At 39.6% G+C, this 1,153,433-nt stretch overlaps 1 protein-coding gene and 1 non-coding gene across 6 annotated transcripts; one reads left to right on the top strand and one right to left on the bottom strand.

Moving 5' to 3' along the window:
* Positions 1–505,900: 505,900 nt before the first annotated feature.
* Positions 505,901–1,081,098, bottom strand: SORCS1 (sortilin related VPS10 domain containing receptor 1). 5 transcript variants are annotated; one of them, XM_070363590.1, is made up of 27 exons: positions 1,080,141–1,081,098; positions 860,692–860,759; positions 763,917–764,016; positions 706,577–706,735; positions 689,007–689,080; positions 663,177–663,241; positions 644,816–644,934; positions 641,882–641,971; positions 634,892–635,071; positions 624,458–624,604; positions 616,490–616,592; positions 616,147–616,223; positions 613,833–613,924; positions 612,442–612,549; positions 609,654–609,771; positions 607,889–608,019; positions 605,165–605,278; positions 588,698–588,869; positions 562,478–562,664; positions 551,565–551,698; positions 549,072–549,195; positions 542,929–543,041; positions 537,936–538,067; positions 528,535–528,634; positions 511,167–511,272; positions 510,882–511,042; positions 505,901–506,164 (listed from the first exon to the last, which is right to left on the bottom strand). In XM_070363590.1, exons 1-27 carry the CDS (start codon positions 1,080,696–1,080,698, stop codon positions 506,085–506,087), a joined length of 3,612 nt encoding a protein of 1,203 aa, XP_070219691.1. In that variant the 5' UTR covers positions 1,080,699–1,081,098; the 3' UTR covers positions 505,901–506,084. The 5 variants fall into 5 exon arrangements, with proteins under 5 accessions (XP_070219691.1, XP_005897077.2, XP_005897080.2 ...); XM_005897015.2 differs by lacking the exon at positions 505,901–506,164 and adding an exon at positions 506,219–509,100; XM_005897017.2 differs by lacking the exon at positions 505,901–506,164 and adding an exon at positions 509,246–509,376.
* TRNAW-CCA (transfer RNA tryptophan (anticodon CCA)) lies at positions 544,810–544,881 on the top strand. The gene has a single exon. It is a non-coding gene; the product is annotated as a tRNA-Trp (tRNA).
* Positions 1,081,099–1,153,433: the final 72,335 nt, after the last annotated feature.

Genomic DNA, 1,153,433 nt, shown 5'->3' with positions numbered 1-1,153,433 from the left:
GTCCAGATACACTCTCTGGTTATTTCTCCCATACTTGACTTCAAAATTAGATTTGAATTCAACATCGTGTTACAATAAAACACTCTCAATTAAGTGGGTATAAAGGGAGTTCTACATAATAAAGGCCATAATTTATAGCACATGGCTAATATAGTGAAAAGCTGAAAGCAGTTCCTCTAAGATCAGGAACCAGACAAAGATGCCCATTTCCCCACTTTTATTCAACATAGTTTTCAAAGTCCTAACCACAGTTGTTGAACAAGTAAAATACAAATAACACATCCAAATGGGAAGAAAGAAGTAAAACTTTTACTATTTATAGATGACATGGTATTATCTATAGAAAACCCCAAAGACTCCACCAAAAAAAAAAAAAAGAAAAGAAAACTGTAGGGCTAGTAAATTCAGTAAAGCTGCAGAATACAAATTTAATATATTGATATATAATTGAGTCAATTTTCTATACACAAGAAACTAACACAAATTCACCTTCACCAAAAATCAAATAAATATTAATCAAAATAACAATGAAGTTCTTTCCTATCTCATGTGTTTGAATATATAATTTTTATCTTAATGATTAATGTCTAGTAAAAAAAAATCATTAATCTTAATGATTAAAAAGTCTAGTAAAAAAAATTATTAATCTTAATGATTAATGTCTAGTAAAAAAAAAAAAAACACACTCAAAAAACCCAATGGATTTATGTTAGAAACAACCTTTTGGAGTTTCTCAGAATTTTGAACCATTAATTTCACTTCTTATTGTCTACAGCAAGAAAATAATCCCAAGTATAGAAAATATTTAATCCACAATATTTTCAGTGTGGTATTATATGTAATAGCTCAAAAAATCGACCCAAACCAAATATCCCATACATCAGTCCAGATAACTAACTCTAGGCTAAACTGTGAAAGTAAATAACACTTGGCATTTGCACACCAAAGTTTACCTCTCCCCGCTTGAAGATTCAGGTCAAGGGATATTACTTCATCTACTGATCAGGGATCCAGATTTACTTTATATTGTGATTCTGTCATATCAAATATATCATGGTACAATGGTGGAAGGCAAAGAGCAAATGATAAACATACTTTCATTGTTCCTAACCAGAAGTGAACCACATGGCTTTACTCACAGGCTAAATTATTCACATGTCCTTGATCTGAATAAAAAGAGGGTGGTAGAGTCACCTTTGTGGAACAGCCCTATAGACTGCCTATTAAAGGAGCTCATTGGGAGGGCAATACCATCAGTTGACCCAGGAGCTGGACTTGGCAATCAGAGACTCCCTTGACCCTACCCTATCCTTGGAATGTACGCCCTGCCCACTATCTCCATACTAACAGGTTCTTCAAGTAAGGTGTTGAGGAGACCATCTGGATTGCATGCATGATGCAGTTAAGGCCTCTATATAAAATTTAAGATATGGTGGATGAGTGCAGAGATCCACTCATCTTGTGACCACCTAGAACAATCCTCCGCTTAAGTTCCCTTGCTTGCTAAACCTGCAAGCAATCTGGAGTGGTCTGCCTCTTTCTTCATTCTCTCCTTGCCCTGCATGTATGAACCAGCACACTACAAGCTACAGAGAAGGATTGCTTTTTAAAATATTGTCAGCCATAGCTTGTGCTGTTACTGCTGCTGCTAAGTCGCTTCAGTCATGTCCAACTCTGTGCGACCCCATGGACTGCAGCCTACCAGGCTTCTCCGTCCATGGGATTCTCCAGGCAAGAACACGGGAGTGGGTGGCCATTTCCTTCTCCAATGCATGAAAGTGAAGAGTGAAAGTGAAGTTGCACAGTCGTGTCCGACTCTTAGCGACCCCATGGACTGCAGCCTACCAGGCTCCTCCATCCATGGGATTTTCCGGGCAACAGTACTGGAGTAGGGTGCCGTTGCCTTCTCCCAGCTTATGCTGTAGATATCCATAAAAACTTTATGTAGAAAATAAAAACAATGTTTTAAAAGAACTGGTAATAACATGGGAAAATGCTTTTGCTGTGATGTTTGAAAAAGTTACAAATGTACATATGCCACATATTAATTCTGTGATTACTCAATATTAATTTAATTGAGTAAATCACTCAGCATCTGTAAACCTTATTTTATTCATATGTAAAATACAGAGATGTCTCCTTCATCAGATTGCTATAAGAAGAAGACAGCTATTCATGTTGAACCCTTAGCTCAATGCTCAAACCTACAATATGGTCAATAAATAGTAGGAATTTTTAAACTTTACTGTTTGACTATGAAAGTGAAAGTCACTCAGTCACGTCCAGCTCTTTGTGATGCCATGGACTATAGCACTCTGGCCTCTTCTGTCCAGGCAAGTATACTGGAGTGGGTAGCCACTCCCTTCTCAGGGATCTTCCCAACCCAGGGATCAAACCCAGGTATCCTCCATTGTAGGCAGATTCTTTCACTGCCTTAGCTACCAGGGAGAGCCCTCATCATCTAACACATTATATATTCATTTTTAAAGATTATTTTCTGTCTCTTCTCTATGGGGCAGGTATTTTGCTTACTCAACAATGTACTCTTAGCGCTCAGGAAAAAAAATGAAGAGATATTTTATTAGTTTAGTGTACCTTTGTATTTTTTTTAGGGGATATGCTAGCTTTGCATACTTTCCTTAATACTGTCTAACTTAAATTAGTATATCCACATCTAGAATAATACAGGAAACTTTAAAAAGCTTAACCCTATGTAATCTCTCCTTTTTGTGTTTTTTCTCACATGGTTTCCTTCTACATGTTATAGAAAATAGTGGTTGTTTTATACAGCTAGTTTTCTATCATATTTTACTCCCATCTTTATCCTTTATTCTTTCATGTAGTTCAAAGCTTCCACTTGAAATTACTTTTCTTCAGCCTAAAAAAAAAAATATCCTTTAGAATTCATGTAGTGTGACTCTACTGGTAATAAATTCTCTCAGCTTTTGTTTGTCTGAGAAAGTCTTCATTTTGCATTCACTGTTGATGAACATTTTCATTAGGTATAGAATTCAAGACTGAAATTCTTTTTTTTTTTTTCCTGCGCTTTAAAAAAATGCCATGTTATTGTTTTCTGATTTCATAGGTTCTGTTGAAATACCAGGCATTGGCTTTACTGTTGCTTCTTTGAAGATAATGACCCTATTTTCTCTTGCTGCTCTAAGATTTTGTTCTTTAACTTTGATTTCAGCAATTTGACTATGAGGTGTCTTACATGCAATTTTCTTTGTGTTTTTCCAGTTTAGGTTTCACTGATCTTCCAAAATTTGTGGGTTGAGATCTTTTATCAGTCGAGTTACACACAGGTTAAAAGATGTGACGATGTCTTACGTGTCTTTTACAACACTGTTCTATTCTTTCCATTTTCTTCCTCTCTGTGCTTCAGTTTACATTCCAGCGATCTGTTATTCAATTCCCTAAACCTGGTTTCTACCGTTCCCACATTCTTTTTATATTTTTTCATTATATTTTAATTTTGTATTTTGTATTTTAAATTATAAAAGAGCTATTTTATACACCCTGGGCTTCCCTGGTAGCTTAGTCAGTAAAGAATGTGCCTGCAGTGCAGGAGACCCTGGTTCGATTCTTGGGTCAGGAAGATGCCATGGAGTAGGAAATGGCACTCCACTCCAGTATTCTTGCCTGGAGAATCCTGTGGACTGGAGAGCCTGGTGGTCTACATTCTATTGGGTTGCAAGAGTCAGACACAGAGACTAAACCACCACATAAGTACTACTTCTCTATTGGAATTCTGCATGTTTCTAGGAGACAGAAAAACAACAACAACAACAACAAACACACATGCAAACATAGATTAAAAGAATGTATGTGAAAATCTGTTTCTTTTTTTTTCTTTGTATGTCCTCTTTGAAGACTAATCATAAATAAAATTGTTAGGTATTTCCCCAAACTTCAGTCACTATCAAAATGCAAATTACATGCTGGTTAGAAAAGAGCTGTGTGCCTGTACATGCGTGTATGCATAACTTGTGTATGCTGGGGAAGGAAGTGAGGCATGACTTTCACTCATAATCTCCTCAGTCTATATAATCCCAAAGCAATCTGTTAAGAAAAATAATCAAACAAATTTGTGTCCAACTCAATAAATATGTCATAATACCCTAGTGCCTTTATTTTTACTTGTCAGACTTTATTAGAGTGTGTAGACAGGTCCTCTATCCTCCATTTTCATCCTCTATATAGCACTTATTTTCTTTGATGCTAAAGTTTCTTTGCACCTGACAAATCAATTTTCATCACAGGATGAACCCAGAAGATGTCTGGAAAATAAATCCCACCTCATGTGCAGAATTCCAGGATACACCATGGCTCTCTTTTGCAGAACTATAAAATTACCCTCAATACTTTCCTCCCTCTTTATAGGGGCTGAACTAACAACTTATTGAGCTGACTCAGAGTGCTGCAGCAATATCTATATGTGACTTGCTCAACCTTCTTTGATGGAAAAATAAACAATGTAAATATTAAAACTTGTTTGGAGGATAAAAAAAACCCATGAGGAAATTCCACTGTACTATACTGCTATACTCCTTAACTGAAGGTGCAAGTGTGAGCCCAGAAAAGATAGAAAACAATACCCAATAAGTGTTAACACACATATTTCACTACATAGAGGATCTTAATAGCCAAAACTGCAAAAAGAGTACAAGAAAAGTCCGGGTAATTATGATTAAATGCAAAATATTTTAAAACATAAACTGTACCCCAAGCATTGACAAAATTACATGGAAAACAATAGAGATATGATAAAAACCATTTACACTTATTTTAACCTTACTCTGTATGGTAAATACAGCATGAGTTTCTTTCTCCCCCCTTTTTTTAAATGGAGGAGTTTGCTACACAGAAAAGAAAAGGGCACTATTTGATTTGCAAATTTCTGCTACAATCATTTGTTTCCCCTTAATATTTTCTAGGGTGACTTGAAATTTGGAATATTTAAGCATTTCAAGTTGAAATACACTGCTCTTAATCATATGCACCTCAAAGAACAGTCAACAAGATCTTTTTAGTCCCTGCCTTAGAACTATAGTAATCAAAGGGGAAGAAAGCATTAGAAAACAATGGTTAGATTTCATAACTAAAGGCTCTTTTGTCTTTACCTATGAGCTATTTCCTTAGTATCCATTTATTTAAATAAAAAACAAATCTGACAAGTTACCTTTATACTTTTACTACAGAAGCTGGAATCTCTGAAGCAGAACAGAATACAAAGTACTGTAGACTATAAGCCTGGTATTTTCAGCAACAAGCTTTCCAAAAGGAACTAAAAAAAAAAAAAAGAGTGGGTGTTTGTTGAATCAATTTTATCAATGTGATAAACTATTTATTGTGTATTCCAATTCTAAGTGTTTGGCCATCAGAAAGAGCAGAGTATTTTTTTTTTTTTGAAATAGTGAAATAAATAAAATGGGAATTAATTGACAGTCATGAACAGTTAACGAAAGCAACATGCATCTATTTACTTTGAGGTTATCCATCAATCTTCTGGGCTGCTCTATAAAATATTGGGATTCCTTTAACTATTATGGGAACCTTCCATATACTCTGAGAAGCTGAGTAGCTTGAGTAAAGAACAAACTGCCTTTTAATTACATAGTAATTAAAAGCTCCCAGATAGAGCTCCCAGATAGAGCTCCCAGATAGACACTTGGTAAGTACATTGTAATTATTTATTCCTGCAGACAGAAATTGTCTGCTCTCTAATTTCATTCCACACTGTATGTTGGCTGGACAGCATGGAAGATATTGAATGACTTGTCAAAGTAAATGTTCATTTATTTACAGCCAGTGGTGAAATCTACTGATGTCTGTAATAATATAATCCAAAGCACAGATGTTTAAGGAGTTTTCCCTACACCCACTCTGATGTTTCAAAGGAGAAATTTCGCTCTTCTTGTGGGTGGTGGGAGGGAAAGAGCACTGCCATGTTTGGGGAAATAATCTGAGTTCTAGAGTTACTTCACCAATATCTTCTACATTTCCATTTAAAATAACAAGGATGGCTTTCACTTATGGATTTCTTTTTACCTGGAGATCTCAAAACACTTCACAGACACTGTCTCATTTTTGCAGCTTTGCCATCAGGTGTAAGGAAGCAGGCAGAGTGTCATCTATACTTGTCTTTATAAGACAGGCCACCTGGGGTATGACACAATAGTGCAGATCCTGAAAGGGGTGGGGCCTTTTCAATACTATGAAATCAACTAGGTGACACAGAATATTTTTAATGCTTATTCTAGTAACTTGATTCCAGTCAAGAAAAATAGAATAATAAAGCACCTATCCAAACTGAAATTTTTTTGTATGAGAGTCACAAAGTTCTCTGGTAGAACCAGAGAACACTCACAACCCTGAAGAAGTATTGAAATAGTTTTGAAAAGGTTCTTATTTCTCAAGGATTTTGAAAACAAAATATTAATAAAAGATAAAATTCACCCCATTGTGACAAAGAAAAACCATCTCTAGGAGGGCTTCTAAGTACGATAGCTTGGAACAAAAAAGTGAAACTTAAAGCAGTAAAAAAAAAAAATTTTCAGTGAGAGATAATGAGATCTTTTTAGAATGATAGTAATATGGTTTAAATAATTTGGTATACTTTTCAACCTGAGCATATAATTAGATGAAGCCAAGAATATCCCATTCCTCCTAGATGGAATAATCATATCTGGCACTTGAAAGTTAAAGATGCTAGAATATTACTGTATCTATTCTAAAGAAATTATAGTACCCAGTTTGCTCCTAGAACCTCATGCAAAACGAGTCACAGCAAAGAATATGAGTTATCTCCCATACTGCTTTGCTGTAAGGATTACCTCCTCTGAATGTAAATTAAGCAATGCAGATTAATATTAATTATGAAAACTGTGGAAAAATGAGCAAGAACTTGGATGTAAAGAATCATGAAAACAATAACAAAAACACTAGGGTCACTTAATGGGCAGGTAATTCTTTCATTAAATTAATTTAAAAATGTAGTTTCTCCCATCATGGTTCATCGGCCATTGGCTCAATTATACTGTATCAAGTAAAATTCTAGTCTGCTTTTATATTTCATACCATATAACTCATAGACTTTCTACTATTTCCACTAAAATACAAGATTTGTAGGTACCACGTTGATCAATGAGATAGTAAGCGAACTTATTAAGACTCTGCCCCTTGTTGGACCTAATCTTTCATCCTTATCTACTTATTTGCTCCATTATATATCTTCACTCCTAATTATCTAATTTCTAATTCAAAGTTTCTTCTCACAGATTAACAGTTTTATTTATCTATGCAGGTCATCCCTAGACAATTTTTCTAATCTTAATCCTTTAGTGTTTAAAATATGTACATCATAATGGAAACTGGGAAAATGTAGAATCATTTAACATGCACAAATAGAAAGATTTTTGTTAGGTCTTAGAGACCTGCTCTGGACATGTCTAAATGGAATAACTGGAATTTCCAATTACATGAATATTTGAGTCATTTAAAACTTTATGTAAAGCTTTTGGATATAAATTTGAAATGATATTCACCAGGCTTCCAGTATTACCTATTACGTAAATGAGTATGTGTGGCCATCTCATTGCCTTTTTTATTCATTCTCTTCAGACACAAATGCATCAGTTTGGATAAATTCAATCTAAACATTAAAAAGAGATGACAATGCACCTAGACACTCTGATGATTTTCCAAGGACTTAGAATCTACTGGCACCGGAATGAGCTCCAAGTATCAGTGGATGGTCCATAGCTCATGCCCCTCCTTGTTTCCTAGGCTATGACAACTCTCGGTGAAAAAGTCAGTTACAGTAAATGCCATTGGCCACTGGCCATTGTAATTGCTGATTTTAGAAACACTGCATAATGGTGAGATACCAACATTGGGTCTAACTGTCCAAAGACAGAAATATGAAAAATTAACATATATGAGGAGAGTCATATGGTAGCATTAAGCAAAAAAAAGTCCAAATACTTATGGACCCTGAGACATGGAGTCATGGAAAATGATGTGATGTTTCTAAGAGATCAAATACAGTGCTCATCCACATCTCAGTAAAATGTGATGGACAAAGGGTACATAGTCATTATCTTGTGATTAAAATAACAAGCAAAATTAGTGTTTCTTAAAAAAAATAAAATATTGGCAAATGAAAGATATTTGGAACACCAGCCTAGGCTGCCTCTAAAGGAGCTTCTTTTACATCTAGTAAGGTTGACTTCAAGTTCCCCTCTGCCAATTTTTACTTTATATCTTAGGTTCATTCTCCCTCTTATAATCTCACCTTTCAGAGAGAGAGTTTATAATCTCTTCTCAGTCTGCACTCACAAAAAGCGGGATACATCACAATACTGGAAAACACTACAACTGCTACCAAAAGTCTGTGGTTCAAGTCAAGAATGGAACTAGGTCTTACCCGGGAATTCATACAAGCACGGGATTCTTGGCCATTAGGACTGTTTCTGCCACTGCGGTTTCCACTGTTGATGTGTTTGCAGGCCCGTCCTAAATTCTCCCACCTTTCTTATTTTAGATTTTCATTGCAGTATAGTTGATTTACAATGCTGCATCAGTTTCTGCTGTATAGCAAAGCACATCAGTTATATATGAGAATGTATCTACTTTTTTAGATTCTCTTCTCATATAAGGCAACACGGAGTATTGAGTAGAGTTCCCTCTGCTATATAATAGGTCCTTACTAGTTATCTGTTTTATATATAGAAGTGTGTATATGTCAATCCAATCTCCTGATTTCTGAGACAGAGCCAGGGCTCCCAACCTGGGAAATAAAGACTCCTGCACTGACACTCAATCTCAGTAAGTGATAGCAACTTTCTTTCTGGGCTTCTAGATTGTCAGCTACAAAAACAAGGTTCATAGCATAGTAAAATACAACGCCATTGTGCCTTACAAAGCGGCAGCATTATTGACAGCATTTTGTTATCTCTGGTCAAGTCTGAAAGGACAGTAGTGTCTGCTCTGTCCAGTGCAACTCAGATTGTAAGAAAGTCAACTACGTGGTATTTTGGGAGAAGTCATATTTATGTCTCCCATAAGTCATGTCATATCACGGACATTTCAATTTCAAATGTGTTCTTAACACTCACACAATCTCAAAGAGTTATACCAGGGACAATTGTTGTGCTTCAAAACCCCTTTTTGTAATTACAACAACCTATGTATAAACAATGAGGAAGGAAATGGCAACCCACTCCAGTGTTCTTGCCTGGAGAATCCCAGGGATGGGGGAGCCTGGTGGGCTGCTGTCTGTGGGGTTGCAGAGTCCGACACGACTGAAGCGACTTAGCAGCAGCAGCAGCAGCAGCATGTATAAACAAATCTGATCCTGCAAAATAGATGTCCTCACTCTCCAGCTAGACTGTAAGCATCATGAAAATATTAATATCATTTTGTTTTTAATTTTCCCTCTATATCATTGCATCAAACAGATGTCTAAAGAACAAGAGTGATTGATTTCATCTTCTGTAAACTTTGTTTCTGTTAGTTTCATCCTTCTCAATATTTTATATGTTTTTCAAATCAAATCACTATTTTACATAAAAAGGTATTTCATATCAAGCTAAGTCTTACATTCTCTTTCAAGCAAGCTCATATTCCACCTTATCCCAGATATCTTTCCATCAGCTCTGACTCCTCTGTCCATGAGATTTTCCAGGCAAAGATACTGGAGTAGGTTGCCATTTCTTTCTCCAGGGTATCTTCCCGACCCAGGGATCAAACCCAGGTCTCCCACATTTCAGGCAGGCTCCATCTGAGCCACTGGGGAAACCCTTTTTCCATCAACTCCACTCAGACTTAATCTCCTACTCTCATAATACATGGATTGGAAATCAGCTCCCTTACCCCTCTCTGCCATCTAGAAATGCTATCTGTGTAGCTTTCTTTGTCATCCTTCACTGGATCATGAACACCCAGAGGCCAGGTCATTAATTCTTGGGTCCTGGAGTCTAACTAACAGCTAACACATAGTAGAGCTCAATAAACATTGGATTACAAGTTTATACCATTTTGTCATTTTAGGAAATAGTATTATATAACAAAGCAAGAGTTATGTGCTAGCTCAGAATTCCCTTGAGGTTAAGGACCATTTTTTAATGATTTTCACAAGACGATAGCATAGCGTTTTGCCAGTCGGTAGGTCTCAGTAAATGTATTAATTGTATAACTACAAATGCACTATAAATTCCATGATACTTAAATTACTGTATGACTAATCGGCATTCCTGTTCACTCTTTTAATGATATGGACATTATGTACTAAAGAAAAATAGCAGGGTTGAGGAGTCCTCACTAGAGAAGAACAATTGCAAGGCAGAAAGATGCCACCATTTTTTAAAATGCTTTTTCATTGTCTGCCTGGCAACACACAAAAAGAGCATCATAGATTTAAAAATTACCTTTGTGGCTTTCCTTTAATAATAAATCACACTACTGGCTGCATCTGCTGTTAGTCAACAATGCACACCCCACATTCATTGGGGAACTTGTAATTATTTGAGTAGTAGCCAGTTTAGGTAATACCAGAGGAGCCATAAATAATAATTAGAGGTTTCTATAAAAGCTTTTTAATTTGTTACCCCACAGCTCATTTACACTGTATGCTATATGTCACTGAAAATGCACCTTCTACAATGCAGAGACTAGAGAGAAAACATTATGCACATCATGGTGTATAAAAAGACACTTTTTTATCCTCTCTAAGGTTGCTGTAGAAAGCAGGAAGCAAAGGACTTTAAAGCCACAGTGCGTAATTCAAAACCGTGTGCAGCTGCTCTGGGACTCCATGGATTGCGTATGTGTGTTTTAGACAGTTGACAAGAGCACTGGTGTTAGTCTTTGGTGATTAATTGAAACAATTCTGTAGGCTTCAGGTGAACATGAAAAGTATGCTACTTTAGCTGAAAACATTTACTGCTTTCCCTTTCTTTCTCTCAACTCTAATGGGAATATAATTAGTTTTTACATACTTAAGATCGTGTCTTCTTTAAGGGACCACCCATATTCACAGTGGGAAAACACAACTTCCAGATAAAACAAAACAATCTCTTTAAAGTACCTGTGTAAATCACAGAAACTTTTTCTTAATAGTGGATCTATAGCTTCATGGGTGCTTTATTTTACAAACCCACAGAGGTAAAAAGTGGTTTTGAATTCTAAAATCAAAGAGCGTTTTTTTGGTTTGTTTGTTTTTGTTCTCTCTGTAAGGAAGATAGTTTTCAAATCCTCCAATGTTCAGATTCTTAAAAACCCCACACTGTTTACATAATCCTTCATTCAACATATATCAGTCTTAGAATGGTTTGACTCACTTACAATCTAGATTCATACTTTGTTCATCGGTCATTAATGATGCCAGTGCTTCCGTGGTTATATCCATTACCCCATTAATCATTAGCTTTTAATTAACATCTAAGCAGCTCCTAAAGAGGAGAAGGCAATGGCACCCCACTCCAGTACTCCTGCCTGGAAAATCCCAAGGACAGAGGAGGCTGGTGGGCTGCAGTCCATGGGGTCGCTAAGAGTCGGACACAACTGAGCAACTTCACTTTCACTTTTCGCTTTCATGCATTGGAGAAGGAAATGGCAACCCACTCCAGTGTTCTTGCCTGGAGAATCCCAGGGACTGGGGAGCCTGGTGGGCTGCTGTCTCTGGGGTCGCACAGAGTCGGACACGACTGAAGTGACTTAGCAGTAGCAGCTCCTAAAGAGGGGACTCAATTTCACAGCATATATAAAGTTCTTATTTCAGTTCCTCTGAAACAGGGCCTTGGCTGCATATCTCCAAAACTGAATGCTTGTTACTATTTGCTTAACACTTAAACCAGAATTTTGCAGGTGGCTAAGCATTGCTAGTAATAAACTGATTTACACATCTTTCCCTTTCTAATCTACAATGGCAACAGACTGATTCTTTGGTGAAAACCATATGACTCTGATGGTAAAGAATCTGCCTACACTACAGGGTCGATAAGATCCCCAGGAGGAAGAAATGGCTTACCCACTCCAGTGTTCTTGCCTGGAGAATTCCATGGACAGAATAGCCTGGCAGGCTATAGTCCATGGAGTAACAGAGTCAGACATGACTGAGTGACTGACACACACACATTAGGATACGGTGACAATTATATGCAAGTAATACTGACCAAAGTAGTAAAGGCTGCAATTGTACCCCATCGTTCAACTACCTTAGACTTTAAACGTATTTAGTCTTTTAAGACTTCAAAAATTACCTGAGAATTTGCATTTTGTTTAGAGACAATCTTTACTGTTTTAACAAAAGATTGACTGGACAAATGCCAGATTTATGGCTCAGTTTGCCCAAGACAATCACAGCAAAAAACCATTTAGATACTCTTTATTTCCTTTCAGTGCAGTGCTAAAAATTGGGGGTTCATATCTTGGAATTCCTTTCAGTTCAGTTGCTCAGATGTGTCTGACTATTAGTGACCCCATGGACTGCAGCATGTCAGGCTTCCCTGTCCTTCACCATCCCCCAGAGCTTGCTTAAACTCATGTCCACTGAGTCGGTGATGCCATCTAATCATCTCATCCTCTGTCATCCCCTTCTACTCCTGCCTTCAATCATTCCCAGAAGCAAGGTCTTTTCCAATAAGTAGGTTATTTGTATCAGATGGCCAAAGTATTGGAGTTTCAGCTTCAACATCAGTCCTTCCAATGAACATTCAGGGTTGTTTTCCTTAGGACTGACTGGTTTGATCTCCTTGCTGTCTAAGAGACTCTCAAGAGTCTTCTCCAACACCACAGTTCAAAAGCATCAATTCTCCAGTGCTCAGCTTTCTACATGGTCCAACTCTCACATCCATACATGTCTACTGGAAAAAACATAGTTTTGACTACATGGACTTTTGCTGGCAAAGTAATGTCTCTGCTTTTTAATATGCTAAGTTGGTCATAGCTTTTCTTCCAAGGACCAAGCATCTTTTAATTTCAAGGCTGCAATCACCATCTGCAGTGATTTTGGAGGCCAAGAAAATAAAGTCTGTCACTGTTTCCATTGTTTCCCCATCTATTTCCCATGAAGTGATGGGACCAGATGCCATGATCTTCTTCTTTTATTTTTTTTTTGAATGTTGAGTTTTAAGCCAACATTTTCACTCTCCTCTTTCACTTTCATCAAGAGGCTCTTTAGTTCTTCTTCACTTTCTGCCATAAGGGTGGTGTCATCTGCATATCGGAGAACATCTAAAAGCATATTGGCAACCCCTCCAGTACTCTTGCCTGGAAAATCCCATGGATGGAGGAGCCCTGTAGGCTGCAGTCCATGGGGTCACTAGGAGTCGGACAGGACTGAGCGACTTCACTTTCACTTTTCACTTTCATGCATTGGAGAAGGAAATGGCAACCCACTCAGTGTTCTTGCTTGGAGAATCGCAGGGGTGGGGGAGCCTGGTGGGCTGCCATCTATGGGGTCGCACAGAGTCAGACATGACTGAAGTGACTTAGCAGCAGCAGTAGCATCTGCATATCTGAGGTTATTGATATTTCTCCTGGCAATCTTGATTCCAACTTGTGCTTCATCCAGTCCAACATTTCACATGATGTACTCTGCATATCGTACTTCTTTCCCAATTTGGAACCAATCTGTTATTCCATGTCAGGTTCTAACTGTTGCTTCTTGACCTGCATACAGCTTTCTCAGGAAACAGGTGAGGTGGTCTGCTATTTCCGTCTCTTTAAGAATTTTCCAGTTTCTTGTGATCCACACAGTCAAAGGCTTTAGCATAGTCACTGAAGCCGAAGTAGGTGTTTTTCTCAAATTCTCTTGCTTTTTCTACAGTCCAGTGGATCTTGGCAATTTGATCTCTGTTTGCTTTGCCTTTTCTAAATCCAACTTGAACATCTGGAAGTTCTCAGTTTACATATTGTTGAAGCGTAGCTTAGAGAATTTTGAGCATTACTCTACTAGTGTGTGAGATCAATGAAATTGTGCATCACTGATCTCCAATTCATGTAAATAACACATTATTTTGTTTTAATAAAAATTCTTCTGTTTTAATTTAAAACCAAAAATTAAAAGGATGTTAGAAATGTTCATCTGTTTGTTTGTTTGTAATATGAACCAAACACCTTGAGTGAGGCTCCTGAAGCCATGGGTCTAGCAAACTTTGTGCTAAAAATTTGTCCACTTTTCTAGAAAAGATATCCTTATATTTTTCAATCATTGTGGTAGTGATCAGCAACAAAAGACTTGCAGGCCAAATCTGGCCCTCCAACTGTTTCTCTAATAAAGTTTTATTGGAACATGGCCATGCCCATTTGTTTACATTTATTCTTTGAATACTTTCACCCTATGTTGGCAGAGTTGCACAGTTGTAACATAAACCATATGGTGTACACAACCTAAAATATTTATATGCTATCTGGCCATTTCTAGAAAAAAACTATCACACCCTGGTTTAAGTAACTTCATTCAATGTAGCTGTATCTGCCACCAAGAGTCATAATCTTTTGAATATCTAAAAGCATTAGAAGTCTTCAGATAACATATCCTGAGGAATGGAAGACTTCCTCCTCCTCTTTTTATCATCTTTATCATACTTCTCAATACAGACAAAAAGGAAAGAACATGGGATCTCTGATGGAGTTGGAGGAGGAGAAGGAAGAAGAGAGAAATGATTTTTCCTTGGCTGTCTTATAACTAGACATTTCTTTTTATTTTTTCCCCTAGTCTAGCTTTGTAGATATATACTTTTCCAGAAGGGTTCTTAGCTTTCAGATGATAGCTTTCCTCTACAAATATTTCAGTGAACTTTTGTAGTAGTTCTTTGTTTTATATTGGCACTTACAATTGACCTCTGTCCTCAAAAGTTATAACAACAAGGTGTCTTCTAGAATCATAAGTCCATGGAGAGCTCTCTGCTTTACCCACTGGCCTTGCTAACCTCTAAAAAGGCAGACTTTGTCTTGGCTAGAATTCACTCTTGATTCAGAAGTATATGATTCTAGATATGTCAAAAGGTTTTCTTTTCAATCAGGCAATTATACAAAGCTTCTGCTTTTCAAATCCTTTAGTTTCTTGTTTCTAAGTTATTAATTGTGTGTAGAGAGAAAATTTTGACTTAGAGACCAACTCACTCACTTTCATGGAGGAACACAAAATGTAGGACACGACTTAGTGACTGAGCACGAAGGTATTTTGAGTTAACAAAATTCCTGTAGCCCACTACAGGACTGTAGCCCACCAGGCTCTTCTGCCCATGGGATCTTCCAGGCAAGAATACTGGAGTGGGTTGTCATTTTCTCCTCCAAGGGATCTTCCTAACCCAGGGACTGAACCCATGTTTCCTGCATCTTCTGCATTGGCAGATGAATTCTTTCCCACTGAGGCACCCAAAATACCTAACTTTAGTTGTAAAGATATCTGGCATTCTATGCATCATTATCTCATTACATAAGAGTGAATACATTTACAAATTTGGGGGACAAAATGAAATGGTTATGAGATAGATGTTTTCCCCTGATTCTACATGCTGACTGATTAAGTCATATTACCTGTATTATCTTTGACTTCATGCTTGATGCTATGGAGTCAGTTGTTAGCTCTTCATAAATAAAAATTACAGTCATTATTGTAGTGGTTTTAAATTGAAATGAATTCATAGAAAAGGGATATAGTAAATTTGAAATTTGCTCTTATTTCTTTCAACACTTACAGTTTAGACACATTTTTTTTGAATATCCTTATTTGCTATGCATGGTCCCTACATTAAACATGCAATATAAAAATGTAATAAAAATTAAAAATCCAGAGAGGCCTCCTTGGTAGGATAGTAAATAAAATGAAACCAAAGCTAAAGGAATAAAGGAGATTAAAGTAAATGGAAGAACATAACATTCAGTTTTCCACTAATATTTTCCTATAGAAGCTTGGCTAAAATTAGTTCTCCATGTTCTACAATATAGAAAGAAATTAAGAATAACTATTAAAAACAAAATTCTGTAAAGCAATTATCCTTCAATTAAAAAATAAAGTGATAAAAAAAGAATATAGTTTGAAGTGAAAAATGGAGCAGTGAGATGGGGGAGGGTAAAGGAACATATTTCAGTGGAAAATTGGGAGACATAAATTGAGATGTGTAAATGTATTATATTAGTTTTCATTTTGTCTCTTGATCTAGAACTCAAGGGGAGCGCATGACTCTTGCTTCAAATCTGAGAGTCATCAGAATACTGAGAGTATTTCCAGCTTCTAAACTATATGAGATACTTAGAAATATATATAGTATATCAAAATAAGAAGACTCAACTTCCCAGAATTCAAAACGAGCAACTGTGAAAGGACACTGAGAAGAAATCTGGGAGAACTAACTGATCCCACAATCCCAGATAGGCTTGCCATGGTGGGACAAGAGAAAGAACATGGTACATCCCACAGAGAACTATGTTAAATGCTGCTGCTGAGAGATGAAGCTAGGTTAAATAAAGAGAAATGGCCATTGGATTTGACCATGAGAAGAGCAATGTAGTAGGTGTGGGAAAAGCATGGAACAGACTAAAGAGTAGTAGGAAATAAAAAAGTTGGAACAGAAAGAATAGAGAGTTGGTAACTATTAGATCATTTTCACAGCACCAAGATTAATCCAGATCCCTCTTCCCATTAAGAACAAATTTATCAAGCAAAGAAAGATGCAACCCATATATGTTATAGCTGACTATTTAAATTCATGTCCTTAAGTTGTCTGGGTGGTGTCTGGAGTCACCAACACCCTCTTGATTGGTGTCTAAAGGGACAAGAATATGTCAGAATAGGACATGGTATGATAATACATGAACTTTCCCTTCTTGGAAGGATGAGATATATCATTGATAACTTGTGGAAGCAAGACAGTTTACCTTTATAAAGCAAAATTCCTTTCCTGGTACATAATCATACTCTACGACCAGGGCCACAGACTTGATGAGCATAAGGGTCAAAACAGGCAATTCTAGAAGGGGGTATAAATAAAGGCTGTAGGTATTGCATTAAAGTATTGAAGGGTAAAGGCAATTATAGGCAGAGACTGTAACATGAAATAATGTTACTGTAACATGTAAATATGTTACTCTACTGGATTCTACCAAGGGAAGTTCACATGTAAAATCAGCAAATAACCTGCAATTTAGGTAAAATGTTTAAGTATATTACCACTAAATCTGAATTTTAGAGAGAAGAATCAGTCTATTTATTCTAAAAAGTACTTAGAATGCAAAAAAAAAAAAAAAGCCAAAATAAAGCAGAAACTATATGATAAATGAACAGAATTTATGAACTTGTATAGCCATTTTTCATACATTAAATACAATGAATAAATTCTAAAATTTAGTAATATTTGTTATGAATTTATAGTTCCCCAGGGCTCTGATGGGGGTAAATCTGCTTTGTATCTGTTACTGAATTACGTGTGCACATATGCGAAGTCATTTCATTCGTGTCTGACTCTTTGAGACCCCATGAACCCATAGAGTAGCCCATCAGGCTCCTCTGTCCATGTGATTCTCCAGACAAGAATACTGAAGTGGGTTGCCATGTGCTCTTCCAGGGGATCTTACTGACCCAGGGATAGAACTTGCATCTCATGTCTCTTGCACTGGCAGTCTGGATCTTTAACACTAGTGCCGCCTGGGAAGCCCTGTTAATGAATTATGTCAACACATACATTTGCTTCTCACAAATCAGATAATCCATCCCATAAGTAAAATTCTTGACTTGGTGCTATACTTTGTGAAGCTGATTGAAACGAGGTAGAAAACTGAAGGGAGACTCTAGCAGGCAGGCTATCCCTGTGGTCAATAGAGAGAGCAGGGATGCTATTTCTTTGCTGATCAGAGCATATATTTAAAAGCACTATTTTATGCCTTTATTGATCATGAACATGATAGTTGGTGATGATGAAGTTTATGATGATGTTATTGAACTGCTACCCCTTTGAAAAAGGAAAGATAAATTCAAGAGTGATTTAAAATAATGTGTTCTTGCAGGAAATCTTGTGTGTGGCTTGCAAAACACTTAACTTTTACCGTATTGCTACATTTTTTTTTTTTTTCAGCAAGCCTTTAGCAGAAGTTTCCATAGGGAAACTAACCAATTTATTTGGAGAAAATTTCCTGAAAAAATAATAGTGGGAGGTGTCAGAACAACAGGTAACAATTACTGATTGTTTACTTGATTTTACCAAGTACATGCATAAAGATCTTTAATCTTTACAAAGATCCTATGAGATGTATACCTTTCTTACCCTTGATTTATAGATGAGGACATTGAGGTTTAAATAGATTGAACAATTTACTCAAGGTCACAAAACTAATACAGAGTAGAGACTGGAATCCGGGGTACTTTTACTCCAGAGCCTATACTTTTACATTCATTCATATACTGTACAGGGAACAATTAAATACTCACAGTCTGAACAAAGGCTATGTGTGTCTGAGTCCTAGGTTAGCCCCTTACTATCTCTGTCCTTGGACAAAGTAATTCATTACTTTCTTGTTATTTCAGTCTTCCTGTTGGTAGAAGACAGAAAAGAATAAAACATTCCTGTTAATTTCATAGAACTATAGTTATGATTGTGTAAAACAATACGTGTACAATATTTAGAATTATCCCTGGTACTTAGTAAACACTTAGTACACCATAGGTTTTAACCACAATAAGAACTCTGCTGCATAATTTGACATTTTTCCTCAATCACTGAAAAATGAATACCATTGGCAGAGAGAATCACAGAAAGACATTTTAAAATTTGGAAATTGGTCAATGATATGGATTATAAAGCTCAAATACGGGTTTTAGAAAACAAACAAACAAAAACCTTCCCTCAATTCTGTCAGTTGTTTAAAAAGGATAGATGAGTTTCCCAAATTCACTGTTGTCACTGTGGGCTTTCCTAACATAATTTCAGCTAAAAGCTTTCTAAAAGGTTTACACTTGTCAAAAGTAAAACACGCGAAGTGACAAGAGTTCATGCTCTGAATACATCTGAAGCGGACAGAACACTGGATTTTATGAGAGCAGACTTACCTACATTCAGAACTTAGCATTCAATTCAAGTTAGTCAATTTGTTTGATCATGAAATCAAATAAAATTTCAACCCCTTCCTTCTCTAAAATCACCATCCTCGACTCTGTAACCTTTAAAAATTTCTTTGTCAACAAATGTTGAAAGGGTGGAGAAAAATTCAGGTCACCTTTTCTCCTCTTATTCCCATCAAAAGTTTGAAGGCAACTTCTACCTGTCAAATTGATTTTGAGTCATAGGTACAGAATCAGTTCACATGGTGGAGCTATTCAGGAGTAGCAAGAGATGAGACATTCTTGATAAATGCCCTATCAACTCATTACTCACTTTGGACAATAGAAGAAGATTGGGATGGGGGCCAATTTAACAGGGTGGATTGCATTTTCAGGAGGTTGAAAAAAAAAAAAAGATTACTATCCTTAAAGGGCCATGTTAGACAAAGCACTAATGTTCTGAACTCTTTGTAAGTATCTAATAGAGACTGCTTAGGCTTTCATCTAGTGAAAAAAAAATATATATATATATATATATGCTAATCAGTCATGGTGAGGGGGGTTTGAAGGTAAAAAGAGATTATTTCCTTGAACAAAGAATGAAATATAATAAGATATAAGAGCCTACATTGTGAAACACTCTCTCAAAGAAATGCTTAGAGGGAAGCCATTAAAATTTAAAAATGAGCTCTATGGGCAAACAGTTGAATCTGGATATTACAAATCTCTCTTGAAGATTCATGATGCATGTTCACAAATAAAGTGCTTAGAACGAAGAACCCCAGTTGTTTTTTGCCCTGTTACCCAATGGTCCAGAAGTCATGAGCTTTTCTTATTCTGTTCTCCCATGCCCCTGATGGTACACAGTCATGGAAAAAGCAAGATAGGCAGAGTGTCTAAAGCTCCACATTTCAGGCCAGAGGAGAGAGAAGGTGGAATACTGGGGACCTGGAAAGTACAAGGAAAATTTTGGAGAGGGAGGAGTAAAGGAATGCAAGCCCATATAGTTGTTTGTGGACTATTTAGCTTTACATGGGAAATAGATGGGGAAACAGTGGAAACAGTGGCAGACTTTATTTTTCTGGGCTCCAATATCACTGCAGATGGTGACTGCAGCCATGAAATTAAAAGACGCTTACTCCTTGGAAGGAAAGTTATGACCAACCTAGATAGCATATTCAAAAGCAGAGACATTACTTTGCCAACAAAGGTCCATCTAGTCAAGGCTGTGGTTTTTCCTGTGGTCATATTGAGGACAGGAGGAGAAGGGGACGACAGAGGATGAGATGGCTGGATGGCATCACTGACTCAACGGACGTGAGTCTGAGTGAACTCCAGGAGTTGGTGATGGACAGGGAGGCCTGACGTGCTGCGATTCATGGGGTTGCAAAGAGTCGGACACGACAGAGCGACTGAACTGAACTGAATCTTAATACACTAACAGAAAGACAGATTGATGAAATGGGTTTTAAAAATCAACCTCACATCATGGTAGCTATAAGAAACTTATATCAGCTTAAAATTAAATGGATGGAAAAATATTTACCATGCAAGCACTAATCAAGAGAAAGCTGGGGCTGAGACGGGAAGGAAGGGGGCAGGGCACAACCATTGAAAGAATGACACAACCATTAAGAACAGGATACCAAAAATACCAGTTGGAACCTACTGAGATCAAAATGACTGGAGATTCGACTTCCAGTAGACCTTGAGCCTCATTATGTACTCATTATAATATATTAGCCTTCTAAGTGACACACCCACAGGTGCCATGACAGTTCCAAAGCTAACCATAAAGGTCCCAAAATGGGCAGTGGCCTAATTCCTGGCTTTCTCAAAATACTTGGAATAACACTCCTGCTCATTAGCCTATGAAGTTACCCAGCCAACAAGAACTAACCAATTCCATATGTCGGTGCTATTCTTGCCTTCTGAGATAGCCCACATCCTGTCTATGGAGTGCATATCTCTCTAAGTAAACCTGCTTTGACTTAACTATGGCTCACTCTTGAATTCTTCCCTGTGTGAAGCCAAAGATTCTCACTTGGCAGCCCTTCCCAGAGACTCATCCAGGACCTGAAACATGACCATCCTCTCACACCCCATTTTTCCTGTAACAGGGTGAATATATTAACACTAAAGTAGACTTCACAGCAAAGAAAGTTACCAGAAATTAAGAAAAACTACACTACAAAAAGACAAAAAAGTTAAATGTGCCAAGAAGCCATACATGGACATGGACATGGACATGAACTTAATAAGTAAAAACTGAAAGAAATGAATGAAGTGTAAAAATAAGTAAAAATGGAAAGTGAAAGTCACTCAGTTTTGTCTGACTCTTTGCAACCCCATGACTATAAACCCAGTGCATGGAGTTCTCCAGGCCAGAATATTGGAGTAAATAGCCTTTCTCTTCTCCAGAGGAGCTTCCCAACCCAGGGATTGAACCCAGGTCTCCTGTATTGCTGGATTCTTTACCAGTTGAACCACAATGGAAGCCCAAAAATACTGGAGTAAGCAGTCTATCTCTTCTCCAGCTGATCTTCCTGACCCAGGAACTGAAATCTCCTACATTGCAGGCAGATTCATGACCAACTGAGCTATCATGGAAGCCAATAAAAATAAAGTTCCCAATTATAGCAGTAGAATTTTTATTCACGATAAATGGAACTAGTAGACAAAATCAGCGAAGATACAAAAGAACTGAACATCATCAACTGATGAGTTCTAAGGAAAGTTATGACCAACCTAGACAGCATACTAAAAAGCAGAGACATTACTTTGCCAACAAAGGTCCATCTAGTTAAGGCTATGGTTTTTCCAGTAGTCATGTATGGATGTGAGAGTTGGACTATAAAGAAAGCTGAGCACATAAGAATTAATGCTTTTGAACTGTAGTGTTGGAGAAGATTTTTGAGAGTCCCTTGAACTGCAAGGAGATCCAACCAGTCCATCCTAAAGGAGATCAGTCCTGGGTGTTCATTGGTAGGACTGATGTTTAAGCTGAAACTCCAATACTTTGGCCACCTGATGCGAAGAGCTGACTCATTTGAAAAGACCCTGATGCTGGGAAAGATTGAGGGCAGGAGGAGAAGGGGACGACAGAGGATGAGATGGTTGGATGGCATCACTGACTCAGTGGACAGGGGTTTGGGTGAACTCCGGGAGGTGGTGATGAACAGGGAGGCCTGGCGTGCTGTGGTTCATGAGGTTGCAAAAAGTCGGACTAGACTGAGCGGCTGAACTGAACTGACATTTGTAGAATATCTACCCCCCTCCAAACAGCAAAATACACATCGTTTTTAAGTGTGTGTGCAACATTAACCAAGACAACTCTAACCTGGTTTATAAAACAAACCCTAACAATATAAAAGAATTGAAATCATACAAAGCATGTCCATTGACTATAATGGAATTAAAGTATAAATCAATAAATTAAAGATTAGAGATAAATCTCAAAAGAAATGTGAACTAAACAAGATATGCCTAAATAATCCATGGGCAAAGAGAAAAATCTCAAGGGAAATTAGTAAATATTTTCAACTGAGTGAAAATAAACATACAATGTATCAAAATTTATGGAATACTGCTAAATCAGCTTCCTGAGAAATGAACAGAACTAAATTCTTATTTCAAGAAAGAAACAAATTCTCAAATAAAATAGTACAGCCATTTTGGAAGAGTTTGTCAGTTTCTGATAAAGTTAAATAAGCACAATGTTGCCTAGCAATTTCACCACTAGATATTTACCTAAGAGAACTGAAACATTTCCATACAAAGATTATTTGAAAAAGCATATAGCAGCTATATTCATAGTAGTAAAAAATGAAACAAATCCAAATGCCCATCAACTGGTGAATATATAATCTAATTTTGCCATATTCATACAATAAACTAGCACTCACCAATAAAAGGAATGAATTATTGACGCCTAAAACAATGTCCATGAATCTCAAAAGTATTCTGCCAAATGAATGAAGCCAGTCAAAAATGGAGACACCCTGTCTTTTCCCCAAAGTCAAGGGACAGGGTTTAATAAATCATTTAGCTGTGCTGTTGTGCTGTGCTAAGTCACTTCAGTTGCGTCTGACTCTTTGCAGCCCTGTGGACTATAACCTGCCAGCCTCCTCTGTCCAGGAGATTCTCCAGGCAAGAATATTGGAGTTGTTATGCCCTCCTCCAGGGGATCTTCTGATCCAGGGATCCAACCCCCACCTCTTACGTCTCCTGCATTGGTAGTCAGGTGCTTTATCACTAACACCACCTGGGAAGCCCTATTTAGCTCTGAAGAATCCTAATATCTGATGCCTTTGTATTGAAACCTTATCAAATTAAGGAAGTTTTCAGCCATGTTGAAAAGGTTTACCATGTGTACTTGTTTAACTCTATTTATCTTTATTGTTGAGAAAAATATATTTTTAGTAATAAATTATCGATTACTAAATCAGTTTATCTTAACTGGACTAAACTCCTCTTGATGGTATCATATATGACAAGATTCAATATGCTAATATTCTGTTTAAATTTTTGAGTTCATGCTCTTGAGAGATAATTTTTTCTTTTCTCACTGTGTATTATTTTGGTGGTGTTATGATGAACTGCGACAGTTTATTAGATGAGAAAAACTTACTGTTTTCTCTTTTATCTGAAAGCACTTTTTCTTTCCCTAAGTATTTTGTTCCTCATAAAGATACTGGGGCTTGAAGTCTTTTTGTGAGATGTTTTTAAATTGTAAGTTTATTATTTTGAATACAAATAGGGCAATACATTTTTCTCAATTTTTTTCTCTTTAGCTTTCATTAAGTTTCATTTTTGCAAGACAAAATATCAACTTCATCAAAAGTATTAAACTTATGGACATGAATTTATTCATAAAAACCTTATAGTTCATTTAACATCTACAAGATCTGAAATGATGTCCCTAGTTTCCTTCACTGTCCAATATTAAGCACAAATCTCTTGGAAAGAATCAAGTCAACAGGCAGGAAAATAGCCCTGTATTTAGTTTATAGGTTCAATTCTGTGGGACAACTCATACACAGTCAAAAAATGCCTCAGCAGAATACTTTGCCCATCTAAGCCAAGATCTGACAACTGCCTTCAGCAGAAAGTGGTAAACTTCTCTCTTACATAGAAAAGGCTACCTTCCACTTTGATTTGGTCCTTTTAAATTTCTTTACATTCCTTGTTCTCTAATGGATTACAAACTAACAAAAGCACACCTGGCATCCAGATCTCGGTTTCAAATATAAGACTCTAAGAAATGGAAAAATGGCTTCTTGGAGAAATGTCTGATTCTTGCACTGGAGTGGGAAATAGATTAATAAAAGATGAGCTGGAGCACTTTATAGTACCAGAAAGTAAGCAAGTGCCAAAAAAAAAAAAAAAAAAGAGAGAGAGAGAGATCAAATCAGTCAATCCTAAAGGAAATGGACCCTGAATATTCATTAGAAGGACTTATGCTGAAACTCCAATATTTTGGCAACCTGATGCAAAGAGCCAAATCATTGGAAAAGACACTGATGCTGGGAAAGATTGATGGCAGGAGGAGAAGGAGACAACAGAGGATGAGATGGTTGGATAGCATTACCAACTCAGTGTACATGAGTTTGAGAAAATTCCAGGTGATAGTGAAGGACAGGGAAGCCTGGCATGCTGCAGTCCTTGGGGTTGAAAACAGCCAGACACAACTTAGCAACTGAACAACAACAAAAATTCAACTTCAATGGGGGTATGTCAAAGGGAGCCAAGAGCCAATTAAAAGAGTTTCCAATGAAAAAAACTAGAATAATTTTAACAACAAAATCCATAAAGTAGTATTGGATTACTAATCAAGGTATAAAATAAATACCCTTGAGTCCACCGTAATACCTATAAATGATTGAATAAATAAATGGTGAAAGACAGATTTCCCATGCAGGATAATTTTGCATGATTTATAAAGATTCTCAACCATAAAGGGGATGGAGAAAACTCTCCATTCTTCAAGCGTGAACTGTGCATACTGACACAGTTCCAAACAGTTTAGGAAAGGGGCAAAAATGAGCCACTTTACAGTGGAGAAATTCAAATAATACTACGTTATCCATGTTCTCAATATCACCATCAACAGTGATGTTGGTAGTGTGTATCCTTGATATAATGTTATGAAATGGCACATGCCTCTGAGGTTTTCATCAAAGAAGTGCCTATAATAACCACAGCCTAATTGTGATGAAAAATGTCAAATTCCAGCAGAGGACCATTGGCCAAAACACCTGAACAGTGCTTCTCAAAACTGTCAAAAGTAATTAAGCACGTGAAAAACCTGAGAAATGGTCTCAGGCAAGAGGTGGCAAAGGAGACACGACAACTATCCTAAAACAGAACAAGGTCATAAAATGAGGGAAATATAAATAATCTGTAAGTGTTAAATACTAATAATATAACAATATTAGTTGTATTGATATGGCCCATTAGTTGTATCAAGTGTATCATAGGAATATTAGTCATTAACAATAGGGAACAGCAATAATAACACAAGAGATGTCTCTACACATGGACATCACCAGATGGTCAATACCAAAATCAGATTGATTATACTCTCTGCAGCCAAAATTGGAGAAGCTCTATACAGTCAGCAAAAACAAAACCAGAGCTGACTGTGGCTCAGATCGTGAACTTCTTATTTCAAAATTCAGATTTATACTGAAGAAAGTAGGGAAAACTACTAGATCATTCAGGTACAGCCTAAATCAAATCCCTTACAATTATTCAGTAGAAGTGACAAATAGATTCAAGGGATTAGATTTCATAGACAGAGTGCCTGAAAAACTGTGGACAGAGGTTCATAACATTGTAGAGGAGGCTGTGATCAAAAACATGCCCAAGGGAAAAAAATGCAAAAAGGCAAAATGGTTGTCTGAGGAGACCTTACAAAGAGCTGAGAAAGGAAGAGAAGTGAAAGGCAAAGGAGAAAATGAAAGATACACCAATCTAGAGGCAGAGCTTGAAGAATAGCAAGGAGAGGTAAGAAAGCCTTCCTAAGTGATCAAAGTAACAAAATAGAAGAAAACAATAGAATGGGAAAGACTAGAGATCACTTCAAGAAAATTAGAGATACCAAGGGAACATTTCATGAAAAGATGGGCACAATAAAGGAAAGAAATGGTATGGCCCTAACAGAAGCAGACAGTATTAAGAAGAGGTGGCAAGAATACACAGAAGAACTACACAAAAGAGATTTAAATGACCCAGATAGCCACGATGATTTGATCACTTACCTAGAGCCGGACATCCTGGAATGTGAAGTCAAGTGGGTCTTAGGAAGCATCACTACAAACAAAGATAGTGGAGGTGATGGAATTCCAGTTGAGCTATTTCAAATCCTAAAAGATGATGCTGTGAAAGTGCTGTACTCAACATGACAGCAAATTTGGAAAACTCAGCAGTGGCCACAGGCCTGGCAAAGGTCAATTTTCATTCCAATCCCAAATAAAGGCAATGCCAAAGAATGTTCAAACTACTGCACAATTGCATTCATCTCACATGCTAGCAAAGTAACGCTCAAAATTCTCCAAGCCAGGCTTCAACAGTACATGAACCATGAAGTTCCAGATGTTCACGCTGGATTTAGAAAAGGCAGAGGAACCACAGATCAAATTTTCAACATCTGTAGGATCACAGAAAAAGCCAGAGGTTTCCAGAAAAACATCTACTTCTGCTTCATTGATGACACTAAAGCCTTTGGCTATGTCAATTCAGTTCAGTTGCTCAGTTGTGCCTGACTCTTTGTGACCCCATGGACTTAAGCACACCAGGCTTCCCTGTCCATCACCAACTCCTGGGGTATACTCAAACTCATGTCCATAGAGTCGATGATGCCATCTAACCATCTCATCCTCTGTTGTCCCCTTCTCCTCCTGCCTTCAATCCATCCTAGCATCAGGGTCTTTTCCAATGAGTCAGTTCTTCACATCAGGTGGCCAAAGTATTGGAGTTTCAGCTTCAACATCAGTCCTTCCAATGAATAGTCAGGACTGATCTCCTTTAGGATGGACTGGTTGGATCTCCTTGCAGTCCAAGGGACTCTCAAGAGTCTTCTCCAACACCACAGTTCAAAAGCATCAATTCTTTGGTGCTCAGCTTTCTTTATAGTCCAACTCTCATATCCATACATGACTACTGGAAAAACCATAGCCTTGACTAGATGGACCTTTGTTGGCAAAGTAATGTCTCTGCTTTTTAATATGTTGTCTAGGTTGGTCATAACTTTCCTTCCAAGGAGTAAGCATCTTTTAATTTCATGGCTGCAATAACCATTTGCAGTGATTTTGGAGCCCAAAAAAATATCATGTGAAATCCTGGGCTGGATGAAGCACAAGCTGGAATCAAGATTTCCAGGATAAATTAATAACCTCAGATATGCAGATGACAGCACCCTTATGGCAGAAACAGAAGAGGAACTAAAGTACCTCTTGATGAAATTGAAAGAGGAGAGAGAAAAAGTTGGCTTAAAACTCAACATTCAAAAAATGAAGATTATGGCATCTGGTCCCATCACTTCATGGCAAATAAATGGGGGAAAAGTGAAACTAGTGAGACTTTATTTCCTTGGGCTCTGAAATCATTGTTGATGGTGACTGCAATCACATAATTAAAAGGCACTTGTTCATGGAAAAAAAGCTATGACAAACCTAGACAACATATTAAAGTGAGACATCAGATCAGATCAGATCAGATCAGTTGCTCAGTCGTGTCCGACTCTTTGCGACCCCATGAATCGCAGCACGCTAGGCCTCCCTGTCCATCACCAACTCCCGGAGTTCACTCAGACTCGCGTTCATCAAGTCAGTGATGCCATCCACCCATCTCATCCTCTGTCATCCCCTTCTCCTCCTGCCCCCAATCCCTCCCAGCATCAGAGTCTTTTCCAATGAGTCAACTCTTCGCATGAGGTGGCCAAAGTACTGGAGTTTCAGCTTTAGCATCATTCCTTCCAAAGAAATCCCAGGGCTGATCTCCTTCAGAATGGACTGGTTGGATCTCCTTGCAGTCCAAGGGACTCTCAAGAGTCTTCTCCAACACCACAGTTCAAAAGCATCAGTTCTTCGGCGCTCAGCCTTCTTCACAGCCCAACTCTCACATCCATACATGACCACTGGAAAAACAATAGCCTTGACTAGATGGACCTTTGTTGGCAAAGTAATGTCTCTGCTTTTGAATATGCTATCTAGGTTGGTCATAATTTTCCTTCCAAGGAGTAAGCGTCTTTTAATTTCATGGCTGCAGTCACCATCTGCAGTGATTTTGGAGCCCAGAAAAATAAAGTCTGACACTGTTTCCCCATCTATTTCCCATGAAGTGGTGGGACCAGATGCCATGATCTTCGTTTTCTGAATGTTGAGCTTTAAGCCACCTTTTTCACTCTCCACTTTCACTTTCATCAAGAGGCTTTTGAGTTCCTCTTCACTTTCTGCCATAAGGGTGGTGTCATCTGCATATCTGAGGTTATTGATATTTCTCCTGGCAATCTTGATTCCAGTTTGTGTTCTTCCAGTCCAGCGTTTCTCATGATGTACTCTGCATATAAGTTAAATAAACAGGGTGACAATATACAACCTTGACGAACTCCTTTTCCTATTTGGAACCAGTCTGTTGTTCCATGTCCAGTTCTAACTGTTGCTTCCTGACCTGCATACAAATTTCTCAAGAGGCAGATCAGGTGGTCTGGTATTCCCATCTCTTTCAGAAGTTTTGCCTAAAAAAGTGCATGTAGTCAAAGCTATGGTTTTTCTAGTAGTCATGTACTGACATTAGTGTGGACCATAAGAAAAGCTCAGTGCTGAAGGACAGATGCGTTTGAATTGTGGTGTTGAAGAAGACTCCTGAGAGTTCCTTGGACAGCACGGAGATCAAACCAACCAATCCTAAAGGAAATGCACCCTGAATATTCATTGGAAAAACTGATGTAAAGAGCCGACACATTGAAAAAGAACCTGATGCTGGGAAAGATTGAGGGTAGGGGTGACAGTGGACTAGATGGTTGAATGGCATCATCTACTCAATGGACATGAGTTTGAGCAAACTTTGGGAGATAGTGAAGGACAGGGAAGCCGGGCGTGCTGCGGTCCATGGGACTGCAAAGAGTTGGACGTGACTGAGAGACTGACCAACAGCAATCTCTAATTTGGGGGCTTCCTTGGTGGTTCAGTGGGCTTCCCGTGTGGTGCTGCTGGTAAAGAACCCATCTGCCAAAGTAGGAAACGTGGGTTTGATCCCTGGGTGGGGAAGATCCCCTGGAGAAAGAAATGGCAAACCACTCCAGTATTCTTGCCTGGAGAATCCCACGGACAGAGGAACCTGGCGGGCTACAGCCCACAGGGTTGCAATGAGTTGGACATGGCTTAGCAACTGAGCACATGGTGATTCGGTGGTAAAGAATACATCTGCTAATGTAGGAGACACGGGTTCAATCCTTGGGTGGGGAAGATCACCTGGAGAAGGAAATGGCCAACCACTACAATATTCTTGCCTGAGAAATCTCTTGGACAGAGGAACCTGTGGGCTACAGTCCACAGGGTCACAAAAAGAGTAGGATATGACTTAGCAACTAAATAGCAACAGCATTTCTAATTTTAACTGTGTGTAGAATGAAGACAGAAGTTTATTCTTTTTTTCTCTGTTAGGGTGGTGATATACATGAGAATGAGGTATAAACTTGGGTGTTACAGGATTAAAGAAAAGGAGAAGAGTCTTTGCAACTCTACATCATCAACAAAATTAATTTACCCACCCTAGCTTGTTTTCCAAATTTTGCCACTTTTTTGCTAAGATAGGAAGCCATGCTTGATGGATGAGGTTTGTATAGGAAATCATTGAGGTTTAACCACTTGAATATGACCAGGTTTGCATTTTCTGCATCTTAAATCAGATCACAGGGGAAGACTGAACTTTTCAGTATGTAAAGTTGTAAATCAGGATGGAATTCTGAATTCTGATGATATGAAGATGTTATTAGCATCCCTTCACACAAAGTTCCCAAGAAATGTGTGTGTGACAGAGATGGGATTTTTTTCATGTTTCTGCATTCTACACAAATCCAGAGTTTTCCAGAGTGCCTTCGATTTAGATTAGGACATTTTTATGTTTTCCCAGTTATCATCTTTTCAGATGGCTCAAGAATATGAGGTGGGCTCTAACTAGACTTGGAGTAAAATTCTCATGGTTCCCTATAGATACTGTTTCCCAGAGGAATGAAGAAAATCCTGCCCTGGGGCATAAGAAACCTTATGGGATTTCCCTGGTGGTCCATTGGTTAAGACTCTGTGCTTCCAATGCAGGGAATGGGTTTGATCCCTCATCAGGCCATTAAAATCTTGCAAGCTGTGTGGCCAAACAAGCAAAAGCCTCACTTGCTATTACTATAGCTATAATGGTTCAGTTCCTATTCCTGCACGAGTGCTCTTTGCCAAAAGTGGCCCTTCTGATTTTGGTTATTTTTTTTTTATATGTCATCACCTAAAACCCAGCAGCTAGGAGAAAGCAATTGAGATAACACTAGTCTCACTCAAGTCAATATTTCTCAGCTTGCTGTTTTCCTGCGCTTTCACCTCTGTCGTGGACATGGGAATTCAGAGCAATGTTAGGCATATCTCTGAGCTCTAGAAGCAAAGGTGATTTGTAGAGATATCAAGCAGATAATAAAAGATTACCTGCCATCTTTTTTGTGGTATTTTTTTAAGACTAAACCCAGGAACTTGGTTTCTTGGTTTCCTATTAAAAATTGTACGAACAAATGGATGCCATGTGTGTTTCCATCCACCGTTTCAATGACTTCTATAACAAATGTATTAATAATAAAATGGGAGTGGAATGCTTGTGCCTCCTAATCAAAATCTTCACTGATTCTGATGAGTCCGCCTACAGGAATTTTAGAAAATCCTGAAGAAAAGATCAAGTTCAGTGAAGCAGCCTCTCTCTATAAAAGAAAACAGTGGTACTGGTACCAAGGCTCAGATCAAGGATGAGAAATCAATTTACCTTAAATTGCCTGATTATGTCATTGACATGATTCTGTCCTCTGCTGCTGCTGTTGCTGCTAAGTCGATTCAGTTGTGTCCGACTCCGTGCGACCCCATAGATGGCAGCCCACCAGGCTCCCCCGTCCCTGGGATTCCCCAGGCAAGAACACTTGAGTGGGTTGTCATTTCCTTCTCCAAAAACATGTTACTAGGATCCAGAGCAAAATTCAGGTCACCAAAGACCATAGCTTTCAACAAAGTACAATTACATATTTGTTTGATGACAGAAAGTTAACATCAAGATGAAATACAAACTGCGGACAATTTCTAAACAGGAAAAACAGAAATAGATTCAATTGGGTCTTTAAAATTAAAGTAGAAAATATATTATGATAGGGCAGAAAATCCAGACTAATCGGAGCCACAAAATGCCCTGAGGGCCCTCTTTAACTGATACATTCTCAATCATAGAACTGCTGCTGCTGCTGCTGCTGCTGCATTGCTCCAGTCGTGTCACACTCCATGCGACCCCATAGACGGCAGCCCACCAGGCTCCCCTGTCCCTGGGATTCTCCAGGCAAGAACATTGGAATGGGTTGCCATTTTCTTCTCCAATGCATGAAAGTGAAAAGTGAAAGTGAAGTCGCTCAGTTGTGTCAGACTCTTCGCGACCCCATGGACTGCAGCCCACCAGGCTCCTCCACCCATGGGATTTTCCAGGCAAGAGTACTGGAGTGGGTTGCCATTGTCTTCTCCAAACTAGGGATCTCCAAATCACTAGACTCTGCCAACACCCTCCTTAACTTCCTGTCTCTCATAAAACCATACACAAAGCTTAGGAAAACATGTTATACTTGTGAACCACAGGTTTCTGACAGCAAACATGTCCTGAACTCCCCAGGGAATGGATGCCCATTGACTGGTAGCACCAACTTGAGGTTCTAACAGCAACCAAAGAGAACAAGGGGTGGTTAAGGACATTAAAAGTGCTTACAGCTGGATTGGGAAGGAAAACTTTCTGTGGCATGTTGACTTTGTGACTTTATGGGTTGTAGCCCACCCGCATCCTCTGTCCCTGGGATTCTCCAGGCAAGAATACTAGAATGGGTTGCCTCGCCCTCCTCCAGGTAATCTTCCCACCTCAGGGATCAAACCCACATCTCCTGTGCTTCCTGCATTGGCAGGTGAATTTTTTACCACTAGTGCCACCTGGGAAGCATTGTTACCCTCAGATAATACAAATAAACAATGATGAACGTAAGCGAATATTAGATTGCTAAACACGCGCACACACACATGCTACAGAAAAAAATCTGCCTCTCTAGCCAATACAGTTCCAGAATACAACTCCAGGTTCATAATGTCAGAGTCCAAAATCTCAGTTTACAAGGAAATCCTTAAGGTCAGGTGTGCATGCTCAGTTGTGTCTGACTCTGTGTGACCCCATGGACTGCCAGGCTCTGCTGTCCATGGAATTTTCCAGGCAAGAATACTGGAATGGGTTGCCATTCCTTTGAAACAAATATTGTAACCTTTTCATAAATTTTGAACACTACACTTTTGTGAACTAAATTTCTTTTTATTCAAAACATGTCTTTGGACAAATGTCATAACCCTTAATAAAGCATCAGTACTATTTTCCAAATGGCTAATTCTTACAATAAAGTCCAATTTCTCCTCTGCTTATAAATGCCATGTTTTCTCACATACGTGGAATCAAGAGTCTCTTCCGTCCTATGGATTTTAAGGCAATTTTTGGAGGTGGTATTGGGTTATACTCATGCACTTGCTCCTGCTAATTTAATTTTTAGTATTGGGAAAGTAGTATTTTTGAATTTTGAACCTATAGCCTTAGTTACACACAAAAAATTCGCATGACCCCACATAAATCTAATATTTATGCAATAAATGTGTTTATTTAATCTAAGTGTCTGTATGAATAGCACAGGGAACAAGTTCTCTTACTTGGATGCATGAGTTGTCAGTCATAGAACTGGCGAAGTTGGCTCTGAGGATAAAGGATTTTCAGAACATTTTGCAGGGGTACTGAAAGAGTCTTAGTGCTTAAGTTGATAAATTTTAAAAGTTGTTTTCAGTGACTTCTGCACTAGGACATGAACTAGCTAAACTGCTGAAAGTACTTGATTTTACAGGTTTCAAATTTGGACAATGTTCAATCAGGACTGTAGAGAATATAACCAATTGAAATTTTGAAATCAGGTGAAAAGGTCATGCCCTAGGACATTGGGAAATCCAAAAGCACACAAATCATTTGCACACAGCGTTGATCAAATATTGCATAGAGATTGGTTACCACGTATTTATAAAACAATACGGCTTGGAGTTTTGTAGTCACCAACTTTAATTCGGAATGGTTCTTTGCTAAGAAACAGAGACTAGGTTTATTATCACTGAGATATTCTACAGTCACCACCTTTGAAAATATTAGTAGCCACACTATCTATCTATATCTTTTTTTTGCAAAGGTATTCTTCATTGCTTCACTCATGTTAACGTAACTTTGATCCTTATAATATGTAAAGATGCCTCTTCTTAAATCTGTAGTATTATTCATTAAAGAAAATATTAATAACTGAGTATATAAATGAATGCATGGGTGAGAAAAAAAAGAGAAGAAAAGAAAGAAGAAAGGAGCAGAGATGGAAGTGCTCATTGTGGCTAGGAAGGTAGAGAAAGTATCTTAAAAAGTAGCATGAGTAAAATCAGGTCTGGCAAAAGGAGCAGAAAAGGTAAGCCTCCTAGATTCCTTGAAAGAGAATGGTTCAGCCAGAGGAAAGAAATAAAAAACCCACAAAGATTTGCAGAAGCACACTTGACATGACTAAAGAACAAAAAAAAAATAATGTGTGTGGAATAGAATGAAAAAGAGGAGAGAAGCTGGACACAGGGGGCCTGAGAGGTTGGGCCCAGATCAACCAATGGCATTTAGACTCAATAAATACGTATTTTATTTAAAAAATACAGATAAATTGAAGTTAATCTTTTCCTTGGCACTCATGCTAGTAAGTAATAATAATTTGTTAGGTTTTATTTTTCCAGAAGTAAGTGGTTGTTAAATCACCCACTATCTCTAAAATTATTTATTCCCAATAGTCTTATTTGTCAAGATTAGAGACATGTAGCTATGAAGTAAATGAAAATTGAGAGACATGTAGCTGTGAAATAAATGAAAATTAACTGCAATTCTCAGTGTGATTTGGTATTAAATAGTAATAATCTTCATTAATTCATCCTTTAGATTAATATCCCTAAGCAATTTCTATGTGCTCATTTCTGGTCTAGGAACGATACTATAAACTCTGGGCGGATTAGGATATAATTGTTGAATAATGATCATTTTCAGAATTAGCAAAGCTTCTGGTATAAGGAACTAACCTGTAATACATGCTGAATAAATGCTGGGTTAGCCAAAAGTTTGTTTGGGTTTTCCTATAAAATTTTATAGGAAAATCCAAACTTTTTGGCCAATCCAATAAATTATTAATATGCATATTCAATGCTAAAGAGTATATACTTGGTGGCTAATTTTGTGGAACTTAGAGTCAAATGGAAGAGAATTTCTGGTTGTTGTTTAGTTGCTAAGTGGTATCCAGCTCTTTGCTACCCTGTGGACTACAGCCTGCCAGGCTCCTCTGTCCAGGGGATTTCCCAGACAGGAATACTAGAGCAAGTTGCCATTTCTTTTTCCAGGCTAAAATACATGATTATTTAGTCATAAGTGTGATGAACAACTGTTTTATAGTGATATTGATTAATCATTGTAGAAATTTATAATATGATGACTACTGTACAACAAAATAACAGTAACAGAAGTCATTGAAATAGTTATCAATATTCCTAAAGAAAATGGAAAAGGACTAAGAAATTTTAGGTATTTTTACTTGTTTAGAACATGATTAGGCCAAGTGCTGAAATGCACCTGAAAATGTTAACTCAGTTTTATAAATGGTGCCAGTCAGTTTATTAGATTTGTTTTGAAATTTCTCAAAAAAAAAAAAATAGTCTCAGATTCACCAATTAACTACAAAGCTAATTCTATGACTATATTCATGAAAAAAAAAATCATCTCAATATCTTAACTAAGAGTAAGAGTAGGCACAAAAACAAAAGAGTAATTTGAAAGTGGATATTGATTTCTCCTATATTCTTCCCATAGATAATTCATTCAGTTCAGTTCAGTCACTCAGTCATGTCCGACTCTTTGTGACCCTATGAATCACAACACACCAGGCCTCCCTGTCCATCACCATTCCTGGAGTTCACTCAAACTCACGTCCATCGAGCTGGTGATGCTATCCAGCCATCTCATCCTCTGCCGTCCCCTTCTCCAGTCCTGCCCTCAATCCCTTGCAGCATCAGAGTCTTTTCCATTGAGTCAATTCATCGCATGAGGTGGCCAAAGTACTGGAGTTTCAGCTTTAGCATCAGTTCTTCCAATGAATATTCAGACTAATTTCCTTTAGGATGGACTGGTTGGATTTCCTTGCAGTCCAAGGGATTCCCAAGAGTCTTCTCCAACACCACAGTTCAAAATCATCAATTCTTCGGTGCTCAGCTTTCTTCACAGTCCAACTCTCACATCCATACATGACCACTAGAAAAACCATAGCCTTGACTAGACGGACCTTTGTTGGCAAAGTAATGTCTCTGCTTTTGAATATGCTATCTAGGTTGGTCATAACTTTCCTTCCAAGGAGTAAGTGTCTTTTAATTTCATGGCTGCAGTCACCATCTGCAGTGATTTTGGAGCCCAAAAAGATAAAGTCTGACAAAGTTTCCACTGTTTCCCCATCTATTTCCCATGAAGTGATGGGACCAGATGCCATGATCTTCATTTTCTGAATGTTGAGCTTTAAGCCAACTTTTCCACTCTCCACTTTCACTTTCATCAAGAGGCTTTTGAGTTCCTCTTCACTTTCTGCCATAAGGGTGGTGTCATCTGCATATCTGAGGTTATTGATATTTCTCCCGGCAATCTTGATTCCAGCTTGTGCTTCTTCCCAGCATTTCTCATGATGTATTCTGCATATAAGTTAAGTAAACAGCATGACAATATACAGCCTTGACGTACTCCTTTTCGTATTTGCAACCAGTCTATTGTTCCATGTCCAGTTCTAACTGTTGCTTCCTGACCTGCATACAGGTTTAAGCTTGCAAATATCAATTTACAAATAAAAGACACATTTGTATCTTCAGGTTCCTACATGTAAAAGGAGACATGCATCCATGTTTATGTAGGATATGTCTGTCATTTCAACTTATGATTACTTGTCAGCTTTCAGGAAAAATGAATATTCAAGGACATAGGAAGAATCATCCATGCAATGAAAACATCAGTGATTGTTCTGGAAGGCATTGAGTAAGTTGTCTATTTATAAACCTTAGTCGGAATCTAAAGGTACCTAATGCTTTTCTTGTAGATCACAAAGAAAGAAAGAAACTCTAACCAGCAGCATCCTGATTATAAGAAGTAATGCTTATAGTTTCTAGAGCATGACTTGGCAAACTTTTTGGTAAAGGTTCTAACCAAGTTATTTCAGACTGTGCTGGCCAAACATTCTCTGTCTGAGCTACTCAACTCTATTCTAGTAATGTAAAAGCAGCCTGTGCAAACAACTAGTCTGGCTGATAAAACTTTATTTAAAAAAGCAAGCAAACAGCCAGATTTGGCTCAAGGGCATTCACTAACATTCACTAATTCTTGAATGCTATAATACCTCCAGTAATATCTAGTCTAGTGATTAAGTCTTGTCTACATGAATCAATTAAAAACCAAATGAAAAGTTCACCTGAACTTGCCTGCTTTTGATATATTTGGGGAGACTCAGGAAGGAATGTTTTAATGACAGCACTTAACCCATTAAAAATAGGTTTAAGTCAAAGGGATGGTGTATCTAGTGTTTTAAATCTTTTCCAGGAGAATCCCCTGAAACTTATGAAAGAAGAAAATAGACTAAACTAGAAGTCAACATGTTTGGATTCTATAACTGGCTTTACTACTAAGAGTTCATAAGACTTTAACTTCTTTGTGCAAAAAAAAAAAGAGGAAAAATACCTAAACTCAATGAACTTTGAAATTATTCCAAACTATAAAAGTTGTTGCTACTATTAACAAAAGGACTCTGTGATGGTATCACCAATAGTAGAAAATCAGTGTAGAAAGAGCCAATGGCAACTAAGTGGATACATATTCTATTGGGCAGATCTGCTGTTAGCATTGGAAGCTGACTTGCCAGGCACTTAATGAAAATTACATAACAATGATGGGATGCCTCATACACACATGCATACATTACAGGCAGACTATGTTCAGCACCCAAACAATGAAATAGACAAATATGGTACCAATAAGCTAAAATATTTCATTGCTTGCAAAACAGAAGCAAGTGTAGTGCACCTCAGAGCATATGGAGCATAGCCTCCTACCCTGATGTATTAGGGGGCATCCCTCATAGCTCAGTTGGTAAAGAATCGGCCTGCAATGCAGGAGACCCCAGTTCAATTCCTGGGTCAGGAAGATTCCCTGAAGAAGGGATAAGTTACCCACTCCAGTGTTCTTGGGCTTCCCTTGTGGCTCAGTGGGTAAAATATCTGCCTGCAATGCAGTAGACCTGGGTTCAATCTTCAGAGTTAGTTACCCAGTTGTGTCCAGCTCTTTGTGACCCCATGGACTGTAACTCGCCAGGCTCCTCTGTCCATGAAATTCTCCAGGTAAGAATACTGGAGTGGGTAGCCATTGCCTTCTCCAGGGGATATTCCCGACTCAGTGATCGAACCTGGGTCTCTGCATTGCAGGCAGATTCTTTACCTTCTGAGCCACCAATCCTTAAATGTCCTTAAAATATGTTAGTTTGTAGGTTATCATATTTGATTACTAAAGAGTGAGATACTGCTCTTAACTGTGAATCTAGAATAGTCTCAATACAAGTAGTTTTCAAGAAATGTAATCTCAAACTCCCAGAAACTCATCTCTTAAACTCAAAAGAGTGAAAGTATTGATAGAGGACTGCCTTAAGGATACGCTGCCTGTGGATAACATAGAAGTTTTTTTTTTAATTTTTTGAAGTATAATTGGTTTACAATATTGAATTATTTTCAGGTATACAACAGAGCGATTCAGTATTTTTGTAGTCTATAATCCAGTGAAAGTTATTACAAAATAACGGCCATATTCCCCTGTGCTGTAGAGTATATCTTTGTTGCTTATTTATTTTATACATAATGATTTGGACCTCTCAGTTCCCTGTGCTGCTCCTCCCCGCTTCTCTCTGCCGACTGGTAATGCCTAATTTGTTCTCTATATTTTGACAGCATTCTTTAAAATCTTCCTTTCTATTAACTCAGACCATCTGAGAAACAAACTTCTAAGGTGCATTACATTGTACATCCCACCCTCCCATCTCATCTGCTCACCATAGAATTGCTTTTACTGAATAAGACTTTGCTGTGATGCTATAAAGATAAGTTGATGATTCTTACATGCTATGTGGCCATGTTCTCTGGTTTGCCTGTGGTCCTAGCCCAATGACTAATACGTCCCCTCTAGGTACCCTTTTTTTTCCCCTAAATGAAGAAGACTTAAACAGTTAATGCCTTTTCAAAAAATCAGAGGGAAAATATAAAAAGCTTCAGTGCTCTCTCATTTTCCCCAAACCAGTTGGGGCAAGAGAGAAAGATCATTAACTAATAGACGTTCACCATTGTAGAAAGGGTGTGGCAAATATTGAAGGAAGACTGATGACATTCTGCTTCTTGGTCACAAAGGAAGTTGGATCTTGACCTGTGTGAGCACAAGAGGAACACCAGGGAGTGCTCAGCAGATGGACCGCGACTATCTACACCAGATAACAGCTTATCCCATTGACTCAGATCGCCCTGGAGAGATGACCAAAGGGCTCTCGGTTTTTGAGGATCAGCCCTTTTGTAAGTTGCCAAGGATTTAGAAGCTAGAATGTCTAAGCAAATATGAATCATCAATCCTTTTAGGATGCGTCATTCTAAAGCAATCCTATTGATAGCTACTTGAAGATACACAATCTTCAAGTTTTATCAGTCTGTTATATTTTGTAAATGTACAAATTTCAACTATAAGGGACACCAAGAAGATCAAGTGAATAAAGCAACATTTGTTTTGGAGAACCAGGTCCCCCAAAAATTATCATTTAAATCTCATTTTCTCCCTTAGTTTACATTTATTATTGCTTCTTGACTGGATTTTTATATCATTTTAAATCTTCATTGGAACAAGAAAGATGATAAATAAATGAACAGAGAAGTACAGATGAAGTTGTGACATTGTACAATATTTCTCAGGCTTCTTCTAATCATGCTGAGACTTTCCAAGGATAGGATGGTAGTAATTCATTTAACATTAGAGAAGACATCACCATATCAACCTTTCAATATTATAATGTATTTTTATTTTCTTCCTTTCTTTCTCAAATAATGGAATGCAGTTGTTCAACAAGCCCTTCTCTGCTACCCATCTTTTTGTGAGAATGAGTGCTAAGTTGCTTCAATCGTGTCCAACTTTTTACGACACTATGGACCATAACCCTCCAGGCTTCTCTGTCCATGGAATTCTCCAGGCAAGAATTTTGGAGTTGGTTGCTATGCCCTCCTCCAAGGGATCTTCCTAACCCAGGGACTGAAGCAGCATCTCTGACATCTCCTGCCTTGGCAGGCAGATTCTTTACCACTAGCACCACCTGGGAAGCCCCCTTTCTTTGAGCACAGTATATATTTTTCTCAATGAGACAGCTGAAGGAAATATGAGACAGTGGAAGATTTTGTCCTAACCACTAACTTATTTTAAATCTTTTGGCCTCTTTCACATCCTACATGATTTATAATACTTTGTCAAGAGAGGTGAAACCTAAACATAACTTCTTAGAGAATCATGGCTTAAAAGGAAAACGGAATGGTAGTGTTCTGTGCTGTGCTAAGTCACTTTAGTCATGTCTGACTCTTTGCGACCCTATAGACTATAGCCCTCCAGGCTTCTCTGTCCATGGGATTTTCCATGCAAGAATACTGGAATGAGTTGCCACTTCCTCCTCCGGGGGATCTTCCTGACCCAGGAATCAAACCCATGTCTCTTACATCTTCTGCTTTGGCAGGCAGGTTCTTTACCACTAGCGCCACCTGGGGAGCCCTGGTAGTTTTTTGGGTTGAATTATATTCCCCCAAAATGTAAGCTGAAACCCTGACCTCTAGTTCCTACAAAAGTGACCGTGTTTGGGGGATAGAGTCTTTGCAAATATGACTAGCTAAAATGAGATTGTACTTGATTAGGGTGAACCTTAAGTCTAATGCATGATGTCCTTATAAGAAGGCCATGTGAAGACACAGAGACAGAGGGAAGAAGGTCACATAACAACAGAAGCAGAGATTGCCCTGATGGAGATGCAGGCCAAACATGCCAACATCCTTATATCTGTCCACTGCTCTATTAAGTGTGTGTCCACATTCCTCAGCTAGAAAAGTCTTTCTTTACAGCTCATTCCACTTCTACACCATAGCTGATGAAATCATACTCATAGTTGGTTTGAACCTAATCCTAAACTGAGAACTGGTGACTACTTCATCAACATAATGGCTGTCATTAAATGAACATATTCTATGTATCTAGAAATGTTTACCTATATGGTCACATTAACAGAACCAGCCTGACCCATAGAAAATAATCATTAATGTTGAATCAAATGAATGAATAAACAAATTAATATCAACATGCCATCAAATTAAATTTAATAAAGGCATAAAATTAGAGGAAAATAAACATTTGAAAATTTCTATAACAAGAAAGGAAAGTAGACATTTCATACATGATAGTGACCATTGAAACACTGATGTTCTAAAAATATTAGGCTTCTGAAGAATTCTTTTACTTCATTATATTAATACATAGTTTTAACCAGAATATTAGAAATTCTACTCTTACCCTTTGTGCTATTTTATTGTTTTATTAAGTTCTCTGGCCTGTATTTCAGAGCTGCTCCTGCACTAACACCCAAGACTCTCCTCAGGTAGAGGTACTGCCCCAAGAACCAGGGGGACAAAGGTTCTTTGAAGCAGGTCTCACTGTTCACAATGAGTCTGTAGGAAATTGTCAGATTTTTTTCTCCCTCTGAATTTTGGGAAGAGCTGACTCATTGGAAAAGACCCTGATGCTGGAAAAGATTGACAGCAGGAGAAGGGGGCGGCAGAGGAGGAGACGGTTGGATAGCGCCGCCTAGTCAATGGACACAAGTCTGAGCAAACTCCTGGAGATGGTGAAGGACAGGGAAGTTTGGTGTGCTGCAGTCCATAGGGTCGCAAAGAGTCAGCAATGACTTAGCAACTGAACAATAACAACAAGAACTAGCAAAAAGGAAACACTCTTTCTCTATAGGTCAATGATTATGAACTTAGCCTCTGGATTTAGACTACCGAGACTTACTATTCACACCACTTAAAATCTGTGTGAACTTTGAAAATTTATGGAGACTCAATTTCTCTGAATGTATAGTACCTAATTCAAAGTTTTATTCTAATGGTTAAATTTGTAGTTGAAAGCTCAAAGCACAGTAACTGTAATGATTTAAGAACTGCTAGATAAAGAAGGGTGATAATCAAACTATATCCTAACTTTCTCTTTCTCCTTCCCTACCATATACCATGCCCCTACCCTTTCCCCATGATCACTTTACACAAATAAACTGTGAATATATGCTGGTGTTTGAGAATCTTGCCTTCCCATGGAAGGTGTGGCCATGGAAGATCCCCATGGTACCAAGACCTGTGTGCCGATGCAGTAGCCTGACATCTGTGTGTGACTATGCTTCTGCATCTTTGGCCCAGTGAATTCCTTGCAGTTAGACGATTCCTCTGTGTCTGATTAGAGGTGTTGGCAGTGATGATGCAAGAGCAGGGAGAATCATGGGTAGAGAGAGGCTCAGGATATAAAGACAGGACAGAAGATTAAAAATGGAAGACATTTTCTAGGTCAAGACATTTATTTAATAGCTGAAGTCAGTAAAGCTAGAAAAGTGACAAGTCTTTTTGTTGGGTTTGGCTTGTCTTTGGACTCCCTATTTCTGCCCTATTATCTACCCTCAAACCCCTAGAAACTTGGAGTCACACCGACCAGAAATTAGCAGAGAAGAGAATCAAAAATGGGGATCCACATTGGGAAACAGGATGATTCTGCATGATTAGCGGATTAAATGAGACAAAATCCAGTGTAGCATTGCCCTTTCTCTCTCACCCCTTGGAGGAAAATTTGTGGAAGAAAGAAAACTGGTACTATAAATATTATGCATTTCAATAGTCTAGTTTTACAGGCTATTTCAGTGTTTTTAAGTAAGAAGAAAAAGTATGAGTGTTTTAACTGAGGATCCAGTTTCCCTTTGTTATTTTAATTTCAACTTTTCATTAGCTATGCTATGTCATTGTTCTGGCTATATTAATTTGAATCCATCCAGCTCACAAAGGGTAACATATCAACAGCTTTCCATAGTATGGGGAAGGGATGATCTTAAGAGGAAAGGATTTCTTCATGCCTCCAGGTCTTCAGATGTATTTGCAAATAATCATCAAGTGAGATGACGGTGGAGTATTATGTATCATTAATCAAATGATAACAAAGGATCATTTTAAAAATGTGTATTGAATCTGTACTGTGTCAGATATCATATAGGTTACCAGGGATACGAATGTAAGACTTAGAGCTCATTCTCAGGAAACGTAGTCTAGTAGGAACCCCTAACATGTTAATTATTGAAATAACTGACGGTAAATGTAATGCTACAGATACAACCTATGTATCAGTCTTAGAAATGGTCCCTAAATCACACTGGAACTAAAAAGACAGACATCCCTGAGGAGCTGACTCTTGACGGACAAATTGATTGCAAAGGAAAAAGCCTTTGAATTAAAGAACAGGGATTTAAAAACTTTGATTGCAAGTTAGCAGATTACTGGCAAAATCTGGTTCATCCTCACCTCATGTTCCATTTTACAGTTTATGAAAACCAACTGGGGATGCTCATTAAAAACTTGAAAATTCTCCATAGAATCTTACATTAATCAAAGCCCAGATGCAGCCTTATGGCCAAATATGTAAACAACAATTGAGAAACACTGATTTTTCCTTACATCAATTGTCTGCCCCTGTCCCAGTAACAAGATTTATATTTATAACAGAAAGACAGGAACTCTGAGTGTGTTTATGGCTCTGAGCAGATCTTACTCAGGGTGCTGGCTTTCCTCTGATCTTCTGCCCAGGTCCTGATCTCAGTAATTAGCAAATTAAACAACCTCTATATGAATTTACCTTTCCATTTTATGGGTTTGTTAAAATAATAACCTAAGTACTTGACACTTAAACAACAGGATATTTGTTATTTTTAATGTAAAGGGCACTTGTTTCATTAGAAAGATCATACATCTTGACAAAGAGTTTGAGCTGTAATGGGTTTCACAAATAGTCATGGAGTCACAGAGCTCCTTGCTCTTGTCACTGCCTCACATTCACAGGAGGTTTAAATTTAATCTCCAGGGTTCAGTTAGGAAAGGGAACTTAGGGGCTAAGGCTCTGATTGGGAATCGATATTTGGAGTTTTAGCCTTTGATGACAGACCTTAGGTTTAGGTCACTCTGACAGATTCATGCAGTCATTCAACAACTATTTATTGAACATTTGCTCTATGTCAGGCACTGTTCTATGAGCTGAATATTCCAGTAAATAAAATAGCTAGAACTGCCTGCACACTGTGATTGTTTTTGCAGAACTGGAAAACTGTCCGTCAAAATGGGAACAGAGCACACTTGTCAGTCTGATTACTTGTCAGTGCTATTGCTCCTCCAAAGTTATAGTGAATTCAACTCCCATTTGGCCTTTGGGAAATAGGAAAAGTTTGAAATTGGCCATTTCCATTGCATCAAGGACTGGTGTAACAAATGGACATGGATGAGAGTGGAAGGAAGTTACGATAAGAAGAAGATGTAGTGTTAAAATACAGCACACTCTTGTTCATTGTGCCACCTGTTTAAAACCTGATTTTTAAAAATATAAAATACATACAATATGTGCACAGATCATAAGTGTACACTTTTAGATGATTAACACCTTATTTTATATTTTTAAAATTTTCTTATTTTAAATTAATATAAACTTGCAATAGTTGTAAGACTCAGTTGATATGCAACCCCAAACCTTATACTTAAACTTGATAAATATAAATTTAATGAAAATAATTTTCAAATTTGAAATACAAAAGGTGAATAGTAGGAAAATTTTAGGACAAGATACAAAGAGCAGTCTCTGAGAATGAACAATACTCACTTTCCTTTTTCATTAGTAGAGTTTACTTTTTGGAACAGTTTTAGGTTTATAAAAAAAGAGCAGAGAGCACTGAGATCTCCTGTATAGACTTCAACACACAGTTTCCTTCATCATTATTTTTATGTTGAAGTATAATTGATTTATTGGAGAAGGCAATGGCACCCCACTCCAGTACTCTTGCCTGGAAAATCCCATGGATGGAGGAGCCTGGTAGGCTGCAGTCCATGGGGTCGCTAGGAGTCAGACACGACTGAGTGACTTCACTTTCACTTTTCACTTTCATGCATTGGAGGAGGAAATGGCAACCCACTCCAGTGTTCTTGCCTGGAGAATCCCAGGGACGGGGAGCCTGGTGGGCTGCCGTCTATGGGGTCGCACAGAGTTGGACACGACTGAAGTGACTTAGCAGTAGCAGTAGCAGTATAATTGATTTATAATATTAAAGTTGTTTCAGGTGTACAACATTAGTGATCTCAATATGTTTAGAGATTATATTTCATTCCAAGATATTATAAAATAGTGGCTATATTCACTGTGTTATACAATGCATCCCGGTAGCTTATTTATCTTAGACATAATAGTTTGTACCTCTTAAATCCCAATCCCTTATTCCTCTATCCCCTTCCTTCTCCCCACTGGTAACCACAGTTTGTTTTCTTTAAGCCTGTTTCTTATACTCATTAAATTTCATATATAGTTTCCATGTACTCATTAAATTGTTTTTAGATTCTATATATAAGTGATAATATACAGCATTTGTCTGACTTATTTCATTATGAATAATACCCTCCAGTCCATCCATGTTGTAGCAAATGGCCAAATTTCATTATTTTTATGGCTGAGTAATATTTCATTTTATGTATCAATATGTATATCACTTATTTATCTATTCATTTTTAATGGACACTTAGGTTGCTTCCATATCTTGGCCATTGTAAATAATGCTGCTACAAACAATGGGGTGTGTGTATCTTTTCAAATTAGTATTTTTGTTTTCTTTGGCTATATACCTGGAAAAGGCATTGATGGATCGTATAGTAGTTGTCTTTTTAGTTTTTTGAGGAACCTCCATCCTGCTTTCCATACAGGTGTACCAATTTATATTTCCACCAACAGTGTACTGAAATAATTTACATTTCCTCCAACAGTGTACTGAAATTTCCTTTTCACCATGTCCTCATCAATATTTGTTATTTGTAGTGTTTATTTTTTTTGATAACCATTCTGACCTTTCTCTAGTGATTGGCAATGCTGAACATATACTTATGTGCCTATTGGCCATCTGTATGTCTTCTTTGTAAAACATGTTTATTCAGATCTTCTGCTCATTTTTAAATTGTTTTTTTTTTTTAGTATCAAGTTGTATGACATGTTTATTTATTTTGGATATTATCTACTTATCAATTATACATCTTCAAATATTTTTTTTTCCATTCAGTAGGCTTTCAATTAGTTTTGTCAATGGTTTCTTTTTCAATTTAAAAACCTTCGGTTTGATTAGGTCCCATTTGTTTATTTTTGCTCTTGTGTCCTTTGTGTTAGGAGACAGAGCCAAAAAAAATATGGCTACAATTTATGTCAAGAGTGTCCTGCCTAAGATATTTTCTAGGAATTTCCTGATTTTCAGTCTTACATTCGATCGGTAATCCATTTTTAATTTACTTTTCTATAGGAGATGAGTGAATATCTTAATTTTATTCCTTTACATGTAGCTATCTAATTTTCACAACACCACTTACTAAAGATATTATTCTTTCCCTGTTGTGAATTCTTGCCATGTTTGCCATAAATGAATTCATCATAAGTGCATGTATTGATTTCTAGGCTCTCTATTCTGTTCCATAGATCTATTAGTCTTTTTGTGGTAGTGTCATACTGTTTTGATTACTGTAGCTTTGTAGTATAGTCTAAAGTCAGGATGCATGCTACCTCCAGCTTTAGTTGGGGTTTACATCTCCTCCTCATTAATTCTTTACAGTGGTGCTGTAGCAGTCCAGTATAGGGTAGTGAGTAGTTATCAGTTCTATATATGACCCACAGCACTGTAGTTCTGTATTACTGATCTCAGAAGGCCAGAGAAAGGAAAAAGATAGCCTCCCTATCATACAAGTCAATCCTTTCCAGTAAAAAAAAAAAAAAAAGAGAGAGAATAAAAAATTGTTCTCATTTTTTATCTGTCCAGAGCATTGAATGTACAGCCAAACAAAGCATCATCCCTCTAAGTCCAGAATTGGAATCCAAATATACCACCACCTGATGTGAAGAGCTGACTCATTGGAAAATACCTTGATGCTGGGAAAGATTGAAGGCTAAAGGAGAAGAGGGTGGCAGAGGATGAGATGGTTGGATGGCATCACTGACTCAATGGACATGAGTTTGAACAAACTCTGGGAGACAGTGAAGTACAGGGAAGCCTAAGGTGCTTCTGTTCACAAAGAGTCACAAAGAGTTGGACATGACTTAGCCACTGAACAACAAAAACAACACTGTATGAATTAAAGGATGAGAGCTATTGTTGAAATACTTCCAGGCTTATTAAAAAATTTTCAAGCTCCTGGCTAAAAAAATCCAAATTTCACCAATTATACAGAAACTACTATAATTGAGCATGAATAAACTCCTACAGGAAAATGATTCCTACCAAGGATAATCTCAAGTCAAAAATTCTCAAACACATGAGGAAATAATCCTACCTGTTGGATAGTCTATTGGCAGAACACCAAAGAATGAGTATCAGAGAACTTGGTAATCTGAAACTGGGCAATCTGAAAAAGTTCTAAAATAAGTATGTTAAAATGAGACAAAGAAAGATTAAAATAAAATAAATCACAATTAAGAACAAGAGTTTATGAATAATCATCCTAGAGTTAAAAAAAAGTAGAATCCATATAAATAAAGATGAATCTTTGAGACTTAAAATATAGAGGATGAGTTAAATATCAAATCGGTACTGCTGAAGAGAGATTTGTAAACTGAAAGATAAATTTTAGGAAACCATCTGAAATTTAGCAAAGAGATGTAAAAAATAGAATGGCAGATCTTGAAATATAATCTAAGGATAAGAAGTATCCTTAGATTAAAAGCTTGTTAGATATGAAACTTTTGAACCCCACCCTACATTTATGGAATGTGAGATTCTGGGGGAGTGGATCACGCATCTATCTTTTAAGAAATTCTTCAGATGATTCTAATACTTGCTAAATTTGAGAATATCTGAACTAGAGATTATGAAAAAGTCATAAGAGCTATAGAGACATAGAAGTTGTTTAATATACTTCAAATATTCCAGAATAGAAAGGAATAGGATATTTTTAATGCAATACTATAAACCATAATGGCTGTGAATATCATTAATTTGGAAAAAAAAAAAACAAACAGAACTTGCAGATTGGAGTAAGAAAATGATCCACTGACTTTATAACTGAAAGCAAATCCAATTTGCACATCATGGTGAAACTGCTAATATCAAAGACAAAGTATTATCTCAAAGGCAATCAGTGAAGTTGGTGTTAAAAACGGCAGTGTGAGGAGCACAGTGGAGTCTTTCCCCAGTTAAGCAAACAAAATATTTAATTGAAATTGAAAATTTAGAGTCTATGGAAGTTCTCCTGAGGGTGTACAACAAACCTCTATTCAAACAAATTACTAAATATAGGTAAGAAAAACAAAAAATATATGATATTTAAGATATGATTCACCATCCTTTTTTTCACTTCCATTTCAGAGTAATGAAAGCTTTACTCAGGCATTTGAAACCACGAAGATGTGGGCACCCACATTCTGGTCCAGATCTGAAGGAGACTGGTCTCTTCCTTCATCCAATGGCAGAAGCTCTATTCTAAGTACAGTAGGGCAAGAAAACTGGAACCCAACACTCCTGCCTAGCTTGCTTATAGTATAGAAGTTCCATGTCAAATAGGAAAAGTCCAGAAGGTCAGGGGCAGCTTCCCTGTCCACAGTCCCACTTGCTGAGCAGGATGTCACTCTATGAAAGTGGACCATCTTCTCCACCCTCAACCCCAATGCAACGGCACAGAAGCTCAACAAAAGAGGAAACAAAAAACAGAGTTCCCAGCACTGCCTAATTAAGATTAACTTACTTTGGAAGAAATTGTGGGAAAGTTCATGTCTAAGAGCATTATTGAACACAATGAAGATCATCAAATGAACAATTAAGAAGAGACTGGCAGCTCTCTGACACTAATAACTGAAAGTAAAACTGTTAACAAAAGAGAAGTTTAACAGAAAGAGCCAGGAAAAGAATCAACTAAGGAGAGCTTTCAGGGAGTCAGAGCAGCCCCAAAGACTGGCAAGCCTTTGCCCAGGTAGAGGAGCCTTACTTTATTGGATCAGTCTGTGGAACAGTTTATGCCATAAGATATTGCTGCCAACAACACTGTTATTAGCTAACACTGGAGACTAACAATTGGGTGTGGTATTCATAGAGGTAGACTATTCTAAGTGTTCAGAGAGACTGTGCACACCCAAGGATGCATTCTGTGAGAAGAAACATAAAATACTTCACATACTGGAAAAGTCAAATTCACTAAACTAGGGCTTCCTTAGTGGCTCAGACAGTAAAGAAAGCTGCTGCAATGTGGGAGACCTGGGTTTGTTCCCTGGTTGGGAAGATCCCCTGGAGAAGGTACTGGCTACCCACTCCAGAATTCTTGCCTGGAGAATCCCATGGACAGAGGAGCCTAGCAGGCTACAGCCCATGAGATCACAAAGAGTTGGACATGACTGAGCAACTTTCACTTCAGCCCAGTCCAGTCTTTAAACAAATAAACATGCAAACAGCAACAGGATATTCCCCAAAGTATAAGGAATATGCATCCAAAGTTGTTACAATATATTACCTAAAATGTCTAGTTTTCAATAGAAAGTCATGATTCATGTGAACAAACATTAAAATGTGGCCCATAAACAGGAATAAAAGCAAGATTCAAAAAAATAAATGCATTCCAAAGCTCATTGCAACACTGTTTACAATAACCAAGACATGGAAGCAACCTAAATGCCCATCAACAGATGAATGGGTAAAGAAGAGTGGTAAGTGTATAAAATGGAGTATTACTTAGCCATTAAAAAGAATGAAATACTGCTATTTGCAGGAATGTGGAAGGACATAGAGATTATCATACTAAGTGAAATGAAAAGGACAAATGTCATATGATAATGCTTATATGTGGAATCAAAAAATATATATACAAGTGAAGTTATTTACAAGACAGAAATAAACTCACAGGCTTAGAAAACAAATGTGTGGTTACAAAAGAGGAAAAGAGGGAGGAGTTAAATTGGGAGTTTGGGATTGACATATACACATTATTTTATTTAAAATAGATACTGTACAGCACATGGAACTTTGCTCAAAATTCTGCAATAATCTAAATGGAAAAATAATTTGAAAAAGAATAAATATAAACATACGTAAACCTGAATCACTTTACAATTCAAAAAATAGAAAGCAAATGTGCAGAGCATCAGAGACTTGAGGAATACTATTAAGAACATTAACGTGTGTAATGAAGTACAGAAGAGAAAAAAGAGCAGAAAAATATATTTGAAGAAATAGTGACTCAAAAAATTAATGAAAAATTTATCTGAACACCCATGAAGCACAATAAATTCCAAGTAGAATTAATTCAAAGAAATTTCAGATTCCAGACACATTAGAATAAGAATAATGAAATCTAAAGACACAGTGAAAATTGTGAAAGCAGCAAAACAAAAATGACTTGTCATGTACAAAGGAACTCCCAAAAGATAGAGGGGGACCAAAAAAAAAAAAGACTTCTTATCAGAAACAACAGAGGTCAGGAAACAGTGGGTGACATATTCAAAGTACTGAAAGAAAAAAAAAGATTATTCAACTAAGATTTGTATATCTAACAACATTATCTTTAAAAAAATGAAGATGAAATAATTGTATTTTCAAATAACATAAAAACAGAATTCATTGTTAGCAGACACATGTTAAAAATAAAATACTAAGGGAATTTATTTTGGCTGAATGCAATGATCAGAGATGGTAATTCAAATCCACATAAAAGAATAATAAGCACCAATAAACATAATAATTTTTAATGAAAGTATAAGTACATAATTCTCCTTACTTATCTTAAGTAATTGAAAACATAATTATATAAAGTACATAATTATATTGGCTATGTTAAGCATATGGCACACAGAAATTTAATTTATTTGAGAAGAATAGCACAAAAGAAGCAGGTGAGGACAAAATTCTATTAAACTATAGAAATTTCACTGCAATTTGAATTCATAAGAAAAAGAGAAGCAGAAATAGTAAATAAGAAGGATAATATAAAACTCTGTAAATTTATACTTCTCTTTATTTCTGTGTTAAAAATAAACATTAAATTATTTAAAATAATGTATCATTGTGTTTATAACATGTTCAAATAGAATATGTATAACAATCATAGCACAAAGAAGGAGAGAGGGAATTAAGCTATACAGGAGCAATTTTTTATATCTCATTGTAAAAGTTACTATAAATCTGAAATAAATTCTAATGACATGTTTACATTAAGCTCCAGACTAGTGACTAATAAAATTAAAGCTTTTTAAATTACGTAACTAACATGTTATAACTAGAAATCTTAATGCAAAAGAAAATAATAAAGTAATACTAGGGAAGAAAAAAATGACATGGGACATATAAACACAAAAAGGAAAATGCAAGAGCTAGTGCCTCAGACAACAAAGAATCTGCCTGCAATGCAGGAAACCTGGGATCAATCCCTGGATTGGGAAGATCCCTGGAGAAGGGGATGGCTACCCACTCCATGGACAGAGGAACCTGGCAAGCTATGTGAGTTTCATATCACAAGATCAACTATATCAACAACAGCATTAAATGTAAATGGATTAAATAGTATAATCAAAAGGCATAGATCATTAGATTTGATAGTAATATAAAATGAGAATGGAAAATATACTGTTCTAACTACTTTAAAGTCAATACTTTAGTAAGAGAATGGAGAAAAACATGCCAGGAAAGAGAGCAACCAGAGAAGTGCTGAGGGCCTACAGACTTGCAAAACAAAATAGGGACAAAATAGACTTGCAAACAAAAGTGTCACAAGAGAGATATTATGTAATGGTAAAAGCATCAATTAAATTTGAAGATGTAACAATTATCAATGTACCTAAAAAAGAACTCTAAAATATAGAGTAGAAAGGTGACAGAATTAAAGAGCAAAATAAACAACTCAATAGTACAGTTAGACAACTTAATACCTCAATTTCATTAATGGATAGAACAGCTAGACAGAAGAATTACAAAGATATAGAGGCTTGAACAACAGTAAGCCAACTAGACCTAACAATATCCATACAGTGCTCCACACAACAAAGTGTAACTTCTTCTCTTGTGCATGTATATTTCCCAAGGTCAACCATCTGCTAGACCACAAAAAAAGTCTCAAAAAATTTAAACAAAATAATATGAAATAAATGTAGAGCCACAACAATATTAAATCTGAAGTTAACAGAGAAAAATTGTGATACTGACAAATATGTGGAAATTAAATGATACATCCTTAAAAAATCAAAGAGAAAAATAAAATCACAAAAGTGATTAGAAAATTATTTGAGATAAATGCGAGCAATAAACACAGCATACCCAAACTTATGAGATGTTTTTTTTGTTTTGTTTTGGTTTTTTTTTTTAATTTTATTTTATTTAACTTTACAATATTGTATTGGTTTTGCCATATATCAAAATGAATCTGCCACAGGTATACATGTGTTCCCCATCCTGAACCCTCCTCCTTCCTCCCTCCCCATACCATCCCTCTGGGTCGTCCCAGTGCACCAGCCCCAAGCATCCAGTATCGTGCATTGAACCTGGACTGGCGACTCATTTCATATATGATATTATACATATTTCAATGCCATTCTCTCAAATCATCCCACCCTCTCCCTCTCCCACAGAGTCTACAGGACTGTTCCATACATCAGCGTCTTTTTTGCTGTCTCATATACAGGGTTATTGTTACCATCTTTCTAAATTCCATATATATGCGTTAGTATACTGTATTGGTGTTTTTCATTCTGGCTTACTTCACTGTATAATAGGCTCCAGTTTCATCCACCTCATTAGAACTGATTCAAATGTATTCTTTTTAATGGCTGAGTAATACTCCGTTGTGTATCTGTACCACAGCTTTCTTATCCATTCATCTGCTGATGGACATCTAGGTTGCTTCCATGTCCTGGCTATTATAAACAGTGCTGCGATGAACATTGGGGTACATGTGTCTCTTTCAATTCTGGTTTCCTCAGTGTGTATGCCCAGCAGTGGGATTGCTGGATCATAAGGCAGTTCTATTTCCAGTTTTTTTAAGGAATCTCCACACTGTTCTCCATAATGGCTGTACTAGTTTGCATTCCCACCAACAGTGTAAGAGGGTTCCCTTTTCTCCACACCCTCTCGAGCATTTATTGCTTGTAGACTTTTGGATCGCAGCCATTCTGACTGGTGTGAAATGGTACCTCATAGTGGTTTTGATTTGCATTTCTCTGATAATGCATGATGTTGAGCATCTTTTCATGTGTTTGTTAGATGAAGTTAAAATAGTTCTAACAGAGAATTTATGCCTGGAAACATCTATATTTTAAAAAAGAAGTTATCAGATTGATAATCTACTACCTTAAGAAATAGAAAAGGAGAAAACTAAACCCCAAATAAGCATGAGGTAAAAACTAATCTAAATAAGTGGAAATTAATGAAATTAGCAATCAAGAGAATAAACAAAAACAAACACAGGCTTTTTAAAATATCACCTAATTGACAAAACTTTAACTAGAGTATTCAAAAATAAAAAAGAAACCGAAACGTTTAAATTCCTAACTCAGGAATGAATGGGAGAACATCACTACCAATCTCACAGAAATAAAAAGGATTATAAGAATATAACAACTATATAGCAATAATTAAATAACTTGGGAAATTTCTAGGAAGACACAGATTCTAAAACTGACTCAAGAAGAAATAGAAAAGAGGAGACAAAAGTTGCTAACTCCTTCTATAAGGCCAATATTACATTGATACAAAAACAAACAATGATATCACAGGGGAAAAAAGTAAATACATTAAAAAATACAAGCCAATACTGCTTATGAATATAAACATGAAAATCTTCAATGAAATATGAGTAAGCTAAATCCAGCAACACATAAAGATTTACACTATGATCAAGTGGGATTTATCCCAGGATTATAAGGCTGGCTTAATTTCCCAAATCAATTAATATATGACACCATATAATGAATAAAGGTCAAAAATATATCATCTCAACAGATGCACAAAAGATATTTAGATAAAAACCCAATATCATTTCATGATTAAAAAACATTCAGCAAGATAGGATTAAAAGAGAACTTCAACCTCATAAGGACATCTGTGAACACACATAGCATTATACTGAAGGGTGAAAGGCTGGATGATTTCCCTAAATATCAGAAGACAGACAAGTAAATCAACTAAAATTATAACACATAGAAACAAAGATATAGGCACTCAAAACATGATTGACTTTAGAAATACAAGAAAATTACTTTCAAAATTCATGACTATTAGGAGATCATGAAGAGCAAGAATATAAAGGCTACTTTTAGGTTTATGAATTCTTTACAGTCTTAACATGTTCACTACCCAATTTGATAAACTGTAAAACTTCACTGGGCTTCCCTGGTAGCTAACTAGCACATCTTTTGTTCTGTCACTCAGTCATGTCCAACTCTGCGACCCAATGGACTGCAGCCTGCCAGGCTCCTCTGTCCATGGGGATTCTCCAGGCAAGAATACTGGAGTGGGTTGCCATGCCCTTCTCCAGCGGATTTTCCCAATCCAGGGGATTGAACCCAGGTCTCCCACATTACAGGAGATTTCTTGACCTCTGAGCCACCAGGGAAGCTCAAGAATACTGGAGTAGGTAGCCTATCCCTTCTCCAGGGGATCTTCTGGACCTAAGAACTGAACCAGGTCTCCTGCATTGCAGGGCAGATTCTTTACCAGCTGTGCTACCAGGGATGCCCAGCACACATTAAACAAGCTCAATTAATGAAGGAAAAATGCCACTCATTGTACGAAAAAAATTCCCAAATGTGTATATTTAACAAAAATAATTAAAACTTTAATGGCTTTTAAAAAAGCATACCTTTGAGTTCACTTTTAAAAAAACTGAAATTCTGGAGATTTCTGAGATAGACTGTGGTGGGGGCAGGGGTGGTGGTTGTCTTACCTGATATTAACAATATTGTAAGGTTTACTACTAGAAAGGTGTGCCAGTAGAGTAAATTGATCTTCGTAGTGAGTAGAACCAATCTCTACACAGTACAGACTGAAGTTACTGATAAAAAATCAACTTGAATTCACAATTTTCCTTGGTTGTTGCAAAGTACTAGCTCTGCTTGTCTATAAAGTATGTAAGACAATATACACTTGGGGGATTAAGGTATACTTTGCCCACTTGTGCAAAGAGCTGACTCATTGGAAAGGATGCTAGGAAAGACTGAAGGCAGAAGGAGAATGGGGCAGCAAAGGATGAGATGATTAGACAGCATCACCAACTCAATGGACATGAATTTGAGCAAACTACGGGTCCTTAACTACTGTGGGGGATGATGCCACACCAGTATCTATGGAAGGGACATGCACAGAACTTGGTTCATCTTCTGTCCTTTGGACAGAACATCCCAAGGTTCTTTTCAACTCAGCTAGGGCAGAGTCAACCTGGTCAGTCTCATCATAGATATTCATAGACACTATAGGACTCCTGAACAAATAGCAGGAGGAGACTGTAATCTTGGGATGGATGGATTTCTATATCCCAGCTATTTCTATCAAGTTAGAAGAGTTGAGAATTTGTACTGTCACTTACTTATAAGAGAATGTCTAATTTTTTCATGAAAAAAATGGGAAGCATAACTCGATACATGCATTCTCAATCTCACATCATTTCTATACAGCTGTGACTGGTGCGCTAAGCGTGGCGGAGAGGAGCCACCCCATGTCGGAGGTCAGGGGCAGAAGGCGGGAGGACTCCATGCCCGAAGGGCAGCGGCCAAAAGGAGTTACCCCACGTCCGAGGTCAGGGGCAGCGGCGAGAGTACAAGACTGCGAAGGCTCAGGAACAGCGAGAGGAGCTACCCCGTGTCCGAGGTCAGGCAGGGTGGCCGAGAGGAGATACCCCACACCCCTTAGCCCGAGGCCAGGGGTGGTGGCCAGGAGGAGCAACCCCACGCCCAAGGCCAGGGGCGGTGGCCGGGAGGACCAACCCCACATCCAAGGAGCCCTGGCTGCGTGGGCGCAGGAGAGCCTAGAGGAGCTATCCCATGTTGAAGGTCAGGAAGGGTGGTGGTGAGGAGATACCCTTTGTCCAAGGTAAGGAGCAATGGCTGCGCTTTGCTGGAACAGCCGTGAAGAGATACCCCATGCCCAAGGTAAGAGAAACCCAAGTAAGACGGTAGGTGTTGCAAAAGGGCATCAGAGGGCAAATACACTGAAACCATACTCACGGAAAACTAGTCAATCTAATCACACTAGGACCACAGCCTTGTCTAACTCAATGAAACTAAGCCATGCCCGTGGGGCAACCCAAGATGGGTGGGTCATGGTGGAGAGATCTGACAGAATGTGGTCCACTGGAGAAGAGAAAGGCAAACCACTTCAGTATTCTTGCCTTGAGAACCCCAGGAACAGTATGAAAAGGCAAAATGATAGGATACTGAAAGAGGAACTCACCAGGTCAGTAGGTGCCCAATATGCTACTGGAGATCAGTGGAGAAATAACTCCAGAAAGAACGAAGGGATGGAGCCAAAGCAAAAACAATACCCAGCTGTGGATGTGACTGGTGATAGAAGCAAGGTCCGATGCTGTAAAGAGCAATATTGCATAGGAACCTGGAATGTCAGGTCCATGAATCAAGGCAAATTGGAAGTGGTCAAACAAGAGATGGCAAGAGTGAATGTCGACATTCTAGGAATCAGCGAACTGAAATGGACTGGAATGGGTGAATTGAACTCAGATGACCATTATATCTACTACTGCGGGCAAGAATCCCTCAGAAGAAATGGAGTAGCCATCATGGTCAACAAAAGAGTCCAAAATGCAGTACTTGGATGCAATCTCAAAAACAACAGAATGATCTCCGTTCATTTCCAAGGCAAACCAGTCAATATCACAGTAATCCAAGTCTATGCCCCAACCAGTAACGCTGAAGAAGCTGAAGTTGAACAGTCCTATGAAGACCTACAAGACCTTTTAGAACTAACACTCAAAAAAGATGTCCTTTTCATTATAGGGGACTGGAATGCAAAAGTAGGAAGTCAAGAAACACCTGGAGTAACAGGCAAATTTGGCCTTGGAATACGGAATGAAGCAGGGCAAAGACTAATAGAGTTTTGCCAAGAAAATGCACTGGTCATAACAAACACCCTCTTCCAACAACATGGACGTCACCAGATGGTCAACACCGAAATCAGATTGATTATATTCTTTGCAGCCAAAGATGGAGAAGCTCTATACAGTCAACAAAAACAAGACCAGGAGCTGCCTGTGGCTCAGACCATGAACTCCTTATTGCCAAATTCAGACTTAAATTGAAGAAAGTAGGGAAAACCACTAGACCATTCAGGCATGACCTAAAGAAAATCCCTTATGATTATACAGTGGAAGTGAGAAATAGATTTAAGGGCCTAGATCTGATAGAGTGCCTGATGAACTATGGAATGAGGTTCATGACGTTGTACAGGAGACAGGGATCAAGACCAACCTCATGGAAAAGAAATGCAAAAAAGCAAAATGGCTGTCTGGGGAGGCCTTACAAATAGCTGTGGAAAGAAGAGAAGAGAAAAGCAAAGGAGAAAAGGAAAGATATAAGCATCTGAATGCAGAGTTCCAAAGAATAGCAAGAAGAGATAAGAAAGCCTTCTTCAGCGATCAATGCAAAGAAATAGAGGAAAACAACAGAATGGAAAAGACTAGAGATCTCTTCAAGAAAATCAGAGATATCAAAGGAACATCTCATGCAAAGATGGGCTCGATAAAGGACAGAAATAGTATGGACCTAACAGAAGCAGAAGATATTAAGAAGAGATGGCAAGAATACACAGAAGAACTGTACAAAAAAGATCTTCACGACCCAGATAATCATGATGTGTGATCACTGACCTAGAGCCAGAAATCCTGGAATGTGAAGTCAAGTGGGCCTTAGAAAGCATCACTATGAACAAAGCTAGTGGAGGTGATAGAATTCCAGTTGAGCTATTCCAAATCCTGAAAGATGATGCTGTGAAAGTGCTGCACTCAATATGCCAGCAAATTTGGAAAACCCAGCAGGCCACAGGACTGGAAAAGGTCAGTTTTCATTCCAATCCCAAATAAAGGCAATGCCAAAGAATGCTCAAACTACTGCACAATTGCACTCATCTCACACGCTAGTAAAGTCATGCTCAAAATTGTCCAAGCCAGGCTTCAGCAATATGTGAACCATGAACTTCCTGATTTTCAAGCTGGTTTTAGAAAAGGCAGAGGAACCAGAGATCAAATTGCCAACATCTGCTGGATCATGGAAAAAGCAAGAGAGTTCCAGAAAAACATCTACTTCTGCTTCATCTGACTATGCCAAAGCCTTTGACTGTGTGGATCACAGTAAACTGTGGGAAATTCTGAAAGAGATAGGAATACCAGACCACCTGATCTGCCTCTTGAGAAATTTGTATGCAGGTCAGGAAGCAACAGTTAGAACTGGACATGGAACAACAGACTAGTTCCAAATAGGAAAAGGAGTACGTCAAGGCTGTATATTGCCACCCCGTTTGTTTAACTTATATGCAGAGTACATCATGAGAAACGCTGGACTGGAAGAAACACAAACTGGAATCAAGATTGCCGGGAGAAATATCAAAACCTCAGATATGCAGATGACACCACCCTTATGGCAGAAAGTACAGAGGAACTAAAAAGCCTCTTGATGAAAGTGAAAGTGGAGAGTGAAAAAGTTGGCTTAAAGCTCAACATTCAGAAAATAAAGATCATGGCATCCAGTCCCACCACTTCATGGGAAATAGATGGGGAAACAGTGGAAACAGTGTCTGACTTTATTTTTCTGGGCTCCAGAATCACTGCAGATGGTGACTGCAGCCATGAAATTAAAAGACGCTTACTCCTTGGAAGGAAAGTTATGACCAACCTAAACAGCATATTCAAAAGCAGAGACATTACTTTGTCAACAAATGTCCATCTAGTCAAGGCTATGGTTTTCCCAGTGGTCATGTATGGATGTGAGAGTTGGACTGTGAAGAAGGCTGAGCGCCGAAGAATTGATGCTTTTGAACTGTGGTGTTGGAGAAGACTCTTGAGAGTCCCTTGGACTGCAAGGAGATCCAACCAGTCCATTCTGAAGGAGATCAGCCCTGGGATTTCTTTGGAAGGAATGATGCTAAAGCTGAAACTCCAGTACTTTGGCCACCTCATGCGAAGAGTTGACTCATTGGAAAAGACTCTGATGCTAGGAGGGATTGGGGGCAAGAGCAGAAGGGGACGACAGAGGATGAGATGGCTGGATGGCATCACTGACTTGATGGACGTGAGTCTCAGTGAAGTCCGGGAGTTGCTGATGGACAGGGAGGCCTGGCATGCTGCGATTCATGCAGTCGTAAAGAGTCGGACATGACTGAGCAACTGATCTGATCTGATCTGAAGCTTTGTTAACTCTCTCTTTCTAACATATTGGTCAGTTTGCTCCTCCTCAGTTTTATACCTAATGCACACACATAAACACACACTTCTCATTTTAGAGAAAATCTATATTCAAATCAAACAAAGCCAATAAATATGCATTGCAATTCAGAATTTCTGAGATGCTCAGTGAAATTTCTCTTTCTCTCAGGTCTTCTATATAAAATTTCTCAAATGTTCTAGAAAACTCCTCTTCATTTCCACAATACTAAAGAAATTTTTAAAATATTCACAGTGTCTAGGGGATAAAAACTATTTTTTCCCTAGAGCTTTTGAATCATTATCTAGTTATTCAGCTCAACTCTGAACCTGATCCTCAACGATATCTTAGTGGGGTCTGTTTGACCCCATTCATTGATAAGGATCTGATTAGACCTTTCATTTTTGGACTGTTCTCACTGGTAAGAAGGACTTTTCTTTTTGTTTTGTTTTTGTGTTATGCTGAAATAAGTGCCTTCTCACTTTTCTACCTAGTTCTTAATGTGCTATCCCAGGCAATGCAGGATAAACAGAGCCTTTGTCTCCCAGGTTCTGTAGCACTTGTCCTTCATCTCAATCTTGCACATGTATGTGTACTGTGTTGTGGGACTTTGAATTTGCCCCTGAAATGTCTCTCCCATACTACAGATCCAGATTTGGTCATGCAGTTATGTGCTATCTGTGGCATCAAGTGACCGGGTGCAACTGGTGAAAAAATTTGGTTTTAGTATATATCCCTCACGGAATAGATACAGTCAATACGCAATTCAAGTTATTTCCCACTTCTTTAATTTTCCTGCCTAAGCTATGACAAATCGAGAGAGCATATAAAAAAGCAGAGGCATCACTTTGCCGACAAATGTCCGTGTAGTCAAACCTATGGTTTTTCCAGTAGTCAGGTATAGAAGTGAGAGTTGGACCGTGAAGAAGGCTGAGCACTGAAGAACTGATGAGTTTTAGAACTGTGGTCCTGGAGGAGACTTTTGAGTGTCCCTTGGGTAGCAAGGAGATCAAACCAGTTAATCCTAAAGGAAATCAACCCTGAATATTCATTGGAAGGACTGATGCTGAAGCCCCAATACTTTGGCCACCTGATATGAAGAGCCAGTTTATTGGAAAAGACACTCATGCTGGGAAAGATTGAGGGCAGAAGGACAAGGGGGTGGCAAAGGATGAGATGCTTGGATGGTATCATAGTCAGTGGACATGAATTTGAGCAAACTCCGGGAGTTAGTGAAGAACAGGGAAGCCTGGCTTACCACAGTCCATGGGGTCACAAAGGGTCAGACACGACTGAGCGACTGAACAACAAAATAGACATAACCAATATGTACTTCAAGTTCTTTCCCACTTATTCAGTTTTCTTGCCCTGTCTGTACTTTATCGACTACCATAAACTGAAATATTCATGACTTCTTACTCATGGAGCTACCATCTGATTTCTTGAAAATCAGGAAGGATCAGAGAACCATGGTGCCAGAAGTTTGAACATAGAGACTATTTTCTCAACCATCTCGCAACACGCTAAATTATTTCTGTGGTTTACTAATTCTCATTCTGTTTGTTTTTCTGTGTTTCAGTATGAGTTACTTACTGTGAGTCTTGGTTTCTGCAAGGTAGTGATATGTTTTCAACTGCTGGTTATTTTCCAGAAATGTCATTTCTTGTCGTGCATTCAATTAGTCAATTTTAAAAATACATTTATCGCTATAAAGCAAGGCTAGGTTAATGCTGACTTATTTCTTTCTCCTGAATTAGTGTATTTTTCCTCCTATTTGTGCCTCAGCACATGAACCCTGTGTTCCTTTGTTAAGAAAAAAATTTTTTTATTTAAAAAAATATGTTGGCCAACAACATTGAATTTTGCTCAATGCCATTTATTTCAAAGATTCTATCTATGCTCTGATCAACACTATTCATATCTGAAGTGGTCTTCATATTATTTAATAAGACTTCTCCTACTCCATTTGGGATCTCCTTGGTCTAAACACTGTCATGCATCAAAAGCTTGTTCCACTTATCAATTTATCTTGTGGTGAAACTCAGATTCAGAAATGCTATTCTCAAATAAATCATAGCTGATTGCCAAAAAGTCAAAGTTACTGCCTAAACTGTTTCAGAGCTTTAAGATGCTAAGAATAGGATGTCTGTTGCATTTTGGTAGACTTTAATGATTTCTCTGGAATCAATGTGTTTCTTTTCTCTTGAGAGGAATAAAATTGAATATTCTCATAGATAGTGGAGTAGTTCATGTGTAGTATGATTCTTTCACTAAAATAAACCTAATTGAGTCTATACTAACAATTCTGACTCCCTTTCACCTATGTACAGCATCTTAGAGATAACAGCTGTCTAAATGAACACCAAATCTTGCCCAGAGGAATGGGCATTGCTCTCCATACATTGCTCTCCCTGTATATATAGAAATTTCTGGCTTTTCTACTCATGCACATCTGCTGGGTGTCATGGCTAGTAAAGATGACAACAGCACTTACTGAACACAATGAAAATCAAAAGTAGCCTTGGGACATTTTCCATATAGAACCCTTGTTCTGGGCTAAAGACAAAGGAACAGAACCTTAAGAGATGCTCCTACCAAAGAAAATCAGATGCTAATAACAACCACTGACTTTTGTATGGCCCCTTATGTTTATATAGAGGATATTCACTGGTGCCATTTTATTTTAGCTTTACCACCAGGGGAGGTAAAACAGCAGGCAATTTTGGTTGCCTCTTTAGCATCTGCTTGGCTCTGTACCCTCCCCAACACCTCCTGTTTCTCTGGGGGAAATTACATGGGTCCCAAAACGTTGCCTCCTTTCTCTGCTCTAGGCTGAAACCAGTGAATCAATCTAAACTAGTCAGCATATATCATTTCTCTTGTCACAGTGACTGGTAACAGCATGAACACAAAAACTCATGCCAAAAGTTTCTAAGCATCACAGGAGGAAAATACTGCTTCTTTCATATCAAATGTAAACAGCAAAATATCTACTCTGGAGGCCACTGGAACCCATCTTGACACCATGAAGGAGATTAACCACAGAATGAAGCTGGTACACTGGAAGTCCAGGTGGAATGACAAAGAGAAGGCAGATGTTTGGAATATGATAATCGTGCAGGAATTAAGAGTCATGTGAAACTAAACCTTCCTCTGAAAGTTGTTCTTGTATAAATCAATAAAATCTTTTCATTGCTTCAGTTTTAATTTAGTGTTTGCTTACTCAACTGAAAGCAACTTAATAAGGAAGGTTGTTTTTGATGAACTTCCCTAAGAAAACATGCTTAAAACAAGGACTTGAGTATAGGTAGTCCATTTATTACAAAATTTTAAGTAAGATGATGAGAGGATAGTGGAGAGACAAAGTCAGGGAAGGATTTCCTGGGACCTGAGAGAAAATGAGTATTATTTGTGGAATGATAAATATAAATACAGATTTATAGTATTCAGTCTTTTAAGAATGTTTGAGTATCAAACTTGGGTCAGATACCATGTAGTCATTAAAATGGTGGTGGTTTAGTTGCTCAGTTATGTCCAACCCTTGCAACACCATGAACTGTAGCCTGCCAGTCTCCTCTGTCCATGGGATTTTCCAGGCAAGAATACTGGAGTGGGTGGCCATTTCCTTCTCCAGGGGATCTTCCCGACCCAGGAAATGAAGCCAGGTCTCCTGCACTGCAGATGGTCTCCTTCATCGCAGGCAGATTCTTTACAGACTGAGCCGCCAGGAAAACCCCAGTCATTAAAGTCTCTCTCTCTCTCTTTAGTCATTAAGTCGTGCCCAACTCTTGCGCCCCCACAGACTGTAGCCTGCCAGACTCTACTGTCCATGGCATTCTCCAGGCAGGAATACTGGAGTGGGTTGCCATTTCCTTCTCCAAGTCATTAAAATATCATCAAAAACAAATGGGGATAAAAAGATAGCCTCCAAAAAGAATTCTATGTTACTAAATAAAGTTTTGAAGTTTCTTCCTGCAATAGGACAAAGGTAATACAGGTAGAAGTCAGGAAAGAAAAATGAAAAATCCAATTCTAATTTTCATCTTAGGTTTTCCCAAATGTTAAATCTGGTTAGACATTTGTCTAAGAGATTTTTTAAAAATTACATGAATCTGTGCATATATACATATGTGCCTGAACATATACACACAACTATAATGTGAAAATGTCCTACCATAGCATCCTGTAAGGAAGCAGCATAACCTAGTGGAAAGAACAATGATTTGGGAGTGAGGTGGATCTGAGAGTGAACCTCACCAGAGCCTTTCTCTAACTGAGAGCCAACACCTCTCTAAACTGGAGTGTTCCCATCTTTTGAGAAATTTGTTATAAATGGAAACTTGTCAACTAGTATTGATGTATTTATGGTGTCTGATTGAGGTACTTAGTTAAGTTCAGTTCAGTCGCTCAGTCGTGTCCGACTCTTTGCGACCCCATGAACTGCAGCACACCAGGCCTCCCTGTCCATCAGCAACTCCTGGAGTTCACCCAAACTCAGGTCCATTGAGTCAGTGATGCCATCCAGCCATTTCATCCTCTGTCATCCCCTTCTCTTCCTGCCCTCAATCCCTCCCAGCATCAGAGTTTTTTTCCAATGAGTCAACTCTTTGCGTGAGGTGGCCAAAGTATTGGAGTTTCAGCTTTAGCATCAGTCCTTCCAAAGAACACCCAGGACTGATCTCCTTTAGAATGGACTGGTTGGATCTCCTTGCAGTCCAAGGGACTCTCAAGAGACTTTGCCAACACCACAGTTCAAAAGCATCAATTCTTCAGCGCTCAGTTTTCTTCACAGTCCAACTCTCACATCCATACATGACCACAGGAAAAACCATAGCCTTGACTAGACGGACCTTTGTTGGCAAACTAATGTCTCTGCTTTTTAATATGCTATCTAGTTGGTCATAACTTTCCTTCCAAGGAGTAAGCATCTTTTAATTTCATGGCTGAAGTCACCATCTGCAGTGATTTTTGAGCCCAAAAGAATGAAGTCTGACACTGTTTCCACTGTTTTCCTATCTATTTCCCATGAAGTGATGGGACCAGATTCCATGATCTTTGTTTTCTGAGTGTTGAGCTTTAAGCTAACTTTTTCACTCTCCACTTTCACTTTCATCAAAAGGCTTTTGAGTTCTTCTTCACTTTCTGCCATAAGGGTGGTGTATATCTGAGGTTACTGATATTTCTCCTGGCAATCTTGGTTCCAGCTTGTGCTCTTCCAGCCCAGCGTTTCTCATGATATACTCTGCATATAAGTTAAATAAGCAGGGTGACAATACAGAGCCTTGACGTACTCCTTTTCCTATTTGGAACCAGTCTGTTGTTCCATGTCCAGTTCTAACTGTTGCTTCCTGACCTGCATATAGTTTTCTCAAGAGGCAAGTCAGGTGGTCTGGCATTCCCATCTCTTTCAGAATTTTCCACAGTTTATTGTGATCCACACAAATGCTTTGGCATAGTCAATAAAGCAGAAATAGATGTTTTTCTTCAACTCTCTTGCTTTCTCCATGATCCAGCAGATGTTGGCAATTTGATCTCTGGTTCCTCTGCCTTTTCTAAAACCAGCTTGAACATCTGCAAGTTCACAGTTCACATATTGCTGAAGCCTGGCTTGGAGAATTTTGAGCATTATTTTACTAGCGTGTGAGATGAGTGCAATCGTGCAGTAGTTTGAGCATTCCTTGGCATTGCCTTTCTTTGGGATTGGAATGAAAACTGACCTTTTCCAGTCCTGTGGCCACTGCTGGGTTTTCCAAATTTGCTGGCATATTGAGTGCAGCACTTTTACAGCATCATCTTCCAGGATTTGAAATAGCTCAACTGAATTCCATTACTTCCACTAGCTTTGTTCGTAGTGATGCTTTCTAAGGCCCACTTGACTTCACATTCCAGGATGTCCAGCTCTAGGTGAGTGATCACACCATCATGATTATCTTGGTCATGAAGATCTTTTTTGTACAGTTCTTCTGTGTGTTCTGCCACCTCTTCTTAATATCTTCTGCTTCTGTTAGGTCCCTACCATTTCTGCCCTTTATTGAGTCCATCTTTGCATGAAATGTTCCCTTGGTATCTCTAATTTTCTTGAAGAGATCTCTAGTCTTTCCCATTCTGTTGTTTTCCTCTATTTCTTTGCATTGATCACTGAGGAAGGCTTTCTTATCTCTCCTTGCTATTCTTTGGAACTCTGTCTGCATTCAGATGCTTATATCTTTCCTTTTCTCCTTTGGTTTTCATTTCTCTTCTTTTCACAGCTATTTGTAATTTGTATTGAGGTACTTAAATACAGGAATAATAATTATTATTAAGTGGACTCCCTGGTGGCTCAGCAGGAAAGAATCCACCTTCTAATATGGGAGACCCTGGGTCAGGAAGATCCCTTGGAGAAGGAGATAGCAACCCATTCCAGTATTCTTGCCTCAGAAATCCCATGGACAGGAGAGACTGGAGGGCTACATTTCATGGAGTTGCAAAGAGTTGAACACAACTTAGTGGTTAAATAAGCAACAGCAACAATAAAAAATAGGTCCTTTAGAAATCATTTAAAATAAGAGTTTTGAAAAACCATTTCCTTGAGAAATATAACTTATTTTGTCCAAATCATAAAGTGAATTGTAGTTTTTTAAACATTATAAATTCTCAAATGAGTATACATAATTAATGACCACCAAAAAGATTTTTAAAATAATCTAATAAGTGATTCTCCCTGGGACCCAAAAATTAATTTAAAAAGTAACTGATACATAGACTAAATTCATTTAAGTGTAGGAATTGTTTTTGTATTTTAGCAGCCCTCACTTTGCTTTAATCAAATAAATGTTTAAAAGTAAAGGACTTAGAAAGCTTACTCTTCTGAGCTATAAAATAAAGCTGTTCTACTTTTTTAATCCTTGAAATCAAAGACTGAAGCTAACATTTTGCAAAATCATAGATACTGAAACAGAGACATCTATATATCTATCATTCTATTGATACCTCAAACTGCTAATTCTTAGAAATCAGATAGTTGTACAGGAAAAAACATTGTCTAAGAATGGATTTAAATGATCTAATTTTCCCCTTTGTGTTGGTGACACAGTCATGCGATGAGTCTCGCTGTAATTCTTCATGTATTATCATCTTGTGACATTTTTGTTGCATTATCTTTTCTTGTTAATGTTTGTGTTAAAATCTAGCTTTATGTGCTGACATCTTTTCTCTCCAGTAAGAGTACATGATTCTTGGAAACAAGGGCTGTGGCTTTACACTGTTCCTGTTTTAGCCCCTGAGGTCACGTAGCACATATTCTTTATGCACAGCAGGGGTGCAGTGTATAATTTATTTAGTGTTTGGCAGATTATTTCACTCGTCTCTACACTCATCTCTGTTTCTTCATGCTGATTTGTTTCTGCTCTGTAACCCCTGTTCTCAAATTTGACCTCTTCATCATGGTCTGTGTTTCATCAAATTCCCTCCTCATTTTAAATCAAATCTTCTGCTTACTTTCCACTTACACTACTGACTGCAAATGTCTATCAGGTGTACGTATACCTAGATTATTTATGCTGGAGCTGTAATGCATTTCACAATACCATATGCATCAAAGATGCTTCCCAGAGCAAAACTCTTTTTTATTACACCTACTCAATTTTGTAAGCCCATAACTCCTCCCAGTTGTCATTTCTGCAATAGTGCCAGGGAGGACACTGATTGTGTGAACATTTTACAGGATGCCTGTCTAGTCCATTTTTTTTAGTTAATCAGTTTATTTTTCTGCTAGTCCCTGGTAATCATCACTCACTCCACATTCTTCTGTATTTGAGAATTTATACAGGCTCTTCCTCTTTTAATTTAAATTCATTTCAGACATGAGTTTCTCTTCATGGACATTTTAATAAATTGCTCCATGTGCCATGGAAATGTTTTGAAACATAAGCAGAAAGCATCATTCACATTAATAGAATGTAGGAATGATTGCTAGTTTATCTGCACCTAAGTAGCGGGTATAGATTACAAAGGTAAACTGTAGCTAACCTGTTACAATTACTTTACCTGTTGGGTTATACTAACCTGTCATAGCGATAACTAGTAACAGTATAACTTTCAGTAAATCCCAGGTCCTCAATAGACCTTGGTTTCCCTGTATGTATGTAAGGGATGGGGGTACCTGACATTCTTATTAATAGGTACTACCTAAACAGTGTCAGTTGCATGATGTAAAACATATTTTGCTGGGTTTTTTTCCCCCCACTGACAAATTGTTTACAAAATGATTCAGTGGTGAGGGAAGAGACTCTAAAAAATTCTTGCTGGAAGAATCAGCAATGGGATAGTTTTTGGTGGGTGCTCTTTCTAATTTTTGAGAGCTTAATTTCAAAGGAAGTATCTCAAGCCAGGGGTTAGGACATATCTACTCCTGAGACAGCTGTAAGAGCAGTGGTAAAAGCTGATAGAGAGGGCTTGCTCCTAAGATTCAGGTGCCAAAGCCAAATCTTTGTACCCATGTACTCTGGCCCATGAACAGAATACCTCCCAGGCCAAATACTTAAAGAAGGGGCTGAACATCTGTTTTCATGCTATTGACAGGTGCCATGCATACTTGATTAAAAAGTAAGTCAAGATTGTCTTTAAACTATTTTCAAATCTAAAAATTGCAATGAATTCCAGAAATGTAGGTATGTTCATACATAAGGTATTTAAAATGATTTTTGTCCATAAAAATTGGGGATGTATGTTCATTCAATGAGTCCCATCTCCTTCCATAAACTCTACCTGCTGGAATATATTTATAGTCATCCTAAGAAGCTATCCTGAATAGAGGGGTTTAAGGACTAATCAGATTTGGTAGGCACTGTCTGCTTTCCTGTTCTTACCAGGAGCAGGGATAAAAATCAGACCTAAATGAACTGATTCTGAATTAAATACTTTATACCTTTATAATATAAACAATGACACCTTGCTAGTGACTTCTGTGACTTATTTAACCACGCTATTTCTCCAAAGTGCATTAGTGAATTCACCTGGCTTTGGGGGAATGCTGTTAACCAAAGAGGCTGGTTAGAGATTTCTATTTTGATGCATCTTTATTAAACAGGCTTGAATTTAGACGTATCTAGAGAGTGCCACCTTGTGGACCAAACTCAGTAGAGGTAGGTGGAGGAAAGCTCATTTATAGGACATGGAAATCCATACTATTTGTTTGGTTACTCTCATTATATGAGCCTTGACAATAAATATTCCTTCAGTCATATCCAGAAATCAAAATCTAAGAGAAAGTTATACAGACTGACCTAAAATTACAGATAAACCATTTCCCTCTAGTTTTAATATCATTATGTAGGAAAAAAAATACAGCATATTATGTAAAAGAAGAAACACATGTGTCTATATTTATATAAAATATCACTTTGGTGGCATTCATAAAATACAAAGAAACAAAATTAGCAAGTCTTATTTAAAGAGAAATATTAGATTTACCTTCTACCTTGACATTTTGGTCAGTCAGCCCACCAGTCCACCCTCAATCCCATGTAATTATTAATTCTTATGTACATGGATTCCAAAACTCGAACCTAGGTCTCCCGCATTGCAGGTGGGTTCTTTACTGTCTGAGTTACCAGGGAAGCCCAAGGATACTGGAGTGGATAGTCTATCCCTTCTCCAGGGGATCTTCCCAACCCAGGAATTGAACTGGGGTTTCCTGCATTGCAGGCAGATTCTTAACCAGCTGAGCTACCAGGTAAGACCCCTCCATGCCCTTAAATATCTATAAATCTTCACCACACAATTAAACCCTTAATTGTATAAAGTCATGTTTCATTCTCTAATTGTTTTACAAGTGTTCATCCTGATTCCTCACTATATGATGAGAAACTTGGGAATGAGGAAGATATATATATATATAAGTCTTGCACAGCATCCATCATGGGACTGAACACAGACGGCCCTCCATAAATATTTTAAAATAAAATGAATTTGCAGTGTGGCAGGGTGTTGGCCTTGTCCTATTTAATATGTGGGGAAATGACTTCAAAGACCTGAAGAAATGCTTTTCACAGATGTCTCTCAGTTAGGAACAAGAGCTCATAGTCCAGTGAGGGAGTCAGATATGGATTCAATTAAATTACCATGTACAGTCAAATATTAGAGAGATGAAGAAACATTGGGGAAAAACTTAGAAGAACTGCCTGCCTGGAATGTGTTCAGTAAATAGTTAGAGGGGATATTTGAGTTTGGAGAGATGAACAATTTGAACATAGGTGGCACACACAAAGCAACAGAACAGAGAATGATCCAGAATTATTTGAAGAATAGTATATTCAGAAGACAGAAACATAGGTTAAGTAGGTGGGTTTTGAAATATGCTACTGCAAGTGAGGGAAATTAAACATATTGTAAAGAACCTTATTCATGTTACAAAATAGCTAGAAATCAACCCCTGGGTTCTGTCAATTCTGTCTTTTTCTCCTTTCTATTTCTTACATCGCCACTTTATTAATGAAATTCCTCTTTCTGTCTTGAATGGAATAGTGAAGGACCACTTAATTAGTCTCTTCATCCCCAGATTTTTTTCTATAGAAATCAAGCCTCCACTCAATTGAATGATTTCAAGCCATTGTGGTTTTCTAGTTCCTACCGAATTGAGAATAATCTCTCTGGCAGTAAGTGTTCTCTGCAATAGGACAATGACCTAAGTATCTGCATCATCTACACTACACCTTATGAGACAGTCAAATCCAATTTCCCCTGGCTTCCGGAGATAGTTCCAATTTGGAAAATGAATCACGCTTTCCAGTTACTCAAGCTTTTCATTTTGCTTCAAGTGTCTTCCTATCTGCTTACCAAATTCGATCTCCTTCAAGTCCCACCTTGAGTGATAAATCCTACATGAATTATCCTCAGAAACCCACTAAATCATGACTTCTACCTCCTTTGAATCTCACAAGCCTTCATTTCTAAGTATGACATCCTGACAGACATCTTCAGTCCTGCATAATAGTTATTTGTGTTCTTGTCTTCACATGATCACCATATCTATCTCACCGTGTCCTTTCTTGAAGGAAAAGATGTGGATTGCAGTTGTCTTTGCCGACCAGAAAGCAGTTGGCAACGTACCTTGTTGACGCCAGTTTTTAGCACTGTACAATTTTGTTTGCTTGTTTTTGCTCTTGGTCATGGTGCAGTGTGTACTGTGCTGACACTAAGGATATATTACAGGATCTAACACTATATCCTCCACAGAGCCCACAGTCCAGAGAGAGCTTGTCATGTGTACACAGAAAAAAAAATAAGGTGAAAAAATGAACTGAGGACACTGGTGGAATTGCTCAGTGAGAGTTCATTATGGAAGTAGCAAGATTCTATCATCCAAATTGAAATAATGTGGGCTGGCATAGGCCCTGAACCTTATCTCACAGGTCCAGTCAGTGGATTACAATGATTTTCTAGGAAGTCACATGTGAAGGTATACATTTGACAAAGGGGATGAGGGCCACCTTATAAGTTCAGGGCTGGGTGGGTCCAGTGACAATACTTTCCAGCATCCATAGGCTGGAAAAAGGGTCAATGGAATCCCCTTTCACAAGACAGTAGTAACTGATTTTCTTTATGTTTATAAAGTACATACTTCTTGTAGAAAGTTTGGACAGCAGAGAAATGTATCAACACAGAATTTTAAATCATTGTAATTGTATTATTTGATATTGTACTACGTGATGTTATCTGAATCCTGTCTTTTCAGCTAATGATATGTTGGCAAGATTTCTCCATGTCATTAAACAGTCTTTTAAAATAACAGCTGTACTGACTGGTGTGACATGGTACCTCATTGTGGTTTTGATTTGCATTTCTCTGATAATGAGTGATGTTGAGCATCTTTTCATGTGTTTGTTAGCCATCTGTATGTCTTCTTTGGAGAAATGTCTATTTAGTTCATTGGCCCATTTTTTGATTGGGTCATTTATTTTTCTGGAATTGAGCTGTAGGAGTCGCTTGTATATTTTTGAGATTAGTTCTTTGTCAGTTGCTTCATTTGCTATTATTTTCTCCCATTCTGAAGGCTGTCTTTTCACCTTGCTTATAGTTTCTTTTGTTGTGCAGAAGCTTTTAATTTTAATTAGGTCCCATTTGTTTATTTTTGCTTTTATTTCCAATATTCCAGGAGATGGGTCATAGAGGATCCTGCTGTGATGTATGTTGGAGAGTGTTTCGCCTATGTTCTCCTCTAGGAGTTTTATAGTTTCTGGTCTTATGTTTAGATCTTTAATCCATTTTGAGTTTATTTTTGTGTATGGTGTTATAAAGTGCTCTAGTTTCATTCTTTTACAAGTGATTGACCAGTTTTCCCAGCACCACTTGTTAAAGAGATTGTCTTTAATCCATTGTATATTCTTGCCTCCTTTGTCAAAGATAAGGTGTCCATAGGTGCATGGGTTTATCTCTGGGCTTTCTCTTTTGTTCCATTGATCTATATTTCTGTCTTTGTGCCAGTACCATACTGTCTTGATGACTGTGGCTTTGTAGTAGAGCCTGAAGTCAGGCAGGTTTATTCCTCCAGTTCCATTCTTCTTTCTCAAGATTTCTTTGGCTATTTGAGGTTTTTTGTATTTCCATACAAATTGTGAAATTATTTGTTCTAGCTCTGTGAAGAATACCGTTGGTAGCTTGATAGGGATTGCATTGAATCTATAGATTGCTTTGGGTAGTATACTCATTTTCACTATATTGATTCTTCCAATCCATGAACATGGTATATTTCTCCATCTATTAGTGTCCTCTTTGATTTCTTTCACCAGTGTTTTATAGTTTTCTGTATATAGGTCTTTAGTTTCTTTAGGTAGATATATTCCTAAGTATTTTATTCTTTTCATTGCAATGGTGAATGGAATTGTTTCCTATGATCCAAAAGTCTACAAACAAAAAATGCTGGAGAGGATGTGGAGAAAAGGGAACCCTCTTACACTGTTGGTGGGAATGCAAACTAGTACAGCCACTATGGAGAACAGTGTGGAGGTTCCTTAAAAAACTGGAAATAGAATTGCCATATGACCCAGCAATCCCACTGCTGGGCATACACACTGAGGAAACCAGAATTGAAAGAGACACGTGTACCCCAATGTTCATCGCAGCACTGTTTATAATAGCCAGGACATGGAAGCAACCTAGATGTCCATCAGCAGATGAATGGATAAGAAAGCTGTGGTACATATACACAATGGAGTATTACTCAGCCATTAAAAAGAATACATTTGAATCAGTTCTAATGAGGTGGATGAAACTGGAGCCTATTATACAGAGTGAAGTAAGCCAGAAAGAAAAACACCAATACAGTATACTAATGCATATATATGGAATTTAGAAAGATGGTAATGACAACCCTGTATGCAAGACAGCAAAAGAGACACAGGTGTATAGAACAGTCTTTTGGACTCTGTGGGAGAGGGAGGGGGGGATGATTTGGGAGAATGGCATTAAAACATGTATAATATCATATAAGAAATGAATCACCAGTCCAGGTTCGATGCAGGAAGCTTGGGGCTGGTGCACTGGGATGACCCAGAGGGATGGTATAGGGAGGGAGGAGGGAGGGGGGTTCAGGATGGGGAACACATGTACACCCATGGCGGATGCATGTTGATGTATGGCAAAACCAATACAATATTGTAAAGTAAAAAAATAAAATAAAATAAAATAAAAAGAGACACACACAAAACAAACAAACAAAAAATAAAATAAAATAACAGCTGTATCGTACTATACTCTACGCACCATAACTTATTTAACCAATTGAGTGGGACCACTTTTGAATACTTCTGGGTGTGTAACAAGGGGTAAACAATCAGTTGCATTTTCTAAATTGTGTTAAATGGAAAGCAGTCATTAGGGGACCGTGGCTGCTTAGTCCCATTCCATATTCACCTCAAGATGACTTAGTATTAATGGAGAATATTGTACTTATTTTTTTATCTTGTATTCTGGAAACACCACCAAAGGAAGCATATAATGAGATGGGTTGATGTGGTGTGTAGTGAAATAACTGTGTTAGTTCCATTCTTCTTCTGTAGTGAAATAACTTTCACCTTCAAAGGCAAATAGGTAAAGCAGAGACTTCCTGGACAAGAGAGAGAAGACATGTTTCCATATTAATCACCAGGTGCTTTGCCAAGATGTACCAGAAATAGGAACACAAAGGAGCATTTGCCAAGGAAGCAACTGGAAAAGTGAAAATTTATCTTAATGACATTAACCTTCTTCCTCTAAGCTTCTATTTACCAGGAAAAAAATGCAAGAGGTATGACATGAGTTTTGAGTTACCCATCTGTTGGGTCTATGCCACAAGCATTTTCTTTTATCTCCATAAATGAGAATAATAACTCTTCTTATTTATAGAGTACAACGGCTAATATCCACTTTGAATAATCAGTGTGGGGCTTCTAAGCTAATGATAACAAAAACATTATCCTTAAAAATGATGAGGGATCCATAATAATATACTTTTACAGAAACTTCTAGGAGAAGATTTTTGGGAGGAATAAAATGTTAATTCTATTTGCCCTAAGAAGTCAAGGAAATATATTTTTAGGAGGAAGGGGGGCAAGAAAAGTTAAAATAGACGCAACCTCAAGTTTATCCTAATAATGGATTTTATGATTCCTTTAAAGTCCTAAGGTGTAATTCCATATGTCAAATAACTGTGTATAGACATAGATAAATTAATAGATATATCGCTATGACCATATGTACAGACATAAAATTAAGTACCTAACCACAGGGGGGGGGGGAAATGTATTAAGTGTTTGATATACATTATATCACTCAATTTAGTGACCCAAGGAATCTATTATATCTCTCATTCTCTGATTAAAAAAAAAAAGTCATCAATTAGCTACTGATCTTACACTCATTGTTACTAAAGATAAAGACCATATCATCCTCATAGTAATAGTGTTATTACTGCTACTTGATATAATATTTACCTATGTGAGGTATCATAATTTAATTCACATTTAGATCTACTTATTGTTTGCATTGGAGAAGGTAATGGCACCCGCTCCAGTACTCTTGCCTGGAAAAATCCCATGGATGGAGGAGCCTGGTAGGCTGCAGTCCATGGGGTCGCTAAGAGTCGGACATGACAGAGCGACTTCACTTTCACTTTTCTCTTTCATGCACTGGAGAAGGAAATGGCAACCCACTCCAGTATTCTTGCCTGGAGAATCCCAGGGACAGCGGAGCCTGGTGGGCTGCCGCCTATGGGGTCGCACAGAGTCGGACACGACTGAAGCGACTTAGCAGAGCATAGAATTGTTTGCATTATGCATTCAGCTCAGTTCAGTTGCTCAGTCGTGTCCAGTTCTTTGTGACCCATGGACTGCAGCACTCAAGGCTTCCCTGTCCATCACCAACTCCCAGAGTTTACTCAAACTCATGTCCATTGATTCAGTGATGCCATCCAACCATCTCATCTTCTGTCGTCCCCTTCTCCTCCTGGCCCCAATCTTTCCCAGCATCAGGGTCTTTTCAAATGAGTCAGCTCTTTCCATCATTAGCTTCAATATCAGTCCTTCCAATGAATATTCAGGACTGAATTCCTTTAGGATGGGCTGGTTGGATCTCCTTGCAGTCCAAAGGTTTCTCAAGAGTCTTCTCCAACACCACAGTTCAAAAGCATCAATTCTGTGGCACTCAGCTTTCTTTATACTCCAACTCTCACATTCATACATGACTACTGGAAAAACCATAGCCTTGACTAGATGGACATTTGTTGGCAAAGTAATGTCTCTGCTTTTTAATATGCTATCTAGGTTGGTCATAACTTTCCTTCCAAGGAGTAAGTGTCTTTTAATTTCATGGTTGCAGTCAGCATCTGCAGTGATTTTGGAGCCCAAAAAACACAGTCTGCCACTTTTTCCACTGTTTCCCCATCTATTTCCCATGAAGTGATGGGACCAGATGCCATGATCTTAGTATTCTGAATGTTGAGCTTTAAGCCAACTTTTTCACTCTCTTTCATCAAGAGGCTCTTTAATTCTTCTTCAATTTCTGCCATAAGGGTGGTGTCATCTGCATATCTGAGGTTTTGATATTTCTCTCAGCAATCTTGATTGCAGCCTGTGCTTCCTCCAGCCCAGAATTTCTCATGATGTACTCTGCATATAAGTTAAACAAGCAGGGTGACAATATACAGCCTTGACGTACTCCTTTTCCTATTTGGAACCAGTCTGTTGTTCCATGTCCAGTTCTAACTGTTGCTTCCTGACCTGCATACAGGTTTCTCCAGAGGCAGGTCAGGTGGTCTGGTATTCCCATCCCTGTAAGAAATTTCCAGTTTTTTGTGATCCACACAGTCAAAAGCTTTGGCATAGTCAATAGCAGAAATGGATGTTTTTCTGGAACCCTCTTGCTTTTTTGATGATCCAGAGGTTGTTGACAATTTAATCTCTGGTTCCTCTGCCTTTTCTAAAACCAGCTTGAATATCTGGAAGTTCACTGTTCACGTATTGCTGAAGCCTGGCTTGGAGACTTTTAAGCATCACTTTACTAGCATGTGAGATGAGTGCAATTGTGTGGTAGTTTGAGCATTCTTTCGAATTGGCTTTCTTTTGGAGAGGAATGAAAACTGATCTTTTCCAGTCCTGTGGCCACTGCTGATTCTTCCAAATTAGCTGACATACTGAGTGTAGCACTTTTACAGCATCATCTTTTAGGGTTTGAAATAGCTCAACTGGAATTCCATCACCTCCACTAGCTTTGTTCGTAGTGCTGCTTCCTAAGCCAACTTGACTTCACATTCCAGGATGTCTGGCTCTAGGTGAGTGTGAGGTCACACCATTGTGATTATCTGGGTCATGAAGATCTTTTTTGTACAGTTCTTCTGTGTATTCTTGCTACCTCTTCTTAATATATTCTGCTTCTGTTAGGTTCATACCATTTCTGTCCTTTTTTGAGTCCATCTTTGCATGAAATGTTGCCTTGATATCTCTGATTTTCTTGAAGAGATCTCTAGTCTTTCCCATTCTGTTGTTTTCCTCTATTTCTTTGCATTGTTCACTGAGGAACACTTTCTTATCTCTCCTTGCTATTCTTTGGAACTCTGCATTCAAATGGGTATATCTTTCCTTTTCTCCTTTGCTTATCGCTTCTCTTCTTTTCACAGCTATTTGTAAGGCCTCCTCAGACAGCCATTTTGCTTTTTTGCATTTCTTTTTCTTGGGGATGGTCTTGATTCCTATCTCCTGTACAATGTACCGCACCTCTGTCCATAGTTCATCCGTCACTCTGTCTATCAGATCTAGTCCTTTAAATCTATTTCTTACTTCCTCTGTATAATTGTTAGGGATTTGATATAGGTCATACCTGATGGTCTAGTGGTTTTCCCCACTTTCTTCAATTTAAGTCTGATTTTGGCAATAAGGAGTTCATGATCCAAACCACAGTCAGTTCCCAGTCTTATTTTGCTGACTGTATACAGCGTCTCCATCTTTGGCCGCAAAGAATATAATAAGTCTGATTTCAGTGTTGGCCATCTAGTGATGTCCATGTGTAGGGTCTTCTCTTGTGTTGTTGGAAGAGGGTGTTTGCTATGATCTGTGAGTTCTCTTGGCAGAACTCTATTAGTCTTTGCCCTATTTCATTCTGTACTCCAAGGCCAAATGTGCCTGTTACTCCAGGTGTTGCTTGACTACCACTTTGCATTCCAGTCCCCTATAATGAAAAGTACATCTTTTTTGGGTATTAGGTCTAGAAGGTTTTGTAGATCTTCATAGAACTGTTTAACTTCAGCTTCTTCAGCATTACTGGTAGGGCATAGACTTGGATTACCATGATATTGAATGGTTTGCTTTGGAAATGAACAGAGATCATTTTGCTGTTTTTGAGAATGCATCCAAGTACTGCATTTTGGACTTTTTTTGTTGACTATGATGGCTACTCTGTTTATTCTAATGGATTATTTCCCACAGTAATAGATATAATGGTCATCTGAGTTAAATTCACCCATTCCAGTCCATTTTAATTCATTCATTCCTAAAATGTCAACGTTCACTCTTGCCATCTCCTGTCTGACCACTTCCAATTTGCTTTGATTCATGGACCTAACATTCCAGGTTCCTATGCATAATTACTCTTTATAGCATTGACCTTGCTTCCATCATCAGTCACATCCACAACTGGGTTTTGTTTTTGCTTTGGCTCTGTCTCTTCATTCTTTCTGGAGTTATTTCTCCACTGATATCAAGTAGCATGATGGGCACCTATCGACCTGGGAGTTCATCTTTCAGTGTCCTATCTTTTTGCCTTTTCATACTATTCATGGGGTACTCAAGGCAGGAATACTGAAGTGTTTTGCCATTCCCTTCTCCAGTGGGCCACATTTTGTCCACTGGAAATGACGGGTCATTTCCACCATGACCCATCTGTCTTGGTTGGCCCTACATGGCATGGCTCATAGTTTCATTGAGTTAGACAAGGCTGTAGTCCATGTGATTAGATTGGTTAGTTTTCTATGATTGTGGCTTTCAGTCTGTCTGCCCTCTGATGGAGAAGGATAAAAGGCTTATGAAAACTTCCTGATGGGATAGACTGAGGGGGATACTGGGTCTTGTTCTGATGGGCGGGGTCATTCTCAGTAAATCTTTAATCCAATTTTCTGTTGATGGGTGGAGCTGTGTTCCCTCCCTGCTATTTTCCTGAGTGTTATGCATAAAGCTAAGCAACTGATATATGTTAGCTTTTTAAAGACTCTGTGTTGCCCCTAAGACTCAAGTCTAGTGGATATTTCTTATTGGGTTGTTTTTTGTTTGATTGTTTTTCTTTTGGGGGTTATATTGCTCTTCCCTATCTCATGAGGTTCTTGTGGGACTGATGATCAAAGCATGTGCTTCCCTTGATACAAGGACAGACAGGAGACCCAAACTAGCACACGGTTTTCTCTCTCCAAAATTTGAACAACATATACAGAAAAATGGAAGGCCAAGTCATCTGTTCAGAAATACCGAGCTCTGCTATAGTTCTTGCTTCAAGCCATCATAGTCAACAAGAGTCCGAAAAAATAAAATTATTTTTCAAACATAAGTTAGTCACTTGTATTCTGTTTCTTACATTCAAATTACTACCCTTCAATTCACTGATGAGGATACTGAGGTTCAGAGATAAAACCAGGATACCAAGATGTGGAGAGAAAAAACACAGAAACTCAACCAACTAGCAATTATGATTTAAACACACCCAGAGAGCCTCCCTGGAGATTTCTGCTTCTTGGACTGAACTTGCAGTGGGAAACAGTTTATTAAGGATCTGCAGAAACCCTCAGAGGCAAATTTTCCCTCCAAGCCTTTGTCTTGTAAATAGTGGTTTGCTTCCTGTTTGAAACTCCTTCCTTTCTGTGCTACACCGATGAAAGAGACTGTGTTTCCATATCTTTGCCTTTTATGTATGTATATTTTAAATACGAGGTCTGTCTAATGTCTTCATAGGGGGCTTGGCCCAGGCTGAAGCTCCCCAAGACTCATTAGGAGGCCTGTTCACAATGCACCATTCTTGCTTAAACAGAGAAGATGGGCTCACACTTTCTTTCCATCACTCATTTCTCTCTTGAAAATAGCAAATAGCTTATTCTTCCATGACGTCCCAGTATTCTATGTGATTTTCCTTCACACAATTATTAACTGGAGTCAAAAATGAAGGCAGATGAATTGGACCTGAGGGAATGTCATACAATGAGCTGTGCTCTCAGCCAACCTCATTACTTTAATTACCTACAAAAATATAAATAGTTAGGTAGAGTAGGGATTTCATACCTCAGGCCTACATGACAAGAGGGGCTGGGAAAGATGGTTTCAAACTTTCTTGATTATGGATTTTCCTAAAAGGTTTTTTGTTGTTGTTGTTTTGCTTTTTTTTTTCCCAGTTTGTTTCCTGGAAGTAGTCCCATAAACTTTTATAGAGTTAGCATAATATGTCCCTGAACGTGACTGAGAGGCTGGTTTTGGACACCCACAGAATTAGGGCAGGAAGTGGGACTGAATAGTACAGGTCCACTATGCACCACTCACGCTTCCATTCAGTGGACAATTATTCTGTAGCTACTTCATGGCAGGCACTATCCTAGGCATCAGGAACACAACAACAGAAAGACAGTCAAAGTTCCTGCTCTCACAATCCTTATGTTCTAGCTGGGGTTGGAGGAACAGGAGAAAATAATAAATACATACACACACTTTATCTAGATGGCTAAAAAGAGAGAATATGACGATCTGGGGAAAGACCATTCCAGGTAGATAAAACAGAGTATAAAAATGCCCCAAAGTTGGAGCCAGCTTGGCTTGTTCAAGACTGGTCAGTAATGTGGCCTCAGAAGATAAACTAGTGTCATATTTGACAACTTAACTCTACCACGTACTAGCTGTGTGAACACAGAAGAATCACTTCACATCTCTTACCTTCTATTTCTACACTGCTATCTGTGGTTAATAATGCTTTCCTTACAAGGTCTGTAAAATTAAATCATTGAACATATATTGACAATTTAATGCTCAGCAAGTACAAAGATCAAAATAAACAATATTAACTGTCTCTGACTTTGGTGTTATTAATTTGTAATATCTTCCTTTGTCTTCTATAGTGTAATATAATACAAAGTAAATCATTAGTCTCTAAATATACTATTTTATTTTGCTGAGTATTGTCCCTCTTTCTGAGGGCCATACCAAAACATTCCTACTATCATCCTGTCATCTTTTCTGCCAGCCTGCTCTAAATCTCCATCATTCTTGATATCTCTTAAATGACTCATCTGACCATGCCAATTAATGATATAAATGATAGATCCAACTAAAGATAGTACATGCTACAATTAAAAAAATAAAATAAAAAGATCCCGCATGCTGCAATGAAGATCCCATGTTCCATATCCAAGACCTAGTGAAACAACAACAACAAAAAATTACTTTGTCTTCACCAACATTTAGATACCTCAGAGTTGATCTCAAGGTTCATCAGGTGAATAACATCAATTTCATGTAAATATCAATATTCTAATAATAGAGAATGATAGTTACAAATATATGGGAAAAGCCAAAATACCAAACAGTAGGCAACTCAGAAATGAGCAAATGCAACAAGTCATCATCACCTTTAGGCTGTGGGGAAAAAGGGAGGAAATGGAATTGAAGGAGATGGGTGGGCTACAGTTCATGGGGTCACAAGAGTCGGACACAACAAAGCCACAAACCACCACCATCAAGGACTGGGATCTTGAGGGGACAGAAATGATGGGAGGTGGGGCCAAAGAGAGAAAAGATGTCCAGCAAGAGTGGGAGGCAGTCCTGCCAGGAATAGTGTCAATAAATACAGGGAGAGTGACAATTAATACAGTTTCTTCTTTTCTCTTCAGTCTAATATAATATCTTATGCTTGCCATTGGCTAAACCTAGCTGGAGGCCAGAGGGAAAGGGAGTCTGGAAAATACGATCTGCAGAGGTGAATTGTTTATAATACACAGTGGAGCGGGGTATGAGCAGGAAATGAACAGCATGGGAACAGACACCAAGGCTGCAGCATCACCACCTGATTACTCAGCTGTGGCATTTATTCAGCTCACATAAACATCCAGGGAGGTGAATAGGTACCTAGGAAACAATTTATCCTCAAAGCAGAGTCAGATACTCATTCTTGGCTGAAGAGAGGGATAATCTGTGAGGACTACCCACTGCTTCACTCATAGCTCAGTGGATAAAGAATCTGCCTGCAATGTAGGAGACCCAGGTACAATTCCTAGCCTGAGAAGACCCCCTGGAGAAGGAAATGGCAACCCACTCCAGAATTCTTGCCTGGAGAATCCCATGGGCCAAGGGGCCTAGCAAGCTACAGTAAATGGGGTTTCAAGAGTTGGACACAACTTAGAGACTAAACCATTACCACCACCCCTTGCTACTTACTCATCTTCCCCTTCCAGCCTGAGCTTAACCCCAGGATATAGTCTTGGGTCTTAAGAAGCAGGCAGTCTGCTATCCAAGCCTGAAAGAGTTGATTAATTAAAATCTGTAATGTATAAGGAGTCCCAAGCAGCATTCCTGTAAGTTACAATTCCACAGGATGACACAAAGGTACATTTGAGAGACTGTTAACATGTTAGCAGAAATGAAAGTGATTTTTGGCATAATAAGTACTAACCACTCTTAATAGTAAAAGAAATGGCAGTCTTCTATAGATCCCTTAATGCTCTAGACCTCAACTGCTAGATATCCCAGTGTGGGTATTATCAGCAACCAGAAGTTTTATTAGGTTCAAGCTGTAATGCCCTCATCATTACATGAACCAGAAAGTGAATGTCAGACTGCCACACTGAATTGAATTAAGGAGGAATAAAATGGTGGAAATATAAAGGGAACTAAAGGAAATCAAACCTGAACATTCATTTTCTTGGGCTCCAAAATCACTGCGGATGGTGACTGTAGCCATTAAATTAAAAGACGCTTATTCCTTAGAAAAGCTATGACAAACCTAGACAGAGTATTAAAATGCAGAGACATTACTTTGCCAACAAAGGTACATGTAGACAAAGCTATGGTTTTTCCAGTAGTCATGTATGAATGTGAGAGTTGGACTATAAAGAAAGCTGAGGGCTGAAGAATTGATGTTTTTGAACCATGTGTTGGAGAAGACACTTGAGAGTCCCTTGGACTCAAGGAGATCCAACCACTCCATTCTAAAGGAAATCAGTCCTGAATATTCATTGGAAGGACTGATGTTGGAGCTGAACCTCCTAAACTTTGGCCACCAGATACAAAGAGCCAACTCATTGGAAAAGACCCTGATGCCAGGAAATATTGAGAGCAGGAGGAGAAGAGGGCTATAGAGAATGAGATGGTTGGATGGCATCACTGAATCAATGGATATAAGTTTAAGCAAACTCCAGGAGATAATGAAGGACAGGGAAGCCTGGAGTGCTGCAGTCCATGGGGTTACAAAGAATCAGACATGACTGAGCAACTGAACAATAAATTAAGGGAGCTGATAAGACTACTCATGGTCTGTGATAATATATATTATTCATATATATGTTAATATTATATATGATTATATACAAATATGAATTTTATATAGATACCTTCATTTTATTTAGGACACTATAACTTCAAATTAACATCCTAATTTCAGAGATGCTAAAGTAGGAAAAAGAAGTGCATCTCAGAGTCATTGAAAAATAGTCCATATTATTATAGATATAATTAGAATAAATGACTATTGAGTTATTTTTTATCACAAACTATTCTATGTGTTCTTACCATTCAGCTTTATAACAAATTTGGGGAGACGGGGTATGTACTTTGTTCATTTTCATTATATAGATGACAAAATTGAGATTAAGGAACTTTCCTAAAGTTACAAAGCTATTAAGTCATGCATACAGGATTCAAACTCCACACTCATGTTCATATCCATGTGTTTATAATGCTTCTGTGTCACACAGTTCCTTGAGAACTTCCAAGAGCTGTTGGGCTGGGAGACACTTTAAGGAGAGGATAACATCCTCTGAAAATAGAAGGGAGGAGACATTGATCCTTGGGTTTTTGTTTCTACTTTTGTGAATCAATAGATATGTCTATCATGTATTAACACACGTATACACACACCACAAACACACAAAGTGATGTGCATAAGGAAAGTTGGATTACATGTAAACAATTCATCATGAAGAAAATCAACCCTAAGTATCAGAAGGACTAATGCTGAGGCTTTTGGCAATAAGGAGTTCATGATCTGAGCCACAGTCAGATCCCAGACTTGTTTTCTCTTGGCGGAACTCTATTAGCCTTTGCTTTGCTTCCTTCTGTACTCCAAGGCCAAATTTGCCTGTTACTCCAGGTATTTCTTGAATTCCTACTTTTTCATTCCAGTCCCCTACAATGAAAAGGACATCTGGTTTTGGGTGTTAGTTCTAGAAGGTCTTGTAGACCTTCTACAAGCATCTACAAAATAAAGCATCTATTTCTGTTTTACTGACTATGCCAAAGCCTTTGACTGTGTGGATCACAATAAACTGTGGAAAATTCTGAAAGAGATGGGAATAGCAGACCACCTGACCTGCCTCTTGAGAAACCTGTATGCAGGTCAGGAAGTAACAGTTAGAACTGGACATGGAACAACAGACTGGTTCCAAACAGGAAAAGGAGTACATCAAGGCTGTATACTGTCACCCTGCTTATTTAACTTCTATGCACAGTACATCATGAGAAACGCTGGCCTGGATGAAGCACAAGCTGCAATTAAGATTGCCGGGAGAAATATCAATAACCTCAGATATGCAGATGAAACCACCCTTATGGAAGAAAGTGAAGAAGAACTAAAGAGCCTCTTGATGAAAGTAAAAGAGGAGAGTGAAAAAGTTGTCTTAAAGCTTAACATTCAGAATACTAAGATCATGGCATCTGGTCCCATCACTTCATGGCAAATAGATGGGGAAACAGAGGAAACAGTGGCTGACTTTATTTTTCTGGGCTCCAAAATCACTGCAGATGGTGACTGCAACCATGAAATTAAAAGACTCTTACTCCTTGGAAGGAAAGTTGTGACCAATCTAGACAGCATATTGAAAAGCAGAGACATTACTTTGTCAACAAAGGTCCATCTAGTCAAGGCTATGGTTTTTCCATTGGTCAGGTATGGATGTGAGAGTTAGACTATAAAGAAAGCTGAGTGCAGAAGAATTGATGCTTTTGAACTGCGGTGTTGGCAAAGTCTCTTGAGAGTCCCTTGGACTGCAAGGAGATCCAACCAGTCCATCCTAAAGGAGATCAGTCCTGGGTGTTTATTGGTAGGACTGATGTTTAACCTGAAACTCCAGTACTTTGGCCACCTGATGTGAAGAGCTGACTCATTTGAAAAGACCCTGATGCTGGGAAAGATTGAGGGCAGGAGGAGAAGGGGACGACAGGGGATAAGATGGTTGGATGGTATCACCGACTCAATGGACATGGGTTTGGGTGGACTCCAGGAGTTGGTGATAGACAGGGAGGCCTGGCGTGCTGAGATTCATGGGGTCGCAAAGAGTTGGACACGACTGAGCGACTGAACTGAACTGAATGCTGAAACTTGATTACTTTAACCACTTGATATGAAGAGCTGACTCACTGGAAAAGACCCTGTTGCTGGGACAGATTGAAGGCAAAACAAGAAGGCGGCAGCAGAGAATAGATGTTTGGATGGCATCACTGCCTCCATGGACGTGAGTTTGAGCATATTCTGGGAGATAATGAAGGACAGGAAGCCTGGTACGCTGTAGTTCATGGAGTCACAAAGAGTTGGGCACGACTTAGTAATGCAACAACAACAGTTTCATCATGATGATGTGTGTATGTCACTCCTAGGCTTGGACTAAATATCTGTCATCTGCATATACCAAAAAAACACTTAACAGTAACCTGCATTTGAGTAACCAGTAGATGTTTTCTTACTGAGTAAATAAATTATTAAATAGCTGTGTGTGTGTGGTGGGAGGGCGGTGTAGGGGATGTTTTGGTGGGCAAAGAGACTCTTAAGAGACTGCTCCTAGCTGAATCAGAATCTAGCTAATCAACATAATACAGGCAAAAAAGGCAATGACAATTGGAGGATTAGATCTTTTTTTTTTAATTAAGCTGGGATACTTACAAAAAGGGGGCTGTCTCATACATTTTTCACTAGCTAAAATGATAAAATATTGATTCAGAATTCACAATTAACCCTTATAAGCAAACTGTGTTTTTAATAATTCAGTCACATCTCTCAGTGGTCTTGTTTGCTCCTTCCCCATGGCTGAGCAGAAACTGCTTGGTGAAAAGATGGGGACCGTTTTTACTCAGGAGCATCAACTCAAATTCCTATAATTACACATCATGGTAAATATTAACTCTAAGTGCTGAGCTTCATTCCCCAAATGCTTTCTAAGTAGAAATAGAGTCCATTCTTTTCCTTCTAAGCCCACTTGAAACCTGTTTTCTTTCATGTGTTCATTGGATGCAATCTTGTTTTGACTTCTAATTAGCTAGGAAGCTTTTTGACTCACAAAACACACTATAGCTCTGAGGATGGAGATACAAAATGACAGCTGGATAGTCTCTTAAAGTGCCACAAATCAGGTGAATGGAAACTTGAAGCCCTGTCTCTGTCATCAGTCTGCTTTGAGATTATATGGCTCCCTAGTTGGCCTCAGTTACCTTATTTGGATAATGTAAGAACCTTTCAAGGCCTCTTTTGACTTAAATAACTCACTTGAACTTATGTCCCATTTTCTTTGAGTTCAGGCACTAAGTTCAAATACATTCTGCAGAATGTGTAATAGAGACAACATCTTAATCAATAAAAAGGATTTCTGTGATTAGGGGTTTGGTCTGCCTCAAAAGTAAACAAATTCTTATTTAAGCTATGTGCTCAGTATAGTCTGATGATACAATCCTGTGATTTCAAACATATACATGTTAAATTTTTATTTTGTTTTTATACTCTTCATGTCTTAGTGAGCAATCCCCTTAAATTCATAGGGGGAAAAAAAGCACACAGATCATCGTATGATTTCTGATGTTTACAATCTGTATTCAAGTATGTCCATTTTACGCATACAACCTTGAAGATAAGGAGAAGTATAACTTTCAAATGAGGTTTTAAGATACAGGAGTTTCAAAAAATGGGAGAAGGCAATGGCAACCCACTCCAATACTCTTGCCTGGAGAATCCCAGGGACAGAGGAACCTGGTGGGCTGCCATCTATGGGGTTGCACAGAGTCGGACACAACTGAAGCGACTTAGCAGTAGCAGTAGCAGTTTCCAAAAATATTTTAGACTAAGCAGATAGGATCTTTTGACTTTGTCCCCTAATCCTCTCTAAATTTAGGCAATTCTTCTCTTCTTTATTCTAATAATATTATTTATTCCCATTTTTTGAGAGTAAGTTCTCATATGTTCTCATGATAATGATACACCCTAGTTCAACTCTTAACAAATTGTGTTCCCCTAGAGATAATACTCTGTAATACACTGATGATGTTTGAAACTATATCTCCTTCTTAGAGAGTTCTTATTAATACAAGAAAAATTTGCTTAAAATCATGTAACCCAGATTTTTCATGAATCCTATCCCACTCTTACCCAGAACCACCCCATAATTCCAGAACACCTAACATCCTGCAGAAATATTGCTGTGTTGAAAATATAGTCAGAGGAAGTAATATTAGTTCATTACCAGAGCACTGTAATAGCAGTAGTGTTTAGTCACTCAGTCTTGTCCAAATCTTTTACGACTCCATGGACTATAGCCCACAAGACTCCTTTGTTCATGGAATTCTCCAGGCAAGAATACTGGAGTGGGTTGTCATTTCCTTCTCCAGGGAATTTTCCTGACCCAGGGATAAAACCCAGGTTTCCTGTTTTGCAGGCAGATTCTTTACTGTCTGAGCCGCCCCTGTAGGATGTTAATTGTAGTCCTGACTGTTCTTCAGGTATTAACCTGCCTTCTGGTCCTGGGTTCAAAAGTTTTATTTGTTAGATACGAGCTTGATCAACTCATTCTGGTATATTTCTTAAGTTCTAAAAGCCTGCTGCTTCATTAATAAAAATAGGATAATAAAAATGTTTTGTGCTGGTTTCACGGAGAAGGAGATGGCACTCCACTCCAGTACTTCCATGGACGGAGGAGCCTGGTGGGCTGCAGTCCATGGGGTTGCTAAGGGTCGGACATGACTGAGCGACTTCACTTTCACTTTTCACTTTGGTGCCTTGGAGGAGGAAATGGCAACCCACTCCAGTGTTCTTGCCTGGAGAAGCCCAGGGACGGAGAAGCCTGGAAGGCTTCCATCTATGGGTTGCACAGAGTCGGACATGACTGAAGCGACTTAGCAGCAGCAATAGCTAGTTTCAAAATTTAAATGAAACAAAAACTGTATGTGGCCTGAGTAATAACTCAATTAGTAATTATTGTTCTTACTCTTGCTACTATATTTATCACTTTCATCTGCTGCTGGCCTCTGACATAAGGACATGCTCATGTAGGAATGTCTGCCCTCTACTGGAATTATTAGAGCCTGTTTTACCTCCTGTGACAAGCGAAGGTCATTGATCTATTCACAAAACCTCTCAAATTCTTGTCAGCCCTTTATCCAATACTGGCCCTCTCAGCAGCTGATACACTGAACTTGCAAATGGTAAAAGATGGATAATTAGCCATTCTCTTAAGACATCTTAAGACAGCCAGACCATCACACCAGTCACTTTAATGTGGGGTGATAAAACATAACAATTTTTATGAGGCTTACCCTGCAGATCCTAATGATGAAATCTACCAGAAATGCAGTGGATAACTGGAAGAAGTGCTACCTGAGTTTTAAAATATGGCCCTCACACACCAATCTCAATCCCACAAATGAGATTCATGCATCACAATCAAAGAGAATGGGGCACCAGCAAAATATCCATAGAAAAATATCTCCTTTTCCCTTCCTCTCTCTTATCCCTTCTTTAAGCAACCGGTTCAGTTGCTCAGTCATGTCCAATTCTTTTCGACCCCATGGACTGCAGCATGCCATCCACGCTGTCCATCACCAACTCCCGAAGCTTTCTCAAACTCATGTCCATAGAGTTGGTGATGCCATTCAACCATCTCATCCTCTGTCGTCCACTTCTCCTCCCACCTTCAATCTTTCCCAGCATCAGGATCTTTTTCAATGAGTCACTTCTTTGCATCAGGTGGCCAAAGTATCAGAGTTTATGCAATAAAACTCTCTTAAAGTACTCTTACACATATATGATCAACATACTACACTTCATATAGGGCAAAACAGAGTGTATGTCTAAGGAGTTAATTGTGAAAGTTGTTTTTCTTCTACTAATGGACAGAATACATCAGCTCAAACCATTGAGTGTGGGATAAAGCATAGCCTTAAGACCACTTACCTGAATTTTCCTGGTATTTTCACTTTTGCCATCACAGACCTTCTTTTTCTTCCCCAGAGTATACAGTTTTTTCATTTCTTTGCTCACAATTTGTCAACAATTTCCAGATTAATTTGTCCTGTTTCCTCTCCCCATATCATCTGGATATTTAAACTTGCCCTATTGATTCTCCATCATGCAAATCTTTCCTATAACTAATCTATTCATTCAGGACAGAGAAGCAGTTATTACCATGTAAAACACATTGGCAAACTTAAAGTAAATCCTGAAGATTAGTTAGAAAAAGAAGAGACTACTGTGTTATTCTAAATTATTTTCCATGGGTGGAAAAAAAATGTTTTCTTATCTTTTCTTCTGATAATAGCTGCGTGGGTGGCTGTGGAGGATTAACATGCTGGTGACATCCTTTTAGAACACATCGTGACTTTGAGCCTGGTAATAAAAGATTTTCATGATTTCAGATTTTTTTGAATTGACAAAACAAATGTCTTTACTTGAGTTTATTTTTCAACTATAAACAGTCTCTGAAACTGAGTGCTCTTTTGTGTGGGCTAACACAAAGAAGTTCAAGATAATTTCAGAAAATAAAAGGAGCTCAAGACATGTCCCTACAGATTTCCTTGGAGGTCCAGGGGTTAAGAATTCACTTTTCAATGCAGGGGACATGGATTCAATCCCTGCTCAGGGAACTAAGATCCCATATGCCACAGAACAACTAAGCCTGCACCACAACTGTTGAAGCCCCGTGCTCTAGAGACCATGCTCTGCAACAAGAGTGGCCCATGCGCCACAATACGAAGCCTTCATACTCCAATTAGAGAATGCCTATGTGCTGCAGGGAAGACACAGGGCAGCCAAAAAGAAACAAAAAAACATACAGACAAATTCTAAAAACATGGTGTCCCAAAGCCGAACCCAACCAAGTCACCTGCTAGCAAAGAGACAGTCTTTCTAAAAGAAAACCACTCTCTTGCTTTCGGGTTTGTTTTTAATTCCAAGATTTTGATTCCTTAAGATGATGATTCACAACCAAGTCTCCACATTAAGGACTCAAAATCCATGCCAATTTAGAGTTGACAGAAATGAAGCCAGATTGGAAAATGAAACTGTATCCCTGGTGACAGGGTTATGTGAACTTCTGGTTCTTAACCATTCCTGCAGCATGCCCTCTCTCATGTTCTTCCTTTATATAAACTAATGAGTTGCCTTATATATAAACTGGTTTTAGTTGGATTACACATTTTTGGAAACACAGAAAATCCTAGTGATAACACATTTCCTACATCCAATGGAAAAATTCAAGAGGATGATACCTCTGATGAGAGGTTGTGCAACCTATATCTTCAAACCTCCAGTGATCATAAATTCATCTACTTCAGTGACAATCCAATCCAGTTTATAAGATGACTATTAGAAATGCCCTTTTCTTATATTTTGTGACTCAAAACACTTGATTTCCTCTACCATGTAGGTAGTAACCTTGTAAATATTTGTAGGCATGTCTAATGTTCTCCACAAACCTTCCCTTCTTTAGATAAATGTTTAGATTTCTTTTGCATCTTAATATGACTTTGAGTGCCATCGCCATTCTAATTGCTTACTTCTAGATACTTGAAGCTTTAGCATTTTATCTTATTAACTGGTGCCTTACAAATGGACACTGTATTACATCTATGTTTTGACCCACGCAGAGAACACACTAAACATTCTCGTTCTCAGAATATGAAATTCAACTATGCATAGTAAAAGTCGCCTCTTCATGTTGCTGCCGAACAATATTTGTGAGGCAGTGATTCTCAAGAAAGAGAGGTTACCAAAATCCTTTGGAGAAACTTTTTGTACCCCAAATTTTATATAACTCTTTCACTCCTCACAGTTACCATTCTTTGACAGAAAACCAAAGAAGTTTCAATATGTTTTATAACCTAGATCTGACAGCATCATTTTCTGATCTAATTGTTACACTGATTCATTCATTTTATAATTACTTGAAAGCTTTGAGCATGATAATTTAAACTTCCCTTCTTTACTTATTCTTAGCTATTCTACTTTATCAAAGTTTACCTCCTGCATTTATAAAATGTGGAAAGCAATACCATTATATTCATTTCAGTTCAGTTCAGTCGCTCAGTTGTCTCCAACTCTTTTTGACCCCATGAATCCCAGCACGCCAGGCCTCCCTGTCCATCACCAACTCCCAGAGTACACTCAGACTCACGTCCATTGAGTCAATGATGCCATCCAGCCATCTCATCCTCTGTTTTCGCCTTCTCCTCCTGCCCCCAAATCCCTCCTAGCATCAGGGTCTTTTCCAATGAGTCAACTCTTCACATGAGGTGGCCAAAGTATTGGAGTTTCAGCTTTAGCATCAGTCTTTCCAATGAACACCCAGGACTGATCTCCTTTAGAATGGACTGGTTGGATCTCCTTGCAGTCCAAGGGACTCTCAAGAGTCTTCGCCAACACCACAGTTCAAAAGCATCAATTCTTTGGTGCTCAGTTTTCTTCACAGTCCAACTCTCACATCCATACATGACCACTGGAAAAACCATAGCCTTGACTAGATGGACCTTTGTAGTGAAAGTAATGTCTCAGCTTTTAAATACACTGTCTAGGTTGGTCATAACTTTCCTTCCAAGGAGTAAGCATCTTTTAATTTCATGGCTGCAATCACCATCTGCAGTGATTTTGGAGCCCAAAAAAGTAAAGTCTGACACTGTTTCCCCATCTATTTGCCATGAAGTGATGGGACCAGATGCCATGATCTTAGTTTTCTGAATGTTGAGCTTTAAGCCAACTTTTCCATTCTCCTCTTTCATTTTCATCAAGAGGCTTTTGAGTTCCTCTTCACTTTCTGCCATAAGGGTGGTGTCATCTGCATATCTGGGGTTACTGAGATTTCTCCCGACAGTCTTGATTCCAGCTTGTGCTTCTTCCAGCCCAGCGTGTCTCATGATGTATTCTGCATATAAGGTAAATAAGCAGGGTGACAATATACAGCCTTGATGTACTCCTTTTCCTATTTGGAACCATTCTGTTGTTCCATGTCAGTTCTAAATGTTGCTTCCTGACCTGCATATAGGTTTCTCAAGAGGCAGGTTATGGTCTGGTATTCCCATCTCTTTCAGAATTTTCCACAGTTTATTGTGATCCACACAGTCAAAGGCTTTGACATAGTCAATAAAGCAGAAATAGATGTTTCTCTGGAACTCTCTTGCTTTTTTGATGATCCAGCAGATGTTGGCAATTTGATCTCTGGTTCCTTTGCCTTTTCTAAAACCAGCTTGAACATCTGGAAGTTCACGTTTCACATATTGCTAAAGCCTGGCTGGAGAATTTTGAGCATTATTTTACTAGCATGTGAGATGAGTGCAATTATGTGGTAGTTTGAGCATTCTTTGGCATTGCCTTTCTTTGGGTTTTCCAAATTTGCTGGCATACTGAGTGCAGCACTTTCACAGCATCATCTTCCAGGATTTGAAATAGCTCAACTGGAATTCCATCACCTCCACTAGCTTTGTTCGGAGTGATGCTTTCTGAGGCCCACTTGACTTCACATTCCAGGATGTCTGGCTCTAGGTGAGTGATCACACCATCATGATTATCTGGGTCGTGAAGATCTTTTTTGTACAGTTCTTCTGTGTATTCTTGCCACCTCTTATTAATATCTTCTGCTTCTGTTAGATCCATACCATTTCTGTCCTTTATTGAGCCCATCTTTGCATGAAATATTCCCTTGGTATATCTAATTTTCTTGAAGAGATCTCTGGTCTTTCCCATTTTGTTGTTTTCCTCTATTTCTTTGCATTGATCGCTGAGGAAGGCTTTCTTATCTCTTCTTGCTATTCTTTGGAACTCTGCATTCAGATGCTTATATCTTTCCTTTTCTCCTTTGCTTATCGCTTCTCTTCTTTTCACAACTATTTGTAAGGCCTCCTCAGACAACCATTTTGCATTTCTTTTCCATGGGGATGGTCTTGATCCCTGTCTCCTGTACAATGTCACAAATCTCCATCCATAGTTCATCAGGCACTCTATCAGATCTAGTCCCTTAAATCTATTTCTCACTTCCACTATATAATCATAAGGGATTTGATTTAGGTCATGCCTGAATGGTCTAGTGGTTTTCCCTACTTTCTTCAATTTAAGTCTGAATTTGGCAGTAAGGAGTTCATGATCTGAGCCACAGTCAGCTTCCAGTCTTATTTTTGCTGACTATATAGAGCTTTTCCATCTTTGGCTGCAAAGAATATAATCAATCGATTTCGGTGTTGGCCATCTGGTGATGTCCATGTGTAGAGTCTTCTCTTGTGTTGTTGGAAAAGGGTGTTTGCTATGACCAGTGCATTATCTTGGCAAAACTCTATTAGCCTTTGCCCTGCTTCATTCTGTACTCCAAGACCAAATTTGCCTGTTAATCCAGGTGCTTCTTGACTTCCTACTTTTGCATTCCAGTCCCCTATGATGAAAAAGACATCTTTTTGGGGTGTTAGTTCTAAAAGGTCTGGTAGGTCTTCATAGAACCGTTCAACTTCAGCTTCTTCAGCATTACTGGTTGGGGCATAGACTTGGATTACTGTGATATTGAATGGTTTGTCTTGGAAACAAACAGAGATCATTCTGTCGTTTTTGAGATTGCATCCAAGTACTTCCTTTTGGACTCTTGTTAACCATTATGGCTACTCCATTTCTTCTAAGGGTTTCCTGCCCACAGAAGATATAATGGTCATCTGGGTTAAATTCACCCATTCCACTCCATTTTAGTTCACTGATTCCTAGAATGTCAACGTTCACTCTTGCCATCTCCTGTTTGACCATTTCCAATTTGCCTTGATTCTTGGACCTAACATTCCAGGTTCCTATGCAATATTGCTCTTTACAGCATTGGACCTTGCTTCTGTCCCCAGTCACATCCACAACTGGGTATAGGTTGCAAAAATTAAATGAGATGTATGCTTTTGAACTGTGGTGTTGGAGAAGACTCTTGAGAGTCCCTTGGACTGCAAGGAGATCCAACCAGTCCATCCTAAAGGAGATCAGTCCTGGGAAGGACTGATGCTAAAGCTGAAACTTCAATACTTTGGCCACCTCATGTGAAGAGTTGAATCATTGGAAAAGACTCTGATGCTGAGAGGGATTGGGGGCAGGAGGAGAAGGGGACGATAGAGGATGAGATGGCTGGATGGCATCACTGACTCAATGGACATGAGTCTGAGTGAACTCCAGGAGTTGGTGATGGACAGGGCGGCCTGGCGTGCTGTGATTCATGGGGTCACAAAGAGTCGGACATGACTGAGTGACTGATCTGATCTGATCTGATTGTGTATAATAAACACAGATACATTTCAGTGTCTCATGTATATTCAGTGCTCTGTGAATCTAAGCTGAAAAATCCTGGCATGCAGGGCTTCCATGAGCTTACTTAGATGCACCTTCCCAATTTCTTCTGCTTTGATCTCTTGTACCTTAAACCATTCTCAATAGCATATAATTTCCATAATGTGCAGATTTATTAAAAAATGTTGTACTGTCCAGCCAAATATGACTGCAAAGTCCTCTTTACATACATTTCTATTCTACAACACAACCCTGTTATGCACGCATGCTATAGGTTCTGAGGACCAAAAAGTAGTACCTTTACAATGGTCAAAATTCAATTTTACCTCATCAGATAAAGTCCACTGACTTCCACATTTAATTTTTTATCATTGTTTTTAATTTCTCCAAAATCTGTCATGTAATATATGAATTATACATTTCCTGCCATCACTCTTTAAGCCCGAAGTGGGCAGGACACTAATGGAATAAAATTTCTGATATTAAGGAGCTTACATTCTAACCATAGAAAGTACAGTTCTCTAAGTGCGACGTCAAAATAACACATTCTCAAGTTAGAAAATATATATGATAGAATATATGACAACAATTAGATACATGCTAGATGGAAATCTGAAAAAATGAATTATCAAAGTAGGAACATCTTGAACGATAACAGAAGGAAACTATTTGGGGGATGGAATTTAAAGTAACCTCTAAATAAGGACTGGTGAACACGAGAAAAGAGGAGGGAATTATTGTAAAGTGTATGAATATGGCCAGAGGCAGGGATGAGCAAGTCTTATATTGTGGAATGAAAGTTGATATAATCTTCCAATTGTTATTTTCATAAGGTAAGTAAATACCTCCATTTGGATTCTCTACCAGTGTTTGCTTAAAACTAACAGGGGTTCTAAGTCATAAGTGAACCCTTAACATATGCTAACTATTTTAGAGAACTCTAGCCTGGAATGATATGTGATTAGGCCACACTAGGAATTTGCATTACAAAGACAAATACTGCCAATGTGGAAAAATATTTTACCCAAATCTTTGGAGGTGGAGAAAGTTTAAATTATGATTAAAAAAGACATTTACATGTTTTGCTCTTTTGATTAATCATCTCTGTCTTGTATGAATACCCACAATATGCAATGTACCATCTGGAAAAATAAACACAGGAAAGCTGCAGGGCTAATGATTTATAAATCTCTTTATTCCAACAATCTCTGGTCTCCAAAGTGATATAAAATAGATACAGAATCAGCAGAACTTCTCTTTTCCAAATTTCTAACTTGTATTAACTAGTTTCTGTTTAAAACTTGGACTATATCTGCAATTCCCCAAAACATTGAGGTGGGAATATTTTAAGTCATTATTTAAATATGGAATAAAAATTATGGCAAATCATTTCATAGTCAATATTTTTGTTGTTGTTTAAAATTATACTGGTAACCAATTTGTGTGATACTCTACTAACATGTACACCATTATTAAAAACACATGACAGTGTTGGATAAGAGAGAAAAATTCCATTTCTAATAATTGTCACTAAGAAAATCATTAGAAAAGAGATGAAATTTGAACTGGGACTGGGTAGGAAAAATAGCATGGTTGAAGTTGGGAAGAACCTATCAGGCAGTAAAAATAGTGGTGAAAACATAGCTGTGAAAAACTTTCAAGGATTGCTCACAAATAAATTCAGCTAAGCTAGGAAGGCTCTCAAATATCAGTTGCTCCAAACTGCTAACAGACCAGCTATCCTTTGGTTTTATATTTAGAGGGTGAGTTTTGTTTGGCAGGGAACTTTGTTTTGAATGCCATTTATCCTAAAATAACAATGATTTGTGAGGTGTTTGTTTTGTCCAAAGAAACTACACCAATTGTGCTATAAAATTATATATAAATATCTAAAAAATAAATGCAAAATATATTATTACTTATAATAAGATCATGAAATCTTCACTTAAGAATAGAAAAAACAAGAAGAGAGATGATTAAATCTTAAAATTTCTGATAATTTGTGAAAGAGTTCAGACAATTTTTTCTGTTGCTACATAACTATTTTAGATTGGGACATTGGGTAGAGAAGATTCCCTGGAGAAGGAAATGCCAACACAAATGGCAACCCACTCCAGTATTTTTGCCTGGGAAATCCCATGGGCAGAGGAGCCTGGCAGGCTACAGACCATGGGGTTGCAAGAGTGGTAAATAACTTCACAACTGAACAACAGCAACTATATACTCCTAATTTAGAAAGTAATGCCTTGAGATAGAACTCAGGGAAAGAACAATTCCTAACTCAGATTTTTCATTCTGAATTAAACTTGGACAGATCTACTGCCAAACCTGACAATTAAGCTGTTAAAATAATTATATCAGTTAATGAAAGCATAAGTACACATCAAAGCTATGATTTTTCCAGTAGTCATGTTTGGATGTGAGAGTTGGACCATAAAGAAGGCTGAGCAGCAAAGAATTGATGCTTTCTGAACTGTGGTGCTGGAGAAGACTCTTGAGAGTCCCTTGGACAGTAAGGAGATCAAACCAGTCAATCCTAAAGGAAATCAGTCTTGAATGTTCATTGGAAGGGCTGATGCTGAAGCTGAAGCTCCAATACTTTGTGCATCTGATAAGCAGAGCTGACTCACTGGAAAAGACTCTTGCTGGGAAATACAGGAGGGGAAGGGAGTGACAGAGGATGAGATGGTTGGATGGCATCATTGACTTAATAGACGTGAATCTGAGAAAATTTCAGGAGATAGTGAAGGACAGGTAAGCCTGGCGTGCTGCAGTCCATAGCGTTGCAAAGAGTTGGATGTGATTTAGCAACTAAATAATAGTAAGTATACATTGATCAGAAGGCTGTAAATTGTTGTTGTTTAGTCACCCAATCATGTCTGACTCTTTACGACCCCATGGACTGCACTACACCAGGCCTCCCTGTCTCTTACCCTCTCCTAGATTTTACCCAAGTTCATGTTCATTGCATTGGTGATGCCATCCATCCTCTGACTCCCTCTTCTTCTGCCCTCAATCTTTCCCAGCATCACAGATTTTCCAGTGAGTCAGCTGTTGGCATCAGATGACCAAAGTACATACTGGAGCTTCAGCATTGGTACTACTACCAACAGTATTCAGGGTTGATTTCCCCTAAGACTGATTGGGTTTATCTCCTTGCTGTCCAAGGGACTCTCAGCAGTCTTCTTCAGCATCACAGTTTGAAGGCATCAGTTCTTCTGTGCTCCGCCTTCTTTATAGTCCAGCCCTCACAACTGTACATGACCACTGGGAAGACCATAGCCTTGACTATATGGGACTTTTGCTGGCAGAGTGATGTCTATGTTTTCAACACACTATCTAGGTTTGTCATTGCTTTCCTGCCAAGAAGCAAATGTCTTCTACTTTTATGGCTGAGTCACCATCACAGTGATTTTAGAGCCCAAGAAGAGGAAATCTGTCACTATTTCCACATTTCCCCCCTCTATTTGCCATGAAGTAATGGGACAGGATCTTAGTTTTTGTTTTTGTTTTTTTTTTTAAATATTTAGTTCTAAGCTGGCTCTTTCACTCTCCTCCTTCACCTGCATCAAGGGGCTCTTTAGTTCCTCTTCACATTCTGCCATTAGTTGTATCATCCACATAAGTGAGGTTGTTAATGTTTCTCCCATCAGTCTTGGTTCCAGCTTGTAACTCATTCAGCCTGGCATTTCTCATGATGTGCTCAGCATATAGATTAAACAAACAGGGTTACAGCAGACAGCCCTGTCATACTCCTTTTTCAATCCTGAACTGATCAGTTGTTCCATACAGGGTTCTAACTGTGGCTTCTTGACCTGCATACAGGTTTCTCAGGAGACAGGTAATATGGTCTCATATTCTCATCTCTTCAAGAGTTTTCCACAATTTATTATGATCCACACAGTCAAAGGCTTTGGCAAAGGTGATGAAACAGAAGTAGATGTTTTTTCTGGGACTCCCTACCTTTCTCTATGATCCAGTGAATGTTGACCATTTGATCTGTGGTTCCTCTTCCTTTTCTAAATCCAGCTAGGACATCTGGAAGTTCTTGGCTCACATAATGCTGAAGCCTGCTGCTGCTGCTAAGTCGCTTCAGTCATGTCTGACTCTGGGCGACCCCATAGACAGCAGACCACCAGGCTCCCCTCATCCCTGGGATTCTCCAGGCAGGAACACTGGAATGGGTTGCCATTTCCTTCTCCAAGGCACGAAACTGAAAAGTGAAAGTGAAGTCGTGTCCAACTGCTAGTGACCCCATGGACTGCAGCCATGGAATCCCATCCATGGGATTTTCCAGGCGAGAGTACTGGAGTGGGGTGCCATTGCCTTCTTCAATGCTGAAGTCTAGCATTCGAGATTTTAAGCATGAACTTACAAGCATGGGCTCTACTGTGCTGTAGTTAGTGCTCAGTCATGTCCAACTCTTTGTGACCCCATGGACTATAGCCCACCAGGCTCCTCTGTCCATGGGGATTCTCTAGGCAAGAATACTAGAGTGAGCTGACATGCCCTTCTCCGGGGGATCTTTGCAACCCATGGATTGAACTCAGGTCTCCTACATTGCAGGTGGATTCTTTACCATCTGAGCCACCAGGAATACTAGATGGGAGATGAGTACAATTGTCCTAAGGTTAACACATTATTTAGTACTACCCTTCTTGGGAATTGGGATGAGGACTGACCTTTTCTAGTCCTGTGGCCACTGCTGGGTCTTCCAGATTTGCTGACATATTGAATGCAACATCTTGATGGTAGCATCCTTTAGGGATTTGAATAGTTCTACTGGAATTAAATCACATCCACTAGCTTTGTTCATAGTGATGCTTCCTAAACCCCACTTGACTTCTCTCTCTGAATGTCTGGCTCTGGGTGGCTAACCACATCATCATAGTAATCTGGTTTACTTAGATCTTTTTTGTACAGTTCTTCCGTGTATTCTTTCCATCTCTTCTTGATCTTGTCAGTGTCTACTAGGTCTCTACCATTTACGTCCTTTCTTGTGCCCATCTCTGGGCAAAGTGTTCCCTTGATATCTCTACTGTTCCCGAAGAGATCGCTAGTCTTTCCCCTTCTGTTGGTTTCTTCTAGTTTTACGCACTGTTCATTGAAGGACTTCTTGTCTCTCCATGCTGTTCTTTGCAAATCTGCATTTTGTTGGATATGCCTTTCCCTTTCTCCCTTGTTTTTTGCTTCTCTTCTTTCTTTAATTATTTGTAAGGTCCCTTCATATAACATATTTGCCTTCTTGCTTTCCTTTTTCTTTGGGATGGTTTTGTTTGCTGCCTCCTGAACAAATTGCTAACTGACTTTAGTGCAGAATAGAAAGTGTGATAATAGGGCAGTGTTTTAGGAAGCTGGTTCTGCATGAGTGAGACTCCTCTCTTTTTGATTATTCAGGTATTTAGATAACACCCAGCATCTGGGATGGTCACAAAGAGCAGCTTTGTAAATGATGTTTTGTGTAGTTTGTCTACTATACAAATGCTTTTTTATTCTTTATTCTTATTTCAAAACATTTGCTTGTATAATGAATCAATTGTCATATTTTAATCTGTAAAACTGAAAAATCGCCTCTCTTCCCTCTTCACTCACAACATATTGACATAATTATTATTATTTAGTACCTATCCATCCACAATACTTTCTATAAACATAATGCTTTCTATAAACATATAAAAGCTTATGTGTGCTTCTCCCTTTTTATCTGTTTTTCAATAAAATAGGATTATAAATATATTATTCTGTATATTCTTTCCTTGTTAACAATATGGCCCTCTTGTAAGGTCAATACATGTAGACCTAACCCATTTTTATTAGAGTCATGCTGTTTTGTAAAATGAATGCCCATGACTTCTTCCAATATTTATCCCCTGTAGTAGACTTCCTCATGTATTTACAGTCAAAGTGCAGTAATAATCATCCTTGTGTATACATTCTTAGATACTGATAACTTTATTTCATTTTTAGGTGACTAATTATGGGATTGCAGAAGCAAAGCAAAGGCATATTTTGATTTTATGATTATAGATAAAGCCATTTTACTATCAAAGGAACTGTTTGCAGAAATTTACATTTATACCAATGATCTATTATGGTGTTTCTTTCCCTGTACTTTTTTTCATAACTGAATAAAGGCAATATTTTTCACTTTTTTCAATGAGAAAGAACAGTATATGATTGTTTTGTGGTTGCCCATCTACTAATGAACTTGAACAACTTTCATATATTTATTTGACATCCGCATTTAATTTCTTGTATATTCTCTGTTCAAATTTATTGTCCATTTTTCTGATTGATATCCTATTAATAAATCTTCAGGTCTTTGTAAATAATTAACGTTTTGTCAATTTTATGTGATATCAATATTTAAATTTTTAAAAATCTTCTATTTTTGATTAGTCATACACACCTCCTAATTATAATGTCATCTAATTTCTCAGGGTTTTTTATCTGCTTTGATTTTACTCTATGTTGTATCAACTTAGTGCTATTTTCTCCCCACAGAAATATGTAAAATTTTTCTTCAAATGTTTTATACTAGCATCTGGGATGGTCACAAAGAGCAGCTTTGTAAATGATGTTTTGTGTAGTTTGTCTACTATACAAGTGCTTTTTTCTTCTTTACTCTTATTTCAAAGTATTTGCTTGTATAATGAGTCAATTGTCATATTTTAATCTGTAAAACTGAAAAATCACCTCTCTTCCGTCTTTACTCACAACATATTGACATAATTATTATTATTTAGTACCTATCTAGCATAGTACTAAATACATTTAAATAGGACCTATTTAAATGCTATAACACATCTGATTGTATCTGTGTGTGTGTGTGTTTCTTGTGAAATGTGATGTGGCATATTTTTACACTCTTTGAATAACTATATCAATTAGGACTCTGGCATGAAAACGAAGACACAAACAGGGTAAAAGTTTTAGTAAAAGGACTATTTATAAGTATGAGGCAAGACTAAGGGAAGGTAAATAATCAAAGACTTTTTAAAATTTTCTTCTAATATTTGAAAGGACTGGAAGGGCCGAGAAGACAAGAGGAGAGAATGGTTACCAGAAGCCTACAGGAAGTAGGCACCTAAAAGAAATCACGTCCTTCAGGAGAGGGATGGCACCAACACGCAGTCCACAGGGAGATAGAGAGAGGAGTAAATACACTAATCTTACCTAACCTTACTGTCCTTTTACTCTAAGTCACGCTTTTTGATGCCTCTCTCTGGGTAAAATCTACAAGAAAGACATGACCGAGCAACTAATCAACCAAATGCAGTTCAAGGGTGGAAAGAGGATTCAACATGGCAGCCATTAGTCACATACTGCGGCTGAAATCTGAATTGAAATGTACTTCCAACGTAAAAGACATCAGGTCTTCCAGGTGGTGCTAGAGGTACAGAACTCGCCTGCTAATGCAGGAGACATACGAGAGACAGATTTGATCTCATGACAACCCACTCCAGTATTCTTGCCTGGAGAATCCCATGGGACAGAGGAGACTTGGTGGGCTACAGTCCTTAGGGTCACTAAGAATCTGACACGAAGTATACACACATAAAAGAGGTACTAATGTCAAAGAATGGATAGGAAAAACAAAAAGAATAAGAGATATCTAACAATTTGTGTTTATATTCATTGCACATTGAAATAGTATAATAATGTTGTTCAGTTGCTCAGTCATGTCTGACTATTTGTGACCCCATGGACTGCAGCATGACAAACTTCCCTATCCTTCACTATCTGCTGGAGTTTGCCCAAACTCACATCCATTGAATCAGTGATGCCATCCAACCATCTCATCCTCTATTGCCCACTTCTTCTCTTGCCCCCAATCTTTCCCAGCAACAGAGTCTTTTCTAATGAGTTAGCTCTTCACATCAGGTGCACAAAGTACTGGTGCTTAAACTTTAGCATAGATCCATCCAATGAATATTCATGGTTGATTTTCTTTAGGATTGAGTGGTTTGATCTCCTTGCAGTCCAAGGGAATCTCAAGAGTCTTCTCCAGCACCACAATTCAGAAAGCATCAATTCTTTGGTGCTCAGCCTTCTTTATTGTCCAAATCACATCTGTACATGACTAGAAAAATCTTAGCTTTGACTATACAGACCTTTGCTGGCAAAGTGATGATGTCTTTGCTTTTTAATATGCTGTCTAGGTTGTTTTTTCTGTATGTGTGTTTTTTTTTTTTTTTACACAATCAGCAAAAACAATGCAATACTACTGAGCTATAAAAAGAATGAAATCTTGCCATTTCAACATGAATAGACTTAAAGGGTACTATGCCAACTGATATGTCAGACAGAGAAAGACAAATGCCATGTGATTTCACTTGTATGTGAAATCTAAAAGACAAAACAAACAAATAACAGGACAAAAACAGACTCTTAGATACTGAAAACTGGCAGTAGCCAGAGAGAAGGGAGGTAGGGGGATTGGCCAAATAAGTGAACAGGATCAAAAGGTGGAAAAGAAAGTAATTTAGTCGTGTCCGACTCTTTGTGACCCCATGGACTGTATAGTCCTTGCAATTCTCCAGGTCAGAATACTGGAGTGGGTAGTCTTTCCCTTCTCCAGGAGATTTTCTCAACTCAGGGATCGAACCCAGGTCTTCCACATTGCAGGCAGATTCTTTACCAGCTGAGCCACCAGGGAAGCTCAAGAATACTGGAGTGGGTAGCCTATCCCTTCTTCAGTGGATCTTCCTGACCCAGGAATCGAACCAGGGTCTCCTGCATTTCAGGCAGATTCTTTACTGACTGGAGCTCTCAGGGAAGACCAAGAGGTAACAAACTTCCAGTTAAAATATAAATAAGTCACAGGGACATAATATATAGAATAGGGAAGATAACCAACAGTATTGTAATAACTGTTATGGTGAAAATTAGTAATCAGAATGATTGTGATCATTTCATAATGAATAAACATTGAATCACTAAGTTGTACACTTAAAACTAATATAATACTGTAAGTCAAATGTATTTCAAGGAAAGGAAATGGCAAAGTATATATGTATTTTTGGAAGGAAATATCATTTTTATAATGCTAATTGATGCCATCTAGTGAAATGATCTCCACGTATCAAAACCTTGCTTAATGCTCTTCCATAATATAGATTTCTTCATATTAGGTTTTATATCTTTCTTATTAAATTCACTTCTAGGTATTTTATAGTTTTTTGGCCATTATTATTTTTTTCATTTCCATTTTTGACTTATATCAATATTATTGTTTGAATAAAGAAACTATCTAAGTTTATAGATTTATTTTGCATTCATACATCAAAGTATTAATTTTCCTTGTATATTTTAAAAGCACAGGCATGTTTTCTGCATTCTAAGTTAATTTTCTTTCACTCATGTTATGATATACTTAAGTCATGTTAGATAAAACACCTAATGTATGAAAGGGCTGTACATGTGAAACTAATATTTTAAGTCAATTACGCTTATAATATTGATGAGTAATGCTGATTAGTGATGATGACAGTAATCATCCTTATTTTAATCCACAATTTAATGATAATAACTTTATAATTCACTCTTTAGGATGATATTTGCTATTGATGGTGGTTTAGTCACTAAGCTGTGTCCGACTCTTGTGACCTCACAGACTGTAGCCTTCCAGGCTCCTCTTCCCATGGGGTTCTCCAAGCAAGGATACTGGAGTGGGTTGCCATTCTCTTCTCCAGGGGATCTTTCTTACCTAGGGACTGAATCCAGGTCTCCTGCACTGCAGGAAGTTTCTTTACCAACTGAGTTACCAGGGAAGCCCACAAGGATATTTGCTATTATTTGAGGATAAATAAGTACAATCAGGTATAGGTAGTTTCCTGCAAGTTCTATTTTAGTTACAGTACTTTTTCACAATAAATTTTTATTCTTCTTTAACTTATGGATATATTCTTTACTGGAGAATAAAATGGCAACCCACTCTAGTATTCTTGCCTGGGAAATCCCATGGACAGAGGAGCCTGGTGAGCTACAGTCCATGGGGTCAGAAGAGTCAGTCACAACTTGGCAACTAAACCACCATGACTACCAAATTCTTTACTTAATAAGTTGTTAGGTGTTATTTTACTTTAAATATAGTCATTGTATGTTTTTATTAATTTATTTTTGGTTGAAGGATAATTGCTTTATAGAATTTTGCTGTTTTCTGTCAAACCTCAACATGAATCAGCCATAGGTATACATATATCCCCTCCCTTTTGAAAGATTATATAACATAGAACTATATTGGCATTCCTAGAATAATACCAACTTTTTTTGGTATCCTTTTATTTAAATGTATAATTTGTTGACATTTTATTTAGAATTTTCACATCTGTATTCATAAATAAATTTGGTCTACGTTTTTGTACCATGTTTTTCAGGTTTGAGTGAGACAATTCATGATAACCTGTCAAATTACCTGGGGAAATTTCCAGATTTTTCTTTGGTATAGGATTATTAGAATTATAAATCATCTTTCAAATCAATTCTTATGCAATCTGAAGGACCTATAGTTCTTAGCCTAAGTTTGGCACTTTTTCAGTTGTAATCAGTCATGAAACTCCAAGTGATACTAATTTTTGTTAAAAGTCATTTATATTTTCTATAGTTTAAATCTAAAGAGTTATTCACAACATTATATTGTAGCTTTCTAGAGTTATACATAAATTGAGCTAAAATGTTCATTCTTAATGTTGTTTTTGTTTATAGCTATTAATCATGTATAATCTTTCCACTTTCTTATTTCATTAATTTCTATTTTTTTTATTATATGTTCCTAGTTAGATGTTCTTTATTAAAGTGTTCCTAGTCCCTTTCAATTTGGGGAGCTTATTTTTATTTTACTAATTGCTTAGCAATAATAATTTGGTCACAAGTTTAATTTCTTTTTTAATTAAAACATATTTAAAGCTACAGAGACTCTTCTGAGTATAGCCCTGTTTGAGCTCCTACTAACTATTACCCAGTCCAGTGCTCTTGCCTGGAGAATCCCATGGACAGGGGAGCCTGGCAGGCTGCAGTCCACGGGGTCTTAAGGAGTTGGACACAACTGAGAGACTTTCATTTTCACCTTTAGTGTGTGGTCACTCGAGGCTCCCGTTTACAACTCAGTGTTCTGGTGCTTTGTTGCTCTTTGATGCCTTAATGTATATAAATTTTTAAAATGTATCTGCTTTTGCCCTTTGTTCTTATGGGAGTATCAGCCTGTATATCTGGTTCTCCCCTGGGTATCTACAGTCAGTCCTAGTTATTTTACAAGTTAGAGTGCCAAGTAGGTGACAGAAAGTGCAAATGAAAAACACTGATTTAACTGGCCATTTTCTCTGACTCCCCTCCATTTTATTACTAAATTTTTCCAAATACCAAATTATACTTTTTATTTCTGAATGTTTATGTTTGAAATTATGCAGACACATTTATATTTAATTCAACTCACAATTTTGACATTTTCCCAAGTTGAGTGAATGCTACTTAGAAAATCCTGGTAATAAAAACTTTCATTTTGCCACTAGCTCATATGGAGTGTTCTCATAGAGCTGTAAATGAACTCAATATTCATTATGCAAATGTAGAAACCCAGACAAAATTAAAAGGGGTTGGCTTTGTGGCATCATTTCAGGATCTAATTTTGAGGTTTCAGTCCTCTTGTCTAAGATAACTGTGGGTGTCACATTAAGTTGCTCTTAATAAATAAATAAAACATTTCAAACAGAAATTGCATTGAAAGGGTTATGGCCTAAAGCAAGGAAGGGTGACAACGGAGATGACACTAGGAACTGATGGTCACTTCATCTAACACAACTCCACGTCTCAAGGCAACTTTAACAGTCCATGTCATCTTATTTGGTTCTGTGATCAACTCTCAGCCCTCCATTTTTTTAAGGGCCAATCATCTGTTCTTACCAGCTTCTTCCTGATAAACTAGGAGTTATACATTCTTATCTATTTAAATTTTTGAGAGAGAGGTCAAACAAGGGAATTTTCCTAAAGTGTTTAGCACAAAACTAAATCTAGATACTATTTCTAGCTCTGCCGCTAAAAGAAGAGGTACATCTTCAAATAGTTAACTTCATCTTTCAGGATATTGACTTTATCCTTGATCAAATAGTAGTAATAGTAATAATAATGAGAGGGGAGATGGATGGACCAGATAATCTGATTGAAAACTAAAATCTTAGAAATTAAGATGGAAAGAATATTCAGTTCAGTTCAGTTCAGTCGCTCAGTCGTGTCCAACTCTTTGAGACCCCATGAATCACAGCACACCAGGCCTCCCTGTCCATCACCAACTCCTAGAGTTCACTCAAACTCACGTCCATCGAGTCGGTGATGCCATCCAGCCATCTCATCCTCTGTCCTCCCCTTCTCCTCCTGCCCCTAATCCCTCCCAGCATCAGAGTCTTTTCCAATGAGTCAACTCTTCGCATGAGGTGGCCAAAGTACTGGAGTTTCAGCTTTAGCATCATTCCTTCCAAAGAAATCCCGGGGCTGATCTCCTTCAGAATGGACTGGTTGGATCTCCTTGCAGTCCAAGGGACTCTCAAGAGTCTTCTCCAACACCACAGTTCAAAAGCATCAATTCTTCGGCGCTCAGCTTTCTAAAGAATATTAAAGACATTCTAATTCAGTTTTTATCTTCTGCTGGGTGAACTGACGCAAGGTAAAATAAAATAACATTTCACAGGAACTAGTTAGTGAATAGGTTCCAATTTTCAGGAATTCAATTTCTCACTTTTTTAATATGACATTTTCATTTCTGAGCACACTTATTTAAGCTCCAAAAATATATGCATGATTCCACATTCTTTTCTAGCAACATAAAAATGCCCAAAGCGATCCAAAGGAATCTGCAAGATAATTGGCAGCTATATTTGAAAATACACCTGAAGCTCTTTGTGAGCCAAATAAGTTAATCAAACAAAAAACATTTCTGGTTTATGGACAATATGTGGAGAATTCTATATTTTCTCTTTTTTTTTTTCATTTAATGGTGTTTAACTATTAAGAGAGACAGTAAGTTCTCAATGGAAAGAAATAAGTAAGTACACATTGTAACAAGATGACCCTGAATATAGTTTAACAAACCTAAAAGATTTTACAAATGAAGGTTAACCTCAGAAAAGGAAACATTAATTTTTACCAACTATTTTTATAATTTAAGAAATAAGTCAATGAACAAAGAATAACATTCAACTTTATACTTATAAAATTGCTTTATATATGTAATATTATTTGATTTTCTACCAATCTACCTATGAGAGGGTAGATATTGCTGTTGCCTTTGCCATTATTATTATTATTGTTGTCAGACATAAAATTTATCTGCATTTTTTCAATGGGAATTTTGCTTCTACCTTTGTAGTATCACCATGAAAATATGGGACCATCTAAAATTGGCTCACAACACCTAAGTAAGCCTAAATCTTTAGAGAGAGCTGCAATTACTTTGATGAGGTTGTCTATCTACCCATCCAGCCTGTCTTCACAGGATTAAACACAAAAGCAGTTATTTCCCTAATGCCTTCTGCTAATCTCAAGGCAGTGTTTTCAAATGAGAAGGAAAAGGTCATCATTTTTCTTACAAGCTGTTTTAAAAGTATTACCATAAAAATAATTGCAATTTCAATACAAAGATATGTTTGGTAGAACTAGCAAATGCCCAAGGCTGGCATTACATCAAGGTGCTCAGAGAATTTCGTATGCATCTCACAGTTTCTATCACTAGCTTTGCGTGCCTAATTCCCTCAAATCCAGCTGGGGAAAAAAAAAAAATCTCCTTTTTCTCTGTTGGGTATTGAGACCTTGAGATAAAACCAAAGTCAACTGCTGGCCTAAGCCATTGGCAGGTCCCTGAGGAAGTCTGAGTCTGCCAGGCAAAATTAGAGGGAACTTTTCCAGATCTCACTCCTGGGATTATTTTAACAAATAGCCATTTTCACTCTGCCATGCCTCATATGATACCTACAGCAACACTGAGGAGTGTTTGAACCCATGTGTCACAGCCATAAGAGAGCAGAATGGTTTTACTGACATATTTTCCCCCTAGCCTTAAAGACTGTTTTCAAGCATCTTTTATAAGGATCCTGGGCAGTTGTCTTGAAAATTAAATCAGATAAAATGAATTTACCATAAATCAGGGGAGATGTTGGTGAGACCTTAGGAAGAATGTCTTAGTTGCCTGTAATATAACAGAAGCGAGTGAGTGGTGAAGGCTGAAAATCTTCAGGAATGAAAGACACAGTATCCATTTCATGGTAAGCCTGAAGGTAGGGCTTGTATGAAATAGTGTTTTCAAGTTTTAATCTGAGAAGTCACAGTTCATTTCGGTTATTAACTCTCAGCCTGTGTGTGTTCAATCACTTAATCATGTCCAACTCTTTTGCGACCCCATGGACTGTAGCCCAGCAGGCTCCTCCGTCCACAGGATTTGCCAGAAGAGAATAATAGAGTGGGTTGCCGTTTCCTTCTCCAGGGGGAGCTTCCTGATCCAGGGATCAAACCAGCATCTCCTGAGTCTAATGCGTTGAAGAAGGATTCTTTACCAACTGAGCCACCGGGGAAGCTCTAATTCTCAGCAGACTGGCAAGGAAACAGGCTCAAAGAAAAGCCTATTCAGAGAATCGTTTATTTTGTATACTAGAAAGCAAATTTCTCTGTTTTTACAGAGTGGAGTTTATGATCTTGTTCTTAAATGCATCCCTCAAGTTCAGTCTATCCCAGATGTTCAAAACATATTAGTTGAAGAAAGTTATAAAGGAATTAAGCATTGTGCTCTGTTTTATGGTTGTTTTTGTTTAGTTCCTCTAGCCATGTCTGCCTCTTTGCTATTTTATGGTAGTGGTATCTCAGTTCGAAAAAGATGACTGTTTTGTCCAAGTTTATATGCAAACCTTGAAGCTGTCTCTGATGATGATAATGATGAAGAAAAAAAAGGAGGAGGAGAAGGAGGAAGTGGAAGAAGAAGATAGGAAGAGAGGAAGGAGGAAAGGGAAGGAGAGGGGAAAGACAAAGAGAAAGGAAGAGAAAGAAGAAAATAATAATCATGCTAAAGCAGACCAGTGCATGAAGGCCCACCAGAGAGTCTCCAAGTCAAACCTCCTATAACACAGGCCTGGGGCCTGAAGATAACTCTTCTATTCTTTGCTCAGTTTCTTTCTAACCTAGCCATGCAGCACAGCCTGGTATGGGAAATCATTCCTTCCTGAATCTTGCTTTATTGAGACCCAACATCTCATTAGCCCATTAAGTTGGTCACTTACCTTCACTGATATTTTCCCCCTTTTCCCCTAAAGAAATAATAACCAGCTCCTTATTTACACTTCTTGTAAAAAAAAAAAAACAGCTTATGCTTAGATACCACACCAGCTTGCTGTATGTGAAGTGTATGTATTTTTGACATACACTTGGATGTCAAAGTATATGATGCTTAATCATCACCCAATTATCCTCTTCAGCATTACTTGAGAACTTTGTTTTTCTTGTTTTCCATGCACCTGATGTATCATGAAGAACTGGTTTGTGTACAGGAATCAAGTATGCTGTTGACATACAGTTTTCAAGATAAAGATATTATCCAAACAGACCTAGGTAGAGGATACAAAACAAGCAGGTGCTTAAGAAATTAAGAAAATAAAGGAATCTTTGAACTGATTGAGTCAGCAAGTTTCAGGATGGAGAAAGACTCTAAAGATTGTTTTATCCCTCTGTAATTAATATCCCCAGTCACTTGATCACTCTATCCATGCTTGAAAACACCAATTGCCAGTCTCCACTATCCACTATAGGCTTCCCCCACTCTTGGTCAGCACTTTAACCATTCGTAGAGGTTTTCTGGTAGGATGACTCAGGCAATTATCCCTGATATGTCTGTACCTTTACTTGTTTTACTCTTTTAAAGTCAAAGTTTCTCAGATGTTCCTTCATTCTTTTGCTTGTATTACAATGCACCACAATAAGCCCCTAGATTCAAGACATTCCTTCTGTTACCTACTAGGTAGAATCAACCCTAACTCATCATAATAATCAGGATCTATTACTGCTATTAATACAGTAACTTTTCTAATGGTTATTCCTCTGGTATAAGAAGCCCAAAGCAACCAGAAAAGAAAAAAAGTTACAGCTTAAAATTCAATAGAACTGTTAGTGTTGCTAAGATTTATGATTACTGACTTGGCCAAGACTAATGTTAGGAACACTGCTGCTGCTAAGTCTCTTCAGTTGTGTCCGACTCTGTGCGACCCCACAGACGGCAGCCTACCAGGCTCCATCAACCCTGGGATTCTCCAGGCAAGAATACTGGAGTGGGTTGCCATTTCCTTCTCCAATGCATGAAAGTGAAAAGGGAAAGTGAAGTCACTCAGTCGTGTCTGGCTCTTAGCGACCCTATGGACTGCAGCCTACCAGGCTCCTCCATCCATGGGGTTTTCCAGGCAAGAGTACTGGAGTGGGGTGCCATTGCCTTCTCCAGTTAGGAACACAGAGAGCACTAATACACAAGCTCATTAAGAGTAGACTGAGAAGAGTAGATCCTACTTCCATGGCTTGGTTCCCATACCCATAGGTACTAGATTTATGGACACTTATTGGCCCATCAAAAAGATGACATTCTAGTGGTCAGTACCCCAATCCCCATGATACTATTCCCAAACTGTCTTGTTAGCAGTACCTTTAACAATACATTTTAATGCTTGGACTACATGACGGGTTTATGGTAAGATCAGTGTATCTACAATCCTGCAATCGTTGCTATAGTTCTGAAACAATGTTGTGCATGCTGCCATGACAGTGAATCAGGCATTGTGTAAGTTCTTATGTGGTGGTGCTTGATGAACTGCTGCTAGAGAAGGAAAACTCATATATGTAGTAGATAGTTCTTCCCCTTTCTGTGCAGAAGGAATTCAATTTAATTGACCTGCTACCTTGTGGCTAGCTTGCTTCTGGAGGAATTATGAATATGGAGGGATCATCCTGACAGTGGCTCTAATTTTCAATGCAGCCTTTGCTATGGCTTCAGGAGATGAAAATCTCCTTTATCAGGAGCCCTAGAGGCTCTCTGGCTTTGGTGTGCTTGGAAATACCAGTTGGCTGCCCTGAACCTATCATCTCCCGATTTAAAATCCTCCAATAAAGAATCAAGCAAATCCACCTTCTTTATAATTATCATTTTCCCCTCATCATTCAAGCTCTCAGCCACCAAATAGTGTCTCACCTTCTACCTACACTTCATTCTGATTATTCACAAGTGAAAGCACCCATGGTAATAACCATCCCCCTTACCACCAGCCACAGGATCCTTATTGCATCAGATCAGAGAGTGATCCAGCTCCAGATTCCCATCTCCTTTCCAGAGTCACCCCCAAAGCTGCTGTTTCAGTCTGCCTTCCTGCACAAGGCAGGGTATCATGTAAAGAGGTATAAATTACTCTTGATCAGGAGTGCTAGGACCAGATTGAGAGAAAGAAAATTGAAGTATGAAGCAAGTAAGAAACAATATAAGGTTGTATCACAGCTATAGAGTCTCATGAAGTGGATCTCATTCAATTGCTCCCCCACAAATCATATTAATTCTATATCTTGATAGACACACAGAAGTGGACAGAGGGGAAACTTTATGCACTGGGTTTTGTCCATCCCATTGTACGTGAATTCCCGCAATTTTCTGGGTTTCACGAATGCAATTACAAAGTGCAGCCAGTTGCATCCAAATGGCCCCCTTGTCACACGGAAGACCCAGCATGAGAGAAACAAACATGAGGCAGATCATTGTCAGCTCGATCCTGGGGGAAGCTGAGTCCATCCTGACAGTGGATGAGTATGCCACTGCAGCCTGTACTGGAGTAAGTCTTAGCTAGGACCAAGAAGTTCTGAAGCTGTGCACGAAGAAGACCTGATGCAGTCAATAAGACTGGGAATGGGTGAGGGCATCTATGACAGCTTGTGGCCTCTGACTCCCCTGAGGTCATTCATCTTAGATATTTACTCACCCTATTTTATAATGTGGTCCCTAATCAAAGGACTGAATTTTTCCCAAATTTCCTGGTAAATTAAAAGGGCCATGAACTCTGTGAAAGTCATTATGCCCTCATATAGTAGGTGGGGTTTCTTCTCTAATCTGATTTTTATATCTAGGGATCCCTCCTGTTTATTGCCCAAATAGAAATGCAAACACAGCAGAGGAACATAATGAACATCTTATTTTGATTATCCAAGCTGAGAGTAATGAAAAAGGCACACTGATAGAAATGAGGAAATATAAATCCTACTTACAAAACTCTGCCAGGATTAATAAAACAAGGTATAACGTCAGTTGCACGACCAAAAGACTGCTATTTTATTGTCATTTTTTACTGCACATGATTCTGACATTGACAATATTCTTTTAAATGTGCTCCTTATTGAATATTCTATTTAATGTTTAAGTTTAAAAAGTTATAGAAACAAAGATCACAGTACTCCAGGACCAGCAAACTAAGAGTCACTAAACTACCATTTTAGTTGTTGTTCAGTTGCCAAGTCATGTCTCACTCTTTGTAACATCATGTACTGTGGCACACGTTTCCCTGTCCTCAGTATCTCCCTTAGTTTGCTCAAATTCGTGTCTATTGAGTCAGTAATGCTGTTGAACCATCTCATCCTCTGCTGCTCCCTTTACATGCATATATAATATCACTATATACAGTGACATTATAAAACAGAATTTCAGAGGCCCAAGATTTACATCATACTGAAGATTATACATCCATCCTTCACACTTTATGATGCTTTCTGCATCCTGTACCTACCCTAGGAATACATCTTCCACACACTGCTGGAAAAAAAAAGGCCCAAGACAATTTTCCCATAGCCTCACTCCAGATAAAATAATTCAAGAAATGTGTGCAGTCTTAAATAGTCAATAGCTGTCACACACAGATTGATGGGGCTCTTATGTGCAAAGTTCTGTGTAATAATACAACACTATAAACAGACAAAAATTACCACCCACATGGGGATTACATTCTAGATGTGGAAATAGATACCAAGCATGTGAGTAAGCAAAATAGAGTGTATAGTATGCCAGTTAATGATAAATGTTTTAGATAAAATACAGCTGGGAATGTCAATAGGAATGCATGGGGAGAGTCACAATTTTAAAAATGGAGGTCAAAAAGCTACTAAAAAAGCAGCATTAAAAAAAAAAAGCACAGCCAACAAGAGCAAAAATTAACAAATGAGACTATATCAAACTAAGTTTCTTCACAGTGAAATAAATGATCAACAAACAGAAAATGAAAAGCTAACCCAATGAATGGAAGAATATTTGCAAACTATAAAGTTAATAAGAGGTTAATATTAAAAACACAAGGAATTCCTACAACTTAACAGCAAGAAAAAAAAGAAGACCAAAGAAAGAAAGAAAGAACCTGATTTTTAAATGGGCAAGGGCTTAAGTAGAAATTTTTACAAGGAAGACATACAAATGGCCAGCAGGTATGTGAAAAGTTGTTTAGCATCACCAGTCATCAAGGAAATGTAAATGAAAACCATGAGGTATCACCTCATATCTGTTAGGATGGCTATTATCAAAACAAAGATAATGAGTATTGGTAAGAATATGGAATGGGAAAGACTAGAGATCTCGTCAAGAAAATTAGAGATACCAAGGGAACATTTCTTGCAAAGATGGGCTCAATAAAGGACAGAAATGGTGTGGACCTAACAGAAGCAGAAGATATTAAGAAGAGGTGGCAAAAATACATACAAGGCCTGTACAAAAAAGATCTTCATGACCCAGATAATCACGATGGTGTGATCACTCACCTAGAGCCAGACATCCTGGAATGTGAAGTCAAGCGGGCCTAAGGAAGCATCACTACAAACAAAGCTAGTGCAGGTGATGGAATTCCAGTTGAGCTATTTCAAATCCTAAAAGATGAGGCTGTGAAAATGCTGCACTCAATATGCCAGCAAATTTGGAACACTCAGCAGTGGCCACAGGACTGGAAAAGGTCAGTTTTCATTCCAATCCCAAAGAAAGGCAATGCTAAAGAATGCTCAAACGACTGCACAATTGCACTCATCTCACACGCTAGTAAAGTAATGCTCAAAATTCTCCAAGCCAGGCTTCAGCAATATGTGAACCGTGAACTTCCAGATGTTCAAGCTAGTTTTAGAAAAGGCAGAGGAGCCAGAGATCAAATTGTCAACATCCGCTGGATCATTGAAAAAAGAAGAGTTCCATAAAAACATCTACTTTTTATTTATTGACTATGCCAAAGCCTTTGACTGTGTGGATCACAATAAACTGTGGGAAATTCTGAAAGAGATGGGAATACCAAACCACCTGACCTGCCTCTTGAGAAATCTGTATGCAGGTGAGGAAGCAACAGTTAGAACTGGACATGGAACAACAGACTGGTTCCAAATAGGAAAAGGAGTACATCAAGACTGTATATTGTCATCTGCTTATTTAACTTATATGCAGAGTACATCATGAGAAATGCTGGGCTGGAAGAAGCACAAGCTAGAATCAAGACTGCCAGGGGAAATATCAATAAACTCAGATATGCAGATGACAAGACCATTATGGCAGAAAGTGAAGAAGCACTAAAGAGCCTCTTGATGAAAGTGAAAGAGAAGAGTGAAAAAGTTGGCTTAAAGCTCAACATTCAGAAAACTAAGATCATAGCATCCTGGCCCATTACTTCACGGCCAATAGATGCGGAAATGGTAGAAACAGTAGGTGACTTCAATTTTGGGGCTCCAAAATCACTGCAGATGGTGACTGAAGCCATGAAATTAAAAGACGCTTACTCCTTGGAAGGAAAGCTATGACCAACCTAGACAGCATATTAAAAAGCAGAGACATTACTTTGCCAACAAAGGTCCATCTAGTCAAGGCTATGGTTTTTCCTGTGGTCATGTATGGATGCAAAAGTTGGACTGTGAAGAAAGCTGAGCACTGAAGAATTGATGCTTTTGAACTGTGGTGTTGTAGAACTCTTGCGAGTCCCTTGAACTGCAAGGAGATCCAACCAGTCTATCCTAAAGGAGATCAGTCCTGAGTGTTCATTGGAAGGACTGATGTTGAAGCTGAAATTCCAAAACTTTGGCCACATGATGCAAAGAGCTGACTCATTTGAAAAGACCCTGATGCTGGGAAAGATTGAAGGCAGGAGGAGAAGGGGACGACAGAGGTTGAGATGGTTGGATGGCATCACCGATTCCATGGACATGAGTTTGTGTAAACTTCAGGAGTTGGTGATGGACAGGGAGGCCTGGTGTGCTGCAGTCCATGGGGTCACAAAGAGTCAGACACAACTGAGTGACTGAACTGAACTGAACTGAAGAATATGGAGAAATTAGAACCCTTGCATGACGTTGCTAGGAATGCAAATGTGTTCAGTCACTATGGAAAATGGTATAGAGATTCCTCAAAAAACTAAAAGTGGAATTAACATATGAAGGAGCAATCCTACTCAGGGTATATATGCAAAAGAACTGAAACTGGGACCTTCAGTGCAGAATTACTCACAACAGTTAAGGTGACAACAATCTAAATGTCCATCAATTGATAAAGAAAATTTGATATACACACAGAAATGGAATATTATTCAGTCTTAAAACAGAACAAAATTTGTTACAACATGGGATAAACCTGAATGCTGTAAACCAGTCATAGAAGGATAATTCTGTGCATATTTCCACATAGATTAAGTATCTAGAAAGTCAAATGTATGGAAACAGAGTAGAATGATTGTGGGGGAGGATAGAGGACAAGGGAGTGGATTGCTTTTCAATGGGTATAACATTTTAGTTCTGTACAATGAATAAGTTTTAGGGATCTTCTGTACAGCAATATGAGTCAATAATGCTATACTGTAAATATCGAATTTGCTAAGTATTTTCACCACTAAATAAATGAATATTATAACTATGTGACATCTCAATTTATCTTGTTTAGGGTGATTCCTTTATAGTATATCGTTATTGTTGTTTAGTCTCTAAGTCATATCTGACTCTCTATTACCTGAAGGACTGCAGCACGTCAGGCTTCCCTGTCCTTCACTATCTCTCAGAGATTGCTCAGACTAATTTCCCTAATGCTGATGATGTCATCCAACCATCTCAACCTCTGTCACCCCTTCTCCTCCTGCCCTCAATCTTTCCCAGCATTAGGATCTTTTCCAATGAGTTGGCTCTTCCCATCAGGTGGCCAAAGTATTGGAGCTTCAGCTTCAGCATCAGTCCTTCCAATGAATATTCAGGGTTGATTTCCTTTAGGATTGAGTGGTTTGATCTCCTTGCTGTCCAAGAGACTCTCAAGAGTCTTCTCCAGCACCACATTCGAATGCATCAATTCTTCGGCACTCTGCCTTCTTTATGGTCAAACTCTCACATTGGTATATGACTCCTGGGAAAAAAAAGCATAGCTTTGACTATAGGAACTTTTGTTGGCAAAGTGATGTCTTTGATTTTTAATATGTTGTCTGGGTTTGTCAGAGCTTTCCTTTCAAGGAGCATGTGTCTTTTAATTTCATGACTACAGTCAACATCTGCAGTGATAGGAGCCCAGGAAAATAAAATCTGTCATTGTTTCTACTTTTTCCCCATCTATTTGTCATGAAGTGATGTGGCTGGATGACATGATCTTAGCTTTTTGAATGTTGAGTTTTAAACCAGTTTTTTCACTCTCTTTCACCTTCATCAAGAGGAGCTTTAGTTACTCTTGGCTTTGTGCCATTAGTGTGGTACCATCTGCACATCTGAGGTTGTTCATTTTCTCCAGGCAGTGTTGATTCCAGCTTGTGATTCATCCAGGATGGCATTTCACATGATGTACTCTGCATAGAATTTAAATAAGCAGGGTAACAATATACAGCTGTGACAAACTCCTTTTTCAATTCTGAACCAGTCCATTGTTCCATGTCCGTTTCTAACCGTTGCTTTCTTGGCTTGCATACAGGTTTCTCAGGAGACAGGGAAGATGGTCTAGTATTCCCATTTCTTTAAGAATTTTCCACAGTTTGTTGTGATCCATACAGTAAAAGGCTTCAGCACAGTCACCGAAGCAGAAGTAGATGCCTTTATAGGATATACATATATCAAAACATCTTAAATATATACTTTTTGTCAATCATATGTTGATAAAGCTGAAAAAGTAAATTTACAAAAATCTATTTGGAGTAGGAAGTTAGTGACAAGCAGATGGAAGACAGTTCCAAATAGAAGAAATAACAAGAGTAGAAGCCCTCCAGTAACATGTGGCTTGGTGTGCCTAGGGTGCAGTAGAAAAGGCAGCTGGAGGAGAGGTCATAGAAGAAACAAGGGCCTTGCCTGTTTTGCAGATCACAAAATGGCCTGTCACAAGAACATTGATGTTCATTCTAAGAGAAAGCCTTTGGAAGACTTCTAAGAAGAGGTATAAAATTTTGATCTAGTGTCACTGAAAAAAAGAGCAGATCAAGTTCAGCATGCATTGATCATTTAAATATACAAAGTAAAATGCTATGATCACAGTCATCCTGGGTTCTGAAGACTCAAGGTCACAAAACCACAGAGTATAAGGACCAGCTCACCAAAGAGATGATGGACTGATAGGTAGGAAGATGTCGTTGGCATTAAATAAAATAGAGATGATCTCAACTCTATCACCTATTTTTCTAGAAAAGTCTTTCTCTCTTCCCCTCTTTCATCTACAACAGTGTGTCAGGCACAGTCGGGCTTGTATAACATAACTCTGCCTCTTAACCATAGTTGTAGGATTCACATTTGAGCATTTCTTCAAAATCTTTTTTTCTCCATTTTACTACATGCATTTTAATAGAAAAAAAATAGTCTATTGTTAGAATTTGGCAGAGTCTCAGAATGCAATGAAAACAAAAGATGGAAAGAGAAAGAAATAATGCTTTCTTTCAACTGTCTCTTCCCTGATACCAAACTGTCTCTAAAGGCCAGGTGCTATGAGATAGGCAATTTATTGTCAATATATTATTTTATTTTATTGCTTACACTAGCTTTAATGAGACTCTGATGCAAGAGGGAAAACAGCCCTAAGCAACTCTTCACTGCTCATGGCTAAAGTTTATCTCCCAGAAAACTCCAGACCTTGGCCTCCTAATGGATATTGGTGAGTGAGGAGATGTGAAGAGTTAGGTGCTTACAACTATCTTATGAACCTTTTTCAGAAACAACTTATTTCCATCTTGCATAGTATGGGGCAGATTTTAAGTTGACCTCCATGTGCTCAACTTTTGTGAAATCTCACCTTGAGTGGGAGTGGGACCTGGAACTTGTTTCTAACCAATGGAATGTGGCAAAGATTAGGGTGATTATACAAGGATCTAATTCCTGTCTTGCTAGAACATCTAGCTCTGCCTTCTTGGCCTTGAAAAAGCAATCTGCCATGAAGATAGAGGGCCTGAGGTGAGGACCATATGGCAAAAAACTACCAGTGGCCTCATTCAGCTGAAATAAATACTCAACCAAAAGCCAGCATGAAGTTTTGGACATATGTCCATAAGCCACAAAGAAGCGGATTCTGCCAGCAACATGAGTAGGCTTGGAGGCAAGTTCTTCTCCAGACAAGAACACAGCTTGAGTACACCTTTTGATACAGCTTTGTGAGATCCTGAGCAGAGAACCTAGAGAAGTTATGTTTGTATCCCCAACTCACAGAACTGAGTTAATTGATATGTTGTAATAAGCTTCTAAGAATGTTTTAGTTTGTTGTATAGCAGTGGAAAACTAATACACATGAGGACTAGACAGACTCAGCATTTAGACCACAATATCAGAATATGACTGTGATCCAAGTTATTGCCCAGGGATGTGATAAAATGCACTAGGGTAGGAGCCTGACTTATGTTTCCCTGAGTCACTCCTTATGGTTAATTTTAGGTGTCATCTTTTCAAGGTAGAGATTCAGAGCAACAATGAATTTCCTGAAGAGGAAGAAATTTGTTCATCATAACCCTGAATATTTTTTCCTGTTTATTCCCTTGAACAAGAATGATATTAAAAATAAAACAAACAAACAAAAAGTTGTTCTGTCTAGAGTATAGGTCAATAACTAACTTGAAAACTAAATCACCAGGCCTGGTTAGATAGCTTGTAAATAACAGCAGTGAAGGACAGCCCAGGTAAGTGTCACTCACTCTATTCATTCCAATGGTGTCACTTTGATGTGTCAGAAGTGAAAGTTTTCCAGGAGATACATTTTAATCCTTTATGACTTAAACTGAGCACAATGAAAACAGCATTTGTTCTAGGGGACTTCATGGTACCAGAGATGAAATGATACAACCACAGAGTCTTTAGGCGCTTCCTACTAGAAGTGTTGCTGGAGTAACCTACATTGATGTAGGTTTCAATTTCAGCTTTATTGTTTATTAATGCTGGGAAACTGGGTGAGCCATATAGTTTCTTTAAACACTTAGCACACCTCTGTAATGGTTAACGATTTTTAAATCATGATCTGCAACAAAGCTTGACTGTAAGAATACACCATATCAGTTTGGACTCAGACTTTTCACATCAGACAATCCTGCCTTTGATTTCAGGCTCTGAAGTTTTTAGGTTTGTGCTCATGAATGACTGCATTAACCACTAGCCATGCTTAGCATTAACTTGTCATATATAATATATGTATTTTAATTCCAACCTGATAAAATGGTTATGAAGATTAAGTGGCAATGTATAGAAGCACTTGGTCTAGGGTCTTATATATACAGCTTCCCTGATACCTCAGTTGGTAAAGAATCTGACTGCAATGCAGGAGACTCTGGTTCAATTCTTGGGTCAGGAAGATCCACTGGAGAAGGGAAAGTCTACCCACTCCAGTATTCTTGGGCTTTCCTGGTGGCTCAGTTGGTAATGAGTCTGCCTGCAAAGCAGGAGACCTGGGTTCAGTCCCTGAGTTGGGAAGATCCCCTGGAGAAGGGAAAAACTATATGTAAGAAAGGTTCAATAAATATTATCCAGCATCCCTAGAGAATATACCGTCTAGCGTGTCATGCACTCAACACTTAGTTCCTCTCTCCATGTACTATTACTACCACCATTTCCTCTGTCTCACTCATACCTTAACATTCAGAAATAATTCATCCAGTAGGTCCTGGGATACTGTAAACTTGTAGGAGATTAAACAGAATATGAAATTCAATTGAACATTCTCTGAAAATGTAACCTACTAAAATGAAAAGAAAGTTGTATTTGAATCTTCAAGCTGTTTGGAAAAATGGAGTATAGTATCTTGATTTTTCCTTAGATTTTGTTTGGACACTATGCATAGCCACGTGCTCAGCCGTTTCAGTTGTGTCTGAGTTTTTGAAACCCTGTGGACTATAACCTGCCAAGCTCCTCTCTCTATGGGATTTTCCTGGCAAGAATACTGGAAAGGATTGCCATTCCCTCCTTCAGAGGATCTTCCCGACCCAGGGATTGAACCCACATCTCCAGCATTGCAGGCAGATTTTTTTTTTTTTTTATTTTAACCATTGAGCCACCAGGGAACCATATTATGGCTATACATAGTCCTAATAAGTGCCTATGATGTTTATGTCACTCTCCTAAGTACAACATATAAATTTTTTAAAGTTAAATGAAAAATTCTGCTTTCTGCCATTATTTTATTTACAATTTAAAGAAAATACTTTATTATCATCACAGGGGAATTTGAATGCCTAATAAAATTACAGGTGGAGAGAATAAATATTACATTTTAAGTTCTGTTAACTTTGTTTGCCTTAAAAATTTCAGAAATCTGGGGGGAAAAAACCTTGACAAACATAAATATGTGTTGATCTGGTATTATTTTTAGAGATCTGGGCAAAATGAGGGATAGAGAACAGTAAACCAATGTGATATTAATGTAGAAATAGAAAAATTAAAATAGAATTTTAAAGACTGATGGAGGGGATAGTGGAAATGTGCTTTATTGCAGTAACTGAGAATAGAATTAAATGCCAATATTCCAGATAGATAAGACAGTGAATTGTGAACCTTAGAGTGAGGAGTATATTACCACCAACCTCTTCTTAGCATTGAGAAGAAAAATAACATGAATCATATAGCAAAGACTGGTTTTGAATATCTCATAGAACAGCTGTGGCTAAGCATTTTTCATCAAAATGTAAGACAGACCAAAGTACCTTAAATAAGATTTTTAAATTAGAAAATATCAGAATGTTTTCAAATATTTGAAATTCATAGCATTTTAAATAAAATAGTAACTTAAATTAGAATATTATTTATTCCTTTGATAGTTGAAGAAGGAAAAAAAATAAAAGAAAAAGGCAAGCAAAGAATCTATCAAATAGGGAAGTAGCTGGCTGGCTTTATTGGACAATGACAACAGATCCTATCTCTCTTTAACTTGTCCAACATGTTCTCCTTCTCTTTTCATCTGGTAACTCATACAATATTTTTGATCACATTTATTGGCAGCTGAGCCATTTCTATATAATCATAGCACCTCATTTTCTTGGTGTGTCCTTAGTCAATCAGTCGTGTCTGACTCTTTGTGACCCCATAGACTGCAGCTCGTCAGGCTCCTCTGTCCTTGGGATTTTTCAGGCAAGAATACTGGAGTGGGTTGCCATTTCCTCCCCCAGGGGATGTTCCTGACCCAGGGATTGAACTGGCATCTCCTGCGTCTCCTGTATTGCAGGCAGATTCTTTACCTACTGAGCCACTGGGGAAGTCCATTTTCCTGGTAACAGTGATCATAATATGGGATAGTCGTTCAAATATAGGAGAATCTATCAGAGTTCATCCCCTGATTGATATATGAATCCTAAGGAAAATAAACTCATTTGGGGAAGTTACTAAACTGGAGCGGACAATGGTCATCCATACCATCATCTTAAGAAACTGTTTCTTTAAGTAAAAGGGGAATGACACCAACAAATAAAGGAACTGGGAAAAACAGAGATGAAATGTGGATGGAGTCAGAGAAACAGAGAAAGATCCCTCCTGGAATGGTGCCAGATTACAATCCTTTAGACCCTAATTCCTAAGCCTTCCTAACTTCTTGAGCCAATAAACTCTTTCTTCAGTAAGCTAATATGAGGGTTTCTGTTACTTGCAGCAGAAGTTTTGAATGCTGCAAAGGATACAGTTTACAAATGCATTCCAGTAAATTTTCTGCCAGAGAATAATTTCAATTTAGTTCAGTGTAATAATTTCAATCTAAAACAGTGGAAACCTGACCTAGATTTGATTTTCAGCATAGAAGTTAGAAATTTTGAAGCTCTTTCTGATAAATGTCTAGACTTTGGCACATGTCACCTCTTCATGTGTGCATGCTCAGTCACTCAGTCTTGGCCAACTCATTGTGACCCTAGGGACTGCACCTCACCAGGCTCCTCTGTCTGTGGGATTCTCCAAGCAAGAATACTGGCATGAGTTGCCATAACCTCCTCCAGGGGATCTTCCCAACCCAAGGATCAAACCAACCTCTCTTATGTCTCCTACTTGGTAGGAAGTTCTTTACCACCTGGGAAGCCCCATCACCTCTCCACCACTATATTATTTCTCAGAATATGTTCCCTACCCCCTCAGTCTTTCTAATCAAAAGAGTAGAAACCTCTATATAATTCTCTTTAGAAGTTGGGAAAAGATGGTTCAAAAGGCTAAGAATAGGACAGAAACATGTTTCTTAAAATAGTTATTGATTCAGAAAATGTACCTGTTCTATCCTTAAGAAAATTTCCTCAACTGGTAATTTACATCCTAAGCAAATGACAAGAATCATACTACTTCTGTGGCTGCTATGGTTCACAAATTAAAATTATTTGAAGAGGTACAAATGAGAGCCAAGGAAAGGGAAGCAAATCTCCAGAAAGAGAGCCATGTTCTGTGTCTTGGTTTCCATCCATGGAGCAATGAGAAAGCTATTCCTTGGCTACTACATTGAGTGGTTCAACAGTATAGTTTGTGGGGAAGGACTCTGGGTTCAAATCTTGACTGTCCTGTTCATGAGATGCATGACTCATATGTGAATCACATGTGAATCATATGTGAATCACAGGCCTCACTCATAAATCAAGGCTAATCTATCTAACAGATGTCCACATTGTACAGTCACTGGGAGGATCAACTCGGTTCTCCCCAGGATCACTTTGTGCTACATAATCTTCACTCACTCCACTCTTCTCCATTGACCTTGGTGCCTTAAGAGGTGGACCTTGGCATTCTGAAGTAGCTACCTTCCTCCCTTGACTTGCCATTAGTTTTGTAGAATAAAAGACACATCTGCAGGAAATAGAAGGGCACAGGTTCCCTGCCAGGCCCCAGATGGGTGATGCCACTGTCTTCTACCCAAACCCAAGCTGGACTGAGAGGGGCTCTTTCACAGCCACGGTTTTGCCAGGTTCTTGTACCCTTCCCCACATTTTGCTTTTTCTAATTTAGGAGGAGTAGCAGCTTCTCTCTGTTGTTAACTCTGGAGCCTTTCATCATCTTCTGTTTTTTTCCCTTAATCCTGCTCATATTTTTGTAAATAGTCAATTCATTAAACTCCCTAATAATTCCTTTGGAGTATAATTCTTTCCTACAGGGTCTCTGAATAACATACACTTAGAGGATGGTCGGTCATGCAGTAAATTTTAAATAGATGTTATTTATTAGAGGAATTGTAGAGGTGGAAGCGGTGCCTTTTCTGATAAGTACTCCAACTCATAAGAACAAACAGACATAAACTCTTCTGGAACAAGATTATAATTCAAAGACCAAAGAGGACCAGAATAACTACTTTGTTCTAGAAACAGTGCCCGGGAAGATTACTGCTTGTAAAAAGCAAGGCAAGCAACAAAGAATAAGACATGCAGTAAATGAGAATATTTGAGTGAAAAAAAAAAAAACTAGTACTATGTTATAGTTTTTAAATAAAATAAAGCTAAATATATGAGGAACGAAAAGCAGAATAAACCAAGAATTGTTTTGAAAAACAACATGCTAAATTATTTTGGAAATCAGGCACACTGGGGAAGGATCAGCTCTTTCAGCTTTTTTTTTATACGCTAACAAACATGCTATATAACTTTGCAGTAATCTTTGGGGAAATATATAAATATACAGTATGTTTGAAATCTGGTCTTACCACATGGTGATAATATTATGCCAGCTTATCTTACAGAACATATCAAGAGAAAGGATTATGGAAACAAGTGCAGAGATTTGCATCTTTCTTATTTAAGGACCAGGGGAAAGTAAGCACAATGAATAATAACTACACTGCCATTTGTAGAGGGAAAGAAACAAGTTATCATGAAAAATAAAAGTAATAAGTATCCATCTATTCATCTTATATTCCATATATTTCAATGAGTAAACCATACAATATGACTGTATAATATGGGGATTTTAACTTATTAGGATTTTTGTTTCCTTATAAGCAAATAAGATGCAAGACCTTTAAAAGTCATGCCATCTATTTAAAAAAGTCGCCAGTCCAGATTCGATGCACGATACTGGATGCTTGGGGCTGGTGCAATGGGACAACCCAGAGGGATGGTATGGGGAGGGAGGAGGGAGGAGGGTTCAGGATGGGGAACACATGTATACCTGTGGCAGATTCATTTCGATATATGGCAAAACCAATACAATATTGTAAAGTTAAAAAATAAAATAAATTAAAAAAAAAAGTTGGATTGACTATTACCAGTAACTTAGAGTTCCTTAAGTAGAAATTAATGCCAGACAAAACATTGCTGCTGGTTTGTTCCTATAAGCCTGCCAAAAGGATTACATATTTACAAATAAAATATATTCTATTTTTTTTTTTAGTAGTACTGCCAAACTGCAATGATTTTCCATTTATTAGGGGGAAAAAATTCTATTCCTAGAGAACTGTTTCTTCAGAGGAAAAGGAGAAGAAGGAAAAAAAGACTGTGCTCTTCGTAGAAGAAATTCCTGCTAGGGTAAAAAGTTAATATATTTCATCTTCTAGTCTATTACAATGTTAAGGGTTTTATTTTTTCCTGCTTCATACTTCTTTTTCCAGCTGCCCACTGTCTCACCAACTCTTTTGCATTGAACAGACATCACTGCCATTGTTCTCTCCTGTTAAAGGTGAGGGATGTTCTTAGTATATTTGCTTTGCTATTTGTGTTTGGGAACAGAAAACACAAGTAGCTTCTCCTTAATCAAATAAAACTTAATGTAAAATATGGACCAGGTTCTACATGCATAGGCAACTCAGGATAAGTGGAATGGAATAGACTTCAGGTAGCACTTAAACTTATAGAGACTGGTTTCATTAGAGCTGTTCAGTGAACTGATAAGTTATTTGTGTGCTAAGAATCCGATGAACTAAAGTAGCCTATTATGCACAAGTGGGGAAAAATAACTATATATTCAATGCCAACTCTATGAAACAACCTAATATAATCTTCCTCTACAAAGTCCTAGAATAACATATTGGGTGCTGATGGAAAAAATCTAGACCTATTATAAGTAAGTTATAATGCTATTTTAATAAAACGGCAAAGAGAAGCTGTCAGGAGGAAGAAGCTGTCAGCAGGATATTGCTTTGAGAAATCATGTTTGCACATAGGGACCTGGCTAATTCTTCTCCGTGACCAATCTCTATTCTATTAGAATCAAATCATCCTCTGTGTTTGATATTGAAACTGAGCTTAGGCTCAGGGTAATGAAGTAAAGGAAGAGATGAACTTCAAGTCCTCTTCCGTGAAAGTTGGATAGTATATTCTATGTAAACACTTGCAATGAAGAATGACAAATAACATCATGTTAGTATTAGAATCAGCAGGTTGTAGTTCACACAACTAGCAGGAACAGAGGGAGATAAAGGTTTGATAATAGACCAAAGGCATCTCAAAACAGAGCAAGTAGTGATTAGAAATTCTATTTGGCGCATTACTTCCCTGTCTTGTCAGCATGTGAAGCAGAGTAGCTGTGAATTACACCAGTGGTTGCTTAGTGGTCCATACCACTTGAGATTGAAGTTCAATGTCATGAGGGTGTGGAGCCTTCCCTAGATTTGAGACCACTTTATGCCAACATTCTCTCTCTCGTCTTTTCCAGCAAGACAGGACTGGCTTCTGTTGAAGCCTCAGTGTGATAAAAGACCTTCAAAATTAGTCAATGTCTCATCTCTTGGAAGGTCATGTTGTAAAAAGAAAAAAAAAAAAACCACCATTTTTCTTTTATAGATACTAATCCTTCCTTATATAGCTTGAAAACAGACAAAAACATGACAGGCCTTTAGATTGAGTAAAATAAAAATTGTTGATGGAGGTCTCAATTTGCCAAGCATTGGACTGGTCATGGAATTCCTCAATGTTTCTCCATTGGATTAAGCTTCCAACATAGAAAATCTAATGCTAGGGGAGACACAAGTGCCCTTGTAAAGAAAATTTCTTAATTTTGTAAGATTTTACTTCACTGGAGAAGATATTTAAAAACACGCAGCATGGAGCAGGCAGTGGGTGGAGAGTTGGAGAAAATATGGGAACAGGAAACAGACAAAAAGAGAAACATACATGCATTCAACATTCAGTATACACACATACTATGTTCAATGTGCAGTTCATATGTCAGACATGCAGATATCGAATGAACAGTCAACCAAATAGGCCCCTGCCCTAATGGAGTTTTCATTTTAGTGGGAAGAGATGAATAATACACAAACAGTATATAATAAGACAATGGTAGATAGTGATAAATGTTGAGAAGGAAATAAGAGAACATCACTGCAGAAACTCCTAGGAGTGGGGGATAAGGGGAGATATTCTGGATGGAATCATCAGACATAACTTCTCGGATGATGGGGCATTTGACCTGAGACTTGTACAAAGAGAAGGAACCAATCTTGAAAACAACCAAGGAAAGAGAGTTTCAGACAAACAAACTTCAAGTGTAGGGAACTTCATGACTACTTTTAATCCCTACAAAATTAGAATGTCAAAGGAATACAAGTCAGCATGGGTGGAATTAAAGGTTATTGATGGTGATCACAGGTTGAGGGACATTGGACTCGTTATATTATCACTCAATAACCCTAAATTAACCAACAGAATTTTTCCTCACAGTTTTGGATGCTGAAATTCCAAGACCAAGGTGTCAGCAAGACTGGTTTCTGGTGAGACCTCCCTTCCTTTTTAATGCTCCTCTTCTCATTGTGTTCACACATGGCCTTTCCTTTATGCGAACAAACTCCTAGTAGCTCTTCTTTTTATTTTTTTAACGTTTTATTTTATATTGGAATACAGTCGATTAACAATGTTGTGATAGTTTCAGGTGGACAGCAAATGGACTCAGTCACACACATACATGGATCTATTCTCCTCCAGACTCCCCTCCCTGTCCAGGCTGCCACTTAACATTGAGCAGAGTTTCCAGGGATAGTTAGGGAGTGTGGGATGGACATGTACACACTGATATATTCAAAATGGAGAACCAACAAGGATCTTTCTCCTCTTAAAAGGATATCAGTTTTATCAGATTAGGGCTCTCTACCCATATGACCTCATTTAACTTTAACTTTACCTCCTTAAAAGTCTTATCTTCAAATATAGTCATGTTGGGGATTAGGGTTTCAACATATGAATTTGGGGTCCGGGGGAGCACCATTAAGTCCATGACACAGGAGCTGGGTGATATCACCTTAAACCTGTAAAATATCCCTCTGTCTGCCATGTAGAGTTTGGATGAGGAAAAGGATCACAGAAATGTAGAGTGAAACAAAAGCTTCCTTTCCCTGTATTTAATGCTAATAACTCCCAAACTTCTCACATTGTTAGAAGAAGGTAAACAGCAGGTAAAGTACCACTGGAGAATTAAAAACTGTTTCGTGAAACTGGTCAATACTGGGATCTTAAGGAAATTTATTATGGTTACAGCTCTGAGGCAGGAAACCATACTAGAATCACACAGCCACATAACATAGAGAAAAGAACTGGGCCTCCCACCAAGAATCAAAGGCAGGAAAAGTAACCACAGAGTTGCAACTAATGCTCCCTTTCATGCCAGGGAGGGGCCAGTGCTCTACCAACCTTGATTACTGAGGTGCAAGAACAGAGTTTAGAGGCCACTGATCCACTACACTATAACAAGTCAGCCTGATCCTTTTGCAGCTGAAAATCTGCATAACCTGTAACAGTGATTCCTCTCTGTATCTGACCTCTGATCCCACCTAGATTCCTATACACTGCCCAGAACACAGTGGACAGCGTGCACTCACACATCTCTGTCTGCCTCTGAATGTGTTTCCCAACAAACACTATTCCAAATCCAGAGGGTGCGGGTCATATTCAAGCCTGTCAGGTCGTATTACCCTCAGTTTTCTCTTTACTACTCATTGCTTATCAGTAAGATACGTATAAAAATAATACAAATTTTGAGAATCCAAAGAAACTAAAAAAGAGAAATCTCAACTGACAGCATAAGAATACAAAAAAAAAAAAAGAGAGAGAGAGAGAGAATGCTATAAAGAATTATATGCCAATGAATTTAACAATCTGGAAGAAATAGACAACTTTTCTATAAACATGCTTGCTTAGTAAGTTGCTTCAGTTGTGTACAACTCTTTGTGATCCTGTGGACTACAGCCCACCAGGCTCCTCTGTCCATGGGTCTCCAGGCAAGAATACTGGCATGGGTTGCTATCCCGTCTCCCTGACCCAGGGGTTGAACTCCTGTCTCATGTCTCCAGAATTAGCAGGTGGGTTCTTTACCATGAGCACCACCTGGGAAGCCCATACAGCCTACCAAAATTGAATCAAGAAGAAATGGATAATTTGAACAGATTGAACACTAAAGTGAAATAAAATCTTTAATTGAAATAATACTTCCTACAAACAAAAGTCCAGGACCAGATGAGTTCACAGGTGAATTCTACCAAAGTTTCAAAGAAGAACTTATATTGATTTCTCTCAAACTCTTCCAAACATTGAAAAGGAAGGAACACTCCTGAAGACATTTCATGAAGCCACCATCATCCTGCTATCAAAGCTAGATAGAGAACTCACCAAAAAGGAAACTTACAGGCCAATATCTTTGTGAACATAGATGCAGAAATTCTCAACAAAATATTAGCAAACCAAATCCAACAACCCATAAAAAGGATGACATACCATGACCACGTGGGATTCATTCCAAGCTCACAGGGTTGCTTTCTTTGATATATGTGAATCAATGCAATACACCACATTAACAAAAGAAAAGTAAAAAACCACAAGATCATCTCAAAATATGTAGAAAAAGCGTTTGAAAAAATTCAAAATTCATTCATGATAAAAACTCTTACCAAAGAGGGTATACAGGTAACATATTTCAATATAATAAAAGCTATTTATTACACACCCACAGCCAATACAATAACAGTGAGAATCTGAAAGCCTTCTTGCTAAAATCTGAAATAAGAACAAAATGTCCACTGTCACCATTTCTCTTCAACACAGTATTAGAAGTCCTAGCCATAGCAATGAGACAAGAAAAAAAAAAAAAGGATCCAAATTGGAAGGGAAGAAGTAAATTGTCACTCTGTGCAGATGGCAAGAGAGTAAATATACAAAAACTTAAGGACTGCCCATATAAACTACTAAAACTAATAAATGAATTCACTGAAGTAGCTATATACTACGAGATTAGCATTCAGAAATTGGTTGTATTTCTTTACACTAACAGAAATATCAGAAAGGGAATGAAATATAATAATACCTTTAAAATTGTAATAAAAGATAAATAAAACACCTGGGAATAAATCTTACCACGGAGGTGAATGACTTACATACTGAGAACTATACAACATTAATAAAAGAATTTAAAGACGATTTATAGAAATGGAAAGCTATCCCATGCTCTTGGATTAGAAGAATTAATATTGTTAAAATGTCAATAGCACACAAAACAGTCTATAGATTTGATGAGATGATTCCCTGATGGCTCATTTGGTAAAGAACCCACCTGCAATGCGGGAGACCTAGGTTTGATCCCTGGGTCAGGAAGATCCCCTAGAGAAGGGAATGGCTACTCACCCTAGTATTCCTGCCTGGAAAGTTCTGTGTGCAGATAGGCCTGGTGGACTACAGTCCATGGGATCACAGACTGAGTGACTAACACTTTCACTATCAAATTACCCATGACATTTTTCACAGAACTAGAACAAATAATCCAAAAATTTATATGGAACAATAAAAGATCCAGCATTGCCAAAGCAATCCTGAGGAACAAAAACAAAGCAAGAGGTGTAACTATTCCAGTCTTCAGACAATACTACAAAGCAACAATTATGAAAATGTGTGGTATTGGTACAAAAACAGACATGTGGATCAATGGAATGGGATGGAATGAATCAATAGAATAGAGCCCAGAAATAAATCCACATATGTATGATCAATTAAACTTTTACCAAGGAGGCAAAAACAGAAAATGAGAAGATGACAGTCTCTTCAGCAAGTGGTGCTAAGAAAGTTGGACAGCTGCATGTAAATCAATAAAATTAGAACACACCCTCACGTCATGTACAAAAATAAACTCAAAATGGCTTAAAGACTTAAACATAAGACACACCACCATAAAACTCGAAGACAGTATAGGCAAAACATTCTCTGATATAAATAAGACCAATATTTTTGTAGGTCAGTCTCCCAAGACAACAGAAATAAAACCAATAATAAAGAAATGAGACCAAATCAAACTTACAAGCTTTTGCACAACAAAGGAAACCATAAAAAAAAAAAAAAAAAACAGCCTAAGGAAAGAGAGAATGTATTTGTAAGCGATGTGACTGACAAGGGATTCATCTCCAAAATATACAAACAGCTCACACAATTCAACAACAATAGAAAAAATCTAATAGAAAAATGGGCAGATCTTCATAGATATTTCTCTAGAGACATACAGACCATCAGTAGACACACGAAAGGTTGCTCAACATCACAAATCATTAGAGAAGTGCAAATCAAAATTACAATGAGATATCACCTCGTATCAATCAGAAAGGCTCTCATTAAAAACTCTACAAATAACATGCTAGAGAGAGTGTGGAGGAAAGGAAACCCTCCTACACTGTTGGTGGAATTTTAAGTTGTTACAGTCACTATGTAGAATAATATCAAGGTTCCTCAGAAAACTAAAAACATAATTACCATATGAATCAACTTTCCCACTCCTGGATGTATACCCAGACAACACTATAATTCAAACAGATACATGTATCCCCATGTTCATAGCAGCACTATGAGGTTTGGGGCTGGGAATCTGGGGTTGTTAGATGCAAACTATTACATTTAAAGCGGATAAACAAGCTCCTACTATATATCCAACCTCCTGGGATAAGCCATAATGAAATAGAATATTTTAAAAAATGTATATATGTGTAAAACTGAGTTATTATGCTATAAAGCAGATTGGCACAACATATTAAATCAATAAAACCTCAATTAAAAATACATGAATGTAAATTATTAGCAGAAATAATATAGTAAAATCTGGGAGATTAACATTAAGTAGCTTGGTTCATCTTTTTCCTATAATCAATTTCACTGGGGGATTTTTGCTTGCTGAATAAAGGCTTATAAAACAACAAAAAAATAACAGTTTTATGTATTTCTTTGGTATTAAACCAGACAATGCAGGGGGAGAATTTAGGTTCTTACTATTGATTCTTGTCTTTGTTTAATAACTTGATGCTTTTTCAAAATGGGATTTTTACATTGATTTTGATTTTTAAAACACTGCTTTGACTATTATTTACCTTGATTGCTGAGTGTTTTCAGTATCTTCTTAAAGTTTGCTTCTGAAGTGAGTTGGCAATGGCACCCCACTCCAGTACTCTTGCCTGGAAAATCCCATGGATGGAGGAGCCTTGAAGGCTGCAGTCCATGGGGTTGCTGAGGGTTGGACACGACTGAACGACTTCACTTTCACTTTTCACTTTCATGCATTGGAGAAGGAAATGGCAACCCACTCCAGTGTTCTTGCCTGGGGAATCCCAAGGACGGGGGAGCCTGGTGGGCTGCCGTCTAGGGGGTCGCACAGAGTCGGACACGACTGAAGCGACTTAGCAGCAGCAGCAGCAGCTGAGTGTTTTCGGTATCTTAAAGTTTGCTTCTGAAGTGAGTTGCACACTTGCCTCCCTCTAGTCTGAGTCCTGCCTTATCTGACATATATTGCATACTAAATAAATATTATGCATTATTTTTGGTTGCGGTTACCATTATTACATTACTAGGTTCTTTCTCCTCACTCCCTCACTTTCTCCTCACTCCCATTCTTTTGACCCATCTCTCTCTTTTTCTTTTCCCTCCTTCATATACACACATGTATAGGTACACATCCAAAAACCTACCACTGTAGCTACACAGTTGTTTGATATAGAGCTTAGTTTCTGAAGGAAAAAAACAAACCAAACAAACATAGAACATTCATCATAGATAGCCTTTCATTTTAAATTACTTCCTATCACAACACACAGCTCATGTAGCTTATAATGAACCCAGTGCTGGAATTGCTATATAATGAGACTTTATCTAACTGTCTCTAACATGTGCTGTTGCTATAAGCAACATTTCCATCCAATTTGGTCAACAATTCTGGGATCATGCCTCAGGAAACATGCACAGATTTAGAGCTCAGCATAACCACTCATAATGCCCAGCGTGAGAAAGTAGCCAAGAAAAGATTTCTCCATCTCAGCTGGCACTCTTGAAGGACACTGACAAGATTAGGGTGGATATATTTTAGGGAAAGAGCTATAAACAACATCCCTCTGCATTTAAAAAAAAAATGTACAGACAGCTAAACAAATTGCTATTTACTTAATGCCATAGATTTTTACTAATTTTTCCTATATGTTTTGAAAATATTAATAATTATTAGCATTAGCAATATATTATTTCAGCAGCTATGAGGTTTAACTTTTGTTCTCCATGACAACTACATGCTAATATTTTTGACATGTGTTGGGAAGATCCCCTGGAGAAGGGAATGGCTAACCCCTCCAGTATTCTTGCCTGGAAAACCCCATGGGCAGAGGAGCCTGGCAGGGTACAGTCCATGGAGTCACAAAAGGTCAAACACAACTGAGTGACTAACACTTTTATACCTAAGTTTTGACAAGTTATAGTCATTACAAAGACAACCAAGAGGGTGGGAACTGGGAGGAGAAAGCAAGAGGGGATGGATAGAGAGGAATAAAAGAAGCACATGGAGGCAGAAGGAGGTGTTTATAAATAACAAAGCATTTGAGAATCAATTTTGGTCTTACAGAGAACAAGTCTAAAATAAATCTGGAAGCATCAGAATCACAACTGAACTAAAATGAGATATGAAACCCACACTCCTGCCGGGGTCCAGCCCCGGCTGATCCAGGGTATTCGAAGGAGAGACGGCATAGGAGACCTATTTATTTAAATATTTTATCAAAGATATAAAGAGTAATAGGATGAGGATAGCTCAGTAGGAAATTCAGTGGAGAAAAGAAGCTGAGTAGCTTGGTTTACGCGGGAGACCAATAAAACCTCAAGAAGTTTGCACCACTTACGTAGGCCGCAGGCGTCCTTCCGTTCTCCCGAAGGAGAGGAGACACTGAGGCCTCCCCGGTCGGATCTTAGAAGCCCAAGCATAATTAGCAAGCATGACGGGTTCCGCGCTCCAGATGGAGACTCAGCCAGAATTTGAGAGAGAGAGAGCGACATGGGGAGACCAAGTTTCGGTGAACAAGGCCCGCACTTTATTTTTCAAAGTAGTTTTTATACCTTAAGTTGTGCATAGAGGATAATGGGGGAAGGGGTGGAGTCATGCAAGGACAGCAATTCCTGGTGCTAATCGAAGCCAGGCTTTCAAACTTATCATATGCAAAAGTTCAGGTGATTTACATCATCTTCTGGCCAGGAGGCCTGTTAACATTTTAAGAAACTTATCTTTCTCTAAAGGTGATTATTCCAAAGTCAGGCACCAGCCTCCAAAAAAGCACTGGACAAAGCTGCATTCCTATAGGGCAAAGGTGAGGTGGGCTCAATCAAGAAAAGAATTAACTCAAGGGTCCAAGGTTACAAACATTGAGGCTACTACTTACATTTCTATACACCCATTATATCAATCAATACACTGCCAAGGACACAGTAGGTAAGGAGTACGGAGACTTAGCAGCAAACATTGGCCCAATAAGTGAAAAACCCTTCACCAATACAATTTCTAATCAATCTTTTAACTACTCAAAGGAATCTGTGTTTAGACAGTTTAGAACATCTCCTGCCTCTCACAGTTGGGAGGCTCTGAACAATCACATGTGGCCGGAAAAACCTATTCAGGCAGGCTAGAGGATTTCCAAAGGAGTTTGTAGGTTGAAACACTGTCACACCCAGGAATTATTATGGAGCTGTAAGCTAACTCTTTTTTCAGAGAGAGGTAGTGGGGGACAGCCCCCCGTAAAGTCAGAGGTGTAGGTGAAAGCACAAAGCAGAAAGTAGGCAGACTCTGGTTTTGGGGGTAGATGCTCGAGAATTTCCAGGGGGACTCCTGAGGCTCGATCCTGCCTTTGCGTATGCCGAGCCTCCTCCCTCATGACCTTTGCCATGGGCGGAGCTCCTCACGCTGGCTCCCGGCAGTGATAGAATTCCAGTTGAGCTATTCCAGATCCTGAAAGATGATGCTGTGGAAAGTGCTGCACTCAATATGCAATATGCACTCAATATGCAATATGCTGGCTCCCGGCACTCCAATTCAGGTGATCATCCCTGGTTTTTCATGCTTCCAACCAACAAAAGGTTGTTCACTAATTGGTCATAGAATCTGAATCTCACTTGAGATCTGATTATTTTTAAAGTCGGGGAAGAATTAGGATTAAGGCAAACAAAACATTTGTGGAATCAATCTCAGTTAAATGAGCTTCTGCCAAGTAAAAATCAGGAACTGTGTATATGCTGGCAAAACACTCTAATGATCTTAAACTAGGTCTGTCTTGAAAGTGGATGGAATTTATGAAGCCCCTCACTGGATGCTATAAAGACATCTCTCCCTATTATCAGGTTCTACAGAATTGGAGAGTACCAGAGGGAAGCAGGTAGGGCCATGGGGTAGGGGGTTCATGAATGATTAAATAATCAAAGGAAATAAAATAAAGATGAACTGTCCTCAAACCCAGGAGGATCATATTATAGGCATAATAAAAGCGACTTGATATAAAATCCTTAGGACTAGTAGCATTTGGGTTTGCAGATAAGCAAGGGAAGAAATAATGCAATTCTTTTAGTAACTGGCTTTATCTAGATTTTGCATATGGGCAGTCTCTCAGGACCATTCTCTCTTCCTGTGTATGTAGTCAATTCAGAATGGAACTCTCTTGTTCATGGTACTCTGAGGCTTTCAAAAATGACTGAGATTTCAGATTTCACTGGTAAATGGAATATTTCCAGTTTCATTTTAAGGAAATCCTAAATGCTAGGCTGATTTTAAACCATAGGAAGAAGGCCAAAGGGAAATTTGTTGTTACTAAGAAGCTATGTTTTCATTTTATGTTTGCCATCCATGACCTGTATCTATCTTCCCTGACCTCAAAGTAACATACCTATTCTATTTACAGGCTAATCATGTATCCGTTACAAGCATCCTGTGTTCTCCTGTGTTCTAGCAGACATCACTCTGGGAGTTGGTGATGGACAGGGAGGCCCAGCCTGCTGCAGTCCATGGGTCTGCAAAGAGTCAGACAAGACTGAACAACTGAACAGAACTGAACTGTCTACAGATAGAATAAAATCTTAGATGCACATTTTAATAGAAAAATAATTTTAACAATTTAAGTTTTGGATAGTCTTAACATAGATAGCATTTTTAGATTGAATGTTATACTGAAATAAATCTAGGATAAGTTATTCTTTTAAATATTGAGAAGTATTATATTTGGCAGTAAATTAAACATTTTATATACACTACATTTTGGGGATATTTTGTCCCTAATGCTTATGAGATTTAAAACATCTCCAAATTTACCAGTAAATAATATAGAAGGAAACAGTCAAGCATATCCCACACTTGGTTGTTACTTAATAATAATAATTATTATTATGTGTAATAGACACATAATAGTGTCTATTATGTGTAAATAGACAGAGAACCATTAATGGCTCATATTGAGGTTCCCAATAAAATGGATCTAATTAGATAGTCACTGAATCTAGTGTCCAACTATCAGTAAGTAAGTGTCAGTACGTAAATATCACCTCTGTATTTATCATATGAGAAATAATAAACATTACTCTGTATGTTCATTTTTTCCCACTGGCTTTGAGTGAACTCATAGTGTCTTATTTAGAAATTTAGTAGAAAGTATAAGTTGATTCTTTCTAATATTTACCAAAAAAAGCAGTGTAGGGAACAGACAATACAGGCTTCAGAATTAGACACAAAATACTATGGGTCTAATATCAGGAAGTGATTCTGCAGTCTTTTGGAGAGGGAACAATTCTGAGACCTGTCGTAAACTTTACTATTCCTCGGCTTGTAGAGACTGATGCTAAATGTGCAACAACAGTTCTTCTTCATCTGGGTTCACAGACATGTTCTTGGGGATCAAAGGCATTGTTTTGGTTTTAAAAGGTATCCAAGACCCACTGGCATTTGGGTAGCATTGTGATGGAATAATTTCAGAAAGACACAAAAATGAAAAGCTGTTATTATTTGTTTTGCTGTATTCTCAGAGATCCTCAGATGAAAGTAAAAATGGATGGATAAAACAGTATCCCTATATTCACTCTTGTAGTCATTTGCTCTGATCCCCAGATGATTTTTCTGTACCAAAAGAGAGAGCCTTTGTTTTGCTGGAATGAGCTTGAGGGTAGAAAAGAAGGCAACATGCAATGAGTTTAGAGTGTTTTCTTACATCTATCTAAGAGGTTGTATCTGAGCTTCTCTGCTCCACAGACCCATGTGTATCAAGGTCATATGCAGCGAGCAAGGCAGAAACACAGGAAGCAATGTTTATCAGAGTTTACTTACATGTAGAGCTGCATGCCATGGCTTAACTCAAAGGAACGAAGAAGCCTGAAACTTTGTAAGACATATTTTGACACTGGTCTAACATATCTTAGAAGACGAGGGCTGCGGAGAGAACAAAAAATTGAACCAATAGGATTAGACTACAAAGGCCAACCTTGAAAATGAGCCAGGAAACATTTAAAATTTTCTTTCCCTAAATTTCAGGGTTTTTGGCATTGTCAACCAAGCACTGATAGTTTAAAAGTGATGGTAAATGAATCTTTACAAAGTGCAATTTGGAGTGTACCACTGCTTTACTCAGAAACCTTCAATGTTAGACACTATGCCATTTGGCTATTAGTCTAAAATACTTGGCCTGGCATTTAAAGCCTTGAACCAACTCTCCCAAACTACATTTCCACTCATTTTTATTCTCTTTACTACACTAAAATTTTCAGTCTTCCTATTCTTTTTACAGTCTTCAATTTTTCCCACATTTCTTTGTTTATATTGCCTTTTTGCCTATAATATTAAATTTTGCTCTTCCTTATCATATGTCCTAACCTGACCCAGCCTAAAAGCGACTTCCTCCACATAACTTTACAAAAATTCCCCCAGCAAGAAGTACTTTTTCCTTCTTTGCTGCTTCTCTACTCTTGGTGAGTTCTAAGAGAGTCCACGTGATGGAGGAGGACAAACACAGGCTGTAGAGTGAACTGGAGCGGAGCAGACTTCCCAGGGTACCAGGTGCATGACCTTTGACATTTTCATCTAGCTTCATTTCAGTTTCCTCATCTCTACAATTGGAACAAGAGGAAACTCCAAGCTTACAGAGTTATTGTGAGAACTGAAGGCAGTAACATGGTAGCCTGCCAGCCTAGTGCTTTCCGTGTATTTCATCTCTTTCCCCTTCCGCCATCAACTCTCCTTCTAGAAGGGGACTGATAACAATTTACCCTGGATTCTGCTTCTCTCTCTTAATTCTCTGCCTCCATCCCTCATTCCAACCCAGGATTCTCCATGTCTGGTCCAAAATCAGATCTATCACCCTTCCATTGCCTTCCTCCAAATCTGAATCATCTTACATCCTGTTTCCCAAGGTTGTGACAAAAATATAATCTCAGACTGTTAGTCAACTGACAAATAAGGCAGTTGAGGCCCGAGAGGAAAAGTAACCTGCTGAAGAACAGGCAGTGAGTGGAATCAAATGCTTCTGAATATCTACGCCTTGAAATCAAAGACCTCATTTTTCTTTTGAGGGCTGGATCTTGCAGAGCTGGCATGCTGCCCAGGACATTTCAGGTGTTCAATAAATGTTTCTAAATAAATGAATGAGGGAGGCTGGTAATTTGGTATAGTTTATATTGTATTATGCCCTTAGACTTCTCAATAGCTTTTCCTGATTATATTCGCTCAGCTTCTCTGGAGAGATGAGGGCAGAGGTTGGCACCATTCTTAAGGCCTCATTTCAGTCATGAAGTCTTCTCTCTGAGTGCCTCCTCACAATACCAGAGTTGTGATGTGCTTACATTCTTACTGGTTATTCATCAGTGGGTTTAATTAACTTCTTTTTTTTAGAAAAAGGCACTAAATTTTGCTTCCCCAGGACAGAGTATAGACATTGGTGGCCCACCACAAAATCAATGTCTGTGTCTAGATATTTTACAAAATATATAGCCCTTAACCTTGTCATTCAGTGAGTGATGCAAATAACTTCCTTTAGGTCTTTAATCATCTTAGGCTGATAGAAACTCTTAATGTAGCTATTGCTGAAACTCTCCTAACTAAAGAAACCGGTTAAGTTAAAAAAAAAAAAAAAAACTCCCCCATGGGAAGAGGCAAAATCTTATTTACATTAAAAAGGCAAAATGCAGTTGCTGTATATGAATGGCATACCAATTATTTAGTGGGAGATACATACCAAAAGTTTTGCTAGCAAATCTTCAAATTTATAATGCAAATATTTATTATCTTGATAGAACCTTTTGTTCCAAGCAAGGTAGGAAACCTCCCCAAAGTATTTCCTAGCCATATTTTGGGGTCTACTACGGATGCTTTCAATGTGCCTTTAAACTTTTCTGTTGTCCCCAGTCACCAAGAGGAATCTGCACTATTCTTTTTCTCTTCTTCAAACTTCTAATTGCTTATATGGCTGCTTGGAGAGGTCTCACAGCTGCTTCTAATCATGAGAAAACCAATGTATATGCCAAGACTGCTATATTGCCATGTCTGAGTTTGCAGTCCAGTGTTACTAGGTCAATATTGGTTCTCATAAATATGATGAAGGGACGAGAGAGACTAAGAATAGTAATAAGGAATAATTTTAACTAAGTTGATAAAGTGTCTTCTTAAATGCTTTGGAAGCAGAGTCATATAGTAGCATGAGCCCCGAACATGTAACCAAAAGACCAGAGTAGTAACCCAGCTCTAAGTCAAGGGTGTTTAAATCTGAACAAGCTAAAATTTCTTTAAACTTCAACATTTCCATTTGTAATTGAAAAGGGGGGGTCATATTCTTTCTCAGATTCCTTATTTCTCTGGTATTTTATGATCTTATAAGTAACAGAATCAGTAAAATACATAGATAGTGATAGCATACATACACATGCACGCGCGCACACACACACACACACACACACACACACACACATATCTTAACTACCTTAATCCACATTTCAAACTGCATCCTGCTTGGGGGAAACAGGTATTTTCTTGTAAAACTCCTATGCATTTGAAAGTCAGAATTTGATGCTTACAAACAGTTGGAAGAGGCACAGTGGTCCAAGCCAGGTAGTTACCTCTGGCTTGTTGAGTTTAAGAACATTCTGATGTCACAACCCTTAGTTTAGCAAGTTGTAGTTTCTGCTAAGTCTTACTAGGTCTTTTACAACCATGATTCTAAAAATTGAAAACACTAGAGCAAGAGGTCCAGCCACCACCAACAGTTCCAATAGTTTCCACAGAAGGATGATGACTTGTATCTGAATCACTCACACCTGAATTCTGGATTCGCAAGTGTTCTTCTAATTGAAGCACATGATTCATACTCAAAGCCACCTGTGAGGGAGTCTAGGAAACGTGGTTTCATATTTTCCAGCCTCTTCAAAAACAAAATAGGCAGAAAGGAGACAGAATGACCCACTTAAACTTCCCACCACTCATGGTAACTATGTTCAACAGTTATGGCATGATAATGAACATTGCGTGAACTAATATTTCTCTTGAGCATGCCATCAGTTTCCCCCAAAGAGAAGCTTTGTATTATCTATCTCTCCTTAAATTCAACAGTAAGCTTTACTTCTTGTGTAGCAGCAGACTGCTATACAGTGTTCTAATTTTGTACCTGCTGTATGTTTAGGGACATAGAATAGGAGAGTCCACAGGGAATTAAGAGCATGTCGTCCCAATGACTAGAGAGTGAAATGACAGGCTACACGGCCTCAATCTATGTTCACTATTACTATTATTTTCCTCAGACTGCATAGTTGCCTTTTCATGTGCTAAAATCTCAGAGTTCAATTCCACTGAATTAATTAAGCATATATTATTTATGTCTGGTAATATATTCATATTGTCAACATTACAGTTGTATAGCAAGCATGTATCATAAATTCATGATTAGAGAAATGCAAAACTACAATGAGGAATCACCTCAAACCAGTCAAAATGGCCATCATTAAAAAGTATGCATGTGTGCTAAGTCACTTCAGTCGTGTCTGACTCTTCACGATCCCATGGACTGTAGCCCACCAGGCTCCTCTGTCTGTGGGATTCTCCAAGCAAGAATACTGGAGTGGGTTGCCATTTCCTCCTCCAGGGCATCTTCCCAACCCAGGGATCGAATCTGTGTCTCTTATGTTTCCTGCGTTGGCAGGTGGGTTCCTTATCACTGAGCCACTGGGGAAGCCCCATTATATACAAACAATAAATGCTGGAGAGAATGTGGAGGAAGGGGAATCTTCCTACACTGTTGGTGGGAATGTAAATGGATGCAACCACTATGGTGAATAGTATGAAGTGTCCTTAAATAAATAAAAATGGAGCTACCATATGATCCAACAGTCTCATTACTGGTCATATATCCAGAGAAAACTAATTTGAAGAGATATAAGCATCCAAATTTTCATAGCAGCACGATTTGCCATAGCCAAGACATGGAAACAACCTAACTGTCCATCAACAGATAAATGGATAAAGAAGACGGTTACACATACACACAATGGAATACTACTCAGCCATAAAAAAGAATGAAATAATGCCATTGGCAGCAACATGGATAGATCTAGTGGTTATGATACGAGGTGAAGTAAGTCAGATAAAGACAAATATGATACCACTTATATGTGGAATCTAAAATGTAATACAAATGAACTTATTTACAAAAAAAATACAAACTCAGAGGTGTAGAATACAAACTTATGATTACTAAAGGCAAGGAAGTAAGGGATGAATTAGGACTTTGGGAGTAGCAGATGCAAATCACTATATATAAAACAGAAAGGCCCTACTATGTAGCACAGGGAACTATATTCAATATGTTTTAATAAACTATAATGAAAAAGAATATATATACACACATATATATGGATATATATAACTGAATCACTGTGCTATATACCAGAAACTAACATTGTAAACACATGGTTTACAACATTGTAAACCAATTGTAATTTAATAAAAACATAAATATCTTCAGCTTGCATATGGCTTGGAGGATGTATTGAGATTCACACACACGCTAGGAGGAGCTAAGTAAAAGAGATAACACATATTAGCATTTAGGGAGTTCACAGAATGAGGTAACAATTTTTGACTAGGAGAATTAGTGTCTAAGATGAATATGATGATAGATAGAAATAAAAACATATTTTATAAGGCTTTTCATCCTCTGGATTCAAATAATCAGACTTCTTTGACTGTAACAAAATAGAGCTGACTGTACCCTTACAAGTTAGTTGTAATATGTTTTCCTGGTATTTATTTGATCACACCTTTGGTCAACTGCAGTTTGCTTAGCTGCTGTAAGATACTTTTCAAGGTATCAGTTTGGGTTTATCTAGGATCTACTCTCCTTTCCTGTCTTCTGCCTGTCCTCCAGGCTACACGCATCTTAGTGTTTCCTTGTAGCTAGAATTTTACAGGGATAAACCAAAAGCTTCACCATGGGATGCTTCCTTCCATTCTTTAGTAAAACCTTATACTCAGGGAAGAGAGTATTCCTGGTGGGGTTGAGAGAAAGGATGAGAGTCTGTGCATTTGCAGGCTGAAAGGGGAGAAATGGAGAGATTTCCCCAGGCCAAGGAGGAGGTAGAGGTCTCTGGGTTTCACAGGCAACAAGAACTACATGGTTTCCAGTTCTGTACTTCACTCCAGTGTAACAAGAAAACATCTGGATGGTAGACTAGCAGATTTAAGGAGATGGTTATTGGACCCTTGGCTCCTGGTTCTTGCCAACATAATAAAGAATCACCTGCCAGAACTTGGCATGGAATCCTAGAGTCAGTATTCCTCCAGAAAGCATGTGGACTGGAACAACATGGCCAGAAACAACCACCATGACAGACAGAAGGGTAGAAGTTGCTGGATTTCCCCAGAGGCCCATGAACCTTCAACAAATGACTGGGAGAGGATTCCCTACCCATGTTCTCTTGCATACTTGAGTTTGGGAACCAAGTCGTATCCACCACATACATTTCTCCAATAAAAGTAAATATTGATTTGCAGTTTTGTAAAAGAAAAAAAATATGTGTGCAAAAAGAACTGTATGGACTTAGGGATAAGGAAAATAAAATTCTCCTGACAGATTCATCTCCAGCTGTTACCAAGCAGTATACCTTTGACGTGGCCACTTGAGTAAGCATCTCATTTTATCTCTGACCAGTTGTCAGACATCATTTCATTTCCACACACACACACACAAAAAGTGGTAAATTTTATCTGCTACCATAAAGTTTCCCTGAAGCCATTCTGTTTTCATCAGAACCACAGAATAGGAAGAGGTCAGGGATGACATGAATCTATGTAGTCCAGCAAGTCCAATGAACAGAGGCATGATGTGAAGTATCATGTGAAGTAACAATCCCATTTTGGAAGTGTGTACACAGTTCAAAATCACTGATATAAGAAGTTTTTTTTGTAAAAGTCTGTTGGATTTTTGACATTTTCCTTTAAAGTAAAATATTAGAAAAACATAGTATATGCCCTGTTTTCTCCCCAAGTTTAAAAAAAAAAAAGTCACCTTATGAATCTCATACTATGAAGTGGCTTCTGAATTCACTTTCTACATAAAAGGACTATTTGGGGAATATATATTAGATTGGAGAGACTTCAAACAATATTGGTTTTTATAACTATAAATTCTTGTGACAGAAACAATTTTAAAAGGAGACAAAGAAATTTAAGAGAAATTATTAATCATTATTTTCAATTGTGAGTGTTGAACTTTTTAAATGAATAAACCTGTTGACAACTCCCTTAAAAACAATATGGTAACTAGCTCTATCATTCAGTCAAACTTTTCAATTTAATTTCAGATGCACTAAAAAAATTGTCCTAACTTCTCATGATTTAGTACCATGTCTAGAATATAAATTTTAGGGGTCACCTCAATGATAAATTTAAAAGTAATTTTTGTTGTTCAGTCACTCAGTCATGTCCGACTCTTTGTGAGCCCATGGACTGCAGCATGCTGGGCTTCCCTGTCCTTCACCATCTCCCAAAGTTTGCTCAGACTTATGTCCATTGAGTGGATGATGCCATCCACCCATCTCATTCTCTGTCACACACTTCTCAAAGTAATTTAGAGAAAAAAATAATTTAGAGAAAATAGTTTACAGAAATAATAACTTATCTCAAATAATTTACAGAAAAATAATGATGGTATATGCCAGGTAACCATGGTGGAAGACATAAAAAGTAACTTCAATAATTATGGAAACAGGAATGCAAAACTGACTGAAAGAATTCAAATAATGCTGTTTTATGGAATTTGTTAAAAGGTAATTATGTTATTTTAAGCATGCATTGATAACTGAATTAATTAGTAAATAGACATCTCTTTTACGTACAACTTTAAGACTTTAATTATTAGTTAACTTTTGGTAAACAAAAGACTTCTTGAAGAATATGTTCCATTGTGGAAATCTTTTCATTTGATACTATTTTACACGTACAATTGTTGAATTTCTGATTCAAGGTAGGTGTTAAATCCTCATATGCTTGTTTAAGTGTATTTATTTCTGTTCAGAGTTTTATTTGCTGTTTTTCTTCTGCTTCCTGACTTTCATTTGGAGAATTATCTACAGTTGATGTGTTTGGAATTTTGTATTCTGAAGTTTCCCAATAGATCTGTAGGATTTGTTGGTTTTCCTTAAATGAATTTTTGTGGTACTGCATTTTATAAAATTCTCAGTTTAAAGATACTCTATTCTATCAGTGTAGACACTTGAGTAGATTTTATTGCTGTTCTGGTTGGGGGACCAGTTACAGGTTTTGAGAGTCTGTGGCTTGTAGATCCTCAATGTTGTCTTGAAACCCTGTATTTTGCCCTTTTGCTTCTTTTTCCCTTCATTCAATTGTCAAAAGGTGTTTATTGTCTCCCTTTCTGCCCTTTTCGTCCTTCAGAAACTATGTCTATCAAAGTGACCTTTAAATCACACATACTTATAGGTCTTTTCTTGTAGTCTATGCTCTGATCTACCAAGAAACATTTTTAGAATTTTCATACCATTAGTGGTGATTTTGCAGTAGGCTTAGACTTCATGGTTAACTGTGCCTTCTCTCCCGCAGTTATTCTCTATTTGTCACAAAGCTTTAACCAGGGCAGGAATAGAGTGGGAGGATTAGCAATTACAGCTAGGATCTGGCTATTTTTCCTGTACTTGACATATTGTGAAAATTGAACATTCTTAACTTTAAATTATGAAGAGGTGATGATGTGTTTATCATGATATATATACAAATGATACATCATGAGATATGTATGTACAGACACATACGCATATCTAAATCTACATCTGTTCTTAATGTTTTGTACTGTTTGGTAGGAAATACTGAAAGAGGGTAGGTAGGTAACTGCCTTTGTCTTCAGTATCTAACAGCTTTTTTTATTTTAAGTGTTCATTATCTTTCTTTTCCTTTACTTTCTTTCTAATCTTTGTCTCTTCCTTCTTCCTAGCTTTCTCCTTCAAAATATATTATGTAATTAAAATATAAACTTTAATATTTATGACAGAAGTATTTATGCTTGAATTCTTCCTTTCAAAACAGCTGAACAAAGCAACTGTGCTATGATAAAGAAAAGTAGTATTTCTAAGCCACGTGGCCTTCATTTCTTACTCTCAAGACAGAAGAGAATAGAAATCAGCCTGGTGTATGATTTAACTTTTTTTTTTTTTAATGAATACAGAACATCATGGCACAAATTTTTATTTAACTTTTTAAAATGTTGGACTTTGTGTTTAATTGCATACTTTGAATCATAGAACACAAGGTAACCAGCCATGCTGTATTTTTATGTGTTTTCACTTATTTAGACTATTCACATTATATAGCCAAAACATCAAGCCATTTAATGGAATTATTTTTCTCACTTCACTTCTACATGTGGTTCCTTTCTTTTAGAGTGTTTATAGCTCCTATACTTTTTTCAAAGTCTCTAGTCAGAAGTCAAAGAAACTATTTAGACGTTTTACAAATTATGAAGTTTGCATTTTCATTCTTTCTTCATCATATACAATCCTTGCAGGTGGTGTTTATTTTGTGGTTTATCTGAATATAAATATAAATATAAATCCAATTGTCAAATCAGGCTATGGTTGGAAACAATTCCTAAGCCACTATAACTAGCAGGGTGACACTGGCATTGAAGGACTCATGCACAGAAAGTGTAAGAAGCAGCCTCAGTAAAGAACTAATCAGAGTTCCTGTGTGATAAGGCTGGAATGTAGACGAATACAGCTAAGGAAGGGCAGAGAGCAAATCAGGAGATGGGAAAAGACAGATAGACCAGAGAGTTGGTTGGAAGCACGTGCCATCAGCAGTCCTCAAGGAGATCATAAATCCACATGGCCTCCAGTCCCGCCCAAAGTTTCTTTTGTTTCCAAAAGAACTCTATTTTTAGACAAAGTTGGCAAATATGTTTCAACTTTCACACTACCTCTAGTCCATTGACAATGAAGTATGGAACTTTCATGAGTGGAGAGATAATGCATTCCATTTTGCCTAGAATGTTCTCATTTCATACTTTTATTCAAGCATTTATTAATAGCTCTCTCTGAGACTCTCTGAAGAGCCCTACCTTCAACAATCAATTATGTTGTCACCTCACCCACAAGAAAGATCCTAAGTCCTCCTACAACTCTGTAAGAATGTTTTTGATTGATTTGTGATGTCTCCCCAGGGTTAAGAGTGGTTTAAAAAGCTGGGAGAGTTGGCAGCGCAGCATATGTACCTCGTGTTCACCATGTCCAAATTAATGGATGAGCCTGACACAAATACTTTGTTTAACCAGAAGAATAAGAAGAATAAAGGAAGTCAAAAAATGGGACTCTGCAACTTGACAACATACTCTATATTGGCAAATGTGAAAAATATAAAAGGAAATGGTGATCTTATTTAAGATGAACCAGTGAAGTTGCTCAGTCGTGTCCAACTCTTTGTGACCCCATAGACTGTAGCCTACCAGCTCCTCCATCCATGGAATTTTCCAGGCAAGAGTCCTGGAGTATATCGCCATTTTATTCTCCAGGGGATCTTTCCGACCCAGAGATAGAACCCAGGTCTCCCACATTACAGGCAGACTTTACCATCTGAGCCACCAGGGAAATGATTAATAAAATTTTAATATCATTTTCTGGTTCACATTGTATCATAGTTGAAATCAAGAAACATGTTATAATTGATGGACTATTGTCAGTTCATTACCAGCATGTATGTTCTTAGTGCTGTGTGAAATAGTAGTACATTGTACCTTCCCTGATTTACTTTTCTCTTACCCTTTTCTTAAGAGCTGTGTCCTAGGAGTTCAATTCTCTAAAATGGAGTGACCCATTAGGAATAACTCTGAAGTGAATTTAGGAATAACCCATAAGGAATAACTCTGAAGTGAACCCCTGAGTTTCTCTGGAGGACTTTTTCTGAAATCACATTCTTTCTTGGCTTTTTCCCTGTAGTGGGCAGAATGATGACCCCTCAAAATGTCCATATCCTAATACCCAGAATTATCTGTGAATATGTTACATCAGGTGAAGAAGGGAAATTAAGGTTGTAGATTGGATTAAGTGGATATACTGTTAATCAGATGATCTTAAATAGGGAGATTACAGTACATGATCTGGGTATGACTATTATAATCACAAACATCCTTGAATGTGGAAGAGGAAGGTAGATGAGGAAGTCAGGGTGATGAAATGTGAGAAGAAATCCAACTGCTATTGCTGGCATTGAACATGAGCCAAAGAATGGTGGTTGGAAAGCCAAGGAAATGCATTTTTCTCTATAGCCTCCAAAAAGGAGAACAGTCCTACCAATGTTGATTTCAAGCTAGTGAGACCTATGTTGTGATTCTGATCAAGAAAACTGTAAGACTTAAAAAAAAAAAAGGTTTGCTGCTTTAAGCTACTAACTTTGCAGTAATTTATTAGAACAGCAATAGGAATGAATACACTCTTCTTTCCTGTGCTCCTTAAAACTTTTCAATGCTCTATGGCACTTAGGAAAAATCTCGCATTCTCAGTTTGGCTTACAGGGTTTTGCACGACCTTCCCTCTGTCCATATGTGTCAACTTCCCTCAGATGCTCATGAAAAGCAATCTCCTTTCTTTCCATAGTTTTGCATCTGCCCTATCCTTTCCCTGAAACGCTCTTCCTTTCTTTGCTCTTGGCCCACTTCTACTCATCACTCATGTCTTAGTTTAATATTTCTTTTCCTTAGGGAAGACTATCATGTTTTCCAGACTTCTAAGGATTTCATGAAACCTGGTAAAAATTTACTAATCATTCTGTGTGATTTACCGTTTCAAGTCTCTCTCCCCTACTAAATAGTAAATTCCATGGGAGCACAAATACCTTCCTTATGTTCATCCTTATGAATGCAAGCCTATTACGAAAACTGGCACAAAAGTATTTCCTGATTAAATGATAACTTCTGTGAGGCAAACACAGATGAGACAAACTTGAAAATCAAAGAAGATAGTAACTTGCCCTAAGTTCGCATGTCTGGTAAGGGGCAAGCCTACGATTCAAATTAAGGAGGTTTGTTCTTGTTGTCAAAGTATGAGTGCTTATCAGAAAACACTCTATTATATTACCTTTCATAGACTTAAAAAACAACTTTTGAGTATAATAAATACATAGTCAAAAGTATATAAAATATAGGGTAGGGCCAGGTATCAAGAAGACATGTGAGCAGTAAATGCACAAAAAGATAGTTGGAAATCACATGTGCTAATAGAGAAAACATATGAGTAGACAATAGCACTACCATGAGAAAACGGTACTCTATCCTCATCAGAAATCCCTTTAATCAAGTAGAAGCAACTGCTGATTAAACTTCTGATGGTTTCTCTGATTTCAAGATGTCTTTTCGATATAAACAGTAACATCAACAGTGTGTTGACCTGATTTTGCAGGCCCCATGTCTACTGTGGTTTCACTAAATACTAGTGAAAAAGTTAATTTCCCTCAATAATTCAAATTCACTTCCAGTCCCTGAAAACAAAGTTATCCCTCCTAACCATTAATAAATTGGTCGAATGTTAAATAGCACTTTAATTTTGTTTCACTAATGTTCATTAAACAACCAAAAAGGGAAAGAAGTTGATTATGTCAAGCTCACAATTTTTAATTAAAATGAAAAAAAGTAGGCACTTCTAATTTGCAAACACAGAGAAAGCTTCAGACAGCAAACAGATAAAATTTACTGTGCATACTGCAGGAAGAAAAAAAAAATCGTGGTTAATTAAAACTTCAGTCATTTTAAATGTCTCTACCGCAAACACAAATTGCTACTTTGCATCTTCCAATAAGCCTCCAAACTCTATGAAATGTCTCATAAGAAGAATCTTGAATATTGATGGTCGATTTTGTTATTGTATTTTGAATCATGAGCAATTGAACACTTTATAGAGGAAACACTATAGTGAAAGAAGTACTGGCCGGGAATCAGAAAACTGTGGTTCTACTTCTCTTTGTCTTTTTTCTTATTCACACCGTGGTTGGGAGTATTATGTCACTACATCTCCCCGTGCCTCAGTTTCTAGTAAAATAATACTTACTCTTGGAAAAGCTGTATTTTTATTATTCTTCTTATTTGATTTGCATTTATTTTCTTATATATACATTTTGGCAATAGGAGCTTGGGGCTGCCTTAGAACTGGGTCCTCAATTCAAGCCAATTCAGTATCAGGTAAGAATATTCATCAACTAATTCACTTTGTCAGCCTGACACTTAAGAATTTGATTCGGATACAAGGTGGCAGCTGGTCAACTCAGTTTGTCTAAAAACCACAGACATTCTTTTATCTTACTTTCTGAACAGACAAAGGAAATAGGCAAACTTTTCAATCCTCTTTCCTCCAGTTAAGGAAAGATAGAAAAGTTATGAGTCCCTGCAAACAACCACTTTTCAGAGCACCACTAGTGAAAACACTGCTACAGAAGCGGTCATAGAAAAAAGGTATAAAATTTCAATCCTATTTTAAATGCATTTGGAGAACTTGCTATATAAGAAAGCCTTGCAAAGAACACAAAAAATAAAAGAAATTTGTACATATATCACATAATCGATTTTACTTTTATCTTTTAATTTTATCTGTACTTTAGGTGCACAGAGTTAAATTATATTATTCGTGCCCTCTGTTTCACTGTATTATTTTCCCTTCATTTCTCATCCCTACTGCTATTGCCCTGCTTCTGAAAGGTACTCACACTAGTGTTTTTAATATATATCTTTCCAATTTCCCTTCTGTGTACCTATTTAGATATATGTGTATCCTTGGAAAAATATATGGTGTTAACATGTGTTTTTAATTTGCATAAATGGAACTATAAATCTTATTCTTGCTCCCTTTTCTTATTAACATGTTTGTGAGATGTAGCCTAATTGCAATAAATCTAGCTCTTTGCTTCTGACTCTGCATCATATTTTATTTTGTGCATATACCATATTTTAATTAATCATTCCCCTGGGAATGGGTATATAGGTTGCTTCTAACTAGTGACAGCCATCATCACAAAAAGAAGGTTGATATGAAAAACCTGTGCATGTCTTTTTATAAATTTATGCAGGGTTTTTATTTATTTATTTATTTTTTGGATATAAACCTTGGAACAAAATTTCTTGATGTTAATGATATAAAAATACATCCTGTATCCTAGGCACTGATAATCTCTTCTTCACAATGAACCATTTAATCACCCACTAGCAATATACAAAAGTTTATTATAGTCTCATCAGTACATTAATACATGCCAATTTTGTAATTTTGCAATTTTTTAACTAAGAAAGATATCTTTTGTTCAAAATTGACCAGTTTTATTATAAAGTCACATAGAACATTATGTTTCTGCAAATTTTCAGCTATTTATGTGCATCTCTCCCCTATATTTCATTATTAACTAGAGTTATATTTTTCTAATGTTAAAACATAATTACATTTCTGTAATATACTATTGGTTCATGATGTATTTTTTTAATATTCCATTAAACAATGGTTTTATTTGCTTCTGTTAGGTTTATTTAACTCAAAAATGTTACATCTATATTTAAAAGTGAAACCGACCTATGCTTTCTGTTCTTATACTATCTTTAAATTGTTTGGGTATCAATAAAAATTAACTTTATTAAAGCAACTGAATAATTCCCTTCATTATTTCATTTTGCTTTATCTTTTATAACCTCTTATATAAGATTTGGGTTATCTGTTTTTTGAAAAATTAGCAGAACTCCCATTTAAAATAGGTGCAAAATTTTTGATGGAAATGGATTTAGATGTTTCATTACTAAATTAAATTTTTGTTACTATCATTGTTTCATTTTCAGTTAATTTTGGCATTTTATACTTCCCAAAATGTATCAAGTTAATCTAGATGTTCATGCTTATTGATATGTAAATTGCTAAAAGTAGTCTTTCATTTCCAAAACCTATAATATGTATAATCATTTAAGAACAAAAGAAATATGCAAATATAGTAGAAAAGAATGCAGGGAATAATGAGGAAATGTATGTTCCTTCTTTACTGATTATAAAGTTATACTGAGACAGGCTGGGACCTGGGACCTTTTCCTGCAGTGTTTGCACCTAGACAATATGCAAAGAAACTATGTGGGACTAAAAATAATGGGTGTATGTACAGTCACGCCAAATTATGGACAAGATACTAAAAGAATAAAAAAACTCAACTGCTGCTTCTGAAGAGCCAGGAGAAAGAGCCATATGTTAGCTCCAAAAGCAGGGTACTGTGCATCCCCCCTGCACTTAACAGCACCAAAGGGGTGGACAAACCACCTAAGTCACCCCTCAGACCTGACCTCAGGACCAATCTTAACATCAGCTCAGGTAAGGAACCAGCTGGTCTTTCTTGGGGAGCAGACAAGAAAACCTGTTACTTGTTTTGCTCCCTCCTGCTGCAGCAGAGGCCCCAGTAAAGCCTTCCTCAATTTTTTGTCTGGCCTTTATCAATTTCTATAGATTAAGGAAGGCTAAGTCCCTGGTCAATATCAATATCTAGCATGCATACAAATTCATCAAAATGTATTCATTAAATATATGCAAATTTATAAGTATACCTCAATAAATCAATAATAAGGCATTATAAAATGATCATATGACTGGATTTAAAGGCTACTTTGTGTGCTGTGCTGTGCTTAGTCGCTCAGTTGTGTCTAACTTTTTGCAACCCCATGGATGACAACCTGGTAGGCTACTCTGTCCATGGGGATTCTCCAGGCAAAAATACTGGAGTGGGTTGCTGTGCCCTCCTCCAGGGGATATTCCCGACCTAGGGTTCGAACCCAGGTCTCCTGCATTGCAGGCAGATTCTTTACTGTGTGAGTTACCAGGGAAGCCCAAGAATACTGGAATGGGTAACCTATCCATTCTCCAGGGGAACTTTTCAACCCGGGAATTGAACTGGGGTCTCCTGCATTGCAGGCAGATTCTTTACCAGCTGAGCTATGAGGAAAGCCCAAAGGCTAGTTTAGACATCAAAAAATTTAACAAAGATTACAGGTGATCAAAAATGAGTGTTCTCTATTTTCGGTTTTTAAAGACCCTCCAAACAAATGCAAAATGGAATTACCATATGACCTTGCAATCCCACTTCTGGAATATATCTGGAGAATATTTTAATTCAAAAAGACATCTACATCCCAATGCTCATAGCAGCACTAAAGATATGGAGGTAACCTAAATGTCTATGAGCAGATGAACAGATACATTATATGTGGTTTATATATATGTATATATACACTCAATAGAATATTAGTTCAGTCGCTCAGTCATGTCCAACTCTTTGCAACCCCTTGGACTGCAGCACACCAGGCTTCTTTGTCCATCACCAACTCCCAGACTTGCTGATACTCCAGGATATCCATCGAGTTGGTGATGATATCCAACCCTCTCATCTGCTGTAGCCCCATTATTCTCCTGCCTTCAATCTTTCCCAGCATCAGGGTCTTTTCCAGTGGCTCAATTCTCTGCATCAGGTGGTCAAAGTATTGGAGTTTCAGCTTCAGAATCAGTCCTTCCAATGAATATTCAGGATTGATTTCCTTTAAGATGGACTGGTTGGATCTCCTTGCAGTCCAAGGGGCTCTCAAGAGTCTTCTCCAACACCACAGTTCAAAAGCATCAATTCTTCAGTGCTGAGCTTTCTTTATAGTCCAACTTACATCCATACATGACTACTGGAAAAACCATAGCTCTGAATACAAGACCTTTGTCAGCAAAGTAATGTCTCTGCTTTTTAATATGTTGTTTTTAACATGTTTTAACATGTTTTTAACATATGTTTTAATATGTCTATATTGGTCATAGTTTTCCTTCCAAGGAGTAAGTATCTTTTAATTTCATGGCTGCAGTCACCATCTGCAGTGATTTTTGGAGCCCAAGAAAATAAAGTCTGTCACTGTTTCCATTTTTTCCCCATCTATTTGCCATGAAGCATTGGGACCAAATACCATGATCTTCACTTTTTGAACGTTGAGTTTTTAAGCCAGATTTTTCACTCTCCTCTTTCACTTTCATCAAGAGGCTCTTCAGTTCTTCTTCACTTTCTGCCATAAGGGTGGTGTCATCTGTGTATGCAAAGTTGTTAATATTTCTCTTAGCAATCTAGATTCTAGCTTGTGCTTCATCCAGCCCAGCATTTCTCATGATATACTCAGCATACAAGTTAAATAAGCAGGGTGATAATATACAGCCTTGATGTACTCCTTTCCCATTTTGGAGCCAGTCTGTTGTTCCATGTCTGGTTCTAACTGTTGCTTCTTGACCCATATACAGATCTCTCAGGAGGCAAGTAAGAAGGTCTGGTATTCCCATCTCTTTCAGAATTTTCCACAGTTTGTTGTGATCTACACAGTCAAAGGCTTTGGCATAATAAATAAAGCAGAAGTAGATGTTTTTCTGGAATTTTCTTGCCTTTTGATGATCCAGCAGATGTTGGCAATTTGATTTCTGGTTTCTCTGCCTTTTCTAAATCCAACTTGAACATATGGAAGTTCACAGTTCACGTACAGTTGAAGCCTAGCTTGGAGAATTATAAGCATTACTTTGCTAGTGTGTGAGATGAGTGCAATTGTGTGGTAGTTTGAACTTCTTTGGCATTGCCCTTCTTTGGGATTGGAATGAAAACTGACCTTTTCCAGTCCCATGGCCACTGCTGAGTTTCCAAATTTGCTGGCATGTTGAGTGCAACACTTTCACAGCCTCATCCATTAGGATTTGAAATAGCTCAACTGGAATTCCATCACCTCCACTAGCTTTGTTCATAGTGATGCTTCCTAAGGCCCACTTGACTTCTCTCATTCCAGGATGTTTGACTCTAGGTGAATGATCACACCTTTGTGGTTATTTGGGTCATGAAGATCTTTTTTGTATGGTTCTTCTCTGTAGAAGAATTATAGAATACTGCTAAGCCATTAAATAGTATATTAAATAGAATAAACAGAATATTGTTCAGCCATTAAAGAGAAAAAAAAGAAAGAATGCCAATTCCAGCACCATAGATGGACATAGCTTCCTCCATGGAAGAAAAGCTATGGCAAACCTAGACAGTATATTGAAAAGCAGAGACAATACTTTGCTGACAAATGCCCGTCTAGTCAAAGCTATGGTTTTTCCAGTAGTCACATATGGATGTGAGAGTTGAACCATAAAGTAAGCTGAGCACCGAAGAATTGATGCTTTTGAGCTGCGTTGCTGGAGAAGACTCTTGAGAGTCCCTTGGACTGCAAGGAGATTAAACCAGTCTTTTTTTTTTTTTAATTAATTTTATTTTATTTTTAAACTTTACATAATTGTATTAGTTTTGCCAAATATCAAAATGAATCCACCACAGGTATACATGTGTTCCCCATCCTGAACCCTCCTCCCTCCTCCCTCCCCATACCATCCCTCTGGGTCGTCCCAGTGCACCAGCCCCAAGCATCCAGTATCATGCATTGAACCTGGACTGGCATCTCGTTTCATACATGATATTTTACATGTTTCAAAACCAGTCAATCTTAAAGGAAATCAACTCTGAATATTCACTGGAAAATCTGATGCTGAAGCTCCAATACTTGGCCACCTGATGTGAAGAGTAAACTCATTGGAAAAGACACTGATGCTGGGAAAGATTGATGGTAGGAGGAAAAGGAGATGACAGAGGATGAGATGGTTGGATGGCATCACCAACTCAATGGACATGGGTTTGAGCATGCTCCGGGAGATGGTGAAAGGCATGGAAGCTGGTGTGCTGCAGTCTATGGGGTCACAAAGAGTCAGACATGACTGAGAAACTGAACTGAACTGAGATTATCACGTGAAGAGAAGGAAATTAAAGACAAATATTATATGATATCCTTTATATGTGGAATATAAAGAACGATACAAATGAACTTACTTATTTACAAAACAGACTCACAGACATAGAAAACAAACTTGTGACTACTAAAAGAGATAACAGGAAGGGGTAATGAATTAGGAGTTTGGGATTAACTTATACACATTGTAATATCTAAAATAGATAAATAGCAAGGACCTACACAGAACTATGTTCAATATTTGGTAACAACATATAATGGAAAAGAATCCTAAAAGGAATACACACACACACACACACACACACACACACACACATATATATAACTGAATCACTTTGCTCTACACTTGAAACATACATTTTAGTTTAATTATACTTCAATAAAGAAAGAGTAGTACAGCAAAAAAAAAGACATGTACATTTCATGGAACTTAGCACTTCATCAAAAGATAATATTAAAGATTATAAATTATGAGGCAATTTATAATGATATATATGTTTTAAAAATATCCTTTGGGTTAAGTTGACAGTAAAATACAGTTAAAAGAAAAAAAGAATATTGACCCTAAGGTTATGAGTCAAACTGTCTAGATTCCAGTAAAAAACAAAAACACCATGAGCTATTGACTTTTCTGGGTAGCTTGACTGACATTCTGGACCAAGTTCCCTCTGTGAAATAAGGGGTTTTAATGGCTCAGACAGGATTCCCTGGTGGCTCAGAGGATAAAGAATCTGCCTGCAATTCAGGAAACCTGGGTTTGATCTCTCGGTTGGGAAGACACCCTGGAGAAGGAAATGGCCACCCACTCCAGTGCTCTTGCCTGGAGAATCCCATGGACAGAGGAGCCTGGTGGGCTACAGTCCATGGGGTCGCAAAGAGGTGGACATGAGCGAGTGACTAACACTTTCACTTTCACGTCAATGGCTCAGACAGTAGAGTCTGCCCACAATACAGGAGATGCAGGTTTGATCCTTTGGTTGGGAAGATCCTCTGGAGAAGGAAATGGCAACCCATTTCAGTATCCTTGCCTGGAAAATACCACGGACAGAGGAGCCTGGCAGGCTACAGTCCATGGGATCACAAAAAGTTGGATTTGACTGAGCAACTAATACTTTGAATTAGATGATAATTCAAAGTAGTTTTCCTTTTACTACTAAAATTTATAAAATGAATGAACAAAGTTTGCAATTCCATGTTAAATCAAAATTGAGCACCCTTTCTTAACTCATTCTTCCTGTTGAGGTTTTGGCAAAAAAAAAAAAATAAGTAAAATGACCTTCACCTTTGAATAGCCCACCGGATGGGACCGCAAAGAAGGATTATTGCTCTCAACAAATGAGTCTCAAAGGTGGGATTCTGCCAGGGATAAAATCTAACCATATTTCAGTTGGTCTGTCAACCAACTCAATTATATGTTTAAAGTCAATAAACACAGATAAGCAGATATGGAAGAATTTATCATGTTCTCCCACTCCAGAGCCTTCTATTTAGACTTCCATTCAAATTTTGAATTGAACTTTGGGTTTCACAAGAGAAGATGGAGTGGTGAAAGGTACAACTGTAAATCAGGAGCTTTCACATCCACCTTATTTTTAATGCTTGGTGTTCAAAGGAAGTTACCTCTTTGTCTAGCTCCTGTATCCTCATACGGTGAAGAAAGTAAAAGCCATCATATTTATAAGAAAAGATAGGAAGATAGAATGAGAAATAAATACGAAAGGCTTTTTAAATTATTTTTAAAAGCTATAGACATTTCTGCACTAATGATGCTATTTTGAAACCCGGAGAGTGGCAGTTTATCCCAATCTGTGCTCTCTGGGTTAGATCAGGCTGGCGTGTGTGTCCATAGGGAAAGGCAACTGGAAAAAGAAGATAGAGATTGAATTCAGGCATGCACGTTATAGTCACCAAGCTGACAGAAAAAAAGGAATCACTATGATAGAATAATACAGGCATGAGATCATCAACTGAACGATTTAAAATTTTTCTAAGATATTATTTTCCTTTTTAGCCTTTAACCATTAAATATGATGCATGCTGTCCTATTATTTCTATAAAGTTATACTGTAATAGAGTGCCACTGCAAATGTAAAGAAAAGGATTCATGTTGCTATGCATTTCCAAACAACACTAACCAGATATATATATACATACACATATACCTGCTTGTATTTAGGGGCCTCAGAGTGGTGCTTGTGGTAAAGAACCCACCAGCCAATGCAGAAGACATGAGATGTTGGTTGTGGGTTTGATCCTTGAGTCAGGAAGATTCCCTGGAGGAGGGCATGGCAACCCACTCCAGTACTCTTTCCTGGCTGCTGCTGCTGCTAAGTCGCTTCAGTCGTGTCCGACTCTGTGCGACCCCATAGACAGCAGCCCACCAGGCTCCCCCGTTCCTAGGATTCTCCAGGTAAGCACACTGGAGTGGGTTGCCATTTCCTTCTCCAATGCATGAAAGTGAAAAGTGAAAGTGAAGTTGCTCAGTCGTGTCTGACTCTTAGTGACCTCATGGACTGCAGCCCACCAGGCTCCTCCATTCATGGGATTTTCCAGGCAAGAGTACTGGAGTGGGTTGCTACTGCCTTCTCCAACTCATTCCTGGAGGATCCCATGAACAAAGAAGCCTGGCAGGCTACAGTGCATGGGGTCCCACAGAGTCAGACACGACTGAAGTGACTTACGGTGCATGCAGGCATATTTGTATTTATATTTACATGCCATAAGGCACAGCATGTGCAATCAGTTGAATATAAAAGTGAGATTTTGACAACCAAGAAAAAAATCAGAGGTGTAGAACAGGAATGTGTTTGAAATACAAATGTGATGTGAGGTTTAGAGAATAAATCATTTATTATTATTGGGGAATCATTAAATCACTATGCCCAACTTGTTTTATACATTCTCATTTATATATTATATATGCCTTCTGTCAACATACACATCTTTATTTTTTAAATTTCTTTATTTTAATTGGAGGCTAATTACTGTACAATATTGTAGTGATTTTGCCATACATTGACATGAATCAGCCATGGGTGTACATGTATTCCCCATCCTGAACTCCCCCTCCCATCTCCCTCCCCATCCCATCCCTCTGGGTCATCCCAGTGCACCAGCCCTGAGCACCCTGTTGCATGCATCGAACCTGGACTGGCAATCTGTTGCATATATGATAATATACAAGTTTCAATGCTATTCTCTCGAATCATCCCACCCTCGCCTTCTCCCACAGAGTCCAAAAGACTGTTCTATACATCTGTGTCTCTTTTGCTGTCTCACATATAAGGTTATCATTCAGTTCAGTTCATTTCATATATATGCGTTAGTATACTGTATTGGTGTTTTTCTTTCTGGCTTACTTCACTTTGTATAATAGGCTCCAGTTTCATCCACCTCATTAGAACTGATTCAAATGCATTCTTTTTGATAGCTGAGTAATATTTCATTGTGTGTATCACAGCTTTCTTATCCATTCATCCGCTGATGGACATCTAGGTTGTTTCCATGTCCTGGCTATTATAAACAGTCCTGTGATGAACATTGGGGGTACACGTGTTTCTTTCAGTTCTGGTTTCCTCAGTGTGTATGCCCAGCAGTGGGATTGCTGGGTCATATGGCAGTTCTATTTCCAGTTTTTTAAGGAATCTCCACACTGTTCTCCATAGTGGCTGTACTAGTTTGCATTCCCACCAACAGTGTAGGAGGGTTCTTTTTTCTCCACACCCTCTCCAGCATTTATTGTTTGTAGACATTTGGATAGCAGCCGACCGGTGTGAGCTGATACCTCATTGCAAACACATCTTTATAGATGATGATTCTGAAACTTGCCTAAGGTCACAGTATCATTCTAGAAAATTCTAGTATCATTCTAGAAAATGATACTAGAACTAAGATTTTAACCTAGGATAACCCTGCTAAGCTGCATTCCAAAAGGTACATCAGGTATCTCCTGTTATTTACATTTGTGTGGACTCCATTTGCCTTTTGCCTTAACATCTCCAAGAAGAAGGACAGGATGTTGAAGAAGGGTTCTGTCTATTTCAGTTAATTACTTTTGCACACATTCTGATCTTCATTCACCGTGATGTTTATCATTACAGACAAGTGATTTCCCTATGTTTCTGCTTCTTGTCATCCTAAGTAGAAAATTTTTGTGAAGATTAGGATATTTAGCCGCTGAACTCCCATTTCCTACGAATTATACATGAATTAGTGTCAGACTGGATATGGACTCACAGCATACCCAGATGAATTGCACATATACCAAGGCTAAGCAACACTTCATTTTATTTTCAATTGATTGAACAATGAGGTTAACCATGTTCCATCAAGACTTACTAAGCTGAGAAATATACCAACTTAATGTGCTCTTAAAAAAAGCATTCTTACTTGCTCATGATTTCTGAAACAACATTTATACCTCAATCAAACTAGCAATAAGGGCATCCTCTCTTTTTTTTAAATATCAGACGTAATTCATGACATTATCTTTTGCTGCACTGGATATTTCATTGAAGGACTCTGTTCTGGTGACCTTGAATATAAAGACCAAGTGTCCTTTTTTTTAATTATATATCAGAGTCATTATGTGATGAATTCTTTCTGGAATTATGGAACTAATGAAAAAATATACTAAACTAAGTCATAAGACTTTTTTTTACAAAAGTAAAAAATAGCATAACTTTCAAAACATGTTATTCTTTCTCTTGTCTTCAATAAATTAACAAGTGCAATTAAAATAACTAATATTTCATTTACATATATACATTTTGAAAGTGAAAGTCATTCAGTCGTGTCTGACTCTTTGCAACCCCATGGACTGTAGTCTGCCAGGCTCCTCTGTCCCTGGGATTTTCCAGGCAAAAATACTGGAGTAAGGGTTTCCATTCCCTTCTCCAGGGGATCTTCCCAACCCAGAATTCCAACCCAGGTCTCTCACACTGCAGGTGGATTCTTTACCATGGAGCCACCAGGGAAATGCATTTTACATTTAATATAGGGGGTGATATTCATTTTACCCACTATATTAAATTATTCTAAAGAAATAGATACGTGATGAAAACGCATAAACAATTATGAGATTCCCTCAAAATTAAGACTCTACGTTGGGGATACATATTAGATATAGATTAAAGGGATTTTACTTGGAAGCAATAAGATGGGATTGACTTACATGAGAAAGAGAATTTTATAATGCAGATTTAAAGAAAAAAATGTTCCACTACTTCACCTGTCAAAACAGAATGGCAATCTGGGATAGCCACTTCACACATTTTCACATTTGGTGTGACAGCTGATTTTATGGACAGATGGTAACGCTTTCTTCATATTCAAAGTCAACAGCCACTTCAGCTAGAAGGAAGGCACCTGCCATCTTTTCTACTAGCATCTAACTTCTCCATATGCTACAGAAAATAATTCCACAGACTTTCTTCACGTGACCCAGTGACTCTCATGCCAGATGAGGGGAGGGAAGTTAAGCTGGTGAAGATGTTCCCACACAGAGTTGATAACATTCTGAGAGGTACTGGCACTGGAGCAGCATGGGGAACCAATGGAATCATAGCAGGCATCAGGTGATGAGAGTTATCTTTTTTATCCTATTCACTCTCCCTACATTAACATTTATCAAAATGAGCTATAAATTACAGTTCCAGAAGATAATTAAAGAAGGGTTCAATTAATATGTAGTTTGGAAAACACTCTAAAGTATGACTTCTCTGTACATTCGCATGACCCTCTAATTCATTAGTGGTATGAAGAATTCCAGTTTTGAAAAATCTAATGTTTTCTAGCATTTATTAAATGTATTTGAACACAGAACTTAAAAAACAATTCTTCTAAAGAATTATTTTATGCCAAAAATATTTTAAGAAATATTTCCCTATACAATCCAAGAATTGTAGTTTTTTCTGTATACAAACATCAGGTTATTCATGCAAAAAGACTTAATCCTCTCTTTCCTTTAATTAAAGAAACACTGTTCCAGAAAAGCTCCATGAGAAAAGGGATTTTTGTATTTTTTCCCCTCATAGTTTATCGCATCTCCAGTGCCTAGCTGAGTTGCCAACACATAGAAGGAACATCTCATATATATTGAGTGAGTGATAAGGCATTGGTTCCTCATGTCTTTTCATCTCTTATCTTCCACTCCAACATCCATAGCTCTGTTAGTCCATGTCAACTAGCCTGACTGTAAGCTCTCTCACTTTGCCCGAGTCTGGTTTTTGGATCTTCTTTGCAGTAAGTAATCTAACTTACTGCTTTCTGGCCCACTATTTCTCATGACCCTGAGTCTGCCTTACCTAACTTCTGTTCTACTCTGACCTCTGAACCTGGGTGATTTCTCCCCATTCTGCTTCTTATGTTCCCATTGTGACTTCTCACCTGATATCTAAATTCAGTTGTGAATACATAAAACAGCACAAGCATCAGTACAGGAATAAAGCTCATCCAAAGAATACAGGCCAGATGGACTCAGAAAAACATCTAGAAGTACTGTGAATCAGAAGTTTTTTGAACAATCTGAAGCCTGGAATCACCAGTTGGGGCACATAAAGGAGTGGGTCCAGCACCAGAAGCAAACTAATGCCCATGTGCAAGTTAAGGAAGCTGGCCAGAGGGTAAAATCAAATAGGAAACCAGCATAATGAGGAAAAGGATATCAATTCAAACAACAACTAGCTTTTATCTGTCATGTGCACAAGTATCAGGCAAGCCTCCGTGAGTAACAAAGGAGCACTGATACAGATATGCATTATGGCTTAAGACTGAAAGTGTCTGGAAAGCTTGATCCCCTCCAGAATAGAATAGTCTCATAATACAGAAGGGAAGGACATGCCATGAGGGTGGGACAGAGCGCTGTAAGCTTTTCTGTCCTTCTGTAATTCAGGCAAACTAGACAGTGAAATATAATCAGCTTCGTTTCTGTTCCCTTACAGAATCAAGCATCAATGAAATACAGAGAAGCAAGAATAGAAAGGGTGATTGGTACCCTGAGGTGGCATGAACATAATGAAATAATTTCCCCACAGCATTCTTATGACTAAACGTGCTGTGCCGAATGTGGTGAGTCTGAGAAAAAATTCGAGTCATTCGTTGTGTTTAAAATTAAGTAACTCCCATGTGAACAAATGCATATGTACAAGGATATTTATTGCTTCATTGGTTTAAAGTAACAAAGGATCATAGACAACCTAAATGCATGTCAATAGGAGATGGCCTTGATGTACAGTTATAGTACCTTAACTACATCAATTAGAGATATTAATATAATAAACAATGCTACATAAATGGAATACTCTGCAACATTAAAAATCACTGAGTGTATCTGTGATATACTGCTAGTGGGAGAAAAAAAGGAAGACATGGAAAAGTCTGCAAAATTTGCAAATATTGCATATGTGTGTATACTATATGTATATATTACATATGTATGAAACATATGTTTATGTATGTATAGTACATCTCCTGACAGATACAATAGGAATTGACCATAGTTGCAGCCTCTGAGGGATAGAACATTTTCACTATAAAACCTTTTGTACCATTAGTAGTTTTTACCACATGCTCATATTAAGAAATAAAACCCATCCTATTTAGACAATAATACCTATATTTTCTCTCAAAGAGAAGGAGGAGAAAAGAGATAGAGGCCACATGTCACACTTTCACTTCAGAATGTCTCATATATGCTATCATTATGATTAATTCATTTAATAATCGACATAGTAGGAGTTCTCAGTCTGGAGTCCAAACCCACAGAGGATACATGAAAATTGAATGAAAAATTTCTAGTATATCTGCTCATAACCATTATTTCTCAGGAGAGGGTTCATAGCCTTCATCACATTCTCAAAAGAAATTAAGAACTAAAAGCTGTTAAGAAACATTGTTTGGCTTGGGCAGATTTTATAAAAGTTTTTTGTCAGTTTTTTAAATTATATATGATATTATTTGATAAACTAGTCATGTGATATGTTTGCTTAGCAGGGTGATAAATGTTCATCTTTTTTTAGTGAATACTATGGTTTATAATATGAGCCCAAAGTTCTATGATATAAATTTATAACAATGATGTCTGACTCTGTGCTTTTTAAATGAGAAAACACAGACCCCTCCTTGGTACTTTTCAGGTGACTAGAGATTCCTCGAACTACAGAACAAACAGAACACATCTTTGGCAGCATCCATTCTAACCAGGAATTGCAAAATTTCATTTTGTAGTAAAACAAAGTTAGATTATGCAATATTCAAACTTATTTTTGAGATACCACTTGAAGTTAAAAGCATTCTGTGTTCCAGGAAAGCAAACAATTCTTGGCTATTGCGTCAACACTCCAAGAATTTTCATTCCTTCCCAGCTTAATCTATAGATTCAATGCATTCCCAAGTGATTTTGCACACACACAAAAAAAAACCAAAACGGAGTCCAAAGTTCACACAGAGGGACTTCCCTGGTCACTCAGTGGTGAAGAATCCACCTGCCAATGCAGGAAACAAGAGTCAATCCCTGGTTCGGGATGATTCCATAAGCCTTGGGAGAGCTGAACCTGTGCTCCAGAGCCCATGAGCCACAGCCACTGAGCCCAAGTGCTGCAACTACTTAAGCCTGAATGCTCTAGAGCCTATGCTCCACAACAAGAGAAGCTGCCACGAAGAGAAGCCATGGCAACTAGCTAGCAGCCCCTGTTTGTCACAACTACAGAAAACCCTTTACAGCAACAAAAGAACAGCAAAGCCAAATTAATAAATAAATAGCATTTTAAGAAAGCTCACACAGACCAAAGATCTAGAATAGCTACCTCAATATTGAAGAAGGACAAAATCCAAGGACTGACACTATTCAACTTCAAGACGTATTATAAAGCTACAGTAATCAAGACAGTGCAGATTTAGTGAAAGAATAGACAAATAGATCAACGTAACAGACTAGAGATCCCAGAAATACCCCCATGTATGTACAGTCAACTGATCTTTAATAAAGGAACAAAGGTAACACAATAGGAACAACCGAACATATGTTTGCAAGCAAAGTGAAAGTTGACTCATATCTTATGCCCTTAACTAAAAATGGATCATGGGCCTAAATAAAAAACTTATACTCTGTGAAAGACAATGCTAAGAGATTAAGAGAAATCATAGGTTAGTTGAAAATTATCAGCAAAGATAGAACTGATCAGGAATTATTATCCAAAGTTAACAAAGAATTCCTATAACTCAAAAATTTTAAAAAAACTACATACTTTTTAAAAATTAATAGACCTGAACAGATACCTCATCAAAGAAGATATATAGATACCAAATAAGCATATAAAAATATATTCAACATCATGTATCATTAGAGAATTGCAAATTAAAATAACAAGATACTACCACACACAGCGTATTAAAATACTAAAATGTATAACACTGAGAACCTCAAATACTGGCAAGGATATGGAGCAATAGGAATCCTCGTTCATTGCTTGTGGAAATAAAAATGGGATAGCCCTTTGGAAACAGTTTGGCTCTTAGAAAATTAAACATACTCATAATATGATAAAGCAATTTATAGCAGTTCTATTCATAACTGTTCAAAATTATGGAAGCAACCAAACTTTAAATACATGGATAATAAATGGATCCCTGCTGCTGCTGCTAAGTCGTTTCAGTCATGTCCGACTCTGTGCGACTCCATAGACAGCAGCCCACTAGGCTCCTTTGTCCCTGGGATTCTCCAGGCAAGAATACTGGAGTGGGTTGCCATTTCCTTCTCCAATGCATGAAAATGGATCCTAAACAGAATAAATAAATGGGTAGACATCCAGGCAATGGAATATTCAGTGCTAAAAGCCTTGAGAATAAAGAAAACTTAGAACGCTTATTACTAAGTGGAAGAAGTCAATCTGAAAATTACTGTAAGATTACAATTATGTGACATATTAGAAAATATAAGACTGTGGATACAGTAAAATAATGAGTGATTTCCAAGAGTTAGGGGAGAGAGAGGGATGAATAGACAGAGCAAAATATATTTTAAGTCAGTGAAACCATTCTATATGATCTACCATGGTGGATATATGACATTATACATTTGTCCAACCTCTAGTGATAAGAACCTGCCTGCCATTGTAGGAGACATAAGACATATGGGTTCGATCCCTAGGTTGGGAAAATCCCCTGGAGGAGGGCATGGCAATCCACTCCAGTATTCTTGCCTGGAGAATCCCATGGGCAGAGGAACCTGGTGGACTATAGTCCATGGGGTTGCAGAGAGTCAGACATGACTGAAGCGACTGAACACACACACACGCACACACAAAGTACACCACTGTGAGTGAACTCCAATTTAAACTATGTAGGGTGGTAATAAACATCAGTGTAGGATCACAGCTTATGGCACGTGTATAACAAAACTTTGATGTGGAAATGTTGACAGTAAGGGAAATTGTACTGTGTGGGAACAGGAGGTATATGACAATTTTATCATTTTTTTCTCAGTTTTGCTGTGGACCTAAAACTACTTTTAAAAACTTTATTCATTTTAAAAGGAAAAAATATGAAATTTGCTCTCAAGAAAGCCTCCAGCCAATTTTTACAAGGGTATGTCTGATTTTAACTCATGGTAAAATAAGCCCTTTCAAATGAAGAGTTTCTCATAGAACAAAAGAATTTGTTTAACCAACTTGGTGAAAAGAACATCTATTGGTATAAAGTTTTTTACTGCTTGCTATAAACACAAAGAATCTAGTTAATTATATGCAAATAAGCCTGACTAACACACACCTAAATAACTCAGCCTTGTCTTCATTAAGCTAGAAGATATAGTACATTTCTCAGGGAATTAGACAAGGAATATTAATCAAAGACACTTGTAAGGCCTAATGAGTTTATTGATTGTTGACCTTGATGCTACACTAGAAGCAGAAACCCAAATGACAAGAGTTATTTGAGTAAGCAAATGCTGATCTTCAAAATTTAGAATACAATTGCTCGTTCATTTTTGAGATACCCTGCCCAAACCATTTTTTTCTCTGTTTTTAATGTTGTCCCTATTGTCTGCTCTGTACCAAGATTCATGAGTGATTTCTATTTTGCAGCAATCTGGATATTTGTGACTGGGAGAGCTGGAAGTTACTGTGAGCTCAGGGTAAAGAGAAAGAGCAGGCAGCAAATAAAAAGGCAAAGAACTGAGAAACAAACTGAATTTGTTCATTACTAGCAGTTGACCTTGAAGATGATTTCTCCCCCTCCTCTCATATTCTCAGCACTCAATAGCTTCTTTTCACTTCCTCTTGGCTAAAGTGACTGAAGAGCATATCCCATCACTAATGGGCTTAATGTTAGCGAAGTGCTTTCAACACCATCAGCAACTCCTGCAACATAGTTTTCTTTCTGTACAATAGTTGCTTGGTTACTTTTCTTTAATAAAACACTCTCTGCTCTAAGGGATGATGACTGGATCGAAAGTTTTAAAGTGCAATTTAGCCCTTGTTATTTTCCATTTTAAACCTCTCCATTTGGGCCTTTATCCCATTCCTTGATATCATTGATTTATTTCAATTAAGATTCTCCATGTTCAAGCACCACAATTAGCCGCTGTCACGATTGATTCCCATCCCCAGGGATCTGTACGTGGTTTCAAAGTTGACCATTGACAGTTAAGCACTAGTCCATTAGGGGTGAATGAAAAGTGAATGTGGCAAGAATCTTCTAGCAAATAATTTTGTATAATATTGATAATAAAAGCAATTATAGATAAAGTGCTTACTATGTTTATTATATAAACTGTATACACACATATATGTGATCTGATCTGATAAAATAAGCTTCTTTATAAACATCTCTTGGCTCTACCATTCTGTAGTTCTCTATTGGTTCTAAGCTTTGACACTGAACTGACTGATAATGATTGCATGTCTAGCTAATAGGAGAAACAGAACCAGAACTCAGGTTCTTTGTGTGCTTTACTCAACGTTCTTCCTCTGTATCATTCTTACAGGGCATGTGGAAGAAGAACCCTTGTGATCAGTTCAGTTCAGTCACTCAGTCATGTCTGACTCTTTGCGACCCCATAGACTGCAGCATGACAGGCCTCCCTGTCCATCACCAACTCCTGGAGTTTACTCAAACTCATGTCCATTGAGTCAGTGATGCCATAAAACCATCTCATCCTTTGTCATCCCCTTCTCCTCCCACCTTCAATCTTTCCAAGCATCAGGGGCTTTTCAAATGAGCTGGTTCTTTGCATCAGGTGGCCAAAGTATTGGAGTTTCAGCTTCAGCATCAGTCCTTCCAATGAATATTCAGGACTGATTTCCTTTAGGATGGACTGGTTGGATATCCTTGCAGTCCAAGGGACTCTCAAGAGTCTTCTCCAACACCACAGTTCAAAAGCATCAATTCTTTGGCACTCAGCTTTCTTTATAGTCCAACTCTCACATCCATACATGACTACTGGAAAAACCATAGCTCTGATTAGACAGACTTTTGTTGGTAAAGTAATCTCTCTGCTTTTTAATATGCTGTCTATGTTGATCATAGCTTTCCTTCTAAGGAGTAAGCACCTTTTAATTTCATGGTTGCAGTCACCATCTGCAGGGATTTTGGATCCCCAAAATATAAAGTCTCTCACTGTTTCCATTGTTTCCCATCTATTTGCCATGAAGTAATGGGATTGGATGCTATGTTCTTCTTTTTTTGAATGTTGAGTTTTAAGCCAGCTTTTTCACTCTCCTCTTTCCTTTTCACCAAGAGGCTCTTTAGTTCTTCTTTGCTTTCTGCCATAAAGGTGGTGTCATCTACATATCTGAGGTTATTGATTTTCTCCCAGCAATCTTGATTCCAGCTTGTGCTTCATCCAGTCTGGCATTTTGCATGATGTACTCTGCATATGTTAAACAAGCACGGTGATAATATACAGCCTTGATGTACTCCTTTCCCAGTTTGTAACCAGTCTGTTGTCCCAGTTCCAATTCTTACTATCACTTCTTGACATGCATACAGATTTCTCAGGAGGCAGGTCAGGTGGTCTGGTATTCCCATCTCTTGAAGAGTTTTCCACAGTTTGTTTTGGTCCACACAGTCAAAGGCTTTGACGTAGTCAATAAAGCAAAAGTAGATGTTTTTCTTGAACTCTCTTGCTTTTTCGATGATCCAGTGGGTGTTGACAATTTGATCTCTGGTTCCTCTGACTTTTCTAAATCCAGCTCGAACATCTGAAATTTCATGGTTCACATACTGTTGAAGACTGGCTTGGAGAATTTTGAGCATTATTTTGCTAGTGTGAGAGATGAATGCAATTGTGCAGTAGTTTGAACATTCTTTGCCATTGCCTTTCTTTGGGATTGGAATAAAAATTGACCATTTCCAGTCTTGTGTATTTTTTTTTTTCTACCTCCATGCTTTCCATAAGCTCTTGTCACCCATAAGCTACCAACATTATACTTATTTTTGTATCAACACTGTACTCACCTTTTGAAGACTTAGTCAAGTTCCATTTGTTAAAGCTAAAAGGAAGCTATCTGCTTGAAGTTCTGTTAGTTGCTCACTCCTGTTCAACTCTTTGGGACCTCAGAAACTGTAGCCCACTAAACTCCTCTGTCCATGGAATTCTGCAGCAAGAATACTGGAGTGGGTTGTCATTCCCTTCTCCATGGGATCTTCCCTACCTTGGCTTGAAATCTGGGTCTCCTGCATTGAGGGAGGATTCTTTACCAGTGAGGCACCAGGGAAGCCCTGCTTAATGTTTTACTTGGAAATAATGACTCCTTCTTCTGAAACCCTTGCTTTCTATCCCTTTCTTAAGGCGCTTCCCGCATTGTTTACATCAGCAAGTTTCTGGAAAAGAGCAACTGTGCCATGTAGCTTACACATAGTTGGCAACAATACATAGCACAAGAGAGTGAGTAGATACATATCACCTCAATACAGTTTCAATTTCCTTTAAGAACACCTTTGCTATGGTTCTTTCTTTCTGAATTTCCCAAAGTTCTCATACTAGATTGATACGATAACAGTTGGATTCAGCCATGCTCACTATATCACAAAGAGAAACTCATGGTAATGGAATGTTCACATTAGAGATTAGGTCCCTAAACTAAATAACTGTTTTTAGTTTATACTTTACTAATTTTAGCTTTCATTTATTTTACATAATACCTACTTGCATTCTCTGAAATATCAGACTACATCTTTCCTTTTTGTCTGTATTTTAACCCTGCTTTCCAGAATGCTGTTTTTCTATCTGATCCTCTGAGTCAATTTCAGAACACAACTCCAACGTCTCTATGGTCTCTTCCCTGAAATCCACTCTGGGGCCAGCTGACATCTATAATCATGATTGTTTTCCCTTTATTTGTCCCTTCACTGAGACTGATATCACATGGCATTATAATGGCATTGTTCTAATGTCTTTCTTTCCCACAGACTATGAGTGTTTTAAGAGTAAAGGACAGATTCATTTCTTTGTCTCTAGAACCAACCCCCCAAAAGTTTTCTGCAAATACACATAATACTGAAATTTGTAATACTAAAGTGAGGACTGAAGTTCAAGATGGGGGATAAGTAAGACACTGACCAATCTTATCCTCAGAGCAAGTTCCTGAGCCAAGGAAAAAAGAAATGACAGGGGAGGGGGCTGTGATGTTAAAAAAAAAAAAAAAAATTACCTCAATTAAATGCTATCCAGACATGACAGGAAACCCATGGAACTGTCCAAAATTTGGAAAGGAATAGTTAACAAAACATAGCAAGGCAAAATGCTGGGAATACTATTGCTTCAAATTCGTACTTAACTTTGAATGTTTTTCATGTATTGACAATACTAAGTTTGTCAATGCTTTTCATATTTTGACCACTAAACTCCTGTGGTCAAACATGGCCAAACATTTACACATGGTTTCTGAGAAATATTAATAAGCTTAGTTTCTTAAATAACACAGTATAAGCCTATTTCCTAACTCGAAAACAATTGTGTACATCTTTCTTACGGCACAAACGCAATACTTTTCTGTCTTTCCTCATTCATACTTTAACTTGTGAATGAGGGCTAAAAATGTAATTGTTCCCTCAAAGTCTATGCTATGAATAAAATTTTGTAAAATCTCTTGGCATCAGTGTTACTAGGTAGATTTTATAAAACTCTACTTTTAAATCATGCTCAGTTTTTTCATGCTTTTCATCTCTGATAAAATGTTTGCAATAACCCCTAAAACTTTTAGTCTTCTGCTTGCAATATAAGTGTGGCTATCAAGAAGATTAAAAATATAGTGACATTTGAAACTGTTTTGTACAAAATCTTCTTTTAAAGGTATGAGCATGTTTTGCATTTCTTCTTTTTTTCTTTCTTTGTACTCCTTCACCATGTCCATTAAAAATAAAGAAAGATCTTTTAATTTACGTCAAAGGCTACTGTTAAGTGCATGCCTGAGAGAGAGCAGAAACAGTTGTATTCTGCCTCTTCAAACGAACGAATAACAAACGGCCTTACTATTCTCTTTTCCAGGTCATCATCCATCAAACAAGATACATAGAAACAAGGAACTGAAGGTTCAAATATGTCAGTTACCATCTCTTGGTCATAAATCTCAAGCTATGTTTATTATTCTTTAAACTAAGTGTTTAGAAGTTCAAAAACAGAGAAATTTTACTGCTTTGAACTTGGCTATAATTTTTCTGAATATCATAAATTACACATAGGATAGATTTAAGGGTTATAAACCTTAAAAACAAATATCAGGACTATATCTCCTGTTTTGGTAAATAGAGTATAATATAATGGTGAGAAGGACAGGCTCCTTCTAACCTAGGGTCAGACTGAACCTAGGTTCAAGTCCTCCTCATAAGCCTTAATTAGTTGAAAGACTTTGAGCAGAATGAAGCATCTATAAAAGGAGTATAATAACAGTATCTACCTTAAACTGGCCATACATTTTAAGTGGCAAAACCCATTTAAGGAACTTCACATACTGCCCAGTACAAACAAAGGATGAACAGATGCCAGCAACTGTTCTCTTTCTGACACAAGTTAGAGTGTGCCCATCAAGCCAAAAATGGTCCCACATTATTCTTAAAACCTCAAAGGAAGGAAAGAGTTTTCTTCATACCCCACCTTCCATTCTTGCCTGTTAATCTTCTCAACTCTATCTCCAAGTTCTCTTCAGTTACATAACAGCCAGCACTCACATGGCCTTGACATATTTGTGTGTGTGATTTACTTAACACTGATGGGTCATGCCCAGATTTACAGTAAGAACAGCCAAGTCTTACATGTTTGCTTTGCACAGCATTAACATTTTCATACATATAATTATATTCAGTCCTAAAAACAACACTTTTGGGGGAAGCAGTATTAATGTAATTTTCCAGATGAAGGCACTGATCTTTAGGTGCCTGCCTCAGGTCAAACAGCAAGCGAGTAGACTTCTAACCATTCTTGGGTCTAAAGGCATCAAACTCACCACTATCTTTGAGTTCTTACAATCTCCAGCTTCTTTAGAAATATTACTCAGGCTTTTGGAAGAAATTCTGATGTAATCCATGAATCAGTATATAAAATCAACAAACAAACAGAGTCACCTATTCTGAAGCCTTTAAAGAACAATTCAAGATCTAAATACAATGAAGGTAGCCTCTCTATTTTCAAGAAATTTATACTCTTTCATATCCATGATTCTATCATACATGTAATTTTAAAAGACAAATGATAAAAGACTATTATGTGTATACCTACATGCATATGTTTATAATATTGCAATTATTAAAAGCAGCCAAACTTTTGTGACACTCCCTATATATTACGTTCTTTCTAAACATTATGCTTTGCAATATTTCCATGTAACCTGTTTCACTGAGTGAACACTATTATCATCCCTCTCTATAATTAAAAAAAAAAATCCTGAGGGTTTATGTACGTTAAGAAATTTTCCCATGTTCCTACAGCTAACATGGGGCAAAGTCAAGATTCCAGGATGATAGCAGGTTTTTAATACGAACATATAACATTTAAGTGAAGTCCTTCTAGAATTTAAACCCCTCTTTAGGATTCAGGTCATCCTGTGCTTTTGTTTGTCTCCACATCTCCTAATAGAATGTAGTACGCAATAGATGTCTCACAAGTACCTGTTGGAAGAATGATGAGTAACTATAAACTGATCTCTGATGATTCCATGATGGATTCTGAGAAGACCATGGAAATATAAACCATGTATGTCACTGAAAATTAAGTTAAATGAAAACAAATTAAGGGATTCAATGTGCATTGAATGAATATAACATGGAAATAGTTTTCACATACATGGTTAACACTCACATCAACTAAGCTTTGTTAAGTTTACGTATTGGATGAGTTAGCCATAATCCTCAATCATCAATCCACGCTTCCTTTCTACAATAAAAATCTGCTCTATTTACCTAGAAACAACAGAACTCTACCATGTCAGAGGTAACTAGCTACCTACAGAAGATGCAGCAAAAGGAGCTGCCTGTGAGAGTTGCAATATCAAAGCCCCCCAACCCCTAACCTTTCTACAGCCTAACAATGCTTGACAGTGACAAGGAGTGAGTTGGTATCTCATGCCCACTTAGTGCTTGCAGTGTCATCGTGAAAAGTTTTGATAAGGAAAGGCTTAAATCATTTTACATGAAACAATCTGGGTTTTGTGTGTGTGTGTGTGTGTGTGTGTACACATCGATTTTGGGTAACTCAAGTAATTGAGCCTGACACAAGGTTGAACAAACTGTCACTGTTAGGAAAAGACAGCTATTTTATGATGAAATCCTTCTGTTTGGTATGCTGCTCTATTGATGAATCAGAGGAAGTATACAAAAACACTGAATTTCTGTATCAGGGTTGTGATATGGTGCCTTTTGCAGGTGGCACTTCAAAGACTGACTGTCAGCCCTCCTGTAACCTGGGGTGATGCAGGAGTCCTGGTGCACTCTGCTGGGAGTAGAGACTGCTGGTGAGGGAGTGACTTGTTCTGCAGGGTATGCAGGGATTTGTCATACAAGGCTCTGGTGTTAAAATGCTGAAGGTTTCCTACTGCTGTGACTTCAGTGATTTGCCTCTCTGTGGATGGGGAAGAGCAGGGGTGGATAATGTGGATCTTATTTGAAGACAGAGATCACTCTCCTGTATCCTCAGCCTGAAAAACAAGAGTCTAAGGGATCTGGATGTTTTCAATCTGCCTCCTTTCTGGGTGGGAATACAGACTCAGTCCTAATGCGGTTAACTCCTGCACAGTGGTTGTGAAATAAGATGCTGAGATATTTGACAAGCTAAGAGAGCCCAGGCTGGTGAGAGTCTTTGTATCAGCCATTAGGCACAAACACAGCAAGACAGGAGGCAAGGAGACCTGTGCTGAGACTAGTTGTCACCAAAGTTGTCTTCAGACTTTTGGTCTTAACATTATAAGAGGTTATATATGTAGCCGCTGAAAATTTTTAGAAAGTGGCAGTTTGTTAAATGAAAAAATTAATAATATCCCAATTTGCATTAACTTTTCTCATTTGATAATAACTTGATACTATAACTGGAAACTCAGAAATGGCATGGAAGTCTACCTTGATTTTTCTTGAGTCTGAGAGATGCTGATTGTGGGATTAGTAGAACATCTTTGGGAATTTGTTTCAGTTCTGTTTGTACGTTCTGTCAATGCTTTTCTGCATTGTTAGTAATTTTTGTTTTTCTAATGTCAAGACCTCAGTTTCTTTTCTAAAGAGAATAGGCTAAAAGACTCTCATGCCAACTCAGACTAGGAAGCAGCCATAATGCTGGTGAGAGGCAGAGCTGAAGACAACAAGGGCAGGCAGAGGTTAGACAGTGTGTGAAATCAGACAATATGATCAAGTGTGGGGACACTCCTAATAGCTTTTGCTGACTCAAATTTCGATTGCTTTACATCTCAGTATTCACAAGTAAGGCTACTACTGTACCGCACACTTCATCCTCCGAGGGTCCTGCTTGGACAAGGTTAAATCCAGCTGTTCCATTTAGCAGAGACATGACTGTATCCAAGTGAGCTCTAGCCAGGGTTTCATCCTGCTCTGTGCTTCTCTGGCTCTTTTGCAATTAGCTAACCTAAGAATCTCATTTACCTCATAGGCAAGCAGAAGAAATAGTTACTTTCTCTTTTCCTTCTGTTGGCTTGTCAAAGAACCATGACATGAGAAAACACCAAATCTGCATAATATTACACATATATTTTGGCACTTTCCAAGAAAGTTTGAAACTAACAATGGATTCCATTGCTAGCTCTGTTGCAAAAAGCTTTTCTTTCAGCGGATACCTAAAAGGTACATGTTCATCAAAATCTTAAGGATGTGAGCTGGGCATCAGTAAAGCCCTACTGTCTGCTTCTAGGGAGGCGTTTGTCACAGACAACACTACAGAAACAAAGCTTATGCGTGGATCCTGGACAAGCTGAGCATGGAGAAGCTCCCTATCTTCCTGTGTTGCACTGCAGAATAGCTTTCTGCCTTAGAGCACCAGGGCTCTGCTGCTGCAGGATAAAGCAGATCAGATGCTAATGCTGCTTGTCTGTGTACAGTGTCTCAGAACACGTTCTCAGAGAAGGGAGGCAGCTTTCAGCTCCAAGAAATCAGGCTTTATCGGCTGGGCTACAGAGTGTCATTTAATGAGTGTCCTTGCTGAGGGTACGAAGGAGGGAGGGAGATGAGGGGGCATAGAAAGAGAAGCAAAATGATGAGCAAAAACTGAGCTCTCAGACTCAGTACACAGCAACTGCTCATGGTCAGACAATGTTTTAAAAGTAGGTAGGATAACAGCTGCCCACTGGGATAAATTCCTTAGGAGGAAAGCTGTAGATGCCTTATTCATCTCGTCACACCCAAGCCATCAGTGACAGTTCAAAGCCCCTCAAACATATATTTGAAAGGATCTGGACTGAACTCTTGAGTGTCTGTGGAGGGATTGCAGGGATCGGTCTATTTGAAATGAATGCCCCTGAAGGACCATCTCCCCCAGGATCACATAGATCCCAATTCAGCTATACTAAATCAGAATCTCAGGAGGGAGTCCTTTAAGTAACCCCCTCACCCAAACCACCACATCCAGGTGAATATGATACATATTAAGGTTTGAGATCCATTGCCCCAGATTTTAAGGGGCAGCAGTAGATGGGATTTTTCCCATGGCAAACAATGGACTACCCCTCATCTGAATTTTCCCATTCATACCCTGCAGATTTTGTTTCCAATTCATTATCTTCTAGTAGTGTTTTCATGATTACTGTATCTTGAAATCGCTTGCTTGTATATATGGGGATGTTCTTTTTCTTGATATGTGTATTACCTTGTGATTCTGATTGTGTATCTAACTATAGAATTAGCTCAAGAGTTTCAGGTTTTTCCTCCCAATGCCCAGGCTATACTCCATAGGAGCTCCTAACAGGAACTTCTTTATAGCCTGCCTCAACTATGCACTTCTATTTCTTTAAGCCTAGAAGAGGTTTCAGTACTAAAGAGTACCTCTACCCCCATTACAAAGACATTCTCAAGAATAGTAAGCAATTTAACAGTGCTTATTAAACAAGATTTTTAATTGTCTTTACCTACCCAGTAAATAAACAGTGACATACATTAAAATAGATACATAGATAAAAGAGAACTAGATATTCACTACATCATTATTCATTCTATATTGGCAAAATCTTGGAAGCAACTTAAATGTCAGTTAAATAAATTTTTATATTTCAAGTGAAGGAATGCTATTAATATGAAAATGTCTTTGCCATGTAATATGAAGGACGATTTTTTAAGCAGTATTAAATCTGATCATTCAATTTGGACCTCATAGCTTTTATCCCTAAAGCTATCTGTGTCATTACAAAATATGGGTTAGAAAAAAAAGAAAGAAAAGAAAAAATGTAAAAGAAAGAGAACAAAAGAAGTTTAGAATGGGCTACAAGAGGAAAACAAGTGAATACTAAAAATAAACAAAGTTATTAAAAGGTAAAATTGGTAGAATATTATTCCAAAGGGTTCATTAAGTAAGTTGTAACACAGTCCTGGCCAACTGGGCCCATAATGTTCTCTACTGCTACTGCTAAGTCACTTCAGTCGTGTCCGACTCTGTGCAACCCCATAGATGGCAGTCCACCAGGCTCCCCCATCCCTGGGATTCTGCAGGCAAGAACACTGGAGTGGGTTGCCATTTCCTTCTCCAATGCATGAAAGTGAAAAGTGAAAGTGAAGTCGCTCAGTCTTGTCCGACTCTTCGCGACTCCATGGTCTGCAGCCTACCAGGCTCCTCTGCCCATGGGATTTTCCAGGCAAGAGTACTGGAGTGGGGTGCCATTGCCTTCTCACTTAGGTGCAATTCATCAAGGACTCGGTTAAGTTGCTGCTTAGCTGCTGGACATGGCAAGAGCTCTAGAACTGTATTGCCAAAGGCAGTGACATTTTGGAAGAGTAACTCCTTCAAATAAGTAAAAAAGATTTTTTAAAAAGCAGTGGGTTGATCCTCACCATGTGAAAGCAGCCTTTTCCCTGGCCAAGCTCTACTGTGATCATTGTTTACTAGGGAACAAAGTGGATGAATAACAGAGAAAACTCAAACTAGCAGAATGAATCTTAGACCACAAATTAAGAACTGCAAAAAATAGAACATCCCTTCAATTTTCTGTATTGCAACTAAATTTCTGTTTCAAGCCCCATTTCTTCCAAACTAGGAATACTCAATCTATTTCATTTTATCTGCCCTTCACAGCTTTTCTCTCTGGATTGACTCTGAATACCAAGTCATGAGGTCTCATCAAGCTGTTAGCTCACCTCGTCATTGTTAAGTCATCTTTTGTGTCTGTCCACAAAGCCCCTTTATATTAACCAGTTTTTCTATTAACGTTGTGCCATTTATAGGTACAAAGGGATCTTCCTGATACTTCTGGGCCCTGCTGAGGCCCTGGAAAAGTTTGCAAGGCTGCCTCAGGCCCCGTTTGTCTAGTACATGGTCATTTCCTTCCTTATGAGGTTTTACCACCTTTCCACAAATTCTTCCCTTTTCTGTATTCAATTTTCACTCGACTTTTCCTTTCAATCCCTTGACTCTGGCCTTGTAACTTAGTCAACATGCATGGAGCAAATGTGGTATAAGCAGAGATTCTAGACGTGCCTGTGCCTCAGGTCTTGTGTCTGTTACATTGGAAACTTGAAATTATCATGAGAACAATGTGAATAAACCTAAACTAGGCTTCTGGCTCAGCTGGTAAAGAATCTGCCTGCAATGCGGGAGAACTGGGTTCGATCCCTAGGTTGGGAAGATCCCCTGGAGAAGGGAAAGGCTACCCACTTCAGTATTCTGGCCTAGAGAATTCCATGGGCTGTATAGTCCATGGGGTCGCAAAGAGTCAGACACAACTGAGCAACTTACACTTTCACTTCTTCAGGCTTCTGGAGGGGTTTCCCTGTGACTCAGCAGTAAAGAATCCTCCTGTAACTCAGAATATGTGGGAGACGTGAGTTTGACCCCTGGAGGAGGAAATGGCAACCCCTCCAAGTATTCTCACTGGGAAAATCCCTGGACAGAGGAGCCTGGCAGGCTGCAGTTCAGGGGGGGTCTCAAAGAGTCAGATACAACTGAGCTTGCATGCATTCAGGCTTCAGGAAGTACATGTCCCTTTACTATTTATCCTGGGGACTGGTGGGGTCATAGTCTTCTCACTAGGCTTAAATTAAAGCAATAATCGTAAAACTAAACTATTTTATTATAGGTATCTGTATTAAGCCCATGATTTGGAAGATGCAATACCGTTAGAATATCACTTTTCCACAAACTGATTTCTGGTTGTTGCTGTTGTTCAGTTTCGTAGTTGTGTCCGACTCTTTGCTACCCCATGGACTGCAGCACACCAGGCCTCCCTGTCCTTCACCATCTCCCAGAGCTCCCTCAAACTCATGTCCTTTGAGCCAGTGATGCTGTCCAACCATCTTGTCCTCTGCAATCTCTGGAGTCAGAACATTTCTTACCAAAATGCCAGGAATGTTCTATTTAGAAATTTTAAAAATTAAAATATGTATGAAAATTCAAAGGATCTAGAAAGCTAGGATTTACAGTGCCTGATTTAAAAACTCATTATTTCAGAGAACATCAGCAAGATGGCAGAATAGGAGGTTTTGGCTCTCCTGTCCTTGAAATAAACACTGATTTTTTAACAACCACCATGGATGAGAATAACTTTATAGGAGGCCAGGACTATAGGTGAGAGATCCCAGTACCTCAGAAGGGCAAAATGTCCAAGAATAGCTGCACTGAAAAGAGTAAGAAGAACAGTTTCACTTCATCAATATCACCTCTTTCCTAAGGTGGCAGAGTTCAGGCCCTGAAGAGAACCTCTTGGCCCACAGCTTCTCCCAGAGGGGAAAGTAAAGACCAAGTGTTCTCCTAGCTTCCCCAGACCTGGAGGGAACTATCTGGGAGACCCTCTTCTGACTTTCTCCACCCAGAACACTGAGGTAATTGGCACAGCTGAATAATCTGGAAACAGGCAGGAACAGAGAAAAGAGATGAGGACCCATAGCTAACAGCACATGGACCGTGACATCAGCCTCAGGTACTACTCAGTGATCCACAGTCCTCACTAAAAGCCCTGCCCATGAACCCTAGACGACTCTTTAACGACCAAGCACCCCCAGCTATCTAACCTGTGCTCCTAGTACTGTACATACCCTGCATACTGCTGACCTATCACTCTCCACAGATGGTGTGAAAAGGAATCTCTACAGATGGTGTGTGCCAACCTTCCCAGATGGCATGTATGAAGTCCTGTGGAAAATATCAAATAAATATCAACAGACATCTCAGTTCTAGGGACTTGCCTGTAGCTCAGATGGTAAAGAATCTTCCTGCAACACAGGAGAAGCAGGGTCTGTCTCTGGGTTGGGAAGATTCTCTGGAGAAGGGAATGGCAACCCACTCCAGTATTCTTGCTGGATAATCCACGGACAGAGGAGCCTGGAGGGCTATAGTCCATGGGGTCACAAAGAGTCGGACATGACTGAACAACTAACACTACTGCTACTCTCAACTCTGCCCGATTGGGAGACTGTGTACAACCTTAAATACTTCAAGATACAACCTTAGGAAAAACAAACAGAATTTCTATATGCCAGCCAGTTCAGGCTAGCTTTGCAGGATCAAAGAAGGCAAACAATCCTAAAACTTCACCCTCAAGACAAAACAAGAAGAGTGGAGCAAGTACATCCATAGAAAAGTTCTGAGAGATCAGTATCTCTAGATGGACTAGCTAGTGAAGATCTGCCTCTCCCAAAGCAAGTCAGTAAGGGCTAGAGTCAGTAACGTGGAGACAAGAAAGCAAGGCTTCAAAGAAGATGAGAATGAAGGAACGAAACAGTGCTCCAGTGTTTGACACTGAAGGAAAAAGAAAAACCTACATTTGCCAAGCAATGAGTCCAAAGTAAAGATCTTAAAGAAGTTTAGTGAGTTACAAGAGAATACTAATAGACAACTAAGCAAAATCATAAAAATAATGCATGGACAAAATCAGAAGCTTACCAAAAAGAGTAGCCATTAAAAAAGAACCACAGAGAGCTTGCAGCTGTAGAATAAGACGACTAACAAATTAAAAAGAGGAATTTAACAGCAGACTTGATCGAGAAAGAATAATTTAATCCAAAACATAAACGTTATTCAAGAAAGCACAAAACAAGTTATCATAACCTTGGGTTCAGAATTTTTTAGCTATAACACCAAAAACATGGTCTATTTAAAAAAAAAAATAAGATACACTGGAGTTACTTACAATTTTTAAAATATGCTCTTTGAAAACAATTTAAAATGAGAAGATAAGCTATAGAGTAGGAGAACAGTTTTGCAGATCATATATTGACTCTTAGCCGTATATCTAGATTATATTTTTAAAAAACTGTATGATAAAATAAAAAACGCCATTTTAAAAATATTGATATAAGATTTAATTTCACCACATAAGATATTTTACCAAAGATGACATGCAAATGGTTAATAAGAACATGAAGAGAAGCTCAACATCATTAGTCATTAGGAAAATATAAATTAAACTTATAATGAGGTACTACTAGCCTGGTGGCTGCTTAATCTTAGCTCATTGTGGTTTCAATTTGCATTTCAAAGGGAATGACAGTACTGTCAGTGAGAGTATGGTGAAAGTAAAACTCTTAAACTGCAAGTGGAAATATACTGCTATTTTGGAAAACAGTTTGGCAGTTCTTGGGGGAAAAAAATAACATATACTTCTGACAACATATGACCCAGCAATTCTACTCTATATCCTTCTTTTCAAAGATATAACGAGATATGTTGGCATAAATGCTTATGGCACCATTATTCATAATTCCCAAAACCTTTAAAAAAGAAAATGTTTTTCAACTAAAGGGTAAGTAACTAAAATTTAATATAGCAATTCAATGGAAATAACAATGAAGAACTCTTTTTACAAGCAACTCGACTGTATCTTCAAAAATGGTATGTTAAGTGAAAGAAGCTAGACACAATAGACTATAAAGTGCACAATTCCACTTACATGAAGACTCTTTTTTTTTTAAAGGCATAATTATAGAAACATAAAATATATTAATTGTTTTGGGGTCTAGGAGTGGGTAGGGAGCTGACCGCTAGTAAGAAGGAACTCTTGTGATGAAAATGTTCAAAAACTAGATTGAAATGATAGCTGTACAATGATATAAATTTACCAAAAATAAACTATCTGTACACTTAAAATGTATAAATAATCAAGATGAGATGGACACACCTTTAGAAAGATTCAAACTACTAAAATGACCTCAAGGAAATAGAAAATTTGAACAGACCCTTAACAATTAAAGTGCTTGAGTTAGTAAACAAAACTTTTCTGTTCTGAAAAACCCAGATAGTGTCATTGGCAAACCCTACCAAATATTTATAAAATAATTAATGCCAATAATTCACAAACTCTTCCACAAAGCAAAACAGGGATCCTTCTTAACTTATTCTCTTAGGACAAGTATTACTCTGATGTAAATTCCAGGCAAAGATAGCACAAGGAAATAAAGCCGATCAATATCCCTATTATAATTAATTCCATGTGTCAACTTGGCTATGTTACCTAGATATTGGGCCAAATATTATCTCAGTGTTTTTGAGAAAGTACTTTTTAGATGAGATAAACCATTTAAATCTGTACTCTTTGAGTAAAGCAAATTGCACTCCATAATGTGGATGTCTATTTAAGCAGTTGAAATTCTCCCCTGAAAAGAGGAAATTCTGCCAGCAGACTGCCTTCAGACTGAAATATCAACTCTTCTCTGGGACTCCAGCCTGCTGGCCTACCCTGCAGTGTTCGGACTTGCCAACCTCCACAATCATGTGAGCCAAAGCCTTACATCAGTCTCTCTCTCTGTCTCATACATGCCCTATCACAATAGAATATAAGATACACATACACACATCCAATAGGATATATATAGATATAAAAATATAACAATTGGAGATACATTGTATGTATACACACTATAAACATAGGGGTATATATACATATTTATATGCATATATGTGTATATGTGTATATATATATAGAGAGAGAGAGAGAGAGAGATGGGGGTATATTCATATATCTGCATATATATTTATTCTCCAAATTTCTGGAGAACTTGGACTAACATAATCCCTTATGTAAATGGATGCAAAAACCTGCAACAAGTACTTGTAAAATAGATCCAGCTATACATAAAATGATAATATAGTATAATCAAGTAGGATTTATCCTGACAATGTAAGGTGTGTTCAATATATGGAGATAAATCAACGTAATATACCATGTTAATATAATATAGGAGAAAAGCTGATAGTCCTCTCAATAACAGAAAAAATCATTTCACAAAAGTCTACAATCTTACATTATAACTATATTCAATACATTAGAAATAGGAGAGAACTTCCTCAACATGATAAAGGACAGCTATGAAAAAATCCATAGCTGACATCATATTTAGTGGTAAAAGATTGACAGCTTTTCCTTTAAGACAAGAATGTCAGCGCTCACCATTTCTATTCAACATCATAGTGGGGCACTAGTGGAATATGGAAATAAAAGAAAGAACTAAAACTATCTCTATCCATAGCAGACATAATGTTTTATATAAAAAATGTTCCAGAATCCACACACAAAAGAAATTGTTTTGGCTAATAAGATTAGCAAGTTTACATGATATAAGTTAGATATAGAAATAAAATCAATACACTAGTAGATTAAAACTCTAAACATAAAACTAAGAAATTTCACTACTCTTTATCCTATTACAAGACAAGCATACCTCATTTAGTCTGCTTTGCATTACTGCAACTCACAAATACTGTGTTTGGGATTTTTTTTTGTTTGGGAAGATCAGTGGTAACCCTACATCCAGTAAGTCTATTGGCATCATGTTTCTTACAGCATTTATTCACTTTGTATATCTTTGTTACATTTTGCTAATTTTTACAATATTTCAGGCCTTTTAACTATTATATTTGTTATGATGATCTGTGATCAGTGATCATTGATGTTACTATTGTAATTGTTTTAAGGCACCACAAGCTGATCCCATATATGTTGGTGAACTTAATTGATAACTGTATGTATGTTCTGACTGTTGCATTGATTGGCAGGTCCTTCATCACTCTCCCTTTCCTTAGGAGTCCCTATTACCTGTAACACAAAAACATTGAAACTAGGCCAACTAATAACCCAACAACGGCCTCAAAGTTTTCAAGTGAAAGAAAGAGTCACAAGTCTCTCACTGTAAATCATACACTTGAAATCCCAAGTGGCACAGTGGTAAAGAACCCGTGTGCCAATGTAAGAGGCATGTGTTCAATCCCTGGGTCAGGAAGATCCCCTAGAGTAGGAAATGGCAACCCACTCCAGGATTATTGCCTGGAAAGTTCATGAACAGAGGAGCCTGGCAGGCCACAGTCCATGGGGTCTCAAAGAGTTGGACACAACAGAGTACACGTGCACAAAGTAACCCAACAATGGCCTCAGAGCATTCAAGGGAAAGGAAGAGGCACGAGTATCTCGCTATAAATCATAAACTAGAAATAATTAAGCCTAGTGAGGAAGGGGCATTGAAAGCAGACACAGGCTGAAATCTAGGCCTCTTGTGCCAGTTAGTCATACTGTAAATGCAAAAAAATATTCTTGAAGGAAATTAAAAGTGCCACTCCAGTGAACACACAAATCAAGTGAAACAGCCTTATTGCTAATATGAAGAAAGCTTCAGTGGTCTGGACAGAAGATCAAACCAGTCACAACATTCTCTTATGCCAAAGTCTAATCCAGAGCAAGGACTTGACTGTCTTCCATTCAGTGAAGGTTGAGAGAGGTGAGGAAACACAGAAAAGCAGTTTAAAGCTAACAGATATTGATTTGTGAGGTATTTTTTGTTTGTTTGTGGGCCACATCACCTTCAAGATCCTATTTCCCCAACCAAGGATCAAACCTGCACCCAACGCCCAACAACAGAATCATGCAGTCCCAACCACTGGATGGCCAGGGAATTCCCAGTTCATGAGATTGAAGAAAAAAAGTAATTTGCATACATAAAAGTGCACAGTGAGGCAGCAGGTGCTGATGTAGAAGCTACAGCAAGCCACCTGGAAGGCTAGCTAAGAGAATTAATGAAAGTGGCTACATTAGACAAGAGATTCCTAATGCAGATGAAACTGCCTTCTATTAGAAGATGCCATGTAGGACTTTCATAGCTAGAAAGAACAATGTCTACCTTCAGAGCTTCAAAGGACAGGCTGACTCAAGACGGTTAGGAACTAATATAGTTGGTGACTTGCAGTTGAGGCCAATGCTCATGTACCATTCTGAAAATCCTACAGCCCTTAAGAATCATGCTAAACTGACTTGCCCTGTAGTCTATACATGGAACAGCAAAGCCTGTACGACAGCATATTTGTTTATGACATGGCTTATTGAATGCTCTAAACCCATTGTTGAGAAGTGCTGCTCAGAAAAAAAAGATTTCTTTAAAAAACAATACTGCCCTTGGTTACCCAATGCACCTGGTCACCCAAGCACTCGGATGGAGCTGTATGACAAGATTAGTATGTTCTTTTTTTTTTTTTTTTCATATCTGCTAACACAACATCCATTCTGCAGCCCATGACCATGGTTTACAAACCTTATTCTTTATGAAACATTTTGTAGGGCTATAGCCACCATAGACAGTGTTTCCTCAGATGGATTTGGGAAAAGTCCATTGAAAACCTTCAAGAAATGATTCACCATTCTAGATGCAAGGTAGAAATGTGTGACTCACAGGATGAGGTCAAGATATTAACATTAACAAAAGTTTGAAAGAAATTGATTCCAACCTTCATGGATGACTTTGAGGGGTCTCAAAATAGCAGAGGAGGAAGCAGCTACACATGTGATGGAGATAGCAAGAGAACTGGTGTTATAAATGGAAACTGAATATGGGACTGAATTGCTACAATGTCATGATAAAAACCTTAAAGAATGAAGAGCTACTGCTGATGGATGGGCAAAAAAGAATGGTTTATTGAGATGGAATCTACTCCTGGTGAAGACGCTGTGAAATTGCTGAAATGACCACAAAAAACTACAGTACATAAACTTAGTTTGATAAAGCAGCATAAGGTTTTGAGGGGATTGACTCCAATTTAGAAAGACATTATACTCTTGGTAAAAATGCTATAGAATAGCATAGCACGCTACAGAGAAATTGTTCATGAAAGAAGACTCAATTGATGCAGCAAATGCCATCATTGTCTTATTTTAAGAAATGCTGCTGCTGCTGCTGCTAAGTCACTTCAGTCGTGTCCAACTCTGTGCGACCCCATAGACAGCAGCCCACCAGGCTCCCCCATCCCTAGGATTCTCCAGGCAAGAACACTGGAGTGGGTTGCCATTTCCTTCTCCAAAGCATGAAAGTGGAAAGTGAAAGTGAAGTTGCTCAGTCGTGTCCGACTCTTAGTGACCCCATGGACTGCAGCCTACCAGGCTCCTCTGTCCATGGGATTTTCCAGGCAAGAGTACTGGAGTGGGGTGCCATTGCCTTCTCTGATAAGAAATGCTACAGCCACCCTAACATTCAGTAACCACTACCATAATCAGTCAGCATCCATCAACATTGAGGAAAGACCTTTCACCAGCAAAAGGATTATAACTTGCTAAAGACTCAGATGATGGTTAGCAGTCTTTAGCAATAATGTATTTTTTATTAAGGTAGGAAATTTTTAGATGTTATTGCATATTTACTACACTATAGTATAGTGTAAATGCAACATTTTTTTTTATTCCCTGAGAATTTTATTTTTAATTATGTGACTCACTTTATTGCAATACATCATTGCACTTATCTGGACTTGGACCTGCAATATCTCTGAGACATGGCTGCAGCATTAAAAGTAAAATTCTTAGGAATGAATTCAACAAAAGAAGTAGAGGACATGTATTTGATCGCTACAAAATAGTAAAGGAAATTTAAAAGATCTAAGTTATACAGAAATATATCATTTTACAGATTGGAAGACTTAATATTGTTAAGGTGCCTATACTCCCCAAATTGAACTAGAATCAAAGACAATTCCTATCAAAATCAAAGTTACCTTTTTTTTTTAGAAATGGACAAGATGATCCTGAAATTCATGTAGAGAATAAGAAAATCCAAAATAGCAAAAACAATTGTGTAAAAGAACTAATTTGGTGGACTTATACTTTCCAACTGCAACTTATTTCAAGGCTACAGTAACCAAGACAGTATGATACTGGCATAAGGGCAGATACAATGATCAATTATATGGAAATAAGAGTCTATAAATTAACCCATATGTTGATGGTCAATTGATTTTCAACAAGAGCATCAAGGCCATTTAATAGGGAAAGAAGTGTCTTTTCAACAAATGATGCAGGGATAAGTGGCTATCCATTGGCAAAACAATAAACTTGGACTTCTACTTCATTCAAATTTAAAAATTAACTCTAAATGAATCAAAGCCCTAAACTTAAGTGAAAAGTTAAACAACTGCTAGGACAAAATACTGTTGTAAATCTTTATGATTTTGGTTTAAGCAACAGTTTCCTAGATACTACATATAAAGCAAAACAACAAAAGGGAAAACAGATAAATTAGACTTCATTAAAAAGAAAAAGACATTACTTTGCCGACAAAGGTCTGTCTAGTCTAGGCTATGGTTTTCCCAGTAGTCATGTATGGATGTGAGAGTTGGACTGTAAAGAAAGCTGAGCACCAAAGATTAATGCCTTTGAACTGTGGTGTTGGAGGAGATCTTGAGAGTCCCTTGGACTGCAAGGAGATCCAACCAGTCCATCCTAAAGGAGATCAGTCCTGGGTGTCCATTGGAAGGACTGATGTTGAAGCTGAAACTCCAATACTTTGGCCACCTGATACGAAGAGCTGACTCATTTGAAAAAACCCTGATGCTGAGAAAGATTGAAGGTGGGAGGAGAAGGGGATGACAGAGGATGAGATGGTTGGATGGCATCACCGACTCAATGGACATGAGTTTGGGTAAACTCCGAGAGTTGGTGATGGACAGGGAGGCTGGCATGCTGCAGTCCATTGGGTTGCAAAGAGTCGGACACGACTGAGTGACTGAACTGAACTGAACTAAAAAAGAAAAAAAAAATGTGTGTGCTTTCTAAGAACATTATTAAGTAATGAAAGGAATTTATAGATTTTTTTTCAAACAATGTACCTGAAAAGTATACAGTATCCAAATATATGATGTAGAATACAAGAATGAAAACCAAAATAAATATAACAATTCAACTTAAAAAACAACAGTATTTTAAAACTATCCCAATTAAAAAATGGTCAAAGTACTTGCATAGACCTTCTCCAAAGAAGATACACAAATGATCAATAAGGAAAAACATGAAAAAGTGTTCAACATCATTAGTTAAGGGAAATGCAAATCAAACTACAATAAGCTACCACTATGATGACTATAAACAAAAAGAAAAAATTCATCAAAATAACAAATACTGACAAAGATATATTTTTAAAATTGCAATTCTTATATTTTGCTGGTAGGAATGTAAAATGCTACTGTGGGAAACAGTTTGGCAATTCCTTAGAAGGGTAAATACAGAATTACCATGTGACCCATCAATTCCAATTCTACACATATATTCAAGAGAAATAAAAATATGTTCACACAAAAACTGGTACACAAACATTCATAGCAGCATTGTTCATAGAATGCTGTCTTGTTTTTTCTCCAATTGCAATTGTTTTCTCATTTCTTAAATCTACAATTCTTATGCCATTAAAGTCTTTTTTAAATGTGTGAATCAATGAGTTTAACCATAGTCAAAAGGTTGTGCAGTTATTATCACCATCTAAAAACAGAGAGCATGCTATATTGGAAGCTAAGTGATTGGGTGGGGGGAGGAATTTTATTAAGAGACAGTGATCATCTGCATAAAAATGCTGTTTTGAGATTGATTCCATTGTGAACTGAGAATTAACCACTGGATTCAGCAAGGATAGATTTGCTGATATGATAAGAATGTTTTCAATAAAGTAGTAGCAATGAAAATGAAGAGTTGAGGAGAGAGAGAATGGGAGACAGAGGTTGGAAATGATAAGCAAAATTCTCCCCCAATTTTTTGTTATAATGTTTCATGGAAATATGAGATTCCAATTGAAGGGACTTATCAAGTGTAGAGAGCTGATTTTCCTTATTTATTTACTTACTTATTTAGATTCCAAATTTCATGGCACAGTTGTATACTGATTCACAAAGCTCTGATAGACATGAAAGAAGTGACGATGCAAGAAAGAGGAGGCAGAGCAGCACACAGTCCTTAAGTAAACAAGAAACCATGAGACTCAGAGCTTGAGTGTAAGGTCTGGTAGTGTCAGAAGCAGAGGTGTGCCATACACAGCAATGTGGAAGAACGCTACAAGTGTGAGGGTAGTTGTACACACATTGGTAGATTTGTTGGTGGAAGATAACATTTCTCATTTTCCATGAATTCTTCACTGAGAGTGAGGTGATCTGGTAGAGGATATGAAGTTTGAAGGGAAAAAAAAAAAAACACATGAAATATTCTAGAAAAAGTGAAAGTGATACAACAAGGAAAACATAGAAGGGTATTGGGCACTTCTGAGAGGTTTTGACTCTTTAATTTTAAATTGTTATTGCAAATTTAAATTGAATCCTACCAATAAGATTGTGTGATTTCTTTAGACACTGCTTTAAGGGAGCAGGAATAGAGCAGGGAGAGAGCTGGGTTTAAGAACCATTGGACTTTTGTGAGATTGTTGGTGGGAATAGGTTCAATAGGAATTAAAAGCAAGGAACTAAAATAATGAACCATGGAACCTAAGCTGTGTAAGAGAGGAAGTGGTAGGGTAAATGGATTAGAATTCCAAAAGGAGTCAAGCTGTGGCCATGGATGGAATGTAATACATGAGCATAAAAAATAAGACACAGCAGTCAGAGGATTTAAAACAGATTTGGAAAAGATGACATAACTATAACTGATAATTACTAAGAAATGAATTTAGAACTGGATGGCTGAGGCAGAGTGGTAAAATCTGAGAGCCCAGGGCTCAAAAGAAAAACAGTGAGCTTGGTGCTTAAACTGGTAGGTTGGTAGATGAGCATAGTAAGAAGGGGTAGTAGGTAGTTAAATGTGATGTCAAGTCACAAAGGAACAGGGGTGTTTGAGGGAGAAAGGTCTGGAAATGACAATAATCCAGATGCTATCTTAGCCCCAGTCTAATTTCTGGAACTTGTGTAAGGACTGTGGGAGTAAAAAAGACAATGGTGACTTCATGAGCTGCAGGTGAAGCAATGGATTCAGGAGAGAAGCATCAACCTATCCACAAGAAGAAGAGACAGATCAATAACTGAAGAAATTAAAGAGATGGGGATTTTCATGATGACTGATTATTAGACTTGGTGTGTTTTGAGAGCTTGGGGGTGGGGGGAATGAAGACAAGCATGGAACTGAATAAAATTGGAGGATATATGTATTTACAATGAGAAAAAAATCTATGTAGGGATAAACAGAGAATTTTAAATCTCTAATGATGACAGAGACAAACAAGGATAGTAAAAAATGGTTATTTCCAAATGGTTCTAATGGAATCCTCTTCCTGAGACCAGCTGATAAATCATTGTCCATATGACAGTGCATAGATGGGTGATTTACCAAGAAAGAAAAGAGCTACAAAAACGTCACTACATGGTATATTACAGCCAAAAGAACATATGGAGTTCTAAAGATTCTGTTTAAATTCAGAATCTATTAATTTTTAATAAAGTACACTACATTGAACCTTCAGAAATGAGTCTGTAGCCATCATAATTATGAAACTGGTCTCAATTTTGCAGGACAGCTGAGTATTGATGATCTTGATCAGCAGTTCCTTCATTGGAAAAGACTAAGCTTTACTTCAACATTTTTTGATGAGTCTAAGCCCATTGCATTTGGGTACTGCAAAAGGAACCAACTGGGCATGTGCAAAGATTTCAGCAGTATCTCTGATGTGCTTAGGGTAGTCTATGAAATTTAAACAGGACCTAGGTAATTGGGCTGTGAAGTCCTAACATCTCCTCTACCTCTCCGACCCAACGCATTCATTTTCAAATGTCAATGTTAATACTTTTCCACCTGAACTTGCTAAAATGGTGCAGAAGGATTATAGCCTTATCAATAAAGTCAGAATGAAAGAAGGCACCGCAAGATTTAATTTTCAGATCCCATGAATTTCTATTGATTTGGGAGTACACAGCCAAGAGTAGTGAGAAAGTAATCTGCAATTTGTATCAAGGATGCCTATTTCAAAAGTCTTTGTATTCCAAAGCTGTTACACTGCAAAAAAATACGTAACCCTGTTGATGGGAAAACTCATGAGAATCTTCCTAGATATCATACTTTTTAAAGTCAGTTTTAAATGTGAGAATAAGAGGTAGTGATAACCCAGTAAAGTTGTGAATGTATATACTTTTTAAAAAAAAATTGTAAGTGAAGCTGTGAATAGGGGAAAAAGATCATATTCCAAAAGACCCTTACAACAAAATTTACATAAGAGAAGGAGGCTGTCTTATAATTTTATCTTAGAATGTACCCTCTGGGCTTTGAGAATAATAAGAACAAGAAAAAATAGAACTATTGAAAAACATGTTGACTACAGATATGGCATTGAATACTTCCACATGTGTCTGATTTTTCAACTTGAACTAGAATAAAAGTAGTTGAGTAAATTTAGAGAATCAAGCAAGTAACGATTAAACAGGCAGATGCTTCAAACATGATGTTGGCTTAGTTTCCTCTACAATATCTAATTTGAGCTCTTTTACTTCTAGATCAAGGGTAAGTGGAATGAAGAATGGGAGCAAATGAATAGCGATGCATTGTTATTCACCAGAGCTACCCAACAAGGAGAATACACAGGCAGCAAAAACATGGTCTCCACCAGCAGAGAACTTACTCTGTATTTACAGAGAAATGTATGTATGTATGTATATGTACACACACACACACACACGTACATAGAGAAACCTAAAACTTATCCATGCAAGCACTTGTAGCTCCACATTGCCCAAGGTGCACTGGCGGAAGCTGTGGAGTATCCCTTTCTGAATCCTGCAGTGTGGAAGGCTGTGTGGAGAGTCAAGTTGCATTGTCCCTCACATTTTACAGGGAAAAAAATCTGCAGATTTTTTAAAACTTTGATGTGGCTCTTCAGAAAATGAAGTGGAATGAGGTTTACTTACAGAGTCCTACAGAAGTAGACCACAGAGAGGGATAAAAGTGTTCCAATATTTTAAGTGGAGAATGAGTCATAATTGTCTCACACAGGGGAGGCATTACTCAGGATGAGAGAACTGAAGCCTAGAAGAAATATGAAGGCCCTGCAAAATGTTCCTGAAGAAGAGTCAGCTTTGGTCAACCCATGCCTAGAGGGTGCCAGGGCATCTGTATTTTCCATGTGAAATTTTACCCTTTTCCTACTAAACTCTTCTCCCAGAGGTTCAACCCTGGAAACTGAAGAATCAGAAGCCAGCTAATAGCAGAGGTGGTGAATAAAGAAAGGAAAGGAGCCAGCCAAGATCCCTGTTCCTACAGCAGTCTCCCAATTGTGAACCACACAGGAGCATAGCAAGAGAAAAAGTTTTAACTTTGAAAGATTTTAGAAGTGTTATGTTACATCATAAATGCTTGAACATGAACAAAGATCCTTTTTACTCTCTAAAATTGACTGAGAAAGCCAAGAGGCCTGACTGAGATTAATCCAGATACTGAAGAAGAGGGGATCTGTAGGCAAGACTAGTGGGAAAAGGAGAGGAAAAAAACATTGATTTTATAACTGCACCCTCCTAAGTTCAACTCTTTACAAAACCTAGATATGTTCAATTACTGGATCCAAAGGTATAGAATAAAGGAAGAGCCCTTAGAGAAAGCGTAACACCTAGCTGATGAGACAATTTTCTGAGTATCTGGCAGAAATTCCTAATTTAGATCATTCATAGCAATAATGGTATAGTTTATTTTGTTAGACTTGTAATCATTCAAACTTTAACCACTTACTAAGTACCAGGCACTGTTTTGAATTCTGGTAATGACACTAAAAAAGATACAAATATGTTTATTTTAATAACGTTTAAATTCTAGCAGATGGAGATAAATGGTAAGAAAACTAAAAATTAGGAATTTCAAATAGTGGTAAACGTTACAAAAATAAAACTGGGAAACGAGGGACTGCTGGTGTTTGTGTTGGGGGAGGGGATGTTTAATAGAGCTAATTATGGAAAATCTCTAGAAGGCAGTGCTATATGGGCTGAAATCTGAATATTAAGAAATCCAGACATAACAAATCTGGAGGACAGGTACTCTAGGAAGAAAGACGTCAGATGGAAAAGGCCCAGATTCAGGGGAAATGCAAGTATGTTCAAGGAGTGAAAAGAAACCAACATGGCTGGAGCAGAGGAAGTTGAAGGGACAGTGAAATAAGACTGGAAGAGGCAAAAATACATACGTTTTGGAGACCGTAACAATGCTGTGCTAGGTATTTTTGACTTTTCAGTGTTAGGGGTCATTATGCAAACTAGTTATAGATAATAACAGACATGACTACTTAAGTTCACAAGGTGGTACCATACACGTGGCAGCCTTTTGCATGCTCAGTTGCTTCAGTCGTGTTCAACTCTTTGCGACACTATGGACTTCAGCCTGCCAGGCTCCTCAGTCCATGGGATTGCCAGGCAAGAGTACTAGAATGGGTTGCCATGCTCTCCTCCAGGGGATCTTCCCAACCCAGGGATGGAACCAGGTCTCCTGCACTACAGGTGGATTCTTTACCACTGAGCTGCCAGGGAAACCTTTTAAATTAGAATAAAGCATGAAACTTGGCTTAGTAAATTTGTGTATAAGCACAATAACTGCTTGCTGCACTAGGCACTATATGACCCTTGAAATGTTGCCATGTTTAGGCAACAAAGATTGCTGAGTGCCCAAGAATTGATACTTTTGAACTGTGGTATTGGAAAAGACTCTTGAGAGTCCCTTGGACTGCAAGAAGATCAAAGCAGTCAATCCTAAAGGAAATCAACGCTGAATATTCATTGGGAGGACTGATGCTGAACCTGAAGCTCAAGTATTTTAGCCATGTGATGTGAAGAACCAACTCATTAGAAAAGACCCTGATGCTGGGATGGATTGAAGGCAGGAGGAGAAGCAAACAGCAGTGGATGAGATGGTTGGATGGCATCACCAATTCAATGGCCATGAGTCTGAGCAATCTCTGGGAGATGGTGTAGGATAGGGAACCCTGGCGTGCTGCAGTCCATGGGGTCTCAAAGAGTTAGACATGACTGAGTGACTAAACAACATTATATATTTATATTCATTTACAAATTTTCTTTCTTACATTGTTCCACCCATTTCTATATAAATATACAAAATATACTATATACTTCTTTTTGTTGTTGTTCTTGCACAATTACAATATTCTCTTACAAGTTCATTATGGGAGAGACTATCCGCCTTGCCATGTTCTGCTTTAGCAAGGATGAAATGCAAAGGATGACACGTGGGAGTATCTGTGATTGGAAACACACCTTTTAAGAGAGAAAGAGTGACACTTAAACTAACACCAAGAAGAATGGAAGATTCTCCCAAAGTCCAGGCTGATATCTCACAGGGTGAGAAGTTAGAAAAGCCTTTGGACTTATTCTACTGTTTTATTTCACATATAACTAACCTGCAGAGATCTAGAACTCTCTCTTGTAACTTCTGAGACTCCTTGAAAATGTTTTAAATGAATCCCCCTTCCTCACCAAAGGCCCAGTAAATCTCCCAGGGCTGTCAGCCAGAATTAAAAAAAAAAAAATCTAGAGTGCAGATTTCTTTAAAACCAGAAGCCCGCTTCCCAAACGTCTCAAATTCTACCTGTTGGTTCATAATAGTCCCAAGAATATATCAAACCTAATGCTATGAATTCCTCTGTGGCGGAAAGGTAAGTGATCATTTCAGGTTAACTGTAGTTGAAGTCTCTGAATTCATCAGGGTTGTTTGCTTTTAACATCCTGATTATTCTTTGATTTCTATCTGCTGCTACTGCTGCTGCTAAGTCACTTCAGTCGTGTCCAACTCTGTGCGACCCCATAGACGGCAGCCCACCAGGCCCCGCCGTCCCTGGGTTTCTCCAGGCAAGAACACTGGAGTGGGTTGCCATTTCCTTCTCCAATGCATGAACGTGAAAAGTGAAAGTGAAGTCGCTCAGTCGTGTCTGACTCTTGGTGACCCATGGACTGCAGCCTACCAGACTCCTCCGTCCATGGGATTTTCCAGGCAAGAGTACTGGAGTGGGTTGCCATTGCCTTCTCCTGATTTCTATCTGGCATTCACTAAAATCCCAAACAAGGCTGAGCACCGAAGAATTGGTGTTTTCAAATTGAGGTGCTGGAGAAGACTCTTAAGAGTCCCTTTGTCAGCAAGGAGATCAAACCAGTCAATCCTAAAGGAAATCAACCCTGAATATTCATTGGAAAAACTGGTGCTGAAGCTGAAACTGCAATACTTTGACTACCTGATGTGAAGAGCCGATTCATTGGAAAAGACCTGGATTCTGGGAAAGAGTGAGGGCAGGAGGAGAAGGGGTGACAGAGGATCAAATGGTTGGATGGCATCACCAACTCAATGGACATGAATGTGAGCAAACTCCAGGAGATAATGAAGGACACAGAAGCCTGGTGTGCTGCTGTCTACAAGGTCTTAAAGAGCTGGACACGGCTTAGCAACTGAATTGAACATCAACAACAAGATCTCATCAGTGCTAGAGACTGTGTGGATATTTGCATATCTATATGGTAGATAGTTGGTGCTTTTCAGTAGCCAGTGAACCTGTTCCTACTACTGTTTTTCAAGCAAGCTAACTTAACCCAGTATCCTCTCCTAGAGCGCATACTTCCTTAAAACCAGAGCCCCTCTCCCCAAACATCTCAAATTCTACCTCTTGGTTCATAATAGCCCCAGCAATGTACCAAACCTAATGCTAGCCTAGGACCAGGCTAATGCCTGAGTGTATTCTGACGCATGCTGGTTCTCTCAGGACCTTAGTTTCCAATCTTCAAAATGGTAATAGGTATAACTGGCTTTTCATATAACATAGAATATCAGATGAGACAACAGATGGAAGAATACTGTGTCTATGTGAGGGTTAATTCATTTATCCATGCACTATGGCTCTAGAACTCTGTTTCCTTGTTTTATTCTCCATAACCATTTTCACAAATGTAGTAATGAGTTACAATATTTAAAAATTAGAACCAAGAAACCAAATAATCAAAAAATGGGCAGAAGACGTGTAGAGATATTTTCTCAAAGAAGACATACAGATGTCCAACAGGTACATGAAACAATGCTCAATATCACTAATTTTTACAGAAGTACAAATCAAACAACAATGATATATGACCTCACACATGTCAGAATGGCTATCATCAAAAAGTCCCTAAACAACAAATGTTGGAGAAGGTATGATAACAAGTGAACTCTTCTACACTTTTGTGTGAATGTAAATTAGTCCAGCCACTATGGAAAACAGTGTGGAGGTTTCTCAAAAAACTAAAATGAGAACTACCATATAATCCAGCAATTTTACTCCCGGCTATATATACAGAAACAACAAAGACACTAATTCAAAAAGATACACACACTCAAATGTTCATAATAGCACTATTTATCATAGTTAAGACATGGAAGCAACTTAAGTAGCCATCAACAGACAAATGGATAATGAAAAAGCATATGGTATATTGCTTAGCCATAAAAAAAGAATGGAATTATGCCACTTGCAGAAAGTGGATGGACCTAGAAACTATTATGCTTAGTGAAATAATTTAGATAAAAAAGATAAATACTATATGATATCACTTATACATGAGTCTAAAATATAATACAAATGAATATATATGCAAAACAGAAACACACTCACAGACATAGAAAACAAATGAGTAGTTACCAAAGGAGAGATGGAAAGGGTAAAAGGAAAATAATGGTATGGAATTAAGAGATACAAACGATCATCTATAAAATAGACAAGTAACAAGGATATATTGTGTAGCATAGGGAATTATAGCAATTATTTTGTAATAAATTTTAATGGAGCATAATCTATAAAAATACTGAATTATGGCAGAAAGTGAAGAAGAACTAAAGAACTTCTTGATGAAAGTGAAGGAGGAAAGTGAAAAAGTTGGCTTAAAGCTCAACATTCAGAAAACTAAGATCATGGCATCTGGTCCCATCACTTCATGGCAAATAGAGAAACAGTGGAAACAGTGGCTGACTTTATTTTTCTGGGCTCCAAAATCACTGCAGATGGTGACTGCAGTCATGACATTAAAAGACGCTTACTCGTTGGAAGGAAAGCATATTAAAAAGCAGAGATATTACTTTGCCAACAAAGGTCCATCTAGTCAAGGCTATGGTTTTTCCAGTGGTCATGTATGGATGTGAGAGTTGGACTATGAAGAAGGCTGAGCGCCGAAGAATTGATGCTTTTGAACTGTGGTGTTGGAGAAGACTCTTGAGAGCCCCTTGGACTGCAAGGAGATCCAACCAGTCCATCCTAAAGGAGATCAGTCCTGGGTGTTCATTGGAGGGACTGATGCTGAAGCTGAAACTCCAGTACTTTGGCCACTCGATGCAAAGAGCTGACTCATTTGAAAAGACCCTGATGCTGGGAAAGATTGAGGGCAGAAGGAGAAGGGGACAACAGAGGATGAGATGGTTGGATGGCATCACCGACTCAATGGACATGGGTTTGGGTGGACTCTGGGAGTTGGTGATGGACAGGGAGGCCTGGCGTGCTGCGGTTCAAGGGATTGCAAAGAGTTAGACATGACTGAGCGACTGAACTAAACTGAACTGATACAAGAAACTAATGTAATATTATAAATCAACTATACTTTAACTTAAAAAATTAATGAAAAATATTAGAAAAGCTTTGGAGAAAATTATACAATTTGTCTTTCAGCTACCTACCAATTTTGTACTTTGTTAAAGTTATCACTTCATGGGAAATAGATGGGGAAACAGTGGAAACAGTGTCAGACTCTATTTTTTGGGGCTCCAAAATCACTGCAGATGGTGATTGCAGCCATGAAATTAAAAGACGCTTACTCCTTGGAAGGAAAGTTATGACCAACCTAGATAGCATATTGAAAAGCAGAGACATTACTTTGCCAACAAAGGTCCGTCTAGTCAAGGTTATGGTTTTTCCTGTGGTCATGTATGGATTTGAGAGTTGGACTATGAAGAAGGCTGAGTGCCGAAGAATTGATGCTTTTGAACTGTGGTGTTGGAGAAGACTCTTGAGAGTCCCTTGGACTGCAAGGAGATCCAACCAGTCCATTCTGAAGGAGATCAGCCCTGGGATTTCTTTGGAACGAATTATGCTAAAGCTGAAACTCCAGTACTTTGGCCACCTCATGCGAAGAGTTGACTCATTGGAAAAGACTCTGATGCTGGGAGGGATTGGGGGCAGGAGGAGAAGGGGACAACAGAGGATGAGGTGGTTGGATGGCATCACTGACTCGATGGACGTGAGTCTTGGTGAACTCCGGGAATTGGTGATGGACAGGGAGGCCTGGCGTTTTGCAATTCATGGGGTCGCAAAGAGTCAGACACGACTGAGCGAATGGACTGAACTGAACTGAAAGTTATCAGAATTCCTTAGATTGTCTCACAATTTTGGATAATATGAATGCTAAAAACTCCAGCAGCTGAGTTTTCCTTCCATGAATATCTTTTCAACCAAAACAACAAACTAATAATCATTACTGCTTTGTCTCTCCAGAATTTTGCATAGAGATTTTCTTCACTAAAAGAGTACTTGGTTTGCAAGGAAGACTAAACATGCTAATCCCTGCTGCAATATCATAATTTAAGAAACAAGGATCCTTTATGAAGCCAACTAGTTATCTTTGTTTTTAAAGAACAAATAAAAGCAAGCATTTGGGGCTGTAATAAGATCTATAAAACCCTGATGCAGCTTGACTTTGATGCGCTTGATGAAATTTGTATTAATGTTGAAGCTATTTCAAACAAGACTGAAAAAGGGTGATGGGGTGGATTCACTTGAAGAACAATCTCAATATAGAAATTAGAGTTACCTTTTAAAATAACCTCATGTGATTTTTTAGCATGACCAAAAGTCATATTAGCTAATAGTTTTTTCCTATTATATTTGACAACCTTCAGTTATAGATCCCGTGCTTATTGTTGGTGATTAATTTTATGTAGATGACCAGTCATGAAATCACATTCTATGGATCAACTAATGATGATGCAGAAATCATAGGAGAAAAATAAAAATAAGAAAATAAGCCTTCTACAATGTGAGTATATTTTATTTCCAGTAATAGCTTTTCCTATTTGCTTAGGTTTTGGCCACTCATCACAGTTAGGAACTAACTGCCTTTTTATCTTGTTTGGTCAACAGAAATTAATGCCCAACAATCTTTAACCTCTATGTTTCTCCTCCTCCAAACGATAACTCCTGTGTGGTAATGATAATTATGAAATATTCTCTGGAATCAGGGAAAAATTGGTCAAGTACCCATAGTAGAACAAAATTATTGTTTACTGGGAAAGAGTCCAGATTAGAGATTCTGTCTAGCCTTTAAAAGAAAGGACAACAAAATTGTCCTGGGAGTATTGAACCTAGCTCTGAAGATCTAAGGGCTGCTCTTCTACACAACCTTTACTTACTAAAGACAAAAGCTTCTTGCTCAGGCAAAGAGTCTTTATAAACTTCAATCACAAGATCGACCTTTGCTTGGTAGGTTTTGGAGCACTGGAGATGAGGGTTAGGCTCCCAAACTCAAAGAATCAAAATATGTAAAACCTTCAAAATCCTTTCTGACATTTCACAGAAGAGATGAGAAGAGGGGAAGAAAAAGAGAGAGAAACAAATTTCAAAGACATCCAAGATGGAGGTCCTTAAGATCTTGATTCTAGTCTTGACTCCCTTTGAGAACAATTTTACAACCTTGAACCAAAGGCATTTCTCCTGCAGTGGCCTAAGATTGTCATCTAGAGGAACACAGATTGTATTCTCACATTCTTTGAATTTTAAGTCTGTGATTCATGGTGCCAGACTGCAGTGAGTACCAGTAAATATGCAGACCACCGCATTCCACTGAGGTCTCTTTATGCTGTTGATATGCTACATAGCCAAATTAGGACAGCTCCTGGGAAGTGGACTATTCCTTCACATTTAGGCACAATTTAGGATGCCCCGTAGTCCATAATATTGCCAGGTGATTAAATTTTAATTTATATAATGGATAAAATTCCAGATCTCAGAATAATTGGACAAATATTTCAGAACTTAGTCCTCATTAATACTTTAGGGGAAGCACAGTTAAGGGGTCTGAAAGAGAGTGTTGAACTTAAACTTCTTCTTTGCAGATAACAATATCTCAATATTTTGAATAGCTCCAAAATGCAAGCAAAAAGAGTATTTTCATTTTCCATTACTATGTGTGAAACCAGACACCTCTTTAAATAGAAAAACTGCTTTGGAATTCCATTCGGGGCTGTAGCTGCTGATTAGCTCTCTGTGGAAGAATTTCTGTTTCAAGTATAAAGAAAAAAAAAAAATGCATGTAAGTTACTAAGGAGCACTCCCATATAGCAATGATAAAGATCTCTGTTACATTTGGTCCACAAGCTGCCCAGAGCTTGGGCAGTGTCCTCGGAAGTGTGAGTTTGAGATTCCAGGCTGAAGTCTGTGGTAATTTAGACAAAGCACTGGAAATGATCTCCAGTCTTGCAAAGACAAATCAGTTTAATTGAAACATTTGGTTATAGGGCAAAAGCAAATCAAATATTGTGAGATGTTTCAATTACAGCAATTGGTTCTCTTGAAAGAAACATTTCATGTGCAGCAATTTCATACAATGTTTCATTTGCTTCTCTGAGCTCTTAGGAAAGACAATTCAATGTCACGTTTTCTTGATATCATGAAAGGTAATTAAATCTTACTACAGTATAGATGACATGCACCATTTTACTGCAGCAAATGATTACCTGAGTTATACGTGGGGCTAAGGACTCCAATTGTATCTCTCTAGAAGTAGTCTTCAACCTGGGATAAAGGAAGAAAATACTAGAATTAATTTACTTGTATCTATTTTTATAAAAAAATTAAAAGGTACACTTTACTAATCTTTACTTTGCTAAATTTATTTGTATTTATTTTTATTAAAAATAAAAAGTAAGCTTTAGTGATCTTTACATTGCCGCTTTTTTTTAAATTCATTAATTTTTTATTGAAGAATAATTGCTTTATACAATTTTCTGTTTTCCGTCAAACCTCAACATGAATCAGCCATAGGTATATATATATATCCCCTCACTTTTGAACCTCCCTCCCTTCTTCCTCCCCATCCCAACTAGGTTGAGTTTCCTAAGCCATATAGCAAATTCCCATTGACTACCTATTTTACATATGGTAATATAAGTTTCCATGTTACTGTTTCCATACATCTCACCCTGTCCTCCCCTCTCTCCATGTTCATAAGTCTATTCTCTATGTCTGTTTCTCCACTGTTGCCCTGTAAATAAATTCTTCAGTACCATTTTTCTAGACTCCGTATATATGTGTTAGAATATGGTATTTATCTTTCTATTTCTGACTCACTTCCTTCTGTATAATACGTTCTAGATTCATTCACCTCATTAGAACTGACCCAAATGCGTTCCTACATTGCTGTTTTGATTATTGTTGTTGTGGATACTCATCATATGCAAAGAGAGATGTCCTGATAGAGAAGATGACTTTTAAAAGTCAACGGGTGCACTAGCCCCAAGCATCCAGTATCGTGCATCGAACCTGGACTGGCAACTCGTTTCATACATGATATTATACATGAGGCTGGTGCACTGGGATGACCCAGAGGGATGGTATGGGGAGGGAGGAGGGAGGAGGGTTCAGGATGGGGAACACATGTATACCTGTGGCGGATTCATTTTGATATTTGGCAAAACTAATACAATTTGTAAAGTTTAAAAACAAAATAAAATTTAAAAATAAATAAATAAATAAAAAGTCAATGGGTTTAATACAGGCACCTTAAAATCCTTTTTTATTTTCCATGTTTTGCAACTTAATGAATCTATGCTTGTCCAGTTAAGACAATTAATAAAAATTCAGCTAATTTTACTAATGACAAGGAAATGTCTATATGACTTTAAAAATCTGTAGAAAGATATCATAGATTGAAAAAGTAATTCGTGATATAAGCACAGACAAGAAAATGTCAAATTCTTATACTTAGTGTGAGTCCCTCCTTTTTGTCCTTGGATCCACACTCTGTAAACCTTCACCTTATTCTCTACTATTCCAAATCAAAATTTTCTTTGATGCCCACTTCAAGTGTGATCTGGTCTATGAGATCTGAACTTTAATTACAGACTTCCATGGATTGACATCACCTTAGCTAAAATGATTCTCATGCCTTTGGCATTTAAAATAGTATGTGTCTTCTGGCTTCCTAGGTGGCGCTAGTGGTAAAGAGCCTGCCTGCCAATGTAGGAGACCTAAGAGACGCAGGTTTGATCTCTGGGTCAGGAAGATCCCCCAGAGGAGAGCAAGGCAATCCACTTCAGTATTCTTGCCTGGAGGATCCCATGAATCCTGGTGAAGAGCCTGGTGGGCTACAGTCCATAGATAGGGTTGCAAAGAGTCTGAAGCAACTTGGCACATATTCACAGTATCTTTTCCTTCCAACTGTACTATGGAGGATATGAGTTTTATGTTCTTCAATAGAGTTTTCTGTCCATAGAACTTTCTGGACTGAGGAAATATTTCAAATCTGCACTTTCCTATATGATGCCCACCGGCCATTGGTGGCTTATTGAGCACTTGAAAAATCACTAGTGCAATTGAGCTTTTATTACACTTATTATTAAACAATTTAAAAGTAACTATTAATATTCAACCGGAGAAGGCAATAGCACCCCACTCCAGTATTCTTGCCTGGAAAATCCCATGGACAGAGGAGCCTGGTGGGCTGCAGTCCATGGGGTCGCTAGGAGTCGGACACGACTAAGCGACTTCACTTTCATGCATTGGAGAAGGAAATGGCAACCCACTCCAGTGTTCTTGCGTGGAGAATCCCAGGGACGGGGGAGCCTGGTGGGCTGCCATCTCTGGGGTAGCACAGAGTCAGAAACGACTGAAGCGACTTAGCAGCAGCAGCAGCAGCAGCATTAATATTCAACATGGTCTCCTGAAGATAGTAGATGTTCATTTTTCCTCTTTTGCTCCAAAGGCCCTGATTGAAAGTCTGCTATCACTCATTAGTGAATTCATTTCCTTACTTGAAAGCTGCTTGTGACCAAATCGCTGAGCAGTTTAGAGATAAGGAATCTAAATTTGTGTCATAAATATTCTACCACATTCAGCTCTAAATTTTTCACTTTATAGATGATCTAGGGGGAAATGTTTAATTCTAAACTCTCTTTCACTCTTAATCCTGACCTCCCTTTTTCATACGTTGAACTTGCAAAAATGTTTCAATATCTACTTCATTAGAAATGTTTAATTAGAAATAAAAAAATGAAACAGCTACATATACACACACACACACATTTAAACTCAGAATATGTATTTTTTTCTTATGAAAGCATGACTGAGTTCAGAAGAACTGTGCCTTTCTCAGGATAAGAATAATTGCTTCATTAGTATTCTCACACCAGTTGATTGTTATCAAAACAACAAGCTCATGTACCAGTGAAATTAGAAGATAGGAAGGACCCTAAACAAGAGAGGGTAAAAAGGAATTTGATATTTTAACAGTTTAATTTTTCAAAAGTAAAAATACAGATGCAGTAGTTTTATATAGAGGGTAGCATTTCTAGTATTTTAAAACATGCTCATGTATTTTAGGAGAAGGCAATGGCAACCCACTCCAGTACTCTTGCCTGGAAAATCCCATGGATGGAGGAGCCCGGTGGGCTGCAGTCCATGGGGTCGGTAAGAGTCGGATACAACGGACTGACTTCACTTTCACTTTTCACTTTCACGCATTGGAGAAGGAAATGGCAACCCACTCCAGTATTCTTACCTGGAGAATCCCAGGGATGGGGGAGCCTGGTGGGCTGCCGTCTAATGGGGTTGCACAGAGTCGGACACGACTGAAGTGACTTAGCAGCAGCAGCATGTATTTTAAGTGTACTAATTTATAAAAATTTAATACATTGTTCATGTATAATAAAACATAAAAATAATGCATTTATGCCTTACAATTTGATATTTTGACTACATATCAAAATACTATGAGTTTAGATCATCTGTTACTGTGCTTATGATTATTCTCTACTAATAATTAATAATTAGCCATGAAATTAAAAGATGCTTACTCCTTGGAAGGAAAGTTATGATCAACCTAGATAGCATATTGAAAAGCAGAGACATTACTTTGCCAACAAAGGTCCGTCTAGTCAAGGTTATGGTTTTTCCTGTGGTCATGTATGGATTTGAGAGTTGGACTATGAAGAAGGCTGAGTGCCGAAGAATTGATGCTTTTGAACTGTGGTGTTGGAGAAGACTCTTGAGAGTCCCTTGGACTGCAAGGAGATCCAACCAGTCCATTCTGAAGGAGATCAGCCCTGGGATTTCTTTGGAGGGAATGATGCTGAAGCTGAAACTCCAGTACTTTGACCACCTCATGCGAAGAGTTGACTCACTGGAAAAGACTCTGATGCTGGGAGGGATTGTGGGCAGGAGGAGAAGGGGACGACAGAGGATGAGATGGCTGGATGGCATCACCGACTCGATGGACGTGAGTTTGAGTGAATTCCGGGAGTTGGTGATGGACAGGGAGGCCTGGCATGCTGCGATTCATGGGGTGGCAAAGAGTCGGACATGACTGAGTGACTGAACTGAACTGAATAATAATTAATGTCTAATTCTAGACATTATTCCACTTATGATCTGATTTTAAATAATATCTTAGGCATGTGCCTCTGTAAAACTAAGTGAAGCTCACACACATGTTCACTACACATCTGAAGTTGGTCTTTAATCTGAGTGTATTTCTGAGGTATAAATGTCTATCATGGTTTTTCACATTATCATAGATTTACCATTTTCTTAACTCTTCACCCCAGTTTCAAGCCTAGCAAGTCTTCTAATTTTAATTCATTCCATTTGTCCTGAGAAGTTTTCCTACAATTGTGACTCACATTCAATCATTCCACCCAAAATTGTAAACTGTTTGACTTTCAATTGTCTGTCATCTTACCCTAATGACCATTCCCTTCATATGCAAGGGGGATTCAAAGGGGATCACAACCCAAGTGAAATTTTGTTGATGTGAGCTGGAACAGGGAAAAATAGAAGGACTTAGGGAGTCTGAGTACTGTTACCAGCCATGCCATTAACAAATTCATTCATCAGCTTATTTACTAGATGAACGTTTATAAAGTGCGTATTATGTACCAGGCGCAAGTAGGTATCTGTGGATGACGGTAAATGGAAAGACAGTTCCTGCTCTGTTGTTTGACACTGAGTAACATGTTTCACTTCTCTCAACTTTTGCTCTCTCATGTGTTACTTGAAAAGGGTGGGCGGTTCTCAAATGTCTTCTTTAGCGCTATATCACATGGATTACAGTTTCTCCTCTCCCCCTTAACTCAAAAACAGAAGACTATGCCTGTGCACCCACACCCTAAAACACATAACATTTTGAAGAGAAGAGAAGGTGAAGAGGAATGTGAACAACTGGGAAGTTTCCAGCACTGCTGTGCACCCTGCAAGAGTCCTCTGTCATCTCAAGAATACATGCAGCCATGGTAGTGACATTTCTCTTAATAACCTCATAAACATTTTTACTATCTTTTCTTGAAAACCTAGACATTATTAGGTCAAGTTAGAAAATAAGGAGAAGAGGAGAAAGAGGAGGAAAAGAAGAGGATGGCAGGAAAGCACCATATGCTGGGGAAATGGCCAGTGCTTTTTGGGAATAGGGCCACTTACCATGTATTGCTTTTCTGTAACCTTCCTGTGTATAATGTCTTCAAGTCCACACAGAAATAACTAAAACTACGCATCTTTTTTTTTTTTTTTAATCAGAGATACAACCTTCAATTTGTATTGTTGGAATATAAATGCGATTGAAAGTATAGGTTTCACAGAGGTCATTAAATGTATTTCTTCTTTGCTTAGGACACCACTAACAGACCAAGATTGCCTGTGCTGCAGTGTTAGGGATCACGGTCATAGACACATGTCTCAAGGGATCAAGTTCATGTTGTGAGATGTTAGGATATTGAGCAAGGTAGGTAATAAGGGCCAGAATTTCCCCGAAATAAGGGAAATATTGTGTAGCCATGTAGTCTACTTCCATTAAAAGGAAACTATAATAATTATACAATCATAAAACTTTAAAAAATGCAATGATAAAGATCTTTCCATGCCTAATTCATAATTGAAAGTGAAAGTGAAGTCACTTAGTCATGTCTGACTCTTTGCAACCCATGGACTGTAGCCTGCACGAGGCTTCTCCATCCATGGGATTTTCCAGGCAAGAGTACCAGAGTGGGATGCCATTTCCTTCTCCAACTGGTGCTATGTTCATGCAATGTTCAAAGTATTAATGGGCCTGCCATCTCCAAAGTGTGTGGTAAGTGAAGCCTGATGTGCAGATTGGGTCTTTAGTTAGCAGACTTGTGCCTTATAAGGCACTGTTTCATGATGGACATAATTTGGGGGAGGTAACTGAGTAGAGAGGGTTTTCAGCACACTTTGCTTTGGGCTGTGTTGTGCAGTTTCCCTTTGAAGTCGCCTTAAGAAAATCTTTGGTAAAGATGTACGTGATTTTTTCAAATATTTTAGAGTTGAAATGTGGCCATTTGTTTGTACCACTGTGCTGAGACCAAGGTATTTCCATGGTGAGAGCAAAAATGAGCCAGTTTTACTTCAATTACCCATTAACGTTGGTGAGGTGGAACTATGAGGTAGAAACTGCAGTACTGACTTTTAAGTCTAATACACAAAACCTACGAAATATCTTTCCTATTTCCCTCAGAACAGTAATGATTTCTGATCTGAAATTACATGCAACCAAATCGGAAGACTGATTTTATTATTACCATCTGTTCCTGGGATGTATTGGAGATTGCTTCTGTGCCCCAAATACAATGATTTCAAATCATTCCTGACCAGCTTACATCTTTTCTTTATCCCAGCCCATGGAGGGTTTGGGGGTATTAATTATTCTTTGGATATATGGAGTATTTCCTTTGTCTTGCTGTTAGTATTACTATTATTACTCATCTTAATAGCATGAAATAAAATAATATGAAAAGATAACAGTTACTAACACTTAATTTCAAAGGATAGCAAATCTGATTACATTTCAATTTCGGCAAAATAGCTTAAGTGTTTGATGTTATTCAACCTGTCAGAGGATCCCAAGCATACTTGACTTCTTTGCCATTTCAGACTCTCCTTCTCTGTTAAGGGCACCATTATTTTTGGCAGTGATATAGCTGGCTCACTGAAAATGGATTTTTGATTATTTTTGGAAGTGACTGGCTATATTGTCCTTTTCATCAAATGTCTTAACGGTCTGGAAAATTCTGACAGGCTCTTCATCAAAACTTCTGTATTAGGAAGACATGATACAGTCCATCCTAAAGGAAATCAGTCCTGGGTGTTCACTGGAAGGACTGATGTTGACGCTGAAACTCCAATATTTTGGCCACCTGATGTGAAGAGCTGCCTCATTTGAAAAGACCCTGATATTGGGAAAGATTGAAGGCAGGAGGAGAAGGGGACAACAGAGGATGAGACAGTTAGATGGCATCACCGACTCAATGGACATGAGTTTGGGTGAACTCCAGGAGTTGGTGATGGACAGGGAGGCCTAGCATGCTGCGGTTCATGGGGTCACAAAGAGTCAGACACAACTGAGTGACTGAACTGAACTGATACAGTGGAAAGTGACTTTTGGAATTGTGCAGACTTGAGTTCAAATTTTGATTTTAATTTAAAAATATCAGTCTAACTCTATCTTTTTAACTGTAAGAATCAAGGAATGTTGCTTAATTTCTGAGTCTTACTTTACTTGTCTACAAATACTACTATTTTAGAAGTATTAAGTAGATATACATGTCTAAATAGATATATCTCAAGAACACATGTACAATGCTTTTGTTCTAAGATCAAGTTTTAAAATTCCAAGTACTTCTTTCTGTTTACAGAAAATAAAATGCTGATTTAGTATTTATCTGATTTTTTCACAGTATCATTATAATGAAATTATCTCCTTTACAATGTGGATAGCATTTTTCTCTCAGTTAAGTAGACTTTGGCAGGATTCTTTTTCCTTTTGATAAAAAAATTAATTAAAAATTGTTATTTTCCCCAAAAAGAGATCACACCGATGTTTGATAATCCTATAATTTATGTCAGCCAATATCCTCTATCCTGAATTAGTGGTTGAACTACATTTTATTTTTATTTAACTAGAGTTGAAGTTGCCTACGGTTTTATGGGACTACTTTCCATAGCAAAATAAAAACATATATTCTCTAACTGTATGCATTGTACTTGAGACTCTGAGTATATGCTTAATCTTCCCATGGGACATTTATAATTGTGTTACTTATCTGATCCACAGCCTACATGTACTATGGTCAGTAAATGAGATGAGGTTACAAAGGTCTATTTCCCCTTTTTATGGGTTTTTAGTCCATACTAATCTGGGTCTGAATAACCAATCTCCCAATTTAGGATGAGTTAGGAAGAGCAAGCCAAGAGTTCAGCTATGAGGGTGAGAAAATGAAGACAGCTGATATGTTAAGATGGTAAGTAACTTCAGTGAAAAGCAAGGGCTGGAAGAAATAGCGAATTTAATAAATCCTCTGAGGCAAACAGTCTCATATTTACAATGGCTTTTATTTCATGCCTGCCTGCTAAGTCACTTCAGTCATATCCAACTCTTTGAGACCTTATGGAATGTAGCCCACCAGGCTCTTCTGTCTGTGGGATTCTCCAGGCAAGAATACTGGAGTGGGTTGCCCTGTCCTGCTCCAGGATATATTCCTGACCCAGGGGTTGAACCCGCATCCCTTATGTTTCCTGCATTGCAGGCAGATTCTTTACCATCAGAGCCACCAGGGAAGCCCCTTTTATTTCATAGATGTCTATAATTTTGGAGTGAGCCTTGTGGGAAAATTTAAAGAAATTTCACAGTTCACACAGATATTGAAACCAAGCAAGACCATGTGGGGCTTCTAGGCACAAAAGCCTTTCTGGACGCGTTTTCTTGTGAGCAGGAAACAGGCTTCCTTCAGCCTCCATACCATCCTTGAGTTCCAAGGGTCAGGTGATTCAAGCAGTTGCTAATTAGGGAAGAAAAGGGCAGCAAAGACAGGGAGGAATAGTCAAGAAACAATAGGGCAGGCTTGGGGCAGGGTCCTGGTTCCCTCACAAGGGATACACACAACAATATCTTTGAGTTGTTTTGCAGAAGCTAAAACCCCAACCAGGCATTAATGGTATGCTGCCCACAAGCATGTAGACCCAAGACTTGTTAAAATCAGAAGGTTGATAATGCTCACTCCCACTTACCTCACCATCAATCAAGCAGAAGCCCACAAGCTGATCATGCCCTCTTTGAACCATTACTGTAAAATTCCTCACTACTCACTCCAGGTCAGGACACACAGTTTTGAAGACATGAGCCCACCATGGCCCCTTTGCCTGGCAAGTAATATTGCTACTCTTTTCTACTTTGTCTCCGAGATCTAATTCACTATTAAGGCACAGAGGGGGCATTCGGCTTTAATATTATGGGAACTCTGCAAGAAAGTCCCTCCCAACTCTTCATGATATTTACCCAAGCCAGTGTTATTTTAGAGTATACTCAGTACACATAGCTACAGATCTCTGCTCTTAGAAAAGCCACTTGACCACCATTTCACCTACATATGAGGAGAAACCACTAACTGATTTGAAGGAGAAGCCACAACACAATCCACCCAAGATTATAGTGATGCCATCTCTCTTCAAAACACAAGGTACAAAAATGTAGCTCAGTGAGTGAGTCTTTTTTCACAGGAGTCAGCTAAAACAGGTTTCCTATACCTTTGGAGTAAAGATGACAATTGATGTAGCTCAGGTATAAGACAGGTAACCGGGGTGCCTCAGATCATTCTGGGGCATAATCTTAAAGTCCACAAAAGATATGTCAATCAGATCTTCAATTCTGGTTTACCTAGAAACAATGAATTCCTTATTTAGAATGCTGCTCAAGCTGCTTCCTCTCTTTTACAATAATCTATAATCAAATCTTTTACATGTTTATGCTTCTGAAACACTTTGTGTCTACATAGAGTCAAGTGTAGCAATTAGGTCTCTTGCTTTTCGAGGGCTTAAGGGAGACAGTTTTAAAAAGTGAAAAATCAAACATAAAAATACAGTTTTATGTCTGCTTTAAGAAGACAACAGTGTTCCTTTTGCAATTACAGAAATTAAAACTTAATGAAATCTGTGTCGCTATAGAGAGAGGCCGGAGAAGGCAATGGCACCCCACTCCAGTACTCTTGCCTGGAAAACCCCTTGGATGGAGGAGCCTGGTAGGCTGCAGTCCATGGGGTGGCTGAGGGTCGGACACAACTGAGTGACTCCACTTTCACTTTTCACTTTCATGCATTGGAGAAGGAAATGGCAACCCACTCCAGTGTTCTTGCCTGGAGAATCCCAGGGATGGAGGAGCCTGGTGGGCTGCCGTCTATGGGGTTGCACAGAGTTGGACATGACTGAAGTGACTTAGCAGCAGCAGAGAGAGAGGCAGAGTTTTCATTTCTCTCTAGTAGATGGTAGATGATCGTATCATAATCTGGAGGAAAGTAGAGTTATTCTGCGGTTTAGATAAATTGGAATAATAAAATAATCTTGTTAGAAGGTAAAGAGCAAGAGAAGAACGTTTGCTTGCAGTTTAATAATGCTATGATAAACCTGCAAGCCTCAAGAAAGCACAGATATTTGTCTTGTGAAGAAATAGACTCTGGGCTTCAAAATCACATTAACACCATACTCAGGGCATCACTTGTACTACCATTCTTGTGATGCTTTAATTTTTAATTGGTTGACAATTCTTTGCACCAAAAAATAAATTATTCCTATTAAGAAGCAAGACACAAAGGTAATTTTCCATCTGCCAAAGAGTAGTATTTAATTACCACAGACATTTAAAATTCCAAAAATTGACTGTATTGATATACTTGGGCTTGTTAGGATCAAAGACACTGATAGACCATATGTGCACTTTGGAGTCTCTATACCTGGCTCTGAATTATACCTCTCCCCTATTCCAGCCATTAATTAATGACTTCACCATGGAAACTGTGCTCTTATAGCCCAAAAATAGTTTAATTGATTCTAAGAATACCTATTGGAGAAGAAAATGGCAACCCACTCCAGTATTCTTGCTTGGGAAATCCCATGTACAGAAGAGCCTGGACTGTAGTCCATGAGGTCACAAAGAGTTGGAGATGACTGAGCACACATACATCCACATGAATATAGACTAGAGATACTTATAACTGAATATATAGGGAAAGTCTTTACCTGGGAAAACAATGATTACAGTTTTTAAATTTTTTTAAGCTCCCAGGAAAAAGAACAAAATGCAAGCTTTCTTGCTATTTTATACAAATGACAATAAATCCTGAAAAGATTCTATTTATGATAAGTTTTGGAGAAAGAGAATTCATTTGAGGAATGGCCAGGGAGCTGCAATAGAAACTAGAAGAAAGAAGAATAAGAGAAGCAGAAACTGAACAAATTCATTTTCAAAAAAGAGGTAAAGGGAGAAGAACAATAAGAGAATAACAATATTGGCAAAGCTAAAAAATAGTTTTTACAAACATTAAAAGATGATCTATGAGCTGCAACAATAACATATATTCATCTAAATTCCTGGGAGTTTTTCCAAGCTACTCTAAAATTCAGAATTTGTGAAATTTTGCTCATTAGTTTTTTTTGTTTGTTTTTCATACGTAATTAATAATGAAAACAATATATTATTGTTATTTTAAATCTCAAAATGAATGCAGAATTAGCTCTCCAAAAATAGATTTGATTGCCTCACATTAGACAAACTGGCAGTTATTATTTTGAAGAGCTACATATCTCCTTTTACTGACTGTTTTCTTATAGAAAAAATACTTAAATTTATGATATAATATTAATTTGGATTTTTTGCCACCAGGTGCTTCAAGTACAAAAAGAAAACCAGTGTCCAATGCTGCCTTGAGAATTACAGAATAAAAACATGCGATGTTAGTTTAAAAGGAATCTTGGCCACATATGTTTTATAGTTGAGGTTACAGAGGCCTAAAAGTGAAACTGTCTTCCAGTGTGGATGCTTAGGAAAAAAGAGAGTAGCAAAATAATTGCTAATCAAATTCAGGAAAACAAATTTGAATCAAAGACAAAGCTGAGAACAAAAGAAAACGTTGTCAGAATTATTAACACAATCAGCCTTTAGAAGAGAGAACCGTATCTATGCAAATACATGTTTGAGTAGGGTTGGTGGGCATTATAGACTGAGTGGAAACATTAGCTTCTCTGTGTGGCTCTGAGCAGAAATAAAAGACAGATTTTTCTCCATAAATGTAGAAAAGATTTGAATAATCTATGCTATTTTACCCCTATAGTCTTGCTTATTATTAAGCTTCCTGGCAAATCAAATTCTTTCATTTGTAGTAGCTATAATCATACGAAGTATTGGTTTCATTTAGACTCATCTCACCTCTCCCAGTGGGAAGTACCCTGTCATTTTCACTAGACAAAAGTAACATTTGCTAACATGAATGAGGAATCAAAGATGCTCAATTACTAAGCTGATCTTTGTCATCCAGGGTATCTGAGAATCCTATCTACCTTGTCCAGAATTTTGTCCTGATTTGGAAAAATATGCATTGTGAACATTTCCATAATGTCCTTTTAGGTAATCTGCACACTAATAGTTACTGAGACCTGTGATAACCTTCATTTTGTCTGTTATCAGAAGTTATACCTTCTCCTCCCCAGGCTATTAATCTTCATGAGAACTTAGAAATTCTGAATAGTATCCAAACTTGAAAACAGACTACTGATTTTAAAAGAAGTTTCATTTCCAGTTTATTTTGACATTTCCATTTCAATCCTGTTTTCTAAATGTCTCTATGGGAAGCTTAAGGAAAGCACTTTCAGAATCAAGCCAGAAAGTTTGGACAGACCCATACAGGTTTGAACCACATGTATAATAATGTTGTAAAGATAAAAAGGAAGGAGGGAAAAGAACATGTCTGGGTATAATATATCTCCAGGTGGGACTTGTTAACTCCATTTCAGTAGGTAAAGACCTGTTAAGTCATTTAAGTGACTTGTTTGCAACCTTATAAATTTGAACATGAACTAGACATCATACCCTCCAAAAAGCTATCCCAAATATTTTACCCTGCAAGTTTTAAACCTGACTGGGCAATTCTATTGTTACTTGCTTTTTTTAAATGATAATAATAATGGTAATAAAATAATTATAATAGAAAAGAAAGGAGTTCATCTTTCAGGACTTACTCTGTGATGAACTCTATAACGAAGACATTTTTATCCATCATTCTATTTCTTCCTCAAAACGCAGTACACAAGTTGGAGTTTTCAATCAATTTACACATGAGGAAGCTGGGGTGATGAGATGTTAAATAATATACCTGAGATTACAAAACTACTAACTGAATTTGGAATTCATACACCAACAATTCTAGTCCAGAGCACATCCTTTTATTTTGTCCTTCTGCTCACTGCATTACATACACTTCAAAAGCAGAACCTTCCTCCTTTTTACTTTGTATTATTCAGAACCTGCAAAATTACTGGTCTATCAGTTCAGTTCAGTACAGTAGCTAAGAAAGTAGATTAGATTGGAAAATAGATTAGAGGAGCTAGAAGTAGACAGGAAGAGGAATAAATGGAGTTATTGCTTAATGATTAGAAAGTGTCTGTTTAAGGTTATGAAAAGTAGAAATGGCCACAGAGTACTATGAATGCAGTTCTGTTTAGTTCAGTCACAGTCGTGTCCAACTCTTTGTGGCCCTGTGGACTACAGCATGCAAGGCTTCCCTGTCCACAACCAACTCCCGGAGCACACTCAAACTCATGTCCATTGTGTTGGTGATGCCATCCAACCATCTCATCCACTATTGTTCCCTTCTTCTCCTGCCTCCAGTCTTTCCCAGCATCAGGGACTTTTCAAATGAGTCAGTTCTTTGCATCAGGTGGCCAAAGTATTTGGAGTTTCAGCTTCAGCATCAGTCCTTCCAATGAATATTTGGGACTAATTTCCTTTAGGATGTACTGGTTGGATCTTCTTGCTGTTCAAGTGACTCTAAAGAGTCTTCTCCAACACCACAGTTCAAAAGCATCAATTCTTGGGCATTCAGCTTTCTTTATAGTCCAACTCTCACATCCATACATGACTGCTGGAAAAACCATAGCTTTGACTAGATGGATCTTTTTTGGCAAAGTAATGTCTCTGCTTTTTAATATGCTCTGTAGGTTGGTCATAACTTTTTTTTCCCAAGGAGCAAGCGTCTTTTAATTTCATGGCTGCAGTGATCATGGAGCCCAAAAAGATAAAATCTCTCACTGTTTCCATTGTTTTGCCATCTATTTGCCATGAAGTGATGGGACCAGATGCCATGATCTTAGCTTTCTGAATGTTGAGTTTTAAGCCAACTTTTTCCACTCTCCTCTTGCATTTTCATCAAGAGGCTCTTCAGTTCTTCACTTACTGCCATAAGGGTGGTGTCATCTGCATATCTGAGGTTATTGATATTTCTCCCATGAGCCTTGTATCCAGCCTGTGCTTCATCCAGTCCAGCATTTCTCCTGATGTACTCTGCATATAACTTAAATAAGCAGGATGACAATATACAGCCATGATGTACTCCTTTCCCAATTTGGAAACAATCTGTTGTTTCATGTCCAGTTCTAACTGTTGCTTCTTGAACTGCAAAGAGATTTCTCAGGAGGCAGGTCAGGTGGTCTGGTATTCCCATCACTTTTAGGAATTTTCCACAGTTTGTTATGATCCACACAGTCGAAGGCTTTGACATGGTCAATAAAGCAGAAGTAGATGTTTTTCTGGAACTTTCTCATTTTTTCAATGATACAGAGGATGTTGGAAACTGATGTCGATCTCTGGTTTCTCTGCCTTTTCTAAACCTAGCTTGAACTTCTGGAACTTCACGGTTCATATACTGTTGAAGCCTACCTTGGAGAATTTTGAGCATGACTTCGCTAGTGTGTGAGATGAGTGCAATTGTGCAGTACTTTGAGCATTCTTTGTCATTGCCTGTCTTTGGGATTGGAATGAGAACTGATCTTTCCAGCTTTGTGGCCACTGCTGAGTTTTCCAAATTTTCTGGTGTATTGGTAGAGCACTTTCACAGCATCATCTGTTAGCTCAACTGGAATCCAATCACCTCCACTAGCTTTGTTGGTAGTGATGCTTCCTAAGGCCCACTGGACTTTGGATTCCAGGATATCTGGCTCTAAGTGAGTGATCACACCATCATGATTATCTGAGTCATGAAGATCTTTTTTGTATAGTTCTTCTGTGTATTCTTGCCATCTCTTCTTAATATCTTCTGCTTCTGTTAGGCCCATACCATTTCTATCCTTTATTGTGCCCATCTTTGCATGAAATATTCCCTTGGTATCTCTAACTTTCTTGAAGAGATCTCTAGTCTTTCCCATTCTATTGTTTTCCTCTATTTCTTTCCATTAGTCACTGAGGAAGGCTTTCTTATCTCTCCTTGTTATTCCTTGGAATTCTCCATTCAAATGGGTATATCATTCCTTTTCTCCTTTGCCTTTTGCTTCTCTTCTTTTCACAGCTATTTGTAAGGCCTCCTCCAAAAAGACAACCATTTTGCCTTTTTGGATTTCTTTTTCTTGGGGATGGTCTTAATCCCTGTCTCCTGTACAATGCACGAACCTCTGTCAATAGTTCATCAGGCACTCTATCAGATCTAATCCCTTGAATCTATTTGTCACTTCCACTGTGTAATTGTAAGGGGTTTGATTTAGGTCATACCTGAACAATTTAATGGTTTTACGTACTTCTTTCAATTTAAGTCTGAATTTGGCAATAAGAAGTTTATGATCTGAACCACAGTCAGCTCCCCATCTTGTTTTTGCTGACTATAGAGCTTCTCCATCTTTGGGTGCAAAGAATATAATCAGCTGATTTTGGTGTTGACCATCTGGTGATGTCCATGTGTAGAGTCTTCTCCTGTGTTGTCGGAAGAGGGTGTTTGCTATGACCAGTGTGTTCTCTTGGCAAAACTCTATTAGCCTTTTCCCTGCTTCATTTTGTACTCCAAGGACAAATTTGCCTGTTTCTCCAGGTATTTCTTGACTTCCTACTTTTGCATTTCAGTCTCCTATAATGAAAAGGTCATCTTTTTTGGATGTTAATCCTAGAAGGGCTTGTAGGTCTTCATGGAACTGTTAAACTTCACCTTCTTCAGCATTACTTCTCAGGGCATAGACTTGGATTATTGTGATATTGAATGGTTTGCCTTGGAAACAAATAGAGATCATTCTGTCATTTTTGAGACTGCATCCAAATACTGCATTTCAGGCACTTTTGTTGACTATGATGGCTACATTTCTTCTAATGGATTCTTGCCCACGGTAGTAGACATAATGGTCATCTGAGTTAAATTTACCCATTCCAGTCCATTTTAGTTCACTGATTCTGAAAATGTCGATGTTCACTCTTCCCATCCCCTGTTTGACTACTTCCAATTTGCCTTGATTCATGGACCAGGTTCTTCATTTTAGGTTCCTATTCAATATTGCTCTTGAAAGTATCGGACTTTACTTTCATCACCAGTCACATCTACAACTGGGTATTGTTTTTGCTTTGGCTCCATCTCTTCATTTTTTCTGGAGTTATTTCTCCAGTGATATCCAGTATCATATGGGGCACTTACAGACCTGGGGATTTCATCTTTCAGTGTCCTATATTTTTGCCTTTTCATACTGTTCATGGGGTTCTCATGGCAAGAATACTGAAGTGGCTTACCATTCCCTTCTCCAGTGGACCACGTTTTGTCTGAACTTTCCACCATGACCCATCTTTACTGGGCTATTATCATATGCTTAATAAATGGTTGTTTTCCATATCATACATCTCCTAAAACACAAGTTTTAAAGTATAATTTCAAAAGGGTAAAGCTATATTTATGTATTTAAGTATAAGTAGTTGAAGCTAGAACACTTGGGAAAAGTGATACTTTTGTGTCTGCCTATATTTGAATCTTTTCCTTTCTGTGTCACATTAGGGAGTACTTTAAGAAACTGAATTTTAGATAATAATTAAAAGGACAGAAATCCAAGAATGATTGCTCCATATGCAGGAATTTAGATAGAAAGATTTAGAGAAGGATTGTGATGGAGGGGAAAGTATCATGGGGAAAAAATGACACTTTTAGAAAATATGAAGCAGGTGGCTTCTTTTCCTATTGCTTTTTATATGAAATATGTATGTTCTAAAATATGAAGTAACTCACAAAAGGTTTTAAATAGTCCAAGATATTAAACATTTAATGATAGAGAATTGCTAACCTAAGCAATAATCTAAAACCAAAGAGAATGGTTCTTTTCACCTCCAAGGATTTGGAATTAGGGAGATCTGAACCCTATAGGAAAGTAATGATGTTCACATTTTGTGCATATATTTTTATAGATATCCTTAAGGCATAAGAATTTATTTTTTTCACCAGAGGGAAAAAAAAGACCTAAACAGATATTTATCCAAAGAAGACATACAGATGGCTAACAAGTACATGAAAAAATCCTCAACATTACTCATTATTATAGAAATGCAAATCAAAACTACAATGAGATACCACTTCACACTGGTCAAAATGGCCATCATCAAAATGTCTACAAACAGTAAATGCTGGAGAGGGTGTGGAGAACAGGGAATGCTCTTGCACAGTTGGTGGGAATGTAAATTGATACAGCCACTATGGAGGACAGTATGGAGATTCCTTTAAAAAACTAGGAATAAAACCACCACATGACCAAGCAATCCCACTCCTAGGCATTCACCCTGAGGAAACCAAAATTGAAAAAGACACGTATCCCATTGTTCATTGCAGTACTATTTATAATAGCTATAACATGGGAGCAATCTAGATGTACATTGACAGATGAATGGATCAAGAAGTTCTGGTACATGTACACATTGGAGCATTGCTAAGTCACTTCAATCGTGTCCGACTCTGTGTGACCCCATAGACGGCAGCCCACCAGGATCCCCCATCCCAGGGATTCTCCGGGCAAGAACACTGGAGTGGGTTGCCATTTCCTTCTCCAATGCATGAAAGTGAAAAGTGAAAGTGAAGTCGCTCAGTCGTGTCTGACCCTCAGTGACCCCATGGACTGCAGCCTACCAGGTTCCTCCATCCATGGGATTTTCCAGGCAAGAGTACTGGAGTGGGGTGCCATTGCCTTCTCCAACATTGGAGTATTATTCAGCCATAAAAAAGGAATGCATTTGAGTCAGTTCTGATGAGGTGGATGAACCTAGAACCTATTATACAGGGTGAAGTGAGTCAGAAAGATAAATATCATATTCTAATACATATATACAGAATCTAGAAAAATGGTCCTGAAGAATTTATTTATAGGGCAGCAATGGAGAAATAGACATAGAGAATAGACTTATGGACATGGGGAGAGAGGAGGTGAGGGTGAGATGTATGGAATGAGTAACATGGAAACTTACAATACCATCTGTAAAATAGATAGCCAATGGGAATTTGCTGCGTGGCTCAGGAAACTCAAACAGTGGCTCTGTATCATTCTTAAGGAGTGGGACGGGACAGGAGATGGGAGGGAGGTTCAAAAGGGAGGGGATATATATACATATATACACACACAAACACACATACATACTTATGACTGATTCATATTGAGGTTTGACTGAAAACAAAATTCTGTAAAGCAATTATCCTTCAATAAAAAATAAATTATAAAGAAAGAAAGAACTTATTCTTTCACCAGAGACTGAAATTAATATTTTAAAGCTGAATTAGATCTTCTTACCAAAGACAGAAGACCCCAAGGAAAACACTGTCAGGAGAAGGGCATAAAAATACCAAGATACTGCCTAAAAATGTACCTTAAAAGAAGTATGGAAAGCTTCAAATAGGGGGAAAAAGATACTACCAACTTTTTCCTAAGAAAACATAATAGAAATTCCTGTCCATGTCCTTCTTCCTGAAGTGAATATTTAAAATCTAGATACAGTATATCCCTTTGGAGATAGACTATCAAACCACTTGGGAGTCTTTATAAAATCAAACAAACCAGAAGAATAATTTAAAAGGTGGTCTTCCCCTGCAACCTAAGTTAGTCTTCCCAGGTCTCTGACTAATTCTCTAGTCTACCAAAAACTCCTCTTCCCAAATCCACCCTGTAGATAGCTCCTGAATGGTGTTTTAATATTTAAGGACCATTTCAGAAATAGCTGCAGATAGAAAATCTGCATCTAAAAATATTTCTCTTGTTTAAAGTTGATAATACTGAAAGTAACATGACTCTTTTTTAAGCTCTTTTTATTGACATCTTTGTGTTTAGCTATCTGAGCTAGTGCTACATCTGTAAACAGTCGAACCAAATTATGACCCAAGGGTCCTATCTGACCTGATGCTGTGTGGTGCTTAGTCACTCAGTCATGTCGGAGTCTTTATAATCCCATGACTGCAGCCCTCCAGGCTCCTCTGTCCATGGGGATTCTCCAGGCAAGAATACTGGAGTTGGTTGCCATGCCCTTCTCCAAGGGATCTTCCCATCCCAGGGATCGAACCCAGCTTTCCCACATTTCAGGTGGATTCTTTACCATCTGAGCCACCAGGGAATCCCTGGTGACTACTTTTTCATGACCCATGAGCTAAGGATGGTTTTTACACTTTAAATAGTTGAAAAACATTCAAAAGAAGAATGGTATTTAACAACATGTAAACATGATGGAAAATTCAAGTGTCAGTGTACCTAAACAAAGTACTGCTGGAATACAGCCAGGCATATTCATATACATATCATCCATGGGTGCTCTCATCCCATTACAGCCAAGTAGCTGTAACAGAGAGTGTAAGGTTCAAGAAACCTAGAATGTTTACTTTCTGACCCATTACAGAAAAAGTTTGCAGCCCCTCTACAACAATTGTGTTTTTCTGAGACAGAGCTCATTTCTAATATTATCTTCTATTCTGAATATATGTCCTCATTGTTTGGCAAAACATGTGTTAACTATAAATCTCCATCGGAGTAGTATAAAATCACTTGCTTCTCAAAATAATTGAGTTCATGGTATTCAATGGGCACTTGGAATAGGAATTTCCTATTCATCAAGTCCTGGTTTCTCATTCAAAACCTAGTGAAGAATGCAATTGTGATCCACACTTACTTAACACTGTATGACCAGAGAATTTTTTTTATAGTAAATACCCTTTTTATTTATAGTAAAACACCCTTAAGGATGATGCATGAGTCTATTTCTTCAATAACTTTTTACCTGGTATGAATCAGCCAGCTACGCTTGGGAAGTTTTACAGGTTCTTCAAGTGTATCGCTTTGGTAATCCACAAAAGGATGAGATTCAATCCCCACTCTCAAAGCACGATCAACATACAGAATAACACCAACTAAGGTGGAAGTCACAGCATGTGTTTGGGGAATAGATTGGTTCTGGAGTATCCATATCAGTATGGGAATTCTTTACAGGTTGTTGATAAAATAAGGGAAGTAAGTACATAATTGTTAGTGTTTTATAAGTCAAGTTGATCAAAGTCAATTAGTTATTACAAATTTGTCATCTTTGATTTTTTTTTAGTTAAAAGTCTTTCTTTTATGAAATAATATTGACAAAATTATAGAAAATGGCATTCTTATATGCTTTCACTGTACATATTAATTTTGTTATAATATATAGTAATGGCATTTTCACAGCCTCAAATAATCAAAATCAGTCGATGCAGGCTCTCAGTCATGTCTGACTCTTTGTGACCCCATGGACCACAGCACTCCATGCTTCCCTGTCCATCACCAACTCCCGGAGCTTACTCAAACTCATGTCCATCACACTGGTGATGCCATCCAACCATATCATCCTCTGCCATCCCCTTCTCTTCTCACCTTCAATATTTCTCAGCATCAGGGTCTTTTCCAGTGAGTCAGCTCTTTGCATCAGGTGGCCAACGTATTGGAGTTTCAGCTTCAGCATCAGTCCTCCCAATGAACATCCAGTACTGATTTCCTTGAGGATGGACTGGTTGAATCTCCTTGCTGTCCAAAGGACTCTTAAGAGTCTTCTCCAACACCACAGTTTAAAAGCATCAATTCTTCCGCATTCAGCTTTCTTTATAGTCCAACTTTCACATCCATACATGACTATTGGAAAAACCATAGCTTTGACTAGACAGACCTTTGTTTGTCAAGTAATGTCTTTCCTTTCTAATAATAACAATGATAATATAAAAATCCATGAAATCCCCAAATCTGGAAACTACTGATCTGGATGGTAAAATATAGAGTTCATGTTTTGGACTCTGTGAGGTGAGGGTGGTATATTCAAATTATTCAGAATCATGACAGCCAATTGGACAACTTCAAATTTAATTTATGAGTCAAAAGGGGAGCCATTAACAATTTTTGAGCTAGAGAATGACATAATTAGAACTGTGCTCTAGGAAGATTAATTTGGCAGCAAGAAGGACTGACTGAGGAAGAGACTGGAAGCAGGGAGACTAGGAGAAGATTGCTATTGTCTAAATGAGATGTAATGATATTCTAAAACTGACAGTAACCATGGGAATAGAAAGGAAAGAACAGATGGAGGACACATGTGGAGTCAGACTTGACAGGACCGTGTGACTAACTGGATAGAAGAGATGAAGGAACAGAAAGTCAAAGAAGATATTATGGCTTAGTACTAGGAAGGGCTTCCCTTGTAGCTCAGCTGGTAAGGAATCTACCTGCTATGTGAGAGACCTGGGTTTGATCCCTGGGTTGGAAAGATCCCCTGGAGAAAGGAAAGGCTACCCACTCCAGTATTCTGGCCTGGAGAATTCCATTGACTGTATAGTCCATGGGGTTGCAAAGAGTCGGATACTAGGCAAGTGTATAGACTTGGGTGCCACCATCAGAAACAGCAAATGGTAAAGAAAAAACAGATTTGGGATGGTTGCAAATGCAATATTAATTCCATAATGAAGAACAACAGTTAATCTACATTAAAGAGTATGGCCACTGAAGATACGAATCTAACTCTGGAAATGTAGTACTGGTATGACCTCTTCATTACAATGCTTAGAGATATGCCTGCCTAGGACCTGTTGGAACAGCAGCCTATGGTACTGTGCTTTCAGAGGACCATAAGTTAAGGACATGGTATGCAATACAATTTTAAGTGAACCAGTACAACAACGGCTATCCTTTCTTCAATGACAAAGTACCTCGGGGAAATGTAGATCATAAAAGTCTAGCGTTCTTGCAGATTCCTTAGATTACAGACAGGAAAATGATTCCTCAAATTCCTGCAAGAAATCTGTATTTTCTATGTACATGCTGCCTGGATCCATTAGTCACTCATTTGACTCAGGTAAACAGCCAGCATGCTGCAATGTAAAATTATCACTCCAACTGCCTTAGTTCCCAGCAGCTAGGACCATGGATCATAAATAATTCCAACAATTCTAAACTTCAAGAATGTAATGAATTATGAGCTTTTCATCAGAAGACATGAGGATCAATAGAAGCAGAGGGTTTCTAGATAAGCACATTCCATAATTACTGCTTAGAACTGAATAAATCGATTTAATACCACACTTCAGAAAAGTTTTCAAAACGTATTTTCTCCCAGATTTATTAGAGTAATGGTGTGTTGGTTCATGGTTCCATCCCATCTCCTTCTTAATATAACCTTTTAAGGAAATTTAATTTCTACTTCAAAAGGAGTTACATAAAACATCAATTCTCTATAACTGGATTTGACACATTTATGTTTTATTTTTTCCTCCTGGAGGAGATGAATCAATCATTCAGTTACTTCACAATTTATCTTATTTTTTTCAGTTTGCCAGCAATCTAAATGTATCAGACTTTTCTTTAGCAATTAGATAAAAAATAGGTATTTAAATATTCTTTGCTTGAAATCTAATAATCCAGGTAATGAGGCTGAAATAGACTGCATGATGCATACCAAACTGGTCACTTCTTTCAAATTTAATAAACTTTTTGCAGAATAATTAAAAACGAACAGTTGATCTCTTTAACAGTCTACAAAACTGTAAATAATTGAGTACTTTAATGCTCAGTGACTAACTATAAAAAATTCATTTGGGTTATTATTTTTCTTATAAGAAGTACATTAAAGATTAACATGAGCCATAATACAAATGTATATATTTGTTTTGTGGTGTGTGTCTGTATTGTAATATAGATATATATATTTTAAAATTCACTGGTCTTCTAAAGAACTGTTTATAGCAATTAAAAGAGGATTGTTTTACAGCCAAACACTGCAAATGCTGCAAAAATGAAATAACTGATGATGTTTCTGAAAATGCAAAAACAATCTTGATAAAAACAAATGTCTTCTATATCTAAGGTTTTCTTACTGTTTTTGTCAAATAAGCATTGCATTAATGAGTTCTAAGTATCTATGAGTTCTGTTAAGCATTCCATAAGAAAATGAGAGATCTCTGAAAGGGAAAAATATCTAGGTAAATATCAGGAAACTTCTGCAGAAGGAAGTGTTCAGTCACTAACTCATGTCTGACTCTTTGCAACCTCATGGACTGCATCACGCCAGGCTTCCCTGTCCTTCACTATCTCCTGGAGTTTGCTCAAACTCATGTCCATTGTGTCAATGATGCCATCCAACCATCTAGTCCTCTGTCGTCCCTTTCTCCTCCTGCCTTCAATCTTTCCCAGAATCAAGGACTTCTCCAGAAGGAAGATAAGATGTTAAAACAAGTTATCAATAATGCCCATTGTAATTCTTTTGTTATCGAATTAGGAATTAATGACCTATAAGCCTAAGAAGATCCAGAACTGGGTGAAAGGGAAAATAATAGACTTTGGTGGTCATGCAAACTTCTTCTCACCCAAGGATTGAAAGGGAAGGGGAGGAAAGGTACAAAAGGAGAGAAAGGGTTAGGAAGTCTTTGCTTTCCCAATTAAAAAGGCCCCACAGTGGGCTGCAGTCCACAGGGTCGCAAAGAGTAGGACACGACTGAAGTGACTGAGCGCACACTCACAGTGGCACATCCTTCCTGACCTAAGATCCTAAAGACACATCATAATTCAAATCCAGGAAAAATCAACATAAATTCGAAAATTAATGGTAGATTTTTTTTGGGGGGGATAGTCAATAATAGTTATAGAAGCAACAGTTTTAGAATTCATTTTCAATTGGGCAAGGATAGTTTTATAATGAGATGTCAAAAAGAATGTAGAGATTGTTACAACCCTTTATGTCATGACATTTTTCATTCCTGGCATTGTGGAAACCAATTTCTTAAAAATTTTCAACTCTTTGAAAATTCTCAATTTCTTTAAAATTCTGACAAGCAATTATTTGAGACAATAATTTTATTCTTTAATTATTGAGGCTTTCAAAATTCTTATCTTTTGTTTAAATCATATGCTTAATAAAATAGGACCCTGAAAATGAAATGGTGATTCTTCATCCTTTATGAAATATTTCTAAGAAATGAAGTGAAGTAAAAGTCACTCAGTCATGTCCAAGTCTTTGCAACCTCATAGAGTGTAGCCCCCCAGACTCCTCAGTCTGTGGAATTCTCCAGACCAGAAACTGGAGTGGTTAGCTGTTCCCTGCTCCAGGGGATCTTCCCAATCCAGGGACTGAACCCAGGTCTCCTGCACTGCAGGAGGATTCTTTACCATCTGAGCCACCAGGGAAGCCCACTCTAATAAACAGAGAATGTGATGTCAAGAATAGGTCTTTGAACAAACAAAGATACAGAATGAGACTGTGGTATAAACTTTGGAACTATTAGCCAGCATTGTAAATTGTTGCTTGGTTTAAAAAGACAGGCTGGAGTTTTGTCCCTGAGGACCTGGCTGGCAGAAGGGACTGGAGAGCTGTGGTTATCTACCAGGGAGGTCGTGCTCCCCACAAGCAGTTGCAGGCATCCCTGACCATGTCCTTTTCCCTGGGGATCCTGAGCTTGGCAACTGGAAAGTTTTCAAAGCCTCAGCAGAGCCTTCAGCCTCAGAGAAGATCAGCAAAGACAGTGGAGTGTCCTTTGGTTGTCTAAATACCGCTTTGGGGTGGGAAAGTACTCACTGGAGGACAGAGTATAGAGATCTAGCAAAGTTAAGATATTTTTGACAAAACGCTCTCAGCCTCTTGTTGAGATCAAGCTTTGGGCCTTCAGAGTAGAAGCACTGACTCCAAGACCTTAGACTACCAGAGAACTAACCCTAGAGAAAATCAAATAGTGAGAACGCACACAAAGGAAACCACTTGAATTCAAGACCCAGCATCACCCAACCACTAGTAGCACCCTGTGCAGGAAGCCTCATCTAAACAACAAACAAAACAAAAATACAAACCCAATCATCAGCAGACAGGATTACCACCTCACTCAGACTTGGCCATCAGAGGAAAAACAAACAAACAAACAAAAACTCAGCAGAAATCTCATCCTATACAAGCTTACACAAACCACTGAATCAACCTTAGGAGAGCAGAAACCTAAAGGAAGAAAGAACTCAACCTTGAAGCCTGGGAAAAGGAGACCTCAAACACAATAACTTAAAAAAATATATAATGAAAAGGCAGAGAAATACTACACAAATGAAGGAACAAACTAGAAACACAGAAGTCCAAATAAATTAAAAGGAAATAGGCAAACTACCTGAAAAAGAATGCAGAATAATGATAGTAAAGATGATCAAAAGCCTTGAAAACAAAATGGAGAAAATTCAAGAATCAATTAATAAAGACCTAGAAGAATTAAAGAATAAACATACAGAGAAAAACAACACAATTACTGAAATTAAAAATACTCTAGAAGGAAACAATAGCAGAATATCTGAAGCAGAAGAACGACTCAGTGAGCAGGAAGATAAAATGGTGGAAATAACTTCTGAAGAGTAGAATAAAGTAAAAAGAATGACAAGAACTGAGGAAGTCTCAGAGACCTCTGGGACAATATCAGACTCACCAACATTTGAATTATAGGGGTCCCAGAAGAAGAACAGAGAAGGCAATGGCACTCCACTCCAGTACTCTTGCCTGGAAAATCCCATGGATGGAAGAGGCTGGTAGGCTGCAGTCCACGGGGTTGCTAAAAGTCAGACATGACTGAGCAACGTCATTTTTATGTTTCACTTTCATGCATTGGAGAAGGAAATGGCAACCCACTCCAGTATTCTTGCCTGGAGAATCCCAGGGATGGGGGAGCCTGGTGGGCTGCCATCTATGGGGTCACACAAAGTGGGACACAACTGAAGTGACTTAGCAGCAGCAAAAGAAGAAAAAAAGAAAGGGTATGAGAAAATTTTTGTAGAGATAATAGTTGAAAATTTCCCCAACACAGAAAAGGAAATAGTCAATCAAGTCCAAGAGGCACAAAGAATCCCATACAGGATAAACCCAAGGAGAAACATGCCAAGGTATATGCTAATCAAACTAACAAAGACTAAACACAAAGAAAGAATATTAAACGCAGCAAGGGAGAAGCAACAAGTAACATACAAGGGAAACCTCATATGCTTAACACCTGATTTTTCAGCAGAAACTCTGCAGGCCAGAAGGGAATGGCAGGATATATTTAAAGTGTTGAAAGGGAAAAATCTACAACCAAGATTACAGTACCAGGCAAGGATCTCATTCAAAATTGACGGAGAAATAAAAAGCTTTCAGACAAGCAAAAGTTAAGAGAATTCAGTACCACCAAAGCAGCTTTACAATAAATATTAAAGGGACTGTTTTAGTCAAGAAATACAAGAGAAGAAAAAAGATCTACAAAATCAACCCCCAAAAATTAAGAAAATGGCAATAGGAACATATACATCAATAATTACTTTAAATGTAAATGGATTAAATCCTTCAACCAAAAGACACAGACTGGTTGAATGGATACAAAAACAGTTCAGTTCAGTCGCTCAGTCATGTCCGACACTTTGCGACCCCCATGAATCGCAGCATGCCAGGCCTAACTGTCCATCAACAACTCCCGGAGTTCACCCAGACTCACGTCCATTGAGTCAGTGATGCCATCTAGACATCTCATCCTCTGTCGTCCCCTTCTCCTCCTGCCCCCAATCCCTCCCAGCATCAGAGTCTTTTCCAATGAGTCAACTCTTCACATGAGGTGGCCAAAGTACTGGAGTTTCAGCTTTAGCATCATTCCTTCCAAAGAAATCCCAGGGCTGATCTCCTTCAGAATGGACTGGTTGGATCTTCTTGCAGTCCAAGGGACTCTTAAGTGTCTTCTCCAACACCAAGTTCAAAGGCATCAATTCTTCAGTGCTCAGCTTTCTTCATAGTCCAACTCTCACATCCATACATGACCACAGGAAAAACCATAGCTTCGAGTAGATGGACCTTTGTTGGCAAAGTGATTTCTCGGCTTTTGAATATGCTATCTAGGTTGGTCATAACTTTCCTTCCAAGGAGTAAGTGTCTTTTAATTTCATGGCTGCAGTCACCATCTGCAGTGATTTTGGAGCCCCAAAAAATAAAGTCTGACACTGTTTCCACTGTTTCCCCATCTATTTCCCATGAAGTGATGGGACCAGATTCCATGATCTTAATTTTCTGAATGTTGAGCTTTAAGCCAACTTTTTCACTCTCCTCTTTCACTTTCATCAAGAGGCTTTTGAGTTCCTCTTCACTTTCTGCCATAAGGGTGGTGTCATCTGCATATCTGAGGTTATTGATATTTCTCTCAGCAATCTCAATTCCAGCTTGTGCTTCTTCCAGCCCAGCGTTTCTCATGATGTACTCTGCGTATAAGTTAAATAAGCAGGGTGACAATATACAGCCTTGATGTACTCCTTTTCCTATTTGGAACCGGTCTGTTGTTCCATGTCCAGTTCTAACTGTTGCTTCCTGACCTGCATACAAATTTCTCAAGAAGTAGATCAGGTGGTCTGGTATTCCCATCTCTTTCAGAATTTTCCACAGTTTATTGTGATCCACACAGTCAAAGGCTTTGGCATAGTCAATAAAGCAGAAATAGATGTTTTTCTGGAACTCTCTTGCTTTTTCCATGATCCAGCAGATGTTGGCAATTTGATCTCTGGTTCCTCTGTCTTTTGTAAAACCAGCTTGAATATCAGGAAGTTCATGGTTCACATATTGCTGAAGCCTGGCTTGGAGAATTTTGAGCATTACTTTACTAGCATGTGAGATGAGTGCAATTGTGTGGTAGTTTAAGCATTCTTTGGCATTGCCAAAAGAATACAAAAACAAGACCCATATATATGCTGTCTATAAGAAACCCACTTTAGACCTCAAGACACCTAAATACTAGAAGTGAGAGGATAGAAAAATATATTCCATGCAAATGGGAAACAAAAGAAAGCTGGAGTAGCAATCCTCATATCAGACAAAATAGACCTTAAAATAAAGAAGATTACAAGAGATAAGGAAGGATACTACATAATGGTCAAGGGATCAGTCCAAGAGGAAAACCTAACAATTGTAAATATCAATGCACCCAACTTAGGAGCACATTAATACACAAGACAAACACTAACAGACATAAAAGGAGAAATTGCCAGTAATACAATAATACTAGGAGACATTCACACCCCACTCACACCAATGGACAGATCATCAAATCAGAAAATTAATAAGGAAATACAGGTCTTAAGTGATATATTAGATAAGATGGATCTTATTGATTACTTCAGGGCATTCGATCCAAATGCAGAAGAGTACGCCTTCTTCTCAAGTGCACATGGAACATTCTCCAGGATAGACCACATCTTGGATCACAAATGAAACCTCAGTAAATCTAAGAAAAGTGAAATCATATCAAGCATCTTCTCCAACCACGATGCTATGAGACTAGATATCAATTACAAGAAAAAAACTGTAAGAAACACAAACACATGGAGATTAAACAATACATTTTAAATAATCAACAAGTTACTGAAGAAATCAAAAGAGAAATAAAAAAAACTTCTAGAAACAAATGACAATGAAAATACTACAACTCAAAACCTATGGGATGCAGCAAAAGCAGTCCTAAGAGGAAAGTTTATAGCAATACAATCCTATCTCAAGAAACAAGAAAAACACTGAAGACACAACCTAACTTTACACCTAAAACAACTGGAAAAAGAAGAACAAAAAGAATCCAAAATTAGTGGAAGGAAAGAAATCATAAAGATCTGAGCAGAAATAAATGAAAAAGAAATGAAAGAAACAGTAGTAAATATTAATAAAACTAAAAGCTGTTTCTTTGAGAAGATAAACAAAATTGACAAGCCTTTAGCCAGACTCATCAAGGAAAAAAGAGAAAAGAATCAAATCAATGAAATTAGAAATGAAAAAGGAGAGGTTACAACAGACAATGCAGAACTACAAAGGATTAAAAGAGACTATTATGAACAACTATATGGCAATAAAATGGATAATCTGGAAGAAATGGACAGATTCTTAAAAATGTTCAACCTTTCAAGACTGAATGAGGAAGAAATAGAAATTATGAACAACCCAATTACAAGCACTGAAATTGAAGCTGTGATCAAAAATCTCCCTAAAAACAAAAGCCCAGGACCAGATGGCTTTACAGGAGAATTCTATCAAACATTTAGAGAAGAGCTAAAGCCCATTCTTCTAAAACTCTTTCAAAAAAACTGCAGAGGAAGGAATATTTCCAAACTCATTTTATAAGGCCACAATCACCCTGATACCAAAACCAGACAAAAACAACACTAAAATATAAAACTACAGGCCAATATCACTGATGAACATCAATGCAAAAATCCTCAACAAAATTTTAGTGAACAGAATTCAGCAATGCATCAAAAAGCTCAAACAACATGATCAAATTGAGTTTATTCCAGGAATGCAAGGATTCTTCCATACATGCAAATCAACCAATGTAATATACCATACTAACAAACTGAAAGATAAAAACCATATGATCATATAAATATCTGCAGAAAAAGCCTTTGACAAAATTCAGCACCCATTTATGATTAAAACTCTTCGAACAATGGGCATAGACACAACCTACCTCAACATAGTAAAGGCCATATATGATAAGCCTACAGCAAACATTATTCTCAATGGTGAAAAACTAAAAGCATTCCCCCTAACATCAGGAACAAGGCAAGGGTGTCCACTTTCACCACTGTTATTCAACATAGTTCTGAAAGTCCTAGCCACAGCAATCAGAGAAGAAAAAGCAATAAAAAGAATCCAGACTGTAAAAGAAGTAGTGAAGCTCTCACTGTTTGCAGATGACTTGATACTGTACATCTAAAAACCCTAAAGATAGTATCAGAAAATTACTAGAGCTAATCAGTGAATTTAGCAAAGTTGCAAGATACAAAATCAATACATAGAAATCACTTGCATTTCCATATACTAACAATGAAAAATCAGAGAGAGAAATTAAGGAATCAATCCCATTCACCATTTCAATCAAAAGAATTAAATATCTAGGAATAAACATACCTTAGAAGACAAAAGAACTGTACATAGGAAGTTGTAAGACACTAATGAAGTAAATCAAAGCTGACATAAACAGATGGAGAGATACTCCATGTTAAGAATCAATATTATAAAAATGGCTATGCTAGCTATCAAATGAAGGAGAAGGCAATGGCAACCCACTCCAGTACTCTTGCCTGGAAAATCCCGTAGACGGAGGAGCCTGGTAGGCTGTAGTCCATGGGGTCGCTAAGAGTTGGACATGACTCAGTGACTTCACTTTCACTTTTCTCTTTCATGCATTGGAGAAGGAAATGGCAACCCACTCCAGTGTTCTTGCCTGGAGAATCCCAGGGACGGCAGAGCCTGGTGGGCTGCCGTCTATGGGGTCGCACAGTCGGACACGACTGAAGCAACTTAGCAGTAGCAGCTATCAAATGCAATCTACAGATTCAGTGCAATTCCTATCAAATTAACAAGGGCATTTTTCACAGAACTAGAACAAAAAATTTCACAATTCATATGGAAACACATATGACCCCAAATAGCCAAAGCAGTCTTGAGAAAGAAGAATGGAGCTGGAGGAATCAACTTTCATGACTTCAGATTATAGTACAAAGCCATAGTCATCAAGACAGTATGGTACTGGCGCAGAAACAGAAATATAGACCAATGGAACAAGATAGAAAACCCAGAAATTAACCCATGCACCTCTGGGTAACTTATTTTTGACAAAGGAAGCAAGAATATAAATGGAACAAAGACTGCCCCTTCAATAAATGGTGCTGGGAATACTGGACAGCTATATTTAAAAGAATGAAATTAGAACACTTCTTAACACCATACACAAAGATAAACTCAAAATACATTAAAGACCTAAATGTTAGACCAGAAACTATTAAACTCTTAGAGGAAAACATAGGCATAACACTGGATGACACAAATCAAAGCATATCCTCTATAACTCACCTCCTAGAGTAATGGAAATAAAAACAAAAATAAACAAGTGGGACCTAATTAAACTTAAATGATTTTTCACAGCAAAGGAAACTATAAGAAAGGTGAAAAGACAACCTTCAAAATGGGAGAAAATAATAGCAAATGAAACAACTGACAAAGGATTAATTTCCAAAATGTACAAGCAGCTCATACAACTCAATACCAGAAAAATAACCCAATCAAAAAGTGGGAAAAAAGCCTAAACAGACATTTTCCCAAAGAAGACATACAGATGGCTAACAAACACATGAAAAGATGCTCAACATAGCTCATTATTAGAAAAATGTATATCAAAGCTACAATGAGATATCACCTCACACCATTCAGAATGGCCATCATCAAAAAGTCTACAAACAATAAATGCTGGAGAGGATGTGGAGAAAAGGGAACACTTTTGCACTGTTGGAGGGAATGTAAATTGATACAGCCACTATGGAAGATGGTATGGAGATTCCTTAAAAAACTAGAAATAAAACCACCATATGACCCAGCAATCCCACTCCTAGGCATGTACCTTGAGGAAACCAAAATTGAAAAAGACACGTATCCCATTGTTCATTGCAGCACTATTTACAATACTAGAACAAGGAAGCAACGTAGATGTCCACTGGCAGATGAATGGATCAAGAAGTTGTGGTTTATATACACAATGGAATATCACTCAGCCATAAGAAGGAACACATCTGAGTCAGTTCTGATAAGGTGAATGAACCTAGAACCTATTATACAGAGTGAAGTGAGTCAGAAAGAGAAAGATAAATATCGTATTTTAACGCATATATACAGAATCTAGAAAAAATGGTTCTGAAGAATTTATTTACAGGGCAACAATGGAGAAACAGACATAATGAATAGACTTATGGACATGGGGAGGGGAGGAGAGGGTGAGATGTATGGAATGAGTAACATGGAAATTTACATTACCATATGTAAAATAGATAGCCAATGGGAATTTGCTGCATGGCTCAGGAAACTCAAACAGTTGCTTTGTATTGGACTAGAGGGGTAGGATGGGACAGGAGATGGGAGAGCGGTTCAAAAGGGAGGGCGTGTATGTATACGTATGGCTGATTCATGTTGAATTTGACGGAAAACAACAAAATTCTGTAAAGCAATTATCCCTCAATAAAAAAATAAATTAAAACAGGAAAAACATATAAAGTACATATATTTTGGAAACTCCAAAGATATAAAAAATAAAAAGAGAGGCTGGTCTCCTTGTAATTGGACTTTAGAAATTAAGAAAAACTATTAGTAAGTCATAGACAGCCTAATAACAAAGAAGCATATACATACATTTCAGTATTCATTCTGTCTCTGAATATTGAACACTGGAAGTGATGGTTCTATTAATTCCTTATAATGGCCCTTAATAAAACAACTGAAACCAATTAAATAAGAGAAAATCGTTCTGAGTTATCAATGTCCCAGTGATTCAGTTTGTAACTTGAGTTCACCACCAGTTCATATCTGGAAACACTAAAAGTATGTCCTTGCTTTGAAGATGCTTCTAAACATGAATTAAAACTGAAGGTATCCTTTTCAGACACTTGGTTGAAATATGTAGCTTCCCACCTCTTCTCTGAGCCCTTTTACCTATAGTGTAGTTATTTCAGAGTGATTTTTCTGCCAATGTTACAAGTGTAACTAATCCTACCAAAGGGAAGATTTTTGCTAAATCTTTACATTAAATCAAGTTTTTCATCCTAGAACATCTTTCTCAGCTACAGTAAACAATCATCCCGTGGAGAGGAAAAGAAGAGATAGATAGAAAGAGGAAAGTGTTAGTGGATGGTTCCTGCACTCCAGACACACTGATCCCTTCTTGCATGACTGCTTTTGGCAGTGCGCTTTATTTTAAGCCCTCTGAATGAGCCTGGGTGAGCCTCTAGCTCAGTACACAGCCAAGCCAGCTCAGTAAGTTAAAAGCTTTGCAATTAGTAAACATGAAAAGATTTGTATATAGCCAACATAGGAGACAAAGAAAGTACTTCAGTAACCAGGATGAATTTGCCTATGGTAGATTAAGAGTAGAATGGCACCCCTTTAGGGAACAGGGTTCATAACAAGAATAACCACCGTTTGGTAGGTAAACATCCAATAGCTCTAGTCATGAAGAATGGATGCATGGATGGAATGAAGGAAAGAAGAAAGAGAGGGGAGGTATTCAAAAGAAGGCACACTGGTCAAAAAAGTTGCAAATGATTAACAGAGAATATCTTTTTTTTCAAAGTAGACTTTGGGACACTCTCGATGAGAAATTCCATTCTGGCCATTAAAACTTCTACATATGGTTTAACTTGTGCTTAACATATAATTAAATCTTAAGTTCTGCAAAGAAATAAAAGTTAAAACGAGTCCAGTTGTCCTAAATTTATAGAAAAAAATCCTTATTTCTATGATATTTCATGGCATCCATAAGGGCAAATATATAGTAACATCCTATGTGTTCCTTTTCTACAGTCTTACCACTATTTTAATGAGGAAGGTGGTGGTGGTGTTTTAGTCACTAAGTCGTGTCTGACTCTTGCGACCCCATGGACTGCAGCCTGCCAGGCTCCTCTGTCCATGCAATTCTCCAGGCAAGAATACTGAAGTGGGTTGCCATTTCCTTCTCCAGGAGATCTTCCTGACCCAGGAATCAAACCCAGGTCTCCTGCATTGCAGGTAGATTCTTTCCTGACTGAGCTACGAGGGAAAAGTACAGTAACTAGAAGTACTGGTTTGAAGGTCAGAAGAGCATCAGCTATTTCTAGCCGTGTGACATTAGAAAGGCGATTTTACTTGTTTCTCAGTTTTCTCATTTGTAAAATAATGAGAACAATATTTATCTAAAAAAAAAGTTGTATTTAGTGAGATAATGTAGTTAATGTAGTATAGTAGATAATGAGATAATGTAGTTCCTAGAATGGATGTGTTCAATGCTACCTGGAATTCTTTATTTATAGTGTTGATACTAGGATCTTTATCACTGTTGCTGAAAATTATTTACATTACCACAAGAAACTGATCCTTCTCCATGGGGTATTTGTTGTTTAGTCGCTAGGTTGCATCCGACTTTTTTTTGGTGACTCCATGAACTGTAGCCCACCAAGTTCCCTCTGTCCGTGGGATTTCCCAGGCAAGAATTTTACTGGAGTGGGTTGCCATTCTCTTCTCCAGGTGATTTTCCCGACCCAGGTATTTAAACCTCATCTCCTACATAGGCAGGTGGATTCTTTACCACCGAGCCACCTGGGAAGCCATAGGGAAAAGTATGTGGGACTATTTAAAGAGAACAGAGCCATTCTTCGCTTCAGGCTCACATGCCACAACCACCTTAATATGTTTCCCTTACACCTTGGTGAGAAAAGAGAACATTTACTTTGAGGGAGAGAATTTCTATACTATGACTGCCTTTCCTTATCTGCATGAGAGCACTTTTAATTATCTCTTGCACTGAAATGGAAGAATAAAATGAGAAATATACTAATCAAATTCATTAGAGACAGGATTAGTGAAAAACACTCAGACCAAAGATATAGACTACAAACATGGGGGTGGAAACTTGACCTTCCCGAGACAGGGGACACAGATAAACATGAAAGGCTCTTACAGGGGAAATAAAAAGAAAAAAAAAAAAGTCTTTTAAGTAGTTTCTTTATAAACTTAGTGCATTATTGCTAGTACTCCAAAGAATATTTTATCCATAATGCAAAACACTGTAAAAATCAAAAGTCCTCAATCTTGAGGTCTTTGCCCAACCTTGAAAGGACATTCAGAATAAATCAATACCTCTATTTGCAAATTTATTTAAATTGCAGATTCAAATCTCTTTTCACTATTGCATTTTTCTTCTATTTGTTAATGTTTTCCTTGCTCTGGAAGGAGAATTCATGTGTCAAACACTCCGCCTGACAGGAAGACAGACCACCCCAGAGGTTATTTGTAACAGAGATAGTGCAGAATAAATCTGGAAATAATCCACTTATGGAACAGATTTGGAGAAACATCTAAAGATTTAGTGTTTCCATGTTCAACTTCAGACCATTTCCATTTCAACAGCTTCCCTTGATGCACAGTGTGGTAATCTCTAAATATTTTCATCTCAGGAAAGGATAAGTCACGATAAAGAATCCATCAAAGCAGCAGTTACCATTACTGCCTCAGAACTGGAGACCTGAGTCAGGTTCAAGCAGTAAATCCTAAGTGCTGTGGAAGAGATCCTTATACTACCACTCTCTAGATCAGCCAGTCAAGTCCACACTAAGAGGCAAAAGAATCTATAGCCCATCACAGACTCTGAGATCTTTAGTTTTTCACCAACTTAATTTGACAGAATAGGTAACAACAGAGAGAAATGGACCACAAAGGACTTAAGCAAGAGTAATTGAAATACAGTCATTCAGTCATTCCTTTAAACCACCTGACATTTATTGAAGACATGACACGTATGGCATCCAAAGAGTTTATAATCTACTAAAGGAAAGACTTGTATACATCTAATCATAATGTTAGATTATGCTGGCTTAAAAATCAACATTCAAAAAATGAAGATCATGGCATCCAGTCCCATCACTTCATGGCACAGAGATGGGGAAACAATGGAAACAGTGACAGATTTTTTTTTCCTTGGGCTCCAAAATCACTGCAGGTGGTGACTGCAGCCCACAAAATTAAAAGATGCTTGCTCCTTGGAAGAAAAGTTATGACAAACCTACACAGCATATTAGAAAGCAGAGACATTACTTTTCCCAGAAAGGTCCGTCTAGTCAAAGCTATGGTTTTTCCAGTGGTCATGTATGGATGTGACAGTTGGACCATAAAGAAGGCAGAGCACCAAAGAATTGATACTTTTGAATTATGGTGTTGGAGAAGATTATTGAGAGTCTCTTGGACTGCAAGGAGATCAAACCAGTCAATCCTAATGGAAACCAGTTCTGGATCTTCATTGGAGGGGTTGATGCTGAAACTGAAGCTCCGATACTTTGGCCACATGATGAGAAGAACTGACTCATTGGAAAAGACTGTGATGCTGGGAAAGATTGAGGGTAGGAGCAGACAGGGATCACAGAGAATGAGATGGTTGGATGGCATCATTGACATAATGGACATGAGTTTGAGCAAGCTCTGGGAGTTGGTGATGGACAGAGAAGCCTGGCGTGCTGTAGTCCATGGGGTCTCAGAGTCAGACACTACCGAGCAACTGAACTGAACTGAGTCATAATGTAATAAAGATTTTTAAAGTGTGGATATTAACTGCTAAGGCAATGGCACCCCACTCCAATACTCTTGCCTGGAAAATCCCATGGACGGAGGAGCCTGGTGGGCTGCAGTCCATGGGGTCCCAAAGAGTTGGACACGACTGAGCAACTTCACTTTCACTTTTCACTTTCATGCTTTGGAGAAGGAAATGGCAACCCACTCCAGTGTTCTTGCCTGGAGAATCCCAGGGACGGCGGATCCTGGTGGGCTGCTGTCTATAGGGTCGCAAAAAGTCGGACATGACTGAAGCGACTTAGCAGCAGCAGCAGCAGCAGGGCCATGCTATGGCTTTTGATTAAAGAAAGTCACATTTAAATTAGAACCAAACACAATAAAAAAGAAGGAACCCAGAAATAAACTAACAAAATATGCACAAGTCTTTATAGAGAAAATAGCAAAATGTTAAAGTTACCAATGATTTCCAAATTAAATTATTGAATCAAATCAATGCAAACTATATTAAAATCCAATCAGGGCATTTCATGGAATTTGATTAGTTTATCTATTTTGCTACTTATCTAATTATTTATCTGGCTTATCTAGCACCACAAAACCAAAAATAATAAGGTAACTTTGAAGAATCAGAGTGGAGGGAGGAAATTTGCCCTAATATATATCAAAACTCACCATATAATTGTAATCAAAATAAAACAGCTTTACATAGAAATAGACAGATTCACCAATAATTCAACTAGCAATCACAGAAAAAAAAAGACTACAAATATATTAAAACTTGATAATATTATTCAATAACAAATATTGCATTATTTATTATTTAGAGGCAGAATTATTTAATGAATAATATTGAAATAATTATTCATACTTATCCATAGTTTAAATAGTTCACAAAAATAATTTCCATATTATTTCCAGATATTAAACATCTAAGTGTAAAAAGTAAACTTTAAACAAAATTTTCAAAATAAAATATAAGATCACTATTATTTGATAACCAAAATATTGAGAATATATTACTATTAGAAAAAGTACAAACTGTAAGAGCAGAGTGATGCATTAAAGAAGACTATGTAAAATCAAACCTTTATATAAGTAAAAGGCCTAAAACCACATTAAAGATATGCTATTAGCAATGAACTAAAATGACAATGTTTGGATTTCAAAATATATACATCTCTCTGCCTTACACACATGAATCAATAAATAAATACAATGAACAAAGTTCTGATTAGACAATCCACAGAAGAAAAAAGACAAATAGCCAATGAAAAATTAACATATGCTCAATTTCACTAGAGGTCTGTGAAATAAAAATATAAACAATAAAATATAATACATCATGACCATAAGCTCTTTGACTTTTTCTTTAAGTCTAAGTGAGTTGGTGATGGACAAGGAGGCCTGGCGTGCTGCAATTCATGGGGTCGCAAAGAGTCGGACACGACTGAGTGACTAAACTGAACTGAACTGATGCCAAGTACTGGCAAAAATACAGAGGAACTGGAATTTTCACACCCTATTGAGGACAGTGCAATTTAGCCTATTATTTAAAAGTATTGTGGCAATATTGTGTACAGTAGAAGATATGTAACTTCCTTCTATTAAGTAATGCCTCTCTTAAGTACACACTCCTGAAAATTTATAAAGACTATTCAGGGAAACATAGAAAATAATACTTTATTATATCATTGTTTGCTATAGTGAAAAGATAGAAACAGCCCGAGCATCTATCATAGATGAAAGAATAAATATATTGTGGTAAAGCCATATAATGGACTACCATATGTGTCAATACAAATAACTTGGAGCTGTATCTATACCTACACGTATAGAGATATTGAGAGAACGTACAAAGGCAGAAGCAAGTATAACTGTGTAGAGAGAGCAAGAATAACAACAAAAGTTCAATTTAAATGTAAAAAGGCAAAACAAAAGATTTGTTATAATTACATGGTAGACATAGGTATCTGTAATATCCTGCATACTTTTCCTTTTATTTGAAGCAATTCACTAAAATTATATGAATACTCAAGTTATTAAGAAGGTCTAAACTAAAATATTTGAAATTTACCAGGTCCAGCCCCGGTTGGATCCAGGGATTCCCTCAGGAGGACAGCGTTGGTGATTAGAATAAAGAGATTTATTAGAGGCTCATTATAACTGGTTTACGCGGGAAATCAATAGAGCCCCAGCATGGGACTTGCACTGACCACGTAGGCCGCAGGCGCTCTCTCGAATCGCGGAAGGTGCCCCACCTTAGGCACCTTCTCCAGTGGGTCTTAGAAGCCCAGGCAAGTAAGTGGTCCTAGAGGATGCCCGCGCTCCAATGATTTTGGCCGAAGGAAGAGTAGAGACAAAAGGAGAGAACAGAAAGCAAGAAAGAATGACGCGGGGAGACCGAGCTTCAGTGAATAAGGCCCGCACTTTATTTTCCAAAGTAGTTTTTATACCTTAAGTTGTGCATAGAGGATAATGGGGGAAGGGGTAGAGTCACGCAAGGTCAACAGTCCTTAATCTTTATCGAAGCCAGGCTTTCTTTCTGCAAACTTATCATATGCAAAAGTTTTAGGTGATTTACATCATCTTCTGGCCAGTAGGCCTGTTAACATATTATGACCCTTTTCCTCAGAAAACTTTTTTTTTTCTAAAGGTGATAATTCTAAAGTCAGGCGTCACCCTCCAAAAGCATTAAAGTTGCATTCCTATAGGGCAAAAGTGTTGGGCTATAACAAGAAAAGAATTAACTCAAGGGTCCAAGGTTACAAACATTAAAGCTACTACTTACATTTCTATACACCAACTATATTAATCAATACACTCCCAGAGACACAGTAGGTAAGGGATATGGAAACTTGGCAGCAAGCATTAGCTCAACAAAGAAATCCTCTACTAGTTCTATTTAACAACTTTAACTCTCTGAGAAGCTCTGCATTGTTCGAATATCTTAAGCTTCCTGTGCCTCTGAACAAACCTGTCTGTGAATCTGAACAAACCTGTCAGGCAAGCTAGAAAGTCATCAGAGGGGTTTGAATAGAAACATTCCTATTATGCCCAGGAGACTTATTAATTAGAGTTTTAAGTCGATTTTCTTACAGAGAAAGGTGGTTGGGGATAGCCCCCCCGTTAATGTCAGAAGAGTTGGTGAAAGTCGTGAAATAGTAAAACAGACAAATTTTGGTTTCGGGGTAGACACTCAGGCAGGCCTAGAGGGGCACCCCTCGAGTTCTGGCTCGCCTTGCCCACCAGATCTCTCCCACATGATCTTGTCATGGGGTGGGCACTCCCGTGCTGGCTCCCGGCAGAAATTGAACCACTTAATGGGAAATTGCTGAAGATTTTTAAATCATTGACAAATAAAAGATCTCACTTTCTTCAGGTTAGCAGCAAGAAGGCTTCATCTGCCACAAATAAATATGACCATCCTGACCTATTTTTCAAATGCACATGTAGGGTTGATTTCTTTACATCTCCACTTAAATATTATACTCTTGGTGTACCAAACAGGATTCCTGAACTTCCATCTAAAGTGGGCTGCTCCTATAGTCTTTGCAAAGAATGGTAACTCCGTCCTTTGTCAGAATCATGCATGACAGTTTTGTTCACTTGCTCTGTCTTCAAATCCTACTGTGTCTACATCAAAGTGCAACCAGATTCTTAATATTTATCACTTCTATTACGTGTGTGTGTGTGCGCATGCATTCAGTCACTCAGTCCTGTACGATATTTTGGGATCCCATGGACTGAAGCCCTGCAGGCTCCTCAGTCCATGAAATGTTCCAGTAGTATATTCATCCAAACCATCACATCTCTTGCCTTGATTTCTGAAATAATCACTGAAGGTCTCTATTTCTATTCTTGATATCAACCCAGAAGGATGCTTCAGTTCAGTTCATTTGAGTCACTTGGTCGTGTCTGACTCTTTGCAACCCCACAGCTGCAGCATGCCAGGCTTCCCTTTCCTTCATCATTTCCCAGACCTTGCTCAAACTCATGTCCATTGAGTCAGTGGTGCCATCCAGCTATCTCATCCTCTGTCATTCCCTTATCCTCCTGATTTCAATATTTCCCAGCATCAGGGTGTTTTCCAATGAGTCAGGTCTTCTCATCAGATTGCCAAAGTATTGGAGCTTCAGTTTCAGCATCAGTCCTTCCAATGAATATTCAGGACTGATTTCCTTTACTATCAACTGGCTTGATCTCCTTGCAGTCCAAGGGACTTTCAAGAGTCTTCTCCAACACCACAGTTCAAAAGCATCAATTCTTTGGTGCTCAGTTTTCATTATAGTCCAACTCTCACGTCCATACATGATTACTGGAAAAATAGCTTTGACTAGATGGACCTTTGTTGGCAATGTCTCTGCTTTTTAATATGCTGTCTAGGTTTGTCATAGCTTTTCTTCCAAGGAACAAGTGTCTTTTAATTCCATGGCTGCAGTCACCTCCTGCATATTCTGGAGCCCAAGAGAATAAAGTCTGTCACTGTTTCCATTGTTTCCCCATCTTTGTGCCATGAAGTGATGGGACAGGATGCCATGATCTTAGTTTTTTGAATGTTGAGTTTTAAGCCAGATGATGCTTATGCAACAAGTAAGCTAATTTCAGCACTTGGCTTGAAAATCCCCTATACCTCACTGAGGTAAATGCTATTGGGTATCATTCAGAAGATCTACAGGAAAAGGGTGCTTATTTTCTCAGCTTCTGGGAATATGGGCTGCTAATATTGTACATGTGAGTCCTTTTGTAGCAATCACCCTTGGTCAAAGGATATGGCCTCCTGCTTGATTGGCCTCTCTTCCCAGAAGCAGCTCTCATCCAATGACTAGTTAATTCAGGAGTTCAAGGGTCCAGGCTCCTCATCTCAGTCTGGGCCAACTCTAAAGGATTAACTTAGTTCTGGAGCTCCTCTAGAACTTGCAGAATTTCTGCTGCAATTACATCCTGGCTTAACATTTCCCTTTGCTCAATTCTACTTCCCTCACTTCCTAACATTTTGTTACTGAGATTTCTCCAGGCAAGAATGCTGGAGTGGGTTGCCATTTCCCTCTCCTCCTCCCCAATCAACCTCCTGCAAATCTCTGCCTATATTCCCTGCACAGTTTGCTTTCCTTCTACCCATTTATATCTTTTACTCTCCCCTCACTCCCTCTGCTCCAGCCCACTGGGCTTCTGCCCATTCATGGGAGACATGAGGCATACTCCCAGCTCAGAGCATTCACTTCTAAACTGCCCAGGGATAGACTATTCTTTCTACACATTCCTCAGCTCTCCATGTCCAAAGTCTACTCTTTTCTAATTTAAAATTGTGACCCTCCTTCTAATGCCCCAGTCCCATATTCTGTGCCCTCTACTTTGCTCGATTTTTTTCTACACTGCATCATCACCTTCTTATGTATCTTATTTAACAACTATATCCTTCAACTATCACATGGACTGCAAGAGGGCATGGGATTTTTTTCAGCGCTATGTTCCCTGGGGTCTAGAACAAGAAACAATGAAAATGCATTTGAGACCAAATTAGAAAGGATGATTTGCATTTGAAAGAAACTTCCACAGGATTCTATTTTCTACACCCACAAATGTTTCCTTCTGTCCTCAAATAAGTGGCTCTCTGAAATAATATTTTTACTCCAAGTTGAACCACTAATACTCCTGAGAAGATAAGAACTGGCACTCACTGGACAAATGGAAGGAAAATTTCAATAATCATAGATCCCTAAATGTTTTTTTCCCTTTTAGTTAAGCTGGTTTTTATAATAAATAAGAATATTATACTCACCTCCCCAGATAGGTAGAGGGTGTGGGGGAGGAGGAGGGTTTATTTTAAGAGAGGTTCCAGATTACAGCTTCTAGGACAGAAGTTTCTAGGTTGTAAAAGTGTAAATAAAGCAAAGATCCAACCTTTGAACAGACTCTCAATACTAATGCATTGCTTATAGAGCACAAGGTCATCCAAACATACTGCTTGCTCAGCACTGATTTATATAAATTTCTTACAAGAAATACAGAAAGGTACCTTGCAGGGTCTCTTTGATGATGTAATATTAATATTCTGCATTTTGCATACATTTAATGCATGTCTAAATTGATTTCATAGACATTATCTCATGTGATAATGAGATACATAAAGCCACTAGTGAAATCAATATGACCAGCCTTGCTTCCATGTGGCAAGAAAGGACAGTCAAACACAAAAGCTTTATATAATGCACACGATCACACTAAATTCATCAAGGACTTTGGATCTTTCTATTAATATACTGCTCTTTACTGTTTCCTGTAAGAAACTGCTGTGCTGTGAAAAGGGGACAAAGAAAATTCCATAGATAATTATGAATCTGAGATCAAAAGGTGTTTTTAAGTTGGTTACAGAAAAGATCTGTTAAGAAAATGCAAACCATAAAAACATTAAAATACCACCTAGGAAAAAGCATGAGCTCCTGGTAGGAAGAAAGAAAAAGACTTTCTTGAAAGGAGATAATTTAGTATAAGGAAAATTGTAGTTTATTGTACACTGAAAAAAGCATTTTACCTTTGTTTCCCTTCTAAATTACAAGTGACATCAATCATTCAGGAGACAAGAAGCAGGGCAGAATATTTTACATATCATAAACTTAAATCCTGAATTGGTATAACTCAGAATACCCTCTCCTTAGATTTCTTAAAATATTATTTTATAATAGAAATTTAACCAATATGCAGTTCTGGTTGCTTATGTCCATGAACAAGTTACTAAGACTGTGCATGCGTGCTCATTCACTTCGGTCGTGTCCAACTTTTTGTGACGATATGGACTACAGCCTGCCAGGCTCCTCTGTCCATGGGGATTCTGCAGGCAAGAATACTGGAGTGGGTTGTCATGCCCTCCTCCAGGGGATCTTCCCGATTGAGGGATCAAAGCTGCATCTCCTGCATTGCAGGCAGATTCTTTCCACTGAGCCACCTGGGAAGCCAAGACTGTGCATACCGGATGCCGTAACCATTGCTTGATGAAGGGGGAATAGGCAAACTCAGTTCATGCGATAAAGCAGCAACAGGAGCTTGACTCAATTTCATTTTCAATGATTGCGTAGGTAGAGTTTAAGTCATTTCTCAATGATGTTCACTCACCTGCTTAAGATAGGGAAAGCTACCATTTCTTTGCCACAAATGTACAAGCAAGTTTAAGTTTGCAAATACACTATAGCATAAGACAGGTCAAAATTAAAACATACCCTGTATGTACTACCTCACCAAATAGTCTGCGATTATTACTATTATCATTATGATTGCATGCATGTACAGCAAACTCTTAAGTTTATGAATAAGTGAATTAATTTTAAAAATTAAGGAACGCTGCTTATAGTCTACCCTGGGTATACAGAGACATTGTAGATAACCACTGTAAAGAGAGAAGAGAAACCCATAGTGGACATGGAAAGGCTAGATTTTATCTGTGTTATTGCAGCTTTTAAACACAGACCATCACATTCTTAGCCAATCAGAAATCAGTATGCAAACAGGTCCCTAATTTCTATCTCAAGTCTAGACCAACAATCCTCAAAGCATTCATAGTAAAGAAACATTCCTTTTTTTTCCCTTTCAAATCCACTACAGTCAGTTATTTTTATAAAATACAGTAACGATGGATTTCTAGAAAAATTAAAATAAAAAATCATATATAACAAAAGCCCTTTTAATCATCAGATTCAACTGGCATAAAATTACTCTGGTAAATTGCTATAAAATTATTTAAATGCTTTTTCTCAATCTGGGTACTTATTTCATCATGGGCCAGTAATAGTTTTCAGACTAACACCCATCTGAGGAACACCTACCAAGCCCCACTAATATACTGCTCACTGGTCATGAGGAAGATATTAATGACAATGGTTAAGGGCTATGGAATACCCACTACATGTGAGGTATTGTGCTAAATTATTCTTATACATTATTTTGCTTAATTCCCACAACAGTCCTCTAAAGTCTTTATAAATTTTAGCCCCATTAAACAGGTGAAGAAACTAAGACCCCCTCTTAACAGGAATCCTGCTAAGTCAGTTTAGTGAGAGCCCCCTTACCTTTGATATCTGATACACTTGGTATACAATCAAGTTCTTCATCCTCAGCATCTAATGTTTAAGTTCTTGACCTGCCTTTAGCAAAATCCCATTGGGTCAGTTTAGCAAGAATTTCCCTGCCTTTGATGCCTCCTCTTGGTAATTTTCTATCCACCGATCTCTCCCCCTGTTCCTTGGTTATAAATCACTACTTGTCTTTGCTATAGTCAGAAGTGAGCCTGGTCTCTCTACCATACTGCAATGCCTCTATTTCAAAAGTCTTGAAGACTTCCTTACCATTTTGATAAGTGTTCCAAGAGTACCGTGATTCAGACAGGATCAGATTCATCAGTGGACCCATGGGTCTCTCATCCAGAACTCCAAGTGTGCATCTTTGAAACCTCTGTCTTTGATCATGTCTGATTAATCAGAAATTGACTGGTGACTCCAACTCCTTAGACAGTGCTCTGGATGACAGCCTGTTAAAGAACAAAAAAGTTAAATTTTAATTCTTAAGAATCTGACTATACTCTGAAGGCTGGGTTAGAGTGGGTCCCAAGCTCCTTTATTTGCAATATATAGTTACTTAAGAACATGCGAACTTCTTTTAGACTGAAACCACCATTTACACAGACCTCTGAGAATCCTATGCTCTGCCATTAAGGCACAAACTTCGCCTGCTTCCTTTTCTGTTGGAGTGATTTTACTAAGGATATCTTGAAACTTCAATGTGTTCCCCAAACTGGCTCCTCTAAGACCTCTCCTTATTCCTTGCTCTGCTCCTCCTTCCTCCTTTTATCACCTATGACCATCCCTCCAGCTGCCCTGAATCCTTCGATATGTCCACCTTCAAGCTTCTACCTTCTACACGCTTCCATCCACCCAGCCAGACCTTTTCCTTCATACTCCAGCCCTCAGCTCCCTACAGTAACTTGGATTTTAGGTGCCCGTCTCTACCAGGAGCTTTCAGGGGACTCAGGAATACCTAAAGTGACTACATATCAGGACAAGAGAAAATATTAAGGCCCCCTCCACAAATATTGATAAAAAGTTTTAACACTGAGCAGGTAACCTTGTTTCACCTGCCAGAAACAAAAGTTTGATAAAAATAGGAATTGGCACAAAGATGACAGCCAAGTTTTTATTGTATTGCATTGCTTTTTTTTAAATTATTTCACTAGTAAGTTTTATATTATTGTGTTTACCTGACTCATGGCTAAAATTTTACAATAGAAACTATTAGATCGCTATTTATATCTCTATGTATGTATGCATATATGCTGTGTATATGTGACATTTGTCTAACTTTGGATGGCAATACTATATTAATTCATAAAATCCTATAAAGGAGTTCTATCCTGATTGGCTTGGAGATAAATCAGCACTTATGTAGGTTGCTGCTGCTGCTGCTGCTAAGTCACTTCAGTCGTGTCCAACTCTACGCAACCCCATAGACGGCAGCCCACCAGGCTCCCCAGTCTCTGGGATTCTCCAGGCAAGAATGCTGGAGTGGGTTGCCATTTCCTTCTCCAATGCATAAAAGTGAAAAGTGAAAGTGAAGTCGCTCAGTCATGTCCGACTCTTCGCGACCCCATGGACTGCAGCCTACCAGGTTCCTCCATCCAAGGGATTTTCCAGGCAAGAGTACTGGAGTGGAGTGCCATCGCCTTGTCCTTTATGTAGGTTAAATATTACTAAAATCCCAAGAAATATAACAACCAACCAACACAAATGCTTTTTAAATTTATGTAATTTGAATAAATCTTTGGCAAATAAGACTAGTTTAATATTGTTTGTTCAATAAAACTATGACAGGTACTCAGGGTATAGGCTTCTAATGGAACACCTTCATAACTTTGAAACCATATAATTTAATAAGAATTATTATAACTCTAGTAGAGAAGTCAAATGGGTTCATAGCCCAAGATCATGCAGGAAAAAAAGAAAAACTGAATTATATGAGACCAAATCCCTGATGGCTTAAACAGTAAAGAATCTGCCTGCAATGCAGGAGACCCAGGTTTGATCCCTGGGTGGGGAAGATCCCCTGAAGAAGGAAATGGCAACCCAACCCACTCCAGCATTCTTGCCTGGAAAATCCCATGGACAGAGGAGCATGGTGGGTTACAGTCCATGGGGTTGCAAAGAGTCAGACACAACTGAGTGACTATCACTTTCACTCTTCAAACTGATAAAAATGGCTACAATTTACTCATGGCTTTTCTTTGGGACATTTCTGTTTTTTGTTCTATTTTCTCTATATAAGTAACCCCTTTCTCATTTCCCTTAACTATCGACAGTTTACAAGTAGATTATACTTTTGTCAAAATAAATGAAACTTCTTTTTCCTCCCTGACTGATTTCTCAGAATCCAGAAATTCCTACTGAGTGTTTTAATTTTATGGCAATATAACGATTTGTATAAGTTCAACAAGGGTATGTCCTCCTTGTAGCAGAACATAATTAGAAAAATTGGTTATTTAGCCAAGGCTTTGACTGGAATGTCATCTTAGAAATGGTGATGCATATACTCAAATATGACTAGCCAGTTTTAAGGAATTAAGGCTCGACTTTGTGGAGCCAGTGCTTACAAATATTCTTAGGAAACCTGGTTGAGAGACTGCCTTATTGGGTTCCTAACTTTACAAGTGAGCAAAGAAAATCTCTGCCTAATTAGACAAAGGAATCTTAGGATATTTTGGGGATCTTCAGAATAGGGAAATTCACCAAAATCCATAGCTACTGCAGGTGAATGAGTTTTGATTGTGTTTCCTAGACTCCAGACACTTTTAATTTTAATCTGAGATTCTTTATGAAAAGTTTCAACAAAGCAGGCAATGTGGTCAGTTACCATTCTTATGGCACTTACTTATCAATCCACATCTAATGAGGTCTGTATGATCAGACCACATCAAATATGATCAGATATCTTGTAAATAAAAATTATCTGAATCATCTTTATCTTTGGTCAAAAACGGGGTGTATATAAGGATATATTTCATGTTTCAATAGAAAACTATAGGGTATCTTTGCAGGTTATTAGTTTTTACTCTTGATAATTGTCTTTAAGCTATTTTTTACCACTTGGAAAACTACATTTTCTTCTTTTTATTGTTATCTACCTGTGAATGACTACTCTAAAGCCTTTGACTATGTGGATCACAACAAACTGTGAAAAATTCTTAAAGAGACAGGAATATCAGATCACCTCTCCTGTCTCCTGAGAAACCTGTATGCAGGCCAAGAAGCAATGGTTAGAACTGGAATGGAGCAACAAACTGGTTCCAAATTGGGAAAGGAGTACGTCAAGGCTGTATATTGTCACCCTGCTTATTTAACTTATATGCAGAGTACATCATGTGAAATACCAGACTGGATGAAGCACAAACTGAAATCAAGATTGCTGGGAAAAATATCAATAACCTCAGAAATGCAGATGAAACCACTCTTATGGCAGAAATGAAGAGGAACTAAAGAGTTTCTTGATGAAAGTGAAAGAGGAGTGTGAAGAGCCTGGCTTAAAACTCCACATTCAAAAAACAAAGATCATGACATCCAGTCCCATCACTTCATGGCAAACATATGGGGAAACAACGGAAACAGGGACAAACTTTATTTGCTTGGGCTTCAAAATCACTGCAGACGGTCACTACAGCCATGAAATTAAAGGATGCTAACTCCCTAGACAATGTAAGAAACATTACTTTGCCAAGAAAGGTCTGTATAGTCAAAGCTTTGGTTTTTCCAATAGTCATGTATAGATATGAGAGTTGAACCATAAAGAAGGCTGAGTGCCAAAGAACTGATGCTTTTGAACTGTGGTGTTGGAGAAGACTCTTGAGAGTCCCTTGGACTGCAAGGAAATCAAACCAATCAATCCTAAAGGAAATCTATCCTGAGTATTCAACTTTAAGGACTGATGCTGAAGGTGAAGCTCCAATACTTTGACCACCTGATGCAAAGAGCTGACTCATTAGAAAAGGCTGTGATGTTGGGAAAAAATTGAAGGCAGGAGGAGAAGGGAAAAACAGAGGACAAGATGGTTGGATGGCACCACTGACTGACTCAATGGAAATGAGTTTCAGCATGCTCTGGAGATGGTGAAGAATAGGGAAGCCTGGCATGCTGCAGTCCATGGGGTTGCAAAGAGTCAAACACAACTGAGTGACTGAACAAAAACAAATGTAAAGTCTCACTCAATCCCACACGGACTGGGTTAACAATTGAGTTAATGCAACTGGATTAGGATAAGACAGGAAAGAAATTTGGGGACAGGTATTCAATATCCTCGGAGAAGACACTGGCACCCCACTCCAGTATTCTTGCCTGGAAAATCCCATGGACAGAGGAGCCTGGTGGGCTGCAGTCCATGGGGTCGCTAGAGTCGGACACGACTGAGCGACTTCCCTTTCACTTGTCACTTTCATGCATTGGAGAAGGAAATGGCAACCCACTCCAGTGTTCTTGCCTGGAGAATCCCAGGGACGGGGGAGCCTGGTGGGCTGCCGTCTATAGGGTCACACAGAGTCGGACACGACTGAAGCGACTCAGCAGCAGCAGCAGCATTCAACATCCTATGCTTGATATAACTGCATGAAAGCAGCTTTGAAGATTCTTATGTTAACATGAAGTCCTCTAAAGCAGCTCAAAATATCTTCTTTTTCTTGTCATCCATGGAGATTACTAATGAGTTCTCAGGTGCTCTAAAGATCATCAATGATGTTTTATCTTGCTGGATCATTTTTTAGGGCTTACGTAAGGAAAGTGTATTTTAAAACAATATTTACTTTGGTATTTACTTTGAAACATAGACATTTTCCCTTTTTCAGTGAATATTCCTGTAAAGAAGACTGAGTTTCAGAAAAGAAATCTTGGTTCAAATCTTTATATTAAGGTGATGGTCCTTTAAACATTTCATAGTCCATTTTAGTTTTTGGTAACATTACTTAATTTTCTAATCAGAGGTTCAGTTTGCCAACTTCAAAATCCCTGTCAATTATTGGTGAGAGGAAAATATGCCACATGACTACCAGTATCTGTGAAATAACTTAGTTCACACAATAGGCATCTTCTATATATTTTTTTTCCTTGTTATTATAGAGTCACAGGAATAATAAAATTGTAAAGGTCAAGAATAAAATTGTTTCTACCCCCAAACTTCCTAGGATATTTTCTGAGATTCTACAATAGACTTCACCTATCCTGTTATGAGAAAAAAGAGGACATCAGGAAGTTTTCCAAGCTTCTGTGCAGCTGAATTCAAATGGATACATGACACATCCTAACACTTTGGTGGCCACAGATATCTCATGATGTCCATTTGGAAAAAGAAGTATTTAAACTATACTTGGTACCTTCTGTGAGCAGGAAGTGAAGTTCTATATTCCATGGCACCTGGGCTTTCTTTTGATTTCACTCTTTAGAATTCTCTATGCAACTAGTACCACAAGTTCATATAGGTAGCCTTATGCTTTCTGACTCATATACCAATATACATATAAAATTTTTCTATCTCTAGTTAAAAAAAAAAAAAAAACTGATCAGAGCAGTCTTTACTTTAGAATTAATTATGTCTTTGCTGTTTTCCAACCTGATATTAATCTCCTGAGTGGCAAAAAAACACCTTTATCTTTGTATCACCCACATTACCAAAACCTTCTTCTTTGTGCCCAGAGGAATTTAATACTTTTTTAATTTAGTTCATCATTGCTCATCTCTAAGACCAGAAATGGTGTGTTTATTTGGGGGAAAGGTGGATTTAATGATTTAAACTCTTTAAATGAAATGTAAGTTATTTCACCATTCTAATCATTATGGATCTGAGACTAGAGTTACACAGACATTACTTTAACATAATTAAAGGCAAGACATAATTGTTTCCTCAATCCAAAATACTAATATTTTGCAAGTTATGTTACAAAACTCACAATAGAAACATGTTTTTTTCCCCTAAGTCCAATTTAAAGGAGGAGGAATACTGTTTAGATTCTATAATGAAAATGGATAGAATTTGTCCTAAAAAGTCAAGCTGAAACTGTCTTTAAGGTTTGTATGACCATAATTACCCTGGGGCTGAATGTTTTAAGTGTACTCTAAGAAAACAAACAAACAAAAAGGAAATAAAATAACCCTCCTTCCTTAAAAGATTGTGTTTTCTGACTATGGAGGGAATGATGTTATTTTTAAAAGCATTTCTTTTTTGGATTATTAAGCAGAATAGCTCATTGAAAGAACTTCTCCTAAGAAGAAATCTGGCAATCTTCTGATGGCTTCCTGATTAAATAATGGAATTGAAAATAAATAGTTCGGTAGAGTTTTAAAATGTTAGAGCAGAATTGAAATATGTGGTTTCTAATGTGTTTTCTGTGGCATTTAAGATTTAACCCACATTCAAATGATTTGATTTGGCCAAAGTTTTATGCATATATATATAAATATATATATATGTACCATAAACATCAACAATAAAGTTTGTCTTTGTGCAATAATCAGACTATATGATGAAAAGTGCAGATTATTCTGAGTTAGCCATAGCCTACAGATCCCTAATCTTTGCTTTAAGAGGCCATTTTCAGGAGTCTAGGTTACCCTGGCACACTCAAAATTGGACTGGTTTCTGGTTATGCTATTGCAGCACACAAGTAAGCTATATCACAGATATCCAAGAAATAAAGAGGCCATTATCCTCTTCAATACAGAGATAAGAAACCACAGTCTATAATACTAGCAGTGGACTGGGTGAACCAGATCCTCTCCACCAAAGATCTTATAAATATCAGCACATGTTGGTAAGAGTCAGGGCAGAGTTATCGGCAGAGTAAGATAAAGGAAATAGATTCTGTTTTTTGTTGTTTTCTTTTAATTATATCTACCTGTATATGTAGCTTATAAGGTAATATTTGCCTTTACTACAAAACCTTGACTTCCTTGGCAATGAACTTGTCCCTTGAGCTAATCTTCACCAAGTCAGCAGTATACAAAGGGTTAAAGATACGCCATGCCAGTAGTAAAAGTTCTAAAATCTATTGTCCAAAGCAATTTAGCCAAAATGTGTAGCTCTTTCTGCTCATTTACTCCTCTAGAATCAGTTCAGTTCAGTCGCTCAGTCGTGTCCGACTCTTTGTGATCCCATGGACTGCAGCTCGCCAGGCCTCCCTGTCCATCAACAACTCCCGGAGTTTACTCAGACTCATGTCCATTGAGTCAGTGATGCCATCCAACCATCTCATTCTCTGCCGTCTCCTTCTCCTCCTGCCTTCATAACGTATCAAAATTCTTGCTACTCAATCCTCATTTTATAAATATTTACTGATTACCTACTCTATAGCAGACAATACATGAAGTACCGAGAATGAAATGGTGTGGATGATTCAACTTCAGAGGAACTATCCAGCATCATCACTGAATTTTATCCATCAGATTTCTAAATTATGCATTTTAAAGTACTTGCTTTGCTTTCGCCTTGAATCAAGCATTGTGTTAAGCCCTAGGAGCACAATTATGAATCAAATATACCTACTCCCTACCATCATGGCACTGAAAGTCTAGTGAGGGAGAAAGATAATGAGCAAGTGAACTAATAACCAAATAATTATGGCGTATAGTAGGAGTGATAAAATCAATAAAGAAGGTGTGTTAACAGAACAATGAAGAGGAAGTTAGTCCAGGGATGAAGATATGGCTCACTGAAGAAGCACTATTTAAGCAAATACCTGAAGTTTAAAAAGGAACTTGCCTGCTAAGACTTGAAAAATTCTTTCCAGGCTTGGGTAACTGTTGATGCAAAGGTTAGGAGATGAAAATTAATTTATTGCATCCAGAAAAAATAATAGTATCATAAGGAAGGAAGGGGCTCAGTGAAAAAGGGTTTTGCATGTGCCTACAAAGAGCATGGATTTTATTCAATGCACAAATAAAACATACCATACTCTCTTTCTCACAGCCAGCTTTTACCCACAGGGTACCCTCTGCCTGACCTATCCATCTGCCTTCTTCTCCTGGCTAACTGTCGGTTAGTCATTGATGTCAGAGACCAGGTCTGAATTCACTTTTACATTCTCAGGGATGGCCTATATTTATTAGACATTTGAGAATCAAAAAAAAAAAAAAAAAACAGAACAGAAATATGGAGATCATCCTTTTGTTTAATAAGACTTTTGGTCCCTTGTATAATTTTTTTTTTCTAAATTTCAATGAGAACATAGCAAATAACACTAGAATCTGATGCAACTGAAGATAATGAACTCAAGTTTGAGGAGGGAATCAACCTGTCTCCTTTAGAATTACTGAAGTTTCTTTACTATTTGCTCTTGGTATTTTAAAATCAATACTATTTTGGTCTTGCTTATCACATCACTTTTGCAAAATATCTTTTTTAGTTTCATAGTATGAAAAAATGACCAATTTTGCCTTAAGATATTGAAGGGCAATACTAATGAAGATAAAATTACGGTGAGCACTCAGATATGTCTCTCAGATATGAAGATGACTGCTCCTTTAATTATTAATGAGGTATATAGGGTGTAACATACCCTATATATATAGGGTGAAACATACAGGATACATGCAACCATCTAAGGTATACCATCGAAGTCATGGCACATATTAGCAATGGAAAATGGCTATTGCTACTGTCATTGTCAAGGATATGCTTAACACACTCCACAAGGAGTTTCTCAGCCACAGAGGACTTTTCACTGGACTAGTTTCCATTAATAATTGGTGAGCAGAAGCATCACGCTCTCTCAATACAGATAACTCCAGTTGTTCAAAGGAAAAAAGAGCCAGTTGCCATGAGTAATGACTAATTAGGAACATTTTGACAAGGGTATAATTTCAATTGGTGATTCTCAGCACTGAGATAATTTCATGCTTTGTGAAAATCATTTGGTGAAAAGTTAATTCAAATCTAAACTTTATTTTTGTAGGAAACCAGTAAAATTGATTTGACATTGGCTAATGGTTTTATAACAAGCAATCAAGACGAGAGGCCTTTATGGCAAATTTTTTAAATCCCTCTTTTTTGGTAAGTGATATCTAGGTATCATCAGAAAGACTTTACCAGGTATAAACATATATTAAAAGTATATACCTCAATCTCAGCTATGGGGTGGGTGTGTGAAAAAGAAGCCTGTAGATTTATTTAAACATTTTCAGTGTTCCACAAGCAATGCACCTATAAATATTTGATATAAAATTTGTATTTTAACCTTTTATTTCACCACATTTAAGACAGTCTTTGATATTCCTAAATGTGAGATAGATGAACCATGACAGAATTTCCAATCCAAAGTAGTATCAAAATTTATGCAATTCTCCACTTCTTGAGAGTCTTAAATGGAATTATACCTTTAAAATAGATCTGGTGAATGTAAGTCTTCTCTCCTTTGTAGAAACTATTACTCAATAGTAAACGGATCTTTTTAAATCCTTTAATGCAATGAGGATTTTGATGGATAATAAAGAAAATTCCCAATTCTACAATGTGATTCATTTTGCATGTTGTAAAATGTCCAGTGAAGAGTGTTATAATCAACTGAGTAAACAAATGTTATAAGATCAGTTCATGTACTAACGGAGCATGAATCAGAAAACATTTTTTGAAAAGGGTCAGACAGCAAATATTTTAGTCTCTGTGGGCCACATAGTCTCCATCATAACAAAGGGGTGTGTCTATGTTCCAATAAAAAGTAACCTACAAAAGCATGACATAAGTTGAATTTAGTCCACAGGCAATATTTTGCTTATTTCTACTATACAGGAATAAGAAGTGGTTTATGCCAAAATCACTGCAGATGGTCACAGCAGCCATGAAATTAAAAGATGCTTACTCCTTGGAAGAAAAGTTATGACCAACCTAGATAGCATATTGAAAAGCAGAGACATTACTTTGCCAACAAAGGCCCGTCTAGTCAAGGCTATGGTTTTTCCTGTGGTCATGTATGGATGTGAGAGTTGTACTGTGAAGAAAGCTGAGCACCGAAGAATTGATGCTTTTGAACTGTGGTGTTGGAGAAGACTCTTGAGAGTTCTTTGGACTGCAGGGAGATCCAACCAGTCCATTCTGAAGGAGATCAGTCCTGGGATTTCTTTGGAAAGAATGATGCTGAAGCTGAAACTCCAATACTTTGGCCACCTCATGTGAAGAGTTGACTCATTGGAAAAGACTCTGATGCTGGGAGGGATTGGGGGCAGGAGGAGAAGGGGATGACAGAGGATGAGATGGCTGGATGGCATCACCGACTTGATGGACGTGAGTTTGAGTGAACTCCGGGAGTTGGTGATGGACAGGGAGGCCTGGCATGCTGCGATTCATGGGGTCACAAAGAGTAGGACACGACTGAGCGACTGAACTGATGAACTGAACATGCTATTTATGTTTTAAATATAATTTTTATTATGTTGAAACCATCAGTTTTTATTCAAGCTTTAAGAAAGAGTCAGATTCCCTATATGTAAGATTTCATATATATATATATATAGAGAGAGAGAGAGAGAGAGAGAGAGAGAAAGAGAGAGAGAGAGCACGCGCAACAATAGAGTATGATTAGGGGAAAGATCGAGTAAAGGGTAGATAGTACAATGAACAGGGCTTACACTCCAGGGACCGGGTAGACTGGGACAGAAGTAAATATTGTGCAGGTATAATGATGTAACAGATAACAATCTCAAGAGATAACCTTTAAATATGCAAAGAACAGGGCTTTGTGGAGAGCAGCCGTAAGAGGTATATTCCCTCCAGCAGTCCTAAATCTTTACAGAATCACAAATCAGCATATTCTGACCCACAGACCTGTTCCAGGAGGCCCTGACACTTGATGCAATGAAAAAGGGGATGCAGCAGGCATCTTAAACACAAGCACAGGTGCCCATAGGAACCAAAAAAGCAACTAGAATGAGTGCAGTTGTGAAGGGCACATTGTATGTAGGGAAGGGGAAACCCATGGGGAGCTTTCTTTTTTTTTTATTTTATTGAAGTATAGTTGATTCACCATATTATATTAATTCCTGCTGTCCAGCAAAGTGATTCAGTTATGCATGTACTTACATTTTTTCATATTCTTTCCATCATGGTTTATCCCAGGGTATTGAATATAGTTCCCTGTGCTATTCTGTAAGACCTTATTTATCCATTCTATATATACTAGTTTTTGCATCTGCTAATGTGGGCAACTTTCTGTTTACAAATTTGACACCTAGTTCCACTTTTTGAAGAAAATGCCTGAGGCCAGTTGAGTTTCTCTAGTCATTGGTAGCTCAGCTGGTAAAGAATCAACCTGCAATGCAGGAGACCCTGGTTCAATTCCTGGGTCAGGAAGATCCCCTGGAGAAGAGATAGGGTACCCACTCCAGTATTCTTGGGCTTCCCTGGTGGCTTAGATGGTAAAGAATCTGCCTGCAATGTGAAAGACCTGGGTTTGATCCCCGGGTTCGGAAGATCCCCTGGAAGAGGGCATGGCAACCCACTTAAGTATTCTTGCCTGGAGAATTCCTATGGACAGAGGAGCCTGGCAGGCTACAGTCCATGGGGTCACAAAGAGTCAGACACAGCTGAGAGACTAAGCACATAGAGAAAGACGGAGAGAGAGAGATTTAATATGCATATGAAAGTAGGTGTCAAGGGAATTAGTAATATAGTGTAGCTATTTACACTATCACTCAGCAATAGTACTGCTTCCAAAGTATCCAAATTTGAGAAATTTAATACTTTATATTGCTCCTTATGCACAACTACCCAAATAGACATCCAAGTCCCATGCATTCTGCTTCTTTAGTCTTCATTTCTCTCCATCCCCACACCTGGGCGTACCACCAGGATCATCTCTTTTCTTGACCATGGCAACAAGCTTCCTCATGTGTATTTCTAAGTCAATCCTCCACCTTGTCCCCCAGGTCCCCATCTCAGTCTCCATTCGGTTGCCAGTGTAATAAGTGAACATCTAATCATATCTCCTTTTCTTTCACTTTTAAAGCTTCCAAAGCTTCTAGATATGTTGAGGATAAAATCTAAAGTTAAGGCAGCCTGCAAAGTCTTGGCTTGACTTTGCCTATTCACTTTGGCATGACTACTGTCCTCTCTTCCAAGTCATCACATTTCTTTTGCTTAAGGACATCTGCACATACTGTTCATTTTGCTTGGAATTCTGTGGTTAATAATTATTGCCCCACCAGGTTTGATGAAGGGAGGAGGCAATGGATATTTCAGCACTTAACCCAGGGTTGACATATAGTAAGAAGTGCTGAATAAATACATGTGAATTATTTAATTAAGTAATGAGATCTTACAAGGTATATTTAGACATGTGGTCATGAGAAGGAAACAAGGCAAAACCATTCATATTGCTTTTATCAAGAGTTCACTGTATGTATATTATTGCTTCGTAGTCTATAACTTTTTCTATAAAACCATCTATGACTCCCTCTCCCTCTTGGTGACCATGTAGTATTTCAATCAACTCTCATCACAATTGACTGGGCAATTTTTTTTCAGATCACTAATGCAATGGACATGAGTTTGAATAAGCTCTGAGAGTTGGTGATGGACAGGGAAGCCTGGCATGCTGCAGTCCATGGGGTCGCAAAGAGTCAGACATGACTGAGAGACTGAACTAAATTGAACTGAATACTAATTATGTGGTAGGAGCTTTTATTACCCTAATATCCTCTATCACTCCTAATCTAAGACTCTAGCAGGGACTTCAGAATAAAGATGAGCTGGAAATATTCCCAGGTCTTAGGTTCAATCTGCTGACAACTCATGGCTATAAACTATTCAGAGCAGCAAAGCTGTTAGATCAATTTGTCTTGCAGAAGTTCTAAGACAGTTTGCTCATCCACACTTTCTTTATGGAATGTTTGGCAGTCTGCAGCTCTTTTGCTGAGCTGATGAAAGACATGACTTTCCAGATGTTAAAACAGCTGTCATGTTCAGCCCTAAGGGATTATAGCAATTGCTAAAGTTTTCATTTGTTTCCTTCTGGATGAAATTTACAAAACGTTTGGAAACTCTGCCCTGTAAGAGCTGATCTTCAGAATTCAGAGTTGCTACAAAGCTTCCTATGTGTTTGTAAGTCATGTAAGTATAGGGCAACTGTGGAGCAAAGGTAGAAAAGTTATAAATGAATTGGGGATAGGATTGATAGAGGAAAGTGGTTTTTTTTTTTTTTTCCCTTCCCTCTAATCTATTTGTATCTTTAAAGTGTGCTTCCATTTTACACATAATTTAGAAGGTTATACTCCATCTACAGCCCCATCACTTCATGGGAATTAGATGAGGAAACAGTGGAAACAGTGTCAGGCTTTATTTTTTGCGGCTACAAAATCACTGCAGATGGTGATTGCAGCCATGAAATTAAAAGACGCCTACTCCTTGGAAGGAAAGTTATGACCAACCTAGATAGCATATTCAAAAGCAGAGATGTTACTTTGCCAACAAAGGTCCATCTAGTCAAGGCTATCATTTTTCCAGTAGTCACGTATGGATGTGAGAGTTGGACTGTGAAGAAAGCTGAGCACCAAAGAATTGATGTTTTTGAACTGTGGTGTTGGAGAAGACTCTTGAGAGTTCTTTGGACTGCAAGGAGATCCAAGCAGTCCATTCTAAAGGAGATCAGTCCTGGGTGTTCTTTGGAAGGAATGATGCTAAAGCTGAAACTCCAGTACTTTGGCTACCTCATGCGAAGAGTTGACTCATTGGAAAAGACTCTGATGTTGGGAGGATTGGGGGCAGGAGGAGAAGGGGATGACAGAGGATGAGATGGCTGGATGGCATCACCAAGTCGATGGACGTGAGTTTGAGTGAACTCCGGGAGTTGGTGATGGACAGGGAGGCCTGGCATGCTGCGATTCATGGGGTCACAAAGAGTCGGACATGGCTGAGTGACTGAACTGAACTGAACTCCATCCACAGTGATAAAATATTGGCTATATTCCCTGTTTGTATAATACATCCTTGTAACCTACTTTACATACCATAACATGCACCCCTCATTTCCCACTCCTTTATTGCCCCGCCAACTGGTAACAACTCTGTGTCTGTGAATCCACTTCCTTTTGGTTATGTTCACTAGTTTGCTGTATTTTTTAGATTCTACATATATGTGATATTATACAGTACTTGTCTGCTTCTGTCTGACTTATTTCACTTAGCATAATGCCCTCCAAGTCTATCCACACATCCATATTGCTGCAAACGGCAAAATTCTGTTCTTTTAAGGTTGAGTAATATTCTGTTGGGCTTGTATGTGTATGCATGCATTGTTGTTGTTCAGTCATCAAGTTGTGTCCGACTCTTCACGATCCCATGAATTGCAGCACACCAGGCATCCCTGTCCCTCACCATCTCCTGGAGTTTGCCCAAGTTCATGTCCATTGAACTGGTGATGCCATCCAATCATCTCGTCCTCTGTCACCCTCTTCTCCTTCTGCCTTCAATCTTTCCCAGCATCAGGGTCTTTTCCAAAGAGTCAGCTGTTTGCATCAGGTGGCCAAAGTGATTTTAGAGTCCAAGAAGAGGGAATCTGTCACTGCTTCCCCCTTTTCCCCTTCTATTTGGCATGGAGCGATAGGATCAGAAGCCATGATCTTTGTATTTTTAATACTGAGTTTTCAGCCAGCTTTTTCACTCTCCTCCTTCACCCTTATCAAGAGGCCCTTTAGTTCCTCTTCACTTTCTGCCATTAGAGTGATACCAACTGCATATTTGAGGTTGTTGATATTTCTCCCAGCAATCTTGATTCCAGCTTGTAACTCATCCAGCCTGGCATTTTACATGATGTGCTCTGCAAATAAGTTAAACAAACAGGTGACAATAAACACTTTTGTCATACTCCTTTCTCAATCCTGAACTAGTCAGTAGTTCCATACAGAGTTCTAACTGCTCCTTCTTGACCCACATACAGGTTTCTCAGGAGACAAGTAAGATGGTCTGGTATCCCCTTCTCTTGAAGAGTTTTCCACAGTTTGTTACAATCCACACAAAGACTTTAGCATAGTTAATTATACAGAGGTAAATGTTACCCTGGAACTCCCTTGCTTTCTCTATGATCCAGCAAATGTTGACAATTTTATCTCTGGTTCCTCTGCCTTTTCTAAACTCAGTTTGAATGTCTGGAGGTTCTCGTTCAAACAATGCTAATGCCTAGCTTGGAGGATTTTGAGCATAATCTTACTAGCATGGAAAATCAGTGCAATTGTCTAGTGGTTTGAACATTCTGCAGAACTGCCCTTCTTGGGAATTGGGATGAGGATTGACCTTTTCCAGTCCTGTTGCCACTGCTAGCTTTTCCATATTTGCTGACACATTGAGTTCAGCACTTTAACAGCATCCTCTTTTAGGATTTTAAATAGCTCTGCTGGAATTCCATCACCTCCACTAGCTTTACTGGCAGCAGTGCTTCCTAAGGCCCACTTGACTTCACACTCCAGAATGTCTGGCTCTGAGTGAGAGATACACCATCATGGTTACCCAGGCCATTAAGATCTTTTTTGTACAGTTCTTCTGTGTATTCTTTCTAACTCTTCTTGATCTCTTCTGCTTCTATTAGGTCTTTACTCTTTTGCCCTTTATTGTGCCCATTTTTGGATGAAATATTCCTTTGATATTTCCAATTTTCTTGAAGATATATCTAGTCTTACCCTTTCTGTTATTATTCTCTATTTCTTTACATCATTCCTTGAAGAAGGCCTTCTTGTCTCACCTTGCTATTTTCTGAAACTCTGCATTTAGTTGGGTGTACTGTTCCCTTTCTCCCTTGCTTTTTACTTCTCTCCTTTCCTTGGCTATTTGTAAAGCCTCCTCAGACAACCACTTTGCCTTCTTTTCTTTTCCTTGGGTTAGTTCTGTTCACTACCTCCTGCCAATAAATATTATAGATCTCTGTCCATAATTCTTCAGGCACTCTGTTTACTAGATCTAATCCCTTGAATCTGTTCATCACCTCTATTGTATATACATAGGGGATTTGATACATCTTTTCAAATTAGCATTTTGGAATTTTTTTGATATATACCTAGAAATAGAATTGCTAGGTCATGTGATAGGTCTACTTTTAGTTTTCTGAGGAACTTCCATACTGTTTTCCACTGTGGATGCACCAATTTACATTTCTTCCAATAGTGTAGGAGGGTTTCCCTGAAGATATTATTTCTTGATTAAGTGGACTGATGGTATCTTTAGTCCTAAACTCAATTAAAAGGCCCAATTTTAAAGATGGTCCTCTAGAAAGAAAGATGAAAGTACCAGAAGACACTAACATGTGTTGAGGCTGAATATATCCTCAAATCCCTATGCATGTCTAAATTTATATAATCATAAGTTAAATATTAATATTTTTATTAGCTAAGTGTTTTCACTAAATGTTAATCATTTCTCACAGCATTTGGTGAAGATGAGAGGGAGATCAACTCAAAGATAAAGACATATGTCTATATATATATAAAGATATATAGATATGTATCTTTACACATATATGTGTGTAAAATATTGTGTTTCTAAATTCTTGGAGGAAACAATATATTTCAAAATATTTAGCAGATAAGGAAACTTAAATCAAAACAAGAAGTGTTAAATAACTTTCCCAGTATCACAGAAAACAGTAGCTTAGTATAAACAAGCATCCAGATATACTGACTCATATTCAAAGATAATTTTCATTACATTTCAAATAATTGTATTTAAGAAAAAAAACTTCAATTCTATCATTTTACAAATAAATTTCCTAGGTTAATTAAGATGCATGATAATTTGTTTTAACATTCTTTAACATTTGCAACTCTAAATATCATGCAACTGAGAGTTTTCCTCTCTTGTATTAAGAAGCTGAATAAAATTCACACATCATCTTATGCTAATTAAGCACATTTGACATGAAAGGAATAGAAGTTTTCAAGAAATTAAAAAAAAAGACAATTCTACATGTTTAAAGAACATTCACATATTTTTTTTTCAAAATGTAAGATTTTTGTGCCAAGCCAGAATACACAAATTGCAAATAGATGCCCTGAGACTATTTGTTAATACTTTATCTTAAAGTACAGTTTTAGCCATCCCTGCTTCCTGTTCTCCTGAAATGAGTACAGGTATTTAGAATAAACCATCAAGGTAGTTCCTAAAGCCCAAATCTCTTTATTAACATGTATAAAGCAAGTAAACCACCCCCCCACCCTTGAATTTTGAACAAATAACATTTCTTTTACAGATACACAGAGACATAAATGTACATCAGCAAGTTTTGTCTACATAAAGGAGCAATTTTTTAATATAAGGGGAGGTGATTGATATAATCTCTACTGTTAGCAAATTGTGGTAATAATAACACTAGTACTACCGGCCATAATAGCTTCAATTTTTGCATTTTGCCCTAAATTGAAAGAAACTTCAATATAACCACTTGTTACATGACTCTTACACAATGAAGCAATTGAAGAGTTTCCTTAACTTAAAGGATGGAGTGTTTTATATTGTACTTGTGGCACAATCATGCAGTCACCTACCAGTTAAAATCCTGAGATAAAGGAAGTCACTAGAGATAAGACATTAACTTAAGAGATTTCCTGGGATAAGAACACAGCCCAAAAGGCATTCCACATTGCATGTTGAACATTTAACCCAACCTCATGAGATGCTACTTCTTAGGGTATTTGATGGCAAGATTGCACCTTGCACACAGCACGTATCACATGGTCCCTAATACAAAGTGCACACTAGCGAATGCAGCTAGCATTAGGTGTTGCTGTAGAAACAGTCTAGGCAGCGCAGAGACAAAGACAAGCCCAGCGATGAGAATGACACTGTTAGAATGCCCTTCAGACTATAGTAGGGGTATTCTGGGTAAGTATTATTTCTCAATAAGAAATCGTTGGTGAGTTCCTGGGGTAGCTTCCTGAGCATATCGCCTTATTTCTACTTCCCATAAGTCTCTATTCTCACCGCCTGAAAGAGTCTAACTCTATAGAACTGGCTACAAATGATTGTTGCTGTCAGTCGCTCAGTTATGTCTGACTCTCTACAACCCCATGGACTGTAGTCTGCCAGGCTCCTCTGCCCATGGGATTCTCCAGGCAAGGGCACTGGAGTGGAGTGCCATTTCCTTCTTCAGGGGATCTTCCAGACCCAGGATTTAACCAATGTCTCATGCATTGGCGGGCAGATTCTTTATCACTAAGCCACCAGGAAAGCCCGTAAGTCTCTATCCTCCTACCACGTGAAAGAGCTTAATTCATAGAACTGGCTACAAATTAGGCATCTTGAATATTTTCTCATATGTAATAAAAGATATTTGACAGTCTTGGCAGGGGAATAGTCCTACACTGTCTACTCTCTGTCCCTTAACCTTGTTTAGTGAGGATATTAATCACTTTAATAGAAGAGAAACAAACAGATATCTTTTCATCCTTTAAATACACAGTCTGCCTTATTTAAGGAGACTATATAACCTCATGCACCTGTCACTTTTCCAATGTGTCTGAATCACCAAGGAGTATTTTGAGAGAAAACTTAACCCTTATAAAAACTCAAAACTTAAGAATTGACAGGTCTCTTAAGGACGGACTTCATGATGACTGCCACATTGTTTCTCTTTCCTTTTGCTGTTTGTGGACAAAGCTGAAAGCAAAAACTTATTAAGACAATGCATCAGCATATGCCCACAGTTGTGGACAATGCTATCTGAAGGCAGTACTCTATTACAAAATGTGTCCAAACTGCAGAAGGTCATAAAAATATCAGATAAGGGCATCACATTACAATGCTGGCCTCTGATAACAGTGATGAAAACAATAGCAGAGCTGGTTTGTTTTTACCTTGAAAAAGGAAGAGTCAAACTAGAAAAGATCCAGGGAAGTAAAGCAATCCATAAATCTAGATCAGCACTTAAAATGAAGAGGCTTCAAATAGAAATTCTAAAGAGACAGAAGAGCTAGTACACACGTAATCAAGGGATTTACCCTTGTGAAGGGCAGATACCAAAATGATCTCTGTTTAAGTTCCCTCTCCCTCTGTCTCCATGATTCTACAAAAACATGAACTAAAAATTACTTTCTCAGATTAAAGGCCTAACAGGGAAGCTGAAGAGTTTTTGGAAGCGGTATGCATTTCAGAGTTGATTTTGGTAGGTGACCTTGGGGATAGAGTAGATATTCACTATTTCCTGATTTATAATGCTTAATTTCAGAACACTGAAGGGACTTTAGATAATTATCATTTATTGAACACATATGATGTGCCAGGCATTTTATTTAGATTATTTTTTTATCTTCACATCAACCCCCGAGTAGGGACTTTTATTATCTCTATTTTAAGGGCAAGATAAATGAGGCTTAGCGAGGTCACATGACTTACTCAAGGGAAGCCCTATCTCTGACTGGTGGAGTTGAACTCCACATTTAGGTTGGAAGGTCTGCATTTTTAACCTTTGTCTTTCAGGTATCACTTTTTCCAAATCCCATTCTTTTCACAAACAAAATAAAAGCTTTTCTTTTTTTTTTCCCTAAAACTAAGGATTTGAAAGATTAGGTAAATTGACTAAGGTCGCATGACAAGTTCATGAGATTTGAACCTGAAAATTAGCCTCAGTGCTGCTACTTCAGAGCACTGTCCTTCCTGCCGTTCTAGTCATGATTTATTTTTAGTTTAAAGGATATACTGGCCTGAAAATCAAGTTGCATAAGCCTATAGCTTGGTAGGAGTTTAAGTCATTCCATTTTTCTGTATTTCATTTACCTCATGTTTAGTATAAGAGGGCTTCCCCGGTGGCTCAGACGGTAAAGCGTCTGCCTGCAATGTGGGAGACCGGGTTCGATTCCTGGGTCGGAAAGATCCCCTGGAGAAGGAAATGGCAATCCACTCCAGCACTCTTGCCTGGAAAATCCCATGGATGGAGGAGCCTGATAGGCTACAGTCCATGGGTTTGCAAAGAGTCGGACATGACTGAGAGCGACTTCACTTAGTTTAAGAACATTACACTATCAACCAAGACTTTTTCCATTTCTAAATTGTGACATTTCTATGTTCTTGTGGCCTCTGATGCTATTGTCAGCCTATTTACCAAACACCTAAGCTACAATTCTACCTTTTGATCAAGAGGTTCAATATAGACTGATTTCCAGAACTGTCAGCATGGTCTAAAGAGTTGGGAAACCTAGATTTAAAACCCAGCATCATTTTGTAGTTATGAGAACATGAGGAATTTAATTAATAGTGCTGAATGTCAAATGTCCCATCTGTAAAATTAAATTTTATTTTACTTATTTTTTGTTTTATTTTTTTATTTTTTAATTTAATTTTATTTAACTTTACAATATTGTATTGGTTTTGCCATATATCAAAATGAATCTGCCACAGGTATACATTTTAAAAGTCTCCCTACAAGCTGTTGGTCAGTCGCTCAGTTGTGTCTGACTCTTTATGACCTCATGAACTGTGGCACACCAGGCTTCCCTGACCTTCACCATCTCCCGGAGTTTGCTCATACTCATGTCCATTGAGTCACCATATAAATGGTGAAGATGAAATGAGATGCCTTATATAAATTCAGAAGACTTGGCAAGGTGAAGCACTCAACAAGTGGCAGAGAGTGATGACCATGGTAGTGATCATGATTTGGGGTTATGTACCATGATTCTAAGACTTACAAGTCTGTTTCTGTGTTATTAAGTACAACATAAATTTATTCCCATTGTGTATATAACCTTTGTTATTGATGGATCACAAAAATTTAAATAGAATATATATATTCTATTGTATTATTAAATATATAGATATATTCTTTCCATATACTTTATAATGTGTATATATATATACATACCTATGTATTAAATAGAATATATAATCTTTATATACATAGACAGATGAAGATATCAGTTCAGTTCAGTTGCTCAGTCGTGTCTGACTCTGCGACCCCATTAATCGCAACACGCCAGGCCTCCCTGTCCATCACCAACTCCCAGAGTTCACTCAAACTCACGACCATTGAGTCAGTGATGCCATCCAGCCATTTCATCCTCTGTCGTCCCCTTCTCCTCCTGCCCCCAATCCCTCCCAGCATCAGAGTCTTTTCCAATGAGTCAACTCTTTGCATGAGGTGGCCAAAGTATTGGAGTTTCAGCCTCAGCATCAGTCCTTCCAATGAATGCCCAGGACTGGTCTCCCTTAGGATGGACTGGTTGAAGATATAGATGAAGATAAATGACTGAGTGATAATTAGGGCTAATAAAGCTAGAAGTCATATGATTAATATGATTAGGTTTGCTCTCTCTCTCTCCCCCCTACTCTGTTTCTCCTATATCTTCCCATCCTTTACCTTCCCTCCACATTCTCTTTTCTATATCCCTCCCTTCTTTTTTTTCTCTTAATAAATCTGATTTGAATGAATGACTTCTATAATAAGATAATACTAATGCATTTATAAAGATATAAAATTCTATACTAGGTATAATGTCAAATTGTTAGAAAATATATACTAATAATATATTTAAAGTATATGCTTATATATACATGAATGTATAAATCTATATAAATGAAAATCTATGCACACATATGAAAATTGCCCCAAATGTTAACATATCTGGATTGTGGGATTATTGGTGATTTCAACCTTTTCTTCATAAATTTATATCATTTAGAGATAAGTGTGTACTACTTCTAGGTTAAGAGGGAGACTTTTAAGTCAATAAAAGGCATAGCAAAAAGATTGTAAGGAATTATAGTCCTTCAGTAACTCAGCAATGGTTATTTTAGGTGGCGAATTAAAAACAGTGTTCATTTTGCTCTCTATCAGCTGCTGCTAAAGTCACTTCAGTCGTGTCGGACTCTGTGCCGACCCCATAGACTGCAGCCCACCAGGCTCCGCCATCCCTGGGATTCTCCAGGCAAGAACACTGGAGTGGGTTGCCATTTCCTTCTCCAATGCAGGAAAGTGAAAAGTGAAAGTGAAGTCGCTCAGTTGTGTCCGACTCTTAGCGACCCCATGGACTGCAGCCCACCAGGCTCCTCTGTCCACGAGATTTTCCAGGCAAGAGTACTGGAGTGGGGTGCCATTGCCTTTTCCGCTCTATCAGCTAGTGTTCTCCAAATTTTCTACTTGAGCATGCTTTCTTTTAAAATTACTTTTAAAATGTTTGAAACCACATATAAATACTCTTAAAAGAATATTGTAGAGAGATTTCCACCCACTATTCAGCCACTTGACGTATGGGCTTAAACAGCTCCCCCTGAGAGACAGCTGCATCCTCACACTTCAGAAGGTCTCAAACTGCTTGACAGTAAGCAAGTTACTTAACTTACACCTTACTTTCCCCTTCTGGATAATGTACGATAAATATTTCTCTTGTAAGTTTGTCATGAGGATTAAGTAGGAAAATGTACATGGGCTGTCTATAACAATGCTTGGCACTTAATCAACCCAAGTCACCATCACTCCCCCAAATACATTTTCCTTTCTCCCCACTAATGCCTGCAGAAGAAGGTGGCTTTCACGGAAAAAAAATTGCTGCAGAATTCAACCTTCCTTCAAGTTTCCAGCACATCTCTGCATCCCCATACCACTCTAATCTGTTAGGAATTCTGCAAAAGATCATAACCATTGGGATGACACCACATATGGAAACATTAATGCCAAAGACACAAAGCTGGTGTGTCTTCCAAAGGAATAGTGTATTGAATTATAATCCCAAAGCAAAGAATTATTTACCAGAGGGCTTGTTTTCAGGCTTAAGTGCAAGACAGTTTGTCTATACAGAATGGTCTGAAGGCACAGTTGACCTCATCAAGACTGGCACCCTTCTCCAAAGATGTGGCTTTAAATGGAATTGCTTTGGATTAAAAAATAATAATAATAAGAGAATACCACTTCCATTCACCATGCATTTAAATCTTCTGCTGTTCACTTGAGGTCTGCCACACAGATGCTACAACTCTTTGTTCACTGACAGACCAAAGGAGCAGGATAAAACTTGGAGGAATCATTTGGACCTAACTCCTCAATGAGGAAATCATGACATTCAGTACATGTTTCCTGTCTTATCATATAGGAAAATACGTTTCTGATCTGAGAAGATGCAAGCTGTATCACAGATTGCTTGCTAGAAAAGGTAGTGTTATTCAATCAGGGAAGGCAGTGATTATTTGGCTGGACCAAAAGCAAAGCAGGCTTTTTTGTCCCCAAGGCTGGCTATCTTGGGCTATATCAGGTTATAATGCATGTACATGCTTGCTAAGTTGCTTCAGTCTTGTCTGAGTCTTTGTAACCCTATGGACTGCAGCCTGCCAGGCTCCTCTGTCATGAAATTCTTCAGGCAATAATACTGGAGTGTGTTGCCATGCCCTCCTCCAGGGGATCTTCCCAATGCATGGATCGAACCTGAATCTTTTAAGTTTCCTGCATTGGCAGGCAGCTTCTTTACCACTAGTGCCACCCGGGAAGCCCCTCCAATACACAGTAGACATTTAATAAATGTTTGTTTTAGTTTATGGCAAATAAACAAATAACTGATATCAATTTTTCTTTGAACTTTTTTCTTAAATAGTATACATAAGTATTACCAACAGTCTGTTTTGCTGAACATCCAAGCTTGCTAATTTATTTATTTTCGTTGGCTCTTCCTCACAGGTTGTTCAGTGTTAGTTTTCTCACCAGAAATTGAAACTGAGTCCTCAGCACTGAGAGTGTGGAGTCCTAAATACTGGAGCACCAGGAAATCCCCCAAGCTTGCTGTTTTTAAACCCATCGTTTCTAAATGGGTGCCTATGAAGTCACCCATAGTTTCTATTTGGGGGCTATGAGACTTAAAGAGAATAAGGAACTTGACAAAGTTTCAGACCTGGAATTGGAACCTGGCTCATTTGAATCCAAAGCGCTAGTCATTCTGTCTCTAATCCAAATGGCTTTCAGAGAGATTCTTTGGGATCCCTTTCAACAATGAACAGAGAAAGCGGGGGTGGGGAGGAACATTGTGATCAACAGCTTACTTTGTAATTCAAGAGGGTTCAGTTTGTAAGGCGAAATATTTCTCTATAACCTTCTTTCATTATGCACATTTTCAGCAAACCCTTAAAGGAAGAAAAAAAAAAAAGGCAGTAATGGTATATCGCAGCCCAGTCATCCTGAATTATAACAAACTACAAGTTAATGAAGTCTGAACTCATCAAGTTTAATGCAGCAATGATTCAGCAGTCCCAGGGAGAGAAAGAACAAGTGTAATTTAGGCTCTGTTTTGCTTTGTAAGAAGAGACCGCAGCCTTCAAGGTACTTGCTAAGTGACTGTGAAATGTGCACAGCCAAACTCCTTTATCCAGTGTTTGTCAGGAATACAAATGTTTCATATTTGGCAAGACCTTCACTGATGAATTGCATAGTAGATAGCAGCTCCAATTAATATCAGGATACACTACTAGACTTGGGTGTTGTTTTAACTAACTTGAGAGATTCAGTCAAGAGGGCAAAATTATATTTTCAATCTCTGTTACTACTACATTATTCTGCTGTGGTCACATGAATGGCCATAGACAATATGTAAGCAAATAGACATGACTGTGTTTAGTAACACTTTCTCTCTAAACACGTTCAACCAGCTGGACTTGGCTCGTTAACTATAGTTTTATGACCCTGTCCAAACCTTTCATTTTACGAGAAAACTGAGGCCAAGAAAACAGTACAGTATACTTTCCCATGAGAACCTAAAAATAGTGGATGCCATGATCCAGATTTATTTTAAAAATCCAATAATTAAAAACACATTTACTTGATTTGAAAGTTTTCAACCATCCTCTGATTATCACCATCATCTATGGACATTTGCTGACTATCTCCCATGCAAACGTTCTATAAATTGCATTTGCCTTGCAAAGTATCTCTTTGGCTAGCTTACCTTCATTATACTGTTTTGTCTTTTTTTCTTGCCAAAGCTATTCAAGCTCTAATTTTTTCAGCTTTTAGTATCCAAGTTTGATTGTGTTTAATTTTCTTTTATTCAGTCTTCTAAATATTCCTTACATGCCTTTCTCTATCCTTTTTTATTAGGAGACCCAGACGACTAATGACTACAGCCCATTAATGATGGCATATCCCCTGGTTAGTGGCAGTGAAGATTTTTCTCCTGTTATCAAGCATCAAAAATCTCTGAGCATCTATCAGGTGGCAGGTAGGCACTGCCCATGGAACAATCATTTTTTTCTCTGAGCTACATCTGTTCTCCTGAGAATCAAGATCTGGAAATAATCACTTTCAGCTTCACTGAGATGCTCCTTTTAGATAAACCAGATAGACAGCATTGGAAATGAAGTGTGCATTTGCTCTTTAGTGATTCATTGTATCAAATAAGGAAACATTTCTATTCCAGCTAATTTGAGAAGAATAATAAAAACATAAAATAAGGGGGAACTTAGAATAGCCCATCTCTCCAATGACAGGATATACTGAATGTCTCAAAGACAGTTCTGGATTCATAGAGGAAGATTTTGTCTGTCTTTAAGACGTGATTGAATAAATAGCTGAATTGTATTATGCTGTCTCAGGGACCAAAGAGGACTTACATGTCAGCAGATTAATTGCTGATACTTCTTGTAACCTATTTATGCCCCATCTGCTGATGAAAGGAAAGGACCAAAAACTCTTTAGCATGGCACTGAATGCATGAAATGTGCTTACCTCAGTCTTCCTTTTTAGCCCTATTGTTTGGAATTTTCTTTTATCAAATTCACATTCATCATAAACTTTCCCCAAACAGTTTTCTGTGACTCACCCTCCAATGCCTCATTTTTCATGCCTTTATTCATCTTCCTTCTTGCCCAATACGTATAAACTTCTACCCCTTCCTTGAGGATCATCTAACTACCCATTCTATCATGGTCTGTGCTGATTCATCCAGCTAATGTGATGCATCCATTTAATTTGTCATATCTAACTCAGAAATCATTTATTTCTTCTTTTGTTATTACATTTAATACATACTATTTTGTATTATGGAGAAGGCGATGGCAACCCACTCCAGTACTCTTGCCTGGAGAATCCCAGGGACAGAGGAGCCTGTTGGGCTGCCGTCTATGGGGTCGCACAGAGTTGGACATGACTGACGCAACTTAGCAGCAGCAGCATTTTGTATTATAATTGTTTAAACATGATTTTCTTTTTATTTGTTTTACTCATCTCCACAACAAAAATTTTAAACATAAATATGTCTTCTGCCAAGTGAGGACATTTACTAATTGTTTAAGGCTGAGAGGACAGTTGGATGAAAACATTTTAAATTTTGTCTCAGTGATTCAAATTTGGCATCATTAAACTTTGTAATGACATTGAGAACACTTTAACAGAGCTTATATAGTATAGCATGCATTGGAAAGAGATGTGAAATTTAATTAAGATATAGTTCATTTGAGAGCAAAATGAGACCACCTCTCACAGAGAATGAGTTGTGTACTGAAGCACCTGCACAGCAGAAGAATTTATACAGATTCCAAAACCTCGTAACTTAATCCTAAGGTATATTTTCTGTTCTATAAAAATGTGCTCAGTCATGCCTAATGAGTAAAAAAAAAAAAATCATAGAAATTAAGTTTTGATGACGTTTATCTCTCTTCTTTCACGCAACATACCATCTCATTTATCCCTTTTCTTTTATACATGGTTCACTTTCAAACACCTAATTTCCTTAAGAAATTGGTTAATTTTTAATAATAAGTGATACTCTTTCACTATTTAGGAATAATGTTTTAAAGAGACAATACTTTAAACTTTGATCTAATAGCTCGAATAATCAACTTTTACTGAAGCTAAGCAAGCATTGTCCACACTGGCTAGGATCAGACTTCAGTGGCCATGTCACCACATATTTCCTCCTCGCTCTGGCTGAGGCTAAGCCCTTGTCCTTATCAGCTTAGGATGTTCTCAAATGGTAGAAGGAGTGTTAATTGTGCTACTCACAACGTTTAAGTTATTCTGACTCCATGTACGTCCACTGAGGAAGTTCAGAACAAGAGTTTGCTGCTGTTGGTTTATTACTACTAATCAAGAAAAAGTTAAATAAGAACATCAGAGAACAAATATAATAGGTCGATTAAGCTGAAGGCAACTGTAAAAATTTAAAAGCAAGAGGAGAAGACAAATGCAAGGAACCTTGGATTCAGAATTCTTGATAAAGACTCTTCCATTCTGGTTGTGTTTTCATCAACATTGGATATTAGCTGACTATTGGTAACTAAGCAGAGAATACTCTTTGTTTTGTTTATGGACAACTAGTAAACAGACCCGGAGAAGGCAATGGCACCCCACTCCAGTACTCTTGCCTGGAAAATCCCATGGATGGAGGAGCCTGGTAGGCCGCAGTCCATGGGGTCTCGAAGAGTCGGACACGACTGAGCGACTTCATTTTCACTTTTCACTTTCCTGCATTGGAGAAGGAAATGGCAACCCACTCCAGTGTTCTTGCCTGGAGAATCCCAGGGACTGGGGAGCCTGGTGGGCTGCTGTCTCTGGGGTCGCACAGAGTTGGACACGACTGAAGTGACTTAGCAGCAGCAGCAGCAGTAAACAGACCACTTCCTTGACTACCTGCCAGAGCCACAGCTCCCTTCTGTGAACATCATCTTAGCAACTGCCTGTTTTTTTGTTTTTGTTTTTTTCCCATAAAGGTCTGTGGAGACTCCATAATGTGGACTTATTCCTAAATGAAATTTGGAATTCTAGGACACTGATACCCCAAAATGATACTCTTGGGTGTGTCAGCAACAGTTGAGATATTAAAGTCTATAAGTGATGAGTTTTGTCAAATAGAGTCTCAGGAATTCAAGCCAAACACATACACAGACACCATACAAAATTAGGCCATTGGCAGGAGAATGGTCAAAGGATGCCTTGACCCAGAATGTGATCTATGACAGGTCCTGAATGTAAAAGCTATCAGTAAACTAAAATTATGAGAAAGAAGAAGCATATAGCAAAAGAAAGATCAATAGTAAAGAAGGGGAAACACATCAAAAAAGAAAAAAAAATAATTTCAGAGGCACTGGAGTTACTAGTCTCCCTTCCCTTCTTTCAGCCCAGCTCGTCACTCGTATCATACATTTACTCAGAATATAGATTCCACAGTGAGGGCATAAGACAAAAACTCACGATAGTCAAAATTCCCTTGGAAATCATTTTAGAGAGTACCAATATGGAGACTGAAATATCATTTTCTTTCTTCTAGGTTTGGAGCAAATCACAGTTTCTTTCATTGAGTACCAGATGAAGTACCTGTCTTGCTTTTGGAAGAAATTTTGTGTGAAAACAATATACTTCTTTAAACTCTGAATCCCCCAAGACTTTACGTGATGTTGTCACCATAAGAGAAAATGACCAAAGAAACAGAAAATGCCTATCTTCCAGTTTAGGCTCCCTCCTGGATACATGTTTATTAAATCTAATTGTGACAAGAATGCCCTACACATTTTAAGTGTTCCATTCCTCTCCTTGCTCAGAAAAGCCAGTGAAATGCAATTTGCATGAGTTAACTATACCTATCTGAAGATGTGTCCAGGATTATCATACATGTGTATGATAGGTTCTCTTAAATAACCACTGATGCTTTAAATAAGAAAGCCACAGTGCCTGGCAACCACAAGAACCTAAAAGAATGAGGAAATCATGTGTTTTATCATTTTATCTTCATACACAGAAACAGATAATCTAAAATTAGCCCAGTTCAAAAATTCTCAAAAAGAATAGTGTATGTCATCAACAAAAATATTCTACTTCAGCACCGAAAAATTAGTAAGCTAGCTCATGATTTTATTAAAAATAACCCTTTCTTTCCAAGACAGATTTGCCCATCACTGGGTAGTTCTGTCTCTTCTGTTTAGTTAGCATCCTTCACTGACTGCACACTCCATGTGCTTGCTCGCCAGTCATCATTCTTTTGGCCCACCTTGTGTTCCAAATATGGCTGCAAGAATTAGCTTCACCCATGCTATGCTATGCTATGCTAAGTCACTTCAGTCGTGTCTGACTCTGTGTGACCCCAGAGATGGCAGCCCACCAGGCTCCCCCGTGCCTAGGATTCTCCAGGCAAAAACACTGGAGTGGGTTGCCATTTCCTTCTCCAATGCATGAAAGTGAAAGGGAAGTCACTCAGTCATGTCCAACTCTTAGCGACCCCATGGACTGCAGCCTACCAGGCTCCTCCATCCATGGGATTTTCCAGGCAAGAGTACTGCAGTGGGGTGCCATTGCCTTCTCCGAATGTATACCTGCAAAGCCTCTCACCCCAGGGGCATCACTGCTCTGACTTTTTGCCCTTTTACCTCTGACTCTGTAACGATAGTATCTTGATAGCTGCTGGAAACCAGCACTTATAGGCATGCAAACCAGAAGTGAGCTGAGTTGACATTCTAGCTGGATGAGGTGAAGGAAAGTGACCCCAGATAAATTCTCCTGACTTTTCCTCTGGTGAGCAGTCCTGAGGCACATTCAATATGCTCCTCAGAGAACAGCTGGCCACTCTTGTGGAGCACGTCTTTACATGAGCATTTCCTCTTCAGACCCCAATTTTTGTCACCTGAGATCATTTCCTAAAATAAACTACCTGCATGTGGACTTTTGGATGAAGCTCCATTATGTAAGAGCACTCAAATTAAGACAAACTCCAGAGTACAGGAAAGGAGAGTGAAGGCAGCTAATATTTACCAAACATGTACAATATACCTGGTGTTTAGTGTGTATTATGTCATTTAACCTTCATCTCCATCATGTTAACTGGTTATTATGACCACTGTTCTATAAGAAATAACTGATATTCTTAAGGTAATGAAATTTTAAAGTGTTATATAGTTAATAAGAGATAAAATAAGGACTTCAAATACTGATCTCTGATTCCAAACTCACCTCCTTTTCACCATACAAAGTATCCCTGTTATATAAACAAGCCAGTGTCAGCCCCCATATGCTCCTAGGTTATTTGTTTCTTCATTGTAAGCTGTTCAAAATACAGCTGGCACTGGACTCAAATTTTAACCCATTCAGTCTTAAGCATAACCCAGATAAGCATATTTTTTAGTATAGCCTGCCTGTTTTGCATACCCCATGACAAGTTGCCCTGCATATGCTTACCAAAGATAAGATAAGCCCTGGGGCCATGCACATCCCAAGCTGATGCTGCCCTTTGGCACTTTCTGACCCAGAGACTTCCTACCACGTTGCTGAGCAACATCACCCAGACATTAAGCCTCCACTCTGCTCCATCTCTAAGTAGGAAACAGCAACCCACTCTAGTATTCCTGCTTCCCTGGTACTAAGATAGTAAAGAATCTGCCTGCAATTCAGGAGACCCAGGTTCAATCCTTGCAACGGGAAGATCCCCTGGAGAAGGGAATGGCAACCCATGCCAGTATTCCTGCCTGGAAAATTCCATGGACAGACCATGGAGTCACAAAGAGTTGGACACGACTGAACGACTTTCATTTCACGTCTAGTATTAAAATTTCACGGACAGAGTTGTCTGGCAGGCTACAGACCATGGGTGCACAAAAAGTCGGACACAACTGAGTGTCTGAGCACATATCATACTGCTCCATCTCTCCCTGGGCTTTCTTCACTCTCTTTGCCTTCTAGATGGCACCGTGGGTTCCCTATAACCTCTAGATGGTATCCTGCTGTGAGGGATTCAGAGGGTCTCCCACATAAAGCTTCTGTGTTACTGCCACCTAGTGGGCATTTCCTTTCCTTTGATGGGTCCCATCAACTACCTCTGGCCACCTGAGGCAAAGGGCCGACTCATTGGAAAAGACACTGATGCCGGGAAAGATTGAAGGCAGGAGGAGAAGGGGATGACAGAGGATGAGATGGTTGGATGGCATCACTGACTCAGTGGACATGTGCTTGAGCAAACTATGGGAGATGGTGAAGGATAGGTAAGCCTGGCATGCTGCAGTCCATGGGGTTGCAAAGATTTGGACACAACTGAACAACCAAATAACAATTATAATCTAATATAATCCTGCATAAATATTTATATGTATATATTCATGATATTATTTTACTGTTATTCCTAATTTTTCTTCATACTACATTCAGAGCTTTATATTGTTTTATGTTTATAAGTAGGTCATATTATTTATAAATATTATTTTGTTATAGTAAATGAGATATAAAAATACTTTTAAAAGGGTGCTATTAGATATGCTAGATGTGAAAACCACTTTTTAAACTCCATTATAAAACATTACCTTACCTTTTACTGGCCGTGTGGCTTCTAAGTATTATGTTTTATCTCTTACCCTTAGATAATTTCCGTGTGAAAATGGAAGCATAATACCTTCCTCTTAGGAACAGGTTTAGACTGAAATTAAATAATGAGTGTCAGAATGCCTGGCCCATATAGATCATCCTACCTACAATATAATTTCAAATAATACATTCAAAGCAGATGTTCACTCCAAAACAAGAACACAGCTCAGTTTTTAAATGAGCAAGAGATTTAAACATGCACCTTCCCAAAGCAGTTACGCAAATGGAAGATAAGTGTATGAGAAGATGCTCAACATCATTTGTCATTCAATTCAGTCGCTCAGTCATGTCCCACTCTTTGTGACCCCACAAACCACAGCACACCAGGCCTCCCTGTTCATCACCAACTGCCAGAGTCTACCCAAACCATGTCCATTGAGTCTGTGCTGCCATCCAACCACCTCATGCTCTGTCGTCCCCTTCTCCTCCTTCCCTCAAGCCTTCCTAGCATCAGGGTCTTTTCAAATGAGTCAGCTCTTCACATCAGGTGGCCACAGTATTGGAGTTTCAGCTTCAACATCAGTCCTTCCAATAAATACCCAGGACCGATCTCCCTTAGGATGGACTGGTTGGATCTCCTTGCAGTCCAAGGGACTCTCATTTGTCATTAGGGAAATAAAAATTAAAACAATGAGACATCACTGTATACCTATTAGTACAGCTCAAATCCAAAATATGACATCAGCTGCTAATGAGTGTGCAGAGTAACAAGATCTCTCATTAATTGATGAGAACACAAAACTGTACATCAGGTTTGGAGGACAGCTTGCCAGTTTCTTACAAAGCTAAACATAGTCTCACCATATAATCCAGAAATTGTACTTCTAGTTATTCACTAGCTAATTATTTTAGCTAATTTGAAAACTTGTGTCTACAAAAAACCCTGAACATGAAGGTATGCTGCTGCTACTGCTAAGTCGCTTCAGTTGTGTCCGACTCTGTGCAACCCCATAGACAGTAGCCCACCAGGCTCCCTCATCCCTGGGATTCTCCAGGCAAGAACACTGGAGCGGGTTGCCAGTTCCTTGAACATGAAGGTATACATTAGCTTTATTTAAAATTACCAAAAACTGGAGGCAAACAAAGTGACATTAGATAAATGGATAGACAAACTATGGTGCAATCCAGCCAAAGGAATATTATTCAGTGATAAAAAGGAACAAGCTCTCAAGCCACCAAATACATGAATGAATGCCGCATGCATATTGCTAAGTAGAAGAAGTTGGTCTGAAAGGATTACATGCTGTTTGATTCCATTTAGATGAGCTTTTGGAAATGGTAAAAATATAGAGATGATGAACAGATAAGTGGTGGGCAAAGGTTGGGGGAGAAAGTTTGAAAAGGTGAGTCACGGATTACTTTTCTTAGTGAAAATTTTCTGGATATAAAACAGTATGCTTTCAACAAGATCTATAGAACTCTACATCCCAAAGAATGAATCTTAGGTATGTATGCAAAATCTAAAAAATATATATTTATGAGGTTGGCACGTCTGAGTATGGAATGAGGAATATGAAGAAACAATCTTACTCTGTTAAAAATGACAAGAAACAGATTCATAGATACAGAGAACAAACTGGTGTTTGCCAGAGAGAAGGCAGGTTGGAGTTATGGGTGAAACAGATGAAGGAAATGAAGGGGAACAAACGTCCAGTCTGACTGGAGTTACGCTGCCACAAATTAATGAACACGAGATTTTTAGAAGCTGGGCAAGGAAGAATGTTCCCCTAGAGACTTTTGAGAGAGCATGGTCTTGTCAACACATGGATTTCAGACTTATAGCAACAACCACAACAAAAAGAAAGAAGTATTGAATAACCCAAACTGTAAAATAAATATCCGTAAGTAATACTGACATAAATAAGTAAATGGTAAAACAAATGGGAGAACACAAATTTCCATGCAGAAGAATTCTAAAAATGTATCTAGATATAATCATTCAAATATGGATAAATAATTTGTCCAAATAATGTATGAATTCTTAAAAACATGGAGCATAATCCCCCACTCCTTAAGTGTGGGCTGTCATAAAGATATTAAAGAAAGCATTAGGAAATCTGAAATAAAGTACGGTATTAATAATAATGCTTCAGTACTGGTTTGTTAAAAGTGACAAATGCAACATCCCAATGTAAGATTTTAAAAATAGGGAAATCTGGATGTGGGAATAAGGAAATCTATTATATATTATTGTGAAATAAAAACTACAGAAGAAATAAACCCAATGTCTAAGTCTTTCTGAGTTTGAACCCTATCCCATCCCTTCTTTATATGTGATTGGCAAGTGTTCAATTTCTTAACTTTATAATAGGGATTATTCTTGGTCTAGAAGAACCGCTGTGAGGATCAAATAATATAACATATATAAATGGTCTACATGCTAAATTCTAACATAATGTCTTAGAGATTCTGGAACTTACTAAATGTTGGTTTTATTCTGTCTTTATGAACACATTTTCAGATCTATGAAGGTCAAATAATTAAAAGCATAATACAAAAAAAAAAAAAAAAACAGTAATTATTTGAAAGCTTAACTTTCCAAACTGTATTTCAGCTTGATATGGACTTAACCAAATATAAGTTTCATATTGGTGAAAGTGAGAGATTGGTTGGAAGTTAAATTCTTGGATAAAATACAAAAACAAGTTGCCTCATACACTTTAACTACTGGCTACAGCTCCTCAAGATGTGTGGATTAAAATGATGATATCATGAGACCAATAGATAAAATGAAAATGCCTGCCCTGAGATTTCATTTGAATCACTTATGGGTAAAATAGAACTGTACCTTATTTCTGAAATTACTGAAGTGCCAGTACCAAGTAAAGTTCAGTTCAGTTCAGTCACTCAGTCGTGTCTGACTGTTTGCAGCCCCATGGACTGCAGCACGCCAGGCTTCCCTGTCCACCACCAACCCCTGGAGCCTTCTCAAACTCATGTCCATTGAGTCGGTGATGCCATCCAACCATCTCATCCTCTGTCGTCCCCTTCTCCTGCCTTCAAACTTTCCCAGCATCAGGATCTTTTCAAATGACACAGTTTGCATCAGGTGGCCAAAAGATTGAAGTTTCAGATTCAACATCAGTCCTTCCAATGAATATTCAGGACTAATTTCCTTTAGAATGGACTGGTTGGATTTCCTTGCAGTCCAAGGGACTCTCAAGAGGCTTCACCAACACCACAGTTCAAAAGCATCAATTCTTTGGCACTCCAGTTTCTTTATAGTCCAACTCTCACATCCATACATGACTACTGGAAAACCATAGCCTTGACTAGATGGACCTTTATTGGCAAAGTAATGTCTCTGCTTTTTAATATGCTGTCTAAGTTGGTCATAGCTTTTCTTCCCAGGAGCAAGCATCTTTTAATGTCATGGCTGCAGTCACCATTTGCAGTGATTTTGGAGCCTAAGAAAACAAAGTCTGCCACTGTTTCCACTGTTTCCCCATGTATTTGCCATGAAGTGATTGGACTGGTTGCCATGATCTTGGTTTTCTGAATGTTGAGCTTTAAGCCAACTTTTTTACTCTCCTCTTTCACTTTCATCAAGAGGCTCTTTAGTTCTTCTTCACTTTCTGCCATAAGGATCAGGTCATCTGCATATCTGAGGTTATTGATATTTCTCATAAATGACATCAATACAGTATAAGAGAGTCAGCTTTACTGTTTAAACCAACAATCCCATTTTGAAAGTTGGGCAGACAAGCATCAGTGAATATATGAGAAATCTTGTCCTTATTTACTTTCATTCATGCCTACTTACAGAGGTAATTAGAATAGCATTAACTCAGTTTGAAAGATTTATATAATATAAAAAACAAAAAAAAACATAAAGGCATTTAAAGGCCAAGCTCTAACATCTAACATTTTAAAACTTGGGAGTCTCCAAAATACTCATTAAAACCTTTAAACAGATAACAGTGATGTTGTAACTAAACAGAACTAGTAAGGGATGAATGCTACAAGATAGCTCTCTCTCTTTGCCCAGTAAGAATTTTTGCTTTACTCTCTCAATATCCTTGTCACTTCCCTAATTACTCACACTTCAAGAATTGAAGAAAAAAGAAAGACAGGAGATTCCTGGGAAGGGCTTTAGGAAACTATTGTTGCAATGTACACATTTTTCCTAGTGGTACTCCTAAATTCAGGAAAGAACTTGAGTCCATTCCATGCTATCCTGGGTTTCCATAACATTATATAGGAGGTAGTGATCAAAACCATCCCCAAGAAAAAGAAATGCAAAGAGGCAAAATGGTTGTCTGAAGAGGCCTTACAGATAGCTGAGAAAAGAAGAGAAGCTGAAGGCAAAGGAGAAAAGGAAAGATATATCCATCTGAATGCAGAGTTCCAAAGAATAGCAAGGAGAGATAAGAAAGCCTTCCTCAGTGAGCAATGCAAAGAAATAGAGGAAAACAATAGAGTGGGAAAGACTAGAGATCTCATCAAGAAAATTAGAGACACCAAGGAAATAGTTCATGAGAAGATGGGCACAATAAAAGATATAAACCGTATGGACCTAACAGAAGGAGAAGATATTGAGAGGGCAAGGATACACTGAAGAACTATTCAAAAGGATTTTAATGACACAGATAACCATGATAGTGTGATCACTCATCTAGAGCCAGACATCCTGGAGTACAAAATCAAGTGGGCATTAGGGAGCATCACTACAACAAAGCTAGTAGAGGCGATGGGATTCCAGCTGAGCTATTTCAAATCCTAAAAGATGATGTTGTGAAAGTGCTGCACTCAATATGCCTACAAATTTGGAAAACTCAGCAATGGCCACAGGACTGAAAAAAAGGTCAGTTTTCTTTACAATTCCAAAGAAAGACAATGTGAAAGAATGTTCAAACTACCACTCAATTGCACTCATCTCACACGCTAGCAAAGTAATGCTCAAAATTCTCCAAGCTAGGCTTCAACAGTACTTGAACCAAGAACTTCCAGGTTCAAGCTGGATTTAGAAAAGGCAGAGGAACCAGAGATCAAATTGCCAATATTCACTGGATCATAGAAAAAGCAAGAGAGTTCCAGAAAGACATCTACTTCTGCTTCATTGACTATGCTAAAGCCTTTGACTGTGTGGATCACAGCAAACTGGAAAATTCTTAGAGATGGGAATACCAGACCACTTAACTTGCCTTCTGAGAAATCTATATGTAGGCCAAGAAGCAACAGTTAGAACCAGACATGGAACAGTGGACTAGTTCCAATTTGGAAAAGGAGTACATCAAGGCTGTATATTTTCACCTTGCTTAGTTAACTTATATGCAGAATCCTCATGCTAAATACCCAACTGAATGAAGCACAAGCTGGAATCAAGATTGCCAGGAGAAATATCAATAACCTCAGATATGCAGATGACACCACCCTTATGGAAGAAAGTAAAGAAGAACTAAAGACCCTCTTGATGAAAGTGAAAGAGGAGAGTGAAAAAGTTGGCTTAAAACTCAGCATTCAAAAAACAAAGATCATGGCATCCGTTTCCATCACTTTATGCCAAATACATGGGAAACAGGGACAGACTTTATTTCTTGGGCTCCAAAATCACTGCAGATGGTGACTACAGCCTTGAAATTAAGACACTTGCTCCTTGGAAGAAAAGCTATGACAATCCTAGACAATATATATTAAAAAGCAGAGACATTACTTTGCCAACAAAGGTCCATCTAGTCAAAGCTATGGTTTTTCCAGTAGTCATGTATGGATGTGAGAGTTGGACCATAAACAAAGCTGAGTGCTGAAGAATTGATGCTTTTGAACTGCGGTGGTGGAGAAAATTCTTGAGAGTCCCTTGGACTGCACGGAGATCCAACCAGTCCATCCTAAAGGAAATCAGTCCTGAATATTCATTGGAAGGACTGATGCTGAAGAAGAAGCTCCAAAACTTTGGCCACCTGGTGCGAAGAACTGACTCTTTGGAAAAGACCCTGATGCTGGGAAAGGTTGAAGGCAAGAGGAGAAGGGGACGACAGAGGATGAGATGGTTGGATGGCATCACAGACTCCATCTACATGAGTCTGAGCAATCTCCGGGAGCTGGTGATGGACAGGGAGGCCTGGCGTGCTGCTGATGGACAGGGAGGCCTGGCGTGCTGCGGTCCATGTGGTCACAACGTGTTGTACACAACTCAGTGACTGAACTGATCTGAACCTGAATTTGGATCCCAACCCTCTGAGCCTTGGTTAAACTGCTTAATCTCTCATTGTTTCATTTCACATTTGTCATCTGTAAATTGGAGATAATAATAGTACACACTTAATAGGATTAGCAGTAAGGAATAAACTATATAAACTGTAGAAACTGAGACTAGATGGGTACATAGTAAGTACCTAATAAATGTCAGCCAAGGTTGCATTTTCCTTTGTATTACTTTTCCATAATTTTTGTAACTGTATTTATTAAAAGTTTTTACCTCTACAAAAATAAGAAATTTGCATTAAATAAAGATGTAAGTCTTTTGCGATTAATTTCTATTTATTGAGGCAGCTGCACCTTCAAAATTTGGTTAAGATGTTTAACCCACTAATTGTGTGATGATGTTCTTTCCTATTCTTGATTGGCTAGACAATGGATACATTTTGTATTCTGTAAATATAAAATCTAAAATAACCAATTTTCTAAGCACCACAATTCTAAAGAAACTTCTTAATTTAAATAAAGTGCTTTCCAATTCTCCTTGCTTTCATGAAATGATGATACCCGGTAAGCTGATCTTTTGTTCATGATGTGAAGTCCTTCCCCATGTGGGTTTGTCACTGACATAGAAAGAAAATCAGCCAAAATGATACCACAGATGGCTCACCCAGACAGTAAGGCTACTTTATGAGCTGAAATATCAGCCTGTATGGAAATCACACAACGACAATAAAAAGGTCTCCCATAATTCACATTTTCTTTTTCAGATTATTATTATTAACTTTAGAGGAGCAGTTGAACACATTTTGTACCCAGTTGCTGACATCTTTATTTATTTTTTCCTAACCATCTTGAGAATCCCTTCTCCCAATGATCTGCTTTTGCATCTTAATGCTTTTGGGAACCAGTGGACTAAAAACACTATTATTTATGTTAATTGTGCTGTGAACTGCATTAATAAAAGAGTTTTAAAAACATTTGAGATATTCCACATTTAAATTCTGTCTATAGCTTCACCCTTCAGTGACAGCAACATTTGCAAAGGATTGAAAATAAATTCATTTTTTGTGACAAGCTTGCAAATATGAAGTCGAATATTAATGGCAAGGCGTGAACAAATGGAACATACTGAATTTTCACAAAAGAGAATTTCCAGTGGTACTGCATCCAAGAACAGAGTTTAAGAGTAAGCAGGTAATTCATCCACACTAATTCCTCTAACATGAAACTGAAATAATACACCTGCTCTTGCTAAAATGAAGGGCCACAAATCACAGTGTTAATGTTACTGAAGACATTAACAACCAATCTCTTTTTAACTCAAAGAAAGAAAATCAAAAACAGTAAGTGATGAATCTATCCAAGTTGGATATATAATTAATGGTAGGTCACAGAGAATAAAGGAGAACTCATTAACACTATATTAATACTTCATTTTACAGTTGTCACTGGCTTTCATGTACTATATGTGAAAGGATTATACAAGCACAAACTTAATAATTATTTAATTAAATGATATCAATATAATCATACAAATTCTTATGTAAGTAGAGCAAATATTCTCTTTCTAGAGATGAGAAAACTAAGATCAGGAAAACTATGACTTGCACAAGTTAAAAGGCAGCTAGTCTTCTGCATTCATACAACCTATTTTAGGGGAACAAACTCAGAAATACACATATATTCCAAGTCAAGTTTCTCAGATTGAATTTAATCTTTCATGTATTTACTAATTGGTAATATTTTACCTGCCAAGTGGCAATCTTTTCTGCCACACACAGTACAGTTTTCCACATCTCTGTATTAGTGAGCCACTGCTGTGTGACACTATTACCACAAACTTAGCAGCTTAAAACAACATATATTATCTTACAGTGTCTGTGGGTTAAGAACCTAGAAATGGTTAAACTAGATCTCCTCAGGGTTTCACAAAGCTGTATTAAAGGCTAATTGAATTGGGGTTGAATCTCAGCTCTGGCTCAACCATGAAAGTTTTTACTTTCCAAGCCCACTCCTATTGTTGGCAGAATTGAGTCTTTTGCAGTCGCAGAACTGAGGGCTTCTGATTTTTTGCTGACTATTGACTGGAGGTCAGTATTAGCTCCTAGAGGTCACCCACAGTTCGTTGCCATGTAGGATTCCCCAACACAGCCACTTGTTTCCTCAAACCAAGCAAGGGAGGGAGAAACGCCAACAAGAGTACCACTATAATCCTATGTAATTGAATTATATAATCCCATACAAGTAATCATGCACATTCTATTATTTTTGCCATATTTTTTAGTTAAACGAACATCAGAGGTATATGCCCTGAGCCTCAGGGCTCAGGGATAACATAATAGCATGAATACCAGCAACCAGAGTTTTAGGGCTACCTTAAGAGTCTATTCTCCACAATCATTATCAATGTATGCAGTGATATAAATAATTAATTGTACTTTGTCTTTCTTATGAAAAATAATAAATAAATAAAATGAAAAAATAAATTAAATAAATAAAAATAAAAATAATAAAAATAAATATATAAAATAAAAAATAAGTGTGCTGATGTTACTGATAACAACTTTAGGTTTATCAATTCAATACAAAGCTAGAGATATTATTACATAAATATTAGGATCTGTCAAATGCTATTAAACATTAAAATGAAGTGAAGAAAAAATGAAATAAAATAACAAGTACAAAATTCCAAATATATTGGCAAAGACAGTATCTAAATGAAAATTAGGATATTTATAATTTGTTCTCTCTTCAAACTCTTCCTATAAACTGTAAGGGCACAGTTCAATTTTTGCACAAACAAATTTCAGACAATAACATACACATTTACTGAATATGAAATTAAGCCTTGTCTCTAATTAATAAATAGCCAAGAAATCAAAAGTAGAATCTGTAATACTTACTTGAGTTTTCATCTCAAAGTTTAACTGTCAAAGCTTCAATCTATTTTATGGTAATGTTTGCTTAAAACAGTTCCAAGACTTTGTGTGGCACAAGATCCTTAAGGAGTCCTACAAAACAGTATAATCCAATTTCTGCTCATCTTTCCTATCATCTCCCCACACCTTTATCTCAACCACTATTAACTTCTACAGACACTCCTTTGTACATAGTGTTCTGGGAACAACCAGTGCCCTTTCATCACTCTCTTCCTAATTTGCTTATCACTTACTAAGATCACAAGTATATTTTTCTCAGGAAAGCCAAGTTCTTTTGTTAGAGTGGTATTTCTTCACAGAATTTATCTCAGTTCATAATTACCTATTCATTTTTTAAAAATGCACTTTACTGATTGATGAATGTTTTCTAGTCTATTAGACCAAAAGTTGATAAAAGTAGGGACTGACCAAGTCTAATATGGGCATGAGTGTATCCTTAGTGCTTGGCTTCATGCTTAGGACATAGATACTCAATATATACATTCCAAGATGAATCAATCAACCAATTGACCAATCAATGGTTACCAATGTTTTCACACTGGAACTTCAACAACTCACCTCCTAATTCAATTCCTATGTTTTGCCCCATTTAATTTTTTAACTATTCAATGCACTTTTAGAAGCAAACTATAATCCATTTTAATAGAGTTAAATAGGATTTTTTTTTTTTTTTTTAATTTGGAGCATGTGAGTGAAGTCGCTCAGTCATGTCCGACTCTTTGTGACCCCATGGACTATAGCTTGCACCAGGCTCCTCTGTCCATGGAATTTTCCAGGCAAGAGTATACTGGAGTGGGTTGCCATTTGGAGGATAAAGGGACATAACTGTAACTGAGAATAAAAAATGTTAAAAAAGATTTTACTATATTTTTAATGAAGATAGTGCCATTATGCTTTGGGAAGGAATGAAGACTTTTAGTATCATTTTTATCATAGGCAAGTGGCACCCAAACCTCTGTAACTTTTAAGAAAAAGAACTGTTGGAGTCAGGGGATGGCTATTGTTAAAGTCTTTATATTCTTTTAAATGTTTTGGCTTGTAATGAAGTAATAAATTTTTTTAAGAAAAAAGAGAAATTTCCTGAAATTTAACTGTAAGAAGACATGAAAGTTACATAACCAAAGAGAATCCATTCTTACATTAAAAGAAATTAGAAAACTAAAATTTTTGTACTGTGGTCTCAAATTTAATCAACAATTACATTCAAAATTAGTGAGGGTAAAGAAATCCACAGTGATTCTGAGATGGGTCTGCCTGATTTATTTATTGTTATCTGTTGCTAGTCTAGACATTGAGTTAATCTCCAGGAATTCTGCTAGAATTAATAAGTGCTAGTTGTAAACAGATCTTGGGTGAGCTCTCCCTCCCTCCTACATTTGATAAAAAGTTCAGCAGAGAGGTTTTTCCATTTGCTGGCTCAATAAGTGAAAGGTCTCTGCAATTGCAAGTTGTTTTGTTGACCAGACTTAGGGCAGATGTGTATTAAAATCGAATGCAGATATCACAATAGGTCTTTTTGAATATCCTCTTTAACATCTAAGGAACTACTGCAGAGAAAACTTGGTTAAATTATCTCCATTAAGCCCAGGGTGGATGTTGCAATCATCATCACAAAGGGTAATCTACTATATAAGAGGAGACAGTGGTATCTGGAATCAGCCACCCTTTCTCCCACTTCTTTTGCACAGAAACCTAAAGCAAGACACCTTTTTCTCCAAAGCATTAATGGTACACTTAATCCAAAGTAAGAAAGCTCTTAAAACTTCAAGTCAAATTGATTATAACACTGTTTCATGTGCACATGGCATCTCCAATAATTTTTCCCCATTGTGACAAGACATTTGAGTCTCAAACCATTTCTTGTATAACTGCTCAAATCAAAGCAAATGTCTGAATTTTAATGGGAAATATTACAATTATGGCTGAGGTTTATATTATCTTTATGAATAGGTTGAACTTTATAGCAATCTAGATTCTTTTCCTAAGGAGACATGGGCTTTTCTTTCAGATATATCAACGGGGCAGAGACTTTAAGCTGCCTCTAGCCATAAAAAAGAAAGCAGCATGAGGCCGTTTATCTAGAGCATTCATTCCAGTGTGGGTCAACCAAGCCCCAAACACCTGTTTTCTTTATGAGTGCACACACTGCCTGAATTACCCTGATTATCGTCTCAATTCTTCCTTTTACCTTGCCTGTGGGGACAGTCTGCCAACATTTAGGGCTTCAACCAAGAATGACAAGAACCCATGGGAGGTTCCATTTGGCTCTTGCTAGCCAAGGAGAGAACTGGAGCAGAAAATGAGCTCCTGCGCAGACTCCCAGTTGATTTCGGCCTTTATCTGTTGTTCTAAAAATGCCTGTAGATATTTTTCATATGTGCATTATAAAAATCAACTTATATCATTCACTTCAATTACCCTATAAGGCTACTATTTTTAATTGCACCCGAATATCCAAGTAAACAAGGATTTGCTGAATCAAAGTTCCCATTTGTCAATAAGATGTTGTCAGTTTCAGGATGTAAAAGATCACCAAAGCTTTAATGAGACATGCATCATCTGATATGTTTTGCTAGATTCCAAAAAATAGTGAGTTAGTTTCCTGAGGAATATTGGCCTGAAAACTATGCTGTTTAACATCACCTTCATTTACATATTCAAGTAGCTAAGGAGTGCCCACACTATCTAAGGCAGAGTGAGGCACTGTTGGATTTAAGGACAGGCTATACAGACATAAATAACTTTATTTTTACCCTTGCCTCTCCTTCTGCCCTAGGAAAATATAATTTAATTAGAAAGGAAGGGCTCATATACAATTGCTAAGTAAAGGATTAAGTAAAAAGAAAACTTTAAAGGACAAAGAAAGTGGTTTATACATCAAAGGAAGAATAGGAAATATTTCTGCCTGTGTCAAGGGCCAAAGTAAGAAATCAGGAAGCTATCAAGGGAGTAAATATTCACATGAAGAATAAATTAAAAAGCAAAGGAAATGGGACAAATTATGAGCAAGGTCTTCAAAAATTTTGGAGTGTCATTGAACATGATGATCTCTGTTCAGTTATAGTAAATCAAATAAGTAAATTAAAAAAAGAAATGATTTTCTCAAGCAATACAGACTATTTGGCATTCCTAAATGACAACACCCAATGTAAGCAAAACAAGTGTCTGTGCACAAGAAGAGAGTGACTAACAGACCATAAAATCAGACAAGGGAAAACAAATGCCCGAACTCCAAAGAAATGGAGTACTAGTTTCTTTATACTGTATAAGAAGTTATTACAAATCTAGTAGCTTCAACCAACACACAATTTTCTCACAGTATCAGGATGCTGGGTTCAGTGTAAATGCATTATCTACTCAGGGCCTTACAAGGCTGCAGTCAAGATGCCAGCAAATCTGAGATCTTTTTTTGAAGTTGGAGGTCACCTTCCAACTTCTGTAGTTACTGAGAAAATTTATTTTCTTGCAGTTGTAAGAATGTGACCCTCAAAGGGCTTAGCCAGTTCCTTGCCATGTGATCCAGCCTACAGGCAATTGATAGCATAATAGCTTGCTTCTTCAAGACTGGAGATTCTCTCTCTTCAGCCTCCCAAATCTATTTTAAATAAACATTCTAGCATCTCAGCCATATAACATAACCAGTGATAACCATTCACCTTTGAAATATCCTATTCAGTTCAGTTCAGTTGCTCAGTCGCTCAGTCGTATCCGACTCTGCGACCCCATGAACCACAGTACGCCAGGTCCCTCTGTCCATCACCAACTCCTGGAGTCCACCCAAACCCATGTCCATTGTATCAGTGATGCCATCCAACCATCTCATCCTCTGCCGTCCCTTTTTCCTCCTGCCCTCAACATTTCCCAGCATCAGGGTCTTTTCAAATGAGTCAGCTCTCTGCATCAGGTGGCCAAAGTATTGGAGTTTCAGCTTCAACATCCCTCCAATGAACACCCAGGACTGATCTCCTTTAGGATGGACTGGTTGGATCTCATTGCAGTCCAAGGGACTCTCAAGAGTCTTCTCCAACACCACAGTTCAAAAGCATCAATTCTGCGCTCAGCTTTCCTTATAGTCCAACTCTTACATCCATACATGAAATATCCTACTGGGGAGAAATAAAGTACAGAATTCATCCATCTTCAAGGAGAGGAGATTTTACAAGGGTGTGGATCATTGTGGGTAATCTTAGGGTATCCACCCCTTCGATGGAAATAATGCAAATAGAATAATGGAACTAGCATATTGATCAACCAGCACCAACTGGGCACTTATCTTTGTCCAAGTATGAATTATGATAATTCATTTCCTTTTCCTAACATTTAAAAAGGAGTAAACTTTATATAGAGTACAACTTTAGACTTGGGCAAATGAGTCATTGTCCCAGGCCTTATGCTGTAGAGGTCCTTCCTCTACATGACACTTCTCTAGCTGCATACCTCCACATAGGAAAAGGGGTCTATGGGGTCAAAGGAATAGCCCAACTGGAGCCCATTATTTCCTTTTTCATGCCGTCCCCTGGATACTTAAGTCTGCGTAGCTCCGTACCCAAATAGTCCCAAGCCTGCTTCCTGTGGCATGTAGTCCCTTTCCTTCCATCTGTCTTCCTAAAGGCAAAGTGTTTCACTAATGTACATAACTTTAAGTCCTAGGAATTATTCAAGGGGTTGATCTTTTCAAGAAGCCATTGTCTGGGACAGAACTGGGACTTATGATCTGAGTGGCCTACAGATATTTTCTTGGCTTTCCACAGTACAGGTTGGAATCAGGAAAGAGAGTTGAAGAGGTAGAGATTAGATGGAATACTCTCCATTTGCTTTTTTTTCCCCCACCCCTTACAAATTTTAGAGGTAGGTCTGTCCAAATTTAGAAATCCCATTTTGAGTAGATAATTTCATTAATCACCATGGGATCATATGACAACCCACTCAAATATTTTTTTTCCTCTTTGCTGAGAGAAAAACTGTCTCTAAAGAAGTTGAAATAGAAAATGTTATCTCATCAATAAAAAGCAAATGAATAACACCACCTTACATCAATTCAGGGGAAATAAAATGGTTCTCCATAGGGTAAGTTTAATATAAGATACCCAAGACACTTCAATGTTTCAAACTGTACATTTTTGAAAGGACTGTGATATTCAGTTCAGACTCTCATCATATAAGGTATGAGAGATAAAATCATATGTTGAATGTAAAACTCAAAAAAGGCACTTGGGAAAGAGAAAAGGAAAAAAAATTCTCACAAAAGTACATTAATTGGAAATATTGTTCAGAGATTTTAAAAAAGATATCTATGACTTGTGGTTTTAGTGCTGAGCACAAGGACTTCAGAGCATCCTCTAATACTAGAAAACTGTAATAGAATCAGGTATTCATGCTACTCATTGGAGGCTGTCCTGGCTGTTTACAATATGGCATTGGCAAGGGTTTGGAACTCAATAGCTTTCTTCCAAGTTTTCATTTTCCAACTTCATGGCTATTCCTGATAAACACTGTGCATCACATTGTGTGCTGGGCACATTGGTACTGATCTGACCGCAAATGTCTTTTACTCCATCTGTTGCCTGCTTAGGTAACACTTGATTCACTTTTTTTTTTTTAAAGCATTTCAGTCAGCGACGGGCAGTTCCAGATATCAGTGTAGAAAGATCCTGAAAACACACAGCCTCCCATAAGCACAAGAAATCTACAGCTTCATATGGAACTCACTCTGAAAAAGACCTAAGAGTCTGCTGAACAGCTGCTCTACAGCAAAAGATAAAAGCACTACATGAAGTCAGGTAGGAGAGGCTGAGACAAGGTCTCACCAAATACCCTAATCCCAACAGGGTGACCCACAATTGGATGGAATCAAATGTAAGCATGGAAATTACCCCTGAGGAGCAAGAGGTTTGTGTCCCCATCAGGGACCCCAATTCTTATGACCAGGACCAGAGAGAAGCCCTCAGAACACCTGACTTTGAAAACCAATGGGGTTTATGACTATGAGAACTATAGCCAGGACATGGAAGCAACCAAGATGCCTGTCAGCAGATGAATGGATAAGAAAGCTGTGGTACATATACACAATGAAGTATTACTTAGCCATTAAAAAGAATACATTTGAATCAGTTCTAATGAGGTGGATGAAACTGGAGCCTATTATACAGAGTGAAGTAAGCCAGAAAGAAAAACACCAATACAGTATACTAATGCATATATATGGAATTTAGAAAGATGGTAACAATAACCCTGTGTACGAGACAGCAAAAGAGACACTGATGTATAGAACAGTCTTATGGACTCTGTTGGAGAGGGAGAGGGTGGGAAGATTTGGGAGAATGGCATTGAAACATGTATAATATCATGTATGAAACGAGTCGCCAGTCCAGGTTCGATGCACGATACTGGATGCTTGGTGCTGGTGCACTGGGACGACCCAGAGGGATGGTATGGGGAGGGAGGAGGGAGGAGGGTTCAGGATGGGGAACACATGTATACCTGTGGCAGATTCATTTTGATATTTGGCAAAACTAATACAACTTTTTAAAGTTTAAAAATAAAATAAAATTTAAAAAATACATAAAATAAAAATGTATATTATACAAGTTTTCTTTAAAAAAATATAATACATTCAAGCGTAACCTGATATCAATGTGTATGTATGTGTGCATTATATATGATTCTTATAGTAAACACAAAAACAAAAACCTATAGGAGACACACAGAAGATAATGCAAAAGAGATGTATGCATAACAATGTCAAAACTCACTAAGCCACAAAGAAAGAAAGCAAGAGAAAAAGAAAGGAGCAGAGAAGAACTACAAAATCACCAGAAAGCAATTAACATATTAACATACATATTAACAAATGTCAATAAGTATATACCTATTAATAATACTCTAAATGCAAATTTTCAAAGACAAGGAGTGACAATATGGATTTTAAAAATGACACTTGTATGTGCTGCCTGTAAGAGATTCACTTCAGATGAAAGGATGTAGCCATATTGAAAATGAAAGAGTAGAAACAGATGTTTCATGAAAACACAAATGAAAAGAAAGCTAGGGTAGCTATACTCAAACAAGATAAAATACTTTAAATAAAAGATGAATAAAGTATAAATATATGCCTTGCATAATGATAAAGGGCTCAATACAACAAAAAGCTATAACATTTGTAAATATTTGTGGACCCAACATAGGAGCACCTAAATACATGGGGCAAATACTCCATGTATCTTTTAAGACCTAAATGGAGAAACTGACTGCAGTATAACACAAGGGGACTTTTATAGTCCACTTACATCAAAAGATAGATCATACAGACAGAACCTCTGTAAGAAAACATTAGCTTTAAAGCAAACATTAGATCATATGAGCTTTAATGCAAATATTAGATCATATGTGTTAATAGATATATACAGAAGATTGTATCTTAAAGCAGCTGTGCATAAATTCTTCTAAGAGAAATGAAATATTTTATAGGGTATATCATATACTATACTACAAAAAAAAAATCATTAAATTTAAGGAGATTGATTACATCGAGAATTTTTCCACCAAAATTCTACAAGAGTAGGAATGTACTACAGGAAGGAAATTGGCAAAAACATAATTATGTATAAAATAAACATGTTACTGAATAACTGATAGGTCAATAAAGAAATCAAAGAAGAAATTAAGAAATACCTTGGAACAAGTGAAAACAAGTTCATACCATAATCTATGAGATACAGCAAAAGCAGTTCTAAGAGGGAAGTTTATAGTGATACAGCCCTACCTCACAAACAAGAAAAATCTCAAATGAAAAATTTAAATTTACTCCTAAAGAAACTAAAAAAAAAACAAAGTGCAAAGTTAGTTGAAGAAAGGAAATAATAAAGATTAGAGCAGAAATAAATGAAATAGAGATTAAAAAGTCAATGAAACTAAGAGTTGGCTCTTTGAAAATATAAACAAATTGAAAAACTTTAGCTAGACTCAATAATAAAAAAAGAGGAAGGAGGATCAAATAATAAAATCAGAAATGAAAGAGGAGGAATTAAAACCAATCCCAAAGAGATAAAAAGGAGTGTAAAAAAAATTACTATGAACAATTACACCTGAAACCTAAGGAGAAAAAAAAAGAATTTTTACAAATATTCAATCTTCCAAGAGTGAATTGTGAGGAAATAGAAAATCTGACTGGACCGATTATTAGAAAGGAGATTGAATAATCAAAAACAAAAGTCTAGGACCCAAAAGATTCCCTGGGTCCTTACGTTACCAAACATTCAAAGATTTAATACTTATCCTTCTCAAGCGTGGCTTTCCTGGTGGCTAAGACAGTAAAGAATCTGCCTGCAGTGCAGGAGACCCAGGTTCGAACCCTGGCTTGGGAAGATCCCTTGGAGAAGGAAATGCCCAACTACTCCAGAATTCTTGCCTAGAGAATTCCATGGACAGAGGAGTCTGGTGGGCTACAGTCCATGGGGTCACAAAGACTCAGGCATGACTGTGCAACTAACACTTCAACTTTCACTTCTCAATTCCTCAGAAATTTGAAGAGGAGGGAAAGCTTTCAAACTGATTTTCAAGGCCAGAATACCCTGATCCAAAATCAGACAAGGACTTCACTAAAAAAGGAAAATTACAGGCAATATCCATGATGAGCATAGATTTTAAAAATTTGACAAAATATTTGTAAACCAAATTTAACAATACATTAAAAGATTTACACACAATTATAAAGTAGGGTTTATTCTTGGGATTCAAGGATGGTTTAACATAGGCAAAATCAACAAGGTACATCACGTTAATAAACTGACACTCTCACCACTTTTATTTAACATGGTATTAGGAGTCCACAATAATTAGGTAGGAAACAGAGATAATAGGCATCCAAATTGAAAAGGAGTATATAAAACTGTCATTATTTTATATAGAGAAAACCCTAAAGACTCCACCAAAAAATAATCTTACATTATATACAAAAAGTAATTCAAAATAGACTAAAGATTTGAATGTAATACATGAAAGCATGGGTCTTAGAGATAATTTTATGGATCTGAATCCAAAGGCAAACCAACAAAAGCTTAAGCAAATAGGAGTGCACTAAACTAAAAAACTCTGTATAGGGAAGCAAACTATTAATGAAATTAAAAGATAACTTACGGAATGGAAGGAGATACTTGCAAACTATATATCTGATAGTGGTTCATATCCAAAATAGAAAGAACTCATATAACTCAATAGCAACAAAAAATTTCAAAATGGCCAGAGGATCTGAATAAACATTTTTCCAAAGAAGACAGACAGATGGTCAACAGGCACATGAATAGATGCTCTGTATCACTAATAATCAGGGAAATGCATTCCAAAATCGCAATGAGCTATCACCTCACACCTGTAACAATGGCTAGTCTCAAAAAGAAGACAATTAATGACTATTGGAGAGGATGTAGAAAAACAGGAATCCTCATGCACTTTTTGGTGGGAATGTAAATTGGAGCAGTACAGTGGTTCCTCAAAAAAAAAAAAAAAAAAAATAGAACTATTATATGATCCAGAAATTCCACTCTCAAGTATTTATTTAACTGAAGAAAATGGAAACACTAATTTGAAAAGATATATGCACCCTTCTATTTATTGCAGTATTATCTACAATACCCAAGGTACGGAAACAATATAAGTATCTGTCAATGCACGAATTGATAGAAGGAAGATGTGGTATATATACACCTTGGAATATTTTTCAGCCATAAAAAAGTATGAAACCTTGCTTTTGTGACAACATGGATGGATTCAGAGGATATGATGCTAAGTGATATTAAGTCAGAGAAAGACAAATACTACATGGTTTCATTTATATGTGGAATAGAAACAAAATGAGCAAAAAGAAACTTATAAACACAGAGAACAGATTAATGTTTGCCTGGATGGATGGACAAAATGGATGAAGGGAACCCATCAGGAGGTATAAACTTTCAATTATAAAATAAGTTATGGGAATATAATGCATAGCATGCACACTATAGTCAATAATACTGCATTGCATGTTTGATTGCTGCTGAGAATAAACATTAAAAGCTCATATCACAATAATGTTGTAACTTTGTACAGTGACAGACAGCCCACTAGATTTATTCTGGGGATTATTTCACAACATATACAAATATCAAATTACCATGTTGTACACCTTAAACTAACGTTATATGTCAGTTACGCTTCAATAAAGTTGTTTTTTAAGAAAAGCTGTTCAGTCAAGCCTCAACGTTCACCACATTTGAACCCAAAAAGAAACAAAAAATCTGGGCAAGAACTCATTTAATGTTAATAGCCTCAAAGTTCACAGAAACACTATTTACAATAGCCAAGACATGGAATCAGCTTAGATGTCAATGGACAGAGGTATGGATAAAGCAGATGAGTATTAGTCATAAAATAAGAATGAAATAATGTCATTATCATATTAAGTACAGCAAGTCAGAGAAAGACATACAGGACATTACTTACATGTGGAATAGTAAAATCAACTTACTTACAAAGCAGGAATAGACTCACAGACATAGAAAATAAGCTTATGGTTACCAAAGAGGATAGAAGTGGGGGGAGAGATAGATAAGGAGTTTGTAACTCATACACTGGAGAAGGACATGGCAACCCATTCCAGTATTCCTGCCCTGAGAATTCCATGGACAGAGGAGCCTGGAGAGTTATAGTCCATGAAGCAGCAAAGAGTCAGACGCAACTGAAAAAACAACAACATATACATACATACTACTACATATAAAATAGATGGAAATAAGGACAGGAAACTATATTCAATATCTTATAATAACATAATTGAAAAGAATCTAAAAAAGAAATGTAGAACTGAACCACTTTTCTGTACACTTGAAAAAACTTCTTCCTGATTGAGTTATCCTTCAAATGTTCCAAGTGCACAATTGATCAAAACCACACAAATAGGTAATGAATTCAGGTAAATAAGAAACATGTTAAAAGTGAAACTCAATTGAAAATATAATTCTAAATGAAATGAAGAAAACATAAATAACAAAATATATTTTGAACATTTTTCAAGTTATAATTTAAATATCTTAGGAGGTATACATGTCATAACTGGCCATGAGATTTGCTTAGTTTATGTATAGTCATGCCTGAAACAGTAGCAGAAAATATATTTGATAAAAGGCCAAGGTAGTGAGGCTGTGTTGGATGGTGTTACAGAGTTATTCACTCTCCTTGGCCTAGACACTTTTTTCCCCCCAGAATTATCTTATCATATGTCTGGGTCACATCTAAAGAAAATAGTCAAATGAGGCATAACTTTCCACTTTAGTCCCACCAACACTGACTTAACTTTCAATTCAGTTTTCCAAATAGTTTTTTTTTAATAATAGGATAAAAATTGACAGTAATTTTCCTCATGAGCCTCATGTTTTAAAAGACATGTCAATAAACTAAGTGGCATCCAATAATTCGTAATATGAGTATTGTTTATTGCAAAGGTATATGTAATTGCCAATCAACATGATTCATGTGCATGAAATCATGACTGGTTCCTGGAGTAAATTAATCTATGTCAAGGCAAAGCAAAAGCAAAAGAATTGGCTTTTCAGTTATCTGTATTTCAAGTTTTGAAATGCATACATGTCTATCAACACTTTTAATCTTGGACCAAATATTAGAAAGAGATTACTCCTGTAAGAGCTGGAGCTATTAACAGATCACTGTGACCCAAAGATAATTTTAAACAATGCATTGAGTTTTTAATTATATCAAGAGTATTATTTTAAATATTTTTATTGTGAGATTATGTTCTATTTTTGTTAACGTCATTTTTCCCTTTTGAAATTATATTGATAGCATGTCTTTTTAATTTCTTTTATCTTTTCCATCTTTTTCCCTTCTTTTTTCCTTCTCTCCCCCTTCCTCTCCTCCTTCTACCCCAGTACTGCTTGTCTCTGGTCTTTATTCTCAGTTCAAATTCTCAATAGATAATCTAATTAACCAACCTATGAATGGATGTCAATCCCAAGTCAGCTGTCCCTTCACATTCCAATCAACAGTGACCACTGAGAATAGGATAATCTATTGCAACCGTGTCTCCTGTTCAGTTGCTCAGTCGTGTCCAACTCTTTGTGACCCCATAAATTGCAGCACACCAGGCCTCCCTGTCCATCACCAACTCCTGGAGTCCACCCAAATCCATGTCCATTGAGTTGGTGATGCCATCCAACCATCTCATCCTCTGTTGTCCCCTTCTCCTCCTGTTCTCAATCTTTCCCAGTATCAGGGTCTTTTCAAATGAGTCAGCTCTTTGCATCAGGTGGCCAAAGTATTGGAGTTGCAGCTTCAGCATCAGTCCTTCCAATTAATATCCAGGACTGATCTTCTTCAGGATGGACTGGTTTGATCTCCTTGTAGTCCAAGGGACTCTCAAGAGTCTTCTCCAACACCACAGCATTCAAAAGCATCAATTCTTCAGCACTCAGCTTTCTTTATATTCCAACTCTCACATCCATACATGACTACTGGAAAAACCATAGCCTTGACTAGCCAGACTTTTGTGGACAAAGTAATGTCCTGTTTTTTAATATGCTGTCAAGTTGGTCTAACTTTCCTTCCAAGGAGTAAGCGTTTTTTAATTTCATGGTTGCATTTACTATCTGCAGTGATTTTGGAGCCTAGAAAAATAAAGTAAGCCACTGTTTCCATTGTTTCCCTATCTATTTGCCATGAAGTGATGGGACCAGATGCCATGATCTTAGTTTTCTGAATGTTGAGCTTTAAGCCAACTTTTTCACTCTCCTCTTTCACTTTCATCAAGAGGCTCTTTAGTTCTTCTTCACTGTCTGCCATAAGGGTGGTGTCATCAGCATATCTGAGGCTATTGATATTTCTCCCAGCAATCTTGATTTCAGCTTCTTCCAGCCCAGCATTTCTCATGATGTACTATGCATAGAAGTTAAATAAGCAGGGTGACAATATACAGCCTTGACATACTCCTTTTCCTATTTGGAACCAGTCTGTTGTTCCATGTCCAGTTCTAATTGTTGCTTCCTGACCTGCATACAGGCTTCTCAAGAGGCAGGTCAGGTGGTCTGGTATTCCAATCTCTTTCAGAATTTTCCACAGAATATCTCCTGTATGCAATGACTTTTGTTTATTTTAAAGAAAGTGACAAAGAAACACATGTTTAGAATGCAAATCAGTATGGGCATAATGATTATTGCTTTGTAAATAAATAAAATTGTAGAAATCATTAGGACAGAAAGAATCCTTAGCACCCCTTGCCCCCGGACTTCCACAAAAGGCAGGTAGCTTCATATCTCTTTAAACCTGTTTCCAGATGTATTATGCAGTTAGCAAGGAAAATACAAAGTGATTAACATTTGAAAATCTCATTACATTTGCAGACACTGCTTTTGCCATGTGGTATGATACAGTATCAGTCCTTCAGTATTCTGACACTGCTCATTTCTCATGGTTTCAGCCCTGCAGAATGTGTGTGATGAATGAATTAGCAGGAAAAATCAAGCATGAGCAGAGCCAAAGGACAGTATTTGTTGCCTAGGCAATTGGAAGGAAGAATTTATAAGATGATGTATAGAAGAAGAAATAGTTTTATGTTAATCCATCATTAGAGAATTTACCAATCATACATTCAGAAATAATTAAATATAAGATATAAATGTAAATAGGAACTATGTAACAAGTTATCTGGCACAAAAATTACACTATGTTTTCACTTGTGGGCAATATTGTGATCAAGAGGGTGAAGATTGGTTCCTGAGCATAATGCAAATGTAAGACTCACGATGTATTGTCGCCCTACAAAATGTTAGAATACATAATCAGACATAAAGTGCTGCTGCTAAGTCACTTCAGTCGTGTCTGACTCTGTATGACCCCATAGATGGCAGCCCACCAGGCTCCCCTGTCCCTGGGATTCTCCAGGCAAGAACATTGGAATGGGTTGCCATTTCCTTCTCCAATGCATGAAAGTGAGAAGGGAAAGTGAAGTCGCTCAGTCACGGCCTACTCTCAGGGACCCATGGATGGCAGCCTACCAGGCTCCCCCATCCATGGGATTTTCCAGGCAAGAGTACTGGAGTGGGGTGCCATTGCCTTCTCTAACATACAGTGAAGCTATGGTATTAAAATTTCATTCTGGGATGCTAATTAGGAAAATGTCTAAAAATGTTTCCTAAAAGGAAACATATATCAATTGTGGAGGTGGTGATGGTGATGACGGTTGTAAGAACTGGTAAAGCATTGTTGCACAATTAGATGAAGAGAAAGAGCATGTCAAATATTTTCTAAGTCAATGGAATATGCCAATTGTGAACAAACTTGTAGATGTTTTAGGACAAAATGTTGACGATAAAACATGTTTGGTTATTTACTATAGGAGAAGAGTAAAAGAAATAGAGAAGAGTTCCTCCAAAAAAAAAAAGGAAAGATTAGATATACAAGCCTTTTAGCAGGTCTCTACATGACTATTCCTTGTGTAATCAACTTAGAAGAAATTAGAGGATGTTTTTACATAGTGTTGGAATAAAATCAATGAAGACACCAAGAGTGCAATCACATGCAATCTTCCTAGAAAGTAATCCAAAATTGGCAAAATATATGAAAAAGGTTCAGACACAACCCTAAAACATATTCTAATTAAGACAGGAGAAGCAAAAGTGGAAGGTAGCCATGGATGAGACAGGAAACACATATGTAGAAGTGTGCTTAGTGTGACTGCTTACTAACTCTTACTCAAAAGAATCTTGTGGAAGTATGGAGGGCTACTGAGGTTGAATCAACTAAAAAATCAGCAGGGGTCTAAATGCATCCTGATCAAGGCAGGAGTCTAGTCTAGAAAATATGGTAAAATGGATGAAATAGTCATGGAATATGCAAATGGGCACCAGATATATTGAGTTTACCAAACCCAAGGTTTAGTATGGTCTCCTGATATGAGTGCCCACAACTCCAGCTTTCTCCTCTCCATCCACCTGTACCTCTAGACAATTGAGTAGTTAGTAAAACAAATTTGGACAATAAGATAACTCAAGGGGAAGAAGAAAAAAAACCTTGACTTTGTGCAAATTAAAGGAGCTCCTAAACCTCTACTCAAACTGATAAGTTATCACTAGGAAACATGCGATACAGTGTATGGAGCAATCTGCAACATAAAAAGAAAAAAAAGCAAACAAAAATAGAAAAGTGAGGCACTTAGATTCCAAAGGAAGAAATACTTTGAAATATGTATGTATCACAAGAATCAAAAAGCAATTAAGAAAAATATTAGAGTCAATGAGAATGCTTTAAGGTGATTCCTATATGATAATGGTTTTCATACCTCATTTTAGTTATTTGTTAAAAATGTATACATACACATTGGGAAAATGTCATTTACTAAAATACCTATGTAAAATAACTGAGAAGAAATTTTAAAAGTAAATGCACAGGGCCTATGAAATAGTATATTTATCAAGATAGTCTCAGAAGAATAGAGCTGGCCAGTCTGCACTCAGTGGAAAATGATGAGGACTCTGACTTCAAATGATTAATTGCAATTAGCATCAACTTTTTCCCTTTAAAAACTTTCACAGTTGAGCAGAATCTTTGGGACTGGTTCTTAGAAACAAGTCCATCTTCTACCCAGGTTGCCCTGTGAATAAAGAAACCTTCCCTTTTCTATCAACACCTGTATCTCAAGTATTGGCTTTTAAATGCGAGCTGCTGAACCCGAGTTCAGTGACAACAGGTTCTGCCCACATTCAAGCAAAAGGAATCATAAGATGGCCTGAACATCTACTAGTGAAGATCATGTGTCCACATTAATGTCTGTCTACTACACGAGGGCAGAGTACATATTTGTTGCATAAGGAGAACCAGCGGTTACCCAAAGAACTCTGACATTTCCAGTTAGTACTCAAATGCAAAATCAAAATGTGGTAGGAAGTGTCTTAGCCATTACATGCAAAGTTAGGAGAAGGGCAGAAGAATGAGAGATTAAAAACCATGTAACTGGACTTGGGTTTGATAGACTTTATAAAAAATTATTTTTCCTCATATATTTATCTGCATTGCTTATATTGTCTAAACCAAAGTAAAAATATAGAAAGTGAAAAGCCAAAAAACAGAGGTAGTTTTTAAGAATTTCTGAAGATCTACTTCAGTCCCAATTATTCCCATGCAGATCTGTCTTCCTGATTCCTTTCAGATGGGGTAGAAAGACTTCTGATATTTCCAATGCATCAGCCTAATCAACTCCCAATTCTTGACGATGATTTCAGAAAATGCATTACAGGCCTAAGGAAAGTCTTGAATGCCTAACATTCTAAGCCCAATAGACCTATTTACAAAAACCTAGAGGTGGGGAGTTTTAGATCAGGTGGCTTTACATTCCTCATAATGAAGGCAGGGGAATTGTCTTTACATGCTCTGGAGCAAATGAAATCATATATACATACACGTCTTTGAATGACACATTTTAGTTGCTGCTATTTGTAATGCCACACCCAAAATCGTCTGGGACAAAGGAGACATTTTGTGCATGAAACTTTCATTGTCCAGAAAATATGTACCAACGGTCTTCCTAGACTCCATGTCCCAGTAAGTAGACTTCAGATATTTAGGCTGAGAACTTCAAGTCCATTATAAGTGTGACTTTGAGGAAAACATCTTCACCCCTATAGGCCCCAATTTCACTCTGTGAAATGAGGGTGTATGTCTATCATTTCCACGGTCAACACTGATCTGAGCCTGGCTCTTTAGAAACAACTGTGGAGCTTTTTTGAAAATACTGATTTCCTGATTATTCTCCCTGTAGATTCTGAAATAGAGGTTGCACTGATCTGAGGATATGTATTTAACTTTTACCCCCAGGAGATTATGGTGCAGCTTTGAAAACTACTGGTCATGAAATATCCTTTGTATATCCAATGCTCTATGATTCTCCTATCAGCAGAGTGCCAGGTTGTATATGTCTTGGAAATGTTTAGCATGAGAGTTGCACCCCAGTTTAATGTAATTTGAAAAAGTAAATTGTTGGCTCTTACAAAAAGAGGCAGAATATGAGAGGATTTCTGCTTAGGGCAAATCTTGTTTCAATTTTAAACTTGTTACTTATCTGTGTTGGGATTGTTCTACTTTCTATACCCATGGTACAGACTGAATGTGTGTTCCAAAACTCATGTGTTAAAACCTAATCCCAATGTCATGTTATTTGGAGGTGTGGTCTTTGAGACATGCTAAGTTCAGCTCAGTTCAGTTCAATTGCTCAGTAGTGTCTGACACTTTGCAACCCCATGGACTGCAGCATCCCTGTCCATCAGCAACTCCCGGAGCCTACTCAAACTCATGTCCATTGTGTCAGTGATGCCATCCAACCATCTCATCCTCTGTCATCCCCTTCTCCTCCTGCTTTCAATCTTTCCCAGTATCAGGGTCTTTTCCAATGAGTCAGTTCTTCACATCAGGTGGGCAAAGTATTGGAGTTTCAGCTTCAACATCAATCCTTCCAGTGAATATTCAGGACTGATTTCCTTTAGGATTGACTTGTTTGATCTCCTTGCAGTCCTAGGGACTCTCAACAGTCTTCTCCAACACCACAGTTCAAAAGCATTAATTCTTTGGCACTCAGCTTTCTTTATAGTCCAACTGTCACATCCATACATAACTACTGGAAAAGCCATAGTTTTTACTAGACAGACCTTTGGTGGTAATGTCTCTGCTTTTTAATATGCTATCTAGGTTGGTCATAGCTTTTCTTCCAAGGAGCAAGCATCTTTTAATTTCATGGCTGCAATCACCATCTGCAGTGATTTTGGAGCCCCCCAAAATAAAGTCTCTCAGTTTCCATTGTTTCCCTATCTAAGGTCAGGAGGGTAGAAATCTTATGAATGGATTGTTGGTGGTGGTGTTGTTTAGTTGCTAAGTTGTGTCCAAGTCTCTTGTGACTCCATGGACTATAGCCTGCCAGACTCCTCTGTCCATGGGATTTCCCAGGCAAGAATACTGGAGTGGGTTGCCTTTTCCTTCTCTAGGGGATCTTCCTGACCCAGGGATCAAACCTGTGTCTCCTGCATTGGCAGGAGGATTCTTTGCCACTGAGCCACCAGGGAAGCCCATGAATGGATTAGATGAGTACATTTATAAAAGGAAAAGACCCCAGAGAGCCCTCTCACCACTTCCTCCATGTGAGGATACAGCATAAAAAATGAATGCTTACCAGACACCAACCTGCTGGTGCCTAGATCTTAGACTTCCCAGCCTTCAGAACTATGAGAAATACATTTCTGCTGTATTTTAAGTCACCCAGCTTGTGGTTTTCTGCTACAGCAGCCTGAATGGACTAATACAACCTATTTCACTGCTGTCAACTCTCATCAGTTATCATCATTTTTATGGTGGGGTGTTTCATCTGATCTTCTTGATAATCCCCATGGCTATAGATTCCTTGTGACTTAGAGTTAACAGTTTTGCTCCTGGCTGGATTTATTTCCCTTTTACCTTGATTCATAGCATATAAACAAAACAGATGCCAGAATTCCTATTGCATAATTTGACACTCATAGACTCCTGGTTGCATCGAAGTTGGCAGTCCAGGTGCCAAATGGTAGTCCCAGGTACTGAAGGGATCAAATGGATGACACAGAAATGTTAGAACAAAAGGAGAAACAGAAATGTTAGAACAAAAGGAGAAACAGAAATAAACCTGCAGTCTATGAAAGTCATGAAGACACACTTTGTGTATGATGAGCAGTTGAGTTTCTTTATGAAACTTGATCCCTACCTTCAATAGTTCCTCCTTCTCCACAGACCTAAGACAATCCCTTTGAGCAAATATTCAACACTCTCTGCATTTAACCAGTTTATCTGTTGTAGGTAGAATAATGCCTTTCCTACAAAGATGCCCTGATTACAGCCTAGAACCTATATGTGTATATGTATGTGTATATGTAAACACATATGCATAATTTTATATGGCAAAAAGGACTTTGTAGATATGATTTTGTTTAGAACCTTGGGATGGATTGTCCTCAATTATCTGGATATGTTCAATCTAATCACAAGGGTCCTTAAAATTGGAGTACTTTTGCTGATAACAGAGAATCAGAGAGATGGCAGCATAAGAAAGACATCACCTGCTGTTGTAGACTTTGAAAATGAAGCTAGAGGGTCATAAGTCAAGGGGTGACATTGGCCTCCAAAAGCTGGAAAAGGCAATGAAACAGATTTTCCCCTAAAGCTCCCAGGAGGAACTCAGACCTACCAATGGCTTGACTTAAACTCCATGAATACTTCTACCATATATAATTGACAAAAATCATAGATTTGCATTATTTTAAGCCTCTCAGTTTGTGGCAATTTGTCATAGCTGCTAAAGAAAATTAAAACACTACCCAATAAAATATATATTATTTTTCTTGAAATTTTTTCTCCAGCTACTGGTAAACAAACTATGCATACCTCCAACCAAATATTTTTCTTTCTGGAGTTTTGTGCTTTTGCTCATGGTTTTAGCATTTGTGACTTCCTGCTCTCTCTGCCTCTCCATTTGATCCTACATTTCCTTTAAGGTCCTAAGCCCTGATTTATTCATTAGCTGTGTTCATATCAGGCCAAAGAATATACGATATTCAAGTTTTCATATTTATCATTCATTTCACATTTACTTATAAGCTTATACTGTTAGTACTGTTTTTCAGTATATAACTCTTCAAAAAACCATATTTTAAAAGGCAAATACTATCTTATAACAATTTGAAATTCTAATTATGCCCTAAAGGGAGGTGGAATGGCTGTGTATTTAAATAATATGTACATTTGCTATAAAACCCATTCACCTGAGGGCAGTATAAAAATGACTTTCAAACTAGTCAAATTTAGTAGATCCACAATTGATTAAAATAGCATACCCAAGAGTAGCAACTAATGATTCAATTCCCTGCAGGGCTTGGTTCCCAGCCTATCCTAATCAATATTTTTGTCAGTGACTTTGCTAAGGTGTTAGAAGCCATATTTATCACATTGGCATTGACATCTCTCTGAGAGTGTCGTGAAAACAATACATAAAAGAATCAAGATCTTAAACTAGTTAGTATTATAGAGAAAGCATATTCACAGATCTATAATGTACTAAAGTTGGAGAAAATTTTAGTTGAAATCTTGATTTTTAGGCAAAGAAACTAGGGCAAGAAAGGTTAACTTTGTGTAGTTCATAAATGGATTTACAAGATAAATAGGAAGGGCTGATTCATCAAAAAAAAAAAAAAAAAAAGAAAGAAAAGAAACAGGGCTGGTTGTCTAAACCAATTATTTTAACTTGAATAAATTGTAGAACTAGTAAATATAGCAGAAATAAGGCAGATTATCAAAAATTAAAAAGACTTCCTGCCATTCCATCCTGCATGAATAAAGCTGCTGATGACAAAAAGGCAGCCAGTTCCAGATTTATTCCCCTTACTTGCAGTATATTTTAAAAGTATAATATAGCTACTCATAGACACGAAAAAGAGAAATCAGTTTCCCTCTACACTAAGGTTTTCGTTTCTGAAAAACGATCCCCATGGGACTGATACAAGCTACAAAGAATGCCTTTATAAGGTAAATAGCTAGGGTAAAAGAAAAAAGAAACTTTACCATTAGTGATGCTTATTATAAAAATAAAAATGCATGGAAGGTAATGTCAATAAACCTACACACTGGCATAAGAACTTGCTGTTATTACCAAGTAAATTCAGATCAGATGAGAGTGTAAATTTGAGTCAAACATGTGACATGCTGCTCTGGAATGCAGAAAAAAAAAAAAAAAAAAGCATGTTTTGTCATCATAACGACAAGAGAAAGTGTTAGTGACAGCCTGACACTAAAAGGAAGTGACTGACACTTTTATGGCTCATCCTTAGAATCTCAAACTAAAGGAAACAATCTATGAACTCATAAGGATTGGAGAAGAAAATTCCTATAACCAGCTCACAGGACTAGGATTGGAAGGAACTGAATACTAAAGACAACATGATTATATCTGCTAACATAATTAATATTTATTTCAATTTCATGGTTATAAGACTCAATGAAATTAAATTACTCATTTCTTTGTCTCCATCCTCATTCAACACATTTCAGTGCATGTTTCTCACATGTCAGGCACAGTGCTAAGTGCTAGAGATACAAAGATAAAGGAAACTCAGCCCTTACACCCAAGGATTTACATTCTTTCAGGAGACATATAAATCTCCAAAAGAGATTTCATTTTGCAATGAAGTATAAAACATCCTATCAGAATCAAATCTTTGAGATAAATGGTGATCTAATGGAGGGAGATTATAAACAGATTAAAGGAGTAAGGAAAGGGTATCCTAAAGGAAAGGCAGCACAAAGCCAGCCATTAATAATTTTAGGAACCTGTTCTCAAGTTTTATAGAAGAGTTTGCTTCGAACAAAAGAGCTAAGTTGACATTTGTCATTATATTGGGGTATTACTTGTTAATCTTATAACCATAAAATCTAGAAATACCAAAGTCCTGTCCAAACATACACCTCTACTCTCAACATTCTGAAAACAGCTATATACAAGAAGCCTCAGTGGTATCTTGTATGTTTATACAAGAAACAATGGTATCACAGAGTTGACTGGCGATGTATTATGACAACCACATTCCAAGTCTAGCTCCACCTCTGTGGAAGAGACCTCCATCCCCATTTGAGCTGCAGTGTGCATCTTAGGTATTACTGTGAGACAAAGGAATGATGGTTAGACCCACATTTGGGCTGGATCCTCTTAGCATTCAGGCCACATGGAATACAGAGCTTGAGAGACCCAACTACATCTATGCAGAATAATCACAGCCATGTAAAAATCAGACCAGCAACTCCTCCTTGTATAGTCCAGGAGAGCATGAGCACAGACATGAACCTATCGAGGTATTCCTGGAATCCCCTCCCTCAAGGAGAATGTTGACCAATGGAAGGATGACATTCCATCTAAGTTGTTCATGGAGAATGTGACTGGAAGCACATTCTACAAACCCTTTGTCGTACAATGTACTTATACATTTTAGTCTAAAGAGTGGAAATATGAAGAATTCCCCATTCATTTTTACATTTCTGTTAATCAAGAACAGCATCCTGTAAAACTGCAGCTTTTAATCCTTTGCCACTTATACAACACATCTTTTATTTTTTCCATTTGAATAGCACCCAAATGAAGCCATCTGCTTTTAAATAGTTTTAGGTAGGGACATTAATTAAAACAAAAAACAAACAAACAAAATAGCAACAATAACATCCCCTACCAAGTACCAACATGATAGGCCATAAAATAATGATTTTAAAACTAAACAAGTAAGAAATGGATCTCCTAAATTAAACAACACTGTTTTAAATTAATGATAATAGCATTAAGAAGAATTGACAACCTTCTCGCTTTGCTTACAGACAAGTGAAAGCAGCACCATAAACTTGTCATGGACCAGGGATGGGCATCTGGGGAAAGCTGCCCTATACACTTTAGACTTCCTACTCTTAATCATACCATCTAGAATGAGTGTCTTAAGAATTCTAGAAGTTGTAATGTCCCAACATCTTGGACACAGGAAACCTTAGCACTTCATTCTTACTTTGAAAGAGGGAATTATTTGTTAAATGTCACTCAAAATGTATATATTGGAAATAATTCTTAAATTGGTCGATTTACCTTTCTCTCTTCATACAAGTCTTCCAAATCTCTTCAAACCTTCTTGGGTCTCACTGTGGCTGACTTAGTGTCTGAGGAAACTTATAAGGGTATCCCTGACTTTGAAGTCCCTTAGAATCATTTCAGCCGTTAGGGATTATTTTGCTTGTGTTAATGTTGAAATGTCTTCCATGGTGAGAGAATGGTGAATATCACATTACAAAAGTAGGGAGTTTGCCTGGAATAATGAAACTCAAACAGTTTTAAAGTCAGAAAAAGGAAGTTTTATGTTATATGCATATGACAAAGAGCTGTCAAATTAAGACTGAATCCTGTTAAAAAAAAAAAAAAAGTTGTTTTAAGAAAGATTTATAGCAAATTTCATCATTCAAAACAAAGCTCTCAAGATCCAATGTTCCCAGTGAAAGTACTAGCTAATTTAGTGTTCTAGTCAGAGCAACAGTGGGGAACTCACTTCATCAGGATGACTCTATGTGTAACTAAAACAAAAGAACTTATGAGCACCACTTAAAGAAAGGGACAGACAGTCTTTCGCTACATTAAGGGCCTCTACCAGGAAGGAACTGCCTGTGTTCATTAGATCTTGATGTCATCGCAAGGCTGGCACTTATGCAACATTCTGTATATGGAGCAGATTTCATAAATATTCCTCTCTTACAAAATATAGGAGTATAGCAGTACCCCTGGAGAAGCCCTTGTCACATATCATTCTCTTCAAGCCAAGTTCCAAATATATTTACTATGTGCAAAAAGGGAATAAGAGCATTTTAGCCACTGAGCTGAACATTAGGGACCTAGTTACAAAACACTAACTTGGTTTTTAAAAAAAAAAAAAAAGAGTCAATGATTGGATTTAAAACTTGAAATTACTGTCCATCACTTGAAATTAAATAGGCTTGACTGATTTATACATTGCTGTCCCATCCTTTATGCTTAGTATGCTTGTGTCTATTCATAAGCCATTGCCGGGGACCAGCCCCGGCTGCTCCAGGGTACTCGAAGGAGAGACGGCGTCGGCGAGGGTCAGGATACGATAGTTTCAATTAGATATTAATTAGAGATATAAAGAGTAATAGAATAAGGATAGCTCAGTAGGAAAATTCAGTGGAGAATAGAGGCTGAGTAGCTTGGTTTACGCGGGGGACCAATAAAACTTCAAGACAAGAAGCTTGCACCACTTACGTAGGCCGCAGGCGTCCTTCCGTTCTCCCGAAGGAGAGGAGACACTGAGGCCTCCCCGGTCGGATCTTAGAAGCCCAGGCAAAATTAGTAAGCTTGGTGGGTTCCTCGGTCCAGATGGAGACTCAGCCAGAGGGAGAAAGAGACATGGGGAGACCAGTATTTTGAGAAACTGATCCCAATTCTTTATTTTCCAGAGTCTGTTTTTATACACTAAGATGTTATACAAAAGTCACGTGGGGACAGCAGTCCTGACTTTTATTAAAGTCAGGTGCTTCACACAAATGTATACAGAGGTCTTAGGGGTGTTACATCATCTTCTGGCCAGGGCGGCCTGCTGACAATTTACGACCCTCTCCTTGTGACAGCGGTCAGTCAATCAGGACACTTATTTCTCCAGGGCTGATTATTCTCAAAACAGACGCCACCCAAATAAAGTTACATTCCTACAGGGTGAGGGTGTAGTGGGTTTTAGTTAAGGAAAGAATTTACTTAGCCTAAGGTCTAACGTGATTAATATCAAAGGTTAATTCTATATATTCATTAATGTGTGTAAGGGCAGGGGATGTGGAGACGTAGCAACAAACATTGGCTCAACAAATGAAAAACCCTTCACCAATACAATTTCTAATCAGCCCATTATACTTAGACTAATAGTTTTCTAACTTTTCTAAGGAACCTGTTTTTAGAAGGTTTAAAGCATCTCGTGCCTCTCACAGTTGGGAGGCTGTGAGCAATCACATGTGGCCAGACAAGCCTGTCAGGCAGGCTAGAGAACCTTCAGAGGAGTTTGTAGGTTAAAACACTCTCATCACGCCCAGGAATTATTATTAACTGGAGCTCTAGGTTAACTCCTTCTCCGAAAGAGGTGGTAGGGGACAGCCCCCCGTAAAGTCAGAGATGTAGGTGAGAGCACAAAGTAGTAAAGTAGGCAGGCTCTGGTTATGGGGGTAGATGCTCGAGGAGTTCCAGGGGGACTCCTGAGGCTCGATCCCGCCTTTGCGTATGTCGAGCCTCCTTCCTCATGACCTTTGTCACGGGCAGAGTACCTCACTCTGGCCCCCAACAAGCCATCTTTGTAAATTCTATGTTTATTTAATAAGCCATCTTTCTTTATAAGTTCTATATCATTTGCCACATTTTTAATATACAGGTAGATTCTAGAATCTTTTAAGATCTAAACAGCTACTTTGCATGACTAGAAATTGTTATTCCAATTCTTCACTTTTTTTTTCCCTCAAAAGTCTTCCTCCTCTTGTTTCCTTCAAAAATCTCATTATTACTTCAAAATCCACTAAAGTCATTAACCAATCATCATTAACCCCACAGTCTGTACTCAAATCATTTAAAAACTTGTCCTCACCATAAAACAGAAAATTTCTCTGAACCTCCGATCTTGAAGAGTCCATACTTCTCTTCTGACAGTAAGATCTTCTGAAGCATGCACAGTGCCTCTACACTACTCCTTTCATACACACCCTATATTGTCTGGTAGAATGGGCTGTTTTTCACGCATCGTTCCAATCCATCTCTCTAAGAGACATCAGCATAGACTACTTTGAATGCCTGATGCAAGCCATACCATATCAGGCTTGAGGGAGTAATGAATAATATCAATTCTGCCAAGATATATCTATTTAATGCTGCTACACAAGTAGCAGCTGCTAGCTACAAGTAACAGTTAATGGCTAACTGCTAGGAAACTGGAAAGCAGAAACTCTGTTTTAGTTAGGATCCCAAACATGAAGTGACTCTTCCCTTGAAAGAATCGAGAAGAAAATTATCCCTTGGTAAGTATTGGCATCACTGGTAGGCCACACAGCAGCCATGCTCCCCGTTCAGTTCTATCAGAACTGAGACAGACACCTGGATATAATGAATTCAACTTGCATGAAAGAAGATGACACAAAAGCATATAGACTGTACAATCCTATGGATAAGTAGTTGAAAAATAAACCTATTGGTGGTGCCAGAAGTCAAGACGCTGGTTGCTCTTGGGGGGAAAGATAGAAAATGAGGATTGGCAGACAATCATAGAGTAATGATTATGAGCACCATCAATGCTCTGTCTCTTGATCTGTGTGCTGGTTATATGAATGTTTCCATTTCATGATAATTCATTGAGACTGTAATTTGTGAACTATTTTGTTCAGGTTAGGTTTCATGTAAAAGTTTTGGAAAATATACACAAGTGCCTAAGTCTACCAATAGGAATCTCTAAAACTGGCCCAAATATTGTGTGTGTGTGTGTGTTTTTTTAAGTGCTGACCATGTCTGTGTTGCTTCCCCACTCCCTGCCATTCTCTGCATTCTGGGAGACTGACAGCTAACTTCTGCATGCCCCCAGTTCCCTCATCCTGTGCCCTCCCACTGGACTGAGGCAGCAGGGGAAAGGGGAATACGCAAGAGAAAAAGGGAAGGAATGTTGGAGGGTTGGCTACCCCCTCATGTTCTCTCCCTGCCCCGCTGTGTTCTGAGGGTGGCAGTGCTTCCTCCTCCGGGGGCCATGGCAATGACTCTCACTGAGCTTAAACTGCATCGTTCTCTTTTGCTCGGAGTAGTAATGGCGCCTCAGGAATCTGGCTCCTGGTTAAAAATCTATGTGTGGTTTGCTAGGCCTGACTGTAGACAATTACAAAGGCTTACCAGGGAGCCCTGGTGGTGGCAAGCAGTCATCCCCACTCTGCATTGCGGTCTCTAAAGGGAGGTGCAGTCAAGGACTCAGGTTCCTCTGGTCAGTCTTGGTCATGGGTATTTGCATTCCTAGCCCTGGCACCTTCATCGCTAGGTCTCTCTTAACCTAAAGGCCCCAGGCAGAGGTCTTCTTCAGTTGTCTCTGCCAAGACCTATTTATAGGAGCAGGACAGGGAAACCTTGAAAACACTGTCTGCTCCATCTCAGTACTTTTTCCCCGCTAGCCCTTCCCCCTCATCACCCTGACTGAGATCCGTTAAGCTGCCAGAGTAGTTTGGGACTCTGTGAGCAGTGAACCTGCCCCCATACCTGTGCTTCTCCATCAGAGCCTGACCAGCTCACCATACCAGAGGGACAAATAAAACAGTGGCAGAACTACACTTTGAGAACTACTGGTTCAGAGGCATCATTTAGGTGGCAGTTAGGTGGCTGGAATAACACAGCAGAGCTGAGAATTATAATACTTTCATTGTTCTTATCAGTTCTAAAATTACAACTGATTCAATGAAAATGTTATTTGGCATCTGGCATCTTAAAAGCGCTTCTATCTTTCAATGATGTCCAAAACAAAACCAGGTCCCAAGCCCTAAGGCTTCATCTAATTTCCATGCAAATGGATAGATCTGTGGGTTGTTTTCTCAATATCAGAAATCATTTTCACACCCCTTTTAGAGTAGTACTTCATTGCTACCAGACTGATGAAATTTTCCATGGCATAACTCAAGCTGCAACATATTCCTTGAGGCTAAAGGGATTTATTATTACCCAGCATCAGCAAGGACCAAAAAGATGTAATCACATGCTGCTTGTTTGTATATGATGGATCAGTTTTGACACTAGGCATTCCCCTATGACCTCCCTAAGGTGAAGTAATTCCAACAGAGGAATTCATTTGGATGGCAACCTCCCTTGAACCTGAATAAGGTCACAGTGTTTGGTCAATCACTGAATGTATTTCTAGATTCAAAGTGTACCGGCTGTCAGGGAAAACAGGAGAGAATGTAAATGACAGAGACTCCGAACTCATATAGTATCAACTCTCAGTGGCATGACCTCAAGAGACTAAAGTCTAGGGTGTAATACTGGCCTAGAAATCTAGAGATCTGGGTTTCGGGAATGGTCTTGGCAATACTGGGATGAATTACCTTGGAAAATTATTTAGCTAATTGAAAAAAATAATAAATTTACTCAAATTCTACATTTGATTTTATCTCTTTGCTTTCTGCTCACAGAGATTATTTTTTATTTTTTTTATTTATGTATACTTGACTTACAACATTGTGTTTCTTTCAGGTATACAGTATGGCGATTCAGTTTGTATTATGCAAATTTTATTATATGTTATTAGAAGATATTGGATATAATTCGCTGTGAATCTATATATAAACAGACTCACAGTTGTAGGAAGTAAATATTATCAAAAGGGATAGGGAGCGCTGCTAAGTTACTTCAGTCATGTCCGACTCTGTGCGACCCCATAGACAGCAGCCTACCAGGCTCCTCTGTCCCTGGGATTCTCCAGGCAAGAACACTGGAGTGGGTTGCCATTTCCTTCTCCAATGCATGAAAGTGAAAAGTGAAAGTGAAGTTGCTCAGTCATGTCCGACTCTTTGCGACCCCATGGACCACAGCCTACTAGGCTCTTCCGTCCATGGGATTTTCCAGGTGAGAGTACTGAAGTGGAGTCCCAGTGCCTTCTCAGGGGATAGGGAGTGAGGAGGGACAAATTAGGAATACAGGATTAACAGGTATCAGTTCAGTTCCGTTCAGTCGCTCAGTCATGTCCGACTCTTTGCGACCCCATGAAACACAGCACACCAGGCCTCCCTGTCCATCACCAACTCCTGGAGTCCACCCAAACCCACGTCCATTGAGTCGGTAATGCCATCTAACCATCTCATCCTCTGTCATCCCCTTCTCCTCCTGCCCTCAATCTTTCCCAATACCAGGGTATCTCCATATGAGTCAACTCTTCACATCAGGTGGCCAAAGTATTGGAGTTTCAGCTTCAGCATCAGTCCTACCAATGAACACCCAGGACTGATCCCCTTTAGGATGAATTAGTTGGATCTCCTTGCTGTGCAAGAGACTCTCAAGAGTCTTCTCCAACACCACGGTTTAAAAGCATCAATTCTTTGGTGCTCAGCTTTCTTTATAGTCCAACTCTCATGTCCATACATGACCACTGGAAAAACCGTAGCCTTGACTAGACAGACCTTTCTGGACAAAGTAATATCTCTGCTTTTTAATATGCTGTCTAGGTTGGTCATAACTTTCCTTCCAAGGAGTAAGCATCTTTTAATTTTATGGCTGCAATCACCATCTGCAGTGATTTTGGAGCCCAGAAAAATAAAGTCAGCCACTGTTTCCACTGTTTCCCCAACTATTTGCCATGAAGTGATGGGACTGAATGCCATGATCTTAGTTTTCTGAATGTTGAGCTTTAAGCCGACTTTTTCACTCTCCTCTTAACAGGTATAAACTACTATAAATAAAAATAAATATGCTCGTGTATAGCTTTGATTCCAACTGAGGAGGTGATGGGTTGACTTGGAATTCCATTAGATAAAAGGCATCAGGGTAAGAGTTCAGAAAAAAAAAAAAAAAGCCAATTTGGATTCAGATATAACTGGCTATGAATCTGGGCTCTGCCACACAGTAACTGTACAACCCCAGATAGATTTACTAAATAACTTTGAGTTATAAATTCTTCATCAGTAAAACTGAAGTAAAAATTCTTACCTTGAGAGTTCCCACAAGGATTAGAGATAATATATGCAAAGCACCACGCATCAGTTCTCCATCAAGGGTGGTAGAAATCACTTCCTATCTTAAATAATTTCTAGAAGTAGAAGCATTTGAATGTGGAACAGGAACAGATGAAAATAAAACCTGAAAATAAAATCCAGCAGCATCAGGGCCCAGCCCATCAGAGCTTGGTCTCAGGATTGTTTCTTTGCTCCTGAGGAAATATCTGATGTATCCTGGGTTTTTATCCACATCGGCTTCCTAGTTTTGCCCTGAATTACTTTTTTCTCAGCTCTGGCTTGACCTTGGTTTTGTTCCTGCTTATCTGCTATGGCCATCTCCTGGCTTGGCTCTACTCTTTCCAGACTTCTTCAAATGAGCATTTTGATGCCTGCTTCTGGCATATGATGAGGTCAGTACATCCCTGAATTATGCCTCTGCTTTAATTTGAGTATGTTTATCCTGAAAAGGGCTTATGTAATCAGTGGTCCTAATAAAAATGAACTAAAAGGAAACATTGTGTTTGCAGCTTACTGATTGCCTCAGCACTGCTGTGAATGTAAAAGAGGAAAACTGCTGCTATGAAAGCAGTGACAGATAATGGAAATAATCAGAAAAATCACAGCAAGGCTGAAAGGGAGTTTTAAAGGCAAAGGCCATGGTATTGAGAATGGACAGCAACATGGGCAATTCTCCACTTCTAAATTTAATGATCAGAGAGAGACATAGATCTCAGGGCAAGATTAACTCTGACACTAAATAACAAGAGACTGGCATTCCCACACCCTGGTAACCAAGTAAAGGACAGATTCTACAAAATAACTTAAGCTGGTAAAACTTTGAACATCTGAATGTGGCAGTCACTCTAGAATCACCAAAACTAATGTTGCATTTCTGCTAGCTATAAACAAATTAGATTTATTCAGCAGGCAGTCCAAATGGCCGAGTCCCTCCTAAATTGGCTTAGAGGTAGGAGGATGATCCTAATGAGGTGTGACAGGACTTGCATTACAAAATAATTTCAATTACTGGACACGTTAAAAAGCCACTTCGCAGCTGTTAGAAAAATTTACAAATAGAGTTTAAATACATCTAATGAAAAACAGCCTTTAACCTTCCTGTTTCAACTCTAATTTTTCTCTAACCAGTGGAACCAACTAGGGAACAGATCCAGGGAGGCTCTGTGGGAAACTGGGATGAAATAATGCAAAGAAAGCCTTCTGCCAATCTGAAGAGAGTTCCTTATCAGAGTGGCATCATGGACTGAAAAGAAGATGCCCTATTATCACTCTTTTTTTTTTTTTTTCAAAGCAATTAAAAAGACAAGATTAGAAATACTTGTGTCTACATGGAGAAGACGGAAAAAAAAATTCTCTGGCTGAGCTAACAAAGCGAGTCGCAAAAAGAGCATGTTCAATATCATACCCATGTGAGACAGTTTAGAACTTGCAAATCATGTTGTGCATCACCCTGGATACAACTTCCTGTATGAGGCAAACATGGAGAAATAATGAGGTCAAAAATTCCCACAACCTAGGGAAAGGAAAAAATAGGGAGTTAGGGTTTTATGGGGACAGAGTTTCAGCTGGGGAAGATGAAAAAGTTCTGAAAGAATGGTGGAGATGATGGCTCAACGATGGGGCACTGAACCGGACATTTAAAATGGGTAAATGGTTTATTTTTTTTTTTTTTTTTTTTTTTTAATTTTTAAAAAATCACATGTTGTAGCGTTTAATTAGAGCAGAAATAAATGCAAAAGAAACAAAAGAGACCATAGCAAAAATCAACAAAGCCAAAAGCTGGTTCTTTGAAAGGATAAATAAAATTGACAAACCATTAGCCAGACTCATCAAGAAACAAAGGGAGAAAAAATCAAATCAATAAAATTAGAAATGACAGTGGAGAGATCACAACAGACAATATAGAAATACAAAGGATCATAAGAGACTATTATCAACAATTATATGCCAATAAAATGGACAACGAGGAAGAAATGGACAAATTCTTAGAAAAGTACAACTTTCCAAAACTCGACCAGGAAGAAATAGAAAACCTTAACAGACCCATCACAAGCATGGAAATTGAAACTGTAATCAAAAATCTTCCAGCAAACAAAAGCCCAGGTCCAGACGGCTTCACAGCTGAATTCTACCAAAAATTTAGAGAAGAGCTAACACCTATCCTGCTCAAACTCTTCCAGAAAATTGCAGAGGAAGATAAACTTCCAAACTCATTCTATGAGGCCACCATCACCCTAATACCAAAACCTGACAAAGATGCCACAAAAAAAAAAAAAAAAAACTATAGGCCAATATCACTGATGAACATAGATGCAAAAATCCTAAACAAAATTCTAGCAATCAGAATCCAACAACACATTAAAAAGATCATACACCATGACCAAGTGGGCTTTATCCCAGGGATGCAAGGATTCTTCAATATCCATAAATCAATCAATGTAATACACCACATTAACAAATTGAAAAACAAAAACCATATGATTATCTCAATAGATGCAGAGAAAGCCTTTGACAAAATTCAACACCCATTTATGATAAAAACTCTCCAGAAAGCAGGAATAGAAGGAACATACCTCAACATAATAAAAGCTATATATGACAAACCCACAGCAAACATTATCCTTAATGGTGAAAATTGAAAGCATTTCCTCTAAAGTCAGGAACAAAACAAGGGTGCCCACTTTCACCATTACTATTCAACATAGTTTTGGAAGTTTTGGCTACAGCAATCAGAGCAGAAAAAGAAATAAAAGGAATCAAAATGGAAAAGAAGAAGTAAAACTCTCACTATTTGCAGATGACATGATCCTCTACATAGAAAACCCTAAAGACTCCACCAGAAAATTACTAGAACTAATCAATGATTATAGTAAAGTTGCAGGATATAAAATCAACACACAGAAATCCCTTGCATTCCTATACACTAATAATGAGAAAACAGAAAGAGAAATTAAGGAAACAATTCCATTCACCATTGCAACGAAGAGAATAAAATACTTAGGAATATATCTACCTAAAGAAACTAAAGACCTATATATAGAAAACTATAAAACACTGGTGAAAGAAATCAAAGAGGACACTAATAGATGGAGAAATATACCATGTTCATGGATTGGAAGAATCAATATAGTGAAAATGAGTATACTACCCAAAGCAATTTATAGATTCAATGCAATCCCTATCAAGCTACCAACAGTATTCTTCACAGAGCTAGAACAAATAATTTCACAATTTGTATGGAAATACAAAAAACCTCAGAATAGCCAAAGCGATCTTGAGAAAGAAAAATGGAACTGGAGGAATCAACCTACCTGACTTCAGGCTCTACTACAAAGCCACAGTTATCAAGACAGTATGGTACTGGCACAAAGACAGAAATATAGATCAATGGAACAAAATAGAAAGCCCAGAGATAAATCCACGCACATATGGACACCTTATCTTTGACAAAGGAGGCAAGAATATACAGTGGATTAAAGACAATCTCTTTAACAAGTGGTGCTGGGAAATCTGGTCAACCACTTGTAAAAGAATGAAACTAGAACACTTTCTAACACCATATACAAAAATAAACTCAAAATGGATTAAAGATCTCAATATAAGACCAGAAACTATAAAACTCCTAGAGGAGAACATAGGCAAAACACTCTCTGACATACATCACAGCAGGATCCTCTATGACCCACCTCCCAGAATATTGAAATAAAAGCAAAAATAAACAAATGGGACCTAATTAAACTTAAAAGCTTCTGCACATCAAAGGAAACTATTAGCAAGGTGAAAAGACAGCCTTCAGAATGGGAGAAAATAACAGCAAATGAAGCAACCGACAAACAACTAATCTCAAAAAATATACAAGCAACTCCTACAGCTCAACTCCAGAAAAATAAATGACCCAATCAAAAAATGGGCCAAAGATCTAAATAGACATTTCTCAAAGAAGACATACAGATGGCTAACAAACACTTGAAAAGATGTTCAACATCACTCTTTATCAGAGAAATGCAAATCAAAACCACTATGAGGTACCATTTCACACCAGTCAGAATAATCCAAAAATCTACAAATAATAAATGCTGGAGAGGGTGTGGAGAAAAGGAACCCTCTTGCACTGTTGGTGGGAATGCAAATTAGTACAGCCACTATGGAGAACAGTGTGGAGATTCCTTAAAAAACTGGAAATAGAACTGCCTTATGATCCAGCAATCCCACTGCTGGGCATTAATAGTTCCAGTTTACATCCACTGGCTTACTTCACTCTGTATAATAGAACCACCTCATGAACTGATTCAAATGTATTCTTTTAATGGCTGAGTAATACTCCATTGTGTATATGTACCACAGCTTTATCCATTCATCTGCTGATGGACATCTAGGTTGCTTCCATGTCCTGGCTATTATAAACAGTGCTATGATGAACATTGGGGTACACGCGTTTCTTTCCTCTGGTTTCTCAGTGTGTATGCCCAGCAGTGGGATTGCTGGATCATAAGGCAGTTCTATTTCCAGTTTTTTAAGGAATCTCCACACTGTTCTCCATAGTGGCTGTACTAATTTGCATTCCCACCAACAGTGTAAGAGGGTTCCTTTTCTCCACACCCTCTCCAGCATTTATTATTTGTAGACTTTTGGATCGCAGCCATTCTGACTGGTGAAATGGTACTCATAGTGGTTTTGATTTGCATTTCTCTGATAAAGAGTGATGTTGAACATCTTTTCAAGTGTTTGTTAAAGAGTCTTCCAACACCACAGTTCAAAAGCATCAATTTTTTGGCACTCAGCTTTTTATAGTCCAACTCTCACATCCATACATGACCACTGGAAAACTATAGCCTTGACTAGACAGACCTTTGTGGCAAAGTAATGTCTCTGCTTTTTTAATATGCTGTCTAGGTTGGTCATAACTTTCCTTCCAAGGAGTAAGCATCTTTAATTTCATGGCTGCAATCACCATCTGCAGTGATTTTGGAGCCCAGAAAATAAAGTCAGCCACTGTTTCACATCTTAGTTTTCTGAATGTTGAGCTTTAAGCAAATTTTTCACTCTCCTCTTAACAGGTATAAACTACTATAAATAAAAATAAACTTGTTCTATAAGGGTTGATTCCAACTGAGGAGGTGATGGGTTGATGAAGATAAAAGGCATCAGGGCAAGAGTTCAGAAAAAAAAAAGCCAATTGGATTCAGATATAACTGAGCCTGAATCTACTCTGCCACAGCAACTGTACAAACCTTCCAGATAGATTTACTAAATAACTTTGAGTTATAAATTCTCAAGAGGCCAGTAAAACTGAAGTAAAAATTTACCTTGAGAGTTCCCACAAGGATTAGAGATAATATAATCAAAGCACCACGCATCAGTTCTCCATCAAGGGTAATAGAAATCACTTCCTATCTTAAATAATTTTTCTATGATCCAGGAATTTAGAATGTGGAACAGGAACAGATGAAAATAAAACCTGAAAATAAAATCCAGCATCAGGCCCAGCCCATCAGAGCTTGGTCTCAGGATTGTTTTTTGCTCTGAGGAAATATCTGATGTATCCTGGGTTTTTAACATTGCTTCCTAGTTTTGCCCTGAATTACTTTTTTTTTTCTCAGCCTCTGGCTTGACCTTGGTTTTGTTCCTGCTTATCTGCTATGGCCATCTCCTGGCTTGGCTTATCTTTCCAGACTTTTCAAATGAGCATTTTGATGGATATGATGAGGTCAGTACATCCCTGAATTATGCCCTCTGCTTTAAGATGTTTATCCTGAAAAGGGCATGCAGCTTGAACTAAAGGAAACATTGTGTTTGGAAAATTGCCTCAGCACTGCTGTGAATGTAAAAGAGGAAAACTGCCAGTCCATCAGAAAAATCACAGCAAGGCTGAAAGGGAGTTTTAAAGGCAAAGGCCATGGTATTGAGAATGGACAGCAACATGGGCAATTCTCACTTCTAAATTTAATGATGAGAGAGAGACATAGATCTCAGGCAAGATTAACTCTGACACTAAATAACAAGAGACTGGCATTCCCACACCCTGGTAACCAAGTAAAGGGGTGAGATTCTACAAAATAACTTAAGCTGGTAAAACTTTGGGACATCTAGAATGTGGCAGTCAAGGTCTTGCATTTCTGGATTTATTCAGCAGGCAGTCCAAATGGGGATCCCTCCCTAAATTGGTTATGAATTTGATCCTTGAAAAAAATAAAATAAAAAAAAGCCAAAATTAAAAAATTTACAAATAGAGTTTAAATACATCACTGAACCCTCCCCCTCCTAGGAACAGCTCCAAGGAATAAAATTAGAAATGACAGTGGAGAGATCACAACAGACAATATAGAAATACAAAGGATCATAAGAGACTATTATCAACAATTATATGCCAATAAAATGGACAACGAGGAAGAAATGGACAAATTCTTAGAAAAGTACAACTTTCCAAAACTCGACCAGGAAGAAATAGAAAACCTTAACAGACCCATCACAAGCATGGAAATTGAAACTGTAATCAAAAATCTTCCAGCAAACAAAAGCCCAGGTCCAGACGGCTTCACAGCTGAATTCTACCAAAATTTAGAGAAGAGCTAACACCTATCCTGCTCAAACTCTTCCAGAAATTGCAGAGGAAGGTAAACTTCCAAACTCATTCTATGAGGCCACCATCACCCTAATACCAAAACCTGACAAAGATGCCACAAAAAAAGAAAACTATAGGCCAATATCACTGATGAACATAGATGCAAAATCCTAAACAAAATTCTAGCAATCAGAATCCAACAACACATTAAAAAGATCATACACCATGACCAAGTGGGCTTTATCCCAGGGATGCAAGGATTCTTCAATATCCACAAATCAATCAATGTAATACACCACATTAACAAATTGAAAAACAAAAACCATATGATTATCTCAATAGATGCAGAGAAAGCCTTTGACAAAATTCAACACCCATTTATGATAAAACTCTCCAGAAAGCAGGAATAGAAGGAACATACCTCAACATAATAAAAGCTATATATGACAAACCCACAGCAAACATTATCCTCAATGGTGAAAATTGAAAGCATTTCCTCTAAAGTCAGGAACAAAACAAGGTGCCCACTTTCACCATTACTATTCAACATAGTTTTGGAAGTTTTGGCTACAGCAATCAGAGCAGAAAAAGAAATAAAAGGAATCCAAATTGGAAAAGAAGAAGTAAACTAAGGAAACTATTAGCAAGGTGAAAGACAGCCTTCAGAATGGGAGAAAATAATAGCAAATGAAGCAACTGACAAACAACTAATCTCAAAAATATACAAGCAACTCCTACAGCTCAACTCCAGAAAAATAAATGACCCAATCAAAAAATGGGCCAAAGATCTAAATAGACATTTCTCAAAGAAGACATACAGATGGCTAACAAACACATGAAAAGATGTTCAACATCACTCATTATCAGAGAAATGCAAATCAAAACCACTATGAGTACCATTTCACACCAGTCAGAATGGCTGCGATCCAAAAGTCTACAAATAATAAATGCTGGAGAGGTGTGGAGAAAAAAGGGAACCCTCTTACACTGTTGGTGGGAATGCAAACTAGTACAGCCACTATGGAGAACAGTGTGGAGATTCCTTAAAAAACTGGAAATAGAACTGCCTTATGATCCAGCAATCCCACTGCTGGGCATACACACTGAGGAAACCAGAAGGGAAGAGACACGTGTACCCCAATGTTCATCATAGCACTGTTTATAATAGCCAGGACATGGAAGCAACCTAGATGTCCATCAGCAGATGAATGGATAAGAAAGCTGTGGTACATATACACAATGGAGTATTACTCAGCCATTAAAAAGAATACATTTGAATCAGTTCTAATGAGGTGGATGAAACTGGAGCCTATTATACAGAGTGAAGTAAGCCAGAAGGAAAAAACATAAATACAGTATACTAACGCATATATATGGAATTTAGAAAGATGGTAACAATAACCCTGTATGCGAGACAGCAAAGAGACACTGATGTATAGAACAGTCTTATGGACTCTGTGGGAGAGGGGTGGGATTTTGGATCGCAGCCATTCTGACTGGTGTGAAATGGTACCTCATAGTGGTTTTGATTTGCATTTCTCTGATAAAGAGTGATGTTGAACATCTTTTCAAGTGTTTGTTAGCCATCTGTATGTCTTCTTTGGAGAAATGTCTATTTAGATCTTTGGCCCATTTTTTGATTGGGTCATTTATTTTTCTGGAGTTGAGCTGTAGGAGTTGCTTGTATATTTTTGAGATTAGTTGTTTGTCGGTTGCTTCATTTGCTGTTATTTTCTCCCATTCTGAAGGCTGTCTTTTCACCTTGCTAATAGTTTCCTTTGATGTGCAGAAGCTTTTAAGTTTAATTAGGTCCCATTTGTTTATTTTTGCTTTTATTTCCAATATTCTGGGAGGTGGGTCATAGAGGATCCTGCTGTGATGTATGTCAGAGAGTGTTTTGCCTATGTTCTCCTCTAGGAGTTTTATAGTTTCTGGTCTTATGTTGAGATCTTTAATCCATTTTGAGTTTATTTTTGTATATGGTGTTAGAAAGTGTTCTAGTTTCATTCTTTACAAGTGGTTGACCAGATTTCCAGCACCACTTGTTAAAGAGATTGTCTTTAATCCACTGTATATTCTTGCCTCCTTTGTCAAAGATAAGGTGTCCATATGTGCGTGGGATTTATCTCTGGGCTTTCTATTCTGTTCCACTGATCCATATTTCTGTCTTTGTGCCAGTACCATACTGTCTTGATAACTGTGGCTTTGTAGTAGAGCCTGAAGTCAGGTAGGTTGATTCCTCCAGTTCCATTTTTCTTTCTCAAGATCGCTTTTATATTCGAGGTTTTTTTTGTATTTCCATACAAATTGTGAAATTATTTGTTCTAGCTCTGTGAAGAATACTCTTCAATTCAGTTCAGTTGCTCAGTCGTGTCCGACTCTTTGCAACTCCATGAATCACAACATGCGAGGCCTCCCTGTCCATCACCAACTCCTGGAGTTCACTCAGACTCACGTCCATCAAGTCAGTGATGCCATCCAGCCATCTTATCCTCTGTCGTCCCCTTCTCCTCCTACCCCCAATCCCTCCCAGCATCAGGGTATTTTCCAATGAGTCAACTCTTCTCATGAGGTGGCCAAAGTATTGGAGGTTCAGCTTCAGCATCAGTCCTTCCAATGAATACCCAGGAGTGATCTCCTTTAGGATGGACTGGTTGGATCTCCTTGCAGTCCAAGGGACTCTCAAGAGTCTTCTCCAACACCACCATTCAAAAGCATCAACTCTTTGGCACTCAGCATTCTTCACAGTCCAACTCTTGCATCCATACATGACCACTGGAAAAACCATAGCCTTGACTAGACAGACTTTTGTTGCAAAAGTAATGTCTCGGCTTTTTAATATGCTATCTAGGTTGGTCATAACTTTCCTTCCAAGGAGTAAGCATCTTTTAATTTCATGGCTGAAATCACCATCTGCAGTGATTTTGGAGCCCAAAAAAATAAAGTCTGACACTGTTTCCCCATTTATTTCCCATGAAGTGATGGGACCAGATGCCATGATCTTCGTTTTCCGAATGTTGAGCTTTAAGCCAACTTTTTCACTCTCCTCTTTTACTTTCATCAAAAGGCTTTTGAGTTCCTCTTCACTTTCTGCCATAAGAGTGGTGTCATCTGCATAGCTGAGGTTATTGATATTTCTCTCAGCAATCTTGATTCCAGCTTGTGCTTCCTCCAGCCCAGCGTTTCTCATGATGTACTCTGCATATAAGTTAAATAAGCAGGGTGACAATATACAGCCTTGTCGTACTCCTTTTCCTATTTGGAACCAGTCTGTTGTTCCATGTCCAGTTCTAACTGTTGCTTCCTGACTGGCATACAGATTTCTCAAGAGGCAGGTCAGGTGGTCTGGTATTCTCATCTCTTTCAGAATTTTCCACAGTTTATTGTGATCCACACAGTCAAAGGCTTTGGCATAGTCAATAAAGCAAAAATAGATGTTTTTTTTCTGCAACTCTCTTGATTTTCCCATGATCCAGCAGATGTTGGCAACTTGATTTCTGGTTCCTCTGCCTTTTCTAAAACCAGCCTGAACATCTGGAAGTTCACGGTTCATGTATTGCTGAAGCTTGGCTTGGAGAATTTTTAGCATTGCTTTAATAGCGTGTGAGATGAGTGCAATTGTGTGGTAGTTTGAGTATTCTTTGGCATTGCCTTTCTTTGGGATTGGAATGAAAACTGACCTTTTCCAGTCCTGTGGTCACTGCTGAGTTTTCCAAATTTGCTGGCATATTGAGTGCAGCACTTTCACAGCATCATCTTTCAGAATTTAAAATAGTTCAACTGGAATTCCATCACCTCCACTAGCTTTGTTCATAGTGATGCTTCCTAAGGCCCATCTGACTTCACATTCCAGGATGTCTGGTTCTAGGTGGATGATTACACCATCGTGATTATCTGGGTCATGAAGATCTTTTTTGTACAGTTTTTCTGTGTATTCTTGCCACCTGTTCTTAATATCTTCTGCTTCTGTTAGGTCCCTACCATTTCTGTCCTTTATAGAGTCCACTCTTAGGTCATTTCAAATTGCACTAAAGTCCTGATTTGACTTGACAACCTCACCATATTAGCAAGTAGAGCATTCCTTAAAGACCCCCTGCCCCAAGAATTCTCACCAGGTTCCTCAGACTGGTATTGGTGTCTGAACTGGCTCCACTCTGCCTGTTCAGCCTTCAAGAGGAACACTCACTCTGCACTAAGACATGTCACATTGCTCTGCCACCTATAATATGGGCATGTTACAAAGCTGTACATGGATTAAATTTGTGGACCATAAACTGGAAATGAGGCCTTCAAATGTACATTTGTTTTGATATTTGACAAAACTGCCCTTTTCAAATGACTAACTTGGCACTTTCTGATGAGAATAGCTCAGATTTTTAAGAAGCACCCTCTCCTCCAATCACATTGACTTTCCAAAGGCACCAAGGTTTTGAGGTTGGTCCCTCACCAAAAAGCCTCTTCAACCTTCTCCAACTGTATATAGCCTACCGAAACTATCAAATCGAATTCAACTCTCCAATACTCCACAAATTCTTCTCTGCACACCCCAAACCCTATTCATCTGTCCTTTTCCGAACCACTGAAAGCAATGGTCCCTCTTATTTTGACAAGGAGATAAAGCTGTTTCCGCACTCAACTGCTTCATAGAAGCAATCCTATTTTCACAACCAGAAATGAAAGCTTAGGATGGCATGACTTGGTTTTAAAACTTTTTGTTATGCTCTTCAAAATCTAATGCTATTACTCCTCATTTTGTCCCAAATAAAACTTAACTTCCAACTCTCAAAAAAACAAAACAAGATCTAATGCCATAATATTGACAAATAATATAAAAAGAAAATTCATAATAATGCATCCATATTCAGGAAGCATTTTTTTTTCTCTGCTCACTATTCTCAAAAATATAGTGTGGCCACACTACCATAAACACAACTACAAATGCAACTTGGAAATCAATACAAGTTCGAGTGTTAATATATTGTGGCATCAAGATTAGTAGGACATTAAATGTTTTCCTTGAGTCCAATGTGCAAGGGAAGGCAGAGAGGATGACAACAAAAATATCAGGAAATAGGAAAAGGAATCGTCAACTGAGTGTTTCAAGAGAAGCACCTGTTAATACCAGATAACAAGAAACATGACTCAAGTGGAAATTTAGTATTTCCTGTAATGAACAAGGCCAGGAATGGGGCCAGCTGTATATCAAGACCTGATCTCATTTCACTAGGCCAGTTCAACTGCTCGCATACTCTTTTAAATATTAATGGCTATTTTGTTGTTTGTGTTTGGCCACTCAGCATGGTTTGCGGGATCTTTGTTTCCTGACAAGGGATTGAACCCGAGCCATGGCAGTGAAAGCTTTGCATCCTAACCACTGGACAACCAGGGAATTCCCCACACTAACACTTTTGTGTGGCAGATTCAGCTCCCATTCCTTCATGATAAAGGTGAGAAAAACAGAAATAGTGCTTTCTCAGCAATCCAAATAAAAAGTCCCATTTCGTTTGCCTCTGATTATCCGCCTAGCCTTGAACCTGCTACTACAGTCATGAATGTGTGATGTTCTAATTGGCCAGACTAGGAAATATGTTAGCTCTCTAGTTGGCAATTGAGCTGCCTCCACAGAAAACCTGTAATCTGAAAGTAGGGTAACGTGATTCCCCAGGAGAGAGCCAAAATTTTATTGGGAGGAAAGTGAAGAGTTTCTGGGGAATATTAAAAAAAGCCACGTCTCTGCTACAGGTGGAAAACAACTAGTTGGTTGATATTTAAAATGACAGAAATGGAAATAATCTAATTCTCCCACATTATCCCCATTTTTTCTTTAATTGCTGAAGCAAGCAGTCATGAGCACATTGTGTAAAAGAAAGAGCGATTCTTTGGAGAACCACAGTTCACTGTCTGAGTTTCCCATCTGGCCTGCAGACTTCCATAGAGCATTCAGCATTATGACTGGAACTCAACACCAACCTGCCTGTACTATTAGGGTCAGACATTAGACAAAAGAACAAAGTACCAATCTGGTTTCAATCTTTCCACAAAGAATATATCACAGAACATTGATCTTCCTTGTGGCTAAAGTGGTAAAGAATCTGCCTGCCAATGCAGGAGATGTGGGTTTGCCCCCTGGCTTGGGAAAATCCCCAGGAGAAGGAAATGGCAACCCACTCCAGTATTTTTGCCTGGGAAATCCTAAGGACAGAGAAGCCTGGCAAGCTACAATCCATGGAGTCACAAAAGAGTCAGACAGGACTTAGCAACTAAAAACAACAACAACAACAACAACAAAAATACTTCTAATATTTTTTTAAAAAGTTGTTTTAAACAAGATGTAAAAACAGAACTCTAAGAACTACGATCACAATGGGTTCTCATTCTCACCTCATTTTCTCAAAACCTGATTTATTCCACTTTGGTTAATTATAAGCTGCCTCTGAAAATATTCAATATAGGGCTGCTTTCTATATACTTTATTTTCAGCTGCACTTCTGTGTTCTGTCTTAATTACTATAATTCAAATAAAATTGGAGAGTACTCTTTATTTCTTAAAAAAAAAAAATCCATGGCCCACAAAATGTCAATAGTGCTGTACAAAAGAGCAACAAAAAATATTTAGTGAGTGCGTACCATAAAACTGATGCTGTTTTAGTATCAAAAGATAAGCAACCTGCAGGTGATGAAAATCGGGCAAATGTTAGACAGGGTTTGAATGGTCAAAAAAGGCTTTCTTAAGAAGACAATAGTAATGCAGAAATCTGCATAAGAGTCAGTAACCTAGAGTCAGACATCCCGGAATTCAAAGTCCAGTGGGCCTTCGGAAACATCACTACAAAAAAAATCTAGTGGGACACATGTACACCCATGGCTGATTCATGCCAATGTATGGCAAAATCCACTATAATATTGTAAACTAATTACCCTCCAATTAAAATAAATAAAATTTAAAAAATCTAGTGGAGGTGATGGAATTCCAGCTGAGCTGTTTGAAATCCTAAATGATGCTGCTGTGAAAGTGCTGCACTCAATATGCAAGCAAATTTGGAAAACTCAGCAGTGGCCACAGGACTGGAAAAGATCAGTATTTACTCTAATCCCAAAGAAAGGCAGTACTAAAGAATGTTCAAACTACCACAAAATTGCACTCAACTCACACACTAGAAAGGTAATGTGCAAAATTCTTCAAGCCAGGCTTCAACAGTATGTGAACCAAGAACTTCCAGATGTTCAACCTGGATTTAGAAAAGGCAGCAGAAGCAGAGATCATATTGCCCTCATCTGCTGGATCATAGAAAAAGCAAGAGAGTTCCAGAAAACATCTATTTTTGCTTCATTGACTATGCTAAAGCCTTTGACTGTGTGGATCACAATAAACTGTGGAAAATTCTGAAAGAGATAGGAATACCAAACCACCTGACCTGCCTCTTGAGAAACCTATATGCAGGTCAGGAAGCAACAGTTAGAACTGGACATGGAACAACAGACTGGTTCCAAATAGGAAAAGGAGTCCGTCAAGGCTGTATATTGTCACCCTGTTTAGTTAACTTATATGCAGAGTACATCATGGGAAACGCTGGGCTGGATGAAGCACAAGCTGGAATCGAGATTGCTGGGAGAATATCAATAACCTCAGATATGCAGATGACACCACCCTTATGGCAGAAAGTGAAGAGGAACAAAAGAGCGTCTTGATGAAAGTGAAATAGGATAGTGAAAAAGCTGGCTTAAAACTCAACATTCAAAAAACAAAGATCATGAGATCCGGTCCTTCCGTGTCATGGCAAATAGATGGGGAAACAGTGGAAACAGTGACAGACTTTATTTTCTCGGGCACCAAAATCACTGCAGATGATGACTGTAGCCATGAAATTAAAAGATGCTGCTCCTTGGAAGAAAAGCTATGACAAACCTAGACAGCAAATTAAAACGCACAGATATTATTTTGCCAACAAAGGTCCATCTAGTCAAAGCTATGGTTTTTCCAGTAGTTGTAAGAATGTGACAGTTGGATCACGAATAAAACTCAGCACCTAAGAATTGATGCTTTTGAACTGTAGTGTTGGAGAAGACTCTTGAGAGTCCCTTGCACTGCAAGGAAATCAAACCAGTCAATCCTAAAGGAAATCAACCCTGAATATTCACTGGAAGGACTGACACTGAAGCTTAAGCTCTAATACTTTGGCCACCTGATGCAAAGAACTGCCTCTCTGGAAAAGACCCTGGTGCTGGGAAAGTTTGAAGGCAGGAGGAGAAGGGGATGACAGAGGATGATATGGCTGGATGACATCACCAACTCTATGGACATGAGTTTGAGCAAGCTCCAGGAGTTGGTGATGGACAGGGAAGCCTGGCGAGCTGCAATCCATGGGGTCACAAAGAGTCGGACATGACTGAGTGAATGAACTAAACTGATTAGAAATCTCAGCAGTATGGTAACTAATAGTTACATGTATTGGTGTAGGCTAATGGGAAGAGGTCATGCTGTGAACAGTGAATGTGAAGGTGAGAGTCATAGTGATGGTTCATAGACAAGAAGTTCATGCAGGAAGAGTAAGTATTTAGGGAAGAAAAGGGGGCCCAGAATGAAGTCAGGGATCTATGCAACATTGAAAAGTTGAACAGAGGATTCTCAGTTAGCCAAGTAGGGCAGGAACAAGGTATCATCAAGTTAAAAGAAAAGACAGGGGTGTGTTCTGTCACAGAAGCCAAGAGAAGAATATTGGAATAACTGTGAAGTAAACAGCCAAGTTTAGTGCTTTTAAGAACTCAAGAACAAAGAAGTAATCACTGAACTAGCAACATGAATTCCCTCAATAACTGTGACAAAATGTTCTCAGCGGAGTGGCAGGGACAGAAGTGCAATTATGGCTTGATAAAAAATGCAAAGTAATACACGGGATAAGCAACTAAACATCACACTTTTAAGAATTTTGTAACAAAGGAAAATAGAAAAATAGGTGATTGGGGAGAGGAAGTTCAGTTCAGCAGAATCAAAAGAATACATTTTAAAATAGGAAAAATTTGGACAGATTTTTATTATCATAGGGGAATTATCCAACAGAGAGAGAGAAGCTTATGCTGGAGAGTGTGTATAAAGCAGGAGTGAGGCTTTGGAGCAGAAGAGGAGAGATCCAGGAGTCCAGATGGAAGTGTCAGCCTTGCTCAAGAGCAACATCACATCCAGCCCTTGTAAGGTAAGTCCAGTCAGAATGAGGAGAAATGCAGGTGGGTTGGTAAAGATGATGTTGGAAAGATGAAGAAGTACCAACCGATTATTTCTATTAACTCAATAAATTATGAGGGAAGCTATCAGATGAAAATAAGGGATTGCTGTAATGGAGAAGGCTTGAGGAGAGTCACCTAGGCTGTATATAGTCTCTGGAGAATGGGAAAACATATATAATGAATATGTGCCGTAAGACTGCTGGAAAGAGCTATGTCTACTTTTGAGATAGGGTATAAACATAAAGTAAACAACCTCATTGTGTTTTTTTTATTCTCCATCAGTCCTTGGCATTTGCCTGTAAGTGGAGAAAAAGCATTCATGTAAGCTAAGTCCATTATTTCTGTAACATACAAATATTAGACATGAACTGAAGAATGTTCAATAAAAGACACAAGAAGTGTAAATATTGACCATGTAAAACAAGAAGACACTGATAAGAGGACTCTGGATATTTAGAGCAGAAAGAAAGCTAGGAAGCAGGATTGTACATGTATTGCAAAGTCACTCCCCATAAGTACATAGCAGTGCAGTTCTCAGTATTAATATATTGTAGGACAGCAAGAATTCCTTGCAAACCTACTGATACTTTATTGGCAGGGACACCTTCTGCAGTGTGCACCTAGCCCCTAAATTCTTTCTAGTGAACTTTTCCTCTGTTCAACAAGAGCAATGGGCTGTAGGTCATTTGCCCTCATGGTCCTCATCTCATGGTCACTGCTGATTCATGTAGACATGTTATCTCATCCAAGTGGATCAATCTACTTTACCTTGCTTATTTAAAATTAGGATTGATTGCTGTTGATTTGTGTCTACAGGTCATTTGAGCTTAAATCGGTAAAATCAGGAGTTGAGGAATAAAAGAAAAATGTTGAAAAACACTGTGATGTATTTGTGTGTCTAGAAAGACAGACCTTTCTTTAAATCTGTGGTGATTCTTGAGAGCTTGACAGCCTCAGATATTAGACCTTCCTGAGACTTGATTCCACTTCCTAAACGGGGTTTTGGAAGAAAGCCCCACATCTTTATAGTAAAGTCGGTTTTATGGCCTAAGCATTTTCAGTGGATGTTTGTAGTTTGTGAAAAAAGACATCCTCAACTCTTAGAGTGAACTTTAAGTATACGATTAAGCAATGATAAGAATCTTCTGAAAATCATAAGATACTACGAGGAAGTAAATGCTCAGTGTGGACTGACATGTACTTTGTCATAAGCCGTGAGCAAGAAATAAAGTAGAATTTTAGGGTCTATCAAAACAGGGACTCTTTTCCACAGCTATCCTCAGCTAAGTACTAAATTTGGGGGAATAAAAAAAGCAGCATTCCTGCATATAACACACTGAGTATGTTAATGTATAACATTTAATCATGCTAATGTAAATTATGTAGCACAATGTACTTATTCATTAGTGTGGATTTATTGTCCCAATCTTTCTGCTGTTTTCATGAGGTTCTAAACCTCAGATCCCTTCCAGATAGTGTTAAAGATAGATAACTCAATAACACTGGTATACCCTACCTGGCTATTTTAGACATAGTTCTTGTCATCAGAGTGGGTAAAATCAGATAAGCAATACATCAGAAAACAAAGGTGTTAGTTGCTTAGTCATGTCCAACTCTTTGTGACCCCATGGACTCTAGCTCGCCAGGCTCCTCTGTCCATGGGATTCTCAAGGCAAGAATACTCGAGTGGATTGCCATTCCTTTCTCCAGTGGATCTTCCCAACCGAGGGATCAAACCCAGGTCTCCAGCATTGCAGGCAGATTCTTTACCATCTGAGTCACCAAGGAAGCCCCAGAAAGCAAAAATATTGCTTCAGCTACACCAATGTAGTAAGTATATTACAAACACATTCTAATAAAATATTATGATGAACCCTGGCACCCTGTAAGAGACATGGGGAGAAAAGCACTCAAGTAATAATGGCTGCCAAGATCTATTGTTAATTTAAACATGCCCCAGGAAGTCAGGGTGGACACCTCGAGGAATGCATAAGGACACACAGTATCCTCATCTGCTTCCCTCCATCATGCTACCTTTGCAGGAACAAGAGATAAGACAGAGTCATGGAAAACCTTCAAAACATATATAAAGGAAACATACCTTTTTATTTCAATATTGCCAATACTTTATCTTTTGGGGCATTAGTCCACTAAGAGTCTGTACATGTTAGGGGAAGCACACTGATTGAAACTGCCCACCCTGGCCAGGCACCACAGTAACCATTTGCATGAGTTGTCTTATGACAGGAGGTCCTGGTAAGGAACAGGGAACTAATAAGCCTCCACCAACCAGAAGAGTTCTGAAAAGGTCAAAAGGAGACACCACCTGTCCGACCACCTCCCAGAATCCTTCTGTCTGGCATCCATCTTGGCTGAACAAGGTGTGCACCACCAGGAGGGACTCTGAGTCAGAATGATTGGCTAAGGACAACCCCAAAACTAATCCCATTACCATAAAACCCGAGACTGCAAGCCATGTGACAGAGCAGTTCTCCTGGGTTCCCTTACCCTACTGCTCTCCACCCAGGTGCCCTTTCCCAATAAAATCTCTTGCTTTGTCAACACATGTTTCTCCTGGGACAATTCATCTTTGAGTGTTGGACAAGAGCCCAGTTTCAGGCCCTGGAAGGGGTCCCCCTTCCTGCAACATAAGGACTTTGGGAATTATGCTAGCTGTTTCTAGCTACGGTTTATTTATCTCTAAGTGGGTTTAGCTAATCTCTAGTATTCACTTGTACTTTTATAGCTTATGATATTAAAATCAATATAGAATTTCAATTTCCTTAACTCAAAATTGGCAATAAAGATATTTACTCAGTATCTACCTCCTCAGATCATAAATAATCTGCCTGCAAGGTAGGATACCCAGAGTCGATCCCTGGGTTGGGAAGATTCCTTGGAGAAAGGAATGGCTACCCACTCCAGTATTCTTGCCTGGAGAATCCCATGGACAGAGCAGCCTGGTGGGATATAGTCTATGAGGTCACAAAGAGTTAGATATGACTGGGACACTAACACACACACACACCCATCTACTTCAAAGGATTGCTACATATGTAAGTTAGCAGGATGAATCTTCCAAGCAAGGACTGGCATTAAACTGAAAGCTATGTTCCTTTGTTAAACTATTTTAACACTTTGTATGTACCTGCAAAGATGCACTATCTAATCTTTCAGTCAATTTAAAAATCAATATAAGCAAATGACTAATAAATGTGAAGGGCTCTCTATTGATTTCATTCAACCTTACTAACATTTATTGAGTAATTATCATATGCTGATCCCTGCAATAGGTACTGATTGGGACATGGCCCCAGATCTTGAAGTGTTTACAATCTTGAAGAGAGAGAGAGTTTTATAAGGAAAGTATACTGAATAATTCAAATAAGAAATTAGTATCTGAATATGTGTGGCTTTACATGGGTAAACATGTAAAATTTCAAGTGAAGATAAAAGAATGATAACATACAGATGGGTGATGAGCAAAAGAGGTGGCTATTCTAGCTGTTAGATTCCTGAGCAGGTAACATTGTAAAAAGGTATAAATGAAGGGAGGGGGTGAGCCATATGACAATGTAGTGGAATCCTGTTCTAGGCAGAAAAATAGCTGAGATGAAAACAGTCGGCTTGCTCAGGAAACCATGAAATAGCTGGAGGGCTGAAGCAATTTGACTGAGGAGCAGAGGAGATGTGGTCAAGGAGACAGTCCATGACCACTAAGAGTCTTATCCAGTCATGGTAACAATTTTATTCTGAATGTGATGGGAAACCAATGGAAAGTGGTGTTTGAAGTTTTACAGAAAGGGGAAGTTTGTAAAAAAAAACTGGTGAGATATGTTTGTCAGGATTGTATCAGCTCTGTTTGAGTTATGTTACTATCAAGATGGATATTAAACATTGAATAGCAGATGTCAAGTATGCAACTGCATTTTCACATATGGAGCTCAAGGGACAGGTCAGAGCTAGAAACTGACTTGGGAAGTCAGCAGTGTACAGATGGTATTTAAAGCCATGAGACTGAATGAATCACCTTGGGAATGAGTGTAGAATGAAAATTAACAAATAATGAGTAATGAAGATTAAATGACATATGTATAAAGCAGAACTAGTAAAAATCTCAGTCAAAGATGACTTTAGGAATGTTGGCATAGTCCAAGTTATGATCTATGAGGTTTAATAAGTTACAGAAGATACACACAAACCCTCAAAATTCCCTGTGACTTCACCAGTACAAAATAGTTAACACTGACTATTTTATATTTCCTTTTGTTCTTTGTTTACATGTTTTGTTTTGTTTTTTGCTATTTATAATGGAATTTTGTATTACTCAACTATGTATCATAAGCACCTTATCAGTTCAGTTCAGTTCAGTTTCTCAGTCGTGCCCGACTCTTCGCGACCCCTTGAACCACAGCACGCCAGGCCTCCCTGTCCATCACCAACTCCCGGAGTTCACCCAGACTCATGCCCATCAAGTCAGTGATGCCATCCCGCCATCTCATCCTCTGTCATCCCCTTCTCCTCCTGCCCCCAATCCCTCCCAGCATCAGAGTCTTTTCCAATGAGTCAACTCTTCGCATGAGGTGGCCAAAGGACTGGAGTTTCAGCTTTAGCATCATTCCTTCCAAAGAAATCCCAGGGCTGATCTCCTCCTTCAGAATGGACTGGTTGGATCTCCTTGCAGTCCAAGGGACTCTCAAGAGTCTTCTCCAACACCACAGTTCAAAAGCATCAATTCTTTGGCACTCAGCTTTCTTCACAGTCCAACTTTCACATCCATACATGACTACAGGAAAATCCAATAGCCTTGACTAGACGGATCTTTGTTGGCAAAGTAATGTCTCTGCTTTTGAATATGTTATCTAGGTTGGACATAACTTTCCTTCGAAGGAGTAAGCGTCTTTTAATTTCATAGCTGCAGTCACCATCTGCAGTGATTTTGGAGCCAAAAAAAAAAAAGTCTGACACTGTTTCCACTGTTTCCCCATCTATTTCCCATGAAGTGATGGGACCGGATGCCATGATTTTCGTTTTCTGAATGTTGAGCTTTAAGCCACCTTTTTCACTCTCCACTTTCACTTTCATCAAGAGGCTTTTGAGTTCCTCTTCACTTTCTGCCATAAGGGTGGTGTCATCTGCATATCTGAGGTTATTGATATTTCTCCCGGCAATCTTGATTCCAGCTTGTGCTTCTTCCAGCCCAACGTTTCTCATGATGTACTCTGCACATAAGTTAACTAAACAGGGTGACAATATACAGCCTTGACGGACTCCTTTTCCTATTTGGAACCAGTCTGTTGTTCCATGTCCAGTTCTAACTGTTGCTTCCTGACCTGCATATAGGTTTCTCAAGAGGCAGGTCAGGTGGTCTGGTATTCCCATCTCTTTCAGAATTTTCCACAGTTTATTGTGATCCACGCAGTCAAAGGCTTTGGCATAGTCAATAAAGCAGAAATAGATGTTTTTCTGGAACTCTCTTACTTTTTCCATGATCCAGCAGATGTTGGCAATTTGATCTCTGGTTCCTCTGCCTTTTCTAAAACCAGCTTAACATTAGGAAGTTCACTGTTCACATATTGCTGAAGCCTGGCTTGGAGAATTTTGAGCATTACTTTACTAGCATGTGAGATGAGTGCAATTGTGTGGTAGTTTGAGCATTCTTTGGCATTGCCTTTCTTTGGGATTGGAATGAAAACTGACCTTTTCCAGTCCTGTGGTCACTGCTGAGTTTTCCAAATTTGCTGGCATATTGAGTGCAGCACTTTCACAGCATCATCTTTCAGGATTTGAAATAGCTCAACTGGAATTCCATCACCTCCACTAGCTTTGTTCATAGTGATGATTTCTAAGGCCCACTTAACTTCACATTCCAGGATGTCTGGCTCTAGGTGAGTGATCACACCATCGTGATTATCTGGGTCATGAAGATCATGCAAAGATGGGCTTGATAAAGGACAGAAATGGTATGGACCTAACAGAAGCAGAAGATATCAAGAAAAGGTGGCAAGAATACACAGAAGAACTGTACAAAAAAAGTACCTTATAGGCATCTGTAAATGTATCCTAAACTGAGTGAAAAACACAGAAGGGAATCACCCAAGACTAAAATCTCCCCATTTGAGGAAAGAGATTACAGAGAGAAACTTACTAAATATTTGCTGAAACAGTGATTGAATAGATGAATCCCATGCCTAGTCTCCAAGTAAGAAATTATATCTATGGGTCACTAAGGCAAGAGAGATCAGAACTGCCTTTCTGCTTATTCAAGCTCCTCAAAAGTATTACTGGGATGGTATTTTCTCTTTCTTTGGGAAAATGTGTCACCAAGTCTTACAAGGGCAAGAAGGCTGTGCATTTTCCTACTGGGTTCTCATGACTCAGTTCATTTCAAAAATAGCACAGAACTATAATGCAACTTCAATGATATTTTAAGTCTTTGCATTTAATATTCAAAAATTGCTTCCAATGTCAACTAGCCACAAATGATGAGAATGTGCTGTCTCCATTTCATTGCTATTTCCTCTCCCAGAATCTATTACACAGAGTGAAGTGAGTCAGAATGAGAAAACCAAATATTGTATATTAACGTGTATATATGGAATCCATTAATAGAAAGATGGTGCTGATGAACCTATATGCAGGGCAGCAAAGGAAACACAGTCATAGTGAACAGACCTGTGGACCCAGTGCCAGAAGGAGAGGATAGGACATACTGGGAGAGTAGCACTGAGACAAAAACATTACCACATAGGTAGCCAGTGGGAATTTGAAGAATGACGCAGGAAGCTCAAATCTGGTGCCCTGTGACAACATACAGGAGTGGGATGGGGTGGGACGTGGGAAGGAGGTTCAAGAGGGACAGGACATATATATTCCTATGGCCAATTCATGTCGATGTATGACAGAAACCAACAATATTATAAAGCCAATATCCTCCAATTAAAAATAAATATAAAAAAATAATAAACTGGAAGGACTGAGAAGGAAAGATGTGGCTTTCTCATTCAGATTAATAGTAGTTCACCGCCAGCTAATTCGATTTTTCTTATTTCTGTGGAAACACTTCTTACTAGGGTTTTCCTTACTATAACTGGACAACTTCATAGAAAACCTCTTTAGTGCTAACAATAGAATAGTAGATACCATTTAACAAAGATATATGTACTAGGTTTATAGCAGACAACACAGCATTCATTTAAGCCTCACAACAATTCTTATTACAGGTTTATACGTAATATATATGTGTGCGTGTGTGTACACACACACACACACATACACCTGCACATGCACACTCAGTAATAAAAGTTAAAAGTGGCAGAACTGGCATTTGAACAAGTGAAAACAAAGCCCAGGTGTGGATGTGACTGGTAATGGAAGCAAAGTCCGATGCTGTAAAGAGCAATATTGCACAGGAACCTGGGATGTTAGGTCCATGAATCAAGACAAATTAAAATGGTCAAACAGAAGATGGCAAGAGTGAACATCAACATTCTAGGAATCAGCAAACTAAAATGGACTGGAATGGGTGAATTTAACTGACATGAACATTATATCTACTACTGTGGGTAAGAATCCCTTAGAAGAAATGGAGTAGTAGCCATCATAGTCAACAAAACAGTCTGAAATGCAGTACTTGGATGCCATTTCAAAAATGACAGAATGATCTCTTTTCGTTTTCAAGGCTGCTTCTGCTTCTAAGTCGCTTCATTCGTGTCCAACTCTGTGTGACCCCATGGACTGCAGCCTACCAGGCTTCTCCATCCATGGGATTCTCCAGGCAAGAACACTGGAGTGGGTTGCCATTTCCTTCAGTTTTCAAGGCAAACCATTCAAAATCACAGTAATCCAGGTCTATGCCCCAAACAGTAATGCTGAAGAAGCTGAAATTGGACAGTTCTATGAAGCCCTACAAGACCTTCTAGAACTAACACCCAAAAAATATGTCCTTTTCATTTTAGGGGACAGCAATGCAAAAGTAGGAAGTCAAGAGATACCTGGAGTAACAGGCAAGTTTGGCCTTGGAGTACAAAAATAAGCAGGGTCAAGGCTAACAGAGATTTGCCAAAGGTCATTGCAAACACCCTCTTCCAACAGCAGAGATGACTCTACACATGGACATCACCAGATGGTCAATACCGACTTCAGACTGATTATAGTCTTTGCAGCCAAAAATGGAGCTCTATACAGTCAGCAAAAACAAGACTGGGAGCTGACTGTGGCTCAGATCATAAACTCCTTATTGCCAAATTCAGACTTAAATTGAAGAAAGCATGGAAAACCACTAGACCATTCAGGTCTGACCTAATTCAAATCCCTTACAATTGTACACAATGGAAGTGACAAATAGATCCAAGGGATTAGATCTGAGAGAGAGAGTGCTAAAGAACTATGGATGGTGATTCAATACATTATACAGGAGGCAGTGAGCAAGACCATCCCCAAGAAAAACAAATGCAAAAGGCAAAATTGTTGTCTGATGAGACCTTACAAGAATCCGAGAAGAGAAGCTAATGGCAAAGAAGAAAAGGAAAGATATGTCGATCTGAATGCAGAGTTCCCAAGGAGAGATTAGAAAGCCTTTCTCAGTGATCAGTGCAAACAAATAGAGGAAAACAACACAATGGGAAAAACTAGAGAACTCTACAAGAAAATTAGAGATACTAAGGGAACATTTCATGTAAAGATGGGCACAATAAAGGACAGAAATGGTATGGCCTTAAGAAGCAGAAGACATTAAGAAGAGGTGGCAAGAATACACAAAAAAAACTGTACAAAAAAGATCTTCATGACCCAGATAACCACGATGGTATGCTCACCCATGTAGAGCCAGATATCCTGGAATGTGAAGTCAAGAGGGCCTTAGCAAGCATCGTTACAAACAAAGCTAGTGGAGATGACAGAATTCCAGTTGAGCTATTTCAAATCCTAAAAGATGATGATGTGAAAGTGTTGCACTCAATACAGCAGCAAATTTGGAAAACTCAGCAGTAGCCACAGGACTGGAAAAAATCAGTTGTCATCCCAGTCCCAAAGAAAAACAATGCCAAATAATGTTCAAATTACCACACAATCGCACTCATCTCACAAGCTAGCAAAGTAATGCTCAATATTCTCTAAGCCAGGCTTCAACAGTATGTGAACCGTGAACTTCCATATGTTCAAGCTAGATTTAGAAAAGGCAGAGGAACCAGAGATCAAATTCCCAACATCTGTTGGATCATTAAAAAAGCAAGAGAGTTCCAGAAAAACATCAATTTCTGCTTTATTGACCACGCCAAAGCCTTTGACTGTGTGGATCACAACAAACTGTGGAAAATTCTTTAAGATATGGCAAGAGACCAGACCATATTACCTGCCTTCTGAGAAATATGTATATAGGTCAAGAAGCAACAGTTATAACTGTACATGGAACAACAGACTGGTTCCAAATAGAGAAAGGAGTGCATCAATGCTGTATATTGTCACCTTGCTTATTTAACTTACATGCAGAGTACATCATGCAAAATGCCAGTCAGATGAAGCACAAGCTGGAGTAAATTTTCTGGGAGAAATATCGATAACCTCAGATATGCAGATGACACCACCCTTAGGGCAGAAAGCGAAGAAGAACTATAGTGTCTCGTGATGAAAGTGAAAGAGGAGAATGAAAAAGTTGGTTTAAAACTCAACATCCATAAAACTAAGATCATGGCATCCATTCCCATCACTTCATGGCAAATAGATAGGGAAACAATGGAAACAGTGACAGACTTTATTTTCTTAGGCTCCAAAGTCACTGCAGATGGTAACTGTAGCCATGAAATTAAAAGACACTGCTCCTTGGAAGAAAAGCTGTGACCAATCTAGACAGCATATTAAAAAGCAGGGACCTTACTTTGCCGACAAAGGTCGGTCTAGTCAAAGCTATGATTTTTCCAGTAGTAATGTATGGATGTGAAATTTGAACTATAAAGAAAGCTGACTGTGAAAGAATCAATGCTTTTGAACTATGGTATTAGAGAAGAGTTTTGGAGAGTCCCTTGGACTGCAAGGATATCCAACCAGTCCATCCTAAAGGAAACAAGTCCTGAATATTCATTGGAAGGACTGATGCTGAAGCTGAAACTCCTATACTTTGGCCACCTGATGCAAAGAACTGACTCATTGGAAAAGACCCTGATGCTGGGAAAGATGGAAGGTGGGAGGAGAAGGGGACGACAGAGGATGAGATGGTTGGATTGCATAACCAACTCGATGGACATGAGTTTGAGCAAGCTCTGGGAGTTGGTGATGGACAGGGAGACCTGGCGTGCTGCAGTCTACAGGGTCGCAAAGAGTTGGACACACCTGAGTGACTGAAATGAACTGAACTGAACTGCTTGATGCCAAAGTTGTAATCTGAAGCATTATGCTGCATAAAAGATATTAGAGGTTTCCCTCTGTGGCCCCTGGGAGAGGCAGGGAAATAATTTAAGATGGATGAACTGCAGAATCAAAAGGTTCTTCATCAAAATCTCAGATATTAAACTTTTCTCAGTCTCTCATTGCTCATGTGTAAAAACTGAGATAACAATTTGTTTTCTTTTCAAGGATTAAGTGAGAAAATTTATGCTTCATCACATAGTATTGTACTTGGTATTCAGTTCAGTTCAGTCACTCAGTCATGTCTGACTCTGCGACCCCATAGACTGCAGCACGCCAGGCTTCCCTGTCCACCACCAACTCCCAGAGCTTGCTCAAACTCATATCCGTCGAGTCAGTGATGCCATCCAACCATCTCATCCTCTGTCGTCCCCTTCTCCTCCAACCTTCAATCTTTTCCAGCATCAGGGTCTTTTCCAATGAGGCAGTCCTTTGCATCAGGTGGCCAAAGTACTGGAGCTTTAGCATCTGTCCTTCCAGTGAATATTCAAGGTTGATTTCCTTTAGGATTCACTGGTTTGATCTCCATGCAGTCAAGGGACTCTCAAGAGTCTTCTCCTACACCACAGTTCAAAAGCATCAATTCTTTGGTGCTCAACTTTCATTATGGTCCAACTCTTACATTTATACATAACTACTGGAAAAACCATAGCTTTGACTAGATGGACCTTTGTCGGCAAAGTAATATCTGTGCTTTTTAATACGGGTCTATGTTGGTCATAGCTTTTTTTCCAAGGAGCGAGTGTCTTTTAATTTCATGGCTGCAGTCACCATCTGCAGAGGTTTTAGAGCCCAAGAAAATAAAGTGCCACTGTTTCCATTGTTTCCTTGTTATTACTAGATGCCAATTCCCTTGAAAATGGTTTTACTGTTGTTTCAAGATTCTATCCCTATACCTATGAAAAAAGCTAAATGCAGGAATGCTGAATAAATTGCAGATAATAGGCAACCTACATAATTGCTGCCTCATTTGCCTTGGACATCAGCAAAGCAGTCCACAGACTCTCTTTACTTTGGCTAAAAGAGGGAATTAAGAAAAGTAAGAGAGTTCACTTCTTAAACTCTGGCAGGATACCCTTCTAATTCAGATACTTTGCTTTCAACCCATATCACTGAGTGCTTCCTGAGATTGCAAGTGTCCCAGCATAGTGGAGATCAGCCCATTTTAGGCTGAAGCACTTTCTAGGTAATAGATGAACATACTTGGCACACAGCCTCACTAATACTGCTTCCAGTAAGTTGCTTTTACTAGAGAAAATTAAATAAGACTCTTCTGGGAGCACTGTTTTAGACAAGGACATTCCCTGAGCCATGAGAACACTTAGAGAAATCCATGGTGCTGACTGATAGCATCCCATTTTGATAACAGATAATTTCCTCAGGCAACCCAGAGTAGAAAGACTGTGTATGTGTATATATATATATATATATGTGTGTGTGTGTGTGTGTGTGTGTGTAAAACAGCTAATACAAACAAAAAAAAATGAGAATCAAGTATAGTAATAACAATACCCAACTGCCTTCCCAGTTAGGTGGTACCTCAGAACTGGCAGCAAAATAGGGTCATGGTGAGCGTCAGTTCAGTTCAGTCGCTCAGTCGTGTCTGACTTTTTGCGACCCCATGAATCGCAGCATGCCAGGCCTCCCTGTTCATCACCAACTCCCGGAGTCCACCCAAACCCATGTCCATCGAGTTGGTGATGCCATCTAGCCATCTCATCCTCTGTCGTCCCCTTCTCCTCCTGCCCCCAATCCCTCCCAGCATCAGAGTCTTTTCCAATGAGGCAACTCTTCACATGAGGTGGCCAAAGTATTGGAGTTTCAACTTTAGCATCAGTCCTTCCAATGAACACCCAGGACTGATCTCCTTTAGAATGGATTGGTTGGATCTCCTTGCAGTCCAAGGGACTCTCAAGAGTCTTCTCCAACACCACTGTTCAAAAGCATCAATTCTTCAGTGCTCAGCTTTCTTCACATCTCTCACATCTCAGTCCAACTCTCACATCCATACATGACCACTGGAAAAACCATAGCAGACCTTTTGATAATGGTCCTTTGTTGGCAAAAGACATGACGGACCTATGTTGGCAAAGTAATGTCTCTGCTTTTTAATATGCTATCTGCTGCTGCTACTGCTAAGTTGCTTCAGTCATGTCCGACTCTGCAACCCAAGAGATGGCAGCCCACCAGGCTCCCCCATCCCTGGGATTCTCCAGGCAAGAACACTGGAATGGGTTGCCATTTCCTTCTCCAATGCATGAAAGGGAAAAGTGAAAGTGAAGTCTTTCAGTCATGTCTGACCCTCAGTGACCCCATGGACTGCAGCCTTCCAGGCTCCTCCATCCAGGGGATTTTCCAGGCAAGAGTACTGGAGTGGGGTGCCATTGCCTTCTCCAATATGCTATCTAGGTTGGTCATAACTTTCCTTCCAAGGAGTAAGCATCTTTTAATTTCATGGCTGCAATCACCATCTGCAGTGATTTTGAAGCCCAAAAATATAAAGTCTGACACTGTTTCCCCATCTATTTCCATGAAGCATAACCAAGTGCAAAAATGAATCAGGACAATAAGGAACATAATGAAAGAGACTACCAAACATGACATATATTAGGAGAGGTGCTATATATACAGAGGAGATAACACCAAAAAAAAAAAAAAAAAACAAAAGAGCAACTAGATAGAGGCCAAATTTTCAGCAGAGACCTAATTATTTAAATCTGGTGAATCAGACAAATTTGGATTTAAGCCCAGGTCTTTCATTTACTGGTTCAGTGTGACCTTGGGAAAGCAATTTCTAATCTAGGCTTTGGTTGCCTCACCTAGAAAGGGAAACACTAACAGTACCTAAGTTTGAGGTTTTTAGAAGGTTTACAGTGAAAATGTACTACAATGCCTGACATTAATTAAAAATCCAATCAATGTTGGTGGGAGTGGCTCTGGCAGTCACTGCTCAATAAATGTTCACTGTTGTCATTCTCTAAGAAAGGACTAACTACACAGAATCTGCCTAGTAAGCTAATGGAGTGAGTGCAATTATTTTTCTCCTACAACAAATTAAAAGACTGAAGTGTAGAAGACTAAGGATCTTGACTATGATATACAGGTGATTCATGGTACAGCTAAAACTGAAACCAAGGCAAGATGGCACAAATGTTGCAACTCTTAACAGCTGGGGTGGGGGGTATGGTAAGCGTAGTAGCAGGATTATAAAAGTGTAGTACGTTATTAAAAGGCACTGGCTTTACAAATAGCTGAGGAAATAAGAGAAGTGAAAGGCAAGGGAAAAAGGGAAAGATATACCCAACTGAATGCAGGGTTCCAGAGAATTACAAGGAGAGATGAAGCCTCCTTCAATGAACAATGCAAAGAAATAGAGGAAAATGATAGAATAGGGAAGACTAATGATATTTTTATAAAAACCGGAGATATCAAAGGAATATTTCACGCAAGAATGGGCATGATAAAGGACAGAATCAGTAAGGACATAACCGAAGCAGAAGTGATTAAGAAGAGGCAGCATGAATATATACACACAAAAAAAAACTATACAAAAAAAAGATCTTAATAACCTGGATAACCACAATTGTCTGGGTCACTCACCTAAAGCCAGGCATCCTGGAGTGTGACATCAAGAGGGCCTTAGGAAGTATTGCTACCAAAACAGCTAGGGGAGGCAATGGAATTCCAGATGCGCCATTTAAAACTCAAAAATGATGTTGTTAAAGTGCTGCACTCAGTATACCAGCAAATTTGGAAAACTCAGCAATGGCTCCAGGATTGGAAAGGTCAGTTTTCATTCCAATCCCAAAGAAGGGTAATGCCAAAGAATTATCAAACTACTGTACAATTGTGCTCATTTCACATGCTAGCAATGTTATGCTCAAAATCCTTCACGCTAGGCTTCGACAGTACATGAATCAAGAACTTCCAAATGTACAAATGGGTTTCAAAGAGGAACCAGAGATCAAACTGCAAACATGTGTTGGATAATGGAGAAAGCAAGGGAGTTTCAGAAAAATACCTACTTAGGCTTCATTGATTACACTAAATCCTCTGACTGTGTGGATCACAACAAACTGAGGAAAATTCTTAAAGAGATGAAAGTACCAGACCACCTTACCTGTCTAGAAACCTGTATGCAGGTCAAGAAGCAAGAGCTAGAACCAGACACAGAACAACTGATTGGATCCAAAGTGGGAAAGGAGTACAACAAGGCTGTATATTGTCACCCTGCTTATTTAACTTATATTCAGAGTACCTCATGCAAAATGCCAAACTGGATGAATCACAAATGGAAATGAAGATTGCTGGGAGAAATATCAACAACATAAGATACACAGATGATGCCACTCTAATGACAAAAAAGACAGTGAAGAGGAACTAAAGAGCCTCTTGATGGGGATGAAAGAGAAGAGTGAAAAAGCTGGTTTAAAACAACATTTAAAAAACTAAGATCATGGCACCTGATCCCATTACCTCATAGCAACAGAAAGGGAAAAAGTGGAAGCAGTGATAGATTTTGTTTTCTTGGGCTCCAAAATCTCCACAGATGGTGACTGCAGCCACAAAATGAAAAGACACTTGCTCCTTGGAAGGAAAGCTATGACAAACGTAGACAGTGTATTAAAATATCAGAGGCATCATTTTGCTGAAAAAGGTCCATATAGTCAAAGCTATGATTTTCCAGTAGTCATGTATGGATGTGAGAGTTGGATCATAAAGAAGGCTGAGCACTGAAAAACTGAAGCTTTCTAATTGTGATGGTGGGAGTGCTGAGAGTCCCTTGGACAGCAAGGAGTTCAACCCAGTCAATCCTAAAGGAAATCAAGTCTGAATATTCACTGGAATAAATTATGCTGAAGCTGAAGCTCCAATACTTTGGTAATCTGATGTGAAGAGCTGACTCATTGGAAAAAAAAACAGCAGAGGATGAGATGGTCAAATAGCATCACTGACTCAGTGGACATGAAAGTTTTGCAAACTCCAGGAGAGAAGGTGGGACAGGGGTGCTTGGCATGTTGCAATTCATGGGATCACAAAGAGCTGGACATATCAACTAAACAACAGCTACAAATGCCATACTTCTTTAATATGGCACTCGGCAATTCATTTATTTATTCGTAAAGTGAAATGAGTATTTGCTTCCTGTAGGATGCTCTGTAAGATTTAGGAAGCAGGGACTAGCTTCAGGGGAGCCTATAGAAATGCATACAAAACACACCCTCTGGGATTTGAATCCAAGCCCTGCCAGTGTTGGGTGGTGTGGAGACTGCTGCTTAACTCGCTCAGCTTCAATGTCCTCTAATGAAATTTTACTGGATTGCTATAAAGATTACATTAAAGAGATAACCTTATAATTCACCTTGCATCTCATAAAGCATTTGATAGAAAATAACTAAAATGGTCCTGACTTTTTCCTTTAAATTTCTTGGGTATATTTTTATTTATCTATGAAAAGTCAAACCCAAAATAAAAGTTCGGTGATACCTTAACACAGTGCATGCTATATCAAATTCCTTTCTTCCTTCCATCTTCTCCTTCTGTGCATCTTTCTTCCTTCCTTCCATCATGTACCATGTACTGTATATCTACTGCATGCCAGGCTATATGCATAGCACTAAGAATACAACAAAAACAAGATGATAAGTATATGATTAAGTGTCATCATTAGTGTTCCAGAGGGAGAGATCCCTCTTTATTGAAGTAACCAAGGACAGTCTTACACATAAGTTGAATTAGCCCTAAGTTAGCCCTTAGGGCAGAGAATCTAGAAAAGGAACAGTTATCTAGGCACAGGGAAAGGACAGAAGCAAAACACTAAGAATCCCTAATGTGTAGGATGTTTGTTCATCACTGACAGGTATCATTTGGCTAAATGAACTGTTCATGGATACAGTCATTATAATTAATGCTCCAACATCCTTTGGAAACTTTTCTTTAACAATAACCTTGCAATGGAACCCAGTGTATAAACCAAACAACACTGAAGTATTCTGACTGAAGCTGGGAAAAGAAGCCAAGAGATCTTTCCAGGAACATGCCTTGTGTTCCAGTTTATCTACAGAGATCCCATAGAACTTTTGAAATAAAATGTACAGCAAAGAAAAACAAAAGCTCCCTTAAAAATGTAGTAAAGGTTTAAACGTTCATCTGGGAACAGCCTAAGAACAGCCTATCCAAGAATGTTGGATAAAAGTCTGAGTAAACCTATATGTAAGAAAAACGGAAGAATTTGAAGGGGAAAATACAAGGAAAACCATGCTGGGGGGGAAAATCACCGGGATTAGATGAGTCTGATTTGGAGGATTAAAATGTCTGCAGGGTGATTAAATGGATATTAAATGGATAGTTTAGTTTGAATGTACTCCAAAGATTCTTGTAGAGAAATCAACATACTCTGAGTTGTAACGAGGATGTAACCACATATTTACATCTAGCTATAAGCATTTCTTTTAAAAGAGGAAGAAGTGGAACCTTACTACTTTTAGAAGCATGAACACTTTTGTGCATGAAATGAATAAAACCATTCTTCTATAGTGATTTCCTCAGATCCATGGCAACGTGAACCTACATCAGTACTTCACACTTTTATCTATAATCTGGGCAATCAGGGGCAAAATTGCAATCAGGGAAGCAGCATTTGATCTTATTCAAAACATATCTCATCGAACAAATTTAATATTATATTACTTTGGATTAATGGTGCTGGCTGACATACTTGTTCATTATTTAAATTAAAGACTCTATGATGTTTCCCTGACCTCTTTCTTTTCTTCATAGTAGGTAGAACAATGACCCTTCCCCAAGGTATCCCTGCTTTAATTCCTGGAACCTGTGAATATGTGACCTTACACAGAAACCTAAGTTGGCAGAAAGCAAATAGGAACTAAAGAGCTTCTTATGAGGATGAAAGAGGATAGTGAAAAAGCTGGTTTAAAACTCAACATTCAAAAAACTAAGATGACGGCATCTGGTCCCAACACTTCATGGCAAATAGATAACAGAAAGTAGAAACGACAGATTTTATTTTCTTGGGCTCCAAAATCACTGCAGACATGACTGCTACCATGAAATTAAAAGACACTTGCTACTTGGAAGGAAAGCTATGACAAACCTGGACATTAACAAGAAGAAACATCTCTTTGCCAACAAAGGTCCATGAAATCAACCCTGGAATATTCACTGGAAGGACTGAGGCTGAAGCTCCAATACTTTGGCCACCTGATATGAAGAGCTGACTTTGGAGAAGACCCTGATGCTGGGAAAGATTGAGGGCAGGAGGAGAAGGGGATGACAGAGAATGAAATGGTTGGATGGCCCATTGACTAAATGAGCGTGAGTTTGAGCAAACTCAGAGAATTAGTGAAGGGCAGGGAAGCCTGGAGTGCTACAGTTCATAGGGTCACAAAGAGTCAGACACAACTTAGTGACTGAACAACAAGTTCTTCAGTTGTTCTCTAGACAAAAGTCTTGATATAGGAGATTACTCTGGATTATCTAAGTGGACCCAGGGCAATCAAGAAGAGTTCTTATAACTTAGAGAGGGAGGAAGAGTCAAAGAAAGAGATGTGATGAAGGAAGCTAGAGTCAGAGCAATGCTCCCTAAGACTCAACTGTCTACTGCTATTTTTAAAGACAGAAAGGAGGTTATGAGTCAAAGAATGTGGGTGATTTCTAGAAGCTGGAGAAAAGAAGGCAACAGATTCTCTTCTAGAGTCTCCAATAGGAACACAGTCCTGGCCACACTTAAATTTTAGCCTAGTGAAACCCATTTTGTTCTTCTGACCTTCAGAACTGTAAGATAATAAAACTGTGCTGTTTTAAGTCACCAGGAGTAGTTTGTTACAGAAGCAATAGGAATCTACCACAGAACAGCCTCCATAACCTGAAAGAGAACTGTGCTGAGTATTCTGAAGGTTCTAGAGTTGATTCTTAGAACATCTCTTTATTGGCCACTTTTCTTCCCTAAAATTTCCTAGTGATTATCCAGGTTTTGGGTTTTCAAATCATCTTAAAAACAATACTCTAAATCACTTATCAGTGTATTCATGACATGTTAATAATACTCTTTATGTCTGTTTATCTATTTAAAACAAGAACAATGAAAACACCTAATCTTAATATTGGGTGGGGGGTGGGACTGAAAGTTAAGTAAGAATGGTTCAGTTCAGTTGCTCAGTCATGTTCAACTCTTCCCGACCCCATGAATCGCAGCACGCCAGGCCTCCCTGTCCATCACCAACTCCCAGAGTTCACCCAGACTCACATCCATCGAGTCAGTGATGCCATCCAGCCATCTCATCCTCTGTCCTCCCCTTCTCCTCCTGCCCCAATCCCTCCCAGCATCAGAGTCTTTTCCAGTGAGTCAGCTCTTCGCATGAGGTGGTCAAAGTACTGGAGTTTCAGCTTCAGCATCATTCCTTCCAAAGAAATCCCAGGGCTGATCTCCTTCAGAATGGACTGGTTGGATCTCCTTGCAGTCCAAGGGACTCTCAAGAGTCTTCTCCAACACCACAGTTCAAAAGCATTAATTCTTCGGTGCTCAGCTTTCTTCACAGTCCAACTCTTGCATCCATACATGACCACAGGAAAAATCATAGCCTTGACTAGATGGACCTTTGTTGGCAAAGTAATGTCTCTGCTTTTGAATACACTATCTAGGTTGGTCATAACTTTCCTTCCAAGGAGTAAGCATCTTTTGTTTGTTTGTTTGTTTTTGTCTTTTTTTAAATTTTATTTTATTTTTAAACTTTACAATATTGTATTGGTTCTGCCATATATCGAAATGAATCTGCCACAGGCATACATGTGTTCCCTATCCTGAACCCTCCTCCCTCCTCCCTCCCCATACTATCCCTCTGGGTCATCCCAGTGCACCAGCCCCAAGCATCCAGTATCATGCATTGAATCTGGACTGGTGACTCGTTTCATATATGATATTATACACATTTCAATGCCATTCTCCCAAATCATCCCACCCTCTCCCTCTCCCACAGAGTCCAAAAGACTGTTCTATACATCAGTGTCTCTTTTGCTGTCTCGTATACAGGGTTATCGTTACCATCTTTAATTTCATGGCTGCAGCCACCATCTGCAGTGATTTTGGAGCCCAAAAAAATAAAGTCTGACAGTGTTTCCACTGTTTCCCCATCTATTTCCCATGAAGTGATGAGACCAGATGCCATGGTAGAGCTTAATATATTCACTCATTTAAAATAATCTATTTACAGGAAGTATAACAACTCTGTACTAGGCGTTTTATTAAATTCTACAGTTTCTATCTTCAAGGAGCTGACATTCTTATACACGGCAGGTATATACAAATGTTGACTCTAACGTGCAATAAGTGCCCATAACAATGGCATTTAGTCATTTGTTACAATGTTGGCATACAGTAATCATCAGTTTGTCAGTATGTTTGTCTATAAAGACATAGTGGGGTCATTCAATACTTCAAACAGTGCAAAGTATCTCATACACATACAAGGGTGATATGTAAATATACAAATACTTTCTCATAACTGTATATCATTCTCACTGCATACTGGAAATTTGCTACAAGATGGCCTGTTCATGTGTCAGTGGATACATAATCATAGCATGGTAGTTATTCTGTGTTTAAATCTCTGGAAGAACTCCTTCATAGTTGTGGTATACCATGAACTGTCTTTTCTGGTCCATGATGCTATGGAAAGGTAGGAATGCATAATTGATTCACTAATACTCAAACTAATGAGCTAGAACAGTGTGTCCTATCTGTCAAACTGACACTGGACATTTAGCAAATTCAAGGAAGTTTCTGAGCAAAAGACTCATTTCTGAATATTTCCAGTGTCCCTGTCTCTCCAGCAATAGCAATATGCATTCCTTAGGAGCCATCAAATGAGAACAGAAATACAGATAAAGTGGTACATTGCCACTTAAGTAATTCACACCAGCCTGAAAGTCTGGGGAAGCTGGCAGACCAAGTTAGACTTTCTTGAAGACAAGATTAAAGTGCAACTCAGGGAAAAGTCATTGAAATGAATACTTCATATGCAAAGGCAACATATATTTACAGAGAATGAAATCTGGGTTAAAACATTTTTGAATCATGTCTAAGTGTTCACTGTAAACTAAAAAGATTTTGCTTGATTTATTTGCTTCAATTTCTAAGCTTTTCCCCTTTCTTTGCTAATGGCAAGCTATCAATCATGGAAGCTGTAATCAGATTTTGCAGAAAGCCACCAGCATCATTTTCAATCATTTAAATGTTGCAGCCTGCCTCCCTTTTTTGTGAATCACAGAGATTAATGTGAAAGGATTTTTAAATGCATTTTAGAAAAATTAGCAAATTATGATTGTTCTCTAATTCCCAGCTCACCACTTCACAAGGCATTATGCACAGGCTCCTATAGACTTCATTGCTCAGAGGAATAAAAACGGTGAAGGCATCCTATACTTAACACTAGGATGGCTCTTTGGACAGATAACGAATACTATATTCAGAGTGGAAAGCCTTAGATAAAAGTGCTTTCACGGTTATACCTTTTTCCTCCAAGTTATTTTCCTGAATAAGTTATCTCCTAGACTATAGTCAAACAGAAATTTTTTTTTATTACATAAATTTTGTTTTCAAGCTCATCACCTTTTGAAATTCTTCATAGCTCCCTCAAGTTGCAAGAGTTACACTTCAATTTAGACAAGAACATTTTTAGATTTTCAACCATGAAATTTTCTTTTGAAAACTTTTTCCAGTTCATTGAAATTAGACTTACTATGTTTTCCTGTTTATGTAAACATTGCATGCTCATTTTTAAATGAAAAGTGAAAGAATAGAGTACAGCAGATAAATTAAGAATGTAAAATCCCATCAGCCTGGTTGAAGTGTGTCAATAGGAGTGTGGTCCATAATGAAACTAAGAGAGGAGGTCTGAAAGAGATGATTCGGGTTCTTCTATGACACGCATGTGATCTGATACTACAGAACAACAGAACAACAAGTCATCAGCAAACCTAGTAGCTTAAAACAATAAATGTGTATTGTCTCCTACATTTTGTGGGGTAAGGAATCTCAGAGGGGATTAGCTTGGTGTTTCTGTCTCAAGGGCTCCCATAAAGCTACAGCTGAGCTCTCATCCACAGTTCAGGAATCAGGAAAATTGACTGGATTAGAGGATCCCCTCACAACATGTCTCAGCCATAATTGGAAAGTAGTACTGTTTATCGGCAGGATCCTTCCTTCCTACTGCATGAACATCTCCATGTAGCTGCTTGAAGGTCCTCAAGACATGACAGCTGGCTTCCTCCAGAGTAAGCAACTCAAGAGCTAATAACAAAATAAGGTAGAAGCCAGAACATATTTTACAACTTAACTTCAGAAGTCACATTCTATCATTTCCATGAAATCTTGTTAGTTACATAGGTCAACCCCATTTGAGGTGTGAAAACACTAAAAAAGAATGACGATCAGAAGATAATGCTAATCGCTCAGTCATGTTAGACTCTTTGGGACCCCACGGACTGTAGCCTGCCAGGCTTCTCCATCCATGGAGTTTTCCAGGCAAGAATACTGGAGTGAGAAGCCATTCCCTTCTTCAGGGGATCTTCATGATGCAGGGATCAAATCCCAGTCTTCTGCATTGCAGGCAGATTCTTTAACATCTGAGCCACCAGGGAAGCCCCAGAGGATGGGATAGTTAAAGAGCATCACTGACTCAATGGATGTGAATTTGAGCAAACTCCAGGAGATAGTGAAGGACAGGGAAGCCTGGCATGCTGCAGTCCATAGGATTGCAAAGAGTCGGACACAAATTAGTGATGGAACAACAGCATCAGGAGATAAGCTCAGGGTCAGTAAACACATCATTATGGATTTTTGTCTTTAAGAGTGAGTTGAAACTAAAGACTTTTGCTAGAGGACTATCATAATGAAACAAATTGTAAGATGATTTTGATTCCAGTGTGAAGAGAAAGACAGGAAGAGAGCAATAGTCAAAGCAGGACACTTATGGGAAAGCTTCTGCTGTGGTCCCAATCAGAGATAATGGTGCTTACATCAGTCTAAGGGCAGGACAGGTAGAAAGAAATAGGGAGGGCAATCTGGGTTTTCTGGGAGATCAAAGTTTTGTTTCTAAAAGTTCTGACGGGTTTAATTTACAAGAAAAAAAAAAAAAAACATTTATAGCTTCTCTCTTTTCCTTTTTTTTTTTGAAGGCCTGATCAGCGGTTTCATTAGTATAACCCTGGCTCCAGGAAACAGCCTCATAACGAAGATGTCAGCATTTCAGGATGATCCACCCATCCTCCATCCAGAAGGACAGATGCTTTAAACGATGGAGTAGAATTGATTTACTGAGCTACAGACAACAAATTGAAGTATTTCTTAAAACTAGGATTACTGAAAATTACGGAGAGTTGTGTAGTGGGAGAAAATGTGAAGCCACGTAGAGAAAAAGGGCCAGTGGATTAAAGGCTCGTATCAGTGCAAATGCCGTATGACTGAGTCTTGGTGAAATTTCAGGCATTATCCCCAGGTTGTATCATTTTCTCCAAATTGCTTGCTTGAACCTCCAAAAGGCTAGGTTTGAAATACAAATCTTTCCCCACAATCACATGCTAATTTCTTTTTTCAGTTGTCTGAGATTGAGACCTTAGTTCTACGCTACCTGGACTTGTCTTTTTTTTTTTTTTTTAATTGGAGCATAGTTGATTTGCAATGTTGTGTTAATTTCTGCTGTACAGCAACATAATTGTTATATATGTATATGTGTGTGTGTATTCTTCTTTAAATTCTTTACATTATGATTGATCACAGGATATTGAATATAGTTTGCTATACTAAACAGTAGGATCTTGGTGTTTATCCATTCTATATATAATGGTTTGCATCTGCTAAACCCAAACTCTCAATCCATCCCCCACACACACCCTTCCTTCATGGCAACCACAAGTCTGTTCTATATGTCTGAGTCTCTTTCATAGATAGGTTTTCATTTTGTGTTATATATATATATATAGTTGTGTTGTGAATATATATATATATTCATTTGTGAAAATATTATATATTTTGATTGTGTTTTATATATATATATATATAGAGAGAGAGAGAGTGTTATATATATGTTAGAATTGCCAATTTTGATCCTTTTCCTGAATCTTCCCCCTTGAGTTTTGTTTTTGCTTTTGATGGAGTAAACGATCAGGAAGTGTTTATTGACATAAATGGGGTTAAAGTTATTAGATGGTAAATATTCATTATGGGCTACCCTGGTGGCTCAGATGGTAAAGAATCTGCATTATACAAGTATTTATACATTACATATTTATATGTAAAGTATCTATCAAATGTCTCTGCGTGAAGCACTCTGTAGGACCATAGGACATAATGCTGAACTAAATGGATCTAGTTAGTCCCTGTCTTTATGCAGCTTAGTCAATCCTTGTCAAATTGGTAGTTACAATGCTACTTTTATCTGTTCTCTCCCCTTTCCTCTTTTCCAAACACTTCTCTGGTGTTTTTCTAGCAAAAATATTCTTTGGAGCTTTTTACACGTTTTAATTGTTATTGGTTTTAGGTTAATTATCTTTTATTTTTATGTACTGATTGACTGGCACAAGAAAGATAGAAAAAAACATACCATAATATTAATAGCTAATTTGGTGAAACTTTGCCAACTGGCTTTCAGTGTGAAACAGATTTGAAAGTTTTATCCATCTGGCACTACTTAATCTAGAAGTTCACCACTAATCACTATCAACAATCAAGTTTCTTTTCCTCCAATTCGACTTTTGGAAAATGTGTGTGTGTGTGTGTTCATGGGCAATTTGTTCATTTAGTCAAAATCAATGACTGTTATCTGATTAGTAATGTGGTGGGGAAAAAAGTAACAACCCCTGCCACTTTTTAAAAGACATCTTCATTTCAGAAAAACAGAGAGGGCTTTATCTCATAAATGAAAGCAAAAATACTTGCCTGGATAAGTCCTATGTATTGTCATAACTCTTATGCTTTAATGCTATGACCACCCCCTCCATTCCTTCTCTAGATGTATCTTGTATTTCCTAGTCCAGTTCACAACCCACCTATTTCAGGAAACTTTTCTCCACTATGATAATCTCATCAGCACCATATATTCAAATATCTAATTTTATTTCACCCATTTTGCTTTGTCTTCCCATTGGTTCTCCTGTTCTTTGAGGTTGGGGATCCCACGGCATGGTTCTCACAGGAAAACCATGCTATGTGCTGAGCACATAGCAAGAAACTAAAGGATACTTATTCTTGCCTGGAAAATTTCACAGACAGAGGAATCAGGAGAGCTACATTCCATGGGGCCACAAAGAGTCAGACATGACTGAGAGTGCACACACACACACACACACACACACACACACACAGAATACTGACTGAATTTTCATTCATTAATTGATTCAGAAAATAATAATTGAGTAGCTACTGTATCTTAGATTTACCAGGTATACAGTTGTCCACCATACTCTCATACGATGGCAGAAAAGGCAAACATTAAAAAATACTTGAAAAATTATATTTGCAATTATTACATGTGTTAGGAAGGAGAAATGAGACTGTAAGGATAGCTATGCCTGGAGAACCCATTCTAGTCTTCCCTGGTTAGTACTTAAGCTTCTAAGGGGCAGGGATACTGGAGTGTAGTATGTGAGGCAAGTAAGGAGACTCAGAGATCAAGAGTACTCTGCTCTTCGGGAATCTGGCACATGAGACCATTGCAACTGATTGTGGGAGGAGTCTGTTTCAGAGAATGCAACTATCCAGGGATCACAGCCTAAACAGAGCTGGTACCTATTTGAGATTCACAGCCTAACAGTTCCCTTGTATTAGTGACCCTACTACAGGCATTCCAGAAAAGGCTTTCCAGCATTCTTAGTTGCATCTCAGGTTTTAGGTATTTATCTCCTTTTGAGTGTTTATAACCAAGTCAGCACTTTTCATTTCATGGGCAGCATTATGGGCTCAAATATGCTCCTCCTCTCAAAACTTATCTGCTGATACCCTAGTACCTCAAAATGTGACTGCATTTGGAAATAGGGTCTTTAAAGACATTATTAAGTTAAAATTAGGCCATTACACTGGGGCCTAATCCAATATGACTGCTGTTCTCATAAGAAGAGGTCGAGATACCAGGAAGGCATATACACAGAGGACAATTCATGTGGAGACACAGCAGAAAGGTGGCCATCTGCAAGCCCAGGAGAGAGACCTTGAAAGAAACCAAACCTCCCCAAGCCTTGATCTTAGATTTGTCATCTCTAGAACTGTAAGAAAATAGATGTCTCTTGTTTAACCGTCACCAAGTCCACGGTACTTTGTTATGGTGTATCAGAGCAGGGCCCTATGGGACCTTCCTGGAGCAAACCCTCCCCCATGTTCCCTGCTTTAGCTCCTCTCTGAAGTACATAGATAATAGCATCTTATACACATTTCCTGAGCTATTTTACAGATGCTAAGTTCAGTTCAGTTCAGTTCAGTCGCTCAGTCGTGTCCGACTCTTTGCTGCCCCATGAATCGCAGCACGCCAGGCCTCCCTGTCCTTCACAAACTCCCGGAGTTCACCCAGGCTCACGTCCATCGAGTCAGTGATGCCATCCAGCCATCTCATCCTCTGTCCTCCCCTTCTCCTCTTGCCCCCAATCCCTCCCAGCATCAGAGTCTTTTCCAATGAGTCAACTCTTTGCATGAGGTGGCCAGAGTACTGGAGTTTCAGCTTTAGCATCATTCTAAATCAGATGCTAAAACCCCCACCAAATGGAAGAAGTTAACTACTTAGTAGCCTTGAGCACATAACCCTCAGATCTACTGGTACTAAGGAATAATACTGTTAAACCCTGTGGAACCGCCTTGTTACCCCACCATCAACCAGTCAGTATTGTACACGAGCTGATCAAAGATCTTGAGATGCCCCTCACCTTCATGCTTTGCTGAAATCCATCGGAGAGTTCTGGCTTTTTTAGCACTATCTGTCCTAGACTCAATGTCTGGTGTCTTACAATAAACCCTGCAATTCCCTTCATCACAGCCTGATGTCAGTAGCTTGGCTTTACTGCACGCAGGCGACTGAATGCCATGTTTCATTAGGTAACAATGGCAGCTTCAGCAAATACATCTGTAATACATACAAATACAGAATAGCCAAGTTTCTTTAAGTCCCCATCTTAACTAATCAAAGTTTCTGCCTTTGATGAGTATTTACCTCTTCTTCACAACACACCAAAGCATAACTTTTTCTTTAACATTAAGATGGTGTATAATTATGACCACAGAAGAACTTCAGGTCTAACTAAATGATCTTCATACTGAATATTATAAGTCCAGTATGGATGCTTTGCAGAGAAAGAAAAAAAATCATTCCTTACAACCAATGCCCTGCTCTCCTTCTTAATTTATTCTGCCATTCCCTAGTTGCCAGGATACAGAACTTCTTTCCTCAGTCAATACCTCTTCCAGAAAGTATTTTTATATGGAGAGGAAAATGCATAAGCCTCACTCATATTTTTTAAGCCAGCTCGATCCTGGTCTGTACCTACTTTTCTTGAATTATATCCTCCCTAGATTTGGAGAGCTCTCTTTTGAAATATTATTCCTTGAGTATCATGACTTGGCAAAACTTCTGCAGAGCAGCTAGATAAACTTTGTATACTTGAGGGTCATTGATTTATTATTTTTTCCAGTTTCAAGGGGCTTCTCAAAAGGGAATTTTTAATTGAGTATTAGAATTAAGGGGGCCTATGAAAAAGTCACTTTTATACACACACATATTTTTTGCCCTTGTTCTGAAGAAATATTGTATAAGCATAATATAATCCTCATTGAATTTTTTGGACAATATCAGTTCAGTTTAGTCGCTCAGTCATGTCCTACTCTTTGTGACCCTATGAACCATAGCACACCAGGCCTCCCTGTCCAATACCAACTCCTGGAATCCACCCAAACCCATGTCCATTGTGTTGGTGATACCATCCAACAATCTCATCCTCTGTCATCCCTTTGTCCTCCTGCCCTAAATCTCCCAGCATCATGGGTCTTTTCAAATGAGTCAGCTTTTCCCATCAGGTGGCCAAAGTATTGGAGTTTCAGCTTCAACATCAGTCCTTCCCATGAACACCCAGGACTGATCTTCTTTAGAATGGACTGGTTGGATCTCCTTGCAGTCCAAGGGACTCTCAAGAGTTTTCTCCAACACCACAGCTCAAAAGCATCAATTTTCTGCGCTCAGCTTTCTTCACAGTCCAACTCTCACATCCATACATGACCACAGGAAAAACCATAGCCCTAACTAGATAGACCTTTGTTGCCAAAGTAATGTCTCTGCTTTTTAATATGCTGTCTAGGTTGGTCATAACTTTCCTTCCAAGGAGTAAGCATCTTTTATTTTCATGGCTGCAATCACCATCTGCAGTGATTTTGGAGCCCCAAAACATAAGGTCTGACACTGTTTCCACTGTTTCCCCATCTATTTCCCATGAAGTGATGGGACCAGATGCCATGATCTTCGTTTGCTGAATGTTGAGCTTTAAGCCAACTTTTTCACTCTCCACTTTCACTTTCCTCAAGAGGCTTTTGAGTTCCTCTTCACTTTCTGCCATAAGGGTGGTGTCATCTGCATATCTGAGGTTATTGATATTTCTCCTGGCAATCTTGATTTCAGTTTGTGCTTCTTCCAGTTCAGCATTTCTCATGATGTACTCTGCATATAAGTTAAATAAGCAGGGTGACAATATACAGCCGTGACGCATTCCTTTTCCTATTTGGAACCAGTCTGTTGTTCCATGTCCAGTTCTAACTGTTGCTTCCTGACCTGCGTATAGGTTTCTCAAGAGGCAGGTCAGGTGGTCTGGTATTCCCATCTCTTTCAGAATTTCCCACAGTTTATTGTGATCCACACAGTCAAAGGCTTCAGCATAGTCAATAAAGCAGAAATAGATGTTTTTCTGGAACTCTCTTGCTTTTTCCATAATTAGACATGGAACACCACAAAACATTCCTGGGTATCTTTGATTTCAGAGGTACATTATGTGTTAAAGCTAATACTTTTAAGGCTCAGAAAAGTCATGGTCTAAATCATTTGGTGTTCAGAAAGTTGTTTAAACATTTCAGAAAAATCATAAATTGTAGGTAAAATGTAGTATAGAAGTTAGTATGCAGCGGCTTATCTAAGACATTGAAACTTTCCAAAGCTCATTTGTTTAAAAGATACATCTAATATATTACAAATTGAAATCCAATGCTTTTAACAGAGTAGATGCTGACAATCTAAAACTAAGTGGAACAAACCATCTTCAATAAATTCATCAGTCAACAGTCATTATTCTTTCATTTTATCATCATATTCCCAGAAATACAGTTGAATTTAATTCATGGAAGTTCAGGAATCTGTTATTAGCAGAACAAGAGCAGCAAGAAGCTGATCCTACAAGGTACATTATTCACTGTTAAAAAGTCATGAATTATTCAATACCCAAAGCTGAATTCTACCTCAAAACTAGGCACTTCCTGAAACTACTATGAAGATCCTCTGGGTCCAGTCAACGAACTGGGACTCTGAGGACTCGGGAGTAATAGTAAGTTTCAGGTAGCCTCATCCCTCACAGCATCATTTATTTATAAGACTTATAGCACAAATACTCTAGGGGGAAAGTATAAGTATAAATTTTTCAATATACTAAAGAATAGCTATCACTTCGTGGTAGTCAACATATTTTGGAAGGTATTGGCATGGGATCAAATCTACCGTATCAGGACATTTATATGTTCACAGACCTAAGCACCATTCTTGGAAAAATATGTACTCTACCATTATTCATTTTCATGCAATGTTTAATTATGCCAGAGGCAAAAGAAAATATAATATGACAGGAAAGAATCAGCCAGGCAGTGCTCTTGAGAGAATAAAACTTATGGAAGAGTTTTAATAACAATGAGATCGCATGAACATCCCTGCTTTATAAAAGCAACAGAGCTCTTTTCTCTTTGACCTCTCAGACTAAAGTAGAATTTATAATTTGTTCTTCCCTTTATCAATAAAAGGAGACTGTTGCCTAAATATTGAGTACAAAGCCACATTTGGAAATGCATAGACGTGGCCCTCACTTTAAATTAACAGAAATTTAGTTCAAAAACAGAGGTATCCCAAATAGATGCACTTTATTCTTCAATATTAAAGAACAGATATAGAGAACAAGATGGCGGAGGAGCAGGTGTATGTGGAGTACCTCTCTCTCCATGAATACATCAGGAATACACCTTCAGACACAGAAGTGCATGCAGAACACCAGCTGAGAGTGGAAAGGAAGACCTGACCAGTGGGAAAGAATATATGCTGCTAAGTTGCTTCAGTCATGTCCAACTCTGTGTGACTCCATAGATGGCAGCCCACCAGGCTCCCCCATCCTGGGATTCTCCAGGCAAGAACACTGGAGTGGGTTGCCATTTCCTTCTCCAATGCATGAAAGTGAAAAGTGAAAGTGAAGCCGCTCAGTCGCGTCCGACTCCTAGCGACCCATGGACTGCAGCCTACCAGGCTCCTCCATCCTTGGGATTTTCCAGGCAAGAGTACTGGAGTGGGTTGCCATTGCCTTCTCTGAAAGAATATATAGAACCATGCAAAATTCGGTCGGATTTAGGAACTACGGGGAAAAAAGGAGTATTAGTAGGACTGGACCTATCCTAGGCGGGTGGGGGAACTGAAGCAGGGGTCCGATCACACATCCGGGCAATTGTCAGAGGAGAAACATTTAAGGCTGAGAGTGAAACAGATGATTTGTGGCAGCCTAAACGGAATGAGAATCAGACAGTCCTTGCCACAGCCATACAAATGCGGGCAGGAACACAGGTCTCCTGGAAGGGACAGTGGCTGCAAACTGGAGTTTAGGGATTATGGAGAAATCTCAGTGCGAGGGTTGCTGTTGACTGCGGAGAGACAGATTGAGGGGATGTGAGAGTGGAAATCGTGGTGGGAAGTACCTATGGAGGAAAGCCAGGCAGCCATGGAAGCAAGGCGATACTGCTGAGTCACACATAGTGGGTGGAGCCATCACCATAGCCTCTCTCTCTCCAAATGCCAGCATCAGCAGCTGAACAATAGAGAGGCTGGCCCATCAAATACCTGATGCACTGAACTACAGAGTAGGACCCCACCCAGGGTGCCCCTTTAAGTTCCTGATGCACCCATCTACAGAGTAGGACCCCAGTCAGGGGGGTCCCTCTATTTGCCTGACATGCCAAACAATAGAGAAAGATCCCAGGCAAGGGATCCCTCTAAGTGCCTGAATGGGCAAAGCTATGGAGAAAGACTGGCCAAGGAGGCCTTCTGATCACCAGCTACAAGAGGCTCCAAAAAAAGACTCTGATAGCCATAACTCCTGCCATGGGAGAGAGTTTGTGTCCCTGAACACTTAGTGCTGCCAAGGTCCCTGCAAGCCAAGCAGCTGCACGACCTTCACGCTCAGGTCTCACTGGGGCAGAGTGGCCACAGGCAAAAAAAAACAAAGTCTTGTGTTTATGCATGCAGGGTCTCTTCAATCCTGTATGGCTCTTTGCGACCCTGTAGACTGTGGCCTGCCAGGCTTCTCTGTCAGAGAGGGGGTTCTCCAGGCAAGAATACTGGAGCGTATTGGCCAATATTGTTTGCCATACCCTTCTAGAGCACTATATTTTCTGCTGCCTTAGCCACCAACCCCCTGAGTACCTGGTGCTGCCAGAACCCCTGTGACCCAAGCAGATGCACCACTTCCACACCTGGCCCTCACAGGGGTGAACCCAAGCCTTCCAGGGCAGCCTCAGGAGCTAAACCCCAGTGGATGACCCATATGTAGAGGTGGAAATAAAACCACAATTGAAACCCAGGGGCAGTGTGGTTAAGGAAGAAGACCCCAAACCTTCCCACCAGCTGTAGAAGCTGCAGATTAAATCCACATGATGAACTAAGCAGACTCTGTGTCTATGGAATAAATAAAAGGATGTTGAGAGCTCCGACAAAAGAAAACACACTAGCTATGATAGCTGTGGACATTGGAGGCAAGAACACACAGCAGTAGGACCAGATTGGAATCTGAGCATCCTCCACAGCAGGTCCAGAGATCAATACAGTGTTGGAGGGCATCATAAGAAGGTAAGGTGGACTGTGACTCCAGCTTGGGAAAGGACTCTGACAGCAGTGACTCAAGAAAAACCTTTATTATTCTTACTTTTTGACTTGTTCTGTAGATTTTTTTGGATTTTTTCTCCCTTCCCCCCTCCGTTGTAGTTGTCAATTTTGTTGGCACTAAGAAATCCAATAGCACCCCACTCCAGTACTCTTGCCTGGAAAATCCCATGGATGGAGGAGCCTGGAAGGCTGCAGTCCATGGGGTCGCTAAGAGTCAGACATGACTGAGCGGCTTCACTTTCACGCATTGGAGAAGGAAATGGCAACCCACTCCAGTGTTCTTGCCTAGAGAATCCCAGGGACAGGGGAGCCTGGTGGGCTGCCGTCTTTGGGGTCACACAGAGTCGGACACGACTGAAGTGACTTAGCAGCAAGAAATCCAATTAAGCTTTTGAGCTTTTTTTTTTTCTTTTTTTCCTCAGCCACATTTTTTATTGTTGTCATAAATTTCTATCTCTACATTGGGCTTTTGCAGTTCTGTGGAGTTTTCCTGTTTTGGGTTTTTTTTTTTTAACTCTTTAAAAAAAAATTTTATAAACCATTATTTTTTCTACATTTATGTCTTTGTTTGCTTTTCCTATTGTTCTTTTACCCTTGTAGTTAATCTTTAATGTATATAATTCTTCCTTATCTACCACTATTTAACTTTGCATATCTATTCTTTCTTTCTTTTCTTTCTCTCCTTTCCTCTCAACATGTTTGTTAGTTTTATTTTCATTGCTTTATTCCCCAGTTGGCACCTTGCTTTAGTTTTGTTTTCCAGTTTGTGCTTTAATTAATTTTGTTTTGGTAGATATAATTTTTAGTTTCTTTTGTTCACCAGGTCTATTGTACTTAATTTTTGCTGGACTGTTTTGATTTTGCTTATGGGTGTATATGTATATATATATTCAGTCACACTTTCTATTGTTATAAACCTCTGCCTCTACATTGGGCTTTTGCAATTCTGTGGAGTTTTCCTCTTTTTTCCCTTTTTTCTTTCTTCCACTTTTTCTCTTTTTTATAATTTTAATTGTCAATGTTTTTAAACCTATTATATTTTTTTCTGCATTTATTCCTTCATTTGCCTTTCCTACTGTTTTTTTCCCCTTGCAGTTAATGTTTAATGTATATAAATCTTCTTCATCTACCTCAATTTAACTTTGCATATCTATTCTTTCTTTCTTTTCTTTCCTCTCAACATATTTCTTATTTTTTGTTTTCATTGCTTTATCTACCCACTTGGCACCTTGCTTTAGTTTAGTTTTCCAGTTTGTGCTTAAATTAGTTTTGTTCATAACTGGTAAATATAATTTTTGATTTCCTTTATTCACCAGATTAATATACTGTACTTTATTTTTGTTGGCCTGTTTTCACTTTGCCCATGGGTGTATATGTATATGGGTATATGCCACTATTTTAATTATTATTTGCCTGATTTTGTAACTGCAATTTGTCAGAGGTTCATCTATAGTTTCTCATTTTTGGATATTTGTTTTACTCTCCCTTAATGCTATAGCAAACCACTTGTGGAATCTTCATTCCTGACCAGAGATCAAACCCTGAGCCTTTGGAATGGGAGCACTGACTCCAGGGCCCTAGACTACCAGAGAACTAACCCTAGAGAAAATAAAATAGTGAGAACTCACACAAAGGAAACCGCTTGAATCCAAGGTCCAGCATCACCCAACCACCAGCAGCACCCTGTGCAGGACGCCTCATCTAAACAACAAGCAAAACAAAAATACAAACCCAATCAACAGCAGACAGGATCACCACCTCACTCAGCCTTGCCCAACAGAGGAAAACCAAACAAACAAACAAAAACTCAGCACAAATTTCACCCTATACAAAACTCACACAAATCCCTGGACCAACCTTAGGAGGGCAGAAATGAAAAGGAAGAAAAAATTCAATCTTCTTCAAGGAAAGAATTCAACTTTCCTTGAAGCCTGGGAAAAGGAGACCTCAAACACAATAACTTAAATTAAAAAAAAGAAAGAAAGAAAGAAAGAAAATCAGAGAAATACTGCACAAATGAAGGAACAAGCTAGAAACACAGAAGTCCAAATAAATGAAGAGGAAATAGGAAAATTATCTGAGAAAAAAATTAGAATAATGATAGTAAAGATGATCAAAAACCTTGAAAACAAAATGGACAAAATGCAAGAATCAATTAACAAAGACCTAGAAGAATTAAAGAATAAACATACAGAGACAGACAACACAATTACTGAAATTAAAAACATTCTAGAAGGAATCAATAGCAGAATATCTGAAGCAGAAGAACAAATCAGTGAGCTGGAAGATAAAATGGTGGAAATAACTTCTGAAGAGCAGAATAAAATAAAAGAATGAAAAGAGCTGAGGACAGTTTCAGAGACATCTGGGACCATATCAAATGCACCAACATTCTAATTACAGGGGTCCCAGAAGAAGAAGAGAAAAAGATAGGCTATGAGAGAAATTTTGAAGAGATTATAGCTGAAAATTTCACCAACATGGAAAAGGAAATAGCCAATCAAGTCCAAGAGGGACAAAGAGTCCCATACAGGATAAACCCAAGGAAAAATAAGCCAAGACACATACTAATCAAACTAAAAAAGACTAAACACAAAGAAAGAATATTAAAAGCAGTAAGGGAGGAGCAACAAGTAACATACAAGGAAACCCCATACACTTAACAGATGATCTTTCAGCAGAAACTCTGCAGGCCAGAAGGGAATGGCAGGATGTATTTTAAAGTACTGAAAGGGAAAAATCTACAGCCAAGATTACTGTACCCAGCAAGAATCTCTTTCAAAATTGATGGAGAAATAAAAAGTTTTTCAGACAAGCAAAAGTTAAGACAATTCAGTAGTGTCAAACCAGCTTTACAACAAATGTTAAATGGACTTCTATAGTGAAGAAATACAACAGAAGAAAAAAGATCTATAAAATCAACCCCAACCAATTATAAAATGGCAATTGGAACATACATATCAATAATTACTTTAAATGTAAATGGATTAAATGCTCCAACCAAAAGACACAGACTGGCTAAATGGATACAAAAACAAGGCTCATATATATGCTGTTTATAAGAAACCCACTTCAGACCTCAAGACACATATAGAGTGAAAGTGAGAGGATGGAAAAATATATTCCATGCAAATGGGAAGCAAAAGAAAGCTGGAGTAACAATCCTCATATCACACAAAATAGACCTTAAAATAAAGATTACAAGAGATAAGGAAGGACCCTACATAGCGATCAAAGGATCAATCCAAGAGGAAGACATAACAATTATAAGTATCTACGCATCCAACATAGGAGCACCTCAAAACATAAGACCCAACAGTAGCAGACATAAAAGGAGAAACTGACAGTAACACAATAATAGTAGGAGACTTTAACAGCCCACTCACACCAATGGATAGATCATCAAAACAGAAAATTAAGAAGGAAATGCAAGCCTTAAATGATACATTAGATGAGATGGATCTCATGGTTATCTTCAGGATATTCCATTCAAATACAGAAGAATACACTTTCTTCTCAAGTGCACATGGAACATTCTCCAGGATAGACCACATCTTGGGTCACAAATAAAATCTCAGTAAATTTAATAAAATTGAAATTTGATCAAGCATCTTCTCTGACCACAATGCTATGAGTCTAGATATCAATTACAAGAAAAAAACCTGTAAGAAACACAAATACATGGAGATTAAACAACACATTTCTAAATAACCAACAGACTACTGAAGAAATCAAAAGGGAAATAAAAAAAATTTCTAGAAATAAATGACAATGAAAACACAACAACTCAAAACCTATGGGATGCAGCAAAAGCAGTTCTAAGAGGGAAGTTTATAGTAATACTAATATAGTAATCCTAACTCAAGAAACAAGAAAAACATTGAAGATACAACCTAACTTTACACCTAGAGCAACTGGAAAAAGAAGGAAAAAAAAAAACCCGAAAATTAGTAGAAGGAAAGAAATAATAAAGATCCAAGCAGAAATAAATGAAAAGAAAGAAACAATAGTAAAGATTAATAAAACTAAAAGCTGGTTCTTTGATAAGATGAACAAAATTGACAAACTGTTAGCCAGATTAATCAAGAAAAAAGAGAAGAATCAAATCAACAAAATTTGATTTCCAGATCTCCAAAAGGAGAGACTACAACAGACAATGCAGAAATACAAAGGATTATAAGAGACTATTATGAGCAACTATATGGCAATAAAATAGATAACCTGGAAGAAATGGACAGATTCTTAGAAAAGTTCATTCTTCCACGACTGAACCAGGAAGAAGTAGAAATTATGAACAACCCATTTATAAGCACTGAAATTGAAACTGTGATAAAAAATCTCCCAAAAAACAAAATCCCAGGACCAGATGGTTTCACGGGAGAATTCTATCAAACATTTAGAGAAGAGCTAATGCCTATCCTTCTAAAACTCTTTCCAAAAATTGCAGAGGAAGGAACACTTCCAAACTCATTCTATAAGGCCACCATCACCCTGATACCACAACCAGACAAAGACAACGAACAAAAAAAGAAAACTACAGGCCAAAATCACTGATGAATATAGATGCAAAAATCCTCAAATTTTCCCAACAGAATTCAGCAACACATCAAAAAGCTCATACACCATGATCAAGTTGGATTTATTCCAAGGATGCAAGGATCCTTCAATATATAGAAATCAATCAATTTGATACACCATACTAACAAATTGAAAGAAAAAAACATATAAACATCAATAGATGCAGAAAAAAACCTTTGACAAAATTCAGCACCTATTCACAATTAAAACCCTTCAAAAAATGGGCATTGAAGGAACCTACCTCAACATAGTAAATGCTATATGAGATAAGCCTACAGCAAACATTATTCTCAATGGTGAAAAACTGAAAGCATTCCCCCTAAGGTCAGGAACAAGACAAGGGTGTCCACTTTCACTACTATTATTCAACATAGTTCTGGAAGTCCTGGCTACAGCAATCAGAGAAGAAAAAGCAATAGAAGGCATCCAGATTATAAAAGAAGAAGTAAAGCTCTCACTGTTTGCAGATGACATAATACTGTACTTAGAAAACCCTAAAGATAGTATCAGAAAATTACTAGAGCTAATCAGTGAATTTAGCAAAGTTTCAGGATACAAAATCAGAAGTCACTTGCATTTCTATACACTAACAATGAAAAATCAGAAAGAGCAATTAAGGAATCAATCCCATTCACGATTGCAACAAAAAGAATTAAATATCTAGGAATAAACTTACCTAAGGAGACAAAAAATCTGTACACAGAAAATTATAAGACACTAATGAAAGAAATCAAAGATGTCAGAAACAGATGGAGAGATAGTCCAAGTTCCTGCATAGGAAGAATCAATATTGGGAAATTACACTATACTACCAAATGAAATCTACAGATTTAATGCAATCCCTACCAAATTACCAATGGTATATACTTTAATAGAATTAGAACAAAAAATCTTCACAGTTCATATGGAAACACAAAAGACCCTGAATAGCCAAAGCAGTCTTAAGAAAGAAGAATGGAGCTGGAGGAATCAAGCTTCCTGACTTCATGTTATACTACAAAGCTACAGTCATCAGGACAGTATGGTACTGGCATAAAAGCAGAAATATAGACCAACGGAACAAGATAGAAAGCCCAGAAATAAACCCATGCACCTATGGGTATCCTATTTTTGACAAAGGAGGCAAGAATATAAAATGGGGCAAAAACAGCCTCTTTGATAAATAGTGCTGGGAAAACTGGACAGCTACATGTAAAAGAATGAAACTAGAACATTTCCTAACACCATACACAAAGACAAACTCAAAATGGATTAAAGACCTAAATGTAAGACCAGAAACTATAAATCTCTTAGAGGAAAACAGGCAGAGCACTTGATGACATAAATCAAATCAAGATCCTCTATGACCCACCTCCTAGAGTAATGGAAATAAAAACAAAAGTAAACAAGCGGGACCTGATTAAACTTAAAAGGTTTTGCACAGCAAAGAAACTATAAGAAAAGTGAAAAGACAACCCTCAGAATGGGAGAAAATAATAGCAAATGAAACAAGTGACAAAGGATTAATTTCCAAAATATACAAACATCTCATACTACTCAATACCAGAAAAACAGACAACCCAATCAAAAAGTGGGAAAAAGACCTAAACATATTTCTCCAAAGAATACATACAGATGGCTAACAAACACATGAAAACATGCTTCATATTGCTCATTATTAGAGAAATGATGAGATATCTCCTCACACCAGACAGAATGGCCATCATCAAAATGTCTGCAAACAATAAATGTTGGAAAGGGTGTGGAGAAAAGGGAACACTCCTGCACTGTTGGTGGGAATGTAAATTGATACAGCAACTATGGAAAATGATATGGAGATGCCTTAAAAAACTAGGAATAAAACCACCATATGACCCAACAATCCCACTCCTAGGCATATACCCTGAGGAAGCCAAAACGGAAAAAGACATATATCCCATTGTTCATTGCAGCACTATTTACAATAGCTAGAACATGGAAGCAGCATAGATGCCCATTGACAGATGAATGGATAAAGAAGTTGTGTTATATATACACAATGGAATATTACTCAGCCATAAAAAGGATCACATTTGAGTCAGTTCTAATGAGGTGGATGAATCTAGAACCTATTTTATAGAGTGAAGTGAATCAGAAAGAGAAAGATAAATACCATATTCTAACATCATGAGAAACACTGGACTGGAGGAAACACAAGCTGGAATCAAGATTGCGGGGAGAAATATCAATAACCTCAGATATGCAGATGACACCACCCTTATGGCAGAAAGTGAAGAGGAACTCAAAAGCCTCTTGATGAAAGTGAAAGTAGAGAGTGAAAAAGTTGGCTTAAAGCTCAACATTCAGAAAACGAAGATCATGGCATCCAGTCCCATCACTTCATGGGAAATAGATGGGGAGACAGTGGAAGCGGTGTCAGACTTTATTTTTCTGGGCTCCAAAATCACTGCAGATGGTGACTGCAGCCATGAAATTAAAAGACGCTTACTCCTTGAAAGAAAAGTTATGACCAACCTAGATAGCATATTCAAAAGCAGAGACATTACTTGGCCAACAAAGGTTCATCTAGTCAAGGCTACGGTTTTTCCTGTGGTCATGTATGGATGTGAGAGTTGGACTGTGAAGAAGGCTGAGTGCCAAAGAATCGATGCTTTTGAACTGTGGTGTTGGAGAAGACTCTTGAGAGTCCCTTGGACTGCAAGGAGATCCACCCAGTCCATTTTGAAGGAGATCAGCCCTGGGATTTCTTTGGAAGGAATGATGCTGAAGCTGAAACTCCAGTACTTTGGCCACCTCATGCGAAGAGTTGACTCATTGGAAAAGACTGATGCTGCGAGGGATTGGGGGCAAGAGGAGAAGGGGACGACAGAGGATGAGATGGCTGGATGGCATCACTGACTCGATGGATGTGAGTCTGAGTGAACTCTGGGAGATGGTGATGGACAAGGAGGCCTGGAGTGCTGCGATTCATGGGGTTGCAAAGAGTCGGACAAGACTGAGTGACTGAACTAAATTGAACTGAACACATATACATGGAATCTAGAAAAATGGTACTGAAGAGTTTATTCACAGGGCAACAGTGGAGAAACAGACATAGAGAATAAACTTATGGACATGGGGAGAGGGAAGGGGAAGGTGAGATGTATGGAAAGAGTAACATGGAAACTTACATTACCATATGTAAAATAGATAGCCAATGGGCATTTGCTGTATGGCTCAGGAAACTCAAACAGGGGCTCTGAATCAACCTAGAGGGATGGGATGGGTAGAGTTTCAAAAGGGAGGGGATATATGTATTCCTATGGCTGATTCATGTTGAGGTTTGACAGAAAACAGCAAAATTCTGTATAGCAATTATCCTTCAATAAAAATAAATTAATTTTAAAAAAAGAACAGACATATCCTCAGCAGTCTACTACAGCTCTGTTGGCTGTGACTGATTAATTCACTGAAATCAACAAACGTACACTGAGTCTCCAGCGTGCCCCAGGCATTGTTCTTCCCATATTCTAGTGGGGAAAAAAAATACTGAAACAAATACATCCTATCAGATGGTGGTACATAGAAGCAAAATGAAAGAGGAAATGGAGGTGGGGAGAAAGTCATGTTGTGGGTGCTATTTTATATAAAGTCATGGACCAATGACTTTCCCAAAAGTGGTATTTGAGTAGAGACTGGAAGGAAATGATGACACGAGTCATGCATATACCTAGATGAGATTTCTAGGAAAGAGAAAGGCAAGTGCAAAGGTCTTGAGGAGGGAGTGAACTTAGCATATTAGAAGGGCAAACAAAGGAAACCAGAGGAGCAGAAAAGGAATAATTGAGAGGGGAAGTGGTAGAGAATGACATAGAAAAGGTAGTGGAGAATAGTTTATACAGGACTTTGGCTTCTACTCTTTGTGAGACAGAAAAAATCTCACTGGTTTCAGAGAGTTTTGAGCAGAGAGTTAATAAGTATATACATGGAGAATGGACCATAAAAGAATAAAAGTAGAAACAGGGAAACCAGTCAGGAGTCTGCTCTAATGATCTACATGAGAAGCATGGCATCTCAGTTCATGTAATAGCCAATGAACATATGGTTTCTTCTTTCTCAGTTCCTGGGCATGTTCAATGTGCCTTCCCTAACCTAGTAGACCCTACCTGCTCAAGAAGCTTCCCTCTGCTGAATCTGCCATCAAGAATTTCTGCAGCTGCCAGATTCTCTTTCTACCCTCTGGCCTAGGCTGTCAGCCACCATTGTGAAGCATGTGGTGAATGAGTATCAGAGCAGATCTGACTCTAAAATCTGTATTCAGACATATGGAGGCTTAGGGAGGCTCATGAGTGCAGACTGTTAAATCCACTCTTCTAACTAAGCAATGCCCCTCCCACCTTAGCTCTGCTTCCATCTCACATTATTAGGTAGGGAAGCTATGCAGAAAAGTTTCTTCCAGAATGTGGAAGAAAGCACCTGTGCTACTATTTTTCCCTCCACTCAAACCTGGAGCAATAGACAGGATTCATCTATGAGCATCTCTCTTCCTATTGCTTTCTTCTCCCTCCCTTCATTTTAATCCCTTCTGGGATAAAAAGGATTAACTTTTATTTAATGCCTTTGTGGCATTTTATTCTAGTATTTAGCAACAAGAGTTTGCCTAGCTAGCATAGGTAAAGGGATATGTCTTTTCTAAGAGAAGAGAAATGTGAAAGCTGAGTCTGAATTTTGTTCTTTACAGATGAAAGCAAATGGAAATGTGTCTCTGGTTGCTTGATAAAGACGATTGTTTTGCCAAATACCTCCTTTCTCTTTATATGGGGAAAAAGACCTGATAGGCCTCTGAGATGCAAAGCTATAAGGAAACATGGTTGATGATTAAAATATACCAGTTTGTCATTTGCTAATTATCATCCCTGGAAAAGTCATAGTAAATGCCAAATATCAAGTCAGTAAGTGATGAATTATTCAATAAATAATGTGCATTAGTTTCCTCTTGCTTTTTTATATAAATTTATTTATTTTAATTGGAGGCTAATTACTTTACAATATTGTATTGGTTTTGCCATACATCAACATGAATCCGCCATGGGTATATTTAGTGGCTTAAAAGAACACAAATTTATTATCTTACAGTTCTGGAGGATAGAAGTCCACAATCAGTATCAGTAGGTTAAAATCATGTTCTCTAGAGGACAATGTGCTTTCTGAAGGCTCCAGGTATCCATTTCTTATTCTTTCCTGGCTCCTACATGGTTCCTGCATTACTTGGCTCATGACCCATGCTTCCATCTTCAAAGTGCATTTCTCCAACCTGTGTTTCTGACACTGTATTAACCATCTCTGACAACTTTGCTTCCCTTTTATCTGGTCTCTTGTGATTATGCTGGACCCATCCTTATAATCCAGGATAACACACCATGGCAAGATCCTTAACAACATCATATGTGAAGAATTATTTTTTCCATGTAAGATAACATATTCACTAGTTCAGGAGATAGGTATATAAGCATCATTGTATAAGCTAACTCGCTTCAGTCATGTCTGACTCTTTGCAACCCTATGGACTGAAGCCTGCCAGGCTCCTCCATCCATGGGATTCTCCAGGCAAGAATACTGGAATGGGTTGCCATGTTCTCCTCCAGGGGATCTTCCAAACCAGGGATCAAACCCAAGTCTCCTGCGGCTCCTGCACTGCAGGCAGATTCTTTATCACTGAGCCACCAGGGAAGCCCAACATGAACATCACTGGGTGGCATTTATTCTGTTTATCACATAATGCTAGAGGAATTGAAAGTGAAAGTCAAGTCGCTCAGTCGTGTCTGACTCTTCACCACCCCATGGACTGTAGCCTACCAGGCTCCTCCGTCCATGGGATTCTCCAGGCAAGAGTACTGGAGTGGGTTGCCATTTCCTTCTCCAGGGGATCTTCCCAACCCAGGGCTCAAACCCAGGTCTCCTGTATTGCAGGCAGACGCTTTAACCTCTGAGCCACCAGGAATTGCCTAACCACTAGAAATATAAAATGATATTTAAGCCTCACATTATCTACCTTAGTAAATTACACACAGATTAAAAATATAAATGTTAATCATGAGAGCAGCACTTATAAAATCTTTGTTCAAGGAAAAGGACCTTACTATACATGGCAGAAAATTCAGACACAATGCATCCATGTAGCTAAGTTTACTTGTCAACTTGGCTGGGCCATAGTTTCCAGATGAGTTGGTCAAACACTCTGGTTGTTTCTTGGAGGGTGTTTTTGGATGAAATTAACATTTAAATCAGTGGACTCTGAGTGAAACACATTATGCCCTTCATAACGTGGGTGAGTCTCATTCCAATAGCTGAAAAGTTTGAACAGAAAAAATGACTGACATCCCTTGAGTTACAGGGAATTCTGCCAGTAGATGGCCTTTGGACTTGAGTTTTAACACCAGGTATTCCAGCTGGCTAGCTCGCCCTGCAGATATTCCATAGTTACATGAGCCTGCATAGTCCCATCAGCCAATACCTTAAAATAAATATTTTATATGTATATATACCCTAGCCCTTACCCTTCTTTTGTTTTTTCTTTGTTACACACACACATGCAATTTTAATGGCCAAACTACAATATATGAAACAAAAAGGCTAAATATCCTAAATATATCAAAAGTTCTTCATATCAATGGAGAAAAAACACCCACTAGCCTAAACATAAAAATATTGGGAAGAAACAAACATTAAAATAAAAAAGTTCTGGGGCTCTAGCTTTTAAAGACAAGTTCTTTAAAACAGAATACAAAGACTGGCAAAGATCAAAGGTAATGCTAAGACTCAGTAACCTTCTGCTTAGAATGCAAATTGCTAAGTTACATCTTACAAATTTAGTTACATGTGTTAAAAGTCCAATAAAAATCACTGATCCATCAATACCAGCCTTGTGAAATTTTCATTATAAATAAATTATCAAATATGAAAATAAATATTTAGCTCATTTATATCATGATGCTAATGATAGGCATTAATATAAGCAGCTTAATATCCAATAGCTTGGATATAAATAAACCCAAATATTTATTACTTAAACCACAGTACAGGGTTAAATGATTAAGGGACAATCATTAAAAATGGAAGCATACATCCCATATGGAATATAATTTATATTTGAAACAGTAATAAGATATAATATATTCTGACAAATAATTCTACATGCATGTTAATATCTTTAACACATCTGCATGCATATTTATGTGGGAAAATGTGGAAATATATAACTAAGCTTTAGAAGTAATAATTTCTTGGTGGTAGAATCTAAGTTGGCTTTCACTTTTTCCCTTTACATATCTGTATCTTTTACTTTCTATCCATTGGTTATTTATTATTTGTGCACTTTAAATTTTCAAAAATAGGTTAACCTGCAAAAAAATGTTTAAAAAGCTCTTTTGCATAAGAAATGTAAAGTTGTTTGCTCGGTTGGTTGGTTAGGTTAACTAATTCATTAATAAATAAATAATAGAGAGGGATCACAGGAATAAAGGGAAAGTTACTTGTATGAGAAGTATAGGCAGAAAAGAACACTGATGATGCTCACCAAGATAAGACACCATTTGTAGCTAGTACTTCATCTTCCTCAGCATATAAATACAAGGAGAGCAATCTAAGATCCATTTTCAGCTAAAATCTCTTGGGTAGGTTGGTTTCTATCTTTCTAAGCTATTTAACCAAGTACTGAGTAGGAAGTCAAGACAGACCTGGAGTAACAGGCAAATTTGGTCTTGCAGTACAGAACAAAACAGGGCAAAGGCTAATAGAGTTTTGCCAAGAAAATGCACTGGTCATAGCAAACAGCCTCTTCCAACAACACAAGAGAAGACTCTACACATGGACATCACCAGATGGTTAACAACGAAATCAGACTGATTATATTCTTTGCAGCCAAAGATGGAAAAGCTCTATACAGTCAGAAAAAACAAGACCAGGAGCTGACTGTGGCTCAAATCATGAACTCCTTATTGCCAAATTCAGACTTCAATTGAAAAAAGTAGGGAAAACCACTAGACCATTCAGGTATGACCTAAATCAAATCCCTTATGATTATACAGTGGAAGTGAGAAATAGATTTAAGGGACTAGATCTGATAGACAGAGTGCCTAATGAACCATGGATCAGTTCAGTACTATGTGACATTGTACAGGAGACAGGGATCAAGACCATCCCCATAGAAAAGAAATGCAAAAAAGCAAAATGGCTGTCTGAGGCGGCCTTAAAAATAGCTGTGAATAGAAGAGAAGTGAAAAGCAAAGGAGAAAAGGAAAGATATAAGCATCTGAATGCAGACTTCCAAAGAATAGCAAGGAGAGATAAGAAGGCCTTCCTCAGCTATCACTGCAAAGAAATAGAGGAAAACAACAGAATGGGAAAGACTAGAGATCTCTTCAAGAAAATTAGAGATACTAAGGGAACACTTCATGCAAAGATGGGCTCGATAAAGGATAGAAATGGTATGGACCTAACAGAAGCAGAAGATATTAAGAAGAGGTGGCAAGAATACACAGAAGAACTGTACAAAAAAGATCTTCATGACCCAGATAATCACGATGGTGTGATCACCCACCTAGAACCAGACATCCTGGAATGTGAAGTCAAGTGGGCCTTAGAAAGCATCACTACAAACAAAGCTAGTGGAGGTGATGGAATTCCAGTTAAGCTATTTCAAATACTAAAAGATGATGCTGTGAAAGTGCTGCACTCAATAAGCCAGCAAATTTGGAAAACTCAGCAGTGGCCACAGGACTGGAAAAGGTCAGTTTTCATTCCCATCCGAAAGAAAGGCAATGCCAAAGAATGCTCTAACTACCGCACAATTGTACTCATCTCACACGCTAGTAAAGTAATGCTCAAAATTCTCCAAGCCAGGCTTCAGCAATATTTGAACCATGAACTTCCAGATGTTCAAGCTGGTTTTAGAAAAGGCAGAGGAACAAGAGATCAAATTGCCAACATCTGCTGGATCATTGAAAAAGCAAGAGAGTTCCAGAAAAACATGTATTTCTGCTTTATTGACTATGCCAAAGCCTTTGACAGAGTGGATCACAATGAACTGTGGAAAATTCTGAAAGAGATGGGAATACCAGACCACCTGACCTGCCTCTTGAGAAACCTATATGCAGGTCAGGAAGCAACAGTTAGAACTGGACATGGAACAACAGACTGGTTCCAAATAGGAAAAGGAGTACGTCAAGGCTGTATATTGTCACCCTGCTTATTTAACTTATATGCAGAGTACATCATGAGAAATGCTGGACTGGAAGAAACACAAGCTGGAATCAAGATTGCCAGGAGAAATATCAATAACCTCAGATATACAAATGACACCACCCTTATGGCAGAAAGTGAAGGAACTCAAAAGCCTCTTGAGGAAAGTGAAAGTGGAGAGTGAAAAAGTTGGCTTAAAGCTCAACATTCAGAAAACGAAGATCATGGCATCTGGTCCCATCACTTCATGGGAAATAGATGGGGAAACAGTGGAAACAGTGTCAGACTTTATTTTTTGGGGGTTCAAAATCACTGCAGATGGTGATGGCAGCCATGAAATTAAAAGACGCTTATTCCTTTTAAGGAAAGTTATGACCAACCTAGATAGCGTATTCAAAAGCAGAGACATTACTTTGCCAACAAAGATCCATCTAGTCAAGGCTATGGTTTTTCCAGTGGTCACGTATGGATGTGAGAGTTGGACTGTGAAGAAAGCTGAGCGCCGAAGAATTGATGCTTTTGGACAGAGAAGCCTGGCGTGCTGCAGTCCCTGGGGGTCACAAAGACTCGGACACAACTTATCGACTGAACAACAACAATATACCTACAGAAACCTCTCTAGCTCTGTCTCTGTGTCTCAGAATTATGAACTCAAGCATATACTATCATTATGTAATATATCTGTGAAAAAAATCATAAAAAGTTTGTGGAAACTTTAATTAAAATCTCCATTTAATGGTGCAGAAGTCAGTAAACTTATAGAGTGAGGACCAGATTCAAACCAAATTATCTCTTCCATAAAAGCCACAAGAACATTGGCAAAAACAGAATCAAAGCTTTTTTTAGGACTCTGGAAATGAACCAAGGGTTTGAAGCAATCTGGGGAATGCTTCTCTGGGAAAAACAGCTGATTATCAGTAAGGACTCCAGAACTTGTGGCAACTTAACTCGCACTATTCCCAGGTTCCCCGTCAGATCTGCAGTACCCTTGAAAACTGATAGTACACAGTCAGTTAAAAAACAAAACAAAACATTGAAGAAGCAGAACGGGATTATAGGGTTAGAGCGTCCTCAAAGCCCAGCTCCAGGGAATTCTCATTATCTGACCTGGTAGCTCCCTGAAAGACCACATTAGCAAGGCTGATGTTATTTAACTTGATTCAGCACACACAGTACAAAAAGCCTCTTTCCCAAGGCATTTACTGAAAACCAGAGATTGCTCAGCCCTGCGGGTGCCTGAAATGCTTTATAACAGGGCAAAAAAATTGGCTAACCAAAAACTTAATGAGAAAATCAGGGAATGAGATAGTCATTAGGTAGATCTAAAAAGTTCAAAAATATTTCTAGGAAAGCAGAAGGCCATGCATAGGGCAGTACATATGCTCAGAAAAGCCCTGAAAATGCCCTTAAGATCTCACTTCTGGCCCAACCTTGAGTCTGTGCAAGCAGAAACTAAAGTGCTAACACAGAGCTGTAAACTGTATGGCCAAGTGTTGAAAATATCAAATAAATGCGTGAAGCTCTCAACAAAGACAGAGACTCATAGGTTTCAGGGGTCAAAAGAAATACCCGTCCAATTCTTTCTTTCTTTTTTTTTCCGGTGAACAAAAAGGCATACTTTATTTTCCAAAGTAGTTTTATACCTTAAGTTGTGCATCGAGGATAATGGGGGAAGGGGTAGAGTCATGCAAAGACAGCAGTTCCTGATCCTAATTGAAGCCAGACTTTCAAACTTATCATATGCAAAAGTTCAGGTGATTTACATCATCTTCTGGCCAGGAGGCCTGTTAACATTTTGAGAAACTTATTTTTCTCTAAAGGTGATTATTCCAAAGTCAGGAGCCACCCTAAGAAATACCCGTCCAATTCTTAACTGATTGCTAAGCTAACTGAACGCAGCATTAGTGGCCACATATGGAAAAGAGTCCAGATTTTACATAATTCAGAAAATTCACTAAACAGTGACAAATAACACTGGAAAATGGGAAGAATCTTATTTCTACAGTTGTCACATTATGTTATTTAAAATGTCCATTTTTTAAAAATTGTAAGCCATCTACAGAAATAAGGTCCATAGAGGAAAAACAAAATAGAACAATCGATAGAAACTGAGCTTGCAGAAACCCAGAACTGCATTCACTAAACAACAACTTTAAATCAGGTACATCAAACGTGTTGAAAGCCCTAAATGAAACCATGTCTAAAGAACTAAAGCAAAACATGAAAATGATATCTAACCAAATACAGAATATCTAAAATAGTTAGAAATTCTTTTTAAAAGAACGAAATATGAGTTATGGAGTCAAAATATTAGTTGAATAAGATTAATCTACATGGCCAAACAGTTCAACAAATTCCAAGGAGGAAAACTCAAAGATATATACACACAGACATATCATAATTAAACTGTCAAAGAGAAAGAAATGATCTTCAAAGCAGCAAAAGAGAAGCATCTCCTGGTTTCCAAGGGCTTGTCAACAAGGTTAACAGTGGATTTAGTTTCAGAAATCATGAAGACTAGTGAGGTGATACAAAGTTCAAGAAAACTAAAAATTAAAAGGAAGATTGTTAACCAAGAATTCTATATTAACTATCTTCTAAATATGAAAGTCAAATTAAGATATTCTCAAATAAACTGATCTAAGATGACTTTCCCATAGCAAATCTGCCAAAACAAAATGTATTAGGGAGTTCTTAAGGCTGAAATGAATGAACATTAGATACTAAAACTCACATAAAAAATTAAAGTGCACCATTAAAAATTATTATATAAGTAAATACTAAAAAGCATATTTTTATTATAACAATTTCTTATATTTTATAAAAGATAGCTGCATAAAGCATTAATTATGAATCTGGATTGATACGAACATGCAGTGTAAAGATACATAATTTGTAAGGCAATAACAGCAGAAAGGAGGGAAGAGGGAATGAGGCTATGAAGGAATAAAGTTTTGACATATTATTGTAATTATGTTTTCATTAATAAAAGTAGGTTGATAAAATTGTGATGTTGATTATTAATCCTAGAACCAATAAATTAATTTTTAAAATGACATAGTAAAAGAAATAAAAGAGGAATTAAAATAGTACACAAGACCATACCTCTTTAATATAAAATAAGATATTAACTGAGAAATAGATTAATAAAATATATATGACAAATAGAAAACAAATAACCAATTAAAGATGCAAATCTTACATTATAGGTATTTATTAACATTACACTTAAATGGATTAAATATCAAAATTAAAATTAAAAGTTAAGTAGTAAACAGTTTAAGTGATTTAACTACATACTGATTCAAAGACACAAATAATTTGAAAGGATGAAAAAATATACATACCATGCGATATTAACAAAAATAAACCTGGAATGGGCATACTAATATAAAATAAATAAAGTTAAAGACAAAATTGTTTACCAGAGGCAAAGAACAGCATTTTATGATAAATCTAGCAACCTGTTAAGAAGATATAACAAATATAAATATATAAGCCTCTAAAAATAGAGTCCAAAATACATGAAGCAAAAAAAGGTAGAACTGAAAAAGTGAAAGCAGAGAAATGTGTGATTCAATAATAACGGTAAAAGATTTCAGTACTACAATACAATTATGTATTGAAAAATAATACTGAAGACTTGAATAATACGCCAATTAGACCTGATGGATATTTATAGAATAGTACCACTCAAAAGCAGTAGAATACAGATTATTCCCCTGTGTACACACAGCATTTTCCAGGACAGAGTAGATGCTGTCCATAAAGTAAGTCTCAATGTATTTCTTTTCTTTGCTTTTTTGGCTGTGCCATGCAGCTTGTGGGATATCTCAGTACCCCAACCAGGGAGTGAAGACAAGCCACGGTATTGAAAGTACCAAACACCAACCAGTAGACGACCAGGAAATAGCAATACACCTAAAGGATATGAGATCATACAAAGTATGTTCTCTGACAATGGAATGAAATAAAATGAATAACAAAAAGAAATTTGGAGTATATACAAAAAATATGGAAATTAAACAATACACTCATAAATAATAGTTAAAAACTGTCACCATGAAATTAGCAAATATTTGAGATGAAAGAAAATAAAACACAAAATACTAAAACTTATACATGCAGCAAAAGCAGTTTTCAAGGAAAGGGAACTAGCTAAAGAGGAACAGATTAGCTCCAAAGCAAACAGAAGTAGGAATTAATGAAGGGAAATAAATAATAGAAAGATGGGGTTGCTAAGAGTTGGACAGGACTGAGCAGCTTCACTTTCATGAACTGGAGAAGGAAATGGCAACCCACTCCAGTGTTCTTCCCTGGAGAATCCCAGGGACGGGGGAGCCTGGTAGGCTGCCATCTATGGGGTCACACAGAGTTGGACATGACTGAAGCGACTTAGCAGCAGCAGCAGCGGAGGAAAAAGCAAAACAAATAATTTTTATTGTTATCAACATAATTGAAAAATTCTTTGGATAGACTATACATGACAAAAAGACTCAAATTATTAAAACTGGGAATAAAAAGGAGATAGTACTCATCTTAGAGAAACAAAAAGATTTTATGGAATTACTATAAACAATTGCTATAAACATGTCAATAAATAACAAGATAAAATGAATAACTTTCTAGAAATATACAAAACTAAATCTGATTTTTTGAAATCAAAATTCTAGCTAGACATAAAAAGGATTGAGTTTGTAATTTAAATATATATAAATATATATATATTTATTTATTCTCAAAGGAAAAGTACAGTACCAGAGAGCTAAACTGGTGAATTCTATCATGCATTTTAAAATGAATTAACACAATTCTTTGCAAACTCTGTTAAAAATTAGACAAGGAGAAAATACTTCCCAGATCATTCTATAATGCCGGTACTATCTTTATAACAATACTAGGCAAAGCATTAAAAGGCAAGCAAAACCAGAGAACTAAAGATCAATATTGCTCATAAATACTGCCACACAATCCTCAACAAAACAGAAGATGATAATTCCAGAAGCATATGAAAAACATTATGCCCTACAACCATGCGAGATTTATGCAGGAATCCCAAGTTGATTCAACATATGAATATCAATATAATATATATAGAATAGGAAAAAGCCTATATATTTAATAAACACAAAAAGTAATCTCAATAGATACAGAAAAATCATTTGACAAAGTCCAACACACTTTCATGAGAAAAATCAACAATCTAAGAATAGAGCTTCCTCAAAATGATAAAGTTAGCTATAAAAGCATACAGTAACTTTTTATGAAATTAAAAGACGCTTGCTCCTTGGAAGAAGGCTGTGACAAACCTAGACAGCGTATTAAAAGGTAGAGACATTACTTTGCCAATTAAGGTCCATAGAGTCAAAGCTATGGTTTTTCCAGTAATCATGTATGGATGTGAGAGCTCGACCATAAAGAAGGCTGAGCACTGAAGAACTGATACTTTCAAATTGTAGTGCTGGAGAAAACTCCTGAGAGTCCCTTGGACAGCAAGGAGATAAAACCAGTCAATTCTTAAGGAAATCAACCTTGGAATAGTCATTGGAAGGACTGATGCTGAAGCTCCAATACTTTGGCCACCTGATGCAAAGAGCTGACTCATTGGAAAAGATCCTGATGCTGGGAAAGACTGAGGGCAAGAGGAGAAGCAGGTGAGGGAGACAGAATTAAGATGGTTGGATGGCATCACTAGTTCAATGGACATGAGTTTGGGCAAACTCCAGGAGATAGTGAAGGACAGGGAAGCCTGGTCTGCTGAAGCTCATGGAGTCACAAAGAGTTGGACATGACTGAGAAACTGAACAACTCTATCCTAAATGGTGATAGACTGAAATGCCTCCCTCTGTGATCAGAAACATGCCATATGCATCCATTCTGATCACTTCTGTTCAGAACTGCATTGCAGAACAGGAAATTATGGGAAGGAAAAAAGGAAAGAAAGGTATGCATTTTGGAAATAAAAATGGAAAATTATCTCTGTTTAAAAATGATCTGAACTTGTACACAAAAAATATCAAACAATCCACAAAATAAACTATTCAGTTCAGTTCAGTCACTCAGTCGTGTCCGACCCCTTGCGACCCCATGAATCTCAGCACGCCAGGCCTCCCTGTCCATCACCAACTCCCAGAGTTCACCCAGACTCACATCCATCAAGTCAGTGATGCCATCCAGCCATCTCATCCTCTGTCGTCCCCTTCTCCTCCTGCCCCCAATCCGTCCCAGCATCAGAGTCTTTTCCAATGAGTCAACTCATTGGAAAACTCATGAGGTGGCCAAAGTACTGGAGTTTAATATAAATAAATTTATAAATAAATATATAAAAATAAATTTATAAATAAATATTTATAAATAAATATATAAAAATAAATTTATAAATAAATATATATAAATAAATTTATAAATAAATATATTTATTATTATTTAATAATAAATAAACTATTAGAGCTGATAAATGAGTTTAGCAAGTTGACAGATAAAAGATCTACACACAAAATTCAACTGCATTTCTACACACTAGCAGTGAACAATCTGAAAATAAAATTAAGAAAGCACTTGCAATTAAAATAGTATCAGCAGTAATAAAACACTTAGGAATAACTTTATCAATTTAGTTGTGCAAGAGAAGAGAAGTGTAAGACTTATACACTGAAAAGTACAAAACATTGTTGAAAGAAAGGAACAAAAGCCTAGATAAACAGAAATATCCTGTATCCATGAACTGGAAAACTTGATCTTACAAAAATGATGTGAGCCCCAGCATACTAAGTCACTTCAGTCATATCCGACTGTGTGGCCCTATGGACTGCAGCCCGCCAGGCTCCTCTATCAATGGGATTCTCAAGCCCACTGGAGTGGATTGCCATGCCCTCCTCCAGGGGCTCTTCCCAACCCAGGGATTGAAACCACGACTTTTATGTCTCCTGCATTGGCAGGAGGCATCTTAACCACTAGAACCACCTGGGAAACCCACAAAAAGGACAATACTCCCCAAACTGTTTATCAAAAATCTCATCTGCTGTTTTCCTAGAAACTGACTCAGTTCAGTTCAGTCACTCAGTTGTGTCCAACTCTTTGTGACCCCATGACTCACAGCACGCTAGGCCTCCCTGTCCATCACCAACTCCCAGAATTTACTCAAACTCATGTCCATTGAGTTGGTGATGCCATCCAGCCATCTCATCCTCTGTCATCCCCTTCTCCTCCTGCCCCAATCCTTCCCAGCATCAGAGTCTTTTCCAATGAGTCAACTCTTCGCATGAGGTGACCAAAGTATTGGAATTTCAGCTTTAGCATCAGTCCCTTCACTGAACACCCAGGACTGATCTCCTTTAGGATAGACTGGTTGGACCTCCTTGCAGTCCAAGGGACTCTCAAGAGTCTTCTCCAACACCACAGTTCAAAACCGTCTATTCTTTTTTTTTTTTTAAATTAATTTTATTTTATTTTTAAACTTTACATAATTGTATTAGTTTTGCCAAATATCAAAATGAATCCACCATAGGTAAAACCGTCTATTCTTCAGTGCTCAGCTTTCTTCACAGTCCAACTCTCACATCCATACATGACCACTGGAAAAACCATAGCCTTGACTAGACGGACCTTTGTTGACAAAGTAATGTCTCTGCTTTTTAATACGCAATTGAGCCTAAAAGTCATTTAGAAGTGTACAGGGCCCAGAATAGACAAAAGTTTTTATTATAAAGAACAAAGTTGGAGAACTCTCTTCCTAATTTTAAGTTACATAAAGCTATAGTAATTTATATAGCATCAGCCTAAGGAGAGATGTATAGGGCAATAGTATAAAATTAGGAGTTTAGCTAGATGGATAGATACATAAATAGCTAGATACATAGTTGAATAGATATACACATACCTGTTATCTCACACATCCATTGATCGTATAGAGATCTATATCAATATCTATCTATATGCTAGTAATGAGTAGCACTGTAAATTTCTTATTTCAAAAAAAGGTTATTACTTTTGAAACACAGATTTAGGCTATGACTGAGGAACAATGGTCACCTCATGGAAGTATATCGAATTTCAGTATTAGTTATTTTATGTAAAAGAAAAATAGCCTTGCAAAAGGATATACTTTGCACTTTGTAAAAATCAGCAAAAATGCTGGACCAACTAGAATTACTTGTGAAATTCCATTTTCTCAGTCGTATTATCATCTGACAGTTTTAAATATGTTTTATTAACTTCTCTGCAGTTATATCACAGATTACTAAAAATGACTATATCACATTTTTAAGAGTGGAAAAACAAAAATTATGGTAGGACAGAGACAGTAACAGTTATGTCTTCCCAAATTTTGGGTTATCTATATCTATATGCAATAATGCAGACCTTTTTCTTTATCAATGTACCTAATTCTACATCATGTGGGCTACGACCTTCCTTCTAGACACTGATTGGAAATGTACTGTATCATTGTCCTACGTTAAAGATTGAGTCACCTGCCTTGAGCTGTAACAACTGAATAGCTACTAACAAGGTAAATAAATTTATCAAGCCCTAGAAGCTCCACTTCTGTTTAAAAAAATAAATAAATCCTTCATTACTTCCCAAAAGTGATCCTTGGGTAATGCCAAACAGGAATTAATACTTTCATTGATGAGAAATTAAGATTCTTCTTTTCCCTATGATGAAAATTTATAAAAATAGTGAAAAAAATTACATAATGCCAATGCATTATAGTAAGAACACATTAAAAACATGAAAGAAAAACTGTTTTCTACCAAAAGTTTGGTGTCTGGTAGAAATGAGGGGACGGAGAAGGCAATAGCACCCAACTCCAGTACTCTTGCCTGGAATATCCCATGGAAGGAGGAGTCTGGTAGGCTGCAGTCCATGGGGATGCTAAGAGTTGGACACGACTGAGTGACTTCACTTTCACTTTTCCCTTTCATGCACTGGAGAAGGAAATGGCAACCCACTCCAGTGTTCTTGCCTGGAGAATCCCAGGGACAGGGGAGCCTGGTGGGCTGCTGTCTCTGGGGTCGCACAGAGTCGGACACGACTGAAGCAACTTAGCAGCAGCAGCAGCAGAAATGAGGGGAAGTCCTCAATTTTAATAATGATCATGGCCAACTCAGAAAATAATGATGCTGCTGTGGAATTAAATTGTCATTTCTTAACTGCATGGTTCAGGTAAGTAAATGACAACTAGGATAATTTATTAGTTTAAAATCCTCCAGGAGAGTCACTTTGTTAGTCTTTGATTGTATGAACCAGTGAACCAGTGAAGTTGCTCAGTCGTGTCTGACTCTTTGAGACCCCATGGACTGTAGCCTACTAAGCTCCTCCATCCATGGAATTTTCCAGGCAAGAGTACTGGAGTGGATTGTCATTTCCTTCTCCAGGGGATCTTCCCAACCCAGGGATCGAACCCAGGTCTCCCACATTATAGGCAGACACTTTACCGTCTGAGCCACCAGGGAAGCTTAACTGTTGCATAAGTTACTACAAATGCAGTGGCTTCAAAGAAAACACATTACCTCTTTTTCACAGTTTATGAAAATTAGGAATCTGAACATGGTTTAGCTTAGTCCTCTGTTTGGGGTCTCACAAGGCTACAAACAACAGGTTCGATGGGCTGCATTCTCATCTGAAGGCTTGATTATTGAATAATCAGCTTCAAGCTTATTTAGGTTGTCAGAAAATCTATTTCCTTAGACTCATGGGTCTAAGGTTTTTGCTAATTGTCAGCTAGAAGCCACTCTCAAGTCCTAGAGGCCACTCATGATTCCTAAAGGCACCCTGAAGTTCTTTGCTGCATGGGCTTTTCCAACAGTGCCATTTACTTCACAAAATCCATGGTTCAATACGCTAAAATGAAATCTCACATAACAATGCAAAACGGGAGTAACATTCCATCATCTTTTCCGTAGGCTACTAGTGAGAAGAAAGACAGAGACTCTGCCTACTTTCATGGGGACGGGTCACACAAGGATGTGAACACAAGAGGGTAGGGATGGTTGGATGTGACACTAGGGTCTGTCCACCACAATTCTCTTTGACTACTTTCAAATCCAAAAATTCATTCCAAATCCCTAAAAGCTTAGAAATCTATATAATAAAGGAGATACAAAAGAAACCTCAAAATAAGGGAGATATTTTCTGGGACACATTTTGTGCTTCAAAAACTAATATGTATTGTTCGTTCAGGAATATCACTGTAATAACAATGAATTAATTGGTGTCAACATGCTGGAACTAATTTCCTCACCAGTATTCCATTGGTCATATTTGTGACCCTCATATCAAAAGCCCCTGCAACGGGAATACAAATGGAAAACCACCCCCCTCCCAGATAGAGGCCAATTTGAAAAAAGCAACCGCAAGTTTCATTGTCATCTCCCATAGGTGGAGGTTGTATGCATCCTTATGCTTTTGTATTCTGGGAATAGCATTCTTTTGCTTCTAAAACCGGTTGGCTCAGCTGCTGGAGCCTTGAGGACCTAATTAATCCAAGGCCAAGATAGAACATTCTCTCTCATTATTTTTTTTTTCAACTGCAATTATTTGAGGCTGAAAACATACGCCTCTGTGGTATACTAGGGATGAGTGGATCCATGCCTGTCAATTGTATATATCTGAAAGGAGGCAAAGGTCCAGAAATCCCCCACTTAAAAGTAGATATAATACTATATACTTTATTCTTTTTCATTTTGAAAGATGAAATTATGCATCACACTCGTGTCTCAAATTGATGGCAGAATGATTTAAAGGCAAATATTTGTTGCAGCTTTTGACCCAGCACTGAAACACTTCTGAAGCCAAATCTCAATTCTGGCAAAGTGATAAATTCCTAGGAAAGAGAGCAGGAAGATACCAAGTGGAAAGATAGCATTTGTAGATTGAGGGGGCAAGACATGTTTGGTTGCCAGGAAACAGGCAACATGACCCACAGGTATTTGTTTCCTGTTTTGATTCTCAAATCTACTTTTTGTGCTGACCTATTTGAAACACAACCAAAAATTTAGTTTTTACTACTACAGAGTTAGTTATCTTGAAAATATAAAGCATTTTTAAAATATTTTTTCATCTTCTTTGCTCATTATGAAGATAAATAAGGATGCTGCTGTAAAAATCTCACTATCCACTCCCTCCCCACACTGCCTGTCCCACCTCCACCATGCAGCCTTCAGAGGTAAACTCAATCTATTAGGCATTTTCATCGAGTACAAATTCTTAAAAACCAACTGGGAGAAAAATTACGCCAGCTAAAAAGAATCTGATGGTTTGAGTGGAAGGTGGAATGGGATAAGAGAAGAGAAAGAAAAAACATGGAAAATGACTTAAATAAGAGGGCAGAATGGCACACTTCAAGTGGTTTTAATGAATGGAATTTTAAAAGGATGTCCATTCAGCAGTTCCCAATTCTGGCTGCACATTAGAGCCACCTAAGGCGTCTCTGAAAATGCTAATACTAGGGCCTAATATAATTACCCTGACATCTCTAGAGGTGGGACCCCTACATGGGCTTAATTTGAAAGCATTCCAGGTGAATGTAATGTGCAGCTATGGTGGAAAACCTCTGCCTAAAGCCAGAAAATATCAATTTTATATGAACACAAATGCCTCCCTCAGTGCTAATCTTCTTGGGCCATACTTGTGAATTCTGGGACACATCCATAAATTGAAATCAAACCCTCCGGGGTGGTGGCTTGAGTATTTTACATTCTCAGAGTAATGATGATGCAACTCTCTTGACTGATCTATGATTCACTGGCTTTTAGAAACAACTGCTGTAGGCTGATGATCTTGCTTCTTTTTTCTTGTTAACCAAGAAACCATTTGGGGGTTAAGATGCAACATAGTGTCTTCAGGGGAAAATTTATATTGTTTACTAGACCCACAAACATTTATATCACATCTACTCTGAGCTTCCATATACAAAGACACAGACAGTGACTGCAGCTGTGAAATTAAGACACTGTTCCTTGGATAAAAAGCTATGATAAACCTAGATAGTATATTAAAAGGCAGAGGTATCACTTGGCTGACAAAGGTCCGTATAGGCAAAACTATAATTTTCCCAGGAGTCATGTACGGATGTGAGAGCTAGACTATAAAGAAGGCTGAGCGCTGAACAATTGATGCTTTTGAACTGTGGTCCTGGAGAAGACTCTTGAGTGTCCCTTGGACAGCAAGGAGATCAACTCAGTCAGTCCTAAAGGAAATCAACCCTGAACACTCACTGGAAGGACTGATGCTGAAGCTCTAATACTTTGGCCACCTGATGCAAAGAGCCAGCTCATTGGAAAAGACCCTGATGCTGGGCAAGATTGAGGGCAGGAAGAGAAGGAGGCAGCAGATACACATACATATGCACACACACACACACATAAATAAATATATTTAAGCATAGATGAATAAGAGAGAAAGTTAAAAGAACCCAACAAAATTGATGTCTGTTTTTCAAAAACTAATTTAAGGCTCATAAAACAAAAGCTTGTTTTACATTTATGTTCATGAACTTTTTCAATGGATTATGAGTCAGTTGCGATAGATGTTTAAGGTAAAAATGTTTTTAATGAAATGTTTCAAAACTAGTTAAATCAAACACTTCCAGAGACTAACCTTCCCTTTGACCTCAGAAATCATCCTAAACATGAGTATTATATTTCTTTCTAGATACCTAAAACCATTTAGGACATGAACTTCCACAACACGACAGTTAAGAAAGAAACTCAGACCACATTTGCACCACACTGCCTGAAATCCATGGCAGTGTCTTTTCAGGTTCTCTGAATTCTTCCTTTATTTTCTTTCATATATATGTTTCCTAAGCTTTAAAAAACATTTTTTTCCTTCTAAATCATGTAAAATATACATAGAAGTAAAAAGGATCGTGTAATAACTTCCCAAAATCCATCACATACTTTTAACAACAATTAACAAACACATGGTCAATCTTATTTTATGCAAACTTCCTATATCTTTCATCCTCTTTCCAAATTGGGTTATCATCATTTCTTCTGTGAAGACTTCTGTATAAAATTCTTAAAAGTGGAATTTGATTTTTACTAATAAAATTCAAAATAACTCTGAAATATCAAATATCTAGTCACTATTTAAATTTCTTTTTTTTTTTTTTTTTGTATAGTGAAAGTGAAATCGCTCAGTCATGTCCAACTCTTTGCAACCCCATGAACTATGAAGTCCATAGAATTCTCCAGGCCACAATACTGGAGTGGGTAGCTGTTCCCTTCTCCAGAGGATCTTCCAACCCAGGGATCAAACCTAGGTCTCCCACATTGCAGGCAGATTCTCTACCAGTTGAGTCACAAGGGAAGCCCTTCTGTATAGTAAGTTTCTTTAAATTACAATCTAAAGAAATACCACCATTTCAATATAAATACTTTGACTTCCTTTTAAAATTTTTTAGTAAACTTTATTTTGAATAGTTTTAGATTTATAGGAAATTTGAGAAAATAGTACAAATATTCACATATGTCACACCCATTTCCTCTATTAACATTCTGCATTTCTATGGTGGCGCGAGTGGAAAAGAACACATCTGCAAATGCAGCAAACATAAGAGATGATGGTTTGAACCCTGGGTTGGGCAGATCCCCTGGAGCAGGGCATGGCAACCCATTTCAGTATTCTTGACTGGAGATCCCCTTGGACAGAGGAGCCTGGAAGGCTTCAGTCCGCAGGGTCGCAAAGTGTAGGACATGACTGAAGTGTCTTAGCACGCATGCATTACTATCATCAGATCAGTCGCTCAGTCGTGTCCGACTCTTTGCGACCCCATGAATCGCAGCACGCCAGGCCTCCCTGTCCATCACCAACTCCCGGAGTTCACTGAGACTCACGTCCTTTGAGTCAGTGATGCCATCCAGCCATCTCATCCTCTGTCGTCCCCTTTTCCTTCTGCCCCCAATCTCTCCCAGCATCAGAGTCTTTTCCAATAAGTCAACTCTTCTCATGAGGTGGCCAAAGTACTGGAGTTTCAGCTTTAGCATCATTCCTTCCAAAGAAATCCCGGGGCTGATCTCCTTCAGAATGGACTGGTTGGATCTCCTTGCAGTCCAAGGGACTCTCAAGAGTCTTCTCCAACACCACAGTTCAAAAGCATCAATTCTTTGGCGCTCAGCCTTCTTCACAGTCCAACTCTCACATCCATACATGACCACAGGAAAAAGCATAGCCTTGACTAGACAAACCTTTGTTGGTAAAGTAATGTCTCTGCTTTTGAATATGCTATCTAGGTTGGTCATAACTTTCCTTCCAAGGAGTAAGCGTCTTTTAATTTCATGGCTGCAGTCACCATCTGCAGTGATTTTGGAGCCCAGAAAAATAAAGTCTGACACTCTTTCCACTGTTTCCCCATCTATTTCCCATGAAGTGATGGGACCAGATGCCATGATCTTCGTTCACTATAATTAATAAAGCAATACTGATATATTGGGCTTCCCTGTAGCTCAGACAGTAAAGAATCTGCCTGCAATGCAGGAGATCCAGGTTCGATGACTGGGTTTGGGAAGATTCCCGGGAGAAGGGAATGGGAATCCACTCCAGTATTCTTGCCTGGAGAATCCCATGGACAGAGGAGCCTGTCCATGGGGTTGCAAAGAGTTGGACACGACTGAGTGACTAACCATACAATAGAGTCCATACTTTACTTAGATTTCCTTAGATTTTTCCTAATGTCTTTTTCTGTCCCAGGACCCCAGGTAAAATACCTCATTACATTAGTCATCATGTCTCCTTTGACTCTTCTTGGCTGTGACAGGTCTTCCTTTTCCTTGTTATCGATGACCTTGACAGTTTTGAAGATTACTAGCCAAGCATTTTGTAGAATGTCCCTCTCCTTGACTTTGTCAGATAGTTTCTCAAGATTAAATTGAATTATGAATTTGGGGAGAAGACCACAGAGATAAGGCGCCATTTTCATCCATCATACCCAAAGCATGTACTATCTCCAAAGCCTGCCAATGTTAATGTTGATCTTGATCACCTTGCTGAAGTACTTTCTCCAATATGGGGTTATTCTCTTCTTGCCATCTAGCTTTTTCCATACTGTACTCTTTGAAAGGGAAGCACTTATATGCTGTCCATACTTAAGGACTGGGCAATTATTCTTTGCCTTCTTGAGGGCAGAATATTCACATAACTATTTGGAATCCTTTTGCATGGAGCAGTTTTCATTTCTCCTCTATTTATATATGGTTTTAGTTGTTTTTATCAGTATGAACTCATAAATATCTATTTTATCTTTTGGGTTATAAAACAACATATTTTGTTTTGTGCTTATAATTCAATATAACTTTTTCTTGCTCAAAGTTTTCTAGGTATAGCCCTTGGAGTCGCCTCTTCAATAGCCTTCTGTGTTTCTGTAACATGCCATTGATTTATTTTTAAGTACTTACTTTCAGGCAAAATAAATCTCTAGCCTTATCATGTATATTTCATACTGCAGTCAACCAATTTTCTAAGGATCTTGGCTCCATTTATTGGAGAATCATATTAGAAACCAAAATGTGGGTACTAGATGTGCTCATTGTTACTGGGGTATCATTTTCTAAGCATTCTCAGCTAACACAGCAAAGAAAGCATAGTTGTGTATATTACTCATGTACATTCACATATCTATTTATATTTCTATGTAACCATTTTTATGTATATTAAGTTAAATATAAGTTAACATTGATGTCTCCAACTCCAAGTTCAATGAGATTTGACAAATGCATACTTTCATGTACCCACATATGGTATCATACAAAACAAATGCTGCTGCTAAGTCACTTCAGTCGTGTCCGACTCTGTGAGACCCCGTAGACGGCAGCCCACCAGGCTTCCCCGTCCCTGGGATTCTCCAGGCAAAAACACAGGAGTGGGTTTCCATTTCCTTCTCCAATGCATGAAAGTGAAAGTGAAGTCACTCAGTCGTGTCCGACTCTAGCGACCCCATGAACTGCAGCCCACCAGGCTCCTCCGTCCATGGGATTTTCCAGGCAAAAGTACTAGAGTGGGGTGCCACTTCCTTCTCCAAACAAATAAACCAACCTAAAAAGTCCTCAGTGTTTTGCCTGTTCAATCTTCCTTTCTCCTTCCAAATTCCTGACAACCACTGATTTTTTTAAACTGTATTTACAGTTTTACCTTTACCAGGATGTCAGATAATTATAATCATATGTTATATAACTTTAGACTGCCCGTTTTCATTTAGAAATATGTACCTAATATTTATCCATGTCACATCTTCATGACTTAATAGCTCATTAATTTTTATCACTGAAAACTTCACTGTATGGATATACCACAGTTTGTTTACACATTCAATTACTGAAAGACATTTTAATTAAATTTAGTTTTTTGCAATTATAAAATAAAGCTGTTATTAACATTGCATGCTGTTTTAAGTACATAGGTATTTTCAAATGAGTTGGGTAAACACCCATTAGCACAATAGCTGCATCATATAGTAAGACTTTAGTTTTGTAAGAAAATGACAAGCTGTCTTCCAAATTGAAGTAACATTTTGAATTCCACCAGTAATTAATGAAGAGTTTCTGTTGCTTCACATTCTAAACAGAAATAAGTATTTTCCGTCTTGTCTTTTAATCACTGTTTCTCTTCCTGATTTTTATTTCCTTGCAAATAATATGTCACAGAAACTGGATTTTTGTTCTCTGCTATTTTATGGATTTTTAAAAATTTGTATCCCCATGTTCCTTCATTTCCTATATTGCTTGGAACCAAATGTTAAATCTAGAATCATGATCAGATTCAAATTTGATTTTTTTGGCAAGAACATTTCATAGGTTGTTAAGTATGTTACCTATTACATTTCAATCAGTGACATAATTTTTGGTTGACTTTCTTTTTGTGACTTTAAGCCTGACAAGTAGGCCTAGGTATAATCAATCTGAAACATCATTTATAATGGTACCTATAGGTTATCTTCTGATGAATTAATTAGCATCCACTGCTTTGATCCATTATTAACAGCCATCTCCCATTTTTAATCAGTGCCCCAATGGAAATTACTGGATTTGTATTTTCACACCTGTTCTTAAGGATTTCTCTAGCTTCTCTTGCTATTACAAAGTGAATGCTTTGCTCACAAGTATTACTTTTAATGGAAAATACCAAATATTTGTTTTAAAACTATGGCTTTCATTAGAATCAGATCTGACTCCACAGTGGAACTTTTTATGCTTCAATATCCTGTGATAATTCAATACCTTCCACCAACTTTACCTGCTCTGTACTCTTTAAAAAATTGTGACATTTTATGTTCTTACTTTATCTCTCTGACCACATTTATGCCTGGCAGAACTCTCTATAAACTCTGTCTCACGTCATAAATCAGGACCCGGAGCTCTTTAATCATTCTCCTCTTTTCTAAACTGTCTTTGATTTATTCATTTGGCATCTTTCAATCAATGTGCTATCCAAAACCCAAAGCCATATTTGCAAAGGGACAATTACAATTGACATCTACCACAAAAGATCATTTTACAGATTAACGGAAATAATCTACATATAGCTCTTATCACAAATACTTAAAAATTCCTTGCTCTTAACTCAAATTTTGTGTCCTATTACAAGGAAACTTCTTTTGTACATATAAAAGTATGTCTTCTCAGAAGGTTGATTAATGCTGTATTGCATTTTTATGGTGGAAAATTTGAAAAAGTCAGCACTCACAAAAAATAAAGATCATTAGTAATCCTAACACACAATAATAATAATGATCATAATTTTAAGTTGCCTCCTGTACTTTTATGCATACTGTTTATATAGCTAAGCACGTGCTATATAGAAAACTTTGCATTTTGATTTTTAATTAATTTATCATATCATTTTATATCTTTTAAAATACATAGTAAATATTACACAATGCTATTCTATCATTTATGCAATGCTTTTAACAAAATTTTCTCAATCTCAGTTTTTCAGGTCTATTTGAGCAAACTCTGGGAGATAGCAAAGGACAGAGGAGCCTGGTGTGCTGCAGTCCATGGGGCTGCCAAGAGTCGGAGACAACTTAGTAACTGAAGAACAACAATGACGCTATTACACCTTCTCTCTTATCCGAATCCTTAATATCATACCAGTATATATCATATCCTTTCAAACTTAAACACCTCTTTCCCCTTTATTGTATCAAACCATCCCTAGGGAAACTCTCTTAAGAATCGAACACCCTAAAACAAGAAAATATCCTTTAAAAATATCTATTTTCAAAAATGAAGGAAACAGAAAACCTCTTAGACTACAGCATTCAGAGCTGAATTGAAGCCCAAGTTCCAATAATTTGTCTCACTTTTAGTTGCTAGATCACTTTATTTTCAAATTCTATCACTTTCCTACTTTACATTTAAAAGAAAGAAAAATGGCCATTGAGTTCTAGTCTTATTGGCATGCATTAATGTGTTACATTTTTCACTCTCCTAAACTGATAAAAGTTTCTACCAACAAAATTATCTCTTTGAGATCTCAAATGACTTAATAAATTCAGCTTCATTTTAGACTCAAATGAATCAAAATATCCTACTTGCTCCCAAACTAGATACTTTGCTGTTGATTTTCTACTGTTTGAGACCTTAAGTAGCTTTCAACCCACAAGGCACTACTCATTTTCTGGAAAATTTGAACTGATGTAAAATTCACTAGAGACTATCACATATAATAAAATAAAAACATATTACCATCACTTCCTTTCCATAGTCTATTAATTTGGTAATCCTATCAAAAGCTATTACATCCCATCTGTCAATTTTTTCTTTATAAACCAATTCTATTTATTGTTCATGATTTTGTTACCTTTGAGAGGTTTTTTACAGGTTCTTCTTTTAATAGTTGTCCCATTATTGAGGGATATAAGTTACATTCACTGAGCCATAATTACCATGATAGTGGTTATTTCTATCCTAGAAAACTGATACAATGTCGACATTCAATTCTGTCATTTCCCAGTTCTCAGTAAATTTTCACAAATAACCATCAGCAGTGGTTCAGTAAGTTTTCCAACAAAATCCATTAACACCTCAGATGACAGATCATTCAGACCGTACATGCTTATTTTACCCAAGTGTACTCTTACCTGTTTTTAATCAACAGCTATTTTTGAAAGTATTATGTTACATTGAAATCCTATAGTGAAAATAATGATTTTGTATAACGTAATTTCTTTGCGTGAAATAAAATAGCCATATTCGCTCTGTACAATAAGAATGGCAATATTCTGAGGAGATACACATAGGAGTTCATAACACAGTGTGAAGTCTGTATTTACAGAGCATCTCTTTCCTACTCTGAATATTCCAACTTGTACCATCCCCCCTTGGTTCTATGGAAGATACACCGTTCCTGTCCTGTGACTTCTCTTATAGCTTCTGAATATGAAAATGAAACACCTAAATATAAATAACCAAATATGTAATCCACATTTTGTTGTTGTTTTTCAGTCACTAAGTTGTGTCCACCTCTTTGCAACCCCATGGACAGCAGCATGCCAGGCTTCACTATCCTTCACTGTCTCCGGAGTTTGCTCAAACTCATGTCCATTGAGTTGGTGATGCTATCCAACCATCTCATCCTCTTTTGCTCTCTTCTCCTTCTGCCCTCAATCTTTCCTAGCATCAGGGTCTTTTTTCGGTAATTCAGTTCTTTAGATCAGGTGGCCAAAGTATTGGAGCTTCAGCATCAGTCCTTCCAAAAAATATTCAGGGTTAATTTCTTTTAGTATTGACTGGTTTGATGCACATTAAATGGGTTGAATAGTGATTCCCCAAAAAGTTATGCCCATGTCCTAACCTCCAAAATCTATAAATATAATTTTGTTTGGAAAAATATCTTTGTAGATATTATTAAGTTAAGAATCCTGGGATGATTGAGGTGTTCTTATAAAAGAAAGGCAGAAGGAAAATTGAGAAACAGGGATATACTGAGGACAAGGTCACGTGCAGACGGAGGCAGAAGTTACATTACATCAGATCAGTTCAGATCAGTCACTCAGTCATGTCCGACTCTTTGCGACCCCATGAATCACAGCATGCCAGGCCTCCCTATCCATCACCAACTCCCGGAGTTCACCCAGACTCACGTCCATCAAGTCAGTGATGCCATCCAGCTATCTCATCCTCTGTCGTCCCCTTCTCCTCCTGCCCCCAATCCCTCCCAGCATCAGAGTCTTTTCCAATGAGTCAACTCTTCGCATGAGGTGGCCAAAGTGCTGGAGTTTCAGCCTTAGCATCATTCCTTCCAAAGAAATCCCAGGGCTGATCTCCTTCAGAATGGACTGGTTGGATCTCCTTGCAGTCCAAGGGACTCTCAAGAGTCTTCTCCAACACCACAGTTCAAAAGCATCAATTCTTTGGCGCTCAGCCTTCTTCACGGTCCAACTCTCATATCCACACATGACCACAGGATAAACCATAGCCTTGACTAGATGGACCTTTGTTGGCATTGCTACAACACAAAAACACCAAAGATTACTGGCCACCAACATAGGATACAGACATTGAATGGATACTGCGTTAGAAAGAACTGATCCTTCTAATACGTTGATCCTGTACTCAAAAACTTTGAGTTAAAGTTCTGTTGCTTTTAACCCCTCCAGTTTGTGGTAAATTCTTTACAGCAGCCATAGGAGACTAAAGCAGATTCTTTGAGGGGAAATGGTAAACTTGCGGTCAATAATACCTAAATACACAAATTCTCTTTTTTATCCATTTATGTCCAAGTAAAATAAAAGTATAAAATTATCTTTTAACTGGGATCTTTACAAATGTGGCATTGTTTGTGATGATAGGTTTTATTTTCTAATTTTTTTCAGAGTCACAGTCTTATATCTATATTCCAGTAGATTCATGTAGGAGGTGAGTTGGAAAGATGGCTCTTTCCCTAAAATAGTCTAATGTTATCGGTGCTCAGAGTCAGTTACTTTAACCTTTGGAAAGTTTGAAGGATATATGAGTTTATTTTTTCCCCTCACCAGATATTGGTATAATTCTGATCCCTAGCCCATAGACTTTAATAGGATTTGATTACAAATGAAGAAAACAGTTGTAAAACTTAAAAAGTGAGTTGATGCTGGGGAAGGCCTCAGTTGAATGTAATTGCCCCAGGAAGAGATTAAAATATTAATAGGTCACAAGTTGCATGTGTTTCACTGCAAAGTAATAAAGTAACTCATCCAAAACTATTCTTCTAGGTCTTCACAACATGGGGGATACAATCCCTTCTAAGCTGTGTCCTTGATATATCATAGTTCATTTGTAGCAACCTGTCAGGGAAAGTCATCTAACTGGCTTCAAAGTCAAGGCATTTCCACTGGGCAAATTTTCCTAGTCCTCCTTATGAGTGAGGAATCTTGGAAACAATGTTAAATAAACCAGAAATTATAAAGTCAATGATGACAAAGTCAAAGGCCAAGATATAGAATGGAAGAGATTAAAAGGGAACTGGCAGAGCTAAATGAGAGAACAAGTAATATATTTTAAATGATTTGTGATGAAGAGCTAATTGTAATGAACAAAATGTAATACCACCAATCATAAATAAGTGAAGGGAACAGAAGTAATTACAGATACCCTGTAAAAATTGCTGTCATAAATTTACAAAGTTATTAATGGTACTGACGCCTATCGCCATAAACCAAATACATTAAAAGACATAGAAAAACAACATAGTATAAGGAAATAATTGGAATTAGGTTCAGGAAAGTAACAAAAAGCCTAAAGTCTTTATAGTGAAAGTGAAAGTGAAATCGCTCAGTTGTGTCGGACTCAGCGACCCCATAGACTACAGCCCACCAGGCCCTCCGTCCATGGGATTTTCCAGGCAACAGTACTGCAGTGGGGTGCCTTTATACTTTAAGTTAAATAAAAGCCTCTATTATATATAAATATATATTAGTTTGTCAATCCAGGCCTGGTGAGTGACTTTGTTTGAAAAAGTTTTCAGGGACCTATATTTCCTCTGATGTTCTACTCCACTATCATAAAAGAATAACTTTAATTCTCACAATCCAAGAGGGGATTCCAGAAACCAAAGGGATATTTCAACTGTAGAATGAAAAACCTGAGGAAAACAGGTCAGCCATATCTGACATGGAACATACATTGTTTCCAAGTGCACATGAAACATTCACTAACATAGACCATATTCTGGGCCATAAAATAAACTGTGCAAGTCTGAAAAACTTGAACCCACAAAAAATATCTTTTCTGACTATAATGAAATTCATAAAAAAATCACCAAAAAATAAAGGAAAAGTGAAAATATTTGAAAATTAAGCAACATACATCTCAAAAAACCTTAGGTCAATGAGAAAAATTAAGGAATAAAATTAGAAAATATTTTATCTGAATGGGAAAGCACAACATATAAAATGTTGTGGGATGCTGCTAAAGCAATGCACGGGAGAAATTTATGTCAATAAAGTAAAGAGTTGAGGGAAATGGGGAGATTAAGCCAAGGCAGGCAAAGTTTCAGTTACACAAGATGAAGGAGCTCTAGGATACTAGTGTCCAGCATGCTGACTATGGTTAATAACGAATTGTAAAACTGAAATTTGACAAAAGAGTAAGTTTTAAGTGTTCAACACACACAAAATGCAACTATTTGAGGTTATGAGTATATTAACTAGGTTAATTATGATGATTATTTCACAATGTATACATATATTGAAGTATTAGATTATACAACTTAAATATATAAAATTTCTTTTTGCTGACTATATACCAATGAAGCTAGGGGAACAAAAAACTGTTTTGAAAGAAAAGTCTAAGATTCCACATTAAGAAATAAGGAAAACAAGAAAACAAAAACAAAATAAACCCAAAGCAAGCAGAAGAAAATAAACAATAAATAGTAGAAACTACTGAAATTGAAAATTGAAAAATAGAGATCCTTGAAGGGATCAATAAAATTGGTAAATCTCAAACAAGACAGACCCAGGGAAAATATCAAAACTAATTTTATAAGGTTTGAAAGTGTGGCTATTGCTACAAATCTTGTAATTATTAAAACCATAATGAGGGAATACTACAATAACTCTCTATACATAGTTGCCAATTTGGATCCAATGCCTTGAAAAAATCACAAATTGCCCTAACTCAAACAAGATAAATTAGATAACTGAAGAAAACTTAAATTACTAAATATACGGAATTCAGAGTTAGAATCTTTCTGAAATAGAAATATTCAGGCCCCGATTGTTTCACTGGTGAAGTCTACCATTCACTAAAGAAGAAATTACATCTATTCTATGTAAAGTCTTCCAGAAATCTGAAACAAGGAACCATTCCCTACTCATACAAAGAGGCTATAATTAATGATTTAAAAACAGACAAAACAGTATAGGAAAACTACAGGATAATGTATTTAATAAAAATATATGCCAAGTCCTTAATCAAACTTTTAAGTGAATCAAATTTAGCAACATATAAGAATAGTAATACATATCAACTAAAAAGGTTTTACCAAAAATGCAAGATTTGTTCAACATCTGAAAAAAAAATTCCATGTAATTCATCTTATTAATGATCTAAAAGAGAAAAACCACATGACTCTCAACTGATTTATAAAAAGCACTTAACAAAATTCAGTATCTGTTTGTGATAAAATTTTTCATCAAACTATAAATAAAATTCCTAAGAAAATGATAAAGGACATCTATGCAACAATTAAACCTACTGCTAATATACTTGATTCTTACTGATTTTTTAAAAATTATTATTATCAGCAACAAGGCAAGAACATCTCCTCTCACTATTCCTAACCAACTCTATATTAGAAATTCTATTAATGGCTTAATAAGTTAAGAAAAATAAAGCTATGCCTAATATTGTATCAATATTGTATTCTTTAAAGTAAATTAACAAAAAGTTCAGTTCAGTTCAGTCCAGTCACTCAGTCATGTCCAACTCTTTGCAAACTCATGAACTGCAGCACACCAGGCCTCCCTGTCCATCACCAACTGCCGGAGTCCACCCAAACCCATGTCCGTTGAGTCAGTGATGCTATCCAACCATCTCATTCTCTGTCGTCCCCTTCTCCTCCTGTCCTCAATCTTTCCCAGCATCAGAGTCTTTTCAAATGACTCAGTTCTTCCCATCAGGTGGCCAAAGTATTGGAGTTTCAGGTTCAACATCAGTTCTTCCAATGAACACCCAGGACTGATCTCCTTTAGGATGGACTGGTTGGATCTCCTTGCAGTTCAAGGGACTCTCAAAAGTCTTCTCCAACACCACAGTTCAAAAGCATCAATTCTTTGGTGCTCAGCCTTCTTAATAGTCCAACTCTCACATCCATACATGACCACTGGAAAAACCATAGCTTTGACTAGATGGACCTTTGTTTACAAAGTAATATCTCTGCTTTCCAATATGCTGTCTAGGTTGGTCATAACTTTCCTTCCAAAGAGTAAGCGTCTTTTAATTTCATGGCTGCAATCACCATCTGCAGTGATTTTGGAGCCCAGAAAAATAAAGTCAGCCACTGTTTCCACTGTTTCCCCATCTATTTGCCATGAACTGATGGGACGGGATGCCATGATCTTAGTTTTCTGAATGTTGAGCTTTAAGCCAACTTTTTCACTCTCTTTCACTTTCATCAAGGGGCTCTTTAGCTCTTCTTCACTTTCTGCCATAAAGGTGGTGTCATCTGCATATCTGAGGTTATTGATATTTCTCCCGGCAATCTTGATTCCAGCTTGTGCTTCTTCCAGCCCGGCATTTCTCATGATGTACTCTGCATATAAGTTAAACAAGCAGGGTGACAATATACAGCCTTGATGGACTCCCTTTCCTATTTGCAACCAGTCTGTTGTTCCAAGTCCAGTTCTAACTGTTGCTTCCTGACCTGCATATAGGTTTCTCAAGAGGCAGGTCAGGTGGTCTGGTATTCCCATCTCTTTCAGAATTTTCCACAGTTTCCTGTGATCCACACAGTCAAAGGCTTTGGCATAGTCAATAAAGCAGAAAGAGATGTTTTTCTGGAACTCTCTTGCTTTTTTGATGATCCAGTGGATGTTGGTCATCTGATCTCTGGTTCCTCTGCCTTTTCTAAAACCAGTACAAATTGGAAAGGAAGAATTGTGTCCCTATTTACAAATGACAGTTTTGCCTACCTAGAAAAATCCCAATAAATCTACCCAAAAGAAATTTTTTTATTAAGTGAGATTATCAAGGTCAAAAGTTACAAAGTCAACATACAAAATCAATCACATCTCTACATAATATCAATGCATGATTGTATATTTATATTTAATAAATAATACCAGTTCAAAAATTAATAGCTTTACAATAAAATATTTTGTTATAAATCTGGGATAATATGTACAATTTTAATCTAAAATCTACAAAACTCTGATAAAATAAGTCAAAGAAGATCAAAATAAAAGCATATACCGTGTTCACAGATTTGAAGATTCAACATAGTTAAAATCTTTAAATACTAGTTCTAGATATCTTATACTGTTTATCACGTTCTCCTTTCTGCTTTCAGTTCAATCTCGAGTCCTCATCCAAAGAAGGCAAGAGAAAACATAGTCAGCTGGAGTGAAATATTCTGAAACTGCATGTGACCACTGACAAATGTAAAATGGTTGCCCTTGGTTGGGGAAGGTCAAGTTAAGAGCTTTGAAAGCATTTGTGAAACAAGAAAATCAATAGTTTTGTGTATTTAATGTCTCCTCTGCAAGCAAAGTCACAGAAGAAAAACAATGCCACTTTGTGTGTAGTGTTCCACAGAAGATAAATACTTTCAAATGATCTGAGTTGGAGGTATACATTATCTGAGAATTGGCAATTTAGTGCAAGCTGATAAATCATTTCACTTGACCGAAAAACATGTAGAGAAGATGTGATGAAATGGCACCCAATGTACATTCTCTTGACATGCATATTTTACATAGATAACTGATGGCTTTTTTCACTCCTTCTCTGAAACATAAATTTAATGTACTATTTCAGATATGGGAAGCAATTTTTTTTTATTCACAATTCAACCACGTTGAAAATATTAAATGTCAACAAGTTTTGTTGTTTTATTTGTTAACAGTAACGTGTTTTTGGTCTTCCCAGGTGGGGCTAGTGGTAAAGAACTCACCTGCCTATGAAGGAGATTAAAGAGACAAGTGTTTGATCCTTGGGTTAGGAAGACCCCCAGGAGGAGGGCATAGCAACCCACTCCAGTATTGTTGCCTGGTGAATCCCATGGACAGAGAAGCCTGGTAGGCTACAGTCCATAGGCTCACAAAGAGTTGGATATGGCTGAATAAACTTAGCACTCAATGCATTTCTAATGTGGTCATTTTACATCCAAGTAAACTGTCCATGCACATCCATTCCAAGACTTAATTTAACATGCAAGTATAGATATAAATTATTTATGCAAATAAATATAATTTACAAATCTTATGTACAAATCCCAATGTAACTTACATTTATATTTCAACCCTCACTGCTGTAACTCAGGGCCTACATGCTCTTTTCTTACCCTAATACTAGCCCCTTAAGGCATATTTCTAATCTATTTTTCCCAGCTCCACGGCATTTATATACAATGCCAATGCCAAGCTGTTTTTTTTTTAATTTTTTTCCTTCATGAAACACTGTTCTCTAAATTGTCTTCTTTCTTAAAAATTAATTAATGATTCTCTATTTTTTTAATCCATCAACATTGACACCTAACTTTTAAATATCTCTGTAATCTGACCCGTGTCTATCCTATACATCATCAGATCAGATCAGATCAGTCGCTCAGTCATGTCCAACTCTTTGCGACCCCATGAATCGCAGCCTGCCAGGCCTCCCTGTCCAACACATATACCCTAAATCCAGCCACACTATTATTTCCTGAACATATCTGGCACATTTTCATAAATTACTACTTTATCTATAAAATTGTTTCCCTTCTAACTTAACCCATATCTACTTAGATTTCTCCATTTATCAAGGCAAATTCCAAATGCACACTTTACCTTGAAGCCTTTTCCTATCATTTTTGCTGCTAAAGGTGATCTTCCAGGTCTTAGTACTTCCATAATTCTTACCATTTAAGTTTTGTGATACCCACTGGGTAGATACAAAACAGAATCCATGTCTTGCCAATTTTCTCTATTTCTTAATAGTTACAAAGGGCACAGTTTCCTTTCTAGAATTATAGAGTGCGTGGTCCTTACCTGTACACAGAAATAAAACATGCTAAAAGATGGACTTAATTTTAAAAACTGTTAAATGACTGTGTAAGATCAGCAAGGTCTACCCCCAGATTAATAGTTCACATGGTTTCTTTCCTAACACCTAAAATAATTACATGTAATCTTTGTTTTGGATTTCCCCAGTGGATCAGACAGTAAAGAATCTGCCTAAAATGTGGGAGACCATGGTTCGATCCCTGGGTCAGGAAGATCCCAAACTTTGTTTTAACAAATTTCCTCACAGAAAACTCATTTCACAGTACAGATATCTCTGAGAGAAAGAAATTATTTTGGCTATTTTATACTTATCAGGCTGCTCCTTTTGATTAAAAAAAAAAATTGAGTGTTTCTTAGTAGGCAAGCTGTTAGAGGTGTAAGAATGGGACAAGAATGATACAAAGTGAAGGGCCATCCCTGAATGCCTCCTGTGTATGTGTGCTTAGTCACTCAGTTATGTCGGACTCTGCGATGCCATGGACTGTAGCCCGCCAGGCTCCTCTGTCCATGGGATTCTCCAGGCAAGAATACTAGAGTGGGTTGTATTGCCCTTCTCCAGGGGATCCTCCCAACCCAAAGATCCAACCTAGATCTCCTGCATTGCAGGCGGATTCTTTACTTTCTGAGCCACCAGGAAAGCCCGAAATCTCCTGATTTCAACACTAATGAGAGGTGTGGTGAACGATAATCAACAGACATTATGTAAACTGAGTGGGGAGAGTAAGAGAAGGATGGAATGTTAATCCATGAAGGAAGGTAACTGCAGAAGTATATCTTAAATTCTAAGAAAGGTCCATAAAGGGAGTATCATGCTAAAAATGACCATTGAGCCCTTGCAACAAATCCCTTCCCTAGTGATAGGAAAGGAAAATTTAAAAAGAGCTAATATTTACCAAGTTTCAGCCATATGCTATGCACTTCTACTCAATATTTTATTTAATTCCCATGGAAGATAGACATTATTACCCTCCTTGGATAGAGACAAGTAGTGATGCTTAGAGCACATGATGTTAGAATTTGTGCAACAAGATTTGAAGCCAGATCTATGGCTGGATGGCATCACTGACTCGATGGACATGAGTTTGAGTGAACTTTGGGAGTTGGTGATGGACAGGGAGGCCTGGCATGCTGTGATTCATGGGGTTGCAAAGAGTCGGATATGACTGAGCGACTGAACTGAACTGTCTGATACTATTCCTGTGCTCATTTTTATATATGTTACTGCACCAGCAGAGGCTATTTTTCCAGAACAGCTTACTTTAGACATGGGCAAATTTTGGCACATTACATAGGTACCCCCTCATAAACCTAGAATAGTTGATCACTGTACCCTTTGAGTCCAGGTTCCACACCAGCATCCATCTCAACACAGTGAGATGGATGATCTTACAGGCCACTAGAAATCAGATTTTCTTCATGTACGTTAAACTTTTTAGACATTCCTAACACTGGGAACTTTTCAAGTAGTAATGAGGTGAGCAGGATCATCTCTGAGATTCTTTTCGGCCTAGAGACTGTATCAACAGTAACAACAACCAGCTATCCAAACAAAACTTCAAACTCTTTTATTCCTAAATAATTTTTAATAGAGATACCTAGAGAAATATATTATTGGAGATAAAGTTTTTCTTACATACACACTTCAAAACTATCAAAACCCCAGCACACTCTAAATGCTGAGCCCTGTCTAGAATTTTAAAAAATATTGTCCTTAATGAAATTGAAAATGTGATTACAACATTTGCCAGTCTCTCATTTCTAGGTCACCAAACTTCATGTGATGTATCATTCTGACCAGAAAAGCATTTCCTCTCACTCCAGTTTGTCTCTTTGTTTTCTTCCAAATTTGAATAACTGTTTGAAGAAAAGGACCTTTCCCAAAGGAGAACAGTTCTTTGGTCAAAGGTATTGTTTTAATACATGCTCTCCACTGGAAATTCCAGTATAGATTCTTCATTTCTATTGTAAGAACTCAGACTAGCAGCCCCATGGCAGGCAGCCTGTATACCTCCTGGAAGCAACTATAACCCCATCTCAGCAAAGCTTTCTGGTAAGTCATCTGGTAAAAAGCTGTCAGCCTTGTCTAACTCAGTGAAACTATGAGCAATGTTGTATAGGCCCACCAAAGATGGGCGGGTCATCGTGGAGAGTTATGACAAATTTTGGTCATCTGGAGAAAGGAATGGCAAACTACTTAAGTATTCTTGCCTTGAGAACCCCATGAACAATATGAAAAGGCAAAAAGATAGGACACTGAAAGATGGACACCCCAGGTCAGTAGGTGACAAATATGCTACTGGAGATCAGTTGAGAAATAACTCCAGAAAGAATGAAGAGACAGAGCCAAAGCAAAAACAACACCCAGTTGTGGATGTGACTGGTGATGGAAGCAAGGTCTGATGCTGTAAAGAGCAATATTGCACAGGAACCTGGGATGTCAGGTCCATGAATCAAGGCAAATTGGAAGTGGTCAAACAGGAGATGGCAAGAGTGAAGGACGATGTTTCCAGAATCAGCAAACTAAAATGGACTGGAATGGGTGAATTTAACTCAGTTGACCATAATATCTGCTACAGTGGGCAAGAATCCCTTAGAAAGAATGGAGTAGCCATCATAGTCTAAAAGAGTCTGAAATGCAGTACTTGGATGCAATCTCAAAAACGGCAGGATGATCTCTGTTAGTTTCCAACGCAAACCATTCAATATCACAGTAATCCAAATCTATGCCCCTATCAATAATGCTGAAGAAGCTGAAACTGAATGGTTCTATGAAGACCTACAACACCTTCTAGAAATAACACCCCCAAAAGACATCCCTTTCATTACAGGGGACTGGAATGCAAAAGCAAGAAGTAAAGAAACACCTGGAGTAACAGGCAAATTTGGTCTCAAAGTACAGAATGAAGCAGGGCAAAAGCTAATAGAGTTCTGCCAAGAGAATGCACTGGTAATAGCAAACCCTCTTTCAAAAACACAAAAGACTTTACACATGGACATCACTAGATGGTCAACACCAAAATCAGACTGATTACATTCTTTGCATTCAAAGATGGACATGCTCTATACAGTCAGCAAAAACAAGGCCGGGAGCTGACTGTGGCTCAAATCATGAACTCCATATTGCCAAATTCAGATGTAAATTGAAGAAAACATGGAAAACCACTAGACCATCAGGTATGACCTAAATCAAATCCCTTACAATTATACAGTGGAAATGAGAAATAGATTTAAGGGATTAGATCAGATAGACAGAGTGACTGATGAACTATGGACAGAGGTTGATGACATTATACAGGAGACAGGGATCAAGACCATTCCCGGGAAAAAGGAATGCAAAAAAGCAAAATGGCTGTCTGAGGAGGCCTTACAAATATCTGTGAAAAGAAGAGAAGCTAAAGGCAAAGGAGAAAAGGAAAGATATACCTATTGGAAATGCAGAGTTCCAAAGAATAGCAAGGAGAGATAAGAAAGTCTTCCTCAGTGATCAGTGCAAACATATAGAGGAAAACAGTAGAATGGGAAAGACTAGAGATCTCTACAAGAAAATTAGAGATATCAAGGGAACATTTCATGCAAAAAATGGGCTCAGTAAAGGACAGAAATGGTAGGGACCTAAAAGAAGCAGAAGATATTAAGAAGATGTGGCAAGAATACACAGAACTATACAAAAAAATCCTCACGACCTAGATAATCATGATGGTGTGATCATTCACTGAGAGTCAGACATCCTGGAATGCGAAGTCAAGTGGGCCTTAGCAAGCATCATTACAAACAATGCTAGTGGAGACGACAGAATTCCAGTTGAGCTATTTCAAATACTAAAAGATGATGCTGTGAAAGTGCTGCACTCAATATGCCAGCAAATTTGGAAAATTCCATAGTGACCACAGGACTGGAAAAGGTTAGTTTTCATTCCAATCCCCAAGAAAGGCAATGCCAAAGAATGCTCAAACTACTACACAATTGCACTCATCTCACACGCTAGTAAAGTAATGCTCAAAATTCTCTAAGCCAGGCTACAGCAATATGTGAACTGTGAACTTCCAGATGTTCAAGCTGGATATAGAAAAGGCAGAGGAACCAGAGATCAAATTGTCAACATCTGTTGGATCATTGAAAAAGCAAGAGAGTTCCAGAAAAACAAGAGAGTTCCAGAAAAACATCTATTTCTGTTTTATTGACTATGCCAAAGCCTTTGACTGTGTGGATCACTATAAACTGTGGGAAATTCTGAAAGAGATGGGAATACCAGACCACCTTACCTTCCTCCTGAGATATCTATATGTAGGTCAGGAAGCAACAGTTAGAACTGGACATGGAACAACAGACTGGTTCCAAATCAGGAAAAGAGTATGTCAAGGCTGTATATTGTCACCCTGCTTATTTAACTTATATGCAGAGTACATCATGTGAAATCCCGAGCTGGATGAAGCACAAGCGGGAATCAAGATTGCCAGGAGAAATATCAATAACCTCAGATACAAAGATGACACCACCCTTATAGCAGAAAGCAAAGAACTAAAGAGCCTCTTGATGAAAGTGAAAGAGGAGAGTGAAAAAGTTGGCTTAAAGCTCAACATTCAGAAAATGAAGATCACGGCATCTGGTCCCATCACTTTGTGGCAAATAGACAGGGAAACAATGGAAACAGTGGCAGACGTTATTTTTCTGGGCTCCCAAACACTGCAGATGGTGACTGCAGCCATGAAATTAAAAGACACTTACTCTTTGGAAGAAAAGTTATGACCAACCTAGACAGCATATTAAAAAGCAGAGATATTTCTTTGCCAACAAAGATCCATCTAGTGAATGTTATCATTTTTCCAGTAGTCATGTATGGATGTGAGAGTTGGACTATAAAGAAAGCTTAGCACTGAAGAATTGATACTTTTGGACTGTGGTGTTGGAGAAAACCCTTGAGAGTCCCTTGGACTGCAAGGAGATCCAACCAGTCCATCCCAAAGGAAATCAGTCCTGAATATTCATTGGAAGGACTGATGTTGAAGCTGAAACCCCAAAACTTTGGCCACCTGATGTGAAGACCTGACTTATTTGGAAGACCCTGATGCTAGGAAAGATTGAAAGCGGAAGGAGATGGGGATGAGAGAGGATGAGATGGTTGGATGGCATCACCGACTCAATAGACATGAGTTTGAGCAAACTCTTGGAGTTTGTGATGGACAGGGAGGCCTGGCGTGCTGCAGTCCATGGGGTTGCAAAGAGTTGGACATGACTGAGTGACTGAACTGAACTGAAAGTTGCTTCCTTGGAAGAAAAGCTATGACGAATATACACAGCATATTAAAAATCACAGACATCAGTTTGCTGACAGAGGTCTGTATACTCAAAGCTCTGGTTTTTCAGTAATCATGTATGCATGTCAGAGTTGGACTATAAAGAAGTTTTAGCACTGAAGAATTGATGCTTTGAAACTGGTGCTGGAGAAGGCTCTTGAGATTTGTTTGGAGAACAAGGAGATCAAACCAGTCAATCCTAAAGGAAACCTGTTCTGAATATTCATTGGAAAGACTCATGCTGAAGCTCCAATACTTTGGCCACCTGATGCCTACAGCCAGCTCACTGGAAAAGATCCTGATGCTGGGAAAGGTTGAGCACAGGAGGGCATGGGGTGAAAGAGGATAAGATGGTAGGATGGCATCGTCAACTCAACGAACATCAGTTTGAGCAAACTCTGGGAGATAGTGACGGACAGGGAAACCTGGCATACTGTAGACCATGAGGTTGCAAGTCAGACTTAGAAACTGAACAACAAAGTCTTTCAAAGGCGTCCGGATTCTCTTGGACTTTCTGAAAGAATGCTTTTCTGGTCTAGTCTCAACCAACTCCTTTCTTATCTGCACCATTCTTCTATTGCTCACAGTGTCCTCATTTTATTATTAATATTCTGCCGCCATCCCTTTCTCTGTGTATCTTCCCTTCTTATTCTATTGGCCTACAATAAGCTTCTCATGGCTGACTTATTCTTCCCTTTTAGGTCTCAGGTCAAATGAGCACAGCCTTACCTGTCAATTACTCTCATCACCCTACTTAGCACCTTCAGAGACTGTGTCATAACATGTGTGTGTGTGTTTACTTGCTTATTGCATTTCTCACACTATCAACATATTGAGTTTCTCTCACAACAGAATTATCCTTCTTCCTTTCACTACATCATTAAATATTTAGTGAGCGCCACTTCATGTGTCAGGCACTATTCTGAGCGTTGGCTATATAAAAGTGAAAACAAAGTTCTTGTTCTCATAAATTTATGTTTTATTCTAGAAATAAAGAAATTGAAAAAATGCAATCAATTCTCATTGATTATTATCTCTCAATTCTTTTTTGCAGTAGAAATATTTTATAAAGTCACCACAAACACTGAGTTAGTGAATACTGAACCACTGATTCTAAGAGAAACAGGGATTAGGTACTTGCAAGCCTCTGGTCACAACATTTTCATCAAACAGATGATACATAACCTTGCTTTATGTATGTTTGTATTTTTAAAGATATCTTATTAAACATATATTGCAGATTCATTAACACTGAATTCAAGACCAGCAATACTTTAATTCATGCCTGAACAAAGCTTATCTAAAACAGGTATTTCTTCTGTAAGGCACATCACAGGTTTCTCATACTTCAGTTCAGTTCAGTCGCTCAGTCTTGTCTGACTCTTTGCAACCCCATGAACTGCAGCACGCCAGGCCTTCCTGTCTATCATCAATTCTCAGAGTCCACCCAAACCCATGTCCACTGTGTTGGTGATGCCATCCAGTCATCTTATCCTGTGTCATCCCCTTCTCCTCCTGCCCTCAATCTTTCCCAGCATCAGGGTCTTTTCAAATGAGTCAGCTCTTTGCATCAGGTGGCCAAAGTATTGGAGTTTCAGCTTCAACATCAGTTCCTCCAATGAACACCCAGGACTGATCTCCTTTAGGATGTACTTTAGGAACACTAACAGAGAAGGCAATGGCACCCCACTCCAATACTCTTGCCTGGAAAATCCCATGGATGGAGGACCCTGGTGGGCCGCAGTCCATGGGGTCTCTAAGAGTCGGACATGACTGAGCGACTTCACTTTCACTTTTCACTTTCATGCACTGGAGAAGGCAATGGCAACCCACTCCAGTGTTCTTGCCTGGAGAACCCCAGGGACGGGGGAGCCTGATGGGCTGCCGTCTATGAGGTCGCACAGAGTCGGACACGACTGAAGCGACTTAGTAGCAGCAGTAGGAACACTAAGACACACTTAAGCTGGCTTACACAGCAAAATCAATAACAAAAATTAAAAATGACAAAAATGTGCCTAACAGATAGCACCAAGGACACATGTATGTTGTGTAAGAGCTGAAGGAAGAGGGCAAAGCAGCACCTTGTTCAACCTCAGCAAGCAATGTCTGCCTTGGACTTTTTCACCACTTAGCACTTGTCTGTGAATAGCTAAGAAAGGGCTGCAATTATTGATTCTGGGGTCACAAACATGCTTTAGCAAGTACAAGAATTTATAAGTATGGAATCTTGGAATAATGGAGACTGTTATAATAATTACAGATTGTTAGAAGTATGAGAAATGGTAAAAAAATTTTTTTTAAAGCAGAGCATGGAGGGTGAATGCTCTGTTCTTCAGAATCAGGTCAGGGAAGGCCACTCTGACAAAGTGAAATTTAAAAGAGTTAAATAAAATTAAAGAAGTATTATGCAAGTGTTTGTGGGGGAAGAACATATGCATCAAATGAAGACCAAATGCAAAAAAAAAAAAAAAATCTGGGGGAGAAAATGTGCTTATGAGGGAAGGGTGTGGACAACAAGCAAAATGATATTACAGAGTTGGAGGGGGATGTGGGCAAGCCAAGTAGATTACAATTGTAGCTTTTTTAATTTAACCTAGAATAAAGTAGATAATCACTAAACGGTTTTCAGCAGGAAAGTATGAAGAACCCCCGTACACTGTTGGTGGGAATGCAAACTAGTACAGCCACTATGGAGAACAGTGTGGAGATTCCTTAAAAAACTGGAAATAGAACTGCCTTATGACCCAGCAATCCCACTGCTGGACATACACACTGAGGAAACCAGAAGGGAAAGAGACACGTGTACCCCAATGTTCATCACAGCACTGTTTATAATAGCCAGGACATGGAAGCAACCAAGATGTCCATCAGCAGATGAATGGATAAGAAAGCTGTGGTACAGATACACAATGGAGTATTACTCCACCATTATAAAGAATACATTTGAATCAGTTCTAATGAGGTGGATGAAACTGGAGCCTATTATACAGAGTGAAGTAAGCCAGAAAGAAAAATACCAATACAGTATACTAATGCATATATATGGAATTTAGAAAGATGGTAACAATAACCCTGTATACAAGACAGCAGAAGAGACATTGATGTATAGAACAGTCTTTTGGACTCTCTGGGAGAGGGAGAGGGTGGGATGATTTGGGAGAATGGCATTGAAACATGTATAATATCATATATGAAACGAGTCGCCAGTCCAGGTTTGATGCACGTTACTGGATGCTTGGGGCTGGTGCACTGGGATGACCCAGAGGGATGGTATGGGGAGGGAGGAGGGAGGAGGGTTCAGGATGGGGAACACGTGTATACCTATGGCGGATTCATGTTGATATATGGCAAAACCAATACAATATTATAAAGTTAAAAAATTAAAAAAAAAAGAATTAACATTTTCTAAATATCCCATCCGGTTGCTCTATGGAAAATATGTGATAATGCTTAACATTGGAAAGTGAGACCAACTGGTAGTGATTTCAATATTCCAGGTACGGAAATGTGGTCACTTAGCACAGTATAATGGGCTTCCCTGGTGGCTCAGCTGGTAAAGAACCCGCCTGCAATGTGCGAGACCTGGGTTCGATCCTGAGTTGGGAAGAACCCCTGGAGAAGGGAATGGCTACCCACCCAGTATTCTGGCCTGGAGAATTCCATGGACTGTGTAATAGTAGAAATAATATTTAGAAACCACGGAATCGGGAATATCAGTTCAGTTCAGTCACTAAGTCGTGTCTGACTCTTGGCGACCCCATGAACCGCAGCTCACCAGGCCTCCCTGTCCATCACCAACTCCCGGAATCCACCCAATCCCATGTCCATCGAGTTGGTGATGCCATCCAACCATCTCATCCTCTGTCGTCCCCTTCTCCTCCTGCCTTCAATCTTTCCCAGCATCAGTGTCTTTTCAAATGAGTCAGCTCTTCGCATCAGGTGGCCAAAGTACTGGAGTTTCAGCTTCAACATCAGTCCTTCCAATGAACACCCAGGACTGATCTCCTTTAGGATGGACTATAGTTCAGGTTTATCATTATAGAATATGTTTTAGATTGGGGATAAGTAAATTCATGAGAGAGAAAGGGTGAGAGAGAATATGAATAAATGGTCATAGATGACCATAGGCTTTTTAGCAAGATCAACCAGAAGAATGAAGTTAGCATTTTGTGGCTGAAGAAAAGAAGAGGAAAAATGGATTGACAGAGACATGGGTCATGAGAAAAGAATAAAAGTTCTTTTACAGAGTTAATTTGACATACCAAATCATTATCTCAATAAAGGTGTCGATCAGGGATTAGATGTATGAATCTGAAGTCCAAAAGACAGGTTCAGACTAAAGATATTTTGGGAGGCAGTATATACTTAATATTAAAGACTTGAGACTGATGAGATTGACTATGGAATAAACTAGAGGTTGGAAATGTGAAGAGATCTGAGGTCAATGGATATGTTTCAAGAGGGCAGGGGTCATATCTGTCTTACTGACTCTTGTAGACCTATTACTATTTTCAGTATCTACACAAATATATCCTCAGTAAAAAATGTTGACTTACTTTTGAGCATATATTAATATTTCATCCTGATGAATAGATGTACAATGTATATTTTGCTTTTTCAAATAACTTTTTAATGTTTTTAGTGTGCATTTATGAAGCCAAGAAGAATAATTTTACCGTAGCTAAATATTCTGAATTAGGTTTGCTTTCTATTTTAACAGAATTCATATTTTTGGACTTTGCTTAAGATTTTTTAGGAAGATTTTGTACTATAAATCTAGGGTAATAAAGAACTGCCTCCGAATTGTCAGTCAGAAAGAGGAAGTTCATTCTCCTGTTTGACTTTCCACACCCACTCTGAGACTAACAGCTTTCTGAAATACGATGATAATTACTGTTGTTGTTACCAATATTGTGAGCTGGTACAGAGGCAATATTTAAATGTTAATTCCTGTGTTGGCTCATCAGCATTCATCTTTCTTTTTCAAAGGTTATTGTATCCTCCTAATTGAGCAGCCTTCTCAGGAGAATGAGCCCATCTGATTCATCTTTGGAACGCAGTCTCAGAGACATCAAAGGAAAAATAAAAGAGACAAGCTGGCACATGGCTCTGTAGTAGGCTTTTCCCCTATTGCATTGTCCATATCAGAGATCTAAATTTTCAAATATAAAAGTGTATGTTGTCTTGAAGATTCTGAACCAAATCAAAACTACAAATCTTCCTGCCCTGGTCTCTGTGCTTGGTCGGACAGCTGGGGACTTTTCAGCACAATCCACACTTTCATATTCACTTCAGAACTGATATCACTGAATTACTTCTCTGGGCCCACTCACTTTGAAGAAACTTCCTCATTTTGTGCCTGAGACATAGCCTAAAGGTCTACTAGTTTATATGCAGCAGTAGAAATGCAGCTCTTTTTTTTTTTCAAATCAAGTGTGGTTTTGCTATATCATGTGGTTACTGCTACCTCATGTGAAGGTTCACTTATAAGCTCTTAGTGGACAACGTTTTACTCTTCTATCTCTAAATCTTATGGCACAGCACTCCTAAAATATTGTGGGATGAATGTATTTCCAAATTACTATTTCACTTTGACACTTGTGATTTCTCAAAGAGAGTAGCCTAGTTACCATTCCAATAAGCCCTAGTCAATCAATCATTTCTGAAGTGATCACACAAGATAATAACTTCAGGTAACTTCTTATTTCAAAGAGTTTATGAAATAGCACCTTGACAAAGTCACTTTTCCTGATGTCAAATAAAAGATCTGGGTTAAGAGATCACATTTGTCTTCCTAGATAACAGGATATCAGTGTTCTGAGACACAAGTGCCTCTGAATCATTCACAATGACTGTATTTCTTCCCTTATTCAACAAAATCAATTATGCAGTATGCGTTTGCTTGTGTTGATATATGTGCAAGGGGAATGTTAAAGGCGTCGCTTCACAGTGAAGGTCTCTCTAACCTGTAGCACTATCATTAGAAGTGATTACACAAAGGCCCCTCACTGTGTAGAGGGGATAGAGTGTCAGCTGATTCAAGTTATTAATACATTTTTATACTCAGCTAAGGAGGAGGGTGGTGGTGCTAGTGGTAAAGAATCCACCTGCCAAGGCAGAATATATAAGAGATATAGATTCAATCCCTGGGTTGGAAAGATCCCTGGAAGAAGGCATGGCAACCTACTCCAATATTCTTCCCTAGAGAACCCATGGATAGAGGAGACTGGAGGGCTACAGTCCATAGGGTTGCAAAGGGTCGGACACCACTGAAGTGATTTAGCACAGCACAGCACAAAGATGAGGGCATTCCTTTGAACAGGAAAAACAAAAGGAGCTGAAGGACTCCAGGTGGGCAATGAAGGTGAAAGTAAATAAATGTTTATGCTCAAATGAGTTAGAGGTACAATGAACAACTGACAGACTTTTAGGTTCAGGAAATAAGATGCGAGATGTCTCCCAGGGAAATTTACTCGAAGGGAAAGAAGTCCGACAATGGCCTTGTAAAGCTGTTCTAAATCTGAAGCCTAGATTGTCCTTACAGCAGCAGCAGGTCCTTTAGCTGCATAAGCTTAGCTAGTTGTATGTGTCTCTCTCTCTCTTTTTTTTTTTTTTCTAATACCTTTTCTGCTGTTGCTTGGTTTTCACAAAAATTCTTTTCAAAGTGCCAGCCTCTCGTGGTGTGTTAGTAAATGGACAGCAAAAGATATGGTGATGGGGATAAAAATTCAGGAGAGAGAAACTTGTACCTGCCTGGGTGGTTTGCTACAAATTCATATACCTGAGCCTCCCCCACACCTGCTAAATCAGAATTTATGGAGGAGAGAATCCAGAAATCATTACAGTGTCCCAAGGGATTCTTCAGGTCAATAAAAGTTAATCCTTATGCCCAAGGGGAAGTTAAAACTCAAGAGTATTTCTCTCATCTTTCCTTCCCAGTCGGAGTCTCATTACAGATTCTCCTCTATCAAGTACTCCAGGTTCATTGTTTTTTTTTTACATAAATAGATCTTTTTCTCTTATAAGTTTTTCCACTGTATTTTAATTTTACCATATCCTTGTAAGTAGCAAGAAGTAACTGAGCCTCAAAAACAGTAAATTTGAATTACTCTTTATGTAGGCAACATCCAGTTATCTTTTGCAACTCTATTCAGATATCAGTTTTCCCTGGAAATATTCACTTATTCCTCACCCCATCCCAGTCTAGATTAGGTGCCCCTCCTCTGCATTCCTAGAATATCTTTATTTACTATTTAGGCAATGTTCAGAATCATCTGTTTATTTGTCTGTCTCCTAAATCAAAGATTCTTCCTATCAGATTTTGCATTGTCATTCATATTTTTCCTTCCCGTTTCTCAGCTGACCCCTAGAACATGATATGTACTCACTAAATGTTGGTTAAAAACAAACATGCATGCAGGAATAAATACATGAAAATATGATTGTGAGAGGAGCATTGAGCTACAAGCCTGAAGCTACAATTTTAGAAGCTTGAATTTAACTTTCTAGTTGACACTTAAGGACATAGACAGACTTATCTGAGAAACAGTTCATATTATCTTATTTGTACAACCTTGAGAAAATAAAATCTAATAGTTATCTTGTGACAGCATCTACTTCCCAAAGCAACTAAAGTGAGAAACCAAACCCATTATTCTTTGCTCTGGTTCCAAGGTAACTAATGCCTTGAGTGTTTCACCAATAACAATTGATGGATGCTTTTACACTAAAATGGGTTTCCTATTTGCCATGCAATGTGAAGGCTGGAAAATACAATTAACCAACTAAAAACTAGAGCATAATGAAAGAAGAACCCAAGGCACCAAGGAAATAGAATTATTACTCCTCTATAGGCTGCTTGTGCTCTTAAGAGTATGCTGTCTTGTCAAGATGGAGAGAGATTTTCCCATCAAAGTGAAGTGGATGTCAAGGCCATACCCATAGCTACTGCAGCAGCACATTTAACTGTATATAGCACAGGTGTTTAATAAAAACAAAATATTTTTCCCAGTGTTGAGTTTTTGTTTGTTTTTGCAGGTCATCATGTTAGATGATATTATGAGAGCAAGTTTTCAATGGAGAGCAACTTTCTCAATTCATTTCCAATGAATGGCCTCAGAGTCACAAGCTCAGCCACTAACGGGCGGTAGCCTAGTTGTTTACCCACGAATCACCAATTAAAGGGAGCCTTGTGTTTAGCTAGGAATAGCAGAAGAAAACAAAACAGGTTTCCTATCACCTGTCTGCTAAAATTAAGTGGGATATAGATTGACTCACAGTTGCTCCTAGAATAAATCCACACATAAAGGGTATCTGCGAAGGAACAAGATGAGACCAGCCTAAGTTAGCTCCTGGCTAAAGATTGCCCTTTAAGACTCTAATTTTTCTGCTCAAATTTAACACTAGGAAAAAAAATAGAATTTTGTGCAGTGCATAAATTAAACACTTTCAAACTACCCTTAATGATTCTGGTTTTGCTAGACAGTTGCTAATGGCAATAACCAAGTCTTTAGGGAATCTGCCTTCTTTTGACATTCTAGTTTAGAGGACAAAAATTCACTTGTAAAGTCTTTGCTCCAAAGCATGCATTTCTCTTTTGGGACTTCTCCCTTATATTGAAAACTTTTACCCAAACATGAAATGAGATCTTAACTCCACACAGGAGACATTCAGTAAACCTTGGAGCCAAGAAACCTTCTGTTGGTGGAGAGTCTTAGGAGCACCCAGAGACCAAATTCTCTGAGCTCTTTCTAACCTGATTACATGAAAATGGGTACTCTGGCAGAACGGAATTCAACAAACCGTGGATCAAAAATATTCTTAAAAAAATTTTTCAGAAAGTTCCCCAGAACAAAACTTGAATTTACCACCTGCTGGCAACTATTTATATAGCATTTATATTGTATGAGGTATTTTCAGTGGTTTAGACATAATTTAAAGTATATGTGGTAATGTGTATACATTGCCTGCAAATATTATGCTATTTCACATAAGGGACTTGAGCATTCCTGAATATTGGTACCCACCGGAGGTCCTGGGACCAATCCTCTGGGGATACTCAAGAGCAACTGTGGTAATAATCATGATATTTTGGAGGGCTTTTTAATGGCCAGGCACAATGATAACATATGCCTATATCTTAGTCTTTCAACCTATCAGACAGAAGCTATTCTCATCATGTTGTTCTTTTTTAATTTCAATTTTAATTTAAAAATATATCCAAATGATAGTTTCAAATGGAATAAAGAGAAACACAGTAAAATGTGACTATTCGTATGGTCTATAGTATCCTAGATGCTTTCCACAGAGGAAACATTATAACCAATTTCTTCATCATTCTTCCAGAAATAAGCTATACATATATGGGACTTCCCAGGAAACTCAGTTGGTAAAGAATCTGCCTGCAATGCAGGAGACCTGGGTTTGATCCCTGGGTCTGAAAGATCCCCTGGAGAAGGGAATGACAACCCACTCCAGTATTCTTGCCTGGAGAATTCCATGGATAGAGGAGCCTGGAGGGCTACAGTCTAAGGGGTTGCAAAGAGTCAGACATGAATACGCAACTAACATAAGGTGATACATTCTGAGAGGGTTAAGTCTTCAATATACTTTTGGAGGGTGAGGCTAGGGGGCATAATTCAACACATTATAGTGTATAGCTTCATTTAATTCTCAATACTGTTGAGAAGTAGATTTATTATAATCCACATATTAAAAAGCAGAGACATTACTTTGCCAACAAAAGTCCATCTAGTCAAGGCTATAGTTTTTCCAGTAGTCATGAATAGATGTGAGAGTTGAACTATAAAGAAAGCTGAGCACCAAAGAATTGATGGTTTTGAACTGTGGTGTTGGAGAAGATTCTTGAGAGTCCCTTGGACTGCAAGGAGATCCAACCAGTCCATCCCAAAGGAGATCAGTCCTGGGTGTTCATTGGAAGGACTGATGTTGAAGCTGAAGCTCTAATACTTTGGCCACCTGATGCAAAGAGCTGACTCATTTGAAAAGACCCTGATGCTGGGAAAGATTGAGGGCAGGAGGAGAAGGGGACGACAGAGGATGAGATGGTTGGATGGCATCACCGACTCAATGGACATGCATTTGGGTAGACTCCAGCAGTTGGTGATGGATAGGGAAGCCTGGCATGCTGTGGTTCAGGGGGTCGCAAAGAATTGGACACGACTGAGCAACTGAACTGAACTGATAAGCACCTGAATCCACATTCTAACTCCCTAACCACCATCCTCTGCTGTCTTTATTTAGAAGAGGTTTCTTTTTTTTTTTTTTTAAACTTTACAATATTGTATTAGTTTTGCCAAATATCGAAATGAATCCACCACAGGTATACCTGTGTTCCCCATCCTGAACCCTCCTCCCTCCCCATACCCTCCTTCTGGGTCGTCCCAGTGCACCAGCCCCAAGCATCCAGTATCGTGCATTGAACCTGGACTGGCGACTCGTTTCATACATGATATTATACATGTTTCAATGCCATTCTCCCAAATCTCCCCACCCTCTCCCTCTCCCACAGAGTCCATAGACAGCAAAAGAGACACTGATGTATAGATCAGTCTTAGAATAGGTTTCTTTAACCTATAGACTGTGCTGTGCTGGTAGACATTCTGTATTGCAGCATCACTAGGATAAGCTATGATGTCTCTACATGAACTACATCAAGGTCTCTAGGTTCATTCATGTTGCTGCAAATGGCAGAATTTTACTTTTCATATGGCTGAGTAATATTTCATTGTATATATTATATACACAACATCTTATTAATTCAACCTTCTGTTCATGGTCACTCTATGGGTTGCTTCCTTGTCTTGACTATTGTAAATAGTGCTTTGAAAAGACATATGCACCTCAATGCCATTTCTTTTATAATTCCTGACCCTCCCCACATCCCTAAAGTTGGGCCATATATCCTCCCCAAGGCCTCCTGTATATGTCTCTCACAGTTTACTGATGAGTCTCAGGTATCTGTTAGCTTTTCTGTGCCTTTTATTTGACCAAGAGCATGTTGAGGCAGTTTCTACGTCCTGGACCTCAGGACCAGATACTCTATACTTGACAGAAGGTCACTACAAATTAAATGTTACAATGACTACGTTGTAGCCAGGCGTTCCGGGAAATGAACTCACTCAGAAGGACAATGCAGACAGTAGAGTGCAGTTTATTACACCAGCGGGCCCAAGGCAGAGTCTCCTCTTAGCCAAGGACCCTGACCAGTTTTTGTGAAAACCTTATATACCCTAAGTGTACGTGCTCAAACCCACCTCCCCAAATTCTCTGAAACTACTCTGAACAAAGGAAAAGAAAGATACAAACAAAGTTAACCCATGATTTGTATGCCTTAAACCCATGATTCATATGCCTTAAGCCTAGGTAATTAACAATGGACAATTATCAATAGGCCTGTGGCCATACGCCAATAAGCATAATAGAATTTATGATTCTATTCAGTTACACAGATAATTAGGGTGTTCTTTTAGGCATTGGAAAGTCTGTGTGCAAGCCCTGGGGCTCTTCCATCCGGAGTGGGGGTCTGGTTTTCCTGTTGGTATGTCATTTCTGTAGATACTGGGCATATAGCTCAAAGTCCACAATCTGGCCCAAGATGGAGTCCTGTTTTCAAGATGAAGCCTATTCTGTCTGCTTTTTCCTTCAACTAGACCAAAGTTTCTATTGACCTCAGCAACTCTAAATATCTAAGAATTTATTTTTAAATGGGTAAATAATATTGCCAGCAGTGAAAGATATGTTTATAGAAAATGATTTATTTATTGAAAACATTTATTAAAGAAATTGAAAGATACAAAATAAATGAAAAATAACCCTGTTCATGAACTGAAAAAAAGTTATTAAAATGTCCATACTACCTAAAGCAATCTACAGATTCAATGCAATCTCTATTGCAATGATATTTTTTCACAGAAATAGAAAAGACAATCCTAAAATTTATATGGAACCACAAAAGATCCCTAGTAGCTAAAGCACTCTTGAGCCAGAAGAATAAAACTGGAGGCAACACGCACATTTTCCTAATTTCAAACTATGCAACCAAAATGACAGTAATCAAAACAGTATGGTACTGGCATAATAACAGACACATGGGCTGATGGAATAGAATGGAGGGCCCAGAAATAGACCCACATATATACAGTCAACCAATCTTTGACAAATGTGTCAAAAATACGCAATTAGGAAAAAAGAGTCCCTTCAATAGATAGTGTGGGGAAAACTGGAAATCCATATGCAAAAGAATAAGATTTACAAAAATTTGAAATAATTTAAATACTTAAATGTAAGACTTGAAACTAAAACTAGAAGAAAACATAGGGAACACTGACTGGTATTGGTCTTAGAAACAATTTTTTTGGATATGACACAACATGAAAAAAAATTAAAATAAGTTGAGCTACAAACTAAAAAGATTCTTTACAACAAAGGAAATAATTAACAAAGTTAAATGCAACCTATGCAATGGGAGAAAGTATTTACAAACCAAATAAATATCTGGCAAATATTCAGAATATATAAAGAAACTCATATGACTCAAACAAAAACAAAACCACAAATAATAAATAGACCAAGGACTTAAATAGAAATTTTTCCAAATATGACATACAAATGACCAAGAGGTACATCAAAAGGTGTTCAATATGACTAACCTTCAGGAAAATGCAAAACTGCAGCATGGTATCATCTCTTTCTTGTTAAGATGGCATTTACTAAAAACAAAATATCTGGTAAAAACTGTTGATGAGGATGTGGAGAAAGGGAATCTTTGCATACCATTTGGTGCGAATGTAAATTGGTATGCCCTTTAGGGAAAACAGTATGGAGGTTCCTCAAAGAAATTAAAATTAATATGTGATCCAGTCATTTCAAAGGAATTGAAATCAGAATTTTGAAGTGATAGCTGCACTCTCCTGTTCACTGCAATATTATTCACCATAGCCAAGATATAGAAACAACCTAAGTGTCCAAGAGATGAACAAAGAATATGTGGTTTATATATTATAATGGAATATCATTCAGTAGGTAGAAAGAAACAAACCCTGGCACTTGTAACAACATGGATGAATCTGTAAGACACTATACTAAGTGAGATAAGCCAGACAGAGCGGTGCTGCATGATCTCACTAACATGTGGAATCTCAAAAGGAAGGGAAATGTCCAGCTTGTAGAAACAAAGGGCAGAATGTGGTTAGCAGGGACTAAGGAGTGGGAGAAATGGAGAGACGCTGATCAAAGAATACAAGTTTCAGTTTTAAAATGAACAATTTCTGGGGCACAAATGCACAGCGTGGTGGTTATAGTTAGCGCTATCCTGAATAATTTTTCTAAAAATGTGGGACTTAATTAAACATTCTCCACACACACACAAAAAGATAACTTTATGAGGTGATGAATGATTTAATTAACCTGATTGTGGTAATAATTTCACAATGTGTGTGTGTGTGTTATATGTGTTAGTCACTCAGTTGTGTCAGTTGTGTCCGACTCTTTACAACCTCACAGACTTGTAGCCTGCCAGGTTCCTCTGTCCATGGAATTCTCCAGGCAAGAATACTGGTTTCAAATCATTACTTTGTATACTTCGAATGTGTGTTCAGTTGCTAAGTCTTGTCCCAGTCTTTGTGACACCATGGACTGTAGCCCGCCAGGCTCCTCTGTCCATGTAATTCTCCAGGCAAGAATACTGGAGTGGGTTGTTGTTTCCTTCTCTAGGTGATGTTCCTGACCCAGGGATCAAACCCACGTCTCCTGCATTGGCAGGCGGATTCTTTACCACTGAGCCACAAGAGAAGCCCTGGTACACCTTAAATATACACACTTTTATCTCAGTAAAAGTTGGAGGATTAAAAAAAAAGAAATGGGAGGTGATTGCTCTAGTTGAGATTCAGTGAAGGCAAATTTAATAACAAAAAATCCGGGGGAAATGTTGGGGGAGAATACGTAGTGCCAATGCGTCTCAAATTTCATTGTGTATAAAATTTATATTCCTCATTTTGTAGCTCTTATTTGAGACAAAGAAACCTGCCATTTTAATCAGCATCAGTAATTCTTATGAAGACTAAAATTTGAGAATCGCTGTAGGTCTTACAATAGAATCAATAACATTTTTCAAAAAATGCTTTATAAATACAAGCCTTTTTTTAACCCTCTCTGTAAGGCTTAATGCTATCATTTGAAACAAGAGCAAGTTCATTAGTCATTCTATCTACATTATTTCCTCCTTGTCACACATCTTTTCTTTGTGCAAACTTTCTTAAGTCACTTCTCCCACCTAGAATTCAATATAAAACCTTTCCTAATAATGAGTTTCATTACTTAATTACATGTCATGAGGGCTCTGATTGAGAAGTGCAGACATTTAATTGTCTTCTTGAAATAAAGAAAGGCTGTAGCTAAAGACATGAAGTTTGTGAAAAATTAGGTCATTGATGTCAGCTAATACCTCCCATTTCTAAATAGCTGTATAAAAGTAACTTTCTTGAATATGGCCATAATCAGAATTGTTTTTATGTAAGTTTACTCCTAGCCTTGATACAAAGAATTAGAATCAAAGATGTAGGAGCAATTGTTCAAATAGTCCCACCTCAAGGGAAAAAACAAACAAACAAACAAAACTTGACCTTCTGTTAGTCAAACTATACAAGTTTTCATACGTCAAATACCCTACAAATTCTCTCTTTAAAAGATACTAAAATAATCTTATCTATTCCATGGATGAAAGATTCTGCCATCAAAAGAAAGTGCTATGAGAAATCAGTTTCAGAGGGGTACCCATCTCCTGTGGTTTACTATTTTTATCATGTTAACAAATCACTTAGTACTTATCCCAGGTCAGAGTTTTTACCTGAAAGGAATTTCCTATGCAGAGGACTGGAGAGAATTAGGAGCTATCGCAACCTCTCAAGCTGGTCGTCCAAAACAAAATGAGTAATCTTTCAAGAACTGAAAATGTCTTTAAAAATAAATATAACCCTGATGAAAGATGACAGCCTATCAAAGAACATGTGGGCTCCACACCTAAAGACTTCACAACTTCTTCAAAAACTTTTGCCAACTCTACTGCAGCAAGCTGGCTCTTCTCACTCTCAAAGAGGTGTATTTATCTCCTGATGTAGAATCCTGGAGAGCTCTCCAGAGTGGATTTGTAGACTCCTACCCACTTAAGATTGAAATGTCATCAAGATTGCTAAAACTTATGTCTTGATGATTTGAGTAGTTCTAAAGAAGTGAATGTCACCTATATATTAAAAAAAAAAAAATCAAAGAGAAAAATATGAGTTAGCTGAGTATGGCAAGGAAAGGGATTTCTTAGTAATGAACTAAATTAAAAGAGCTGTTTAATGATACTGAATATTTCTTATATTGCAGGGACTGTTCTTTGTATGTATTAACCCTTAGCTCTCAAAACTACTCTAGGAAGTTGCACTGTCACCAGTCTCCTTTTGCTCCAAGGTAGAGAGGGGTCATACTTCCAGTAGCAGAACTACTGGAATTCAACCTTGGGTAACCTGGCTTTAAAGCCCAAATGCTAATCACTGTATATATTGCCTCTACCTACCTCTGATGGGTAACCCTCTCCGCTTCATCTCCTTCACATTAAACGAAACAAAAAGCCTAATAATGAAAAAATAGGCTTTATAATGATAAGATTTTTGATAGAAGTCACAGACTCTAAGGGACTCTGAATGAATTGAGTTAGGAATAAAAAAAAAAAATTATACACACACACCTCCTGTGCCAAAGCCAATGCCAGTTATTTTGAGCTTTAAAATCATTTTCACTCTTGAAGCTTTCCCTTGCCTCCCATCTTCATAGCAGTGTTTGTAGTTCTGAGTTTTGACAAAAACCCAATGAGCCAAAATTATGTTGGAGCAGCTGTTCTCAAGGCATTTCCAGATTGACTCAATCCATGAGACACTGAATGTACCCTATACAAAAATGGTGTAAATGGAGGCTGTTTGTTGTTTAAAGTTAGTGACAATTTGTCAAAATGTACCACTGTGATACACGTGGATGACATTTTTCTAGCCTTTTAAATTTGTTTCCTTGAATTAAAATTCACTCAGAGGCCATCCCAAATACACATAGCAGCTAGTAAATTTTTTAATACAATATATTCAACACAAAAAAACAGTGAATATTTGTCATCATCATGATGTGAGCCAAAAGAGCGCTCATGCTCTGTTTTCCAGATCTTTACCAATGGCTGCATTTATTAAACCGCAGCCGTCTCCTTTGAAAATCTAGCATGGGCACTTTAACTATAGAGTTGAAAGGATTTTCTGGCCATTCTGTTAGTGGGTAAATGAAATCCTAGTTTTACTGATATCACAACAGTTTTTCAAATTATCATCTTAAATTATCTTAAATCTATGGGACTATTTTAGAATTATTTTAATGAATCCAATTAACTGTTTTTCATTATAATCCTTTTGTGAATTCCTTGTTCAATAATATTAGAAGTGCTATTAAATTCAAGTTTAGCCTACTCTTTGTACCAAACATTTCTTCCTTTATACCAGAATTTCTCAGAATTAAAAACTTCAGTATTGCATCTTGGTTTAGGTGTTCTGAGGGAGAGCCCAGACTGAAAGGCATATGAGCCTTCGGCTACTATATATGTGGGTAAAGGGCTGCAGGAAGATTCTTTACCAATTGAGCTACCAGGGAAGCCTGGAACCTGCCCTAGGACCACCCTATCTCCGCATTTCTGGTCCATTTTGAATTATGTCTTGTGATCATATCAAAAGCATGTTAATACTCTATGTAGACCTACACTTTTCATTATGGTAGCCATAACCCCTGGATTTGAATAAAATGTGCTGGCCAAAGCTGAAGACCTACTTTACCCTAAATGAAAGGAGCTTCACTTTTTCCTGATGTACAGCATGACCCAACACATACATGTATATGTACGTGTATACACACTATGCATTCGACCCCTTTACTTCTTGCCTTCAAGGGATTAAGTAAACTTCTGAATGGAAGCAGACTATCATCTGCATTCTAAACTTCAATATAAGGAGTGTCAAATTAACAAAGAATATATAAGTTGACCCCTTGTCTAACTCAATGAAACTATGAGCCATGCTGTGTAGGGCCACCCAAGATGGACGGGTCATAGTGGAGAGTTATGACAAAACATGGTCCATGGAGAAGGGAACAAAAAATCACTTCAGTATTCTTGCCTTGAGAACCCCAAGAACAGCATGAAAAGGCAAAAAAATAGGACACTGAAAGATGAACTCCCCAGGTCCATAGGTGACCAATATGCTATGGGAGATTAGTTGAGAAATAACTCCAGAAAGAATGAAGAGATGGAGCCAAAGCAAAAATAACACCCAGTTGTGGATGTGACTAGTGATGGAAATAAGTCCAATGCTGTAATGAGTAATATTGCATAGGAATCTGGAATGTTAGGTCCATGAATCAAGGCAAACTGGAAGTGGTCAAACAGGAGATGGCAAGAGTGAACATCAACATTTTAGGAATCAGTGAACTAAAATGGACTGGAATGGGTGAATTTAACTTAGATGACCATTATATCTACTATTGTGGGCAAGAATCCCTTAGAGGAAATGGAGTAGCCATCATAATCAACAAAAGAGTCTGAAATGCAGTACTTGGATGCAATCTCAAAAATGACAAGAATGAGTTCTGTTCATTTCCAAGGCAAGCCATTCAAAACCACAGTAATTCAACTCTAGGCCCTGACCAGTAATGCTAAAGAAGCTGATGTTGAATGGTTCTATGAAGCCCCACAAGATCCTCTAGAATTAACACCCCAAAATATGTCCTTTTCATTATAGGGGACTGGAATGCAAAAGTAGGAAGTCAAGAGATACCTGGAGTAACAAGCAAATTTGGCCTTGGAGTAGGAAGCAGGCAAAAGGCTAAGAGAGTTTTGCCAAGAGAACACACTGGTCATAGCAAACACCCTCTTCCAACAACACAAGAGAAGACTACACATGGACATCACCAGATGGTCAATACAGAAATCAGACTGATTATATTCTTTGCAGCCAAAGATGGAGAAGCTCTATATAGTCATCAAAAACAAGACCCGGAGCTGATTGTGGCTCAGATCATGAGTTCTTTATTGCCAAATTCAGACTTAAATTGAAGAAAGTAGGGAAAACCACTAGACAATTCAGGTATGACCTAAATCAAATATCTTATGATTATACAGTGGAAGTGACAAATAGATTCACAAGACTAGATCTGATAGACAGAGTGCCTGATCAACTATGGACAGAGGTTCATTGTATAAGAGGCAGTGATCAAGACCATCCCCAAGAGAAAGAAATGAAAAAAGGCAAAATGGTTATCTGAGGAGGCCTTACAAATAGCTGAGAAAAGAAGAGAAGCTAAAAGCAAAGGAGAAAAGGAAAGTTATACCCATCTGAATGCAGAGTTCCAAAGAATAGCAAGGAGAGATAAGAAAGCCTTCCTCAGTGATAAATGCAAAGAAATAGAGGGAAATAATACAATGGGAAAGACTAGAGATCTCTTCAAGAAAATTAGAGATACCAAGGGAACATTTCATGCAAAGAAGGGCTCAATGAAGGACAGAAATGGTATGGACCTAACAGAAGCAGACGGTATTAAGAAGAGGTGGCAAGAATACACAGAACTATACAAAAAAGATCTTCATGACTCAAATAACCACGCTGGTGTGATCACTCACCTAGAGCCATACAGCCTAGAACATGAAGTCCACCGGGCCTTAGGAAGCATCACTATAACAAAGCTAGTGGAGGTGATGGAGTCCCGGTTGAGAGCTCCTTCAAATCCTAATAGATGATGCTGTGAAAGTGCTGCACTCAATATGCCAGGAAATTGGGGAAACTCAGCAGTGGCCACGGGACTGGAAAAGGTCAGTTTTCATCCCAATCCCAAAGAAAGGTGATGCCAAAAAATGTTCAAACTACCCCACAGTTGTACTCATCTCACGTGCTAGTAAAGTAATGCTTAAAATTCTCCAAGCCAGGCTTCAACAGTACGTGAACCACAAACTTCCAAATGTTCAAGCTGGTTTTAGAAAAGGCAGAGGAACCAGAGATCAGATTGGCAACATCCGTTGGATTATCAAAAAAGCAAAAGAGTTCCAGAAAAACATCTACTTTTGCTTTATTGACTATACCAAAGACTTTGACTATATGGATCACTATAAACTGTGGAAAATTATTCAAGAGATGGGAATACCAGACCAACTGACATGCCTCCTGAGAAGTCTGTATTCAGGACAAGAAACAGTTAGAACTGGACATGGAACTGGACTTGGAAAAGACTGTTTCCAAATTGGGAAAGGAGTACGTCAAGGCTGTATATTGTCACCCTGATTATTTAACTTATATGCAGAATATATCATGCGAAATGTTGGGCTGGATGAAGCACAAGCTAAAATAAAGATTGCTGGGAGAAATATCAATAACCTCAGATATGCAGATGACACCACCCTTATGGCAGAAAGTGAAGAGGAACTGAAAAGCCTCTTGATGAATGTGAAAGAGGAGAGTGAAAAAGTTGGTTTAAAACTCAAAATTCAGAAAACTAAGATCTTGGCATCCAGTCCCATCACTTCATGGCAAATAGATAGGGAAGCAATGGAAACAATGAGAATTTATTTTTGGGGGCTCCCAAATCACTGCAGATGGTGAGTGCAGCCATGAAATTAAAACACGCTTGCTCCTTGGAAGAAAAGCTATGACCAAACTAGACAGCATATCAAAAAGCAGAGATATTACTTTGCCAACAACTGTCCATCTAGTCAAGGCTATGGTTTTTCCAGTAGTGATGTATAGCTATGAGAGTTGGACTATAAAGAAAGCCGAGTGCCAAAGAATTGATGCTTTTGAACTGTGGGGTTGCAGAAGACTCTTGAGAGTTTCTTGGACTGCAAGAAGATCCAACCAGTCCATCCTAGAGATCAGTCCGGGGTGTTCATTTGAAGGACTGATGTTGAAGCTGAAACTCCAATACCTTGGCCACCTGATGTGAAGAGCTGAATCATTTGAAAAGACTCTGACGCTGGGAAAGATTGAAGGCAGGAGGAGAAGGGGATGACAGAAGATAAGATCGTTGGATGGCATCACCAACTCAATGGACATGAGTTTGAGTAAACTCCGGGAGTTGGTGATGGACAGGGAGGCCTGGTGTGCTGTGGTTCATGGGGTTGCAGAGAGTCAGATACGACTGAGCTGAACTGAACTGCTGCTGGGAAAGATTGAAGGTGGGAGGAGAAGGGCTGACAGAGGATGAGATGGTTGTATGGCATCAATGACTCAATGGACATGAGTTTGAGTAAGCTCGGGGTTTTGGTGATGGACAGGGAAGCCTGGTGTGCTGCAGTCCATAGAGTTGCAAAGAGTCGGACATGACTGAGCAACTGAACTGAAAAATTATCCCAAACATGTTACTATGCTGATAAAAGGACTGGTTATTACTTCTCTAATGTGTGCCCTGAGATCAATGCTATACTATATTTTGTTTGTCCTTTCTTTTCCCTAGATTTCTAATATGTGGTGGTTTTGTGGTATTTTAAGATAAATCTTCAGGAAGCATATGCTTTTCATATGCATTCTCTGCTGACTTTATGTCCAAGAATACATAATCTCTTGACTCCTCAGTGAAGCCTTAGAAGTTTATTGTAAGTATAGTTGCTTTGTAATTATATTTTCAACAGTAATTATATCCAATCATCTGGATCAGCTTGCATCAAAAAATGGCACATATTTTTGTGACAATTTCTAATTTACACTCCTCATTCAGGTGAAAGCTATCTTCTGAAAGATTAATTAGGTCTCTAAGTGTGTGCTAAACTACATTTTACCTCAATTAAGCATGTGAGAAGCTCATGCTAAGATCTCTGGTTTCTGGTCAAAGTACAGTTCAATGAATTGGTTGAAATCACAGAACTGTAGGAAGTTTTATTATTCACTCTCTTGATTTTTACATACTCATTCTACTCTGGCCCTTTTGCTGAGAACTCCATACCCAGAACCTACTGCTTTGAAATGGTAAAACAATGAAGAGCTCGTTTGATTCCATTTCTGATATGGGATTTGAATAATATCAGTTACTGGTCCTACTGTGCTTATAGTTTTCAAATAGTTTTCCTCTATGTGTCTCCATTTTCAAATTGTACCTGAGAAGCTATTTAATGTTAATAAGATGCAAAAGGACTTTCTCCCCTCTGCTTTTAGTTCTCTGAAAATGCAGAATAGTATTCCCTGCACCAGTGTTGAAATGGTCCCAAGGCCTAGACTTTCAGATTTACTGCCCTTCTATCCTGCTGCTGCTGCTAAGTCGCTCAGTCGTGTCTGACTCTGTGCGACCCCAGAGACGGCAGCCCAGCAGGCTCCCCCGTCCCTGGGATTCTCCAGGTAAGAACACTGGAGTGGGTTGCCATTTCCTTCTCCAGTGCATGAAAGTGAAAAGTGAAAGGGAAGTCGATCAGTCGTGCCTGACTCTTAGCGACCCCATGGACTGCAGCCCACTAGACTTCTCCATCCATGGGATTTTCCAGGCAAGAGTACTGGAGTGGGGTGCCATTGCCTTCTCCCCCTTCTATCCTACTGACTCCTTAAGCACACCCTATGGTGTTCTTAGAGAGACGGGGAAAGCAGATGATCAGTTAACACATTTTTGAAAAGACATAAGTCAACTCAAAATGTCCTTAATATTAAGGAAAATCACTTCTAAGAAATTCCAGGTTAGAACAATTTCAAAATGGTTCATGCATCAGCTCAAGAATTTCAAGAACACATGTACCATTCTCCTTTTCCCCAGCCATTCTTCGCTTGCTGGTTTTGCCCTGAGAGTCAACATATGGCTTCCACAATTCTAGAGATAAGTTTCAGACATAAAAGTTTCCAGCAGAAAAGAGACCATTTCTTTCTTTTGTCTCTTATTACAAGTAGTTCAAGCTTTCCTAGAAGCATACCCAGAAGACTTTCCCTTGCCTGTCTTTAGTCAGAATTGTATCATACATCTATTCCCAAACCACTCAGAGGAAGAGAAGAGTGAGATTACTGGAACTGGCTTACTGAGACATATGGCCATGTTTAAGAGGGTGGATTACCCAAACAAAAGCACAGTTCTGTTAAAAATCTACTGCATAGGGAACTGGCCATGTCTGTATGTCTGCTACAGTCTGGGAGAGTAAAGTTGGGGACACAGTTTTTACTAAATAGCACAGAATTCATGTCTGATTGGGTTTCCCAGGCGGCTCAGTAGTAAAGAATCCGCCTGCAAATGCAGGAGATGCAGGTTCTACCCCTGGGTCAGGAAGATCCCTTGGAGAAAGAAATGGCAACCCACTCCAGCATTCTTGCCTGGGAAATCCCATGGACAGAGGAACTTGACAGGTTACAGTCCGTGGGGTTGCAAAGAGTTGGACACAGCCTAGTGACTGAACAACAACAACATGCTTGATTGCAAACTTCAATGGAAAACAAAAATAACACAAAATAACACCAGGTAGCCATGTAAACAATTCTACGATTTTACACACACACACACACACACACACACACACACACACACTATGTTCAAATTGGGGACAATTAAGAATCTGAATATTTCATATGACATTCACAGTTCCAAAATTTTCATTTAGAAGCACTTTGTGCAGGAACACTTTTGAGGGTGGATAGCTGGTACTTCAGAGCTTTGTACAGTTGGAAGAGGATTGACTGCTTTCCCATTGGCTAGTAGTAATCAAGAATCACTTTGTTTTTTCTTCTCTTTACATCAGAAATATCTGAAAAACATTAACCTGTAACATGTCAAAGGTATGACACTCCATTTTGAAAATGTTCTTTTCTGGAAAGGGTCACTAGTTCTCTGACAGCTGAAACAATGCTTTTTAGGAAAACCTCTGTCCCATAAAAATGCAAGGGAAAGGAGTCTAATTTCTATTTCCTCACCATTACCTGAATTACCTAGATACTTTTGAAACCAAAAGACATTTCCTTATCAGCAACTTAGAGGGCAGCTTTTAATAGTTTTCTGCAAATGAAGGGCACAATTAAAAACACAGCTACACGTGTTTTCAGGAATCTTGAAACCATAATGCACATGAGATCTTTATTCATCTGTTAGAACAAACTGGTTTCTGGTAATCTCCTAATGCCTGCCAGAGATAGGAATTAACTGATTTTTTCTGCAGTTTACATCACTATCCCTCACTTGCTTCCTGAAATTCTCTCATGTTTGATGGCACCAGAATTTCCTTACTTTTCCTCTATGATTCCCATGACAGCTTTCTCAGTGTCCTTCACTGTACCCTGTTCTTATTCCTACTCACAAGATATAGACATTCTTCAACCTTTTGTTCTCAAGGTCTGATTTTACTCCTTCCCTATCTCCTCATGAATCTCTTTTGTTGGTCTTGTAAGTGCCCCCAGGCTTCAGCATTCTTTTTTTTTTTTTTTTCAAACAACTGCCAAATCAGTATCTCTAGCCCAGATTACCATATTTCTAACTACCTGTTGGGAACACTAACCTTCTTCTCATGCATTTTATTCCCTATTTTCATTTATCAGTTCAGTTCAGTCTCTCAGTTGTGTCTGACTCTTTGCAACCCCATGAATTGCAGCACACCAGGCCTCCCTGTCCATTACCAACTCCTGGAGTTCACTCAAACTCATGTCCATCGAGTTGGTGATGCTATCCAGCCATCTCATCCTCTGTCATCCTCTTCTCCTCCTGCCCCCAATCCCTCCCAGCATCAGAGTCTTTTCCAGTGAGTCAACTCTTAGCATGAGGTGGCCAAAGTATTGGAGTTTCAGATTTAGCATCAGTCCTTCCAAAGAACACCCAGGACTGATCTTTAGAAATAGCATCACCTTATTTCTAATCACTGGTGCCTGAAATCAGAGTTATCCCTGACTCTTCCCTCCTCCTTTAATTTCCATTCTAATTACTCACGGGCCAAGGTCTTAGGTTTGACCCTGGTGGACTTTTACGTCTGTCTTATAATTACTACTAAAACCACAATGAGAGCTTACTAATATGTCCATGCACAACTATAGTAACCTATAAACTAGAATTACTCTTTGTGGCAACTTCCTCCAAACAAAATATACTGATGATGTCCTGTAATCACTTATTCTCATATATAATTCTGATTTCATGCATGCTCTGCACAAGAAACTTCAATTGCTCCCTATTGCCTTTGTCCTGGCATATAAAGATTCCAATTTCAAGCCCTGATTTCATGTCCAGGCTTATCTCCCTACACCCACTTACCTGTTTCCTTTGGCATAGTCAACTATGATTAAACTTCTTATGTATCTATGATGGTGGTAGAATTCTAAAGCAGTCCCCCTACTTCCCAAATTCAATTTCTATCCTCTGCTTATTAAATCAAACACTCATCTAGGTTCTGCTGTGAAAAGACTTTGAAGATGAAATCGAAATTACTACTCAACTGATTTTAAAATAGGGAGATTACTCCTGATTATCTGGATGGGTACCATGTAATCACACCAGCCCTTAAAAGCAGAATGGGAAACCAGAAGGATCTGAGGGAGATAATGGAAGAGGAAGGAGGAGAAATTAGAAAGCAGGACACAGACTCCAGCCACAGATCCAACCACTGCTGTAGACAGAGGCCACATGGAAAGCATGAGAGGAATGCAAGCAGCCATGAAAATCAGATCAGTCTCCGTCTGACAGCCAGCAAGGAAGTGGGAACCTCAGTCCTGTGACTCCAAGAAGTTGAATCTGGCCAACTTTGAATCTGTGCTCCTTTCAGCCTGAGTGAGCCTGAAAGGAGCACAGCTGTGCCAACACAGTATCTCGATGCTGGCTTGTGAGACTCTTAGCAGAGGAACTTCTGCCCTACACAACTTTGAGATGACAGATATCACTTCAAGTCACTAAATTTGCACTAATTTGTTATGGCAGCAATGAAACCGTGGGTAATCATCAGAGCCATTCAACTATAACTGGCTTAATACATAATAAGCTGTAACCTGTCTTCACTGATCAAGCTCTTTGTAACTGTTTCTACAATATTTGCATATCCTCCAAGCATAACATGGCCTAAAAAATAAGTTACGAGACCCTTTACCACCCCTGGAGATAGTATCTCTGACTTTAAGATGTTTGCCTGAGTTCTACAGAAATCTGGAGTCAGTTGCTGTTCCATTTCAGCTCCAGGCAGTTAAACTGGTTGGGACCACTGACCCTCCAACTGGGAATGAGAGTGTCCAATTGGTGACCTTTTGACATCACAGGACCAAAAACTCCACCCCCAGAATGTGCTAACTCCACCCTTTTCTGAACACGCAACCTTTGAAGAAGCATAGCTTAGTTGTACCTGCACAGGTCGCTAATTACCCAACATTCTTACTTCCAGTGACCTTTCCCCCTGCCGCTTCATCTCATGAAAATCCCGAAACTGTATCTTTATGGAGGCAGACTGAGATTTGTTCTCCTATCCTCTCTCTCGGCTGCCTTGTGGAGAAACCAATTCTCTGCTGCCAACCTCTAAGTCTTGGCACACACCTGTGCTTCAGTTTAGCACTCAGTTCATTTATGCAAGGGAACCTGGCTCGGTAACAGCAAAAGAAAATACCCTGCCGCATTTATACACCCCCTCCTGCTCCCAGCATTTTCCACCGTCTAAACAGGGATACTGTTTTGTGCCAGGATCTAGACTTAGCAACTAAACAACAGCAACAAACTTATCTTTACATAGTGATGCCATTGGCTAGAAAAACCCAGGGCCACTCACCTGGGCCCAGGCAAAAGAGGCTCCCACATTTTCCTTATTGGAGCCAGTGTTCTAGCTGACCAGGCGCGTGGTTCTTACTTTCATTGCAAGACATACTTCAGCAACAAAACCATCAGGGAACTTTGAAAAACAAAAGCACAAATGAGATTTATTACTCACCAGTCCTGGCGGGTACAGGGCATGCCTGGAACCACACAGCAAGGCCACAGGTAGAGAAAAGGAGTCCTCAGGCATGGGGCTCTGCCTTTATCAGGGTTCAGGGTAGGATTTCTAGGATGTCATAGCTTCATTCTTTCTTGGGAAGTAAAAGTGAGAAGGGAAAGACTAGCAAACAAAGGGTCAGATACTAAGTCAACCAGAGAGTTCTTAAGAGAGAAAAGAAAGGAGCTTCCTGGGTGGGACAGCCGGGCTCCTTCTATCTGGCAATGGGTAAATTGGAAACATTAGTCTTTGATGAGGAGGCCACAACAATCAAAGCTTAATATCAGGCACTTGGGTTACAATAAAAAAAAAAAAAAAAAAAAACTACATATGCTGACATTAAGGATCCCTGCTCCATCCTGCCTCTCCACAATCTGCTCACAACCTAACTTTCCTTTAAGGATATCACTGTTACTTTCAGACAGTCTTTGTTAACCTGAAGCCTCTTATCTGCTCTGTGCCCCCTGTTCCCTTGAATATTTTATACTTCTCTCAAGACACTTCTTCTAGTTACTGGAATATACTTAAACACAAACCATTATTTCCTCAGGTTAAACTTTATTGATATATGAGGTCAACCTTAGTTTCTTGATTAGCTTTTGCTGTATAGCAAAAGATTTCAATATCTTAGTGGCTTGTAACAAGAAGTATTTATTCTCCGGCGCTTATCTTCAGGTTAAAACCAAACTGGTGTATCTAACTGGATCTCTGCTGGTGTGCTGTTCTTCAGGACAGTGGGAGTCAGCTGTGCTCAGATACACTCTAGATACTGGTGGGCTTAGATTTGGCTCCATGCCTGTTCCTTTTCAGGTCGGGGCAAAAGGGAAAACACTTAAGTGACCAGCGTTACCAAGAAGATCAAAAGACACAAGAGAAATCTTAAGATCACACGTCAAGCTCCTGCTCCCATTGCATCCATTAAAATTCCTTTGCCAAGTCACAAGACCAACATAAATGGTAGGCCAAAGAGTGCGTTTGATTTTTTCTGTCACATCATATGTAAAAACCTGAACAAACTTTTTGGCCAAACTAATACATCCACCCACTGTGTAGCATCATACCAGTATAAATGTATCAGTTTACTATAGGTGAGTGAAAAATTGAAAAACTTTCATTCAAGTGACCTAGGTATTCCTTCTGATAAACTTATCCTTCCCCCATCCAACAGAAGCAAAATGGTTAACATTGAGCCTTCTGTGGTCAGGAGAGAATTGATTTAATCTCTCTTCTTGACCATACTTTTTTCCTCTAGGATAGCTGTTCCTTTCCCAATTACTCAAAATACATATTCCCTTTATCACACACACATACACACACTTGACTGTGCTTCATTTTAGCTTTCAGTTCATTCATGATTTTTAAAAACCATCTCCAGTATATATATTTTACATCCCTAGAGAAGTCATGAATTCCTAAAAGATACCTCTGCTTCATTTACTTGTTCCAAGTCTCCCACATCTTGTCTAGCCAAGGGCTGAATAAAGTGGATACCAATAAGTACCCAATGACTGCTATTTCCCATTAAAAATGATGGCTCTTCTTCTCTGGCAATTTTCTGAATGTGTTTCCTGTATTGCTATACAGAAAACATCAATGGGGCTCATCTCATTACAAGTCTGAGTGTCAGCTTTAGCTGTATTTTATTTAAAGATGAATAATGATACATAAAAGCTTTCACAGAGCCTTGAGAAATTGATGGGTGACATTTCCTGTCAATCTGAGCTTGTTCTGTCAGGGTAACTGACACTGTTCTTGAAATTCCTGCTGATAGAAAGCATACCTCTGCTGCTAGGGAATTAAAGGAATCCTTCCTTTCTTGTAACAAGCTATTGGTGATAATCTAGTGCTACTATTTGTTTGGTTATCGGACACTGATGTTGAGTTGTTGAGAGGATGCCAGGCAGCAGGGAAGTCTCATTCTATAGGGTGAAAGTGAGGGCAGGAAAAACTCTCCAACACACTCTTTCACATGCAAGGTAATATCTCCTCCTTGACTTCATTATTATTCATAGATATGCCTCTGACAGGTTAATAAACCATTGCAAAAGACTCTGGCATTGGAGTTCATGCTACTGAGAAGAACCATGACATTAGAAATTAGCCTGAACAAGTTTCATAAAGATCTCCATCTGGTTTCACCCCTTAGTAGATGACTGAGTCATGCTCTGGCTTCACCACCAGATCAAGTGATCCCAGAGGTACTGGAAAAAAATCATCAATTTGGAGCATATATGAAAATACATGCTTAATAAGCCAGAGGAGCAGAATAGGAAGGGTGCGATGCTCTTCAGCAATAAATCAGGATTTTGTGCTCAAACTGACTTAACTACACTGTTATATGGGCTTTCCTGATGGCTCAGTCCATAAAGAATACACCTGTAATGTGGGGGACCTGGGTTTGATCCCTGCGCTGGAAAGATGCCTTGTTGGAGGGCATGGCAACCCATTCCAGTATTCTTGCCTGGAGAATCCCCATGGACAGAGGAGCCTGGAGGGCTACAGTCTAAGCGGTCACTAAAAGTTGGACATGACTGAGCAGCTAAGCACTACTAAGCACATAATGTTATATAGTTACAATGGAATCAGAGAGAGAGAGAGAGATGTAATGAATGGGTTTCTGTTCACTAACTTAAAAGCTTCAACAAAGCAAACTCTACAAGCATCTTTATGTTTAGGGAGATTCTAGAAAACATGGTAGAAAGTAGACAGGACTTTCTAACACAAATGTTGCCTTTATGTCATACTTGGGCAAGTCAGTTAATCTCTCTGGGCCTCTACTCTCTCATCTATAAAATGAAAACAATCTCACGTGCCTCCTCCTTGCATTCTTATGTGGGTTACACAATGTCATATTTTGAAGGGATCCTGTAAACTAGAAATAATCACAGAGAGATCAATAGTTAAAATTACATTTTTACATTTTATACAAGGGGTTCAGAGAACCTGACTTTCCCAAAGCAAATAATTATTTTTATCTGTGGGTCCTTATGGAATAACAGTAATAATAACAGTAATAAAAAGTATCTAGCATTTAGTGAAAATTTACTATGTGACAGAAATTCTTAAGCATTCTACAACAATTTTAATTTCCTCAGAAAAAAACTATGAAGTAGCTACTGTTTTCCCTCTTCAATAAGCAAAACTCAGTGAATTTCAATAATTTGAGGAAACACAATTAGCAAATGGTAGAGCTAGTATTTAAACCAAGAAATCTAGTTTCATAGCATTAATAGCATTGCTTTTGCAGATATGCAAGATCTGCCTTAATCAATTTGAAAGAGTTTGTTGAATCTGTTACGAATGTTAGAGTTGTCCTTTCCACTTTCTAGAAGTATCATAGGTACCTGTGACTTTTTTCTAACCTAATTGCTCTTTCACCTCTAGATCTTCCCACAAAAATTTGAAGACAGTAGTAGTATATTATTATTTCATTTTGTTTTGTTTTCCTCATGGTTCTGTCTAAACTGAGGGACAGAGTATTATATCTGAGCCATGAATCCAGCCGATTCATGACCTCACTGCCTTCTATCAGCTGAATCTGAGTTGATTCATATGGTCTGTGAATCAGCCAAACTAAACCCTGACTTCTCCTGCCATAAGGAACCTTAGAAAAGGACACATATCTTGCTACTTTCATCTGAGTCCTGACATGAAATTAACTAGCAGGCTCATCTCAGTAACAGCTCTAGAAATTGCTCTCCATTACAAACATGTATGCAACTTCTGGGCTTCCCTGGTGGTGCCAGTGGTAAAGAACTCACCAATGCAAGAGACACAAAAAAAGTGGGTTTGATCCCTGGGTCTGGAAGATCCCCTGGAGGAGGAAATGGCAACCCATTCCAGTATTCTTGCCTGGAGCATCCTGTGGACAGAGAAGACTGACAGGCTATAGTCCGCAGGGTCACAAAGAGTCAGACACGACTGAAGCAACTTGGCATGCATGTATATGTGACTTCTGGGCTTCCTTGGTGACTCAGATGGTAAAGAATCTGCTTGCACTATGGGAGATCTGGGTTCAGTCTCTGGGTCAGGAAAATCCCCTGGAGAAGGGAATGGCTACCCACTCCAATATTCTTGCCTGGAGAATTCCATGGACAGAGGAGCCTGTTGGGCTACAGTTCATGGGGCCACAAAGAGTTGGACATGACTGAGCGACTAACACTTCCACACACAGGTGACTTCTAAGCAAATCTTAGTGACAATCTATCCCTGGTTTAAAAAAAAAAATCATTTTAGTCTTTTTAAAATGAAAAACTATCTCTTTTTCTCTCCTTCTTGCTCACAACTTTCAGATATACAGAAGAAATTTCTTGAAATGCCTTGCTTTTGACTAAAAGAACTAGGCTTCATCCTACAGACCGAAGTCTAGATTAGTTGAAATATATTTGAAATATAACATGCTTTTTGGTAGGGAAAAGGCTCTCATAATTTAGCCCATGCCTGTACATTGCTAAAATAAATGAGAAAAAATATAAGGCCAGAGAGAAATAGTTCTGTGCAGTTGCTTATAAAGCTGAAGATTGTCAGCAAATCTTTGAGGACACTATATCTCTCTTATGTAGACCTGTGGATTACACATTGGTTACAGAAAGTCAACTGCATAGCTATAACTTCCCCTGCTACTGTAGAATAGGCTGGGCTCCTGAGATATAAGTATACAGAAAGAATTATATAATTGTTCATATTTTATTTGTTTGACAAAGGATGGGGATGCATATATCAAAGTGACACCAATTTTCAGACAAGCCATGAGCTGTCTTGGCATAGTACTATGTGTAAGTGGTACCCACAACTGTAATCCCCTCATATACTGTAATTATGCTTTTGTGGAAAATCTAAATGTGCCAAGCTTCCCAGGTAAAAATCTTACCTGTAGTAAACTACCGCTGTCTTTGCCTAGCCAATAGTTTTCTTCTTTCTCGGATCAAGATCACAGCTTTTGGGGAATCACCCTTCCTCCATTGTATATGGTATCAGTGGGACTTCTGATCTGGGAGTCCTATGTGCCCACTGGTGATCAGAGTCAGGCAAGACTAACTCCCTGTCCCTGGAATTGGTCTCATCAAGGGCAAGGAATGTATAGAGGTGGTCTGTCCAAACTGTGGATATCTAAACCAACTCTCCTCCAAGTTTCATTATCTTCACTTAGACTTTGTCCCACTCTAAGACCCATTTATTCAGTTAACTGCCTCATGTCCTTGCATTGCTTCACATCTTCTTTTGACTTTATCTACTTTGTTTTTGTCAAACAAACAAACAAAATTCAGACTTTATTCAAAATGATTATTGCAAGGGATGAAGAGGCAGAGAGGGGATTATTACAATAAGGAGAGTGCTCAGATCTTAAGATATGCAAGTGTTCTCAAAGGTTGGATAGAGTTCTTCTGTATGGAGAGGAGTAGGCAAGTTCAGAAAAAACAAACAAACAAACAAAGCAGGTACAGAAAAATGGAGTGAATGGGTAGTTTAATGGATTGTATATCAGAGAATGTTTTACCCTGAGACCAGCCTATTCTCTGAGCACTGTTAAGTTGTTTGTAGGGTCAGGCTGAGGGTGAGTCAAAGCTGGGGGTCTGGGGGAAGGGAAAGATATGTAACCAAATATGATTAAAGAGCACATTATTGCAACTGATCAATGGAGACAAGCATTTGAGTGAATCATTTAGAAGGCAAAAAATTGGAATTTATAGATCTGTATCTGATCTCATGATAAGTAAACAAGAAAGGCATTCAGAAGTCTATGTAAGTCATATGGGGAGGGATCGTTCTTTGTAGTAAGCTGTTTTCCAGACCCATACAAGGGTTAGAGGATTTCTTAAATTTTGCTGTTTTCCAGAATCCCAAGGTTTCAACATTGTTAGTTTCTATTGCCTGAATCTGGTCCCATCACTTCATGGCAAATAGATGGGGAAACAGTGACTGACTTTATTTTTGGGGGCTCCAAAATCACTGCAGATGGTGATTGCAGCCATGAAATTAAAAGATGCTTACTCCTTGGAAGGAAAGTTATGACCAGCCTAAACAGCATATTAAAAAGCAGAGACATTACTTTGTCCACAAAGGTCCGTCTAGTCAAGGCTATGGTTTTTCCAGTAGTCATGTATGGATGTGAGAGTCGGACTATAAAGAAAGCTGAGCACTGAAGAATTGATGCTTTTGAACTGTGGTGTTGGAGAATACTCTTGAGAGTCCCTTGGACTGCAAGGAGATCCAACCAGTCCATCCTAAAGGAGATCAGTCCTGGGTGTTCATTGGAAGGACTGATGTTGAAGCTGAAACTCCAATACTTTGGCCACCTCATGCGAAGAGTTGATTCATTTGAAAAGATCCTGATGCTGGGAAAAATTGAGGGCAGGAGGAGAAGGGAAAAACAGAGGATGGGATGGTTGGATGGCATCGCCGACTCAGTGGACATGAGTTTGGGTAGACTCTGGGAGTTGGTGATGGACAAGGAGGCCTTGCGTGCTGCGGTTCATGGGGTCACAGAGTCAGACACAACTGAGCGACTAAACTGAACTGATTGCCTGCAGGAAAATAATTCAAAATAATGAACTACCTCATCTTCCAGATTATTTGATCTAAAGTGACTTTAATTTTTTATGTCATTTGATGCCTGATGCAGGCAGGAAGGAAGGAAGGGGAAAAAAAGAGATAGGGAGAGAGGAAGGAAGGACTGAAGGCAAGAAAGGAGGGAGGAATAGAAGGAGGAAGACAAGCATTCTTACTCTAACCACGTGATGACAGTTGGAGCAAATATGATGATTACACCTTGGACTCACACAAGAAAAGGGAATACAATGTATAAATATGCAAACCCTCAAAGGCAAGCACAGACCCAGCTTACTACTCTACATGTTTTAGCCAGCCTGTGAAATCTCTGGGGACCTTCTAACCATCTTATCAGTGCATCTGAGAGAGAGGTTTCAGAAGCCTGCCTTGCACAGTCATCCTGGTGCCAGAACTGCATACACATGATATAATGAGATTTCCCAAACTCCTTGTCCTCCAAAATAAGAACTGGAAGTACCTGAAGTGTGAACTACAATGATAGTACAAAGAGCTTCTCTCTTGACTTCCTTTCCTAGTTTCTGCTGCTAAACCTTGCACAGAGGCTACTGTAAAATTCCAGGTATCACCCAAATACAACTGTATGCTAAGATAACCCCAAAGAAAATCTGATGGACCCACTGCCAAATGATCCAGAATCACTCTAGGAACAAAATGAAGACCACTGAACACACTTCTTTCCTTGAAACAAAGTGTATCACAGTTCAATATCTTCACTGAAAAAGATAAGAATATATTAAAAAAAAAAACCCTCATCCTCTTTGCTTTGACCATCACCGTGGATATCTTTATTATAGAAATTATCAGTAAGAAAAACTGGAAAGACTACTCAAAGAAACACATAAAGTCAATATGTTTTTAAAGGAAAGGAAAATAATATTTGGTTTAGAATACCTATGAATTTCTCATTAAGATCTTGAAAGTACATTATAAATTCCCATTTTTCTCCTAGGACGTGACTCAGTTGTTACTGGCTTATAATAGTTCATCACCTCTTTGTGCTTATTTTAACTTCTTCATGCCTCTTTTATGGAGTCACATCATGGACAACTATCTACTTCTTTTAATAGCACCTTCTTTATAGAGCACATCATTTCCATTTACCTGCTCTTGGACTGTGTGTTAAATCCAACTAAATCGATTTTAACAAGCCCTTTTTTCAATTGTGAAGAAGCAATTAGCACTGAGTGATGTCACCCAAATTCCGGTAATTATGAAGCAAATGTCTTCCATCTTTCCTCACAGGTTTTAAAATTCTGACAACTTGGCATTGTTACTGATCCATTCGCAAATGGAATTTGTCTTTTAAAAAAGTCACATTTTTCCTAAGTTGTTTGAGTTATAAAAGAAAAAAAAAATTCCCTGACACTGAAAAATCTATGAAATATCTTGGCTCTTAGGACCTTCCTGCCTTAGAGGCATACTGTATTAAGGATGGGGGCCAATTCTAAGAGAATGTGGTGTCTGATTGATGGGAATTCTCTTTTTCCTTTCACATTCTACCCTGATCTGTCTTCTAGGTGGAGAATCTTTTCACTGCTCTCTGTTCAGCTTTCCAGTTCCTTACTTCTGGTCTCCTTACATTATGCTAATCCTCATCTTGCTGAATGTGCTGCCTGTTGGACCACATGCTGAAATAATCAAAACCCCTCAGTGTTTCAGTGTCACAGTCTTTTTATCTTCCTCTCCACTGAGTCCCTCCAGTGTCATTTCAGGCCACAGATCTTCCCTGTGACTAGAAGTCTCCCCTCTCACCCCAGCCTCTCCTGTATAAATGTCATCAGAATGACAGTGAGCTCCTTGAAAATGTGATGTCTTGTATTATTTAAAAGAAACCTGTTCACAAAGTTCCTATTATTATGAAGGGGAGATAAATTGGGTTTCAACTTGTGGATGGACAAGTTGAAAATTGTCTCAACTGCACATCTACAGAAAATAGCCCAAGTTTAAAAAGGCTCATTAGAGGCTTCCGTGTCATATCATAGATAAATGCAACCATGACTTTCTATTTTTAGGAAAAGAAAAAGAAAAATCATGCTTTCTTTACTTCAAAATAAATTAAAAAAAAAAACAAAAAACAAAAAAACATTTTTTTAATGTGATGACCCTTAGAAGGGAAATGGGAAAAATGCATTACTTTGAAGACTGTTGCATGTTGATTACTTATTGTCAGGGAGAGACTGGAAAATGGAGGGAAGGGTAAACGAACATAACGGTGACTTGAGAGCTCCACCTTCAATGGAAGTAATATCCCAGTAGGAGGGGGAAAAAAAAATGTTAGAAATCACACAGATATTATCTTAAAAATTATTAAAACTTGTTAAGAGATTCTTTGGATCAAGTAAAGAAGGCAAGGACAGCTAGCTTGTGGACAGTCTCCTGAGAAACATTGGTCTGCATGTTTTCTAGGAGTCCAAGCCTTAAAATATCTTCCCTCCTCACTTATCCTGAAACCATTCCATTAATTAAATATATTTGGATTAAACAGTTTTTGAAAAACAGAAGTTCCTTTGTAGCAGCACTATTTACAATAGCCACAAAGCAGAAACAACCTAAATGTCCATCAACAGATGGATAATGAAGATGTGGTGCATAGGTACACACACACACACACACATAGAGAAGCAATGGAATATTACTCAGCCATTAAAAAGAATGAAATAATGCCGTTTGCAGCAACACGAATGGACCTAAAGATTATCATGTTAAGTGAAGTAAGTCAGAAAGAGAAGGACAAATACCATAAATCACTTGCATATGGAATCAAAAATACAACACAAATGAACTTGTCTACAAAACAAAAACAGGCTCAGAAGTACAGAGAACAGAATCATTGCCAAGAGGAAGGGAGGGGTTTAGAAGGGAAGGATTGGGAAGTTAGGACTAGCAGATGCAAACAATTATATATAGGATGGAAAAACAACAAGGTCCTACTGCAAGGACAGAGAACCACATTCAATATCCTGTGATTAAACCACAATGGAAAATAATATGAAAAATAATATATATGTATTGGGTGGACCAAAAAGTTTGCTATAGGTTTTCTGTAACATGGTATAGAAAACACAAATAAAATTTTTGGTCAACCCAATATAATGGAGTTACTTTGCTGTATAGCAGAAATTAAACAGAGCATTGCAAATTAACTGTAATTCAATAAAATTTTAAAAAGGAAAAAAAAAGTGCCTTAGAAGAGCTCATTTTATCAATAGTCATGAATTTAACATCAGTTTATTTTTCTTTTTTAAATAGATTATACCAGAAGTATCATGGAACTGGAACATGGGAGAGCAGAAAATATATTGAGATCAAAGGGAGGCAAAGATGGGAGTTATGTGAAAGGTTTAAGGACATATAAAATCCTGGAGAGAGAAGTAGAAGGTGAGAGAGCTGTAGATAGGATATTACTGGGACAACCTTTCTTGTCCAGTTTGCCTGGGGTTGGCCATCTGCTCTGGAACAGTACTCTCAGATTTTAGATGATTTCTCTTTGTTTGTTTTACATCTTTCTTCTCCTTCACATGATCTCAACTTCTTCTCTTACTCTTTCTCTTCTTTCACTGCCTTGATTCAAAGACTAAACTATTGTTTAGTATGAAGTCAGTATTTTATGAAGTCAGCTGCATTAAAAGATTAATCAGTTCTGGGTTCTGATCTGAGAAAGGAGCTACCATTCTGAAGAAAACGTATTAAGAATGAGCAATTAACCAAGTCACAACCACATTGGGGAACAAAGAGTGCGTAAGTTGGGTCCGGAAACTTTTTGCACTCGAATGCATGGATTGTACATCTTCTGGTTATACTGATCCTAGGTGTGTATTTACCTCTAATGCCTGGCAGTCTGATGACTGGACTTTGCTACAGACAGACTCCATAAGTTGAACCAAAGTTCTATTAACTTATCAAATGAAAAGAAGAAAAAAAAATCCTCCTTTAGAGTTTCACCTCTGGAATGTTCTTACTTCGCTCCTACTCATGTAGGTCAGTTTAAATATCCCTTCCAAGACTAACTCAGATCTTCTCTACAATGAACTCTCAAAGCATCCTCTATGTTTCCATGGTACCCATAGCATTTATAATCAATTCAGTTCAGGTAACAGTGAAACGGGTTCAGAGATAAATGCTGTTAGACTGACTTTTGGAATTAGACAACTGCCTTCAGAGGTCCTTTGAGTCCCATTGGTGTGGCAGGCTGTCAACTGGTTCTGCATTTGAACATTCTGTGGCCATTATGAAGTTTTCCAAACATTCTGTAATGAGATTCCCAGCTATCACCTTTGACCGGCATGTGTCAGTGAAGACACTTGGGAAAGAATTTTATCCCAAAATAGAGTTAAATTCCAGGGTGGTCCAGATACACTAAAGGAATTCAGCGTGGAGGAGAGAAACAGAGGAAGTCTCCAGGTGAATCACTGTTGCAGAATCAAACAGACTGAATAAGAGGACCAGAAAGAGACAGTGATTCCAAACAGGGTGGGTCAGTATGTCCCACCATCTCCTGATCCAGGTTCTAGGTCAATCCTTCGTGGCCCACTGGACATAGATTTCTTGGTGAAGTGACTTATAACTTCCAAGGACTAAATTTCATTCATAACATATACCGTCTTGGCAGAAAGCAGTAAATATATTATCAGATCTGTCACAATGGCTTACCATTTTTGCTCTCTGTCTTCACATCTGATATCATCTCTTAAGTACCCATTTGATTAATTACCTGCTTTTGTTCCCATTTAAAAAAAAAATCTTACTGGCTATAAAATATTCATGCCAACCAGCCTATTCTTGACTTGAGGTTTATGGAAACTACATTATGAGGGAACAGGCCTTGATTCTTTTGGTTGTAGTTTTGGTTTTGTTGTCTGCATAGCTATCTCCTGACTGTGAAAGACTCATTTCTAGTCCTGATCCTCTCATTTCTTTCTTCTCAATTATTATTCCAAGGACTTAAATTCTCAGTCAAGTTTCTTAACTCCATATTTCTTTATGGATTAATTTTGTAGAATTATCACAGTGTTTTAGGAAGATTTTCTTCCAAATGATACATTTATTGAGCTTTTGGGCTTCTGTGGTTGCTCAGTTGGTAAAGAATCTGCCTACAGTGCAGGAGATCTGGGTTCAACCCCTGGTTCAGGAATATCCCCTGGAGAAGGAAATGGCAACCCACTCCAGTACTCTTGCCTGGAAAACCCTATGGACAGAGGAGCCTGGCAGGCTACAGTCCATGGGGTCACACGAATCAGACATGACTTAGCAAATAAACCAACATCACTGAGTTTTTACTATGGAAATAGGCATCATTTTAAGCACTCTATAAGTAGTCCCTCACTTGATCTTTATGGAAACTCTATGGTAAAAAGAATCTGCATATTTTATGAGGCACCCATGCAGCTAGCAAATGGTAGAATGGGATTCAAACCCAAACAGTCTAGTTTCATAGACAAACTCTTGGCTACATCATTTTAATAAAATGCAAATACTACTGATGGGGTTAAATATATCCCACTTCTATTGCAAGATACTTACAGCAGAATAACACTTCAAAGGAAGCTAAGATTCAAATATAAAGTTTGTGTTGAAATCATTCAATTAGCAATTTAAACTTCTGAAACATAAATTGGATGATAATAGATCTCAATGGGAGGTCTTGGTTTTATGAATCAGGGACAATAATTATAGTTACCCATGGAATGGCATCTATGAGAGAAAAAGCAGAGGCACAGATCTCTAGCCATGACTGATGTGAAATTACATCTGCATTTTGGGTCATGGATCTGGATTTATTTTTAGCTCCAACATTTACTACCTGTATGATCATTAGAAGTCAACTTTTCAAAAAAAGAAAAAAAAAGTCTACTTTTCTTAATATTCCATTTTCTCCTATTGCTGAAAATTAAGATTTTACTGAATATCTACTACCTACCAGGACCTCTGCTGGTACTATATGTATGTGCATGGAGCTGTTGGGTCTGTTGAGCCTTTAATATTCTCTGTATTACATAGGTTGGGAACCTGAAGTTCAATGATACTAAATAACTTGCCCCAAAGTATTAGCTATTCATCAGCATAGCTAGAAATTGAATCTAGTTTTGCTTGACTTTAAAATCTCTCTGATCTCAGCTATACCACATGACTTGTGGAGATGATAACACATGATGTTGCCTCATAGAATGTTGAGTCTTGAATAAATACATGAATTATAAAAAGGAGCTAATATATAACTGATAACTGGGAGGCATTCAATGTGAGCTCCACAGAGATATCAACGTGCCCTCACATGGGTCTCCAAATTTTGCATATTGGTTTATTAAACTAGACTTGGTACTGTAATCAAGTTAAACATACATATTAGTCACATAAACAGCTTTCAGGGTATCTCAATATCAGAATTATTGATATCTTACTTTACTTTAGGGTTTTAATGTCCACTATACAATTTACCCTAACAAAGCCTTCATGTCCAGCTGTAGACCAGCACTGTTGACCAGCACTGGTCTACACCAGACATATCACTTGATCCTTTTCTGCTCCAGTACACATGAGCTAGAATTCCAACTGCCAGTACATAAATCTCTTTACCATTCACCTTTTTCTGTGGCTCCAGAGCCTCTCTGACCATGTTTGCTGCAGGCCTGAGGTGTCAGTGAATTAATGCCCATCAAGAACAGCTCTTACTGAGGTTCCAATGAACTTTGGGATACATGTATAAATGTCTACCAACAGATGGATAGATAAAGAAAATATGGTGTATATGTGTGTGTGTAAATATATATATATATATATATATATGATGGAATACTACTTAGCTATTAAAAATAATGAAAAAACTCCATTTGTAGGAAAGCAACATGTAGATTATCATACCAAATGAAGTGAGTGAGACAAAGACAAATATCATATGATATCACTTATATGTGGAACTAAAAGAAAATGACACAAATGAGCTTATTTTTAAGATAGAAGCAGACTCACAGATATAGAAAACAAACTTAGGGTTTCCAAAGGGGAAAGGTGGTGGGATGGGATAAATTAGGAATTTAGGAGTAACATATACACACTACTATATATAAAAGAGATAAATAACAAGAACGTACTATATAGCACAAGGAATTATAATCAGTATTTTGTAATAACCTATATGGGAAAATAATCTGAAAAAGAATATATATATATGTATGTATATATTTATATATATACATATATATATATTTGCTGTATACCTGAAACTAACACAGCATTGCAAATCAACTGTATTTCAAAAAAAAAAAAAAAAACAGTTCCCAAATAATGACTTTTCCCAAATGATGACAGGAAGTGAAGTGAAAGTTGCTCAGCTGTGTCTGAATTTTTGTGACCCCATAGATTATACAGTCTGTGGAATTCTCCAGGCCAAAATACTGGAGTGGGTAGCCTTTCCCTTCTCCAGGGGATCTTCCCAACCCAGGGATCAAACCCAGGTCTCTTGCATTGCAGGTGGCTCCTTTACTAGCTGAGCCACAAGGGAAGCCCAAGAATACTGGACTGGGTAGCCTATCCCTTCTCCAGTGGATCTTCCTGACCAGGAATCAAACCTGGGTCTCCTGCATTGTAGGCAGATTCTTTACTAACTGAGCTATCAGGGAAGCCCTGATGACAGGAAGTTGGTGTATAAATAGTCCACTTTCCCCACCTCTAGGTTGGGGTAACTCTGAGGCCATAGTCTTCACTGTTTACAGAGTTCCCCAGAAGGAGAAAGCACCATCTTGGAAATGATTAATTCAGTTTAGTTCAGTTGCTCAGTTGTGTCCAATTCTTTGCAACCCCCTGGACTGCAGCATGCCAGGCCTAGCGAGGTTGATCATCCATCACCAACTCTTGAAGTTTACTCAAACTCATGTCTATTGAGTCGGTGATGCCATCTAACCATCTCATCCTCTGTCGTCCCCTTCTCCTCCCATCTTCAATCTTTCCCAGCATCAGGTCTTTTCAAATGAGCCAGTTCTTTGCATCAGGAGGCCAAAGAATTGGAGTTTCAGCTTCAGCATCAGTCCTTCCAATGAATATTCAGGACTGATTTCCTTTAGGATGGACTGGTTGGATCTCCTTGCTGTCCAAGGGACTCTCAAGACTCTTCTCCAACACCACAGTTCAAAAGCATCAATTCTTCAACACTCAGCTTTCTTTACAGTCCAGCTCTTACATCTATACATGACTACTGGAAAAAAAACATAGCTTTGACCAAACAGACCTTTGTTGGCAAAGTAATATCTCTGCTTTTTAATATGCTGTCTAGGTTAGTCATAGCTTTTCTTCCAAGGAGCAACTGTCTTTTAATATCATGGCTACAAGTCACCATCTGCAGTGATTTGGGAGCCCCAAAAAGTAAAGTCTCTCACTGTTGCCACTGTTTCTCCATTTATTTGCCATGAAGTGATGGGACCAGATGCCATGATCTTAGTTTTTTGAATGTCAAGTTTTAAGCCAACTTTTTCACTCTCCTCTTTCACTTTCATCAAGAGGCTCTTTAGTTTTTTTCACTTTCTGCCAGAAGGGTGGTGTCATCTGCATATCTGAGGTTATTGATATTTCTCCCAGAAATCTTGATTCCAGTTTGTGCTTCATCTAGTCCAGCATTCCTCATGATGTACTCTGCACATAAGTTAAATAATTGGGATGACAATATACAGCCTTGATGTATTCCTTTCCCAACTTGGTATTTTTTCCCTTTTCCTTCTCACTTAACCTTGTTTACTGACTAAACTGTTTGCTCTCTAATCTTTGTTTGAGCTTCTGCCTCTGTGAGACTACAGAATAAGGTAAGTCCTCAGTAAATTCCATTGGTGGGGTTTAAGGATATCACAGAAAATCTCCCCCGTTTCTGCCACCGTTCTGAACCAATTGCCATTAAAAGAGAGTTAATCATATGGAAAGAATAAATATTATATTATTTTTATTACTGATAAATCTGTTCACCATATGTGGGCAAGGGCCTCCTTTAGAATTTTTAAAATCTGCTTTTTCTTAATCACATAAAGAAAATCTATCTGTGCTAGAAAATGAGGAAATGAAGAAATGTCACCTATATTTATTTCAAACGGATTTGACTATTGGTAGCTCAGCTGGTAAAGAATTTGCCTGCAAGGCTGGCAACCTGGGTCCAGTTCCTGGGTTGGGAAGATCTGGAGGAGGGCATGGCAACCCACGCCAGTATTCTTGCCTGGAGAATCTCCATGCACAGAGGAGCCTGACAGGCTACAGTCCATGTGTTCACAGAGAGTCAGACGTGATTGAGCACTAAGCACAGCACAGCATTTTAATTTATATCACTATGTATTTATTTAGTTGAGGTCTTTTCAGCCATTTGAAACTTCATCTCAATATATATATATTTTTTCCCTTTGATTTCTTATGCTTCAGACTTTCCAATGTGCCACATATTAAACAAGCATTCATATAATGGCTCTGAAGAGTTACAGAAGATTAGATAAGATATGGCATTTTAATACAGTCCAATAGACATGATATAAAAACTCATAAAATGGCATTAAAATGACATTTAAAAAGTTATTAATTAAAATTTAATAGACAGGCATCTATAAAAACCAGGGTGCTTAAGAAAAACTTTATGGAGGAGATGACTTTGTTTCCCTTAATGATTGAATTAATACATTTTAGAAAATATCTTTATTTTAGAAAGTAAAGAGTAAAATTAAAAATCATCAGAATAGTGTTCTCAGAGGAAGAAAACCTGGACTTGTTGGAAAAAAAAGAAAGGGCAATGGTTGGAAAATATAAGAACCATTTATGAGTGTTTATTGAGACTACTGTGTGGGCACTGTTGAAGTTTATATAAGGCAAAAGCTCCTTTTTTTCTGCCTTCAAAACTCTTGCATTTAAATGGGAAAGAAAGATGCCTAAGGAAATAATAATGTCAATGATAATTATGTAATGATGTAAGAAAGGCTATGGTGGAAACACCTTTGAGTGCTTTGAAAATGCCAGGAGATGAGAGGGGTTCTTATCTGAGGAATGAAAGAGGCTTTCCTCACAAAGCAAGTCAAGGAAAACCACTACTTACAACATTTCTAAGACTGATGGAGTTTTGACAGTGTTTGTTTGTATGGGTTCGGAGTCTATTTTCCCATATACCAATAACTGCACCCTGATGTTCCAATAGAAAACCATCCTTCTTGGATTTTCATCCCATGTCTGACAATGACCCACGCCTTGTCAATTAGACACATTCAGTGTCATTCAGCTGGAGTAACTGATTCAGACATGGGCCTGACACCTGTCAATGAAATGCAAGTGTAGTAATGTCTGACAATGACCCACGCCTTGTCAATTAGACACATTCAGTGTCATTCAGCTGGAGTAACTGATTCAGACATGGGCCTGACACCTGTCAATGAAATGCAAGTGTAGTAATTACTGGCAATGCTCAACTGAGAAAATAAAATCTTGGAGCTGGTTGTGTGTACCATAGCAGAGTAGGAGCCTGCCCAAGGAAATAGGATAAGATGAGAACAGAACTTAGGTGTGGAGAGAAATAGACTAACCTCAACTGTTCTCTGAGGTTGTATATTTGGTCATGAATAAAGCAAACACCAATACTGAGCTTTTCAGTGACACAATTTTGAGAAAGGAAGGTATGCAAGAATTTTAGCTTAAGCGCCTTTGAGCTGAGTTGCATTTGATTAAGAGTAGGAAATGCTGTTTGTTATGAGGAATTAATGATGAGTGTGTTATTCTCGATGAGATAACATTAGCCTCAAGTGAACAAAGAAAAACATTTTCCAGGAGAGAACCTATATTTTTAACGAAATGTCACCAGCAACACCTGTCATGTGGCAGTATATTCTGTTTTTATAGCACACCTACCAAGAACAAGACCCTTTTCATTTCTAATTCTGTGAGTTATCATCGCTAAGCCGATATTGTTTATGCTGATAAAAAACCCTCTTAGGGACCCTGTATGCTCTGTTTGTTTTGTTTCAGACACAGAATTTTTTTTTTTTTTGGTCCTTGCAATTTCCCTTATTTTCTTTGATATACCAGTGGTATTACAGATGGATTGCTGTGATTCCATGTACTGGTAACTTCTAAATGAAAGCTGCCACATAATAATTACTGGTGAGAAGGTTTCTGGTTGTAACAAAAGAGAGATGGGTTTTACTTAATCTCCCTCTTCAAGTGGCTATTAGCTTCATCATAGAAGGTTTATTTTTAAAGGAACAGGATAAAGATATAGCTAAGAAAGGATTTGACATGTGTAAATGAAATGTAGGAATTTCCTTTTTTTTTAAGGAATAGGATAAAGATATAGTTAAGAAAGGATATGTACAACTGGAAATTGTTATTCAACCGGAAACCTACCAGACACTAAAAATACCGGTAAAAGAACAGGTGAAGATAATAGACAGTATTTGTTACTATTGAATAAAATGTTTGTTTTTCTCAACCTGATAATAAATCCTCCTGAAGAAGCATAAAAGTGCCTTGTCTATCACCACAATCTGATTATTTCAACTAAACAATTCTCTATCGTTAAGAGTAACTAGATCAACAGTCAGAGCTTCCCAGGTGGCACTCGTGGTAAAGAACCCACCTGCCAATGCAGGAGAAAGAGACTTGGATTTGAAACCTGGGTCCAGAAGAACCCCTGAAGGAGGGCATGGCAACCAATTCCAGTATTCTTGCCTGGAGAGCTCCAAGGACGGAGGAGCCTGGTGGGTTATAGTCCATAAGATTGCAAAGAGTTGCACACAACTGAAGCGACTTAGTGCACACAGATCAGCAGCCAATTTTAAAGATTCAATGGTATAAGCTGTGGTTGTAGTAGATTGTTGGGACAAAGATTGACATTATTCACTTGAAGGATGATTTTTCAAAAGTCCTAGAAAATAAAGAAAACTTGAGTATGATTGTAGAAAAAATAATTATACCAGAAACAAATTCATTATCATAATTCAGGAACATGGTCACTGTAAATAGGGCTGCAGAGTAAAATAGAAGTCAAAATTGCAAAGTAATAAGACAAGTTGCATTTATTTCAACTGATTACTAACTAGGTATATAAAACTGGTTTCATAGGAATTCATGAGTTCAATTGCTTGTGTGTGTGTATTTTCTCTGTTTTGGTGTAGGTATCTTTTTTGGAAGGGAAAGGTTATGGGGTTGTAGCCACAGACAACTGAGAATTTAGTCACTCTAAAAATAAAGGTCTTTGGGACCTGGTGGTCTATGGATTAAGACTCCAAGCTTCCAATGCAGGGAGCATGAGTTTGATCCCTGATCAAGGAACTAAAACCTCACATACCACAAGTGTGTGAAAGTTAGTTGCTGGAGTGAATTAGTCCTCATGCACAATTGAGCATTTGTGTCATCACCTGCCTTGCCCTGACCAAATATCGAGGCAACAGTAAAGGAAGAGGTATCAGGCATTCTCTTCTCTTCATTTTCAGAGTTGTCCCATTTATGGAATTGCAGAGTTCCTATTCGGTTTTGATTAATTCCCACATTCCCAACTGCCTGCAAGAAAGCTCTGTTCTGAATATGTCCAACAGAACATGATTAGATTGAATCCACCACAAAGCAAGCAAAATGTCACCACAGATCATCTCCTGCTTGAGACCTCCTTAGTGTTCTTCATGAAATTCCTATTTAGGAAACATTAATCAAGACTTCTTCCTTCATTCTTCCCGTTCAGTCATCCTCTACTTCTTAACCATCAAGTAGACTCAGCAAGACTCTTGAATCTGTGTTCTCCTTTACACTTCTGCTCCCACCAGCATAATTAAGATTCTCATAACATCATAGCTGGAAAGTTTAACTCTGTTTCCCTCCCTCTTTTTTCTGAGCCATTGAACATTCCACTGCTGCACTTCTAGCAGTGGAATGGGGTATTTGTATGTGCTCAGTTAGTCATGTCCAACTCTTTGCGACCCTTTGGATTGTAGCCAACCAAGCTCCTTGGCTCATGGCATTTTCCAGGCAAGAATACTGAGTGGGTCACCGTTTCCTCCTCCAGGGTATCTTTCCAACCCAGGGATCAAACCCATGTCTTCTGGGTTGCAGGTGGATGCTTTACCACTAAGCCATCTGAGAAGCCCAAAAAATCAGAATTAATGGATTGCTAACCCAAATCCTTAAGGTCAGACCAAATTTGGCTTGCTGCCTGTGGTTACTGCAAGGATTCTGGAACCCAATTACAAAGTGCATGTGTGTTGACGGGAGGTATCTGACCCAAGTAATTCTCTGTGACACCATTTGGGGGTACTACAATTTAATTCAATTATAACACTATTTACCTGGAGAGAGCATCTGATTCTACAGGTTAAAGGCTCAGTCCCAGAAGACTGTCCCTCATTCGCCCCGTATGCACATGCACACACACACACACACACACACACACACACACACGACAGCAGTCAAAATCCCAGGTGGTTTCCCATACTACTAACCAACTGGCTACAGATTGCAGGTTCCAAATATCTCCTCCTTGGGTTTGATTAATTTGCTAGAGCAGTTCATAGAACTCAGAGAAGCATTTTACTTATTCCTCAAGTGAAGTGGCTCAGTCGTGTCCGATTCTTTGCGACCCCATGGGCTGTAGCCTACCAGGCTCCTCGATCCATGGGATTTTCCAGGCAAGAGCACTGGAGTGGGTTGCCATTTCCTTCTCCAGGGGATCTTTCCAACCCAGGGATCGAACCCCGGTCTCCCGCATTGTAGGCAGACGCTTTACCGTCTGAGCTACCAACTTATTATGAAAGGCTAGAACTCAAGAACAGCCACATTGGAAGAGATGCATAGGATGAGGTGTGGGAAAAAGGAACCTAATTTCTGCACTCTCTCTTAGTGTGGAACTTTCCCCAAATCTCCATGTTTTCACCAATCCAGAAACTCTCCTAACCCTCTCCTTGTGGGTCTTTTTTAGAGAGGATGCTTCATGACATAGGAATGGTTGATTAAATCATAGGCCATCAGGATTGATTCACCCTCCATCCTTTCTCCTCAACCAGGGAAATCAGGAGGGTCAGGCTGAAAGTTCCTACCCTCTAATCCCATGGTTGTTTCTCCAGGAATCCATGGGTGTGGATCAAAAGTCGCTTCATTAACATAACAAAAGACACCTTTGAGTTCTGTCAGAGGATTCCAAAACTTTTCTTCGGAGCTGTCAGGACAGAGGAGCCTGGTAGGCTGCAGTCCATGGGGTCTCGAAGAGTCGGACGCGACTGAGCAACTTCACTTTCCCTTTCACTTTCATGCATTGGAGAAGGAAATGGCAACCCACTCCAGTGTTCTTGCCTGGAGAATCCCAGGGACTGGGGAGCATGGTGGGCTGCCATCTATAGGGTCGCACAGAGTCAGACACGACGGAAGCGACTTAGCAGCAGCAGCAGCAGGAATGAAACCAAGACCAAATATATATTTCTTATTATAAATCACAGCGTCATAGCTATAAATAGTTTTACTGAGATAGTGTGCTACTATCTGTTTACATATTGTTGACGGCTGCATTTATGACAGAGTTGTACACTTGTAAGAGGGTCGAGTAGTTGTGACACAGTCCACAGTGTTTTCCATCTGGCCCTCTACAGAAGAATATTGCTGACCTTTAGTCTCTGTCAGTGATTCCCAACTTTGGTGCATATTATAATCATATGCCATAGGATCCATCATCAAGAGTTCTTATCACATTGTTTCAGAATAGGAACTTGGGCATCTGTGGTTTTTAAAAACCTCGTAGGTGATTATAATATGCAGTCAGGTTTAAGAATCACTGGCTAAGTAATGCTTTTACAAACATTGTGTTGAGAATCAAAGCCACTGGATACAAAAGTAGAAAATATGACCAAGTCACAATTCAGAGTTTTATAATAGGCCTGGTTGGTAAAGATACAGGCATAATTTACTCGGTGATTGCATGAGGCTCACAGTGTATAAGCACTGATTTTCTGGCTCTGATGTCAGAGCCATGCAAAGAGGCTAAAGGAGACACATGGTAAAGGCTAGGATGATTCGAACACTTACTTGATTTCCCTAAACAAAACTAGATTTTATCCCAGAGTATCAAAGACGGTTAATTAGAAGATCGTTTGTGCCTTGATTAGAAACCTCATTTTATGGGAAATACAGAACGCCACTCACATTAAATACAATTGAAACAAATGGAACACAACTTGAGTGCACTTGTGCTGTCATTTATCTGCCTAATCGGCTTATAATTGTAGCTGCCGTTGTCATGCATATCTCAGAGTAAAGAATGATTCTTGAATAGCCCCGCTCCATGCATACACAATCTCCAGTCCACATTTATGGAGAAAGGTTTATAAATCATGCAACCACAAATTTTCGGCTGTGTGTTTGTGTGTGTGTGTATACACTATTGATGATACTATGTTTAAAACAGATAACTAAATGAGAACCTACTATAAATAGCACAAGGAGCTCTACTCAATGCTCTGTGGTGACCTAAATGGGAAGGAAATACAAAAAAGAGGAGATATATGTATAGGTTTAGCTGATTCACCTTGCTGTATGGTAGAAATTCACACAACATTGTAAAGCAACTATACACCAACAAAAATTTAAAAGAGATAGAGAGGGAGAAATTTTCCTGACCCAGCGATTGAACCTAGGTCTTCTGCATCTCAGGCAGATCCTATACCATCTGAGCCACCACAGAAGCCCATCTAAACATTATTAAGATTAAATTCTGTAGCCTGTATGCTTCTGACTGTGTAGCAATTTGATGCAGAATCTGTGTAAATTATATGTGAATTATGAACAGAAGTCCAAAGAGAGATTAACCTGTGAAGATGATTCTCTACTTTAATACTTACCCAGCTCATCAAAGATACTTTGTCTTAATTGCTATTCTTTATATAATTCTCAGCACAGACCCTTCATAATAACCCTGTAAAGTCACTGATATAATTATTTACTGTGAAGTCAATGATATAATTATTTATTTCAAACCTCTGTGGAAAGTTTCCGACAACTCCTTCTTATTGTGCTTATGTGTCCATTAAAGACTCTAAGCACAATTTATTTCTTTCCCTGTTCATCCTTCTACCATACCTCCACGAAATGTGTCTCTTTCAGAATGCACAGGAACTACCCCAAGCTCTGGTGTCCTGATTCCAACAAGCCCCATGAAGCAGTATGGCTACTTCTAAGAAGTTTCTAGTCCCTCCACTAAGCTTAAGGTGTCACAGGCTGCTGGTATGAGCACATCTAGATGTAGAGAGTTGGAAGAGGTGGCACTGCCAGTCTCATTCCAACATAAGTGAATTTTGTTGTACATCCTGGTAATGTGTCATACATGTGATAACATGCTGCTGCTGCTGCTGCTAAGTCACTTCAGTTGTGTCCGACTCTGTGCAACACCATAGACGGCAGCCCACCAGGCTCCCCCGTCCCTGGGATTCTCCAGGCAAGAACACTGGAGTGGGTTGCCATTTCCTTTTTCAATGCATGAAAGTGAAAAGTGAAAGTGAAGTCGCTCAGTCGTGTCTGACTCTTCGAGACCCCATGGACTGCAGCCCACCAGGCTCCTCAATCCATGGGATTTTCCAGGCAAGAGTACTAGAGTGGGGTGGTAACATGCTAGGCACTAGAAAAACAAAAGCAAATCACCAATGGGCTCTACTTGGCAGAGGTATCACAGTCCACTGGCTAAAGTTCAATGGTACACTCCCTTGACCAACAACTGATCTTGCACAAGCCCCATTTGTGTGCCCTCCCCCCAATATCTGGCACTGCCCAACCGTGGCACATGGGGTGCCATGGAGAGAAGGACATGCTCATAACAATACAGCTGCAGGAAAGAAATGCAAGAGCAAAAGCCATGTGGGCAACAAACATCAGAGGATCTCTTCTCATTCCTATTCTTCTTGGCCTTATTTTAAACAAGAACATGAAGTGGGTTTTGTGAAATCTCTTCCTCTTTTTTCCTAAACCACAGAATCAGAAAACTATCCATCATATTGAGCAAAGTAGCTCATTTGTCCTCATGGCAACTAATGACAAAAACAGAACAAATATATATAAAACTTCAAATAGGCATAGAGCAGTAGAAATAAACTTTTAAAAGCAAAAATTATGTCTGCATTTAACTGTCTTATGGAAGAATTACAAAAACTAGAGTATAAAGGATATGACAAGAAAGGATGAAGTAAATAGCCAGAATTATTTTAAAACACTCTTGAATATTCTTTGTTAAGGATGGCCCTGAAGCATCAAAGTCTCTAAAATGCAGCAATCATATAAACACACCTTGCACAACATTCTGCATTATTATCATTTCAGTAATGAGAAGTGCTTTTCAGAGATTGCTTCTATATTCACATACTGGGAGGCAAATGGTCATCATAATGTTAAGAACATCACAAGTTAATCTCGGCCATTGGCTTTCTTTAGAAGTTACAAACCACACAACTTTAAAATTTGCCAGTTTGAGTGCAAATTTTATCCTTTAAGGTTTTTTTTTTTTCCCCTCAAAGAAAACCCCACCTAACTTTTTTCTCAGATGAATTCATCAATTTCTTATGGTTTGGAGAGATAGCAGAGAATCTGTGAGATGTCTGCTCAGTTTCCATTTTACATAATTGCAAAGAATACTGCAATCTTTACCAACTTAGTTGTAATTACTGATGTGATTTTTGAAATGAACTAGAAGATAACCATCATATTATATAGGTTAACTTTCTGTTGGCACTTTAATGATATGTTATTACAAATTTTTATATTCTGTGTTGTTATTTCCTGTGCATAATTTTACTATGATACTCTTCTTAAACTTTTAAAAAATCAAGGTCTAAAATCACTGATGATCCTTCTCTAAGAGCAGGTGGAAAGGAAACAGTCCATTTGATATCCTAACCCTGCTATTTCTCAATTGAATGTCACTGAAAAAGTTACTTCTCTGAAGATTTTTCATCTATAAAGTACAGATGATAGTACTTACCTTAATGGTTATCAGAAAGGAGTAATGTAATTTTACAATATTTGTTTTTATCTCTTCAAGCAACCTACAGCAACAAAATCCTAGCAATGATTCATATATTCATTTTCCCAATTACTCTTCTCTGATATGTGTTTTAGTCTTTATATTAAAAAACTAATTTTGCCACAAGATATTTGGACCCTGAGGAAAATGCTAGAAACAAAACTTATCATGGTTCTTCCACTGAATTCAGGTTTTAGACTTGTGATATGAGTTTGGGCCCTGGTGTGGGAATGGTTAATAGCTGCCAAGAAACACTGCTAGCCTCTAAATTTACTATCATTTGCCTTTGTGAATTATCTCCTCGTGTTTGTTGAGAGAACACTGCTTACCTGAAATGCTGCAGTATCATAAAATCATTCCTCAATAATAAATTCTGAGTGAAGGGAGGCTATATCAGTCAGACAAGATTCTCGAGCCATGAGGTTTAAATAATCAAGTCAAGTAATCAATGGGTTTTATATAGCTCATAATGGATGAATTCATCTTTCACTTAAATAAACCTGAGTAGCTAAAAGCTTCTGGTAATTTTCTCATTATAAAAGTCAGTTGTTCAAAAACAAACTGTTTTCTAACATTGACCAAGCATATTCTTTAAATCACAGTTTTGGCACCTTGTTCTCACAGCCCTATATAAATACTTCCCTTTTTGAAGTAGATTTTGAATTCATAGAATATTCATTTATGTGCCTGGCCATTCCATCAAACAAAAAAGAATCCTGCATGATTAAACAGAATATATTATTCTGGCTCTGTATTTGTATAATAAATCAGGCCTACGCTGTGGGTCATTGAGTGCTAGTTATAGCTTCTAACAAGTTGTGCCTTCAACTTTATTCTCAATTTTCAAATTAAAACAATTTTAAAGGGATGCATGAAGTTTCACAATTCTGAAATTGCAAATATTCAAGAACGCTGCTGCTGCTGCTAAGTAGCTTCAGTCGTGTCTGACTCTGTGCGACCCCATAGACGGCAGCCCACCAGGCTCCACCGTCCCTGGGATTCTCCAGGCAAGAACACTGGAGTGGGTTGCCATTTCCTTCTCCATATTCAAGAATACATGGACTATTTTTACATGAACATTGCAGCAACATGATGTTGAAGCAAATAATTCCATCGGTCAGAGAATCTGGGACCTGACCAACTATGTGCCTGACGCTGATACACTTATTTTGAGATTGAATACTATATTACAATATTATAGATACAAACTTCTCTCACAGTCCAGACTCAAGCATCAGTAATGAAAGGTCTCTGATTATATCACTTTTTCACTCTATTCCTTGTTTAGGTAATCAGATATTGATTCTAGCATCCTCAATGGTGGTGTATACCAAGATACTTAGACTCAAGTCACAAAAACACTCACCATTAAATATTTAAATTACTAAAAATTAAAATTGAAAATAACACTGATCCAAATTTGATCTTCATTCTGTTTCAAATTAATCATTAAATTCAAAATATAGGAAAAAACATTACCCAGGGCCTCTATGACAATATTACAATTGACATTTATTCTACATATCAATTCTTATACACAGTGGAAAAACATTTTGAATGCAAAATATATAAACTAATAATAGTGTACCTAGATCAGTGGGTGCTTCCAAGTTGGAAGCTAAATTAAAATTTTTTTCAAGGTTTCAGATTTATCTGATCATGTCTGGAAATGAGTGAAGCAGGTCCTCCAGAAGCCTTTTGAGAAATAACTTATTTTAAGAGAAAAGAGAGTTAAGAGTTAAGAGAAAGGAGAACTAGGCTGGTCCAAGAAAAACAATGATATTGAAGAGGAAGAGAAATCTTGAGTAGTGAAGAGTATTGCCCAGTTTTCATAAATTTATATCTGACAGTTGAGTAGACTGGTTAGGATTCTTAAAATCAGCAAAAAATAAATAAATAAAAGAACCATGTTACTGAACTTTGTGAAAACATTGAGGAAATGAGGCAGTTTGACTTTGTAACCCTGGATAACAGAATAAGTCAAAAGTAGTGGGGTGAGGGACTTCCCTGGAGGTCCAGTGGTGAAGACTTTGCCTTCCAATGCAGGGGTAAGGGTTTGATCCCTGGTTGGGGAGCTATGAGCTCACATGTCTTGTGGCCAAAAAGCAAAAAGCATAAAATAGAAACAATAACAAATTCAATAAAAATTTAAAAAATGGTCCATATTTTTAAAAAAATCTTTAAAAACAAAAGTAGTGAGGTGAAGTATCATCTCTCTCTTAGTCTTATGCATTGGAGGATGTGGACTACGGAAGTTAGTGCAAGCAAAAATACGGACCAGAAAAAGGAGATGACATAGCATGTCAGCAAATGCCTGATGGCCTCAACAGAAGACAGTGAACTCTGAAAACTACTTTAAATTGTATTGGGTTGCTCCATTGGCTCAGACAGTAAAGAATACACCTGCAAGGTGGGAGACCTGGGTTCAATCCCTGGGTTGGGAAGATCCCATAGAGGAGGGCATGGCAACCCACTCCAGTATTCTTGCCTGGAGAATTCCATGGACAGAGGAACCTGATGAGATAGAGTCCATGGGGTTGCAAAGAGTCGGACATGACTGAGCAACTAACACTTGAATTGAATGACATTTTCATAACTTTTTTCCTGATTTTATAAATAACATATAAACTGTAGAGGAAAAAGTAGAAAAGGCACAAATTAAGGCAGACGTAATTTACTTGTGACCTTATCAAAATCAGGAAGAAATTAGAATAAAATGGAATTCTTATAGGTGAACACAACAAACAATAAGCATAGAAAAATTCTATCACTGTTATTATGATCCCTTGTTTACTCCTAACTGGGATAGTCTTGTTAATTTTATATGTTGATAATAGCATGCTATAAGTACCCTACGTTTTATGATTTATTCCTTAAATAGGTTTTCCTTTCATGTTTACATTTGCAAATCTAGGCAAGTATATCCCTAGAAACATGAAGTCACAAGGCCTCAGATGTATTTGTTCTTCCCCTGGTTGTATGCTAATGACTCTAGGCTTACTTTCTTTTTCTTTGAATTTCTTTAACGTACCGTATAGCAGTCTACTTCTTCCAGAAGAAATCAACACAATGATTAATACTGACCTTTGGGATATAATTTCATGTCATTAGCAGAGTGAAACCAACAGCAGTAGCAAAATGATACATATTTTAAGCTTCTCTGCCTAGCCCTATTTATGCAATTTTTAACATGCAATGACAACAGAAGTTTTGTCATTTTTCTCAGAAAATGGAAGGTGTAGGATGATACTGACTCCATTTATTATTGCTTTAGCAACAATGTTCAGATAGAACCCCACAAAACTGTGCCATAACAGTGTAACACAGCTGAGTTTGGTGCTGTGGTTGAAAGAATAATCAATTCTTGTAATCAATTATAGACATTATAAAAGGGAGTGTCCTCAATTCAAATATTTCATAGATAAAACTAGAGATCTGACTTGACCATTTTGATTCTGAGTGCTTCAGCTTCACATTCCTAATTAGTTTCTGAACATTTGAATCCCCACAAATTGTATATTCTCTGATACATGACAGAGGTTCAAGAAATGTATATTGAATACATGAATAGGTCTGCAAATATCTACTTTCATCAGACTTACTAGTTTTTGTAAGATGGACAGTGGATGATGGAGCCAGATTACAGGAAGTCATTATATGACTGCTCTGTTTTCGACATCAATCACATGGGATCTATCCAGTCAGTTTTCCTGTTCATTTTGTGCCTCTCTGTCCAACTCTCATGATCGGTCATTGTCCTTACCATCTCACCCTGCTGCTCAAAGCCCTTCATTCCCTACTTAAATATCTGTGAATTTCAAGTTTTTATCCTGACTTTCAAAGATTTCCATGATCTGTGGCCTGTGAACCGCATTGCCCACCGTTCTCTTCACCATGACTTTATCCTTTCCTTGCTTTGGTGCTCATGCCTTACTCATCCATCACCTTTCAACAATCATTGTTCTCTATCCATTCCATGGATGACATAAAGATGGATTTATGTCATCCATCTGTCCATGCTGCAGATATTCTTTGCTCCCTTCTGTCTATCCAAATACCATTCAGCCTTCAATACGTAGACTCTGGTAATTTTTGGAGTGTTTTCAAACTATTCATCTCATCCATTTCTCTTTCATTCACTGATAACTTACTCTGTGCAGAGATACAAAGTTGCCATCTGCCAGAGATGCAAATATTAGTAGAATGAAGGTCCAGCTTCTAAAATTCCTATATTCTAGTGGAAGGATCAACATGTAAACAAACAACTAACAATGTAGACAACCCAAATCTTTTGACTCAAAACTCTTAGAGCTTTTTTAGTACTGAGCAGACTGTAAACTCCCTGCTGTTCTGTTTTGCAACATATATGCATACATTAACAGAGAGCCATAGAATAAATATGTGTGGAAGAAATGGGTGAATGAGTGGAATAAACTAACAAAAACACTGCCATGTTTCTTCAGAATGCTAAGTATCATGTGTTTGTTCATTTAAATATGTTCTATTTTTAAATATATTCTAGTTTTTTTGACTCCCTTTTCAAACCCGTCCACAGAATTGAACACAATGCTAAATTTCAGTTTTTGATTGTAAAACAAATGGTTAAATCTTATGAGTTTAGTGGCCCCTCAGCTTTATGTGTCCCCTAACTGCAGATGTATTCTTTTTACCCAGTAGATGAATTCATGTTTCTAATCCATAGACTTCCAAGGACCTTAATGTTTATGAAAAATGCATAATTTTACTATCAGTATAAAATAATTAAAGAACTTGTTTTACAAAGAGATACTGCATTATAGAAGCTTGTACCCTAGAACAGGCTCACAGGTAGATGTAAGGAGAGAGCACACATTTCCTCTACTTACTTTCATTCAATATTGATTTCCCCTTGATTTTTGGTTTGACTAAGATAGTTGAGTTCATGATCTGAGCCACAGTCAGATCCTGGCCTTGTTTTAGTTGACTGTATAGAGCTTCTCCATCTTTGGCTGCAAAAATATAATCAATCTGATTTCAGTGTTGACCATCTGGTGATGTCCATGTGTAGAGTCTCCTCTTGTGTTGTTGGAAGAGGGTGTTTGCTATGACCAGTGCATTTTCTTGGGAAAACTCTATTAGTCTTTGCACTGCTTCATTCTGTATTCCAAGGCCAAATTTTCCTGTTACTCCAGGTATTTCTTGACTTCCTACTTTTGCATTCCAGTCCCCTATAATGAAAAGGACATCTTTTTTTGGGTGTTAGTTCTAAAAGGTCTTGTAGGTCTTCATAGAACTGTTCAACTTCACCTTCTTTAGCGTTACTGGTTGGGGCATAGACTTGGATTACTGTGATATTGAATGGTTTGCCTTGGAAATGAACAGAGATCATTCTGTTGTTTTTGAGATTGCATCCAAGTACTGCATTTCGAACTCTTGTTGACCATGATGGCTACTCCATTTCTTCTGAGGGATTCCTGCCCACAGTAGTAGATATAATGGTCATCTGAGTTAAATTCACCCAAGATTTCCAGGAGAAATGTCAATAACCTCAGATATGCAGATGACACCACTCTTATGGCAGAAAGTGAAGAGGAACTGAAAAGCCTCTTGATGAAGCTGAAAGATGAGAGTGAAAAAGTTGGCTTAAAACTCAATATTCAAAAAACAAAGATCATGGCATCTGGTCCCATCACTTCATGGGAAATAGATGGGGAAACAGTGGAAACAGTGTCAGACTTTATTTTTGGGGGCTCCAAAACCACTGCAGATGGTGACTGCAGCCATGAAATTAAAAGACGCTTACTCCTTGGAAGGAAAGTTATGATCAACCTAGATAGCATATTGAAAAGCAGAGACATTACTTTGCCAACAAAATCTGTCTAGTCAAGGCTATGGTTTTTCCAGTGGTCATGTATGGATGTGAGAGTTGAACTGTGAAGAAAGCTGAGTGCCAAAGAATTGATGCTTTTGAACTGTGGTGTTGGAGAAGACTCTTGAGAGTCCCTTGGACTGCAAGGAGATCCAACCAGTCCATTCTGAAGGAGATCAGCCCTGAGATTTCTTTGGAAGGAATGATGCTAAAGCTGAAACTCCAGCACTTTGGCCACCTCATGCGAAGAGTTGACTCATTGGAAAAGACTCTGATGCTGGGAGGGATTGAGGGCAGGAGGAGAAGGGGACCACAGAGGATGAGATGGCTGGATGGCATCACTGACTCGATGGACGTGAGTCTGAGTGAACTCTGGGAGTTGGTGATGGACAGGGAGGCCTGGCATGCTGCGATTCACGGGGTTGCAAAGAGTCAGACAAGACTGAGAGATAACTGAACTGAACTGAAGATGGTTGAGAACTGTGAATAGACCTCACTTCATTTGATTCCGATAATTCCATTACCATAATCTTGGGAAGTGGCCTTAACAAGTCATGTAATCATTCACAATCTCTAATTCTTCCCTTTGACTCATTATATCTATCTTATTGAATTTGATCAAAATCATATGTGATTTTTTTTAATGTGGTAATAAGTGCACAGTGCTTGGCAAATAGTAGTCATTTATTAAGAAAAAACCAATTTTTATTAACATATTATACTTGTTACATTTATAATCTTGTTTTTTAATTCTCTAGTAACTTAGTTTCTCTTGTTAATCATGTCTTCCTGAATCCTCTCTAAGAGCTCAGAGAATAAGAAAAAGAACAAATTATTTCTTTATTACTTTCGCTCTGCAGATTTCCAGTGACAGTTGCTGAGTCATGTCCAACTCTTTGTGACCCCATGGACTAAACAATCCATGATATTCCTTCAGGCCAGAATACTGGAGTTGGTAGCCTTTCCCTTCTCCAGGGAATCTTCCCCACCCATGGATTGAACTCAGGTCTCTTGCATTGCATGCAGATTCTTTACCAGCTGAGCCACCAGGGAAGCCCAAGAACACTAGAGCAGGTAGCCTATCTCTTCTCCAGTGGATCTTCCCAACCCAGGAATTGAACCAGAGAACCCTGTGTTGAAGGTGGATTCTTTACCAACTGAGCTATCAGGGAAGCCCAAATGCCCACTAATTAATACTAAATATATATTAAGCTTTTGACTATGTGAATCACAATAAACTGCAGAAAATTCTTCAAGAGATGGGAATACCAGACCATCTGACCTGTCTCTTGAGAAACTTGTATGCAGGTCAGGAAGCAACAGTTAGATCTCGACATGGAAAAACAGACTGGTTCTAAATAGGAAAAGGAGTACGTCAAGGCTGTATATTGTCACCCTGCTTATTTAACTTATATGCAGAGTACATCATGAGAAACGCTGGGCTGGAAGAAGCACAAGCTGGAATCAAGATTGCCAGGAGAAATATCAATAACCTCAGATATGCAGATGACACCACCCTTATGGCAGAAAGTGAAGAGGAACTAAAAAGCCTCTTGATGAAAGTGAAAGAGGAGAGTGAAAAAGTTGGCTTAAAGCTCAACATTCAGAAAATGAAGGTCATGGCATCGGGTCCCATCACTTCATGGGAAATAGATGGGGAAACAGTGTCAGACTTTTGGGGGGCTCCAAAATCACTGCAGATGGTGACTGCAGCCATGAAATTAAAAGACGCTTACTCCTTGGAAGGAAAGTTATGACCAACCTAGATAGCATATTTAAAAGCAGAGACATTCCTTTGCCAACAAAGGTCTGTCTAGTCAAGGCTATCATGTATGGATGTGAGAGTTGGATGGTGAAGAAAGCTGAGCACCTAAGAATTGATGCTTTTGAACTGTGGTGTTGGAGAAGACTCTTGAGAGTCTCTTGGACTGCAAGAAGATCCAACATGTCCATCCTAAAGGAGATCAGTCCTGAGTGTTCATTGGAGGGACTGATTTTGAAGCTGAAACTCCAATACTTTGGCCACCTCATGCGAAGAGTTGACTCATTGGAAATGACCCTGATGCTGGGAAGGATTGGGGGCAGGAGGAGGAAGGGACAACAGAGGATGAGATGGGTAGATGGCAACACCGACTTGATGGACATGGGTTTGGGTGGACTCCAGGAGTTGGTGATAGACAGGGAGGCCTGGTGTGCTGCAATTCATGGGGTCACAAGGAGTCGGACGCGACTGAGCGACTGAACTGAACTGATATATTAAGCTAATGAATATATTAATATGTATGATAATGTATACTTTTGTGTGTGTATATATGTGCACATATAGGTATATACACACAGAATTTGCTTTAAACTCTGCATAAAGAAATGAATCAGTGACACTGAACCTCAGAAATCATATGAGTTGGTGGTCCTAAAACAATACATTTTGACTTACTATTATTATGGTAACTTATATGGAAAGTCCCAAGAAAATAATTCATTTTTTTCATTAAAGGTAAAACAAGAATAAATAAGCAAAACAATATGAAGGGTTTACTCAATCTGTGAAGACTAAGTACTTCTTGAGGTAAGATTCAAGGAGTTTAGTCATTAAACCCCTCATGAAATACTGAATAGAAAACTATCAGATTTAGCCAAGGTATTTGAAATTAAGTCTGGTGTGGAAATAAGAGAAAGTAACTTTGTTAATTCTTCTCTCATTTTATGCTAGAAGAATAAAGAATATTTTTATCAAAAGTATCCTTTGATGTTGACATCAATTCAGTTGCCCTCCCAAAGCAGAAGTTCAGTTCACAGCCCAGAAGTTTTTCTTTCCCATTCAATTATCTCCAAGGAAGATATATGAAGTACATATTTGCATTAGTCTGAAGCCCCAGCCTAAGGGAAGGAAACTGAAGCCTGTCTACTTGTGAACAATGGGCTTCATTTCATGCTTTGTTCTAGGAGGCAATGGACTTCATTCAATCACTGAAGAATTGTAGCTAATTTTCCCATTCTAGTCCCCAGGGCACAATTGGTATTAAATGAAAACAGTAAGCTGTTATTTCAAAAGCATTCAGTAAATGGTGGATAATGCTTATCTAACCTTTGGATCAGGACTACTGAAGTAGACTTTATTATTCTCATTTTGCAGATAATAAAATGGAGGCTCAGATATATTATATAAATTTGGCATTCAACAAACCTGGATTTGAATCATGGCTTTGCCACTTTCTAACCCTGTATCCTTGGGCAAAGTCTGTCCTCTTTCCACTACACCATAATACATCCATTTTCCTCTCCAAGAGACAGTCACCTACAACGGAACTCATATTTTGTGGACCGCCCACATCCATCACCTGATGCTTACTTTGAAACGTACGGAATGGACACAGATCAGCACTGACTCTGCAGATTTACTGCTGTCACATCGGGATGCATGCTCTTGCTCTCACATGATTAGTGCCAAGGGAATTGAGAGCTTATTCTGCTTATGCAAAGCTTAAACTCATGAGCTAGGGAAGTATTCTAACTTTTTCATAAATGATTTGTCTTTTTGATAAAATTTCATCTGATAATTCATAAAAAATGAGAGAAAGCTATCACTCCAGGGCACCTTCAGTAGATCAGAGCCCAATATCACAGAAACTTTCCCCAGTTTTCTCAGATCATCAAGCTAAATAATGAATCTGAAGTTTCCTGATGTCTTTCCTGCCATGAAGCTTAAATTAGATGTGGTCTCCCCTGGGTACCATTCAAAAGAGTCTAATGACAGTGTAAAAATATTGAAAGGAGCTAAACGAGATTCTTTTATTTAAATATGTATAGCTATATATGTACTGACTTCACTTCATTGAAATGAAAAGGAAAGAGCTAACTTCAATGTTAATATCATTCTCCCATTGCTTGACTTTATAAATAAATGCCAATAATTCTGAGGCTTTGCAAGATGGATATTTATAATTACTGCAGATTTCATTAGCTAAAAAGCCAGCATTAGAAGGTAAAAATTAGGTTTTAATGAACAATTCTTTGGAAGGATGTCATGAATTGGTATCTGGAGGATATAATCATGACTTAAAAATCAAGCAGACTAAATGAGTCCAGGAAAGGGCTAGATAGAATCAGGACTAAAATAACTTTAAAGACAGGTCCTTCTTGAACCATTTCTCCCAACCCGCAGGGAAAATAACAAAGAAAATAAATAAGAATAAGAGATGTGTGTTTTAAAAATGTAATTTGTGTTGTAATCCTTTTTATTTGATGGGGACAATTTGGGTTGACAATTTTAACAGTTGTGACTTAACACAGCAAATTAAAGGCTTTGGCAGCAAATCAATAGATTCACAGTGATTGGTGCTAAAATTCAATGGCCTTCCATAGGGTATTGTCTAAACCCTGCCTTGTCAGACTTCATGAATCCAGCACCATCTTGGGAGGGGTTAATGACCAAGATAAATTTAGAGTGAGAGTTTTCCAATGCAGTCTGGAAGGAGATCTGCTGCAGCCGATGATAGAAATAATGACAGCAAGTAACACTGTTATCACTGACAAACGCACAGAGCAGTTTTATCTGCCATGCGCGGTGCTGAACACTATGTAAAAATAATACACATTAACTTGAAGGGCTGATTTAACAAGGAGATTTAAGAGCCAAAGTGAAAGAGAAACTTGCTTCACATTCTTAGTGTATTTTTCTAACTATCATGTATTGGGTCATAATAGCTTTACAACAGACTTGAAATTGCCTTTATATTTTAAAAATAATCATTTTTTAAATACAAGAAAAAGGAACAGAACTATTTCTATCTAGTAGTGGTAAATATTAAGCATGGATATTTTATTTGAGAAATTAATAATTATAAGAAGTTTTGAAGTTACTACAGCTACCTAACAACAGCACTGTGCTTGCAACAGAGTACAGCAAGCTTATGTCACTCTTGTGGTGGCTGGAGAATTCTAATTCCGTCTCAGGAGAGGTCCAGGAATTCTCAGCTCACACTCATGCCATTTATAATCTCCTTCCGTTTTGTTAAAATATATCTTTCCTTCAATGGTCTCATTCGAGAAGAGCTACCTCCTATGATTTGTATTTTGTAAATGAAGTAAGGACAGGAGATTATCTATGGCTCTGTCTCTGGTTGTTCATAATTCTGCTCTGGGGTACTAATAGTGAATCATTTACAAAACTGACACTGTGGATTTATTTGAGATATTCTGGCTTTTCTGAAAACTTCGTGTCAGTTTGTTGTTAATATTTTGTTCTGTGTGTGTGTGTGTGTGTGTAATGATTAGAGCATGAATTCATAGATGCAACAGGGACAAAACAACATGTCAGCAAGCATATCTTACCCCTCAGGTATCTGTCTACCTTCATCTTCCTCTATAAATCCCATTTATAGATCAACTGGGATATTCCTTCAGTTCAATGGTTCAGTCGTGTCTGACTCTTTGAGCCCCACAGACTGCAGCACTCCAGGCTTCCTTGTGCATCACCAACTCCTGGAGCTTGCTCAGATTCATGACCATCGAGTCGGTGATGCCATCCAACTATCTCATCCTCTGTCATCCCCTTCTCCTGTCTTCAATCTTTCCCAGCATCAGGGTCTTTTCCAAGGAGTCAGTTCTTTACATCAGGTGGCCAAAGTACTGGAGTTTCAGTTTCAGCATCAGTCCTTCCAATGACTATTAAAGACTTAAGGATGGACTGATTGGATCTCCTTGTAGTCCAAGGGACTCTTGAGAGTCTCCTCCAACACCATAGTTCAAAAGCATCAATTCTTTGGCTCTTTACTGCCACAAAACCTTTGCTTACACTGACCCCTAATATTTTCATCTGTCCATTGACATATAACCAGTTTTTTAGAATATAGGTAAAATGCCACCATTCATTAATTCTCGAGCCATTCATTAACTGCTAATCGAACCCCTTCCCCCATCTGTAACACCAAAAGTCTTCACAAACATCCCCTGAATTCCTTCTTATATCATGATACTTGGCTAGTCACACATTTCTTCTCATACAAACTAAAATTACTTTGAAGACAAGGTCTACAATTTATATATCTTTACCACAGTTCCATATTCAGGGTTCTGATTTTGAACATACTGAATCGACATTATCGCATGGTGGATGTCTAAAACGAAATTTAAGTACTACAGAATTTTATTCTTTAAGACCCCATTAAAAACAGTTCCTATAAATAAGAGGAATCTCTTACTTTACCCTATAAACCCTAGGGTCAAATGCAAAGTTTGCAGCCAGATTACACAGGCTCAGATCCGAATTCTATTGTAAATAACTGAGAGATCTTGGGGAAGTTTTCTTGTTTTTCTTGGTTTCTACACACTCATCTATAAAGTGTGCTTGATAAAAATAAAACATTATAAATACCGATTATACTGCACCATTGGAAGGCTTAAATATGCTAGTAGATGTAAAGAACTTAATAGTGAGTCCACTGAAGATACGGTTAAGTTCAGTTCAGTTCAGTTGCTCAGTCGTGTCCAACTCTTTGCGACCCCATAGACTGCAGCACGCCAGGCATTCCTGTAAATCAACAACTACCAGAGCTTGCTCAAATTCATGTCCGTCGACTTGGTGATGCCATCCAACTGTCTCATCCTCTGTCATCCCCTTCTCCTGTCTTCAATCTTTCCCAGCATCAGGGTCTTTTCAGTGAGTCAGTTGTTCGCATCAGGTGGCCAAAACATTGGAGCTTCAGCTTCAGCATCAGTCCTTCCAATGAATATTCAGGACTGATTTCCTTTAGGATTGACTGGTTTGATATCCTTGCTGTCCAAGGGATTCCCGAGTATTCTCCAACACCACAGTTTAAAAGCATCAATTCTTTGGCACTCAGCTTTCTATATAAGCCAACTCTCACACCCATACATGACTACTGGAAAAACCATAGCTTTGACTAGATGGACCTTTGTCGCAAAGTAATGCCTCTATTTCTTAATAACACTGTCTAGGTTGGTCATAGCTTTCCTTCCAAGGAGCAAGCACCTTTTAATTTCATGGGACCAGATGCCGTGATCTTAGTTTTCTGAATGTTGAGATTTAAGCCAACTTTTTTACCCTCCTCTTTTTTCAAGATGCTCTTTAGTTCTTCTTGACTTTCTGCCATAAGGGTGGTGTCATCTACATATCTGAAGTTACTGATATTTCTCCTAGCAATCTTGATTCCAGCTTGTGCTTTATCCTGTCCAGCGTTTCTCATGATGTACTCTGCATATAAGTTAAATAAGCAGGATGACAATATACAGCCTCAACATATTCCTTTCCCAATTTGTAAACAGTCTGTTGTTCCATGTCCAATCCTAACTGTTGCTTCTTGACCTGCATACAGATTTCTCAAGAGGCAGGTCAGGTGGTCTGGGATTCCCATCTCTTTCACAATTTTCCACAGTTGCGGTGATCCACAGTCAAAGGCTTTGGCATAGTCAATAATGGAGAAGTAAATGTTTTTCTGGAACTCTCTTGCTTTATCAATGATCCAATGGATGTTGGGAATTTGATCTCTGGTTCCTCTGCTTTTGCTAAATCCAGCTTGAACATCTGGAAGTTTATGGTTCACATACTGTTGATGCCTGGCTTGGAGAATTTTGAGCACTACTTTGCTAGTGTGCGAGATGAGTGCAATTCTGCAGTACTTTGAACATTCTTTGGCATTGCCTTTCTTTGGGATTGGAATGAAAACTGACCTTTTCCAGTCCTGTGGCCACTGCTGAGTTTCCCAGATTACTGGCATATTGAGTGCAGCACTTTCACAGCATCATCTTTTAGGATTTGAAATAGCTCAATTGTAATTCCACCACCTCCACTAGCTTTGTTCATAGTGATGCTTCCTAAAGCCCACTTGCCTTCACATTCCAGGATGTCTGGCTCTAGGTGAGTGATCACACCACCATGGTTATCTGGGTCATAAAGATCTTTTTTGTACAGTTCTTCTGTGTATTCTTGCCATGTCTTCGTAATATCTTCTGCTTCTGTTAGGTCCATACCATTTCTGTCCTTTATTGAGCCCATCTTTGCATGAAATGTTCCCTTGGCATCTCTAATTTTCTTGAAGAGATCTCTAGTCTTTCCCATTCTGTTGTTTTCCTCTATTTCTTTGCACTGATCACCGAGGAAGGCTTTCTTATCTCTCCTTTCTACTCTTTGGAACTCTGCATTCAAATGGATATATCTTTCATTTTCTCCTTTGCCTTTAGCTTCTCTTCTTTTCTCAGCTATTTGTAAAGCCTCCTCAGATAACCATTTTGCCTTTGTTCATTTCTTTTTCTTGGGGATGGTCTTGATAACTGCCTCCTGTATAATATCATGAACCTCCATCTATAGTTCTTCAGGGACTCTATCAGATCTAATCCCTTGAGGATATGGTACAGGCTCTATAAACATTAGCTGTATTGCTGTCTCTTGTCTAGATTTTAAACAGTATCCACAGGCTAACTTTGTCCTGCAATCATCATGTTTTGCTCAGCCTGACACTGTTGCTACACATAACACTTTTTAGTTTGTTGCCAACATTAAAAGGAGGATACTGTGCATTATTCAGATTTCTGAATTTTCCTGGAAAAAAAATAGAAAGCTTGGTTAACACTGAAACTTTTGTTTGCTGAAGGAGAAAAATCAGCTGGAAGCAAGCAGTGCCTGCCCACTCTAGACAGGGGATGTGTTCTCTGGTGCTTCAGGGGCCGCAGTTGCTTGCTGCCTCCCTGAGCACATGTCATCCCTCACATCACACCTGGTCTGAGATCCCCATCCAAACTATCTAGATAGAACATGGAGGCATTGGTTTTAAGCCTCTGATATTTTAAAATAATAATGATTCATGAATACATCACTGATGATCACCTATAGCAAAATAACATAGCCTGGATGTGAATGCTACTGTTGCAATAACTATAACCTTGATTGTCTCTAGCCAGTGATTATTGACTACACTATCTACCATGCACTGTCATAGAACTTGATATAAGTTAACCTTACTACTTATGAGAAACTTGCAAAGTAGGTATTTGTCATTGTTGTTGCGCAGTTGCTAAGCAGTGTCTGACACTTTGAGACCCCGTGGACTACAGCACTCCAGGCTTCCCTGTCCTTCACTACCTCCCGGAGTTTGCCAGATTCATGTCCAAAAGTAGATATTATTAATTCCTTATTTTACAAGTAAGAGAATGGAAGCTCAGTGAAATATAGCCACTCGCCCAAGGCCACTCAAGGTGTCAGCAAGACAACACAGGACTATCTGGCCCCAAACCCAGTGCTTTTCCACCACACTGACCTGTCTTCCCCTTGTCAATCTTTCTGGCTTCTCTTTTACAGTATTTATCCACATACCAAGGAAGACTGAAAGAAGGAGATTTTAGTTTTACTATGCATGATGAATTGAAGCATAGGCAGACCCCAAAGGAAAAAAAGTGACATAGATGAGTAAGCATAGTCCTGGGAGAAATGCAGAATTGTTTCTCTATTAGGAATACTATGAAAAATAATTCAGAAAAAGAAGTGCTAGAGTTTTTTCCAACTGAATCCTCTGAAGTGAGACAAAAGGCTTTAAAGATATAATTTTCCAGCTGCTGATGCTCAGTCATACTTTAGAATATATAGATTTATATATATAGATATGTAAAACATTTCTATTTTGAAAGCATAACAACCCTTTTCTAATGAAGCAGAGAAACAATGCATTTTCACTGACATTACAAACTGGGAAGAGTATTTCAAGCAAAAGAATATCCTATATTTGTGTACACATATCAGTTCAGTCACTCAGTTGTGTCCGACTCTTTGCAACCCCATGGACCACAGCGTGCCAAGCTTCCCTGTCCATCACCAACTCCTGGAGCTTACTCAAACTCATGTCCATACAGTCAGTGATGCCATCTAACCATCTCATCCTCTGTCATCCCCTTCTCCTCCTGCTTTCAATCTTTCCCAATATCAGGGTCTTTTCCAATGACTCAGTTCTTCACATCAGGTGGCCAAAGTATTGGAGTTTCAGCTTCAGCATCAGTCCTTCCAATGAATATTCAGGACTGATTTCCTTTAGGATTGATTGGTTGGATCTCCTTGTAGTCCAAGGGACTCTCAAGAGTCTTCTTCAACACCACAGTTCAAAAGCATCAATTCTTCGACACTCAGCTTTCTTTATAATCCAACTCTCACATCCATACATGACTACTGGAAAAGTCATAGCTTTGACTAGATGGACCTTTGTTGGCAAAGTAATGTCTCTGCTTTTTATATATAAGAAAGAAAGAGAATTAAGTACTCATTATTCATTTTCATTAGGCTACACAAACATTTTCATAATTTTACTAAGAATAATTTGCAGTTGCTTGTTAAATAGTTTATTGTTTCATTGATAAGGTTGGAGCTCACATGCTTATTGTTTTCCTGGATCACTTGTATTATTACTAGGAATTATGCTTTTTGATTTGTTGGAGTTTTTGCAAGCTTTTTTCTATATTCTGTGGGGGCTTCCTTGGTAGTTCAGCTGATAAAGAATCCACCTACAATGCAGGAGACCCCAGTTTGATTCCTGGGTCGGCAATATCTGCTGGAGAATGAAAGGCTACCCACTCCAGTATTCTTGGGCTTCCCTGGCGGCTCAGCTGGAAAAGAATCTGCCTGTAATGAAGGATACCTGGGTTTGAAGATCCCCTGGAGAAGGGAATGGTTACCCACTCCAGTATTCTGGCCTGGAGAATTCCATGGGCTGTATAGCCCATGGGGTCGAAAAGAGTCTGACACGACCCAGCGACTTTCACTCACTCTGATTCTCCAAGAAGCAAAGTACTCAATACAATGTTTCAGTTTCAGAATAAATTACTTAAAATGCCCTGAAAGTCTGTCTTTTCTCCTTCCTTCTCTGGAAAGCATAGGAAAGCAAGGTATAAATTGCCACAGTAATAGTCTGGCAGCTCTGGTATCCACTGCTTGATTATCAAATCGTATTTATACTGGGCTAATTAATAATATTTTTCAAATACAATAGGAAATGCAGGTGAGCTAAGAAATGCTTAGGAGAAAAGAAAGAAAGAAAATACCACTGAAATATTGCAGAGAAATCACTTACAGACCAATTCCTCCAAGCCCCCAAAATAATTAACTCCAGAGAGTTCATGAGTTCTCAAATATTGACAGGCATTCCACCATGGCAGTTACTAAATAGATTCACCAAAACTGTTAATAAACAAATGACCTGCTGCTTCAGAAAAGGGGTAAAGTATATCTCAAAATTGTTTGCATTTGTCTCAATTGCTATGCTTACTATGTTCCAAGCAAGAATAAATAGTGTGGACGGGAGGGGCAGGGGCACGAGGACGTGATCCTAATAAGTCACACAGAGGAAAAATCCCTAATCTCCATTTAAATTACAGTGACAGTTGACAGCCATAAGCACAACAAACAAATAACCAAGCTCTGGATTCTATTGGAGTTCACCTTAACCTTACTCAGATTTTGCCTACTCATTCTATAGTAATTGAAAATGCCACAAAAATAATGCCTTTCTTACTACAGTGTAGAATTAAGCAATTACTATAAATAAAGAATAATCAAGCTAAACTATTTTAATAGTAAACTGTCACTATGCTGTTTTTAATCTATATGTACAAATAATTTATCATGTATATAGCACCTACTCTCTTGACTATGTCAACACATTCATCTGGCTTTCTGTCTCCTGCAAGTTCTCAGTCATCTTTACACGAGCAAACAGTCACATTCTAAGAGAAGCAAATATCCTAATATATTCATGCTATTATTGTTCCTTGGAAAAGATCCAGAGCTTCAATAAGGCAGTGATTGGAAATGCACAAAGTATTTTAATATCCTAATTATTTTGATTTAACTTCCTCTAATAGTTTAAATTGATAGTGAATTTATTTAGACCCCATTAGAGTTTTGTTTTTTTTTAAACAGACTATAAACGCAGACTGAACTTAATCTCAAGACAAAATTAATTATTCATGCTTCAAATTGCTGATACACTTTTCCAAAAACCTGCCACCCTCTTCTACACTCAGCCTTTAATTTTAATTTCCTTTTCCATTTTAGGAAAGTAATTATTGGCAATGTATATGTCATTCTGAAGAGCAGTGAGGCCTTCTTCTCACTGATCAGAACACAAAACAGGCTCTCAGAGCTGCAAGGAGAGAAGTTGCTAAGTGTCATCAATTTGATATCACCATCATAGCCTCCCATCCCCTTGAAGCTGAGTTACTGCAGGGGGAGAAGACCACAAAGCTGTAAGAATCTCTCCTGTATTAATAATGGGAGAAAGTGAAAGTCACTCAATCGTGTCCAACTTTTTGCGATCCCATGGACTATACAGTCTATGGAATTCTCTAGGCCAGAACACTGGAGTAGGTAGACTTTCCCTTCTCCAGGGGATCTTCCTAACCCGGGGTTGAATTAATAATGGGAAAATCAATCATTAAATGACCTCATCCACACCACAGAAAACTCAAGAATGTTTTCAGTGAATGCAGCACACTTTTGTGTAAGTTAATGCTCATCTTTCATCCATTTTGCTGAATTCAAATGGCTGTTTTCAAGGGAAGTGGGCTTTTGACTCAATGGAAACATTAAATATTCAAACTTGTTAGTAACCAACTATGCAATGCAAGATTTTTGACTCTGGTTTTCTTAAACATGAGAAGGGTTCCATAATAATAATTAATTAAAAACCCAGTGATACTACAAATGATGTATCAACAGAAAATTTGATTAAAAATTACTGAGCATAGCCCCACCCATCAGAAAAAGACCCAGTTTCCCCCTCAGTCAGTCTCTCCCAAGCCTTTTATCCTTCTACATCAGAGGGCAGACAGAATGAAAAAAACAATTACCAGAAACTAACCATCTGATCACATGGGCCACAGTCTTGTCTAACTCAATGAAACCATGAACCATGCCGTGTAAGGCCACCCAAGACAGACAGGTCATGGTGGAGTGTTCTGACAAAATGTGGTCCACTGGAGAAGGGAATGGTAAAAGTCTTCAGTATTCTTGCCTTGAGAACCCCATGGACAGTATGAAAAGGCAAAAAAATAGGACACTGAAAGATGAACTACCCAGGTCCGTAGGTGACCAATATGCTATGGGAGATCAGTGGAGAAATAACTCCAAAAGGAATGAAGAGATGGAGCCAAAGCAAAAACAACACAAAGTTATGGATGTGACTGGTGATGGAAGTAAAGTCTGATCTGTGAAGAGCAATATTGCATTCAAATCTGGGATGTTAGGTCTATGAATAAAGGCAAACTGGAAGTGGTCAAACAGGAAACTGCAAGAGTGAATATCAACATTTTAGGAATCAGTGAACTAAAATGGACTGGAATGAGTGAATTTAAATCAGATGACCAATATATCTAATACTGTGGGCAAGATTCAACTAGAAGAAATGGAGTAGCCATAATAGTCAGCAAAAGAGTCGGAAATGCAGTACTAAGATGCAATCTCAAAAATGACAGAATGATCTCTGTTCCTTTCCAAGCAAGCCATGCAATATCACAGTAATCCAAGTCTATGCCCTGACCAGTAACGCTGAAGTTGAACGGTTCTATGAAGACCTACAAGACCTTCTAAAACTAACACCCAAAAGAGACGTCCTTTTCATTATAGGGGACTGGAATGCAAAAGTAGGAAGTCAAGAAATACCTGGAGTAACAGGCAAATTTAGCCTTGGAGTACAAAATGAAGCAGATCAAAGGCTAAGAGATTTGCCAAGACAACCCACTGGTCATAGCAAATATCCTCTTCCAGCAACACAAGAAAAGATCCTACACATGAACATCACCAGATGGTCAATACCAAAATCAGATTGATTATGTTCTTTGCAGCCAAAGATGGAGAAGCTGTATTATACAGTCAGCAAAAACAAGACTGGGAGCTGACTGTGGCACAGATCATGAACTCTGGAAGGCTAAATTCAAAAATAAATTGAAAAAATTAGGGGAAAACTTTAGACCATTCAGGTATGACCTAAATCAAATCCCTTATGATTATACAGTGGAAATGACAAATAGATTTAAGGGATTAGATCTGAGTGTCTGAGGTTTGTATGACATTATATCTGGAGGTTTGTGACATTGTACAGGAGGCAGTGATCAAGACCAACCCCAAGAAAAAGAAAGGCAAAATGGTTATCTGAGGAGGCCTTACAACTAGCTTAGAAAAGAAGAGAAGCTAAAGGCAAAGGAGAAAATGAAAAGTATACCCACTGAATGCAGAGTTCCAAAGAATAGCAAGGAGAGATAAGAAAGCCTTCCTAAGCAATCAATGCAAAGAAATAGAGGAAAACAATAGAATGGGAAAGACTAGAGGTCGATTCGAGAAAATGAGAGATATAAAGGGAACATTTCATGCAAAGATGGGCACAATAAAGGACAGAAATGGTATGGACCTAACAGAAGCAGAAGATATTAAGAAGACATGACAAGAATATGCAGAACTGTACAAAAAAGATCTTCATGACCCAGAAAATCACGGTGGTGTGATCACTCACCTAGAGCCAGACATCCTGGAATGTGAAGGCAAGTGGGCCTTAGGAAGCATCACTATGAACAAAGCTAGTGGAGGTGATGGAATTCCAGTTGAGCTATTTCTAACCCTAAAAGATGATGCTGTGAAAGTGCTGCACTCAATATGCCAGCAATCTGGGAAACTCAGCAGTGGCCACAGGACTGGAAAAGGTCAATTTTCATTTCAATCCTCAAGAAAGGCAGTGTCAAAGTATGTTTAAAGTACTGCACAATCGCACTCATTTCACACGCCAGCAAAGTAATGCTCAAAATTCTCCAAGCCAGACATCAACAGTACGTGAACCGTCAACTTCCACATGTTCAAGCTGGATTTAGAAAAGGCAGAGGAACCAGAGTTCAAATCCCCAACAATCAGTGAATCATTGATAAAGCAAGAGAGTTCCAGAAAAAATATCTACTTCTGCTTCATTGACTACGTCAAAGCCTTTGACTGTGTGGATAACAACAAACTGTGGACATTCTTCAAGAGATGGGAAAACCAGACCACCTGATCTGCCTCTTGAGAAATCTGTATGCAGGTCAAGAAGCAACAGTTAGAAGTGGACATGGAACAACAGACTTGTTCCAAATCAGGAAACTAATATGTCAAGGCTGTATATTGTCATCCTGCTTATTTAACTTATATGCAGAGCACATCATGTGAAATGCCAGGCTGGATGAAGCACAAGCTGGAATTAAGATTGCTAGGAGAAATATCAATAACCTCATACACGCAGATGACACCACCCTTATGGCAGAAAGTGAAGAAGAACTAAAGAGCCTCTTGATGAAAGTGAAAGAGGAGAGTGAAAAAGTTGGCTTAAAACTCAACATTCAGAAAATGAAGATCATGGCATCCAGTCCCATCACTTCATGGCAAATAGATGGGAAAACAATGGAACAGTGACAGACTTTACTTTCTTGGTCTCCCAAATCACTGCAGATGGTGACTGCAGCCATGAAATTAAAAGATGTTTGCTCCTTGGAAGAAAAGCTATGACCAACCTAGACAGCATATTAAAAAGCAGAGGCATTACTTTACCTACAAAGGTCCATCTAGTCAAAGCTATGCCTTTTCCAGTAGTCATGTATGGATGTGAGAGTTGGACTAGGAAGAAAGCTGAGCGCCAAAGAATTGATGCTTTTGAACTGTGGTGTTGGAGAAAACTCTTGGGAATCCCTTGGACTGCAAGGAGATCCAACCAGTCAATCCTAAAGGAAATCAGTCCTGAAAATTTATTGGAAGGACTGATGCTGAAGCTGAAGCTCCAATACTTTGGCCACCTTATGGGAAGAACTGACTCATTGAAAAAGACCCTTATGCTGGGAAAGATAGAAAGCAGGAGGAGAAGGGGACAACAGAGGATGAGATGGTTAGAATGTATCACTGACTCTATGGACATGAGTTTGAGTAATCTCTGGGAGTTGGTGATGGACAGGGAAGCCTGGCTTGTTGTGGTCCATGAGGTCATAAAGAATTGGACAGGACTGAGCGACTGAACTGACCTGCATAATGTAAAAGGAAGACAACATCAAGAACAAACACTATCTGGTTTGAATCCAGAAGACCTCTACTCCAGCTGACTTTTTTCACTTACATGTTCATTACTTTGGCAAAATCTTTGACTCTGTTGACTCAGATTACTCATCTTTGAAGATGGTCCTAGACTACTCGATCGAATAAGATTATCTTTATATCACTTAGAAAAAGAAGAGAACACTATTCAATTATAAGATCATATTATCTCTATTGTCATCTGGGGAACTCATTTCAATTCTGTCTTCCACTGTACAGTACAAGAATTGCTCTTAAAAAGCTACAACATTGACTTGTCTTGTGCTGCTTTTTGATGAAGAGTATGTTTTGGAAGACAGATCTAAGACAAACCATCCCCCCTCACCCTTTTCAGATTGATTTTCCTTAAGTATAGTGTGTCTGATCAGTGATATTACCCAGAGCCTAGCACAGAGGAATAAAAAAACAAACAGCATAACAATTCAACAGACATGTCTCTCTTTTGCTCTAGCTGAAGTAGCAATGAACAGTAACTCTATAAGTCATCTATCCTGATGTGGGACTCAATCCATTTCTGTGTATCCAGATCAAAGTATTCTGAACAACTAGCCTGTTGGGTCCTGCTGCGTGTACTATCAGCATGCTCAGTTCAGTTTAGTTCAGTCACTCATTCGTGTCTGACTCTTTGTGACACCATGGACTTCAGCAGGCCAGGCTTCCCTGTCCATCACCAACTCTTGGAGCTCACTCAAACTCATGTCCATACAGTCAGTGATGCAATCTAACCATCTCATCCTCTGTTGTCCCCTTCTCCTCCTGCTTTCAATCTTTCCCAATAACAGGGTCTTTTCCAATGAGTCAGTTCTTCTCATAAGGTGGCCAAAGTATTGGAGCTTCAGCTTCAGTATCAGTTCTTCCAATGAATATTTAGGACTGATTTCCTTTAGGATGGACTGGTTGGATCTCCTTGCAGTCCAAGGGACTCTCCAGAGTCTTCTCCAACACCACAGTTCAAAAGCATCAATTCTTCGGCACTTGGCTTTCTTCATAGTCCAATTCTTACATCCATACATGGCTAGTGGAAAAATCATAGCTTTGACTAGATGGACCTTTGTAGGTAAAGTAATGCCTCTGCTTTTTAATATGCTGTCTAGGTTGGTCATAACTTTTCTTCCAAGGAGCAAGCATCTTTTAATTTCATGGTGGCGGTCACCATCTGCAATGATTTGGGAGCCCAAGAAAGTAAAGTCTGTCACTGTTTCCATTGTTTCCCCATCTATTTGCCATGACGTGATGGGATGGATGCCACAATCTTAATTTTCTGAACGTTGAGTTTTAAGCCAACTTTTTCACTCTCCTCTTTCCCTTTCATCAAGAGGCTCTTTAGTTTTTTACTTTCTGCCATAAGGGTGGTGTCATCTAGGAGCCTGGTAGGCTGCAGTCCATGGGGTCACTAAGAGTTGAACATGACTGAGAGACTTCACTTTCACTTTTCACTTTCATGCATTGGAGAAGGAAATGGTAACTCACTCCAGTGTTCTTGCCTGGAGAATCCCAGGGACAGGGGAGCCTGGTAGGCTGCCATCTATGGGGTCGCACAGAGTTGGACATGACTGAAGTGACTTAGCAGCAGCAGCAGCATCTGCATATATGAGGTTATTGATATTTCTCTTAGCAATCTTGATTCCAGCTTGTGCTTCATCCAGTCTGGCATTTCACATGATGTGCTCTGCATATAAGTTAAATAAGCAGGGTGACAATATATAGCCTTTACATAGTCGTTTCCTGATTTAGAATCATTCTGTTGTTCCACGTCCAGTTCTAACTGTTGCTTCTAGACCTGCATACAGATTTCTCAGGAGGTGGGTCAGGTGGTCTGGTATTCCCATCTCTTGAAGAATGTCCCACAGTTTGTTGTTATCCACAGAGTCAAAGCCTTTGGTGTAGTCAATAAAGCATAAGTAGATGTTTTTCTGGAACTCTCTTGCTTTTTCAGTGATCCAACGGATGCTGGAGATTTGATCTCTGGTTCCTCTCCCTTTTTTAAATCCAGCTTGAACATTTGGAAGCTCACGGTTCACATATTGTTGAAGCCTGGCTTAGAGAATTTTTAGCATTACTTTACTATCATGTGAGATGAGTGCAACTGTGCAGTACTTTGAACATTCTTTGTCAATGCCTTTCTTTGGGATTGGAACCCATTTCTTTGGGATTGGAACTTATCAGCATGGTAGTTGTAGTTATAAGATCCCAAAGGGTGTGATCTGGGCATAATTAACAAGCTTCCTAAACCATGGGGTTTTCTGCCCCTGATTCATATTCCCTGCTAGCCATCTGCCCTTCTCTCTCATCCTTATCTACTTTCAATCTCAATCTTTGGTTCACTGTCTTGCCTTCCATGAACCCTTCCTTTGTCAGAGTTTGGCTGTTAGTTAAAGTCCCTAGAGTTAACTCTTGGATCCAATAATTCACAGCTGTGTGAGTTTGGGCTTGTTAGTTAAAACTTAGCAAGGTTTAGTATTCTTATCCTTACAAGGGGAAATATAGAGTCCACTGTTAGAATTTAAATAAGCACATATATGTGCTTGACGCATAATAAGTAAACAAGAAATGTCGATTAGTGTTGCAATTTGTCATAATAAACTCTTCACTATATGGAAATTATACAACAATTTTTTAAACCTAGGCCTCTCATTTGGTTCTTAGCATTAACTTTTTCTATTTGTCACAGCTCCTCTTCCAGAATTTTTTAGGTGAGGCTTTCTACTTCAATTTATGGGATAGGAGTATATAAGCAATTTATTTTTACATTCTCCATAGCATCTAGTAGAGTGCATTGATATAAAGGCGGCCAACATTACGTGTTGTGCAAATAAACGAATAAACAGGTGACTTAGGTGATTCCTGGGGGGTGGCCTCTGGCTAAGCTTCCTCTGAATACCTCACCTGTTAGGTCTTCTGCCCCCAGGAGAGCCTGATATTTGCATTATCTCTCAGCTTGTGGAAGGCTCCTTTTCTTTTTATAGTCTGCTGCATGCACCAGGCAGCTGGTATTCAGCCCTCACTCCACTGTGGCCCATTAAGAAAGGACGATCTCACACTGGCAATGCTGAAGGCAGTTAGACTCGGGGTACAGAAGCAGAACAGGAGTTTGGAAATGTGGTTGATTGACAAGAAAACACATTAAAATTTCAAGAGTAGCTTTCAAGCCAAGTGCACTCACCAAACATTCAAGATATTCGTTCTAGAGGGAAAAAAGCAAAGTCTTTTCTGGAATACAGACCCTCCCCCTGCTATATGAGACAGAGGTCTGTCATGGTAAATATCCTTACCTCAGAGGGAAAGCAGAAAGAATCAGAATTCCTACTAGTCAGGGCCTATGTGAACTTGGGGAAGCGACTTTTCTGTTCACCTCGGTTTCTCTTGTGCAAAGGTAAACCAATGCCCTCTCAGATTCTTTCAAAATGTAGTTATATGAATATAAAATGAATAATATAATACATATGATATTGCCAGACCTGGGTTCGATCCCTGGGTCAGAAAGACCCCCTGGAGAAGGAAATGGCAACCTACTTCTGTATTCTCACCTAGAGAATCCCATGGACAGAGGAACCTGGTGGGCTACAGTCCACGCGGTCGCTGAGTCAGACATGACTAACACTTTTAGAAAAACAAGACTCATTTCAAGGGTTCAATTTCACGCATTCCAGTCTAGATTTGACATTACAATCTGACTTGCTTTGGAGCCAAAATGTGGGGAACAGAGAAAAAGAAATGACACAAATCAACCTATCTCAGAGTAATGCTCAGTGTAAACAAAAGCAAAAGTTAACTTGTTTCTTGATTTTTTAAAAAGCTTAAAAAAAAACCCTCAGAAATGCTTTGTCATGCTGTTCTTAAGGGATTTTGGATACAGGAGGTTATGAAGATGGGCAGATTTTTAAAAAATCTTTTCTGTCCTAAGAAATGGGGATGCAAACATTAGGGATCTGAGTTTAAGCAGTTCCTATTGTTTAAAATCTGGGACCTTAAAATCCTTCATAGGACATATAGTCAGCCCAGGCCCTTTAGATGTCTACCAAGGTCTCCACCCGCTTCAGCCCACACACAGATCCAGGACCCATCTCTCCCAGAGGAGATGTTACAGAGGAGAGGGAAGAGAGGAGAGGAGGGTGGTGGAGGAAGCTGTTTGCCACTTGTAACTATTTCCCAACAACCTGCAAATGTTCCAAGTTCCTTGGCAGCACGCTACACACCAAATTAAATCTGAAGTGCTAATCTGGCACGATTTTTTATTCATAACATCAATTCTCAACATTAATTTTGACATATCCTTCTTTTTCTGTTAATATTTCCAAATGAAACCGAAACTTTACTTGGCAAAGGAGTATCTGCTGAGAAATAAAATGAGGCCCCCGCTTCTGGCTATAGTGGAGCCGAGTTCTCTGCCCACCCCAACCCCTTCAGGGAGGTGAGCACTGTTTTCTTATTAGGCCTTGGAGCCAGCTCTTCCTTCAGCTCTCTGCTGGTGACCCCAGAGAGCTGATAAATGGCACTTATTTCCTACTCATAACCTAGTTTGTAAGCTCATAAATCACCCCCAAACACCCTGAAACCCATTTCCTAAGCTCTTCTCTTGATAAACCACAGAGTTTGCTACCTGGGAGAGATCAGGAGATCAGTTCGGAGATCTGGGCTCCTCTCCTCGAGCCCATTAGGTTCAGGTGTAAGTTGTTTTAATCATTAAAATATCTGCCAGCTGGAAGGTTTACTACTGGAAGTGTATGTGTGCCTGTCTGTGGTCATGACCAATGCCTGAAGGTTGTGTTTGTTAGGAGCGGGGAGGACGGGCAGTGCAGAGAGTGGTTAAGTATTGGACTGTGCTGTGCTCAGTTGTATCTGACTCTTTGTGATCCCTTGGACTGTAGCCCGCCAGGCTCTTCTGTGCCATTTCCTCCCCCAGGGGATCTTCCCAAGCCAGGGATCGAACCCAAGTCTCTTGTGTCTCCTGCATTGGCAGGCAGATTTCCCACCACTGAGCCACCTGGGAAGCCTGGCTATATAATACAGCACCAAAAATCAGAGTGCTTCATTGTTGTTCAGTTGCTAAGTTGAGTCCAGCTCTTTGTGACCCCATGGACTTCAACGCATCAGACTTCCCTGTCCACTGTACATTTGAAACTAGTTTCTCCCACTCACAAAATCCAAGCATTTCCATACCACCTTGATGACTTTTGCCACATCTATGTTCTCCATATATTAATTAAAAATTTTACTTACATCTTTATTTTCCAACTCAGTTTCTATTTCAAGCCTAGTCTTTAAAAATATCTGTGAAACTATAGGATTTTGTGTTCTACTTATGTATTTTATAATGCCTACTAAAATAAACACAGAACAATGACATGTTTAAAAAGTGATCTATGTAACATCTAAAACTGTGCATTTATCATTGGTAAACTGTATACTGCACCAAGAAGGAAAACTGCTCTAGAAGATTCACCATCAGTGATATTAAAGGTCAGAGGACTAGTATGAAAAAGCTAAGTTCCTGATGAGAATGTTTTTGCCCATAATGTTTCTAAGAATGAATGAAGCACTGCTGGGGAAATGCTATAGAATTCAGACTTGCAAGGGGCCGCCAGTAACTTAAAATCCAGCTGTTAAGCACATTAATACAGGAGACAACTGCATCCAAGCAGGAGGACCCTGAGGCCTCCGCAGAACTGGCCCCCACCTGCTCCTTCTACCTGTCTTTTGTCTGTAGAAAAACTTTAGTCAAAGAATACATTTAATCAGAGAAGTGAGGAAATGCAGAAAGAAAAGAAAACTGTCAAGCAAGATAAACTAATAATAATTTAGCCATTAAACAAAATCAAGGACCTTTAGTTCTTCTTCAAGGCACAGACGGTAAAGAATCTGCCTGCAATGCGGGAGACTCAGGTTTGATACCTGGGTCAGGAAGATCCCCTGGAGGAGGAAATGGTAACCCACTCCAGTATTCTTGTCTCCAGTCCATGGGGTCACAAAAAGTCGGACACGACTGAGGCACGCATGCAAAGGCTATAGATAATATTCTGAGCCTTATCCTTTGAGCTATTTTGCAGATACTGAAACCCCCACCAGGTGGAAAAAGTTAACTGTATGCTCCTCACAAGCGTGTAGACCCCAGACGGGTTAGTTCCAGGAGGTTGATGATGCTGATTTCTAATTACCTCACTGCCAAGCAATTATAAGAATGTCCAGAAGCTGGCTGGTCACGCCCTGCTCCATCAACACTGTTAGATTCCTCAGTACCTGCTCCAGGGTGGGGACACGTAGTCTCGAGGGCATTAGCCTGCTGTGGTCCCCTTTGCCTGGCAAAGCAATAAAGCTATTTCTTTCTACTTCACCACAAAGTCTATCCCCCAGATTTAATCTGGCACCAATGTACAGAGGCTGAATTTTGGCAACACAACTAGTGTATATTAGTTAATTGGAAAGAAAGTGTTTTACAATTGAAAAGGCAATATACCAACACAGAGCAAAGTTATCAGTGAAAGGGTTTACAGTACTGTATTGAGAGAATTGAGCTCAATGGAAGTGAGAAACCTAAACTTATCAACCGTGTTGTAAATAAAGCTTGGGCCTAAACTGGGCTGTTATGGACTTTCTAAAGCACACAATATTGCCTTCATTTCATTAACTGTAGAAACTTAGATTTTTCATGGTGGAACAGGTTTGACCTACTGCCATAGACCTTGTTCAGAGTCAAATCTACAGTGGAAAGGATCAAGGCTTAACCTAATACTTAGATATCATGCATTGGGTACTCTGACTTTCTAGGTCTCTAAGAGCTCTTGAACTCTAGCCATTTGCCCTGCTATTGTTCTGACCTTGGAGGGAGATCAAAGTCCTAGGCAGCGTGGTAAGTAGCTTGACCAGGTTCCATCAGTCTGTATCATAACCAGCCCTAAGTATATGGGAGCTCTATGCCTCAAGCAGAGCAGAGAGGGAATGGATGGCTCAGTCCAACTCAGCTTTAATCCTGGGAAAAGTTGGTGCTATTGCTCTGGGGTCAGAGAGGATACAGAAAAACCTCATTTTTGAAAGTCCTAGAGGACCAGGTGCTAAGTTGCTTCACTCGTGTCTGACCCTTTGTGACTTCACAGACTGTAGTGCACCAGGCTCCTGTGTCCATGGGATTCTCCAGGCAAGAACACTGGAGTGGGTTGCCACGTAGGTCATATGATAATCTTACTTCAAATATAGTGTGTTAATATATTGTTCCCAATTTTACAATTGTTTATGGTGGTTCTTTACGCTGCATTATGGCCAGGAATAGAAGAAAGCCCCTTCAGCTACCACACTTTTTTTTTTTTTTTTTCTTGCTGCACAGTTTATGGAATCTTAGATCCCTGACCAAAGATCAACCCTGGGTCTTGGCAGTGAAAGCACCAAGTCCTAACCACTGGAATGCCATGGAATTCCCTGTAGTTTAAATTTTGGAAAGGAATACTATGCTTGACTATGTTTATGAGAGTTTGAATTTTCAACAGAGTATCTACATCTCATATAAAACATGGAATTTTGTATTTGTGTCATGTCAAATAGATAATGAACTATAGTTTTTATCTTTCCCAAAGCCACACAGAAATTTCATCCTTTTATCCTTTACCATCTTTCTATGGTGTCTGATGACCTTTAACAAAATTCTTTTGTTTTATTAACAGCTTACATTTGAATATCTGTAGTAGTGTGGAAGTCTGTCTTCCCCAAAGACTCTTATCCCCTAAGACAGTTCTGTTACCACAAGCCTCCTTATGTTGGCCTAAATTTTTTCTTCTTGTACTTTCCAAGAAAGAGCTGACTCTTATGCCAGCCACTGAAATAATCCAAAATTTATTTTTTTTAAGTCAATCGTATCCCACTGCTTCCAAATGAGATTTGAAGCAGTCTGTTCAGAAGACGTGCATGGCAAATATCTGATGCATAAGAGTAACTGTCAAGTTCCCTGCTGCTGCTGCTAAGTGGCTTTAGTTCCCTAAACACACCCTAGTCCAAATTAAGCATTCCTGGTCCCTCAATTACGTCTCATATGATTAGGGATTAGTTCCCTTATAAGAAAAGATACCAGAAAGTAAAATGGTGGTTTCCAGAGGCTGAAGGAAGGGAGAAGAGGGGTTGTTGTTTCATGGTTGTAGAATTTCAGTTTTGCAAGATGAAAATGTTCTCGAAAACTGTTATACTGCTCTGCTGCTGCCGCTGCTGCTAAGTCGCTTCAGTCGTGTCCGACTCTGTGCGACCCCATAGATGGCAGCCCACCAGGCTTCCCCGTCCCTGGGATTCTCCTGGCAAGAACACTGGAGTGGGTTGCCATTTCCTTCTCCAATGCATGAAAGTGAAAAGTGAAAGTGAAGTCGCTCAGTTGTGTCCGACTCTAGCGGCCCCATAGACTGCAGCCTACCAGGCTCCTCCGTCCATGGGATTTTCCAGGCAAGAGTACTGGAGTGGGGTGCCATTGCACATAAAAATAGTTGAGATGATAAATATTATATGCTTTTCACACACAAAAAAAGAACAATGGATACATGTAACAAAGACTGTTGAAACAGTAAGGAAAACTAGAGGTCTCTTTCTGATCTCATAACAATGTTTTCATTCTATTGGCTTCAATGCTAGATCTTCTCATCAATGAATATATCAAACAAAACCTTGTTTCAGAGCTCTGTTAAGTGGGAGACAGGGGGAGGGATTAGGACTAGGCAATGGCACCCCACTCCAGTACTCTTGCCTGGAAAATCACATGGATGGAGGAGCCTGATAGGCTGCAGTCCATGGGGCCAAGAGTCGGACACGACTGAGCAACTTCACTTTCACTTTTTACTTTCACGCACTGGAGAAGGAAACGGCAACCCACTCCAGTATTCTTGCCTGGAGAATCCCAGGGATGGGGCAGCCTGGTGGGCTGCCGTCTATGGGGTCACAGAGTCGGACACGACTGAGGTGACTTAGCAGCAGCAGCAGGGGGTCCAAAAATGAGGCAGTAATTTAGCCATCAGTCTGAGACAACTTGGCTTGCAGAACCTAAACTGCAAATTCTAATGTTGCTACTACAGTGGCCAGGGATTTGGAGATTTTTTTATGTTGGATTAAAATCAACACCTTGACTTGACCTTGAAAATGTAAAATCTGCAGTGCAGGCCAGCAGGCTGGAGATGTAGGAAGGCTGATGGTTCAGTTCCAATCTGAACGAGGGCAGCTTGGAGACCCAGGAAACCTGATGATATACTTTCTCTCCAAAAGCAGTCTGCTGGAGAAGTTTCTCTTGCTCAATTTTTTTCCCCCTTGTGTTTTATTTTTCCCCTAATGTTTTATACAATTTTTAAAGGTTACTTTACATTCATAGTTATTACAAAATATTGGGTAGATTCCTTGTATTGTACAGTACGTCCTTTAGCCTATCTTATATCCAAAATTTGTGTCTCCCACTCCTAACTTTATTGTTCCCCTGCAACTAGTAACCACTAATTTGTTCTCTGTATATGAGTCTGCTTCTTTTTCTTTTTATTCACTAGTTTGTTGCATTTTTTAGATTTCACATATAAGTGATATCATACAGTATTTTTATTTCTCTAACTTTTTACACCCAACATAATGCCTTCCAAGTCCATCCATATTGCTGAAATGGCAACATTTCATTCTTTTTTATGGCTGAGTCGTATTCCATTGTGTGTGTGTGTGTGTGTGTGTGTGTGTGTGTGTGTACACACATCATTTTTACTCATTTATCTCTTGATGGGCACTTAGGTTGTTACCATATCTTGGTAACTGCAAGTCATGTTGCTATGAACATTGGGGTATGTATCTTTTTGAACTAGTGTTTTTTCAAATAGTCACCCAGGAGTCGAACTGCTGGGTTATATGGTAATTTTAGTTTTGGTTGAGAGATTTTCATACCGTTTTCTACAGTGGCTGCACCAGCTCACCAATTCCCGCCAACAGTGTACAAAGGTTCCCCTTTCTTCGCCAACATTTTCGTTATCCATGTTCATTTTGCTGATGGACATTGTGACAGCTGTGCGGTGATATCTCATTGTGGTTTAATTTGCATTTCCCTGATGATTAGCCATGTTGAGTATCTTTTCATGTGTCTATTGGCTACCTCCCGGTCCTCTTTGGAAAAATATCTACTCAGCTCTTCTGCCCATTTTTTTAATTGGTTGCATGTTTCTTGATGTTGAGTTGTATACAGTCTCTGTATATGTTGGGTATTAGTTTATTATGGGTGCTATCATTAACAAATACCTCAGTAGGTTGTCTTTTCATCAATATTTTTATTCTATTCAGGCCTTTATCTTGTTGGAAGACATACACCTATATTATGGATGGCAGTCTGTTTACTAAAAATTCAGTGATTTAAACATTAATCTCCTCCCAAAACACCTTTCAAGCTAACACACAAAAGCAATAATCAAAGATATTTCCATGAGACAACAGGAAGTGCTAGCAGTAGTGACATGTTGAAATTTCAAGACTCCACTGAGATTTAAGTGAAAGGACAAGTCCTGTAGAAAACTAGGAAAAGCACATTCCAATAAGTGGCACCAGTGTGAGTACAGAGAGTTGTGTGTGTGTCAGTCTCTCAGTCGGTCCAACTCTTTGTGACGCCATGGACTCTGTCCATGTTCCTCTGTCTGTAGGATTCTCCTGGCAAGAATACTGGGGTGGGTTGCCATTCCCTTCTCCAGAGGATCTTCCCAACCCAGGGATCTCCTGCACTGCAAGCAGATTCTTTACCATCTGAGCCACCAGGGAAACCCACAAAGGCCTGTAGTGCGTGCTAAGTAGCTTCAGTCCACTCCAACTCTTTGTGACCCCGTGAACTGCAACCTGCCAGGCTCCTCTGTCCATGCAGATTCTCCAGGGAAACACTGGAGTGGGTTGCCATTTCTTCCCCCAGAGAGGACTATAGTAGGAGAGTATTTCTAAGGAATAGAGGAGGGATCAGGCTGGGGCAGCAAGAGCACAGGAGCTGAGGTCAAAGCAGCAATGGAAAGTCATATGCACATCATTGAAAGGACTGGGGGTTTTAGTCTGAAGGGTGGTAGCCATTCCACAGTAGGAGCAGAAAAATAACATGAACCTGTTTTATAATATTCTTTCATTGATGATATTTCAATTAAACAGGCCTAAATGGTGTAAAGGCAGGCACTGTTTCAGACACATCTCAGATGTCATTTGAAGTGGAGTCCAAAGCACTTAAGTGAATTATTGAAGGCCACAAAGCTGGCAAGCAACAGAGCCGGGTCTGATTCTCTTTTCCCTCACATGATATGCTGACATCCAGGTCATTCTGACCTTCCTATGACATATAGGATTTCCAGGTCACTGTTTGGTGAGTTACAGTCACGATTTGTTGTTGTTGTTTAGTTATTAAGTTGTGTCTGGTTCTTTGCAACCCCATGGACTGTAGACTCCTCTGTCCATGGGATTTCCTCGGCAAGAATCCTGGAGTGGGTTTCCACTTCCTTCTCCAGTGGATCTTCCCAACCCAAGGATTGAACCTGCATCTCCTGCTTGTCAGGTGGATTCTTAACCACTGAGCCACCAAGGAAGCCTGGAGTCATGATTACTGAAGCCATTAATTTAGCATTCTCAGACAGAGTCACAGTAGTCCAAAAGTAAAAAGATCCAACTGCTTTCTTCTTCATTGTGAGTGACTTTATTCCCACCTTCTAATATGCTCTTTTGCTTCAAAATGTCAGTCTATTCATTCTCCAAGATTTCAGTCTACTTAGTGATATAAAGAAACATGTTTTCTCCCCTTTCCTCCAGTCAGGAGGGTAAGATATTTCCCTGGATGATGCTATTATAATATTCAACAGCAGCTCCCTGGAGAGAAAGGATAATTCAAAATCTTAAACAAGATATTCAATTTGAGATTAGTTAAGTGGTTATTTGGCTGAAAGGGATTTGACAAACAAGAAGCACTTTTATATCTTCAGGTGAAGGAAATATTCAGTTGGATTTAATTAGCAGTGGGATTTTTCTGGCACCTCTCCATTATGAACCTTCAAGCATTGAAAGGATAATTAAAATTTCTGCAGGTTAATAATCACAATAAAGTTTCATTTAAAAAATGAGAATTCTTAGCTCAAATGCAAAATACTGGTGTAGGATTCCCAAGTGTATTTCCTCCAAGATCATAGTTAATATACAGACTGTAGTCATGCATTTTATTAACAGTTGTGGTCTTGATCAATTTGCTTTAAAATCACACAGCTTTCAAGTCTGATAATTTTAAGCTTGGAAGAACATACATCATGAGTAAATGTTGGCTCTGAGTTTCTTCAAAACTCTCCAGTAAACAGATTATCCTCTGGCACAGAAGAAGTGCTTACAGATTAGAAGAAAGACCCTGTCTTTGTTGGTTTTATTGGTGGAGGCATGGCGGCTCAGGATCGAGGTCACTGATCAAGGTCATTGTGATCATGATCAGGATGATAGTGAGAAACAGGAGGGCTCTGGCAGAGGGATAATGGGTAGCTACTCTTCCGCTCTGAAGTCTCCTTTTATATATTCTAAGTGTGGGAGGACATGATTCTCCTTCTTTTGTCCCTTTATTTCTCATTGTTCTTATCCCTGGTGGGGAAGATGGATTTAAGCATGACATGCCAAAATTCTACTGTGAGAGATGACAAGATGACAGATATTAGAAAATGAGAAGTTTGCTTATATTTTTAGATACTTTATCCAGGAAGAATTGAGTGTTTAAGGCAAAAGATTGGTCATGGGAAAATGTAGCTGCTCTGAGGTCCCCTAGAGGAACAGTAATGAAGAGGAAGGACAGGGAGACTAAGGGAAAGTGAACTCCAGATGGCCCTGTGCACCCCAGGTGCCCACGGAACACTCATAGAAAGGGGCACAAAGGGCAGAGCCAAGAGAGATTTCCTCTGGCCTCTGGATAATATGAGGATTTCCGGAAGCTTTCTGAGAGGATATCTTGGCTTTCCATGTTTGTAGAGCGTAAGTGTAAGTTACCAGGTCTGTTTCCAAAGATGTTTGAAAGAATGCCTATATGCCTACTCATCTTTCAGTCCTTCTGGTGAAGTACTGCAATCAGAGCATACAGGCTAATGAGAACTAACTGTTAAATTTTCGTGAATCTTGGGGGCAACTGTTAAATCATTGATAGCTTGTAAATGGCTATAATGAAAGTATTTACACCATGAAATTCAGCAATGCTTAAAAACAGACCCTACCCTAGAGAGCTAGTTCTTAAATCTTTTTTAGCACATGACTGAAGTTTTCTACTCACCACTCAATACTGTACCATCTGGGTTTTGCTTCACTTTCCATCTCGGTTATTACATTTAGAGGCCACAGATGGCATTCTTTCCAGACACAGTTATCCACACGATCCACACTCTTCCTGACCTCTCAGCATGGGACAGGGTCAGTTGAGTCCATCTTCCTTTTCCTCCTACAATATTGTTATCTCTTGGGTCCCGAGTGATTTCAAATTCTCTTCCTGGTCAGTTTCAACAGTTCTGTTTCTTTCTCCCTTCCCTCAAATGTATTTCCCCTGAGTGTGAACTGAACCTTCTTCCTTCTTTATCCTTCAACCAGCCCATTTATTGTCTGTTTTTTCTTACTGATCAAGTTCAAGTGATGGCCATGTCAGCCCATTCTCCCAGACTCACAGTTCAGTTTTCCAGGCTAATATTTCAACAGTCTGTTAGTGTTAGCACGTGATATGCCCCACAGTATCATAAACACAACTTTTCTGAAAATAAACTCATTATCTCCCCCATCTTTCCTCAGCTCTTGCCCTGACTTCCTTATTTGTGCCAAAGACATCATCATTAAACCACTTCTCTCTATCCTGGTCTGATTATCACAGGTAATTTACAATTTTTTTAATTAAATTTTTGGGGGCTGCAAAATCGTGGCAGATGGCAACCACCACCATGAACTTAAAAGACACTTACTCCTTGGAAGAAAAGCTATGGCCAACCTAGACAGCATATTAAAAAGCAGAGACATTAATTTGCCAACAAAGGTCTGTCTAGTCAAATCTATGGTTTTTCCAGTAGTCATGTATGGATGTAAGAGTTGGACTATAAAGAAAGCTGAATGCCGAAGAATTGATGCTTTTGAACTGTGGTGTTGGAGAAGACTCTTGAGAGTCCCTTAGACTGTGAGGAGATCCAACCAGTCAATCCTAAGGGAAATCAGTCCTGAATATTCATTGGAAGGACTGATGCTGAAGCTGAAACTCCAATACTTTGACCACATGATATGAAGAACTGACTCATATGAAAAGACCCTGATGCTGGGAAAAATTGAAGGCAGGAGAAGGGGATGACAGAGGATGAGATGGTTGGATGGCATTACTGACTCAATGGACATGAGTTTGAGTAACCTCCAGGAGTTGGTGATGGACATGGAAGCCTGGCGTGCTGTAGTCCACATGGTCACAAAGTGTCAGACACGACAAAGTGACTGAACTGAAATGAACTGAATTTACAAATAAGAAATTTAAAAATAATTTTTGTTTTCCTTCCTTATTTACATTTAATTTATAACATATCTTCCTAAAATATTTCTTCCTAATATATCTCATATATGTTGTCCCTGACATTCATTTTTTCATCACACTGCTTTAACTAAAATTTGCTTGTTTGCTCCTCTTCACCATTGCACTAGACTTCGATTAATACTTTGTTTCCTGCCCCAAATACCTGTTGAGATGGGAGGGATCAGGTGGCACAATGCAGATGCTAAGCTATCTATATTGGTTTTATTTAAATCCTTTTCTCTCTCTCCCTTCAAGAGGTGGAGTTCCTCTTGAATGTAGGTTGAATTTAGTTGATCAAATTCTAATAAATAGGAGTAGAAGTGACTGTGTGAGACTTCAGAGACTAGGTCATTAAAACCACCAGGCTTCCTCTCCTCTTCCTTGGCCTTGGATCATTCACTCCAGGGGAAGTCAGCCCCAATGCCATGAGAGTGTCAGGTAGCCCTGTAGAGAGGGTTGTATGGTAAGAATCTAAAGACTCCTAGGAGAGCCATGAGACTGAGCTACCTTTGTAGATCCTCCAGCCTACTGAAGTCCTCCTGTGATTACAGTCCTGGCCAACAGCTTGACTGCCACCTCCTGTGTTACCTTGAGTCAGAACCATCTTACTAATTCACTCCTGGATCCTTGCCCCTTGGAAACTGTGAGAACATAATTGTTTGTTGCTTTAAATTGGTACTTATTGAGGTCATGTCTTTAGCAGCAATAGACAACTAATCTATTAGCTATCTTTCATTTATCTTTCACCCTGCTCCAAGGTCAACTTTAAAGGGAGCATTCTAATGATACCATGTCAAAGCTAAAACTTTCCAAAGGCTTTGGAAATAGACTTCCCACTAGATAAAGTCCTGTCTTTTTAGTCTGGTATTCAAGGCACTCTACAATATATCACTCTACAATATATCTCTTCAGCCTTATATCCCAGAATACTCCCTATTACAGTGGATGTTCAGCCAATTGAGAATGTTATCCATTCTCTATGTAATACATTGTATTTCCTATACTATTCCTATTCCTGAAAAAGGAATGTAGTAGCTTTCTTATGGTGATCACAGAGACTTTTAGATTCACCATCTTTTCAAACCCTCTTCCTTAAATTCAGGCAAAAATGCTTCTCTTACATATAGTGGAAGGGGAGAATTTAGAAAGAACTTAGGATTATACTATACTTCAGGTCATCTGGTTTTTCTGCAGTTAGACTGTTTTGTTTGGTTAGGGGTGTGACTGCCCTCTTTTCTCTGCTCACAGGCTCTATTGCGCTTGGCTTGGGCCCAGTTCCTGCAGGGCCGCTGCTTTCTGGAAATCCCTCGCTGAATGTTTACCTTCTGTCTCCTGCTAGTTCACGACACTTGTTCCAATCTCCTTACTATTTGAAAATTATTCCCACCCTGACCATAGATGTGAATCTCCTTTGTTTTCTTCAATTAGCCATTTTTAATTCTATGGCTCCTGCACTTAGACCTGTAATTAAATTCACTTCAGTATCTTGGTTTCTTAGAAAGCAAAATACCCAACACATACCCCTTCCTTCTCAGAGGACTCCCAGCCATCTCTGCCCTGCCTGGAGGTCCACCGAAGCAGTAACAGGTGGCTTCTCCAGTCCTCTGAATGCTCCTCACCATACATGGAGCTATACCTCTGTGAAGTTGATGATAGGATGATTTCATGCATCATGTGCCTGGAAAAATTTCTCTCTACCTCTTTTCTTTCTTTCTTTTCTTCCTCTTCTTTCTTCTCATTTTCCTTCTTCTTAAAAAATTGAATTAAAAATTCATTTTTTAAAATATTTTCTATATTTTTTCTGTTTCTCTACTCTTTTCCATTTCTCTCCATGCTTTCACCTTGTGGATAATGTGCTTGTGTAAAAACAGTTAATGCTTTAAATTTTAGCCAAAAAAAAAAAAAAGCCAGTCGAGTCCCCCTTCCCAGCAGCTGTTGTAGGAAGGGTGGACTTTCAATTTCTCCTGCCTGATGCCTCTGAGTTCACAATGGGAACAGCTCAAGTCCTGATGCACACTGTCCATTTAAATTATCTTAACATATGTATATGGATCAATTAAAGCCTATTTTTGCTCAACTGTCCCATGAGAACAGAGTAGTCAGGCATGAGTCAGCCACCTGATATGCCCTTAAAGTGGACAGTGACTTGTAAATATTTCTCAGCTCCCTAGGTGCCACACTCCATTAGCTTATATCTGAAAGAACCAGAAAAAAGTCACATTTGCCTCTTTAAGACTATCACTTATTTGTTTGGTATGTCTTAGGCAATGACAATCTACCAATCCTTCTACATGGAGACAATCATATTGATCATCTAGAAAGGGATATGGAAAACTGGAAGGACAATATCTTCTACAGGATAAATCTAAGTCTCAGAGAAATAAGTAACTTGATCAGGATCTAAGAGAGAAAGAGGAATCAAAGGAACAGCTCAGTTAACCTAACTGCCAGACCAGTGCATATTTCAGGGAGTTATGCTGACGAGATGTGATAATTAGTGACTGTTCATTTGGCTACAGTGCCCAGTTGTTTGGTCAAATGTAGTCTCAAAGTCTCTGTGAAATATTTTTTAAATGTGATGAATATTAAATTGGTAGACTGAGGACAGCAGATCATGCTGCCATAATGTGGGTGGGCCTCATCCAATAAGTTGGAAAGCATTTAGAGAAAAGATTGAGCTTTCCAGAGGAGGAGGGAAATGTGTCTCCAGATTGTCTTATGAGTAAATAAATACTCATCAGAACTTCCAGTCTGCGGGTATGTTCCACAGATTTCAGACTTGCTAGCCACCATCATCTCATGAACCATTAAAAACAAATCTACGAATATATCCTATTTGTTCTGTTTCTCTGGGACCTTAGCTAATACATAATGATACTGAATGTAAGTCATACTTATCATCCAGATACAGGAACATTTGTACTATTGTATCGTGCTAGTCATTGGAAGGACTGATGCTAAAGCTGAAACTCCAGTACTTTGGCCACCTCATGTGACAAGTTGACTCATTGGAAAAGACTCTGATGCTGGGAGGGATTGGGGGCAGGAGGAGAAGGGGATGAAGGAGGATGAGATGGCTGTATGGCATCACCGACTCAATGGACATGAGTTTGAGTGAACTCTGGGAGTTGGTGATGGACAGGGAGGCCTGGCGTGCTGCGATTCATGGGGTCACAAAGAGTCGGACACGACTGAGCAACTGAACTGAACCGATTGTGCTAGTATTCCTTACTGCTCCTGGAATTCCTGACTAGCACCTACTGAGTTCTTAGTATACAGACTGCACTAAATATTTTCCATAGATCATGGTTTTAAACTATATAGTAACCATCCAAAGTTGCTGAATATTTTATTTTATGCAACTGGCTTTAAGGAGAAAAAGGATAAAGGAAAAGAAAACAGAAGAGAGGGAGGGCAAGGAATGAAAAGGAACACTTGCCCATGCCTACACAATCAGGAAGAGGAAAATCCAGGACTTTGATTAAACTCTAACTCCAAGAGTCACATTCATACCAGTACACTGATCTTAGGTAAAGGCAAATCCACTAGTAACCTGTGAATTGAGGCTCTGACATTAGGGACTCTAAGCTCATGAATAGCATTCAGTTTCATAATCCTGTTCACTAGCATTACTAGTTTCTAAGTAGCTGGCCCTAGTGAGAAATGGGTTAAACTTGAACTGAAGAACAAAGACTGATCAAACATTATCAAAAGATAATCTACAAATCAAACCTCCAGATTTGCTGGTTTCTTTAGAATAACTGAAATATGGAAGTTTCACACCCCATTTAGTTTATTTACATGCCATCACTGGGCATTAGGAGTATACATAGATGAGGTTTTCTTATTTTCACTTGAAAGTAAAAGAACCATACCTGCTTAAATGCCAAAGTCTTTTAAAATAATTGTTAACAAAATTTTCTAAAATACACTATATTTGCCACCACCTTCCCTCAAAACAGAGACTGAACATAACTCAAATGCATCTTTAAGACATACGATGACCATTACAACTACACCTCTTGTTCACAGAACACCTAATGATGCATGAAGAATTTTTTTTTTCCCCCTGCACTAAAGAGAATTGGATGTCTGGGATTTTATAGTTCTGTCTACTTCTTATAATGCTCAATTTCCTTGTATATCTCTAGTAGCTTTCCTGGTGGCTCAGTGGTTAAGAATCTGCTTGCCAATGCAAGACACACAGGTTTGATCCCTGGTCCAGAATGATCCCCTGGAGATGGAAACGGCAACCCACTCCAGTATTCTTGCCTGGAAAATCTTATGGATAGAGGAACCTGGTGGGCTATAGTCCATGGGGTCTCAAAAGAGTCAGATATGACTGAGCAACTAAAATAACAACAAAATCTGCTGGTACTCCTCTCCACTGGCTTCAATGTGTATTTACTGCCTCTTGTATGTGAGGTATCTAAACCTGAAATCATTTTTATCTTTGCCAAGACCCTCTTTTTTAAACAGTATTGTTATTCTCTATGCCCTAAATTTCATAATATTTAACTTCTTTTTATCTCTTGTTTCTCAAGTTGAACATATTGCCAAATTGGGTTGCATCTACTTTCTCCTATAGATTTTTGGGTGACTTATCTTGGAGAAAGTAATGGCACCCCACTCCAGTACTCTTGCCTGGAAAATCCCATGGACGGAGGAGCCTGGTAGGCTGCAGTCCAGGGGCTTGCTAAGAGTTGGACGTGACTGGGCGACTTCACTTTCACTTTTTACTTTCACACGTTGGAGCAGGAAATGGCAACCCACTCCAGTGTTCTGGCCTGGAGAATCCCAGGGACGGGGGAGCCTGGTGGGTTGCCGTCTATGGAGTCGCACAGAGTTGGACACGACTGAAGCAACTTAGCAGCAGCAGCAGCATTAACATATATAATTCTCCAGCAAGATTTATTCAAATGGGCTACAGTCCATGGTGTCACAAGAATCGAATATGCTCTGAGCAAGCAGCACAAAGAGCTGCAAACAGTTGTAAGAAAAATCAGGGCATGAAAAAGGTTTGAAAATTGTTGCTAAAGTTATGACTCACATGCCCAGTAATATGCCTTGAATCATGTAAATAAAGGTTAGAATTTTTTTTTTAATTATTAGTTGATGACTTAGACTGCTTCTTTAAAGTTACACACCTTAGAGACTGTCCTGTGCTTTAGTAGCTATTTCAGATACCATGTGTTGAAAAAAACGACAGAGCAAATGTTTAGACGCACTCTTTATTTTTCATGGATTGAGGGCCATTCTACACCCTCAGATCCTGGGTTTGTGGTAGTCATTTTTCTCACTTTTCCTGGATCCTTTTCTATTCATTTCAAGGATCTTGTCTGCGCTCTTCAAGGATGGGAGAGGAAAGGTATCATGGAAAGAAGAACAGAGGCTAAAAATGTGCTTCAGAAAAGAGGCTTTAATCTGGATGCAGGAGTCTGTGCTATGATCTAACTTGTTATATGTCCATGAGAAAACATCTCAGTCACAGGAGGTGACTAGCTAAGTCCACACTCTAGCATGAGACCCAGCACCTAGTCAGTGCTTAAGAAATACTCAGAATGATTTCTTATTCCCCCTCCAGATCTAGAATTCTGAGTCTCTAATTCTAGCCAAGCAGTTCCGGCAGACTTGATTCTTAATAAAGATATTCCCCGAGCACTGAAAATTTGGACTCCAGCTGCCGAGTTACTTTCTGCCTCTGCTTCCCAGGAGAGGATGCATGGCAGTCCCATTTGTAATGCCTATAAAATTATGCAGAGTGGACCACTGCAATATACCTAATAAACCATCTGGCATTGCTTTTGTTTTTCCCAGAAACTGCCTAGCACACATTATACCAAAAGGAGTGCATCTGCCTACACACAGAGCACACAGACTGGCTTGCTCACTGAAGTTTTCCCTACTGAAGAGTTCAAGGTGAGTCAGTTACCGTACACTGGATTTATTTGTTGTCTCCCAGAATTGTAAAGGGGCTGCCTAGGTGGCTCAGTAATAAAGGACCCTCCTGCCAATGCTGGAGATGTGATTAGATGACCTAACCCTGGGTCAGGAAGATCCCCCAGGGAAGGAAATGGCAACCCACTTGAGTATTCTTGCCTGGGAAATCCCCTGGACAGAGGAGCCTGGCGGGCTACAGTCCATGTGGTTGCAAAAGAGTCCGACATGATTTAGCAACTAAACAATAACAACAAAATTATACAGAGCTGGAACCCAGGTCAGTGCAGATGCTAAAGGAAGAGGAATAGTGTGGAGAAAGTGGAGAAGAAGAAAGTGTAGACAAGATCTGGTTGAGCTTGATAACTAATGGACAGTTACTCTCATCTGGCTCTTTCTTCCTGTCACTTTCTGAGAGACTGTCCAAGAAGCTCTGAGATTACTACATGATCCATTCCCAGAAGGTTTGGAGGAAGTGGAATCCACATTGTCTCAGAACCAATGCTACTAGGATTGAAGTATGTATTAGAGATCACAAGCTCAGTCTGGGAGAAGTTGGGATGCTTTAATTGTGGGTCCAGTGTGCTTGCTTTTTTGTTTTTTGCTTTCTTATCAAATGCTAGTTATTCTATCACATAGCTCAGACCTAGATATTTGGCCAAGTTTTTTGAATGGACTTTAGCCCCCTACTCTGTTCTGCTAAGAATCCACTTAAATTGAAGCCAGATACCTTGATTGGTTTCTGCTATCCCCTGTCCCTCAGGGTCAGACCTTACTGGCCTCCCAACTTTAGGACATGCAGTAGAGTCTTATTCATAAGAGACAGATACAGATAATTGAGGACACTTATATTACATCCACCAGCCTGACTTTTCATGTAATCAATGACCAGAATCTTTAGGTTGCATGTTTCACCAATGGAATTGGGCTAAACACAATCTAGATTTTTTATGCCTCTTTAGATAGTACACTGAGGTCAAGAAGTAGCCACTCACCTGTGTCAGTCCTGGCTCCTCAGTCCTTTCCAGGCTTGCTTTAGTCTTCCTTCCCACTTAAGTCTCATGATGCACCATGACTGAGTGGGACATCCCAAACCAATCAGTTTTTTTTTCCTATTTGTAATAATATTATGGACTCTCATCAGTTACAAATAAAAACATGCTTGGTCAAGTATGCTTGTATATAATAAAACCTCAAGGCTTCATTGGAAAAGGCAATGGCAACCCACTCCAGTGTTCTTGCCTGGAGAATCCCAGGGACGGGGGAGCCTGGTGGGCTGCCGTCTATGGGGTCGCAGAGTCGGACACAACTGAAGCGACTTAGCAGCAGCAAGGCTTCATTTTGGGTTATTACTTTTCACTCCAAAAGGATGGGCCAAAGTGAGGATGGAAGGTCTTGCCCTGCAGTGAGGGTACTGGGAAGACACCACATTCAGAGGTTTGAGAATCAGTAAGGAAGCCAGTCTCCAGTGCACCAACCAGGTCTGTATCTACGATTTACACGCAGCTCCCCTGGGTGGCGCATGAGCTGCTGGGTTTCGGGTTACTTCATGATGGAATTTGGAAAACACTTCCTCTATATCTAGTTGTTTACCAGAGTTAGTAGCAAATATCAGTTCTTTCCTCTGGGAGGGCTTAGGTGGCCTATCTTCCCTGTGTACCAGTCAAGTAAGGTCAAAAGGTCTAAGTCTGTTTGTGAAACTCAACTGCAAAGGCTGAGACAGGATTTGTAGTGAGCTTTCAAAAGAATGATAACTCTTTTCCTTGTGTAAACTTTCCCACCACTATATCTGGAGCAGGGAACTGTGTGAACACAAAATTTTTCTGTTTTAAACCATCTCCTATTTGTGGCTTACCTGGAGGAGGGCAAGAAGGAGGGTGCTAGAGTGGAAAAGGAGGGGGCATGCCTATTAGGAGTCCTGGGTTGGAATTCTGACTTTACTGTCCTACTGGCTATGTGACCCTGGACATGGCACTTAAGCTCTCCAGATCAGGGTTCCCGCATTAGTTAAATGAACACACTACTTTGAAGTATTTGCATGTTTTAAATCACTTATTCCTTATAACATAGCAGATGTACTATTCATCACCTCCTTTATCTCCTCTTCTTTTATAGGTCATTGTCTCCTACTTGGATTAAATCCTTCCCATCCTTCCCTCCCAAAGTCCCAGCATCCTTGCAACATGTTGTATAAAATTAAGAGGTTAAAAAGAAGAAAGGATATTTATAGAACATTTGGAAACACATCTAAAAATTGGGATGCTATACTGGGTAGACCAAATAACTTTGTGATTATTTCTCTGTCCTATTTAAAACAATAAAAAGAATTCAATAGTTACCTGTCCCTCTAGATTTCCTGAGAGTATTTTCAGATTATTTCTATGGGGAAAAATAAAACAAAAACTCATGTGAAAAAAAAAAAAACTCATGTTAATTATTTCCCTTGTTAATTATTTCTACATGCATGTGCACATATCTGAATAATGCACATATTTACATTATATTTATACTGTAACATTTTATTAATCATGTTCATTTGTGTGTATATACATGTATAATACATACATACATATATATATATACACACACACAGCATGTTATACAGTTTAAAAATTTTAAACATTTGAAATTTTCTGAATTAAACTGCAAGTACCATAACAGCAAAATGTTTTCATCTCAATATAAATTGACAAAAATGAAACAAAAAGTATTTTTTACCTAGAGAAGTTATTTTTAATTTACTAAAGATATTTATGTATATATTGCCAACAATTTTGAACTTTTCTATAAACTTTACATATTATATTATATATAGAACTAGTCATAATAATTACATAATTAGTATAATAAATATTTTAGATCTGTTCTATACTTCTTATGCATTTTATTTAAAATAGTATTTTTCTGACCATATAAGTAACATATGTTCATTTTAGAAAAAATAGCAAATATATATAGATGTAGGAGAATTTTTAAAAACCTGGCATTTTACAAGTTAGAAATAACCAGTGTTACTATATGTCAATCTGATGGTCTGCCCCTACTTATTTTTTGTAGAAGCTATTTTCATACTACACGAAGTCTTAAATTCTGCTTTCTCTTAACGTTGCCTGAGAATTTTCTCAGGCTATTAAATATTTTTTAGAAAAAACAATTTTACTGAAACATTTTATTATATAGGTATACATTATGATTATTGTTAAATAGTTTATTTAAAAATACTGTCTACTGAGTTCTTTTTAATGTTTACATGGGCAGAAAGCTTTCATCAGGACCTCTCCAGATGCATCTTTTGAAATATTATTGTTCACAGAGTGTGTTTATTATCTAGATAACTCAAGAATTGATGCTTTCGGACTGTGGTGTTGGAAAAAACTTTTGAGAGTCCCTTGGACTGCAAGGAGATCAAACCAGTCAATCCTAAAGGAAATCAACCCTGAATATTCACTGGAAGGACTGATACTGAAGCTGAAGCTCCAGTACTTTGGCCATCTGATGCAAAGAGCTGAGTCATTGGAAAAGACCCTGATGCTGGGAATGATTGAGGGCAAGAGGAGAAGGGGGCAACAGAGGATGAGTCAATGAGTCAACATCACTGAGTCAATGGACATGAGTTTGAGTAAACTCTAGGGCATGGTGAAAGACAGAGAAACCTGGCGTGCTGAAGTCCATGGGGTCACAAAGAGTTGGACATGACTGAAAGACTAAACAACAGCAACAATCATACTTTTTCATACTATCATCTTCTTTAACAAAGAGTTTTGACCACAACTAAACATTCTTGGGGCCAAAATCATATTTCTAAATATCGGTTGTGGCTGCTAGAAAGTGGGTGATGTTCTAAGGTCTGCAGGGTGAGGTGGCTGCCGGTCTCCACAGCAGAAGTCCTTAGGCTAATGCTGAGGGGGAGGAAAGGAGAACTGGTGTATTTCTTACCTTTCCCCTTTGCTGTCAAGTGAGACTTCTTCCTTTTATCAGTATATCCAAACTGCGTTTAACATATACACACCTACCCGCGGCCTCCATCTGCCTCTTGTGTTAAGAGCCGTGCCATCCATTTGGCAGCACAATCTTCTACTGGATTTCTGATCACTCCTTCTACACCTTTAAAATACCACAAGCTATCAGTACTCCAGTGACCACTTTCACAAGCAAATGTCAGGTCCTCTTTAAGATAAGTGTTATATTTGTGTATTTCTTAACCATTTAACGACCATTGTATATCTCTCTGAATGACTAGTTCCTTTTCAGCTTTCAGATCTCAGAGAAGCTGGGGACCAACTTCCTCCTCTCCCATCCACAGTCACTCTGCTCCCTGTTTATTTACTTATAAATCTCTCTAAATTATATAGAGGATAGCATCATACATGTTATATTAATTTTTCTTATTTCTCCCTGTTAGAATATATCCCCATGAAGGCAGACATATTATCAGCTTTGTTCACAGCTGTATTATAAGTACTTAAAAAGTCTGCACCACAATGGATTAATGATTATTTGTATTTTGTAAACCAAAGATCCTTTTTTGTGTGTTTAACATGAAAATTATAACAGCTATTTCCTTACATATGATCATCTGGAATTAATTTGGGATGCCTCCATTGTGAAAGAGGGAGCCTAACACTTTTCCAAAATACTATTAACCCCTAAGAAATAGAAAACAAATTACATAAGGGTTCAGAAACCAGACTTAGGCCTTTTTTTTTCATGCCACGTTCTAGGGAGGTGTTTTGTTTTGTTTTTTTTTCCCTAAACTGCAATTATTTCTCTTAAATACGTAAGGATAGCTCCCTGAATACAACAGCTTGAGTGGTATCAGAGACGAAGGGCAAGGATTGTTGATGCTTGACAAACACCAACTGAACGTGTAATTGGAGGTGCTATCTGGGTAGGGGAGTCTGACCCAGGAGGGCATCTCAGAGGTCTTTGCTACATGAAATGGACGTGCAACACCAAACTGAAAAATTCCAAGGCTGTTTCAGCAAACATTTATCTAGTGCCCCCTAATGGTGATGTGCAGTGCTGTCAGCTACAGGCTGAAGGGGTGAAGTGAGAAATAGAAGATTCTCCCCTAAATGAGCATAGAACTTGGTGAGAAAGGTATAAAAGGACATACATAAACATAATGCCACATTTTAAATATGTGTTGTTTAAAGGCTAATACGTGAAAGAACGGCACAGAGAAAGGAGCACTGACTATTTAGTAAGCACCTTTGGGTGGAAGGAGATTTGTTGAAGTGGGCAGAACTTGAAACAAGCGCTGTGCCAATTATCCATCTGTGTTTCTCAAGTCCACTTCCCACTCCTCCTTTTTCTACTTAGTAACTCAGAAATCTATTTTCCAGCCTCCACTGCCCACTGCCTTGTGTGTGGCTGGGTTGAGCTAGTGGGAAACACTGGCGGGAGACGGGAGGCCTAGGGCAAGCTCCCCCACTCCCTCCCCTCTGCTGGGGCCGCAGTGCTGACAAAGGCTGTGTCTCCTCCGTGGCTGCAGTTTCTTCCAGACACGTCCTCCATGACTTCAGCTTCCATCTGGTGGTCCTGGGTCCCGGGCTCTGAGGATCTCTTTGTTTTTCCAGCCCAGGGAAGATAGAGGCTTCCTGTTGATGTTTATCTTGGAGTTGCTTCACCTTCCCCTATTTGGCATCCTGGCTCTTCAGTTACACAAGCAACAAATTTCCTGTATTAAATCCTCTCTGTCTGAAATCTCCAGGGATGACTTTTGTTTGACTGGCTGTACCCTCAGTGACACACTATGAATTCTAGCTCAGCGGGTAAAGAATCTGCCTGCAATACGGGAGACCTGGGTTCAATCCCTGGGTTGAGAAGATCCCCTGGAGAAGGGAAAGGCTACCCACTCCAGTATTCTGGTCTGGAGAATTCCATGGACTGTCCATGGGGTCACAAAGAGTCGGACATGACTGAGCGACTTTCACTTTCACCCTCAGTGACACAGGAGCTAAGTTGCTGCTGATGGAGAAAAACAGTATAGGCCTGGAAAACAATGAGGGGTCAGAAGGAAAGTTTAGTCTGTGTTAAAGGAAAGATGAAAGCTAACCTGAAAAACAACAGAAATTCCCATACATGCTGAGACCGTTCTAATGAGGCAATGCCATCCTGAGCCTGGCAGGTCTTCGAAAAGGCTTTGGAGGGCTTTGTGTCTGCACAAATGTTTCAGCGAAACACAAGTACAAATCGTTGACAGAGAAAACACGCCACAGGGCCAAAAGGATTTGGATCCAGTCCACTTCTTTATTTTCCACCAAGTTTAAGTCAGCTATTTGGAACTCTTGGATAGGACTCGCCCACTCAGAATACAGTTCTGGGAGGTGTCCTTTTCCCTCAAATTATCCACATGAGGACACTAAAGCTCTGCTCAAGGTCACACAGCTGCTGGAGGTGGGAGGAAAACTCCATTGTCCTGATTCCTGTAGCAAAGCCATAATTACTGTAGCATTTGAGCCCTTCCCTCTCCCCACATTTCAGTCCATTCCATGCAGGTTTGGTCCTTCAGTAACTACAAGCTTCTGAACAAATTTGAATGAATTTGTTCCATGTCAATAATTGCTCATTTTAAAAGAACAAAAAGTAAGAATGGTACTCATTCCAATGTAACCAGCTTAGGGTGATTTTTACATAGAAGAAAGCAATAGTAAACCAACAGACATTATACAGTCAACTGAAATGCGGGTAGCATTCAGGCAGTAGACTACATATCCTACTTCAACAGCAAAATCCAAAGCCCCCCAAACGCAAAGCCCTCAAACCTGTGGTGCTTCCTAAACTCTCATGCATTTAGCCTTTATGAAACCCTATAGATTTAGCGCTTCTATATCTGGACTGAACACCGAGGTTTGGAATAAAAGAAATACCTTGAGGCATAGATTTTAGAGACATTATCCGTTTAATAAATATGATTGTAAAAGCAATAAACAAGAGCAATTATACATTACACTACATAGTATTTAACAAAAAATACATCAAAAAAGTCATTTTAAAATTAGAAGTAGTTCCAATACTATAAGAAAACTTTCTTTTTTTTTTTTTTTTTAATTGGCTTCCTATAAAAATAAGTTGGCAAATGAGGGAATTTCAATGCTCAGTTGGAATCCTGGAAAACACAGAACAGCTGCCAAGCACCCCATTGCTCTCAAAGTTGCTGTTTGGAACTTCTGAAAAAAAGCAAAGCAAACTCTGCATTTTGGAGAGTGAATCCAATTAAAAATAAGGCAAAGGAGGAAACCTGGGTTGGGCAGTTCAGAGTGGAGCATGCACAGTTTGCCCTCCGGGATTTTGGAAAATGTTTCAACATCAGATTCGCAGTTTGCCCTGAATCTTGCCTTTCCCATCCATCCCTCCCCACCCATTCCTCTGGCCTTGAGCCCACCAAACTCCTCAGTGTGTTTGTACCTGCTGTTAGTGAGTAGGTAGGCACTTGGGTCCCTCCCATTGGCAGGCTCTCATCACTACCTTCTCTTCGGGATTGAGCTGGTGTGGCCTCCCATCATGGTTCTCAAACTTTAGAGTATCTCAGAACCACTTGAAGAGCTTGTAAAAACAGTCTTCTGGGCCCCAACTCTGCAGTTTCTAATTCAGTAGGTCTGATGTTAAGGGGACATAAAATCTGGATTTCTAACAAGTCTGAGGTGATGCTGATACTGCTGGTCTCTGGGTACCACACTTTGAGAACCATGGAGCTAGATCATATGAACAATAAGATCCCCTCTGAGCAAAATACTTTGCCTCACCAGTCTCCTCTAGGTGGGAGGGAGCTCTAAGGAGAGGAACATGAGGACCTTGGAGATGCTGAATCTAGAACTGGCCATCTGTGATCACTTCCCAAAATGCCAGTCATCTCATCTCCACCTCTGTTTTAGATGAGGACTTGCAATCCCATTCTTCTCTATGTCTTCTCGTGTATTCATTTATTCTTCCAACACTAATTCTTCCAACATTAATTTTCTTAATACCTATTCTAAGCAAGGCACTGTGCTAGATTGAGTATTATTCCCTTTTTCAGTTTTCCAATTAAAATTAATTGAACTGCAACTCTGATGACTCCCTGTTCTGTTGTGAATGAGCCTCTTTTGGTTTCCAAACACTGTCTTCCAGATTAAATTTGGGAGGCTCCAATCGAAGAGGATCAGTGAAAATGTTTCCTATGGGATAGGAAGCCTGGCAGGTTGGGGATCAATTGAGTTCTACAAATAGATGGCGGCCTCAGGCACAATCTGTTTCCCAGATTCATACCAAGCATCTTCAACCATCAACACTTCTGCTTGATTAACTTCTGAATGAAGATTTGCTACTCCTCCCTACTTGAGCTACACAAAGGCAGGGGTCATCAGGATCTCTAGGACACTGCCATTGTCCTTTCTCTTATATTTTAGAGTGGGCTTTATCCAATCCATAATACTCCAAAGGCTGCTGGCCCTGGGAGAACGGGGATTTCTTCCTGCGTTGAGCCAATCTGGCTGAGTCTGCTGACTCCACCCCTTTACACTTATTAAATTGTCCTTTGCTGATACTATGAGACTCACAGAGCAAAGAGCACACATGTAGAAGTCTAGGGTCATCCGACATAATCACAATCCCATCCCAATATGGCAAGACCTCCATATATGCTTAGACTTTTTGACACTCTTAAACATTAAATCCATTAACTAGGTTCTTCTTCTGTTTAACATCGGTTTTATTTTACAAATAATTTCACTCTACTGTAAAAGAAGAAATACTGGGTAATAGCAACCATCACAGGAGGAAATTGCCCTGCCACACAGTAACACATGCAGAACATTTCTCACAAGAATCTTCTGGAATCTGACTGCAGGAGATATTTGTTAAGCTGTGAGGAAAAACCACCATTCATTCGAACACTTTCTTTTCTAAGATACATGGGCCAGGTTTGACTTGCTTTGCATCTCTCAACTCTTTCACACACATTATGTGTTTCCAGGTGGGGAAAGGCAAGGATACTTAGAAAAGGCAGGTTCTACAGGAGGAGACAAAAAAAACAAACAAACAAACCATGAAGCTGACCCTGCAGGGCAGGACGTATATGGAGGCTGCATGCGTGGACATGTGCAAAGCTGACACAGAGATCAGAAACTTTGGGTGGTGGAGGCAGGGTTGGCAGAGGCGAGGTCAGTTTTTAAGGAACATCAGGATGAAAGTCCAGAATCTAGCAACGTGTTTGGGAAGAAAAGGCAGGAGCTGTTGTAGGGTGAGTTGGGGACTGGAAGGAAGAGATACAAAGGCATCGACAGATCGTGACCACACGTGGAGAGAAGACAAACGGGAAGGACAGAATGCGGGTAAACTGGGATTCTGTTTCCTACACAGGGCAGGAGTAGGGAAAGCTAGAGGAGAGGTCGTCATGATTGGAAGGGGAAACGGGAAACCCAGGTCCACTTTTGACACACTTGCCCCCTGCCTGCCTTCCTTCCTTCCTTCCTTCCCTATTCTGCCTGCATCCATGGAGCCTGAAGTTGCTTCTTTGTCCCTATGGCCACTCAGAATGGAGAAGGCCACCTTGTGACCGCTGTCAGCCAACAGAGCTCCCCAAGATAACTTAGAAGGGGAAAATAGCAACAAGGAAAGTGGAACAGAGAAACAGCTCAGGGTTTTGAACTCCTGTGCATGTCTTTGTGTCTTGTGAAAAGAGCCGGGGTGGCTAATCCACCCATCAGCCTATAGTGCTAAAAGAGCTGTTAAATCTAGAGCCAAGAATATTTCCAAAAATACATGCAGATCTCCTTGGCCTATATATGTTAGGAATTTTCTACAAACACGACCGATCAGAAAAAAGAGAGAGAAGAAGAAAGGGGGAGGGGAGTGTTTTTTCCATTAAAATAGAGCACCTGTACACTGCCCCTCCAAGCATGTTCTCAAGGTACTGTCCACATGCACAGGCTTAAAGCTAAAAACCCTTGTTGTGTCTGAAGAATTAAAAAGTCCCGATGCAGTGAGTGTTTGTTTGTCTGTTTGGATTTTGACTGTTTTTATTTTATTTGTCTGTTTTTGTTTTTACTGGCGTCCTCCAGTCAAACATTTACATAGGTAGGGATTTCTTTTGTGCTTTGATTCTCAGCAACTATGGAAATACTTCCTGGCAAGATAGGAAACAGAACAACAAAGGGAAAAAAACAAAACAAAACACAAAGTTAGTGGTCATGGAGAAGGATGCACTTGACAAGAGCGAAATTCTTTCCTGATCAGCAGGTCGCCTGTAGCCTTTGGGGGTTTTCCTTAAATGGCAAATTGAGCCCCAGCCGATCCCCGCTTTGGCGTTGAAGGTGGAGTGGCGTGTCTTGCTCTTTGCAATCGGAGAGATGAGTCACCAGGTTGAGTAGAAGGGGAGGGAGGGGAGGGTAAAGCTACTCTCCTAAGAGAAAACGTGTAACACTTACTCATTTAATGACACTGGAAATGGAAAGGTGTCAGACACGTTGCAACGCGCTGGGAGCTCTTCCTGGTGAAGGAGGGGCTGCTACTTTAATAAAGCAAACACTGCCTATGCTTCACACCCGGTGGAAATGGGATTGAAAACCAAACGACCCACAAAAATGCACTTAGAAGTTTTAGAAATAAATAGGGTGAACTTCTCCGGACTTGAAGACCAAAAACCTTTTTCTTTTTAACCCAAAGCAATTACTCATTTATCACCTTGTCTCCTCAAATAAAAGGAAGCATGCTGTGAAAACTGGACACCAGATGTGGAGGCTGTTTTATCATTACCTCCCATACAAGCCAGGCAGCACATTTAAATTTCCCCTTAATATAGGCACAGAACTTTCCCAGACTAGTTTAAAGAGAGGATGCTGTTTCCCTCTAAGCACTTTTTTCTCTTTCTTTTCCAGGTTTCAGATTAACAGTCCTAGCTAAGGACCTTCTAGGTGGTTTGGCATTATCACATTGAAGTAAAGCATGAATGCTTATATAACAATGTATCCATCAGAGTCAGCAATGCAGGGTCTAAATGGGAACATTTACAGCTTCAACTCTATGGCCACCACACAGGAGGAGACTAGGAGAGAAATGGATCACAATGGTGGCTTCACGGATTTACCTAATTTCCTGGGAAATTTCCTCTACAATAAATAGTAGAATATAGCAATTACCCTGAGACTTTCTACACCTAGCTGTTGGATTCCCATGGTTTCTTTCCAGGCAGCATGAGCCCTACTGAATTATGTTGAAATCCACTTTAAGACTTCTGGTAGGGCACAGGTGAAAAGGAGGAAGAAATCTGCCAGCTGCTCTAGGACAATCTAACCCTCCAGTGCTCTCTCCAGGAAACTTCACTCCTGACATGTCCTGCCAACTTGATGGCTCTTGTCCTCAGAATTCTTAGGTTCCATGTTTCCTGGGGGACAATTTTAGATTAAAGCTAGATTAAAAAAAAAACAAAACAGGGTGATCAGTCTTTCTTCTACTTGTGTTCTGGAGCAGTCTGCCATCCTTGGAACTGTCTCCAGGTGGGGGTGCCATGGCTTGCTCTGGTCATTATAAACCCTGGCTCCCAAAACCTTCCCAGCCCTCTAGGATCAGCAGCTCTAGCCTCTGAGCTCTGTCCTTCTCATATACTGTTAGAGCACATACTCTGCTCTTTGCCCATGAACACTTGAAGCCCAGTGTTTCAGCAAGCGTTTTTGCAAAAAAGGAATAAACTCAGAAGAGAAAAAACTAGATAAGAGCGAGAAAACTTTTTTTTTTTCTCTCTCTCTCTCTTTTATAAAGGAAGGAAGCGGGGAAAGAGGCATCTTAGCTGTTTCTCTCAGGGATGTTAGAGCATAGAAAGTGGTTACGTCAAGCCAGAGAAGGGTTAGAGAGAGAGCCAGCCATTGACTACTCAGGCTGAAGAGCTGAGGGCTACCAGGAATCATTTACCTATGAGCTGGGACTCCACCTTCTCATCTATCAGCTGGCCAGGCCGCCTGAGTTCAGTCTGAGGGACATAGGGCCTGCTTTCAGGGTGACTGACTCGACTGACCATCTCTTGTTCTTTTTCATTCTGCATCTGGGCATAAACATTAATCCCCGGGATCTTCCTAAAACATTAACAGAAACCATCACTGCTGTGCACGGGACGTGTACATCACGGCCACAAAGGCTTCTGAACCTGTCGGGGAGAAGGAGGAGGGAAGGAGGGAGATTGTGGAGGGGGACACCCACCTTTTGAACTTGTAGATGACGAACACCGCCAGCCCCACAAACACCACGGACAGCAGCATCAGCATGGCAGAGCCACTGTGGGTTGGAGTGAGATCCACCAGCGGAGCTGGGGAGAAAAGCAAGGCACGGTCACCGGCGGGCGGGGGGGGGCGTGACTCTGTGACAGGCTTGGGGTGTTCACACGGAGGCACGGTGCATCCCGCAGTGCCGCGGGGGAGGTGCACGCACGATGTACCTCACATGGCCGGACACGTGGGTGCATCTGAGCCTGTCCCAGGCCCCAGAACGCTCCAACTGGCCTGTTCAAGAAGTACAGTGGAACGATTTTAAGCACAGACTGTGGAGCCGGCCTGCTTAGGTCCAAGGCCTGCCCTACCACAGGCTGGTTGTTAGTTGCTGGGCAAGTTACTTCACCTTCCCATGCCTGATTGGGGGAGCTGAAAATAAAAGTACATGTCTCATTGGGTTTTTGTGAGGATTAAATGAATTGATGTACATAGAGCATGGATAACATTGCTAGGCACATAGTAAGCCCTTTATGAGTCTTAGCTTTTATTGCTACTGCTATTATTGCTTTGAATCAATATTTACAATATGACTGTTAAATTTGTCTATATTCTGAATGCAAGCTTTTCCCCCCAAGTAATGCAGAAAACCAGAAACACTACCAGCAGGAATACATTCATGAATTATCCAACCCCTCTCACTCCTATCCCAGCAGTTGTCATGTGAGAGAACTGGTTGCTTATATTTTTTACACATAGGAAACTGATGGCTAAGTGAATATTTTACGAGGGCAGCTGCTCTGATGCGGGAGGAAAGATGTGAAATCCGGCATCGTCTCTGCAACTTGCCAAAGTCCAGACAGCTCGTGCCAGGAGGCGCCAGTCTCTCAGAGACAGTGAGTCCTTCTCTTGGACTAAACAGATGCCTTGGCATCCATGAAAGATTCTCCCTCCCTGACCTCACTCCTAGAGTGCGGCTCTGGGGAGCATCTCTCTCCACCTACAAACTCCCCTCCTCTAGCGCAGGGTCAGCCTGCTCTACTTTAATGACTTAGCAATTAATTTTCACCCTCTCGAACACTGACATTTTGCAAACATAGCATAGCTCCAGCATAAAAGGCAAACCACGCATACCCCTCAGAAGCCTGGACACTGACCTTTACCTTCCGTCAATTTAAGCAAAGCCCAATATCCAGGAATGCAGGTGACCTTTAAGCACCGTTTTCTGTGGCTCTTTTCTGTTGAGAGCCAAGAGCACAATGTTATGGTCACCCAGATACAAAACTTCAGGATAGGTGTCTGCAATGCTGATGGTTTCAAACAAGACCCAAGGCTGCTTCTGCTCCGTCTGGTGATTCAACGATTACATCCCAGGCATGCAGTAACTATGACTGGAAATTCCATATACCAGTTTTGGCGAAAAATACAAACCAAGCCCTCTTTCTCAGAAAACAGGTTTATTGTTTTAATAGAATTAGCTTTTAGGAAGGGCTAAAATGAAGCTACATCTCCGATTCTCCTCCCTAAGTCAAGCAGCATTTAAGCTGTGAAGTGTGTGTGTGAGGAGACAGGATGTGTTCACTGAACAGAACACCCAAGGCAAATGCGCTTTGGGCTCGAAACTGAAAAATAAAGGTCTCTTCCATTTACTTAGGCAAACGCAGTGCAAAGGGGTCCGGGAATACTTGAGCACTCACATCACGATGGGTAGAAGGTCAGTGGGTAAAGAACACCTTCCATCTGTCATAGACATTACCGCAACTGACTTTCGCTGTGGAGGGAAGGGTAGTGATCCCCACTGAACAGACAGAAACCGTGAGGGCCTCCCTGGTTAGTGTCGCTCCAAAGGACTCAGGACAAGTAAATGGAAGAACCAAGACTTAAAGTCCCTCTTCTCTCTGTCTCTCACAAACACACACACATGCACACTTTTCTATATACTTCAACCCTGGGCTAATTTCAGCAGGAGATATCTGGAATTTTAAAAGATATTTCTGAGAATGGGGCTAAAGGCTAAAAGTAAAGCACATGAAGCAAATTAACAAGTGACAAGGTCAAAGTATTCTTATGTTTTCAAAGGACCAATTAGAATCCTAGGTCATACACTCTTAAACTCTGATAACATGTATATGCACATACATAGGCATGTGTGTATTTATGGGTGGTGGGCTTCCCTGGTGGCTCAGTGTTAAAGAATCTGCCTGCCAGTGCAGGAGACATGGGTTCAGTCCCTGGGTCAGGAAGATACCCTGGAAAAGGAAATGGCAACCCACTCCAGCATTCTTGCCTGGGAAACTGCACAGACAGAGAGCCCGGCAGGGTTGTAAAAGAGTCAGATATACCCTAGCAACTAAACAACAATTTATCAGTGATAACTGTACATAGAGAATGAACCCTCATGCATCCATCACTCTTCAATAACCATCAACCCAAAGACAATGTTATTTTATTTCTACCCTGTCCAGTGCCCACAACCCCAACACTGGGTTATGTTGAAGCAAATCTCAGCTATTATATAATTTCATCTGTAACTCTAAAAGATAAAAGTTTCACTCTATTTCTCTCTGGACATTATCACAATACCATCCTAACACTTTTGGAAATAATACTGGAAAGCAATTAAAGGCAATCTTCTAATGCAAACCCCACATTTGACAGGGAATTAAGGGAGGCCAGGGAGAAGCTGTGGAATATAAGGATGAGTAAAGGCAAGTAGCTGTATTAGCTGAACCTCTGATTCCCAGCTGAATGCCCTTTCAGAACAAGCAGAACATCAGTGTTATGGAGAAACCAGGAAGAATACTAAGGCTGCTTGAAAGGGCTGGCATTTGAAATAAATGTAAAACTAAAGTGAAGAAATTGCTGCAGCCAGGTTCTCACTGACACAGAAAGCAAACACACAAATGGACTCTGTGTCCCTTCTCTCCCCTTCCTCCTCCTCTATCTCCCATCACAAGCTGAAATCTTTCAAATCTAAATGATTCCCACTCAAATCATCATTTACAAGTAGGCGGCATTAACAATGTTAAGAAATTCGCACATTATTTTGGGAAAATGAGCTTCTGTATCCCGAGGTCTAAAATGTATGCACTCCCCCGGCCATCTTTGCATCGCGAGTCACTGCTCAGCGGCAGGAAGCAGGCAGCAGCAGTGAGAGGTTGAGTACTGCTGCCCTCTGTGTTTCGTGGCGACTCCTGCTTGCCGATCTGTGTCTGAAGGTAAACAGGACTATTGCTACTCCACACAACCTCAGATGCGTGTCACAGTTTGCCCAACATTACTAGGTGGATTTGTATGTGTTTTGCTGAGGAATGAACACTCATGATAAATGAGCTTTAGCTTACTGTCTGCAATAAGCATAAATTAATCCCTCTCCAATTACAGCCTAAGCAAGGTAGAAGGGGCAAATGCTGAGTGGTTTATTTGCCACAGTTGACACACACCATAAAGCATGGACATAGCAATACAGCATGTGACTTGACAGTTCTAAGGCTGATGCTGGTACATGTCGTTTCTACAATCCTGCAGAAATGCACTGAATTATTACATTCTATTCATGAGGACCCGGACTGATTATGATAATAGTGATGCTTACAGGAATAACAAGAATTCTTGTGAAAAGTGATCCATACACAGTGAGTGGTAAGTAAGGTCACAGCTTGAGGCTTGAGTATATGAGAGGAGAATGAACTCAGAAACTTAAGTTTAGGGTGAAATAACTGATACGGTCCCTGTTTGAAATCAGATTCTTACTTGGCCACTTGCCGACACACTAAATGACTTAAACTTAACCTCAGTTTCCTCATCTGCAAAATGGAGATAAAACTAGTGCCTATTTTAGAAAGCTGTGAGAATAAAATAAGATGGAATTTATAAAGTACTAACATGGTGTCTGGCAGATGGTACATGCCCAATGACTTTAAAACCATTATATCATTGCTATTCTATTTCTTAAAAGTGTACTCTATAGAGGACAAGCCCTGAAAGATAACTAGAGTTCATGGCCAGATAATTTAGGGAAACTGTATATATGACATTCCCCATCTTGGAGATTCAGTATATGAAAGCTCGCAGCAGTCCTACAGGAAGGAAACTCACATGACTTCATCACAGGGGTTCATAAAGTCGTTGGGGCACATGCCCTTTGCCGAGCTGGGTCCACACAACAAGCTTCAGGGAATGCTTCATCCGGAGCATCACTAATCCCCTTGGCTGCAGCCTTGCCCCTTTAGGTTATTTTCCAGTTTCAAAGTCAACAACATGGCAGCATCACCCTGGAGAAGCTCCGCAAATATCCTTACTGTGGTCTGTCCTGATACTCATTCTACCAAAGGGACTTTCTGGGAAATCTACCTGCTCTATGATCCTGGAACTTTGAACTCATATTGCATTTCTGATCCAGAAGTTAGTGCTGTCAAGAAGTTACAAAAGCAAGTTCAAGTTCGCCAAACTTTGATTGATTTTTCCTCTCTTGCCTCTAAAGCAGACCTAAGCCAGCCTTTACTTACATGCCTTGAATATCACAAAATACATGTGGTCTGAAATCTCTTTTTCAGAAATTAAAGTTGTATGGGACTGGAACAGAGAAAGTTTATCTAGATCACAGGAAGGGTTTACGGAACCTTACGACAGAGCACCCTCATTTGTCTAACAGCCCTTCCTTCCAGTTCAAATCCAAACCTGGAAGTTCTCAGGTCACATACAGTTGAAGTCTAGCCTGGAGGATTTTGAGTATTACCTTGCTAGCATGTGAACTGAGTGCAATTGAGCGGTAGTTTAAACCAAGAACTTTCAGATGTACAAGGTGGATTTAGAAAAATCCAGAGATCAAATTACCAAGATCCACTGGATCACAGAAAAAGCCAGAGAATTCCAGAAAAACATCTATTTCTGCTTCATTGACTACACTAAAGCCTTTGACTGTGTGGATCACAACAAACTGGAAAATTCTTCAAGAGATGGGGATACCAGACCATCTTACCTGCCTCCTGAGAAACCTCTATGCAGGTCAAGAAGCAATAGTTAGGGCCAGATATGGAACAATGGACTGGTTGGAAATCGGGAAAGGAATATGTCAAGGCTGTATATTGTCACCCTGGATATTTAACTTCTTTGCATAGTACATCATGAGAAATGCCGGGCAGGATGAAGTACAAGCTGGAATTGACATTGACAGGGGAAATATCAATAACTTCATATATGCAAAGGACATCACCCTAATGGCAGAAAGTGAAGAGGAATTAAAGAGCCTCTTGATGAAGGTAAAAGAGGAGAATGAAAATGCTAACTTTAAACTCAACATTCAAAAAACTAAGATCATGGCATCCAGTCCCATCACTTCATGGCAAATAGATGGGGAAACAATGGAAACAGTGACAGACTTTATTTTCTTGGGCTCCAAAATCACTGCAGATGGTGACTTCAGCCATGAAATTGAAAGACTCTTACTCCTTGGAAGAAAAGCTATGACAAACCTAGATACAGTATTAAAAAGCAAAGACATTACTTTGCCAACAAAGATCCATCTAGTCAAAGCTATGGTTTTTCCAGTGGTCATGTACGGATGTGAGAGTTGGACCATAAAGAAGGCTGGGCACTGAAGAATTGATGCTTTTGAACTGTGGTGCTGGAGAAGACTCTTCAGAGTCCCTTGGACTACAAGGAGATCAAACCAGTCAATCCCAAAAGAAATCAATCCTGAATATTCATTGGAAGAACTGATGCTGAATCTGAAGCTCCAATACTTTGGCCACCTGATGCAAAGACCTGACTCATTTGAAAAGACCCTGAGGCTAAAAAAGATTGAAGGCGGGAGAAGGGGACAATGAGATAGTTGGATGGCATCACTGACTCAATGGACATAAGTTTGAACAAATTCCAGGATACTGAAGGATAGGGAAGCCTGGCATGCTGCAGTCCATGGGGTTGCAAAGAGTCAGACATGACTGAGTGACCTGAACACCAAAGTCAACAAATCCAAACCTAATCATAATAGTAGCTCTATCCTGTTATGACTCCAGGAGAATTTTAAATTAATTTTAGTTAAACTACCTAAAAGCATTTCAGATCTCCCTGAGGAGAGTGCTCAGCCTCATGTAGATTGATCGCACTACTGCATCAATTCTATACTTCTTTCTGTGCCCAAGCAGCAGGCTATTCGAATTCAAAGCTTCTCTTACCAAAAGGTGAAATTCATTTCCTCACCCCCTTGAATCTGGGCTGGCACTGGACTTGATTTGGCAATAGAATGCAACACAAGTGATGGTGTACCAGTGTGAGTTTCAAGGTCTCACACACTTTTGCTTTCTCTCTTGGAATCCTGTCACTGCCATGTTAGAGCAAGCCCAGGGAAGCCCACTGAGGTATGAGAAACCACGTGCAGCAGAGCTTAATTATCCCAACTGAGGCTATTCCAGGCCAGCCTACAGCCAGCTGACCCCCAACACGGGGCAGCCCAGTCAAGATCAGCAGAGCTCTCTACCCAATAATGCGCAGCTAACTGCATACACACAGTGAGTACAGACAAAGTCAGAAGAACCACCAAGCTGCCACACAGGCTCATATGCAATCATAAATGCTACTGCTGAGCCACTGAAGTTGGGGGTGGTTTGTTATACAGCAATAGCTTACTGACTTCTCTCTTCAAAACCCGTTTATTTCAATGGGTTGAACATCCAATTAGTAATTCTTACTGTTGGGCTCTACATTATCCAATTCTTGGTATGGACTTTTGTCCCTCCTGACAGGGTGCCTGGGTATAAATAAGATGACCATAAATGTTCTTTTCTAAACCAGGGCACTTTGAGAATGAAAGGGAATGCTACTAAATCTTATATAGACACAACAGATATGGCCTGACAACCTTGGTCCCTGCAAGTATGAGAAACTTAGTGCCTAAAAGGTAGCTCGTCCTAGGTTCTGGTATATTCTCTGTATTGTGTATGTGTTCTCCTATCTTCCTTGGTTGCGCCATTTTCTCTGGAAGGCATTCCCTGAAGGGAACTGCATCTCCTGCATCCTAACGGTGGCTTATTTCCAACCTGATATATGATTGTACTGTTGCCGAACTGTTCATCTGACCATTCTCTGCCCAGGAGATTCTGGGTACATCTTCAGGGCAGTTAACCTATAGTCATTCATGCCTTTCTATAGACCCAGGAAATCTTAGGGAAAAAAAAAAGCTTATGAATCTTCCGAAGCTAATGAACCACTTCATTGCTGGTCCCTGGCATATTTATGAAAGTATCACAGTCATTTAGTCACCTTTGGGAAAGGGATATATTTAATATCTCAGCACATGTTATTACTTATCATAATACCATAACAGCTTAATAACTGTCAAAAACCACTGGGTCCACATGTCTGTGAAACAACCTAATTATGTGTAGAGGAAAAAAAAATATTTGAGAGGAAAAACAGAAGAAAGCAAAAGTATTACAAGCATGACTTTACTCACCAAAGACTCGTAAATGATAACCGTGTAGATCATAAGGCAACCAGAGACTAAAGAGACAGATAAATTTATTGGTTGTGGAAGAATTCCACTAGTGTTAATTTCATCCCTAAATGGAAAATGTTATTGTAACCATCTAGTTCACTTTACAGTTCTGAGCTCCACAACTTCACAATTGGACATCTGCATGTATAACAATGTGGCTTATGTGATACTGTGTTTTCTAAAGCTTCTGAACTCATGCTAATTCTGCCTTCAAGTGAAAGGGTCTTCCTCAGTGTAAACTGTTAGGCAGAATTCATGATGTATCTTGACCTAGACTGAAATTCTGAGTACCTTATCCCCTCCCACATTGACTCATAACATATCCAGAGGTAGTAAGCGAAGCTGGGAAATATTAATTCTCTAACATCTCTGTGATAATATCTTTTTATTACACCTGAAAAGAAATTGAACCAGTCAGCAGCAACCATGGAGGCTAAGATAACACAAGATAACAGTTTTATTAAAAACCCACACATACCCTTGACAAAGGACAGGCTTCCTAAACATAATAGCTTAAACAAGGCGGCTGCTAGACAGATAGGAGGGGTTGAGAGCAGTTATGTGGTATTACATTTTAAAAAATTTCAGCCTGAGATTTGAGGCTTTGAGAAATATTAAGCTTTTACCTTTTTTTTTCCAATCAGTATCCAAAACCCCAGAAGAACAGTGACCCCCACCACAAAGCTAAGAGTGGAAAAGCACGCTGATTCTCTAATATGTGCAGAAATACAGAGAGGTGTGGATATATCATTTTCTATTCACACTAGCACATTAACAACACCGAGATAATATCACTTGTTTAACTTTCATAAAACCCATGGCTGTTCTGCCACGAACATTCTGGTTCACGCTTTAATCATTTTTCAACTGCTTCACAGCCACAGCTCTTGGCTGGCCTTTACCATCCATCTAGATTATGGATAGAGTCTATCCCACATTCAGAGGCAGGTTTCATTTTTTTCCCCTTACTCCCACTGTCGTCTACTCATTCGGCCAATTAAATTTGCTCCAAATACGTCAAGGAATTAGATTTTAATGTTTATTACTAATTTCTTCCTACACTTAATATCAAGGGCCTTTTTTCCTTTTTTTAAATGCATGCCTCTGTTTTGAGTGGATGCCTTGAGTTGTAAATCAGATTTATTGCTGGAGATAGACGAGCACCTTTCCTTGTTACGCAGATAGATTTCTGTCTGCAGAATGCTTGTAAGAGCAGCTGCTGAGACTGGTGAAAGGCCTGGCTGCATAAACATCTCTTGGGGAACCTGTTACAAAGGCAGATTCCCAAAGATCCCTGGGATTCTGATTCCAGGAACGCGCAGCGAGGCCTGAGGAAGCTCAACTTTGATGAAGCTTCCTCCGAAACTATGACGCACAGCCGAATAAAAGAACAACTGTTTAATAGCAGGGATTGCCTACCCTAAGCTAGAAGGAGATTTTCTAGCCACAGAACAGGCAGCTATTTATCCCAAATGTTTTGAGTGAACCAGTTAGCACCAGCTTTTCCAGTCCCACTGTACAGAAGTCTCATCTCTCAAGGTTTAGTTTATTTATCCAATAAATAACTCCTGTGAAATGCACGGAATCCCTAAGTGCTGTTGGTTGTCATTTAATATGAATTCATCTAGTGAAGGCTCTGTGTCCTCAAATAAAATGTAGTGTTTCCCTTTGCTTGCCGAGGCATTAACTTCTAGTCTCACTGCCCTCATCTCTTCTACCAAAAGAGAAACAATACGTTTTTTAAGCTGCTTTCTCCCCATCCCCTGCCCCCTGTCCCCACCCCCATTCCCAAATATAATTGCTGAATTAATTTATGACCATGGATCCTCACAGGAACAAAGTTACAGACTTTGGTGTAGCATGAGAGGTTTGTATCAGCAATTAAAACTTTAGTTTATTACCTGTCAGCAGATTCCCTTCACCTGGCAATCTACTAAAAGGTGATAAACTAAAGCTCACAGTTTAAAGCGAGGTCTGGTCCTGGCCTCTTCACCTGAGTGCCCACCTCCTAGTCCCAGCTTCCTATTATGGTTCTTTACTTGTCTGTTTCGGAGAAGGAAATGGCAATCCACTCTAGTATTCTTGCCTGGAGAATCCTGCGGACAGAGAAGCCGGGCAGGCTACAGTCCACGGGGTCACAAGACTTGGACATGACTTAGTGACTAAACCAGCAGCACCACCTCTTGTCTGTTTTATGACACTTGCTTCTCTGGTGTCATAAAGAATATGCCTGCAATGCAGAAGACCTGGGTTCAATCCTAAGGTTGGGAGAAAGATCCCCTGGAGAAAGGAATGGCAACCCACTCCAGTATTCTTGCCTGGGAAATTCCATGGACAGAGGAGCCAGGTGGGTTACAGTCCAGGGGGCCGCAAAGAGTCAGACATGACTAAGTGACTAACACTAGCACCAAACCAACATGACCGTGACAGTTATCTGCTTTGGCAACTATAAAAGAGATTCTAGGTTTCCAACTCTATCAAATAAATGACCAACTCTTGCTACTAGAGTTGAAAAATCCTTGTAAAGTGGGTAAATACTTTGTAAAATGAGAAAGGATTATTGGCTGTTGGCCTATGGTCTTAGAAAATCCATTTATCTGCCCCTTCTTTCCTTTATCATGTGTATCATACTTTGCGACAGTAAACTAAACATGTGTTGCTGAGAGTCTTCTCACATTATGCATGGATGATGAACAAAGTGTATAATATAAATGACACGTCAAATAATGACACATTTAATTCCCGTGAATTGTATCCCTCTCTCTTTCCTCTGCTCATAATTATATCTTCAGTTAATATCCAGTTAGGAATATTTGAGGGTATGTATCTAAATGCCACACACATGTCATACTATGGATCACTTTACACATAAACCTAACTTTGTTCTGCTTCTGCTCAGCATAGCCCCTCAATCTGGCAGGTTTATTTTCTCTGCTTTGACTGAACTCCTATTCAGCATGAAGGCTCATTTTTATTGAATCTTCCACATGCAATGCTTTTCATCCTCTTGATTTAAAATTAGGAAAGCTTCATGCAACTAGTATTTGGGCCCCAGATCAAGCCAGTGTACATTGAGCAAGAGTACTGGTTTATTTCATATCTCTGGAAAAACCATAGTTTTAAAGGAATCATTGCATAGTGAGGTACAGAGTCATGTGGAGAAGTAAGATGATAAACTGGAAATGAACTGTGTGCCCTTGAGTAAATCCCAAGTTACCAGAAGCAATGAGAAAACTATTGGTATTTTAGGGATATTTTGTTAACAGCCCAGGCTTGTTCTGCTGTAATTACCTACAGGCATCAAATATTCTGCAGCAGATCCCAAGACTTCCTGTGAGTCTTGTTGGAAAAACTCTCCCTAAACCATCCCTACATCACACATCATAGCTCTTAAAATACAGGAGAAAATCAGTCAGTCAATCAATCAATAAAAAGAAGGCCAGGGTAAAAACATGGATAAGAGAGAACTCAAGGGAGACGTTACAAAAGATGTGAAGAAGGTATGGTTTGTTTGATCAGGTAAGTGTAGTGTGATCTAAGGTTTGAGACCCCGAGCTCTGTCATGAAGGGAGACAGAGCTTGCTTTGCTCCTTATTTTACTATTCTGGTGAAATAATGGCCAATAAGTTAAATTTGCTTCTGTATCTTTCAGGAACATCTCTCTTGTCAGTCCCTCTCCCATTGTCTTTAGGTCTTCTCCTTTATAGAGCTCCAATTTTCCTTCAACTCACCCATTTTCTACAACATACATATCAACAACTATCAAACGTCTTAAAAAATATATCTGACATAAGGAAAGCACAGAGGTGGGTTTTCCTGGGAAGCTTACTATTTAAATGAAGGCAAGGCTCCCCCATTATTGGGTAAGAGGTATTAAAACAGGACTCCTGGAGAAAGGAATGGCAAACCACTCTAGTATTCTTGCCAGGAAAATTCCATGGACAGAGGAGCCTGGACAGCTATATTCCATGGGATCACAAAATCAGACATGACTGAGTGGCTAACACACACACACACATTATAACATGTCATGGAGACCGGTTCATAGACCAACACACTGAATCCAAAGGATAACCAAGAAGATGAGAGTTTTGAACCTCTCTCTACAGGTTATACAGCCTTGTTGCACTCCTTTTCTGATTTGGACCAGTCTGTTGTTCTATGTCCAGTTCTAACTGTTGCTTCTTGACATGCATACAGATTTCTCAGGAGGCAGGTAAGGTGATCTGATATTCTCATCTCTTGAAGAATTTTCCAGTTTGTTGTGATCCACCTAGTCAAAGGCTGTATCTTGTTACCCTGCTTATTTAACTTATATGCAGAGTACATCATGCGAAATGCCAGGCTGAATGAAGCACAAGCTGGAATCCAGATTGGCAGGAGAAATATCAATAATCTCATACATGTAGATGACACCACCCTTATGGCAGAAAGTGAAGAAGATCTAAAGAGCCTCTTGATGAAAGTGAAAGAGAAGAGAGAAAAAGCTGGCTTAAAACTCAGCATTCAGAAAACTAAGATCATGGCATCTGGTCCCATCACTTCATGGAAAATAGATGGGGAAACAATGGAAACAGTGACAGACTTTATTTTGGGGGGCTCCCAAATCACTGCAGATGGTGACTGCAGCCAGGAAATTAAAAGACGCTTATTCCTTGGAAGAAAAGTTATGACCAACCTAGACAGCATATTAAAAAGCAGAGACATTACTTTGCTAACAAAGGTCCATTTAGTCCAAGCTATGGTTTTTTCAGTAGTTGTGTATGGATATGAGAGTTGGACTATAAAGAAAGCTAAGTGCTGAAGAATTGATGCTTTTAAATTGTGGTGTTGGATAAGATTCTTGAGAGTCCCTTGGACTGCAAGGAGATCCAGCCAGTCCATCCTAAAGGAAATCAGTTCTGAATATTCACTGGAAGGACTGATGCTGAAGCTGAAGCTCCAATACTTCGGCTACCTGATGTGAAGAACTGACTCATTTGAAAAGACCTGATGCTGGGAAAGTTTGGAGGTGGGAGGAGAAAGGGATGACAGAGGATGAGATGGTTGGATGGCATTACTGACTCAATGGACATGAGTCTGAGCAAGCTCCGGGAGTTGGTAATGGACAGGGAAGCCTGGCGTGTTGCAGTTCATGGGGTTGCAAAGAGTCAGACATGACTGAGTGACTGAACTGAACTACAGTTTATAAATTAATTAAATCTCTAATTATTTGTAAAAGCAATATTTACTGAAGACATGATATATGCAATTTTCTGTGCTAGATACAATGATAGAGACACTACAAGGACATGGTGAACTGTATCCTCAGGAAATTAAATAGGAGAGAGGATGAGGATCAGACAGAGCTTAAAAAAACCCATGTGAGTTCTGACAAGGGATAGATGATATCCAGGTAAAGGGTTCCAGAAAAACAACATGTAAAGGTTAACATTGAGCTGAGCCTTAAAATAGAAAGACACTTAAACGATGTAGAAAATTAGAGAAAGGGAAGTAATGCTCCAATTGGGAATACCATGAGCAAAAGTACACTTCCATCAAAACACCAGTGCTTCCATCTAGCCCCCAGCTTGGCTGAGTCATACTCCCTCTGTCTGCTAAACATGACGCCAGCTGCCACGGGGTCCTAAGAGCCAAAGACAGCCACTCAAGGCATGGCCCTCTCTCAAACTTCTTGATAACAGCTCCTCATCCCTTCTTATTCTCACACAATCTGAAATCTTTACTTCAAGAGAGTTTCAGGAACGCCGCTATCACGAGCGGTGAGGACCCCAGGAGGAATTGTACAGAAACTGAGAAGCACGGGAAGAGCTAAAAACAAAACAAGGACTGCATTCAAAGTTTAGCTCACTTAGATACCAAATTTAATGAATTCCCAATCAGAACATGTGGGGGAAACAAACGAAATCCTGTCTCTAATGACATCCAGGTACCTGGAAACGCTTACCTTGTGTTCCCATAAAAGCAAACAGGGAACTGAATTTGAAAAACAAAGCAAGGCTAGTAAATTCCTGAATGGAGACAGTTCTTTTTCCTTGGAGACAAACCAAATTATGCATTGCCCCTCCCACCAGCAATATACTCTGGCTCAAATATTTTTAAAAGAAGGCTGTTGAACATCTGCTAAGCAATTAATGGTATGCAGCGGTGTGCTGGAATGGTCCCTGGGAAGGTATTAGCAATCCTGCTTATGAGACATGAAATGTTGCAAGCAGTGGTCCTTCTTCCCTTTTTTGAGATTGTATTTTATTTTTGTTTTCTCCTGCCTGTAAGGGGGATGAAAGGAAAGGGAAGGGAGCTTAGGTGAAAGTTCGGCATCAAATTCTCTTCCTCATCATGTCTTCTTTCCCCCAGGCAAGAAAGGGGATATTTTTCTGCTTTCTCTTCCTAGCCATCCCAATATGGATGTGTTAATGTCAACTTAAACAAATGGTGGCAACTCTCTCATCCAACTGATCACCTACCCAACATGCCAAATTTCCTATGTGTGAAAGGAGAATTCCCTCCACTGCCTTGATACCATAGTCTATCTACCCTCTGTTCAAACAGTTAAAAACAAAAAATCAGGTAGGTAGAGTTACCTTAGGAACAATCTCCAACATGAAACTGATCACTCCTATATTCTACTTTCTTGTCAGTCATTGAAGAGTGCCAGCCTTAACACAAGCCTTGCCTTTTGCATATGAAAGCCTGGCTGAAATCGACTTTGTACCTCTGTCCCTTGGAACTGCCAGTCCTAACGCTATTATGACAACATGGCTAAAATCAATACAGCGAAAATTTCCAAGACTCAATTCCTATGTCAGCCCTTGACAGTCTCTTCTTTTATTCTTCAAACGGGAGCTGATTACCCACATACACGTTCACTCTGGCCATCCTAGGAAGCACAAAAGGCCAGGTAATCAGGTTTCAAATTACACTGTCAAAGGTGTATGAGAGATACTTTCAGAAGAACCTGGGACAGCCTGGATGACTGGAAGCCAGATAATTTTCTCACTCTCTCCAAAATGGCCCAGTCTAAGTTCGGGCTTTTGCCTCAAACTCCAGTTTCCTTTTGTTCCCTTGGCAACCCTGCAGAATACACATCTATGTTGCAGAGGTCTGTCCTTCTAATCTCAGCATGCTTACCTAAGTTCCCAGTAATACACTCCCTTTTGCCAGCCCCTTCTCTGAGGGATCTGAGTACTGATCTCCAGCTACAGGATGAAGCATGAATATTAATTGGATAAATTTTCTACATCTTTCCAACTTTGCATTACTCTTTGCCAACTGGAACTTAGACCAGTGGAATTATTTTTTCCTGGTTATCAGGAATGACCTTTCTTTCCTCCATGGAACTACGGATCCATGGGTGCCTTTGCTACATCCATTTTCCAGGCCAAGTCGCTGGTCAAAGCAGTTTCAGATCATTAGCCACTTTCTGGATTTTTTTTTTTTTTTTTTTAAATTCTGGATCCCAGATGTCATCACAGAAAGGCATCCTTAACTAATATATAAAGTAAGATGCAACTTTAGGAAACTAATCAAACCATCTTTGGAGAATGATATGATAACAACTGTCAGTGGCTTGGCCACTGGGCTGATGACAAGGGATGGTTCTGGACTTTGTTTTCCAGTTTAACCAACTATGTGTAACTGCCATGTGCCACCACTGCTCACCAAAGATCAAAGGCCAATCTTCTTGGCAGGAAACGGCCAAGAAGATCATCAAACGCTCTGCGGTCAGTTTGTTCAGGCCGTAGGCTTACAAGCTGCCCTCATAGGTGCTCCATTGTTTTCTACTCTCTGTGCGAGTGCTCAGTCATGCCCAACTCTTTGCGCGCCCACGGACTGTAGCCTGTCAGACTCCTCTGTGCATGGGGATTCTCCAGGCAAGAACACTGGAGTGGGTTGCCATTTCCTACTTGAGGGGATCTTTCCGGCCTAGGGATCAAACCTGTGTCTCTTGCATGGCAGGCGGATACTTTACCATTGGGCCACTGGGGAAGTCCCTTTCTACTCTCTTATATTTTCTTATTTTCTTCAGTACCTTTCACCATCAGTATGATTTGTAAAGTGTCACTTTCAATGTGTTACCTGCCCAGCCTTCTCCACTGATGGAATCTTCATGAAGGCAGAGGCTCTATCTCATGCTGAGAACACTTCTTGGCTCAGAGTAGCCAGCAACTCAGTAAATGTCTGTTGATGGATGCAACTGACTATATCCATTTGCTGCAGCATAGCAAGCTGGCTCTACTCCATCCTTGCTCCTAAGAGTCACCTTTCTCGAGTGACTCTGAACCAGTCACATCTCTGCTCCTAGGTCTCCACGGCTTCCCAGAGTCCACCACAGGAAGAAGAAATAGCTCAGCCTGGCATATTTCCACCTTTCACCTCCGTGTCCCGTGCTTAGCACAGTGACTTTTACATGTTTGTTTTTTAAGTCAGCATTTTTTTCTTTTTTCTAAGGAAAAACATTTTATGAAATCCTAATAAAGTAAAAAGATGGAATCCAAGTAGAAAAGAGGCCAGTGGCCAACCTGCTTGGCCTTCTTCTAGACCTAAGCACACCTCCAGGAACCTCCAGGAAACCAGAGAATGGAATTGGAAAAACCTGCTCCTTGTCTCTACTTATTCAGGGCTTTCATGTTCCTTCCCTGATTATTCCAAGATTATGCTTGGAATAATCTCTTCAGTTCAATCCTATCCAATTTTCAAGGTCTGACCCAAAGACCACCTCCTCTATGAAGCTTTCCTGTGTCATTTTGACTGGCTGCAATTTACAACTGCTTTAAGTTTCTCATAAAACTTTGATTGTTAATAATAAAAAAGGATAAAAGGAAAAATAACACCTGACTCTGCACCAGGCATTACCCTATGTGTGTAACCTAAACTAACTTGACCCTCACACAATTGCATTGTTCCAGATGCTGTAGAGAAGTCTCCTCTCAGAGTCTATATACTAAGAAAGTGATGGAGCAAGACCGAAACCGATGGTCTGGCTGCAAAACTGCAAAGTCCAGGCACTCAGAAATGTGCTACTGCCTCTCTGTAAAGGCATTTATGCATTTCACTTGTTCAGAGATCCCCCCACTGCCCACTTCCCCCACCCCAAAGTACCACCACCACGGTCACCACCAAACTCTGAAACACCACAACTAGATTATACTTCTGAAGGCAAAGGCCACTGCCTGCTGGCCTTTATGCAACACCAGTATAGCACTCTGCAAAAATAAGGACCCAATACCTGGTGTTAATTTATTATTAATATAGCACAATAATATCTATTTCTATATACTTGGAACTACCTGAATTACTATTGAGACTTCTATATGGCCTTAGGAAGAATATTTTCCCCATCATCTTGTACAAGTGAAGAGACAGAAATTCAGTGACATTCATTCATTTGTAAGATACTGACAAGCCTGGGGTTCAGCTCCTGGCTATGGCCCTGGACAGCTTCTAAGTCCCAGCTATTTCTATTGTGCCTCTTTATCCCAAACTGAAAGAAAATTCTTCATAGCATGAATGATTTAAAAATAAAGTCTTACAGAAAGACCAGAAAAAAAAAATTATTTGTAAAGTTAACTTTATTTTCAAGATTTCTGTAAGATGAAATATGCTATTATTTGAGGGAATTTTAAGTGATTCACTGATGGTTTTTGCCATGAACCAGGCAGGAAAATCAACTTTTTCTCTCACCTTGCTGGTCCCCATTAAGGCAAAAAACAAAACAAAACAAAAACAAGACAAGCAAAAGAACCTCCAAAGAACGAAGCCCTATTTCTGATCAGCAGTGACACCAGTTAGTCTTGTTTTGCTGAAACAAATTGGGATCCCCTTCTGCCAGAGCCACTAGCCAGAACCCAGGGATGGGAACACTGACCTGCTGTTAAGTGGGCTGCATGGACAAGGACTTGGACCCCCGGCTTCAGCTCAAAGTGCACAGAGTTTTGGTTGAGCTTGTGAATCATCAGTTCTGATATCTGAAAGGAAAAGAGAGTGAGTGCCACTGAAGTTGTCACACCGACGATATACAAACATGCTGAGCAATATTTACCATGCTGATCAAGGCATCCTGATATTATACCTGGGAGTGATATAAGTGAGTTGTATATGATTTTAAGTTTTTAGTCCAAAATATGCAGATAGAATTATTTTCTAAACATGACTTGACTTTATATTCAAATTACTACAAAATAGGACAAACAATTAGGAAATCAGATCATTTCTACGGTTAAAAAATTACCATGGTATTAGTTTTAAAAAATCACCCTGGGTTTCTTTGAGAGTGCATTTGTTATACACAAGGACTTAAAAGAAGCAAATATGTAGAATTTATAAGTTCTGATGAGATTCAGACCCATTTATTTTACTTTTTGATAGTAAACTCCATCTTATTCCCTATTTTGCTTCCCTCCTCTTACCCAACTTTCCAAGAATAGGTAGTTCATGGGTATTTGTTGATGATAAATATTGTTCTACTAAAATAATAGCTTATGATGTTGTAGTGCAGTTGCTAAGTCGTGTCGGACTCTTTGAGAGCCCCCATGAACCGTAGCAGGCCAGGCTTCCCTGTATGTATTTATTTCAAATGTATAATAAATTATACATTTGAAACAAAGCATAACCACAACTTAACGTGTTGGCTGACTCTTGTTTCATACTATGAACCCAAAACCACTCCTCAGGCTGATGCATCTGTACTGGGCACACCCACAGAATTCTGGGCCGTGAAATATTTAACTCCAACAAATGACAAAGGACCTCATTTTAGGTAGTAACAGTATAAGGCAAGGTTTTCTAGACAAGGTAAAACTGTTCATGTGTTCAAAGTAAAAAACCAGATCAATCTGCTGTTTCACTCATCCTTCTGAGTAATTTGTGAAAAGCTATCAGAGAAAACCACACTCCTATTATCTGGTCTCCTTGCCTCATTTTTAATGTTCTAAGAACCAACGTAATGTTCTATTTCATATGCTATTTAAGTCTAGTTAGATGCTTTCTGAATATCATTCTGCTAGTTAAATTCTTAAATTAGTTTTCTTTTTATATTTATGGACTTTCACTCAGTCCACTGAGTTGCCAAAATGACACCTTTGATCCTTTTATCAATTAAGCAGGGCCTGACAGCTTTGTTTTCAAGCACAGAGTCTCTCGCAGAGGTCCCTGCTCAGTGATGGAACTGAACTGGAACTGAACTGCCCTGCACATGAACTTCTCTGCTGAACAGCAGGAACTTGGGATGACTGTCAGTGACCCGTGACCCATGTCACGCACCTGGGATCCAGTTCAAGCTCAGCCTCTCAAATATTTCCAGTTAGCAGACTGTGCAGGAAAACAAGGTTGTGATAAAATTATGTTGAAACAGCTTTATTCTTTCTATATAAGCTACTCTTTTCCCTGGGTAATGAGAAACTTCCAGAATGCTCAAGGTTTACAGGACGAGTAGATTTCTAACACAGATTGTGTAGAATGGTTTTCCTCTGTGTTCTGTAAAGTGGTACGGTGTGCAAGTTCCTATTCTATCTTATTCTTATCATTCAATCAGTAAGATCTTTCTAAGAATTTGATAGTGCATTTTTAGTAGAGGTTAAACAGAAAGGTTTGGCTCTTAAATAAACATACACACAGAGAAATGTATATATATATGTGTGAAATATATAATCATGTATAAAATTAATATGCTGATGCACATACACATGTACATACACATACATATGTGCACATACATTTGTAATTGTATTTGCAGAAAAAATACCTTAACTTGAATAAGAAAATATCGGAAGTAATTAAGAAATTGTCCTGTTTCTCAGAGTCCATCCCATGAACAAAATGGGACTGTATATATGCATGAGAAAGACTTCTCTCTTCCAACTTGCTGAAGTGATATGTATTTCTTCTTCTGACAATGTTTCTTCCTCAAGAAAGAGATATAGATGAGAAACTAGAAAAGTGTTCATCTGAACAACATACTTCTAATTTATAATCTCCAGGAGAGTCCCATGAAGAAAATAATTAACTTCCCAAATTTGTTCTGGTTTATAACATTGCTTCATCAGTTTTATCTGTATCATTTACAAAATTAAAAAGGCTATGCAAAAATGGTAGCAGAGAAAGTATATTTCATGGATTTCACTTGCATCAAAGAACACACAAAAAAGATAACAACATACTTTGTGGTGTGCAAAAGAACTTATGCACAGAAATAGAACTAAATAAAATTTACACTGCATACAAGAATGAACTCAATTAGAACCATGCATTTCTCTATGCAAGTAAATGAGTATGAAACTGTTGACAGATTTTGACAATATTTTAAATGTTTTCCATGCCACCTGCAGAAGCATTTATCCTGTATTGTTTTCATCATTTGTGAATTATTACATATATTTTCATATATACAATATATAATGTATAATATCTATGCATTGAAAACTTTCTGTTGGCAAAGTTACATATTTCTCACTATTTTTTCCCTAGGACAACACAGCTCCATTGAAAGCAACATGAAGCCTAAAGGACACTCTTACGTTTATCCTGTTAATATTTGAAGAATTGAGACTAGAATTTCATTCTGTTTGACTCCTCATCTTAGGGCATTTCCATAAAAAAACATTTTCCTCGAGCCAGCTGACAGAGACACAAAAAGTATATAGGAGGAGGTCCAGCTGAGCACATTTAGGAGATAAAAAATTGTAGTATATCATTAACTATGCTTCTATTTCTCATCTAACTGTGAAGCACATGATTTATAACGCCAGGCCTGTGTCATCTGACCAATCTGAGCTACAGGCAATTCCTAACCATAGCCTCAGGACTGCTACATCCTATTCAACAGTTAATATAATTTATAATGTTTGCGAGAGTCTTTGGCCATGAAAGGAATAGAATAAACTGGGACTATAGAACAGCGTGGTGACAGCCTAAATGAAAGAACACAAGCTTGCATGATAAAGACTCGAGTGAAATGGTGTGTAATTGCTGGGAGATCGGTCCTCCTGAAACAAGCTGAATCTGTTCATTTTTCCTTCTCTGTGCAGTGCAAGTGTTATCCTAGCAAATTTCATTTACCTTTGTACAGTCACCCCTCTTCTGCTGCTCTCCATTGTCTATTCTCCTTCAGCTAAGTAATCAGGAGCAAAGAAAAATCTATTATTCTTGGCGTCTGCCTATTTGATGGAATATGCCTATGATTCAAGTGCAACCCACACTTCATTTAAACCACCACTTAAATAGACAGTGGCAATTCAGTACAAATACTTGGAAAGATGCTATCAAAAGGGTGCTGTGGAAGGGACCAGGTACATGAAAAACACCAATTCTCCTTCTCAGCTTCTTCACAAGCATGAAATTTGAGTGGTAATCAGAACAGGGGTCAAGCTGAGGTAACGATGTTACAATTTGGAGGACTTGAAACAAAGGAAGTGTGCTTTCTGCTTAATGCTCCATGGGATCTGCTGCAGGTAGATGTGATGCTGTGCTCATTATAGTCACACAGGGACACTGGCTGGTAGATCAGCCCCCTCAGCTGTACACACCACCAGAGGAGGGGAAAGAAGAGTTCTCTGGGTTCTAGAGATAAAATTTGAATACTTCAGCTTGGAAGTGACGCATCACTTCTGCTCCCACTTCATTGGCCAGAATTAATCACCCGGCTCTGCTTACAGAAGAGCCTCATGGTATAATCCTACTGGTACCCAGAAATGGTGAGCTGGAGATGTTTGGTCAACAGAATAGATCACTACCACGTAAAGAACACATTCAATATCCAAACAGTGCTTAAAGAAACCAACAGAGGAAAATCGACTCTCAGATCATGAGAATGGAAATGTCAAATGCTGAAACATGAAGCTTAAGGACAGCAGAGAAGTAGTAATTTATGATACATGACACCCAGAGAAATGGTACAGAGTGAAACCATGAATACACACTGAAAATGGGCTTTAGCAGATTTATCGATGGCAAAGCTATATTGGGCCATACAACTAATGCTTATCTGAAGTTGCGAGGAGGGATGGAAACCCTACTGAACTTAAGGAACATTTTGGTGCCAAGTTTAGGAGACTTGCCTGGGATTACCTTGGAATGGACATAGTCAAGCCTGACCCTGTTAGGTTATTAAAGCCTCTTCAAAGAGTGATTGAATGATATTACTTTTGGAATTAACAGAGAAAGATCTTTCCCAATTATCATGATTTCTGGTTTAATACATGGAAGAAGCAGTGAAGCCAAACAGGACTTCTACTTATCAATTCTGTTCTTTGTTAGCACCAAAGCATCAGCTTGACTACAGTGTCTAAGAAGTTCTTCCTGGATGACATAATGAAGAAATAATGTGTCCCAGTTCACTTCCTTTCCCTAAATTCCCCATCACCAGCTCCAAACTTCTCTCCTTCTCCTTTTGCTGTATTCTTTCAGCACAACTCTTACCTATTCTTTTGATTATAACTTCCCATTTTAGTGACTTTCCTTGTGAACTTCAAAATATTTCTACAATTTCTCTCTTTGAAAAATCTGGACAGGGCAGACTGAGTATATCGAAAATGGTCTAAGATTATTTATTACACTTCACAATGAATCTTATTTCTAAAATTATTGCCAATAACCTGTTCCATTTTCAGAGGCACTTCCTCTTTCCCTGGATTTTGGTTTCTGCACCTGTCAAATGTATATGACAACACAAACAACTAAAGACAAAATTCGTTGTTGGTGGTTGACATTTCGTCCATAGTCATTCTGTTCATTTTAAATGTGTCCATGCCCTTTAAGGATTCAGCAAGACAACATGCAGGCTCCCTATCGCCCCAGCACAGCATCACAAACACAGCATGATGGCCCTTCCTCCTTCCAGGAAAGCCAGATACAAAGCTTTTCACCTCTGAGGACTCAGAGAGAAGCCAGCAAGTACAGTGGTGCAGGAGGTGGGATATGCTCCACACCTGAGCAGCTGGCCTCAGGTAGCAAGAGGGTCTAATCCCTGATGAGGCCAGCTAAGGGCAAGTGAGCCTTTTCTCACTCTCTGGAGATGTGAAGTCGAGAGTGGTGGAACCCTCCCAGACAGAGGTCACTTGATTAACCCAGCCCAACGTTATCCAGATAACAAGGTCAAGTGCTTCTCACTGTGAGGAATTTTCAATTTATTTCACAGACAAGATAACTTGATCTAAGCCAGCATCTGTCCTCTCTGGGGAATGCTGTTAGAGGAAGTAAGGGAGGAGAGCCAAGAGCCCTTTGCTTGGGCCCTGCCCGCCTAGTCATCAGGGTCCACCTGGCCAGGTCCCACTTTTTTCCCTGCTGGGAATTCTGTGCAGTAACTTTACAAGAAAGGGGCCAGAGTATTGAGAGAGAGAGAGCATAAAGCCAGCTCTTCCCAAGTTCCATCTAATTCAGAAAGCAGCCTTTAAAGGAGTGGGGTCCTGGTTGTTGTTTTCACTTTGCACTCAGTTGCAACTTCTATGTAATTTATGACAAAGGAAGTCAGTTGCTTTTGCCTGCCTCCAGTTCCTTCTCTCCCCCCCATATTTCTCTTTAAGGACCCATGTCCTTCTTTATTCTCAGCCCATTTGATTTAGGAGGGGCTCCCTTAACTCCTGATCTGGGGAGGGTATGACACATTGAGTTATCACTGACAGAGCCCTAGCCTCCTGACTACCAGGCTCGTTGAGACATCTCCACTTTACCAAAGTCGAGCCTGTGAGAATTATCACCCTAGGCTTTTGGGGTGCACTCAGGGGAGAGGCACTGTCTTTTGAATGGAATTGGTAAGATGACTAAATAAAAGACTGGGGCTTCCTGGGGCCATTCTCGTCTTCCTATATGCTGGCCTCATTCTTAGGCAGACTTCTCATGTGGTCACAACAGAAAGAGATAGAGAAAGCAGGAGAGACGAAGACAGGGGAGTAAGCTGATGATACTTCCTCTCTGAGTTATCCATGCCTGAGCTGGACTTCCCAACTAAATAAGCTCATAACTGCAAATTTCCAGTGAAATCTGTTTGAACAGAATATATGTTCATTTCATCAGGGGAAAAAACCCTACACAACTCAAAGCAAAGCATCTGTTGCTCATTTCCTGGGGCAGCCGCCTTGATATCTGGGGGCCTTGCAGAAGTCAAGTGGTACCCAAATCCACACAGGCAGCATGATGGAACAAGGGGACCCACTAGACTTGGGAGGCAACTCAACTTGCAGAAACAGAACTAGAATCTCCTTCTCCTTAAAGAGTTGCATCTCCTTAGGCAATTCACAGCTCTCGGTTGGGGTCTGACTTCATTAATTTCAAAGTGACTGCATCAGAGAGAAGAATTAAAGGACCTCTCTTAGGATCATAACTATAGGATTCCTGTGGGCAGCACCGGTATTGCTGGTTCTGGACACAAGGCTTAGTTTACATACTGATTTCATTAGGGTACTTATTAACTGGGTAATAACAGTTTCCATAAGACACTCATTTCTCATATGCTAGGTTTGGTCACTGAAATTAGTTTCATTCCTGGATAAGGCTGCTACATTGGCAATTCCCTTAACCAAAGTTACAATCTCCCTTGGTACTCTGCTGCTTTCCCTCAATGCCATCCATCTGCCTGATAACTTAAATGAGTCATCTTCCCTCTAGTTACTCATTCACGTGTTCTTCCTGTTTCCTGGTATCTTTGTTCTTTCCTGTAATTCCATTCATTAATCTTTTTCTCCTTATTTTCACCATTTTCTTTCTGCCAATGCATGCCGCGGACTATCCTAGTCTTTAATATGCCTATATATATTTTTTTGCATTTCTCATATACTCTCCTATCACAAAATATCCATAAATGTAACCATTATCTATTTACCATTTATTGAGTAACCTCTATAGGTCAAGGGCTTTGCTGTATCACTTCTTTAATGATCTATCAAACATCCTATGAGACAAGTATTATTGATTATGTGATTTTGGCTGGATTATTGATCTTTTCTGAATTTTCCTCATCTATAAGATATAAGCAATGGATATAGGAGCTGAAGCTAGAAACCTGGTCTATATTTCTCCAAACCTGTGGTCTTTCTAAAACATATCTGAACTCGCTATCTAAAACATATCTGAACTGAAGCCACTGAATGTTAAGTTCCACAGCTTTCGAGCAAGCCAAGCCAGCTGCCTTAGGGTCTCTGATTAATGGCTCATCAGTACATGATACTTGGCTGCCTCAGGGACACTCACTCAGGTCTCTGAGAATGTCTCTGGAGAAGACATTCAGATAAGATAAAGAGAAAGAAGAACTCTAGGGAAAACAGACAGCAAGATATACACTCACACAAGTAAACCAAGTTTCAGAGAACACATGCCTCTTCTTTCTACATTTTCTCTAAAATAAACATCTAGAAACTATATTTTAGAGAGAGAATGAGATGTGCAGATGATGTGGTACCTGGGAACTTAGCTGGCTCTAAATCTGGACTCTTCCATATTGAGAAGATGATATTCTGGATTTCATGGGCAAGCCATAAGATTTCCAGAGGAGGCACAAATATACATGTCTCAACCTAAATGCTCTGGATAGGGATCTACACCCTTCTAGGTCTCATCAGCAGTGTGGTGATAAGAAATACTCCATTCTTTCTCCCACTGAACTGCAGGTGCAGAGAATAATTTACAGAATATAACCAGAAGCAGAAAGCGAGGGCTGAGCAAAGTCAGACACAAAGTTGACGGGTTCCCTGCTGTCCGATGTTGAAGTGCAGTTCATTAGGAGACGGGGTTCACTGGGACTTTCCTTGACAGCTCTGTTATTTGTTGTTTGCACATGAAAAAAAAATATAGACGTGAGTCTTCTGCCAACTGGGAAAGCGACTGTTGAAAGGTGGGCATGTCCTAGGAGGTGGGCCAGGTTGTAATGTGAGGTTGTTGCTAACAAGGCTGTGATAGAGGTTTCTCGAGTTATCTTGGAGACTAGAGATCAAGGAACTAGATTATGGGTTAATTCTAAGTAAACTGAAAAGCTCCAAGTACTAAAAGGAGAAAAAGTTAATATTTACTTAGTGTCTGAGAGGAATCCTGTTTTTAATATATCTGTCAGAGAGCATTGAGAAACCAAAGTCATATAGTTTCCAACAGGGTGACCAGACCAAGACTGATCATTTTAACTGGGTGAAGAATAAGAACAACAATAATGACATCATCATAGTAATAATCCTCACTACGCGTGCGTGTTAAGTTGGTTTAGTCGTGTCTGACTCTCAGTGACCATGCAGATCATAGCCCACCAAAGCTCCTCTGTCCGCGGGATCCTGTAGCTAAGAATACTGGAGTGGGTTGCCCTCCTCTGAGGGATGTTCCCAACCCAGGGATCGAATCCGTGTCTCTTATATCTACTTGCACTGGCAGGCAGGTTCGTTACCACCAGTACCACTTGGGAAGCCCAATGCTCACTACAGAGATGGGTAATCTGAAGTTAAAAGGAAGAATGGGAGAAAAAACATCTAAGCAAGCAGAAGAGAGAGAATCTCTCTCACACACCCATACACACACACACACACACACACACATTCTAATACTCCAGAGGTGCTGGAGATGAGGAAAGCGAATCCCATAGCCAGGGGAGGTACTTGGAGTCAATATTACTCATTCATTATAAACTCAAATCATCGTAGACTGGTGGTGATAAAGAGGACTCATGATTTGTATAAAAGTTGTGCCTTTTTATAAAGATACGCCATTTGATTCTCAGGGATTCTGTGGTGGCTCAGAGGGTAAAGAGTCTGCCTGCAATGCGGGAGACCTGAGTTCGATCCCTGGGTCAGGAAGATCCCCTGGAGAAGAAAGTGGCACCCCACTCTAGTACTCTTGCCTGGAGAATCCCAGGGGCGGAGGAGCCTGGCGGGCTACAGCCCATAGGGTCGCAAAGAGCCAGACACGACTGAGTGACTTCACTCTGACTTTGATTCTCATGATGCAAGTTTGTGAAGCAACATAAATCGATTCGACTTCTACACATTGTTCAGCCTCTTGCATTTTTCCTGCCACCTAATACCTTGGACAGTTTGCCATGTCAGTACATAGATTTATCTTGTCTACTGTAAGCACTGTAGATGGATATACCCTCAGTGGTTTAGCCACTGCTGACAATACACACTCTTGCACGTGTTTTCTGGTGATGCTGTAGTTAAAGCTCCAGATTACGTTTCTTTAGGGAGGATGGGAAGGTGGAAGGGTCCCCAAGTGGGGACCCCCAGAGCTGCTGTCCTGGTCAGGCACTAGCAGGGTCGTGGCTCAGAGAGGGAGAGGCTGGCATGCTACCTGGGGACTCACCTGCTCCAGGTCCTCGGCTGGCCTTTTGTTTTCTCCTGTGGGGTCCTGATGGGGTAAGACAAAGAGCTCGGCAGCAGTGGGCAGGCCAGGCAGCACTGCCACCAAGATGTGCTGGCCCGGAACCCCAGTGGCCTGAGGGAGAGACGCAGAGGCACACATGAGTCCTGGGGGAAAGAAAGCTGATGAGAAGGAACCATGAGACCTGTGGGGTGGTGCAGTAGGAAGGCACACGGGTGTGGAGATGGGAGTGTGAAAGCAGGGTCCTGGGTGCACTTGTTGGGGAGGGATGCAAAGGCCAGAGATGGGTTCGAGCCAGACTCTGAAGTCTGGCCCCCTGCTCTATCCCCATGAGACCATAAACACTTTGCATCCCCTTAAATTAAAAAGTGGCATGATGGTAGTACCTGCTTTGTAAAAGTAAGTGGACCCTGTCAGTGAGAAGGCTGTCACTAAGCCTTATCTTCTGCCCCTGGAGCTATAACATTTTCTAACCTAGCTTCCTCCTTCCTCGAAGCACTAGCATTCCCTCCAAATCCACCTCTATCACCTAACCTAATAGCACACCCCAGACCACAGCCTCCAGGTGTCTGTTGAGTTCTCCAAAGCATCAGACCCTAATGATCAGCTAAGGAAGCTCTCTTAACCCTTCCCCCTGCTACGCTTCAACCTTCTATTAAAATCATGCACATCACTCAAAACTTCCTCTTTATTGAGCCTACTTTCTAGATGGTTCTAGAATTCAGTTGGCTACAATTTCAGCATTTCTCTGGAGCATTCAGTCAGAATGTCATTTGGTTGTTGTACAAGAACTCCTCACATTTACTCCAAAATCTTCATTCTGCATGTGGATGAATGGAGGCACTCTTTTCCCAGATACCCCAGTGGGAAGCCTTATCTCACTTATGACATGACACTCTCCTTTCCACATCCTATCTAAGCAGCCTATGAGATATTGACAAGTGATCCTATTGGTTCCTTTCTATTTAAATTCCTCCCACCCCCGCCTTGTTAATATCTCAATTCAGCCTCTATGTTCACTCCCCTCAATCTTTACAACAGCCTCCCCATCTCCAGGAAACAGACTACTATCAATGCTTAAAGATTTATCCCCTTACAGTCCAACTCAGATTATGTATCCCCATCCAAATTCATGCACAAATTACCACTGCCAAGTGGATTAGATTTACATTCAAAGCCTTCAGCAATATGGTCCCACCTTTCCTTCCTACACTAATTATCCACAGCTCACACAGTCATCTTAGGCTTAACTGAATAGACTCATCTACAATTTCTCAACAGCCAGTCTTTTCTTGCAAATGTTTCTGTGTATCTCCGCCAAATGTCTTTTCTATACATTTGCTGCTAGAACATCATGAAGTTCTAGAACATAAAGTCCACTCATTTCAGTATATTTTTTCATGATTTCCAGTTAGGTGATTGTTGGGTTCTGAAATCTACCTTTATATCTTTCTTGAAGTACTAAGAAATTCCATTTGCTGGATCTTTTCCATGTGTCTGGCATTGTCCTAAGGACTTCTTAATATAATGCAATGTAATCTCCCACAAGCACTCTTTGAAGCAAGTATTACTATACCTCTCTGTGCAGGTGAAGACACAGGTTGCGAGTCCCCAGTAAGCTGGCTCTGAGCTTAGCATGTAGGGTGTTTATTAGGGGACATTCTTAGAATCAACAGCTAGAGGACTGAAGGCAAGGAAGCAAGAATGGGTAGAGGGAGAAGCTGAGCTATGATAAAGGTCAGCTCAGAAGACCTTGCAGGGAATGAGATTTGCCTGAGAAATCTGAATGGCCCTTCAGATTTGCCTGAGGTTGAGCTGAGGCATCACTGGATACGAGCCACTCAAAAAAGGACACAACGTTGGGGGAAGGCAGCTGAAACCTCTGCCCACAGCTCTCCCAGCAGCTAAGGCAACTGTATCTCCCGTAAGGGGAATCTGGATGGTACATCCCTATTTCTGCTATGGGACAGACAGTAGACGGAGGAAAGCCCAACAGTGGCTCAATGCCATCTAAGTAACGAGTGGCGACACTCAGTTTGGAACCCTGGTCTGACCATGATGCTTCTGTCTTAACCAGGGCTCTCCTGCCTTCTTTCTCCTGGCACACAAAGCAGCTCCTGTCCCAGCTGGTATCATACAGTTTTATAGCCCTCCAGGATGCTAAGCTCAAATATTATGTCTAAACTCATCCTTATCATTGACAATGTTTACTGAAGGACTTTCAATGAAAGATCCCATTGCAAAATATCAATAGAAAAACCCCAGTTGATGAGGAAAAAGGCAATGATTTACATATTGAATTTCATTACAGAATGAATAGGAAGAAAACTACAATTAAGTTGACATCCAGTTGAGCTTCTTATAGAGCTTATTAGGGGACGCCTGGCAATAGGGTGTGTTCTTTAGGACTTAAGGAAGTGGCTGAGAATATTTACTATCTCAAAGCCAAGGTGGGGAGCTAGGAACAAGGGCTGGTTCAGCCACCTCTTAGGATTGAGTAACCACGGAGTCCTCAAAACTCCCTCCACTCCATCACCTCTTATCCTGAGGGATGTGAAGCCAACCTGTTTGTTCCGCATTTAGCTGATTGTGCTCTGCAGCGGCCTAGAAATATTAACGAGCAGTCACATCTAACCTAGTGGACAGCTGCTGGAAGGGTGGCATCCCGGAGCATCTGATCCCCTTCAAATTAATGTGAAGAGAAACCAGCCTGGAAAACATCACTGCTGAACTAATGCTTGGTTGATAAGCAACGGGGGGTGTTGGACAGCTGCCTAGGAGATCTACAGGGACAGAGATCTCTGAAGAAGGTGGGCTGTGGGTTCACTGAAGGCTATAAGTCATCTCTCTAGGACAGCAGAGAAGGGAAACCAGTTGTCACATTAGTGACAAGCAGCTCTAAGGATAAAGAGGCCTGTGGTTTGGTAGCTTCGCCCCCTGGTGGCCATAATGTTTAGCCACCGACAATGTCATAGATGCTCAGAGTCCTTAAGACAAAGGTGGGATGGCATTTACCCAGAGGTAGAGAAAATAACCCTTCTCCATCCCACTATTCCAATTACTCTTGTCTCTCCATTTAACAAGGCAAAGGACAGCAGCAGAGTGGAGTGGGAAGAAAACTACTTGATCAAGATTTAAACCTTGAGGTCTAACTCCAGAGCCTGACTTTAAACTGTACAACCCTGGGCAAGTTATTTGCCTCTATTCACCTGTAAAATGGGGATAATCATCCTATCTGTTTCTACATCATAAGCTAGGTTTCTTTTTTGTGATTAAATGTGTCTAAAAATGCAAAACACTGAGAAGAGTTTCTGGAATTTTTAAAGTGCTAAATGAATATTCACAAAGACAATGGTATGATTATGGGAACATCAGCTCTTTGCAAAAGGCTGAATGTGAGATCAGTTTTCTGAGCAGGGGTTATCTGAATGTCTTTAACTCTCCTCATCCCCTTGTGTCATGAGGCACCATGCGTCAGGTGCAGGAGAGAATATATAACCAATCCTAAATTGACTTTTCTCTTAGGCTAAGAGTAGACCTCATTTTCTTGGGTGCCAAAATCACTGCAGATGGTGATAACAGCCATGAAATTAAAAGACGCTTACGCCTTGGAAGAAAAGCTATGACAAACCTAGACAGCATATTAGAAAATAGAGACATCACTTTGCCGACAAAGGTCCAGCTAGTCAAAGCTATGGTTTTTCCAGAAGTCACATATGGATGTGAGAGTTGGACCATAAAGAAGGCTGATCATCAAAGAATTGATGCTTTCAATTAATGCTTTCAATCTGTGGTGCTGAAGAAAACTCCTGAGAGTTCCTTGGACACTAAGGAGATCAAATCAGTCAATTCTAAAGGAAATCAGTCCTGAATATTCATTGGAAGGACTGATGCTGAAGCTGAAGCTCTAATACTTTGGCCACCTGATACAAAGTGTTGACCTGATGAAAAGAGTCAACCAAAGAAAAGACCCCAATGCTGGGAAAGATTGAGGGCAGGAGGAGAAGGGAGCAACAGAGGATGAGATTGTTGGTTGGCATCATTGACTCAATGGACACGAGTTTGAGCAAACTCCAGGAGATAGTAAAGGACAGGGAAGCCAGGCATGCTTCAGTCCATGGGGTCAGAGAGAGTCAGACACGACTGAGCAACTGAAGAGTAGACCTTAGGGAAAAGTCATTTCTGGTTTTCTGGGTTTGTGCAATAAACCCAAGCAGCTATATGAGCAGATATTCCATTTCTCTGATTGTTTATGGAAGTGGAGTATGCAGGCGGAATGTGCCTAGAAGAAGATGTCTTGTCAAATTGTGGGTGACATTTGTTCAGAAGGGGATGAACCATACCACCTTGTTATCCTCCCAGAAACCAGATTGGGTTCAGATCCTTCACTTTAATTTTGTAGCTTTGTCACTTATTAGCTGTGAGGCTTTAGATGAGTTATTTAACTTCTCTGAACCCCAACTGCTTAATCAACAAATAAAGACAATAATATGTTGCTCTTGGGGCTGTTGTGGGAAGGGAATGCTGTTAAAAAGAACTAGGACATAGTAAGATGACTACCTTCCTGTGCTGGGTACTCACTGGCTGTTGTGCTGGTCATTCATGGGGCTGGAACTCAGGCTGCTCTTACTAACGGTATTCACTCTATGCCTTTCAGTACTATGCCCAGTAGCTATTTCACACGTACTGACAGCTAACTGTGAATTCTGCCATGACTGTCACATATTGCCATGGTCGTCTCTAAGCAGAACATAATGGGTAAGGACCCCGTGATTATTCAATTTCCTGTCTCCCGTGGCACCTGTGACATGTCTGCGCATGGGAGGCTCAGCTTTGCAGGTATCAGACTGATGACACCCGCTTCCCCTGGCCTCTGGCTCTTTCCTGCCATTTCTTAGTGCAAGGGTCCCCTCTCCATGAAGGACAAGGGAAGACAGGGAAAGGGCCTGGGCCAGAAGGAGCTGGCTACACTCACCTCCACCAAGGCCTTTTTGATGACTCGGCTGACGTCTCTCCTCCACTCAGGAATGTCCGGGTTGTAATCGTCCAGGTTTGGAGAAAAGGACAGGCGAAGAGATCGGAATTCCTCTGTGGACCGCCAGAGTAGAGGGGTTACTATAAGTCAGATCAGCCTCTCAGGAAGTCTGTTATACTTTCTATTTCATGCAAAGCCCTAATGCAGGGTCCTTGTCCTCCACACTCACCAGAGAGACCTTACTAGAAGGCAAGGTCAACATCCCATCCCTCTTACCTCCGAGCTCCTTTTCCAGGCCAAAGCTTTAGTCTGTGACCCATGCTTCACTCCACAGCTTTATGCACTGTCCCCAGTCTAGCCCTTGTGCTCCTGGAGCACTCTGACTGCATCACGGGTTTCTGCCCCTGGGCCTTTGAACACACGGCCCCTTTCCCAGAATGGTCCTCTCTTCCCACCTTCCACGCATGCAGCACTCAAGCTCTAGTTTGAGTCCTCACTGACTTAATACTCTGCCCACCACATTTTACTTTTCTTTTTTATGGCACAGCTGTGTTCTGCACATACTTTCCACACACACACATTACCATTATATAATAATCATATTATATGATTATATAATTATAAAATTCATCATAGTCACTCTATTGCTAAATTTTGTTTGCATGGGAATTTCATTGAAAGGAATTTCCAACTCTTTATTTCAAGGATTTTGCTAGTTGTCACAGTAGCCTCTGAGTTAATCTTGGTCCCCCAGAAAGTAGATGAAATTATAAAGGCGATGATTTTGTGAGGAGAATTGTCTTTAACAGAATATGGGGAGGAAACCAGAGGATCTTGGAGCACCATCAGACCATGCTGCATATATGACACAGTGCAAGAGAGGGAGGAAGGTTCAGCGACACTAATGGGAGATCTGTGAGCTGAAGTCAGCCAGAGGAGCCCTGTGTCCCAGGAATGGGTTCACCTTCGTATTCCTACTGCATTCTGTCATCACTGGCTGGATGGTGCAGCCTTGGTCCTAACATGGTGATGCGTTTCAGAGCACAGCCCTGAGGGGGTCTTATCACACAATCTACTCAGATCACACTGCTCCCCTGAAATCTGTGGGAGGTTCCACACTGCACTTAGAATAAATTCAGATTCATATCATGGCCTTCATAGTGCCACACAAACCAGCAACAACTGTCTCCTGCCACATGTCCTACGGGCTGCCCGGCACTCCATGACGCCATCCTTCCCCATGTTCCTCAGGCTGCTAAATTTCTTCCCACATTACCATGCCTCTACTTCCTCAGATGATAGCCTGCTCAGCTCCTTTTCAGCCTTCAGTCTCTCCTGGGAGGAGCCCTTCCCTCCAGCAACCTCAGATATCCTCCCTTTAACCAGTGCTAACACCTTTCATCCTGTGACCCTATTTGTCTCCGCCAAACTTCTTACTGTTCAAATTATTTTGTTTGGGGGGATAAGGGGAGAGGGACAAATTGGGAGATGGGAATTGACATACACACACTACTGTATATAAAACAGATAACTAATAATAACCTACTGTATAGCACAGGGACTCTACTCAGTACTCTGTAATGGCCTATATGGGAAAAGAACTGAAAAAAGAGTGGATTTATGCATATGTATGGGCTTCCCTGGTGGCTCAGACGGTAAAGGCGTCTGTCTACAATGCAGGAGACCCGAGTTTGATCCCTGGGTTGGGAATATCCCCTGGAGAAGGAAATAGCAACCCACTCCAGTACTCTTGCCTGGACAATCCCATGGACTGAGGAGCCTGGTGGGCTACAATCCATGGGGTTGCAAAGAGTCGGACTCGACTTCACTTTCGTGCATATGTATAATTGATTCACTTTGCTGTACACCTGAAACTGGGCTTCCCTGGTGGCTCAGAGGTTACAGCGTCTGCCTCCAATGCAGGAGACCCAGGTTCGATCCCTGGGTCGGGAAGATCCCCTGGAGAAGGAAATGGTAACCAACTCCAGTATTCTTGCCTGGAGAAATCCCATGGATGGAGACGCCTGGTAGGCTACAGTCCATGGGATCACAAAGAGTAAGACATGACTGAGCAACTTCACTTTCTTTCACTTTCACACCTGAAACTAACACAATACTGTAAATCAACTCCAAAAAAAGCTTTAAATAAATAAATGTTTTTGTTGTCTGTCTCCCACACAGGAATATTAGTTCAGTGAGGATGGGGGCACAGTGTTTCCGGCCCTTTGGGACAGTGCCCAGTCCATGGTAGGTTTTCAGTGGCCAGGAGTCACTTAATTAATACATTTTTGTTGAATAAATGAAGGCATGAACATCAGTGGCGGCTCTCTGTAGTTTATGCCTTTATTATTCAACAAACATTTCTTTCCTGTTTTAAGCATGTTCTTATATTTCAGGAGGGGCTCAGCAATACCGGCAACACCAAAGACACATTTAGGAAACTCAAAAACCCACATGTGCATTTCCTAACATTGCTAACGACTTCTCAGGAGCAGGCATTGAAGACCTGCACATGATCAGGACTGCATTTAAGGCAGTCAGCTTATTCCAAAGATGTATTTTTCAAAGTTTGAGTATTTTGAGTCACTGGTCACCAAGGTGAACATTCCCACTTCACTTCTGATGGAGAAGAAGGAAATGCATATTAATTAGCAGCATGGGAAATGGCAGTGCCAAGGAATGACCCGCTGGGTCCTAACATTTCCCTTTGAAGATGTACGTGTTTGTCATTTTCACTTTCCTCAAACCTCTTAACCAAACTGTGGAGACTTCGTCTCAAAAGAAGATATTTATCTTAATAAAGAGACACAGATGAGAAACATGTTGCAGCTCCCTCTGTAATTACTTCACATGCTAAACAGCAGGGCAGAGAAATGTTATCTTTAAGTTTATTCAACAAATAGGGGATGCATGTGGGAGGACTGAAAAGGGTAAACGTCAATAATATATGTATTTTTTGCAGCTGCTGAGAGAGATGAATTCTACACATTTACATTTTCTTTGTTGTATTTAAGGGCAAACTTGAGCCCTGAAGCAAAGGAAGGAAAACCATGCAAACTAAATTTTCTTTCCTACAGTCTACTGTATGTCTTTAGGTAGGCAATCTTTCCTCTGCCAGCTTCCCAAATATGACACCTCCTTCAGTCTGACCATAATGATCTTAAATTTCCCCAAAGCTTAATTATGCTTGAACAGGTTTCTTTCAGACTTCAGACTCTGACCTCCCCTTTCTTGGAGCATTTCTTTTAGAAACTTGCTATTATAAATTCTTTCTGTGAACTTTTGAGATGTAAATCTTCTGCAACCAGGAATGCCTTTCCCAAGGACCTAGGAACTATCTTTGAAATGGTATCATTAAGAAAGTGCCCCACCTCTGGGAGGGTAGGAACCAAGTTTCCTAAGTAAACCCTTGTGTTCTAATCACAGAGGTAATCCAATTCCCCTGAGTCCTCTAGCACTTTCTGCTAGCTTATCCTAGAGTTTAAAACTCTCCCTGCCTTTTGTTTCTGTCCAGTTCAGTCTTGCTTATTTAATTTCCTGTGATGCAATTTGCTTTTAATAGGTCACACACGCCATTAGAATTTTCTAGTTATACATGTGAAACCCTGGACAACCCATCTGACCAAAGATGATTAAGGATGCCGAAAAACTCAGGAATTTGGCTACAGGAAGCAGGGAGCACTTTCCCTGTTCAAGCTTTTAGTCAAGGGATCCCTTTTAATGAAAAGAACCCATTTGATGGTGAATGACCCACTCTGGAATGATGCTTTTCAAGGGATTTTTAGGAAGAGGAAGAACTAAGCATAGCAAGGGATAGAAGGTAGTCATCAAGAGAAATATTCTCTCTAGATTCAGAATTCTTATGCTCTGGCTATTATACTTATATTTTTTCACTGTAAAAGAGGGATAATCATATTTCTGATAAGCCTGCTCATAGGATTCAATAAAACAGATCATATATCCAATGCTTAGAATAAACACCAGTAAAAGATGCATCAATGTTAATTTCTATCACTACCAACCATCATCATTATTATTCAACCTGTTACTGAATAGGGGAATGACTTTAAGACAGTAACTTTCCATCTGGGTACCACAATTTCCTAACGCTGTACTAACGGGTTGGACCAGAGAAGTCCAAGTTCGGTCTGTGGTTCTAATGAGGAGGTAGCCTTTGGACTAATGGGTCAGTGCCCATTAGTGACATCCTGGAGGGAGGGAGGAAAGAAAGAAAGCATTGGATAGAAAAGAATGAGAGCCAGCCAACAGGGTAATTTCAGAGCACTGGGCCCTAGGTCTTGATGGTTGGAAGCCCAGCTCCGTCACTTACTAGCTGGATCAAGTTAATTACCTCTCTGAAAAAAATGAGGTAATCGTATCAGCTACCAACCAGATACATTCCTATAGCATAGAAAGGAGATGGAGAGGAAAGAGAAACACAAGCTCTCCTCTCTTTGGGCCACGCGGCTAAGAGGTCTCCTCACGGATGGGACCTTGGAGGCAAACCACAACCCTGGTTAACTTTCACTTAATACTGAGGCTGCTCAAACCTCTTCAGAGGCTGGGGGAGGGAGGAAACACTATGAAATCTAACACGCAGCCACGCGAGGAGAACAGTGTCCTCAGACGTGTTCAAAGTTGCTTACAAACTGCTTTCTGAATTTGAAGGTCAAGTTGGCAAAATGAGAAATGAAAACAGGACCTGCATTAGAATCAATCAGTTCTAGAACTGGGGCAATTGATGTTACTTGGACCATGAAACAGGACCTGCATTAGAATCAATCAATTCTAGAACTGGGGCAATTGATATTACTTGGACCATGAAACAGGACCTGCATTAGAATCAATCAATTCTAGAACTGGGGCAATTGATGTCACTTGGACCATGAAACAGGACCTGCATTAGAATCAATCAATTCTAGAACTGGGGCAATTGATGTCACTTGGACCATGAAACAGGACCTGCATTAGAATCAATCAATTCTAGAACTGGGGCAATTGATGTCACTTGGACCATGAAACAGGACCTGCATTAGAATCAATCAATTCTAGAACTGGGGCAATTGATGTCACTTGGACCATGAAACAGGACCTGCATTAGAATCAATCAATTCTAGAACTGGGGCAATTGATGTCACTTGGACCAGGAGCTCATGTGTCTCTGTCTCGGTCTCTTTATCTCTTTCAGTCTCTCATCTCCCTTTCCCTCCCTCCCTCGATCCTCCCTTTTGTTCTCTCTGCACAGCATTTATTTCCCTATTTCCTTTTAAATTCCTGCTCTTTAAATTTTGATTTTCTGGGATGCATTAGTACCGTTTTCATATTAACAATAAAAGTTCATATTTTTACCATCTACTAAAGCACTTAGTGCAGATCCATCTGACTATCTTTCTGTAGAAAAAAATAAAAATTACCAAAATGAAATCAATTTGTATAAACTGTTTTTTTTAAATATCATTTTCCATCAAGGATCCCACCTTTCCATTTTAGTAAATTTTCATTCCATGCGATACCCTGACCACATCAGTTTCCCCAACTGATGACAAGAGTGTTCTGTACAGCTGTTTGTTCAAACTAATATTCTGTCCATGATGATGCACTGCATGTGCTTGTTATGACCCCTCCCTTGCTTTTAAACCAGTAGAGTGATTTTTAAATGATACATATTTGTGGAAAAGATTTTCAGAGCATTTAGACATTGGCAGATTCTTCTTAATGATCAAGACTCTGAGTTTGAACTTAAAAAAATAAAGATTCAATATTAACCATTTTCTTTTATAACGGGTTTTAAATCTGTAAACATCACAAAAATATCAAATGGAGTGAATCAGCCTTCCACATAATGAAATTCACTCTTCTGTACCTAAGGTAGTTGAGTGCACAGTTACTCTATGGCACCAGAGCCAGTTCCAAAAAAAAAAAAAAGAAAACAAATCATCTTGGGGTTTTGTGATCCCTACTTTGCTGGTGAACCACACCTTCCTCAAAAGAGGAGATGAGACTTGACCCAGGTCTTTCTCAACCACTACCGTCTGTTCTCTGGGTAGATTCATAAGACAGCACGGCGTCTGGTGCCAAGGTACCAAACCATCTCATCTGAGTGACGGATGCAGACAGTGATGGATCAGCAGATGACCACTCACCGTATACCGCGATGGTCTTCGTGTCTTGCAGGATGGCATTCCCAGCTGAGACCTGCACTGTGATGGTGTTCATCCCTTCAGAAGTAAACTTGAATGCTATGCTTCCCTCCAAGGTGATCAGGGGCTAAAGCAAATGAGGACATAGAGTGAGGGGAGAGATTTTCAGTTACACCCAAGATAGGCACCAACTCTGAACCACCAACAAGCTCCTTAAATTAGCGGAGGCTCTTTCCGGGGCAGCCCCTGTGTGCCTGACTCCAGCTATGCCTCCCTATTACCTCGAGTCCGGTCCAGAAAGGGACTACCAGAGAAGAAACTCTACTCATTCCTGAATCTGACGCCTCTCTTCTGCTACAGTCCTGACTCAGGACTGGGGAGATCATTAGGCCTTGCCTGCTGGTGGGGTGTCTCTCTGTTGATAACCTACTCATCAAGCAGATCCCTTAATCCAAGGCAACATTAAAATCAGGCCAAAAGAAGGGGCTCATATGAATCCAGATTTAAGCCAGTCACTGAAAGTGTATAAGCTGCCAGTGCTTCTCTCCAGGGGGCGCTGCTTACATAAAATTACAATGGAACGCAGCGACCGTGGACACCAAAACTACACTAGGTAGACGGGTTTTGGCCTTGTGTGGCTTGGTTTGCTCTGAGAAGCCCCATCAGCAATTTCCTGGAAGGAGCTGCTATAGAAACAGGTACTAATTGGATCGTGGTTTGAGGATTCAAAAAAAAAGATTTGGACCCAGAGGGATGGTATGGGGAGGGAGGAGGGAGGAGGGTTCAGGATGGGGAGCACATGTATACCTGTGATGGGTTCATTTTGATATTTGGCAAAACTAATACAATTATGTAAAGTTTAAAAATAAAATAAAATAAATTAAAAAAAAAAAAAAAAAAAGATTTGGATCAGCTCCTGTAATGCAACTGGACACCAGGGTCCTGGGGAAAGGATTATTAGCCTCCTGACCTCCCTCCACTCACTCCCCACAAACAGTTCATTCCTGTCTTTTCTTTAATTAATTCAAAAATCAAAATTTATTTAACTCCCTGTGTAGCAGAAGGTAGAATAAAGCCCAGCATAAGAAGTCTGCTTAATAAAATCTGTTGAGAATTTAGTTTTCTGCTAAAAGCTTAAAAAAAGAAGCAGCAGCAAATAAGTTATTTAATAGTTTCACCTCCTAGTACTAGCATTCAAGCAAGTAACACAGATTTCTCTTCTCCTGCGGATAGTGGGCCCAATCTGGACCCAATTTGCATGTACAGTTTCAGAAGAAATAAAAAAGGGCTTCTTTTCAGCTAATTTATGTCAGCAGGAGAGGTGAGAGATTCCTTTGACTGTCAGCCACACAGCAGGTCTGGTGTCAGGAGAGGTTTCCTCCCTGGGCTTGTGTGAAATTATGGCTCCAGTTAAAGCCAACACTCAGCTCTGGGGTAGAAAGAGATTTGTATTCACACAAGATGCATTGAATTTGAAGAGCAAAGTTATAAGCAACGGCACCTCTGCTGGAAGAAGATGAAGCTCTCCATTCAGAGCCATTGGTCCGGGGTCCTCTAGGGAAGATGATGCCAGGCTTCAGTTCTACTGCCTTCACTGACATTTGCAAGCAAATTTTAATTTCTGAGGATGGAAGGAGTTCCAAACTGCATCAGAGCATGCAGCCTGGTGTGCGGGGAAGAAAAACCCAGGCAGGCATGAGAAAGGACATGGATCTGCATGAAGTAGCTGAGTGAGACTGGAAGAAGCCACTTCATCTGTCCTCACTTTTCTCATCGGTAAAACGAAGGACTCGGGGTACATGAGATCTAAGGTCTCCACTGATTTTGAACTTGCTGCTGACTTTAGATCACAGGGAGTGTTTGGAGGAAACATAAAGCAGGAAGCTGAGCTAAAGAAGGGGTCGTTTCTGATCCAGGCTGGGGAGTTATGGGGTGGAGGGGCCATAGGGCGGGGGGGCCATGTCTGATCAAGAATAGAGAACAAAGGGCGAGGGGCGGGCTGCACAGACATCTGTGGCTCTTGTCTGTCTGGTGTCCACTGTTCTCTTCTTTCGAGGGCCATTTCCTCCCTTCTCTTGGTCTAGACGGATCTAGGAAGGTTGATTTGAACAGCTCTGTTTCTGCCACGAGCACCATGATCAAGGCATGGCCGGTATTATTACTCTGTTCCAGGACTCCTGTTAGAATTTTGGGAAAGATGGCTCATTTGCTCCACTGAGCTGTGACAACAACATAAAGCTCAGGGTTGCTGCTGAGGGTCACTGCAGAGTAAAGCCCATGTGGAGAAGAACCCTGACTCACAGGAAGGCAGGGGTAAGAGGAAGGGGTGTAGACGTGAGAGAGACAGAGACATACTGAAGGGATGACTGGGGCACTCAGAGCCTGCCATTCCTGAGGTTGCCACAACTCCTGGACTCTTGAGTTAGGATAAGTCGTGTCTTTCCCTTTATTGCTTCAAGAGGAGCCACACAGACCCTGCATGGAAAGCCGACTCACCTCAGTGTTGTTCCCGTACCACCACACGTAAGTGAGGGTGCCCACTTGGCTGGGCCACAGCACGGCGGTGGCGTTGACCTCTTTGTTCTTCGTGGTGACAAAGGGAAGAGACAGGTGAACATGCTCCAGGGGACCTGAGGCACAAGAGGAGAGAGGAGGCATGGAGAGGGAAGAGCTCTCTCTGCTTTGCCTTCCCTGCTCTGAATTCACAATCCTTCCAGAAGCCTCCAAAACATCAGTCGTGTTCCTGGACGGACGTGCTCAGGCGCCACCCCTACTCTGGGGGAAAGGAATATATTGAGAACAATTGTGTCTCCATCCTTTCCATTTACAGATCTTTCTTCCAGGTCCAAATCCTGAGTTAGTTCTGTGTAAAAGCTTAAACTGTTACAAGTAACTGATGAAGTCCTTAAAGGAAAAGGAATAATATGAGATTTCACAGGGAGATGCAAAGTGTTTCCAAGAAACCTCCCAGAATCCATGTTGGGTGGGGGCTGGGGATGGCTATTATACAAATCCCCAAAACTTTCTACCTGTAATTGTTTTGTATCTTTATTGGATTTTAAAGATGTAAATGTGTATGTTTGTGAATAACTGTGTTTGTGTGAGTGTCTGTAGCCTCCTGGTTAGGTAAGCACAGGGCTGAGCTGAGCCTGTCCAGGACAAAGACAGGCATGAGGGGGCAGAGAGAGAGTTTTGTGGGCCTCAGGTTCTCAGAATGCACTCAGCTGAAAAGTAGGATGATTCTACCTATAGAGGCCCAGTGGACCAGAAACTTTAGTCAGATGTACAAACCCACAAAGATAACAGCATCTTTTTCTTGGAGAACCACTAGACCTACCCTGCTGCTGCTGCTGCTAAGTCACTTCAGTCGTGTCCAACTCTGTGTGACCCCATAGACGGCAGCCCACCAGGCTCCCCTGTCCCTGGGATTCTCCAGGCAAGAACACTGGAGTGGGTTGCCATTTCCTTCTCCAATGCATGAAAGTGAAAAGTGAAAGTGAAGTCACTCAGTCGTGTCCGACCCTCAGCGACCCCATGGACTACAGCCTTCAAGGCTCCTCCGTCCATGGGATTTTCCAGACAGGAGTACTGGAGTGGGGTGCCATTGCCTTTTCCGAGACCTACCCTAGGATCCCCTGAATTTCTCAAGTCACTGTTATCAGACAAAATGCATTCTCCTTTGGGGGGAACATGGCAAAAATCCACCACCACCACCTGTATTCATGAGATGGAGAAGAAAGTGGCACTCAGGCCTTTGCACCTGCTTTAATCACTGTCCCCTCTTCTAGTTGACCATATGATGATTTTCTAAAGTCCTTGACCTCTTTCTCCCTCTATATTCTTTTCTGCTGAGGGATACTATCCACACTCCAACCTTCAACTATGAACCACATGCTTAGGGCTCCAAAACCACCTTCTTGACTCCAGACTCAGTTGTTTATTTGTGCTCAGTCATGTCCGACTCTTTGAAGCCCTAAGGACTGTAAACTGCCAGGTTCCTCTGTCCATGGAATTTTCCAGGCAAGAATACTGTAGTGGGTTGCCATTTCCTCCTCCAGGGGATCTTCCTGACTCAGGGATTGAACTCACATCTCTTGCATCTCCTGCATTGGCAGGCAGGTTCTTTATCACTAGCACCACTTTGGAAGATCTCAGACTCAATTAACAGCCAGATATTCCTATGAAATACACTGCCTCCCCCTACCCCCCACCATTCTGTATACTCCAGTCTTGATGAATAACACCAGTGTTAATCCAGGGGAGCAACCCAGAAGGAGAAAGTCAGTCTTGATTCCTTATTTCTTTGCTGCCCACATCCATTTAGGAAACCACTGATTTGGTTTCATAAATTCTCTCTCAGAGCTCTTTGCATCCTGTCCTCGTTCATACACTATACACCCATCTCACCTGAAGGAGTAGAACTTTCTCATGGAGGGCCAGACATCATGGAATGAGAGTCAAGTGGGCCTTAGGAAGCATCACTATGAACAAAGCTAGTGGAGGTGATAGAATTCCAGTTGAGCTATTTCGAATCCTAAAAGATGATGCTGTGAAAGTGCTGCACTCAATATGCCAGCAAAATACTCATCAGTGGCCACAGGACTGGAAAAGGTCAGTTTTCATTCTAATCCCAAAGAAAGGCAATGTCAAAGAATGCTCAAACTACCGCAGAATTGCACTCATCTCACATGCTAGAAAAGTAATGCTCAAAATTCTCCAAGCCAGGCTTCAACAGTACATGAACTGTGAACTTCCAGATGTTCAAGATGGATTTAGAAAAGGCAGAGGAACCAGAGATCAAATTGCCAACATCTGCTGGCTCATCAAAAAAGCAAGAGAGTTTCAGAAAAACATCTACTTCTGCTTTATTGACCACGCCAAAACCTTTGACTGTGTGGATCACAATAAACTGTGGAAAATTCTCAAAGAGATGGGAATACCAGACCACCTGCCTGCCTTCTGAGAAATCTGTATGCAGGTCAGGAAGCAACAGTTAGAACTGGACATGGAACAACAGACTGGTTCCAAATCAGGAAAAGAGTATGTTGAGGCTGTATATTATCACCCTGCTTATTTAACTTATATGCAGAGTACATCATGAGAAATGCTGGGCTGGATAAAGCACAAGCTAGAATCAAGATTTCCAGGAGAAATACCAATAACTTCAGATATCCAGATGGCACAATCCTTATGGCAGAAAGTGAAGAACTAAAGAGCCTCTCGATGAAAGTAAAAGAGGAGAGTAAAAAAGTTGGCTTAAAACTCAACATTCAGAAAACTGAGATCATGGCATCTGGTCCCATCACTTCATGGTAAATAGATGGGGAAGCAATGGAAACAGTGACAGACTTTATATTTTGGAGTTCCTAAATCACTGCAGACGGTGACTGCAGCCATGAAATTAAAAGACGCTTGCTCCTTAGAAGAAAAGTTACAACCAACCTGGACAGCATATTAAAAAGCAGACATTACTTTGCCAACAAAGGTCTGTCTAGTCAAAGCTATGGTTTTTACAGTAGTCATACATTTCCTTATAGTTGGACTGTAAAGAAAGTTGAATGCCAAAGAATTGATACTTTTGAACTGTGGTGTTGGAGAAGACTCTTGAGAGTCCCTTGGACTGCAAGGAGATCCAGCCAGTCCATCCTACAGAAAATCAGTCTAAATATTCACTGGAAGGATTGATGCTGAAGCTGAAACTCCAATACTTTGGCCACCTGATGTGAAAAACAAACTCATTGGAAAAGACCCTGATGCTGGGGAAGATTGAAGGTAGGAGGAGAAGGGGATGACAAAGGATGAGATGCTTGGATGACATCACTGACTCAAAGGACATGAGTTTGAGTAAACTCCAGGAGTTGGTGATGGACAGGGAGGCCTGGCGTACTGCAATGCATAGGGTCACAAAGAGTCGGACACGACTGAGCAACTGAACTGAAGTGAACTTAACTAAACCTTTCCCCATTCTAATCCACCGTCCTGCTCTGTGTGTCAAAGCCTGCCTCCCTCAATAATACATAAACTGGGGACTTCCCTGGTGGGCCAGTGGCTAAGACTCCACACTCCCAGTGCAGGGTGCCAAGGTTTGATCCCTGGTTGGGGAACTAGCCCCATGTGCTACAACTAAAGATCCTATGTGCTACAACTAAAGATCCCATGTGCCACAACTAAATAAATAAAGATTTAAAAAGTAATACATAAGCTAGACCAAGTCCCAGATGGCCCCATCACTTAGAATAAAACATATGGTCCAGGGCAAGGGCGGAGCAAGTACAAAGACTCAGAGGAGGAGGGGGATCTCCATGTCGGAGGAATAGGGAGAAATGGAGAGATAAATGGAGGGAACGTGTAGAAGACAATGAGATCTCAGACATAATCAGGACATAGAGCACACTGGCCTTTAAGGCCCAGAAAGATGTATATGTGTGTTTGTGTAAGTTCTTTCTTGCATATGTATAAGTATACATTATACATTCATGCAATGTATAGCAATGACTATGTGCCTTCTCACCCTCCAACTTGTTGTGAGAGTGATATTTCTAGAAAGTGATGCTACTCACATGCTCAAAATGAAAATTTCCATTATATAATAATAAGATAGCTAACACATACAGATCTCAGGTTTGTGAGATAGAGAACACAGGCTGAAAACTTTTGGAGGGACAAGTCCTTTGTATTCATCTTTATATATATAGAAAATTGCATGGACAGAGGAGTCTACAGTCCATGGGGCTGCAAAGAGTTGGGCATGACTAAGTGACTGAGCATACACACAGAGATGTGTGCTGCGTGGACAGAAGAGTCTGGTGGGCTGTAGTCCATGGGGCTGCAAAGAGCTGGACATGACTAAGTGACTGAGCACACACACACAGATGTGTGCAGGTCCTGAGACATAGCAGGCGTTGCGGTATTGGCTGAGTCACTGAACAAAACAGGGTATCAAAGAGTTGGACACGACTTAGCAACTAAACAACAAAGTGAACAAAAACATAATTTCCTGTTTCTGCTTTCGTCTGTGTTTTCCTCTCTTTATAGATTAGAGGCTGGGAGACCAGGAGAACAGAACTAATTTTCTGGTGTACAAGCCATATGATAAGAAGTAGTTGATCATAAGTCAGAATTGTTCAATGAAATAATAAAAGGGTAACATTTACTGAGCGGTGGCTGTGTACCACATAGTCTGTGAACGACTTTGTGTTCTCATTTAATCTTCATAATAATCTTATGAAGTAGGCACTATTATCAGCTCCATGCAGAGATGAACTAACAGAGGCAGGTCACCTTCCTTCACTCCAGGGTGTGAACCAAAACAGTTCAAGTTCAGAGCCTGGGCCAGCTGACAAATGCTTGCTAAGACCCATGTTAACAAAAGAGCTATTAAGACCCACTACTTACTGATGACTCAGACATGCTGCAGACAGCGGGACATGCTTGTTACACAGGCTCTTGTTTATTGCACGGCTCCTGCCATCCCTCATCACGTGATGTGCTCCAGCAGGTGCCCTGTCCCACCTGAGGACCTTACTTACACACCTTGCTGATGGCAGCTGTCCCCTCGTCTGTGACACTCCTCCTGACTCCCCAATCAGGAGTTACATGAATCAGCTAGAATGTGAGAACTAGACAAGCTCAGGGAGACCAGCCATTTCCATCCTAAAAGGGTTCATCTTGATCTCTCCTGAGCATTCAATAATTTTTAAAGTCCCAAAGGTCAAAATAAGGATAATGTCTGTGTGTCCTCTTAATGACAAATTGAATCTTGCTCCCGAAATATGGTCGTCCCTTCACTCAGTAGTTTCTGTGTGCTGGGTGTCAGGCATTACTCCAGGTGCTGGGACACCTGGCCCTTGATGGTGCTTATGTGTTGTTGAGGGAGGCAGTGAATGCAAGGAGCAGGCCTAGTGAGGGCATGCTATTTTTGATGGGTGGTCAAGCAAAGTCTCTCAGAAGCAATGCCATTTGGCCAGTCACCTGAATAACATGTATGCGTGCACCATGTATCTCCTCGGGAAGCTTCAGGGTAAGGCTAGGGCAGAGACCTTGAGAAGGAGGTGGCCTGTCAGGTATGAGGATAGCAGGAAGCTCAGCAGGTACTTTAGGTGCTGAAGAATGTCCATGTGTGTTTGTATAACTTTCATCTTGTATATATAGACATACACACACATGCACGCACGCACACACACACACACACACACATCATCTGTTCATACAGATGTGTGGAATTTAGCTCTCAGGTAGCTAAGTCCTCTTGTTTTTTATCTGTTTAATATACCTGATTCCTGTTGCTTCAAAGCCGAGCTTTCAACTCTCATTTTTCTGCACAGAGGGATCTACCCTAACGGAACCTTGGAAGTGAAACTAACCCCTGGAAGCCTCCTGCTGGCTAGCCATACTCAGCTGAGAGCGAACAAGCTGACGGATACAGCTTCCTCGGACAGCTGCATGCAATACACAGCAAGGACAGCAGGTGGCGCTGTATTATTCCTTATGAATCTCAATGTAGCTGGGAGAACTGGGAAAATTGTGTAGGAGTGTTTCTCTTCTCTTGTTTGGTCTTCCTGTGCTACAGGGTGCAAGTGATTGTGTGTGTGTTTGTGTGTGTGTGTGTGTGTGTGCGCCTCCACGCGTGTGCACACATGCACACGTGCTGATCACTCTGAACTGCCTCTAGCATTTGTTCTGAAGACCTACATGTCATATTGCTGTTTGTCTGAAATGCTGGGCTTCCCTGGTGGCTCAGTGGGAAAGAAACTGCCTGCCAATGCAGGAGACACAGGTCCGATCCCTGGGTTGGGAAGATCCCCTGGAGAAAGCAATGGCTACCCATTCCAGTATTCTTGCCTGGGCAATCTCACGGACAGAGGAGCCTGGCGGGCTACAATCTGTGGGACAAGAGTGGGACACAACTTAGCAACTAAACCAAATCTGAAACATTAAAAAAAAAAAAAAAAACTAATAGAAAAAAGAAATCCAAATTGTGAAGATAAGATCCTATAACAGAGTATCTCAAACTTCACTGGGCTTGAGGCTCATACTCAGCTGTTGAAGGCAGAGTATGTCACTTTAGGCAGCTGTCACTTTAGGCCCTGAAGAATGTCCGTGTGTGTTCATTTAACTTCCTTCTTGCATATATATACATACATACTTACACACACACACACGCACACACACACACACACACATCATCTGTTCATACAAATGTGCAGGATTTAGCTCTCAGATTGACGCCATACTTCCAGAAATTCTAGTCCAGTAGGTCTAGGAAGGGGATCAGGGCACTACATTTTTATCATTTGATTACAGGGCAGGAGGCTCCTTAACCACATCTTACAAAGCCTCGGTCTGACATTCTCTGGCCAATAAAAGGACCGTGTGATAACAACAAAGCTACAAAGGTTTTCAAGAAACTGATCACTTTACCCTAAGCTGGGGACAGAAAGATATCTGTAAAGGACATCTCGGTAACAGGGTAGTTGAGGAGAGAGGGTCAGGAAGTATCAGAAACCCCCCCCCCACCTTTTTTCCACCTCCTATTCTGCAAGTTTGCAAAATCTTCAGTGATTTTTTCTTTTTTTTATGCAAGACTGGCTGAGAGAGGGCAGCTTTCTGAACAGAAATCTACATGTCCTCTAAATTCTCAATCCCCTGCAGCTGAAGGCAAACCTGGCTGCATCCCAGGTCTCATTAGTTCGCAAGCTAGCAGAGAACAGCGAATGCATTCCCCAGGCGATTCTCGGCTGTCAGGATACAGATTACCCGGCTGCCCCCAGAGAGCCGCCCAGCCCTACGTTACAGCAGGAACATCATCTCTACTTGCTTCTGATGACCTTTGCAAACCAGTACTAAAGAACCTCTGATTTAGAATCAAAGCATATTTCTGAACTGGAAAGAAGAGGTAGTGTGTGTATAAGAGAGGCTGTGCGGCTTTTAGGAAGAGCCCTAGGTACAGGGGAGGAGGACTGGGTGAGAGGGGTGGAGGGCAGGCTAGGGGAGCTGAACTGAGCTTTTGCTCAGAACCCACTAAGTACTGATGCACCTGCTGCATCATAGTGGAAAGTCAAGCTTGGCCAGTTGGCAGGGCACAGCATAAGATGCTTGATAGAACCTTCGGGAAATAAGACGAGCATTCCTTATGTGATGGAGGAGAAAAACTAGCTTCAAAGCAACGCATGACTTGGCCAGGAGTTCAGGCCAGCATCTCTGCTTAACAAGGGCCAGCTTGTGCAGCACCGGCTTCTGTTTTTCCTACAAAGCCATATATCCCTTCTGTCACTGTGGCACTCAAAACCGCCATGCTACCCTCCACATTTCAGATTTGGGGGAATGGAAGTCAATTATGATTTCACCATGACTTCCTCTTAGTATAAAATAGTGTCAAATCACAGTACTTCTCTAATCTTTGCTTTTACCATCTGAAAGAAAGGCCAAATGTTGCCCAAGATGGTAGATGTGTGAAGATAAACAAAGATGTTCATGTGTGAATGCTAAGTCGCTCTAAGTGTATAAAAATCTTTGCAGTCCTATGGACTATAGCCCACCAGGCTCCTCTGTCCATGGAATTCTCCAGGCAAGAATAGTGGAGTGGGTTGCCATGCCCTCCTCCAGGGGAATCTTCCCGCACAGGGATCATACCCATGTCTCTTATGTCTCCTGCATTGGCAGGCAGGTTCTTTACCTCCAGAGCCACCTGGGAAGCCCTAAAAAATGTTCATACATATGGTAAAACACAACGGATCCTTTAGGAGAGAAGCCCTAGCAAAGCTGTTAGAACCTGCTGGTACTGCTCATGTTGTGGTTTTTAAATATATGTGAGAAAATGGAAACTTAAAACATAATCCTGCTTTCATACAGTTAGTATAAAAGTTAATTTTTATCCCCAAGACCAGGCTTAGAAGGGGGTCCCCTGATATGAGTCCTGCTTATTCAATCACTCGACCCAAGATGAGTCTGATAAAATTAGGATCAGAACACAACACTTTCCATCACAGATCATCTGCTACTGAGGTTGAGGTCAAATCGCTCAAGCCATTCAATCAGCCTAATGAGACGAAAAGAAATTGCAAGTGAACAAAACAGCTCGTTTCTTTCAGAAATCTTGGCCTCCGCAACCCTTCATCTGGAGCAGAGGTGAACGTGCTCTTTTCCTTCCCGGGATTCAGTAAGCCCAGGAGAGAGTGGGAGAGGGAGGTTCCCTGGGTAGGGAAGATTCCCTGGAGAAGGGAATGGCTACCCACTCCAGTATTCTTGCCTGGAGAATTCCATGGACTGTATAGTCCATGGAGTTGCAAAGAGTCGGACATGACTGAGCGACTTTCACTTCACTTTTAAATATTTTAGGATTACTTCTAGCATATTATCACTTGTGCCCCCATAAATACTGAAATATAGAGAAGGATTACCTCTCAGTAAGCAGCAACTCCAGGAAGGCTGTCTAGGACAGCTCAGAAGCAGCAGTCAACAGGAAGGGAGCTTGAACCTGTGTAGTTGAACAGCTGGAGAAATGCCCTGCCTCTAACCTACATGTGCACATTCCTTCAGGATGATGTACAAGACATGGAGGGGAATAAGGGCTTACGGCTACCTCTGACCCCCAGCCTACGCTGGCACCTATAATAACCTAGTGACCACGGGCTAGGATTCCAGAGGCAGGGAGAACTGAGTCTGAAGCCTGGCCCTACAGACAGTAGGTCTGCAACCTGAATGGACAACTTAAGCTTTCTGAAGTGCACAGTTCTTTGTAACACAGTCTTCCTAGGAGTGCCTACTTGATAGGGTTTTTCTGAAAAGAAAGGTAAAACACATAAAGAGTAGGTTTAGCACAAACCCTGGCACATAGTAAGAGCCTAACAAACATTAGCTGAAAGGGGGAGGTGGCATTGGCATGGGCGGCATCTTGCAGAACTCCGCTTAAACTCAAAGAAGGATGGATGGGTTTCTTCAAAGCACTTGGGTCTTGAGTGTACAGGAGATGAGGATCACGAATGACTGAGAGAGCAGGGAACCTCATACCGAACAACCTCTTGGGGACCTCGAAATAGTCCTGTCCTCCTTCTGGACCACAGAAGCTTAACACAGGGAGTCTACTTGCTGCCTTGTGTAGCCAGTTTGCTTCAGTGGGCAAGGGCCAAGTAAGAGGCATGGAACACCACCCAGCCTTAATACTCCTGACCTAGAACTTGGAATTTGAACAAGACCATTCATATGGAGTCTAACTTTCATTTGAAAGTAAGCCATTTCTCCAGCAAACTAAGTAGATCCCCTATGCCTCTTCGGTTTTTCCAGTGGTCATGTATGGATGTGAGAGTTGGACTATAAAGAAAGCTGAGTGCAGAAGAATTGATGCTTTTGAACTGTGGTGTTGGAGAAGACTCTTGAGAGTCCCTTGGACTGCAAGGAGATTCAACCAGTCCATCCTAAAGGAGATCGGTCCTGGGTGTTCATTGGAAGGACTGATGGTGAAGCTGAAATTTCAATACTTTGGCCACCTGATGCGAAGAGCTGACTCATTTGAAAAGATCCTGATGCTAGGAAAGTTTGAAGGCAGGAGGAGAAGGGGACGACAGAGGATGAGATGATAGGATGGCATCACCGACTCAATGGACATGAGTTTGGGTAAACTCCGGGAGTTGGTGATGGACAGGGAGGCCTGGCGTGCTGCAGTCCATGGGGTCGCAAAGAGTCAGACGTGACTGAGCGACTGAACTGAACTGATGCTTCTTTGGAGACAACCATACACCCTAGCATAAGAGGCATTCACAGCAAACCTTTTTTACCAAACACAGCTTAGGAGTTACCTTTGTTTCATTAGGAACCCTCTGAATTCCTCAATGGGGAGAAAACTTTAATACGTTTTGAAACTACTTATTAATGCAGCGTCCTTTACATTGTCTATCCTCTTTTGCTCTACACCACTTTCTAAGACCAAATCATCACAGAGCAAATCTAGGAAACGTACTTAAAAAAAAAAGGAAAACAAAAGTCTAACATGTTATTATTAGTGAGATAAAACAAGGAAAGAGAAGAATAAGCAGATGGGGAGAAATCCCATTACTTGTGATAATTTGGATTGTTCTCAAACATCTCTGACCCAAAAAACCCTCAAAAACCCATATTAAATCAACCAGCTCAGCAGGTTGTTCAGGCTCGGCACAGACAAGCAGTATCATCTCTAAGAATCATCTAAAGAGGCAGAATCAGTGCAAGAGAACAGTGTGAAGCAAACCAGAGCCCAGGTCATTCAGTCATGCCCTGGTTTCTTCTTGCTGTCTCTGCACTTGGTTCTCTCAGTCTCCTTTCCTCACCTGCTAAAATAACTAAGGGGCTTCTTCTAGATACCTGATTTGGGGTTATATTTTTCAAAGGACACAATATGTAAGATATGTCATAAACCAACAACAGTAATAACATACAAGTTACATGTAAGTACAGGACGGCGCTGTCAGACCCCAGACTGTTGTCCACCTGCACGGTCACTCGGAAAATGCCCACATTATGATAGACGTGTTTGATCCCATCTTCCATGGAGCTGAGGTTGACATAAGACACTGCGATGCCATCCCCGAAGTCCACCTGGATGAGTGTCCTCTGGACGTCACCCTGAAAGACAACACCAGAGGAAGGGGGGTCAGTGCGTGGCTGTTGCTTCTCCAGGGCTGAGGCTTATCATAGCCCCAACTCAGGGATAAGGAAGCCTCCACTCTGTCCTGCAGCTGGGAGCCTGTGTCTGTGTAACGGGATCCCTGTGAAACTCCCTGGGAGACAGGAGTTTATGAAGATGGATACTCTCCAAACCTGAAAGGCAACAATTCCCAAAAGTTCTAAGGTTTGGAAAATTGTTTGATTATCAGCTCCAATTTGATATTCATTTCCTCTGAAGGCTTTGTTTACAGTCTGATCATCACATGAATAAAAGGTTTACATACAGTTTTAAAAATTTAGCCTACCTGACACTCTCAACGGTCACTTGCCATGTGTTCAGGATCCCCATATTTCTGTCTTTGTGTCTGGTTCCCTAACTGTGTTGGAAAAAGGACAGGGGACACCTTGCCTTACACTTTACATGACACCGGACTCAGCCCTATTATTATTGACATTTAAGATAATGATGGCTAATTCTTTTATACTTCAGTGTTTTCTACTATCAAAATGATCTCACTTTATACTTTATGGAATCTCAGTCTGGAGAAAAAAGCAGGCAATGTTTGTCCACTCTACAGATGAGGAAGCTGAAGTGAAAGAAGGTTTAACCATTTGTTCAAGGTTACTGCAGCAGTCTTGGGACTTGAACCCATCTCCTTGGACTTGCATTTCATTCACTATAGGTGGGTTAAGCATTGACAGCTCCTCTGGGCTCAAATCCTGTCATTTCATTAACCAGCTGGATGACTCATATATGTCAAGCAGTCTCCTTTGGTCTCAGTTATCTAACCTGTGAAATGGGCATATTAGTATCTTCCTATCTTAACTCAAAGAGTTATTATAGAAGACATGTGAGTCATCAGTAACCTGTACAATTTGATACCAAAATGAATGACTGTAAAACAATGCAGCTATGAATGATCTGCTATATCCCTTTGAAAGCTTGACTGAAGTCATATGATTCTAAATTTCCCACAAGTAGGCAGGAGAAGATAAACTCTGCTTTATAAAATCCCAGACCTGCTAAAAAAAAATAGCTTGTGAAATTAGTTGAGATTCTTAAAGAACAAAGTTTCTTAGAAAAACTGACAACACCCAGCATCCCTCACAGATAACTCATCCTTTAACAAGGGGTGTGTGTGTGTGTGTGTGCGTGCATCTGTTTTGTTAGCTTTCTCCATTTGGGGCAGAGTGGGGGAAGAAAATAAAAAACCTTTGAACTGGAAATGTATTTTCAATTAAGTAAGGTTCATACGGTATCATATTTTTTGAAAAGGGCAAGTTTAAAATGTCGACATTTAAAAGATTAATTCACAGGGAAAGGAAAAGCAGTTCAAATCCTCTGAATCTATGCGACCTACTCTTCTGATCTGTGCCCAGCCAAGCATTGTGTGAGGGTGTACACGGCAGCTAACCCTCTGTAAGTACATGGGCACAAATTCTCCCCTAGGGTGGGAAAAAAGAAACTCCATTCAAAATTCCAAAACAGATAACCACAAGCCCAGAGGTTGTAAAATTACCTGAATTCCCTTCGCTAATAAATACAAATGTCAGCCAAGCTTGCTGACTTGTCCTTCACTTGGACAACCAAACTGGACTGACCAGTTTCTCATTCTGCTTCTGGTCAGTTTCCTCCCATGTTTTCTGGGTTTTCAATAGAGCTGTTGCTAGCCAACCCTAGGATGGGCATGGAGGGAGAACCCACATTAAAATCTACTACATTTTGGCGGGGATAAGTGTCTCAGGGAAATACCAGAAGTAGCTAGGGTTAACCAGATTATCTATGGAATGACACTAGCAATATGGTTTCTGAGAAAGAAAGAGGTTGAGGGACAGAGAGGGAAAGAAAGCTGCAGGGCTCTTTCTAGAGATAAGAGTGGCCATAAGGTAGGGTTACCAATTGCAAGAAGACAGAAGGGAGATTCGTGTCTCCGCTGATTCCACTTCAGTATCTGCTGAGAGAGAGCAGCTACACACATGACTGGGGCAAGTACAGCTCTGTCTGTCTCAGATGGAGTCTACCTTGCCTTGGTCTCTCTGTCTGGTGTTCATCACTCGCCTGTGGATCTGGACTTAGACCTCTTGTCAGTTACTTGAAACTCCTCCCAAGTTCTGCCTGGATGTCTACTGTCTGACAGCCTGATAGCATTCCTGGTTCTCCACTGCTGACAATGCTCTCTATCTGGATCACAGGGGAAAGGTGGGAGCTACACAGCGTTTGGGTTAGTGTACCAATAGGGCTGCCTTTAGAGCAGAGGGGCCAGGCTTTGAGAGTATAAGGTCAGGTACGAGGATGGAAGGTCCATCTAGTCAAGGCTATGGTTTTTCCAGTGGTCATGTATGGATGTGAGAATTGGACTGTGAAGAAAGCTAAGCACCAAAGAATTGATGCTTTTGAACTGTGGTGTTGGAGAAGACTCTTGAGAGTCCCTTGGACTGCAAGGAGACCCAACCAGTCCATTCTAAAGGAGATCAGTCCTGGGTGTTCATTGGTAGGACTGATGTTGAAGCTGAAACTCCAATACTTTGGGCACTTGATGCGAAGAACTGACTCATTTGAAAAGACCCTGATGCTGGGAAAGATTGAGGGCAGGAGGAGAAGGGGACGACAGAGGATGAGATGGTTGGATGGCATCACCGACTCAATAGACATGAGTTTGGGTAAACTCCGGGAGTTGGTGATGGACAGGGAGGCCTGGCGTGCTGCGGTTCATGGAGTTGCAGAGAGTCAGACGTGACTGAGTGACTGAACTGAACTGAACTGAACTGAACAAGGATGGAGATACAGATATATAGATAAAAGTATACTAGGTTACCACACATCTGAGAGCCCCTGTGGATAAAGACATGGGATCCCCCAATCAAACATGAAGTCCCCAAGGCCTTTGATGTGGGTGGGTGCAGACCTCTAAGTACTCTGCAATACACGCCAAGAGAATCCAAGGGCCAAGTCTGACAGGCGATTCACCCCTGTTGCTGCTGTTTTGCCCACTTGGGTCAAGACACTGGATCTCGTGCTTTCAGGGGCTCTCAGGTGCTTGGGAAACCTAACACAGCTGCAGCTGCATCACTTTGGGGCTTACTGTCATCAACCTCTAACTTTCTTGGGCTGCTATTACCATCTCAGGCAGGGATACCAATTCCTTTTAGAGAACAAGAAACAGGGCAAAGAAAAGAATGCCTATGTCCTAGGTCACCATTTGATTAGCCATGCCTGCCTTGCTTTAATAGGCTTTCTGGTCATTCATTCATTCAGCCAGCTGACAGATACTTTCAAGTGTCTTTCTTGTGTCAGGCCCTAAATGGGGAAACTTATACCAAGAAATTATAATCAACCAAACAAAACAGATGTGGTCCCCACTTTCTTGAGCAAAGAGACTGCTAGTGAGATAAATAGACTTCAACAATTATGCAAATAAAAAGTTATTCTAGGGGATGATGTGAAAGAGAGATCCATGGTGCTGTAAGCTTGTATAGTAAGCTTGTTCAGTAGGGAGAGGTGGAGAGTTGAAAATTTGACCCAAATGAGAACTTCAAGAAAGGCTACCCAGAAGGAATGATATTTGAGCTGAGAAGGCCTGAAGAAAAGAAATTAACCTAACAAAGGACATGAGCAGGTGATATGGAGGTGAGGAGTCCAGGCAATGGGGGGCAGAGGGAACTGGATATGCAAGGGCCCTGTGGCAGAAGATGGTGGTACAGTTAAAGGAAGCTGATGATACAGACCCAGTAGGAACATGTGAAATTAGACTGGATGGGAGACAATGACATTCCAAGACTTGTGGGCCAAGTTTCTGACTTCAATATTTCTCTTAAGAGCAATGGTAAGAACTCAAAGTGATTGAAGTCAGAGTTTGAGGGAAGATGACAGGATAATATTTTTAATTCATAAAGATCACTCTGGCTACAATATGGAGAATGCATTGGAAGGAGGCCCGAGTATTCCAGGAAGCCAATTAGGGGATAGTTCAAGGTAGATGATAGGCAGATTGATATATGAGTTGCAACAGGAAATTGCATTCACCTTCCTGCCAAAATTAATTCCCATAGTTTACTGGTTTTGAAATCAGTGAATCTCAGTCTTTGATAATAACACCTCTTATAGAAATTAAAAGAAAAAAATCTGATACCCAGTTCATATCCAAGCCCACCTCCTGGTTTGGGGCCTTTGGGGAGGTTGCTCGGTCTTGCTGTGGCCTGAGAAGGTCCCCAGCTAATGCTGGGCTGCACCAAAGGTTGAGAAACACTGGTTCAGACTGTTGAACATTAGGTTTTCTTGTGACTGAATTCATCTGAAGATGAATGTAGTACAGCACAAGCTGATGCCATTCCTATCACACCTTGGCATCATAGTCAAAGTTTCCCAGTATGCTTTAGGATTCTGAGTGCTAAGGGTGAGCTAACAGAGTCAGGAATGGAAGAACTAAACTCACGGTTAGTGACTGATGCACAATCACAAAAGTCCCACAATACACTCAGTCAAGGCTTGTTCTCTGGGAAAACAAGTGGCTAGATAATATGAGGGTAGCTTGCATAAAGAGCTGAGATGTGTCCTTAAGGGCTGGCTGCAGTCTCAGGACCTAACACAGATGATTCTTTTCTGTTCAATAAATTTTGAAATTTTACAAAAGAGAAAAAAAAAAAAAACGTGAACATTGTACATTTCTAACTTGTTTGTTTGGCTGTTGGGACTCTGGGAGACAGCTAGGGCAGATGCTATTTCTATTTGTGACACCAGGAGACTGGAGCATGGACCAGTTAAATGAGATGCCAGAAGTCCCACAGCTGGTGAGAGGCTCAAAATAGGCCTAAGAAGACCTGTGGTTTAACTTATCTCTGCAAAACAGTCCTTCAGGAGTTTCTTTAATTGGAATTTATTTGTGATGCCTTTCAGAGAGAGAAAGGTGGTAACAAAGGCAAGCTTCACTTTCTTTTCTTGTTAGATTTGATTCCTAGCATTGACCATTTCCCTCTCTGACAATATTTTTGCTTATAAGTGGAAAGATGGGTTGTCGTGAACTCCATACACCATCCTTATGTCTTCCCTCTGATGAAGCTGTATCATGTTCAAACTGTAAAGAAGACAGATAACGTGGGAAACAATAGGCATTCATAAACCACAAGCACAAAAAACTAACCAAACTGATCACATGGATTACAGCCTTGTCCAGCTCAATGAAATTACGAGCCATGCCATGTAGGGTCACCCAAGACGGGTGGGTCATGGTGGAGAGTTCTGACAAAATATGGTCCACTGGAGAAGGGAATAGCAAATCACTTCAGTATTCTTGCCTTAAGAACCCCATGAATTATATAACAAGGAAAAAAAGATAGGACACTGAAAGATGAACTTCCCAGGTCAGTAGGTGCCCAATATGCTACTGGAGAAGAGTAGAGAAATAACTTCAGAAAGAATGAAGAGACAGAGCCAAAGCAAAAACAACACCCAGTTGTGGATGTGACTGGTGATGGAAGTAAAGTCCAATGATATAAAGAACAATATTGCATAGAAACCTGGAATGTTAGGTCCATGTAAAACTCGCTCATTCACATACAACTCTTTGGAACCCCATGGACTATACAGTCCATGGTATTTTCAGGCCAGAATACTGGAATGGGTAGCCTATCCCTTCTGCAGTGGATCTTCCCAGCCCAGGAACCAAACCGGGCTCTCCTACATTGCAGGTGGATTCTTGACCAACTGAGAGGGAAGCCCATAAATCAAGGTCCATGAATCCAGGTAGATTGGAAGTGGTCAAACAGGTGATGGTAAGAGTAAACATCAACATTTTAGGAATCAGTGAACTAAAATGGACTGGAATGGGTGAATTTAACTCAGATGACCATTATATCTACTACTACTGTGGGCAAGAATCCCTTAGAAGAAATGGAGTAGCCCTCATAGCCAACCAAAGAGTCAAAAATGCAGCATTTGGGTGTAATCTCAAAAATGTCAGAATGATCTGTTTGTGTCTAAGGCAAACCATTCAGTATCACAGTAATCCAAGTCTATGCCCCATCTGATAATGCCAAAGAAGTTGAAGTTGAATGGTTCTATAGGACCTACAAGATCTTCTAGAATTAATACCAAAACAAGATATCATTTTCATCATAAGGGACTGGAATGCAAAAGTAGGTAATTGAGAGATACCTGGAGTAACAGGCAGGTTTGCCCTTGGAGTACAAAATGAAGCAGGGCAAAGGCTAACAGAGTTTTGCCAAGAGAACACACTGGTCATAGCAAACACCCTCTTCCAATAACACAAGAGACGACTCTATACACGGATGTCACCAAATGGTCAATACTGAAATCAGATTGATTACATTCTTTGCAGCTGAAGATGGAGAAGCTCTATACAGTCAGCAAAAACAAGACAGGGAGCTGACTGTGGTGCAGATCATGAACTCCTTATTGCAAAATTAGGATTTAAACTGAATAAAGTAGGGAAAACCACTAGATCATTAAAGTATGATCTAAATCAAATCCCTTATGATTATACAGTGGAAGTGACAAATAGATTCACAAGACTAGATCTGATAGACTGAGTGACTGAAAAACTATGGATGGAGGTTCATGACATTGTACAGGAGGCAGTGATCAAAACCATCCCCAAGAAAAAGAAATGCAAAAAGACAAAAATGGTTGTCTGAGGAGGCCTTACAAATAACTGAGAAAAGAAGAGAAGTGAAAGGCAAAGAAGAAAAGGAAGGATATATCCATCTGAATGCAGAGTTCCAAAGAACTGCAAGGAGGGATAAGAAAGCCTTCCTAAGTGATAAGTGCAAAGAAAGAGAGGAAAACAATAGAATGATGAAGACTAGAAAATTAGAGATACCAGGTCAACATTTCATGAAAAGATGGACAAATAAAGGACAGAAAACATATGGACCTTATATAAGCAGAAGATATTAAGAAGAGGTGGCAAGAATACACAGAAGAACTTTATACGAAAAGGATCTTCCTGACCCAGATAACTATGATGGTATGATCACTCATCTGGAGCCAGATATCCTGGATTGTGAAGTGAAGTGGGCCTTAGGCAGCATCACTATGAACAAAGCTAGTGGAGGTAATGGAATTCCAGTTGAGCTATTTCAGATCCTAAAAGATGATGCTGTGAAAGTGCTGCAGTCAATATGTCAGAAAATTGGGAACACTCAGCAGTGGCCACAGGACTGGAAAGGTCAGTTTTCATTCCAATCCCAAAGAAAGGCAATGCCAAAAAATGTTCAAACTATGTACAATTGCACTCATTTCACACACTAGGAAAGTAATGCTCAAAATTCTTCAAGCAAGGCTTCAACAGGACATGAACCATGAACTTCCAGATGTTCAAGCTAGATTTAGAAAAGGCAGAGAAACCAGACAGCAAATTGCCAACATACATTCAGTTCAGTTCAGTCAATCAGTTGTGTGAGACTCTTTGCAACCCTATGGACTGCAGTTCACTGGCCTCCCTGCCCATCACCAACTCCTAGAGTTTACTCAAACTCATGCCCATTGTACCAGTGATGCCATCCAACTATTTAATCCTCTGTTGTCCCCTTCTTCTCCCACCTTCAATCTTTCCCAGCAACATGGTCTTTTCCAATGAGTTAGCTCTTCACATCAGGTGGCCAAAGTATTGGAGTTTCAGCTTAAACATCAGTCCTTCTAATGAATATTCAGAATTGATTTCCTTTAGGATAGACTGGTTGGATCTCCTTGCTGTCCAAGGGACTCTCAAGAGTGTTTTCCAGCACCACAGTTCAAAAGCATCAATTCCTCGGTGCTCAGCTTTCTTTATAGTCCAACTCTCACATCCATACATGACTATTGGAAAAACTATAGCTTTGACTAGACGGACCTTTGTTGGCAAAGTGATGTCTCTGCTTTTTAACATGCTGTCTAGGTTGGTCATAACTTTTCTTCCAAGGAATAAGCGTCTTTTAATTTCATGGCTGCAGTCACCATCTGCAGTGATTTGGAGCCCCCAAAATAAAGCCTGCCACTGTTTCCACTGTTTTCCATCTATTTGCCATGAAGTGATGGGACCGGATGCCATGATCTTAGTTTTCTGAATGTTGAACATACATTGGATCATAGAAAAAAGAAAGAGAATTCCAGAAAATTATCTACTTCTGCTTCATTGACTATACCAAAGCCTTTGACTGTGTGGATCCCAACAAACTCTGGGACATTCTTAAAGAGATAGGAATACCACAGCACCTTACCTGACTCGTGATAAATCTGTATGCAGTCAAGAAGCAACAGTTAGAATTGGACATGGAACAATGGACTGGTTTCAAATTGAGAAAGGAGTACATCAGGGCTGTATATTGCCACTCTGCTTATTTAACTTATATGCAGAGTACATCATGTGAAATGCCAGACTGGATGATGCACAAGCTGGAATCAAGTTTGCAGAGAATAATATCAGTAATCTCAGATATGCAGATTGCACCACCTTTATGGCAGAAAGCAAAGAGGAACTAAAGATCTTCTTGATGAATGTGAAGAGGAGAGTGAAAAAGCTGTCTTAAAACTCAACATTCAAAAAATGAAGATCATGGCATCCGGTCCCATCACTTCATGGCTAATAGATGGGGAAACAATGGAAACAGTGAGAGATTTTATTTTCTTGGGCTCCAAAATCACTGCATATGGTGACTGCAGTTATGAAATTAAAAGATGCTTGCTCCTTTGAAGAAAAGCTATGACCAACCTAGACAGCATATTAAAAAGCAGAGACATTACTTTTCTGACAAACATCCATCTAGTCAAAGCTATGGTTTTTCCAGTAGTCATGTATGGATGTGAGAGTTGGACCATAAAGAAAACTGAGCTCCAGAGAATTGAATCTTTTGAACTGTGATGTTGGAGAAGACTCTTGAGAGTCCCTTGGACAGCAAGGAGGTCCAACCAGTCAATCCTAAAGGAAATCAGTCCTGAATATTCATTGGAAGGACTGATGCTGAAGCTGAAGCTCCAATACTTTGGCTGCCTGATATGAAGAACTGACTCATTAGAAAAGACCCTTATGCTGGGAAAGATTGAAGGTAGGAGGAGAAGGGAACAACAGAGGATGAGATGGTTGGATGGCATCACCGACTCGATAAACGTAAGTTTGAGCAAGCTCCGGGAGTTGGTGATGGACAGGGAAGCCTGGCATGCTGCAGTCCATGTGGTTGCATAGATTTGGCCACAACTGGGAGACTGAATTGAACTTGAGTTACTGATCAGGAAAATCTTGTGTATCACTGAGAGATACTTATTAGGTATTCGATCTCATAAATGACAAGTCAACATTCCTGAAATACAACTTAGGCTGGAAAATATCTACACTGTCAAATAAATTTCTTTAGACATAATGCATTTGGTCCTGTGCCCTAATATAGACATATAACTGAGAATACTAGGCCAAAAGAAGTTCCCAAGAAAGGACCAAAAGCCACATGAAATCCATATGGGGATTCTCCAAGGGCAGCACTGACTTCTGTAATAGAAAAGCAAATAGATCAAGTGGCTGCAATGAGGCCAAGATTAACCTGAGGAATGAAAGGTGTGTGAACTTATCAGTTCCTGTAACAGGACTTTAGAGAAAAATGGGAAAACAAATGCTACAGTAACTCAACACTGACAGCCTTGGTGCAGAAATGAGACTCTAAGAGCTCCAGAAGTCATTAGGGAGCCACTGCAGATAGAAACTGGACTCGTTTGTCAGAGGCTGGTCCTTGCAAAGCTCAAGGACAGGCCTGACAAAGGCTTTACTGAAATTCAGTCTTGGAAGGGGCCTTAAAGTTTATGCAGCAAAAACTGCATTGAAGTCAATCACCTATGGAATAACCTGTTTTTTCAGATGCATAAGACAACACATTATATGTCCTGTAAGTCTGTATGTCTGTATATGTTTGCATGAGCATAAATGTGGTCATTAAAATAGCCCAGTCTGTTAACACTGACTACCCCAGGGGTGAAATGACATGAGGGGCAGAGGAAGATCAGCAGGATTAAAAGAGAGGAGTAAAGGAGGGGAAAGAAATAGTTCACCAAATTTAAAAGGAGAGGTGGAGTAGGCCATGACACAAGAAGCAGCACAAAACACAACACCCTAACCGTACTGTTACTGTTAACATTTAAACATTGACTGAGTACAAGGAAATAACCCAGAGGTAACACAGGCACTGATGCTGGGATACAGCCAACTCTGGCCTTAGATTTCTGTTGTTATTTTAATGTTCTTTTGATCACAATATTTGAACAACATTATCACTAGGTAACATTAAATGCCAGAAGCAAAAAATCAGACATTTCAGCCTTTTCTTCTTATGACTAAAGGTATTTGGACAGGGTGGGAGGTGTGAACTAAAACTAATATACCTTTTGGGGATGGAAATTGGTGCAGCCACTATGGGAAAACAGTATAGTGGTTCTTCAAAAAACTAAGAATAGAATTACCATAAGATCCAGCAATCCCACTCCTAGGCATGTATCTGGATGAAGCTATAATTCTAAAAGATACATGCATCCCTACATTCAGAGCACCACTATTCCCAATAGCCAAGACATGGAAACACCCTAAATGTCCATCAACAGATGAAGGGATACAGAAGATGCGGTGCATACACAGGGCGGAATATCTATAAAAAGGAATAGAATAATGCCATTGGCAGCAACGTGGATGGAGCTAGAGATTATCATACTAAGGGAACGAGTTAGAGAGAGAAAGACAGATTCCATATGATACCATTTCTATGTGCAGTCTAAAATATGACACAAGCAAACTTATCCATGAAACAGAAAATAGACTCACAGACACAGAGAACAGACTTGTGTTGGCCAAGTGCATGGGGCAGGGGAGGCACGGATTGGGAGTTCGGGATTAGCAGATGCAAACTATTGTATATAGAATGCATAAACAATACGGTGCTTCTGTATAGCACAGGGAACTAGATTCAGTATCTTGTGATAAAGCCTTATGAAAAAGAATATACATATATAAGTAAATTCCTTTGCTGTACAGCAGAAATTAACCAACACTACAAATTAAGTATATTTCAATAAAATAAATTAGAAAATAAAAACTAATCTGCCTTTGCCTTGCATATCTTACTCCAGGGTATGAGACAGGTTCGCAACTTTAGATTCAGATTGGCAAGGTCTCAGCAGGAAACAAAAAGGAGAAAACTATGGTATAATGCTGCTCTGGTCTCCAAAGAAGAGATTTTGTCAGCTGGTGTAAAGGAGTTCATGGAGAGAAGTGCTATTCCCCTTGTGCTTATTCAATAAAAATGAACTCTGGCATGTGACTTCTTACATGAATTGTGCAAGTTAAGAGTGTTCTAGAATACCCCCTGATGGTCACTAAGGGAAAAGAGAGAGCACATTTCTCAAAAGTTTTCTGTTCTAGAAATAGTAACGACTGTTCTCTGTGTAGTTTCACATTGAATCTTCAACCCTATTAAGACTCAGGCCTGAAAGACTGTTACAATTTATCTAGAGTCACCAAGCTCTTCTTAACTCAAGAAGAAGTTAACTTAAGGAGTTCTGTGAACTTCTTTTTCACGCAAGATAGATACTCAGTGTGCTCATTGCCAGATGGACACTGAAGAACGCATTGACTGACAGGTAAGACCCAAGAGTGATTGTAGGCTTCAGTAATGAAAACTCTTTAGAGGGATGCCAGCACAGATCAAATTCTACATTAAAAAGGGATGTAAGTAGATACCAATGTAATACACTGGAATACCATGGAAACTACATTTGTAAAGACTCATGGTAATATGAGTGCTTGACAAAGAATGAGATGACTGTAAACAGGAATCAGGGGCTGAAACTGTGTGGGACCTGCCATTGTATAACAGTCAGCAGAGCCCTGGCACAGGACAATACCAGTCTATGATAAGAAGCAGTTTGCACATGCTCTATCTTCTGTTCCTAGTTCTTGGTCCTCTCTGGCAACTCTTCCAAGAGGTATTACTATTACTGAAAGCTGAGGCTGCCTCACCAGATGAGCTGGGACAGTGTTTTCTGGTGGTCTGGTTTGAAGCCTGCCCTATGGGCTTCTTTTTAATTTCAAAGCCAAGCTTTATACATAATTCCAAGATATCTAGGTATTGGCACAATTGCAAAATATAGAATTATCCTCCTCCCCTTGCCTATTCAGAGATGCTTTTCAATAATAGCACAGGCACCTCTCCAAATGTGCAGACCCTCGGGCTTCTCTGAGAGTAAAGGCAACAGTGAATTTGGATCCTTTGACCTTAAGGGAGAACATTCACAACAGTATGGAGGGTGGTCCATGGGGTTTTATGATTTCACCAGAAAAATTTGGGTCTGACAAGGCCAGTGATACCAGAGAGACAGGACTGTGGATCCACCAAATAATCTGACTGGATGAGCACTTCACCTTCTTTCTGACGAAATACAGATGGCTAGACCCTTCTTTGAGGACTATGATTCTCGGAGCTTGCCTAACTAAATATCCAGATACTCTGGATCTAATGCTCAGACTAAGAACTTTCTATTATAACATCACAAAATGGTTTACCTTCTCACTTACAAATAAACTGTAGCACCATGTGTCTAAATGAACAGCAAATTTCCAAATTTCCTTTTTACGTCTTCTGTGCTTGTCTGAATAGAACAGAACACTGGAAGCCAACATTCGGCTTGTATAAGCAGATGAATGACTATAAACAGAGGCCCCTACTCCACCCAGACATTGTGGTGTAGAGCCACCAGAACTTTGGGCCATCGTGCTTTTGAGCCTTTTTCAGGTGGTAAAGGGCACTGATACACTGTCTGCCGCCACTGCATTGTGGCCTCAGGAATCACTCCCGCTGGCTTTGGCAGGGAAACTCTGGGGCTGCTCAATAATGTACATTGTGTAAGTGGTTTTGAATGATTTAAAAAAAAATCACTCTAAAAGTAAACATTCGGGTATGTCATAAGAACAATTTCATTTTAAAAGAAAGAATAGTAGGAAGATTCCTTTAGGATAAACCTATATTTCTTCTCTAGTTTTAAAATATGGTAAAATATGTTAACCTTATTAGAAGAAAGAACAAAGAGAAAAGCCATGATGAATTCTTTGAGAAAACTGTGGAACGAGGATGAAATTTGGAAGAAGAAAGTTCAAATTGCTCATAATCATGCCACCCAGAGATTACATTTTTACACTGGTGAATACCATATTAACCAATGATATTGCACACACGCGTGCACACACACACACACACACACACACACAACAACCACCACCACCACAATGGCGGCACTGGAATTATTACACTGTTTTATGCTATGCTGTTAACATTTTTAAATAGCTTTCAGAACTTCTATATTTAGCTATCACTTGGTAGACTTGAGTCATGGGATCCTGCCTATAAAATGGATATATGATTTCTTGCCCCAGATGTCACTTCATCACTTTCCCAAGTTATTAGGTTGATGAGATTTCAGTGATTTTACAGAGGTCTACAGGTGTATTATATGTGGAAGAAGTGCCCTACAGAAGGCAGGTGGTGACCTGGAAGTTAGAAGACATAGTTAACTGTCCTCTGAAATGCATTTTACAATTGGACCTCAATTCCTTTACCTATAAATTAAAGATGAGCAGAATGGTGATGATTCTAGTTGTCATTTCTAGACTGGGTATCCTGCCATTGTAATAATACTATTCTTTCAGTTCACGTTATTGGACATCCACAATGTTCCAACATCTCTTCAGGCTGCTGAAATAATCTCCACTCTTAGGTGAAGACGCACAACTATCCAAGTGCTGTGATGGAGATTTTCCACTATAGGTGAATGGTGGATTACGCAGAGGAGTGGGCTGGTAAGACAGAGAGTCATGGAATAATGAATGACGGAGTGTAAAGCCAGAAATCTAAGGAAGTTATGCACTTGGGCAAGAATTGCGTGGCTTCAGCCCTGATTCAAGGGGTGGTGGGCCCCTGTGTGGAGGGCCTGAAGCAGACAGGTTGAAAGATTGAAAATCCAAACTGAAGACGATTTTATGACTCCGGCCCTTGGATGCTCACTGTACCGAAACTCTCAGTAATGAACCAAGTATCTCTCTTTGCTTGTCAAGGCAGACTGAAGTGCTTTGCAAACACCTATTCTCTGAAACCCTAAAGGATAGAAATACACCAATGCCTGTGGAACCGGTACTGAGGGAAGAGAAAAGCAGGACCTTAGAGCTGCTAACCTGAATTCAATCTGAACTTCAGGCATCAGGCCTCAGGCTAAAGACAATCTATATTGCCTGCCTCATTTCTTTCTTTCCTATTTAACCCAAAGCAACAAGGGAGAAGAAATGAAGTGGCTCAATTACCTTGCTTAGAGTCAAAGAGAATAAAGCTGCATGGAGTAAGGAATAATACATGAGAAAGCCTCTTAAATCTCCATGGCTCATGGAAATCAGCTTCCATTCCTTTGTGTGGAAGAAGAAAACAGCTGAATCTTCTGAGTCAGATCTGGGCTGGCCTAGAAAAATGATGCATACCTGCCTGGACTTAACACTTCCTGTGAACTCTTCATGCCAACTCTTTCTCCAAATGAAAAAGTAGGTCAGCTCCCTTTATCAATTCAACAGATGAGTTTCTCTCTCTCTCTCTCTCTTTCATACACACACACACACACACAATTATCAAAAGTCATCTTTTCTACCATCTGATGGTGGGCAGCATTCTGCAAAATTTATGAGGTGTTATTACACTGTGGTTACTTTTATGTGGCTGTAAGTCTTTCAATGTATGTGAAATTACAGCTCATTGAAATCCATTTAATGAGGACACAGCCTTCACATTTCCAAGTTAAATCTCACAGAGGAAGTTATAATCATGAATTTTCCTTATTAAGTTCCAGTCTTTGTATGTAAATTGAAGTATTAAAACAATGAGATACGGATCAAAGTTTTTAATTTTAGTCCCCTGCCTCAGATTTAATTTAAAAGTCTTAAATTATGCAGTGAATTGCATCTCTTTATTCTTACAGCTGTTTAAAACAGATTTAATTATCTCCCGTAACATGCAGACACTACTTCCGCCTAGCAGTCCTCTCAAATGACTGCCTTCCAAATCACTTTTGTTGAGTTCTTAAGACTGATTAGGGCCTTCACCATTCATCCTGTGCCTTCAGGTTGTCACATTGGATTTCCCTAGAAAGCCGGGTTATCACATTGAAAGTCCATAGACTCATTAGGTGCTCATTAGTGGTCCAGGGGATATCCATCTTAAGCAAGTCTCCAGACAGATGCTACCACTCATTGGATGCTGCTGGGGTCTCTCTGCAGAACACTTTTGATCAGCTTCCTAAAATTCAGGAGCCATTACAAAATGCAAAATGTTAAGCTTCTTAAACACAGCTTCATGGATTCTTCCTCTCCCCTCTTGGTTGTTCCTGGATCATTGTTCTTTGTCCTTAAGAAAACAATGATGCATAAATGCACATTGCAGTGTGAGTGTGGGTGTTCACACGTGTGTGTTCCTGGATCCTCCACAATGAGTAGGTCTGGGATGGAAGCAAGACTGCTCCTTCGCCTTGTTGCTTCCAATGAAGATTCCTTTATTCTCATATATTTGGAGAGAACCCTCACAGCAGCAGAGATGGGGTTCCTGACAAGGGGGCTTTTCATCAGCGTTACCAGAACTCTGTGGTTCTCTGAGTAACCAAGCTGTATGGTTTTGAAGGGTTTGTATATGGAGTCATTGTGTCACCTAGATGTATGTGTGTGTGTGGGAGGTGGGGGGGTAGCCTCACATACCATTTATGAAAAGCGATCACATTTCTTGCATTTCTCAAATTGGAAAAATTTTGGCTCAGGTCCCAACTATCGTACACGGAACTATAAGCATCAGTGTACCTTTGATTATCTACAGTCAATAAGAAGTTCTCTTTTTTGCTCTGGTTTTAGCAAGGTTTTCATTGATATTCTTATGTTAGAATTAGGACATGCACTAATACAGAATAAGGGAAGGGCTTTAGATTTCAGATAAAGACTAACATGTTTAGGGTTTTATTCGAATCTTAAGAGCCTTTTCAAGTTTAGGCTTTCTCTCTACTCTCCTGGAGGAAGTCTGTTCAAATCAACACACATTTATTGAGTTCCTACCAATATTGCAGACATGGTAAGCAGAGTTACAACCAGGCAGGACATGATTCATGTCTTAATAATATTGATCATTTATTTGGAGATGTCAGAAAAGAGAAGGGTGCTATTATGCATTAGTATATAGATATTTATAATGATCTAATACAGATTTTCGGAGAAGGCAATGGCAACCCACTCCAGTACTCTTGCCTGGAAAATCCCATAGACAGAGGAGCCTGGTAGGTTGCAGGCCATGGGGTCGCTAAGAGTTGGACACTTACTGTGCAACTTCACTTTCACTTTTCACTTTCATGCAAGGGAGAAGGAAATGGCAACCCACTCCAGTGTTCTTGCTTGGAGAATCCCAGGGATGGCGGACCCTGGTGGGCTGCCGTCTATGGTGTCGCACAGAGTTGGACACGACTGAAGTGACTTAGCAGCAGCAGTAGCAGTAGCAGCAATACAGATTTTATTATAATGTATCCAATAAATTAATTTTTGTTTTGAATAAATACAAACTACTTAGTACTTTCTATATTGTATGTTTAAATTTCTACTTAAAACTTGATACAGCAGAGATCCTAGTTAGCCCAAAACATGTAGTTCCACAAGCTGAAACATGTCTACTCATAAATGAAAAGTATTTGACGGGTTTGAGTTCCTACAAGGTTGGAACTCATAAAATGAAGAACAAATAAACACACGTACATTGTGTTGTACACAAAACGTACATTGTGCGGAACACAATGTTCCACTGGTGGGACAGTTGACTCCTCAGGTCTCTAGTACTTTAGTTAATACACAAAGGGGACATAGCTTATGTGTGTGTGTGTGTGGAGGGGGTTATATGTAAGTAACTAAGGACAAAGATAGGGTAGGTTTGATCCCTGGGTTGAGAAGATCCCCTAGAGGAGGGCATGGCAACCCACTCCTGTATTCTTGCCTGGAGAATCCCATGGACAGAGGAGCCTGGGGGGCTACAGTTCATGGGGTCACAAAGAGTCAGACACAACAGCGATTAAGCACACTCACACATATACAGCTGAGGACAAAGGTGGAGAGGGTAGCATCAGTCCTTAACCTAACCTAGCCCCACAGACATGAGACAAACTTGGAGAAGAAAGTTGAACCAGGAATAAACCATGAGACGCAGAAGCATGATCCTTGGTGTCCAAATGACAAAATATTATCCTGGCTTGGAAATCTTCTGCCCACATCTCAATAATCACAGTACAGTGTCATATCAACATGTAGCTGGGACCTCTTGTGGCACCTGGAGGACTTGTCGCTTTAGAGGCATCAGAGCATGGCATTAATATCCCCACTGTTATAAAGAACTGGTCCTAGATATAAGAGCATTTCAGACACTCTACTCAAAGTAAATTTAGGAACAAATTGAAATGAGAAGTGAATTCAGAAATTTTGACGAGGATGTAGAGAACACATGTATTACCAGTAGCATACATAAGGGTTTTTTTGTTTGTTTGTTTGTTTTAAATTTACTTAAGCAATATTACTCCTTGGAAGGAAAGTTATGACCAACCTAGATATCATATTCAAAAGCAGAGACATTACTTTGCCAACAAATGTCCGTCTAGGCAAGGCTATGGTTTTTCCTGTGGTCATGTATGGATGCGAGAGTTGGACTGTGAAGAAGGCTGAGCGCTGAAGAATTGATGCTTTTGAACTGTGGTGTTGGAGAAGACTCTTGAGAGTCCCTTGGATTGCAAGAAGATTCAACCAGTCCATTCTGAAGGAGATCAGCCCTGGGATTTCTTTGGAAGGAATGATGCTAAAGCTGAAACTCCAGTACTTTGGCCACCTCATGCAAAGAGTTGACTCATTGGGAAAGACTCTGATGCTGGGAGGGATTGGGGGCAGGAGGAGAAGGGGACGACAGAGGATGAGATGGCTGGATGGCATCACTGACTCGATGGACCTGAGTCTGAGTGAACTCCAGGAGTTGGTGATGGACAAGGAGGCGTGGCGTGCTGCGATTCATGGGGTCGCAAAGAGTCGGACACGACTGAGCGACTGAACTGAACTGAAGCAATATTATAGCCAAATTCATACTCAAGACTCTGGAGAAGTTTGGTATACATAGATGTTAAAGTCCTCAAATACTGCATTCATATTTTTGTTGGAAAAAATATGTTTTCCAACATTTTTTAGAGGGATAAAACAGTGCTAGAAATACTGTAGTCATTCAATAAAGGCATAGTTTTGCAAAGAGGAGGACACCCAAGAGAAGATTTGGCTTCTCTCATTGCTGAAATGGTTTCCAAGAAGCTGATCTCAAGAGCCATGGATATTCTCAGAAAATCCAGGAGGAAATCTTGGTTTACATACTGATGAGTGGGATGGGGGGACTGGGAGGAGGTTCAAAAGGGAGGGTAAATATGTATACCTATGGCTGATTCATTTTGAGGTTTGACAGAAAATAACAAAATTCTGTAAAGCAATTATCCCTCAATTAAAAAAAAAAGATGGGTGGAAAAAAAAAAAAAAAAGAGAGAATATAGCAGCAGCCATAGCCCAGCTTGGCTTGGACATAGATAATTAGGCCTATTCTTTCTACTGCTTGATCCTTGTTACTACCTGCCCCAGCCAAGCGTTTCTAGGAAGCCTTGGGAACCACAGTAAGTTCTTTGCCAGAAAAATGGTTGTTTCCACTACAGACAAGTGATAAAAGGCAGGATACCATAGGTCCTGGATTTGACTCCTGGCTGCATTACTATAGCTGGCTGTGTGATCTTAGGTGAGTTACTTTGCCTTTCTGTGCTTCCAGTGCACCATCTATAAAATGATAACAGTAATCCTTACTTACCCACTGCAGGATCTAGATGAGACAATCCATGCAAGCACTTACAAATGGGATCTTTTTTTCAAGTCTCAATGCTCCCCAGGTTCTATAAGACTTTCAGATCTTCTGTATTTCACATTGCTTATCACATGCCTGAGCTCTGCCTACATATATAATCCAGAGATTAAGAGAACTTGATGCTGTTTCTGTAAGGAGAGCTTGTGATTCATGAGCACAGAATCTCACAATCAAATGTGAGCTCTCTGGGGCCTCCTTATATGGGGACAGTCCTTAAGGCTTTGTGCTCTGCGATAGGAGACAAGAAAATCAAGGGGCCGATTCTGACAGCTGCAGGCAGTGGATTCATCCTTGCTCTTGCAGCTTTGCCCATTCAAGTGGAATGAACTGACTTGTTATTTTTTTTTCCCTTTTTTGTGGCCAGAAGGCAGACTTTACACATCTTAGAACCAGATTCCCCAATTTGTTCCCACATCACTCAGCCAAGTTTGAGGTGCCTGATCATCCTGGTTGCGTGGAAAATGACATCAAATAGATGAGAGCCTGGCCTCTGTCCCTGGAGGGTGCACACAGGTTGGAGCTGACCAGGACTGATTTCTTATTTCAGATTTTCCTTTACTGCATTCTTCAAAATGAAATAAAAATCTAAATTCTGAATCCTGCTCTGGCATTGATGTCTGTTGCTTCAAAAGATAATGTTCTTCTGAGTTGCATAATCAGGTTCCTTATGTCTTTGGGAAAGAGGCCTTCACCTTCACCACAGGGTATAGGATTAGTCTGGAAAATGAATACCTCCTTAACAGTTTTCTGTTTCCTTACTGCTTAAAGATCTAAATACAAAGTATTCTATTTTATTTGAATTTCTAAAATGATTTTTAAGTCAGCTTTTTGTTGAACATGCTATGCATAAAGAAACATATGCATACTATTAAATATACAACCTGAATTTTACAAAGTAGATGCATTCATTAATCATCAAAAAAATTTAAATTGTGACTAGCCCAGAAATTGTCCCTGCCACTCCCCCTCCAAAGGTAATACTTATTCTCATTCTCATCACCATAAATCAGTTTTGCTTTCAGTTTTTTTTTTTTTTTTTTTGCAGTTTAACTATGCTATGCTATGCTAAGTCGCTTCAGTCGTGTCCGACTCTGTGCAACCCCATAGACGGCAGCCCACCAGGCTCCTCCGTCCATGGGATTCTCCAGGCAAGAATACTGGAGTGGGTTGCCATTTCCTTCTCCAATGCAGGAAAGTGAAAAGTGAAAGTGAAGTCGCTCAGTCGTGTCTGACTCTTAGCGACCCCATGGACTGCAGCCTACCAGGCTCCTCCATCCATGGGATTTTCCAGGCAAGAGTACTGGAGTGGGGTGCCATTGCTAGGTAGACATATAATATGCATTTTTTTAGTCTGATTCCTTTAGCTTAATATTAGCTACACGATTCATTCAAGTTTCTGTATGTAGCAGTAGTTTGTTCTTTTTCATTGTATGGTGTTCCATTTTATATGTATATTGTCATTTATTTCTCTGTGCTAATATTGACGGATGTTTATTTTCAGTTTTTGAGCTCTTGGGAATTCCTCTGCTATATATATTATTTTACATACTTTCTTATGCACATTTGTATGCATTTCCCTTTGTTTTTAAATTTTATTGAAGCATAGTTGGATTTACAATGTTGAGTTAATTTATCCAGCACAACAAAGTGATTCAGTTATATACATGTATATATATTTACTTTTTAATATTCTTTTCCATGATGGCTTATCACAGAATACTGAATGTAGTTCCCTGTGCTATACAATAGGACCTTGTTGTTGTCTCATCCTATATATAATAGTTTGCACTGTATGCATTTCTGATGAATGTATCTTTGGAGTGGAAATGTGGCTCTTAGGTTGTGCACGTATTCAGGTATAGTATTTCATGTCGAGCTGGTCTCCAGGGTGCCAATCTACACTCCTAACAGTACTGGATGACTAACCAGTTGCCCTAACAGCACCACTTGATATTGTTAGTCTTTTAAAATACCAGTCTTCTGATGGGTACATAGCAATAATTTATTATAGTTTTAAATTGCATTCTCTGGATAAGCGGTGGTGTTGGTAATTTTTCATATGCTTATTGGCTATGTGGTTACCCTCTTTGAGATTTCTAAATCATTTGTACATTTTCTACTAGGTTGATGGAATTTTTCTTATTGATTTGTAGGATTTATTTATATTTTTCTGGGCATGAGTCCCTTATTGAAAGTGTGTACTGAAAATAACTTCTTCCCCTCTAGATTTCACCTTTACAGTTTTTAAAATAATGACTGTTGAAGAAAAGAAATTCTCAATTTTAATGTAATCTTAGTAAATCATATTTTTCTTTACATTATAAGGTTTTCTTTCCTGTTTAAAAAATATTTTCCTAATCCAAGGTCATGAAGATATCCTTGTGTGTTTTCCTTTAAGCACCGTAGTTTTCTCTTTCAAAATTAGACTGACAGTCAAGATTATTTTGGTGTGTTTTGAGAGGTCAAGATTCACGTGTTCCCTCATACTCAATGCTGCAGCACCATTTACTGAAAAGATAATACATTATCTACTGTACTGAAGTCTCATGTGACATAAAGTACATACTTATGTGCACATATATATGTATATTATTATGTCATAACTCAATTGACCATATAGAAATTCAGTGTGAAAATATTTATCTTTCAATGGTACTGGGTCAACTGGCTATATTTATGGAAAATATATATAAATTTTGGCCCTTGCCTGAAACAATTCTGTTCAAAATAGATCTTAGGCTTAAATATGAAAGCTAAAGAAAAAAAATGTGTGGTATGATATCTTCACAATCTTGGGCTAGACACATTTCTTAAGCAAGCCACAAAAATAATTAATTATTTATTTTATATAACTACTGAAATATCTGTGTTTGCATATGCCATTTTCAAATCTATTCAATTTGTCTCAATGATAGTATGTCTCCTCTTCTCTCTTTTCTACTTTATTTTGATTAATGAGACACTTAATATTCATCCAGTTCTCCTATCTGTAGTTTGATAGGTCAGCATTACCTTACCGTTTTTTACTTGTGACTAGATATTAAAGCCGGAGAAGGCAATGGCACCCCACTCTATTACTCTTGCCTGGAAAATCCCATGGATGGAGGAGCCTGGAAGGCTGCAGTCCATGGGGTTGCTAAAAGTTGGACACGACTGAGTGACTTCACTTTCACTTTTCACTTTCATGCATTGGAGAAGGAAATGGCAACCCACTCCAGTGTTCTTGCCTGGAGAATCCCAGGGACGGGGGAGCCTGGTGGGCTGCCGTCTATGGGGTTGCACAGAGTCGGACACGACTGAAGCGACTTAGCAGCAGCAGCAGCAGATATTAAAGCACACATTCTGAACATGCTGGTTCTAATATAAAAGAGTACTTTTATCAATACTTCTTCACAGACATTTCATGGAGCTTAAACCTCTTTAATTCCATTTAATTCTTTTCACATACTATATTATTGTTGTCATGTATTTTAATTCCACATGTATTTTAAGTCCCACAACGGATTAACATGATTGGTCTACAAAATTGCTATTAACTTCAGTTCACCGGCATATCCACCATCTTTCTTATTCTTCACTCTTTCCATTATTTCTGTGCTTTTGCCTGGGGTCATTTTCTTTATGCCTGGACAATTACCTTTAGTGATTCTTTTCACAGAAATCAGCTTATATGACTCATTCTAATTTTTGCTTGTCTGAAAAATGTTTTTGCTTTAGCTTCACTATTTTTTCCTCAGCACTTCAAACATGTCATTCCATTTTTGTCTGCGCTGCTTTAAAATTTCCTCTTGTTTTTAGATGATGTCAGTAGTTTGAATACAATATCTAAAATACCCTGCTTTGAGTCTTCAGATTCTCTTGAATCTCTGTGTTGATATGCTGATATCTTTTGTCAGTTTTTGGAAAATTCTCTGACATTATCTCTCCAAAAATAATTCTGGCTCCTTACTAGTTCCTCCCCTTCAGGATGACTGTGTTCACTCTTTCCGCCATGTCCTTTGGTCTCATTATTCTTTTCCCTATTTTCTACTCTTTTCCTCTTATGTTCCAAATGTTATATTCCCTACTGTCATTGCTTCTAATAAACTGATCCTTCACTCACCTGGGTTCCGTCTACTACAAACCCCTCTAAGTTCCTAATATCAGTACCTATACCTGTAGTTCTATGACTTCCATTTGATTACCGCCACCTACTGATGACTGCTGTGGGATTAAATTTTATATCTTGTCCCATATTCATAAACATATTAATCATATATCAGGAAATATACTCTTTTTTCTGTTTTTTTTTTTTTTCCTGTTCTTGGTCCTGATTCTTGATATATCTGTAGTTATTTAAATACCCTAAATTTTACATGAAAAAAAAAAAAGTAGTAAGGCTGCTGGTATACGTTATTTTCCTCTAAAGAGGATTTGTTACAGTTTCTGACATTTAAAATGGGGGAATCATTCTAATAATGATTAGACTGAAATAATTTCAGGTGGGATTTCAGGGTGTAGAGAATCTGGTCTAATTCCATTCTGTCCTTACTCCTATCATAGAGCAGTCTACAGGACCTAGTCTTGAATCATTCACCAGGGCTTTCCCCTTGATAGTCTCTAAATTCAATTTTTTTCTATCTCCTCAAAATGTAATACTTCTAAAAACTATGTTTGACTTCACATCCTAAGTGATTACTTGCTGTTTTATCTGCATCCCTCAGATATTGTCAAATAACTCAAGGAAACAAAAGTGAATGTGAAAAGTGTTAGTGGCTCAGTTGTGTCCAACTCTTTGCAACCACATGGATTGTAGTCTGCCAGGCTCCATGGAATTCTCCAGGCAACAATACTGGAGTGGGTTGCCATGCCCTCCTCCAGGGGATCTTCCCAACCCAGGGATTGAACCTGGATCTCCCGCCTTGCAGGCAGATTCTGTACCAATTAAGCCACCATGGAATCCCCCAAGGAAACAAAGCCATCATGGAATCCCCCAAGGAAACAAAGAACAGAGAATACTGTATAAATTCTCTATGCTTCTCTCCTCTCTGGGATTTGACATCATCAGTCCCAGCTGACTTGGTAACTCTGAAGTCCAATCTTTATCTTCCCAACCTCGAGTCTACCAACAGATGTTTAGCCAACACTTTTGGTCTGACCTTCTACTAGGAATCTGAAATCTGACCTCTTAAACAGTGTGACAGATGAACTGGCAAAGTTCTTGAGGGGAAATACAACATTAAATACAGCACAACTCATCACAATGAGTTGCCTCTCTCTCAAGAAAAGAATTGAAATTTCCTAAGTCCTCTTCCTCCTTCTCTGTGTGTGTCTCTCTTTCCCATTCTAACTCTTGCTCTAAATAATACATATTTATTTGCTTTGCAGCAAGCTAGTCTGTCATAGCCTCAGGCAGAAGCTCCCCCAAGATTTATTTCTGTGAAATGCAAGTAATTCCAACTAGCCTAAATTGGCCCATCTCTTTCTAGTTCCAACTGAAGAACACTGGGGAACCTTAGTGTTTAGAAAACTGGGTATGGTTAAAAGGCACTTACTAAGGAGACAGGAGAAAAGAGTATTAGGTTAGAGCAGTGCTTGTCTAAGTGGTCCTTGAACTGAAGGCAACAGCATCACTTGAGCCAGGAATTCCAACTCATTAGATGACAGCTTTTTCTATGGAAATTAAAATACTAAGTATTTTGAGCAAACCTGACAGTGTAATCCAAACTACATCTTTTCCCCTTCAAGGAGCCTCTTGGACCGGTCTGGGCCTCTTGATGTTGTCCTTGTTTCTTTCTTTCTTTTTTCTTGAAGCATAATGCATAACCTATGACCCTGTTAGAAAAGGATATTCCTGGGTCTTACCTCAACCTTCTGTATGAGAATCTTTGAAGACGCAGCCCAGAAAACTGTTTTAACATGCTCACCAGGTAATTTTTATCTATGTTAGAGATGGAGAGTCACTGAACTATCAGAAGACAAGGGGAGAAGAAAATGTTGTATATCTTTATCCTGATGTCATTGTGAACTTTTCAGATTCCTTTGCATTCACATGGCTGAAAGTGGTGTTGGCCATATTTTAGGTACATATAAAACATGGTTGAGGGTAGGACAGCCTGGTTTAGTAATTAAGATCATTTAATGAAGGTGTTTATCCTTTAGAGGCCAGCTGCCTCATTTACAAGATGACAAATGTGCCGTAAACATTCTAAAATATGTAATATAAATGTCATCTTATCCTACCATCTAATTACTCAGAAACTTCAGATAACTATAGTGTGGCAAACAATAATTGATGTTTATAATAATATTCCTGAGGCACTATTAATATTAAAACAATAAACCTCTCAAATGTCAAGGAAATTATATTTGATTAGTTTAGATTGGTCTTGATGCTATATGTATGACTGGTTAATGTTGTCTTTAGAAAGAAAAGCCATGACTTCAGATAAAGGAGGAAGACAGCATTAGCAGCTTTTAGGTTAGTTCAGTATGTATATGTGTTAACCTGTTCTAGGAATACTATTAATGTATTCTGAGAAAACATTTTGCTAAAAGTGCCAATAATAGAAGATTAAATCCAGACAGAATCCCTAAGTTACAGGTTCAGTAAGAATGAAGAACAGTCCAGGTTCGATGCATGATACTGGATGCTTAGGGCTGGTGCACTGGGACGACCCAGAGGGATGGTATGGGGAGGGAGGAAGGAGGAGGGTTCAGGATGGGGAACACACGTATACCTGTGGCGGATTCATTTTGATATATGGCAAAACCAATACAATATTGTAAAGTTAAATTAAGTAAAATTAAAAAAAAAAAAAAGGATGAAGAACAACTTGCAGTGAAATGAAAGTACTTGAAGAACTGTGTCAGAGAAGGCAAACTTATAACAAATACCAAGGAACTAAAAGGGGAATACAGATTTTAAATAAAATTTAAAATTAAAAAAATATATCTATGTAAACAAAGACAAAAAGACATGTGAACCAAATCATGATTTCTTGGGAGAAGTCACTGGCTCTAGAAGGTAGAGGGGAGGCGGGGCCCGGTCCTACCTCTTCCAGCTGCACCATAAGAGTAACGTTGTGCCCTTGCTCCGCCGTCAGCTTTCCATCAGCAGTGACGATCCGCAGCCCCCGTGGGGCCTTCCCTGGGCACTTCTGCGGCTTGGCTGTGTACTGTTCTCTCACTCCATCGGTGCAGTTATTGGAAACCACCTTTCTATACCTAAATGGGGAAAAGCTCACATTGTAATTCAGCCCATGATAATTTGGATCACTCCCAACTTTTCAAACCTTCTGCTCAGCCCTGAGGGTTAGCAATAACTACCTTTCATGGTGTCAGGAAGGTTACAGTTTGTGTATAGTAAGCACCCAACGGAGAGGCAAATCATCATAGGAACATACTGCATTATTATTAACATTTTAGTTTACGCATTTATTATCTTAGTCGACAGATATACAATTTCACTTTGGAGTTGTGGGAAATGCATAGCAGGAGAAGACGTGCTCTTTCCTTACCCTCAGTAGGTTTATAATCCAGGTGAAAAGATGTGTACTTAGCTGCTCAGTCATGTCCACCTTTTTGCAACCCCATGGGCTATAGGCCACCTGGCTCCTCTGTTCATGGGGATTCTCCAGGCAAGAATACTGGAGTGGGTTGCCATGCCCTCCTGCAGGGGATCTTCCCAACCCAGGGATTGAACCCAGATCTCCTGCATTGCAGGTGGATTTTTTTTTTTTTACCATCTATACATGGATAATCCAGAAAATACTTCAAAGGCTATATAATTAAAGGTCAGAATAAGTACTATATATATTGTAATATACACATGTATATATTACAAAGGAAGGTACAGTTCAAAGAAAGATTATTATGCATTATATGTCTCAACATTAGATACTGTACAGGCTGTTGCACTCATGGTACAGTACAGAAAGGTGGTTAAACTTGAGAGTTTCTACTCAATATTTTATGGGATATAATGCCTGAACTATTGAAATTTCACATTAAGGAAACTTTAGACTATAGATTGAGTAAATCCTCCCTCTATTTTGCTTTTTTCTTGTTTTAGCCTTAATAGGAAAAAAAAAAAAAAAGAATTATGCTACCAATTTGTCCTATACAATTTATCAGATTTATAGTATATTACAATCTATGGGTTTTCTTTAAGACTTTTGAGGTCCAATGTTACGCAGTCATCATTGTTTTTTTGTGTGTGTGGAGTCCACAGCAGCCACATTATGTATTCATATATTTGGTTTCTCCAATCTACCTGGGGAAGGTACTGGTAGATTTCAAAATGGAAGCAATCAAAAGTCCAAGGTCTTTCCATTCTTATAGACCATAAGTTGACAAACTTTTCACATAAAGTGCCAGGGAATAAATGTTTTAGCTTTGCAGGTTATATAGCTTTAGTCGTAAGTATCCAACTCTTGGGTTGTAACATTAAAGTGGACATAGAGAATGCATAAAAGAACAAATGAATCTGGGTTCTAATAAAACTTTATTTACAAAATCTGGCAGTGTGCAGGCTATTGCTTACCAACTACTTCAAATCTAGCCAAAGTCCTTTCTCTGTCCTTAAGTCTCAAGACTGACTACCTAAAAGCACGATTGAGAAAATAAAATTAAATACCATCTGGGAAAGCACTTTAAACACTATGACTGTAAGGCCAAATATTAATATTAAACTCACCACATAGGATTAACCATAAGGATGAAATGGATTACTGTACACAGAACACTTAAAACCACCCTGACAATTAGCAAGTGATTATGAAATGTTACCAGTTATTTTTGCTTAACATTATTATCTATCCTCCCTGTTCACAACCTTCACAAATTCCCATTTCCTTAAGATAAATCACAAATCCTCTAACTTGGGCCTGAAGGCCTCCATAAACTAACTTGGTTCTACTTTTCTGGACCCTTTCTCCCCAACCAGCTCATTCTGCTTTAGCCAAACTTCTCTTTTCAATCCTCTTGAAAGTGCTTCTTTTCTTTTGTTCTTTCTGCTTCCATGTCCACCTTTTTGCCTAATCAGCTGCCTAAAACTTATCCACACTTTAAGTGGCAGCTTATCTCCTCTCTTTTCCTGATTGTGAAAGTAAAATCATAAGTTCAAATTTAGAGAGTACTAATATGTTCAGGGCTTTCCTGGTGGTCAGATAGTAAAGAATCTGCCTGTAATGCAGGAGACCCAGGTTCATTCCCTGGGTTGGGAAGATCCCCTGGATAAGGGAATGGCTACCCACTCCAGGATTCTTGCCTGGAGAATTCCATGGACAGAGTAACCTGGTGGGCTACAGTCCAAGGATTGCAAAGAGCCGACACAGCTGAGCGACTAACCCTTTCACTAATATGTTCTAGACACTCTGCTAAGTTCTTAACATGATTTGCTTTCAAACTATCCCTAATAAAGAAGGTATCATTACTCCCAATAAATAGATGAAGAAATTAAGATTCATAGAACTTAACTAGTTTTCTCAAGATCACACAGCCAGCATCTAGACAATTTGGATCTAGGATATATGTATTTGTTACCACTGTACTGTACTACCTCTTTAAAATAGGTGAGATATGTGTCATCTCTTACAGGAATCCTTATGATTTACTTGATAGGAATCAGTAATGCCTTGTATGACTTTCTTCCTTCGTGTGACTGTGAACTTTAAGCTTCTCACTGAAGGCATACTTGTGCCGCAGACATGCAAGGCTGATAATCACTAGGTCCATACTGGGATGACTGTATAGAGTTTAAATGTTGAAATATCTGTCTAGAAACTGGCTATCATCACTGGCCCCAAACCCTGCAGGCACCACACCCACCAACCCAGCTATGTTAACCCCTATCCTTGGAGTCCTTGCTTTTCCTGGCAATCTGGAACTGAATGGGTTAACACCTAATACACCAAGGAGCTTCCTAAATCCTGCTCCTGTACTGAGAGAGCCTTACTCATTCTGACTGGTCACTGCCATGTCTGAACATCTTCAAATCATCCTATCTGATATTAAATATTTTGAAAAGTCCATGTAGGTGCTTATGACTGTATGCTGATTTGAAAGAAAATAAGGGAAGCTGGGGAAAAAAAAAAAATGCACACACTGGAAAATGGTGACATTCTGGTACCAGCAATGGTAGCAGAGAAGTGACCAGCAATGTCATACAGTAATTATGGCATCCCAGTGAGTTAAACTGCATCACAAACTCCCTGCGTGTTTCAGAAGTCAGGCACAATGCACATTAAAGGCAGGTTATAACTTTAATCGCTTAGCGTCCAAGCACACCTGTGACTATCTTGGCGAGGACCCCTGGAGGCATGGGCTCACTACCACTTGGCATCATCAGCTAGAGAACGTTTCTTTTGTGTGTCGCTGTTCTGACCAATCACCACCCTGGGCTTTCCTGAAGCCTGAAGCAACAGGAGTTCTGCTTAAACACAAAGCATGAATCCATTCCCCTGGGATTCTGCCACAGAAAAGACCGTTGGTAATTTTTTCAATGCTCATTAAAAACCATTCTGAGACCATTTTATTTCCTGGAAGAAAATGGCTTCACATTAGCCCTATCAGACCAGTCTCTGATATTTATAAGAAAATTGAGCAGAAATACAGAGTTCATTTACTCAAGTAAGCACACACCTGCTTTGTGCATTACAGAATGGTTCTATTTTCATCCCAGCAGCTGTCCCTGGGTCTGAGTCACATAAATGAATAATACATTTTATATGCTATTAAATGGGGCTGCTTACCTCCGCAATAACAAGGCAACTTATGATTATGTTGGACCTAAGCTCTGAATATTACTGGGATGCATTTAGTTGGTAAAACATTCTTCAATCTGCCAAGAAGAAAAGTACCTTGCAATGGCAAGGGAGTCTTAGCACAATTACTGAAAGGAAACATTCCACAAATATGCCTTTGATATTAACAACTGCTCATCAGTAGATGGTGTCTTATTACTTCAACGACCCCAATTTCAGCTATTCTCTTCCTTCTTTTCTTGATACTCCTGTCACCTTTTCCTTTTTACTCTATCCTCTTTGATTTTGCTTCTGTGCTGCCTGTCAGTCTTTAAAAAGATGAAGGTCGTAGCTTTTCTTTGTGAGAGTAAAATTGGAAAAAGCATCAAAAGTCTTCATATCCTGTGATTTGGCTGTTTAGCAGTTGTTTTTTTTTTTTTAACTTACAATTTTGGTACAGATGCTTGCAGTACAAATGTTGGCTATATGTTTGTGACTATTCTGTGTATGTTAAGGTGACAATATAGTCTGGCTTAGTCAGTCACCACTGTCTCTGTGATGTTAAGACTCTGCCCACAGAAATCAGTTTAAATGAGAATCCTGGGCATCAGTGTGTTTTTGTTTTTAATTTCCCCTGGTGATTCTAGTGTGCAGCCAGGATTAAAGATCACTGCCCTGGTGGTTAAAACTAGTGTTCTGGAACCAAACTGCCTGAGTTTAAATGCAGGCTATTACACATTATAGAAACTTGGGCAATTTACTCAGACTTTAACATTTGGGTTCTCTGCCTATAAAGTAGGTATAATTACAGAAACAGTTCCTAATGTTCTTGGGAGTATTAAATGATATAATGCATTCAAAAGGACATAGAAAAACTATGCCACATTGCAAGACCTTAATAAATATTAAACATCATAAGGTAGTAAAAAAAATAGCATTTAAAGTTTTAAATACTAATTCCCTGGTGGCTCAGATGGTAAAGAGTCTGCCTGCAAAGTGGGAGACCCAGATTCGATCACTGGATCGGTAAGTTTCCCTGGAGAAGGAAATGGCAACCCACTCCAAGTGTTCTTGCCTGGAGAATCCTATGGATGGAGGAGCCTGGCAGCCTACAGTCCATGGGGTTGGACATAAGTTGGACACAACTGAGTGACTTCCCTTACTTAACTTACTTACTTAAAGTTTTAAATACCGGCTTGCTCTTACAGCTGGTAAAAAATCCACCTGCCATGCAGGAGACTCTGGTTTGATTCCTCAGTTGAAAAGATCCCCTGGAGGAGGGCATGGCAATTCACTCCAGTATTCTTGCCTGAAGAATCCCATGGACAGAGGAGTCTGGTGGGCTACAGTCCATGGGGATGCAGAGTCAGACAGGACTGAGCAACTAAGCACAGCCTTTTACAAGTTCCCTGAAAGTAGAAGCCATGCTCTTACTGCCAAGATTATCTTCAGATCAAACTGGATCACATCAATTCCTTCCTTAATATTGTTCAAACTGCCCATGGTTTAGTCATAAAGAATAGGGTTTGGGTTTAAAAGATAGTTTCATGATCTGTGGTCCATGCATTTTTTAAGCTTTAGCTCTTTTCACTGCCCTGCATGCCTCCTAAGCTCAGGCCAGGCTAAAGGCTACTTGCCTTCTTCTGTTTGTGTTGTTCATCCTCCCTGGGATGATCTTTACTCTGTCAAGCTTCTATTCATTCATTAAAAATCAGTGCAGACATTATGTTTTCTTATTACATTATCTCTTCTCTTTTTTCACAGTAGTTATTACATGTTATGACCAAGAAAGAGGTGGAACTCTAGGTTTTCTTATAGCCAAGGTAGGACTTACTGTCACTGAGCTCTGGTGTCCCTCATGTGTGAGCACAGTGGAAAGAATATATTTGTTTAGTTTCTTGGATTATACTATGCGTCCTTGTTTTGAAGGAAAAACTTTCCGCTTACAATAACACGTGACTTGAAATGAGAAATGGGGCAAGCCCTGGAGACAGAGAAGGGAGTTGGTTCTGGGTACAGCACGTGGCTAATACTTCAAGTAGGTCTTTCTAGACTCAGTGTGCTCATATTTCAGCAAGAGTACTATGTAGCAGTCATACCCCTAACATTCAGAAATAACAGGGTTCCCTGGCGGCTTAAGCAGGTTCTCCAAGTTTCTCTTCTCAAGGCAATAGCTCTCAGAACTTTCCCCTTAAACAGAGTAAGCAGACCTTGGGCTTAGGGGAATGTCACTGGGCAGAAGATAGGTGAGGGGAAGAACACTTGTCTTCCACTAAGTAGGATGGAAGCACAAGTCATTTAACGTGAACACTAAACAGAATGCAACATCATTCTGAATGGCAGCATGCTGAAGTGGGACATATGGCCGAGTTAAACTAAATGACAGCATCAGGAGGATGGCTCATGGAATCCACTACAGTCAACTAGTTACATAACAAATTCATAAAAGGAAAATTTCCCTACTTTTAAACATCTGCAGTCCAAGGAATGCTAACACTGGGCACTTCAGATAGCTTATGGACATGTCAGAACCTGAAGGGGTCAAAGATCAACACAATCCCTCTGTTTTGCACATAAGGAAAAAAAAAAGAGAGAGAGATAAGAGTTTAGAGGGCTTCCCAGGGTCACACAGCGGGCAAGCAGTGGTCAGGGGCTCTGGACTGGGTTTGGAGCTCTCTTGCCATGATGCCATACCACCTGGATGAGGATTTTTATTCCCAATGCCACTGGGCAAGGACAGTGGTGTGAGAAACCTGATCTCCGTTCACCTTCTTCATTTCCAACCCTAATGCCATCCTGTAAACATGTGGGAACATGTATCTAAGAAACATATTCTGAAGGATCAATTCTGTAGCAGCTGAGAAGTCTAGACCGTCTGCTGTGAAACTGAATGGGTGCTTTCCAAAAAGAAAAAAAACAGCTACACGGGCCCCTGCAGTTTTGGGTCTGCAAACACTGCAAGTGATTTCCTTTCTGTGGACTTGAAACACATGGACCACTTTTAGGACCAATTATTCTCTATGATGTACACTGACATATGTTGCTGAATAAATCAGGCTGAACATCAAGAACCCTACCAGGATCAGAAACGAGATCACTTGGGAAAAGAACACAGCCCCCAAAGGCCCTAGAAATAGCAACCCCAGGGTGATGGCAGGATAGCCAGGCTCTAAGTGTTTTCATAGCTCATGTAGAGAGGATTATGTTTATAGAAAGCATTTTTAAAACATTCTAAATGTATGTGAGAGTATGGAGATAACTGTTTTGCTGTAATTTATGTGTATATATATATTTTCTTCCTGGACCCACTACTCTTATATAAATACTGAATTAATGCTATTTAAATCTTTTTTTAAATTCTTGATTAAATATTCCCACTGAATATTGAGAAACTAACACTGAGGAACAACAAGAACCATCACTGTACACTTACATTATTCCAGAAGAGATTAACGGCTCCTTTAAAGACACTTCACAGACAAAAATTTCTATACTTACTTTTTTAAAAACACATCTAGAAATATCTCTAGCTTAGAAGCAAAAAGAAATCTGTTCCTTGATAAGATTATCTTTGTTTCTTACAATATACCAGCCCAATGCCCACTTTATTTTATATTTTAGAATCTTTCATGGTTGGCATGAAATAAGCAATGCTCTAGTTAATTTAGCAACTGAACTCATATCAAGTTCCCTGGATCTGAAACAGTGTAAACAAGATTTAACCATATATAAGTATCAGTTAAGTCCAGTCTCTCAGTCATGTTCGACTCCTTGTGACCCCATGAACGGCAGCACACCAGACCTCCCTGTCCATCACCAACTCCCGGAGATTACCCAAACTCATGTCCATTGAGTCGGTGATGCCATCCAACCATCTCATCCTTTGTTGTTCCCTTCTCCTCCTGCCCTCAATCTTTCCCAGCATCAGGGTCTTTTCCAATGAGTTAGCTCTTCTCATCAGGTGGCCAAAGTATTGGGATTTCAGCTTCAACATCAGTCCTTCCAATGAACACGAGGACTGATCTCCTTTAGGATGGACTGGTTGGATCTCCTTGCAGTCCAAGGGACTCTCAAGAGTCTTCTCCAACACCACAGTTCAAAATCATCAATTCTTTGGCACTCAGCTTTCTTTATAGTCCAACTCTCACATCCATACATGATGACTGGATAAACAATAGCCTTGACTAGACAGACCTTTGTTGGCAAAGTAATATCTCTGCTTTTTAATATGCTGTCTAGGTTGGTCTGGAGAAGGCAACAGCACCCTACTCCAGTACTCTTGCCTGGAAAATCCCATGGATGGAGGAGCCTGGTAGGCTGCAGTCCATGGGGTCGTTAAGAGTCGGACACAACTGAGAGACTTCCCTTCCACTTTTCACTTTCATGCATTGGAGAAAGAAATGGCAACCCACTCCAGCGTTCTTGCCTGGAGAATCCCAGGGATGGGGGAGCCTGGTGGGCTGCCATCTATGGGGTCACACAGAGTTGGACACGACTGAAGCAACTTAGCAGCAGCAGCTAGGATGGTCACAACTTTCCTTCCAAGGAGTAAGTGTCTTTTAATTTCATGGCTGCAATCACCATCTGCAGTGATTTTGGAGCCCCCCAAAATAAAGTCTGCCCCTGTTTCCCCATCTATTAGCCATGAAGTGATGGGCCCAGATGCCATGATCTTCATTTTCTGAATGTTGAGCTTTAAGCCAACTTTTTCACTCTCCTCTTTCACTTTCATCAAAAGGCTCTTTAGTTCTTCTTTACTTTCTGCCATAAGGGTGGTGTTATCTGCATATCTGAGGTTATTGATATATTCCCAGCAATCTGGATTCCAGCTTGTGCTTCTTCCAGCCCAGTGTTTCTCATGATGTAATCTACATATAAGTTAAATAAGCAGGGTGACAATATACAGCCTTGATATACTCTTTTTCCTATTTGGAACCAGTCTGTTGTTCCATGTCCAGTTCTAACTGTTGCTTCCTGACCTGCACACAAGTTTCTCAGGAGGCAGGCCCAGTGGTCTGGTATTCCCATCTCTTTCAGAATTTTCCACAGTTTATTGTGATCCACACAGTCAAAGGCTTAGCATAGTCAATAAAGCAGAAATAGATGTTTTTCTGGAACTCTCTTGCTTTTTCGATGATCCAGCAGATGTTGGCAATTTGATCTCTAATTCCTCTGCCTTTTCTAAAACCAGCTTGAACATCTGGAAGTTCACGGTTCATGTATTGCTAAAGCCTGGCTTGGAGAATTTTGAGCATTACTTTACTAGAGTGTGAGATGAGTGCAATTGTGAGGTAGTTTGAACATTTTTGGCATTGCCTTTATTTGGAATTGGAATGAAAACTGACCTTTTCCAGTCCTGTGTCCACTGCTGAGTTTTCCAAATTTGCTGGCATATTGAGTGCAGCACTTTCACAGCATCATCTTTTAGGATTTGAAATAGCTATTGTTATTGTTCCGGAGAAGGCAATGGCACCCCGCTCCAGTACTCCTGCCTGGAAAATCTCATGGATAGAGGAGCCTGGAAGGCTGCCGTCCATGGGGTCGCTGAGGGTCAGACACGACTGAGCGACTTCACTTTCACTTTTCACTTTCCTCATTGGAGAAGGAAATGGCAGCCCACTACAGTGTTCTTGCTTGGAGAATCCCAGGGACGGGGGAGCCTGGTGGGCTGCCGTCTCTGGGGTTGCACAGAGTCGCACACGACTGAAGCAACTTAGCAGTATTGTTATTGTTCAGTTGCTAAGTTGTATCCAACTCTTTGTGACCCCATGGACTGCAGCAAGCCAGGCCTCCTTGTCCCTCACGTTCTCCCAGAGTTTGCCAAGTTCGTGCCCAAGAACATAGCATAAATGTGTAGTACATAGTATATATCAGTTCAGTTCAGTTCAGTCGCTCAGTTGCGACCCCATGAACCGCAGCATGCCAGGCCTCCCTGTGCATCACCAACTCCCAGAGTTCACTCGAACTCATGTCCATATAGTATGTATAGTATAACTATATAGGCTTGGGCTTTTGTATTTGCAAACTGAGATATTTATAGTTATCAATGGAGTAACAAAGAGAAAATGAATTTGGAGTTATTTCAGCACTAAATGCCAGATGACACACAGATGAATACTGATTTCATTTTATTTAAACAAAAGGAACTCATTTATTAATCAGGTAAATGCCTTATCTGCCTTGGGTCATCTTGGAGGCAGATATGCATTTTGGAGTACAGTGCTTCTAATTCTGTGAGTTTATGAGCCTATGCAAGGTATTATTTCAGTTTTACAGAAGACAAAACAGGTCCTGAGATTAAATGTGTCCTAGATCTCAGGACTGTCATGACTTATGTATCAAATGTCTGGACTATAGATACACAATAAAAGGAAATTTCCCCCCTCTTTTTACCTTCACTGTAGAGGAGCCCTTAGATGACAACTGTTGGTGATGTTTTACAATTTGAAAAGTGACTACTATCACTAGGTACTGTGCTGCCTGCTTCATAGAAAGCATCACATTTAATCAGCCCCCAACAGCAAATAGTCAAATTTCATAGTTTAGGAAACTAAGGCTCAGAAAGGAAGTGACTTGCTAAAGATGAAGGTAGAGATTGTTTCATTCTAAAATAACTCTGTTCTTTACCAAGCAACACCTCCTGCCTTAGAGTTCACTCTCTATCCACAGTAGACTGAAGGCCTAGTACCAGCCTCCTGGCTTTCCATGGAGTGGCTTGTGGGAGGCATGAAGGAACAGGTGAAAAGCGGCAGGGACAATGTGGCAGAACTGTGCTCACACGCTGTGTCGTGGTGTGGACACTGGACACCTTACATCACTGGGCTAAGAGCTAAGGACTGGTAGCTACAGCCACTGGAGGGATACTTTACACCCATTTCAGCTCTTATTCTAAGTCTTTCTGAGATCTTTCCAAGAGCTAAAAGGAAACTGCACACCCATTCATTTCTATACACGGAAACTGATAACAAATCCTCAAAAGAGCATTTCTATTGGGCATAATAACAACTGATGCCAGGATGTTTCCATCATGGTGAAGGGAGTGAACCTGAGAACAGGGCTATCTACACAGCGTAATAAACTGACTGTGAGAGCCGCCATAACCGTTTATAAAGTGAGGGCTTAACAAAAATAAAAGGGAAGTTTGCCTGGATGCCTTCAAGTACACTTGCAGAAAGGTGCTACTGGCAGATCTGCTTGTTAAGCTTTATTGACAAGGGATGGCTGTTTTGCAGACCAGTTCAACCCAAGTCTGATTACATGGCTGCAGCGTGTGCCCTGTTGTGAGGACTGGGTGAAGCAAGTCAGGCACATGACAAGTGAAATCTATCGGAGGCAAGAACTCTCAAGCCAGCCCTGCCCTGTGACTCCTCGGCACTTCATCTCAGCTTGAAGTTAATACTACATATTCTGGGCTGACAACCAGAGATGCCCATGGATGGGTTAAAATGGGCACTAGAGAGACTTAGGGGCACTATGGCTCCTTAATCCTAGAGACTTGAGGCTTTGTCCAATATCTCCCCCAATGCCTGGCTACTAATCTGACATCACAGCTTGTCCCTGAAAAACTAGCAGCCTGGCCCTTTCATCTGGCTCATCTCTTGTTCCTTTGCCTGTAGTAACTTGGCTCAAATCAGTTCAGTTGTTCAGTCGTGTCCAACTCTTTTTGACCCCATAGACTGCAGCACACCAGGCCTCCCTGTCCATCACCAATTCCCGGAGTTTACCCAAACTCATGTCCTCACACCTTCTTAATTTGGGAATCCTGCTTACCCTTCCTCCTAGTGTTCCCTTACAGAATCCACTGGCATTTGTATTTTAAAGAAGGACGGAAGTTAATATAACTGAATATCTCACGTATGGGATTCACAGGCAGCGTGTGGGCAGGAAGCTGGTGTTTCCACTCCTATGGGGGAGATATTTGGCAATGCCTAGATACTCAGGTCTAAGAAGGAATCAGCTGACTGGGTGGAATTTGCTTTAGTAGCTAGCAGAAAGACCTTCAGCTGCCAAAAGAGACTCAAATTATTGTTGCAGGGTTTTAATAACAAGTATTATAGTATGAGAAAGCTAACTGTAGCATTGTTTATAGCGGCAGAAAATAGGAAATGATCAAAACGTCCATGAAAGGGATTACTACATAACTCCTGGTGCCTGAATCCCAAGGGGTAAAAAGAAATTAGATGGAAAGAAGCCTCATAAACTCCGACATCAAAAGATGTCTAAGATGCGTTTTTGAATGAAAAAGGCACATAAAAGAATGATACGTCTAGTAGGAAACTGCATATAAAAGCAACCAAATTAATTTTGTGTATCTTTTCACTTAATTATTCCCTGACAAATGCAAAAGAAAGTGTTTAGAAACATGCATATCAAACAGATCATATCGTGTAGGAAAGGGGGCCAGGATTGGGATGATAACCTAAATTTGCTTTTTAAACACAGAAAACATACGTATATACTTTTTGTAATTAAATATCTCTAAGTGAAAAGCTAAATGTTTGATTGCAGCACGGTAGTGGCTACCACCTTATTGAGAATCTGTACTTATGAAATGCCACCAAATCAACATATAGCCAGGTGGCATCTGGGATCAGGGGCTGGAGTGGCATTAAGGCAGTCAGAAAGATTTGCAGCAACATGGACAGACCTAGAGATTTTCATACTTAGTGAAGCAGGGCAGAGGAGGAGAAATAGCATACGACATCCCTTATACGTGGACCCTAAAAAGAAATGATACAAAGGAAATTAATTACACGACAGAGACTCACAGACTTAGAGAAGGAATTTATGGTTGCTGTGTAGGGGGGAAGGAGGGGCAGAGGGATAGTTAGGGAATTGGGGATGAACATGTTCATACTCGGAGAAGGCAATGGCACCCCACTCCAGTACTCTTGCCTGGAAAATCCCATGGACGGAGGACCCTGGTGGGCTGCAGTCCACGGGGTTGCGAAGAGTCGGACACGACTGAGCGACTTCACTTTCACTTTTCACTTTCATGCACTGGAGGAGGAAATGGCAACCCACTCCAGTGTTTTTGCCTGGAGAATCCTAGGCACGGGGGAGCCTGGTGGGCTGCCATCTCTGGGGTCGCACAGAGTCAGACACGACTGAAGTGACTTAGCATAGCATAGCATAGCATGTTCATACCGCTGTATTTAAAATGGATAACCAACAAGGACCGACTGTATAGCACAGGGAACTCTGCTCAATGTTATGTGGCAGCCTGGATGGGAGGGAGTTCGGAGGAGACTGGATACACACACACACACACACACACACACACACACACATATATATGGCTAAGTCCTTTCGTGGTTCACCTGAAATTATCACAACATTGTTAATCAGCTACACCCCAATACAAAATAAAGTTAAAAAAAAAGAAAGGCAAAAAGTTCTTTTTCAATTTCATTTACATATTACCTCTTACTCACTCTTGAGTCGGCTACAGACCCTGAAAATGGAAATTTGATGGTACGGAGTCTTCTTTGAGGATGAGTTCAGGAGCCTGTCTCAGCTAAGGGTCTTCCTATTCCTGATGCAAACGTATAGGCCATATGTCAATCAGCGAGGTTATGATTGACACCCTTCCTCCCACCTTAGGCCACAGGGTGCTATGAGGGCGGTTACTCTTCCACCTGTGAGCCCCTACTTTCAAGAGCAGGGCCTTTGTCCTACTTGCTGATGGCTGGTATTTATATGTCCCCTTTACACAAACTAGCTCACTAATGCTGATGATTTTCTGCAATATGTTTGAATGGAATGGATGAAGCCAGCAGATGTAATAACAAAATTCCCTTAGGGTGAGATGCTCTCAGGTAATAGACACTGACAGGAACAACCCTCTGGGAGTGGAGGGGGAGCACTAGGAAGTGATGCTGTGATTAATAAACATAATTGCATTGACAAGCATTTATATATCTGGATACCTACTGCTGAGTCAAAGCTATGGTTTTTCAAGTAGTCATGTATGGATGTGAGAGTTGGACCATAAAGAAAGCTAAGTGCTGAAGAATTGATGCTTTTGAACTATGGTGTTGAAGAAGACTCTTGGAGAGCCCCTTGGACTACAAGGAGATCAAATCAGTCAATCCTAAAGGAAATCAGTCCTGAATATTCATTGGAAGGACTGATGCTGAAGCTGAAGTTCCAATACTTTGACCACCTGATGCAAAGAACTGACTCATTGGAAAAGACCCTGATGCTGGGAAAGATTGAAGGCAGGAGGAGAAGGGGATGACAGAGGATGAGATGGTTGGATGGCATCACCAACTCAATGGACAAGAGTTTGAGCAAACTCTAGGAGATGGTGAAAGATAGGGAAGCCTGGTGGGCTGCAGTCCATGGGGTCACAAAGAGTCAGACATGACTGAGTAACTAAACAACAACAAACCTACTGCTGAACCATTTATAATTGAAATTTTTATCTTTTAGAGCATAGATGAAAACTTCCATTGAATAGAATATATAAATTACTCATCTCTGATGTTTTATTTTATATGTGTTAGGATTTATTTGGGTTTCACATACTGAGTTCACCAAAGGAATGGTGAAATCTGTTTAGGAGTAGCTAAAAATATGTGTGTCTAAATATGCATGTAAATATTGATACATGTGCTGCTGCTAAGTCACTTCAGTCGTGTCCGACTCTGTGCGACCCCATAGATGGCAGCCCACCAGGCTCCCCCGTCCCCGGGATTCTCCAGGCAAGAACACTGGAGTGGGTTGCCATTTCCTTCTCCAATGCATGAAAATAAAAAGTGAAAGTGAAGTCGCTCAGTCGTGTCCGACTCTTAGCGACCCCATGGACTGCAGCCCACCAGGCTCCTCCGTCCATGGGATTTTCCAGGCAAGAGTACTGGAGTGGGGTGCCATTGATACATGTATATAATTATAAAATGAAAATATATATACATTCTTAATAAAGTGAAAAGTAAGGGTTCATAGACCTTCTTTTTCTGCCTTATTACAGTGGTTTCAGTAGCATTTAGTAAAATTTAGACCCCTCTGTACTTCAGCCTCTTCTCATTAATACCAAAGAGAGAATAGCATAACTCCCTTGACTAACTCTGTGGAAAAAAAAAAAAATCAATTCTGAAATCAGCTTCAGGGGCTCCCAGTGCTCTTTACAACGTCTAAACATGTTCATACATGCAGGTGATACAACTTCTTTCTCTGGCATTTCTTCACCATTAAGTTGAGTGATTTCAGCAGCCTTTTTCAATTTTTCACATGGTACTAGATGCTCAAGATCTCACTGACCACTTGCTGTAAAAACGTTACTTGCATTTTTCTCAAATTTTGTGTTACAGTGCAAATAAATCATAGCTTATTTATTTATTCAATCATAGATAAGAACATTTGATGTGCATGTCTATGTTTTCTTTCTCTCCTTCTGAAAAAAAGTTTGAATGGAATAGATGAAACCAGCAGATGTGATAACTCAACAAAAATCCCTTAGGGTGAGATGCTCTCAGGTAATATCCACCAAGTAGTATATACTATTCTGAGAGTAGTATATGTTATTTTGGTGATATTTTTTAAATTAAAAAAAGTAAACATTTAAAATACAAAAGTACCTAAACAAGAACATGAATGTCCTCTCCTCTGGATGGCAGCTCTCATGAGAAATGAGAAGGGCAGCTGTCAAGGAGTGCTGCCTACTGGTAAGTGCCTGCTTCCCCTCCCTCCCTCTCCCTCTCCTTTCAGCCCTTTCCTTCCTGACTGTCTTCAAACTGAACAATGGCTTCCTTCTTGCCTTCACACTTAGATGGAAACATCAGTTTTGGCCTTGCTGGTCTTCAGACAGGAACTATATTATTAGCTTCCCTGGTTCACCATCAGTGCTCAGACTGTGCCTAGAAACAAACCATCTAACTTGTTGGGTCTCCAGCTTGCCAACTCCCCCTACAGATATCAGGATTTGAACTTGCCCACCTCCACAGCTGGGTGCTCCCAGTCCTTTTAACAAATCTCTTTATATATACATATATATCTCCAATTGGCGATAGAAAAGCATATCTTTGGAAAATCCTGATGAATACCAGAACATAGTTCTGGTTTCCCAAATGGCTCAAAAATGTCCTTTGATAGATTGCTTGAATTAGATTCCAAATAAGTTCCACACAGTAGTTTCCTGAGTCTATAAATACCAGTTACAATTTTGGGAAAGTCACCACACGGTTTTCCTTTTTATGGTATTTCTTAAATAATATTGGATAAACCCCACAGCACGTATCATTCAACACAAAATTTTCAAATCTGATTCCAGATTTATAAAGATCAGAATGCATGTCTTCAATGTGTCAAGACTGGATAGAGAGAAAATGGAACACATTCCTGCTAACACCACCGTACTCTTGAAAAGCCAATGAGCTTCTTTTCTGCCTCTAGTTTCCACATCTATAGAGCAGGAAATGCACATGGGAAATATTTGTTTGACCTTCCACACAGGGATGCTGCAAGGTAAAAGGTAGTGTCATGTAATTAAATAGTTGTGAAATAGGGATCCAAAAATGAAGCAATCTGTATATTATCATCATTGCTATCTTCATCTAAGTAACTTGTTTTGTTTCTTTATTTGCAACTGGAATCTTATTCTCAGATGGAATTTGCACTATTAATGCAAATTTGTGCTGATTAAAATGAACAAAAGCGAATAGACTGGTGCTATAATGAAACAGACCTGGTCTTTGATCAGAAGTGATTCTGTAAGTTCATCTCATGCTGAAAAGCAGCAGCAGATGACCTCCTCAGGCCAACGCTTCAGGCACTCACCCAGTACTATTGAGGTAACTCTGCCCCAAGCTGCAGTCCTTCGACAGAGAGGATGGATTGAACCAAAAGGCTGGCAGGCACTGACCATTGCTGTGTCGTTCGTAACCATAGTCACTGTTGGGGAAAAAAATGAGAGAAACCTTTCAGTAGGTGGCAACGTTACTGAGAACAATTTAAGTCAGTCCACGGCCAACTTCTACCCTGGTCAATTAGTAAAAAGAAAACAGTCATTCACTAAATCAATGCCTTTCCAAAAACGGAATCTTTCTTTCTATCAATTACCCAAGAAAACATTCTACAGAATCCGTTTTGAGAAATGCTAACTTGGAAGCCACAGAGACACATGTATAGAGATGAAAGCTCAGTGCCCAGTAATTCCCATTATACACCTTTCAGCCAGGAGCATAGATACTGTTCTCATCAGGGGGAGACACAATAGTGATTGTGCTTGGGCCCTGAGAAAGCTAGAATGGTGGAAGCCCAGTCCCCCGTGTCAACTGCACTGAAAAACCTAAGGCATCCACACGTAGCACAATCCTCACTACTAGTGCTGTCTTTGGGGTGCTCTTCCAAGACATCTGGATCTACCAAGGAGAGCTGAGCCAGGTCTCTCTGTGCACAAGCCATCTGCTTCAAAGTCACAGCAGGAAAGGCAATGTACTTCGGGAGTATTGCGAGCATTTTCCCCAAAGGAAAACTCTGTCCTATTCAGTTAATGCCACCGATTGCTTTAAGTTTTCTCTAGTTTGAAAACAAAGAGTTTTCTCTCAGCCTCCTTGAATTCTTGCCTCCCGGAACCTTTGAGTCAACTCTCTTGGCTTCTGAAAGATAAAGCTGGGCACAGAGAATGGCAGCACATCACACCTCCTCACACACAGACAAATTGCAGGGAGCGATGGCAAGCACAGGTATGAACTGGCCCACCTGTGTGATGGAGGCGAGATGCTGGCACACAAAGGTTGGGAAAGAAGAACTAGGCTTGCTCAGGGCCCTGGCACCAGGCAGTTGGTTCTCAGAATTCTGCCCATACCAGCTGGGTTTGATTCTGGTGCAACACAGCATGGGTAGGAGGACTTCCGGGACTCTGCCTACAGGACATCCTGTGTTCATTTCAGGAAATTACAGTAACAGGCAAGGTCATCTAGCAGAGGGATGTCCGGGGGAGAGCCAAACTGAGAGAGAACATTCAGGGACAACCACCTTTGCCAAAAAATCACTGTTTGGGAAGGCCAAAGTCAAAGCTCTAAGATAAAAAGTTAACTCCCCGTATGGATCCTCCTTGAATACAGTGAATAAAGAAGCAGCCAGGGTTCCGAAAGAGGCACGTGATGAATGACAAATATTCCACACAAGTTCTCCCTGTGAATGTAGTTCAGGATGTCAATCCTGAAAGGCAGGACAGAGATGAAATATTTTTGTCATTGTAACAGTGTTGTGCTGACTAAAAGGAAAGTCAGGGCTGGGGAGGCCCCTGCAGAATTCCCTGTGAGTCCCAGTGTAACTGAAGCTCTGTCTGCCTCCAGCAGAGCCCAGAGAGAGACAGAACTGCCTCTTGGCTTGCCTTCTCTACCAACAAGACAGGAATAGCCTTGTGTTATAGGTCTGAGTACTGGCAGCCAATGTGCCAGGACTGGCCAGTACTATTTATTCAAAGAATGCTCCTAGAGGTCTACCATGAGAGATGCTTCTTTTTTCTAAGTAATGTTATGTGCATGTACACAGTATCTCAGCCCCATCACTGATATTCTGATGATCAGACATGTGACTGATGATTGCTACCCAGCTAATACTTTAAGTAGATGTCTTTGTTTCTTATGCTGGTTAAGTTCAATCATTAACACTGACATACACATTTAGCAATTGCTTTCTCTAAACCAAAAACATATAAATACATTTTAAAAAGGAGGAGGAAAAAAATGAGACCGAAAATGGGATGGACGTGATCAAGAGGGTTGGTTACCACCTATTCAGTTTCAATCATCTTTCAACCTCATCTGACAGTCAAAACTAGAACAAAGCAAGCACATCATTGGCCCCACAAGCTAGTTTTCTGCTTAAGTAAAGCTCCAAAAACATGTTGTGGCACTCTGAGAATATTTAACATCTAAATGTTGCACTCCTTTTCCAGTTTAAACTAGGTTAATACTGGTAAAAGGAGAAGGCTCTCCTACTGCTAGGTTCATAAAGCCATAGATGGCAATGCCAGTGACTCCATCCTTGCACTGAATTCAGAAAAATATTCCATGGCTTTCATAAGCAATTGTCAGCTAGCCACTAATTGAAAACCTCCAGGTATAGAAAATGCACTGCCCTAAATGACCATAATTTCACTACCAGGAACCCTAGATTCTAGAGAGATTTTTATCTTGAACACACATATATTTGCTCCCTGAAACATCCACTTATTGTTTAAGTGTTGCAGTCAAAAGAGACTCAGGGTGGATCTGGCTTCTCTTTTTGTCCTGAGACCTGTCAAATGTGTGAAGATAATTACTAGCTATCTCCTGAGTCCTCCTTAAGCCTAAAGAAATCCCTGTTTTTTTTTTTCTGTATATACACACACACATAACCAGTAAGCCATGATGTCCCCACGTGGTAATTCACACAAACATGAGGTTTATCACTTGGATCTATGCATGTAACTATTCAAATGTAAACTTTCGTTTAAGGCCCACACGGGTTTGAAATATGCAGTGACTACATGGGCTAACAGCACGAGCTCACCAGTCAAAATCAGCCTCTGTGCAGACGCAGGGCTCAGACTCCATGGCGCCTGCATATTTTCCCTGCATGCATTTCCGCTCGGATTTTCTCTTCTTATATATCCTCTTTGCTCCCATGATGCATGCTTCCCCCTGTAAGGAGACAAGAATCTCACACTGTTGACCCATAGGCATGACCTTCCCTACTCCACACTAGGACAGTCCAGGGAGATGGTCTCAAATCTTAGGGTGATCTGGACGTGGGCAGTCTGCTTTGTGCTAACAGCATTTTCTTTTCAATGTCTAGAGTCCTATTACAGAACATGACGACAAAGTTAATCCTAAGAAGCACCGAGAGAGTGTCAAAATGTCCTGAACTCTGTTTGCAGCAAATCCTCACTTGGCAAGGTGTTGAGTAGAAGGGTATGAGGGACACACAGGTAATTAAGACTCAGCTTGTAACAGTGTATTACCAACAAATCTATGGTAATTAAGTTGGCTTCTTCTGTAATAAAAGATTGGCACATGATCATTTATGTGCATATGAAAGAAGAATATTGCTAAGAAACATAAAGGTCCATTTTGCCTCGGTTTATTATGCCTCTGCTCACACAGTTTTACTGCACTGATTTTACATTCCTCTACAAGATAACCATTGGAGAAGGAAATGGCAACCCACTCCAGTGTTCTTGCCTGGAGAATCCCAGGGATGGGGGAGCCTGGTAGGTTGCCTTCTATGGGGTCGCACAGAGTCGGACACAATTGAAGCGACTTAGCAGCAGCAGCAGCACAAGATAACCAATAGCACTACATTCAGTGTTTCTCCACAAAATAAATGAACGCTTTGAATATTACAATGTCCATGCACTCCAAAGGGGAAAATATCAGCTATGTGAATGAGCAATCCTTTCATTATTGAGCCTCCAAGAAAAGTGGGTGATTCTAGCTGATGTAGCTCCCATTGTCAAACCCAGCTCTGTGTGTGTGTCCAAAGGACCAGAGAGACTTTTGTCTAAGCTACTCTACACTGTCTGTCTTGAGCAAGCTCACTTTAACCAGCTGCACTACACATCGACACATAAATATACAACTTAGTCTAGGTTTGGAGTATATGTTGTGTTGCTTTCTCAATATAGTGATGGCTTTGCAAGCAAGGGCCCCAGCTATGTCCTTTGAGAGGCTGGCAGAATGAGTTCTTGGGAAATCAAAAGAGAGATGTTTTATCCAAGCATTCTATCAACAATATGAGCAGAGTAGCAGAGGGGCCAGGATGAAGGAAATTTTCCTACTAATTCCACAACCTTATAACAAAAGAAGCTTGGAAGGAGGCATAAAGCAGTATCTAATCCCAGGGAATCACAGTGGTGGGGAGGAAGAATTTTACTGGCACTCCTCACCCAGCCCAATTTTGCTGTTTTATGTCTCTGTTTGCATTGCTAGATAAAACTGAAGAGCCTTTCCTCACCCTTGCCCCCACACCCTGCAACCAGATGACATGCTCAGATAAATTATGTTTGGATCTCTGTGCTGAGTTGCTGTTTTGTTTTGAGTTGTAAGTCTAAGCCAAGCGCATTTGAATTTTATCTCATTACACCCTAGTACAATAAAAACATGAATTACTTCACAACAGCAATAAATGTTGAGTTTGTTCACTGCCATGGCACCCAGGACACATAAGAAACCACCAGATGGACGTTTTTGCCCAGAGAACCCTGATTCCTACATTTGAATGACTATCTTCCCCCAGTACTCTCCATGCCTCCCACCCAGGACACTCGTCCCCCTACCTGGCTGTGCAGCTGCCAGGGTCTGTAGTCCTCCTCGGCACAACGCCTATCGAAAATGGACTTGTAGTCCACTTTGACCAGCTGCCATTCAGAGCGGTGACTGAAGTGTCCAAACACTCTGCAGATGATACAAATACTCACAATAATAGCAATGCTGACAGGTGCAACCGCAGTTAGCATTTGTTGAATATTTACTACGAGGTTAGCACAATGCTAAGCATCCTATATCGGTCGTATTATTTGATCCCCAAAACACATTTCTGAGGAGGGTTGTTATTATTGACTCCACTTTACCTGTGGGTAACCTGAGGCTGAAAAAGTTTTAACATGCAAAAACCAAAGACAAATCACCAAGAACTGGTAGAGTTAGAACCCAGGGGTGTTAGACTAAAAGCCTGCAGCTATATACTCCACAACAAGAACTGTTGACCAGAAAGAATAAATAAAAATGACAAAACAATCACAAATCCTGCCCCCTATGCAGTCCAAGATTACACTTCAGGTTCTCTTGCATTTAATCGACCTGGTCCTGTGGTTTCCATACTATTTTATCTTCCCACCATTCCCAAGAAGAAATAGGCAACAAGGCTGAAGAGCTGTAACTACTTCCTACCCTGTTCATTCTACTTTCCTGACTCAGAGAAGCTCAGCTACTTAATGAAGTGTTTGAATCACCTATTGCCAATGTGAATAAAAGCTACAAGGCAGCCTTTACAGTCAGCTTTTTTCATCTGTGTTTTGTAAATATAAAAACCGAATAAAGACAAATTATAGAATAAATTGCTAACCCACTGGGTAAAAGTGTAACTGTTACGCATATTAATTTTTGTTGCTCTTTTCTATTGTCAAAAAAAAAAGAAGTAAGGAGAAAAAAAAATCAGAAAATGTACCAACTGTTTACTTTGATTTAAAAATTTTCACTGTTGACAGGATCAGCTGCTTTAAAATCTTCCCTCTTCTCTGAATATTGGAAATAAAAGCAAAAATAAACAAATGGGACCTAATTAAAATTAAAAGCTTCTGCACAACAAAGGAAACTATAAGCAAGGTGAAAAGACAGCCTTCAGAATGGGAGAAAATAATAGCAAATGAAGAAACTGACAAACAACTAATCTCAAAAATATACAAGCAACTCCTGCAGCTCAATTCCAGAAAAATAAATGACCCAATCAAAAATTGGGCCAAAGAACTAAACAGACATTTCTCCCAAGAAGACATATAGATGGCTAACAAACACATGAAAAGATGCTCAACATCACTCATTATCAGAGAAATGCAAATCAAAACCACAATGAGGTACCATTTCACGCCAGTCAGAATGGCTGCGATCCAAAAGTCTACAAGCAATAAATGCTGGAGAGGGTGTGGAGAAAAGGGAACCCTCTTACACTGTTGGTGGGAATGCAAACTAGTACAGCCACTATGGAGAATAGTGTGGAAATTCCTTAAAAAACTGGAAATAGAACTGCCTTATGACACAGCAATCCCACTGCTGGGCATACACACTGAGGAAACCAGAATTGAAAGAGACATGTGTACCCCAATGTTCATCGCAGCACTGTTTGTAATAGCCAGGACATGGAAGCAACCTAGATGTCCATCAGCAGATGAATGGATAAGAAAGCTGTGGTACATATACACAATGGAGTATTACTCAGCCATTAAAAAGAATACATTTGAAGCAGTTCTAATGAGGTGGATGAAAGTGGAGCCGATTATACAGAGTGAAGAAAGCCAGGAAGAAAAATACCAATACAGTATACTAACGCATACATATGGAATTTAGAAAGATGGTAACGATAACCCTGTATGCGAGATAGCAAAAGAGACACAGATGTATAGAACAGTCTTTTGGACTCTGTGGGAGAGGGAGAGGGTGGGATGATTTGGGAGAATGCAGGATACAGGGTGCTCAGGGCTGGTGCACTGGGATGACCCAGAGGGATGGTATGGGGAGGGAGGTGGGAGGGGGGTTCAGGATGGGGAACACGTGTACACCTGTGGCGGATTCATGTTGATGTATGGCAAAACCAATACAATATTGTAAAGTAATTAGCCTCCAATTAAAATAAATAAATTTTAAAAAAAAGAATTAAATGAGATAAACTATATTTAAAAAAAAATCTTCCCTCTTTGTTTTCCACTTCTGATTTTCCAGAAGAAGGAAAAATCAGAGTTTCATATTTCAAATTCAAAGCTCATGTTTTGAAACCCACAGGCAGGCAAGCCATTAATCAAGCCTTTCACAAATTAATGATCATCACTTTCCAGACAGGAATGAGCGCAAATGTAATTTCACAAGAACAGACTGTTCTCATGGTTCCCCTAATATGCCTCACAATTGGGTTAGGTAAAGAGCCAGGGAAAAATAACATCCTTTGTGGGGTGTGATCAAGCTCTGTGTTCTGTCTTAAAGTGAAATCATTCTTATATGCCTGTGATTTTCTGTATATCAAGCCTGTTTATTATTAAAGTTTTAAATTGATAGCTTTATCTTCTATTGAAAAAAAAAAACACTTAATTTCCCTAAGCTCGTTCAGTATAGGAAGAAAGAGGCTGCACCACGTTGCTACCAGCCCACAGTACAGGTCTCCTAATAGCTAGCAGAGAGCCAAGAGAATGGATGCGTGCATTGTTCTTTCTTCTTTGCTAGGGAATCATGAAGTCAGATGCACTGCCTTTGCTAGCAACTTTAAAACTGAAAGCAGCAAGGCGAACAGGCTCAGCTAAAAACCACACGTTTCTGGATTTCTATGAAGACTAGAAGACAACACGGTTTTCCACTTACGTCATGATGAGAGTCTCTTCCCCAGGTTCACCCAGAACCCCATCCACAAAAAGGGGAATAGATGTGAAACTGTATTTGCTCCAAGATCTCCCTTCATCAAAACTCAACCTGATGACAGAAAAAAAAAAATTATAGTCATCGGATCTCAAAAGAAAATCCTTTCAAAGAAAAGATACTACCAACGAGGAGAGAATATATTTTGGAAGTACCTGGGGCATTGTCAAAGTGAGCCTTTGATATGAATAAGTGTTCTTAATTACATCAGAAGGTGGATATACAGCTAGCCAAGTGATTTGGGGCCCAGATGTATTATAACATCAATCAGTGGAGAGCTGAATGAAACTGGAATGATAAGTCGCTGATAGAACTTTTTTAAATTTGGATATCTTATTAGGTCTTAGATCTCAATGTGACCCTCTCTAAAACCTTGCTGTCATCTAGCAGGAGGCCCTGCAGGTGATTCTGAGAACAGTCACCTTCTGAGACCACTGCGATGGACTTAAATCAGCCAGCTCCACGTGATCAAACCCTTAGTGGTATCCTTCGTACATTGTTACAAATCCTGGTTGACCCCCTGAGTGACTGGGTGCAGAAGAACAGGCTCTTGAAAGTAAGCGAGGACTCTGCAACTCTGATGGTCATACAGGATGTTTGCTTTCCCCTGCCTTTCTCTGGGCTGCCTTCCCTCAGGCTGAGCCTCTGGTTCTGTTATTTCTGCAGCTTTCCCTTTGGTCCACCAAAGTAAGCAACACTGGAGGGAAAATCAAGCCTCTGACTGTGAACGAGCTCACCTGTGCAGAGAGCCACTTTCAAACACACAGATAAAGGAATCTATTGAAAACCCCTCTGGAAGTTAGGCCTTGCATGTTCATCTACAGAAGACCTATAGGGAGAGTTTCAGAAAACCACCCTTTCCCGCCCGCAAAAATGAGGCCAAATGCGATCAGAGCAGAAGTGACACGCACTGCTGATCTCTGTGCAGAATGAACAGAGTGAATGCAAATATTAAACTTCGGGAGACAATATTTGGGATAGGTGGCTGTGAGAAATTAAGCTATTCAGAGATTATCCTTGACAACCACTCTACCCATGACTGTACTGAAAGAGTGAGGCGCTGGAGGTACTGATGGGGGAGAGGGGGGCTGTCACATTCCAAAACCATGTATAATTGCTCTCTAAAGGACACATGCAAGCTCCCTTTCTCTTTCTCACTCTCTCTCTCTCTCCTTTCCTCTTGCTTCTTATAATAAAGCAAAGGTATAAGTTATGTTCCAGCAGACCATGACAATTTACTACAAGCACGGTTATAGTCTGTCAGCCTGACTTAGACTGGTCTTAGCTGTGTGCAACCAGTCCTGGGTACAGGATTTAGGGGCAACAGGTGCCTTTACCAGAGATGTCGAATTGGGAGAGATGTGTGCTTCATAGCAACCAGGACTCCACCTTGATCCAGATACAAAACACTGTGCTCTTCTTCAAAGATCTGGAAGAGGAAAAGCACATACACAGCACCACACCCCCACCCACACACACCCAGGGTTCAGAGAGTTAGTCTTCATTTGAGGCAAAATAATCTCTCCATGAGCCCCCATGATAGAACTGGGGTCCCCCAAATCTGTGGAGAGACACAGTTACGAACAGTGCTTCCCCACGTGGGTGACATGTGCCACTGGAGTTCCAGAAAATGATTTTAGGTGCTCCACAAGAGAAATTTAAATAATAACTAAGAGTCATGTGTTCATATTTCTATTCCTGTCATTTTGTGGTGAACTCTGTTGGGTTCCATTTATGATTATGTTGACATTTGTGCAACTGTTACATTGGGTCACACCTTTAGATCAGAGAAACCTTGGAGACACACTATTCCAATACTCTCATTTTCACAGATGAGAAAACTAAGGTTTAGAAAGAAGTGGTGACTTGCCTAGGACCAGGTAGACGATAATGGATGATGACAGGACGGAGCAAATGACAGTGTCCTTTCCACATGTAATTACTTCAAAGTTTCCAAGTGTTACAGGGGACAGATGTTCCTGTTCAACTCATGGATTCTCTAGCCAGTCATAGAGCAATTCTGATCAAAACGAAATCATACCTTTGGGTACATTGTCATTGGGTCTCTCTCTGTATGTAGAGAGAGGAATCTGAGGTCAAATGAAGACAGGCTGGAGACAATTCCTAAGTCCTCTCCATACAAGATGCTTCTTGTTTTCTCACAGTCACTCTGTTAGTATAGCCTTGTCTGTGATTACACTATAGACATAATTGTTTCCACTCTGTCTACTTCTTACATTCCAGATGTACCCAGGACTATAGGAGAGACTTATTTGCTTTGTTTGGGATGTTACAAGGAAAAAAATGTGACCCTGGCTCTCTAACTATTGTCCATAGGAAGCTTAATAATGCATGTTCCTATATATATCCATGGAGAAGGAAATGGCAACCCACTCGAGCATTCTTGTCCAGCAAATTCCATGGACAGAGGAGCCTGGAGGGCTACAGTCCATGGGATTGCGAAGAGTTGGCCACGACTGAGTGACTGAGCATATATATCTCCAAAATCAAAACCCCTGGAATTTCTTAAGCAAGTTTCTTTCTTGCTCCACTCTTCTCAAAACATGTAAATCACAGTGCAGATCTATGAAGCTAGGAGAGGGTAACTAGACCGTAACATGGACATCTTTGCCTAAAATTTAAAGCGCAGTGTTCTCACTGCTGTGTGATTACCTGTGCATTAGATTTCAATTTATGGTGCTAGTTATTGTATGATAATTAAATGTCAGTGGCTTATTAAAACATATTTATTGAAGTGTAACAACCAAGCATTAGGCACCTATTTTGTTAGGACTGCTAAACCTCATTAAGCGCCTGTTTTATAAGCTAGGAGTATCTAATTTTCATTCAGAAGAAAGAGGAAGCATTTAAGCTAAACACACTGGTTGAAAGTGATTCCATTCCTACTTTCCCTAACATATGCGCCCTGATGGTTATTACTCTGTCTTCTGCATATGAGCTTTAAACATCTCAGAGCACCACCTGGGTAATGGCTTTTTCTGAATCACTGCATTCTCCTCTATTCTGACTTCAAGGCAAGAGGAATTTACAGAGGCAACCCGGCATTAAATAGGTAATCTCCCTTCCAGGCTTCATGTTCCCTACATAATAAACTCTCTAGATTTCCCGCTTTCTTTTAAGGGGAAAATTCAGTCATATCTAATTTTGTTTCATTGTTACTTATAAACTTTCTTACATATAGGCTGTGATAAAGTGTCATTTTTTTAGGACTTTCCTGGTGGCTCAGATGGTAAAGAATCCTCCTACAGTGCAGGAGACCCAGGTTTGAACCCTTGGTTGGGAAGATCCCCTGGAAAAAGGCATGGCGACCCACTCTAGTGTTCTTGCCTAGAGTATCTCATGGACAGAGGAGCCTGGCAGACTACAGTCTATAGAGTTGCACAGAGTCGGACCTGATGAAAGTGACTGAGCAGGCACGCAAAGGCTCACTTATCACACAAAGAAATCAAATTTCATAAATATTTGCTGAACTCAGAACTTTTGTAAGCCATGAATAAAACAAATAAGGGAATAAACACATTGAGAAGCTTTAGGATTTATGTGTGACTGAGTAAGTTCCCAGAACTGAAACAATCTGGACAATTTTTAACACATTTAAACACCAGTAACTTAACCAGGATACTTTCTTACCTGTCTCCAAGTGTTTCCCGCATCCGAAGAAACAAACATGCTGATGTCACTGTCTGACAACTCAGAACCTATATTACCTGGAGAAAGCACATCACCATTAGTGAAGAGAACTTTCTGCAAAAGCTAACGACGGGCTGTGCTGGCAGTGTGCACTGCCTGAGGTGGATTTCGACTGCAAACACTCTATCTGAGCAGGGTTTCTCAGCATACTTGCTTCAGGGTTAGTGGCTTAGGTGCCTTTCAAAAATATTTTTAGCTTGCTCATTAAGTTCCAAGCACAGCTACTGGGCTTCTTAAAATAAATACAATTTATAGCAGTGAGCAGACCAGGCAAGCTGCTTACCTGAAGCCACTATGATGCTGGGGGCTGTGTCTCTGCTGGCGATGATCCCTGATGTGTAGGGATTCTCAGAGACCTTAAGGTGAAGGTGTAGGGAGCAATAGGGCTGAGAAGAGGAGAAATGAGGATCATGAAAGTACACCATCTAAATGGTCGTTTAAAACTCAGATTCAGAGCTCCTATCCATTCATTCAATCATCCCACCCATCCATCCACCCATCCATGAACCCATCCATCCGCCCGTATTTCATTCCACAGATATCTGGTGCCCACTAAGTATAAGACATCTGCCAAACTGTTGAAGGAGAGAGCACTTTCATTTCAAGTCTAGTCTACTGAAATAACTGCCGTTTGGCCATTCAACAAACATTTTAATACTTTATCTGCAAAACATGTGGTGTAGTTTTATGAAAGACTTAACACTGACTAAAATTTGGTCTCTGCCACTGAGGAGTATACAATTTAAGATCTTTCTATTGATTATCATAAAGGAATATATTTTAACAGCCATGAGATAAATACAGACAAAATATGAAATTCTAGGGGATAGGAGCCTACATTTAACTTCGGTTGAGGGGAAATTTCAAGGAGAAAATGGCGACGGAGGCAAAGGTGGGTAGGATTTGAATTGCAGATGAGATGCTCAGAGGGATAAAAGACATTTCGGGTCTGAGTAATATCAGTAACAAAGAAAAGGAGCAGAAGAGTGGAGCTGTAATACAACAGGTAGTTGGGTAAGACCAATGAGGAGAAATGGGGTTTGAGATTGGACAGAAAGTACAGCCAGGCTGGAGGTGCTCTGAAGAAGTCACTTGGCATCTCTTAGTCATATGAAGCCTTGGTCTCAGTTCTGTAGAAGAAGCTGTATGACATGTGGAACTGTCTTTACATCCGCCAGACAACTGACATAATGTCTGTGTAAGGGTATTATCAGATTCAGTGTAATTCAACATAGAAGTTCTTGTAGATGAAACACGCAAATGACAACAATTTAAACAAAAATTTAAGGGACTTGTTTGTGCATACAAAACTCTATCAAGTTTTCAGATGAAGACATCAACAGTTTTCAAAAAAAAAAAAACCAAACAGGATAGTAAATTTCACACAAATTTCATTTAAAATTGTCCTTGTACTGAATCATCAACAACGACAAGTTTGTGACTGAACCCACGTCACTTTTCATCTCTCAGGAAGATTATTTTCTAATCTTACCGACTTGAGTTTTTGAAATCACCAATGTACCTCTGTTATTACTTTCATTCTGCTCTGTAAGTCTCAGCCAGCAGATATTTAGAGAGCGACAGAGATGCAGTGATTACATTTAGATGGGATAGAGTAAATGACAAACTAAAAATGAAACTCAGAAGTAAAAGCAGCCAAAACCCTGGTGAAATGACACAATGGGTCACAATAGGGTATTTCCATCACTGCCAACAGAGGGAGTAAACTCCCAAGGAATGATGACCATAATAAATGGTTGGCTTTGCATGAAAATTTCATGTACAGCTTTCAAAAATGGAATTCTTACTCTGCAATGTTCCATAAGGGTAAAAAGACCACCCCTGTAAGAAGAAACAGTCAGATCCCAAAACTTGGCTGCCTTTTGTCCAAGAGGAAGATTAGCGAGGGTATGGTATGCTACAGAGGCCCCAAGGAAGTGCTGATCAACACTTAGGCAGATGCTGAGACAGGATAACCAGAGGTGTCAAACCATGTGTCCATGAAAATGTTCCTGACAACTGCAACCTATCAGATCTTGCTTTCTCTGATTTACCACAGCTTATTTACCACGCACAATCCTGGATCATGTCATCGAGTATGCAGAGTTTTATCGCCCTAAGAGATATACTTGACAAATAAAGAGAAAACATCAAGTACTGCTTTACATCTTCTGTAAAATCTCACATAGAATCTAAAAAAGACAATCAATAAACACTTGAAATATCAGGCAGCACTTTGAAGTTAGGGCATGAAAGATCTTACTTTACTGTTCTACTCAAAACAATGCCAGAAGTACATGGGCTTAGGTATTATTATAAACCACATTACCAGAGAAACGTGAGAATATCCATGGTATTCAAAGAAATGATTACTACTATACTTAGACACGGGGGCTTAGTGGATGGCCTTTTATACCAACAGAGCAGGATAGCCCTGGCCAAGAGAGCACCCAGGTGGCAATCTTCAGTCAGCCACTGGTCACATATGTTATAGCCCTGCAGTTCAGAAGACTGTGAGACTAACTTGCCACCTGACCCAGGGATTATTTATGAGAGGGCACTTGCCATTACATAAGAAAGAGGGCATTTTCAATTGGTCATTTCAGCACTGCTCTGTTGCTATGGCTTTCGGAGGCCTGAGAAAAATTAATTTGGGAAGAAAGGACACCAGTTCCTGCAGTAGCAGCAACATTACAAACGATCTTTCTCGTGTACTTTTTTTTTTCCCTCACTTGCACATTTGTAGTACTGGATTGCCCCCAACTGGTACAAGGAAAATATTCTATGGTTTTTTTCCCTTTCTTCCTTTTTTTCAAGAAAGTTACATAGTCCACATTGCAGAAAAACGATGTTAAGTGATTCATCTTCACTTCTTAAACTTAAACGTTTACAGTTGAACAGTTTGGGATATTTATTAAGGTGAGGTCACCACAGATTGATAGAGAGGTTGTTATAATGTCTCTCAAACCACTGCAAACTCCTGGAAAACATGAGACAAGGCATTCCAGTTCTTAGGCACATTTTGCCCAGGAAGGGGGCACTTTGTCCATTTCTGCCTTCCTGCCTTCTTTTCTCCCATTAGGGAACATATACTGGGTATCTTTCCAGTTCAGTTCAGTGGCTCAGTCATGTCCAACAATTTGCGACCCCATGGACTGCAGCATGAGTTATCTCTAATTTAGTATGAGTTAAAACACAGCTTATCCCAAAGACCTTTATCTATTTCTCTTCACTTCTCATATTAAAAATCTACAAAACTGTACACTGGAATCACCATGATCTAGGAGCTGATCTATAAGAACAGAGGGACAAACACATGTGTTTGGAAGCTGCCTGTGGTTCTGACTCACACATAGGCATAGGGAATGGAGTATCACCAGCTGGTCAATACCAGGAGCAACTAGATCCTTAGTCGTCAATCTTTCTGGGGTCAAGCACAGATTTTGAAATTCTGATGCAAACTGAAGACTCTTTCCCAAGGAAAGGGCACAAAGGAAGCACCCACAAAGGTTTGCATTCAAATCCCGGGAGCTCACATGCTCCTGAAGAATACCGCGGACCGCTCACATGCTCCTGAAGAATACCGTGGACCTCTAGACCCCAATCACCTTCCTTTGGCCTTATGCTTGTATTTCTTATTTTAACCAACAAAATCCTTTGGCCACTGCAAGTGTCCAGTGAATGCCTGTTGAAGTCAATTGATCTACAAATGAATTGCTGTCTTCCTGGCACTGTGGGTGAGCAGCAGAGAAGGGTTAAATGATCCAAGACATCCACACACACAAGACATCCTACACACACACTTGTACAGCTTCTGATCTTGAGTTGGAATGTGGGATCCACTGAAGTTTTTGTCAGGAGTCGGGGACAAAGAAGAGGGTGGCCCCAGCCAGCTGGCTGGGTGGAGGGCATTCAGCACTGCTGAATATGGAAAGTGGCAACCAGTGCAGAGGAGCAGGAAGCAGGGTCGAGTCTCCTGGGGCAGCTGCAGCTTAGCTCCAGTAGGAAGCTGCCAACTGAACCCATCGAGAAGGCATGGTTTCTCTCCATGAAACACTAGGCTGTCCCTTGGGGCCTAAGGATTTGTTCCAGGCTCAGCTCACATTTTGCCTCTAGGGAGCCCAATTCTGAGGTTCTGCAGTCAGGTGGACCATGACCTATAACACCCTATCTAACTGTACAATGTGGTCTTCAGGGGAAAGAAATCCCAGCTGAGCCCTCCAGGCAATCAATCTAAAAGTCCTAAAAATACAGCCCAGATTACCCTGGATGTCTTATTCCTATATAATGTATTTTACCAGGAACATTCCATTTGGGGCTGCAGTTCTGAACTTGTTCCACATTTGCAACAACCCTGCTGGGGGAAAAAAAAAAATCTCTTTTCTAATCACTAGGCTGTGTTTCCAGTGACACTGTCACTTTCCAAGTATTCACAATCTAAAATCTTTTTTTATCTCCTCTCTGCTACCAGCTCCCAAACCTAAGGAAGTTTTTAACAGTCTGGGTCTCCTAAAGCTCAAAGATCTTTCTTATTCTGTGCCTTGGCAGAGTTGTATAATATTTTTTTGTTGTTTCTTCTTCCTTTTTTCATTTTCTTCTCCTCATTCTACTGCCTGTTTTCTAAAGCTCAGATTTAAAGTACATTAAATAATAGGACTAAAGAGAGAGGAAGGCCAAAAGACTCTTGGGTACCGTATGTCTATATCTCCTTCATTGATTTTTCCTCAGTCTCAATGAGCCTAGTGATTCTGTTAACTGTGGGGTCAACTTGTACACATGAACTTCAGAAGGTGGCTATTATAACACATTTTTCAGTGTGACTATCAATAGCAAGGAAAGGCTTCCACTAAAGTCCAAATACGAAACTCAAACATCTGTCCATGGCATGTCCGCCTGAAACAAAGACAACACTCTCCACAACACAAATATTAAGCACCCACCATGTGTCAAGTATGGCTCTTGAGCTAACTCTTCGGTGACCAAAAAGAGCACCATGGTCCCTATGCTTGTGGAGCTCACAGTGAGTGGGAGGAGATATACTAGCAAGTCAACAGATGCATGTGCTGATTTCAGAGTGAGAAAGATCCTGAATAAAAAAGAAATTGGACCAAGTGCAGTTTCAGAGGATGCTCAAGAAAGCTCCTGAGATGGAAGGTTCTCAAACAAGGATCTGAATGCCAAGAAAAAGTCATACTAGAAGAAGGGCATTTTAAGAGATATAATATAATGGCAGATACAGAGCCTAAAACATAAAAGAGTGCAGTGAGCTAATGGTATGGAAAGGCATGATCTCTTCCCTCACCATGGCCAATGTGTAAGGAAAGAGAGAGTCTGGAGACCAGGCAGGAGAAGTGGACAGGGGCCAGACCATGCGGAATCTTGCAGGCAACAGTCAAGTATCTGAATTTCATTCCATCTGAATTAGAAAGTCATTAGAAGGTTAAGGAAAGGAGGGACATGGTCTGAATTTTTATAGTTTAAGTTGACACCTTTATGTAAAATTTGAGAAAAGAACAATCTAATCTCTAATGCTGCTGCTAAGTCACTTCAGTCGTGTCCGACTGTATGCCACCCCATAGACGGAAGCCCACCAGGCTCCCCCTGTCCCTGGGATTCTCCAGGCAAGAACACTGGAGTGGGTTGCCATTTCCTTCTCCAATGCATGAAAGTGAAAAGTGAAAGGGAAGTCGCTCAGTCGTGTCCGACTCTTAGCGACCCCATGGACTACAGCCTACCAGGCTCCTCCATCCATGGAACTGTCCAGGCAAGAGTACTGGAGTAGGGTGCCATTGCCTTCTCCACTAATCTCTCATGAAAGAAAGCAAATAAGAGGTTGTCTAGGGCCAAGGGTGTGGGTACTGACTGTGAAGAGGCATAGAGAAATTTTTTAGAGTGATTAAAATATTGTATCTTGACTGTGGTAGCTGTTACAACAGGAGTCTATACATTTGTCAAGATTTATCACTAAACTCTTAAAATGCTTTTATGTATGTATATTTCAACTCAATGAAGTTAGATTTAAGGGGGAAAGAAAGGTTGAATTGGCTGCTATGGTGAGATGAAATTGCCAGGTAGAGACAGGAGGAGCAGCTGTCACTGTAGGGACAGGGAAGAATGACGATGCTTGTATTAGGACGGTCTCAGTGGAGATGGGGATGTACGGATGTACGGTGATACGGCATTTATAATTCGGAGGCACAGCAATTAGACTTCGTAACTCTGGGCTGGGGGAGGAGCAAGGAATGTCTCACTAAGTGCTTTGTATAAGAGGCATTTCTAATGGTCCATTTATGATGCCAGAGCACCCAGGAAAGCCTCTTTAGGTGATACAGTTGGCTTTTTCTCATGGGCATTCAGTCATCAACATGCATGATGGGATGGAAGATAGCATTAAGCCACTGGGACATCTCCTGCATCTTTGTCTTCAACTTGGAACAGCTGAATGAGGAAGGTGGGCATGTTTTTAAAATGCTATTTGCCTTTTAAATAGCCAGTGGGAATTTGCTGTATGACTCAGGAAACTCAAACTGGTGCTCTGTAATTATCTAGAGGGGTGGGAATGGGGGGTGGGAATGGGTGGGAGGTGTGAGGAAAATTCAAGAGGGAGAGGACATAATGTACACCTATGGTTAATTCATGTCAATGCATGCCAGGAATCAAACCAATACTGTAAACCAATCATCAATCAATTAAAAATAAATAAATATTTTTAAGTGCTATATGCCTTGCATAGAGTAGGCATTCAATACATAACTGCTACATTCACTTACTCTGTAACTGGATTTGTGTACTGAGTAACAACTGGCTTTTTCCCCCTGTAAGTTGCCACTAATAGGGATATAAGCTGAGTGGGAGGCAGAATTTCAGACTGCTTCCCCTGATACATGGTGACAACTGTGATATCCTCTGCAGCTAATAAGGTCAAGCTATGGCTGTGGCATCTTCTCCATTGGGAGGGTGACTTGCCTACAGCTGTAGGAGACGAACCTGCAAAGTGACTGCTCAGACTTCATGGGACAGAAGGAAGCAGGCTCAGTGTGCATAACATTAAATAAAGCTGGGACTGTTTGGTGGGTGTGAATAACTGGTATATATCCAGTCCTTCTTACTAAAACTAAGAGGTCTCTTCTCTAGCTTTACAGACTGCTGTCTCCCTTTTATGAATTTAAATGAAACTTTGGATTTGTTTTCTAGAAATTAGCATTTAATGATATATTATTTTACAATTAATCCCTGCCTCCCCTCCTTCATTCACTCAGTATCAAATTCATGTGTCAAGTAAAGGGCAGGTATCATAAATACTAAGAAAAGTAGGATGTGACCTTATAATCATTCACTCATTAATCTATTCTCTCTCAAGTAGGCAGCAAACTCCTTGAAGACAAGACACATTTGTGATTCTTCTCTTGGACACCATCATATAATCAAATACAAAATAATTTGATCTAATCTATTTACTGCCCCAATGCTAGACAAGTTTTTACAAGCCATATTTCAAAGCAGAGGTCAAAAAATTTGTTTTTAAGGGTCAAATAATAAATATCTCATTGATGGACCACACAGTTTCTCATGCCTATTCAACTCTGCCACTGTAAAGCAAAAGTATCCATAGACAATATATAGGTGGATAAGCATGACTATGTTCCAATATAATTTTATTTAAAAAACAAGCAGTGGGCTAGATTTGCCCCACAGACCATAGTTTATCAATACTAGCTTTATATAACGACATAAATGAATGGAACATATTATAAAGAATACCGATTAAGGATTTAAATCAGTGGTCCTTACCTTTGTTTGAGGCGTAAATTTCTCTGAAAATATGAATAAGCATGTCCACTGGGAAATACACTTACACAATTCTGCATTCAGTCCACCAACTTTACAGCTGAATTTATGTGTCATTAGATCCTTAACAGGTTATTCATGGGAAAGTAAGGGTATCTTTTCCCACCACAACTGGAAACTATCATACTCTCCCTTAAACTACAATATGTGGTCCTTATCAGAAATTGGACAGCAACTGAACATCCTTGGAAACAAGCAAGAACCTTACTTGTGTTTTCTTATGGCTTTGGTCCATCACAAGCAGCAAAGCTGTGACTCTTTCCTATAACCGCCTTCACACCCTTCCCCATCCAGTCCTATTCCTCAGTTGAGCAAGAAGCCCTGGGCCCATGTACATCTGCTTGTTGACCTCCATCTCCAGCCCTCACTACGTGGGGCATTTCACCCCCATATGAAGACTCACCAGCACGCAGTGCACAGGGTCCCCTCTTAGGTCTGTGTCTGGAGCCTGCAGCAAACGCCAGTCTCTGCCTTTGTTGTATGTGATGAAAGTCTTCACTTGGTTGTCAATCTTCTTGTTAGCCAAGAACATTCCCTTTATCCCTGCTACCTGGGAAAAATGGACATGGCTGAAAAATACCTCAATTTGAGAAGAAATGTAATTATTGTACTTACAAAAGAAACCAGACTATCAAATGCAACTGTGATCACTTGTCTTGAAGGAATGAGAGTGAGGGTTGTGCTTACGTACGACTCCCCGGGCTGTGGGAGACAATGCAATAGCCCCATGCCCCCTGTGCTTGGGCGATCCCAGTGCAAGCTTGACAGTCTTCTTATCTCCTCTAAGGTAGGTTGACAGTAGCTTACAGCTGCCTAGAGATAAACTGATGCTGTTGGTTCTGTGCTTGGCAAATGATAAACAAATAGGGGGGTACAATACTTTGGCACCTGATACGAAGCACTGGCTCACTGGAAAAGACCCTGATTCTGGGAAAGACCGAAGGCAAAAGGAGAAGAGGGTGGCATCACCAACTCAGTGGACATGAATTTGAGCAAACTCCAGGAAATAGTGGAGAACAGAGGAGCCTGGCATGCTGTAGTCCATGGGGTCGCCAAGAGTCAGACAAGACTTAGCGACTTAACGACGACAACTTTTATTTTATTTTAGGCAAGCACTCATAGTCTTAAATACTTTATCTCCTTTAGTTATTGCAATAGTCCTTTTGGGTAAATATCACTTACTCTATTTCACAAGTGAGGAAACTGAAGCTCATTCAGGTAAAGTGAGTTGCCCAGGATCACAACACCTAATGTCATATAGATGGTAAGTGGTAGCCCAGGGATTTTAACCCAGAGCTCTGTGGTTTCACAGCCCCTGCCCTTAATGATGAAATCACTGCACTATTCACAGCCTTGGGCAATTAAAAGAGATCAGTGCAAACTCTGGATCTGATGACTATCACTATTTTTTTTTTTTCTGTAAAAGGTCTATTAAACTATCAAAATACATTAAGCAAAAGAGAACAGCTTTTAAACATAAAGAAGTACGTTTTCCTAAATTGTCAAACAATTCCTCCTCAATTTCTATAATACTATTAATCCTACCATAAACAGCCCTTATAATTTATTTGACTCTGCAAACATGATTACTTTTTCTCTTTTATATCTTAGGAAAGATGCAACAATAAAGAAGTTGCCAAAACTGTGCAGGAACAAATCATTAATTGTGTGCCATATTTTTCACATGTTTTAGAATTAAACATATTTATGCATAATTGACTCTACTTTAAATTATAACAATCCAGGAAAACTTGGTAGTGAGAAAAGTGTCTGAAATATGTTGACAGGTGCATTCTAACATTCTGCAAAGGTTATCTCATTTAATCCTCACAAAAGCCAAGGAGATACAGCCTCATCTGAGGATGAGGGAATAGAAACTTAGATTAAGTGGCTTTCTGGAGCACAGGCAGAGAGTAAGTGAATAAGCTAGAAAGAATACCTGAACCCATTTAACTTAACTCAGGTCCTTTATCTGACTTCCCTTGTATATTATAATATGAAAAATTTAAGCAGAAGGATGAAACCATGGTATCAGTCCTTGCCATGTACAAAACGCTAAACTCAGTCCTTTTTAGGTAAAACCTCCAATATTTGCTATAAACCTGCACAGCACCTATCATCCCAATTCTACAGATGAGGAAACAGGCATAAATGAAATCTAATTGCTGAGGATCACAAAGACTTGGGGTTCACACCCAAATCTGTTAGACTTCCGACATTCTTTCAGCAAATACGGCTCTGACTTTGTCAATTCAAAGAGGCTGGGCTTCTATCAATAGAACATGCACGTTTTGCCTTTGCTTTTGACACAGTCAAACCTCATTAGTTCGTACCTGCTGTTTTGGCATCTGGGATAATTTAGAATTGAGCCAACTTTGTACTCTTTTGCAACAACAAGTTTGTTAAGCAAATAAATGGTATAAATGAGTTGCTGGGGGGAATACTTTGAACTACTTAGGAAAACAAGCTTCATTTGGGGCCTGTAACAGTAGCCAGAATACTTTTTTACACACTGTGGATCCTCCACAAATGTGGAAGACGTAAATTTCAAGGAATACTCTACCTCTTAACAATGGTATATTAATTGCAAACAACGTTTATTTATTCACTACACCGGCTCCATAAGGATTACACACCAGGGAAGCCCATGTTGGTCTTGCATATGTTCGAGAGGCTGTTACATATTTAAATGACACTATACTGACAATTCTTTAAAGCTTTGATTTCATAAATCAGAATTTTCCCACAGTTGTACCTGTCTTCCCTCCATAGCAGTACCAAACATGGACAATGCAACACTCGAAGTTTATAGGACATAGAGAAGGAAAAAAAAAACATTACCTATTCCAGTTGTTCCCTTGCCGTTTCCCGCCCTGTTCCTCTTTTGGCCCAGGTGTCAGAGCAGGGCTACGCGTGTTTAGAAGCTGGTGCATTTGATTTGCAGAAGCGGGTGACTTTATTGGCCCCTGATTGTCTGGCTTTATCAAATGCCTCTAGAGCTTTGTAATTCATCTCTGGCAACCTGGCCTTCAGGTTTATCTTGAGGAGTACAAACTTAGCAAAGCCAGGGGGATGTATCACAATAAAGGATAGAGCTGAAGAAGGTCTGCTTATTTTCCTCCTGTGGCCAAGGCACTTAATCCGGGAAAATCCCATTTGGAGTGTATTTTTATTTTATTTATTTATCTGTTTATTTAGGCTTCTTGGGCTTGGTCTGCAAAGATGGTCAGCCTTGCCGGCTGTTAGGTTTTCGTGCCACTCATGGTTCCTTTTCCCTGAGCCTGGGAAGCCCGCCTGCCTGTCTCAGTGCATGCCTGTTATGAGGTCTCGTTATGTTTCTAGAACTTCTACCCTCTTACTGTGGACTCTGGATACAAAGGGAGCAGTATTAGTACCCAAAATGTGGAATATGTGTGTACATGTGTGTATGCGTGTGTACATATATGCACATATGTAGTAGTGTGTGTGTGTGTGTGTGTGTGTGTATGTGTCTAAGGTCTAGGTTTCTGCTGAGGATGAGGGTACACATTTTTGTTTCCAAACAACTCCCTCTGCATTCACATCATGAGCCCATTTGTGCACTGGGGTGGGCTGTGGTGGGATGACAGGGCAGGTTGTGGGGTGGAGGGTGGACTAGTATTCCCACTGAAGCATGCCTTCACGTAGACACAGAGGTCAAGAAGATGCACCTATGGAGATGGCACACCCCGCTGCTGGCAGTCTGCCTCCCTTCAGGGAAGAGCTGCTATTACCTCTTCTGCCTGTCTCAATTCTGCACAAAGACGCTGAGTATGTTGAGAAGCCACTTTTATTTCTTTGTCATATGGGGGAATATGATACCCAAAGTTTCAAAGTTATTTAGTCATTATTTCTTATTCTCTAACATCCTACAAGCCAAAAATACCACATTGACTGGATTTTTCAACATGAAGTGTCAGAGTTCAAACCTCAAGACAACACAAAGCCCTGCCCTCAGGATATCAGCCTCAAAGTGCCACCTTTACTTCTCTTCTCTTCCTTTTTTGATCATGAAGGCTACCCCCACTCCCTGGGACAGCATCCCAATGCTGATCTCTCCCTACCCATCCTTCAAGACCCAGCTCAGTAAGTCTTTACCAGAAACCAGAACCTCTCTTTTAATCCTGACTGTCCCCAACTCTTCTTCTCTGCCCTTCAATATGTCTCCCACACAGATGGTATCTATATCTTGGCTCTCAACAACCATGTAAGCTTCTCAAGGGCACTGGTCTTCCTGGAAATGTGTCTGGTACTCCTCAAACTTCTTACCACATGTGATTTCTTCCTAGCTTCTCCTGTCATCTCGCACATCATCATGTCTCACTTGGGTATAACTTCTGGATTATCATTCAGTCCACCATATTCTCTCATTGAAATTAATAATGGAAAGTCAGTTTATACAAGAAGTGCTACTTTTGTTTTTAGTAAAATAGTAAGAATTCTGCATTAGAAGAGAGAACGAATTCATAGTGCCCCAAATTGATGAAATACTTAAGAAATGTCAGACATGACATGAAAGGCTTTTTGCAAGCAAGTGCGCATCCATCCCTCCATGCAGGGTAAGTGGTACACTCATTGCATCCTCATCCTACACATGCAAGAACCAATCACTCTAAGGTCATTCCCCCAATAACTTTGGGGATGCACTCCACATCAGTGTGTCTGACTTGAGAACCCAAGAACCTAACCCTTTGGCAATACTAGTTCTTCAAACTCCTCCCTCATCCTGAGAGAAATGTTATATGTAGATATTACAGGAAATTGCTTTTCATTCATTCTTCAGTACATGTACTCAGTAGTTGCTCAATGAATATTTTTAATATCCATCACTTATGCATTCTAAGTACCAGGAAAATAGCACCTAGAATGTCTAAGGAAGTATACATTCACTCTGCAGGTTTTTTTTGAGAGTCAGAATATGCCAGGTCCTGGGACTTAGATTTCTTTAGTGATTTTAAGAAAGAATTCCAGATAACTCCTTTGTTTCTTAATATTCCTCCCTAGAAGGTGCTCTCCTACCCCAAATCTTTCATACATTCCACATGGTGGCCATGTTAGAAAGATTCCCACACAGGAAAGTTTGCTTATTTCCCTAATGCTGACTGGGAGCTGATTCTTCCCATCCTCTCTATCTCAGACTTTAATTATGAATCTGAAATATCAAACTTAGAAGAGAATTTAAAAAATGAATAAACGACAATGGCAGGAAAGAGAACATATTGCCACCATTATGTCTTTGGAGACAGGATATTTTTTGTTCTAAAGAGAGGATCCCAGCCAGGAGAGACACATACCCAGCAAGTGCCTTTGTCATCAGAGAACCCACTGCCAACAAAGACTAAGTATTTTTTCCTTCCCTGTTGTCTTGGTCAGGAAGCACTCACCTACCCAGGGAGAGAATCACCTTAAATAATTAGAGGGTATATTCTATGTCTTGCAATAACTATGTCCTAAATGGGAGAGGAATTTTCTTCCCTACCTCTTATGCTGGATTGTAAGAGGTAGTCTTTTCCCAAGAATCAAGGTGTAGCTACATCATCAGAATTGTGGAGCTTTCTCTTTTGGAGAGAGGTGCTCATAACATCAGAGAAGGCAATGGCACCCCACTCTAGTACTCTTGCCTGGAAAATCCCATGGACGGAGGAGCCTGGTAGGCTGCAGTCCATGGGGTCGCTAAGAGTTGGACACGACTGAGCGACTTCACTTTCACTTTTCACTTTCATGCATTGGAGAAGGAAATGGCAACCCACTCCAGTGTTCTTGCCTGGAGAATCCCAGGGATGGGGGCCTGGTGGGCTGCCATCTATGGGGTCGCACAGAGTCGGACATGACTGAAGTGACTTAGCAGCAGCAGCAGCAGCAGCTCATAACATACAGAAGACACTATGTGTGTAACAAAATGCACTGCTCACCAGTTACACCTGTCATACCGCCCACTGTGCCTCACTCATGCATGCATACATTCTGTGCATTCTGAATTCGCAGCCAGGTGGCTACATTCTCAACACAACCCCTTCTGCTTGTCTGGGATGAACTGTCATTGTCCATTAAACCAAAGGGCTCGCCATCATCATTAATTAATATCCCCTTCCCAGAGGAGGGAGGATATTGCCCAGAGCTGTCAGACTCCGTATCATCATCCACTCCAGACAGATATACCAGGAACCATGTGTCTCAGACACACTCATCGCAGCTCTTTTGCTCCGGCCACCATTAAGCCTGCTGTCTTCTGTGACCTGCTCCACGTGGTGCCACTGGAGAATTGTGCTCCTCAGGAATGACAGAATCTTAGGACACTTGTTTCTAGGATTCTCTTGCATGAACACATCCACCAGGCAAAAGTGGGAGTTTCGGGATAACATAGGGTGAATTTGCTTAAACTGCAGGCTCAGGACTTGGTGTAGTAAATGATGAACAGGTCCAAAGCCATCATCTGTTGATTCTGTTTATGCTGGCTTTTTCCCAGACCATTTTCTTCTTCCCGTCTGATCTCTTCTGTAGGTATAGTCTAATATGATTTATGCTGCTCTCTAATGGGCTTCTATCTTATGGTTACTACTTGGCCACAATCAAATAGAAGCCTGAATGCTGATCTTTCTAGAGACACACAATAGTTTCTAGTTAAAAGATTGCACACTCTAGAATGCAGATCCTAATCCTGACACTTATGAGCTTTGTAATCTTATAAAAAATGATTGCATTTTCTCTGCCTCCATTTACTTATAAACAAGAGTGATGATTACAGTCCCTGTGTCATAAAGTTAATATATAGATTGAATGAGATAATTTAAAAGCTTCTTTATAAAGCATCTAAATGGTATCCCAAATATTATCTATTTACTGTGATCTTTCTTCAACAAAAATCACTACCCAGCATTTTTGCTCTGAGGCCAACTTTCCTGACTCACATCTTGACTCTTCATGAATGGGGTCCATGGCAATGGTTACCTCACATTGAGGGGAATTTCTGGCATTTCAATAACTAAACCATGTAAGATAGGGCCCCAACACTTTGTCCCCAACATTTCCCTATCTCAACACATACATACACATGGTTCTGGTGTAGCTGCTGCTGCTAAGTCGCTTCAGTCGTGTCCGACTCCATAGACGGCAGCCCACCAGGCTTCCCCGTCCCTGGGATTCTCCAGGCAAGACCACTGAAGTGGGTTGCTATTTCCTTCTCCAATGCATGAAAGTGAAAAGTGAAAGTGAAGTCACTCAGTCGTGTCTGACTCTTTTCGACCTCATGGACTGCAGCCTACCAGGCTCCTCCGTCCATGGGATTTTCTAGGCAAAAATACTGGAGTGGGGTGCCATTGCCTTAGAGAACTGCATTTGTTGTAAGGTTCCAAGGAGAGAGTGAATAAAATGATTATTTTTTATGAGAACTGTGCCTCCCTCTGCATTTCCCACACTGACTTACCAATGATACATATGCCTGATACCCAGACTCATCACACAGTCATGTTACACAGTTCACCTCGGCTAACATAATTTAAACAGCACATGAGAACAGCAGGTGATCAGCATGTAGAAGCCAAGAATGCATGTCATCTTCCTCTGTCACCCCCAAAACGTGAGCAGATGTGCATTCTATATATTCTATCTCTGTCACCCCCACCTGGCGTGTTGCTCATCTCTCCTCCTTATTAATTCATTTATGGATTTTCTTGCTTCTCATTTATCTCTAACCACTCATCATTCATTGTCATTCTACTGGGAAATTCATGCTGGATGGCTTTCAGCTTCCTGCTAGGCAGAACAATCAGCTTTAAGGAACACTTGTGCCAGGGTCCGTGTCAGCCAATATTCTTTCTATCTAGGTAATCAGCCTATATGGCATTGCTGCTCTGATCACATCAATTTCAAATCAAGTTGCTGTGAACTGCCAGGTTAATAAAACAAAGCCTCTTCTTGCCCCGGCCCCAGGATGCAGAACACCTTTACAGAATGTAGTCCCACCACCGTTCAAAGTGAGGATAATAAGAGCCAGCAGCTTCCCTACAGACAGTCAACTGAAAGGAGAGATACAAAGGGAAAACACAAAGGTTACCAAAAAATGGCTGGCCGTGTTCAGAGCCACTCTGGTTCCTCTTCTCAGCCCCTGCCTGTTAGTAATTTTTGATTTCAGAAAACCATTCATGGAGACAGTTGCAAATAACAGGACATGACAAAGTCATTCTTGTTCAAATCTGACATCTTTTCCATCATCAAGGGACTAATTAAAATGTTTTCCATTTTGGCAGAAAATAAAATTAACCAGAGAAACCATTCCACATGGACTTAAAAAAAGGGAGAAGGTCAGCAGGAAGGAAAAACACCAGCTGAAAATCAGAAGATGTTTTCAAGAGAGCAGGGACAGATCCAAGGCCAGAGAAGCCAACTGGCTGATTAGTGTGGGACCGTTGAGTAGATTTCACACTCTCGAAGCAAGCTATTTCCACTGTAAATGCTGGATCAAAGCAAGAAAATGTGTGATATTTCAACAAAACACACTTAAAGTTTAAATGTTTATATGACATTTACAAAAGAGGACTGAAATGTGGTAATTTACATTTGTTTATAAGAAAAGGTTCAGATAGTAAAGAATCTGCCTGCAATGCAGGAGACCCGGGTTCAATCCCTGGTTGGGAAGATCCCCTGGAGAAGGAAATGGCAACCCACTCCGGTATTCTTTCCTGGGAAATCCCATGGACAGAGAAGCCTGGAGGACTATAGTCTATGGGGTCACACACTCTGAGAAGAGTCAGACATGACTGAGCATGCACGCACAGCATAAGAAGACAACTTTGGTGATAAAGGATGGCATGTGGCCTTGCTAACTGCAATACAGGAAGAAGTAGAGATCCTGAACAGTGGAAGTACATTGGGCATTTAAATAATATGGGTTGGTTTTAAGATTATAAGACTAGAACATTGTTTTCAGGCTTAAACTCATTGGAATGTAATATTGATTATACTATCTATAATCTGTTGAGTATTGCTATATTTCAGGCACTGTTCACAGTACTTTAAGAAGATTAGCTTATTTCATCCTCAAAGAAATCCTATCAAGTAGATATTACATTTATCCCCTTATTTTAAACAAGGAGACTAAGGCTCAAAATTTGTTGGATTTATCTCACAGAGATATATATGTGTCATGGCCAGGATTTAAATCCAGCCTGCTCGACTCCAAAATTTACACCCTAAATCACAATTTTATCCAACATGAATTTAAAAGTAAATCACTAGAATATGTAAATGTTTTCCAGAATACATGTTCTGTTTGAGGCTGAGATATATGATACTATATTTATCGGGAACATGGGCAGGAAATGAAGTGGAAGAAATTTGTGACTGCATAATAAGTTTGCAGGGTATTTTCCTAAATATATACACACAAACTATGTCGTATGCTGTCTACTGTAATTTCCATTACAAATACTTGAGCTCTGAGTTGTGCTTACAGTTCGCTAACATGCCTTTATGCATACAGAGAAGTTTAGATACTAGAAAAAAATTCCCCAAAATACCTAAAGATGAAGGAATATAGAGAGCATTAAAAGAATTCCAATGATAGGTTTACATTTCTTAAGTGAAATTGGCTTCTTTCTTTGACATAACTGGATATGATTCCCTTTCTACTCATCACACAAACAACTTATATTCTCTGAGCTTATCCTCAACCAAATGACAGTATCATTGTGACTGAACACATTTAAATCAGTTTTATAACTATTTTTCAATAGAATATAAGTAGATGTTTGCACTTCCCAAATTCCAAATATGTTTTGTAATGGCTCATTATAACCCACTATGAATCCTTCATAGCACAAGACTGACACATGGATAAAATCTGTCCCCAAATAGCAGCTTTCTTTTACCTGACTCTACTTTAGATAGCCAGTAAAGTGTTGGTGTTTGTCATGAAAGCTAACTGAGCCAACACATGACTTTATTTTGAACCTGGTCCTTCTGAGAAAACAAGGGTCAGAGTTCCCTTAAGGAAATCTGGTAAACTCTGCTTTTTGTTTCTCTTCCTTAGCCCTCTTTAGGAAAAGAAAGACACATGAATCTTATCTTATACATTGGACCCCTGAGAAGATGGCAATCAGCCTGTAGAGGTTATGTAGTCAGAAAGGTCTTCAAGTCCAAGTGAGTGTCTTTTTTCCCCCAATATTTAGCTACAATAATTTTCAAGTTTTAGTTTGTATTGGAGCATAGTTGATTAACAATGCTGTGTTAATTTCACATGTACAGCAACATGATTCAGTTACACATATATGAAGGATAGCTTGAGAGTTTGGGATTGACAAGTACACACTGCTATATTTAAAATAGGTAACAAACAAGGATCTACTATATAGCACAGGGAACTCTGCTCAATATTCTGCATGAACTAAATAGGTAAAGCATTTGTCAAGGGAGTGTGTTCTGATGCAATGCAAAGATGTTCTCTTCGTTCTTTCTTTTGAGATGTAAGAGAGCACTGCCGGTCACTTCTTTGCTCCACCCCTGACATCTATTAGTCCTTTAAGACTATTTTCAAACTTCATACTAGACCCACTCTTATTCAAACCTTTTAATTACCTGACTGCTTCCCCAGATACTTTCCAAGTCCTCTGGACTTGGTCAACAAAGAATTCCTCCCAGAGATGTCTTGTGAATTGCAAATTAACCAATATAAATGTTCTGCAATCCCTTCCCTCTCCCAAACAGACTGAGGCCATGTAAGGAACTAGTCATTAAAATGACTGAGGGAAGGGCCAACCCATGGCCTTCAACTGCCGGTCAAAGCACCGCAGTAGCTGAAGACCACACATGTCTTGTGACATACCTCATAGAGGTCGATCATGACGTTGCCCTCGGGGCCTCTGCTGCTCTGGACATTCTCTAAGGCCAGGGTGAAGTAGACTCCACGTGTGTCTGAGATGTAGAGGTTGTACGTGTCATTCTGGTTCCACTCCTGGACCGCTGCAAACACTTGGTTCTCATCCGTGCTGATGACGTGCATGTCCTAAGGAAAGACACAGGGAAGGGGAGAGGAAGAATATTTAATACATGCCCCTGGCATGTATCCACAGAATGTGAAGATGAGAAACACCAGGACAGGCACGTAGGTAGCATGAGGGAAGATAGAGATTTTCCTTTTGTGTATCTGTGAAATAACAATTAGTTGAGTGTTAGCCACATATTTCCTTTGTCACTTACAAGGTAAGGTCATCAGAAAATAAGACAGAGATGCCTGGTAGCTCAGTTACAATATAATTGCCTCATTAGATACTTTGAAGGATAATTTCTCAAAGATGTATGACTTTGGAGAATCAGGCAGCCTGATAAATTTGCAAAACACAGAGTACATGCTCAAAAGGCGTATATGAGACAGAACGAGGGACAGGGAGAAAACAGACAAGCTTTGCATCTCTCAATGTGGTCTATGGAACAGCAGCATGACCATCACCCGTAAGACTGTTAGACACATAGAACCTCAGGCCTCACCTGTCAAATAGAAACCTGTATTTTAATAATATCCATGGATGGGTAATATGCACATCCAAGTTTGAGAAGCACTCCCCTAAGGCTCAGCAAGCCCTAGATGTCCCAGAGGAAAAATGTTTACCTGAGACCCCAGAGTACTAACCTTCAGGTTAATGAGCACTCCAGGTCTTAGCTTATCTAAACATGTACCCTGAGAAGTTCAGCAGGAAACCTTAAATAAAAGAGGGAAAAAACACTCTGCATAATTGATGATGTTTTCAGCCTCTGGTTGTCCTGGAAGATAGAAACAAGGCAGAGGTAATGAGAGGCAGTGAGCAGAACCCCTGGGGTGGCGGTTCTGAATCCTTTCTCCCCGACTTCTGACCCCAGAGGAGTAGGTGTTCAGTGAGAGGCTGACACAGACCAGGGCTTGCTGTCTCAGACCAAGGCCTGCCATCTCCCTCAAGGATGCCAGCTCATTCCTCTCAGCAATCTTTCCCCCTTCACCTAAGGTGGTACATATCAGTATCACTTTAAAAACCCCAAATCAAAACAAAACAAAACAGAATTGCACATAAGCCTAAAGGTAGAAGAACAACCTGAAAAGATCCTTGGCCTTTGTGTAGCTCAGTGCTCAGACTCTCCAAGAGGAATCATCCATTCTACTTGAAAGGCTTCAGGACATCCATCAGTCTTCCTTGACAACAATTCCAATTCTACCTAACTTGTAAATTTCTCATTGTAATCTCTGCCCATATTCTCTCAATCAGTCAGTCAGCAGTTCAGCTTCAAGTCTGTTTTAGACACAGAGGAATGAGCCTCTCATTGTTGATCATAGTGAACTCAAGTGATTCTAGAAGGAAGACGTCCTTACTCAAAGGGTTTCATGTCCCTGACCCCTTTTCAGACCTTACTGCCATACTCTGGAGTCTGATTGCAATTTTATAGGAATAATCCAGAGTCAGGAGCCCACCAATGAATCCTGCCCATGGATCCAAGGTGGTCGATAACGCAAAGTGAGGTTTGGTATAAAAGCTGCCCAATGCATGACTTTACTTATGTACATTTTATTTTTCTTATGTACATTTCTTCTGGCAACGGTAGCTTGATGTTCTTTGACAAACATTCTCATCCCTCTCAGACAAATTTCCCTCTATGCTCAGTCTTTGCTACTTTCTCCCACCCTCAGCACCAGAAGTGATCTTGCAAGCCTAGCATTCAGGGAACGCTGATCGTTGGATTGGCAATGGACATTCCACCCAAGCAAACTTAAGACATGATTCTAGAATAACTGTGAATTACTACACAGAGAGAGAAACTATATTTTACTGTTAGTTTGCAAGCAGTCAAAATAAAAAATAAAATCTAGATCTGTTTGAGATATATCTTGCAGGTAGAGGATAAGCCAATCCAGAAAAAAAAAAAAAAAAAGGTTCAAAAGGTAAAGAGAGATGATTCAAATTCTGTGACACTCTTGGGAGTCTCTGAATGTGGATACCTAAGAAGTCTGGCCATGTGTGAACTTGTTAGAGAGGACAGTAAAGCAAATGATTGAAAGAATGGTCTTTAAATAAAGCTAAGTTCAAATCCTAGCTCTGAAATTTAGCTATGTGAACAGAACTTTGTGCCTCAGAATTTCTACCTGCAAACTAGAGATAATAGCATGTCCTTCATGGAGTTGAAAGGATTAAATCAGTTAGTAAGTATTAAGCATTTAACAAACAGTGCCTGGAACCATACATGCTAGCTATTTTTAGTTACACAAACCCTAAATCTCCTTTGTTGATTAAGCCAGGTTGATTTGGCCTTTCTGTTCATTGCAAATATTAGGGTATTGAAATATTATATTTACATATATTATATATACACTAATACACTTAATAAAAAAGTGGTTCATCCACATGTTTTGTTTTGTTTTTCCTAATGGAAGCAATTAACTGTGGAAATTAGCCCAAGGGTCATTCATCCATGGAGGGCCAATGGTTCCCCATTTCCTACAAGACAAATATCAACATCCTTACACTAGCATTTAGAACCCTTAGACAACTATTCCCAATTCATGTTTCCTTCCTTGTCAGCGGGGTGTAGCACCATCCCTGAGTTCAAGCTAAAATATTTCAGCACTAACCCGAACATCACATAACTAATTCCCACCTCTGTGTCTTTGGAGTGAATCAGTGCCCTCGTGAACCTTCGAGGTCTGGGCCACAAATAGACGATGCATTAAATAATCTTAGGTGCCAGAGTAAATCATCTGTATTATCCCAGCCCACTTAAACTTGTCCTTGGTAGATGTGGAAGAGAAAACATGGATGCTTTTAAGTGTTTAAGTCACTTAGAGAACTATTCACAGAACTATGGCTGATTCATGTTGATGTATGGCAGAAACCAACACGACACTGTAAAGCAATTATCCTTTAATTAAAAATCAATTAATTAAAAAACAACAGATTAAATGGTCAGCACCAGATGAGGGCCAAGGACAGATCTCTTTCTCTAAATACAATCTAATTTTATTGAATAGACTGTTTAAAAATGACAGATGACATTGGTCTTAAATATTTTAACTGAAACCGATGACATATTTAAATACCATCTTTCCTTTTCTTGTCTACATCTACTTATATCAGGAAAACATGCTATCTCACCCAAAATGGCACTTCATGTTGAAAGCTCATACTGAGACACAGAATTTTAGACCAAGAAGTGAACTCTGAGATCTTTTAGAGCATTTCCCAATGTCCATTCGATAGGACATCAATATTGTTGGATTTTAATAGTTTTTTTTTTAATGGATCCCTTTGTAAAATGTTTTGATGAATGCAAATTATACAGCTTTCTTGCTCACAGGACATCCTAGAATCTTTAAATACTGGTGAGCTTGTTAGTCTCCAGACAAAGAGCATGGAATGGAGTTTATTTCCTTTTTTAAACTTTCAATCATAAACCAAATTTTCATGAAGCATCTCTAAAGGCATTTTATTGAATAACACATTTGAGAAAATATTATTTTGAATCTAAGCTCTGTATGTAAAAAAAGAAGAAAAAAACGAAAACAGAGAAATTGATAAACCAGCCCAAGGTTCAGAGCAGGTGAGTGACAGATCTAGGTCTGGAATTAGGGTCTCTCGCTGTGAATCAAGCAGCCTTTTCATCACCCACACCCCAGTTCACATCGATCTTCTCCAACACAGACAACTAGATCCATACTAATAATAATATTACCTTGCTTTTATAGAGTATCTGTCCTCCAAAATGCTCAAAGCACTTTCATATGTATTGCCTCATTTATCTCACTTGAGTAGCTCAGAATGAGCTCCAAGTATGTTAAGGGAGGAAAATGGTCACTAGCTCTCCTTCTGCTGGGCCTCAGGCTCTTAACAGTAACAGCAATATTAAAATCTCCCCACCCCTGCTTTCCGATCATCTTTGCCACTGTATTATTATTATTTTTTAATACAGCTCAGGTTAACCTCAGTCTTTTCAGAGCTGATGCAATGGAAGGGGATGACTAAAGAAAATTTGAGCATGGAAGTGCTGGCTTTTGTCTCCCTTCTTTCAGTGAGCATGGAGCTTTGCTCCTTTCCTGCTGCGGCAGGAAAAGGTTTGATACAGGTCATGAAACATATGCATCTTTGCCATGGATCACTCCACCCAAGCTGAGGCTTCTCTCTGAAGGTGTAATGGGATTGTAATGAGGCATCTCTTTGCCTTAAATAATAAACACCTACTTGGACCAAATAATATATTAATTTGCTGTAGTGGCTCTGATTTTTCTGGAAACAAGCTAAATTAATCACCGCATTCTATCCTCAGACCTCAGATGAGGCTGAGTAATGGAAAACGCTCATCTGGGACAGTGGAGTGGGGGGGTGGGGGTGCAGATAGCCAATTTAGGCTCAAAGTAAAACTTCTCTTTCCAGATTGGCACGTTACCACTGGGTGCGATAATCCACAGTGATTGGTGTGATGGCTATGAAAAAGCAATGCAAAGTATGCATTTCCTAACACCAGCCAAGGGACCAAAGTGATTTCTTTGATTTTAAACTACCATTTCTGAGACAACTTAGGTCAATGGGACTTTTTTTTTGGACGCTACTCAGTGTATAAAAATCTGAGGGAGTGGGAGGTGCTGCTCCCTTTTAGTTATAGAATCTATTAATTTATTTTGAGAGTAGAAGAGTATAATACAAGGAATGCTGGTCTGGGAGTCCAGAGACTTATATTTTAGCCTTGATTCTGCAGCAAGTAGCATTTAGTTTAGCTGAAACTTATTCCACTCACAAAGTATATTCCCAAGAAAAAGTAAACAAGAGATGAGTGGCTCAGATATGCTGTTTCCTGATTTGGTCCCAATTCCCACATGCCTCTTGAACAGAAGCATCTCACTGCATTGAGTGTATTCTTGTTTTTAAAGGTGTAAATCTTGCAAGCCAACTACTTCATTTGTCAGTCAATCAAAGTCAGAAACTTATTTCAGTGCTCAAGGAAACAAAGCAAAAGAAATAAAACCACCAGCTCTGTGGAACTTACCAAGATAACACGATCATCTCCCTCATGGACCTCCCTAAAAGATTACCAAGGGAAATTTTAACACTGAATTTTTCTTTTGCTGACTTTACCCAATTCTCATCTAAGGCACAACTCCAATGTTGTGTTTGTCTTTTTGTAAAATGCTATGCATGCTATGCTAAGTCGCTTCAGTCGTGTCCGACTCTGTGTGACCCCACGGACAGATAGTTCAAGCTAAATCACGAGTGAGGAGCATTTAAACATATACAGGCACAGGCATACAGTTCTGGGCAATTACCACTGTTATTAATCTCTTAGCAGCTGAAAATAGTAACTACTCACATGGAAATAGTTTTTTGAAGTTAACAGCATAATTTAATGTGGGTTATTATCTCTAATGGGCTGAGGTTTACAGCTCACCTTTCACTACGCTAGGGTTAGGGGCAGAGTGATGGCCAAGAAGGAGAATTCTGCCTGGAGAAGCCACTGGCTCTCCTGGGAGAGAAGACCTGCAGTGCCCTCGTGCTAGATCTACCACAGGGTCCCTGGGCAGGAAGCTGGTATTGGTCCAAGACAGCGTATTACAAACTCAGCAATAAAAACACAAGACACAGAGTCATGAAGATACAATTGAAAAGAAGTTATCGATGCTCCTTGTTCAACCAAAGATTTCAAAGCTGAGCTGCATTTAAACCTACACTCTTCCCTTCTTATAACCACATACATCTCCCTTGTTTTACGATCCACACACCCACCTGTCAGAATGGCTATCCTCAAAAAGCTCCGAAGGGTTAGCAAGGATACAGAGAAAAGAGAACCCTAGTATACTGTTGGTGGGAATGCAAATTGGCACAGTCGCTGTGAAGAATAATATGGCGGTTCCTCAGAAAACTAAAAATAGAACTACCATATGATCCAGCAATTTCAATGCTGGGTATATAGTCAAAGAAAACAAAACACTAATTAAGAAAGATAAATGCACCCAAATATATATATATCAATCGGAGAAGGCGATGGCACCCCACTCCAGAAGCTAATATAATACTGCAAATAAACTATACTTCAATAAATTTTTTTTTTTAAATGAAGACGCATTTCAGTGGTTGTTGCTAGAAAAAAAGGCACGATGCATTAACAATTTACTGCCACTTAAAATACCACAGTGGCAACAAGATCGCAAATCCACAACTTTGAGCGCCTAAGTAAGTTTCACTTCCACTAGGTGGCGCTCCGTATTAACACAGTTCTTTAGTGTTTATGGAGAGACAGCCTGGGGATGTGAGCTGTTGGGAGTCTCTTGTTTGCCTCTATTTTCAAAACAGTACGTTTTGGGGAAAGTTTAAAAAATTAGCTGTGTCGCTGAACCCTAAAGACAACTAGTCTCATAAGTTCCACTGGGAGGGAAAGCAAAGGTCAGAAGCTGTATCACTGTATCTGTGATACAGTGACTGTATCACTTTATAAATAATAACAACAGGTCAGAATACACATGTATCATACCTGTTGCTCTGATATACTGTGTGTCCAAAGCATAGTTTCTGTTTTGCTAAAAACCAATACATACCACTTGACAAGCAAAAGCAAATCAGTTATCAGTGTACTCAGATGTCCCTGTAGTAAGAATTCCAAAGAATCAGAGAGAGAGAGAGGAGAAGAGGAGTACGAGAGGGAGGGGCCACTGACAGAGAAAGGAAGATAGTGAGATTGGCAAAAAAGAATATAAGTGAATTTGAGAAATGGAGATGGGGGATTTAAAAAAAAAATAACTACAAGAGACTGAAAGGGTCATTGGGAAAAAGAATAGGTGCTGAAATAGAGGAGCTGATTCAGGCCATACCTTGGGCAAAGCATATTTGGGGAGCTTCATCTGGGCAAACGCATTCCTTCGGTAGGACACGTAGTAATGTGGCCGTCCCCCTGATGTCAGCTGCAACGTAAGCACAAAGGTGGTAAAAGGAGTCACTACCAGTTACAGGTCACAGAAGAACAGTCCCTGCCCGGAAGGGGTAGGTGCCAGCACAACAGCGCGAGTGACTGCTGTGGGCAAGTGTAAAGCACTGGCACCCAGTTCCAAAACAACCCAGTGTATGTGAGCTGGTCAGAGGCCCAAACTGAGCCCCCTTGACAGAAATACAATTCTTCGACTTGCCCTGTGGCTCAGAAGTCAGGAAAGAATTTTGGTTATTTTTCTTTTAACTGACACAAGCCTGAGAGTATATTGGATCAGAGCCCCTCAGCAACCCAGCTCTCTCTAGCCCCAAGACTGTGACCACACAAACAGGTCCTTGTGCCACATCAAAAGGGAATGGACCAGGGCACACAGTGGCAGGACTGGTGCCCCCATCTCCGGGCACTGAATTCCAGTTTCGTGCAGTCGCACCACTGGCTGTGTGCATGTCCCACACACAGCAGTGCTGCTGACGTGATAGACGGAAAGCCAAGCCAGGATCATGGTTCTAAATCATTCTCGATCTCCCCCTCCCGGAAGAGAGTGGTGCGCTACTGCCCCAGGTCTGTCCAGGATGTACAGCCCAAAGAACCCGGTGGGTCTGAGGGAGGGGGAAGAGCAGGGTGGTCTCCATCTCAGTTGAGCACCATGAATGAGGTGTCAGGGCTGCACTGCCAAACTCTCCCTTAATCCACCTTTAATGAGATATTATTGACACATAACGTATGCAGTTTTAAAGTGTACAATATGATTTGATGCATACATATTATGAAATGTTTACCACATATAAGGTTAGCAATCACCTCCATCTTTTCATTTAATTAAGATTGTATGTGTGTGTGTCTGTGTGTATGTTGATAACATTTCAGACTTATTCTCTTAATAATTTTCAAGTATATAATATAGTACAGCCACCATGCCGTATACTATAGCCCCAGAACTTATAGCTAGACACGTATACCCTTGACCAGCATCTCCCCATTTCCCTAGCTTCTGAAAACCACCATTTGACTCTCAGTTTCTCTGGATTCCTGTTGCCACTCTTAACTCATATAAACACCTACAGTTTGAAGTCAGTTGGTTTGCATACTCAGAATGTCAACAAATGCTCTGGGTGAATTTTCATCAGACACATAAAAATGTGACTGGAAAGTTATCATATTCACCATGATGTGGCCAGCTCTCTCTTAGTCCTAGAGATGGGTTATATATTCATAGCGGCCTGGGTAAAAATACATATGAAACTCTAAATGCACACTTGATTCTTATTTGTAAGTCATATATGTGGATTATAAACTGTTAATAGAAAACAGGAAAGATCCCTGGAAGCACCACTGATGGAGAAATGAATTATATATAGAACCAATATGGGTAACCATTTTCCATTTTAGTGTCACTTGATAATTTGATGCTGAAGTTATCAGAGTGCTCATTACTCATTTTCCTGAAGAAAAAAGGAAGTGTGTGTGTGTGTGTAATTGTGAAATAGTTTAAAAGTACAAGGAATTTGAACATTTGCTTTTTGATATTTGGGATCAAATATTCTAAATTATAACTTCTTGCCCAAGTAAATATAGTAGTGTCTAGAATGTCTCAATCATAGTGAAATTGTATGTACGTAGTGTATTATATATAAACTATTTAGCAATAGTAACTTTGTCAATTTTAACATGAAAAGCAACAATTGAGTTTTTAAATGTTTTGTCCAAACAAGTTTAAAGTTTTATTAACTGCAAAAAGAAACAAAGGATACTTGTTCCTTCTCTCTTCTAATTGCTCCTGAACCCACAGTTTCTCAAATTGTTCTCTACTCTCTCTGGAAGTGAAAAACCCACCTGAATGTCTCATCTAAATTCTCTTGATCCTAATCACAGCAGTGTTTGACAATAATGGCTGATTACTGGCTCTGCCGCCCACCACCTCCAGCCACCCCACAGCTTGTTACCACCTGGCTCTCTATTTTTAAGGCAGGTTCAGAAGACGGGGCTTGTTGGCTGACTGCTCTAGGAAGAGACTGACATATCTGCTCAGTCCTATTGACGACTGAAGGGAGCCTCTTTGGAATGCAGAATGTGAGGAGGATGAATACAAGTGTGCATAGTTCTGGAGACAACCTGAGTATTCAGAGCAGTGTCCCCAGGACCCCGTTTTGACACATCCTCCAGACACTGCCCCAAGGAAGTGAAACAGGAGGGAAGAGGTCAGGGCAGAACCTTTAAAAGAATGACACGTCATAGGACATGGCAAAGACTGATTAGAACCGACTGGGTCCAAGAGGCGGGAAGATTCTGTTTCCAAGGCACCGTGAGCTGCATTATACACTCACTGCACTACTTTAGCATGCTAAAAGACATGTCAGCCAGTGCCATGGCAGTTCTGAGGGCAAGCATGAAAGGTCAAAAAGTCCTGGAAATGCCTGCCTCTTCCCCCCAGTAACTGGAATAATCCTCTCACTGATTAGCCTATGAAATTACCCAGGCTGTAAAAACTAACTGCCGTACTTCTAAGCTCTCACTTGCCCTCTGAGATGGCCCACACTCTGTGGACTGTGTTTCTCTCCAAATACATCCACTTCCTACCAATTACTTTATTTCTGAATTCTTTCACTAAGAAGCAATAACTTCAAGTTCACAGGCAATAGAAGGAATTACTATTCTGTTAGTATAGAAGCTTCAACTTGGTAATGTTCCTTTTGTTAAAAAAAGAATGCCTTTGCTTCTTTCTCTGTTGTTCTTCAGGGAGGGCAAGCAGGTGAAGGGGCTGCATTAGAAGCAGGGAAGGGAAATGTCTTTGAGACAATCAGCGGAAGCGGATCTTTCATACCTGAACAAACACATAATCGTCCTGGACAATCAGAGAGTCTGGGTCGATGTAGCCTCGGAAAGGTTTATTTCTGTTGGCTTCTGTGCAGTTCTGCATTCGGCATGTTAGGTATTGTGAATCTGAAAAAAGAAAAAAAGAAAAAAATGCGGGTGGGGTGATCTACACACAGTATATTAAGTCAGAGTAGACATTTTCTATTTCTCTTGCTATCTGCAATTCTTTCAACAAACCTCACATTCTCTGTTAACTACATTATTGTTGTTATTATCATTGTTTAAATTTTCATGATTATTTTACTCACTTGCTATCAACACCACCACCATTTCCCAGTGCCTCCACCAACTCTTGTTATCCTAGAATACTAAATTCTGTTAACTAATTTTTTTCCTTCCAAATCAAAATGAAAAAAAAAATTCAAAAGCTGGCAATAATACTTGTGCTTTTTTAGTTATTTTCCTTATTAATAGGATTCACTGCCATACTCTGATAAATAGGGAAACACACAAACATACATGCAATCATTGGTCATCTCATGCTAGAAGTACCCTGTTATAAACAATAAGGCCCTGTGTCAAGGTACAGGTTTTTCTGCCATTACTAATTGGAAATAAAACAGAATTGAGAAGAGCTTCCATACTCAAAACCATTGCTCTCATTTTATAGTTGAGTAAACTAAGAAGAAATGGCAACCCACTCCAGTGTTCTTGCCTGGAGAATCCCAGGGACAGAGGAGCCTAGTGGGCTGCCATCTATGGGGTCGCACAGAGTCGGACATGACTGAAGCGACTTAGCAGCAGGAGCAGCAGCAGCAGCAAACTAAGACCCTGCCTCTCACCTGAGACCAGAGCAGGTGATAAACATACCAGTAAAAATTACTTTTAACAGATTTGACCCCTGCTGCTGACAGTATTAATATATTGTACCAGGGAGGCTGTCTCTGTTTTTCAGCCACAACTGTTCTGCCCTCTCTATGAATCAGACGTCACTCAGAACTCCCTTTTGCAGAACTCCCGAATACATTCAAACCTTCCATCAGTGCTGCTTCAACCTCCCCTCATGCTAATCTCTTCTCTCCAAGTGATTCTTCTAATCTGACCTAAAATATGTTTAGAAGTTTGGCCACATTTTCTACCACTTAAGAGGCTTTACATTTGTATTCCCTCTGTTCTAAAGGCTTCCCCCCAGGTTGTTCTCTAAAAAGGTCTAGATTTCAGCTTACTGTTATTTCTGGGGGTCTCCTATGATTGCTTTTCAATAATACTCCATCCTGTTAATTCCCTTCATGGAACTCATCACAATCTAAAGTGAAAGTGAAGTTGCTCAGTCGTGTCTGACTCTTTGCGACCCCATGGGCTGTAGCCTACCAGGCTCCTCTGTCCATGGGATTTTCCAGGCAATAGCCCTGGAGTGGATTGCCATTTCCTTCTCAAATCAGCACATAGTACATAATAAATAAATATTCTTTGGAACATGGCACTTTACTGGAATATATCTTTTTGAACGAAAAAGGAAATTATTTTACCTTTTTTTTGATGTTTAACGAATGGGTGAGTTTGATTTTAGGACATACAAACATGTATGAAGAAATACACTCCTCCAAATGGAGAAATAAGGACATGATTACATGAAATGGGGGTAAGCAATCATATGCTGAGTTGGATATAAGGATTCACTAATGACTTCCCTGGAGAAAGCAATGACACCCCACTCCTGTACTCTTGCCTGGAAAATCCCATGGAAGGAGGAGCCTGGTAGGCTGCAGTCCATGGGGTCGCTAAGAGTCGGACACGACTGAGCGACCTCACTTTCACTTTTCACTTTCATGCATTGGAGAAGGAAATGGCAACCCACTCCAGTGTTCTTGCCTGGAGAATCCCAGGGACGAGGGAGCCTGGTGGGAGGCCGTCTATGGGGTCGCACAGAGTCAGACACAGAGTCGGAGATCCCTGAAGGAAATTTCTAGCGCTGCTGCTGCTGCTGCTAAGAAACTCTAGTCGTGTCGGCAGCCCACTACTTTTACTTAAAGCTCAGTTCAGTCGCTCAGTCATGTCTGAACCTGGGCAAACCTGTACTCTACAAGCAGTGCCACTAGGGGGCGACATGCACATTTGCTCCACCTGACCAATGGCTGACAGTTGCTGATAAGCTCTAAGGAGAGGAAAGGAAGAGAGCTTTATCCACAGTCTTCCTTTATCCTGCTGCCAGTGTGGGGATGGAAATAGCTCTCAAGTATATGTTTTAACCCATCTAGTCCTCCAAAGAATGACTAAAGAAAAGACTTCTACTCTCCCTTCCCCATTGACATTTTTAGACATTCTTATATTATTATATAAATTATAAATTATAATATATAAATTCATATAAATTATAAATATATATTATAATTATATATTAAATATATTATAATTGTATTTCTATTTTATAATTATTATAAAATTTTATATAAAATAATAATTATATAATACATAATATAAAATGTATATAATTTTAATTGTTACTTATATTAACTTTGATTAATAAAGTTTCATTTTAGGACATAATTCATGATCTTCATCTCTGAAGAGAATTTCTGGGACTCATCTCTTCCCAGATCACTTCTCTTCATGGGACACAAAATCTTCACCTCACCATTTCATACCCCATCAGACCCTTGCAGAGCTTTCAGTTGACTTCTGCCTTGCAGAAGGCAGCTCAGGATCCTAGAAATGGAGACGGGCATCTGTGAGACCTGGGTTTGAGTTCTGCCGTGGTCACTCCCTAGTTGCATCACTCAAAGAACACCGCTTCACCTCCCTGAGTCTCATCACTGTCATTTCTCAAATGAGGATGCCAGTGTCAACTATCTCATAGTTTGATTCTAAGAATTAACTGAAATAATATATATGCTAAATGTTTAAAAACTCAGAAGTTGTACAAAAACTATAATGTGTCTATTTTCTCTTCTGCAACCTTTCACAATGATTAGATCGTGTTGGGGCACATTGTAGGTCCTTTAAAAAACTGAATTTGAGTATTCCAGTTATATTTCACTATTGATTACTGTTGGTGACCGGTCCAATACTCATTCCTCCCTACATCTTTGCCAGAAAAGCCAATGTGGATCTGGTGGCTCAGCTTTCTCCCACGTCACTCAGAAGCTCTGATATGCAGGGAGTAATTCTCTTGGGTCTGTGTTTACTCCAAGTCCTCCTACTCTACCTACTAGCATGTGCTTTAGGAGAGGCCTTTTAAACCCAGTTCTAGTAAAGAAGAAGTTATAAGGGGCTACAGGGAGGCACAGCAGAAAACCTTCTTCCGCCCCCATACAACACTGTGTCAATATGTCTGGAAGTGCTCTAGCCTTTCTGTGCATGGAGGAGTCTTACAGTTGAGCTTCCACAATGAATATGACAAAGAGATGGAAAGGGCCCATTCCCTGATGGCATCACTGAGCGTCTGACTGTGCTGAACCCAGAGCCGCCCTTTCTCATGCTTCTTGTTACATGAGATAATGAATGAAAACAATCTGAATCAAAGGTTCTGACTGAGGAAGTCTCGGGCTTCCAATTACAAATACAACTTTCCAATTAGAATTCGTAAGACTGCCACCTCCTGATGATTTCTTGATGAGTACACTGTGCTTGTTTTATTTGTAGTGTTGTCTAATAATTTCTTTCTTAAGATTTCAACTTTCTCTTCAAAGGTCCCTGAACAAACATAAGATGGAAAATATAAAAATAAACTCTTTATTTTTATAACTTAACTATATGGAAATTATGAATCTGAGGGATTTGGGGAGAAATTAAAAGAATAGGGAAACTAATATTTGCTGTGCATTTATGTGCCAAGTACTTTAAAGCATGTTCACATTCATTTGGTACACTTAGTCGTCACAATACTATGGCATATAATTTATCAACTGATTTTGCAGGTAAAGAGAATGAAGCTCCTGAAGATTATAGAAAGGGCAGTATAGGTTTTCAAACTGGGTTGGCCAGACTCCAGGTCTGGTTTATTCCCACTACATTGCATGAAAAACCCCAGCAAGTTTGGGGCCAATTTTTGTTAAGTATGTTTTGGCTTCAAATTATCAATGGACAAACCTAAATACAAAAAAAAGGAGAAAGAAGAAAGAGCAACTGTATGTTTATGTTTTCATGAGGTAATTTGTCAATAAGGATCAACATTTATTAAAATCTCTTTTGACTGTGAGTTCATTTCTGAGAATTTGACTTGAAGAAATAATTAATGAACCATGCAAAGATTTAGTTACTTTGATATTCATCATAGTGTTGTTTATAATTTTAAAAGGTAAGAGAACACGTGTACACCCGTGGCGAATTCACGTTGATGTATGGCAAAACCAATACAATATTGTAAAGTAATTAGCCTCTAATTAAAATAAATAAATTTAAATTTAAAAAAAAAAAAAAAAAGGTAAGAGAAAACAAAATGGCCAACAGTTGAGGTACAGCTAAATATACTGTAGAAAGTACATAGCTTGTTATGAATCCTTATATGAGGATTTACAGAAATTCTTAATACATTTTATATAATAAATAGTTATCAACTAATAATGTTGTATAAATGTTAATTTATTAGCTTTGAAAAATAGATCATGGTTGTATAAGATGTTCGCATTAAGGGGTGCTGGGTAAAGCTGCACTATCTTGGTAACTTCTCTGTTTATCTAAAATTATTCCAAAATAAAAGTTTTTAAAAAGTAGGTTACCAAAATATGTGCATATGGACACGATTTTGTGCAAGTGGTATATATAGATATCTACATATGTATGTTTGCATGGGGAAAATGAATAATAGATATATACGAGACGTCAATGCTAGTACAGAGGCAGTGATATGAGAAAGGCAGACAACCAACCAGCATGCAAATCTCTGGTCAGCACTTCTTAGCCAGGGAAGGCGGCCCAAGGGTCATGGTGGGCTTGTGGGATTCCACTCATAAGAATTAGAGAATCGTCTCTAACTCCTTTGCTTGTTCCATCCCTCTCCACTCCTCATGCCACACAGTGAGGCAGACCTGTTCAATGAGCTGTTCTTGTGCTGAGAATTTTAAAATGTACAACCAAAGCACCTAAGAAAAGCTCCAGGAAGAGGTCTTGAAGCCATGTCTTGCTCGGAGTGGCTCAAAATGAAATCTACAAGCTGAAGGGGAACTGATCAATTCCAAACCGCCTGCCCATGGTAAAGTGCTCCTGGTTTGTTCTTGTTCCCGTCCTAATGGAAACAAAAAGAAATTGGCTGCACTTCATAATGAGGGACCAATCACTCTTATTCCCCTTGGGGCTTGCTGTAATAGCATTAAATGTGATGAACTCTTTCCATATTCAATTCTGGTGAGTGTATGATGCGATTCCATAGGAGGTGTCTTGTAATTTGGCATTAATTAACGTCAATTAATGTAGGCAACCGCTAGACTTTAGAATTAATTTCATTACTTTTCCCACACAGATGTTTTCCTTGCCGCAGGTAATTAGGACACTGTGCTGCTCTTTCTAAGCACCCTCACTCTCTGCAACAGCTGCTGCTTGGCATAATGCAATTTCCATGCCCCCAGATCTGTGCTGCTCTAAAGAAGGGAAGCTGCTTTTTAAAGGCCAGGCTTGAAGCAGAGGTATAGTGGCTTAAACGCAGGCTTAGCTTGGTAAACCTAAGCAAATCATTTTACCGCTCAAGTCTGTAAGATAGGTATACACAGGAGCCATCTTGCTAGTGGTTGTGAGGGCTTACACCACAGTCAGGAACAGCATTCAGTCCAGGGTCAGGCCGGACTGTGCTCACACAGTGGGAGCTGGGGTTGTGATCAAAGTCCCCCAACCCCAGCTTTCATCACCAGTATGCTGTGTCTCAAGGGAATGGACTGTAAAGTACTATAGACATTTCTACCTGAGAAAATGCTATGCTATGCTAAGTCACTTCAGTCGTGTCCGACTCTGTGCAACCCCATAGATGGCAGCCCACCAGGCTTTCCCGTCCCTGGGATTCTCCAGGCAAGAACACTGGAGTGGGTTGCCATTTCCTTCTCCAATGCGTGAAAGTGAAAAGTGAAAGTGAAGTCGCTCAGTCGTGTCCAACTCAGCGACCCCATGGATTGCAGCCCAACAGGCTCCTTCGTCCATGAGATTTTCCAAGCAAGAGTACTGGAGTGGGGTGCCATTGCCTTCTCCGACCTGAGACAATAGCTTTCTTTATATTCATGTTTTGATTTGGGTTAATTTATTTATGTAATATTTTAAAACACCATGAAGAAGCATTCTCCCAGTGTAACTAAATAAGTATTCTATGCAGGTGGTAGTCAGGCAGAACTGGAAGGTAACTCGGATATGAGATGACCCAGAAGTCATCCTGCCACCTGGCGTGCAGGGTGGCCTGCCTGCAGCAATGTTGCTGTGCAGGGTCTCCCTCCCCTTGGAGTGAAGGGCTAGGTCTGAGCTCTGTCTCTCTCTCTTTCACATGCTGTGTGACTCTGAGAAGGTCATTTACCAGATGAGGTTTCAGACTTTTTCTGTATGAGATGAAGGTTCTTAGAATTTTAGAATCAAAGGAGGATGGTAAAAATCAGACTACTGACTTTAAGATCTGAAGGTCTTTACCATCCTTTCCCCACTGGGACCTGTTTCCTTCTCACTCTTGCCCAAGCAATCAAAACTCTGTGATGCTGCTGGCAAGTCTGTGTCTCCGGGGTTTCTGCCTTTTCTAAACAGCATTTGCATTGCTGACTGACACTCCGTATTCATTCAGAGAGCTCCCTCCTGGGGCTTGAACTGCCTCTTCCTTTCCTGTGATATTCTCCTAACACTTCCTGGGCCACTTTCTGTGGAGCTTTTCCTGGGGCTCAGGCAGATCTCTCCTTCCAAGAATGGCTCCATTGATAGCAACAGCGGCATTAACCTCCAAAACCACCAGAGCCACCTCTCCTCTGGGTCAGGAACTGTGCTGAGTGCATCACGTGCTTTTTCTCTTTTAAGTTTGGAAATAATCCAGAGTAAGGTACCTTTTACAGGTAAAGAACTCAAAGCTTAGGGATAACAGTTTAATATTGCAAAACTTTAGTCTTAAATAAAACCATAAACCAAGCTGGTAAGCATAAATGCTTTAAAACTCTTTCCCATCCCCCATTAATTTTCAACTTACAAGAAATGAAATGAAAAGAAATGAAAGCATTTTTGCATATGGGGGAGAAAATGCACAGCATGGCTTCTCCAGAGTTTCTGGGGGATGGGTGTGTACTATTCATTACATGTGTTCACGTGTTATATGATGAAAGCCAGGACAGAGGGTAGGTTCAAGGAATGGCCTCTGATACATGTGGGTATATGCAATCCACCATTTCTATACTAACTTGCTACTTTCATCATACTTAATACTGAATATCATACTTGGAACATGATAAATGTTCAATAAAGATCAATAGAAAAACATCTATTTCTGTTTAATTGACTATGTTAAAGCCTTTGACTGTGTAGATCACAACAAACTGTGGAAAATTCTTCAGGAGATGGGAATACCAGATCACCTTAACCTGCCTCATGAGAAAGCTGTATGCAGGTCAAGAAGCAACAAAAAGAACCAGACATGGAACAACGGACTGGTTCCAAATTGAGAAAGGAGTATGTCAAGGCTGTATATTGTAACCTTGATGACTTAACTTGTAGGCAGAGTGCATCATGCAAAATGCCAGACTGGATGAAGCACAAGTTGGAATTAAGAATGCCGTGAGAAAAATCAATAACCTCAGATATGCACGTGACACCACCCTTATGGCAGAAAGCAAAGATGAACTAAAGAGCCTCTTGATGAAAGTGAAAGAGGAGGTTTAAAAAACTGGCTTAAAACTCAACATTCAAAAAAACTAAGACCATGGCATCCAGTCCCATCACTTCATGGCAAATAGATGAGGAAACAATGGAAACAGTGACAGATTTTATTTTCTTGGGCTCCAAAATCACTGCAGATGGTGACTGCAGCCATGAAATTAAAAGACACTTGCTTCTTGGAAGAAAAGCTATGACAAGCCTAGACAGTATTTTAAGAAGCAGATATTACTTTACCGACAAAAGGTCCATCTACTTAAAGCTATGGTTTTCCTCTATAGTCATGTATGGATGTGAGAGTTGGACCATAAAAAAGCTGAGTGCCAAAGACCTGATGATTTTGAACTGTGATGTTGGAGAGTCCCTTGGACTGCAAGGAGATCAAACCAATCAATCCTAAAGGAAAACAGCCCTGAATAGTCATTGGAAGGACTGATGCTGAAGCTTAAGTTCCAAAACTTTGGCTACTTGATGTGAAGAACTGACTCATTAAAAAAGACCCTGATGCTGGGAAAGACTGAAGGCAGGAGAAGGAGACGGCAGAGGATGAGACAGTTGGACGGCATCACTGACTTGATGGACGTAAGTTTGAGCAAGCTCCAGGAACTGGTGATGGGCAGGGAAGCCTGGTGTTCTGCAGTCCATAGGATCACAAAGAGTTGGACTCTACTGATCGACTGAACTGAACTGAAAGATCAATAGGTACAATCCCTGCCTTCTGCAGTGGAATAAATAGAAAGATATGACACATTTTATCTTTTCTGTATTCCAGCCACCCCGTCTCCCTGCTATTCCTGGATGTACATGGGCCAAACCCTTCACACATGCTGTTCCACTGTCTGCAATGCTCTTCCATGTGGCAGACCCACCTCTCTCCCTTACTTACATAAAGACTTAGCTGAAATACCAAATGCCACCTTATCAAAGATTCTTTCTTTGACAGCTCCCCCTCTCCAACCAGCCCCTCTTTATAGACTTTGCTTTTCGCTTCCTAGAACTTATCACCACCTAGCATTATGCATATGCTCATAACCTGTCTCCCCTAACTGGAAGGTAAGCTTAATGAGAGTGGGGCATTTGCAACATCCCTTATCACCCCTCATTCATGCCTAGAAGGGCACCTGGCATACCACGGATGTCCAACAATGCCTTTCAAATGAATAATAAACAGGTCTGGAATAAACCAGACCTGGCTTCAAATGTTGGCCCTGCAGCATTGGCAAAAATAATTAATCAAAAATATGTAATCACTGCAAACCTCATTTTCCTCATAGTTACAATGAGAAGAATAATTAAAGGAAAGAAAGAGAATAAGAATGAAAGTAGGAAAAAGGAGCGAGGGAAAGAAAGGAGGAAGGACCTATTTCCAACAGTTGTTGTAAGTAGTGTAGCTAAAAAGTATCTAGTGCAGCAGCAACAGAAAAAAGGAATATAATGCACAATCCTGGCATCCTGGCTACTTAAGAACATATGGGGCAAAGGAAGAGTGGTGGTATGAAAAAATGGCAAGACCTTTACAAGAAACACAAGAAATTTCTCAAACTCTTAGAAGTTGTATGTTTTAGGAACTGGTGTTGATGAGTCCTGGAGGAGCCTGAAGACCCAGTAGAAATCCAGTCCTTTGTCCTAGAGTTAAGATTTGGAGATCTAACAAGGTCATGATGAAGGTGAAAAGAGATGAGACATGCAAAGAAAGGAATTAAAAGGCATCAACCTAAATTCCTATTCACTATCATAGGAATGAATAACATAGGCAGAATCATCACACAGTGTAAAGAAATACAGCAGTGAAAAAGATTGCACTCGAGCTCCATTCAGCACCATGGACAGAGCACCAATCAAAGTACTGGGCAATAAGGTAGAAGGGTATACAAGCCATGATACCACTTCTATGAAGTGAGAAATATACAAATCAATATTACACATAAGATAACAGTATGTGAGTCTGGTGGGCCACAGTCATAGCGTCGCAAAGAGTTGGACACAACTGAGTGACTAATGTGGATGAGTTTCAGTATGGATATAGGAGTGATAGATACCCATTTAAGGAGGATGGCTAGTTGGGGTTATCAGAGGATGCATTTTGGGAAGAGGCACTTTGGGCTTTAACTGTGTTTGCAACAATGTAGTTCAGAGGCTGACACAACTCTGGTCCGTCCAAATACAGCTTGTCATCTGTTTTCATGTGACGCTTGAACCAAGGATGGCTTTCACATTTTTAAATGGTTGAAAAAATCCTAAGAAGGATAACATTTCACAACCTGTGAAAATGATGTGAAATTCACATTTCAGTGTCCATCAGTAACATTTTATTGAAACATACACACACACACACACACACCATCTGGAGATGACAAATTTCTCTCGTGTACCTCTGTGTTCTTCTCCTCAGGCTGGGAGTTGAGGGCACAGACCTCCTCACACATGGGTGGGCACCCAGGAGGCAGGGGAAGTGGCACATAATGGACCAATGTCACACAAAGGACCCAATTTGAAAGCTGCCCAGCTGAGCCTGCTACTGCAGTGTCACTGTCAGATTTTTCATCGCTGTGTGGGGAGGCCCGTGTTATCTTATTTCATGCTTTTCCGGTTGGTTTTCAGCGCTGTCCTTAGGCTGATAAATCAGAGAGGCCAAGTTGACATCAATAGTCTTTGAAATCAAGAGACTTTTGCAATACGAAAAATGGGGTCAAAGTGGTAGGTACCATTGGACTCGCTAAGCCTGGAAGCTTGATTTGACGATAGGGAAGGAGAGGTAAGAAAGCATTTGGTAAATATATTGGGAAGTGAGGAAACCAAGAAGGACCCTGTGGGGCTCCTGGGCACAAAAGTCTTCTATGTCCCTCATCTCTTGATGACAGGAAACAGGCTTCTTTCAGCCTCCAAGACCTCTGCTGAGTTCCAACAGGAGGTTCAAACTGTTGCTAATTAGGGAAGGGAGAGGGATGCTGAGACTGGAGATGAACAGTTTAGAAACAATAGCGCAGCCTCAGGGAAGGTTCCTGAGGGAAGGTTCCTCAAGTGATATACAAAACAATATCTTTTAGCTGTTTTGCAGATACTGAAACCCTCACCAGGTGGGAGAAACTAACTGTATGCTGCCCACAAGCACACAGACTCCAGACCCATTGGAACCAGATGGTTGATGATGCTGATTCCCACTTACCTGACCACCAAACCAATCAGAAGAATGCCCATGAGCTGATCATGGCCACACCCTCTTGGAAGCATTAGTATAAAACTTTTCACTACCCGCCTCCAGGTGAGGACATACAATTTTGAGGGCATTAGCTTGCTGTGGCCCCTTCTGCGTGCAAAGCAACACAGCTATCTATTCTTTTCTACTAGGCCCAAAACTCTTGTCTCTAAGATTTAATTCAGTGTCAGGGTATAGAGGCCGGATTCAGCTCCAGTGATGGAGAGGCATCAGTATATGAAGCTGACCATTAGAGGAAACTTCTAACCTACTCCCCAGCCCTACCCTAAAGCCTAAAAGTGATTAATACGTTAACTTTTTAAGACAAAGGTAAAAGAAGGCTATGACATGGGGTCTATTAATGCCAATTGGTGTACTAGTGTTGGGACTCTGGTAGCAAATTTGATATTTTTTAGATTTGAATAAAATGCAAAAATTTTGATCTTCTCTAGAACATTAAAAAGATCTGATACCTTGGGAAGGGTCATTGAAAAGGAAATGCAAATAAGCAAATACAATACCTCACTCTTAATCAAATAAGTGTAAACAGAAACAATAAGGATATGCCACATTTTTGCTCATCAGATGGGCTAAGTTTAAAACATCTTTCATAATACCCTGGACTACTGAGGGCTTGTAAACATAGGCATTCTCATAGTCAGAGAGTATGCAATGATGCAACCATTTCAGAGGGTATTGTGATAATGTCTATGAAAATTAAAAATGTATACACTCTTAGACCTAAGAATTTCCCTTCAGTAATTTTTCTTTGAGCAGTGCTTGCTCCCTACACTTGTCTGAATGCTTACCAACCAAGTAAGTAACGTGTGTACATGTATGTATCAACATTGTTTGAAATAGCCAAACATCTGTATGTCCATTAGAAATGTGGGGAAGTGTTAGTCACTCAGTCATGACTGACTCTTTGAGACCCCATGGACTGTAGCCTTCCAGGCTCCACTGTCCCTGGAATTATCCAGGCAAGAATACTGGAATTCCTAGCCGTTCCCTTCTGCATGGGATCTTCCTGACCCAGGGACGGAATCCAGGTCTCCTGCATTGCAGGCAGATTCCTAACCATCTGAGTCATCAGGGATAGTGATTAACAAAATTATAGTTGATTGTATAATGGAGTTCCTATGTAGTGATTAGTCATTAAGTGGCTCAGTCAGTTCAGTTCAGTTCAGCTCAGTTGCTCAGTGGTGTCCGACTCTTTGCAATCCCATGGACTGCAGCACGCCGGGCCTCCCTGTCCATCGCCAACTCCCAGAGTTTACTCAAACTCATGTCCATTGAGTCGGTGATGCCATCCAACCATCTCATCCTCTGTCGTCCGCTTCGCCTCCTGCCCTCAATCTTTCCCAGCATCAGGGTCTTTTCAAATGAGTCAGTTCTTCGCATCAGGGTCTTTTCAAATGAGTCAGTTCTTCGCATCAGGTGGCCAAAGTATTGGAGTTTCAGCTTCAGCATCCGTCCTTCGAGTGAATATTCAGGACTTCTAAACGTATATATATAGTATATGGAACGATTTTTAACTTGCTATTGAATTCACCCAGACCAAATTTGGCATAAGAGTTTTATAAAATGAATTTTTGTGAGTATGTATGTATGTATACATACACATTTATATGTATAAGTCAAAACAATTATGAAATCCAGATTTCAGAGCACAGTCAGCAAGAAACATCTATGTCGGTCACAGACTCTCATAGAGCAAAAGTTTTCCAGAGCTCATTTCCCCTCAAATATGGAGATTTCAATTACAACAGAAATTAATTAGAAAATGTAACCTAGGTAGATCCGAAATGAGACTAAAACTAAACTTCCAACAACAATTAGAAGACATATTTTTTAAAAAATACCAACTTTAGGGAATGGGGATGACGGTCAGAAAGTGGACCTGCTTTTCACTTGATACAGTGGAGCATTGCTTCTCCTTGTTGTTGTCAGTGTTGCTACTTCTGTTGGAATAAAAGTGATTGATGCTTACAGTATAACCTCAAACCACTTCATTGCTAATACACTGGGGACTGATGAGAACTGAGGTCTCTGTCACCTTCCCACAGTGTCTCAGCAGGGCTCCCTGATCCAGGTGCTGACATGCATGACGTTCACTATGGAAATTTGATTGGAGGGGTGGAAAACAAAAAAGTTGAAATGAGATGTCCAGTTCTCACCTACAGCCAGAATTAGTGGGATAGTGGTTTTACAAAGTTGTGAGTTTCCTTTGATTTTTATCTCAGCTTATAAGATACTGGTTTGAGTTTCATTTCAGAGTTTGGGGGCAGTCATTTTCACAGTTCGTTAAAGGGCCAAGGTTGTTTTTCCTCAGTGAAAGAGATTAGTCCTATGGCAAGCTGTTACAAGGTTAGTGACTCATGTAAATAGACAAGGAGACCAGTAATTGTCCCCCGTCCCCTGTCCCTGCTGGCACGGATCATCATGGGTACAGAAAACATTCAGGTCACTGGCCAGGTCTTTCATTTCAGAAATAAAATGGAGAAGCAATAAAGCTCAAACTTGGTATTGCAGTTTCTCTTACAAGATAATGTCTATAGACAAGCACAAATATAAAACTACAGACCCATGGATAATTATCATGCAAAGAATTCTGATAAAAGTTTTGCTCTTTTCCCCCAGATCATACATACATACAACATGGCACAGGATTTCAGGGAGTTGTGAGTTTCTCATGCTCATCTCATCCATTAGACCTATGGGACTAGACACCCTATGGTTACAGCCCCTTCTTTAAGAAGACCTGCCCATACAGTGACAAGGAGATATTCATTAAGTTGATATACATTAAATGTATCAGGCTCTGAGCTATGCTTTATACACAGAACCAAGATTAAATAAGATGTGACTTTTCAAGAAGATTTCAATCTAACAGTTTGGTCAACATTTTCTCACTATATACATTACATTTACATACACGCAATCTATATTAGGTAAATCAATAGAAGGTAGGTTTCCTTTTTACAATTTTCATGTACTGGGTAGCAGTTTTAATGTATTAGGTACATACCATACATGTGTGTGTGCACATTCTCTCTCTCTCCCCCTCACACACACAGTATTTAAACAGTAAAATCTTAGTTTCCAGGATGACAATATATCAATTTGTCTGCAGCTGAATGCAGGGGCCAATAACAAATGCCAAGTACAATAAATATGTTCAGAATTTTCCAATAATACAACCCATGATTGACTGTAATTGAGGTTGCTCTCTTCAGCTTGCCTCCCAAGGCAGAGAGGTAGTACAAGAAAGAATACCATCCTTGTCATGGTGTAAACTACAAAACATCCAGATTTCAGAGCACAGTCAGCAAGAAACGTCTATGTCGGTCACAGACCCTCATAGAGCAAAAGCTTTCCAGAGCTCATCTCCCCTCAAATATGGAGATTTCAATTGAAACAGAAATTAATTATAAAATGTAATCTAGGGAGATCTGAAATGAGACTAAAACTAAACTTCCAACAGCAAGCTCAGATAAGCATTTGCCATCCACCCCATGGTGATGAGCAAAATAAGGAGGGATTTTGTTGTGTGTCACATGTCTCAGTGAATTGCTGACAAAATTCCTAAACCCATTAAAATCATAAAAAAAAAAAAACTTGCTACAAACTTTTTAAAAATTGTATTACTTCAGCATATGCTCTACCAGATGCATGACCTAGAATACAAATTATGGGTTTCATATACTAAACAGTAAGAAAGGATGGAGAAACAAAAGAGGAAACCCAATCCCAGAATGTGGAGAGAGAGAGAACATAGATCCTGGATTTCTGGGAGCAACCAAGTAGCCTGGAGCCTGATTCTGATAAATATACGCTCAGTTATATTTGCTAACAATTTCCTACTTGGACCTCTCCATTTTCTCTCTTTCTTTCCTCCTCCTCTCTATTTCTTTGATCTGAAGCCATGGTTACTGACTCTCTTGTAGAGACACAGACAGACAGAGGGAATATGATACAAAAAAAAAAAAAATCTCTTTTTTACACTGAGTCAGGTCAGGTATTATGCTTATATCCTTTATTTCAATGGTAGGTTTTGTGTTTTTTCTCCTGTTTTGTTTTGATAGGGATAACGTTTCAAATTAAATCCCTATATTGAATTTTCACTCTTGGATAGTTTCTGAAGATGCTGCCTTTGCCAAAAAAAAAAAAGTAAAATAAATAAAATTAGAACTGATGTATTTCATGCCTTGTGAAAGCTGAGCCTGAGATGACAGTTTGGTATTATCAGCCTCCGTGCCTGCAAGGAGCACAGGAATGTTGCTGGGTGAGAGAAAACGTGCCCATCAGGGAAAGTGACGGTCTTGTTGCTTTCAGGATATGGGATGAGAGCATTAGATGCCACAAGCCAGAAAGCAGCTGAATCCCCCAAAGCTGGAAAATAGAAGCAAACTGGGATGCTACCAATTTCATCCAGAGCTTTCTAAACAAGGACTGTGGTCATGGGAGACAGAGCCTAAAGCTCTTTCATTAGCTTTTCGTTGTGAGACCTTGTTACTTTAAGCGTGTTCCACAGACCAGTGGCAGCAGCTTCACCTGCAGACTCTTGGGCCCCTACTGAATCAGAATCCACATTTTAACAAGATCCCTAGGTGGGCTGTATGCATGTTCAAGTTTGAGACACTCTAGATTTTTCATAAAACCTGTAAGTGAGTTTAGGTAGCCAGTAGACTGAAAATTGGTCAACTATGTATTCGTTCATTGAGTAAGCTCTCTCTACATGGAGCCACTGTGGAAGGTGCTGGAGACCCACTATCAAGCAAAGGTATACTTGACTCCTGCATTCACAGAACTTACTTATATTCAGGTGGACAGGAAAAGTTATGATCAAATAATCATGTAAATGGAATGTGTAATTTCAAGCTAAGATGAGCACCATAAAGATAAATAATGGAGTTGGATGAAACCAAACACAAAATAAACGAATTTAGATTAGAAGTTCAAGAAAGACTTCCTTAAGAAGTCTTAAGAAACCAGGGATGCTTTCTCTGGTTTGATATAATTCTGTAGTTACATTAGATGTTATCATTGGAGGAAGCTGGGTGGAAGATTTGAGGGAACTCTACTATTGTGTGTGTGTGTGCAACTTCTATGTGAGTCCAAGGGGCTTCCCTTGTGGCTCAGATGGTAAAGAATCTGCCTGCAATTCAGGAGACCTAGGTTGAATCCCTGGGTCAGGAAGATCCCCTGGAGAAGGGAAAGGCTCCGGCATTACCACTTCGGTATTCTTGCCTGGAGAATTCCATGGACAGAGGAGCCTGGAGGGCTACAGTCCATGGGGTTGCAAAGAGTCAGACATGACTAATGAACTTTCACTTCATGTGAGTTTAAAATTATTTCAGAATTAAAAGTTATAAAAAAAATGGATGTTTAACTGGATACCTGGATGATCCCCAATGATGAGTTATACTGAATTGGTCAGGGAAGAGGGAAGAAATGAATTCCAAGCAGAGGAAACACCAGGTATTGGAGCCTTATAGGGAGACAGACCTTGCAGGTCTAAGAATTAAAAGCAAACCCAAAGACCCCCAGGTTAGGAATGAGGAGGGCCCAGAGTGAAATGAGACTGAGAAAATGGACAGATGACATTGTAACTTCTGACCTCAGAAAAGACAGCTCTGGCTATTGTGTACTGAGAACTGAACCTTGGAATCCAAGGTAACATTGCCAGCTCTGGTCACCACCAGAGAGAGCCCACTTTAAAAGAGGAGAGGAAGCAGCTCTAAATTGCTGAGGTTACTCTGCGTCAGGTACAATCTGGGCACGTTGCATATCACAGCCCTTCCTGAGTTTATAAGGAGAAAGGAGATGGTCAGCTTGGACCCTGATCTGTCCCCCAACTGATTCAGCCAAAGGATATATATTCATCCCCTACACAGGGAAAGAAACCTCTGGAGATGAAATTATCTCCCTGTGAGTGCCCAGTGACGGAGGAGGTGTGGTTTCTGGAGAGTGTGGATGGTGCGGTGACCAGCTGCTTTCAGCTGTGAGCTGGTAAACCATGGGTATCATCTGCCTTTGCATCAAAAGCGTGCAGGACATGTAGACAGGCTCAGCGTCAGTGATGGTAAAGTCTGTGAACCGTGAGGGGTAGTTGTGAAGGAGGGAAGGTCTCCAAAATTGGACTATAGCCCTCTGCTCAGTGCTGGACAACCTCCACCAGCCTCCCGGCTCAGTGGTGACTGGAGAGACCATTCTCTTCCTCTTCTCTACACTGGAGACCTCTTCCTTTTCACTCGCCTTTTCTCTCTCGTCCTTTCTTCTTCTCTGTAGCCCCCTTTACTCTTTCACCTGCAGCATCCGTCTTGGGCCTAGTAGCACCCTGTGAAATGCTCAGCCCTTCTGGAGATCCTCAGGACCAAAGAAGGGGAGGAAATCCACGTCATTTAACCATATTACGTAAACTTTCTATGCCTCGATTGCTTCATCCATAAAATAGGAACCACCTACAAGTTGTGAAGATAGTTGTGATAAAGTATAGAAATCCCTTAGCATAATTCTTAGTACAGGGCAAGTGCTCAGTAAATATTAGCTACCGTAGGAATCACTGTTATTCACTTCTTCAATTTACAGTGAAGAAACAAGGGCATAAAGACTTTCAAGGTCACACAAGAGAGTGAACTTGTGAGCCATACAGACATGTATTTGGACTGTAAATCTTCAACTTCCTCCACATCGAGTGCTAAAGTCACAATGTCCACAGGAAACACAATCCTTCACTCAGCCAATCTCAGCTGGGGCGTTCAGAGCTACCAACTGACTTTTCCCTTCTGCTGCTTGCTTCTCTCCTACAAGCCTTTTCCAAGTATTCTGTGAATCTCCCAATAGACCATTGAGGTATTGCCTGGATGGTATCTGATAAAACAAGGAAACTGGTGAAAAAATCACATCAAAAGAGCAGCAGTAACAAAGGGACGATAGAGGATGAGATGGTTGGATGGCATCACTGACTCTATGGACATGAATTTGAGTAAGCTCCAGGAGTTGGTGATGAACAGGGAAGCCTGATGTGCTGCAGTCCATGGGGTTGCAAAGAGTTGGACACAACTGAGCGACTGAACTGAACTGAACTGAACACAATAATAATGTTTACTTTAGCAATAAGGGATTTTGGAATTTTTAATCACCTGCAAAGAAAACCCCCCTGATGGGATGAGAGTTATCCATCAAGACAACTCTAGATTACTAAGGACACACACACACACAAAAAGTCCTCAGGTCCAGATGACTTAGATTCGTGCCACTGTGATTTCCTTTAACACAGATATAATTCATGGCAGATCCAGAAAACAAATTATTACTATGAGCATCATGGAAAAGTGGTTTTACTTACGACCATCCACAGTTCTGGCCTCTAGATGCACAAGGTCCGGTTCCTTGTTCGACCCCATCACAGACCTAAATGATGGAACATATCAACATTAATGAAACCCCACATGCCCCAGAGAAACTCAGCTGAGCCCCACAAACTATTATACGAACATTCACAGGATTTTAAAGCCACGATCCTTGGGATACATCTACTGTATTTATTGATACAGCCTGACAGTAAAATTTCCACTTCAAATAAAGCTGATAATGAAACCTTTATTTGATGGAGGCCAGGCTTAACTCTGGCAAGGATATTGTGTGTTATTATCTCAGACTTGCAAATAAGTCCCACACATGTCATATGCAACAATCTCACTGACAGTGTATTAAACTTTCAAGACTTAGCGGGCAGATGCCAGGCAAGCTGCTTTAGCTGGATGACTTGAACAGTAATCTACATAGCAAACTGATCTAATTAACGTTTTTATTTGAAATGTGCAGAACTATCTACTACTCTCCTATGAACAGACCATGTGACCCAAAAAATGTAGTGGACAGAACAGCTCAGGGTGACCATTCTGTGCTTTTGAACCAGTTTGAAGGGGAAATGCAGTTGCATTCGCTTTCTGATGTGTGCTGGAAGCCACAAATGTAAGTAAAAGACGAGTCTATTTAAAAAGCCTTGGAGGCACATATTATTTAGTCTTATCTTGCAGTGAGCCATATTAAATAGAAAATAATTATCCTGTTACATAAGTAATATGGGCCATCGTACTGCATCTCGTAAGACTTTCATTCAACAAGATTAATTAAACTTGGGATTGTCTATAATTTTTTTTTTATCAGGACTTGCACAACTTTCATTTATTTATTTAATTTCCAAGCGGAAGGTGATAACATGCCTTAAAACTGGTCTCCTTTTGCCTCCTTGAGCCCCTCGGCTCCACCATCAAATCCATGTGAGAAAATGTAAATGGTGAGAACACGCAGGTCTCAGTGTGGTACCCAGGTGGCATCTCGCTTCCGCGGTCACCCTCCTGCTACAGGGGAAGACGCGCCACTCCTGAAAGTGTCTCTTGGCCTTCCTTAGCCTCTTCTAGCCTCTGTGTGCTTTTCTCTCCAGGATGAAGGGCTGTTTTCCAGGTTCCCCTTGTCTTCCTTTACTCTTATTCTAAGGCACATCTGAAAAGTCACTTCCTCCATTACCTAGTTCCCAGTTACACCAGGAAAATTTTTCTCTTCCTACCACAAACATTTCTTTTTTAAAATATAAAGCCTATAACAGTGTGCTAGAGTTATTTTTGTCTTTCCCTGTGTAAAAGCAGCCACCCCCCTACATCAAACTGAGAGCCATGGAGGAGTTTTGCTTTAAACACTTTATATTTATATGTATAAATGAATAAAATAATGCCTGAGCTTTAAGATAATAGATACTCAAACACTGAAAGAAGGAAGGGGGGAAAGGTAAGGGGGGAGGAAGGTAGGGGGAGTGTATGATGGTCTGTGAGCTCTTCAAAGTAAATTAATCACTATCCTATGGGCATCCCCAGAACACTTCTCTTTTGACCTTATCTTCCAACTCCAAGAGTCTGAGGCTTAGCCTGCTTAGTCTCTACTCATCTTAAGAAGTCTCCTAAGGCCCTATTATCACTGTCAGTAACTTTTCTTTGATTGACACATTGCCTAAAACTCAGAGCCTATGCCTGAAAAATTAAACTGCATATTTTTCTTCTCCCAGGAGGCCGAGCGGTCCCAGCAAGGGTTTTATAATTCCCCCACAAAGACACAGGGGACATGCACTTGGTCTTTTGGCCTGGTTAGAATCTGAAGGTGGGAAGATGGGACACTTTCACCATCGTTTCAGCCATCCACTGTGGTGACTGCTTGTCTGTGGTTGGTATCACTCCACTGCCCAAAGTGAAGCATTGATTGGGTTCAGTCAACTTCTACTGATGAGACCAGTCGTGAGCACTGAAAATAAAGACAAGCTCCCAACAACCCTCAAACCAGAAAGCTCAGCAGGTAACTGGTTTTTGCAAATTATTACTAGGTAGTAACATGTTGGTCACTTCCCTCCTTAATTGCTGCAAGTTTCTTCCTTGAAATGACCAACATCTATGACGCTGGCATCCCATAAACAGTGGTGCACTCCCCTGCAAACTAAATAACTTGCTTGGCTTGTGGTTAGTGTCAACAGGAGGCAAAATGATTATCCTGTATCTAGTTTCATCTTTTTATGTGCTCATACCTCAAATCAAAATCTCTTAAGATATTTTATTATCTCTAAAGGCAGGAGCTGTTGTTTCAAGTGACATGTTCCTCTTATTAACTAATGAAAAGAGACAGGGCCAAAACAGAGTCCTTTGTCTCTCCAAAATCTACCATGGCTACCAACTTCCTTACCCCGCCTAAGATTTTCCCAGGTACAGTAAAACTGCAGCAACAAAATAAAACTTTAAAGTCAGACCACAATTTTTATTTGCTGATGTGCTCGTCCTTTTTCCTGGAGGCCTAAGGGTGCCTCTTAGATCTGCAGTCACAGATTATAAAGAATTATTGTTTCTTTGTGGCACTGGTGAGTTCTCAAGAGCTGAAGCCAAACTATGTTAAATGCTCACAGAGGTGCTGGTTTTAACGGTGCTGTCGTTGACCAGACCCTTGTGGAAACACATCACTGCAGACGATCTGCAAAATATCACTTTCTAGCTCATTTATGCATTTTAGTTGGAGCTGTAGAATTGAATGGTTTTCTGTATGTTTTAAGACCAATTGTTGGGCTTAATGATGATGCTGATGACAATGAGGACAATAATGACAGGTGGTTTCCAGGGACTTTGGGGATGGAAGAATGGGGAGAAAATGATAAAAATGCACAACCTTTCAGTTAAAAGATGCATAAGGTCTGAGGACCTAATGTATAACATGGTGACTATAATGAAGAATACTGTATTATGCAATTGCAGTTTGCTAAGATAGTAGAATTTAAATATTCTTACACATCACACACACAAAAGATAAACATGTGAGGTAATTAATGTTAACTCAATTATGGAAATCCTTTCATAATGTATATATGTATCAAATCATCACATTGTACATGAAGCATATCACAAGTCTATTTGTCAATTAAACCTCAAAAAAAAAAAAAAAATAAAAAAATAAGAAGTCAGAGAAAACCAGCATAGACAGAAATTTTAATTCAAAATATTCTCTTGACGATCTCATATTTGAAGTGAGATCTCAAAAATGGCATTAAGAATCTCTGCCTAATCATGTTAGTAACTCTGATTTCAGGTATTAAGCACAAAGGTTTGGGCAGCTTTGCTTTATGCTTCCAGATTGCCCTGTACCATCCCCATCATGGTTCATAATGATTTGCTGGATCTCTTTGCATAACTGCTTCTCTTACTTCACTGAGCTCCCAAAAGGCAGGTGCTCTGTTTTTATCACTACATTCTCTGTGCTTACCAGAGCATAGAGAAGAATGTTTCTTCAACAAATATATAGACATGTTTACACTGGTCAATATTTACTATAATATCCAATATATTGGGTTGTTCAATTCTGGGACTCTGAAAGAATCTCTCTATAAAAATGAGATGAAAAATATTGGTGCAGGGTCCTTTAATTACATAAAAAGACAGTAGGTGGCTATATCTTGTATATTTTTATATTGTCTTTATGTCTAATTGAGAAAATGAATTCCCTTCTGGAACTGAATTTCAATGAAGTCAAGGAATATCTTCATGCATGCTTTGCACATACTGGCACCTCTGCCTGGAATAACCTCTTACCCTTCTTCTGCCTCCTTAACTCTTATGGTTTGTGGCTCTGCTGCACATGAATGAAGTTGAAAACTATCTCCCCAGTGGGGGTGCCACTTAAACTAAGTTGGTTATCCCTTCTGAGACATCCAGAACTTTGCACATTCTTTTGCATAGCACAGATTAGGCCATGTTTCAAGTGGTGACTCATTTGGTCTTATTGACAGACAAGCTCAAACTGTGCTAGGTTCCATGCATGCCATACATAGATATTCAATAAATGTTTACTGACTGCTTTTGAATAATGAAGTACACAGCAAGCCATATCAGCATTTATCAGTTTATCTGCATGTTTGCATTCAGTTACTTAACATCTCTATGCTTTTATTTTTTAAGGATAAAATGAGACTAAAATAAGTTTTCCTAGAATATACATCTAAAGCACTTAAGAGATTCCTGGCTCACAGCAAATATGTGTAGATAGATGGAGGATATTAATCCTCATGTGAAAATTAAAATTCATGTTGGTAATAAAAGCTTCTTAGGTTATCATGGGTACCTCATTAACAGAAATGATTTCTCATCATGAATCAACAGACAAAATGAAAGAGTCAGTAGCCCAGAGATCAACCATATGAATGAATGAATTCTCTTATTTGTTTAGTGAAATATTCCAATGTCCTCTTATGTGGTAAGAACAAGGCCTACAGATTCCCTAGCTTTACATACAGCTATGGGAGAGACAGTAACCCAGTTAAACAAGAGTTCTAATATTCGAGTTTGTATTTGAAGACAGGAGAAATGTCTGCAGGAGAATGTTCCATAAGCCTTTAGAGTAAAATAGATCGAATTTTCATGGATATGTAACAATATGATCAATGGCTAGAGGGAGTGGCAGAGCGTTCTCCTTAGAGATAAATATCAAGTAAAAAGGCCACAGGTCAGATAGAAGTTGATCCACAGAGGTGCCTACTAGTATGTAAACAGTAAACATGGCTAAGTTTTCACAGCAGATAAACAGAAGATAAAATGAAAATCTAGGCACTGTGTACATCATGTTAGGACTTCCTTGGTGGCTCACTGGTAAAGAACACACTGCTGATACAGGAGACATGGATTTGATCCCTGGGTGGGGAAGATCCCCTGGAGAAAGAAACGGCAATCCACTCCAGTATTCTTGCCTGGGAAATCCCATGGACAGAGGCGATTGGTGGGTTACAGTCAATGGGGTTGCAAAGAGTTGGACATGACTCTGCAACTAAACAGCAACAACATCATGTCAAGGTTTTGTATTTGATCCTAAAAGCCACAGGATGGCACAAAGAAAGTTATGCACATAAGTTTATAAATGGCTCCAAATAACTTGTGTTCCCATCTATCCATGTGTAGTCTCTCTGCCCAAGGAAGGTGAAAGCCCTCTGGACATGGTAGACTCAGCTGTATTGATACAAAAAAGATCAAGCCAGACTCCTGCATTTATGCTTCCAGTATCTTAAGCCAGTGCTCACATTTAGGAGCCGGTGTGGAATAAAACCTAAGGATTATCATAGTCAAGAATGCAAATAAAACACTCACTCTGATATAGTGCACTGTGAAGTTAGCAGTGAAACATCAGCCTTCTGAAATACAATCAGCTAAATGCAGCCTTTGTAGACATTTTCTACAGAGAAATCCAAAAATGTCACTAGTTTATCATTCTCCTGGCATTTTGTCTGAGTTTATACCAGCTTAATATACTACTCAATAAATGTTGTGGATCCACAAAATGTACTGATGGAGATAACCACGGAGCAAGTATTAAAAAATAAACACTATGATGGGATAGCACTTATTTATTCAGAGTCAGATTTGCAGCTAACGGCCAAGGGAGGAGTCGGGAGGGATCTGCAGAGAGACAGATGCTGAGAGTTAGAGACACCTGCCCTCCTCCTTTTTGTTTTAGAAGAAGCATTCATGTTCCCACAGGCTTCCCATAAACAAAGCAAGTGGCCCCATCTACTACTGGGAGCAGCAGCAAAGTGCTGGCCTGTATTGGCGGCTGGGCCCTCTGGTCTCCTCTTCTGTAGTCAAGGGTTTCCTCTTCACATAACACTACAGTTAGGCTCTCAGAGATAAACGCCATCAGGAAAGTCCTAGTTAAAGCTATAGTTTTCACTCCTAAACAAAGCAGCTGGGCCTGAGGTCTCATCTTATGGGAGAAATGAGCTAGAAAAAAATAAAAAGTATCTTAAAGGTGGCATTTTAACCTCTCCTGTAAGCCTGAGAAACATGCTTGTTTGCTTTTTTCTGATCTCCACATGGTTACACTGGTTTTCCAGAAACAATGGTCAGCCAGCCAGTTCAGTCGCTCAGTTGTGTCCGACTCTTCGCGACCCCATGAATCGCAGCATGCCAGGCCTCCCTGTCCATCACCAACTCCCAGAGTTACTGAAACAATGGTAGCTACTACAAATAACAAATAAATAGAGGCAGACAAATAAAAATGCTAGTTATTTTGTTAAATGCATAATGGCTACAAAGGATCAGCATGGCCAACACTCTTCAGCTCATTACAGTCTGCATTTTGTCATTCCTACTCCCCAGATCAGAAGTCTGACTGTTAGGTTATATGACATTTATAACAAAATGCAGGGGAGAGAGACAGACAGACAAAGGAGAGTAAAGTGAAGAATAGGATGTCTGACTCAGAATGAGGGAATACATAAAGCTCAGGAGGGTCGTGGGAGGTGAGGTTTTGTTATACAAAGTGCTCAGTAGAAAGAAAATGGAAAGTTGAAAGAGAAATGAAAGGGCTTAGAAGTAAGCACGGGTCTCTGCAGACATCAACCGTTCTTCTAAACTGGTTGGGCAAATCATTCTTCTACAGTTTCCCTCCTCTTTCCCACTTTCCCATCTTCTAATATAATGACTTTACTTCCTACTCCATTGGTTGAATTTACTCTCTCCTTCTTATTTCCCCACTTTTATGGTGCCTCCCCATCTTTGTCTTTATTGTTTCTGAATGCAAAGGAGAAAGTCTAGAGAGACACCAGGGAACATGACCAGATCACGAACCTGATCTTGAAACAGAAACGACAGTGCCAGTGAGATACAGAGGAAAATACTTGAAATTATCAAAGAATGTGGGACGGAGGTAAAAGAGGAGCACACAGCATTTTTAAGGCAGGTTTGTTCTTATCTTTTGAAACTATAGTGGTAGCATACCCTATGTATTTTTAGCAACTTGTTAATTTTACTCAACGATGTATCTTAGAGACTGTTCCATGCCAGAACACAAAATTAATGAGAGAGATCTCTATTTTATTGCAGTCTATTAAATGAAAATGCCCAATTTATCTGTCTCCTATCGACTACCTCAAAGTCAAAATGCATATAAAAGTAAAACAAATGCTACTGGAAATGTACATTCAAAATTCATAATGGAAGTCACCTCTGGAATTTTTAGAATCGTAGGGAAATAGTCAAAGGGATGATTATACTTATCAGTAGTTTATTTAACAATGACATGGAAGATGTATTTATGCATTATTATTAATAGTAATAAACCAATACTATTAATAAAAAACAAGAAAATTTCTACAGTCAGGAAAGGAAGAGTAAGGTGGATGTAATTAATGTGAGCAAATGACAAAGGGACATGGGGGAAATAAGTGGTATTTATTTGCATGAGCAGGATACATGGATCTTTCTCAAATTTCAGGACACTTACAACTTGTATGCCATCTTAAGAAAGAGTGCTTGGAAGGCTAAGGTTGTGATAAGAGGAAAAAATGCCAGGGATACTAGGAGGTGTGTATTTGTGCTGACTGTAAATTCAGAGTGAGAGGAGGAAGGTGTAAAAGTCCTGATTCGGACTGAAGGGACTGTATTAATGGGAAACAAGAAGAGGAGAGAACTTCAATTCTCCTGTATTTTCATATTTGTTACAGACAAAGAACTTCAGACCAGGAGGCAGAAAACGAGTGTAAAGGAATGGAAACCTGATTATTTTGCTGCTGGAGACAGTCTGACTCAGAGAAATTATGTTCCATAAGAGAATTCCAAGGGCAGAAATATCCAAATTTTTGTTTGAACACATGAAGCAAGAGAAAAGAAAAAAGAGCACATACCCAATATAGGAGTTACTAGTAATAAGTTGTGGAAATGCACGAGTTGTTGTTGTTATTCATTGGCTAAGTTGTGTTTGACTGCTTGCAATCACATGGACCGCAGCATGCCAGGCTTCCTTGTCTTTCAGTGTCTCCCAGAGTTTGCTCAGATTCATGCCCACGGAGTCGGTGTTGCTATCCAACTATCTCACCCTCTGCCACACTCTTCTCATTTTGCCTTCAACCCTTCCCAGCATCAGGGTTTTTTCTACTGAGTCAACTCTCCACATCAGGTGGCCAAGTATTAGAGCTTCAGCATCAGTCTTTCCAATGAAAATTTAGGGTTGATTTCCTTTAGGATTGACTAGTTTGATCCCCTTGCTGTCCAAGGGACTCTCAAGAGTCTTCTCTAGCACCAGAATTCAAAGGCATCAATTCTTTGGGACTTAGCCTTCTTTATTATCCAACTCTCACATTCATACATGACTGCTGGAGAAACCATAGCTTTGACTATACAGACTTTGTCAACAAAGTGATGTCTCTACTTTTGAATATGCTGTCTAGGTTTATCATAGCTTTCTTCCAAGGAGCAAGTGTCTTTTAATTTCATGGCTGCAGTCACCATCTGCAGTGATTTTGGAGCCCAAGAAAAAAAATTTGTCACTGTTTACACTTCTTCCCCTTCTATTTGCTATGAAGTGATGGGGCCATATCCCATGGTCTTAGTTTTTTGAATGTTGCATCCAAAGCAAGCTTTTTCATTCTCCTCTTTCACCTTCATCAAGAGGCTCTTTAGTTCCTCCTCACCTTCTGCCAAAAGAGTAGCATCATCTGTGTCTCTGAGGTTGTTGATATTTCTCCCAGCAATCTTGATTCCAGTCTGATTCATCCAGCCGGGCATTTCTCATGATGTATTTTGCATATAAGTTAAATAAATAAGGTGACAATATTCTGCCTTGTTGTGCTGCTTTCCCAATTTTGAACCAGTCTGTTGTTCCACATAAGCTTCTAACTGCTGCTTCTTGATCTGCAACCAGATTTCTCAGGAAATAAGTAAGGTGGTCTGGTATTCCCATCTCTTTAAAAATTTTCCAGTTTGTTGTGATTCACATAGTCAAAGACTGTAGTATAGTCAATGAAGCAGAAGTAAATTTTTTTTTCTGGAATTCCCTTGCTTTTTCTGTGATCCAATGGATGTTGGCAATTTGATTTTTTGGTTCCTCTGCCTTTTCTAAATCCAGCTTATACATCTGGGTGTACATACTGCTGAAGCCTAGCCTGAAAGGTTTTGAGCATTACCTTGCTAGCATGTGAAATGAGCACAATTGTACGGGAGCTTGAACATTCTTTGGCATTGCCCTTCTTTGGGATTGAAATGAAAACTGACATTTTCCAGTCCTGTGGCCACTGCTCAGTTTTCCAATTTTGCTGACATATTGAGTGCCACACTTTAACAGCATCATCTTTTAGGATTTGAGATAGCTCAGGTGGAATTGCAAATGCACTACGGTATTTACATATTCACTTTAGAAAATATACAGAAAATAGAAATCAAAATAGAAGAAAGCAAAAAGTCAGAAATTCTAATACTTTCTTCTCACATCCATGAATCATCTTGTCCATTACTGGGGTGGGGTCACAAGTAACTCACCATGGAGACCATTGCTATAGACTGAGGATTCCTGGGGCATCCTTAACATTTAAAATGTTAAATCTTTAACACTTTCCTCCACAGGCGGCCAGAGAGCAGATTCTTAATTAAATTTTTAATGAATGAATGAGTTCAACAAATATTTATTGAATGCCAATAATGTGCCAGGGGTAGTTCTAGGTGATGATGGTTAGCAACAAATAAAACAGAAGAAAATCCCTGCCCTTATGTTTAGATTTCAACATAGAAGAGAGAGAGTGAATAACTATAAATATATATCAGATATGCTGCTGCTGCTGCTAAGTTGCTTCAGCCATGTCCGACTCTGTGCGGCCCCATAGACGGCAGCCCACCAGGCTCCCCCGTCCCCCTGCAGGCAAGAACACTGGAGTGGGTTGCCATTTTCTTCTCCAATGCATGAAAGTGAAAAGTGAAAGTGAAGTTGCTGAGTCTTGTCCGACTCTTAGCGACCCCATGGACTGTGGCCCACCAGGCTCCTCCATCCATGGGATTTTCCAGGCAAGAGTACTGGAGTAGGGTGCCATTGCCTTCTCCAATATCAGGTATATATTATCAGGTATATATTATATATAATATACCATTTCTTAAAAGTTGTGTAGAAAAAAACATATGAACTATAAGGGGCTTTAACTACCTTAGGAAAAACAATCTCTTGTCTAATGCTGTTGATCAATGACTAGTGTCCATTTGTTAAGTGTAGGATGGATATCATATAGGGTTTGTAAGGCTGTGCCACTGCTGGTGTCCTGTTTGTCAACTGTCAACAACTTGGATAAGAATATACATTGTGTGCCTAGAAACTTCACATGCAACACAATTTCAGGAAAAATAATGGTGAGATAAGGAAAGGCTGTGTTAGCCCTGAAAGCTACTTGCCTGAGGTCATATGGCTAAAAAATGATACACAATCAGATTGGAACCTGATTTCTCTATAGTTCATGTACCATCTGTAGAAAGGTTGATAATAATACTACCTAATGATAAGACTGTTGTGAAGAGTAAAAGAAAGAGTATGTACAGCTAACATTGTTATCAACAGTAAACCTTTAGAGATGAAAAGACTGTTAGAGATGAACTAGTCCAAACACTGCATGTCACAATTATAGAAACCAAAGTTTCAAGAGAGGAAATCTCTCATCCAAGGTCACACCATTCAGACAGTGTCAGGCTGAAACTGTTAACCTGGGTCTTGACTCACTCCAGTGATCTTTCTCGTGAAAAAATATTCCTTTTCTTTTCATTCTTTGTCTTAGGAATTAAAATCACTCTTGAACAGCAGAGTCAGTACACTTTATTGAGGTTTGTTTTCTTTTTCGGGGAGCAGCAAGCCTGCATTTTTTTCCATAGCCAGGATAGAAGAGAGACAGGGAGAGGTAAGAGTGTGTGTGTAGGTGCATGTATGTGTGTGCACACTCATGTAGTACCCCCAAGTCACCCTCCTCAGGGTAAAGATGCTGTGGGATGCCCAAATGAACAGAGAGGAGAGATCAGAACTCCCAAGGGAGTCCCCACCTCCACAGTCAGTAAAGCAAATATGTCACTGGGGAAAAGCATTCGCCTCTGACTGCTTCATCCCAAGTCAGACTTTAAAACTCTCCTTTAAGAAGGACTTTATTAGGCAGAGAGATCTTGTCTTGCATCAGCAGGTGGCATCTTAATGCCTAACAGGGATTATTTGGCCACAGACTCAGAAACAGCGCACAGAGATTCTTGAGGTGAGGAAGGAATAAAAAACAATCCAGAATTGGGCTTATTAACTATCTTTTTTTTTGGTCAGTTCATTGGCTGAGCAATTACATAGTGCTATACATTAAATAAATTGTCAAATGGAACAACTGTTCCTGACAGATATGAACAATTCCCATTAGAATACCACAGTCGTAAATGCTGCAGGCAAGGTTGACGGATGCACCCTAACATTAGTGAGTAAAAAGCACAGCCTCAAAGTATCCCTCTCAAAAGACTTAATGATGATGGAAATTTTAACATATGTTCATCCAGCTTTTGATACTCCTTCTGCCAGGAGTTAGAGCTGGATTCTCCTTCACTGGAGTGGGAACTGGACTCAGGGACTTGCTGCTAAGAAAGAGATGTTGGAACAGAGAAAATAATAACTCAGCAATGGACAAACCTGGCAGATACCACCTCCATCAAGTGATCAAGGTTACCATCTTTGGTAATAAAACATACATTATTGATACTTGTATCACTCTTTGATGTGATGTCATGAGAAGCACACACCATTTCTGTGATATTCTTCCCAAGAATATATAAACCTATAATCATGAGAAAATATCAGACTAATCCAATTTGAGGAACATTCTACAAAACGCCTGATTAGCACACTTCAAAACTGTCCAGGTTATCAAAGACAAGGAAAGACAGGAGATTTGAGGAAACAGAAAAAGGAATGACATGTAAATGCAATGTTGGGGTATTATTTGGATTCTGGATGGGGAAACAATAGGGCATTGGTAGAAAACCTGGAAAGACCCAAATAAAGTCTCCGGTTTAGTTGATAGTATTAAATCAATGTTAATTTCCTAGTTATGAATATCACAACATGGTTATATGAGGTGTAAGCCATAGGGAAGGGTATATAAGAGCTCTTATTCTTTACAATTCTTCAATCCTAAAATTATTTCTAAATTAAAAAAAAAATTGGAGAAAACTACCCAAATCTCATAAGGATATACTCAGTTATAGTGAAACTATAAACAGGAACGTAATCTGTTTTAACTAAGTCATAGCCATCATGAGGAATGGATTGGTCCTGTCATTACGTGACCCTATAAAAAAAGGAAAACTACCATTTCATTGCCACTGTCAAGAGTCTGATTCATAGATTTCAACAATCACAAAAGATGAAGGTATATGATTTTTCAAAGACATGTTAAGATCAGAAAAAAATGGTTCTTATTACTGGGGTGTTTTTACTCTTCATTTGTTTAGAAGTAGAAAGCAATGAAGACAGCCAGAGTCTTTATTTATTGTATGACTGGCCAGATTACCATGGGAAGAGCCTAGTTTCAGCTGACAACAGAAGTGTGTTGGACCCAGAAGCTGTTGAAATTCAAGGTCAGATGTGATGTATGGTTGTAGGCTATGTCTGTTTTGGAGCCCTCTCTCTGAAGTGCCTTGTTTTCCTTGGCTACTGAATTACTCAGGAAGGCTAACTGCTCATAGGAGGCACATGGAAGAGCCAGCTTGTTCTCTGGATTGGTGGTGCAGAAGCTATCCCAGGCACATAAATATTCTAACAAGTTTCATCTTGTCACAATAGAGTCATAAAGTTGCTCTGTTCAGCACATGATAATGGTTTTGTAATTCAATTATTGGTGGTATTTGTCATCTGGGATTTATCTGCCTTAAACTTCAGCCCTCATGTAAAACCCTTTACCATAAATCTCATAAATGCTGCAGCAAGTTTTTCCCCCCACCCCAGGGCACATCTTGCTATGCCCCTGAAAACCTTGATAGCTTTCTCTAAATTATGGGCTCACTGTTTAGAGGTGTTGATGTTTTAAGTGCCAGAGCCAACAATAAAAAATGGTGGGACTAGTCTATTTCCTCTACTTATTGCTTTTAAAGAAAGATAGATCCTGATAGACAAAGTTCCATTCTCAATACAAAAGGCTGTTTTCAGCCACTTAACTTAAAATTTTATAGAAGGGATTCCTGCGAATCAGAAATAAGATGTTATGAGCCTTACGTTTTCGAAGAATCCTGAAATTCTGATGCATATACATATCAGGGCTAGTCATCTGCAAGGATTCACCAGTCTTACAGCTGCTTTTATGATCTTCCTCGGGTCATTCTGAGTTTCATTCCTACCTAGGCAAATGAGCCAGGTTTTGGGTCATTTGACTACCCTCCTGTCTAGAATTCATCATTTCACATCTCATTAATTTTCTATTTAGACAACCCTACCCACTCCAGTAATCTTGTGCTTCCTTTGTGGCTCAGCTGGTAAAGAATCCACCTGCAATGCAGGAGACCTGGGTTTGATCCCTGGGTTAGGAAGGTCCCCTGGAGAAGGGAAAAGCTACCCACTCCAGTATTCTGGGCTGGAGAATTCCATGGACTGTACAGTCCATGGGGCTGCAAAGAGTCGGACACGACTGAGAGACTTTCACTCACTCACTCATCTACACTTTGATTTGGAAAATAAATACCTGCGGTTATTCCATCTCCAACACCCATTCTTCATCTTTCACTCATTCAACAAATATTTACTGTTCATTCATTTCATCAATTCCAAAATGCTCATTTTTTTTAATTTTAACATCTCTTAAATCAGTAGGTATAATTATTGAAATGATAAAGTTTAATGAGAAGAATTATTTTGACAGATATACAAAATGAGGGTGCATCTTCATTCCATAAATTTTAGATTTGAAGTTACATGGATACACGAGGGACTGTTCTGGGTCCTTCACTATCCTAACTTTTCGGTAGGATTTCTACTGGAATTTCTCGTCACCATTGGTCTATTAACAGGTAAATTCCTTTCCTTAGGAACCATGCGCTACAGACCCACCCTCATCTAATTTAATGTGAATATCTTTGTGCATGTGTGTTTGTGAATCCTTCTCTTTTCTCTTTCCCATTTCTCTGTTTCAACATGAAATATATTATTAGTGGCTTACATTATATGTCAGTTTTTAACTACAGAATAAAGAATGGGGAACTATGGTTCACTAGAGAAGGAATATCACCCAAAGATAGACACTATGACATGGGCAATGGCTGTTTTACATTTTTAGGAAGATACTTATCATGTTTTAAGTTACATGAAGGGGAGTGTCTTCTCATGCTAGACAGAGGTGTAATGTTGCTCTTTTCATTTGGAAGTTACATATGGTTAATGATGTGAACAGGAGCCATGTTTTCAATGGGTATACTGTGGTGATTTTGCACTGGATCAACTTGGCAAAGCTGCAAGTATATTTTCCAGAGTCTCTGTATGGCTTCTAGTTAGAACTGACTGAAAGGAAACACGTGTGAGATTAGCAACGCAGGAGAGAAGCAGCGGCCACTTTACTCTGAAGGTCCTTTTGGCTAGAGTGATGGGAGGTAGTGCAGAAGGACTGGTAGGTTCTATCTTGCTTTCCCTCGCTCTTCCCTTTCCAGTTACATGCCAGCTTTTTTTTTTCAGACTGACAGCCTCGTGACCTTGGGTTCCAAGTCAGATGCTTGGCTGCCACTCACAGAGGGGCAGCTATGGAAGGGCAATATCCTTCCACAGACGTCTGTAGGGTCTTCCCTTCACAACCCCACCCCATCAGCTGCAGGCCCCCCGGGGGCAGGGGCTGTATCCTCTATCTTCACGGACAGGTGTTAGTTCTGAAAATGACTCAACTGATGTAAATTAAATGAACTGGATAAATAAGAGTTTTCAAATATTCGAGAAGCCACAAAATTATAAGCTGCTTTTCGATCCATTGTTCCAAATTCTGGCACAACAAAAGTGTAAAACACACACACACATTAAAAATGCCCATTGAAACCACAGAGGATTAAACTGAATATCAAAATGAGATGGCCACATTTCAGAAACTCATTAATACCCAACTTGTCTCTATTCCTCTTTTAAATAATAGTTAATATTTATTCATCATGCATCATGTGTTTAGACTTTAACATTGAATCTCATTTTAATCCTGACAACAAATATATGAGGAGGCCATTATTATGATAACCATTATACAGATGAGGATGACAAGGCTTAAAGAAGTTAAACAGCTCATCGTGACACCCTTGATAATAGGATTCTAACAAAAGCATCCTGACTCCAGAGCCCTTACTCTGAAAGACCAAACACCACTTCTCACTGACAAAAGAGAACATACAAAGGTGGACAGTGACTGAGCAATAGAAACTACATATGGAGACACTGGACACATCCAGAGGCTCTTGAACTTGAAGACTAAGTGAGGCCTAATCACCAGAGCTTAGTCAGTTTTTTTTTTTTTTTTAATTAGTCTAAATTAGGAAGTCATAATTATGAGGATTGTTACCCTTTCTTTTGGCCTTTCACTGCCATCTCTTGTACTCTGCCATCATAAGAGTTCTCAGAGGGAATCTAGAGAAATGACTGACTCTCAGCTGCTCGGTGATGGAGGAGCTGCAGTCCTTGGAGACAAGAAGTCATCAAGATAAGGAGGACAGGAATCAATGATGGCCATTAGTGAATGAAGGTCATGAGAAAAGTGATGGGCTCAGAGTGTAGCAGGGGAAATTTAACTTAATTTGTAGGGAAAACCTGCTAATCATAGGAAGAGATTAAGAAGTGGAGGAAGGTGCAAGTGGATAGGGAAATAGCACTGAAGTGGAGCTCATTAACAGGAAAAAAAAAAGATTAAACAGCAACCCTCTCAAGGATAATGAAAATCCTCTTATCCAGCATGCCTAGTACAGGTACCAGAAATGCCCCACTGCAGCTCCTGGTATGTGATCTTGGGCATGATTTTCTGCTGCTTCTCTCTGCTCTTACCCAAGCCACACACATGGTTCATCTCAGAGGCTCAGAACAGAAGAGACGGCCTGGGACGATGAGGAGTACAAAAGAAGAGAGAATTAAGTCCATACTTCAAAGAAAGAAGGGTTTCTTCGTCTGAATTCCATATTCTGAAATATGTAGAGGATCTCTCGACACTCTTTGGCAGAGCTCTCTGTGAGAGCAGTCTAGGAGGCAGCCATTTTGTTTTTGCTTAAATTCCTCTGCTAACATGGATCTCATGACTCCTTAAGACAGCCTGTTGAGTTAATAAATAACCTACTGCATAGAAAACTGGTCCTTTTACTAATCCAGAATTCCCCTTCTCCCTCCTTCAATATACACTTTGATGGCTTCACTGGCTTAGAAATCTAACCTTTTCAGACTGGAAGGAAAAACAGGTTATCTATTATGATTTCCTGATAAATAACGCCCATTCAAGATGTGTTTCAATCTAAAGGTTTATGTTTGTACATATACAGGTATATGTATAGTCGATGAATTTCACTACCTTGTGTGCCTTTGTGTGTGTGTGTGTGTGTGTGGTATGTATGTGTGTGTGCACACTAAGATCTATGATATCCATCTATTTTTGCACACAAGATAGAAATATGTTAAAGACAGTGTTGGTCCTTAAGGAACTTAGTTTTTAGCAGGAGAAACAAATGAAACAAAAAGATAGATACAAAGAATATACTAAGTGCTAAGTTACTTAAGAATAACATAATATGCTATCTTAGATTCTCAAAATAAGATATGGAAGAAGGAAAGTAAGCTCTGGCAGGTGAAGCAGTTTTTCAGGATCGCCCAGGTAGTAGATAGTGAAGCTCAGATTAGAAGCTGCATATGATGGCTGTAGGGCTTCCCTGTTGGTTCGGACGGTAAAGAACCCGCCTGCAATGCAGGAGATCCAGTTTCGATCCCTGGGTTGGGAAGATCCCCTGGAGAAGGGAGTAGATACCCACTCCAGCATTTTTGCCAGGAGAATTCCATGGTCAGAGAAGCCTAGTGAGCTACAGTCCATGGGGTTGCAAAAGAGTTGGACACAACTGAGTGACTATTACTACTGTGTTCTTTCTACGAATCCTACAAACAGACCTGTTATACGACCAACACTATGATGTGTTACATTTTATTTGTGACATGATCACATTTAAATTCAAAGGAAGAGATTCTTCCTGCCTAAAAAAGTAAGAAGCCAGAACCAAAGAAGGCTACATAGTAGAGGCAGTCATCAGTAAAAGGACATAACAGTCCAATAGTGTGATCCTAATAATGATAAAGACCCTCACATATTACCTTTATATTCAAAGAAAAAAATATCCTGACACATAGTAGGTATTAAAAATGAATCACTGCAAAAACAAACAAACAAAAGGACAGTTTATCCCCAGGTAGGAATATGTTTAAAACCATAGACATAAGAGGTATAGATTGGTACAGAGACTAACCAGTGCTTAGAATTACTTACTTAGCCTTTAAGATTTTGGCACACAGAATTGGGAGCATGGCAGAAGCACCAGAAAAATGTATATTTGAGCTCAGGTTTGTAAGAACCAGGTTACATTCTTATTCTTCTTAATGTTATGCTTTAAGCCATGAGAAATAAGACAAATACTTGACCAGGGAAATGCGTACATGGTTCCTGAGGCAGTAGTGTGATAGGAGGAGATGGATGGAGAGGCTTTTTTACTGTTCCTAGTGGGAGGGAAGGTGGTGCTGAGTCAGTATAATGTTAGGGAGAGTGGAAGAGCAGCTGGCAGGTAAAACTTCCTGGAGGTAGAACCTGTGGGACTTGGAAACCCAGAGATTTAAGAGGAGGTGAGTACAACGGCGGAGTTGAATATGACTCTAAGGTGCTAAGGCTAGGACACAGGGAATACAGAAATATGGAAGCCTATAGAAAAAGCTGATTTTGAATGGTGGGATGTCGCACTACTGGCCCACATAAAACAGAAAGCGAGTGATGGTGTTATTCTCTACAGAAAATGACTGGCTTCACAGATGTGAGTGGAGACTACAGCAGAGCATCTTTAAAAAATAGCCGTAACTCTATCTAATCTAATGTTATAAAAAATCATATTATATCTTCTAGTTATTTTGATAACATAGAGTTTCACTTCATATACATATATATGTGTATATATAAATGTGTGGGTTTTTTTTTTTTTTTTTTTGGTAACAGCATTAGATTTTACCCTATTTCCAATTTGCAAAACCTGGGAAAGGAAAAGTAGAGAGAGTTCTTTTATTATTGAATCCATTAAATCCATCTGAGGAAACACAAAAGAGTTAGTTATCTCATGCCTTATCCCGTTCAAGTCCCTTTTGTGAGAGTGGCTTAGAGGTCTTAGAGATGCTGGGTTGAATGCCAGCACATCTGAAGGAGGAAGAGGTAGGGTCATGGTGACATGGTAACCTGGTGAATATAAAACAAACTGTCAAACAAGGCAAAATAAAATGCTGAAATAGGCTTGGCAGCAATATTCAACAAAGACTAGATGATGAGTAGGAGTGATATGAGTCAGAATCAGAGAGGAAAACTATTTAAGTCCTGCAGTGTTTTCTGATGGTAGCCAGATATATTAATGAAAGTTTATGGACCCGCCTCTTATGCCTGAGGTTAGATGAAAGGACCCTGGGTAGGAGCTGATGACCTCATGTGTAACTGAATCACTTTGCCATACCTAAAACTTGCACAACACTGTAAACCAATCATATGCCAATAAAAATCGAATGCCTTTGGAAGCAAGCAAACAGAAAGAGAACACTGATGATTGCAATGAGCCCCCGCATCAGGTAGAGTCTAGAAAAAGTTAGACCTTACTTTTCAGATCCATGAGCCAATATTGCTTTTTTTCCCCCTTAAAACAGGTTTCCTTTTTCTATTACATATTTTGAAGAAGTTTTGATCAATAAATTACTTCACATCATTGTTCTGGGGATTGTTTAAAACAACATATGCAAAGCACTCAGCACAGAGGTTGGCATACAGTAAGTGCTCAAGAAATGAGACTTGTTGCCAAAGATGTGGGATGGGAAGTCATTGATACTGACTGACATTGAACCATAGGGACAAATGAGAATGTATAAACTTGCTCAAACACACTGAAAATGGAGCCAGAAATATTCCTGGATCCCTCTGCTACAATACAGCTGGCATACACCCCCTGAGGGACATCACTGAAACAAGGATGGCATTCTAGAATAACAGAAGGTTTACTGTCAAGCCGACTCTTAATTTTCATGTGTGAATTAGTTACAAAAAAATATGTAATCCGCCATTTAGCTGTCTCTGTTTCCGGCCAGCCCCCTGTATGTCAGAACAACATAATCAATATGTTGCTTGAATGAGGTGGTATGCTTGAGCCTATTTTAAATTAAGTGAAACAGCTCTAAGACTGCCTTGTCTTTTGCACAGATAATAGATTGCTATACTGGTTCAGGCACTCAGTTGTGTCTGACTCTTGTGATCCCATGGACTGTAGCCTGCCAGGCTCCTCTGTCTATGGGATTCTTCAGATAAGAACACTGGAGTGGGTTGTCATTTCCTTCTCCAGGGCATCTTCCTGACTTAGGAATCGAACCCAGATCTCCTGCATTGCAGGCAGATTCTTTACCAACTTATTAACAGGGAAGCCCAATAGATTGCTGAGTGGTTTATAATGAAAACTACCTTCCATTCCTTTATCCTAAATTTGAATCATATTCCAACAAACCATATTCATCAACTTCTTAAATAGTAAACTTGGTTTCTGACAGAAGCTTCACTTATGCAAGGCATGTGGGCACCACTGGTTCTCCTTTCCACAGTCTTCTTCAGTATTAAATGCAATACCTTGGTTTTTATCTATTAAACTGTTAGAAAGTGTGCGTTTGTGTGTTAGTCATTCAGTTGTGTCCGACTCTGGGACCCCATGGACTGTAGCCCTCCAGGCTCCTCTGTCCATGGGATTCACCAAGGAAGAATAATGGAGTGAGTAGCCATTTCCTTCTCCAGGGGATCTTCCCCACCCAGGGATCGAACCTGGGTTGTCTGTGTTACAGGCAGAGTCCTTACCATCTGAACCACCAGGGAAGTCCCATTGAACTGTTAAACTAACAGTTATTCTGGAGGGATACAAGGGGTTCACAAAGAATCAGACACAAATGAAATGACTGAGCACACACATAACTCTTGAATTTTGGGCTGATCTTTACTGTTGCAAGCAAGAGTCATGGATCTAGATAGACCAAGTTTCAAAACTTGGTATACTACATATTATGTTGCATAAACTATATCACTTTTCTATTTCATCAACAAGGGAATAAAAATCCCTACCGCACAATCTTGTGGTGAGGATCAAATGGTGTGACTTATCATGTGCCTTCAAGCTAGGCTACAGCAGTATGTGAACTGAGACCTTCCAGAGGCAAGACCTAGTACAACCAGTGCAAGTTCAATGCATGAAGCAGGGCTCCCAGGGCCGGTGCTCTGTGACACCAGGAGGTATGGGGTGGGGAGGGAAGGGGGCAGGGGGTTCAGGATTGGGGGGACACATGTATACCTATGGCTGATTCATGCTGTTGTATAGCAAAACCCATCACAATATTTGAAAGCAGCTATTCTCCAATTAAAATAAATAAACTAATTAAAAAAAGAAAAAGAAAGAAAAGACACAGGAACCAGAGATCAAATTAGCAGAGAAAGCAAGGGAATTCCAGAAAAACATCTACTTCTGCTTCACGGGGCTTCCCTTGTGGCTCAGCTGATAAAGCCTGTACTACGGGAAATCTGGGTTCGATCCCTCTGTTGGGAAGATCCCCTGGAGAAGGGAAAGGCTACCCACTCCAGTATTCTGGCCTGGAAAACTCCATGGACTGTACAGTCCATGGGGTCACAAAGAGTGGGACACGACTAAGCGACTTTCACTTTTTCATTAACTATGCTAACGCCTCTGACTATGTGGATCACAATGAACTGTGGAAAATTCTTAAAGAGATGGGAATACCAGACTACCTTACCTGTCTCCTGAGAAACCTGTTTGCAGGTCAAGAAGCAACGGTTAGAACCTTAAATGAAACAATGGACTGGGTCAAAATTGGGAAAGGAGTACGGCCCTGTATTGTGACCTTGTTTATTTAACTTATAAGGGAGTACATTATGTGAAATGTCTGCTGGATGAATCAAAAGCTGGAAAAAAGATTGCCAGGAGAAATATCAACAACCTCAGTGATACAGATGATACCACTCTAATGGCAGAAAATGAAAAGGAACTAAAGAGACTCTTGATGAGGGTGAAAGAGGAGAGTAAAAAAGCTGGCTTAAAACTCAACATTCAAAAAGCTAAGATCATGGCATCCAGTCCCATCACTTTATGGCAAATAGATGGGTAAAAGTGGAAGCAATGATAGATTTTATTTTCCTGGGCTCCAAAATTACTGCAGATGGTGACTACAGCCATGAAAATTAAAAGATGCTTGCTCCTTGAAATAGAGAGCGTATTAAAAGCAGAGACATCGATTTGCCAACAAAGGTCCATATAGTCAAAACTATGATTTTTCCAGCAGTCATGTATGGTTTTGAGAGTTGGACCATAAAAAAAAGCTGAGTGTAGAAGAACTGATGCCTTCAAATTGTGGTACTGCAGAAGACTCTTGGGAGTCCCTTGGACCGAAAGGAGATCAAACCACTCAATCCTAAAGGAAATCAACCACGAATATTCATTGGAAAGATTGATGCTGAAGCTCCAATACTCTGGTCACCTGATGCAAGGAGATGACTCATTGGGAAAGACCCTGATGCCGGGAAATACTGAAGACAAAAGAAGAGGGCAGCAGAGGAGGAAATGGTTAGATAGCATCACCAACTCAATGGACATGAATCAGAGCAAACTCTAGAAGATAGTGAAGGACAGGGAAGTTTGGCATGCTGCAGTCCATGGGGTTACAAAGAGTCGGACATGACTTAACAACTGAATAACAACAAAATCATGTACCTAGATGACTGCAGTTACTTAACAATTACATATCCCTATTCTGGAACATTATCTTACTGACACCTAGCTCTCCCATCTTATTTTCTCCCTAATGAAAATCTATCTTTTTATTTTATGATAACAGAATCTTTTTTTCTTCCTCTTTAGGAATCTTCTCTCCTCCATCCTTGAGCTATGTAGTTTGACTAAGACTCTATACCACCTCCTATTTCAATTCCCAGAAAAGATATGTGTCTGACCTACATTAGTAATGAACCATCTTATATAGCTCTGATCCAAGCCAGACTACTTGGATTCAATCCCTGGAAATGTGAGGAAAGAGGCAGACCAGTTTGATGGAGTTTCCAAACTGTCAGACTGTAAGACTAAATTTGATGATGTCCATCATTGCTATAATAAATGGTGAAATCTAACTTGAGAATGAAGCCAACTTGGGGGAAAAACAAAACTAAGAGATGTAAAAAATCAGTTAATATTACTGTAAGCCAGCAGGGACTCAATACAGTTCTTAGGTGTCAGGCATATAACCAATTCACAAGAAACATCTCATTTAACTAAGTAGGTATTAATTATCTTTTTACAGAGGGAAAAAAAAGGGGCATGCAGAATTAAACTTACTCATGACTCCTTACTGAGTAAATGGCAAAGCTAGAACTCATACCTCAGTATCTCTGAGCCCCTTAAATTCCCAGCTGTATAGCCTCCCAGTATAATTGATTTCTGATATAGTAAAGAACAAAACCGTTATAACAGTTAGTTGAATAAAAATATACCTATTCTATTTAAGGCAGTATTGTGCTAAGATACATTTTATAAGATGCCCTAAACATGCAAATCAATTTTGGAAGCAATTTAAACTCCTCGGGAGAAAGTTCATATGTATGTCAGTATGATGGTGCTACGAACAATCACCATAAACATAAGGATAAGTTCTTACATTCCAAAACTGCTTTGCAATTACCACTGACTACTTCCAGGGGTAGGAGTACTATTACCACCAAAAATAAAGATATGCCTTAAGTGCACTAGGTGACGAGGAAAAGATATGAATTCATCTTCATTTTTCTCCATGGGAAATGCTATGTTATTATCCAGTGTCACATGTAAGTTCAGCCCTATAAAAGTTCCCCTCAGTCCCCTCTACACTCCCACAGCCAGGCTTTAAGCAGAAATGATTAAAGAGAGCTTCTTTCAATTAAGCTTGCTGAATAATCCTAGATAGCCCAATAGTTCTCATATAATAAAAAAAAAAAAACTGATTTCCAAGAGTCTAACAAATATTGCTTCGACTGACACCTTTCTGCAAGCCATAGGAAGATCCTCAGAGTCAGAAAATACAGACCATGTAGCCAGAGACCAATATATTTCATCAACAGTCATGTGCACTGTGCAATTTACAAGGTCTCATGCTTTCTCTGGAAAGTCCAGAGGGCCCATTTTCCAAGCCCAGTTGGAGGGATACACACACAGGCATGGTGGCCAAAAGAGCCTTGGGTTTTCTACTCATCTGCCTAAAACAGGCCAGATTTCCAGAGTTCATAGCTCCAGCCCAGAAGAGTTCCAAGAAGTGGCAGAGCCCATTGATTCAGTAGCTTATGGGCTCTGAAGCCATTCTGCCCGAATCTTAATCCTGGCTTTGCTGCTTTCTGGCTGGGTGACCTTGGCTAAATTATTTAACCTCTCCATGCCAAAGATTCCTTTTCTGTTAGGGATGATAATGCAAGGCTTACTTCATAAAATTGCTCTGAGAATTACATTGCTTAAGTTTGAATAATGCCTATCACAATGTCAGAGCTTGAATGGAGAAGAGGTCTCTATTCCCAAAGGCAGAGGAGGGGTATCATTTATTTCACTCAGCAGACAGATTAATTAGAATTTATATATGTTTTTATAAAGATAATGATATGACATGTGGTTACAAGGACTTGGTATAATATTTGTATAATAAATAAAATTTGTATAACAATATTTATATAATAACATTTGGTCACCGATGGAAGATCCCCATTCCAAGAAGAAATAATGGGTTTTCAATTACTATCAGCCAAAGCAATGATGGAATTGTTTTTCATCCCCAAAATGTGTGTAAATTAGCCCTCAGTGAGCTGGAAAATACTGTGTACCATGTACCACTTGACATGGGAAATTCTCTCATCTTCTTACTTTTTTTTTTTTTTTTTTTGATCAGTGTTTTTCTTTGTTTCTGTCAGTTGGAACAAACTTCTCTCCAGACTTTCATGAAGTTTTTACCTTCCACTGCTTGGTCCATGTGCAAATGTTTTCAGTTACTTGGAAGCAGGACCTAAAGATCAGTCTCTCATGCTTTCTCACTGGTGAAGCATTGAGTCCATTTCCAGGTTAACTTAGGGGAACCACATTGATTTATTTTAGTCTTTATTTATTCCGTGCATATTATTATTTATTTATTCTATGAACATATAACACCCAGTATAAAGGAGGAAATGAAAATAAACAAAACCCATGGACCCTCTTTCCAAAAAAGTGACTTTATAATTTATAAGGAGATGCACATGGAGATGCAAAGTGTCTCGTGCATAAGAAACAAAATGAATAAGTGAGGAAAAGAAGAAATGCTAATCAGAAAAGGGAGATTCAGTGACAGTTAGAACTGTTTTCCCAGAGAAGGGAGAAGCCAATTTAGATGCCAAAAACAAAGCTTCAGTCATTCCTGAGTGGAAGCAGCAGTGAAGAGGTGGGTGACTTCTATGCAACAGAAACCCTATTTAGTTATCAACGTCTCTGTGATGGGAGAAAAGGTATCTTTCCGTATAGAAGTCTCTTTGTGTTATCTTTGAGCCAGTTTGTTTGCAAATGACTTGTCTTTCACTTTTTCAGGCAGTTTCACTAGTGTTAAGAGATTTATCTGTTCTCTGGCTTTCACCTCCCACAGGAGTCTTAGGGCTGTGTTTGAGAATGAGAAAAATAAAAACGCATTCCTCTTTGAAGTGAGAGAATTGGAGTGGTGAGGGAAGCTATTAGGTACATGGAAGTTGGAAGGCTGACGAAAGATAGTGTGATTTTAAGAGGAATAAAAGGGAGGCAACTTTCACTGTCCTGGTTGTAGGAAACTCACTAGCTTCTAAAAGGTCATTGCCCCAGTAATTCTCAATGACGTGAACAAAGGATATTTAAACTCTTGTTTGAGCTAGTTCCACAGACCACTGTTAATACCAGCAGAAATCTGGAAGTAACCTAGATGTCTATTCCATAGGCAGGTTAGATAAATTAGGGCAAGACAGAATCACATCTTTTATATGGTTTAGGCTGTAAATTCAAAAGGGATTGATAAGTAATATCAACATTAACTAGAATGTTTTGTATTTGCACATGCTTAGGTATTCATAGAATGTTTATGGAAGGAGAAGTGAGAAACTAGAAACATTGGTTGCGTACCATATGATGAAAAGAATACTTAAAAGAGTCGAAATCAGGAATTGGAAGATGATCCGCTTTTAGACTAATTAAGATCTAGTTATTTACACTGAAAGTCTTTAATTTGAACATGTATTATATATGTGTATAATGCTTTTAGTAATAAAAAATCACTATTAAAATGTTTTAAAGTGTCTGTCTTAAAGTTTCATCAAAATATAACAAAACAACATTTTCATCGCTTTTGCTGCCATTGATCTCATTTTTTAAAAGTAATTTATGATACTGCTTTAACAATCCCTTGCCGTGTTTACCACTCCAATGTCCCCTTCTGCCCTACAGAATGTGGGTATATCCCAATAAGAACAGACGTCATGTGAGAGCTCTGGGTGGGAAGATTCCAACGCTCATTTTCTCGGGTGATATCTCCATTTGCTAGTTAACAGAGTGAGACTTACCAGTAGAATCTGTTTGGAACAACCGCTTCCTGGATAAGCTGCCACCTTCTCCCAAATTCAGCAGAGCTGTATAACTGTAGAGAAGACAAAATATTCAGCACCAGGACGTCATGGTACACTGAATGCATAAAACATGATTCACTGGATTAATGATAATGATAATAATAATAACGTCTTCCATTTATTAATCACCCTTCCTATGCCAGATGAGTGCCCCATGTATCATTTCTATTCTCCATATAGATCCTGCAAGACATTGATATTTCCATTTCATAGTTGAGCAAACTGAAGCTCACAAAGATTAAGTGATTTGTTGGAAATCACATGCCCTCTAAATATTAAAATAAATTGGGATTCATACCCCATTCTGCCTGGTAAGCTGTATTACTTGCCCTGGAATATGCAGACTGTTGTCTGAAATACAAAGAAGTCCAAAATCTAGACCTGGCTCTCAGAAAGCCAATAATATAACCCAAATCTGACAAAAAATAATGAGCAATGCATGCAATCACCAGATGAAGGAATTCAAAGGAAGGGGATTCAGAAATCAATTAGGGATGCTTCTGAGATGTATGGTGATTCACCATGGATGTGAATGAATGGCAGAATTCAAACTGACAAAGAGAAGACAAGCAGGACTCACAAAGGGAATAACATGGATAAGAAGTGAGAAAATCAGGGATGGTATATGAATAAATGTGGCTTATCAAAGGCACATGTAGTCAAAGCTATGCTTTTTCCAGTAGTCACGTATGGATGTGAGAGTTGATCCATAAAGAAAGCTGAGCACCAAAGAACTGATGCTTTTGAACTGTGGTGTTAGAGAAGACTCTTGAGAGTCCCCTGGACTGCAAGGAGATCAAACCAGACCATCTTAAAGGGAATCAGTCTTGAATATTCATTGGAAGGACTGACGCTGAAGCTGAAGCTCCAGTACTTTGGAGACATGATGTGAAGAACTGACTCATTGGAAAAGACCCTGATGCTGGGGAAGATGGAAGTCAGGAGGAGAAGGGGACAACAGAGGATGAGATGGTTGGATGGCATCACTGACTCGATGGACATGAGCTTGAGCAAACTCTGAGAGTTGGTGATGGGCAGGGAAGTCTGGCGTGCTACAGTCCATGGGGTTGCAAAGAGTTGGACACAACTGAGCAACTGAACTGAACTGGCAACTTGAAAAGGCTTTGAATGACAAGTTAGGGAGAAGAAAATCCAGTCGTGCTGGCAGAAGGAGCCAGTTGATGTCTTTTTAAACAGAGAATAGAGGAACTTTAGGCTCTAACAGCAGCCCACATGGACTAAGCTTTTACTATAATTCAAGTGCTTCTCATGCATTCCTTCATTTAATCCACATACCATCCCTCCCAGTAATATATGCAGCTATTATGGCCATTTTGCCAATGCTTACACAGCCGGGGAGATTTCAAGTCCATTTGCTACAGTGCTGTCCAAGGGCAACCACAAAGAAACACTGCTCATGACCCAGGGTCTAACCCTCCGCATACTCCTTCCCCTCCAAGTGTCTTTCTTCTCTTATATCTTGTTCTTCATTGTTGGCTCACTCCTACTCCTGCTCCTCTCCAGTGGTCTCACAGCACCAGGATGGTTTTACAGGAACCTTTCTTTGTGTTTTTCCTTGTTTTTGTTGTTCTTGTTCTTTTGCTTCTAGAAGTGTCCTCTGATGGCAGCCCAGAGATTCCTATTGCTTGAGGCATTCCGGTTCCCACGGATGTTTGGCCGGATGATTTGAAAATATCATTTTGGAACATCTCCTTTCTGCTGTGTGCCTGGTCTGTAACCCACTCACATCCCAGTCATCCACCACTGCGCGTGCCAGATCCTACAGTGAATGGATGGTGAGTCACTGTGTACTGAGTACCATGACTGTCCGCCCTCTCCAGCCTCGGCGCTCAATGGAGGGTCAAATGACTCACCAAGTGACTCACCGCGGCTGCAGATGTACCAGGCATGTCCAAGAAGTAAGTCAGCTCAAGTGAGGATTTACTGACCCTTGGAAGAGCCTGCTATGACATTGTGTACACTGGATCAAAACACATCCTGAAGTCAAAAAAGAGGCTGAAGTATTTGGCTACCAAAGCGAGGCACTCACTTGGCCCCAGCTACACAGTATTTGGGCATTCAGCCAAGAAGAATCTGTGACTTTTCCTTTCAAGTCTTATTATTTTTCCTTGCCCTACAAAGCCTGGGTTGGGGGGAGGCTTCCTGGGTACATTTCATGCTTGATTCATTTTAAGAGTGCTGAGGAGAAAGGGGAGACAGTTCCCCTCATGGGATAACAGAAGACACAACAACATCTTCCCTCTTAATTCAGACGCCAAGCAGACAGAGGGTGCATGTCCTGCTTCCCACTATGTCCCGAACACTTGCATTTTAATATTCAAACTTGGATCAGAACAGTGATCATTTGATCCTGAGTGTCTGTGGCTTCCTCTGCTCTTGCACCATCTTTTTTTTTTTTTTAATTAAAACCCAGAGCTGCACTGCTTTCTATGAGTTCAAAGGGAACAGAAATCATGCCACTGTGTATGCCTATAGCTATTTATAAATGCATGTTAGTATCTATATTTATATACAAAGATTTATGCAAATATAAGAGAATCAGGGTGGTTTGAAATAATAATTCTGTGTGAAGGCTAGACTCATATATATTCTGAAAATCATATATAAATTCTGAGCTCTCCTACAGCTACACCAAGGGATTGCTACCTCTGTCTTCACATAGAATTCATCACAGTGAGGAACTGTTGGGTGCCAGCATCTATGTGTGTGTGTGTGTGTGTGTTTTCCTCTATGTCTTTTTAAATTGATCCCTCTAGGCTTGGATTCAGAACCTGTGGACCAGTCAGGTATGTCCCATGATATTTGTTTTTATCCTCTTCAAGGAGATGCTTTGTTATTTGTGAGCATCTAGAGGCCCCTCAAGCAGTGGGTACATCAAACAATCCAATAAACCAAGCCTCTCTTATTCAGCTCAGTGACATTTTTTATAGTTTCCTATCTCAGAAGGTCCCCTCTCGTGTCTTCTCCCTTTTCCATTCACACCTGGGCACATGCCCCCTGCCATGCCTTCCCTGGTGCTACCCACTCTGGCAGAGGTGGCTTCAAGGCTTGCCTACCACAATGCCAGTCTTCTTTTTAGGTCCAGACGAGAGGACATCTTTTCTATGAACCCTCTCCTACACACTGAGATTTTCTAGAGGCCTCATTTCCAAAGAACTATGGTACAAGAAATGCTATCAAACTATAGTCCATATATTTAACTTTCTTAGTAGCCTTTCAAGAGAGCCTTTTATAATGCAAGACAGAAATCCCTACCCATCTAAACTCACTCTAAAATAGCTGAGATCATCCCTTCCCTCTCTGATGAGATCACAAAGTTTTTATGTGTCTGGAATTCCATCTTTTTGTATCTATACATTGCCTTGTACATAGTAGAAGACCAAGGTGGGGAAATAAAGTATTGACTTTACATCATGAAAATTCCCTAGTGATGGATCTACCTAGTAAAACACTCAGGTTTCCCAAAGAACAGACAAAGGTAATTTAGCAGAGGACGATGTTTTACTTCCATGGATCCATAGCTAGAGGCCTGTACCTAAAACCAACAAACAAAACTATAAATATCAGCACATTTGAAATTCCCAAGGACTTGCAGCCAGGGTCTTATATATTCACCCCTAGAAAGAGCTGCTCTGTATATTCCACCTCCTACTTCAAACCTTTCCTCTCTAAGAATTTAATTGTCCAGCCTGATGTCACACCAAGAAAAGGAGAAAACAACTCACAGCAATCCAAGTTAATGTGTTCATTAAACCTGCAGAGTCTGACAGCAAAGTTTTCCTCCACAAAATAGAGAGTGCTACCCAAACCTTTTTTTTTTTTTTTTTTCCCACCCAGTGACTATCTCAGCCACCAGTGGAAGGCTTTCTGTGTAGAATGAGTCAATGTCCTTTAATACAATTCATAGTGGTGGCAGCACCTAAATAAGATTTATTTCCCTCCCTGTCTGTCTCCAGCTCCAAGGTTTCTTTTGACTGTCAGAACACAGAACTGAGATCTATCACTGCTACCTGTCACATCAGAAAAAGCATCCACAGCTTTCGCCAGCAGTGCCAAATCTAGAGAAAGAGAGAAGGAGAATGATCAGGGGGCAGAAAAGAATATCTGAACTAGTTTTAGGAGAGCAGTGCTTGTCTCTAATCCTCTGTCATGACCTCCCCAGATGCCTTCTTGGAAGGGTTTAGATCTGTTGTTTTGTTTTGTTCTTTTACTAATCCTGGTACAAAATATTAGCGAAAAAATGGAAGGAGTAGACATTTTAGAAAGGGAGAAGGGAAGGATTCTGGTTAACAAAAGAATGCAAGGCAGATGATTCTTCCAGTTTAGAATCACTCTAAACTGCCTGAGACCACCTCTCCATCTCAGTAAATGTAAGTTAATGAGCACAAACTCATTGCTCATCTAAGCTCAAGATGTATTAGCAGCTCAAGGTCCAACTCTCCACTCTGTTATTACCCTAGTGTGGGGGCTTTCAAAACTTCTTCCTGCCATGTTCCTCCCCTGAAGAGTTAGTCAGTCCTTCTTTCCTTTTTTTTTTTTTTTGATAACTTGATCATCATCACATTGGCTTGTTTTCTTGCAATCTGTCTTTGTCTGCCATATGAAGAGTGCAGATAAAAAAGCAATTAATTGCAAAGGATGCAATTTCAAGGGTTGGTTTTATTACCAGCTTTCAACCAAATGTACAATCCTCTCTGGTGCCATCCTGGAGAGCTGCAAGTTGGCTGAGAGGCAAAGGCTCCAATGGAGAATAAAGAGGAAGCCACAGGGGGACAAACAGCTTGGGGGTGGGCAAGAGTGAGATCCACCAACTGTGCTCAGGATTCTTAATCGACAGCAAAATAAGAAGGGCTGGAAGAAGGCGGATATGAGAGCAGCTCCTTCTAACTTTCATCTTCCATCTTCTTACCTTTCACATTTTGGCTGAATCGCGAGCAGAACAACGTCTTTTTTTTTTAATAGAAATTCAACTTCCTTGTGGTGATGCAAAAGCTTGCAAGCACTGTTGTCCCTGGAACGTCTTCTCAATTGTTCTAAATCAGATCAGTGCAGCCCCTCATTTTATAGCATTAAGACAGGGACCTATCGGGAATTTTCTTTTGCAGCTAGGAAATCAGTGCAAGGATATCATTTGGCAGAAGGTAAGGGTGATAGCATGTTTCAGTCTTTGAAAGTGAAAGCTGCTCAGTCAGGTCTGATTCTTTGTGCCCCATGGAGTGTAGCCTGCCAGGCTCCAGTGTCCATGGGAATTCTCCAGACAAGAATATTGGAGCGAGTTGCCATTTCCTTCTCCAGGGATCTTCTCATCCCAGGAACTGAACCCAGGTCTCCTGCATCGCAAGCAGATTCTTTACCATCTGAGCCACCAGGGAAGAGTTTCAGTCTTTGGCTGATGGGTTTGGATGCTTTCACCACAAAGGTTCCCATGGTGATTTTCTCATCAGGAGGCAGGTCCTGGGTCTCCTCCACATGGTCTCCTGCAGAGGCTTCCAGGTTGGAGGAACACTTCCTGCGGTTGGCTCTCTTTAAGGCTGCCTGGTCCCTCCCCTCTGTGGCTCTGCCCTTAATAGCTTCAGAGGCAGGAGGCTTGCAAATTGCCTTTCCTGAAAAGGCTGACAGAAAACCCTGCCAGTTCTATTTGATCTGCCTCATCCTAATACCACCCTGGGGATGGTCTGGGTACAAAGCACTCAGTCACCTCATGACTCTCCAGTTCTCACTGCTGTTACTGCATTCTTTTTAACAAGAAAAGAGATGGGGCCTTGAGGACTTTCAGTAAATTTATAGTGCCAGCCCTGGGGCATTGCAAATATCAAGCTCCTTCCTCTACTAGCCTCCACAGGAAGAAGAGGAGCAATCCAGAGAAATCCATAGTCTTCAGAGATGGGCTCTGATGCTCTGGTTGCACAGCAAAGGAGGCCAGAGTACACTCTTAGTGGGAAATCACATCATAAGGGACCTTAAGCTTCACCCAGTTCTGACACAAGTCTTCTCCTTGGCTAGTGGGGACAGGAATAGTTACAGAACCATGATGACCTTCCCAGACCAGCTCCCCCACCTCTAAGAGATGCAAGTTCCTCAAAGAAAAGGCTAACTTCTCAGCATCTGTCATACATGAGATGTAGTAATGTGTTATATTTTGTCCAGATTGCTGTGGTGGCTTATGTAAGACAGTAAAAGCAGGAAGTCTCCCCAAGTTCTCAAGGTGGGACTGGGAAAACAGTTAAAATCTCTCAGTATGACAATGTGAGGAAAGAGTGTTCCAGGAGAAGTGGGTCAATCTGAGCAAATAAACAGAGCAGAAAAAGTGAAAGTGAAGTCACTTAGTCGTGTCTGACTCTTTGCGACCCCATGGACTGTAGCCTACCAGGCTCCTCTGTCCATGGAATTTTCCAGGCAACAGAACTGGAGTGGGTTGCCAATTCCTTCTCCAGAGGATCTTCCTGACCTGGGGATTGAACCTGGGTCTCCTGAATTGCAGGCAGACGCTTTACCATCTGAGCCACCAGGGAAGCCTGAAAAAAAAGTTAGAGCGGTGTCTTTGTTCTTCTTTGTTCTGTCAACTATGGGAGACCCAGCTTGGCGGGGGTGGGTAAAGGAAAGTGAAGTGGGAGCAGAGGCTATAAACACAGCCTGGGAGCAGGTTGGGTGGAGGCAATCCAAGCAAACTCGTGGGGAGCTAATGGAGACGGGACTCAACGACAATGAGGTCAAAAAACAAGGGCCCCCAAAGCTTTGCTGATGGAGTGAGCAGGAATGATGACCAGTCACCAGCTCCATCAAATTCTCCCGAGGTTGGATTTATCAAACCTGTCACTGGCCATCCCCCAGCTGGCAATGAAGTCTGTCACATGCCCCACAGTCCTGTTTGGCAGGATTGGGGGATTAAACATACGGAACTTGGGTGGGCTGGGCAGCAAGGGTCAGTAGGTGACAGAGGACCAGGTCAACTTGTGGCCATTTCCTGTGCTCCCAGATCTGGGGGTACTTAGGGAAATTTTCAAAGGGAATCTTAGCCTTAAAGGTTCTATAATATAGATGTAGAAATAGAGAGTAGATAAAATAATTAGATGCTAAGCATCTATATCACAAATCCCCCATATCTAGACACTGACAGGAAAAAATGAATAGCTCTCAATAACCATGTAATTGTCCCATTATTCAAATGCATAGATGATGAAACTTAGCAAGTTTTGAGAGATAAAAATAAGCAGGAGGAAAAACTTGTTGCTTGGAACATATTGGAAGTGTGCTTACATAAGACAGATCCATCAGCCGTGTGGAGATGGGACAGAGGGGAGAGAGCAGTTAGCAAGTGGCTGAGCAGAGCAGGGAAGAGATGGGTGCCTGGATGAGCAAGGGCCCCTAGATGTGGGAAGGAGGCAAGGGAAGAAGAGCAACAACAATAATAACAATAAACAAAATTTTAAAAAGAAAAATTCTGACCAGGACTGAGCATAAGAGAGGGTCATTTCATTTAGGTATACTTATATATATACACACACATACACGGGGGTGTGTGTGTATTCTATTTCAGATTCTTTTCTATTATAGGGTATTTCAAGAAAATGACTATGACTCCCTGTGCTATACATACACAGGCAACTATAAATTTTGTCTTAAATTTGAATGATGGGCTTTAGAGACTTTTCTAGAATATCTAAATATTTCATCTAACAATTCCAAGGACTACTGATTTATTTTTATTTATTTCATTCCAGTTTTTAATTTTTCATTGAAGTATAATCGGTTTACAATGTTGTGCTAGCATTTGGTGTACAGCAAAGTGATTGTTTTATTCATAAATACGTTCTTTTTACATACTCTTTGCACTATAGGTTATAACAAGATTTTGAATATAGTTCCCTATAATATATAATAGAAGTTTATCAATTTTATATATAGTAGTGGATATCTGTTAATCTCAAACTCCTGTTTTATCTTTCCCCCACTCCCCTTTGATAACCATAAGTTTGCTTTTTTATATCTGTGAGCCTGTTTCTGTTTTGTAAATAAGTTTATCTGTGTCATTTTTTAAGATTCCACATATAAGTGATATACGATATCTGTCTGCCAGACTTACTCTACTTAATATGAGAATCTCTAGGTCCATCCGTGTTGCTGCAAATGGCATTATTTCATTCTTTTTTTATGGCTGAGTGATTGTATCTGTGCATGTGTGTTTGTGTGTGTGTGTACGTGTGTGTCACATACCTATCTATTCATTTGTCGATGGACATTTAGACTGCTTCCATGTCTTGACTGTTGCAAAAGGTGCTGCTATGAACATTGGGGTGTATGTATCTTCTTTAAAACAATTCTGTTTACTTTTGGCTGTGCTTGGTCTTCAGGCTGCATGGGCTACTCCCTAGTTGTGGTATATAAACTTCTCATTGTGGTGGCTTTTCTTGTTACAGAGCACAGGCTCTGGGGCATGTGGGCTTCAGTAGCTGCAGCACATGGCCTCAGTAGCCGTGGCTCCCAGGCTCTAGAGCACAGTTGAGGCATACAGGCTTAGCTGCTCTGTGGCATGTGGGATCTCCCCAGATCAGAGATTGAACCTGTGTCTCATGCACTGGCAGGCAGATTCTTTACCGCTCAGCCACCAGAGAAACCCCATGAAGTGTATGTATCTTTTTGAGAGTCTTTTCTGGATAAATGCCCAGGAGTGGGATTGCTGGATCATACGGTAGTTCTATTTTCAATTTTTAAAGGAATTCCATACTGTTTTCCACAGTGGCTGCACCAATTTACAGAAGGAGTCACTTCTGAAAGCTCTAGTCATTTTGCTGGGCAAGGGGAAATTTTACACATAGACCTCTGGGACCAGAGCTGGTGCAAGGTTGGAGGAGGTAAGCAGGGGTCACAGTGCTTGTGACACAAGCTGGCCTGCTGAGTCACGAGGGACTGTTGGCTGCCCGGGAATCAGCCAGGGACAATTCCCTTCTTGCTCTCCCTTCCTCTGTTGCCTGATCTTCAAACAGCAGTTTTCCCTCTGCTGTGAAACTCAGCTTTGAAATGCATACCACAGCATCTGTCAGAGGGAACAGGTCTCACAGTAGGTTGGACATGGGGAAGATGGTTAAAGAAAATTGAAAAAAAAAAAAAGGCAATTAAAGAAAAGAAAATATCACAATGGCTTTTCTAGGGAGGCAGTGTTTGGTGCAGTGAGGACAGAGTATGAAGAGAATCAAACCTGGATTAGACTCCTGGCTCTATCAACCACCCTGGGGAATTTTCTTAACCTTTTGGAGCCTCAGATTCCCCAAATATTAAATAGGCATAAAGATAAAGTCAACGTTTCATGTAAGAAAGAAGTTGAGGAGTCAATGCGAAAAGCCTGGCAGAGGGCTTACTACGGAGTGAAGGGTCAGTGCTAGTTCTCAGCCTTTCCTCTTCCTGCTGATCATTGCCTCCAGCCTGAACTGCCCACAGACCCTGAAAAAAAACAAGGAATGGCAAGGAGAAGCAGGTGTGACTGCTATTTTCTTCCTGACTTTCAGGAAGCAAGGAAGGATCCTAGACAACACTTCTGTGTCCCTTGCCTCTGAGGTTGGATACCGCTTAGCTTGGCTGCTCCTGGAGTAGCTGAGGCCGTCTGACTTTGGACCACAAGTCTTATTCTGGGACATTTTCTCATCATGCCTGCAGCGAGATCAGCAGGCAGGCACTGAAATTAAGCAAGTCAGGCGAGTGAGAGCCTTGCCGATTTGAATTTGTGACTTTTCATCTGATACTATTTTACAGTACAGGATCTGGTCATTTCAGGAGGCTGGTTTCTGACTTCTGGTTTCTCTTCCTCTTGCCAGCTATGAGATCCTGGCTGGGCCTCTGGGTCTCTTAGACCACTGAATGTGCCATTTATAATTTGTATTTATATCCTCTTATGCTGAAGAGAGGAAGTTGGACAAGGTAACATTGAATTTTTTTTAATATGAAATTCAGAGTAATAAATTCACAAAATGCGTCTATTTATAAGGCCAAGACTTCCTTCTCCCCAAACCACTCCCCTCGTGGCAACACTGTTGGTTACAAACACTCTTGAAAAGGAAGAATACAGGAAAATGTCAGTGTTATTGGATTTCTAAAGGACCACTCTGAGAGACAGGTTTAAGAAAGAGGTCCATGTCCTCTTAGGATGTCAAATGTCTTTAAAAGTTCCCCAGACGGATGCCTGGATTTAAGAGGCATCTTAATCCATTTAGACAATTGGTGGTTAGAACAGATCAAAAAAGCTAGCTACAAAATACACAAGCAAAAAGGTAATTTATTTGAAATAAAGTAAGCTCAAATAGCTACCAAAGAGCATAATTCTGTGTGTCCAAACCTTAGCCCTAATCACTCATTTTAAAATGTCTATTTCTCCTAATTCTCGCAGCCTGTTTTTTCAAAGTTGGGAATAGATAGATCAATCTGCTTTATGTAGCAACTGAAAAATAATGATACAACCTGGTTAAACAAGTTAGCTAAGGTGAACACAGGCCTTCTGTGTTTGCATAGGATGACATTTCAGCTTGAGAATTTGTTTTATAAACAAGCATTGGGGTTGACATTTAGCAAGCTCCCTGGTTTCCAGTCTAATTGCCAGTTTTGTACTTGGATACTTAAATTACTAACATATTCATGAGATTAGAAATCAGCTCTGACATTGGGAAATTTCAAGCACATGGAAATATTGCCAAAGCAGCATGGCATATAACACTGTACATATTTCTTATAAATAACTGAGTGCCTTTTTACTTAATGCAGTGCCTTAGGAAACGTGATGGCTTTAGGTAGGTATCAGTCTCCTAAGTGTTTGTGCTCCTGCAGAAATCATTTGACTATCCCCTGGGGGCTGAATTTGAAGGATCTATTTATATTTTATTTCAATCTTGCCCTTTTGACATGAAAGGGCTGCTAGGTCTATTCAAAAACAAATAGAGTTGCTGTGAAGGCAAATACTTTAATATTTAATGGCGTACTGCTATTATAATCAATATTTTCTTAGGACCAAATATCGGGTTCTTGCTTGCTCCATTCATTCTGGTTCAATGGTACCTTTTAGTGACTAAGAGTATAGTCAACGTTGACTAAAGTGTCTATAACTTCTCGTATGTGGGGAAGACAATCCTGGATTACTGCGAAGGCAGCCTTGTGTCTATATCTCGTTGGGCCACACCAGGTGGCTCTCTCTCCTAGGTCTTTGAATAACCATGTGCCAGGCTCTGTGTTGAGTGTTTTGCATACATTATCTCAGCATCTTCAAACAGTCCTGTGAGCCAGGTACTATTATTACTTCCATTTCACAGTTGGAGAAACTCTAAAAGTTAAGTGACTTGCTGAAGGTCACACAGCCATCCGCAGGGCCTGACAGAGGAGAGAGCTGATGTTCCTGCCTCACTTGCTGTGCTTTCTATCACTGGTGAGAAACTAATATTACAGAGTTTTGGAAACTGCTGACATCTCTTCTCTTGTTGAGCAGTCATTATTTCCCAGGGAATTTCTAGCATTCAAAGCAGTTGTGATTAGCAATGGCCTCCTGTTAGTGCCCAGTCAGGAAAAGTAGAAAGGATTAAAATAAATAAAAGAAAGTGTTGTTTTTGTTTGTTTTTTAAGAAATACATATAAAACTGTTTAAATAAAAGTTCTGGACTCATATAAAGAAAGAAAAGAGAAAACTAAAAGCAGTTCTTTTAAAAATGTACTATTATGCAAGTTACTAAAATTCTATTGTATGCCCTCAAACATACTTGCAGTATAATTTTCCTTTTCTATCAATATATGATTTTACTCAAATTCAGTCTTCATTTATATAGAGAATGTCTCTGTTAATATTCAGGGTTTCAATTCTTTGTGAAAAGGGTGTCCTTATCAAAACACGTTCTCCTCCTTAACAGCTGTGTCTTTTGTATATCCTACACATATTTACCAAAATCCTGAAGGTGAGGCCACTCTGCAAGCCTGAAGATTTCTCATTTAATTCATAAACTTTGATAGTTTGTAATATAAAGGAGAACAGAGATTCTGAAAGCTCCCACATGGTATTACTTGGACTGTTGACTCATAGGGCTTAGGAACAAGTGAGACCATACAAACTCATGAATATTCTAGAACTGCCACTAAATGAACAGTGACCCACCAAACTGTCCTAACGGTCTTGTCCTCCCTCCACAGAATTGATCACTTATTTGGATGCATTTTTTTTTTAATTCACAAAACAACCGAACACCTCCTGAAATAAAACTGACAGGAAGATCCACGAACACGAACAAGAGGAAAACAAAGATGATGAGAAAGATGGAGAAATAAGAAAAAAAAAGTGATTTAGGGACTAATACAAGGCAGCAGATGAGGTTCACTTGCTCTGCACAGTTCTCTGCTTTAAGTTTTTGAGTTCGTTACAAACAATTTACAAATATCACATTTCAAACAAAACAGAATTAATCCTCTCGAAAAACTCTGAAAAGTCTGATGACATCAGATGAGTCTTTCTTGGTGTCAAGAACAGTAGGCTGAAGCTGACCAAGACCCCCCACCTCGATCCACCCACCCTCCTGAATGCACACCTGCTCCCCAGTCTCCCACAGCCCAAACCCAGATGCTCCGTTCAGTCAGATTCCTGCTTGTCTGTGGAGGAACTGAGTTTGTGGCCTAGAAGGACATGGGCATCCACAGGGTGGGGAGAAGAAGCTGGCTGTAGAGGATGGGAGAAAAGTGATTCCTTCTGCTCATGGTCGGGGCAGCAGGTAGGTCTGCAAAGCTGCCCAAGGAAAGGGCCTTGCCAGTCTCAATAAGCCAAGCCAGAGGGTCTCTCCTCCCCAGCAACCAGGCAGTCTGAGCCCGGGGAGTGTTCACATTGATTTCACAACACTGCAGACCCTCCCCTGTACAAATCACTCCTCAGTGCAACCCCTAACAGACAGGCCTCGAGCCCAGCGCCCCAGGATGGTCAGCAGAACTGATTTAGATGCCTATTCTTACAAATTCCTATTTTTTCTTTCCTTTCAGTCACATCTGCGTCTTGTTTTCTCTCATTTCCAATGTTTCCCAACACATCATGTTTAGTGAGGTGTTTAAGACAGACTGAGAGATGCTGTTGGAAGCAATGTTTTATAGCAGAGTTTGTACACTAGTTTATTGCCAAATTAAAATAAAGATGTAATCTGGCAGACTCGGCCGGCTGCTAAGCCTTGCTTGGGTGGTTTCCTGCACTGAGGCAAGAGGAGGCAGGGAAACACGGAAGGAAGGGGAAGCTCTGTGTCCTTGTTTTCCTGGCTGCTCGGTTTCCAAATGCAAAGACACGAAAGCTATGAGCAGAATGTTTGGTCTGCCTACCACTTAATTACAGAAATAACAAATAAATAAAGGAGTGTGAGATGGTGGGTGCTTCTGGAATAAACACCTCAGAATTCTTCACGACATCCACAGTGATTCACTGCTGGTTTGTAAGAAGCTGAAAGGGTGTGACTGTACGTGACGGGCTTACCTTGGCCCATTTGGCACAAACTTTCCATGATGTCTATAACACTTATTTTTCTGAAAATCTCAGGGCTTTAGAAAGGCACAGCCTCATATTCAGAGGCCAGGGAATCTATCACCTGTGTCTAGACCACGGAAGTTCCCCAACAGGGCTTTTTAAGAAGGCAGGTTACTTCTTTTAGAGCTTCAATGGGTCTCAAGCCTTTTCTCTTCAATTATTCTAGTGGTGGCTGGAGACTCACGTGCTCATTCAAGAAAAGTTTTACCTCTTAGCAACCACCTAGATATTGAATATCACAGGTAGATTTCTTTATCTAAGAAAATATAAGAAAAAAGGCTAAAATATCAAAATATCCTGGTTTTATGGATTTCAAGGGCATTTGGCTATACACATTTCTCTCTGATTAAAAGCTTTTCTTTTTTTTTTTTAATCTGGCTTCCTATGGAATTGATGGCCAGTAAAACTCTATCTTGGGCCAGAAAGGACAATCTGTTCAACCAAACTCTTTCAAGTCCCTTAAAATGCTCACATCAAAAAACCTCCGCTGAGAGTCCAGACACTCAAGATGAGTTGCAGTCAGGGCAGAGCGCCGCGGCCCATATGGACTCTCTCCTGTGAGCCAGAGATCCAGACTGTGTCCTTGGGGCCCTCAAAGCCTCATTCACGGAAGGAGAAAGCAAGCCATGGCAGGAAAATAAGGGAAAAGTAAAGGTGGCTGCATCTTCAAAAGAGGAAGTATGCTTCAAAAGTCTGACAGCCAACGATGGGAGAGAGGTGAGGAGGTCTGTGCGCAGGGGAGCTCTAATGGAACTGCCACCTCTGTGCTTTCTAACCCAGTCTTTCACCACAGACTGATGGGAAATAGCACTCAGCAGAGTGAATCCCAGCACTTAAGCCACCATCTTTGCTGAGAGCTCTGCAGCAGCAGTGACTGTCAGACACAGTGATGAGCAATACTTACATGGAAGAATGAACGTTCCTGTTTCCAAAAGTCACTCACCTGCCAACACCGGCATGGGCCCCTCACTGGGGCCTACTGCTGCCTCTCATTGGAGCTAAAAGCTCTGCGATTTGTGGGTGACTGACAGCTGTTATTTCCATATCACTGGCCCACTGGAGTGGCCACACATCTTCTCCACTTGACTTTAGGCCAACTCCACCAGCTCATCGGATGACTGCACCCCAATCCCCTCATTGTTAATGGACCACTTCTCATTCTGTGATTCAAATCCTGGCATATGGAGCCCTTACCCAACCCCTACTTCTGTTAGTGGGTTTCTCATAATTCTTTGTTCCCAGGATCATCTCTCCTTCCTTCTCCTCTAGAAAAACAGAGCTTAGCAGATAGGCTGGCTTCCACCCCTTTGGTGATATCTCCAGACATCACCATCCATTCAGTAGAACTAAGTTTTATACTCAGATTCCAGTTGCCTAACTTAAACATGTGATACTAATGAGTGTTTTCCCCTTTGGGGAAAAATCTTCTCAGATTTCTGATTTGTCAGCTACATAGAGAACAAAGACTGTTAAGGCTTCCTCTACCTATAAAATGACAGAATTCATTCGATCTGGTCCAGACCAAGAATTCAATGATATCACCCTAACTGGTCTTGGTTTTGACCTCATATTGCCTCAGTTCATCGTAATTCTACTGCCAGGTTAATTTTTTGTAATCTATAGCTCTGAACACATAAATCCACTGACCAAAATGTTCAAAAGGCTCCTAATTGGAAAAACAAGAATTATTTTTCCTAACAGTCTAAACAGTTAAAAAAAAAAAAAAAAAAGATTGGGTCCAGGAGTACATGCATAATTAACTTTCCATAATTTCAGTTTCAGCCAAATCAACATATTCATGATCCTGTTAACATGAGTTTTCTAACTATACAAACTTACATTATTGTTTATGACATTCCTCTTGTGTAAAGTGTGCCTCTCCAAAAAAAGAAATATGACATATTCATTAAAGTCCAGGTGCAATCATTTTATAAGACCTCCATCTCCTAAACTTTGGGCTGCCAGTTTCACAGAATCCATCCAGCTAACTCTGATTGGGTTTCTACTATGTGTGAATGAAGGCTCTCTCTGTTAGTCTGTCTTAGACTACTGAACTCATGTGTGTTAATTTTCTTTCCCTAGGTTGACCAAATGCTTCTCGATATAGCTATTTTAGACCAACAATGCACCACACTGAGCACGTAAAACAGAGCCTAATCTTTTTTCAGTCTCAGTGGAAGTGCACCTGCAATTATAAGTACCCACACAAACACATTTTAAGGCAAAGAAGGCTGACCCCAAGTTCCATACATTGGCTGAGTAGGGCTCCCACACGCCCTAACTTCTCCGAGGTAATTCACTCTGCCACTGCGGTCATGGGGCCGCTGTCTGAAGTGCTGGCACATGAAGGGTTACATTTTTGGCCTTTTCTTCCAACACAACTGCAAAGATGCAGAGTTTTCACTCAGCCAGGTGAATCTGGCCCTCACTGTGCCTCTGGCATCAGGGGAAAATTAACCAACTGTCAAATACAATACAAAAGCCCAGTGGAATAAATGTCTAATACTCTGTGTTCCGAGCTGCTCAGCTTTGCCTCTGGTAACTGCACCATCCTGGACCAAATGCGTGGTGGCTTGACTCCAGGAATGAAATTGTACATTCTGCTGAAAGGGGAGCCAGGCTGCTCAAGAGGAAAAAATACTAATTGCAAATCTTTTCTATTTTTAGGCTAATGTGATTTTATTTGGCAGTAAGGGCAGCATGAATAAAGTTCCAATCCTAAGAATTTTAATTTGCCTCCTCAAAAAATGCTCATGTCGCTTAGAGACCTTGAAAAATTGCTAGTATCATTCCTCTCTCATCAGGAAGAACCCCCACATGTCTATACCAGTCCAGATGGATAAAATCCTCAAACACCCTCCTCACTCAGCTAAGTCCAGTATTTCTTTAAATATATGTCCTTTGTAACTTACAAGTCCTCTTAAGAGAATGTTCAGAATGACCTCACTGAACCATGCATTTCACAAAAAGCGTTCCAATATTTTATCTATGTTCTTTTTGACTTTTTTTTTTTAGGTTTTCTCTCACATTTGCCTCTGTATATTTTGTTTCTTCTAATTCTAATCTGATTGTATTTGCTCTTGTCAGCCTTATAGTCTACCTGAAAATGTACGTTCCTTAAAAGCAGGGGCTATATGTATTTTATAACTGTAGCCTGCTAGGCTTCTCTGTCCATGGAATTCTCAAGCAAGAATACTGGAGTGGGTAGCCATCCCTTCTCCAGGTGATCTTCCTGACTCAGGGATAGAACATGAGTCTCCTGCATTGCAGGTGAATTCTCTAACATTTGAGTCACTAAAGAAGCCCAACTGCAGTACAGAGTACATGATATATTTTACAGTATTTATCCCATAAAATACATATACATATTGCCATGCACTTGCATATACACATAAACATACAATAAATATAACATGCTTATAACATACAATTGCATAACATCGATCAATGCCTTCTTAAAAAATAGACTTATCCTTCAGCCTAACCACCAAGAGAAGGAAAGTCCTGGATTACCTGATTATGAATGTCATCTATATGTACATTTCTGTCACTATTTTAACAAGTCGCCAGCTATTGCTCTTAACTCTTTCAGAGCCATCCTGCCCTTTAAGGCTCTGAGAAAACCTATGGGGTCCTTTACAAACATGATTATATCTCACACACACAAAACTGTCTCAGATTTCATGGGGGTCTGGGGCTGTTGATGGACTGAAACTTCCAGGTAAGAACTGCTTCTCCACAACATCTTCCTGGTCTAGCTTTTCCTTTGCATGCTGTTTCAGACATTTGCACAGCTCAGACAAGCAGCCTGAGATCCACATTCCTGCTCCTTGCCCCACTGGCATAGGGGTCAAGCGCCTGCACATAACAAGCCTGACCACTGAGAAGAAATACAGAGATGACTAAGTGGTTGTTGTTCCCTAGGACAACCATGCACCACTGTCTCGAGCAAGGTGATCACACTCACCTTTTGGTCTTGGCTGTATGCCAGAATCCAGTCCTCTTGTTTGGGGTGGAAAAGTAAGCTCTGGATGTAAAAGTTCAGCCGGTATTTTTGATAGGTTGCCCCTTCATCCGAGCTGATCAGTAAACTGCTCTCAATCTCTGGGTCTGTGAGCAACATAATCTGTGGCAGATTATGGGAAAGAAAACAAGAGAAAAGTAAATTTACAAAGCTTAAAGATGAGCTAAATTTTTGACAAGAAAGGGAAAAGGAGCAGGTGAAGAACAATTGCCCAAACAATGACCTTGAATGTCAGGGTCACTCTCCTGCCTTGGACCAAGGTCATCAAAATGTTTTCACCAAGAAATGAAAGTGACAGGACAAGTTGAAAGCAGAGGTTGGAGTGGGTCGGGGGTGGTGGGTGAGAAGAAATGGAGGAGTGAGTTTTCTTTCCTCCCATAGGGCTCCTTGACCCCCCTCCCCAAATGTTATTTCCTTAATCTGAAATATTTTCTATTATTCTCCTGATCTCAACCCTCCTTCCTTCGAGCCCTGTCTAGTCTCCATTTGGGGGGATGAGAGAGCAAGACTTGTCACTGGTATTTGTGAGAAAGGTGGAAAGGAATACCAACAGGAATAGGATTGGAGTCCATTAGATCTTTCTCTTATTACAAGCCCTTCTTGATAGGGCCCACATGGGTTCTCACTGACAAGATGGCTCATTATGTTGACCTTGCAAACAAAGAATAAATCACAGTGATCCTTGAGACTGACCAAATTGCCCAAATGGCATCCTGTTACCTCACTGGTGCCTATCTTCTCAAAGCTGATAGACCACCAGATTCCAGACCTCTGGCTACGTGACCATTCCTTTAGAGAATTTTTCATTGGTGGGGACTCCGTCAGAAAGGAGGATGCTGGTTCTCCTTAAGGGCCAGTCACCCTCTCTTTTCCCTCTAATAAATTTTCCTTTTCTTGCCTGACTGCCCGGCTGGCTCTCTTTCTCTGCACTCGCCTTACACTTCTATTCATATTAACAATGTCCCACATCATCCTGCCTTTAGCCTGGTTTTCTGAATCTTGAGTCAAAGGCTGTGTATTCAAATGCCTTCTCTGAGTATTTATTTGTTGTCTATATACTTTCTTTAGAAAATAAACTCCATGAGAATAGTGATACTTGACATTTCTCTGTTTTTATCCCCGACAGGTACATTCCCAGCAGCTAGAATGAGGTCCAGCATATATTATATACTCAATAGATATTTACCAAATTAATGAACATGAGTTAAAGGGATTGGTGAAAAGAGTTTTCAGAGTAGTCACAAAGACTTAGAAAGATGCTCAGAGCAGTTTGAACAGATATAAATGGAAGTTCCATGGGAAAAAAAAGTCATTGAATGCCCTCTCCATCTTTAGCCTTTGACACCAGAATACACTAGACCCATGTAAAAAGTCACAGCTCCAGAGGCCTGGGATTTTCTCCTTTTGAGGGTTAACCTTGGCCACAGCAGTGTGAAGAATCCACAATGGGAGCAAGATGAGGAGCTGCCCTGTAAACTTCTTTTTATTCTCTCATTTTCTGCCTCTAGGAATGTGATAAGCACCTCATTCCAGACTCTGCAGGTTGCCCTTCACTCAAAGTGCACACCTAACGCCTCCAGACAGGTGGCCTTAATGATACCCATGGACTTCTTCCCCATCAACTTATTAATTGGCACTCTCCGAGTTTGGTTCAGAGAGGCATGAAAGATGTGCTTAATGTGTGGCCGTATGAAGAGAAACCTCAGCAGCCGAGGGTTTAAAGATTACCAGCTGAGGATGCTGCATTCCAGGGAAACCAGAGACAGAGAGAGAAAGAAAAAAAAAAAGAAAGAAAGAAAAAACTAGAGCCCTGCCATAAAAGAGCTGAGTGTCAGGCAAACACACAGGGCTTTCTCAGGCATTGGAGGCAATCATATTAAAACCTCAAGATAGTGTCATCTTCCAAAGACGTGTCCTGTCACGGCAAATGGTACATAAGGACCGCACACCAGACACACTCAGCTGGAATATGTTTATGTAATCAAGGATGGATTTCAGGTTCCTTGCTGTTTTTCTCCCTGCCCTTCTTGAAGAGGGGAACGGGATGTGGTGGAATGAGCGGAACGCCAAGGCTGTCAGCCCCTGTCTGGACAAGTTGGAGAGCGCACACAAAACTGGAGACTAATTGCCTCTCATCCTGTGTTCCAGTGAAGCCACTGTCCATCAAACAGAAATCCTGACAAAGTTATAGGTTTCTCTGTCTTGCAGTCACCAAGCAGACAGTGTTCCCCCTTTGGATGGCTGGTGTGGAACCAGCAGATAATCTGCTAAGTACAAACTCCTGTGGCATCATTAAAGTCTATTGTATGCATTAAGCAAGGAGGATCAGATGGTTCCTAAATTCACAAGAATATTTCCAGGTGATTTCCTATTTACTGACACATAAAAGCTGTCATTTTCTAAATAACAAATAAGTCATCAAATGATCATATTGCTTTGTGTCTCCAACCACAATTAACAATAATATATAACAGCCTTTTTGCACTACTGCCAGCAAGTAATTTCCATGATAATATGAAGAGGTTCAATTTTATAGAACATCTATTGTCTCAGGCAAGGTGATTTTCCCCCTCTGATTTTCTATTTCTCTGTAAAGCAGAATATGTTTTACTCTCTTCCCACGAGTGTGGATCCCACCACCTGCTTCTCTTGGCAGACTACTTCATCAAAATAAAAACCCTGGGCCTACAGAATATACTGATATCAAGTTGCTTTTTATTTATCATTTATTTAGAATATTTTGATACTCATTTATGCTCTGAGTCATCTGTATGAGATATTCTGTATCCAAGTAACTTGGGATGGGAGAGGTAAAATGATGCAAATATTTTCAAACATATGGATATTTAATATTAAATAAAACTGCTGGCTTCCGTGTTTTTCTTCTGGGTGTGAAAAATATGTAGGTCAAAATCTCATAATTTCTATACATTCTTACATAAAACCCTCTGTTTGGGAACTTGACACTTCAGATATTATAGAAGATGTCAGGAGATCCCTCTATAAGAATTTTAGATGTATCTGCACTACACAAACTTTCCAACGATTCCTCTTTCATATCTCTGCTTCAATTTACTCAAAACAAACAGGTCAGTCTAGATCCATTTTTATTTAGTCATTTTTATTGCAAAAACAATTTTGTAAGACTGCCAGTAGAATTCAAAATAAATGAAAAATGCATTGACCCTATCCCTTCAACAAGTTAAATTATGTTTGTGCCCCCTTCTACTACTTCTATATCCACAGCTACATATCATATCATGGATTGAATTTTTCATTGTTTTCCTTTTTTTCATTTAGTATTATTACCTATATTCATTTCTACCTGAACAATAAAATTACAAATGCATATACACGTTAATTAATACACACCACTGTATACAATGTATTTCAATTAGTTAATCACAACCTTCAACACAATTAGGTTACAACTGACTCAGTGGTTGAACCATAGAAAGAACCTGATGAATTATTAACTGGATTCAGTTCAGTTCAGTTCAGTCACTCAGTCGTGTCTGACTCTTTCTGACCCCATGCACTGCAGCACGCCAGGCCTCCCTGTCCATCACCAACTCCGGGAGCCTACTCAAACTCATGTCCATCACGTTGGTGATGCCATCCAACCACCTCATCCTCTGCTTCCCCTTCTCCTCCCACCTTCAATCTTTCCCAGAATCAGGATCTTTTTCAATGAGTCAGTTCTTTGCATCAGGTGGCCAAAGTATTGGAGTTTCAGCTTGAGTGCTTCCAATGAATATTCAGGACTGATTTCCTTTAGGATGGACTGGTTGGATCTCCTTGCAGTCCAAGGGACTCTCAAGTCTTCTCCAACGCCACAGTTCAAAAGCATCAATTCTTTGCCGCTCAGCTTTCTTTATAGTCCAACTCTCACATCCATACATGACTATTGGAAAAATCATAGCTTTGACTAGACGGACCTTTGTTGGCAAAGTAATGTCTCTGCTTTTAATATGCTGTCTAGATTGGTCATGTCTTTTCTTCCAAGGAGCAAGCGTCTTTTAATTTCATGGCTGCAGTCACCATCTGCAGTGATTTGGGAGCCTAAAAAAATAAAGTCTGTCATTGTTTCCATTGTTTCCCCATCTACTTGCCATGAAGTGATGGGACTGGATGCCATGATCTTAGTTTTCTGAATGTTGAGTTTTAAGCCAACTTTTTCATTAACAGGATTAGTGGAATCTTATTATTTCAGTCTTCAAATTAGGATCCTTCAGTAATTATATTTCCAACGAGTTCAGGTTTGTTCTGTCATTTTGTAGGTTATGAAAATTAAATATGTTAATAAGCAAACAAAGAATTTAAGTAAGATCTAAATAGAAAATGTCTAACCCATTTGAGAAAAAAGGATACAGTGTAAGTAATAAGTGTGATCCAATCGTTAGATGTAAATAATGCCATTTACAGATAAAGTCCTATCTTCTCAAGAAGGTATTCTACTAGGAAATATTATCAAAATAGTAACTTCAAATTAGTGACTATTCTTCAAAAAATAATCAATTATATTCCTTAAATGTGGTCAGTGATCCCTGTTTTTGTCAGTTTACATTGGTTCTTTACCTTCCTTTGGCTCTTCCTATTAGTTTGAATAATAATGTTTTGCTATGTTTAATCCTCTGCATATGATATGTAGAGTGATATGATCTGAGTGATAGAACTCTAAAAGACCTCTATAAAAGGCATGACTCCAAAGTCAGCAGGATTCCTGAAGTGAGCTCTCTAAAAGGAGGACTTATTTGCTTAGCATAAAGCTTGATCCATAGTAGGTCCATACATCTTTGTAAATGAACAATGAATGAGTCCTCTTTGTCCTTGGATCCCTGTGCCATTGAGAGTTTGAGTCTCTTAAACAAGTCCCTGCTTTCTACTTGGAAGCAAAGAGGGTAGAGACATCAGGAAGAGTCTGTCTTTAATAGGAAAGTAATTAGTCTGTTCAGATCAGCCCATTAGTGATTAGAACCAGTTCACTCATGCCTTGGAGGGCGCACTGCATGCATTACAACTATAGACGAACTACTTTCTACAGCAAGTCAATAATGGCGACAAGGGCTTACACCACCCAACGCTAAGCAATCATTCATCAGCCACTTCAGGGGGAAAGAAGAGACTTTGTGTGCTTTTCCCAGAGGTGACAAATGAACATGAAATGCAAGTTATAGATTTCAAATATGTCACTTCTCTCTTTTTTTTGATATTAGTCCCCCTGAAAGCTCAGTGTCATCAAAAACTAAATGTCTCTGTGACTTGCTCCAGATTCAACTTATGGCTACATGATGTACTTCTACAAAAGGTTGCCTCGCAGCTTTCTGATCCTTCCAGGCGTCTACTCAGGACATTCCTAAGGAACGTCCTCCTATTTCGCTCACCCGATTCTTTTCCTAGGTGTATGTTGTTCTTAGATTTGCATCATATACCTGTTAAGGCAGCATGGAGTTAATAAGAGGCAGCTGGAGAAGGAAATGGCTACTCACTCCCATATTCTTGCCTGGAGGATTCCACGGGCTACAGTCCATGGGGTCACAGAGTCAGCCATGACTGAGTGCCTAACAGACACTCACAACCACTAGGCATGTATGTTTCCCCACCATTTCCTTGGTCCTTAAGCAAAGAGTATTTATTTTATATGCTGTTCACTATTCATTTGCTTGTTTGTCACTCCCTTGCTGTTCATAGTAGAACCAAGAAGAGGGAGTGCACCAGTGTCATCTGTTTCTTTGCCCAAGGCTTACTCAGATCCAGATGCCCATGTCACAGGTGCACAATAAATAATTTCCATAGTGATAATGACAATGACCAAGAATAATAGCAATGGCAGCGATTGGGCACTCTAGTTATCTAGCCACTCTATTCAAACAAAAATCTATAAAATAGTGTAAGAGGCTATTTGCAAACCTCTGGCTCCAGTTTAAAAAACAAATTAAGTGAAATGTAATCAGAGCAAGTGAATAATAGGTTGGCCAATGTGGATGGATGAGTTGAGGGTGAGAGCAACAAGTGCTTAGCAACTGGCAGCTGTTTAGAGGACGGTATTAAAGAAAGTCATACAGGCTTCCAACATGATTCGTGAAACATAAATGACAGGAGCGTACACAACAGTGAGAAAAGGAGAGGAAAGTGATGAAAAAGAAAAAGGTTTAATCAAGTAAACACTGTCAGAAGTGAGTCTGTAGAAAGATGGACCCAGCAAGCAAATACTCGATATGAGTCCCACTCTCACCCTCTCCCATGAACTCAGTAAAGCTCAGCTCACGTTCCTTAACCCACCCATGTTCATTAACACAAGGGAGAGTCATCCAATACTAAGAGGCCAAGAGACCACTTGAGCAATAGATCAGCTTCCTGTGACCTGCAGTATGGATTCAATGAAATTGCAGAGAAACTTTTTCATTGTATTCTTTAAGTTTACTTTTAAGCTATTTTTTTCTTTAATGAAGTCTTTTTACTTTAATAAAGACTTTGATGTCTCAGGGGGAATAAAGGGGGTTTTCAAGAAGTGTATCCAACAAGTTCAGCCCTTCATACTTCTCTTAATCGAAGACCTACTACTTATCATGTAATGATAGCAATAATTCATTCAGCACTCATTTTGCCAAACCCCATGAGGTACACAGAAGAGTAAGATTCACCAGTAATAAAATATGTGTTATACTTCTTGGAAGACAATTCAAGAAAGAAAGTTTATAGAAGACTGCTTCTGATTCTCTTGGGACTACAGACAACAACCCTCTCTTCTGAGCTAACTCAGACAATCTCAAACTAAAATACACCATTTCACTGTGAGACTATGCTCCCACTGCTATGACCCTCTGCATGCACAGAGGAAGGTTGGTATGCAGGCCTGAAGGTGGGGAGCCTGAACCACACACTTGTTTTCCACAAGAAGCTCCACGACCAAATCCTAAACATGCCCCTTGTCAATGTTGCTGTGGATGTGTGCACTTCCTCAGAAAAGAGAAAGAAGGTGAGTTTAGTGAATCCCATTCATGCCATGAGAAGAAGAAAAAACAAACCATAATGTGACAAACCAATAATCACAATGTCTCATGACCCCTAACCGCAAAGGCAGATTTGAGTTTCATTTCTGCCATATTGGTTAAGCCATTTTTAAGAGCTCACTATTCAATCTCATTCTGAGCCTCCATTTCAGCATTGAGGGTAGGGATACTACACACAAGTTTACATTCACTGAACATGTGCTATGTACCACACCCTCCACTAAACTTTTAAAACACAGTACCAGTACCTCATTAGACTGTTAAAATACTTCAGACAGATATTATGTGCATGTGACAGATGAGGAAAGGAGGCTTTGAGGAATGAGGTGATTTGTGCAAGGGCACACAGCTAATCAGTGGTAAAACTGTTTATGGGGTCAAATAAGCCCATCTGTGTGAAAGCAAAGTTGAGTTTTGCACCAATGTTACCATTAGTACTTCACAAAGAATGTCACATTTAGTACTGAATGTTCAGATAAAATAAAATGGTCAAGTTCAAAAAAGAAAGAAAAAAACCTTGTATTACAAATATCTCATGACAATATTGTGTAGATGGGAAGAAGGATGGGACAATAAGGGACCAGGACTTAAATGCTGGAGTTTCAATAACAAGATGATTGGTAAGATATTCTTGAAAAAATATAGAGAATTTGGGGAGGGGCTTTAAATATAAATCTACTGAAGCAAAATGCCCAGTCCTGGCTCGCACTCAGATATTTTACAATGGTGCTGGCCTCCTTTATTCTTCAGCATCACTCCTCCATAGAAATGGATTTATGCTTTATTAGAATAATGGGTGAAAAAATAAATTATAGAAATGGTCAAAAAAGCCCTGATCGAATGACAGTACAGCTTGTTCTCAAAAAAGTTTACGCTAAAAGCCAATAAAAACCATTACAATGTAATGTAATTTTCTTCACAAACAGACCCTAAGTCTAATTGGCATTTTAAAAATAAACTATCTTTGCTGGAGGGAGAAATTGCTATTATCATGCTAAGGGTATAGTAGAGCATGAGAACTGTTCACTGATGCTAAGTATTGTGTCATCTACTTTTTTTAAAGGTATTTTAAAGGAAAAGAATGATGTAAAAATTTGAGAGACATTTTTATTTTTGCAGTCACTATGGAGGCTGATTAAATACCTTGAGAATATTTGCGTCAACTTAAAAAACCGCAGCATTATCCATAGCCTCAGCTCAAACTCAATCAGAATACACTTCCATGGTCATTACAAGTCCCAGAGTAACTTCTCTCTTAAATCCCCGAAGATCTATGAATGGCAAAAGGTCACATCATTTTAAAATGTTAGCTGCTATCAGAGGGAGCCGTGATGCTGGGAGAAATGGACATTCATCTTCTTTGCTCATGGGAAACTTTACAAGAAATGATGTTCATTTAATGATAAGAAATCTTTTTATTCCACTAGAAATGATAAAGGAGAAGGAGATGGAGAGAAAGAGCAAGAAGAGAAGCTATTAGTATATTTTAACATTGATTTAGGTGAGAGACACACCATTTGGGGTAAAATCTCTTAAACTGCATTTGATTTTAGAGTTTGAATAAATGTCAAGTTGAAAATCAGGAGAATGAGAGGAAGAGCCAATAGGAATGAATCCACTCTGAAAATCAGTGAACAGATTCTTCATCCTTTGCACACCAAGGGTCATCATCCTCAGGGGTATGGTTAATTTTATTTACTTGTGTTAATGTTTCATGGTAAGCAGACAAATATACCAGGGTGTATTGGGGAAGATTAATGAAGTCTCAGACACATGTTCAGTTCAGTTCAGTTCAGTCGTTCAGTCGTGTCCAACTCTTTGCACCCTATGAACCACAGCATGCCAGGCTTCCTTGTCCATCACCAACTCCCAGAGTTCACCCAAACCCATGTCCATTGAATCGGTGATGCCATCCAACTATCTCATCCTTTGTCATCCCCTTCTCTTACTGCCCTCAATCTTTCCCAGAATCAGGGTCTATTTCAAATCAGTCAGCTCTTCGCATCAGGTGTCCAAAGTATTGGAGTTTCAGCTTCAACATCAGTCCTACCAATGAACACCCAGGACTGATCTCCTTTAGGATGGACTGGTTGGACCTCCGTGAAGTCTAAGGGACTCTCAAGAGTCTTCTCCAACACCACAATTCTTCAGTGCTCAGCTTTCTTTACAGTCCAACTTTCACATCCATACCTGACCACTGGAAAAACCATAGCCTTGATTAGATGGACCTTTGTTGAACAAATAACCTCTGCTTTTCAATAAGTTGTCTAGGCTGGTTATAACTTTCCTTCTAAGGAGTAAGCGTCTTTTAATTTCATGGCTGCAATCACCATCTGCAGTGATTTTGGAGCCCAGAAAAATAAAGTCAGCCACTGTTTCCAATGTTTCCCCATCTATTTCCCATGAAGTGATGGGACCAGATGCCATGATCTTCATTTTCTGCATGTTGAGCTTTAAGCCAATTTTTTCACTCTCCTCTTTCACTTTCATCAAGAGGCTCTTTAGTTCCTCTTCATTTTCTGCCAGAAGGGTGATGTCATCTGCATATCTGAGGTTATTGATATTTCTCCTGGCAATTTATATTCCAGCTTGTGCTTCTTCCAGCCCAGCGTTTCTCATGATGTATTCTGCATATAAGTTAAATAAGCAGGGTGACAGTACACAGCCTTGACATACTCCTTTTCCTATTTGGAACCAGTCTGTTGTTCCATCTCCAGCTCTAACTGTTGCTTCTTGACCTGCATATAAGTTTCTCAAGAGGCAGGTCAGGTGGTCTGGGATTCCCATCTCCTTCAGAATTTTCCACAGTCTATCATGATCTACACAGTCAAAGGCTTTGGCATAATCATTAAAGCAGAAATAGATGTTTTTCTGGAACTCTCTTGCTTTTTTGATGATCCAGCGGATGTTGGTAATTTGATCTCTGGTTCCTCTGCCTTTTCTAAAACCAGCTTAAACATCTGGAAGTTCATGGTTCACGTATTGCTGAAGCCTGGCTTGAAGAATTTGAGCATTACTTTACTAGCATGTGAGATGAGTGCAACTGTGCAGTAGTTTGAGCATTCTTTGGCATTGCCTTTCTTTGGGATTGGAATGAAAACTGACCTTTTCCAGTCCTGTGGCCACTGCTGAGCTTTCCAAATGTGCTGGCATATTGAGTGCAGCCCTTTCACAGCATCATCTTTCAGGATTTGAAATAGCTCAACTGGAATTCCATCACCTCCCCTAGCTTTGTTCGTAGTGATGCTTCCTAAGGCCCACTTGACTTCACATTCTGGGATGTCTGGCTCTAGGTGAGTGTGAGTGATCACATCATCGTGATTATCTGGGTCATGAAGATCTTTTTTGTACAGTTGTTCTGTGAATTCTTGCCACCTCTTAATATCGTCTGCTTCAGTTAGGTCCATACCATTTCTGTCCTTCATCAAGCCCATCTTTGCATGAAATGTTCCCTTGGTATCTCTAATTTTCTTGAAGAGATCTCTAGTCTTTCCCATTCTATTCTTTTCCTCTATTTCTTTGCACTGATCGTTGAGGAAGGCTTTCTTATCTCTCCTTGCTATTCTTTGGAACTTTGCATTCAAATGAGTATACTTTTCCTTTTCTCCTTTGCTTTTCACTTCCCTTCCTTTCACAGCAATTTGTAAGGCCATCCATTTTATTTTTTTGCATTTCTTTTTCTTGGGGATCGTCTTGATTCCTGTTTGCTGTACAATGTCACGAACCTCCATCCATAGGGCATCAGTCACTCTATCAGATCTAGTCCCTTATATCTATTTCTCACATCCACTGTATAGCCATAAGGGATTTGATTTAGGTCATACCTGAATGGTCTAGTGGTTTTCTCCACTTTCTTCAATTTAAGTCTGAATTTGGCAATAAGGAGTTCATGATCTGAGCCACAGTCAGTTCCCGGTCTTGTTTTCGCTGACTGTATAGAGCTTCTCCATCTTTGGCTGCAAAGAATATAATCAATCTGATTTCACTGTCGACTATCTGGCGATGTCCATGTGTAGAGTCTTCTTTTGTGTTGTTGGAAGAGGATGTTTGCTATGACCAGTGACTTCTCTTGGCAAAACTCTATTAGCCTTTGCCCTGCTTCATTCTGTACTTCAAGGCCAAATTTGCCTGTTACTCCAGGTGTTTCTTGACTTCCTACTTTTGCATTGCAGTCCCCTATAATGAAAAGTCAGACACATGAGACCTTTCTAATGTATTTGGCTATGAAAGCTTTTCTGAGAAGACAGTGGCGACTACCAGGGGTTTCTCTTCAATGAGATTTGCAAATTGGTGGAGTGTGAATTGCCTCCTGGCTCTTCTGCAGAGCTCTCAGGAAGACCCTGCTGGAGGGCATCATCCAGAAGTTAACAAGGAAATCTATTTCATGTGATTTTTTTTTAGTTCCTTAATTATGTAATGATAGACACTGATCAAGTTGTTTCTGAGAGGCAGAACAGGGTGAATATGCTTCATCAAGCTGCCCCAGAGCATAATTACATTCTGCTGCCGCTGCTTCTCTTTTCTTCTTTCCCTTCCTTTAGAGCAAACAATATATAATAATGCAATGTTTTAGGTTGTTTTTTTTTTCCCCATGATTGCATGGCAGTTCTATACCTTGGGTTAATTCCATTTCAAAACATGTAACTCAGAAGCAGTAGAACTCATCGTGATAGAGAAAACGACCTCTGTTCACTTATTGACTGCTGTGCAACATACTATATCAGAAAAGGGCTTAAGACAACCATCTGTTTTTTTCTTGGTTTTATGGGTCAAGGATTCTGTAAATGCTCAGCTGGGTAGTGAGCCTCACATCCACTTGATGTCAACTGTGGTGGCTGGAACTGGAGGTTCCACGTTCTAAATGGTTTTTTCACTCAGGGTTGTATCTTAGCCTCTCTCTCTCTCTCTATGTTGAATCCCATCCTCCAGGCCCTTTCCATGTGGCTTGAACTTCACAGAATACTATACTTTCATGGTCGTTGGGCTTCGTAATTGGTGGCTGGCTTCTTCCAGTATGAGGGTCCCAAGAGTGAGTGTTTCAGGAAACTCCAGTGGAAGCTGCAAGGCTTCTTATGACCTACCCTCAGAAGTTCTACGTATCCATTTTGCCCTGTTCTATTGATAAAACACATCACTAATTCTGAGTCAGATTTAAAGGGAAGAAAAAAATTAACTCCAGCTCTCAAGATGGAAAAGGCATACGCACACACAGGATGGCAAAAATTGATGGCGGCCATGTATGGATGTGAGAGTTGGATCATAAAGAAGGCTGAGGGCTAAAGAACTGATGCTTTTCAATTGTGGTGCTGAAGAAGACTCTTTACAGTCCCTTGGACAGGAAGGAGATAAAACTAGTCAATCGTAAAGGAAATCAACCCTGAATATTCATTGGAAGGAATGACGCTGGACCTGAAGCTCCAATACTTTGGACACCTGATGCAAACAGTCAACTAATTTGAAAAGATCCTGATGCTGGGAAGATTGAGGGCAAGAGGAGAAGGGGGCAGCAGAGGAAGAGATGGCTGGATGTTATCAGTGACTCAGTGGACATGAGTTTGAATAAACTCCGGGAGAGAGTGAAGGATAGGGAACCCTGCAGTTCATCAGGTCGCAAAAAGTCTTCACATAATCATAATACATCTGGAATACAGATAATTTTGAGATTTTCAGACTTTTCATTGGATTTTGACTGTGAAATAGCTATTACCTTAAATTTTTGAAGGCTATAGATTCCCAATCTGGTATCAATTCAAGGTGCATATTTATTGAAGCCTAAATGAATTTATCATTAGTCTCAGAGACATCAAGAAACCCAAGGTCAAGAAACTCCAGTCTGTGGATTTTCAGGGTATATAAATTACCCAGATTAAATTATAGAAGAATAGATCTGTTCATTAAAATGTACATATATAACTCTTCAATATAACAGCCCTTACCTTGGCATTACAACCCTGTCATTTAATTAAGGATCTCATGCTATATATATAAAAAAAAAATGGGTTTCTTAAGAGCAAAAACAACTCTTGTCCTTTTATAGTCACAACAAAAGCACTGATACCAATTATGACACAATCTAGCAGTTGAAAACAGAATATTTATTGTTCTCTTAGGTCTTAAAATAAACTCAGTGACTTTTAGGTAGCCTTGGACCAACAAAAACAACAAAAGACCATTTGGGTCTGAAGGTGAATGGCTGAATGGTAAACATGTCCCAGAAACATACACCAAGTTCAATTTTCATCATACACAGGCTGGTATAAAACTGTCTACAATTTTTATTATATATTTTTTATTTTATATGCATCCTGCTGCGTAGCTCAATTCTTACTGCTACTACTCCAGCCCTATAAAACACTCATCTGCTCCATGTTACTACCAATGGGGAATCCACACTTTAAGAAAATACCCACAAAACCAGCCCTCTTGACTTCAGTGGTATTTTTCAGTCCACTGATTCAAAAGGAATAAAAGGGTTCCCCCAAAAAGAGTTCAAAAGAACAAAAATTTTGCCTTCATAAAATCTTTGCAAACATCTTTTATGTATGTTCTTCCTAAAACATCTTTTATGTATGTAGGAGCTTCCCTTGTGGCTCAGCTGGTAAAGAATCCACCTGCAATGTGGGAGACCTGGGTTCGATCCCTGGGTTGGGAAGATCCCTTGGAGAAGGAAAAGGCCACTCGAGTTTTCTGGCCACTTGAGAATTCCATGGACTGTATAGTCCATGGGGTCACAAAGAAGTGGACATGACTGAGCGACTTTCAATCTTTGCTTCTATGAATACATAGATATAAACATACATAAATAGGAGAGGAGACAGAGAAAGACAGACAGACAGACACACACACACACACACACACACACACACGGTGGAGGAGGAAAAAAGGGAGCAATTGATTTACATAGCAAGAGAGAGTACCAAGTGATACTTTCTGCTTTTTAACCTGCTTTAGCCACTTTAAAACTACATTACAAACATTTTTCCAGGCTATTGAATATTCTTCAGTATTATCATTTTTTATTGGCTACACAGACTTTGATTGTATAGATATACTACTATACAATTAATCCCTTATTAGAAGGCTCTTAAATTTCACTATGATAATGTTATGACCTAATGTAAATTAATACTTCTGTGAAGTGAAGTCTTAGTCATTTAGTCATGTCTGATTCTTTGCAACCTCGTGGACTGTAGCTTGCCAGGCTCCTCTGTCCATGGGATTCTCCAGGCAAGAATACTGGAGCGGGTATCCATTCTCTTCTGCAGGGGATCTTCTCAACCCAGGGATTGAACCTGAATCTCCTACACTGCTGACAGATTCTTTACTGTCTGAGCCATCAGATGATAAAGAAAACACCAATACTTCTGTACATCAACTATTATTTCTTCAAAGGACTGTTGTTGAAGCTGAAACTCCAATACTTTGGCCACCTGGTGCAAAGAGCTAACTCATTGGAAAAGACCCTGACGCTGGGAAAGATTGAAGGCAGGAGGAGAAGGGGACGACAGAGGATGAGATGGTTAGATGGCATCACCGACTCAATGGACATGAGTTTGAACAAACTCCAAGAGATAGTGAAGAACAGGGAGGCCTGGCATGCTGCAGTCTATGGTGTCGCAAAGAGTCAGACATGACTGAGTGACTGAACAACAACAACAATTTCCTCAGAGTACAGCTGAATTTATGGATCAAAGAATAGGAATTTTGTTACCCCTCTTGATAGATATTACCAAATGTCTTTCAGATAAAGAGAATGCTAATTCATGGTTCCCTCATCAGGGACATGGGAAGTACCTATCACCAATACCTTTCTTTATTCTTGCTTTCTTTTTATAATGCTCTCTAAGCTAACTTTGGAAATGGTGCATGTTGTGTCAAGACACATTACTAATGATAATGAATTTGTTTTTTCTCATTTCCTTCCTTTTGTCATGTGTTTTTAGTCATTTGAATATCCTCATCTGGTAGATTGCCAAGTTCATATTTTTCCCCATTTTAAATCATAATTGTTTCTCCTTTTCTAACTGATTTATATTAGAATGCCATTCCTACTTCATAGTTTATTTTTAACAGTCTATTTATGCACATTTTCAATCTTCATCTAAGTTTCTCGAAAAAAGTAATAAAGCATCATCTGCACATATTATACATCCACACACATAGGGGACCCAGGTGAGCATTTCAAGTTTGAAGACATTTATGAGATTAAAAACTGAACTGCATGGCACCTCAGTAATTGTGTTCCCTGAATGAAGCAGCCCCAGAAAAACATGATTTCTCCATTTTGACTAAATCATCAATTCACAGGTAAACTTTCCCTGTCATCCATTTATCATAAATTGTAAGATGTTAAAAAAGATTTCACTACATATACAAAAATTCCACAGATTTGTTAAGTTACTATTTAAGATTTTATACATACATGACATTTTCACTGAAGCAGTACACAGTGCTTTACAAATGTTAATTAAGATATTCCAACCGGAAATTGAAGCAAACCTCAAGGGAGTGAAATTAGGCAGGGAAGGACGTGATAATTTCTTTAAGACAATTTCAGAGCATTTCTGGCATTTGCATGGCTCACACCCAAGAACCTGGTCCCCAGGTCTGCCTTCTAAACATAAGCCCACAAAATAAGCAGGTCTTCTAACCAATGAGCATGAGCTTGGACTGGTTATTAACCAACATGTGTAAATTTGTCTAAAACACAAGAGAAAATGTCAACTAAACTGTATTTTCCTTCTCCAATACAATTTACAGTCAATTCATAATCAAGGCACTAAACAGAACATTATAAAGCCTGTCTTATCTACAGGATATTTTACCAAAAATACAGAAATGACCTCAACAATTAAAATTCTTAAATTCAGGCTTCAGGTATTTCAAGAGTGGATAGAAAAACAATTCGTTGCGAAAAAATTTTTTACTTTACCCCCATTTCTTTCTTCTCTCCCACCCTTCTAATTTATTTAAGTAAGTTTTAGGTACCAAGTGATAACTACTGTTTTTAAGACTGGGGACTAAATTACAAATGAGACACTAAATGCCTTACTGCAGTGTGAATCCTTTACAACTGGCTCTGACACAGAAACAGATAAAACTCAGCAGGAAAAGTGCAGTCATACAGGTACTAACACATACAAAACCTTGTGAGAAAACAAAGACGCACTTCTTTTCCTCATGTTGGAATGAGGGAAGGAGCCATAGGGCATTTGATGCTATAGTGGATTTTGAAGGATGTACAGGTACTTGACAGAAGGGGTGGGAAGGATCTCATGGCAGAGGAATCAACCTAAACAAGATCAGAGAAGTGTGAGCGCACACAGTATGCTCAGGTAATGGCAAGTTCCTCAGCATGGCAGAAGTTAGGTAACATGGTCTGAGGTCGGTCAGTTGTGTCCAACTATTTGTGACCCCATGGACTGTAGCCATGGGGCACAATGTAGGCTCTTCTGTCATGGAATTCTCCAGGCAAGAATACCGAAGTGGGTAGTCATTTTCTTCTTTAGGGGATCTTTCCAGCCCAGTGATGGGACTCGAGTCTACTGCATTGCAGGCAGATTCTTTGAAATTCTTTTGCAACTTCCCATTGCAGCACTGGTGCGCTACAACCTAAAAGCAATCTACAGTCAAAAGATCTTTACTAGCCACTTAAAGGGGTTTTGACTTAAATAGCAAGAGAGTCTATTTATTCTGAGCCATACACACAAATTCAAGGTTTTAAAGTAGGAAAAAAAGACTCCATTGTAGTCATGCAGAATGACCACTGTGGAGGTAATATAGAGGTTGGATTAAAGAGAAAAGAATTCGGAGGCAAGACACTCACTTAAAATGTTGTTCTATTGGTTCAGCTAAGAGAAGTATCAAGAACACACACAAATGATCTTAGACCAAATAAAGCTATCCTCAGAGTTGGGTGATTCAGCATTACCACAATGATTCCAATATACCAGAATGCCAATCATATTTATAGCTATTTCCAGCCAAATGTGAAAGTGTTGGAGATTCAGGAAAAAAGAAAAAAAAGATTCAGAAACATGCCCCTTGAAAAAGAAAGCCAAGTCTCACAACCAAAGCTCTTCAAGGATTTAACAGGAGGGGAGAATAAAGAAAACATATGTCTCCCCAGTTTAACACTTGCCAATGTAAATGAGCACAGTACCTTTTCAATGTTCAACAAATTCCTCAAGCCACACAATGTGGAATTGTCACAAAGAACACCATAAAGCTACAAAGAATCATTTCAGTGAGAGCCTTCCCCACCCCCTACTCCCTCTTGGCAAGTAGCACAGTGAAAATCAGAGGCTAAAACTCATGGTCTATAGGGTGACTCCGACCAGCCCCCAAGTTCTTTTTGATGTAAATAATGCTAACTCAAAGAGAACTGTTGATCAGCCGATTTTCCAGCAATGTCCAGAATGACTGGGACCATATTCCCATAAGGTCAGAATCGACAAAAGCTTTAGAGCTGCTGTCTCCTATAGAGAGAGGTCATACGTTCTCTGGTTTACTGCACTCCACATTATCCTCTGTTGCCTTTTCAGTACTAAAAGCTGAATCTATTGGTTTCTGTCATTAATAAGAGAGAGAGAGAGAGAGAAACAAAACAGTGTAAATTCAGAGCTTAAATAAAAGAGAAAAGTACTATGTTCCTGTTGCAATTAAAAATGGGACATCAACAACAGATTGAGAGACACAGATTACATTAGGCACTGGGGATATTCCTCATTTCCTCAATTCATATGCTATCTCATTTTTTTTTCTTTGAAATAAAAATCCTGTGTCCAGAGAATCCCTAGTCACATCTCAGTTACCTGTTCAAGCCAACAGGTGTTGGAACTGAGACTTCTGCAGGGGCTATGAACACAGACTTGACTTTGATTCTTAATTCTACTACTGATGAGACATTGACAAATCACTTATTATCTGATTCTTTATCTCCATGGCTATGAAATGCAGCTGAAAATGTCCATTTCACAGAATGTCTACTCCAATCACACGAAACCGAAGCACAGAGCTCAGCATTTTCTAAGCAAAATTCATAGTTACAATATCATAAAGATTTAATATTCATGTAAATTTGAGGAAGTCGAATAAAAAAAATAAGGTTTATTTGACTCACTAAAGTGTCTGAAAAGCACATTTGGAAGTAAAAAGGGAGATACTTTTTTAACATCTGCTGAATGTATTTGGGGACAAAATCTGTTTTTGTTCACAGAGCTCCTAGAGAACTAGGCCCCTGAGAAACAGACTTTAGGAACTACCAATTGATTGTCTTCATGCTGGCTCACAGAAGACATGGGAAAGTTGTTAGTTCACTCTTATAACTGGCTCTGGGCTTTCTGTGGCTTTAGATGAATCTCAAGATACAAAAGAATAAGGATGGGGATACTAAGGAACAGATGAGGCGATGCTATCCTGTTCCCAGTGTGAAAAGAAGCTTTGGCTCTTATGATCCTTCTTGTTGGGAAAGATGGCCAAAACCAAATCTATTCTGAATGATGGTCCTTTTTGTTATCCTTGGTGTTTATGGGGAACAAGATGCTTGGTCCATGTATTCAAGTTAGGGGAGTCCAGTGTTCCAAAAGGGAATAGCCTGTAAATGGTTGAACTACTTGATGGTCAAGGGGGAAGGAAGTGTACAGTGAAATGGGAAGTGTGGCCCACTCCTGCCACTGGCTGGTTCTGGGACATTAAAAAGTCACCTAAACCTCTCTGAGCCCAGGTGTCATTATCTTAAAATGCTGAGTTGGAAGATAAAGTTAGTTTCTAGTATCTCTTTCAGTTCACACAACATGCAACTATTTTGGGGTGAAAGATACATTCTAACGAGCTAGACAAATCAAATTTTAGTAAATCAAATTCCTAATACCTATAAATAATATTACCTAGTCCAAAAAATATCACTCTGCTCATCTTCAAATGATCTTTTCTTGGCACTATATCCTGGCATTTGAGTCTTAAGTTGTGCCCTTATTAGCATAATGTGCAAGGAACACCTGTTACTTAAAAGAAGTATGCCCTGTTTCTTTGTGCCGAGTGGATAATTTCTTAATTTACATATTGACAGCTCAGGTTTGCTGAAATCAAGTTAACCTATGGTAAGAAGAACAGCAGAAAGAAAGTTTTGTGCTAAATGGAAGTTTTAAATCACAGAAACTTTAGTATGCTTCTCAATCTAGAATTGCAAATTTTTAAGAAGATATAGATCTTCTTGACATAAGGCATTTCTCACCAGTTATCAAATTTGTTTTTTCCCTGAAGGTAAATTCTTCTAGTGCTGCATTATAAGCTTAAGTCCCACCCCATCCAGGCTCAGCTGTCAATGAAACCTATAAGATTATATTTACCTCTTTGAGCTAAAATGTAAAGGTCACTTTGTTTATTAAAGTTCAGCCTTGAGGCTAAGTATCTTTCTTCACTTTCCCTGAAGAAAAGGGTAGAGAGAAAGACAGAGAAGTCTGGGAAATAGAAACCATTACAGATTAATTGATCGGAAACTGAGATCTCTGGATCCTCACCAAATTTAATCTGGCTCATCCATAGCTGAACCAGAGTTTTCAATTCCAATCAAGAATAAATTTTACACAGAAGAGATAGGAATCTTTCTCTGATTAAATAACAACAGTTTTTTCTCACTCATCTATCATCTTTAAGAGATTTAGGAAGATTGTCTACTGGGGAAAATAGTGCCATTTTGCTCTGGCTCTTCTCGTCTGCATCTAGTCCATCAAACATTTCTGAGCCATTTTGGAAATCATAGGCAATAGGATCTAACCCAAATTTCCATGTTTCAAATATATTACTCAGTTAAAGGATGCTTTGCTTTAAGACTGATTGAAAATTGAACCACATGATGCTAACTTTTGGAAATCCTGACCTGAAAAACACCCCATCTTCTCAGTTCATGATACCTACACTTAGGTGATTTTCCTGAAAATTGCACAGACTTTCTTCTAAGCTCTGAATACAATCCTTTTCCAATTTAGTCTCTTGCTGAGGAGGGTTTTGGCTGTGCCAGAATATTTGAAAAACAGAGGATAGAAACAAACAGCCAGGTGCAGCCATGAATTTTTAAACCAGGTCTACTGAAAAAACACAGAAAACAAAACCCCTCTAACCACCTTTGGGGTAAAACATCAAACTGAATATTATCCAGAATCATCTCTGTTATGCATCTACACCAGCTCCAGACAGATGGTCAATTTGCTTTTACCACCTTTAAGCCTATGAGCCAGGGGCTCTGATGATAGAGCAGTCTGGACACTGAGGGAAGAGTACATCCCCAGAGTGGCATAAATGTGTAGAAAGTAAAGCTAATAAGCACACAACAGTCCATAAGAGCTATGTATGTATATAATTGAACAATAGGCAAAGACTGGCCAAGAAACAAAGCTGACACAAAAGTTTATTTGACCTTTCTTTGAAATATGAGGTACCATTTCTTAAAAGGGGAACTACCTTCTGTCACTTTATCCTTCAACTTCCTGCGAGGAAACCTAGGATTCTGAGAGCCAGGAAAAGATCTCCATGACTGAAGACAGAATTGCCACCTGTATTGCCGTAAGTGTAGTATTTGGTTAAAGGGATAAATCAAGCCCTAGTACAAGGAATCAAAAGTGTCTGCCTGCCCTATTTTGCTGCAATTTACACAGACTGGACTCCTGATTTTGATGCACCACTGCAACTGAATATGCGGTCTCATCTGTAATCGACTTGTAGTGATTGGTGTCTTCTAGCGCTTTGGCTCTAAGTTATGGCTGCAGTCTCTTAAGCAAGAAAAGGTGGTCTATTAATAAATAACTAGACACACAAGAAGGACTCATACACTGTTGAAGTTACCTCCATTAATAATCATGAAAATAATTAAGTATTCCCTAAACAATATTTATATAAAGTCAATATACAAATGCAAGACTTCCTAAAGGCTGATGTCATGTCTGCCAGAACACTTCTAGGACTGTAAACAAAACCATAGGGGCTGCTGTGTCCACATGTTGTGGTTTACAAGGGAACCACCAACACCAGAGACTGAGGGGTCAAAAAGTTGGCCCAACAGGTTATAGGGCCATCTTGGGAAGAAACAGCAAGCTGGTGAGGTGACTCTCCCCTATTCTTCAAAAGCACACTGGGTGCAACGCTATCTCCCCAAGCCAAGCACTCAATGCTGTTGTTGCTGTTGCTTGGTTTGTGTGTCTCCTCTACCAGACTGGAGTACGGATACCAGACATGGGATCTTTCATCTTCCTCTACTGTCTTCTACATAGTATATTGGTAATCGATATTTGGTGATAAAATGGACAGAAACATAATTTAATAAAACAAGCAAAAAAAAAACACTTTAGGATATTTTATTCATTAATTAACTCATTAAGTATTTAGATGAGTGCTGAATATTTGCATATTATTATATTACATATGCATCCCAGTTCAAATTTTAGGGAGAGCAGTTGGGACAAAGAAAGAAAAGGAGAGAAAAATAATAAAGGAGGGAGAGTAGGGAAGAAAGGAAAGAGAAGGAGGGAGAAAGTCTCTAAGTAGTACTGTTTGGGGCATTAAACTAAATTCATCTGTGTGCTTTATATATCTTTTATGTCTCCTACATGGGCAGGCAGATTCTTTACTACTAGCGCCACCAGGGAAGCCCATACACTTTATAACTGAACTATAATTTTCATATTTTTACTAATTCACATAGCATCACATTTAAGAGGCCTTACTAAGTGCTAGGACCCATTCTAAGGGTTTGGCATGTGTGCATGCTCAGTTGTGTCTGACTTTTTACAATCCCAGGAACTTTAGCCCACCAGGCTCCTCTGTCCATGGGATTCTCCAGGCAAGAATGCGAGAGTGGGTTGCCATGCCCTTCTCCAGGGATCTTCCCAACCCAGGGATAAAAACAACGTCTCTGCATCTTTTGCATTGGCAAGTGGATTCTTTACCACTGAACCACCTGGGAAGAGGTATCAGTCAGTTACTATTAATATTACCATTTTATGGATTACTATACAGAGACAGAGAAATTTAGTGACCAACCTAACATTATACAGATAATAAGTGGCCAAACCAGGATTCAGTGTAGGCAGTGTCAAAGTTTTTCAGCCTCATCTTGAATTTATAAGCATTTATTAAGGAGATTCAAAGATCTTCATAGAAGATCTTTCTATGAAGACTTCCTAGAACTAACACCTAAAAAAAATGTTCTATTCATCATTGGGAATTGGAATACAGAAGTAGGAAGTCAAGATATACATGGAGTAACAGGCAGGTTTGACCTTGGAGAACAAAATGAAGCAGAGTAAAGGTTAACTGAATTCTGCCAAGAGTACGCACTAGTCATAGAAAAGACCCCTTTTCAACAACACAAGAAATGACTTTACACAGGTACACCACCAAATGGTCAATACCAAAATAAAACTGATTACATTCTTTGTAGACAAAGATGGAGAAGCTGTACACAGCACAAGCAAGACCTGACTCAGATCATCAACTTCTCATAGTAAAATTCAGCTTAAACTAAAGAGAACACAGAAAAACAATAGGCCAGCTAGGTAAGACTTAAATCAAATCCCGTATAAATTCGCAGTAGAGGTAACAAATAGATTCAAGGGGCTAGATCTAGTTAGCATGCCTGAAGAACTATGGATAGAGATCTGTAATATTGTACAGGAGGGGTGAACAAAACCATCCCAAAGAAAAAGAAAAGTAAGAAGCCAAAATGGTTATCTGAGGAGGCTTTACAAAATATCGGAATAAAGAGAAACAAAAAGCAAAGGAGAGAGGAAGAGTATATCCAATTAAACTCAAGAGTTCCAAAAAATAGCTAGAAGAGATGAGAAGGCCTTCCTCAATGAACAATGCTTAAAAATAGAAGAAAACAACAAAAAGGGAAAGACTTGAGATCTCATCAGGAAAACTGGAAATACCAAGGGAGCATTCTGCCCAAAGATGGGCACAATAAAGGATAAAAATGGTAAAGCCCTAGTAGATGCTGAAGAGATCAAGAAGAAATGAAAAGAATACACAGAAGAACTGTATAAAAATAGATCCTAATGAACCAGATTACTATGATGGTGTGGTTAGTCACCCAGGGCCAGACATTCTGGAGTGCAAAGTCAAGTGGGCCTTAAGAAGCACCTCTGTTAATAAAGCTATGCTATGCTATGCTAAGTCACTTCAGTCGTGTCTGACTCTGTGTGACCCCATAGACGGCAGCCCACCAGGCTTCCCTGTCCCTGGGATTCTCCAGGCAAGAACACTGGAGTGGGTTGCCATCTCCTTCCCCAATGCATGAAAGTGAAAAGAGAAAGTGAAGTCGCTCAGTTGTGTCCGACTCTTAGCGACCCCATGGACTGCAGCCTACCAGGCTCCTCCGTCCATGGGATTTTCCAGGCAAGAGTACTGGAGTGGGGTGCCATTGCCTTCTCCAGTTAATAAAGCTAGTGGATGCAATAAAATTTCAGAAGAACTATTCAAATTCCTAATGGATGATGCCATCAAGGTTTTGCATTCATTATGTCAGCAAATCTGGAAGATCCAGCAGTGGCCACAGGACTGGAAAAGGGCCGTCATCCTCCCAATTCCCAAATCCCAATTCACACCAAAGAATGTGCTAACCATCAGACAATTGTACTCATGTCCCATGCTAGTAAGGTCATGCTTAAAATCTTGCATGCTAGCCTTCAGCATTATGCAAATCAAGAAATTCCAGATGTCCAAGCTGGGTTTAGAAAAGGAAGAGGAACTAGAGAGCAAATTGCCAACATTCGCTGGATTGTAGATAAAGCAAGGACATTTCAGGAAAACATCTATCTCTGTTTCATTGACGACGCTAAAGCCTTTGACTGTGTGGATCATGACAACTGTGGAAAGCTCTTAGAGAGATGGGAATACCAGACCATCTTACCTGCCTCTTGAGAAACCTGTATACAGGTCAAGAAGCAACGGTTAAAACCCTGTATGGAACAACTGACTGGTTCAAGATCGAGAAAGGATGACAAGAGGGCTGTCTGTTGTCACCCTGTTTGGTTTGGTTAACCTATATGCTGAGCACATCATGAGACATGCCAGCCTGGATGAATTACAAGCTGGAGTCAAAACAGGTGGGAGAAACATCAACAACCTCAGATAGGCAGATGATACCATTCTAATGGCAGAGAGCAGAGAGGAACTAAAGAGACCCTTGATGAGGGTGAAGGAGGAGAGTGAAAGAGCAGTCTTAAGACTAAATATTAACAAAACGAAGATCACGGCATCCAGCCCCATTACTGCATGGCAAATAGAAGGGGGAAAGTTGGAAATAATGACAGATTTCCTCTTCTTGGGCTCCAAAATCACTCTGGATGGTGACTGCAGCCATGAAATCAGAAGATGATTGCTTCTTGGCAGGAAGGTGATGAAAAACCCGGATAGTGTGTTGAAAAGCAGAGACATTACTCTGCCGGCAAAGGTCCATATAGTTAAGGCTATGGTCTTCCCAGTGATCGTGTATGATTGTGAGAACTGGACCATACAAAAGGCAGAATGCCAAAGAATTGATGCCTTTGAACTGTGGTGCTGGAGAAGACTCCTAAAAGTCCCTTCGACAGCAAAGAAATCAAACCAGTCAATCTTAAGGGAGATCAACCCTGCATATTCACTGGAAAGAATGCTGAAGCTGAAGATCCAGTATTTTGGTCACCTGGTGTGAACAGATGACTCATCAAAAAATTCACCGATGCTGGTAAAGATTGAGGGCAGAAGGAGGAGAGTGCATCAGAGGATGAGCTGGCTGGATGGCATCACTGATGCAATGAACATGAACTTGGGCAAACTCCAGGAGATGGTGAGGGACAGGGAGGCCTGGCATGCTGTAGTCCATAGGATTGCAAAGAGCTGGAATACGACTGGGCAAGTGAACAACAATGTGGAGGAGATTCAGTGTGCTAGTTACTCAGGCACGTGAGGGATGTATGGCTCTAAGCTACTGACCCGTGACACCTTATGTTGTCAGTTTCTTTACTGAAGTGTAGGTTATAACTTCTAAAATAGAAAGTAAGCATCCCAAGAATGAAGACAAAGTCCACACAGGGTATAGATGCTCTAGAAGAGAGGATTAGAAAATGTGCTGCCAAAGGGGCAGCACAGGGAGTATGAGGAGGTAAAGTAAGCTTGGTTTCAGGGGGGATTTGCCTCTAGAGAAAAGCAGGCAATGAAGTAGTGCTCATTGACTTTATACAATTAAAAACAAACAAACAAAAACCCTGCAGGACCTGCTGGTATAAATGCAGGTGACACAGGAAGAACGATCCTTCATTCAGGGATATCTTGTCCCTTCTGGTTAGTAGGACTGGGTTACCTCTCTTTACCTGATCACACGTGAGGGCCTCACTGTCTGTAAGATAAGTGGAAACCAAAATGAAGCACAGACCTTAGGCCCAGAGCTCTGTTCACCAAAGTGAAATCAACTTGCTTGCAAGAGTGAAAAGGAGACACTTAAACAATTTGCCAAGAGGTGAAAATCATGGGTTTAAAATAAGAGTTTTTGATGAAATAGATGATTTATGATGACAAAATCAATCCTGTAAACACCCATGCCTCTACAAACAAGTACATTTTATGTTGTAAAAGAAGCAGATAGTTATTTGGGAAATACTGTATAGTGAGGAAATATGCAAAGTTGGGGCACCTCTCTATACTTCTTAGTGCATTTATTATAACAGGCTTATAAGCATTCACCAACACACACACACACAGAAACACACACAATCTTGCTGCCAGACTTTCACTCTCACAATACTTTGTACCTTTGAATAATTAGATCCTGTCCTCTTGATAGCAATGGCTGAAGGTTGTTAGAATCCAAGCTGTTCTGGGTACTGGAAATGCTCAGTATCTCTTCCCTAACATCTATCAGCTCTTTAGGCCTCATTATCGCAATGACACATCTTGGCTTCTCTCCAGCTAGTATATTGTTTATTGATTGATGAGAATAAGGTAGGAAGAGTAGAACATTCTCTGCAAGTTATGAAGCACTGACAAAAAGAGGTTCAGAGTGCAGTATCTGTCGGAATTGTAACAGCCAAGGGATGCAACGAAATAGATTACTGTACATCTTCTCCCTGGTTCCCAATCTAGGCTTGCAGCAAAGAATTAGTGGAGAAAGTTTTTTATTATGGTTGATTTGTACAAGGACATTTTTCATATCAAAATCTCCAAACATCTACTGTATGGATGATTTCTGTGAGTGAAACTGACATGCAACCATTTACCAGTCAGCCTATCTTACAGGTTAAAATTGAGAAGGATACAGGGCCAATTTGTGGGAATAGTGTCAAAAAAGCAGAGCATTTAGAATCCCAATGTTTTGTTAGAGAAAGTTGGGCAAGGTGCAAGTTATTCAAACAAATTGATGTGTGAGAGACAGAGAGGAAAAGTACTTGTCATAATCACTGCATCAAAGAAAATCTCTTCTTATTCAAAAACGGAGACAGTGTGCCTGGGGACTAATTCGGCAAGTTGCCACATCAATCGCAGTTTGGATACATAATTAACAGCTGTGTGTATGGAAATAATTAATCTCATGCTCTGGGAGAAAATGTATAGTGAAATGTTTTTCAGAACAGACAAGGGAGGATTATGTTCTGAGATTTGGACATCTGGAAACAACGCTTGAGAAGAAGAAACTTCTAGGTCAGTGATGTCATGGATCCAGCCTGCATGTGCCTTGGATGTCACCCAGGACAAGAGATGAAGGAAAGTACACTAGCTGCACACCCAAACACCTTGTTTCAGGAAAGCAAAACATCTACAGATACCCCTGCAATCTTCCTGAACTCTAAGCTCAGGTAATACTACTCCCAGATTCAGAGAAATTTTGTGTTTAAATCACCAAAGCTAAATTCTTCCACAGAAGTCTCTGAGCAAATATTAAGTAAGTATAAAGAGTTTTTTATTAATAGCAGTGGAAACATAGCTTTCATCTCAGAATCTTGGAAAGGCAATGAAGGAATGAGGGAATTCTTAAAATTCTTCAGGGTGAAAACTCCTCCCACCTCTTAGCCTTTTGCACCAGCACTTTACAGATATATGATTGTGTTCATCTTCTGTCTAAAATTTACAATGTAATCCTATCCCTTTCAGCATAGCATTTAACATCCTCAGCATGGTATCCAAAACCTTTCATGATCTGACCCCTGGTTTGCATAACCCAGTTTCTCCAACCACAACTCTAAGTGACTCTCCGGACTGTCTGGCAGCCTTGACTGTTCTTTCTCACTGCTGTTTGCTCAGCCAGATGGATTTTCTTTCCTCCTGCACTAAGAATAAACTGAATCCTCTTTATTTTCCTAATTCCACTTATCACTCCCCTGGAATGCCTTAAAGTCGCTCAGTCGTGTCTGACTCTTTGCGACTCCTTGGACTATACAGTCCATGGAATTCTCCAGGACAGAATACTGGAGTAGGTAGCCTTTCCCTTCACCAGGGGATCTTTCCAACCCAGGGATCAGACCCAGTCTCCTACACTGCAGGTGGATTCTTTACTAACTGAGCTATCAGGGAAGCCCTTTTCCTAACCCTCTGCCTACCCTAAATCTGGGTCAGATTCTCCTCCCATGAGCTTTTATTTAAGGAAACCTGCATTCTACATATCAATTAGAAATTAAGTATTTCCGATATGGTATAACATACATCTTTTACTAGATTGCTAATATAGAGAAAATATACCCTGCTCACCTTATTCCATACCCAGACTATCACCTCACACATAGTAGATGGTCGATAAGTGATGGCTCAATCAATTAAAGAGGGCGGCTTTGTCTGTGACATGGCTGGGTGTTTGGCAGAGGACCATAAAACCTTGACAAACAGAGCTGAGTGGCCTGAAAGCAATTTGAAAACCCATGATCGCATGTGCTTCCCTTCAGATATATTTTACATTGCCCTTCGAAGCCCATTGTTAACATCCCCACCCCAGAGAAGGAAGCGCGTCATTCACTCAGCTGGGTGTCATTAGTTGAGCGTGTGGTGTGACTCTGGGTCATGCTCTTTTCTCAATGGAAGGCTCTTGGCCAACCTAGCAATGTCACAATGATGGAAATCTGGCCCGTTTCTTTGGGGTTCTGTCACCCATTCTGGAGGAAGGGAGGATGGAAGCAGGGGCAAGAAGATGCTTCCCGATTCTTTTTATTTTTCATCAGAAGGTACCCAGTTCTTCTCTGCTTTAGATTACTGGGTGACTCTACTCTGAAGATTCTGCAAGGAACTTCCAATATAGCTATCGTTCTAGCAAATCTGCATCCTAGAAGATTGGGAGAATCAAGCTAAAGTTTCACAGTGATGCATCAGTAATAAGCAAACACCAGCATCTGAAAGTATTACAGGATGCGAATAAGAAGCCAGGCAGGGAAAATTGATGGCATTTAGAAAGAATGGGCCTCTTTGTCAGAGGAATGCTACAGGTTAATACGAAAGGTGCAAGTTCAGAGGTTCACAGAAGTCCTTCGCTTTAATAAGCACCTAATCAAAATATAATTGTTTCAATTTAAGTCTTTACAAAACTTTCATTTTTTTTTCTATTTCATATTCGAAAATTCCTTTTAAAAGTAGCATAGTGAAACCTTAAGAATGTAGCTTTGAGAAAGCTATTTTTCCAAGGACAAGTTCTTCTGTATGATAAACAGAAGAGAAGCAGGTTACTGAAAAGGGAAAAAAACAATCAATAAAGGAGATAGATAACACTTACATACCACAGCCACTGGGAAGAATAATAATACATTTAAGCTTCATATAATGAGGAAATAATGAATATAGAATGCTTTGTTTAATAAGGAAGGTGAGGATATAATTTTGAAAACTTTTTAAGTAAAATAAAAGGAGGGAAGGCACTATCGCCTTCTAAAGATAAGCTTCAGTTATCTGAACATTCACCTAAATAGAGCACTAAAATCCCCTAGCATGTCACACCCACAAATGATATTCAAATATGTGGATCTCTTAATAAACATACTATATTGTAGCAACCCCACAACACAGAGATATACTCAGAGATAAAGTAGACATTCTGGGAAAGAATATCACTATTTCTAAAGATAGATAACCCATGATATGGGATATAAGTGCTCTATGAAAAGGGTACTTATTTATATATACTTTTTGCAAATAGTTCTTGGTTATTTCATATTTCCAGAATGACCTTTCACTCATGCCCAAAGATTATGTGAGAACTATAAATATGAGATATTGAACAGCAAAACCATTTGTATCAACCTTAGGATCCAATTGTCATAACCTTTAAAGCCTTCCTAAGAATTACAGATTTATCACTTCTGGGCCTTTCAAAGAACTTGAAAAGGCATTTTATTTCTCAATATACAGCATTTAAGTTTACTCACTGTAATCACTTGCTAATGGACATCATAGCTGCAAATTATATGAAAATGGTGTTTAGAGATAACAAATCAATTGGTTAGATTAAAGGATGTTATCAAACAAGTATCAGAAGGATAAGGATGATGAGATTTTAAAGGATTAACTTACTCCTTGAAGAGGTAAGTCTTGGAATCTATTACCTTCAGGGCCCCCCATGCAGAAAGCCAGCAGCTGCAAATTGCTACTTAGTTTACAAAGTATAAAGATCAGGTAAAGAGAATAGATTGCAGTAGGCATCAAAGAAACTACAGTATGTTAATTAGTAAGGACCCACAGCATTTACATGGGATCTTAAGGTTACTATCCGTTTAACTCCTTAAAAAAAAAAAAAAAATCCTACGATGTTGTTTTATTCCCACATGCCAGGAAGATTAGACAAGTTGCTCAAGGTCATTCAGCCTGTTGACTGGCTTGTCATGCAGAGTTCCCAACAGTCATGCCATCAGAAAACTGATTTATGTGCCCATGTGGCATTTGGGTATGGCATTTATTAGTTTTTATTTTATCTTATTAATATATCTTTTGCATATCACAATAATCTACAGGAAATAAAGAAAACAGTGTCTGATGGAGTCACCTCTACACTTGGGTATTCAGAACAATGCCGAAACTACAAATTATTCAGCAAGCAAAGTCCTGTGGGACGAGAGCCTATTTGATGGGAGAGGAAGCCTTTTAAATAAAGAAGGAAACTCCACCTTCCCTATTACCCTTGACAAATGCATAATTGCTTGGCTCTTTTCAACATCCTGTCCCACTCACTTAGTATCCTGCTATAAGTGGAGCTGAGACACTGTATTTTAATTTTCAGATCCCTGAATAGAATATCAATAAAGGCATGCGAGAAAAGCACATATGTTTACCATCCTTCTCTTGGAAATTAAGCACAATGAGATTAACTCAGGGGAACCTAACAAGCTTTCCCTTTCTTTCTCATCTTTCCCTTTAGATTACTTCTGTAGCTGCTTAGCTTGTAGTGTAATGTAGGTCAATGACACTACCAAAGTTTTTTTTTTTTTGCTAACATGGATCTGCTTAGGAAGAAAAGAAATAAATAAGGGAGACAGGGTTTCCATCACTTAGGAGGATGTAGTGTGCTGCTGTGTGCTGTGCTAAGTCACTTCAGTTGTGTCCAACTCTTTGTGAGCCCCATGGCCTGTAGCCCACCAGTCTCCTCTGTCCATGGGATTCTCCAGTCAAGTGCACTAGAGTGGGTTGCCATGCCCTCCTCCAGGGGATCTTCTTGACCCAGGGATTGAACCTGCATGTTTTACATCTCCTGAATTGGCAGGCCGATTCTTTATCGCTAGTGCCACCTGGCAGATTCTTTACCACCAGCTCCACATTAGAAGCCCACAGGAGGATCAGGGCTGGATATGTTTAAAAAACAACAACAACAACAACAACACTTTTCTCCTCCTGATGTTTGTGTCTGGCTAGAGACCAAACCACAACATTGAATACGAAGTTGTCCCTTTTGAAAATGTAAACTTCAGTTTAAATGGTCCGTAAGACATGATATAATAAACTGGTTCACTGACTAAGCACTGGGACTCTGGTTGCTACCTCCACCTCAAAAGCCCAAAGGCCCTATTGTCTGCCCCTCCCCTTTGGGCTCAGATGTTGAGTTTGCAGCTCTATACAAAAATAGTGACTTCTCTTGCCTGCTGATTTCTGGCTGTAGTTTTGCAGGCTTTTCACTGAGATGTAAAAGGAGGTCCTGACCACTCGGAGTCATTAAGGCTCCCTGGAAACATTCTGCAAGGGTTGTGATATTAATTCCAAGTAATTGGATTCCACTAGGCACTTTATGACAAAAGCCTATTCTCCTGCCATCTTCATGTGTTCTTCTGCCAATAAGATACCAGCTGCTGAGCTTCAACTGCCTTTGGGTTAAAATCGTGTTTCTGGAGTTAAGTCACTTGCAGAATATGTACAGTAGACCTCGTCACCATAGCCTCCTTCATCATCTACAATGATTCCTTCATTAGCTTACAATATCAAAGCATTCTTAAAGTCTTCCCATTGTCTGATTTCCAGCTCAAAAATTTTCTCTTTCAAACAGCCCTCCAAAAGCCTGTCCTGTAGGGATTAATCACACACTCTCTCAAGTTTCCTCATTATAGTATTAATGTAGTTTTAGAATATGTAGTTCAATTCAATAAATATGTGCCCCTCTGTGTTCGTGACTTCCTGGTCCTTGCCACCATATAATGAGCTAACAGGATACATGTATTATCCCTACTCACAGATGAAGAAATAGTGGTACCCAAACTGTGGCTTTGCACGTACATCAGAGAAGAGTATATTTAAGGCAAAGTGATGGATGATGACTTTTGTTAACAAGGGTGGTAATTAAAACCAGAAGATTCTGCTGCGTTCATGCTAGTTAGGTGTCTTTGTTTTCTTTCTAAAATTCCTTCTGCATTATAGGCGGTCGTTTCCTGTTATAATTTTGCAAAAAATGAGCCCCCCGCCTCTTTCCCAATGACCACAAAATGTAATCCTGCTTCCTTCTTCTTTTTACTTTCCCCATTCACATTGTCCATATCTCAACTTCCATATAAAACACATCCTCCTTCTCCATGGTCAAATTTTTCCCAAAAAATCATCTTGCAAATAACTATAAAATCATTGATTGTGTATATCTGAACCTTATTTTTCAACTATCAAAGTGTCTTTTGATATACAATTGCATTTTTCTCTTAATGATCCTGAGATGAAGGAGAATTAGTACTTTCTCCATATTCTAGATGGAATAAGATGTTCAGGGTTCTGAAATAAAACCACTTTATTTGCATCTCAAAAGAAATGGCTCAAACCCCTCTGGGCTTCACTTTCTCCAAGACTGGTCCAAGCACTCCTCATGATTGCCTAAAATAGGACCATCTGTCCCTTGTAGCAAAAGCTCCCTACATGATCTTCCATGGTGAGGAGGAAATCTACTTTTCAATTGCACTTTGAATTTGCCCACAAAGGGCACATCCGAATCGAAATGTCCACTGGATTTTGAGCTTACAGAAGGCAAAAAGCTAGTACCTTGAAAGAAGATGAGGGTCTAACATACAGTCTGTACTCAAGCGCAGTCACAGTTCAGCTTATTTGTGTCATTTCCTTTTTTATTTTTATTGAGGTATAGTTTATTTACAGTATTATATTAATACCAGGTATACAGAGTGTGTTGTTTCATTTCATATTCACACCCCTCATCCATGTGATCTCCCCCACTGCACGGAGGAGTATGTCCTCCAGCACACGTGCTAAAGCCACTGAAGCTGGGATTTGGGTGGAGGCTGGCTGCCTCCAGGAGCCACACTCTTAACCAGCCACTCTTCACCCGTCACCTAGAGCAGGGAGGACAGTTATCACATACCCTGATGCTTTGAGTCCCTTCCCTGCTGCCACATACAGCAGTCACAGTATTTCTTCCTGTTTTCCTACAAAACTTTAGAGTTAAACCAGAAGAGCAAATGGAAATAAAAAGGATACTGAACTTGTTCAGAGAGAAGTGGAGAGGTTTCAAAGCAGTTGTCCATTTTACGGCCAGTTGTAAAGAAAACAAGATGTGAGATTCCAGCTCGGTCATCAGACTCAGATTCCTTCTTTACATAATTTTCTCCTAGCCAAGCTACACTTTCTCTGTTTTTTTTTTTTTTTTTTAATTTTGTTTGTTTGCTTTGGAGGGAGGGGCTATGTAGATATGCAATTAAAAAAAAAATACATAAAAACAAAACAAAAGGGAAAAATCCTCCCAGACTAACAGCGTCTTCCAAGTTCCTGGACATCAGAAATGAAGTTTGACTTTGGCCTTGGCAAAGGGACAGAGGTGCCAGGGACGGAGGAACTCATTCTTCACTTGGCTGAGAGACTCGACAGTCAGGCTGCCCTTTTGAGAAGACAGCGGGATCCTATCTGTATTGGTCTCCCATGGAGCTCTCACATCTTGCCAGGATCCCCTTGCCAGGCCTGTTCAATTCCACTTGTCAAAAGGCAGGGACTGGAAAGACATGACAGCCAAACCACAAAGCAGAGATGAGTGGCAGCTTAGCTTTGGAGATGCTGGGGCAGAGGAAGGCTGAGCTGCTGAGTACAAAGAAAGGGGCTAGAAAAGGAGCATCTGGCAGTGTCCAATGCATTTATTCTTCCACTCATTCTACAGCCTTCACAAACTCTCCTTCACTGTGACCAAAATCTTGAGAATCTCTTTGGTAGGCTGGTCTGAGCACCCAGCCCTGGATGAAAGTGAGAGAACCCTCTCTGTGCATTCATGTCTATTTTCAAACAAGAGTCATCTTCTCCCCTTGTTAATGCTGTGTGTGTGTGTGTGTGTGTGTGTGTGTGTTTTAATACATTTTGCTTAACTAGTGTTATTGGGTGGGGAAGAAGAGATCTCGTAGACATGAAATAAAAAGCATCCATGTTTACTACCATTCTTCTTTCTTGGAAGCTGGAAAAGTTAGATAGAGTTCAGTGATAGATGAAAGTTCACATATCAATGCTTCCTTAAAATTACCCTTTTACTGGTCCAATCTCAAAGCAATGATAACCCCTCTTTTCACTCTTCCTGAAGGCCACGGCACGTGTTAGAATTTACTCCCAAACTCGTTTTTCAAAAAACACCTGCATTTTTTCATGTAGCTCTCTCATGGGATCTTTGAATAGCAGTTTGTATCTAATAAGCCTGTGTGGGCTGCCTGTGTTTCATACCAAGACAGAGTCACTTGCCGTGCAAAGGAATGGAATTAGAATTCTGGAATAATGGAGTGGAACTCTCAAAAAATAAAATTTCGAGAAGCTCCCCTCCCTGAGCTTATCACACATCTTAGAAAATACTATAAAAGCAGCCTCCCGCACCTCTGCAAAGTTACATTGCTAGTAAGCTGTTCTGTGAATGATTTATTCTAGCCCCTCCACTACATTCTCCGGTAGAAGAGTAGAAGGGCACCATGCCACCTGCGCCTTGAGCTTTCCTAATCCACTCCTGAGACTGGGTTTCATCACTTCCTTAAATCTCAGAGATGCCCCAAATACATCTGTGTGTTCAGGACCTTTATTCCATACAGTGGCCGAGTGCCGACCACTGCCGTCTTTCTGCTAGGGGCATAAGGAGCCCAGTCTTAATGTCAAAGGGACACATGGAGAGAAACAATCTAATTTCACATCAAATTTTCCACTGTCCAGTAGAGGGCAGCTGGTTCCAAATACATAACGTGTGTTTTATAGTCATGGACTTGGAGAAGGCGATGGCACCCCACTCCAGTACTCTTGCCTGGAAAATCCCATGGATGGAGGAGCCTGATGGGCTGCAGTCCATGGGGTCGATAGGAGTCGGACACGACTGAGTGACTTCACTTTCACTTTTCACTTTCATGCATTGGAGAAGGAAATGGCAATCCACTCTAGTGTTCTTGCCTGGAGAATCCCAGGGATGGGGAGCCTGGTGGGCTGCTGTATATTGGGTCGTACAGAGTCGGACACAACTGAAGCGACTTAGCAACACCAACATTAAGAATTTTACCTAATTATTTTTATAAAGAAAAACAAAACCAAGAGATTTCTTGAAAAAATGACATGTTACTGTCAGGACAGTTCATCTCTGTTCAGTAAAGCCTGACCCTAGGTCCATATGCAAAAGAATTATAGGCAGAGGGATGGCAGGGGGTGCCTGGCTGGAAAATGCAGATTCTCAGAGCTTCTGACCCAGAATTTCTGAAAGAGGCCCTCAGAGTCTACAATTTTAACAAATTCTCTAGATGATTCTCATATATGCTGAGATTTAGGTATCTCAGTACTAATTTCGGAGAAGGCAATGGCACCCCACTCCAGTACTCTTGCCTGGAAAATCCCATGGACGGAGGAATCTGGTAGGCTGCAGTCCATGGGGTCGCTAAGAGTCTGGCACGACTGAGCGACTTCACTTTCACTTTTCACTTTACTGCATTGGAGAAGGAAATGGCAACCCACTCCAGTGTTCTTGCCTGGAGAATCCCAGGGACGGGGGAGCCTGGTGGGCTGCCGTCCATGGGGTTGCACAGAGTTGGACACGACTGAAGCAACTTAGCAGCAGTACTAATTTAGCCACTACTTCCTATGAATCTCAGAAAGACAAGTGGACATATCTTCAAGTATTTTCATATATATGCATAGAGAAATCCAAAGACACTAGAACATTCAGGCCACAGTGTGGTGGATGAATGTGTGTTAGTTGTGAAGTCGTGTCTGACTCCTTGCGACCCCAAGGACTGTAGCCCACTAGGCTCCTCTGTCCATGGAATTCTCCAGGCAAGGATATTGGAGTGGGTAGCCATTCCCTTCTCCAGGGGATCTTCCTGACCCAGGGACTGAACCTGGGCTTCCTGCAATGCAGGCAGATTCTTCACCGTCTGAGCCACCAGGGAAATCACAGTAGTCTTTATAAATGGCCAAAAATAGAATTATTGTTACTGTTCTTGCTTCATTGAGCAGAAGGAAGTATCTCACATGCACAATTAGAGGAAATAACTGTGGCCCTAGGGAGATTATACTCTTTAGTTAATATTCAGGGAGGGTAAATGTTAAGCAAAAAGCTTAGGAAAATTTCCATGTTGTCAAGTCTTTGTGTAAGTATCAACTACACAATCTGGACAAGCCACTCTCTGAGCCTTAGTTTTCTCAGCATAAAATGTCACTAATGGCAGTTACCCTGGTTTGAAAGTTTTGTTTTGTTTCCTTTCTGCATCAACTATCATCACGCGTGGGAATGTTCTCAGCACATTTCACATGTGCATATCTTACAGCTTATAGTTTATTACAATCACCGACTTGAGAAGTATGCACTGTTGTTGTTCTACTATTTTTTTGAAAAGTGTGAGTCTGGGTTACTTCAAACACCACTTAATTTAAGAGGCTTAAGGGAAGTTTCCGGTTATAACTAGCTGTTATTCATCAATAAGTCATGGCTAACTCTTTGCAACCCCATGGATTGCAGCATGCCAGGCCTCCGTGTCCTTCACTATGTCCTGGAGTTTGCCTAAGTTCATGTCCATTGACTCAGTGATGCTATCCAATCATCTCTTCCTCTGCCACCCTCTTCTCCTTTTGCTCTCAACTTAGGTATAATTTAAAGAATGGCCTTTCTAATACTTCCTTTTATATTTCTCCCTCTCACAGTTTTAATCATGTATACTTGATATAGAATAAAAGAAAGAAAACATTGTGGCTGGGTGCAAGAGGTTTATTTATGAGGGTCCATGTGCCCAATCATAGAAGAGTAAATAATACTTTTTGTTTCTCACTGATGGTATAGAAGAAGTTGCCTGGGAAGAAGAGAGTCTCTTTTCTAAAAAAATGTGGCTCCTACAGAAGAAGTGGGTACCTAGAGATTCAGTGATGGTATAGTAGTTCAATGATTAAAGGCAATGATGGGGTCACGGGTCTAATCAGAACCCATGAATGAAGCTCTACGAGAAGAAGAATAAGTCCACGGCAGTGTATGCCTGCAGTGATGGAAGGACCATTGCTCAGTTGCGATTTCTCCGAAGAGCATCATTCAGGACAATGGAATCTACCTTTAAGCAGATCCTATGCCCCAAACTGGCTGGTTGCCTTATTCTTCATGTCACTGGTCATGGATATGGTCATGGGATGGGTGCGTTTCTGATCTGCATTCCTTCTGGTAGAAAATAACCACCCAGAATGATATAAATTGTAAGCACACAGAAGGCCTATTGGGCCTCCAGGGAAGCTCAGAGGCCAGGCGAGGGATAATGCCCATTACAGGAGTTGTATGACAGAGGAGGAAAGTACTGTAAGGGTCACCGCCCAGCCTCCTGCCATAGCAAATCTATCCTGATTATTGTTGGCACCTCTAACCTTAGAGATACTAAGGGAAAAAAAAATTCTTCAATTTCCTTTTACTTACTCATTCATTCATTCATTTATTGTTTGCTTAAGTTTTGTTGTTGTTGTTGTTTTGTTTTTTTTTAGCAGCAAATATTGACTGAGTTCTTCCTGGGAGCCATTACCAGAACCTGGGGTTAAAATAAGGACTCTCTATGTGGAATCTTTGTCAGATTTTTTAAGACATCAGGTTATCCTGTAAAGCTGTCAAGGCTGCTATCAAGAAATGATAAGCTGGAGGCTGGATGATTTTATACAAGCTGACTTAAAATATGACATATGGTTTTGCCTTTACATTTGCTCTGTGCTTTGCATTTTATCTGGGATTATACAATTCATATTTAATATATGAAATTCATTAAAGTTCTATAGAGGAATCAGCTCTTAGCCTTAGACTAGAAAACTGCAGCAATGTTTGGAAAATGTAAACTAAGAGAGAATAAATACAGACCCAAAATGCAAAGTCTAGTTAAAGACTCCTCAGTCGCTTCAGTTGTGTCCGACTCTGTGCAACCCCAGAGACAGCAGCCCCGTCCCTGGGATTCTCCAGGCAAAAACACTGGAGTGGGTTGCCATTGCCTTCTCCAATGCATGAAAGTGAAAAGTAAAAGTGAAGTCACTCAGTCGTGTCCAACTCCTAGCAACCCCATGGACTGCAGCCCACCAGGCTCCTCCGTCCATGGGATTTGCCAGGCAAGAGTACTGGAGTGGGGTGCCATTGCCTTTTCCGAGTTAAAGACTATCAGCTATTAACTAGGTGTCAGATGTAAAATAATGTAACTTTTCCTATCCCTACCTCACAAAGTTTTTGTAAAGATGAGATGATTACACACATACACATTTATCTAAACATTTTGAAAACCTATTCTGTTTTAAATATATAAAGTGTTCTCATTACTCCCTCTTTCATATAAATGAGCTTTGGGAGAGAAGGAAGGAAAGATGGGCACAAAGAAGGGAAGAAGAAAGGAGGGTGGGTGAGAAGAAGGGATGGAAATGAAAGGAGAAATGAACTAAGCAGTTGTAGACAGGTAATATCCAATTTCAACACTGTTCTCTCCTATGTATTTATTTCAGACTTCTTTGTAATTCCCCCAAGTTGGGTTTGTATAGGAAGAACATAATGAACCATGGGTGAAACTTTTTAATAAATGGAGCCAAATGGTTTGGACTGGATAATCTTCTGGGCTTTATCATATGAACTTAACCAGCTCCCATTGGTTGCTGGGAAATGGGATGCTCACATGGCCCTCCAGGGATCCAGATGATCCCCACTCAACGTGCTAGACTCTTGGGCTCTACCAAGACCTCTGAAGTGGGAAAAACAGTGTTGTAGCTCCTGGGAAATTTAAGCCCTCATACAAGTATAATCTTCACGAGTCTATAAAATTTCAACTAGTAAAGACAGGGGAAATGGGGGAGGATAATAAAACTGTGGGAACCGTTTTCCTTTCTGCAAATCAAATAATTAATTTCATTTTCTGTCTGGTTGTTTGCACTAGCAGTGCAGGGAGAAGGTGGGAGAAAGTGGCTATTTCTGTAAGAAGAGGATGGTGCTTTCTGTCCAACTTCAACTTGCTTAGATCTGGAATTTCAAACTGAACAATGAGAGGCAAATTTCAAGCTCCATTTACTTCTAGCAAATCAGGACTTCTTGTCTCAATGTGAGTACAGAGAGACTCCTTCCTGGGCCACTGTGTTTACAGATGGCCATTTCTACTAAAATAACTGGTTTGGTAGAATTTGGCTTCATACTTCATCAAAATGTCAGTAGCATCACACCTCCATCACAACAGAAGATGGAGGAAATAGAAGTCAAGAGTGGAAATGATTACAAAGGAGATGATAAACCTCTGAATACATTATCAAGTTTATTCCGTTAAATTAGCACATCTTAAAGCTATTGTCGACTAGAGATATCAATCTTCTCATGATGAACATCTGTGATCTGACAAACTACTCTGGCTCTAAATGCCCTGATCTCACATTCCATTAAAGAAAGAAAGAAATTTAAGATTACCTAAAAGGCTACCATCCTAGATATGCACTAGTAATACATATAATTTAATGTGCAGAGGGCTCTGTGCCTGACATCTGCACTCTGGGGCTTCAGTCCCTCTGACAGCCTGCCATGGAACAGGCCAACTATGCCTAAGGCAGAACGGCCCCGCAATTAGCAACAAATCACCATCTTGAAGTAATTGGTGAGCTCTGCTGACATGTGGGTCTAGAGTAAACCTGCAGGCAATGTCCCAATTTTTGCCTAATTATTTTATTTACTTAGGGTCCTCTTCTGTGTTGACACAAAAGGTGATTGAATTGAAAACTTGTTAACTCTGGGGGTCTGCTGCTTTTTCTTCCAGAGAAAACATACGTTTCCATTCACAAGTCAACGTCTTAGGGTTTGGGGAGGAAAAACAAGATTCTTCATCTAACAAGAAAGCATCCCACCAATTACACCAGGCATGGAGCCAGAATTACAGCAAGCACTGCAGGGGTAAGAAGCAATAGATTTTAATTGGTGCCTAGGGGTAAAGGTCAACTCTCTTGGAACAATGGGCCTCTATGGTGGTAATTGACTGAGTCCTCCATGGGAGTTTGTAAATGTCAGTAATGCACTTCCAAATAGGAGCAGGAAGGGCTTGGGCCCTGGAAACAGAGACAGCAGTAACCAGTTGAGAAAATACGTAAATCTGATGGTTAAATAACGCAGTCATAAACCATAAGAGGTGCGTACACACAAACACACCACAAAAGGTTTCAAAAGCAAACAGACTGCTTCTCGTATCGGACAAGTGTCTTCCTGAGGTCCAGTGTCTTTTTTCCCAGCAGATGTGCTTAGTCGCTCAATTGTGTGTGGCTCTGTGGGACCCCATGGACTGTAGCCTGCCAGGATCCTCTGTCCATGGGATTCTGCAGTCAAGTATACTGGAGTGGGTTGCCATGTCCTCCTCCAGGGGATCTTCCTGACCCAGGAATCGAACCCACATCTCCTGCACAGCAGGTGGATTCTTTACTGCCTGAGCCACCAGCGAAGTCCAGCAGAAGTTGGCTCTTTTCCTAGATGCCTCCGGAATTCAAACACGCTGATTATGTGAGTCAAGCTGGATGGGTGGTTTGGCTCCTAAAGCTACAATCATCCTTGTGAAATTGGGGTTACTGGAGAGGAAAGCATCAGCATTTATTATTGCTGCTTTTCCAAGAGACTTTTTGGCCCCTTTTTAAAAGTAGTGGCAAAAAAGATGAACAACTACTAATTGAAACACCAACATTCCCTGCAGATCCCCCAAATCAGAAGGACCTGACTGAGCCCCCTTGACTATTTAGACTGCTTCTCTTATGGCCATGTTTCACTCCATTCTTCTCATTTCACCATCATCCCCCAATATTCACCTACTCCCCTGATCTGGGTGCTCTCCTAAGTGTTTAATAAGTTTCCTATATTTTTAAAATCAACTATTAGGCTAACTGTGGAAAATTCTGAAAGAGATGGGAATACCAGACCACCTGACCTGCCTCTTGAGAAACCTGTATGCAGATTGGGAAGCAACAGTTAGAACTGGACATGGAACAACAGACTGGTTCCAAATAGGAAAAGCAGCACGTCAAGGCTGTATATTGTCACCCTGCTTATTTAACTTATATGCAGAGTACATCATGAGAAACATTGGGCTGGGAGAAGCACAAGCTGGAATCAAGATTGCTGGGAGAAATATCAATAAACTCAGATATGCAGATGACACCACCCTAATGGCAGAAAGTGAAGAGGAACTAAAAAACCTCTTGATGAAAGTGAAACAGGAGAGTGAAAAAGTTGGCTTAAAGCTCAACATTCAGAAAACTAAGATCATGGCATCCAGCCCTGTCACTTCCTGGCAAATAGATGGGGAAACAGTGGAAACAGTGGCTGACTTTTTATTTTCCTGGGCTCCAAAATCACTGCAGATGGTGATTGCAGCCATGAAATTAAAAGACGCTTACTCCTTGGAAGGAAAGTTGTGACCAACCTAGACAGCACATTAAAAACCAGAGACATTACTTTGTCAGCAAATGTCTGTCTAGTCAAGGCTATGGTTTTTCCAGTGGTCATGTATGGATGTGAGAGTTGGACTATAAAGAAGGCTGAGCACTGAAGAATTGATGCTTTTGAACTGTGGTGTTGGAGAAGACTCTTGAGAGTCCCTTGGATGACAAGGAGATCCAACCAGTCTATCCTAAAGGAGATCAGTCCTGGGTGTTCATTGGTAGGACTGATGTTGAAGCAGAAACTCCAATACTTTGGCCACCTGATGCAAAGAGCTGACTCATTTGAAAAGACCCTGATGCTGGGAAAGATTGAAGGCAGGAGGAGAAGGGGACAACAGAGGATGAGATGGTTGGATGGCATCACCGACTCAATGGACATGGGTTTGGGTGGACTCCGGGAGTTGGTGATGGACAGGGAGGCCTGGCGTGCTGTGGTTCATGGGGTCGCAAAGAGTCGGACATGGCTGAGTGACTGAACTGGACTGATTAGGATAAACAATGTGTCAAAGGAGCATTGTAAGGAGCACTTCTAAGATGCAAGAAGAATAAGGCATATAAAATATATTAATCAGATTGTTGAGATTTCAGAAAACCAAAGATACAGTGCCTAAACCAATGCCAGCCCCATACTCACCTCTACCTGCCTGTCTTTGCAGACAGGGCCCTGCTGTATGCATGTTTGTATTTCTACTGCCTGCCTGTGCCTGCATGCTAAGTCGCTAAGTCTCCTGTGTCTCCTGAATCGGCAGATGGATTTTTTTTTTTTTTTTAACAACTGAGCCACCACCTCTGTGGTTATCTACTGCCTAGCACTCAGTAATTGTTGGTACAAATAATTGTACTTTTTTTGTTGTGAATGCCATGACCCTCTGTAATACTGGTGTGCTTCACTGGTCAATCTAAGCCTTCTCCTGATGTTTTTCTAATCATCCCAGACTACAGTCCTCTCCAGATTCTTAGCGCCTTTGCCATCTGTACCACATAATCCATCTCTTCTATCCAGCACTGTTCGTTAAGTGCATCCTCACAAAGGGAATGCAAACTCCATAAGGGCAATGTGAAGTTCACACTGTGTTTTTTTTTTTTAATTCACCAATACATTTACACTTTTTCCAGTAGTCATGTATGGATGTGAGACTTGGACTATAAAGAAAGCTGAGCACCAAAGAACTGATGTTTTTGAACTGTGGTGTTGGAGAAGACTCTTGAGAGTGCCTTGGATAGCAAGGAGATCCAACCCGCCCATCCTAAAGGGAATCAGTCCTGAATATTCGGAGAAGGCAATGGCAACCCACTCTAGTACTCTTGCCTGGAAAATCCCACGGATGGAGGAGCCTGGTAGGCTGCAGTCCATGGGGTTTCGAAGAGTTGGACACGACTGAGTGACTTCACTTTCATTTTTCACTTTCATGCATTGGAGAAGGAAATGGCAACCCACTCCAGTGTTCTTGCCTGGAGAATCCCAGGGATGGCAGAGCCTGGTGGGCTGCTGTCTATGGGGTCGCATAGAGTCGGATATGACTGAAGAGACTTAGCAGCAGGAGCATTCATTGGAAGGAATGATGCTGAAACTCCAATACTTTGGCCACCTGATGTGAAGAGCCGACTTATTTGAAAAGACCCTGATGCTGGGAAAGATTGAAGGCGGGAGGATAAGGGGATGACAGAGGATGAGATGGTTGGATGGCATCACCAACTCAATGGACATGAGTTTGAGTAAACTCCAGGAGTTGGTGTTGGACAGGGAGGCCTGGCAAGCTGCAGTCCATGTGGTTGCAGAGTCAGACACGACTGAGTGACTGAACTGCTCCGAACACTTGCAAAGAACTGAGTACAAGCCAAGGTGTTCAATAAAATATGTCAATTGATTTCTTAAATGTGTACCTCCAAACCTCATCAATAGTTCTGTCTGATAAATAGTTGAGATAAATACTGAATATATCAAATTTATAAGGTAAATTTTAGTTTTATTAATTCAATTTTAATAATGTCATCCTTGCCTGTTTATTGATTTTATAAAGACAGGTGAAAATTTATAATAAATGTAAAAATTTTATTATTATGTTAGAATTCTAATTTAATTGGCTCATGAGGACTTTAATTTGGGTTTGATTAGTCAGTATAGTCATCTATATTTCCATTTATATATGTATAGAAAATAGGTACGGATAGTCAAAATAAGTACATACTTATCTATTTAATATCTGCAAATCAATCAATGCTGTGTATGCACTGTGATCTGTGAACACTGGTTTCTCACAACACATACACTGAAAGATACTCTTCATCTTCTTTTTCCCTTCCCCTTTGACAAATATTTGCTCCTCTGTGAAGCCTTTCTTGGGTCCCCAAAATAGAGTTCTATGTACATAACTCTTATGATTCATAACTTCTATGCTGTAGTTGACTGTTTATATACTCATCTCCTCTGCCAGACGGTACAATCCTTAAGAGCAAAGACAAAGTCTTCTATTTCTATTCTGCTTCCTGGTTCTTAAAAAAGATATGGCACAATATAGTCATTTAAAAAGATTGGCTGAGTTGACAGATGATAGCATCAGGCATGACCATATAATTTGAAGAGATAAAAATGATAACAATGAGACTAACTACTTGCTATGTGTCAGGCACTGCTGTTCTTCGCCTGATATAACTCTTCTCCTAACTATCAATAACTCTTGATATGGACACAATCATTTTGTTTTACAGATAAGGAAACAGTATTGCGGTGAGGTTAATAACAAACAAACCAACAAATGAAATCTTGTCTAAGGGTACGTACCTAGTATGTGGCCTAGCTGGAATTTAAAGTCAGTCAGACCAGCTTCAGGGTGTATTAGATTAACTATTACACATGATTAATGACTCTTCTAGGGCTTCTCATATGGCCTTAGTGGTAAAGAACCCGCCTGGGAGATGTAAGAGATGTAGGTTTGGTCCCTGGAGAAAGGGAAGATCCCCTGGAGAAAGGCAGGGCAATCCACTCCAGTATTCTTGCCTGGAGAATCCCATGAACAGAGAGGAACCTGTCGGTCTACAGTCCACGGGGTCGCAAAGAGTCGGACACAACTCTACTAAGCAAAAATTCACAATGACTGCCTTCAAATGACAAAGTGTAGCTCCATGGTAACTGAAGATAGATGCTGAGTTGAAGCACCTGACAAGTACAGAAACCAGCAGATGTCCACATACAGAGAAGAGCCCATTCCATAAAGGGATGGGGAGCAGCTAAGGGAGGCAGCATTAAAAGGACAAAAGTTCATTAAGCCCAGGCAGTGGCGATGATATTTGAATCTGCCACTGGGGAGCTGGGGAGCCTGGATCGAGGTCTGCTGCTCCTCCACACTTGAGTCTAAATTGTTTTTCCTTCCTGGAAAAACCAATTTCGGCCACAGCCATCAACATCTTTTCCCCCTTTGAAAGTACTCAGGAAGAGCAGAGAGATAAAGGTAAATTGTACTCCCTCTGAAAATCTTAATAAGTTCCTAGTGAATGAGCCAGTCCTCCTTTCTCATAGATCTCAAGACATTCTTAATATACTGCTGAGAATACATATGATTTTATTATTTCTTTTTCTTCAACCTTATGAGTTTGCTGTGCTTTTACTACCTTTCTATCATCAGCATTTTGTTTTCTAAATGTTTTGTACTAACCTCTGAGCTTAATGCCTGTGTCTTTCCTCCTATAACTTTTCTCTTATCTGTGAGAGACAGTGTATTGAGGCTGTTTTATTTTCCCCCATTCTATACTTTTTGGATTCATCTGCAATCGTCCTTTTCTCCACAACAGGTATGCTCATTTCCTGGTTGGGAGATGCTGTCAATCATGGAGACACTTAGTATTCCAGTGCCCAAACAAGCACACACAACCCCAAGCAGGTAAAGAAGAGACTGCTCTGGCCCAGGCATCAGACTGTATACGCTGTACTACAGGCCTTTTTGCCTGTGAAGATCGTAGTCCATCTTGTACCAACAAGTTATGGTATTTTGTCCTGTGAAACCTATTGTAAGTAGTTGACTTCGAGGGTTATAGAACGAGAAACATGTTAGCAGCTAAGGACCTGGCACAATGAGAAGTGGATTCCTAGAAGAACAGAGGGAAAAACCATCAAAAGAAGATTTGGTCAAGAGGAAGGTCAGGTCAGAGAAAGGAATTGTTTAAATGGAAGCAGTCCAGCTCCTGAGGCTAGAGGTATTCTCTTAATTTCTCCTGGGAAGGAAAAAAAAAAATAGTGATTTTATTAAAGATTCATCAACATCGACTCTGTTTTTCCTGACAGCACCAAAAGAAAGCTTGGAGTAGATCTGATATATTGGAGTGAAACATCCCCACCCTAGTAAATACGGCACATTTCCTGTAGCAGCGGGCATTCATCTCCATCCATCATGAGAGCAGCAAGGGCTGTTCACCAGAAACAAATGTTCTAGATACAGTGTGTCAAACACCAATTGATGGAAACCTCTGAGAAACCACAGGGAGTATGCAGGAAGCAAACAGACCAGAATGTTGAAAAGACCTCTGACCATTTTCCACAGCGCAGTATAGCTTGGAATCAACCTGAAATAATGCATCTGACCTTCATAAAAGGGTAATGGATGGGCATTTAACATTAGGCCAGTCAGACTTCAGAGAACAAGAATTCTAATAAGGACAGAAGATGAGTCAAAAATAAATAAATAAGGAGGTAGGTAACTAAATAAAAAAAGATCTGCTCCCCAAAGAAGGTTACACAGGTAGCCTATTTGGCATATTTGAAGGATGACCAGCCTCTGATACAGATTTTTTTCCATTTTTGAGAAAACTTCTGTCCACTGGCCCACAGAAAAAACTATCTTCTGAGACCCATTTGTTGGTATAAGAAGCATACAGTTTCCAGATCACTCTTACTTTATGATATTTCCAGATTAATTCAGGCTATCTCTACTCTCATTAAATACATTTGTTAAAAAGGAATAACACCAAAAGACAGAGTTCTATTTCCCCCTCTTTGGGAAAAAAATACCACCTAAAGTCAACTAGAAGGCATTACCTAAACTTAGAAATGGTTGACCTCTGGGTATCTATAGGGCTTCCTTGGTGGCTCAGATGGTAAAGAATCTACCTGTAATGCAGGAGACCTGGGTTCGATCCCTGGGTTGGGAAAATTCCCTGGAAAGGGGAACAGCTACCCACTCCAATATTCTTGCCTGGAGAATCCCATGGACAAAGGAGCCTGGCACACTACAGTCCATGGGGTCACAAAGAGCTGGACACAACAGAGCAACTTTCACTACACTCACTACAGGGTATTTATAACCATTCTACTTATTTGAAATCTAGATAGTTACTTTAATATGGCTAATAAAACTCTGAATTATAGCATCAACATTACAAACTCACCTTTATGCAGATATAAGTTAGTTGTTTCCTTTTAGATCAGTGATTCATAATTAATATTTACTGTATCAGACACTTATTATATGTGATAGACACAACATCTTACAAATGAGGAATAATAAATACATGATCTTACTTATGCAAGAAGCTTCTTTCTAAGAACAACAAAATGATATGCATTGCTACTTAAAGCTTCATGAAATAAAACAGTGAATTACTAGTTAACCTGGTAAGTTCTGGAAAACCAGGCACATTCTAAATCTGCCTTTCTTTTCTTTTCTTTTTAAATTAGTGTTAGAGATAAAAGTCAATAAAAATCAACTGTGTACTTACTCTGTACCACACTGTGTTAAAATAAAATAGACTGGTTTGATAAGATTTTTCAATCTATGAGTGTTATCATAAGTGCTTTGATTTATATAAAATAGTACAAAGTATATGGCTGTTTCAAGTGTAGTTCCCCATACAGAGGGAGAATGGCTTAGATCAGTGGTTTCATTTTTTTTCTTTTTTTCTTTCTGTTTTACCACTGTGTTCTGTGGATCCCAGGAGTTCCAGAGGGCTCCCCAGGGCCACCTTGGAGTGACAGGGAAGTTTGCAGGTGGGCACTACTCCTGGTGCTCTGCCCATTTCAAACAGAGCACTTTACACTTATTATTCTGTAGCTTATTTGAAACCCAGGGGTTTGGACGACTGTTGGAACATCACCCAGAGGAAAAAAAATGTAGATATGGCATGCTTTCTTGGATTTGATTTTTGAAGGCTCAAGAAAAGAACAGAACAATGTTTGATGGACTGAAACAGTATAAACACTCAGCTGTACCCAGGAAGGATCAAAGGATGTGATCTTTCCCTTACTCCCTTTAGCCATCATTGCCCAGGCTAAATGCAGGCAAGTTAGTATTTGTTTCCAAAAAAAAAAAAAAAAACCCACAGAAAAGTCACTTCTACTGAAGTTTGGAAAATACAACTTCCGTTCTGTTTCTGGATTCCTGCATTGTACTTCTTTATGAATGAAACATACATTATTTTTTAAAAGATTACAGGCAAATGCATGATCTTGTATACAAAGGGACAGATAAAAGACTTAGGGTAGAATGAGCAAGTGTTGTCTGTCTGCCAAGGGAAATGCCACGCACCCCCTTTGATGTATTATACAATACACTTGCTCCCCTCGGCCTCACCAGATAATGCCGAGTGAGTGCTATGCAAAGTCCTGGAATTTTAAATATTAATCATGCTCTTCTTGGCTAGAAAAGATAAAATTATATATATAATTATAAAAAAGATAAAACTATGACTTAGAAATTATTCAAACCTACAGGGATTTTTTTTTTTTTAACTGTCCTTATTTATTTACATAGAAAATTAATTTTATAATTAGAGAAAATCAATGAGTCAAAGCTAGTTTTACACTGTATTTTTCTTTTCAAGATCCAGCCTAGGAGTCCAAAACCCACCTAAGTTCAATTCAAATCCTCAGCCATGTGTTGGGTATGACTGGACCCCAAAACCTTGTGTTCTGATTGTTAGAGACAAGAAAGTGGATCAAGTCACAATATCCCATCTAGGACCCTGCGTTCTAAAGGGGTGATTACACAGGGTCAAGAACAATTATAATCAGGAGAGAGAAGTGCTAGAAACAGAAGCAGATGCCTGGGAGATCGGGGGAGTGAGAAAGTTTTGTTAGCAGAATTGATTCAGTTTTATGAAATAGGTGGCATTTGAGGATGACTTTAACTCAGACAGTAAAGAATCTACTTGCAATGCAGAAGACCTGGGTCAGATCCCTGGGTCGGGAAGATTCCTCTGGAGAAGGAATGGCAACCCACTCCAGTATTCTTGCCTGGAGAATCCCATGGACAGAGAAGCCTGGTGGGCTACAGTCCATGGGGTCTGCTAAGAATGGGACATGACTGAGCGACTACCACTTAAAGGTTTAATCATCTTTGTTCTTTATTTGCCAGCTGCATGCAGCCTCAGGCAAGATACTAAACTCTCAAGATTCAGTTACCCTATCTGTTAAATGCAAAAGCAGCATGTTAAAACGTCCAACATCTTTTAGGTCCTGATTCAACAATTTCATCATTCTTCCTAAGAGAAGATGAGGACACTGCCAAGCACACTTCTTTTCTGTCCCAAAAGGTCACATGCATGCTAAGTCACTTCAATCATATCCAACTCTTTGTGACCCTATGGACTGTAGCCCGCCAGGCTCCTCTGCCCATGGGATTCTCCAGGCAAGAACGCTGGAGTGGGCTGCCATTTCCTTCTCCAGGAAAAGGTTACATATATACATGATATAGACCACCCAAGCAAATGACAAGAGGAATTAAGCCCAGGATATAAAAGGAAGAGGCAACAAGTCAATAATCACATGCTTATTTAGAAAGTGCCACATACAGTATGGTAATTAAAACCTAAACATCTGGAGAAAATGCAAACAGTGTTTCATGTTGGCATGTATCAAGAGACCAGCAAGAATGATCAATGTGTTCTGGAGAGCCAGGATCCTATTTATAGGATGAAAGTCTTGGAAGGCTCTCTTAGCAGGAACGATATTAATTAAGTGGTGGTAACACAGAACGGAGAAGGAACTGGGATATGCAGGGGGCACAGGAAACATAAAGAACAAATAATCTCTAGGTCTTTTCTTTGCTGGGAACACACTATACAGAGAGTACAAGCATATAACAACTAAATGAATTGGCTGTTCTGAGTTTTTAAAAAAAGCAAAACAAAACACTGTTTTCTCTTCTCTCTCCCAATGGATTCCACTTAGGATTTTGTATTCTTTAATTCTTGAAGATGTTCTACAACACTGCAGGAAGGAGCATAGCCAAGGTTGGTTGGGAGTGATGGGTAAGGTTTTACGGACAGATGCACATGGAGTATAAGAAGTTTTCCTTTTTTAGGCAGAAAGGAAATAAACTCAGTGAGAATATAAGAGTAAGACTTAGATTTCAGTATTGATTTTTTTTTCTATGATACATTTGTATTACTTTTCCCCATCACCCTCTACATCCCAGATGTCCATTTCAGGTACAGGTTAAATCATCTTTCCTCAAAGAAGATTATATATAGGTAGCCAATAAACTACTTCTGAATCCAGCAAGCCTTGGGATTTATCATGAACTGGGTGGGTGGGGGAGTGCATTCCCTTGGAGGCATGGTGACAGATAGGTAGCCTGCCTCTCCTCTGGCACCTGTACCCACTCACTCCTATAACTTCTGAGCCTACCTCATATATCTGAGGCCAGGTGCTGAGTTCCTCTGACATAGAGGATGCTTGAGCTAGGATAATACCTGGGAGCCAGATTTCTATGTCTCTCAGTCAGTTCAGAATGCCTAGACTTACCTAAGATGAGATTACAGTTTTTACTGTAACAGACAAATCCAAGGAAAGCTGCTGTAATTTACAGCAGGCTTGCAGAGAAACAGCCAATGAATGATCATCAGTTTAAACAGAAAATATGGGCCTGTTTTGTTCTGGAGGCTGATCCCAGTAATGCCCCTAACAAGCTGCCTGGAAAGCCAGGGCATGATGCCCACTGCTGGAGACATGTTGATTGAAGAACTGTGCTTGTCCTGACAAGCTGCTAAAAATAACAAGAAGAACAGGAAGGCAAAACAGGTTCCTGGGAATGTAAGACAGTTACTCCGATGTCAGTTTTATTCCAATTGCTCTCACTGATATGAAGAGGAGAAAGAAGTATCTGGTACAAAAGATGTTAACTTCCTAGACAGCACCCTGGAGACTTAAAAGAATTAATACAACCCTTTAAAGGAGACTGCCATTTCACTGGAGGATGCAAAAGTCCTAGGAGAATCAGAGCAAAGCTGAATGCCTTTGTCCTGCATAATTAATAGAGCCTGGTATTTCTTTTCTTCTTCTTCTATATATTTTTTTAAAACATAAACTCTCATTGATTGGGGGAAATATATTCACACTGTAAAATGTTGGGCAGGTACTATCTCTTTGGTTCAAGTATGTCCCTTTGGGGGGGAAAGTCCATATTTCATGGTGATAAATTCACCTCATAAGTAGAAAAACTGAACACAAATATACTGCTATGTCAACTTTATTGATTTTTGCACCATTGTAAAGACCTTCATCGTCCTCCAATATTTCTTAAATCTATCAGCATCTCAGAAAGTGACCCTGAAAGCCTCATTTATCTGTAGAGGAAAAGATCCCTTCTCTTAGGTTCACCCATAAACACTGTGATTTAAACAGCTCAGGCCTGCCTCTGCTTCTGGAAGGGAACCTGTACTGAGAAAGCAGTTCTCAGAGGCATGGGCAACAGTTTCTTTTTCTCTGGAAAAAAGAATAGCTGGGTGTTAATTTCAGCTAAATGCCCATAGCCAAATGTCTTTTTGAAAGTCCTGTGAATATAGTTAACCATGCACTTTGATTGACATTGATACATTGACATCAATAGGTTTGATTGCAGGGCTCCTTTTTGTATTCAGTTCAGTTCAGTCGCTCAGTCGTGTCTGACTCTTTGCCACCCCATGAATCACAGCACACCAGGCCTCCCTGTCCATTACCATCTCCTGGAGTTCACTCAAACGTCCATCGAATCGGTGATGCCATCCAGCCATCTCATCTTCTGTCGTCCACTTTTCCTCCTGCCCCCAATCCCTCCCAGCATCAGAGTCTTTTCCAATGAGTCAAGTCTTCGCATGAGGTGGCCAAAGTACTGGAGTTTCAGCTTTAGCATCATTCCTTCCAAAGAACACCCAGGAACGATCTCCTTTAGGATGGACTGGTTGGATCTCCTTGCAGTCCAAGGGACTCTCAAGAGTCTTCTCCAACACCACAGTTCAAAAGCATCAGTTCTTCAGCGCTCAGCTTTCTTCACAGTCCAACTCTCACATCCATACATGACGACTGGAAAAACCATAGCCTTGACTAGATGGACCTTTGCTGGCAAAGTAATGTCTCTGCTTTTCAATATGCTATCTAGGTTGGTCATAACTTTCTTTCCAAGGAGTAAGCGTCTTTTAATTTCATGGCTGCAGTCACCATCTGCAGTGATTTTGGAGCCCAAAAAGATAAAGTATGACACTGTTTCCACTGTTTCCCCATCTATTTGCCATGAAGTGATGGGCCCAGATGCCATGATCTTTGTTTTCTGAATGTTGAGCTTTAAGCCAACTTTTTCACTCTCCTCTTTTACTTTCATCAAGAGGCTCTTTAGTTCTCTTCACTTTCTGCCAGAAGGGTGGTGTCATCTGCATATCTGAGGTTATTGATATTTCTCCCGGCAATCTTGATTCCAGCTTGTGCTTCTTCCAGCCCAGCATTTCTCATGATGTACTCTGCATAGAAGTTAAATAAGCAGGGTGACAATGTACAGCCTTGACGTACTGCTTTTCCTATTTGGAACCAGTCTGTTGTTCCATGTCCAGTTCTAACTATTGTTTCCTGACCTGCATACAGGTTTCTCAAGAGGCAGGTCAGGTGGTCTGGTATTCCCATCTCTTTCAGAATTTTCCACACTTTATTGTGATCCAAACAGTCAAAGGCTTTGGCGTAGTCAATAAAGCAGAAATAGATGTTTGTCTGGAACTCTTTTCCTTTTTTGATGATCCAGCGGATGTTGGCAATTTGATCTCTAGTCCCTCTGCCTTTTCTAAAACCAGCTTGAACATCTGGAAGTTCATGGTTCACATATTGCTGAAGCCTGGCTTGGAGAATTTTGAGCATTACTTTACTAGCATGTGAGATGAGTCCAACTGTGCAGTAGTTGGAGCATTCTTTGGCATTGCCTTTCTTTGGGATTGGAATGAAAACTGACCTTTTCCAGTCCTGTGGCCACTGCTGACTTTTCCAAATTTGCTGAGTGCAGCACTTTCACAGCATCATCTTTCAGGATGTGAAATAGCTCAACTGGAATTCCATCACATTCACTAGCTTTGTTCGTAGTGATGCTTTCTAAGGCCCACTTGACTTCATATTCCAGGATGTCTGGCTCTAGGTGAATGATAACACCATCATGATTATCTCAATCATGAAGATCTTTTTTGTACAGTTCTTCTGTGTATTCTTGCCACCTCTTCTTAATATCTTCTGCTTCTGTTAGGCCCATACCATTTCTGCCCTTTATCAAGCCCATCTTTGCATGAAATGTTCTCTTGGTATCTCTAATTTCCTTGAAGAGATCTCTAGTCTTTCCCATTCTGTTGTTTTCCTCTATTTCTTTGCATTGATCGCTGAGGAAGGCTTTCTTATCTCTTCTTGTTATTCTTTGGAACTCTGCATTCAGATGCTTATAGCTTTCCTTTTCTCCTTGCTTTTCGCTTCTCTTCTTTTCACAGCTATTTGTAAGGCCTCCCCAAACAGCCATTTTGCTTGTTTGCATATCTTTTCCATGGGGATGGTCTTGATCCCTGTCTCCTGTACAGTGTCATGAACCTCAGTCCATAGTTCATCAGGCACTCTATCAGATCTAGTCCCTTAAATCTATTTCTCACTTCCACTGTATAATCATAAGGGATTTGATTTAGGTCATACTTGAATGGTCTTGTTGTTTTCCCTATTTTCTTCAATTTAAGTCTTAATTTGGCAATAAGGAGCTCATGATCTGAGCCACAGTCAGCTCCCGGTCTTGTTTTTGCTGACTGTATAGAGCTTTTCCATTTTTGGCTGCAAAGAATATAATCAATCTGATTTCGGTGTTGACCATCTGGTGATGTCCATGTGTAGAGTCTTCTCTTGTGTTGTTGGTGAGGGTGTTTGCTATGACCAGTGCGTTCTCTTTGCAAAATTCTATTAGCCTTTGCCCTGCTTCATTCTGTATTCCAAGGCCAAATTTGCCTGTTACTCCAGGTGTTTCTTGACTTCCTACTTTTCCATTCCAGTCCCCTACAATGAACAGGACATCTTTTTTGAGTGTTAGTTCTAAAAAGCCTTGTAGGTCTTCATAGAACCATTCAACTTCAGCTTCTTCAGCATTACTGGTTGGGGCATAGACTTGGATTACTGTGATACTGAATGGTTTGCCTTGGAAAGGAACAGAGATCATTCTGTCGTTTTTGAGATTGCATCCAAGTACTGCATTTCAGACTCTTCTGTTGACCATGTTGGCTACTCCATTTCTTCTGAGGGATTCCTGCCCATAGTAGTAGATATAATGGTCATCTGAGTTAAATTCACCCATTCCAGTCCATTTGAGTTCGCTGATTCCTAGAATGTCGACATTTACTCTTGCCATCTCCTGTTTGACCACTTCCAATTTTCCTTGATTCCTGGACCTAATATTCCAGGTCCCATTGCATTATTGCTCTTTACAGCATCAGACCTTGCTTCTATCATGGGGTGGCGGCCAAGAGGTGCAACCCCACATCCAAGGAGCGGTGGCTGCACAGGCGCAGGAGGGCCGAGAGGAGCTACTCCACGTTCAAGGTCAGCGGTGAGAAGATACCCCTTGTCCAAGGTAAGGAGCAGTGGCTGCGCTTTGCTGGAGCAGCCGTGAAGAGATACCCCACGTCCAAGGTAAGATAAACCCAATAAGATGGTAGGTGTTACAAAAGGGCATCAGAGGGCAGACACACTGAAACCACAGTCACAGAAAACTAGTCAATCTAATCACACTAGGACAACAGCCTTGTCTAACTCAATGAAACTAAGCCATGCCGTGTGGGGCCACCCAAGACGGGCGGGCGTGGTGGAGAGGTCTGACACAATGTGGTCCACTGGAGAAGGGAATGGCAAACCACTTCAGTATTCTTGCTTTGAGAACCCCATGAACAGTATGAAAAGGCAAAATGATAGGATACTGAAAGAGGAACTCCCTAGGTCAGTAAGTGCCCAATATGCTACTGGAGATCAGTGGAGAAATAACTCCCTTCTGTATTACTTCTAAGCTTTCCTTCTAGTTTTAGGAGCTACGTTTGGACTTTAGATCTCATTCTTCAAGTCCTGTTCCTGCTAACCATCTTGTAGCTTTCAGTCACTACCACATACTCTGCTGCTACAGAAAAGCCTATGCTGACATTCAATATGTGACACTTGACTTTTAAAAACCATATTTCCTTCTAATGGCATTAATAAAACAGAGACTATCCCTAGATCAGAACAATTCTAAGGTGTCTTCTAGATGTAAATTCCTTTATTTTGACTATATCACTTTACAAATGTAAACGACTCACCCAAAGACACCTGCTAGGTGGAAGCAGAGTCAGAGACTTCTTAGTTACAAAAAAACTCACACTGCATTTACTACTAGAATATAGGATCTTTGAAGGTGGAGAGCTGGCTTATTTCTTTCTATATCTTATGGTGCCTACAATTGGTTGATTGTTAAATAAAATTTACTAAAAATGTGAACTAGAGGAAAAATCAATAGAGATTACAAGAATTGATTCAAAGCCAACAAACACAGCTAAATCTCATTATAAAAAATAAGGGATATAAGTTCAGCTCCTCAATTTAGGACCGTATACAACAGATCAAAATGGTTTAGATGTGATTGTTGATGCTGGACCAGTCATCAGCCAGGAAGGGCAAGATAGGAACATTCAGGGTAAATCTCGAAATTTGTGAGGCTGACATTATTTAACTGTGCTGCCCAATACTGTGGCCAAGAGCCACACGTGCCTATTTACATTCAAACTAACTAAAATGAAATTAAATGTAAAATCTGGCTCCACAGGCACACTAGCCATAATTTAAGTAATAGCCCCAAGTGCTTAGCGTCTATAGCACTGGACAGCTTAGAGGAACATTTCTATCATTGTAGAAAGTCTACTAAACACTGATATTTAGAGAGGACGGTCACTACTATTATTTCCAGTAATTATTTAATGGAGGAGGAGAATAAAGATGAGCAAAGGAGAATAAAGTGAAGAGAAAACATGATAAGGCCTTAGCTATTCTGTGCTAAACACTTGAAGTGCCTTAGTTAATGTAGTCCTTAAAACTTTCCTCCTGAGGTAGGTACTATAATTATCCTTATTTTCAATTTGATGACACTGTGCTAGGAGAGATTAAGGAAATCGCCTTAGTTATATACTTGTTAATTGGCTTAGTTGGGTTTTTAGTCAAGCCATCTGACTTCAGAGTCTATGCACAATGAGAAATTATGCTGCTCCAACTGAAAAACTTGAAATGTTTAGAGCCAGAAGAAACATTACACCCTATCTAGGTGGTTCTTAAACCCAGATATATATCAGAAGCACCTGAGGAATTGCACAAGATACAGTTCCCTGAGCCCTAAGCCAGAGCAACAGGGGTAGGGCAGAGGTTTGCACACCCTACCATGCCCACTGCTCTGCGTCTACAGCTAGAGTTGAGGATGACTATTTAGAGATGTCCTAATCTACCTTCCACGGGCCAGATGACAAAATGTAGTACCTACCTACTCAAAGTCAATGATAGTACCTATTGACAGATCTGAAATGAGAACATAGGTATCAGGGCTACCAACATAAGAGAATTTGGCTTGGGACAAATGAACAACCTTTGCAAATTTCTTGATAGATATTCTTATCTGTTCATATAACTTATATAATACTTAGAAATTATATGTCAGAATCATATAGTGCAAATTTTTTAAACCAGACAATGAATGTAACACCACTCTCCTCCTAAAACAAATAGGTTTTTCTCATTTAAAAGCAAATATTATTTTCTTCCTAAGAAAATAACATCCCTCTCTGAAGAATAAATAAACCCTATCTTCATGACAGCTCCCTGGTGCATCAGATGGTAAAGAATCTGCCTGCAAAGCAGGAGACTCTAGGTCAGGAAGATCCCCTGGAGAAGGGAATGGCTACCCACTCCTGTATCCTTGCCTGGAGAATTCCTAGGACAGAGGAGCCTAGACAGAGGAGAGTCCATGAGGTTGCTAAGAGCTGGACATGATTGAGCAATAACACTTTCACTGAAGAATAAATAACCTCTCATCATGACAGCAGTATAATGCAGTGGAAACAGGATGATCGCCAAGCAAGAAAGCTGGATTCTTGTCCCAACTGTGCCTATAACTCTGTGATGGAGGCAAGTGATTTCCTTTCTTTGAACTCTAGTTTCCTCATCTGTAAAATTAGTATGTCATATATGATGATGATCTTCAGGGTTTCTTCCCGCATTGCCTCCAACCTGACATTTGTATGCAATCTGAATAAACTTTAGAAAGGAAACTTCCAACCTGCTTAGGACAATGCATTCACTTCAATTCTAGTCAATCTATTTATTCCATGTCAAGGGAATAGAGGTGGACGTTCCATGAAAATGCTATCTTTTCTTTTGTTTTGTCAAGCTTTATTCTGATTCCTGCCACTTACTGGTCAGAGCTCTTGTAAGAGTCTGGAGCATCCAGACAACAGGACATTCCCTATAGCTGCCTTTTGGAAATGATAATGATATGCCTGCCTCTCTCTCTCCTACATTCACAGCTGCTGATCTGAAAATTATGATGTGTCAGACATTTTACCACCTTAACATCCATCAACTCATCTTTATATCTCTTGAAGCTTAACTGTAATGGATTTTTAGGTGGTTTAGAGAGATGAGCCAGCCAAGACAGAAGTCACATCATGAATAAACAGCATGCTGAATACACACTTCTTACCTTACGCTTGTTGGTAGGACACACGTAGAGATAGCTTAAAATCGTTTTCAACCCAACTTTATCATTCAGCTTCTCATAGGTTGTCCCATAATCGGTTGACCTATAATTCAAAAGGAGCATTAATGAGGACAGAAGTATACATCATTTGCCTGCTTGTCAATGTAATGCATGTTTTACCTAGTAGAATGGCTCTCCAGAGGTTTCTAAATGATTCATGTAGTATATAATGATGCTTAATTATGTACACAGTAGCATCATGTGAGTGGTTAACATTTGCATTTAAATTGAATTGGTAAAAATTAAAACTCCATCTCTCACTGCTCCTTAAGATTCGTGCATTGCGTAGAGAATGTGTTTAATTTTCAAAGATTAAGAATGAGGGTATCCCTTGAAACCAGACTAAGAAATAAAGACCTTTTACTTAGATCTGACATTTCCAAACTTCTGCTTTATCTTTGGCACAGTGGAAAAGTAGGTTCTCCTGATTTATCTACAAATTGTGTTTTCTTTCATGAGTCATAGGATATATGGTGGGCTAGTCCCTCCAAAGGTCATTCAGTCTTTTCTTATTATTTAAGAATAAGAAGATGTCTTAATAGTAAGTGAGATTTCACAGTTCTAATCGGTGGCCTTTTCCAGTGTTAAGCCACCTGGAGTTGGGAGGATATTACTTCTTGGCACTGACTCTGGTCATTTTTGGAGATTCTCTCATCTTTTCTTGACATTGGTCAATGACTTATTAATTTAGACTGAATAAACAGGCCTTAATTACCTTCTCTATATAAGTCTATTATATATTTCAGAATTGTACATCTTATTAGATCATCGTTGCAACCAAGTTCAGTAGGAAATATTATGTGTATTTGAAGAAAGTGGTTGAGAGAACATGAATGATCTTTTCAAAGTCAGTTAGAATTTGACTCTAGGTATTTTGACTCTAAGCTCTGTGTTACATTATACCACAGCTTTTTTTTTTTTTTAATTTAAAGGGAACAAATATAAAATCTGTCAGCTTCTTTACACATATAGGAGATTCCCAAGGAAAATGCAGTTCATCCATTCACATTTGTAGAGCCTCTAAAACGAACAGGCTCTGTGCTATGTTCCAGGATACAGCCCCTACTTTCAAGAATCCAATAGCTTTAAAAGGCAGAAAAATAAAGTGGTAATGTGTTATATGTAACAAAAGAGATGAAAATTAACAAGACTCGGAAAATAAAGTTGGTTTAGTCAGAAAAATCACAAAAATGCAATTATTTAAACTTATTTATATGATAGAAGTTTCATATTTCCATACACCATAAAGATGAAATAGAAGAGTTGTCTGTTATCAACCTCAATGTCATACATTAAGAGCCTACTCAGGATCAGGCACCAGAGCTAGAAAGCTATAAAACATATTAGCTAGGAATTAAAGAATTAAGAATTTACTACAGCTGGAGATACAGGGAGCTCTTTACCAAAAAAATATTTATAAGATAGATAAAAATTTTAGATTATATTAGACTATAATACATATTATATACATAAATTATAAGTAAGCAAATATAGACAACACTTTATAGAATTTAGATTACACTCCAAATCACTGAAGATTGGGGTATTATGAAAAGTTTCTTAGAAGGACTTTGGATCTTGAAAATGGAAAATGGGTAGGGTTTTAGAAAAGGAATGTAGAGTTGATAATTGAATAATAAGGGGGTTAGGGGTGCCAACAATTCCTGTAGTCAAAAATCAGCATACAACTTATCACTGGCCTTCTATATACACAGTTTCTCCACATCTGTGGTTCTGCATCCAAGGATTCAACCAAACACACATTGTAGAATCTACAGTATTTACTACTAAAAAAATGTGTATAAGTGGATACACATAGAGTTCAAATTTGTGTTGCTCAGGGGTCAGCTGTAGTCAGAGCATCCAAAAATAGAAGTCACCTCATATAATCCAAATATATAACTAGATTTCCTCAGGACCAGTCTGGGCTTTAGCTCAATCGAACAAATGCTTGCTTAATAACCAAGAATATTTGAAGAATATTCCTAATCTCTTTGCAGAAGAGCTTATCTATTAACCACGACAAACTTCTTTAAATTCTCCTTCCATATATTTTTTTTCTCATCAGACTTATCTGGACATGAAAATTCCTGTTACTTTCTAAGAAATATCTGAGGCTTCTTTCCTTACTCAGTCTAATCCTGGTGTTTGACCAGTCTTTCCCACTCTCACCGTGGTTATACTGAGTCAACTTTCTCTTCTTACTGCAACTCGCTTGTCTCCAAAATTTCAATAGTCTTTCTCTAGCTCCTTTTATTGGATAACTTTTTCTATTTGTATTCTTAATGATACAAGTTCAAGAACAAAAAACATAGATGCAAAACCTATGGAGGGGTGATGAGAAGAGGATTAAATGTACAAATACTTCCACATTTATAAATTTTGTGTAGGCAGAAATTAATAGAACTGTGTTGGGGATGCGAGAACAGTTTATGTTTTTCTAGTGCGATAAAAGAAAGGAGAAGCAGGGATCAGTTTATAAAAGCATGAAAAATAGTTTCCCGTAATTTCTATCAACTCAATCTCTGAGCTACTCAAAGAATATTTTTACATTCAAAACACAAACTACAACTACAAGGGAAAACTCGTGTGTGTGTGTGTGTGTGTGTGTGTGTGTGTGTGTGTGCGCACGCGCACACTTAACTGAAATCCAAGTGTGAAAGATGATAATGGAGTGACTAATTCAGATTTACGTGAACGACTTCCTTTTCAGATAACTTACAATGTAACTAGGAACTTTTCTCTTATTGTAACATCAGTAGCCCAGAAAGTTCAGGTATCTGCCATGACTTTTTGTGCCATTTTTGCCCCTTGATTTTTCAAAGCTCAAAAAGTGAATCAAAATTTGTTAATTGTCAATTCAAGCAAAATTAAATGTTTAAACATTGTGGTATTATAGTAACTAATAGAAAAAAACTGATGCATTTCCATATACCCCAAATGTCACAGACAAGCAATTGTCTGTGGCTGTCCCGCAGAACCAGAATTATATAGAGTGTTGACAAGTTTCATGGGTAAAACAACCAACCAGCTGGGATACACTGGTACAGTGATACAGGAGTGAAGACGCTTGACGATTGCGAACCAGTTGGCAAATAGTTTACTGCACCACATTCTCTGAGTAGCTACTTCTACCAGCCTCATCACCAGGGCCTCTCCTTGGAAAATGCCCAGATCGCCTTTCAGTCCCAGCAACCGAAAGATTGAGGGCTGAAATAGCAAAGTGTCACTGTGTGACCCAAGACACTTGCTCCAGCACCTGTTCTGAATGCCACTTCCTATGACAGTCAGCCTGAGCCCCAGCGGAGGAGACAGTGACCTTGGAGGAGGGACTGCACCCTGGAAGGCAATTCCTAGGGTCCATCTGCAAACCCAAACTCCCCTTCACAGCCAACAGATGCTTCCAGTCATGCCTGCACAGTCAAATGTGGGAAATTCAGTCTCCTAGGGATGTGGGCTAGGAAAGAACAGAGAAGAGACAGACAGTTGAGCAGCAGGCTGGCTGTGGAGCCAGTGCACTAGCTGTTAAATATTTTAAGTGTCATCTCTAAATACAGGGGAGAGGAGTATCATCTGAGATCAAAAAAATGTTAGGAAACACTTGATTAGGCAAAATTTAATGTTTCTTAACTTCAGAACTTAGAATTTTTATTATTCTTATATACATACATAAATTTTATTATTGTATTATACACTGCAAACCTCTTACATGCATATTTCATGAAGCATATTCAAAACATATTTGATTACAGGATCCATTCGTGAGAGATATCTAATGAGATTAGTCTTCTGAACAATATACTTTGGGAAACAATATGAAAGACCAAAAAAAAAAAAAAAAAGCCAAACAAAGATTATGGCTCTTGGTTTCATAAGAAAAGGAGAACAATAAAAATATTTAAAACAAATCAAATTTGCCAAGAGAAATGTCAGTTATGCTAACTATAAAGTGACTGTTGCTGTGAAGGCAAAAAGGAAGCAATCTTAAAAATAGGTACCATACACAGACATATTTAAGATGCAACATAAGCAGCCTTGAATCCTCCAATTGTACCATTTTTTAAAACATTCCAAAGCAAACATTTTTTCCAGTTGTGTTTATAAGTTGGCTTATTACAGATTAAAAACATAGCTTCTGTCAACACCTATACTGTGCTAGAAGATACAGAAAGCTTAAAAAATAAGAGTATCAGGAAAATAAATAGCAAATGATTAAATCAAGGACTGCAGGCTCTTGTGTTTGATCCTTAATCTTTACCCTTTTTGACAAATGCATCTTAAATAGTGACTTTTAGAACATTTGAAAGCATGTCTCTATTTAAGTATTTACTATATGCATAGACCTGAGAAGAGCTTCTCTGAGGGGTAGAGAAACCACATTCAAGGCATGGCCCCTGCTTTCCAAGAACTTATGATCTCTTTGAGATGACAGAGTTTCCAAGGGATGAACACCGGGCACAGCTAGTTTCCACAAGGAGTGGCAGAAATAAAATGTATGATTGGATTTCCTCTACTATAATCTTATAGTATCATCAAATTGGATATAAATAAGCACAGAATCATCTGTAAACTAAATTAATCCATAAAAAGTGCTGAGCACAATGGCTGATATGTAATAAACCATCTACAAATTATAGCTTTTGTTACTCCTTTTACCACTCATTCTTTTTCTTGATGATTTTTAGTATTCTTTGGCCAACATTCACTAAAACCCATCATGTGAATCCTCAAGGAAAATCTCAATCACTGAAAATGAGTTAGAGTTAGTTTGCTTAGAAGATAAGACTATCTCATGAAGCTATTACAATTTTAAAATGTAACCACATTTAGCCTATCATATTTTGAGGCATAAATGTTAGTAGTTTTGTGCGGAACTTGGATCAGAGAGGTAAGGTAAGCACTTGATAAAAGATTCTGTACTCTGCTTCTATAACAACTGTGTCAGGATTCTACTGCTGAATAGACTATTACATTTAAGAATCCTAACAGATATTATAAATGTACATTTATTGGGTGCTTACAATGTGATCTAAGCTCTTCGGCTCCTTCAGAATCCCATGAGAGGGACACTGGTATTAGTCACATGTTACCGATAAGGAAGGCCCACATGTATAACCAACCTACTTAAACTAAAGCCACAGAACTTGGAAGTGGAGCACTCACTAAGGGCTGTATCTTTAACCACATGCTGCATTTCCTCTCTCAAAAGCTACAAGAGGAAAAAGGAAATGTATGCACAAAACCTAATTCTACAAAAGGAATATGAACTGAAATTATTAGAAGTTCCCCATGGGGTAGGCCCAAGACTGGATTCTCTTCATACTTAGTAAAAATCCAGAGGACCTGCCAGAAGCCATATTAAGAGAAGTCTAACCAGAAACTCTCACAATGCTGCACAAAGAAAGTGTGCCTTGATGTGGCCCACTTAGGCTCCTGGGGAGGCTAGAAATACGGACAAGGTGAATGGGTCAACCTTTTAATGATGTGATGATGGCTCGTGAAGATTACCAAGATGTCACAGCTGAATGGCAAGAGCAATGACTTGAAGTCAAACAGAAGGGGACTTACGAGCTCACAAGCTGGGTCACCAGTCAGTGTCCTGTCTCCATACAAACTCCAGACTTGCTATAGACAAATAATATTGACTCTGTATCTAATAGGACTGCAGTATAATCCTGAGATTTCCATTCCTAGTACCTCTCCTTTTCCCCTCGCCCCTGATTCCTGCCCACTCCTGCCTTGTTATTCTTGTACTTGCAGAGCTCTTTATCTAGATACCCTGACAGATGGCCCCTCACTTCTTTCAGCGACCCCTCTCCTAGGACACTGCTCCTCCTTAGCCTCTTTTATTTTTTATTCATAGTATTTACCCACATCTGAAAGATTTTTACTTATTTTTTATTATAAAAATAAAATTCTCCCACCAGAATACAAGCTCCATGAGGGTAGGAAAGATGTCTTGTGGACTGCTGTCTTCCGAGCTCTCAGAAGAGCGCCCTACGCACTTGTGGAACCTGATTATTTTGGCTGAGTGACTGACTTCACAGATGTTTGCTCTTTTCATGTGGCCCACTGGATTTCCACGAAGTCAAAATTAAGAAGCTCAGCTATTCAGGCAAGAACCACTGAAGTCCTTGCTATGAGCAGATACAATGAGCTCTGCAGGCTGAAGTGGGACTAGGGTGGTCAGCATGCTCTATGCTCCTCTATTGTTTAATGGAGCAACCTCTGCCTGGCATTTATAACCTGGCCACTGGAAGCACCATAGGAAAGCACACATCTCTGTTCATGTCCAAGTCCCCAGTCCTCAGCACAATTCTGGTACATAGCAGGTGCCTTCTACAGACAGAGGGTGAATGAATGCATTAAGCCTGATGGACACCCTCTTTGAATTGAGGATAAGCTAGGCTTCTTCTTGAAAAAGGCTTTTAGAAAGTATCCACATAACTTGACAACTTCCTTCTCCACTTCCAGGCCCCAGAGACGGAATATACTCTCTCCCAGACACACCATGCCATAATGCCAAAGTCACGAAATGAAGACTGAAGCTGTAGAGAGAAGTCCGGGGACAAAAAATATCAAGGCATCACTCAAATCAGCTCAAATGAGATATCCTGAAGGAGGAACAGTGTTTAACTCTAAATCAAGTGTCTGCGGCTTCTGTGTTTTCTTTCCTAAAATCATTAAGAGCAGACACCTCCACTGTCCCTGGTGAATTTGGTGGCATAAAAATAGCTTCCAGAGGCAAGGGTGCACTGGCTACGTCCCAGACTCTGTTCCTGTAGAACTTAGGATGCATGAGGTTACAGCAGTGAGAATAATTTAGGGTTTGGAAAATGTTTGCGAGTGAGTCGACATTTAAATAACTTCATTATCATTCATTGACAGGTTTTTTTAACCTGTCAGTGCAATTGATATTTCTATTACCATGTTATAACAAACCCCTGCACATTTTAAATACAGTCACCAGATTCCATTAGTCTACCCACTGTCAAGAAAATATCTCCCAAACCATTTTTCATAATACCTCGAGAATATAATAGGCAATCTACATCAAACGATGACGTGGAGCTGAAGGAAATTGTCTCCTGCTTTCTAAGGATTCTGTCCTGAAATACATTTGCCTGTCAGCCTAAACATATAATTTAAAAGTGCTGCTGAGACATTATGGTGCATCCAGAGCTGAACAAGCTTCCCTCTGTTTTCTTGGATTCCTTGAGCTTTTCAGATTAACCTGCAGAATCAGAGGAAAGGGGGTTAAACAGCAGAATTGAGGGAGGCATGTCAATGTACTATACAGATACTTTCCACTTTGCCATATGACACAGTATTTGGAATGTCATTTAATTTTTAATAGAAAAGAAGTGTTTATTTTTTTAATGGAAGGGACAGTACTTATGTGTCATTAAACGATAAGCTGTGAAAGTCCCCTCTCATCTTCTTGGTCTTTCTTTGTCATCATTCTTCCCTTCCTTGTATCATCACACTGCATTCTTTTATTTTATTAAAGTATAGTTAATTTACAATGTTGTATTAATTTCTGCTGTATAAAAAAACTGATTCAATTACACACACACACACTCTTTTCCATTACAGTTTATCACAGGATATTGAATATAGTTCCCTGCATTGCACTGTATTCTTGATGTTTCTAGTCACACAGGATAGCTAAGAAACTGGAATATATCTGATTATAACTGCATGCATATTGCTCTGTGGGAAAGTGGTGATATAGAATAGAAGACATTGCCACCCACATACAGTTCTGCAGTAAGTAAAGATCTATGGTACTTAACATTAAAGAAAGGAGTTACCCTTACCTCTGAAATATCTCCCAGTTCATTTTGAGTGAGTATAAAAATAACCAAAACTGGTACTAATACCTAGAGTATTTTGCTTAAAAAAGGGAGTGCAAATTAACTTAGTCAGATGTTTTCTGTTCAGCTTTTTGGGGCATAGGTACAGGGAAGAGTAATTTTCTTAACAAGGTGATGTCCACGAGTTTCCTTCTGACAAACACACAGAGGATTGTCTAGCCTCACTGTCTCTTATCTGTACCCTCCACTTCAGCTCTCCTTCCATCCCTGGGGCAGAACATTGCCATCTTTGCACTGGCTAGATCTTGTTGCAATAGTCCAGGAGAAACTACTACTCACTCCTTCTCATAGAGGCAGCCTCACTTATCCCTCTCTGTCTTTGCAAATATAATACGCACTGCCCAAGAGACAGCAGTGGGGCGGGCAGAGGACACACACTCCTTATCATCTTTTCCTTTCCCTGGATGCCTCTCCTGACAACGCCAGCTGACTGGCAGCCTTTGCTGTTTCTTCTACAACATCCCATACCTGTCTATGCTGTCCTAAAATTGTCAATGCTCAAAGTGTTCAGTGCTAATAGACTACCTTCTCTGAAGGCAGGGCTAGTTTACATTTCTCTTTTCACCCTTTTTTCCCCCCATCAAAATTCACTCATATACTTTCTCCCTTCCTTTATTGAGCCTTCTCACGGCCCTCTGCTGAATGGGATGACTCTCCTTTATATCCCACATAACTCACTTGAATCCTCTCCTGTTACGTTCCATATTTGCCATACATTACCCTCATCTAGGTCTGCTCCCCTCTCATCTGATGGCCAGCGGCTGGACAACAAGCTGTATTAATGCTTACTCTCTGTCTCTCCCTCCACCATTGTAGCTTCTCCATGGTGTTCAAAAGATGCTCAAACAATGTTGCTGATTGAACACCCTGAGACCTTTTCCTCTATTACCAGAAGCTATCATTCAAGAAATTTCACATTATTCTCTTTTTATGCATTTCTTTTTGGAGGATGAGGGAGCAAGAAAATTTCAGGATTCCCTGCTGGGTTTGAGTCAGACAGGATTAATGCTGAGGCAGAAATATAAGAGAAATTAGGGGCTGACTTAGGAAGCACACATACAAATGTGTACGTAAAATGTATTATGCATTAATGTACTAAATATTATATACAAATAGAGCAATGCAAAACATAATATGCATTTATCAGTTACAAGGATACAGACAAATTTAGGAAAAGGGAAGTCTGCTTAGCTTTTTAAAGCGTTCTCTCTTTTGACATGACCCTAATCCCCAGGCATTTTTGATCCAATGCAAAGCTTCCATGACCACGCTGAGGTCACATCCCCACAAGCTGCAATACGCTACACTCATAACTGGCTGTGCCAAATATTTTATGAATAATAATAGTGGACATTCACCAAATGCTTAAAACATCCCACACCCTGGGCTGACAAGCACTTTGTAAGGATTAGCTCATTTAATCCTCATAGCACCCTATGAGTTAAGAACTGGGACGATCTACATTTTACAGATGTAGAGATTGAGACTTAAAGAGGATGAGCAACTTGCCAATACCACACAGCAATGATGAGCAGGGACTGGATTCAAACTTGGGCATTTAGTCTCCAAAGCCAGCTTCATACAGACACAATGTGGCTTGTCCATTTAAGCTTTATGCTCATTATAGGCGGAGAGGGTAATGGCAACCCACTCCAGTACTCTTGCCGGGAAAATCCCATAGACAGAGGAGCCTGGTGGGCTGCAGTCCATGGGGTCGCGAAGAGTCGGACATGACTGAGCGACTTCACTTTCACTTTTCACTTTCATGCATTGGAGAAGGAAATGGCAACCCACTCCAGTGTTCTTGCCTGGAGAATCCCAGAGACGGGGGAGCCTGGTGGGCTGCCGTCTATGGGGTTGCACAGAGTCGGACACGACTGAAGTGACTTAGCAGCAGCAGCTCGTTATAGGAAGATGGAATAGTTTGTCTGGAAAACAACAGCATTTTCTAAGAGAGCTCCCAGAATGTAGATCACCTTCTTCCCCAGTGAGGAACCACTACTGTTTATGACATTTGCCAATTATCATTCTAAAGTCAATTTTCTATTTGAATAAGGACCCTGAGCCCAAGCATCTAATAAACCAAGACTCTAAAGGCATTGATGGCTCTAGGGACTACTGCAGCTTGTGCCTTTGCTTGTGAAGACTGAACGGTACCAGACATGAAAGGACATCCACATGTATATTCCTTGCTTTAGAATCCTTATCAGAAAATGAATTTAACCTGCAACTGCTCATCAGCATTTGTTATTTCTGGCAGAGTGCTTCACTTCACTCTCACATGGTATGCTGGTTGACTAAAGGAGCACTATGATTATCTTGCCTGGAAATAGGCAAAAATAAGTAAAATATTTATCAAATGAAGCCAATGTAAATCAGTCCTCCTAGTCCTTCAATCAGAACATAGTGAAAACTATGGAAAAAAAATGCATTCTGGAAGCTAAGCAACTAGTCATTTAGTGGTGATAATAGGATTTATTTGATTCCCTGATATTTAAATGATTAATTATCCTAAATTATGGAAGTTGTTCTCTGGGAGTCATGATATAAGGGTATTTTATGAGTTTTTTGGTTTTTTTTTTTCTATACATGGTAGGAGCCTCAACCTCACATGATGACTAAAAATTAAGTGAATTGGAAATGAGTAAATTATTTCCCCACATGTAATTGGAGAGGACTGAACCACTGATCTCTAGTCATGACTGCAAAATTCAAGGATTTCTGTAGCAGGAGTGGTTTTGAGGAACTTGACATCCATAGTGAAGCCTGGAGTAAGGCTTAGAGAAAAACACCATCCCCAAATCACAGGAGACAACCAGGGGCTGGAGTTTCAAGAGGAGGGTATACCCTCTTTGCCTTTTACATGTTGTCTACTTTCTATTTAGCTTCTTTAAAGACGAAATGATTGAGCCTGGAGAGAAAACATGATTTGTTCATTACTGCATGAAAAGTGAAGTGAACGTTTTAGTCATTCAGTTGTGTCTGACTCTTTGTGACCCCATGGACTATAGCCTGCCAGATTCCTCTGTCCATGGTATTCTCCAGGCAAGAATACTGGAGTGGGTTGCCATTGCCTTCCCCATGGGATCTTCCTGACCCAGGGATCTAACCTGATTCTCCTGCATTGCAGGTAGATTCTTTACCATCTGAGCCACCTGGGAAGCCCTCATTACACCGTATAGTTTCTTAAATAATCACTATTTATGGGGGATCTCCATCTATTAACGTGAAGGAAGCTAAAGATTCTAAAATGGATCTTCAATAAAATCTTAGAGGTAATTTGATCTGTTTAGTGGTTTTTATTCTTATTTTTTATTAAAGTAGTGGGGTATTTAAAACATATTTCAAATTGTACAGTAGACACATAGGAGTTAAATTCATTGAACCCCCTGTTGTCCACTCTAGCCCATACCCAGATACCCTGGTTTGCCTCTTTTAGTAACCCTTTAACACTTTCACACAACCTCCAGAAATCAATATAGTACGGTTTCTACACAATTGAATAGGTCTGACCTTATGATTCTGCAGATAAAGAAGCTAAGACTCAGTGTAAAGTAAGCCAAGAATTCAGTTGAGACCAAGTCATGAAGAGAACACAGGTTTTCTGATTCATGTGCTAAGGCATTTTTCAGAATTTCAGGCTATAAAATATGCAAAGTACCATTATCTCATTAGAGAAAAATAATTATAAAGCTTAATCATCCTAGAATTAATACTGTAAGAAACACGATTCTACATATAAAAGTTAATTCTCCTCCAAAACTAAAAACAAATAAAACATAAAAATTTAAAATAATAATAAAAATAATTACAAAATAAACTAAATCAGAACCCTAGATATATACAAAACTATGTGTAACCACACTTTGGAATCATATCAAACTGAAAATAGTGGTTACATTCAGGAAAGGGACCAGGATGAGGGATGACAGTCAAAGAGGATATTAAAAATCACAAATATATATAGTGCTTACTGAGAATACATTTCAGAATCCCTCGTGGAATGAAATTTGAAAGGAAAGCCCAGAAACACTTTAGTCATTGATCTTTATCCCTGCCAGTCTTTATGCAGTGATATCGAACCCACTCACAGGCAATACTCTGCTCAGAAAATCTGATGGTCCAGCCAACTGGAGCTCTAACCTACACCATGACTCCAGGCCACACTGACACTTGTCCATAAATATCCAGGAAAACTGTCAGGTCCTACTTCCCTCAGCTTTGCCAATTTTATTCAAAAATCCAGGAAAAACTGGCAATCCTACCCACAATCTTACCACGGTCCCTTCATTGCATTATTAAATATGTCAAGATGACCACAATATAAATTAAAACACCCAGGTGTTTCTTGGCTTGAAACTTATCGTGGCATTGGTAGCACCAGAATACTTAGTAATAGGTGCTAAAAAATGCTCACCAGAAGTCCAAGACTCTGATTCTTCATAATCACACACAACGTGTAGTTAATCTACATATTAGAGTGCACTGATATAGTATAATGGCCCATTCATTAATTCAACAATTATTTGTACTGTGTCTCCTAGGTTCCAGGCCTTGTTTCTGACACTGGCAATAAAACAGAAAAACAAAAAACAAATACAACATCGCTGTTCCTTTGCTTACACTCTAGCAGAAAGAGACACATTAGAAACATATAAGTATTAGTCGCTCAGTCGTGTCCAACTCTTTGCAAACCCATGGTCTGTCCATGGATCCTCCAAGCAAGAATACTGGAGTGAGTAGCCTTTCCCTTCTCCAGGGGATCTTCCCAATCCAGGGATCGAACCCAGGTCTCCTGCATTGCAGGCGGGTTCTTTACCAGCTGAGCCACAAGAGAAGCCCAAGAATACTGGAGTGGCTAGCCTATCCCTTCTCGAGGGGATTTTCCTGACCCAGGAATCGAACCAGGGTCTCCGGAATTGCTGGTGAATTTTTTACCAACTGAGCTACTAGGGAAGCCCTGTAGTCAGAGAAGGCCTTACTAATAAGACATTTGAGGATAAATCTGAATGATATATGTGGGAAGGTACGCATGTTGAGAAAGACTGTTACAAGCAGAGGAAAAAGCAAGTGCAAGGGCATAGGGTCAGGTCCAAGTTCTGGATGTCTGATTTATGGCTGGACAGCATATTAAAAAGCAGAGACATCATTTAGTTGATAAAGGTCCATATACTCAAAGCTATGGTTTTCCCAGTAGTCATGCACAGATGTGGGAGTTGGATCATAAAGAAGGCTGAGCATCGAAGAATAGATGCTTTCAAATCGAATTGTGGTGTTGGAAAAGACCTCTTGAGAGTCCCTTGGACTACAAGAAGATCCAACCAGTCTATCCTAAAGGAAATCAACCCAGAATATTCACTGGAAGGACTGATGCTGAAACTAAAGCTCCAATACTTTGGCCACCTGGTACGAAGACCCTGGTGCTGGGAAAGATTGAGGGCAGGAGGAGAAGAGGACGACAGAGGAAGAGATGGTTGGATGGCATCAGTGAATCAATGGACATGAGTCTGAGCAAGCTCCAGGAGATGGTGAAGTACAGGAAAGCCTGGCGTGCTACAGTCCATGGGGTCACAAAGAGTTGGACATGACTGAGCGACTGAACAACAAATGGTTAGTCCACCAATTTAGAACTACATTTATTTTTTTTAGTATGTAGCTCCATTTATTCAAGAACTACTTATCTTAAATCCTAAAGGAAGGGAAGAACACCAAAATAATAATGGAACGTGAGATGCAGCATGATTTCTTAAAACTGAGATCATGTTCCTTGATACATATTCCTGCAGGAGATACAGTAGAGCAAGTTGATTACAAGTGGCACCTGCTGGGCTTCAAGGGCTGAAATACTATGTATTTGAAAACCAGATTTCACCCTCACAGAACATCACGAAACTCTGCTTGATGGAGGTGAGTTGGTGACACATTATTTTAGAGAACTAAACTTATTTCTGAACAGAACTTATTTCCAATACCCTGACCCAGACTCTTCTGAAAGGTTTTGCCCTATAACTTACTATTTTTCATCTCCCAAAGCCACCCAAATTGATTTTCTACATACATCTCTGCTTTTCACAGTCCTATTTTTCAAACTACATTTCTCTCATTCTCTCAAAAATAATATGTCCTCCAATTCACCTCCATTAAGCAGCATTTTCAATTTTCAATATCTGGCTCCAGTTTCTAATTGCACCAATAACTCCTTCAACTCAAGGCCTTCACATTTCTCTCACTTCAGAACATTTAGTGTTTATATGCCTACCTTACAAGAAAAGTGATTAGGGGTCACCCTTCCTGGAGGAATCAATGCCAGGACTTGTCACAGTAATGGGCTCTGAAGTTGCCTATGAGGCTTTGCCAATGACCTGCTGAGTGACCTTGGGCAAGTTGCCCAACCTCTCTGGGCTGTTCAGTAATAATGGTGATTGACCTCACAAGGTTGCTGAGAAGAAACACTAATCAACCTGATTGGGGAGCAGTCAATATAGAGAGCTTTATAAATATTTACTAATATACAAGGAGCTCACCGCATATGAGAGTAAAAAGATTTGCATAATCACAGAAAACCCTGTCTGGACCCCAGAATAACCATCAACATGGTGCCTGACATGGTTTCTTTCTCTTAAAATTTAAGGCTATCAGCATTCTGGGATGGTTTCCATTTTGAATCCTAAGAGAGGGGAAAGAATCAGATCAGTGAAGCCTTAGTCACCTACTAACCAAAGAAAGCAATGCCTCTAGATCACTAAAGTAGGAATAGTGCATGCAAGGAAAAATGTATGCACGCCACTTCTATAAAAAGTGTGTGTACCACCGAGCTTGTCACTCAACAACTAGGTAAACTGAGGATAATATATTACAGATACAGTTCTGGACAGGTGTGTTACTTGCTCAGTTGTGTCCGACTCTTTGCGACCCCATGGACTGTAGCTTGCCAGGCTCCTCTGTCCATGAAGTTCTCCAGGCAAGAATACTGGAGTGAGTTGTCCAGTTCTGGACATGAGGCAAAAAATATTCAATAAACCAAGCAAGGATCCTATTCTCAAGGAGGCTGCATTTTAGCATAAGATAATCAACCCCTTCAATAAAACTGTTTATATTTTCCTGTTTACATAAATACTCAGATGAAAACAAAAGAGGGTCCTGCTGTATACAGTGACAGTGTGGTGGCTACATAGATCGGATGGCTTTGGGAGACCTCGATGAGTAGATGATGCAAGCATGCACTGGAAGCAGAGGAAGCTACAAATGCAGAGGCCTTAAGGTGTATTCAAGAAACCATAAGAAACTTGTGTGCTCTTAGCTTAGAGGGGGATGAATACAGAGAAATACACAGGACCTAGATCATGTAAGGTCTTCCTTAAAGTACATGGTAAGAAGTTTAGATTTTCTCCCAGGTGAGACCATAAGGCATAGGAAAGGTGTGGTCAAAGCCAAGTCTGAAGTTGACTACATTTTATAAGGATCATTTTGGCTACTGTATGGAGAATAAACTAGAAAATACAAGAAGTAAAAAAGCAGAGTCCAAGTAAATGAGAAATACGGCCCAGACGAGGGACTCAGGCCAGGAGTCACTCCTGGGCTTGATTTTTCAGTGAGGAATACCTGCAGGCTACCAGAAAGTTATCAATTGTACCAAAACCTAGTAACCTATGACTATTTCTATGAACATTTCATAATAATTTCATATTCATTATGCATAATTTTTTCTAGGTATAATTTATATAATAATTTCTTCAACTCACACTCTTAGCACAGGCCTGATTCAATACTTGACAGTCCCTTTTTTCTTAGGACCATACAGTTCCTGAGACATTCTGCTTACAGAGACCCTAGAAGGAGTATGACTTCTTTGACATTGAGGGTGCAGTTTGTATAATCAAAATGAATAATTCAGCAGTGTATTAGTTATGCTTTATGATTATCGCTCACTTCAACTTGAGCTACAGTTTGAGAGTTATGGACTTTTTTTTTTTTTAATCACCAGAAGCTCATCCATCACTATGCATCCAAGGGATCTACCAGATTACAAAGTCTGCTATATAGCAACGATTGTGATTCAAAATATGAATCAGTATGCTGGTCCCCTGACACCTAACCTTAGGTGACGCACAGGATCTCCAGATGAATTTTTACAGGAAGTGAGATGAAAGCACATAGCTGGAGACTGATGCCAGGGCAAGGGCCAAGAGAACATGCTCTTTGGCTGCTTCCCAGATGAAAAATGGTCAGAAGTGCAGATTGTGTGTCACAGCTACCTGAGGGGTGACAGAGAAATGACAGGCAGGGTGCCCTGGCATTTTCACATCAGGGTGTATGAACCAAATTTTCTCAAAATGAAGAGTGATCACCCAAAATCCTGTTCAGAGTTTGCCTTAGGAAAGGAGTCTCCAGGACTCCTTGCTTAAGTCATTCAATGCTCAGCATCGTTTATGTAGTTAACTGGGAGCTAAACTTCCCTCCCATATTACCATGCAACGTCTTGTGTCTCTTGCAAATACCACCACCGTGAACACCTACCTGATCATTTTCCATCCCGGTACCTTAAGATGTAGGACTCCCCAGGTGACACTAGTGGTAAAGAATCTGCCTGCAGTGCAGGAGACACAGGAGATGCAGGTTTCCATCCCTGGGTTGGGAATATCCCCTGGAGTAGTGCAAGACAACCCACTCCAGTATTCTAGCCTGGAGAATCCCACAGGCAGAGAAGCCTGGAGGGCTACAGCCCATAGGGTCGCAAAGAATAGGACATGACTGAACCAACTTAGCATGCATGTACTGAAGATGTGATGTTTTCATATCTTTAAGAGGTTTTTTTTTTTTTTTTTCTAGAAGGAGCTTTCCTTGGATAGAGGCAGTTTCCTTTATACAGTGTCTAACATCAGGCCTTAAGTAATTAGCCATGTACCAAATATTTCTGACAGTGATGAGACTAATGAGACTCAGTTACTATTTTCATACTCCCAAAGGCATTTCAACCCTTGTTTGCTGTAAAATGTGTTTGAAGTTCCTGAGAAAGAACTATTCTTTTTGCCAAAGCTTGCTTTTTATACCAATTATTAGTAAGAACCAATCTTTTCTAAAATTCAAGGAACAAAATTGGGCTGTTTCATGGGCTTTAGGAGCAAAATCAAGCATTAATCTACTCTTTAAGAGGTGGAACTCTATTCAAGAGAGAGTCACAGTCCTCAGCAAAATTCTTGTGAACAGTGGAAAATAAAGTAACGGTTTGATATACGTATCATGATGGACTTCTGGGACCAGCCTGATTAGAATTCTGGAGAAGAACCTGGGAATTTGCAGATTCTGGAGGAGCATAGTCTGGGAAACCAATGTGCATGGCAACTATGCAGATTCAACAAGCATTGCCCACCAAAGATGGAGCAACTGCTATGTACAGAACCTTGCTCTGAAACAGTAGAGCAGAGAAAAGGGGCAATAGGAGGGCCATGACTGAAAAAAGCAAAGGCTTCTTCTACAACCCCTGGCAAGAAATTCGTACAGACAGACTTCTGTACTGTATAGACAGCGGGGGAAAAAAGGGCTCCAAAAGACATGAGACTGTGGCCACACTCACACAACTTCTTCACAGGCAGGACCCAGTTTCAAGTGTCAGTCCTGGCATCAAAGTCCATACTCACAACCTCTGTCTTAGATTATCTCCTCAACACTCTCATCCAAGAACGAACTGAAGATTTCAGGTCTCCCTCAACCCGTACCCCTTACCTACACACGGCCCTATGGTAGTCATGGCCAGGTCATATAAGACCTAGAGAATTTGTTTTGGGGAGTTACTAAAGTTTGTGAACAGCCCAAGAACAGAAAGAGCTTCTTTTAAAAATCCAGATACAACCAATCAATACTTCTGAGCTGAAAAAATCCCCTTCTCACTCTCCCAGTGCTTTTCAGCTGGGGTGCCACTCTCCCCTAGGAGATCCTCTGTAAAAGTGTCAGATGTACTAACATTGTCATAATGATTGAGGATGGGGGCCTGGTGATGCTAGGTGTCATCACATATAATTTTGAAATGTCCCACTAGGTTCTCTTTACATAGCTAGAAAAATATCTCTAACAGCAAACTTCATTTTATATATAAACATAATTTTCCAATTATTAAAATATACTACATTTTATAAACTCTGGCTCCAGTGTAACTAGGGGGAAGATTATATTCTATTTTTTTTTAAACTGAGAGGTTCACCATTTCTAAAAATTACATAACTGATGACCATGCTACTCAGGGAACTTAGGCTTCCAAACCTAATCACTTGTGTCTGTCTTCACTGTAGCTCTTCTTTCTGACAATTTTACTTCTAATAGTGTACTGTCTAAACACTGAAATATTAAAATACTTTTAAACAGTGGAAACAGTGACAGACTTTATTTTGGGGGCTCCAAAATCACTGAAAATGGTGACGGCAGCCATGAAATTAAAGGACACTTGCTCCTTGAAAGAAAAGTTATGACCAACCTAGACAGTATATTAAAAACCAGAGACATTACTTTGCCAACAAAGGTCCATCTAGTCAAAGCTATGGTTTTTCCAGTAGTCATATATGGATGTGAGAGTTGGATTATAAAGAAAGCTGAGTGCTTAAGAATTGATGTTTTTGAACTGTGGTGTTGGAGAAGACTCTTGAGAGTTCCTTGGACAGCAAGGAGATCCAACCAGTCCATACTAAAGGAAATCAGTCCTGATTGATTCTGAAGCTGAAACTTCAATATTTTGGCCACCTGATGCAAAGAACTGACTCATTTGAAAAGACCCTGATTCTGGGAAAGGTTGAGGGCAGGAGGAGGAGGGGACAACAGAGGATGAAATGGTTGGATGGCATCACTGACTCAATGGACATGAGTTTGAGTAAACTCCGGGAGTTGGTGTAGACAGGGAGGCCTGGCATGTTGCAGTTCATGGGGTCGCAAAGAGTCAGACATGACTGAGTGACTGAACTGAACTGAAACTGCATCATTATACTCTTTTATCCCTACATTACAGTTAAGAAATGTATTCTTATTTATTTTTAATGATGTGTGTAGGTGAGTGTGGTTGGCAGAATATTGCCTCCCCCTCCAAAGATGTCCTCTTCCTAGTGGATATGTTATATTACATGACAAAAAGGACTTTGTATTTATAATTGAGATTATGGATTGGTTAAATGGGGAGATTATCCCAAATTATCTGGGCAGACCCAATATCATGCATTCTTAAAGACAAATAAATAAACAGAAGAGTAAGTTGGAGAGTGAGCATGAGGAAGATTGACTCCAGGTGACATTGTTGGGCCGAAGATGGAGAGGCCATGTGAGAGCTGATGTGGGTGGTCTCCAGGAGCAGAGAACAGGACCAGATGACAGCCAGCAAAGAAAAAGTCACAGCCAATGACCTCAGACCTACAGCCTCAGAAGCATGGGAGAGAATGCTTCCCCCAAGCCTCCAGCTGGAAGTCCAGCCAGCCTCCAGCTGGAAGTCCAGCCAGTAGAGATTTTGATTTCAGCCTTGTGAAACCCTGAGCAGCACACCAGCAGGATTCACCTGAGCTTTTGATCTACACAACTGTGAGCACATGCCTTTCTGGCAGCTAAATTTATAGTACTTTGCTAGACAGCAAAACAAATATAACACAATTTCATGTGAGAGGTTAGTTCTGACAAGATTGATAATGACAGCACCAGGCACTTGGTAGCTAAGGTGGATGGAATGCAAAATGTAGTCCCTGCCCTTATTTGGAACCCAGGACAGATATTGATCAGACTCCAATGATAGTGCAAAATGAAGTCTTTGTGTACAAGGACTCCATTTCACTTGTTATACAAGCGTGCTTTGTTCTTCCTGACAGTGAGTCATAAAAAGAGTTATTGCATTTCAGCAATACTGTTGTTAAAAATATTATGAGCCGGAGACTAGCCTTGGAACTAAAGGACTAGAACAAAATCTTTTTTGTATTTAAAAAAAAAAGAAGAACACAAATCCTAAAAATATAATTAGGAAAAATATTTCTAAGTTGAGGAGTTCCAAAATCTTATGTCATGTCTTTGAAGGCATTAAAGAACAAACTCTCTAGGATAGTCTGCTTGATATTTATGATGTATGGGTAAGGAAAGGAGACTGTTAAACATTTAGATTCCTGGGTCTCTACCCCAGAGCTAATAATCCAATAGGTCCTAGAAGTGCCCAGGAATCTACAGCTTACTAAGCTTCCTAGAAGTGGAATGACCTATTTTGAGAAAAAGTCTCGAGTGTTTGAAACTATACGAAATGAACAAAGAGTAGGTTAACAAACAAAAACGTAGAAGAAAGTGGAAAAAATATTAGAATTTCTTTTTGTGCCAGAATCAGCTACTACCTTCAGAACTAAGCAGTAGTCTCACTGTCTAAAAGCAAAATAAATTCCTTTGAAAAGGACAGGCTGCAATGGTCCAATGGAAAGAACTAGGGCTTGGGAGAAGACAGCTAGACCCTCATTCACAAGGTGACTACAGGTAATTTTTCCATCTTCTCTAGGTTTGGGTTTCTTTCTCTACAAAAGAAGAACAATAGTTAACTACTGCTTAGGATTTTGATGAAGATTAAAAGAACTATTATGACTTTGGGATACTGTAACTGTTTAATAAATATCTATTCATCTGGTCCCTCTTAGAAACAAAAGTTTCAAGGGTGATAAATAGAGTCTAAGTTGACTAAATCCCGCCCCTGGTCTTTAACCTTTTCAGAGAGAAGAGCTGGCATCACATTATTTTTTAAAGGCCAGAAAACGAAATCCATTAACATCTCTAGTCATGTGTTCCAGTAACATGATTTATACTAACAATGCCTTCTTCAAATCCCACATAACAAAACTCAGGCCTATTATCTATCCCAAGGTGTACTTACGATGGAAAAAAAAAAAAAGAACAGTTGAGTTACTTAAAGATCAATAGGCTTAACGTCAAGAGCTGAGAAGATGAAACTTTGCTGCTGCTCTACTAGCTCACTATTCTAGGAACAGATTTCTCACCTGGTATCCTATTAATCCCCAGTGGATTAGAATGATTATGGCCCTTTGATATGCCTGTATTCACTCAACCAACATGTACTGAACATAATTGTATGCCACAGGCCCTAGGCATTCACTGAACACATAAATGAATATGAATTGGTCCATCTCCTCTGGGATCACTGAGGGCAAGTTCATCTAAAGTGAAATCTAAGTTACTATCTCTTTCAGATGGGCAATGAAGGCAATAAATGCCTAAATTCTCTGCCTCGGAATTTACTGTGAAATTGTATTGTGGTTGTACCTGGGATGTCTGTGCATAACTCTCATCTTTAACAAGATGCCTGGAGAATGGCTTGTAACTCAACCTGCTGTTACCAACCTGGGGAAACTATTGGGAATACAATCTCAGTCAGGGTCTGACAACTTTTTTTTTTTTCTTTCTGTAAGTAGCCAGACACCAAATATGAAGCAATAAATATGAAGCACTAAATAAAGGGTCTCTCTTGGAATTATTCAACTCTGTGGTTGTAGCTGAAAAGCAGTCATAGACAAGATGTAAACAGATGGGTGTGGCCATTTTCCAATAAATTTTAATTCATGAAAACACATGGTAGGTAGATTTTGGCCAAAGCTTGCTGACCCTGCTCTAGATTCTCTAGACCAGAATTCCTAGTTGCAGATCCTTTGCTTTTCACCCTGAGATTACAAACATACACAAAATCTAAATGGGGGGATGGGTAGCAAAACAAACAATAAACAAAAAAAGCAGTGGTCTTCCTGACAGAGGGTTTTCCTAAAGAATTTTAGTAAGAATAGGATAAATATCAAATTATATTGTCTAGAGATTACAGCCAGTACTAAGCTCTGTACTAAATGACTCCTTGATGATTGTTGAGGTTGAATGACTAAATTTAAACACAAAAACACAGAAAAACCACCACAGAGTCAAGTCTCATTCTGACTCTCTATTGAACAATTATCACCACATATACATTAGAGATTACATCACTCTGTCCACTAAAGCCAGATGATCTACAAAAATAATTGCTGAAAGACTCAGAAGAGATTTGGCATAAGGTGTCCCAAGCATACTTGGGAGCTATGCACCCAGCCAGCTCCCCTTGCCATTTGTAGAAAGTCATTGACATTTCAGAGTAAGCAGATGTCTTTCGATCTGATTTGATTTTAGAAGAGCCACTTGCCGACAATCTGAGATATGTGTCTGATCTCCATAAGCACATTATAAATCTTAAGAGTACCTCTGAATGAGAGGTGATGTTCACAAGTTTAGAATATATTATTAGCAATGTTAATAACACCTTCATATTTTTTTTTCCTTTTCCCTTTGAGTTTTCATGTCTCTTTCATCTTGCAGATGCCATGTCATGTTCAAAGATTAAATGGGCATAGGAGCTGATATGCATTCCTGTTGCCAGCACTACTCATATCTTTGACTTAAGCTTCTCTGACTCACCAGAGTAAAGAAAATTACAATGTTTCTGACCTTACACAGGTAAGTTGACCCCTTATACAGCGTCACAGCTGGAAGAAACTGGTTTGTTCACTGTTTTCAGAGGTTAGCATCTCTAATCAAGGTAGAAAGCATCACTCAAACTTCATAATACACCAGTAGCTGGAGTTCTGAGCCAACACATTGTTATTTTCCCTGCTGAGAACGTCAGTCATTTCTCAGATCACGTTTCTATATCGTTTCTTCCTCTCCTTAATTCTATAGTAAATTATCATCTAGGAAAGGATCAAAACTTGACTCCTTCCTCCATCACTCTTTTTTCCAGTGAAACTACTCTTAAAAAAAAAATCTGGAGTATAGTTGATTTAAAATGCTGTGTTAGTTTCTACTGTACAGCAAAGTGAACCAGTTATACAGATACACATATCCACTCTTTTCTAGATTCTTTTTCTATATTTATAGGTCAATATAGAGTATTGAGAAGAGCTCCTTGTTCTACAGTAGATAGGTCCTTATTAGGTATCTATTTTACATACAGTAGGGTTCATATGTCAGTCCGAATCTCTCAGCTGATTCCTGCTCCCTCTCCCTGCAGTGTAACCACCAGGGATTTTTTTCTACATCTTTTTTTTTTTTTTTCTTTTTTGCCAAGTCATGAGGCTTGTGGGATCTTAGTCCCCTCATTCTTTATCTTCCTTTCTTCCTTCTTTCTTTCATTCTAAACACCTGTATGGACTTCTGGCCATGTGCTGTGAGATGTGGAGTTCCTGGATTCCAGTGATGTGAAAATCTAACATTCCACCTCCTTTTACAAGACTCTGAAGTCTAGCCACAGCCTACTGTGGAACAAACAACTTTCTTTGTCTCAAACAGAGTTTCATGATAGCATAAGATTATCCAGCTGGTGAATGAGGCACCTTAGCCTTCACATTCTTCCCCTCCCCTTTAAATTTATGGTTACCGTTTAGGGAGATTTCAATTCCCATTAATAATATGTGTAATTGATCTACATTTAAGAGAATTTAATCATGTCTTAGTGACAAATTTAGCTTAAAGCAGAGCTTCACTTAGGACTTCCAAGTAAATTTCTGTTGAAAAGGTCAATTTCTAACATTTGCCAGTTAAAGCCCATACCAGACAAATTACATTTCATGCACTCATCTGGACACAAACACTTTCCATGCTGAATATCACCACTGGCTGTCAATTAGGAAAGCCACCCAAATAACAATGCAGACTGAGAATATTTTTTTTTTTAAGAAGACCTAAATAATTATTTATTCAAGAGTTAGGATTTGTTTTTCATATTAAAAGGTTATCTGAATATGGTAATGGAAACACAAAATAAAACATTATCTTACTGGATAATTAAAATCAGTTCAATACCACAGCACTTGAGCATGTAGTATTGAGAAAAGAAGTAGAGAGAGCTTTTAAGCACATACTGAAGTTTATGAATCCTCTCTGGGGATACAAAGCACCCATGAACAATTGGAAATTAACATGTAATCATCACTAAGGATAGCATTTGATAAAATCCCAGTCCCCATGTCATGCTGAAGACAATTTGTGTTTTGGTTGAAAAAAAAAAAAAAAATCTATGTTGTTTTGAATTTCTGGGGAAAGCTTTATGGAACAAAAAAAATATCTTAAATAATTTAGACAAATAGTGTTCACATTATGGATATTTTTCCTTTTGCTTCTCTATGTCTTCTGATTTTGTACATCATACATGAATTATTTTATTTAAAAATAATAAAATTAAGAGAGAGCAAACTTAGAGAAAAGAGAAATAAAAAGGATATTTTTCAATTTCCTCAGGTCAGTCTCAGATCAAACAGGACTGGATGTCCTTCTTTTTTGGCCTTCAATTATTAATTAGTTCATATTTTATTCCAAAGAAAAAGGCTCATGGCCAAATATTTAAAGATGATATTTGACCATAAGGTCAACCGCAAAGGACCAAGATTTAGAACATTTTACAAAAAGACTGCATTCATTGTCTAGCACATACGATCAACTAATATGGCTGCCCGAGCACTGCTAGGGGAAGAAGTGAAGGGAAGCCTCAGAGTAGGAGAAGCAGAGATGCTCACTGCCTCATTAACATGCTTATTTAATAAGGAAGGAGAGGAGGCCATGGGGGATTATTTTCTTAGAAATCATCAAAATTGAATACAACACACACACACACGACACACGCACACATACCCTCATCTTGGGTTGAGTGGCAACGCTAACTAAGCTGTCCCAAGATTATAGGGGAGGCTGTCTCTTCCAAGCACCCTGTGATTACTATTGATCTGCTCAGCTCATTGTAACTCAGCCTTACCAGGCTGGTCATGGAAGAAGGATGGATGTTATTAAAGATCCTGAGGAGCTCCTCTTCAGGTATCATTCATTAGAAGTAAACTAAATACACTGACTTCCAACTGTATAGAGAAATTATGTAGCAGATCCATTCAGTCGCCGGAATCTAGAAGCTCTAATGTGCAAAAGTACAGACAGGTTTAAGTGGAAGCACCTACTCTCAAAGTGGGATATGGAAGCTCAACTTTATTAGACAATGCAAATAACTGAGCAAAGTCAGGACTGGTGTGGTGGGCTTCAGTACTCTGCAGTTATTTATTAAGCTATCATGTGTCCAGAGATATGCCAGGCACCAAGCAGAGAATATATAGAAAGAGATAACCAGGGACATAGGAAAGGTCTATGACTCTGAAAACACAGTGGTACGCAAAGGGTCAAAGTCTCTTGAAATGAAGTATATCAGTTACCACAAGTCCTGCAAATAGATTACCAATGGACACACTCATCAATCACATAAGACAGCATGAATTAAATATATTAATGATAATAAACATCAATATCAACTAATAAGAACTGATCATGACTGAGGTATTTCAATAATTCAAGAAAATTAAATACATTGTTAAAACTACAGAATAATAAAAAATCAAATTAGAAGTAGGTTGATTTACACTATTTTGTAATAATATCACTATTTCATTTCAGCCATAATTCACATTCTGCCTTTACTGTATTTTGAGCTAAAAAGAATAGAGATTAATATGACAGTATTATACCAGACATACAGCAATCTTAGATGGATTAAAGGGTTATAGGAAAATGAAAAACGTTATTACTGTAGCACAGTTGTGAAACTCCAGATTAAAATATAACCTCCCAGTAAAGAAGCAGATACAACGTTCTTAGCACATAGTGGGCTTTCAATAAATGTCAATTAGTAGTAGTTGGACAAAGAATTAGTTTATAAAATAGTCTATGTGGCAGTTACAGAATCGCTCTTAAAGGACAAAGGATCTAGGGTTGAACACTTTAGAGATTTACTTTCTTAAACTGCACTCTGTAATGTTTAAATGACTATTATTTTCATTTGACTATTATTTTCATTACAAATTTATTTTTCCTAATGTGTTGGCAATTTACTGAATACCCAGTGTGTTTGTTATTTCTCTCACATACAGATACACTGTACCTAAAGAAGTGACTAGTAGAAAAAGACCCAAACTCTGTGTCACCAGGACTGGTTTCTAGATTTTCCTCTATTACTGACCTGGATGGCACGAAGCAAATCTCCAATTATCTGGGCTTTTGTTTCATCAACTACAAACGGGATCAGTGCCGTCTCCTTCCAGCTGTCCATGGTGTCATAAAGACAAATGAAATAGAAGTTGAGAATCATTTTGGTTTCTTAGAGGAAAATACATGGAACACAAGCATTTTTTCCATTCTTCAGAGCTGGCATAAATTAGTATATATTTATAGAGTGAATGCAGAGAATATAATATCAGTGGTCTAATAAAGTAAATCCTCCAGGCTTCTAACTTTCTAGACTTGTTGATAAGATCCAGCTGACCAAGGCCTGCTCAACATTTTGAAGGTATTTGAGAGGCTGGTTGCCTGTTTATTAAGGAGATTAGAGTCTTTTCTTATGGGAGAAACAGCACTGATAGTGTTGGGGGAAGCACACTGGTCCCTGGCCAGGCACCATAGTAACCATTTGCATGAGTTGTTTTATGACAGGAGATCCTGATAAGAAATACGGAACTAATAAGCCACCACCAACCAGAAGAGTTCCGGAAAGGTCTAAGGAGACACCGCGTGTCCGTCCACTTCCCAGAATCCCTCTCGCTAGCATCCATCTTGGCTGAGTGATGCATGCGCCACTGGGAAAGACTCTGAATTAGAATGATTGGCCAAAGACCACCCGGAAACTAATCCCATCACCATAAAACCCAAGACTGTGAGCCACAGGGCAGAGCAGTCTTCCTGGTTTCCCTAACCCTACTGCTCTCCACCCGGGTGCCCTTTCCCAATAAAGTCTCTGGCTTTGTCAGCACTTGTGTCTCCTCGGACAATTCATTTCTGAGTGTTAAACAAGAGCCCAGTTTCAGGCCCTGGAAGGGGTCTGCCTTCCTGCAACAATAGGAAATCAAAAGATGGAGGCCATGAGGAACACAGATATGGTGTGTATCCACAAACAGCAGATGACCAGTAAGTATTTCTTAAATGAAAATTTTGAATCCTAGTTTTAACCCTTGAGAAATCAATTAAATAAATTGGTGATATTAAATAAAATGAGGGTAAACAATATTTTGCTTTGTTGGCCTCACAGGTTTTTATTCTATGATGAATTAAGTGTCACTTCAATGACTATCTCAGATAGGTATAACCTACTCTCCACTTGACTGAATATGCTGTTGCTGCTGCTGCTGCTGCTAAGTCACTTCAGTCATGTCCGACTCTATGCGACCCCATAGACGGAAGCCCACCAGGCTCCCCTGTCCCTGGGATTCTCCAGGCAAGAACACTGGAGTGGGTTGCCATTTCCTTCTCCAATGCATGAAAGTGAAAAGTGAAAGTGAAGTCGTTCAGTCATGTCTGACTCTTAGCGACCCCATGGACTACAGCCTACCAGGCTCCTCCATCCATGGGATTTTTCAGGCAAGAGTACTGGAGTGGGGTGCCATTGCCTTCTCTGCAGACTGAATATGCTATTTGCATGTAAAAAAATAAAGCCAATGATACAAAGCAGGGAATGGTATCTTTCCTCCTTGATTAGACTGTAGGTTCATAAAGACAGAAGAATCCATTAAGTCCCAGACCTTATCCAAGCCCTGAATTAGGCACTCGCAGAATAAAACAGAACTCGTCTATAAGAAATTAATTACCACAGATATGAAAGCATCTGGGAAAATTCTAAGGTAGTTAAAATCCCAAGGTGCTGTCTTTAAAGAGGCCTATGTGCCACAAGAACTGCTGGAGAAAATTATTTGCAAAACATCAAGGTCATTGCAATAAAATTTCCTTTCAGTAGGAGATTGATTTTTTTTAAAAAAGGCCTGTCTTTGTGTTACGTATTCAGAAATTAGACATAATCCTTTTATAGTTTTAGAGAATGATGGAGAAAATCATGATGCTACTTTCTGAGACAACAGGCTGAGGCATTCAGGGATGAAGCCCCATTCTCTGGTTTCCCTGGCAGCCAACATTGGCAGGAAGCCCAACCTCCTTGCCTTATGACCATTAGTAGCTCTAATGGGCAGACATGACCACCACCCCTGCCAACTCTCCTTTTGGCACAGCGCTAAAGAACCACAAAAAAAAAAGAGACCACGGTTCAAGGACCCTGCCACCTCAAATGCTTTCCACTGCCCAGCAGTAATAGCACCACCACCTGCAAATCCGCAAGATATATAGTGATACCATACACACACCTGAGGAACAAGAGCCCCAGCTGACTTGTGCACACATTCACACAAAAGAAGCACTGCCCCAGGCCTCACTGTATATTTAAATACCCTACTTTTTCGAAAGCTGTGCACTAATGTTTCCTCTCAAAGCTCGCTGTGCAAAGAACAACCTTCTGGGGTGAATCATCTAAGATGTTCATAAAAAGACAGATTTCTGGGCTCTACCAAATACCTACATTGGTGTGGGAGCTGCAGTCTGAATTTTTAAATAATCCTACCAGGTGATTTTGATGCATACTCAGTTCTGAGGACCACTGCCTTATCCTTTGATGGAGGCTGGCTCTAAAGACCGTTGACTATGTCTTCCCTCCATTTCCCTCTCTCATTCAGAATGCAGACATTTCAGGTTGACTTTCTTTTTCCTTCTATTCATACAGATTGAAACTTTTTTTGTATCTCTAAATTATCTGGGGATTGTTTCCCTCTAATAAAATGGCTACACTACTGATTAAGGAAAGTGATAAACCTGCTGTCAATTACCTTAATTGATCTGACAACCTGATTAGGCCCAGAAAGGGGAAAATTTCCTCAGAGGAACCTTAATAAAAAAAAAAAAGAAAAGAAAGAAAACAAAACAAAGGCCCATGTAATTAAAACGTGATCACTGGTGATGAGTATGTAAAATCAGCCCTGAGAGGCATTAGTGATGGGAAAACTTTTCTAAATGACATCTTAGGAAGACAAAGGAACACAGGACAGTCACATAAATCAGTGGGCAACTAAGGGAGTATGCTGAACAGAAACCTAAAGGACTTTTCTCAGTTCTACATGCCAGAAACTTTGACATTAACAAAGTCCATTCTTGGTTTAAGGAGGGAAGAACACAGTTAACTGGCCCCCATTTTTGGTACTATAAACCCAAAAAGAATGCCCGTTATTGGCACTGTTTGTGATTGTATGAGTGAAATTTTTTTTTTTTTCTTTTCTGGACAACTATGGTTAAAATAGAATCTTGGGTCCATATCTCAAGGGGACTGAATAAGTTGTCCTATGGAACAGAGTTCAGAACATCAGTACCACATCCTAGCAACCACAAATGCTCCAGCAAAAGGCCAGCACTCAGCACGTGTTCCAGATTCAGGGATTATTTAGTATTATTTATGACCAATTTTCTTCTCCAACTCATTTTCAGTGAAGCACATCTTCTAAATTTATCCCACACTTGGGTAGCCCCCAGGCCTTCAAGACCAGAAATGTAATATGGTAACTACATCATTGTTTTACACAACAAAAATACCTCCGTTCCAAGAGTGCTGAGGGATAGAATATTATTAGCTAATTAGTGTGAACTGTCACACTGGAGTGTTTGATTAATCAAGCTGATGATTGGTCTGAAGGGGATAGGAAGCTGTTTTTACAGTGCACCTGGTAAATTGTGTTATTAACCAGTGATCCCTTTGAAATTTAAGGAAAAAATATTTTGGGATGAGAAATAAACAAGTGAGCAGAAAGTTGATAGAGGGATCAGAAATAACAATAATGCTTGTATGCAGCAGGTGCCAAATATATGACTAAGTGAACAGATTTGAGGTTGGAGTTTTCCTTTACCCATATCATTACACTGAAGTAGTCAGAAGTTTGAATTTGGATATCATGATTTCCTCTTCAACAATTATACAGAATAATAGATTAAAACAGATGAAAAAAGAAGCATCACCATAGACTTTGCCTTAATTTAGAGTTTTGACTAAACAAATCCATCCATCCGTTATTTTTCAAAGACATAAAAGAAGAATTAAAAGACCTCTAGCTTTATTCGACTATCTACTCCCATGCCTAACTTTTTTAAGAGATATATTCTTTCATTTCCTGTTGGGCAAGAGATCAACTATTCATCCCACTGCAGAGTTTCCAATTTGGTAAGCACTGATGTGGTCTTAATTCCAATCAATTCACTCCAAATCTAGCACGCTATGACAGAGGACATTTCCACGTGACCCTGAATATGCCTGATACAAAGCCTTCTCCATATCTTTGATTAAAGTTTCTTGGCAATTTATACTCTATATGAGTTTGCTACTAGGCTAATCTTCAGATGTAAAATTGAACAAAATGGACCAAGATTTCCCTTGCAGTCAAATCAACCAGGATACCTGTCAATGGGTCACCAACACTCCTTGGTGATGCTAGAATTAAACAACTGTTCAAATAAGATTGCAACTGCATGCTATTTCTCTGACTTGAAACAACTAAGTCATCTAGAATCTGACTTATTTTAGAAAGACGTGGCTGTTTCCCCATTTCAGATGGTCCCTAGACAGTCCCCTCAATCAATCACTGCATAGTATTAGCTGGGAAAGCTCAGGGACTCTACCATTCCTATGCTCGTATAGAATACCTAGCACATTCAACTACTCTGTGCTAGTTTACCAAAGTGCTATCAAGGTTCAAAGCCTTTACACTTGGATAAGAAAGGTTGTAGGCACATGTTTTGGGACTTTATCAAAGCCCCTGATTCATCCATCTATTTACTCATTCATTCATATGTATATTAATTCAAATTATTTCACAATCTTTCATAAAGCCACCTTCAGGCAAGATGTAAATACAAATAAGGATATGTCTTATCCTTGTAGAGTTATACTGTGTGGTATTAACATTCTAAAGGGCTTTAGATAAATTAAACTCCATATATAGGAACTCTGTTTTAAATGAATATTTTGGGGTCTTAAAAATAATATATTTTTTTTCAAAAACTCTCTCAATAGAATCACAAGGGAAAAAGGACTCATTTGAAAAGTTTATCAACTGCCATTCCCCTCCTCTCACCAAAGGATGGAGCTTTCTTTTTCCATTTCCTCAGAGCCTGGTTCAAAGGATAAAGTTTTTGCTGTCAGATACAAAATCTGGTTACATTTCAATAAGTACTTTAAAAAATTATAATGTATAAAATCAATAAAACAAATGAAAAACCCTTCTTTTGATCTAAAATACGTAGTTCAGCTCAGATTTTATAATGCTAAATTCATTTAAAGCTAGTTATCTATATTTTTTCCTCCTCCTTTTGCCTAAAAGCTCCCTGAGGGCAAGGGATATGTATACTCCTCATCATTAATTTACTATCTGCACCTAGCACGGTGCCTTAGCACATACTACACTTAATAATTATTTATGGAATGAATGAAATAAACTAAAGCAATTTCACAGTCAAAGATGCAAACACGCAAAAACAGCTTTAAAATTAAAAGATGCTATTGTCAACATGCTACATCTAATCCAGTGAAAAATAAATAGAAAATAATTGCAGATAATTTCAAAGGACCAGCAAAGGTAATTTCCTTTTTTTCTCCCCTAAAAGACTTACAGAGAAAAAGAGTGTGTGTGTGAAAGAGTGTGTGTGTGTGTATATATATATGTATATATATATGTGAGTGGAAAAGAGTGTGTGTATATATACATATATATATATATGTATATATATATATATGTGAGTGGAAAAGAATTAAAAAAAGGGGGAGCAAAGGGAGAGTTTAGCTCAAATGAAAAACCAAACATTTTTATTCAACACTTCATAGTCTTCAAAAATATATAATGATCTCCCCAGCTCTTCAGGACAGCAGCATGAGGTTGAAATACACCATCAGTTCTGATATAAAACATGAGTTTGCAAGTAAACAGGAAGTTTGTCTTATATAATAGAGCTTTTATTTACATAGAAGTTCTTCATTAATAACAGAGATGGACTCTTGACTACTTACTACAGCTGGAGCTCTTTCTCCCTGCATATGGAGCTTCTTTAAGGGCAGGGGGGAGTAAAGTCAGAGGAATTTCTCAGCAAATTCAATCCCTTTTATTTCCCAGAAGGGCAGGAGTGAAGCAGCAGGTGGCAAATTCATATTTATCTAGCAACATTTGATCATGTGACACATTTTATTTTCAGTTAATGTAACTTAATAAATAGAAAATTAGGAAAATCTGCCAGCATGTGGGGAGTTAGTGGGGATGTGTATGTATGCTGTGTGCATGTAGAGAGATTGAGAAGGCTTACATTCTAAAGGAGATCAGTCCTGGGTGTTCTTTGGAAGGACTGATGCTAAAGCTGAAATTCCAGTACTTTGGCCACCTCATGTGAAGAGTTGACTCATTGGAAAAGACTCTGATGCTGGGAGGGATTGGGGGCAGGAGGAGAAGGGGACGACAGAGGATGAGATGGCTGAAGGGCATCACCAACTCAATGGACATGAGTTTGGCTGAACTCCAGGAGTTGGTGATGGACAGGGAGGCCTGGCATGCTGCAATTCATGGGGTCGCAAAGAGTCAGACACTACTGAGCGACTGAACTGAACTGAACGTGGTGAAGGTGGGGGAAGAAGACGGCTGCTGTTCTATGCCCTGTGTAGGAGACTTTTCTTTTAAGTCACTAGTTCCAACCCATACTGAGAACATTCTAAGACCATTATATGATGGGCTGGAGAGACCATCTTTATTAAATGAGATGTGGTTATCTTTGGCCAGGTCCTTAACGAAACTGAGGGTTATTTCAAAAATAACCCTAGGACTGATAAACAAGGTCCTACTGTATAGCATAGGGAACTATATTCAATATCCTGTGATAAACCATAATGGAAAAGAACGCCAAAAAAGAGTTTATGTTTATATATAACTGAATCTTTCTGCTGTACAGAAGAAATTAACACATTGTAAATCAACTATGGTTCATTAAAAGAAAAGAAAAAAAAAAATGACTGATTGCAGCAACTCTGAAGAAAACTCCAAGATAAGATTACAAAGATTATATGGAACAAACCTGTGTAGCCTACAAAGGAAGAAGAGACTGAGGGAGCTGTCGACTGGACATTTTCCACCAAGAAAAGCAGTTGCTCTTCAGTTTCAAACATAGTTACACCTAGTTTTGATATTTATAATACCAGCAAGACAAAGCGTTCTAAACAGATAAGATGAGCAGTGACTTGTTATTCTCTCATGTTATGAAGAATCCCAAGCCCTGGAAGAAAAGCTGAGAGATCTGGCTGGATTCAGAAACAAAACACTCAGTGTAATTTTGGGTAAGCTGTCTTCCCACAAACCTCAGCTCTCTCAACCCATAAAACGGGGATAATCAGACTTTATGTTTCCTATGGCTACTAGCAGAGCTCCATGTACCTTTCTTTTGTAAGTATTCCAACATATTAGCTTTTTCCATAATAGATACTGTCTATTATGACAGCATACTATGACATATGAGAGCCTTCCTGACAGGGATACCCAGGTAAACTTGGTCTAGTCAAGCTTTTGGACTTCACTCACCTTACTTTACTTGTCATTTCAGTGTAGCTAAGACCCCAAAGTTAGATGATCACTTGCTTACCTTCCTTAAGTCCCTCATAGGCTTTTTCTGCCCTGTCTCTTCTCAGCAGGGGTTTTGAAACCTCTGGGGACTCCCAAGAAATGATGGAAAACAGCATTTTAGGGATCCCACCTACTCTAGATACTAATTCTTCCACAGTTAGAGGCGTTTTCCATAAAAGATAAAAATGAAGCTGACAAAGAGGTGAAGAAATTGCAAACCTTGTACACTACTGGTGGGTTATAAAATGGTACAACCACGATAGAAAACTGTATGGTGGTTACTCAAACAAATTGAAGATAGAATTACCACGAGTGGTCATGTATGGAAGTGAGAGTTGGACTATAAAGAAAGCTGAGTGCAGAAGAATTGATGCTTTTGAACTGTGGTGTTGGAGAAGAATCTTGAGCGTCCCTTGGGCTGCAAGGAGATCCAACCAGTCCATCCTAAAGGAAATCATTCCTGGGTGTTCATTGGAAGCACTGATGTTGAAGCTGAAACTCCAATATTTTGGTCACCTGATGTGAAGAGCTGACTCATTTGAAAAGACCCTGATGTTGGGAAAGATTGAAGGCAGGAGGAGAAGGGGACGACAGAGGATGAGATGGTTGGATGGCATCACCGACTCAATGGACATGAGTTTGGGTAGACTCTGGGAGTTGGTGATGGACAGGGAGGCCTGGCATGCTGCTGCAAAGAGTCAGACACGACTGAGCAACTGAACTGAACTGATATAGAACTGTCATGATTGATGACTACAATGATCCTGCTATTCTACTTCTGCATATAAAGTCAACATAAATGAAAGCAGATTCAGAAAATATTTTCACACTTGTGTCTGTAACAGCACTATTCACAACAGAGTTGGAAGCAATCCAAATGTCCATCAGTGGATAAATGTATGGACAAATGTGAGTTATATATTCAGTGGAAAAGAAAGGAAGTTCTGTCACATGCTACAACATGGATGAACCTTGAGGATATTAAGTGACATAAACTGTCACAAAAAGACAGATACTATATGATTCCTTTTATTTGAGGAATCTGATGTAGTCAAATTAATAGAAAGAGCAAGTAGAGTGGTGGTTACCAAAAGTTGTGGTGAGGAGTAAAGAGTGATCTTTGTCTAATGGGTGTAGAGCTTCATATATGCAGGAAGAAAAAGTTTTGGAGATCTGCTTTAGAGCAATGTGAATATATTTAACACAATGTAAATAGATTTAATAAACAAATTTGGAGAACTCAGCAGTAGCCATAGGACTGGAAAAGGTCAGTTTTCATTCCAATCCCAAAGAAAGGCAATGCCAAAGAATGCTCCAACTACTGCACAATTGCACTCATCTCACACTCTAGTAAAGTAATGCTCAAAATTCTCCAAGCCAGGCTTCAGCAATATGTGAACTGTGAACTTTCAGATGTTCAAACTGGCTTTAGAAAAGGCAGAGGAACCAGAGATCAAATTGCCAACATTTGCTGGATCATCCAAAAAGCAAGAGAGTTCCATAAAAACATCTATTTCTGCTTTATTGACTATGCCAAAGCCTTTGACTGTATGGATCACAATAAACTGTGGGAAATTCTTAAAGAGATGGCAATACTAGACACCTGATCTGCCTCTTGAGAAACCTGTATACAGGTCAGGAAGCAACTGTTAGAACTAGACATGGAACAACAGACTGGTTCCAAATAGGAAAAGGAGTACATCAAGGCTATATATTGTCACCCTGCTTATTTAACTTATATGCAGAGTACATCATGAGAAACGCTGGGCTGGAAGAAGCACAAGCTGGAATCAAGATTGCTGGGAGAAATATCAATAACCTCAGATATGCAGATGATACCACCCTTATGGCAGAAAGTAATGAAGAACTAAAGAGCCTCTTGATGAAAGTGAAAGAGTTGGCTTAAAGCTCAACATTCAGAAAACGAAGATCATGGCATCTGGTCCCATCACTTCATGGGAAATAGATGGGGAAACAGTGGAAACAGTGGCTGACTTTATTTTTCTGGGCTCCAAAATCACTGCAGATGATGATTGCAGCCATGAGATTAAAAGACGCTTGTTCCCTGGAAGCAAAGTTATGACCAACCTAGACAGCATATTAAAAAGCAGAGACATTACTTTGCCAACAAAGGTCCGTCAAGTCAAAGCTATGGTTTTTCCAGTGGTCATGTATGGATGTGAGAGTTGGACTATAAAGAAAGCTGAGTGCAGAAGAATTGATGCTTTTGAACTGTGGTGTTGGAGAGGGCTCATGAGGGTCCCTTGGACTGCAAGGAGATCCAACCAGTCCATCCTAAAGGAGATCAGCCCTGGATGTTCATCGGAGGGACTGATGTTGAAGCTGAAACTCCAGTACTTTTGCCACCTGATGCAGAGAGCTGACTCATCTGAAAAAACCCTGATGCTGAGAAAGATTGAGGGCAGGTGCAGAAGGGGACGACAGAGGATGAGATGGTTGGATGGCATCACCGACACAATGGACATGGGTTTGGGTGGACTCCAGGAGTTGGTGATGGACAGGGAGGCCTGGCGTGCTGCGGTTCATCAGGTCGCAAGGAGTCGAACACAGCTGAGAGACTGAACTGAACTGAACTGATGCACCTATAAATGGTTAAATTTTCTATTATGCATTTTTTTTTTACCACAAGGTTTAAAAAAAGATAAACTTTGTAGACATTTTAGATGCTCATTCTTGGGAAAGTTTTCCCACCTAAAGCACCCAAAACAGATGACGGAGCTGGACCTGTGTTGGAGTTTATGGAGAGAGGTGAAATATTCCGACACCCTTCCCAGTCTATTTCAAACGTTCATGCCCCAAATACTATTTTAATTTATGTTACTGAGCCCAGAAATGTCAGAAGGCGCTGAAGATATTTGATTGCCCATAAATAATCTGCTGTTGCTTTTCTCGACTTTCTTTCAGTTTACTCTTAATCTATGTCCCCCATAAAAAAGGATGGACCTTGTCTATTCATTAACCCCCTGGTCTGAAATCTTAATATTTGACAGTCCTATCATAAAACCGTAGATTTTTATGGTTACACTTTTCTACTATCTCCATACCACCTCCACACTGGATATTTGCCTTTGTGACTGTGTGCATGACTCAAAATCGACTTCTCCTTCCCAACATCCAAATTCCCTTATAGGGAATTAACTCTCCACCACTGAGGGGAATCTTGGTTTGGGTGCTTCAAACAGGTGTTTACTTCTCTCTATAGAATTCAATCCTGGGGAAGGCAAAGGCCACCCACTCCAGTATTCTGGCCTAGAGAATTCCACGGACTGCATAGTCCACGGGGTCGCAAAGAGTCAGACAGGACTGAGCAACTTTCAGGAAGAAGTAGAATTCAAAGGTGCTCAGAACCTTCTTCTCTCCATTCTGTAGAGCCAAAGAGGGAACCTAGCAGCCAAAGCTCAGACAATGGGACACACTAGCCCAGAATTTTGACTTTAAGAAAGAAACATAAGATTGGAAGAAACATTTGGAATTTGGTCATTTGCTATCAGTATCCTGACCTGACAGTCACCGAAGTTCCTGCTTCCAGTTCTCTGGTGCTGGCTTGGCCACCTCTATTCCTTAGCTGGGATTTCAACCCTATCGAAGTACTTGGCAATGTTTATTTGCATACTGTTAGGCTATACCCCACAGGCCTGAAGTCGATCTTTGCCCACCCAAGACCCAAGAAAGAGCCCGGAGGCAGCAACAGAGACATCAGAGGTTTCATGGATGGGGGATCTTGCATGTTGAAAGCAAGGTCCTGGAGCAACACCGCACCACCCCACCGAGTGCAGTGGACAGCGGACAGGACACAGCGACAGTCTTCACTCCTGGAGAGTGGGTGGGGGGAACTGCCAGTTATTTGGGAATTGATGTAAGCTTGGCTCATCAGTTACTATCTTTGATAAGAACATTCGATGGCTGGGGCCTGGGGCAAGTATGTTGGAAGGTCAGTCTTGTGAATAGGGTATAGGTGAAGCAGGTACTGGTCAGGCAGGGGATGTACAGAGAACAAGAGAATGGCAGTCCTGAGTGGCTTGACCATATATGCAGGTAACTTTAAGAGAGCAATGCCGTGGCCACCATCTCAAGAAGCTCCCAGAGCACTCTGAAAGCCTCTCACTGCCTCAGGTCTTTGATGGAAAAGTTCTGAAAAGGTCTCCATGTCTCTATTTCTACTCTTGTCTTGTTGCTCTTCAGATTTCTTTAAATCCATGCTGATCAGCTGCTGTTCTGCCCAACTATGTCCCAAACACTATTAAAATAAACCCACCTACAGCACCAAGCCTGCTAATCATCCTCCTACCTAATTAGATGTCTGACAGCTAATTTCTTCAGCAGGATTTCTGTCCTTCTGTTGGGCTTTCTATACAGGAATTTCACAGGTAGATTAGAAACTAGTTAATTGCCCACATCCACAATCTTCTGCCTCTGTTTATTCATGAGAGACCAACCATTCCAAAACCTCTTTGGCGCAGGAAGCTGCTGTCCCACTGTTAAACAAATGGCCATTATCACTGATTAGAAGATAAAGTTTTTTGCATGTGCGGGGGAGGGGGTTCTCAGGGTGCAGATCTAGGTTATACTGCTGAGAGGTAGGTGGTGTGGTGACAGGAGCCACAGCCAGACTTGTGGGGGAGTGAAAGATACATGAGGCTGCTAGCCTGATTATATCATTCTTCTTAATCTCTCTTTTCCCTTCCTTACTTTCTCCCTACAAAATGGCTCCTGAATTTATTAATATTTGTTATGCTCGTGGTTTCTTGCTCTCTTCTAAGCCACCCATTTCCACCTTTATTATTATTTTTTTTTCCCAAAAAACCTTAAAGCACAATTATTTGTGGTCTCTCCCTAGTTCATAAGCAAGGGACCCACTGTATGGTCTTGGCTCCTCTGATCTGGGCGATGCTGGCTTATTATTAATTTATTTGCCTTAATTTATGAATTACTTGCTTTTGTAATTGGACAGACCTTACAAGTTCATGTGTGTATGTGTTAGACGCTCAGTCGCGTCCAACTCTTTGCGACCCCATGGACTGTCGCCCACCTCTGTCCATGTGGTTTCTCCAAGCAAGAACACTGGAGTGGGTTGCCATGCCTTTCTCCAGGGGATCTTCCCAATCCAGGGATTGATCGCAGGTCTCCTACATTGCAGGCTACCAGGGAAGCTACCAGGGAAGTCAGACAGCTTTTTACTCCTTATGTCATTCAGTTCTCACAACCATCTTTCTGGGTAGTGTACTCCTACTTGTAGGTAGTGGTACTGCTGGGATGGAAATTCAGGACCAAATCATGTTTGTTTGTTTTTCTATAGTAGTTAAAAACCAACCCTATCCCAACCCACTCGCTCTTCCTTTCAGTTGACACCCAAGAGGCAGCCATGAAACTTCCTGTATCAATTACACACTGAGCCCCTGGTATTTAACAATATGGGTTTGGCAAGAAAAGTGAAATGTGTTCTATTGGGGCTGAGGATTCAACTAGGCACTAATGAGAAAAGAAGGAAGGAAGGAATGGTAGAGACCAAAGAAAGAAAAGTAAGTACCACCCTGTCCTATTAGTAAAGAACTAAAGAGCCTCTTGATGAAAGTGAAAGAGGAAAGTGAAAATGCTGGCTTAAAACTCAACATTCAGAAAACTAAGATCATGGCATCTGGTCCCATCACTTCATGGGAAATAGATGGGGAAACAGTGGAAACAATGACAGACTTGGTTTTTTGCAGCTCCAAAATCACTGCAGATGGTGACTGCAGCCATGAAATTAAAAGACGCTTGCTCCTTGGAAGAAAAGTTATGACTAACCTAGAGAGCCTATTAAAAAGCAGAGACATTACTTTGCCAACAAAAGTCTGTCTAGTCAAAGTTATAGTTTTTCCAGTAGTCATGCATGGATGTAAGAACTGGACTATAAAGAAAGCTGAGTGTTGAAGAATTGATGCTTTCAAACTGTGGTGTTGGAAAAGACTCTTGAGAGTCCCTTGGACTGCAAGGAGATCCAACCAGTCCATCCTAAAGGCAATCAGTCCTGAATATTCATTAGAAGGACTGATGCTGAAGGTGAAACTCCGATACTTTGGCCACCTCATGCGAAGAACTGACTCATTGGAAAAGACCTGAGGCTGGGAAAGATTGAAGGTGGAAGGAGAAGGGGACGACAGAGGATGAGATGGTTGGATGGCATCGTCGACTCAATGGACATGAGTTTGAGTAAGCTCTGTGAATTGCTGACTGACAGGGAAGCCTGGCATTCTGCAGTCCATGGTGTTGCAAAAAGTTGGACACAACTGAATGACTGAATTGAACTGACTGTCCTATTACATCTTTCAGTTCTCCCACCCCTAAACTGTCAATCTCTGTGTCCAACATATCCACAGGGTGAGTAGCATAGCCATGCAGTCAGTTCCCTAGTCTGAAATTTGAAAAATTATCCAGGGCTAATTCATTTCACTCATCTCACTGCCAACTCTCAAGGCCTAACTCACTTCCTTTGATTTTCTTTGTGTGTCAGTGGCTCAGTAGTGTCTGACTCTATGTGACCCCATGGGATTCTCCAGGCAAGAATACTGGAGTGGGTTGCCATGTCCTCCTCCAGGGCATCTTCCCTACCCGGGGATCGAACCCAGGTCTCCTGCATTGCAGGTGGATGCTTTACCATCTGATTGTCTTTACTGTGGAGAAGGCAATGGCACCCCACTCCAGTACTCTTGCCTGGAAAAATCCCATCGACGGAGGAGCCTGGTACTTAAATCCATTCTGCCTGGGTTGGGAAGATCCCCTGGAGGAGTGAAAAGCTACCCATTCCGTTATTCTGGCCTAAAGAATTCCATGGGGTCACAAAGAGTTGGACACAACTGAGCGACTTTCACTTTCACCAGGGCTTAATACCCTTTTTGCTAAAACTTCTACAGTTGCCCCTAAATTGGTCTCCTTGTTCCCAAAAATAACATCTCCACACTGAAAGTATTTACCGAAGAGCTCTCTGTGTAAAAATCTTTGCCCCACCTTCTCCCCCAACCCCCGAATTCCACAAGGTCCCCACAACTTCCTTCACAAGGTCTTTCATGACCTGGCACCAGTATGGCTCTCTAGACCCAAAAATTACTACTTGACTAAGTGAATCCTTCCTTCCAGGTATGCAGTACTACTTTAAATCCTAGGTTAAGCCATTCTCATTTACTATTCCCATCATATTATGTAGATTTTTCTCCCTAGGATGTCCATCCCTTCCCTCTTTGCAAAGCTATATCATCTACTCATATTCACAAAGAAGCTAAAAAATCATCTCTACCAGAACCACTCCCCACCTCCCCACAAACCACACAGTCAATAGTCATGGCTTTCCCTTAAGAGTTCTCACAGTTGTCTCGCCTATGAATTTTCATTGCACCTTTTCTTGAATTTGAAACAGCATGCATATATCATAGTTTTTGTTGACTTACTCCTTTGTTTCTAATAACCAGACTGTGAGCGATCTGAGTTCAGAAACTATATCTTAGTCATTATATTCCCAGTGGCTTTCACTGTGTCTGGCGACAGTGTCTGTTGAATACTAGAACTAAAATCACAAGTACTACTTGCTTTGAGCATGATGATCACAGCGATGTTCAGGTTATAAACTCTCCAGGGCTCTTTAATTTCTCTGGAATTGGAACAGTATCAAAGCTGCTGGGCCTCTCCCCACGTCTCCTTGGCCTCACCACTATAATGTACTAATGGCCCTACTTCCAACTGCCTGTGGCTTTGCTCTGGTGGCAGGAGTCCCCCTCCCCCACCAATGATCACAGAGGTAGGCAAAAGGTGTCAGAGGATGAACCCCTCCCACCCCAATGCAGCAGCCCTCAATCAATGACTTACAAGTCTTGGTATACAAATAATCTAATTCCCACACTCCTTATATAGGACACCTCAAGGGTGGCAGTTTTACACTGACTCCCAGGCTCCCCAATAAGATTAAGTTTCATTCACCCACAGTGTTGACTGGTTGGATAATGTATCTTTTGTTGGATGACTTTCTATACCTGACTCACTTCCCTGCCCTCCAAATTTTGTTTCCAGGAATCATCTGCAAATAAATTATGTACTAGAATCTTACTGTCAGAATCTGTTAAGACAGTATCTGATACTAATTTTTTTTAAGTTTAAAAACAGTTATATAACTCTATGAAGTAGAAATTGATATTGTCCTTATTATACATATGAGGAAACCAAGGAACAGACAGGTTAAACTTCCCTTAAGTTCAGAGCATCCCTTTGAAGGGACAGTCTATCTTAAGGGGTTGCCTGGGCTCTTTCCCCACCTGCTCAGTTCTTTTGCTCGTCCCTGGAACATGCCCCAGATTGTAAAGAACCCACCTGCAATGCAGGAGACCTGGGTTCCATCCTTGGGTGGGGAAGATGCCCTGGAGAAGAGAATGGTAACCCACTCCAGTATTCTTGCCTAGAGAATTCCATGGACAGAGGAGCCTGGTGGGCTACAATCGCAAAGAGTTGGATACAGCTGAGTGACTAACACTTGAGCATCTTTAATTAAAAAGTTCACACATCAGTTGCTGATGTTGCCCTCTGTCCAAAAGGGTGACCGTGGAGAGGTTACAGCCCAGCACCTAAAATGGCTGAGCAAGCAACGCATTAGAGTTGAAAGCTAAATTCTCTCCTTAAGAGAACAATAGGGCCAAACACAGGCATCAACCAAGAGAGTTGGCAGGAACAATCTTGCCATCACAGTGATCATCCAGGATCTGAGGGATTAATCCATAATAACTAGAGAGCAGTCCAATGTAACACTCAAGGCAGAATATATTTCTATAGATTGCTTAATGAAAACCAGTCAAAGGAGAAAGGCATGTAAGAGAGAGAAATATATCTACAACATGAAAGATGGGAAGGAGAACACATTAAAATGTTCAACTTCCTAAGCAAGCAAAGCTGTACCAAGTGCTCAAAAAAATAAGCCAAGATTAAAATAAGATAATGTGCAATGCTTGTGCAAATTTAGTAATATAGGCAATTGGCATAATGTTGGTGGGAGTATAAATTTGTAGAACATATTTGAAAATTAATTCAGCCTTTTATAATAGAAGTCTTAATATAGACCCTATAATTTGATGCAGTAATTTTTAAAATAGTCCCTAACCTTTAATCCAGTATCTTTCTTTCCTTACAGATTTACCTTAAGAATATATATAAAACACCCACATATACAAATAAAAATACATCCTGAAAATCACCACAGTGTTACTTATAATGGCCAATTAAGAAGAAATTACCTAAATGTCAACCAAAAAAAAAAGAAAAAAAAATACTAGTCAACCACACATTACAATACTTAGGGTAAACACTAAAATATGAGGTTTTGAAAACTAGGACTGACATGAAAAATAATATATAAAAATTAAAAAGATGTAGGTTTTATGGTTTTATATATGGTATGAACTTACTTTTTAATGATAGTAAACCTAGAAAAAAGACAGGAGGAAAATAGTGAGTGATTCATAAGTATTACAATTGGTAATGGGATTATAAGTTACATATTTTTATTATTTACATGTTTGAAATTTCAAAACTTTCTGTAATATACACGCATAATTTTTATGTTTATATGAAGTTATTTAAAAATATTGATTGGCTATGCCTGGGAAGTGAATCTATGGGTGGTTATTCCTGCCCTATGAGATCCCAAGCACTGAATCAAGAATAAATCTTAGTAAGTGAAATAAAAATACAAATTTATACGGTGCTCCTTTTGTCTAGTTAATCCTCCAGATCTGGCTGCTTCATGCCCCTTTCCTCTTCCATGTTTTCAGTCATAACACTCACCATTGGACAGTCTTGTGGCTATTGGGCATGTGCTAATTCTAAGTGTTCATGGACCCCTCTGCTGCTGCTGCTGCTAAGTCGCTTCAGTCGTGTCTGACTCTGTACGACCCCATAGACGGCAGCCCACCAGGCTCCCCCGTCCCTGGGATTCTCCAGGCAAGAACACTGGAGTGGGTTGCCATTTCCTTCTCCAATGCATGAAAGTGAAAAGTCAAAGTGAAGTCGTTCAGTCGCATCCGACTCTTAGCAACCCCATGGACTGCAGCCCACCAGGCTCCTCCGTCCATGGGATTCTCCAGGCAAGAGTACTGGAGTCGGCTGCCATTGCCTTCTCTGCATGGACCCCTCTAGAGGCCTTTATTTTTGCAATTTCAATTAGGGTGGCGACTGTCAGGAATAAGAAGCAGCAAAGCCAAGCCTATACAGCTGGTAATGAACTGCTTCCTTGCATTGAGAAAAATGAGGTTCACTGAGTCCTGGCTGCTCCTTGCCATCTCCAAGAGTTACAGCAGAATAACTGTTTAAAAAAATGTATACATATACTAACCAAGATAACCCTGTTGTGATCTGGCTCTGTGTTGACTTCCCACAGAATCACTTCTTAATAATTTTGCCTAAAATTTTCTAAATTAATGAACAGTATTTATTTTGTAAGATCAAACTGACTCAGCAGGACTTTGTCAGAGACAAGGAAGAGTAAAGATTTTGAAGGGAAAACAACTAAACCAAATGCATTTTTAATTACCTTTAAATTACATTAATAACAACATTCTCAGTGGGACAAAGAAATCAAATCCTACTTACTATGAGATTTCTCATTAGCTTGGGAAAAGGCTTCCTTTCTTCATTTGTTTGATTTTGTTTTAGAACTGGACTGGAGATATGTGCAATTCTAATAATTTATATCCATGGCTAAACACATAGGGATAGATAGTTTCATTTTCCTGTTTGCTACTGTGGCTTTGCATCATTGCTGTTATTTGCTATTTAATAATTAAGAAAAATCACGCTTCTTTCCCCAACCCTGACTCAAGAGTCTAGAAATCAAGACTCTCAGCTCTAAGAGAACAAAGAATCTTTTGGTTTAGAGAAAAGTTAATTGACATTGCCTAGTTCATGTATTTGCTACTAGAATCATGGATGTTATCCAACTTCTTCAAACTTCTCTGGAATAATTCCAACAGTTGACACCAGGGAAATTCTCCAGTCAGTAGAGATATAGCTCTGCCTAGTCCCACCTGTATCATAGGTAGTCACAAAATTTTTCAATCAAGATTTGCATCAATTTAAAATTTGAATTTGGTCTCCACATTCACTCTAATATTTTCTAATAACCCATGGTGGAAATAACCCGAAAAAAATACATATGTAACTGAATTACTTTGTTGCACACCTGAAATTAACATGATATTGTAAATCAAATATACTTCCATTTAAAAACAGTAACTTCTATTCGGTGCTTTTTGTGTGCATGGCATATATTTAGGTATGTGGAAAATTCTTAAAGAGATGGGAATACCAGACCACCATACCTGTCTCCTGAGAAACCTGTATGCATGTCAAGAAACAACAGTTAGATCTGGACATGGGACAACGGACTGGATCAAAATTGGGAAAGCCGTACATCAAGGCTGTACACTGTCACCTTGCTTATTTAACTTCTATAGAGTACATCATGGGAAATGCCTACTTAGGATCACAAGCTGGAATCAAGATTGTTGGGAGAAATATCAACAACCTCAGATATGCAGACACCACCACTTTAATGGCAGAAAGCAAAGAGGAACTAAAGAGCCAACTGATGAGAGTGAGAGTGGAAAAATTGGCTTAAAACTCAACATTCAATAAACTAAGATCATGGCATCTAGTCCCATCACTTGATGTCAAATATATGGGGAAAAAGTGGAAACTGACAGATTTTATTTTCTTGGGCTCCAAAATCACTGTGGATGGTGACTGCAGCCATGAAATTAAAAGACACTTGCTCCTGGGAAGAAAAACTATGCAAACTGAAACAGTGTATTAAAAAAGCAAAGACATCACTTTGCCAACAAAGGTCCATATTGTCAAAGCTGTTTCTTTTTATCAGCAATCATATACAGATGCGAGAGTTGGACCATAAAGAAGGCTAAGCACCAAAAAACTGATGCTTTCAAGTTGTGTTGCTGGAGAAGACTATTGAGAGTCCCTTGGACAGCAAGGAAATCAAACCAGTCAATCCTAAAGGAAATCAGTCCTGAATATTCATTGGAAGGGCTGATGCTGAAGCTTCAGTGCTTTGGCCACCTGATGCAAAGAGCTGACTCATTGGAAAATACTCATGCTGCGAAAGATTGAGAGCGGGAGGAGAAGGGGGAGACAGAGGATGAGATGGTTGGATGGCATCACTGACTCAATGGACATGAATTTGAGCAAACTGGAGGAGATGGTGAAGGTCAGAAAAGCTTGGCATGCTTAATATGGTCATAGAATTGCAAAGAGTCAGATATGACTTAGTAACTGAACAATAACAATATCAAGACATGTAAGAACCAGACAGCCTATAGAAGCTTAGAGGAAAGGGGATCCATATGTCAACAGGAAGATGAAAAGTACAAAGTCCTAAGAGAAGAATGCATCAAAAATACACATGGTTGAAAGTGAAAATGTTAGTCACTCAGTCGTGTCTCACTCTTTGTGACCCTGTGGACTATAGCCTACCAGGCTCCTCTGTCCATGGAATTCTCCAGGCAAGAATACTGGAGTGGGTTGCCATTTCCTTCTCCAGGGGGGTCTTCCCAACCCAGGGATTGAACTCGAGTCTCCTGCACTGCAGGCAGATTCTTTACTGTCTGAGCCACCAGGGAAGCTCAGGGCTAGTGGTGAGAAAAATTACATCCCTGAGCTGGTGAAGAGTGGAGGGCACATACCTTGGGTACTTACACTGAGACTTGAAATAGATTATTTACTGTTCTTGACATAACTTCAGGGTTCTAATGGCATCCAGATCTTCCTCCCCTTCCTTGGAAAAACCCATGAAATCAGAGAAAGATGAACAGCCTTAGAAGTAGGAAAGTAAAGTTACTGCTAAACCTGGCCAAGTTTGGAGAAATCCTACCCAAGTTTCCCATAAATGGGAGATGGGTCTATGTGATGGATCCCTGTAGGTCAACCTGTATTTAGATATCTGATCTAGAATAAGAAGGAAAGCCAGGATCCATGACTTTTTACTGAGCCACATTTTTTGTTAACTTCAAGAAGTAAAATTAGATTTAAAAAATTATTAAATAAAAGAAGTATTACAATAAGAAATCAGAAACACTTTCCAAAAAGAATTACTGAGTGAAAGAGCAAATAAAAACGTCAATTAGAAACTAATTAGAAAATAATGAAAATGCAAATACTACTATCAAAAGATGTGATATAACACAGCTTAACTAAGCAAATGTTTAAACTCAAAATGTTTTAATAATTGAAGTGAAAGTAAAAATGTATATTTATTAAATCTAATAAGGTAGAAAAATAACTACAATACTTAGAAAAGCAGGAAGAAGAAAATAATAAAAAATAAAGACAAAAGAAAGACTTAGGAAGAGAAAAAATAAAAAGATGAAAATTGTTCAATAAATTGTTCAGGAGTTGCTTCTTAGGGAAACATTAATGTGAGCTTTAATATATGAATCTGGTGATTTTATTATTAGAAAAATAAAATTAGAAAAGGAAAAAATACATAGTGTTTAAACAATATATAAAGCCCTCTATTCAATTTGACAGCAGAATATTTGAAAGCCTAGGACAAATACATTTCTAAAAAAAAAAAATATAATCAAAATATAATAAAGAAAAATCTTAACACCTTATCAGAAATGTGGGGCAAGATTATTAAAAGTTAACAAACTATTAGTCCTTCTTTCCTATCTCCTCTCTCCCTTAAAAGGTTATGGTTTAAGGATAATTTGCAAATTATTTAAAAATATGGTATTTTTGCTCCAAGTAATTTTATAATTGAAATGGTCAGTTATTAATAAAAATGGAAGAAAGAATAAATAAGCCTAGTATTTCAGGACTCTGGTTTTCTAACACTTCATTGTGTAACTCTGGTCAAATTACTTCACTTCTCTGATTCTCACTTTCTCCCTCTGTAATGTAAGTGTCAGAGCATGTACAGGTCGAAAGACTGAATTGTATCAAAAGTCAGCCAAGTCTTCATAAGTTCTGGAAATACTGAATTTTAGAGTCAGGAAGCTCTAGAATGCTTTAAAACAATCTCACTTTACTATTTTTACTATCGCTCCTTTCCATAGTCTGCACCATCTCTGATGTTGTCCCCAAGTCAATTTCTATCCTCTTAAAACCTCAGTCTCAACTATCTCATATCAACACTTTTCCCTTCTTCTGGGAAATAGTTAGGTTCAACAACCATAAGTTATAACAACAGGTGAGTCTAGTTTAAATACAAACCAGAAATTCAATGTTCTGCTTGAGCCCCGAAGTAACTTTGATTAACAGAGTGCAGTGTTCTGCTATAACTCGCTGGGGAAGGGGCTGAACCTAACAGAGGGATGTGCCAAGCAACCAACTTGCTGTAATACAAAAGAATCAGCCTCCAGACACTCTGAAGGTCATACCGACCCCAAATGCTACTTCTCCGTGCCCTATTCAAGCCAACAGACAGACAAGGACTGAAAAGAATGGTAGTAACTGTTTCTGTCAGGCGTACAGGGAAACAGTTACTCAGATAACTTTCTGTAGGTGTACATTCACTGCAACAGTTCCACAGAGCAATCATTCACACCATTTTGAGTGAAAATGTACAATATTTCCTCATTATTTCCCAGCAGTGAAATTGCCAGGTCAAAGGATGTTATCCTGATATGACACACAACAGTAACACATCAGAAGGAACCTAATGTCCAATGATGATGATGTTGGTGTAAGTATTGCTTGATATATCCATTAAATAAATATCACAGAATGTTAAAGTAATGAGGTAGATTGATTTTTCGTGACATGGAAATGTGATTAGTATATACTGATCTGAGAAAAAAATAAAGGATATAGATCAAATGTTTTATGATTAAACTCTGTGTCTACACACATAGAAATAAAGAACATATATACATAATAAAAGTACTTGTCTGAGGGTGCTGGGATTACAGTGGATTGCACATGTTTTCAATTTTCTAATATTTAAAAAGTAAATATTACTCTGATAATCTGAATAGTGATAAAAGTATACCCATTTGCTTAAAACAAAATAATGGTATTATGAATCAAGTCAAAAACCATTATGCTACATATATAAACTCTACCCACACTGTAAGGACAGTCCTGCTTCCAAGTCTCCCAGGAAAGCTGAATTAGACACAGATCATTACTGTTCCTCTGAAAGCCTGAATGTACCCATCATTTGACTCTCAGCATATGCTGCTTTGACTTCTTATGGAACCACTTTATCTAGCTGTAGGTCTCCCTTTTGCGGTCAGAAACCCATGATTTATATGTACGTTCTTATATGTCTCTTTGTGTATTTGTGCCTCTACCCTCCCACCTCCACACCCAACATGACAGTTTACACACACACACATACACACACACACATACACACAGTCACATTCAAGTATTTGCATTCTCCCCAGTATTGTCAGCTAAACAGTTCCGTGGGTTATGATCTGTGGTCATATGCCAGGGCCCCTTGTCCTAACTTCCCAATAGTCTTGGAAATGTCTAATAAATAGGATAGGTATTTTTAACCACTAAGGTGTACTAAGACATTTCACAGACACACAATTATGGAGCATTTAGCGGTTAAATCTGAAGCTAACGTAACTTATCTATCAATCCTGAGGGCTTCCAGGAGCCCTTAGCATGGATCCTCTTTTATTTCAATGACCAGTTTTGCCCCTTCTCTGGGCTGGTGTGGATACCATGGAGAGTGCATCCCTGCTTCAGCTGCACAGCTGATGAACTTACTGTGTGGGTGAGGGTCCCCTCCCAGGCCCCGCCACAGCACACCCAGAACACGGAAGGGAACTCACAACAACTGCTCCCCTTGCGGTAATGGAAGCCATCCTAAAGAGACAGGCTGCATGCGCTGCTTCCCAAGTCAGCTCCCACGTGGTTCACTGATGACCTCAGGAACCATCTAGGGATGCCTCTAAAGACTGCTCCGGGGATCTTCAGGCTCTACCACCCAAGCCTGTCCTGCCATCTTTCAACATTTCATTTTTTTTTAATTTTTTTAATCTTCATGGTTCTTGTAGCTTCCCTGACTTCCTTGCTCTTTCAGATGCTTTAAAAGAAAAGCATCTATCTTCTGGAGTCAGCTTTTCCTTGAGAGCACACCACAGCCAGCAAGCATCAGTAGCTTGCCCTCACCACCCTTCCTTCCCTGGGGGTAGGATCCTAGCCTCCTGGGTATTTGGGAAGAAGGCTCTGACACAGCCTTTTAAAAATTTGCAGAACCACATGGTTTTTGAGGATTGCATTCAATTTCATGCTGGCTGCCTTGCTACCTGGCTTGCCCTCAATCCACTGATCTCATGCTAAGGACTCTCACTGATTTCACTGGGGTGAAAAGAATGCATTTCCTTTTGTCAGAAGTCACCATCTTTTCCTCACAAAGTGGCTACAGGTATAAAGTAGCGGAATACATGATGGAGAAAAATTGATGAGAAGAGAGCGAGACAATATTCTCAGGAATAGAAAATCAGATAGAGAAATGCCGACTCACATGCACACAGTTAGAGAGGGATCCATTACCCGCAGACCACAGCATCATACACACTCTGAAACCCACATTCCCCACTTCACCTCTGCCAAGCAGCACAAGATGTGCCTTTTCTAGTTACTGTATGGGCAGTACTGTACAAGTAGGGGAGTGTGCTTATCTATCCCAGTTAACATCTTCCTCTCTTTATCCCACTTCCTTCTTGAGATTTTTATGCATTCTCATAATGTTTCATATTTAAAATTAATACAGCCCCAAGCTGGTTTCCCTGTCTCTCTTACTTATTACATCCAGTGGCTATTTCTTTGCTTCTAATCCATGAAATTCTGTCCCCTTCCCTTGACATCTCTGTATATATACACTCCCCCACACAGAGACCCAAAAATATCTACCAGCACAATATATCTGCAGGTATTGCTGTGATGCAGTCACTGATTCGTGGGGAAAGTTAAGTGTCCAGAGCTTGGCACAGTGGGAAGGAATTCATGCTTATATCACAGCAGGGAAAATGACTTTAAAAGTTCTCCAGCAATTTCCACTCACTCCCATCTACTTAGTGGGGATTTTTTTTTAGCCACACCATTTCACTTTAGCAAGGCAAAACAACTTTTCTAAATTGGTTATACTAAATAATTCTCTTTTCTGTAGCCCCTACTTCCAAGGTGAAATCTGATTTTGCTCTCCATTTGAAAAAGGCCTCCAGGGCCGGCAGCCAGGAAGAGCTATACCACACCGGAGGAGCGGTGGCTGCGTGGGCGCAGGAGGGCCGAGAGGAGCTACTCCACGTTCAAGGTCAGGAGGGGCGGTGGTGAGGAGATACCCATCGTCCAAGGTAAGGAGCAGCGGCTGCGCTTTGCTGGGGCAGCTGTGAGGAGATACCCCACGTCCAAGGTAAGAGAAACCCAAGTAAGTGGTAAGTGTTGCGAGAGGGCATCAGAGGGCAGACACACTGAAACCATAATCACAGAAAATTAGTCAATCTAATCACACTAGGGCCACAGCCTTGTCTAACTCAATGAAACTAAGCCATGCCATGTGGGGCCACCCAAGATGGGCGGGTCATGGTGGAGAGGTCTGACAGAATGTGGTCCACTGGAGAAGGGAATGGCAAACCACTTCAGTATTCTTGCCTTGAGAACCCCATGAACAGAATGAAAAGGCAAAATGATACGATACTGAAAGAGGAACTCCCCAGGTCGGTAAGTGCCCAATATGCTACTGGAAATCAGTGGAGAAATAACTCCAGAAAGAATGAAGGGATGGAGCCAAAGCAAAAACAATAGCCAGTTGTGCACGCGACTGGTGATAGAAGCAAGGTCCGATGCTGAAAAGAGCAATATTGCATAGGAACCTGGAATGTTAGGTCCATGAATCGAGGCAAATTGGAAGTGGTCAAACAGGAGATGGCAAGAGTGAACATCAGCATTCTAGGAATCAGCTAACTAAAATGGACTGGAATGGGTGAATTTAAATCAGATGACCATTATATCTACTACTATGGGCAGGAATTGCTTAGAAGAAATGGAGTAGCCACCATGGTCAACAAAAGAGTCCGAAATGCAGTACTTGGATGCAATCTCAGAAATGACAGAATGATCTCTGTTCGTTTCCAAGGCAAACCATTCAATATCACAGTAACCCAAGTCTATGCCCCAACCAGTAATGCTGAAGAAGCTGAAGTTGAACCGTTCTACGAAGACCTACAAGACCTTTTAGAACTAACACCCAAAAAAGATGTCCTGTTCATTATAGGGGACTGGAATGCAAAAGTAGGAAGTCAAGAAACACCTGGAGTAACAGGTAAATTTGGCCTTTAAATACAAAATGAAGCAGGGCAAGGCTACTAGAGTTTTGCGAAGAGAACACACTGGTCATAGCAAACACCCTCATCAACAACACAAGAGAAGACTCTACACATGGACATCACCAGATGGTCAACACCGAAATAAGACTGATTATATTCTTTGCAACCAAAGATGGAGAGGCTCTATACAGTCAGCAAAAACAAGACTGGGAGCTGACTGTGGCTCAGATCATGAACTCCTTATTGCCAAATTCAGACTGAAATTGAAGAAAGTAGGGAAAACCACTAGACCATTCAGGTATGACCTAAATCAAATCCCTTATGATTATACAGTGGAAGTGAGAAATAGATTTAAGGGCCTAGATCTGATAGATAGAGTGCCTGATGAACTATGGGCTGAGGTTCGTGACATTGTACAGGAAACAGGGATCAAGACCTTTCCCGTGGAAAAGAAATGCAAAAAACCAAAATGGCTGTCAAGGAGGCCTTACAAATAGCTGTGAAAAGAAAAGAAGCGAAAAGCAAAAGAGAAAAGGAAAGATATAAGCATCTGAATGCACAGTTCCAAAAATAGCAAGAAGAGATAAGAAAGCTTCCTCAGTGATCTGTGAAAAGAAATAGAGGAAAACAACAGAATGGGAAAGACTAGAGATCTTTTCAAGAAAATTAGAGATACCAAGGGAATATTTCATGCAAAGATGGGCTCGATAAAGGATAGAAATGGTATGGACCTAACAGAAGCAGAAGATATTAAGAAGAGCTGGCAAGAATACACAGAAGAACTGTACAGAAAAGATCTTCACGACCAAGATAATCACGATGGTGTGATCACTCACCTAAAGCCAGACATCCTGGAATGTGAAGTCAAGTGGACCTTAGAAAGCATCACTTCGAACAAAGCTAGTGGAGGTGATGGAATTCCAGTCGAGCTATTTCAAATCCTGAAGGATGATGTTGTGAAAGTGCTGTACTCAATATGCCAGCAAATTTGGAAAACTCAGCAGTGGTCACAGGACTGGAAAAGGTCAGTTTTCATTCCAATCCCAAAGAAAGGCAAGGCCAAAGAATTCTCAAACTACCGCACAATTGCACTCATCTCACACTCCAGTAAAGTAATGCTCAAAATTCTCCAAGCCAGACTTCAGCAATACGTGAACTGTGAACTTCCAGATGTTCAAGCTGGTTTTAGAAAAGGCAGAGGAACCAGAGATCAAATTGCCAACATCCACTGGATCATGGAAAAAGGAAGTGAGTTTCAGAAAATCATCTATTTCTGATTTATTGACTATGCCAAAGCCTTTGACTATATGGATCACAATAAACTGTGGAAAATTCTGAAAGAGATGGGAATACCAGACCACCTGACCTGCCTCTTGAGAAACCTGTATGCAGGTCAGGAAGCAACAGTTAGAACTGGACATGGAACAACAGACTGGTTCCAAATAGGAAAAGGAGTACATCAAGGCTGTATATTGTCACCCTGCTTATTTAACTTCTATGCAGAGTACATCATGAGAAACATTGGGCTGGAAGAAGCACAGGCTGCAATCAAGTTTGTCGGGAGAAATATCAATAACCTCAGATATGCAGATGACACCACCCTTATGGCAGAAAATGAAGAAGAACTAAAAAGCCTCTTGATGAAGGTGAAAGAGGAGACTGAAAAAGTTGGCTTAAAGCTCAACATTCAGAAAACTACGATCATGGCATCTGGTCCCATTACTTCATGGGAAATAGATGGGGAAACAGTGGAAACAGTGTCAGACTTTATTTTTGGGGCTCCAAAATCACTGCAGATGGTGACTGCAGCCATGAAATTAAAAGATGCTTACTCCTTGGATGGAAAGTTATGACCAACCTAGATAGCACATTCAAAAGCAGAGACATTACTTTGCCAACATAGGTCCATCTAGTCAAGGCTATGGTTTTTCCAGTAGTCATGTATGGATGTGAGAGTTGGACTGTGAAGAAAGCTGAGTGCCGAAGAATTGATGCTTTTGAACTGTGATGTTGGAGAAGACCCTTGAGAGTCTCTTGGACTGCAAGGAGATCCAACCAGTCCATTCTGAAGGAGATCGTTCCTGGGTGTTCTTTGGAAGGACTGATGCTAAAGCTGAAACTCCAGTACTCTGGCCACTTCATGGGAAGAGTTGACTCATTGGAAAAGACTCTGATGCTGGGAGGGATTGGGGGCAGGAGGAGAAGGGGACGACAGAGGATGAGATGGCTGGATGGCATCACTGACTCGATGGACGTGAGTCTGAGTGAACTCCGGGAGTTGGTGATGGACAGGGAGGCCTGGCGTGCTGCGATTCATGGGGTTGCAAAGAGTCAGACATGACTGAGCGACTGAACTGAACTGAACAGAACTGATGGTAGAAGTGGAGGAATATAGTTGAAAACTGGGGTCTTGAAATGAAGAGCTTTATTTTCTACCAGTGTGTCATTTGAGATAAGCTACTTCACAACTCCATGCCTTAGACTCTTTATACACAAAATTCAGCTGATGACAATATTGAGTGAAGTGTCTGTATGAGTCATAAATGAGATGATGCAGGAAACGTGATTGTCAGTTACCTGGCATAGGGTAAGCCCTCTTTAATGTTCACCTTAGAGAACCACACATGAGTTTATATCCCATCTTACCACTCTCTGTAAGAAGTATGCAGTATGTAGATAAATTATTATGAATAACATCAGCTAATACAAGTGTCTCCCCACAGAACGTAAACAAAGCTCAAGTAACCTGTATTTACACTGCACAGTTTTAACCTGTTAAACGACTATTATCTACTGCACATGTATACGCACCCAACGACAGCGTGCCTGGAGCAATATTGCTCCAGCTCCGGTCATTTGTGAGTCACTGCCAGGATTCCACCTGGTCTCTGGACCACAACACATGCTCCTATTTACTTTGCCTTTTTTTTTCCTTCTTTAAATCAACTGAAGTATTTTTCTTAGACCTGCTCTAAGATAATAACAAGAAAATTATAGATCTCATGGGATGTTAATCACTGCTTAGCATTCATAAAATAAGGGCTGGAAACAAACATTTTAAATGTGTTTATCCACGTTCCAACGATGATGACAGTTTCTGCATTCGGAAGAGGAAGCAGAAGACTTGAAATACTGCCCCCAAGCACCATCCAATATACTATTGTTGTCTGCCATTTTAGAGTCATCTAAACTCTCTAAGTTCCCTTTGTCTTGTTTGGAACTGTTCACTGATGTTTTGTAAAAGTCAAGGAAGAAAATGTACATGAAAGTGTTTTGTAAACTGTAAAGATCTGTGCCAGTGGATGGTGCTGATTTTCAGGAGATGTCCAAGAATTCTTCGGTGTTGTAGATTTAACTTCAACAACTAAACAGCTAGCTGGCTTTTCCAGAGAAAGAGAGTTTCCTTCACCCACCAGATCCCCGGATGATGCATTCCTAAGGACTCCATGGGGGAGAGTGGCCCAGCCAGTGCCACACTGGGATGCCCTGGGGTCTTGGTACAGAGTTCAGAAATGAGAACAAAACTGGCAAATGTCTTTTTTCCTTCTCTTGACATTTTATTTTTTTTCCTTTCAGTCACACAGCCTCAGCCCTATTCAATCAACAGATGAGCTTCATGCCATAGTATCAGAGGACCAGGATCCTAAACTCAGTACTGGGCAGTACAGACCCCGAGACCTGACCCCACTGGCACCGTCAGTGCTACAGAACTTAGCATTTCTGTGCCAGCCTGAGATATTCTCTGGCTTCGTGTCTTTCTTTAGGCCAATGGACTTCAATCCTGGCTGCACATTAGAATTCTATGAGGAATTTATTTTTTTAATACCAGTCTGAGCCTCATCCCAGAGCAGTTTACCTAGGATCACTCGTGGAGATAAACATCAGTTTACATCAAAGCTCCTCAGATACAAAGCCTTCTTGGGGAATCATCACTTATAGCAAACCATAGCCAGACTGTAAGATTGTCTCTACTGAACCTGGAGAGAAGTAGGAATAAAATTCACCTATGGGGTCACTCAGAGTCGGACACAACTGAAGCGACTTAGCAGCAGCAGCGGCATATACTTAATGTGATCAAATCCTCTAAGTCACAATAATTAAACAAGAAACCAAAGAAAATCAAGCAAAATACAATAGAAACCACTGACAGTCAGCCAGGACACTTTTTCTCATTAGATGATCTTTTTACTGCCTGCACAGATCTTGTTATAGATTCCAGTCCTCACCCTGACCCACAAGAATCAGAGAATCTCTGATTTGAATTTGCATTTCAACAGGCTCCCCAGAGCATCGAAGTCCACAAAAGCTTAGGACCATTGCTCTCCATGTGATTACATTAATTAAAGAGCTGTTGCATACTTTTTTTTGGGGGGGGGCAATGTAATCCTTTTTTTTTTTTTTTGCAGCGGGGGGTTGGGGGTGGGAAAGGGGTCTCTGCTCTGGTTGTACAAGAGGAACCCAACTATATGAGCTTTAAAAATACATACCTGGGTTCCAGCCAGGCATCCGGGTATAGGACCTGCATTAATGAATTTTTTCTAAAGCTTTATATAGGATTTTGATAGACTGTGAACCTCTGTTACGAAGGCAATGCTACTAAAAAAAAAAAAAATAAAGAAAAATACGCAGGAGCTGTATTTCAAAAGTATCTTTCCTTTGGTCAGGTGTCATTACCAAAACTAATTCCTCCATGCCAATTCTCTTTAGAATGAGAAAAAGAAAGACTTCCTGTCAATTTGCCTTCTGCACAGAAGGGAACACAGATTTACAAAGTATTTAAAGCAGTGGGCAGTCTGACCGTTCATTATTCAACACAGGAACCAAAGGCTCCCCAGGCATTATTAAACAAATTGATGAACAATGTGACTGGATTTAGAGGGAAGAAGAATGCTGCTGGAACTGAAACACAATGATTCTTCATCTGAATGTCTTGTGAGTAAAGACTCAGGAACTGACTTCATGGAGTTTCATATAGCTGGTGACAGCATTTACATCTCAAAAGCCCGCTTCTGCCTTCTCTGTGATGTCAGACACTGGAGATTTGGAAAAATGGGCACAGGGTGAAATGCAACTTAATTCTCTCCATCAAGGAGAGACAGGTTTCATAGCTCACCCTGTTGGGTGGTGTGTGTGGTGAGGCAGTCATTACGGCCTGGACAAATGGAAACCGAAGGTGATTACCACTTCCACCGCCTGGTTTGCTTTTGGACTTTGAGACATGGGAGATGGAGTGCCAGTCTGGCCTGAGTTCACGACTTAACACAGAAGGATAATTTTTCCTGTAAATCCTGAAGGCAGGGTGAAGCCCCCAGAGCAAGCCACACTATTACCACTCAACAGGGTGACTCCTGGAAGTGGATTTGAGGAACAAAAGCCTAAGAAATGTCCTTGTGGTAAACGCACATTCTTATAGGTGACGAAAGGGAAAAATAAGAGCCAGCTGTCACTCAAAGAGAAAAGGAAATACAGGTTGAGCCCTTGCACTGCTTCTAAGTTCCCTGACCAAACTAAACCAACCCCCACACACAGCCAATCACGAGGAAGGCAGTCATGATTTTCCATCTCTCCCAGTTCTGTGATTGGCTTCAAAACACTGTCATCAATCATCCTAACAAGCACTTAAACAGTAAATCAAGGGCTATTAAAACACTTCTGACATTGAGCTTGCTTCCTCCAGCAAATCATAAATGCCCAGAATTTACAACATTTGCTGAGGGTGGAGAGAAGTTGCGGGGTTTTAAAAACAAATTTATTAGCTTGTTTCTTGTCCTGGGTTTTCCCCTTCTCTTCCCCCTGAAATAGTGATAAACTAAAATTGTTGAATGTCCTAACAGACTGCTAAATTCATGGTTAGGGTTCATATCATCAACTGAAGTACTCTGGATTTCAGTGGGGTGATTTATAAGTGTGTGCTGGCAACAAGCCAAAAAACATGGTGTCCTTTACTAATGGGGCCCAGGACTGTTTGATCAACATCTATATTCAAAATTCAAGGTAGTGAAATAATGTTGCAGGTCACTCCCTTCACAGTCAAAATCCTGGGGGACAAAGCCAAATCTAACTGTGAAATAGACTGAGTTAGATGGTAGTCACACACATCACTAACAAGTGGGGCAAACCTGGATAAGTCATTTATCCCCTCCAGACTTCCATTTGCTCAACAGTAACAGGCATGTATGGATGTGAGAGTCGGACTGTGAAGAAAGCTGAGCACCGAAGAATTGATGCTTTTGAACTGTGGTGTTGGAGAAGACTCTTGAGAGTCCCTTGGACTGCAAAGAGATCCAACCAGTCCATTCTGAAGGAGATCAGCCCTGGGATTTCTTTGGAAGGACTGATGCTAAAGCTGAAACTCCAGTACTTTGGCCACCTCATGAGAAGAGTTGACTCATTGGAAAAGATCCTGATGCTGGGAGGGATTGGGGGCAGGAGGAAAAGGGAACGGCAGAGGATGAGATGGCTGGATGGCATCACTGACTCGATGGACATGAGTTTGAGTAAACTCCGGGAGCTGGTGATGGACAGGGAGGCCTGGAGTGCTGTAATTCATGGAGTCACAAAGAGTCGGACATGACTGAGCGACTGGACTGAACTGAACTGAACTGAACAGGCATGATTAATCTAGGTAACTCTGAAGATCCCTTTCCAAAATAAACGATTATTCAATCAGCTCATTAGACAGCAAAGTATTAATCAGCTACTTCAGGGCTTATATGAATGGCTAATGTGAGACTCCCCAGTGTCCCTCCCTCCAAATTATGTGCCCTGGAAGTGTCTTCCACTTTGCCCTGGCAAATCTGATTCCTTATCCTTCACTTTCTTTCTCCCCTCAACACATGCTCAACATTGATTTTTGATTTAAACTCCCTTGGCTCTCTGCTTAGTTTCAGGTTAGCAGCACTTTCTGCTGGCAGGGCTGGGATGCACCAATTTTTAAGTCTACAGATTAACAAAAATGGAACTGTGATGGGGGCAACGTGCCAGCTGCTACTGAACAGCATCACCTTTTAGTTAGGCAGGAGCATAGTTGTTGCTTATCAGCAGCAGAAACTCTGTATTTGATAATTCCCCTTGATGTCTCAAATACACGTCAAAATCAGCTTTTCTAAAATTGAGCTTGTGATCTTCCCCAAAATGGATCCTGTTTCAGAGATTCTTCTCTGGGTGAAAAGTACCCTCATCTACCCTGCTGTCAGGCAAGACATCTAGCCTTTATCCTCGACTCCCCCATCATTTTTATCCTTAACTCCCCTATTTATTTGTTTTTACTGGTTTATCCCAATCTGTACCACTTACTCCATGAGCATTTCTTGAATATGAACAAACTGATGCATTCCCATCAATATAAACTTAACCTATGCACTATCCCTCTCCTGATTTTCTGCACTATTTTCCTACATGACTTGACAGTATTTTCTCTTGGATCTTCCAAAGTGCATATTTGTCCCCTTCTCTGCACCATCCCCCGCCCTGCCCCCCACCCCCCCCTCCTCCGGATCCCAACTCTACTTGCCTTCCCTCCCTCCTCCTTCCTACTCTTGCCTACTGGTGTGGTCACATTTCACACCCTACTTCCCATGATCCCTCTCCCTCCCAGTAACACTGGAGTTCCTTCCCTTCTTTCTTGCATGGTTCCTCCCTCCACATGCCAATACCTCTGCAGAAGTCTTTGCACGCTTCCTTTTCACCCCACTTCACCTGGGCAATTTCTACTTGCCTCTTGCTCAACACTTTCTCTGAAAATCTGCCTTGTCACTACTATCCAGTGAGAATCCTCTAACGATAGGTTCAGCTCAATTCAGTCACTCAGTTGTGTCCCACTCTTTGTGACCCCATGAACCGTAGCATGCCAGGCCTCCCTGTCCATCACCAACTGCCAGAATCCACCCAAATCCATGTCCATTGAGTCAGCGATACTATCCAACCATCTCATCCTCTGTCGTCCCCTTCCCCTCCTGCCCTCAATCTTTCCCAGCATCAGGGTCTTTTCCAATGAGTCAGCTCTTCGTATCAGGTGGCCAAAGTACTGAAGTTTCAGCTTCAACATCAGTCCTTCCAATGAACACCCAGGACTGATCTCCTTTAGGATGGACTGGTTGGACCTCCTTGCTGTCCAAGGGACTCTCATGAGTCTTCTCCAACACCACAGTTCAAAAGCATCAATTCTTTGGTGCTCAGCTTTCTTTATAGTCTAACTCTCACATTCATACATGACCACTGGAAAAACCACAGCCTTGACTAGATGGACCGTTGTTGACAAAGTAATGTCTCTGCTTTTGAATATGCTGTTTAGGTTGGTCATAACTTTCCTTCCAAGGAGTAAGCATCTTTTAATATCATGGCTGCAATCATAGGTTCTTATAAGGACAAATATTCATTCCTCTCAGCACTTAACTCTACATGAATACTTATTTTTGTTTTTATTTCCGTGGTGGCTCTCCCACTAAACTGTAACCTTTCTGAAAGCTGAAACCATTTCTGATTTTGCCCACCAATATGCTCTCAGGGTCTAGTATATCAAAAGCACTCAAACGTATTTATTGAATGAATGAAGTGGATGGTTGATGATAGCAGTTAAATTTTATTTTTTTTTCCATAGCACCATTGGCCATTCCAGGTCCAAGTCTTTGCTTTTAGTATGTGATTTTTCCTTGCCTAGAGATCTTAACACCAAGTTGCCTACACCAACACCTTTAAAAAGAAGGACTTGCTTTTCAAAAAAATTCTTCTTCTTTTTTTTTTTTTTTGGTCACTCACATGCAGTGTCCCAATAGAAAAAGCCCACTTTAAAAGCATGCTGCTAAAAATCAACGTTTATGACTCCCTTGTCTTATTTCAGCCCAACTTGTTCAGATTTTTCTATTTCCCTTTAAAAAAAATGAGACCTACTTACGTCTCTCTCCAAATTGTTGCTGTGCAACCCCACCCCAGCCAACTTCCTATGCCCTCCTCCAGATACTCCTTGGTGACTTTTATCTCTATTCATTTCTCCCTTTTCCGAATTCTTACCAGGTTTATTAGCTTGGTTATACTGAATCTATACACACACACACAGGCACATACCTCCACACACACACACAAATCACTCAAAATCAAATGTATTTCCCCTCCCTCAGAGCCTGAGGCACATGCCTGCCTCTGTCTGCTTATCTTTCTCTTCCTTTGCTTTTTCAGCTTAAATAGCCTGTTCTCAGAGAGGTTTGCCCTGATCATCAAATTTAAAGAAATTCTTCCTGTCATTCTTTCTCAGGGCAAGAGTGATTTTTCCCTTCTAAATATGATTTCTCCCATTACACAGTGAATTTTGTGTGTCTTCTTCTTTTTAACAGGTGTCCTACTCCGTAAATTCTAAAGCTCTTGAAAAAAGGTCCTAGCACAGCTACAAACCATCTAAAATCTTGCAGAGTCCCTGGCACATTGCAAGTGCTCAGTAAATATTTCTGGATGTGGAATTATTTCAACTAATGGATGGGTGTATTGTTCCAGCCTCTGGATTAGGGCTCTAAATCACTCAAGGTCTGAAATCATGTGTCTCACTTGTTTTGTATCCCTCATAATTAGGTGAGGCCAGGCTTTGTCAGCTCTGGCACCAGAGACATTTGGGTCCAATAATTCTTTGTTGACCTAATAATCCTTTGTTGCATGTGGCTGCCCTGCATACTGTAGTGACATCCCTGGCCTCCACCCACCAGATGCTGGTAGCAAATACCCACCATCAGTCGTAACAACCAAAAATGAGCCCAGACATTGCCAAATATCCTTGAGAGCAAAAATCATCCCTAGAACCCTGCTGAGAATCACTGGATTAAATACTTAATTTGCTCAATATTGATTAACAGATGGCAAACTGGCTTCACCTCTGGGATCTACAGAATCCCTCAATATCTTGGTGGAATTACTTCAATATAGCCAAGGAACAGAACAAGTACCTATGAGCAGTGCACACTTCAAGTGCTAGAAACTGAAGCCAACTTGGCCAGGAGCCTATGTAACTTCTGCCTTAGTAATTGGTTTCTCAATAGCTGCAACTCATTGGAACATCCTTGGAACACTAGGTGAATTTATATCTTGTTTTCTATTCCCTGAACTCACCAATTAAGTTCTCATCATTGTAACTATTTTTTTTTTTATCTTCCAGTCTGCTACATCCTCCTGAGGGGTAAGAATATGTTTCATTGTGCTGCCTTCTGCAATACTCTAGAGGACCTGAGCAAAGTGGCTCCTTAATAAAGAATTTTTGGTGAACTTTGCCATTTGCTCTGTACATACATTTTTTTTTAATCAAACAGTGAAAGATACATACACAGAGAGAGAGAGAGAGAGAGAGAGAGAGAGAGAGAGATGGAAGATGAATTGAGTAGTGTATTGGTCTAAAATTGTGACAGGGCTGAAAAACAAGTAATTATCTCCTTACCATAAGTTTTGACATCTGGGCTCAGAGGCAGAGAGAGGAAGAGGCAAGACTGGAAAAAACTTCAATTCTTATTTTTAGTGGTAGTTGAGAAGAACCAGCAGGAACTTTCATAATGAATGGCTTGAAAGTTGTATAATACAGAATGCATTTTAATGTCCTCTATAATACTTATCACTTAAAACACCTCTTTACAAAGAGGGAATAAATGATGTCAATGTTGTTTTCATTGGAAAATTTAATGCTTGTTATATCTTACCCATTAGATGATACTACACTAATGGCAGAAAGTGGAAAGGAACTAAAGACCCTCTTGATGAAGGTGAAAGAGGAGAGTGAGAAAAAGCAGGGTTAAAACTCAACATTCAAAAAACGAAGATCATGGTACCCAGTCCCATCACTTCGTGGCAAATTTTATTTTCTTGAACTCCAAAATCACTGTAAATGGTGACTGCAGCCATGAAATTAAAAGACACTTGCTCCTTGGAAGAAAATCTATGACAAACCTAGACAGTGTACTAAAAATTAGAGATACCACTTTGCAGGCAAAAGTCTATATAGTTAAAGCTAGGGTTTTTCCAGTAGTCATGCATGGATGTGAGCCTTGGCCATGAAGAAGGCTTGGGGGCAAAGAATTGATGCTTTCAAATCGCGGTGCTGGAGAAGACTCTTGAGAGTCCCTTGGACAGCAAGGAGATCAAACCAGCCAATCCTAAAGGAAATCAACCCTGAATATTCACTGGAAGGACTGATGCTGAAGCTGAAGCTCCAATACTTTGGCCACCTGATGTAAAGAGCCAACTCACTGGAAAAGAGCCTGATGCTGGGAAAAATTGAGGGCAGGAAGAGAAGAAGGAGACACTCACTGGAAAAGAGCCTGTTGCTGGGAAAGATTGAGGGCAGGAAGAGAAGAAGGAGACAGAGGATGAGATAGTTGGATGGCATCACCGACTTAATGGACATGAGTTTGAGCAAACTCTGGGAGATGGTGAAGGACAGGGAAGCCTGGTGTGCTGCAGTCCGTGGGGTTACAACGAGTTGGACAGGACTTAGAAAATGAACAACAGTAAAGCACTAGGCAACTTACTTAAATTCCAGTCTTCTGATTTTAAATCTTACATACTTTCCACCCTGACCCCACTGTCTCTCATAGGGAACAAACCTAATAATCCTTCTGGCTCCCTATCTTTTCTTCTGCCAGTTGTGGTCATTTTACTTTCTTACTCTTGAGCACGGTCTGCCTTTGAAAAGAGTATCTGCTGAGACCTCAAACCAAGAGCATGTAGGGATTCCTAGGACATATACATCACTCCATAATCTGAAACCTCAATTGAAGTGCTTTGTCTGGATTATGACAGGGCTGTGTGTGACCCACAGTACCATCATCTGTGATGTGAATAAACAGGAAATTCCCCGAGCTACTTGCTTCAAGGGAGGCTTAATAGTGCTACATAGTAAATGGCACAAAGCTGCACAAAAGCTGGATAGGATTTTAGCTCTCACCTCTAGCAAAACAAAAACAACAAAATTAAAAAAAAAAAAAAAAACAACTTTTCCCCATAGATTAGGAGCAGCAGGATATGGGTGGACTGACCATATATGTCCTGGCTTGCTCAAGACAATCCCAATTATTCCTGTGGTTTCAACACGATTAGTTCTAGTGTCCCTTCTCTAAAGGGTTTCCATTTGGAAGCTAATGGCACCGTCATGCTAAATATAGTTTAGCACAATTTCACATTGCGCATGACAGGTTTAGTGTATCTTCAAGTTTAAGGTATAATCACATTGAAAATGGTCATGCTTCATTCCCAGAGGTTGTTCATGACATTAGATAGGGTTTTAGGGGGTAGGTGACAAATTCCTCCCCCCGTCTTTGAAGGCTACAATATCACTTCTCAAAAAAGGAGCTTTATACTCAGAGATTAAATTGCCAACATCTTTTGGATCACAGAAAAAGCTAGAGAATTCCAGAAAAAATATCTACTTCTGATTCATTGACTATGCTAAGGCCTTTGACTATGAGATCACAACAAACTGTGGAAAAATTCTTAAAGAGATGGGAATACCAGACCACCTTACCTGCCTCCTGATAAATCTGTATGCAAGTCAAGAAGGAACAGTTAGAACTGGACATGGAGCAAAGGACTGGTTCCAAATTGGGAAATGAGAACATCAAGGCTGTATACTGTCATCCTGCTTATTTAACTTATACCCAGAGTACATTATGCAAAATGCCGGGCTGGATGAAGCACAAGCTGGAATCAAGATTGCCTGGAGAAATATCAATGACCTCAGATATGCAGATGACACCACCCTAATGGGGTGCTGCAGTCCATGGGGTCACAAAGATTCAGAAACAACTGAGTGACTGAACAACAACAATACTCAAACCACTGTTACCCCCATCACCACAGGGTTCCAGGGAACAAGAGGCCACTGCAGAGAGAAAACCAGATGCTGAGCATGAGCTGCAGGGGGCGGCCCAGGACCAACATCCAGGTTCATACCTGTATCTGTAAGCAGGTGCTAAACAAACATGACCAGTGACTTAAAACACAGTTTTGTTTCTATCTTCTCTTAAATTTTATTCTTTGGGAGCAAACTTCCCATAGTCTTGAATGAAATGACTGACATATCCCTTTTATGTTTATTTATTTTATGTTTATTTTAACATAACAGATAGTGCCAAAGTTACTTTATAACATATGCATGGTCTTAATTCAATAAATAAAAAGTCAGCTGAAGACAGTAATCAAAAAGCTGCATTGGACTGTATTAAATCCTCTTCCTTTTCTCCCCCTCCAGCTCATACCTCCCACGTTGGGCTCCCTGACTCCTTTCAGGTTGATGCTTGTATTGTGGAACTCTCTGAGTCATCTAATCAAGCTTCTTCAAATCTCTCCCCACTGCCTTGTTCCAGGACAGCACCAGAGGGTGGAAGGACACGGAACAAGGGCCTTTCTTCCTTGTGCGTGGGATCTAGCACTCTGGGCATAGCAGATGGTGAAAATAACTCTTTCCTTGATGAGGTTTTCAGAGCCTTCAGCTGGCCCCCTATCCTGAATTCCCATGACCAGGAGGGTTACAGCTCTTGGAGCCCCTCTCCCCCAAGGATGGTTACCTAGAAGTCCAATTCCAAGGCATTCATTCCACTGTGAGGTCACCTTGTGCCTTCAGACAGGCTTGCTAAACATGACTTGAGAGGACCCCGGGCCCCTGTCTCCTTCACTGTCCTTTCTAAACACCCCTGCTTCCCCAGACTCAATGCACCACAGGACCAACACGCTATTTGACCCACCATCCAGCAGGTGGTCAGCTCCTGCCTCGCCCTCTAGACTTTATAGGCAAGAGTCAGATCCCAATTGTTATGCCACTTTAATTGTACCAGTCAAGGGTCCAGTGCCCATCTTTTGCATTGCCAAATTTGAGGTGGGGGTATGTCCATGCCTTCATCACAACATCACGGGGACAGGAAACAGCCCAGTACTCTGTCAACTCTTTCTCATGAAATCCTCTTCATCTATCTCCTCACACTGCAAGTCCCACTGAGTGTTTCTCCCTCCCTGATCTTTACCAGGTTCAACTGATGTGACCGTCATCGAACTTCTGAAATAGGGAAGATGGGATTCAGAGTATAACTTTCTCTAGATCTCTTTGTAAGGATATCAACCTTACACAATTCTCTCACCCTCCTGACCTGTTTGCATATTCTCTATTTGCTTGAAGAGTATGAATGCCCTAAAACAGTTTCCCACAGTCATTTCTGTAGTAAACTAGCAAACAGCTAGCAAGGGTTGAAGAGGGAGGGGAGTGGCTATCTCACCGTTACCCTTGGAACCTATTGCACAGGCACCTCAGTAGAAATTATATACACTCAGTAGAAGCTGTAAGTACCTATAGCCCTTTGTGAGTATTAATATCAAGTGTCTGGTGTCCAGGAAGGCAAAACCACCTAAGCAGGCTGACACCCTTCCTCTGTCCATTACAAATTCAATCTGAACAATGCTTATTTCTTTCTAAGTTGCCTGAATTTCCAGAAAGTCACTCTCTATGGCCTTACTTCCTACAATCCAAGCACCTCACTGCCACCAGGGAAATCTAAGAAATTGCTTTCCTGTGTGCTCTATCTTACACCAAGTTGAGAAATCCCCTTTGATCTGCTGAATTTTTGAAGTCCCAGAAGTAGAAAACACTAAGAAATATATTAAAAAGGTCAAGAATCTGAAAATGCCACTTGTAAGTGGACAGACTCAGTGAATAGCCAGGTCTCCTCAGGTGGTGAAGATTAAGGTTTGAAAAGGAATGAGAGGGATAAGCTACTTTGGGCTCTTTTGTTTTGTGCCAAGAACAAAGGTTTTATTACCTTGGGGCAGGTTTCATGGGTCATGTACTCAACATGCAACCATCACTGTGCAGTAATGTAGAACCTCAACAGAGAAAGAAATTACAGGGCTGGATTGTGAGTTAGCTTCACTTCAACATGAAGATCCCCAATCCCCCTTTGAAATGTTTATAAGTGTAAACATACAATACAAGCAGACAAAACTGCTGATCAGAAAGTCATTGAGACCATCAAATAATAGAATTGTTCGAAGGCTTTTTGGCAAAAAAAAAGCACATTTTCTTAGAGAAGGTTTAGATTCATCACAAAAATAAGTGGAAAGTCCAAAGAGTTCCTATATGTCCTTGGCCTCCAAACACCCCCAGTCCTCTTCATCATCAACGTCTGCACCAGAGTGGTAAATTGGTTATAAAGGAAGAACAAACACTGACACACCAACATCATTGTAAACCCATAGCTCACATTAGGGTCCACCCTTGGTGTTTATTATATGGTTTTTGGCAAATGTATATAATGACAGGTACCAACCATTGTCCAGAAGAAGGAAATGATAACCCACTCCTATATTCTTGCCTGGGAAATCCCATGGACAGAGGAACCTGGCAGGTTGCAGTCCATGGATCACAAAAGAGTTGGACACCACTTAGTGACTAAACAACTCATCATTGTAGTATCTTACAGAATAGTTTCAATGACCTAAATATACCCCCTATATTCCAACTATTTCTCTCCCAAGATCCTGGAAATGACTGATTCTTTTATAGCCTCCATAGTATTAATACCTTCCAGAATGCCATACAGTTGGAACCATGAAGCCTTTTCAGATAAGCTGCTTTCGCTATGCAACATGCATTTAAGGGCCCTCCACATCTTTTCATGGTATGATAGCTCATCTCTTTTCAGAAGTGACTGATAACTCATTGTCTGGATACACCACAGTTTATTTATCCATTCACCCACAAAGGAAATCTTGTTGCATCCAAGTTTCGGCAATTATATATGAAACTGCTATAAACATCCATGTGCAGGGTTTTTGTGCGGAAATAAATTTTCAAGTTATTTGGGCAAATATGAAGGAGCAAAATTACTGAATCATATGGCAAAATTATGTTTAGTTTTATAAAACAAAAAACTGTCAAACTGTCTCAAAAGTGGCTATGCCATTTTTTGTACTCGCAACAGCAACAAATGAGAGTTCCTGTTACCCTACATCCTCCAGAGCATTTGGTTTTGTCAATGTTGTGGATTTTAGCCATTCTAAAAATGTGTAGTGAAATACTGTTATTATAATTTTCAATTTCTTTATATCATATGATTATGGACATCTATTCACATGCTTATTTTCAATCTGCATACCTACTTCAGTTCATTCTTTACAGTTGAGTTTTAAGCATACTTTGTATATTTTGGATAACATCCCTATGTCAGATGCTTTTTGCAACTATTTTCTGTCAGTCTGTGGCTTCCCATTCTTTTGCAAAGCTTTCTTAATGATCATCTACTTTTCCATTAAAAATAATTTGTTTTAATAAGAAATGCATGCTGGTGGTGTCTGATAAACTGCTCAATGATTTAAAGGAATCTTTTAGTTGACTGGATATGATAAAACTGCCCAATCTGGTAAAAATATAAAACTAAGCCAAACAAAACCAAAACAAACAAAACTCTAACATTTGTTAATAATATAAAAATCCCACAAACCTCAATATCATATAGACATTATGCTTCATAAGGACCTTGTCGGACAAGTTGCCCATCATCCTCTATCTATTTCTGCAGATATTAATGCTGATGCTGAAGAACCCCTGAGAGACAGATTAAACAGAAATCCCCACTTATTTTAAAAATGTTTTACATTTAACTACATTTTGTTTTGTTTTAGTTTTTGCATTTTGGGTTAACACAATTATAGCATGAATTCACTTTTTTATTCTGAAACAACAGACAAGCAAAATGTACTATTTGTGTAAATTTCATAAATATCTAGGGTTATATTAATTGCTGTTCTGCTGTTAACAAATTTCAGATCTTCTGATTTCTGAAAAATGACAATTTGTTGGCTCACTTGCAAGACAGTTCAGTTCAGTTCAGTCGCTCAGTCGTGTCCCACTCTTCGCAACCCCATGAACCATAGCCACCAGGCCTCCCTGTCCATCACCAACTCCTGGAATACACCCAAACCCATGTCCATTGAGTTGGTGATGCCATCCAACCATCTCATCCTCTGTCATCCCCTTCTCCTCCTGCCCTCAATCTTTCCCAGCATCAGGGTCTTTTCAAATGAGTCAGCTCTTTGCATCAGGTGGCCAAAGTATTGGAGTTTCAGCTTCAATCAACATCAGTCCTTCCAATGAACACCCGGGATTGATCTTCTTTAGTGTGGACTGATTGGATCTCCTTGCAGTCCAAGTGACTCTTAAGAGTCTTCTCCAACACCACAGTTCAAAAGCATCAATTCTTCGGCACTCAGCTTTCTTTATAGTCCAAATCTCACATCCATACATGACCACTGGAAAAACCATAGCCTTGACTAGACGGACCTTTGTTGACAAAGTAATGTCTCTGCTTTTGAATATGCTGTTTAGGTTGGTCATAACTTTCCTTCCAAGGAGTAACTGTCTTTTAATTTCATGGCTGCAGTCACCATCTGCAGTGATTTTGGAGCCCATAAAAATAAAGTCAGCCACTGTTTCCACTGTTTTCCCCATCTATTTGCCATGAAGTGATGGGACCAGACGCCATGATCTTAGTTTTCTGAATGTTGAGCTCTAAGCCAACTTTTTCACTCTCCTCTTTCACTTTCATCAAGACGCAAGACATATTTAAAGAAACACACAGATAGTTTCTAAAACATCTACTTAAAATATTATTTTTTAATTATCCTTTTACTTGATCCTGTAGTATGCATCACAGAGTACACAGCAGAAATTCCATTCTGTAATCAGTGAGTCTTTGCAAACTAAAATACCGAAATTCTGGCAATAATGCCAATTTGGAGCAGGAAAAGCACCACAATCCTGGATAAATGACAATTCTTCTATGTTGTTTTCTGTTGTATAGCACAAAGACCTGGTCCCCTATTCTATCTTCCACGACAACCAGAGAGAGCAGCTTCAGACCCTGCCCTAGGTCCACTGCTGACCAGCCCCCACCCATGCCATCCTCTCTGGATGCCATGTTTCCACATGGAAGGGTATTCACTTCCTGCTTTCAGACTCCTGGATGGGACCCACCGCCACATTTAACTGGCTGTCCCTGAAGCAAAAGTTTAAAACCCAAATAACACCAGCTCCCTGCTTAGCATGAAATTGGCTTGAAATACACATGCTCTTAAACATCCCCTCTTGATGGTCTCAGGTTTTCTCATTGATGTGTAGCTGCTCAAAAGCCCCAGGACAAGTGCCAGAGTCTACCCAACCCTGAATACAATTCTTCCCCTCACTGTCCCCTCTTTTGAACAACTGCTTGAGAGAATTAATGTGCTGCAGCTCAGACAATTAGTTTTTCCTTTCATGTCTAAATAACCTGCAATTCGTTCATGCAGCATTTTGCATATAATTGCTTCAAGTCTATTTCTGTGTTTTTTTTTATGATGAAAGTGTTCCTTTCCACAAAACAACTCAACAGAGAACAATCGTCCTGAATCTTTAGGGGTAATACTAGAGCCCTGGGGAGAGTATATTTGGTGGAAAAATGAAGCTGATGATTTTGTTAACATTTCCTTGATGGAAAGGAGTTATTGCCTTGACAAGCATATCAGACTCTGAAAGAGTGGTGTTCCTAGAAATCTGTGCACAAAACCAACGTTTCATATAAACACATTACCAGGACTCTGCTATTAAGAAAAGATCATAAAATTAAATGAAAGTAGAACATGACATTAAAAAAAATAGTAACTTCATTATTGGTAAATCTTGAGGTTCATATGGGATATTATCCATCTAAAGAGAATACAGGAGTAAATCTGGAGACAGCGAATGCATTTAATTCCAGCTACAGCATACACTACCATATGTACTGGGAGTTATATTCATTGTAGCATCCTTTATAGTAATGAAAAAATAGAAACAACATAAATGTTAATCAAGAGACTATATTTTTAAGACAAAAAATACTAAAGTAGATCCATACAACAAACTATGCCACAGCCATTAAGAATGCTGCTGCTGCTGCTGCTAAGTCGCTTCAGTCATGTCCGACTCTGTGCAACCCCACAGACAGCATCCCACCAGGCTCCCCGATCCCTGGGATTTTCCAGGCAAGAACACTGGAGTGGGCTGCCATTTCCTTCTCCAATGCAGGAAAGTGAAAAGTGAAAGTGAAGTCGCTCAGTCAAGCCCAACCCTCAGCAACCCCATGGACTGCAGCCTTCCAATGTCCTCCCTCCATGGAATTTTCCAGGCAAGAGTACTGGAGTGGGGTGCCATTGCCTTCTCCATTAAGCATATGCATATTTAAAATAACGGGTGTGCCTTGGGGTAAAAAAAAAAAAAAAAAAAAAACCTCTAGAGCCAAAGAGAACTGCATTTTAATACTGATTTGCCTCCTTACCATTCATTTAATATTGGATTAGTCACTTTGTCTTTCTGAGACTCAATGTCTCATTTGAAAAGTGGAGAATAAAAAAAAAAAAAAAAATGGCCTGGCCCTTGAACAACACAGGTTAGAACTGTGCTGGTGCACTGATATGCAGATTTTTCTACAATATGATCCATGGTCAGTTAAATCTTTGGATGCTGAATCACAGATATAGAGAAAAAGCACACACACAGAAGAACTGTGTATACAGAAGGTTAGATGTAAGTTTTTACAGATTTTCAAGTGTGTGGAGGGTTACCCCTAATGCTCACATTGTTTAAGGGTCAACTGTGATTACCTGGGAGGATATTTCAGGGAACAAAATGAGATGATCTGTGTGAAGTCCTTAGCAAATGATAAAGTTAACTTTTATCAATATCATTACATTGAACTGCCACCCATATATAATTCAGGAAACAGGAAGATCTGTTTTCATCCATTTCTATTCTTGTTCCTAAACATCTGATGTTTGTCAAAGGTGTTTATCTGTTACATCTCAGAGGCAACCTGACAACCCACTGCCCTGAACCAGTTCCAGGCTAACTGCAAGGGATGGGCAGTGCAGAGGAAACCTACAAGTGTCAGAAAGTTGCCTTTGCTTTGTTACTATGCTAAGACCCCCCATCCAGGCTAACTGCAAGAGATGGGCAGTGCAGAGGAAACCTAAAGTGTCAGAAAGTTGCCTTTGCTTTGTTACTATGCTAAGACCCCCATCCAGGCTAACTGCAAGGGATGGGCAGTGCAGAGGAAACCTACAAGTGTCAGAAAGTTGCCTTTGCTTTGTTACTAAGCTAAGATCCCCACTCAAAGGAGGAGCTTGTACTTTGCTGGGCACAATTAGTACAATTTGCAAGAATGCCTGAGGGACCAGGCATGCCCTGCCTATTCCTGGAGATCTCCACCCTTTCCCCCAGTTTGAAGACCCAACTGCCTTATTACCCCTGAAAGTCTCCCACTTTCCTCCCTTTGGAGAGCAGGTATCTTTAGAGCATAAGCTGTCCTTTCTCCATTCTTCGATCAAGGAATAAAGTTTCTGCTCTGCTTTGCTGAGCATTGTGTTGAAGGCAATTGGCTCAAATGCCACTAGGCAAGGGAAGGACCCCGCTGGAGTCCACCTGATATGAGAGGGTTGGTGACAGAATCACCCTGTAGTTTATAGAGGGGAAAAGAGGGGGATAAATTAGGAGTATGAGATTAACAGAAACGAACTACAACGGTGGTGGTGGTTTAGTTGCTAAGTCATATCTAACTCTTGCGACCCCGTGGACTGTAGCCTGTACAGACTGTAGCCTGTAGCCTGCCATAGGATTTTCCAGGCAAGAATACTAGAGTTCGTGGCCATTTCCTTCTCCAGGGGATCTTACTGATCCAGGAATCAAACCTGTGTCTCCTGCTTGGTAAGCAGATTCTTTATCACTATGCCACCTGGGAAGCCCCCTTTACTGTATAGTACAGGGAGCTATATTCAATACCTTGTAAAACTATAATGAAAAAAAATCTGAAAAAGAATATGTATATATGTATAACTCAATCACTTTGCTGTACACCTAAAACTAACACAATATTGTAAGTCAACTATATATTTTTTTAAAAAAGGTTAAAATTGGGAATCTCAAATGGTTAAAACTAATATAATATTAAGAAAGAAGGTAAGATACAGAAGTAGATTCTGAAATCTTATCTAGAAGTATAAATAGGCACATATCTAACAGTTAAGTCTGATGTAAGAGAATTATTCAATTCTTTAGTAATATTTCCCTCATAGCTCAGTTGGTAAAGAATCCACCTACAAGGCCGGAGACGCCGGTTTGATTCCTGGGTTGGGAAGATCTGGTGGAGAAGGGACAGGCTACCCACTCCAGTATTCTTGGGCTTCCCTTGTGGCTCAGCTGATGAAGAATCCGTCTGCAATGCGGGAGACCTGGGTTTGATCCCTGGGTTGGGAAGATCCCCTGGAGAAGGGAAATCTTCCAGAACACTCCAGTATTCTGGCCTGGAGAATTCCATGGACTGTATAGTCCATGGGGTTGCAAAGATTCACACACGACTGAGCAACATCACTACTTCACTACTTCTTAGTAGTATTATGATGATATTAGGCCAAGCGTCTTACACAATAACCATTCTTCCCAAAATATTTCTAAGGGAGATATATATAGCCAAGAGACAATGACTAATGCTTAAGTATGTTATGATGGACTTTATCCAGTTACTAGGAGTAGAACATAAAAGAAAAATAATATATTTTATGGTTATAGCCAGGGTTCTTCTGAGCTAGGTACATGGATGGGAGGCAGAGGCCAGACAAGAGGAGTGTGCAGCATCCTGTCCTGGCCAGGTCCAGGTTCACTGAAGCAGTAATCCCACCTGAGTGTGTGATCTGGCATTTGGAGGGACTATGGGCAGAGCTGTTCCAATCGCCCAGGAGGAGGCGGAGAGCAGCAAGGATAAGCAAGTCTGCCCCACACAGAGGAGGACGGGGATGTCAGCTTCCACCCACCTACCTGCTAGGTCTACTTTTTCTCACTCTTGTCTTTTTTCTTAGCATATAAACTTTCCACAGTTTACATGTTTTTTTCTAAATTAGGTATGTGTATATACATAATTTTTTGGAAAAATTTGTTCTTGCAATTGCATCTAATTAAAGAATATTATTAAAGCACATCAATGACAAGACACATGACAACATTCATAGGAAAGACGTGACTCTCACAAGAGAGAAACTGATGGTTCCTTCTGTGTCATTCTTTCTCCCTGAATATGCTTCAATGGTTAGGAGCTGCTTCATGTTCAGGGATGGCTTAGCCTTAGAGGAGGGACTTAGAAGGGGATTACATTGAAGATCAGAAGAGAATGAAGTTTTCCAGAACAAAAGATTTCTAAAATCTTCTAAAATTGCTCATTCGTTTTCCATTTCCTTTCCACCGTGTATTACATGTAGGCCTCTCTGTAACAGTTAATAGAAAAATTCAAATTATATTTTAAAAATGAAGGGGGAAAGGTCTGAGATCTGAGAACAGAAAAAGATATGAATTGGCCCATTAGAGATAACTGAGTTCCACCGAAATATGGCTTGTGTTTACTTTCTGTCCATATTAAAATGGCTTTTTTATGAAAGAAAATGTGCTGGCTTTTTCTTCCCCTTTCTTTCTGTCTGCTAATGAAGCCACATCAAGACAGACAAGAGTTCTAATCAGTTTCTGGAAAAGCAGATCCCCAAGAAAGGCTGTTTTGCAGACTTTCTGGTTCATTTTGCCTCCATTGTTTTAGTGACCTGAATGTATGGAAAATCAGATTTTGTCACTTAAGCTGCTATTCTTGGCTGAATTTTAGAGTACTCAGCAAGGTTCTGTAACAAACAAATGACCCTACCCCCACCCCTCACCCCCACCTCCATGCAGCATATATCTGAATATGCATTTGTTTAGATTCTAGCCAGGAAGATGAAGATAAATGGTGCAGGGTCACTAAAATTCCCATACTAATCATTTTGAGTGTGGTGTAAAACGAATGATTGCTAAGAGAGAAGGGGTGATGGGGCTCCTTCTGCTTAAGAAAATTAATCAGTTAAAGGGTTAAGACTGATTGGTTAGAAAACCACCAGAAAGGTCACTCCTAACAGAGTCATTAAACTTAGAGTAAACGGCCATCAGCTTACCCTGCAAAGTGAGTGGCCTGGCTGCTGAATACAAATTATTTGCAGAACCCTCTGCTACCTTGCCTCATTTTGCCACTGGGGATATGCAGAAGCTGGAATCTGCAGCTTTATGCCTGGATGTATGCATTTATGCATCTCATTATACATTATTATCTTTGTATAGAAAAAGAACTCCACAGGCACAGCATCAATACAGGAGAGCTGTGCCTGGGTGGCAAGTGCTTGGATCAGGTGCATCTTGTTCTGCATTTTTTTTTTTTTTTTCTTAATAGAATCTGGGAAAGCATGGTTGTCTTCAAGAGTCAGGGCTCTTATTTTGTTTGCTTTAATCTCACAGTGAGATTAAATAATCTCAGATTTATCTGAGATTTATCTCAGATAAATTTCTATCAGAAGTCCAGGAAGCCTAGAGGTCTAATGTTCCCATGACCTCCACAAGTCATATCTGATCAAAAAAGCCTTAGCAAATCAAGGACAGATGTGAGGGAATCTGCCTTTCCAAGAGAGGACAGTCTCAGCAGATTTCAGTGGAGCTTTGCAGTCAGATTTCCGAGGGTCATTGCGGTAGAGCTGACTGTGAGATACATTTATGCAGACACAGTGGCTTTGGGATTCCCTCAAACGGCAAGTGTGTGATTCTGGAAGACGTGCCGTGTGGAGTAGAATCCTGGGAAAATACTGTCTTGATTTCGTTCCTAATTTTGAGAAGACTTGCAAATCCCTGTCTTGCCCTTCCCCTCCTGGCAGACTCTGAGGGGTCAGTGATACTTTGGAGAAGACTACACTTACACTCGATACCTAGAGAATTCCAGAAATATTCTTCTGGGTCTTTATTCATTCATTCAGTTATTCATTTAATGAATTTTAATGAGCCTACTTAATGTGTCAGGCACTCCGGTAGGTGAGGGACATACAAAGAAAGGCTGTCCTGTCAGCAAAGGCTGTACAATACAGGTGAGACAGAAAAGTAATGGAATACTTTCAATGGGGTGGGGCGGAAAGCAGCTGCAAGAGAAGGGTCTCAGAACTCCCTGGGGAGAGTGTGGAGGGGGTAGGGAAAATACTGGGTAAGAAGAGCAGAAAACTCGGTTTCACCATGCTTGACTCCAGTGTAAAGTTCTTTCTCTGAAAGTTGGCAACCTCCCCAAGTGCACAAATACAGATGTTTGCTTGTTTCTGACTCCTGAACTGGACAGCCACCAGCTCAGAGCCATCATCATGGGGCAGCCTCCTGCAGTTTTCATGGATGACACCTTACGAATAACAGGAATTTCAAGAATGATTTTGGTTTAAGACCAGGGATAAGACCTTCTTGTGGGGCTGGGTATGTCACCACTCTGCCCTGGTAAGCGATCTGCAGACAGCACAGTCTATCAAAATGAGCCCACTGCTGCTCCTTCTTTTCCTGCCTGCCATGTGGTTTATTAATTACCATCCATTATTTTTAAAGAATTTCTGGAACCAAAGGAAAGAGCAAAAAGAGAAAAGGGTGATCCAAGATGAACGCACTTCCAAATCTGGGTCACGTGTGCCAATGAAATAGGTAAAATGTCTAGGGGGAAATATGCAGATTCTTCCAGAACAGCAGGAATAGTCACAGACTTGCATGTTCCAGAAGATTGAAGGAATCACAGGACTTGGGAACACTGACAGTTACACTCTGGGGGTGTTCTTAATGGGGAGATGATGTGTTGAGCTGATTGGCTGTCCATTCCTTGCTTTTTGGAACAGTGACACAATGTGAATTTCACCCATCTCTACAGCAGCAGCAAGCAGTTACAGAAGAGATTCTCTCTCTCTATTTAGTCGCTAAGTCATGTCCGACTCTTGCAACCCCATGGACTGTAGCCTGCCAGGATCCTTTGTCCATGGGATTCTCCAGGCAACAATATTGGAGTAGATTGCCATTTCCTTCTCCAGGGGATCTTCCTGACCCAGGAATCGAAACTGGGTCTCCTGCATTGCAGACAGATTCTTTACTGACTAAGCTATGAGGGAAGCCCCATATTATGATATCAATATGCTTTATGTTATTTTTTTGAGAATTATATGACATTTTTTGAAATACCTGGAGATACCTCAGGGCTTTTAAAAAACAGAGTAGAAATCAGTGCCTTGAGTAAAAATAACTTCACATTTGGCTGCAGAGAGCTCCCCTGATACCATTAATTTGGCATCTAATCATCCTTCCTTGAAGCACCTCCCAGTACTCCTGTCACCCCGTGTTATAACTGGAGTCCTGAGTTGTTATTTAACTTTTCATGGGGTGACAAAGCAGAGGTATGTGTTGTTGCTTTAGAGTGATAGCTATCTCTTCTCCTAGCCCTCACCACACGGGTGTATGCCTGTCTATGAAATGACTTATGTTAGGTTCTTGGGCAAAAGACACTTTAGTGGGACCAGGAATGAAAAAAGAATGAACATGTTAACCATCCATGAAAAACAAAATAACATAATTATGATTAATCCAGACAGGTTTACTTCAATGACATCTTCAACAAACATGTAAATTGAGTCTGCTCTTTGAAGAATCAAAATACCTTTGACATAAGTACTCCCCCTAAAGGCAATGGCAATATTTAGCTGGTTTATACCAATAAAGTTGCAAATAAATGCTTAAAAAGGAATCAAGCTCTAATTTAAAACACCTCCTAGGCACTGCCTTATCTCATAATGTTATAGTGAGATTACCGATTATTTTATTCTGAAACCAGTCTGAGACCCAGGCCTCTGCAATTTACAGCATGTCAGTGATCTTAGTCAACATTAATTTTCTCCATCCTGATTGACATGTTTTCCTGCACACTACAAAAGGATCTAACTTTATGATTTACATGGACAGCATGACTGTGTTTCAGGACTAGAAGCAAAACAGATCACACTCTTAATGTGGATAATAAATTTGCACCATTGTTAATGTAGAAAATTCTTAGACATGACAAATGGCAAGATGGGAATACATGGTCACTGAAAGTTGCATGCCCAGAAGTTAAGTAATTGGCAATGCTAGCAAAAAACCCAGTCAAACAAACCCCAGGAAAACAATGGATCAAGTGTCATTGATTCTATGTGTCTCTCTCACATTAAAATCACTTGGGTAGCTTTTAAACTACTTATGGCCCAGGCTCAGTCCCAGAGATTCTGATTCAATTAGTCCTGGGTGAGCCCACATATATAATATTTTTAAAAGCTCCCCAGGAGATTCTAATGTACCCAGGATTAAGAGCCACTGAGTATGAAATGTACTCAGCATATTGGCAGGCCCATGATCAATAGGATAGAAACTAAAATAAATCAGTGATTCATTAATTCACAGAATCATTAAAGAAATACTTACTGAGGACTCATTATGTGGCAGGCATTGTTCTCTGCTTCAATGCTACAAGGCAAAAAAGTTGCAAACTAAATACTCTCCAGGAGTCCATTATCTAGTGAATTATAATGGTACTTGGACAGTTGCATCTGGGGTGCCCTCAGCCACAGTGTAGGAAATCACTGAATACAAGTTTTCCCCGCTCCTACTCCCAACTAGGGATAACAACATCCCTAACACCCTCAGAGCACTTTATAAAATTGCAGAGCCTGTGGGCTATCATGATACCTGGTCGTGTGTGTGCTTAGTCACTCAGTCATGTCTGCCTCTTTGGGACCCTATGGACTGTAGCCCAACAGGCTCCTCTGTCCATGGGGATTCTCCAGGCAAGAATACTGGAGTGGGATGGCATGCCCTCCTCCAGGAGATCTTCCTCCAGGGATCGAACCCAGGTCTCCTGCATTGCAGGCGGATTCTTTACCATCTGAGCCACCAAGGAAGCCCATGATATCTTGTATTTATAGTAACCTTAGATAAGGAAAGAATTTTTGGCATACCCATTTTACGGTGAGGATACTGAGGCTCTCACAGGCTTTTCAGGAAATGATCACTAATTCTTTTTCTTCTTTTCCTTTACAATCAAAAGACCTAGGTTTCAGCTATGTTTCTACCACTTAAAATATAACAGGCAAGTTCTTAAAAACATGTTTACTCTTTACAATAGCCTAATGGATAGAATCATTATCATCCCCTATATATAATATGCAAATTAAATTTCAAAGATATAAAACAATTTAGTAAAGGTCATTAATTCTCTGTTTTCTATCATTTTCACTTGGCATATAGATTCTCTAATATAATAACCATGAAATACGAGTCTTACTACCTGTAAAACCAGAGTTTACTGGCCTGTCTCCAATCAGCTAGTAATGAGCTGTGATGGACACATTTAAGGAAAAAAAAATACTTCAAGAAATGGGGGTACTAATCTCATTCACATTCCAAAATATACGAGGACATCAGCTTTAAACATGGCAAAATTTGGGGCAACAGTTCTTAGAGATATGAATGTTAAAGCTAGGTTAAATATTAGAGATCAGGTAGTACAAACTTTTCTTGTTATAAATGAGGAGTCCAAGACTCTATGAAACAAAACCATTTGCCTACGATCACACAATTAATGGCAGTGCTAAGATTAGAACACAAGACATGTTCCCACCAAATCTCAAACATGCCCAGGACATATTATTTACTTTTCATAGGATGGACCAAAGCAGTTCTCTCTCTAATAGATTTTCAATTTTGATTATATTCACAAAAGTTTGAGAAAAATTCAAGGAGATGAAGCATATTCAATTTTCATCTAGAATTTCTAACATTTCTAGAAAGTATTTTGACCCTTCAAAATTAAACTTAAGAACTGCCAGCCGATAGGCTCCATTCTTTTAAATACACACCCCTATTATCATCTGATTGGACACATCTGAATGTTAACTACCTCCTGAAAATCTGCCAAAGTGATCTTTGCCAGATGGTGCAGGAAGTCAACTATTCTTACATACTGATTCATTGCTGAAAATCTCAATTTCTGTTTATGTGTGCAGGTAGGAGGTCTGAGTGCTACCTGGGTAGATTATGGTGCTAGCTCTGCCACCTACTAGTCATTAAGCTTTTGGGCCTTGGTATCCATGATTATAGGAATTCTATTTTTTTTAGATTAAAGTATAGTTGATGTTCAATATTATATGTTAAAGGTGTACAACAAAGTGATTTGCAACTTGTTAAAGATTGTACTCCAGCTACAGTTATCCTTGTATATTCCCGTGTTGCAGCTTACTTATTATATACGTAATAGCCAGTCCCCTTCTTTTCTAAATTGTGACTTGGCCCCAGGCCATGAGTTGGGACACACGCACTTTAGTGAGCTTTTTCCTTCTTTTCACGTGGGACCTGACCAGTATCTTGTGGGCACTACTTGCATGACTTGAGCAAAACAAATAAATCACGTCCCCAGATCCAGCATCCACAAACAACACACATCTAAAAAGAAATGTACAGAAGAGACATTCAAATCTAAGCAGGAGCTTTAGTTTTGTTAGTGGATCTAACATCTGACTCTGTCTCAGACCCAGGACATCTTTCTGGTGGTCGATACTAATAACTGCAGGCACCACAGAAAGGAGAATGTATGGGAAAATGCTATTAATAAAGGACATTTACATGTAATGAGACCCTTCTATGCATCTGCAGCTTCAAATACATTTTTCCTCACAATATATCTACCTGACACGGAGGAGCAGGTGCTCCACACTGCACACTGTCCACAGTGTCCACACTGGTAAACTGGAAGCAGAGATAATGTTCAGGAATTTACTGAACTCTGATTTCCTCTGCCAGACAGATGTGGCCTTGATGATGACGGGTTTGACACAAGCCCCACAAGAAAATGGTATCTGCATTTCCTCAAGAGAAAGCGTCAAGTGCAAAGACTGTCCTTGAATATAATGAAAGGCTCAACTTTAAAAGCATTGTGGAAAATCAAACAGTAGGCCTGTCAGCCGTGCCAAGGCACAGTCCTACACAAAGTCGCTAGGAGCTCTTTGTAACCACCTTGTTTTTGGTAAAGTGCTGCCCTTGGTTAAATACAATGGAACACAATCAAATCTTCAAATAGTATATGTGTGTTCTCTTAAATCTGAAATGCTGAACTATTATCACTCCAACTGATCAGATGATGAAAAGGAGAACCAGAAATGGTAGCCTTGCCTGAGGCTTGAAGAGACTAAATAACCATCTCAGCTATCTTTCCTATAAACATAAAGAATCCATAAAGAAAGGAAGGGTAGCATTATTTCCAATGGCCATAGGGACTACTGGGTAGCAGAAAGTATCAAAGCAGTGACAAAAGCAGGCCTGGGAAGTAGAGGGAAGAGGAACCCAAGTCACAGTCTTGCTCTGCTTTAATCTACAAGGCCTATGTCAGGGGCTTACCCATCCATTTGATGTTTGCCTTTATAAACCAGAAGCTGGGCTTTCCTGGTAGTTCAGTTGGTGAAGAATCTGCCTGCACTGCAGGAGACCCCAGTTCAACTCCAGGGCTTCCCTGGTAGCTCAGCTGGTAAAGAATCTGCCTGCAATGCAGGAGACCCCAGTTTGACTCCTGGGTCAGAAAGTTCCCCTGGAGAAGGCATAGGCTATCCATTCCAGTATTCTTGGGCTTTCCCAGTGGCTGAGACAGTAAAGAACCAATCTGCAATGTGGGAGACCTAAGTTTGATCCCTGGGTTGGGAAGATCCCTTGGAGGAGGGCATGGCAACCCACTCCAGTATCCTTACCTGGAGAATCCCCATGGACAGAGGAACCTGGCAGGGTACAGTCCATGGGGTCATAAAGAATCGGACACGGCTGAGCAACTAAGCTCACACATGTTATAAACCAGAATGGTACCAGACCCTGACATTTGCCCTGCTACAGTGAATCTTTGGAATAAGAGAAGTGGCCCTGATTTTCATTTTGAATTTGTCTTTAAGAGTTATACCTAGAGAAGGTGAGAAACACAGGTGAATCAAAGGCTCTGAGTCGAGATAATAGTTGACTTCACCACCCGCAACTCCCTGATGTCACATGCTTCCTGGTGATTGGAGGAGTCATGAATCACGAGCTTATACTGCCCAGTGAGTAAGTAAGCAGGGTTTTTGTTTAAGAAGAGTTTTCCAGTTTCACAGGTACTATAAAAGTGACCTAAACAAAAATAGGGGTGGGTAAAGGCATAATACACAGATTCATGTATCATCTCAGCCCCAGAGCATCAGCCTCTGACCTCTGTAGAGCTGCCAAGAAGGGGAACTCACAGGCCAGGCCTCTATCAAGAGTGCAGCAGTAAGTACTTGGTGTCAGCAAAACTCTGCTTGCCAAGGCTACTGCAGACCAGCGCCCACTGCACCCTGGTACAAGTATAGTTTCCATGTGAAAACATCAGTTTGCTCAGTTCTGAAAACACAGGTCTTTGTGATTGTTTTCTGCGACCTCCAAAGAGGAAACATCCCATGCAATGTAGAAGAAAGAGGGTTTAAATGCTGACATGTCTGAGTCAGAAGTGATAGATTCCCACCCAGGAGAAAGGCAGCAACAGCCTGAGAAAGGGTGATCCAAGAAGCTGGATATATAGTCAATATAAGTCAGAAAACTGATATTTCAATAAATACTGATCAAATTCTAAGAGTTTTCAGACAAAAAAATTTCTTGCCTTACCAAAGAGAACGTATTCATCAACCAGTAGCTATTACTAATCTGAGTCCCCAGTTATTTCAAAGGGTATCTGTTTGGCATACTGTAATGAGTATACATTTCCCAATTAATTTGGGAAATTAATTGGAAAGTCAGGAAAGGGGGAAAGACTTTTGTGAAGTCATCTCATTTCTTTCAAACTCAAAGAGTTAAATCTAAGTTCACATTGGCTTGGCTCAGTGTTCTTATTTGAAAGAAGCAATGAAGCAGGACATTCAATGATAAATTCTTTTCAAAAAGCTCTTTTAAGTCGTGGTCCCCAGAAATGCTGGCAGAAATAAATATACATTTTTTAAAAGGGAGAAAAAAAAAAGTCCTGTGCCTTTCATGAATTGATTGCATCTCCTGCTTCTGCAAGCTAAGAAGTCATAATCCTCTGCAATCACAGATTGTTTGAAGCCAATAAACCAAAGGTGATGACCTTGCTAATACATCCCAGCAGGAGAAAGAAATAAAGCCGTGCTGAGGAATAACTCTTCAGCACACCATTTCCCTTTGGAAAGAAGAGAACAGAGCTGAAAATGCCCCAGCTTGATTTATGGATGAACAGTAGTTCAGAAACTTCACCTGAAATAAGAAAACGGGTTTCCTAAAACTCTCCAGTAGTGCTGTTTCATCCCTTGTGCCCTACGACACACAGGACGAAGTCCCCACCCCTAGGTGCCAGCTTCGTTGACACACAAGGCTTCCCCAGCTTTGGTTGGAGACCATATTGCTCTCTGATGGGGGGCCCCTATTTCCCGCAGGTGAAGTTTATTCTCTGGTGACAGCGCAGTGTTCAGGGCTCAGAATTAGGGATTCAAATGGGCTCAACATTACATTTGTTTTTAAACAACCCCCCAATGGTAGCTAAAGGAAAAGAAACTAGGAGATACTGAAAGGAAGTGAAAGTGAAAATTGCTCACCCTTTTTGACTCCATGTCCTACCCTTTTCAACTCCATGGACTAGTCCATGGAATTCTCCAGGCCAGAATTCTGGAGTTGGTAGCCTTTCCCTTCTCCAGGGGATCTTCCCAACCCAGGAATTAAACTAGGTCTCCTGCATTGTAGGCAGATTCTTTACCAGCTGATCCACAAGGGAAGCCCAAGAATACTGGAGTGGATAGCCTATCCCTTCTCCAGCAGATCTTCCCGACCCAGGAATTGAAATGGGGTCTCCTGCATTGCAGGTGGATTCTTTACCAACTGAGCTATCAGGGAAACCCCTAGGAGATACTAACAGGGATAAATTCATCTCCCCTTTACAACAATACCATCTTCCAACATACACTGAAGCATAATTACAGACAAGCCACATGGCAGTGTCAACCTACATGGCAGAATCAAATTAATATTTGTCACCTCCTTCATGTACAATGGCAATGAATGAGAGCAAGACCTGATATTTGATTAAACTACTCCTGTTACCCTTTGATTACTTGTGATATACAGTAAGCAGCAAGCTTTGCATCAATTAATTATATCCACAGATGACACAGTTCATTTGTTTCTTAAGTCTTCTCTCCCCAACTATGGCATTTGTTTTTTAAGTCGTCTCTCCTCAATCATGGCATCCACTCCCATCACTTCATGGCAAATACATGGGGAAACAATGGAAACAGTGACAGACTTTATTTTGGGGGGCTCCAAAATCATTGCAGATGGTGACTGCAGCCATGAAATTAAAAGACACTTGCTCCTTGGAAGAAAAGCTATGACCAACCTTGACAGCATATTAAAAAGCAGAGATATTACTTTGCCAATAAAGGTCCATCTAGTCAAGGCTATGGTTTTTCCAGTGGTCATGTATGGATGTGAGAGTTGGACTATAAAGAAAGTTGAGCACTGAAGAATTGATGCTTTTGAACTGTGATGTTGGAGAAGACTCTTGAGAGTCCCTTGGACTGCAAGGAGATCCAACCAGTCAATCCTAAAGGAAATCAGTCCTGAATATTCATTAGAAGGACTGATGTTGAAGCTGAAACTCCAATACTTTTGCCACCTGATGCGAAGAACTGACTCATTTGAAAAGACTCTGATGCCGGGAAAGATTGAAGGTGTGAGGAGAAGGGGACGACAGAGGATGAGGTGGTTGGATGGCATCACCGACTCGATGGACATGAGTTTGAGAAAGCTCTGGGAACTGGTAATGGACAGGGAAGCCTGGCATGCTGCAATCTCTGGAGTTGCAAAGAGTCAGACACGACTGAGCGACTGAACTGAACTAACTGAACTTCCCAATCTATTGTCCTGGTGCTCTTTTTACTGAACAACTACTATGGGCCAAGAACTATACCTGGTGCTATGGATACAAAGGTTAATAACGTAATAGGCAACCTTCAAGATGGTCCCTGTAAGGAGAATAAATATACAGAAAGTACTAACGACTCAAAGTAATACATCAAAAAAGGAAAATATGTACAACAGAAAGAGTACGTGAGCAGTGATTTATTCTGTGTGGAAGGTGCTGGTCAAGAAAGGGATCACACAAGAGATGGTCCCTCTGGGGTTCAAAGCCAGGCTCTGGAGCCAGACTGCTTGAATTCAGATCTCTTCTCTACTGCCTAGTATTCTTGTGACTCTGAGCAGTATCCTTATCTTGACCCAGAGGGATGGTATGGGGAGGGAGGAGGGAGAAGGGTTCAGGATGGGGAACACATGTATACCTGTGGCGGATTCATTTTGATATATGGCAAAACCAATACAATATTGTAAAGTTAAAAAATAAAATTAAAAAATATTTAAAAAATAAAAAAATAAAATGTGTATAATGATATAACCAAACTTGGATGGTACTGAGAAGATTCACTTATGGTTAATACATATAAAGTTCTTAGAGGAGTGTCTTTATTGTTGTTCTTGTCACTAGGTCGCGTCAGACTCTCTGCGACTCCATGGACTGTAGCCCACCAGGTTCCTTTGTCCATGGGATTTCCCAGGCAAGAATACTGGAGTGGGTTGCCATTTCCTTTCCCAGGGGATCTTCTCGACCCATATCTCTTGCATCTTCTGCACTGGCAGGCAGGTTCTTTACCAGCTGAGTCTAACACATAGTAAATCATCTGTATAAATGGCTACCATTATTATTTATTAGACAAATAGCCTAAAGGGAAAAGGCATTTCAGATGAAAAAGGAAAGACCATAGAAGTACAAGATCTAAGATTTTTATTGGTTTTAGATTATTTACTTTATTTACTGTGTGATTAGTAAGTGATGCACATTTTTTTAATATAAGTGTCACTGTAATTCTACTAGATAAATACTACTGCATCCCCTTTTATGATGAGAAAATGAAGCAGAGGTTAGAAAACTTCCCCATCATCTCAGAGCTAGTTAGTGGACAGAGCCTGGATTCATGTCTTGGCATCCGATGCTTGAGCCCAAGTGCTGACCTGTTTACGGACAGCCTTCCAAGGGCACATGTTGTTTGGCAGAACCCACACGTAGTTCACCATGTCTGGAACACATAATGAGCTTCCTTTATTGAGAATTCTACTAAATGGAGTGATCAAAGTCAAGGACCATAAATACCTAACAGGATAAAAACGAGAAGCCAAGGTCAACTGAGAGTCCAGAAAATTAAATTCTGAAAAGCAGACTTTAATATCAAAGAAGCACATTTTTGGCATGGGCTCCAGAGCAAATTGTGATAAGAAGAAAAAAGTAACCAGAAAGGAAACCAACATCACTTCAATGTGATATCTAGGCTGGCACTATTTTCTTAAAGGCATCACGGTGGCTACCAGACATGGTCCACAAGTCTTAGCCTTGGAGTCAGCAGCTCCCCAGAGAAAAATCTAATATAACTCAACCAGAGAAGGCTGCCCGGTGTTTCCCCACAATGTGCGTTTTCGCTCAGAATGTTGGGGGCCTGATAAACAGATCTAGCTGTTTCATATACACGTGGAGAAATAGCAGCTCCTTCTCCTACAGATCTGGGTGGATTTCTTAACAGTATCTTTTAAGAAAATATTTTTCTGATTAACACCATCTTCTCTTACCAGGTCCTTTTCACAGAGTCCCCTGGAAGCTAGATACAGTCTAAGTTTAATATTATAAAAAGTCTGGATATTATTTCTTCAGTGTTCTTTAGGCTTTTAGACATGCTTGGATTGGGAGGGGGAGGTCCTACTATTCACTCTTTGTCCTCTCCCAACTCCCAGCTTCACTTTCTTCTCTGTTTGGCACAGATCCCCTCATCTACCACTCACTGCCCCCAACCATCTTGCTGTCCTGTCCTCTAACACTGCTCCAGAAAAACACAACCAAGTGCCTTCTTGAGGATGACCCCTGCTCACTGGAGTGAAAACAGCCACACTGACCCCTAGGCCGTGGCCCCAGCTGGGCTCTCAGCATCACCCAGAGCTACCCCTGCTTTCCCTGAGTAGGCCTTCCTCATGGCTCCTTAGCAGCTGCTCCAAACCACCTGGCTTCCCTTCTTGCTAAAAGAGAAGCAATGCTCCTGCTCTGGTCTACTCCTCATCCACCTTGATCACCATAGCTGGATTACCCGCCCCCCAACCATAGAAGCTCCAAATCCATATACTCTCTGCCGCTCAATCCTGGACCAGTTTTACTCCCTCCTAAGTTCTACATTTTTAATCTCTTTCCATGGATTCAACCCCCATAAAACAGGGTTGTCCTCACTTACGGAAAGGAAGATATGCCTTTAGTCTATGACCTCTTTTATATTTTTATATGTCTTCCTTTATGTCCCTTCAAATCTTCTTCCTTGAAAGAGTTGCCTCCATATCCTTTTCTCCTTCACTAAGAGAAAGTGCTCAGGAGTTGTCAACAGAGCAGATGTATGTAGTAAATAACCTCGCCACCCACTGGACTATCCAAGACCAAGGCAAGAAAACCATGTCTCCCTTTCACCTTCTCCCTCATCCAAATGGCCCTATTCATTTTCACTTTAAAAGATTTATTGAAATCACCACCACTACCCACTTCCATACCTCATATTCCTTTCCTTCGTGGCCTAAAATAAGTCAATCCCTTCTCAGCTCCTCTGATACCACTGACTGCTATTCCCACGGTCACCAGTTTTGTTGTTTCCCAAGTGAAATTCTCAACAGGACACCATGATTCATTTATTTTCCTAAAATTCACACTTCATCAAGTTTCCCTCTTGCCCCAAACCAAAAAAATGATACTTCAATGGGGATAAATATCAGAATAATTAGCACAGAAAAATATGAATTACCCCACTTCTATTTTTCCAAAATCATCTCCAAACATCCTCTCCATACACAGAATATATTCCAATATTACACACATAGAGTATATTCCAATCTTGTACAGTTTCCTCAATATGCCAGACTATCATCACTTAAAGGTGCTTAGAATACAGTATATTCTCAGTAAATAAACAGCCCCATTTACTAGTGTGATTCTTACTTGTTCCTCAAGATTCAAATCAGATATCCTTTCCCTTCTTCAACCTGGGTCATATTACAATACCTCTATTATGACATTTGATGCACTAATTTCTCATTTATTTATCTCTCTCCCACTGTGAATTCCTTAAGAGCACAATCAAATCTTTTATGTATCTGGATTCACACAATTTACCATGATTCTAGGCATGTATTTACTTACACATTCAATGAATTGAGAAATCTCACTTGAATGTCTGTCTACGGGCCATGCACTTTCCTTGGCGTTTGAAATACAATTGAAATACTGGTGGCATCGGCCACTGAATAAATGATAACTAGAATCATTAGACATCAGGACACACAGTAAATGAAAGGAACAAAGAGCTATGGTAAAAAGAAACAAGAGTCTCCTTTTAATAAGTGGGCACCGATAAGTTTTTAAAAATAAGATGGTATTCAGGTTGAGACCTAAAAAATGATGACAAGCTAGTCATGTTGACTGAATAATGAGATTGTATGCTGGTGAAAGGTAAGAATTTAATTGTATCTTGGGTATCTTTTGACCTTCCTTGTACCCAGGGCAGAGCTCTAGACCCAAAGAACATCCACTGCCCCTGTTTACTTACTTATTAATGATAAGCTCAAGTTTTGACTTCAAAGGACAGAACAAAGCATCAAGTGAGGAAGAAATTCCTTTGAGAGGTTATGAGGATATGGAAGGATTGGGTTCCTATTGGAATTGGATGGTGGTGACCTCAATCTCAAGGGACAACATAGATGTTAGGATTCCATCATGTACTGTTCAATGGCAAGGTAGGAAAACCAAAACTGACATCCGAAACCACTTTCTGAGTTTATAACCAGACTTGATATTGGAATGCCAGTTGTTCTGCATTTGCTTTACTCTTTCCTAAGGTCACACTGATAAAATTACTACACCCTCAGGGCAATGATAGCTTTTGTGTGTATCTCATCTATTACTTACTAAAAGGAGAAGTGGAGAACTCAGCATAGCCAATCACCAAGGCAAATGAGAAGTGAAAACATGCGATCTGAGTCCAGACCCTCACAGACATCTCAGGAAAGCCAACAGCATCTTTGGGCAGAACTCAGCCAGATCCCTACAGAAATAGGAGGTATGCAGGAAGATTTTGACAACCTCCAATGTGCATGCCTAGTGTTCGATGGATATTAGTGGATTCCCTGACTTGAATCTGGACTCTTCACACTTGGTACTGCCTGTGTTCTTACTCTTTGAGTGCAATGCAGTGATATTTCACAAGGTCATGTAGCACATTATTGAAAACAGTATTTCCTATACGGAAGGCTTGAGTTTAAAAATTTAGGATTAAATAAGTACACAGCACAGATCTGACTTTCAGAGAAGACCCTGAACCAATACTCAACATACTATTTCTAAGCAAAAAAAACAAAAAAACAAAAAAAGATAATACATGTGAAGTTATATTTCAGGTGCCAAGTGAACAAAAATAAGTAAGAGACAGTCACAGTCTTTGAGTTTCCAGGCTAGTGTGGAAATAAATGAACATGGACAATAACGTGTGCATAACTTTGGCACTGCATTTGTCACACTTCTATGATCACCCAGTGAGTGTCTGCCGTTCACTAGTTTTGAATTTCTTTATGAAACAAGCAATCTGTTACTCCTAGTGTCTACCTAGCACAGTGCCTGGCATAAAAAAGGGGGCTGCTGCTGCTGCTGCTGCTAAGTCTCTTCGATCGTGTCCGGCTCTGTGAGACCCCATAGACAGCAGCCCACCAGGCTAGTAGATGTTTATTAAAACAAACCAAATAAATATACACCTGATAACCATTTATATAATACATTCAGGATTACTGAGGAAGAAGCAATTACCTTTGCTTAGAAAGAGAGGAGAGATGGAGACAGGGGTTCAAGAGTGTCACAGACCAATACACATATGAAAAGATACTCAGTGTCACTGGTAGTCACAGAAAATCCCTTTAAACACTGCAATCAAGACATCATTTTCACTAAACAGACAGCAAAATTTTAAGTATAAAAAATAGCCAGTTCTGGTGACATTATAGGGAAATGTACAGTCTCTTGTTGCCTGTGGGTATATGAATTATCCCATCCATCTTGGAAAGTAATCTCAGGTATCTGTTAACACTATAAATGCATTAGGTTTTGAAACAGCAATACAACCTTTAGGACTCTAGAGTAATTTACAGAGATAAAATTAGCAGAATGTAAGAACATGTTTACAAACATGCTGATTGAAGCACTATATGTAATAAATAGGGCTTCCCTGATGGCTCCGATGGTAAAGAATCTGCTTGCAATGTAGGAGACCTGGGTTTGATCCCTGGGTAGGGAAGATCCCCTGGAGAAGGGATTGGCTGCTCACTCCAATATTCTTGCCTGGAGAATCCATGAATAGAGGAGCCTGGTGGGCTACAGTTCATGGGGTCACAAAGAGTTGGACACAACTGAGGGGCTAACACACACATATGTAATAGTAATATTGTAGAAATTAGAATAAAAATCAAATAAAAAGGCATAGAGAAGCAGTGTAGCTTGGACTTAAGAGAGCACACCCAGGATCCAGCTCACACTCACCAACTGCATGACCATTGGGCCCAGTACTTAATTTTTCTAAGCCTCAGTTCTCCCATCTGTAAACCTGGGATACTAGTAATTTTCACTTTAAAGGGTTTTTATGAAGGTAAAAAAGCACTGAGAACACTTCTTGGCTCAAAAGAAGCACTACATAAGTTAATTAAGCATGCAGTAGTTAAATTCAGTATACAACATCCGTACTAATTGATGCTTATAAACCTGACCTATTTTTCTTAATGTATTCGTCTGGACGGACACTCATGACTCACTGGTAAGTGAAAATAACAGGTTGTCAGAGTCCTGTGAATAGTTACTCCTATTTGCTCAAACAAACAAAAAAAGTGGTCTTGATATGTGTATATATCTCCTGGTATTTTTGAGTCTGGTCACAATGATGCGGACAGAATCACCCAAAATGCTTAGCATCACTGACCTCAGGGAAGCTGAATCTGTGTGAGAAGGAAAAGACTAACAATTCTTCTGCCTCTAACTGTATGGTTTATTATAATGAGCACACATTCCTTTTGATTTCTTAAAAACAATAAGATTAAAAACTGAATTTGTAAGCCCAGGAACTACAAGTAGCTCTCTATGACACAAATACATTGGGTGGGAATAGGAGTTATTAAGTCAAAGGAGTCCAGACTCCCAAGGCACCTCCTGATCCGGCTGGGGAGCCTGACTCTCTCCTGGGGGCCATTAGGCAGGCACTAAACACTTGCAACACAGGGATGATTAACATCACTGGACTTGTGTGACATGAAGAGCCCTCTTACACAGAAATTTCACACTCTAGCTTTATTCGATTTTTCTTTTTCAGGATGTATAGGGCGTGTGTGTGTGTGTGCGCGCGCTTGCGCATTTGCGCACGCCCGCACTCTCAGTCATGTCCAACTCTCTGTGATCCCATGGATTGCAGCCCACCAGGCTCCTCTGTCCATGGAGTCCTGGAGTAGGCTGCCATTGGCAGCACTTGCATTGGCCAGGGGCTTCCCAGGTAGCTCAGTGCTAAAGAATCCACCTGCCAATGCAGGAGCCTCAAGAGACACAGGTTCAATCCCTAGGTTGGGAAGATCTCCTAGAGAAGGAAATGGCAATCCACTTCAGTATTCTTGCCTGGAAAACCCCATGGACAGAGGAGCCTGGTGGGCTACAGTCCATGAGGTCACAAAGAGTCTGATCTGACAGCACACCCACATATCCCTGTTCTAAATCTTTGTATCTGTAACTGACTGAAAGCTGAATTGTGTGGCAAAACATCCTTCCAAGCTGAGTCTAACAGCCTATTCATGTCACTCTCTGCTTTTCCCCTGGAGGAGGAGTGGGAAGGAAGAGACTTCCAGCTAGTGGGAATTATCCACAGGGTTGGCCGAAAGTCAGCATCTTCAGGTCAGCTTCTGTCAGCCTGAATCCCTGGAGTTCTCCAGGAAGTACTAGCTGCAGCCAACCCCACACAGAAGCTGCCTCAAAGCCCTCTGCAGCATTCTCTCCACAAAGATGTGATGGGGACGCTTCTCTTGACAGTCGCTGTAACACCCAACATGAAACAAAGCAACTCAGGTGACAAGGAAACAGGGCTGGCTCCCAGTGCTGAATCAAATGACCTGATCCATTTCCCCACTTTAACCTTCGTTCCACAAAAGCAGGAACTGCTGCTTGAGTCGTCCATAATAGTGGAGATCTTTTCATAAGCTTATGTTTCATGTGGATCGGAAAATAGGACAGCAGTGAATTTGAGCATCAGTCAGGCCGGGCAAGCTCTACAACAGGCCCTTGGTAGGCTGTGCGTCCCTTTAAGAGAGTACACCTTTAGGCCCTTCGCAACTGCCTGAGGCTTTCTCACCAGCTAAGCCTCTCAGCAGAGTGCTGATTACCCTGGCACAGGGATTAATACATTTCTTCTCAAGAGATACTGTATCTAGATTTTGACATTTTATTTATCTCAACCTTTAAGCTTATCTTGCTTCAATATGGTAAAACCACCAGCTCTACCAAGTCTCACAGCTTAATCCTCTGGAAAATGAAGAAGATCCTGAGGTGTAATTAATTGTTCTGGGGCAGATCATCCCCTTTGCCTCTCAGTTTGACTCCTGGAGTGAAGGACCACACAAAACAAAACAAAATCAACAACCAGCTCCAGGATTAAGGTGTAATCAATGACAAGACCAACTGGGAGCCGAACCTCATTAATTTGGAAGAGTGGCATCTTGCTCCGTCAGCCTAGGTTTGTTGATTAGCAAGGTTGAAAACCCTAGAACACCAGTGCAAGGTCAGCTGTTTTTCTGGCTTCTTTCCTACCCTAACACCCTGGAGGCATCTGCCACTTGCCCTTTTGGGACTACGCAGCTGGTAAAAGTCATAAAGAATACAGGCTCAATCAGAAAGTCCATGTATCTGTTTGCTGGACAAGAAACCATTTCCCTGTTGCGCAGTATTTTTCTGGAATAGGGAAAATGCTGTTCAAAATGTTATAATGCTTTGAAAACTCTGATTTTAAGATAAACAGATAGATAATAATCATATATGTATGTATGATTAAAATGTTGTTTGTTTAGGTACAGCAAGATCTACCCGAAGGCAGACAGGACTCTAGATGATCAATAAGCAGTGAAATGAATGAAGTTTATTAACTAATGTGCCTGTAAGTGTGTGGGCTATTATTTACAAATTGTGTGACCTTGGCATACTGTAAAAATGAACTAGGAGGATGCAATAATGCATGTCAAGCACTGAACTTAGAGCCTGATCAAAGTTAACTTTTATTATTGTTGTCATTATTTTCATTAGCAAAGTATCACTGCCATTACCATGAAACCAGAAAGGTGTTGGGTTTAAGGACATAAAGTCTAGTTGCAAAGAGAAAATACAAGCATGAGCAAAGTAAAGAAGCAACACTTATCTCATATCTTTATGCTAACACTTAATATTTGTATGACAGTTTGTCTATTTACATTAGATTAAACACATTCTGGGATCTGGCAGCTCCGGGTGCTGTGTAAGGACCTTATTCAATGTAATTACACAAGGCAGATTACAGACAAGTACAGTTCTCTCTCATTTTAACTGTCCATAGAGCTTAGCCTCTCTAAACAACGAAGTCCTAGAAGGCAAAGCCTATATGCTGTGGATCTGTGTATTTAATCACCCTCCCTTTCCCAGACAAGAACAATACAAGGCCTAGAGGAGTTAATCAATTCATCTGTGTTGAATAAATGAGTGAGAAACAGAGTTGTATGTTCGTGACCATGCAGTAGAGATAAAATTGTAGTACTTCCTAGCCTGTCCAAAACCAGATATTTATTGAGCATTATCTATGTGCTATGTCCTGAATCCAGTGCCGTGAGTGCCATGAGAATTTCTAAAATATGGTCTGTGCCCCTAGTAAACCCCCAACTGTAGGCATAGGCAGGTTTTCTGAGAAGAAAGTACAAGCTTGTGCAGGAGAAAATGAGCCAACGCCGAGCAGTCTAGTCTCCTTCAGTAGGACTGAATTAGAAGACACAGGGCCCTGAGGACCTCATTTCCTGGTCCCCATTCTTGACCCATCCAGGCCTGTCCCTGTCCTAAGTTAACACCCAGAAAAGGCTCCCTAAAGACTGAATATGGGTACCATAAGCCACTCAAAAAATGCAGCCCTGAAATGCAACTAGGAAGTTTTATAAATAATTTTTCTTTCTCCTTTCCTCTTCTCTAAATTATATTTTAACTCAAGCATGTAGTCTCCTATAAAGTATTAAAATGAGCAGTTGCAATAGAATAGAACACCCACAGTAATAATTTGCCACATATGACATGTAGAACATGACAAAACATGCAGAACATGATAAGACATGTAGAACATGGCATATGAGGCAAATGATTACTTTGGGTATGTTAGAAAAGCAAATATATATGCGTATATACACATACATATTATAGGTACACATGCATATATATGGGGCTTCCCTGGTGGCTCAGCTGGTAAGGAATCCGCCTGCAAAGAGGGAGACCTGGGTTCGATTCCTGGGTTGGAAAGATCCCCTGGAGAAGGGAAAGGCTACCCACTCCAGTATTTTGGCCTGGAGAATTCCATGGACTGTATAGTCCATGGAGTTGCAAACAGGCGGAGATGACTGATCTACTTTCACACATATGCATATAGGTTTCCTAGGAGGCTCAGATGGTAAAGAATCTGCCTGCAATGCAGGAGACCCGAGTTTAATTCCTGGGTCGGAACAATCCCCTGGAGGGGGGCATGGCAACACACTCCAGTATTCCTGCCAGGAGAATTCCATGGACAAAGGAGCCTGCAAAGAGTCAGACACAACTGTGCGACTAACACTTTACTTTTTCATGCATGTGTGTATATGTGTATGTATGTATATGTGTGTTTTTATGAATGTGTGTGTGTTTGTGTACATATACGTATATATTCTCCAGTGAAATTGGTTCTAAGATGGAAAAGTAAGCAGGTCACTCTTGCCACACTTTCCCAAGCTAAAGCCCACAGAGTTTGCTCCCTCAGAAGGGAGGTCTGATACCGCTAGAATGAGATATCATTTTTATTTCACTAACCTGATTCCTTAAGATCAGAAAAGAATAGTCCTCCTAGACTGGGGCATCAGTAATAGTGCCCCAACAGAGAGAGAGATGCGTGCTGGACGTGTGCTTCTGCAGTCCAGGACAAGCTGTTCCTCATATCCCTCCAGAGTGCCCTTCCTAGGACTATTCAGAGTGACAGTTATGGCTGCTCTGCCTCTATCCCACGGAAACAGAACTGCACATCTTTTAATTTTCTAATACACCAATAACACTTTAGATGGCAGATGCACCACAGAGTAAAAGCTGGCTTTTATTTTCATTTATGCACATACATTAGAGAAATTGATCAAGGAAGCATAAGCTTACTCAGAGATGCTGACAAACAGGTACTGAATTTAAACAATACAGCAGGAGTCAGGCCCTTAATGTATTAAAGAACTGTACTTTTAGAGGCTCCTACCAAACCTCCTACACTTGAATTCAGTTACATAAATTTCCTTGGGACAGAAACTCTGCATAATTGGCCTCTTCATCGGGAAAAGAGCTCACTAATTGAAATGCCTGACAACAAATAAAATAACAGAATCTAGCCTTTTCTTTAGTATAGTAGGGCTCTCCCAGAGCATAGGACAACTTATTTGGAGCTTCTTATACATGGTGTCAAGTCTAATAAAAAATAGACATCAAGTGAAAATGAAATTTAATGAACAATCTTCTTGTGGGGTCTGGTACATTCTTTTGGGGTGTCTATTCAATCCATGAGCCACCTCTTGTATGACCACCACATTCCCCAACAGAGGAAGGCCCTACAACCAAACTGCTACCATGAAAATCAGCTTTCCCTCCCCAGCCACTGTCGAGTGTACTGGGAGCAGGGGGAACAGCTGTCAAATAGGGTGACTGGAGTCTTTCTCCCTAGACCTCAGCATTGAGACTCAGAGCCAGCAGCCAGTCTCTCCTGGTCTTGAGAACTGAGTTAATGGAACCTCCCACTGATCTTATGTGGTCACTACTAAGTTTGGTCTGTCCAGACCACTCCTGCCTTTGTGTGTGTGCATGTATGTAAAAGAGTCCATGTGTCTATGTATGAATTTCATCTCTGAAGTCTGTCTCCATCCTTTCAGGCTCAGGGATCATCATGTGATCCAGACCTGGCCAATTAGAGAAGGCTCTCTCTGAGACTTCAGGGACTAGTTCGGGTTTGAGCACATGACCCAGGCTACTGGAGAAGAGCCAAAGAGGAATGAGATAAATCAAGCAGATTTTTTTAAGAAACAAAATGAAACAAGAGAATGTATAGTTTTCAAGAATAAAGGAGGACAGAATAACTGTCTGGGTATCCGAGGACTTGCTTTTGTGCCAAATCCAATGAGTTAGTCTACCCTCTTAAAGGATTTGTTCATCCATTTGAAAAATCACTCACTATACACTTTATATATATATATATATATATGGCCCAGTAGTGTGAATCCCACGCATGCATGTGTGTGTGCACACCTCTGTGCTGCAGAACCACAGAAAAGCAGCTGTGAAAGTGTTGCCCTGGGAGCCTGCCTGGGTTTTTCAGGCCTTGAGTTATACTGATCCCCTCTGCAAAGACATCCTTATTCTTTCATTTCCACCCCAATAAGCTCACGATTGGTGAGAACTATGGGAACCAACATCCATAAAGACAACCTAATGAACACCTTAGCAAAAAGACTTCTGACCAAAAGAAGAGGTCTATACAAAGAAAGGATCTGGCCCTTCTGGTAAAAACAACAACAAAAACCCTACCCATGGTTAGGAAAACAAAGAGCAGACAGAGAAGAAAGGGTACACATAACCAGAAACCTTCTCACTAGGAAACAGGGGTGAGGAGGGAGCAGCCTGGCCGAGGGCATCATGTTGAAATAAGACTGTAACTGTTAGCTCAATTTCCTTACCTCCAAAGCGAGCTCTCAGTGATGCTCCCCAGGTTATAGTCAAACAGCTTTGTCAAAATGAGAATCACCTGAAGGCAAAAGAAGACATCACGGTTAGTTTCAAACAATTACAATTTCATAGAACTGAAATGGCCCAAGGGAGGACTTAGAATTCCTTTAACTGGTGCTTAACATAATTGAATGAATTGTTGCAGCATCCACTTACACTGATTGGGGAAGGGTTTACCAGTGCCTGGGCTTTCCTTGTGGTTCAGCTGATAAAGAATCCGCCTGCAATGCAGGAGACCTCGGTTCAATCCCTGGGATGGGACGATCCCCTGGAGACGGGAAAGGCTACCCACTCCAGTATTCTGGCCTAGAGAATTCCATGGACTGCATAGTCCATGGGGTTGCAAAGAGTCGGACACAACTGAGCAACTTTCACTTCAGTTGTCAGTGCCTTCCCTTAAACAGCTAAAACTGGACCCTGGGTCCTAGAGCTTACAGAATTTAGGTATCTCTTTATAAGAAACAAAACACAAAGTCATGAGTTCCGATCTGCACAGCCTGGGAAAGGGTCTGTGTAATTAACACTGAAACTTAAGCTTTATTTGCTTCTCGGCAAATCTTCCTATAATTTTAACTTGTTGCTTTTCTTCAACCTCATTCAGAGGAACCCAAACAATTTAGCTCATTCTTTCAGAATTCAACACCTCTTAAGCATTTACTAGGAGCCCAGAATTTTGCCTGACACCAGAAAAGAACATAAATACAGATAAGGCCTGGTGGACTGGGACACACCAGAACTCACGCCCATCATGGCAGCATCAGAAAGCGGCTGCCTTTGTTGCCGGCAGCCCTGACCTAGCTCTGCCTGGTTAAGTGAAGCGTAGGAGTGCCACGACACTGGGGAAGATTCAACAGAGCAGCGTGTTTCTAACCATGGATGGTCTCAGCCCTTATTTGCTCTCCTTACATAATGAGAAGAGCCTAATAGCTCTGCCTTGTTTTCTGTTGAGGTTCGTATTTCTCTCTTGATAGTCATAACCTAGAACATTCGGCCCAGTCCTGTTGTTTCCAGCTTAGCATAAAAATGTTGACATTGATTTTTGGATTTCCTCTGAAGGCCAAGGGATCAGTTGTAGCCACAGTGAGCACAGAACGGTCTAACCTTGAATTCCAAGCCAGCAAGCTACCAAGGAGCTGCTGAATCCTTCATGGTTCTACTCTGCTAGCACAAGGCTTGCTTTACTGAAGACACAGGCACCAGTGAGAGGATTCTGATCACTTCTTTCACAGCAAGCGAACTGGAACTCCATGCCTTAGGTTTGTTCCAACTTCAAGGGGATGAAGGACCACGGTCACCCCAAAACAGGCACAAATCTGAGGACCTGAGCTCTAAGGCCACCCCTCTCTTTAACCACTGCACAGACTTCCTTCAAGGATCTGTTCAAAACTGACTTTCTTAGCAAAATGTGAGCATGTGCGAGGTGCTGGGTGCCCTATGGGCATGTCAGATGGCAGGCCTGCGGTGGGGGCATATGCTTAACAGATCCGTGTGCCAAATAAGTTGCTCTAAGTGCTAAATTTCAATCACCGCCATCCCAGGAACGCTGATCAGCGACAGCGGGGTGGCTGTTTGTTTGAAGACACAGAGATGTCGTTGCTCTACCTCGGTATGATTTTGCAGAACAGGCCTACAAATTCCCCACCAAGAAAACGGGGGTGTGGGCATAAAGCGTTTCTCGGTAGTTGCTCTCTTGATACAAGACGGCAGTAAACTAAATAATGAAGTTCAGCCGGCCACAAACTGCATTTCCCATCCATCTGATGAGGGAAGCCACTGGAGCCCCAGAGAAGGAACCTTTTTAACCCAGCATGTAACAGTGTGGAGCCGCTCACATGCACACGCAGAAGCTGTTTGAGCAATTCACAGGCAGGTGGGCAGGGAGGTAAAAATCCACTCCCTGATTCTTCTTGCTGGGCTAGTAAAATGAAAATGCCAGTGATACACTCAGGCAGCTTGTCAATACTGCACCAATACTTTATGGCATTTCAAAGCATATCTGCTTGAATCAATCTAATCTTTCGTTTTCAGAATGAAAGCAAGAAAGAAGGGAGAACTGCTAACCTTTAGTTATGCTTCAATCGATTATTTGAAGTTTCTTTTCCCCTCTGTTTTTCCCCTTTTCTATCTACATGGATTATTCACCACCTTACTCCTGAATGATGATATGTCACTATATAAGGTTGATTTGTTATTGTTTGTTTTTCTGTTATGGTTAATTATCAATACTGTTTTATAGAATTAGCATCTGTTAAAGGGCCACAGCCAAAACTACCACCATTAGATGAGTAAAAGAGGTTAACACAATTGTCCATCTATTCTAGTTTTATTGTCTATCATTTCTGTGTATTTTTCAAATAAAACAAAAAACACTGGAACCTATTAATCAAGTAAAACATATGTACTTAAAAATACATATAAATGGTCATTTACTTTTATTCATTTGGTAAATACTTTTAATGTACAGATTTAATTCCAAGTTCAAGTATATAGCATTTAAGTATAAATTCCAGTCAATGTGATCAAGGCTGATTTGATAAATATTGGGTTTGACCAAAAAGTTTGTTAGGGAAAAACCCAAACCCATGTCCACTGAGTCAGTGATGCCATCCAATCATCTCATCCTCTGTCGTCCCCTTCTCCTCTTGCCTTCAATCTTTCCCAGCATCAGGGTCTTTTCCAATGCATCAGCTATTCACATGAGGTGGCCAAAGTACTGGAGTTTCAGCTTCAACATCATTCCTTCCAAAGAACACCCAGGACTGATCTCCTTTAGGATGGACTGGTTGGATCTCCTTGCAGTCCAGGGGATTCTCAAGAGTCTTCTCCAACACCACAGTTCAAAAGCATCAATTCTTTGGCACTCAGCTTTCTTCACAGTCCAACTCTCACATCCATACATGACCACTGGAAAAACCATAGCCTTGACTAGACGGACCTTTGTTGGCAAAGTAATGTCTCTGCTTTTTAATATGCTGTCTAGGTTGGTCATAACTTTCTAAGGAGTAAGTGTCTTTTAATTTCATGGCTGAAGTCACCATCTGCAGTGATTTTGGAGCCCCCAAAAATAAAGTCAGTCACTGTTTCCACTGTTTCCCCATCTATTTGCCATGAAGTGATGAGACCAGATGCCATGGTCTTCGTTTTCTGAATGTTGAGCTTTAAGCCAACTTTTTCACTCTCCACTTTTACCTTCATCAAGAGGCTTTTTAGTTCCTCTTCACTTTCTGCCATAAGGGTGGTGTCATCTGCATATCTGAGGTTATTGATATTTCTCCCGGCAATCTTGATTCCAGCTTGTGCTTCTTCCAGCCCAGCATTTCTCATGATGTACTCTAAAGTTAAACAAGCAGGGTGACAATATACAGCCTTGACATACTCCTTTTCCTATTTGGAACCAGTCTGTTGTTCCATGTCCAGTTCTAACTGTTGCTTCCTGACCTGTATACAGGTTTCTCATGAGGCAGGTCAGGTGGTCTGGTATTCCCATCTCTTTCAGAATTTTCCACAGTTTATTGTGATCCACACAGTCAAAGGCTTTGGCATAGTCAATAAAGCAGAAATAGATCTTTCCGGAACTCTCTTGCGTGGCCTCTCCTAATTATTTTGCTCATGAGTAGCAACGCAGCGGGTAGCAGCAGTGGACTAAGACGCTTTCCTGAAGGAGTTTAGTAAGCTTTCTGTTCTTCTTAAACTATGAATTTAGGGTAGCTCTTAGGCTTCCCAGTTGGAGCTCATGGTAAAGAACCTGCCTGCCAATGCAGGAGACCCAGGTTCGATCCCTGGGTCAGGAATATGCCCTGGAGAAGGGTATGGCAACCCATCTCAGTATTTTTACCTGGAGAATCCCATGAACAGAGGAGTCTGGTAGGCTACAGTCCATGGCGTCACAAGAGTCACACATGACTGAAGTGACAGCATGCTGCTTGCTGGGAGAACCAGTGGACACTTAGGGAGATCTGAGTCCCTCTAGGACACCTGGCCTGGCCACTGACCTTCACCTCATCTCTCCCTCATCCCTGAGAAATCTTAGAATTTCTAAGTAGGACATGTCTCCTCATTTTTTCATTTTTCAGTTATGAATGCTTTTTAATCTTTTTTTTTTTCCTTGCTCTGTGTCCAACTGTGGAGGTAGAATCTAATCATAAGAGAAACAAAACTGTGCCCTGGGCTTCTTGATAGCGAGCACTTTGAATACGGGATTCTAAAGTCTTTTCATTCCTAAGGGTCTATAGTTCCAAATCCTGAATAATGAAGAGGGTAACAGGGGTCCTAGTCTATAAAACAAGACATTTTCTTGTGTAATGTTCTCAGTCATTAGTGATTCAGGGTTCTGCCTCTGTACAGCACAAGGAGACTCCATAAGAACTCAGGCTTGTCAGAGCTTATAACCCTGCTCTCCTGAAGGAGGCTTCATTCACTTCTGAATGAGCACTGGCAAAACCACACGGGTGATGTCAGCAGGCTGGTTCAGGGGCTGAAGCTGGTTACCTGCGTTCTTCCTTAACTGGCCTCATGTAGGCCCTGCTGTCCCCTCATCACCCAGTCGCACATGACCCTTTTCTGCTCCCTGCACCACCCTGCCAGAGACAATAGGTTGGATGTTTTTAAAGATGTGTATGGAAGTGAATATGGAGACAGGATAATCAGGGTCCCAAAGAGATGTGGAATAATCTTTCACGGGGATAGCACAGTGGGATAAAATGTAAGAGGAATATTCAACAGCCAGAAAGTTGTTTTGTTTTTGGTTGTTTCCCTTGTACTCCAATTTTAGGGAAAGCAAGAAAACTCACAACACTGGTTTTCCTAAAACATGCATGCTCTGGAGCGTGTGTTTGGCTCAGAAAGCCTTTACTCAACTTTCCAACTTAAACAGAGGTTCTCATTCTTTTAAGGAGCCATGAATTCTTTACGAATCTGATCTAATAAAAGCTATGAGCATAAAACAATGAATATACCATTAACGATTCCCCTGATCTCCTGAATCCTACGGGGATCATGAATCCAAGGATAAGAACTTTCTATAATTTCCAGAAAATGGGAGCTTTGTTCAGAAGAAAGAACTTTCAGCTGTAAAATTCTACATATTTAATTCAATAAACATTTATTATGCCTTCTTAAGAAGCAGGGATAAAAAATGTGTGCTATGAAGACTCAATGAGGGAATGAGACTCAGTACCAGTTTCTGGAAACTCACAGTCTAGTAGAGAGGCTGAGCTGTACAAAGATGTTTAAAAATAAGGAAGGAAAAGATATGCAGCAGGAGAAAAACGTGCATGTCTTTTAGAGGGCAAGAAAGAAAAGTATCATCAAGAACAGCATCTTATAAAGGAGGCATTCAGGCTAGATCCAGAAGGACATGTGTGATTCTAATGGAGTCAAGGGGCTACCTGGATGATATTCTAAGGGAAGGGAGCATGACGGCAGGGGACCAGAGAGGAGAAAGCTCACACTGCAAGAGAAAGAGAGCAGGTCCCCAGGCTTAGCTCAAGCTTAGACTATGGGCGGCTGCTGCTGCTGCTGCTAAGTCACTTCAGTCGTGTCCGACTCTGTGCGACCCCATAGACGGCAGCCCGCCAGGCTCCCCTGCCCCTGGGATTCTCCAGACAAGAACACTGGAGTGGGTTGCCATTGCCTTCTCCAATGCATGAAAGTGAAAAGTGAAAGGGAAGCTGCTCAGTCATGTACGACTCTTAGCGACCCCATGGACTGCAGCCTTCCAGGCTCCTCCATCCATGGGATCCCATTGCCTTCTCTGAGATTATGGGCAGGGACACATAAATATCAGAACAGGGAGATACATTTGGCTCTATTGCGATTGGCCTTAATATCAGGATGGCAGTGTGCTTTGCTGAAAAGAACAAAGGCCTAGGAATCAGAAGAAGACCAGATTTTGATTCTTGGTTTAGCCACCATATTCTGTTAGTATAACTTTAGTGTAAGAAGCAGAGTATTAAAAATGACTCAAATGATACGGATGTATTATCTCATGCAACAAGTGGTCCAGGGTTCATGGGGTTCCAAGACTAAGTTGGTCTAACAATGTCATCAAGGACTCAAGTGATACACATATTTCCTCTCTGACAGTGTCAGCACTGGGTGCTACCTGCCCTCGTGTTTGCAAGGAGGCTCTGACACTTCTCTGCATCTTGTGCAGACATAGTTACTTCCAGCAAAGAAAAAAGAGCCTCCAGTGTATATGCGCTTGTTTTGTTTTTACTTATAAAGGAAACACTTTCCCCAAAGCCCCAACAGCAAAATCTCTGCAGTTTCTGTGACCAGGATCCAGCCACATGCACACAGAGTACGTGCAATAAAAACAAAGAAAGCAAGGTGGGCTCTGCCAGCAAAGAAAATGTGGGGAGTGGCCACTACAACCAGTCCTATCTGCCACTGCTTGACCTTGAATAAAGCCCTTAAATGCTGAACTGACTTCTCTTATTTAAACAAACATCAGAAAAAAATAAGGACATAATGTTATCTTTTTTTTTTTTTTTTTGTAGTGTTAGGGGAAGTAAACAGTAGAAAGTGGGAAAACTGCAAATGTTAAAAGTCCTACGCAAATATAAGCAATTGCTATTATTAATAACATCTAGCATTTCTTGGTTTCCTACTTTTTGTGCCAGACAAATTCTATCATTAAGGGCATTTCAACTAATTATATGATTTGCTTTTTTCTGATGAGAAAATCGAGGCATGCAGAGGCTAAAAAACTTAAATTACTCAGCTAGTAAGTGGGGGAGAAGGCAATGGCACCCCACTCCAGGACTCTTGCCTGGAAAATCCCATGGACGGAGGAGCCTGGTAGGCTGCAGTCCATGGGGTCACTAAGAGTCGGACACGACTGAGGGACTTCACTTTCACTTTTCACTTTCATGCATTGGAGAAGGAAATGGCAACCCACTCCAGTGTTCTTGCCTGGAGAATCCCAGGGACGGGGGAGCCTGGTGGGCTGCCGTCTCTGGGGTCGCACAGAGTTGGACACGACTGAAGCAACGTAGCAGCAGCAGTAAGTGGGGGACAAGTTTAACTCACATTAGATTCTTAATCACTGTGCTTACCTCTCCCTATGGTATATTGCTTAATATGCATATGACTGATCATAGTGGCAAGACAGAACCACTGAAGTATCCTCACTTTACCTTCGATTCAATAGTACTGAAGTCCTGTTACCTATCAGATGTCATGGGGCTAAACACAAACTCCTCTCTTGTTCTGCCTTCTGCCAAAAATCCCTAGAATATTTTTTCCTTATAATGGACTAACATGAGTTTTACCTTTTTACTCACCTCAGATCAATGGCATTTTTTTCATTTTTAAATTTTTTAAAAAATTGTTGAACCCTGGAAATCCTTTGTTGAAGAGCTGATCCTTCCACTGACCTCACAATAGAATTTGGCTGTTCCCAGATTAGGTGTTCCTGACAGTGAATGTGCACATATCTCACTGCAATTTCAACAGACTGTTTTCTAATATCAACGTTTTCAGAAGATTTATGTAAATGTATACTTGTGTTCCATTTGAGCTATCAAAGGGCAAAGAAATCAATAACTGCTAATAACCTAGATTAAGAAGCCCCAGAGGGAAGTTCAAAGGTTGGTATGATGCCCACACACACTCACAACCACACATTGAAGTCATCAGACGGAAGTACGCTTGAAGTCATCATACAGAAGTAATCCAGTGCACACAAACATAATTTGAAATGAAAAACCAGTAGAAAGAGTGAGATGAATGTGGGGTGCAGGGCCAGCTAGAAAGCTGTTAGTAGATTTTTGCCCCTGGAAAGTTCTTAATCCCCAAGTGACCTTCCAGTTTTATAGAAGCCTGCACATCATTTAGTGTAATGTTTATTCATATGATATCCTCTACAGGGCACTAAAATGGTCTGAGTCAGTCACTGGATCCCTCCCCGGGGAACTTAAAAGATAAGACAGACAACAGAGATGTAGACACAAAGAGGGCATGCAGATAATCTAGTCAACACTAGACACAGGGCAAATTGTAGTACAGAAGGTTTCACGGAAAGTGGAACAATCTTTAGTAAAATTTGCTATGTGTCCTTCCTCTGAGTCTGTTTCCCAGTAGGGGTCATTTGCGGCTAATATGAAAGGCTGGTCTAGGAGCTGTGGGCCATTGTCTCAGTAGTTTGCATGTAGGAAAAACTGTAAATCTCATTGGAGGACTGATGCTGAAGCTGAAGATCCAATACTTTGGCCACCTGATAGGAAGAACCAACTCATTAGAAAAGACCTTGATGCTGGGAAACATTGAAGGCAGGAGGAGAAGGGGGCGGCTGAGGATGAGATGGTTGGGTCGCATCGCTGACTCAATGGACATGAGTTTGAGCAAACTCAGGGAGATAGTGGGGGACAGAGAAGCCTAAAATGCCGCAGTTCATGGGGTCACAAAGAGTCAGATAAGATTTGGCAACGAATAACATTGGAGGCAACTTGTATCTCTTGCCCCCTGTCTAGAGAAAGTCAAGGTTTCTCCTGTTAGTAATAAGCCTAGAGCCAGGTCATTATATTTCACAAACAAATCCAAGATCCTTAAACCCACCAGACCTAAGTTGCTTTTGAAAGAAAATCTTGAAAACAGAAACTTTGATCATCAACTTGCTTTTCTGTTTCCCAAAGTGGGGGATGCTATCAATTTGGAAAAAAAAAAAAAAAGCACTCCCTTCAAAATCTATTTATCTTAGAACGCCAAACCAAAACAGACTGACTGAGATATGTCATTCTTATACTTTTTTTTCTTTCCTTTTCCTTCTCTTCTTTGAATAAAAATAAAAAAGAAGATAATTTTCCAAACATAGATCCATATCTGGTAGATAATGTTGGCCATTCTATACTCTCCTTCCTTTATTTAAATTACTCTGCCCAAAATGATACTCCATTTTAATCGTCTGCATTATAGCAGAGGAAGTAGGGAGATGCTAAATTAAATGATGTATTTTTTCAAGAAGAGCCAGATGTCAGCATCAATGTCATCCTGGAAGAGTATTGAGATAAAATGATTGCACAAAATATGAGGAAATGCATATTCAAGCCAAAATCTCACTATATAGGGAAATAGAAAATATTAAAATGATAGTAAAATAGAAATAGTAAAAAGAAACAGAAACCTAAAGCCAAAGTCTCAAGACATGAAAGCAAATGAAGCTAGAGTATAGGTGGAGAGAAGCTGGCAGCCAAGTGGGTGGTCTGGAACTCTAGAACAAACAACCTACTGGAAATGTTGTCAGCAAGTCCACTGTTTCATAAAGAAACAAACTATATACCGCATTCTCCTCATTCTTCTCTTAGGGCTTAGAAAGGAATGGAGATGATATCCAAACCATTCTCCCCTGAGTTAGGCTCTATTCAAATTAGGTTGCCTGGTACTTTGCATAGAAACACGCATAATTCAGAGAACTGTTAATTCAGAATTTCAAAACAATAAAAAAAAATGTACACTATCTTCCCTCTGGAAATCCAGAAAATGAAAGAGACGTAACCTTCCATATACTGAAGTAAAAGGGGTACAAATCTGAGTCTGAGTAGGAGGGAAAGAGGGGGGATGTGAATAATGGAGATATTCCTTTTCAACTTCTCTGAGGTGCTGATCTGAGAAAGATAGATCTGCAAGCTCTCAAATCACTGTCTGAAGTAGAGATGCTATCCAAATATTAAGCCTCTTCCTATGTGAGAACGCACATGCAAGGTGAACGCACCATTAAACAGCAAACAGTGTGTTAACAATGAGGGGCCCTTCTGTTCATGTTTCCTTATATTTAGCTTTGAAAGAAAGAAACAAAGCAAGACTTTCCCTTTCTACTTCTCTATCTTTGGTTTTATACAGTTATTCCTGGGTCTGAAAAGGTGAACTCATTTCTTTTTTTTTTTTTTTTAATATCACTTTTCAAGGTTAAGACAACACACAGAAAGCTAATTAACAGATATGCATATTATGGTGATCCAAGCAACAGAATATGAATTTTAGTAAGTTAATAGAATGAAAATGAAAAGAAAAAGTAACCTCTCCTTTTTTTTTTTTTTAATTTTCTCATTTAATATGCACTGCAACTAACCAAGGCAACAAGAATAACACACTGGAACATGAGAGATAGTTCAAACAAGGTAAGTTCAAATGTTTTCCTTTACTATGGGAATGTCTTAAAGTGGACCAGAAATGAAGAGCGGTAAATAAACAATAACCACTGACATCTCTATGAGCAGGTTTTTTATCCGCCTTATCTGAGTGCTAATGTGTGGTGAGACACAATTTGCTTAAAAGGAAATTCAGAGCTTTAAAAAAGCTGACTTAAAAGTGAAATTCGAATAACATCTTGAAATCCCAAGCCAAATACCTTAATAAATAATCAAGGTTTCTGTTGGAGGAAAAATCCTATAGAAGTCAAGAGATCTTTATATGATCCTTGTCATTTACACATGGAATCAAAATGCTTCTACAAGATTCTAATTCTAATCCTCTACAAGGGCATCTAGATGGCCAGTGGGTGGTTATAAAAAAAAATAGCATTTTGCCACTCTTTGAAAAGAAACTTAGGACAAAATTGGAAGGAAGGGACTGGAAAGATCTAATTTTGACCACCTCATTTGACAAATGCAGTAGGTTACACTTTTAGAAGAACCAGTTTTTGAATAAGCAGTTTCTGAGAGTAAAGAAGAGTCTTAACAAACCATATGCTAATTTGGGGTGTGAAGCAGGGGCCCCTAAGTCCAGGAGGAAGGACTGGATTGGGACAGTTCTGAGCTGGGAGAGTTGGAAGGGCTAACAAATTGGTAGGACCAAGCATAGACCCAGGTCTTCTGAGGATGAAAGTCATGCAACTTGACGGGGCCTCATTTTAAAAGTAATACAGAATTGTTAATAAAGTGATATTTATCAATCAATATTTATTAGAATGACAAATTAGATGACAACAAATTACCAGTGTGTTAAAGATTTGCATATTTTTATTCTGAGATACCTTTAGGCAGTTTGGCAGAAAATGAGGAAATAGGAATGTCTTCTGATTTCAACCTAACTTCTCCTCTCCACCTGCGACAATCTACAACTCCCTCAAACTGCCAACACTCACAGGAGCCATGCCTATGAAGGCTGTGAATCTTAAGCTTCCTTAACTGCACTGTAAATCCACCTTTAAGTAGAATTCCATACTGTTAGTGGCTCAGTCATGTCCAACTCTTTGTGACACCATGGGCTGTAGCCCGCCAAGCTACTCTGTCCATGGAATTCTCCGGCCAAGAATACTGGCGTGGGTTACCATTTCCTTCTCCAAGGGATCCTCCTGACCCAGGGGTTGAACCCGTGTCTCCCGCCTTTTGGGGAGATTCCGCATCTGAACCACCAGGGAAGGCCTCTTAGATTCCACACTAGATGCTCATTAAATCTTTTCAATCGAGTTCTCCATTTCGGTAGTTCTGGGTATGAAACAGGAGACACAGACTAGAGTCTGATCTCTGCTGATAACATAATGTGACACTGAGGAAGCCAAGGTACCACTTTGGGCTTCAGTTTCCTCCACGGGCACACTAAAAGCATGTGAGGTCTGCTCCCATTATAATAACATCTAATGCCAGTTTTCATTCCAATCCCAAAGAAAGGCAATGCCAAAGAATGCCCAAACTATTGCACAACTGCACTCATCTCACACGCTAGTAAAGTAATGCTCAAAATTCTCCAAGCCAGGCTTCAGCAGTACATGAACCGTGAACTTCCACATGTTCAAGCTGGTTTTAGAAAAGGCGGAGGAGCCAGAGATCAAATTGCCAGCATCCACTGGATCATCGAAAAAGCAAGAGAGTTCCAGAAAAACATCTATTTCTGCTTTACTGACTATGCCAAAGCCTTTGACTATATGGATCACAATAAACTGTGGAAAATTCTGAAAGAGATGGGAATACCAGACCACCCGACCTGCCTCTTGAGAAACCTGTATGCAGGTCAGGAAGCAACAGTTAGAACTGGACATGGAACTACAGACTGGTTCCAAATAGGAAAAGGAGTACGTCAAGGCTGTATATTGTCACCCTGCTTATATAACTTCTATGCAGAGTACATCATGAGAAACATTGGGCTGGGAGAAGCACAAGCTGGAATCAAGATTGCCAGGAGAAATATCAATAACCTCAGATACGCAGATGACACCACCCTTATGGCAGAGAGTGAAGAGGAACTAAAAACCCTCTTGATGAAAATGAAAGAAGAGAGTGAAAAAGTTGGCTTAAAGCTCAACATTCAGAAAACGAAGATCATGGCATCTGGGCCCATCACTTCATGGAAAATAGATGGGGAAACAGTGGAAACAGTGTCAGACTTCATTTTGGGGGGCTCCAAAATCACTGAAGATGGTCATTGCAGCCATGAAATTAAAAGACGCTTACTACAACCAACCTAGATAGCATATTCAAAATCAGAGATATTACTTTGCCAACAAAGGTCTGTCTAGCCAAGGCTATGGTTTTTCCAGTAGTCATGTATGGATGTGAGAGTTGGACTATAGAGAAAACTGAGTACCGAAGAATTGATGCTTTTGAACTGTGGTATTGGAGAAGACTCTTGAGAGTCCCTTGGACTGCAAGGAGATCCAACAAGTCCATTCTAAAGGAGATCAGTCCCGGGTGTTCATTGGAAGAACTGATGCTAAAGCTGAAGCTCCAATACTTTAGTCACCTCATGTGAAGAGCTGACTCATTGGAAAAGACCCTGATGCTGGGAGGGATTGGGGGCAGGAGGAGAAGAGGACGACAGAGGATGAGATGATTGCATGGCATCACCGACTCGATGGACATGAGTTTGAGTGAACTCTGGGAGTTGGTCATGGACAGGGAGGCCTGGTGTGCTGTGATTCATGGGGTTACAAAGAGTCAGACACAAACTGAACTGAATGCCCATTCAGTGCTCAATCTTCAAGGTCACCAGGCTTATTAGCAAGTGCCACTGTCATTTCTAAAGCTTGAGTTCTGAGTCTTCCCTGATGCCATTCCTCTCTTTTCTCCCCAAATTGAAATCAATCACTAAGTTTCACAAACCTCTGCCCTCTAATCTCATTTGAGCCTGGTCTAGCCCAACGCAATGCCTGAGACATCTCTGCCAGGACCTCATCTTGTTTCCCTTTCAAGCCACCCTCTGTGCTGCTACCACTATAATCTCTATGAAAATAGCAATCTAGTTATCTTTTCCCACTCTTTAGAGCACTTCTATGGCCCCCCACTGATCTTAGAGTTTAAATTTCATATGACCTACAAGGCCAAGCATGACCTGCCTCTTAACACTCACATTCAAATCAACATCATGTTAATGCCTCCTTAGACACAGCAGTCTCCTGCTGACCTAAAGAACATCAATATTTGTTGATGGTCTGACTGACTGTAGTGATATCGGTGATGGACTTTTCCAGGCATAGAAAACATGTTCCAGTTACAGGAGCAATTATTGCAGCAAGCCTCTGGAACAGAGTAGGCTGAAAAAACCTGAGTAATTGCAACACAAGAGCACTGCTGTTTCATGAAATTCCAATTTTAGGAAAGACATTTCAAACACTTTGGATCCATTTAGAAGTCCAAGCTGATTAAAGGATTAAATGCTACAGATAACGCAATGCTGTGTATCTCTTTTGGGAGGGGTGAGTAGTTGTAAAACATGTCTATGATCGAATCAAAAGATTTATTGATTTTCCTGTCCTTTCATTCAAAAGTATTAGCTTTCATGCACAGACCTGTGAGATACCCGAAGGTTGGCCAGGACACTGCATAGGCCCAATTCCCATTCTGTGAATTTCTTCTGCCTAAGAAAGGACAGCCCTGGGTATGTGTAAATATGTCAGTGTTCAGATCTGAAATCAAAATCTGAATGCTAGGACTTTCAATAATTTCCTATGGGCCTCTCAAAGCTTCCTCTGTACAACAGGGACAAAGTCAAGTAAAGTCTGATTAGGTGGCAGGGTAGAGACACAAACTTAGGAGTTGAGAAGGACTGATTTTGGTTAAGGACCCAATTTTAATTCCTTTTATGACTTTAGTTAATTTTTAACTTTTGTTCTTATCCTTTTTCTTATTAAATAGGATTGATAAAATTAGAAGGCTGGTGTACTACAGTCCATGGGGTCACAAAGAGTTGTATATGACTGAGCAACTGAAAAACAACAAAATTAGAATTGTTTTTTCTAACTGAACCATTATCACCAGTTTACTATCTTATTGAGTACTTAAGAAGAAAAATCTGTCACTCTGCTAAGCATTTGGAATAACATACTACATATTCATTTTTAAATATCCTGTGAAGCCAATACGTCTTCCTTTCTTTTTATGGTCTCTTTTCAGAAAAAAGATTATAGAAACTTTAAGGAATTTGCCTAATATCAGGTAGTAACATAAGTAGGAAAGTTGGGATTTAAACTCAAATAAACTGAGACCAGAGCTCAGGTCCTTCACTATTAATACCATGCTACATAGCCTCTTTATTTGGCATAGTCAATAAATCATAAATAGATGTTTTTCTGGAACTCTCTTGCTTTTTCCATGATCCAGAGGGTATTGGAAATTTGATCTCTGGTTCCTCTGCCTTTTCTAAAACCAGCTTGAATATTTGGAAGTTCAAAGTTCATGTATTGCTGAAGCGTGGCTTGGAGAATTTTGAACATTACTTTACTAGCGTGTGAGATGAGTGCAAATTGTGCAGTAGTTGGAGCATTCTTTGGCATTGCCTTTCTTTGGGATTGGAATGAAAACTGACCTTTTCCAGTCCTGTGGCCACTGCTGAGTTTTCCAAATTTGCTGGCATATTGAGTGCAGCACTTTCACAGCATCATCTTGCAGGATTTGAAATAGCTCAACTGGAATTCCATCACCTCCTCTAGCTTTGTTCGTAGTGATGCTTCCTAAGGCCCACTTGACTCCACATTCCAGGATGTCTGGCTCTAGGTGAGTGATCACACCATCGTGATTATCTTGGTTGTGAAGATCTTTTTTGTACAGTTTTCTGTATTCTTGCCACCTCTTCTTAATATCTTCTGCTTCTGTTAGGTCCATACCATTTCTGTCTTTTATCGAGCCCATCTTAGCATGAAATGTTCCCTTGGTATCTCTAATTTTCTTGAAGAGATCTCTAGTCTTTCCCATTCTGTTGTTTTCCTCTATTTCTTTGCATTGATCACTAAGGAAGGCTTTCTTATCTCTCCTTGCTATTTTTTGGAACTCTGCATTCAGATGCTTATATCTTTCCTTTTCTCCTTTGCTTTTCACGTCTCTTCTTTTCACAGCTATTTGTAAGGCCTCCTTAGACAGCCATTTTGCTTTTTTGCATTTCTTTTCCATGAGGATGGTCTTGATCTCTGTCTCCTCTACAATGTCACGAACCTCTGTCCATAGTTCATCAGGCACTCTATCTATCAGATCTAGTCCCTTAAATCTATTTCTCACTTCCACTGTATAATCATAAAAGATTCGATTTAGGTCATACCTGAATTTTCTAGTGGTTTTCCCTACTTTCTTCAATTTATTGACTATACCAAAGCCTCTGACTGTGTGGATCACAATAAACTGTGGAAAATTCTGAAAGAGATGGGAATACTAGACCACCTGACCTGCCTCTTGAGAAACCTGTATGCAGGTCAGGAAGCAACAGTTAGAACTGGACAGAGAACAACAGACTGGTTCCAAATAGGAAAAGGAGTGCGTCAAGGCTGTATATTGTCACCCAGCTTATTTAACTTCTATGCAGAGTACATCATGAGAAATGCTGGGCTGGAAGAAGCACAAGCTGGAATCAAGATTGCTGGGAGAAATATCAATAACCTCAGATACGCAGATGACACCACCCTTATGGCAGAAAGTGAAGAGGAACTAAAAAGCCTCTTGATGAAAGTGAAAGAGGAGAGTGAAAAAGTTGGCTTAAACTTCAACATTCAGAAAATGAAGATCATGGCTTCTGGCCCCATCACTTCATGGCAAATAGATGGGGAAACAGTGGAAACAGTGTCAGACTTCATTTTTGGGGGGCTCCAAAATCACTGCAGATGGTGATTGCAGCCATGAAATTAAAAGACACTTACTCCTTGGAAGGAAAGTTATCACCAACCTAGATAGCATATTCAAAAGCAGAGACATTACTTTGCCAACAAAGGTCCATCTAGTCAAGGCTATGGTTTTTCCAGTAGTCATGTATGGATGTGAGAGTTGGACTGTGAAGAAAGCTGAGCACTGAAAAATTGATGCTTTTTAACTGTGGTGTTGGAGATGACTCTTGAGAGTCCCTTGGACTGCAAGGAGATCCAACCAGTCCATTCTGAAGGAGATTAGCCCTGGAATTTCTTTGGAAGGAGTGATGCTAAAGCTGAAACTCCAGTACTTTGCCACCTCATGGGAAGAGTTGACTGTATGGAAAAGACTCTGATGCTGGGAGGGATTGGGGGCAGGAGGAGAAGGGGACGATAGAGGATGAGATGGCTAGATGGCATCACCAACTCGATGGACATGAGTTTGAGTGAACTCCGGGAGTTGGTGTCTGACAGGAAGGCCTGGCGTGCTGTGATTCATGGGGTCTCAAAGAGTCAGACACAACTGAGCAACTGAACTGAACTGAACATAGCCTCTTTCTACTCACCTACTACTGTGGGCAAGAATTCCTTAGAAGAAATGGAGTAGCCATCATGGTCAACAAAGAGAGTCTGAAATGCAGTATTTGGATGAAGTCTCAAAAATGAGAATGATCTCTGTCAGTTTCCAAGGCAAATCATTCAGTATCACAATAATCCAAGTCTATGCCCTGACCAGTAATCCTGAAGGAGCTTAAGTTGAATGGTTCTATGAAGACCTACAAGACTTTCTAGAACTAACACCCAAAAAAGATGTCCTTTTCATTATAGGAGACTGGAATGCAAACGTAGGAAGTCAAGAAATACTTGGTGTAACAAGCAAATTTGGCCTTGGAGTACAGAATGAAGCAGGGCAAAGGTTAATAGAATTTTGCCAAGAGAACGCACTGGTCATAGCAAACACCCTCTTCCAACAACACAAGAGAAGACTCTATACATGGACATCACCAGATGATCAATACCAAAATCAGATTGATTATACTCTTTGCAACCAAAGACAGAGAAGCTCTATACAGTCAGCAAAAACAAGTCCGGGAGCTGACTGTCTCAGATCATGAACTCTTTATTACCAAAATCAGATGTAAATTGAAGAAAGTAGGGAAAATGACTTGATCATTCAGGTATGACTTAAATCAAATCCCTTAGGATTATACAGTGGAAGTGACAAATAGATTCAAGTGATTAGATATGATAGACAGAGTGCCTGAAGAAGTATGGACAGAGGTTCATGACACTGTACAGGAGACTGGGCTCAGACCGTCCCCAAGAAAAAGAAATGAAAAAAGGCAAAATGGTTGTCTGAGGGTGCCTTACAAATAGCTGTGAAAAGAAGAGAAGCAAAAGGCAAAGGAGAAAAAGAAAGATATGCCCATTTGAATGCAGAATTCCAAAGAACAGAAATGAGAGATAAGAAAGCCTTCCTCAGTGATCAATGCAAAGAAATAGAGGAAAACAATAGATTGCAAAAGACTAGAGATCTCTTCAAGAAAGTGTGAGATACCAAGGGAATATTTCATGCAAAGATGGGCTCAATAAAGGACAGAAATGGTATGGACCTAACAGAAGCAGAAGATATTAAGAAGAAGTGGCAAGAATACACAGAAGAACTATACAAAAAAGATCTTCATGACCCAGATAATCACGATGGTGTGATCACTCACCTAGAGCCAGACATCCTGGAATGTGAAGTCGAGTGGGCCTTAGAAAGCATCACTACGAACAAAGCTAGTGAAGGTGATGGAATTCCAGTTGAGCTATTTCAAATCCTGCAAGATGATGCTGTTAAAGTGCTGTACTCAATATGCCAGCAACTTTGGAAACTCAGCAAGTCCAAAGGACTGGAAAAGGTCAGTTTTCATTCCAATCCCAAAGAAAGTCAAAGACAAACAATGCTCCAACTACTGCACAATTGCACTCATCTTACATGCTAGCAAAATAATGCTCAAAATTCTCCAGGACAGGCTTCAGCAATATGTGAACCATGAACTTCCAGATGTTCAAGCTGGTTTTAGAAAAGGCAGAGGAACCAGAGATCAAATTCCAAACATCTGTCAGACCATCAAAAAAGCAAGAGAGTTACAGAAAACCACCTACTTCTGCTTTAATGACTATGCCAAAGCCTTTGACTGTGTGGAAAATTCTGAAAGAGATGGGAATACCAGACCACCTGACCTGCCTCCTGAAAATCTGTAGGCATGTCAAGAAGCAACAGTTAGAACTGGACAGAGAACAACAGATTGGTTCCAAATAGGGAAAAGAGTACGTCAAGGCTGTATTTTGTCATCCTGCTTATTTTACTTATATACGGAGTACATCATGTGAAATGTTGGGCTGGATGAAGCACAGGTTGGAATCAAGATTGCCGGGAGAAATATCAATAACCTCAGATATGCAGATGACACCACAGTTATGGGAGAAAGTGAAGAAGAACTAAAAAGCCCCTTGATGAAAGTGAAAGAAGGGAGTGAAAAAGTTGGCTTAAAGCTCAACATTCAGAAAACTAAGATCATGGCATCCAGTTCCTTCACTTCATGGCAAATATATGGGGAAAAAATGGAAACAGTGACAGACTTTACTTTTGGGGGATCCAAAATCACTGACTGAAGCCATGAAATTAAAAATGCTTGTTCCTTGGAAGAAAAGCTATGATCAACATAGACAGCATATTAAAAAGCAGAGACACTACCTTGCCAAAAAAGGTCCATCTAGTCAAAGCTATGGTTTTTCCAGTAGTCATGTATAGATGTGAAAGTTCGACTATAAAGAAAGCTGAGTGCCAAAGAATTGATGTTTTGAACTGTGGTGTTGGAGAAGTCCCTTGGACTGCAAGGAGACCCAACCAGTTCATCCTAAAGGAAATCAGTTCTGAATATTCATTGGAAGGACTGATGCTGAACCTGAAACTCCAATACTTTGGCTACCTGATGTGAATCGCTGACTCATTGGAAAAGACCCTGATTCTGGGAAAGATTGAAGGTGGGAGGAGAAGGGGAAAATAGGATGAGATGTTTGGATGGCATCACCAACTGGATGGACATGAGTTTGAGTAAGCTCTGGGAGTTGGTGATGGACAAGGAAGCCTGGCGTGCTGCAGTCCATGGGGTCACAAAGAGTTGGACACGACTGAGTGACTAAACTGAACTGAACATGGTGTCTTTAGCATGGAAAGAAGCAGCTTTAAAGTTTCAAAGATTATACTTCTTGCTTTTAATTAGTCTGAGACTAAGCTCTGTCTGTGTTTATGCATGTTGGTTCTATCTATGTATCCATCCATCCATGCATCCATCCATTCATTCAACTCTTTCTCTAGGCACTGACCACAATGTGTATTTCTTCTTCTAAGTGCTATCACAGATGCAAAAATAAGAAACAGGTACTTGCTCTCATTACACATTAAGGCCACAGGAGAGAGAGATATGCCAGGTTAGAATTGAATGCTTTGGGAACTAAGCACCATGGCAATAAAGAGAAAGGAACAGTCTCTAGCTAGATGTAAATGGGATCTTTCCAAGCTCTTACAAGCTGGGTGCTTCACACACTACACAAATTCACTATGCAACCCTAGGGTGATGGTTTTAGTTATTCTCACATAGGAGATGGGATGGGATGGGACTTGAGTCACACATATTTACGCCTTGATCTTCCTGGCTTTTGATCTAGAGCCAGGGGTCTTGATGGATGAGCTCTTTCAGCATCCTAAGCAGAGGGATCAATTTAGCATCTCACTCACTGAACCTCTCTGGATTTCACAGGCTGGAAAGACACAGTTCTTACCGATCAGCAGGGATAAAACATGGAGGTCTCATAGTCAGACAAGATGAAACAGACTCTCCCTAGATCTACAACAAGACCAGCCATCTGCTACTCTGATAATGAAGACTTCATAAACTGAGAGTCACTCAAATGTCCAACACAGGAAATGAGACTTCAGTAAAGAAGAATAAGTAAAGCCCGAAAAAATGGTATCTCTATTCCACAGGGGAAATCAGTTGCAAAAATGGAAAAGTATATCACTGCTGCTTCCCTTACTTTTCAATGCTTTAATCCTAATCAAGACAAACAGTGAGATTTAGGAACCCAGCACCCAGTGTTGGAAAAGAGCCTGATGTTGGGAAAGATTGAGGGTAGGAGGAGAAGGGGGCAACAGAAAATGAGATGGTTGGATGGCATCATCAACTCAACGGACATGAGTCTGGACAAACACCAGGAGATACTAAAGGACAGGGAAGCCTGACATGCTGCAGTCCATGGGGTCGCAAAGAGTTGGACATGACTGAGTGACTGAACAACACCACCACCCAACACCCAATGTACCAGAGGGAATGCAAATCTCCCAGGAAAGAACCAGGTTCCTGGCCTTGGGACAGGACTGGGCCATTGCAAATGACTGTCTGCAGAGAAAGGGAGCCAGGTGCTCCCCGCAGGATACAGGACTGTGAGGGCATCCCTGGCCTAATCAGCGGTTCAGCGAGAGACTCAGAGCCACAGGCGGAAGGAGGACATCTCAGCCAGCGCCCCTGCCTGGCCGCTGAACGAGGCAGTAGGAAACAGGAGATCTGTTTTCTTGAAAATGGAACTTCTTATTTAGACTCCCTCTTACTTTGCCCCCCTCTAAACTGTCCAAGATTAATGTGGCAAAAAATAAAATGCCCTACAGGCTGCTTATTTTGCCGCTTACTACAGCGCATAAAAGTGAAGAATTAGCATGGAATGAATAATTTATTTAGCGCTTTACTGTTGTTTTAAACAAATCACTTCCATGAAAGCAATGTGTATTCAAGCAATAAATCACTGTTTAGCACTCTGTCTCGAGGAAAAGATACCACTTGCCAGAATTATTGAATGGCAGTTGCTGGCAGGAGGCAGACCCAATAACGGTAAGCTGATACGCCTGCACAAAGGGATTCTCTGGATCTGGAGGAGGCGAGGTCTGAATGAGATTCAGTAACGATACCTTTTTCTTTACCCATAAGACTTAATTAAATGAGCACCTACTTGAGCTAATGCATCTGACATGGTGACAAACACGGTGTAACTGAGCTATTGTATCACAGCTATGATTATTTTATTATTGCAATGACTGTGGACCAAGCACAGCTAAGTGTCCTGGACACATTACTGAAACAAAACAGTGAGTTTTATGCCCTTGAGTTGATCACTATCCTATAGGCTTCAGACCACTTTATATGATATGACGGAGTATTATACAAAACGCTCTGATGACTTACTTGCCTAGTAGGAGGGCGGGAATCTGAAAAGTTTTCACAGAGGTGGTTTCCCTGTATTCAGACCTTGGTTTAGTCAAGGGGCTAGAAAAAGGAGAACAATCACTACAGAAGCATGCGAGGGACCAGAGGATGGCGAGTATGAAGCCCATGCGATATCTGAGTGGAGAGGTGTGTGTTGACATGGTGCAGATCCCAGGGGTGGAGAAAGAAACAAGAGGAAGGTGGCAGAAGAGGCTTCAGGGGATGCAAGTGCATCCCCGTGCCTCCTAGATGCTGTGCCGCCTAGGTAAGTTGGCCCTACGGACCAGAAATGTAGACCAGTTTCAGTCTGCAAGGCAAGGATGCTGGTGCTATTCTTCACCAGACTTGCTGATCACCAAATCTAACATAGCAAGAGAAACCAGTTTAGGTTGAAGACAGATTGCTACTTTTCTCATAGTCAAACTGGAGATGCAACTGCTCTGCCGCCCCAGCTTTATAAAGTTCTCAGAATAAAACCATAACCCTAGTTTTTGTTAGGGAACAAAACAAAAACAGTTTCCACAGGGCTAAATTATCTCAGATTACAAATTCTGAACTTTTTTTCCCTTTCTTAAAAGTCACCATCATAAGCATAACCTGAGGTCTGACGGTCTAAGCTGTGATGCTCAGAGACCTCCATTACTCCTGGTAGCTTGTGACAATTAGTGCAGGTTGATCGTTCCTGTCACAGTTCAAAAGGCTGAGGGCTTAGTGTTTAGGCAACTATAGGAAGAACAAAATCTTTCCATTCTATCAATAGCTTAAAAGGTTTCTGAATTATCTCATTTCCCTTTGGCTTAAATAATAGTTATTAAAAGCATGTCATCCTTAAAAGAGTTTAGAGAGCCAGTATTTCCCATCTCTACTTCAAAGTGGTTTAAGAAAGAATGAACTTGCAACTTATTTTGGATAGTTTCAACTTTGCCAAAAATCTGCTGAACACTGCAAACATTTCTGGTTACTAGAGTGAAGGTGACAGGCAGAGAAATGTCATGAATTTGATGCTTCTCATCACCTTAATGATATTTGCTGCTTAAAAAAAATAAAATAAAAACTAGGTGTCAGCATTTTATCAAACTCAGAGAAAATTCAAAATGTTGTTGGCTACCAGTCAGCCAGAAACACTTCTCTCTCAGGAAGAAATTAATCAATAGACGGCTCTATTGCAGGTTCACTATGTTCAAGGTAGAGCCGGTAGAACCCACGAGAGACAAAGAGACACATAAAATGTAATTTCTGCCACCCAGGAATCTACAATAAAGGTAAAATCTTATTGTCACACTCCTGCTCAGAAACTCTCAGGGTTTCCCTTGTCTCAACAGGATTAACTCCTTATTCTTCAACAAGACATCCAAGGTCCATTCTATATAGCACATGTCTCTTTTCTAGTTTTATCTGTTTGCCAATTCTTCATGCAATCTCCTACAACCCTGACCTCCTTGTTATTCTTTGAACCACCGTAAATATTCAGGTCTCTGGCTTTTTCAACTTCTGATACACAGCTCCAATGCCATTGCCTCCATGAAGCCACCACAGCCTCTCTGGATAGAGTTTGTTGCTTCGTCTGTCCTTCTTTAGTATTGTATGCTTCTACTACAGTTAACAGAGAAGGCAATGGCACCCCGCTCCAGTACTCTTGCCTGGAAAATCCGACGGATGGAGGAGCCTGGTGGGCTGCAGTCCACGGGGTCGCTAGGAGTCAGACACGACTGAGCGACTTCACTTTCACTTTTCACTTTCATGCATTGGAAAAGGAAATGGCAACCCACTCCAGTGTTCTTGCCTGGAGAATCCCAGGGACGGGGGAGCCTGGTGGGCTGCTGTCTCTGGGGTCGCATAGAGTCAGACACAACTGGAGTAACTTAGCAGCAACAGCAACTACGGTTAAGCACATCATTTTTATTACTGACATACCTGTCTCTTTCATTAGATTGTGATCTAGTTGCTATTTTTTTTTAATATAATTTCTTGTGCTAGGATAGAGTCTGACATAAAAGAACTCTCAGTTTATGATCAAAGAGTAAATACTTAATGTAGTAGTTTTTAGTTTTAAACACACAGATATGTGTGTTTAAAAACATATGTCAATCCAGGACAAAAGAAATTATTGTGCAAGACTATTGCCATCCTTAATATACAGTAGGTTCTCAGTAATAAATTATAATCATAAATACCCACTGAAATCATAGTCAAAGTATGATGGGCAAACTATTCTGCTCATTAGGTTGTAGCACATTCTCAAAAGTTCAGACATAGGGTGAGCATAGTGTGGTTCATAATTTAAACCAGCCTTATCAGAGATCATGGAGAAGGCAATGGCACCCCACTCCAGTCAAAGTGATGCATAACACGGACTAGGCTGTGACACAGCTGTAAACATAGACTAGGGTCATTTTAGACCCATCTCTAATACCAGGTTGTGAAGTCTTGAGTAGTCACTGTGTGTGTATGTGAAATAGGAACGCAAGTAAAGATTTTGAGCACAGAGGTAATACACAAGATACCGAGGATACAAAGTTAGATTTGACAGTGATGAATGGATTAGCAGGTATTATCAAGCTTTTTCTTAAAGAACACAGTGTCAAACATTTTAGGCTTGTGGGTGACAAAGCACTTGTTGCAACTACTCGTTCTGCAGTTGGATCATGAAAGCAGTCATAGAGGATGTGACTATAAATGGGAATGCCTGAGTTCCAAAATCCTTTATTTACAAAACAGGCCATGGGCCAAATCTGGCCGCCTCCCATGCTGTAGTTTGCCAACTCCTGGATTAGAGCAACAAGTGCCTGAAAGTTAAGACAACACTTAAGAGTCTATTTAAACATACTGATGTAAAATTTTGGAGGCTTGTACCAGGGTGGCAGAATAGAAATGGAAAGAAAAGAACAAAAGGAAGAGAGATTACACAGGAAAAAAGAAAGTGGGACTAACTGGATATTACAGAAAAAAAGGAGGAAGAATTTACGATAACTTTTTAAGGTTTTGAAAAAATGAGGCTAAGAAGAATAGAAGCATCACTAATAGGATAGATTCTTCTTTGTTAGCTGTAAAAACTTTCCTAAAAGGGCTGGAAGAAAGCAATTTGAAAACACTCACATATGGAAACTGGAAGCTTGAGCTATTCTAGAGAATTTTGGTGATGGAGGTACTTAAGAGATTATTTAGTCATTTTATAATACAGCAGGGTAGGTGGCATTTAAATCACAGATCAGTAGGTGATTGTCAAACCACAGCAGGCCCAAATCATGTTTTGCTTGTCCTATACAATATTGATTTTCAATGTGTTTTAAAAGCAAAGACAGTTGGTTGCCAGCATTTCAAAATAAGGAGTTTATACCAAGCTGGAATTCTTGCTTCTCTTGGAGAAAAAACTAAAGTGGCTAAAGTGACATTCCTACACAGCAAAATCAGCTTGAAGGATGAGGCAGTAGCTTTTGCTTATAGGATATGGGCTCTCCATTCTCCGGGGCAAACTCCATACCATTACTCTCTGACCACCCTTGTATGGTCCTGTGGACATCTGAGTTTGTGAGCCTTAACTTCAGTGTCTGGGCCTTGGAATCAGACTGCAAGGCTTGTGTCCTGGCTGTGATCATCCTGAGTGATCAGTTAACTTCCATAAGTTTCCTCATCAAGAGGTGTGGAATAATGTTAGCACCTACTTTATAGGATTATTATAAGGATTAACTGAAGTATTATATGTAAAGCACTGGCACACAGTAGTCCCTCAAAATGTTAGATACCATGATTTTTATCATTATGAGAAATTGCAGCCCAGACAAGTTACAAAAATTGCCCGAGTCGAAACTATTGAATGGTAGCAGATGAGTAGTAGAACTCATTTCTCATGACTCCAGAGGAATTTCAAACACTCTTGAGTGTATTCCAGCACAAACGCAATGGGGATGTTTGAAAAACCTAACAAAGGTATGCACTGAACCAAGAAGAAAAAGAAAAAAGAGTAAGTCAGATATAATGACGGGCCAATATGTTGGACCATATCTAGGTGTTATACCCACACATAGCATATTAGAGCAAACATAGGATAATTACATGTCTGCAACTTACTTTTCTGCCAAAGTCATATAAAGGAATTCTAAACATTTAATCTACCATTTGTGACACAGAGTAACAACCAAGCCCTATCTCAAATCAAAGTTTGGTGACTCGCTTCCTATTCTGGGGAACAGGTGTAGGTAGAAAGACTGGCAAAAATACCCTGGAGCGATTTTGTCCTGTTTATGAATTCTAAGTCCCTGCTTGTTTCAAAAGTGGAGGAGAGAAAGTGCTAAGTCAACCAACTTCAGCTAATTAGTTCTTTCTATTTGGTGACTGTAAGTCAATGACGGGCAAACTTCTAAGACGTTCACCCTGGCTGGGAAGTTTGCTGTCACTCAGCATCCATCACATCTGCTGTTAAGTGGCCTCACGGAGCTCTGTCCAAACAGCACCCAGTTCTCTGGTTATATGCCCCCCTCTTTTTCTCAGCCTATAAGAAAATATGCTGGCGGCAGCTGTTTGTAAGAAGCTGAAGACTTTGTGAAACCAATTGTAATGCAAAGGTCATATTTGCTAAGCTGTTTATAGATTGCAATTTGTAAGGTTATAATGTCACATACCATCAATAACTCAAGGTGGAGAACTACAAGTGTTAATAAGTCATCAATTCTTCACTCTTTTCTTTCAACATTCATTCCCCCAACAGCTTTAACTTATTTCACTGAAGTGTGATTCCTTGAACTTTGAACTAAAGGTTTCATATGTTTATGAGGAAGGGGGAAAAAAAAAAAAAAACAGAATGGTACATCATACCTAATTCTTTAACAAGTGTCAAGGCATTTGAACCAATTAAGACCATAGTTCAGATAGCAGTGGTAGCATAAAGGCTATTTTCCCAGGAACCCAAAGATCCAGAAAATGTGTTTACGTTATATACATGAGGCTTAACATCCATCCTTGCCGTCCCCTAAACAAGCAAACAAATGAATAAATAAATAGAGGAGTGAAAAGTTGCTGAAATGCACCACATACCAAAAGCTCAAGGAGGTTCAGCCTGTTTATAAGAATATATTTGCTGTAATTGTGCTCTGACAGGAGTTTGTCCAAATGCTTTATTTGGGAAGATAATTAAATTTAAAGTCTAGTGAGATTATGAGTACCAAACTTGTTGCACCTGGATTTGGGGGAGGTTATAAACTTGAAGTATCTGATGACAGCTATGGACACTGCATACACTACTTCTCATCTAACCCAGGTCTCCTGCACTGAAGGCAGATTCTTTACTGTCTGAGCCATTAGAAAAGCCCCTCATGAATGACAGATGTAAACAAAATTCTCAGGCAACCTTCAGAAGCTCATTCATTTAACTCTGGGTAAAGACCTTTGGTGATAGAGATGCAGTTGATCTTTTCATACAACCAATATGCCTTTAAAACAGAGGATAGATGGACATGAGGAAATCACCTTTCCTGGGTACTTACAGTCACAGGATTCAAAAGAATAATTGATTTTTCATCTTTGATAATATTGTTCCCTGTCTTCAGCTTCAGGTTGAGGCACATACAAAATGGCAGAGCTCAGAAAAATAGCCATTTATCCAAAGAGAGGGCAGGTAGGACAGGGCTTCTCATCACAGTACCAGGGGGCTTTTAACAGACTATTTGCTTTGTGTTTGTCTGTTCTTCCTGTCAACTCCTTCCCTGTAAATGTGTCCGTGACTATTGGATTCTTCAGTGTTCCTTAGGAGGGGAAACTCTCAGGGATCTCCTGTGAGAAGCTTAGACAAGCCTGCTGCTGCTACTGCTGCTAAGTCGATTCAGTCGTGTCAGACTCTGTGTGACCCCATAGACGGCAGCCCACCAGGCTCCCCTGTCCCTGGGATTCTTCAGGCAAGAACACTGGAGTGGGTTGCCATTTCCTCCTCCAATGCATGAAAGTGAAAAGTGAAAGTGAAGTCGCTCAGTCATGTCCGACCTTCAGCAACCCCATGGACTGCAGCCTTCCAGGCTCCTCCATCCATGGGATTTTCCAGGCAAGAGTACTGGAGTGGGGTGCCATTGCCTTCTCCGCCTATAAGCACCAAACATTCACTGAGCATTCCTGAGTTTCTGACTCCAAGACCCATTCAAATCTATGGGTTTCCATTTTTGTAAAATTCCAAATCCCAGGTCACCAAGAATCAGACATCAATATATTAGCCAAACCATAGTCATTATTTATGTAAGGATCTTGGTACCTAGAAGTAGTCTTAGTCTTGGATTAGATTGTGTGTAAGAGACTGATTGACTTTCACGCACTGCAGAAGAAAATGGCAACCCACTCCAATGTTCTTGCCTGGAGAATCCCAGGGACGGCAGAACCTGGTGGGCTGTCGTCTATGGGGTCGCACAGAGTCGGACACGACTTAAGTGACTTAGCAGCAGCAGCAGCAGCAGCAGCAAGAGACTGAATTGGATTCTTTAACAAGAAAAGCCATTACTGAAATCTGATCAAAGGAAATACAAATTTTAGACTCAATCACAACTTAATGCATATAACTCTCACTGTACTGACTAATTAGAATAATATGAATACTTATTAGTACATCTAAATATATATTAATCACATTAATCACAGGGGGAATATATGTAATGAGCCAAATAAATATTGATATGAAGGATTGTTAACAAAGTTGTGCTTCTGCTTTCCAGGGTAAGGATCATGCTTCTTCAATACACTGTCTATTCATTAACCAAGACAGCCAGGCTTTAACAGTATTAGTCCACAGAATGTGGAAACATAGAGAACCGTGCCCAGTTGCAAGGACAAGACAACTAATTTAGATTTTAAGGATGGGGAGGAAGGGTGCACTCCTCTTTTATCAAGCTATTACCATTTCCAGAAATCTATCTGAACTCAACAGTAAGAAAAACATCTTTTCAAGGTACTTGGCTCTTGAGACAAGATCTCTGTTGCCTTCTCTTTCTGCTTATTTTGCTCTCAGTTTCATAAAGGGATCAGTTTCACAGGTAAAAGATAAAACTAGAGCAGTTAAATACTCTAGAAAAGGCAAAGGTCTGGTTTGCTGGTTGTAAGCTTACCAGCATATTTTAATGCCTTTTAATGTTATTGGGGTATTATTTTAACCAGAACTTGGTTAAAACGCACCCAGTAATATGTTTTTATATTCATCTTACATCACTGGTGCTTAGCTTCCAGGCACAGGGGTATTTATAACTTTTGGCCAAATGAATTAAATACCAAAGGCGCTAAAAAAAGACATTCCAAATATCGCTAGCTTTTAAATATTTACCTTGGCAATAGTATACAATGCTTTGCCTTACCAACTCAGAATAATTATATATACCGTCACATTTTTATGTTAGTTTCTTATTTAATGTATCTTATGGGCAGGAGACAACCCCAAAATCTATAGTGGATAGACATGGCATATCTATTTACTTTAGAAAATCTATAGTAAAGTAAAATAAATAATTCATTCTTTGCTTTCCATAAGTCAACGGGGGGACCACCAAAAACAGCATTTTTTTTTTTTCTGTGATATAACAATTGAATATGGTCAACTATTCAAGTAAAAAGTGTGTCCTGCTTTCCAGGGATTTATTTGCCTTTTTATCACTACAAGAGTTTCCCTAAGTAACACTGCCCATGGTCCTTGAAACCAGATTGTGCCTATATCAGTAACCATTCTTATAAATAATAACTGCTGGTAAGGACTTATTTAAGCCTATACAGTATACACTGCCATCTCTGCCTTTCTCACAAAATTCTGAATTGAAGAACTTAATACAAAATAGCAGCAACAGCAAAGTCATCTAAACAGCAGGAATTGTGAGGGGTTTTCCAGTAGGGGAACCAATGGCATAATTCCTGCTATCTCCAACTTGTCCAGGGCCCTAATGGCAATTTGTAAAGGTCACATCTAACTTGGTGTTTATACATAGGGCAACAATTAATTTAAAAAATAAATAAAATTGACAAAAGGTTTTATAAAGACCAACTGTTCAGTTCAGTTCAGTTGCTCAGTTGTGTCCGACACTGGAGAAGGGCATGGCAAACCATTTCAGTATTCTTGCCTTGAGAACCCCATGAACAGTATGAAGAGACCAATTGTTAAGAAATTTTAATGCAGGATCTAGGTACTTTTACCAATTTCTGGGTAAATGGAACTTACCAATGCACCAGAGGAACTAGAGTGTAACAACAGACCGCATACGTAGACAGGCCTATATATTTTAATCAGTTTTAAGAGAGAATCATAAAGCAAAGAAGTGCCACTAAAGCATGATTTCAATAATCAAAAGTAAGATTTCAAGAGGATAGACTAATACACAGGTGAGAGAAATTAGTTTATTTTTAAACCAGTTTGGAAATATATTGCCAATGACACAAGCTTATTTACTAACATGTAAGTTGTCTAACCAATCTTAAGTATTTCTCAGATTTCCCTGCAAAGCTTTGTTGTTGTTCAGTCACTAAGTCACGTCCAACTCTTTGTGACCCCATGAACTACAGCATGCCAGGCTTGAGCTACAACTAAGCCAACTTAATTTTCCAGAAATGAAGCAGTAATAGTGATCTTCCTATTCTTAATAGGAAGAGTTACCATTCTGACCATTGTCCATGCAGTACTAGATGATACAGAAGTGACTTTTATCTTTACAAGCATATACTTATGAACATATTTCAGAGATGCTTAAAATCCTGAAACCTCACAGACACACAAAATACAATGACAACACTAGCAAGCATGAGCTACTTTCTCATTAAGTTGCTTAAAAATATGCAAATTTTCAGGGTTCTATGTTTTCCATGCATGTCCTCCAAAACCTTACAAGTAGAAACACACCTTGCAAGTGGAAATAAATATTTGAAAAATCAGGGATGAAATAACTAGGCATTTGATTTAGAAAGTGGATTTTTCTGTCTCATAAATATACCCCTATGTCTTTCAGGCTTCCTTGGTGGCTCAGTTGTAAAGAACTTGCCTGCAATGCAGGAGATCCTGGTTTAATCTCTGGGTCAAGAAGATCCCCTGGAGAAGGAAACGGCAACCCACTCCAGTATTCTTGCCTGAGAAAGATGTCTTTACCATATAAAATGTCTATATGTCTTTACCACATAAAATAACCAAAATCATTTATATTCACAGACACTTCAAATGCCTAGAAAAAAGAAAAGAAGGAAGGAAGTGAACATTTACAGGGCGTGTTTTATGTGGCATTCTGTTAAGTCTGTGCATATACTATAATCTCAGTCAATCTTGATCCCAGCTCTAGGGCCAGTTCTGCTTATCAATAATCTTAGAGATTATGAAATGTGATACAGAGGGCCCTTTTCTCCAAAGGTCAGTCATTCAGCATGAATGCCAGAATTCAAATCCTGATCTCTTTGCTCACAGATCAAGCAATCCTTCCACATCCTTAAGCTCTACCGGTGACTGTGATGGAACAATTACAAGTTTCTTAACCAACTCCATATTAAGTAACAGTCTTGTCTAAAATAAATTTTCAAACATGAATACTGTTTTTCAGCAACTTGACTTGGCTATGAGGTGGCTAAATGTGGCTTCTTTATATCTATCCAATTTGGTGTTTGCTGAGCTTCTTAGATACTTAATTTTTAAATCAAATCGGAGAGTTTTACATGTATGTTTTTGGAGGTGAAGTTTTTTTCTCTTTGTTCTTCAGATTGGATAATTTCTATCACCTCTCTTACAGTTCCTTATACTCTCTCTATTCTCCTCACCAATACATATTTTCATTTCATATAGTATTTTTCACTTCTAGAACTTCCATTTGGCTCTTTTTTGACAGTTGCCATTTCTCTTCTAAGATCTTCATCTATTCTCTCAGCATGACCATCTTCTTTAAGTTCTTGAACATATTTGCAATAGTTTGAAATCTTTGTTGTTAACTCTAACATCTGGACCATCCTCAGGTTGGTTTGTTTTGACTACTTTTCCCCTTGACCATAGATGGCACTTTCCCTTTTCTTTGCATGACTAGTAATCTTTTACTATCCATTGAATACTGTGGATGATGTGTGGTATGGAAAATAGACTGTGTTAGCTTTTCATGAAGTTTTTATTTTTTTAAATTCCTAATAGATAGCTAAAAAATAAAAATAATAATAAAATCACTGGCTGATCATCTGGAGCTTGTGAGAGTGAAAGTCACTCATCTGTGTCTGACTCTTTGCAAACCCATGGACTATATAGTCCATGGAATTCTCCAGACCAGAATACTGGAGTGGGTAGCCTTTCCCTTCTCCAGGGGATCTTCCCAACCCAGGGATCAAACCCAGGTTTCCCACATTGCAGACAGATTCTTTACCAGCTGAGCCACAAGGGAAGCCCTGGAGCTTGTAGGAGCTTTTTACACTTTACTGATGAGGCAGTTTGTATTTTCACTTCAGTTCAGTTCAGTCACTCAGTTGTGTCTGACTCTTTGTGACCCCATGAACCACAGCACGCCAGGCCTTCCTGTCCATCACCAACTCCCGGAGTCCACCCAGACCCATGTCTATTAAGTCGGTGATGCCATCCAACCATCTCATCCCCTGTTGTCCCCTTCTTCCCCTGCCCTCAATCTTTCCCAGCATCAGGGTCTTTTCAAATGAGTCAGCTCTTCACTTAGCTTCTGGAAAATTCCTTAACCTGGTACATAGTCTTTATACATAAGGTGTATCCCTTCTGTGTCTTAATGGTAGGCTCAAGGTATTTACTAAGCCTCTTAGTTGAGATTCAAGCTCTTATCTCTGTTTCCCCTGCAGTAAATAGCAGCTGAAACCCTTTTTCAGCCCTTTTAGTCTTTAAGCTGTTCCCATCTGCTGGCTCCTTGGAATTCAGGAATCAACAATTTGATACAGATTTTTGAGGCTCCCATGTCTGTGGCTTCTTCATTTCTTAGCTACCTCCACAATCACTAGCCTCTGAAAGTCCCAAATTCCATCCACTGACCCTCTGCTTGAGGTCTAACCACCCTGTGCCATACGGATGCGGGAAGACCCTCAGGGAAAAACTGTAAACACAGATCTCACCTAGTCCCTTTCCCTTTTCTCATGAGCTAAATCTCCTTCTGTTTCTGCTCTTCACTCCCTCTCCAATGAAGCAGTTTTTCTTTTCCTTCTAAGATTATAATTATTACCTACAGGAAGACTAGTCCAATACAAGCTATTCCTCTCTCACCCTAAAGGCTCCTTCTTAAAAGTAAACAAACAAAAGCTCTTATCTTTTACAAGTGCCAAATCCTCCTTTCAATTCTAATCAACCTTTGGAAGATTAGTGTTGCTGTTATTATTATTACAAAATAACTTTTTTTACTTATGTTCTAGAATACTTTTCATTCTTTTCTGCTTTTGTTCAAGGTGGATTCTGTCGCTGCCAAGTGTAACAAAAAGTGACAAAAACAGAAATATACTGACTCTATTAGAGTAAGGCCATTTCACCAGACTCATCCTCCTTTCCTTTCATTGTATTACAGAAGAATATGAGAAGCCATCCATCTGCCACTTCTTCCCATGCTTGGTGAATTTCCTGTAATGTGTCCAATTAAGTCATCAAAAGAAGTAATGGGAAAGGTAGATGTGAACTCTACCTCACATGTCAACTTTGAAGAGCACCTTTATTCTATAAAACGTGAGTTACACCATACCCACATTTACACAAGGCAAAGGGATCAATCTATTTACTTACTCCTAAGATCTAAAACACAGGCGGGTTTTAAATTATTGCTTTCTCAGAGAGGTACCAGCAAAAGGGCAGTATCCATATCTCAGCTGACAGGTGGTGGATGAAATATACATTCTCTCTGCTTGCTGCTGGCTAAGGTAAGGCTGCTCCGTAAAACCTGGAGCTAGAGGGCTGAGATTATGTCAGTTCATCAGCTGGATTTTTCAGTATCCAAGAAAATCTGTCTACTTCTAGAGAGAAATTCAACATTTCCAGGGGAGCCACTGGATTGAAAAATGGGTAGATAAACATTTATTTTTTTTTTTAGAATACTCTGCAAGAGAGTAGCCTCTTAAGAGTAAAGTAGGGCAGTTCCTAGGAAGTGTTTGACTGCTTTCCCAGAATTATACTCTAACCTGATGCTTGGGTATCAGTAGAGGGGGGAGAAAAAAAGGCATTAATATTTAGCACTCATACAGCAGTATAAACGCTTGCAATGTTCTACAATAAATAAAATCACGTCTCAAAATATGCCTTAACACAATTGTAACACAGAAATATCTTTAGACTTTGTAATAACCTCCAGGGGAATCAGCCAGAAGTCACATCATGTAAACTTATAGTATACCGAGCAACGAGGAGGAGGTTATTCTATAAAACACAATCTTGTGCTGATGAGACAAGGATCAAATGTCCTTAGGAGGGACTTTTTTGCTCTAATTTAAACGACATTAGAATACTCCAAGTGCCTTCCCTAAACCCCCTCTTCAGGCTGTCTATCCCCCTTGGCAGTGTCCTCATTCTGTCACGTTCACTAATAGTAAGCATTGACCTTGATGTATGGGTAGTTCACTCTCTCTTACTTCTTTTCACTACCACTCATCTCCATGCTGTCTCCATTCAGTAGTACAGTGCTGACACTTTAACTCAGACCCATAGTGCAGTTTCCCCAGCACAGCCTCTTCTCATTATCCACCATCACCATTCTCCCTCCCTCATCACACAGTACTTCCCAAGCTGAAGCAATTGGTCCTGGCTATGACCTCACTGCCATCGTCCATTCTGAAGCAGAATGTCTCTTTATGTGCACATATTGATAATGCAGCTCCATCCATGCTGCTGCTAATATTCAGTTCAGTTCAGTCGCTCAGTCATGTCCGACTCTTTGCAACCCCATGGACTGCAGCACACCAGGCCTCCCTGTCCATCACCAGCTCTCGGAGTTTACTCAAACTCACGTCCATTGAGTCAGTGATGCCATCCAACCATCTCATCCTCTGTTAGCCCCTTCTCCTCCTGCCTTCAATCTTTCCCAGCATTAGGGTCTTTTCAAATGAGTCAGTTCTTCACATCAGGTGGCCAAAGTATTGGAGTTTCAGCTTCAACATCAGTCCTTCCAATGAACACCCGGGACTGATTTCCTTTAGGATGGACTGGTTGGATCTCCTTGCAGTCCAAGTGACTCTTAAGAGTCTTCTCCAACACCACAGTTCAAAACCACCAATTCGTCGGTGCTCAGCTTTCTTTATAGTCCAACTCTCACATCCATACATGACTACTGGAAAAACCATAGCCTTGACTAGATGGACCTTTGTTGGCAAAGTACTGTCTCTGCTTTTTAATATTCTGTCTAGGATGGTCATAGCTTTTCTTCTAAGGAGTCTAAGTGTCTTTTAATTTCATGGCTGCAGTCACCATCTGCAGGCATAAGTCATCTGCAGTTGTTAATATTAAAGGTCATTTATTTACTGAACAGGTACAAAAAAAGGGTCACCTTGCAAAAAACACCCTTGTAATGAAGACATCTCTGAAATAGCATATAGCTTTTAAGATAATCCACTCAGAGGCAAAGAGATAGTCTCTTTAGGTCCCTTTAAACCAATACATCTTATCCAGTCCAGGACTGAAAGAACCAAACTTTCATTCTACTCTGAAAACTCAAATTCTTCTCACAGTCGACACAGCTTTGGGAGCCTCCTGCATGTTTTAAATGATTCTTTCACCAGAAAGAATGCTGCTACTGATGTCATAGTATATGACTGCATAGATGACAAAGGTAAATGGGGAGCACATAGTTGCAATTAAGAATAACAGGATTTAAGAAGACTGGAGAGCATTTAAGCCTTCATTTTCCACTTTCTATTTCTACCTATAATCCTCTTCATTTTGCACTCACACACACACTTAATGAAAAAGGTCTACTTTTAAGACACTGAGTAAATTGATTCCTAAAATAAAAGAGGCAAACATGACCAAAGAAAAATTCAAAAATGATTATAATTCCATTAAAACAGTTTATAATTTAGAAACATTATTAGACATTTCTTTTCATTGCGGTAGATTATCCTTTGTAAAATGAATGATGAACATTTGTGCTTTTCATAGTCTTTGCTTAGAGGAAGACAAAATAGGTTTTGCTTAGAGGAAGACTCATCCATAATCACATCCAGCAAGAGTCATCCAGCAAGGACAGCAAGGAGATCAAACCAGTCAATCTTAAAGGAAATAAACCCCAAATATTCATTGGAAGAACTGATGCTGAAGCTGAAGCTCCAATATTTTGGCCACCTGATACAAAGTGCCGACTCATTGGAAAAGACCCTGATGCTGGGAAAGACTGAAGGCAGGAGGCGAAGGGGACGCCAGAGGATGAGATGGTTGGATGGCATCACCAACTCAATGTTCATGAGTTTGAGCAAGCTCTGAGGGATGGTGAAGGACAGGGAAGCCTGGCGTGCTGCAGTCCATGGGGTCACAGAGTTGGACATGACTGAATGACTGAACTACCACAACATCCATAATCACTGATAGCTGGAGCACATCAGAGCACATATTCTACACCATGTTGAAATGAAAGCTGCTACCTTTTCAGCTGTTCAATATTCTGTAAGCCTAACTAATCTGACTTCTGCTTATGTTTAGCCATTTGTCAAATACAAGGTCAGCACAGAGTTTGATGTTCCATTGCCTTTGACTTCCATTTTATATTTGACATGTAAGGCCCTTGGGATACAAGAAAACTTTCTACCCAAGCTGATGCCTACTCAGCATGTGTTCTAGAGTGTTATTTTAGCTTGCCCGTGTTCTGGTTGCAGAAGTTAAATGGCTTAATAATTCTCTCCACAGTGATGTGTTAGACAAGCTGGATGGGAGTTGACACCCTTATCCTGGCCTTTCCATTCCTCAAATATAAGGGACCAGAACCTGAAACAAGAATAGATGTCTAGCCAGATTAATTAGTGAGCTTGGCTGAAATGCTTAAAAGTGCCAAATCTTAATTGTAGTGGGCAACTCTAACTTGAAAACTGATTTTCTCTGAACAGATCTTCTCTGTATGAGTCCTCAACTTATGCCCGCCAGCTATACTAAAAAAAAAGTAGTTATGCCTTTGGAACAAAGTCAAGAGAACCAAGAGAAGATGAATCCTTGATTTCCACCTTGAGCATCACAAATAATTACCAGCCTTTGACTAAAAGATCATTACCCTTGAAGCAGAGCTGGATTTTAACTCCAAGGTATGTTACAGAAAACACTAGAAGGTGGAAAAGGAAAGCCTATCCAGGGAGAAAGAGAACAGGAAGAAAAGAGGAGAGCTAAGAGGAAAAAGAAAAAGCAAGACATTGAGGGTATATAAAATCATTTTTCCATTTTCTTCTTGCAGCTTCATTTTGAAATTATGCAAACGTCTCATTAATTTCTACACTGAGAATCTGATTCTGATGGTAAAAGTAAATTACTCTTTACAGTCTTCTTATTTCCACTTCTACCAGTGACAGATCTGAAAGAGATGAAATAGTTTACCCAATTAAATAGCCCATGTTACACAATGTGACTCAGTATGAATACTGTTTCAATAACTTAAAGGGAAGAGAGATACAGGAAATAAAAGGTGAGGCCTGAGCAATCAACACAGGATCATAATAGCCAAGCTGTTGGATGCTTGTTTGTAATTTGCTTTGGGTACATCTCTTCAGAGCTAGAGTCTGCATGGGCTTAAAAGCACTGGCAATGACAAAGGAGCCCCTGGCTTTGTACAAGAGATGCTTCCCCAACATTCACAGTGCTCAGTCCTCCTCTCCTAGTCACGACAATGAGGAACTGGAGTGCTCTTCTGTATAGGCTCAAGCCAGGAAGATAGAGGCCTTAATAGCAAGGGATTATAATAGAGTGAAACATATCATGCATTTCCTATAGCTTTTTCTACAATGGGGAAACTGCACAGTGGTTTCATGATGTGTATTGCAGACCCCAATACTAGGCTTTCTTGTCAATTATAAGATCCAGCAAATTTCTCATAGGACTTTCAAGTTAAGTCTAGATACTATTTCCAGGGCCAAGGTTATGAATGCCTCTTCAGTTCCCCCGGTAGGGCTGGAAGCTCTTCCCATGCCTCTGTTTTCAGAAAGTCTTCATGACTGCACTCTGACAGCAGACTGATCACTTGCTTCAGTTTGTGACAACAATTTTACATGGAGCTGTACTGGTAGTTTGGGTTATATTTGAATGCAAACTGTATTCAGTATAACCCTCAAAGCATCCTGTTACTATTTATCATTGCTATTTCACAGAAAATATAAGGCCCAAAGAAATAAAAGATTTAATTATCAAAGACAGAGGGGACATGATACAGGCAGGGCTGTGAATTAGAACACTGGATTCTAGAGGATTGCCCAAGAATTCCTTTTTCAAACAAAAAAATTTTTAAAGCTGGAAAACTAGATAATTTTTTTTTTCATTCTGTAACAAACATCACCGTCAATCTGACATTGTGCCATAACCCCAATACTCACAGCTGAAACTACCAATGCTTTATTTGAATGTATATAGGAGGGAAAAAACCCTACCCTTTTGGAAATTAATAAGCAACCAAGTTGCCAGATGGCACTAATGGTAAAGGATCCCCCTGCCAATGCAGGGGACATAAGAGGAGTGATTCGATTCCTGCGTCAGGAAGATCCTTCTGGAAGAGGAAATGGCAACCTGCTCTGGAATTCTTGCCTGAAAAATTCCCTGGGCAGAGGAGCCTGTTGGGTTACAACCCCTGGGGCCACAGAGAGTTGGCCACAACTGAGTGACTAAGAATACAATCAACCAAGCAAATTTAATTCATCTAAGGATGTGGTAAGAAAAAGGAGAAATAAGATACATGAAAGGAAACATTCAAAATAAACATATTCCTAATTCATGATCCTGATAAGAAAGATAAAATTAATATAGGCTCATTCAAACTCTAATTAAATGTAGTCCCAAGGAGTTTCAAGCAATTTGTATGCTATTCAAATTCTCCTACCTACAGAATTGACCCTTTTGTGGTCAATTCTTTATGTAAAATGACCACAGCATGACAAAAATCCTTAGGAAATATGCTGAATGTCTTAAAAACAAGAGTCGGAGAAAAAGAACATAATCAGGCATCAATTTTTCTAACAGTAAGTCACTGCTTGGGCTTTCCTGGTAGCTCAGATGATAAAGAATCTGCCTGCAGTTCAGGAGACCCCAGTTCGATTCGTGGGTCAGGAAGATCCTGTGGAGAAGGGATAGGTTACCCACTCCAGTATTCTTGGGCTTCCCTGGTAGCTCAGATGGTAAAATATCTGCCTGCAATTCAAGAGACCTAGGTTTGGTTCCTAGGTTGGGAAGATCCACTGGAGGAGGGCATGGCAATCCACTCCAGTTTTCTTGCCTGAAGAATAATCATGGACAGAGCAGCCTGGTAGGCTACAGTCCATAGGGTCACAAAGAGCTGGACAGGATCGAGTGACTAAGCACAGAACAGCACGTGTTACTGCTCAGCATATAATTCAGTTGTAAGTAATCAGGAAATTAAAAAAATAGGGTATCACAAAAATATCAAAGATTACAGAGATACAATTATAGCAGTTGATCCATATTTAAGTCAACAGACACTTTGAGAAAATATTCTAAGCCATTTTTCTTAAAAATGCAATCAATTTAAGTGATGATTTCAATTTTAACAGCTGATTAAAACTATTTTGGACAGAAGTATATGCCACTGAACTGTTTTTGCCCTGCAGTAAAAGTAATCATTCTTAAACTTTGCTGGCAAAGGTGTTATGCAGCATTACTTGAATGTGAAAATACCAGTGACGGTTTAAGAACTCACGATATAACATTCTGAAATGGTGCTGAATATTTTTGAGGAGAAGGGAAAGATGAACAGGCAATAACTCATTGGCAACAATCTGGCTAAGCGTTGACAAACACCGCAGAGGCAGGCACCAAAATGCATTTTTGCTTCCTCTCTACCCTTTGGGCAAAGAAGGCGAAGTAAACCATACCAGTAAATCCCACAAAGATCAAACAGAAGCCTCGTCAATGGGAAGACTTAGTAGTAACGGAAAAGAGGTATAAAACACATGTGGGTACTAGGGGTTAAAAAATGAGAGTAGAATAACAGAAGGAAGAAAAAGGAACAGTTTTAGGAATGAATTAGAAATCTGAAACAAACCTGCTGAATCTTAGAGTTACACATCTGTCTGGGTAGGCAAGAAAACTAATGGGATCCATTCATCAAGTTGCTAAGTTCTGGTGGGGATTACTATAGACAAAGCGAACACCACGTTCTCCTATAAATTGGGAAGGGGCAGCAGGAAAGTACGTGTAGGAATGGGGAATTTCAGCTTCATTTTGCCAGGTGAGGTAGGTTAATACTAGTTACTAAAAGTTAAATAAAAGCTAATAAAGGTGCTGCTTTTCTGGAGCATTACATTGCTCTTTTTCTTCCAAAGTGAGGACTACATGGGAAGTTGAGCACTAAAATACTGTCCCCAAAATATCAGTCATGGTGGAAGCAGAAGTTGTAGCAACAGTAATAGTCAGAACAGTAGCAATGGTGATAAGAACACAGCTTTGAAAGGTAACTTTTCAAAAAATGGTAAAATCATATAGATATAAAAATAAATAACAATGGCATTTATTTGGCTTTTTTTTTTTTCCACCACCATTAGAATAATGTGTTCAACATACTTGGGCTTTAATTTGAATAGAAACACTAGAATTTTCACAACACAATTTACATATAAGGCCCAAGTGAGTCAATCAGTAACATACACAGATATATAACCATATACACTCATAAAGGGGGAACTTGGAAGATGTGTTAACCAATCAAAGGAGAAGTGCAACACAGTATCAACTTATCGTATATAGATTAACAGTGTGTTGAAATGAATATGCAAAAGGAGGCAAAACTACCTTCAGAGGCTTGAGAGAATTGGTAGAGTCTCTACAGGTCAAGAGCCTGGTAGGCTGCAGTCCATGGGGTCGCTAAGAGTCGGAAGACTGAGCAACTTCACTTTCACTTTTCACTTTCACACATTGGAGAAGGCAATGGCAACCCACTCCAGTGTTCTTGCCTGGAGAATCCCAGGGACGGGGGAGCCTGGTGGGCTGCCGTCTATGGGGTCGCACAGAGTTGGACACGACTGAAGTGACTTAGCAGCAGCAGCAGCTACAGGTCAGGATGTGATACGTTTTTCATAGACAAAATTGTGTTTCATTGTTATCATTTATCTACATACAATTTAAACACTTAAAAACTAGCTCTCACAAAATCGGAATCGGAGAACTACCAGAAGGGTGTGCTATGATGTATAATTTTCCACCAAGTCACAGATTTTCCCCTATAACAGGGAAACTAGAAACCTAGGATCCTTAGAAATCAGTTTGAGTTCCACATTAAAGTCACAGGCATAACTTCTCACAGCCACTACCCACCCTCCTCTACCTGTCTCTATCTGTACCAAGAAATCAGAAGCATACTGTTTTCAGAGCTACAATTATTCCATTTGCAAATGAGGGATCTTAATGATACAACAGCATCAGGCAATATGGTGATCATTCTGGATGATGTGACCAGAGTGTGTCACCTACATAATGTGATTAGTGAAAGTACTTTTGGGGGAAATGACAAAGTCCAGTTTATAAGGAACTTAAACTCCATGTCTCTACCACTCAGGGAAACTTGCCCAGTGCCCAGGGCAGTTAAAAAGGAATATCTATCATGTTTTCTAAAATGAAAGGAAATATGCTGAAAATTACAAAAGAAGCATATGGAACTCCATTCTCATTGCATTTTTTTGGATCTTCATTTAGGGAAAAGGAAAGAGGAGGAGGAATATATAAAATTATTTTTACATCCTTTTTTTTTCTTTACAAAACTGCACCAGAACAGTCGGTGCCTTTAAGTTGTCGGGTAGTGTTGTGACCACAAAGCTGGAATTACATAAAATAGTGCTCTGATATCCTCTTTCTCCGTAATGTTAACTACCCTGAGAGAAGAACTTCACATTATTTATCTTTATCCTCAGCACAATGTCTGGTATATAGTAGATGTGTTACAAGTGGTTGATGAACCCAGCCTTCACCTTGCTCTCAGTTTCTGGCCTGAGCTGCTTACAGTATGCCCAGTCCTGCTCATGAGGGCCACTGCTTCTGAATTTCTAACATATTTTCCCATGCCTGCAGCTTAGCCAGGCTCCTGGAACCTCACTGCTGGCACAAAATCACCGAATCTGACCCCCTGGTTCTCTCTGACCACAGCGAGCCTCTCCTGTTGCAGACATATTGCCACCGAATCATCTCCTAACTCAGCCTGCAAAAAAGTAACTCCTTCAACTCATATCATTTCCAAACACTTTATACTCATGCAAAATAGGGTACACGTTCCAAGTCATCTGAAGAAAAACTAAAACCAGGACAGAGAGATTTCCCTTTTTCAGGAAACCTCCCAAGGGGCATCAGAAGCCAGAGAAGTGTGCGCCGCTCTCTGAATGACTTTTCCTAAGTCTACACACACAATGTGGTTCAAAGTGGGAGAATATGATTTGACCATTTTTTCAGTAAAAATAAGCATCAGTAAATTCAAAAGCATGCTTTCGTTTGGTGAACGGCTTCTCCGCATCACACTAAACTGCCTCCCAAGTATCCCTGTCCCTGACACCCACCTTCCCTATTCACAGCTGCACAGGTAGGGAGAGGAGAAAGGATGGATGGACTCTGCTTTTAAGACCATTTATACTGGTTACTGCTCAGGGATTCAGCAGATACTTTCACTGTCTGCTTCTGCTTTAGGAAGCAATTCAATGCAACTTCTAGTTGTAATTCAATGCAACTTCTAATTGCAATTCAATGCAACTAGAAGGAAACAAAACAAAACAAAACAGAAGCCTAACCTGCAAAGCCTCCTGGGATTGATGATGTCAGGCTCACAAACTTCATAAGCATCTTCTAACAGACATAAATCACACATGGTCATATCCATTGCCTTTACATGACTTGTTAGGCTTTTATTAAAATGCTCCTGAGTCAAGGGGTATAGAACTTTCTGTACCAAGTAACAGCTACAGGATGAAGCTTAGCTTCTGAAAACTCAGCCTCTGAGGTGTCAGCCTAACAGCACAAATGAAGCTGCTGGGTCACCTTAATTGCTGGGGTCATTCACAACACCTTTCTTCTGATCAGGATTCCCAACCTCTGGCTGCTTTTTTCAGTTAAGAACACATTTTGATAACCAAGGAAGACTTACTGTAGAGTACAGAAAACTATGCTCAAAATTATGTAATAATCTGTAAGGGAAACAAATTCAAAAAAGATTATAAATATGTACACATTAAAAAAAAAGCAAAAGGAGAAGAGGGCAGCAGAGGATGAGATGGTTAGATAGCATCACTGACTCAATGCACATAAATCTGAGCAAACTCCAGGAGACAGTGGACGACATGGAAGCCTGGCGTGCTGCAGTCAATGGGGTCACAAACAGTCAGACACAGCTTAGCGACTGAATAACAACAAATATGTGTGTGTAACTGAGTCTCTGCGCTATACACCTGAAACATACACAATACTGTAAATCAATGACACTTAAAATTTTAAAGCTATACAGCAGAGATAAAACCAAAAGAAAGCAACACATTTTGCTTTCTGTAAGGAGGCCTGGGTATGGGTGAGGTAAAGGAACTATTGAGCACAATTTCATCTCTCTCTCCTTTTCTTTTTAAGAGTGTTCTTTAATATGACAGCCAATCTTAAACTACTTTTAAAGGCTGATGACTTGACCTGGAATTAAAATAAGCTATATTAGATACTTTCTGATACACCATTAAAGCGAAACAGCCATTATCTTTTTTACATTAAGAGAAGGGCAGAATGCCATACCCTTTCATTTCTCTAGTAAATCAAACTGAATTATTCATTAGCACTAAATATTTCCAAACTCTGTCCCGCTCCATACACACATAGCATTACCTCATTTTAAACAACGAATGGAATGGCTTTATCGCTTCTAAAAATAACCCCTCTGATACATTGAGCCTCTACAGTTTTGGACTTTGCAAAAATTAATTTCTGTGGCTAGTAAAGCTAACAGCCCCTAGAGTAGAATCAAATGGTAAAGATAATAAATGAGCAATTAAATAGCAGCCCCCCTGTGTTCTTTTTCAGTTCTCCCATTTGTCACTGACTATAGGACTTCAGTGCTGAATAATTCTTGAGATCTGAGGTTAGCCGAGAAGAGCTCAAATTAAAATCTTAAGAAACAACTAGCTGGGCACCTGAAACTATCACAGCATCATTAATTGACTATCAGATCAGATCAGATCAGTCGCTCAGTCATGTCCGACTCTTTGCGACCCCATGAATTGCAGCACAATCGGCTATACTTCAACATAAAACAAATCATTAAAACAATAAAAATTTAATTACTCAGGAAAAAAAGGAAGAACTAGCAACTAAACTTTTAAAGTTTACAGTTGGTCAAATGAAGGCAGGTCCTTAAATATCTACCTAAGAGCCAGAGTGAAGCCACAGCTATAGATTTATAGGAGTCAGGCTTAATGGAAACCCACACATAATGCCCAGCATCTCAGACCACTAAATATGCACTTAAACATACATCAAATACACATATCCCAGCATACGCACATATAGTACCAGACACACACACACACACACCCCATTTACCACCACTACCTAACACATACATGGATATACACCCACATCCCATCACACACACACACACACACACACATCATACACATACACAATGCCAGACACAATCCATATACACCCATATAGACAAAGATCATTTTTCTTCTCTGAAATCTGATCTCTCCAGACACTCGAGTCTGTTTTTCATATGGAATCCTATCTTCTATCTTCAACTCTGATCGTTTTCCATCTGCTGTGTCCTGTTTCATTAACAGGAGCTCATCAGAGTCACATCAAATAGTGAAGATGCATTGTTCCTATTACCATTTATAGCACCATTTGTTTCATTTAAGAAAACGGGCTTAGTCCCTGGCCTTAAATTACACAGCAGAAACAGGATTTCAGAGTTCAGAGTACATATTTATTCGCCCATCTTTTCACTTTGTCAGAAGAGAAATCACTTTCAGTTGACTTCTAAGACAAACTGTTTCCATTTGTACCAGCAGAAGCTCAGCTCTTTCGAACAATAACTTAGCTTCAGGGACTCCTGAACCATTCTTGTTTCCAGATCAGGCAGTAGCCTCAAGACTACACCTCCTTAATTTAGGCCTGACAAATTCAGCCAAGGGCTGAGTTTGGAATTTTACTTATGCATGATGAAGATGAATTTCTCAGTAACAAGAAAGGGAAAATTGTATTATCTTGACAAGTGACACCAGAATTCCTCCTAGGAGGAAATGTCTTTGGAAATAGACCTGGATTGTGGGTTTTTATCTTTTGTGTGTTTTATTTTCTTTGTTCCTATTTGTTTTCTCTTAGTGATTTTTTAAAAAGGTCTCAGCAGATGCCAGCTGGGCCATGGGAGACAAAGTTTGGAGTTTCTGGAACAAACTAGAAAGGAGCAGGTGAGGGGAAGAGAGGACTGGTAGAGAGGAAAGAAAGAAAAATCCAACAAGAGTCATGGTAGAAACCTATGCGCCTGTGTCACTAATTTCTCCCCATTTCCTGCCAAGTCCTCAATTAAACCTACAAGACTAACAAAGACCGGAAATAAGTGATTTTTCCCCCCCAAAGCTGTTACTATAGCAACCAGACAATGATTTGTATTTTATGGTGTCTGATGCACACCCAGGAACTGGATACCAAGTGGTCCTGAGAACATACTCTGCAACCACATCCTAAGAACTAACAGAAACCTTAACTACAATTTTACCTGAAACTTGAGTTTCAGTAAGCCTCACGCTAACATCTAGCTTACACAAAGTGAGTATTTAAATTAGATGGTACAGACAACACTGAACAATACAAATTAATAAGCTCTTTTTTTTCTTTTTTTTTATAAACTCATATTTTAACACATTATTCTCAGTACTTGCTTGCTTCAAAAGACCCATGAATGAATGGCACAATCCCTGTCCTCAAGGAAATTTACAGTCTAGTGGGTGAAATAAGATATAGACACAGTTATAACATGAAGCAAAATATGAAGTATGGGAATGTGGATTGTGGAGAAGGACCGATGCCAATTTCAAAGAGGGGAGAAGAGAAAGGTGTCAGTGATTCTTTTGAGAGAATACTACATGAAGACGTTACCGGTATGGAAACAAATAGTGGGAAGTGGGGGAAAGATCATCTTATTAGAGCTTCTTGTATAATTATCCCAACATTTCTCATATTAAAGGATAGTAATACTATCTTATGAACCTCTACATTGTCTTAAACATAGTAGTTCCTTACAATTAATATTTAATTGAATCCCAGGATGAGGATCGGCATAAACATAAGCAGAGAAGCAGAATGGGGCAAGGAATGGACAAGAAATGTCAAAAGTCTAGTTTGTCTAGAACTTAAAATGTAAAGTAGAAAACTGCATGGGATATGTGGTCAGGCTAGACTGGGGCCAGAGGTAGAAGCATCTAGACTCAAATTGTCCTCTTTTCTTTATGCACTGAGGGGGTGTGGTGGGAAGGTTCTTGGTCAAGGGAAGACAGCACAGGCACATTTCAGACCCATTATTCCAATGTCATATGAAGGATACACGGGGACAAATCTGTCCGTGGGAAGCCCAGTAGAGGAGAATTCAGTTAAAAACGAAGCCATAGACTTTCAAGCTGAGGTTGGGTTAACAGGAATGAAAAATAATGGGACACTGTTAGTGACAGACTTAGGCTGTTGAGAGGCAGGGGATTGCTTCAGGTCAGCTTAACAACTATTCACTGAGCATCTCCTGGGTGCTCTGTCCAAGGCAGTTAAACCTGGCACCACAAGGATTCATGCCAAGCTGTTATTAGTGGTTATACCTGAGATTTGAGTTGGAAGGGAAGAAATTTATTAACTCTTTTCCCTCACAGAATTAATTTTCCTTTGTCTTCTTACAGTGGTGATGTGTCACTTTTATGATTTTGGGGAAAAAAAAAACCAAGAATATGTAAATTAAACAAAAAAGTGTTACATAGTAAGTGAACACGGCAAACACCACTGGCTTTGTATGCCGAATCAGGGAAAGGAATGGCCTCGAGTGAATTAAAAATCATCTTTATCTCATCATTAAAGCAGGCCCACGAGCATCACCACAAAAGGTGTTAAGCTATTAGTTTGTGGTTTTGAATATCGCCTGAAGTAATAAAGCCGTGTTTCAATTTAAAACGTTACATTTTTCATGCTTCTCATTAAGCCAAACTAATATCTCTCTCAATAATTCTGAATTTGTAAGGTCAGACTATATGGAAACTAAAAAATAATTATGGATTGAGTGAATCTTCCCATTCTCCTTTAATTATTCTGTCAGACCCAGGCCCTGGGAAAGCTCCTACCCAAGGACGAATTTAGGAAGCTTCGGAAACAGTCACTTTTGGGGGCTGTTAGATGCCCTGTCTCTCTCGCTGTGTGCAACTTTTTCCAACCCACACAGCACATACTGAAGCAGAAACTGTAGCTAATGAGTCCTCATTTCTACAGCTGCAAAAACCTGGGAGAATTTAAGAAAACAGAGCATAACTTCCCTGAATATGCTATCTCACATGAATTGTATGTATGTTGCACTTGCCTACAAATGAACTAAGATAATCATGTCTAGCAAATCCAGGCTGCATTCAGCAGAGAATCTCACCTGTGTCTATGGAGAGCTCAACCATAAAATTATGTCACTTCATAATTTAGCTCTGAGTTTAAATCCTAGAAGAAATAACATGGGTACTTTTACACCAAAGTACAAAGGTGTCCCGTGTCTTTGTCCCACTATTTGCTGACACGTCTCAATGAGTGTGGGAGCTGTTACTGAGATCCCATGAGGGGACTGGTGTTCTGATGACAGTCAGCTGAGGGCTGTATCCCTCGGGCCCACTCCTTACAACAAGAAGTTATTCTATAAATCTAAGTGTCAGTCCCTCAGTTGTGTCTGTCTCTTTGCGACCCCATGGACTAAAGCCCACCAGGGTCCTCTGTCTATGGAATTTTCCAGGCAAGAATACTGGAGTGGGTGCCCATTCTTCTCTTCTCCAGGGGATCTTCCCAACCCAAGGGTCAAACCCAGGTCTCCCCTATTGCAGGCAGATTCTTGACTGTCTGAGCCACCAGGGAAGCCCCTTATAGAAAGTACTCATCTGCATAAAACTTTTTTCATTTTGCATTCTTCCAATGGAGCAACAATATAAGAACATGTATGTTTATATGTTTAGGTATAAAGTATATTTCTACATTTCTATTTGTATCTATGTCTATCCTGAGAAGTCACTTCCTGCTTTAGCTGTCCCATAAAACAAGGATATCAATCATTTAGATAAATGCCTGAGAAGGAATAATAGGTCTGATGTTTTCCTGGTATTTCTTTCAGATCTAAAATTCTAGGCATAAAAAATGTGCCAACTCTCCTGCACCACAACCCTCATGGTGATGACATTACCTGCAGGGTCTGTGTGATTCTGGAAGGAGTCTCTGGCCCGTGAGGACAGCAGTTGTAAGAGATGGAGACCATGTTCCAGGGAAGGTCTTGACTCCTGATCAGGACCACTCTGCCTCTCATTACATAATTAATACAGTTCTAAATATTTGGGAGCAAGGAAGGGGTAAAGGAAAGGAGAGACGGAGGAAGAGAAGGGAGAGGGAGGGAAATACTGTGACTATGGAATTTCACCATTAAAAAGTGATCCATGACTGTAATTAATAATTTGGTTTTGTACACTTAAAGTTACTGAGAGCAGATCTTACATATTCTCAGTACACACACACTTACACACAGAGTTAATTCTGTGAGGTAATGGATATGCTAATTATCTTGACTTTGGCCATCTTTTCATAACATATATGGATATCAAATCATCACATTTTACATCTTAAATACATACAATTATATTTGTCAAGAAATAAATGTGATTTAATTATGCCTTCGATTTTCTAATCTCTTTTACTGTATAATTTCCAGTAAATGTCCATTATAAATATACACAGAAATATTTCACCAGAATAATCCCCACAATGTGTTTTACTATATGAATAAACTTTAATGTCCTTATATACTCAAAAAAAGTGCCTTTGAATGACTTATCTGGTGACACCATCAAAAGTGCATTTTATAGAGCACTGTGCAAAAAGCAAAAGTTAATAATTTCTTAAACTTCCTCGCCCCAAAATTAACAAATAAAAAGCAACCCATGGCATATCCATTTTTAAAGCAGAGAATCCTATTGTCACTGTGTGTTCTAATTTCCCACACGAAAGTTTGGATTGTTAAACAGCCTTCTTTACACAACAATCCTTCAGGTCCCTTCTTTGGTTAATTCCCAGATATTCTTCCTGACTTTGTTCAAGTGTCTACTCCTCTGAGAAGTCCCTCTTGGACTTCTATAGGCCCACTCTTGGGCTTGTGAGCTGAATATCTGTAAAAGTGTAGATCATGTCGCCTCCATCATAGTAGAAATATTTATAAAAGAAAAAGATCAATCCTCATATGCACACCTGTGTGTGTGTGTGCATGCACGTGCACACGTATGTATGTAAAAGTAAGTTTCTAAAGACAGCCAAAGAACTAACCTAACAAAACAAAACAGCAAGTCATCTGGTCCTGAAGGAACTTTCTTCAGTTGCTGACCAATCAAATAGTTACCTACACAGATATTTTAATGCAAATATCTGAAAAAGAATATGTCTGCACAAAGAGTCCTAGAATATTCATGGCTGTTATCAAAAAGACAAATACAGCAAACAATTCAAAACAAATAATTGAAAGAAGGTCAAAGATATGTGCATAAGAAAGTTCATCACAGCATTATTTGTAATAGAAAAAGAAGCTGAATAATGTATAAACTTTAAAAACAGAGGTTGAGTAAATTACAGAAATTTTAAATAACAATAATATAGATAGTAAAATTATAGTTTTTAAAAAGTATTTCATAAAGGATATAGAATTTATCTGAAATACATAGACATATCTATATAAGTATCTCTATAGATGTATACAGATATATATATATATATATATATATGTTAACATAGTTATCTTGGAGGTTTATAGGCAATTTTACTTTCTTCTTGTACTTTTTTGTACTTTACAGTTTCTACAGTAAGAATATTTCACAATATGATTTCATATCATATACAATATGATTTCAGTGTAATCATAGGGAAATTTTCTTTTAACGAGGTGGGATCATAAAAATAATGATGAATAACAAAAATAGGCATAAGACTTTGAGATATCTTCTGGCATTACAATTAATGAAGCTATAGTTCTCCTTTTACCTATCTTTTGATGCCTAATGATAACCATCTTATGAAGATCTAGTAATTACTTGAGTCAATAAATACTCCACTTATATACTATTATGATTAAAAATTATATCAATTGTCTATTCTTGATTTTGTGATAATTTGCTTTGGCTAGGATGTATAATCTTGAGGCTCCTTATCATATGTCCATAACACCTTATATACCTATTATAATACATCATCACAGCAAGTTTTAATAACTGATTTACTTCTGTCTCTCCTATTAGGTGTTCAGTTTATGGAAGACTGGAAACTCTCATTCCCTCACTCAACACATACTAATTGACAACATATTATATAGGTCCTGCTGTAGAACCTGTGATAGAACAGTGAGGATAAAGAGATCGAAAACAACTTATGGCCTTGTGTCTCGGATTCCCAGCCAACCCTGTGATTAGCATGCAGTAGGTATCAATAGGGGCTTTCTTGGTGGCTCAGACAGTACAGAATTCATCTGCAATGCAGGAGACCCAGGTTTGATCCCTGGGTCAGGAAGATTCCCTAGAGAAGGGAATGGCAACCCACTCCAGTATTCTTGCCTGGAGAATCCCATGAACAGAGGAGCCTTGTGGGCTACAACATGGGGTCACAAAGAACTGGACACAATTGACTGACCCAGCACACATGCACACAAACACACACACAGAGGTATCAATAAACATGTGTTAAGTAAATTAGTAAATGATGATATGATATATTAAAACAAAACAAAAAAAGAACAGGTAGTACAGAAACACTCTGTAAAGTACAATGAAGAAATAAAAGAAACTCGGGAGGGGAACAAGGAGGAAACCCAAAACATGTATTTAAGGAAAGAAGAAGTGTTGGGTTTTGAAAGAAGAGTACATAAAAATAGTAAGTTTCAAATTATATTCCACATGGACGTGAGTCTCAGTGAACTCCGGGAGTTGATGATGGACAGGGAGGCCTGGCGTGCTGTGATTCATGGGGTCGCAAAGAGTCAGACACGACTGAGCGACTGATCTGATCTGATCTGAACCCTAGATTCTTCTAATATTCTCATTCCTTTTAAAACTATTTTTGATAAATTTTAATGGTTATAATTAAAAAAATTATGTTCTCAAATGTGTTCTATAGCAAACATTAACACTCCAGAGAGGGAGTGTTCATTTTTTTTTTTAGTTTAAGTTGTTTTCTGGTGTTAACCTCAGTTTACAACTTTAACTGCAATCCTGGTGTAATTATTTGAAATTCCTTGAGAAGAGTCATTGACTATCAAGGTGGTAACTCTATGTGGTGATTAAAGATGGTCGCAGATTCTCTGACACCACTTCTAAGAAGAACAAAGGAGCCTGGTGGGCTCTATAGGGTCGCAGAGTGAGGCACAACAGAAGCAACTTAAGATACACACACTAAGAAGAAAGAGGGTCTCTTGCCTCATCCTGGGAATCTGCACAGGCTCTTTCAATGCTTTGACAATATGATATAACATAAGTGAGACTGTACCAAATTCTAGACAAGGCCTTACCAGGTCAGCTTCCACTTCCTGTCTCTTTAAACAGTCTCTCTTGAAGCCCAGCTTCCATGCCATGAGGAAGCCCAAGTAACCCTATGGAGGCCCCGGGAGAGAAAGAAGACACCTGGCTGTCAGTCCTGGATGAGCTCACAGTTAACAGCCAGAACCATTCGATAGTCACATGAATGAGCACCTTGAACATACATCCTCCAGTCAGTCCTAGGTGAGTCTCACCAGCTGACACTGCATGGCAATGCCACTGCCAAGCCCTGCCCTAATTTCAGACCCATGATGAAGATAAATAAATGTTGAGGTTTTAGGTCATAATGTTTTAGAGTGGTTCATAACTCAGAAATAAATAAGTGGAATATTCTGCATGAATCTTTAAATAAGATTTGAAAAATCAGACCTGTGCTTGTCCATTGTGTATGAGCATACTGGCAGTAAACGTGCTCCTCCAGCACGCTGAGCCACACCCAGCTAAGGGCCATGCAAAGCTTAGGCCCTTGTCATGACCGTTTGAAAAATGTGTAGTAACAAATGAATGCAGAGCATATTACAGAATTTCAGTGCTTATTGAAGTTTTAGGTATTGTCATAATAATCATTATACAATTTTTTTCTGTCATCTAAATTTTGATATCATTTTATTTACTGCAGGTTAAGTAATTACATTAGAAATGTATCATTACATTTAGGGATTTTTTAAAAATTAGAATGACTGTGATGACATTGATCAGCTTCAAAATGACATAGCAATTCATACTATACTGACATCCTATGATTCTTCAACTGGTGCCAATGGCAATTTCAATAATACCTAAAATAGCAGGGTATCCAATATTTTCCATAAAGTCACTCATAAAAATACAGCACAATAAGCATTTCTCAGTCCTTTCACTGTTTAAGGTGATGTAAGTCCAAGTCAATGTAATTTATATAGTAAAATTTTACAAAATAGTGTTCTAGGCAAATCACAAGGTCATTGATACACAAAACACAAATACGTAACCCAGATTCTCTCAGGATCAATTAAACATACTAATATTACTTTAAAAAAATGTATACTAAGAAAATTCAAATATGTTGATGAATATTTTGTCATAATATTGTTCAGTATAAATTGCTTCATCACATAAAAGTGACATGTGCTCACAATAGAAAAAAAGTTTATGAATGCCTCTTCCGATATTGACACCTCAATAAGTAGTTTGATATATAGGTTATGGTATAATTTAAAACATTATTTGATAATGTAGTACAAGGATGGAGCTAAGAAAGTGAATTCTACGTTCTGGATGAATTTGCTTGAAGTCTGAGTTATATGAGATCATGAAAATGCAACTGTATATTAAAAGGGTTATTATGGCTTTCTCTCCATTTTACTTGTTTTGGTAAATTTTTGATCATATAAGGAGATATCAGGCTGATTTTTTAATTTGGTTACATTTGTCTGTATTTATACAATAGAAACACTTAAGAATATGGATCAGATTTTTTGTTTGTTAATTTTTTTAACACATGATCCAGTATGGCAAAAATGTACTCACATATGTTTTGGTGTTGGAAAAAAAAAAAAAAAGAGAAACTAAAATATCATGGCCCTTAAAAAGTTATTCCCCACATAGATTCAAGCAATCTTTGCATCTTTCCTGGACTAGCATCACTTTGTAAGATGCTCTCGTCTATCAGAACTGCATTGGATAATGCATTGTACACTGTTCACTAGATGAGGCATTTAGAATTATTTGGGCAGTGAGTTACAATTTCTATTTTTTCACTGAAGCCCTTCATTAATTCTGATCAAAACAGGGTGCAAGTGTGTATACTTCAAATAAGACAAGAAATCACTACATTTTGTTGGTTTCTCTCTAAAATAGAATATAACAAGATTCTTGTGAATTGTGAAGTTTTTAGTAAGCAGAGCCTGCACAGTCTGGTAATGCAGGACATAATGTTTACAACCATAGACAATGCTACTGAAAATTTACAGTTTGCACTTGGCAAACAAAACAAAATAAAATTTCACATTTTGAAATATTAATTGAGTCACTGAGAAATGTACTAAAATATACACATGTAAAAAACGACTGAAAAGTATTACTATCTCATAATATATACAAAAATATTTTCTAACCAAAATATTTTTAACGTGCTGAGGGATCTGCTTTTCAACTTTTTTAAATTGGGATTTTACTTATTGAAGAATGCAAATAATTATTAAATGATGGGAGTGATTCAATTTGCAAAGATCAATAGGAAAATTTGAGGCTGAGATTTCAGTTGTTGAAAAATTGTTACAATGTGTAACTACTTAACTATATGAACCAGTATAATCTTATTTCTGAAAAAAATAAAGTAGCATCAACAACAATGGTATCAATCATATGGTTAATATGAGCAATAGTCACCCATCACACCTGTTTCAAATTTGTGTTCATCAAAATAACCTCGTTTGAACTCAGAGGTTTACTAAGCACATGGAAATCTGAAGTTCAATGAAATGTTGTTTAAACCTTTTGGGGAGGGTGAAGTGAAGGAGATTTCACAAAAGGTTTCATTTATAATATGGGTTCTCAGCTAAGTAAGTTTGAAAACCCACTGAGCCATAAACATTTTCAAACAGTTGTTCTATAGGACAGAGTATGAAAGAAAACTTCAGCTGCACTTGATCATGCTCCACTGATCTGAGACCCAGTTTCTTGCTCACAAGGCAGAGGATTTTTTTTTTTTTTTCCAGTTTTCTCTGAATGACTCTTGAAAAGAAAACGCCATTCAGTTAAACATCCTGCATTGGGAGCAACATTCATCACTCAGCTCATCTCTCCTGCAGATGTGTTTATCCACAGCTCTGTAACGTCAAAGACTGTGGCATCAGCTTCCATTAGGAGCCTCCCTCCGCCACCAAAACCAAAACTTGGGAAATCAGCCCAGCTCAAGGAAGCTGAGTAGGAATGGTGGGAATAACAAAGTTCGCTTTAGCGCTGTGATCATTCGGGGAGGGCTCACTTGTGGCTCATCTGATAAAGAATCCACCTGCAATGTGAGAGACCTGGGTTCGATCCATGGGTTGGGAAGATCTCCTGGAGAATGGAAAGGCTACCCACTCCAATATTCTGGCCTGGAGAATTCCATGGACTGTATAGTCCATGGGGTCGCAAAGAGTTGGTCTCGACAGCAACTTTCACTTTTCACATCTTTGAATACATTGGCATCTCTTTTCTAAAGCAGAGCTCAAAGTTCTGATGGCTATGGCTATGGCAGTATCTACTGGCAGAGCTGCCCTGCACTGTCTGTCTGTTTTCCCCCACTATATCAAACACATCCTGCAGATCATTTTAGCTTCTCTCACATCGGCACTTTCAAATCACATATCTTCCCAACAGAGACAAGAACACAATGATTGTTCACATGCCTCACCAGAAAAATGTCTAAGTCAACTGGACCATCTGGAGGGAAGCCCTGTTATTCTGGAGACACTGTAAGAGCGGCCTACTATGACAGGTGCAATTCCCGTGTGCTCAGCTGAGCAGAACAACTTCAGGAGGAAAGAAAGGTGTGCTGCTGCCGTAATCACTGTGTCATGCCGATGGGTGCCCCATGAACAGCAGCTCCCTTGAGCAACCTCTCCACTTTTTGGCCATGGACAAAATGAAGTCCCCTTTGGGTTTGTTCCACTCTCACTTTCACAGAGCATCAGCCACAGTGAGAAAAACATGCCAGTTTATATTTCTCAAACCGCTTTCACTCTTTATTCAAATGCTGCCTTCTGCAGGAAGAATGTGCTAATTGGAAAGTCTGAGGGGAAATAACGAGGTTGAACTAACCAAGAGCAGGTTACAAGAAGAGACCTTCCGCCATATAAGAGAGAAAAGCATGTCCTGGTCTTCTTAACAGAAATCCATGCAAACTTCAAAGAGTTGCTCTCTCTCTCCTGCAAAAGCTGTGTCTTTGCTTCTGCCCTGCAAACCACCTGCTGATGGCTCCTTTACATGCTTCCTGGACCCCTGTTCATTCTTGGTGGCTAGAAGATTTACCCTGCATCTCTCCACAACCTAGGATGCTAGCTCCCTGGAGAGCCTGACAGGTACCCACTTCCTAAAAGCCTGACCCAAGGAGGTATGAGATTTTTTTAGACAGTACAGTAGAATACTACAGAGAACCTGAGAGAATGTACCCTCTTCTCCCTACACAACTTCTGCTTAGTTATTGTTGACTTCCCTGAACACTAAAAGTCATTGCCCGAACAAGGGGTTCTCTCTCCCCAAGCTCCTTCTGCGTGTGTCACAGTGAACCAGTTCATTTACTACACTTGGAGTATATTGGGTTAGAAGATACTGGACTGAGAAGGTGAATTTGTTAAAACTTTGAGATTTCACCACCTTTATAATCAGTGTCAGATCATAAGTTTCTAAAAGGTAAAACAAGTCATAAAAGATGATTATATTTCACCCTCTTGTGTGAAAAATTTTAACATCAGAAGCAACTGCCTGAGAATGACATGATCTGGCATGTGGATTTTTGTCCAGGCAACAGGCAGAGTGACACATGACTGCAATGGTCCTGGATCTCAGGTGTTCCTACGTTACTTCGTCTAAGGCTGAAACGGAGACAGTAGTTTGGCTTCAGTTTTACATCTGCCTCCCAATACCCAAGTTGTGGTTTGGCCTCAAGGAATAGCCTTGAGTTTCAAACTAGTTTCATTTCACACACTTCCTTCCTGATTTTTTTTTTTTTTGCGCTAGACTAATGAAGCATACCACAGAGATCTGTGGAACTGAAGTGTAATATAATGATTAAAAGCCAAAGTCCTGGAGTCAGACAGGTTTGTAAAAAAAAAAAATATTTTTAAAGCAGATACTTACAGCTTACAGGGCTATTGGGAGATGATGCATAAAAAATATTTAATAATAATAAAACCAAGTTCCCCTAAACCAAGTTCCTTTTCTGAGTTTATGATTAACCTCCCTATCTAAAACCGTATTCCCTTTCTAGTACCATCCCTATTACCCTCAAAATTGAGGAGTATCAAATCTTCAAGGGGAGGGTTAAAACTGAGCAGGAGATATGAGGCCCTCCTGGGTACTAAAGTTTCAGTCTTCCATCTTTCCCCTCCTCCCATTCATTTTATTGTAGAAAAAGGCTTTAGCCTCCTAGGCACATTCCCTGAGTTCCTAAGAGCAGATCCAAGCAGGCAGTAATTAGGGAAGTGAGGGAATGCAGAAACAAAGGCAGAACAGTGAAGAAAGAAAAGTAAAGATAGCTTAAATAGCTCAGTGGTAAAACAGAGCTCTAGTTCCTCCTCAAGTGATATGCATAGCAATCAGATGCATATCTTTGAGTTGTTCTAAGAAACTAACACTCCCACCCAGTGGAAGATGGACTACACGCTGAGCACAAGCAGGCAGAATTCACACTGGTTGGAACCAGAAGGCTGATGGGTAAGATTACCAAAACATCACCCTGTTATCTCACCACCAACCAATCAGAAGAAAGCCCACCAGGGGCAAGCCTCACTGCAAAATGTTGCCCTTAAAAACCCTTCCCTGAAAACCATAAGGGAGTTTGGGTATTCTTGAGCCCGAGCTGCCCATTCACCTTGCTTGGTGCCCTGCAGATAAACGTGGTGCTTTCCTGTAACCAGGAAGGGTGAATTTGCTAGATCTATATCTATGACTTTAACCTTTGTTTCTGTAATTTTTGTTATTATCAGTCAGTTCAGTTCAGTTGCTCAGTTGTGTCCAGCTCTTTGCAACCCCATGGACTGCAGTATGCCAGGCTTCCCTGTCCATCACCAACTCCCGGAGCTTACTTAAACTCATGTCCATAAAGTCGATGATGCCATCCAACCATCTGATCCTCTGGGTCCCCTTCTCCTCCTGCCTTCAGTCATTCCCAGCATTAGGGTCCTTTCAAATGAGTCAGTTCTTTGCATCAGGTGGCCAAAGTACTGGAGTTTCAGCTTTAGCATCAGTCCTTCCAATGAATATTCAGGACTGATCTCCTTTAGAATGGACTGGTTGTATCTCCTTGCAGTCCAAGCAACTCTCAAGATTCTTCTCCAACACCACAGTTCAAAAGGATCAATTCTTTGGCGCTCAGCTTTCTTTAAGTCCAACTCTCACATCCATACATGACTACTGGAAAAACCAAAGCTTTGACTACATGGACCTTTGTTGGCAAAGTAATGTCTCTGCTTTTTAATATGCTGTCTAGGTTGGTCATAACTTTTCTTCTTTGTTATTATAATCACACATAATGGCCTGTCTCAGAGAACCCTGTCTCCTCTGCCTGACCCTTGAACTAAAGTGCTTTTGTTTAGTTCACATGCAGATAATCTGACCCTGCCCACCTATGAATGACTATAAGGAAAAGAAACTAACACCTCCCCCTACCTGAGGCTTGCCATTCCAGAAGATATTTGCAAGAATTAAATGGTCTTTTCATGTTGTTTCCTCACCTCTCCCCATCGCTGATCCATAAAAGAAACTGGCATCCAGATTCCTATATGATGGTTATTTTGAGATATTAGTCTGCCATCTTTTCAATCATCTGGCTTTCCAAATGAAATTGTATACCCTGCCTCAACACCTTGTCCTTCAGATCCATGGCCTCTTCTGTAGTAAGCAGAGTGAGCTTGGACTCCATAACATTCCTTCACCACAACCCAGCATCAGTAGATTAGCTTTGCTGTGCATCAGGTGATCCGACCAACGTTTAGCTCAGTATCATTAATAAATAATAATAATGCCTAGTCGCTCAGTTGTGTCTGACTCTTTGTGACCCCATGGACTGTAGCCCACCAGGCTCCTCTGTCCATGGGATTCTCCAGGCAAGAATATTGGATTGGGTTGCCATTCCCTTCTCCAGGGTATCTTTCCAACCAAAGGATTAAACTCCTGTCTCCAGGATTGCAGGCAGATTCTTTAACATCTGAGTCACCCTAGGACTCATGTCCTTAAGAGTAATAATGTTATTAATGATAATAACTAATATTAATTGAGCATGGGCTTTATATAAAATTTCTGACAGTCCTCACAAAAAACTCTATTAGGGTAGAGTTATTATTAGGTTAGCCCATAATTATCACTACTTAAAAATAAGTAAACTGAGGAACTCAGACATTGCATAATTTGCCCAATGTTGTATAGTCAATAACTGATGGAAGTGAGATAATGTTAAGTAAAGTGAAAAGTGAAAGTGAAGTCGCTCAGTTGTGTCTGACTCTTAGCAACCCCATGGACTACAGCCTACCAGGCTCCTCCATCCATGGGATTTTCCAAGCAAGAGTACTGGAGTGGGGTGCCATCGCCTTCTCTGAAGGAAGGGATTAAGGTCACTAGTGCCAGTGAAGTTGCTCAGTTGTGTCCGACTCTTTGCAATCCCACGGACTGTAGCCTACCAGGCTCCTCTGTCCATTGGAATTTCCAGGCAATAGTACTGGAGTGGATTGCCATTTCCTTCTCCAGGGGATCTTCCCAACCCAGGGCTTGAACCTGGGTCTCCCACATTGCAGACAGATGCTTTATCATCTGAGCCACCAGGGAAGTAAGGTATATGCCAAAAGGGACAGTCACAAAATACTTTAATAGGGTAATTTTGGAATTCTCATATTTTGAGTGGTACTAACATTTATTTAGCTACTAACATTTATTTATAATAGCTCAGTTCACTTGCTCAGTCATGTCTGGCTCTTTGCAACCCCATGGACTGCAGCATGCCAGGCTTCCCTGTCCATCACCAACTCCTGGAGCCTACTCAACCTCATGTCCATCGCATCGGTGATGCCATCCAACCACCTCATCCTCTATTGGCCCCCTTCTTCTCCTGCCTTCAATCTTTCCCAGCACTGTCTGTCACTGTTTCCATTGTTTCCCCATCTATTTGCCATGAAGATATGGGGCCAGATTGCATGATCTTAGTTTTCTGAATGTTGAGTTTTAAGCCAACTTTTTCACTCTCCGCTTTCACTTTCATCAAGAGGCTCTTTAGTTCTTCTTCGCTTTCTGCCATAATTGTGGTATCACCTGCATATCTGAGGTTATTGATATTTTTCAAGGCAATCTTGATTCCAGCTTGTGCTTCAGCCAGTCTAGCATTTCTCATGATGTACTCTGCATATAAGTTAAATAAGCAGGGTGACAATATACAGCCTTGACATACTACTTTCCCAATGTGGAACCAGTCTGTTGTTCCATGTCCAGTTCTAACTGTTGATTCTTGACCTGCATACAGATTTCTCAGGAAGCAGGTCAGGTAGTCTGAAATTCCTATCTCTTGAAGAATTTTCAACAGTTTGCAGTGATCCACACAGTCAAAGGCTTTGGCATAGTCAATAAAGCAGAAGCAGATGTTTTTCTGGAACTCTCTCACTTTTTTGATGATCCAACAGATGTTTGCAATTTGATCTCTGGTTCCTCTGCCTTTTCTAAATCCAGCTTGAACATCTGGAAATTCATGGTTCACGTACTGTTGAAGTCTGGCTTGGAGAATTTGAGCATTACTTTGCTAGCCTGTGAGATGAGTGCAATTGTGCAGTAGTTTGAACATTCTTTGGCACTGCCTTTCTTTAGGATTGGAATGAAAACTGACTTTTTCCAGCCGTGTGGCCACTGCTGAGTTTTCCAGATTTGCTGGCGTATTGAGTGCAGCACTTTCACAGCATCATCTTTTAGGATTTGAAATAGCTCTGTTGTAGCCACGTGTTCCAGGAAACAAACTCACTCAGAAGGACAATACAGATAGTGGAGTGCAGTTTATTACACTGGTGGGCCCAAGGCAGAGTCTCCTCTTAGCCAAGGACCTGGACCAGTTTTTGTGAAAACCTTGTATACCCTAAGTGTATATGGTTCCCTGAAACCAGTCTGAACAAAGGCAAAAAAAAAAGATACAATCAAAGTTAACCTGTGATCATATGCCTTAAGCCTAGGTAGTTAACAGTGGACAGTTATCAATAGGCCTGTGGTCATACCCCAGTAAGCATAATAGAATGTATAATTCTATTTGGATACAGAGATAATGAGGGTATTCTTTTAGGCGATGGACAGCCCTGGGGTCTTCCTTCTGGGGGCCTGGTTTTCCAGTTGATATGTTGTTTCCATAGATACTGGGCATATAGCTCAAAGTCCACAGTCTGGCCCAAAATGGAGTCCTGCTTTCAAGATAGAGCCTCCACTAGCTTTGTTCACAGTGATGCTTCCTAAGGCCCACTTGACTTCACATTCCAGGATATCTAGCTGTAGGTAAGCATAATAGCTACTAACATTTGTTTATCTCCTACTATAGTCCATGAGGTTGCTAAGAGTTGGACACGACTGAGTGACTTCACTTTCACTTTTCACTTTCATGCATTGGAGAAGGAAATGGCAACCCACTCCAGTACTCTTGCCTGGAGAATCCCAGGGACGGGGGAGCCTGGTAGGCTGCCGTCTATGGGGTCGCACAGAGTTGGACACGACAAACGACTTAGCAGCAGCAGCAGTATGCTTAAGCACTTTCCATGCATCAACTTATTTTGCTTTCACAATAACTCTGTGAGAAAGTTAGTATCATTCTCCCTACTTTACATGCAATGACTAAGACTCAAGAGGGAAAGCAACCTGCACAGAGAAGTTACTTCTCCACGGCCACACAGCTAGCTGGTTGAAGAATTAGAATTTGAACTCAGGCAATCTGTTTTCAAAATCCATGTACTCTATCACTATTTTATACTATATTATACTGTGAAATGAAATATTTCTGTGAAATGAAATCTTTTCTGTTATACCAGTAAACAAGTCATGTCACAGCCATGAGGGATTCCAGCCTTCCAAATGCAGATGAAACAATACCAGCCATCCAGCAGCCATCAGCCACTTCCTCCCTGTTAAATGCTGAGGAGTTGGGGGTGGGGGAATGTGAGAAAGTATAGGAGGCAGCCATCTGCCACATCCGCCACCACTTATGGTAAATGAGGAATGAAGGATGAGAACAATCAAAAAGTAGGATTTGGCCTCAGATAGCTGAGATGCATATGAAAGAGCTGATTTCAGTAAGCCTGAATGCTTGCATCTTTCCATACATAGAAGAGCACTAAATTTCTTAATGCAAGAAATCTGGTTTTCTTTAATTAACAGTAATCTTTTAATATTCATATTACCTGCCCCTTGCAGTAAACTTCTACATAGCCTGGCTCCTCTCTGCACCTCCTCAGAAACACTTCTCTCTTGGTCACCTGAGCTGCTGTCTCCCAGGCTTGAAGTCCTCATGATTTCCACCAAATAACCTAACTCTCAACTTTTAGGCGACATGTATTTTTTCAGCCAATAATACTATAAAACTGAATGACTGTTAAAATGACTGTTAACTCATTGTGATCCTTTCTCCTCTGCCACCTTAACACTATAATTCCCCATAGATAACCACACGACTCACCATGTCCATGCTTTTATTTGTGACATTTTGTCTGTATTTGGCTTGCTCCTTTCTCATTTCCCCGACTAATTCCTACAGAATAGTAAAGAAGCATCACAAGGCGTGACCTCACTAAGAAGCTTGCCCCTGCCCCTTCTGGGCTGAGCTGCTTGTTGCTCTTCTATAATCCCTTAATGGCTGTTCACATCACTGCCTTGTCGATGTGTCCAATTTCCTCCCTTGACTGAGCTCCTAAAGAGCAGGAGAATAGCATTCACTTCTGTATCCCCAGGGGCTGACGGGAGCACCTGGTACACAGTAGATAGCTAATTAATGATGAATTGATAAACAAAACAAAGTTTAGTTACTGCTCCATAGCACCTGGTGGATTCCATTCACAAACTAAACTGCATCTGCCTTAAATAGGTTTGGAGAAGCGTGAGAAATCAAATATCTAGGAAAAGTTGGATAACTCCGATGGCATTTAACCCAGAGCCCAGGCCTCATTGAAATTCAACAAGAAGCCTGGCAGAAGTTAAAGTAAATGGCATGGAAAGGTTTCAGAGTTAGCCAAGAACTCCACAGAGCACTGAGATGGAACCTGACACCACAAGGAAGATAATTAGTTCTGAGGTAACCTCAAATCACAGGTAGCCAGCAGGAGACTCACTCATACTGTGGATGAGCTAATAGGAGGTCATTACCCACCTATACTGTATTCCGTGGCCATCCTCTCCCTTCCACACCTGCCCAATAACGGGCTGTCTGCATATTTACACACTGTAATTAAGCCTAAGCAAATAACTCTATAGGGGTATTTATTAGGATGTAGAGTCACCTCAGTCTGCAAACTATCTCTGGCCAGTGGTTGGAAGACAGGATGAAATAAAACATCGACTCTGCAATGACACTATAAATTCCCTCTAGGCCTCCTCCTGCCAGTGCGCCTGACCTCCTCATGCTGTAAGGATGCAGCCCCAGGTTACTGAAGATTTTGTTTCTAACAAGCTTATCAGGGCTCAAAGGTCTGTAAAATGTGTAACCACTGCAATTCTTGACTCCTGCTCATTCAGAATCTCTAGGTCCCCATGAACAGGTCTGCTCAGTTTTATCAGGTCATCTTTGGAGGTGTCTCAAACGTGCTCAGCAAAAAAAAAAAAAAGGAACAGAGGAGTGGAGGGAGCGGGGGCGGGAGGAAAGATCTTCCATCATGAGGCATCCACCACCTCCTTCTACCCTTTTTTCTGGCCTTTGTTTGGTGCTGCAGGGCACCAAGCACCACTGTCCTTCTCAGTGAGTACTTCAGAGCTCTTAAGATGCTTCAAAGTGTCAAAGTTTGGAAACTGGTCTATCGCAAAGTGGAAGACTGGAGCATACCAAGCCATTTTCTTTCCTCCCTAGGGTCACAACTTAAGGAGGTACTGAAACCAGCTCCTTTGCTCTCTGATACCTTACAGCAAGGGTTCTCAAATGTGGGGCCTGGATCAGCAGCATCTGCATAATCTAGGAATGAGGTAGAAATACAAATTATCTGGCCCCATGACAAAATTTTGAGAAATTAATAAATACTGGGGTTAGACTCTAACAGTACCAAATGATTCTGATGAATACTCAAGTTTGAGAACATCTTATTTTACAGAATTTCTATAGAAAAAAAAAATCATGTTTTATTTCCAAGGTTCATCTGGGATGTAGACATGAATTCCTAAAGGAAGGAACAGCTGATGTTACAGTGTGGCCAGAGTCATCCTTTCCCTAAAAACACTAAAACCACATCTTACTGGATTGAAATGCCACACTTAGGATTAAGATGTTCTTTCCAAAAAGCCCCGCAGATCCTCAGGCACACCAACTGACTTATCCAGGCAACATTCCATCACCAGACTGTCCCATATAATAACACAGAGAGACACAGCTTAAGAAGGAAACCTTTCATTCATTTAATTCATTCTGCAAATATTTGTTAAGCATGTGCTATATGCAGGATGCTTTTCTTCCCTTGGGATACAGTAGCTACAAAGCCAAGACATTTGCTATTGTGGAAAGATAGACACTAGATGGAACCTTATCAGGAAGTACATTAGATTGGGTCAGAAAGAGTTACTGTAACCACACACACAAAATAGAGCAGGCAAGGGGGTTAGAAGTTACCATTTCAACAAGAATTAGGCTTCATTGACAAGGTGATGTTTAAGCATGGTTTGGAGAAAGATGAGAGAGTGAGGCACACCAGTGCATGCATGCTAAGTTGCTCCAGTCATGTCTGACTCTTTGAGACCCTATGGACTGTAGACCCCCCCAAGCTCCTTTGTCCATGGAATTCTCCAGGGCTGCCATGCCCTCCTCTGGGGAATCTTCCCAACCCAGGGATCAAACCCTTGTCTCAAGCATCTCCTGCATTGGTAAGCAGGTTCTTTACCACTAGGACCAGCTGGGGAGCCCTTGTAGCTGAGGGAAAGGTGTTCTAGACCCAGGACACAGCCAGTGAAAAGGGTTGAATGTAGAAGCACCCTTGGCTTGGACAAAGACAGCTCTCCTAGAAACAAAATGTGGAGAATTGATGTATTACATCTGAAAATAATACAAGGGCTTTGAAATAAATTCAGAATAGTAACAGAAATAATGTAGTGACATTTAACCTGGGGCTCCCTGGCTTTCTGAATAAGCAATGTTCTTAAACAATAAAGATGTATGTTTAGCACGAAATCTTCCCTATTATATCCCTGTGAACACGTGCACAAATTAGGAGTGAGAATTTTATTTCTACCATTTCTAATTGAAGGCAGCAAATTGGTAAAAATCTCAAGGGAACAACTTTGAACTAAAAAATGCCTAAGTCAAAAATATACTATTAGCAGTTGATTATAAACAAATATGGATGGAAACAAAACAGCTAAGATCCAAGGGTGTCATAAATAGGAAGGGAAATTTAGAAGTCTTTCACTACCAGATATTAGGATTTTCTAGAAAGCTACAATTAATTAAGATGATATGAAAGGATAAATCCACTGGAAAGAACAGATAATTAAGAAAAAGGTTCATAGAGATATACATATGATTTATAACCAGGTTGTACAGCAGAACAGTGGGAGAAATATGGTCTTTTCAATAAATGGCACCAGGTCAACTGGATACATCTACAGGGTAAAAAGTAGTTCCTAACCTTTAACTTGTATCATACACAGAAATCAATTCTAGGTGAACTGTAGATGTAAACATGAAAGGCAACACAATAAAATTTCTGGATGATAATACAAAAGAATATTTTTTGTGACCTTGGAGTAAACAAGGGGACTTCTTAAACAGGACTCACAAACTTATTAACCAGCAAGGCAAGGAAAGGTAAATTGACTATTTCAAAATGAGAAGGCTCTACTCATGAAAGAAAACCACTAACAGAATGAAAAAAGAAGGTATCAAGTGGGGAAAAGATATTTGCAATACACATAAATGGTAAAGGACTCATGTCTAGAATATATCCAGAACACTTTGATCAAAATAAAAGATGAACACAAAAAAAGAGAGAGAGAGAGAGAGGACATGAACAAGGAGTTGACAAAAGAGGACAGGCAGGTAGCTAACAAATGATTGAAAAAAGGCTTAATTTCATTATTTGGGGAAATACAAATGAAAGCCCATAAGGATATAACTAGACATATCCACCAGAATAGTTAAAATTAGAAAGACATGACAAAACTATATTCATGAAATGTGGAGCCACTGGATTTCTCCTAAACTACTAGTGGGAATATGATCATTGATTTAATTACTTTGGAAAACTATTTGGCAGTGTTTATTCAAAATAAATAGTGCTGGGACTTCCCTGGGTGTCCAATGGTTAAGAACCAACCTGCCAATGCACGGGACACAGGTTTGAACCCTGGTCTGGGAAGACTCCGCACCTGGTGGACAACTAATCCCGCACCGTAAGCTCTACTGAGCCCAAGCTCTAGGCCCACAAGCCACAACTACCGAGCCCGTGTGCCGTAACTACTGAAGCCCGGGCACCATAGAGGCCATGCTCTGCCACAGGAGAAGTCACTGTAAGGAGAGGCCTGTGCGCCACAGCTAGAAAGCAGACACCACTCACAGCAGCTCGAGAAGGCCCACACACAGCAATGACGAACCTGTACACTTAAAAATAAAAATAATAAATAAATAGTGCTTTATATACAACCCAGAAATTCCACTTCTATATATAATCCAACAAAACTATATATGTTTGGGTGCCAAAGACAAGTGCAAGAATGTTTATTTCAGCATTATTTGTAGCAACCACAAACCATGCATATATCCATAAAGAGTGAACCTGATAAACAGTGGAATATTTATACAATGAAATGTTACAAAGCATTGAAATGAACAAACTACTGCTATATAAAAGGGCAAACGTAAATTTCAGTAACACAACTCTGGGCAGAAGAAACCAGACGTGAAATAATACAAAATGGATAGTTCTCTTTACACGAAGAAAAAAGAACAGGCAAAATCTAACACACTCAAGTCTACTGAGTTAGAAGTGGGAAGACTGGCTAGCCTTGGAGAGAAAGGCAGGGATACGGCAGGGGATCCTGGAATGCTGGGAATGTGCTATCTCTGTGACGGGTGAGGCTTTCTAGGCACATTCCCTTAGTGAGCATTCATTGTGCAGTGAATTCATGATTAGTACATTTTTATAGGCATATGCTATACTTTATAAGAAATATATTTTAAAAACAAAGAAAAATATAAATATAGGCTTGTGACAAGGCAGTTTGTTAGAGAGGACACCAAATGAAAAAATTGGGAGTCCCAGGTTCTAGTCCCAGCTCTGTTATAAATGGACTTCCCTGATGGCTCAGACAGTAGAAAATGTTGTCTGCAATGCAGGAGACCTGGCTTCACTCTCTGGGTTGGGAAGATTCCCTGGAGATGTAAATGGCTACCCGCTCCATGGAATTCTCCAGGCAATAGAAAATTTTTGCCTGGAGAATTCCATGGACAGAGGAGCCAGGTGGGCTACAGTCCATGGGGTTGTGAAAGTCGGACACCACTGAGCAACTAACACTCTCACTTTGTATAATTTTGGGTAACACACTTCACCCATCTGAACCTTAAGTTTTACATCTGTGAAGGGGATTCCTGCCCATCTCATAGGATACTGTAAATACTACATGAGATGATTAAAAACTATTTTGTAAATTCTTTATTAATTGGAGGAAAATTGCTTTATAATGTTGTGTTGTTTTCTGCTGTCCAATGATGAAAATCAGCCATAATTATACATATACCACCTCTTTCTTGAGCCTCTTAAGCAACGTATAAATATATGATGCTGACTAGTAGTAAATTGTACATTTAGGATGCAGAGTTAGATTGTAAAATTTCAATAAACAAACTTCTCAAAAATCAGGAGATTTGTCCTTATGAACAATGATTTCAGGTTATTCTTATTTTTTAAACTTTGTATTGCTATTTTTAACATTTGAAGATCATATCATGCTTGGCTCAAATTCCTGATGGTGACAACTATGTTTAGAAGTGTCTCCTCCTCTGTCAATGGAGTGTGTATTCTCAGGCTCACAGTCGCCTCCCCTATCCATTTTTATTACTAGACTGTCTATTATAGGAATAGGAGTTTGGGATCCACAAAAACATGTTATCATTAAGATTTTTTAAAAGTTTTCCAAATCAGAAAAGGCAATTGCATTGCAAAGTTCTAGACTGAACCAAAGAGGTGCCCATGCACTCTGCCATTCCTTTCCTTGTGCTACCTACTTCAGTCTCTGCAAGCTCCTTATAGAAGTTGTTCCTTTTAAAGTCCTAACAGCTCAAAAGGGAGAGTACCATTCAATCAAAATGTAGCACTGGAATTTCTCAAATGCCACGTACAGATGGGCTGTGCATTCCATTCTAGCAGCAGGTATCTGTCAGAATTGTGATGCCTGTGGTTCTCTGTGCTGAGCCCACTGGGACATGACTCTGCCCTGCAGCTCCAACATGGGAATCTGCTGGTCTGACAAGGAAAGTAAATGCCAGAACAAGAGTTGCAAACAGAGTGAGTGTTCTGGGATTCCAAGAAGAAGCAATCATTGAAAGTTACAGAAAGTCCGAGAAGGCTTTTTAGAAGCAATGAAGTCATTGAGAATAAAATTCAATGAGCCAAGGCCATTCTAGTTTCTCTTTCTATCAAGAGTCACCCTATGTCCCCTGTGATGATGACCACTGAACTGAAGTCAATTTGGGATGAGTGCTTTTACCTCAAATTATCCAAGTTACTCTGTCCAGACAAGAATGACTAAAAGGAGATACAAATAGGACAAATGACATTATCTCTTAGGCTAACCAAATACACAGTCTCTAATCTCAAGATTTCACTAATGGGTTTAAATAGCTCCTTTAGTTAGAATTACATGTAGTAAATGAAGTGTAGTATGAAATGAAAACAATCCCAAAATGGCTTGGGCCTGTAGGATTTTGTTCAAAAATAGAGAATTCTTGCCTGGAGAATTCCACAGACAGGAGCCTGGTATGCTACACTCCATGCGGTTGTGAAGATTTGGACACGACTAGGCAAGAGGAGAGTGAAAAAGGTGGCTTAAAGCTCAACATTCAGAAAACTAAGATCATGGCATCTGGTCTCATCACTTCATGGGAAATAGATGGGGAAACAGTGGAAACAGTGTCAGACTTCATTTTGAGGGGCTCCAAAATCACTGCAGATGGTGATTGCAGCCATGAGATTAAAAGACGCTTACTCCTTGGAAGGAAAGTTATCACCAACCTAGATAGCATATTCAAAAGCAGAGACATTACTTTGCCAACAAAGGTTCGTCTAGTCAAGGCTATGGTTTTTCCAGTGGTCATGTATGGATGTGAGAGTTGGACTGTGAAGAAAATTGAGCACTGAAGAATTGATGCTTTTGAACTGTGGTGTTGGAGAAGACTCTTGAGAGTCCCTTGGACTGCAAGGAGATCCAACCAGTCCATCCTAAAGGAGATCAGTCCTGGGTGTTCATTGGAAGGACTGATGCTAAAGCTGAAACTCCAATACTTTGGCCACCTGATGTGAAGAGTTGACTCATTGGAAAAGACTCTGATGCTGGGAGGGATTGAGGGCAGGAGGAGAAGCGGGCAACAGAGGATGAGATGGCTGGATGGCATCACCAACTCAATGGACATGAGTTTGGGTAAACTCCGGGAGTTGGTGATGGACAGGGAGGCCTGGTGTGCTGTGATTCATAGGGTCGCAAAGAGACACGACTGAGCAACTGAACTGAACTGAACTGAAGCAAATAACACTTTCACTTTGTAATTTGGGGTAACTCACTTCACCAATCTGATGTCCAGACATATTTTCTGGATTATCTATTCTCTACAATGCCTAGAGGAGAGAGAAGGGATGAGAGAGGGAAAATATCTGATACCTACATGTTTGAGGAATTAAACTTTTGCTCCTACAGATGTGAGTATATCAAAGACCCAAAGCACTTCTTCTGTGAGGAAATCTGTTTAAATCTGGCAATGCTAAATGTTTTTGTGATTAACATCAGCTATTTATTCTGATGGAATCAATATTCCTCAAAAGGCACTTTAAAGGAACTCTTATTAAAATAAGTTTTAGGGCTTATTTTTGTATCGAAACCGTCAGACAGTGTGGAAAAGAAATGCTTTCAATTTGTGCCAAGTTTCTCTTTCCTACACATTTAGAAATAGTCTTTTCTAATGGATTTTGGGAGCTATGCAAAATTTCACATTTTAGACTAGGTGGTTGATTTATAGAAAGTGATTTTTTGAAATTTTAGATAGCAGAAGGTAGTCATGCCTAAACTTACCAAACAAAAGATTCCTGCACTGCCCACCGCCACTCTCCCACCGCCCCACCACCTCCCACAGGGGAACTAAATTTTCAATCAAATCTGCCTTAACTCTGCCTAATTTAACTCTCTCTACACACACAGACTACATACATACATACATACATACATACTTACAAAATGTAGAAATTTCATTTGGGTTAACTAAGTTTTCTTCTGTCCCCATTAAAAAAAAAAAAAACTGAGCCAATTTTTAAAGAAAGTCCTAACACTTTTGAGTGTCTATTTTAGGCCTGATATTTTATATACAAAATCTCATAAATGTCACAATGATTAAAAAAAAAATGTAGAGCTAGGAAAACAGACCCAGAGGGCACGCCTAAAGTCAACAGAATTTCAGTCTACATGACGTGTGTGTATAATTCAACCAGTGAGAACAACATAGTGGTTATACAGGCTTAAGGGTGTCCAAACCTATCTGAATAATTTCATTAAATGTCCATTTCTAGTCCCCCCCATCCCTAACATTTTGATTTAGGTGATGGGGAGAGAGAAACAGGAACGAGGTGGTCCTCTCTTGAGTTCAACAGACCACACTTGAGATACTTTTCAGTAGAGTGAGACCCTACTACAGAAGGGCTTGGGTTCAGAGTCAGAGGTCTAGGTTTGCACCCTGACGTGGCCCAGATTCAAAGAGGTTAAAGGGTCTGTCTGGTTCAGAGGGAAACGTGCACTTGGGCAACCAGAAGTGATAATAACTACCTACAGTATTAGAAGGAGAGTCGTATGTGAATGATGATGTGTGTCAATTACTGAGTCTACAGCATGGCATATAATTCTAGACACCATCTACCGAATTGTATCATAAGCTGCAGCCACACAGCTCACTACTGCAGTCGGGGGGACCCCAGGTTTTCTGATTGCCAGCACAGGGCTCTGTCACCTCTATGCCACAGTTTCCAGGAAAGGTTGACCTTCTTACCTCAAACTGAAATGACCAGGGGCTCTCCCTCTCAGGCTAATAAGAACTTTTCTTTCATTTTCTGCCACTCCCTATCTCCAACTATCTTTCTAGAGTTTTTAATTGGTTGTACTCATTTTAGCATTTCAGTAGTTAGACAATATCTACTTTTTTCTCCCCATGAGTCAAATCAAACCCTACATAAAAATGTGCGGAGGATATAATGGTATAAAATACCTAAGGCAGAACTTGTGACATGAGATTTTTGCAGTCTCAGAAAATAATAAAACACACATTTAAACTAACAATTCAAGATAGTATCTGGTTATATATCAATATAATGTAGAGACCAGAAGGCCTAGTGAATCTTAAAACATAGAGAAATCAATTTGTTCTGAAAGTAGGGGAAAATACCTGAAGGAAGTCATGGAATCTGAGTTAGGTAAAGAAGGATGGAAGGAAATTGTGATTGTTTTGGAAAATGGTGAATACTTAGTAATGAAAAGAGAATATTATTACACTGTACTTCTCAGGGCTTTCAAAAGTATAGTCAGAGGATCAGTTACATCAGCATTACCTGGAGTTTTCTTAGAAATACAGTTGTCTCGTCCCATGGTATCCATGAGGGATGGGTGAGGATTGGTTCCAGGACCCCCCCCCCCGCTCCAGATACCCAAATCTGCAGATTCTCAAGTCCCTTACAAAACAGAGTCATATTTGCACACAAGCTATGCACTTACTTACATATACCTTAAATCATCTCTGCTGCTGCTGATGCTAAGTCACTTCAGTCGTGTCCGACTCTATACGACCTAGGCTACTTATAATATCTAACAGAAAGTAAATGCTATTAAATAATTGCCAGCACATGCCAAATTCAAGTTTAGCAATTTGGAATTTGCTAGATTTTTTTTTCAAATATGTTTGATCCTTGGTTAGTTGAATGTGAAGATGTGAAATCCAAATATGGAGTAGGGCCACCTACACAAGATTCCATGCCCAGCCCCAGATTTCCCTAATCAGAATCTGCATTTTAACAAGATCCTCAAGTGATTTGTATGCATTAAGTTTGAGAGATATTAGTACTATACAAGTGCTTATTAGCACACAGTACTATCAGCAAGTCTCAGCAATTACCAACTGTGAAAGGATTCCACTCTAATATGGAATCAGAGGTTTATGAAATGGAGACTCTCAGACATATACCCTGGGAGCAGTCCTTAAGAACTGAGAGAATGATTTCCGTAAATGTCTAACTTATAGAAGACCAAGACTTACCTCCTGACCAATGAACATCCACCAGGAATCCTCGCCATCCTCAAGCTAATGAGTTCGCTGCTTGGACTCCAGCTGAACTCCTACTTTTTGCACCACTGGCTTGAGTGCAGCCTCCCTCAACCCTCAGGGAACTTGCCTGTTGCTTGCTATAACGCGCAATTCCTGAACTGTAACTTCTCTGCTATTCCCAAATAAACTCAATTTCCAGTAATTGAACTTGTATCCCGTTGTCTCTTTATTTATGTTGAACAGTGCATAGTATATCATGTTTTCTTTGTACTTCTGCCCACATTCTCATCTGCATTTTGGATTAAAGGAAACCCACTGTGTCATAAATTTCATCTGTGCTTGTTTCAGAGAGTGCATCTTTAGAAGACATGGTCTCTTAGAAAGAAAAGTAACTGCAAGACATTTGCCACATTTGAAATATAATAATTCTTGAGTATCATTAAACATTCTGGAAGGATTCGAATAGGTAAGGAATGAGAAAGATATTCTATTTTAGAATAATCTGTGGAGATTTAACTAGCTTGCTTGGAGCTGAGGGTTAGTCTTCTCAGTATTGGAGAGCTGTGAAGCTGAACAATCCCCACAAAATTACCTGATGTAAAGCACAGTATGTTACTAATCATATTATGTCAAATGACTTATGTCAGATGCTATAAAAGGGGTCACAAAACTGCAACCTAAAAGGCGAGAGAAGCATTGTTATAAATGGCTTGCCAAGGGAGAAAAAGGAAGTCAAAATGCAAAATTTTTTTTTTTTTTAAACCCTCTGTGAATGGTTAGGTTATATAGAAAACTTAATGTAAAGCAAAACTGCTTGAAAATTCTAGTTAAAACCCAGATTTAGAACTACCATCATGACAAAGTCTGTCTCAAAAGAAGGGAACAAACCCAGGAAATGCCAGCATGGGTATAAATAGTGCTTAAGGTTCAAAGAGACTGCAGAGATGTGGCTAAGACTTGTGGGAAGACCTGTTAACTCAGGGGGCTCTCAAGGATAATCTCCTTCTACTGAATCAGGTGACTGAATTTATATTGGAAGCTTAAAGATGAAATAAACTATCAAAAGCTATTTGGGGGGTTAAGGTGTGGGAGAGAGGCATAATAGCATTAAGTTTTATAATGCTTAATATATTTGTATGTAGAGAAGATGGAGAGAATCAGATACCCTGGAAATTAGGCCCCAAACAAAACCAATTGATTACAGAGTATAACAAAATGGTCAATTTCTCAAGGGTATTCCAAGGGGAATCTAAAAACCATGGTGTGTTTCAGGAAGATAAATTCAGTCAGGGGCAGGTTAATTTCTGGAGGACCCTAGATGTCAGAATAGGAGATGGAACTTAATTCCACAGGCAGCAGGAAGCCATGAGAGTCTTTAATGGGATAAAACAGCCCCTCAGGAAGGTGCATCTGAAAACAGCAGTAAGTAAGAGCAAGAGCCTAGAAGTGGGAGGACCAGTGAAGGGATTGCAGAAATAATCCTGGCATGAAGAGATAAGCAGTGCATGGCTGGAGAGGGTCATCTGAATGTCAGCCTTGAGAGTGATATCAACCTCTCTCTGTGCAACATTAAAAGCTCTCCTCTCTCCCACCCAGGACCCGATCAGATCAGATCAGATCAGTCGCTCAGTCGTGTCTGACTCTTTGCGACCCCATGAATCACAGCATGCCAGGCCTCCCTGTCCATCACCAACTCCTGGAGTTCACTCAGACTCACGTCCATCGAGTCAGTGATGCCATCCAGCCATCTCATCCTCTGTCGTCCCCTTCTCCTCCTGCCCCCAATCCCTCCCAGCATCAGAGTCTTTTCCAATGAATCAGTTCTTCACATGAGGTGGCCAAAGTACTGGAGTTTCACCTTCAGCATCATTCCTTCCAAAGAAATCCCAGGGCTGATCTCCTTCAGAATGGACTGGTTGGATCTCTTTGCAGTCCAAGGGACTCTCAAGAGTCCTTTCCAACACCACAGTTCAAAAGCATCAATTCTTCAGTGCTCAGCCTTCTTCACAGTCCAACTCTCACATCCATACATGACCACAGGAAAAACCATAGCCTTGACTAGACGAACCTTTGTTGGCGAAGTAATGTCTCTGCTTTTGAATATGCTATCTAGGTTGGCAGGAGCCAACCTAAAAATCCACCATCCACAGGAATGTGATCTCTCACATTATAGGGAAATCTCAAGCATCGTGGTAAGGGATACATGATTCCAAATCTCTACAGACTTTCCAATGAGTCTGAGTTAAACTTCACTTACACACTGGAATGTTTCCAAGAAGTTTAACAAGTTGGAGAAAAATATTATTTACCTGAATGTCTTTAACAATATGAAAATCTTCAAGTGAACAGACTGATGGGTTTATTTGGAAGAACGACGGATTTATTTGGAAGGGGTGCCTTGATTAAAGCTTGAAGCAGAGGCTATCCTCAAAATATTTTCTTCCAGAGACAGAGAGACAGACTGGAAAGGAAAGAATGGGAAGGACCAGGGTAAAAAGAGAAAAGAGAAGCATAATGGGAGACAGCACCCAGCGTGATGTGACACCTCCCCGTGACCCTTCACATTGGCAGTGATGTTACCAAACATACAACATAACTGACACGGGTGAACATGCACATCTTGGCTCTAAACCAATTAATGAGCTGAGTGTCAGCAGACTTGAAATCTAGCTTATGTGAGCAATTAAATTTCTGTAAGTCAAGTGTGAGAGTATGTCTTAAAGGAATTCTCTAATGAGTCCTTTAACAGTATGAATAACTCATGCCCTAATTTATCTGGTTAGTAATTTAGGTGCTTGACGATCAGGCTTTCTTATACTGGGGTGGTCCCAGTATTCCTGGAGACCTGGCAAGCAAGAGAAAGCCAGATTACATGATTTGTAAAATATTAACTGTTTAAAATAGGGCTGGAGGGTCGGGGTTGGGGAAGAAGCCTTGGAAGCCTTCCAGGACCTGGCTGAGTGATAAGCCTCCTCTCACCTGGATAATGATGTTGTCAGGGGCCGCCTGAGGGATGAAAGGGGTGATGGTGGCTCTCTATTCCTCACTAATGTCCCCATCCAAGCATCCATTTTCTCATTTACGATCTCCTTGACACCGACTCTATTTACATGGCATCAGAATTAATCAGCCAGGAGTTTTTTAGCTGCAGGAATCAGGCAATCCGTGTAACTCAGCATGGCAGCGTGACATTATCACCAGCTAAGCAATATTCGTTCTGTATGATCACCATCTCCAGGGAAGTTGCTGTGTGATAGGACTTCAGGTGCTGAAGTCATAAACCATTACACTCATCCCTGAGCAGCTGTGTGACACCCTTCCTCAAGGACAGCCATGGAAAGCCACACTGGTGATCCAGCCTGATTTATTAGCAGAGTGGGCAAGGGCAGCACAGAAGTTTCAGTCACCCAAGTGCTGCAGGCAAAGGTACCCATCCTCAACTCTGCTGGCAGGTCCTTATATATAGAATTATCCAAGACCCAAACACAACCCGCTGGCTCGGTGGCAAAAGGATTTCTGTCAAGGTATCCATCTCCCTGCATCATGATTATGTGTTGGCCTGCCTGTCATGCCCCAGTGAGAATGTGAGCACTTTGATGGGAAAAACAGAGACCTATTCATTTGAATCCTCACTTCTCTATATGTGTTTGGTACAAAAGAAGTTCTCAAACTATGTTTGGTGAGTGAGCAAAAGAATGAATATCTGAGTTTCGGTGAATGAAATACCAGTTACTTTTATACAGACACTAGGGTTGTATTTGCTACTCTTTTTTATTCTATTCCTCGTAAACTGACTTAATTAAGCAATTCTTAATGGGGAGGGAGGTGCTGTCCAGAGCAACTGACTCCTGCCAGGTAGAACAGGGGTCACTGTATTTTCACCCGGTGAAACTACTCAGCTAGTTCAAAAGAAAGTTCAGGGTTTAGCCTAACATACAGTTCCCCCCTGGTATCTGTGGGTATTGGATTCAGGGCTCCCTGAGGATACCAAAAGCCCTGGATGCTCAAGTCCCTTATAGTATCCTTTGTATACAAGTATACAAGTCCCTTTGTATCCATGGGTTCCACCTCCACAGATTTGGGAGGGCAGACTTTACATATGAAGGCAGCAATAAATGTGCTCCACTGACCAGTCTTAAATGTTGAATCCCCCATCCTTTCTTCACTTGGGTTAGCAGACAGGGAACAGAAAATAGTTCCTATTCAGACAGATCTGTGTTAGACTCCCATCTGTACAACTTCCTTTTTATAATTTTGACTTTGGAACCTCAGTTTTCTTAAAACTCTTCTATCCTGCACGTGATTGCAGTGACTACTATAAGGGAAATACTGAGTGTAAAGGTTCTAACGTACTGCCTGGGGCTTGGCAGGTGCTCATTAAGTGGAAGCTAACACTGTTAATCCATTTTTTTTTTTTTTTTTTTTTGAGGGAGATTAGCAATACTTGGTTTGGGTGAGTGGTTGGCTATACTGGGTAAATCCTCAGAAAACCATTTACAACTCAACTAAGCATTATTATATTAAAAAAAAAAAATCAACCAATCAATCATGGGAAACAGGATTGTGATCCAGTTATCATGTGTACCCCCGAGTTTCTTACCTCTAAGCAATTCTCATTTTCTTTCACTCTCCGCTTCATTTCACTGTAGGGGCATTACAGATTACATCTGCTTACTTCTCAATCAAAGAAGCAGCCAAGTGACCTTTGCCAAGTTACTTTACCTCTCATGGCTTCTCTTGGCTCATCATTTAAATGAATCAGTTGGACTAGGCAATCTCTAAAGTCTTTCTGATTCAAAGATCTCTGATTCTGGGAAATGAACACTCATAGTTCCTAGATAACAAATCAAGAAGTCAGACCACGTTAAAATATTAAGTCAAATGAAGCCCTACAATGTTCTTAACATGGCTTATTGGGGAGATTAGTATATATATATTAAGCCCACAGGATATACAAATATTGTACTAAGTGCTCTCATACAGGATTTCCATTAGAAGCTAACCCTCAATAAAAGAAAATTCCCTAAGGCAAGCATGAGTTTATGCTTGCTTTTCTAAGAGGATGTTTGGGTCATTCCCTGGCCAATGGGCATCTTTCTGTAATACTGGGGGAGTACCATAAAGCATTTTCATTCTGGTTAATGTTCCGTTCCACTAGTCAAGAGCGTGGGTTTATCAGTTTCATTAGTCAGAAAACATCCCACGAAATCCACCTACTCATAGCCTCCTGCCCATGCACTACTTATTCAAACATTCTATTGCAAACATCAGTCTTCATGTCCCTCTTCCTACAATTCTTACAAACCACTGTATGCGGTAAACACACAGTAAATGTTACCTTGCTCATTCACAACACAAACCCAAGGTTGACAGGAAAGCCTCTATATGGTAAGCATACTACTTACATTCTCAATGGGACATTCAATTAACTCAATAAATAAGCACTGAACTCTTATCTTGTGTCAGGCCAGGACTAGGTATTCTGGATATGGGAAGAAATAAAGAAATGAGGCCCTTGACTTCACAGATGCTGCAGTTAAGGGTGTGGAATAGACATTAATCAAATACAAGCACACACAACAGAATGTTTAAACACACATACAAATTCATTCTGTCTCTATCTCACTCTTACACAAATTCTAGGTTGGTCAGTCAGTCAGTTCAGTCGCTCAGTTGTGTCCGACTCTTTGCGACCCCATGAACTGCAGCACGCCAGGCTTCCCTGTCCATCACCAACTCCCAGAGTTTACCCAAACTCACGTCCATCGAGTCAGTGATGCCATCCATCCATCTCATCCTGTTGTCCCCTTCTCTTCCTGCTCTCAATCTTTCCCAGCAACAGGGTCTCTTTGCATCAGGTGGCCAAAGTATTGGAGTTTCAGCTTCAACATCAGCCCTTCCAATGAATACCCAGGACTGATCTCCTTTAGGATGGACTGGTTGGATCTCCTTGCAGTCCAAGGGACTCTCAAGTTGGTAGGTAGGCTCTTAATTCTTGTTTCAGACTGTGCTAAAACATCAACTGCATTCAAGGCAGAGAGAATATCTCTGAGGCAGAAAGGCACATCATGGCAGTAAAGAGCTGAAGTAAATTATGTCTGGAGTGCAGCTAAAGGAAAACAGAGGTGTCAAAGGTGAGTTTTGGAGGGCTATGCAGGTCCTGAGGAAACTGCCATGACATATAAGAACTTACAGATTCTGAAATTATTTTAACCATCTTTCACTTGAAAAAATTAAAGACATCAAGAGTGGCCTACTCTCTGTTCTTTCTTTTAGTCACAAGATCATCTCTTTTGCTGGTCAAGTGCCAGTATCCACATTTAGTACTTGGTACCAGGTGATTTCAGACAAGTTTAATAATAATAATATTAATAATAATGGCAAACATTTATTGACACTGCTTAAAGTCCTGGGCTACGTACTCTACCAGCATCACAAAACAGGGCTTCATTCTCCTAACTACACCAGGAGATAGGCATTATATTGACGCCTACGTGAAAGATATAAAAACAGTTCAACATCGTGCTTGAGGTCATACAGCTTGAGGTCAATTACATACTGAGTAATCGAATCACATCAAAATCCAAAATTTGCACAATTCAAAACTCCTCTGTGCTTTTTATGTGCTACTTTATGTATCTAAGTTTTCCATACCCATAGCTATGCTCTGAAAGAGAAAATCACAAACATGATAGGTGTAGACATGTATTAATAAGACATATTTAAATCTAATTTCACAGAAGTAAAAGAACAAATTTAATTAGTGGGGTTTTGTTTGTTTGAAGGAATAATGAAAGGTTAGAGTAAGAGCTTATTTTACAGCTAAGTACCCAAGGAATACAATAATCATTTTAAGGGCAAAATTCATTTTTGCATCACACTGAGGTTAAAACTGAGAAGATATCAAAAATACAGAGAAAAAATGGACAGAAGGTGAAATATGTTACAAGAGAGGAGAAAGATCAGCTGGGAAAGAACTAGGGGAATTAGACACAAAATCACAAACAAAAAAGGAACAGGAGAGACATCAGGGTGAGAAGTGACACAAGATGGATACACAGTGGGTCCTGAGTCTTCTAAGAACATCTGTGCAATTCACCTGAACCTCAGAACCTCGTCCCTCTCATCTCTGTCCTTAGAGAAACAAAGGAACAAAGAACTAGGGTTCCAAACTGTTCTTTTCCCAGAAACTGGCATGTGTCCAAATGAGCCAAGTTAGCTCCCCTGGAGGACATTATTATCTAGGCTAAAGCAGATGTCTAAACAGATGAAATCACATCAAAGTCAGACATTTCTCACCCCTATGTGAAAATACTGATATCACCATCTTTTCTTTCCCTAACCCTTGCAATAATCAGAGATTGTGAAAACTATTAGGCATGTCAATAAGTCTCTTATTTCATTTATGGCTATGTTACCTCACTGGGTTCCATTAAAAAGTAACTTTGCAGTGATCCTTTACAACCTCTGCAAGATTTTTTTTTTTCCATTTCTAATACATTTTTTTTTTTCTAGCCAGAGCCCATAATACTCATCAAATTAGCGATCTGAAAGCAATTGATCATGTCCACAGTCATTTAAGGAATCAATACCGAGGGCTTGGAGACACAGAGTAATATCATTTGGCAAATTGCCCTGAAAGACTTTTGTTCCATTATTATTGAAAATGATTGACTTTGGGGGAAGGTTTCCATGATATTCACAGGAAAAAAAGAACTTTGCATTATAGCCTCAAAATGGGAAAGACTGTTTGACCATATTTTTAACTGCTCAGAGGCCATCCTCTCTGGGCCATCCTCTGACACTTGAAAGCATATTTGTGTTCCACACTAAACTCAGTACCTCTCTGCTGCTCCTTGGTTCCCTTTCCCAACTTTTCTGCACTAGGACCCTGTGTTTCTATTTTCCAGTATCAGAAATCTGGCCAAACTCTGCTATGCTGCTCTTCCCCATATGCTATTCTATCACGATCATCAGAACCTCAGACATATGCATAATCTGGTGGTGCCAACGACAGAAAGGAGAGCCCACTGGACTCAGCAGCAGTATCTGTGACCTTTTGACAATCAGACCCAAAAGCACAGCCTCACCTCTTCTCTGTGGACCTGTTCCCCAGGCCTCCTTTCAAGTTGCATAAATACGTGTAAGACACGTAGTTCTTACATGAGTTCAGTCGCTCAGTCATGTCTGACTCTGCAACCCCATGGACTGCAGCATAGACATACATATACAGTAAGGACTCTTGCCATTGCAACAATTAACAGACACTACCTGGAACTAGATTAAACAAGAAAGAGAAAATACAAGGGAAGGTACCATAGGCACAAAGGAGCCTGGTAAGGATTGAAAGCCTTGGCCTGAAATGAGACATGAAAATCATGACGATCCCAAGAGTACTCCTGGTCCTTTTTTCTTTTTTTTTTTTTTTCTTGATTTCTCTCTGTTTATCTGCATTTTATTTCCTCTCCTGCTTCTGAGTCCAAATGCTGGGTGGAAAATGGCCTCCTCAAAACAACCAGGGTTTCTAGCAGTTATAGACACAGTCAGTCTCCCTAAGTGCCAATTCCCTCCCTGGGATGGGAAATCTATTTGATTTCCATCAACTATAAGTTTGAAGTAAGTCACTTACTATAAACAAAGCTGCTGGGAACCTCTCCTCATTGCCCCAAATATGCGGAGATGTCTCCAGAAAAGAGGGTTCTTATGAATTGAGTGCCTCTCCACAGGGTCTGGGCTTCCCTGGTGGCTCAGTGGTACACTTTGCCTGCCGATGCTGGAGACCTGAGTTCAATCCCTGGGTCAGAAAGGCTGCCTGGAGAAGGACATGGCTACCCACTCCAGTATTCTTGCCTGGAAAATTGCATGGGCAGAGGAGCCTGGAGGGCTACATTCCATGGGGTGGCAAAAGAGTCAGACACAACTTAGTGACAAAACAACAGCCACAGGGTCCAATGCCGAAGAAAAATGACAACAGAGATGTTGTCACCTGAAGCTGTTCACTGGCTGAAGCAATCAGATGAGGCTGGAATAACACAAGCAAGGTCCCTTTGATCCCCTGCTCACAACACAGTTCAGATGGCATCACACCTTTCAACTCACTATGGCAGCCAGCAATCTAGAAGCAAAATCTGACCACTGGAAGGATTTCTTGCCACAGTAACTACCACACTTGATGATCCTACAACCTGACAGCAGAAAAAACTCATCATCTTCCTTTTGAAAGGAAGGTACAATTCCAACAACCAATATCAATGTCATGCGCTATCCCCTTTCAGATTCTCATTTCCCACTGGGCCTCAGTCTCACAGCTACAAAATGCAATGCTTTGATTCCAGACTGGAACATAGCACAGGCTATCTGAAGTGTGGTCTCTACAGCCAACAGGTGACAATCAAGACCTTGAGGAAAAGCACTGACAGCTAACAGTAAACAGTAAGGTCTAGGTGCCAAGAACTAGGCTAAACTCTTCCTTCCATCAGTAAAGGATTGCATAACAATTCAATAAGGTAGGGAATCCTTCATTTTACACACAGAAAAAAAAGTACAGATGAGAAAGATTAAATACTCCTATTAATAATATAAAGAAAGCTTCCGGAGTTTAGCTGGCTGCTTAACTTCTTTGAAGTTTGTTAAATTTTTCTCCTTTTCTTAAATCCTCAGCCCCATTCGCCTAGTTTCCAAGTTCTACTGTATACAGTACAAGCAGGTTTTCTGCTTCCAGAAGAACTCTTCAGACATGTGGAGTGAGGGGGCCTGGAGGCGCTGCGCCTCCTGGATAATGCAATACAGAGTTTGGGAAGGCAGCTGCATGTGGTCCATTAATCACTCCTGATGCTCTGGGAGACATGAGATACAATTATAAGCCAGTTACTCCCCTAGTTCACTGGTGGTGGGTTGGGGAAACCTAATCAGCGTCATAACCACATTCGGAAAGGGATTTCCACAGGACAGTTTGGAAAATACTGAGAGAGACAGACCAATCCAACAGGAGAATCACTTATTGGTCACATCTGTAAGCACCTTGATTCAGTCTTAATTAGATTGTGTAGTAAAGATCTCATAAACAGAAACGGAAGGGAGGGGTCTGGAGGGAGCTCAAGAATATTGAGTCAATACCAGTGGCCACGCTCCAAGTATCAGAAAAGAGCCAGGAGTGAGGAACCCAGAGGCTCCATGAGGTATTATGGGTGAGAGGCATCCATGAGCATGCTACCTGTCCTTCCTTCATCTGTGAACTTCAAACAACACTAACAATTCCAATGGAGAAAACGGAGGCTCTCTCCAACTCCATCTAAAAGCTAAACAATGGAAAAAACATCTCTGACAGGTGTGGGTTTCTAATACATTGCCTCTTATACTCTTTTCTACGAGAAATTCTTTCAAAATTTCCGTCCATAAACACCATACTTTATACACTTCTGTTTTTAAATAAATACCTGGTTCAGCTCAGTTCAGTCACTCAGTCATGTCCAACTCTTTATAACCCCATGGACTGCAGCATGCAAGTCTTTCCTGTCCGTTACCAACTCCAAGAGCCTACTCAAACTCATGTCCATCACGTTGATGATGCCATCCAACCATCTCATCCTCTGTGATCCCCTTTCCCTCCCACCTCCAATCCTTCCCACCATCAGGGTCTTTTCCAACGAGTCTGTTCTTCGCATCAAATGGCCAAAGTATTGGAGTTTCAGCTTTAGCATCAGTCATCCCAAAGAATTTCAGGACTGATTTCCTTTAGGATGGACTGGTTGGATCTCCTTGCAGTCCAAGGGACTCTCAAGAGTCTTCTCCAACACCACTGTTCAAAAGCATCAATTCTTTGGAGCTCAGTTTTCTTTATGGTCCAACTCTCACATCCATGTGTGACTACTGGAAAAACTATAGCTTTGACTGGATGGACCTTTCTTGGTAAAGTAATGTCTCAGCTTTTTAATATGCTGTCTAGGTTGGTCATAACTTTTCTTCCAAGGAGCAAATATCTTTTAATTTCATCCCTTCAGTCACCATCTGCAGTGATTTTGGAGCCCATAAAAATAAAATCTCTCACTGTTTCCCCATCTATTTGCTATGAAGTGATGGGACTGGATGCTATGGTCTTAGTTTTCTGAATGTTGAGTTTTAAGCCAACTTTTTCACTCTCCTCCTTCATTTTCAAGAGGCTCTTTAGTTCTTCTTCATTTTCTGGCATAAGGTTCGTGTCATCTGCATATCTGAGGTTATTGATATTTCTCCCGGCAATATCCAGCTTGTGCTTCATCCAGCCCAGCGTTTTGCATGATGTACTCTGCATATAAATTAAATAAGCAGAGTAACAATATACAGCCTTGATGTCCTCCTTTCCAGATTTGTAACCAGTCTGTTGTTCCATGTCCAGTGTAACTGTTGCTTCTTGACCTGCATATAGATTTCTCAGGAGGCTGGTCAGGTGATCTGGTATCCCCATCTCTTGAATAATTTTCCACAGATTGTTGTGATCCACACAAATGCTTTGGCATAGTCAATAAAGCAAAAGTAGATGTTTTTCTGGAGCTCTCCTGCTTTTTCGATGATCCAGTGGATGTTGGCAATTTGATCTCTGGTTCTTCTGCCTTTTCTACATCCAGCTTGAACATGTGGAAGTTCATGGTTCACATATTGTTGAAGCCTGGCTTGGAGATTTTTGAGCATTACTTTGCTAGCGTGTGAGATGAGTACAATTGTGTGGTAGTTTGGGCATTCTTTGGCATTGTCTTTCTTTGGGATTGGAATGAAAACTGACCTTTTCCAGTCCTGTGGCCACTGCTGGAGTTTTCCAAATTTGCTGGTATATTGAGTGCAGCACTTTCACAGCATCATCTTTAAGATTTGGAATAGGTCAACTGGAATTCCATCACCTCCACTAGCTTTGTTCGTAGTGATGCTTCCTAAGGCTCACTTGACTTCGCATTCCAGGATGTCTGGCTCTAGGTGAGTGATCATATCATCATGATTATGTGGGTCATGAAGATCTTTTTTGTGTAGTTCTCGTGTGTATTCTTGCCACCTTTTCTTAGTATCTTCTTTTTCTGTGAGTTCTTTACCATTTCTGTCCTTTAATGTGCTCATTTTTGCATGAGAAGTTCCCTTGGTATCTCTAATTTTCTTGAAGAAATCCCTAGTCTTTTGCATTCTATTGTTTTCCTCTATTTCTTTGCATTGATCGCTGAGGAAGGCTTTCTTATCTCTCCTTGCTATTCTTTGGAACTCTGCATTTAAATGGGTATATCTTTCCTTTTCTCCTTTGCCTTTAGCTCCTGTTCTTTCCTCAGCTATTTTTTAGGCCTTATCAGACAACCATTTTACCTTTTTGCATTTCTTTTTCTTAGGGATGGTCTTGATCACTGCCTCCTGTACAATGTCATGAACCTCTGTCCATAGTTCTTCAGGTACTCTGTCTATCAGATCTAATCCCTTGAATCTATTTGTCACTTCCACTGTATTATCAGAGAAGGCGATGGCACCCCACTCCAGTACTCTTGCCTGGAAAATTCATGGGCAGAGGAGCCTGGTAGGCTGCAGTCCCTGGGGTCGCTAAGAGTTGGACATGACTGAGCGACTTCACTTTCACTTTTCACTTTCATGCATTGGAGAAAGAAATGGCAACCCACTCCAGTGTTCTTGCCTGGAGAATCCCAGGGACGGGGGAGCCTGTTAGGCTGCCCTCTATGGGGTCACACAGAGTCGGACACGACTGAAGCGACTTAGTAGTAGTAGTAGCTATATAATCGTAAGGGATTTCATTTAGGTCATACCTGAATGGCCTAGTGGTTTTCTCTACTTTCTTCAATTTAAGTCTGAATTTGGCAATAAGGAGTTCATGTTCTGAGCCACAATCAGCTCCTGGTCTTGTTTTTGCTGACTGTATAGAGCTTCTTTATCTTTGGCTGCAAAGAATATAATCAATCTGGTTTTGGTATTGACTATCTGGTGATGGCCTTGTGTAGAGACTTCTCTTGTGTTGTTGGAAGAGGGTGTTTGCTAGGATACTTCACGTTAGTTGCAGATTAAAAGTTAATCAGGATGCTATTTATAGTATTTGATCATCTGGGGCTCAAGTGCCAATGAAAATTTCCAGAGATGAAGTTCAGGGTTCACTGATTGACTGCAAAGGCCACCTGTAATTTGGCCTTTTTTCTCTTTTTTGCTTTTTGTTTTGTCTGTCAATGGGAAATCTCATGTCAATTAAGTTATTTCACATCTGAAGATCATTAAACCTCCAAAGGGTTTTAGAACTGACTAATAGCTAAAGGAATAACACTTCTAAAATTCTGACACTCTTAAGTGCCACATGCGGATGGTTTCCTTTAATCCTCACAAACTGCCTATGAAATTGACATAATTACTATCCCCATTTTATAGTTCAGACTCGTATTTATTGTAAGTGGCAGAATCAGGCTTAGAACCCAGACAGTGTGATTCCTAAAGCTTCCATGTTTATATTATGCCTTGGTTATATCTGCTAGGGATAGCGTGACATTAATAGCTTGCCCTGGGTGCAAATTTTTTTTGTTTAATTTCGCGATTATGAAGGAGAAAGTGTTCTTGTAATTTTATGTTAAAAAATGCTAAATCTTCAGTCCTTTCATTTTAGATACCAATTACAGGGAGTATTTGAGAGGTAGAAATGAGGAACCATAGGCACTACACTTCATGCTCACACATACATACACATACACACTTACGCTGAGGAGGGAGTTCCTGATATTTACATATGTGAACTTAAAATTCTCTGGTCCCTCAAGCCTCTAGGTGACCTCATCAAGCTATTTAGGTTGCCTGGCCCAGACAGTCATTGTTTCTCTAGGAGCTGGTTCCACAGGAAACGTTCACAATGTTGATTTCAACCCAAGTGAGAACCACAGCTGTTAAGAACTGGTTAAAACTACAGCGTTAGCTCTGAGATTTTAGGGATCTCCTTAGAAAATGTTTTCTCCTTTTCCACATCTCCTGAATATCCCCTATTAAAATATCTAGACTCAGACTGCCCAACTCACTATGGTGAAAGAAACCTTGGTGAAAAAAATTTCAAGTTATAAAATATTTAAGTAGTACACTCATCATTGTCTTACTGTTCAGGGTTCCATTTATAAAGAAGGCTCCATTTTTTGCTAGTATTCTATCTGGTCACTTTTGTTTTCAATTAAAACTAAAGAAATGAAGCTGGCCTTCCAATAGACTCGGTTATTGTAATATGTTCCCATGGTGACTCAAGTTACAGAACTGTGGGGCATACACTGCATCCAAGCTCCTAGAGAGGGAGGAGAGGTCTACAGGTAGCCAGCCCTGATGGCATCTTAGTAAGAATTAAACACCCATAATCTGTTTGCATTTCTATCTGGCTTCTTATTCTGAAGAAGCTTGAATAAATATTGGCATATTTTATAAATGAGCTGTGGGAGTAAGGAAACCCAATGTTTTTCTCAAATAAAATTATTTCCAGGCAGAAGTCATGGGGAGACTTGGTGCAACCTCAAATTACTGAATATTATATTGTTATTCCTGCAAAACAACTCATCCAATTCTTACAGCATCCCTTTGAGAGAAACACCAGAAAAGGATTATTAGTCCCAATTGCTTCAGTTGAAGAGACTAAAAGGAGAAACGAACTTCCAAACAAAATTTTAAAAGAAGGAACTTCCTATGTTCTTTGTGTGGAGGACACTTTATTTGTTCACTTCTCCGCTTAGTGATTTCATGACCATGTGTCACCAAACAAAGCTATGGAGGGAAAAAGAACATTTGTGAAAGGTAGCAAATTGAGATTCCATAAGTTTTTCTAAATTGAAAACTAAAACAGAAAACAAACAAACAAGCAAAAAAACATAAGAAATTCCTCCTAAAGTTGTAGAACATGAGTAGGGGAAAAAAGGAAATGGCCGGGAAGGCAAAGCAAGCTCTCAGTAGTATAATGAATCCTGGAGTCAGATGGGGGAGATGTAGCTTTGAATTAGCTGCTTGATAACTATGGTTCCAGTTGAGCAGTTTAAATCTGGTTTGCTTTTAACTGGTAGAATGGGGATGAAGGTGAATTTAGAGCCTCCCTGATGGGGTGGCATGAATCAAATGAAATAAAACACATTTAAGATGGCCCAGTGCATGACACACATTCCAAGTGCAACAAAGGCTAAACGTGTTAGTACTTGTGTCAGAAATGGGACAGGAACTTGCACTGCATGGATACTAAAAGCTATAACTAAATATCCACCACCTATGGGAGGGGAGTTGGCCTCCTGTTGGCTGAATCAGTTAAGATCTTTATAATATTCAATATTATACTGCTCTTTCTAATCCTGCCAACAGGTCAGCATCAATTTGTTCTTCAACATAGCAGGAAAAAAAATACCATAGTCACAACATGATAGGCTTTAATTCTAGAATGCTAAAATATGCTAAAGAAATGTCACAAAAGTTTATAGCAAAATAAAGAGGACTAATTTACCAGAGCAAAACATAAGTAAATTATCAAACATGATTAAGCTTAAGCAATATGGAGATACTCCAAAGAGTTGCAATAAAGAGTATATCAAACCTCTTTATTAAATGCAATTTCTGGCCCCATATAACACTGCTTTCTTGTTTGTTCTATAGAAACTTCTAAAATTGGAATGTGCTAAGAATATTTTAAAACTCTCTAATGTGAATCAAAGTGTCTTAAGACACTTTGACTTAAATTTAAGACACTTTGATTGAATAATCTGGTTGATTATTTCCTGGTTCTCAGAATAATCTGGTCTGATTTCCTGGTTATCATAATAACTGAGCTCAGCTCATTTTTTCCAGAATCATTGGAAGTGGACTTCTTTTTCTCTCCAACTCTCCTCTGGGTTCAGTTGGGAGGCATGTGGGCACCTTTTCCACTCAGCAGTTACCAATTAACCACCTCCTAAGAGCTCAGCAGCTGATCTATATTTTAAAGAGACCAGACAATCTCCCACTACTGCAATCTTCATTAAATAGAACTAAACATTCTGAACACTATGACTGAAGGTTAAACAAACACATTTCCTCCAGGATTAAGTAAAGTAAGGCTTCTTAGTGCCAACTGAGTCCAGGTAGCCAACACCTGTAAGGATAACACTCCTTGTAAGGATTCTAAGCTACTGTCATCAGTATAGTAACCTTGTTACACAAACGCCAGTGATTCCACAGAGAAACGTATCCTACTCTAGGAAATGTGTATATTGCTCTAACTAATGGCCTGTTTTGTTTTGTTTTCCAGTTTTCTTCTTGCGATGTTAATTTTCTCTGGGTGGCTAATGTTTAGATCAGTGAGAAAGTTAGCAGAGATTTTGTTTTATTGACTTTATTTCATTTCACATTTAATTATGCCAGATAATAGCTGCAGGAATATTATATGGAATCCAAATCACATATACTGAACACAAGGGCGGAAAGTTTGTAGATTCTCTCCTTAATGTATTTGGCTCAAGACTCAGGGATAAATTTCTTCCCTGAGTACTTAGGATAGTCCAAGTAATATTCTCTCTAACTTTAGAATATAAAGTTCATCTTTAGTTCATCAAAACAAGACAAACACCTTTCTAAATTTAGGCCAGTAACTAAAATTCTCTAAGCCTCAATATGTGCTGTGCTGCGCTAAGTAGCTTCAAGTCATGTCTGACTCTTTGTAACTCTATGGACTATATAGCCCACCAGACTCTTCTCTCCATGGGATTCTCAAGGCAAGAATCCTGGAGTGGGTTGCAATTTCCTTCTCCAGGGGATCTTCCCAACCCAGGGATTGAACCCACATCTCTTATATCACTTGCACTGGCAGGCGGGTTCTTTACCACTAACGCCATCTGGGAAACCCAAGCCACAATACACTCTTCTGTAAAAGGATAATGATGATATTAGCATGTATCTCACAGGCTAATCCTATTAGGGCTGTTAAAGTTAGTGACTCAGTCATGTCCGATTCTTTGCGACCCCATGGACTGTAGCCCACCAGGCTCCTCTGTTCATGGGATTTTCCAGGCAAGAATACTGGAGTGGGTTGTCATTTCCTTCTTCAGGCTATTTTCCTGACCCAGGGATTGAACCTAGGTCTCCTGCATTGTAGGCAGATTCTTTACCATCTGGGCCACCTGTCTCATTAGGGATGTAGTAAGGATTAAATGAGAATACTTAGCATACTACCTGGTCAAGAGCGAGTATTCTGGAAGGATTTGCTACTAGCAGCAGCAGTGACAACCTGAAAAACATGAGACTGGTAAAATTGTTTTAAATGTTATAGCTTTTAATTCATCGTAACTATCTCCTGGTGTCTATCCTAGAGAAATAATCTCATATGCAGCCCAAGGGCTATGTAAAATGCTGTTAATGTATCATTTGCTATCACAAAGGTAACTGAAATTATTTACATGTTCATTATTGGTAAAATTATTAAATAATCAATATTACATTCTTTCAGTGTAATATCATACAACAGTTGAAAACACTGATCTCCATGTATTGACAGCTTAAAAAAAATCCCTAAAATGTGTTGTTAGTAGGAAGAAAAATCCAAGTTCAGAACAAATGTTTAATATGACGCAATTTGTATTTGGGGGGAAAAGCCACATGTGTAAAACATATATGTATTCCTCCATGGTGATTTATCCAGGAGAACACAAAGCCCTATTGAAAGCAATGAGGGGCAGCCATAGGACTCTGGTTAATGCCATTGGGAAGAGGCTCTTTCCTGCTGTGGGTGAAGCACTTCATGACTGTTGGCTATCTTGGACACGTTCTGAAAGATTCTGGCCAAGGATAAGACGAATTTAGAGAAGTATGGAGATGAAAGCCGGGCAGGGAGATCTCTGCTGAGTTAAGCCCTGGGATCCAAGGAGGCCACAAGCTAGGGCTATCCCTTGACATTGTAGTTCCAGGAGCGGTACCTTCCATCTGTGAAGGAGTCAGTTTGGGTCCCATTTGTGTTTTTCACTTGCAAATGAAATGTACTCAAAAACCCAGGTAATTTCTCCTTCCTCTCTACCAATGATTTTTTTAAAAATATCTTTAGCCCTATATTCAAATAGAATTACATATAAAGGTCCAGTGTGTAAATCCAGCTAGTAGTGAAAAGTGAAGAGGGGTGAGATCCCAGTCCTCTGAGCCAGCTGGGCTGAGCACTGTGTTTCAAATAGGACTTTCAGAGGGTGTATCTGTGTTCCCAAGACAAACCAATTAAACATTCACTGCCTCAATGTCTTTATCTCAAATGGGTATAATGATATGTTTCCTATCTATCTTTTAGGTTTTGTTAAGGAAAAAAAGAAGAGCTCTCAAGGCATTTGGGGAATATGTAAAACTTTTTTAAAATTTAAATCCCTGTTCCAGTATCAACTCTGAGTCTATAATAAAGATTCATTAACCTTAAAATGGGCTTTCCTGGTGACTCAGACAGTGAAGACTCTGCCTGCAATGCAGAAAATGCACCATCTCAAGCAAAGAGATGACACTATTCAAAACTGACAATAATCTCAACTTCAAAGTACAGCAAACTCTTCAGCATACCCTCTGTAATTAGGCTTGTAACCATGACACTAAATAAAAGGTGAGGAAAACTCGACAGCCACAAATCTTCCATTGTGATTTAGAATGCATACCTATAGATTTCACTTTGTCTTTGAGTCTGGTGTAATCAGTTCTGGCATTGTACTAAGAAAAATGGTCCGGTAAATCAACAAAAACAAGAACTACAAACAAGAATAATAATAATTAATAGCTCACATCTGGCAGGAAGGGGTCTGGTATCCACCAAATTCTAAAATGAAGACTTCAAGGAGACATGTATCATGTAGAATGATAAACAGCCATGGCAATCATCAAGAACTAGACTGGTAAGTAAGTTTTCTCTCTGATGCTAATTCAAATTTGTTTTTAGTGAATGTTTTTCGAGGTTGTGTGAATGTGTCACAAAAGACTAATGATATTTGCCTTGGCATGGAAAGGCAGAGATGGAGCTCTCACACTGTGCATGGGAAACCTCTGATTTAGCTCCAACTTTTATTTTGCCAGTGAGCAAGCAATGATTGACCACTAAATACTGATACAGCTCTGATGGGCATGAACACCATGTTAGAGACCCTTAGGCCATTTCAACATAAATCTATTTATTCAAGTTTTTGAGCTAGAGGATTCCATCTTAATAGTATTCTGAAGATTCCAGAAGATGAATTCCTTGTTATCTTCTGTCATCCTTCAAACAGAGAATTCAATTAAGCATAGAACTCTTTTCTAGGAGAAAACAAATTGCCAGAAAATATTTCCAAGGACCTGTTAAAAGACCTCTGGATCCTTGGTCATTCAAATCTAGACTAGGCAAAGAGCTAGAAAGAATCGAAGGAAAAGGAATAAACTTTTATTCACGTTCTCAAGGAGGAAGGCATAGTATTAGTAATGGGTAGTTTGACAGGTCTTTTCTGTCACAAGTTGTTATTCAACCTGAAGGATTCATGTTGAAAGATGTTGATTTGGCCATTCGAACAGTTCATGTTCTTCCTTGCCAGATGAAACAAGGGTCTTTTTATGAAGACACACAGGAAATATGATAGAGTTGCACTGAATTTATAGGAAGAATAACTCTACAGACACAAAGAGCAATAGCCTTTTTTATTTTCTTTAAAGCTATTGATGACTTAATGAATATTTCTTAGCTGGTGACGGGCATCTTCTCTTCCTCCCATGGCCCTAAAGCTAGATAGTGTCTTATTTTCTCCGCTTCCTTACAGGGCTTGTTATCGAGGCCTTCAAAGCCATTCTCCCCCTTGCTGCCAAAATCTGGTCCTATCTTATTTTTTCAGTCTCATGCTTCACCATCTTATCCCCTTGACCCCAGCCTTTCCATGGGAAATGACCTATAGGCTTACCAGAATTTGTGATTATAACTTTAATTATTTATTTATTCGGCCATGCTGCATGGCTTGTGGGACCTTGGTTCTGAAACCAGAGACTGAACATTAGGCAGTAGGCAGTAAAAGTGCAGAGTCCTAACCATTAGACAACCAGGGAATTCCCCATGATTATAATTTTCATTGTAGGATTTGATGCTTAATGTCGGTCTACCTACTAGAGCAAACATTCCATAAGAAAGATCTGTGTCTTTGTTTTGTTCAATAAATATCCAATGAATTGAACTACATCTCCCCCCCACCACCCCACCCCACAACTCTGCCTCTGTCTGTCCCTGGGTCTTTGATAATGTGTCTGCATTAGACTGTGAATTCCATAAAGGAGGGGTTGTGGAGCTTGTCCATTTTTATATTCTCTCAACTAGACACTCACACCTTTCCCACAGCAGCTTCCTGACCCATGCTCATATCAACCACAGATCACCTACAACACTCAGTGTTAATTCCTTTCTAGGTTTTTCTTCTTCCTTTTACAGAAAAAAATAAAAGACCTGTTACTAGAACTGTTTATGGTGAAGGCAATCTTTTCACTTTTGTTTGCAATATTTTTCTGATGATTTTCACCTTGCTTCTGAATCTCAATCTTATGTAACCCATTACATGACTGGCTATATTCTTATTAAAAATAAATAAATAAAAATAAAGAAAGAAATCAAGATATCTCACCCTGCATGCTTCTCATTAGCTAGATTCTGTGTTTAGCCTTAAAGATTAAGAATACAAATAGACAAGATACATAAACAAACAAATATACAGACACTTTCTTCTTGATTCCTGGGTCAGGAAGATCTGCTGGAGAAGGGATAGGCTACCCGCTCTAGTATTCTTGGGCTTCCCTTGTGGCTCAGCTGGTAAAGAATCCACCTGCAATGCGGGAGACCTGGGTTCTATCCCTGGGTTGGGAAGATCCCCGGGGAAAGGGAAAGGCTACCTTCTCCAGTATCCTGGCCTGGAGAATTTCATGGACTGTATAGTCCATGGGGCCTCAAAGAGTTGGACATGACTGACATTTTCACTTTCACAGACACGTTCACATAAACACAAAAAGCAAATATAGTTAAATAATAAAAGTATTCTGCCTATAAGAAACTAGTGCTGTAATTTGTAAAATGAACAAGTAAATGAGAAATAAGCCCTGCTTTCAACAAACATTCTAACTGGTAAAGTAAAAGTCATGCCATCTAAGGAATCCCGCTTGTCATCCAGTTCTCTAAGAAATGAGTCATTTGTCACTGCAATTGCTGACCTGCAGTATACCCTGAGAAGAATTCAGGGTGAAGAATTGAGAACAAGACACTCTGTGCTCTGGGAAAACTAGCAGAAAATGCCTTCAGACAGATATTTTTAGGAAAAATTTTTATGAATCCAGATTCTTGCATCGTCCCATACTTAGAAAAGCACTAAAACTATTAAATGAGGTATCAGTTCCTTGTGACTAAACTTCTACCGAGATTATGCTTGATTTGAATGTACCCCTTTGCCAAAATCCTATATATACTGGCCTCCCCCTCACCTCTTTGACACAGTTCCTCAGAGCTATCTGAGAGGCTGACTCCTGGGCTATAATCCTCAGTAAATCCCCAAATAAAACTCAACTCACAGCTCTCACACTGTGTGTGTGTGTGTGTGTTAATAGTCACAACTACAGAAATGCACTAATGTGCCATAGGTGGTATATCAGATATGCAGGCAGGGCACGAGGAAAGGAGGGGCCGATTTTATATTGGAGGGGCCAGTTTTATATTAAAGTGTCCAAAGGAGCTTTGGAAAGGGGATGGCATTCGTATGAGTTTTAGACAACATCACTAACTCAGTGGACATGAATCTGAGCAAACTCTGGGAGATAGTGAAGACCAGGGCAGCCTGGCATGCTGCAGTCCATGGGGACGCAGAGTCAGGTACAACTTAGCAACTGAACAATAACAACAATAATGACTCTTTAGGAATGAACATGAAACTGACAACCTGTGAAAGACAGATGTTTGGTAGGACAGTGGCTACAAGCTTAAGTGTACATAAGATTTGTATGCCTCTAACACTTGAGATTCTGATCCAAAATATCTGATTCCATTAAATGGGGCCTAGAAAACTGAAATTCCATTAAAAGGGACCTTGTTAACTGGCTCTGGTGGTTCTCACATAAGTACTGAGCCCCCTCACCTTTTTTTCCTCGATTCACTGCAAATAAAAGATTGCAGCTGCCACTACTGATGGGAAGTAAAAGGTCAGTAAAATGAATCTGACCTTTCCTCATGTTCCTAGTGTACAAGTTGGAGGTGTTTTCAAAGTATGCAATATCTAACCTGAAGTCTGTGTCTATAGTTTTAGGGGCTATGGATGACTTTGGGCTCAGCCATGCATACTGGTTTTCAATTCTACTTACCATCAATTCTCCATAAGTAGGAAAAAGGACCAACAGGCTCTTTAGTCACATCATGTAGAGTCCTGAGGCTCACAATAGTTTTAGGAGACCAGAGCAATGTTTTATTTTGACACAAAAGAGAAAATACATATATAAATTTTAGCTCAAAAAATGATTTAGTACATAACATTATACATTTGTTTTTATACCAATGCAGTCATGAAATATAATTGTAATATATTTTTATAGAGAAAGAGGTCCCAAAGGCAAAGTGCCTAGAACCCATAAAAGTCAGCATGCAGCCAAGAAAGAGGATGAAGAAATGCAAAAGGAATATAAACTCTTTACATTAGATACTGAACTGCTTCTCTTGTGTATCAGAAGGAAGACATTTATTATTCCAGCAAAGAATCTGAAAAAGATAAAGGACTTGGATTCCCAGGAAGAGATGATTTGGCTTTCTAAATCCATCTATTAATTGTTGGGATTTAAAATCCTCCCAGAATCTAAAAAGAAATGATACAGATGAACTTACTTATAAAACAGAGACTCACAGACTCAGAGAATGAACTTATGGTTGCCGGGAGGAAGGAGTACTTAGGGAGTTCGGGATGGACATGCACACACTGTTATATTTAAAATGGCATTAACCCCAAGGACCTACTGTATAGCACAGGGAACGCTGCTCAATGTTACGTGGAAGTCTGGTTGTGAGGGGGTTTGGGAGAGAATGGATACATGCATGGCTGAGTCCCTTCACTGTTCACCTGAAACTGTCACAACATCATTAATCGGCTGTACCCCAATACAAAATAAACATTTCAAAATAAAATGAAATCCTTCCAGAGTTCAGTCTTTAATTAGGATCAATATCCCTTGAGGATTCACAACGCTCTGGACAGCCATTCAAGGAGAAGGTGCAGGAAAGAGCAGTAAACAGAGAAAACCTGACGTCTCTCAAACAGTCCCTTAACCATGATAGTGGCTATGTATTTGAATTTCATAAGGTTTCTGGAAAAGGCCCATCTGGCATTCAATTTTATTTTAGACAGAACCCAGATGTCAGCAGAACACATAGTTAAAAACAAAACAAAACTACTGTGGGTGACGTCAATAAACTTACATGATTATTCTGCAACTCTTTTCAGTCTGAAATTGTCTATACACTACTGATCGGTTATTATTTTGTTACCATAGCTCTGATTAAGTCATGTGTTGGCCTGAAACTTTATTATTAGGAACTGACTACATTTTACATAATGAAAATCAATTACTCTGATAATCAGGAGACACGTTTCAAATACATATTTTATAAGTGGCTCTTGTATTCAAATTTTTCACTTTGGCATTTGAAGCCCTTTAAAATTTGGCACCAAGGGAACTTTATGCTGTTCTCTCGGTAGTATCCGGCTCTCTCCCTGCACTCAAGCCAAAGTGGACCATGTGTTACTTCGGTGCATTGCCAGAATTTTCCCAATGCCATGTCCTTGATCAAGTTGTTCCTGTGAATGGAGTCCCATCTTTACCTGGGCCCATGCTGACACCCCTCTTCTGAGAAGCCTTTACTGCCACTCAGGTGGGCCCTTTCACTTTTTCAATGCCCCTTGATACTGTTCTGTACCTCTCTTATCGGCTTGCTTATTTTCCATATTATGTTTTAGCTATTTTTGTGTATTTCCTATCTACATCATTAGACTGAAAGTTAAGTACAAAGAATGAGACATAGGTATTAGTCGCTCAGTCGTATCCAACTGTTTGCAAACTCATGGTCTGTCCATGGAATTCTCCAGGCAAGAATACTAGAGTGGGATGCATTCCTTTCACCAGGGGATCTTTCTGACTCCTGATTCAGGGATTGAATCCGGGCCTCCTGCAATGCAGGCAGATTCTTTACCATCTGAGCTACCCAGGAACCCCATAAATAAATGTATAAATAATTATTCAGGTGACAGTAAATACTATGAAAGTAAAGGAAACAGAGAGAGGAGGATGGAGTATGAGGATGGGGCCTGTTACATTATACAGCATAGTCAGAGAAGTGAAAGTCGCTCAGTCGTGTCCGACTCTGCGACCCCATGGACTACACAGCCCATGAAATTCTCCAGGCCAGAATACTGGAGTGGGTAGCCTTTCCCTTCTCCAGGGGATCTTCCTGAACCAGGAATCGAACCAGGGTCTCCTGCATTGCAGGTGGATTCTTTACCAATTGAGCTACCAGGGAAGTAATGCCCAGTAAGTTCCTTCGAAAAAACACAAATAACCTGAGAACAGCATCTCACTGTCTTTCTACTTACTCTGCCTTACTTTTCTTCACAGCACTTACCACCACTTGAAATAGCATAACCTACATTAATTTGTTAATTTGTCTTCCAATTAGGAATGTAAGATCCATGAAAGCAGGAACCTTCTCTTTTATTCACTGCTGTATCTCCAGTGATGAGGACCTTGCCTTGGATTAATATTTGCAAAGTAAATATGTTTGAGTGGATAAATAACTGTAAGCTGATGTTTAGTCTCTAAGTTACATCTGACTCTTTTGTGACCCCATGGATTGAGGCCCACTGGGCTCCTCTCTCCAGGGGATTTTCCAGGTAAGAATACAGGAGTGTAAGTTGTTGCTGTTGTTTAGTCGCTAGATCATATCTAACTCTTTGTGACCCCACAGGATGTAAACCATCAGGCTCCTCTGTCCGTGGGATATCTCACAGCTAAATATAAGTTAGTTATGTGCAACTTTTCATACTCATTCAGACTGCAGGTGAGATAACTTTTGGGATGGAATAGAAAAGCAGTCTGTATTAGGCCTAAATGAAAGGCCGCAAAAGGGACATAACTAGAGAATCAAAAGATGGTATTTATGGAGGGGGGTGTATTTTGACAAAGCCACGCAAGAGGGCCACATTTAATGCCAGTAACAGAGACTCTGTTTGAAAAACCAATGTAAAGCGCTCTTAAAAAGAGAGAAAAAGCAACACAAATCATAAACAGGTTATTATTTAACCCAATGAAGATCATACACTTTAGGCATTTTATAAGATTCTGGATATAAAATCTCTGTGAGTCACAGAGCAACATTCATACAGAGAAAAACAGAAAGACATTGCACCAACTTCTAGCCTTTGATAAGAGGGTAATGATCGCTTGGGAACCTGGTGGGCACAGCAAAAGGATCTCCATTTGTAAATTGAACAAACAACCCACTGAGCACCTTCTGGGATCAGGGATTTCAATGGGCACTGGGTACACAATAGGGAACGACAGATAAAGTTCATACAGAATTCGCCACCTAGACTCTCACTGAACTCCCCTCTCCTTGAGTCCTTCTTGGCACAGAATGCACTTGGTGTGAGACAAAAGCACTGACCGAAGTCAAGAAGGGGTACCGAGACAGGAGATATAAACACCCTGGGGCAGGTGGTAAGCTCTGCTGGTTGAACCCAAAACCATAGCTATCTAAGAAGACACTCTGTCTCTTTCACTTCCAGCTGAGGACCTCGGGTAGGTGCTAAAACTTACTCATTTTAATATTTCTATTCATAGGAAATTCCATCTTCTGTAACATAAGAAAACTTTCCCCTTTGTTTTTTTCCTAAGCATTGAAGTTTATCTTTAATGTATTATTCAGGTTGGGCAATGATTAATTAATCAGAACCCTTTTGTACTGGGAGAATAGAACCAGGCTCTTGGCTAAATAACACCAGATGTTCCAAGTTAGAGTCTTGTCAAGAGGATGACAGTGTCAAACACTATTGTTAATTATTCAGTAAAAACTACAAGAGTCTAGAAATGAATCTGGATTTTTAGGGGAAATCTTTTTTCCAGTATTTTTGGCATATACATGATACCACTAAAATGCCAGCTCTAGCTAATGGCTTGTATAAAGAGAGGATAATCAGTAAATGAATGCTATATCCCTCAGTTTCAAATTCTGACTTCAAGCCCATTTAATAAAGAGTATTAGTATATGAAATTGGATTTGTTGCTCCACAAGTACATAATTTTATCCCAAGAATTTCAAAGAACTGGTCCCACAAGCACAGGTTCCTATGGGAAGAGGTCTCACCAACCAAAAGACTTAACTCTTAAAAACTAGCCTAAGGGAGAGATTTAGCTAAACAGATATCAATACATTTGTTAATCTTTCCAAATCTTAGATACTGCTAGATTTGGCTCAATAACTGATGCTTACATATAAAGGTCAGATATTTTCTTTTATTCTGCAACGTAGTATCCAAGGCTCTCAGGCTTTCAGAGTAAATGGTCACTTTTAAACACTTGACAGGGTAAATCAGATGTGAGATATGAATCCATCAATAAGAATAGGAGTAAAGGTTTCAGCCAAAAAGGAAAAATTCATTTTCCACAATCAGAAGAGAATGACTCCTGTGAGGAGGAGAATTTAGGACATTGCTTTCTGATTTGAAGGGTGTATTTTGATTGTAGAACAGAAACCCCATGATAAAAATGCCACTCCATTTAGGCTGCATTCCTGGAAAATTCTAGTCCTGTTAAATGAAAGCAGACACACAATGCTTTTAGTGTATCTCTCCTCAAAACTGAATTCTGGATAGAATTCGATATGCCAGGAGTTCATCTTGTCAGCTGTTGAAACAAAGCACCTGTGTGTATCCAAGAAATGGATCAGTTCATCCTTACAACACAGAGAAAGTGTGACTGGATGGTTTCTTTTTAGAACCAAAGGCACCACCTAGAACTATCTATGAACTGGATAATGTAAAAGGTTTTATAGGCTAGAGAGTAAAAATCACTATTGTGTCAAAGAAAAATAGGGTGGATTTTTCCACTGCTCAGGTCTCACCCTTCCCATCACATCTTTAAAACAATCTCAGTGAATCTTGGGCTTCCCTTGTGGCTCAGCTGGTAAAAGAATCCACCTGCAATGTGGGAGAATTAGGTTCAATCTCTGGGTTGGGAAGATTCCCCTGGAGAAGGGAAAGGCTACCCACTCCAGTATTCTGGCCTGGAGAATTCCATGGACTGCATAGTTCATGGGGGTGAAGGGTCAGACACGAATGAGCAACTTTCACTTTCAGTGAGTCTTACTTATCATTCATATATCCTGTCAGTTCTTTAGTCATTAAACCATTTATATATAAACTGTATATACTATGTGACAGATACTATGTAATCTACAATCATTTCCTTCTTTCCTTCCTCCTTCCCTGGCACAAATAACCATTGAGGATCTATCATAGATCCATGAGCAAGAAAGTCAAGGACACTATTCTCAAGGGACTGGTGGTTTACTGGATGGCAGCACACAGGGGAACAGAAAAAATAAACAAGAACATGCCATATTTAGCTACTCTTGTCTTGTTAGGAAAACAAAGGAAGGCATAGTGATAGCAAGTGCCTGAAGATGGCTTAACAGTTTAGACCTTTCCAAACAGCTGAAGTTTTACCAGTCAAGAAAATATTAACATCTCGGGAATGGCACAGTAACAGCAACTGCCCAAGCCCTGAGCTCAGAGCCATTTTGGCATGTTGAGGGCACAGAAATTCAGTGTGTGGGCAGAACAGTGAAAAACAACAACAAGAACAACTTACAAGAAGCTCACAGAGCAGTTGCTGTTGTGGTCTGTCCAGCTCTTTGCAACACACCCGGCCTGTCCTTCACCACTTCCCGGAGTTTGCTCAAACTCATGACCACTGAGTTGATGATACCATCCAACCATCTCACCCTGTGTCATCCCCTTCTCCTCCTGCCCTCAATCCTTCCCAGCATCGGGGTCTTTTCCAATGAGTCGTCAATTCACATCAGACCAATATAGAGATTCTAAATGTGTTTCTCATTGACAACACCATTGAATGCATGATGAGAGTTACAGATACCCTCCCCAGAAAAACACCCAGCCATGCACTCACAGTGCTCACAGGCACACACCAAATACCAGGCAAACTATCTCAAGAGGGTCATGGATCCCGTGATGCCCAGCAGTAGATTTACTGTAGACTGAGGGACTCTTGAAATAGTGGAAGAAAGAATGACTTTTGGTGTTACGACGCTGCTCTTAAAATCTGAATTAACTAATTCGTACTGAGTTGTACATTCATCCCAAGCATTTTCAGATGCATCACTAATGTAATGTTTACATAGGAGCTGACAATCTCAGAGATGCAGAACTACTTCACAAAGTTAGCCTAAATGGACTTTTGTGTTCCAGCTCCTGCCTGGGCTTGGAGCCTTTTTTTCAATTCATGCTTCAGTTGTCACTTCCAACACCTACACAATTAAGTGTCATCTGCAGGTTTCATTAGCAAGCTGCTTATCAAGCTCTTCCAGGTCATTAATGGAGCTGTTAAATATCTCGGGTCCTCACCCACCTCTGAGGATGCCTGCTGGTTACACAGAGACTCATTTATCATTTCTCAGTGCTGGGAACCTAGGGACAACTTCAGACATGAGGATGATGTTTCAGCCCAAATCAAAGATCATTTTCAAATTTCAGGATTTGCCTAATCAATTGCACCTTAGGGAATCAAGCCCAAGAGGTTGGACATATTGCTTCTAAGGAAAGTGACCATATATATTATCAATTTACTAGGATGTTTTTGAGATGGGCACTGTAAATAATACCCCACAGTAACAGATATAAAATAAAAGCCATTCAAAACAAGCCGGGATGGTTGTCTTAGATTTTTGTACCTTCAGATTCTTGTAAGATTTACCAGGCACCAAGTATGTGGCAGGTATAAATGAATACACATACACACACACACATTATTGTCAATGCTTAGTTGCTAAGTTGTGCCTGATTTTTCAGGTAAGAATCCTGGAATGGATTGCCATTTCCTTCTCCAGAGCATCTTCCCGACCCAGGGATCGAATCCACATCTCCTGCATCTGCTGCACTGGCAGGGGAATCTTTACCACTGTGCCACCTGGGAAGCCCATAAATAATGTGTGTGTGTGTATGTTTGTGTGTATGTATGTGTGTGTATGTGTGTGTATATGTCTGTGTGTGTATATATATACACATGTATATACATATATATATATAAATGTATACACATATATATGTATACACACATGTGTGTGTATATGTGTGTATATATATATATATATAACACACATCCTTAAAAGATAATGCAAAGACATACATTGACTTCCGGTCTCCAAAGTCACAGAAGCACTCTTCAGAACAACAATATTACAGAAATCCCAAATCTGTTCCCTAGTTTCCCATGCATATGTCTTCTTTTCACTTGTCCCCTATGAATTCTTTTTTCTTTTTTTCTTTTTTTTTTTTTTTTGGCTACTTGGCAACTTCTATCCTACAATGGGAACTTTTTTCATCAAATTTTGTGGATTATATTCTAGCAGAATAGGTCCTTTTAGAATATTAGTGACAGGAAAAGTCTTGAGATCAATAGTTGCAGAAAATACTCCCCCCACCCCTCGCCCCATTGAACTCTAGAAACACATAACCAAAAAAGGAACTCTCCTCCCTCCTCTCTCTGCATTTTTACTGGAAGCCCTGTGGCTTATTATTACTTTAAGGACATAATCAGCACAAAGCAGGAATCAGCTACTTTTTAGGTGTGGCAAAATCATGAGGTAACAACATATCTCACTTGGGAATACATTCTCTATGTGTAAATTAAAAGCCTACAGGCAAAACCCATTGCTTTTCCCTCACTTAAAAGCCACTCAATCATTCCCTCAAATGCTTATGAAACCCTGTCTCAAGCCAAATTCTATTTAAAATCTTTAATTGTGATTTCTATGAGTCCCGATGCATTAGTCTCTCCAATGTGTGCCCCCCACTTAAGTTTTAAAATGCATACTTCCAGGGTTTATATATCTATGATTTATTATATTGAAATAAGAACAGCTTTTAGAAGACGTTTTAAAACATCACTCTAAGTATTTAAAGTCTATTGCTAAAAAAAATAAATAAAAGTAAAAATACAGGTCACATTTTGCTGTTGGTAAATGAAATCAGACAGGCCAAGGTTAAGTAGGTAGTCAAATATGAACTGCACAGTGTATCAAATACGAATATTTATTCTTTATCATTTGTGTACTTTTTTTTTTTGAATCAGAAAAACACAGTCAATTGAAAAAGTCACTCCAATTGGAAAGGAAGGTTAGTTTGCAACTTTGAAGAGCTAAATAGACTATTTGAAACATATATATATATAGACAGCTATACAAAAGTCCTCATGCCGAGTTTACTGAAAATGCTTACAAAAATCTGCCTAGGGCAAAAGAACAGGCAAATCAAATGATTCAGAAGTCAAAGAGATTTCATTAAAAACACAAGCAAGCAGAAACCCTTGTGTCTTACAAAAAGTTGGTTTCTTCCCATCACTCTGAGAAGTTTGCAAGAGTCCCTTCAATCATACAAGTTCACCTCCTGCTGAACTTCACTTGTCTGTATTTAGGAGATCCACATACCTGTGTGGCAAAGAGCATGTCTTTACAGAGCCCCTATCGTGCACAATTACTATTCAAATTAGTAGTTCTCACTTAAGAATCCTCTAAGGGAATAAAAAATGCCTATACAAGGAATGCAGTCCAAACAGATTCCAATGTAACTGAACAGGAGTGGGTGCAGCTATAACATTTTTAAGAGCTCTCTAGGTGACTTTAATAGTCATCAAGTGTTGAAGACCTCTGATTTGGGTGATGTGTATTTTGAAATGTCCCACAATAATTGGCTCAGATCAGATCAAATCAGATCAGTCGCTCAGTCGTGTCCGACTCTTTGTGACCCCATGAATCACAGCACGTCAGGCCTCCCTGTCCATCACCAACTCCCGGAGTTCACCCAGACTCATGTCCATCGAGTCAGTGATGCCATCCAGCTATCTCATCCTCTATCGTCCCCTTCTCCCCTTGCCTCCAATCCCTCCCAGCATCAGAGTCTTTTCCAATGAGTCAACTCTTCACATGAGGTGGCCAAAGTACTGGAGTTTCAGCTTTAGCATCATTCCTTCCAAAGAAATCCCAGGGCTGATCTCCTTCAGAATGGACTGGTTGGATCTCCTTGCAGTCCAAGAGACTCTCAAGAGTCTTCTCCAACACCACAGTTCAAAAGCATCAATTCTTTGGTGCTCAGCCTTCTTCACAGTCCAACTCTCACATCCATACATGACCACTGGAAAAACCATAGCCTTGACTAGACGAACCTTTGTTGGCAAAGTAATGTCTCTGCTTTTGAATATGCTATCTAGGTTGGTCATAACTTTCCTTCCAAGGAGTAAGCATCTTTTAATTTCATGGCTGCAGTCACCATCTGCAGTGATTTTGGAGCCCAGAAAAATAAAGTCTGACACTATTTCCACTGATTTCCCATCTATTTCCTATGAAGTGATGGGACTGGATGCCAATAATTGGCTAGAGAAAGATAAAGGTTGTGGTGCAAAAAAGGAGAAACAGGAAGCAGAAACCTTCACAACAGGTAAGACCCAAGTGGAAAGGTAACAGAGTCTTCAGTTCAGTTCAGTCGCTCAGTTCAGACTCTTTGCAACCCCATGGGCTGCAGCTCGCCAGGCCTCCCTGTCCATCACCAACTCCTGGAGTTCACTCAAACTCATGTCCATTGAGTTGGTGATGCCATTCAACCACCTCATCCTCTGTCGTCCCCTTCTCCTCCTGTCTTCAATCCTTCCCAGCATCAGGGTCTTTTCAAGTGAGTCAATTCTTCGAATCAGGTAGCCAAAGTATTGGAGTTTCAGCTTCAGCATCAGTCCTTCCATTGAATATTCAGGACTGATTTCCTTTAGGATGGACTGGTTGGATCTCCTTGCAGTCCAAGGGACTCTCAAGAGTCATCTCCAACACCACAGTTCAAAAGCATCAATTCTTCGGCGCTCAGCTTTCTTCACACTCCAACTCTCACATCTATACATGACCACTGGAAAAACCATAGCCTTGACTAGACGGACCTTTGTTAGCAAAGTAATGTCTCTGCTTTTTAATATGCTGTCTAGGTTGGTCATAACTTTTCTTTCAATGAGTAAGCGTCTTTTAATTTCATGGCTGCAGTCACCATCTGCAGTGATTTTGGAGCCCCCAAAAATAAAGTCTGCCACTGTTTCCACCGTTTCCCCATCTATTTGCCATGAAGTGATGGGACTGGATGCCATGATCTTCGTTTTCTGAATATTTTTAACTTCGATATTTTCACTGCGATAAGTTGTGGGGATCCAGTGATGAACAAAACCAGCCATGGGCCCTAAGACAACAAAGACTTCTAACTGTAACAACTTTAGTAAAAGAAAAGTTCTGTGACAACATGCAATTGGGTGTTTTTGTTGGCAAATTAAATGAGGAACTTTCAGTTGAGATCAGAAGGCAGATAAGAAATGAACCAGGTGAAGAGGGCAGGAGTGCCCACAGGGATCAGCACATGTTCGATGATAGAAGAAGGAAAGTTTGGCAGGGACTGAGCACAAAAAGGGGAGATTTTAACTGGGAGTCACAGGTGTCCAGGGGAATGTCACATTTAGAGCCTTGCTGAAAGACTAACACGACAGCCCGAGGCAGGGAGTGAAATGGCCGGGCTAAGTGTGGGCACTCTGCTCCCTTGGATATTCATTAATTGATAGCCAAGCAGAAACCACAGGGCAGCAGCTGTGCACAGACCACAGTGGGTTCTGGGTTGTCAACCTCAGTCTTGACACTAATTTCCTCTCCGACTTGAGCAAATCATTTAGCATTTCTTTATCTATAGAATACAAAGAATAGTGGACTCTGCTCCTAAGGCGTACTAGGTAAAGATTCATCGAGATCACATTTCTTGAACCCCTGTCACTAAGACATGCCTATTAAGTGTTAGTTATTCTTATTAGGACTCTCCAGAGTCTGCTTGAATCAGAGATCAGACATAACCACAGATACTTCAGATCCAACAAATGGAGAATGCAGTGAGGACCATTGGGGACCTGAAATAAAATCCAGTAAGAGCACAGAAGTAGAAAGGGACTGATTTTGAATCAAGGAACTGAAAAAGACTTCAGGGGGAGAGAAGATGCCTTAACAAAACCTTGAAGAGCAAACAATACCATCCTCCTGTTCTCCTCTGGTTTATTTTGCTGCCCACTCTTTCATCCCTGTTACTTTCTGTGTTGTAAACAACAGTCAAGTACAAGTCTCCTTTCACATCAAGCCAGAGAGCAGAAGAGCAGCAGAGATCTGGTATAAAGGAAAGACACCAACACAGAGTAGAGGTGCTGAGTTCAATTTCTACAGGCAGGTTTAATAAAGAAGAGTGCTTCCCAACCTAAATGTCCATCGGCAGAGGAATGGATCAAGAAGATGTGATACATATATACAATGGAATATTACTCAGCTATTAAAAAGAGTGAAATAATGCCATTTGCATCAACATAGATGGACTCAGAAAGTGTCATACTGAGTAGAGTAAGTCAGACAGAGAAGAAATATTGTATGGCACCTCTTATATGTGGATGGTAAAAGGAAATATACAAATGAACTTACAAAACAGAAAGAGACTCACAGACTTAGGAAATGAACTTACGGTTGCTAAGGAGGAAGGGATAGTTAGGGAGCTGAGGACAGACGTGTACACACTGCTATATTCAAAATGGAAAACCAACAGGGGCCTACTGTATAGCACAGGGAACTCCACTCCATGTTATGTGGCAGCCCAGAGAGGAGTGGGTTTGGGAGAGAATGAATGCGTGTATATGTATGGCTGAGTCCTTTAGCTGGTCATCTAAAACTATCACAATGTTATTCGGCTATACCCCAGTACAAAATAAAAAGTTCAAAATAAAAAAAAAAAGTGACAGAAAAAGAGATGAAGAGTACTTCATACTTACCCAAATATTTTGTCTGTTACTTGCAAAGAAGATGATTTAGACTGGTACATTTTTATAACTTGCAAGCAATATAAGGAAAACCCTTGTTCAAAGCAATATTCATTGTACAGTTTTTGTCGCTGTCAGCTTACACATTCCTGTTTTTTTTCTTTCATTATTGAAGTATAGCTAATTTACAATGCTGTGCTAGTTTCTAGGGCACAGAGTTCATCTTAGATTTTTACACTTCACCAGGGGGCAGGGACTATTCCTCTGAGCATAACAGCGTTGTATAAGGGCACTCTGCAGGGCCAGCCTGGTGACAGCACTGGATCAGTAGTATACTAAGTTCCTACCAGACGCCACAATGGCAGTGTGATTCAAAGGGAAGGGCAGCCCATCAGGGTGATGGGAGACAGGAAAAATAATACAGCCAGGCATTTCTAATTAACACCTAGAGCTGTCTCGTGGTTTCTTCAGCAATAGTGTAGATTATCAGGATATGGCCACGGAACCAGGTTGCTTCAGTGTGAGCTGTATCAGGGCAGAAATGAGGAGAAATATCCATTTGAAGGAGTTGCTATTGGAGCCAGTTGGTAACTACCTTCTCCTTCCTGAAGGCTAAAGTCACCCGTGAGGGATTACTTTGAGAGATTACCCTTCTTTACACACCCCCTTGGACATCCTGGGCTCTAAGCATGAGGAAACAAAGCTATTTAATTTTGGAAACCAGTAGTTTCTTTATGACATTTGGCAGAAAGTAATGCGAGAAGTTGTGGAACTAGCTCCTTGTACACATTGTCTGGTACAGAGTAACCCCGTCTGGGGGGCTTTAATCACAACACACATCCCATCAACCATTATATAAAAATGTGCTTAGGAAGAGGAAAGGAGATCATAAAAAGCCTCGATGAAGAGATGTATTTGTATGGTTCAGTGAGCTGAGCAATGGGCCAGGACTTGAGATGACAAACCGCCCCCATGTCCTAGAAGAACAAGTTACTTACCAGCCTCTGCTCAGTCTCTTTCTGCATGGGGAAAGCAGGGAACATGGCCACTGCCCCACTGTGCGGGGCAGGATGGGAGAGCTATGGGCCATCAGTCAGGGAGACACAGACATAATGTCTTCCTCAGCCACTGATCTTTTCTTTGAGTTTCAATTGTTCTCTGCCAATTATTGGGAAACAGAACAATGCACTATGCATCCTGGTGGCACAGAAACTGTAGTTTGCAAAATGAGATGGCTGATGAGTACAGGAGAAAACCATCTCTCATGTCATCAACACAGACCCATTTGTAGCTAATTCAAAGATTTATAGGAAGCAGAATAGTGTTTTCTTTTTCATTCAACACATTTATTAGTGGCAAAGGGCAAGAGGGCAAGAAATAAGGGAAATGAGTTGATTCAATTGGCTGATGCAAGGATGAAATTTATTCTTTGTTTGCCCAAACTTCTTTCAGGGCAGAGAGAGAAAGCTGGGGTTCTATCTCTGATCTTACTATAGTTTTCCAGTGAATATCCACAGCCCAGTCATACAGGGGAGGCTTATGTCACTAAGGCCACAGTTAACTGATATGCTCACAATGAAACATTTTTAGTTGAGTTTATTTTTATTTTCTGAATGTCTTTTCTGTCCATCCCTCTTTTACCATGCCCTGGTGGTTTTCTTGTCATCATATGCCCAGAAACTTTCCATATCAGCTCTAGCATACAACCTCCCTGGTCCTGAATTCTCAGCTTGATCACTGACCTCTCTCTGTATTCTAAATGTCTTCATTAAACTTCAAAGAATGTGACTGGATCACACAGAGAAGTAAAAAACACACCATCAGAGCTCAAAAGACAAGAAAAGGATACAATCAACATTGTTTATTCTCAAGTAATCAGGGCATAATCACTTTATGGAACAGACACTTCCCCCAGAAAAAAAAAGTTTGCTCATAAAATGAGTATCTTGAACACAAATATCAATTTCCAGTGATTATTATAAAGCTAGTAAATGTATTCTTTCTTATACACACAAAAACACAACCCCATAAACAAGTCTGTTAGAAAAAGGAATCAACTGGGATAAAGGTCTGTCCTATAAAACATTATCAGTCTCTGCCTCTTTGGAGTCACAGCCCCAAATCACAGGCTCACCTTTCCCAATTTTTACCTCCTCCAAGGACCCAAGTGCATCCAACCCCTGAACCTGAACAAGGTAATTCTTTCTCATGTTAAACTAGAGTCAGGTATAGAGTTTCTACACATTATCTGTGGCCGTGTCTCTTACTCTTTTCCTCCCTCTCTTCTTCCTTCCTTCTCCGATTCCAGTGTCTCACAATGTCCAATAGAACTGACCTTCACTATCTTATTTCACTCAAAGATTCCACCATTTAACAAAGGGCAATCATAGGAAAAATATTAAAGTTTAGACAAGACTTGTTTTCAACTTAGAGATTCCAAATGCTATAGTCAGTTCACTTGAAAATTACATTCTTAAATGACACATGGAAATAGAAGCATAGTGGAATCAATATATTAGTTCTTATTCTTCTGTTCGCTTCCTAGCTCTAGTGAGCTGTCTTCTGGACACCGTCAGAAGAGCAAGGAGCTCTCTGGAGCCTCTTTCATAAGGCAATTAACTCTATCCATGAGGGATCTACTCTCATGACCTAATCACCTCCCCCAAAGCCTCACCTGAAGACACCATCACCTTGGGGATTAGCTTTCAGCACACAGTTCTGGGAGGGGTGGGAGTGGGCACAGACATTCATTGTACAGCACTTTAAATGAAAAGAAACTCATTGATCTGCAGAACATTTTTGTTGTTATTGACAAAAGAAAGAGAACACAGACTCTTATAACACAGCTATTATAGAACAGGACTCACAGCCTTCCTATAAGAGAAATCTATCTATCAGCCCTATTTCGAAGATATTTGACACACCTAAAGTCAACTTTTACCCAGCATGACAGATAAACAGGTATTTCTGACTAATTAATATTCTAGCTAACAGAGGCTTTTTATTACATAGTCAGCAAAGACTGTCATTCAAAAAATATAGAAGGTGATAAATTATGAACAATAAAATTACCTTAACTCTAATTTTCTTTGGTGATTCAGATAGTGCTCCAGGCTGTATGCTGTACTGTCTCAGGAAGCAGAGACTCCCCACTCAGAATGTCCGAGCATGAATCCCAGCCCTCTTGCTCATCTGTTTGGTCTAATAAGTAAGCTGCTCACCATCTCCAGGCTTCAGGATCCTTATGGGTTAAAAATGGAAGTGACAATTCTACTGACCACACACAGTAATGAATCAGTATATGTAGAACTGTGTCTGGCACATGGGAACTAGAAAATAAAGGCTAGCAATCACAAACGCTGCAACTATTAAATATCATTAAAGTATCAGTTAACAGAATTATGGCTAATGATTCCAACTGTTTAAGATTTTATTTTCAAGTAGTACAACTGAAAGCACTGAAAATCTGAATCTGATATCCATTTTTCAACCTTTCAGAGAAAACTAGGGAAATGACTGACTATAAAAGCACATTGCTAATAGTAGTGCCGTTTTTTGCTTTTTTGTGTTTTTTTGTTTTTTTTTCATAGACTAAAACTCTTCCCTGTAATGTATCTTATGACAGGAAACCCATAAGCCATTATGTTTTCATTGATCTGAATATGCTTCCTATGACTAGTGTCTGTATGAAAATTCCTTCTCATAATCTAAATCATCTCTAACACAGAACATAAAACCTATCTTTGTTGTTTTCTCATTGGAGCCTAGGGTTACAGGAAGGCCAGCCAATAAGCTCAGAACAAGGGGCTTCACTCCATAGAGCTGGCTCCTACCATGAGGGCGAAAGCAAATCCCACGCACACATTATAAAGACACTCTTTCAGCAAAAGTGACAAATGCAAACAGTCTAGTTTCACTGAAACTGTGACATGAAGTGGCTATAGTTTCCCACACAATCTTATTTTTCAATGTTTTCTATGCCAGGATAAGGACCTTAAAACAAGAGCAATTACTTAGCGATGTTTCACACTGTTTAAAGGCATATTATCTCTGGTGGAGACAAAGGCTCTCTGCCGCCTGGGAACTGCTCAGATGACAGAAGAGATGCTCAAAATCCCAGTAAAACAAGAAGCCTGGATTTCATGCGAGGTCATAACTGACAACGAAAGAGAACATTGCAGAAATGCTGTGGATGTCAGATCCAAGGACCTGCAGTGCTGCTGTTGTAAAGAATTCAGGGGATGCTGTATAAAGGACGGGCCTGTTTAGAGCTTTGCCTATGAGCTTTATTATGAAAGGACCTTTGGAGCAACAGGAGATGAGACAATAATGAATTCTGTAAAATGAAAGGGACCTCAGAAGTCCATCTGGCCCATCCTTCCGCCATCAAGCCAGCTTATGCTCCACGAGCCCAGACAGAAGAAATTCTACTTTACATCATGTTTTGGGGATGTCAAAAAAACAGTAAATTAAAAAACCTCATAATCTACTCATAGACCCAGCAGTAGACAGTCTATCAAATGAAATAAAATTCAATTACAAAGTACATCAGAATGCCAAAGTGCATTGGATTTGATTATCATGAGGGTCAAAGACTGTTTCTGACAGATACAATGATCTTAATTTAGCACTTGTCCTCATACACAGATTCCTTATAGGTGACAGCACATGGCTGTACTTAGTTAACAAATCCCCTGCCACATCACACTGTACACACACATACACAGACACACAATCATGTATGTACACATGAAGACCCTGTGTTACAATGCAGAGGGTGGTGGAAATGACAGTGAGCACTCAGGAAGCCTGGGTTCTCCTGCTACCTTCAGGGCTTTTTATCTGTTTCTCAATAACTTATCATCTATCCAACCTTTTTTTTTTTTTTTTTTTTTTATCTTACCTGCAAAACTGAGATAAAAGGATTGAGGGAGGTTCTGAAGAGGTTAAAATTAATTAATTTTACACACGCAAGTGAATTTCTTGGCTATAATTTGTATTGCCCTGTACTTAGTTAGGGTCCCAAACATGCAAAAGGAGCCTGCCAGACCTACTCTGCCTTCTGCTCACACAGCATTGTTCTGTCCTTATTTCTCCAACAGGCCCTCAGCCCCTGAGAAGCCCATTTTGTTCAAAACCACTCCCTGTGATCATGAAAGTGTACTGTGTGCTAAGCTCAGCATGTCCGATCCTCTGCGGCCCCATGGACTTATAGCCCACCAGGCTTCTCTGTCCATGGAATTTCCCAGGCTGGAATGGGTTGCCATTTCCTACTCCAGGGGATCTTTTCAACCCAGGGATTGAACCCATGACTCGTGCATCTCCTGCACTGGCATGCAGATTCTTTACCACTATCGTCACCTGGAAAGTGATCATGAAAGGGAGCCACTCAATTCAATACCTTTGCCAACAACCCTTCCCTTTACCTTGTGGAGACTGTGACCACACACCCCCAGCTTACAAGTTCATTCTAAATTAAACAATATTTTTTACATGAGAAAAATAAAATATTGAATATAACTCATTTTTGCTTTCTCTTTACTGCCTCCTATCATATTTGGTTACCTCCCTTTCCTCCAGATTTTTCAAAGAGTTTTTAAAAATTCATATTTTTTAATTTTATTTCATCACCAGCACCTAAACCAATGACTTAAAAATTCTCAAGTACTCACAGTTCCAAATATACCTTCTGTTTTGAAGTTAATTCAAGAAAATGTATTTTCTATCTCTATTCCTCCCAGAAACAGTTATGAGTAAAAAATAATAGTAACCGTGCTGATAAATATCTGAAATGTACTAGTGATGAGTTTTGTCAAGAAAAGGAAAAACAACTTTTTTTGGGGGGGGAAGGAAAATTAGACATAAAAATGAACCAATTTAAAACTTATGGTTGAGGGGAATAGTCAGGGAACTTAGAAAAGTCAGTCTTCCAAGGTAAAAAATGCAAAGAAATAGAAGAAAACAACAGACAGGGAAAGACATCTTTGACAAAGGAGGCAAGAATATACCATGGAGAAAAGACAATCTCTTTAACAAGTGGTGCTGGGAAAACTGGTCAACCACTTGTAAAAGAATGAAACTAGAACACCTTCTAACACCGTACACAAAAATAAATTCAAAATGGATTAAAGATCTAAACGTAAGACCAGAAACTATTAAACTCCTAGAGGAAAACATAGGCAAAACACTCTCCGACATGAACCACAGCAGGATCCTCTATGACCCACCTCCCAGAATATTGGAAATAAAAGCAAAAATAAACAAATGGGACCTAATTAAAATTAAAAGCTTCTGCACAACAAAGGAAACTATTAGCAAGGTGAAAAGACAGCCTTCAGAATGGAAGAAAAGAATAGAAAATGAAGCAACTGACAAACAACTAATCTCAAAAATATACAAGCAACTCCTGCAGCTCAATTCCAGAAAAATAAAAGACCCAATCAAAAAATGGGCCAAAGAACTAAATAGACATTTCTCCAAAGAAGACATACAGATAGCTAACAAACACATGAAAAGATGCTCAACATTACTCATTATCAGAAAAATGCAAATCAAAATCACAATGAGGTACCATTTCACGCCAGTCAGAATGGCTGTGATCCAAAAGTCTACAAGCAATAAATGCTGGAGAGGGTGAAGAGAAAAGGGAACCCTCTTACACTGTTGGTGGGAATGCAAACGAGCACAGCCACTATGGAGAACAGTGTGGAGAGTCCTTAAAAAACTGGAAATAGAACTGCCTTATGACCCAGCAATCCCACTGCTGGGCATACACACCGAGGAAACCAGAATTGAAAGAGACACATGTACCCCGATGTTCATCACAGCACCGTTTATAATAGCCAGGACATGGAAGCAACCTAGATGTCCATCATCAGATGAATGGATAAGAAAGCTGTGGTACATATACACAATGGAATATTACTCAGCTACTAAAAAGAATACTTTTGAATAAGTTCTAATGAGGTGGATGAAACTGGAGCCTATTATACAGAGTGAAGCCAGAAAGAAAAACACCAATACAGTATACTAATGTATATATATGGAATTTAGAAAGAAGGTAACGATAACCCTGTATGAGAGACAGCAAAAGCGACACAGATGTATTGAACAGTTTTCTGGACTCTGTGGGAGAGGGCGAGGGTGGGATGATATGGGAGAATGGCATTCAAACATATATAATATCACATGTGAAACAAATCGCCAGTCCAGGTTTGATGCATGATACAGGGTGCTTGGGGCTGGTGCACTGGGATGATCCAGAGGGATGGGATGGGGAGGGAGGTGGGAGGGGGTTCAGGATGGGGAACACATGTACACCCATGGCAGATTCAAGTCAATGTATGGCAAAACCAATACAATATTGTAATGTAAAATAAACTAATTAATTAAATTAAAAAAAAAAAGAAAATCAGAGATACCAAAGGAACATTTCACGAAAGAATTGATACAATAAAGGACAGAAATGGTATGGACCTAACAGAAGCAAATGCTAAGAAGAGGTGGCAAGAATACACATGAGAACTATACAAAAGAGATCTTAACTCAGATAACTACGATGGTGTGATCACTCACCTAGAGCCAGACATCCTGGATTGTGAGCCAAGTGGGCCTTAGGAAGCATCACTATGAACACAGCTAGTGGAGTTGATAGAACTCCAGCTGAGCTATTTCAAATTCTAAAAGATGATGCTATTAAAGTGCTACACTCAATATGCCAGCAAATTTGGAAAACTCAGCAAAGTACACAGGACTGGAAAAGGTCAGTTTTTATCTCAATCCTAAAAAGAGTAATGCCAAAGAATGTTAAAACTACCACACAATTGCACTCATTTCACATGCTAGCTAGGCAAAATCCTCCAAGCTAGGCTTCAACACTACATGGACCAAGAACTTCCAGATGTGCAAGCTGGATTTAGAAAAGGCAGAAGAACCAAAGATCACATTGTCAACATTTGTTGGATCATAAAAAAAGCAAGAGAATTCCAGAAAAAAAAATTCTTCTTCTTCACTGATTATGCTAAAGAATTTGACTGTGTGGATCAAAACAAACTGTGGAAAATTCTTAAAGAGATGAGAATACCAGACCACCTGACTTCTCTTCTAAGAAACCTGTATGCAGGTCAAGAAGCAACAGTTAGAACTGGACATGAAACAATGGACTGGGAAAGGAGTATGTCAAGGCTGTATATTGTCACCCTGCTTATTTAACTTATATGCAAAGTACAAAATGTGAAATGCTAGGCTGGAAGAAGCATAAGTTAGAATCAAGATTGCCGGGAGAAATATCAATAACTTCATATATGCAGATGACACCACCCTCATGGCAGAAAGCAAGGAGAAACTAAAGAACCTCTTGATGAAGGTGAAAGAGGAGAGTGAAAAAGTTGACTTAAAGCTCAACATTCAGAAAACTAAGATCATGGCACCGGTTCCATCACTTCATAGCAAATAGATGGGTTAACAATGGAAACAGTGGCAAACTTTATTTTCTTGGGCTCCAAAATCACTGCAGATAGTGACCGCAGCCACAAAGTTAAAAGACACTTGCTCCGTGGAGGAAAAGCAATGACAAACATAGACAGCATATTAAAAAGCAGAGACATTACTTTGCCTACAAAGGTCCATATAGTAAGAACTATGGTTTTCCCAAGAGTCATGTACGAATATGAGAGTTGGACCATTTCTTTCAGGCTGAGAGCCAAAGAATTGATACTTTTGAACTATGGTTTTGGAGAAGAATCTTGAGAGTCCCTTGGACTGCAAGGAGATCCTAAAGGAGATTAACCCTGAATATTCACTGGAAGGACTGATGCTGAAGCTGAAGCTCCAATACTTTGGCCACCTGATGTGAAGAGCTGACTGACTGGAAAAGACCCTGATGCTAAGAAAAATTGAAGGCAGGAGGAGTAGGGGGTGATAGAGGATGAGATGGTTGGATGGTATCACCAACTCAATGGACATGAGTTTAAGCAAACTCAGGGAGATGGTGAACGACAGGAAAGCCTGATGTGCTGCAGTCCATGGGGTCATAAAATGTCAGACAGGACTGAATGACTGAACAACAGATGTACATGCTGCCATATTCAGAATGGATAACCAACAAAGACCTACTGTATAGAACACGGTGTGTGTGTGTATGTGTGTGTGTTATTTGCTTAGCGGTGTCCAACTCTTTGCGACCCCATATGGATTGTGGCCTGCTAGACTCTTCTGTCCATGGAACTCCAGCAAGAATACTGGAGTGGGTTGCCATTTCCTCCTCCAGGGGATCTTCCCAAGCCAGGGATTGAACTGGGGTCCCCTACATTGCAGGCAGATTCTTTACCATTTGAGCCACAGGAGAAGCCCCTCTACTCATTCCCCCCACAGCACATGGAACTCAGCGTTATGTGCCTGCCTGGATGGGAGGGTGGTTTGGGAGAGAATAGATTCATTTATATGTTTGGCTGAGTCCCATCACTGTTCTCCTGAAACTACCATCATATTGTTAATTGGCTATATCCCAATACAAAATAAAAGGTTTGAAACTTGAAAAAAAAGAAAGCAATTCAGTCTCTACCAAGGAATCTAATGGTACTCAACAAGAATTCCTATGAATCTCAATTCTTAGCAACTATAATCTATATTGTAAAAGAATGGATTCAGATAAATAATCAAAAATTAAAGAAAAAATAATGCGCTCACAAAAGCATCCATAATGGATGCTTAGCACAGGAGAAACAACTTGAGTAAAACAATTCCCAAGTAAACATCACTCGATATCATAGCAAAATTCTACATATCTAATCAAAAATCCGTATTTCCACCTTATAAAAATCAAAAGAACATGGTTTTAAGACCAGTCATGATCTTTTTCAGTAGAAAAATTGGTAACAAAGACACCTATTAGGTTTTTCAACATCCCTTACATAAAAGCCAATGCAATACATCCCATTTAGACTGCAATATAAGAGAAATAACTATGCTTAGAAAACCAACATATTTCTCTTCATAAGACAGTGAAAGTTCCATAATTCACTTTTTCCTTTTTGTCTTTGTGTGGGCAGTTCAGAGCAAAATTCAGGGTTCCAATATAATAGCTGTCCAAATCTAGGTTCTGATATAATTATTCTTTCATCCTTTTAATAATTCAGTTGTTTTATTTCACTCATATAACCTATGGCTTCATTTTATCTGTATCATATAATGTAAAATATCTAAAGTTATTTTGGAAATAAGTAGGGCATAACAAGTGCATGAATGAATCATTAAAAATTGCATACTGATTATATTAAACTAGAGAAACATTAACAGAATAAGGTTAAGTGAATAATAAGTGAGAAACAAATATTAAAAACTGATATGAATGGGTAATAAAATTAGTAGCTAAACATTATTACATTTTTCCTCTGTATGAAACATTGTTAAATGTATTTAACATTTTCTTATATCAGTGAATGAACACAGCAACCCTCTAAAATAGCATCAGTAGCCCCCACTTGCTCATCTATCAATGAGGACACTGAGGCCCAGAGAAGCTAAATAATCTCTCCGAAACCACACAGTTTTCAGGCTACATGTATATAATTTTAAATACAGTTTTATTTCCTTTAAGGAGTTTATATTCATAATAATAATATTCATAAAAGCAATGAATACTGAATTTAATTTCTCAAGCTGAAGGAAACAACCATTCCTTTCATCTTCACTATATTTTTATTAACATTAACATGTTCAAATTTATTAATATCTCCATAGTATCATTTTCTATTATTTCATCCATAGTATTACAGATGAGTTAGATAGTTGAAATTAATTTGGGGTGGGGCACATTTAGGTTCTAATTACAACTAACTGAAGGCACTTTTTTTTAATTCAAATACTCATGAAAACATAAGGAGATTTAAGATTAAAAAGTCATAGGGAGCTAAAACTATTGCTAACCTACCTGTCATAGCTCAGAAAAATACAGCCTCACTGAGACATGAGGTCTGAATTTCAGGGTCAAGAAAATAGACATTAGGTGTTCCAACACCCTAGAGAGACTGCCACCAAAGGAAACAAGACCACTCCATGGGTACATGGGAATGAATCTGCAAATCATCTGGATTCATGTCACGCTTTTATCACTTCCTCTCTCCTATGTTAATACCTCTTTTCTTTCCAGTTCCCATAAATTTAACAAGGTCAGAGATACAGCATCTTGAAATGTGAAGTCAGTGATAAGTATGGGTTTTGACATTAGAGTTTTACTGTGGTTCAGTGAAATGTTTTGTTTTTGATTTTTATTGTTTTTCTTTTTTTCAAAACAATTCTTTTTTGCAAAGGGAGAAATTCCACACTGCTTGTTTCAAACTATACAGGAATAAATATGCTTCCATAAAACCAAAAAATCAGATAGTTGAAGCAGATGATCTTTCCTTGAACCAAAGAAATAACTGCTAGACACTAGAACACTGGATAAAATATGTGTGTGTTCTCACATTTATGTACATATGAAAGTATGTATGCTTAGATTTTGATAAAGCCTAAACTTTCTCACACCACAGTGAAACACTTGAATGAATTTGCAACTGTCTTTTTTTTTTTTTTCAGTTCCCTCATTCCCAATTAAAAATGGAAACTCACTGGGTACTTGTCCAAGTTCATGATGTAACTCTTCAGTCACAATGAAATCAGGATGAATTTTTTTTTTAATTTTTTAAATTAATTTTATTTTATTTTTAAACTTTACATAATTGTATTAGTTTTGCCAAATATCAAAATGAATCCATTTTAAAATATTTCAAATAAGTGAAGAATAGGCAGAACAATAAAAAAAAAAAAGCTGAAAATGTACAGTAGTTCAATACTTGCTAAAACTCATTGAGTTGAATGACATTAAGCAACTGTTCACTAGCACCCCACTCCATCCTCACTCCCTCCACTAATTAGTAGTTTTTGTTCACAAATATTTAAAATTGTTTTAGGCAGCTACTTGCAGCTTTCTCAAGAAGTTCAACTCATTTCTATTTTAACATTTAAACAATTATCTTGGTTAAGAATAGAAAAGATTAAATAAGGTACCAGCAACTGGGCCCACCATCTTAGGATTCTAAACTCTGAACTGAAAAGTGAAAATTGCTCAGTCATGTCCGACTCTTTGCAACCCCACAGACTATACAGTCCATGGAATTCTCTAGGCCAGAATACTGGTGTGGGTAGCCATTCCCTTCTCCAGGGGATCTTTCCAACCCAGGGATCAAACCCAGGTCTCCTGCATTGCAGGTGGATTCTTTACCAGCTGAGCTATCAGGGAAGCCCTGAACTGAAAGGGATAAATTTATCTGTCCTTTCCTGTCTACCCAACCCCCAATCAACACATTTGGCTTGATTAATTCTATGTCTTCAATAGCTTGTTGTGCAAAATTATGAATTTTCTACCTGAAGGAGAGAAAGAGTGAGGAGCAGCAGATCCACTCTGGCTCATTTACCAGCTGTTTCCAAGGAAACAGAACTTAGGGCAAGAAGTCATAGCCAGTACAGTGACTCCTCTCTGAAGCTTTCCCTCTAGCCTACCTCATATTGAACTCCAGTTTATGTAAATAGCTTGCTGAACACTGATTTGCACTTTAAATGCTGGAATTTCATTCATACTGACTCTCTGTGAAGATGTGCTTATCAACAATATATCTAGAAGTGGGATCCACCTTTCTGCTCCTACCCATCTCTCAGCAGACACGCTTTCCTCTTGAGGTTGTTGACGTGCTGCTGTATTTTTGAGTAATTACATCATCTCTGGAAACTCGATCCACAGACTTTATTATAAACCCCTACTGGTACTGGTACAGATGAAAGGAAGTGGCATTTCTGTAGTGCTATTTTTGCAGATAGCTTCCATCCATCTCCATTCATCTTCAGGACAACCAGGAAATGTCATTCACTGTGATTCCCACTTAATAGGAGATAGTTTTGAGTCTCAGGTTTCTGGTATAAGGACACCTCCTAAACAGTGTCAAAGCAGAGTATGGAACTCAAAAAAAGGCAACACCACTTTCTTTTGAAATCTCAGAAATAACTGTATTTGAGTGAGCATTTTCTTCTCCTACCAAAACCACAAATCCTAAGGGGATTCAGCATACGTAACTAGTATGTTTTGACTCAGTCATGAGAATGTGGCAAAAGACAGTAATAAAACAGATCAGCATTAACATTTAGTGAGTGCTGCAGGCTTTTAATACCATACTGAATATTCTCATACATAATCTTATTTAATCGTGACAGAAACTCTAAATGTGAGTACTATTATTTCCCTCATTTCATAAATTTCCCTAAATTTTTAAGCTCCCAAGCCTAATAAATTGCAGAGATGGGATTCAAATCCAACTTGTTTGATGCTAGGACAACTTACCATCTTATTATAACAAAAACATATTTTTCAACCTTCAAAAAGGAAGTTATCAGTCCCTAGGGAAACACTTCTTTGAAGAAAAGTGGAAATTTTAATGGTTATTAATACTTTTTAATGATTTTTCTCCAAGTCTTAAGTTTGTATCAAATCAACCTAGATGACTCCTTTTCTCATTTTGTCTGAAACTGAGAGGGCATCTGTCCACCCTGGGGTTCCAAGCATCACAAGTATTTTCTGTTGTCATTTAGCCATAAAATAGCTCCTACATTTCACTGTGGAGTTGTTTTTGGACCCTGTGTTCCAAAGAACCTCAAATTCCTTCAGGCAGAAAACTACTCTGTGAGTTGCTACCATGTTCATTATCCTGCAGTCGTTTTACCAAATAAAAATGGTTTTGACTGAAATGAGAATGTGTTATGCAAACCATAAGGAGGCCTGTAAATATTACTTAGCATCTTCAGTCTTCCTTTTCAAAGATAATAGCTATCTGAAAGTGGAAAGTCAGCCATCTGCTACAAGGCTCCACAAATGAATCTATCGCCCTAGGCGCTGGAGACCCAAGGCTAGACAGAAATGAAGTTCAAGGATCAAAAGCCATTTAGTTAATGATGATTAAGCCTGGACTCCTACATCATATGATTCAAATGACTACTGTGTTATCATAATTTAATCATTTTGATTATTATTTTTTCAACACTGCTGAAATGTTTCTAAGAAGAAACCCAAAACAGGTCTCTGTTAAATACTGAGAGAGAAAAGAAGGGAGAATAAATAGTGTATTTCCAACCATACAAGTGAATGAAACAGAGAAATGACAGATGTTGATTTGTTACTACTGGGGTATGAAAAATCCTGTTACTGGCTATAAGTGGGCCGCCTATAACATAATCTTGCTTAATACTTCAAATGTGGGGTTAATACAGAAATGGTTGAACACTACATTAGATACACACTTCTCTGCTAGGTTGAGAAACTCAAACAATCTAAGAATGTTGAAATGGGTAAGGCATGTGGAATTATGGTAAAACTACACAGAGTTGATAGGGCAGCATGATTTCTTTGGGGCCAGGCTGAAACTGAAAATCATTCTGGAGAGGAGAACATGGCAGGGCTTTTAGCCGTGGGAGTCTGAAGTCATCCCCTGGTTCTGTCATTCATGAACTCATCTGTTCTCTAAATGTACCCTGCCTTGTCTCCTACTACCCAGTGGGTACAGATGCAAATCCTATGGAGAAAAGTGGATGGTTGATTCAAATTTTTTTCCCAGGCAACATGTTGGCTAGTCTCTGAATACCCATCCGGATTACCATCTTCTGATCCTTGCCCAGTAGTCTGGGAGAAGGTCATACTGGCCTCCTAGACTTGTCCCTTCTGCAAGGAACTGGTCATGAACACTTCCTTGGGAATGGGATATCAACTAGTTTAGTATTCCAAGACATCTTAGTATAATTTTTGTATTCATATTGTTATATTAATAAGATTTATGAAATGCTGTGTTTCAGGCATTCAGGCAGAGCAAGTGTGAAATTTGGTTCATAAAAACAATTGTCTTTTTTTTTTTTCTTTTTAAGGAAATACTAGATTCCTTCTTTTATACAAGATGTAACTTATCAATAAGAAAGGCATGTAACCTTAAAAGCAACTGGAATCCCATTCATTCAATCATTCACTGTGTTACCTTGGACAACTCACTCTAATTCTGTGATCCTCACTCATTTTCCTCATTAATAAAATAGAAATAATAAAGAGTATCTACTTCATATAGGTGTGAGAATTAAAGCAATATGTGTAATGTGCTTAGAACATATCTGGCACATTAAGAGCACTATCATAAGCATTGGCTGTGATAACGTGGATGATGACCTTGGTGGTTCTAAGTCCCTATTCCACAAAACTGTCAACAGAGAAAAAGGAAGGAAAAAAAAAAGAAAAGCAAACTCTCTGCTGTCTCCATGGCAAGCTTGGAATAGCCTGGCTTTGCCCTCTTAAGACCCCTTCTCTCTTTCCCTCTCAAAATCCTCGCCAGTATTGCAAAAACACTGCTGGGAACCAAGGCAAGGACTGCCTAGCTTTTGGTAACTGGAATCCTTCTCCCCTTCCTAGCTTGGAGAAATCGCTTTCTAAGATTAGGGAAGCTAATCTTAGGGAATCTCTTGTGGCTCAGACGATAAAGTGTCTGCCTACAATGCAAGAGACCTGGCTTCGATCCCTGGGTCAGGAAGTTCCCCTGGAGAAGGAAATGGCAACCCACTCCAGTATTCTTGCCTGGAAAATCCCATGGGTGGAGGAACCTGGTAGGCTACAGTCCATGGGGTCGCAAAGAGTTGGACACAACTGAGTGACTTGACTTCACTTCACTTCTTGACACTTATTGGCTGTTTCCATATTTTGGCTAATAGGAATAATGCTGTTATGAACATTCATGTACAATTGTTTGTGTGTGAATATATGTTTTAAATTCTTTTGGGTCTATACCTACAAATGGAATTGCTGGGTCATATGGTAAATAAGTTTAAATTTTGAGGAACTGCTGAACTATTCCACAGTGACTGCACCATTGTACAGTCTCACTCAACTGCCTCTTTCCTCACTCTGAGAGAATAAGAGTTAATGAAAAATAACAGAGCAGAATTGCAGAATTTAAAACCTCCGTTTTGAGCACTTATCCTCCATTTAAAGCATCTTTTACTAGGCTTCCTACTGTGTTCAGACCAGTAGCTGCAAAGTCAAAGTTCAAGAAAGACAAATAATTTAGTTTTCCCATTTTTAAAATGCCTTTTTCTTTCAATTACTCTACCAACTCTAATAGGGTATGAGTAATACAGAAAAATAATACCTGATTTGTATAACTGTATGGATTGTTGGAAAAGTCTCAAAACAAAAATGATCATTCTTAGTTATTTCATTATTATATAACTGAGTATTCAGTTCAGTTCAGTTGTTCAGTGGTGTCCGACTCTTTGCGACCCCATGAATCGCAGCACGCCAGGCCTCCCTGTCCAGCCTAATTCATATATATGTTTATATTTGAATATATGTTTATATTTTATTTAAAAATACATATTTATCCTCTGAATATATGTGCTATAAAAGAGAGTGATATAAATCTCCCAATGATCATTTCAAGAGAATATACCTAAAAAAAAAAAAAAAAAAGGTTCCATAAATGAAGCTTGCTATTGACCTGGAGTCAAGTGACAGGGAAGTTTTCACTCAGCATTTACTAAGCATTAACACCAAAAATGCAAAGAAGCAAAATATAAACACTTGCTTTGGCTCTATCCAGTTCGAGGTCAGGCACACTGGAATGACCAGTAAAAGTCAGAATCACAACCCATCAGGCTCAGAACCATGCTGCCAAAAGAGGCAGCATGGATCTTGGCAGGCAAGAGGAATTACTCGCCCTAACAGCAACCTCCAGGGCAGGACATATCCTGCTCTCAGGATTTCTACATACTTATTTTATATTCACTCCCAAAATAAGTTTTGAGTTTCTTTTTTTTTTTTGTCCTCATCTCAAATAACCCAACTGCAAGTGTCTCAAGTTTTTATGGCTGATGCATGCACTCTAAGTTGCTTCAGTTGTGCCCAAATCTTTGTGACCCTACAGACTATAGCCCACCCAGCTCCTCTATCCATGGGATTCTTCAGGCACAAATACGTGGGCGGGTTGCCATTTCCTTCTCTATTTTATGGGCCAAGGCTCCAAACTACTGAAAAGACAAACCTCTCCTTCAAAAAGTTTCCATGAACTCAACTTTTGCACACAAATGTAAGAGATTATACGGAAGTAACAATGAACTTACTCAGGGACACCTGCCTTAGGGCCAGTCATGTCACCTCTGTGGACCTTGCTGTGTGGAAGAGAACATCCTCTACAATTAAGGTTCACACAATACATGCGATAATTTTTTTAAGAAACATTAACTGACCCTGGTGGTTCAGCGGTAAGGAAGCTGCCTGCCAATGCAGGAGCAGCAGGTTCGATCCCTGGGTCAGGAAGATCCCCCAGAGAAGGAAATGGCTACCCATTCCAGTATTCTTGCCTAGAAATCCACTGGACAGAGGAGCCTGGCAGACTACAGTCCACGGGGCGGCAAAAAGTGAGACACAACTTGGCAACTAAACAACAACGCAAAGGGTACCATAAATAGCCCCAGAAAAATTGTTCCTCCAGATTAATCCTCTTCCTTGGATCTAAGAACTATACTTGGTAAGTCATTACCCAATTAGCATTTAGCCAACTAGAATTAACTTTGGCATTATTAACAGAGACGGGTCCTAACACACGTATCACTCAGGCCACTCACCAGGCAGAAACCACAGCATTTATGACAGAGGGAGTTTAAAATGAAGAACTGTTAGCTAGGCATAAAATTGCTAACTAGGAAACTGAAGGTGTCACAAGAGAACTAAAAGGTATCACGGAGGTAATAATCATGGAAAGCTGAGAGGAAGGTGAAAAGAGGTTGGAATTATCAAAGCTTAGAAACAGACCTGTTATGGGGAGGTGCTCTTGGCTCTTGTGGTATCACTGTTCAGTTAAGTTCAGTCATTCAGTCATGTCCGACTCTTTGCGACCCCATGAACCGCAACATGCCAGGCCTCCCTGTCCATCACCAACTCCCGGAGTCTACCCAAACCCATGTTCATCGAGTCAGTGATGCCATCCAACCAGCTCATCCTCTATCATCCCCTTCTCCTCCTGCCCCCAATCCCTCCCAGCATCAGGATCTTTTCCAATGAGTCAACTCTTCACATGAGGTGGCCAAAGTATTGGAGTGTCAGCTTCAGCATCAGCCCTTCCAATGAACACGCAGGACTGATCTCCTTTAGGATGGACTGGTTGGATCTCCTTGCAGTCCAAGGGACTCTCAAGAGTCTTCTCCAATACCACAGTTCAGAAGCATCAATTCTTTGGCACTCTGCTTTCTTTATAGTCCAACTCTCATAGCTATACATGACCACTGGAAAAACCATACTTGACGTGGCATCACTGAGGGGCATGAAGAACTTGATTCTCTGAGTTGGAAAGACTACAAACCAGATTCAACTGCCACTACAGGAAAGTGTTCCTGCTGCCCAGGTGATGAAGCTTTGCTCTTTAATTGGGTAATGTTCACAGAAACTGGAAGATAGGGGGCCCAAAGGAAGCAAGCAAAGAAGAGTCCTTACTTTCCCATCCAACCTAGTAGGTTTTCTCTAGCGTCCTTTATGGGCAGAGCCTAACACGGAACCCCGAGGAAGCAGGAAGGCTGTTAAGTAGGCCCAGCTGCAGCTTCTCAAAGCCAACTAACTACAGAGGAGTGAGTTTGGAGCCGTAATAACTGGCAAGCCAAATTCTCTCAGTGACGGTCCCTAGAATTGTTTTTTTTAATTTTCAAATCAGTAATTAAACAAGTTTTTACCCACCTAACCCATGCAGTTGCCTTAGAACATCTAACATACTAACAACATGCATTAAACACTTGCTACATGCTAGACAGTGTAGTGATTTAGTTAATTTAACCTGCACTATTTCATTTAATCTCTGTAACACAAACTTCCCTCCCTTTCCTTCTCTTGCTGTCACTCTTGCTGTCTCCCTCTGTGTATGGTGTGTATGTATGTACGTGTGTGTGTGTGTGTGTGTGGAGAAAGACACATATACATATGGATATTTACAGAGAGTGAGAAGTAAGACAATACTGCATAAAGAGAGAAAAATAAAAGTGCATGTGTTATTTGGATCAACTCTAGAGATCGAGTATAATACTCATTTCTAAACAAAATAAAACAAAACAAATAACAATAAAAAAGGAAGCTGGAAAGACTGGGGGAGTTTAAATAATTGCTCCAGTAGCCAATTGCAGATCTGACCCTCAACCCTGGTCTCTTAAATACTCTCTATCTACACTACTACTCAAAGCTAGCAAGGGACACACCAGGTCTCTGTCTAAAAGGTCACTTCCCCAGAAGGGCGCTCAGTGATGTTCGGGGACACTGACACAAAAGCTCATTGTTCCCCAACACTGCAGTTACTGGGGTTCAGCAGGCTGGGAAAGCACCCAGATACTCTGTCTAGATGATGCCTGCTGTGCTCCTGCTAAAATCCATTCACTGTAGGGTCTCAATTACTTTTAATTACAATGAGCTACAACTTCAATTACATGTAGCACAGATATTCTTATATAATTCTTCCCTAAGGATACCACTTTAAACAGACAGAAAGATTTGGAGAGATGGGATCAGCCAAGGTGGAAAGGATATGAATAAAAGGGTAAAGAGGTGCAACTAATTTTCTAAGGAATATTCAGCTGACATTTACAGTTCTTTAAAAATGCAATGAAAAATACAGCAAAACTGTGAGAAAATCTCCATAAGCATTCATTCAATGCATGTCTCAAATGGAAATATTTATCTGGTGCCTATAATTTGCCAGACAGAGGTGAATTAGGTTTGGCCCTAGTCCTTAAGGAGCTTATAATCCAGTTGAGGGTAAAGCTTTCCTTGAATTCAATAACAGCTACCATTTACTGAGTAGAAACACCTGCCAGTCACTCATCCAAATGTCTAACATATGGTTGCATGCATGCATGCTCAATCGTTCAGCCATGTCTGACTCTTTGCGACCCCATGGACTGCAGCCTGCCAGGCCCCTCTGTCCATCGGACTTCCCAGCGAGAATACTGGAGTGGGTTGCCATTTCCTCCTCTAGGGGATCTTCCTGACACAGGGATCAAACCCATGTCTCCTGCGGCTCCTATGTTGGCAGGTGGATTCTTTACCTCTGAACCACCTGGAAGCCTAACAGATGCTAACACACTGAATGTTCGCAATGGCATGTAAGAGATATTTTTAGTATGCATCTCCATTTTACAGACAAGGAAACTGAAGCATAGAAAATTTAAGCTATCAATACATTACCCAAGTCATATAGATAATAAATGGTGGAGGAACGTTTAATGCCAGGCATTCTGACTCCAAACCCTCTGTGCTTACCTAGACTACACTAGCTCTTATAAAAACAATAAAGAAATGCTAAATATCACTATTTATAAATGCTAAATATAGCACTATGTACACTTAAGATATGGAGAGATATTCTAAATCAGGAGACTAGAGAAGGTTACATGGAGAACATAACATTTAATGTGGGCTTGGATACTTTTTATTTTTTTATTTTTTTACATTGTTCTTTTTTTTTTCTAATTTTATTTTATTTTTAAACTTTACATAATTGTATTAGTTTTGCCAAATATCAAAATGAATCCGCCACAGGTATACATGTGTTCCCCATCCCGAACCCTCCTCCCTCCTCCCTCCCCATACCATCCCTCTGGGCCGTCCCAGTACACCAGCCCCAAGCATCCAGCATCATGCATCTAAATAAGATGCATTCTATAGCAGAATTTCTGTCACTACCTGTTACCATAGATAATGATAACTCATATTTGTTTTTTATTTTATTTTTGCCTGATATTTTATTTTTTTCAAAGTTACATGTAATTTTGTTTTTATTAAAGGATAATTGCTTTACAGAATGTTGTTGTTTTCTGTCAAACCTCAGCACGAATCAGCCATAGGTAGGCATACATCCCCTCCCTTTAGAACCTCCCTCCCATCTGCCTCCCATCCCACCCCTCTAGGTTGATACAGAGCCCCTGTTTGAGCTTCCTGAGCCATACAGCAAATTCCTGTTGGCTATCTATTTTACATAGGGTAATGTGAGTTTCCATACATCTCACCCTCTCCTCTCCTTTCCCCATGCCCCTAAGTCTATTCTCTATGTCTGTTTCTGATAATGGTAACTCACATTTATTGAATGTTCACTATTTGTTAGACAGTAGCTATTCAAGGCATAACTATCCAAAAATGGGGCAGTGGGCATCTATAAAAATCAGCCTTATTGAGTACAACCTGGAAGAAAATTAAAGATAATTACTGTGAGTTTCCTAAATCAGATAGTGAAGTTTTAGAACTAATCATATTATACTGGATTTTAGATATTAAAATAAAGGGCTTGAAATTCTGATACCACAAGTCAGAAATAGTGACTCTTCAGTTCAGTTCAGTTCAGTCATTCAGTCGTGTCCGACTCTTTGTGACCCATGAATCACAGCACGCCAAGCCTCCCTGTCCATGACCAACTCCCGGAGTGCACTCAAACTCATGTCCATCAAGTAGGCGATGCCATCCAGCCATCTCATCCTCTGTCGTCCCCTTTTCCTCCTGCCACCAATCCCTCCCAGCATCAGAGTCTTTTCTAATGAGTCAACTCTTCGCATGAGGTGGCCAAAGTATTGGAGTTTCAGCCTTAGCATCATTCCTTCCAAAGAACATCCAGGGCTGATCTCCTCTAGAATGGACTGGTTGGATCTCTTTGCAGTCCAAGGGACTCTCAAGAGTCTTCTCCAACACCACAGTTCAAAAGCATCAATTCTTTGGCACTCAGCTTTCTTCACAGTCCAACTCTCACATCCATACATGACCACTGGAAAAACCATAGCCTTGACTAGACGGACCTTTGTTGGCAAAGTAATGTCTCTGCTTTTGAATATGCTATCTAGGTTGGTCGTAACTTTTCTTCCAAGGAGTAAGCGTCTTTTAATTTCATGGCTGCAGTCACCATCTGCAGTGATTTTGGAGCTCAAAAAAATTAAGTCTGTCACTGTTTCCACTGTTTCCCCAATTATTTCCCATGAACGGATGGGACCAGATGCCTGACCTTGGTTTTCTGAATGTTGAGCTTTAAGCCAACTTTTTTACTCTCCACTTTCACGTTCATCAAGAGGCTCTTTAGTTCCTCTTCACTTTCTGCCAGAAGGGTGGTGTCATCTGCATATGTGAGGTTATTGATATTTCTCCCGGCAATCTTGATTCCAGCTCGTGCTTCATCCAGCCCAGCGTTTCTCATGATGTATTCTGAATATAAGTTAAATAAGCAGGGTGACAATATAGAGCCTTGACATACTCATTTTCCTACTTAGAACCAGTCTGTTGTTCCATGCCCAGTTCTAACTGTTGCTTCCTGACCTGCATACAGGTTTCTGAAGAGGCAGGTCAGGTGGTCTGGTATTCCCATGTCTTGAAGAATTTTCCACAGTTTATTGTGATCCACACAGTCAAAGGCTTTGGCATAGTAAATAAAGCAAAAACAGATGTTTTTCTCAAACTCTCTTGCTTTTTCAATGATCCAGAGGATGTTGGCAATTTGATCTCTGGTTCCTCTGCCTTTTCTAAAACCAGCTTGAACATCGGGAAGTTCACAGTTCACATGTTGCTGAAGCCTGGCTTGGAGAATTTTGAGCATTACTTTACTAGCGTGTGAGATGAGTGCAATTGTGCAGTAGTTTGAGCATTCTTTGGCATTGCCTTTCTTTGGGATTAGAATGAAAACTGACCTTTTCCAGTCCTGTGGCCACTGCTGAGTTTTCCAAATTTGCTGGCATATTGAGTGCAGCACTTTCACAGCATCATCTTTCAGGATTGAAATAGCTCAACTGGAATTCTATCAGCACCACTAGCTTTGTTCATAGTGATGTTTTCTAAGACCCACTTGGCTTCACATTCCAGGATGTCTGGCTCTAGGTGAGTGATCACACCATCGTGGTTATCTTGGTCATGAAGATCTTTTTTGTACAGTTCTTCTGTGTATTCTTGCCACCTCTTCTTAATATCTTCTGCTTCTGTTAGGTCCATACCATTTCTGTCCTTTATTGAGCCCATCTTTGCATGAAATGTTCCCTTGGTATCTCTAATTTTCTTGAAGAGATCTCTAGTCTTCCCCATTCTGTTGTTTTCCTCTATTTCTTTGCATTGATTGCTGAGGAAGGCTTTCTTATCTCTCCTTGCTATTCTTTGGAACTCTGCATTCAGATGCTTATATCTTTCCTTTTCTCCTTTGCTTTTCACTTCTCTTCTTTTCACAGCTATTTGTAAGGCCTCCCCAGACAGCCATTTTGCTTGTTTGCATTTCTTTTCCATGGGGATGGTCTTTATCCCTGTCTCCTGTTCAGTGTCATGAACCTCAGTCCATAGTTCATCAGGCACTCTATCTATCAGATCTAGGCCCTTAAATCTATTTCTCACTTCCACTGTATAATCATAAGGGATTTGATTTAGGTCACACCTGAATGGTCTAGTGGTCAGGGGTGGTGACGGAGAGGAGCAACCCCACGACCAAGGGCATTGGAACCCCATGCCCAAGGTCAGGAGCGGCTGCCGAGAGGAGCAACCCCACATCCAAGGAGCGGTGGCTGCATGGGAGCAGGAGGGCCTAGAGGAGCTATTCCATGTTCAAGGTCAGGAGGGGTGTCAGGAGGAGATACCCCTCATCCAAGGTAAGGAGCAGTGGCTGCACTTTTCTGGAGCAGCCATGAAGAGATACCCCACGTCCAAGGTAAGAGAAACCCAGGTAAGATGGTAGGTGTTGCAAGAGGGCCTCAGAGGGCAGACACACTGAAACCATAGTCACAGAAAACTAGTCAATCTAATCACACTAGGACCACAGCCTTGTCTAACTCAATGAAACTAAGCCATGCCCGTGGGGCCACCCAAGACGGGCGGGTCATGGTAGAGAGGGCTGTCAGAATGTGGTCCACTGGAGAAGGGAATGGCAAACCACTTCAGTATTCTTGCCTTGAGAACCCCATGAACAGTATGAAAAGGCAAAATGATAGGATACTGAAAGAGAAACTCCCCAGGTCAATAGGTGCCCAGTATGCTACTGGAGATCAGTGGAGAAATAACTCCAGAAAGAATGAAGGGATGGAGCCAAAGCAAAAACAATAGCCAGTTGTGGATGTGACTGGTGATAAAAGCAAGGCCCAATGCTGTAAAGAGCAATATTGCATAGGAACCTGGAATGTTAGGTCCATGAATCAAGGCAAATTGGAAGTGGTCAAACAGGAGATGGCAAGAGTGAAGGTCAACATTCTAGGAATCAGTGAACTGAAATGGACTGGAATGGTTGAATTTAACTCAGATGACTATTATATGTACTACTGTGGGCAGGAATCCCTTAGAAGAAATGGAGTAGCCATCATGGTCAACAAAAGAGTCCGAAATGCACTACTTGGATGCAATCTCAAAAATGACAGAATGATCTGTTCGTATCCAAGGCAAACCATTCAATATCACAGTAATCCAAGTCTATGCCCCAACCAGTAATGCTGAAGAAGCTGAAGTTGAACGGTTCTATGAAGACCTACAAGACCTTTTAGAACTAACACCCAAAAAAGATGTCCTTTTCATTATAGGGGACTGGAATGCAAAAGTAGGAAGTTAAGAAACACCTGGAGTAACAGGCAAATTTGGCCTTGGAATATGGAATGAAGCAGGGAAAAGGGTAACAGAGTTTTGCCAAGAGAACGCACTGGTCATAGCAAACACCCTCTTCCAACAACACAAGAGAAGACTCTACACATGGGCATCACCAGATGGTCAACACCGAAATCAGATTGATTATATTCTTTGCAGCCAAAGATGGAGAAGCTCTATACAGTCAGCAAAAACAAGACCGGGAGTTGACTATGGCTCAGATCATGAACTCCTCCTTGACAAATTCAGACTTAAATTGAAGAAAGTAGGGAAAACCACTAGACCATTCAGACTCTTCAGTTAATCCTAATTTAAGAAAGTTGCTTTCTCATTAAAAAGAAGTATAGTGCAGTCGAGAGAGTTTGGAGGTAGGCAGGCTTTGCTTTGAAACTCCAGTCCTGTATGATGAGGTTATCAAGTGTCTTGATCTCTCTGGACCTCAGTTTTCTTGGCTACAAAATGAAGCCAATGCCTTTTTTAGAGTAAATGTTCTTGGCACCAAAGATAGCACAGAGAACTGGGTAAACTTACCACCCAACAGAAGCTAGATTAATACCCTCAGTGGAAAAATCATGACAATCATCAGAAATTCACAAATACAGAACACTTCCTTCAGAGTCCTGAATTTCTCAATTCATGTTTCTAAAGCTGTCCACTTCTTATGCATAGTTTCATATACAAATGGTCTGTCTAAGTTTCAGTAAAGTTCTATTTGCTATATGAAGAGCAACTTTTGCACTAGCTGGAGCATTTAGTACAATCTGTTCTCGAATCACTCTTGTTTCTATACAAATCACATGGTGGACATGTTGCTGTTTAAAAAAAATCACAGCTGAATTCAATTTTTTATTCCTTAATATCTCTACAATTTCCATTTTCTAGCTAAAATTTTTCTTCTTATATCTTTTTTTTTCCCAATAAAGAAACAACGTTTTATTACTTGAAAATTGTGACACCACCTGGAAGGAAAATTGAGAAGGTGACAAATAGCTGGACTCACTAACAAACACAGAGAAGGCAGTGGCACCCCACTCCAGTACTCTTGCCTGGAAAATCCCATGGACGGAGGAGCCTGGTAGGCTGCAGTCCATGGGGTCATGAAGAGTCAAACGTGACTGAGTGACTTTACTTTCACTTTTCACTTTCATTCATTGGAGAAGGAAATGGCAACCCACTCCAGTGTTCTTGCCTGGAGAATCCCAGGGACAGGGGAGCCCGGTGGGCTGCCATCTATGGGGTCGCACAGAGTCGGACACGACTGAAGCGACTTAGCAGCAGTAGCAACATCAGCACTAACAAACAAACAAAGAAATATTCTATACAAGGGCTGAAACCTAGATGCTGACTACACATTATCTCAGATCATCAGCTTCTGAGGGCCGCTAAGCAGTTAATGACATTGTGAATATCAAAGTCTCCTGCTAGGCTTTTGACTGTGTTTAGCAAAACATAGTACTGTGAGATACTTTGAAAAGCTTGCCTATAGTGAAATAAGCTTAGCAATATAGACTTCTTGATGATTCACAGGGCACTCAGGCATATTAAATTCTCTGAAGTCCTACAGTCAAGAAATCTATTTAACACTGCATAAGTCAGAATATCCCAAACCTATCTGACTACAGAAGACTTTTAAAATATTTTTCTTAGCACATATCATCCCGTACCATGGATATTTCTTGTGGTATCTCATCTAAACAATAAACATATCACCCCCCAAAATCACAAAACTGTCTGTACCAGCATAACATGCAGCATTTGAACAAAGTTTAATTCCTTCTTCCAACAAATATTTACTAATAATCAACAGCGTGTAAAGAAATGTTGTGTATTCATGTGGTTCAGTCTAAGCATAATCTACTCTTTGTTCTCAGAATCAACACTTAATAAGTCCAGTGATGGAGCTTTGGGGAGAGCATCATACAAGTTTTTGTGAGGAAATAGATACATATGATTTTGATTCCCAGTGAGGTGAACTTCATGGTGAGCTGGTGAACATCATCCTAGGCGAACAGGGTGAACATCATCCTAGATATTCACTGGAGTTTATTTTTCTAACTATTCTAGTGGTAGGTGTTACTATCCCCAAAGCCATTTCTCACACACAATACTGGAGGTCTAGGACTTTAGAATGAATGAAACATTTTTTTCATCAGAATAGTTTGTTCAGTAAATCTTGAGAAGGACTTTCTACTGCATCACTCAGATGTGACATGCATCCTTTATCTGTTCTGCTTTTCAAGATGAAAGCAGCTCGTTGATTATCTGCATCTGTTACTTCTAATGACTCTACCTCGGAGGGATGTGTCCTATTTTTCATCGCCAGTCCTCTTCCTTCATACTTTCTGTCTCCACTGACTTAGACTTTCATGTGTTTTTTGTTTTTTTCATTTCCCCCCTCTGATGTTTTATTAGTTTCTATCCTGTGATGCATCTCTGAGGTCTTCTGCATAGTGTAGCCATGTTTCCAGTCTTGAATATACTTAAACATTTCATTCAGTAATCAGATTTCCAAAATTGAATACCATTTTTACAAACACTTACAGTTTGAATTAGGTGACATAATCAATGTTACCTGCTGTATGAATTCTAAACTCAATCTTAAAATGTTTAAAAAATACATACTATAAAATTATATCATTCTTTTAAGCTTACTACTTAGCCCACCACTAGTTATTGTCAAACATAAATTAACAGGTATCACTTTACTATGGTATTTTCTAGACGTTTACACAAAAAGAAATGCAAGATGGAGCTTAGGAAAACATAAAACAAAGATAACCATACAATAAAAATAGACTAGCTGTACCCAGGAGAAGGCAATGGAACCCCACTCCAGTACTCTTGCCTGGAAAATCCCATGGACGGAGGAGCCTGGTAGGCTGCAGTCCATGGGGTCGCTAAGAGTCGGACACGACTGAGTGACTTCACTTTCACTTTTCACTTTCATGCATTGGTGAAGGAAATGGCAACCCACTCCAGTGTTCTTGCCTGGAGAATCCCAGGAACCGGGGAGCCTGGTGGGATGCCGTCTATGGGGTCGCACAGAGCTGGACATGACTGAAGCGACTTAGCAGCAGCAGCAGCAGCTGTACCAAGCATAATATAAAGTTATTAATAACTGCCGACGTTTACTATTATAAAACAAGCCTCGTACTAAGCATTTGATACATCATATCTCATTTAATCCCCACAGCAATGTATTATGCAGGCACCAGTACTGTATGTTTTTACAGTTAAGAGAAATGAAACACAGAAGAGCTGAATAACTGGATCGAGGCCACACTGATGTGAAACACAGAGCCAGTTCTCAAACTCGATCTGACTCCAGAGCTTCCCCTCTTCTTGAACACAGTGCTTCCCTTTGCTGAGTCTAGCAAATGACAATCTACTCTACGCATGCTGTATGTATCAAGGGGGAAAGAAGAGATTTAGATGAGAATATGGCAACTAGGGGAGAAGAGAACATTTAGGAAAAGAGGTCAGAATTTAGGAAGAGAATTGGGTTGATAATTTGGGAAATCAGATAAGCCTTTTTCACAAATTTTTAAAATTCCAAACCAGCATTCAAGGCCTGGAAAACTCATGGTTCCCACCTGTTAAATGGAACTGCTATTTCTTCATCACTTATAATCAATATAAAGTGCTATGAGTATTAACAGAGATTCAAAAATTTAGAGGAAGCCCAGTATATTAACTTTGAAGTGTCTTTCCTATGTGATGCACAGCATTAAATACTGTCACAGAATTATTTGGGAAAATGATTCTCTTTTCTTTAATTCAGCAAGAAAACCTTCCATTGTAGAATGTTAACTTTTTGGAGAAAAAGGTCACAGTGTTAAATAGAAAAAAAAGGGGGGTTCCACCCTAGAACAGTACAAATGTTTGGGATAAAAAATACTAATTCAATTCACCAGCGTTCTAACTCAGCTTGCAGAGAATTCAAAACAAGATTAGAAAAGAGAAGGTAATTTGTCACTCAAGGGAGGGGAGACTGTCTTTGACATTGAATTATGGGGTACGGACTTTGCATGTGAAATCCTCCTGCATAACAGTCTTGGCCAGATCCCAGACTGAAGAGTTTTCTAGCGATGAAAACACTTCCAAAAATAATGAATGCCTTTGGTCTGGACACACCTCTCCTATTCAACCCAGTTCTCTAACCCTCCCTCAGCACCCAGTTTTCTCCCACAAGCTGCTCTTTGCATTTTTCTCCACCATCTGTGTTTAGGAAACTCCTCACACTTTGAATCACTTATACGTTTGTACTTGACCATTCTTCTAGGACCACCACTGTCTAACCACCATCCCTCTCTTCTGAAAGTCCAAAGCAACAACATCCTATATCTTATAATTTAGTACTGAACAATTATAAAGTCATTTATTGCTTCACTGTGGTTGTATTTATGTAAGGTCTCCTGAAACTAGCCTTAAATTCACTGAATCCACTTGCCACATTTTATGATACTGTATCTCTCATGAAATACATAATAGTCACTCAAGACTTTATTGATTAAAAATAGTGGTAGGATCATAAGGCAATGCTCTGAAGGTGTTAATATCTCTGACAAAATATAATCGTCACCATTCTTGGGAGGTGTTCCACAGGTATGCTAACAAAGATCCGATTAGTAACTGGGTCCCATGTTAAGTAAACGAGAGCTATGTATCTTTTAAATAACTGTACATCTTTTAAATATTTTAAATAGCCCCATTCTATAACGTTGGCTTGAGTGGAGGGTTGGCTTTGTGTGCTGCTTCAGTCGATCATAGCATTTATTCCTGCAGGAGACACCAAGGGAGTGAACAATCACCATTTGCTCCAATAACCACCATTACCAAAGACTTGCTGCTTTATCTTACAGAACAAGGGAAGAAAAGAAAAGAGAGAGTTTGCTGGATGCCAGGATGTCAGCTGATTAACCCTCTAAAAATATTTGACTCCCTAATTCTGGAACGTGGATAACAAAAATTTGAGGCAAGAGATTCTCCAGAAACAAACCAGGAAGATTCTGTGTAAGAAACTCATTGTCTCTGACTAGAATCCTTGGTGGAGTGACGACTCAGTGGAATTTAACACAGATGCCACGAAAACCTCACCAAAGGGAGAACTCTGAGCTGACACAAAACCCGGATTTACTGGCTAATAATGAAGGTCTTGGACAGACCCCAGCTCTTGCCTTTGGCGGGCGAACAATTTTCCTCATGAGCAGCTCCCATCTAAAAGATTAATAAAATAAAATGTATGATAAAAACAAAGAGAGATTTAGCTCTCAAATTGTAACATAATTATGCTCATGCAATCCAAATAATTCTCACCAGCCTGAAATTCTTCAGAGACCCAACTGAATATATTACAAACACTCTGATCATAAAGCCCGTGTTTCCCAGCAATAAAATTGCTGCAATAAACATTTGGATTCTTTTCCATTTTTAGAACTATTTTGAACAACCTGCCTCTAATGTATTTTATTAGCACCCTCCAAGTCTTCCAATGAATGACAAAACCCCCAGTGCTTTTTCTGAGTGGCTGCCACTAAACAATAATGTTGTTTTCAGTGTGTAGTCATCCCGCTGCCAAGAGAGGGCTTTCTGCTAAGTTCCCTGGCACTAAATCTCTCCCTGAGATACCCTCTGCAATCTGCAGGCAACCAGTGAAATGAAATGATCTCCCTTGAACTCGAGTCACTCTAGCATTAGCCAGGAGGGATTCTGAACATCAATCATGCCTCCAATTTAAAGGCAACTTACTTCCTTACATTACATTAAAAAAAAAAAATCATACACTCTTTGACAACCGTGATTCCATCTCCAAGTCCCTGTGTTGTCATTCGGTCACTAAGTTATGTCTGACTCTTTGCAGCCTCCATGGACTGCAGTATGCCAAGGCTTCCCTGCCCTTTAGTATCTCCCTGAGTGGTCTCGTAAAAACATACTTCTTGGTACGATCTGCTCCTTGGTAATCAACCAGGGCAACATTTTATAAAGAGCTCTGCATGTGAAGGACCTTCTCTAATCAAAACATGAAGAAGGTATCACACTTCCACCAGAAACACTTCAAACACAGAGACCTAAAAGTTGGCCCATTGTTATGAAAATTAGAAAAGCAAATTTTAACAAGTTTTACTCTTTATTCATCTTTAAAACTCAATTGTTAAAACAATAAAAGTAATATACAATATCCTAAATTAATTACAGTCTATCTGAATGCCTTAAACATTATATTTAAAGTAAGAGATTGTAGAAAATTCAAAAGACACCGTTGGTCCCTAGGGTGCTATTCTACATTAGAACCTTCTCTCTATTCCTCCATCTGTCTTTCCTGATCATAGCTGATATACTCCTTAAGAAACAGGGTGTTACATGCATTACACTTATCATCTTACTGATGAATTTTATAACTGAATCCACAGAGGTTCAGAGAGGTTGTCAACTTCATCACAAAGCTATGAAGTACTGTAGAGACAACTCAGTTTCAAGTCTGTCTTATTCCAGAACCTGCAGGCCTGTGCTGTGCTTAGTCACTCAGTTGTGTCCAACTCTATGACCCCATGGACTGTAGCCTTCCAGGTTTCTCTGTCCATGGGGATTCTCCTGGCAAGAATACTGGAGTGGGTTGCCATGCCCTCCTCCAGGGGGTCTTCCAAACCTATTGATCAAACCCAGGTCTCCTGCATTGTGGGTGGGTTCTTTACCATCTGAGCCACAAGGGAAGCCAAGAATACTGGAGAGGGTGGCCTATCCCTTTTCCAGGAAGACCCAGGAATCAAACCATGGTGTTCTGCATTGTAGATGGATTCTTTACCAGCTGAGATATCAGGGAAGCCACCCCTAAACTACCTCTTTAATCTTTTCCTTTCTGTTCTACAGGAGGCCAATCATTTTTTAATATTTTTATTGAAGTGCATTTGCATATGTATGTACATTCTTCTTTTTAATATTCTTCATTATGGTTTATCACAGGATATTGGATATAGTTCCCTGTACTGTACGGTAGGACCTTTTCTATACACAGCAGTTTGCCTTTGCTAATGCCAAAGTTCCAATTCATCCCCACTCCACCTTGGCAACAGTAAGTCTGTTCTCTATGTCTGGATCCCAAATATAGGTGATATCATATAGTGTTTGTCTTTCTCTTTCTGACTCACTTCACTTGGTATGATAATCTCTAGGTCCATGTTGCAGCAAATGGCAGCATTTCATTCTTTTTTATGACTAATATTCCAATGTATATAGGTACCACATATTCTTTATCCCTTCATCTGTTGGTGGACATTTAAGTTGCTTCCATGTTTTGGCTCTTGTGACCAGTGCCGCTATGAATATAAGAGGTATGTGTTTATTTGTGAATTATAGTTGTGTTGCAGGAAGTCAATCTCATCATAACTTGATTACTCAGTGGATCATGCTAAAGTAAGAAAACATCTCCTGAAACAAGTCTCAGGTCACCAAGTCACAGGCTGACCCAAGATAAGATGTCTAAGAAGAAATCGTTTCTAAGAAGTGCATTTCTTCACAGGGAATTTTGTATAATTCACTTAAATAAAGAGAACTGACTTGACTGCTTTTTATACATGATGTGAACGGAGTGTGAATGCTGGGACATGCTGACCACTGTAATGTACCACTCTATCACTTACCCACAAAATTTGCCATGTTGAGAATGGTTCTCAACTACTGCTCCCCAAGTCAGCCTCCTGTAGGTGAGAGACTTGAGTTCCTCTCAGCACTGTTTTCTCCTCTATGCATTTTATAACCACTGCATCCTCTCATATTCAGAAAAGCTAATCATATTTTATGTAGTTCCTGCTTAGGCTATCAGTCTATTTCTTGATGTAGCAGGTTTTTAGAACTCATAAATACATGAAGATGCATAAAGGAAAAAAAAGCAATGTATAATGGAGAGAAACAGAATAAAAAGGAGTAACATCAATGAGGAAAAAAACAAAAACAAAAACAAGAGCTACTCAGTAGTCACTGGTCCCATCTGTGGCGATGATAGAGAAGAATCCACAAAGCACACCATCGTAGTAAGCTACCTGGACCAATGGGAAAGTGCTAGAAAAATCCTCTCATCGTCTTTCAACTCACACAAATATAATATACCTGATAGTGTTTCTATGTCTGTGAAGAAAATAACCTGTTTAAAACTGATAAAAAGAGATCCCTCCAAAGAGACAGTTTGCCAAATGGATCAGTTTCCATTTGGCATGTTTGAAGCAGCAGAGTTACTTGTAATTGTATAATTTGTTGTGGAATTGCACAGTTTTCCTTCACATTCATTTCAGGGTTCATTTGCTTTTTAAGCACACCTACATGTCCACAAACCCTCGGAGCAAAGAGTTGCCTGTCGTCAGAGCATGATTTCCCAGCTCTCATAACAGGGCTGTCTCTGCCCTCAAGGGCTCTGAGGTGGAAATGAAATAGCCTTAAGTGTTTGTAACTTAACTTTCACATTTCTCTTAAAGATGAGCTTATTTTATTTCACATTTTAAACATTGTTAGCCAAGCTTTAATTGTTTTTTTTAATTTAGATCCTGTTTTGTTCAAAGGTGAATAGTTTACTTTTTTTACTACACAGATAAATACTTTTTATTATTATTATTACATAAGATCTTTAAAATCCAAGAGCTGGATTACCTGATGTGCGAAGGGATCCATGAAAGTTAGATGCTTCCATATTTGAAAAGGTTTGGTATTATTACAGGTAAGGCTCAGCCCCACATCATCGAGGGGAACTTGAAATTTTGGTGAGCATACGTGAAGAGAAGAATACCTAAGTCTAAAGCAACATCTTATCATGTAAAATTTCTGAGGACTATCAATCTTATAACTCATAAACTTCAAATATAAATCATTCAAAAGATACTGTGAAGTTATCTAAAAAGAATAATACAGTGTCCAAATTATTTGGAGCTCTACTCTATTCCATCTAAAAAAACAGCAGAATCATGATTCCTGAGGTCATGCAAATTTTCTAAAGCACAGCTTCTAAAATCATGCGCTCATCAGTTCAGTTCAGTTCAGTCGCTCAGTCGTGTCCGACTCTTTGCGACCCCATGAATCGCAGCACGACAGGCCTCCCTGTCCATCACCAACTCCCGGAATTCACTCAAACTCATGTCCATTGAGTCAGTGATGCCATCCAGCCATCTCATCCTCTGTCGTCCCCTTCTCCTCCTGCCCCCAATCCCTCCCAGCATCAGAGTCTTTTCCAATGAGTCAACTCTTCGCATGAGGTGGCCAAAGTACTGGAGTTATAGCTTTAGCATATCTCAATACAATATCAGGTCTTGGTGAAAGGTTAGAGAAGCATGATTGCCCCCAAAGCCTCTGTTTTACTGAAGAGACCTCAAGGTCCAAGTACATAAAATCTTAGGGACGCAAGAGGGAAGTCCTTTAACTTATGCACATTTGAAGAAAGGGAGAGAGAAAGAGAGACAGAGAAAGAAAGAGATGTCATTCCAGATGCCTTCTGACTAAGCTTTTCTAAACCATCATATCTCAAAAATTCTGAAAACTACATTGTGTGCTTTTCAGGAAAGCTGGATTTGTCCTCAGCTAATCCCATTTAAACTCAACCAGCTAAAGCTGGCTAGAACATCAACATATAACTGAATTGACTCAACATGGGTCCTCAGATGAGAGCGAATTCTTATGCAGAATTTAATGTTTCACCTTCTGCAAATAAACATACAGAAACATGATAAAGGCTCACTTTATAGATTGTCCTTTATGGATAACTCACACGGTGCTTTATTTTGATGAAACTCTTAAATAATGTATTTAGTATCAAGGAGTATCCTAATTTTTGGAGAAAGAAATGGCAACCCACTCCAGTGTTCTTGCCTGGAGAACCCCAGGGACGGGGGAGCCTGGTGGGCTGCCATCTACAGGGTCACACAGAGTCAGACAGGACTGAAGCGACTTAGCAGCAGCAGCAGTATCCTAATTATTGGAGAAGGAAATGGCAACCCACTCCAGTGTTCTTGCCTGGAGAATCCCAGCGACGGGGGAGCCTGGTGGGCTGCCATCTCTGGGGTCGCACAGGGTCGGACACGACAGAAGCGACTTAGCAGCATCGGCAGCAGCAGCAGTATCCTAATTAGAAACCACAATAAGGGAGGCACACCACAACTGTGGGGAAATGTGAGAGAAAAAAATTCCAGGGTCTCTTTTGAAGAGAAATAGGGCAAGTAAATCAGGTTCCCAAGAGCATCTGCTCCATTTTCCAGCTCAGAAAAGACAGAAGTTTGGTGACACCCAGATGTATGTTACACGTTGATGGTCCTACACATTTAAAGATACTACTCGGCTGAACACTGGAGAAGTATAAACAGAATCCTTTACAACAGCAGTACACTGTTTTTTTCTCAGGAGAAGTTGACAATAAGCATTTTGTATTATGCTGAGGCAATTGCATTACAGACACTAGCTCTACATTTTACAATCACTCACAAAGCAATTGGAATTTGACAATAAAAGAAACCAAGGCCTTTCCCCCATTACCAGACAAATTTCTAAGCCGTATTGTTCAAAAGGAGAATGTGACTGAATAAAGAACTCTAAAGCCTGGAAGTGACTTCGAGTTTAAAGCACTTCCACAGATGCTGTCAAAATACAGATTTTCAAAGCTTGCTTTCACAGTGTAGAGAATTCAGGGACTGGAGAAGCATCTGAGGACTCTCATATAAGCATGATACCTAGAGTGTTCATTGCTTTCTAGAGACATATCATTATTTAAGAGTCCTAATCCACTGTATAGTAAGGTAAAACTTAGCCAAGACCACAAAAAGTCCAAGTTGTGAATATACAGATGCAAAATTAATCCACTATCAAATCTCCAGTGTGAACAGATGATACACGGAGTCACACAGATGGATTATTTTGGTGGAGTGAGTGGGGATGTCTGAAGTCTAAGAGATTAGAGTTTTTAATAAACAAAAGAAGTTAATATTTAACAGCTTAAAATATTGAGATATTTTGAAACATCTATCCTAGGTCTTTTATCTCTTCAAACAATAAATTTATCAAGCTGTAAATAGTATGTCAGAGTGGAAACATCATGAATTAGGAGTGAGGTAGATCTAAATTAAACATTTTGACGGTGTCACACAGCAGTGTGATCGTGGGTAAACTAACCAAACTCTTGTTTGTTTGTTTTCCTTTCTCATGGTTAAAAGAAAATTAAAAAGCTATGGAAATAATATGTATATCATTGTTTTTGGGTAGACTAAATGATCTAAAGCGTGGCTTTGAAATAGAGAGCTCTATTACATGACACTATTTAATTCCAGCTAGAACTACTAGCAGTGATATAAAGAACACTAGACTAAGAGTTACAGAATCTAGATTTCATTTTTATTGCCCTGTGATTCCTGTCTTTTAACTTTGTGAGTCTCGGTCTCATTCTCGGTAAGGATACATACCTGTCCTGAATAAAATTCAAGAAACCCACTACATTTAACCTCCCACCATGTGGCTTGCTTGCCCCTCAAATTTAGAGCATTATCAGCAGATTACGGTGATTCATTTTTTTCTTTTTTTTTCTGGGAAACAAGAATTCCATAGTGGCACTAGCCAAGTCTGTTTTTATTAAGTAGCTTTATCTTTTGCCTACATGTTCAGTTTTCCTGGAGAAAAACGTTTTCATTCTGTAAGTAAAAGGCAATAGAGTATAATGGAAAGACCCCGAAAGAGTTCTGTAGATTAGTTTTATGACTTCCTAGCTGTTATATTAGGAAACAATTTAATCTATCTTAATAGACAAGAATCTTTCCCTATAAAAATCATCTCTTGAACTGTTTTAAAGATAGAATAAGTTATACACACACACACACACACATATAAAGTGGACTGGAATGAGTGAATTTAATTCAGATGACCATTATATCTACTACTGTGGGTGAGAATCCCTTAGAAGAAATGGAGTAGCCCTCACAGTCAACAAAAGAGTCTGAAATGCAGTACTTGGGTGCAGTCTCAAAAACGAGAATGACCTCTGTTCATCTCCAAGGCAAACCATTCAAAATCACAATAATCCACTATTATGCCCTAACCACTAACACCAAAGAAGCTGAGTTGAATGGTTCTATGAAGACCTACAAAATTTTCTAGAACTAACACCAAAAAAAGATGTCCTTTTCATCACAGGTGACTGGAATGCAACAGTAGGAAGTTAACAGATACCTGGAGTAACAGGCAAGTTTGACCTTGGAGTACAAAATGAAGCAGGGCAAAGGCTAACTGAGTTTTGCCAAGAGAACACACTGGTCATAGAAAATACCCTCTTCCAACAACACAGAAGACAACTCTACACATGGACAATAGCAAATGGTCAATACCGAAATCAGATTGATTATATTCTTTGTAGCAGAAGATGGAAAAGCTCTATACAGTCAGCAAAAACAAGACTGGGAACTGACTGTGGCTCAGATCATGAGCTCCTAATTGCCAAATTCAGACAAATTGAAGAAAACAGGGAAAACCACTAGACCATTCAGGTATGTACAGTGGACGTGAGAAATAGATTCACAGGATTAGATTTGATAGACAGATTGCCTGAAGAACTATGGATGGAACTTCGTGACATTGTACAGAAGGTGGTAATCAAGACCATCATCAAGAAAAAGAAAGTAAAAATGGTTGTCTGAGGAGGCCTTACAAATAGCTGGCCTTACAAATAGCTGAATTAATAGAAGTTCAGTGTAAAGTGTGTTAAAAAATAATAATACAAAATAAAGTTAAATTTTAATTAAGCTGTAAAAAGCCATAATTATAATAAAAATAAATGATAAAAGTAACTTTAAGGTTACTGACAGACAATAGCTAAGACCTATACTGGGATAATATACCTCACTATGCTTAGCCATAAACACAAATATACAATACACAGTATACAAAAAAAAGCTGGTATTTTTTTGACAATATACAAAAAAAAGCTGTATTTAAATTATATGCAGAGTACATCATGCAAAATGCCAGGCTGGATGAAGCACAAGCTGGAATCAAGATTTCTGGGGGAAATATCAATAAGCTCAGATATGCAGATGACACCACCCTTATGGCAGAAAGCGAAGAGGAACTAAAGGGCCTCTTGATGAAGGTGAAAGAGGAGAGTGAAAAAGCTGGCTTAAAACTCAACATTCAAAAAACAAAAATCATGGCATCCAGTCCCATCACCTCAAGGCAAATAGATGGGACAACAATGGAAACAGTGAAAAACTTTATTTTCTTGGGTTCCGAAATCACTGCAAATGGTGACTGCAGCCATGAAATTAAAAGATGCTTGCTCCTTGAAAGAAAAGCTATGACAAACCTAGACAGTGTATTACAAAGCAGAGACATTACTTTACCAACAAAGGTCTGTCTAGTCAAAGCTATGGTTTTTCCAGTAGTCATGTATGGATGTGAGAGGTGGGCCATAAAAAAGGCTAAATGCCGAAGAATTGATCCTTTTGAACTGTGGTGTTGGAGAAGACTTTTGAGAGTCCCTTGGACTGCAAGGAGATCAAACCAGTCAATCCTAAAGGAAACCAGTCCTGAATATTCATTGGAAGGACTGATGCTGAAGCTGAAGCTCCAATAGCAAAGAGCCAATTCATTAGAAAAGACCCTGATGCTGGGAAAGATTGAAGGCAGGAGGAGAAGGGGATGACAGAGGATGAGATGGTTGGATGGCATCACTGACTCAATGGACATGAGTTTGAGCAAGCTCCGGGGAGATGGTGAAAGACAGGGAAGCCTGGCGTGCTGCCATCCATGGGGTCACAAAGAGTTGGACATGACTGAGCAACTAAACAACAGTATATGTATATATATATATACATACATATGTAAAATATATATTTGTATACACATTACAGACTTACATAAACACATATGTAGATCTCACCAAGCCTAATAATTCCTTGTACCTGGTATATGCACAGTATTATGTAAGAGTGATGATGAAGGTGATGACAAGTAACAAGGAAACAAGGATTAATTGAAAGATTACAAGGACCTTATACAGGCAGAGCCACCAGGGAGTCAAACACTTGAGCAGTAAACATTGCATTCAACATAAAGACATAAAAATCTAGAATGAAGGGTAGACAAAAGATAAATACTAGCAAAGGACTAGTGTCTACAGAAAGCTTCCTTATAAGGCTCTGCCTGTTTTCCTTTCGGTTCCTTGAGTTTCTTAGTTGCTGTGGGTTAAGTGATTGTCTTACTGAAGTGATTTTTAATTTTTCAAATGGTTTGAATTATTTTGTTCCCACTCTTTTCCCCAAAGACTATATACATGTTGCACTGCTGCTGTGCTGCTAAGTCGCTTCAGTCGTGTCCAACTCCGTGCGACCCCATAGATGGCACGCACCAGGCTCCCCCGTCCCTGGGATTTTCCAGACAAGAGCACTGGAGCGGGTTGCCATTTCCTTCTCCAGTGCATGAATGTGAAAAGGGAAAGTGAAGTCGCTCAGTCGTGTCCAACTCTTAGCAACCCCATGGACTGTAGCCTACCAGCCTCCTCCATCCATGGGATTTTCCAGGCAAGAGTACTGGAGTGGGGTGCCATTGTTGCACTGCTGCTGCTGCTGCTAAGTAGCTTCAGTCATGTTCAACTCTGTGCGACTAGTGATAGGTACATTGACCATTTTGTCTAGAGATCTCCGTACTGCGTGACAAGGTCAAGTGAAAAATTAGGGAGGTGAGCACATCACCTAGGAACCTCAGTGACTAACAAGCAGGTTTTATAGCTACTCATCACACGGCATCTAGATACAGCCTCTGGATGAGACTCAGTTTTTTTCCTGGTTGGGTAGAGGATGACTGGCACTCTGCTTATCTTGTGTGATAGCTGAATTGGTAAGCTAGGGTACCTCTGACATATAAGAGAAGCTGTGTAAATAAGTAAGGCAGGCTCAAAGGTGTAATGAAGAAGGCATATTGTTCAACTGCCTGACTCATTTTTTATCAGAACATCAGCTCACAAAGCCACTATTTGGTGACCAGCAACTTTTTGCCCCTGTCTCTCTGGGCACAGCTCAAGGGGAATTGGACCAAACTGAAACTATTACAGTGTCTCTTCTGCTGCTGCTGCTGCTAAGTTGCTTCAGTCGTATCCAACTCTGTGTGACCCCATAGACAGCAGCCCACCAGGCTCCCCGGTCCCTGGGATTCTCCAGGCAAAAACACTGGAGTGGGTTGCCATTTCCTTCTTCAATGTATGAAACTGAAAAGTGAAAGTGAAGTCGCTCAGTCGTGTCCAACTCCTAGCAACCCCATGGACTGCAGCCCACCAGGCTCCTCCGTCCATGGGATTTTCCAGGCAAGAGTAGTGGAGTGGGGTGCCATTGCCTTCTCCAGTGTCTCTTCTAGTCATTTGTAATTTAGATGCAGAGTTTAAGTTACATCAATATCAGGGTCTGAGAATAAAAATTCATTAACAACTTATACTGTAGGCCCTCATGTTGTCCTCCTCCTTTCCTGAACCTTCCTCTTCAGCTTTTTCTTAGATTATAGGAAAGAGATCTGCACATTTCCCTCCTGCCTCTTTATCTAGGCTTTTTGAAAAATTACTATCAATGTTACTATAATTTATCACTACTACTAATTTTAATCACTGCTATTATCTAAACTCAAATTGCAGTAAGAATCTGACTTAGAATCTATGATGTACAAGTCACTCCTGAAAAACAGTCTGTACTAACCAATGGTTAACTTCTAAAATATCAGTAATCATCCCAAACTAAATCAATGAAAAATTGTCTTTTTTGAGCATTTTAATCGCTAATTTTATTTTGTTGGCATTTTTGCTGAAATAAAATAAAAGCTAAAACCAATGTTTTCATAGAATACACTAATAAATAGCAAAGCTGATGTACTTGACATGAACTAAGAATGCTTTTTTCGGAGTGAACAAACAGCCTAGATTTTTGAGCTTTTATGTGATTTTCATCCAATTCTGTTAATGCTGTCCATTGTCTACTCCTCTGTATTTTAGGAAAGACCAGTCTAAATTAAACCCAGGAATATGAAAATCTAAAATCCGAAGTGGGGTGGAATAAAAAGAACTGTAGACTTTTGAAAATCCTGAAAAACCTGCAGAAGCTAAAACATATTCCTGTGCTTTAATATCATCTAACACAGAATTTTAAGGAGTAATAAAGACTCCTCTATCTCTGAGGAGTAAGAAAAGGTGGGTCCTTCTCACCGCTATGCCCCCATCACTAAACACAGAACCAAGCCTTGAGCAGGCACTCAAACTGGTGAGTGTATAAATGATAAATGAAAGGACAAATGAACGAAGCAGAGGGTAAAATAATGCAATACAAAGACAACAAGATTCAAGGTAAATGCAGTAAAGCCAAGGCAAATCAGGTCTCCCAGGTGTAAAATGGATATGTTATCTGTCACCTCTATACCTTTCCAAGCCCCATCTTTATCCATCAATACACTGAACTCCGAAAAATGGCAGAAAGCCAGATTCAAGATACTCTAAGTTCTTACAGTCTTTTAAACCCACCAAAGTCTAGCAATACCTATTCATCCGTCTTTACAATTTTCAAAATGACTCTAAAACTGCCAAAGCTCTTTTCAGACTTAAAATTCTGAACAGAAAACTTTAAGGAAAAATGAATTATCTGTAGGCCCACCAAATCCCTTAAGTCTGTGTTTACTTCACTTCATAACTCAGCTGACAATGACAGGATGGCATCATAGAGTGAAAAGAGGTGGCGAGCCAGGGTGGCTCCCATACAGAGCGGCCCATGCCTCTCTCTGAGACGAGTAAGCCTTCTTGATCTCCTTTCCTCTTGCTCACAGTTCCTTGTAAGGAGATGAGGAATGAAGAGTACTTTTCTCACCAGTGGCCTGTCACAATCTACCCATCTTGGGAGAGAACCCTAGAGAAGTGTGAGTCTCATTGGGCTCTATGAGGGAGGGAGTAAATTGGGGGAAGAAAGTGGAATGGGAGGCAGTGGGCTCTAGTTAACATATAAGTTGGGGACAAATTAAGTGGTTTGTTGTGTGACTAATATCTCTCTCTTTTTGTTTTTTTTTTAGGAAGAGAGAGTGCTTTAGATTTGTAATTTGGACTGGATCACTGCTTTGCTTACCTTCCCTTTCTCATATGTAAAATGATGGTAGTAGTAATGATGATGATGACTAATAAGAATTATAGTTTATATCTTCCAATATTAAATGAGTGTATGAAATTACAACATTCAAAGCTATGTGTAGCCATTAGTTATTCTTTTCCAGCTGTGCTGGAGAGCAACACTAAACCTAGATGCTTATCTGGGGTTGGGAGACACTGGGCCTGGGAGAGATGCTAAATTTATAAATAATAACAGCCTCTTTGACCTCACACTTAATTTGGACCAAAGCCTTTATTGTGATGAAGCAGGGTTCCAGTGAGGTTGACTGGTAAAATGCTAATCTGGGATGCAAAACCCAAGTCTGCCTGGCACACGAGCCAGGCTTTTCACTCTGTGCTCTCCTGCCCTGGACCACACCATCTCACAGCTGACATGATGTGGAGAGACACGCTGGATCTAGGATTGGCGGAGCAAAACAACACAGCCAGAAATTTATTCTAATGTGTATACACACACACACACACACACACAATATGGTAAGTAAAATGATGAAAGGAGAGATCGCCAGCGAACTAAAAGAGAGCAATCGTATAGGGAAAAAATCTACCCCCTGCATGGGGTTTCTGGAGGAAAAAAAGAGAGAGACTCCAGCCCTGCATTATGGTGCAACTTGGAGAAAACACCAACAAAAGTAGTTAATAAAGCTGTCCTTAACCACATTTTATCAAAAATCTTGTCCTGCAGCTGTTACTGACAGTAACTCCTCTACTAATCCCTTACTGCCTGTGCAGTGGAGCTGGTGAGTAGCCCCATCTGAGCCTTCTCTGATAAATCCTTTAATCCTCACCACTTGTTTATGAGTCCCCAGCATCAATGATGACTGATGGCTTAGGATTCGAAGTAAACTCTGCTCCTTCTCCCTTTAAATGGAATCAGGATTCTGATTATGATAATCTATCGTTGCATCATTTAATGGGTTCATATAGACAGAGGGGTGTAGATTTAGAATGGGGTATTGATTTTCATTTCCGGGAGGATAAGTCTTATGACATTTCTCACCTGCATCTCTGGTCTTTGGGCAGTTCTGCAAACTCAGGAAAATGAATGGCGTGTTTCTTTTAAAGTCATCTTTAACAGTTTAAGCATGACTTTGAAATTCCAGAGACTGAGTTCATTTGTTGCTACATTAAGGTACCAGGTGGAAAACAAGTCAATCATATTCTGCAGTAATGCTTACTTCTGAGTTCCTAGCCTAAAAGCTTTCAAATGCTGAGGATATCATAACCTCTGGAGACCCCCATCTGTATCTAACAGCTGGAACCTGCTCCCTCACAGCCTAAATGGCCCATATGGCTTCAGTATTTTCTTCAGCTCACTCCACAGTGAAGATGGAGTGGTGAAATGCAACATCTTGTCTCCCAACAGCCACGTAGCTGCTGCATGTGTTCATGACCCATCACTCACTTTCTGATGATCCTGTCTTTGTGCATGAGTGAGCCCCCCAAGAACACCATCAGAGTGCAAAATAGTCTGTACCTCAGAGCATTTGGGAGCACCGATAGGACCAGAAGATGCAAGAAACTCCAAAAGAATTTTAAAAAGAGCTGCAAAAATGTTTTAACAGTATTGAAAGCTGGCTTATGAAGGAACATGAGAAGAACTCGCACTTAAACCAACTATGGAAATGTGGTTTTAAAGAGAGCACATGCATACACCTGAAGTTCAGACATGCTCCTATGTAGGAAGATTGGAAACCATTCTAAGTGCAACTGAAAAGTGTGAGCTCAGAAAAGGGAAAGCCTCACTATTATATGCATCCTCTGTTAGATTATAAGATGCCAAGGGCACATCAAGAGTGAATGCTGCCCAAGATTGAGTGAGCTATTCTGCAATGCGGAGAAGGCAATGGCACCCCACTCCAGTACTCTTGCTTGGAAAATCCCATGGATGGAGGAGCCTGGTAGGCTGCAGTCCATGGGGTTGCTAAGAGTCCGACATGACTGAGCGACTTCACTTTCACTTTTCACTTTCATGCATTGGAGAAGGAAATGGAAACCCACTCCAGTATTCTTGTCTGGAGAATCCCAGGGATGGGGGAGCCTGGTGGGCTGCCATCTATGGGGTGGCACAGAGTCGGACACGACTGAAGCGACTTAGCAGCAGCAGCATTCTGCAATGAAAAACCAAGATGTGAAATAAGAATTCTTCTAGAGATGGCTATTTACATCTCTGGAAACTGTAGTGCTGAGCCTCACTTATCTAGATAGTAGGAGTAATATCACCTGTATTACAGGATGAGAGTTCATGGACGTGGCCCAGGGCCTGGCACACACTCAGTGCTACCTGCATGGCAGCTATTGGTGTTGACTCTCATCATGCTCCCTGCTTGCGCATGATTAGGATGCAGTCCAATACACCTGCCAATCAAATGGCTCTTAAGAGCCTTTATTCTTCCTACAGAGTTCCCACTCAGGAACCAAATGTATACTATGCATCAGCAAAGAAATTATTTAACAACTTAGTAACCTGATATGAGAAATCTATCAAATTTTTACTTTTATGTATTATTTGATACTCAAGTGCATCTTTGCATGGCTTTCAAATTGAAAACCAAGTGCAGGGCTCAAGAAGCAGAAGGTCTGTATTTTACTTCTCAGCACCTATACCAGATAAATCTTGAAAGTACTGAAAGTTTTTTTTTGTTGCTGATTGTTTTTTCAAGGGGGAGGAGAACGTTAGGTACACGGACTGAAAGCAAATCATGGGGAGAAAAACAAAAACGAAAAACAAACCCTAAATGGTCACAACTTTGCTTTTTTCGAGTTCAACAATAAAAGAAACTGTGACATTAATGGTGCCAGATAATGGTTGGAATTTTATGAGCTAGGCACGATTTTTTTTTTTGCTTTTCATGTTATTTCTCATTTAATCCTCATTAAAGCCCCATGCGCCTTAGGCTGTAGTGGAATTCTCCAAGACTTCACAGTAAGTGCTTGAACTACAAGCAGCCTGACCACAGAGACCCTGTGTGTTTTAACCATTATGCAGGGTGGGTTCCCCAAATGTCTGGGTGATCTCCACACATATAACCAACACACCCACACTTTACATAACTCACAGCACTGCATCCCTGTTCTGAACGAGCTCTCTCACTTATTTCAGTTTCTAAAACAGCTTCCTGCATGGAATCTCTTCATTTTACCCTTTGCTCCAGTCTATTCCCAACTAGGGAAAGTCTGTTAAAAAGTGAGCCATTCATGCCATTTCTTGACTAAAAACTTCCATTGGATCTCCTTCTCCCTCAGAATCAAAGCCACATTCCCTCTGATGGTCTGCAAGGGTTTCCACGATCTGCCCATCACTTCTCTCCCTTCATGACCTCTGTACTTCATTCCTATCTTTTCCCTGCCTTACTCTGCTTCAGCTGCTGTTTTCTTGCTCTTGCTTGAACACAACAAGGTTATTCCTGCCTCAGAAACTTTCTACTTGCTATTCCTCTGTCTGAACCAACATCCATCTGCCATATGGCTTGCTCCCTCACCTCTTGAAGATTTTTCAGCTTTCATCACTTTATTTAAAACTTCAAAAGGCTTTGCTTCTTCCAGACTTTTTGCCATTCTTCCTCACTATATTGTCTCCATAACATTGATAACTATATAAAGTCCTTCATGTTTTGCTATCTATACATTTTCTATTTCTTTTTAGACTATCAACTCTATGAGTGCAACTTTTTTGTTTATTTTATTTTCTGCTATATCCCCAGCCCCCCAATAGTGATGCATGGTAAATACTTGCTACAGAAAGCTTAATACATAATCTTAACATGCTAAGGGACATCTCTCAATCAGGGAGAGAATCTTAACTCACTGGGAAATTAAGTATTTTTCCAAATTGGCATTAAAGCAGCTCCAATCTACTAGTAAAGTTGGCTAATATTTATAAATATTACCCAAATTATATTCTTTCTCTGCAGTTTTTTTTTTCCCCCATACAGTCCTTTTTTACTAAAAATAGACCAGGAGAGTGAGACAATATAAGTTCAAAAGAGGAAGCAGGAGATACAGCCTAGAGAAGTAAATTCCTCATTCAACTGCAACTTCCAAAGGTAGTTATTTTTTCAAAGACTCAGCCCACACAAGAGATTTAGAGCCCAAGACATTCTGGCTGGCAACAATTAGACAAGAAAGAGAGAAGTGCCTTTTGTTTTGATTGTCTTAAGCTTCCATATATCAGTGGTTGGTAGAATCAGAGAGCAGGATAAGCACTGAGTAGGGAATAAAACAGGAGCAGTTTGCCAGACCAAATAAAAAGAGAGAGAGAGAAAGGCATTTGACCTGGAGGGAGGAGCCCTAAGAATTCAAGGAACAACACAGATGTAAGCATGGCCCCTGACACAGCCAGTCTTGCACCATTTACAGAGGAAATCTTCAGTTGAGGGAACAACAGAAGTCTCACAGATAGGTTTGGTGATCTGTGGGAAGGACAGACTCATGGGATTTCTTTCTAGAATATGGGCAGAGGCAGTCTTTCAGAGTGCCTTACATTAACATAGGGCAGCTTCAATGTGTAAAGATGTGGAAATTCCACTTGGCCTAATGTAAGGCTCCAGTGTAAGACACAGATCTTTCCTAAAGGCAGCAGCTGGTCATTAATCAAGAGGTGGTAACTCCGAGAAGAAGTTAGGGTAGATGGTCCAAGCTAGGGATTAAATGGCAGCCAAGCTGATCTTGGCGGGGGAAAGTGCAAGTAAACATTAAGATGGGAGCTTAGTCTACCAGGAGATGGATCTCAAAGCATAACACAAAAGGAAAGAGTAGGTAACTGATCTCATCCACTGCACCAGTCAGTCAACATGGAAGAGCCAGGAGTGACACTCTTTGGTGGAAGTCCGCAAGAACCAAAGTCTGCAAGAACCTCAGGCCTCCTCTCCACTTCATCATGCTACATGTAACATTGAACTCACAGTCCCACCAGACCACAGTAAAAGGCAAAGAGAAGGGGCAAGGAAAAAACTCTGAAAGAGTAAACATCTTCTCTAGAGAGTTGGATTTAACCTAAAATCAAGAGACTTAGACTGGAAGTGGGTGAGATAAATTCAAGTGGCATAAGAGTATTCCTTCCTTAAGCAGAAATGGGTATTGGTGAGCAAGCAATATTCAGTTATGAAGGAATAAAGTTGTATTTCTACCTACCTGAGTCAGAGTGTATAAATTTTAAATCCACTCTATATGGAAGACCAATGATTTATCAGTGCTGCATTTTTCAGTAAAATAAAATTTTAGAAAGTTACCAAAAGGCTAAGTATAGGGCAGAAATCATGAGGAATTAAAAAAAAAGTTACCTCTTCTCCAAGGAGCACGGTAAAAATGATTCAGATAAAAATATTATAAAGCCAAATATGAAAAATAGTACATGCCCTGCTTACAATAAACCATATAACCCCAACACAGTTATTTTCAAATGGTGTGTGGGATTCAATTTGCATAAAAACCCAAGAATAAAGATACATTTCACAACTTGCCCAGGAATTTTCCTTTTGTATTTATGAAACCCTCACTGCCTAGTCCCTATTTTCATCCAACTAGAAACAATGACAAGCCTCCATTATAAAATATACTAAAATGGCACAATCACTCCTATTTGCTAATAGACAAATTATATCTTATCCAGTGTTTGCAATAACTCTAAAGGCAGATAATATACGACTAAGTTATTGCCATACTGCAGAAGAAATAGATGAAGTTATTTTTCATCCACGTTTAATGAGGAATATGATCTTAAAGCCTCTGTCTTTTGCTTCAATAGGTATTAAAAGGTTGAAGGAGCCTGCTATGAGGTAAGCTAGATGACTTGGGTCAAATCCTGATTACCATAAACTATTGGTATGAATTTCAACTTTTTTAATGCCTCCATTTTCTCACCTGTAAGTAGGTACACAGCTACCTATTGGGAACACAGATTATGTACATAAAGACAGAGGTTTTAGAACACAGCTTGCCATATCATGTACACTCAGTTAAAGGTTTGCTAAAATAATCAATATTTTTAAAGGCCAAATTCCTAACATAACCAATCAGAAACTCACATCACCTCCACCCCCAATTCCTGGTTAAATCTCCCATTTCCCTTCCCCCATTCAATTTTATATACTATCTCAACACTGATTTTCCTCAACCCCTCATTCTGTATTTAAAGAGAAAAACCTCCCTCAGTATTGAAATCTTCACTCCAACACAGAGAAACTCAGGCTCATTCTCAGCATACCTACTTGTGATGAATGTAAAATTCTGGGATATAGAACTGGACATAAAGAGGGTCATGTTAGGACACAGTCTTCAGTCGAGGAACTGAACAAGACCCTCGGTGCTCATGCGATGGAATCTAGGAACTTAGTCCAATCTGCACTTTATTTTTTTTTCTTTTTTTAAATTTTTTAACTTTACAATATTGTATTGGCTTTGCCATATATCAACATGAATCCACCACAGGCACACACGTGTTCCTCATCCTGAACCCTCCTCCCTCTTCCCTCCCCGTACCATCCCTCTGGGTTGTCCCAGTGCACCAGCCCCAAGCATCCAGTATCGTGCATTGAACCTGGCACTTTATTTTAAACAAGGGAAAGAGAAATGGAGAACTTAAGAAACAAACACTCTGGAATCAGAAATCTGTGGTCTGAGTTCTCTGTTGCATGGCATTAAGTAAATCATCTACTTATTCTGGATTGCATTTTCCCTTTTCATAAAATAAAGACCCAAAACTCGTTGGATAATATCCATTTGCTAGTCCAGATCCTTTCCTACCCTCCTTCCTCATACTGTGGACCAAAGGATGCTGACATTAGGAGCTGTATCAACAGGGCCCCCTTTTCCCTGTGGCTGCTGGCTGGGTCAATGGGAGGGACTGGCAAGAGTTCCAAGACTGGAGAGAGAGACCACATTTGTTCTACTTCACCCTTTAGCATCTGCCCCTCTACTGATTAGCAGTGGCCACACTCTTCTGTCTGTGCTGGCGTCTCTCCCACTTCCTGTTTCCCACACTGCTCTGGCTTCCTCTCCACTCTGTTCACCTTGCTCTCTCTCTGCCTCTTCAGGGTCAGAGGTAATGACTAGACACTGTTGCTAGGGCCTCTGTGCTTCCTCATTGCTTACTGGTTTCCTTTAACTCTAATAACAGCCCCTGAATAGTCCCTTCACTAAACTCTCCTTTATTTCCGCTTCTCTTTGCTACCAGGACCAACTCATACAAAAGTCTACATCATTGAGACTTTGTAAGAATGCTATCAGATAAAGTAAGTGAAAATTCCCCATTCTTTCCCTGTTACACAGCAGGATCATCGATGAATATCTGTTACATCCTCCATGTGAAAGAACATTTTATGCAAAGCACTATTGTGATGGGATTCTTTCCTGTGCAGGTCATGCCTTACTTTTATGCAATCATTAGATAAGCTACAAAATAGCCTCTTTTTATAATGCGTCTTTTTTTTTTTTTTTTCCTGGCATACTATCTAGGTTGTTCTTCATATTATGTTAGACAATGATTGGCAGACAACTACATTATTTCTCATTGGACCTTTCTTTGCCAACTTCTGTATATTTAGTGGTTTCATCTTGCCTCCCAAGTCAATCCATCCCAGCCTCTTAATCCTATGGCTCTTCTCTGAACACCCAGAAGGTCACACAGCAGAAAATGAGGGGCCCAGAATTAATCACTTTTCCAGGAGTTGCTAGCCATACTAAAAGCAAGTAGTTTTCCTGATGTAGTCTGATGAGCTGACTCCATGGTTCAGAGCAATACCTGTATGTTTTGGTTTTCTCGCCCATGAGGTATTTAGGCTATCTTCATCAATTGTAAAAATAAAGGACCTGGCATATGAGTGTGTATCATATGGCAGGGAGGTATGTCAAAATAGGAAATTTATTGTTCTCTGCTTGGGTTTCCCTAATACCTTGTTTTTGGAGATGACACAATTTTATAAGCAATGGGAGGAATTCTACTAATGCCTTGTGGCTTGGCTTCCAACACTTTCGGTATAACTTCTTCCTGGAACTGAAATAAGTTCCTTGGAGATTTCTATCTGAAGGCCATTCTGACAACAGTTAGATCTACTTTTAATGGTTGTTACAATGGTATGCTTTCTCCCATGTGATCCTCATCTGTTATCCTTGGGAAACATATATTAATATCTCTGTTTTAAAAATAAGAAAACTGAAACTTAGAAGTATTAAGTAAGTCACTAAGTAAATGGCAGAGACTCAGAACTGGTCTATAACCCACATTTGCTGACCCCAAACCTCATTCTTTTTCAGTTCAGTTCAGTTCAGTTGCTCAGTCGTGTCCAACTCTTTGCGACCCCATGAACCACAGCACGCCAGGCCTCCCTGTCCATCACCAACTCCTGGAGTCGACCCAAATCCATGTCCATTGGGTCGGTGATGCCATCCAACCATCTCATCCTCTGCCATCCCCTTCTCCTCCGGCCTTCAATTTTCCCAGCATCAGTGTCTTTTCCAATGAGTCAGCTCATCGCATCAGGTGGCCAAAGTATTGGAGTTTCAGTTTCAACATCAGTCCTTCCAATGAACACCCAGGACTGATCTCCTTTAGGATGGACTGGTTGGATCTCCTTGCAGTCCAAGAGACTCTCAAGAGTATTCTCCAACACCATTGTTCAAAAGCATCAATTCTGTGCTCAGTTTTCGTTATAGTCCAACTCTCACATCCATACATGACCACTGGAAAAACCATAGCCTTGACTAGACAGACCTTTGTTAGCAAAGTAATGTCTCTGCTTTTGAATATGCTGTCTAGGTTGGTCATAACTTTCTTTCCAAGGAGTAAGCATCTTTTAATTTCATGGCTGCAATCACCATCTGCAGTGATTTTGGAGCCCAGAAAAATAAAGTCTGACACTGTTTCCACTGTTTCCCCATCTATTTCCCATGAAGTGATGGGACCAGATGCCATGATCTTAGTTTGAATGTTGAGCTTTAAGCCAACTTTTTCACTCTCCTCTTCCACTTTCATCAAGAGGCTCTTTAGTTCCTCTTCACTTTCTGCCAGAAGGGTGGTGTCATCTGCATATCTGAGGTTATTGGTATTTCTCCCGGCAATCTTGATTCCAGCTTGTGCTTCATCCAGCCCAGCATTTCTCATGATGTACTCTGCATATAAGTTAAATAAGCAGGGTGACAATATACAGTCTTGACATACTCCTTTTCTTATTTGGAACCAGTCTGTTGTCCCATGTCCAGTTCTAACTGTTGCTTCCTGACCTGCATACAGATTTCTCAAGAGGCACAGGTGGTCTGGTATTCCCATGTCTTGAAGAATTTTCCACAGTTTATTGTGATCCACACAGTCAAAGGCTTTGGCATAGTCAATAAAGCAGAAATAGATGTTTTTCTGGAACTATTTCACTCTTTTTCACTGCCATTTCACACTATTTCACTGCCAACAACCAGCAGATGTTGGCAATTTGATCTCTGGTTCTTCTGCCTTTTCTAAAATGAGCTTAAACATCTGGAAGTTCTTTTTCACTCAGTAACTATTCATGAAAGACCAACCATGTGTGAGTTCATAGACCTGCTATGAGCTTCCGTACATTTTTTTTTTTTAAAGATAAAGTGCCCATTTAATTAAGGAAGTTTTAGTTGCCTTGAAAACAATCTACAGTAGAGCCATTTAGGGTTAGAGGTATTGACAAAGTTCTATGGGGCTCTAGAAGACACAGAAAAGGAAGGCTTCACAGAAGAGTAACAGCTGGGTTTGGTCTTGATTAGCAAATGCAAGTTCTTCAGAGGCAACTTGATACATGATATGTTCTTCCTCTATCAACTGCATGCTACATAATATGTCTTTTTGTATTTTAATTCAGATGCTGATCTTGATTGACAAAGTTTTTGAGCAAGGAATAATTAAAAAACACACAAATGTGATCCTTTCCATAAGCAGGTTCATACACAGAGCCCCTATTCCATAGGAAAAAAATATGTTTCCTCAAGTCAATGGTCTATGCACCATACAAATATGGCAGCCATATAAATTAAATAAAAATAAATTACAAATTCAGTTTCTCAGTAACACTAGTTACATTTAAACTGCTAATAGTCATATGTGGCTGTTGGTTACTATATTGATGAGATCAGGTATAAATATTTTCATCATTATGGAATGTTCTATTGAACAGTGTTCAGATATTTTTAATATGAAAAGTGAAAGTGTTAGTCATTCAGTCGTGTTCAACTCTTTGCAACCCCATGGACTGTAACCCACCAGGCTCCTTGGTCCATGGAATTCTCCAGGCAAGAATATTGAGTGGATAGCCATTCTCTTCTCCAGGGGATCTTTCAGACCCAGGGATGGGATCCAAATCTTCTACATTGCAGGCAGATTCATTACCACCTGAGGCACCAGGGCATATACATTTTCCTTAAAATTGTTGCACCAAAGAACTATGGGTTCATATAATAAAATGATAAAGTAGAAATTCATGATGATATTATAGCTGAAAGTAACCCAGATTAATTCATTCATTTGTTCTATATGGATCAAACAGATATGTATTAAGTGTATACTATATGCCAGGCATTGTATTTGTAGTAGGAAATATAATGAGTAAAGCAGACATGACTCCTGACCTCATTCATCTTAAATCCTAGAGGAAATACAGTAAAATATGTAATTACATGCCTGCATGCTAAGTCACTTCAGTTGTGTCTGACTCTTTGTGACCCTATGGACTGCAGTCCACAAGGCTCCTCTGTCCATGGGATTCTCCAGGCATGGAGTGGGTTGCCATGCCCTCCTCCAGGGGATGTTCTTGACCCACGGATCAAACCCGCATCTCTTACATCTCCTACATTGGCAGACAGGTTCTGTAACTGTAATATATTTATGTGATTATTTACCTCTACTGCTAATTTTGTTGCAATCGTAACCACAAATGACAACTGTCTTACATTTGCACATGCAAAGAGAAACAGACAGTTTTGTCCCCTAAGAGGCTTTACTCCTTCTGAGTCACATAACCACTTCTGCTAAATAAAGAAAAAATTCTTCAAGAAACTTCTATAAGCTTTTGAGGTGTGAGTTTAATAAGCATTTCAGTGGTTTTGCTTCATATAGATTCAAATGAAAGTTTCTCAAGCATGGATGCATTTTGTAAACTGTAATAATAAGTAAGTCAATAGTCTCTTAGGCAGGCTTTATGACAGAGTCAAAGCTATTGCTGTGCCCAGGAACACAATAAAACAGCATTTAGCGAGAATCTCAAAAAAAGCCTGAAAATCAGCCTGATTGGGTTGGTTTAAGTTTTCCTTGTTGGTAGGTAACAGTTTTTCTCTTTAGTTATTCAAGCTGAGCATTACCCACAGGAGTCAGCACTAGTTCTAACCCACAACCTTGGTAGTTAGTGGGCTGCATCTTGATTATTCTCTCCTGACATTGTTTTTAAACTCTCTCTCCTAAAGAGGAGTCAGGAGAAAGGATAATAAAATATCCAGTTAAGAGTAAACGTTTATCTGCCAAGATTCTTAATGTTACTTCAAAAGTCTCCCTTCCTAAGAAAAAAATACTAATTCTTTCTGCAGAGGAACAATAGACATATGTTCCCTTTTTTTCTTTTTTTTGACATATGTTCTTGAATGAAAACAATAGCCTCAAATTTGAGAATTGTTATATAACATACTTCCAGAAACAAGATTTCCAGGGACTAAATACGTGTGTGTGTGTTTGGGAAAAGTTGACTCAATAATCTTTAAAATAAAAACTTGAACATCTTTAAGCATGACATTCTCTAGTTACCTACAAGTTTCATCATGTCCAATCAATTCTCAGCTGACCCAGTTTGTACATACATGTAATCTACCTGGTCACTTTAGTCTTTTGAGTATGCAGTTCTTGACTTACAGTGACTCTATTTGCTATCTTTTTTCCCTTGCTATGAAATACTCAATGTACTTTTTCAGCACAGATTAGACAAAACAGAAAGGGAACTTTCCTTTCTAGATCGTAAGAGACTATATTTATCTTGTTCACCATTTTCTCCTAATGACTAGAACTGACATAATGCATCATATAATCTGTATCTGTTGCATCAATAAGTAAAGCATGAGCAAGTAAATGGATGATTAATAATCACTGCATTTTAGGCACTTCTCATCACTTTATTTTACTATTCAAATACTGCGCATATGATGAGAGGATTTTAAGTACAGAGAGGAAAATGTGTGGCTTTTCTCATGTAAACTAAGCTGCATGTCTCACCTTCCTGGATAGATTTGAGGAGACCTCTGAATTCAGGGAAATCAATCAAAAATGTAAGGTGTGAGGGATCTAGGCCAGGACACTAAGAACAAACAAGTCCTACCAAGTGAAGACTGGTTTCTAGCAGCCGTGTAGTATTGACTCCTACATGGCTCACAGTTTTAATGGTTATCATCTCCACTGAGATACACATGAAAAGAGAACCTAACGGATTTGTTAAAGGTGTTTTATTTTGCTTCCTATATCTGAGTGGTTATTGCTGAAGATTTTACTTTAGCACTAAAAAGAAAAAAGAAAGAAAAATCATTGCAAAACCAGAGGAGTCAGACCATATACCTATTACAGGCAAAAGAGTAAATAAATAAATAAGGAAAAAGCCATCAATTATAGTTCTTTGGGCTTCCTAGGCGGTGCCTGCCAATGCAGGAGACACAAGAGACGTGGGTTCGATCCCTGGGTTGGGACTATCACCTGGAGGAGGGCATGGCAACCCATTCCAGTTTTCTTCCCTGGAGAATCCCATGAACACAGGAGCCTGGCAGGCTACAGTCCCTAGGGCCTCAAAGAGTCAGATACGACTGAAGACACTTAGCAGAGACACATAGTTCTTCAGACTAACTCAGCCTTTTCTACTCTGACAATTGAATAGGCTAAAAATGTACACACACAATTAGAGGGGCAAGATTCCTAAAAAGTACACACATACACACCTACATATATGTGTGTAATCTTTACTTTTTGTGAGCAGAAGGATGTCCTGTGATCACTATCCACAATATTTTACTGGCATTAAGCCTACTGGCATTTGAGGAGTCACAAAAGTTGAAATAATACTTCCATCATATGCTTGTGATCAGTCTTCCTTCCCCCTTCAGTGAAATAGAACCAAATAGTGCAAAAACATTGTCTGCCTATTTTATTCTTTCTATCCCCATACCACTCTTTTTTTCCACACTCCTTCCTGGGAAGCTGTCCAAAGTCACAGTGAGCTCAGGAGAATATGGACACAAAGTATTATGCAATTGTTATAATTCTTTAATCACTACACCTAGACATCATTTCATAAATTAAACTTGGGCATTTTGATTTAACCTGATCACAAAGAGAAAGAAGCCTGGATCTGCTCTGTAATTAATCATCTGTGCATTACATTTCTCACAAAATGATCTAAGAAACAGGAACCATCCTAATCCAACCCTTGATGTGCAAATAATTGGCCTGGCTTGGCTTTTGTCACTGTGAAGGGAAGTGGTGCCGACAAAGATTTATTAATATATGCTCTCTAGACAGATACAGAACACAACACGCGGTACCCAACCTGAAGCCCTGGGAAATTCACAAAGATGTCTCACTTTTTCCTGCTCATTCCTTTTCACCATGGCTTCCTCTGCATAAGCAATCTTTGTCCCAAAATACTAAATTTGATCTTCCTACTTTTAAATATCATAGAGCGCCTAAGGCTTGAAAACTACATGTTTCCTTGCTTTCGGTTCAATATGCTCAGTGGGAGAAATTTGTCATCCAAGTTGTTGCTGTTGGAGAAATAGAGAGATCTCCTTTCCCCTCAGTCCCAAAAGCATCTGTTGCCTGGACTTCTGTTTGTATTAATGAAATATGCCATCTGCATTGTGTAGGCTTTTACATTCCAGCAGGAAGCAGAGGAGGGAATCCCAGAGAGGCATCCATTAGCCCTATAATGCCCCTTTGTGCTCCTTCCTGCATGACTCAGAGACCAAATCCTCCAGACCACCTGTGGCCATGGCCAGGGGCACAGCAAACTCAAGTTCTAAACAGGCCATCATTTCATCGTGCATTGAGTTATCATCCACTGCTCTATTTGGAAAAAGTGTTGCAGATGTGGTTTTTCCTCTGCTTCAGTGGATGGGAGGGCTAGTCAGAATACGTTTAGACACAAATGGCAGAAACCCAACTCTATTTAACTTAAGTAACAAAGAAGTACACTGTCCATGGATCTGAGAAGTTCAAGGAGTGAATCCTCAGGTACGACTGCCTGCAAGTGCTCGGATGTTGTCAGAAATCAGCCTCTCCACACCTCTCAGCTCAGCTCTCCTCGCTGTTGGATAATACTTAAGCAAATTCTCACCAAGTTGCTATCTTCTTATACTTAATTTATATCTTCCCTGCTTAGCTGCCTTAATTTGAAAAAAATTCCCTATTACCCATAAGTTCCAACAACAGTCTAGAAAGTGAGTCTCCATGGCTTGGACAGACTGGCTTTAGTCACCTTCCTTCTCTTGAGCCAATGTTTCTGCCAAGAGGATGCTGTACGTTCAGTGACAGACCCGAGTCATGTATCTCTCAGAATCTGGATTGTGAGATCTGCTCTGCTATAACCACATGGACTGGGAGTGTGGGAAGGTAAAGATCATCACCATGATTTTCCCAGAAGAAAAGCATGTTTCATAGGTCAAACCAAAGATGTCCACTCCAAAAGAGGGAAATTCGCAAGACTTCCCAGGATTTGGCATTTTGGAAAAGTCCTTAACCTTATCTGATACTAGGATGAAAAATTTCTTTCCTTTGCTCAGCCCTCCTTCACCAAATTCTCTGAGTGGTGGAGGAAAGAAAGTTCCATTCAGATACACAGGTATGGCTCACATTTTTAAGAGTCATCTCTGGGTCTAGATTGCAGGAAAGAGCTGGTCAGAAGGCAGTGGCCAGATCTAAGACATAGGGGGCTGGCAAGTGTAAAACCACCTCAGTTGCGAGGAAGACAGAATCAAGAAGAGAAGACCATTCAGGAACAGCCTGGATGCCCACACTGTATCCAGAAGAAGTGATAAGGAGAGGAAAAGCTGGACAGAAAGCCCAATTTTATTTCTTGATTATCAACATATATTTTTGAAGGTATAATAATACTAACAGTTAACTTTGTAGTGAGAGAAATATTCTCATTACTGTGTACAGTCAGACGATATAAATTAGACTCACTCTTAGGATAATTTTGTGCTGGACCATCATTCTTCATTTGACAAGGACAAGATGCCCCTTCAATAATAATCATACAATAGGCCAATTAATCCAGTTACACACCTAGTCTTGGTATTCTCTAAATCCAGCCCAGAATATCACAAGCTCAATATATGTTGTTGAAAAGATGCAATGGACAGATAATATTAAATGTCTTTTATTGAGCCCAAACCAAACGTGAGAGGGAGTTTTAAGTATTTTTACCTTAAGCTTCTTTACTATTAACATCTCTGCCACAGCATTTTCACTGCAGATATTTTTGCCACATAACTAATTGGCCCTAGGGTAATTTCACCATAAAAGATACAATAATAAAAAATAAAAGAGGGTCATTCAATGATATTCCTTTTTCATAACAAAATTAAAAAGACCTTTGCAGCCACCAAATATTTGAATACATTTAAAATGGTGTAGATTCATGGCGGCGGCGGCTGCTGCTTGGTCACTTCAGTCGTGTCCGACTCTATGCAAACCTATAGACTGTAGCCCGCCAGGCTCCTCTGTCCATGGAATTCTCCAGGCAAGAGTATTGGAGTGGGTTGCCATGTCCTCTTCCAGGAGATCTTCCCGACCCAGGGATGGAACCTGGGTCTCCTGCACTGCAGCAGATTCTTTACCACTAAGTCACCAGGAAAGCTCCATAGATTCATGGCAACACTGGCAAATGACTGATTTTATTTTGTGGGTCCTGTCTAAGCACTTGTCTTCAGAGTCTTTCATTTATAGTATTTTATACTGTTCTTTTTGCTCATTGATCCATTTCCATGCTAGGAATCACACTTTTTTCTTTTTCTCAAATGTCTTCCTTCATTAAGAGGGGTATTAGTTTCAGAACACTGAAATGTATATTTGTAAATGAGTTTTGTGTCACAGTGTGAAAGCCTTCTGCACTGCTGTTTCTTCTTGGCATACTGTTACATGTCTGTTGATAAACATTCCAACGTTCTAGGGAAATGTAGGTTCAACTCGGAGACTTTGAGTCCCTCAGCCTCTTTCAGATTTACATAATATACAAATGGGAATACTGCATCAATGGAGAAATGAAACCAGTCAACCAGTTGAAATCAAACTGTCTAACCAACCAGCCAATCAGTTGTTTTATTTTTTTATGGCAAAATTGCTTTAGAGCCAATCAGTTATGCAGTAAAAAATGTGTCAAAAATGTTTGTGGCAAAGATGTTTACAGCAAAGAAGCTTTAGGAGAAGATACCAGACATACTTGAGAACTACCAATTTATTCTGCATTTATTTAGCTCCCAAAGAAATGCCACTCTTCCATACGGCATTCATCTAAATTTTGAGTGGAATGATAAAAAGTTATTGTGTCTCTTGAGGAGATGGCTTCTGCAGAGTTCTGAAGAAAAAACTCCAGTCAGCTCTTAGTACCAGGAATAAAGATTCTTCTCCTTAAGCAGATTTTTTAAATCAAAATATTACTAATCTTATAAAGCATGAGCATTATTTTGTTATTTAGCTACCAGAAAGTTGACAGTGAATTTAGGGAATAATCCAAGAACTGAATAGGGTCATAGCACATGCACATGCCCACAACAGATTTATCCCCGCACTTTATTACTTTCCTCTGCTGATTTACCTAACATCCAAGGTCCTTCAATTTAAAAAGTATCCCTCCTTTATTCCATAAGGTTGTGAGAAACTTTATACAAACTTATGTAAAAGGATAAACAGATCAATGGATAACTGCACAGACTAAATGATATCTAGGTACATTATATCTATTCTGGTTTTATGCTCTTGCCTACTTCTACTTCTTTTAGCTTTTGAGGATAGGTGCAATATCAGCCACGTTCTCTCCTGTGAAAATAACCATATCCTGAGTACTCCATCATCTTCAGTGTTCCATCTATTTCTGGACATCAATGAGCCATGTGACTAGACCTGGGCAATGAGCAATTACAAGAAGTGACATGTATAACGTCCACATTAGAACATTTAATTATAATGTGAGATCCTCCATAGGCTCTCTCCTCCAGGCTCAACAATTAGAAAAGTTACAGAGAGTGGACTCTTTAATGCCTGGGTCCTGGAGTGATAATTATGCAGAGCAGAGCCTCCATAAATAACTCACACTGGACATATAATATAAGATACAAACTTTTCCTGCTTCAAGTCTCTGATAATTTGGGGTTGTTTGTTACTGCAGCATCAACTAATCTATTCTGACTGTTATATACCCTAATTAAATTTACCATAGAGCCAGCACAATTAAGATAGTAAATCCCTAAAGTAACAAATCCATTAGCAAAGGAAGCAAGAGAAGAAGGCAAAATATCAAAATATCATTGCATATAGTTTCCAACATTGAAGTATACTTTCCAAATTGTGAAAAAAATTAGTAAGGGTTCAGAGATGAATGATAAAAGTTATTAGGATGGACTCAGATACATATTTGAAGTACTGTAATTGCTTATCTACAGAATTTTGCTGCTTTGTACATTCCATGCACTTTGCTGAAGTATACATTTGATTTTAAAGAAGGAATATGATTTAGGTAAAATTTGCATTTCAAGGGCCCCTAGCATACTCCAGTTGGGAGAAGGCAATGGCACCCCACTCCAGTACTCTTGCCTGGAAAATCCCATGGACGGAGGAGCCTCGTAGGCTTCAGTCCATGGGGTCGCTAAGAGTCGGACACGACTGAGCGACTTCACTTTCACTTTTCACTTTCATGCACTGGAGAAGGAAATGGCAACCCACTCCAGTGTTCTCGCCTGGAGAATCCCAGGGACGGGGGAGCCTGGTGGCTGCCGTCTGTGGGATCACACAGAGTCAGACACGACTGAAGTGACTTAGCAGCAGGCCTTGACTTTTGTTTTATTAGTAACACGAAGAGTATCTTGACTAGCTTATGTTATTGTTGAGACAGTAAAATTAAATAAACCCCTAATCCTTGACCAAAGAGGAAAGCTCAGTAATTCTTAGATCTGTAACAAATTAAGTCAAAATAATCTTCAGACAAAACAGTATGTGTATTGATCATCAGGCAATGCAGTGGTAGAAAATGAAGGAGGCTGGAGAGTCTTTATGCATGGAACTGTCCATTTAGAGCCAAACTGATCATAGCCCTCCAAAACCTGCCATGCACTTAGTAAGCTGTCCATTACCTCTTCCAGCTCATTCTGACATCTACCTGTTCAGAGCACAAAACACATGACTGCTACTGCTACTGCTGCTAAGTCGCTTCAGTCCTGTCCGACTCTGTGCAACCCCATAGATGGCAGCCCACCAGGCTCCTCCATCCCTGGGTTTCTCCAGGCAAGAACACTGGAGTGGGTTGCCATTTCCTATGAAAGTGAAAAGTGAAAGTGAAGTCGCTCAGCCGTGTCCGACTCCGGGCGACCCCATGGACTGCAGCCCACCAGGCTCCTCTGCCCATGGGATTTTCCAGGCAAAAGTACTGGAGTGGGGTGCCATTGCCTTTTCCGAAACACATGCCATCAAGGATAAATACCAGGCTTTTAATCATGGCCTGCTTTGTAACGTATCTCCTATGTTACATCACTGTTATTAATTCCACTTCATACTGTCATTACCTTTGCAAGTGAGAACATTTAGTGTCAGAAATAATGAGAAGCCAAACTCTTGGAGGGCTGGTATTGGATGTTAACTACCGTGCATCATTATACATCATGAAATCCATTATACATCACAATATCCATTGCCAGGTCATAAGGTATCTCTTATAGAGATATACAGAGAAGGCATTTAGTTTGTATTTGCTGAACAAATAAATGAACTCATGAATAAGGAAACAAATTAATAAAAAAATTAATCTGCCTATAGACAAGAGCTTGAGAGATATGATTGTATATTGCTAGATTATTTTATTCTTTGATGGTAAAAGTGATTATACTAGCAGATTCAAAATAAGAGGACACTTAGACTAAGCAAATCCCAACAGTAATAGATATTAGTTTACAGAAAGAGATGACAGACATCACATGGGTCAGTTGAAATAGGGAAAAAGCAAAGACCTGGCAAATTCACAGCAGTAAGCAATCTCATAATGCACAGAATAACCTAATAGATCTTTCCCACCTGTTATTTCTCTAAGGGAGGATTCTTTCCATGAAACCAGTGATGACTAACTTAAGAGGCAAAGCATGCTTGCTTAACCAGCCATGCATCACTGGCACCAAATTGCTACAACTGAAAATGCGGTAAGCAGGCTAACCACATTCAAGAAAACCCATTTAATTTCCACAGAACATTCCTTCCTTTTACACATTCCTTGTAGGAGAGACCACAGTGAGAAAAACCCTAGGTTCTGTATTTCAAGTCTCAAGTACAAATAGCAGCAGACACTGATCTATACAGAGAAGCAGAGGAAGATGGGGATGTGATTGCTTTGCTTAGGGTCTGCATGGAGAAATGAAGAGAACTGATGCTTTTGAACTGTTGTGTTGGAGAAGACTCTTCAGAGCCCCTTGGACTGCAAGGAGCTCAAACCAGTCAATCCTAAAGGAAATCAACCCTGAATATTCATTGAAAAGACTGATGCTGAAGCTGAAGCTCCAATACTTTTGCCACCTGATGTGAAGATCTGACTCACTGGAAAAGAGCCTGATGCTTGGAAAGATTGAAAGCAGGAGAAGGGGACGACAGAGGATGAAATGGTTGGATGGCATCACCAAAGGACATGAGTTTGAGCAAGCTCCGGGAGTTGGTGATGGACAGTGAAGCCTGGCGTACTGCAGTCCATGGGGTCACAGTCAGACATGACAGTGACTCAATTGACTGAACTTAAAGGGAAAAAGGGGTTTCCCAGGTGACACAAGTGGTTAAAAAAAAAAAAAAAAAAAGCCCGCCTGCCAATGCAGGAGACACAAGAGATGTGGGTTCGATCCCTGGGTCAGGAAGATTCTATGGAGGAGGGCATGGAAACCCACTCCAGTATTCTTCCCTGGAGAATCCCATGGACAGAGGAGCCTAGTAAAGTACAGTCCATTGGGTCACAAAGTATCAGACACAACTGAAGCAACTTAGCACACATGCACACAAAGAGCCAAAAAGCAGGCACTTTGAAGATAAAGTTCAACCAGAAGGCAGCATGGCCTAGTGGAAATCCCAAATGTCTTTGGAGCCAGAGTATTTCAATTTTAGAATGCACCACTTAGTGTATGTAATATCAGGCAGGTTACTTCATTCCCTTTATAAACTAAGGATAGTACCACTTGTTTCTCAGAATTGCCACAGGATGACATTATGTCATTCATAAGTGTGCCTGACCCACTATGGAGAACAGTGTGGAGATTCCTTAAAAAACTGGAAATAGAACTGACATATGACCCAGCAATCCCACTGCTGGGCATACACACCAAGGAAACCAGAATCAAAATAGACACGTGTACCCCAATGTTCATCACAGCACTGTTTATGATAGCCAGGACATTGAATTAACCTAGATGTACATCAGCAGATGAGTGGAAAAGAAAGCTGTGGTACATATACACAATGGAATATTACTCAGCCATTAAAAAAGAATACATTTGAATCAGTTCTAATGAGGTGGATGAAACTGGAGCCTGTTATACAGAGTGAAGTAAGCCAGAAACAAAAACACCAATACAGTATCAGTCAGTTCAGTTCAGTTCAGCCGCTCAGTCGTGTCCGACTCTTTGTGACCCCATGAATCGCAGCACGCCAGGCCGTCCTGTCCGTCACCAACTCCCAGAATTCACTCAGACTCACGTCCTTCAAGTCAGTGATGCTATCCAGCCATCTCATCCTCTGTCGTCCCCTTCTCCTCCTGCCCCCAATCCCTCCTAGCATCAGAGTCTTTTCCAGTGAGTCAACTCTTCTCATGAGGTGCCCAAAGTACTGGAGTTTCAACTTTAGCATTATTCCCTCCAAAGAAATCCCAGGGCTGATCTCCTTCAGAATGGACTGGTTGGATCTCTTTGCAGTCCAAGGGACTCTCAAGAGTCGTCTCCAACACCACAGTTCAAAAGCATCAATTCTTTGGCGCTCAGCTTTCTTCACAGTCCAACCCTCACATCCATACATGACCACTGGAAAAACCATAGCCTTGACTAGATGGACCTTTGTTGGCAAAGTAATGTCTCTGCTTTTGAATATGCTATCTAGGTTGGTCATAACTTTCCTTCCAAGGAGTAAGCGTCTTTTAATTTCACAGCTGCAGTCACCATTCAGTGATTTTGGAGCCCCAACAATAAAGCCTGACACTGTTTCCACTCTTTCCCCATCTATTTCCCATGAAGTGATGGGACCAGATGCCATGATCTTCATTTTCTGAATGTTGAGCTTTAAGCCAACTTTTTCACTCTCCACTTTCATCAAGAGGCTTTTTAGTTCCTCTTCACTTTCTGCCATAAGGTTTGTGTCATCTGCATAAATGGAATCTAGAAAGATGGTAACGATAACCCCATATGTGAGACAGCAAAAGAGACACGGATGTACAGAACAGTCTTTTGGACTCTGTGGGAGAGGACGAGGGTGGGATGATTTGGGAGAATGGCATTGAAACATGTATATTATCATAAGTGAAATGGATTGCCAGTCCAGGTTCGATGCATGAGACAGGGTGCTCGGGGTTGATGCACTGGGATGACCTAGAGGGATGGGATGGGGAGGGAGATGGGAGGGGGGTTCAGGATGGGGAACACATGTACACCCGTGGCAGATCCATGTCAATGTATGGCAAAACCACTACAATATTTTAAAGTAATTAGCCTCCAATTAAAATAAATAAATTTATATTTTTTAAAAAAATTTGCCTGACATACCACAGAAACTCAGAAAAATACAATTCCTTTCTGGCTCTCCTCAGGAGATTTTTGATTAAGCAAAAAATGTATGAGATGTTGAAAAGAACCATAAAGTATACAGATTTAAGCAGAGCAGGAGTCCAGAGCTGAACTGACCATAAGAAAACAAGCATTCTCCCTGCTCTCCACGAACTAGGTTTTCCCAGTACAAAATTCATATGATGGTGGATTTGGGAAGATCCCGCCTAGCTTTTTATACAGTTCATGGGGTTCTCACAGCAAGAATACTGGAGTGGTTTGCCACAACTTCCTCCAGTGAACCGTATTTGGTCAGAGCTCTCCATATGACCATCTTCAGTGGCCCTGCACATACGTCATGGCTCATAGCTTCACTGAGTTACACAAGTCCCTTCCCATGACAAGGCAGTGATTGGAGGTAGAGAAGATACTTCAGAGTCACTTGGACAGCAAGGAGATCAAACCAGTCAATCTAATGGAAATCAACCCTAAATATTCATTGGAAGGACTGATGCTGAAGCTCCAATACTTTGGCCACCTGATGTAAAGAGCTGACTCACTAGAAAAGACCCTGACACTGGGAAAGATTGAAGGCAGAGGGAGAATATGGTGGCAGAGGAGGAGATGGTTGGATAGCATCACCAATTCAATGGATATGAACTTGGGCAAACTCCAGGAGATGATGACGGACAGGGAGGCCTGGCATGCTGCAGTCCATGGGGTCTCAGAGAGTCCGACATGACTTGCTGAATGAACACCACCACCACCACCTAGCTTTGGAGTTGTTTCAAGAAAAACCTAACAGAGAAGGCTAGATAGTGTCTATTATCACTTTATTATTAAACACGTTAACAGTAAAATGGCTAAGTGTGATTTAGCCACATTTTAAACCCCATTCTATACTAAAATTGTTATATGGTATTCTTTAAGTAACATCATGGCAAATGCCCAAGAAATATCATTTAGAGAAAAGATAAAATTTGCATAACAATATAGACAGCATGATACTAGTTATTTTAAAAACAAAAAAAAAACATGCAGTTTTATTGCCTTGCATATGTATGTCTATGCATAACAAATATAAACTATCTGAAAAGATGTATAGTGGTTCACTCTGGTAAGAGAACTGTGGCTTGGGCACAGCAAGAAGGGACCTAAGGAAACCACTATTTTATGTTGTTTTCATCTTTTACAACAATAATCTGCTCATGCATTGACTGTACAACCAAAAAAAAAAAACCCAAAGGAGGAGGAAAGTGTATCTCCATGCAGAAACTGGCTGGTGGAGAGGGCACACCCCCGTAGGAGGCCATTAGGAACTAGATGCCCATGAATGCAGATCAGCCTGGTTCTGGTCCCATCCATTTCAGGGGGTATGAAGAGGTCACTTCATAAGAAGAATATCCTTTCAAATTATTTCCATCTCTATTCTCACTCCTAAGCCAAACACACCAAGTGCCTGCTTTCCTGACCTTGTCAACCCTGCTATTTCTTCCATTGTCTTTTTTTTTTCCCCTCAGGTAAATCCATCAGAAGGCTGTTTTTCATTTCCTTCCTCTTTCTTTTTTTCCATTCAGAAAGAGAACTGCTGAGCAGAAAGTAGCAGGAGTTCTACTCTAATGTCAAGGTTCTGCCTCTCTGATCGCTAAACCAGGAAAGATGGGGAAAAAGCTACTCAAATATAGATTAAAACAAAAAACAGGACTGTGAGTGTTGGTGTGTGCATGTGTGTGTAAATCTGAAGAACACAAGACACCTAATTTAAATGACTCATAAATGAAGAACTGCAGTATTTAGTTACTTATTGAATAAAAAAGTTTTCAAGTTCACTGTCTTTAGCTTTGATATTGGCAGCACAATAGCACGATGGCAGCTTCAGGGAAAACTCAGTGCCATCATAAAATGGCTATCATCTCTTTACGAAGTAAAAACAAAAACAGGAGAAATCTTTTTGTTTCATGGTCTAAAGTGAAGCACCAATTTAGCACTTTTCTTAAAAGCCTGAGTTCTGCAGCTAGAGATAAGCTATGAATTGGGCACGAAGAGGAACAGGAAAGAAAACTCAAGTCGGCATAATGATAAGCAAATCCTCAGTGTTGTTGATGTCATTCTAGACATAGTTAGAGATGCAGAGACAATCTCAGTCATTTTGACAAGCCCCTTATGTTCACTGTCACTGCTTTCCCAGTGATGATTTCACTCACATTCAAGATGAAAAAATACATTCCTTTACATCCACAATTCTTCCCCCCTCTCTTTTTCAATTTCTTCTGACTTCTAAAAATTATAGGGCAGAGACAAATTGCCAAACAAACAAACTCAAACAAAAAACAACAAGCAGCAAACTGAATGAGGTCCAAAGTGTTTACAGACCCACCTTGGAAGTGAGGACATGGTAAAAGCTTCTAAATGTAGCTGCATCTTCCCACTATAAAATGAAATCATTGGTTGTTGCATTTACAGATTTGTCCCCACACAATGCTGAATGCTTAAAATAGATGAAATAATGTGTATATAGTAGTGAAGCCATATGCCAGATAACCACTGTTGGCTTTTAGTTGCTCAGTCATGCCTGACTCTTCGCTAACCCAGGGACTGTAGCCCACCAGATTTCTCTTTCCATAGGATTTTCCAGGCAAGAATATTGGAGCAGGTTGCCATTTCCTTCTTCAGGGGATCTTCCTGACCCAGGGATCAAACCCAAGTCTCCTGCATCGGCAGGTGGATTCTTTACCACTGAGCTACCAGGGAAGCCCTAACCATACCATTCAATAAAAAGGAACACAGAAACTAAAATGGACTAGCTCTACATGAATGGTAATTCTTGAAAGTAGTTCAACTAGAGAAAGTTGAAGTGACTACATGGGAAGTGAAAGGCAGAAGGCTTTGAAAGCAACAAATATGAAATTAGTTTAAACTCATTTGTACATCCCCCATATTAGCCCAGAATCTAGCACATGAGATATACTCAATAAGCATAATTTATCACAAATCAATGTCAAGATTATAAAAAGACTCTGGTCCAGTGTTGAAGATGATATTTTAACTGGATTTTTAATGTGTAATTTAACTCAAAGTTAATCTTTGACCTCCTTCTTATACTATAGGATACAGCTTAGTATTTAAATGTAGGGGCCCTGAAGACAGCAAAAAAAAAAGGGTTAAAATCTTTGCTTTACCATTTATTAGCTAGATGACTTGAACACATTGCCTTACTAAGCCTCAGTTTTCTTGCCTGCAAAATAGAGACCAAGTTAAAATCTATCCATAGAGATTAGAAGGAGGATTCAATAATAAAATGTATGAAAACTCCTTTGCACCATGCTCTACAGTTTGTGTGCTTGTAGAATGCACTGTCATTGTTCTGGTTGAGCTTCAGTTCAGTTCAGCTCAGTTGCTCAGTCATGTCGGACTCTTTGTGACCCCATAAACTGCAGCATGCCAGGCCTCCCTGTCCATCACCAATTCCTGGAGTTTACTCAAACTCATGTCCATTGTGTAGGTGACGCCATCCAACCACATCATCCCCTGTCGTCCCCTTCTCCTCTTGCTCTCAATCTTTCCCAGCATCAGGATCTTTTGCAATGAGTCAGCTCTTTGCATCAGGTGGCCAAAGTATTGGAGTTTCAGCTTCAACATCAGGCCTTTCAATGAACACCCAGGATTGACCTCCTTTAGGATGGACTGGTTGGATCTCCTTGCAGTCCAAGGGACTCTCAAGAGTCGTCTCCAACACCACAGTTCAATAGCATCAATTCTTCTATGCTCAGCTTTCATTATAGTCCAACTCTCACATCCATACATGACTATTGGAAAAACCATAGCCTTACTAGATGGACCTTTGTTGACAAAGTAATGTCTTTGCTTTTTAATATGCTGTCTAGGTTGGTCATAACTTTCCTTCCGAGGAGTAAGCGTCTTTTAATTTCATGGCTGCAGTCACCATCTGCAGTGATTTTGGAGCCCCCCAAAATAAAGTCAGCCACTGTTTCCACTGTTTCCCCATCTATTTGATATGAAGTGATAGGACCAGATGCCATGATCTTAGTTTTCTGTATGTTGAGCTTTAAGCCAACATTTTCACTCTCCTCTTTCACTTTCATCAAGAGGCTCTTTAGTTCTTCTTCACTTTCTGCCATAAGGGTGGTGTCATCTGCATATCTGAGGTTATTGATATTTTTCCCCACAATCTGGATTCCAACTTGTGCTTCATTCAACCCAGCGTCTCTCATGATATACTCTGTATATAAGTTAAATAAGCAGGGTGACAATATACAGCCTTGATGTACTCCTTTTCCTATTTTGAACCAGTCTGTTGTCCCATGTCCAGTTCTAACTGTTGCTTCCTGACCTACATACAGATTTCTCAGGAGGAAGGTCAGGTGGTCTGGTATTCCCATCTCTTTCAGAATTTTCCAGTTTATTGTGATCCACACAGTCAAAGGCTTTGGCATAGTCAATAAAGCAGAAACAGATGTTTTTCTGGAACTCATGCTTTTTCAATGATCCAGCAGATATTGGAAATTTTATCTCTGGTTCCTCTGCCTTTTCTAAAGCCAGCTTGAACATCAGGAAGTTCACGGTTCATGTATTGCTGAAGCCTGGCTTGGAGAATTTTGAGCATTACTTTACTAGTGTGTGAGACGAGTACAATTGTGCGGTAGTTTGAGCATTCTTTGACATTGCCTTTCTTTGGGATTGGAATGAAAACTGACCTTTTCCAGTCCTGTGGCCACTGCTGAGTTTTCCAAATTTTCTGACATATTAAGTGCAGCCCTTTCACAGCATCATCTTTTAGGATTTGAAATAGCTCAACTGGAATTCCATCACCTCCACTAACTTTGTTCAGAGTGATGCTTCCTAAGGCCCACTTGACTTAACATTCCAGGATGTCTGGCTCTAGGTGAGTTATCACACCATTGTGATTATCTGGGTCGTGAAGATATTTTTTGTTGAGCCTCAAAAAAACAGAGATGTGTGCAGGTGGCCTCAATACCACGGCATGATACAACGCTCGAGTTCCCAATTTTGACCACAGCAGTGGAGACAAGCCTCTATTAAATGTATTTAAGTCATACTTTCTCAGCAAGCCTGATTGCAATGTTAGGATCAGGTATGTCATGGGAAACCTGTCAGACAGCTGATGTAAAAAAGAATCAAACCTGATCGGATTTGAAATTTAGGTCTCTCAAAAGGGTGACTTGAAGCTAGCCCCAAAGTGTTCATAACTGGTCACAGAAAGCTGAAAAGGAAGGTAAATACATCATGAATAGTGTAACCTCCTCCCTGTCTACTTTTTCCTGGGAATTGGTAGTCAGTTTGATCTGAGCACTGTTGTAGTACCAAAAAAATAAAGAACAAAAAAACATCCAAACCTTGTAAATAACTGGCCAGGCTTTGTATGAAATGTATAACTTTCCCTTTACAAAACTCACAAGGCATACAGCATTTCTCCCACTTGATCAAGGGAACCGTCAGCCTTTTGGTCAGCAAGATGCAATTGTTGAGAGCTGAATACTCAATGCCTACTCCTCCAAGCTTTCTCAAAACGAAAATGCCCATTTTCTTTTTTTGTTTTCCAGAAAGGCTTGGAAGCTTTGCTCATTTGTTCAGCCCAAAATTTAAAAGGATGAAAGTGATATTTGGCAGGTTCAACATGAAAATTGTTTTGGCCGTGCCATTGGGAAGTTGGGATGAACTTGAAGCATCCCACCAATCTGTGACTATCCTCACTAGAAGGGTTTCCTCAGCAAGTCAGCCCAGAAGAGCCTGCCTCTCCGGATCCTACTTATTAATAACAGAGACGAGAGATACTGAGCTTCACTCAAGCTTGCTAGATCAGCCTGATTTTATATTACCAATGCAATACTAATCAATTATAAATTAATGGCAAACCAAAATGAATCCATTCACACAATGCCCTTGAGTACCACAACATGATTAAAATCAGCTAGATTTCCTCCAGAATTAATAGTTAAGGGGCCCCGCCCCCGACACACACACACACACACACACACACACACACACACAGGAGGACACGAGTCAGTATAAAAATTAACCTTATGGGAAAATCCACTGATATCTAATATGCAGATCCGAGGATTTGGGGGTACTTTTTGTTTGTTGATTGGTTTGTATTGGCCTTTCCTGGTGTTTGTAGAATCTTTTCACAAAATTATGTAACACAGTTGCTAGAAGAATCCCTCGAAATCACATAGACCTCACTCCTCAATTTATAGAACACATTTATATAACAACAGATGTTCTCAAGAATTAAGCACTTTACCCACCACTGAGTACCAGCAAAGCTGGACCTAAGAGCCTCCTTTGGAGGTGATTTACTCCCTTCCCTAACAAACCTGCATTGTGCGGCTTATTCTGCACGAGGATATTCGTTTTTAGAAATTGCTAGAGAGCTACACACAAATACATCCTACACATAAGTCATGTAGTCTGATCCAACTTCTTGGTCCCAAGAAGCAGTATTTCAAACCCCAGCAATATCACCTCATCTATACTCTTGAAACAAAGCAAGGGAGGGGGTGTGAATACTTAGTCATGGCTCAGCAGTCTTCCCGGTGGTGGCTGTATCGTCTTTGTATACACAAGAAGTTGCTTAATGTGTTTGGATATGAAAATCTGGCAACTGGGGCAGCATTAGAAGGCTGGAAAGCCAATGATAACAGTGAATAAGGGGGAAAACAGCCAACTTGAAAATCAGTATTTCTTGGTCATAACAGGAAAATTCATTCAGTGCCACAGACATCTGGCTGCTTGTGTCTTAATTGAATCACTCAGGTTTCTTTTTTTTTTTTTTCCTTTCTGCTACTAATAACTGAAGTTTAATGGGATTTTAACATTTCCAGCAAGGTGGCACACATTTCCAGCGCTCACAGAAAGGTAATTGACCAAGATTGTATTAAACCATCATTATGGGAAATGCTTCGGGTCCCAGAAGAAATGCTACCAATGCTTCTAAATTGGAATGCTCTTCCTTCCTCTGTCCCTAAGGTGATTTGCCAATAAACTAACATGTCGGTAACTGTCTATAATACATGATTAAACATGATTCAATGTGATTAAATAACTATTTAAGGTCACATTTATCTCTGCTTGACTTTATTATCTCTTCTTTGACCTACTCGTCCCTTTTCTTTCCTTCTGGTATATGTCTTTGTCACAATATTCCCTTTCACTTTTAGCTCACTTTAAGCCTGACCTCCTCCAAGGAAGCAAACAATTACTTCACCCTTTCTAAAACAAACAAACAAACAAACAACAAATCTCTCTCTAATGCCTGCTCCTAAATTTTAAAACTGCAATTAAATAAAATATTTCGATTATCAGCCCCGATAAAGATAAATTCCAAGGACTTTTAGGACATATGGTCAGCATCTTTGACAGCTTTCCTGTACCACTTATAATACTGTAGTTCACAAGAAAAATCTTAGACAAGTATCTAATTCATTAAAATTCCTGGAATCTAGACTGAAATAAAAACTTAATAAGAAACAAACAAAAAAATCTAACCTCCCATTGACCATTAAGAGAAGAACCCCCATTATTTCCTGCATTCTAGTAATTTGACTTAAAGTCCCCTCAGTGTCTGGAATGAAGTCAGACATTTTCCTTAGGACCCTCTCCCTGCCTGTCTGCAGAGAGTCTGTCTCCATGTGTCTAGGCTCATTATGAAATGCCAAGGAGAGGGGACACAATAGTTCTGCTCCCTGCCAGAGCACTTCTTTTGATGGATGTGGATTTTATCTTCTTTAATTGTGGGCATTTCCCTGTATCCCAGTTATGAGGGAGGGTCTGTGACCTCAACATAATTGTATTAATGAATCAATTCCAAGCAGAAGGGACACAGTCTGTCCATGACAGAAAAAAGACTCTAAAAGATTTGTTAGGAACTAATGAGCAAATCTGGAGAATACTTGTAAGCAGGCCACTTACCATAAATAGCAACAGCAAGGGAAGAATGTACAACTTAGCCCCATGGGCAAGTAGCCTTCCCCACACCCTCCACCCGCTTCTTTGAGCCCAGAGGTGGTTAACATGATTTACAGATCTTGGGTGACTTCAGCAGCAAATGAGTTGCCAACTTCAATCCTGTTCATGACAGGCTGATTATTCAGAGAAGATGTGTAACTGCAAAAAATGCCCATGGTACATTGGCTCTTCAAGGAAGCTTGCTGATAATGAACCTGATCTTGCCAGGTAAGAGAAATTAACTGGTCCAGGATTTTATGCTGCCATTTAGGACATTTCTTTTTGTTACATTGCTTGGACCAATAAATGCATTTTCACTTACCTACAGCTCTCTTTGCTTTCCATGCCATGCCTTGAATTCTAATTCTCCAGGTATGTCTGCTTAACTCCATCTTCGTTTGACTCCACCGTACTTCGATTTTCTCAGGAGACGTGCTGTCTGTAGGGCTTCCAATGTAACTGGTATTTCTTTTAGTTCATTTTCTTAAGTGTTCCTGCATCCTTTTTGTGTATCTTTCCCACATGGTATAATCTTGGCTACTGTCTGATTAATTTTTAAGATAGTAGGAAGATGGAAACATTTTCCAGAAGATAGTGGAGGAACTTAAAAAATAGAGCAAGCTCTAATCATGTCTTCTGTACACACTCCATCCCTTTCTGATTCTGTGTCACCTCACATATACTTTCTTCCTGTATGGAGCACACATCCCCCTCATGCTCACATTCTAGTAGGACCAGTTACCATTTCTGAATCTGTGGCACTCTGTCTTATACTGTAGGCAGTTGGGTGAATATGACAACAAAGACCAGTTTTGGAATCAGGCACACATGGGTTTAAATCTTGCCTCTCACTTACTAACTATAATCTGTGGTCAATAATGTATCATCTTGGAAACTTGTCTCACTGTAAAATGGGGATGCTAATAGTGTCTTTACTATTTCAAGGACTGAATAAAAATAGTTATGCAAAACAGTCAAAACGACTGGAACTCAAAAGAGTCTCAACACACATTACTTTCTTTTCCTCCCAAAGTTTCTACTAGATTATAAGTTCTCCAAGATAAGCATTGTTGGTTTAGTGGCTAAGTCATGTCCAACTCTTTCACGATTCCATGGACTGTAGCCCACCAGGCTCCTCTGTTCATGGGATTTCCCAGGCAAGAATACTAGATTGGGTTGCCCTTTCCTTCTCCAGAGGATCTTCCTAAACCCAGGGATCAAACCTACGTCTCCTGCATTGGCAGGCAGTTTCTTTACCACTGAGCCATCAGGGAAGCCCCGAGATAAGCATAAGTTCCTACAAATCTCTTTAGGCAAGGAGCTGTGATCTCAACATAATTATATTAATGGAGCACCATTTTTCTGCTCCAGAGTGTTAATCCCTTCTTCCAGATAAATATAAATTTAACCTAAATTATGCCCTATATGAGACAGGATTCACACAAAAGCAACCAGAGACCAAAGTGTCCTTTGGGAGAAAAGAATGCAGGCTTGACAGTATGTTCCTTTCTCCTTTCACAATTAGGGAAGCCTGCAAAATGCAAGAGTGAACTTTTACTGGCATGGACAAGGAGGAAAGGCCAAATGGGCTTTATAGTTAAGATATTGGAATCATCAGCCCAGAGATTCCATCTCTGCCATGGACCAGCTGTTTGGCTCTAAACAAGTTTCTGAGCCTCATGGAACCTCAGTTTTCTCTTCTGTAAAATGCAAGTAAGAAGAAAATCTTGTGAGGAATAAATCTAAGGATAAGATCCATGTGATATGTTTACAAAGACAAATAAGCAAACATACAAAAACCCTCACCATCACACAGCATTGCCCACTCCCATCACACAGGGTGTTACCGAATCAGTAACACTATTTTTTTAAGGACACCTGTTCCTACCTGGAACATCTTGAATTCTAATATCCCTTTAACTTGGAGATGGAGTACAATATTTCCCTAGTCCTCTCCCTGCTTCATAATGCTGATCCAAGCTATTGGATAACACTAGTTCTCTCCCTGACCTTTACCTATTATTATCCAGTACCTGGTAAGGTTTCCTGGGTTTTACTTCTATATGATGCCACTATGTCTAGTGAAGAGGCTCTGGGAAGGAACACACTTCATTTCTGCAAACTTGTTTATAAGATGGCTGGAGAAAAACATAAAATATGCATTTATAGTCCCTTAAGTCAATCAGTTATTTGCAATAAGGAGGGTCTTTCGCAGCACGAGTTTCCAAGGATGAGCTTGGCCAAATACCAAGGTGATATGGAAAGCTGTGGTTCAGATTCAAGATGCCAAGCACAAGTCTGGCTGAAGCAGGCTTCTTCAGCTGGTTGCTACTGACAGCGGGCTGGGGGATATTGTTCTGAAGTACCACATGCATGATAATAGCTGTCTAGATACAGCAAATAGATATAAGCAAATGAATGGTCTTGGAACTGTCTGCTGTCATTCATTTAAAAGAAAACCTCTCTCGGAGGCTGACTATCTTTGTTCAAAAATAAATTTAACTAGAATTTAGTTGCCGTGGGACGAAAGAACATGGAATAAATCAGTCAGGCTCAAGCAAGAGCTGCCAGTTCCTTCAACGTTTGTAGAAATACAATGATTGGGCTCAATTGCACACTGGCATAAAACGGAGGGAGGAAAAGGAACGTATTTACAAATAATCCTGTTGTTCTCAACGGCTCCACAGGAGTCTGAACACCAACGCAACAGCCTTTGTTCATTAGGGAGAAACCAGGTAGGGGATGGATTAACTCGTTAGTTAATTAGTCATATTAGTCGTTAGTTAGTCACATGTTTCATGTGGGCATGATTTAAGTTTACTTATATTTCATCCTCTTTTCCCCACTTATTTGAAGATGGGAATGTGGACTTGTCATCTTACATTCAAGAAGCTCTCTGAACAAACTCCTCAAAGGAAGATTTTTAAGGCCTTTTCCAACTGCTCCTCTAATTCCTTCTCACTGTCCCCCTAATAACTTCTACGATGCCTTGGCTGAAACGTCTTCTCTTTATTGATTTTAGTTTCACTCTCACTGGCACTATTGCTATTGTTGGGTTCTACATGAGAGACCACTGACGATGCTCTGACGTCCACAGGAGCGCTCCCCTGCTGAAGTGGGGGTTTCTGGGCTGTCAGTGTCAGTTCATTTATGTAGTGCAGATGGACTTACATTGTTCTGTATTACAGAGGCGAGTCCACCCCCTACAACCAACAGACATGATGTCTTCAGACATACCCAAGTTTTCTATAGAATCCAGAGGAAAAAAGACCAAACTATCAGAGAACAAAGGATGAGTTTCATATGCAGTAAGGAATCACTGGTTTCCAATCCTGCAGGGGAAACTTCGTTGTGGGTTCAGAGAACCCAAACACTCTCATTAGAACCACCAGTGGGGAGAAAATCTGGAAAACCTAGCCACACAAGGGCCCTTAGGGGTAAAGCAAAATTTTCCAAAAAAACTGGGATTCTTTGTCTTCTAGCTGCTTTTATTTGCAGAAGGAACAAGTGGACTCTGCTATAGAGTTGACTGCCCAGCAACAAATAATCAGTATTTCTTGTAATTAAGGTCAATACTTCTAACATCTTTAAAATGGAAAGTGAAAAATATTCTCCAAGCAGAGACAGAAGAAAAATAATTGTAAGAGTCATATCATACTTTAAATAATTAACCAAAAATGTCCAAATCTATCCAGAGGAGCAGATTGGGAAAAAACGTGTCTATAATTGCAATAAATTCAGCATCATAATGGCGGCGTCTCATGGCTGTGATGAGCTTTTGTGCAGCACACAGGCAACAACAGGAAAATAAAAATACAAAGATCTTAAGACTTAGGATCTTTCTGATATCAACTCCTGTTCCTACTTTTGGTTCTTTTTTTTTTTAATTTTATTTTATTTTTAAACTTTACATAATTGTATTAGTTTTGCCAAATATCAAAATGAATCCGCCACAGGTATATATGTGTTCCCCATCCTGAACCCTCCTCCCTCCTCCCTCCCCATACCATCCTTCTGGGTCGTCCCAGTGCACTAGCCCCAAGCATCCAGTATGGTGCATCGAACCTGGACTGGCATCTCGTTTCGTACATGATATTTTACATGTTTCAACGCCATTCTCCCAAATCATCCCACCGTCTCCCTCTCCCTCTCCCACAGAGTCCATAAGACTGTTCTATACATCGGTGTCTCTTTTGCTGTCTCATACACAGGGTTATTGTTACCATCTTTCTAAATTCCATATATATGTGTTAGTATACCGTATTGGTGTTTTTCGTTCTGGCTTACTTCACTCTGTATAATAGGCTCTAGTTTCATCCATCTCATTAGAAGTGATTCAAATGAATTCTTTTTAATGGCTGAGTAATACTCCATTGTGTATATGTACCACTGCTTTCTTATCCATTCATCTGCTGATGGACATCCAGGTTGCTTCCATGTCCTGGCTATTATAAACAGTGCTGTGATGAACATTGGGGTACACGTGTCTCTTTCCCTTCTGGTTTCCTCAGTGTGTATGCCCAGCAGTGCGATTGCTGGATCATAAGGCAGTTCTATTTCCAGTTTTTTAAGGAATCTCCACACTGTTCTCCATAGTGGCTGTACTAGTTTGCATTCCCACCAACACTTTTGGTTCTTAACACAGCTTAAAGTTGAACAGATTTCCTTGTGGATTTTGAACACCAGAGTTCCTCCAACTCTGGGAGTTATTTTGTTTATCCTGAAAGGAATAGATCTTTTATTGTGGTAAAATAAGCATAACATTTTTACCACTATGCAGATGACACCACCCTTATGGCAGAAAGTGAAGAGGAGCTAAAGAGCCTCTTGATGAAAGTGAAAGAGGAGAGTGAAAAACTTGGCTTAAAGCTCAACGTTCAGAAAACAAAGATCATGGCATCTGTTCCCATCACTTTGTGGCAAATAGATGGGGAAACAGTGGAAACAGTGTCAGACTTTATTTTTTGGGCTCCAAAATCACTGCAGATGGTGACTGCAGCCACGAAATTAAAAGACGCTTACTCCTTGGAAGGAAAGTTATGACCAACCTAGATAGCATATTCAAAAGCAGAGACATTACTTGGCAAACAAAGGTCCATCTAGTCAAGGCTATGGTTTTTTCTGTGGTCATGTATAGATGTGAGAGTTGGACTGTGAAGAAGGCTGAGCACCAAAGAATTGATGCTTTTGAACTGTGGTGTTGGAGAAGACTCTTGAGAGTCCCTTGGACTGCAAGGAGATCCAACCAGTCCATCCTAAAGGAGATCAGTCCTGGGTGTTCTTTGGAGCAAATGATGCTAAAGCTGAAACTCCAGTACTTTGGCCTCCTCATGTGAAGAATTGACTCATTGGAAAAGGCTCTGATGCTGGGAGGGATTGGGGGCAGGAGGGGAAGGGGACGACAGAGGATGAGATGGCTGGATGGCATCACCGACTCGATGCACATGAGTTTGGGTGAACTCTGGGAGCTGGTGATGGACAAGGAGGCCTGGCATGCTGCAATTCATGGGGTCGCAAAGAGTTGGACACGACTGAGCGACTGAACTGAACTGAACTGAAGCATAACATAAAATTTACCATTTTAACCATTTTTAAGTGTGCAATTCAGTGGCATTAGATACAATAACAGTGTTGTCTGTCCATTACCACTATCTATTTCCAGAATGGTAATGTCATCAATACAGAAACTCTGGACCCCTAAAACGATCACCCCTCCATCCCTCCATCTCCCAACCACTAGTAACTGTTGTTTTACTTTTACCTCCATATAAGTGGAAAGGGCTAGAAGCTGAACTCGCTTTCAGGGCTTCCTTGTTGCCGACACCACACATAGGTTGCCAGGCCCTCTGTGCCTTCTCCTGCCCCTTATACTACTTCTCCTAATTCTGAGCGATCTTGTATTTGGGCTTATTATCAGCACTTGTCCAGCAATTTGTTTCCCAGGTGGCCCTAGCGGTAAAGAACCTGCATGCTAATCTACGTGCTAGAGACGGGGTTCCATAGCTGAGTCGGGAAGATGCCCTGGAGGAGGGCATGGCAACCCACTCCAGTATTCTTGCCTGGAGAATCCCATGAACAGTTGAGTCTGGCAGGCTACAGTCCATGGGATCGCAAAGAGCTGGACATGACTAAAGCAACTTAGCACACACATCCCAGTTTACAAAACCATTATTACTGGCATGCCCTCCTTTCCTAGGTCTCTTACTGAGATCTTTCAAATCACATTTCTGCTTTATTCTCTAACCAGTTCCAGCTCCTCCAAGTCTCACTTTCTTCTCCTAAAACTAAACTGCCAACTGCAGAGACTCCTTCAAACACTGTTGATCCTCACAGCTGGGCTTCAGCGCTCCTCTAGGGTGACGTGGCACCTTGGAAAAGGTGCTTCACCCTTTCACCATTTAGAATATTTCTCGGCAGAGTCCATACTGAACAATGGATACTCTCAGGACAATTATTTTGACTGAGTTGTTTCCCATCCATTTTATAGACTGGAAACTAAGGCACAGCCGAAGATAAGGAATATCTCTCATCTCCCTTGCCTGCTCCCTAGGGGGCCTCCTTCCAACATGAATGGCAGCTATTGACCAAAACAAAGAAAAATTATTTCCCCTCAGTTTTTCTTTCTTTAAGAAACAGTAAAACAAAACCTCAAAAATTAATCCTCTCAGAGTCAAATGTGTAAGAATGGATGATGATCCTCTTTCGCCTAGCATTTAAAGACTCCTACAATCGTCAGGCTCTCTCAACATCCCCACCCTGCTCCCCATGTCTCTCCCTTTCTCACCCTCTCCCTTCTTTCATCATCTCCACCCTTCATCCACACCTCCTCACCACAAAGTCAAATTTCTGTGAACTCCAGGAAATCTCATTTTTTATTCCTATTTCCAGGCCTTTCCCCATTAATGGAAAATTCCATGTTTCCTACCCAAAGCTACTTAGCTTTAAACATACAGGGAGAACCCCACCTTGGTCTACAGAGCACTGTATCAATATCTCCACTTGACGTTTAGTAGGCTATGTGTTCATTTCTACTAGGAAGCATTTAATTTTAAATGAGCTAACATAGTATCCTAAGTTCGAGAGTAAATCTCTTAAAAAAAAAAAAAAACTGGAGATAAATAAGATATATATATCTTACAGAGTTGGAACAGTGGCTCAGGTGGTAAAGAATCTTCTTGCAATGCAGGAGACCTGGGTTCTAACCCTAGGTCAGGAAGATCCCCTAGAGAAGGAAATGGCAACCCACTCCAGTATTGTTGCCTGGAGAATTCCATGAACAGAGGAGCCTGGCAGGCTTCAGTCTTCAGGGTTGCAGAGTCGGACACGACTGAGTGACTAACACTTCCACTTTTTATCTTATGCACACACCACGATGTGCAGCAATCGCTAGCACACAAACAGCAGACAACGAACACTTGTTGCTTGATAGATAATTCAGTCACAGCTGGGCTGAAGCTTATCTCCTTACTGTCAATGAAATAAAGGGCTTGCTAAGCAAATTAATACTGTAAACAGAGAGAGTTTGGCCTACTTTAATGTGAAAATCAACACACTTATTTTAAGCAGCACTTCCGTGCCCGCTTCCATTCAAAGAATCAATGTGCTGATTGTGAGTATTGTCTGTTTGTTAAAGCATTAACAAGATTCACAAAGATTACCATCTTCACTAGCCCTGTTGGTACTCCATGTATGTAACCATATTTCTGTTATTTCCTCTGTCCCCTATATTGTAGAATAAAATACAGGAAAATGAGCCCATGGACAGCTTACCTCAGCAAACACACAGGCTTTTCTTTGCTTTGATAAAACAGCCACACTTGTGGAAGACTCTTAGAGCAGTTTTGTCTTCATTTTCCCTTGTCAGGAATAGAAGACGTCTTTGAAGGAGTTAGAAATCTAGGCGGCAGGAAGGACTTTGTGGGAAGAGCCCTTCAACTCAGCCCTGATGCTTTTCTGACATCCTTCCCTTTGTGTCTCTTTCACTACTCCGGAATACAACCACAACTTTTGAAAATCTTTAATAATCAGAACCTCAGGAATCTGCAAACCAGAATAGGGTCTAGCCACATCTCGAAAAGAAGAGAAATCCTAAATAAATGCCCAGATTTCAATTCCAGTTAACATCACCTGTCTGTTTCTCTCTCTCTAGCAAACATAACTGGCTTTCTCCAGCTCTGTTTCACTCTGAAAAAGAGCCCCTGAGAGAAGGAAGGTATTCAGAGCTATGGACTCCAATACTTCTGCCACCAACCCACCAATTGCTGGAATTTCTGTGTGAGTCTTTTAGCTTCTTCTCCCTACATACTGATGCTTCAACTACTACTACTAAAAACGATAAAGGGGTCAGAGGGTCTCACTGGCCCTGGGCAAATAACTAGCATGCTTTCATTCTAAGCGAATGAGGGCTGGGCGTGGGGAACAGATGTGGGGAAGGAAGAAATCATGGGGGTTACAACTCACTGCATAGAGAAATAACTATCGTTTAACTAAAAATTTCTTATAACTTTTAAACTATGCTATTAACTCCTACTAACCAGCCTTCCTTCCCTCTGCCTCCGACTACAGGCTCATCTAGGCTTTAAGTCCCATCATTGTACAGCAGGTTAATGTATCCAGACCACAGTGTGAGGGCTGGGGTGGAATGGCCCATGGAAAGCTCAGGGCCATTCCATTCTGGTGCCCAGATACGCCAAAAACGAAGCATGTAAGACTTTCAGCAGAATGACAAAAGCCAATTTATCTTTAAAAACCTAATTGTGGCTTATAGCTGTATTGCCTTGGCCATTAGTCTTGCGTCTGTGACTTTGCCTAAGATAAGGAAGATGTGATACAGTGAAAATTTTGAAAGAAGTTGCTTTGAAAACATACTCATGCTACTCCATATGTAAATATGCAACCTCTGTGCTGAACAGAGCCTCATGCACAGTAGGTGCTTCCTGAAAGTCTGCACCTTGAATTCAAAGAGCCAAAAAAGGACACTCAGAAAGTTCTAGTCTATAAAGTTCAGAAAGAACTATTATACAATGACAGGTAAATGTTTGTGATGGTAAATTTATTCTGAGGAAAATACGGTCTTCATCTTCCTTGAATCAGTGCATATTTCTTTTAGGACTTAGCACAACTGCAAGATTATTTGCATTATTTGTATATGTCACTCTCTCTCCATTTGGAATAGGAATTCCAGCAGGCTGTGTACAGTGTCTACTCACCCTCCTTGGCAATGAGCACAGTGTTTTGCATACAGTAGGTGCAAAAGTGGATGCACTGAAGTGTAACAGTGGTCAGTATTCTCTTCTGATAAAGCATGCAAGAGGTTAGAGCCTCATGCACACAGACCAGGAAACAAAGAAGAGAGATAACCAGACAGTTATGTGATCAAATGCACTACATAATGAACAGAAGTCACTGGACAAATCATGAAAGGACAGTGATCAAACTATCTTCCCCACAACCACCTGCTGCTCCTTCTAAAGCTCAGACTCAGAACACACACTGGGAATTTCCTAATGGCTCTGGCTATAAATGTATCAGATTAACACTGTATGGCCAGAAAGCAATATATTCTCCACAGTGTTCTAGAAGAAAGAGGAAATTATGGCAAAATGACATACATTAAACACCTAGTAAAGTGCCTGGCAGGTAGGAGACCCACAATACTTGACAGCCATTGTTGCATTTGTGCTTCTTTTCAAGCATTGTTAAAGAAGAAAATCTCATGTCCTTTTGTAAAATGATCCCAGGTGATTTTTAGAATCAGAACCAGAAGATAGATTAGATAGGCTACTAAAAGCAAAGAGGGAAGGAAAAATAAGATAGTGCATATGGTTGTTATAGCAACTGAAGGCATCTCCAGAGCTCTCTCTCATCTCTTCCCACCCTTGGCATGATCCTGTTTTCAGATAAATAACCTCTGGTTTTTCTTTTAAGTTCTTCATCACAATGAAAGTAAACCACAGCCCCTGTTTAACTGTAAAGACCCTGAAGTCCTAGAGGAAAATTGTTTTAAAAAAGGAAAAGATAACTTGAAATCAAGAAAGTGGAAGCTGGAAATATGTTTATGCAAAACTTATGGGGACCTTTCAGCCAAGACTTTCCACAGGAGTGGCTTGTGAACCCATATGCAAGAAAGAGACAGAGAATCCCTGCTTCTTTCCATGAGAGGGACCTACTGAAATCATAACAACCAAAAGGAGTGAGAGAATAGAACACAAACCACAAATCTTTATTTTCTGATCCAAACTAGGGTTCTACACAGCTCGCAAAGAAAACAAAATGCATCGCGTTCAGATTGCATTCCATCACATCTTGACAGTAGTGGGTTCTGCTAGACAAATTTGGGGGTGCGGTTGTCAACATCAGGTGCACACAAAACATCCCACAGCACCAGGCCATGTGATTACACCATCTGAGCTTTGGAGAATTATAAATGGTACATAAATGTCTCCAGGAGCTCAGATTGTGAGTAAAGATGAAGAAACTGAGGCTCAAAGAGAGACTGTGTCTTATATAAAATTGCAGCGGAAAAGTGATGGGGTCTGACTAACAGTAATATCTAACAATTACAAAGGTGCCAAGATGTAGCAGGCACTGTTCTAAGTGCCTCATATGTAATCGTCTAACCCTCAGAACCACCTTTATTATTGATATTATGTCCATGTTAAATATGAAGGAATGGAGATATGGGTAGGCTGAAGCATGCTCGAGATCACCCAGCTAATTAACAGAGGCGTCAGGGTTCAAGCCCAGGCCATCTGATCTCAGGGTCCTCTTCTTAGCCTCTCTGCAATAGTGCCTTGCCCAGGAACAGGAATCTGCTGAGTAAGCCATTTGTAGTTGTCTCACAACCAAGTAGAAACAGATGCGAGGTCAAGTTTGCTGTTCTTCTCTTGGCCTTTGCACACCTCCCTTAGCCCAGTGCACACTTACTGCTTCCCCACCCACTACCGAGCCTCCGCTACTTCGTTTTTTTTTTTTTTTTTCCATTTGCAAAACACCTTTGGGAGAATCAGTTTCATCCAATTCTATTTAGAACAAATTCCCTTCAAATCACTCCATCAGATAGTCTAAGATCGAAGACTGAACTCTCCTAATAAAATACCATGTCCAGGGTTCCATTTTGGAAGTATTTCACCAGCAGAAGAATCTGGGGCTTTGCAATCACAGAGCTCTCCAGGGCCACTCTCATCTTCTGTCTCCCACAGGGAATCCCTGCGTTCTGTAGTTACCAATCTGGAGCCTCAGAAATCATTCGTCCAGCCTGGAAGCCAGGAACAGGAGGAGGGGGCTGGACAGTGGGAAGGGCAGAGAGGATGCGGTGGACCTTGGGTGCCATGGGCAACAGGTTCCGAGGGCACGCTGAATGAAGGGCACACTGAATGAGGCCCACTGCATTGGTCCCACGTATTTCCAAACATTCTTGCTCTAAAGGAGTTCTCCAATTGAATCTTCTTCCTGCCCTGGATGTCAGTAAATACCATTCCTTCTGGCTGAATTGAACTGCCCCTAACTCAAATTTCACATCCTCAAAAAGTTTCTTCTGCCATATCCAATTAGGTTAAACCCTCTTGATCTGCACTTTCACAGAATGTATCACAATTCCTGCTATTTACAAGAATGTAAATACTGTTATTTACGAGAATGTAAATATTATTTATAAGAATGTTCATAGCAGCAATATTTGGCCAAAACCTGGAAGGTACTCAGGTACATCTTTGGGGGAGTGGATAAACTGTGGTATACTCAGGATGGAATACAGCAACAAGAATGAACAAACTATTGCCACTATATGGAGTGATCCATACGAATGCCACAGAAGAATCCAGTTACAAGACAGTATGTATAGTAATGGTTCCATTTACAGAAAGTTCATAAATAGGCAACATTAATATTTTGCCTTTCTAATCTCCTTATCACCAAAATAATTAAAGACATAATCATCTCTCTCAGGTCGTGATTTCTAAAATTTTTCAGGGCAAAATTCATATTTGATTTGTTACTTACGAAACTCCTATTTCTGATATGGTACCCAGTATAAACTGTGGAAAATTCTGAGAGAGATGGAAATACCAGACCACCTGATCTGCCTCTTGAGAAACCTATATGCAGGTCAGGAAGCAACAGTTAGAACTGGACATGGAACAACAGACTGGTTCCAAATAGGGAAAGGAGTACTCAAGGCTGTATATTGTCACCCTGCTTAGTTAACTTATATGCAGAGTACATCATGAGAAACGCTGAGTTGGAAGAAGCACAAGCTGGAATCAAGATTGCCAGGAGAAATATCAATAACCTCAGTTAGGCAGATGATACCACCCTTATGGCAGAAAGTGAAGAGGAACTAAAAAGCCTCTTGATGAAAGTGAAAAAGTTGGCTTAAAACTCAACATTCAGAAAACGAAGATCATGGCATCTGGTCCCATCACTTCATGGGAAATAGATGGGGAAACAGTGGAAACAGTGTCAGACTTTATTTCTTGGGGCTCCAAAATCACTGCAGATGGTGATTGCAGACATTAAATTAAAAGACACTTACTCCTTGGAAGGAAAGTTATCACCAACCTAGATAGCATATTCAAAAGCAGAGACATTACTTTGCCAACAAAGGTCCATCTATCAAGGCTATGGTTTTTCCTGTGGTCATGTATGGATGAGAGTTGGACTGTGAAGAAGGCTGAGCGCTGAAGAATTGATGCTTTTGAACTGTAGTGTTGGAGAAGACTCTTGAGAGTCCCTTGGTCTGCAAGGAGATCCAACCAGTCCATTCTAAAGGAGATCAGCCCTGGGATTTCTTTGGAAGGAATGATGCTAAAGCTGAAACTCCAGTACTTTGGCCACCTCATGTGAAGAGCTGGCTCATTGGAAAAGACTCTGATGCTGGGAGGGATTGGGGGCAGGAGGGGAAGGGGACGACAGAGGATGAGATGGCTGGATGGCATCACTGACTTGATGAACGTGAGTTTGAGTGAACTCCGGGAGTTGGTGATGGACACGGAGGCCTGGCATGCTGTGATTCATGGGGTCGCAAACAGTCGGACACGATGAGCGACTGAACTAACTGAACTGATATAGTAGGTACTCAACTTACAATTTTAAAAAAATGAAAAATGAATGCTTCATTTTTTAAATGATCTCTCCACCCCTCCAATCCTTTCTGAAGTTCATGCCTGACCATTATTATTTTACTGTGATTATCTGTTGGTCACATTTTACTGTCAGTATTTACTGGCTCCCTAATGCTAATAAGAGAAAGACAACATGTGGATTCCATGAGCCAAACTGTCTTGGTAAATTTATTATTATTCTTCATGAGGACCCATCTGTCTAAAGAGAATATGATTCCTTCCTTTTCTCCTTCTATGCCTGCCACAACCCTCAGCAATCATGTCTGCCTATAAAGTCCTTCCAAAGGTTATGGTCTACACCCCTCATCAAGTCTTACAGGCCCTCCATTTAAAATGAGCAGAAAGAGACATCAATTCACATTTACATTTTTCTTCTCATGTAGACTAATCACCCTTTGAGAACAACATGTACTCACTAAATCTAAGAAATCCTTTGAAAGAGTAAAGATCCCCAAAGCAATTTGACTGATTTTTCATGGATGTACTTCAACATGTGGAGAGCACATCTTAAAATTTTAGAAGTCTTTCCATTTAAGTCAAAGAACATATTTTAACCAACAAACATGTGTCAGGCTCCTGAGAAGCGGATACCTCAGTGCTTCTATCTGCTCCATGCTCTCTGCTGTCCTTCACCTCAGACTGACCCCCATGAAGTGGCTGGACAAAAGCCCATTGCTACAAGATTCAGTCCCAGGGACAAAAGAATTCCTTTCCTAGACTATTCACTATTTTCCCCTTCTTGAGCCACACAAGATGTTCTCTTTGTGTGAGAAATTCCTCTGGTGCCAAACAAATGAGGGTAAACAAAATCCATCTCCCCTGGCAAAGTTTCCCCAATCTAATTTGTGTAATTACCTATCTCCCTAATGATGTGCTTGTTTACAGATTAAAGCTATGAATCTAAGCACAGAAATAAGATTAAATCTGATGAATTAAATCCTCATTTGCTTAAATCATCTGGATATTCTTTTTTCCTTTAGATAGAAATTCCAGGTAAAAAAAAAAAAGAGGACATTGAAGTCACTGGCTTTGAAAAGACATATACGAACACAATTTTTAAAATTACAAACCAAGCTGGTAACAGACAGTGGTGTGCACTTAGTTTTAGCCTTATTGATGGAAGACTAGCTAATTTGAAAAGTCTGGGAGGAAAAAAAAAAAAAAAAGCCAAAACAAAACACAATTTCCATTATTTGTTTATCCTTTTAAGATCTTTCCAAATGAAATAAAGACACTGCCGCCTAGACCCTGTGGTCTGGCCTCGCAATCAACTGGTCACGTAGCAGTGAACTAACAAATCCTAGGGACATAAAGGACAGGGACAGGGAAGAGAGAGGGGGAAAGAAAGAGAAAAGGAAAGACAGAGGGAAAGGGAAAGTAGATCCTTAATGGTACAGTCAGGTCCTCACACAGACACTGAGACGGAGGACTCAATGAAGCATGTGCGCTCTAGGCAGTCCCATTGCTAACTGACTTCTTTGATGTAATCCATACTCTCTAAAACAAAAGGGTACCACCCCCTTGGCAGGCTCTTCCTTGAACTATTTCCAGGGATTGCACAGTTCTTTCTGAGAAACCCGGAGTCACCAAGACCTAATAACAGCCTAGACATAAAGCTAATTATAAGCAGCAGGTTTTCAGAACCTCCACACACCTAACTGAACACAAAGAGCTTCATGTATGTTCTCTCATTTGTTTCTTACAACACCCCTGTGGTCTTGTCACTATCAACACTAATTATATTTTAAGAAATTGAAGATGAAGAAATGTCTAGAGTGTTCACATGATTTGTTCAAGGTCACCTGGCTGGTGAAAAGTGGAGACAAGATGCACACCCAGTGTTCAGGCCTCTAGTGATTCTCGTCACCGTTACATGTCCCTCCTCCATTTGTACGAAGGCAATGATGAAGCAGCAAACTAAATCCTGTAATAAACCATCTCGGTCTTGATCCCAGTCATTTGTAAGTTTCATTTGCCTATTGTTGAAAAAGAAAGTATGTGAAAAATTATGTTTATCTGAACAAACACTAAGTATCTAAAGGTTTGACAACCAAAATTTCCTTGAAAAATCTGTGAAATTAAGTCTACTACTACCATCACAAATCCTTCATACATATAGATTCCAGCAACACAGTGTTTCAAAGGAGCCTTGAAAAAGAGTTCTCTGTTAAAAACAGTTAAAATTCAAGCTTTTAATTTCATGACAGTTTTACTATCAGCAATAATTTCACACTATCATTTCTGTGGTCTCTTTCTTTGTGGTTGACTTTTAAGTGTTAGTTTTCTAAACAAATGAACACACAATTGTTCTTATTGGACTGTGTTGTCACAGACTGAGCAAAAATTCTGAATGTTCTCAATGACTGTTGTTTTTTAAGTGAATGCATTCTGTGGCTTGCTTTTAGTAGAAAATTCTTATATTATGAAGGCTTTCTATCTAATCAGTCTTTCAGATAAGGAATATATATATATTTCTATAACAAATTCTTTTCAAGACATCTATAATTATGATCTCTTCAAAGGTATTTTATTATCTCAATATTGAACATGCAAAGTACTTAATTTGGACTTGGAATTGTGCAAAATGCTTGACATACATGATCTCTGGTAATACTCTGGTTAACCCTGTTAGGTAGAAGTGACATTAATTTCATTTTATGGATGAACAAACAGTCATGGAAAAATTAAATGACCTATCCAGTGTTGCCCAAGTAGTAAATGCCAGAACCAAGAATCTGAACTCAATCTTTCACCATCATAACACATCACTAGTGTGTTAAACTGTTTAGAAAAGTCAAGGGCATCGACACTCTGAAGTTTTTCACAGCATATTTAGTTCAGTCTCCACAGTCCTCAGATTTCTCATCTGTAAAACAACAGCACTGGAGGGACTGACCTCAGAGATCTTTCTACTTCATAAGGGACCCAACAGTTTACAACACTCAATTACCAAGATCAGACTGGTGGAAAAAGAAGGACTCAAAGTGTCTAGCAAAATCCCCATGTGAACTCAAATTGAGTCCATAAGAATCTGCACTGAGCATCCCACGGGCAAAGCTTTGTCTTGGTCACTATCGCAGAGATGGATATCATGGAAGGAGGGGCACACATGTTATTTAACACTAGAACAATTAAACTTATGACTCTTTCTTCCAGGTATAAACATACACATCACCATTTCCTCCCAGGCCAACTGTTAGCACTGTTACATTCTCCAACCAGAACAAGCTGAGAAGGGATGCAGTGTGCCCCACAGGGATTATTAGACTATTTTCAAGAAGTTGGTGGTTACGTAATGCAGACTTGCTTTGGGGCAGTCCTCAGATCACTGACTCAAAATTGTTCCTGGCCCTTTATCGTGGCATACCAAAAACAGTTATTATCACAATGTCTTGCCTGTGTGCATGCCCAAGTCTTAGGCAGAGTGGAATGAAAACAGGCATGGGACAGAGGAATCCCTTGGGTTCCTAGTTCTGGGACTAATTGGGTCTATTTTAAAGGCTGGTGGTGGCAGAGAGGATTTGTCGCCTTTGATCGCGACTCCCTGGATGCCAGGCTTCCTGCTGAACACAGGCGCTTTCCCCAGCAGGGTCCCAGTGGTGTGCCTTGCATTCGGGGAACTCTGCTGAGGCAGCAGTGTCTTTATCTGTCTTCATCACCACCCCCTGCCTTCCTTGAATAAAGTACAATCGTGAACACCAGTGTTCGTCTTCCTATAAGACAGCTCCATTTGTTCCCCTTGATTTGAACACCACAAGGAAAAGTGTTCTTGATGACTCGGAACATTTGAAGCATCTTCATTCTGAGCAGTGGGAAAAGATGGTGGACAAGGAATGGGGTACAGTGTAGTATCCTCTCAACCAGTTTGGTTCCCTTGTGTTAGTCACTCAGTCGTGTCCAACTCTTTGCAATCCCATGGACTTAGCCCACCAGGTTCCTCTGTCCATGGAATTATCCAGGCAAGAATACTGGAGTGGGTTGCCGTTCCCTTCCCCAGGAGATCTTCCTGACCCAGGGATAAAACCCTGGTCTCCTGCACTGCATGCAGATTCTTTCCAATCTAAGCCACTAGGGAAGATCCTTTAGTCATCCAAAGCTTTCTCATTCAACTCTGACAACATGGATCCTGGGTTAGCCCTCTCACCGGCTGCCTACCAGCGGCCATTCTCCATTTTCTTGTGTCCAAATGCAGCAGAGGTTTGGGAAGAGGAAAGATATTAAAATGTGAGCTTGGGAGATAAGACTTCTAGAGAGTTCCTACAGCTGATTGACTTTATGAACCCTACTGGAGATAGAGGAGGGGAATCTGGACTTTGTAGCACAGAGAGATGCACTGTCAGAGCAGCTGAAACCACAAATGCTGGTCTTGCATAAATGTTCAGCAATGCTCAGAAGAGGACATTTGCATCTTCCTTCACTGACATGTTCTTGAGCATTAGTGTGAGAAGGGCTCTGGCATTAGGCATGGTGAATAGGGAAAAATAGATGTCATCTGTTCCTTAAAGCTGCTTAAAATTTGAATATTTATTAAGCACCACTTGTATGCTCAGTAGATTTATCCACAGCCTATATTTACACACTGTTTGTGTAGTGATGACCCCACCCATCAGAACAAGACCCAGTTTCCCCCTCAGTCAGTCTCTCCTATCAGGAAGCTTCCATAAGCCTCTTATTCTTCTCCATCATAGGGCAGAGAGACTGAAAACCACAATCACAGAAAACTAACCAATCTGATCACATGGACCAAACCCTTGTCTAACTCGATGAAACTATGAGCCATGCTATGTAGGGCCACCCAAGATGGACGAGTCATGGTGGAGAGTTCTGACAGATGTGGTCCACTGGAGAAGGGAATGGCAAACCACTTCAGTATTCATGCCTTGAGAACCCATAAACAGCATGAAAAGGCAAAAAAAAAAAAAAATAGGACACCGAAAGATGAACTCCCTAGGTCAGTGGGTGCCCAATATGCTACTGGAGATCAGTGGAGAAATAACTCCAGAAAGAATGAAGAGAGGGAACCAAAGCAAAAACAACACCCAGTTGTGGATGTGACTGATGATGGAAGCAAAGTCAGATGCTGTAAAGAGCAATATTGCATAGGAACCTGGAATGTTAGGTCCATGAATCAAGGCACATTGGAAGTGGTCAAACAGGAGATGGCAAGAGTGAACATCGACATTCTAGGAATCAGCGAACTAAAATGGACTGGAATGGGTGAATTTAACTCAGATGACCATTATATCTACTACTGTGGGCAGGAATCCCTTAGAAGAAATGGAGTGGCCATCATGGTCAACAAGAGTCCAAAATGCAGTACTTGGATGCAATCTCAAAAATGACACAATGATCTCTGTTCGTTTCCAAGGCAAACCATTCAGTATCATGGTAATCCAAGTCCATGCTCCAACAGTAATGTTGAAGAAGCTGAAGTTGAACAGTTCTATGAAGACCTACAAGACCTTCTAGAACTAACATCCAAAAAAAGATTTCCTTTTCATTATAGGGAACTGGACTGCAAAAGTAGGAAGTCAAGAAACACCTGGAGTAACAGGCAAATTTGGCCTTGGAGTACAGAATGAAGCAGGGAAAAGGCTAATAGAGTTTTGCCAAGAGAATGCACTGGTCATAGCAAACACTCTCTTCCAACAACACCATGGACATCACCAGATGATCAATACCGAAATCAAACTGATTATATTCTTTGCAGACAAAGATGGAGAAGCTTTATACAGTCAGCAAAAACAAGACCGAGAGCTGACTGTGGTTCGGATCATGAACTCCTTATTGTCAAGTTCATATTAAACTGAAGAAAGTAGGGAAAACCACTAGATCATTCAGGTAGAACCTAAATGAAATCCCTTACAATTATATAGTAGAAGTAAGAAATAGATTTAAGGGATTATATTTGATACAGTACCTGAGGAACTATGGACAGAGGTGAAATTGTATGGGAGACAGGGAGCAAGACCATCCCCAAGAAAAACAAATGCAAAAAAGGAAAATGGCTGTCTGAGGAGGCCTTACAAAAAACTGTGAAATGAAGAGAAGCAAAAAGCAAAGGAGAAAAGGAAAGATATACCCATTTGAATGCAGAGTTCCAAAGAATAGCAAGGAGAGATAAGAAAGCCTTCCTCAGTTATCAGTACAAAGAAATAGAGGAAAACAATAGAATGGGAAAGACTAGAGATGTCTTCAAGAAAATTAGAGATACTAACGGAACATTTCATGCAAAAAGGGGCTCAGTAAAGGACAGAAATGGCATGGACCTAACAGAAGCAGAAGATATTAAGAAGAGGTGGCAAGAACACACAGAAGAACTTTATAAAAAGATCTTCATTATCCAGATAACCATAATGGTGTGATCACTCACCTAGAACCAGACATCCTGGAATGTGAAGTCAAGTGGGCCTTAGGAAGCATCACTACGAACAAAGCTAGTAGAGGGAATGGAATTCCAGTTCAGCTATTTCAAATCCTAAAAGATGATGCTGTGAAAGTGCTACACTCAATATGCCAGCAAATATGGAAACTCAACAGTGGCCACAGGACTGTAAAAGGTCAGTTTTTATTGCAATCCCAAAGAAAGGCAATGCCAAAGAATGCTCAAACTACCGCACAATTGCACTCAACTCACATGCTAGTAAAGTAATGTTCAAAATTCTCCAAGCCAGGTTTCAACAGTATGTGAACCGTGAACTTCCAGATGTTCAAGCTGGTTTTAGAAAAAGCAGAGGAACCAGAGATCAAATTGCCAACATCCGCTGGATCATTGAAAAAGCAAGAGTTCTAGAAAAATATCTACTACTGCTTTATTGACTATGCCAAAGCCTTTGACTGTGTGGATGATCACAAACTGTGGAAAGTTCTTAAAGAGATGGGCATACCAGACCACCTGACCTGCCTCTTGAGAAATCTGTATGCAGGTCAGGAAGCAACAGTTAAAATGGTACATGGAGCAACAGACTGGTTCCAAATAGGGAAAGGAGTACATTAAGGCTATATATTGTCACCCTGTTTATTTAACTTATACGCATAGTACATCATGAGAAATTCTGGGCTGGATGAAGCACAAGCTGGAATCAAATTGCCAGGAGAAATATCAATAATCTCACATATGCAGATGACACCATCCTTATGGCAGAAGGTGAAGAAGAACTAAAGAGCCTCTTAATGAAAATGAAACAGGAGAGTGAAAAAGTTGGATTAAAGTTCAACATTCAGAAAACTAAGATCATGGCATCCGGTCCCATCACTTCATGGCAAAAAGATGGGGAAACAGTGAGAGACTTTATTTTTTTGGGCTTCAAAATCACTGCAGATGGTGACTGCAGCCATGACATTAAAAGATGCTTACTCCTTGGAAGAAGAGTTATGACTAACCTAGACAGCATATTAAAAAACAGAGACATTACTTTGCCAACAAAGGTCAGTCTAGTCAAGGCTATTGTTTTTCCAGTAGTCATGTATGGATGTGAAAGTTGAACTATAAAGAAAGCTGAGTGTAGAATTGATGCTTTTGAACTGTGGTGTTGGAGAAGACTCTTGAGAGTCCCTTGGACTGCAAAGAGATCCAACCAGCCCATCATAAAGGAAACCAGTCCTGAATATTCATTGGAAGGCCTGATGTTGAAGCTGAAACTCCAATACTTTGTCCACCTGATATGAAGAACTGACTCATTTGAAAAGACCCTGATGCTGGGAAAGATGGAAGACAGGAGGAGAAGTGGATGACAGAGGATGAGATGGTTGGACGGCATCAGCTACTCAATGGACATGAGTTTGAGTAAGCTCCAGGAGTTGGTGATGAACAGGGTGGCCTGGCGTGCTTCAGTTCATGGGGTTGCAAAGAGTCAGACACGACTGAGTGACTGAACTGTACTGAACTCAAGTGTGTAGTGACCCATAGGAAAATATTTTTGCATGATTCAAATTCATACTTTATCCCTACAAAGTCTCCTCAGTAGTTAGTACTTCTGTCTAAATTCCAGTTTCCCCTGGGGCTCTTCTTCAAGTTCTTCTTAAATACCAGCTCAAGTCCTTCTCATCACTAGATCATAAGTAGGGTCATGTTTATAAGTCTATAAAATGGGTGAGATCTTTGCTATTGTGCAGTCTGACATTTTCATTCTAAAATGGAGGACACAGCCCCAGAGAACTAAAAATGACTCTCGTTGGGCACACAGGGCACATGTGATAGCACAGGTGCCCACACCCAGGCACCCTGACTCCCAGCACAGGCTTCCCTCTAGTTAGCTTCTGGCCTTGCAAAGTGTATACCAGACAAGATATCTCACAACTGATGATGCACATCTTGTGATTGACAGACTGTGGGTGTTGGTCCTGCCCTCTGTAGTGTTACCTTGGAAAAGTATGTGTTATGGCCACCAAGCACCACCAGCATCCACAGTCAGGCACCAGCTGCCCACTCAGTACCTCTCAAATGGAAGCAGTGGAGGAATGGGTTCTCCAAGGAGTTGTCCACCCAGTCTCTCTTTCTCCAATATTGCACCCATCCAATCTATCCAATTCTTTCAAACTGAAATGCTCATCAGGCCTCTCCCTGGTCCCTTCAGTTTGGTTTGCAAGGCCCTCCGTGATAGGATGCCAGCTTAGTCTCTGGCCTCATCTCCCTCCCCTGACTTCCATTCCATATCTTTGATGGGCTATTCCTTCTCATGCCTATAAGTTGCCACATGTGTCAATCCTTACATAGGGATTTCTACATTTCTATATAGCACATTTTCTACTTTTTTTTTTTTTTCACCTGAAAACTCTTATCTATCCCTTTTTGTTTACTAAGGACATAATATGCTACCTCTTCTTGGAAGTCCTTGCTAATATCATTACCTCGCCCCACTATCAACTGGCTAATTCCTCTCCTCTGTATGTATTGCACTTAACGAGTTGTATTTTAACTATTTATTCCCCCTTAAACTGTAAGCCATTTGAGAGGAGGACTAGTTCTATATTCTCAGCTCCACCAGACAGTTAAGTGCATGGTACGATTTACATGCGACAACAAAAAGCACAGCGTCAGTAAACGGAAAACAAGTACAGGGCACCACAGCCTATATTTTTAATTACTACCCTCTACTTCCTCTTAATTAAGACTTTACTGACTGTAGATGATGAGTACCGGAATGGTCAGCCACAGAGTAAGTCACACAAACCCTGTCCCCATCTTATTGTATACAAGGACATACACTTGTGGAACATCACGCAGTTGAGTACCACTCTTTGTGACACTCTGGATTGTAGCCCGCCAGGCTCCATTGTCCATGGGATTCTTCAGGCAAGAATACTGGAGTGGGTTGCCAATTCCTTCTCCAGGGAATCTTCCCGACCCAGGGATCGAACCTGTGTCTCCTGCACTGGCAGATGGGTTCTTTACCCTTGAGCCACCTGGGAAGCCCTTGTGGAACACGACCTGAATTTAAAGACAGAACAAGATCCTGCAGCTAGTTTGTCTCTGCCAAACAAATAAGAGCCTGTGGCCTTGGCTTAGCCTGCACTCAGCAGTGGGTGGCTGCGGCCCAAGGCAGAAGCCAGGTTCAGCGCCATCTCATAGAGAACAGCTCCACCTGCTGAACTCCTGCACATTCCTCTCCCCCTTAATCAGTTTTCTTCTGTGTAGGAGTGGCCAGGATTTTTGAGAAACAATAGTATCACAGAAGAGACACACAGGAATTTTGCATTTGTTTCCTCGCCTGCATTTTTTATGGGACAATAAGAACACAGTGTGACAAATATCCACATCACCTCTCGAAAAGAAAGGAGCAGCTATGTCAGTATGCCAAGCCTTTCCGCATTGCCTTTTTTTTTTTTTTTTAAGAATTAAGCCATCAGGGTACCTGGTGCTATTTAATCTACCTCCCTCTTCTGCAAAGTGGTGATAATCTCTGTCTTTCTGTGGATGAAGCAGGAGGTGTGAAAAGCATTCCAAATTCTCTGCTCATATCCACCAGCAAATAATGTGATAAATACTGATGTGGGTGGTAGGTGGTGTTAAAACATGGGCAAGCAATGAATAAAGCAGATTGTTTGGTAGGAAAATCCTGGGCAAACACACTAGGCATTCCCTAATGGTACAAGTTATTTGAATTACCAGAAATAGTGAAGTGTATGTGGCTGAATTGAATCACCTAAAGAAGAAAATGAGGAGACTGGAGGAAGGCCAGAGACCAAGAACTTCTGGGAAGGAAATATTTTGTCAGTCACCCCAGGTTGCAGAAATGGTCTTGTCAAAAGGATGCAAAGCCCATTTACTATTCTGGTTTTCTGTCTCTATCACAGTACAGATACTGCATTTTAAGAAACTCTGTCCAGTATGAGATTACTGTGCAGGAAAATGAACCAGCATGCACCAAATGTTTTAACAAAAAAAGATGATAGGTCTTAATTAGAAGCCCATGCTTTTGCAAGCAGTTTGGCATAAATAAAATGGTAGCAGTCCTAAAAATAAGAAAGTCTATTAAAAACACAAACAACTTGGCTATAAGTTAGTTTTAATAATAAATCAAGGTCAGACCATTCAAATTTGTTCTGAATGAATTAAGACAACTTAGCTGTTAGGTTGAAATGCAGCAGGTTGTACACATCACAATACAGCTTAAACAATCCTTGATCTGGAGAAAAAACTTCTTTCTCATTCTTAAATAGAAAGTGGGTATTTTCCAAGTGAGAGAAGGAACTATAGCAAAAAGCAAAGATCCCAAATTCTTTGCTAGATAACTTCATTTGAACTCTATTTTTAATTCAGTGCTTATAGCTACTACTAGGTTTGAAATAGTTTTATCATTTTTTTAATCTACACATAAAATGTTTGCTTCATCATACAACTGAGGTAAGCATTTTGGTTTTCATAGAAAATATATCCCATAGTTTTATTATATCCTTAAAGAACAGAATTTGACTCAAAATGTGAAAATAATGCAAAGGCACTGAAAGAGATTATCTAGCTATAGGTATAAGTATGCCTGTGATATAGATATAGAGGCAGAAGCAAATATGTGTGGACATATAACTGTCCTTCACATACACACAAATACTAGTTTGTCAATGTCCATGATAAAGAGAACTGTAAATGTTTCTATTTATTTAGATACAGATTTCTATGAATACATTTTTTTGCATTATCTTAACCATGCCAACCAATATGCTACCTGTTGCTCAATAATACTTACCTAATTAAAAAAAAAGTTTTTTTCCTTTATACTTTTTCAATTAACCCCTAAGCAATGAGGAAGTTTTGAGAATTCTGAAAAGTTTACTTTTCAAAAATACTCCTGGATCGTAACCTCTCAGACCGTGGAGAGTTAGCAGGTGGACCACTAAGCTCTCAGTCAAAGGACTATCACTGGGTTTGATCACGAATAAATTCCCAGTGTCTGGCATATACTTGCCATGTATTCAGCACTCAGTAATGAATGGCTGAATACATGAAAAATGTGAAGCTACTTGAAGATAGAACACCATACTGTCCTAAATGCAGTAGAATATAATGTCCAAGAGCTGAGAATTTTTAGATCACAACTATCTGGATTTAAATTTCAGTTCTATATTCTGCTATCCCTGTGATGTTGGGTGAGTTACTGAACTTCCCATCTTTCAGTTACTTTATTCCTAAAATGGGGATAATGACAGTATTTACTCCCTATTGTTACTAATATGTGTATTACCAGGAATAGTGCCTGGCACACTGCAAACACCCAACACATATTGGTTAAAATCATATTAGGCCTGAGCCCTAGATAAATAGCAGTCCTCACCCACCTTTAATTGAAATCTTATTATGTCTAAACTCACTTGGAAAAGCCAGCAAGGCTCAAGTTACCCTCTCAGGTAAATGTGCCTGAAGGACCATGCAGTTTTTTAACCCATAATTCTTTTCTCATTGTCATGGTGCTCTTATTTCAGTACATTACCACAAACACAATTTTATCTTTCACAATGCAATAACTGCTCATCTTTTTCTCAAATGTTCTGGCTCTTCTGAGACTTCTGTATGATGGGGACTGGTTCTCAGTCCACCTACTTAAATGAGGAGCATGAAGGCATTTTCCCCTTCAGGCCTGAGACAGTGCAACCGTCCATCAGCCATCAGAGCATCCTGGTAGCTGGCTCATCAGAACTCTTTAAGAGGCATTCCTACCCTTCCTGCTATGAGAAAGCTGTGACTCTGCATGTCTCTCCCTCTCACTCTCAATCTCTCTCTCAATCTCTCTACACTGGGGTCATACTAGAATTATTTGGATGAGGTAATCTGCATAGTTTATACTTTAGGAATTGAGACAGTGAAAAATAGCCAGAAAGCCCATCATCCTGCTGTCTTAATACTGACCATTTATCTTCCCGACTGTAAAAAGTGTCAATAAAACAATACTATACTGCTTTTGGAGAAGGCAATGGCACCCCACTCCAGTACTCTTGCCTGGAAAATCCCATGGACGGAGGAGCCTGGTGGGCTGCAGTCCATGGGGTCGCTAAGAGTCGGACACGACTGACTTCACTTTCACGTTTCACTTTCACGCATTGGAGAAGGAAATGGAAACCCACTCCAGTGTTCTTGGCTGGAGAATCCCAGGGCTCGGGGAGCCTGGTGGGCTGCCGTCTGTGGGGTCGCACAGAGTCGGACACGACTGACGCGACTTAGCAGCAGCAGCATACTGCTTTAGTGTTTTGATATTTTAAAGTACATTTATCAAGCATCTCCTATGTGCCAGATATTGGTATGTAAAAATGAATGAAATGCAGTCTTTCCCTCAAGGAGTTCACCGTTAACTGGAATACAAACCAGATGATGTTTAGTGATTGAACAGGGCATAAGATCTCTTTTCATAAGAATCAGGTATCACTTCTCCCTGGAAGTGATGGATAAATTCTCAGGAGGCGATATCCAAGGAAGGACTTAACACATGAAACAGATTCAACTGGGCACAAAGCAGTATGAGCAAAGGGACAAGACGTGAGAATGAAAGGTCCGTGTTGGGCCTGGGAATTTCAATGGCTAAGAGTATTATGCCTATGAAACAAAATGCCATGCAGGTGGCATCTGCAGTATCTTATTGTGCCTCACGGCTTAATTACCTCCAATTTCCCAAATCAGGATCAGCAAACTCTTCCTGTAAGGACCAGAGGACAAAGTTTTGAGACTTAATGAGCTATACAGTCTCTGTCACAACTACTCAACTTTATCAGTTTTGAGTGAAAGTAGTTGTAGACAATAAATTATCAGGTTCCAATAAAACTTTGTATCAAAAAATTTAAAGTGTCACAATATATCACTCTTTTATTTTTCTTAGTCATTTAAAACTACAAAAAAAATCATACTCAGTAATAGGACATTTTAGGCCCATGGGGTGTAGTTTGTCAACCCTTGCCTTAAATAAACTACTGCAAACCTCACCTACAAAGGAAAGATATATTAATTTTCAAATGGGAAATCATTGTTGCTTCTTTACAGATATTTTCAAGACCAACATTTAGGCTGAATATGAGGTACTCAGGTACTTTCTAAAGGTGGTGAGCTTTTAAGGCAAATATAATGTTTCCTTCTTTTTCCCTAGGCTTTAAGTTAAATGAATATCAAGGAGAGTCTCATACATAAAATTAAACAAACAGGTGACTGGAAGAGAGCCTGTCTTATTCTGTTCAGACCTGTGAGAAAATACCATAGATTAAGTGATTTATAAACAACAGACATTTCTTTCTGTGGCTCTGTAGTCTAGGAAGCCTAAGATCAAAATGTCATAAGATCCAGTATCTGGTAAGGGCCCCCTTCCTAATTCATAGACTGGTGCCTTCTTGCTGTGTCCTCACGTGACAGAGAGGACAAGGGAGCATCATAAGTCACTTTTATAAGGGTGCTAATGGCTTCTCTGGTGGCTCAGATGGTAAAGAATCCATCTGCAATGTGGGAGACCTGGGTTTGATCCCTGGATTGGGAAGATCCCCTGGAGGAGGACATAGCAACCCACTCCAGTATTATTGCCTGGAGAATCCCCATGGACAGAGGAATCTGGAGGGCTACAGTCCATGTGGTTGCAAAGATTCGGACATGACTGAGAAATTAAGGACATTTACATATACTGAATGTCATTCATAAGGGCTCCATCTTCATAATATAATTACCTCCTGAAAAGCTTGTCTCCTAACACCATCAATGTGGAGTTAGGTTTCAACATACAAACATTCAGATCATAGCAGATTTTATCCTACTCTTAGGGATAGCCATTTATATATCTAAGGACATATTTGCTATCAGCTGAAAAAATCATTCCCAAGTCACTTCTCTGTCAAAATGATAAAATTCCTGAGTCATTTAATCTACTACAGTAGCACAAAATGTTAGTAAAAAATTCCTAAATCATGATACCTCAGAGGCAGATCTGGATATTGTAACATCATCTCAAGCCATAGTCTGTTTGAAAGTTATATCCATGGAAAGGGCAGAACTCAAAGTCCAGGAAGTGTCTTTCCAGCACTTATGAAGTGGTGCTCTGGTTCTAAGGACACATGCTCCCTCAGCTCTAACCATGCCTTTCCTCACCAGCTACCGTCTTATGTTCTTTTTTTAATCTTATTTCTTCTTTGTGGACAAGAAGGAGGTAAAGGGAACAATCAGTGAAAAGCCAAATCTATTCTTTGGCAATGTTCTATGTATTTACTTTATGTATACTTTATGTCCTCTTTGCAAGGCATAACCACTTAAGTCCGGATGGCCCTGACAGGGAATAGTCCACTGCTTTCCCCTACTGCCTTGAATAATCACACTGCAATCCTAAGTGGTGACCATCCAACTCATTCTGAATGAGTTCCACATATTGCCTAGGGAAGCGAGATCAAGAAAATGACATAAACACTCACTTTGAACACTAAAACATACAGAATGACCAAGGAAAAATCCTTCAAGTGTTTATTTAGTCAAATTCTATTGTGACTAGAGAAGACAGAAATCATTTTAAATTGTGCGTCTGCGTGTGTGCATAGGCAGGCACTCACGGCTGTGAAAGGATTCAGGTGAATAACTTCACCCTTTGGAAAAATCAGATTCCTTTGGCCAGTTTGAGACCAAGTACTTAAGAGGACATTTCAAACTGGGGTGTCTAACCTGATACCAAAATACACTGTGAGTTTTGATTCCAAACATCTTGGGAACTGAGATGATGAAGGAAAGTACCATTCTAACCACAGCTTGTTGATTCAAGATCTGGAGAGTTTAAAATCGGTAGGAGTGGCCTTACCTCCTGCCCAGCCCTATTCTGTCTGCAAACTCTTAACCTTGCATAAAGACCTGGCTTAAATGTCATTTCCTCAAGCCTTGCCTCCACTCCCAGAAAAAAATTAATTGTCCCCAACTCATCTTCGCTCCCATAGCACTTTGCACTGAACTCTACTATAGCTATTATGCACTTACCACACTAAATTGCTATTTATCTGTTTATGTGTCTGTCTATTTCCACAAGAATATGCACCCTCAAGGGTAAAGATCAGGTCTTATTTATCTTGTATTCCCAGCACTCAGTAGCGTGCTGACACGTCAACCACTTAAAACATGTTTTAGGATTTTTATTATTAAAGAAATGCATGCCCATGTTAAAAATTCAAAATAGCATGGACTAGTATAGAAGAAAAGGTTAGAAGCTGCCTATCATCCAGATCATCAGTCCTATTCCCCAATGGGATCTAAGAGGTTTTTCAAAATACATAAACACTACATGCACCTCTTCCACTGCACACTCCACTCACCAGCGTATTTGGCTCTAAAAGCTATCCAGCACGCAAGACGGGCCGCTGCTAGCAACACGACCCGGCTGGGTGTGAAAACCTCCAGAGCAAAGGCCAGAGGTGTGCTGTTACTATAGTGGGAAATATACAGCCAGACTAGGTAGAAATTAGTTCTACATTATGAATTGATAACAAGTTCTCTCTACTCAGGGCTTCCCTGGTGGCTCAGATGGTAAAGAAACTGCCTGCAATGCAGGAGACCCAGATTTGATCCCTGGGTCAGGAAGATCCCCTGAAGAAGGGCATGGCAACCTACTCCAGTATTCTTGCCTGGAGAATTCCGTGAACAGAGGAGCCTGATGGGCTACCGTCCATGGCGTCGTAAAGAGTCGGATGCTGCTGAGAAACTTTCAGTTTCACTACTTCTCTCTCCACTCACTGACATTTTCCTCTCTTGTTTTGATCTCTAACTCTCTGATTTACTCTGTCTCTACGCCTTGGTTACAAGCCCATCTTTGTCCCTCTGTTTTCCTTTCTCAATCCACAGTGTCACTGGCTCATCGCACCTCATCTTCTCTTTATAATCCTCTTTCTTAGTCCACTTTTCCTGTCTACATCTTGCTCTCTGTCTCTCTCTGCCTCTATCATAGTCTCGTGCTCTCTCGTCCTCTCCCTTATTCCTTCTCTTTTTCCATCTCACTGTTTCCATTGTCTCTCAATCTCTTCTTCTTGGTTTCTTTGTTCTCTTTCCTCATTCTGGAGATCCCTGTCCATTCATCTCTCACAATCAGCGAACATCCTCACTGTGGCCATACAGCAGCATCTAGTAGTTCACTTTTAAGAGAGGAAACTTAAAGACACCAGTGCTGTGAACACACAGAGATGCCCACAACTCTGACGCATGCACTAATATAAACATATATGATAGAGAGATGGAGCCCAAGATCAAGAAAGAGACTGACATGCAAATAAAAGGCATGCTTCTTTATTGGAGAGAAGAAGCTACTCGAATTTCCCAGAGTATAGTCAGGTAGGTGAAATTATCCAGATCTCTTTGTCTGGAATCTACATAGAGGACGATATGCAAATGGTCCTGAAGCCCCTGCTGCTGCACAACTAGAAGAGAGGTGAGTGATCCTGCAGCTTTGAACAAAACAAAACAAAAACAAAACCCCGGGCACCAGCTCCTTTCCAACAATATCGACTGGCAGCAAATCAGGCAACTTGAACGTGGCCTCTTTGTCTAGTTCAGTTTGCCTGGAATGCAATTCTGATGAGGCCAAGTTCACAAACTTGCTTGTTCTCTCCTGTTTTGTTTCTTTTTCTTTTTTTCATTTCTCAAATAACCTTTAGAAATAACCAAGCGATGCACATTTATGGGAAAACAATAAAACCAAAACTATGGGCAAAGAAAATCAGCTTCAATTCTAGCATTCATAATCGTAGGCAAGCATTTTGAACCATACCTTCCCTCTATTTCTATACACAAGTGAAATTTTATATAATATTTTGTAAAGTATTGAGCCACTTCTAAGTATATTTCTAGGGTCTTGGGATATATAAGGGAACAACACAGTCATTAAAAAAAAGAAGAAACACTTTGTGGGGCCTGCATCTGTTGTTGTTTTTTAGTCACTAAGTTGTGTCCGACTCTTTTGCAACCCCATAGACTGTAGCCCATCAGTCTCCTCTGCCCATGGGATTTCTCAGGCAAGAATACTGGAGTGAGTTGCCATTTCCTCCTCCAGGGGATCTTCCCGACCCAAGGATTGAACCTGCATTTCCTGCAATGGCAGGAGGATGCTTTACCACTGAGTCACCTGGGACGCACTTACATTTGTACTATTTTTTAAATTTTATTTTTACATATTTGTTTATTTCCCCTTTCTTATATTTTGTGGAAGGTTCATATATATATATATATATTTATTTACATATATATATTTTGTGGAAGGTTCATATATATATATATATGAGACACATAAGCAATCTTTTAATGGCTGAATATTCTAAAACACTCATATGGAAGGTCATGAGTTGTCTCTTCTAGGTGAAAGCCAGTTTTCCCATGGAAATATCAAACAAAACAGTAAATATTTAGTAAGCTAGTTGTGATGTCGTGATTCATAATAAAACTATATTACTTTGCCTCAGTCCCCATTTCTGACACAGAACTTCTACAACTCCTGGATTTGCCTGTGATGAGATGTCAATGAGGTGACTCTGGACCACAACAAAGGGTATAGGCTGATTGCCAAAATACTAACCATGTGATTAGAGGGTTGAAACTTTCAGTCCAACCCCCATGACCTCTGGGGAGGGGAGGAGGGCAGAAGTTTGAATCAGTGCCCAGTGGCCAATGATTTAATTGCTCCTGTGTAATGAAACCTCCATAAAAACTCAAGACAGGGTTCCAAGAGCTTCTGGGTTGGTGAATAGTTGGAGATCAAGGAGGGTGGTGCACTCAGCACAGGAAGGCCCCACACCCTTCCCCCATGCCTTGTCCTGGGCATCTCTTCCATCTACTGTCCCTGAGTTATATTCATTTATGATAAACTGGTGATCTAGTAAGTAAAAAGCGTCTCTGAGTTCTGGGAGCAACTCTAACAAATTAAACAAACACGAAGAGGAAGTTGTTGAAGCCTCCCATCTATAACCTGTCAGCCCGAAGTGCAGGTGGTCACCTGGATTGGGGCTGACCTTGGAAGTGGGAAGTGTGGGGCATGGTCTTGTGGGACTGAGTCCTTAACCTATGAACTCTGATGTGACCTCTGGGTAGACAGTGTCAGTATTAAAGCATTGGACATGCAACTGGTGTCAGAGAAACGCTTATTGGTGTATAAACTACCAACCTCCCACTCACACACTGGAAACTTGGTCTGGAACCCTACAATGACTAGCATGTGCAAATAGTTAGAGATGATGAAAGGCATGACAAATAGACGAGAGTCCTGGCATCATCATAAGAAAATGGAACCGAATTTAAAAAAAAAAAAAACATGAACGGAGAAACAGAAGCAATGAGCAACATATTACAAACATCTCTTAGTAAGTCATACTCAAGCATTGTTAGTAACAGTAATACTAACAAAATAATGATGATAACAACAATAATAATAGGTAACCTTTATTGATTTCTTGCTATACGGCAGATGCCATTATCAGCATTTTTCTATCTGTTGTCTCTTTTACCCATCAGAATACCATAGAGAAAGGACACACTATTACTCCCATTAAACACATGAGGCAGCTAAGACACAAAGTTACAAAGCTAACCACCAGAGTTCAGGTATCTAGGAACAGGAGCTCAAACCAATCATTAAATCTTATGTCATATTTACAATATACTCTTTTAGCCACTTGTTTTGCCCAAGGACATATGGACATCCAGGAAAGATAACTGCATAGGATAGACTCAGTGACAGAAACATCACCATCTGCATAAAGGCACCATCTTTCTCTGCCTGGGGCACCTGTGCTGTGCCATTTTCTCTCTCTTTCTCTTACAGAGCCTTCCACCAGGCTCTCACCACTGGGGACATAATTTTCATTGAGCAGGTGATTAAAGTGTTGGGCTTCAGCTCTCCTTGCAGAAAAGGAAAGCGTACTGACCTAAGATTGTGCAGACAACGGAAGGGGTTCATAGACCCCAAAACTCACACACAAATTTTAGGAAAATTATTTTCAAACTTCAGTGTTCCTAAGGGCGTTGAAAAATCTGTGTTGAAAAACATAGATTCCCAGCCCCCATCAGCAGATTTAAAAGCAGGTCCCAAAAAGATGAATTGAAAAATGCTGCCCTAGGTGCCAAAGGAGGGAGCCCATGGCCACTCAGCTAAGAAATCCTCTGTCAATTCAGCAAAATGCATGGCAGTGTAAACAGGGCTGCAGATAGGTTTCTAAGCAAAGTGATAACCGTGCCTAAAATAGCTTTTTCTCCCCTTTAATGATTTTAATCAAGAGTGTGTTTTGGAATGGGCAGAGATAGGGAAAGACCTTTTGCTTTTCACCTCCCGCTACAGGCTCTGGAGCAGGATCCACGGCCCACAGTTTTGTGCCTCAATAGCCTCTGCAAGTCTGATTAGGGGAAGACCACTGCAGGCATCAATTCACTGGCTTCAGGGCACAACATGATTAGTTGGTTGTCTGAAAACCTGATTCTTATTAGCACCTCCCTTAAAGACTGTTCACGTTGTCCTCACTGTCACTCATGGGTCATCAGCCAGCAGGGAGAAACCAATCAGCACATCCACACATCCTCCCAGATAACAAGGTAACACATATTAATAACCCCAGACAAGCCACTCCTGGGGACAGGATAAGTGGAGAGGAGGGCTTTGATCAAGCTCCATCATGGAGCAGGTTATTTCCAAGTACAGTATATCAGGTCACAGACCTCAGATCGGGATGACATTAAAGGAAGCACCCCAAAGTGGGGCACTCTTGCCAAGAGTTCTCCCACAGTTCTCCGCACTGACTTATGGAATTATCTCTAAAAGAAACTCAGAGGTAAACCCTGATGAAGAGACAGCATGATCAAACAGAAAAGGTTCTGGAGCCAGAAAGGGCAAAAATCAAATTCTATCACTGCCACCAACTTCGAGCTGGGTGAACTCGGGCCAAATCGTTAAGCCTTGACTTCCTCAGCTTTAGAACAAGGATAATGATATCTAGTGTGTAAGACTGGTGTGAGGATGAAGTGAAATAACATGGAGATGCTCCAGAATGTACTTCCAGGGAATCTGGTCACTAAATTGGTGGTTATTTATGCTATTATTGTTAACAGCGATTTCTGTTATAATCAATACAGCTTATCTGGCTGCAGAGAGTCTCCCTCAGATCAGATCAGTCGCTCATTCGTGTCCGACTGTTTGCGACCCCATGAATCGCAGCACGCCAGGCCTCCCTGTCCATCACCAACTCCCAGAGTTCACCAAGACTCACGTCATCGAGTCAGTGATGCCATCCAGCCATCTCATCCTCTGTCGTCCCCTTCTCCTCCTGCCCCCAATCCCTCCCAGCATCAGAGTCTTTTCCAATGAGTCAACTCTTCACATCAGGTGGCCAAAGTACTGGAGTTTCAGCTTTAGCATCATTCCTTCCAAAGAAACCCCAGGGCTGATCTCCTTCAGAATGGACTGGTTGGATCTCCTTGCAGTCCAAGGGACTCTCAAGAGTCTTCTCCAACACTACAGTTCAAAGGCATCAATTCTTCGGTGCTCAGCCTTCTTCACAGTCCAACTCTCACATCCATACATGACCACAGGAAAAACCATAGCCTTAACTAGATGAACCTTTGTTGGCAAAGTAATGTCTCTGCTTTTGAATATGCTATCTAAGTTGGTCATAACTTTGCTTCCAAGGAGTAAGCGTCTTTTAATTTCATGGCTGCAGTCACCATCTACAGTGATTTTGGAGCCCAGAAAAATAAAGTCTGACACTGTTTCCACTGTTTCCCCATCTATTTCCCATGAAGTGATGGGACAGGATGCCATGATCTTCATTTTCTGAATGTTGAGCTTTAAGCCAACTTTTTCATTCTCCACTTTCACTTTCATCAAGAGGCTTTTTAGTTCCTCTTCAGTTTCTGCCGTAAGGATGGTGTCATCTGCATATCTGAGGTTATTGATATTTCTCCCAGCAATCTCCCTAGTATGTGGCAAACTCTCCTCTGCTCCCTTCTCCCACCTCAACCTCATCCCCACACCCAAAAGTTAGAAGAAGTAGAAAAGGCAATAATAGCTGGTAACTCTATTATAATCCTTGAGCAAATAAAATCCATTGGAGTCAACAAGGCATCCCTTCAGTTTGACTACCGCTGCTCCCCAAAGTTGAAGCTCTAGATTCCTTTGAGTGAGACCATACTTAGTATTATTTTCAACTAGTTTCATAGGCATAAGGCAATTAAAGAGGTGGAAGAGATGGCTCTCCCCCTTTTCTCTGCAAGTGCCTGCTGCAATAAGCCCAGCAATAAGTAATCTCACCTCTGAAGATCATTAGCACTGGAACACGCATGGTAGACCATTATTGCTGAAGGTTATTGCTGGAGACCTTACTTGCAGAAAAGTCCCATCATCTTCCTCTAGGGTCCCTTTTAAAAGATTTAAACAATGCCAAGAGCCTGACTTTTGACCAGGCCACTTGCTCTGAAGCTCAGGCCAAATAACTCAAATAGCTGAGCCTAGAACTCAGGAGCTCCATGGCCAATTCATATTTCACCCCGGGATGGCAACCACTGCAGACACAGGTGCGTGGGCTTGAGGCAAGCTGGGAAGCTTGGATGCAGCTGTGTCCTAACTCCTGGCTGTGGAAAGCCAGTGGCGTTCCAAGCCGAGAATCAGTCGTGCTATGTGACAAAACATTTTTGACCCTCCCTTTCCACTAACAGACCCGCTTAATACCAACTTTCCCTCTTTGAGAAATGAGGATGATATTTGTCTTTTCTATCTCCTAGGACTGTTGTAAGAATGAAAACTGAAGTCATTGAAGTAATGTTCCCATCTTTGAAAACTGAGGCATTTTGCAAAGGAAAAGGGCTATCACCAGTCTAAAGTGGTATGACAGCATTCAGGAGTGCTATAGAAATAGGCACAATATCTTTCATACACACGCAAAATTTCATGTAGGAGTTCCTGCAGAGCACTGACGTCTTTTCCCCCTACCTACATTTTAGAATAGGCTCTCTTTTTCCTTGTAAACCATGCACAGTAAGAGTCCAGCTTTGTTTCTCACCAACCATGTGACTGTTGCATCCATCCCTAGGAGCGGACTGCGCACTCCTCCTCGGGAGTAACCACTGCCCTTTCATGGAGCCTGGTTCCATCTCACACTGACCACACCTATTCTCTGCCATCCCTTTGGCCACTCCAGGGATACCGTTTGGCTAGTTTCCCCTCTAGGACACACAGGTGCATTCACCAACCTTTCCAGCCAGAGATATACGACGGTAATTGAGACATACACAAAGACAGGACAAATATTTTACATACATTTAGTTAATAGAAGCTGTCAGGAAGCCCAATTAATTTATCTTCCAGGCAGCCCAGCCAGTGATATTTCTAATCAAGAACTTAAAAGAAACAAACAAAAGTCTGTTGGTGAAAACTACATGTGAAAAATGTCAGGGTAAAAATGAAACAATGATGAATCCAGCTGATATTTAATGTGCAAATAAGGGCAGTTATGCCCTCAAGTGACCATACAGGTTTTTATTAATATTTTCTATTTGGGCTTGGAATACAGCCAAACTCACTAGGAGATGAGTGTGTATATGCTTAAATCATATTTTTGAAACTATTTCTAAGATTAAAATTGTAAACATAGTTTACATTTAACATAGGTTAATTTCCTTGATATAAATAGGAATTTTTACATCTCCACTCTCAAATGTACTCATGCCATCCGTTCAGCTCAAAATATCCTTGTAATAATATCCGTCTTTTAATTAAAAATTTCTCTGCATTTTAAGATTCGGCTGAAGCACCTACTTTGCAATAAAGTTTGGAGATCACCCAAGACATAAGATGCCTGCCTAACCTGTCTATGAACTCCTACAGCATCTGATACCCCAGAGGACACTTACCTTCTGCTGCTTCTTCAGGGCATTCTTTGGGTAGTAGACTGAAAGCTCTTTGAGGGCAGGTATCATTTTTTTCTCATCCTTATGCATCAATCCACATATGTTCCTACTATCAGTGCCTGACAAATATTAGGATTCAATGCATATTCATAGAATTAAAAGTAAATATGATACTTTGTATAATTTGTGTACGCTTCTTACCTTAATGCTGCCATATGACAAGCCCACCTTAAATATGAGCAACTACTATTCTCTGAAATAAATAAGAAAGTTGCATCAACTTCTCTGCCCTAGCTTATGAGTTTCTGGGATCCTTCTTTAAAAGGATGTGGACATAATTTTCAAAGTCAACACTGATGTCCATTTACTCTAAAAAAAATCCCATTAAAACATCTTAAGGGATCTTTACTTTCCAATTTCGCAATAGGTTGCAATTTTTTTTGTTCAAAGATACTGGTGGCTCAGATGGTAAAGAATCCACCTGCAGTGCAGGAGACCCAGATTTGATCCCTGGGTTGGAAAGAGAAGGGAATGGCTACCCACCCCAGTATTCTTCCTGGAGGATTCCATGGACAGAGGAGCCTGGCTTGCTACAGTCCATGGATTGCAAAGAGTCGGACACAGCTGCGTGACTAACACTTTTACTTTCACCAAGGGTCTTAACCTGAAGACATGATTTAACAAACCTAATAAACTATATTTTGCTGCAAATCTACATTGAAATGAATGCCTGCTTGGGTCTCAAATGCCTTAATTTCCTATTAAAGATATGCATATAAACCACAGAAAGGAAGAATCTTGTGAAATGAAAGGCTTGCTCATTCATAGGTCAAGAGTATAGGTCAGTGAGTCATTTCTGAATCTTGAATACTCCCAGTGCACTTTATTTAGATGTAGAAGGTGCAAAATACCTATAGGTTGACAAATTTTTTTAATTGGATTACAGTCTGTAAGGGATTTCAGTGATGTTATGGTATATTCATGTCATTTTGCAGAGGATAAAATTGAGGCTACAAAAGTTTGATAGACTATCAGGACCATATCTAACTTTTGTGTATAGCCAAGACTATAACCCAGGGGTCTTAATTACCAGGAGAGATGTATTTCTGCTACACAAAATAAGAAGTACCATTTATTGAGCACTTGCTATGTACCACCTCTTTGTATAAGTGATATCAAATCTTCAGGGAAAAAAAAAAAAATGTGCCCTGCCCATATTATAGTTGAGAAAACAGAAGCTCAAAGAATTGAAGGGTCTTGCTCAAAGCAGCGTGCTGGGTAACTGGACAGCTAACATTCAAAGTCCACTGTGCTTCCAAACCCATTGCCTTCCATGTCACACTACATTAACACCCATTAACAGAATAAAGCACTGATGAGAGAAGAAGGTATTATGTGGCTTGCTAGAGAAATCTAAAATCCTTTATCATTTCACTCTAGAAAAAGTTTAAAAAATTACATCAGAGTATATAGTCAAATGAAGTATTCATAGGCAACCTCTCTATAAAATCAGATTTGTAATTAACTTAGAAAAGGAATCTATTCCTGAAGAACACCAGATCTGAAAGCTGAATGATGGCACATTACCTCGTGCTCAGTGAATCACCAGGTGCGGATCCCATGTCTCAGTAAAGATGAAGATGTGGGTGGATAAGAGAACAGCCAAATCACTACTTTAAGGTAAAGAATGCAATGTGATAGGCACATGTTATACAGTCCCTGCTTTCCTACAAAGAGATGGAGTTTCCAGCTAAGACTATGCTTTCCTCCACCATCATATGAAATCTGTCCCAGACAGGAGTCTTTAAAATACAGATCTCCAAGGGTCTGGGTTTTTCTAGCCCACCTTAACGTCTCTAAGACAAATCATTCTGTGGGGTTTTGAAGTCAGATCACCTTGGGGGTCAGTGTCTGTTTTGCCCCTGAACTGTTATATCTTCTTGGCAAATCATTTAACTTTCTGAAGCCTCAGTTTCCTCATTAATGCAATGGAGATAATAACACCTACTCATAAAATCTTGTGAAAATTAAATGAAATGATGAATGTCAGGCATCTACCCCAAAACCTGACTCAAGCTGGGACTCAGTTTATTCACTAAGGATGGATAGTAAATGTCAAGTCTCAGAACAACAAAAGGCAAAAAAAGTGCATAAAAACCAATCAGATCATCATTCACTATGATAAATGCAGTATTAAAAATATCATAATAGCAAAATATGTCAAGTAAAAGCCTCTATTAACAAATCTTATAACACTATTTTTAGCAAGAAAGGGACAAGAGAGTGAACTAAAATATTCAAATTGACTCCAGCATAAAAATATGAAAAAGAGATATTAACACTTGACACCTGCTTCAGGGATATTGTAAGGATTAATGAGTATAGAACTTTAAAATTCCTTGGATATAAAGAATAAACACATCCCCACCATACATATGTAAAGATAAATATATATTTTAACAAACTAAGAACTACTCTGTAAATTTAGATCAGGGCACAGCATGCCTTGGATGAGTAGGGTAGGAACAATATGTTCTTGCTTACGACACCAAGCTCATGACAAATGATTCATACCCAGCACCTTTCATGCCAAAAGATCCCCCCAGGTGTTCTACCAACTTCATCAACACTTTTCATCAAGCTAGACTGCAGCTCAGAGGAATCACATCACACCCACAGACGAGGCAAAACAGTCATATCTTTACCCAACTGCACAAGTCCAACAGAGGAGGGGGCAGGAAGGAGAAGGGAAAGAGTTGGGAGAAGGATCCAGAATTCTTCACAAGTTTGACAGGCAGCCTATAATTACCATACATTTACACCTTTAATGCAGGTGTTATTGTCATCAGAAGCCCTACTTAGCAAAGACTTTTAGCTAAAGGTGAGACAGGTTCAGAGGATGTGTATTGCCTCTGGCCCTGAATGGGTTGCAGGTGGATCTATAAGGGATGGCAGTTAAAAGAGAAGAAAATGAGAGCCCCCCTCCCCCACTCACTGCTGTCCTTAGAGTTAGGTTAGTGGGTTTCTTGCTCTGGGGGAACGTGCAGAGCCATGAGATGAGAATTACAAAGATGTATACACTACAGTCACGGCGCCCTCTTAAGTATATCCTGGCACATAATTCTCAGTAATGAATCTGACAGGTATCCTCCCCTCCTGTTTTAGACATGAGTGAATCCACGCTCAGGCAATCAGCTTGTCAGGATCAAACCACAAAAAGGTTGAACTAGAACTCGGGTCTCCACTCTGCTTTTCACATCACAAAGTTGCCCAGAAAAGTTTCTTTCCACCTTCCTTACTTTCAAAAATATTTTAAACTTTCTCTCTCCTAGGAATCTGGGATGGCTTTGTGGCAGATCCTGATCAAACACTGTTTCTCTTCCTCTACTACCTATATGCATACACTGAAAAAAAAACTGCAACAATTTGCATGTAAGTGGGCAGGGATGGAAGGTGTGACCTTGTAGAATGAAGACTTAGGATAGAGATCTCATTAGTGTACATGATTTCAATGCTCCAACTTTTAGCACTTTGATTATTTCCTACATCATCTCCAACTTCTTTACATGTCACCCATCCAAGCCCTGACCCATAAGCCTGGCTGGGTTTATAAGATCCATTTAAAAAGGGCCAGCAGGGCTTGGCAGCATTTCTTAAATGGAGTCTAAAATTTGCCAAAGATGTACTCTCCTTTTCTTGCTCTTTCCAAGATCTTTCAAGAGGTGAACTAAAGTAGAGGTCTAATGAGTGAGTGATATTTTACAGCTTGAATTACATTAAAAGCCAGAAATATTTTGAGTCCAAGGTCCTTTACTTCTTGATACAAGATCTAATATGTCTGATGTGTTTAAAATCTCGTCTTAAAGCTGAGGGCTTTGAGTTAATCACTTAAAACAGAGCAAAAGTTATTTAATCAGTTTAAGAAGATTCAAGTTCAAATTGGGGGATTAATTTTAGTGATTATGATATAAAAGATATGACAGTTAAGGTAAGGAATGAGGGCAAGGGTCTCCAGAACTTGAATGAAAAGAATTTCAGTTTCAATTATTTGATTAAACCAGTCCTGGGCACCATAGCTTTGGTCATAAAGGCTAAACTGTAGGGAAAGCCATGCTGATATTCTCAGAGATATGATACAAAATATTATTTATCACAATTTGGTTTAATACAGTTTATGTCTGTGTACCCAAGGAATCCATAATGATAGGCTCTTATTTTAAAATGTTCACAACTCTCATTAAAAAAGCTGACAATGAACACAATTTACTAAAGTGGCACTTCCCTGGGAAGGTTTCTGGCAATTACATCACAACTGAAAACATTTTGAAATGTACCAGGGTGCACAGCTTGTGCACAGTACAAATACAACAATCTCTGTAATCCAATAGAAGCTGAGACTTTGATTTTCCTTTTTCATTTTACCGTCCTTGGTTTCTATGTTCTTGTCTGCTTAACAGCAACATGGAGAAGTTTCCATACTTTTAAATCACCTACAGTTATTACCCCCAAAGCTCTTTCTTAACTATTTCAGCTCCTTGAAGTTTCTAGGTGCAGTTTAAGTTGGAATAGCTCCCTCAGATTCCAGACATTCAGGTTTTTCAAAAAATCTAAGACCTTCCCAGACTTGGCCGCAGCTCATGGACTTGCAACCATGCTCCCCTCCCAAGTATCAGCCTCCTGGAAATCCAGCAATCCCTCTCCTTCTTTAATAAAGCAAGAGTGAAGTCTTCATTCGAGCTCTTCACTACAGGAGGTCAGGCAATGGAGGAGAACAGGGAGTTGTTGTCACAGAGATATATCTGATCTTCCTGGGACCGATCAAGTCAGAGAACAACCACTCATTCACAGGCTGGAAAGCCCCAGCTCTCCAAACACACTGGCTGATGCTGTTAGAAGATGCTGGAGAGTTCCCGTCCTGAAACTTGCATCCACTTGGTCCCCAGAAACAGAATGCATTAAGGGCAGCTCATTATCCACTGAATTTCTCCTCTGTGCTAGCAACAAGGGGTTAGGAGCTCTACACAAAAATAAAATTAAAAGGCTACAAATTAAGACTTAAAAAAAAAAAATCTTACTTGCTCTCAACCTTAAGTCTATCAAGTAAAAGGAAAGTCACTTGAGGGAACAGGAGGCTTCCTGAAATTTAACCCTTTCGTTTCTGCATTCAGAATACTTTAAGCCCCTCTTGTTTGCCTGGTCTTGGCTCCATCCTACACCAATGAGACCAAAGAAGCAGGATCCCTGTTTCCTGTAAGAAGCTTTGTTAGAGGTTTGGAGAGGGCTCCGGTGTTGCTGGGAAAGGGGTGGGGGTAATCACCTAGTCGGTGGCATTTAACTCCTTGGGGATAAGGGCAGGGAAGACTAATTTGCAGCATCTTTCAAGTCCCCAAACCTCATTTCCCCAAATTTTCCATCTGATCACACAGTTGACTTTAACCCTTTCCATCTTTCACCCCTTCGCCCTCAGTCCCATTTTACTCACGCTGCTGTTGTGGCCAGACCAGTGGACCATGGCTTGGTTGTGTGCGGAGTCGCCCGTCAGCGCGAACGTGGTGCTGGTCAGTTTCAGCTCCTCCAGCCGGAAGCGAGTGGCTTTGTCCGGGTCCCGCTCCAAAGTCCCAGGCTCGAGCTGCCCTCTGTCCCTTAGCACTCCCCGAGGGCTTCTACTCGTCCCCTCTCCTCGCTCAGCCTTCTCTTGATCCTCTCCACTCCGTCTCTTCCGGCCAGAGCGTGGAGCAACCGCCACCGACGCCCCAGTGCCCGGGGCCCGCTCCAGGGACAGCGCTCGGTCTCCGGGGGCCACTGCGAACAGGGGGCGTCCGAGTTGGGGCAGGGGCGTAGCAGGAGCTCTGCCTCGCGGTCCCTGGTGAGGAAGCCCCCCTGGGGTCGGAGCCCAGCGTGGAGCCGCGCTGGGATGCCGCGGGGGACAACAGGAGCCGCCGCCGCAGGAGCCCGGAGCGCAGAGGACCAAGAGCCCCGCGCCCGCGAGGAGCGCGCTCAGCCCGGCTGGGGAGACGCCGCCGGCGCCAACTTTTCCCATCGCGGGAGCGGAGAGGAGCGGAGAAGGGGTCCCGGACCAGAGGCGGCGGTGCAGGGCTCTCAGCTGGCCGGCTGCGAGGGGCAGGCGCTCAGGACCCCAACTCCATCCAAGTTGGGCCGCGGTGGGGGCGGGCCGTGGCGGCGCGAGGCAGGTGGCGGCCGCTTGCCCGGGCTGGGTTGGTGCCGAGCACGGGTTCGGACAGAGCGAGCCGCCGCCACGCGGGGGTGGAGCCGAACTGAAGTCGCGGGCGGAGCGGGCGCTGGCGCGCGACGCGGGAGGAAGGGTGGGCGCTGCCGGGGCTCTGAGCGCCGCGTCCCGCTCCCGAGCTGCGCTGCGCGCGGGTGGCTGCGGGGACTGGATGAGCCACCGACCCTCCCCTTGGGCTCGCCCGCGCCGCCGCCGCCCGCTCCTCGCCTCCGCGCGCTCTGCGCGCCGGCAGCCGCCTAGCTCTGCGCTGAGCCAGAGTGCCCCTCCCGTGGGGGTGGCCAGCGGAGTGGTCACTGTGTTGGGGATTTCCTATTCCTGTTTTATTGTTTCTATCAGTCTCTGTGGCTGTTTCTTTCTTTTTGAAATCCCCCTCTCTGGTCATTTTCAGTTTGGAGAATAGGGATGAGTTGGCTTCTCCTCTTCTTAGTCTCAGCGAGTTGGCATCTTGACCTTACCTTGGGAACTGTGTGTGTCCCAGCATCAGCAGAGAATGATGTAATTAAAATATCGCGGGTGTGTGATGTGTGTGTGTGTGTGCGTGCGTGTAGCCTGAGGGATTTTTTCATCGTTTATCACTCTTAGATTCCTTCCTTGACCTCCTAAAGCACTCACTGTATTTGAACCCAATCTTACTGTATTTTGTGGACTATACCTTGGTTTCTTTAAGACTGCACACTCATTGAGGACAAAACGACTATGTTGTGAGCAACTTGGAAGAAGTATCCCATTCGTTGTTGCCTTTTATCCTTAGTACTTGACACTGTCCTGTATGGTAGGAAATCTGTCAGTCATTAATTCAATAAATACTTATTGTAAGATAGATGTCCCAGGTGGCCCAGTGGTAAACAATCTTCCTGCCAATGCACCAGACTCAGGTTAGATTCTTAGGTGGGGAAGGTCCCCTGGAGAAGAGAGTGGCAACAGACTCCAGGATTCCTGCCTGGAAAATCCTGTAGACAGAGGAGCCTGGCAGGCTACAGTCCATGTGGTCACGAAGGGTCAGACATGACTGAGCACATTTACTGTAAGTCTATTATATACAGTTCTGTGTACAAATGCATACAGGAAATGAAGCATGGTGCTCCGTTTTTCCTGTGGCATGAGTGCCTAACCCGGAGCTATTAACACAGGCCTTTAGATTCCTAATAGCAAACTTCATGTGGATGCTGGATGCTCTGCCATTAGTTTGCTGTGGAATTTCAAACAAGAAGTAGTCTCTCAGCTTCCCAGGTTTAAAACAAAGTTGTTGCATTAGATGACCTTTAAAAATCCTTTCACTCCTAAAATTCCATAATTGTATGATTATATGGTCTGCCTGGCCTAGCTCCCCTGCTACTATTCAAAAGTTCATATGAAGATTTATAGTAGGTGAATGGGCTTTGAAAATTACAAAGAATTTCTCAAAAATCCAGGCCACTTTCAAACAGAAAGTTGCTTCTAAGGGTTGAAATACCTTCTCATGTCTTTGTAGTCTTCATGAGCCCAATAATACTTTCTTACCACATGGTAGCTATTAAATTATTCCATGAATATTTACTGATAGAATAAATGAATCCCACAACAAAACAGTACAATTTCCAATTTCTCATTATATGTTTGTTCATTTTCATATTTGCAAAGGTAACCTCATTTAAAAATCTGAATCCTGGGTTTGTGATGGGGAAACCAAATTTGAAAGTAACAGAATGATCATTATTCTTCAATTAATAATACTCTTTAATTCTGTCCAAGCAGAATTTCTCTTCTTCCAAGCCAGAGGTGTGCTACAAAACTGTTCAAGTGATTGTTCTCATGATCAATCCAAGAAATGTGCCAATGCAAAATGTACAGGTTCCTCAGCCATTAAAATCGCATACTTGAAAGAACAAAAGAGTGTTCTGTTTGCCATTACAGGAGACACAGGCTGTTCTTCCAAAAGGACCACTACTACCCAAACCTCAGTTCAGTTCAGTTCAGTTCAGTCGCTCAGTCGTATCCAACTCTTTGCAACCCCATGAATTGCAGCACGCCAGGCCTCCCTGTCCATCACCAACTCCCAGAGTTCACTCAGACTCAGGTCCATCGAGTCAGTGATGCCATCCAGAATCCTCCTAAAAAAAGGACTCCTGGTGGATTGAGTCTTCTAGATGGAGGAGAAGTGAGCCACAGGTTCTCCTACCTCTTAAATTGCAAGTGTTGTTTTTCAAAACCCAGAGCAGTTGTTCTCCTCTCCTCAGAAAGGTTTTCAAAGTTCTGCAGGATCCTTGGCTTAATACCTTCTTTCTATGCCCTGCTAATCTCCTTTCCAATCTGTGAGAATTCCTCCAAGAGAGAAAAATCAGATTAAAGCCTCAGAACCCAAATGAACTCCCATCCAAATATAGGACTGGGAAAAGCAAAATAAATTATTAGTGAATTCACATTTTCTGGTTTTAGTCTGTTATTACCCTACCAAAATTTAGATTGTTTTGGTTTCAAAAGGAAGTTCTTCCTGTCAAGTAGAGCTGACATTTTGTCCTCAAGGAGTTTACAACGCTCATCTTTTCAGACACCTGCTACAATAATCCCTTTAATGTGAGAGAATTTTAATTCATTTGCTGAGAATTTATAGAGACAGGCACTTTTTTAATGCCTGATTTTAATCATCCATTTGTGAAAAAGTTTACACAAATGTAGAAGAAACTGACTTTAACTATTCTTTTTTATAAATTCATTTTCTTATGGCTCTGATCATCAGGGAGTTTTGTCAACAAGCAGAAAAGGCAAGTACCAGTAAGTCCCTAAACTATCGCACTTTTCTAGAGGACTCAAGAAATAGGCTACTCATGGAGGAAAGTGGGCTAGTCTACTTCAAAGTGTTTGCAACCCAGCAGCCCAACATGTTTTATTAATATGATCCACTAAGAATGGGTCACTTATTAGGAAAATAGTTGATATCAAAGGCCAGTAGAGAGTGTAGAGCTATAATTCCAATTAGGAGTCTTTTTCATTATGCATATGAAGAATATGCCATCACCTAGTGTAAGTTACCATCATTGGTGACTACCCTGGGCTAGTCCAATCGTCTCCGTGTTAGTCTCCTTACTCAAAGATTTCTTTGCTCCATCTTTTCTCTACAACAGTTATCTCCGAAGTAGGGTAGAAGTACTAAAACGGCACCACAAGGTGATTCATTTGTGTGCAGGAAGTAGACTAGTTAAATTTAATTACTGATTAATGTAAATATTTATGTTATTTATATATTCCTATCTCCATCTATCTATTGAAGGAGAGAATATGAATGTAAACATTTTGGAGTCACAGGCTGACTGGTGTGCATGATCAAAAAATTTAGATGCCTTGCCCTACAAAGCAGCAAAGGTGGTCTTTCAAAAGCATCAAAAAAAAGTATCATTCATTGCCAGTGTGTAAAAGCTTTCAGTGACTTACTTTTTCAAACAGACTACCTACACTCCTAGTCATGGTCCGCCTGGCTAGCAGGAGCCGGGTTCTGCCCATTCCTCAGTCATATTAGACAGCACTCTTCCTCTGTATGATTAAGCCTTTCTGGAAATCCCTTCCTCCCATGTGCCAAAGTGTTTTGTGGTTTTTTAACTCATGACCTTTACAAATGCTGTTCCACCTACCTGAGAGTAACATCCACCATCACCCTCATTCACATGGCTGACTCCTTTGAAAACTTCACTTTACCTGTACTTCCTTAGACTTTCCCTGACTTCTAAACTAAGAGGAAATCCCTTCCACATTTTCTGCATCAATACATTCTTAGTTCCTTCTTAGCATGTTGCAGGCTTCAGTTATTTTACTTGAGTGTTTCTTTGTTAATACTTCCGCCAAAAGCTACAGGTGGATACAGGCCATGTCTCCCCTATTCCTCTTTCTCTTCCCAAAGCTTCCTTTGGTGCCTGGCTTATGGAAGTGTGCAGGAAATAACTGGCTAGCAAAACAGCAACTAATATAACAGCCTTACTTTCACAACGACTACGAGTTAACATTCTGTGGATCAGATGCATCCATGTGCTGGAGACCATGTTAAGGATTTTACATGTACCTTCCTATTTGGTTTTCTACAAAATTTGTCTCAGCTGAGTAAGTAATATCATTGTTTCCACTTTAAGGGTTATGTTAAATAACTATATGCAGTCACATGACAATTTCATGCAAGGCAAGGCTTCAACCCAGGAATCTTATTCCTAATGTGTTCTTGACTCTTATTTTCTTGAAGAGATCTCTAGTCTTTCCCATTCTATTATTTTCCTCTCTTTATTTGCATTGATCACTGAGAAAGACTTTCTTATCTCTCCTTGCTATTCTTTGGAACTCTGCATTCAGATGGGTATATCTTTCCTTTTCTCCGTATATCTCTCTAAATAAACTTACTTAGTCACAGTCAACAGTCCACATTCCATGTTTTCTTTATTTCACATTTAGTATGACTATTTAAATGGGAATATATATATATGGATATATGAGTTCACACAATGACAGTGATATTATTTCATGCATTTTGTTCTTACTCCAAATCCAAATAGTAACAGGTAACATTTATTGGGACTTCCCTGGTGGCAATTTACTATCTGTCAGGCACTCTAATTAGCACTTTGAATAATTTTTTAGTAATGTTGAACAATTAGTTTTGGAAACAAGTGAGTGAGTTTATTTAGGCTGAAAGGAAAATGTGTATTCTCCAATTTATATCATCTTTTATTTGGTTAAGGGGTAGGGGTAATGTTATGTATCACACGGTCACAGCCACATACACCTGATATGAATACAGTGGTATATTCACTATAACAGAACCTACTTCACTGACTTCAGTAACTGTTACATTGGTTTCTCTTTTTCCCTTTTCCTAGGTCTCTCTGTGTCTGATGGATACCTTGGCTTTGGCTGCACTAAATCACATTATATGTCTCATCATTAGAACAATGTCTTTTAATAGCTCTCAAAATACTTGGCTCCCCTTGGATACCATTGAGACAAGGTGTCTTACATTTCAGATCAATTTCATGTAAGAACCACAGAAAGAAAACTGGGAGGATAATATGCAGACTATCCTAGTTGCTTGCCAAGGGGATGATGGGCTTTTTTTTTATATCTGCCCTTTAAAATATATTCAGGTAACAACAAGTACTAGCATAGCTCTGAATTCAGTAATTGTATTTCTTCTCATATACCCAATCTAGTGGCTGTAACAGAAGAGCTTAAGCCCTCTTATCTGTAAAAATAGGTCTAAGATTATCTACTTGACTCATAAGGGTGCTATGAAATTTAATTCAAATTCTTACGCCTCTTGGAGATAACAATACCACCTTGTATTTATATAACACTTATCAGACCTCTAAACGGTTTTTTTTTTTCCCTCCTAGTTTAATAAATCTTGCAACAGCTCCAAAAGATAGGTAGGGGGCAGTTTTTGCCTGCATCTTACAGAATATAAAGAAATCTATCCAAGGTCATAGAGTTAGAGGAAAAAAAAAAAATTAGAACTATATTTTGTTATCCTTTTTCCCTTGATTTAGTCCAAAACCTCTCCCAATTTGTATATATATATACATGAATTAAAATTATACATTCTTTTGTTTAGCAATTATGCACATTTCTTACACAATCATTTCAGGTTTCAAAAAACAGCTTGTATAGTTAAAGAAGAGAAATGCATGAAATAATGTCACTGTCATTGTGAGAACTCACGTATGCATAGACATTTTTTCCCATTTAAATAGTCATACTAAATCTGAAATAAAGAAAATGTGGAAAGTGGACTATGGACTATGACAAAGTAAGTTTATTTAGAGGGATATACTGAGAAAAGGAAAGATATCCATTTGAATGCAGAGTTCCAAAGAATAGCAAGGAGAGATAAGAAAACCTTCCTCCGTGATCAATGAAAAGATATAGAGGAAAATAATAGAATGGGAAAGACTAGAGATCTCTCCAAGAAAATTAGAGATACCAAGGAAACATTTCATGCCAAATGGGCACAATAAAGAAATGGTATGCACCTAACAGAAGCAGAAGATACTAAGAAGAGGTGGCAACAATACACAGAAGAACTGTACAAAAAAGATCTTCATGACCCAGATAATCATGATTGTGTGATCACTCACCTAGAGTCAGACATCCTGGAATATAAAGTTAAGTAGGCCTTAGGAAGCATCACTCTGAACAAAGCTAGTGGAGGGAATGGAATTCCAGTTGAGCTATTTCATATCCTAAAAGATGATGCTGTGAAAGTGCTGCATTCAATATGCCAGCAAATTTGGAAAACTCAGCCATGGCCACAGGAGTGGAAAACGGTCAGTTTTCATTCCAATCCCAAAGAAAGGCAATGCCAAAGAATGTTCAACTACTAAACAATTGCACTCATTTCACATGCTAACAAAGTAATGCTTGAAATTCTCCAAGCCAGGCTTCAATAGTACATGAACCAAGAATTTCAAGATGCTCAAGCTGGATTTAGAAAAGGCAGAGGAACCAGAGTTCAAATTGCCAACATCCGTTGGATCATCGAAAAAGCAAGAGAGTTCCAGAAAAACATCTACTTCTTTATTGACTATGGCAAAGCCTTTGACTGTGTGGATCACAACAAACTATGGAAAATTCTGAAAGAGATGGGAATACCAGACCACTTGACCTGCCTCCTGAGACATCTGTATGCAGGTCAAGAAGCAACGTAACTGGACATGGAACAACAGACTGGTTCCAAATTGGGAAAGGAGTATGTCAAGGCTGTATATTGTCACCCTGCTTATTTAACTTGTATGCAGAGTACATCATACGAAATGCTGGCCTGGATGAAGCAAAAGCTGGAATCAAGATTGCTGGGAGAAATATCAGTAACCTAAGATAAAGAGATGACACCACCCTTATGGCAGAAAGTGAAGAAGAACTAAAGAGCCTCTTGATGAAAGTGAAAGAGGAGAGTGAAAAAGTTGACTTAAAACTGGAAATTCAGAAAACTAAGATCATGGCATCCAGTCCCATAACTTCATGGCAAATATGGGGAAACAATAGCAACAGTGAGAGACTTTATTTTGGGGGGGGGCCCCAAAATCACTGCAGATGGTGACTGCAGCCATGAAATTAAAAGATGCTTGCTTCTTGGAAGAAAAGTTATGACCAACTTAGAGAACATGGACATTTCTTTGCCAACAAAGGTCCATCTAGTCCAAGCTATGGCTTTTCCACTAATCATTATGGATATGAGAGTTGGACTATAAAGAAAGCTGAGTGCCAAGGAATGGACGCTTTTGCACTGTGGTGTTGGAGAAGACTCTTGAGAGTCCCTTGGGCTGCAAGGAGATCCAACCAGTCCATCCTAAAGGAAATAAGTCATGAATATTCATTGGAAGGACTGATGCTGAAGCTGAAACTCCAATATTTTGGCCACCTGATACAAAGAACTGATTCATTGGAAAAGACGCTGATGCTGGGAAAGGTTTATGGTGGGAGGATAAGCGGACAACAGAGGATGAGATGGTTGAATGGCATCACTGACTTGATGGACATGAGCTTGAGTAAGCTCTCGGAGTTGATGATAGACAGGGAAGCCTGGCGTGCTGCATGCCGTGGGGTGGCAAAGAGTCAGACACGACTGAGCTACTGAACTGAACTGAACCTTGAGCAAGGACTTCCCTGTAGCTCAAACGGTAAAGAATCTAGCTGCAGTGCAGGAGACCTGAGTTCAACCCCTGGGTTGGGCAGATCCTCTGGAGAAGGGAATGGCAATCCACTCCAGTATTCTTGCCTGGAGAATCCCATGGACAGAGGAACCTGGCAGACTACAGTCAGTGAGGTTGCAAAGAGTCAGACAGGACTGAGCATTATGTGCCAGATACCTTTTTTATAAATTCTTAGAATGTCTTTTTTAAAAATCCATTATAGTCTTAAAATGATCTGGAAATCGTAACTTCTACCATTCTATCTCTCTTCTGCCCTCTCACCTGTTTCTCCAACATTAAAAGGCTTTGACAGAGTAAATCACAGAACCAGCTTTGTAATACTTTTTCTATTCCGGTCTCCTTGAAGGTACAAATAGGAAGAAATGAACTCAGGGGGAGCTACACTTCACTTCTGTTTCTTTGGGAGTGCTAACTAGAGAAGAGAAGACAAGAAAAATGGAAAGCTTCCCTTCAAATTCTTTCAGGGCCACTGAGATGATAACCCAAAACTTCCCATATCACAAGAAGAAGTCTCGTTATTTTTGTCTTTTTTCCAAGGAACTTACCCAAAGATGAATGGAGTTAACACTGAAGCCAAAATCAGTAGATTTCTAGGGCAAAATATTCCAGCAGAATACAACTCTATAAAAGGTACAGGAGCCATTGAAAATAAGATCTTTGGGAAACTTCTCTCAGAGCACAAGCAGAGCATGCAAAGAGGAGGAAACAAAGCAAAGAATAAGTAGCACATTTGGGCGTGCACTGACTACTGTGTGCTGCTTCCCATTTGTCTGTTCCATCTGGACAAGGCACAGACATGCTCCAGCCCTCACGAGTCCAGGTATCCTGACAGTATGTTAGTCTCTGGTAGCAGTGCAGAAGTACACTGACAAGGCAGGCAAGAGAAGTGGCCAAAGCTGGGAGTTATTGTGTCTATCTGTCTCTGGTGCTTGGAGACAGTGCAGTGTGTGGATTACAATCCTATACTTTGAAGTCAAGTTTCCAGTTTTAAATCCCATGGAGGCCACTCTGTAGCTGTATATCATCTGAGTTTCTGAAGCTCTGTTGCCTAATCTGCAAAATGGAACTATATCACTTCCCTTGTGTAAAGCTGTTCTATGCTCAATATCTGTTAGTTGTTGTTAAAGGTATTTCATATTGTTAATACCAATTTCCATTTGGGACCGTTCCCTAGGTGGCAGACAAGAAGTTAAAATCCACTCAATTCAATAAAAATGAATTTATTTCCTGCTGTATATAAAACAAAAATTAAAGACCACCGTACTCTATAATATATGACAAGAGAAGCAGATAGCAGAGTGAAACTCAGAAGTTTTGCTTTGGAGGCAAATTGAATGGATGGAATAAACTACTGCCTTTTTGGTTCATGCCAAACCAATCATCCATGTGAATCGTGGTACAAGGAATCTGCACCTGAGCTTTACAAGCTTCTAGGAGGTCAGCAGGAAACTGGGGGGCAGACTGAACTTTTGACCGTGAACTCGAGTTAGTCTTTGTAACATGAAAATTTAACTTTAGAAAAGGTCAAAGGAATCCCTTATTTAATATATCATGGGGTAAATACATGCCACTTATCATAGAGCTATTACAAAGTCTGAAGACATGAACAAGCTTAGATAAATGCCCAGATGCAGAATCAGGAGTGTTTGCCATTAAAAAAAACTATTAGAAAATGCTCAGCTACGTTTAACTACTCAGTATCACCAGGTATGATTGTTTGAGTCACCTTGTGGGCTGAGGTGTGTCCATTTTCTAGTCAGCTACGGTTCTAACACAGCTGACTAGGTCCTGGAGGTCTAATGAGTCCCTACCTATTAATAAGAAGGCATTCGGTTCATTGTTAAGCTGTTTTATGTCTGCTAGCCAAATGCTGGATTTCTGCAGAGGCTCTACATCAAAATTGTTTATCCCATTCCCCATCTTCTAGACCAATTTCCTGATATTTCTAAATTTTGGTTCCCTGAATTGATAACCTCATGGTGCTTACAAACCATCCTTTGTAGCCTAGTTCTTGATTGCTGTCTGCATATCCTATGTCATCACACCCTAGATCTTGTCATTTCATTAGGGAATGTTTGAAATTTATCCATAGCTTTTTAAGGGTTCTTATTATGGAAATTATCTTATATATTTCAGTACTATTGTTTTAGTGCTAAGCATGTAACTACTATTTCTTTTCTATGTGCTCTTGGCACCTGGTATCTGTTCTGACATTGTATTTTTATTATTTTGATCATCTGTCTTACTCATTTATCTCCTCCATTAGACTGCAATCTCCTCTAGGTTATGGATCCTGTATGTCTGATATATTTATCTCTTTGCCTTAGTATCTAAACCAATGCAGAAACAGAAGACATTTGGTAAGTGTTTGTTGAACGAATAAATGACAAAGCTGGTTCTCATTTCTTTGGTAGAATTTCTTAATATCATCAGTTAATCATCACTGGAATGAATCACAGACATCCACTACTGGTATCACATAATGCTATATTGACACCAAAGACAATGAATTGTGAATTAGTGAATACAGTAAATTAAAACAACATGGACTGAAAAAAATCATATTTTTTCAACACATTGCTCTTAGCTGCAGTTTGTAAAGAACTCTGCTCAATAACAATGACAATGCTTTTAGCATTTAGAAATTTTTAAATTGCTTTGAAATTTAACCTGTATCCATAAGAATATCTTCAGTCATTTTATTTTTATACACACATGCGCGCGCACTCACACACTCCCTGGCAGTCAGTAACACCAAAGCATATACACTCGATGAAGAAGGCCTATTCGGACTTCTATAACTATAGACTAATTGTGCTCTTTTTGAGTGTATTTAACAAAATCGATCAGTATATATCTTGTGTTTGGCTGTTATCATTCAATATTATATTTGTGAGATTTTTTTTTACCCATGTAATGTGTACTAGAAATTGGTCCATTTTATTCCTGTGCAGTATTCCATAGCATGAACATGTAACTCTTTATTTATTCCTTACACTGTTGATAGACATTTAAGTAGTGTCTACTTTTGGTTATTAGGAACACGGTGCCATAAGCATCCTTGCGCATGTCATTTGATAGACATAAACTAAATATGCGCTAGGATATATTTTGGGGCTGGGAATCAATGAATTCTAAGGTGTATGCTTACTTTTACTGTATGGTGCCAGTTTTTCAAAGTGTTTGTTCCAAACAGGAATGTATGAAAATTTCAGTTATTTCACATCTTTACCAACACTTTTTTTTTGTGGGGGGCCATTTGGGTGAGTGTAGCGGTATCACATAGTCATTTAATTTTCATTTTCCTGAAGAATAATGATGCTGAGTACTTTTTAAAGTATTTACTGGCCTTTGAATATTCTGTTTTCTGAAGCACTTTTTCCAGGCTTTTGGTCAGTTTTAAAAAGATTGGATTGTCAGTCTTTTTCCTATTGATTTGTAGGTATTTTTTCTGGTGGCTCAGATGGTAAAGAATCTGGTTGCAATGTGGGAGACCTGGGTTCGATCCCTGGTTTGGGAAGATCCCCTGGAGAAAAGAATGGTTACCTGCTCCAGTATTCTTGCCTGGAGAAGTTCATGGACAGAGGAGTCCAGTGATCTACAGTCCATTGGGTCACAAAGAGACATGATTGAAGAGACTTAGTACACAATCTAAATACAAATCCTTTTCCACACATATTTTAATAGAGGAGAGCAGTAATTTCACATATAATGTTCCAAATTTTGGATTTTTAATATGTCAATTTTTGATGAATAGAAGTGCTTAATATTTATGTAATTTAATTTATCAATTCAAAACTTTTTGTATGGCTTATGCTTATTATTTTCTGCATAAGAAATATTTTCTTACCCCACGTTCATGAATGTATTCTATTTTCTCTATAAGTTATATTGTTTACTTATCATATTTATTTCTATAATCCATACGTGATTAATTTTGTATGTACGGTATGAAGTAAAGCTGAAAGTTCATGTTGTTTTATATGGATACCAATCAACCCATGACCGTTAGTTAAAAAGACCATCCTTTCCCCACTTTTCTGTTGTGACATACTTATTGTATATCCAGGTGACTATATGTGTGCATTTGTGTTTCTGAACTTTCTCTTCTGCTTAACTGATCAGTTTGTAAAACTGTGCTAATAAAAACATTTCTTTTTTTTTAAATTTTATTTTATTTTTAAACTTTACAATATTGTATTAGTTTTGCCAAATATCAAAATGAATCCGCCACAGGTATACCTGTGTTCCCCATCCTGAACCCTCCTCCCTCCTCCCTCCCCATACCCTCCCTCTGGGTCGTCCCAGTGCACCAGCCCCAAGCATCCAGTATTGTGCATCGAACCCAGACTGGCGACTCGTTTCATACATGATATTATACATGTTTCAATGCCATTCTCCCAGATCTCCCCACAGCTCAGTTGGTAAAGAATCTGCCTGCAATGCAGGAAACACCAGTTCGATTTCTGGGTCAGGAAGATCCCCTGGAGAAGGGATAGGCTACCCACTATATGTGTGTATTTGTGTTTCTGAATTTTCTCATCTCATAATTGATCCGCTTATAAAACTCTGTGCTAATAAAATAAATTTCTTAATTACTATAACTTTTTATGATAAATCTTGATATTGGGTGTGAACCCCTCTACTTAGTCCTTCCAGATTGTTTTAGAATTACCTTGTCACTTAAAAAAATGCTAGACATTTTAGTGGGACTGCAATATGTCTATAGATCAATTAAGAAGAAATTAACATCTTAAAAATACTGTCTTCCAGGCCATAAATATATACTTTCTTTTTATTTATCTAGATAGTCTTCCAGTCCTCTCAGCAATATTTATTAGTTTTTAGTGTAGAAATCCTGTGAATCTTTTAATAAATTTATTCCCAATATTGGAGGTATTTGGTGGCATTGTGAATATTATGTCTTAATTTTCAACTAATTATTTCTATTATATTGAAACAGAATTAATTCTTACATTAATTTTGTGTCTAATGACCTTGCTAATTTTACTTATTGATTCTAATAATTTTTATATTATTTTCAAATTTCTATGTGCCTAATGATATCATATGCAAAGCAAAATTTACTTCTTTCCCTCAAATATTTCTATCATGTGCTTATTAATTTATGTATACAATCATGGATAGAAATGGTGGCAGTGGGCTCAGAAATCACTAGGTAGAATGTTGTTTACTGGGGATTGTTCTCTAAGTGACATTATCATGTTAAATAAACTTATTTTATTCTCAGTTTGCTGACTTTTTAAAAACTATGACTGGGCTTTAAATTTTCTAACATGCTTTTCATGCATCTTTTGAAATGGTTATATATTTTCCTCTTTTGTTTTGATGCTGTAAATTGATTATAGAATGTTTAACTAATCTGGCATTCCTAGAACAATCTCCACTTTAACATAATTTATCATTTTATTGTATTAGTGATTCTGATCTGTTTATATTTTGTTAAGGATTTAAAAAAATTATATTCATGAGATATCTTGTTCCTTAATTTTTCTTTTGTGTAGTGTCCATACCAGATTTTGGAATTAAGATTATGTTGGCTTCATAAAATAAATTGATATGTATTCCCACCTTCTCTACATTCTAGAGGAATGAATGAGATTAGTTTCATTTTTTCCTTATTTGTTTAGGGGAAATAACCATTGAAGTAATCTGGGCCTGGAGTTTACTTCATGGGAAAATTTTATTTACATATACAATTTCTAATACATGCCATATATAAAATTTATTTTTGCATTAATTTTAATACATTGTGATTTTCAAATACTTTATACACTGAATCTGAATTTTAAGACTATCAACATAAATTTGTTTCTATTATCCAATAATACTACTTATTGTTTTATCTACTAGATTTATATTAATATACTCTTGATTCTATAATCAGCAATTTTTGTTTTCTTTCATTTGTATTGATCCATCTTACCAGAAGCTTATCAATTTTGTGAATTTTTAAAAACAACATTTTACTATACCAATTTTGTCTATTTTACTTTATTTCTACTTTAATCTAATAATTTCCTTCCTTTCTTACCTCAGGCTTAATTTCTTATTATATTTCTTTTCTTTTGGTGTAGCTCAGTTCAGTTCAGTTCAGTTGCTCAGTTGTGTCCGACTCTTTGAGACCCCATGAACCGCAGTACGCCAGGCCTCCCTGTCCATCACCAACTCCCGGAGTCCACCCAAACCCATATCCATTGAGTCAGTGATGCCATCCAACCATCTCATCCTCTGTTGTCCCCTTCTCCTCCTGCCCTCAATCTTTCCCAGCATCAGCGTCTTTTCCAATGAATCAGCTCTTCGCACAAGGTGGCCAAAGTATTGGAGTTTCAGCTTCAACAATCAGTCCTTCCAGTGAACACCCAGGACTGATCTCATTTAGGATGGACTGGTTGGATCTTCTTGCAGTCCAAGGGACTCTCAAGAGTCTTCTCCAATACCACAGTTCAAAAGCATCAATTCCTAGGTGCTCAGCCTTCTTCACAGTCCAACTCTCACATCCATACACGACCATTGGAAAAGCCATAGACTTGACTAGACAGACCTTTGTTGGCAAAGTAATGTCTCTGCTTTTGAATATGCTATCTAGGTTGGATATGCTATCTAGGTTGAATATGCTATCTAAGTTTATTAACGACGTAATCAATTCTTCACATCATGTGGCCAAGTTTATTAACCATATTTTTCAAATATCCCATGATATTTGATTTTATTTTTGTATTGTACTTAGTTTTACTTACTAAAAGAAGCAGTCCTGGGATCTCAAAAAAAAAAAAAAAAAAAAAACCTGTGGAAAGGATCACTCAACTGTAATGGGTCTTGAACTTTTGTTTCCCCAGAACTATATGGTGGCTGAAATCACTCTTCAGTTCAGTTCAGTTCAGTCACTCAGTCATGTTCGTCTCCTTGTGACCCCATGGACTGCAGCACTCCAGGCTTTCCTGTCCATCACCAACTCCTAGAGCTGGCTCAAACTCATGTCCATCTCATCAGTGATGCCATCCAACCATCTCATCCTCTGTTGTCCCCTTCTCCTCTCACCTTCAGTCTGTCCCAGCATCAGGGTCTTTTTCAATGAATCAATTCTTCACATCAGGTGGCCAAAATATCGGAGCCTCAGCTCCACCATCATTCCTTCCAATGAATATTCAGGACTGATTTCCTTTAGGATGGACTGGTTGGATCTCCTTGCAGTCCAAGGGACTCTCAAGAGTCTTCTCCAACACCACAGTTCAAAAGCATCAATTCTTCTGCACTCAGCTTCCTTTATAGTCCAACTTTCACATTCGTACGTGACTCCTGGAAAACCCATAGCTTTGATTAGATGGACTTTTGCTGGCAAAGTAATGTCTCTGCTTTTTAATAAGCTATCTAGGTTGGTCAAAGCTTTTCTTACAAGGAGCAAACATTTTTTAATTTCATGGCTGTAGTCACTATCTGCAGTGATTTTGGAACCCCCAAAAATAAAGTTTCTCACTATTTCCATTGTTTCCCCATCTATTTGCCATGAAGTGATGGGACTGGATGCCATGATCTTTGTTTTTTGAATGTTGAGCTTTAAGTCAACTTTTTCACTCTCTTCTTTCACTTTCATCAAGAGGCTCTTTAGTTCTTCTTTGCTTTCTGCCATAACTGTGGTTTCATCTGTTTATCTTAGGTTATTGATATTTCTCCTGGCAATCTTGATTCCAGCTTATGCTTCATCCAGCTTGGCATTTTGCGTGATGTACTCTGCATATAATTTAAATAAACAAAGTGACAATATATAGCCTTGACATATTCCTTTCCCAATTTGGAACCAGTCTGTTGTTTCATGTCCAGTTCTAACTGTTGCTTCTTGACCTGCATACAGATTTCTCAGGAGGCAGGTCAGGTGGTCTGGTATTCCCATCTCTTTCAGAATTTTCCACTGTTTATTGTGACCCACACAGTCAAAGGCTTTGACGTAGTCAATAAAGCAGATGTTTTTCTAGAACTCTTTTGCTTTTTTGATGATCCAATGGAACACTGTGCAGTTCAGTTTTTTAATCTTTAAGCTGCTGTATATTTCTGCTGATTTTCCTGAAGTTTTATCCTGCAATGTGCAAATCATGAATTGCTCAAAAGGAGGTAACATGCATATTTTTTTTAACTTACTTTATATGTATCATTTCTGTGTAGTATCTTCCTTTAATGTCCCAGTTTGTTTGTTTTTTTTTTTTTTTTGGTCCACCCTAATCCAAGTGTTTGTCTCCTTGACCCAGGGTGACTCATTTTAGGAAAAATTCCCCAAGCATGAATTGGCAAATGGATTCAGAAATAAAATCTGGAAAATATGGAGTTCAACTCATTGGATGAGTTATAGCCTTTTTGTCCTCTATCCACAGTTTATTTCTAAGAACTTCTAAAATAATAATTTTTGTTATTGCCTGTTTTACACTTGTTTTCAATGAGGGGGTGGGCATTCTTATACCTTGGCTACAGTCAGAACTCTAAGATATCATAGTACTCTCTTGTTCTGTGTATCCACTGTAACCTTTTAAATACACCACTGGATTTTAATCATTTCCAACAAGAACATAACATTTTTAGGTGAGGATTCATTTTTATTAACTAGATAAGAGGAATTCTTGCCCATCATTGTCAGCTACAGCCCTTCACTTGATTTTCAAAAAGCTAATTGGGAGAAAGATAATAATGAGAAAAAAGAGAACACTGCAAATACAATGACCTGTGAACTATATTTGTAGCTTTTCATCATCAAAGGTAGCATGTTCTGTGCTGCTAAAATAAGTCTTTTTCTTTAGCTGGCAAATAATCTCAAATAATTTACATGGAGACTTTCACTTTTTAAAAAAGATACTATTTTTCCTTAAAAAAAAAAAAAACTGGAAAGAGCAAGTAGAAATGCTTACTTAACATTTCAAGACAATTTACAAGTGTCTATTGACATTTGCTTAGTAATGACTGGAAATCTGTTGGAGATGTAAATTCTCATGCCTCACCCCGGACCTACCAGATTAGAAACTCTGGGGGTGGAGCTCAGCCATCTGTGTTTTAGGAAACCCTCCAGGTGATTCTGATTCATGCAAAAGAATCCCTGCTCCATGCCTGCAGTCCAGAGGTCACACTTTGAAAAAGTGATACAATATGTGGTACATACAGGTGATCAATAGACAAAGTTATTGAATAGTTAAATAAATAGCAAATTGATAAACAAAATCAATTATGCTACTGTATAAATTCATTTACAATTTGGAAACAAAGTTCCTAACTTTGAATATAACACTACGATCAACAAAGATGGTAGGAAGGGTTACTTTTGTTAAATCTTTTATATACAGAAATTTTATACTTGTGACTTTTCTGTATGTCTCAAATGTTAACTCCCAAGCAGGACCAGAGCAGAGATACATAGGCATCCTCTTATGCTATAGCAGAGAGTGGGACTCAATGTGTGGTCCCCAAAACTACCTGGGAACTTTAAGAAATGTAACTTATTTGTCCTCACCTGACTCACTGAATTAGAAGTAGAAAGTTTACAAAATTTACAGGGGATTCGAATGCACACAAAACTCTCAGAACCACTGATCCAGGATATGGATTTTAATAAGTTGGCAATGAATCACATGGAAAAGTTAATTAAAGGTGGTATTTCAACTAAGTACCTAGGTAAACAGATGGAAAATTCCAAAGTACCTTTCCAAATTGATATATGCAAATGTTCAAAGGAGAGTCTTTAGTTCTACAACTCTTGAATCTTTCAGCTAGATAATATATATATATAAGGGCTTCCCTGATAGCTAAGTTGGTAAAGAATCTGCCTGCAGTGCAGAAGACTCGGGTTTGATCCCTGGGTTGGGAAGATCCTCTGGAGAAGGAAATGGCAACCCACTCCAGTATTCTTGCCTGGAAAAGCCCACGGACAGAGGAGCCTCTGGTTACAATGCATAGGGTCACAAGAGTCAGACAACACTTAGCAACTAAACCACCACCACCAGGTGTGCATGTGTTCTTGAGACCATAGGAAACCTAATATATGATGTCTGTGATCAAAGATTTCAGTCTCTCTTACCAGTGAAATCCTATGATCCTGGAAGAACTGTTTTGTGGTTTTTTTACAAGTAACCTGCACCCCAAGAATAGATCAGTACAAAGGTCTTTTGGCCCAAAGGTGGGTCATGTGGGAGAAAAACATCTAACCTGGAGTCATCTTAGATCCAGTTTAGAAGTGCCACCAAGACAGCTCAGGAAAAAGTTTCAAAGCCCTGTAGCAAAAAAACCAAGAAGTAACCATGGTTATTTAGGGTTACTGAAATTAGGGCAAGTCCCCGCCCACAATATGATGCCCAGGGTATTTGAGATCTAGGACAGAGGGACCCAGTAAAAAAACTCTAGACTCTAACAGCATTTAGAGAGAAAAGATCCGCTCTAAACAGTTGTCAAGCCTGGGGAGCAGAAAACCAGCTCGTGAAACTACCGTTTAAACAAAATTTTCATTTTTATTTTTCACTCCACCCTCACCCTGCTCCAATTGTGTAGGAGTCAAAACTATCTAGTGAGGTGGAGTGAGGGCAGTGAAAGCACAAGGTAAGGAAATGCAAAAGAAGTCAAACTTGCTCTTCTTTCCTACTGTAGACTTCCCGGAGACGCAGGCTTCTGCAGGCTGGGAAGGTGAGAACATTGTAATGCTAAGTCAAATCCAAAGTTTGTATTAATAGCTTGAACTGGGCATTCTGATTTCTGAATTAGGGACAGTTTGTTTCTTAAAATAGCTCTGGGATATTTTAACCAAAAGAAGCAAGCAAAAATGTCATGGACTTGAAGTTTTCAACCAAAAGCAGAGAAACATTATCACAACTGAACACATTTTAGAAGGATGGTGAGAGACAAAAATAAAGTTGTGTTTTGATTATGTCAGGAGTCGTGCTTGCTCAACATATTGGTTACACACAGATTGAGTCTTAAACAATTTGGTTCAAGTCCAAAAATGCTAAAAAAAAAAAAAGAAAGAATGAAACATTCAGGCCTGAGCCAGTTCTGTGCATGTGAAGCCTATTCTACAGCAAGTCCACATGTGGACATGTGCCCAGATGCCCAAAGAAATGTTGGCTGTGAATTTTATGTTTAAAATAGTTTATAAAGATACCAAGCAACTTTGTATGGGCAAATTGGTGTAATAAATACAGATTTTTTGCTTTTCTTTCTGGCACTTTCTTGAAGTACTAGGTCCAACACGCATTACTATGTGATACAGAGTAAGGCACTAATTCTTTAGGCTTCTGTTTCCTCATCTGTGTTTTAGAGAACTGGGCTTTGTAATTCTAAATGTTGACAGTCATGATCCATGACATCATTACAAAAAACAAATTAATGTGTGAAATTTACATACATGTTCAGCTCTTGAAATTAGCTTGAAATGTGATATTGAGTAGATTTCCGAATTTGTCTATGTTAGGATAACTTTACCCATAAAATACTTGCCTTGCCTTCCTATGAGATTACTATGAAGCTCAAAAAGGCAGTAAGTGTTTTTGTGGTCAGAATAATGACACCCAAAGATGTCCTTGTCCTAATCCCTAGAAACTATGAATATACTAATTTACATTGGAAAAGGGACTCTGCACAAGTGATGAACACAAGGACCTAGAAATATAGATTATCCAGGCCTGTGTAATCTAATCACAAGAGTCCTTAAAGTTGACCACATGTGGTCAGTGGGAGCAAGGACTATATAGAACAGTCAACGAGATACAAAGTTGCTGGCTTCTAAGATGGAGAAAGAGAGTCCCAAGCCAAGGAATGTGGTGGTCTCTAGAGCTAAAGATGTCAAGAACATTTCTTTCCCTGCAGAGCCCCTGGCAAGGAACACAGTCAGGCCAATGCCCTGATTTTAGTCTAGTGAGAACCACTCAGACTTTTGACTTCCTAATAAAGTTGTACTGCTTATGCCACTAAATCTGTGATAATCTGTTATGTCAGCCACAGAAAACCATTACATGTATGAACCTTTTTTAAAAAGTTTCAAGCCCTATGCAAATGCAGGTCCTGCTAGTGATAAGGACAGATATTTAAAAAATGATGTGAAATCAAAATTGATCTTTAGAAAAACATACCAAAATGCTAGCAAGAGTGGGGAGGGAATTCTAAAGGTCATCCAGAGAACCTGCTCCTTCCTCCACATCTCATTCTCTTTATCCAGATGGCATATTCTTTTCTTAAATATCTCATGCACAGAAATGCAGCAAATACTCTTAGTCATCAATTCCAGAATCTCATAATTTTATTACCATAAAATTCATATCATTTTAATTAGGATGAGTTTTTTAAAAGCACATAATTATTTTATTCTCAGTTATGCTATCATAAAGAAAAAACAAAATCCTCCTTACATATTAATATGGAAGCTATTTTCAGATTAAACGAAGCTTTGAGTTCCTGCCAAAGTATACCTTTTTATTCTTGTTTTTAGGTAACACCTGTGGTTTGCTTTGATATTGGGGTTATTTGAATTCAGCATATGGGGATTATCAAGGTAGTATATATCACCTACTCAATGGACATGAGTTTGAGCAAACTCCCAGAGATAGTAGAGGACAGAGGAGCCTGGCAGGCTGCAGTCCATGGGGTTGCAAAGAGTGGGACATGACTGACTGACTGAACAACCTCTCCCTTTAAAACCTGTCCCCCCCCCTTTTTTTAAATTTTATTTTATTTTTAAACTTTACAATATTGTATTGGTTTTGCCAAATATTGAAATGAATCTGCCACAGGTATATATGTGTTCCCCATCCTGAACCCTCCTCCCTCCTCCCTCCCCATACCATCCCTCTGGGTCGTCCCAGTGCACCAGCCCCAAGCATCCAGTATCATGCATCGAACCTGTACTGGCGACTCGTTTCATATATGATATTATACGTATTTCGATGCCATTCTCCCAAATTATCCCACCCTCTCCCTCTCCCACAGAGTCCCTTTTATACTCTGTAAAGCTAGGCCTGGGGCTGTGCAAATTACAACTCTCTTTTGACTGCTGTTTGCTAGGGTCAGCCAACAGGGGGAGCTAGATAGAGTCTGTGAGAGGAGAATCACGAATGAACTTGCTGCTTAACTATTTGTGTCACCACAGAAACAATTCATCCTCACTGTGGTAGCTGGTTTTGATATCAGTGGTTAATTCCAGTTTGCTTATTTCCGCCTCCCCCCCCACCCCCACCCCCACACACACACTACAAAATTATGCCTCGAGTGCCCGAAAATATCTTAGAGGTGTCCTTGGAGTTCCATCTTGAAGGGCGTGCTTCACTGAGATTCTGAGACACTAGTTCCGGGCTGGTCTACCTCCTCCTCAGAAGACTGAGTCCCAGCTGTGTGGGGCCCCTTTTCTCTCATCTTCCTCTGCTTTCCTAGGGGTGTTAGCTGCTTATTTAAGCTAAAACTTCAGTCATACTTCAGAGATCTCTTTTTGCCGTTTCAGTTATCTGAATTGTTTTATATCTTGACTAGAACCTGAACAATACAGAAATTGGTAAAAATGGTCCCAGAAAACAAATCCTGGAAGATGGGAATTTGGGATTTGTTCATCTATGTCGCTGGGCTTGAATACAGTGTTGTGTATTCAACAGGTCTCCCGCATCGCAAGCACATTCTTTACCAACTGAGCTATCAGGGAAGGATACTTCTGGTGGGCCCTTATTCTTTTAAATAAGACTTACCGGGGTAATGGGCTTCCCAAGTGACGCTAGTGGTAAAGAACCCACCTGCCAATGCCGGAGACATGAGACATGGGTTTGATCCCTGGGTTGGGACGATCCCCTGGAGAAGGGAATGGCAACCCACTCCAGTATTCTTGCATGGAAAATCCCGTGGACAGAGGAGCCTGGTGGGCAGAGTCAGACACAACTGAAGTGACTTAGCACATATTGGGATAACACTGGTTTATAACATTATATGTTTCATGTATACAACCTTATATTTCTACATCTGTACACAGGGGAGTGTGTTCACCCCCAAAATTTAGTTTCCATCTATCACCATGCAGGCAACCCTCTTTACCCATTTTGCCCTCCCCTTAATCCTTCTCCTCCAGGAATCATGGCTCTGGTTCCCTGGAACTATGTGTTTGTTTCTGTTTGGTTATTTACTTTTTTATTTTTATGCTTTTTATATTCCACATGAGAGTGAAAGTATGTAGTACCTGTCGTTCTCCACCTGACTTATTTCACTTGGCAGAATACCCGTCACAAATGGCCATATTTCATCTTTTTTGATGAAAAAAGTGGCTGTGTAGTATTCTATTATATATATATATATATATACACACATGTATATATATGGAGAAGGAAATGGCAACACACTCCAGTTTCTTCTTGGAAAATCCCAGGGACAGAGGAGCCTGGTGGGCTGCCGTCTGTGGGGTCACACAGAGTCAGACACAATTGAAGTGATTTAGCAGCAGCAGCAGAAGGCGATGGCACCCCACTCCAGTACTCGTGCCTGGGAAATCCCATGGACAGAGGAGCCTGGTAGGCTGCAGTCCATGGGGTGGCTAAGAGTCGGACACGACTGAGCAACTTCACTTTCACTTTTCACTTTCATGCATTGGAGAAGGAAATGGAAACCCACTCCAGTATTCTTGCCTGGAGAATCCCAGGGACTCGGGAGCCTGGTGGGCTTCCGTCTATGGGGTCGCACAGAGTCGGACACGACTGAAGTGACTTAGCAGCAGCAGCAGCAGCAATGTATATATATAAAGGTATATTAAATGCAGTTTGACTTAAAATATTTTCAAGCTGCAGTGAGTTTATCAAGCCCTAAGTTCTCTCTTTCCAATGTAAGCAGCCTACCCTCTTGTGTCGATGTAGTCTGGCTGTCTCTTGTGTGAAGCCCTAGTTTATCTGGAGAGTTGACCTATGGGGGAACGCTTATTATCTTGAAGTTCTACCATATACTTATCTATTACTGCCACTGGACAGTTCAGTTCAGTTGCTCAGTAGTGTCTGACTCTTTGCAAACCCATGAACCACAACACACCAGGCCTCCCTGTCCATCACCAACTCCTGGAGTCCACCCAAACCCATGTCCATTGAGTCAGTGATGCCATCCAACCATCTCATCCTCTGTCATCCCCTTCTCCTCCTGCCCTCAATCTTTCCCAGCATCAGGGTCTTTTCAAATGAGTCAGCTCTTCACATCAGGTGGCCAAAGTATTGGAGTTTCAGCTTCAACATCAGTCCTTCCAATGAACACCCAGGACTGACCTCCTTTAGGATGGACTGGTTGGATCTTCTTGCAGTCCAAGGGACTCTCAAGAGTCTTCTCCAACACCACAGTTCAAAAGCATCAGTTCTTCAGCACTCAGCTTCCTTAATAGTCCAACTCTCACATCCATACATGAATACTGGAAAAACCATAGCCTTGACTAGACAAACCTTTGTTGGCAAAGTAATGTCTTTGCTTTTGAATATGCTGTCTAGGTTGGTCATAACTTTCCTTCCAAGGAGTAAGCGTCTTTTAATTTCATGGCTGCAATCACCATCTGCAGTGATTTTTGGAGCCCAGAAAAATAAAATCAGCCACTGTTTCCCCATCTACTTGCCATGAAGTGATGGGACTGGATGCTATGATCTTAGTTTTCTGAATGTTGAGCTTTAAGCCAACTTTTTCACTCTCCTCTTTCACTTGCATCAAGAGGCTTTTGAGTTCTTCTTCACTTTCAGCCATAAGGATGGTGTCATCTGCATATCTGAGGTTATTGATATTTCTGCCAGCAATTTTGATTTCAGTTTGTGCTTCCTCCAGCCCAGCGTTTCTCATGATGTACTCTGCATGTAAGTTAAATAAGCAGGGTGACAATATACAGCCTTGACGTACTCCTTTTCTTATTTGGAACCAGTCTGTTGTTCCATGTCCAGTTCTAACTGTTGCTTCCTCACCTGCATACAGGTTTATCAAGAGGCAGATCAGGTGATCTGGTATTCCCATTTCTTTCAGAATTGTCCACAGTTTATTGTGATCCACACAGTCAAAGGCTTTGGCATAGTCAATAAAGCAGAAATAGACGTTTTTCTGGAACTCTCTTGCTTTTTCGATGATCCAACGGATGTTGGCAAGTTGTCTCTGGTTCCTCTGCCTTTTCTAAAACCAGCTTGAACATCTGGAATTTCATGGTTCATGTGGTTTACTGTCACTAGACTCATGAATTAGAATCCTTATGAATTAGAATCCTAGGGTCATAGCTTGGAATCCTCTAGAACAAGCTCGACATCAGATGCAGAAGAAAATAGCTAAAACTTAAAAAAAAAAAAAAAGATGTTGATACTTTATACAAGCAGAAACCTGGGGAATATGAGAGTGGATGATTCTAGCAGCTTCCATGGTAGCCTCTTAGAGATAAAGCAGGATAGGGAATTCCCTTGTGGTCGAGGTTATGACTCCTGCTTTCATTGCCGTGGCCTGGGTTCAATCCTTGGTTTTGAAACTAAAATCCTGCAAGACACTGGCATGGTGCAGACAAGAAAAAAAAAAAAAAAAGAGAGAGAGACAAAGCAGGACATATTTTAATGTTACCAATAGGCTAGAACTTCTATGGAATCATGTAAAGGAAGGAACACAAAGTTCAGGGGTATAGAAATGTGGAATAGAATCAACATTGAAGGCCTGCATTTTATCGTTTTCTCACTACATTCACCAAGAATACTTAGAGGGTAACACTTTCACTAAGGCACTGAGAAATACATTAATGATGAGAGCATTCGTATCTTTGGTAGGCTCTATGGTGGCTTCATTATATAGATTGTATATAAGGATGGGGAACAACTCCCTTATTTCAAAAGGTATGATAGGATCCCAGGGAGACAGAGGATAATGGATAGCATAATATCACCATGGACAACATCAGGGTATTTGCCATAACAAACAGCAAGGATGCAGTAGAAATTAGACTGTTTGGACCTATAGTGAGGTTGCTAACAAATTTTGATGCCTCTAGGAATATAACAGATAGTTGTCCTAATTGTGATTAATTCATCCACATTTTTTTAAAAGTGAAAACTCCAGTCCTGGTGATTTTTCAACACCATCATGGAGAATCATGGCTATTCACTCCGAATTCAGATCATGCCAGTTAAAAAACCTTCACTGACCAATTAAGGGTATCTCTTCTCCTTAACAATAGGTCCTGCTATTCTGACACAAGTGTGTATATAGATAAAACTGCATACCTTCTCCAGAGGACAAGAGACCCTTTAATAAAGGGAAATGGGAAAAGTTAGCACTTATCAAGATCAGTAGACGTTATATTTGATCTGGCAATAATTTTGGGGAATCCCAAATGTGACAGCAGTCTATCAGTTAATTAGGGGCAAATAAAATTTAGGCAATAAATGGAATTTTGGCTCATTTTTTAATCAAAGTAGGCTCAATAGTTTTATCAATAAATCCTATGCATATTTTCTCACTTTTTTAATGAATAATTGTAATAGATATAACAAATACAAGAATCCACATATTGTCTCTGACCTATTGACTAAGGACTACTGTGAAAGAAAGAACTAAATGGAAGCCCCTGAAACTTCCTTTCCTTTATTAGAATAATAAAAGAAAAAACTGTATTGTATTCCTAGGAAAATCACATAGTTCAACGGCACCAACCAGAACTCAAAATATTCACGAGTGCTGATATCCACCACACCCCATTTAGTTTTCCTAATTAGCCTATGCTAAAGGGAGAAGGATCTCCAATACCTACTGCGATTATCATAAACTTAATTAGGTGACAACTCCAAATGGTACTACTATTTCAGATGTGGAAAGGTAAATTTAGGAGCTAATCAACACATTTTCTGGTACCTAGAATGCAGCCATATACCTAGCAAATGCTTTTCCCCCTCTGTTCCAGTTTTCAAAATTTCTTCATTAAAGGCAGCTTAATTTTATCCCACAACTTATTTCCTAAACTTGCATCATTGCAATATGAATTCTCTTAATGTCACTCATAATATATTTTTCAGATATCTTGAGAGTGTCCACTATACTTATGACATTGTGCCAATCAGACGAGAGGAACAGGAAACAGCAATGAAAAAAGCGTAATTGAAAAAGGCATGTGTACCCCAACGTTAACAGCTGCACTATTTATAATAGCGAGGACATGGGAGCAATCTAGATGTTCATCCACAGGTGAATGGATAAAGAAGTTTGGGTACGTATATACAGTGGGATATTACTCAGCCATAATAGGGAACATATTTGAGTCAGTTCTAGTAAGGTGGATGAACCTAGAGCCTATTATAGAGTGAAGTAAGTCAGAAAAAGAAAAACAAATTTCATATATTAACACATATATAGGGAATCTAGAAAAATGGTACTGATAAACCTATCTTCAGGGCAGGAATGGACACAGAAATAGAGAACAGACTTTGGACACAGTGGGGGAAGGAGAGGGTGGGACAAATTGAGAAAGTAGCATTTACATCAGAGAAGGCAATGGCAAGCCGCTCCAGTACTCCTGCCTAGAAAATCCCATGGATGGAGGAGCCTGGTAGGCTGCAGTCCATGGGGTCGCTAAGAGTCGGTTGAGACTGAGTGACTTCACTTTCACTTTTCACTTTCATGCTATGGAGAAGGAAATGGCAGCCCACTCCAGTGTTCTTGCCTGGAGAATCCCAGGGACGGCAGAGCCTGGTGGGCTGCTGTCTATGGGGTCGCACAGAGTCAGACATGACTGAAGCGACTTAGCAGCAGCATTCACATATACACACTACCATGAGGGAAATAGATAGCCAGTGGGAAGATGCTGTATGGGCACAGGAAGCTCAACCTGGTGCTCTGTGACAACCTAGATGGGTAGGACATGGTGAAGAGTGGAAGGGAAAGTTCAGGAGGGAGGGGAAGTATGTGTACTTATGGCTGATTTATGCCATTATATGGCAGAAGCTAACACAATACTGTAAAGTGATTATCTTCCAGTTAAAAATAAATTAAAAAAAATAAGACATATGTAGACAAGCTGGTGGAAGATTAACTTCATGAATGTTCAGGGACACACTATCTTTGTGGAATGTCTTAATTTCCAATTGTCTGAAGCATGTAAGATATGCAAGATAAGAGACATGTTGCTTCATCATGAAAGTGAAAGTGAAGTCGCTCAGTCATGTCCGACCCTTAGCGACCCCATGGACTGTAGCCTACCAGGCTCCTCTGTCCATGGGATTTTCCAGGCAATAGTACTGGAGTGGCTTGCCATTTCCTTCTCCAGGGGATCTTCCCAACCCAGGGATTGAACCCGGGTCTCCTGCATTGTAGACAGATGCTTTACTTAATATTATTAAATAGGAGTAACAGTGAGAGCAATTGTGTCTTGCAGGTAATTTACATATACTGGAATGTGTCACTCTAAGTCTTTCACCGAAAAACTCTTGCTACCAAGTCCAAGCTCATACACGTCACTGCAGGACAGGCCAATAAATTAAGAAAGGAAGTGCTGGAGCAAGGAATAGTTTCTTTATTTGGAAACTGAGCAGAGTGAGAAGATGGCAGACCAGTTACACAAAGAACTGTCTTGCTTTGTCCAGTCATTCAGTTGTGCCTGACTCTTCACGATCCCATGAACTAGAGCACACCAGGTTTCCCTGGCCTTCACTATCTCCCTGAGTTTGCTTAAACTCATGTACTTCGAGTCAGTGATGCCATCCAACTATCTCATCCTTTTTTACCCCCTTCTCCTTCTACCCTCAATCTTTCCTAGCATCAGTGTCTTTTCCAGTGAGTCAGTTCTTTGCATCAGGTGGCCAAAGTATTGGAGCTTTCAGCTTCAGCATTAGTCTTCCCAGTGAATATTCAGGACTGATTTCATTTAGGATTGACCAATTTGATCTCCTTACTGTCCAAAGGACTCTCAAGAATCTTCTCTAGCACTACAATTCGAAAGCATCAATTTTTCAGCAATCAGCCTTCTTTATGGTCCAACTCTCACATCCATACATGAATACTGGAAAACCCCTTGTGGTTCAGCTGATTAAGAATCTGCAAGCAATGCAGGAGACCTGGCTTTGATCCCTGGGTTGGGAAGATCCCCTGGAGAAGGGAAAGGCTACCCACTCTAGTATTCTGGCCTGGAGAATTCCATGGACTATATAGTCCATGGGGTCACAAAGAGTCAGACACAACTGAGCAACTTTCACTTTCATAGCTTTAATTATACAGACCTTTGTCGGCAAAGTGATGTCTGCTTTTTAATATGCTGTCTAGGTTTGTCATAGCTTTTCTTCCAAGGAGCAAGCATCTTTTAATTTCCTGGCTGGGGTCACCACCTGCAGTGATTTTGGAGCCCAAGAAAATAAAATCTGTCACTGTTTCCACTTTTTAGCCATCTATTTGCCATGAAATCTTGGGACTAGACGACATGATCTTAGAGTTTTGGAATGTTGAGTTTTAAGCCAGCTTTTTCACTCTCCTCTTCACCCTCCTCTTTCATAAGGTAGAATTTAGGCTTCTTCTATACTAAAAGATTAGTGGGGTGGTATGGCTGGTTGTTGCAGACCTGTTGGTACTGGCCAGATATGGAAGGGGATATGACAATTCTTTGTTCTTTTAACTGTCTGATCTAGTTACAATGTTCCTATAAACCTTCAATAAGACAAGTGCTCGTGTCTGTTCTGCAACTTTTTTTTCTCGACATGAACAAAAAATGGTTAAATCTTTAAAGGTCAAGTCTGGGAGGCAGAGCTTTGAGAAAAGGTTATTGTGTATATTTCAGGCTATAGGTAACAATTCTTTACAAAGATGAAGAGCCAGCATGGCTAAGCACAGACAACTGAAAAAAGTTAGAGCTAAAATAATAGATCCAATATGGAATCAGGTTTCTACTCTGTTACACCATGAGACATCAGCTGTTCAACCCCTACTCCTTAGTAGTTTGAGTTTCAGCTTCAGGAGAGTTCACCTCCAAGTTCTTTTGCTATGATTTTAGTCTAGAAGCAACTGTAAGTGGATAAAGTAGGGGGTCTCCCAGGAAAGTAAACCAGGCATGACTTTGTTCACATAAGAGAAGCCATTTTTGGCCTAAAGCCATATTGTGATCTAAGCCTGACCATAATGCTTGCCCTTGAACAAGTCTCAATAAATAATTATGTTAAGGGGACAAAATAATGTAGAATTGCTATTGGGAAAGAGAAGCAACAATAGTAAAGATAATACACCAGTTGTAAAGACTCATAGTTCTATTTCAGTGATAAAGATTAGTCTGAAATGCTCAACCACAAGATCAACTGGAACCTAAGGGATGATGGTAACCTTTTCTGACCCTTGTGATTTCAATCAACTAAAGCTTGGACTGTGTCAACTGATCAAGTCCCTTAATAAAAATTCATGTTTGTTGTTGTTGTTGAGTCCCTCAGTCAACAGCCATCTCTTTGTGACCCCATGTATTTCAGCACGCCAGGCTTCCCTGTCCTTCATTATCTCCCTGAGTTTGTTCAAACTCAAGTCCATTAAGTTGATGATGCCATCCAGTCATCTCATCCTCTGTCTCCCCCTTCTCCTCTTGTCCTCAATCTTTCCTAGCATCAGGGTCTTTTCCAATGAGTCAGTTCTTCACATCAGGTGGCCAAAGTATTAGAGCTTCAACTTTCGTATCAGTCTTTCCAATGATTATTCAGGGTTGATTTCCTTTAGGATAGACAAGTTTGGTATCCTTGCTGTTTAAGGAACTCTCAAGAGTCTTCTCCAGCATCACAGGTCAAAAGCATCAATTCTTTGCTGCTCAGTCTTGTCCAACTCTCACATCCATACATGACTACTAGAAAAACCATATCTTTGACTATATAGACCTTTGTTGGAAAACTGATATCTCTGCTTTTTAATATGCTGTCTAGGTTTGTCATTGCTTTTCTTCCAAGGGGAAAGCATCTTTTAATTTCTTAACACCATTTTTTGGGTAGTACAACCATTCACCAATGGTCTCAGTCCCACCTCTACAGGGACCTGTTTTGAGGGACAAGGAGTCATCAGACAGTACGTCTTCCTCAAAGACCTGACTTCAGCCACTTCTCCAAGCCTGTACATTCAACAATCCCAGCTTCTTTCTTCCCTTTCTTCACTCAGCACTAGGAATAATAGTTGTTTCCTCTATCACAGCATCTGTCATACCTCAGATTCCTCTCTGCACTTCATTCAGTTCTCTAATATTTATATTACATTAAATATTTTCTATTAAAATAAGTCATGTTTCAGCCTTCTTGTTGGAACTTGATTGAGTTTTAAATGCAAATATATTTGTCAACCTGGTGGTTCAGATGGTAAAGTGTCTGCCTACAATGAGGGAGACCCAGGTTCAATCCCTGGGTCAGGAAGATCTCCTGCAGAAGGAAATGGCAACCCACTCCAGTATTCTTGCCTGGAAAAATCCCATGGATGGAGGACCCTGGTAGACTACAGTCCATGGAGTCCCAAAGAGTTGGACATGACTGAGCGACTTCACTTTAATTTTGCTAAATGGTTTCTTGACCATTCTTATTCAGAAACGAAAGTAGGAAAATGCTTACAAAGAACAAATGAGATGATTCACTATTCAAAATGTTAAAAAAACTCAAACCAATTAATAATGATACCATGTGTACAAAATATTCTCACCTAACATCTCCAATGATACGTATATATATATATTTTCATAAGCCCACAAAAGTACAGCTAATTCACTCACATTTTTATTTGAGCCTATCTTTTGCTATGAAGTCCATTTAAATCATCCCTGAGTTTAAAAATCTGAATATTCTCCAGAATTTTGACACAACTGGATCTTCTTTCTCCCTTGTATCTTGTATCTGTGACTTCAAATCCCTTGAGTCAATAAGCAGTAATATTTTCATCATCTGAATTGTTCCCTTGTAGTTTCAGGCTACAAAAATAAAATATACTAGTGAATGCATTGACTTTTATGCCTTAGACCATCTGTCAGAAGGTCTTAGGTCTGATCTAATCTCAAGATGTTTTAGATTTGGAAGAATTAATGATGGTGATTTTACATTGGTAAAACAACAGAAGTAATTAATTTCAGGGTGGATTTGACATATCTGTGTAGTATAAGGAGCTTTCCTGATAGCTCAATTGGTAAAGAATCCGCCTGCAATGCAGGAGACCCCAGTTCAACTCCTGGGTCAGGAAGATCCACTGGAGAAGGGATAGGCTACCCACTCCAGTATTCTTGGGCTTCCTTGGTGGCTCAGCTGGTAAAGAATCTGTCTGCAATGTGGGAGACCTCGGTTGGATCCCTGGGTTGGGAAGACCCCTGAAGAAGGGGAAGGCTACCCACTCCAGTATTCTGGCCTGGAGAATTCCACAGACTGTATAGTCCATGGGGTCGCAAAGAGTTGGACATGACTGAGCAACTTTCACTTCACAAAGTATACTACTGTTAGGATTATTGTTTGTTTAGTGTTCTCAATACTATGATCTAAAAAATATGAAGATATGCCTGGAATCCTACCTTTCAACTTTTTTTTTCTTCCTAGCAAGATTCTCATGCCTGTTCTCATGGAAAGAAGTTGATGCTGCCTATGAAAGGCATGAAATTGGCAGAGATGTAGCGTTTCCCAAGATTTTTCTTGCAGACCTGGGCCTCCATGATGAGGACACTATTCTGTTCATTTCTCTTTCCCTCCACCTCTGAAACTGCTGGCAGTAATTCCAAGAAACACACCCAGGAAATCCAGAGACTATAATTACAACACTGGGGACCACCTGTTTCATGGGATTAATATTTTAAAGGGAAGAGTGTCAAATGAGGCACATAGTTTCTTTAAGAATAAGTCTTAAATACTCAGAAATGCCCACAGATTACTATCATTTAAAAGAATGAGGAACATTATTTTGTAAAATGTGGAAATGCTACTTTTCAAAACAAAATAGCTAAGAGTTCCAGAGAAACCCAGATGGTAACAGGGAGACAGACAACTACATAGTCTAGTAGAATCATTTTACACACTTTCCACACACATTTTTTTCATTCAATTTGTTGGAAGTGTGTCTGTGACTGAGACTTTGGCTGATTTAGAGCAATTAAAAAAAAAAAAGCAAAGTGAGTTAAGTTTGAAGTTAAATTGGAGTTACTTAAACTATGGAAATATGCAACTCCTCTAATATACGTGCACAAGAGTGAGCAATGATGGAGAATGCTTTCCACAGCTTATTATTTAGGAAAATGGAATTCCATGGTTAAATATATAAGCTTTAGAATCAGACAGACAAAGGCTCTAATTTCAGTACAAATTCTCCAAGCATGGTCCCTTTATAATAGTTTCTTCAAGGTTATATTTTGTTATGATAACTGTTAAGATGATGATAAAAAAATACATTAGAGTAAGCCCTGTCCTGCCCCAAGACTAGGCCATTCCCTTTCCTTAAGAACTTATTTTTATTGCACAGGTCAACTCTGATAATGTGAGAGTAGTTAAGTCAATTTTCTGATCTTGAGATCCAAAAAGAAAAAAATCCTCATGTTATAACTGGCTTACTTGTCTAGAAAGTGGAGATTGTACTAGTGTTGGTGTTATGAGATTTATGTGAGAATTAATGGTGTTGATTTTTAAATTCATGATGTACTAACAGTGACATGCCTGGTACATAGTCAGATCTCAATAAACCATCAGAATTATTATTTGTACAGAAAAAGATTTGTCTAATCCTTGTCTGACATGGGCCAACAGAAAGCACTGATGCTTGGGGTCCCCAGATTAATAGTGGGCACAAAATCTTATCCACTGGATTAATTATATTTTTAAATTTTCAATATCTTATGATTACTATACTTTTTAACATTTTGCAGTCCCTTGTTTACTGGGGAGAGAGTGCCCCTCTAGCTAATTCTTAGGGATGGTAAACAGCTTTTACATCAGCCTATTTTTCATATACAAACCAACCACTCCTGAGTCTATACCCCACTCCCAACCAAGTCTTTTATCTTACTTTCATACATAAAGCCAACATTTTCCCTACCCTTAATCAACACAGGGACAGATACCAAACAATTAGGAACCAACCCTATGCCCAAAGCCCACCCGAATTATTCAAACTAGCCCGTCGTACAGTGTTTACCCTGCCTTCCTTCTTACTCACAGAAACCCCAATAAAGGTGGTGCCCATACCTTTCTCTCAATCCTCTGTGCCCTTGACTGACTGTTTTTCCCTTCTGTACCAGTGTGGTGTGCCTTCCCTCTCATTTCTAGAGGAACTGTGAGTAACATTACATTTGACTTTCAACAGCATTGGCCTTTGGAGAAGGCACTGGCACCCCACTCCAGTACTCTTGCCTGGAAAATCCCACAGATGGAGGAGCCTGGTGGGCTGCAGTCCGTGGGGTCGCTAAGAGTTGGACGATTGAGCAACTTCACTTTCTCTTTTCACTTTCATGCATTGGAGAATAAAATGGCAACCCACTCCAGTGTTCTTGCCTGGAGAATCCCAGGGACGGGGGAGCCTGGTGGGCTGCCATCTAAGGGGTCGCACAGACTTGGACACAATTGAAGTGACTTAGCAGCAGCAGCAGCACTAGCCTTTCCACATTATCATTCAGTCATCTATAAAATAAAACCCCATGAGTACACTTTGAGATGCTCACATCTTTCATTAACAGGTGCACTCAAATCCTCTTAGATATTTATTCAGGCTTGGCCATATTGGCCCTTCCCTGTTAGTAGGCTGCCTTGAGATCCTCAAACCAAATGGAAGCTGATCTATCTAAGAACAATGAGACACTTGCACTTTGTAGAGAAGAACTGAGGCATCCCAGCAAACAGGCGACACATGTGACATATGAGTGAGTGACGTCATTTTAGAGCAACCAGTCTTTCAGGCCATATCTGACTTCAGCTGCACCAGTGAGCCCAGTGATCTGCAAGTGAAATCAGCAGAAGGAGTGCCCAGAAATCCACAGAATAGCAAATGAGAAATCATTGTTATTTTAATTAACCAAGTTATGGACTGTGAAGAAGGCTGAGCACCGAAGAATTGATGCTTTTGAACTGTGGTGTTGGAGAAGACTCTTGAGAGTCCCTTGGACTGCAAGGAGATCCAACTAGTCCATTCTGAAGGAGATCAGCCCTGGGATTTCTTTGGAAGGAATGATGCTAAAGCTGAAACTCCAGTACTTTGGCCACCTCATGCGAAGAGTTGACTCACTGGAAAAGACTCTGATGCTGGGAGGGATTGGGGGCAGGAGGAGAAGGGGACGACAGAGGATGAGATGGCTGGATGGCATCACCGACTCGATGGACGTGAGTCTGAGTGAACTCCGGGAGTTGGTGATGGACAGGGAGGCCTGGAATGCTTTGATTCATGGGGTTGCAAAGAATCGGACATGACTGAACGACTGATCTGATCTGATCTGATCTGATGGAGTAGTTTGCTATACAGCCATCCAAAATCGAGGACACAAAAGAAGCATGAGGGTAATTATATGTTTTATCAAGTTTCCTGTACACACATTCATGGCAAACACACACACATGTTTCTACATACTGACCAGCTAATATGCAATAAGAGACAAATTGTGAAATGTTCCAAAGATGTATATATATAAGATATACATATATCTATATCTATATATAAAGACCAAATGGTCTCTTCACTAGCAGCATAATTTTGGTTAGTAAAATTCCGGGAAGGGATTAATCCAGTTGAGTACCAGAGAGCCTTGTGTAAGATCTTATGGCATTATAACATTACTTTCCCTCATAGGGTTGTTTTGATGCTTAAATGAGGTAAAATGCAGACAGCATATAATGCAGTATCCAGCATGTGTTAAATACTGAAATACAGTAGCCATTACTGATACCACTTACCTGAGATATAAATATGATGGCATTTCTATAAATCAATAAGAAAACAACCCAAATAAAACACATGGAAAAACAAATTGAATAGATGTTTCACAAAAGAGGTGTCCATCAGCTTAGGCTGTCATAGCAAAACAAACAAACAAAAATTGAAAAACAGTAACAAATACACCACAGACAACAGGAATTTTTTCTCACATTGTTCTGAGAAGAAACTTTTTCTCACATTGTTCTCAAACCAGAAGTTTGAGACCAAAGGTGCCAGCGGGGCTGAGGTCTGGTGAGGGCTTTCCCCTTGGGTTGCAGTTAATTATCAGCTCACTGCTTGCTCACATGACCTTCCCTCAGTGCCTGCCTGTGCAGAGAGGAATAAGGACAGAGAGAGAGAGATGACGAGAGAGTGCCTTAGTGTCTTCTCTTACAAGGACTCTAATCTTACCCTAACAGCATTTCACTTTTATGACTTCATTTAACCTTAATTACTTTCTTACAGGCTCATCTCCAAATATAGCCAAGTGAGGGGCAGAGACTCAACGTATGAATTTTGGGGAGACACACTCAGTCCATAACAATATTCCCGTGAACAGTAAGTTCGTGAAATAATACTGAACATCATATTTGTAGGTAAATGCAAATGAAACCCTCAAAGATACAGCATGTCATAAGACTGGGATGACAAAAACAAACAAACAAAAATGTCTTGAAACACTAGATGTTGACCTTGAAGCAGTGCAACTAGCATCCTTGTTCATTGGTGGTGGTAGTGAAAATGTAAACATATTTGAAAAATTTTTATTAAGGTAAACATGAATACATACCAAGGTACTTTTCCAAGATAAATGAAAATTAATATACATAAAAACGTGGTGCAAGAATATGTATTGTAATGGAAAACATATTCAGCAAAATGGAATGATTCTGAGCAGTAAAGAAGCATTGATATTGCTCTACACAACAGCATGATAAACTTTAAAATGTTGTATTAAGCAAAAGAAGCCAGACACAATAAAGTATATTCAATATTATTTTATTTATATGGCATCCTAAAACAGGATATATACATACATACATACATACATACATACACATATCACCAACCTAGATAGCATATTAAAAAGCAGAGATATTACTTTGCCAACAAAGGTTCATCTAGGCAAGGCTATGGTTTTTCTAGTGGTCGTGTATGGATGTGAGAGTTGGACTGTGAAGAAAGCTGACTGCCAAAGAATTGATGCTTTTGAACTGTGGTGTTGGAGAAGACTCTTGAGAGTCCCCTGGACTACAAGGAGGTCCAACCGGTCCAACCATTCCATCCTAAGGGAGATCAGTCCTGGATGTTCATTGGAAGGAATGATGCTAAAGCTGAAACTCCAGTACTTTGGCCACCTCATGCAAAGAGTTGACTCACTGGAAAAGACTCTGATGCTGGGAGGGATTGGGGGCAGGAGGAGAAGGGGACGACAGAGGATGAGATGGCTGGATGGCATCACCGACTCGATGGACTTGAGTTTGAGTGAACTCTGGGAGTTGATGATGGACAGGGAGGCCTGGCGTGCTGCGATTCATGGGATCGCAAGGAGTCGGACACAACTGAGTGACTGAACTGAATTGAACTGAACAAAAATAAATAAAGAAATATTTTGTGTGGGTTGGGGCATAACTGAGTGATAAGGGACACAAGTTAAGTTTCTGGCATGACAAAAATTTAAGCATTTAAAAAATATTGAATTTTATAGGCTTCCCTTGTGGCTCACTGGTAAAGAACCTGCCCGTAATTCAGGAGATGCAGGTTCAGTCTCTGGGTTGGGAAGATCCCCTGGAGAAGGAAATGGCAACCCACTCCATTATTCTTGCCTGGGAAATCCCATGGCCAGAGGAGCCTGGCGGGCTACAGTCCATGGGGTTGCAGAGTCAGACACGACTTAGCGAATAAGCATGCATGTGTGCATTGAATTTTACACTTAATATGTATGAACTTCATTGTATAATTGCAAATGTTTTACCTTAAAGGAGGGAAAAAGAATCACAAATAGAGAACTCTAGTAGGTTTATTTCTTATCAATGGTATGTTTCCTGTTACGAGACCACCTTCATGTATTCTAAGATTGTGCAAATAAGTAAATATATAGAATGTAATGGGGAGCCATGGTTCTCATTGTTAGAAAAAGGAGCTGTAAACATGGGAGAGGAAAAAGAATACTTCAATGCACCATATTATTTTGGATTGGAATCTGAAATGTCATTATATGTAATAGATATGTTTGTATAAATGCTTATATGTATATACATATATACATAGACATACACATGTGTCTGTGAATGTGCACACATACACACAAAGATATCTAGTAGAATCTGCCCAGCATGAGCCAGAATGTAACCACTCTGAAACACTGCAGCCTAAGCTTTGTGACAACTATTAAACAGCTTTCTAGAAATAGAAGCCATCTATCTAAGGAGCAGTCTTCAAGCTGCCTACCTATGACCTAGTTGACCCTGCAGATCTTCAAGCTGCCATATAGCCTAAATGCTTTGATTTCCTCCTATCTCTGGTCTATTTACTGCAAATCCAAACCACTTCAGCCCAGCCAAATCAGGAACATTCTCTGCTATCCACTGGGCTGAAACATACCTTCTCCAGTGAGATCTGAACTCCTTCCAAGTTTATACTTGCGTAAGTACTCTCCTTCAGCTCTAGAGTACCAGACAGATTTTCCTTACTTCTTATAGTTACTCTCTTACAACAACTAATAATTCTTTGTGTTAAAACTCTCATTTTTAATCCTCTGGCATTTTACATCTTCTGATCAAGGTCACACTTCTATTAATGTATTATCAAAACTAACACATATCATATAATATGAAAAGCTCTTCATATCAACTACTAGAAAGATTTTCTTATGCAGGTAATGAAACCAACCAAGCAACCAACCAACCAACAAAAGCAAGCCTTGCTTATCTTATCATGTCTTCTATAAGAAGAATAAAAATTAACCTCTTAAAAAGTAGAAATGAAAAAAAAATCCCTTATACAGAGCAATTGACATTCCTTGTTATTTTTGGCTCATTTCACACATTTTAACACTTGAGATTGGAATCATTTCAGCTAAAAAGCTTCTTTCAGTTGAGAAGCCTAGATTCATATTTATTATTAGCTTGGCAGCAATGAAACCTGGCCCAGCTTTAACATGAGGAACATCTTTTCCTACAGTCAAGGCAACGTGGGAGGACATTGCCTCAAGTTAGGTATGTCAGGGACTCTCCTGAAATCTGTTAAGCTCGATATATTGAATACCTACAATGTGCTGTACTAGATACTTCTGGTGGGGATGCGGAGGGGGGAAATCTCTGCTTTTAACTAACTTAACAGTGAAAATGTATTAATGGTTTTTAGACAGTAATACAGAAAGTAACATGATATAATTCAAATGAGACAGAGAAAGATTTGAGGATTTAGAGAAAATAGCCATTAGAGCCACCTTAAAATCCATAGTCAACAAAAACTCAATGGATATGGTATTGTAGCATGACCTTGAAGTCTGGGTGGGATTTCAACTGAAAAAAAGGACAAAGAAAAGATAATGAGTTGCATTTGGATTCATGGATATGATAGGACTGGCAAATAATGAGACTCCATTCTCAGGAGACAGTCTGTTCAGTTTAATTAGGAAGACAGAAATTAAGAGTAATAGACTCAAATATTTAATTAGAATGCCTTTGGTATATAGAGAGTACTTACAACTAATTATAATCCAAACATCCACCTCATAAGCCATGAAAAAGTGATTAAAATCATCAGTAGGTAAGATTTTTACTTGCTTTACTAAGTTCTAAATAGTCCATAACTACATTATAGATAGTTCTGTAGTTTGAACTAGAAACTCAGATTTATATTGGGTGTCATTGGCAGTAATGACCTAGATGGCCAGCAAATGCACTATTCATTCTTTATAAAATAATACCATCGACCTATGCTCAGTAAGTCATATGATATGAGACTCTGCAGGAGTTGTGACACCCTGCCAGCTGGTTCTCTTTTAACAAAGACCCGCATTCACATCATGGTCATCATAGGAGGGAGTCTGGAACCTAACAGAAACTGGTTAACCCGTGAGGCCATGGGACTGGTCCACCAGCTGGCCTTTGTGCTCTAGTATCCAGCTCATGCTGAATGAAATAACTAATGGCCACCGACATAAGCATCATGTTTTCAAGTATCTGGTCACATAATGATGACCTTTACTCCATTATTTTTCTTCTTTGTTATTTTCACTGAAAAGATAATACCTCTGAAGGCCAAAGGCCAGTGAGAGGTTAGGATGACAAAGATAACTTGGAATTGATTCAAAGTGGACTTTTATTCTTAGGATCAGATATGATGATTTAATGAAATGGTTGGCACACAGGAAGAGAGAATTAAGTGAGTATGAATATTATTATCCTCCTTTACTTAATATTTCCCTATGTCCATGAAGTCCCTATGCATTTCTTCCTTCCTACACTCTGGTCTTCAAAAAACTCCACATTGATTTGGAATGTGTCTCACCCCTTAAAGTCCTTCAGTGGGTTCACATGTAATATGGACTCAGGCCTCTATAATCTTATGTTGCCCATCCTCTACATATACTGTCACATAGTGACCCTGTCCCACAGCCCTCCTCTCAGCCCCTGGCAGCTGTCTACAAAGGCCTAAACACGTGGCCATTCCTACCTTTGGACCTCTTAGCTTTTCTCTTCACCACCTGACAATCCCCATTTATCCTTCAGGTCTCAGCTAAAGAACATATTCTCAGGGAAACTCTCCCTGATCTTCCTTACTAGTTATCGTAAACCCTTATATCATCACCTGCCTCTTCTTCATGAAGTTGCTCAGTCGTGTCCGGCTCTTTGTGACCCCATGGACTGTGTAGCCCACCAGGCTCCTCCATCCATGGAATTTTCTAGGCAAGAGTACTGGAGTGGGTTGCTATTTAACTCATTAAAATTGTAAATCTCTACTTCTGTGATCACATGACTAATACCTGTCTTCCTTATCAGACTATAAATTCCGTAAGGGCAGGGACAATGCCATTTTTTTCAATATTATATCCCAGAACCTGGTACAGTTTTGGTATGTTGCAGGTTTCACAAATATTGTTCTGTCCCTTGCAGAACACTACAGAATAGGGAAATGCATTTAATATAAAAGTTAATAAAACAGTTTCAATCTTCCACAAAGGAAAGTTCTCTTGTATGACTCATTTTCTTACAAAAATTATTTCAAAATTCTAGTTTCCCAGGGACTACAAACTTATTTATTTAGCCAGAACTGCTTTTGAGACACCAAAACAGTAGTGGAGAGTTGTTCAGCCTTCTAGGAAAATCAGCTTAGGGAAATAATTATATGTGTATCTCTATATCTCTCAATATAGAGAGACAGCTATAGATACATGTGTGTGTTTGCATGCTTAGTTACTCAGTCATGTTCGACTCTTTGTGACCCCATGGACTGTAGCCCACCAGGCTCCTCTGTCCCTGGGATTCTCCAGGCAAGAACACTGGAGTGGGTTGCCATTTCCTTCTCCAATGCATGAAAGTGAAAAGTGAAAGTGAAGTCCCTCAGTCATGCCTGACTCTTAGCGACCCCATGGACTACAGCCTACCAGGCTACTCCATCCATGGGATTTTCCAGGCAAGAGTACTGGAGTGGGTTCCCATTGCCTTCTTCAACCATACATTTAGTTATACATAATTTAAAGATGCCTATTTAAATTATGTATCATGGCATAGCTATACCATATCTGGTAAAGAAAAGCTACCCCATTGACTGTAGCCTGCCAGGCTCCTCTGTCCATGGGATTCTCCAGGCAATAATACTGAAGTGAGTTGCCATTTCCTTCTCCAGGGGATCTTCCTGACCCAAGGATTGAACCCACATCTTCAGGCATATTCTTTACTCCTGAGCCACCTGGGAAGCCCCTATGAAATTTCACTTATACGGAAATAATAGAGCCAAAAGATCAAATGTTAGCTGAAATAGAACTTTGTAAGCTAGGCTTATTTATGTCATTTTGGAAGTGTCTAGAAAACAGTATGATTTAGAATGAAAAATAAATAATTTCAAATAAAATATTTTAAGAAAAGGTTTGTTTTCATTAACATGCTTGAAATCATCAATTTGAGTGCTTATATTCATAATTTGTTGAAATGTGGAACACGGAACAACAATACTATAGGACATCTACCTTAGGCATGGAGTTGTAAATATTTCATAGCTTTGTAAATGTATGATGATTAAGTGTTCCTCAGTGGTCAACTGAAACTGTTTTACAGCATCAAAATAAAAGTTTCTTCTTTGTCTTTACCTGGAAACTTGAAAATATATTTAAAAGTTTATTTATTTATGTATTAGGACCAAACCTAAAATTCTCCTTAATACCAAAGAGGGAGAGTCCTGGAGTCACAATCCACAGTTCTTCCCTATTTTAGAAGAAAATGCTGCCAAATTTTTGATTACTAATTCTCAACTAGGCTACACCTTTGTTTTGATACTTATGACAGAATGGTGTCCCACAAAGAGGTTCATATCCAAATCCTTGAACCTGTTTTATATAACATGCCAAAACGACTTTGCAGATGTAATTGCATGAAAAATCTTGAGATGGCATTTGATGATGGGAACGGGGTGGTAATTAGAGAGATAAGTTGGAAGATGATATGATGCTAGCTGGAAAACGGATGGAGAAGACAAGATAATAAATGAAGGTAACCTCTAGAAGTTAGAAAAGTCAGGAAAGAGATTCTCCTTGCAAGCCTATGGAAGGAATACAGTCCCGCTAGCACCTTGATTTTAGTCCGTAGAGAACTATTTCAGACATTGACCACCAGAATCACAGAATATTGTTTATTTTAAGCTACTATTTGTGGTAAATTGTGGTAAATAGGAGTAGTAGGACATTGACACAGTAATAAATGATACATATTTGATAATCAGAGTTTCTATTAGTCTATTAATAATGAGTGAAGTAATTTTTAATGTTAAAGTAGCTTCAAAATTCAAACACACAAAAAACCCTCTATAAATATCTTTAAACATATTATTTTAGTCTTCTTAGTGGTCAAACATACCTATTTAATCAGTAAGTCACTTAGTCTTCTGGGACTGTGTAAGTGAACTAAGCGAAAAGTCGCTCAGTCATGTCCGACTCTTTGTGACCCCATAGACTATAGTCAATGGAATTCCCAGGCCAGAATACTGGAGTGGGTAGCCTTTCCCTTCTCCAGGGGAACTTCCTAACCCAGGGATCCAACCCAGGTCTCCCGCATTGCAGGCAGATTCTATACCAACTGAGTTATTAGGGAAGTCCTAGGGACACGGACCTGGGACTGTGTAAATACAGATAAATTCACCTTGTACACCTAATTCCATATATTCATGCTAAAGGAGTCTGATTCCCTCTGGTCTTCAACAAATATAGCTGTTTAATACAGGTGATAAGGCAGGTTCAGAAAAAAATATAATGCAGAAAAGAAGTAATATGGCTACAAATATGTAGGGTATTCAGAGAAAGAGAGAGAGAGATAGAGAAAGTGCGCTACTGACCAATTATGGAAACCTAGAAATGATTCTTGGAAGGATGGCAATTGTAAAGGTGAAGACAACTAAAAACAAAAGAAATAGTTTGAATAAAAACGTGATGTTAGAAAATCATGGAGCAAAAACAGAAAACTTGTAGTTCTGAGATAAGAATGGCAAGAAAAAAAAATAAATAGAAGACCCTAAAAAGCCAAGTTCAGAATTTTGATTTTATTCTACGGGCAATGGAGAAATCCCCCAAATTATATAACATAAAATCTTTTCCTTGTCATCTTACACTAATGTTCAAATAAGCACTTCTGTTTCTATGACAGAGTTTGGAAAGGAGAGAAAATAAACTCGTTTCCAAGTGCTCTTCCCAACATCTCACAATTTGGAAGAACCTACAGCAGGAGGGAATTGTCAGCTCTGTGATGGAGAAGTTCCACACATGCTTGGGGTTGTGAGAAATTAGCTGGCTTCTTTGTAAAAATGAAGACCTAAAGGGGTAGAGATAATTCTCCTGTACTTCATGCTTTACTCCATCCTTGACAGGAAGTGCAAGACCATGGTGAAGAAGAATGTGGGCTGGTATGACTGTGACACAGAGTTTGCCATTAGATGTAGCCAAGGACTGAGTTTTAGTCATGGGATTTAAACAAAGTGATCAGGCCATTTCCAGAAACAGCTCATACCAGAAATTCACATGCTTACTCCTACATCAACTTTATTTACCTCTGGGTGAATCAGACCCACAAAACCACAACAGTAATCTGGAAAGCTATATACTGAATGTGACAGAGGTTCCCAAGAAGGAGATGTGGACTTGTATTTGGTAATCACCAGGGCATCTGTGATACAGAGAATAAAGTAATAGTTGTCATTTCCAACTAGAATGCCCCAGTATCTTTTGCTGAATGAAGTATTTGAAGGCGCAGAGGCCTGGGGTTAATCCACTTATTACTGGGTGCCCTACAATGATTAGTTTCACTTTTATCAAATAGCATATTTTCCTCTATGTTATGCCCAAAGAACAAAATTGTGGGAATGAAATGTTCAGCATGACATCTGCTACATTGCTGTTCTTGTTCAGTCAGGTAAGTCCTGTCTGACTCTGTGACCCCATGGACTGTAGCATGCCAGGCTTCCTTTTCTTTACTATCTCCGGGAGTTTGCTCAGACTCATGTCCATCAAATCAGTGATGTCAGTCAACCATCTCATCTTCTGTTGCCCTCTTCTCTTTAGTCCTCAATCTTTCCCAGCATCAGGGTCTTTTCCAATGAGTAAGCTCTCTGCTTCAGGTGGCTAAAGTATTGGAGATTCAGCTTCAGCATCAGTCCTTCCAATGAATATTCAGTGCTGATTTCCTTTAGGATTGACTGGTTTGATCTCCTTGCTGTCCAAGGGACTCTCAAGAGTTCTCTCCAGCACCACAGTTCGAAAGGCACTCAGCCTTTTTTATGGTCCAACTCTCACATCTGTATATGACAAATGGAAAAACCAGACCTTTCACATATTATATGGATCTTTGTCAGCAAAGTGATGTCTCTGATTTTTAATATGCTGTCTAGGTTTATCATAGTTTTTCTTCCAAGGAGCAAGTGTCTTTTAATTTCCTGGCTGCAGTCACTGTCCACAGTGATTTTGGAGGCCAAGAAAATAAAGTTTGTCACTGTTTCCACTTTTATCCACATCTATCTGCCATGAAGTGATGGGACCAGATGTCATGATCTTCGTTTTCTGAATGTTGAATTTTAAGCCAGCTTTTTCACTCTCCTCTTTCACCCCCCTCAAGAGGTTATTTAGTTCCTATTCTATTTTTCCCATTAGAGTGGTAGCATTCCCATATCTGAGGTAGTTTATATTTCTCCCTGCAATCTTGATTCCAGCTTGTAAGTCATCCAACTCATCATTTCACATGATGTACCCTGCATATAAATTAAATAAGCAGGGTGATAATATACAACCTTTATATACTCCTTTAACAAATTTGAACCAGTCCACTGTTCCTTGTCCAGTTCTAACTGTTGCTTCTTGACCTGCATACAGGTTTCACAGGAGACAGGTCAGGTGGTCTGGTACTCCCATCTCTTTAAGAATTTTCCACTGTTTCTTGTGATCCACACAAAGTTTTTAGTGTAGTCAAGGAAAGAGAAGTAGATATTTTTTTTGGAACTCTCTTTCTCTTTCTATGATCCAATGGATATTGGCAACTTGATTGCTTTGTTCCTCTGCCTTTTTTAAATCCAGCTTACACATCTAGAAGTGCTTGGTTCACATACTGTTGAAGCCTAGCTTGAAGGATTTTGAGCATTACTTGCTACATGTGAAATGAGTGCAACTGAACGGTAGTTTGAACATTCTTTGGCTTTGCCCTTCATTGGGATTGGAATGAAAACTGATCTTTTCCAGTCCTGTGGCCAGTGCTGAGTGTTCTATTTCTTCCTGGTTCAGTTTTGGAAGATTATACTTTTCTTAGAGTTCATCCATTTCTTCAAAGTTGTCCATTTTATTGTCATATAGTTGCTGATGGTAGTCCCTTATGATCCTTTGTATTTCTGTGTTGTCTGTTGTGATTTTTCCATTTTCATTTCTAATTTTGTTGATTTCATTCTTCTCCCTTTTTTCTTGATAAGTCTGGCTAATGGTTTGTCTATTTTATTTATCTTCTCAAAGAACCACCTTTTAGCTTTGTTGATTTTTGTTATAGTCTCTTTTGTTTCTTTTTCATTTATTTCTGCTCTAATTTTTATGATTTATTCCCTTCTACTAACTCTGGAGTTCTTCATTTCTTCTTTTTCTAGTTGCTTTGGGTGTAAAGTTTTTTATTTTTCTCTCTTTTTTTTTTTAAGTAGGGCTAAATAAAGTATGGTTTGTTAACACAAGGAAAGGCACTATTTGCTCCAAGATTCTTTTTATTTTTTAAAATTTATTTATTTTAATTGGTGGCTACTTATTTTACAATATTGTAGTGGTTTTGCCATACACTGACATGAATCAGCCATGGTTGTACATGTGTTTTCTTGTTTCCTGAGGTAAGCTTGTATTGCTATGAACCTTCCTCTTAGCACTGCTTTTACTGAATCCCACAGGTTTTGGGTGATTGTGTTTTCATTTTTGTTTGTTTCTATGCATATTTTGTTTTCTTCTGTGATTTGTTGGTTATTTAGAAGTGTATTGTTTAGCCTCCATATGTTTGTATTTTTAATAGTTTTTTTCTCTATAGTTGACCTTACTGCATTGTAATCAGAAAATATGCTTGAAATAATTTCAATTTTTTTTGAATTTTCCAAGGCTAGATTTATGGCCCGGGATATGATCTATCCTGGAGAATGTTCCATGTGCACTTGAAAAAAAGGTGAAATTCATTGTTTTGGGGTGAAATGTCCTATAGTACCAATAAGGTCTAACTGGTCCATTGTATCATTTGGAGTTTGTGTTTCCTTGCTGATTTTCTGTTTGATTGATCTATCCATAAATGTGAGTGGGGTATTAAGGTCTCCCACTATTACTGTGTACTGTTAATTTCCCCTTTCATACTTGTTAGCACTTGCCTTACATGTTACATGTATATATATGCTCCTGTGTTGGGTGCATATATATTTATAATTGTTATATATTCTTCTTGGATTGATCCTTTGATCATTATGGAGTGTCCTTCTTTGTCTCTTTTCATAGCCTTTATTTCGAAGTATAGTTTATCTGACATGAGTATTGCTATTTCTGCTTTCTTTTGGTACCCATTTGCATGAAATATCTTTTTCCAGACCTTCACTTTCAGTCTGTAGGTGTCCCTTGGTTTGAGGTGGTTCTCTTGTAGACAGCACATATAGGGATGCAAGGATTCTTCAATATTCACAAATCAAATAATGTGATATACCACATTAACAAATTGAAAAATAAAAACCATATGATTATTTCAATAGATGCAGAGAAAGCTTTTGACAAATTTCAACATCAATTTATGATAAAAACCCTCCAGAAAGCAGGCATATAAGGAACATATCTCAACATAATAAAAGCCATATATGATAAACCCACAGCAAATATTATCCTTGATGGTGGAAAATTGAAAGCATTTCCCCTAAAGTCAGGAACAAGACAAGGGTGCCCATTCTCACCACTACTATTCAACATAGTTTTGGAAGTTGTAGCCATAGCAATCAGAGAAGAAAAAGAAATAAAAGGAATCCAGGTTGGAAAAGAAGTACAACTCTCACTATTTGCAGATGTCATGATCCTCTACATAAAAAACCCTAAAGACACCACCAGAAAATTACTAGAGCTAATCAATGAGTATACTAAAGTTGCAAGAATTAACACACAGAAATCTCTTGCATTCCTATACACTAATAATGAGAAAACAAAAAGAGAAATTAAGGAAACAATTCAATTCACCATTGTGATGAAAAGAATTAAATACTTAGGAATAACTCTACCTAAAGGAATAAAAGACCTATATATAGAAAACTATAAAACACTGATGAAAGAAATCAAAGATGACACAAATAGATGGAGAAATACACCATGTTCATGGATTGGAAGAATCAATATAGTGAAAATGAGTATACTACCCAAAACAATCTATAGATTCAATGCAATCCCTATCAAGCTACCAATGGTATTTTTCACAGAACTAGAACAAATAATTTCACAATTTGTAAGGAAATACAAAATACCTTGAATAGCCAAAGCAATTTTGAGAAAAAAAGAATGGAACTGGAGGAATCAACCTACCTGACTTCAGACTATACTACAAAGCTACAGTCATCAAGACAATATGGTACTGGCACAAAGACAGAAATATAGATCAATGAAACAATATAGAAAGCCCAGAGATAAATCAACGCACCTATGGACAACTTATATTTGATGAAGGAGGCAAGAATATACAATAGAGAAAAGACAATCTCTTTAACAAGGAGTGCTGTGAAAATTGAACAACCACCTGTAAAAGAATGAAATTAGAGCACTTTCTAACACCATATACAAAAATAAACTCAAAACGGACTAAAGATCTAAATATAAGATCAGAAACTATAAAACTCCTAGAGGAAAACATAGCCAAAACACTCTCTGACATAAATTACAGCAGGATCCACTATGACCCACCTCCCAGAATACTGGAAAGAAAAGCAAAAGTAAAAAAGTGGGACCTAATTAATCTAAAAGCTTTTGCACAACGAAGGAAACTATATAATCAAGGTGAAAAAGCCTTCAGAATGGGAGAAAATAATAGCAAACAAAGCAACTGACAAATAATTAATCTCAAAAATATATAAGGAGCTCATGCAGCTCACTACCAGAAAGATAAATGACTCAATCAAAAAATGGGCCAAAGAACTAAACAGACATTTCTCCAAAGAAGACATAAAGATAGCTAACAAACACATTAAAAGATGCTCAACATGACTCATTATCAGAGAAATGCAAATCAAAACCATAATGAGGTACCATCTCACACCAGTCAGAATGATTGCTATCAAAAAGTCTAAAAACAATAAATGTTGGAGAGGGTACAGAGAAAAGGGAACCTGCTTACACTGTTGGTGGGAATGCAAACTAGTAGCCAGTAAGGAGGTCAGTGTGGAGATTCCTTAAAAAACTGGAAATAGAACTGCTAAATGACCCAGAAATCCCATTGCTGGGCATGCACACTGAGGAAACCAGAATTGAAAGAGACATGTGTACCCCGATGTTCATTGCAGCACTATTTACAATAGCTAGGACATGGAAGCAGCCTAGATGTCCATCAGCAGACAAATGGATAAGAAAGCTGTGGTACATATACACAATGGAATATTACTCAGCTTTTAAAAAACACATTTGAATCAGTTCTAATGAGGTGGATGAAACTAGAGCCTATTATACAGAGTGAAGTAAGTCAGAAAGAAAAACACCAAAATAGTATATTAACACATACATATGGAATTTAGAAAGATGGTAATGATGACCCTATATGTGAGACAGAAAAAGAGAGACAGATATAAAGAACAGATTTTTGGATTCCATGGGAGAAGGCAAGGGTGGGACGATTTGAGAGAATCGCATTGAAACATGTATATTACCATATGTGAAATAGATCACCAGTCCAAGTTAGATGCATGAAACAAGGCACTCAAAGATGGTGCCTTCAGGACAACCCTGAAGGATGGAATGGGGAGGGAGGTGAGAAGGGGGTTCAGCATGGGGGACATATATACCCATGGCTGATTCATGTCAATGTATGGCAAAACCACTACAATATTGTAATTAGCCTCCAATTAAAATAAATTAATTTTAAAAAGTAGTTTTAGTCCAACACAGAGCCATTTCACTAAATACTTTGTTTCCCCACTTCCCTTGTACTTGGGTATTGTCAGGAGACTAAATGAACTATTTCTCAGTTTTACTTGAAAGTTCAATTAAAAATAGGGTTTGCATTTTCTTCATTGAATAGCAGTTTAGGAGAGTAGAAAAGTCACATGATGAGAAGTTATGAGGTCTAGAACCAGATTCACCAACTTTTAGCCAGTTGTGAGATTTTTTTTTCCCTTGACTAGCATCAGTTTACTCAATTGTAAATTTACAATAATGATATTTACTCTTAATTCTCCTTAAGGTTATGAGTGGTTAAGTGGTGTGGTTAGATATTTTGTAAGTATTAAGAATTACAGATCTAAGACCATTTTTTATGGTTTTTACAAAGTATTCAGTGCTGTCATTTCACATACTAGGGGGAAAAAAAATGAACTGAAACCAAACCAAAAAAATCTGAGTCCTGTGGAGTTGAATGATTTGCTCAAGGTCATAAGACCAGTTGGACTATAGAGAAAGCTGAGCACCGAAGAATTGATGCTTTTGAACTGTGGTGTTGGAGAAGACACTTGAGAGTCCCTTGGACTGCAAAGAGATCTAACCAGTCCATCCTAAAGGAAATAAGTCCTGAATATTCATTGGAAGGACTGATGCTGAAGCTGAAACTCCAATACTTTGGCCACCTGATGCGAAGAACTGACTCATTGGAAAAGATTCTGATGATGGGAAAGATTGAAGGTGGGAGGAGAAGGGGATGACAGAGGATAAGATAGTTGTATGGCATCACCGATTCAATGGACATGAGTTTGAGTAGGCTCCAGGGGTTGGTGATGGACAGGGAAGCCTGGCGTGCTACAGTCCATGGATTGCAAAGAGTTGGACATGACTGAGCGACTGAACTGAACTGAAAACCCTCCAGATCTCCTGATTTAGGACTGGCACTTTCAACAACATCAACCTAAGTTTATATCCTGAGACTCAATGAAAACCTTTGTCCTTTCTCTTCTTACCACCGTAAAACAAACAACAGTGAAAAGGGAGTCATTCATTGAGTCAGCAGAACTCAAATTTATCTCCAAGGTCTGACTACTCTTCAACCTTTCCTGAATTCCATTCTCCAGGTGAGGGAGGGAAGCCTGTACTTCTGTAGTCCTACTGGTTAGTATCACTGAGAATTTATTTATTTGTATTCCTGTCAAGTTGGAGAAGGCAATGGCACCCCACTCTGGTACCCTTGCCTGGAGGATCCCATGGATGGAGGAGCCTGGTGGGCTGCAGTCCATGGGGTCACGAAGAGTCAGACACAACTGAGTGACTTCACTTTCACTTTTCACTTTCATGCATCGGAGAAGGAAATGGCAACCCACTCCAGTGTTCTTGCCTGGAGAATCCCAGGGATGGTGGAGCCTGGTGGGCTGCCGTCTAGGGGGTCGCACAGAGTCAGACACAACTGAGGTGACTTAGCAGCAGCAGCAGCAATGTCAGTTTTAATGCACAAATTCTGCATTTAGGGTAATGACCGCCTGAAATTTATGAAACAAAAGATTGATATTGGCTTCGTAGTGAGTGAGTGAGTGAGTCACTCAGTTGTGTCCGACTCTTTGCGACACCATGGACTATACAGTCCATGGAATTCTCCAGGCCAGAATCCTGGAGTAGGTAGCCTTTCCCTTCTCCAGGGGATCTTCCCAACCCAGGGATCGAACCCAGGTCTTCTGCACTGTGGGTAGATTCTTTACCATAGAAGCCGTGAAGCTTCATAAAACCCAGGCCAAAGCAATATGTTTTATATATCTTGTTATGCTTGCAATTTTAGAAAAATTTACTTGATGGCTACTGAAAAATGTTATAGTTAGTATTTGTGAGGGCAAAAATAATTTAAAAAAACAATTAAAGATTCTTTCAAGAGCTATCATTTTTGTTAATAGTCATAAATTTATTATGTGACAAAGAAGGATATACTTACTCTAGGTTACAAGTATATTTTCTCCTTTTTAAAGAAAGTGAAAGCTTCTGAGTACATGGCTTAAATGTCAATATGTTGTTTAAAAATTACCTCACTTGTTTATGAATTGGAGACTTGGAGAGCTGAAATTCTTATACATATTCTCCATTCCCCACTGTTTATTAAAATGCTACTGACTCCAAGTAGCGCTTTCTAATGCCCAAAGGAAAAATTTATTAGTATCCCTATTGTGCATTTAATCAGCTCTAAAGAAGGATTTTGCCAGTATTAGCTCTACCTATTTTATATGTGTTTCAGCTGTATTTCAATAACTTGCACATATCCAACAATTTTCCATTATTATTATTCAGTCCTTAAGTTGTGTCTCACTCTTTGTGACCCCATGGACTGCAGCACACCAGGCTTCCTTATCCTTCACTATCTCCCAGAGTTTGCTCAAATGGACTCATGTCTATTGAGTTGGGATGCCAGCCAACCATCTCATCCTCTGTTGTCCCCTTCTCCTTTTGCCCTCATTTTTTCCCAGCATCAGGGTCTTTTCCAATAAGTTGTCTCTTCCCATCATTTGGTTAAAATATTGGAGCTTCAGCTTCAGCATCAGTCTTTCCAGTGAGTATTTCGGGTTGATTTCCTTTAGGATTTACTGGATTGAACTTCTCACTGTCCAAGGGATACTCAAGAGTCTTCTCCAGCACCACAATTCAAAAACATCAGTTCTCTGGCACTCAGCCTTTTTTATGGTCCAACTCTCACATCCATACATGACTACTAGAAAAACCATAGCTTTGACTTTATGGACGTTTGTCAGCAAATTAATGTCTCTGGTTTTTAATATGCTGTCTAGGTTTATCATAGTTTTTCTTCAAGGAGCAAGTGTCTTTTATTTTCCTGGCTGTAGTCACTGTCTGCAGTGATTTTGGAGCCCAAGTAAATAAAGCCTGGCATTGTTTCCAGTTTGCCCTATCTATTTGCCATGAAGTGACGGGACCAGATGCCATGGTCTTAGTTTTCTGAATATTGAGTTTTAAGCCATCTTTTTCACTCTCCTCTTTGCCCCTCATCAAGAGGCCCTTTAGTTCATCTTCCCTTTCTCCCATTAGAGTGGTATCACACCTGCATTTCTTAGATTGTTGAAATTTCTCTTGATGATCATGATCTCAGCTTGTGACTCATCCAGCCCAGCATTTCACATGATGTACTCTGCAGGTAAGTTAAATAAGCAGAGTGACAATATGCTGACTTGATGTTGTTGCTGTTGTCCAATCATCCAGTCATGTCCGACTCTTTGTGACCCTATGACATGCAGCATGCCAGGCCTCTCTGTCCCTCACCCCACCTCCCAAACTTTGCCCAAGTTCATGTCCATTGCATCAGTGATGCCATCCAGCAATCTCATCCTCTGATACCCTCTTCTCCTTCTGCCCTCAATCTTTGCTGGAATCAGGGATTTTCCCAATGAGCTGGCTGTTCACATCAGATCACCAAAATACTGGACCTTCAGCTTCAGCATCAGTCCTTCCACTGAGAATTCAGGGTTGATTTCCCTTAACATTGACTGGTTTGATGTCCTTGCTATCCAGGGGACTTTCAAGAGTCTTCTCCAGCACCACAGTTCAAAGGCCTCAATTCCTTGGCATTCTGCCTTCTTTACCGTCCAGCTCTGAGAAGCATATGTGACCACTGGGAAAACCATAGCCTTGACTCTACAGACCTTTGTCATCAGAGTAATGTCTCTGCTTTTCAACACACTGTCTAGGTTTATCATAGCTTTCCTGCCTAGAAGAAATCATCTAATTCCATGCTACAGTCACCATCCACAGTGATTTTAAAGCCCAAGAAGAGGAAATCTGTAACTACTTCCACTTTATCCCCTTCTATTTGCCATGAAGTAAAGGGCTGGATGCCATGATCTTAGTTTTCTTAATATTTAGTTTTAAGCCAGCTCTTTCACCCTCCTCCTTCACCCTCATCAAGAGGCTCTTTAGTTCTTCTTTGCTCTCTGCCATTAGAGTGGTATCATCTTCATATCTGAGGTTGTTGCTGTTTCTACTGCCTATCTTGAGTCCAGCTTGTAACTCATCCAGCCCGGCATTTCTCATGATGTGCTCAGTCTACAGGTTAAACAAACAGGGTGATATCAGACAGCCCTGTTGTACTCCTGTCTCAATATTGAACCAATCAGTTGTTCCATACAGAGGTTCTGGCTGTTTCTTCTTGACACACATACAGGTTTCTCAGGAGACAGGTAAGATGGTCTGGTATTCCCATCTCTTTAAGAGCTTTCCACAGTTTGTTATGATCCACACAGTGAAAGGCTTCAGCATAGTTGATGAAACAGAGGTAGATGTTTTCCTGGAATTATCTTGCTTTCTCTATGATCCAGCAAATGCTGGCAATTTGATCTCTGGTTCCTCTGCCTTTTCTAAATCCAGCTTGAACATCTGGAAGTTCATGGTTTGCATAATGTTGTAGCCTTAATTCAGTTCAGTTCATTCGCTCAGTCGTGTCCAACTCTTTGCGACCCCATGAATCACAGCACACCAGGCCTCCCTGTCCATCATCAACTCCCGGAGTTCACCCAGACTCACGTCCATCGAGTCAGTGATGCCATCCAGCCATCTCATCCTCTGTCATCCCCTTCTCTTCTTGCCCCCAATCCCTCCCAGCATCAGAGTCTTTTCCAATGAGTCAACTCTTCATATGAAGTGGCCAAAGTACTGGAGTTTCAGCCTCAGCATCATTCCTTCCAAAGAAATCCCAGGGCTGATCTCCTTCAGAATGGACTGGTTGGACCTCCTTGCAGTCCAAGGGACTCTCAAAAGTCTTCTCCAACACCACAGTTCAAAAGCATCAATTCTTCGGTGCTCAGCCTTCTTCACAGTCCAACTCTCACGTCCATACATGACCACTGGAAAAACCATAGCCTTGACTAGCCAGAGCTTTGTTGGCAAAGTAATGTCTCTGCTTTTCAATATGCTATCTAGGTTGGACATAACTTTCCTTCCAAGGAGTAAGCATCTTTTAATTTCATGGCTGCAGTCACCATCTGCAGTGATTTTGGAGCCCAGAAAAATAAAGTCTGACACTGTTTCCACTGTTTCCCCATCTATTTCCCATAAAGTGATGGGACCAGATGCCATGATCTTCGTTTTCTGAATGTTGAGCTTTAAGCCAACTTTTTTCACTCTCCACTTTCACTTTCATCAAGAGGCTTTTTAGTTCCTCTTCACTTTCTGCCATAAGGGTGGTGTCATCTGCATATCTCAGGTTATTTAGATTTCTCCTGGCAATCTTGATTCCAGCTTGTGCTTCTTCCAGCCCAGCATTTCTCATGATGTACTCTGCATAGAAGTTAAATAAGCAGGGTGACAATATACAGCCTTGACGTACTCCTTTTCCTATTTGGAACCAGTCTGTTGTTCCATGCCCAGTTCTAACTGTTGCTTCCTGACCTGCATACAAATTTCTCAATAGGCAGCCTAGCATGCAAGATTTTAAACATGACCTTACTAGGATGGCAGATGAGTGCAACTGTCTGATGGTTAGAACATTCTTTAGTACTAACTTTCTTGTAACTGGGATGAGGATTGACTTTTTCCAGTCCTGTGGCCATTGCTGGGTCTTCCAGATTTGCTGAAATATTGAATGCAGCACCTTGATGGCATCTTGTGATTCATTCAGCCCAGCATTTCATATGATGTATTCTGCATATAATTAAGCAGTATGGCAATATATAGTCTTGACATACTACTTTCCCAAATTTGAACCAATCCATTGTTCCATGTGCAGTTCTAACTATTGCTTCTTGAACTAAATACAGGTTTCTCAGAAGACAGGTAAGGTGGTCCGGTATTCTCATCTGTTTAAGATTTTTCCAGTTTGTTGTGATCCACACAGCCAAAGACTTTAGGATAGTCAAGGAAGCATAAGTATATGGTTTTCTGGAATTCTCTTGCTTTTTTTATGATCCAATGGATGTTGGCAATTTGATCTCTGCTTCTTCTGCCTTTTCTAAATCTTCTATGCTGGCAATTTGATCTCTGCTTCTTCTGCCTTTTCTAAATCTTCTATTACCAATTCAATCTGCTTTCTCCAAACTCAAATACAATTTCATCAGGTTTAGTTCAGCCTCAAAAACATTTCTCTAAATTTATTAAGTTGCCATGACTTCTTTTGTTACATATTTTGTTATTGACCACTTTCAGATTAACTAATGGCATAACTTACTTTCAGTCATATTCTAATATCCATTATCATGTACCTAAAACATGCAGACCAGAAAGATAGCTTAAAATCCATCTCAAACATCAAGTCACAACTCTGGATGCAGGTTTAGATAAAAAAGACATTACTGAAATGCAGTGGGGAAAAAAATGGTCTTTTATATGTTCTGGTCCAATTAGATATCCATATTGAAAGAGAGAAACTTTGACTTTAAGCCTTACCATAAACAAAATTTAAAGGTCTAAATATGAAGAACCAATTTAAAAGCGTCAAGAAGAAAGCATAACAGGAAGCTTTCATAATATTGAAGTAGGCAAAAAAATTCTTAAACAACCAGAAAAGTACTACCCTAAGATAAAAGATTTATGATTTAGATATTAAAGTGGACATAGAGATGTGACTCCCAGATGGTCCTTCAAGGAAGGATCTGTTGCCCCAGCTACTGAGAGGGCCGTCAGTGGACAGTGCTCAGCTGTCATCTACTTTAGGGACAGCCTCTAGTACAGATAGCCACCTTGTCTAAGGTCATGCTCTTCCAGGGTCAGCTACAATCAATGACTGATCCAGTGAAAAAAGTGAAAGTTTTAGTCACTGAGTTGTGTTGGACTCTTTGTGACCCCATGGGCTTCAGCCTGCCAGGCTCTTCTATCTTTGGCATTCTCCAGGCAAGAATATTGCAATGGGTAGCCATTCCCTTCTCCAAGGGATATTCCTGACCCAGAGATCAAACCTGGGTCTCCCACATTGCAGGCAGATTGTTTACCATCTGAGCCACCAGGGAAGCCCAACTCATTCAAACAGATATATACAAGTTCTGCCATTTTTTCCCAACACCAGACAACTCTAAGAGGTAATAAACACTCCAGAGCTCCCCATGCATTTATTATTAACAGACATCTCTTGTTGTCTCCTCCTTCCCATGAGTGTTGGTCCAATGGACAGTATATAAACAACTTGAACAGTAGGCTTTCTCAGAGCCTGCTTTCTAGAGAACCCAAACACTGTCAGCAGTCATTCAACTTAAGAACTTTTGTTCATTGAAAGATGCCATTAAAATGGTGAAAAAGCAAGCTACTGCCTGAGTGAAAATATTTTCTATCCATATATCTGAAAACTGTCTTGCATCAAGGATAGATGAAGAACTTCTACAAATCTATGAGAAAATGACAATTATTAAAAATGAAGAAAGAACTCAACAGTCCTTCACAAAGAGGATATGCATATTGGTGGTTTACTTGTTAAGTCCTGCCTGACTTTTGTCACCCCATGGAGTGTGGCCTGCCAGGCTTCTCTGTCCACAGGATTCTCCAGCAAGGATACTGGAGTGGGTTGCCATTTCTTTCTCCAGGAAATCTTCCTGACCTAGGAATCAAACCTGGGTCTCCTGCACTGCAGACAGATTCTTTACCAACTGAGAGGGAAGCAGTACATAATAGTCTATAAGTCTATTAGTTTATAAGTCTATATGCATAATAGTCTGCAAGTTTAGATAAAGGTGCTCAGTTCTCCAGTCATTAATGAAATTACAAACAAGCCAAACAAAAGCCCGAAACAACAAAACAATGTAATACAACTACACTCACTTGAAGGCTTAAAACTACAAAGACTGACAATACCAAATATTTATAAAAGGTGAAGAAACTGGGTAACTAATGTATTGCTCCTTGGGAGGAAAGTTATGACCAACCTAGACAGCATATTGAAAAGCAGAGACATTACTTTGCCAACAAAGGTCAGTCTAGCCAAGACTATGGTTTTTCCTGTGGTCATGTATGGATGTGAGAGTTGGACTGTGAAGAAAGCTGAGCGCTGAAGAACTGATGCTTTTGAACTGTGGTGTTGGAGAAGACTTTTGAGAGTCCCTTGGACTGCAAGGAGATCCAACCAGTCCATTTCAAAGGAGATCAGCCCTGGGTGTTCTTTGGAAGGAAAGATGCTAAAGTTGAAACTCCGGTACTTTGGCCACCTGATGTGAAGAGTTGACTCATTGGAAAAGACTCTGATGCTGGGAGGGATTGGGGGCAGGAGGAAAAGGGAACAACAGAGGATGAGATGACTGGATGGCATCACCGACTCGATGGACATGAGTCCGAGTGAACTCTGGGAGTTGGTGATGGACAGGGAGGCCTGGCGTGCTGCGATTCATGGGGTCACAAAGAGTCGGACACGACTGAGCGACTGAACTGAACTGAACTGAACTGAATGTATTGCTGACAGAAGTACACTGGTTCAACTACTTTAAAAAAATGTTTTGGTGGTACCTACTAAAGAGAGATCAAGAGTTGCCACTGCTCCAACAGTTCCCCTACTAGGTATACACTCAGTATCTTCCAAATGACTTAGACAAGAATGTTCATAGCAGTGCTATTTATAATTAGTAACATTTTATATATTTTACTTTTTAACTTTACAATAGTGTATTGGTTTTGCCATATATCAAAATGAATCTGCCACAGGTATACATGTGTTCCCCATCCTGAACCCTCCTCCCTCCCTATACCATCCCTCTGGGTCATCCCAGTGCACCAGCCCCAAGCATCCAGTATCATGCATCAAACCTGGACTGGTGACTCGTTTCATATATGATATTATATATGTTTCAGTGCCATTCTCCCAAATCATCCCACCCTCTCCCTCTCCCACAGAGTCCAAAAGACTGTTCTATACATCAGTGTCTCTTTTGCTGTCTCATATACAGGGTTATTGTTACCATCTTTCTAAATTCCATATATATGCGTTAGTATACTGTATTGGTGTTTTTCCTTCTGGCTTACTTCACTCTGTATAATAGGCTCCAATTTCATCCACCTCATTAGAACTGATTCAAATGTATTCTTTTTAATGGCTGAGTAATACTCCATTGTGTATATGTACCATAGCTTTCTTATCCACTCATCTGCTGATGGACATTTAGGTTGCTTCCATGCCCTGGCTATTATAAACAGTGCTGTGATGAACATTGGGGTACAAGTGTCTCTTGCCATTCTGGTTTCCTCAGTGTGTATGCCCAGCAATGGGATTGCTGGATCATAAGGCAGTTCTATTTCCAGTTTTTTAAGGAATCTCCGCACTGTTCTCCATAGTGACTGTATTAGTTTGCATTCCCACCAACAGTGTAAGAGGGTTACCTTTTCTCCACACCCTCTCCAGCATTTATTGCTTGTAGGCTTTTGGATCACAGCCATTCTGACTGGCGTGAAATGGTACCTCATAGTGGTTTTATTTGCATTTCTGATAATGAGTAATGTTGAGCATCTTTTCATGTGTTTGTTAGCCATCTGTATGTTTTCTTTGGAGAAATGTCTATTTAGTTCTTTGGCCCATATTTTGATTGGGTCCTTTATTTTTCTGGAATTGAGCTGTAGGAGTTGCTTGTAACATTTTAGAAACAACTCAAATATCCATCAACCACATCAATTAAAAATTTATGGCATATTCATATAATGGAATGTTGTGAAGAAATAATAAGTGAACAAATTTTGGATACATTGGCAGTGGTGGTTTAGTCGCTAAGGTGTGTCTGACTCTTGGTACCCCATGGAATGTAGCCCACAGGCTCCTCTGTTCACAGTATTTTCCAGGCAACAATACTGGAGTGGATTGCCAGTTCCTTCTTCAGGGGATCTTCCCAACCCAGGGATTGATCCTGGGTCTCCTGCATGGCAGATGGATTGTAATTTTCATCTGACCACCAGGGAAGCCCCATGGATACATTGTACATGCTTAATACTGAGTGAAAGAAACCAATCAGAAAAGAAGATAAACTGTTTGATTCTAGTTATATTAAATTCAGAGACTAGTAAAACTGATCTATGGAGATGAAAATCAGCATCGTGGTTACCTTGTTTGGGAGTATTAACTGGAAGAGAAGCTGGGTGTTCTGGAGTAGTGGAATGTGTGTGTGTGTGTGTGTGTGTGTGTGTGTGTTTAGTCATTCATTTGCAACTCTTTGACTCTTTGCGACCCCATGGACTGTAGCTCACCAGGCTCCTATTTCTATGGGATTCTCCAGGTAAGAATACTGGAGGGGGCTGCCATTCTCTTCTCCAGAAGGAGTAGTGGAATAGTTCTATTATATTTTTGATCCCGGAGGTAATTATACAAGGTAAAATTCATTGAACTATACATTTAAGGTCTGTTTGCTTTATTGCACATAGGTAATACCAGAGAAGGAAATGGCTATCCATTAGTATTCTTGGCTATAGAATCCTATGGAAAGAGGAGTCTTGTGGGTTACAATCCATGGGGTCGCAAAAGAGTCCAAGTCACTTCAGTCATGTCCGACTCTGTATGACCCCATAGATGGAAGCCCAACAGGCTCCCCCATCCCTGGGATTCTCCAGGCAAGAACACTGGAGTGGGTTGCCATTTCCTTCTCCAATGCATGAAAGTGAAAGTGAAAGTGAAGTCGCTCAGTCGCATCCAACTCTTGGCGACCCCATGGACTGCAGCCTATCAGGCTTCTCTGTCCATGGAATTTTCCAGGCAAGAATACTGGAGTGGGGTGCCATCGCCTTCTCCGAGTCCAACATGACTCAGCAACTAAACAACAAAAATATCTCAACAACAGAAACAAAAATCACGTGGGCATATAAATATTTCCAGACTCCACCCTCCAGGGAATGATTTAATTTGTCTGCCTTGGCTGGGCCTTGTGCTATTTTACTTTGTCAAGCTTCCCTGGTTATTCAACTCTGCAGCCAGTGTTAAGAACCACAGGCAAGATCAAACTTTCTCACTGTATCAATTACAAGTAAAGAAACTCAGCCCTGAGAGTCAAGCAACCTACCCAAGGGGACATACAACAAATCTTATCATTGCCAGAGATGGCTCCAGGACCACGCACATCTCAGGGTTTGTATTGCACTTTTGACCATGACCACCTTGTACTGCCTTTTCCTCTTGTTACCAAGTAACAAGTTAATGCTTTTTGAACTCCTTCTTAAATCACTACTTCACATGAGTGCAAGTATACCCTCCTGAGCCTCTCATCCTGGTTACATTAATTCCATCCTGATGTGCTTTAGGTTTGAGGGACATAATTTGTTTTCCAGCAGAATTAAACTCCATTTCACAACAGAGATGTTTTCATTTGTCCACATTCAATAATCAGCTGGCTGTAATCCCAGAGATAGCCACATTGGAAAATCTTTACAAGGACAAACCTTTACTGATCTGGCTTCCTCTCCGGGTTTTATGAGAATTGAAGAGGGCAATGCACACAAAGCTTTAGCACAGCATATATTTAACAAATGGTAATGATCATGATGATAATAATAATTATTCTACTACGTCCAAGGTAAGAGAAACCCAAGTAAGATGGTAGGTGTTGCAAGAGGGCATCAGAGGGCAGACACACTGAAACCATAATCACAGAAAACTATAGTCACTCTAATCACACGGACCACAGCCTTGTCTAACTCAGTGAAACTAAGCCATGCCTGTGGGGCCACCCAAATTGGGCGGGTCATGGTGGAGAGGGCTGACAGAACGTGGTCCATTGGAGAAGGGAATGGCAAACCACTTTAGTATTCTTGCTTTGAGAACCCCATGAACAGTATGATAAGGCAAAATGATAGGATACTGAAAGAGGAACTCCCCAGGTCAGTAGGTGACCAATATGCTACTGGAGATCAGTGGAGAAATAACTCCAGAAAGAATGAAGGGATGGAGCCAAAGCAAAAACAGTACTCAGTTGTGGATGTGACTGGTGATAGAAGCAAGGTCCGATGCTGTAAAGAGCAATATTACATCAGAACCTGGAATGTTAGGTCCATGAATCAAGGCAAATAGGAAGTGGTCAAACAGGAGATGGCAAGAGTGAACGTCGACATTCTAGGAATCAGCTAACTAAAATGGACTGGAATGGGTGAATTTAACTCAGATGACCATTATATCTACTACTGTGGGCAGGAATCCCTTAGAAGAAATGGAGTAGCCATCATGGTCAACAAAAGAGTCTAAAATGCAGTACTTGGATGCAATCTCAAAAACGACAGAATGATCTCTGTTCATTTCCAAGGCAAACCATTCAATATCACAGTAATCCAAGTCTATGCCCCAACCAGTAATGCTGAAGAAGCTGAAGTTGAACAGTTCTATGAAGATGTACAGGACCATTTAGAACTAACACCCAAAAAAGATGTCCTTTTCATTATAGGGGAATGGAATGCAAAAGTAGGAAGTCAAGAAACACCTGGAGTAACAGGCAAATTTGGCCTTAGAATACAGAATGAAGCAGGGCAAAGACTAATAGAGTTTTGCCAAGAGAACGCACTGGTCATAGCAAACACCCTCTTCCAACACCACAAGAGAAGACTCTACCCATGGACATCACCAGATGGTCAACACCGAAATCAGATTGATTATATTCTTTGCAGCCAAAGATGGAGAAGCTCTATACAGTCAGCAAAAACAAGACCAGGAGCTGACTGCGGCTCAGATCATGAACTCCTTATAGCCAAATTCAGACTTAAATTGAAGAAAGTAGGGAAAACCACTAGACCATTCAGGTATGACCTAAATCAAATCCCTTATGATTATAAAGTGGAAGTGAGAAATAGATTTAAGGGACTAGATCTGATAGATAGAGTGCCTGATGAACTATGGACTGAGGTTCGTGATATTGTACAGGAGACAGGGATCAAGACCATCCACATGGAAAAGAAATGCAAAAAAGCAAAATGGCTGTCTGGGGAGGCCTTAAAAATAGCTGTGAAAAGAAGAGAAGTGAAAAGCAAAGGAGAAAAGGAAAGATATAAGCATCTGAATGCAGAGTTCCAAAGAATAGCAAGAAGAGATAAGAAAGCCTTCCTCAGCGATCAGTGCAAAGAAATAGAGGAAAACAACAGAATGGGGAAGACTAGAGATCTCTTTAAGAAAATTAGACATACCAAGGGAACATTTCATGCAAAGATGGGCTTGATAAAGGACAGAAATGGTATGGACCTAACAGAAGCAGAAGATATTAAGAAGAGGTGGCAAGAACACACAGAAGAACTGTACAAAAAAGATCTTCATGACCAAGATAATCATGATGGTATGATCACTCACCTAGAGCCAGACATCCTGGAATGTGAAGTCAAGTGGGCCTTAGAAAGCATCACTATGAAGAAAGCTAGTGGAGTTGATGGAATTCCAGTTGAGCTATTTCAAATCCTGAAAGATGATGCTATGAAAGTGCTACACTCAATATGCCAGCAAATTTGGAAAACTCAGCAGTGGCCACAGGACTGGAAAAGGTCAGTTTTCATTCCAATCCCAAAGAAAGGCAATGCCAAAGATTGCTCAAACTACTGCACAATAGCACTCATCTCACATGCTAGTAAAGTAATGCTCAAAATTCTCCAAGCCAGGCTTCAGCAATACATGAACCATGAACTTCCAGATGTTCAAGTTGGTTTTAGAAAAGGCAGAGGAACCAGAGATCAAATTGCCAACATCTGCTGGATCATCAAAAAAGCAAGAGAGTTTCAGAAAAACTTCTATTTCTGCTTTATTGACTATGCCAAAGCCTTTGACTGTGTGGATCACAATAAACTGTGGAAGATTCTGAAAGAGATCGGAATATCAGACCACCTGACCTGCCTCTTGAGAAACCTATATGCAGGTCAGGAAGCAACAGTTAGAAATGGACATGGAACAACAGACTGGTTCCAAATAGGAAAAGGAGTACGTCAAGGCTGTATATTGTCATCCTGCTTATTTAACTTCTATGCAGAGTACATCATGAGAAACGCTGGGCTGGAAGAAGCACAAGCTGGAATCAAGATTGCCGGGAAAAATATCAATAATCTCACATATGCAGATGACACCACCTTTATGGCAGAAAGTGAAGAGGAACTAAAAAGCCTCTTGATGAAAGTTAAAGTGGAGAGTGAAAAAGTTGGCTTTAATTAAAGCTCAACATTCAGAAAACGAAGATCATGGCATCTGGTCCTATCACTTCATGGGAAATAGTGTCAGACTTTATTTTTCTGGGCTCTAAAATCACTGCAGATGGTGACTGCAGCCATGAAATTAAAAGACGCTTACTCTTTGGAAGGAAAGTTATGACCAACCTAGATAGCATATTCAAAAGCAGAGACATTACTTTGCCAACAAAGGTTCATCTACTCAAGGCTATGGTTTTTCCAGTGGTCGTGTATGGATATGAGAGTTGAACTGTGAAGAAAGCTGAGTTCTGAAGAATTGATGCTTTTGAACTGTGGTGTTGGAGAAGACTCTTGAGAGTCCCTTGGTCTGCAAGGAGATCCAACCAGTCCATTCTAAAGGAGATCTGCCCTGGGTATTCTTTGGAAGGAATGATGCTAAAGCTGAAACTCCAGTACTTTGGCCAACTCATGCGAAGAGTTGACTCATTGGAAAAGACTCTGATGCTGGGAGGGATTGGGGGCAGGAGGAAAAGGGGACGACAGAGGATGAGATGGCTGGATGGCATCACTGACTCGATGGACGTGAGTTTGAGTGAACTCCGGGAGTTGGTGATGGACAGGGAGGCCTGGTGTGCTGCAATTCATGGGGTCGCCAAGAGTAGGACACGACTGAGCGACTGAATGAACTGAACTGAATGATTATTACAAGTTCAGTCAAAAACCCCACGTGCCAATGATGGAGACATAAGAGATGCAAGTTCTATCCCTGCATTAGGAAGATCCCCTGAAGGAGGCATGGCAACCCACTCTAATATTCTTGCCTGGAGAATCCCATGGACAGAGGATCCTAGTGAGCTATAGTCCATGGGGTCACAATGAGTTGGACATAACTGAAGTGACTGAGCACACAGGCACACACACAAATTTTTAACATGACTATGACACAATTATAAGCATCAGTAAATTTAACATTACTACCATATTTTTACCTAATACTGTGTGTATTAGATAAAAGGGCCTGGTGAAGACCTTAGGAACCAAAGCTGCTATTCTGTCCCTCTCCTTTTTTCTCTTGATCTTCTTGCCTATTTTCCTGTGCATAGTCTTTATTCTATATGCAGACAGGTTTTCTGAGTAATTCCATGCACCTATCCCAGTTAGGACCTCTCATTTCTTCCATTTTAAGTGCTTAATGGAAACTCATAGGAATTATAGTTTTGAGGGGAGAAATTCTAATTGGTACCTGTTGACTCAGTTGTCTCTACTGATGCACTTATTGGTAACCCAACGTGCAGGCCCTTGTATGTGGTTTTGGATCATCCCAGAAGTTGGATATGGGACAGAAAAAAATATGAAGAAATGTCAGAAAATAATTTAAATTTGATGAAAATCATCAAGGCAAAAATTTAAGAAAGTCAATAAATTCTAAGCTGGATAAACACAAAGAAAAGCATTGTAAAGTATATTACAATCACATTTTTAAAAGTCAGTGGTAAGGAGAACATCCCAAGGACAAAAAAATGTTTTAAGGTAAAATAAGTTTAGAGGAAAAAAGTTAAGAATTACCATAACTACTTGCAAATATATAGCAAGCCAGAAATTTTGAATAAAAAAAAATTCTATATAACAGAATTTTGTGAAGCAAAAGTATCCTTCAACAAGGGGATACGGCAAAGTAGCAATTTAAAATCGAAAATAGGTGATATAATTTGTCATCAGTATACTTGAAATGAAATAGATAATTAAAATAATTTTTCTAGGGGAAAGGAAATGCTAGCAGATGGAAACCAGAAGTTAGTCAATCAGTTTGGTTATGAGTCATGTCCGACTCTTTGTGAGCCCATGGACTGCAGCACACCAGGCTTCACTGTCCATCACCAACACCCAGAGTGTACAGAAACTTATGTCCACTGTATCAGTGATGCCATCCAACCATCTCATTCTTTGTTGTCCCCTTCTCCTCCTGCCTTCAATCTTTCCCAGCATCAGAGTCTTTTCCAGTGAGTCAGTTTTTTGCATCAGGTGGCCAAAGTATTGGAGTTTCAGCTTCAACATCATTCCTTCCAATGAATATTCAGGACTGATTTCTTTAGGATGGACTGGTTGGATCTCCTTGCTGTCCAAGGGATCTCAAGAGTCTCCTCCAACACCACAGTTCAAAAGCATCAGTTTTTCGGTGCTCAGCTTTCTTTATTGTCCAACTCTCACATCTATACATGACTACCTGAAAAACCATAGCTTTGCCTAGACAGACCATTGCTGGTAAAGTAATGTCTCTGCTTTTTAATATGCTGTCTAAGTCGGTAATAACTTTTCTTCCAAGGGGTAAGCATCTTTTAATTTCATGGCTACACTCATCATCTGCAGTGATTTTGGAGCTCCCCAAAATAAAGTCTCTCACTGTTTCCATTGTTTCCCCATCTATTTGCCATGAAGAGATGGGGCCAGATGCCATGATGTTAGTTTCTGAATGTTGAGTTTTAATCCAACTTTTTCACTCTCCTCTTTCACTTTCATCAAGAGGCTCTTTAGTTCTTCACTTTCTGCCATAAGTGTGGTGTCATCTGCATATCTGAGGTTATTGATATTTCTCCCGGCAATCTTAATTCCAGCTTGTGCTTCACGCAGCCCGGCATTTCACATGATGTACTCTGCAAAAGTTAAATAACAGGGTGACAATATACAGCCTTGACGTACTCCTTTTCCTATTTGGAACCAGTCTGTTGTTCCATGTCCAGTTCTAAATGTTGCTACTTGACCTGTATACAGATTTCTCAGAAGGCAGGTCAGGTGGTCTGGTACTCCCATCTCTTGAAGAGTTTCCCACATATTTTTGTAATCCACAAGGTCAAAGGCTTTGACATAGTCAATAAAGCAGAAGTAGATGTTTTTTCTGGAATTCTCTTGCTTTTTTGATGATCCAACGGATGCTGGAAATTTGATCTCTGGTTCCTCTGCCTTTTCTAAATCCAGCCTGAACATCTGGAAGTCACAGTTTACATACTGTTGAAGCCTGGCTTGGAGAATTTTGAGCATTACTTTGCTAGCCTGTGAGATGAGTGCAATTGTGCAATAGTTTGAACATCCTTTGGCATTACCTTTCTTTGGGATTGGAATGAAAACTGATCTTTTCAAGTCTTGTGGCCACTGCTGAATTTTCCAGATTTGTTGGCATATTGAGTGCAGCACTTTCACAGTATCATCTTTTAGGATTTGACATAGCTCAACTGGAATTCCATCACTTCCACTAGCTTTAATCATAGTGATGGTAGTAAGGCCCACTTGACTTCGCATTACAGTATGTCTGGCTCTAGGTGAGTAATCTCACCATTGCAGTTATGTGGGTCATGAATACAAATGAATGAAGGACAATAAAATGATTATTATGTGGGTAGATATAAAAATATTATATTATCTTTATAAAATTTAAAAAAATTGACTACTGAAAGCAAAATTTATGATTCATAAAATATGCAAAATTAACATTATATCAATAACCCCTCAAAGGAAGTCATGGAATAGAACATATGAAGGTTCTCAAAATATACATGAAATAGTATAATATCATTTGAAGACTGCCAGTCATGTCTATTAGAAACCATAATGTAATTCCCTGACAGTCCAGTAATTAGTATTTGGCATTTTTGTTACTGTGGGCCTGAGTTCAGTTCCTGGTGGGAAAACTAATATCTCACAAGCTGCACAGCCACACACAAAACAATTAGAAACCATGTTGAAATAGCTAATAAAAATTTAAAATGACAAAAACTGCACAGCTGATATAAACCAATACTGAAGTTAAAATGAAATATTCAACAATATAATCAACCCAAAAGAAACTAGTGAAAGAAAAAATCTAGATGTAGTCAAACAAACAGTGAAAGAATTGATTGAATTCTAACTAGGTTGATAATTACATGAAATATAAATGTTCTAAACACATCAATTACAAGATAGATACTATTATACTGATAACAAAAAGAAGAACCAAGTATGTATCTGTCTAAGAAGCATTTTAAATATGGAGTCACTTACAGGCTTAAATAAAAAAGGCTTAGCAATAATATATTTGAAAACACAGTACCTTTTTTTACATACTCCAACTATATTATTATCATTTAAGTATACTTTGAGACCAGATTACTGGGAATAAAGGGAATATGGTTTAATAATAAATCCATTCAACAAATAGATATCACAAGTTTAAATGTGCATATACTCAATAACAGAGCTTCAAAAAACACAAAATCAATGGTAATAAAACTAAAGTTGCAATAGATAAATACAAAATTATTGTTGGAGATTTAGATACTTTTATCTTAGTTAATAGCGATGGAAAGAAAATGAGTGTATGTATGTGTTAGTCATGCCTGACTCTTTGTAACCCCATGGACTAAGGCCCACCATGCTCCTCTGTCCATGGAATTCTCCAGGCAAGAATACTGGAGTGGGTCCCCAGTCCCTTCTCCAGGGGAACCCTCTGACCCAGGAATCAAATGGGGTCTCCTGCATTGTAGGCAAATTCTTTACCGTCTTGAGACATCAGAAAGCCCCAGCAAACGTATCAGTTCAATTCAGTTCAGTCGCTCAGTTGTGTCTGACTCTTTGCGACCCCATGAATTGCAGCACGTCAGGCCTCCCTGTCCATCACCAACTCCCCGAGTTTACCCAAACTCATGTCCATCGAGTCAGTGATGTCATCCAGCCATCTCATCCTCTGCCGTCCCCTTTTCCTCCTGCCCCCAATCCCTCCCAGCATCAGAGTCTTTTCCAATGAGTCAACTCTTCGCATGAAGTGGCCAAAGTGTTGGAGTTTCAGCTTCAGCATCAGTCTTTCCAGTGAACACCCAGGACTGATCTCCTTAAGGATGGACTGGTTGGATCTCCTTGCAGTCCAAGGGACTCTCAAGAGTCTTCTCCAACACCACAGTTTAAAAGCATCAATTCTTCGGTGCTCAGCTTTCTTCACAGTCCAACTCTCACATCCATACATGACCACTGGAAAAACCATAGCCTTGACTAGATGGACCTTTGTTGGCAAAGTAATGTCTCTGCTTTTTAATATGCTATATAGGTTGGTCATAACTCTCCTTCCAAAGAGCAAGTGTATAGCTGCCTTCGATTGGAAAATCAAACAATGTAACATAAGAGAATGCACAAGCCAAAAACAATAGAAGAAGCACTGCTTTCCTGTGCTCACAGAACATTCACCAAGATAGACTATGTGTATGCGTGAAGTTGCTTCAGTTGTGTCCAGCTGTTTGTGACCCCATGGACTGTAGCCAGCCAGGCTCCTCTGTCCATGGGCTTCTCCAGGCAAGAATACTGGAGTGGGTTGCCATTTCCTACTACAGGGTATCTTCCCAACTCAAGGATTTAACTCATGTCTCTTAAACATCACCTGTATTGACAGGCGGGTTCTTTACCACTGGTGCCACCTGGGAAGCCTAAGACCATAGTTTGGGCCATAAAATAAGTCTCAATTAACTTTCAAAGATTGAGAGCATACACAGCATGCACTGCTTGAATCAACAGTGTCAGATACTGGATGGCATCACCGCAAATGAAGCGATCATGCAATTTTGAGGATAGAACAATAGTAAGCAGTGCCCATGAAACCCACAGTCCTATCATATACTATTGGCTTAACACAAGTTTGGGATGGACTTTCCAGTAGCAGCTAAATTAACAATTTGTAGATGATATCTTATAAGGCAGAGTTGTGTCTTTCAGGAAGAAGTATGTACTTTAAACAGTGTCTCCTCAGCAATTAGAAAACATGAGTCTGGGAACCCAGGGTAAAAGTAGAACTGGACCTATTTACCATCATTTTTGGTGTACTGTTCAATGAATTTGTGCTTCCCTTGTCTGAGCAGTATTTTCCCACAGAAATATAATGCAATCTATGTAATTAATTTAAACTTATCTTGTGTGAAAATTGCTCAGTCATGTCTGATTCTTTGTGACCCCATGGATTATACCGTCCATGGAATTCTCCAGGCCAGAATACTGGAGTGAGTAGCCTTTCCCTTCTCCAGAGGATATTCCCAACCCAGAGATGGAGGCCAGGTCTCCCACATTGCAGGTGGATTCTTTACCAGCTGAGCCACAAGGGAAGTCCAAAATTATCTAGTAATCATATCTAAAAAAATAAATAAATAAAAAGAAGTCTGTGAAACTAAGCCTAATAATAAATTTTACATAATCAAATATACTCAAAATATTACTTAAACATGTAATTACATTTTGAGCTCCTATCAATGTATTTTACATTCTTTTTTTCCAAATTAAATCTTCAAAATCTGGCATATATTTTATTACTAAAGGACATCTCAATTTAGATACTAAATTTTCATTAGAGATATTTGATCTAGATTTACATTTTATAATGGAGAAGGAAATGACAATCCACTCCAGTATTCTTGCCTGGAGAATCGCAGGGACGGCGGAGCCTGTGGGCTGCCATCTGTGGGGTCGCACAGAGTTGGACACGACTGAAGTGACTTAGCAGCAGCAGCAGCAAATTTTATAAAATTTAAAGTTGAAAAAGTACAGTGAGCCTTGAACCATATGGGATTCCCTGCATGAATCCACTTAAATACAACCCCCCCACACCCAAAACTACACAGTGATCCTTGTTATACACAAGTTCTGCATTGCAAGAATCAACCAACAAAGGATCATGTACTGTGTTTATTGCCAGTGGTTGGTGAAATCTGCAGATGTGGAATCTCTATATGGAGGGCTGACTATGGGACTCGAGTATCTGTGGCCTTTGCTTTCCTCAGTGGGTCTTGGAACCAGTCCCACAAGGATACTAAGGTACAAGTCTAGATTCTTACAACCAAGTTCTTCCAAACATACTTAAAATGTTTTCAGTAAGTGCATCAAGGAAAAAAATTTTTTTCCTTCAGGGTTTTTTTTTGCATCTACACTGACTAGAATTCATCTTTCTTTCAAAAAACTGATTTGACTTTGAAAAAAATGTTTGTCAATTCCAAAATGACATCTATTTATAAATAAAACTGCTAATTCTTGCATCAGCTTGTAGTCATTAACATGAAAATCAAAGGATATGCTATAAATTGAAAAGCAACTCTAAACTTAACCGATATTAACAAAGCATTCTTCAAAGTTTTCTTGTAGTTTCTAAAACCATGTATATAACATTGGTGATTACAGTTATAGCTGTTATAGTCTGCACATTTATCTATGTCATAAAAATATATAAAGTAATCTTTTTTTTGGTATGAAAAGTGTATTCTTAACAAAAATTATCACATTTGTCTGGGGAGTACACAAATAAGCTTTCTTTCATTGACTCTTCAAATCTGTTCTTATGCAGTGAGAAAAGTATAAACCACATTGCCAGTTTTGTCTTTGATTAGTGAGTATTTGGCAAACATTACTACTATGGATTTATTGTTTGTGTCCCTTTCAAATTTAGATGTTGAAACACCAATCCACAGCGTGATGCTCTTCGGGGGTGGGGTCTTTATAACACATAATTAAGGTATAATGGGTAAGATTAATTTCTGAGAGTGAGGCCCTCACAATAAGATTAATGCCCTTATGAAAAGAGCCAGACCTCTCTGACTCTATCTCTTGAGCCTGTGAGAACACAAAAAGAAGCTGGTTGTCTACAAGTCAGGAAGTGGGCTCTCCCCAGATACCAGGTCAGCTGATGTCTTGATCTTGTCACCAGTCTCCAGTACTTTGAGAAACAAATATCTGTTCTCTACCCAGTCTATATTATCTTTTATAGTAGCCTGAACTAAAAATTACTTCTCTTTCAAAAATCTTGAATTGGAATAAATACAGTGAATTTTCATAAAATTATTTCATTAATCTACCAGTTGACATTAATGGGGCAATAAGATTATTCAATCAATTTGCTTTTAACTCTTATAAAAAGTTCTACCAACTGGTGATAATGACTCATGGCATTTGCACTTAAACAGTGAGCAATTTTAACCACTATATCCATGATACTTTTCATATAGCTTGCTTTAAAAAGCTGTATAAATCATAAATAATTTAAGTGTGTGTCATTCATTGGAATAACACAATAAGGAAAATAGTCTCTTATTTTAAAATCCAATACATCTGGACTTTAATCCTAACAAAGTTGTAGCACCACTTATTGTGAGAGAACCAACCATTTTAAATATGAACCTGAAATTCTTTTTTTGACCCATGTAAAATATTAAAATATATCTGTAATCTGAGTTCATTTTTTAGGCCTCAAATTGACAAACGATTGACAATTTCTTTGCAAATTTTGAAGCTGTTTGAGGCAAAACATACCTTAATTGTTAATAGGACAACATCTTCTATGTCATACAACTCATTTAATGCTAAAGAAAAGGATCTTCACTTCTTCAGGTATGAATCAAGTAGTCTTTGATATTTTCAGAAAGATCTGGTATTTTATGAGCAACTGTTTAGTGGCCCAAGTAGGAACCTTTCACTTTTTGTGAAATATTTTCTAGTCTGCTTTTCACAGATTTTCAACAAAATTTCTGTAACAGAAACAATAATCTTTCCATCTAATTAGTGTACGTATGTATTCATGTATCAGTACAATTTTAAAGTTGGTCAAAGTTATAATTTCAGATCCTGTTAAAAATCATTTAAAAATTTATTTTTGGATATTTAATTCTGATGTCAGTTTTCTAATTTTGATTGCTTTTTTTAACGGCTTGACAAGAAACTTCTCAAATTTTACTATGTATTTGACGAGAATCTCTCAACATTGTTCATCGTAATTTTTTTCAAATACACAGACTAACAGATTTATTTTGCTCTATGTCAGAAAATTACAGTTGTCATTCAATACGAAATTTATGACACACTTTCTCCCAGTTTCTCTCTTTTTTTTTTTTTTTTTTTTAAGAAAACTGCTAATTAGGGCTCTGGCCCCACTGTATTCTGCATATGTCTACATTTTAAATGTAACATTTCATTCATATTTATTTTAAAATATAATTTAGCTATATTGCAATGAAATAATAGGTGCTTTAATTTAATTACCAATTACAATTCACATAGGTATCTCCTAATTCATGCTGTCTGCATAACATATTAAGATAAGCACATCAAAATGTTACATCAATCTGTAGGAAAAAATACTAATTAAATCAATCTGTTGGCATCATCTAGATTGTTAATGTGTCTATGTATAATACTGGAAATTACACACAAAACTTAAAAATGTACTTTAATGAAACGATAATATCTTATGTATTTCACTACTAAAGTGAAATGCTACCACCCAATTTGTGTTTCAAACAGAGAAAGGAGTGCATCAAGGCTGTATACGGTCACCCTGCTTACTTAACTTATGTGCAGAGTACATCATGAGAAACGCTGGAAGGAAGAAGCACAAGCTGGAATCAAGATTGCAGGGAGAAATATCAATAAACTTAGATATGCAGATAATACCACCCTTATGGCAGAAAGCAAGGAAGAACTAAAGAGCCTCTTAATGAAAGTGAAAGAGAAGAGTGAAAAAGCTGGCTTAAAACTCAACATTCAGAAAACTAAGATCATAGCATCTGGTCCCATCACTTCATGACAAATAGTTTGGGAAACAGTGGAAACAGTGGTAGACTTTATTTTGGGGGGCTCCAAAATCACTGCAGATGGTGACTGCAGCCATGAAATTAAAAGATGTTTACTCCTTGGAAGGAAAAGTTATGACCAACCTAGACAGATCTCCTTGCTGTCCAAGGGACTCTCAAGAGTCTTCTCCAATGCCACAGTTCAAAAGCATCAATTCTTCATCGCTCATCTTTCTTTATAGTCCAACTCTCACATCCATACATGACTACTGGAAAAACCATAGCCTTGACTAGATGGACCTTTGTTGGCAAATACTGTCTCTACTTTTTAATATGCTGTCTAGATTGGTCATAACTTTTCTTCCAAGGAGCAAGCGTCTTTTAATTTCATGGCTGCAGTCACCATCTGCAGTGATTTTGAAGACCCCAAAAATAAAGTCTGCCACTGTCTCCCCATCCATTTGCCATGAAGTGATGGGACCAGATGCCATGACCTTAGTTTTCTGAATGTTGACCTTTAATCCAACTTTTTCACTCTCTTGTTTCATTTTCA

The sequence above is a fragment of the Bos mutus genome, chromosome 26, assembly GCF_027580195.1.
Source record: "Bos mutus isolate GX-2022 chromosome 26, NWIPB_WYAK_1.1, whole genome shotgun sequence".
NCBI lineage: Eukaryota > Metazoa > Chordata > Mammalia > Artiodactyla > Bovidae > Bos > Bos mutus.
This window is presented reverse-complemented; position numbering and strand designations above follow the sequence as displayed.

Excerpts from the sequence above, each read along its gene's own strand:
- SORCS1 (XM_070363590.1), bottom strand. The coding sequence starts at position 1,080,698 with ATGGGAAAAGTTGGCGCCGGCGGCGTCTCCCCAGCCGGGCTGAGCGCG. Across the intron at positions 608,020-609,653 it reads CCTGGCAGCTGCACAGCCAG|GGGGAAGCATGCATCATGGG; the intron begins GTAGGGGGACGA and ends GTCTCCTTACAG. Across the intron at positions 528,635-537,935 it reads CAGCCGAGGACCTGGAGCAG|ATATCAGAACTGATGATTCA; the intron begins GTGAGTCCCCAG and ends TTTTCCTTTCAG.